The following is a 1,153,433-nucleotide window of genomic DNA, read 5'->3' as shown; positions in this document are numbered from 1 at the left end:
GCAGTCCCAGCAGAAGACATTTCCCAAAGGAAGTTTGGGTACTAAACAGAAGAAAGACAAAGATCTGCTCCAAGGTATTCCTTAATTTAGAAGAACAAAAGGCATTCCCAATGCTCATTCCTATTATAAAATACATCTCTAGGTGTTCCTTTGTTATTAAGATATAATTTCCATATCCCTTACCTACTTATGTCAGCATGTGAATTCCTTTTCTCCTAATGAGATAGTCAAGATATAATCACACTCACTCACTAAAATAATTTTTAAGGGAAATCTAAACAAAAGAACAATACATACTCTCAGATTGCATTTGAGCACCTCTCAAAATACAGGACAATACTAACTGGGAACAGCATTAGTTTTTAACATTTTATTACTCACTTTATAATCAAAAGTGAGTATCTCATCTCCTTTAATCGTTGCAATAATTCTATTAGGTAGGTAATGATAATGATGAGTATGATGAGGATGATTTTTACCCATTTTATTACAATAACAATTGTTATTCTTTCTACCTATTAACAGAGGAGAATACAAATAGAGGTAGGTAACATAGATAGTTAAATTCATAGAACCATTAAGAGGCAAATAAAGGATTTTTATCTGGGTAATGAGATACCTAAATAACTTGTTTTTTCCACTGTACTTAAAATAGACCAGTCATGGAGGTCAATTGTGGAAGATAAATTGATTAAATCTTTCTGATGAATTCTGAAATAAATACCTTGAGAACTGCAGATAAAGTGGCATGACTCTTTGGGCTGCCCAATTTAAAGAGAATTACATTGAACAGAAAAACTCAGAGAGCCCACACAAGTACCATTATGTGATATACTATTGAAATGTCCAGATTTCTAACAGTCCACAGGAAAGGAAGCTCCTAGTGTGTCTCCTCCCAGGCTTTGCACATACCAGCAATCATAGGAAGCATCTCTCAAACACATCAGAATCAGGGATGCAGATCACCTCACTGATGTCCCCACAAGCAGAACCTGCCGCACTATGTTGATGAGAAATGCTTATCTTGTCCTTAGGTCCCTAGAGACCTACAGATGGTCCTGGACATATGCTATGATTAATACCAATAAACCCATCTTACATTGAAAATATCTTAAGTCAAGAATGCATTTAATACACCTAGTCTACCTAACATCATAGCTTAGCCTAGCCTACCTTAAATGTGCTCATGAGATTTACGTTATCCTACAGCTGGGAAAAATCATCTGGCAACACAATGCACTGTAGAGTATCAGTTGTTTACCCTCCTGATCACGTGGCTGACTGGGAGCCGGGGCTCGCCACCACTGTCCAGCATCACAAGAGTGTAATACTGCATATTTCTAGTCTGGGAAAATATCATAATTTAAAATTCAAAGTACAATTTCTACTGAATGTTTATCATTTTTGCATCCTCATAAAATCAAAATAATAAATCAAACTGCTGTAAGTTGGGGACCATCTGTATTTCAGTCCATCACTCAGATTTCCTTGGAAGTGTGTGTTTAGTCCCTACAGTGTGCCAAACTCACAAAGGAAGTTGTTTTCTGCTATTATTTTTAAAATTTCTAATGTCAGCTTCTTCCCTGATGGTGCTTTCTCTCTCTAGGGATAGCTAAGTGATTTTTATTCCCCACAAACCTCTATTGTAAGTAATGTTTATCACTTAAAAGAGAGAAAAAAAAAAGTCTTGCATTTGTGTTGTGCAAAACACTTTCAAACTGTCACACTTCCAGGTCCTCACAACATCCCTGTAAGATGTGCAGGACAGATATGCATATCTTCCCAAGACTGCTGAAGAAACCCAAACCCCAGAGTAAGTGACTTACCAAACTTCTCTACTTATTTAGTACAAGTTATGAGAAGCAGTCAAACCTCCTCCATCCCAGTCCCAGACCTAAGCTTTCTCTATAAAAAGGCTGGTGGGTTTCATACATATTTTTTAATAGAATCCTTCTTTTCAAATAAAATCTGACATTGATGCTCAATATATAAAACAGATGATAAGAATGTTACTTATATTGAGGTCAGAGGACCAAGAAATTCAGCCTCATGATTGCAACTCCTGAGTGTTCTTGCAAAAGGCCTATTGAAATATTGTTTGAGAACCACAGAACTAGCCCAAGTAACCATCCCCTCTGAACCACGTAACTAGCCCAGGTTATCATTCCTCCTGTCTCTCTGTTCCAATATTGCTGAGCACAGCTGCTCAATTGGGATGCCACAGATGTTTTAAAGTTGTGCTAAAATGTTGAACCCCTCAGCCACCAGGATGGCCCAAGAAGCCTAAACCCTCTGGGGTTGATCTTTACCCAGTAACAGCCTTCTCTGTTTACTCCAATGTGCTATACAAATATAATTTATATGTACAAATGGAATTTTCACTGTAGAAAATTTAGAAGGGCGCAGAACACGGAATGCTATTTTCCTCACTAGATTCAAATTAACATCAGTGATATTTCTTGTAATGAGCTCTCCCTTACCTAAATAAGATCATCTTTTCTACTTTTATTTGTTATTGATTGAATGAATCTTTACATTTGTTACAATTTGTTACAATTGTTATTATTTCTACCTATTAACAGAGGAGAATACAAATAGAGGTAGGTAACATAGATAGTTAAATTCATAGAACCATTAAGAGGCAAATAAAGGATTTTTATCTTTACATTTGTCTAAAGCAGATGTTCTCAACAAAGAGATAGGTTTCCATAAAATTCCTACGTGGCCTTTTGTCTGATGTCCAATTAATTAATCTCTTGGCTGATATTCATTGAGGGTGATCTCAGTTACCACTATGTTTTTAGTAGTTCTTTATATTGCTTCTCTAGTTGTTTTTATCACACCGATGATGCATAATACTTTCTTGGCTTCCCTTTAACATTAGTAATTTTTTTTCAGTTTTAGCAAGCCTTTACATAGTCTTCTACCATTATAGAAATACACCACTTCTTCATTCCCTGTTTCAGTTCCATTAATGAGCCACTATCCTTCCTGCCACAGGGTCTTTGCACATACTATTGCTCACACTTGGATGCCATTCACCTCCTCTCTGTCAAGCCGGCTTTGCTCATCTTTGAGCCTTCAGCTCCGATGTCACATCCTGGAGGAGCCTTTCTTAATGGTACAGGTCAGAGTGGGCCTTCCCATTATGCACCATGTGCCTTTTCTTCGTGGCATGTTTTCTATTGTAATTTCACATTCATTTGCATATTTAATTATTGCTGGTCACCCTAATAGACTGTAAGCTCTGTGACAGTAGATAGCATGCCAAGTTTTTTTTCACCATTAATTCTCATGCTTGGTACATAGCAGACCCTTAAACAATTGCTGAGTGGATTAATAAAAGAAGTCATTAACTGATGATGGTGATGACAGTGATGGTGACAAGAACTATGGCAGGAGGAGGAAGGAGACCAGGCAAATTTAGCCCTTATGTGTCTATTTTTTATTCAAGGCAGAGCCATACAGGAAATCTATTACAAATCTCTTCCTCTTGGGAAGATGAAGGGGATGCAGGAATTAAAGAGAAAAAAATGCTACAATCCTAAATATCAACAAAAACAATAATGATGATAATAATGATTTCTAAAAAATCTTCAAGTTATTAACTCAGCTGGATATTGCCCATTTCCCCAAGAGTGAATGAATCTTCTCTATCCATTAAATTTATAATTGCCTCCCTTTGAAGGGTTACCCCAGGCAGAATACATTTCAACTCCTTCCCTATCTTGCTGTATGTCTTTTTCAAAGCCCCTTTGACTTTCTTTGCATTATATATATTTTTTATTTGCCAAAAGGGGATGAAAATATCTACACAACTATTTCACAGGATTACTGTTTTTTATCCCACTTTCTGGACTGCAAGGTCAGGAGATGCTGCTCACCTTCTCAGGACTTGGTAAGGGAGCCTAGAAAACAGCAAGTTCTTTCTTATGCTGAGTGGCTTCAGGGGCAGAAACAGAGTCAGGTTCTGACCTAGCAGCCTGTCCCCAACACAGCTGATTGTGCAGAGGAGCTTTGGAAGAAATGAGGTGCAAAACTAGATACCACAGGAAGATAACAAGAGAGAAAATTTCAACAGAGGATGGTGAGTCCCTAATACCAAAGTAATTCCAGAGCTGAACAGAAGGTTCAGTATTCTGTCTGTTTGGGGGGTTTTATTTCTCTGTTATAATCCTGTTTTCCACAGCCTCTGGAAGAAACATGCCAAAAGCTTTTTAGGTAAAAGTCAAAGGCAAACTTTGTAACGGAGAGATTAAATTGATAACATCTGAAGGTGATGCTCACCCTTAACATTATAAAAAGGAGAAATACCCAGACATTGTTTCTACCAATATGATGAAATAGGTAGTACGCACACAACCTATGAAATAGTCTCAATGAAAAAATAGAAGTCTTTTTGTCTGACCAAGCCACTTGATTAAATTAATAATTTATAGAAAACGCAGAGGATAGACAAACTCATTAAGACCGCCGCTGGAATGTAATCAGCCAAGTCTAGGATGTAGGAAATTCTGAAGGATTTTCTGAAAAAAAAAAAAATCTGTAGAACTCAGGTTCTTCCACATATAATTCGCAAGAATAAAAAAGAAAGAAAAGGAAAGCGGGGAGGGGCCATGACAGAGTAAAATAAACAATGAAAATTAGTATAAAAAGTCATTCACAGGACAATTGGTGAAATTTGAACAAAGTTTGGATAATAGTTGAAATCCATTCCAGTAAAGTTAGTAATAATAATCTTGTCAACATTAACAAATAGTGTTAATTACATTAATAAGTTTTTTTTTAGTTATGATAATGTGTCAGATTAATAGGAGTCATTATGGTCTCAGAAATACAAATAAAATTACATATCTGTATGATAAATACAATTACACAATATGTCATCTAAGAGGGTCAAAATCAGATTGGTTATATGTTGCTAACTGTTGAAGCTAGATGATAGGCACACAGGGATTTACTATATTATTCCCTGGACTTTTGTGTGCTTTTGAAAATTTCTATACTAAAGAGTTAAGAAACAAGCACAATTTCTAAGAAAATGTTAGGGACCAATGGCCAAAACAGCAATAAATCAATGAATTCACCAACAGCTCATGAAATAATTTGTAGGTTCCAAGGGGAGTCAGGGTGGAACCCAGCAAGATGATTTTTTAAAAAAAGAAAATGAAGTAATAAATTACCTTTGTGACCTGAAATAAAGATGGTAATGGCAGCAATGTGAAGAGTTTTGAGAATCAAAGGTAATCAGAGAAAGTGCCTTGAGTAACCAAAACTGCAAAACTGCAAGTACAGTCTTATAATTAACACTGAAAGTCAATTTGGGAGTTAACCATAAATTATTAAGAAGCTTTCTAAAATTCTTTTTTCAAAAGCAATTTATCTTCCATGCCTTATTAAAATTATCATCCATACCTTTTTTTCCTTTCTTTTTAGTGGTAACTTTGTGAGACAAGCCTCAAATTTTACCACCGTACCAAGAAATGAAAGCCAGGATGTGGAATTGGAGCTGGTAATGACGACGTCAGGACAGGTTCAAAGGAAGCCCATCACTTGAGTACAAATTTATAGCCCTGCTTGTGCTGTGCTGTGCTGTGCTGTGAGTTTCAGTTCCGGGCCAGCAAAAGATTTATCAAAGGAAAGCAACAAGGTGTGTGGAAATAGAAGGTAAGAGTTTTAAAAGCCTTTGTGAACCAGAGTAAATCTTGACTCTTTGGGTTTCATCTCTGAAAGCTGGACTTCCAGGTATAATTATAGGTTAACATTTGACACATTAAGTAGGTGGAAAAAGTGAGACACTAAGACAGTTTATCTCTAATAAAGCGTAGAAGGCTCCATTACTAGGTTAAGGTACACAAATACAATGGGAATGAGACAGGTGACATTATTACCATAGCAATCATGACCAGGCTCAGTGTCCAGGAGCAAAAATCAGTGATGGAGATGGGAACAAAGCTGGAACACATGCTCTTTCAAGAAGGTGTCCCCTGCAGCTCAGTTCTAGCCAATGCTTACCATGCTCAAACACAGGCCTTTTGTGCAGTTTTCCCAATTTTTAGGAGCAGTCAGAAATCTAGATGATTGTGTAAAATCTTCCAGTTTTGTAATGTCAGCAAGATGTTTAGATTTATACAATCTCCTTGTGGGCCAATTATATGCCTATCAAACAAAGCCTACCTGTAGGCCGTGCTCTGCCTGAGAATCACATTTGTAAAACTTGTTCTAAGTCAAACCATTTTTTTTTGTCATTTTCCCTCTATTGTTTTTTATGTTTAACTTGGCTCAGGACAAACTGTAATATTTTCCCCTTATTAAATTTATTTTCTTAAACTCTGATATCACACTTTAATCTTTCACTGGTGCTCTCAATTTTTAAAAAAATGCTATTTCTGAATCCTTCATTTTTGTGTGTGTGTGTCAAATATTTTCCAAAGGAATACAAAAAAAAAAAAAATGAACATATGAGAAGAAGTTGGTGGGGAGAAACTGTTGACCAATCTATAAAATGTTTGTATATGCTTCCTTTTCTTGGGCCAATTAGATTTTGGTGCTAATAAAACCCACATGAAACTTTTCATTTTTATATTTTTATGTGAACTTTCAAAGAGTAAATGATATTTCCCTTATCAGAGTTGAAGAGATTGTGGGCTGTGTATACCCAATACTCTAAACAAACAAACAAACAAAAAACTTATATGACTATATGATTGGTTAGCTAATAATACTGTATTCACATTAGATAGTAACAGAATATCTCTGATCTTAACCTTTGGCATACCTAGACATGTAAATTAAAGAAACATTTGGAAGTAAGTCTGGCATCACCTTGGTGATTCCTTATTGAGTCTTCAAGGCCATGATGATATAAAATGGGAAACTCACGGATGCATGGGAGAGACAGGATATTATAAAGAGCATATTGGGCTGGGAATTGGAAGTTAGGCTGCAGTCCCAGCTCTGTTTCCAACAAGCTGTAAAACTTCTCTGCATCTCAGTTCATTATTTATTTACTATTTATATATTGCCTATTTTCCAAAACAGATTGGAGGTGGCTTTCAATAAAAGCCACTAATGTATCAGAACTCTTTTACAAGATAATAAGCCAAAATAAAAGAAAAAAGAAGGAAGGATAGTTATAGCAGCAAATCTAAACTTGAGAAATATACTGTAGCAGCATACAAAATGCTGCTGTGTCATGGCCAGAATCAAGCAAGAAACAACTTGTACCACGATCATCACCCATGGGTCTCAGTTTTTGTATTTACAAAATGGGTGAAAAATGAAAGTTGGATGAAATCATTTTTCAAGTTCAGGTGTTTCTGTTAAAAACCAATACATATATTCCTGAAAATATTTCCTCTATTTCTATATAATGAAGCACTATCACAAGCCTTAAGGAAAAATTTGGGATCAAGCAGCTCACTCATAACCTGTGTAACTTTGTAATCAGAGAAGTATATGAATAAACAATAATGATGATGAAAATACTAGCATGGTTTAAAAGGAATGTTAAATGTTAAATTACAAATAAATGAAGGAATACTACAGTACATAGAAGATTTTACCTATAAAAATAAAGGGGCTAGGGGATGAATATTTATTGATAGAAGCCTGTGTAAGGAAAGGTTGAAACTTATGAGTTCAAGGACAAAGTGCACAGAGATGAGGCAAAACATATAATTAAAACTTTAAGACAGAGCATGAAGCCAAACTGAGGCAAGATGAAGTACAGAGAGTGAAAAGTCATAGTGTACAGTATTACAATCCTTAGCTGACTGCTGTATTCCACTATGCTCATGTACTTTGAATTCAATTACTGTTACTTAATGGGGCCAACTATTAAAGTGCTGGGGAAAAAATGAACCAACATGACTTGTACAATTGTTTGACATTATATCCCTATTTGCTAACCAGTATGAAATGTTTTACTTTAAGGAAACACATTGTAACAGAACAGACTGTATGATGCTCTTTGAATCCAAATAGAAATATACAGATAAATAGGAAGAAAAGCATCTGTGACTAGGACTTGATCAGTGTTTCTACCAAGATATCTAAGAGTTTCTATATTGGACTAGACACACTTGGAATGTTCAGGTATACATGGTATTGATTTGGCTATTACTGTGTAGAGAAAGACTAAAAGGCCCGTAAGGTGTAACAAACAAATGATACAGAAGAGTTATGGCCAGGAGGAGGCTATCATCTAAAATGATGACTGGGACAGAGAATGTAGGGTAATTTTGAAAACAAAACAAAACTAAACGTGAAAAAGGCATTAGAAGATGGAGATGAAAATCATAAATAAATTCCCAGTGGCCATAGCAAATCAAATAAAGAAACCTTGTTTGCCCAAAAGAGAGTTCATGGAAGATTCAAATATTGAACAGCTTTGAGGAAAGGAAAAGGAATTGTCCAGCCATTCCCACTTTCTGAATAAAATTCCTCTAAACAAGTGTTTCTCAACCAGGGGAAATTTTGCCTCCGCAGAGTGCATTCGGCAACATCTGGAGACATTTTTGGTTGTTGCAACTGGGGAGGTGCTACTGGCCTATAATAGGTAGAAGCCAGGAGTGCTGTTAAACAACCCACAATGCACAGGAGAGGCCCCTAAAACAAATTATCTGGCCCAAAATGCCAGTAGTGCCATGGTTGAGAATCCAAAATAAAAACAAGACTGCATAGTAAGTTCATCTCTCCTAGAGGCAATTTTCTATGTACCACTCTCCTTCCTATGGCCTCAGTGGAAGTTGTAAATTTTTTTTTTTTTTTTTTTTTTTGAGACGGAGTCTCGCTCTGTTGCCCAGGCTAGAGTGCAGTGGCACAATCTCGGCTTACTGCAAGCTCCGCCTCCCGGGTTCACACCATTCTCCTGCCTCAGCCTCCCAAGTAGCTGGGACTACAGGCACCCGCCACCACGCCCGGCTAATTTTTTGTATTTTTAGTAGAGATGGGGTTTCACTATGTTAGCCAGGATGGTCTCGATCTTCTGACCTCGTGATCCGCCTGCCTCGGCCTCCAAAAGTGCTGGGATTACAGGCTTGAGCCACCGCGCCCGGCCTGTAAATTTTTTTTTAATTCCTTAATGTGATGCCTCTAAGATCCATCTGTTCCCATCAATCTCATCTTTGATACCTTTAGCTTAAGTTTGGCTTAACTGTAATCCATACCTCATGTCTTTAAAAGTATTCCCATGTATTTCCTTCTCTTTTCTGTAATTTAGTTCTTTTGACCCCTTATGAATTAGTATTTTGACTTATGAGGCCATGACCCTTTCTCTTCTTTTAGTTGTACTCCTTCTCTGATGTCCTGAATTTTACTGCTCTCAAATGATATTCAAGATGTTTGTTCACTTAAGTGAACAAAAAAACTAAGTTGAACAATTTTAGTGTGCAACTAAGTTTCTGAATATTTGAAGTCCTTTTTGTATCTCTCATGATACTACCTTTATGGCAAATGTAGTCTTAACTGTACTAAAATTATGAAAATAGTCCTTAGACTTGCGAATACCTTGACTCGAAGGAGATAAAGTGAACCAGATGAAAACAAAAAGACTGGAATCAAAAGCGTTGCTTCTAAAAAAGGAGAAGAAATATGTTCTTGTAATCACATGAGGAGGAAGATAATGGGACAAACAACTGGCTTCAGAATTTTTTTTCTTTTCTGAGATTCACACCAAATTTCTGCATGCTTGAGATTTACTTAACCTAAAATTTTTAGGCCCGAAATCTGTAGAAACTCAATTGACTGTTTTGGGGGACCTTGTGTGTCGACAGCGTATTTGATTTAAATGGGACAATATTGTGGAAAAGTCTGCCCTTTACTACCTGTTCCAAATGTCAATTCCATCTGAGCCTTCTTCTATAAGGGGACATTAATGTCTTTTTCTGACATTTTTCCTCATGATTGACATTCCCAGAAATTTCTCCCCAGCTATTAGCTTCATTAACATTACTATTGCACTTGGTTGGCATTCTTTCCTCTACCTAATTCTGTAAAGATCAGATAGTATTTGTTCTAGAGATAAACTTTTCTTTCTCATACACACACTCAGTACACAAGAAGCCCACAGAATCTTACATGGACACAGCCTATGTAGATCCAGGGAGAGGGAGAAATTTTCAGTGACAGCCTATACTTCTCACTGATATTCCAGAACAGGGAGAAAAAGGAAATGTTTTCATCTCTGTATAGTAAGTGTTCCTTATTCTGATGACAATAGAAAGCTATTTCATAGACTTTACATCTACCCTTTCTCTAGTCTAAATGGAAAGCAGAATTACACAGTTAACCAAAGATATATTGAGAAAGGTTTCTTAAAACACACTGAAAGAAAATTGTAATTTATTAGCTGGTCTCTTAGAGTACATGTATATGTGTGTGACTGCATGCAAATCTGTGTGCATGCAAAAGTGAGTGCAATTCACTTCTTTGCTTTTCACAGTGGATCCTGTATTTTAGGATTTGTGAGCTGTCAGAATTTCAATAAGTGAAAATGTCACCCTATTTATAATGATATATTTGATTAAACCATGCTGATATGTAATAGAGAGTCTTCAGGCCTTTATTGAGACCAGTCAGTGCATAAAATATCTTCTCTACTGGTAACCAATATTTATTGAATGCCTCCTGTGTGTGTCAAGGGTTCTACACATGTTATTTTATTTGATTCTCCTTTGTCTTAGAATTATGAACTCACCAAATCATTCCTTTAAAGAGAAAAATATTTTCCAGCCTCTTCAAGTTAGGCAGGACCATGGAACTAAGTATGGTCAATGAAATGTGGGTGGGAGTAACATTTGCCATTTTCAGAGCTTGTCCTTGGTAACTTCCACATGCCCCTGCCTCCCACCCTTTTCATTGGCTGGCTGGATGCAGAGAGAATCCAGGAAAGGATTCTGAGACCCATGATAACTACTGGATGACTGGAGCCTGGATTCTATGGAGGAGAGCTACTCAGGAAAGCTGATGGTGATGATATTAACTGATGAACTTTCATGAGCAGTAAAGTTCAGTAATGCTAAGAACTTAGATGTCATTGCTATTTTGTAGCAGTGAGTATTATTAAACTCGACTAATATAGCAACTGGTTAACTAGAAAAAGAGTGCTGCTAAAATGCAAAAATTAAATATATGGTAGTTGCCTTATAGGTTGGATGATAAGCAGCAAGGAAATTGATATTGAAGTCTGATAAGATAGAACTCATATTATTCAGCGGCAAACATTTTGTATAACTATCACTTGTGATTGTGTTGAAGGCAAGCCACATGCTTGCTGAGCCAGCAGCTCTAGTGGAAATAATTAGAAGAATCAACAGTTAGCGTGTATTGGATACTACTGGCTGCTTTGACAAGGTATTGCAATATTACAAGAAAGAGATGAACTCAGGAAAACCCTGGCTGGTTTGCAAGCAGAAATGAAAGGAAACAAAGAGAGATAGAAAGCAAGGACTTTATTGCTAGGAAAGCCATCTGCTTCTAGACACAAACAATAAGATAGAATTTTGAAAGGTTTTGACTGTCAATGGCCAAATAAAACTCAGATGAATAAAATGTCCAGAAACAGTTACCTAATAAAGAGTGTGGCTTCCCATTCAATGTCAGCCACCATTGTCTTGAGAGAGAGAAAGACATAGGGTTGAGGAAACAACAAATAAGGGATGCTTGAAAACTTAAGTTTCAGAAGGAAATACAAATGTGGGTATTGGCATATGAAACTAATTGTAATAAAAAGACAGTGTCATGGGTTGGATTGTGTGCCCCCCAAATTCATGCCTTGAAGTCCTGGCCCCCAGTACCTTAGAATGTACCTTATTTGGAGATAAGTTATTATAGAGGTAATCAAGTTAAGCTGTCATTAGAGCGGGTCTCAATACAATGTGACTGATGTCCATACAGAAGAGGAAATTTGGACACAGACTGGTACAGAAGGAAGACCATGTGAAAACACAAGATGACAAAGCAAGCGAGTGAATTATCTGTGCTTCTTTCTTCAGTTTTCTAAGTGGTAGTATCACTGTGGTTATCCTGACCCTGATCTGCCATTACATATGAGCTTTTGTGGCCAGTGGGGGATGGGGCGGTGGGGAAGGAGGTAGCTTGTCTCTTTAAGTCATAGGTAGAAGACCAAGAAAAGCCACATCTAGTGAGGTGGAGAAAGTGTCTCATTACCCAGCAGTCCTGCTGGATGCAATGCCTGGATGGAACTTTGGGATGTTTTCCTTGGGTGCTGCTAAATACATGCTATGTATTGGTAGAGCATAACGGAGACGCTACTCTTTGCCCTCTACACTTTTTCATTTCTTTTTGGGCATATAGCCAAACTACCTTTGGAAGCTGCCTTATAGATGGTGAGACAATGTGAATCAGGTGTGGGCTAAGAAATATCAGGGGAAATGACATATGGTTTTTCCAGTTATGAGCTCTAAACACCTCTCACAAAATCTCTCATACGGAATCACTGGCTCGACAGATGAAGAGAATCCTTGAAGAACTCCAAGGACTTACGGGAGCTCACAACTTATAGAATAGACAAAAGAAGCCCAGGTCGCAGAGTCACTGCTTTAAAGGGTAGCTGCCAAGAAGAACTGTCCAATCTAGGACATTTATATTGGCCTTTATGAAAGCAAGAAATAATAAAGTTTTATTCGGTCAAGCCATGAAATTTTAGCGTTTGTTACTGAAGCAGCTAGCATTAATTCTGCTGACTCATATACTTCTCAATAATCCAGCACAGTAATAACAATAGCCTTTCAGAGAAGTATCTTAAAATTGTCTAAAGTTAGTTATACAATAAATTAGGCAGTATATAATGGGTTAATCAAGTCAAAATAGTTTAGTTTTAACCCCAGAATGGAGAAAATTGGATATTATGTCGCGGTGTAAACACATAAAGGGATCTTTACAAAGCCATGGCAGAAATACACATTTGATCTGTCAATAACGCGCACACATACACACACACACACACACACACAAACACATCTAAAGTTTGTATTCATTTTGTTTTTCTGAACCATGTGATGAATCACAGTGATTTAAGTGAGTTAAGAATAAGGGGAAATTACCAACGTCGGAAAAATATTAGTTGACCCTTATCCCTGCCAATTTATAGCGAGTATAATGGATTATGAGCATTAAAAAATGAAAAAAGTCACCGTAATGTTAAATGGTAGTTGCTATAGAATATGTTTGAATAAAAAAATTACTAATGAGGCAGTCTAGGTCTCAAGGCAGCTATCCAAATGCCAAGTACAACTGAAATAGTGCTGCAGATCAGAGAGTTAGTAGCAACACAAACACCAGTGAACAGACTTGCCAGACCATAAAGAGAGCTGTGTGAGCTAAGTGTGTTACCTGGAGATGGAAGCGTTAGGCTATCACAGTTCACAATATGCATTAATGTCCTAATGAGAAATGTAATCCCAAGCTACTTGCCTAGTTGTTATTTCCAAGGATGACTAATCATAGAGGGAATTAAGAAACGAAATACATTAGAATTAGTGTCATTATAGAAATCAAACTGTACTTGTTTAAGGGGAAAAATAACAACCATAAGATTTTTTTTAACCAAGAGTTTGCACAGATTTATTGGCTGCTTTTCTTTGAATATTGGAGTTATATTCAGCTTTACTGACAATGTATTATGATCAGAGAGAATTTTGGATTTTTCTCTTCTATTCAGACATGATTAGGTCCTGACTGTAGACATGAACAATAGGCAACTGGAAACAAATGGCCCTAATGTCACAAGAGAGATAAAACAGATCTAAAATGCTACTTCCCATAGGTGTTCATCAAAGCCTGATTTAGTCATTGCAGAAGGACTGTGGGTCTATGCTTGGGTTTATGTTCGCTTTTACAAGATATTTCAGCCATTATCCTGATAACAGACAATCTTTGGGGATGTTATTAGATCCTTCCCTCCTTTTTTTCCTTCTGTTCTTTTTCCCTCCTTCTTCCCTCCTTCCCTTCCTTCTTCTTTCCCTCCATCCTCCTTTCTTAATAGATGTGGACAATGCTGTAGGTGATCTTTAAAGTACTTTAAATGTTCAGAGGCATTTCAAACACCTTTTGTTTCACAAAGATAAAACATTGTTTACATACTTCTAGGACAATAATAAGCAATATATGACACACAGAAGGACTAGGGGGAAAATAGGTTTTTTTTCCTCTTATTTTCTTCAATATTTTCTTTTGTCACTCCCAGTCACCATCCTCCCTTTCCGTCTACTCTCCCCTAACATGTTGTTTTTCCCCTGACTCATGGTTGTAGCGGCACATCTAGGCACTTTTCACTTCTTCCTATAAACTCTCAGTGAGTTAGCAGAGGATTTTCTACCTTTGGTTTAACTTTTGTTTTTTCCATAAAGATTTCTCAAAACACCCAGATGAGGCCTTCTCTGACTTTAAATGATCCTCCAATTATATCTTCATACAGACACAGAGAGTGTCTTCACTCCCATGCAACATTGCTCCTTCTGCCAGCCAAACACTGTGAAAGAAGTTGGTATAGTGAGATGGGCTTTGTGTTATGCTAATCTGAGGTTAAGTCCCAACTCTGCCACAAATCCATTGTTCTTAGACAAATTCCTTAATCTTTGGATCTCTGCTCCCTCACCTACAAAATGGGGATAATAACACTCATCCCCCAATAGGACCTGACGTGATAGATCTGTACATCACAGAATACAATGCATGGGAATTACCTATGGCAGACTGTGGCCCATCCTAGACACCCAGTGATTATGAACTCTTTGGCAGCTCATTTCTTCTCAACCTTGCAATAGCCAGTATCCAGGTTTTTAATTATTTTTGAAAAATTTTCATAACTTCCTACTTCATCAGCTGGGAACTGGTCTTTCTGAATTGCCTTAGTTTTAGATAAAGGCTCTTGTGGGTCCAGGATGGCGGGGAAGAACAATTTCCCTCTGTTTGCTGGCCTAACAAGGATAAATGACTCTATCTCTGTGGTTTATGTTGAATGCCTGATAATGCATCTCCAAGAGAAGCACTTGGCAAGAAAACTCATAAATATGGCTATAATGTTTATTCAAAGTACTCTATTTGCAAGGCCAAGTATACAAATGAAGGATGAAAACAGACAAAATGTGTCACTAACATTAGCCTGTGCTGTTTGTGAGGCAGGTAGTAATAATACAGGTGGTGTTTTCTCTTATTGCTTGTTTTTCAGGGAGTTGTAGTTACATAACAAAGATTTATTGTAAGAATAAGAAACTTACTCTCTTCCATCTTAATGGGATGTCTGCTGGTCTGGGAATGCAGGTCATAGAGACGCATTACCAAAAGTGTATGTTTTAGAAGGTTCTTTGTCTCCCAAGCCTTGATATTTGCATAATATATAAAGTCAATTTATACTCCTTAATCATACACAAATACTGCATCTCTTTCCCTTAGCATCCTAGCAATCGTGTTCCCGCAGGAATGGAATAGAACCTAGAGGTTATTTACCTTTAAAGAGAGACAAATAAAAGAACAGAGAATAACTGATCATGAAAGTGAAACTCAATTTAATCCACATTGATCCAGAGGTGAATGGAGGATAAATGGTTGAGATACAAACAGGCAGATTTTTGCCTCAACAGAAGGAAAGAAAGAAGGAAGCAAACTAAAAATAAGTACCCATTATATTTGAACACGTGTACTTAAAAATGTTCATATTTCATCTCATCCATTTGTGAACTAAAGGTTGCGATTTTACCCTTAAAAAAAGTAGACAAGAGATATTTCTTTCTTATTATGGTCACTCAGCTAGTGAATGGCATAGTAGTGTTTATCTCAGTTTATGACTGACTCTAAAACTTACACTTTCCATTCTACCATTATATCTCTGTAACCTCAGTTAAATCTTCATGCCTAAAGCTGCTAAAAAATTTAATCAGTGACTGAATGAATGGGTAATAAGTTCCTCATCACCAATATAGGTGCCCAGAACCTGCAGAAACAGAATACTGAAGAAAAGCTCCACAAAGGTGGAGGTTGAAATTCTACAATAGCTGTCATTTGTGTGTTTCTGTGTTCATGTCTCTTCTTGCTACCATTGCTTGTGGTCAGATTCTTGGAAGCTGCATATGAATAGTGTTTTAAACAGCAACTAGAGCAACAGTTCCATCTGTCCTCTATCACTGGGTGCCTTGTCAAGCATTTTATAAACGTTACTGCATTTAATCCTTAGTACTTAATGAAATGTTGTTTCATTGCCCCATTTTTTCAGGTAAGAAAAATTAATTTCAGAGAGGAAAATAAAGTTGCTTGAGGTAGGATATTTCAAACCTTGGATTCTAACCTGGCTCTAACTGACTCAAAGAAAGGTATATATTTTGATCTGTACGTCAAAGATAACAAAACTCTTGGGGAAAATATTTACAGGAGAAAAAAGTCAACACTTTACTTTTGAGGGATTTACTTCATTCAAAATAATATCTTGCACAGGTAAACATAAAGAATGATAGAGGTGCCACGCCTGGTCTTGCTGGTTTTCCTAAATGCAATTAACCTTATACGTTTTCCTACTGTTTAGCTATCCACCGGGCTCTCCTTTTTATGGTTCAGCTTGTCAATGTTTCTCTTAAGTATGATAAAGAGCCCTGCACCCTGCATCTGTCCATCAAGCTCAACAAATTGGTTAGAACTGCTGGAGGAAAACACTGGTCTTGTCTATTCCTACACACATATATATATCACCCTCCTGACATTTGAGAGGCTAGATGTCATTGCCACATGCAACTGCATTTAGATTTGTTTCCTTAAATACATAAATGAATACATAAATACATGAATGAATAAATGATCAAATAAATGAATAACCAAAGCTGGGCACGGTGGCTCATGTCTGTAATCCCAGCACTTTGGGAGGCCGAGGCGGGCCTATCACGAAGTCAGGAGTTCAACTCCAGCCTGGCTAGCATGGTGAAACCCTGTCTCTACTAAAAATATAAAAAATTAGCTGGGCATGGTGGCACACCCCTGTAGTCCCAGCTACCAGGGAGGCTGAGGCAGGAGAATTGCTTGAACCCAGCAGGCAGAGGTTGCAGAGGGCCGAGATTGTGCCACTGCACTCCAACCTGGGCGACAGAGTGAGACTCCGTCTCAAAAAAATGATACTACTACTAATAATAACAATAATCAAAACCTCATAACAGTTCCTTCACTTTCATCCCAAAATATGCATTCCTGAAAGGAAAGCCATGGCATGAATTTCATCCATGGAAACTTCTGCCTGATTCTCATAATCCCCAGGATTGCAGAGGAGTAGGCTGATGCTTCACACCTGCAGCTCGATTATGATGATTTATAAGAGGACGGAAATTTTAAAAGAAACATGGTTCTTTTAAAGGCAGTCTTCAGAGTCTCTTCTAATCCTCTTGCTACCTTCATCTCCTTTCAAACCAAATGTTCTGAACAGGGATATCTTAGCTTTTCATATTGCTTTGATAAAAGAAAGGAAGTCGGTTCAAATCTAGCAAAACTGCATTTGAAACATCTTTATGATCTTGTATTAGATTATTTAAAAATCTTATTTTCCTTCAACTTAGTCATTAACTTCCTGTAGAGCAATGAGCTAGTACCCTGTATTAGGCAAACTTGCTGTAAATTAAATGCATCTTCAAGGTTACTCAGACTCTCTGACATGCCCACCTTCTTATCTCCAAGTCTATGTGTGTTAGCTAGTAACGCAGGAAACAGAAGACACTCTCAAATTAGAATAATTCAAGAAGAATTTAATAAAGACACTGTTTACAAACATGTGGGCAGAGTTTAGGGAAATCATAGGAGATAGTAACACTCTGCTCTACCTCTGTCATTTCTTGGTTAAAAGGGAAGAAGGGAAGTGGTACTAAAACCAAACAGGAGAGAGTGCAGAGGGACCATAATAGAAATTGTTCTGAGGATGGAAAGCTCCTAAGTGCAAGCTTACAAGGAGACAGAAGATAAATACCAACTACACACTCCTCCTCCTATCTCCTTCAGGGGCTCTTCAATGACCAAAGTCCATAAGAGACTGGAAGGCAAAAGGACCCATTAATGTAATCCAAACATCAGTCTCCTGGAGCAAAGAGGTGAATGGAGAAGGGTGGAGAGTAGATGTGGATGAGTGAAAAAGACATCGCCCCATGTCTTCAAATTACATCCAGCAACTTCATATGCACTATGAAACCCTTGTTGCCACAATAGTCCCTCTTTGTTTGAACTACTACAAGAATAAAGAAATTTCTTTCTAATCTTTTGCAGAATAATTACATAGACTCTCACTTACTGCTCTTGTTTCATAGGTGGCTGATTTTCCAATTATATTAAATACTTTTGGAAGGGCTGGGACTACATCTAATTTCTTGAAAAGTCTGGTGCTGTGGAAGACCAAGACCCAGGCTGTTGAGGTCAGCCTAATGTAATGTGAAATAACTAAACTCTGCGTACTTCTTTACCATGAGTGTATAGATAAAATATCATTGCATTTAAGGAAATTGCTCAAAGCCTCACAGTGAATAAAGTTGAGAAAACATGTAGACTTATTGCAGATTTTATGCATTTAGGTTTTATGGCTTCATTTGCAATCAGGACTCCCCTCCCCTCCCTTCCTCCCTTCCTTCCTTCCTTCCCTTCCCTTCCCTGTCCTTCTTTCTTTCCTTCCCCTTCCCCTTCCTTCCTTCCTTCTCCTCATCCTGTTTTTCTCCTCTTTCTTCTTCCTCTTCCTCTTTCCTACCTTCTCTCTCTCTTAAATTTGGACATTGTCTCTCAGACTTGAAATTATTTTTGGAAAGGCAATCTTCACCTTCTACAAGAATTCATGTGGGAGAAGTTGATGTTCTGCATGAATGTAGCAGGAAATAATAACATCCTGCCTCTTATTTTGAGTCTCCCTACTGCCTCACTCCCTCTAAATCACCGTGTAATCAATCTGAAGCAGCAACATGCAACAGCATTAAAATTAGGGATGTTTGAAGAGGGAATTAGTCTACTCACTCATTACTCTTGATTAATAGAAAATTATCCTGCTAACATTTACCATGCTATTCATTTGTTATTTGGAAGTGATTAGCCACAAATAGCAGTTAAGAACAAGCCAGTTCTGTGGTTTCAGCCACAGCTTTAATTACCTCCGTAGTGCCTCTTTCTTCAAACACGCCTTCCTCACTTGAAAATAGCTCACACCTTCCTTAAACACTGCCTCTTCTCCCATATCAGCTTTTCTCTTTCAACCAGATCAGTGGCCCTGCTCACTTTTACCCCATTCATGAAGACACAAGAAACCTCAGGGAGGGAACTAGTTTATGGCTTAAAGCTGGGAGAGCTCAGGGCACAGATGGTACTCTTTCCCAGATTTCCCTATTACCTAGCTTCTATCAGCCCTCAACACATTCCTCATTAATTTGCTTTCCTCCAAGAAGAAACCTGAGGGTCTCAGGCCAGATATTGACCTAGCATCACTACTCGCCTCTGAAATCTCTGACCTCTTTCGTTGCTTTCTTTTTCCCTTTTAAACAACCCTATCCTGGACCTTTCCTTTCTGGTCCTCAAGATGCCCTCAGGTGGGCCAGTATTCCCTTAGGCATTGCCAGATTGTCCACCTCGATTTCTTCCACCTAATTTTCCTTTTTGTGCATTTTACTCTTACGGAGAATTTGCCTCACCTGATTGCCTCTTAAGAAAAATGCAAATATCACAAGAACAAAAAACCAAACACCGCATATTCTCACTCATAGGTGGGAATTGAACAATGAGATCACATGGACACAGGAAGGGGAATATCACACTCTGGGGACTGTTGTGGGGTGGGGGGAGGGGGGAGGGATAGCATTGGGAGATATACCTAATGCTAGATGACGAGTTAGTGGGTGCAGCACACCAGAATGGCACATGTATACATATGTAACTAACCTGCACAATGTGCACATGTACCCTAAAACTTAAAGTATAATAAAAAAAATTAAAAAAAAAAAAAAAAAAAAAAAAAAAAAGAATTTCTATAAAAAAAAAAAAAAAAAGAAAAATGCAAATAATTTACCCTCAGGTGTTAACAATGACCGAAAATTGGCTTGCTAAAGTGTTAATCATTCTGAGATGTTTGCATTTTGTCACTTTTAAGGCCCTAAAAGAGTGATTATTAGCTCAAATTGTTTATTATCATCTCAGAAGATTTTTTTAAACTACCAATGAATGCCTGGGCCTCACCCATGTCAGAGTTTCTCATAAAACAGATAGGGTGAAACCTGTACCTAAGAAATGGCTCTTGTTAGTAATTTTAGTAATCTGTAACAAGATAATGAGGGAATATATATATATATAATGTATTATATACATATTATTTATGTAATATATATGTATTATTTATATATATAAAATGTGTGTATACACACACACACACACACACACACATATATAGACTTTTTTGTTCAGCTGGCCAATGTAATTCCCTTACATTCATGTTTTTTTGGGTGCTCCTTCTTTCTCCTCCAAAGTCCAAAACTTCTGCCTGCTGTTACCAGACCATTTTTTAAAACTCATTTCAAAGAATCATTCAGGAGGAGGGTGCCTATTCCTGTACCCTATTCCAGGACTCTGCATTAGGATCTGTAGGAATCTGCATTTTAACAAATTTTTTAGACTGACTAATGCATGCTTAAGTTTGAGAACCACTCACTGCCCTAGATAAACTCAAGAGCAGACCTACCAGGATTAGAAACTGATTGGATTTAGTGCTAATTCTTTCATTTCTCCAAGTTACCTTGCAGTGACTTATAGATCCCAGACATCAAAATATATGCCAAACTTCGTCTTTGACTTATCTTAGAGAGTATATATATATATATGTAAAAAAAAATATGGGATACATTTAATGAATTGTTCGATATGATATTTGCATTGCATTATGTCCAGCTATGTTTTATTATTCACCTCACCATTTAATTTAACATTTATCCAGCATCATCTAGCATAAGTTACTGCCTAGCAATAAATGTAAACAGATTCACTTCCCTCGAGGAGCTTAGGTACCAGTCAGAGAATGATGTGAATGCAACTAACACAATGCAGAGTGTGATAAGTGCTAACATCAAGATCTGAAACAAGCATAAGCACAAGAATATTCCAAAAGACTTGATCTGAAAAGGATAGCAGATGAGTTGGACCTTGAAGAATAGGCTGTTTTACAATGGGCACCTAGAGCTCAAAGACAGACAAACTGCTGAGTACCAGGATGGGCCTTGGCTCATGCTGTTCCCTCCTCCCCAATGGCTGTTAACGCATTGGGTCTTTCTGGTGAATTCTTATTTATCCTTCAAATCCTTGCTGTGGTTCTCCCTCCTCTATGAAGCCCCTTGCTTCCCTTAGCGTTCAATACATCACCCCTTCTTTGTTCTACTACTTAACTTGCAACTGCTGCTATGCTAAAAGCAACATGCTAGTTTCAGTTATATAGAATGATTTATATACATATTATATATATGTGTATATATAATATATATATTATATATATATAGAACTGCCTCCACACTAGATTGTGATCAGCTTGGTAGCAGAAATCATGACTTACTCATCTTTGATTATTCAACACTTAGCAGACCACCTGGTATGTTGAATATGGATGTAATACATGTTTGTTGATTTAAAATTTATACTGTAGTGGTTGGAAGCCAAACTGACTGGTTTGTATGCTAAGTCTACAACTTGATTGCTATGTGAAATTGGTAGTAAATAACTGAAAATAGTAAATACCACCGATATTGATATTGGACTACCTGAAAATAGTAAATACCACTAATAGTGAGATAAGGATAAAATGAGTTAATACATGTAAAGTGTACAGGAAAGTGGTTCATTGTTAGTGTTCAATAAGTATTTTCTAATTATTAATTTGCTAATAATTTTTTGTTCTTAGTAAAACCGAATAGGTCTTTCTCTATATCATTCTCCTTGGAATTCATTTTACTCTACTACTTACACACTGAAGTGCTAGGACAAGTGGCTATCCACAAATGCATCCGTGACATCTTATTTTGATATAGGACTGCCATTCCCAGCACTTAGAGTCTTTTATGGATATTGTCTTGAGTCACTACATAGCATAAGACATCTTATAGCCCGTGATATAGTGAGGTCCAAGGGATTGTCACAAGCTACCCAATGAATCAATGGAACAGCCCAAGCCAGACTCTAAACTTTTCAGGTCAACGCCACCTACTCTACTACTAAGGACTGAGAAATTTTCAAAGTGACTCTTAACTGTCACACTACATGTTTTCCAAGTGGGTACATTCATAATGTCAATTTCACCTTTCTAAATGAATAAATGGAGTTTCTCTCCACCTGCAATATAGAGCAGGTTATGTTAGCTTTCCTTTTCTATTACTGGAGAGAAGCTCTGAAGCTTTGGCTGGCATAAGCTGTCTTGCACAGGACACCACTCAGTCCACCAATTCAATCCCTAAAGCAGAAGTTCTCAACCTGGGGTACTATGGCAATGTCTGGACACATGTTTGGTTGTCACAACTGGAGGATGCTAGTAGCATTCTAATGGGTAGAGGCTGGGGTGCTGCTAAATATTCTACATGTACAAAACAGCACCTGACAACAAATAGTTGTGCTACCCAAAATATCAGTAGTGCCGAGGTTAAGAAAATGTGCTCTGGAGCCAAGTTACTGCCTCACCTGAGCGTGGGTTTTCAGAAATGATATACGTTTTAAACATCTTAAGTGCTAGCTCAGTTTGAGTTAGTAAAACTCATGGGAGGAAAAGATTAAACAAAGTGGGAGGTGAGGTTAATAAAGAAAGGCACAGAGGCTTGTTTTTGATAACTGCACTAACTCTATTTGGATGCTTTCAGCTTTCTACAATCCCAGCACCCAATTTTCTACCTTTTTCTGGTGACAGATATGCTGCACAGTCATTTGACACTTGATTTCAATGGTAATGTTACCCAGCAAGAACACTGAGCCTTAAGAGCAGCTTTGCGGATTCTGTGGTCTGACCCACTGCCCTTTAATAAGACTAAGTTTCCTTTGTGACTTTTAGTTGGCGAGAATTGGGATAGTGGGAACAAAAGCCTAGTTTGATTCATTTCGTCCTCTAGTTTCCTTTACAATTGCAAACGTCACAATGGAAGGCCCGAGGTCAGAAAAGAAGCAGGCATCAACTTGGATAAAATAACAAAGCAGCTGAAGTCACAACCCCTTTCCTCCCCTGCTACCTTCTTGAGATAGTCACTTACTTTTCTGTCTATGAAGCAAAATCACCTGATGGCCCCCACACCATCTGAACTTAACATGCATGTCACATTTTAGAAATTATTGCTCAAAATTCCAAAGAACCTGTCGTATCTTTTTATAGAGAGATTATTTTAATCTATTAAACCCAAAGTCAACGAATTAGCACTAGGTGTGGACAAATTGTGTTCATGAATTGATGCTTCGGAAGAATTTGTTAAGAAGAAAATATATGAAATAGTTTGTTTTTGCAGCTAACCTCTCCTCAGTACCCCAAATTTATAATATTTACTATTTACCTAGTTTACAAATTTGTTTAACCTACAATGAGATATTGCTTCTCAGAGAAATTTAAATTTATCTCTGGAATTTTGTTCTTAATGGATAATTAAAAGTGTAAGTTTTCATAAATAAATTATGATCTTTCTCTATCAGGATATATTTTTCTATTGTGATTCACCTAGTGTTCTATAATGCAGATTTGTGGATGCATGTTTGGAGATTCAATCAGCAGAAAGGTTTGCAGATGTTTAAATGGATTTCCTTTCTACATAATCCTTTTGCTGCCAGGTTATTGGGAGCAGCCTCAATGGAGACAACCATGAGCCCAGTGATTTCTGAAGGTTATTGCAAGTACGGTATTTCCCAGTGTTAATAAAGGTTAATTCATTTGCTCCTCAATCTCTTTCATATCCCAGTACCAAATGCCTGAGCTTCTGTGTATAGTACAGAGCTATAAGACAAACTACCCTGTAACACAACAATTAAAAAAAGAAAAAAATTGCTAACGAAATGAAGGCAAGCTTTCTTTATCAATAATCTGCTTTTTGGCTCAAAAACTATATTGACAAAGTATACCCTAGTTAAGAATTTTTGATGTACTGTAAGCAGAAAAGACCAGCTCATGTTAGCCTAATCAAAGCAAATGATCACCTTTAAAATGGACCTGATTTGCTGGGATAACTGGCTAGCCATATGCAGAAGAATGAAACTGTACCCTTACTTTTCACCATATACAAAAATTAACTCAAGATGGATCAAAGATTTAAATACAAGACCTCAAAGTATACAAATCCTAGAAGAAAACATAGGAAATACCATTTTCAATCTTGGCCCTGGCAAAGAATTTATGACTAAGTTCTCAAAAGCAATTGCAACAAAAACAAAAACTGATAAGTGGGACCTAATTAAAATAAAGAGCTTCTGCATAGCAAAGGAAACTATCGACATAATAAACAGACAATCTAAAGAATGGGAGAAAATATTTGCAAACTATACATCTGACAAAGGTCTAATATCCAGAATTAATGAGGAACTTAACAGTCAAAGGACAAATAACCCCATTAAAAATTGAGTAGAGGGGCCGGGCACCGTGGCTCATGCCTGTAATCCCAGCACTTTGGGAGGCCGAGGTGGGTGGATCACGAGGTCAGGAGATCCAGACCATCGTGGCTAACATGGTGAAACCGCATCTCTACTAAAAATACAAAAAATCAGCTGGGCATGGTGGTGGGCCCCTGTAGTCCCAGCTACTCAGGAGGCTGAGGCAGGAGAATGGCGTGAACCCGGGAGGCGGAGCTTGCAGTGAGTCGAGATTGCACCACTGCCCTCCAGCCTGGGCGACAGAGTGAGACTCCGTCTCAAAAAAAAAAAAAAAAAAAAAAAAGCAGGCAGAGGACATGAACAGACACTTTTCAAAAGAAGACATACAAGTTGCCAACAAAAATATGGAAAAATGCTCAATATCATTAATTATCAGAGAAACGAAAATCAAAACCACAGTGAAATATCATCTCAGGCCAGTCAGAATGGCTATTACTAAAAAGTCAAGACATAACAGATACTGGGGAGGCTGCAGAGAAAAGGGAATGTAAATTAGTTCAGACACTGTGGAAAGCAGTTTAGAGATTTCTCCAAGAACTGAAAACAGAACTGCCATTTGACCCAGCAATCCCATTGCTTGTTATAAATCTGTATTAGTCAGGCTTCTGTAGAGGGACTGAACTAATAGGATAGATATATATACATATAAAGGGGAGTTTATTAAGGAGTATTGATTCACACAATCACAAGGTCCCACAATAGGCCGCCTGCAAGCTGAGGAGCAAGGAAGCCAGTCCAAGTCCCAAAGCTGAAGAACTTGGAGTCCGATGTTGGAGGGCAGGAAGCATCCAGCACAGGAGAAAGATGTAGTCTTGGAGGCTAGGCCAGTCTAGCCTTTTCACGTTCTTCTGCCTGCTTTTATTCTGGCCACACTGGCAGCTGATTAGATTTTGCCCACCCCGATTGAGAGTGGGTCTGCCTTTCCCAGTCCACTGACTCAAATGTTAATCTCCTTTGGCAACACTCTCACGGACACATCCAGGAACAATACTTCCCATACTTCAATCCAATCAAGTTGACACTCAGTATTAGCTGTTACAATACCCAAAGGAAAATAAATCATTCTATGAAAAAGACAAATGCACTAGCATATTCATCGCGGCACTATTCACAATAGAAAAGACATGGACTCAACCTACGTGCCCATCAACATGTAGGTTGGTGGATTGGATAAGGACAATGAGGTACATATATACCATGGAGTAATACACAGCCACAAAAAGAATGAGATCATGTCCTTTGCAGCAGCGTGAATGCAGCTAGAGGCCACTATCATAAGCAAATTAACATAGGAACAGAATACCAAATCCCACATATTATCACCTATAAATGAGAACTAAACGTTGGGTATGCATGGACATAAAGATGGGAACAATTGATACTGATGCCACTATAGATGCAAGAGAGGGATGGCGGAAAGAGCCCAAGCCTCAGCTTCATGCAATAAACCCATGTAACAAGACTCACATGTACCCCTTGAAGCTAAAATAAAAGTTAAAATTGTTTTTTCAAATTCTCACTTTACTCATTTCCTCACTTCACTCAAATGCCATCATTTCATTCCTTTTACTTCACTCAAATATCATGTCAAGGCCTTCACTAGCCACCTATCTAAAGCTGAACCTCCACTCATGAAACTTCCCACAACATTTTTGCTTTCCTGTTACACTTAACACACCTACCATACTATTTTAATTATTTATCTTGTTTACTTTGTATTTTCAACATCTGAATATAAGCTTCATGAGGGCAAGGATCTTTTTGAATTTTTTTTCACTGCCATAACTACAATGCCAAGATTAGTGCTTAGGACATAGTAGATGCTCAAACAATAATAATTGAATTAAAGAATCAGGACACAATTATGCTTCATGCAACTCAAAGGCAAGTTAATCTGGGATTTACAAAAGACAAGGAAACAGTTGGAACTTTGGAAGCTTCTCTCTGTGGGTTTATAGGTTCTCCCTACATGATCTTCTCCGTGTCTGGGTCTTTTGTGCTGTCTCATTTTCATTGATTCATTATGTGAAAACTGAGTTCCTATGAACTCAGTTCCATCCAAAATCTTAACTAGATTCTCCAGACCTGGATGCTTCTGGAAGAGATCATCGGATTGACCAACACTGGGGTAAAGTGTTCTCCCCTTGTGGGAAATCAACAGTAGCTGAAGGAATGGGGTCACAGAAGGCAAACAGGGATCCAAGAGAGCATACATAAGGATTTGGGAAATGGTTTATTTCATAGATTTTGAGATATTTTCCAGACTCACATTTATACCCTTTCACTAATATATAGAGATACTCACAGCAAATAAGACAGGTTTAGAAATAAGATGGCTTTCTCTACTCTGGTCTTGTATAAATGAATAGAATCCTCTGACAAAGAGGGTTCTATAAGAAAAAAAATCAGATTTCGGTGGGTGGAGCCAAGATGGCAGAATAGGAAAAGCACTGGTCTACAGCTCCAAGCATGAGCAATGCAGAAGATGGGTGATTTCTGCATTTCCATCTGAGGTACTGGGTTCACCTCACTAGGGAGTGCCAGACAGTGGGTGCAGGACAGTGGGTGCAGCGCACCGTGTGCGAGCCGAAGCAGGGCAAGGCATTGCCTCACCTGGGAAGCGCAAGGGGTCAGGGAGTTCCCTTTCCGAGTCAAAGAAAGGGGTGACAGATGGCACCTGGAAATTTGGGTCACTCCCACCCTGATACAGCTCTTTTCCAACAGGCTTAAAAAATGGCACACCAGGAGATTATATCCCGCACCTGGCTGGGAGGGTCCTACCCACAGAGTCTTGCTCATTGCTAGCACAGCAGTCTGAGATCAAACTGCAAGGTGGCAGCAAGGCTGGGGGAGGGGCGCCTGCCATTGCCCAGGCTTGATTAGGTAAACAAAGCAGCCAGGAAGCTCAAACTGGGTGGAGCCCACCACAGCTCAAGGAGGCCTGCCTGCCTCTGTAGGCTCCACCTCTGGGGGCAGGGCACAGACAAACAAAAAGACAGAAGTAACCTCTGCAGACTTAAATGTCCCTGTCTGACAGCTTTGAAGAGAGTAGTGGTTCTCCCAGCATGCAGCTGGAGATCTGAGAACGGGCAGACTGCCTCCTCAAGTGGGTCCTTGATCCCCGAGCAGCCTAAGTGGGAGGCACCCCCCAGTAGGGGCAGACTGACACCTCACATGGCCGGGTACTCCTCTTGAGACAAAAATTCCAGAGGAACGATTAGGCAGCAGCATTTGTGGTTCACCAAGATCCACTGTTCTACAGCCACCGCTGTTCTGCAGCCACCGCTGCTGTTACCCAGGCAAACAGGGTCTGGAGTGGACCTCTAGCAAACCCCAACAGACCTGCAGTTGAGGGTCCTGTCTGTTCAAAGGAAAACTAACAAACAGAAAGGGCATCCACACCAAAAACCCTTCTGTATGTCACCATCATCAAAGACCGAAAGTACATAAAAACACAAAGATGGGGAAAAATCAGAGCAGAAAAACTGGAAACTCTAAAAAGCAGAGCGCCTCTCCTCCTCCAAAGGAACGCAGCTCCTCACCAGCAACAGAACAAAGCTGGACAGAGAATGACTTTGACGAACTGAGAGAAGAAGTCTTCAGACAATCAAACTACTCCAAGCTACAGGAGGAAATTCAAACCAATGGCAAAGTTAAAAACTTTGAAAAAAAAAATTAGACGAATGGATAACTAGAATAACCAATGCAGAGAAGTCCTTAAAGGAGCTGATGGAGCTGAAAGCCAAGGCTTGAGAACTACGTGAAGAATGCAGAAGCCTCAGGAGCCGACGCAATCAACTGGAAGAAAGGGTATCAGTGATGGAAGATGAAATGAATGAAATGAAGCGAGAAGGGAAGTTTAGAGAAAAAAAAATAAAAAGAAATGAACAAAGCCTCCAAGAAATATGGCACTATGTGAAAAGACCAAATCTATGTCTGGTTGGTGTACCTGAGAGTGACGGGGAGAATGGAACCAAGTTGGAAAACACTCTGCAGGATATTATCCAGGAGAACTTCCCCAATCTAGTAATGCAGGCCAACATTTAGATTCAGGAAATACAGAGAATGCCACAAAGATACTCCTCGAGAAGAGCAACTCCAAGACACATAATTGTCAGATTCACCAAAGTTGAAATGAAGGAAAAAAAATGTTAAGGGCAGCCAGAAAGAAAGGTCGGGTTACCCACAAAGGGAAGCCCATAAGACAAACAGCAGATCTCTCAGCAGAAACTCTGCAAGCCAGAAGAGAGTGGGGGCCAATATTCAACATTCTTAAAGAAAAGAATTTTGAACCCAGAATTTCATATCCATCCAAACTAAGCTTCATAAGTGAAGGAGAAATAAAATACTTTACAGACAAGCAAAGGCTGAGAGATTTTGTCACCACCAGGCCTACCCTAAAAGAGCTCCTGAAGGAAGCACTAAACATGGAAAGCAATAACCGGTACCAGCCACTGCAAAAACATGCCAAAATGTAAAGACCATCAAGGCTAGGAAGAAACTGCATCAACTAACAAGCAAAATAACCAGCTAACATCATAATGACATGACCAAATACACACATAACAATATTAACTTTAAATGTAAATGGACTAAATGCTCCAATTAAAAGACACAGACTGGCAAATTGGATAAAGACCCAAGACCCTTGACAGTGTGCTGTATTCAGGAAACCCATCTCACGTGCGGAGACACACATAGGCTCAAAATAAAGGGATGGAGGAAGATCTACCAAGCAAATGGAAAACAAAAAAAGGCAGGGGTTGCAATCCTAGTCTCTGATAAAACAGACTTTAAACCAGCAAAGATCAAAAGAGACAAACAAGGCCATTACATCACGGTAAAGGGATCAATTCAACAAGAAGAGCTAACTATCCTAAATATATATGCACCCAACACAGGAGCACCCAGATTCATAAAGCAAGTCCTGAGTGACCTACAAAGAGACTTAGACTCCCACACATTAATAATGGGAGACTTTAACACCCCATTGTCAACATTAGACAGATCAACGAGACAGAAAGTTAACAAGGATACCCAGGAATTGAACTCAGCTCTGCACCAAGCAGACCTAATAGACATCTACAGAACTCTCCACCCCAAATCAACAGAATATACATTTTTTTCAGCACAACACCACACCTATTCCAAAACTGACCACATACTTCGAAGAAAAGCTCTCCTCAGCAAGTGTAAAAGAAAAGAAATTATAACAAACTGTCTCTCAGACCACAGTGCAATCAAACTAGAACTCAGGACTAAGAAACTCACTCAAAACCGCTCAACTACATGGAAACTGAGCAACCTGCTCCTGAATGACTACTGGGTACATAACAAAATGAAGGCAGAAATAAAGATGTTCTTTGAAACCAATGAGAACAAAGACACAACATACCAGAATCTCTGGGATGCATTCAAAGCAGTGTGTAGAGGGAAATTTATAGCACTAAATGCCCACAAGAGAAAGCAGGAAAGATCCAAAATTGACACCCTAACGTCACAATTAAAAGAATTAGAAAAGCAAGAGCAAACATATTCAAAAGCTAGCAGAAGACAAGAAATAACTAAAATCAGAGCAGAACTGAAGGAAACGAAGACACAAAAAACCCTTCAAAAAATCAATGAATCCAGGAGCTGGTTTTTTGAAAGGATCAACAAAATTGATAGACTGCTAGCAAGACTAATAAAGAAGAAAAGAGGGAAGAATCAAATAGATGCAATAAAAAATGATAAAGGGGATATCACCACCGATCCCACAGAAATACAAACTACCATCAGAGAATACTACAAAGACCTCTATGCAAATAAACTAGAAAATCTAGAAGAAATGGACCTCTTTAAGGAGAACTACAAACCACTGCTCAAGGAAATAAAAGAGGCTACAAACAAATGGAAGAACATTCCATGCTCATGGGTAGGAAGAATCAATATCGTGAAAATGGCCATACTGCCCAAGGTAATTTACAGATTCAATGCCATCTCCATCAAGCTACCAATGACTTTCTTCACAGAATTGGAAAAAACTACTTTAAAGTTCATATGGAACCAAAAAAGAGCCCGCATCGCCAAGTCAATCCTAAGCCAAAAGAACAAAGCCGGAGGCATCACACTACCTGACTTCAAGCTATACTACAAGGCTACAGTAACCAAAACAGCATGGTACTGGTACCAAAACAGAGATATAGACCAATGCAACAGAACAGAGCCCTCAGAAATAACGCCGCATATCTACAACTATCTGATCTTTGACAAACCTGAGAAAAACAAGAAATGGGGAAAGGATTCCCTATTTAATAAATGGTGCTGGGAAAACTGGCTAGCCGTAGGTAGAAAGCTGAAACTGGATCCGTTCCTTACACCTTAGACAAAAATTAATTCAAGATGGACTAAAGACTTACATGTTAGACCTAAAACCATCAAAACCCTAGAAGAAAACCTAGGCAATTCCATTCAGGACATAGGCATGGGCAAGGACTTCATGTCTAAAACACCAAAAGCAATGGCAACAAAAGCCAAAATTGACAAATGGGATCTAATTAAACTAAAGAGCTTCTGCACAGCAAAAGAAACTACCATCAGAGTGAACAGGCAACCTACAGAATGGGAGAAAATTTTCGCAACCTACTTATCTGACAGAGGGCTCATATCCAGAATCTATAATGAACTCAAACAAATTTACAAGAAAAAAACAAACAACCCCATCAAAAAGTGGGCGAAGGATATGAACAGACACTTCTCAAAAGAAGACATTTATCCAGCCAACAGACAGATGAAAAAATGCTGATCATCACTGGCCATCAGAGAAATGCAAATCAAAACCACAATGAGATACCATCTCACACCAGTTAGAATGGCCATCAGTAAAAAGTCAGGAAACAACAGGTGCTGGAGAGGATGTGGAGAAATAGGAACACTTTTACATTGTTGGTGGGACTGTAAACTAGTTCAACCATTGTGGAAGTCAGCGTGGCGATTCCTCAGGGATCTAGAACTAGAAATACCATTTGGCCCAGCCATCCCATTACTGGGTATATACCCAAAGGATTATAAATCATGCTGCTATAAAGACACATGCACCTGTATGTTTATTGCGGCACTATTCACAATAGCAAAGACTTGGAACCAACCCAAATGTCCAACAACGATAGACTGGATTAAGAAAATGTGGCAGATATACACCATGGAATACTATGCAGCCATAAAAAATGAAGAGTTCATGTCCTTTGTAGGGACATGGATGAAACTGGAAAGCATCATTCTCAGCAAATTATCGCAAGGACAAAAAACCAAACATCGCATATTCTCACTCATAGTTGGGAATTGAACAATGAGAACACTTGGACACAGGAAGGGGAACATCATACTCTGGGGACTTTTGTGGGGTGGGGGGAGTGGGGAGGGATAGCATTAGGAGATATACCTAATGCTAAATGATGAGTTAATGGGTGCAGCACACCAACATGGCACATGTATACATATGTAACAAACCTGCACATTGTGCACATGTACCCTAAAACTTAAAGTATAATAATAATAATAATAAAGAAAGACAAAAAAATCAGATTCTGCATAGCCACACCCTAGGGGGATACAGTATGAAAGAGCCAAGTCTATTAGTGGCAGGCAACCAATTTTCAATGCCTTCGGATAGGATTTTTCAACTTTTAATTTGTGTGTGCCCCTTCTCATTTAATGTTCTAACACCTCATGGGCAGCCTTTGTGATGTAGTATAACCCTACTTGTATTCACTAATTGAATGTGCAAATAAAATACAAGGAGCTATTAAGACTTAAGTAACACATTTAAACAATTTTGCATTTTAGAAATCACAACAATATCTATACACAGTGAAAAAATAATAGTACACCTATGTGTAAGACTTGCTTTCTTTTGTTGGCAGACATTGTTTTACAGATATCTCACAGTAATTGTGCTAGTTCGGAAGGTCTGTGGCCAATAGGTTGGGAACTACCACAAATATACTCACTGTATTCAGGCCTTCAAACAATTTATTCACTCTTTCATTAAGTCAATATGTTCTTATACGCTTACTTTTTGCTAAGCACTATGCTAGTGGTGCATAAGATAGTCGTGGTCTGTCCACAGTAAAACGTACATGGTTAGCCATTATTCGCTAGTACTCTTAGGCCCTTGGATGATCATTATAATTATATAATATTTAAAAGTAAAATAATATAATAATCTCTGTTCTTCAGATAAAGAAAGTGGGGTACACAGTTGTTCAATGATTTAGCAACATTTATACAGCTCATAAGTGATACAGCCAGGACTTGGACCTGTAAGACTCACAAAGGAAGCAGTTACGTGAAGGAGTTTTTAAATACAATGCTCTAAGTTTTCTAATATAGGATTTTACAAAGTTTTATGGGAGCTCATAGAATAGAGTGACAATCTGCCAACTCCTCCAATAGATAAGTGCAAGGAAAGCATGATATTTGCAGAAAGAAGAGGGTTTGAGTCTCAGTCCATCCGCAAACAATTTATTTGACCTTTGACAATTGCTCAACTTCTGAATCTTGTGTATGTTTTTTTTTCTTCAGAAAAAAAATGAAAACAACACACCGCTTTTCACATTTTGTTTTGGTCTTTGATAAATAATAAATATCAAATATTTTCCAGATATTATGTTTAAGAATTACAGGACTATATTATGGAAGTGGTGGCGTAAAATATAGACTCAATAATTATTAATTTTATTCCTTAACTTTTGTTTTCCTAGAAAACTCTGAATTTATGGAGGTAGGAATTTGGAGAAAAGCTTTGTCATCTTTTTCAGGAGTGTTCATTTCACTTTGGTGTCATTGGGACAAAGAACAGTTTTGACTCATTTCTGTGTCCTGGCTGTCTTTAGTTCACTGATCTGTAGCAGCCATAAATATTAGTTTGGCCGGGTGCCCTGGAGTCATAAGAAGTGAGGGGTAATTTTAGGTCTTGACTACTCTGTTGGCAACAAAAGCCTTAATTGGCAATCAATGTGTGTAAAGCCATTTAGGAAAGAATGAGTGGGCTGCACGTGGCCACAGGCTGCTCCTACAGTGGGATCACAGGGAACTTGCTCGAGAATCTGATGTTAGAGGATGTTTTACAGCTCCTGTTCTCCCTGCTGGAAGGACAGCTACCTTTTCACAGAATAGGTAAGCCATTCTGCTAACTGTAACATCACCATCATCCCCAACTCTGACATTTCTTACTAAATGAATACCAAGGATGAAGGATAGTGGGTTAAATCTTGAAATGGTATTTAAAGGGGGCCTGGGTTCCAGGCTCAGCCCTGTGTAATTTGTATAATTTAATTAGCATCTCTGGACTCCATTTTCTCCCTTTCTAAATGGAGGAAATGTGTATTGGAGTTGTCTATGCTCGCTGAAAATGATTATGTACTACAACAACAATACATCGGGATATTCATATGTGGACTGCTTTCTGCATTTAGAAGACAGGCAGGCTCTAGGCATATGTTTATACTGGCATTTTCTTGTTAATTAATTCTTCATCCTTTTCTATTTGTGGTCAGGAAAATCTTCCATGTAGTGAAGAGGAAGGGATAAGGTTTAAAACCAAAGGGATAGGTTTAGCATAGCATGAAAACCTTTGAAGTGTTAGAGAAAATACAAGGAGAGTAAAAAGATTTGAAGGAAACTGGGGATTTTGCTGATTGTGTTGATGTTTTTGATTCTGTCTGTAACTAATTCAACTGGCAAACACATCAGGACTCTGGGCTAGGAGCAGTAAGGGGGAAAACAGATTTCTGTCAATTTCTCTCCTCAAGGGACTCAGATTCTCACTTGAGAAATGGGACGGATGGGGCAGAGCCGCCAAGGTAAGAAAGATAATCTCCTCCATTAGGCAGTGTATTCTTAAACCAGATAGGTGGCATGGACATTGAGTTCAGATGTAGGAGATATGGGGTGACAAGGGAAAGAGTCTCAGCGAAGCCTGGCCTTAGAGGCAAGTAAATGTGATTCAGCTTGTCGACAGATGAGGAGAGGACATGTGCATTCCAGGTGAGGAGTAACCTGAGCCAAGAGGCATAGTTAGACAACCATGGCTGGATTGAAAAGTTCTTGTTATGAAATAATGGCGATTAGATGAAAGGTATGTATTAGTCACCTTGGAAATGATTTTTAACATTGAATTTAAAGAAAGTCAGCTGAAAGTCAATGCAAATTATTGATGGTTGTGGCTAAGGTGGATCAGCCCTGAATGTGAAGTAGCCAATGCAGTGGCCTTCAGTACCAACTGTCCCCAACCCACCCTCCTTCTTTGCTCTTCATTTCCATTTTCATGAGACCAATAAACATGACCAAAATTGCCATTAGAAGAATTTGAAAGGAGTTCCATTTGATGTTGGCCCTTCTTCCAGGCCTACCAGGTTTGTGGTGACCTTACACTGTCTTGCACATCCCCTTGGGGTAGCGTCCCATATCCCTGTCCTTTATCACCTGTTGAACTTCAACTGTATCTATACTGAAGCTTCCACTTGTATCCCACCTCTGTTTCCTAAGACTCCAGTTGGCTAAATTGATAAAATGATTGAGCTAATGGCTCCGAATGAAGTCAAAAGAGAGAGTTAGACTCCACTCACTCCACACACACACTTTTTAGACACTAGATGTCAGGTTTGATTCTGGTCACTAGAAGTAGTTCTTTTGCACAAATCCAAAGAAGTAATCCTAATGGTAAGAAATACAAGCAAGACAGAGGGATGTAAGGGACCTTTCAGCTTTACCAACAGGTGAATGCAGGAGATGCTCTGCTCAAAGTGTATCCTAACCTTGGAAGTCTTGCTGCAACTTTCTCCCTATGAAAAACACTACTCCCTTTCAAAGGTCAACTAAAATATCACCACCCTTGGGAAGACTTCTTCAACACCTAATAATAATTAACTGCTTGTTCTCCCTATCATCTTTAATAAAACTGTTTCTCTTATTATATTTAATTTACAAATGAGAAAAACCAAAGTTTAAAGCAGTTAAGGACATGTTCAAGATCACGGAGGTAGTAAGTGGTTAGAGACATGGGGTCAAAACTCTTAACAACCAGTTAATCCATTAAAATTTTATCTCTTCCTCCTCTGAGCCCCTGAAGCATTTTGCTTGTGCCTTTATCACAATAACAACTAGAACGGTCTGTTTTGGACTATGATAAAATGTATACTCCACAGTTGGCCTCAGTATATTACAAACTCCTTGAGTTTAAGTACCATGTCTTATTCATCATTTTATCACCCATAGTACCTATTGAGTACCTGATAAGAATAACGTGCTCAATAAGTTTCATTTGAATTATTGGAAACAAATCAAGAGAAAGCATGACAAAAATTTCCTTAAAGTTGTCATTGTTATTTTTTTCCATATTCACCTGTGGATATGTGTGTGTGTGTGTGTGTGTGTGTGTGTGTGTGTAAGATTCAGGGAAAACTCATAGGCCTAAGTTCATGTCAGATGCCTGTGATTTTGCCTGCTGTGCATAGTATGGAGGTAGAAAACACAGCAGAAATAGGTCCATGAAGCCACTGTTATTTTACAGAGGAAATAACCCTGAAATGTCTATGGGCTGTATCCATAGAACTCCCAGATAACAAAGCCAACCGCATTTCTAATGTATGTCCCTGACAGGATTCCCTCCACATTTATTATTTAGTGTAAATTATATGATAATGATTTTTTAGCTTTCTCCTCCTGGCTTTATCTTTTCTATAAAAAGGAATTCAACCCTAACTCCAGTTGTTTTCAGTAAGGGGTAGGGATTTTAGAGGAATTTTAGCTTCCCTTTCTCTTCTTGCAGTAAACACTATGCAGATAGGTTTTGGAAGATCAAAATGCATCTTGATGCAGGTTCAAGAGCGGCTCCCTTCTTCCCAGCTCAGTGAAGTAAAATACCCTTGAAAGATGTCTGTGGCCTTTCCTTGGCCTGAATTGCCAATCCAGACAGTCACTTTCTAGAATCAAACCCTGAGCCAGACATTATTTACCCACCTCTTGTTTGGATGCTAGGTTTATTCCAAAACATCCTTCAGCTGAAAAAGTTGTTTCGAATCTGTGTCTAGGAGTATAATCTCCCCACTTCCCCCAGGAGCTGTCCAACTCTTTCTCTTAAACTAAAAAGTAGATACATTCTAGCACTATGCATACATAGCGCATTGTAGGTACTCACACCAGATATAGCCACACTTTATTTCTCTTATGCAGATTAACAAATTCACCAAATGTAGGTCACCTTCAAGAGACAGCAAAAGGAAGGCCCGAATCAGTTTTGTTTTCATTAGTGCTACACTTTGCCTCTGTCCAATTCAGGACCCACACATCTTTAATTCATATGTATCGCAGGCTAATAAGCAACAGAGAGATGGCTTAGTGTACAGGGTCTGGTATCAGAGAACTTGGGTAAAATCCCAGCTCTGAAGCACATTACCTCTGTAAAATCAGAAAAGTTACTCAACCTCACTGAGTCTAGGTTTGTAATATGGATGTGCCACAGTGACTGCCTCATAAGGCTGTTGAGAGGGTTAAATAAAAGAATGACCACAAAGCACTTAGCACACTGTCTGTTCTATCCATTTGAGTTATCTCATAGTGTGTGTGTGTGTGTGTGTGTGTGTGTGTGTGTGTGTGTGTGTGTGTGTTTTCTATGTTGCCCAGGCTGGTCTTGAACTCCTGGGCTTAAGTGATCTGCCCACCTAGGCCTCCTAAAGTGCTGGGATTACAAGTGTGAGCCACTGCACCTGACCTCATAGTGTTTTTATCATCATAATCAAGTTCTTCCCATGTCAAAGTGAAAAGGCAGCATGAACTTGACTCCCTTTCTCATGTTACCATGTATCAGATGTGTGGGCTCAGGTAAGTCCCCGAATATCTCAGAACCTGAGTCTTACCTTCTCATGTGTAAAATGGCTAATAATAATAACCACTTCATTGGGTGGTCATGTGCACTGGGTACTAATGTTTGTAAAAATCCTTAGCACATAGTCTCACTACACTAATGCACTTAATAAATATGATCATTACAATTTATTAGCAGGTATATGAGTATCATATTATTATTAGTAGTAGTATCATAGTATTAGTATCATATTAATAATATCATCACATTATCATTAGCACACATATGAGTATCATATTATTAGTAGTAGTATCATATTAGTATCATATTAATATTATTATTATTATCACATTATCATTACTATCAGTCAATTGTATGCTTTTACGAACAATGGCAGACTTCTCTAGAACATCATCCATCTCTGGCTTTCCCTAACTTTCCAAATGGTTTCAGATGCTGAACACCTAAAGCAGCACACCAGGTGGCATTATTTTGCCACTGGAAACACAATACCAGTGTGTGAGCAGAGTGACCAGCCATTTGGCTAAAAATATTTCCATGGAAACCTGCAACTGAGCTTCTCAGTCCTGGGAACTGTTCTCCTCCCTTCCTCTTTCTTTCACTCTCACGTATTGAGTATATAGGCATCCGCCACTAATGAATAACAGGAACCTTGATCCTAGGTTTAAACAATCCTCTCCTAAATTTATCTCTCTTCTAAGAGTTGTTTGAGTTCTTTTCTTTTCTCTCCCTATTTTAATTTTGTTGGGAAGACAGGTACTCTGCTCTGACTCAGTGATAGGCATCTCTTGTTTGTGACATGGTACTTTAGCGTTAGAGAGGAAAGACATTTGTACTTACTCTCTCTGCTTCCTCAGACTCTGTTTACTTCTCAGCAAATAAATGTGTGCTTTGTAACCCTTGCTCCCCAATGTGTACACTCACATACAATTCTCTTTCTTCAAACACATGCTTCCCTAGATGACTAAAAACTTATTAGACAATAACTTTTTCTGCTTTACCTCCTGTCTCTTTGATTGTTCCTTCTCATTAATTTTGATGAGTTCCTTTCCTCCATGCTAATGAAAGATTTCTTCCAAATTCCACCTCCTTCTTCATAAATGTACACTTCCCCCAGGATCCTTGTCTTTATGAATAGATCCACTCATTTTCTCAAGCCAGTAAGCTGGATAGAGTCCTTGAATTCTTATTCTTCTCCATCAACAAAACCACACACACACACACACATGCACACACACACACACACACACACACACACACACACCAGAAATCACTAAGTTCTGTTGATCTCACTGTCTTATTGTTTCTTGAATCCATATATATCTCCTTATTTTTATTACCCTAGTACAGGCCACCATATGTCTTACCTGAATTACTGCAACAGCCTCTTAATTTGTCCCCCATTGCTAATCTTATTTCATATCCTTCAAATTCGTGTCCATAGTTTAGCTAAAATGATCTTTCTAGAATGTATGTGTGATCTGTCTAGAGCACCATTTAAGCCTCCCAGTGCTTTCCTTGTCTCTCTAGCTTTTATACGTCACCAAGCCCAAACTCCACATTCTGACCATAATACGTGCTTTCTAAGTTCCACCATGCCATGATCTTTGAGGAAGGTGAGGATGGTTTATTTTTATTTTATTCTTTTTTATTTATAACACTGAGATAACAGGAAACAAGTAGGAGAGGTTTAAAGAAGAGCAAAGGGCATGTATGTGTGTGCGTGTGTGTGTGTGTGTGTGTGTGTGTGTGTGTGTTTGCCTCTGAGATTCCTCAGCACTGTGATTTGTTCCACCTTGGTAAAAAAGGGAAAGATGTGAAGAAATAAAGGAAATGGTCAAAGAAACCTAATCTAATCTCACAGATAGGATGAAGAGACGGATGCTGTCACACAAGATATCACCAAAAAAAAAAAATCATTTACTAACATCTACGTGGATTTTATGCCTAGAAATTCTTGGCTGCTTGGTTTACTTTATAACTGCTAAGTTTTCATTCTTTTTCTTGCTTGTGTTTAATTGCCTGACTTTTAAACAAGTACATTTGTAGTTGTATTAGTTGAAATTTCAAGCATACCTGTAAACAACATTAAATGCCATTTTGTTTATGGAAAATATCGTGAGCCTTTTCCCCTCACATTATTTGTGTTCGTTGATGCTTTACTCAACACAACAGCAGTGTCCACACTGCGAACCAAATGTTCAAATTATCTTGTGCTTATATCTCCAAAAGCACGAATTCCTACCTGTTAAGTTGCAATTATATCCTATTAGCATAAATGTTTTAATTTTGGATCACTGTTTTTTCAGTCCCTAAATACATAATTGGGGGAGGGACACCTAACAAAAAGCTGACAACAAAATGAATCAAAATTTAGCCATCCTCCAGAAATTAAAACAGATAATCAACAATATGATAATTGGTCCAAGTTAGTTGCTTCAGTGTGCTTGAGTGATAAAGAGTTATGACTGGTGCCAATTCTGATTATTAGAGTGATGACGATGATGATGATGATGATGGTAGTGGTGGTAAGGGTGATGATAGCCAACATTTTATAAGTTCCCATAATATGCCAGGCAAGATGAGACATCTTTTTACATTGATAATTTTCTTCCATACTTATGATAAGCCAGAAAGATAGATGCTTTCAGTATTACTATGATTTCTGTTTCACAGATGAGAAAACTGAGATTTGTAAATGTTAAGTAATTTGGCGAAGGTCTTGCAGCTAGTTATAGGTTGGGAAGAAATCAAATTCAGATTATTTAATAAAAAAGACCTTGTGTATGACATCATGCCAAGGAAATTCTACCAAAGTGAGCTTAATACTCATGGGGCCCTATCATCTTCTATTCAGATTTGTAAATGTTAGCAGGCAACACTATTTACTTCCTTTCTTGGTATTTTGCTCACCATTACAATACATTATGAGACTTCAGCTCTAGAAAGATCTGAGGAAGAAAGAAGCAGTTTCCTTCAGGGCTTTTCTTATTTCAAAAATAGAATGCTTTGTTTAAAAATGCAAACATAGTACATGACTTTTTTCAAAAGTTATTGTACCAGATGCCATTTGTAACACATGGTAAACAATTAAGCAAAACTTTAAAAATACAAACACTTAGGTATAATTTACTTTTACATTCAAATACTTAATTTGTATCAGTCAATTCATAATTCCTCATCGGTCTTTTCCAAATTATTTATCTTCTCTATGCCTCCATATTCTGATTTGTATAGTACAATAATATTATTAGCAAGCTTACTGGGTTGTTGTAAGATTTAACAGAGATAACTTAAGCAAAGCACTTAGTACCATGTCTGGGACATATAGTAGGCACTCAGCGAAGGCAAACTATTGTTATTATTAGAACTTAAACATTAGAAACTCCTTTTATAATTTACCCTAAAGGCAATTAAACATTTATAAGCTGATTTCAAAGTTAGAGAGCAGCTTGTCACCTATAACTCCTTTTGGTGGTTTGTCATATGTCTCAATAAGCCACAGCCAATTGTCCTCCTTGAAGATTTGTAAGCTTAAATAAATGGTATATCTGGCATTGCTTTCCTAATTTCTAATTAGCTATAAAAGTCTACTTCTCCTTCTGCCTAGCTTACTTATTTAACCATGGAGCAGAGAACAGAAAGCTACTTGTAGAGATGTTTCTACAACAGCAGCAATAATTCTGTGACAGTTTTTAAATTTGAATTTCTGGGTCCAAATTTCTTTTTTTTCCATACTTCATATGCATTAGGGTGCACGTTTATTTCTTAGGCTTGGTGTGTATGACATACATACACATGCTCACACACAAACACACACATACAAATACATAAGCATTTTTTTCTGCTTTTTTGGATGCCTGTGGGAGCCCTGTGGCATAGTTTCTGTATAGCTGGGTCTGGGCTTGACTCTTTCCATCAGAAATTTTCATCAACAACTCTTGACTTTACTAGCTGCTACTTGGCTTCATTGTTAGGCTATTTCCACATGGATATGGGATGATTGTGAAAAGTTAGGAGCTGTGACAGAGACAGTAATACACACCTTCCTTTTACTTGCAGTTCAGTGGGCTGTGTCATTAGTTCTAGACAGTGCACTGCAGAAGGAAGTGACCCATGTCACTCTCAGGCTGATGCAGTGAAAAGTTCATGCTTGAAGTCCCCCATGCCCAATATTATTTTATCTACAACATTGACCCAGAATTGTTCTACCTGCAATATTGACAAAAGAGGCCATGTGCCCCCAATGGTACAGGTCCTTGATGATAATTTTAATCAGGCTGGACACATAAGTCACCATGTGGTGAACTTCTTAGAACTATGCTGAACTTTGTGTAAGAGAGAAATACAGAAATAAATCTTGTGATGTTAATCTCTAGTGATTTGGGGATTTTGTTATTATAACAAAAACATATTCTATCTTAACTAAAATGAAGGTTATCAACTTGATAGCTTACAAATCCTAAAGCAAAAGGTTGTCTCTCTCAATTGTTTTGCAGTGTATTTCATAGGATTCTTATAGGCCTGTTTGAATAACACAATGATTCCTAAACCATCAATGTGACTGCTATGGATGAGTAATCTGAGTGTCTAGTCCTATGTGATGATCCACACCCTACTTGGAGAAGAAAGGATCTGAATATACTCAACATCATCAGATGGACTGGAAAGGACTACTCTGGAATGATGGAGGATTAGTTATCCAAAGCATGCTATGTTTATATAGTGGAGCTCTGATAGTTTCCTGAGACCCATCTCTTGTTGGCCTGTAGTGAGCTTGCTCTAATAACAATATAGTGAAGAGGAATAATATATTTGCTCTTTCTAAAGCACTTAAGTGACAGTTTGGATTTTTACTTTTGATCAAACACTTTACTAGAAACATGAACCACGCAGTGGGGATTGGAGAATGTTGTTAAATCCCAAAAGACACAACTAATCTTTTATTTTCTTTTATCAGCTACATGCAATGCCTCACCTTCAATTCAATTCAAAAAACCCATAAAGAGAACTTGCTAACTAAAATACATCGTGTTCAATGGTGTGGCGCAGTGGTTGCCAACCCTTTTGACACTAGGGACCAGTTTCGTGGAAGACATTTTTTTCCATGGACTAGGGGTGGGGAGGATAGTTTGGGGATGATTCAAGTGCATTACATTTTTTGTGCACTTTATTTCTATTATTATTACATTTTATATAATGAAATAATTATACAACTCACCATAATGTAGAATCAGTGGGAGCCCTGAGCTTGTTTTCTTGCAATTAAACAGTCCCATCTGGGGGTGATGGGAAACAGTGACAAATCATCAGGCATTAGATTCTCATAAGGAGCATGCAGTCTAGATCCTTCGTATCCACAGTTCACAATAGAGTTTGAACTCTTATGAGAATCTAATGCTGTCACTGATCTGACAGGAGGTGGAGCTCAGGCAGTAATGTGAGTGATGGAGAGCAGCTGTAAATGCAGATGAAGCTTCACTTGCTTGCCTGCCACTCACCTCCTGCTGTGCGGTCCAGATCCTAACAGGGCATGGATCAGTACCAGTCCATGGCCCAGGGGTTGGGGACCACTGGTGTAGAGGATAGGGCCAGTGGGACAAAGCATGAGAGTAGTTTGATTAATATAAGTGGGAACCCAGAATAAGGAATACTTCTGATTTTTGGAAGTAGAAAAACTGAAAGGAAAAAGAAGAACAATTGGGATGGGCCCTGAATAGTTAACATGATGTCTATAGCTAGAAAATGGATAAAATGCCTTTCCAGCCTTGGAGACCAGCATGGGAAAGAAGCATGAGTCTTTATGGTTGTTGGTGTCATGGGAGAATGGTCCCAAAGTGTACAGGATGGGCAGGAAACTAATGATAGGCTAAAAGGGTGATTGAACAGAATCTAACAGGGACTTTTACAGGTATTGGGATGGATTTATGGAATTCAGGAAAGGCTGGTACAATGCCCCATGACTAGCAATAGCAAAGAAATAGTCAAGTCAGATAATCTGGGACAATATTGGCACTCAGCAAGTTAAATTGGTGTTTGTGAGACAGAGTTTCTCAGGTCTTTTAATATACTGATGTAAACTCTGAATCTCATAAAAGTGGAATATAATAATATAGCATTTCCAAAATGCATTTGACCATGAAATTTTTGAAATACAGCATCTCTTGGTACTATATAGAGCTCGGTGATGCATATTCAGGAATGAAGGCTTGGCATAAACTCATTTATTCTGTTTTGTCTGACTATGTATTATATACTTACATCGTATATTTTAAGCTATTGAGAACAGGAAGGTTCCTTCTGAATTCTTTTCTATCCCATAGCACTTTATTGCTGGTGGGTTGCAGATGGTGAGCAAAGAAGAGGCCTCTATCTGAAAGGGATCAAAGAGTCAAAGTAGGGCATGGAGACATACAGGTAAAGCTGAATTGTGGGCAGTGGTGTTATTGAAGAACAGTAATTAGAAAGGTACATGGTACTTTTGAAAAGATTAAGCCACATGGAGGAATCAAGTTAGAAGTGAAAGTTGTAAAAAGACCTTTAGGATGGTGTGGTAGCCATACATAGAAAATGTGGCCAGTTTGCCAAAGCAGTAAGAAGCTTCATAGGACAAAAAACAATAGTGTCCTTTTTTATGGCTGCATGGTATTCCATGGTGTATAACGTACCACATTTTCTTTATCCAGTCTATCATTGATGGGCATTTGGGTTGAGTCCATGTCTTTGCTATTGTGAATAGTGCTGCAATTCAGGGACATGAATGGAGCTGGAAGCCATTATCCTCAGCAAACTAACACAGGAACAGAAAACCAAATACCACATGTTCTTACTTATAAGAGGGAGTTGAACAATGAGAACGCATGGACACAGGGAGGGGAACAACACACAGTGGGGCCTGTCGGTGGCAGAGGGTTGGGAGAGGGAGAGCATCAGGATAAATAGCTAATGCATGTGGGGCTTAACACCTAGGCGATGGGTTGATAGCTACAGCAAACCACCATGGCACACATTTACCTATGTAACAAACCTGCATGTCCTGCACATGTATCCCAGAACTTAAAATTAAATTAAAAGAAATTTAAAAATAACAATAGTGTCAATGAGGATGAATGGAATTTATCCCCCAAAAGCATGTTCCTTTTCATGTCTCAGGCTCCTTCTCCCATGGCCATTTATTTTTCATCCTAAATGCATGTAAAATTGAATGTTGTGCTTAGCACTGTATTTTCTAAAAAAACATTGTAACTGGTGGAAATCCAATAATCATTTGCCAGTGACTGAAGAGTAATGTAATAGTTTATCAATGTATCACTCAAAGATTCAGTGAACAGAATATTTACTATTATTTGCACAGAATGGTGTTACCTACTCCCTTCTCCCATATTTTATAAATAACAAAAGTAAAGCAGAGTGTGCAGGATGCCAAAAATAGTGTTTAAATGACTGAAACAGGAAATCAGAAAGGAAGGATGCCTTTTGAAATATATATAGTTAAAACAGGACAGACGTTCTTTAACTAATATTCCATATGCAGTGTATGCAGAGAGTACACACAGACAGCCAATATTTTCTATTCTCTCATCTCTTTGTCTATTCCAGATCCCTGCTCAGGAACCCACTGTGGGCCAATCAACAGCTTCCCAAAACGAGTCAGGGAGTTCCAGAAGCTCCCATTCCAGTGCCAGCTGAGAATCCATTTGGATAATAACGGAGTAAAAACTCTGGTTTGGAGAAAGTTTCTGTAATGTTTTTCTTTTTCCTTTTTGGTGGAAGGGAGAATAAAGGAGGATATTGCCTGGTAAGCATGCAAAGAAAAAAAGTCACGCCAATTTCACTAGAATTGCCCAGAACCTCAACTCTGGTGAACTTCAGGTGACAACACTTCACACTGTTTACATGATTGGGGCTTCCCTGGAAACTGCGCTGATCCTGAGATGATTGAACATTTAGAGTAAAACCCTTGATGTAGTTCATAAAATTGGATTCAAATGAAAAGTTTAATGTGGAGTCATTCGAAAATAACACTAAGAGCTCTTCCCTGAATTCAAAAGAAAAAGGAAGGAAAACATGTTAGTCTTAGCAGGAGCCAAGGCTGCAGGTGGGGGAAGATGGAGAGGACAGTGTTTGGGTTTTATTACGTTTACTTTTCTCTTGCGGAAGAATACAAGATGGATGACTTGATGCCTGAGGTAATTCAGTATGTTTCACCAATTTGGAGATGGTCATTTGTCCATACTTAAGTCTCAGAAATTATGTTGAAATATTATAATTTCTGTAAGCTGGGAAGGTTACAATGTGGTGGTTGTCATTGCCCGGGCATGCACAAACTTGATCGTGATTCGTGGTGGCATGATTAGACAGACAACTGCAACCCCTTGACACTTAATTCCAGAAATCATTTAAGAATCACTTGAAAAAGGAATATATTATTGTTGTCCTTCCAATAACCGAGTGTCTTCTGAAAACCTTTCATTGTCACTTTCTGGTAATTGAACAATGAGAACACACGGACACAGGAAGGGGAACATCACACACTGGGGACTGTTGTGGGGTGGGGGGAGGGGGGAGGGATAGCATTGGGAGATATACCTAATGCTAAATGACGAGTTAATGGGTGCAGCACACCAACATGGCACATGTATGCATATGTAACAAACCTGCACGTTGTGCACATGTACCCTAAAACTTAAAATATAATAATACAATTTAAAGAAAAGAAAAAGGAATATATTGTTGTTGTCCTTCCAATAACCGAGTGTCTTCTGAAAACCTTTCATTGTCACTTTCTGGTAATACACAAGGACCAGAACTTCCTGAGTGAGCATTAGCAGCACAGAAAAAATCTGGGAGATAATGGTGGAGCTCTGTTAAGAAACGCTACATCATCAACATTGTTAACGCATTTAATGGCACGAAGGATTATATTAAAAGAAAATATATAGCTAGTGATGACTCTGAGTCAGAGTGATTCAAAAGAATAAAATTCCGGATGTGAAGAAGTTTAGGACATCTTAAACCTATTTATTTTATTTTATTACATATACACAAGGCTGATATAAGATAGCAATCAATGTCTATATAAATTTAAAAGATCCATTTCAACAAGTATTAAAGTATCAATCTAAATGAAAATGATATATTGTTTTAAATTTTAATTGGCATTATTACTTCTTTCTTAACTGTGCATTTTTTTAAACAGCTTATCTGGCAACTGACAGTGTCTTACATTCCATAGAAAACAGTAGAATAGTAGATTTCTTTCTCCTGAATGTTGTTTTCCTGACATTAAAGATGCCAAAGGCAGTTGCAGATTAAACCGGGGTTGCAGCACAAGTTGTGACCCATCCATCCTATTCTCCCAGAATCAGAACTGTTCCTACTTGACCTTATCCCTTCTGCTAGGAACATCTTGGCTTCAGCAAAATCACCACCCACCCTGAGAATGAGTTCCCATTAAGCCATCAATGTCCATGACCCAATATGCTACCTCAGCTATATGAATCAACTGCACTGCCTGTTTCACCACTGGCCCAATGGAAAGCAGCTGCCACCAAATTCTCCCTTTTTCCCTATCCTGCTGAAGATTAAGTTTCCATACTTCTAGATCACTCTAATGGGCTATCACAAAACTTTTCCATTAGAAATGTCTTATTGTATGAACATACTCCTTTCTACTCCAATTGCTGTTATAAAGTTGAAATTGAATTGTACAAGATTATAGAGAAGTGCACCCACACACATACACACAAACACATGCACTCACACTTCCCTTTTTCTTCTCCTTCCTTTTATCATAGGAGAAATAATTTTTAGGGCTCTCCATGTTCAACTTTCTTTTCTCTCTTCTTATTACCAAAAGGTAGTAGCACTTATGCTTAAAAAAACAAACTAAGATTTATCCATAAATGGTAATTTTTTTTGTCTTTGAATAGTTTCCCTGCTTTGTCAGCAAATTAAGTGTTTACCTGCAGTCCTTCATTGCATTACCAGGTTTAAAAAATCACTCCTGCCATCACAGTGAAGAAAAATGATGACTACAAAGAAATAATTATTAGAAACTTGAAATGAATCATTCTTTTATGATCCTGCACTAAGACTGCAGATCTCCCTAAGGGAGATGACCAGAGAAATATTTAAGTCTGTCTCTTTCAGTTAACATTTTTATTTAGAAATTGACATAAGGCTGAAAAAAAAAGGACAGTATTGAGTCATGAGCTAATTTTGTTATTGTTATTTGAAAGATCTCAGGGAAAACATGTTGATATCTACAGAGGAAGAAATGTGTCTGAAGTTTACAATAGTTGATTATTTTTTAATGACAAAAATGAAAAATTCAGCTCTTTAATGTTCTCTCTTAAAATACTGAGCTGCAGACCCCTTGAGATAAACAATTTTATGTGTTCAGTTACTTCCACTGTGATTAGGTCAGCAATCTATCATTTATTGCAATTGTATCAGGGTAGAGTAATGTGAATCATTAAATTTTTTACATAATAGAAAAATAAAAACCTTTAAGTTTATAGCTGACCAGTAGCAAAGTTAATTTAAGATGTATTAACATTTCTCTACCTTAGTAAAAAATGTAAATGAAATATAATTTCACTTCTCATTGATAATAGCATTATTATAAGCATAAATTACTATATATCCTGGGAAATTGCTCTTCTTTTCTGGTCCTCAGATTCCTCATCTGTGAAATAAGGAGAAGGTTAACTAGGGCAATTTTAAGGTCATTTCATGCTTTGGGAATCTATACTTTTATTCTGTTGGGAACATTAACATTTTAGGCTGGGATAAAGCCATCGGTCTTCTCCCTTATGTCAAAAACTCCAACTGAGAGTGTATTTACAGGTGAAGTGGAAATAACAGCATAGCTAATCTGACATCTATACAATCTTTGTGAAGTCACCAATTCTGGGTCACAGTTTCCTTATCTGTAAAGAGGAGCAACCATATGAGGGGTTCATAAAGCTCTAAACTATTATTTTTAACGACACAAGTTTAAACACATAGAAGTCAGTGGAAATTGGAGACATTTTTAGACTCTTTGGCTTACTCTTGTGGAAAGCAATTCTAAAGTGAAATCGCAAGTGATATTCTAAGCAAACTTCATCTGTGGCATACAGGTAGAGAGTAAAACTTCTGTTGTACTTCCTCCTGCCCTTTCAATGCCTGCCATACTAACAGAACTCAGATCTCTCCTAATGTTTGCATCAGTAAACTAGTGCATTAGCAAATACACATCAAGTGCCTATTTTATGCAAGGCATAGTTTTAGGAGTTGACATGCCTATCATAGAGGGACACAATCTGATCAATTTATTCAAACTAAGCTTAGGGACTCCTAGGAATTGTTTCAGGTTACTTTCAGCAGGGAAACAATTAGAAGCGCAGATGACCCTTCTGGCAGTGGAAAATCTGCTCCCTCTGTGATTAATGGTCCAATTAACAAGGCTAGTTTAGTTGTTACCATAGAATTGTTTGCAGGTGCAAGTATTTGTGAAGGTAATTTTAAATTGGCTTAGATTTGCCTGGTCAGGAACAGTCATATACATGTATTTTTAAGTTATTCTGGTGGGACCATTTGGGGCAGAAAAAATATTACCTAAGTTCCCAGGATATTTGAAACCAACAAAAGAAAATGATTTTTTAAAAAAATATAACACCCAAACTCTCTTGTTTTTAGATCAAAGGAATATTTAGAAACTTCCCACTGGTTATCGTTTTGACACTTTAAATTTTTTTTCTTCAAACATATGTAAATATCTGAAGTTATATAATCCCCATAATACTGGCTTATATTATCACTTCCACTTTTGAATTTAATTGTTTAGTATTCATGTGGCACATAGGATTTGTAAATCAGTTTACAATAATTAATTTGTTGAAGAAAAACACAGATGGATATTTTGGTATTCAAATTATATTGTACCTTGGTATTTTCTTTAAATATGTATACATATATATTACCAAATTGTTTTATAATTATGAAAATTATAGTTATTTTTTTAAAACCAACTTTCTATTCCCACCAAAACTCTATCATTTTACTCTTCTAAATATGATGTATTTTGGCAAATAAATATCAACAATTGCAACTTTATAAATTCCTCGGTATCACAGACATTGATGTAAAAGCATTTTTTCACAGCCCTTCCTTCACCAAGGGGTTATATTTTGCAGGCATTTAAGAAGATTCTCTTGAACAAATAAATGAACGAATAAACATGTTTTTTTTTTCTCTGACACTTTGTTCCATTTTTACATTGCTTGATGTTTATGAGCTCTTTTTCACATCTCTGAACCAGGCATTCCTGATCAGTAATAATGTATGTTACCATCTGTTTCTCTCTTTAGATACATACAGATATCATGGTATACTAAATCCCATAAATGTTAGGTGACACAGCACATCTAATGATAAAAACAGCTTAGCTTGGAAGAAGAGAACATAAATACAGGCATACCTTAGAGATATTGTAGGCTTGGTTCCAGACTCCCACAATAAAGTGAATATTGAAATAAAGTGAGTCACAATTTTTTTTGTTTCTCAGTGCATTTAGATGGTATAGTCTATTAAGTGTGCAATAGCATCATAGCTAGAAAAATCACATATATACCTTAATTAAAAATACTTTATTGCTTAAAAATGGTAACAATTATCTGAGCCTTCTGCAAGTTGTAATCTTTTTGCTAGTGGAAGGGCTTGCCTTGATGTTGATGGCTGCTGATTCATCAGGGAAGTGGTTGCTGTGGCAATTTCTTAAGATAAGGCAACAATGAAGTTTGCTGCATCAATTTATTCTACCTTTTGTAAAAGATTTCTCTGTAACACATGACGCTGTTTGACAATATTTTACCAACAGTAGACCTTCTTTCAAAATTGGGGTCAATTGTATCAAATCTTGATGCTGCTTTTTCAATGACTTTTATCTAATATTCTAAATTTTTGTCATTTCAACAATGTTCACAGCATCTTCACCAAGAGTAGATTCCATTTCAAGAAAACACTATCTTTGCTCATCCATAAGAAGCAACTGTGCAATTATTCAAGTTTTATTATAAGATTGCAGCAACTTAATCACATTTTCAGGCTCTACTTCTAATTCTAGTTCTCTTACCATTTCCACCACATCTGCAGTGACTTCCTCTACTGAAGTCTTGAATCAACAAGTCATCTATAAAGATTGGAATCAACTTCTTCTAAACTTCTGTTCATGTTGATATTTTGACCTCCTCCCATGAATGTTGTTAACAGCATCTAGAATGGTGAATTCTTTCCAGAGGGTTTTAAATGTATTTTCCCCAGATCTATTAGAGGAATCACTGCCTATGGCAGCTATAGAATTATGAAATGTTTTTGTAAAAATAGTAAGACTTGAAGGTTGAAATTACTCCTTGATCAGTAGACCTCAGAATGGCTATTATTTTAGCAGGTATGAAAATAATATTCATTTTCTTATACATCTCTATCAGAGCTCTTGGGTTGACTAGGTGCACTGCAATATGCAATAAGATTTTAAAAGAAATCTCTTTTTTTTCTGAGCAGTAGGTCTCAACAGTGGGCTTAAAATATTTTATAAATCATGCTTCATACAGATGTGCTGTTATCCAGGCTTTATTCTTCCATTTACAAAAGCATAGGCAGAGCATATTTAGCATAATTTTTAAGGGCTCTTGGATTTTTGGAATAGTATGTGTACATTGGGCCCCAACTTGAAATCACCAGCTACAATAGACCCTAACAAGAGACTCAGCCTGTCCTTTGAAGCTTTGAAGCTAGGCTTTAACTTCTCCTCTCTAGCTGTGAAGGTTCTACATGGCATTTTCATATAATATAAGGCTGTTTGGTCTACATTGAAAATGTGTTGTTTAGTGTAGCCACCTTCATTGAAGATCTTAGCTGGATCTTCTAGATAACTTGCTGCAGTTTCTCCATCAGCACTTGCTGCTTCACTTGGCATTTTAATGTTATGGAGACGCCTTCTTTTCTTAAACCTCCATAAATGAGTTATTTGAGAAAATCAATACAATTTAGTATTAGTCTGACTCTAGTCAGACTAATGGGGAACAAGAGAGAGAAAAAACACATATATAAATTACTATGATCAACATCAAGATGAGAGGGAAGATATTACTAAAAATTCTTAAGGCATTAAAAGATTAATAAAAACATTATGAGAAATGTTATGTCAATATATTTGATAACTTAGATGTAATGGACAAATTCATTGAAAGACATAAACCACCGAGCTTGCTCATGAAGAAAAAGATAAACTCATAGTTCCATATATATATGTATGTATATATATATGTGTGTGTGTGTGTGTATGTATATATATATATATATATATATATATATATATATATAGTACATTCAATGAGTAGTTAAATTCTTTTCCACAATAAAACTCCAGACATAGATGGTATCACTGGTGAACGACACCAAGTATTTAAGGATAAACAATACTACTCTATATAAAATGTTTCCCTAAGTTGAAAAGGATAGAACACTTCTCAACTAATATAATAAAGCCATTACTCATATAATGAGGCCCATAATCAGCATTACTCAGATACCACAATGAAAGATATTACAAGAAATATATATATCAATAACCCTCATGAACTTAGACTAAACAATTCTCTTTAAAAATTTAGCAAATCAAATCCAACAATATACAAAAATGATAATACATAACAAAGGGTTGGCAGTGTTGGGGGCGGTTATCCTGGGAAGGGAAGAATGATTTAACATTCAAAAATAAATTAATGCAATTTACCTCTATCACAAAAATGAAAAAGAAACACCATATGACTACCTCAATAGATTTAGAAATAGTGTTTGACAAAATCCCACATTCATTTTGATAAAACTACAAGAAAAGCTGGGAATAAAAGAGATCTTCCTCAACCTTAATGAACAGAATCTACAAAAAGCCTACAGCTAACATTACACTTAATATTCAAAGACTGAATACTTGCCTTCTAAGATCAGGAACAAAGCAAGAACTTAATCATAAGAGCAATGGGGTTTCAGACAAGGTTGAATTCTCAGTCCTGACAACTCTTCTTTACCAATGTTAGGGCCCTAATAGAGATAGAAGATGAAGTTGAAAGTGTATTAGGTTCCTCTCAACCTGCACAGTTTGCTGAAGTGTTTCTCTTTCCTTTGTTAGAAAAGAGTAGCCCAACCCTCCTTGAAGATCATAAAGAGGCTTTATTTGAGCAGTTGCCTTACAAGCCATCACTCAGACAAGTGAGAATTATAGAGTGAATATACAACAAAATGCTTGAAAAACCACCAGCCAATGTGTTCTGTAGGAAAGTTCCAAAGATACTTCATTTGCCAACATGACAAAGAATGTGCTGATGGCAAATACATCAACATCATTGAGAATCTCAGTGGTAGCTCTCTACTCTGTAGGACAGAGGTGAGAGTGGAAAATTCTGGTACAGAAATTAGTTCTCCGATAATAATGAGCATGACAAAGTCCCAAAATAATAGAGGCCAAGTGGCTATACCTAGCCATCCAAAGCAAATAGACACAACTAACACAAGGATGAGCAAGACCAGAGTGGCAGTCACAGAGGCCCAAGTTAGAAAGACCTATGGAGACATTTAATAGAGCACGATATCTCTAGAGGGAAAATAGATGAGTATTTAACATGGACATTGCTTAATTTATATGATTAAAAGAAATTAAGGATGGATGGGCTAAAGGCTGGTGGTAGCTACACCAATCTAAAAAAATTATTTGACTAGTTTCAAGATTTGAGATATTTTTCGTACTGAGAACACTTTGAAGAAGGACTATAAACACTGTTGCAAGGAAATTCAGAAGTAACTTTCCAAAAAGATCTGTGCTTATTTACTCAGGTGAACATGCATTGGAGGAAGGGAAATATTCAGGATTATGAGCATTAGACACATGGATTGCTGGACACATGGTCTGAATTTTCATTGATGTGGCTTAGAGGGGGACATATAGGAACCAGATAATAAATGAAATTCTGGCCTCGGTCTTAGTCAAAGTGGCTCCAGTAGGTTTACGGAAAAAATTGGTGGTCATTTTCCCAGTTCTGAGATGTATGTCTGGAATGGACATATGTGTAGTCGCCAGCATTTGCTATGGTTTGAATGTCTGCTCCCTCTAAAACTCATGTTAAAATTTAATTGTCATTCTGATGGCATTGGAAAGTGGGACTGTTAAGAGGTGTTTAGTCATGAGGGCTCTGCCTTCAGGAGTGGACTAATGCCACTAGTACAAGAGTGGATTCTCATCCTCTTGTTCTCTCTCACTTTCTCTTGGCCCGTTCTACCTCTTACCATGTGAGCACCCAGACATCCCCCTTTAAAGGATGCAGCCTGCAAGGTCCAAACTTGGATGAAGAGAATAGCCTCACCAGACACCAGACCTGCTAGTGCCTTGACCTTAGACTTCCTAGACTCCAGAACTGTAAGCCAATACATTTCTGTTCTTTATAAATAACCCAGTCTCAGGTATTTTACTCCAGTAGCACAAAAGAGACAAAGAAAGCATATCAGTAATGGTTCTTTGACCTAGGTAAAGAACTATTATAGTAAGTTAGACAAAATGAATATCTTTAAAATCAAACCCCTCCTACCCAAAAAGGTAACAAAAAATAATACTGCATCCTAGGTGAAATGAGATACATAGTGCCACCCTCAAAGATACAGAAAAGGTCCCAACCAGAGCAATTAGGTAAGATAGAGAGATAAAAGTCATTCAAACTGGAAAGGAAGACGTTAAGTTGTCCCTGTTCGCAGATGACATGATCTTATACAGAAAAAACCCTAAAGACTCCACCAAAAAATTCTTAGAACTAATAAACTAGTCCAGTAAAGTTTCAGGATACAAATAAACATACAAAAATCAATAGCATTCCAATACACTGAAAACAAACTATCTGAAAAAGAAATCAAACTTACAATGGCTACAAAAATATAAAATACTTAGGAATAAATTTAACCAAGGCGATGGAAGACCTGTACATTAAAAACTAGAAAATAATGGTGAAAAAAATCGAATAAGACACAAATGAATAAAAAGATATCCCATGTTCATGGATTAGAAATATTGTTAAAATTAATCCGGTTAAAATTTCCATAATATCCAAAGTGATCTACTGATTCAATGCAATCCTTTTCAAAATTATAATGACTATTTTTTTTACAGAAATAGAAAAAAATTCTAAAATTTGTATGGAACCACAAAAGACCTCAAACAGCCAAAGAAATTTTGAGCACAAGGAACAAAGCCAGAGGCATCACACTACCTGACTTAAAAATATACTACAAATCTATAGTAATCAAAAATAGCATGATGCTGGAATAAAAAGAGACAGAATAATGGAACAGAAGAGATAGCCCAAGAATAAATCCACCCATTTTACGGTCAGTCAATTTTACAAAGGTATCAAGAAAACACAATGGGGAAAGTACACTTTCTTCAATAAGTAATATTGAGGTAACTGGATATTCACATGCAGAAGAATGAAGTTAAACCCTTATCTTATACTATACAAAAAAGCCAAATAAAAATGAATTCAGACTTAAATGTAAGACCTGAAACTGTAAAACTGGTAGAAGAAAACATAAAGGAAAAGCTCCATGACATTGATGTGGGCAATGATTTTTTTATATGAACCCCAAAGCACAGAAAACAAAAGCAAAAATAGACAAATGGAATTACACAAAACTAAAAAGCTTCTGCACAGCCAAGAATATAGTCAACAGAGAGAAGAGACAACCTAAAGAATGGAAGAAAATAATCTGTAAGCCACACATCTGATAAGAGATTAATATTGAAAATATATAAGAAACTCACATAACTCAATAGAAAGAAAACAAATAACCCAACCAGAAAATGGCCAAAGGATTTGAATAGACATTTCTTAAAAGAAAACATACAAATGACCAAGATGTATGTGAAAAAATGCTCAACATTAATCATCAAAGATATGTAAATTCAAACCACAATGAGATATGGTCTCATATCTGTTAGAATGGCTATTACCTAAAAGACAAAAGGAAAGTGGTAGAAAGGATGTGGAGAAGAGGAAACGTTTGCACATTGTTGGTAGGAATGTAAACCAGTACAGCCATTATTTAAAACAGTATGGAGGATTCTCAAAAAATTAAAAATAGAACTGCAGTATGCCCTAGGAATCCCACTAGTGGGTATATATCCAAAGGAAATAAGTATGTCAAAGAGATTTCTGCACTCCCATGTTTATTGTAGCACTATTCACAATAACCAAAATATGGGATCAACCTAAGTGTTCATCGATAGATGAATGGATTAAGAAATGTGATCTATATACACAATGGAATACAATTCAACCATAAAAATAATGAAATCACGTCATTTGCAGCAACATGAATGAACTTGGAGGACATTATGTTAAGTGAAATAAGCAAGGCACAGAATGACAAATACCACATGATCTCACCATATCTGGGATATGGGATTGGGATATTTGTTTTCATATCTGGAATTTAACAAAGTTCATCCCACAGAAGTAGAGTAGAATGGTGGTTACCAGAGAAGGAGGTGTTTGAGGGGAGATGTTGGTCAAAGGATACATAATTTCTGTTGGACAGGAGAAATAAGTTTAAGAAATCTATTATAAAACATGATGGGTATAGTTAATAAGAAGACATTATGCTATTGAAAATTGCTAAGAGAATAGATTTTGAGTATAGTCACAAAAATGAAAAGTATGTGAGAAAATGAACGTGCCATTTCAAAATGTACACAAATTTCAAAAGATGTTGCATGTGATAAATGTATATAATTTCTATGTGTCAATTAAAAACTGTTTTTAAAATTGAAATAAAATTAACAAGAAAAGACAATGAAGGGAGTTAGCCTTTGTTATATCTTTATTTAATTTACCACTCTAGTCTCTAAGAACAATATGGATCATAGTATGTGAAAGTAGGTTACTGTAAAATTAACCAGGTAGTAGTATCAACTGCAGAGTTACATCACCTCCTGCTTGTAGGATGTGGGCGCTGAACCAATGAATGTTTATGTCTCATCACCATCAGGAAGGAGAATCAGAAGCAGGCCACCTTTATGTGGTAAAGACAATAAACACTTATGGTCTTTCCTAGGATTATATTAACACTCACACCCTTTGTCATAACATGTCCAAGCGTACTCGGATCATCTGCACATCCTGCAGAACATCACACTGATACACCATATCAGAGGCATTACTCTAGTAAGACTGAAGGAGTGGCAAGATGTGGCAAATTGGAGGCTATAGTCAGACATACATGCTCCAAAACGGTGACATCAGTGAAGTTTTGAGGGATTTAGTAGTCTAGGGCATGTGAGGTCATTCCCTTCATGGTAAGAAATAGATTATACCTCCCACCAATCAGAAACTAGCAAAATGATTGATAGGCCTCTTCATGTTCTGAAGGCAGCATATGCCACACTTGTAAATACTATTCTGACCCATTTACCTGGTACTATGATCATTTTCCAGCTTGAATAAGGCTGACAGAGAGAAATAGCTCTACAATTGGTCCAGGCTGCTATACAAACTATTCTGTCACTTGGGCTGTATTAACAAGCAGACCCTAATATACTGGGGTACAAGTTTCCATGTAGAATTTATGATGAGTCCAAATAGAAGAATCACAACATAGACTGCTAGGGCTCTGGGGCAAGTCTATGCCATCTGCAGCAGAAAACTACACACCATTTGAAAAGCACAAGACATGCTACTAGGCCCTGATAGAAAATCAGCCTTTAAGCATGAGACATCAAGTGACCATATGGCCAGAGATGCCTGTGATAAGTGAGTTATTTCAGACCAATTAAGCATAAAGTCAGGTGGTCCCAGCAGCAATCTATTGTAGGATTGAAGTGGTACACCTGCGCTGGAGCACTAGAAGGGCCAGAGGGCATAAGTAAGCTATGAAAGCAGCATCCCAGATCCTGATATTTTCAACCACTGTTTCACTGGTGCCGCTCCATTAGCTCACACTTATGGCCATGCCAGTATTCTTTATTATCAACAGAGAAAGGAAAAATATTTGGCTGTGTTCGTGGATAAGTCAGTTTAGTGTGTCAGTGAGAGCTGAAATGTACTGCATGTGCACCATAACCCCACTCAGGAGTGGCCCTGTAAGAGAGCAGTGAAACAAATTCTTCTCAGGGCAAAGCCCTGGGTACTGCACCTGATCATCCAAGTATTATGGAATGAGAAGTGACCTGAAATAATAATCTACATGGACACATAGGCAATGTCAAGTGACCTGGATGGTTGAGCAGAGTCCTGGAAAGAGAAAAACTGGAATAGCAAAGGCAAGGAAACTTGTAAAGAAGAATGTAGATAGATCTACAAGGGTGGACCCATGTTGTATCACATGTTGAAGCCCACCAAGAGTATTCACCATTTAAAAAACACTGAACCTAGAAAAACATTTCATGCTCATGTTTATGAAGAATCAATATTGTTAAAATGTTTATACTTCCCAAGACTATCTATAGATTCAATACAATTTCTATCAAATAACTAATGTCATGCTTCACAGAATTAGAAAAACTATTGTAAAATTAATATGTAACCAAAAAATAGCCCAGATAGCCAAAGCAATCCTAGGCTAAAAGAACAAAACCACAGGCACTCCTACATTACCTGAGTTCAAATTATACTACAAGGCTACAGTAGCCAAAACAGCATTGTACTGGTACAAAAAATTAACATATAGACTAATGGAACAGCATAAAGAACCTAGAAATAAAGCAGCATACATACAACCAACTGATCTTCGACAAAATTAACGAAAATTAACAATGGAGAAGGGACACCCTATTCAACAAATGGTGCTGGCAAAACTGGCTAACCATATGCAGAAGAATGAAACTGGACCCATAACTGTCACCATATACAGAAATTAAGTCAAGATGGATTAAACACTTACATGTAAAACTTCAAACTATAAAAATCCTAGAAGAAAACCTAAGGAATACTCTTCCGGACATTGATCTAAGCAAAGAATTTATGGCTAAGTCTTCAAAAGCAAATGCAACAAAAACAAAAATTGACAATTGGGACTTAATTAAACTTAAGACCTTCTGTGCATTAAAAGAAACTGTAAGTAGAATAAACCAACAACCCACAGAATGGGAGAAATACTTGCAAACTATGCATCTGACAAAGATTAATATCCAGAATCTAGAAGAAACAAACAAATCAATAAGAAAACAAACAAAAAAACAAAAATGGGCAAAGGACATGAACAGATACTTTTCAATAAAAGACATACAAGCAGCCAACAAACAAGTGAAAAAATGTTCAACATCACTGATCATCAGAGAAATGCAAATCAAAACCATAATGAGATACCATCTCACACCAGTCAGAATGACTATTATCAAAAAGTCAAAAGATAACAGATTCTGGGTGCAGTGACTCACGCCTGTAATCCCAGCACTTTGGGACGCCAAGGTGGATGGATCACTTGAGGCCAGGAGTTTGAGACCAGCCTGGTTAACATGGTGTAACCCCGTCTCTACTAAAAAATTCAAACATTGTCCACCTCAGTGCTGGCACAATGGATATATAAACAGAGCAGCACGATAGTGTGGTGGTGCATGCCTCTAATCCCAGCTACTTGGGAGGCTGAGGCAGGATAATCGCTTGAACCCAGGTGGCAGAGACTCCAGTGAGCAGAGATCATGCCACTGCACTTCAGCCTGGGTAACAGAGCAAGACTCAATCTCAAAAATAATAATAATAAATGAAAATGTTGGCAAGGTTGCAGAGAAAAGGGAATGTTCATATATTGTTGGTGGGATTGGAAATCAGTTCAGCCATTGTGGAAAGCAGTATGGAAATTTCTCAAAGAACTAAAAGTAGAATTACTATTTGACCCAGCAATCCCATTACTGTGTATATACCCAAAGGAAAATAAATTGTTCTACCTGCACTTACATGTTTGTTAATAGCACTATTCACTATAGCAAAGACATGGAATCAACCTAAGTGCCCATTGATAATGGATTGGATTAAAAAATTTGGTACGTATACACCATGGAATACCGTGCAGCCATAAAAAGAACAAAATCACATTCTTTGCAGCAACATGGATGTAGATGGAGGCCATTATCCTAAGTGAATTAGTACAAAAACATTACAGCAAGTACCACACATTCTCACTTATAAGTGGAAGCTAAATACTGGGTATGGGTGAACATAAAGACGGGAGCAATAGACACTGGGTACTCCAAAAGAAGGGAGGTGGGGAAGAGTTGAAACACTGTGTATTTGGGACTATGTTCATTATTGGGAGGATGGGTTCAGTTGAAGCCCAAACCTCAGCATCATGCAATATATCCATGTAACAAACCTGTATGTGTGCCCTCTGAACCTAAAATTTAAAAAAAAACACAAAAAACAAAAACACACTAAACAAAGTATAGAATGACTTGGCATGATGATATAAGCCAGCCTCTGTCACTGTCCACCTCAATGCTGGCACAATGGATATATACATAGAGTAGCATGATAGTGGAGGTGGAGGCTATACATGAACCCAAAAGACTAGGCTGCTACTGTCCAGGACTGATCTAGTACATCTACATGGGAGTTTCAGTGTGTTTTATTCACTGATCTGGGATCCTATGTAACACTGCATTGAACCAAGGGTATCACTTTTCGGCAAAATGTATACTGCACTGGGTACATCATCATGAGAACTACTGGCCACATTACATAGAACAGTGAAAATTCTCACACTTATGCAAAGAAACCTATAAGAAAATATTTAGAGCATTGTTGTTTGTAATTATTTTTAAAATTAGAAATGTTGACAGGAGAGTGGATGTGTATCCCAGTCCATACATTTTCAAATATGCACACACAGGAATATTATAGAACTCCTAAGATAAATGAGCTACATGTGCAAATGTAAAAATGGGGAAGAAGCCACAGATCTGATAGAGTAGTGAAATGACGCTGTAAAGACACGGTTGAGTTGAAATGATATGGATGCAATGTGTATTTTAACTCAACATCCACTTCCTGATTGTTTTCTGATAGGTAGAAAAAAATAGATCCAAGAAACGGGTATAAATAGAAGTGGCTCCACTTAGCATTGTTCTCAGTGACTGAGTTTAGGAATTTGTGCTTCTTTTCCCTGTTACTAAAGGATCTGTTGGTCTAGATGTCCGGTCCCCGGAAAGGGTACAATTCCATCAGGTGGCACAGTAACAGTTCCATCGACTCTTAAGTTGTGACTCTTACCGTTACTTTGAGTTTCTCATGCCAAGAAATTAGCAAGGAAAAAATGAGTCAGTATTCTGGTGGTGGTAATTGACCCGGGTCATCAGTAGGAGGTAGGAGCTGCTACTACATAGTAAGGACAGAGAATATGCTTGGCATTACTGGTTCTCCGGGATGTCTCTTGAGAGGCTGCAATGTGCATTTTTAATAGAAAATGTGCAATTAGAGCAGCCAAAGATTGATAAGGACACGATAGACAAAAATTAAGACCCCCTTTAGAATGGAAGTTTTGTTCACCTCTAGGCAAGCCGTCTATACCAGCAGAGGTGCTAGCTGAGGGTGAAGGGTATATAGAATGGTTGGTGTAAGAGAAGGATGATAAAAATAAGTTTGATCTAGACATCTACTGCAGCAGAAGAAACTGTAGTTTTTCCTATGCACCTTGCATTGATAGAATTCTCTTCCTGAACATATCCTTGTCCATCCATATGCTACACTCATAACCCTATAGTCACTTCTGTTTACCACACTTTAAAATATTTGATAAGTGCTCTTCAGTAATGTAGCTCTATCAGTAAACATTAGGTTTATGAGACTTGCCCTTTTTATATTGGCATCTCTAGCTTATTTGTCTTAGGAGTTATATAATATTTTCAAATGTACATACACTGGAATACACATCCACTCTCAATATTTCCAATTTAAAAAAATTATTACAAACAATAATGCTCTAAATTTCTTACAGGTATTCTTTGGCATAAGTGTAAGATTTTTCACTATGGAATATACTCAAAATTGGAATTTACGGATATTTCGCTATACACATCTTTAATTTTTTGGATACTACCAAAAATGTTCCCAAAGTAGTTGTACCATTTGATATTTTCATGAGCTGTGTATAATAGCTTACGTTGGTCCTCCTCATCATTTGCATTTGATATTATCAGATTTAAAATTTTTGCCAGTCCTCTGGAGGCAAAAAGTCTTATCCCTGAGGATTTAATTTGCATGTTCTGGATAACTAGGGAAATATTTTTATGTATTTACTGTGTTAAGATTTTTGTGAAATGAATATTAATATTTTCTAGTGATATGTATTAAAAACACCTTTACACAATCAGTGGCCTGTTTTTTAACTTATTTTATAATTTTTTGGTGCAAATAAAATATCATTTTAATGTATAAACAATATCAATCCTTTCCTTGTAATTTATGCTTTGTGTGTGTTGTGAAAACAATTTTTCATCTAAGGATATGAAGGCACAAATTGCCAATATCAGTAATAAAACAGAGGATATTTAGACCTGCAGCCATCAAGGGAATAAAGGGGATAAGAGATAATGAATGAATACTACAAACAACTCTATACAAAATGTTTCCACCTTAGACTAAATGAAACAATTCCTGGAAAAGTACAAAATACCACAACTCATCTAATATGAAATTTAAAAATTGGATAGCCCCATAACTATTAAGGAAATTTAACTCAACCCTCTCGAGAAATAAATCTCCAGGCCCAGATGCTTTCACTGGATAATTGTACCAAACATGTAAAGAAGAATTAATACTTATTCATATGGAATTTAGCAATATGTAATAATAATTATCTACCATGATCGATTTGGGTTTATTCTAGTGATTCAAGGCTGGCTTGATATTTGAAAACCATCACTGCAATCTACCATATTAAGAGGCTACAGAAAGAAAACCCCATGATTGTGTCAATGAATACAGAAAAGGCATCTGACAAAATTCAGCATCCATTCGCAATAAAAACTCTCAGAAAACTAGGAATAGAAGGGAGCTTCTTCAACTTGCTAAAGGATATCTGTAAAAAGTTGACACCTAAAGACTTTTTACCCCCAAAGATTGTGGGAAAAAAAAGATGTCCAATATTCAACATAATACTTGCATTTCTAGTCAGTATAATAAGGCAGGAAAAGGATAAGGATATGACAAGATTGTCTATATAGAAAATCCTCAGGAATCTACAAAAATAAAACTTCTAGTATTATAGATGGTCACAGAATATGAGATCAACACAAGCCAATATGATCACAGGATATGAGATCAATATACACAACTCAACTTTATTTCTATATACTAGCAATGAACAATTTATTGGTTCCTATAAACTGAAATTTAAGACACATTACCACTTACTATTAATCAAAAATAAAATACTTGGATATAAGTCTAACAAAGACATGTAGTACTTGTATGGTAAAAACTAAAAATATTGATGAAAGAAATTTAAAAAACTAAATAAATGGAGACATATATCACGTTTATGGGCTAAAAGACTCAAAAAAGTCAAAATGTATATTCTCTCCAAACCGACATGCAGGTTTAAAATAATTTATATCAAAATATAAATAATGGCCGGGCACAGTGGCTCCCTCCTGTAATCTCAGCACTTTGGGAGGCTGAGGCATTTGGATATCTGCGGTCAGAAGTTCCAGACCAGCCTGGCCAACATGGTGAAACCCTGTCTCTACTAAAAATACAAAAATTAGCCAGATGTGGTTGCACGCGCCTGTAGTCCCAGCTACTAGGGAGGCTGAGACAGGAGAATCGCTTGAACCTGGGAGGCAGAGGTTGCAGTGAGCCGAGATCATGCCACTGCACTCCAGCCTGGGTGATAGAGTGAGACTCCATCTCAAAATAACAACAATAATACTACTAATAATAATTGTGTAGATATAACAACATTATTGTAAATTACACATGGAAAGGGGACAACGGGACTAGAACAGCCTAAAACAATTCTGGGAGAAAATGAATAAAATGGGGGACATCCTCTACTTGATTTCAGTACTTAGTATATAGCTATAGTAATCAAGACTTCATGGAATTTGTGGAGAAATTGATACACAGATCATTAAACAAAACAGATAACCCAGAATTAGTGCCATACAAGTGTGACCACCTGATATTTGACAATGGTATACAGTAATTCATTGGAGGAAGGATAGTCTTTTCAAAAAAATAAATGGTGTTGCAGCAATTGGATATCCATAGCCAGCAATAATAATAATAATAATAATAATAATAATAATAATAAGTCTTCAACCTAAACCTCACACCTTATATAAAATTAAAATGTATCATGGATTTAAATAGGAAATGCAAAAATATACAATTTTTAGAACCTCATATAGGAGAAAATCTTTGGAAACTAGATTTGGTGAAGAATTCTTAAATATAACACCAAAAGTACAATCTGTAAAATAAATAAATAATTGGCAAGTTGAACTAAATTTTAAAAATTAAAAAATTTGTTTCTGTGAAAGAGGATTAAAAGACAAGTTACAGACTAGGAGGAAATATTTGAAAATAACATAACTGACAATGAATTGATGCCATAATATATAAAGTACTTTCAAAACTCAACATTAAAATGCAAATAATTCAATTAGAAATTATAAGGACAAACATGAAGAAACATTTCACTAAAGAAGATATATGGATGATAAATAGGCACGTAATTTTTTATACCACTAGCTATGCAGTAAATGCAAATAAGAATATGATAAACTATCACCACATACCTATTAGCATAGTTCCTATAAAATGACAATACCAAATGTTGATGATGATATGGAGAAACTGGATCTTTTCTACATTGCTGGTTGGAATTTAAAATGGTACAGCTACTCTGGAAAATAGTTTGGCAGTTTCTTTAAAAAACATACAACTGAACGTACTCTTACCATGTGACCCAGTAATCACATTTCTGGGCATTTTATTCCAGATAGATGAAGATGTATGTCCATATAAAATCTTGTACATGATTGTTGATAGTAAATTTATCTACAAAGCCCCAAACTTAAACTAATGAAAATGTCCCCGATGAGGTAGTTAAATAAACTGTGATTCGTGCAGTGTTTAACACTACATGAATAGTGTTAGCGTGTAACACTACTCAACAACAAAAAGGAATGAACATTTCATACACACAACTTGTATGAATTTTAAAGGCAATATAGAGTTTTTTAAAAATCTCATCTAAAAAAGAAGGTCACATTCTATTCCATTCCATTTACATAAGATTCCCCAAATGACAAAATTATAGAGATGGAAAACGGATTGGTGTGGTAGCCAGTATTTAGGGCAACCTAAGCAAAAAAACTGACTATAAAGAAGTAGTACGAGGGAGATCTTTGTGGTCATGGAATAATGATGGACTGACTTTCTGTGACATACACAGCAGTGAATGTAGGGCTTTACTAAAAGGAAAATACGGGGGGGGGGTGAATTATTGTCTCATTAAGCCAATGATAATTGCAATTATTCACCAATAATTACAAATCACAAACAAGGATTGCAAAGTCAATTGGGAAACAATTTGGCTATAAATACTCATATTAAGCACCCTAATAAAATCCACTTTGCTTTAGAAACTTCCACTACTGTTTTCATCAAGTGTTTTCTGGAAGTGCAAATTTTGATGAATTATTCATGTCAACTTGCAATTCAGAGAAAGGAAGAAAGCAATGTACTATAATAAGATGTTGATGGCTGCAAGATCTTCCGATGGTAATAATATCACCTACGATTCAATTGCACAGAGTTTTCAGGTCTTCCTAACCCAAAATAATTATTTCATGCGATATTCACAATACCATGTAATATTAAGCAAGGCAAATATTAGATTACAAAATTTACAGCTAAGGAAAATGTAGTACATACAAAGTTATAATGACAGCCCCAAGGTCTTACAGTTGGTCACTGGAGTAGAATCCGGGTCTGCTTATTTCCGATGATGAGACTTTTTGTCCTCTAAATCACATTGCCTCCACTATTTATTTCAATGCTTAGTTTCATATTGAAAATTGAACTAAAATCACAACAGAATTTATTTGTTCCTATAAACAGTAAGTACAAATGTCAGTAGGTATGATGGTTTGATCTAGTGGTTCAGCATACCAACAAGAACTTTATTTCTTTCTAACTCTTCACTTTCTACGGTGCCTTCTTTTTGTGCTAAGAACTGCTCATTCTATATCATAGCATAACTATCAATAGCTTCCAGGAGAGAAAGAGAGGCAGGGAGAGAGGAAAGAAAAATGAGAAGGAGAGAGAGACTATCATAAACACAAGTCCTAGACTTAGGTCTGATGAGCCACTGTAGTTTAAGTTGCATTTTCATATCCAATCGCTGTGACTAAAGATATATGATGCACTGATTAGATTCAAGCAATGTTAATGACCATTTCTTTACCAATCCCCATGACAAAGCCCTAATCAATGTTGAATGCATTGGAGCCCAGTTCTGGAACCAGAGCAGAGTAAATCTTACCTAAACTCAACCAAGTAGGTGCTATGCAATGATGTGGAGTGATCATTCCCCAAAGAAAAATCCCAGTGAAAATAGAAAATGAAGTATGAAATGGGGAAAAGATAGTTTCTCCAATAAATTATATTGGGAAAATTGAATGTTGAGATGTAAAAGTATGAAATGGGACACTTACCTCACATCATATACAAAAATCAACTCAAAATAGATCAAAGGCTTAAACCTAAAACCTGAAACAATAAAACTCTTAAAGGAAAACATAGGGGAAAAGCTTCTAAACATTGGATTGGGCAAAATTTTATTGAAGTCTATACTAAAAGCACAGGCAGCAAAAACAGAAATGGACAACTGAAACTATATCAGACTAAAAAGTTTCTGCACAGTGAAAAAACATCAACAAAATGAAAAGGCAACCTATGGAATAGAAGAAAATATTTGCAAACTATATATCTGATAAGAGGTTCATATCCAAAATACTTAAGGAACTCCTACAACTTAATAACAAGAAAAAAAACCTGATTAATAAACAGGTAAAGGACATGAGTAGACATTTTTCAAAAAAAAAAAAAAGACATACAATTGGCCATTAGGCATAAGAAAAGATGTTCGATATCACTAATCATCAGGAAAATGCAAACCGAAACTACGATGAGATACTACCTCACACCTATAAAAATTAATATTTTCAAAAAAAAAAAGAAAGAAAGGCACATATTGGTAAGGAGGTACAAAAAAGTAACCCTTTTACACTATTAGTGGGAATGTAAGTTAATGCAATCACCATGAAAATAAATATGGAAGTTACTCGAAAAATAAAAACATTATTATTTGATCTAGGAATCTCACATCTGGGTATAAATCCAAAATAATTGAAATCTCAAAGAAAAAATGATACTCTCATGTTTATTGGAGCGTTATACCCAATAGCCAAGATATGTCAACAATCCAAGTTTTCATCTACGGATGAATAAAGAAATGTGGTATTATGTACAACGGAATATTTTTCAGCCTTAAAAATAAAGACATCCTGTCATTTGTGACAATGTAGATGAGTCTGGAGGACATTAGGCTAACAAGCCAGGCACAGAAAGACAAATACTGTCTGATCTCACTTACATGTGTAATTTAAAATAGTCAAACTCATAGAAGCAGAGAGTAGAATAGTAGTTGCCAGGGGCTGGATGAAGGGGGAAATGGAGAGATGTTGCTCAAATGGTATACAATTTCAGTATGCAAGGTGCATAAATTCTGGAGATCTAATATGAGTACAGTTAATGATATTCTTTTGTGTACTTAAAATTTGCTAAGATAGTAGATCTTAAATGTTCCCACCAAAAAAAGAGAAAGAAAATGGTAACTATGTGTGAGGCGATAGATTTGATTGTGATGAACAATTCAGAATATAGGTATAGATAGATATACATCTCAAAACACGAGGTTGTACACCTTAAATATATACAATTTTTATTTATCAATTGTACCCCAATGATGTTGGAGAAATAAAATGGAGTTGAGTAGAAATGAGTGTTAGAAAGGTCACAAATGAATGTCCATTCTACCTCCAAATGTGTCACTCATTAAACAACAACAAGCAGAACCTAGAGGTAGCTCTATACATGAATCCAGAACATGAAAGATACAGTCTACAGCTAGGAATGATACGGTTATGAACATATATTTGTTGTCATATAAGAGATTTGAGATGGGCTAAAGATTGGGAGTCCGGGTAAAAAGTAGTTTGAAATAAACTACTTCTTGCAGTTTGAAATAAGCTATGAGGTCAGTGAATCTTTGGTGATCTTTCATATTATACCTACACCCATCTCCTCATTATTTTGCCCCATTTTGATAGATTTTTCCTAATATTAGGTAGTACTGGTATTTAGCCTGCTAGCTAACTATTGATCCTATCCAAATCCATCTGGCTGCAACTCTAGCTGTGTGACCTTATAAAAATTATTTGATTTCCCTGAGCTTCAATTTCCTCTTTTAAAAATTTACTGGTTTCATAAAATTAGTTATAAAACACTTCATAATCTCTCTAAAGTCCCTTCCAGTATTTATTTATTTATTCATTCATTCTTTTATTTTTGAGACAGAGTCTCACTCCATCACCCAGGTTTGAGTGCAGTGGCACAATGCTGCTCACTGCAGCCTTGATCTCCTGGGCTCAAGCAATCCTCCCGCCCGAGCCTCCCAGGTGGTTGGGACTACAGGCACTTACCACCATGCCAGGCTTTTTTTTTTACTTTTTTGTAGAGACAAGTCTCGCTATGTTACCAGGCTGGTCTCAAATCCTGGCCTCAAGCAATCCTTCTGCCTCAGGTTCCCAAAGTGCTGGGATTACAAATGTGAGCCACTGCATCTGGCCCAGTTTTAATATTCTGATAACTTTCCTGCTCTAGAGATGGCTTTATTCCCAGATGGGAATTCTGGTTCAAATATTATATTCAATTTTGCATGTATGAGAGAGAACGGCAGGGAGACTTGGGCTAGAAACCTCTATTTCCCATTTTATCATACACCACTGTTTTGCTTGGGTAGAAGAGGAATTGAAGAAATTTTTGAAATTTGAAACTGACCCCAGTCTTCTCTTGCCCAGCTAGTAGCAGGCAAAAGATTACATATAAATAAATTTCCACTTTTTTACCCAGGACTTAGTTTAGTTTTTGCCACACTTGGTAACTTACCTAAACAGTGGCTGTTATTTTAATTGAACACTGCTTCAAGAATGACATCTGATATTCACTTTCAAAAATTTTTGGTTTGACAATTTAATCACCAGCTCTAATCATGCATCTAAACTTTTGCTGTTACTAACACTCCTTCCATAAATAGTGTTTATAATTTTACCCATATATCTTTGGAATCAATTTTGAAAAGTGGAATTACCAGGTCAAAGAGGAAATTTGGCTAAATATTGCCAAATTCTCAACCGTAATGTTGTACCATTAAAGTATGAGAATAACTGCTTCCCCATAACTTCACAAATAGTGTATGCTGTCAAACTTTGGAATTATGGCCCAGAGGTGAGAAATTACATTGTTTTAAAGTTTTAGTTTGCATTTCCTTTATATAAGTGAGGTTGAGCATGGTTTCACGTGATTAAGAGTCATTTCAGTTTTTTTTTCTATAAACTGTGTTCACTTTTTAACCCATCATCCTACAGGGTAGTTGAGTTTTTTTGTTTGTTTTATTAAGTTCTTTAAATATTAACTCCTGTCTGTGACAAAAATGCAAATGTTATTATTTCCCGTATTTCACTTGTCTTTTTGCTTTTATTACAGCTTATTTCTCTTGGAGTTTTTTTTTCATTATCATGTAATTTATATTTCTTTATTCAGAGGCCACTTAGGGTTCTGAGGTAATGACTCTCTGGGGAGGTAACATTAAACCATTAAACCTGAGAGGCCTCAAGGTAGGGTGGCTAATCATCCAGGGTTGCTAGCACTAAGGGATTTCTCAGGAGTGGGACTTTAAGTGCTAAAACTGGGGAAGTCCGAGGTGAACTGGAATGAGCTAGTCACTCTACCTGAAAGTTGAGGTGGGTTGACCATGTTTTGAGGCCCGGTAAGAGTGTTTTGAGTTGCATAAACATCAAGGACAAGCCTTAAAGCAGAAAAGAACTAAACATTTTCTAAGAAGGGCCTTAAGACCATTGTAGAAAGAATATAGCAGAGGAGGAAGAAAGTAGTTTAATTAGGTAATTAAATAGACCTTCTAGAGATGAAAACTGTAATGTTTGAAATTAAAAATACACTGGGTAGGATAAACAGTGGGTTCAACACTAAATAAAATAGGATAGTGAACTTGAAGGCGTAGCAATAGAACCATCTATAATAAAACCCCTAGAGAAAAAAGACTGAAAACACAAATGAACAGAGCATCGGGGACCTTCAAGCAGCCCAATATATGTGTAATTGAAGTACTGGAGTCCCTGATGAGAAGTAGGGGTTCAGAAAAATGTTTTAAATAAATAATGGCTTTGATTTTTCTAGGTTTGATGAAAGCTATAAACCTGTAGATTCAAGAAGCTCAACCAGCCCCAAGTATAAGAAGCAAGAAGAAAATTTTATTAAGGCATAATGTAACTAAATGGCTTAAAATAAAGAGAAACTCTTCAAAGCAGCCAGAGGAAAAAAACTATAAAGTTTTGCTGTCTTCCTTAGATTGTGCAATGTTCAATTCCACACACCATGGCCTTGGGAAACCATAGGAGACAGAGGTTGGGGTCCTCTGGAACTAGAGAACATTGTTTTACTTCCCAAGTTGTATTCAGAATATAACAGAATATCAAATATGGACTATGGATTTTTTTAAATTTATTAATGTTTCTCCTTAGCAGGGCAGGAACCAGGGTAATCAACACATCAGGTACAAATTTTAAGGGGTGCCAAAAAAATTGAGATAAATAATATTTTCATGTAATATTTTTAAGAACTAAAATGAATGCAAGAAAATCCATGATTATCAAAATATCAAAATTTGTATTTTCTGACCCTGAAAAAAGAAGATAATTAGATAGAAGGGCCAGATCATGCAAGTGGGAATAACTTGTATTTATTCTAAAAGCTTTCATATATTATTGACAAGCTTTAATACAAGTGTTATGATTCATCCTTGTTATTTGGAACTTGTTTCTCTGTCACTGATAGAGCATTGGCTTTTGGTCCAGTTTTGAATCTTTGCACTGCAGTCTATGAGAACCTTTATCTGTTATATTGAATCTCTTCTTCTCCACTTCAACCAACCCACATGACATCTATTGCAAAGGCCTGCACAAAGGGTGATGAAAAATCCTTGTTGGATAAACAAATGGCAGAAGGATTGAAAAGTGGTTCATGCTTCCTACACGTTAATCTTTAAAGGGCCTTCTCAAGGGAAACAGCTGATAGGAAAGCTTTTAAAGGCCAGAAAACCCCTCCAGTGTAATACATAGCCTTTAAATTTACAGAGCTCCATTTTTCTATGTCTCTTCTTAAGGTTCAAGGGGAAGTATTTATAGGTTTACCCTCTAATAACTAGATATTTCCCATGTTGTTGCACCTTTTTAACTTAAAGTGTAATAACAAAATGGTCTAATTATTCTGTCTTCAATCCCTGTGTACAATCATATTCTGTCAAATCTCTTTTCGGATTCCTTAACAATATATTAGGTAAATTCTCTGGTTTTAGGTTATTAGAAAAGTCACTGAGCCCAGAACGACTTAAGACTTCAGTCTCATATCACCCACCCCCAGGAAAGGCCTCACTTTGGAGAACTTGGAGTGTGAATGGGATGTGGGGTTTGATTTTAGATTCTCACACTCCAACACCTTAGAGAAATGTTTGGTTCTGGAATATTTCCTCTCTCCTCCCACTTCTATGTCTAGCCATCTGTGTAAGCAGGGGATAGGAGGGAGTAGAAAAGAAGGAAAGGTATTGGTGGGGGAGGTATCCTGTCTTACTCTGACTCAGGTTAATTCCACCTGTTGCTGATGTTATTTACCAATGTGGTAATTTCCGCAAGAATGTGAATAGTTTTCTTGAGGTAGGAATTAAGTTTCACTCTGGCTCCCGCCATTGGTAAGCACACAAAGAAAAACTACTGTATCTTCTTTCAACACTGAGATTTTCACAAACCCACTTCTCTCTTTCTCTCTCTCTCTCTGGGGTTTCCATCTCTTTCAGGAGCCCAGTGGGCAACCTCACAGCCCTTCTTCTTATTCTATTCAAGAGTTTTTCACTTCACTTGAAGGCACAGGGACCTGCTGAGATGCTGTTCTGTATCTTCCAAGGGCAGAATTCAGGCATTCTCTCTAGCATCCATTTCCTCACACATCCATTTGCTAACATCATCCTGGTTTTCATTTGCAGAATAGCTCTTGTTCCTGCCACCACATTACTCTGCAGCACCTCTGTGGTTTGACTTTGGTTTGGATTTACTCTACTTTGGTTCTAGAGCTGGGCTTTGGTTATTCAAAAGCAATCCACCTTAATTTAACTCTTTGCCATGGAAACAAGCTTGGGTATGAGTTCCAGTCTTCTTCTTCCTATGTGTGCAATCCAATGACTCCAAATTGTTCTGTTGATCTGGGAAATTCTGTCTAAAAATTTCTCCAGGGTGAGAAGCAGTCTTTTGTCTCTTTGGAAACTCTCCCCAAACTCCCCAAACTCCAGTAAATAAACGCCAGGCTCTGCCAAGAAATTAAGATTCATTCTCTCTCCTATGCCTGCAGATTCCATAGCTGAGTAATCTAGCAGAAAGGGGGTGAGATGTCAGCATGTCCTTTTTGTAGACACCGAAATTTCCACTCATTTGTAGAGTTTGGACCCCCTACTTACTTGGCTTTGGATGAAGGGAAGTACCTACACCCTCCATGGAAAGGAGGAAAGGTACTATAGATTCTCCTCTCCTCTCCCCAGTCTCGTAGCAGGTATGGACTATAAGGAAATCAGAAGGAACAGGGAGTACAAACAGATGGGGGTGAAGCAAGGGACTAATAAAGACACTGCTAGTCCACATAGACTCTATTAATGAATTAAAGAGCAGTATTTCTGCTCTGGAAGAAGATAGCCCATGTGTACGTGGCTAGGTTAACAGAGTTCAGGCTGCATTTCAGTCCTTATTACCCTCTTGGCTTTGCACATTTGTACAATAAGAAACCTGCACAAAATAACTATGGGCTGTGGTCCTGATACTGCAGTGATAATCAGAGATACTGGGGCAGGTTTGGCTACTGCTTAATAAATATGAAAGAAGAGGGTCTGGCCTCAACTGTAGTTGCTGTGTTCTAACTGTGTCATTCAAGTGAGAAGCCAAAGGAAAATTTTCACACAACTTTCTTCTGAATAAATATAATTAGTTACAATTGAACATTGTGTTCAGTGATTTGTATTGCTGCGTGGAAAAAAAAGTTTTTAAAATAATATCCAATGTTAATTTGCAAAGAGAAGCTATTGCTTATAATAATTTAGAGGAACCTGGCGCTTAAAAAAACAAAACTATATTTTGAGAATAAGTCACACTATCTTTACCTAACATACTCAAAATAGCAGGAACATATTTTAATTAAGAGAACCAAACTCTGGAACCAAATATAAAATGCACTAAAAAAGTCACACACACACAAAATAGCTTGCCTTTAGCCTGTTGAGAATTATGTATAGCCAAATCTCCTTGATTTTTTTGAGGTTTTTGGTTTGTTGATTTAGAAAAATTAATTTTTTATTATTTTTTTAAACAGTGCAGATGAAAAGTTACTCATATTCTTTAGTTCAAGACAAAATAATCATCAGTTCCTCCATGATTTACTTATTCATTATTCTCATGTTTCTTCATTCCAGATTTATTCTTCTCCCAGCAATAGGCCAATATTTTAATGAGTTTAAAATATATCTGTGAATGTTTACATATCTTTGGAAAATGCATATATTGGGGAAATATTTTTACATGTTTAATTTTAATTATGTTAAAATTATTTTATATCTATATTTTTATAATTATTTTATATAAAGTTTTAAACTATATATAATACCATAGAATTCTTTCTATTCATCAGTTTTGCATTTTCAGCACTGTTAAGCTAATTCACTTTTATTGTGTGCGCATGACTGTGTGTATGTGTGTGTATTATCTTTACTTCTACCTGCAACAGAATATTTCATAGTTTGCATTTATCACATTATGGTTATTCTTTAATAGTGTATTGCCTCCAACTCTGCACATACTGATCTATGTCTCCTTGTGAACCTGTGTAAAGCTTGGACAGCTGTGTCATAGGATATGTGCACACTGATTGTGACTAAGTACCACCATGTTGCTCTCCAGAATGCCCACAATGTTCTACACCGTCACCCCAAAGAATATGGGCTTTCTACTTTTGCCAACAAACATCACCTTTACAAATAGCTTGCTGTGTCTGTCTTAAGGGGGCTTTCAGGAGACTAAGTCTAATTAACGCAAATGGATATGTATATTCTCAGAGATCCCTGAGAAGAAGTTGTGATGAAGACAGCTGTAAGGTGTGTAGATAGATATAGGGGGGATGTGAACATTGTTAATGAGGCTGATACCAATTGAATAGGCTAAATAGATGGTGAGTTAATTATATGAAAAGAAACTAGTTGTATTACTTTATTGTTTTTTAATTAAAAAATTTTATTGTGTACATTTAACGTAAAGAACACAATGTTATGGAATGCGTACTGATCTCTTACTCTCTTTCAAAATCATATTCTGATTATCACAGTTGCACATGCTTATTACAGATGTTGAGAAACTATAGAAAAGTAGGACAATAAAAAATAATGTTTTTTTTCCAGGTGCAGTGGCTCCGGCCTATAATCCCAGCACTTTGGGAGACTGAGGCAGGAGGATTGCTTGAGCCCAGAAGTTCAAGACCAAACAGGCAATACAGTGAGACCCCATCTCTACAAAAACAAGCAAACAAAAGAAAACAATTAGCCAGTCATGGTACTCTGGAGGCTGGGGTGGGAGAATTACTAGTGCTCAGGAGGTTGAGGCTGCAGTGGGCCGAGATTATACCACCATACTCCAGCCTGGGCAACAGAGCAAGACTCTGTCTCAAAAAGAGAGAAAAAAAAAAAGAAAAGAAAAAGAAAAATTTGTACCATGTTTCTTATTAAGAAGCAAGTAGGCCGGGCACGGTGGCTCACACCTATAATCCCAGCGCTTTGGGAGACCCAAGCTGGCGGATCATGAGGTCAGGAGTTTCAGACCAGCCTGGCCAATATGGTGAAACCCCGTCTCTACTAAAAATACAAAAATTAGCCAGGCGTGGTGGCAGGCGCCTGTAGTCCCAGCTACTCAGGAGGCTGAGGCAGGAGAATTGCTTGAACCCGGGAGGTGGAGGTTGCAGTGAGCCAAGATTGCGCCACTGCACTCCAGCCTGGGTGACAGAGCGAGACTCAGTCTCTAAATAAATAGATACATAAATAAATAAAATAAGCGATTATTCTGTTCTATGATTTTACAATATATTCTTGAGATTTCGTGATATCATATATTTTCTGTACTTTACCCAAAATATGTTTCATATTGGATTCTGTATAATTTAAAGCTTTTCCTCCAACATCATTTTAAAATGCTACTTCATTTGTTACATTGTATGGATAATGCCAACTTAAATCTCCATGTTATTTTTGAACTTATAATTAGAAGTTATGGTGATGATGATAAATCCCTGCAAATCTGTAATTTATGACATTCCACGTAATAACAAACAAAGAAGACTTTTGCCTCTGATGTCACTGCTTGATCTCTCCCTTGATGCAAGAGTAGTGGCAACGTGAGTTCTTAACTTGCTTTCTAACAGTCCAACTTTAAGAAAGTTTGATATCTAGATGAAAGTTTTCATTCACATTCTTTAAAGAGAATATAATTGAAAATGATGGAGCAGGAAGTCATGATGGAGTCTGAGGATGAGTCTCCTGATTTCACCTGATAGCATTGTTAGGGAATCATGTTATTAAAGGTGGTGGGAGGGAACAGTTGAAAAAAAATAGGACTTGTTAAATTTCTCCTTGGCATTAGAAAGCGGACAGGGTTGTCAGCTTGTCTAAACTTCCCACTGAGAAAAACTGAATGACTTGGACAAAATTCTCTAAAAATCTTTCTGAAGCCATAGGAGAGCTAAAAAGGAAGTGAGAATTTTTAGGGCCAACACTCCAGAAAGCAGGGAAGCCTAAAATGATGAGCCTAACAGTTGGCACTGCATTTGTCTTCGAGGCAGTTGCTGATTTTAAAACAGCAGCTGAGAGGCTACACATCTAAGCATAAAGCGGAAGCTGAGAGTTTTGGCATTCTTACAGGTCTGGGGGTGAAAATGGAGTTCAGGAGCTGTCAAAACGGAGGAGTCTTTGCTTACAAATAAGATTTAATTGGGGCCCAGAAGGATTGCGTTGTAAAAATAAGTATTAACCAGATACAGAGTAGGTTCTACAAGGGGTCAAATTTAGCTTTGAAACAGCTCAAATCACGATGGGATTAAAGTACTACCCATTCCAAAAGTCCTGCTTGCACTTTTATCTCTAAACTATGCAATGCAGAATGTCTAGCATTCATTAAAAAAGTAACAAAGTGTATCAGTCAGGGTCCGGTTAGGAAACAAAACCAAGCAATGTATTTCAGTAGAAATAATTTAATATAAATAATATTTCAATGAAAATTGAAGAAACGGCCAGGCGCAGTGACTCACACCTGAAATCCCGGCACTTTGGGAGGCCGAGGTGGGCAGATCACGAGGTCAGGAGTTTGAGACCAGCCTAGCCAATACGGTGAAACCCTGTCTCTACTAAAAATACAAAAATTAGCCAGGCGTGGTAGTGGGTGCCTGTAGTCCCAGCTACTTAAGAGGCTGAGGAAGGAGAATCGCTTGAACCCAGGAGGCGGAGGTTGCAGAGAGCTGAGATTGCACCACTGCACTCCAGCCTCAGTGACAGAGCGAGACTCGGTCTCAAAAAAAAAAAAAAAAAAAAAAAAAAAGAAAAGATAAAAGAAAAAAAGAAGGAAAAGAAAATAAAAGGGCAAAAAAGAAAAGAACACCGAAGCATCACACAGTTAGCAAATGCAGAAGCAACTTCTTCACTTACAACTGGTGGAGGAAGGGAAAGAGGTCAGAAATATTAAAGCAGAGGTTGGAAGACATGACCCTCAGAGATAAATATGGAGACGTTAAGAGGTGTTTGCTGCTTAGCTGCTGGTATCACTGAGCTTGAAAGAGGATTCTTGAGGGGTTGAAACCCAGATTTCTCCAGGATATAATGCTGAGCAGCCTCAATAGGGATGATTCTGTGTCGGTCTGAAAAACTGAAAACTGGAATCCGTTGGTGCTACTTAAATGAACACTTGCCCTGGAGTGAAAATAACATTGTTAAGATAATACTGATAGGAACATGAAGAAAACGAAAACATCCTTTCTGCCTTCTCCAACCTTCCAGTCTCCCTCACGTGTTCTTTATTAGCAGATCCTAACAGGAAGCCAGTGGCAAATTAGAAATGATTTTGCAGATTCTCACCCTTAGGGCAAAGTATAGAATTATGGGATTGAGACTGAGAAATTATAGATCAATAATTGCCACAGCAAGTATGTAAATGAACACAATTGACCAAGTGCAAGTGAAAAACCAGACAGTAAAATAGAGTTGGAGGAGATCCAGGTATCGGAGTTGCCTAATTATTTTCAAATAACTGTGATTAATACATTCAATAAATAAAATGACAAGATGGAAAGAATTTTGGTGAAGAACTGGCTACTACAAGAGCCCCTCAAAAGGAAACCAAAAAGTATAACTGAAACTAAGAATTCAAGGAAAGTTCAACTTCTGATTAAGAAGTAATATTAATCATAATTAATAACAGAAAGACATACAAACACTCATCTCCATCAAACTGTTGAGAAATCAGTTAAATAAAACAAATAATGCACTATTTTCTTTAAAGACATTAAAGATCTGAGGACAAAAGGAATCTAAAAAGCTAGGCTTTGTCATGATGAACCCTTCCTAGGACAGGGTGGGGGAGGAACAGGAGAAAAGCAAGTGTATAACCAACTTTTGAAGGACGTGTATTAGCCTGGAGAATTTGAATCTGAAAGATTCCCAGATGTAAAAACAATTCTTTCTGCCTAACAACTCTCTTACAAGGGAATTTTTCTGGGTTAAGAAGGTGATATTTTCCAACTTGTTGAATAAAGCAAGCATAACTCTGATAGGGAAAATCTTACAAGAAACAAACCCTTAATAAAATATTAGCAAATCAAATCTCATAATACACAAAAAATATACTAAATCATAAAATGGTGGGTCTTACCTAAGGAATGCAAATTTATGTCAACATTCAATAATCCACCGATGTAATTCATCACAATAAGATAAGAAAGGAGAAAAATCATACGAACATTTCAATATATGCAGAATAAAATATTTGACAAAATTCAACCCCCACTGATGATAAAAAAAAAACTCTCAGCAAAGTAGGAATACAAGGATATTTCCTTAACCTAAAAATGTATGTTTAAAATAAAGTAATATGGAATTAGAGATTTCTATATGTGAAACATATATATACATATAAATGATAATTCACATATATAAAAGAAATAAATTATATAGATATTGGAAATGAAGATATACATTTCTCATTATTCATAGATATAATTGTGTATGTTAAAATTCAAATGAATCCACAGATAAACTACTAGAAATAATAAAATAATTTGCCAATACTTTTGTTGGAATCAAGATTATTTTACAAGTATCAATTGCATTTCTATGTAATAGCAATATGATATTAGAATATGAAATCTTTAAAAAATGATACTATACACAATGGCATAAATCATCTAATTACTCAGAATAAATCTAACATAAGGAAATGAAGACCTCTGAACAGAAATCTATGAAGTATTATTGAGAGAAATTAAAGACCTAAAATCCTGGTAGCTATGTTTATGAATCAGAAGACACACTACCAGCAAATTGTTTTTATTTCCAGATTGATCTATAGATTAAATACAAAATTAGATCAAAATTCCAAGAGAATTTCTTTGTAGAGATTCAAAACCTAATTCTCACTTTTATACGGAAATCACAAGAATTCATAATAGCCAAGAAAATCTTGAAGAGAAACAACAAAATCTTAGACTTTAAACTTCTGCAATAGATAGCAAGGTATTGGTGCAATGATACACAAATACGAAAAGACCAATGAGAAATATACACGTCCTATTAGTTCTGTCCCTCTAGGGAACCCTGACTAATACAGATTTTGGTACCAGGAGTGGTTCTAGAGGAACAGAATATTAAGGATGGAGTTCTTTCTTTGGTTTTGGGCTTTCTGGAGTTGGCTGCTTAATATAAGACCCAAAAATGCTAAAGACTCTACTTCTAATAGTATGGAGACCACTGATCGTCCTTGGCATAAACTGTTTAGAGAGTTATGCAAAATAATTCCATTTGACACTCCTGATACACTGCTCATGAGAAGCAAGGAGTTTAGTGACTCTATACATAATACCTCTGACCATACGTAGAGAACCAACGAACATAATGAAGCTGGTTGGTTGCTCCTAAGTTCAGTGGACAAAGTGATGAAAGAAAATGATGAACTCAGGGATTCTGTCTCACAGCTTCAGAAGCAGACACTGAGCCTCAAATCTGCTAAGATTGCCCTGAGTGAGAGTTTTATCTCCAGTAGAGAAAGAGCTGAAATTGTGGAAAAACAAACACAAGCTCTTATCATGCGATTGGCTGACCTGCAACAAAAGGTGCTTGCACAGGCCTCGCCAGGTGTCTCCTGTTAAAACGAGGGCATTGATTGGAAAAGAATGGGGCTGGGCGTGGTGGCTCATGCCTGTAATCCCAGCACTTTGGGAGGCCGAAGCGGGCGGACCTGAGGTCAGGAGTTAGAGACCAGCCTGACCAACATGGAGAAACTCCATCTTTATTAAAAATACAAAATTAGCTGGGCTTGGTGACTCATGCCTCTAATCCCAGCTACTCAGGAGGCTGAGGCAATTCAGCAAATGCCATTGCACTCCAGCCTGGGCAACAAGAGCAAAACTCCATCTCAAAAAAAAAAAAAAAAAAAAAAAAAAAAAGAATGGGACCCTGCAACTGGGAATGGGGATGTGTGGGACGAACCTGATGAAGCTGGAGACACGGAGTTTGCAAACTCTGATGAACCTTTTTTGCCAGAAGAAACAGCTTCCCCATCCCCAGTAGTGGCAACATCCCCTCCCTGACCCATGCTGTCATCAGCGTTTCCACCTTTGTATGAGGAGATAAACTCTGTGCTGCCTGAGGCAACAGTGATGGCCTCCCCCAAGGCAGTTTCCAGGCAAAATAATGTTGATTCTCCTCAGGAGCCACCCCCAACACTCCTGTTTGCTTCTAGACCTATAACTAGACTAAAGTCCCTGCGGGCCCCTAGAGATGAGGTTGGGAGGGTGACCCATGAGGAGGTGTGCTACACTCAAAAAGAACTGCTTGAGTTCTCTAATGTATAGAAACAGAAATCTGGAGAACAGGCATGGAAATGGATGTTAAGAGAATGGGATAATGGTGGAAGAAACACAGAGTTGAATCAGGCTGAATTTATTGATTTGGGCCCACTAAGTAGGGACTTTGCAGATAACGTTGGGGAGTTATAAAAGGTTCTAATAGTTTATTTGCTTAGTTAGCTGAAATATGGATTAAATGATGGCCCACCATGAGTGAGCTGGAAAAAGATTCTAATAGTTTATTTGCTTAGTTAGCTGAAATATGGATTTAAAGATGGCCCACCATGAGTGAGCTGGAAATGCCTGATCTCCCTTGGTTTAATGTAGAGGAAGGGATCCAAAGGCTTAACAAGATTGGGGTGGTGGAGTGGATGAGTCACTTTAGACCTGCTCATCTCAGCTGGGAAGGTTCAGAAGATATACCCTTGACCAATGGCTTGTGAAATAAATTTGTGAGGGCAGCACCTGCATCTTTGAAGAGCCCTGTAATTTCTCTTCTCTGTATGTCAGATCTAACAGTGGTAACAGTAGTCACTCAACTACAAAATTAAATACAGTGGGAATAATTTGATCCCCAGGTGGCAGGGGCCAAGTGGCAGCACTCAACTGTCAAAGGCAAGATGGATGTAGCTACTGTAATGAACAGCAGAGATAAAGCAGCAATCAGAATAGTCTGACACATGTAGAGCTCTGGCACTGGCTAATTAATCATGGTGTTCCTAGAAATGAAATTGATAGGAAGCCTACTGCATTCCTACTTAATTTATATAAGGAGGAAACTTCTAGGTTGAATGGACAAAAGTCTAACTTGAAGTATAAAAACAGAGAATCACAGCCCTCTCAATCAATTTCCAGGCTTGAGCCAGTTTACAGACCCAGAACCCCCTGAATGAAGGGGAGGCCAGGTCCTTTTGAGGAAGGACCCCACTACATTACTAATAATTTACGTAGTGGATCTTTCCCCCATCTTTCCCAAAGGAGACTCCTGGCCTTTTACCAGGGTAACTGTATGTTGGAGAAAGGGAAATGATCAGACATTTCAGGGACTACTGGACCCTGGCTCTGAGTTGATGTTGATTCCAGGGGACCCAAAACATCATCATGGTTTTCCAGTTAAAGTAGGGGCTTATGAAGGTCAGGCAGTTAATGAAGTTTTAGCTCAGGCCTGACTAAAAGTGGGTCCAGTGGGTACCTGGACTCTTCCTACGGTCATTTCCCCAGTGCCAGAATGCATAATTGGCATAGACATACATAGTATCTGGCAGAACCCCCACATTGGCTCCCTGACTGGTAGGCTGAGGGCTATTATGGTGGAAAAGGCCAAATGGAAGCCATCAGAGCTGCCTCTACCTAGAAAAATAGTAAATCAAAAACATTATTGCATCCCTGGTGGGATTATGGAGATTAGTGCCACCATCAAGGACATGAAAGACGCAGAGGTGATGATTCCTACCACATCCCCATTCAACTCTCACATTGGGCCTGTTCAGAAGACAGATGGATCTTGAAAAACGACAGTGGATTATCATAAACTTAACCAAGTGGTGACTTCAATTGCAGCTGCTGTACCAGATGTGGTTTAATGGCTTGAGGTTTAATGGCTTGAGCAAATTAACACATCTCCTGGTACCTGGTATGTAGCCATTGACTTGGCAAATGCCTTTTTCTCCATTCCTGTCCATAAGGCCCACCAGGAGGAATTTGCCTTCAGCCGGCAAGACCAGCAATGTGTCTTTACTGTCCTACTTCAGAAGAATATCAACTCTCCGGCTTTGTGTCATAATCTTATTCAGAGAGACCTTGATTGTTTTTTGCTTCCACAAGATATCAAGAAAGAGACACAATGCCTAGTGGCCTATTTGGATTTTGGAGGCAACATACTTGGGTGTGTTACTCTGGCCCATTTATCAAGTGACCCAAAAGGCTGCCAGTTTTGAGTGGGGTCCAGAACAGGAGAAGGCTCTGCAACAGGTCCAGATGTGCAAGCTGCTCTGCTGCTTAGGTCACATGACCCAGCAGGTCCAATGGTGCTTGAGGTGTCACTGGCAGATGGGAATGCTGATTGGAGCCTTTGGCAGGCTGCTACAGGTGAATCACAGTGGAGGCCTTTAGGATTTTTGAGCAAGGCCCTGACATCTTCTGCAGATAACTACTCTCTTTTGAGATACAGCTCTTGGCCTGTTACTGGGCTTTGGTGGAAACTGAAAGTTTGACTGCAGGTCATCAAGTTACCATATGACCTGAACTGCCTATCATGAACTGGGTACTTTCTGACCCATCTAGCCATAAAGTGGATCATGCACAGCAGCATTCCGTCATCAAACGGAAGTGGTATATATGTGATCGAGCTTGAGCAAGTTCTGAAGACACAAGTAAGTTACATGAGAAAGTAGTTCAAATGCCCATGTCTCCACTTTTGCCGCCCTGCCTTCTCTTCCCCAGCCTGCACCTATGGCCTTATGGGGAGTTCCCTATGATCAGTTGACAGAGGAAGAGAAGACAAGAGCCTGGCTCACAGACGGTTCTTTAAGATATGCAGGCACCACCTGCAAGTGGACAGCTATAGCACTACAGCCCCTTCTAGGACATCCCTGAAGAACAGTGGCGAAAGGAGATATTCCCACTGGACAGAACTTTGAGCAGTGCACCTGGATGTGCACTTTGCATGGAAGGAGAAACGGCCAGATATGTGATTATGTACTGATTCTTGGGCTGTAGCCAATGGTTTGTCTGGATGTTCAGGGACTTGGAAGAAGCATGGTTGGAAAATTGGTGAAAAAGAAATTTGGGGAAGAGGTATGTGGATGGACTTCTCTGAGTGGTCCAAAACTGTTAAGATACTTGTATCCCATGTGAGTGCTCATCAGTGGGTGACCTCAGCACAGGAGGATTTTAATAATCAATTGGATAGGATGACCCGTTCTGTGGACACCACTCAGCCTCTTTCCCCAGCCACCCCAGTCATTGCCCAATGGGCCAATGAGCAAAGTGGCCATGGTGGCAGGGATGGAGGTTATCCATGGGCTCAGCAACATGGGCTTCCACTCACCAAGGCAGACCAGGCTATGACCACTGCTGAGTGCCCAACTTGCCAGCAGCAGAAACCAACACTGAGCCCTCCATATGGCACTATTCCTCAGGGTGATCAGCTAGCTACTTGGTGGCAAGTTGATTATATTGGACCTCTTCCATCATGGAAAGGGCAGAGGTTTGTCCTCATTGGAATAGATACTTACTCTGGATATGGGTTTGCCTATTCTTCACACAATGCCTCTGCCAAGACTATCATCCATGGACTCACGGAATGCCTTATCCACCATCATGGTATTCCACACAGCATTGCCTTTGACCAACTCACTCACTTAATGGCTAAAGAAATGTGGCAGTGGGCTCATGCTCATGGAATTAACTGGTTTTACCATGTTCTCCATCATCCTGAAGTAGCTGGATTGACAGAATGGTGGAATGACCTTTTGAATTCATAATTACAATGCCAACTAGGTGACAATACTTTACAAGGCTGGGACAAAGTTCTCCAGAAGGCCATGTATGCTCTGAATCAGCATCCAGTATATGGTACTCTTTCTCCCATAGCCAGGATTCATGAGTCCAGGAATCAGGGGTGGAAGTGGAAGTGGCACCACTCACCATCACCCCTAGTGATCTACTAGCAAAATTTCTGCTTCCTGTACCCACGACATTCTGTTCTGCTGGCCCAGAGGTCTTAGTCCCAGAGGAAGGAATGCTGCCACCAGGAGACACAACAACGATTCCTTTAAACTGGAAGTTAAGATTGCCACCTGACACTTTGGGCTCCTCTTACCTTTAAGTCAACAGGCTAAGAAGGGAATTACAGTGTTGGCTGGGGCGATTGACCTGGACTATCAAGATGAAATCAGTCTACTACCCCATAAGGGAGGTAAGGAAGAGTATGCATGGAATACAGGAGATCCATTGGATGTCTCTTAGTATTACCATGTCCTGTGATTAGGGTCAATGAGAAACTACAACAGCCTAATCCAGGCAGGACTACAAATTGTCCAGACCCCTCAGGAATGAAGGTTTGGATCACTCCACCAGGGAAAAAAACAGGACCTGCTGAGGTGCTTGCTAAAGGCAAAGGCAATACAGAATGGGTAGTAGAAGAAGGTAGTCATCAATACCAGCTACGACCAGGTGACCAGCTGCAGAAATGAGGACTGTAACTGTCATTAGTATTTCCTCCTTCTTTCGTTAAAAACATGTTTGTGCATGTATGCACTTGTACTAAGAAAATATCTTCATTTTATTTCCTTTTCGTTTATCATGTGACATACGATTTATTGACTTCATATCGGCATTTAAGTATTGTTAACTTTATGTAATAGCATTTGGCTTGGGGATTGGTGCATTTCCAGTTGTATAGTTGTATTTTGTTAGGCGTAATAATGACCTTATTATTGTCTTTATTTGAAGATTATGTATTATCTCAGGATATGTATTATCTCAGGATATGTGTATGGGTTCAAGTTGACAAGGGCTGGACTTCTGATTGTTAATACTGAGTGTCAACTTGATTGGATTGAAGGATGCAAAGTATTGATCCTGGGTGTGTCTGTGAGGGTGTTGCCAAAGGGGATTAACATTTGAGTCAGTGGGCTGGGGAAGGCAGATCCACCCTTAATCTGGTGGGCACAAACTATCAGCTGCCAGTGAATATAAAGCAGGCAGAAAAACGTAAAAAGGCAAGATTGGCCTAGTCTCCCAGCCTACATCTTTCTCCCATGCTGGATGCTTCTTGCCCTCAAACTTCGGACTCCAAGTTCTTCAGTTTTAAGACTCTGACTGGCTCTCCTTGCTCCTCAACTTGCAGACAGCCTATTGTGGGACCTTGTGATTGTGTAAGTTAATACTTAGTAAACTCCCCTTAATATTATTACTTAATAAACTAATACATATATATAGGATATACATGTATCCCATAGTGCTTCAGAATTCTGCCAACTTTTATTTTCAGTATCTTCTTTCATACTTCACTTTCCTGGTTGTACCTAACAAATTATACAAATTATTTTAAATTATGTTGATTAATATTTTAATAACATAAAATCTAGTATTTAATCAAAATTTGCCATTGTTTAGAAACTGTTATGAGCTGTTGGCTTGTATTGACATAGTACACTCATAAGATATATGTATATATATCGTATTATAATAAAATACATATTATTATTATATCTTATTATAATAGGATATATATACATATATCTTATTAGTTCTCTCTATGGAACCCTGACTAATACATATACCATATATGAAACAATAATATCTGCTCTCCATGTAGTTTTCAAACTCGGTCTCACTACAAAATTACAAAACCACAACAGTAATTTCCAATGGATGCTACATTTCCATTGGATGTACATTTTTAAAAAATTTCACTTTTGAATCCAATAATTTCCATGAGCTTTCAGTAGCATATTGAGCATTAGAAGTTAATTATATTTCCACTGAGATACCCAGGGTGATAATGTTCACATATATGTCCCATAGCATTTGGTAGAACTCTGCCTCTAAAGATGATTACTTGTTACCTATTTTCTAATTGAAGATGAAAGTCCAATTATTTGAAACATCAACACTGAAAATGATTAGTTCTCAGTGGAAAGTATGCTGGCATGAGCTTTAGAAATAAATTTTCTATATGCAAGTTCTGTATTCAATAGTTACTAATTATCTGACCCTAAACATGTAACATAACTCCTGTTCTACTCAATTTGTACATATGTCAGATCGAAATTAGTTAAATGTAATTCTCTCCTAGAATGAGTGTACTATGTCAATACAAGCTAACAGCTCATAACAGTTTCTAAACAATGGCAAATTTTGATTAAATGCTAGATTTTGTTATTAAAATATTAATCATCATAATTTAAAATAATTTGTATAATTTGTTAGATACAACCAGGAAGGTGAAGTATGAAAGAAGATACTGAAAATAAAAGTTGGGAGAATTCTGAAGTACTTCATTTGCACCAACAAAGAATTTTACTTTTATCTTCTAAGTAGTTTACCAGTTAAAATATTTTCTAACCCTGGTCTCCAAAATTTTTTATTTATAGTCTCATCCCTAGCCATTCCATATTCCCTGCACTTCCAGGTAAAGTTAGCTAAATCTGATTTCACACTGCCATTGAACTTTGTTCTAATACCGATAGCTAAAACATATTCTAAGATTCATTTACAGATTTGTTTTCCCAGGCCAAGTGAGTTTTTCCAATTGTAAGGATAACTGCTTAGATTTTTTCTATCCATTCCATAAGGTTATTTCTGGTTTGTTTATTACTATATGTCTAGTGTTTAGTGCAGTGCCAGAAACATAGAAGGTGCACAAAATATTTATGAATTAATAAATAAGTCTGTTTTCAATACCAAAAACATATTTGCTCCTAAAACCTTTTATGGAATGTGTCAGTGCCAGATAAAAGAATATAAAGATAGATATATGGCTGGATAAATTTAAAGTTTATACTTAGGGAGAAAGATACCTCACCCAAATCTGTACCAGAAAAGTTTAAAATGTTTGAGAGACTCCAAAAAAAGAGGATACGAAACAGCATATAACTCCAGGGTTAGTTTAAATAATATTAATCTCTGGTTTTACTTAGTTTGTTTTATGATATAGAATTGAGATTTCTACACATTACATTAAAAAAATTTGGCCGGGTGCAGTGGTTCACGCCTGTAATCCCAGCACTTTGGGAGGCTGAAGAAGGCAGATCACAAGGTCAGGAGTTCGAAACCATCCTGGGAAATATGGTGAAACCCCCGTCTCCACTAAAAATACAAAAATTAGCCGGGCGTGGTGGCGGGCACCTGTTGTCCCAGCTACTTGGGAGGCAGAGGCAGGAGAATCGCTTGAACCCAGGAGGCATAGGTTGTAGTGAGCCAAGATTGCGCTGCTGCACTTTAGCCTGGGCTGCAGAGTGAGACCCAGTCTTAAAACAAACAAACAAACAAACAAAACCATTTACTTATTTCTTACCTACATAGAATAAAGGATTTGTCCCTACTATTTAGATTTGTACATAAGTCAAATAGTTTCAGAATTTCATTATATACAACTTTAGAAATAAGATTTTTTTAAAAACCCCTAGAAACAACTAGTAAGCATTTATATTATCTATGTTTGCTATTTCTTGGGCATTACATAAGTCTTGTTGGGGTCAGGATCATATGTTCTTAATATTTTGACAGTACCTTATAGATAATTGAAAAAAAAATGCTGAATAAAACCTACAGAACAGTTAAAAGCAGAGATGTTTTAATTTGTGAAAACAGAAGAGCACAGAGTTTATATTTTTGAGAATAATTCTTAGGTTTTACTTTAAAATGCCTATATTATCCCATTAAGACATATGGGGCAATAGGACTAGGAAAATCTAAGAGTGATCATAATGGAGATTTCCACTGACCAATAGGATCTACTAGACACAGAATGTTGAGTCCAAGATAAATGGCCATGACAAATAAAGTCAAGTGTCCAAAAGTTTCCAGTATCCAGAAAGTCAAAGAGTTAATAAACATTGTATATTAATAGCAATTTCATTAGTATACATTGTAAAATCTGGGTCACAAACCAAGGCATTACTTTCTTCCTTGTTCATACTCTTTGCTTAGTGAATGTGGCTTGGGTCAACAACTGCTCATCCATCCAACCATACAATCATTTGCTGAGTAAGTATTGGTTGATTATCTACTAAGCGTTAAAGACTAAGTACTAGGGGCCCAGGGATTGGTAACATAGACATGTGTTTACCTTCAAGAGCTTAAAGGCTAGAAGGGAAATAAATTGATTAAATTATCAGTCATAGTAAAATATGATAATGCCATGACAGGGGCTTCATATAGAAGAAAGAACAGGAGTAAATTGCCTATTCTAGAGAGGATCAAAAATGAGATTTTGTCTGAGTGGAGAACTAGAAGATATACAGGAATTTGCCAACTGAATAAGTGAGAGAATGTTTCAGATAGAAGGAACAGCAATTGAGGGTATCAAGAAGATGGTCATCAGCCTGAGGATGAAGACTTCCTCTTGTGTAGTGTAGCTCGAGTGAGACTGAGGTCACCTCAAGACCCACACCAAATGGAAATATGGATGCAGCAGGTAGAAGGCAATTTTACTTTCTTATTCTTTATAATCATGAGGAAATCAGAAGTTCATTGTAGGCCAGAACACTGATAGCAGCCCTCTCAGGAAAGACAAGTGAATACCCTTGAAATGATTGACTACTACTGGCCAAATGAGAAGTCAAGAAAATTTCAAATAAATTTTGGACAGATACTTTGGTTGTTTTATATAGAAGAGGATCATGGGACAAAAGAGCCAACATTCACAAAATTCAGGCTCAGGGATAAGTGGCATTTATTTTAGATAATCTATATGATTGAGCTTCTTGATTCTCCAAAGTGTCTGAGCCAACGTACACTTGAGCTATTACTGCTGGAGGTATGCACAAATGTATCGGCCACTGTATTAGTCTGTTCTCATGTTGCTAATAAAGACATATCTGAGAAGGGGTAATTTACAAAGAAAAGAGGTTTAATTGACTCACAGTTCCACATGGCTGGGGAGGCCTCACAATCATGGCAGAAGGCGAGTGAGGAGCAAAGTCATGTCTTACATGGTAGCAGGCAAAGAGAGCTTGTGCAGGGGAACTCCCATTTATAAAACCATCAGATCTCATGAGACTTATTCATTACCATGAGAACACTATAGCGAAAACTGCCCCCATGGTTCGATTATCTCCACCTGGCTCCACCCTTGGCACATGGGGATTATTATAATTCAAGGTAAGATTTGGATGGGGACACAGCCAAACCATATCAGACACCAGCCATTCCTTGGTGCCCTGAGTTTGCTTCAAGCACATGGATCAAGGAAAACCCTTATTTCAAGACATCTTCCAATCCTATTGATCTCAGATGACAAGAACAGAACTCTGTGAAACTACACATACTTATTCCCAGAGGTTCACAGCTACTTTTAGCTGTCTTTGATAAAATGATCCAGCAACGCTGGACTATTGCCTGCCTCAGGGCTCTTCTGCTATCTCTGAAGACCTTCCTGATAGACACAAGAATTATGTTATCATATCAGGAACCATTGTCCCAAATTAGCTCAGAGTAAGCCCATGCAACTGTATTGGGTTCTATGCTCTGCTGGTGCTGATGCTGAATTCCAGTAAAATTTTCTCTAGAATTAACTCTAAGCCACCTTTACCTCATGATATTTATTGCCCAATTTGGATTTCAATATTTCCAGACTGAATATTTACAGCATGTAGATTTAAGAGAAATCCTCACCCAGATATATATATTGAAGAAAACAGAATACCTGTAAATTTTTTTAATAAATGTGTGCTTGAGTCTGCAATGCACACTTGGTCTTACCATTTCTTAATTTTTTTGTGCTAATCTATTTTTTTATGAAAAATAAGTATTTTCCAAGACAAAAACTGTTTTGGTGGAAAGACTGGCATTGCTTTATATTTTTATAAATTTTTTTATGCCAGGCTTAATAAAGATACCTGGACTCTTAAATTTGCTTTTACATTCAGTCTGATATACGCTGTTTTATCTGAAGTATACAAAGAAAATAGGTCCTCATATAGACAAGTATTTTAGGAGGAGAGGACCTTATGGAATCCCTGAAAGAAGACCCCAGGGCCTTCAAAGCACACTTTAGAAATGTTGATTAACCCACAGTGGGCAATGAGTATTTACTGAATTTGGAGAAGAATGAAATAAACCCTGACATATGAGGAAGAAGAGTCAGAGAGATGTGACTGTAAAATTTAGTTAATGCTAACATAAAAGCAGCTCTCCTTCTCCTTCTCTTCCTCCTTTTCCTCCTAGTCCTCTTCCTTCTCCTCCTCCTCCTCCTCTTCTTTTTCTTCCTCCTCCTCCTCCTCCTTCTTCTTTCTGTAGGTTCTTCTTTATGGTACAGTTTATCATCTGGGAGAAAATTAATGTCTCTATTTTTCCCCCTTTATCTAATCATTTGATGGTTTTATTACACTTACATGGGCAAAGATACTGGTGAACATACAGCATCGTTCATTAGACAATAACCTACTTTTTAGGGCACAGATTCTACATTGTCCTCTCCTTAGAGAGGGGCAAGACTATTCTTTGAGTATTTAGATTTAAATGCATTTGATCTTATTTTAAAATATACATGAAACATCCTATGTGGTTCATCTCTGTACTACATTCTTAATTATTTGTTCATATTCGTTGAGTAGATGAAATCTGTATTTGTCATTTACCGTCTGTCACTACACCAAACAGGAAGTTAGCACAGTAGAAACTCATGAATAAGTGTAACATTCAGCAAGCATTGGTTGAATTAGAAGATTAAAGGGTTGGTTTTGAAGATGAATCTCTCTACCCAGACATATCCCCATGTCTAAATTAAGCTTAAACCTTTGTGTGGGGCTTCTTTGTTACTTTTGAAAGGACATGAATAAGGTGGTGTCATACCCTGCAGTAGTGGTGGGGGACTTCAGCCACTTGGCATCCAGTCCTATTCCGTGACATTCTGAAATGATAGATGTTTATTCCCTTCATTTCCAGCAGCTACAAGTTGGCTGATAAAAAATGAATATAATAGTAACTCTCAAAAGACTTTGGAGCTAGAAATTTTGTACTTTGAAAACACTTGATGGGGTTTAGAAAAATAACGTATACAGAAGATATTATTAATAATAAAAGGAAAGGGAGATGAAATATTTCTAAATACTACAGCTCCTTTGATAGGGCTAGTTCAAACCCACTTCATTTAGATATATGTTTACCCTTTATTTTTAAAGTATTTAATAGCACTAAGTGCTACTCACTTTACATGGAAGTGAAAATATTAAAACAATTTCTCTACATCTGGAGAGACAAAAGGGCACTAATCAGTGCCATCACCTACAGGCAAAACTAAATGGTATCACACTCCAAAATATGCCTAAAGAAATTTGTTTGTTTGTTTGCATGTTTTGATAAATGTATAAATGGTTGTTAGTCTAAGATAAATACAATTTATTCTGTCTTTTAAACTTGCTTATTTTTTGAAGATCCATTTATTTCTTCCAATGCTGTATTTCACTTAGAACCATTGGATCCATCTTTTCTAAGTGTCCTTTGTTTATTGAATATTTGGACTTTTACAATAATGATGTTTTCATCTTTGAACTTCCAACCCACTAATAACAGACTAAATTATATACTGCTAAGGTTCTTCAACTACGTAAAATCCTGGAATGTTTTAATTTACCTTCAGTAATAATATTCAACCACTCCCATGGCATCACCTTGGAGGTGGAGCCATTGGCAGCCATTTAGGTAGATAACTCACTTTTAGAGTTTTGATTTTAAAAATATGTAAGAAAAATACCTGTTCACCCACACATCTCGTACAGACATAAGATACAGGTAAGGACAAATTTGGTTAGGAATAGTGTTCCAGATTTGCTAGGAATCTTGAAATATCATATAGAATTTACCTATTTATTCAACCAGCAACTGTTGCTAGGTGCCTGTTGTAGGTATGATAATATATTGAAAATTGTACAAATTACAATTAATCACAAGACTGTCCTGGAGGGACCTATAATAACACACAGAAAAAACATTCAAACATTTTAAAAGTTAAAAAAAAAGACAAAGAGCAACAAGACTACATTGCTTGTTTAAAGTAGAAAATTAGAAAAGGTGACACGTTCCTCTTAATTCTTATCTCCACAGTTAAAAATAAACAAGTGTTATAGAAAATGTATGTTTCTGATATTTTAATTTTTCTAGTGTTGTGTTTTCTTGGTTATCGATTCTTTCTAATCGTACCAAATTTGCTGCATGTTTCTATTGAAATGATGTATGTAAAATAGTCAAACTCAATGAAACAGAGAACAGAATAGTGGTTGCCAGGGACTGTGGGGAGAGAGCAAGGAGGAGCTGCTAATCTTTGGGTCTAAAATTTCAGTAATCCACCATAAATAAGATCTAGAGGGCTGCTATACAGCATTGTGCCTATAGTTAACAATATTATACTCTAACTTAATATTAAGTGAAAAGGTAGATCCCATGTTAAGTGTTCTTGCCATATTAAAACAAAAAAAAATTTTTTAAAACAATGTAGATTCAATTACCACCTATATGCTAATGATTTACATATGTCTACATATATACATACATATATATGCACATACACACACATACATATACGTACACACACACACACACACACTTACATATCTTTAGCCCGTATCTCAGTCTTATTACTTAGCCTTATCTCTTATCCATTAAAAAATGCCAGACATAGTGGGGCATTTGCTGAATAAATTATCTGATAAAATAAATGAAGTAACTGGCACTTCCTTTATAATTTTGACTAACAAGGAAGCACCAGCTGGTGATTCAGAGGTGAGTATGATATTCTGAGAAAGTGCCATAAAAGGGCGGGAAAGAAACAAAAGAAGACAGACTTGTGCTCTATATTTGGGAAAAGCAGATTTCAACATATTCAGAGAACATTATAATAGTACCCTATAGATACGTGCTATTAAAGGAAAAAGATCCCTTGACTCATCCAGCTGTATTTACTGAGTGGCTTTTATGTACCCACTGTGCCAGGCATTGTGACAATTTCAGATAAAGAATGAGAAGCCCTGAAAAATGAATTTCTGACAATAAAAGTGATCATAAGAAAGATGATCTCAAACACTTTCTAACTCCAAGATTATGTGATTCTCTAATCCTTCCTGTGGATAAGAGGTTCCCACAAAGTGAGGGAAAAAAAACATTGTTGATCTGCAAGAACTGGAAATTTTACAACCCATCCTCCCTTAAAAATGTATACCCTGTGACAGAAGCATGCTTCAAACAGAATATTGGTGTTAGACAATGTCAATATCACTAAATTTCATTTGAGATAAAGGTTCTCTTACTGTGAGATTATTCATAAACATATCTTTCTTATCTGCATGAAGCTTCTCTGGGGTAAAAATATTTATTCTATAATTTTAAATCTTATACTTTGTTTAAAAAGAATATATAAAGTAAAATTTGGAAAGTATAAAAAAGTGTAAAGCACATGAAATAAAAACATAAAGCAGGTATATTGATAAGTAACCTGTAACTTCACTAACTTACTATAAATATTTTTATATTTCATTTATTAAAAAATAAATTGCTAATATATGTTGCATATATTTCTTTATTTTTAAGTAATAGTATTATGTTTTATACACCGGATATAGGTCTATGCTCTGAGAATGCAATTTTATTCAGAATGTTAACCAACAACAATGGTTGAGAAATAATAATAATATATTGCAACACGAATCCAAAGAGAAATTATTTGAAGACAGTTTGTTCTTTCAGATGCTAGCACCAATAACCAAAGTTGACTCTATTTTACTGAACTGTGCAACAGTGAATACAATCTTAGCTTTCACCCACTCACTGAGCATTTACTAGGTACCTGACATGGAATTGAGCATATCATATGTTCTGTATACTTTTCTTGAGTTCTGAAGGACCTGAAACCAAATTTAACTGATTGAAAGAGAGATGGGGATTGACAGAACATGGCTTAGAGTTCCCCTGGTCTAGGTAGATAAGGTAAACTGAGAGCAATGAAGCCTTTCCATTTTAGCTGAATTATCTCAAGGGTGATTCTCACATGCCTTCAGGAATCACTCATTTCTAAAGCAAGATCAACATCAGTTGCTAAAACTGGGCAAGTTGGGCTTGTCAAAGGGAAAGCCATTGCATAAAGGATGGAGCTCTGAGTCAGGCTGAGCCGTGCCCTTAGCCATGCAAACAGCTCTGTCTTTCTGTTTCTTCATTCCAAGGCCCCTTTTCTGAGATAGTTATCACTAAACTTGCTTATTCCTTTTTAACATGCTATTCATTACTCCAGTGAAGGCAGATTTTAGAAGGAACACATGCCAACCTGAGAGGATGGAGGTTACATTCCATTATCATAGTAAGGAATGTACCTAGTTGGAGAACCATTTAAATAGGATGAGTTCCCCTATTCAAAGGCATAAAATATTGCAGGAATGATGAGAATGAAACATGTGTAGGGGCTATTAAATCATTCTCCTAATGGTGGGAGCAAGGATCTCTGAGGAGACAGAAGAAAACAGAGGGACAGATCTAGAGAAAGACAGTCCTGCTGGCAAGCATAGTGTAAGCAAGGCAGATCAAAGAGAACCTGCAAAAGAACTGACATTTGTGTAGCTAAGGGACATGCTTCAGAGCTGGTTAGGCTGAGTTGGTAGCGCAAAGGGAAGGCCCAGGTCCTGCTGAATAGACACAACTGCCTTGGCTCATTCTCCCTCATTCTTGTGCCTCCGCTTAGTTAGTCATCGTTTTTCTGGAAAGCTTGAGTTACTTGCTCCTCCAGTGTTCTCATATGAAAGCCTGACTTTTAGTCTTAGAAATTATTAGTAGAATGCAATACTTAAGGATGTGACTCTGGACCCCAACAATCCTCAGTTCAAGTCTCAGCATTATCACTGACTGTGATTTTTGGCTAAAATAAAATTGCTGTGCCTCCATTTTTTTTTTTTACCTGTAAAATGACATTAATGGTACTATCCAGTTAGTTCATTGTGAGAATTAAATGAGTAAACACATGAAAACAAGTTTAATACTATTCAATACTTAGGAAAGTATCTGGTAATAGTCACTCCTCAATGGATTTTGGCCATGGTTATGACCACTGTTTGTAGTTTGTATTCTTGTTTGTATTCCCCACTAGAAAGTAAGTTCCATGAAGACATGGGCTTGGGTGTTTATTATTATACGGCTTCTCAAACCTTCATAACCCACATACTCCCTTTCAGTCCATATATACAAACCCTCTCAGGATCTTGTTAAAGACAAAGTCTATCTCAATAGAGTTGGGTTGGACTAAGTTTCTGTATTTCTAATAAGCTCCAAGGTGGTGAAATGTCCATTTAGTTAGATTAACAACACAGTAAAAATAAAAGCCACCTGACAGCTAGGAATGCAAATCCTGGAGGATTTGGCCAGCACCACACCCCTACTTCCTTCTGCTTTGGTTCCATGGAGTAAGCTTTACACTCTATTTGAAGATGACAAGACTGCCCATGCTGCCCCTTTGTTTTGCTCCTGTAGACAGGTAAAGTCAGTGTCACTGGAAGAATAAAATCTCAAATCAGTTTCTCTGTGTGGTGAGTTTCCCAGACTCCTGTTCCAGTGTCTACTCATTTGATCAGGTGGCCAGAGACCCTCAGGGAGAGAGACTGAGTCTACTCTGTAAACTGTAGTCAAGTGGGTTTTCCCCGTTTCTTCTGGTCCAGTAAATAGACGGACTTCTGAGCAGTGGCTGAGAAGCTGGTTCTCTACCAGAAAAGCAGGCACCTCTTTTGGTTGAACATGAAGTTCTTTGTGGGTTATGAAAACCACCCAATCACCAATCTGAGGGATCAAGGAGTATCACCAGAACGTGGGTCCACATTTTTACAGATTCCTATTCGATGGCTTGTGAGTAGCTACATAGTTTTCCCACTATTAGTATTTCCTTTATGGAACTAGGCAATACTGATTATGTAAGGATGGTAATCACACATGGTGGGCAAAAGATATTGCACAAATACTCAACAATGGTTGGTTATACATACAAGAACACAAGTGAGTATGACTGCCTATGCAAAAGCCCTTCAGGAAGGCTCTTTTGATGATTGTAATGCCCAGTGTCTTCTTTCTCTGAAATCACGCTACTAAAATAGTCTAAATAATTTAAATTTGGGGCTGGGTGTGGTGGCTCACACCTGTAATTCCAGTACTTTGGGAGGCCGAGGGGGATGGAACACCTGAGGTCAGGAGTTCAAGACCAGCCTGGCCAACATGGTGAAACCCCATCCCTACTAAAAGTATAAAAATTAGCTGGGTGTGGTGCCACATGCCTATAGTCCCAGCTACTCAGGAGGCTGAGCCAGGAGAATTGCGTGAACCCGGGAGGCAGAGGTTGCAGTGAGCCGAGACTGTGCCACTGCACTCCAGACTGGGGGACAGAGGGAGACTCTGTCTCAAAAAAACAAAAATAAAATAAAATAAAATATTTAAAAAATTAAAATTAGGTGTTCGAGCACCATTTTTAAAAATGTCTTATTGCAGTCTACTGTTGTTTTTCATTTTGTTAAAATCTAGTTTGCAAGACTGGACTATACTTCCTTTCAGTAAGTAAAGGATACCTTGCCTGTCTCATCCCTCTGTCAAAATGCTTCTAGTGCCGGATGCCCAAAGTATTCAGTGAAGAACTGCTGCACTTGGGAATCTAGTTACTACCTTCCTCTAGGACGTTAATAGCAACCAGTTTTGAAGCAACTGAGACTGGAATCTCCAACTCTTCCCTATCTTTAAAGGAAATAAAGGCCTTCTAGGGTACACTATATAAAAATTGAATTAGACCAAACCTGCAGAGAGCTTTTCTCTTTAAGAAAGCCCAGTTGTGTAAGGCTTCTTACTTTAGGGATTTAGGACCCTTGGCATATAGGATAAAAGGTGATTGAGTAACTGTTTTTCTCTGAAAACGCCATGTGAGAATTTGATAAAACATACCAGATAAATTGCATGATGTTTGTGTGTGTGTGTGTGTGTGTGTGTGTATGTGAGAGAGACAGAGAAATGAGACACAAAAAGTAACAGTGGAATAGATATATATATAAAAAATATATAATAATATATAATTGCATATATCATCACAAATAATATACATATATAAAACTAAAATCACTTCTTCTGCAAGTCCAAAAGAGAGAATGTAAATATAATGTTATGATTAACAGATTACTTGATAGAAAGATTAAGTCTAAGAGTACCAGTAAAGCAGGAATATCAAATAAATGACAGAAAATGATGAAAACAATTTTAAGCATCAAAATTTCTTGGAGAAGCTCAGGTCTACAGTGGCCTTTCTTCAGTTAATTTTATGACTTAGTTTTATTTCAGTTTTTGTTTTGAACTATATATGGTCCTCTTTTTGGTGATATGCGCCAAGATTATAAGACTATGAATTTTCCTCTGAATAAGATTTTGGCTGCCTATGTTGTATTTTGAATCATCTATTTTTAAAATTTTAGTTCTAAGAGATCATATGGATCAGCATCCTCATTTGTAAGAGGAAAAATCAGAAAATCAAAGCCAGAAAGTGACTTGACCAATATCCCAGAGTAGTTTCCAAAATATATACAATTATGCTTGGTAAATATAAAGCAGAAAAAAAATCATCATTGTCTTTTGACTGTCTTTTGGAGGACATAATAATATATTAATCCCTACAATTATAATCAATTGAGCTATTGCTATTTTCAAGGAAGTTCTTTCTTAAGTAAATAAAAATGAAAAATCAAGCAAAAAGAATGGAAATAAAAAATTAAGCCAATAAATCAGCAACATCTGAGCTTCATTATTTCTAAATAGACAATTAAGGTAGATTCTAAAAAGAAAGGCCAAAGTTGTTTTTAATTACCTAGATAATTATCACTTTTTCAGAAGTATTTTGGCAGTGTAGATCTAAGCTTCCTAGGTTATATAATCCAGGATGTATTGACAAAATTAGCTATTTAATTTCCTTCCTTCAATGTCAGTTTTAAGAAGAAACTGCTGCATGATTATACATTCATAACTAGAAATTTGTTTTGAAAAATCATCAGCTACTTTATGGCAATTCATTCCTTCTTTGCTATACAATCCTAATCATTATTATTGGCATATTCAGGTTTTTCTCTTTGGAAAGCTTAAAGAAATCTCAAAGAGACTAACTATATAGAGTTGACATGCCCTTTACAAAGTCTCATTAGGTGTCTCATTTGAAAAATATGAACCAAATGAACAAAGTACAGGTTTAATTTTGTTTCATTAGATTGTGAAGAGATCAACATGAATTAATTAGTGTTAACTACAACATGCTTCACTAATATCCTGCCAACACAAAAATTTCCTACAGTGCCAAGATGAAAGACATGTTCAGGATGACAAGAGAGAAATATAAGTGAGTTGATGCAATTATTACAATTATTGCTGCAAAGAGTTTTAATAGAAAGGAGATTTTGCATTTTGGAGGTAATAAGTTCCATTAAGATCTTTGGCTAGATATTTAATTTAGTTTTAATGGCATAATTCATGTTAAACAGATGCAAAATAATTATTAAAGCATATTTATTGTTTTTATGCACCCAGGCTATAACATCTTAAAATGACAAAACAGGGACTTTTGAAGGGTAATTCAGCCACTTAGCCTCTCATTGAGTTGAAGTGATGATAAGTTGATAAGAAGCCTTGGATAAGATAAGTTACCATTTACGTGGTGAAGAAGTTGTCCTTAGCAGAAACATCCTATTGGTAAGGCTTTGCCTTCAGGTATATTATGTCTCTAGGCATTTTAAATTGGGCACCTTTTCTTGGTAAAACACCTATTGTATATGTGATGAAGTTTTTCAGCAATGGGAATGTTGTGTTCACTCTATGTATTGCAATGTAAGTCCAAACAATGTTAGCATATTAGTGGTAACATTTTGTCCTCTGGAGTTCCTAGGGAGCAAAATATACATGCCAATAAAACAGAGGCACAGTGCAAACTGCAGAGCTGAATAATATATATTTGTGTGTATGCCACATAAAAATTACACATTGCAGTGATTTCTAATGATTTTCCTGTGCCTCAGAACCACATCCAACAAAGAACTGTAATTCAGTCCTTACTCCTGTCAAATGTCCTCTGTTATACTACTAGCTGTCGCTCAAAGACATCAGAGACTTAAATGACAGAGATGCACCCACTATACAGAAAAAACCTTTAAATATGTCTTGATTACTTAGTATTTGCTGAACACATGCCTAACTTTTTCGGGAAATGAGGGAAAATTCCATGACTTAGCCCATTTTCTTGAATTTCTAATGATACGTTCAGGGACTCAAACACATTATTATAAGAAAATAAGGTGGACGGATCACCTGAGGTCAGGAGTTTGAGACCAGCCTGACTAACATGGAGAAACCCCATCTCTACTAAAAAAAAATACAAAATTATCCAGGCGTGGTGGTGCATGCCTGCACTCCCAGCTACTCGGGAGGCTGAGGCAGGGGAATTGCTTGAACCCAGGAGGCAGAGGTTGCAGTGAGCAGAGATCGTGCCAGTGCACTCCAGCCTGGGCAACAAGAGTGAAATTTCATCTCAAAAAAGAAAAAAAAAAAAAGAAAAAGAAAGTAATTTGCATTTCTCTGATGATTAGTAATGTTGAACTTTTTAAAAATATGTTTGTTGGCTGCTTGTGCTTCCTCTTTTGAGAAGTGTCTGTTCATGTCCTCTGCTCAGTTTTTAATGGAGTTGTTTTTTATTTGTTCAATTGTATAAGTTTCTTACAGATTCTGGTTATAAGATCTTTGTTAAATGCATTGTTTGCCAATATTTCCTCCCATTCTGGAGGTTGCCTGTTTACTCTGTTGGTAGTTTCTTTTCCTATGCATAAGCTCTTTCATTTAATTAGGTTCCACTTGTCAATTTTTGTTTTTGTTGCAATTGCTTTTGAAGACTTGGCCATAAATTCTTTGCGAAGGCCAATATCCAGAATGGTATTGTCCAGAATGGTATTCCCTAGGTTTTCTTCTAGGATTCTTACAGTTTGCAGTTCATCTTTAATCCTTCTTAATTTTTGCATATGGTGAAAGGAAGGGGTCCAGTTTCATTCTTCTGGATATGGCTAGCCAGTTGTCCCCGTACCATTTATTGAACAGGGAGTCCTTTCCCCATTGCTTATTTTTGTCAGCTTTGTTGAAGATCAGCTGGTTGTAGGTGTGTTCCTTCATTTCTGGGTTCTCTATTCTTTGGTCTATCTGTCTGTTGTTGTACCAGTGCCATGCTGTATTGGTTACTGCAGCCTTATAGTTTGAAGTCACGTGATGCCTCCAGTTTTCTTCTTTTTGCTTAGGATTGCTTTGGCTATTTGGGTTCTTTTTTGGTTCCATATGAATTTTAGAACAATTTTTTCTAATTCTGTGAAAAATGATATGGGTAGTTTAATAGGAATAGCACTGAATCTGTAGTTTGCTTTGGGCAGTATGTCCATTTCAATAATATTGGATCTTCCAATCCATGAGCATGGGATGTTGTTTTCATTTGTTTTTGTCATTTATGATTTCTTTCAACAGTGTTTTGTAGCTCTCCTTGTAGAGACTTTTCATCTCCTTGGTTAACTGTATTCCTAGGTATTATACTTTATTTTTTTGTGGCTATTGTAAATGGGACTGTGTTGTTGTTTTGGCTCTCAGCTTGAATGTTATTGGTGTGTAGAAATGCTACTGATTTTTGTACATTGATACTATATCCTGAAACTTTACTGAGGTCATTTATCAGTTTCAGGAGGCTTTTATCAAAAAGTCAAAAAATAACAGATTCTGGCGAGGCTTCAGAGAAAAGGGAAGGGACACTTATACACTGTTGGTGGGAATGTAAATTAGTTCAGCCACTGAGGAAAACATTTTGGAGATTTCGCAAAGGACTAAAAATGGACTTACCATTTAACCCAGAAATCCCGTTACTGAATACTGAATATATACCCCAAAGAAGATAAGCTATTCTACAAAAAGGATACATGCCCTTGTATATTCATCACAGCATTATTCATAATAGCAAAGACATGGAATCAACCTAGGTGCCCATCAGTAGTGGGTTGGATAAAGAAAATGTGGTACATATACACCATGGAATACTGTACATTCGTAAAAAGCGTAAAATCATGTCCTTTGCAGCAACATGGATACAGCTAGAGGCCATTGTCCTAAGGGAATTAATACAGGAACAGAAAACCAAATACTGTGTGTTCTCACTTACAAGTGGGGGCTGAACATTGAGTACACATGGACATAAAGATGCAAACAATAAACACTGGACTAGAAGGGGGAGGTAAGGAGCTGGGCAGGTGCTGAAAAACTACCCTTTGGGTGCTATGCTCACTACTTGGGGTAGGGAACATTTGTCCTCCAAACCTTAGTGTCACACAGTAACCCCATGTAACAAACCCACACGTGTACCCCCTGAATCTAAAATAATAGTTGGAATTATAAATTAAAAAGAAAAGAATTTTATGCTAAGCACTTCCATGATGTGAGATGACAGTCAACCTCGACTTGGACAATTTGGGAAGTCGTCAATGAAGGAGTAAATTGTAGGTGCAGAAATTGGATAGGCAGGGGGATGGAAGAATGTTTCAGAACAGGAAATGATAGGAGGATTGGAGGTGACTTTGACATGCTTATGAGATAGTGACTAGAAATAAATTCTCATATGGGAGAGTAATAGAATATCAGATGGATGGGGTACAGACTATGAGTTATCTTGGTGGCAGAGAGGAGGAAACCAATATATGAGGAATAACAGTCACCCTGTGATATTCTTAAAAGATGGCTTCTAATTCAAAAGCATAGCTGCTTCCTCAAAGTGAAGCTTTTTAAAAGTAAGTCATTGTCAAGATAGACTTAGGCTTCCCAGGCACTGGGATTTGCTAAAGTGAAGTCTCCAGGAGTTTTCATCCACATCTTAGGGTTGAATTTCCAAACCTGATTTCCCCGAAGAAGAATGGCATAGAGTGCTCCAAACTTCAGTAAAATAAAGATATTTTTACAAAAAAAAAATTGTTGAAGGGATACAATGGCCCCAGAGAATTAGGACCAATATGACTTGTTTAGAAAGAATTTGAAAATATATTGGTTGGTGTGACTTGAATAATGGTAGAGGACTGCCACCATCACACCACACCACCACCATTGCCATCACTTTACAAGCCAAATTGAAACATCGGAGTTCTCAAGATTCTATAATTTGGAGAATGATCAACTTTATAAAATTATTTATGCTTATGGATGCTAACAATGAAACAAGTCTTTTAGTAAAAAGATCCTAAAAATACTAAAAGATGAGATGGCAGCCCTATGAAAACAGAATTTTATCTCCACAGCTTCATATACTTTAGAACACATAAAGAATTTGGGAACATTTTAGTGTCTACTTTAAAATTATGAAAAAATATTTAAATATTTGTGGACTGCTCAAATTTAGAAAAAGTTAAAATATAACTTTAATAAATAAAATATAACTATAATAAATAAATTTTTATATAACTTGTTAATTTTATATGCTAAATTTTCATTTGTTTTTAAAATTATTATTTTTATAGCACTTTTAGATTCACAGAAAAATCGAAAGGAACTTACAGACATTTCCCATATATCCCCTAACCCCATATTAACATTTCCTGCCCGAGTGGCACATTTGTTGCAACTGATGAACCTGCATTGACACATCACAATCACCCAAAGTCCATGAGTTCACTCTTGCTGTTGTACTTTCTGTTGGTTTGGACAAATGCACAATGACATGTGTCTGTTATTATAGCCTCATGCAGAGTATTTTCACTACCCTAAAAATCTTCTGTAGTCTATCTATTCATTTCCCCATTTCCAACCCCAACTCCTGGCAAACTCTGATCTTTCTACTGTATCCATAGTTTTTCCTTTTCTGGAATGTGATATAGTTTGAATCATAAAGCATGTAGCCTCTTCAGATTTGCTTCTTCACTTAGTAATATACATTTCAGATTCTTCATGCCTTTATATAATTTGAAAATTTGTTTTGGGTGCTAAATGTTCCATTGTCTTGATGTGGTACAGTTTGTTTATTTGTTCACCTACTGAAGGATATGTTAGCTGTTTCTATGTTTGGGCAATTATAAATAAAGCTGCTCTAAACATTTGTATGGAAGTTTTCTTGTGGACATAGTTTTAAACTCCTTGGGGTAAATATCAAGGAGTATAACTGCTGGATTGTGTGGTAAGAGTATATTTAGCTTCATAAGAATCTGCCAAACTATTTTCCAAAGTGGCTGTACCATTTTGCGTCCACCAGCAATGATGAATTTCTGTTGTCATGCATCCTTACCAGCATTTGGTGTTGTTAATGTTCTGAATTTTGGACATTCTAATAGGTGTTCAGTAGCATCTTATTGTTTTAATTTGCATTTATTTTCCTGATGACATATGTCATCCATCTTTTCATATGCTGTGACATTTCTATGTTTAGAGACACAAATACTTACCATTGTGTATTGCATATAGTATTCAGTACAGTAACATGCTGTACAGGTTTGTGACCTGGGAGTAACAGGCTATACCATATAGTCTATGTGTGTAGTAGCCTATACCATCTAGTTTTAAGTATACTCTATGATGTTTGCACAATAACAAATCACTGAATGACACATTTCTCTGAATGTATTCTCATTAAGTGATGCACAACAGTACAGATATATATACAGTCATGTATATATAACAAATATATATAATCAAATATGTCATTGCTATCATTTTGAGCAAACTGTTATCTGTTAGATCTATTAAGAATAAGAAAAATAAGTTTTTATTTTACTTTCACTTCTTCAATGCTCTTCTTTTCCTTAGATCTGAGTTGCTGACCTATATTATTTGTGGTGAAAATATTTAAAATCTACTCTGTATTAGTCTGTTTTCATGCTGCTGGTTAAGACATTCCTGAGACTGGGAAGAAAAATAGATTTAATGGACTTAGTTCCATGTGGCTGGGGAGGCCTCAATCATGGTGGAAGGCAAGGAAGAGCAAGTCACATCTTACATGGATGGTAGCAGGCAAAAAGAGATAACTTGTGCAGGGAAACTCCCCCTTTTAAAACCATCAGATTTCATGAACTTACTAACTATCATGAGAACAGCACAGGAAAGACCTGCCCTCATGATTCAATCATCTCCCACTGGATCCCTTCCACAACACATGGGAATTGTGGGAGTTACAACTCAAGATGAGATTTTGGTGGGCACATACCAAACCATATTATACTGTTTTAGCAATTTTGAAATATATGGTGTATTATTATTTATTATAGTCACCATTCTGTGCAATCTACCACTAAAGCTTATTCCTTTTGTCCAACTGAAACCTTGTACCCTTTGACCATCTCCCCTTTTCCTTCCTATCCCTCCCTCAGGCTCTAGTGACCATGATTCTACTCTCTACTTCTATGAGGCCAGCTTTCCATATTCCATGTATAAGTGAGATCAGATAGTATTTTTCTTGGGCCTGGTTTACTTCACTTAGCATAATGCCCTCCAGATTCATCCATGTTGTCTCAAAATAATAGGATTCTCCACCTTTTTAAAAGCTGAATGTTATTCCATTATATGTGTGTATATGTATGTGTGTGTATAAAATATATACATTACATATATGTTGTATTAGTCCATTCTTGCATTGCTGTAAAGAACTACCTGAAACTGGATAATATATAAAGAAAAGAGGTTTAATTGACTCACAGTTCTGTAGGCTGTACAGAAGCATGGCTGCAGAGGTCTCAGGAAACTTATAATCGTGGTGGAAGGCAAAGGGGAAGCAGGCATGTCTTCACATGGCGCAGCAGGAGAGAGAGAGAGAATGGGTAAGTGTTACACACTTTTAAACAACCAGATATCATGAGGACTTAGCTATTGTGAGAACAGCAAGGGGAAGCCTGTTCCCATGATCCAATCACCTCATACCAGGCCCCTTCTCCAACATTAAGGATTACAATTAGACATGAGATTTGGGTGGGGACACAGAGCCAAAACAAATTTTATATATAAATATATATATACATATATAACATTTTTTGTTTATTTGCCTAATAATAGACATCTAGGTTGCTTCCATATTTCAGCTATTGTGAATAATGCTGCAATAAACATGGGAGTGCAGGTATCTCTTCAGCATACAGATTTCAGTTTTTTGGGATATATACCCAGAAGTTGGATTACAGGATGATAGGAAAATTCTATTTTTGCTTTTCTAAGGAACCTGCATACTATTTTCCATAATGGCTTTATTAATTTACATTCCTACCAACCGTGTACATGGGTTTTCTTTTCTCCATGCTCATGCAGTTGCTCATGCAGATAACAGTTGCTATCTCTCATCATTTTTTTAAAAAGTGTAACAGACTATCAGGCATGAGGTGATATTTCATTGTGGGTTTAATTTGCATTTCCCTGATGATCAGTGATAATAAGTATTTTTTATGTATCTATTGGCCATTTGTATGTCTTCTTTTGAGAAGTGTCTATTTAGGTCCTTTGCCATTTTCTTATTTTTTTATTTGTTTTCTTGTTGTTGAGTTGTTTGAGTTTCTTATATATGTTAGATACTAGTCTCTTATCAGATCGATGGTTTGCAAATATTTTCTTCAAATCTGCAAATTGTCTCTTCACTCTATTAGTTGTTTCTTCTGCTTTTTAGTTTGATGCATTTCCATTTGTTTTTTTTGTTTGTTTGTTTTTTATTTTGTTGCTTCAGCTTTTGGGTTCATATCTAAGAAATCTTTGGCCAGACCAATATTGTTAAGTATTTCCTGTGTGTTTTCTTCAAATAGCTTTACAGTTTTAGTTAACAATTCTTGCAAGGCAGGTTTACTGACCACAAAGTTTCTCAATATTTTTTTGAGACAATCTTTATTTATCCTTCTCCTTTGAAGAATAAATTTACAGGGTACACAATTCTAAGTTGATAGCTTTATTCTCTCAACACTGTGTTCACTCCACTCTCTTCTTGCTTGCATGGTTTCTGAGGAAACATTAGATGTAATTCTTACCTTTATTTCTCCATAGATATGGTAGTTTCTCTCCTCCCCTGAGTTGCTTCAAAATTTTATCTTTATCTGCGATTTTCTGTAATATAAAGATGATATGCCTAGGCAGTTTTTTGTTGTTTTTGTTGTTGATGTTTTATTTTTTGACATTTATTTTGCTTAGTGTTCTGTGAACTTCCTAAATCTGTGATTAATTTGGAGAAACTCTCACTCATTATTGTTTCAATTATTTTTTCTGTTTCTCTCTTTATTGTCCTTCTGGGATTCACGTTACATAAACATTATAACTTTTGTAGTTAGATGTTCTGTTCTGTTGTTGTTGTTGTCATTGTTACTGTTGTTGTTGTTTTGGTATTCATTCTCTTTTTCAATTTTGGATGTTTCAATTGATATATCCTGAAACTCAGAGATTATTTTCTCAGCTGTCTAGTCCCCTAATAAGCCTATCAAAGTCATGATTTCTATTACAGTGTTTTTACCTGTAGCATTTCTACTTGATTCCTTCTTAGGACTTTCATCTCTCTGTTTACATTGTCCATCTCTTCTTGTATGCTGTCTACTTTATTAAATTTCTTAACACATTAATTATAGTTTTTTTTCAAATTCCAAATTTGATCATTTCAATATACATGCCATGTCTGGTTCTGATGCTTGCACTGCCTCTTCAAATTGTCTTTTTTGCATTTTTGTATATTCTGTAATTTCTGTGTTTTGTTTTGTTTGTTGTTTGTTTGTTTGTTTGTTTTGATAGGCATATCATACCATGTAAAAGGAACTGCTATAAATAGGCCTTGAGTAATGTGGTGGTGAAATTGTGAGGGGAAGGGAAATGTTCTATAGTCCTATAATCAGGTCTCAGTCTTTACCAGGCCTAGGACTCTGGTCTGTGAAATTCAGAATAGTTTCTCATTTTTTTCCCCTTAAGTGGGACAGAATGGCTAAAGCAGGCGGGAGTGTTGGGCATTTCCCTTCCCCCAGGCTAGGTGGGCACTGATAATACCTGACAAATTAGGTTCCACTTAACTAGTTTCTTCTGAGGGAGAGCCTTGTTAGGAAGAGCAGCATACTCTGGCATATTTCACAATGGTTCCTTTTCCTTACTGGAAAAAAAGAGGATTTTTTTCGCCAATATTTACTGTGAAAACCTGACTGAGATCCTTCCTGGTGGTATCATTCACAAAAGGGTGGCTTCCACCTATGACTGGGTCCCCCTGGAAATTTTAACTCTTAGATTTGTCTGTCCACACTGAGCTTTCAGCAATTCATCACTTACAGTTCAGGTTTTCCTACCCTGACACTGCTTCCCTTGGCCACTTCCCCTCCTGAGTTTCTGCTCCTTGCATTTGCCTGTCTGTCTCTCCAGTCTTGGGGACAGCAGTTTGCCCTGTGTCCTCACTCTATAATGGATCTAGAATTGTTTATTTTTCAGTCTGTTCACCTTTCAACTTGTTGCTAGGATTGAGTAGTGCAACCTTCCTACATGTGGAATCAGGAACCTGATGTCAAATTTCATTTAACTTTACTTACTTGTAGTAGCAGTTATGTTCTTTGCTTGCTTTTCTCCCACCCAGGAAAAAAGCAATATTAGTCTCGTTTTATATACTAGATTCCGTCCTATTTCTGTCACTTAAAACTGACAAACTTCCATATTGTTTCTCTGTTTTGAGACCCTCTCCTTCCTCAACCCAACCTCATTTTGTATCTTCCTCTTTAACTTATATGTTAGAAGAAATATATTTATTATTTTTCCTTTTAAATAAATAATTGTTTATACCTCTTACTATATTTTTAAAACTAATGGTTGAGTGATTATTATTTTTATAATCTTAAAAAATGAATTCACTAGCTATCTACCTGTGAAACTACTCATTTGTTTTGCTCCAAAAAAAGACACCTCCTCTTTAGACGTTAATAGTAGAAAAGATATTTCTTTCTTTTTTTATTATTATTATTATACTTTAAGTTTTAGGGTACTTGTGCACAATGTGCAGGTTAGTTACATATGTATACATGTGCCATGCTTGTTTGCTGTACCCATTAACTCATCATTTAGCATTAGGTATATCTCCTAAAGCTATCCCTCCCCGCTCCCCCCCACCCCACAACAGTCCCCAGAGTGTGATGTTCCCCTTCCTGTGTCCATGTGTTCTCATTGTTCAATTCCCACCTATGAGTGAGAATATGCAGTGTTTGGTTTTTTGTTCTTGCGATAGTTTACTGAGAATGATGATTTCCAATTTCATCCATGTATTTATTTCTTCTTTTCTTGTAAATAGCACTTTAACCAAAAGAATCATGTTTACAAACACACCCTCATGTATTTTGTAAGCAAGCTTCACATCCTAGTTTTAAGACAGAAACTCACTTCCACACATAGAGTAGATAATTGCCTAGAACCAGGTTTTTATTATCTATCATCATCCTTATTAAAGCGGACAAAGGGTTTTCCTATCTTCTGTGTGTGCTAAGTATCATCTGACAGAGTCAGGAAACAGATCTGAATTCCCAGAATTGCCATGTGAAGGGCAGACAGAGGACGCCGTTCCCACGTCTGCTGCCATCCCCTTTCATCCTGGCTGTGGCCTTCTTTTGGCGGTTTGCCATCACAGAGGGTCAAAAGCTAAAGTCAGCTTGTGAGTGTAATGTCTGTGCTCTGTTTACGACATTTCACTCACCGTAACAAATGGGACTTGGTCAACCTCACTGTATTCTGACCATTCCTGGTGGGTTTCATCATTTAATTCTTTGACCAAAAGTACATTCCTGAATATATGTCTGTCAGGATACTCCTGCTGAAATGCTGAAAATTTAATCCTAAGTTAGGTGGACGCTAGAAATGGAACTTTAAAAATAAAGTAACAAAATGCATTTTAGGATGTTAAATTCTAATTTTTCCCCTTTCAGATGAATCATTGACTTGTCAGTCTATTAGCAGTGTATCATGCCTCTCAGATTGCTCTGGGTCTCTTCAACAATTAAACTCTCAGTCCATACTCTGCTAATGTCAATATTCCTTTTTTCTTCTGTGTATCACCATCTCTCTTCCTGTATTAGACTCTATTTAAGAAAAGTATTCCATCTTAATTGACTGCCATCACCCTTGTGTAAACCTTCTCTGTCTTTCCCCTTCCTTCACCTTATGAAATATGTCTTTTAAAAATTCATCTATTCAATACATATTAACTGGTTATCTCATTTCTTTTGTTTTCCAAGTAGAGTACTTCAAGTTGTTGTTGTTGTTATTTAATAATTACCTTTTGCTCACATAACTGAAAAGTACCAAGAATAGCCTCAGGTGTGGGTGTACCTAGGGTGTGGGAGAGAGGTTTACAATGATCTTATCTCCTTTCTCTAGCTTCATCTCTCTTTGTCTGTCTCTCTCTTTCTATCATTTCATGTGATTACAGGCCCTGCTTCTTTTGGAGTATTAGCCTCAGTGTCTTATTTAAAATGTTTTATTTTTCCATGCAATGGGGAGAAAATAGCCATAAGATGTTCATCTTGGGTGTCCTTAGAGCTTTGACTCTAGAATAAAAAAACATCTTTCTCCATGCTTTCTAAATAATAGGGCTTAGTCTTATACCCATCACTAGGTTTAAAGGGTCCAAGAACAGACACAACAGAATCACATAAAATGAGTCCTATGTGGCTCCTAAAAGAAATAATTTTAGAAAACACACTACAAATGGGCTCATAATATTAGACCCTGGCATACAGAGGTAAAAGACATACCTGTTAAGGAACGTGTATCTGTGGAGGAAGCAGACAAAAACAATTCTAATTTTCTGTGATAATTACTTAATATCCTTATGCTCAGAGTATTCTGGGAGTGCAGATGACTGCAAACCAGAGGAGGGATCACAAAAGGATTCCTGGGGGAACTAAGTCTTGCAGAACGCTTAGGGGTTTGACAAGCAAAGAAAGTTGATGTGGGAATTGCAAATATTTGTAAGAACATGAGAAAAATACTGCAGACAAGAGATCCTGATGTGGTCTAAGATCAGCAAGCAGTTCTGGGTTAAAGGGGAGGGAGCAGAAGAGGGAAGAGAGAGAGAGAAGGATGAAATTGGAGAGGTAGACAAAAGCTAGATCTTCAAGACTAAAATTCACAGCCCTAAAAACAGCATGCTACAGGGAATCATTAAAACCTATAACATAATCATATTTATGTGTTCATAAAAATAAGTCTAGGAACAGTAGAAAGAACGAAACTGGGTGTAGGTAAAAGGAGGGCAGAGAGAGCTTTCAAAGGGCAGCTGTACTGATCTCTACGAGAATTTACAGGGAAAAGGAGTAGCTGTCAGGAGGGGCTTGAAGACAAAACTGGGTGACACATTGGGTAGGTTAGGACAGTACCTACACTGGTGTCTAGGTTTGGAAGGATGATAGAATAGGGGAGGGATGATAGAATGAAATCAAGATGAAAAAGGCCACATAAGGAATAATATTGACTAATTACTTACTGTAAGTCTGATCAACAAGCCTGCTGCCCTTTAAACTACCTCAAGCAACTACCTTAAGCAAATATCATTTGATATTCCATTTTTTCTTCCTCTGAATTTACTGAAATTCAACATCTTTTAGCCTAGAAAAAAAACCCTGAATTTTACATGATTTAGTCTAAAACTAAGGCCATGGCTAGGTCCAAAAATCAGTGCCACTCAAAATGGTATGATGTGTAGGTGGATGTAATCCTGGATCTGATGGAGAGCTCTGACAGAGAAATCCTGGCAAAGAAACAAGGACACAAAAGAACTGAGCATCTGGCAGAAGAGACCATGCACTTTAAGTTAGTTATAGCCAAAGATGCAGAATGCACTGATGATTTACAAATGCAATTAGAAAAACGTGAAGCCGGTCAGCTTTAAATTGTGGATTTGCATGTCCACTTGTCTATCTTTTATATGCATTTCATTCTTTCTCCTCAAAAACACTTCTTTCTGTTTTAAAGCTTCTCATCTCAAAGCTTCAGGTTTTGGAAGAAAGATTAAGCATGAGATAGCCAACACTAATTCAGTTCTCTTTAATAAATAAAAGTGGTTAAAATAAATAAAGCCAAGAGTTATTGAACTTTTCTTTCTCTCAGTCTTTCTCTTTGATTTTACTCCTGTCTCTCCTCTCCTGCTCTCTCCCAATTTCCCTTTCACTCTTCTTGGTCATTCTTGGTCAAGATATTTGCTTTCTTTACAGAATAAACAACTGAAGTCCTCATAGACTGACTGCTTGCCTTGACATTCCACAGAAAAGGCAGGCCATTAATCATGAGGTAGAGTCACCTGAACTACTCCTCAAAGATGAGCAAGAGAATAAGGAAGCATTTATAGGATGATAGATCATTGTCACTGATTCCTGTCTATGGGGACAGAGGGCCATACCGTTCACATGAAGTACCACTGCAAAGGAAGCAAGGATGAAATCAGCCAAATCTTCAGCTGATATTCTCTGAACTACAGCTAAGAAACCTAAGGAAAACCAGTTTCTGAAGCCCCAGTTGTACCCCACCACCCACAAAAAAAAAAAAAAAAAACAAACCTCCTTCCAGCTCCTTGACTATTTGATCCATCTCTGGCCTCTTCATTTCATTAATCCTTAGCTCTTCTCGAGGTGTCCACATACTAGGCCCCTCTCAGTCTTCTCCCTTTTGAATATATCAACTGATCTTCTTGCCCATATCCTTTGGTCAAGACCAGTTCAAAATGTACTTCCTCCAGACCATCTCCCCAAATTATCTTTACCTTAATAACATCTTTTCCAATTAAGAATACTTTGAGGTCGTATGTGTAAAACTACACCTTTCTATGTATAACTGTTTGTCTGCTGTTCTGCATTATCATTCTAGCTCATTCATTTGGCAGCTATGAGACCAAACACTTGTATATGAGCTAATCACTCTGTGCTAATCACTGGTGATACAGTGTGTATTAAATGAGATATGCTCCTGCATCTCAAGGAATTCACAGCTTAGTGGGGATGCACTAAGTAAACTAACAACATTCATCCAGGGAGATACATTCCGGCTGGAAATACATAGAAGATACTATGAGAGCTCAGAAGATGTGTGTGAATTTCAGACAGGGGAGTCAAGAGAGGCTTCCTGGAACATATGATGCCTCAGATAAGTTTAAAATGGACAAGAAGTATTAGCTTCTGGGAGGCAAAAGTGAGGCACTCCAGAAGGCTTGAAGCAAGACAAGATATCGAGGGAAATTTGAGCAGTTTGGCATGGTTGCAGTAGAAAATGCATGTAGTCAGTGGTGAAAAATAGGCCCAAGAAAATCCAATAGAAGGGCTCTAATTTTTAAACACATCGAAATTTTGAAATACATCACCTAGAGAATTTACTAAGCTATAGATTCCTGGCCAGGTCCGGGAAACTTGGTTCCGTGGGGCTCAGTATCCACGTTTTTAACAAGCTGTCTTTATGAAGCATTGTTCTGGATCTTGAAAAGTATTGAATGCTAAGGCAAAGACTTTAGAAAAGGATTCTGAAAGATTTGAGGAGCCATTGAAGGGTTTTATGTAGGAGAAAGACAAGATCCATGTGTTGAGCAGAAGTTGCCATACAGGGGACCCAGACTGAAGACTATTTGGAAGGCAATTTCAGCGATCCATTTGCTATACTTACACATGATAAATATTATATCTTACTGCTACTTTTTTAATTCCCCAAAGCAGTGTTTCTAAACTACATCATATCACGATGCCCTCGGATGTTGGAAAATAAAAATGCCTGGGCTTCATTTCTTACATATCAGAATCCCTGGGGTGGGTCCCATTGATCTTGCTATTTTCACAAGTTCCTTAAATGAGTCTTATGTACCACAATGTGTCTCTAGAGCATTACAGAGTGAACTGGGTTGGTACCTTTCAAACCAGCCCTTTAGGTGAACACAATGGGCTCTAATCTGAATGCTTTCCAGCATACAAGCCAGAATTCATAACTTCCGTATCATCCCTCAAGTCTTTGTGTCATAATATTCTGTCACCGGAATAGTATCTCCACATAGCAGGTAGTTGCTATCCCCACAGCAGTTAAAAAACAAAACAAAACAAAATGCTCTTCTGCAAACTTTCTAGGCTCATGATAAAAGAACAGCAGCCTCTGAAATTTACATGGAAGTAACCGCATATTAAGATGTATCTTTGAGAAAAGCTGCCAATGCTGCTGTGAAGCTTAAGAAGCTTTTCGCTAAAACGAAATCAGGTAATTCGTTTTGAATTAAAGTTAAGCACTTGGCTTAGTTCTCTTTCATTTTTCTGCTTGTAAATCTCTGACTAAATTCATTAAGTGGGTGTTTAAAACTGGCAGCCGTCCTGACACAGGAGGCCATGAGGCAAGCTGGGTGTGGAAGGTGAAATTAGAACAAAAGTTAGAATCTGCTGTTTGGGAAAAGCAGGCTGTTCTTTCTCTTCTCCCCTTCCTTATCCCTCAGCGTGCCCACAACTGGCTGCCAAGACCTTCCTTATTGAATGCTTCATCCCTGAGTCCCAGAGCTGACTTTTTGTTTTTTTCTGTTATAGATAAGTAAGGTAGGACAAATGCATAAATAATAAAAAGGAAGCTCAGCCATTTCCACTCACAAGGTTAACTGCATGCACAGTTGCAGTTGATCTTACAATCAAAAGCCAGACCGAGGCAGAGTGTTCAGGCCAATGACAGCAGAGAGCCTGGCCACAGCGACAAGAATCAGAGGTGCTGAGATTCCATCAACTCCAGGCACTAGAGCAAAGACCCTTGTGCTAAAATTAATCTCTTTTCCTTGCTCCCTCCTTTTCTCTATGCTTCCTCTCACCCTTCCTTCCTTCCTTTCTTTCTAACTTCAATGTTAATTAAGCACTTATCATGTGCTACTTAGGCAACTGAACTGTTTAGGCAAAGTGAACTGTTTAGGCAAAAATCCCTGCCCCCTTAGGGAGCTTGCATTCTAGTGGAGAAAACAGATGATATACAAGTAAAACAATTAATGAGCAAAATAATTATAGACTGGGACACATGTTACAAAGTAACAAAACAGAATGTCCTGGTGAAGGATAAGAGATGGGGCCTTAGGGTGGAGATTGCGAGGAGTACTTTTGAACTCAGACACGCAGCATGACAAGGAGCCAAGAAAGCTTGTGGAAGAGGGTTCCTGGGAGTAGTTAGTGTGAGTGGAGGCTCCTGGCATTATGCTTCCAGGATTTGTGTAGAACTTGTTAGTCTCTTGGAAACAATCCACTTGTATTCTTTTTCATTCCTTTTAAAAAAAAAATACATTTTCTAAGCGTTCTAAGTGGAAAGTTCACAGGGATGTGTAAAGAAATCTCTGGAATGAAGAGATTGCTTTCATCCTTTTTTCTTGAACGTTTAAGACATGAGTAACTGGAGTGGGTAAGGATCAAGACTCCATCAAAAACACCAGTAGAAGAACTCGGTGGCAGCAAAGCTGTTCCCTTGCCATAATTACCCTTCTAAGTCCTATACTCAGCACAATCCCTCCTAGGGTTGACTGCCAGAAAGAGGGAGGCAATCTTGTTGTCTGCAGTGATAATACGGGCTCAGTTATTCGAGTCCTTGAAATTTGTTTGACCTGAGGATTAAGGAAATTTAAAGCACAATTTGTTTTTATTCTGGGATGAGGGTGTGGGGGTCCTGAATACTGAATTGTGGCAACTTTGAAATACCAGCTGGACCCTGATAGGACCAAGATTGGTACAACCCTTTGCTGCTCTGATTTGTGGCTGTCACCTCAATGCAAGGTGATGTGAGTTGACACCAATTAGCCGGTGTGCACAAAAGTCATCTCTTTCTTTAGTTAGCAGTAACCATAGAGTGTCATACACCTCTTCAAACATGACAAGTGAAATACAACTCATTGCCTTCCTTAATGCACATCAAGTCTGACAGGTGATGATTTACAGGGAGATGCTTGAAAAGCAGAAAATAAGATTGGTCACAAACGGAATCAGGGATAATAAAACCTCTCGATGTTTGGACCAGATGAAATAACCAGGCAAAATGTAAGCGTATTACTGCCCAAAGCATGAACTCGCAAGGTGCCTGTAAACATCCTCTACATCTCAGGGGACTCATTGATGTAGGAAGAGGTACAACGCTTCCCTGATGATTCCCGGGGCTGAACTCTTTCTTGTGCAGAGAAGATTGACACATTGACTGACTTCCAGGAACATGTAAGTTTATAGCCTTCAGAAGCTTTCAAAAATTGAGAGCATTCTCATGAAGAAGCAACAAACGAAAACCTAAGAGTGACTTTGATGGCCATCGTTTTACAATTTATAAATGTGTGTATTTGTTTGAAATCATGAACCCCAGTGCATAAAAGCAGGAACATGCATCATAACAAACACTATTTTATCATGCCTCTCATTGCCAGAGCTGAACTAAAACTCTGCTATTCCATGCTCTCTCCCAGCCTGGGAACTAATGGGATCTCCCATTTCCTTAAGATCCCAAGAGTCCTCAACCCAAAATTCTTTTCAATTCATGCCTCCCTATGCAAACTTCTCTTTATGAAATCACATCTTGTAGTTATACTGGTCCTCTTCCTATTTATAATGTGACACCTACTACAAAATTTTATGCAGTTTTAAACAGAATAAATGTATATTAGAAAGACAAAGAAAGATTCCCCAGGAGATATTTTAAGGTAAAGAAAAGCCAGGTGTAGAACAATATATATTACATAACCCTGTTTTTTTTAAAGACTATGTATTTATATACTTATTATGTTAATGGAATATGTTAAAGCCCAATGAGGAGGAACCTTAAGCTTTTTCTTTTGTATACTTCTGAATTTAGAACATTTACAATTAGCATGTATATGCATGTATTGATTATGTAAACATATATAGATATATTTTACTAACAAGAACTCAGGATCTGTAATGGTACCTCGGAAGACCACAAAGAACGCAGCATTTGTTTGTTCATAGTACTAGCTAAATAAAGCTATAAGAAACAAAAGGAGAAAAAATGAGTCAAAGGAAAAATAAGAGTAAAAATGGAGCCAACATAATGTTCATAAGACCCCCGCCAAATTCACAGGCTTCCACCAAAATCCCAGAGAACCATAACTCAAGGGAAAAATGATTTACATATCCAACCTGAACCAGTTTGTTGAAAAGAAATAGACTAGTCAACGACACGTCCTCCTCAGTCTTTTTCAATATTTACAGAAGGAAGTTTATCCTTTATTCCAACCAGCTTGAGTAATGACATGTTTAACTGGAGTCAGAACAGAGCGACACTCCAACTCTTAAATTCAAACTCAAAAACTCAGTTGATAGAAACGATATTTATGACCCGTTGCCTGAAGGAATGACAATTCCACCACTTCCTTCAATCAGCATTTCCTAAGCGTGTTTTTGGGACATAAATTTCACAACATGTCCAATGAAGAAATAATTATTTGGTCAAGTTTGACAAATGCTACATATTATATTTCTTCCTTCCCACCCCCAGAGATTCAGAACACACACGATATACAAAAACCTCTGAGAACTCATAAAGAAAAGAAAAAGCTTTTAATTTATTAACCTATAATTTTCCAAACCTATTTGATAAAGAGCCGTTTTTATGTAAAATCTTGTGAAACATACTTGAGACACACTATTCCAGCTATTCCCAACGTACTTCTAGTTTATAATCCCCAAAACACCTAACTCAATCCTGTTGCTTTACCTATTCCACCTGCTACTCTAAAGAACTACAATTACTAAACTGAAAGTCTTCTTGATGCTTTCTACTTCTTTATATCTATGGACTTTGAAACTTGTTATTTTGATCAATGGGGAAATTGTTTTTTTGAGACAGAATCTTGCTCAGTCACCCAGGCTGGAGTGCAGTGGCATGATCTGGGCTCACTGCAAGCTCCGCCTCCTGGGTTCACGCCATTCTCCTGCCTCAGCCTCCCGAGTAGCTGGGACTACCGGCGCCCACCACCACGCCCGGCTAATTTTTTTGTATTTTTAGTAGAGACAGGGTTTCACCATGTTAACCAGGATGGTCTCGATCTCCTGACCTTGAGATGTGCCCACCTCAGCCTCCCAAAGTGCTGGGATTACAGGCGTGAGCCACCGCTCCTGGCCTCAATGGGGAAAATTTTTAAATTTTAGCTAGTACTATAAATAGGAACAACGATGAATTTCTTTCATAGATTTTTTTCGAAGATAATCCTCAAAACAATCCTATAACATGAGAATTGTTGTTCCTAATTAGTGATGAGAAAAAGCGCCTGAAGGAGTTCAAATAACCTCATTCAAAATAACGGAGTGAATACGTTACAGAGCTTGGAGTCAAACCTAAGTCCCTGGGCAAATGACTCAACCATCATTTAAGCTCTGCATCTAAGATAATCCATGAAGGACAATTCTCTACCACAAGTAGTTTGACTTGTAAACACTTTTCTATTGTTTGTTTTTATTTTTAATATTTTGTTCACTGTGTGTTGTAAAATGGATGTGTTTCCCTCTTTCCATTGGTGCCCAAACACCTGCAGCCCAAAGTGTGGTCTAGTGGATGTACAGGAGCTCAAGACGTCTCTGTGATGGACCAATCTTACAAAGGCTCTGTCTGACATTTTTACTCTTATTTTCCTTTGCCTCATTTTGCCTCATGTATTTCTCATCAGCTTTAATTCTTTTGATTGTTATGCTATACAAATATAATGTGGCAAGGTAATAGAAGCATGGTGCATCTCTTACACTTTCTACACATCCCTTCACTGTCATAGACTTTTTCTCTCCAGCTGCATCATCATAAAATATCATCATGAAAATGACTGGAATTGAGTTCTAGTAATAAACATACTTTCTTTACTAGAGAGCTTTACTCCTAGTCAATTAGCATACACTGTATCACATGGGAGAAAATTTGTCAAGTGCTCAGTTTGTCATTGACAGGTAAGTAAAAGGTACTTAATGTAAATCGCATTTCCAAAACTCATTTCACTTAGCATGGCTCAGGAAGGACCTTGAGACTGCAATCTAAAGATAGCAATGAGTGAGTAACATGGCAGCACTTTCCATTTATATGGACATCTTCCTCCAGAGAGCACTTTGCAGGTGTCCTATTTACTCCTCCCTGTTACACTTTTTTGGTTGCACCAATGTGTTAGAAGAGCATTGAAACCCGAGCAAACGTTAGTAGCAGCTCCCCAGAGCACACTGCTTACACTGTGTTAAGAGCCCTGGCTCAAACCAAGCTCAAACAAGCATTATTTGCCCTGCATGAGGAAAGGCCCACATTTCAAAGATGGTTGCTCATGTCAGAAGCTAATCTGGTTCACCTGGGCAGCAGGACAGCACATGACCTCGTGGTCATCTGTTCTAGTTATCAGAATAACCAAACTGAAGATCAGATTTAGGGTACAAATATTCAACTGATATTTAAAATACAGATATACACCAAAAAGAAGACATACAGCACCAAAGCAGTCTTCTGGGCCATGGTAACCTGAGTGAATTATTTCCAGACTTGAATATGTACACACACACATACACACTGTATGAATGTATGTATGCATACATATTTGGGTGTATATATGTATGAAGGTTAGCTTTACAAATCAATCCCAGGAGTGAGGATTCCACACTTCCACTCAAGTACCTGGTAGACTTGTTTTACTATTTCCCCATATATGGCCCCTTTCCCTGGAGGAAGATTTTATTTTCCTACCACCTTGAAGTCAGGCTTGGCTGTGTCACTTGCCTTGGCCAGTGAAATATGAGGAAACTGATGTGAGATACTTACATATGAAAATGTTAAGAGCCGGTGCATGATTCACCATGTTCTCTTTTGTCCTCTCCATGACAACTGCTCTTTTCAGCCTAAGCTTTAAAATGATGACAATGACGGTGCAGTAGCAGAGCACCCAGCCAGCCCTCTGTGGACATGTATGGTGAGCAAGAAATAAACCTTCGTTGTTTAAAATCACTGAGATTTGGGGATTGTTTGTTATCAGCATTACCTAGCTGGCACTTACTGTCACACCACCTTAACATAAACCAGTTACAATCAACTCAAAATGGCCATGCCAAAGCTAAAGGAGCTGTCACTGAAGAAGGTCATACTAGAGAGCCAAAAACAGCTATGCTAAAAATGATGATCACCTAACGAGGTGAGCTTCCCATAAAAGGCCATGAGTTGAAGGTAAGATCTTAGGTTTTGCTTCTCCTGTGACATAACGTTTTGCTCAGCTTGAGATGCTAAAACAAATTTCCATAGACCACATGGTTTAAACCACAGGCATTTATTTCTCACGGTTCTGAGGCTAGAAAGTCCAAGGTCAAGGTGCCAGCAGTTTTGGTGAGGCCCCTCTTCCTGCTTTGCAGTTGGCCGCCTTCTCATTGTATCCTCACATGGCAAAAAGTATAGAGAGGAAGCAACTTTTCCCAGCCTCTCATCATGAAGGCTCCATATTCATTGCCTCACTGAAACATGATTACCTCCCAAAGATCCCATCTCCAAATCCCATTGTGGATTAGGGTTTTAACGTGAATTTAGGAAGGACTAAAACATTCAGTCTATAGCACATACATTCTAGAAATTTAAAAGTGTTTCATTTTCATTAATACAGTAATATCCTGCCATACATCAAAGAGTGGTGTCCAAAAAATTCAAAGTTGTGAGATGTGGTATTGTATTCTTGCAAGGGTTATCTGGGCTCTGCCTACCTTTATTACCTATATTTACTACCTATAATTATCTGGCCTCTGCCTACCTTTCACGTTCCCCTTCCTTCACTTCATAAGAGAAGAACCTTTGATGTTTTCTGCTTGGGAATAAGCTGTGCAGAAGTTACATGCTAGTGGCCAATTGCATCTGATACTGTGTTATCATGAAGGTCATGGGATTTCTTGTTTCCTGAGATACAAACACTGAAGTTTAACCCAGAGTAGGTTGTCTTGATTTGTTTTTCAGTGTTTTCCATTTTCTACTGTTCTGCAATGTTGTTACTGGGTATTGTGTCATATGAACAATTTAAGAGGCTCTTTGAGTATTCACTATAAAAAAATCCCCTTAAATGGAGTTTAAAGTTTGATACGTTTATAGTGGATTTAATATCTTTATTCTAATAAAATTTAAATGTAGTCCACATCAAGTTATAGAAATAAAAATGACCTGACACCGACTAATTATTTCCACCATCACCAGAAATCATTTTAAAATAGAAGCTGTAATAACAAAAATAATATTGATCATATAATAAAATTATTTGAATATCTTGTACTTACTCATCATTCAACACATACTGATAAACAAAACAAGATGAAGTTTTAGTAACTAACTCAAAGTCACAGAGCTAGCACAAGATTGTATCCTAAAGCTGTTGTCCTATCTTAATCTGGCCCTCAGATATCCAGGCAAATTTAAATACTTGCAAACAAAACAGATGCCATTTCTAAGGCTTCAGAGAGCTTATGATATCTCCTGGTATAATAGTCTCTAAGGAACACCTTTATGAGAAGGAAAAGAAAAGGGAGCATGTTTTGTTCTTTTAATCTATCCATCAGTCTGCAAGTTATTAAGTCCACAAATACGTATCAAACACCGACTATTTGACAGGTGCTATGCCAGACATTGTGCATACTGTGCTTAACAACAACAGCTAATATCTCAACCCTGTAAAAAGTTAGTCTTGTGAAATAGAAACTAAATGTAAATAAAGAAGTGGATAATGACAAATGAAATCAACACTGTTTGTGATAAGGGCTGTAAAGGGAGTATACCACGGGCGCTTGTGGTTGCGGGAGTTGTGTGGGTGGATGGATAGGGGTGCAGTCACACTTTAGAGAGGGTAACAGGAAAATCCCCTCTGAAGAGGTGATATATCAACAAAGCATTGTAGGATAAACAGCCAGCATTGAAGAGCAAAGTAAATCAAAACCTGCAGGAGAAACAGCAAGGCTCTGAAGTTGAAAAGTCTTTGAAAGACTGAACATAGGGGAGGGGGTGTCAGATGAGCCAGAAAGTCAACCAGGACCACTTTCATATTAAGTGAAAATTAGATGAGTGTCTCTCAACTTGGTAGGAAAACACCCAGGATTGAAAGAATATTCAAAAGAAGTCTTTGACATAGGTAGGAGGAGCTAGTTATGGCCAATGAATCCAATTAGACTATATATGACAGGTGCCTAGGACACAGTCCGGTGCTTAGAAGATGCTTGGTATACACAAGCTATTTTCAGCCTTTCCCTCCCCTTCTAACAAGCCAGATCTCTTTAAATTGTTTGCAGGACATCCTCGTCTGGGGCCTGTGCTGGCTACTTCAGCCCTCTGCTGCCCTTCAACTAAAGAGTCCTCAACATAATCCCAAAGACCCCAGGATGCCATCTTTGGATCATTTTGCTATTCAAGCTTGCAAATAATTTGAGCCAAAAGCTTGCATGCATTTGGCCTATATATCAGTAATCTTTCTTACAGAATATTTAACTGTGTTAAATATTAAACAGTTTTACAGAAAAATATTTACAAAGATTCATGCCCCATAGCATAACTGTTTATATCGCTATACACATATAATTTTACATAGCTGTAATCAGTGTCCAAATATAGTTGTGTGGCATTTTAAAAATTAACATCTCCTGTAGGTATTTTTTATGCTTCTGTAGTTTTGACAGTCATCACTTTTACAGCTGTATACGTCTAAGAGGCATGTGTTTAATAGTTAAATTAATTTTTAGTTGAGAAACATACATAAAATCCATGGATTTCCCTAGTCTAAATGAGTTCCTAGGTCCTTCTCAATATATTTTATTATTCTTTCATGTTTCTAGATAACCTGTGACCTTTTTAAATAAAAATGAAAATTAAAGAAAAATTATCTTTTAAAACTGTTTTTAAAATATTCCTGACATTCAAAGAGATTTTTCTCTCTAATTAAAAAATAATAATTTCTACGAAGTGTGTCTAACTTACTTTGTTCACTTTTTTTAGCTTTACTACTAAAAATCTCAGCTGTGTCTTTGCCCTTCTCATTAATCTTGGCTCTTCCTTTGGTTCCATTTTCATTAGACTGCTGACCCGGAATAGCTAACACATTGATTGTATTTCCTCACACTTTTTTAGTTTGAATCTTTTCCTTTAGGGCCTGAAGTTTCTTGGACTTCTTCCTTTTGAAAAAGAAGCATGGTTGTTTCTTCTTTTTATTTTATTTTTTCAACAGAATTAGGGTGACTAGCCCTTTAAAAAATGTGGAAAATATGGGAAATTTATGGAGCTCCACCCCGAACTACACCTAGATTTAATTTGTTGGCATAAAGTGAGCCTTTTCTTTATGCATGATATGTACATAGCTGTAATCATGCTGAAAGTAATTTTATATCACTTTCCCACTTAGCCTGACCTAAAAAGCATTTTCCATATTATTACAATTTTTTCATAATCAACATTTTTAATGGCTACATAAACTTTCATTGGTTGGTGACATAATGGTTTTGTTAACCATCTCCACATTCTGTGTTTTCTAAATTTGTGTGTCAGTCTTGTTAAAATTCACTTGTTTGCCATAAAAGCAGAAGACATCCTTAAAGACTCTTAAAGCAGTGTCCATTGTCTCCTGGGTTGACGCTGTTTTTCAGGTGTTTGCATCCTATTTATTAGAGAGCATTTTCACTTTCTCCCAACGATTTCTTTTCTCTCCTGCCCTTTCTGCCTTCCAACACAGCTTGGAATTCCCGGTGACAGGCATTTGATTTGATTTTCCCCTTGTTACAAAGCATCTTCTAATCTGTCAGGAAAGCTCATGCCTGACATTGCTTACCCCATGAACTGAAGCCTAGCAGGCATCAATGATTGTCAAACACATCATAAGCCCTGTAAAGATGAGCCCAGAGGGCCTATACATTCAGAGTAAGGGAGAAGGAGAGTGGAGGAGGGAGACAGAGAATATAGGCACACTCCTCTGTGAGAGAGGAAAAGAGTGATGATTTTAAAAAGTGAAAGGGCAGCTTTGGTTTCTAGAAGAAACATTCTGCAGTGAGAAATGCCTAGGAATAAAATTGACTCCCATGATGGATTGTTACACGTGGATAAGGAGACCTGGAAAATGGCATTGGTTAAACACCACTATCCATTCAGTGCATTAATGAGACAGCTTTCAGAATTCACTTGTATAAAGAGGACTATCAATATTGGAAAAGTCCAGGGGTGCTGTGGCAGATTAGAGCAGGATGAATGCTTGCCAAGGGGATGGGTATTTTTCATGCTGTTCCTCGTTTTCCTGCATGCCACCGTCAAACTTGGCAATGCCCAGAAGCCCGAAAAATCCAACCTCACGCTTGCAATAACTGGATGATAATTTCATTGAAGCAAATGTGAAGAGCACCAGTGGATCATGCACTCTCATCAGCTTTTGAAGCTGACATGACATGCTGGGGATACAGGCTCCATAAAGCCCTCAGAATGAAAACATTTTATTGTTCAAACAGATGTCCAAAGACCACGCTGTATTTGACCGGAATTTTTTTCTTGTTGCTGTGTTATTTTAATAAATAATAGGCATTCATTTATTGTTCACTTATTCATCCATTTATACATACACTACTATGGATTTCACAAAGGATTTGAGGCTGTTGCTAGACTGTCATTAGAAAAGATTACTAGGTTGTTTTCAACAGAATGAAAAAAAAAACCCAGCTTATCAGTAGTGAAATTGTTTGCACTGTGATGAGATGAATTTTATTGGTAGTCACCACAGTGTTCCCTCTACCAGCTTAAAGTATATTGTTATGTGTTATATACTTAACATACATTCCATAAGGTCAATGTATATGTTGCCTGCTAATTATGCCACAATAGAAAATTTAGATCTAAGAGCAATGTAAAGACTTTTTCAATCACAAAATTTCAATTACATATATGAATTAATCCTTGTACCCTCATGAAACTGCACTAAATTGTGAGAAAGTAAATAAAAATAAATTATAAATGTACAAAGGAACAGACCAGAGAGAGTATTTCAAGTTTTTAGAATACTGGAAGTGGAGGAAGGGATTCGTTTTTCTAAGAAAACTGAATGCCAAATGCTTGCACAAGTGGAAGATAATTAGGACAAAGTCAATGAGACCTCCAGAATTCGGAGGCACCAATACCACAGAAGATAATAGTGAAGCACCAGAAAAAAAAAAGTGGGGACACTGGTAGAAAAGTCAGTACCCTGATCCATTCTCTCTTCCACCTGGTTGGGCAACTTCACTTTCTCCACTACAGCATGGAGTTTATCTGGAGAGATTTTAAGTCATAGAGGTTTCATTCTAGGGAACACTAGGTGCAGCACACAGTGGGAGAGAGACAGTGTGGTAGAAACAAAGAGGTTAAGATGAAGTTACTCCAGCCACCACCCACAAAGTTTTTCCAAGAATTCTGGGACTGACCTCATACCTAACAATTACTACCCATCCAAACCCTGGGCCTGATCTTGGCTGAAGGTAAGTAAAGCCTTTTGTTTCATCCCTACAGAACAAGAATACATGAGAGAAAAAGACTCAGAGATATGGCTAATTGGTATTTCCATAAGAGCAATTCCCAGGTTTCCAACCAATCACTCATCAATTTCTACCCATGTTCTAATCAGCTATGTAATGCCCGGTCTCTACTGGTAATGCCCAGTCTCTAATAGAAGTTTTCAAACACCAGGGATAAAAATAAGTTGATAAAATATTCTAGACAACAAACAAACAAGCAAACAAGGTCAAAGACAAAAGAACAGATATTAGAATAATATAGGATTTTTCAGTAGCAACACTAGAAGGTGAATGAAAACGAAGCAATGCTCTCAAAATTCTGAGGAAAAATTTAGTTTTGACCTATGATGCCATACCTGGCAAAATTCTCAGTCAAGCATGAAGATAGCAAATAACGCTTTCAGAAATGTTTCAGGTCTCAAGATTCCCTCTGATGCCTTATTCTCAGGAAATCACTTGAAAGTGTGCCTCTCCCAAATTAGGGCATAGAGCAAGAAGGGCAAACGCACTTTGTCCAGGAAATACTGGATCAATCACAGGAGAACTGTAGAAAAATCCCAAAAGTTTAAATATACCATTCAGAATGCCACCAGTCTAGAGTAGAAGTGGAGGTTGGAAGGCACAGGATGGAGGACTGTTTCAAAGGGAAGAAGAAATACTTGCTTAGCTACCACAGAAAAAAGTATTCTAAAGGGTTCTGTACGTCTTTTGTCGAGTTTGCAGAAAAATGGTGATACCAGTATATTGAAAACTAAGCAAAATTTTATATAAAGGCAGTTATTAACTGCTATATAAAAAAGTAATACCAGTCAGAATATATAATCACGGTACTCTACAATTGAACAATACCATGTATCATATAAATGCAGTAAATATATTTTTAATTTAACCAAAATTGGATTGCAATAATATTGTGTAAATGGAGGGAAGAAAAGAGGTGTTCAGAGAGGCAGGGTATAAGCCTGCTACATCATTATTTATCACACAACCAAAGCCCAGATCCTTTAATAGGTTCTTTTAAATACCATCTTACTAAGACAATGCATGATTCCCCCACGGTGCCTGTCCTTTCTCTCTGCAAGTAGTAATAATCAATACTTGTTCAATCACTGGTGTGCTCCAGGTGAGCTTTGGCTGGAGCTCATTGACACTATCGATTTCTTTTGTGCACGGAAATTTCCTAGGCTGAGTACAGAAAAGTTTCCATGTGAACAAGAATCACTTTTCTCTGACAATAAATACAGTCTGACTGGGATGAGGAGTGCTTCAGCCCAAGCAACACACTTGCTTCTTCCATCATGTTTAGGAACTTGGGTTCTGGGTTCAGATTGTCAGATATCGAATGCCCACCCCACTGCCTTTGTTTCTCTAGTTACCTAATCTCCCTACATCTTAGTTGCTTCATCCTAAAGCTTGGATTATCCCAGTCCCAGCCACACAAGGTTGCCATGTCACTTAAAAAAGAGATGACGATCATGGGTCAAATGGTATTTCTGGTTTTAGATCCTTGAGGAATTGCCACACTGTCTTCCACAATGGTTGAATTAATTTACACTTCCCACCAACAGTGTAAAAGAGTTCCCATTTCTCCACATCCTCTCCAGCATCTGTTGTTTCCTGACTTTTTAATGATCGCCATTCTAACTGGTGTGAGATGGTATCTCATTGTGGTTTTGATTTGCATTTCTCTAATGACCAATGATGATGAGCTTTTTTTCATATGTTTCTTGGCCACATAAATGTCTTGGATCTAGAACCAGAAATGCCATTTGATGCAGCAATCCCATTTCTGGGTATACACCCAAAGGATTATAAATCATTCTACCACAAAGGCACATGCACATGAATGTTTATTACAGCACTGTTCACAATAGCAAAGACTTGGAACCAATCCAAATGCCCATCAATGGTAGACTGGATAAAGAAAATGTGGCACATATACACCATGGGATACTATGCAGCCATAAAAATTGTTGACTACATGTCCTTTGCAGGGACATGGATGAAGCTGGAAACCATCATTCTCAGCAAACTAACACAGGAACAGAAAACCAAACACCACATGTTCTCACTCATAAGAGGGAGTTGAACAATGAGAACACATGGACACAGGGAGGGGAACATCACACACCAGAGCCTGTCTGGGGGTGGGGGGCTAAGGGAGGGATAGCATTAGAAGAAATACCTGATATAGATGATAAGTTAATGGGTGCAGCAAACCACCATGGCACGTGTATACCACTGTAACCAACCTGCACTTTCTGCACATGTATCCCAGAACTTAAAGTATAATAATAATAATAATATTAAAAAAAGAGGTGATGATCATGAAGGATCTAGCACAGTGCTTGGTGCATTTCAGTTCTCAACAAATGTTTATTACTATTAACATCATCCATTGCCCACAACAGCACTTTGAATGAAGGAAGTTTAAAATTAAGTGTGTAGAAGAGAAGTTTATTTCATGTCTTTTGAAAGTACCTAGCACATAGTAGGCATTCCATACATATTTTTGAATGAATGGATAAAACTTACTTTGTAATTGCTTTTCCCATGGAGTTGAGTATCAATTCTGTTTTTAAAAAGTGAAAACATACTGGGCACATTCAAAGTTGTCTTCTGGTATAATAATAGCTAATGTGAATAAACAAAATTTTGGGACATATTTTTAAACTTGGGATTACTGTCACTAAGGACTTGCTTTATGCATCTGGATGCTCCTGTATTGGGTGCATATATATTTAGGATAGTTAGCTCTTCTTGTTGAATTGATCCCTTTACCATGATGTAATGGCCTTCTTTCTCTCTTTTGATCTTTGTTGGTTTAAAGTCTGTTTTATCAGAGACTAGGATTGCAACCCCTGCCTTTTTTTGTTTTCCATTTGCTTGGTAGATCTTCCTCCATCCCTTTATTTTGAGCCTATGTGTGTCTCTGCACGTGAGATGGGTTTCCTGAATACAGCACACTGATGGGTCTTGACTCTTTATCCAATTTGCCAGTCTGTGTCTTTTAATTGGAGCATTTAGCTGATTTACATTTAAAGTTAATATTGTTATGTGTGAATTTGTTCCTGTCATTATGATGTTTGCTGGTTATTTTGCTCGTTAGTTGATGCAGTTTCTTCCTAGCCTTGATGTCGTATGAGGGTTGTATCTATGGTATTGTCAGCTACTGAATTTTTAGAGTAATTATGTGTCATCTAATGTCTTTTACTGAAAATATATTGCTTTTGCTGAAAACTGGAAAATATTTGTCTACCCTAATGTGATGCTACAATCTCTTTTAATGGTGAAACTTCCAATAAGAATTTTTACAAGTCTTATCAATAGGTGGACTATTTTTACACATGTTCACCCACTAAAATGTCACTTGTTTCTAAATAAATTCTTTGCTTACATTTTGAAAAAATATATCCCTCTGTCACTCTTTTGAGATTTGGGAAGGAAGATGCCAAAGTCAGCAAGATACACCTTCTGGCAGCCATGATTTGGAACATATTACAACAATCAAATATGACATAGTTAACAATCTATCTGGCTCAACCTGAATTCTGATATGCTAATAATTGATAATCTGGTGAGGCAGAAAACAGTACGCAGATTCCCTAATGCTTCAAACACTCAGTGAAGCTTCCTTCTAAGCTATTTCCACTTCACTCTGTGCCCTAACTCCACCTTGGAATAATATCTTTCACGGGCTTTCAACTTTGTTTTGTTCTTGTTACATAAGACAGTCGGGAGTTAAAAGGATTTAAACTGATCTATATGTCTGTGTTTGGACATACACATGTTTACATGTTTTTCTGTCAAAATATCTCTAGTAAAATCTCACCAATGTGGGTTTTTAAAATATAATTTACACAGTGCCTTGCTTGAAATGCTACTTTTAATTTATGTGTGAAAAAAATTCAACCAAATTAATCTACAGCAGTGGCCCTCAAACTTTTCTGTGTGTTCAAATGAACACACAGCTGACAACACACACAAAATTCTGAATTTAGAAGTTTTGATGCTGAGACTGCACCCCATTCCAATTAAATACCTGAGAGTAGAAACCAGTAATGTTATTTATTTATTTATTTTGAGATGGAGTCCTCACTTTGTCACCCAGGCTGGAGGGCAGTGGTGTCATCTCAGCTCCCTGCAACCTCCAGCTCCCAGGTTGAAGTGATACTCCTGCTTCAGCCTCCAGAGGAGCTAGGACTACAGGCATGTGCCACCACACCTGGCTATTTTTTGTCTTTTAGTAGAGACGGGGTTTCACCATATTGGCTGGGCTGGTCTCAAACTCCTGACCTCAAGTGGTCCACCTGCCTCTGCCTCCCAAAGTGCTGGGATTACAGACATGAGCCTCTGCACCTGGCCAAAACCAGTAATTTGTGTTTTCTGAAGCTTCCTGCCAAGTTGATTCCAATGCATAGTCAAGTCTGAAACCAGCCATCTAAACAGGCTACTCTAAGAGCAATTAATGGGTTAACAGCACTATCTGGGAGCTCATGAAAAATCAGAGTCCTAGGTTCCTCCCTAGACCCCAACCTACTGATTTAGAAGCTTGTTAAGACCCGTGCTTTCCAAACTTTAATGTGCCTTCCAATGACCTAAATATTCTTGTTACAATGCAAATTCAGAGTCAGTTTTCTAGCCATGGGGCCTGAGACTGCATTTTTAACAAGCTCCCAGGGGCTACCCAAGCTGCTAGTCCAAAGACTATGTTTTGAATAACAAGGATTTAGCTACTATAGGAGGAAACATCTTCCTCAGAACAGGGGGACAGGAGGGTTATGGGAAAGACACAGTCATCACATCCTCCAATTTAACAAGGATAAAATTAACTACAGTTTTAGGCAATGGCTACCTACCAGATGATGAGCTAAGATGATGAGATGATCAGCTAAGATAAGATTATCTTATAGAGCTTTCTCTACAAGCTCTATGAGGAAGAACTATGATAATTTATATTTAAAAAATAAACTGAGGTTCATAGAGGTGAAGGATATGGCTCAAAGCTGAGCATTTAGGCCTGTGTTTCCATAACAAATGTTTCCTCTCCTATATAGAGGGGTCTCAGGCTCTGTGGTGATTAGGAATCAACTGATGTGCTTATAATTTATGCTTATGCCACAAATTATAAAATCTTATTCAGCGTGGTTGAGGTGAGGGGACCCAAGAACCCATTATCACCCCAAGAGATGGTCTGAGTCCCTTCTTAAGTTTCAAAGGATGACATCCAGGCAACAGGCTAGTAGTGTAAAGTGTTCCTCAATGGAATGTGCCAAATTAATCCAGGAGGATCTCTATGCAGCAACACTTTATTAATGTTGGTAATATACAGTTAACTCTATATACTTAAAGTAACAAGACATACTATTGAAATGAATTTTTCAAGGGATGAGGTTCTTAATTTTTTTAATACACGGGAAGACACTATCACTGCGATTACCACTCTGGGACATACAAAATAAGTGTAAGACACAGCACGTCTCTAAAAGCCACTTTTACAGGAGACAGATATAAAACCATAAAGTAGTTAAATAGTAACACACGGTGGCATATGCTAGATGCCAAATGAACGATAGAGGCAGCACTCATGACGATAGCAGCTGCTACGTATTGAATGCTTATTATGCGGCAGATGTTTTATGCAAAGTGCCTCATTCAATCACTACACTCTATATAAAGTTATAATTAATATCCCTATTTTACAGATAAGGAAAAGGAAGCTTAAGGAGCTTTGTGATTTTCCCACAGACTCACTGATATTAAATGCCAAACTGGTGTTCTAAGTCCAGGTCTCCAAATGCAATATGATTTCTGCAATGCCTTACTGACTCTCTTATACCACACAGTCTCCTCGGTATTCTTGTAAGTCAGTGAAGAAAACATGCAGCCACAGAGAAAGCTTCATGGGCACATTTTACATGAGCTGTTTCTGTAAAGACTGTAGGGATTTTGACAAGTAGAGAAGGAACAAAAAAGGGAGCAGAGTCAGGAAGTATGGGGTATTTAAGGTGGATAAAAATAGCTTGTTTGGGGGAGGAGTAAGGGGAAAATAAATGAGCTAAGGCTGGATATGAAAGACCTTCAAAATCAGTCTCAGGGATATTAGTCTAAGGTCGGTGTGGTCTCGTGGAAGTTTTTAGTGGAGGAAGAGAAATGATGACCACGGAGTTTTCATAAAATGAATGAGACTCCAATGTGATGAATGGCTTGTAGTGCAGGAAAGAAAGGGGTTGGTGACATATTCTAACCAACCACATTTGAAGATGAGAGGGTCTAATCTAAGGTAGTGGAAATAGGACAGAAAAGAAAAGGATGGATATGAAGGAGATTTCGATGTAGAAATTGCAAGGACAACATCACCAGCAATATTGGGTGAATATGATACCTTTTATACATTTTTTTTTAACAGTTAAGTACCCTACATTGCCTTAGGCACTGGTCTAGGTGCTGAGGATAAACACACACTGACACACACGGACATACAATGCAAGGATGTAGCTGTTAGAAACAGTTGGTTAGAGGTACAGATAACAATATGAATGGACCTTAAAAGCACTGTTAAAGAAAAAAAGTAAGATGCATTTGTGATTTATAACACAATATCACATTTATATTAAAGTGCATGTGAATTTTTCTAAGTATACATTTTGCAAGAATAAACACAGATGAATGTACACATTAAGTATGTCAGAGTTGTTATTTACAGAGGTAAAGTGTAAAATGGAAGGGAAAATGGGCACTAATGGGGAACAGATTATTAAATAAGAGAGCACGTGTGCAGACAATTAATGATACTGTGTCATGGATTGAGGAATGTAACTAGTTAGTACCACTTACAGTCTAAGGTACACTCAAACAAAAAGGTGAATAAGATTTTTATCATATGTTCAAAGGGTCACAGTCTATTGTAAAAGATAGGATGTTCATTAATTCAATGCCTATATTTAGCTGCTTTTTACATATCAAGGACTCTGTTAGATGCTGGAAATTCAAAGATAGAGTTTATGGGACAAAGAAGCACACAATGGCAATGAAATGTGAGAAATAATCATATGTATTTATTGCAGCATTTATGGATGCACAGAAAAAAGAGCCATCTGACCCAGACAGAAGATCAGTGAAGGCTTCCAAGAGGAGCTAAACCTGTGCATAGTTTTAAAGGATGATATATTAGTTTGCTAGGGTTTTTATAACAAGGTACCAGACTGGTTTTCCTAACATCATAAACTTATTTTCTCACAATTATTGAGGTTAGAAGTCTGAGATCAAGATGTTGGCAGGGTAGATTTCTCCTGAGGCCGCTCTCCTTGGCTTCTAGATGGTCATTTTCTGCTTTCTGTGTCTTCATATGGTCTTCCCTCTGGGCATGCCTTTGTCCTTCTCTTCCTTCTCTTCTTATAATTAAGGACATCAGTCATGTTGAATTAGGGCTCATCCTAATAACCTCATTTTAACTTAATTACCTCTCTAAACAGTCTTTCTCCAAATCCAGTCACATTCTGAGGAACTGGGGATTAGGATTTCAACATATGAATTTTGGGAAACAGAGTTAAGCCACATGAGTAAAAATTAAGTGATCAATTCTGCTTTACCAAACATAAAGCTTCCTATGGAAAGCTTGAAATATGGACATCATTATGTCTTGGGATATTGAGTTTGGAGCAAGGGCAGCAACAGAAAATTTGAAATGAGCACTGAAGATATACAATTGGACACCTGCAGTATGAACATTAAAAAGCAGGTGAGGAACAAGAATAAACAGAACCAGAAACAGAGAAGAGGATAGATGGTTGGAGAAATTCAAGCTCAATTCAACTGCATTAGGATCTGTCATGTAGAACAGAAACCTGGAGGCTTTACTAAAAATATTTTTGACAAAAGAAGTAAAGATGATATAAAATTACTTCTAAATTTATATTTAAAATGCTGTGTCACAAATGCAAAGGGCACATGTAAATGGACATTTGAAACAAAAAAAGAGAAATTTCTGGAAAAGATTTCACATAGTAAGAACTAAATAGTGGGTTTGTAGATTGTTTAGACTAAAGATTTCGCGAGTCTTAGAAACTTTTGGATATCTGCATTCCCCATAAGTATTGCCGAACTTGATTTAATTAGACTGAAGTATGTAAAAGCAGAGAGGCATCCCTAAAATACAGTTAACTTTGTGTCAGAGGAACTTGTTGTGAATTTATATTATATGTTTACAAACTCTTCTTCTCTTTTGACCAATTATCCTTAAATTATATGGTTCAGCATGAGTTTATATAATAGGAACATTTCAGAATTTCGTGGTTTACAACTTGAATATTTTTTAATAGGAAAGGCTTTGAGAGGTGTTCTGCATTTACTTAGGTTATGTAAGCTGCAGAGAACATTGCTCTCATCCTAAAACTAAGAAAAATGTAGATATATGCAAGCATAATTTTTGAGCCCATCAGAGTTGAATTCCAAAGGATGGCAAAATCTAAGATTCAGGACAGATGAGCTATTTTACCTTTGGTAAAGCAGGAGAAGAAGACGTGGAAGTCATAAAAGTAAGTAAAAAAAGAAACTGTATTGATATCTGAAAGACCTAATGTGGGTGGTTGAATAATACCTTCACTTCCTCCTCTGAGTATGTCTATGTCTTAATCCCCATAGCCTGTGAATATGTTAGATTACATGGCAAAGAATTATGGTTGCAGATGCAGTTAAGGTTGTTAATCACTTTACCTGGAGGTGAGGAGATTACCTTGGATTATCTGGTAGACCCAGTATAGTCACAAGGGTCATAATTGGAAGACAGAGGCAGAAGAGTTACAGTTAAAGATGCTACCCTCCTGGACTTGAAGAGGGAGGAAGCAGACATGAGCCAAGGAATGTGGGTAGTCCCTAGAAGCTAGAAAGGCAAGACGATAAATTCTCCTCTAGAGTCTCCAGAAGGAATGCAGCCCTGATGACATTTTGGTTTAAGGGAATGAGACCTATTTGAGACTTCTGATCTTTACAGCTGTACAACGTTAAATTTGTGTTATTTTAAAGCACTGTGTTATGGTAATTTGTTGCAGCAGCAATAGGAAACAAATATGCCTCCTTTAAGTTAGTATGACAGGTTACAATCTTGGAACCTTACACCCAAGAAGAGTCTATACTCACTCACCATTTGTTTTACACAGACCTCCGCCACATGTTCATGTGAAAGACTGAGGACATGGGAGACCTGAGGGAGTCTCTCTTGGTAGGATAACTGTGTAGGTTCTTACAAGATTTGTGGGTATAAGCAGTATTTTGAGAAACCCATTGCACACTGGGACTTATATGAGTACAAGGTGGTGATGGGTTGCTGCTAGGGGCAGAAACAAAACATGATCTAGTCCTGACCTTCACAGATACACAGATAAGAAGAAAAAACCAATGGGTACTGGGGGTGAAGAAAGACCTACCCCTGCTGTGTAACTCTACTTTAAAACAAGGAAAAAGCCATTCACTAATGAGCAGGGTAGGAAATCCTTGTGTTCTCAGTCTAAGCAAATTTGGCCACTACTAGGGAAAGCATAAAAAACCTGCTCCCAACACCCTACATAGACACTAGGCACAAATTCTCAGCTGCTGCATAAGGGAAGAAAACTCACTCATGCCCAGGATCATTCAGTAAGACAAAGCAGAATTCTGCTACGGTCGGGGAAGGCCAAGAATCTTGTCCTTCCCACTCATCTTTCCAACAATACATGGGAGAGTTTAGATGTCATCCAGGAAAATGTAAAGAGCTCAACCTGTGCGTTAAGCCCCGAAATCAGGAGAAATTGGAGGTTTCCTGCCACCAGGGAAGGGGCAATAACATTGAAAAAGCCTTACTCCTGAGATCTAGGCACATAGACCTGCCTGCCTAATACAGAGGTTGAAGAACCAAGGAAGGAACCAAGAAAACTTCCTGCCCCGATTAGGAGCTTTTCACCGCGTAATGATGGGCTGCAGTTTACCACTGGGGGATTGGCGAGAGCTCAGAAACAGAGACTCACCACAGCGTCTCTGAAATCGGAGAGTAAAGAAAGAACACTAAGAAAAATCTAGCACTTTAGGCCTCAAAATAAGAGCAAGGTAATGTCAGTCCACAACTGGCGGAACTGGAAACTTGCGGAGCGCTGACAATAACTATAGCAACAGCAAAACCCAAACACAATTTAGTCACCAACTGAGTTGACTCAACCACCATACTAATAGGCTAAGAGAAGAAAAAACATTCTGAATGTAAATAAAATTTATCTCAGCCTTTTCTGTCCTTTTAGAAATAATGTTTGGCCTTCAATAAAATGTTACAAATACACGCACATATACACACACACGGATACACACACCAATAAAAAAGTCACATTGCAATAAATAAAACAATTGACAGAGAACACGAACCAAAAATAATCTAGCACTTGAAACTATTAGAAAGGGACTTTAAAATTGTTATGATTAAAATTATGATAAATATGATTGCAGGATCTAGTGAAAGAGATAGACAACATGAATGAACACAAAAGGAAATTTACTAGAGAAATGAAAACCATATATTTTAAAAAGGGTTCAATTCAAATTCTAAAAATAAAAATTACAATCTCTATGCCAATAAATTCAACGATTTAGGGAAAAAATAGATACATTTCTTCAAACACACAAAACAACAAAGCTAACTCTAGAAGAAACCGATAATACAAATAGTCTACAAATATGTCTAATACAAATATGATAATACAAATATGTCTAAGACATATTTAAATAAATGAGATTTATTGTGAAAATTTCTACCATAATGAAAATTTTAAGCCAAAATGGCTTCACTAGAGAAAAGATAAATACTTAGGGAAGAAATTACACCAATTATACTCAAATCATTTCAAGAAATTGAAAAGAAGGAAAAACTACCCAATTTGTTTTATGGGGCCAGCAAAACCCGATAGCAAAACCAGATGAAAACATCACACACACACCCTTATAGACCAGTGTCAGAATATAGACGTAAATGACCTCTGAAAAACTTTCAGCAAGTTGAATCTACCAATGCATAGAAAGAATTAACACATCATGACCAAGTGGGGTTTATTGTAGGAATATAAGAGTGCTTCAACATTTAAAATTAAACAATATCTCTCTATATATATACACAAACTAAAATAGAAAAGCTAGATGCTCTTTTCATTCAATATAGGAAAAGCAACTAAAAATGTAATATCCATGCGGAGTGCAAAAATATTTCTGCAAAATGGGAATAAAAGTAACATCTAATATGGGACACCTACAAAAACCTAGAGGTACATTACATGTAATGCTCAATGCTTTCCCCTTAAGATTAAAACAAGACAAAGATATCCACTTGCACCATTTTGTTCAATATTGTACTAGAAGTCAAAACCATCACAATAAGGCAAGAAAAATATATAAAAACATATAGATTTAAAAGAAAGTCGTAAACCTGTGTTTAAACCTAATTGTTTACATTAAAATTCTCAAGAAATCTATTAAAAAGATACTAGAACTAATACATGAGTTAAGAAACATCAAAGAACATAAGGCATTACAAAAAATCAACTGCATTTCAATATATAAACAATGTACAAAAGCAAATTGAAATAAAAGAAAAACAATACCACCTAAAATAGCATCGCAAACCAAGAAATACATAGGGACAAACTTAACAAAATATGTGTTAAACCTGTGCAATGGAAACTACAAAACATCTCTGAGAGAAATTTTTAAGATACCTAAATGAGCATATCCAAAGACTCAATTTTTAAAAAGAAAAAAATGAAAAGATTCAATGCTGTTAAACATTAAAATCAGCTATCCCCAAATTGTTTCTGTACTAAAAGAAAACATAAGGAGAAAGCTCCATGACATTGTTTTGAGCAATGATTTTCTGGATATTCCTTTAAAAGCACAGGCAACAAAAGCAAAAATAGACAAACGGGGCTACATCAAACTAACAAGCTTCTGCACAGCAAAGGAAACAATCAACAAAGTAAAGAGACAAGCTACAGAATGGGACAAAACATTTGCAAACTATACATCTGTTAAGGGGTTAATATCAAAATATAAGGAACTCAAACAACTCAATAACAAGAAAACAACCCAATTAAAAATGGGCAAAAGACCTGAATAGACATTTTTCAAAAGAAAATATAAAAATGGCCAACAAGTATATGAAAAAATGTTCAACATCACTAATTATTCAGGCAAATGCAAATCAAAATCATAATGAACTACCACCTCACACCTATTAGAATGGCTACAACCAAAAAGACAAAAGATAACAAGTGTTGGCAAGAATGTGAAAAAAAGGGAGCCTTGCATACTCTTGGTGGGAATGTAAATTAACACAGCTACTATAGATAACAGTATGGAGGTTCCTCAAAAAATTAAAAATAGAACTACCATATGACTCAGAAAACCCACTGCTGAGTATAGAGCCAAAGGAAATGAAATCAGTACATTGAAGAGATATCTGTACTCCCAGGTTAATTGCAGCACTATTCCAAGTAGCCAAAAATAAAAAATAAAAAAACATGGAATCAACAGTGTTCATTAACAAATGAATGGATAAAGAGAAAAATATATATATATACAATGTAGTACTGTTCAGTCACAAAAAATAAGGAAATTGTATCCTTTGGGACAACTTGAATGAACGTGGAGAACATTATGGTAAGTAAGCCAGGCATAGAAACAAAATACTGTGTGATTCCATTTATGTGGGGAATCTAAAAAAGTTGATCGGATAGAAGTAGAGAATAGAATAGTGGTTATCACAGGCTGAGGCAGTTAGCAGGGTAGGGATGAATGGGAAAATGTTGATTAAAGGAAACATATTTATAGTTAGAGATATTCAATAAGTTTAAGAGATATACTGTACAGTATGGTGACTACAGTTAATAATAATATATTGGATTCTTGAGAGATGCTAACAGAGTGAAGGTTAAGTGTTCTCACCACAAAAATGATAGCTACGTGAGGTAATGCATTTGTTAATTAGCTAGGTTTAACTGTCCCACAATGTACTTCAAAGCATCATGTTGTACAATGTAAATACATTGTATATGACAATTTAACAATAAATATATTTGAAAATATATAACATTTTAGAAGTCCAATCAAAAATCCAGTGGAGGCCTGGCACGGTGGCTCATGCCTATAATCCCAGCATTTTGGGAGGCCAAGGCAGGAGGATCACAAGGTCAAGGGATCATGACCATCCTGGCCAAAATGTTGAAACCCTGTCTCTACTAAAAATACAAAAATTAGCTGAGTGTGGTGCCGTGCACCTGTAGTCCCAGCTGCTCAGGAGGCTGAGGCAAGAGAATCACTTAAACCCGAGAGGCTGAGGTTGCAGTGAGCCAAGATCGTGCCACTGCACTCCAGCCTGGTGACAGACCAAGACTCCATCTCAAAAAAAAAAAAAAAAAAAAAGAAATAAATAAAATCCAGTGGACTTTTGTAAAAAAAAAAAATTAATGAACTGCTTCTACATTGTATATAAAAATGCAAATAAAAGTTTTTTTTGAAAAAAAAACAAAGTTGAAGGATTTGAATACCTGATTTCAAAGTTTAATATATGTTTACAGTAATCAAGATAGTGAGATATGAGAGTAAGGGTAGACAAATAAATGAAATAGAACAAAGAATACATAAACACAAATACACACACATATAGTCAGTTGAATTTTGAAAAATAAACCAAGATAGGCTGGGCACGGTGGCTCACGCCTGTAATCTCAGCACTTTGGGAGGCCAAGGCGGGCAGATCACCTGAGGCCAGGAGTTCGAGACCAGCCAAGCCAACACGGTGACACCCCATCTCCACTAAAAATACAAAAATTAGCCGGGCGTGGTGGTGCATGCCTGTACTCCCAGATACTCAGGAGGTTGAGGCAGAAGAATTGCTTGAACCCAGGAGGCGGAGGTTGCAGTGAGCTGAGATCGTGCCACTGTACTCCAGCCTGGGTGACAGAGTGAAACTCTGTCTCAAAAAAAAGAAAAAGAAAGAAACCAAGATAATATGATGATAAAGAATAATGCTTAAAACAAATTGTGATGGAATAGATGCAAACAAACAAATAAACTTTGACCCTTAATGTAGCATAATATGTAATAGCTAAAACTGTAAAACATCTGGAAGAAATCATAGAAGGAAATCTTTGAAACTTTGGCTTTCATAAAAACTTCTTAGATAGCTCAACCATAAAGAAAACAAATGATAAATTATACTTTATCAACATTATATTTTTCTCATTAAAAGAAAATGTTAAGAAAATAAAATGGTAGGCACAGACCAGGAATAACACACTAGAAAAAAAACCACTTTGAATATTACAAAAAAAGACATAAAATTTATGAAGAATTCTTAAAATTCAATAATAAAAAGACAAAAGTCACATAAAAATGAGCAAATGACGTTAACAGAGGCTTAACTAAATAAGATATACGGAGGACAAATAAGCCCATAGAAAGAGGCTAAACATCTTTATTATTAGAAAAACACAAATTAAAATTATGAGATTCTACTTCATGCCCACTGGAATGATTAAAGTTACAAAGACTGACAACATGAAGTGTTGACAAGGCAGTGGAGCAACTGGAACTCTCATATATTGCCAAATTTTTTTTTTAATGAAAATGCCTGCCCCATTTTGTGTTAGTAAATTATTTTGTTCGTAAGTTAAACAAATACTATATGACTTAGCAATTACATTCCTAGGTATTTATCCAAGACTGATAAAAACATATTTCTATACAAAAACCTGTACAGGTATATTCATTTCAGCTATATTTATAGTAGCCAAAAATAGAAAGAACTCAAATGTCGAGAATATCTATACAATGTAATACTACTCAGAAAAATAAAAATCAGTAATTTCCAGGGGATGTTAATGGAGGAAGAATGAAAATATTCTGTCTCAATTATAGTGACTGTTATATACATTTGTTAAATGTATATAATTTTGACATTATATACATTTATATTCCAATATAAATTATATACATTTGTCAAAGCGCTGTACTCTTAAAATGGGTGAATTTTATTACTACAATTTTTTAAAAATGAACATACATTGGTTAGGTTGCATTTTCTGTGCTTTAAAGCAAACTATTTTCTTAGTTCTGTTGTCTAAAATGAAGAGATTCTAGAAGAGATAGAGAAAAGTTATGTTATCAATGGCTATTACTTAAATATTTATTATATGCCAGTCACTTTGCTAGCATAGTAGATATAATGATGTGTGAAACACGACGCCTGATATATAAAACACATGAATGAATATGGTGGCTTATAGTTAATACAATTCAGTCAATAAGAAGTCACTCTGCAGAAGGGTGATGCAGAAAAGTTCTGAAAGAAAGAGGAAAGGTTTTATATGGGAAATGGCAAGGCACAGCATTCCATAGAACTAATATGAGCTAGCTGAAAACAGAACAAGTTATTTTCTAGGAATAGTGAAACTATCAAATTTTCTGGGGTAGAAGGTTTCTTTATAGAAACTGAAACATAAGGCAATAATGTCTTGGTAAGTCTCAATTGTAGGGGGCTAAGAGATTTGAAATTTTCCCTAGGCAATGGAAAGCCATTATAAAGATCAGTCTAAGACAGTGAGGAAACAGAAAGTCCTCTTGGAAAACAACTGTTTTGAAATGAGGTAGTGGCAGTGGAAATGGTAATGAAGGTATACATTATAGGGACCAAGAAGTGGAGTTAAGAAGTGACTGGTTGGAACTTTGGTGTTTGTATTAGTCAGGGTTCTCTAGAGGGACAGAACTAATAGGATATATATTCATCCATATATATATATATATATGTATATATTAGCTATATGTATATAAATATATATAGAGAGAGACAGTTAATTAAGGAGTATTAAATTCACATGATCACAGGGTCCCACAACAGGCCACCTGCAAGCTGAGGAGCAAGAGAGCCAGTCCAAGTCCCAAAGCTGAAGAACTTGAAGTCTGATGTTCAAGGGCAGGAAGCATCCAGCATAGGAGAAAGATGTAGGCTGGGAGGCTAAGCCAGTATAGCCTTTTCACGTTGTGTGTGTGTGTGTGTGTGTGTGTGTGTGTGTGTGTGTGTGTGTGTGTGTGTGTGTGTGTTTTGTTTTATTTTGTTTTGTTTTTGCCTGATTTATATTTGCTGGCAGCTGATTATACGGTGCATACCCAGATTAAGGGTGGGTCTGCCTTTCCCAGCCCACTGACCCAAATGTTAATCTCCTTTGGCAGTACCATCACAGACACACCGAGGAACCATGCTTTGCATCCTTCAATCCAATCAAGTTGACACTCAGTATTAACTATCACAGGGTTCTAAGATAAGTTAGAATGACCAGAAGAAGGTGCAGTAGTCCCTGGTTATCCATTATCTGAGGTTCTACTTTACACAGCTTCAGTTACCTGTGGTCAACCAAGGTTGAAAATATTGAAAGGGAAATTCCAAAGAGACAATTCATAAGTTTTAAATTGCCTGCTGTTCTAAGTAGCATGAGGAAATTTTGAGCCATTCCTCTTTGTCCTGCCCAAGAAGTGAACCATCCCTTTGTCCAGCATATGCATGCTGTAACTACTGCCCGTTAGTTGCTTAGTAGCCCTCTTGGTTATCAGATTGGCAGTCACAGGATCACAGTGCTTGTGTTCAAGTAACCCTTATTTTACCTAATAATGGCCTCAAAGCACAAGAATAGTGGTGCTGGCATATTTTTATAGTTGTTCCATTTTATTAGTAGTTATTATTGTTAATTTCTTACCGTGCCTAATTTATTAATTAGACTACCACAGGTATGTACATATGGTAAAAAACATAGCATATATAGGGTGTGGTACTGTCTGCAGTTTCAGGCATTTACTGGGGGATCTTGAAATGTATCTGCTGCAGATAAATGGGGACTACTGTAATTTCTGAAAGATTGTGAGTTGCTTATCTATTTGTTTGTACTTAAAATCTAGACTTTTTATTTAATGTGTATAGGAAACTCAACACCAAGCAAGATATATTTCCCTTTAAAAAATTCTGTAGCAATAATGGCAGTTTATGTTGGTACACTATCTTGTTTTATCTATGTTTGTCTTAGTCAAATGACTCTCACATAAATCACCCATTAAAATCTGATTTCTCTATGAAGCAGTCAGGGTAGAAATTATTGCCCACTTTTTATATGTGAGCATGTGAGACAGAGAGGTTTGGTCATTTGTCCAAAGTCACTCATCATGTAAGTGTCCAGGCTAGAAGTGGTCCCTTGTACTGTATTTCTGAGTCCAAGATCAGTCTTCTATAGCCAAGACAGCAAACCCAAGGCAGGAGGAGGAAGGGCTGGCGGGGGATGAGCACACAAATTTCTGTGGTAATGTGTCATTCCTTCAATTGGTCTATAAAACAGAAGGCAATTCAATAAAAGTGGGTAATGACTTTGCACTTTGTCATTAGGCTTAAATTACAGAAGTACTTCTCATCAGTTTCCAGGAAAGTGAGAAAGCAGGAGGAATGAAAGTTGGAAAAAGAAGTGGGTTTTTTCTTTTCCTTTTGAAGAAAGTCTAAATGTGTGTCTAAATGTGGAATTGCTTTGTGTGAATCACTGACCCCTTAATTACTGATCTCCAGAGCCTGATCTGAGAAAGCCCACTCCAAATGAAGGTTTTTGGGGTCAACAGCTCTCAGAAACTGATCAAGACCCATTCATAGAACCCAAGCACGGAGGTTTGTATTGCTCAACACTAGAATTTTATTTAAGGTTTCTGAGACTTCAACTGGGCAAGGAGACCAATAGAACCTTAAGGCTGTATATGCCTCTGCTGATATCTGACACAGCTTTCTTGAATTAAAAAAATTAAATTGGGAAACTCTGGAGGCCTAAATATGTTACTCCACACTTGACCATAAATTGTATAGCCCTAAGGAAAGTCATTTAATTATTCTGTGCCTCAGTTTCTCACCTGCTGAGAATAAAAATCATCAATTTCTAACTCTATTCACTGATTCATTTAATGAATTAAATAACTTACTACATGCCAAGCTTAGTGCTGAGGAATAGCATATAATAATACAGGTTCTAGCCCAAATGAATTTTAGAGACAATCTGGAGAAATTAATATTAAACAAATAATTACAAAAATAATATTTAATATCATTTTTTGACGAGGCTTTATAAAGTGAAGGGCTTCCAGATGTAAGATATAAAATGCTAACAATTTTAAGGGAAGGGAAGAGAGCTAAATTTATTCAGCTCCTGCCCTATATTAGGGGTAGTGTGCTAGGCTGCTTATATACATTTTCTAACTTAATCCTCCTCTCAACATACATTACTTGCTGTTACATATGTTTTCCCATAAAAGAACAAAGGCTCAGATAAGTTAATTGCCTAAATTTGTCATATCATGACACGTAAGAACCCAAATTCTGGAGTTAGGCTAGGTGGATTCAGATCCCAGATCTCCATCTTATTATCTGTCATCTTGGGAAGTTACTTAACTTTCCCGTATCTTAGTTTTCTCATCCATGAAACGAGAATAACACCAACTTCGTGGTGTTGTTGCGAGAATTAAATGAGTTCTTTGTGCCTGGCAAATACAGAGTGCTACATAAATATTAACTATTATATCATTCTTAATAGATAATTTTATGCGTCAACTTGGCTAGGTGATGGTGCCCAGTTGTTTGGTCAAACACCACACTAGATATTGCTGTGAAGATATTCATTTTAGTTGTGATTAATGTTTATTTATTTATTTAGAAATGGAGTCTCACTCTGCTGCCCAGGCTGGAGTACACTGTTGTGATCTTGGCTCACTGCAACCTCCACCCCCGGGTTCAAGTGATTCTCCTGCCTCAGCCTCCTGAGTAGCTGGGATTACAAGCACCCACCACTACACCTGGCTAATTTTTGTATTTTTAGTACAGACAGGGTTTCACCATGTTGGTTAGGCTGGTCTCGAACTCCTGACCTCAAGTAATCCGACTGCCTCAGCCTCCCAAAGTGCTGGGATTACAGGTATGAGCCACCATGCCTGGCCTGTGATTAACATTTAAATTAGTAGACTTTGAGCAAAGCAGGTTATCCTCCGAAATGTGGTAGGCCTCATCCAATCAGTTGAAGGCCTCAAGAACAAAGAATGAAGTTTTCTGAAGAACAAATCCAGCCTGTAGACCACAATATAAAAAGCCTGCCTGAGATTCCAGCCTGCCTGCCCTGCCCTGTGGAATTCAGTCTCAAAACTACCACAGGCGACTCTGACCCGAATTTTCAGCCTGCTGGCTTGCCCTATGGATTTTGGACTTAGCAGCGTCCAAATTGGATACAGCCTATTGGTTCTGTTTCCCTGGAGACTGATTAATACAGGTGGTAAAGCCTAACTGTGAATCCAGCTCTGGTTGCCAAGGTCTGTTCTTTCCTTTCTAGTCTATGGTCTCAAAGTTTCAGTCAACTTTCATGTAGTTCAGCTGGAAGCTGTTCCATCTGTGCTGCCCTCTTTTACAAATTGGTTTAAAAACAAACAAAAGTTTTCACTGAAAAAGGCAGTAACAGTCCAGTCAAAAGAGACCTGACTACAGGTCTTTTCTCCTCCCAGTCCAGAATGTTCCTTCCCTGAGGGCTTTGTCATGGTGAATAGGGACACATCTGACAAGTTATATTTCTTTCATAATAGAGAGAAAAGTTTACAATGAGATTCTAGACTTTCATTAGTTTTTCTGCTGCCCTAATTTCTTTTGCTCCTTTGCTTTCACATCAGCGGCAGACTTTAATTAAACTATGGCAAGTCTCCTAAACTTGGCGGGCTTTCCAGAAAAAAACAAGGGCATCTTCTCCCAGGGCAGATTTTTCCCGAGCCCTCCAGCTTGCATTTATTCTTCCCAACTGTCTAGATTAGTAGCCAGAAACCTTACACATCCTCAGACTGGGTTTCCTCTCTGCCTTTGTTCTCTTCCACCTAGGTTTTACTGAAAGTTCCTTATCCACATATTACTGCCATGACTAATTCAAAGTAATATTTCATTTTTTGAATTATGGTAAATTACCACACTGGTTTATCATTTTTGATTCTTTTAAAGCACTATTCATAGCCACAGGATAAAACCATCATATCTGTATTTATGGATTAAATTAATGTATTCCTTTATTACAGACAGTGATAAAATGAAAGGTGAAAAGGAAGCATGATCTTATTAGGCTGTAGACAATGACAAATAAATTAGGGATCATCTCAAAATGCTCCTGAAACTCAGTGGTTGTGTGCACTGGATCTGTTTTATGCACTCATTTTGTGATTGTCAACTGTGTAATACAAAGAACTGAAACTTACAGGTAAGCACAGCACTGCTTATATGACAAGGTTATTTAAGCAAACCAGTATCTTTCTTTACTTAAAAGACCATTTTCCTCTGCAGAGATTCTTCTGCAAGATGCATCACTGAACCCCTTACACCTTTAAATAATATGAGACAGTTTATAGGAAAAGTGCAGAGAATGGTGATGTAAAGACACTATGGACTGAATAAATAAGGAGACTCAGTGGCTGGACACTGACAGGGAAAGAAATCAAAAACAAATGCTGGGTTGGGCAAGTGGGAATATGTACATATCTTCTGCTGAAGAGTGATAACACAAGAATAGAGGAAAAGGATATTGGGAAATGATGGCTGAAGAAATGGCTTTCAACACAAAACAGGTACAATTTGAAATGTCCAGGAAACAAGCAAGAAGAGAGAGAAACCTAAGACAAGTCATCTTCTGAAACTTAAGCAGTATTTGCCTGTATTAAACAGTAATCTTTCCCAAACACTTAACCTCAACTAATTATGGACAAATATATTCTAATGCAAATTAGGCACTGAATGTAATTAATTCAATAAATCCTTATTGAGACTCTACCATGTGTCAGGCCCTCAACTAGGCACAGGAATTTAACAGTGAACAAGATAGATAGGGAATCTGCCTGCTTGATGCTTATAGTTAAGTTAGAGAAAGACACATTAAATAACCTGAAAATAGCTTATTATATTTAGAATTGTTATAAGTTCTCTAAAGAAAGAATACAGAGTATTATGAGAGTGCATCACAGGATAGGAGTTAACTGGTCAGAAAGCTCAAAATAAACCTCTATGAAACAGTAACATTTTCAAACCAAAAAATGACTCAGGCTTCACACAGGCTGGTCCTTCTGTCCGGAGCTCCTCCTTTCCCTTAATCTGGCCAAGGACCTCTATTGGGAAGAAGCCCATGTTCAGAATGGCCGTGCTTACAGGGCATGAGTGACAAGAGGGGAATGGGGTGAGGGTGGGGGGTGGGGGGACCTGGGAAAGATTGCCACCGAGACTTACAGATCACATGAAGAGTTGGAACTTCGTTTTTAGTGCAAAGTAAAGCAACTTAAATATTTGAAGCAGAGGAAAAACATGATTGGATTTACATTTTAAAACGATGCCTTCTTTTGAGACTCCAACACTGGTAGAAGAGCAAGTGTAGGGGCAATTTGAAGGTAACCTCAGTAACTAGCTTAAATTGAGAGCCTGTTAGGCCGCAGCCCATGCCGTGTAAGTATATTAACTCACTTAACCTTGGCCTCCGCACTATGTGACCTATTCAGGGCAGGACTCATGGGTGGGCACGCTACAGCTCAGTGGAAAAGTGCTGGTGCTCAGAGGGCCCCAGACTTGGGCTCTAAGGCTCTGTGGTCTCTGTCTTGAAATTCCTAATAATTTTTATCGTTGACTATCTTTCATAAGCCAAGCTGCATGGGAAAAGAGTGAGTGCTAGAGGGCTTGCAGTCTCAGCCCAGAAACATTTCACCTCCCCTACCCTCTCCAGATGGGTTCTTGGCTGCCTGCTCCCAGCTCCTTGGTACTGGGGCCCCACCAGGAGTCCCTCTCTCCATCACTTCCTCATGACCACTGCCAGCTTCGCTACTACTCCCTCTCCTGCAGTGACCAACTGTGTTGTGTGTTGGGGCTGGGAAAGGGCTGCATCCCACATCCATCCTTTGTTCCCAGCAGGGCCCTCTGCAGCAGTGTGTAAGATGGAGGTCAGACACATGGGGACAGCCGTTCCTGCCCTGGGCTGGCAGCACAATAGATAGTGTGTTTGGTGGGTGACTTGCCAGGGACAAGCCTCTCAATCCAGGTACTGAGCATATCCTGGCACAGAGGTTGAAACCTTGGAGGATCACCTGTCAGCCATGGGGTGGGGAAGTGGATTCCTGGCACTAGAAATTGATTTCCCTGATGAGGGTGGGGCATGGTGCCTTGGTCTGGCAGCTGGATGACCTGCTGCTACCTTCTGTGGCAGGGTGGGGCTCCTGCACACTTGTGAGAGTCTGCCTGTGTACTTCCTTACCTGAGGGAGTATGACGTTAAATAGCAAAAATAAAAACCAAAAAACACTGAAAAATTCTATATCTTAGTACCTTTAATAGTATTTTATCCTACTCTTTTGAACAAGAGGCCTTGCATTTCCTTTTGTAGTAGGCTCTGCAAATTATATAGTCTACCCTGCATGTTACTGCTACCTCATTTTACAGATATGGAACCTATTTTGTGTGGCTGGCTGTGCAACATTAGGCAACTTATTTAAGCGCTCAGAGTCAGGCTCTTAACCACCATGTACAACTCCCTTTCTAGAAAGGATACAGTTTTGGTTATATTTATTAAGGTGCTATTGAGGCATCTAAGTGGAAATATATAGATTAGATAGATGTATGTATATGTATGTGTGTGTGTGTATTTTTTTAATTATTTCTTTCGATACGAAATTTAGATTTGTAACTCTACCTATCTATCTACTTATCTGTCTATCTATGGGTTAGGATTTCAAAAGAGGGCATTAGAAGAAATTATAAATCTAAATTTTTTCTCATGAGGAAATTTTGGGAGCCAAGTCACATGTTCTGATGATAATCGTTCATTCATACATTCATTAATTTAAGAAATATAAATTACCTTCCTTCTAGGTACCAGATCCTGTTCTAAGTGTTGGGGGAATATAGTAGAGAACAAAACAGATGGGTTAATGCTCTTATGGATTTCATATCCTAGTTGAAAGGTGACATAATAATTAAATACATAACATAGCTAATGGAGAAAAGCAAGCAGGTCAGTGCAAAGGAGCAAGGCAAGTTGCTAGTGTAACAGAGGGGTCAGGGAAAGCATGGTACACATGAGCAGAAACCCCTGAAAATAGTAAAAAGAGTGAGCTTCATGAGGAAAAAAAGTTCAAGGAAGCAGTCCAGCAATGCAAAGACCCCGAGACAGAAGCTTGCTTGTCAGGTGCAGGGAACAGCAAGGCAGTTGACATAGCTGGTTCAGAGTGAACAGGTGGGACAAGAGGAGGAACGTGGCCAGAGAGGTGATGGCAGGGGCAACAGGAAAATCAACTAGGGCTTTGTAGGCCAAAGCAAGGACTGTCTTGTACTGTGAGTGAGAAGGGAAACCACGAAAGATTTTGAGAAGAGGAGTCACGTGATTTGACTTACATTTTAACAGACTCATTCTGTCTGCTGTGCTAGAAATAGACCAAACCGAGCTGGGAGGGAGGAAAGGCAAATTTGGGGTATCCTGTTAAGAAATGCTGGATAGGATCTATGTAAAAATGATGCTGGCTTGGTCCAGAATGGTAGCGTTGGACATGCTGAAAAGAGGTCAGCTGTAGATATACTTTGAAGACGGAGCCAATAGGATTTGCTGACAGACTGGTCATGAGGAGTACAAGAACAAAGATGACTCCAATATTTTTGGCCTGAGCCATCACCTGTGACCAGGATGGTTATCGGACCAGTAGGTTTGGAAATGGAATGCCAGGAGCTATGGTGCCAAATCCCTATTAACCACAATAGGGAAGGCACCAGGTTCAAGAGGCTGAAGAAGAGACCCAGAGCCAGCAAACAAGGCAAAGGGTTTTACTAGGACTTACATATAAAACAGAGAGTACAGTGGTGGTGGGCTGGACAAGAGAGGCATCTTACATGCAGTCCAGTGGCGGTGGGATGGGTAACATAACCACACCAGTGGCAACAGGCTGAGCAGGAAACAACAACCACCTGCAAATAGCACACAGTTTATAGAGCACTGTCACTTAACACCCTCCCACTAATGACCTCCACCTGGCAACCTTCATTTAACCCAAACTCAGGGCCTCCATCCCTTCTATGGCCCATGTTCCATAGGACAGACATGGAGCTCAGATGCTCATGATAGATAAGGAACGAATCTCCAAGTTGGCCACTCCCAGATTCCCTAGCTAGGAACACACACTCAGGTGAACCTGCCACATAGGGTCATTCTAAGAGTATGCTGAAGTTATTGCTCTCAGGTGCATTTACCTCAGAGGAATTCATTTTGGGGCATGTTAGGGTTTAGGTGCCTAATAGATATTGAAAAGGCAGTGAGTCAACAGGTTTTCATATAGTCTGGGTTTCAGGACAGTGGTCCTGGCTGGAGATTAAAATGTGTTGTCTTTAGCATATTGATGATACTTAAAGCCACACTACTGGATGAGATCACCTAAGAGGAAGTGTATAGAGAAAGAACATATGAATAAAATGTGAATAGCATGCAATATATGGAAGATACTTTAAGGACTCTTTAGTCTCATATCACAGATAGGAAATAGAGGAATGTTAAGTGACTTACCTAAATTTAGGTAGGAAATGACCATCAGGTCTCAAACCCAAGGCACCTGGCTTCAAAGCATGCTATTTAATATTACTGCCTTGATTATTATGCGCTCTGGGCACACAGTTTTTCCTCAGTGTTTGTTATTTTCTCCCCAGAGATTGTAACTGTTCTTAGGAATCAGCCCTCCTATGTGCAAAGCACCTGGGGGAGGCTGCTGCAGGATAATGACCGTTGTTTTCACATCCTCAGCCCTCTTTATTAGTAGAATCATCTTTACATTGAGTCTCCTGCCTTGCAAAGAATCCAGGAGGGACTCTGAGAAAGGAGGTCACTGCAGTTGAGTGATTTTGCTGCAGTACAAAAGGACCACAGGATTTTATGCACACCCTAAATCTCAATGTTCCTAAAGTTGATAGCTAATGCCAGAAGGACAGGCATGCCCTAGAGGCTGCTGTGAGCAGTGGGGTACTAGATGGGTAGGAGCATGCGCCAGACTCCATGCCCCCGTGAGGTAGGGCAGTCTCCAGCCCACCCTTTCCAGGGGCAGCTGTCTCTGCTTCCTAACTTGGGGAACCCTATGAGATTCTTGTGTTTGGTTAATTTTAACTGCCTCTCTCTCTCTCCTGAATGCACCAGTTTTACAGTATTCACAGCTGTTAATTAATATAGACCTCTCTCCTTGAACAGCTCCTGGCATCCATAGTGAAGGTATGGATTTTCTTTCTCAATTGCTCTGGAGTCACCCCGAGGCTCTTAATTTGGGCTATTAGCCGTGGGTGATTTCAAAATCCATATTGATAATGCTGAGGCTGTGTGGGCCGCCTGCTGCATGGGCTTAAGTAAACAAGTGAGAGCCTTCTCTGTTATTTCTGCTGCAGCCTGAGTTTTCGGGGCTGCTTTCCCAGAGCTAAGCTGGGTCAGCTCACTATTGTACAAATCCTGCTCAGCAGCAGAATTGCAGAACACAACTGGCTTTTATAATGATAAAAACAACAACAATAATAGGATAATTAGTTAATATGATAAATTAACAGTCATTTTAGTACTAATTTTAGTTTGAATTAATAAAGTATTAATAGTCATTATCGATAAAATAATTTTAATAAAGATAACTGTTTTTATTAAAATTTATTTAGTGAGTAACCACTACTTACAAGGCATTGTACGAAGCAATTGGTTTTTCATTGACTCCTCATACCTTCACTGTGAGAGCTTTTGTTTATATCCCTATTTTGCAGATGAGTAACTTAAAGTTAGAAAGTTTATGCAATTTTCTCCATCACAAAGTAAGTGGCCGGGGCTCAGATCCGCAACTGAGTCCCAAGCCACAATTTTAAACTGTGTTTTCAAATATTCGACTTACAGACTGCTTCCCAACCACTTGAATGTGTTGGTTAACATACAGATGATCACACCCCACTCCATACTCATTTAATCAGAACCTCTGTAGCAGACCCCAATATTTATAGAAAGAACAAGCTCTTCAAACAATACTGACATGTGGCCCCGTCTGGAAATCTAGTGAAACTGCTTCATCCTACACATTTGACAAGCATAAATGCTCAGACTGGACTGCTTCCGTGTGAACCCCAAATTAATCATGTATATTTGAGGTATATCATTGACAAAGTAACTTAATCTGATCTGTGCCTCAGTTTCCTCATTTTTAAATGAAAGATAGTGTTAAAATCTACTTTAAAGTGTTGTTAAATACCCATGTTTTGAGCACTTATCATGTGTTAGGTGGACGTGGGCAAAATGAGGTGAGTTAAAACCTATCACGGGTTTTCTTTTTTTTTTGAGATGGAGTCTCACTCTGTCACCCAGGCTGGAGTGCAGTGGCACAATCTCAGCTCACTGCAAGCTCCACCTCCCGGGTTCACGCCATTCTCCTGCCTCAGCCTCCTGAGTAGCTGGGACTACAGGTGGCTGCCACCGCACCCGGCTAATTTTTTGTATTTTTAGTAGAGACAGGGTTTCACCGTGTTAGCCAGGATGGTCTCAATCTCCTGACCTCGATATCATGGGTTTTCTAATAGTGCCAGGCATACGGCATGTGTTATTGTCCATACACTGGTCTTTGTGGGAATCAGAGCACAGCAGACTGCTGATCCAAAGCAAATGCCTTTGTATTTTTAATCCTTAAATACAGCCATAGTTTTAAATATGGGTAGAGTAGATGCTTCTCATCTTGATAACTGAGCAAGATTTGCAATTGAAAGCCCTGAGCTGGAAACTTACTGTGCCTCTTCCTATTCTGTGACTATTGTAAAGTCACATTAGCTCTTTTTAACTTAGCTGTAAAACGGGTTAATAGCAGTTACTATGTACTGCTCTGAAGAAACAACAGACATGGAAGTGCCCTTTGCAATGGTGAGAATTGTTGCACATGAATAATTGCTGACTTTGAGAAGCACTAGAAAGAACTCTGAGTATCATAAATCTGTGCCACCTCACCATGTGAGGACTGCTCTAAAGACTTTAGCATCCACCATGGAGAATTTATTATTTGGAGTCAAGGCACTATTTCAGGTTAGAATGTAAATTATGAGCATGTCTTACACATGAGTACCTTCCTATTGAATGAGCCAATAACAGGTGTGGATTGCTGGATGGAACAGACATAGACATCACTCAGTTTACTTATCTCATATCACAGAGGGACATCAGTGTAGGCATGCAGGGCAGGGTGGTCATAACATTCTTCAATGGGAGCTGCTCAATAAATAAATGTACCTGAAGTTTTAAAAGCAGGAAGTTAAGTGTCCCACTGTTTCCTTCATTTGCTTTCCAAAATTGTCATTTGCATGTTTTTTATTTGCTCAAAAGAATCCACACTTAAAGTTTTCTTAGTTTTGTTGTTTTTGTTTTTGTTGTTAGGCCATGACTAGTGTGGGAGTTGATAAATGAGATTATGAAAAATCTAAAGGAAGGAAGTCAAAAGCATTCATAAAACTCTCCACACACAGATATAGGCATGTTGATATATTTCCTTCCAAATATTTTCTATAAAAGTTCTTTTTGATGGATAATGTTGCCTTTATTTTTCACTTAACATTGGTATCATAAGCTGTCTCTATTTTTGAAAATTATTTAAACACATAATTTTATTGACATTAACAGTGTAGATGTGGCATAATTTATTCAGCCTACTACTGTTAGACATTTCTGTAATTTCGAATTTTCACTCATTGCAAAAATGGCTGCATTTAAAATGTTAATGTGTAAATCTTCATCTTTATCATTTCTGATTATAATATTTATCTAAAAAACTTTCCTCAACGGGCTGGGCACGGTAGCTCACGCCTGTAATCCCAGCACTTTGGGAGGCTGAGGCGGGTGGATCACAAAGTCAGGAGATCGAGACCATCCTGGCTAACACGGTGAAACCTGTCTCAACTAAAAATACAAAAAATTAGCCGGGCGTGGTGGCGGGCGCCTGTAGTCCCAGCTACTCAGGAGGCTGAGGCAGGAAAATGGCGTGAACCCTGGAGGCAGAGCTTGCAGTGAGCCGAGATCTTCCCACTGCACTCTAGCCTGGGTGACAGAGCGAGACTCCATCTCAAAAAAAAAAAAAAAAGTTTCCTCAAAATAGTTTCCACTTCTTTAAGGCTACCGATATTCCCAACCTACTTGGCAAGAAGGTAGTACCAATCTATACTCCCACCAGTGGTATATTAAAAAGCTCAATTAACCACATCCTTCAGAAAAGCTTCCTTTTACAAACAGTGAAAAGTTTGGGATCATCATAAATTTTGAACAAGTAAATCTGAAATTATCTAGTTTTACTATACATTTACTTGCTGATTATTAATCCTGTACATTAACCAGTCTAATTCTAATCCCATACACAGAACTTTGTAGAGAAATAAATGGCTCTGCAAATCAGACTGGAACAACCTCAAGTTCACATATTTGTAGGCTATCCAACTGACCTGATCTTTTTTGGGGGATTCTCTGCCAATCCGACTGTAATCCATTCACTTATTCCACAAATATTTAATAAACTCCTACTAGAATCACCTCTTGATTCAATAAATAATTATTGGAATCTTACCATAAGACAGGGAACTAACCAGATTCTAAGGCAACATAGAGCTAAATAAGGCAAATATGCCCTCAGGGAGCATCCATGTAATGAAACAAGAGGTATTCAATGAGTAATTCCAAGTATGATAAATGTCACGCAAGATAAAGGCAGAATGTCCTGGGAGCATATAATGGGTATATTACATCTATCTGAAATATGAAGGATGAGTCACAGTGGGTTAGCTGAGAAGTAGATGGAAGAGCATTATATCAAGAGAGTACAGCAGATATGAAGAACTTGAAAAAGGAAGGCAGGTAACATCCTTGAGGAAGTGGAAGAATGCCAGTATGGTTAGAGCACTGAGAAAAAGGTAAAGAAGGGGACTAGGTATGGGTGGAGAGGGTGTTGGCATAGTCGGATCTTGCAGGCCATTTACAAGTCAACATTTTGGCCCAAACACTGAAAACAATCAGATGCTTGAAGGCTTTTGAGAAAGAAATGAAATGACTATATTTGACTTTTCAAAAGGCAACTCCAACTGCTGTTTAGAGAATAAATTGTAAAAGGGGAAGTGCTAACTGGAGGCTCGTTAGCAGGTGAATGCAATCCAGGAGAGAGATGATGTGGGCTTGGACTTATGAAGTGGCAGAGACAATAGAGAGAAATGGGAATCTTAATAACTGTAGTGGCAAAGCTTATGGCCATTTGAATCCCTTATATAGCAGCTAGAGAATCTTCTCATCCCTTGCTCAGTGAGGATGAAGGATTGCCGATTCCCATTAATGCTGTAAGATCTTTCTCCACATATTATTTACAGTATAAAGCTTCCCCTGGCCTTTCCTTTCCTCAGGCTAAATAATCCTATTTCCTTTTATCTTAACTCTTAGGATATACCAGTTCAAATTATTTAAATTGTTGTTACAAAATTTATTTTAGGGAGTGGTGGAAGGAAAGCCCCAAAACTTTAAAAGGTGAATGTATATTTGTTATTTCCCTATTAGGCAAAGGGCGCTTGTGGAATATTTTCAATTGGTTATTGTAGAAATGCTTCATATATGTAACAATCCATTAAAAAACTGCTGGAATTTTATTGTTTATAAAACAATATTTCCATTCCATTTGTTTTGTTATAATTCAAAGAAAATATGATGGGACAGAAAGAAGTCTACAAATGAATTTTTTTTTTTTTTTGAGGCATGAATACGGAGTCTCCTCTGTTATAGGTAAAGTTGCAAGACTCAGAATGGTCACTTTTCTGAAATTCTATCAAGTTATTTTTGTTATGAAAGTGGGGACAGTGTTGATTCCCTAGACACTTCCGCTGGCTTGATCTTCAATACTTTGCCCCATTTCTGCTATTCACCTTATTTAAAAAAAAAAGAGAGAGAGAGAGAAAAGTAAGGATTAAGGAGAGACCCTGGGTGACTTTATGTAGCTTCTCAAAATAAAAGCACTATATATAGTCAATGCATTATGAATCTGATTGTGTTTATATTCATGATTTTTGCAAACATCAACTTAGCCCCAGAAGCTTTTTGTTTTCTAATTCTGTATTCATGGAGGAATCCAGTATTAACCCTATGGCACAATGTTTTTGTTCGATCAGGAGAAACAGGAGGCAGGAAGCCTTCATTCACTGTTTATCTTTTCAACAGCCAGTTCCTTTCTCTTTCACCAAATTGTCAAACTTTGTATCTTTCTTTCATCTCAAACAGGCACAACTCTACCTCTAAATGGCTTCACAAAATAACTGGGACTTAGTGATTGCATTTTTCCCTCTCATGAGCTAGCTTACCTCTGTTAATTAGATGCTGACTTTGTGAATTCAGAGAGATGGATGCTATAAAAGTCAGAATGATATCTTTTCTGCCCTTTGCCTCATGAATTTGTACACTGACCCCTTATCATAGGCTTCTGTATTGTATTTGATGTTGTCCATCACGTTACTTTTGATGACACTATGGGCTGAGGATAACATTCTACCTAACCATGTTAGGCAAGCAGGGGTAGCAGGAGCTTGTCTCCCATAATTTCACGAAGACACCTCAACCCTGACCTTTAATTGATTCCCGTGTCCTCAGATCTATCTCCCATGATTTAAAACAATTATGAGATGCACTCAAGATAAAGGGATTTTGTCAGGCTCAAGGAGCGCCAAAACAAACCTCATATTCTTGTTTCTTTGCTGTTTGCAGTATTCGTAATGCTGAGCAAGATAAAATCACGGAGAAGTTAGAAGGGGGCATGAGGGAGGGATGGAACGGAGCTTCTCCCATTTCCCTGCCTTGAGCATTATGTATGCCTGTAATGATGAGGGTGGGTCAGAGCACCGAAAATCTGCAGCCGCCTCTGTCGCTTCCTGCAACCTGCACTGAAGCTTGAACTCTGCTTGTTCATTCTCCTGGATTAAATTCTTGTGTTTATTTATTTGCTATTTATAAAACTGCACCCTTGGCCAACGGCAGGCTTTGGGGAGCAAGTGCACAGTTGAAACCAGCCAGTAAGCCACCTAAATGCCAGTATGGCAATCAACAGCTACTATCTGCAGGAACTGACTTAATGACCCCACTTCCTTCACACCAATCAGGGCAGGGATATTTACAAAGATGGGACTTCCTCTGAGCCCTGAGAGGAGTGAGGTCAGGTTTCCTTCTCTTAAGACTCACAAATCCTCTTAGCGCAATTCTGTGTTCTTTGTCCTCCTACTTGATTGTTGATAGCCAAGAGAGAAATTCAATTCCTAAAATGTCTGGGAAAATCTCTTAAACTCAGCAAAACCTTATTAATATAGAGCCTTTTGTACCTAGTCCAGGGTAGTACATGGAACAGGTGAACATTATTTAACTCTTTATTGAGTCAGTGTCTTCTGTGTAAAGGATAGAAATTGCAACTCTTTCTAATCCTTGTCTCAAGGATTTTTAAAGGACAGTTGCCATGGCCTCTTCAACTGAGAAGATGCAGGAGCAGGGAACCAGCCCCAGCCAATCAACTTTGTAAATGAAGGAAAATAGCAAGCCTCTTGCCAGAATGAGGGTGGTTGGGGAATCTGCGACATTTTTGAAAATGTGGGCTTGCTGTGCTCTATGTTTAAAAGACACTACACAAAAGCTGCCTGATGGTTAGTCCTCCATGTACATATTTTCCATTACAACTGTCATTAAGGCTGAAGAGTAATGGTGGATACTCCCTATTCTGGTTCAGCCTCCACCCTCACCCTCCCTACCATGAGTTACACACATACCTGTTCCCTTTCACGCTTCTCCTCACAGTAGAGGATGAGAGGATCAAGTATACATTTAGATTCTGGTACACCATGAATTCAAATCTAGACTTTCTGCCTTCTTGGCTTTGTGACTTTAGATATTTCATTGACAGGTGCAAGGAAGGGGTTTAGTGATCAACACACGGTGGCTGGTTGATTTTGCCGCTATAATTATAGATGTTACATTCTCTGGGCCTTGGTTGCCTCCTTCATAAAAATTAGGTAAAAAATTTACCAGGCAGGTAGGGTGTGGTGGCTCATGCTTGTAATCCCAGCGCTTTGGGGAGGCCGAGGGGGGTGGGTCACCTGAGATCAAGAGTTCAAGATCAGCCTGACCAACATGGTGAAAACCCATCTCTACTAAAAATACAAAAATTAGCCGGGCATTGCGGTGGGCACCTGTAATCCCAGCTACTCTGGAGGCTGAGGCAGGAGAATCGCTTGAACCCAGGAGGCAGAAGTTGCAGTGAGCTGAGACTGCACCATTGCACTCCAGCCTGGGCAACAAGAGTGAAACTCCATCCCAAAAAAAAAAAAAAAAATTACCAGGCAGGACTCATATGAAGATTAAGCAAAATAATACATTTTGACTTTGACTTTCCCTGACTTCCCCACAGCTACAAGGCAAGACATACTCCTCATGTACCCTCATGTACCATGTACCCCATTGGTGGCTATTTCCAGGTTTTATATTGTTTTCTGCATACTTATGATCTCAACCAGGAGTCTAAGTTCCTTGAGGGAAGGGAAATTGTCTCTTTCTAGATTAGACTCTCAGAGACCAGCATAGGAATTAATAAGTACTCAGAACTATGGAATGGGTGGGTGGGTGGATGGATGGATGGATGGATGGATGGGTGGATGGATGGGTGGATGGATGGACAGATAGATGGAAGAAGAACCAGTTGGGTTTTCGGCCCTTAATATAATCTGAATAAAAATGTTAACATCTTTTCTTCTAATGTTGCCCCAGGACCCTCCATTGATATGCCTGTGCCAGTTCTCAGTCAGAGCTCCATTTCTGTTCTTCTCTCTTGCTCTTTCTCATAGTCATCAGATCTGCTATGTTTCTTATTCTTAATATGAAGCTAATGACAGCTAGCTGTCTAGGTAGCAGGAAAAAGGCAATCTCATTGCCACATTAGCACAAAATAGCTAATGATGAACACATTTAGAGATATTTGTGTTTTCATCAATGACAGTGCCTTAACTGAGGATGGGTATATAAAAATGGCTTTTCAGGGCTCAGGGAGCATTTAGAAGCTGGACCTTTCTATGGTATCCAGCAGTCACAACCACCCCTCACCCATCTATCCCTAAGACATTTAAGTATAAAGTTAATTGTGAATAAGAATACCCATAAGAAATCTCCTTTATTCCTCCTTTGATCAAGAAGAAACCTGTCATCAAGCTGTACCACATCCCCATCAACTTGAAATACACAATTATGAGGTGTACTTGGAGTTTTGCTTATATAAGGTGAGGGCTGGAGGGAAGGCTATTCCTGGTTTATTCCTGCAGCCAAACACCTGGTCCTCCCTTGACTAGGGCCAGCCCACAAACACTACTATCACTACAACCGTGAACGTGACCTGACCCAAGATCAGGCCTTGTGCTCTGACAGTAAAAGACTTATGGGACACAGGGATGGACTTGATTAAATCCAGACTTTCCTGGAAAAGGCTGAATGTGGTATTCTCCCACACCCATGTGTATGTAAACAGGCTGCCTTAGCCCTAGCAGAATAGCCCCTGGAGAGACTCATCTGACTTAGCCATGTGTGACCAGTGCTGTGGAGAGGCTTAGCATGCAAAGGCACCATCTCATAAGGTGATGTAACAAAGGCATGTTCTTCCAACCATGTTGAATGAGAAGAAGAGAATGTTAAAATCTTCTAGCGTGGCAGCCAGTAAAGTGATTTGTCTAAGATCATCCCTCTATCAGGGACAGAGCAGTGCTGTGTTAATGCCTTTAAAATTTGCATACAGCATTTTCTTTTCAAAACATGTTTTCATTACATTCGATTATTCAAAAACAAAATAATGTGTCAGGGAGGGGAAAGTCATACTTCCATTACATAAATAAGGAAAATGAGGATCAGAGTGGCTTTCTTATACCAAACCGGCTGATGAACCCAGGACAAGAACCGTTATCCCAGCTCACAATCGGGTGGGCTTTCTGTGTCTTTTGCATTTCCTTTGTTTGGTAGGTTATGTTTTAGTTTTAAAGTATAATGCCACACAAAACATATTATATCCTCTGTTTGAAAGAAGTAGTGCATTAGCAGGGGTCATGAACAGACGCATCAGAACCTTCCCTCCTCTGTCAGTATTCAGCTAGCTGACTTTGGCATTCCAGGTCATGGCTCTGGGCTTCAGGCTCTCCACCTTCAACATGGGGGTCATGGGGTGGGTACAAGGTGCTACATGGTCTCTAAGATTCTTTCCATCTCCTTTAAAGAACTGTCACAAGTTTTGTTCCTACTTTGTGCCAGGCAGTGCTCAGGCAGCTGAGTCATACATGGGTCTGTCCATAGTCCTTTAGTTGTTGTGAGACCTGTTTCTTCTTTTCTGGTCTCAGTGGAGAAGAAAAAAGTTGGCCACCATTACGAACCTGATCTCCCAATGCTTATTTATTTTTGCATCTTATGCTGGAAAGCATCCTTTCAAGAAGGCAGCACAAATATTATAGCCCAAACTTGCAGGTGCTTTAGCCAAATAATTAAGGCTGTGGGTTCTAAAGTGAGATAGGAATGGGAATGAGTCCATGATTCACTAAAATCTAAGAGAATGACCTTCTAAATACTAGTATTAGGGCAGTATTAGTATTAGTAATCAGAAACTGAAACCTGGGGAGGTTAACTGCACCTCGCAGCTAAGATATGGCCAGGGCACAACTGTTTTGTATAATATGACTACGGAATAGTGAACCCGAATACAGGAGTGATGGGAGGAGGGAAGGGAGGCAGCACATTCAATATAATAATTATTACAATGTTATAATTTAGTACTTAAAATACACATTTTATTTTTGTAATATACAATAGAAAAAAAATTTCTTACTACAAATTCTGCCAAATTCTTACGACATCTGGGGATTCATGGCACATATCAGATTTTGCAAAGGAAAGGCATTTCTTATGTTTCTCAGATGCAGATATGGACTCGCAAAACTAAGGAACCCAAAAGTAGCTTTACCTCTGTGGGGCCTTGCGCAAGTGGCTTAACCTCTCATGGCTTCAGTTTCCTTCCATCTCAAATGAAAACTTGTACTCTGGCCTTGCAGAGCAGAGCAGGGATGAGGAGAAAGAACATCCCAGGTAACATGGCAGACAGTGGAGTCACCGTTCCCTTCCTCCTCCCGTGCAGATTGCCCATCTGGTGATCTGTTTTGTGCCTCTCCCTGCCTTCACACCCACACATACACTCCAAGGAAGCCTCTTCGCTTCCCTCTCCTTTAGGCTGGGTGTCGCTTCTGGCTTCCCTGACAGAAGAGGTGCTGCTAATTACTGCCTATATTTCTTCTTCCCCAAAGTCAGGAGCCAGGGATGCCAGCCTCTGAGATTTGACCTTGCTGTCTCAGCCAGAGTGTTTCCCCAGGCCTAGCCGACAGCAGCACACCTCAACTCAGAAATTTTTGACCTTTTCCCAATGTCTCTTTGTTGGTTGCCTCTGTCCTTTCTAAAAGCCTAGTATTGATGTTTGCCCCTAATAGAGAAACGTAAACAAGAGATAGATAAAGGTTAACAATACCCAATCAATGCTGTGGAGAGAGGCGGCACAGGGAAGGATGTATTGAAAGGCCAAATGTAAGCAGAGCTTTATTGACAGTTTAATTGCATTTATTCCACCCTCCAGCCTCCTCCCTCCCAGCCCTTATATGTTGAACCAATAACAGGGCTGCCCAATAGTCTTTCATTTCAGCTATGGTGAGTTATTTCTTATTCTTTTTACTGCACGAGAAGAAAAACTTAAATGCAAATAGATATAGTATTGCTTTCTTAATTTTTAAAAACTCACTCTTTCCCAAACATACTCACAGGTTGTCTATTTTCAGTTGTATTCTACGTTACTCTCCTGGCCTGTGAAATATGCTCCATCTCCTCCTCACCTTCTGTTAAACTTAACCCACCAAGAAAGCCTAATTCCCCTGCTGGCCTCCCCATGAAGCATGTCTTGAGGCCCCAGCCTACACAAGAGGAATCCCTTTCTCTAATCACAGACATTCTATCATAGCTTCCTTGGATCTGTCTCTCACAGACTAAAATTCTCACCAAAACTCAAAATGTGTGCAAGGCAGGTATTATTAATATAGTTGACAGAGGAGGAAAGTAAGGCTTGAAGGCATTATATGCATTTCCTGTGGCCATACAAAATGTCACAAGTTTTGGAGTTAGAAGTTAATGTTAAGATGTAACTTCTACTTTATTTTCTATCATTTTATGTACTTAATTTAATTTCTTTTAAAAGCAGCACAAGATTAATTAGTCGATAGCTTGTATCTTAACAAGGAAGGAAGGAAGGAAGGGAGGGAAGGAGGGAGGGAGGAGAAGGGGAGGGAGGGGAGGAAGGGAGGGAAGGAGGAAGGGAGGAAGGGAGGAAAAGAAAGAAGCCCCATCATGACAATGAATAAACCACTCACTGGCAGAAGACTATGAATAAGGATCAAATCTTTACTAATTAATACCAATATTATTTTGCCTTATATAATAATTTATTTTGTCATAATTCTTGTTTTCTATACCTATGCCTCCCTATTACCCAGCTTATAGTTTTCCAAGAGCAAAAATTATATATTATCTCCTTTAAAAGAAACTGACAGGTAAAAGCCTGAAATTGAAGAAGAAATCATGGGTGCTTGTAGAAGGAGTGTCACTTAGCAAAACAAAAACAAAATTTATGTCTAAACAATTCTTCCTTTACTCTATTTTATAAGATTAGTTTTCTCTACATTTGATTTACAAATTTCGAGGTATAAAAACACACATGTGGCAAAAAATTAGAGGCATTGGAATAAAAAACCTGTGTTCTTTCTGCTTTATCTATCATGAAGCTTGTCCATCTCTGTATGGCTTGCAAACAGCACAATACATGTCTAGAAACCTCATACCCCATGAAATGTGTACAGAATAATGGTTTTATTTGAGGAGAGATTCTGCAAGTCAGTAACTGCATGGTTCTTTCCAAACATGGGGAGAATGATACCAAGGTTTCTGCTCCCTCCAGAGCAGAGAAGAGGGAAGAGGGTGCCAAGAACTGGGAACCCAATTCATTTTCTGTGTTCATCTCCATTTATATGTTACAGGAAGATAAACAGCAAAATAACGTTGCATCGGAGAAAATTGCATCAATTTTTAATTAGCATTTAATCATCCTCTTCCAGAAGGGCGGGCTGTCTTTCGTGACATTTTTACATATTTGAAAGCAGCACTGTGTGAACACAGAACAAGACATTTGGTTTATTAGATGTCACAGACAATTTTAACTGACACTGATGGGTTGATTCAAGGGGCAAAAGCCTTTTAAGAGGTGTGAGAGCCAGACACGAAAGAGACATGCAATACACAGCCTCAGAAATTTTTCTTCCAATTATTCACTTAATTAATTTGCTAAGGAATTTTCTATAAGGTATAATGTTCTAAATGTTAGAAATACATAGATGAAAGAGGGCACCTAGTCTGAAAAAGTTCACAGTGTAATTATTGAAGCAAGCATCCAAATAAATAAATGAAAATATACTGAGACAAGAGCAATATTAATAGACACAGGGAAAGTTGAGATTGTCTTTATCTGAGGTGAGTAACCACAAAGGTTTCTGGCTTCTCCGAAAATATTTGGAAGATTCTGAGCAGGGTTTTGAGGGATAAATAGGAGCTTTGAAAGGAGGCAATATGGTATTGTGTGAATGCTTGTGTGTGCCCTTCATATGCCCAGGGGCACACTTCAGAAGAGGAGGAGGTGATTTCCGGCTAGAAGAAACAATGCTTGCAAAGGCCTGTAGATATTTTTAAAAGTAATATTGTACCTTTCATAATAGAAATGACCAATGGTGGATGCAGTGCACAGATATTGAATTATGTTTTATAGTTCTGTCAACACAGAATATTTGTTTCTGTAATACAACCGAATGCGATCAAGGTAAGATATGAGGACAAAGCTGAAATTCTTGTGGTTGAATCTGCCTTGACTTCTGAAATGTACCAAAGTGCCTTTACTTCTTTTTTATTGTTGTTCCTAGGCTGTATTTATTTATCTATTTTTTGATTGTGGCAAAATATACATAACATAAAATTTGCCACGTTTGCCATTTTTAAATGTACTGTTCATTGGCATTAAGTATATTCACAACGCTGTGTTACCATCACAACCATCCATCCACAGAACTCTTTCCATCTTTAAAACTGAAATGCTATACCCATTAAACAAGCACTCCCCATGTACCATTTGCCAACATCCCTGGCAATCACTATTCCACTTTCTGTCTATAAATTTGACTATTCTAGGTACCTCATGAAAGTGGAATCACAATATTTTCCCTTTTATGATGGGCTTCTTTTACTTAGCTTACTGTCCTCAAGGTTCATTCAGGCTGTAACCTGTGTCAGAGTTTCTCTACTTTTTAAGGCTTGGTGATATTTCATTGTATGGACATAAAACATTTTGTTTATTCATTTATCCATCGGTGGATACATGGGTTGATTCTACCTTTTGGCTATTGTGAATAATGCTGCTATGAACATGGGTGTACAAATATTTCCTCAAGGCCCTTCTTTCAATTCTTCTGGGTACATACCCAGAAGTGGAATGACTGGATTGTATGGTCCTTGTTAAGAGTAATGCTTAGGATATAGCTAAGATACCGGAGATGGTTTGGAGTTGTTTCCCCACTCAAAATTCATCTCAAATTATAATCCCCATGTGTTGAGGGAGGGACCTGGGGAGAAGCTATTGAATCATGGGAACAGTTTCCTCCATGCTGTTCTATGATAGTGAGTCCTCATGAGATCTGATGGTTTAAAAGAGGTGATTTGCCCTATACTTTCTTTCTCCAGCCTCCATGTAAGACGTGCCTTGCTTCTACTTCACCTTCTGCCATGACTGTAAGTTTCCTGAGACCTCCCCAGCCAAGTGGAACTGTGAGTAACTTAAACCTCTTTCCTTTGTAAATTATCCAGTCTCAGATTGTTCTTTATATCAGTGTGAAAAGAGACTAACACAATACCCAACTCTGCTCTGTGGGGAAAAGTCTTTGCATTCAAAGTCAGAAAATATGGACTATCAACCAATTTGTATGATTACTTGCCATGCAGACTTGAGTAAATCACTTTAGTACCTCATACTTAGTTTCCTCATTTGACAAAATAGTATGTTAGACTAAGTATTATCCGAATCCATTTTAGCAGTAGCATTCCACAGTTCTATGCATGTGGTAGTTGTGTCTCCTCTTGGACTGCTGAAGGAATGGGGCTTGGGTTATCCATTATGATCACATTATATACCCACATTCTGCCTTGTCCTAGGTAGGTTGAAATAGCATACAATTTGATTGCTCATGAAAGCAAGGATAGTGAGAAGTCTAGTTATAAATGCAAATGTAAACATGCAACATTTAAATCACAGTATATTACATAGTCTAATTATAGGCTAGTACTTTGTCCTAGAGACCCTATGGCAGTGGTGGTGCAATAGATCAGAGTGCAGCTTCTGGAGGCAGACTACCTGGGTTTGAATCCTAAACCTCCACTAACTAGTTGTACGACCTTAGGCAAGTTATTTAAACACCCTATGCTTTAGTTTTCTGATTGCAGGAATAAAACATTTCCGATCTGTTTTATTCTTTCTGTTAGAAAGAATAACATGCCTTATTCTTTCTAACAGTTATGAAGCATTCCATTGGATGGATGTAACATAGTTGATTGATCCAGTGTCCTATTGAAAGACATTTAGATTATTTTCAGTGATTGACTATAAAAAAAGTCAGTAATTTTTATGTGTATTTGTATTTATTTTCTGAGAATATTACTTAGGAATAGAAACCTAGAGGAGGAATTGAGGGGTCAAACGGTATGGATGTGTTTAAATTTTTAATTTATTATAGATATATACTAGCTGTATATGTTTATGGGTTATTCTTGGTGGTGGTGTTTTAAGGCAAAATTTGGAACAATTTGTATGCTATACTACCTTTTCTGTAAAAAAAAATCATGCATATTGATGGCAAGAAACTGGCAATAGCAGTGACCTCTGGATGGTGAAACTGGGAGACTAGAGAATGGGGATGGGACAGGAGAGCAGCATGCTTTTCAAAGAAAACCTTTTAGTTGTGTTTGCGTTTTCTACCTTGTACATGTGTTACTTTTACATCAATATAAACTGTTTTAATTAACTAAAAATTAAAAAACAGAAAACAATAATATACACTTGATAGTATATTCATAGTATTGTTATGAGTGTTAAATAAATACAATAGCTATAGTGGTGCATGCCACTTGTCCATAATTTGCTTTTATGGTCCTCTGTATGTTATTTGCCCCTTCTTGATAAACTCTGCTTACTTTCCCCAGCAAAGAGTAAATGTTAGAACGTTGTAATCTGAAGTATTCTGAAGCTCTCAGATTCTGTGCCCTCACCTTTATTTTAACCTCAATTTCCCCTCCTCTTGTCTTCTTATATTTCTGTTTCCTTCAATCTCTGTCCACATTCATTTATGCTATTTATCTTGATTTATTTTTTGTCTCCCCACTTCTCTACTCATTCTTCTCATTCCTCCTGTTACCTACTAGTCTTTCCCTCACTTTTCTTTATCTTTCTTCTGGCTCCTACATTGAGATAAGCTCGTCTGTACAGGTGAAGCATTTAAGATTCTGAAATAGAATGAGGTCACAAATTAGATGCTGGCTCCTATAAAGGCCCAGGATACTTAGTGGGCATTTGCTGGGATCTTGAGGAAAGGACAGGGAAAGCTTAATTCTAAAATAGCCCCAACTATTTTGAAATCCTCTGAAATCCTATATCACTCCGTTTCACTTTTGTCAAATTAGTTTCTTGAGTAAAAAGTAAAAAAGAAAAAAAAATCATTCAAAGCTTTCTTTTTTCAAAAAGAAAGGTATTATTACATAACTACAAGGTCATTTTCAAATCTAATAGCAATAACAGTATTTTTTTAAATTATCTAATATCTATGGTTGTCCATGATTGTCTATAAAATGTCTTTTACAAGTGATTTATTTAATTGATGTGTAAGGAAAAAGTCCATCATTACCTTTGGTTGTTCTAAGTCTTTTTCAGCCACTTTTAATCTAAAGCACACCCTCACTTCTCTTTTTTCACATTTGTTATTTGTTGTATAAACTGGGTTAGTTGTCTTGTAGAAAGTTCCCCATTCTTAACTTGACTAATTATTTACTTGTGTATCATTTACCTATCCCCCATCTTTTGTGGTTTCTACATGGACTGTAGACTGTAAATTAGATTCAGGTTATGTAATTTTGGTAAGAACGTTTCACAGGTGGCGCCGTTCAGATTGCCTCTCACCAGGCAGCACGTAGTGTCCGTCTCACTTTTAGTGATGCTAAGATTGATCTCAGTGAGTTCAGGTGGTGACAACATAGCTCTGCATTGCTCTGTGATTGGCATGCAAAGCCTAGACTGAGAGATTGAGTCATTCATTGAAGTATCATGGACAGTGCCTTTCCGCCTTCATGGAGATTTTCAATCAATTCTAAAAGACTGGGTGGCTGGATAAACAAACACCTCCCTCCTAGAGTTGATGCACCCTTTACAGTCCTGAGAGTTTGCAATTTGCAGGGACCGTTCAAAACACTTTACACATCTTAATCCATTTATGCTCACAAGAATCATTCACATTTTGCAGGTGAGACACCCGAGGTAGCAAAATGTTACAAGTGACTTAACTTGCCAGGATCACATCACTGCCACTGAAAAGTGGCAGTAATGAAGTTCAAACTCAGGATGTCAGATCTCAAAACCCCACTCTCAACCACTTCCCCTCCCCACCTTTTCTGCATAGGTTACCTCAAACCCAACTTTTTCTAGGAAGCCAGCCTTGACTGCTCCAGTACTTTTCTATATCTCATGTGACATAATGTAGCACCTAAACTGTAGAATGTCCTGCATTCTGTATTCTTTGCAGAAGAGAGCATAATCTACCTGAAGACATGAGATGGGGAACCTAGAAGAGGAAAGTTTATTTCAGGCTATTCCTTTCTAGTTTCTCTTGGGGAAATTTACCTTCTATGGGCCTGGTTTCCTGCTTTAATAATATTTCTCTCTTACAGTCTTTATGAAAATTTGATGAAAAACCATAAAAGAACTTTGTAACCTTAAAACAATGTCCCAATATTTTTCATTCATTCATTCATTCATTCATTCTTCATTGATATTATTCTCTCTTCCTCTTTTCCTCTCTCTCTCTCTGTCATACACACCCTCTCCATAGTTAGATTGTGTCATTCTTAAAGTCCAGGGACCTCCTATCTCTTCCTTTATTCTCTCCTACAACTTCCACAATGTTTTCTGTTGTTGTTGTTGTTGTTGTTTTGTTTGTTTGTTTTGCTTAGGACTTTTGCTGGAACATCAGTCACTAAGACTTGCTGAACACTGAAACATTCAGGGGCTCTGGCCTTATTTACCACCAAAAGCTTTATTTCCCCATGGACTCCCATGCCAAAGATGACTTAGAAACCCTGCAGGTCTTCTGGAGAGTTCTGCAGGCCCTGGAGAGTTGCCATGTCTAGCACTCTTGACAGCATTACATAGGAGGCAAAGAACACCATTTATATTAAAGTCACACTGATTTACATTCTACTTAGTTACATCATTCACACATGGTAAATGTGCTTCTAATTCAGAACCACCCTTGGGCAAGATTATGAGGTTACCTAACCCTTTGGTGTCTAACCCTTTAATTCATCTCCCTTCCAAATCTGCATGTAGAATTCCCTTGATCTTCTTTAGGGTAAATTAATTTTTTGATGTGTGTGTGTTACTACAAAATGGAGGCTTATGTCTTATTTATCCCTAGTGCAGATGAGTGATTTAACTGAAGTCTTTGAATGACTATAATTTTACACAAGAAATTAGCTCCACTAGTAGAAATTTTAAGCATGCTATTGGTGTTAGGGCCAAATAGGAAGGGATAGAATTTGAGACATGTAGACATTTCAGAACTCATCAAAGTGACTAAGAAAGAGGCAAGGCTGCCCATTCTACTATCTGTAAGGCAAGTCCATTCTTGACATAAAGATTAAGAAGTTCTGAATAATTATTTCTCTTGTGAACTTTTAGGGACTGCCCATAAAATAAGCTGAGGATAGTCTGAAGTTCATCGCTGTATTACAATTCGAATAAACCTTCTAAAGGTTATTATTTGCATCTTCACCTTATAAAATGAAACACCTAATTGCTATGTGTTGACCATGGTCAATTTAATCAGACTTAGTGAGCATTTACTCAGTAGAGTAGGTCATTTAAGTCAAGAAAGATACTAATGCCTCCTTCCAGATGTTTACGCATAGGCAGAACCATGCAGAGAAATGTAAATGGATGAATGTGAATTCAAATCTTGACACCGTAACTTACTAATTAAAAAGTTACTTAACTTCTTGTACCTCAATTGCCTTCTCTGCAAAGCAGGAAAAACAAGGCTAATATTCCAGATATCCTGTTTTATGAGTATCTTAAAAAAGACAATATAGGAACGTACATGGCATACCATGGTCTTTCAACAAATATCAGTTTCTTTTCTGTCTGAATTTACTACAGATTGTGCTATTTGTGGCATAAGTGCAAGGCACCACAAGCCTACGGAAAACAAAATAATTTTGACTGAGAGATGTTTCGTAGTAAGACTGTATCATATGTACTGTGTGACCCTTAATTTCATACTTTCTTTTAATCTCATTTAATTTTGTATTCTAATGTTCATTAATCTTTTAAGTTCAAATATGTAGAGTTTGGTTTAGAAAAATATCCTTATAGAAAAATGTTTCCAATTCAGACTCTACCATGTCCGGGAATCTTATCTTTGTCCAGTAAGCAGAGATTTCCTCACTCTGGATTCTCTATCATTCTCGGCCTTATTTCATTTCTCAGCCACATCTAGCCAGGATGATGAGATCTTTGAGCATTATTACTTAATGTTACCATGCATCTCCCACAATCAAAGCCTCTGCAGCTCCATGGCCTTAGCCTTGTTTCAAACGCACATACACACATGCGCGCGCGCGCGCGCGCACACACACACACACACACACACACACACACACACACACAGAGAGAGAGAGAGAGAAACCGAGTTTCTAGTAAGGAGTTAGGTTTTTCGTTATTTTATTTTGAGAGTAATAATCACCAAACTCCTGGGCTCTCAGTTTATGTTTGCTATTTGCAAGACAATATAAATCTCATAATATTTCCTCACTGATTCCTTCTTGTGTCTTTTGTGTTTTTGTTTTTATTTTTGTCTTTTCTCCTCTCTTCTGTTTTTCCTTCTCTTTTTGGATTAAAGTCTTTCTCACTGAATACTTCAGTACCCACTTTATGCTCTGCATTGTTCAAACATAACCAGACACATTCTATATTCTTCTCTTGTGTTTCAGATAAATGGGTAAATGTCTGGTTGAAGCACATGGGAGTCCAGGCATCAAAAAATAAGCTCCCACAAAGCTCATGTGGGTGCCCAGAGCCAAAGCCACACAGCCAGAAAAGGCCCTGCATTCTGTCATGCACACAGATGTTTATTTGTTCCTTATAGAAAACAAGGTGAGTAAGTGAACATTTGGGTTCCCAGCACGGGTGCAAACACTTGCTCGCTAAGTCTGCGTTATAGATGGTCATAAGGAGAGAGCTAATCATGTGAAATGGGCAGGTTTATGCCATTTTGAAAACATTTTCTGGGCAGAAACAAATTTACCCTTAAAGTTGTGTGTACTGAAAGATCTATCTTTGTCTGAAGTAAGGTATCTTTTGTTTTTAACTGTTGTGTTCAGCTTCATTGCTTAGCACTTAAACTATGCTGCCTTGTAATAATATTTTCTTTTTTTACAAAATAAGAAAATAAATATAAAACTTGATTTCTGCACCTAAGATCTTGCATCAAATAATTGAAAACACAATTCTCTACATTTGCCACTTCAACTACTTGGTTATTTGATTAGTTTACAAATAGATCTGTATTACGGAATTAAAACAAATCTTCCTTTGCTGTTTTGTACATTGCTTGTATCCACCTGACTCCAGCTAATAAATCCTTGAGCATGATCATCTAATCCCCTGCAAAGAAATAATAAAGTCCATGATTCTACATTAAGCTATACATTTGCTTACTGTACGTTGACTTTTCTCTTTGTGCTGGACCCTGCAAAGAGGCAGCTATGATGCAAGGAGAGTCTCTTAACATCCTTGAGCCACAGTTTTCTGCTCCATAGAATGGGAATAATTATTTTGAGCCATTGGGGATAGTACGAGAACTTAGTTTTTTTGTAAGCCACAAATCACTATACAAATGTTGGGTTGATGCCATTTTCTTTCCTGGCTTATTTTCACTTCTTTTTAACACACTCATATATATATATGTATATTTTTGTTTTTGAAGGCCCAGGTCCTGAAGACTGTCAAATCCAGTCTTTATTTATGAACACCTACAACTACATTCTATAGTCTTCATCGTCTGAAAAATAAAGTGTATCATGTAATTCCTGCCTCACTTCTTTTTGGTGGCAAGCAAAGAACTGATTTCAAAGAAGTTTAAGCAAATAAAGAGGTATGTATTTGTGTTTATGTGTTTAAGATAAAGTGACTGTCTCACAAAGACCAAGGACAAGGAATTCTGTGGGGCTTGGCAAAAAACTAAAACCAGAATGGAAAAGATTTCAGAAACAATTCCGAAAGCACTCCACTTCTGTTTTCTCATCTGTTTTATTCTCCTCTCTTCTTCATGCCCATGCTGAAGGATAATGCTCTATGACTCCCAAGTATATACAACCACTGTTGAAGCAAGCACATTTCCAAATTTCAAGGAGAGAAAATGTAACTGGCTCATCTTGGGCCAGTTATCCACTCGTGGCCCATATACATGGCTGCCTCTGTTCCTCCCTTTTGGTAGATAGAGTAGTCATGGGGTGTGTTGGGACAGCTCTTCTAAAAAGATTGTTTCCAGAAGTTACATAAATGCCTCAAAAGTCAGCTTATATAATTACATTCTCTTCTGTTGCATTTTCTAATTATTTCAGTTCCCAGAGAGATTATAAGTTTGTATGGCGCCATGTTTAACTAAATAAGAAATATTCTGTGCTATGTGTTCTCCAAACCCACCAAAACACACAATGGTACTTGAGAAATATTTACTGGTTTAATAAAAGCCGAGCATATTAAATAGACACACTGACATGGTCTATATATTAGAAAAATAGCTATATAATATTAAGTATTATATATATTTATATAAGTGTATGTTTATATTATTTGTGTATGTATATATATTTTAAAAAATTTAAGCCAAGACCTGAATGAAAGTAAGCTATGAATCATTTACTGACTAGTATGTCAGAAAGAAGCAGAAAAGTTAATGTGTCCTTTGAGCTAGATGAGAAATGTGAGGGGAAACAGTCAATGATGATCAGTCTTTCCTATGGACCGTATGTGAGATCTCTCACTTAGTATGCTTCATCATGAAAAATCCTTAGATTGGGGAGAATTTTAAGAAGACTGACAGCCCCCTTATAAATATCCATAATTGCTTCTATTTAGAAAAATGAGGAATTCCGAACTAAGGCAAAAGGGAAAGAAGGATTGGGGAGAGAACTGTCCTCTTCGATCATTTTTCCAAAGGGAAATTGTAAACATTTCAGTTTTGCTATCCATTTTCATTGACTTCGGAATCTCTGTTTCATGGTGGATTTATAAGACTTTAAATATTCACCACCATAATCCATGCCTTAAAGATGAATTATTATTTTTTAACCAGCATTAAAGTTCAAAAATGGAATAAAAGCTTTGCTCCATGATCAACCAGATTATCTCTCAGAAAAAAGAAATAGAAGAACAAGTCATATAACAAGATTTAGACTTCATGGGGAACACATTTTACATTGTCTCTTTTGAGGGAGAATTTCTTGTATATGTTTCCCTAATCTGAGGGTTTGGAAAAGAAAGCTCTGTTCTAGGTTTTATAGTTAACCAGATTTAGCACATTTAAATTTCAGAAATGGGAAAATGATCTGTAAACAAAATCAAATTGCTAGCTAGTTGTCCTTGGATAGGATCCAGTCTGAATAGCATTGGCCTCGGATGGGATCCAGTTTGCACAGTAGTAGCTATTGTCTTTAAAAATTAAAATTAATGGCCAACATTTAAAAATCTGGCATTTTCACATTAATTTTTGGAGTTCTAGCTTTATCTTAAGAGATTTACAATTCTATGCAACAACTTGCTGAGTTTAGAAGAGGTTGCCCCCTTTTAGTTTTCCTTTGTTCTGTTTATCATAGTCCCATGCCTCTATTGTCTTTGGACCCTGAGGATGCATGCCAGTGATCATTTAATACAGCATTCTTTCTTTTGTTTCTCTTATGATACTGTTAAGTGGAAAGTGTTTTGGCTCTTGTCCCAGCACTCTATTCAAAGAAAATAAACCAAAGAAGGACTGAGTGACCATATGTTTCAAGAAAAGTGAGAGAGAACATATGTCTTTCTGGAGATAAAGGACTCTCTTCCATGTGTATATGTAGGCAGGGAAGTAATATAATTTAAGTCCCCACTATAAAATAAACCCAGGCTGCTTCATCCATTTTCTATTAAACACCCACGGGAACCAGGTCCTTGACTCATAGATTTATTAGACCTCCTCCAGTTCTAATACTCGGTTATTCTACAGAAAATTCTAAGTGTTTGATTCACCATTTTGATAAATGTAGCAAAACAATTTCCATGTAGTGATGAAAATAAATGGTGGAAGAAAAAAATAACAGTATTCTTTAAAGAGATGAATACAAAACTAGGGATAGGAACTCAAAGCTGGAATTCAGATCCCCTAGGTCACAGCCCAGGACTATTTCTACTTACCCTGTCTTAGATGCAGTAATCAACAGCAGAAGCATTACTGAGCTGTTTGAGTCTCTAAGCCTCTTTTCACTGAAAGAAAAAAAAAAAAGTACAAATCTCTTGAACTTCACAGGAACCTTCTTTTTCATTTTCTCAATGACTATGCATTTTGCAACGATAGTATACGTTTTTCTTTCTTCTATAAGCATTTCCCAGATCCCTTTGGAGCAGCCATCTCTCTTCTGGACTCTTAGTGTGTTGAGTTTCTACTGTCCCTGAGACTGTGAACATTTTCTTGGTTTACCAGTAGGGTAGGCTTGGTTCTCAAGACACATACTAATTGTGTTTGGTGTAAAATTGCCTATTGCATTTTGACCATTAATGATTCATGGTGTTTTCTATTCCTCAAGCAAATGCCAAATTGTGTACTTTCCAGGGAAGTCCAGAGCTTCTGCCTTTTCCTGCCTGAAGAAGTTACTTGGGTAGGATTCACAAGGATTCCTAGTTCATCAATTTCATAGAAAACAGAGGAGAGTGCATTTTCAGGGGCCCGTATTTCAAGAAGTCCAAGGAAAACTCTACAGAAAACATGGAGCCAACATTCCCACTCAGATCAGAACTAAAGTTCAGAATGAGGCTCTTGCAAGAGAAGAAAGCACCGGAAAGTTTAGTGCTAAGAAGCCAGTTACCAATGCCTTACTGTGTGTTTTAAAATGGAGTCATAACACCTCATGAAACTGTATGGGAGAGTCTTTGCTGCAAGAAATACTTGCTTAAAGAAATACTGATCTATTGGCTGTAGGTGATCTCATAGGAATTACTCAAAGGTTCTCAAAAACTAAGATGTGAATTAACAAATGCAAAAAGGCCAGATTTGTAGCTGAATCTGCTAGAAGTCAACCTTCATTTGGAGAGGGCCTGCAAAATCAAAGCCCAGAATACTGAGGTTGCTAAATAACATAAAATGCACTTATCCCTTCTATTAAAGGTCCATTAGTACAAGACCCATTACTTCATTTACAACTTAGGTAAACCAATTTTATTTGTCAAAATAAATGATATTTCAAAAGCTATGTGAAGTATGAAAGTGGCTATAATTCTTTGTAATATATTTATTAAATAAAACTCATTAGTAATAATAATAATAAAGGGGAAAAACCTCATTTACCATCTTGGAGGTGATTATTATACCAACATGGAATAATTTAATTCTTTCAACAATAATGTAAAAAGAATAAGATGATAATGAAATTGTTAGATAAAACATTGATGGGAACAGGATATTCTCACAGTTTCTAAGTCTCACTCTAAAGACGTATTTGTTTTTTATGGCTGCATAACAAATTAATGCAAACTTGGTGGCTTAAAATAACACATGACATACAAAACAGGGCTTCAATCAATGTGTCAGCCATGCTTAGTTCCTCTGGAAGCCAGCTGCAATTCATTGCCAGATGAGCTTCTCAGGGCCCTTTCACAACATGGTGGCCAACTTTTTCAAAGAGAGCAAAAGACCAGGAAGAGGAAGAAGAGAAAAATCATTGTCCAGTAGGGATAGAGTTTCAGTTTTGCAAGATGAAAAAGTTCTAGAGATCTGCTGCATGAGAATGTGCATATAGGTAATGCTACTGAGATGTACTTTAAAATGGTTAAGATGGTAAATTTTACATTATTTGTTTTTTAACACAAGTTTTAAAAAATAAAGGAAGAAACACAAAACACCTTTTGATTTTGAGGATTGGTATTGTGGAAGTTCATTAATACCAACCATTATTAGGACTCCTGGAAATGTTAGGTCTAACTAGTCTGTGTTGCAATCAGTGGCTCAATTCTAAAAAAAAAAAAAAAATGCTGGCACCTCAGAGAAGGTAGATGCTCCTCTATTCTAAATAATCAGAGATGCCAAAAAAAAAAAAAAAGAAAAGTTTTCCTGGGAGAGATTTCTTTGTTACTGACTGTGTGCAAGAATAGGTGAAGATGTCTTAGACTGGTGCTTCTCAAAATTTGACATGTGTAAGAATCACCTGGGATCTTGTTAAACTAGAGATTTGAATGCCTTAAGTCCAAGATGCAGTATGAGGTTCCACAGTTCTAACACTCCCAGGTGGTGTTGTTATTGGTGGTTTAAGGCCTGCTGTTTGAGTAGTAAGAACTTAAAGAGATTCAAGCAATCAACAAAGATTGAACTAACTGCAGTGTTTACCAATTTCATCCAGTCATAAGAATCATCTAGTGCTCTTGTTAATAACAATAACTAGGCCCCTACCCTGGGAATTATGTCTTAGTTATTCTTCAGTGGAAGTTTAGAATCTGTGATTTTAACCTGATAATTTTTACAATCAGCCAATTTGGGGAAATACTAACTGAATGATCTTCAGGATGGTTTTCAATGTTGACTTTCCATCATTCTGCTTTATTTACTCAGAGAACTAGCTATACAGTAGGTTTTTAACAGATTCCTATCTCCAGCTTTGTTTTGGTATGTTGTTTCATCCCATAAACATTAAAATCCCTACTAGAAAGAATAATGTCCTTTTTGTTTTTAATAACCAAGAATGAATATTCAGTATGCAAACCTGCTGTAATCATCCTGTAGTTAAGTGATTCTGTGAAGCTATCTCTGAAGGATCCAGTAGCTGGTACTTCAGACACTGGATACTGTTCACCTGTGGTACAGCCTCCTCCTGTGTGCTTATGAGGCACAGTGTCTGCACACTGTTGTCATTGTCTGCCCTTCTCTCCTTAACCTACCATGTTTACCATGGCTTTATGTCTCCTGCTCAGGACTTTACACTCTGAGGTTTGTGCCTGCCCTCCCCAGGCCTTCAAGCCCTGAAGATCAGTCCTGATTCTGACCAGCATCAGGTTCAGAATTGCTCAGTCCAGTATCTCTGATCTTTGAGAACATCCATATTCATCTCAGTCTTCAGAAAAAGCCAAACTATGATCCAGTGAGATTCTCAATTGTAGGCTCTTCAGCACAGCAGTAAAATGTATTCCCTTGAGTATTCTTCACTCAGAACAACTATTCTGTACAGAGCCATGTGGTAGGGCTGGTGGAATGGGGAAATGAGTCTTCCTTTAGGGTTTAATATTGCTTTTCACTGATTATTCTTATGTCTCTGTGATTATCAGTACAAATTTCATGGAAATCATTTATTTATTTAACAAATATGCAATGGGCACCTACAACATGCCAGGCACATTCTGATAGCTGGAGATACCCTACTGAGAAAAAAGGAGGCAGAGATGCTGTGCTCATGGAGGTGATGGGTTTTAAGCAAATAGCCACAATAATGAAGGTAAAAGTACAAGCCATTACTAGGATCATGACGGAAATGAATCCAGTTCTTTGAGCATTATATAACAATGGAATCTGACTTATATGGAGGGTCAGATAATAATAATAGTTAATACATATGGACCTTGTGCTTTGCTATGTATCCTGCACTGTGCTGAATTCTGAACATGAGTGTTCCCAAATGTCCTCAAAAAAGCCATGCAGTGGTGACTTCATTATATAGGTGAGAAAACTGAGGCTCAAAAAAGCTAATACCTAATCACAGAATGTGCTTCTACCAACCATCAACACTTCCTGCTGACCACTTACTACATCTCGTGTGGTAGAGGCCAATCCTGCAGTTAGGGTTTTAATGCAGAACAGACTGCTCCATTCCGCCACCAGTTGGAATTTCCTGCCAGGGTTCCAAAATGCTGATTAACCTTGAGACAAAAGGTAAAAATAAGGCACCTATGCCTTACCTGGCTTGAGAATGTGTAGTGTTTACTATAATAGATTTAGAGACTAGTAAGTGTGAACCAGTATATATAGAGGGGATGGGAAAGGCAATGGGAAATGGCCTTTAACTCAGTACAGGGCAAACATAAAATAAATTCAAATGTAAATTATCACACATGTTTAACAGCCTGATGGTCAAATCTGAAATAGAAGCACTACCACTGAACCAAATTTTACCACTCTATTTTATAGGGGCAGCTTTGCCTTTGTGCTTTCTAAATTATCACAGGAAGATTAAAAGTAGAATCCATTTAATGATAAGTACACTTTACAGCTTCCTAACCCTTTAGAAAATTAATATTCATGCAATGTATATAATAGTAATTTTGCATTTGCATAGAACTTTAAGATTTTTCTCAATGGGTTTACTTGGGTCAAGTTCGATCCCCCAAAATCTTGTATAACTATTCAGTTGCTAAAACCTAAAGAAGTAGAGCCAAGTTCCTAAATTCACTGAGCAAATTAGTGGTCCAGTTTGGGTTACCATTCAAGCTTTTCTATTTTTGATCCTATGTACTTCAAAGTTTTGTTTACAAAATTGCCGAAATTCCAACAGACCTGCAGCTGAGGGTCCTGATTGTTAGAAGGAAAACTAACAAACACAAAGGACATCCACACCAAAACTCCATCTGTACGTCACCATCATCAAAGACCAAAGGTAGATAAAACCACAAAAATGGGGAAAAAACAGAGCAGAAAAACTGAAAATTCTAAAAATCAGAGAGCCTTTCCTCCTCCAAAGGAATGCAGCTCCTCACCAGCAACAGAACAAAGCTGGATGGAGAATGCCTTCGACCAGTTGAGAGAAGGCTTCAGATGATCAGACTTCTCCGAGCTAAAGGAGGAAGTTCAAACCCATGGCAAAGAAGTTTAAAACCTTGAAAAAAGATTAGATGAATGGCTAACTAGAATAACCAATGCAGAGAAGTCCTTAAAGGACCTGATGGAGCTGAAAACCACGGCACGAGAACTACGTGAAGAATGCACAAGCTTCAGTAGCCGATTCGATCAACTGAAAGAAAGGGTATCAGTGATGGAAGATCAAATGAATGAAATGAAGCAAGAAGAGAAGTTTAGAGAAAAAAGAATAAAAAGAAATGAACAAAGCATCCAGGAAATATGGGACTATGTGAAAAGACGAAATCTACATCTGATTGGTGTACCTGAAAGTGATGGGGAGAATGGAACCAAGTTGGAAAACATTCTGCAGGATATTATCCAGGAGAACTTCCCCAATCTAGCAAGGCAGGCCAACATTCAAATTCAGGAAATACAGAGAATGCCACAAAGATACTCCTCGAGAAGAGCAACTCCAAGACACATAATTGTCAGATTCACCAAAGTTGAAATGAAGGAAAAAATGTTAAGGACAGCCAGAGAGAAAGGTTGGGTTACCCACAAAGGGAAGCCCATCAGACTAACAGCTGATCTCTTGGCAGAAACTCTACAAACCAGAAGAGAGTGGGGGCCAATATTCAACATTCTTAAAGAAAAGAATTTTCAACCCAGAATTTCATATCCAGCCAAACTAAGCTTCATAAGTGAAGGAGAAATAAAATCCTTTACAGACAAGCAAATGCTGAGAGATTTTGTCACCACCAGGCCTGCCTTAAAAGAGCTCCTGAAGGAAGCACTAAACATGGAAAGGAACAACCGGTACCAGCCACTGCAAAAACATGCCAAATTATAAAGACCATCGAGGCTATGAAGACTGCATCAACTAATGAGCAAAACAACTAGCTAACATCATAATGACAGGATCAAATTCACACATAACAATATTAACCTTAAATGTAAATGGGCTAAATGCTCCAATTAAAAGACACAGACTGGCAAATTGGATAAAGAGTCAAGACCCATCAGTGTGCTGTATTCAGGAAACCCATCTCACGTGCCAAGACACACATAGGCTCAAAATAAAGGGATGAAGGAAGATCTACCAAGCAAATGGAAAACAAAAAAAGGCAGGGGCTGCAATCCTAGTCTCTGATAAAACAGACTTTAAACCAATAAAGATCAAAAGAGACAAAGAAGGCCATTACATCATGGTAAAGGGATCAATTCAACAAGAAGAGCTAACTATCCTAAATATATATGCACCCAATACAGGAGCACCCAGATTCATAAAGCAAATCCTTAGAGACTTACAAAGACACTCAGACTGCCACAAAATAATAATGGGAGACTTCAACACCCCACTGTCAACATTAGACAGATCAACAAGACAGAAAGTTAACAAGGGTATCCAGGAATTGAACTCAGCTCTGCACCAAGCAGACCTAATAGACATCTACAGAACTCTCCACCGAAATCAACAGAATATACATTCTTCTCAGCACCACACCGCACATATTCCAAAATTGACCACATAGTTAGAAGTAAAGCACTCCTCAGCAAATGTAAAAGAACAGAAATTATAACAAACTGTCTCTCAGACCACAGTGCAATCAAACTACAATTGAGGAGCAAGAAACTCACTAAAAACCGCTCAACTACATGGAAACTGAACAACCTGCTCCTGAATGACTACTGGGTATATAACGAAATGAAGGCAGAAATAAAGATGTTCTTTGAAACCAATGAGAACAAAGACACAACATACCAGAATCTCTGGGACACATTTAAAGCAGTGTGCAGAGGGAAATTTATAGCACTAAATGCCCACAAGAGAAAGCAGGAAAGATCTAAAATTGACACCCTAACATCACAATTACAAGAATTAGAGAAGCAAGAGCAAACACATTCAAAAGCTAGCAGAAGGCAAGAAATAACTAAGATCAGAGCAGAACTGAAGGAGATAGAGACACAAAAAACCCTTCAAAAAATAAATGAATCCAGGAGCTGGTTTTTTGAAAAGATCAACAAAATTGATAGACCGCTAGCCAGATTAATAAAGAAGAAAAGAGAGAAGAATCAAATAGATGCAATAAAAAATGAGAAAGGGGATATCACCACCGATCCCACAGAAATACAAACTACCATCAAAGAATACTATAAACACCTCTACGCAAATAAACTAGAAAATCCAGAAGAAATGGATAAATTCCTGGACACATACACCCTACCAAGACTAAACCAGGAAGAAGTTGAATCTCTGAATAGACCAATAACACACTCTGAAATTGAGGCAATCATTAATAGCTTGCCAACCAAAAAAAGTCCAGGACCAGATGGATTTACAGCCGAATTCTACCAGAGGTATAAGGAGGAGCTGGTACCATTCCTTCTGAAACTATTCCAATCAATAGAAAAAGAGGGAATCCTCCCTAACTCATTTTATGAGGCCAGCGTCATCCTGATACCAAAGCCTGGCAAAGACACAACCAAAAAAGAGAATTTTAGACCAATATCCCTGATGAACATCGATGCAAAAATCCTCAATAAAATACTGGCAAAACGAATCCAGCAGCACATCAAAAAGCTTATCCACCATGATCAAGTGGGCTTCATCCCTGGGATGCAAGGCTGGTTCAACATATGCAAATCAATAAACGTAATCCAGCATATAAACAGAAACAATACGAAAACCTGATGATTATCTCAATAGATGCAGAAAAGGCCTTTGACAAAATTCAACAACACTTCATGCTAAAAACTCTCAATAAATTAGGTATTGATGGGACGTATCTCAAAATAATATGAGCTATCTGTGACAAACCCACAGCCAATATCATACTGAATGGGCAAAAACTGGAAGCATTCCCTTTGAAAACTGGCACAAGACAGGGATGCCCTCTCTCATCACTCCTATTCAACATAATGTTGGAAGTTCTGGCCAGGGCAATCAGGCAGGAGAAGGAAATAAATGGTATTCAATTAGGAAAAGAGGAAGTCAAATTGTCCCTGTTTGCAGATGACATGATTGTATATCTAGAAAACCCCATCGTCTCAGCCCAAAATCTCCTTAAGCTGATAAGCAACTTCAGCAAAGTCTCAGGATACAAAATCAATGTGCAAAAATCACAAGCATTCTTATACACCAATAACAGACAAACAGAGAGCCAAATCATGAGTGAACTCCCATTCACAATTGCTTCAAAGAGAATAAAATACCTAGGAATCCAACTTACAAGGGATGTCAAGGAGCTCTTCAAGGCGTACTACAAATCACTGCTCAATGAAATAAAAGAGGATAGAAACAAATGGAAGAATATTCCATGCTCATGGGTAAGAAGAATCAATATCGTGAAAATGGCCACACCGCCCAAGGAAATTTATAGATTCAATGCCATCCCCATCAAGCTACCAATGACTTTCTTCACAGAATTGGAAAAAACTACTTTAAAGTTCATATGGAAACAAAAAAGAGCCTGCATTGCCAAGTCAATCCTAAGCCAAAAGAACAAAGCTGGAGGCATCATGCTACCTGACTTCAAACTATACTACAAGGCTACAGTAACCAAAACAGCATGGTACTGGTACCAAAACAGAGATACAGACCAATGGAACAGAACAGAGCCCTCAGAAATAATGCCGCACATCTACAACCATCTGATCTTTGACAATCTTGACAAAAACAAGAAATGGGGAAAGGATTCCCTATTTAATAAATGGTGCTGGGAAAATTGGCTAGCCATATGTAGAAAGCTGAAACTGGATCCCTTCCTTACATCTTAGACAAAAATTAATTCAAGATGGATTAAAAACTTACATGTTAGACCTAAAACCATCAAAACCCTAGAAGAAAACCTAGGCAATTCCATTCAGGACATAGGCATGGGCAAGGACTTCATGTCTAAAACACCAAAAGCAATGGCAACAAAAGCCAAAATTGACAAATGGGATCTAACTAAACTAAAGAGCTTTTGCACAGCAAAAGAAACTACCATCAGAGTGAACAGGCAACCTACAAATTGGGAGAAAATTTTTGCAATCTAGTCATCTGACAAAGGGCTAATATCCAGAATCTACAAAGAACTCAAACAAATTTACAAGAAGAAAACAAACAACCCCATCAAAAAGTGGGTGAAAGATATGAACAGACACTTCTCAAAAGAAGACATTTATGCAGCCAACAGACACATGGAAAAATGCTCATCATCACTGGCCATCAGAGAAACGCAAATCAAAACCACAATGAGATACCATCTCACACCAGTTAGAATGGCCATCATTAAAAAGTCAGGAAACAACAGGTGCTGGAGAGGATGTGGAGAAATAGGAACACTTTTACACTGTTGGTGGGACTGTAAACTAGTTCAACTATTGTGGAAGTCAGTGTGGCGATTCCTCAGGGATCTAGAACTAGAAATACCATTTGACCCAGCCATCCCAGTACTGGGTATATACCCAAAGGATTATAAATCATGCTGCTATAAAGATACATGCACATGTAAGTTTATTGCGGCACTATTCACAATAGCAAAGACTTGGAACCAACCCAAATGTCCAACAATGATAGACTGGATTAAGAAAATGTGGCACATATACACCATGGAATACTATGCTGCCATAAAAAGTGATGAGTTCACCTCCTTTGTAGGGGCATGGATGAAGCTGGAAACCATCATTCTCAGGAAACTATTGCAAGGACAAAAAACCGAACACCATATGTTCTCACTCATAGGTGGGAATTGAGCAATGAGAACACTTGGACACAGGAAGGGGAACGTCACACACCGTGGCCTGTTGTGGGGTGGGGGAAGTGGGGAGGGATAGCATTAGGAGATATACCTAATGTAAATGACGAGTTAATGGGTGCAGCACACCAACGTGGCACATGTATACATATGTAACTAACCTGCATGTTGTGCACATGTACCGTAAAACCTAAAGCATAATAAAAACAAAAACAAAAAACAAAATTGTGGCAATTTAAATTAATGAGACTATTTTAATATCCAGACTAGCTTACAGCATAGACATACTTGAAAATGTAATAATTGTATGTAAAATTTTACATTAAAGAATGTCAACAGGCTGGGCTTGGTGGCTCATGCCTGAAATCCTAGCACTTCGGGAGGCCAAGGCAGGCAGATCACTTGAGCCCAGGCGTTTGAGACCAGCCTGGGCAAACTGGTGAGACCTCTTCTCTACAAAAACACAAAAAATTTAGCTGGACCTGGTAGCACATGCCTATAGTCCCAGCTACTGGGGAGGCTAAGGTGGGAGAATCACTTGAGCCCAGGAGGCAGAGCTTGCTGTGAGCACAGGTTGCGCCACCGCACTCCAGCCTGGATGACAGAACCAGATCTTGTCTCAAAAATGAGAATGCCAAGAAAATACTGTTTGCTGTTATATAGATTTTAATATATGACAAAGCACACCATGTTCACTGATATAAAGTAGCTGATATGCATCAATTTTGAAATAACAGAATAGCTTTTTTCTGCCATATTCTATCAGTAGTATAAAACCGTGTACATAGAATATTATCTTAAACTTGTAAGTTTATGATTCATGTGCTTCCATCCCATAATTGTGCCATCTTTAAAAGAACACAGTTCATGCGAGAAAATTAACCATCATTTAATTTTCTAAGTTACATTCTAGGCGATTACAAGGGTCAATCATGGTCGCTTGGATGTCTTTGAAAACTTTCCATTGCTCTCTCTTGTCTACTTCATCATTCTTCAAAAAACCAAACCACCTGCCTTTTCACCTAGTTTACCACCACAGAAATCTCAAGAATTGATCTGGCACCACAAAGTTTTCCCTCAGATTGTCAAATTCAAAAAATAAAGACAAAGCCGACCAGGCCATTCAGAAAAGTAGGAAGGCTAGGATTATCATAGATTATATTTTACTGTTCCCCATCACAAGTGTGAGGGTTTCACTGAGCACATGTTGGGTATTATTCAAGGCTCTTAGTACACACAGACTTACTAGGTACATTGACAATGAATCAATATGTTGGACAAGCTTCCTGATGGAAATTGGACACAAGCAAGTTAGCCAAGGAAACCTATTTACATTCAAGTTCAGAACCATACAGAAATAATGACATTGAAACCCTTCTCAAAATGTAGCTTTTGAGGCAACTTTTTCTTTTCCTTATCCTGAGATTCTTTGTATTTCACACCCAGTCTTATACTGGCCACTAGCCCAGTCTTTGTTCACTAGATACATTGGCACTTTGAGCATTCTCTTGAAGAAAAGTAGTGCATTTTGAATGACAAATAATTATATCATCTGCTCCCTGTTTTGTTTTTAAGCTGCTTCTTAATTTTTGTTTCTATCCTTGTGACCACTTTTTGATTATCATATGCTCATTAGTATTCCCAGAGGCAAATACTGATTATTACTTGGAAATGCAACTGTTTGGATTCTAAAAGAACCCAAATAAGCATCAGGTAAGAACCTGAACACAGGGCTCATGCCTAGACAGAACTCTAAATTGTCTAGGGTGACTGGTCATCCTGGTTTGCCCTGGATTCCAGAGAGAGAAGGTTGTCTGGGGTGAGAAACTTTCCATGATAAAACCAAGAAAATCCTAGGCAAACTTGTGTGGCTAGTCACCACATAACTGGCTGAAGTTTTTATGAAGGACCCTGTCCTCTTTACTGCCCCTGCACAGCATTCATATTCCTGGGAAGAGGGTGCTGCTTTTTAAAATTTTCTGGCTCTGCTTCCTACTCTGGCATGGTTACTGTCGACCAAAAAAAAAAAAATCCATTTTCAAAACTGCTGGGCGTGTAACAGGGGGTCCTCACTTTTTGCTTCTTCTTTCTTGAAATTTATAAGATATATTCTCATTCTCACAGAGAAACTTATAAGAAAGATACAGGCTAGCCAGAGTGCCAAGCAGCCAAGAAAGGCATGGTTCTCTCTGTGAAATACAGATTGTTACAGAGCATTTGCTGGAAGTCCCAGGCCTTTGCTGGAGGTCCAGTGAGATGTGAAGTCAAAAGATCAGAGTCCTATTTGGACATGGGACTGGCTCTGTGCACTCCCTTAGGTAAACGGGTTACAGATTTAGGTCTCTAGCAACTATACAGCAGAACTGAGTTTTATTCTTGACTTTCTCTCTATAGGTATGACTTGGGGTAAATCACTTCTCTCTAAGCATATCTGTGTATTCATTTGTCAAATGAAGCTGTTGAAGTAAATACAAATGAATTCTGAGCCATTTCAACTCTGGAGTTTTATGAGAGCTTATCATGTGACTGGTATCAATCTCAGTATTTCACATGTTTTATGCCATGTAATCCTTGCAATAACTCTCAGAGGTAGATAAGCATTTGCTCTTCTAGATCCAATTTACATTATTCCCCATTCTGCTAGAATGCTGGGGAGGCTAACCTATGGAAAAGATATTTCTTCTTTCTGGATTCTGTTTCAGTTCCGATAGTGAGGAGCAGGACATTGGAGGAAAGGATGAGAGTGAGGTTTGGGTACTTATTCTCCAGCTCCATTGCTGTGAGTTCCTCTTTGGATGGATGCAAGTCTTAATGAAAGCCTGAAAGCCTGCAGCTTCTGCCAGCCATCACTCTCCATACGGCTCTCCATCTTTCTATGGGTTCCAACATTCTCCCTCCTTTATCCTTTAGAATAATGGAAAGTTTTTGGTTTCAACCCAGACCCAACCCAACTTACTAGCAGTGACAGCATGGGAAAATTACTATGATTAAGCTTTTCCACATCAAAAGTCATCCAGTTTAAATTAATTTCACAAATGAAAATACTGTGTTAACAAAGCATTTCACATAGTCCCTGAGACAGAGTAGAGGTTCAGCAGATGTTAATCTTTCTTCACTTCTCCTAAACTTCTTGAATTTCTTTGTAGGTCACTAGTCATAATTTTGTCCCATTTGTGTTCTCTCTACCCTTCTCAAATGTGATTTCTATTTCCCACTGGAAAACAAAGGTTGACACATGTACTATGCACCCAGTAATTCTCAAACACAACTTGCTGAATGAATAAAGTAAATTTTTGGCAAGGTTTCTGATCAGGAGCCAGTTTCCTAGGTCTTCCCCTATTCCAGAAAGAACCTTTTTCAAACAAGGTCACTGATATATACTCCTCAACTTACTTCTCTCCTTTGGACATTCCCACTACTGACACAGCCAGAGAGAGAAACATAAAACATTACAGTTTGTTCTTTACAAAATAGTCATGTGAAATACAAACTTACTCAACTACTAATAGATATTTCTACAAATCATGATTTCATTACCAACCTGAGGCTGGGGATTGATAATAAAGAACAAAACCGATACAGATATTTTGATTCACATCTTCTAGGGTGATTGAAATCTTCCTCTCAATCCTCCTGTCTCGGAAAGGCCTGTAGAAAGTTACCATTTCATGGCATAACTTTCCCATCTCATCTGTGCTGCAGATGCTGCTAATCTCCAGCAAAGATGAGATGGGAAAGTTATGCCATGGTATCCTCTGGATGGGTCCTTTAATTAACTATTGTCATAACTGAGGTTAAACATTTTGTTTTCCTCTAAGATTAAATTAATTCAAGACCCATAGGTTGCTCACTTATTTTTTAAATAAGTCTCAAAAATTTGGGTTGTTATAAAGAAAAATTGAAGTAAAGAAGATATCAAATTGAATAGAAATGAAAAAATAATCTGTGAATCCTCTGCATTATTCTTCTCTCTATAGTGAATGTGGGATTTATGGATAACTAAAAGCAATAAGAAAAATATCTTCCAGTTTCCTTACAATGTGTTAGTATGTTAACTGAATTACCCTCTCAGAGCCTCAGTTTCCCTCCTTATAAAATGCAGGAGTTGTATTTGAAGGTCTATAGCATCTTCCCCACCTCCCATCTGAAGAATTTATGATTCTCCCAGATGCTGCCCTGAAGGAATTGTTAGAGTACCATAAAATAGGCACAATACAGGCCCACCTACCAACTGGCTCTAAAGATTAAAGGAGCCTCAGCAGTAACTTTCCTTGAAAATGTTGCACATTTAAAATAACTACTCTTGTGAGGAGAGTTATGTGACTAGATGATTATAGGCTTGAGGAAACAAATTTGACCCCCTGCAAGCATGAAACTACTCCCTGTAAGAGAAAGCCTATACTATCTCCATGATCCCCTCTCTTAAGGCACTCTCCGAGTGCTGAGACCTGGCCAGGACATGTAAAAGACCGTATCCTTGTTTGAGTTCCTTCTTCTCTCCCACTTCCTAACATCTCACAAGAGAGTTTCCTATGAGAGAGTTAACGTTGTTGCAAGCTGGTGTCATCTGACATCCAAAGATTCCTCTGAGGATGTATTTTCAAATTGTTTACGACCTTAGGGAGTGGTGTATAATTGTTGCTATAAAGTAAGACGCCGCAATAACCTTGGGAATTTGAAATCACTACAGGAAACTGAAGACTAAATTCCTCTTAATAAAGCAGTGCACAGCAAGATGCTGAGGAATGAAAAATTAAATCATGAAGCAGTTGTTGCTTAGCAGGGAAGAGAGACCACCAGCTGCAAGAACTCAACAGGGTAGGCTTGAGATACTTTTTCCACCAATAGGCCCCTGGCCTGTTCCAGAAGTGGGTATATTACATTCTGGATGAAGACTTTTGAAAACAAAGTGATTCCTCTGGCTTAAGCAGGGAGGCAGCAAGCTGTGGGAAATAAAGGCCCCAAGAAGCAGAGTCCAGCCTAGGCTTTTCCGTTATGGTTGGTCTTTTTTGATGAGACCCAGATTGTGTCCTGTCAGCCTCAGTTTCCCCAGAAGTAAGTCTAATGTTAGAATGCATGATGACTTTTCTTTCCCCAACGTCTGGAGAGAAAGATAATATCTCTTGTGCTATATGTGTGAAGTCTACAAGAGAGAAAATATGTAAAGCTTGGGCAGGGAGGCATTACCTCAATACAAATTACAATGTCAATGTGACAGCCTTGCTGTTCAAAGCACTTTGTATGCGCCTTGTTCATCCTTAATGATTTTTTTTCATTAAAAATAGAACAGAAAATCTTTCTAGGCAAAAGAAGGTGAAAACAGCACTCAAGCAGAGTGGTATTGTCCTGAAGAGACATGAACGTCTCCTCAGGACGTCCTGGATGCATTTGTCTAATTTTAATGTGTTGTGGCGAAATACTCAACCCCAGGGAAAGCGGATGTCAGTGGACTTGGTACAGCCACTGCTTTCCAGCACAATCTTGATTATTTCACCGACTTCATCCAGCCCCTCTAGACCACTTGGATCTCCAGCTCAATGCATTACTAGATACCGTCAACCTTTCTCCTTGAGCAAATGCCACTTTTTTTCCTAGCCCCTGAATCCTTTGCTCTCCCACTATAATATTTTGGTTTCCACCTGCTCTATACTATTAGAAGCAACAGAGCTGGTTATTAGCATAGGCTCTGGAATCAACCCTGATATGATTGAGTCCCAGTTCTGCTATGTACAAGCAAGCTACTTAATTTTCCCCAGCATTAGTCTTCCCATTGTTAAAATGAAGAAAAGTATTGCTACAAATATTAAATAAGACCAGCTATGCAAAACATATAACAGAGTTCTTGGTATAAAATAATATCGACACATTTTTTCCTATAATTATTTTTGTTACTGGATGCCTATTTGGACTGGCTTCTGATTTGCATTTTGAAGCCTTCCCTAAAATATATCACCTTGTCTGCTATCCTTCTCTCTGATTTATCCAGTAAGCTCTTAACCCAGAATAAATTACTTAAACTTTCTAGATCTCTACTCTCTCGTCTGTAGAATGGGGAATAATAACAGTTACTCTCTCATAGCTTCTGCTCCTGTGCTCAGTGGTCTCATCCAAAACTCCGCACCACAACCTTTGCCTTGATCTCATATATTCTCTCCCAGGAGAGTCAAAATGCAAAAGGCAGCTTGTCATCTACCTGGAGTCTCAGCTTTTCTAGACCAAACAACATAGTTTTATTTATTCATTTTATTTTTATCTGTTCCCCAGATGAAATTATTTCTAAGCTTTTCCCCATCCTACTTGTCTCCTCTAAATGACTTGACTGGTCTATGTACAACCTTTCTATAAGGTGCTAAAATTATGTACAATACTCTCTTAGTCCATTCCAGGTGGCTATAACAAAACACTTTCAACTGAATAATGTATTAAAAATATAAATGTATTGTTCACAGCTCTAGAGGGCAGAAATTCCAAAATTAGGGTACTAGAAGATTCAGCGTCTGTTGAGGGCCCGTTACTCACAGATAGTGCCTTCCATGTGCCCTCACATGGTGGAAGGGGCAAACAGTCTCTCTCAAGTCCCTTTTCTAAATGCACTAATCTTATTCATGAGATCAAAGCCCTCACGACTTTGTCACCTCCTAAAGCCCCTACCTCTTAATATGATTGCATTAGACATAGGTTTCAACATATAAATTTTGGGGGATCAAAAACATTCAGACCATGGAAAACACTTCCTCCCATAAATGACCAGCCCAAATAAAACAATACCACCTCTTACCTCCTTTGCTTTCTAAAGTTTTCCTCAGATTCTATACATCTTATAGTGAAGCACGGATCTCATTAAGGTTTTCACATGTCATTTTATATGTTGCCTATCTTGATATTTTTTACTACAAAAATCCCTAAATGAAAACGTTCAGCTTCATCTTCCCATTTCTCTATTTATGCAATTAATACCCTGAACTCAAAAAGTGAGGTTTTGCATTTGCATTAGGTTTCATATAATTAGATTCAGACCTTCATTTCAGTTGGTGGATGTTGTTGTGAATACTGATTGTTTTCAATCAAACATAGTAACTCCTCTCAACATATTAGCTCCTCCTCTCAGCTTTTTTTTTTTTTTTTTTTGGCCACAAATGTGATAAACCCGCTCTTTCCATATTTTTCTCCAGGTCCACTGACAAAACATTTTAGTCAGGACCAACGACGGAGCCCTGGATCATGCTATTTAAAAACTTTCTCCCAATTTTCATCCATCAAACAATTCCCTTTGGGATTTTTTGGTTCAACCAGTTACAAGTCTACCTAATTGTTTTTATGTATTACCACTATTTCTCCATCATGGCCCAACTATGACATAAAACCCTTTTGGCTTCCCAGATGCAACAACTACCATGTTTCCCTAAGGCAGTAATCCACAGTTACTATAAACTTGAGCACCGGAGTCAGACTAGTGTTCAATTCAGCACCCACCCCTGGCTAGCTGTTGTGACCACGAACAGGTTACATAAGTCGTCTGTCCACAAGTCACAAATGAAGAAGCTGAGGTTTCATGAGAGTAGCTACTTATCAAGGTAATATCGTTTCTGTGCAGATGTAATATGATAAAGCATATCAAATGCTTACAAGCAACCACTTGTATGTAATAGTGACTTGATAAATATTCATTATTTTTCAATCCATAAACAATGTAACTTGACCAAAAAGGATAAAAGGAAAAATCAGGTTACCCTGGCCATATCTTTGCTGACTTCTGCCACAAATTTGTTGCTTTTTTTCTAACATCTGTGTTCCTTCATAGCTCTGACCTCCGTTGGTCATCATATATTCACTCATGATTACTTATTTAAAATTATCTCCTTCATTTAATCAGAAGCTCCATGAGGACAGCATCCATGTCAACTTTTGCTCAGCACTGCCTCTCCAGTATCTTGCACAGTGCTGGACAGGTACTCAGTGAGTATTGGTAAATAAATAGATAAATGATCTCTGTTAAATTTGTATTGATAATACCTCAGACACAAGAATGGTCAATGAAAAGCATTGTTAAACGATTAAGTAAAACTTATTTCCCTACCCTACCAACCGCACTGCATGGCTCTGCGCAGATCAGCTGGTCTGATTAAAGAATATTTAAGGAAATACATTTTAATGTTGTGCTGAAGAGACTAAGATCAAGAAAATCACTGAATCGTAATTTTGCTTTCTCTGCAGACTGAGACGGATATGGAAGACCAGAGATATTGTACAGAGCAACTTAGAACCTGATGATGGTCAGAATCAGGGCTGATCTTTTTGTGTCTGGGGAGAGCAGGCACAAACCTCAGATTGTAAAGTCCTAAGCAGGATATATAAAGCCATGATAAATGGAGAACTACAGTAAGGAGAGAAGAGCAGAAGATGCCAACAGTGTGCAGACACTGTGCCTCACCAGCACATAGGAAAATGTGGTACCACAGGTAAACAGTGTCCACTGTCTAAAGGAGCAGGTATTGGACTGAGATGAGAGTCACCCTTAACTCCACAACCTCTTCCATCCTGTGTTACCTTGAGCAAGGCATTTGGCTTCTATGGACCTCAGCTTTCTAGTCCGCACAATGAAGGAACTAATATAAACTTCACAGAGTTGTTATACAGATAAGATTACATCACTTCACCAAATCATTTAGCTACCAAGTGATAATAGAAGGTGTATTAGTTCGTTCTCCCACTGCTGCTATAAAGACATACCTGAGACTGGGTAATTTATTAAGAAAAGAGGTTTAATTGGCTCACTGTGGAATGCAAAGGCTTCTGCTTCTAGGAAGGCCTCAGGAAACTTACAATGATGGCAGAAGGCAAAGGGGAAGCAGGCACGGTTTTCACATGACCAGAGCAGGAGAGAGAGAGAGCAAAGGTGGAAGTGCTACACAGTCAAAGAACCAGATTTCGTGAGAACTTACTCACTGTCATGAGAACAGTAAGAGGAAAACTCGCCCCCATGATCCAATCACCTTCCACCAGGTCCCTCCTCCGACACTGGGGATTACCATTCAACATGAGATATGGGTGGGGACACAGCCAAACCATATCAGCAGGTTTACGTATTCAGCACTTATCTTGGTAGTTAAGAAATAAAAGGGAGGATATTTTGTTATTCCTTCTGATAGCAATCTTACTGTCACGGGGACAATAAAAAAGACAAAAGAAAACAGAAAAAAGTAGACAAAATGATTTTAGGGGAAAGATATATGTAATTAATAGCCAGCCGTATGGGAAATACAGAAAAATAGCATCATGAAAAGATCATGATGATGTAGCTAGTGTTTCCCAAATTTACCGAATCATAAGAATGTCTTTGTTAAACACGCAAGATTTAGACTTCCACGCCAGATGAACTAAGACCCAATCTCCAGGGAGGAACATAGAGAGCTGTATTAAACATACCAAGTGATTCCAGCACTGTGGGAGGCCAAGGAGAGCAGATCACCGGCAGTCAGGAGTTTGAGACCAGGTTGGCTGAATGGAGAAACCCCGTCTCTACTAAAAATACAAAAATTAGCACAGCATGGTGGTGCATGCCTGTAATCCCAGCTACTCAGAAGGCTGAGGCAGTAGAATCGCTTGAACCTAGGAGACGGAGGTTGCAGTGAGCTAAGATAACGCCACTGCACTCCAGCCTGGGTGATAGGACCAGACGCCATCTCAAAAGAAAAAAAAAAATCCCAGGTGATAATTATAAACCAAACCAAATTGAGAAATCCTGCTTTAGTTCAATCTTTTCTAATTACCTGCAAGCCCTCAAGTGTGTTCCATGTACCAGTAGCTTCAACATCACCTGGGGACTGTTTAGAATTTCAGCCTCGCAGGCTGCACCCCAGAGGCCTGCAGACTGCACTTTGAAAATTACTGCACTACTTTGTTTCTGAGGAAATCTTTTCCCTTCCCTTAACACTTTATTTCATTTTTTCTTTAAGGAGTGAAACATTTGCCTTGCCTTGGTGCTCTGGCACCCCTCCTTTCCTCCACAATTTGACCATCGTAGCTTTTATTAAAGGCACTGATCGGTGTTAAATCATCTCAGTATCTGTTATACCCTTTAGGAGCTCAAAAATTCATTATACTTGTAACTGCACTAAAGTAAAAATTTACTTACAGTGATTCAATAATCTAATGTGAAAGCTCTGCCAGTTACTTAAAATGAAAGACATTTCTGGATGTAATGTCTTTAATTTGTAATGTTTTATTATCTCTCTGTATCAGAGAGGGTCCTTCCAAGAAAGCAGCAGTCACTATATGTATTTAGAGTTTTAATTGAATAGAGGCAGTTCATGACAAAAGTTATGAAACATCTAAAAAGCCATATGGAGAAGTGGGGCCAACCTGATTTTAGCCACAGAAAAAAGCCATTACCATTCCAAGAGTATAAGGAAAAAAAGTAGAGAGCCAGAGCTGTTCGATGCCAGGGCTGGTGTTACCCAGTGAAAACAGAAAGCGTGACAGACCTTTGAGGAGATACAGTCACTGCCAGAGATACTCACTGAGGCAGAGAGACTGGGGGAAACACTATGACTTCTCCTTTCCCCTTGCTCTCTAGTTTCCCCACAATGCCTTCCACTGGCTGAACCAAGTTGGGAGACAGTTGACTCGGAAGTCTACAAAATGCAACTACAGAGAAGTGCAAGGGGATAAAGGGATCCAATAGCAATCAAGACATGGACAGGAAAGAAACTAGAAAATGAACAGAGTAAACCCAAAGAATGTATAGGGTGGCAATAAGGAAAAAAACAGTAATTAATGAAACAGAAAATCACAGCAAGAAGAAATAACCAACAAAACCAAATAAGTTCAATTCTAAAGTTAACAACCCAAAGAAGAAACTGTCTGTATCATAACCAAGATAAAATGTTCAATAGATTGAATAGATGAGAGAGAAAACAGGGCAAGGACTGGCACAGCTTAGCTTTGGTGTAATATTGCTGTAGAGGAATGCCATTTACAAATTTTTTCAGTGAATGCTTATTGAGCACCTGCTATGTGCTGGCCCCTGTTCTGAGCAAAGGGAGAATAGAAATGAGAAAGAAAAGACAAGACATAGAGTTGGTGTTCAAATGAGGAAAGGCAGGCCTGCTGTGGTGGCTCATGCCTATAATCTCAGCACTCTGGGAGGCCAAGGCAGGCAGATCACCTGAGGTCAGGGGTTCGAGACCAGCCTGGCCATCATGGTAAAACCCCATCTCTATTAAAAATACAAAAATTAGCCAGGCGTGGTGGCAGGCGCCTGGAATCCCAACTACTTGGAAGGCTGAGGAGGGATAATCGCTTGAACCCAGGAAGCGTAGGTTGCAGTGAGCTGAGATCGCCCCATTGCACTCCAGCCTGGGCAAAAAGAGCAAAACTCTGTTTCAATAAATAAATAAATAAAAGAAATAAATAACAAATGAGGAAAGGCAGACAAATAACAAATAAACCCACAAATAAACAGTAATATTAACTGTGCAAAAATTTAAAACATGACAATGAGATAGAGAGTGATTGTGTGGCTCTTTTAAATTGTGAGTAGGTGGGATTGTAGAGAAGACACATATTTAACCTGAGATATTGACAAAGAGACCATGCATGTGATGCTCTGAGTAAAGAACTTTTCATGTCTGACAGACAGAAACAAGCTTGACATATTAGAGAAACAGAAAACAGGCAGTGGGCAGAATCGAAAACGAGGGAGAGAGTTAGATGAAGTCCAGATCGTATAGAGATTTGTAAGTCCAGAGACCTTTTCATCCCAGGGTTGTGAGTATTTTCCTTTACTCTAAATACAATAAAATGTCATGGAAGGATTTCAAACATGGGAATAGCATAAATGACTTCTTTTAAAAATGTATCTGGATGGCAAGTATTGAAGGTAGGTCCTCAACTGCTGCTGCATTCATCTCTTTGAGAGGTGATAGTGGCTTAGCCCAGGTTAGTCGTCTAGGAGATGGGAACACATGACAAGATTTAGATAACGGAGTGCAAGGAGACACTGTGGGAATTAGAAGTGGGTTCCATTTGGAGGGCAAGAAACAGGAGGAATCAAGGTAAGAGATGGATGATTTGAACATCAAGGGTGTGCATTACCAATGAGGTGATATTGCCTTCAAGAGGCTGAAATATTTGTGGGAGGTGGGGGAATAAGAATATCTCACTCTTTTGTATGTATAAAGCATAGATATTCATAATACAGTAACAGGTATACAGTATATCTCTGATGTTAAAACTTCACGGGGGAGATCAATACGGAAAAAAAAACTTTAAAAAATGGGGATAGTGGTAATAATAAAAAAAAAAGAAACATTGATCTAAGTATATTGTGGTGTAATTTCCTAAGATGGGAACACATGGGCAGATGCAGGATGAGGGTTCTCTTTTGAAAACAGTGAACTTGAGAAGCCCATGAGACATCCAAGGTAGACATGCCAAGTCTACCTTGGCACATTGAGGTTTCTAGGGAAAAGAAGGAAGTCGATATTCAAATTCGTGAGATTTGTGAACAAGTGTGACATTTAAAACTGAAATGACTTTGAAATAATCCACTTGGGAAGGTGTATAATTAGAAAAAAGAAGGGAGCTCAGATGATAGCCAGGAAAGCCTCTAATGTTTCAAAGTCAAGCAGATAAGGAGAGCTAGCAACAAGCCTGAGATGACACAGCCCATGTGATAGAAACAAAGGCATAAATCATGGAAGTCAAGAAAAGAAAGTGCCTCCAGAAGGAAGAAATTAAGTTGAATACTGCAGAGGTCAAATAAAAGTGGAGAAAGCTCACTACCTGTGTTCACATCCAGACAACTCTGACAAAAGCCATCTCTGCATGCTAGGAGCTACAGTCTGATTGGTATGGCAGGACAAAATACAAGGGGAGAAGACTGAAACAGCAAATACAACATAACTCACCCTAGAGGACTTGCTTTGAATAGGAGCACAGATAGGGCTTTAGCTAGAATGAAAGTGGGTTCAAAGGAAAGCCTACCCCCAACATCTAGGATGAAAGATGCTAGAACAAGTGTGTTCTGTGTTAGGAATGTTTGATTGGAGAGTGACATTGAAGATGCAGGAGAAAAAACAGGATAATTCCAGTTAAATTCCAATTATTGGTAAAAGTAAGATATAAAAATAGGTGGCTTAAGTGGGATGAAAGAAAGATTATTGGCAGTCAAGGGAATGAGACAAAATCTGCTAAATGTACATTGAGATAATTGAAAATTGTCTCAGGAATAGAGGTGGAAAAGAAGACAATGAACCAGGCATTAAAAAGTTATCAGTGAATGAAGGAATAATATGACTGCAGCAGGATATCTGGCAAGATCTTATAGCATGATTTTCACAGAAACTGTGGTTTTGAAGGAGGGGGAGAGGGTGGTTTATAATTGGTTGTCTTCATGCTCTGAAGTTCTTGAGATAAAAGAAATAATGTGTCTCATGCAGCTCTCTTTAAGGAGATGATGTGTAAGGGAACATCTAGATTTCTGTTATGGCAAGAAGGTGAAAGGAAAGTTTAGAGAAAGGACCATGGATATAGGGTAGTTCACAGCTAAGAGATCATGATTCCAGGGAGCACAGTGAAAAAGTTATGTGGGAAATCAGGTGTAATTAGTAATTGTTGAGTGTAGGATGAAGGAGTCCTTGCAATTAATGTTGTAAGTGTGGTGAGACAGAAGAGAACAGAGATGGGGGGCATGATTGGATTAGCTTTAGGAATCTCCCCTAGGGAGATGGTAACCAGGACAAGCTGAACATCATTCTTGATGCTCGAAGGACACGGGAAGCAAAGAATGACCCAACGACAATTCAGGGTTGCTCTCTGAGACAGCTATGACATTCCAGAGAACACACAATATGGCAGGCAGCACAGAGATGGAAGCAGGATCTGGTGCTGATGATCATCATAGCTCTGAAGTCCTCGCAGTTGTGGCAGCACATGTGGCACTGGTCACTGTTTATCTTTAATGAGACATGTCCGTGGTGAAGGAGACACTGGAAAATAATGAGTGGGTTTCAAATATTTAGCTATGGAACACTTTATTCAAATAAAAGTTGACATAAAGGACAAACACAAAACAGTACAAAGCAGACCCACTTTTATCTCTCAACTCCAAGACTTGGGGGGATTGGAGAAGCATGTTTATACACTCCTGGACAGTCTGTTCTCTAAACAAGTTCCAAATCTTATATCTTATATTTAGTGTTGACATTATTCACACTGTTCCAGCTACTTTCTGCATCAATGACATATGTGGTAAAGCCTCACTAATTTTGAATAATGAGACTAATATGATTTAGTAACAAAACCAAATTACAGACGTTTTGTTAACAAAATGCAATTTTATTGCTCTCAAGTAGAAAATATATTATAAACTGAGCTATAAGTGGATATTATTAAGCTAAATGGAATAATTTTATATAAAATTACAACTCACGATAGGCCTTTATAACATGGTGATGTATCACAAACATGTTAATCCTTTAACATAAGAGAAATAATTGCCGTGGTTGAGAAATTGAAGGCTGAGCAAAATTTATTGAGTCCTTGGTTTTCAAAGACACTACCTGTAGTTTAAAGTCTCCCTTCAACATAAGACCATGAAGAATCAAAGGCAAAGAAATTATTACAATATTTACTTGGAAAACATAAGAGTACAAAATTATTGAAAATCTGAAGTGAATAAGGCTGGAGGTAATAAAAGACCGTTAATCATGGCCTTTGCAACAACATGGATACAGCTGGAGGCCATCATCCTAAGCAAACTAAAGCAGTAACAGAAAACCAAATGCCATATGCGCTCACTTATAAGTGGGAGCCAAGCATTGGGTACACATGGACATAAAGATGTGAATAGTCAACAGATAATATAAAGGGGCAAGGGAGAGGGGAAAGGGTTCTAAAACTACCTATGGGGTACTATGCTCACCTTCTACGTGACGGGTTCAATCCTACTCCAAACCCCAGCATCACTCAATATACCTTTATAACAAATCTGCACATGTACCCCCAGAATCTAAAATAAAAGTTGGAAAAGACAAAAGTAAAACATACATATATTTTAATGCCAATGAATGCTAATGAAAAAGAATTGTATATTTGGGTATGCGTCCTTGATGATAGTCTATGACAGTGCCTTAAAGAAAAATTGACAGATGCTGAATTAAGTAAGATCAGATAATTTATGTGGGTGCAGGAGTCCTAAAAATTTTAATAATCTAAAGCAGAGCAGATCAATCTTTAATGTGATTATGAATCACCTGGGGATTCTGCTAAAATGCAGCTTCTGATTCCACAGGTCTGGGATGAGACCTGTGATTTCACATTTTTCATGTGATGCAAATGCTGCGGGTCTGCTGCCATGCTTTGAGAGAAAAAGTGCTAAAGTGCATGCAGGCTTTATGTGAGAAAGTTGAATAGACATAGTGCAGCAGTTCTGATATTGCATATTTTTGTGGGAAGATGGAGGAAAATTTTAAGACTATTATATTATGAAATTTGTGCGTATGACTTACCTTTACTGAGTAGGATGATTCCTTAAGGTCAGCCCATTGTTTGTTTTCTCATCCACACCTCCACTAAGCACTAAATAAGGGGCATTTTGTTGTAATGTATTAAGCAAATTATGTAGACAAATTAACTAAAGTATTTCATAACCCAAATACCCTGATGTTGACATTGGGTCCTGCAATTGGCTCTTTTTACAATAAAATATGTTCTTTTCAGGTAAATTTATTTTAGTTCACCAATATCTTTTGGTTAGTAACCTCATCTAAACATACTTTCACAAAAATGAGTTGATTCATTAAAAAGTCAGTAATTCTTCTTTAGAATCATATACTCACAAAATTTTACATTTAGCAGATGATTAAAGTGTGTGTCATCTAAAATTCTCATTTCTCAGGTAAGAATATAGAGATCTCAGTGATGTCATGTGCCCAGCATCACACAGGAATGTAGAGCAAGAATTAGTATCCATATCTTCAGTTTTTCTTTGAACTTTTAAAGGAAAATGTGGGCCTCAGTGCCTCTTTACCTTAAACTCAAATATTGCTTATCTTGTGAAATTTCAACAAATTAAAATCCTCATAATATTCTGCATTAGCAGATTTTTTTCTTCAGTTGAAAGGAAAAACATTAAAAAAATGATCAACCAAAAGTATTTTACCCAGCAAAGCAGTCTTTTAGAAACAAGGGAAAAACAATAACTTTCCCAGACAAATAAAAGCTAAGGGAGTTTACTATCCTTGTATCATTAGGGCTGTCCTACAACAAATTATACAGGGAGTTCTTTAAACTGAAGAAAAGCTCTTCTAATTAATAACATAAAACACACAAAAGAACAAAACCCAGTTGCATAAGTAACATTGAGCAATATTCAGCATACTCTAGTACTTGTAGTGATTGTGTGCAATGTAATTTTATCCCTAGTATAAGGGCTAAAGGATAAAATTATTAATAACAACCAGAGCTAAAATAAACTGTCAAGGGGTCCACATAAAAAGTGTAAATTCAGACATGAAAAACGAAATTCTGTGGTGGGGGAGTAAAAATACAGAGTTATATGCAACCGAAGTGAAGCTTTATTAGCTTGAAACTAAGTGTTATAAGTTAAGATATTCTTTGTAAGCATTATGGTAACCAAACAGCAAAAATCTGTAATAGGTGCACAAAACATAAATAAAAATTATTCAAAATATACCACTATAGCCTTGTAATACATTTTGAAATCACATCATGTGATGCATCCAGCTTTGTTCTTTTTGCTGAGGATTGTTTTGGTTATTTAGGCTCTTTTTTGGCTCCATATAATTTTAGGAGTTTTGTTTCTCTTTCTGTGAAAAATGACATTGGTATCTTGATAGGAATTGCATTGAATCCATAGATTACTTTGTGTAGAATGGTCATTTTATTGATGTTAATTTTTCTAATCCATGAGCAGGGGACGACTTTTCATTTTTTGCATGTTGTCTTCAATTTCTTTCATCATTGTTTTGTAATTTTCCTTGTAGAGGTCTTTCACTTCCTAGGTTAAATTTATTTCTAGTTATTTTTTTGGTAGCTATTGTAAATGAAATTGCCGTCTTAATTTTTTTCTCAGCTAGTTCATTATTGCTATATATAAATGCTACTGATTTTTGTATGTTGATTTTGTATCCTGCAACTTTACTTAATTTATTCATCTGCTCTAAGAGTTTTAGATGGAGTCTTTAGTTTTTTTCTAGATGTAAAATCATTTGACCTGCAAAGAGGTAAAATTGACTTCCTGTTTTCCACTTTGGATATCATTTATTTCTTTTTCTTATTCAATTGCTTTGGATAAGACTGCCAGTACTATGTTGAATAGGAGTGGTGAATGTGGGCATTTTTATCTTCTTCCAGTTGCAGAGGAAAGGCTTTCAGCTTCTCCCCAGTTAGTATAATATTAGCTGTGAGTTTGTCATATATGGCTTTTATTATGGTAAGGTAGGTTCCTTCTATTCTTAGTTTGTTGAAGGTTTCTTATCATGAAGGGACGTTGAATTGTGTTAAATGCTTTTGCTACATCTATTTAAATAATCATATGCTTTTTCTCCTTTATTTGTTGATGCCTCATATCATGTTTATTGATTTGCATATTGTTTATATTGAACCATTTTTGCATTCCTAGGATAAATCCCACTTGATCATGGTGTATTATCTTTTTCATGTATAGTTGGATTCAGTTTGCTAGTATTTGGTTAAGGACTTTTGCATCTATTTTGATCAAGAATATTGTTCTATAGCATTTTTTGTTGTTGTTTTTCTTGTGTCCTTGTCTGCTTTTGAAGTCAAGATAATTCTAGCTTCATAGAATGAGTTAGGGACCCCATGATATGATTTGGCTCTGGGTCCCCACCCAAATATCATCTTGTGGCTCCCATAATTCCCACATGTTATGGGAGGGACCTGGTGGGAGATGATTCACTCATGGGGGTAGGTCTTTCTGGTGCTTTTCTTGTGATAGTGAGTAGGTCTCACGAGATTTGATGGTTTTAAAAACAGGAGCTTCTCTGTACAAGCTCTCTCTTTACCTGCTGCCATCCAAATAAGATGTGACTTGCTCCTCCTTGCCTTCCTCCATGATTGTGAGGCCTCCCCAGCCATGTGGAACTGTAAGTCCAATAAACCTCTTTCTTTTGTAAATTGCACAGTCTCAGGTATGTTTTTACCAGTAGCATGAAAACTGACTAATATACCCCAGGTCTTCAAATTTTTTGGAATAGTTTGAGAATTGTTGTTAGTTCTTTGTATATTTTGTAGAATTCAGCAGTGAAACAATCTGGTCCTGGACTTATCTTTGTTGAATAACTTTTTGTCTTTGTTAGATACATTTTTATTACTGATTCAGTCCCATTACTTATTATTGGTCTGTTCAGGTTTTCTATTTATGCCTGATTCAAACTTGGCAGTTCATACGTGTTCAGGAATTTATCCACTTCCTCTTGGTTTTCCAGTTTATTAGCATATAGTTTATTCATAATAGTTTCTGATGTTGTTTTTCTGTAGTATCAGTTTTAGTGTTTCCTTTTTCCTTTCTGATTCTATTGATTTGGGTCCTCTCTCTTTTCTTCCTGATTACTCTAGCAAGAGGGTTATCAATTTTATCTTTTCAAAAAACCAACTTTGTTTCATTAAACCTTTGTATTTTTTTTAGTTTCTATTTTATTGAGTTCTAGTCTGACCATTATTTTTTCTTTCCTTCTACTAATTTTGGTTATGGTTTATCCCTGCTTTCCTAGTTCTTGAGGTGTACAGTTAGGTTTTTTTTTTTAATATCTCTACTTTTTGTTGTAGGCATGTATTGCTGTAAACTTCCCTTATACCACTGCTTTGGCTGTATCTCATTGATTTTGGTATGTTGTGTTACTATATTTATTTGCTTCAATAGTTTTTAAATTTTCTTCTTGACTCAGTGATCATTAAGAACCATGTTATTTAATTTCCATGTATTTGTACAGTTTCCAAAGTTCTTCTTGTTATTGCTTTCTAATTTTATTCCATTGTGGTCTGAGAAGACACTGGAGAGATTTCCATTTTTAAAAATATTGTTGATACTTGTTTTGTGTCCTACCATATGATCTCTACTGGAAAATGTTCCATGTGCTGAAGGAAAGAATGTGTATTCTGTATCTGGTGGATAAAATGTTTAGTAAATGTCTATTAGGTCCATTTGGGGTAAAGTGCAGTTTAAATCCAATGTTTCTTTGTTAATTTTCTGTCTAGATTAACTGTCTATTGATGATAGTGGAATGCTGAAGTCTCCAAGTATTACTGTATTGGATTCTATCTCTTCCTTTAGATCTAATAAGATTTGCTTTGTATATGCCGGTGCTCCAGTGTTAGGTACACACATGTTTAGAATTGGTATATATTCTGACTTAATTGATCTCTTTATTTATATTTAATGGCCTTCTCTGTCTCTTCTTCATGTTTTTGACTTAAAGTCTCTTTTATAAAATATAACTATTTCTGCTCATTTTTAGTTTCCATTTGTATATAATATTTGTCTTCACCCCTCACTTTCACTCTATTTATGTCTTTTCAGGTGAGATGAGTTTTTTATAGGCAGCATAGAGTTGGGTCATGTTTTCTTATCCATTCACCTAGTTTATATCTTTTAACTGGAAAGTTTCTTCCAATTAAAGATTATTATTGATATGTGAGGGCTTATTCCTGTCATTTTATTAATTGATTTCTGGTTGTTTTGTATATCCTTTTTCTCTTCATTTCTTCCTTACCTTATTCCTTTCTCCTTTCCTTCCTTCCTTCCTCCCTTTCTCTTTCTTTCTTCTTTCATTCTTTCTTTCATCTCTCTCTTCCTTTTTTTCTTTCTTTCTTCTTTCTTTTTCTTTTTTTCTTTCTTCTTTTTTTCTCTTTCTTCTTTCTCTCTTTCTCTTATTGTTTATCACAGTGGCTTGGTGGTTTTCTGTAGTGGTGATATTTGAGTTTCTTTCTTCCTTACATGTGTATTTGCTCTACCAGGGAGTTTTATACTTTCCTGTGTTTTCATGATGGTAGATATTGCTCTTTTGTTTCCAGGGGTAGGACTCCTTTAAGTATTTCTTTTAGGGCTGGTCTAGTGTTGATGAATTCCCTCTGCTTTTACTTGTCTAGAAAAGTATTTCTCCTTCATATGTGAAGGATATTTTGGCTGAGTATAGTTTCGTTGACTAGCAACATTTTTTTTTCCAGCTCTTTGAATATATCATCCCATTATCTCCTGGCTTGCAAGATTTCTGTTGAAAAATTTACTGTTTAGTCTGATAGGGGATTCCTTATAAGTGACTACATGCTTTTCTGTTTCTGTTTTTAGAATTCTCTATTTGTTTTGACTTTTTACAGTTTGATTATAACGTGCTGTGGAGAAAACCTTTTTGTATTGTATCTGTTTTGAGATCTCTGAGTTTCCTGTCTCTGGATATCTAATCTCTTGCTAGACTTGGGAAGTTTTCAGCTATTATTTTGTTAAATAGTCTTTTCTAACACATTCTTTTTCTCTTCACCATCTGGGACATCAAAATTTGAATATTTGGTCATTTTATTGTGTCACATTTCTCACAAAGGCTTTAAAACTACAAACCACTGCTCAACAAAATACAAGAAGACACAAATGAATGGAAGAACATTCCATGCTCATGGATAGGAAGAATCAACATCGTGAAAATGGCCATATTGCCCAAGGTAACTTATAGATTCAATGCCATCTCCATCAAGCTACCAATGACTTTCTTCACAGAATTGGAAAAAAACTACTTTAAAGTTCATATGGAAACAAAAAAGAGCCTGCATCGCCAAGACAATCCTAAGCCAAAAGAACAAAGCTGGAGGCATCACGCTACCTGTCTTCAAACTATACTACAAGGCTGTGGTAACCAAAACAGCATGGTACTGGTACTAAAACAGAGATATAGATCAATGGAACAGAACAAAGGCCTCAGAAATAATGCCACACATCTACAACCATCTGATCTTTGACAAATCTGACAAAAACAAGAAATGGGGAAAGGATTCCCTATTTAATAAATCGTGCTGGGAAAATTGGCTAGCCATATGTAGAAAGCTGAAACTGGATCCCTTCCTTACACCTTATACAAAAATTAATTCAAGATGGATTAAAGACTTAAATGTTAGACCTAAAACCATCAAAACCCTAGAAGAAAACCTAGGCAATTCCATTCAAGACATAGGCATGGGCAAGGACTTCATGTCTAAAACACCAAAAGCAATGGCAACAAAAGCCAAAATTGACAAATGGGATCTAATTAAACTAAAGAGTTTCTGCACAGCAAAAGAAACTACCATCAGAGTGAACAGGCAACCTACAGAATGGGAGAAAATTTTTGCAATCTACTCATCTGACAAACAGCTAATATCCAGAATCTACAAAGAACTCAAACAAATTTACAAGAAAAAAACAACCCCATCAACAAGTGGGTGAAGGATATGAACAGACACTTCTCAAAAGAAGACATTTATGCAGCCAACAGACACATGAAAAAATGCTCATCATCACTGGCCATCAGAGAAATGCAAATCAAAACCACAATGAGATACCATCTCACACCAGTTAGAATGGTGATCATTCAAAAGTCAGGAAACAACAGGTGCTGGAGAGGATGTGGAGAAATAGGAACACTTTTACACTGTTGGTGGGACTGTAAACTAGTTCAACCATTGTGGAAGTCAGTGTGGCGACTCCTCCGGGATCTAGAACTAGAAATACCATTTGACCCAGCCATCTCATTACTGGGTATATACCCAAAGGATTATAAATCATGCTGCTATAAAGGCACATGCACACGTATGTTTATTGTGGCACTATTCACAATAGCAAAGACTTGGAACCAACCCAAATGTCCATGAATGATAGACTGGATTAAGAAAATGTGGCACATATACACCATGGAATACTATGCAGCCATAAAAAAAGATGAGTTCACGTCCTTTATAGGGACATGGATGAAGCTGAAAATCATCATTCTCAGCAAACTATCACAAGGACAAAAAAACCAAACTCCGCATGTTCTCACTCATAGGTAGGAATTGAGCAATGAGAACACATGGACACAGGAAGGGGAACATCACACACCGTGGCCTGTTGGGGGTGGAGGGAGCGGGGAGGGATAGCATTAGGAGCTCTACCTAATGTAAATGACGAGTTAATGGATGCAGCACACCAACATGGCACATGTATACATATGTAACAAACCTGCACATTGTGCACATGTACCCTAGAACTTAAAGAATAATTTTAAAAAATAAATAAAAATAAATAAAAATAAAAAATAAAATAAAATAAAAATAAACCATCTGGGAAAGAAAAGGTAAGTTATTCCAGTCACAATCTTCAATCATATTCCTTTCTCAAGAAACTTGAGTTCTGCCACCTGCTGCAAGACTTAATTTTTAAATATCAATGCAGGAAAATGTTCATTTAATCAAGCTGTGTTTTTAAAACCATATTAACAGCATTTGCAATGACCTGGATGAGATTAGAGATGATTCTTCTAAGTGAAGTAACTCAGGAATAGAAATGCAAACATCATATGTTCTCACTGATACGTGGGAGCTAAGCTATGAGGACAGAAAGGCATAAGAATGACAAAATAGACTTTAGGGACTTGGGGGAAGAGTGGGAGGGGGCAAGGGATAAAAGACAACAATCATGGTGCAGTGTACACTGCTTGGGTGATGGGTGCATCAGGATGTCACAAATCTCCGCTAAAGAGCTTACTCATGGAAACAAATACCACCAGTACCCCAACAACTTATGGAAAAATAAAATTTTTCAAAAAGCAAAAAAAAAAAGAATTTAAAAATTTTTTCAGACTGAGTTATTTCAGAAGAGCTGTTCTCAAGTTACTTCTTCCTCTTGAACTAGTCTATTGTTGAAGCTTCCAAATGTATTTTGTATATCATTCAATAAATTCTTCAGTTTCAGAATTTGTTTGATTCTTTTTTATGATAGTTATCTCTTTGCTAAATTTCTCATTCACATTCTAAATTTTTTTTTGATTTTTTGTATTGCTTTTTCTGAGCTCTCTTGTATCTTACTAAGCTTCTTTAATATCATTATTTTGATTCTTTTTCCAGGATTTCATATATTTCTTCATTGTAATCTGTTGCTGGAGAATTATTGTATTCCTTTGGAGGTGTCCTATTTCCTTGCTTTTTTATGTTTCCTGTGTCCCCATGTTTATATGTACACATCCGGTGTAATAACTTCTAATTTTTTGGATTTGCTTTCATTGGAGAGGAGTTTTTCCTGAAGACATATCTGTAGTCCTGGTTACATAAGGAATTTTGTTTTTGATTCTGAGCACATGCAGTAGTATAGTCTTCATATGATCTATTTGGGTCTAAACAGTATCAGTAATGTTTGTAATTTCCTCAGTGGCTTAGGGTGTGGTTGTTTGTGGAGGCTGTGATGATGTTTTGCTAGGGACAAAGACATCAGGTGAGCCAGTTCTCAGGCCCCATTAGTGGCAGCTGCAGGCCAAGCATGCTTGTCTGGACCCCAGTATAGCATATGCTAGCATTGGTATTAGTGGGTACAGGCAGGGGGATTCTGGAGCCTTCAGGATGTCTTGCCTGGGTGATAGCAGTGGCAGTGTTGGGCTGGGCACATGAGTGAGTCCTCAGTTCCTGGGCAACAAGTGTGGCATAAGTGATGGCAGTAGGAGTGGTGGGACAATTCTCTAATGCTCAGGTGGTCCACACTGGTGTTGATGATGGCCGCGATAGGCTGGGTTGGTCAGTCCCCAGGCCCACAAGTGGCATGTGGGGGTGGGTACCAGCTTTTGTGGTAGCAGAAGGTTGTGTGTGCTCATACTCTGGCCTCCTAAAGGAGTGCTCAGTTGCCAATAATAAGTAGGGCATTATACTCCCCAGACCTCCAGATGGCATGTTTGGGCACTGGTGGGTCAGAGTAGAGACAGGTGAGGTTAGCCTATCCTCAGGCCCTCTAGTGGTGCATGAAGAAGCTGGATATGGTAGGCAGGGCTGGGTTAATCTCCAAATCCCTGGTGGAACGCTCAGGTGTGGGTGGCAGTGGCTGTGCTGCGGCCCTGCTGCGGGGGAGGGTGGGGTTGTTTTCAATAGTAGTAGCTATAAGCAGGTAGCTGGGGAGCTTATGCTTCAGCCTCAGGTGGTGGCTATAACCAGAGTGGCCCTTTCTTAGGTGCTTTTAAATGCATGTTGACCTTGCTACTGAGGGCAGCAGGGTTGTTGCCAATGACTCGTGCTTCTGCGCTGGTGGTGACAGCCTGCAGTGGTGCCTGGCTCCAGGAAGGGGATGTCAACAGGGATCCAGAGATGTAGAGATGCAGGTGCTGTTGGGCCCCAAGTGCTATTGGGACCCTGAAATTAACATAGGGAGCTACCTGGAGACCACATGATGGCACTGTCCCAGAGAGGAAGCTCACACTGGGTTCCCAAAATACCTGGAATCTAAGCAGTTACAGCGAAGCACCATCTTGAGAGCTGGGCTCTCAAAATGAGGGGCCACATGGGTAGAAGGGGCTGTCCTATGGCTAAGATTGCAGGAGTCCATGGTGGGAATATGGACTGCTAGGGGTCACTTACTTACCCTTTCTCCACATTGGGAAGCCTCTTCAGGTTCTTAGGTAATCCCAGCCAGCCAGGCTGCCTCGCTTCTCTCTCTTTCCTTGTCTTAGGTGTCTCCTGTCACTTCTGTTGAATTCCAGTGTTCTCTCTTGGGTGATCTATTAGAAGTGTGATTATTTACTCACTATTTTGATTCTTTCTTTGTGGAGGAAGTGAATACCAGATACCTGTATTCAGCCATCTTGAAGTCTGATTTTTTTTTGAAATGCATAGTGCAGCATGCTGAATAATAATAATTGAGTACTGTACATTTCAATATTGCTAAGAGAATATATTTCTAATGTTCTCATCACCAAAAAAGTTAAATATTTGAAGTGATAAATATTTTAATTAGCTTAATCATTCCACATTATATTAAAAAAATCCTAACAATACTTTGTACCCCACAAATATCTACAACTACAATTTGTCAATATATAATAAACATTTTTAAATGAATTTCAATGATAGTGGGGATAAACAAATATGTATGTAACCAATTAACTCTAAATCAAGATAGACTGCGATAAGTGGAACAAAGTATAAAGAGAAACAGAAGAAAAATAGATTAAATCCAAAGTTGAAGATCTGGAAAGACCTTCTGGAGGTGATGGTCACTCAATTGCATCTTCAAAGATGGCTGGAACTGTAAGCATCTGTGAGGACCATTAAGTGAGCATCAGGTATCTGTACAAGTCCCCATCTCCAGCTACACCACAGTCACCAGTGACAGGAGCCACATCTCATTCCTCTTTTCATTGGTCACTGTTCACAGCACAGGCCTCGGGCATAGTGTGTGCTGATGGTGTTTTAATTGGATTATTTTGACTAGGGATGTTTTTGTTGGCAATATTTCTTAGTTTCTTAAGGACAAATTGGTAATAGTTTAATTTCTAACCTGTTACTTAGAAACTCTTAAGCATATCTACTAGAATTCAATACAAACACTCCAAGGACATTAGAGACATTTCGTCAAGTGCCGTGTTTCCTCCAGAACAAAATGTGGAGAAATGTTATCAACAAAATGGAAAATAAAAGTCAAGTTTAGATTCATCCATTACAAAAAATATCCTCACATTTATAAGTATATTGTCAGTGTAGAATACACGAGTTTTATGCACCTCTTCATGACATTTTTCTTACAATTTTTTTAGACAGTAAAATATTTGTGCCTTGAAGTATGTCAGGATGAGCAGTTTTAAGGTTTAATGGCATGGTTTAGGTCCATATGAGCCTATGTTCTCAAATATCTTTAACCAAATGACCGTATTGTTCTAGAAACAGATGTGTTCAGGGGAGATGTAATGCAGGTTCAGGATGACAGCCTTCCACAGCCTCTGATTATTGTCCACACAGGGCACTGAACATCCCCAGTAATCTGTGAAATATGCAGAAGGTAAGCTCCCCAGCTTGAGTTCCTTGCCACTTAGCCCTGGTGAGCTGGCTGGGCTCCAATTCAGGTAATTGCATCATGTCTGCTCAAATTTCCTTTGCAATTTCAATCAGATACGTTATCCTCCTTAGCATGGCTGCCCAGAATGATAGTTCAGGATTCCCTTACAGCTGCTAAACAGCTGCTGTGTTCAACCCAAGAGGTGACTACGTTTCAGTAGTGGGTAAAATGATTCCTTGTTATTTCTTTTTGCCATCACAGAGGCATTGTGAGGCTTAATTAATTAAAATGTGTACAGCTTCCAAGGTGCAAGTTGTGGTAAAGTTAGCAGACATTAAGTACTAAGCATTTTTAAAGATCTGCACCTGGCTTTCTCTGAAAGAAGAATCTAGACATGAGATACTGCTTACACTATGACACATCAAGTTTAATTTTAGTAAAATATTTTTGGAAATGGATATTGGTTGAATTTAGAATTATACAACATGTTATCTCTTTTGTCATTGTAAATGATATTCAGTACTAATGAATCAACCTTGCACTTAGATTTTCATCAATAAACTTTTCATTGACGGCTCGACATTACTAATTGTGAGTGTGTTGACCTTTTTTGTCCACCATTTCCCCTAATTCTGCCATGTGACTTTCTATGCATGCACCTTACTCATGGAAATATGCTGTTTTTTTTAAAAAAAGCTATCCCAAAATTTAACGTCTTAAAACAATCATCCTTTCATTACATTTTATAATTCTGTTGGTAAGGGATATGAAAATAGCCGGGAAATTCTTCTGCTCCACCTGATATTGACTGGTGTCATTTTGTTGTGTTCAGCTGGGGTGGCTGCATCAGACTGAAGTGTCTGCTAGCTTTATTTACAAGCTCAGTCCCTTGGCAGAGTTAGATGGAAAGGCAGACTCAGCCGAGTACCTCTTCATCTAATGTCTGAGCCTCTGCAGATGGTCTCTCCAGCAACATAGTCGAACTATTACCTGGAGACTCAGGACTTCAAAAGCCTAAGACGGAAGCTTCCAGTTCTCTTGAATACTAGAGCTAGAAAAGGCACATGTCACCATAATTCTATTTGCTTGATTAAAGGAGTCACAGGCCAGCCCAGATTCAAAGAGAGAGAATAGATAGGTCGATCTCTTATGAGAGAAATATCAGAGAATTATGGGCATCTTTAATCCACATACTGACCACATTACTAATGTTATTATTCATGGCTGTTTCAAAGAGACCTGAGCTTTCCACAAGGGATCCCTCCGCAATTAAATATCCAGAAATAGCTACAGAGTCTGTACCAACCTTTTGGACTTCACATTGATCTAAAATACCATTGAAACAGAGCAAAAGCAGCTACTTCTTCAGCATTATCACCTGTAAAATGTGCTAACCACAACAATTCTTATTTCTCTTCCCTAAATGACACAATGCTACTTCCCTGAACTATCATTTTCAGTAAAATTGCAAGCAGTTTTAATTCTCCAAAGTGATTTTACACCTGAATACTTAAAAAGACTTTCAGTGGAGGTAAGTCAGATACTACTTTTTTCCATTTTGCTGTTGACGAAGTTGAAATAGAGGTGGGAGATTTACTAGGTCTCCAAGCAATGAGTGATGAGTCACTCATTGATGGCCATTCCATTCAGGATTTTATCCACTTTACTTCATATGCTTTCTTCCCACCAATATTTCATTCACAATCTAAACATCTTTGATGAGGTTCAAGCTTCTGACTTGACTACAATGGAGATATTTTTGCAAGAGGGCAAAGCAGCTCTGAAGCTAGATTTTCATGGAGCGATGTCTAAGTAGGGCTTGCTGTTGCTGTTCCTACTTTATTTTTCCATGGGCATGGAGTAAGAGAGTATGGCATGATTGAACAATGTCTGGTTTGCTCTGTTTAGCCATATCACAGCCAGAGATGTAAGGTTGTTCAAGTCTTCTGGATTTTCTCTTCCTAAAGCAAAATGCATTGTCTCCATTATTCTTGCTCCTTTTCTCTAATTCTTCATATCCTTCTCAGTCTTGAAGGCTCACCTTAGTTCTTCCAACTTCTCTGAAAGACTTCACTCACTACCTTAGTTTGCATTTTACTCTTACCCATGAACTCATAGAATTTTACAGTCTGGAGTATGCATTATCAGAAAGCAATCATTTTCATTCTTCTGCCCAGCAAGATGTTTTAAGCACAACCCCTGTGTATATTTCTAGGTTATAAATCACCCCGCTGATATAAAACCCATCACATAGTGATCCTGCTCCACAGAGCTAACAGCATTTCAGGGGAAATTCACTGAGAAAACACTACACGCTAGGCACTGTGGACTTCATATACTGGGACTTGACATAGTTTATCTCATTGACATCTCAAAACAATCCTAGAGGGCTTTATAGATGGTGCATCTGGAGTTCTGCAAGGTCAAGTCACTTGTCCAAGGTCACATTACTCGTAAGTGGCAGAGAAAGGAGTTAAGCTCAGAACTGTGTAACTTCAAAAACAAAGCACTTGGCCATTAGGCTATAGTGTCTTCGAATAATTGTATTATATATATGCACTTTCATGTATATGTATGTGTGTGTAGTCTAGACAGAATCATCCAGAGAATTGTATGGTGATATTTATATTTCAAACGTCTTGTGTAGCATAAAAAAGGAACTGTCAACTATTAATAATAACAGTAACCAACATTCTTCCGACACTTTCACTCTTTTATTGGACTTTCACATACGTTATCCATTGAATTTTAAATAGACCACAGATTCCACAAGTCTCAGAATCTTAGGCTAACAAAGTAGTGAGGATGTAGTTTCTAATCAAAATCTTTGATTAATTTACTAATTAATCTATAAACTGGCATCTTCCCTCTGTTCTTGCAGCCATTCTCTGAGGTGCATCTACTCATGGTTATAAAAGCAAAATAATGATCACAAATGTAATGACAATACTTTCCAACAAATACATCAGCATTAATATTCTATATGAATTAAATAATTTGATGAACTAATAATTTAATGAATTAAATAATTTAAAACACAATCATATAAGATATGTATTATAATATAGTATTATTATTTCAGTTGATATATAAAGACATGAGACACATGTGAGAGCACATGGACACACAGGAGAACAACACACACTGGGGTCTACCAGAGAGTGGAGGGGAGGAGGAGGGAGAGGATCAGGAAAAATAACTAATGGGCACTAGGCTTAATATTTGGGTGATTAAATAATCTGTACACCAAACCCCATGACAGAAGCTTATCTATATAACAAACCTGCACATATACCTCTGAACCTAAAATAAAAATTAAAAAATATATATTTTTTAATTTGGGCATCCTCATCTAAATAGGGATATTTGTCAAAGCATATCTACATTTAGGATCTAATTAAATGACTGTCTACATTCCAAATCATGACTTTAAACTTGATTGCATTCTCTTGGACTTAACATGTAGAATGGCTGTGAGGGAACTTGAAAACCAAGAGGTGGAAAAAATCCAAACTCCCCAGTCCAAAATAAGACTCAATTTTTAAATCCCTACAGGTTTTCTTCCTCCTAGCAGCTGGCTGCCAAGAATGGAGTGAATTCACCACAGTCCTGCACAAGATTTAATGGGGTAATTTAAAAGTGTGCTAAGAGTTTGGCCCAGGACTTGGTTTTGCTTTTGCTCTGCAGATTTTATGTTGGTGGAAGCAGTTCAGGCAATCCATCATTTGTGCATGGCGATGCCAGTGACACAAGTCAGTTCTTGGAATGCAGTAAAGAACAATGGTACCAAGTGAGGAGTCCAACTTTGGCAGCAACCTATAGAAGTTTTAAGGACCCTTTGGCTGTGGTTACTGTTCCTCTCAGGTAACCATTAGCAGCAAATGACAGGGGAAAACGGGACTTCCATTCCCTCAATCTGCCTAGACTTTGCTTTCTTTTTTTTTTCATTTTTCGCTTACTCTTTATGCATCGATATGCAGATTGCAGATTCACTTTTATAAGAAAGCCTCACATGATATTCCTAATCTGATAAATGTGAGAAATGGTATCTTTAGAGTATTGTAAGTGTTATGGATGAGATAGATCATCTTTTCAAACACTGGTGAGAAATTTTTTTCTCCTTTTCCATGAATTGTCTGTTCATTCCATTAGGCAAAGACCAAAAAAACTGCTGTAGTGAGCTAGGAAACAGATATCCACTTATGATGATTATAGAATTATAAACTGTATAGTAATTTGTCAATAATCTGCTAAAAATTTTAAAGTGCTCATTCCTAACAATTCAATTTCTATGTATTTATCTTACAGACACATTTATATATGTGCCAAATGGCATACTTATAAGACCTTCATTGCCACACTTCAAGTAAAAAATAAGATCGAAAACAGTATTAATATTAATAGATATCTGGTTAAATCAACTATGGGAAGAATATCCACTTCCAGCCATGATGGAGTAACTGATACGAACTAGCTCTCCAATCATAAATACCTATATGACTGGATAAAATATATGAGACAGTATTTTCAGCACTGAACAACAGACAGCATAAGAATGTGATCCCTGAGAGTGGAAAAACTAAAAATTTGAGACCCACAATTGCCCAGCCTTCTACATGGGGATAATCTCCTGACCGTGGTACAAAGAGCTGAAATGAAACAGGCCATGGCAGACATGCCAAGGTGAAGAAGCAGAAATCAGAATTGGGGGCAGCTGAAGTGGCTGGAATCTATTGCATCGAATATCAAAGACAAAAGGGGAATTATATTCAGAAGGGACCTCCGTGAATCTACACAGAAGCTACATATGAAACTTCACTGTCAAAGAACATTTGGAAATTGAAATAAAATATAGTATCACTTAGAAAAGCACAAAAAATATAAAACACATTGCGATAAAATACCAAATATGTACAATATTTTATGCTAAAACTACAAAAAATGTTGAAACAAATCATGGAACACTTAAAAAACAAAAAAGATAAATCACATTAATGGATTGGAGGTTTAATATTGTTAAGATGTTAATTCTTCTATAATTGGTAAATATATTTAATGCAGATCTCATCATGTAGACATGAAAATACTAAAATTGATATGAAAGAGCAAAGGAACTAAAACAGCCCAAACAATTTTGATAAAGAAAGACAAAGTTGGAAGTCTCACACTATCAGATTTCAAGATTATAATAAAGCTACAGTAATCAAGACATAGACAAAAGGAACAGAATATAGTCCAGAAACAGACCACACATATGTGGTCAATTGATTTTTAACAAAGAAGCTAAGACAACTTCAATTAATAAATGATAATATTTTCACTGGGTTCGGTGGCTCATGACTGTAATCCCAGCACTTTGGGAGGCCCAGGCGGGCGGATCCACTGAGGTCAGGAGTTCGAGACCAACCGGGTCAACATGGTGAAACGCCATTTCTACTAAAAATACAAAAATTAGCTGGATGTGGTGGCACATGCCTGTAGTCCCAGCTACTTAGGAGGCTGAGGCAGGAGAATCGTTTGAACCTGAGAGGTGGAGGTTGCAGTGAGCCGAGATTGTGCCACTGCACTCCAACCTGGGTGACAGAGCAAGACTCTGTCAAAAAAAAAAGAAAGAAGAAATAACATTTTCATCAAATGATAGTGAAACAATTTGGTATCCACATGTAAAAACAAAAAAGAAAAAGAAACAGAGCCTGTTTCTTAGGTTAGACAAAGATTTCTTAGCTAAGACACAAAACTGATACATACGCAATTAATAAAATGAAAAAGCAAGCCACAGACCAGGAGAACATGTTTGCAACTTACATATCACGCACATGGCTTGTATCAAGACTACATAAAGAAATCTTGCAAATAAATGGTGAAAAGAGAAACAACCCAGCTTTAAACTTGGGCAAAAGATTTGAACAGGTAGTTCAAAAAAGAAGACATGCAAATGGCTAATAAAAAGATGAAAAGATGTTCAACATCATTTGTCTTTAGGATTCAAATTAAAACACAGTGAAATCTTTTTGAACACGCATTAGAAAGGCTCTAATGTAAAAGACCAGCCATATCAAGAGCTGGAGATCATGGACAAGGGAAACTCTCATACACTACTGGCAGAAAAGCAAAAAAGTATAATTTGGAAACTGATTTGTCAGTTTATTAAAAATGTAAATATATAAATAGTTTGTTACCCTGCTCTTTTCTTGCTAGATATTTACCCAAGACAATCAAAAACATATGTTCATAAAAGACTTGTACACAAATGTCCATGGAAGATTTTTTTTTTGTGATTGCTCAAAGCAGAAAATAAAAGCCAAATGCCCATTGACAATTGAGTGGGCTAATACATATTTTATTTGTATACCACGTGATATGTATGGTATACCTAAATAAAGGAATTCTTCTCAGTAATAAAAAGGAATGGACTACTGATACATACAACAAAATTATGTAATCTCAAAATTATGATGTTAAGTAAAAGAAGTCACACAAAAACACAGTATGTATTGTAAGATTACACTTACATATAGTTCTATAAAATGCAAATAAATCTACAAGTGACAGAAGCAGGTAAGTAGTTGCTTAGGGATAGGGTGGACAGAGAGAGATGGATTCTAAATGGGCATGAGAAAACTCATGATGAAAATACCTATTATCTTAATTGTAATGATGGTCTCACAGGTGTATACATATGTTGAAACCTATCAAATTGTGCACTTTAAATATGTGCAGCTTATTGTACTTCAATGATGCCTCCCTAAAGTGTTTTAAACAATTATATGGCCCACAAAGCACATCTTCCAGCCAGAGTGGCCTGGCTGTGGCCCAACAGCTTGAAGTCTCATGTGTCAGGAATATCACAAAAGCCAGAAGGACACCCTGAAATAAATAGAATTCTGCCACAGAATGATCCAAGTTTGTGTATCTATGACATGCTGCGGGGAAAGAGAAACTTTCCTTCTCTGTCTTATAAGATTTGAAGAAAACCAGCCTTCCAAAGGACTGTTTGGCTGTGGCTGACTGCCTTCCCCCACCTTGTCATAAGTTGTTCAGCCATAATTAGTTTGCTAGCACCAGGTTCTGCAAAGCCAGGGGGATTTCTACGGTTCAACACCCAGTTCCTAAAGATTCTAGATGACTTTATATCTGGATCCCTGCTGTTATCAACTGCTGCTTTTTAGTGTGTTAGTAGTGGCCAATAGGGTTGGCTATAGTCAAATCTCAAGGATTCCTTTGGTTTAAAAGATAAAGTAAATCCCCTGAGGAATTTTCTAGCCAGCCTCAGTTAGCAAGATGAGTTTATCACATCTGGGACAGGAGAAAAATTATTCTAATTACATCCTTTGAATTTTTTATTCCAGGGTCCACTTAGAGGTCTTTCTATCTGGTGTTTCCGCCTTGCAGAGCCAGCTTCCCAGCTTGGAGCTCTCATGAAGCCATATCAGATGCCTGGGCAGAAATGTAGGAACTGGCAATGCAGAAGAGAATTTGTCTCCTCCAGATAGAGGCACCCAAAGCACAGCAATGCACACTGGCCTCCATCACTCCTGCAGTGTGCTTCGGCCCTGGCATAGAGAAAAGTCAGCTGCAGAGGATTCAACACTTTCTCTACTAACAGAATCTATGCCAGTTTGGGGAACAAAGAGGATTTAGTCTCTTTTCTGTCACTGGCAGCCAGATCAACAGGTAACTCAGATATAAGGGTCCTCATATGATATCGTTTGTGGTAGCCTCATGACATCTTCCTAACAATCTTTATCCTCCAGAAAAGCATTTCATTGCATCTTGAGTAGGACAGATTATTTAACTTCTCAGTACTTTATTTTCCAGTTATTCATGCATTCATTTATTCAATGAGTAGTTAATATATAACTACCTACTATGTACAGGTCATTCATGGACTTTTGGTAGGAATTAAGATTAAAATCTATATCTACTAGAAACCAACACAATTTACTTTTCTCTCCATCATTAATAATATAAACTATCTTTTTGAGCCATTATTATGTACCAGCTGTTTTTCATACATCATTCCTTTCCTCACAATGCAAGTTAAGTTTAACCAAACAATGGTTAAACAATTCACCCAAAGCTGCAAGCTTCATAACTGCCCAAACTAGAATTTGAACACAAATTTAGAAATATCTCAAACCCACGCACCTTCCACACTATCAGGCACCTCAGTAGATTACCCAGCCTCTTTTAGTGGTTTGAATATGATGATGCTTTCCTATATTTTAGCACTTCAGCAAACATGTTCACATCTATTATCCTTGGAACATTTTATTGGGCATTACAATAGTAGGAGTTGTCTGGCTGCATAGGCCCTTGGTAAATTCCTACGGTGCAGTTGTGGTTCTCAGTTTTTAGGTTCAGAAATAAATTTTGTTGGGCCAGGCATGGTAGCTCATGCATGTAATCCCAGCACTTTGGGAGGCCGACGCAGGTGGATCACTTGAAGTCAGGAGTTTGAGACCAACCTGGCCAACATGACAAAACCTCATGTCTATAAAAATACAAAAAAAAACAGCCAGGCATAGTGGCACAAGCCTGTTGTCCCAGCTACTCCAGAGGCTGAGGCATGAGAAACGCTTATACCCGGGAGGTGGAGGTTGCAGTGAGCCGAGATTGCACCACTGCACTCCAGCCTGGGCAACAGAGTGAGACCCTGCCTCAAAAAAAAAAAAAAAAAAAGAAAGAGAAGAAAAGAAAGAAAAAGAAAAAAAATCAATTTTGTCCATCATCAGGAGTGAATTTGCTAAATGCACAGGAACCTGATAAATAAGTTTAATTTATTACTTAAAAGACAAAATATGCTCAGAAAACAAGGTAGAATAGTGGAATATTGGGCATAATGTCTCATCCATTGCATAAATGTGTATAGTGTTATAGTGTGCTAGGTGCCAGCATCATTATAGGTGCTAAGGATAAGATAGTGAATGAGAGGCTGGGCGCCGTAGCTCACGCATGTAATCCCAGCACTTTGGGAAGCCAAAGCAGGTGGATCACCTGAGGACAGGAGTTGGAGATCAGCCTGACCAATACGGTGAAACCCTGTCTCTACTAAAAATACAAAAATTAGCCGGGTGTGGTGGCAGGTGCCTGTAGTCCCAGCTACTCGGGAGGCAGAGACAGAGGAACTGCTTGAACCCGGGAGATAGAGGTTGCAATGAGCCGAGATCGTGCCACTGCACACCAGCCTGGGTGACAAAGTGAGACTCCGTCTCCAAAAAAAAAAAAAAAAAAAAACCATAGTGAATGAGATCAGCAAGGTCCCTGCTATAATGGTGATTATGCTGTTAGTGCTATGATTCAGATTCCTAACTGGGAGGAAAGTAGACACACAAGTCATCGAAGCCCAGCCTTGACTATGTAGTTTGAGGTATCTGTGGGTTAGCTAAGAGGACATTTCTAGGAGAGGTAGTACTGTGCCACAGCTCGCTCACAGCAGCTATGAAGAGCCAGTTGTTAAATTTTCAGGAATTTTGTAAGCTGGTTGATGTATCAGCCATAGTCAGTATTTTTACACCATGGCAATTGACAAACTTCAAACTAGGGCTTTTCTTTCCTCTTCCCATGACAGCTGGTTGTACAAGATTTACCAGCACATCACGGGGTAGAGGCAGAGAGGGCTGGATATGTGGACCAGGAGAAAGATTTTAGCATCCTTGGCTTCTAAATTTTGTATTTAAGTTTAGGGATTGTTAGAAAAGCAGAGGATAAAGTCTTGGGATAGAGAAGCTAGCTTTGGAGAGAGTGATAAAAGCAGAGGATTGAGAAAAGAGCTTAACAGAAAAAGAAAGAAAGAAAAAAAAGAAGAAAGAAAGAAGAAAGAAAGAAAGAAAGAAAGAAACTCCAATGGTTAGTGGAGGAGAAAAATGGAGGAAAAAAGCCCTGGAAGAGATTTAAATGACTCAGGTTTGAAGTATAAGGAAGAAATTTAACAAGAAAAGTGTAATAAATTTCCAGAAGAAAGTGTTCCACTTTGCTACGTGAATCTTTTAAAACCGAAGTTTAAAAGGTGTCCAGGAATTTCGGTGGCTGGGGTGGGATGAATCCTTGATAAACGTGAACAAAGCATTTTCCAAGAGTGATGGGGAATGAAGTCAGATGCAGAAAGGTGAGAAGTAAATAGGATATGTTTTGGAGATTACAAGGATACAGGACCAGAGAGTGCATGTCTGTTGACTGGGAACCCCTTTCTTAAAAAAGTTGAATCTTCCTTTTCCAGGCCTCACCCCGTGGATTCTTATTTTTTTTTTCTTCATGCAGGATATGCCCTTCTGTTAGCATATTCCTTTTTCACATGGAGGATGAAGAAGGCAACAGCTTTAGCTCTGCTGAGCAACCATGCTCCCCTGAGACTGATGGCTCCCAAATCATTGAACCTGGAAGTTCATCTGCTTATCGTTTATGATAGGTTTTTCTACAGATGGCTAATTTCATTTCCCATATGCTGAATTTCTTTCTAGCTTTCTGCTCAGAGGGGAATCTAAATTTCATGCTCAGGGAGTGCCCTGCTCTTACCCCATGAACATAAGCTCCAAGAGAGAATGTTTTCTTTGCTCATTTCTAATTCATAAAATATGCAGCAAGTTTGTGGAAGAGGAGGAAAAAGACATTACATTGCCTACTTGGCAGTAACCACCCCATCCCAACCAAGAGGGGTGGCCTCATCTGCATGCATATGGAGAGGGTGTGGTCAAACTCTGTACCATGATGTTCTACTACCCAGGTCTTAGCCAGCTGAGCTGAGGATGGACAACTATTCAACAGATGGTCATCTCAAAATCTGGAAAGGGACTTGCTGGCTTACAAAGACAAGCTGAAATAATCAGATTACCTCTCTCTTAAACTTCACTCCGGGACTTTTAGCTTGACTCCTTCCAGCATGCGCTGGAAGTGCAAATAAAAATAGAGAGCATATGGATAGGCAGGAAGAAAAAATCAGAGTAGAGAGATGACCACATGATTCCTGAGAGATATAGAGTGTTTAAGCCTACAGCTGAGCCTTACAAGAACTGGAACTTTGGAACTGGAAAGTTGGACACTAAGGACAATGTCAAATGTAAAGATAATTTACTCAAGGTTTCAGTTGATTACAACAAAAGAGCCCTCCTTAACATTGACGTGGATTTTATCCCAGACATTACATTTGCATTTACTAAACACTTACTCTATGCCAGATGCACAGAGAATAAGGCCCTATCTTCCCTGTCCTCAGTTCTCTGAGTGGAAAATAGAAAAAAAAAAAATCTCTGTTTGCTAAGTAAGGTGTCCTTGAAAAAGGGAAAAAGGGAAAATTAGAAACAGCACCTAACGTCACAATTTGGCGGTAGAGTGTTTCTGCAATAATTGAAGGGCAGCCTGATTTTCTATCAGCTAATCAAGGAAGCTCAGTCTCAAATAGCTGGCCACAGAGTATCTGCAGCTTATCTGTGTTTAGAATCATTGGTTCGCCACTTCAGACAGTATAGATCTACTAGCCCATTTGACAGTCTGGTTGGTTTCTCTCTGCTACAAGGCCACAGTCTGAATGCTATTTCTTGGTTTTCTCAAGAGGAATATCTTGAGGTGGCATGGCTAATTCTTAAAAAATACATATTTTGTTCCCTATTAAGAGGCCCAAAACCAATAAGCAAGAATAATGCACAGACTTGAGGCACCTAGATTAGGATTTGGTAAATGGGAGCTAAGTAGGATGCAAGAATTATCTCACATAATCCTTAAATAGTACCATAAAGTACCTACTATTATTATTTCCTTTTTTTTTTTTTTGAGACAGGGTCTCACTCTGTGGCCCAGGCTGGAGTGCAGTGTTTCAATCATGGCTCATTGCAGCCTCAACCTCCTGGGCTCAAGCGACCCTCCTACTTCAGCCTCCCAAAGTGCTGGGATTATAGGTGTGAGCCACCGTGCCTGGCCCATTACTTACATTTTGTGATTAAAAAACAAACAAACAAACAAACAAAAAACCTAAAGGTTACTGAGGTTAAGTCAACTTGCCAAGGTCACCAGCCAGAGGTAATGGATTAGGTCCAGTTGTATTTCCATGGTCTTCATTATGACACTATGCAGGAAACATCATGCTTACATATTCTTATCCAAACTAACTCATATCATTGGCAATAGCAAGATAATCAACAGTGTAAGTTACACTTTCACTCATCACCCTCAGAGTAGCTGTTCTCTTTGGGAAGAACAGTTGCATAGAACAACCTAGAAAATGTGGAATTGAATCAAATAAAGGATAATGCATGAGTAGATATTCAATGTCCTTATCTCATCACACATAAAAATAAAAATATGTGTGTGTAAATATTAATTAATATTCAGGCCTATTACAGCAAAAAATGAAGAAAGAAGGAGGGAGGAAGAGAGGGAGGGAAGGAAGGAAGGAAGGAGAGAGAAAAAAGAAAGAAAAAAGAAAAAAGAAAGAAAGAAAGAAAGAAAGAAAGAAAGAAAAGAAAGAAAAAAGAAGGGGAGAAAGAGAGAGAAAGGGAGAAAGAGAAAGGGAGAGAGAGAAAAGAAGGAAGGATGGAAGGAAGGAAGGAGAGAAAGAGAAAAAGAAGGAGGGAGGAAGGAAAGAGAGGAAGAAAGGAAAGAAAAAAGAAAGAAAGAGAAAGAAAGAAAGAAAGGAAAGGAAGAAAGAAAGGAAAGGAAGAAAGGAAGAAAGAAAGGGAAAGAGAAAGAAAGGAGGGAGGGAGGGAGGAAGGAAGGAAGGAAGGTCTACAATACTTACAGCAATTGTTGAAAATGGTGAGCTGGTCATACTTAATTATATGTAACTGAACAAGGTAATATGTCAGTGTTTTCTTTGGTAAACAAAGATGTTGGAAACTTTTAATTATCCAGAAAGTCTCACAAGCTGTGGCTTATATCCCCTCCAGGCTGCCAAGGGCTGCACAGAAATAGTTTGTGCAGTGATGGAAACACAGAGTTAAATAATGAAGCAGCTCTCCCATCTCTGGGAGGGAAGCAGGACAGCTTTCGAAAGTATTCACTTTAGTGTTGACTGGAGGGAAGAAAGAGAAAAAAAAATAGGCCTTCCATTCACACACCAGATGTTCCCACTAAACAACCACTTTCAAGAAAGCTAAGCTTGCGCGGATGATGATCATTGTTGAGTTTGGGAGCTCAGCAGCCATGGAAGAAAATTCCTGCAGGGGTGAGAGCTGCCCATTGCTGTGGCATGCCATGGTGTTCTGGCTTTGGCAGGGGTATCCATGTCTCTGTATCTCATGAGCTGCAAGAACCCCTGCCTATCCCTAGGCTTGCAGAGTCCTCTGCTCTGGCTCGTTGCTGGAGATGCGCACTGTGAAACTCAGCTGTTCGTGTTTGTGGGTGGTTGCGGGAGCTGCCTTTCTTGTTTCTTCAGATTATTACAGTGAGGAGGGGGAAGCTGTCTATATCTCTTACATTGTCCTATATCTCTTCAGTCTGTAAAGACACTCTGAATCACAGGGATGAAGAAGGGATCCTTGTTTTGTGGTCTGACCACTGCAGGATGGTGCCTTATGTCAAGCTTCCTAGAAGCACAGCCTGACACAGTGATTTGGGGCATGTAGGGCACTTATTTTATTTATTTTATTTTATTTTGAGATGGAGTTTCATTCTTGTCACCCAGGCTGGGGTGCAATGGCATGATCTCGGTTTACTGCAACCTCCACCTCCCAGGTTCAAGCGATGATTCTCCCGCCTCAGCCTCCCGAGTAGCTGGGATTACAGGCATCCACCACCACGCCAGCTAATTTTTGTATTTTTAGTAGAGACGGGGCTTTGCCATGTTGGCCAGGCTGGTCTCGAACTCCTGACACCAGGCGACCCACCCGCCTCAGCCTCCCAAAATGCTGGGATTACAGGCATGAGCCACCGCGCCTGGCCAGGGCACTTATTAAGAGAGTGGTGTAAGGGAAAGAGAGAAGGATGAAGGGGAGAAAGAGCGGAACAAGGATGTAGTCCCAGGTTGCATTCAGTTTTGACTTGTCTGGCAAGGAACTCTGGAGCATGAATTATGCTGCAGACTTGCCCTGTCAAGGAGTTGGGGTTACTTGCAGGAGAGATGGGGACTATTCTGGGGCAGGAGCTGTGAAACATTAGCACCCAACACTCACAGATGCTGGTGTTGGGTGCGCCACTGTCATTAAAGGAATGTAACAATAAGTAAAGAGAGAAATCAGGGAATTGCCTTCATATTTAACTCATTGTGGCAGCTTGAGCTTGTATATTAAATTCATTACATAATAGTGTATCTCATTTGATACATATAATGACCTGATAAGGTGGGCAGGGCAGATGTCGATTCTTTTCAGTACTGACTGCTATTTTACAAAAAAGGAAATGTGCCCAGGTTGACTGCATTACTGGCCTAAGTAAGCCAGATTATATGAGAAGAGTTGCAACTAGAACTTAGGATATCCAACTTCAAGATCTGTGTCCTTTCTGCTATATTGCTCTGTATCTCACATGATAAAAGATGAGAAAGCTTAAATGGTGATAGCAAGCATACAGGTAGTATAGCAAACAAATACTGGAAGAAGTAAATAAAGGTGATAAGAATTGAGCTGAACTCAACAAAAAAAAAGGCATGGTGGGGAACCACATCTGTGCTGGGTGTATTCTATGGTGGTTGAGATTTAGCTGGATAGAAAGATGAGACATTTCCAGGCTCAGGTAGTCCAGAGACCAGAATGACCTAGGGTCCATCTAGGCAGAGCATGTGGCCCATTCTGGAGAGAGACTAGAGTAGGATAAGCAATGGTAAACTGTGTGTCATGCTGGGGAGAGGGCTGTCAGCCACTTCAGCCTGTCTCTCCTCTCACTTGTCTCCCACATGGTTTTTTTCCATCTACCCAACACACACCCTTCTCTAGCTTTTAAATTTGGCTATCATTTCTCGTTTTGTTAACTCCCGAATAACTGGTCCTGAGCAGTGGAGAGTTGCATGAAATTGCTTTCCTCCATTAGATGAACATAAATAAAGCCATTTAAATTCAATATGCATTTCCTACGAAGCAACAGTAGGGTTTTAGAGAATGAAGATGGTTTAGGAGAGGCCAAGGTACTCAAAACTGCTCCACTCTTGTCTCAAACACACCTATCCATGAAGTTCCCAAGAGTCCCAAGAGGAAAGACAAAGGAAAACAAATTGCCGCATTCCTGTTCCTAAGACCTGGACCGCTAACCCTAATGCAGAATGTTTTGAGAAACCTGAGTGAAGCGTGTGACCCAGCCTGGATATTTATAAGGCCTCTTCACCAGCCTCTCCTCTCCTGTAAGCACCACTGAAAATCATGGGATCTAATGGCTCAGTCTATTTTATGAAAACACAGAAACCTGCAAGAGGGCATATGAAAGAAAACTCCCTTCTTTCTTGAGAGATGGCCACAGCATGGCAGCAGGGTGGATCCTATAACTAGCAAAGGGAGCCCCACCTGGGTCCTAGAAACTGGAAATCAGATCACTCTCTTTTCTCCTTCAGGTGGAAGTGGGGGCAGCGCCATCAGTGGGAAATTTATTAATAATCAGTCCGTAGGCTGGTGTGATTAAAGGGCTTATATAACTGAAGGTACCTAACAATAGTAATTTACAAAACACAGACCACAAAAACAATCCCGTAACAGACAGCCCAGATTCACTCTAACCCACAGTCCTGGCCTGGTAAGTTTCCTTGGGAAAGGAGGAGCGAAGGAAAATACATGGAGCATGGAGCCTAGCATTGCGTGTTAACAGCTAAGTATTGGGAGAGCTGCTGCGGAATCCACACAGATATGTTGCTTATCTCAACTGTTATCCTTTTGCCTGTATCTTTCTTTAACTTTTTTTCTGGGATAGGCCTGTGTAGTGGGTTAAATGGTGACCCTACGCAAGATATGACCATACAGAACATGAATGTGACAGTCTTCTTATTTGAGAAAGAAAAAGGATCTTTGCATATATAATTAAGGAACTTGAGATGAGATCATCTTGGATTAATGGGATGGACCCTAAATCCACTGACACATATGTTTATAAGAAGGAAGGGAAAATTCACTGAGAAGGTGAGGTGAAGATGGAGGTGGAGACTGGAGTGATGCATTTACAAGCTAAGGAACGCAGAGAAGCTCGAGCAGCCACCAGAATCCAGGAGAGAGAAATGAAACAGATTACCCCTCAGAGACTCTGGATGGAACCAACCCTGCCAACTCCCTGACTTTGGACTTCTGGCCTCTAGAATTATGAGAAAATAAATTTCTGTTGTTTTAAGTTACTCAGTTTGTGGTCATTTGCCACAGCACTGTAGGAAACTAATGCAGGCTTTTAGCTGCTGTTCACTCTCAGGTAGTAACAACACGGTGGGTGGATGAACCCCCAGGATGTCCCCAGCCCAGGTACCTCAGCTATCAGGAAACAAGGTCAGCTGTGTATCTAATCTGCACTGAAACTTGGGAGCTTCCACAGTCCATTGGGGCCCATGACCTCACACAGAAGCTCCTGCCCTGGACTCATCAGGCAACATCGCTGCTCAAACACATCCCATTAAACCTGACTCAAGCACATCTCAACACCACTAGGAAATGTGCTCACATGACAACTGTTCTCTTTTTTGGCAAAGGTCTTTTATCAAACAATACAGAGAATATTTTCAATCATTCCTACATCACAATGAAGAGATAAACCCTGTTAGTGTGTGTTCACTGAGAAAAGAAAAGAAAAGAAAAGAAAAACCCAAAGGTAAAATACCACAGTTGGTACATCCAGAGATGAGCTGGGGCTTTGATGCTCCATGCATTTTAGCAGGTAGCTGACAGGATGTAATTCAATCTTTTTAACTTCATGATATATATCTATGTCAGTGACTTTAAGATAAAGAAAAGACTTCAGTCAAAAATGAAACTTCAGATGATTAATGTGGAGAACGTTGAATAATATACAAACATTTCTTTCCCCTCAATCAGAGAGATTCTAGATTCTGCTAGTTTCAGTTCCTGTCACTGCCATCCTTTTACACAGAAAACAATTTGGGAGGGGGAAAGAAATGAAACTGTGGCACTTGGGGTAGAAAGAGGGAGGAATTTGAGGGTGTCAGGGAGACTTAAAAAAAGGGGATGAGAAAGAAGCATGGAATAATTGAAAGATCCTAAAAGATGCAAGGAAATTGCCACATTGTTGATAATAACCATAATAACAAAGCTAATGATAGGCTTTTGGAGAGGGAGGACCTTGCATGGTGTCATATTTGTTATAAAGAAAAGGAGATGTTCAGTTGGCAGGGATGGCTGCATTTAGCAATTTGGCATTCATCCTCCAGCAGCCCACCAGCCACATCATGGGCCAGCCACTTGTCTCCTACACTGTCCCGGCTCTAATTTTGCTTCTACAAAATTATTGGTATTGTGGCTCTTCTCTGAGACTTGACAAAAGAACAGGTGTAAATATTAGTGGGGGTGATGGGGTTGGTTTAGGGACTATCTTTTCAAAATTTGTTTCATTGTTTCCTATAGGAGGGAGAAGAGGCACCACTGGGTTGTTGGATGGGTTGGAGTAGAGCCCTTTTGAGGGGCAAACAGGATGCCTTGGGGTCTGAACCTTGCTTTGCTTCGGCCCAAGCAAAGACTTGCCTAGAAAAGCATGGAAGGAGGGTGGGGGTGGAGGAAATGCTTACTGATGCGGAATCTGTTATACTTCAAATGCTTTATATTTTTATTTATATTTATTAATGTATTTTAGAGACAGGGTCTCTCTCTGTCATTCAGGTTGGAGTGCAGTGGTGTGGTCACAGCTGACCTTGATCTTTTGGGGTCATGTGACCCTTCCTACCTCAGCCTCAGGAGTAGCTGAGACTACAGGTGCTCACCACCTTGCCTGGCTAATTTTAAAATATTTTTAGAGATAGGGTCTTGCTATGTTCCCCAGGCTGGTCTTGAGCTCCTGGCCTCAAGAGATCCTCCCACCTTGGCTTCCCAAAGTGCCGGGATTAAGGGCATGGACCACCATGCCTGGCCAGCTTTATATTTATTATTTTATTTTCTTCACAAGGACAAAAGAGAAAATTGAGGCTTGGGGAGGTCAGAGACTTATCCAAGACCATACAGCTAATAAATGCAGAAACTGGAATTGAATGCAGATCTCTAGCCCTTCAAAGGAGAAATTCATATTATACATCATGCTCCTGTCGCCAAAGGGAGATGAAAAGCCCTTGATGAGTGTGAGGTGGGGAGTGATGACATTAATTCTGAGAGCTCAGAGCTGGAGACAATTCATCTGAAGGAAGAAAGGTTATACCACATGTCAATAAACACTCACAAAAAGCACATATTGGAAATGGAAAAAATTTAAGAGTAGATCATTTTCCAAAGTGGATGGGGCTAGTTTGAGCCTGCTCACCTTCCATTCCATGTCCTCCAAGTCCGAGGCTTCCAGAATTCCAAACCTGAATCCCTAGCCATCACCTTGTACCAGAGCGTCAAGTAGGTACTAAAGTCGAAGGAAGAAATTTTATTGGAAAATTTCCCTTCTGTTTAAAATATTTTCTCAGCACCAGGGATGCTTTCCCCAAGCTAAGTTCTTCACCTCGCAGTTTATGCAGAATTTCTTGCCTTGTTTGATAACCACTTAAAACCTTAATTGGTGTTGTTTTGTTCCAACATTTGTTAACAATGGCAATTATTTATGGATGGTACATTGCCAGCGAAATTACTAAACCAAAAAAGTTTCTCTGCTTTTGTGAAAGGAGAAAGATAAAAGAGAAGCAGAGAGCAACATTAGAGCCATTTTCTTTGCCAAGAATCTTGAGTAATGATTTCCTGTATCTTTAATACTTATTGTGAAGGACCGAACAAATTACAGTTTCTTTTTCCACTTATAAAGACCAATAAACCATCCTCTAGCAGATATTACACTACTATAAGCTCTCTTGAAATTATTGTCTGTCTTTGTCCTATGAATGTGCCTGTGTTAACTATGCTTAATAATCAGTATTGCAGAGCAATATCATTATGTTTCTTAAAAAGTTTATTAAAAGAACTCTAAGGCAATACCCTAAAATCCACAAGACCTGGAGAACCATTATGAACATCTGACGTGACTTTTCTTTTTTAACAGATAACTATGAAATGAATATGTGCTTATTTTTAAAAACTTGAAATGACATAGAAAATAAATACCTTGTCATTGCAGACTAGCAGCTTTCTAGCTCATTTCTGACTGTTCCCCCATCCCCATTAAACCTCCAGTTCTGTCCCTTCTCCAACTTTCAGCATTCCATTATTTTTCCTGAGAGAAGGGGAAAGGACTATTCTAGATGGAATAAAAAAGTGTGAGAAAATTACAACATTTAAAAATAGCTAGTGTAGATGAAATTTCCTTTGAGAATTCTTCCTTAACTTTCACCACAACTTTTCCTCTGGGGAATAAAAGAGTTATTCCTTTCCTCTCTTTGTTACCTTTCCCTAAATTATTAAAGCACTTTGTCTCCCAAAAGAGTGTGTGATAGAAGATTGAAAACAACTTACAGGAATGTTCCTTAAATAGTAAGAAGTTCCACCAGACCAGGAATGAAGTTTTGTATTCATATCTGAAATTCCAACATTTAACATAGTACCAGCCACTTGGTTTCTTAGTTTATGCTCAACAAATACTCAAAGAACAGTGATTTTAAAAATCACTTGAGGAATTATTGTAGTGGACATTCATTCTCTGTCCAGCATCCATTCTGCCTTCATACCATTCACTTATTTCCTTAGAAGGGAATAGGAGAGATAACTTTTCCTATAGTATATGTTGTATAAGAGGAACAGTAACTCCAAATGCTTCTACTACTACTTCAAAAGCCAGAACAATAGTTAGGGATTTCTTCCCTAATCGTTTTCTTCACTGCTTAGTGTGCTAGGGCTGTCATAACAGTGCTATAGACCAGCTATTCCCCACCCCCGGGGCAGCGGACCCATACCAGTCCCTAGCCTATTAGGAACCTAGATCCCTAGCATGCACAGTTCACAATAGGATTCACACTCCTATGAGACTCTAATGCAGCCAAATGATCATAACCACCTGAGCTCCACCTCCTGTCAGGTCAGCGGTGGCATTAGAGTCTCATAAGAGTATGAACCCTAATGTGAACTGCGCATGCAAGGGATTTAGGTTGCGCACTTATTATGAGAATCTAACTAATGCCTCATGATCTGGGGTGGAACAGTTTCAATACCGAGACCATCTCCCCCACCCCTGCCCCCTGTCTGTGGAAAAACTGTCTTCCAAAAAAACCACCCCTGGTGCCAGAAAGGTTGGGGACCGCTGGCTTAAATAACAGAAATTTATTTCATCACAATTCTGGAAGTTAGAAGTTTTAAATTCACTCCTTGGCTTATAAGATGGCCATCTTCTCCCTGTATCTTTTTATGACCTTCCTCTGTACCTGTCTGTGTCCTAGTTTCTTCTTCTTATAAAGACACCAGTCATTGGATTAGGTCCCACCCATATGACCTCATTTTAGCATAATCACTTTATGAAAGACCTATTCTCCAAATACTATCCCATTCTGAGGCCCTGGGAGTTAAGGGTTCTGACACACGAATTTTGGAGGAACACAATGCAGCCTGTAACATTCATTGCACACGCAGTGAGCATGGGAGCTAAACTTTATGCATTATGGGAACCTACCTGGAATTTTTAATCTTCAGTAACATGAAGGTAGAAGAGATGACTGCAGTTCATTCATCCCAGAGGAAAGGTCTGATAAGATGCTGTCTGCTAGAAAAATATTCCTAATCTTCCTGATTCTCATCCCTCCAAAGCTATCTTGGCTTCTGCCTCTTTCCAAGATAAGTGTTTCAAACCTGATTCTGTGAGTTCCCGATAGCCTTGTAATAAATTCCTTTTGTTTGAACTAGCCAGGATCAGTGTCTATTTTCTGCAACTAAGAACGCTATTTGATACAGTATTTTAAAGACTTTTTCAAAAACCATCTCAATTTGTGCTCACTGACCTCTGAGTATGTTGGGGTTCACCACCCCCATGAGAGGTCCTCAGAAGACACCAAAGCTGATGGGAGATCTCCATAAATATAGTTTTGGGGCTTAGAGAGTTGAATTTTCACTCATAGGTCAGGATTTGAAAGGGAAAAAAATGCCAATTCAAGGGTAAATGGAACATGGACACAATCTCTGACTTTGGATAAATGGTTCCTCTGGGTTTTAAGTCAGACTGACCACATTTCCTGGTTTGCTTGAGACAGCCCTGTTTCATGCTACTTTTCCCAGAGTAATTATTGATAGTGGCTCATCCATCCCCAAATGTATTCCAATGTGTGTATGATAAATTATATGGCCACCCTATTTTAAGTGTGTCACGGCCACTGATGTATCCCTAGTACCCAGAACAGAGCCTGGTAGAAAGTAGGTGTTCAATAAATATTCTATTAAGGAAAGAATGGATAAATCAATGAAAGGGGCCTTGCCCCATTATCAGCTACAGATGCACATTTAAATATTTATTTTTCTTCTACTTGTGCCTCCCGCTGGTCTATATCATCGAGCCAAGAGGTTTTGGAAGGACAGCATCTCCTTATGGAGAGTTCCTAGACACAAAGGAGACATGTGTTTGGAGACTTGCCATATTCCTGTTAGCACCCATGGACATGGTGGATGCCTCTTTAAAAAGGATGGATTTCAAGACAAGGTGTGAAGCCCACCTGTTATTAAAAAGCCTGCCAAGATCTGAGCTCCACTGAGTTCAGTGTTCCTTCTCCCCATACCTGCCCTCCCCACGCATATTGCCTGGATGAGGCTCCAACTTGATCAGTAGGCAACCAACATGCCACTAATTAGGAGGCACAAGGCATAGCGGAGGATGATTAGCTCATGATGAGCACACGCTGCCTAGAGTTGCCTTGTTACTATTATAAATAGATTAGAAATCTGGGGAGCATCTGCACTTCCCCTCACAGAGGAGACTCTGAAATTGACAAGTTGAAATGCAAATGTGTCAAGCAGAGCTTCATAATTGACAAAGATTAACTTTATTTCTCTAGACCCATCTCTCCCTTCTTCTTCCTTTGATACCTCCTCCCTTGACAAGTCCTGGTTGCCAATGACAGAAACCCAGCAATTCTCCAATTGAACCATAAGATTTTGGAAGGACAGTGCAAGAAAACCATTCTGGCACTCCAAGGACCAGATGTGTTGTTTATGGAGACAATTATGTGCTTCCCAGGTGAGTCTACCCCGAAACCAAGAAAGACAGAATAGTGACAAGAAAAACAATCCTGTTTGCTCTCTGTTTGCTACCACAGCATCCTCCTTTCTCTCCCCATGCACTGTGGTTGGACAGACTGCTAATTGCAGCCAGTTCCTGGGCTACTGACAGCAATAACCCTTCGTAAGTGGGAGTAAGCAATGAAAAACCTTGCACAGTAGGAAGAATCTTCTGGGAGAGGCCCCAGGGAGGAGAAATGGGGCCTTTTTGGTGGTAAGAGTATCCCTGGAGCCCAGAAGCCATCTGCATGTAGGACACTGCACAGACATTTCCGCTGAGGAAGTCTCTATTCTTTGGGGAACAGACCACACATTTCCTCGGGAGCAAATCACTGAGGGCTCCACATTATCTGGTTCATTTTTAATAGCTGCAAACAGCATTGTTCCCCAGAGACTAAGCTGTAATGACAGATGGCATGTGTGCCTGTCATGATCTATTTTCCTGTCTTCCCTGGCATTTTGTAAAGAGTCTGGATCTTGCATGTACTCTAGAACAGCTCTTCTTGAACCACAGCTCAAGGAAGGCACTGGGAAACTGTGCCCTTAGCATCTCTGGCTATCTAAGAGGTATATTTTTACAAGTAATTGTTTATCAGATATTTTTTTCAATGTGTGTGGACAAAGGAACCCAAGTCAGTGACCCCAGGACCTGGGACTGCACACGTCCTCACGAAACAAAAGCACTATATGGTAAGGGACAGTGAGGGAGATGCAAATGATGTTTTTAATACCTGAGCTGAAGAACATAAACAAGCAAGGCCAAAGTGTTTTTTGTCCCATTAGCATGGCTACGTCCGGGGCACCCACACATGGTTAGAGTGAACATGTTTTAGAAACTGAGAGCTTCCAGTCATTGACTTTATGAGGCATTCTTGGCAATTCTGACTAGAAGAGTCCACCTCTTGCCCCTTCCATATGGTCCAAGCAACATTAGATCAGTCATATTATTTAAAAAGCAATAAAAGAAGCAATGACTTTTGGGATCAATGTGTAAGTAGTAAATTTTAAACAAAATTATCTTCCTCCTGAAGGGGAACTGATGGAGAAGGCATGTCTCTTCAGGTAAATCTGGATTTTTTCCTCTGCAGGTACAGCCCTAAGTGAGACTGCTTGGATAATTTTTACAACTCGAGGCCAGAGACAGTGCTATGTGGGCAAAGATCCAGTGCAATAAAACTAGCACTTCTCAGAATCAATTTATTATTTGTGTCTTTACCCAAATTATCTCATTTAATCTAGATTCCAACCTTGGAAAGTAGATGTCATTATTTGTAATTTATAGGTAAGGAAATTGTACCTTGATTATGTCATTTTACCCCTCTGAGTCTCAGATAATTGAAAAGTGATGGATCCAAGTTTTAGTCTCCAGTAAACTGAACTCTTAACTGAGAGTCTCCCCCATTTTTTGTATACAATGTTCCATTGGTTCATCTCTGAATGAACCTACGTCTCATCATGATACATGGTCAGAAATGCAAAGAGCCTGTTGAAGGACACTCTGCTACTGTAAAGAACATGGTGATTAAAGTTTAAGGAACATCAAGATGCATAGTGCTTTGGGAATTAATGGTTGGGTTATGTCTGGTCCCCTTTGGCAGTACTGTTGGAGCAGACGAGAGAATTTTGGCAGGATGTGGTATAATCCAGATGAGGCATCCTTATTGCTTATGTTGTTCTCTGGCCTTCTTCCCTCTGAATAAGGCTCATCACTTTAAAAGATGAGCAGCCCAGCAGGTAGAACTGGGGTGAGCAGCTGTCTGCTGAGCAGTTTCATTTCAGTCCAGTGGGAAAAGCAAGGGCGTCAGGCCATGGGCTGCTAAACAGGCGGGTCCAGAGGGCAGTGGCATGAGGAGGGCTGTGAGCCACTGAAGGATGAGTGTACTTGGGATGTGAGATTCTAAACTGTTCTGGACATTATAAAATATGGGAGCCACATGACTGGCATTACCGTCAGGCTCTCCGCTGTTGCCCAGTGATATGCAGTTCAATCTGTTTTGCATTTTGAGGGAGATGTGTGATAGTAAGGATCCCACCTTATTATAATAAACATTGGACTCCATCTTCATCTCTGTATTACCTTGCTTTGTGACTTTTGGAGTCACTTTCCTCTCTGTCTATTGCTCTGCAGATGTGAGTTCTCCTAATACTGCCATACTTCTGGAATTGGCAATGTGCTTTTCACACCTCTGGAAATCAAAACAAGCCAGGAAGGCAGGCCATGAAGTGTTTTCCTTTTACGAATGAGGTACTTGGGTCCAGAATTACTTGCTGAAAGTTAGAGATCTACTAATTTCCAGCACAGTATTCTTTCCAAGGCACAATCCATCACCACCTTAACTCACAGTGTATTTTTGTCCCAGATAGCTCATTGAGTGACTCTCAAAGTTGCAGCTGTTGCCCAGGAAGAAATGAGCCAATTTGGAAGCTGTTCTCACTTCTGTAGATTAAGGTACCTTGTATTATGATAACAGGAGTCAAAGGAGGTGACTTTTACCCAATACTTATTCCTGAACTATTTTAGTGGCAGATAAGGCAGTTATTCTCAAATTTTCATGTACATGAGAATCCTGGAAGAATACAGCCCTGGAGTGCTTCCATGGGCCTAGTTATTAGCTTTACAATTCCCTTAAAGGCAATTCTGATGCAAAGAGTGTCCTCACCACTGGTGAGAAGCCCTGCATGGAAATAGCTGCAAAGCCAACCACACTCTCTGCTATCTGCCTCTGCCTCAGTCTACTACTGAGAAATCTAACAAACTCATGCTGATGGTGAATACAGTGTCTATATTCTTAGCCATGGCTTACCCAAATGACCCAACTGACTCAGACTTTCTTACTGCTTTATTTCTCTTTCATCTCTCTTAATCCAGGGAAGAAACTTCCCCAACCTGGGCAGAAAATTAACAAGAAAAACTCAGATCCCATTAGGAAGCAAAAACTAATGCATTTAGAAAATTCGTCTTTGGCTTAGGATAGAAATAATAGACATTTTACATTATTTGAAAGCTCCAAACTGTCAAAATCCCTAAAAGAAGTATAGGCACTTAGACCAAGAAAACCCCCTGCTTCTTTTTGAGATACTTAAGTGACATTCTCAATATGTGAGGCAGGTACTTATATAAATTTTTCAAAAGGTGAGTATAACTCACGAAAAGTTATAGCAAGAATTATACATGATTTTAAAATAAATTCCCAAATCAAAAGAAAACCACCTTTGCTTAGTTCTTTATCTTCAACTTAAGTGCAGAAAATATGATTCCAGAAGATTGAGCCAGTTTCCAAAATATGCAACTAAATTATCAACAAATGATTTCTGGTTTCTTAGAGCCATGGAACTTTATCACATATTTGAAACACTAAAGAAATAAGAAGAAACATCCAACTTACAGCCCTTATTCTGGGTGCCCAGTTTACATTTCCTTATTTACCTGGTGAAGAAGAGCCACCAATAAGCAAAGAACCAAAAAACGACATTTGCTGTTGGTTTCATGCATCGAACAGCTGGAAGAAGGAAACAAAATGGACACATGTTGTTTTTCTCCTTTTCATTTCTCTTGCTTAATAAGTCTTCATACCTGACTTGGCATTCCATCATCTCTACCACTCATTGGGAACTCATATCAAACTCAAAGACCTTGCAATTACCAAGACTTTTGCTCAGAGGTCCCAGCCATATATATGTGAATGAAAAACTTTGACATGGGTTCAAATAGGTCATTTAGTGAAAGCGCTCCATGGGGCAGTGGAAAATGAATAGGCAGAGTAAATCAGATTATTGTTTCCAATTATAGTACCTAGTACCAGAGTAGAAAGAATCTATTTCTCTAGCCATGGAGGTTGGACTTGGCTGTGTGATTTTCTTTAGTCAACGGAATGTGGATGAAGATAAATAAAGTGACCATTTTGAGCCCAGGCCTTAGAGACATAGGGTTGTTCTACTGGCCTCACCTGGAATTCTACAATCCACCATGACAAAACATGCCCTGGGTAGCTGCGGTTCCAGGATGATGATAATTCATGGAGCAGACTCAAACTACCTGAAACCTCCTTCCAGATCAGACCAGCAGAGCCTGGTCAGTCCTGATATGTTCAGCCAAACCAGAGCCAACCTAAAGATTCATGAGCAAAAACCAAGCATCTGTTGTTATAAGCCATTCATTGTTTTCCATGTAGCATCACTATAGCAATAGTTTACAGACACAGTGGATAAAGAAAACTCCCCAAAGAGAAAACTCAGCCACGTCTGTAGCTTTGATGTACAAAAATACATTTATTTTCAACAATTTCAAAACCACTGTCTTTTTTTACAGTAGAAATATTCAAGTGGAACAATAAAACCAAGAACAGTATATGTACATATACTGTATATATAGATATGAGTCATGCATTTGTATTCCAGTGTTTAGTACAAGTATTGCAATTGTCTGCCCCATTTAACCCTTGAAACAAAAAAGCAGGATCTTTAGAAATATTCCTAATACTGATCTACGCTGTAGCCAGCCAGATTTCTCTATATCACATTCTCTCTGTCTCACAAAGAAGAATGGGAACAACATCCCACAAAAATTAACAGGTACAAAATGTGGCCTTTCCTCCCATATATATACATTATATCATTTTCAAAAATAAGTGTGCTCAGGCTAAGCCTGAAAATAAAAACAATGCTTACAGCATGGCTTAACATGACCCTATTGAAAAAAATCGGTATGTGTAAATGTGTGAAGGGGCTGAGGTGCTGGAAAAGCTAACAGGCTTTGAAAGCCATTCACCCCAGAGGCAAGAACTACCTTAAGGGAACTAAAGGCAGACATTTGACTTTAAGGAAGTTGTGTACATCTGACAAGCAAATAGCACAGCTTTGCTAAAATTGCCTTTGACTAATATCATTAAAGGCTAGACCCCTACTTAGCCTGGAGAGTTTTGCATGAACTCATAATTCCACAAATGCCTCCTCCCTTCCAACCTCTTTAACTCCTCCCATGCCAAGAGACATTCACTGGGCTTTACCTAGTGCCCAGGGGACTTTTCTGAGCTCAGAATAGCCTGAGAATTCACCATAAGCATTATGCATTTTCATAGAATCCAATTTAAAAACAGATTGTCATTTTAAGATCCACTGACTGCCTTCTTTAGAAAAAAATATTTTCTCAGACTGATAAATATCGAGTTTTTCCTTTTAGAGAGGAAGCTGTTTTCCCCCATCTGGGTCTCAGTATGAAGCCTCTAGTGGGCCTCTTCTTCACCTTTCATGTCATTCTTGGAACAAAAATGACTACCATGTTCTATGATGTCACTAGAGTCCTTCCTTTATCAATTGCCCCAGAGAAGCCCCTCCCCCCACCCCCCTTTATATACATAAGTAGAAACCAGCTATGGCATGGACAAGGAGATGCAAGAGTTAAGTGTGACAGACAACAGGAGAGCATCCAAACCCAATGCATTGAGCAGGCCTGGCGGGTTGGTCAGCTCTGAGGGCCAGTGCGTAAACCAACACACGCATCTTTCTTTTTTCTGTTTTCCTTTTTACTAAACATTAAATTATTTCTTAGGAAATAAAAAGCTATTTACATTGTAATTATATACAATAAGCCATCTGTAGCCTCACTATGGACATGCACAAGGCAGGGCCTCTTTCACAAAGTTGTGCACGCTTTCTGCAGCTATATCCACCCCCACCAACCTACTTCCTGCGGATCTAACTGGGAAATGATCTGTGTTGTATGTGTGTGTGCTGGGGGAAGGGGAGAGTGTTGGTGATTCTGCTGTGGGGATGAGAGGTTCACAAAGAGCCAACCCAACTTCAATTTTGAAAAAAGGGAGACCACGAGGAAAAAGAAAGTCTTTAAGCTACCAATGGCAGAGTAAAGCGAGGAGGCTGTGGGAAGATGCATCCTTTGCTCTTAGCACAAATACAGCCATTTATTCCCTTTGTCTCATTTCAATCAGCTAAGAATGCCCTTTTCTCCCAAAGCTAGGCATTTGCCTGCTATTTATGAAGGGGCCCTTGGTAAACAAAAGGTAAAAAAGACATTTTTATTTTTCCATAATAATAGTAATAGTAATCATCAAAAATAAAAAGTCAGAAAGGTGGTTGACCACGTGGCTTGCTGGTATTAAACACTAGTGCAGTTGGGGATCTCCTTTGTGCTTTCGCTGTTTGCAATAGTGGCAATGCCTCCTGCAGAGAAGAGAAGACACAGGGAGAAATGGATGTGAGTTCCACAAGGGCAGGGATCTTAGTTTTATTCACTGCTAAATACCAAGCCACCCAGAACAGGTGCTTAATAGGAATTTATTTAAAAGGCACCTGGATATCGTTACCTATCAGCTCACTGACTTATGTCATCCATGTTTAACATATGCTACCTCCCACACTAGCATATAGGTGGGATCAAGACATTGACTGCCATCTTATATTCTATTGATAACAACAGTAACAGCCAATGTGTATTGAAACTTACTATGTGGCAGGCACTGGGCTAATGACATAACAGCATGTCATTACCACAACAGTCTTAAAATTGTTTTTTTTAGGTACTACACAGAAATAGAAATGAATCATAAGTACTACTACTCCCATTTCACAGATCAGGAATTTGAGGCACAGAGAGGTCACAGATGTAGTAGATTAGCAGAGCAAGAAAAATGGATCCAGGGCTATCTGATGCCAGATTCCACATTCATGTAATTATTAGTAAGGACATATAATACTTTTGCTTTATAGAAAAAGAAGAAAAAGCCCGTCAGTAATGGATAGTTGGTTTCATCCCTAACCCACTCAGACTCCAGTATTTCCAATCCTGATTGACTTCTAAGGGGAAAAATATCTGCCAATTTCGCGTGGCCAGAGGTGGCAGACAAATTTAAAACATGATTCTGTCACTGTAGGTAGTTGTTTGTCCCCACCCTCCAGTCCAGTAATGTATGGGGGACAGATGAAGCAGGCCAGTGTTTAGAGGACACAGAACAGAGGAGTTTAGTGGAGCAGGAGCATGTACCTATGACCCGCGTGTCCAGCTCTTTGTCCAGCAGCTCCTCAGGCTCCGTAAAGTCACTGAGTGTGATTTTGGGGGCGTTTTCACTTTGGCTGACTGACCCAATCATCTCCTGCTCCTTGTCGTGTTGGACTTGAGCATAGATGTTAATCCAAGGGATTTTCCTACATGGAACAGGAGCAAAATCAGGTTAAGATCACAGGGTGTGCCAAACTTGGGCAGCTGGAAATCCTGGGGGATAAGGGCAGGAAGAAGCTATTAATAGGAAGGGTCCATGTCAGGGAAAGATATTGGTAACCCCAGAGACAATGAGGCTACAAGGTCAAGGAACACAAAGCCAGCCAGGAACCCAGATGCCCAGGGAAGATGTAAACCATAGAACTCCCTGAGGAATGCACCTTTTCCTGTGGGTAAAAAACAAGAAGGTATAAACAAAAAGGCAGTTAGATAATAAAACCCTATAAATATTTACCTGGTATTAAGTTTTTAAAGGAGCTGGACTTTGAAACTCTAAGTGTGTACAGAGTGAAAATACACCTATTTCTAAGGTTGCATCAATTTAATCAATCCACATTGGCTTTTTAAAAATAAATAGTCAAGAAATAACAGATTCATAGCCTTTGCTACAATTTTCAGAGCATCACTTATGGGATAAGTACCTTAAATACTTGGATAGTTTCCTCATCTGTTCAATGGGGATGACAATAGCTTCTTTTTGGATTTTGGAGATGATTAAGGATTAAGAGAAGCTAAATAGCTCCATTCAAAGACAGAAAAGTAGTAGGTGGGATTTGGAAACACAAGGCAGACTAGCTTGGGGTTGGAGAAGTGAGCGGCTTCACACTGAAATCTTCTTGAGGCATTCATCTTCTGACCCATCTTCATTATCTCCTCACACGCTGTGTGTTCCAGCCTCGGGAGACTCCTTCGCATTCCTTTAATCCAGGGCTTCTCAAACATTAACAGGCTTAAGTATCACCCAGAGTCTTCCTTAAAATGTGAATTGTGGCTCTGTAAGTCTGGACTGGATGGGTTGAGATTCTGCAATTCTGCCAAGCTCCCAGGTGATGCTGATGCTGCTCTTCAGTTGGAGACCCAAATTTTGAGTTACAAGACTCTAATAGAAGCAGCTCTTCAACATCTTGGGGACTTAGAACCAACTGTTCCCTCTGCCTGTAACTGCCCTCTGCTCTTCTCAGAGCTTGGCTTACATGTCATCTCTGAGAGGCTTCCCCTGACTATCCAACTTTCCATTATAAACATGAAACGATGCAACACTGCCTACGTAAGAAATAAATATGGTGTTGGTTTAGGGTGATGTAATAGGCAATGTTTATTGACTTGTTTTCTGTCTTTCTGTCCCACTATACTAACAGCCCCATGTAGGCAAGGTCTATGTTTTCTATCCTCTCTGCTATCCACATGACTTAGCACAGTGTTTGGCACATGGTTAACATTTATTAAGCATTTTTTGAATCAATGAATAAATTACCTTAAATCCTGTGCTCTTTCTACTTTACTATACTATATTTGTCAATAAAAAGATTATATTTTTATTTTAGAATATCACTTCTAGAAGAGACCCCTCTTACCTCATCAAAGGATGGGGAAATTAGACTAATGTCTAGACATTTCACAAAGCCAATTACTAGCATAGATATCACTGAAACTTGGGACATCGGACACCCACCCTAATCCAGGACATCCCATGCAACTCTAAAGGAAAATCACTTTGTTGTCCTTGTGCCAAGCAGTGGTATTCTCAAGCTTCTACATTCCCCTATCTGCTCCAACTCCAAATGATGCGAAATGTGGAAGCACTTAATACGGGTTTCCTGCAGCTAATTCAGAAGAAAAAATCTGAAAATAGGTTTAAAACACATAGTTGCTTCTAATTATTTTTTACATTCAGTTTTCATGTCTTTAATGTTTGCTTTCCATACATTAAAGGAGGTGTCCCCATGACCCCTACTGGTCTAAGCCAGTTTAATATAATTTACAAGAACCCAAAGTGAACAGCATCCACGTGAGGCAGAACACTAGGCTCTCTAAATGTGGTATAATTAAAAATTAATGCTGGCCTTTATATTCCTTTTTATATAAATGAAAATACAGTCTAATAACTTAGATTCCTCCCAATCATAAAAGTACATATTGCTCATGAAGGTTGGGATCAACTGTAATATTTATTAGGTCTGGGGGTGGTTAAACCATTCCTGATCACATAAGTCTGTGTACTTCACAGTTGTAACCAGAGTCAACTGCCTCCCCTTTCCTGCTTTGCTCACAATACCTATGAGGATTTGGATAAACTTGCCCTTATAGAGATTATTCGCTTTATTTCAATTTCCAAATAACACATCTAAAAACTGGCATATTTTTCATCTTTTTCCAATCGATGGTTGGAAGAGAATAAATTTCGTATCTCAATTTGCATAATTTTAAAAATTTGTCAAGTTGCTTTTCATTTCTTAACACATCCGCTTGTAGGACTGTTGAGAATATAAGTCTGAACTCCACTTCTGCATACAAGGAATGTGGGAAATGAAGAGATCAAGAGACATGTCTTGGACCAACATTCATACGGGTTTAAATAAGAGGAGTAATATGGATAGCCTCAAGTCTCCCTCTAAAAACAAAAAACAAAACCCAACTGCAGTTTGTATCTATTTATCCATCTATTATGAGTGTTAGAAGCCTGTAGGAGGAAATTTAGAGAAAGCAAAGTGGGCTTTGGACTATAAGGAAAGCCCTTCTAAAAAAAGATTGGAAGGAATATAGAAGCTCAAATGTTTTCCTGGATAGAGAAAAAGCAGATCTTCAGTTATGGAAAGAAATTCTTGTTAGGCAGTCTTCAGAAAGAAAAGCCATCTCATGATGATTTTTAATTATATTACTTGAGACATAAGAAAATAGCAGTCACTATCCAAGAGCAAGAGAGACTGCGAGAGGCCAGGTGATACTCATTTAAAGGAAGCTTGGGGCTCATAGTAATTCTATTCTCTTTTTCTATGTCAAGTGACCACTTGGGATACTGAGATCATTTCCAGTGCCTGGCACACAGGAAGTACTCAATAAATGTTTGTAGGATGAATGAATGTCTCAATGTGTTAATACTGGCAATTACAGAGAGGAAGCTTTGGATCTGGAAACTCAGTATGGCCAATGATCTGGACACAGAAACAGAAATGTCTTTACACTAAACTGTGCTGCTCAACAGAGCGTTTAATGGCCAGGTGTTGCTGTTTACACTTAATTAATTAAAGTTGAATATAATTAAAATTCAGTTCCTCAGTCAGACTACTGGCTACTGTATTAAACAGTACCGATGATAGAGCATTTTAAACATTGCCACAGTTCTATTGGATAGTAATGAAAGAAGCAAAGGAGACTTTGGGAATCCAGGGCTAGGAACCTGACCTACGTACTTGTTGCGAGCCAGGTACACTCCATGTTGCCATTACTGGGGTTCCATGTGATGAGTGGGGAAAAGAGACCAAAAAAATAAAAGAAAATCCCACAGAATTTCAACCAAAGGGCTTAAGCATTGGGAGTAAAACTTCCAGGAAAAGGAGCCAGAAAAGTAAAGGTTAACTGATGACTAGTTACTGTTAACTGATGCTGCTATTGTCCAGTTTGATTGGAGTTTATTTCCTGTGGCCTCAGCTGCATGACTCACTGTCAGGGACACAGAAAAGGTGGGCTGATACCTGGGAACTACAAAGGTAGAATTTTTTAGAGATGTCATTACCTGGTATGGATTCATTATTAAAGTGTATACATTTAAAGATGCCTACATTAGTAAGTTGACCGTCTAAGGAGTTTAACAGCATTTATAAAAAGAAAACAAAACAAAACAAAACAAAAAAAGAAGTTTTCCAAGTCACAGTATAAGTGATCCTTAAGTATCCTTACTTTGGATCGACCTGACACAAAAGCCACAAAAGACTCTTTACAGGACTTCTATTGGCCCTTGTCCTCAGCAACTATGCTGCTCTGGGAGTCAGAGATGAGACATTTGGTTTAGTTGATTGTCACGCCCAGCAACCACCAGCCTTCCTCACAATCAAATTCTTGGCTGAGTGAAAAGTGAAATGTTCTTTGCATATAATTGAAGTACATCTATAAATAAATGGGTGTTGCCTTAACCAGGCTGTTTCTATATTGAACCTTTTCTCACTTTGTGACATAAAGGTTTTATCCACCCTTCAAAGGGAACAGGGGTATGTGGGTTAACACATCTTGATCCAAGAGGACATGAACTCACATACTGGTCTATAAATTGAGTAGGAAGGTGAATCTCACTCTGTCCTTCTAGAGACCGTGGAGGGTGTTGATAGAATTCCTGCTGCTGCGGCTAATGCTGAGAGGTATATTGAATTAAACTGGTGTTTTTAAGAAAATGAAATAGCCACTAAAGGAGAGATAAGCAGGAAGAAGGGGGGCAGGAAGAGTCAGGCACCTTTACCACTGATCTCTACCAAAACCTAAAAGCATTATCTTTAGTTCCTGGAAAGACTCCAGGACTAAAAGAGGCTTTCAAACTCATCTGACAATAATTAATGACATTTTTACTTTACCCAGGCTTCCCAGGGAGCGCATTTCTAGGCCACTGATAAAATTTCTGAGGGCCTATTATGTGACAGTTTATGGCACAGAGGGCATCTTTGGCAGGCATGTGCTTTGTTATTTATAATAGCATAGCTTTGTTGATTACTTAGTACGTAGCACCTACACACACTATGACATTTAAATCATATAGCAAACCTATAAAATATTATTGCTATTCTCATTTTACCAATGAAGAAATTAAGACTTAGAGAGGCAAATAACAATTTCCCAAGGTTACAAACGCTAAAAGTTAAAATTGGATCTTATTTCAGAGTTTATACTCTTAATTAGTATACATCCTAGTAGAAGTTATAATTTGAATGTTAGTAAAAAATTATTGATTTCAATTTTACGTTTCTAATAATATCTTGTTATACCACCCCTTTTGTGGCTTTCAAAAATAATTTCTCAAGACATGTGGAGTTTTGTTCTCCTAATCAATTTCCCTTTAGAATAGGAAAAAGAGGGAGAGGGATGATAGTTGAATATCTTTAGCATGCAAATTTAAAGAGAGATGCTGAATAGCTGCAACAGGAGATAAAAAAATGCATCGGTGTCTGTACATGTGTGTATCAAATTTTAGCTGCATTTTCCCTATTCAACCACCTGAATGGATGTTGATCCATATAGAAAGATCTTCTGAATATATAAGACCTTACTTTAGAAGTTTGATTGAGGTTTGAAAACCCCTTACACTTCTCTTGAAGATAATAAATTGATTTCATTGGCCAGTCTTTATTTACCTAACTCATTACACCTATAAATCATAATAGATAGAGTTCAGAGTCTCAAACCCATTTAATCCACGACCCTCAACCATTCTTGCTTTTACCCATTGTCAAACAGAAGTTCAAGGAGAATTAAAAATCACATTCTTGCGATGAGTTTAGTAAAGTTAGTTATAGGAAGAATCATTTGCAATGACCCCAACCCCACTACTAAATTGAGTGATAATAGGACATACCTTTTAAACTTGTAGATCAAAAACACAGCCAGGCCAACAAATACCACTGATAATAGCATAAGCATGGCTGAGCTGCTGTGCCCAGCACTGGAGTCCACCAATGGAGCTTGGAAAGAAGAACAGATAAGGAAAAGAACAGATATGCTCACTTGGAAGCTGTTAGCTGGAGGGAGTATTCATTGCAGGAAGGAGGCCACTGATCTCCATCCTTAGGTCTAGTCTCCAATTCCCCTGCCTGATATCTGGGTGCAGAAAGTCTGGCTTCAATGATGACAATGGCACCTGAGTACAGCTTCTTAGGGAAAGTAAACTTCTCTGTTCAGCCTGCGGAAACTTGCTAGTTCTTGGTATAAATTGAACAACGTATGTCCAGCTCAGGGGAGTGGAATAAGGGCTCCAGTGCTCTTTCTCTTAGATAGGCTGCATGCCTGTCACCATAATTACAGGGAGCCCATTTGAAATTTTGGGTTAAGTACTAATGCAGTGTTTCATTCTCTTCCTTTACACTGTTCTGATAAAAACCCACTGGATGGGCACATTTGTGACCTACACCTTGGAAAAGTCTTACATTATTAAGAACCATTTAATAAACAGGCTTTCCCAGACAGCCCAAAGTAGATGCCCAATGGGACATGCCTTTTTAGATTTTTTCACAAATAAGCCAACTAGAGTTTGTTCCTGTTTCTACTTTGACTCACACATTGTAAACTAGAAGGGAGTTTTAAAGTTCTGTGGCCTACCATCCAAGATTCATAAAATCAGATAATCGAATGAATGAAGACAGCTAGAGGACTATCCAATATAATCCCAACTGTCACAGACAAAATAAAGAAATATACAAGCAAACAAATGAATAAGGTTAAGACCCAAGGAAATTGTAGGTTTTCTCCGAGACTGTCTAGGGATTCAATGGCAAAGCTACTCCTAAGAAAGTCTTCTTGCAGGATGCCTTCAGAACAATGTGACTGATGTGACCAATCCTTCTGAACCATAACTACAAAAAGGACCCTTCTACAAAGCCACTTTCAGACATTATGCAGCAGGGTTTCACGATTCTCTCCTCCTTTTCTCTCTGGGATAACAGATCCTCTTTCCCATTTCCCCAGTTCCCAGTGGCACTCACCTAACGTCAGCTGTGTGACATACACAATGACTTGTACCCCCGGCTTCAGCTCAAACTGGACCAAATTTTGGTTGAGAGCATTAAACAGTGTTTCTACAATCTGAAAAAATAAGACAGGATGCAGGGGGTGACATGACATGCAATGATGCTCCCTCATGGGGTAAGAAACCAAGGACAAGGTCAATAGGTAAAAAGTCACCATGGTTCAATTAGGGATAAGATAGTGGAAAATATTTATCGATTTGGTTCTCACAGCCCTTGGAGCCTTGTGAAACCAAGGAAGTACAGTTGACCCTTGAACTATACGGTTTTGTTTTTGTTTTGTTTTGTTTTGTTTTATACTTTTAGGGTACATGTGCACAACGTACAGGTTAGTTACACATGTATACATGTGCCATGTTGGTGTGCTGCACGCATTAACTCGTCATTTAACATTAGGTATATCTCCTAATGCTATCCCTCCCTCCTCCCCCGACCCCACAACAGGCCCAGGTGTGTGATGTTCCCCTTCCTGCGTCCATGTGTTCTCATTGTTCAATTCCCACCTATGAGTGAGACCATGCGGACAGTTTTGAATTAAGCAGATCCACTTTTTTTTTTTTTTTTTTTTTTTTGAGACGGAGTCTCGCTGTCGCCCAGGTTGGAGTGCAGTGGCGAGATCTCGGCTCACTGCAGGCTCCGCCCCGCCCCGCCCCCCCCTCCCCGCGTTCAAGCCATTCTCCTGCCTCAGCCTCCTGAGTAGCTGGGACTACAGGAGCCCGCCTCCTCGCCCGGCTAATTTTTTGTATTTTTAGTAGAGACGGGGTTTCACCATGTTAGCCAGGATGGTCTCGATCTCCTGACCTCGTGATCCACCCACCTCAGCCTCCCAAAGTGCTGGGATTACAGGCGTGAGCCACCGCGCCTGGCCACAGATCCACTTCTATGTGGATTTTTTCAACAAAATGTGGATGGAAAATACAGTATTCACAGGATGTGAAACCTGCATATACAGAGGCCCAACTACTTCTTCTTCTTCTTTTTTTTAGATGGAATCTCACTCTGTCGCCAGGCTGGAGTGCAGTGGCATGATCTTGACTCGCTGCAACCTCTCCCTCCTGGGTTCAAGCGATTCTCCTGCCTCAGCCTCCTGAGTAGCTGGGATTATAGGCACGTGCCACCACGCCAAGCTAATTTTTGTATTTTTAGTAGAGACTGGGTTTCACCATGTTGCAGAGGCCCAACTTCTTACATGCAGGTTCTGCAGGGCCAACTGCAGGACTTCAAGATGCACAGATTTGGTATATCAGAAGTCCTAGAACCATTCTCCTACGTATACTGAGAGACAACTACAGATGGTAATATTTGCTTATTCTGGAGAGGAGAGTGAGAGACTGAAAGAGGCATGCCTACAGTCACTGGTGAATTAGAGCTATAATAGACATAGATGTTTCATTCAACTCCTAGTTCACAGCTCTTTTATCCATGCCTTTAAAACACTCTAAAAAGACCTGTTATGGGTTCCAATGAAAGAAGTTCAACCCATCATTAGCTCTGTAATCTGATGAAGTCATAGACACAGGGGATGTCGGCCGCTGCCAGGATTCATGCAGGTACATATACTACCAGCCCACTCCTCTGCGTTTTCTATCTTAGAGACAATGGGAAGCAAACATCAAAGCAGAAGCTGCCTCCTTTTTATGGGATAATTTTTGTTCTTTACTTTTCCCTAGCAAGTCGCAGAACACATAACATCGATTTAATCACTCTGTAATTCCCACATGAAAGCTGAGGCCGACTTAGGCTGTTGTCCCTAACTCTTATCTCGCTGTATGCGCCTTAATATCACAGCTGCTATTCATCACTGTAATTACCTATTTATCTAAATGGATGGATATTGTAGCTTCCAAATATAGTTCACACATGCCACTTGCTATTTCAGAATAAAGAGGTCTTGTAAAAGTGATGTATGCATTAAGAAGCTAAATTTATTTCTGGCCAACTTCAATATGCAACCCTGCAATGCAAGAAATTATTTCTCAGAGAAACTGCAATCACATCTCTACCGCTCAACGTCTGTGGATGGCTGTAAGTAAGGATGGGGTGATGGCCAGTGAGTATCATAGGGACACAAAATATGTCTGTACAATGATTACCTCATATGAGAGCAAATGTTTGTGATTCATGCCGATTTTCTGCAGCCTCATGCTCACTTATTTCTATTGCACCTGACTAAGCATCATGAGAAAGAAAGGAAGGGTGAAACAGTGCAAGCATTAAGACCTCAGGAGGAATAGAGGATGAAAAGGAGAAACACCAGTCCTGCCATCCCCTTTACTTCCAGGACAGTGTGCAGATCACAGTATAGTTCTATATGCCCATTTGATAAGAACAGTAAATCACAATCCCTTTTGGAAATGTTGCTTCCTTAGTTAAAGCAAAGAGAGGCAATACATCCCTCTCCAAAAAATCATGTTTGAAGGCAGTTCATTTTCTCCCCAGAAGCAGAGCTTAACATTGGCCAGGATTTTTAAGGGCCAGTGCAGTTTAAAGACAAGAGGCACATAGTCCCAGAAATAAACAAGGAAATTCAAATTCCCCTCTTCTTTCTCTCTCTGTTTCTCCCCCTCTCTCTGCTGCTCCCCTTCCCCTGTATCCCAGGAAGAGTCACTGGGAGGGAGACATGAGCTGGCACAGGGATGTCAGACATTGGAATGAATAATGCCAGGGGTGCCATTCCTTTCTGAGTAGCTGAATGCTCCAGTCTATTTGCACCTGTATTTACTCTGGGTAAGGGTGATTGCTCTTCAAAACCTTGGCTGTTGGGGTAATGGAAGAGAGCCTGTCTCCCTTTCTGGCTGAAAACAGCTTTGTGCCCTCTCAGGGTGTAGGGTGCAGGCAAGGGTCCCAGCCAGATTTACTTTCACTTACTTGTTCCAGGTCCCCTTCATTGCCTTTCCTCCTCTCTGTCAGGTTCTTGGGTGGAAGAATGAAAAGCTCTGCTGAAGTGGGGAGACCAGGAAACACGGCAATGAGGATCTGGTCCTCTGGGACACTGGTTACCTGCAAAGATGTTCAGACAAAGAGAGGCTGTGGAGGAGCCAGTCCTCCCCAAATCAATGACAAGAGCAGAGTGTGCACAGCCAGATGGCTCATGTGAGTTTTTCAAATGCAGCTTTTTAGGCACAGGCTCCAATATACATTCAGGCTTTCTTTCAGTTTTTCCCTTAGACCTGCTAGGTAAAACATTATTAGTTTCACTACCTCCCCTGCTCTTACATACATTTTTACTGAAACTAGAATGGTATTACAAATGATTTTTAAAACATTATTTGCTGGGAACATTGGCAAAAGTTCCTCTCATATTTTCCATTTGTCTATGAGAGCTAGAGCTGAAACACAGGCTGGGTGCAAATGAGGAAAAAGAAGTCATAAACAAACATGGGAAAATGCAAATTTAAAGAAAGCCGAGCAATACTTGCTTTCACTTATTAAAGCAGGATTTTTTTTAAGTGTAATAGCTAATATTGGTAAGACTGCATTGAAGGAAGTTCCCTCATTTGGCGCTGGCAGTGCTAGAAATTGATACACATTGCCAATTTGTTTTCTGAAAGACTTAATTTAAAGGCCATAAAAATATTCATACCCTTCAGTCAGTAACTGTAACTTGGTGAGTTTGTTCTAAAGACATGATCCAAAATATAGGAAAAGCCATATGCAGGAAAAAACACAACATTACTTATAATAGTAAATAAAGGGGAAAACCTTCAGTATTCAAACAAATAAGCAAATACTGGTATAATCACCTGATAGAATATTATGCCACCATTAAGATGATAATAAGTACTATGAGACAACATAGAAAAATACTTATGATAGCTGCATTCCAATCTATTTCCTTACATTTCTTTGGTTACAACTCTATGAAAATACAAATATATAGAAGAAAAAAATAACAAAATACTAAACGTGGTTAAGAGGCTGAGAATACGAGTGAATTTTTCTATTCCTGAGGGGTTAGTAAAAGAATGATACTGCTTTTTTGATAAAAACTTAAAAGTAAGCTTCTGTCTGAAGGCAAATTTTTAAAGAAAACAGGATGCTGAGTTCTCCCCTGTGAAGAGTAAGCTTGTTCTTTCCTGTGTGTCTCCTGAAGATCTTTTATCCAGAACATCACCACCTCTTCTGTCAATCCAAATATATAATTTGTGAATCAGGTGAAATACCCCCATCCTCCAAAGTGCCCCCTGACTATCTCTACCTGCAGTGATCTCCACCTTAGCCTCCCACCCCAAAAACCTCCAAATGACCATGTCCACTGCATTTCAGAGATATAGATCATGTCCACCGTGACACATGATTACATCTGTCTAGTGCAGTCTTTTCTCAGATAGATCCTGATATGGTTACGCTTTGTGTCCCCACCTAAATCTCACCTTGAATAGTAATCCCCAGAATCCCCAGGTGTTGAGGGAGGAATCAGGTGGAGATGATCGAATCCTAGGGGTGGTTTCCCCCATCCTGTTCTCATGATAGTGAGTTCTCATGAGAGCTAATGGTTTTATAAGGGGCCTTTCCCCCTTCGCTCTGCCACTCTTCTCTTTCCTGTCACCCTGTGAAGGGATGCCTTCCGCCATGATTGTTAAGTTTCCTGAGGCCTCCCCAGCCATGCAGAACTGTGAGTCAGTTAAACCTTTTTTCTTTATAAATTACCCAGTTTCGGGTATAGAAGTTTGAGAATGGACTAATACCGGTTCTTATGGTGTGATTGCCCAGATATTTCTGTCTGGGGTCTCACTGTTCCCAAGAATGCTTGACACAGAGTAAAAATTAAATAAATAGTTGCTAGATTGAACAGAAGCAGAGAGTTTGGTTGTTTTCCATTTGCTCAGCTCTGATTCCTATTTGGAATTAGGCTTACAGATTGGAGTTAACTCTCAGGGATGTGATAAAGAAAAGTGAAAGAGCCAGCCTGCAGGGAGGTAAGAAGCAGCAGTCAGAAGCCTAAAGAGTCCACCAACCAGGGAGGCATCCTCTTAACAGCCTGAGGTGGTTAGGTAGATGCCTCAACATTCTTCCAAAGCATGATCCTTAGTAGCATTAAGTCCTAATGCCCAAGTCCATAAGGCTGGGGGCCTTTAACTACCTTAAAGCAAGTCTCAGGAGGCCAGACTAGGGGCAAAATGCAGAGAATCACCCAGTGCAGTGAAGGGTTGGGTGGTGAGCTTATTCGTGCCTTGACTGGTGTGACCCTTTGTCTCAGGAAAGAACAATGTCAGGGAGTGTCAGTCCACCAATGCCCTTACAGAGACCTTGGAGCAGTGTATACAGATTCATTTAACCCATCCCAAGGGACATACGAGTGATTGGTCCTTGTGAGATTTGAGGTCTGAGAATCAACTGACAGGACTGATTATTATTATTGCAATTACAAGTTATTTCCTAAAAAGCTAGTATCTTTTTAATGAACGTAACCATACATAACACAACCCAATTCTGGATGCCTTGCAACCAAAGACATATGCTATGATCTGAATGTTTTTGCACCCCCCACCCCCATTCATCTGTCAAAACTGAATACCCAATGTGATGGTATCAGGGTGGGGCCTTGAGAGGTGATTAGGTCATAAGGGTGGAGCCCTCATGAATGGGATTAGTGCCTTTATAAAAGAGACCCCAGAGAGCCACCTTGCCCTTTCCACCATGTGAAGACACAGCAAGAAGGTTCTGCCTATGAATAAGCAAGGTGGCTTTCACCAGACATCAAATCTACCAGCATCTTGATCTTGTACTTCTCCGCCTCCAGAATTGTGAGAAATACACTTCTGTTGTTTATAAGCCACCCAGTTTATGGAACCTTGTTATAGCAGCCCAAACAGACTAACACAGCATACATAACAGTCTCATTCTCGTCTCATTTTTTCTTTGTTTTTTCTTTTTGTTTTTTTTTTGAGATGGAGTCTCACTCTGTCGCCTGGAGTGTACTGGAGCAATCTCAGTTCACTGCAACTGCCACCTCCTGGGTTCAAGCAATTATCCTGCCTCAGCCTCCTGAGTAGCTGGGACTATCGGCACGCACCACCATGCCCGGATAATTTTTTTTTATTTATTTTTGTAGAGATGGAGTTTCACTGTGTTGCCCAGGGTGGTCTCAAACTCCTGAGCTCAGGCAATCCACCTGCCTCGGCTCCCAAAGTGCTAGGATTACAGGCAGGAGCCACCGCTCCCAGCCCTCACTCTCATCTCTTTCTATGAATAGTCTCTTTGTAAAAAGATTTGAAGTGTAGTTACTCTTACAGACCGCTTCATACAGCAATGCTCCTATGTCATTCTCTTCTATTTATTCTTCTTCCTATCTGTCAGCTCCTTCTCCATGTCCTTCCTGGATCTTTCTCCTCTGCCTTGGGGAACCACCAGCAGTGTGTCTGCCTTGTCCCCCAACTCCTCTTTGGAGAGCCTAACAACCTCCACAGCCTCTTCTCTTACATCTCTCCCTCCAGCATGAACCTCTGCTTCATCTTCAGATCCATATTTTCAACCCTCCTGGTTATCTTCAACCAGTTGTTTCTCACGTGCTCCAGACTTACATTAAAAGTCAAATCATTATTGTTTCTCAAGTGTGTTTCTCCTACACAGTCCCCATCTTGATTAATGTAAGGTCATCTCCTACTGGTTCTTGTTGTCAGAGAATTTCTCTCTCCCTCTCACCCACACGACATTTCCTTAGTCACCAATTCTATTGTTAAATTTTTTAAGTAGCCTTTGCCTCTTTTTCTTGAGCACCTTATATTTCTGGCCTAGATAACTGCAGTGGTCTTTTAGCTGGTCACCTTTTGTGAAATGTCTCCCCAACTACGCATTGCCACCAGAACGGGTTACTGACATATAAACCTATTCTCTTACTGAAATAAAAAAAAGAATACTTTTCATACTTTTCATACTTCCCAGTGCCTACAGAATAGATGCCAAGCTTCTGTTGATCTCTCAAACCCTACACAATATGACATAACCATCCTAGCTCAATTTTAGCTGCCCTTGCCCTTATAACCTACAGACTGGCTACACCAAACTCTTTGCCATTTCCCAAATATGTTGTACTCTTTTTTTTTTTGAGATGGAGTCTCACTCTGTCACCAGGCTGGAGTGCAGTGGCGCAATATCTCGGCTCATGCAAGCTCCGCCTTTTGGGTTCAGGTGATTCTCCTGCCTCAGCCTCCCGAGTAGCTGGGACTACAGGCACACACCACCACACCCAGCTAGTTTTTGTACTTTTAGTAGAGACAGGGTTTCACCATGTTGGCCAGGATGGTCTCGATCTCTTGACCTCAGGTGATACACCCGCCTCAGCCTCCCAAAGTGTGCTGTACTCTTTATAGTCCATGACTTTGAACATGCTGCTCATTCAAACACCATCCTGCCCCTATTAACTGACATTTATCCTTGCAAACACAGTTCAAGTATTCTCTCCAAAGATGTTCCAAGAGTTCAACAAGTATTTATTGAGTTGCAAATCTGTGCCAAGTCTTCATGTCCCTGGATAGCGTGAATCATACTGTTCTCTCTGCCCCATAGAGATGCTGGCCATGCCTCTAGCTTAGAGCTGCTTACACATTAGACTTATTTCTACATTTCAATTGACCATGTTTTATTCATCAATATATTCTAGTGCCTACCTCTGAGAAAATGTTTAACAAAACCCTTTTACTTTCTCTAAGGCAAATTTGACCTTGGATTAACTCTGTAATTCTATTACCCTGCTGGAATGCTCTGATTCCTGGCCTGTAGCCTTCTGAGTGCCATCTGTGGCCAATGGTAGTCTTGTGAGTATAAATGTTTGGTTAAGAAGATCCTATTGGCGAACAAAGAGCCAGACAAGTGCATAATATTAGCAACAACTCAGTGAGTTGTCCATCCATTAGTGCATTAAAGGGATCAAGCCCCTATCTCAAACAAATTCATAATAAACATTGGGCCAGTTTCCTTCTTCAAACATTGAACTAGACTCTCTTTTATACTTCTCTTCCTCCTTCTTTAATCCTACAATTCTTGCTTTTTCTTCTTCTTCTTTTTTTTTTTTTTTTTTTGACAGAGTCTTGCTCTGTCACTCAGGCTGGAGTGCAATGGCGCAATCTCAGCACACTGCAACATCTACCTCCCTGGTTCAAGCAATTCTCATGCCTCAGCCACCTGAGTAGCTGGGATTACAGGTGTGCACCACCACATGCAGCTAATTTTTGTATTTTTAGTAGAGAGAGTTTTGCTATGTTGGCCAGGCTAGTCTCAAACTCCTGGTCTCAAGTGATCTGCCTGCCTTGGCCTCCCAAAGTGCTGGGATGACAGGTGTGAGCGACTGCACCCAGCCTCTTCTCTCTCTTTTTACAGAGAAATAATCTTTATCTAACTGTGGAATGCAGTTTCAATCCATGCCAATGTATTGTAGACCACACCATCTAGTTCTTTTCTTTATTCGCAAGAACTTAAACAAAGACAAAGCCAACTTACTTTAACCAGAGCTCGCTTGATGACATTGCCAATATCTTTTCTCCACTCAGGAATGTCAGGATTGTGGTAATCCAGGTTAGGAGAGAATGATAAAAGCTGGGACTGGAAATATTCTGCAGGGAGAGAGAATGTTTAAGTGAGGCTGGGAGAGTGAGAAGAGAGAGGGTGTGACAGGTGTGGAGCTCCACCATCACTGTGCTTTTGGTAAAAGTTCTACTCTTTCACCAGGCTTCTGCTAGAATTCCTTGTTCTCAGCTTGTTTCCTGACTTCTGAAATAAAGTAGAATTTGATGATTAGAAGTAGATTTGTGCTCCTACCAGTTTTGTTAGTTTCTAAGATCTTAAGCCTTTCTTCCTGTGTATTATCTGAAATGAAAGACAATTATGAAACTCCAGAAGGAGACGTCTGCTACTGTAGGTGGTACCAGGCAGAGCCAACACAAAGCATTAACAATTTGGGCTTGGTTGGAATGGAGTCTTTTCACTTCTCCTTCCTTAATCCCTTCACCCATTGTGCTAGAAACTGCCTCTGAGGATTAGAAAATAGGTTTAAACTTTGTATCTTGACCTGGTTGGTGAGTATACAAGTGCATTCACTTTGTGGTAATGCATAAAACTAAACACTTGTGACCTGCATGTTTCTGTATAAAATTTACAATACAATTAAAATGTTTACTTTGAAAGAAACACACAAACCTCCCATGTGCCCCTCGAAGAGCCTGAGAAGCAAGTTTGCAGAAAGGTAGGAAAAAGAATTTACCTGGTGTGAGGCTGGAGGAACATAATCTGATCAGAGGATCACAAGCTTTCACTTAACTTTCTAGAAAACCACAGTGATATTTACATTACATATGTAACAAACCTGCATGTTGTGCACATGTACCCTAAAACTTAAAGTATAATAAATTAAAAAAAGAAGAAATGAAGAAATGAAATGAAGAAATGTAAAACCAAAAAACCAATTACCATTAAAGAAATCAAACTAGTAATGAAAAATCTAAAAGAAAAGAAAAGAAAAGAAAACCACAGTGATACTGGTTGTGTCTAGGGACCTGGGAGAGGTTGCATGAAATGGCAGTAGAGGCACTTTCATTTATAATAAACTTAACAGTGGTTCTCCAGGGTTGAGAACAGGATAGTAGTCCTATTCACCCTCTTCTGCCCTAGTCCTAACTTATATTCTTAGCCTTATTATCTAGTTTTGCAGCCAATGATATTCAAATCTCCAACAATCAAGAAAGCCATCTGTTGTGAATAGAGATCATCTCATTAACTGAGCAATGAGTCCTACAAGGCAGGGATCATGACTCCTGACTTTTGGAAATTGCTGGTCCTCATCTCACAAAGAGTGTGTCCTGCATATATGTTGTAGATACCTCCCAGCTTGCATTTCCTTCAATTTGTGATACGTGTCTTTGTCTAATGAGAACCCCAAACAAGTTGTGAGGCAGACATAACACAGGGGACAACAAATACCTGTTTGTGGTATACGTCTCTTATAACCTCAATCTCTAGGTCGGAGGTAGGTTTGGAAGCTTCCTGTTGACCTATGTAATTTTCCCAGGGCCTGAGGAATTTCCACCACACTCAGTGATTGTAGGCAGAGTGGACAGAGGAGATTAACTGAGCGGGAAGGAGCATCACAGAACAATTTTCAGGGCTTACCATGAACTGCAATCTCTTTTGTGTCCTGGATGAGGGCATTCCCAGCAGCCACCTGGACTGTGATGGTGTTGGTTCCTTCTGCAAGGAATGTGAAGGAAATGCTGCTGTCCAAAGTGATGAGAGGCTACAAGAAGAAGTAACAATACTCATTCAGTCTTGTGTGGGATATCAACTTTATTTCCTTTCCTGAAACTCTCAGACTGTCATCCTAACTTGGAAAAGAAAAACAAACAAACAAACAAACGTTATACCGTTTCTTAAAACTGTGATTATTCTTCCAGTATCTAGGAAGAGTATTAGTATACTTGAAACACATTATAAATTGTTAAATTCTAGAAATAAGGATAAGACTGGGCATCCTAGATTTTGCATGTCATTCTGCTCCTTCTCCTGGGGCAAAGTAGAAACAGCTTTTGTAACCTGTCCCTGTTGGCTTTGGGAGTAGGAGATCATTTCCCTTCTCCTCCAATATCTGGTGTCACTTATATTTTCATCCTATATTTCACTGGATTATGAGACCTTTCTGAGAAGTGATCACATAGTTATTTACTTCTGTATTACCCACCCTAAGCACACTGTTTTTTTTTTTTTTTTTTTTTTTGACAGAGTCTTGCTCTGCCGCCCAGGCTGCAGTGCAGTGATGCGATCTCGGCTCACTGCAACCTCCGCCTCCTGGGTTCTAGCAATTCTCCTGCCTCAACCTCCCTAGTAGCTGGGACTACAGGTGTATGCCACCACACTCAGCTAATTTTTTGTATTTTAGTAGAGATGGGGTTTCACTGTGTTGCCCAGGCTGATCTTGAACTCCTGAGCTCAGGCAATCCACCCACCTCGGTCTCCCAAAGTGCTAGGATTACAGGCGTGAGCCACTGCGCCCGGCCGCACATTGCCTTTCATGGAGCAGAAAATATATGTAAATTAGATGCACCGTCAGATTACTGACTTTTTATATTATTATATGTGTGTTTCCCATTGCAAGGCATTTTTACCATTTTTAATAGGTTGGAAAATACACAAACAAACATATTTGTGATCATTTATTAATCTTTTTCTCTTTCTGTTTTTTTCCCCCAATAATCATAACAGATAGGAAGTTCTCAAGGATGAAGACAGAAATAGAATGCAGATATACCTCAGAATTCACAGAGGATTGGTTCCAGGACCGCTGTGTATACAAAAATCCATGCATACTCCAATCCCATTGTAGACCCTCCATATCTGCAGGTATTGCATTCTGCAAATGCTGTATTTTCAATCTAAGTTTGGTTGCAGATGTGGATCCTGACGATATGGAGGGCTGACTGTATTTCTTGAAAAAAAACAACCCACATATAAGTGGACCTGTACATTTCAAACCCTTGTTGTTCAAGGGTCAGCTTTAATTATATATATATATATATATATATATATATATATATATATATATATATATATATTTTTTTTTTTTTCCTGGGAAGAAGAATCTTGATTAAAAAGCAGATGCTTATTGGAGAGAAGAGAGTACAGATCTTCAGACTGATGAGTCATTATTCAGTGGGCATCTTAAAGTCAGTGCCCTCTCAAATTCTCTATTGTTTGGAAAGTAAGATGTAACAGTTGGAGGCTGATCTAAGGCAGCTGATAAAGAGATGTCACAGGGGCAGATGAGCAGACTCCCTCTCCTCTCTTTGTGTCAGGACGACAGCAGGATGGAGAGTAGCAATGTAGCCAGCTGCGGAAGCACAGAGCTGCCCTTTAAGAGGGGCAGGACAGTCCTTCACAACATACCCATGTATGGCTTGGATGCATGTGTACAAAACCCTGCAGAGGCTCCCAGCTGCAGCTTTCAGATGGTGTCCCTACTGTAATACTGAAATTCCTTTCTAGCTCAGACTTTTCAACTGGCCTTGAAACAATAATTCAATTTCTTCTGCTTTAAAATTCTATAGCTCTGTTTTATGATGAGGTTGATGGCTGGAGTTGGGCAGGATTACAGATACTGTCCTAAGCATCTGGCATATTTCTTTTCTATTTGGTAAATGAAAGAAGAAAGGGAGTATGGAAAGGGATATACTCCTTCCCTTAACTAAGGGCAAACCTCAGAGTTCAGGCATTCTTTCCCATATATATATATTTTATATAATTTATATATAAATTATATAAAATATATATATAAATATATATTTATATATAAATTATATAAATATATATAAATATATATAAATATATAAATATATAATATATAAATATATATAAATATATATAATATATAAATATATAATATATATAATATATATATTATATATAAATATGTATAAATATATAAATATATATAAACATATATATAAAAAATATATAAATATATATAAATATATAAATATATGTATAAATATATATATAAATATATATATAAATATGTATAAATATATATAAATGATAACAAGTAATATTGACGATGCAGGACAATTAGGACTCATAGAATTTTGGTGGAAATGTAAAATGGTAGAATCATTTAGGAAAATGTTTAGTTTTATAAGAAATTGCAATAACTTTTTCCAAAGTGGTGTGACAGTGACAGGAGGCAGCCAAATGCCTAGGCAGATAGGGGCGGTTACCCAGTGAAACCCCACCTCCAAGCTAAAGACGGTTTAAAGCCTGAAAGCCAAGTTACAAGTTAAATCTTTGGACTGGATTGAAAACTTGTCTCCCTGTTTGGTGCGCTTTCTCTGATTGATCCCTATTCTTCACCTACTTTACATATACCTACCCTTTCCTAGTTGGTTTTCTACACTGTCATGCCCACCTTTGAGTGGTGTCTTCACTTGATCCTTTTTTGCATATTCACAAACCAGTCAGCACACAATCCCCACCCTGTGCCTATAAAGACCCCAGACTCAGTTGGTAGAGAAGAAGACAGCCTGACTTCTGGGAGGAGACAGCCTGACTTGAAGTCAGGGAGGAGATGACCTGCCCTTCTTGTCCCCTCTCCAGCTCCCCTCTCTGCTGAGAGTTGTTTTCATTGCTCAGTAAAATTCTCTTGCCTTCACCATCCTTCAACCGTCCATGTGACCTCATTCTTCTTGGATGCCAGACAAGAGTTCAGGACCCACCGAGTGTGGGTACCCAGAAAGACTGTCACACTGGCCCTTTACTCGCAGTGGCAGAGGGCAGCTGCCCCACATGACAAGGCAAGGGGCCAACTGAGCTGCTAACATGCCACTGTCGGCAGATGGTAGAGCTAAAAGAGCACTCTAACACCCCCTCTGGGGCTTCAGGGTTGTGAGCACCCTCACCTGGGGCTGCTGCGCTCCCCCTGAGGTGATACACCTGGTCTGGCCATGGGCCCTCCATGGAGCTTGCTCCTGTGTCAGCACCTGGACTGTATGGCCAGATCCCACACTAACTCGCTCACATGCTCCCTCCCACAAGCACGGTGGGCCAGGTAGAGGGAGCACCACTGCTGCAAGTTCAGTGAAGGGGCCAAGAAAAATCCTCCATCAGTTGTACTATATGTATATTTTATGATTTGGGAACTGCAACCCTAAGAATTTAGTCAAGAGAAAAGAAGACACAAGTATACAAACAAAAAAATAAATATTCATAGTGGCTTATTCATAGCAGCCCAAAATAGGAAACAGCCCAGGAATTCATTAGTAGGAGATTTAGTAGGAAATAAATACTGATATATATATATATATATATATTTTTCAGTGTTTGTGTGTGTGTATATAATCAGTATGGATAAATCTCCAAACCAGCAAATCTAATTTATGATGAAAAAATAGAATAGTGGTTGGTTCTGGAGACTGGGATGGACATTGACTGAGAAGGGGGACTGGGCTGGAGACTGACTTAGAAGGGGCATGAGAGGACTTTCAGGAAGTTTGGATTACACAGGTGAATGTCTTTTCCAAAAACTCAGTAAGTACACACTGTTGAATTTTGCATTCCATTGTTGATAGGATTTATACCCCCACAGGGGTAAAAGTATAAAAAAAATTCAACTACGGTTAATGATTTTCAAGCTGAATCATTTAGGACAAAGAATATAGGTGTCTTAAATTTACTTTGAAATGAATAAAGCATCAAGATAGACTAATGGATGTATGCAGAAGGATGGACAGATAGACATGTGACAGAACAAGCATAGCAAATATTAATGGTAGACTACAGGTGGTGTGTATGTTGATGTTCACTGCACAGTTCTTTCAGCTTTCCGTTTTGTTTTACTGCCTTCAGCTATTTCTCATCTTTTCCCACCTATCACCACCAGGCATTTTTCTCCCTTAATAGTTTTCTCTTTAGAGAATCTTCACTACTTCCAGCTCATCTTCTTCAGCTCTCAGTAGCATACATGGCCCTCTCTCCTTTTAATGCCCTCTCTTCTTAAGATTCAGCTGGTCGGTGCTGTCTTGGGCAATGGAATCTCTTTTGAGAGGGACGGAATTCTTCCTGTCCTAGCAGATTTGATCTTGTCTCCTCCATCTGGCTGTTTCCCTAGGAGATCCAGGGCCCAGCAAGGGTGCAGGTATGCAGGGCAAAGGGAATGCCATCTGAAGTAAGAGAGTATGTGCCCTCCTGCCAGCCAGTCAGGGCACTCAGCCACAGCAAACAAACTGTGCTGAATGGGAACACTTGGTCCCCAGGTGGCAAGCCACAGACTCTTGTGCTGGGAAAATGGCAGGAGCTAATTTTGTTTTCCAAGTTGCTTTTGTTTCTCATCAGCTGTTATGGCAGCATGGCTGATTTCACCTTCCTTGCAAAGCTGGAACACTCAATAGGATTCTTGAGTTCTTCATCAGCCACTGATATCTGGTGCCCAATGCTAAATTAAATCAAGTATTTTAAGGTTCATTTACTCAAATATATTAGGCAAGCAGACACATTTATTAAGCCAGACCTCTGTTAATCCCAGCAAATTGGCCTTTCAGAGCCCCACAAATCCAACAGGCAGCTGATTGATTTCTCTGTCTCTGTGCTTCATCCAATCTACAGAGCCAGCCCACAGCGAGTCCCCTTAGAAAAATACCTCATGCCCTGCCTAGGCTGTGAGCTACATCCCTCCCCACAGAGAATCCCTCATGTGCGACAGGTCACATATTATCCACTGAGCCCAGCAAGAAATCGACAAAGCTCTGTGTGACTATTTAGTTATGAGATTTCCACTTGACTAATGGAACTAAGCAAGCTTCAGGGAAATCTTTGGATGCAGCCTACATCAGTTTCCCAGACACAGTAAGTCAAGTTAATATTGTACACTTTAAAATCTCTGCAACTTAAAATGCATACCTTGATAACAGCTGCCAGTCCCAAATTGGACAGACTATGCAGTCACTATGCTTGCCTTATTTAAAACCTTCAGCAGATTATACAGTAATGTGTGCAAAGTGCTCATCATATGAAGTACAAAGGCTGGATACATAATTGTGGATCTACCATGTTTAGAACTATATAAAAAATCTTAACATACAAAGAAATAAAGCAAAATACTATCTATAGCTACTAGTTTTAAACTAAAACTAAACTAAACTAGTGATATAAGATGGAACCAAATTCATGGTTCTATTCACTAGTTTAGTTTAAAACTAAACTAGTAGCTATGGATGCTATTAAAGAAATAAAGCAAAGAAATAAAGCCAAATAATACAGTAAACTAGTAGTTTAAAGCTAAAGTGATAGTTATAGATTCTATTTGGCTTTATTCCTTTGTCTTTGTGTGTTTTTAAAGGAGAAAAATGACCGGTGGTAATAGGTGGGGAAAGATGATAAATAGTTGAAGGTAGTAAACCAAAACTCCCATACTTTTATGCCTATGGGATTAATGAGAAAATTCACAGGTTAAAAAAGCACTTTCCCTCAAATACAGATACACAAACATATGCACTTAAATACATCTAAAAACTCTTTGACAGTATCTGTCTAAAGTATCACTGTCCATGAATCTGGTTCCATCTTATATCATGCTGCCCTAAATCAGAATTTTTGTGACAAAAGCAAAAGCATCAATTTTTATCATTCAAAGCCATCTGTCATCTATCTTCCTCACCTTTCAGCGTTTTCTCCAACTTCTGCCCAAATGAATCCTTTAACTTTGGCTGAATTAGTCTATCATCCCCAAAGCCTAACCTCTACACAAAAATCCCTCTCTTTCCTCTCTGCCTCAATTCTACTGCTCCTTCCATGCCAGTTTAGGCTCAACTTTGTATATGACTCACTCACTCCATGATCAACAATGTCTGCATATCCATCACTCCCCAGGCTGCCTGACTTAGCCAGTAATTTTACATTCCTATTTCATACCTGCTTTTATCTATTCTTGAATTTTAGCCTTAAATTCTCAAATAGATTACATGTTTCTTGAAAGCAACAAATGGAATTTACACTGCTTTGCATTCCACACAACATGTAGCACAAACGACAGGCTCTTAAAAAAGATCCACAAAAGTACTGATGAAATTTCACATTGCCCACTGATAGATTTCTAGGCACATGAGCCTACAGTTGGATTTCAGAAATTCTTGCTCTTTTCTGTTTGCTTATACAAACTATTTGCTTGTCAATTATTGCATATGTGCTCATTGTACTTTCTTACTGGGGACATAATCTCCTTGAAGGTATGGAGAATGTCATATGTGTTTTTCTATCCCTAATATCAACAAGCAAAAGTCTGATTATAAAGGCAGGATGCCAATTCACTCTTATCAGTAGGATGATTTAATTTAACTACTTACATAGTAACCTAGTCACACAAACACAAACACATAAAACAGCCATAAAACATCACCTTCCAAGGTTATTTCCTTAATTGTATTCTCTGTAAAATGGGATAATTTCTATTTCATCAGTGATGTTCTGATAACAATAAAATCCCTCAGTACACAATGAGTACCAGAAATATATGCTCAAAATTAGTACTAGTTCCTTTTACAGGTCAGTTTGCTGATCAAAGGGAACCAAACAGCTCTAAAATCACGGCACTCCCCATATACGCAGAGACATTCATTCATTTGCCAGCCAAATATAGTGCTCACTGGATCAACTACTGGGGACCATGGCCATCTTGATGTGTTTCTGGCATGGTGTTAGCAAATAGCACTGCACTGAAAATGCACCTCTTTCAAATGGACCAAGTAAACATTTTTAGAAATTGGACTGTAATCTGTGGAACCAAGTCAGGTTTTTAGCCTAAATACAAATGCTATTAATGCAAATGATGGGCGCAACAGTGACTAATACTTCCAAATGCTCGGATGTGTTCTAAACACTTTCTACGCCTTTCTTTACTTAATCCTTGCAGCAATACTTGATCATAGATACTACTGTTATTACTCAGACATTACAAACAATAAAACTGAGACTCAAAGAAATTAAATGGTTTGACTTCACTAAAGGCATACAGCAAAGAAGATTCGGTCTGGACTCCAACCTAGGTTTGTCTTGTTCTGCAACCACTCCATTCTACTGCCTCTCATGTATTGTCATTCTCTTGGTTCTTTGGGAACAAAACCACTTAGTAAGACCTTTGGGACCTGGGTATTTGTGCAGCATTTCAAGCTCAAGCTTTTGGATTAAAAATTCCTAACCAAGGAAATACCTCTCATCACCATTAATTAAAAAACATAAAATTATAATGCCAGTATGTAATTTAAAAATGCCTTCTCATAATATGGCATAATATATATGAGGTAGGTAGTAGATAGATAGATTGATTGATTGATTGATAGAGAAGTGGAGAGACAGAGAGATACACAGTAGATTTTAAATAATAAGTAAGTCATGTTCATATATTACATATTATAGTATCCTTGCTTTAGAGAAATCGATACAAACTCAAATTAAGTGACTCATTCAATTTAACACAGATAATTATTACAGAAGTATAAACTAGAATCCCCAATTGCCTTGTTCATTTATTTGTTTTTAGTCAAATACCTATCAGACACTGCATGGCATTTCAGGTCTTAGAAACAGCACTCAAAGAAAAAAATAGAGCTGTAGAGAAACATTGTGTCTTCCGTTTCTCACAGGCCCCTAAGTAAATCACTGTGTTGGTAACAGTCAAGAACTGCCCTTCTTGCACATAGAAGTTTCTTAGAAAAGATCATCATCAGGTAAATGAGCTAGAACAAGAAAGAATTCTCTGACTTGACAGCCAAACCCTCACATCCGCACAGGAGAAATGAACTTAAAATCCTCCTCTTTCTAACTTCTCCCTAAACGATTTTCTCTTTTTCCTTCACTATGTATATCTGCTGGTCTTTGAGGCACAATTTTAGATTATGAAACCTCCAGGAGATAAACACCTCTAGTAGTGCAGCTAAAGCAACTGGGACTGGGGAGAGTGCATGATAAATGGGAATTAGTAGACCCAGGTTTGAGGTCTGGCTCTGCAGCTAACCAAGTGTTTGAATTTGGGATGTTCATCTCAGACAGGGAGCTTAACTTCTCAAATATACCAAATAGGGCTTTTATTAAATGACCTATCCTTCTGTTTTCCTGGTAAAGAATAATCCCAGAAATGCAAGTGCATTAGTCATCTACACGGAGAAACTAATTTGAAAATATGAGGCACATATAATGCAAACAGAAAAGGGTTCCTTGGTCCATGAATCTTGCTCTATATTTTACCAACCCATGCTAAATATAAGTTCTAATAACATCATGAAAAGCATCCATTTATTGAGTACATAGTGTGTGCCAAGTAAATAGTATAGTTTTACTCTATATTTATGCTATAAAACAGCATAGTTTTCACAACAATAAAGTTGAGATAGGCATTATTCTTTCCACTTTATGGTGAGTCAATTACATCTTAGGACAGATAACTTTATCAAGCTCTCACACAACTAAGAAGTAGCAGTTCTAGAAACTTAACCCATGAAACCCTAAATCCAAGTCCATGTTCTCTCCACTATATCGTGCTGCCTCCCTAAAAAAGATCGGGGATAAGTTATCTCCCACTTATGCAGGAGTAAGGATGGGGTGACCTTCTCTTCAGTGGTTATCGACCAGAAACTGAATATTTATTTCCCTTCTCTTTAGATATCCAGCATTTCCAAGTCTGATGTCGCACCTTACTTAAATTATGGTTTTTAAGTTAAAGCTTTCTCTAGGATAACCAATGTCAATCACATTATGAGTTAAAAAAAAAACCCAGAGTTTTCAAAACACACACACACACACACACACACACACACACACACACACACACACACACAGTCTGAGAGTTCAAAACTCCAGGGGGATTCATAGGAAGCCCCTTCACTTTGTGAATTTTATCACCAGTAGGTGACCACATACTCCCAACAAATGTTAAAGAAAATTGCCCCTATGGTTATATCATGGGAGGGGGAAAATAATTATTTTGAAATATACATCAGAGCACTACATTCTTTTTAACAAGGTCTGCTCTCAGAAGAAACCTATAAATCAGAGCCTAAACTTCAGGGGTTTTATAGTCCAACTAAGCTATGGAAAGTAAAATACACAACACCAGCCCACTTTATCCTTCCATGTGGGAGAACATAGATACCTACCTACAGGCCACTCTAGCTAATCTAACCAACCTGAGGGATCAGGAGAGGGAGAACAAACAGAAACACCTGTAAATGCCTGAGACCTAATCACAGGCTGATAAAAAGCTTCCCCTCCTTCCATATCTTACCATCACATTACTAAAGACTTATTTACAGCCATTCCTTTCAAACCAGTATATCATGTTCAGCTGTGAAGAAAAAAAATTACAAGGCATACTAAAGGGAAAAAACATACAAGACACAGAGAAAGTATCAGAGTCTGATATAACAGGGATGTTGCAATGACCAGAGCAGAAATTTCAAACAAATTTAATTAATGTGCTAAAAGATTTCATGGATAAGGTAGACAGCATGCCAAAGCATGAGCAATGTAAACAGAAAGTTGAAAATTCTAAGAAAAAAAAAGAAATGACAGAGATCAAAAACACTGTACTTGAAATTTAAAAATGCCTTTGATGTGTTTATTAGTAGACTGAACACAGCTGAGGAAGAATCTCTGAGCTTGAGAACATCTCAATAGAAAATGCCAAAACTGAAAAGTAAAAAGAACAAAAAGTAAAAAAAAAAAAAAAAAAAGGAAAAGAATATCCAAGAATGAGGAACAACTAAAAATGGTATAAATGCACGTAATGTGAATAACAGAAAAAGAAACAGAAAAAAATCTGAAATAATTATAACTGAGAATCACAGCAAAGTAATGTCAGACACCAAACCACAGACACTCAAAACTCAGAGAACACTGAGACAGATAAATGCTGAAAAATCTACACCTAGATGTATCATTTTCAAACTACAAAAAAAATCAAAGATTAAGAAAAAAAGTCATGAGAGAAGCTAGAAGAAATAAACACCTTACCTATAAAGGAGAAGAGATAAGAATTATATCCAACTTCTCCCCAGAAACTATGTAAGCAAGAAGAAAGTAGAGAGACATATTTAAAGGGTTGAGGGAAAAAAAACACCACCAATCTAGAATTCTGTACCCTGCAAAATTACCCACCAAAGTGAAGAAGAAAAGAATGTTTTCTCAAACAAAGAAAAAATTAAGAAACTTGTCAGTAGATCTGTTTTGCAAAAATCATTAAAGTTTCTTCAGACAGAAGGAAATATAGGTCAGAAACTTGAACCACATGAAGAAAGGAAGAACACTGAAGAAGAATAAATGAAGGCAAAATTTTTTGACCCAGCAATCCCATTACTGGGTATATACCCAAAAGATTATAAATCATTCTACTATAAAGACACTTGCACATGTATGTTTATTGTGGCACTGTTCACAATAGCAAAGAGTTGGAACCAACCCAAATGCCCATCAATGGTAGACTGGATAAAGAAGATGTGGCACATATATACCATGGAATACTATGCAGCCATATAAAAGGATGAGTTCACGTCCTTTGCAGGAACATGGATGAAGCTAGAAACCATCATTCTCAGCAAACTAACACAAGAACAGAAAACCAAACACTGCATATTCTCACTCATAAGTGGGAGTTGAACAATGAGAACACATGGACACAGGGAGGGGAACATCACACACCAAGGCCTGTCAAGGAGGGGTGGGGGCTAAGGGAGCAATAGCATTAGGAGAAATACCTAATGTAGATGACAGGTTGATGGGTGCAGCAAACCACCATAGCATGTGTATACCTATGTAACAAACCTGGATGTTCTTCACATGTACCCCAGAACTCAAAGTATAATTAAAAAAAGAAAGAAAAGTGTTATTCTCAATTGACTTAACAGAAAAAATATTTGTTCAACATAAAAATACCAACAAGGTATTTGATTATGTATACTTATGTATATATCTTATGTATGTTTACATACAAGTGAAATGAGTGACAACAGTGAGAGAAGAGGCAAGAGACAAGAATTTATAATTATTTTTACTAAAAGCCACTCTCACTACTATTGAAGTGGTACAGTGTTATTTAAAATGGGCTTGGATTCATTGTAAGTGTATATAGCAAATTCTAGGGCAATCACTTTAAAAAGTTTTTTTTTAAAGTATGAGTGATATACAAAAAAAGAAATAAAATCAATAAGGACATAGTTGATTTTAATAATGCCACCAATCAACTGGACATAACTAACATCTATAGATTACTTTATCAGACAACAGCAGAATACACATTCTTCTAAAGCCCAAATAGAACATCCACTGAACTAGACCACATCCTGGGCCATAAAACACAATTTAACAAATATGAAAGAATAGAAATCATACAATGTCGGCTCTCAGAACACAATTAAGTTGAACAACAAATAATTAACAGAAAGATAACTAGAAAGTCCCAAAATACATGGAGATTAAACAAGACACATCTAAATAACACATTAGTTAAAAAATCAATGTCAAGAGAAACTAAAAAGTATGTTCAACTAAATGAAAATTTAACAAATCTAACATTTGTGGGATGCAGCAAAAGCAGTACTTAGAAGGAAATTTATAGCATTGAGTGTATATATCAAAAAGAAGTATCTAGAATCAGTCATCTAACCTCCCATCTCAGGAAACAAGAAAAAAAAACTCCAAGGTAAGCACAAAAAAAGAAATAATAAAAACTAGAACAGAAATCAATGAAACTGAAAATAGGAAATCAATAGAGAAAATCAATTTTTAAAATCTGGTTCTTTGCAAATATCAATAAAGTTGATAAGCCTCTGGCCAGGCTAATTAAGAAAAAAGAGAGGGGACACAAATTACTAATATCCGAAATGAAAGAGGGGACATCGCTACAAATCTTACAGATATTAAAATGATGACAAAAGAGTATGATAAACACGTCTATGGCCACAACTTTGATAACCCAGATGAAATAGATCAATTTCTTGAAAGACACAATCTGTTAAAACTCACACAGGATGAAAAAGGTTATTTGAATAGAACTATATCTATTAAATAAATTGAATCAGTAATTAATAACTTTGCTAAAGAGAAAACACTAGGCCCAGATGGTTTTACTGGTGAATTCTACTAAACATTTAAGGGAGAAATTATGCCAATTTTCCACATCATTTTTCAGAAAATAGAAGAGGATAAAATATTTTCTAACTCATTTAATCAACCAAATACCAAAATCAACCATCAACCAAATACCAAATACCAAATGTAACCAAATATCAAAATCAGGTAAATATATTACAAGAAAGGAAAACTAAAGATCAATAATTCTCAGGAAAAAAGATGCAAAAATCCTCAATACAGCATTAGCAAATTGAATCCAATCATGTATAAAAAATTATACTACATAATCACTATGAGAATTTATCCCAAGGCTGGTTCAACATTTAAAAATCAATTAATGTAATCCATCTCATCAGCAGACTAAAGAAAAAAGAACATGATCATATTAACCTATGCAGAAAAAGCATTTAACACAATCCAACACCCATTTATAACAACTCTCAGTAAACTTAGAATAGAGGGGAACTTCCCTGAGATGATAAAGAATATCTACAAAAAACCTATAGCAAACATCATAATTAATGGTGTGAAATTAGAAGCTTTCCCACTAAGATCAGAAACAAAGCAAGGACGTTCCCTCTCACCACGTCTTTTCAACATTGTACTGGAAGTCCTGGCTAACGCAGTAAGACAAGAAAATAAACAAAAGTTATATTGGAAAAGAAGAAAGAAAACTATTTGTTCATAGATGATATGATTGCTTATGTAGGCATCTAAGAGAATCAATAACAACAAGCAAAAATCTCCTGGGACTAATACATAATTATAGCAAGGTTAAAGGATACAAGGTTCATATATAAAAGTTGATCACTTTCCTGTATACCAGCAATGAACAAGTGTGATTTGAATTAAAAACACGATACCAAGGAGTTTCAAGATGGCTGACCAAAGGCAGCTCATACTGGTCTTCTCCACAAAGAAGAAACAAAAATAGTGACTAGACAATCACACTTTGAATAGGTCATCTAAGAAAGAATCCTGGAGTTCAACAGAGAAGTAACAGGAAGCACATAAAGCAGTGAAGGACATGGAAGCAAGACAGCCTGCTTGGCCAGGATCGGCTGGGAGTTTCGAGAGATTCCCCAATCTGGAAAGGGACTCCCCAATATGAGAAAAGGGCAAGTGAGAGACGTCCGGAAGTCCACATCCTCACCATGGACTCCTACAACCCTAGCCACTGGAGAGCCTCTTGACCATTGTGGGCCCTGAAACTGACATAAGCAGCTCCCTGGAGACTGCAATATCAGTGCTCCAGAGAGGTTGCTCACACTGGGTTCCACATATCCCAAGTCCAAAGCAGCTGCAGCAAGGTGCCATTTTGAGAACCTAGCTCCCAACAGACTTCACCTTGCTCTGGGGCCCAATATCTCCTTATTCCTGGAGCCCTGTTGACATCCCCCACAGACAGTCACCACTGCACCTAGCTGCTGCTATGTGGACTAAGACACAGGCCACTGGCAATGATCACACTTGCCACCAGCAGCAGAGCCACTGTGCACTTATTGCACCCAGACAGAACCCCTCTCCCCACCCATAGCTGCCATTACTGTGGGCTGCTGCCATGGGCTGGGAGGTTAGTGAAGTTTGGGCTGCTACAGTCAAGGCTAAGATATGAGTGAAGAACCAGTTGCCAATGAGGTGGCTGAAGTGCAAGTGAAATATAAGCTTCTGCCACCTAGGCTAAGATACAGCAAAATATGTATTTCCCACCCACCTGACTATGGCTGCCACTAAAAGCAACCCTGCCCACCACTAAAAGCAACCCTGCCCTCCCCAGTAGCAGGGCGGCAGCATAACCACTGCCACTCCCCAACCTAAGCATCCCACCTGGGGTTTGGAGATCACCGCACCACTGTCTACCACAGCCAGTACCTACACACAACACCAGGGGACCTGAGGGTAGGACTTCGTAGCCTGGCTCTGCCTCCCCTGAAGCCAGAAGACTCAATCTGAGAGTCCAAGGGTCTTGGGATCACACTGCCTAGTCTACCACAACCAGTACCTCAGCACTCCTCCCAGACACCTGAGGTTGGGCACACCACCCTGCCACTACCAACAGGTTGGGTCCACCATCCTACCACTACCACCAGAGCTGGCACCCATCTGTATTCACTAATTGTAGATATGAAGACTAAACCACTAAGCCCATTGCAGCCACCACTAACATCAGTGGAAACTGCTCAAGACACAGAGGGTTATCCTGCCATTGCTACTACCATCACCTACACCACACCTCCTGCCCAAGGGGCACAGAACCCTCTCACCCACCTGGTGCACCACTATGACTACCAGCAAGACACTTGAAGGCCCAGGAATCAGTGCAGTTGGGCCTTCTAACACCAAGGCCAACATACACTGCTCTGAGGCCCCTAAATAGGCATAATCAGTCCACTGCTGCTACCCTAGGACCCCAGACTCTGGCCCACCTGGCATCCCAGTCCCCAGCAAAAAATTTCCATGGCCTCCACTAATAACTGCCTCCAATCCAGCAAGGGAATCACAGCTGCCACTGATTCTATTTAAGGCAAAATAAATCATACAGACACTATACTAATGCATGCACCCAGAATCAAAGCCAAAGTGCCCTACTCAACCAACACCATAAAAACATCTTCAGGAAAAAGTCCCTTCCTACAAAAGCAAATTCAAAAAATTGGAAGAAGTGACCATTACACCAGCTGCACAGATATCAATGTAAGGACACAGAAAACATTTTAAAAAGCAAGAAAAAGTGACAACTCTGAAGGAACACAATAATTCTCCAGTAACAGATCCCAATCAAACAAAACAATTATAAAATCCAAGAAAAGGAATTCAAAATATTGATTTGAAACAAGCTCTGTGAGATAAAAAGAGATTCAAAAATGCAAGGAGAAGAAATCAGGAAAACAATTCAGGATATGAATGAGAAATTTACCAAAGAGACACTATTAAAAAAATGCAGACCAATTCTGAACAGAAGAACCCACCAAATGAACGACAAAATACATTTGAAAGCTTTAATAGACTAAATCAAGCAGAAGAAAGAACCTCAGATCCCGAAAACAGGTTTTTTGAAATAACCCACTCAAACAAAAATTTTAAGGAAACAATTTTTAAAAATGAGCAAAGCTTATGTGCTATATGGAACACGATTAAATGAGCAAATATTCAAATTGCCAGTATGCCAGAAGATAAAAAGAAAATGAAATAATTACAAAATCAATTTAACAAAATAATTGCTGAAACTTTTCCCAAGTCTAGCAAGAGATTTAGATATCCAGATTCAGAAGGCTCCGATAGTTCCAAAAAGATGCAAAGTAAAAAGATCTTCTTTATGCCACATTATAGTCAAACTCTTAAAAGTCAAAGACAAATACAGAATTCAAAAAATAGGCAAAGGAAAACGTCTAGTGACTTATAGTGGATTTACCATCAGAAATCTTACAAACCAGGAGAGAATAGGATGACATATTCAAATAGCTGAAAGGAAAATACAGTCAACCAAGAATATTATACCTAGCAAAAATATTCTTCATAAATGAAGAAGAAATGAAATATTTCCCAGACAAGTAAAGCTGAGGGAATTCATCACCACTAGATTTGCTATATTAGAAATTCTTAAGAAAATCCTGTGAAAGAGAAATAAAGAAAGAAATCAAGAAAGCAAGAGGGAAAGAGAGAAAGAGAGAGAAAGAGCAAGAAAGAAGGCAAGAGAGAAAGAGAGAAAGAAAGAAAGAAGAAAAAGAAGGAAAGAGAGAAAGAGAGAAAGAAAGAAAAGAGAAGAAAAGAGAAAGAAAGAAAGAAAGAAAGAAAGAGAAAGAAAGAAAGAAAGGGAAAGAAAGAAAGGAGGGATGGAGGGAGTGATGGAGGGCAGGGCAGGCAGGCAGACACATGAAAATATAAAAACCACTGGTAGAACAAACAAACAAAAAAGGAAGATAAAAGATTCAAATGTTATCACTATGAAGAACAAAACAAAACCAGTATGATAAACAATAAGAGAGAAAGAAAAGGGACAAAGGTATACAAAACAACCAGAAATTAATTAACGAAATGATAGAAATAGGCTCTCACATATCAATAACTTTGAACGTAAACAAATTAACTTTCCTCAGTAAAGATAAAGCTAATGAAATGGATTTAAAACACACATACACACACACACACACACACACACACACACACACAAAATGACCACAATATGCTGCCTACAAGGAACTCATCCCACCTGTTATGACATATACAGACTGAAAGTAAATGGATGGGAAAATATATTCCATGCAAATGAAAACTGAAAGTTAGCAGGAGTAGCTATATTTATATCAAAGAAACAAACTTTAAATAAAAAAAATAAAAAACAAAAAAATACAAAGAAGATCATTATATAATGATAAAGGGATCAATTCAGCAAGAAGATATCATAATTCTAAACATATATGCACCCAATACCCCAGCACCGAGATATACAAAGCAAATATTAGTTGATCTAAAGGGAGAGATAGAATCCAACACAATAATAGTTGGGAACTTCAACACTCCACTCTCAGGATTAGACAGATCATCTAGATGGAAAACAAAGAAACATTTCACTTAAACTGCACATTAGACCAAATGGACCTAACAGATATTTACAGAACATTTTATCCAAGAGCTAGAGAATATACATTCTTCTCATCAGCACCTGGAACATTCTCCAAGATCGACCACATGTTAGGACACAAAACAAGTCTAAACAAATTTTGTAAAGTTGAAATCATATCAAGTATCTTCTCAGACCACAATGGAATAAATCTAGAAATCAATAACAAGAGGAACTTTAGAAACTGTACAAATACATAGAAATTAAATGATATGCTTCTGAATGTTGGGTCAAGAAAGAAATTACACAGTAAATTTAAAAAATTTTGAAACAAAAAAACCCAGAAACACAACATACCACAATCTATGAGATACAGCAAAAGCAATGCTGAGAGGTATGCTTATAGCAATAATTACCTACATCAGAAAAGCAGAAAGATTTCAAATAATACAACCTGCAACTCAAGGAACTAGAAAAGCAAGAACAAATAAAACCCCAAATTAGTAGAAGATAAGAAATAATAAAGATCAGAGGAGAACTAAACAAAATAGAGACTAAAAAAATAATACAAAAGATCAATAAACCAAAAAGTGGTTTTTTTGAAAAGATAAACAAAATCAACAAACCACTTGCTGGACTAACCAAGAAAGAGTAAAGACTCAAATAAAATTAGAAATGGAAAAGGAGGCATTGCAACTGATACCACAGAAACACAAAAGATCATTAGAGACAATTATGAACGACTATATACACTAAGAAACTGAAAAACCCAGAGAAAATGGATAAATTCCTAGACACATACAACCCACCAAGATTGAATCAGGAAGAAACAGAAAGCCTGATTACAGGCCAATAACTGATAATGAGATTTAATTAGTAATAAAAAGTCTCCCAAAAAAGAAAAGCCTATGATCAGATGGCTTCACTGCTGAATTCTATCAAACTTTCAAAGATGAACTAATATCAACTCTTCACAAACTATTCCAAAAAATTTAAGAGGAGGGAAGGCTCCCTAACTCATTCTACAAGACCAGCATTACCCTGATACTCAAACCAGGCAAGAACTCAACAAAAAAAGAAAACTATGGGCCAATAGGCTCGATGAATATAGGATTGAAAATTCTCAATGAAATACTAACAAACTGAATCCAACAGCACGTCAGAAAAAAATATACATCAGGATCAACTTGAATTTATCCCAGGGATGCAAGTATAATGTAACATACACAAGCCAATAAATGTGATACATTGCATCAATAGAGTGAATGACAAAAAACATATGATCATGTTAATAGATTCAGAAAAAGCATTTGATGAAATTTAGCATCGTTAATGATAAAAAGTCTCAAAAACCAGCATAGAAGGAATGTACCTTAATGTAGTAAAGGCTATATGACAAATCCATAGTTAATATCATACTGAATCAGGAAAAGTTGAAAGCCTTTCCTTTAAAGCCTAGAACAAGAAGATAAGGATGCCCATTTTCACCACTCCTATTCAATATAGGACCAGAAGTCCTAACCAGAGTAATCAGGCAAGAGAAAAAAATAAATAAAAGCCAATCTAAATTTAAAAAGAAAGAGTCAAATTTTCCCTGTTGCTGATGTGTATTTAGAAAAACCTAGAGACTCCATGAAAAAACTCTTAAATCTGATCAACAAATTCAGTAAAGTTGCGGAATACAAAATCAACATATAAAAAACAGTAGTTACATATCAATTAAAACAAAAACATAAAATACCCAATACCATGTACTTTAGCACCATCAAAAATGAAATACTTCTGTATAAATTTAACAAAATGTGTACAAGATCCATGTAGGAAAAACTACAAAACTCTGTTGAAAGACATCAAATAACAACTAAATAAACAGATATGCCATGTTCATGGATAGGAATACTTAATATTGTGAAGATGTCAGTTCTTACCAATTTGATCTATAGATGCAATCCAATGCCCATCAAAATCCTAGCAAGTTAGTTTGTAGATATTGATAAAGTGAGTTGAAAGTATATATGGCAAGGCAAATGATTCAAAATAGTCAACATAAAATTGAAGGAGAACAAAGGTGAAGAACTGACTCTACTCAACTTCAAGATCTATTATAAATCTACAGTGATCAAAACAGGTTGTATTGGTGAAAAAAACAGGAAAACAGACCAATGGAACCAAATAAATAGCCCAGAAATAGACTCACATAAGTGTAATCAACTTATTTTTGGCAAAGGAGCAAAGTTAATACAAGGGAGCAAAAATGGTATTTTCAAAAAATGGTGCTTGAACAACTGGATATCCACATGCAAAAAAAAATGAATCTAGGTATAAACCTTATGCCTTTAAAAAATGATCTCAAAATGGATCATAAATCTAAATGTAAAACTCAAAACTATAAAACTCCTAGAAGATAACATAGGAGAAAACATTGATGATGTTGGGTATGGAAAAGTCATTTGAGATACAACACCAATGGCATGATTCATGAAAAAAAGAACTGATAAGCTGGACTTCCTTAAAATTAAAAACTTTTGTCTACAAAAGACACTATCAAGAAGTTGAAAAGATAAGCCACAGAGTGGAAGAAAATATTTGCAGAAGACATATCTGATAAAAGATTATCCAATAATATACAAAGAATTATTAAAACTCAATAAGTAATGGAACAATCTGATTTTAAAATAGGCCACAGACCTTAATAGACAACTCACCAAAGATGTTACATAGTTGGCAAATAAGCATATGAAAAATTTCTCTAAATAATATGTCATCTGGGAAATCCAAATTTAAACAAAAATGTGATACCATTACATGGCTATTAGAATGACCAAAATCCAGAACATGACACCACCAAATGCTAGTGAGTATGTGGAGCAACAAGAACTCTCATTCATTGCTGGTGGAAATCCAAAATGGCCCAACCAGTTTGGAAGACGGTTTAGTGGTTTATTTCAAAACCAAACATATTGCTACCATAAGATCCAGAAATCATGCTATTAGTATTTATTCAAAGTAGTCGAAAACTTATGTCCACAGAAAACTTGCCCATGAATGTTTATAGCAGCTTTATTCATTATTGCCAAAACTTAGAAGCAACCAGTATGCTCTTCAATGAGTGAATGGATAAATAAACTGTGATACATTCAGACAATGGGATATTATTCAGCACTGAAAAGAAGTGAGCTATCAAGACATGAAAAGACATGGAGGAAACTTAAATGCATATTGCTTAGTGAAGGAAGCCAATATGAAAACAGTACATACTATATGATTCCAACTATATGACATTCTGGAAAAGGCAAAACTACAGAGACAGTAAAAATATCAGTGGTTGCCAAGGATTAAGGAGGAGGCAGGTATGAATAGGTGGAGCACAGAGCATTTTCAGGGTAGTGAAACCCTTCTTTTTGATACTATAGTGGTAGATTCATGTCATTATACATTTATCCAAACCTATGGAATCTACAAAACCAGAAATGAATCTAAAGTAAACTATGGACTCTGAGTGATAATGATGTATTAATGTAAGTTCATCTATTACAACAAATGTAACACTCTGGTGGAGGATGTTGATAATGGAGGAGGCTATACATGTGTGGAAGCAGGGGATATATGGAAAATCTCTGTACCACTGTTGATTTTGCTGTGAACTTACAACTCCTCAAAAATGAAGTGTTCTTTATAAAACAGGAATAGAGAAGAACATTACCTCTGAGGAATTCTCAGCCAAATTGCTCCCAGCTTCTATCATACAATTGTGGTCATGCTTGACACAGGTGTTGCCATCAACATGGATGGAAGTAGGGAGTATAGGGCAAGTCCAGAGTTTGGCCTCTTTTGTTCCTTTCTTTGAGATGTGGCAACCTCAGTACCTTGCCTAAAAAGAATGCTAGCATTTCTAGAACAGCTAGTAAGTATTGATAAGGATTCTTTACCTGGGTTATCTTGTTTAATTTTGGCAACCCTACATTTAGATATCTAGACAGATAGGGCTACTTAATCTCAGAGATGCTAAGTAACTTCTTTGACATTATATAACCAGGCCAAGGCCAAGATTAAAGCAAAATGGAACGAATGAAATTTTAGAAATATTGATTAGAGAAGCAAGAACATGCAGGTTTGCAGAGTTTCTCAAAGTACTCTTTCTTCCTTCGGATTATTTGAACTTTCCCTAATAAAGTAATGAACTTGGTGTAAAGAGGTATGTTTTATTCAATCTTGTGGGCTCATAGGTTTATTAAGTACCTCTTATTGTCTGCATTCTCAGTGCCCCCTAATAGACACATAAAAGCTGCAACATAGGAGCATTCAGTACAGATCTAATTTGACATCAATCAGAAAGGGCCAAACCTTTGTGCTATTGCCGAACCACCAGAAATAGGTAAGGGTCCCCAGCTGACTGGGCCACACGACTGCACTGATGTTGACCTCCTTATTTCTTATGGCAACAAATGGAACTCGGAGATGAACATGCTCCACAGGACCTAAGGAAACAGAAAAAAAAAAAGTCAGTGTTTATATTCTGGATGTGGTCAAACTGTATCACAGCCCTAGATTCTTAACCTTAAATTCTATTAGCATCCCCTGTAAAAAAGGAAGGGTCACAAAACCATACACATTGGGAGGTGTGTATACACACTTGAAATGAAGCACTGAATATAACAGGGAACTCAAATCAAGTTTCGGATTTTTTGAGTGGCATCTGAACTAAATTTACATCTGATAAGTCTAACCACAGATGCTTATGAACCTCTAATACAAGGACAAAGCTGATTTACTAGACACTTAGCCAATAAATGGGAAGATAAACAGCAGTCTATTTTGTTATTGATGATTAGCCTGTATTGTGATTTGGGGTTAGTGTATTGTGTGGAAGGCTCTTCCATCATTCTTGATTGTTAATGGGTTTCCATCTCCTTCAACAATTGGCCATTGTGCCTCCTCATCTGCAGTATACAGTGGGTGCCATTCAGAAACTGGCAAGGCTGTTTTCCAAACAGGGAAAAGTATATCTCCCTAAATCAAACTAGAAACAAATGCCAGGTTCCCAAATAATAAGGAATCTGCTTGCAGAAAGGTAACCAAGCTTCTCATTTTTTTCCCTCAGAAAACTGATATAAGCAGCATGATATTCTAAACTAGCAGGCAGAAGAATATACATGAACACACCCTAGGCAATAAGTGAGGATTTTACTTTCCAAACTAAAATGAGAAGAGGACAAAGCTGATGAAACAGTGTTAATGCGGCCGGACGTGGTGGCTCACACCTGTAATCCCAGCACTTTGGGAGGCTGAGGTGGGTGGATCACCTGAGGTAGGAGTTCAAGACCAGCCTGGCCAACGTGGTGAAACCCTGTCTTCACCAAAAATACAAAAATTAGCTGGGCATGGTGGCAGCCACTTTTAATCCCAGCTACTTGGGAGGCTGAGGCAGGAGAATCACTTGAACCCAGGAGTCGGAGGATGCAGTGAGCCAAAATCACACCATTGCACTCCAGCCTGGGCGACAAGAGCAAAACTTCATGTTAACTAAAAAAAAAAAAAAAAAAAAAAAAAAAAAGGTGTTAAGGTATCGGTGTTGCATCTGAGAGGTAAATAGTTTTTTAACACTGCAAGATTTTTTCTTCCTTTTTCCCTCCTTTCCTAACTCCTTCCCTTACTTTCCTTTCTATGTTTCTGTCTTCCTCCCTCCTTCTTTCTCTTCTTTAATCCTTCCTACATAAACAAATCCAACTAAAATATGTAAATCTCTTCCTATTATGTCAGAGCACATTTTCTTGGTTTCCACCATCATCAATTTGATAAGAACAAGTAATTGAAGAGATTTCTATACAAAGTTCTTAAGCCACAACTGTAGCAAAGACATCTCTTCAGCCTGGCGGCCTTGAATTCTTATTGGTGGAGCATTTTTCAGGCCATCTAGCCGTCCTTATTTGCTTCCCTGGTAATTCTGGAGACAAGTCAGTTCAAAGGGAAGAAAACAGATGAGTGTTTCTCATTTCAACTCTGGCACAAATGTACCCATATGATTTTTTCCTTTATCTTACGAGTCTTAATCCTACACAGACTATTACCTTGTTCTAAAAATAAGGGACAACATTTGCTCTGCCTTCCTTATATTAATAAGAACATATGAAAGTGTTATGCGGTTGTTTAAAGTACCATACAATTAATGAAAGAATGTCATGATTTCTACCACTACTGCCGACCACCACCACTGCCATCACTGTTTCTGTCATTGGGTAGTAGTCCCTCTAAGGACTTCAGTGAGCATTCTCCTGAGTCTAACTGGTCATATTCTGTGTCATAGGTAATTTTATGTTGAAGGGGAAAGTGTTTGGACAGTGACTGCTATTTGGGTGGGGAGACAAGCCAGGCCAGTGTATGTGCAAAGGATAAATGCTTGAGGGGGATGGATGCCCTAGTTTCTATTATGTACTTATTTCACATTGCATACCTGTATCAAAACATCTCATGCACCCCATAAATATATATACCGACTATGTACCCACAAAAATTAAAAATAAAATAAAACCGAATACTTAAAAGGAAGAGTATCTACAGTGTGAGAATGCTTTCTGCCTAAAGCTCTCTGCCTTGACCCCAAACATATGGCATCTCAAGATTTCTCTTAGCAAACACTTTCAACTTTGTCAATTCAGATACACATCCGGTTGAAGGTTGACTTATTTTAAATAAGGAAATTTTGGTTATTATTTTTGTATGATTTGTTTGTTCATGAGAGTAAAAAGGCACAAGATGTGGGAAAATAATGGATACTTTCCTTGCTTTATTTACTCATTTTTAGGAGTTTACCTAATCTATGTCCCTTTATAGTTTGTGTTTTATTGATCAATGGGGAAGAGAAAGAGGCTGTGGGGAGGGGCTCCTGGCTAGTCCACATCCAAGGTGGGAGATGAAAAACTTCTTTCTCCATGCCCAGATTCAAATCTCTCATTTTTCTCCTGATAGAAAAGGGGCCCCTTTAGGGGACCCTTTTACCTTCAAAGTCACTGCTTCTCTTCTCACTGCTATCCTCCAGAAAGCATGAAGCCCATTCCCCAACACACTTCATGGGAACCCTGGGATCTTCCACAGTTAAGCAATGATGCAGCTATGGTTCATGGCCTTGAGTTTCTTCTTGGCTTTCTGTCACTTGGAGGCCTTGGCTCAGTGAGAGCTGACAGTGTCAGGTCCTCTGATACCCAAGAAGATAAAAGGAGACCCCCTTCTCCATAAACTCACACCAAACACAAAAAGGATGTGGCGTTCACAACTTGAAAGACCATCACTCATGGTTGCATTTATTCAGCTTCAGGACAAGCATGTTTGGTTAAAAATAATCCTAAGGAACACTACCATATAGCAGTTTTTTTAGGGCAAAGATTCTGAGCCAGGACCCCTGGGCTTTGATGTGGAGACAAACCAAGGATCAATGAGAAGAGATGAGAGCTGAGCAGATTCAGGAAGGAACAGAGAAAACTCCTAAATTCCTCACTGTCAAATAGTGCCCCTTTTGATAAAAATCTAATAATCTGTGCGAGATTGGTTATTCTGGGCAGCTAACAACTACTTTTGTTAGCTAATGGCCCAAGGTAATGCCAAGAGCAGTCTCCACAATAAAAACTGTCTGGAAAATGCAGCCATGATTGATTTGGAGGGAATTATGAGCACGATAAAAGTTTCAAGGAACATTTCCTCCCTCATGCGCATAAGCCACAGTGTAAACCTCTTCCTTGCTGTTGTGTTTTTTGCCAGTAAGATACATTGGTTGTCATACCCTGAAGGCAAGGCCCACTCTTGGCAGAATCAGAAATGTGGGTGGGGCAAGTCCTTGGAATAGAGGAATGTGAAATTCATTTTCCTTCTTTGTCTTCATTTTTAAACGCAGCAAAAATGTCAGGTACGAAGTTAATAGGAAGTACTTAGTAAATACTCTAATTTATCATGCACCAAGCTGGGTGATAGGCAGCATTCTGCACACTGTGCCAAAAGATAACATGGACCTGAAATTGCTGTCCTGAGGAAGGTATGCATGTAAGTTGGCCCCAGGCTGGTATCTGGGAACATCCAGTCAACCGTTAACTGATAAGAGTGGTTCGCTCTGCCTAAACTGTTCTTGCAAACAGTATGGTTTATTCCCAATGCTTTCCATTGGAAATCTGGAGTTTTGGTATATGCCAGGCAGAGGGTACCTACATGACTGGCCCCCATTAAAAACTATGGGCACTGAGTCTCTAACGAGTTTCTGTTTTAGGCAGCCTTTTTATACATGTTACAACTCATTGCTGGATAAAGGAGTGTCCTGTGTGACTTTGTGGGGAGAAAACTCATGGAAGCTTCTGCCTCGTTTCCTCTAGACTTTGCCCCCTGAGCCTTTTCCCTTTGCTGATTTTGTTTTGTACCCTTTCGCTGTAATGAATCATAGTCATGAGTGAAACTTTAGCTGAGCCCTGTGGGTCTGCCTAGTGAATCACCAAACCTGGTGGTGGTCTTGGGGATACCCAACACATGCACACCTCATCCAGTTTGATTCTCACAGCCTCCCTTTTAGCTAAGCATTGAAGATAAGATATATACATATATATTTTTTGAGACGGAGTCTCACTCTGTCTCCCAGGCTGGAGTGCAGTGGCGTGATTTTGGCTCACTGCAACCTCCGCCTCCCAGGTTCAAGCGATTCTCCTGCCTCAGCCTCCCTAGTAGCTGGGACTACAGGCTTGTGCCAAAACGCCCGGCTAATTTTGTGTATTTCTAGTAGAGACGGGTTTCACCGTGTTAGCCAGGATGGTCTCGATCTCCTGAGCCTGTGATCTGCCTGCCTTGGCCTCCCAAATTACTGGGATTACAGGCGTGAGCCACCGCGCCTGGCCAGCAATGAAGATAAGAAATTGGAGGTTTATAAAGACTAAGAACATTGACCAATAGTAGACATTTAACAAAGGAATGTGATCAGAATTCAAGCACAGATCTCCCTTGTTCTAAAGCCTGGGCTCATGAACACCGTGCACATCACCCACCTGGGTTTCTGACCTGGTGCTTCTGACACAGAATGGTTGTAGTTGATGTGGTGTGGTTCTCACCACTTTGCCTATTTATGGCTCATTTGTAGCAGCACCCCACTTCCCCATCAGGATGGAAACTCTGTAAGAGGAGGGCCATATCTGCATTGTTACCTCCCAGTGCCTAGCAGAGTGCCTTGCACATTTTAAGACTTCAACAAATTTTTGTTAAATTAATTAGTGAATGATTGGGTGTTTTTTGTATGTTTACTATTACAAAAGCCCCACGAGGCAAGGTAGCAGTCAGAATTAAGTCATTTTAAAATTGGAGTTCAGGAGATTGAGAGATGAAATCATTTATCTCATGGCCATGTAGCCTGGCATTTTTAGGGACATGACTGAGCTACATAATCCAGGTCTCCTCTCACACATCCCTTACCACTTTTGGTCCCTTTACTGGCATTGTGACTGGAGAGCCAGGAGACTAGCTAGCTTACTGTTTTCCAGGGACCTCTTAAGGTGTAGCTTGTTTATACAATAGAGTTGATGCCATCACTGAGTTGTTAATAGGAGGGTGCTCCTTGTTTTCACTTAGACTCTTTCAGAACTTATGATTTTCACCATATGTAGCAAATTACCTGGAAACTATTGTGGGGTATGTAAGTAAGAACCATGGAAGTCCTTAGACCCACGAATATCACTGATACACATGTAGGAAACCAATCCCAGCCCCAAGACAACATTTCCTCGACCCGACATCCTAAAATCACAATATTAAGGTTTCAGTTTACATGCATAAAATTCTAGAATAGAAAATACACAAAATGTATCCAGCACAAATGAAATATTTTGGAACACCAACTGTTCTTTTGGTTTGTGCCAAGCAACAGCCAATAGCAATGAAATAGATTCTAGCACAACAAAATATTTTTGGAGAGTTCTTAGAACTGTCAAAACAGAATGAACTTGCAGTAACCTTGTATGTAAAAATTAATTTTGTGTGTGTGTTTAGTTCTAAATTAAAAATATCTAAACGTGTTTCTTTAATCCTTCTCTGGCTCTTACAACACAAATAACAGTTGACTTTGATTTGTGCAGTCTTCATTCATAATAGATTGAGAATGAGCCGGAGACTATCAACCAGATGGCTTGTTTCTATCTTTTTCATTTTGAGGATTCTCCAAAAGGAAGAGAGGAGACTTTTACCTGAATGTGTGTGCATGCACACATTTATATCAGAGCAGAGTGGTGCTGAAAAGGAGGGCCCAGTTGGTAATATGTTATCCGAACTTCAAAATAATTAATCTCTTTCAGTACCATAAAACTCAGAAACACAGATGAGTACATATCTCCACCATTTGGTTTGGGTAATTGTAGTAGTCACACTGAACCTGGGCTCAGCTCTGAATTTTAGGAAGTCTGAACAGAGCAAGTTGCCAACTGGGAACAAAGGGAAAACGGGGCTGGTGCCTCCTACTTACAAACCACATGCAGGAAGAGGACAGCTGTGTCTGAGCCAAGGTTGTTCTCTGCATAGGCTGTCACCTGGAAGATCCCCGCACTCTTATACACGTGCTTGATGCCGTCCTCGATGGGGCTGAAGTTTGCGTAGGACACAGCAATCCCATCCCCAAAGTCAAGCTGGATGTTTGTCCTTTGTAGATCACCCTGCAAGATGGCATAGCAGACGGGTCAATTTACTTGGTCCAGCCAGACTCCTATCTGATGCTTCCTCCTGTTGCTTCAGCATCAACCTCTGATGACCCATAGTCTTTCCCAAAGGGCTGAAACACCTGCAACACAATGATCACACTCCTATCTGATCCGCAGGGTACTACGGGCAGGCACTATGGACCTATTGTCCTCATCGCCCAAGCTCGGGGCAACCTGAGTTGGTATGACACTGACAATAGTGGGCAAGGTAGACCCTCTGTAAAGTTCTGAAGGGAAGCCAAGGGTTTCACTGACTCCCTCACATACATAGTTTAATTCTCCTTTTGTGTCATAATAATAATTGCAATCATAGTAGCAGCTAATAGTTACCGAGGTTTTTTTTATTAGTGCCAAGCAAGTAGTCTCCTCATAATTCCATATTATAGAAAGCATTTTTGTCCCCATTTGTCTGGGGACAAAAATAAGTAGTTAGACCAAAGTTTCATAGTGAGTACAGGAAGACCAGGTTCCAGACCCAGTCTGGTTTCAATAATAATGCCCTCAGTTGCCACGCTATAGTTGTAATTGCTCCTATTTTGAGTATTTGCTATGTTACCAGAATTATGCTACTCACTTAATACATATTATATAACGCCATCTGCAAAACAACAGCAGGGATAGGATGGCGATTCCCATTCTACAGATGAATACTGCATACCACCCCAAATTATACCCTTGTTCTCTTATCCTTGGACTTCCCTAAATCTACTTAAGCCTCCTCTTCCCTGAAGCCTTTTCAGATTGTCCCAGTTCACAGATATCTCTGTCTCTTGGAAAGAGCTCTCTGTGTACTACCTGGTAACATGATGCCAATGATTCAGGTGAATGCATCTCACCACCCCAAGCCAACATTTAGCTTCTTAAGGGCCTATGCTGAACCTCATTCTTCTTGGTCCCCACCCCCCAACCCCACCATTATATTGGGCCAACACTTTGGATCAACACAATGCACTTGACCACAAAACAAAGATCCTATATGAAGAACAGCATTGCTCTGTTCATATATGAAGATGAGTGATAGAATAAAGAGAGAAATACATCATTTTGGAATTATGAGCCAATCCTTCTGCCCAGTGAATGTGCACTGATCACAGTTTCACTTTCCATTTCTTCCCCCTTGGCAGCCCAGATGTGAATGAAATATTGATAGGTACTCTCTTGCCCCCCACACAATGTCAACTATCCTTGAGTTTATGAATATAAATTAAAGTGGAAATGAACTGGAGGCAATTCAAATGGATAAGATCGTGGCTCTTCACACCCATTGAAGAGAAGGTTTTTATAGCTGTGGTCCTGGAAACTCCCTAGTGGAAATGTGATAATGACCTCCTCTGAATCTTAAAGTCCTTTAATTCAAGCACCTGCTGTGAGTGAAGGCTGAGAAATCTGTCAACCCAGGATAAGGAACCTTCACCACCCTGTCCAGTGAGCTCCTGACTTTTAAAGGTTTCTGAAGTGCTCATACTTGTGAAAAAAAAGACTCCTGGCCTGTTTTGCCTTCTTTCCAAGATCTCAAGAGCACAGAGCAATTTGCATATAAATTTAGAGGGCTGTGTCAATCAAGCAAGCCTTCCTGCTCTACCACTGAGCAAAGAGTGCCTAAAATGCCCTAGTATAGGAAGCAATTCAACAGCTTATAAAAGAAGCAGACAACAGAGATATTCCCATACTGGAATCAATGTATGTAGTCTGATTTTACTGCCCAGATTTCAGAAGACACTAAAAAAGTGAAAGAATACAGCATCTAGCTGATAGAAAAGCAACTAATACAACATTCTTTATAAAGATGACTTTAAAGGATTTCAATAATCTTCCCCATCCTCATGCTCATACTTTCAAGGCCTTGTGAAAGCTTTGTGGGCTTTTCTAATCAGTGGGATTAAGGGTCAGAATAAAGCAAAAGAGGCTCCTAAAAGCAATAGATAAAATTCACATTTCCTTCCTCTGGCCAAGTTTACAGTTTATGGTCTTATGGTAATAAATATTCTCTCAGCAAAGCAGACTTTAATGGAGACCCTGAAGAATATATCCAGATCTGCATGCTCCAGAGGCAAGTGAGCTCCCACTGTGGACTGGGTCTTTATTGTGGGATAAAGGGAGGAGGGTCAGTAAATACCCTAAGCCCTCTTTCACCCTTGTCTGTCTTCTTTCCAGAAATTTCAGCTTCTCACCATTGACTTTGGTGCAGGGGTCTGTGGGAATGTAAGATCTTCTTCTTCCCTTCTGGGAATGGTCTGGTTGGGAGTTCTGACCTCAGAGACCCAGTTGAGCACCTACCTCCTCCATGAGGATGATGAAAGTTGCATTGTGCCCCTGCTCTGCCACCAGCCGCCCATCGGTCGTCACCACATGGAGGCCCCGAGGGGCTTTTCCAGGGCACATCTGGGCCTTGGCGGTGTACTTCTCCCTTAGCCCATCTGTGCAGTTGTTGGACACAATCCGCCGATACCTAAGTAGAATTGACAATTGATAGTGGTTTGTGTTGATTGTGTTGTTGTTGCTGTTGTATGTGTGTGTGTGTGTGTTATAAAGGGAATGTAAGAGAGCAAGAGCAAAACAGGTGCTTCACACAGCGGCCCCTGGAAACCAAGTCTCAAAACGACAGTCATTTACGAAGCTGAACAAGTGCTGAGGACCTGCTATCCCTCCATCTTGGTAAGAGTAGCTCCTTAAACGTTATTATTGATCCTACCTGGTGAGCCACAGATTGGATCAGTGTCTAAACCAGACAAGAAAAATCAATGTCTGACTCACACAACAAAAGAGGAGGCAGACTCATTGGACTAGGGAAGTGGGAAAAGCAGGTGCTTCTACTTGTGAGGGACAGACCTGTTTCTATCTCCCAGAGGCCATCTCCAGCTTTCTCTGTACCAGAAAGCAGGTAGAACATCAGACTTTTTCTAACTCTGATTAATCAGGAGGCTGATTCCTATCTTCCCTATTCCTCTAGGGCATCATTCCTTCCCCTAATGCCTAATAGCCCTTTCTGCGGAGCCACTGGGCTCTTTCAGAGCACATTTTTTTTTCTCCTTGCTAATATTTCATTTGCCACTCAGCATAAACTCCAGATTAGAAGCACAGATTTGAAACTCCTATTCAATCTCACTATCCCGCTATGTAAAATTATCTTATAGAGGAGGTCGGCATGGGAAAATCACCTGACAAAGTACTGTGACCTTCTGTGACAAGGACATCATTATGTACAATGACACCATGTCATCTTCCTTGCCCACCAACCCCAGCATATGAAGTCAAGCCAAGAGCTTTCCTACAACCCTGATCTGCATGATGGGCATATTTCCAGGCACATGACCATCTATAAGGCTGCACTGAAAAAACAAATGTTCTGGTAAAAAAACCACATGAAAGAAACACACCACCATTATGACCATCACCACCATCATCACCAGCAGCATTATTATCACCATCATCATCACCATTACATGCCCATTACATTTTGTCTTCTTTCACTCACTATGTCAAGAATAATTAACAAATCCATCTATGTTGCCTTCCTATGGTGGTTTCAAAAACAGAGAAATTTATAAGTCTTTTTGAATGATATTAGTCTTCCATCATACCTGACATTTTCCCTGGGTACCCCCTGCCACCCCACTGCTGAACTATACCTCCATTCAGGGATCCCAGGGGTTATTAAGCTAATGTTGTATGTCACTACTGTCTCAGATCAAATTATGATATATTTTCTTGCATATATACATCTTTTTTGTCAACTGAGCTTATAATGGGTCTAAAGTTATTCTGGTTAACATAGCACCACTTGTCCATACGGTAGCCAATATGGTAGCTCACCTTGTGGCTACTGAGCACTTGAAATATCATTAGTGTGACAGTTGAAATGATAATATTTTGGAAATTTTGGGTTAAAGAAAACATTATGAAAATTAATATCACCTTATCTTTTACATTTTTAATGTGGCTACCAGAAAATCTGAAATTACATATATGCCTCATATTATAGTTAATTTGGTCATCACTGGTCCAGACAGTCAAGATTTGTAATCAATTTATACTTTCTCAGGATGCATAGTTACAAGACACTCAGTTTTTACTGATGATAGGTATTTCAGTGGGTACCATGTCCTAACACAAACTTGATATCATCTACTCTTCTTTTTCAGCCTCAACTGGCCATTAACTCAAGCTGGTTGATGATTTGTAAACATAAGCCAACATTTACACAATCTGGAGGTATTGGTAGACATCTGTAGCATATTTGTTTTCTTTTGTTTAAATTGCCATTCCCTTTCATTCTCCTGAATTATTTTGTTAGTTATTTGGGATTTTGGCATACCTAAGTTGCTTAAAATGTGGTCTACCTACACATGTCACATGATCCTATGAAATGCTTTAATTCAATTCTTTTATAATTCTGTTTTAACCTGCAATCACATTCAGCTTAGGCCCTGGCTGGGAATTTGGCGACCCAGCTAATAACTTGTGCGCATAATACTCCCTTTCCTCAAACTTCCTGGCACTTTGTTCTCTGACACCACAATCTCTTTAAGTTCATGCTGTTGGATCTGCAACTTGAATGCCTTAAGTCCCTAAACTAGACTCCTACAATTAAATAACAGCAAAGATCCTTGAGCCTTAGCTCAGGCTCCAGGAATAGCCCTCCCAGAACTAAATAGTTGGCATGCATTTCAGAGTATCTCAGACCAGTCAGCACTTCTTTTTCATCATATTTTTTCCTTTGTTGACATCAGTTAGGTAGATAGGACTCAACCCATCTACCTAACTGATTATGTTACAACTAGCTATGACAAAAGCATCAAGAAGATGAATAACTTGACTGAGACGACAGAAGATCCATTGGGAGAGTTAAGACTGGCATCCAGAACAACTCTGGTCCAGGGACCAGCAATATCGACATCACATCGGAGCTCACAGAAAGGAAAAATTTCCCCGCCACCCCAGATCTCCCAAATCAGAAGCTGCATTTTAAAAAGATCCCCAGATGATTGACAGGCACATTAACATTTGAGAGGTGCTGCCTTAGACCACCCATCCACTTGCGAAATCCGTTCTTGGTTACAGAGGCAGCAAAGGAAAGGGCAAGACAACAAATCTTCAAGAAAATGTTTTGCAAGCATGCGAAAGAGTAACTAATACATGAACAAAGAGATAAACACACACGTAATTTGAGAATTCCTGAAAGGGGTCCTTGACATTTTTATTCCAGGAATTCCTAGAATGGAACTTTTGAATTTTCATTTTGAGTTTTCAGCATCAGTGTCAGAGAGTTTCAGTTCATCTTTCACTAGAGAGTAGCGTAATATCTGCACATCACTTGTATGAATTTAATTCACTTGAGTGTCAAGGAATAAGACTACATGACCTTCCAGAAGAGAAGGATTAACCAAAACAGTAACTATGGTCTATCATAAGCAAATATTCAAAGGTATTGAAATCTGGTTGATCAGAAATCTCTTCTGATGCTCCCCAAATAGATACTCTCAGCTAAAGAACTCCTCACTTCCCCTCAAATGCCATTTGTTATAAACAGACTCCATCTTCACTCCATTGTATTCGATAGCAATGCATTTCCTTTGGTCCTAGTTTAGAGAAACAGGAAAACAGGGAGCTGAGTTCCTGTAGGTGTTTTACTTACCCAGTGCTGTTAAGGTAGCTTTGACCAAGGCTGCAGTCCTTTGATGGGGATGCTGGATTGTACCAGAAAGCTGGGACACACTGGCTCTCCCCATGTCTCTCATACCCATAGTCACTGTCAGGAAAATGAATATTGCATAGTAGTATATATGTACAAACGCTAAAATAACCGCAGGCACACACAAACATATACATGTCCCTATTGCCATCCAGAAAGTCATAACGCATTGTTTTAAATATCCCCAGTGAGGGCAAATATTCATATTTTGAAAATGAACTTTTAGCTTTATAAATAATTCCATATCATTTGGAGTCCAGTCAACAGGACAAAATAGCAACTTAGCAAATAGAAATTCTAGGTTTAAAAAGGTATTGATATAAATAATGTGGCAGGTACATTGGCTTGGGAGTAAATGTGGAGGATGCTGTTAAAAGTACATTTTAAGTCACAGTAGAATTATTGAAATAAGTATATGACAACAAAGACAATGACTCACCCTCTCTGAAACAAGTATATACATGTCCATTCACATGGACACATAGAGCCATTCAAACTTTTCCTGACGAGATAAAACAAAGTCCCCTATTTCCCTAAAAATAAAATAAAACTACACTGTAGCTCTTTTTGTGCGTTTCTTTAAAATCCTAGCCATAATAAAATGAAGAAAGAAAGTCCGCTACGATTTCTTTCCCCTCTTCTCCCTGATGCAAAATGGGAAAGTAACAGAGCAGTGTAGAAAAGGAGGTCCCCTATCTGAAGTCCAAACAGTGCTTCCCTACTTCTTGGAGTTTCAAAAGACTCCTGGGTGTGTAAATATCAAAGTAGAAGAACAATAAAGTAGGTAGAAGGTATTATTGCTCTTGTAGCCAACCAGAGATCATTGAGGGTAGCTTCACTTGGCTGAATTCATGTTTCTAAGCTAAGCATCTTAGGGTTTTCTGAAACCCACCGATGGGGCAAAATAAACTGAACATATAAATATTAATCATTAAGTGTTAATAAAACATGAAGCAGCAGAAAAGAAGTTGCTTTCTCAGAACCCACAACTCCTTTCTTTTTCTGCTTCCTGTATATTCTTTGAGCCAAGATTTTGTGGAAGTCCAATGAAAACAGAGGCAAATTTTCTGTGTGTATATCTACAATAGGAATGAAGGGGAGAGAGGACTAAAAATTTAAATTTAATTCCACATCTATTTACAACTCACTATGTGCCCTGCCCTGTAAAATAATAATAATAATAAAAAAAAACTTAAAAAGGTGTGACAATCCCTGTCCTCAAAGGGTTTTCAGTCTTTGGGGGAGAGAGATACAGCATACCCCAAACATGGCTAAAGAACAGAATAAAACCATATGCAACACAGCACTAAACAGTAGAGCTAAGAAGAACCAATTGATTAATGAGATCGTACACAATATCTTCCGAGTCCGACCCCACCCCACCTTCTTACCTATCTTCTCATCATACTCTTAACTGAACACTTCTAGCCAGCCTTTTCAACCCTCTTTATCTTTTTGTATGTAATCCCTCAGGCTTGAAGCATTCCACTTTTTTCTATGTTTGGTAGTTTCCTACTTATCCTTCTTTAATATCTAGGTCATAGAAGGCCATCGCTGGTTCCCCAGACAAAATCTCTGGGGTCATAACCTGTTGGTAACTATAAGTGGAAGCTACAAAAGAGCAGGGATAATTTTCAGTTTTTGTTTGTTTGTTTGTTTTTGGCCAATATGAATTTAGAACTGTACCTAGGACATTTCAGGCATTAAATATTTATTGGGTAAATGAATTCCAATTACATTAGAAAGCAATTGCAGCTGGGCACAGTGGTTCATACCTGTAATCCCAGTACTTTGGGAGGCCGAGACGGGTGGATCATCTGAGGTCAGGAGTTTGAGACCAGCCTGGCCAACATGGTGAAACCCCGTCTCTACTAAAAATACACAAAAATTCACCAGGCATGGTGGCAGGAGCCTGTAATCCCAGCTACTTGGGAGGCTTGGAAGGAGAATCGCTTGAACCCAGGAGGTGGAGGTTACAGTGAACCAAGACCGCACCACTGCACTCCAGCCTGGGCAACAAGAGCGAAACTCCGTCTCAAAAGAAAAAAAAATTATCCCATTGCATTACGTGATTGCATTACATCTATCTCTGCAGGAAGACTGTGGGCCCATAACTGATGCTACAGTGTGGACTGCAGAGAGTAGCCCCAAGTGCCCAATAGATTCCTGCGGAGTTAACGTGACAAGAATCATGGATTTCTACATAGAAAGGTGGAACTTGAGATCAGTCTTATATTGGCACGTTTAAATGAAGCTGGAAGGAAGGAAGGAGAAAGAGACACTTCTGCCAAGTAAATGTTTTGGTCAAGGCTTCTGATTAACTACTGGAGATCTCAGTCTGACAGTTCGTATGGACTCAGTGTTGTGCCAGCTTGTAAATAGCCCATGAGAGCTCACAGTTAACATCTCAGGAATTTTGCAAGCTAATTAATGGTTGTTAAACCCACTATTAAAAATGAAATTGTATGAAATTTCAATTACATAAATTATATTACAAAGATAATACTTACAGCATACATTCTTGATTGCTATATTTTATTATATATAATATATATTATATAAAAATATTCTATCATTCTATTGTCCATGCTACTGAGGTGCTTTACATCCATGTATCTGTATGGTGGGAATATTATATAATGTTATGGTACTAGCTATCTCTCCCCAGTTCTGCATTCACTCATGTCAGGTTGGTAGTTTGAAATCTGCCATGATGGGAATATGTATGATGATCAGCAGATACCATTAATCAGGGAGTATTAATTTGTTAGTTCCCAGAGAGCCAGCAGTTAAATATTTACAAGCACACCACTGGATCTCTTATTTCCCTTTTTTTTCTTTCCTCTCTGAGACAGAGTCTCACTCTGTCACCCAGGCTGGAGTGCAGTGACGCGATCTCAGCTCACTGAAACCTCCGCCTCCCAGGTTCAAGTGATTCTCCTGCCTCAGCCTCCAGAGTAGCTGGGATTACAGGCACCCACCACTATGCCCAGTTAATTTTTGTATTTTTAGTAGAGACGGGGTTTCGCCGTTTGGCCAGGCTGGTCTCAAACTCCTTACCTCAAGTGATCTGCCCACCTCAGCCTCCCAAAGTACTGGGATTATAGGCGTGAGCCCATGTTCCTGGCCTGAATTATTTATTTCTAAGCATTTTTTATCTGTGGAAATATTGGGCTGTGGTGTATCCTTACTACTTATCAAAAATTCTCCAGTTGTTTTCTGAGGTAAATCTATTGAACGTCCTACTAACCCTAGGGATTACTGGTAATCTATGAATGAAGGGTGCTCTCTCTCAAGCAATTTTAAGAATGAAAGAAACATCTTAATGGTCTTTGCTAAATATAACCGTGTTTAGCAGTTCTGTTCAGCTCTGCTACCTGTCAGCAATGCAGTAATTTTAAAAGGTGCACCAGGCATGTTGCTTTGCCCCAAAGAGTAAAAGAATTTCATTAATATTTAACAACATTAGTGGAAACTGGCTGCCTCCAAGCTGTAGACTTCTTCATTAATTTCTCCTAAATGTATATTAAAATATCTCATACAGCCCAACCTCCTTCCCAGCTCCGAAGTCTGCATGATTTAGACAAACAAGCAGCTCCAGCTGTTTCTCCAGCTTCCTAGGGAAAGGCATTTTTCCGTTGAATTGTGAGGTTTGGACAGAATGCACCAGAAAGTTTGATTTGCCTCGGGGAAGTCTACTGCTGCAGATTCTGCAAACACACACACATTTTCCTTCAAGAAATAAGTCACCTCTATGTCTTTCTCAACTATAACAGCTTTAGAAGTTCTAAAACTTTTTCATTTCCAGGAACCTGTATGTCTTCCAAATCCCATCCAGGGAAAAAGGCTTAGATTCTAAAGGAGGGATAGCCAGGACAGTTTAGAAATAATAATAATAATAATAATAATAATAATAATAATAATAATAAACCTCTGCATGCCAAAATAGGAAGGGATACTTTTATTCTTGGATCCAGTCTCCTAAGTTGGTAGACTGGAAAAGAAAAGCAAAAAGAGGAGAAATGACTTTGCCAAAGATTGTACATAGCTGACAGTGGCAGAGGTGATAATGGAGACTCCTGATCCCTGTTCAGCATGAGTCCAATCCCACAGGGCACCCACTGGCTCATTAAGGAGGGCCCTAGTCCCCAGGAATGACATTCTGAGACTCTTGGAGCCAACCAAGAAGTCATGGTCTCTTCCAGACAAGCTGCAGGGGCTCTCAGACCACTCATAGCCATATCACAGCCTCCCTGATTCCCATTTCTCCATCCTCCCATCTGCCAGTTGAGATTCCAGTACTAGTGATCTACAGGCACCCTGTTCCACTTCAGCAGGCAGGATAGCATGGTAGGTTTGGGATTAGGCAGATAGAGGTTCTTGGTAGGCATGGAGTGAGCACTCAACAAACACAAGCAGGCCCAACAGCAACAAAAACAATGGATTAATCATTAACATCATCATTTAGCTAAGACATAAGCCCAAATACAGTCTCAAAGAAAAATTACAATTATATCCCAACTATTTCAGAAAATGCTTGGAAAATCCAACAATCATTCCTCAAATATTTCTCCTAATCTAATGTTTTCTTTAGGTTTATGTTTTCTTAGTCTGTTATTTATTTCTTTGAAGTACTGCCTATTTTCCTTTTCTTCCTCAGCAGGAAGTCTACATAGTCCCACCACCACCTCCTGCAGGAAGCCTTCCATGATTACTTCAGTTCACAGTGATCTTTTTGTTCTCTGTGTTTTGTGTATCTATAGCACATACAGTCAGAACCAGTGCTGTTCAATAGAACTTTCTATGATAAGAGAAATATTTTATATTAAGCTAATATGGTAGCCCCTAACTAGTGCAATGAAGGAATAACATTTTTTATTTCATTTTAACTCAAATAACCACATGTGACTATGATAGCTTTGGACCATAAAATTCAGCATTTAATTATACTCATTATTTTCTGCTATGCCTTCTTTTAGTGCAATAACTCTTTTGTATATTTTATAAATTTTGTATATTTTGTAAATAACAATGTTGTTTATTGTCTTGTTTATCCTCTGACTTGTCCACTGTGGAAACACATCCTTGCTTGTGCTCCATAGGCAGAGTACTCAAGCTTACTCTGGGGAACCACTAGATTAATGTACTTCGGATACATCTGAATGTATGTGCTGTGACACCCTCAAATCTCCTCCCCTGTCTTCTACATCACCACTCAATAAACTTGCTTTGTGGATGTAGTGCCACATGGGACATGGAGGTAGCCAGTAATACATACTAAGACTCAGGACTCTGAAGTCAGAATAATATTATCCTGAGTGAATTACTTAACATCTCTGTGTTCCATTCCTTTATCTGTAAAATGTCTGTAATAGCAGACTCTCCTTCTGGGAATCCATTGAGAAGACTAAGATAATTCATCTCACAGATGTGGTAAAACATCTGCTTACATAGTAGGGGCTCAGTAAAGTTTTTGTCGAGTGAGAAGTTAGATGAATGAGTGAAAGAAAAGAACTCCTGGGCATAATAATCTCTGGTTCAACCTGGTTTCTCACTGAACAAGTGAATTCAGGTCTCCTGGAGGGCTACTCCCTCTCAAGAGCCCTCGTGTGACTTTACAGGAGCCCCCTCTTGCACCTTTTCTGACTGCCTGCTGGTCTCTAACAATCTTTACTCTCAATAAGGATTTGTTCCTGGTCCTTCTCCAGCGCCATGATGGAGGTTGCTGCAAAGTGGCTCTCTAGGGTACGCTTGAGGCTGGTGGATTTATGAGGCTCTTATGTTGAAACATCAATCTTTATGCAGAATTCATACTTATTACTGATACTCGCTCTGGAGAAAGTTGTGGAAGTGAATGTTTTGCTACAAATAAATATTCTGAGAATCTAGAAAACCTCCTCTTTTCTTGCAGAGGAGGGACAGAGGTAGAAAATATCTTCCCTCTGTGAATCCAGGTTGCATTCCTCAATTCTTCCACCAAAGTGAAGACATTTAATTCATCCTTCCCAGCCTTTACTCTTCCCTCCCAAATTGATTGAACTAGGTGATACCCTCTCTCTGCTGTCTCTGAGGCTTGAACTTTTCCTAGATCAATCAAATGAATCTGCCCTGATTTGGCCTAGGGAAACATCTAAATGGACTGTGCATGATAATCACTGGTACTAACTGCACTGGGTATTTCAGATGCCTTAGCTAATAATACTTCCTGCTAGAGAGGACCACTGAGAAGGGGACAAGGCTATATGCCGTATGCTGATTTCTAGCATTAGCATTAAAGACCAGCAAACAGACAAACTGTATTTGTTGGAAAAACTGTATCTTTTAACAAATCACTATGCTTATTGAAGTTAAAAACAAGAAGACAATTTCAAATATTCAGTCTCATTGTCCCCCCAAAAATCACTGTAAATAATTCAGAAATTTCAGTAATCAAAAACAACTTCTCCCCTAATCAGTAGTAGTATAAAAAACTTTCTAGGTCATGTGATTTTTTTTTGTTTGTTTGTGTTCTGAGATTATGACCACAAACCGAGCATCTGGCCTTGTCTACTTCTCTACTTTACTCAAGTGGTTCTCTATATTCTTTTTAATATGAGGTGTGATTGGCTATAAAAATGCAAACATACACCACCTTATATATCAAAAAAAATTCTATAAAATATCTTTGGAGACCATACACCTATTATGATTCTAGTACCAATGGTCAAAACTACTTCAGCGGAAATTGTTTTAGTGTTGAGGAAACATTCTACCTTATATTTCATCAACAGCAGTAAACCCAAGTCCTTTGGGGATGAGTTTTAATTTTAGAGTAAGTAAACTTGGAAACTTTATTTTTTTCTGAAGCAAAATGAATCCAAAATAATAAAGACTTGTTTGATTTCTTGAGAAATGGCAGGGTGTAGAGGAGAGAATGTGGAATTTAACTAAATCTGCACTTGAACCCCAGCTCATTCTCTCCCAGGGATGTAACCTTGATCAAGTAACCTATATCCAAGACGTTTCTTCTCATTAAAAGGCAATAATAAAGATCCTGACATTACAGCGTCTTGGATCCACATGGTACCTCTACCACTGCAAGTATGAGAACCACAGAAGGCCGTGTAAAGGCTCCCCCTCACCTCTCCCACCATGCTTTATTTATAGATGGATTCTGACAGCACTCCCTAAAGAAGGGTTCAGAAATACTTTGAGCAATGCCACCAGTACTGAAGTAAATGGATAAGACCCCAAGATACTACTCTGAAAACAGTGCTTATTTGGATGTATAAGCTTTGGTTTACTTCCAAAAATACCATAGGGACCACTTAACCCTAGGGTGTAAGAATAACAACAGCAGCAACAGCAGCAGCAATAGCTAGCCTATGTTGTATTTCTATGTTATACATCAGTAGGATAAATGCCTTATCTATATTAATGATGTATATTAATATATGAATTCATTTATTCTTCCTTAGGACCCAATGAGGTAGATGTCATGTATTTTTATTTTGCAGCTATAGAGATGAAGTCACAAAGATTAAGAAAACTTGCCAAGGTCAAAAACTGTGACTATCAGTGCTAGAATTTTTGCCCAGACCAGTAAATGTTAATGGAATTACTGATGAGAAAATATTTTACAGTTCTTATTTCTTCTCACTTGTGATGCTACCCTACAATGGGTGAGGGTCTATTATGGCACACAGAGACACAGGAGAATATGTATCATGACAAATTCAAAGACAGTGTGCCTCAATGGAGTTAGTCTGCAGAAGGACACAAGGAAGCCTGAAATTAATATTCTGAATATTCAGGTTGACATCAATATGTCCCAAGCCATAATTTTGAGTGGCCTACTGCACTCATTGCTGTGACTGTTTTTGCTTAATTGTGATTAATAATTGAAAATATTTTTCACAATGTGAAAATATACTTTGTTGCCAAGGGCTCAAAATGGTCACAGAAAGGACTCTGCTAGTCAAACTTAAATTACATTTAGTATATCTCATTTTCATGAATTTCACTGAAGCCATGCTTTCCTAGGCATGAGTTTAAGGATAAAGAACAGGTGGAGAGCAGAGTCACTCCTCTGGCTTCCAGTTATATTCCTAGCAGAAAGTGGGAAACAAAGGATCGTTCCTAGTACAAATCAAGCTAAAAAACCAGCTGGATGAAATGAGGCTGGAAGGATTGAGGCTGCCATTCAGGGGCAGCTGCTCTGTGCCCACTTGGACTTACTTTGACTATTTGATGCCAGAGAAGCCCAAATGCAGCTCCATCATTGCCCTGCCCCTCCCAAGTTTAGAGGCCAATGCCCAAGCCCTTAGTTTTGTCTTTTAACAAAGACAAAGCTGAGATGGGCTACCAAAATAATCAAATTGAACTTTAGCTTTTTATTGTGATGCAGAGGAAGAATTCATCCAGCTGGGATCAGAGTGCTACGTATCCATTCCCAGAATTGGGGAGGTTTTTGACCCTCCTAAAAGGAACAATGTTCAGAAACATGCTACAACTCTTTATTGAATGTTTACCGCAGGCCAGGCTCTGTGGATGCAGAAACAAGGAAAGTCTAGAACTCCTGCATTCCCAGCACTTACATTCTACTGGAGAGATAGGTGATAGTAGAACAATCAAAAACACGTTCATTTTGTACGGCAATTAATACTAAGGAGATAATAAAACAGGGATATGCTAGACTGTGCCAGGGTATAGGTGAGATTAGGTGGTCTCAGAAGGCATTTCTGAGAAGCTGATATTTTTGCTGAGACATGAGTGACTCAAAGGTGCCGGCCATACTAAGATTTGGAAGAAATTCTTGCATTTTCTGCTCCCTCTGCTAGGAATGAGCCAGGATTAATAAAGGTGCAGGAGGTGGTAATGTGGTTGCAATACAGTGAATGAGGTAAGAACAGTAAGGAATTTCGACATAAAGGTAATTGCAGGGCTAAATTACCTACAATGGAGGAAACTAAGGAAAGAAGATTAGGTTTTAAGTGAGGGGGAAGATATTGGAGTATTCTAAGTGTAGTAGTGATAAGATATGGTTTGAGTTTTTAAAATACCATCTCGGTTGCTGTGAAGAGAATGAATTTTAAGTGACAAGGGTGGACGTGGAGAGAGTTCGATTCCTGGAGTGATACAGACAACTGAGAGATGGAAAGAAGTGATTTGACTTAGAATGTGTTTTGAGGGTAGAAACTGCAAGGACTTGCAGATGGCCTGGATCTGACAGTGAAAGAAAAGGAGAAACCAAACCCTTCTGGCAACTGAGTGGATAGCTGTGTGTTTTATTGAAATTAGAAAAACTGGGCAAGGGACTCCTTCCAATGAAGGGGATTCAAGAAAAGCTTTGCTTTGGCTGCCTTAAGTTTGATATCCCTGATAGTGAATCAAGAGGAGATGAATGCTGAGTAGATAGCCAGAAACATATGTGTCCAACCAAGAGAAGGGGGAGGCCAGGGCTAGAGGTAAATATTTGGAAATTTGGGAGTAATTGTCTATAGGTGAGATTTGAATTTCATTAAGTGAGATTTAAGGTTGTTCTCCATTGCTGTTATTAGGGGGAGAAAAAGGAAATAAGAGAGAGGTCACGTGGAAGAGCACAGTGAGAGAGCATGTGGCTGGAGGCAACAGCAAGGCAGTAGCTCTCTAACCTCTGTCAATGCCCAGCACAACTTCTCCAGTAGTTTCCAATGCAGCTGCTCAGTGTAGATGAGAAGAAGCCTCCCGAGAGATGCTGCTCTGATAGAGCAGTGACTCTCTCTGTGAAAATGCCTCAGCCTGTCCTCCTTCCAGGAATGCAGACTTCCCATCTGGCCCAGTAACTGGGATGGTTGGGCCCACAGGCCAGCAGATACACCTCCTATCTCTGGGTCGTGCTTCCTCTCCTAACTTCATCTTCACCCCACCCCACCCCACAGACAGGTGAAGACCTGGTTGGAATTGGTAATGAAATGCCAAACAACTCACCACTCGAAGTCCCAATTGGCACAGACACAGGGTTCTGAGACCACTGATCCTGAATGGTCTCGGCCCAGGGCACACTGAGCTCCTGGCTTACGTTTCTTGAATATTTTCCTTTCTCCCATGACACAAGGCTCTCCCTTAGAGAGAAATTCCATAGTGTGAGAGACAGAAAAACAAAAAGGTGGTGAAATAAACCAGTTGTCAACAAGAAGCATTAGCCTGTTCATTCTCATTTAGGTACTTCATGTAGCAGTCTCATTCTCAGTAATGATCCAGGAGTTTCAAGAATAAAAGTGCTAATCTTTTACTACCACATAAAAAGAACGTTATGGAAGGTGGGCCCACTTCTACCCTCCACCCACCCAAGCCAGTGATGTCTACATCATCCCGTTTCTGCTCCACCTCCATAGAGAATGTAAGGACTCCAGGCATCTTTGCAGACCACCAGGTACATTTGCCTAAATGGCTTCAGTAGCAATTCTAGTGGAAAGGAGCCCATTTCTGGCACATTTTTCACATTGTCTTCAGAGGGAAATTGAAGTTGACCCAAAATGTTCCTTCTCTATGATAAACGACCATGCCCAAATCTTAATTCCCAGTCAAGAACAAAGAAAGGAGAAGTTGATACAAATTACAAGGACCCAGTGGTTCTGAAGAATGCAGAAGTCTGCCTATTTCTCACAGCAGTAAACATCTACCATTGCTAGACCTACCCACCCTGACACCCTTTCTCAGTGGACCTGTTCCCAGTGCTCTGGGTCCCTTATTTCAGGCTAGTCTGAGATATGCTCTCACCCTCCACATTGGCAGATAAAATGAGCAACTCTTGGAGGCCTTCTAGCTGTAAAAAGCTCATTTCTCCATGGATAGAGCTAAAACCCCAGGTTATCATCATCACCTTTCCCCCAGGCAGCTCAGTGACCTCAATTAGTAGATAGGATCCCAGGGTGCGAGATAGTTCCTAAATATCATCTGGCCCTACTGGACCTGAGTGTGTTTCACCCTTTTCTCCAAATCCACACCCACATCCTCAGATGACCCACTACCTTCCTCCCCTAAATAGGAAGGCTCAGATAAGACCCAACCGGGCTTGCACCAGCTCCTCCTCCTCAAAGCCAGCACTCCACCTCCCTGGGGTGTGTACCTGATTGAGCAGGTGCCAGGTCTGATAGTCCTCCTTGGTGCAATGCCGGCTGAAGATAGATTTGTAGTCCACTTTCACCAATTGCCATTCGGAGCGGAGGCTGAAGTGGCCAAAAACTCTAAGTGTTTAGGGGAGGAGTGGGAGACACAAGTGGAGAAAGTCCCATAGTCAGTCACTAATGCACAGAAACTGGGAAGGAGATAGAGATTCACTGCAGCCTGGACTTTAGTTATTCTTCCAAAGTGAGTTCCTTGAGGGCCATTGAGGAGAAAGCCCACTATCCATACAATTCAATCAACTAGCATGTCATTCACAGTGGGTTTTAAATCAACCATTTTTTAAATTGCAAAAGTAATATATGTCTATTATAGGAAGCATTTAAAATATAGAAAGCCCAGTAAAGAAAAAAAATTGGGACCAGTAGTCCCAAACTCAACACCCATATAAAACCCCTGTTCAGATTTAGATACACAGCCTTCCCATTTCTCCTTAATGCAAGCACTGGCATTTTGCCTACCCATGTCCACGGACAGGGACTCAGTTTCCTCATCTGTAAAGTGGATTGTAAGTATATGTGTTGGGGTAGAAGGAATGAATTTGCTAATTTAAAGTACAACTTTGCCAACTGCAAAGTCCTAGTTGAATTTAAGTGTGTTAGTTGAAATTCCATTGTTTAACGCACGTGAATACCTACCCTCCCTCCTCCTTCCTTAAAAAAAAAAAAAAAATCACAGCAGACTCATAAAAGGAACTCATATTTATGTATAGTAAAGAAGCACACCATCTGTGACTTAGATAATCAATACTGACCTTTTCAAAGCCCAGCAGTTGATTGCCCTATAAATATGAATGATCAATTGTTTCTAGAAAAATAGAAAAAAAAAAAAGGCTGATCATCCATACTCTACTCGGGTGGCGTGTCTTGCAATTACAATGCAAGACATCTATCATAGTGATGTAAAGGGGAGACCGATCATGCTGCGAACTTAAAACAACTGAAGTCTTTCACGGAATTGGATGGCTTCCATTTCAGCAAGACTTAATCACACTACCAGCCCTGGATTCTCCTCTGCCGAAGTTCAGATACTGTTATGGTGACACCTACAAGATTAACTCTCTTCCTGGGTCATTTTCTTATGCTCTCTAAAAGATGAGGATGCTTATGGGAAAGGTAGAGACTGACAAAACTTGTGAAATGAGGAAGAATATAGAGTTGCTTTTGTAGATCATCCAATTTACAATACATCTCAGGATCAATTTTGAATGTGCTTCAGATAAAAGTTAAATAAAACCTTTTAGAGGCTTATCTAAAAGAAAATTAAGCAGACTTTGAAAGAGAGACAGGATCTCTCCTTTAGTAAAACTACATGGGTTTTGTGTGGATCTAAGCTCAGCATAGGGTAGGAGAAACTCTGAGCCTAGAATACCCAACATATGCAGCTGACACTGTGGAGCAAAGCAAACCTAAATCCCTCTCCCTGGGTTCTCTCTGTTCTCTTGTAGTCTTGCTAAATCCAGTGGTTTCCAAATCCAATTCATCAATGCCAGGTCATCCACTAAGGTATTCCCATTTCTTAGCTCTAAATTCATTTTACATAGCAGTCAGTCCATTTTAAATCTTTAACAAAACAGCTCTCTCTTATCAAACATTCTTGCTTGTTTGAAGAGAGGACAGTTAAACTGATAAGCCTCATCAAGGGAAAACAAAACAAACAAACAAAAACAGTGGGAGGAGACCTTGACGGATATCTTTTTTTTCTCTATCCAGCCTTCAAAACTCTCACATTCAGATACCACTTCCAGCAGTAAGTCTTCCCTGATTGGAATACTCCTAGTGCAGGATGTTAATGATGCTAAACCATATATTTCTGTTGACTCCACATAGTTCAAATTTACTTCCTGGATCACAAAAAACGTCATATCAGATTAATCACATTCCTTTCTATTAAAAGTTTACTAGGCAGACAGAAGAGGAAACTGTGAAGCACATGATTTACCTGGATACCAGCATGGCATTTGAACAGGGTCTGTCATAGGAATCTTGACAAAGATTGAGAAAATATGAGCCAGGTGCTTGGTAAAATTATGTGGCTGAATAGTACCTAATGAAGACATTAAAATCAACCAAGAGGGAGGTGTGAGTAGTCCGCTGCAAGGTTCTGTTGTCTGCTCTTTCTTGTTCATCATTTTTATTAACGACTTGAAGACATGAAAATAATGGTCATCATTGGAAATTGAATTTTTTGATGACATAAAGCTGGAGGAAGCCCTCAATATGCTCAATGGCAGAAGCAAGACTCAATAAGGTCGTGACAGACTAAAGAGCTAGGCTTAATTTAATAAGGTGTGATGTAACCTAGAGAAATGTTAGCTAGATCCTCTCCATGGTAATTACATAAGTACCAGATAAAAGAAATGGGGCTTGGTGCTTTTCAGGTTTAATAGTAATAATAATAGCAGCTTAAGAGTTTCCACACACAATGTGAACACTTCAAGGAGACATAAAATATTTAACGTGATCTTGAAATGCATTAACAGAATTATATGTATTATCTAGAACCAAAGAGGCAATAACCTGGTTTTTTCTACATTAACCAGATCGCCAGGAAAATTGTGGTTGCTTTTGACTGTTACCATTCAAGAAGGATATAGACTGAGTGTTTGAATCTACAGCACATATTTGGGCTTTGGTAGTGGTGGTGAAGTATGAATCTGCTTAAATTTTAAACAAACAAAAAAGTGCTTAATGGCACATATGTACTCATCTATAAATAAAAATCACATATATTTTATCAGATTATTCAAAGGGGTTCATAGTTCCTAAAGTTTAAGGACCACTGAAGAAGAGAGTGACTAAGATGGTACACTGCATTGAATGGTAACCTGCAATAAGATATGACCACTTCCTATTCCCTGGAACTATGAATGTGACCTTATGTGGGAAAAGCATCTTTGCACTTATAAATCAAGGGTCTTGAGTTGAGATCATCTTGGATTATCAGGGTGGGCTCTAAATCCAATGACAAGTATCATTATAAAAGACACAAAGATGAGTAGCATGCAGTGAGGAGAAGGCCATGTGAAGACAGAAGCCAAAATTGGAGTTATGCAGCCCAAGCCAAAGAACACCTGGAACTGCAGGAAGATGGAAGAAGCAAAGAATGAATTCTCCCCTAGAGCCCCAGGGGAGTAGAGGCCTGTTGACCTTTTGATTGTGGACTCTAAACTCCAGAACTACAAGAGAATAAATGTCTGTTCTTTTAAGCCACTAAATTTGTTACAACAGCCACAGGAAACTAATACAGGTGGCAATATGATCCAAGATCACTTTCATCTACCCAAACTGCGGTGTAAGAACTCAGGCTAGTTAACCTGGACATGACTTAGGAAAGTGCAGTGAGGGAAGAGCAGCAGGTTGATATTCTAGGGAGCTCTCTTGCATGAAAAAATAAAAGTGTGGAAGTTTATAAAATGTGAGACAACTTTCTTTTCTGTTTTTTTTTTGAAACGGAGTTTCGCTCTTGTTGCCCAGGCTGGAGTGTAATGGTGCAATCTTGGCTCACTGTAACCTCCACCTCCCTGGTCCAAGCAATTCTCCTGCCTCAGCCTCCCCAGTAGCTGGGATTACAGGCATGCACCACCACACCCAGCTAATTTTGTACTTTTTTAGTAGAGACAGTGTTTCTCCATGTTGGTCAGGCTAGTCTCGAACTCCTGACCTCAGGTGATCTGCCCGCCTCGGCCTCCCTCCCAAAGTGCTGGGATTACAGGCGTGAGCCACCACACCTGGCCTGTGAGGGAACTTTCTAACAGACAAAGGTTCTAACAACAGGAGCAAGAGATGCTCAAAAGTTAGTAAGCATAGAAATTCAAGCTCAGGCTTGATCTATGGAGCAGCATGCAAGCATCATCCATGTGTACAGCCTAACTGACTCTGAGCCTCTAAGAATGTCCATGTTGTTGGTCTTTCCAACTCTTTGAGATATCCATTACTGATCTCAGAGTGCTCATTTCAGGACAGAACACAAGAATAGGTGCTCAGTCAGGACTTACAGACTTGTTCAGATTGTTCTGTTTTGCAATCCTCACAGGTACATTCCTTTCATGTACATTTCTTTGGCTTCTTTCCCAGATTTTCTTATATTGTGTTTCCCAGGTCTTTCTCCATACTGTAAACTGATACACTAATATGTTCACTCAGGAGTGTGCTAGTTTCCTCTCCCGGGAGGTCACTATCGTGTATCAGATGCAAAATTTTAATCACTTAAACACTGGTAGGATTATGAGCTTTGCTCATTTTCTCAGTGGGCCCCAAATAAGATCAGTGGGGTAAAATCCCCTGGCAACTTTCAGACGTTAATGTATTCCACATCGATCCACCCATTGTCAGCTTAGGGAAGAGCAAAGTTCATTGTGGTCCCTTTCCTATGGGGCATACATGACTCAGACACATGGTCTCTTTTGTATAGACCCAGCTTCCCTAATTCTGTTCAATATCACATTAATTCATTGCTCTTCTGATTAAAGCTTATGGAAGCTGAAGAAATGACAGAAACATAGCAAAAGAAGCAGGGGATGAAATTAAGAACTAATTCAAATTCAAATATTTTTCTTCTCTTTTCATGAATACCCAAGGAACAGATGTTAAAATTTACAACAAGATCTGTGGAAGTAAGACACCAACAGAGAAATTGAAGTGGGCATCATCATAAACCATGTCCATCACTTTGGAGTGATAAACACTGAGAAGGTCCTCTTGATCCTGAATTAGGAAAAGAGAAAGCCCAGACCGCTTCTAATTGATAATAATAATTTTGAAAATAATCAAGTTCCAGTAAAAGTTTCTCATCTGCCAGAAATACTCCTCTTAAGTTAAGGAGAGCCTATTACCAGCAAAATAGGTACAGTACACTTCTCATATGTGTAGTACTTTTACGGGGGGAACAAAGTGGTTCATGTATCAATAGAATATTAAAGCCCAAGAGCTAGCTAGGATGGAAGAACCAAAGGCATGGAGCATCTTTAAAAGGATACTATAATTCTCAAATCGGGCAATACTTATTTCAAAAAGTCCTCTGTGATTCCTCTGGCAACACTGAGCTCTTTCTTCAGAAGCTCAAATGGTCCTGTTATCTCTAGACCAGAGGTTCTCCAATGTCTACATCAGAATCACCTACAGGTTGTTAAACATAGAATGTCTCACTCCCAGAGTTTCTTATTAGTACATTTGAGGTACCTAAGTATTTGAATTTCTAATAAGTTCCAGGCAATGCTGATGTTGCTGGCCCCAGGACCGTATTTTGAGAACAACTTACCCAGACCATCAATTTAGAATTTCAGAAATTTCCTGTATCTTTGGTGAAATTTTTGTCAACTAATTAAAAAGCTTCTTAAGCCTGGGGATACTTTTAGTACTTCTCTGTATCCTACGGAACCTATCAACAGTAGTTGCTTGAAAAAGAATGGTTAATTGATCATTGAATGCCAACAGAAAAAAAACAAGGCAATTCTAGAGCGTGAAATTTTATTCTCAGGTCTTTGGCAAAGAGAAACAAATTCTTAGTATGGCCAAACTCACTGTTATTAAATCCCACTTCCTTGCAATTACCAAGATAAACTATTTTGACAGCCTCTTTCAGAAACCCATTGCTAGCCCCCTTTTGAACTCAAAGCATATTTTCACCAACATAATCAAACCCCCATCATGTGAGATAATGTGGGTGAAAATTTTGAAAATCACAGTAGACAACAAATGTTTATTACCATCATCATCATTTTTACTGTTGGAATCCTCATAGACTCACCCAAGGACTTTCTCATCAAGGACTTTCAACAGGCTTGGCTCAAAATCCTTTCATCAAGGTACGTACTAACTTCATATGCTGGGACTTTCTTTTTTTATTTGATATCTTCCTAGTGAGCCTTGGAGAAAGTGAACACCTCATATATAAATATAGATGACCACCTGGAAACAGGTAGCCTACCCTTTGGTTTCCTGAGGAGGTTGCTCCCAACCACAGGAACAAAATAAATGAATTCTCTATGCTATTTCTCACTATATAGATTTTCAGAAAAAAAAGTCAATTAAAATTTATAACTCCCATTTTTCTCTTTCCTTTTACCTTGCCACTTGGATTTTTCATGAGAGTATTTGACAACCACTCAAGATTCACCTTCTTGGACTCTACAAACTTAAGAGGCCATCTCTGTTTTTTCTAAAACTCCTCTGATTCTAAATGCCTACACTGCTAACATGACTCTGGTTACAGATGGTCTTCCTGTGCTCTTGAATTGTTGTTAACATATGGGTGGTCTGGGCATGGTCGCAAGAGTACTGGGCAGGGAAACAGAAGACTTGGCTTTTCCTAGACATGGTCTGCCATAAAATTCAGTAGGTGACCTTGAGAAAATCACTTCATCTCTCAAGGATTCATCTTTTTAATAAAAGATTATTTGAAATCAGTGACACGTGTTCAAAGAATGAGTTGCAGAAATAGCCTACCGGGAATGTGGCCCTTTCGAGACCATTTCTAAGAGTTTATTTTCTTTCAATCCCCATGTCTACCTCAAAGTACACCTCAATGTCTACGTCAAAGCTATCCATCTCCTGGTAACCCTATACACAAAGGATTTATCTATTACAGTCATTCATCTTTGTCTGCACTGGTACTTCTTTCATATAACAGATGCTTAATAAATACTTCTGGGTTGATTAATGATAGAATTAATCTAACAAAATCATTCACTTCTTCCAAAATTGAGGTAATAGCTTCATCTGCCCTTATTTCTGGGTCAAAGAATGTGGCTGAGTTGTGTATCATTTGGAATACAGAAGGACAGAAACAATCTCAGGCAAGTAATTGCAGCAAATGCTCTGTCCCTTGTCACCCTGGACTGTGCTAGGATTTCCACAAACAAATATGATTTGCTGGGACCCTAAATAACCCACCTCCTTTAATCCACCATTCAGGCCTGAGTAAGCCTTTCAGGAAGGGGAGTAATTAATTTGAGGGAGGGAGGCGGTTCACAAAAATAAAAGACCTCATTAGAATTCTATACACAGAGAGGGTTAGCTACTCATTAATTAAATGATTTCAAAGGGGATCTCTGTATATAATTGCTATAATTTAGGTGGAAAGAATGCCACACTAAATGTAATTAGAGGACTAGGCTCTGTAAAGATGTTTTCCTCTTTATAGGAGAGCAGCCCTGGGTTACTTGACTCTCGCCTGCCTAGTCATTTGATTCTTTTGTAGCCTCCCAATTATGTCAACTTTTATGCATAGTTATGAAAGCTGAGAGAAGTTTCAAGAAGAGAATGGTTGACCACAATCCTTCAAGAAAGAATCAGAATTTGTTCCTAGGAAGCCACTAAAAAACGTCGAAAAGGAAGAACAAACAGTGCTTTGGGAGTTATATTAGTGGACTTCACTGCAGGCTGACTATTGAGTGCATCTTTGATCAAACTCAACTAAGATAATATTGTTGAGGTTGATTTGCCATTGACTCACAACTGGGACGTCCTTCTTTTCTGTCCTCAGAGACTCCAGTGCCTGCAACTCGAGTTCTTCTAACCACCAACTGTCCCATTTCCATCTGCCGGAATAACATCTTCAGAAACAGAGCAGGGCGAAGCCGACTCTGCCAGCCCCTTCCTGAGTTTCTTCTTTCTGTTACTGCCTTGACTGGACTGTCAGTCTTCAAGAGACGCAGTCTTCAACATGCTTTTCCTCTGCTTGGGATGGCTTACCCCACACCTTGTCTTGTCCAACTCCTACTCATTCTGTAAGCCTTAGGTCAAAATACAGGTAGTAGGTTTTGATTGGAGGATAAAAGGGGCAGGAGAAAAGCTTTTCAAATCTAAGTATTTTCTAGAGACCATCCTTATTTCCTCTTTAAGAAACAAAATGATTCATAAAGAACTCACGGTTTTGTTTCCAAATGTATGAGGTTTCTTCCTTTTTCTTTTCAAAGGCATACAAATGTATTAATGTGAGTATGGGCATGGAAGTCATATAGAATATAAAAAACTCTGAGGTTTTTTATTCTTTGTTTTCATCACCATCATTTTATTTAAAATCTCTAATTTAATTGCAAATATTTAAAGAGAATGTGGTTTCAATGATAATCAGCTCTTTGAAAGTAGTCTAGACATTGTATTTGGCTCAGTGTATGGTCAATATGTTGAAATATATTAAATGTTTAGGAACAGGGCCGCACAGCAGGAGGTGAGCGGTTAGGGAGCGAGCATTACTGCCTGAACTCTGTCTCCTGTCAGGTCAGCTGCGGTATTGGATTCTCACAGGAGCGTGAACCCTACTATGAACTGTACATGCAAAGGATCTAGGTTGTGCATTCCTTATGAGAATCTAACTAATGCCTGATGATCTGAGGTGGAACAATTTCTTCCCGAAATCAATACCCCCCACCTGCACTCTCACCCATGGAAAACTGTCTTCCACGAAACCAGTCCCTGGTTCCCAAAAGGCTGGGGACTGCTGCTTTAAATCAAGCTTTCTAATAATGTTATTCAATATTCAAAATCATACTAACCTTTGGACTACTTGGTCTGTTGGTTTCTAAGTGAGGTTTATCAAAATGTTTTCCTACGATTGCAAACCTTTCATTTCTCCTTGCATGTTTTATAGTCTTTATATTATATAACCACAAAACTGTACAGGTTTTGAGATTATTCTATTTTCTTGGTAGGTTATTCCTTTTACTTGTAATTCAAATACTACCTTTCTATTATGTCCTCTCTGATCCTTCCTCCTTGCTTCTTTTCCTTCCACAGAAGAAAATAAAATCACTCTCCTCTGAATTTCTGTAGCATTTTATCTGTATTTTGGGTATGACCCACAGCACTTCCAAAATGTATCAAAAATCATAGCATATGTACATAAGTGTCTTATTCTCTTTGCTAGATTTTAACTTCTTAGAACTTTGCAACTCACATAAGTTGTGCCTTATGCATCACAGGTGCTTGTCACATATTTATTGTCTGAGTGGCTGTAGAATAAAGTGCTTAAGCACAAAAGTGTTCATATTAGATGGCCCAGATGAGAGCCCCAATCCTGGAACTACAGAGGGTTCCTTACACACTTTAAACTTACTTTCCTCATGTGCAAAATGAGGATAATAGCAGTATCTAACACGATTTTGAGTTGTATTTTATAGTGATTGCTATAAATTAACAAATTAATAATTTTAAACAATTATTAGTATGGTTATATATTATGATTATTTACTTTGTCTTTGCTGGATGTCTAAGAACTTTGTGGGCAGACAGTGTGCCTCATGCTTTTATATCCCCATGATCCATACCCATAAGACTTTGCAAACAGTAGATCAGCAGATCTCAGTCAAATAACAATAATAATTAATATTACTAGGCCAGGCACAGTGGCTCAAGCCTGAAATCCCAGCACTTTGGGAGGCCGAGGTGGGCAGATCATGAGGTCAGGAGTTCAAGACTATCCTGACCAATATGGTGAAACCCCTTCCCGTCTCTACCAAAAATACAAAAATTAGCTTGGTGTGGTGGCATGCACCTGTAATCCCAGCCACTCAGGAGGCTAAAGCAGGAGAACTGCTTAAACCCAGGAGGCAGAGGTTGCAGTGAGCTGAGATCTGCACTCCAGCCGAGGTGACAGAGCGAGACTCCGTCTCAAAAATAATAATAACAATTAACATTACTAATATTAGTGAAAAATTATTGAACACTGAGGGTATGCTAACCACTATGCATGGATCATCTCATTTTATTCGTTATTCCCATTTAACAGATGAGGAAACTGAGGTTCAAAAAAGCTAAATAACTCATCTGACAAGGTTACACAGCAAGTAAATGATGAAGCCAGGGGTCAAACTTAGGCATTTGTAGCAACCATTCTAAAACAATTCTCAGCAATGTGTGTTTTCAGCAAGGCTGTTACTCTTTTTTAAGTCCTTCATGACTCATTAGCAATCATTTAACTGCATGCACATTTTGGCACTGAGGTATGGGCAATGGGATGCTCTCACCTCCAGCTCCTAATAGCCTGTTTGCATAAAAGGCAGAAATGCCTTGAAATATATAAAACTGAAAGTACAGTTGGAGGAAAAAAGGAGAAATCTGCAGAAAAGAGGTTATCTAGAAAGTTCCAATTATGACCCTATTTGTCTCAACGGCTAAAGCATCTACTGCATGAAGAATTATGTAGTTGACTCTGAGCTATGAGTCTTTATTGGCTTAGCCTCCAGTTGGGAATCCCTGAGGCATACAAAAGAACAAACGGAATTATAAAGTTTCAGTGCTGGAGGGGTCTTTACGGATGAGCTTCTGACCAACCTTTTCACATGCTAGCTGGGGAAACTAAGGCCTGCTCAAGGACACAAAGATCTGGAACCCAAGTCTCTTGACAGCCAGCTCTTTCTTCCAAGCTGACTGCTCTTCATGGGAAACTTTCGGCTTGCAGAGTCATGGTGTGCCATATGTGACCACAGCACCATGAAAACTTGAGGAATGCAGAGTAGAGAAGTGATTCACATCCAGGACTGCAGTTAACTAGGAAAGGCTTCAGCCAAGACTTACTTTCCAGATTTCACTGCCTTTTCTCCCAGGCTCCTGCGCCTAAAGGGTGCTCTGCATTTTCCAAACTCCAGCCTGCCATTCTGTAACTACAGATGTGCACTACCAGTTTCTTCTAAGACAGAGGATCTTTGATGTGCTAAGACGTGGCATTCCCCTGCACAGCCTTTCCCCTCACATTATTGGATCAAACGAATCATCAGAATGACAGGGACAAAGATGAAATGAGCCTACTCCTATCCAGAGACAGCTTAACTATGCTGCTCATTGAGCCACTTGCGTGGGTGAAAGTCAGAAATACTAGGGTGCTAGAGTCTAAAATGGGTTTCATGGGTAGCCAGCAAGCTGAGGGCAGGCAAAGACCCTCAATTTACAAATAAAGAACCCCTGCTAGAAATGAGGGAAGAAGAGAAATTCTCACATTGGTCCAGGGGTTTTCCCTACATTCATATGTAGATAAATGAACTGTAATCAACTGCTCTCTAGTGACCCACTCTGGCTACATACAACTTCTCCCTATTGACACACTGGATTTATTTCTCATTCTTCTAAGCAAATAGTTAAACGTGCTGTGGATTCCGGTGAGTCATACACCATCTCCTCTACCACCTCCATCCAGGACTCAGAATTAGCCATTGCTAGGTAACCACAAATCCCGACTCAATCCTTTCACCCAGCTTCAACTCCTTTTACTGGCTGGATGTCATTAATTTGAGAGCAAATTATTACAAACCTGGAAAACAGTTCTAAAATGCCTGCAGATTTATGATGAAGTCATTTCACAAAAGGTCACAGGCAACCCTGCTATAATTAAATCTTTCATTAATTTTTAAAATACACAATAACTTACAAATGCAGCATAAATTAACCAGACGACCTTGAAGAAATTAGAGAACTGTTTCAGCAGAAGCCACTATTTAGCAATTTCCTGAAATTTTATTTTACAAGTAGAATTTGTCTATTTCCCATTCTTACCTCTTATTGGGTTCTAGTAGTATGTTTATTTGAAATGATCTAGTATTAATTTCATCAGGGCATTGGTTAGCACTGGGAAGTGATGGTACACAGTTGAGGCTCTTTCTTCCTCCAGATCACAACCTCAAAGGGAGAGTAAGAGTGACCCACACCATCATCAGGATAAACTCAAATGCAGCCCCTCCCTTTCATTATCTGGGAGATGATTTTTTAAAATGTCATTTTAAATTTATCATTTTGATAAATGATTTCCCTTTTTCTCATTATAAAAATAATGCACTCTCATCATGAAAAATTTGAAAACTAAAAAAATCTGTAGATAAGAAAATAAAAGCCTCACTGGAGGTAATGCTTTTAATATTCTGTGATGTTCCTTTGATTCATTGGCATGTTATTCTTTCTCAGGCTAGGCAAAAAGCAAAAATCAAACTGAAGCCAGGGTTAGAATCTTTGGAAGTTAGAGGTACCCTGAAGCCCTTAAGCCTTAGCACTATCTATCTCCCCCAATTTTTTTTCTCTCTTTTTTTTTACTCAGATACACACACCACCACCACCACCAGCGCAGCAGCACCACCACCATTTAAAAAGCTCAGAATTGGATTATAGAACTGATTCCATGAATGTCAGAGCTGAAATAAACCTCATTCAAAATTGATCTTTCCTCTACTGAGGATGGAAGTAGCTTTTAAAATATAAACTTCTTAACAGTGACCCTGACTATTTTGTTTATGCCCTAGCCCAGCTTCTAGAACTCTTAAAACAGTGCCTGCATTGTAGTAAGCTATCAATACGTATTGTTGAGTAAAGAAATAATAAATGTTCTTGTAATAGCAACACTTGATTCATGTGGACTCCCGAATCCTCTTTTAAATGTTCCTGTAAGAGTTCAGTTCTCTCTGAAAGGCCTGGCTCCCCATGCCTCCTTTTTCCTCTGCCTCCAAAAGCCCTCCTCCTTTCCCTCCCTCCATGAAGGAAGCTGCTAAGGACAGATTTCAAATCAAAGCAGAAAGAGCATAGTTGTGGCAAGGCCAGACATCAGCAGACAACAGCTGTTGGTCTCCAGAAATTCAGGCCACATTCTTGGCTATTGGTGTGTGTCCATGCCACCTGATTGTTTTCCCATTAGGGTGTAGATGGGATTAGTGGTAAAGGAGGTCAGTGGCTACAGGGCAAATTGCACTGAGCAAAGGCCAGACATGAACTAGACCTTAATAGAAATAGGCAGGGGATCAACAGCAAGAATCCTGCAAGTGGAGCCTTAAGTTACACAATACAATGATTGGCAAGGTGGTGGAAAGCAGCAAAGATTAAAAGGCTTGAAAATAAATATGGGGGGAAGAGGTGGGTGGAAGGAAAACCGAGAAAGAGACTAAAAAGCATTGGAAGAGAAGAAGCAAAAGGAAGAAAGATGATTTCTAAAATGAATAAAAATAAATCATCCTAGTCCAAACAACTTTGATTCTTTTCTCAAAACTAACTAAATCCCTGTAATGGGCTTGAAAGTTTAAGGTCCATAACTGTGGGTGAGAAAACGTGGTCTGTGAACCTGTAGAAGATGAGTCTGGAGTTGAGCAATGACAGAGACTCTAAGAGATGGAAACAAGGGAGAAGATGGATATTTGAGATGGGATTTAGACAGGAGGAAAGAGGGAATTTTTTTTTTTTTTTTTTTGAGACGGAGTCTCACTCTTGTTGCCCAGGCTGTAGTGCAGTGGCACGATCTCGGCTCACTGCAACTTCTGCCTCCTGGTTTCAAGCGATTCTCCCACCTCAGCCTCCCAAGTAGCTGAGATTACAAGCGCCCACCACTACGCCCAGCTAATTTTTGTATTTTTTAGTAGAGACGGGGTTTCACTATGTTGGTCAAGCTGGTCTCAAACTCCTGACCTCAGGTGATCCGCCCACCTCAGCCTCCCAAAGTGCTGGGATTACAGGCGTGAGCCACCGCGCCCAGTTAAGATAGGGAAATTTAAAGAGCTATAAGAGAGGAAGGGAAAGAGGGACACTGTGTTTTCTTACGTCATTAAAATGTCATGACGTTTCTCAGTTTCCTACTTTATGTCAATTCCTGAACCAAAAAATAAAAAGAATCAGAAAAAGTATAAAGTTCAGTACCTGCTCTTAGTTTGCCATCGAGTCCAATAGAATTACTTACTCACCATATATTTGCTGAGCATCACCTATGCACGAGGACAATTATGTTCAGTGCTATGGGAGATAATAAATAAGACACAGTTGCAAGCCTCCTCAATCTTACAGAACAAATAAAACGCCCTGGCATTCTATCTGCAAAGATAATCCACATGTAAAACAATCAGAAAATAGTGCAATAATTATTATTGCATTATTGTTGCATAATAAGAGTGCATTATTTGTGATAATGTCAATTCACCATGACCCACCAATTCCACTTCTGGCTTGCAACTCAGAGAACTTCTTCCATGTATGTACCTGGAGGCATACATATAGATGTGGTAATACTGTTTGTAAGAGCACATAGCTAGAAATAACCTAAATTGCCATTGATAAGAAAATAGATAAATAAATTGTGCATATTTATATCATGACAACATGCCATATAGCATGAAAAGTGCCTGGACCAGATGGATATGACCCCAGATAGATAATATTGAGAGAAAAAATAATGTAGAAGAATATTATTTTTATAAATTAGACATTTAAAAAACATATAAAGTGATACCACATATATTTCTATGAATACATAAGTGCTGAAATGTCAACATATGTTCTAGAAGGGGTTGTGGAAGGAGTAAGGATAATAAGTCTGAGATGGACAATAATGAAAATATCAAATCTATCTAGGATTTCCTGTATATTTTATTTAAAAATCTGAATCAAAGTGATAACAGATTAATATTTATTAATTTCAGGTGGTGGGTACACAAGCTTTGTAATATTATTCTTTGCATTATTCTGTATTTCTTAAATGTCAACAAAAACCTGTAAGACAATAATGTAGTTATGAAATTGCAGATATAGAATCCAAATTGTGAATCACAAATTTAAAATCTTACCAGAGCAGGAGGGCAACTTCAACAAACAAGGAGTGAAACGGGGCAGCCAGAGAGGACATGTGTACACCAGGTGAGGGGTGGGGCAGAAACAGCATACCCTGTCCAAAGTGGGCAGTTGCCATGCAGCTTCAGGAGAATGTTGGACTACAGGGTGTTGGACTTAGTGCTGCCAGATGTTTCTGATTTTGCAAATGTGGGCTCCATTGGAAAAAGTACACACCAAGCAAGATACACCTGCGAGTCACTGTGAGCCCCATGAAAGGAATTCAATATAAGGAAATGAGAAAGAACTTGGGCTTCCTGAAAGAGGTGAGACTTATATGTGGGGTTTTGATAAGAAATGAGGAGTGTTTTTTATTTTATTTTTTTAACAAAAGCTGAATATACCATTTATGACAATATTGGTGAACCAAGAGGACATTATGCTAGGTGAAAAAAGCCAATCATCGAAGGACACATACTTTATGATTTTACTTACATAAGGTATCTAAAATAGTCAAACTCACAGAAGCAGAGAATAGAGTGATAATTGCCAGGGGCAGGAGGAGGGGAAAATGAAGAGTTCTTCAATGCACATAAAGTTCCAATTATGCAAGATGAGTAAGTTCTAGAAATCTGATGTACAACATAGTGTCTGTATTTAGCAATACATTATTGTACACTTTAAAATACATCAAGAGGACAGAATTCATGTTAAATGTTCTTACCCAAAAAAACTCACAAAAGAACAAAAGGTAATTTTTGGAGATGATAGGATATGTTTAGTAACCGCGATTGTGGGGATGGTCATGGGTGTACATATACATCCAAACTCATCAAAATGTATACATTAAATATGTGCAATTTTGTATATATCAATTATATCTCAATAAAACTTTTTTAAAGAAATAAGGAAACTTCTAAGCCATTTCATAAAAAGTATATTTTCAATACTTCATTAGGCAGTGCAATTGGAGAAGCAATTTATAGATAGGGGAAATATGTAAAAACTGTGTCAAAAATTCAAATGGTATTTTTAATATATTTACAATGGATAAAAACCCATGGGCATTCTTGTTCAGGGTCAAATTACAACCCACGGGCCATGTCTGGCCAGCTCTATGTTTTGCACGGCCCACAAGCTGAGAGTTATTTTTACATTTTAAATGGTTGGGGGGGAAAAGCAAGTGAAGAATTGTATTTTATGACATGCATGTGAAAATTATATGAAATTCAAGATTCAGTGTTCATAAAGTTTTATTGGAACACACAGATGCCCATTCGTCTCCATACTGTCTATGGCTGCTTTCACCCACTAGGCTAGAAGGATTGGGTAGTTGCAACAAAAGCCCTATGGCCAGCAAAGCCTAAAATCTTTACCGTGTGGCCCTTTACAGAAGTCTGCCGACCCCTGCTCTAGCTGGCCAAAATTATTCCCTGCAGGTGGCCTGTTTCTTGATCATTAGATCACAGAGATTACCAACATGTCCAGTGTTCTTCAATAGAGGTTATTATTTCACTTAGTCCTCACATCCACATGAGGAAATGGGAGCTCAGAGCGGAGTGAAGCAAGGCACTAAAGTCACATAGGTGGTAAACAGTGAGCTGAGCATTTTCCCTGGAAAGTGAATCTCCAAAGCCCATGCTCTCAGTCACCACACCATCCCTCCCCCTGAGCCCACACAGCAATCCATTGATCAAAATAAGCTTTTTCCTTCCAGGCTGTTGCCAGTCCCCAGTATACCCTACCGTCATCCAATACCCCCTCTGCAGGCATGGATTCTGCTTTTGTGTTCCTTGGCACAAACAAGAGTGTGCCTCCGAGTTGCTGGCAAGCCTGGCAACAATCTGAAGGTTATGAATCAAGCAGCCAGCCTGAGAGGTGATGACTTGGGAGTTCCACCGGATTTGCCGATTACTCGAATGACTTACTTTGGGCAAAGTAAAATCAGGCTCTTCCAGCAAACAACAGAGAATTGAAAAACAGATCAATGGAAGCAGCTCTGGTTCATTTTCAACGACTTTATCGGATGCAGTTACTAGAGGCTAAACAATGCATTTAAGCTCAGTGCTGAGCCTCTGCGTTGTGCTAAGGCTGTATTTAAAAGAATGATCCCTGCTAGGCATGTGGTCACAGTTTTTTAAGTGGAAAAGGCTTCATTTAAAAAAAGAAAAAAAAACCTCTGCAGCTTTGGGGTTTGCATAATTTTCTAAGCAAAATGATCTTTCTCCCCTTCACTTTGGCTGTTAGTTCTGCTGGTGGAACAATTAATCAGAGATTTATGCCAATTACAACTGGATTTATAAGAGGAGTCAACAAGGCAATTGGCCCTAGCCAAAGGTATCTGTAGCCCTTTTCACCTCTCACTTTCCTCTACTGTCCAGGCACATTCCTACCACTCCATGTCTGCTCACACTGTTCCACCCACCAGGAATGTCCTTGCTCCCTCTTTTCTGTATAGCCATGAACCCCTTTACAGCCACTCTGTCTTCAATCACATCTTTGATATCTAACGGCAACTAAAATGTTTCCCCTACTGGCCAGGCACACTGGCACATGTGCCTGTAATTGCAGCAATTTGGGAGGCTGAGGTGGGCAGATCACTTGAGCTCAGGAATTCAAGACCAGCCTGGGCAACATGGCAAAACCCCACCTCTATAAAAAATACAAAAATTAGCCGGGAATGGTAGCAAGCACCTGTAGTCCCAGCTACTTGGGAGGCTGAGGTAGGAGGATCACTTGACCCCTGAGCCTGGGAGGTCAAGGCTGCAGTGAACCATGACCGCATCACTGCACTCCAACCTGGGCAACAGAGTGAGACCCTGCCTCAAACAAACAACAACAACAACAACAACAAAACACATTTATACCATACCTTACCATTTAATCATTATCTAATTATTTCATGTATTTATCGTGCTTCTTCAAATGGATTGTGAATTAACATCAAGAACTAGGTCTGCTGTGACTTGGTGTCTGGCAGCATAGCAGGCACTCATCATACTAAGTAAACAACTGGTATACTGCCACTGTTTCCCCACACATCTTGGTACTCCTTGATGGAACAAACCTTAGAGAATTATAGTACCTTCCTTTAAATTTTACCTTCAAGCCTGGAGCTTGAAATTCACATTCCTTGCTCTTATTTTGCCTCTTTATGAACATGTGAGCTGAGCCTCAGTGTCCTCATCTGCCCAACGATGCCAATCCTATCTACCTTCCAGAGTTGTTGGGAGATTTCCATAAAATCAAGTTTGAAAAAGTGCTCAATGCGATATTTGAGCACAAAAAAAACAACAACAACAAAAAAGATGCTGAATAGTCACAAGTTGGCTGCAAGGTCTTCACTGGGTTCCTCCAAATCAGACTAAATTCTCCTTAAGCATTTTAGATATTCACTCATGGTAAGAAGTGTCTGATCTCTTTCAGGGAAGCTGTACTTCTCCCTTCTAAGATTTTTTTTTTCTAGGAAGCTGCTAGGTTCTGTTTGGCCCCTGTAAAAGTATAGCTAAATCATAGCCAATTGGTTCAAACATTTCTTATCAGGAAAGAATTTCAAACATAGCTTTGAGGATGCAGGAAAGCAGTGTTTTTCTATCTGATTCCACATCTCAGTCAAGCTAAAGAAAAGCTCTCTTTAAAGTGCTAATCAAAGGGCAAACAGCCTTTCATGAAATAGTGGACCAAAGAGGCCCAAGTGCTGCAACAGCCACAGGCATCTCATCATCTGGAGAGCCACTGCCTGAGACTGCAATAGGCCCTCCAGCTTGTCAATCAGCCTGTCCTCAGCCTTAAGTAATAAGAACAGTCACATTTCATTTTGAATTAGGCTAGACTAGATGGTTCCCATCACAGTTACCAGGGGGATGTTTAAATAATAACATCTGAAAAGACAGTAGTAAAAAGAGCAATAAAGGTAGCCAAGTCCCAGGCCTCCACTCTGGGGACTGTCTCCCATGTAAATCCTCCTGCAAAGCTACAGTGTTAGAAGTGTCCATGTTCCTGGAGCACTGGCCTCCAGGAAAAGTGGAAATTGGGCACATTATTGTGAAAGGTGGAGGAAATCAGAATCATTCCCAGTAAGCTCCTCATTCTCTAGCTGCCCTTTTGTGCCCACATGCCATTCTACCCCAATGCATCATAACCTCCATATAGACACCTCCACACACACGTGCAGTCTGCTCTGATTCCTATCCAACCCCAGCCCCCATGATTTGCACCTACTGCATTCTGACCATAGCATTTCAGAATCTCTAGAGATCTATAATCAATTTCCTAACATGCTAGAGCCATGGGCCAGAAAAATCACAACAACCACAACAAAGGTAAGATTTTTAGAAGTCACTTGATTCTTCCATTTAATAATTCATTTATCCAGTACATATATACTGTTAAATCCTCCATGTTAGCACAAGCCTGGTAAATATATGGCACTGAAAGAACAAGATACACAAAGATCTTCCCTCATGGGAACTTAAAGTCACATGCAGGGATGTCTGTGCACGTGTGCACATGTGTGTGCATCCACATGTCTGTCTCAAGGGTAGATGAAGATGGAGGGGAAAGATATTCAACAACTAATACCCTTTGTATTAACATTTATTATCTAAAGTGCTGTGAAGGAAAAAGATAAATAAGGCCAGATAACGTATAACGTGGGAACCCATCCTGATCTGGCAGGCTATGAGAACTGATATTTAAGCTGAGATCAGAAAGATACTTAGAAATTTAGTTGTTTAAGTAGGGAAGGCAGGCCCATTCTGGCAGATACAAAGAACCTGGGGGCAGGAAGGCACCAGTGCATCAGAAAAGGGTGGTCAGGTCAGGGAGGTTGCAGAAAAAGCCCCAAGCAGGTGGTCAATATAGATACTTGTAGGCCATTCTATGAGTTTAGACTCTATCCTAAAGGCAATGGAAAGGCCTCCATGGGTATTAAGAAAACTGGTGATTTGATCAGATTTTTTAATTTCAAAAATATCACTCTGGATACAGGTCAAATTCCTAAATGTGACCTAAAATCTTTCATAGTCTTACTCCCTTAACACCCAGCCACCCTCTTTCATGGTTCTTACCTTTGTTTGTGTTCTTTCCTTTGCCTTGGAATCATTCATTCATTCAACGATTACTGACTTCCTACGACATGCCAATCCTTGCTTTCAGCACTGAGTTTATATTAGTGAATAAAACTGTTAAAAATCTATGCTTTCTTGGAACTTACATTTCATTCTCTATTATATGGTTTTCCACTTGTGAACTGCTATGAAAACTTCCAGACCAACTCAGTTGTCACCTACTGTGTGTGTGAATTCTTCGTTTTCCTCTGCTATCTCCTGGCTGTATAACTAGGGTACCATGATGATTACTTTATCCCCACTTACTCTCACCACTTAAGTCTGAGAGCTCCTTGCAGACAAATAATTTCATTTGCCTTTATAAAATCTCCTAAGTTCTAACAAGGTCTGATATATATTAGAAGCTCTCTAACTGTTAAATATATAAATTCTCCAAATCAATGGATAAGAGAAAGCAACAGAACCTTAGAGTGGCTGTTTTTTCTCCCTGACCACACAGAGCTAAAGAGAGAATCAGGGTTAACAGTAAGGTGAAGGATACACAGTATTTGAATGACCTACTTTATTAATAAGTTTTCAATACAACGGCAAAGCTAAGCATTCTTGTCCCCAAATGGACTCCCTGTCTTCACCGTTCCTACAGAAATATATAATATTTTAAAACTCCTATTCCAATCTTTGCCATTGCCATTCCACAACTGGGCAACCCTAGTAGGCCAGTTGGTTTCAATACCGTTTTCAAATTTAGAATAGAGATAGAAATCACCTCTTGGCAACCCTTCCAGGGCTTGTCCAGCTATCTGAAGAGTCCTGACAAAATCTGTGTTGTTTTCATACAAAAGAAACTCTGAATTTAACAAAATGTTGAAACAGGTAACTTGAATTGTTTATATTCATTTTGATGAATACTTCCAAGATCCATCTTAATTTCATAAAAAGATCCCCTATAAGAAAATAATTATGCTCTATTCTCTAAGTATCTTGATAAGAAAATAAAACAGGCACAGAAGTTCTGTCAAGCTCTTAGGGAGTCTTGGCCAGGAGGAAAGGAAAACAGAAGTGCTATCTCATCTTTTCAGTAAATGGTTTGGCTCTGAGGTCAATCTCCTTCATATCCATGTGACCAGCTAAACTCCATCTGAAGCTGAGAAAAAAATTATTACCATTTAAGATTAGATGAACACAGAACTTAAGCTGTGGCCTTAAACTTGCTAGGGAATACCAGGTCATGTAGAGATTGGCATACACGTGATGTTGTTCAAAGTAATGCCCAAAAGAAGATGCAATGAGTTCAAATAGGCCTCATAGACGAGAATGGGGCCAAACTATAAGATTTGATCAAAACTGCATAAATACAATTACAAAGAATTTTTTTATAACTGATCACTTATTGGCTCCTAGATTGGCGTTTCTTCCAAGTCCATCACCACTGGAAAAAGACTAATTCAAACTATAAAGAAATCTATGTGTACAAAAGTTAAATCAAGAGCAGTGTCCCTAAGAGTAGGAAGATCATACACCCTTCCACCGAACCAGCACAGATGCACGCTATGAGCCCTTCTGTGCCAATTCCACACTGTAGCAAATATCCCTTAATTTTGCCCAACAAGACACCACTCTGTCCAGTGAAGAGCTGAGGTGTAAGGTTCTCCAGCCAATTGGGAGTGGGGGAGGTGGGGGACAGTACTGGTTGGTGGAGGATTACGGTTACCCACTCACCATGTACACATGTGCACACATAAACACAGGTGATCAACTTCTAAGATTAAATCTCATTATAAAAGAGTATAGAAAAAAATTTACAGTGAAATAATCTGAAGCAAAATAACTGTGGAGTGTGTGTCTGTGTGTGTTTGTGTGTGTGTGTGTGTCTATGAGAGAGAGAGAGAAAGAGACATCTCTTACAATATTTCTGATTTCAATAAGTTGACTGTTTTACTCCCTCCATCCCTGCCCCTGCTCCTTATCTCCCACTAGACTGTTTTGGAAAGAGAAAAAAACCATCTAACGACATAAGTTTTCTGTTTGCTTGGGTTTTAAATAAATGGGAATTTGCTATAACTCTTTAAATTCTATTAGAAACCTTGACTGTTCAATTAGGACCCTAGCCTCTCTAATCCTGGCAGTAGCTTTTTGAGTTTGTAGGTATAAAAATAAGTATTTCCATTTTATAGATGAGGAAATTTTGGCCCAGAGATTGGACCACTTTCGTGTAGGGTTCCCTGGGAAAAATCCAAGGCCTCAATGAAAGTAGAACCAGTGTCTCTGGTCTTCTTCCTGTCACAGCAAAAGAAGTACTCACGTCATGATGTGGGTCTCCATTCCTGCCTCCACCAGAGCCCCGTCAACAAAGAGAGGAACCGAAGTGAAACCATACTTGTCCCAAGAGTGGCCCTCATCAAAACTCACCCTGTGTTGGAAACAAGTACACAAAAAAGACAGCTGAAAATAAAGCCACACTCTTCTGTAACCATTTTTCAGGTTATTAAATTTTCCTCTGTATCTTGCTTTCTGGCAGTGTGGATTATCAATAGGTTTTAATCTTCAACATCTCCCCATATTATTATGAGATTTGATCAAAACTGCATTTCCGGACTTGGGCGGAGACAGCACCTAGAGTTGCAGATATATTTCAACACATTAGAATCGACAAACAGCCCAAGCAGGAGGGCTTAGTGGATGGAATGTCACGTTTCAAGTACTCAGAATGGAACCTGAGGTTCAATTTACAGCACAATCCATTCAGCCCTTGGAGGTTCTGACACAAATTGAGTAAGGCTGGTGGACCCAATGGAAAGGGAGGGGGTTTGTCTTTCAGATCAAACCTTACAAACAGCAATTTTCTATTTGTTCAAAACAGATGTTAGGATCATTTTCCCTCCCCAGTGCCACTTTAAGGGGCTTTTAGGGATGACCACTGAGAGTCTGAGATGTTCTGAGCAACACTGCCTCATCTTTCATCCAAAGGTAAGAGGAAGGTCTGGCCCCTTGTGGAAACAGAACCTGCAATGCTTTAAAGAGATGTAACTAGTGGAAGAGACTTGAGCAATTCTGAGTGCTTGTTTCCTTTCCTTTCTTGATATTATCAAGGACCTTTCTGCCCCTTGATTTAACCAGGGGGCATAGCCCAAGGACCATCTCCTCTGAGAAGCTTTTCTCAGCATCCCTTCTTTCCCAAGACAGCCTTAGTTTCTTCATCCTCTATCATAGGATCCTCTATCATAGGTTCATTTTTGTTCTGGCTGATTCTTAATTCTACTCTATTTCCATAATTTAGGATTAAAATTCCCTTCTGTATGTTCCTATAATACCCAGGCCTTCTCCTATCGTAGTGCTGACTACTGACTCCTTAACTGGTCTTGAATATCTCAACTCAAGATTATAAACTCTGGGAGTTCAGAGATCATGTATGTCTTATCATCGAAAAACCCCTTAATAACAAATATAACACAAATATATCTCTCTTACAATGCTCCTCACAGTATGTGTGTGTGTATACACACACACACACATAAATCCTAATATATGCACATAATATTTATATATATAATATATATAATGGTAAATAAGATGTCTGATTCTCCCACCACACTGTGAAGGGTTTTTGTTTGTTTGTTTGAGACGGAGTCTCACTCTGTTCCCAGGCTGGAGTGCAGTGACACGATCTCGGCTCACTGCAACCTCCGCCTCCCAGGTTCAAGTGATTCTCCTGCCTCAGCCTCCTGAGTAGCTGGGACTACAGGCACGTGCCATCAAGCATGGCTATTTTTTTGTATTTTTTGTAGAGAAAAGGTTTCACTGTGTTAGACAGGATGGTCTCGATCTCCTGGCCTCGTAACCCACCCACCTTGGCCTCCCAAAATGCTGGGATTATAGGCATGAGCCACCGTGCCTGGCCATGTTTTTTTGTTTTTTTAAAGAGACAAGGGTCTCACTCTGTTGCTCAGGCTGGAGTGCATGGGCGTGATCATAGCTCATTGTGGCGTTGAACTCTTCAGCTCAAGTGATTATCCTGCCTCAGCCTCCCAAATAGCTAGAACTACAGGTGTGTACCACTGGACCTGGCTAATTTTTTAAAAAAAATTTTATTTTTGTAGAGGCGGGGTGTTGCTTTATTGCCCAGGCTGGTCTCAACCTCCTGGCTGCAAGCAATCCTCCCACTCGGACTCCCAAAGTGCTGGGATTACAGGTGTGAGCCACCATGCCCAGCCTAACCTGGGAGTATTTTTTTTAGGTCAAACACCATACCGTTAATTCTTCTATTCTTAGTATTTAACAGAAAACCTGGCATATAGTTGATACTATACACATGTTAAATGAATACATGAATGAAATAATAAGGAATAATGACGGACCCTCTTTAAATCCATCCAATCATTTCTCAAGCATGACTTATACTGGCACTCAGAAGTTGGGTGTGAATTACCACCCCATTAGCAGCCAGCCTACATGGTTCGCTCTCTACTCACTTACTTCTTTGTCTTTCTATCTCTCTGTCTCTCTCTATTTTACTCTGTTTTATCCTCTCTGTCCTAATGTACAGATTAAAAACAATAATAAAGTCAATCTCTTAACCCAGCTAAAGTAACCAGTCTCTCAGACAATTTTTGCATTTATGGTATACCTTGATCCATGTTCACGAATGAAATGCAGACAGCCTGCCATAAACATCTTCATGAGTTTCTAAATTATCATATCTGTCTTGAATTTTAAGGACTTGATTATTTCAGCCTTTTAAAAAAAAATACATTGAAGGCTAAATAATCATTTAAACTAGCCCCAAAAAGTTGGGCATATCTAAATTGCTTGTCATAGAAACAGGTTTCTCATTTCAAAGTGAAAACATGTATAATTGGAAATGAACTTTACTTTTCTTACCATGTAGTCCGTCAGTTCCTAAAATAATCATAGTTGTTTCAGAGTGTGTCGTGGCTACTAACAAGTCAACTCTGGCCAATAAGTCCAGAAGGTAAGAAAGTATTAGTTGGGTTTTTTGTTTGGTTTGTTTTGGCGACTTTGGGCAAATTGGTTTTTGTCTTGGCAGATGAAAGCCAAAGTGAATTTAAGGCCTCTCTCTGTCTCATTCTCAGGATTTCCTTATCAATAAAAGGTTAGCATGAGCCAGGTGCAGTGGCCTGTAATCCCAGCACTTTGGGAAGCTGAGGCAGGTGGATCACCGAAGTCAGGAGTTTGAGACCAGCCTGACTAACACAGTGAAGCCCTGTCTCTACTAAATACAAAAAAAAAAAAAAAATTAGCCAAGCATGATGGTGCATGCCTGTAATCCCAGCTACTTGGGAGGCTGAGGCAGGAGAATCGCTTGAGTCTGGGAGGCAGAGGTTGCAGCGAGCCGAGATTGTGCCATTGCACTCCAGCCTGGGCAACAAGAGTGAAACTCCATCTCAAAACAAGTAAATAAATAAAAAAGGTCAGCATTAGCAGAGCAAATTGCAGTGAGTGCCATGAGCATTGCAGGGAAGGAGTCGTCCTCACATCACTGCCATAATGAGCAGAGCACAGGACAGCCATCTTTAGTTTATACAATGAAGAGAAGACCCACAGAGAGCTGACATGGAGAGACCATCGCAGCCTTCCAGTATTGAGATACGACCTCCAAGGCAAAGCTAAGTCCAGATGGGGAGAGAAATTGTGGATGATCAAGGTCCTGCTACAAGAAATGAGTTCTCACGGAAGGAGCAAAATCCTTGCTAGAGGAAAGAGCGGATCGGCAGATACCTAAAGGAAGGATGATAAACAACAAAGTCCAGGTAGAAAAGGTAGCATAGACAATAACTGAAGCCCAAAGATGACATAAGTAAGCACAAGCAAGTGGGCAGGACTCTAGAGCTAGGGCGATCTGAGATCAGCGATTTCTAACACTTTATTCTCACACTGAGGCAGTTATGAGGAATAAAACTCCCTAAAGAAACTCCAAAAAAAATAACATTAGAAAACTTTATCTCTTAGTGATAAAATATTTGGGTCTGGATAGGCTGCCATTTGTGAAACTTATTATTATTATTATTTTGATGACTAGAAGTTTTCAAATATCCTGAGGTGATATATTGTATATTGAATTCTATATTGAATGGTATCCCCAAGGGATGTGCCTTCTCCTCCTCAGGTCAGTAGCTCATTAATGGCCAAGACAAAGGAACTGTGAATTCCTTAATAGCTCCACAGGTGAAATTGAAATCAGTAGAATTGCCAATACTCAGGGAGACAGAAGTAAAATTCCAATTGATCTCCAAATAGTGGCAACATAGGACTACAGAATCAAAGTCAAATAAAATGAATGTATCAAAATGTTACTGATGCCTACTACTATGTGCCTGATCTGGCAGTGACCTCAGTTCTAGGGATACAGAAATGAACAGAAAAGGAAAGGTCCTAGCTTCCACGGAACTTACTTTCTAGTGTGAGGAGATGAACAATTTGGAAATAAATAAATGCAAAACTATGAGTTAGAAATAAATATCATGGAAACAACTAAAATAAGGTGATTTGATAGTCACCAAACAGCTACTTTCTACTAAAAATTTAAGAAAGCCCTTTCTACGGAGGTGACATTTAAACTGAAATCTAAATGATAAGTGGAAGTATCCATGTAAAGATTCAGGAGAAAACCATTACAGAGGAAAGGTCTAATATGAAAAAGCTGCCCTGTGAGAACAGAAAGATGGTCAGTGGCTGTAGCTTAGTGTGAACAGGGATTAGTTGAAAGAATTAGTAGAAGAAAATAAGGCAGAAGTCAAATCATGAAGGACCTTATTTTCAGTTGAAATAATATAATTTGATTTAAGCTTTAAAAGACAAGTTTCACTTCTCTGTGATAAATGGATTGTCAAGACCCAAAGTGGATTCAAGGAAATGAGTTAGGGAGGGATGGTAATTTAAGAGACCACACCAAGATGGGGCTTGGATGAAGATTATTAATAGTGGAAAAAAATGGAAATATTTAGGTTATTTTTAGAGATGAAGTCAATGAATTTGGTAATAAAATACATAGAGGTTGCATGAGCAAAAGAAAGAAGTCATGGAAAATATTGATTTGGGGGAGTGTTAAACAATTGAGGGGGAAATTAGAAGAACAGGAAAAGCAGTTTTTTTGGTTTCTTTCTCTTTTTTTGTTGTTTTTTTTTTTGTGTTTTTGAGACAGAGTCTCGCTCTGTTGCCAGGCTGGAGTACAGTGAGTCGATCTCGGCTCACTGCAATCTCTGCCTCCTGGGTTCAAGCGATTCTCCTGCCTCAGCCTCCTGAGAAGCTGGGACTACAGGCGCTTACCACCACACCCAGCTAATTTTTGTTTATCATCTGTTTGTTTCTGTTTTGGTCCATGTCAAGATGGATGCTTTTTGGACTTCCATACTGTAATATTGTTAAGAAGACCTTTCGATGGATGGATCTAGATTTCTCATCATAATTAGGGATGTAAATTTGGAAGTCATTTATAAGACAGAAACAACTTAAAGCAGAATACTTTATACAAAAAAAACAAAAACACCAAGACCTACCACTAGAGAAATGAAATTAGCTAATAAAATATATAAAGCTGAAAAGAAACTGGAGTCATTGGTCAACTACAAGTTAAATATTTTCTGGCAATGCCACTATCATGAGAGGTAATCAAGCCACCGTGAGTGTAGGATGTGCTCACAGATATATTACAAGCATAAGAAAAGAAATCATCCTTCTACCCAATCCTAAATACTATGTTCAATTTTAATAAGTATAGAAAAACTGACAATAAGAGTAATTAAAGGTAAAAAGCAAATGGTTCTAGAAACAGGTTATATGAATTTTAGGCAGCTTAGGGAAAAAGAAGAAGAAAAACTGAATTAATTACCATTGCATCTTAATTTTTGTAAATGAGAAAATTTCCAAATATTTTAAAGGGCTATTTATCGACTACCAAAAAGGGATAATGTCAGTGAAGGAAATTAGACAGAATGTAGTTAGATAGGTGGAACTATTAATTATTTAACATACAGATAGAATAAGGGAATAACATACAGAGAGAATAAAGATTTCCATGTGACCCTTCTAAAGAGAACAGTCAAATATTTGTGGATAAGAATATAAGTTCCCAAGTACACACTACCATTCAACAGTGTATCCCAACCCCTATTCTCACGCTAGATAAATAACATATGCTCAACAAATATGTACGTAATAAATGAACAAATGAATAAAATCTGTCTTGAGTTGCATATCATGTCATTTCCCAGGACTTAAAAAGGCTTTTCTAGCCTAAGATATTTCTAAGAAATACATTGAGGTCCTTCCCAGCTGTACTTTTCTAAAAATCATACGTAATTCTGTAGCAGGCTTATTCTGCATAGATCTGAGCAGCACATTACAGGTCAATGCACAGAGATTACAAGTAGATTTACTATTACTCAGCATGAAAAACAATCTTTCTAACAACTAAAGCCATTATACAAGATGGGAACTACGTAAGGTGGGTATTTGCAGGTCAATTAGCACTGTGATATTCTGGTAAAGTGAGGTAACTTTTTGGGGGTGTCACAAAAGTATCAGCTACACCAGGTATAATACTAGTTTAAATGACTTCTATTAGACCTTTTCCTACTTCAGGTGTCTATGACTATGATACTAACATGACGTAAACTAAAAGGAATAGAATCTGCCAATAACAATCAGAATCCTCCTCAGAAGTCTCTAGCACAGAAATAGAGAGCTACAGTGGTCATTGAGAATCAATGTTCCTCCCTCTGGTAAGGTGTATTGCTCCATTTCATTTTATCCCCAGTACATGAGGTGGTAGCATTTTAGCCACCTGGAAGTTCTTCAGAACAGTACACGCACTTTTGCTTTTCAGAGGCATGTATTGTTTGGAACTATTGTTTTCATTTGAAAGTTTCTCTGAACAAAATGCTAGCACACACAACCAAAGAAACACAAAAGGCCAGGTGACGTTTTCCTTTCTGTTTCCAAGAACATCCCATTGAGAGATACTGACAGCATGTCAGGGCTAAGCAAACAGTCACACCCCTGTCTACCTGCCCATTAGGTGCTCTGCCAATTGTGAGTTTTCATCAGATCTCTCTATTCAGTGGGGGCCCATTGTTTATCTCACTCTAATGCTTCTCAGGTACAAAGGAGATGGAGGGTTTCCCTGAAATAAAACTTAGTTCTAATCTCAATGCATCCAAATGTACATGGTCACAAACAGATGGATTCATTTGTATGCTGTTTTGCATTCACGCCTATCTGGCTACCTATCATTTCAATTTGTAGGAAACAACATGCCTAGTTAGCCTAGCTAAAGTTTCCCCAGCTTTTCAATTATTACTCTTATTTTCTCTTAAAGGCGATGTAGCTATTATTTAAATCTGAGAGCCACTACATCCCAGTGGGTAAGCTGGTGTCTTTTTCCTATTCAAATATTAATATACATACATCTGTATATAAAACAATGTCAGTCTGAGATCTATGACAGAAAATGGCAATGAACTGATTACCTAACCTATCTTTCTCTTAAAATGAGCTTTGTTTACCTTGAGGGTTGTCACTTAATTAGAAGCTCCTAGTGAAGAAAAAGCTGGCTTAAGTTTCAGAAGCTTGTATCTCACAAGCAGGAGACAAGATCAGTCAACAATTTCATAAGAAAACATTGATGATAATAACATTGTCAAGCCCTTACAAAACACTCACGTAGCCTTTGAAAGAGGAGTGCAAAGGATAATTCCCAAATCAGTTTGTGGTTGTTGCTGTTGTTTTCTAACACATATACTCAACAGCTGGCATTTAACCCCTTCGAGGGATTGCTTTAGAGAATGGCATTCATAGAAAGGCAAGTAAGCAAAAATCATGGTCTCTGTCATGTTCAAGAAAACATTTGTAGCATTTATGACAAATGGCAGTATCAACATCCTATAAATGGGATAATGCCATTTCAAAAGCTTAGTTTGAAAAATCATTCTTAATACTTTCTAAGTTAGAATAGCCAAACAAATGGAGGGTGATATTATCATTGTTATTATAAGAGGAAATTCAGTGGCAGTGCAGTTCTTTTTTTTTTTTCGGAGCTCTATAAACATTTTTACCAAGAAAAGAGATATTACATTGAACAAGGGAAAACTCAAACTTAGTAGTGATGACTTTGAGAGTCATGATTTGGTCCTACATAAATATTCCTAAATGAATATTGAGTAATTTTCCCAACTTGGATGGTTTCCTTCCAGGCATAATCAGACAAGTACTCCGTTTGGAAGTGAGTCAGTCTTTGGAGATAAACTTTTGTGGATCAGACTGGACGGTTAGATGTAAGGCTGCTAATGTTTGACAAAACCAAAACTCTCTTCCATGTACTCTTGCCATGTCAAATATGCTCTTCTCTTCTACCACCAAAAGGAAATGGCAAAAATAAACTCTTTCTTTCCTCAGCACAAGGAAACTTCTGCAGAATGCTCTTAAGAATCAATGATTAAGTGCGTGCTAGGTCCCTACCACAATCAAGGAGAGTGATGGCCAAGTTTAAGGGTCGGTTGTTAGCCTCTTCTCCAGGACTTATAGGGAAGAAACCAGGCCAGCTAAGTCTGTCTGTAGGACATTTATCAACTCTCTTATGAAGATTTAGATGGAAGTTTTTAACATGATGGGAGCTAAGAAACATTGCCTTGCTTGGTTTAAAAACAAGCTTGTTTTAAGACTCAAGCTGTCTTCTCTGAGAGTGCAAGTCCTACTCAGTCCACAATAGAGATAGCTCTTTCCTCTACAGAGGCAGATGGGTTTTGTTAGCAGAAAAAATTACCTACCAGACCAACTTTAATCCCTTAAACTGGCATGTAAGTTCGTCTGAGTCCTACCCACCTCTATTTACATTTTTGGTCTCAATCAAATAGTACCCTGAACACTCCCTACATTACTTGAATTCTGGACTTCAGTCAAAGTTTCCTCTTTCCCTGGCTTGCCTCTCACCTCTCCTGTAAATCCTGGTATCCCTCTCTCAAAGGTCAGCCCTCACGTCACCTGCTGCAGGAGATGACATGAGGGCTGACCTTTGAGAGAAGGATGCCAGGCTCCTTACACACCAGGCTTCAGTATTCCAGCAATACACACAGCTGGCATCCTTTAGCAGACATTGCTTTCACTTCTAGTCACACATGTACTGCCTAAACACCTTATCTTGAGTATAGTCTCCTGGAGGGCAGGGACTATGTCATAAGCCTAGGTGTGCTTGCTATAGTATATAGAAAATTAGCAGCCAGAACAGAAGAGCATCCATGACAGAAATCGAACTTGGTGCTGCCAGGTATACATGTCTAGCCTTGAGAAAGGTATTTAACATGTTTGCTTTTTGATGCTATTATAAGTGGGTGATAAAAAGGTACCTACATACATAGGTTGGGCAAGCGTTAAATGAGATAATTCATGTAAATGGTTTAGAACAGTGCCTGGAAAGTCCCTTAATAAATACTGACTATCATTAATATCAAGCAATTCTAGTCTTTGGATACTACCAAAAAACTATATAAATCAGTAGTAAAAGGATAAGAAAGAATTACACTGGGAACTTTTACAAGATCATCCTTGAGGTGGGAGAGCGCTCCTCTTACAAATGGCTCCATGCATCTTTTCAACATTTATATGCACAATCTCTCCATATCATAGTGGTAGAACTATTTCACTATAAGCTAGGTTAAGCTTTAAGAAACTGGCAATATTTGATCATTTTTGACCTAAAAATGGCGATTTCATATGGTTTCACTTAAAATGGTCACATTGAGAGAATCCTTCTTAAGTCCTTGCCAAAAGGACTGAAGCTTGGATTTGGCATTAGGGAATTCTAAGCCTTTCCTGATTACAGTCCGATGCTTTCCAGTAAAATTCTTACTCTAAACTTGTTTATCTCCCAATATCTAAGACCTGGTAGTTAGGCTAGGGTCCACCTTCCTGCCCATGTGAATCCGACCAACTGTACTCTAGATAGGATATTCTCCACCCACAAATATTCACTCTTCCAAATATTCACTTTGCTGAATCTGAAGCGTGAAATTCTTTCCCTTCAGGGCATAAATACAAACGAGACTCATCCATTCCCTGCCAAAAACACAAAACAACAACAGCAACAAGTTGTCGTCATCGTTGTCGTCGTCGTCATCATCATCATCATCTATTCTCATTCAACTCTGTCCTTGTGGAAGGTCTTGCATATACACTGTCAACTCCATTTCATAATCTTACTCTTTGAAAGGAATAATCTATACTGTCTCTATTTCATTTCATTGCTTATCATCCATTCAGTAGCTCATTTGTTTATAAATCTATTATAGTCTTACTTTCATCCCCACCTCTGTTTCAATTCTACTCTGACAAAAATCATGAAAAACCTCCTTTATTGCTTAATCCTAGGTTGTTTTTTATTCCATAACTGACTTGATCTGATTGTAGAATCTGATGCTATTAATCACCCCTTTCTTCAGCATTCATGAAAATATTTCCCCTTAGTTTCTATATTTTGGCCATTTCTCTTTAGTCTGTCCCATAATTTCTTCCTGCCGTCTGAATACTGGTTTTCAGCAGAGTCCATAGGAGTCCCTGGTTTCTCCTTCTACCCACTCTCTTGAGGCACTGAGCCCACTACCATAGCTTTAACTACCACCTAGTGGTTAATGACTTCAAAGCTAAAGTGTCAGCCTAGACCATTCCCGAACTTCAGATGAATATATCTGACAACTCATGGCCATTTCTGCTGAAATATTCATAGAAACCACTAACTCAACTTCTCTAGAACTGAACTCAGTGTCTGTTACATGTACCTAACCCTCCTCTTCCAATTTCCATCTCTCCTATTTTGGATTACTGATCTTGGCTACTTGAACTGCAGGTCCTTCCTGCTGTCTTCTGCCTTATCTGACTACTCATTACCACCCACCCCATTCATTACACCTCCCCATCTGAATTATCTGGCCTACTATTGCTGCTTATGAGTTAGATGATGTAAAGGCTATTAAATGGATAGATGGATAAATAAATGGATGAGGAAATGTACAAATGGGTACAAAACCATGCAGAATAACTCATCACAATCCTCTCCACTAAAAAGCTGCTCATTAGCTCATTAATAGGGTAGGGAGCTCTCCTTACCACAAATGCCTGACTGGCAGAGGTGTGTGTTTCATGGCCACGAGGGCGCCACCCCAGTCTAGGAACCAGACATTGTACTCTTCATCAAAGATCTGGAACAACAACAACAACAACAACAATCATAGCAACACCTTACATTTGCATAGTGCTTAACAGTTTACAGTCTTTCACATATATTGTTTCATCTAGGTTCTGAGCCTTCCAACAGCACTATCAGATAGTTTTGCAAGTATTATCTCCATTTGATTGATGAGGAAATGGGCTCACAGAAAACAAATAACTCCCTAGGCCACTCAAATTGCATTTCCAGGGCTCTTTCCACTACTAGTACTGTGAGCCAGCATGCTACATGAAGGTGATGCAACAAGGTGCATGCTCAACTAGGTAACCCAACGGAAGTATGACTTTGAAGAAACTTCCCTATCTTTCCAGCTAACTAAGTTACTACTCAGCCTTCTCTTCTTCCTCATCTATTCAGATGTTTGCTAATTTGTCAATAGTCTGTGTTTTATAGTGTTGTTTCTACATTATCTAGGAACTTAAAAGACAATTTCCTACCCACCATGGTAAAACTAATAACTGATATAGCCACCACCTCCCTGCAAGTTGGATGAAGACCCAAGTTGGGTGTCTATGAATCCCTACTCTAAGTGGTCATTGAAACACAGTACTTCCAGGGATCTAACGTTATTCATTCTTTATTTCATCTATTTGTCTGTTACTTATCCATCCATTCACTCATTCATTCTGTTATTCAGTATTCCATCCAACCACCCATCCCTCCATCTACCCATAGGCATTTTCTAAGCACTGACTTCAATACAAGGTTCCGAGTTAAGAGAATTTCAGACCTAAGCCCACATATATCAATGCTTATACCAGATATGACTTTTATATCTCCAACCTTAAACAGGAACACTATTTCTCCAGCAGAGAACTAATCTCAACTGTAGATCTTCTAGGGGAAAGTATGCTTGGAGAATTCCTACAGCACTTAACCACTGATGGTGGTTCATGCAGCCTAGATGGAGAAGTTGGGATGGTGGGTTAAGTGAAGAGGGCTAGAAGACGATAAGGAGACGATACAGTCAGATTTAAGGGGTGAATGTGTAAGAGGAATGGGGCCTCCTATATATATGCCCCAGGGAACCTTAGAGAGAAAAGTAGTTTCTCAGTCCTAAACCTCTTTTTTTACATATTTATCTTCAAAGAAAAGAAAAATGTCCCTATTAATGATGAGCCCCAATGCACAAAGGACCTAAGGGTGATTCACTTATATTCCAGATATAAACATAGACTCTGAGTCTGCAATGTTAGGCTTTTCTCTCCAGAGCTTAAAGGATAGTTCTGTGATAAGCCACATAATGGAGATGCTGGGTTGAACCCTAAGAATGAGGAACACAGGAAGAGGCACTGGGGAGGAGGGAGAAGTTATCCTTATCCTTTCCTCTTGATTTTACCATCTGGCCACTGCTCATTTTTGCCCTGTCTAGTACTGGAGTGAAAAAGTGGATTCCTTAGCTGTTTATGAAAGGAGGAAAGAAAAAGTAGTGACAACGTTGGTCAGGTGAGCTACTTCTTGAGGTAGAGAGATCTCCAGAAATGGTTTGCCTATGAGGTGATTTTTTTACCAGATGAGTTTGTATTCCAGCTTCCACCCTCCTTTGGCTCTCGTAATAGGTTATTTTACATTTTGAAGGGTATGATCTTATTTATGTATCTGTTCCCCAGCCACCTGATTATGGCCTTGTGGGTAGGAACCTCAACTTATTATTGACTGTGTGCCTTGCAGTACTTGACATAATTGCTTTTGTCTCGTAGGTACTTGTTAATTTTTACAACATTGGTAGTGCTGACACTGGTGGCAATGGGGATGATGATGATGGTGGTGATGACAGTCTTCACTAAGGGATTCAAACAGGAACTTGTCTAACAAGATATTCATTGTTTTTCTCTTGTCTTCTCCACGGAGAAACTGTCTCACTTTTAAGACTTAGTAAAATGCAACCCCTCCTTGTGATGTCTTTCCTGGTTTCTCCAGCAGGATCAATTCGTCTCTTTTCTTTGTATGCTAATAATGCCACTAGAATATTATTATCACCCTGAACTACAGTTAGCTAGCTACGAACCCATTTCTCCTATTTAATTTTGAGCTTTTTAAGGAAAGGGACTCCAAAGTATTCAATTACCTCCTGGAGCCTGACACCTAGTTGACGCTGTATAAGTCTATTTGTCCAATATAGTAGCCATAAGAGAGTATTTAAATTTAAATTAATTAAAATAAATAAAATTAAAAATTAAGTTCCTCTGACACGGTAGTCATATTTCAAGTGCTCCATAGCTGCATGGACAAGCACAGATACAGAACTTTTCCATCATCGCTGAACATTCTATTGGACAGCATTGCTGTAAGTGTTTGTAAAACTGAATTAACATTTCATGCAGTCATATATCTGTTTCATACTTACTCATATATAAGCATATAAGCTGTTTCATACTTACTCAAGACAGTCTACACAATACTTAAACAACCACTGACTTCCATGGCTTTGTCAGTTTTAATGTTCCAATCCTTGCATTTTGTAGATACAGAAACACATCCCCAAAGGTGAAAAGACCACCTTGCCAAGAACTCTTGGCACACTAATGATAAAAACAGTTTTATCAGTTGTATCCCCAGCAACCAGCACAGTACTTAGCATCTGGACCTGTTACATACATATGGCTGAAGGAAAGAATAAGTGAACTGGGAAAATTCCAGTTCCTCCTATTCCCTGCCCAGTACCCTTCTCATTATACCCCATTACCCCTCTAACCTGCCAGCCAAATTGACCAAACTGAACAGCTACTTCAAATGTTTTGAAATTACAAAGTCATAATGAGGCTGAGAATCTATAGGATGGAGAGAGAGATTGGTAGAACTTACTCTAAATGCCTCCTCCCTTTTTGTCAATTCACCCAGTTACCTGTCTCCATGTGTTGCCCCCATCGGAGGAGATGAACACACCAATATCAGTATATGAGAGCTCCGGCCCAATGTTGCCTGAAACATAAGCAGATCATTTGAGATTGTCAGGAGTTTACCAATTAAGTGTGCTTAGGGCTGAGGGATGGGGGAGCAGAGAGTAAAGGTTTTCTGAGTGATATTTACAGCTAATTTGTGCAGTTTCTTTTCTGGTGTCATATCAAAAGCCCAGCAGGACGAAAAACCCAATATGGGAAAAAAATCTAAATAGTATGACAGAAATGCATCATTCAATGACATGAGTCAAAGACAATATCGATTAGTCCAGGTCTCTTGAATTATTCAGTCTGTATACCAATAATCTCTCACATTGCTCCTAACAGGTGTCCCCTGAAGGAAGCAAAGAGTGGAAGAGTAGACACATATGGAGAAATCTGGCATAGGAGCCTAAGAAAAACTGGTGTGTGTGTGTGTGTGTGTGTGTGTGTGTGTGTGTGTATGTGCATAACTGTGTGTCTGTGTGTGTGTTTGAAACCTGTCAGCATGTCCTTTGAGTGCCAGGCAGTTGAGTGACCCAATGGTACAGATTATGTAACCTAAATTATACGGTGCCCAGAAGAAGATGACCACACTCAGCATACCATGGCCATCAAGCACGGCAGGAAAAGAAGTCACCTGGCTTATGCCTAGACCAACCATACTTGCTGCTTCCATTCCTTCACACTCTCCTCTCTGCCCTTCTTTTTCTTCCCCTGGCACTCCATCACCTTGTGGCTATGCTTATTAAAAAGAAAGTGGTCAAGCTTTTCTAGTCCATCTATATTGATTTAGTTTTCCCAATGAGCGGCCCTCTTCTCACTGCCTAAAAGAGGCCCCCAACCTAATAGTGCTCAATAAATAATTGTGGAATGAATGAATGGGAAAACCAATGATTAGATCATGTTCCAATGTTGATGTGCACTTGAGGAAGTTCTGACAACCAGGAAGGAACCCTAAACATGTAAGAGTTTATCTTACTGGCTGATATTTTTTCTTTAAAAATAGCAGGAAGAGAATGTTAGCTCCCACACATCTGTAGCCTAAATAGGAGCATAACAAAAATGCAATAATGAAAATGTTAATTGAGCTCCTGACATTTAATGCTTCAAGATGAGAAATTAAAGCCAGGCTACAGCTTGTCAAGCTTCCATCAGCATCAGGGAGCACACAGATAGCCAACTTGTTTTGAGACTCAAGATTTCAAAAATAACCCCTGGGCTCAGGGCTCAGGGTTCAGGCAGTAGGTGTGGGAGGAGTAGGGAGAGACTTGGTGAGTAGATCCATGGAGTTCTGTCTGGAATTTGGAATTCAACTCCCCAGATACAGGTTTTAGAAGACACAGGTAAGGAAGGTAAAGGGAAATGGGGAGGAGAATATCAACTCGAGTCGCTTAGTGGTTGTGCTAACATGGAGCATTGTGTTAAGAAGGATTCTTTGGTTTTGACAGAATAGAATGTGGTGGTGATCAACAGATGTCTACCAAGGGTGACAGAGAGAGAGGGAGGCAGGAGCACTGTTGCTCCAGAGCTGTGTATCTTCCATCCCTGGCATGGCTTCTAAGGATCTAGCTTATCATCCCTCACCTTCCTTAGAAGCTGGTTCTGTCAACATCTTTAGCCTCTCTTTCAAAGCTCGACTAGATGGATTTTGGGGGCCTTATGGTGGTAAGAACCCAAGACTCACAGTGAACTCTATTTGTGGAAATATCTTCTGTCAATTGAAAAGACCTCTGAAAGAAAATGTTACTGATCACAGAGACCAGAAAGTTGGTTCCCAGATGAAGGGACAGAAAAGATGTACCCAGGAGGAGTTGATCTTTGAACATGTACAGTCCTTCGGTGGCTCTGTGGGTGATTTCTGATAGGAAGAGGCGGAGTTATGGTGTCAGAGAAGGAGGATTTGAAAAATGAGCCTTGCTGGCTGAAGTGGAATTGGGGCTCAGCTAGAGTGGCTGCCAACCATGTTGGAAGAAGGGGATGCAGCTGTTGCCCACTTGAGTGGTATGATGAGAGAGGAGGGGGAGTGAGATGGAGAAGAACTGGGATCTTTGGGGGAGTGAGATGGAGAAGAACTGGGATCTTTTCTCACCAACAGCTTGGCTGGTAAATGATGGAGGGCCCATTGCCCTTTTTGGAAGTTTTAAACAACTTGCTTTTACCCTCGTTTCCTCCCAGTGCTATCCTTCTCTGCTCCTTAAATATTAAAAAAATAAAATAAAAGGGAGAGAATATTGAAGTCCTCTGACGGCTAGCGACGCTTCTCTCACCACCACTCATGCCAGAGGGAGTTGCTGCCCATACAGGGTGGCTACAGGCTCAGTGGGGGAGGAAGCTGACAGTATACAAGCAACTTGCCCCTGCAGGGGCAGGGGCGGGAGGAGGGCCTCCACAGAAAGAACAACAGGAGGGTGCGAACATTCAGAGTTTACAGGAAGTTTGGCAAGGGGTCTGGTTAGCTGTGGAGCTGGCACGGAAAGGGGCTCAGAGATGGGTCTGGCTGAAGGGCTACAGAACAGAGCACTAGAGGTGGAATCAGAGAGATTGTGGGCTGGGACATGACACCTGTTTCCACCTGCCCACAGTCTCTTCATCTCTAAATTGAGGAGTATAGTAATTGCCATTTCTACATCATCGTGCAGTTATGCAATCAAGGCAAGAAAAGCAAGCTTTGGATGCTGTAAGGCACTGCGAGGATGTGAGGTCTTTATTACTAGCTTGAAACCACAGTGTTAAGGATATTAGGAACCCTAGTGTTTCTGCTTGCAAAAGGCAATTGCCAAACTCTCTATACTAGATTTCCATCTGCCTTCGGAGATGTCCTCAACCAGGAGTTAAGAGATGAATCCCAGGGTATACTTTTATCCACGCAGCTTCCCTGAGACCACATCTCAGTGCAAAGTGGGAAAAGGGAGTCAGCAGTGGGAGTGGAGAGAGCCCAGGGTGACTGACACCTGAAGGCAGGTGGAAGGCATGGATATGGGAAAGGACCCTGCAGGGGCAGGCTCCATGCAGGCCACTGAAGGCATAATTGGCTGACGTCATAGTTATCTTCCTGATGGCAAATAACCTCCCAAGGTGTCCAGGGCAAGCAGGGTAAGGAGAAGCTGGGTATGAAGAGGCACGCGCCGGTGACTTAGACCTGGCTTTTCATCAGCATCTCATCAGCTGAGTTATATCCCTCCCAAAGATCCAGGGCATGGCAAAAAGCCTCAAGAATTACAAGGGGAGATAAAAAGAAATTAGCAATTCTGATACATATGGGACAAAAAAATTCAAAAATAAATCTTTAATGTCTGTGTGTTTGCTAATTTACAAAGTACTGATTTAGAAGCAATATGCTGGTCACAGGTAATAACAACTACCATTAATACTACCTTATGATGCTCTGTGCACTCTGCTGGGTCTTATAGACACATACTTCCATCTCTAAGTTTTACAACACCCCCACAGTTTTACAGATGAGAAAAATGAAGCTCAGAGTTTAAAAACTAAGCCAAATGCACAAACCTAATATCAGCCTGGAAAGCAGGAGGACAAGTTTCCTGAGTTTCTCTGTGTGCATAGTGCATGCATCGGATTTATGGATTTATTGAAGGAGATGAGCACATTATATTCTTCTGATGTAAGAAGAATTTTAACTTCTGTAACATTAATGATGATAAGTAACATGTAGTGAGTATTCAATATGCCCCAGGCACTGTTCTAAGCCTTTTATTTATTTATTTATTATTTATTGAGCCAGAGTCTCACTGTGTCACCCAGGCTGGAGTGCAGTGGCACCACCCTGGCTCACTGCAACCTCTGCCTCCTGGGTTCAAGCAATACTACTGCCTCAGCCTCCCTAGTAGGTGGGACTACAGGCATGCACCACCACACCTGGTTAATTTTTGTATTTTTAGTAGAGACGGGGTTTCACCATGTTGGCCAGGCTGGTCTCAAACTCCTGACCTCAGGTGATCCACCTGCCTCGGCCTCCCAACATGCTGGAATTACAGGCATGAGCCACTGCGCCTGGCCGTTGTTCTAAGCATTTTAAATTCATTGTTTCATTATATCCAGCAATTCTATTATTTTGGTACTATTATGCCCACTTTGCCAATGAAAACACTGAAGTTCAGAGTGGTCAAGCCACAAAGAACAACGCCTGGCTACATACTAAATATTCAGATAATATTAACTTTTATTATTCATACCTACTTTTTGATGTAGCTTCCAGTTCAGACCTCCTGTAGGTCTTGAGGAGAGGCATAGGGTCCCGCAGCCCTTGAGTTGGAAAAACCAATCCACATGGATTGCAGAGTGTGAGGATCACTTCTCCAGCTAGGGGAACAGCAACTGAGCCTGCCTTCATCTCTCCTCAGCCTGGGCTCCCTGAAGCCAGTGGTATTAAGCATAGTGGGCTTGCTTAATACCACTGTGGTGTCAACCATCTGGGGTTGACAGGAGCTGACTAAAATGCCAGAAGCCTATGCCAGCTGTCAATCTGATGAGAGTGGTTCATCACTGGTGGTATCTAAAAGCTCACACAGTTGGAGGCTTGGAGAAGGAAGCCATGCCTAGAGAGTAGGAACTCCAGGGACCAGAGCTTTGGGTTGATGAGAGAAAACAGAATGTACCAGCTCTGAAAGTCACTGCGAATTTATCTGCTTTCATTAGAAAAATAAGCTGACCAACACCAGAGCTCTAACTTCTAAGATTAGCAGGCTGCCTTCCTTTATGCCATCAATGTATTCCTGAAAAGGTGTATGGAAATGCAGTGCATGCTAATCAGAGCATACTCCCTGGAGACTTTAGCTTTCATCTCAGAGTTGCTTTATCTTCATCTCTGACTGATGCTCAGTGGACAGTGATTCCAACAATGCAACCTTAAGTTTTTCTGCCCTTTGCCCTCAGGCTCTCAGCCAAGGGGTTAATCATGTGTAAACAAGCCTTTACATGCACCAGAGACCTCCTGATTAAAAACAGCTCTGGGATGGAACCCTTTGTAAAGAATCATCTGTGTAAAGAGAAAACTACCTCAACTTACATCTGGTGAGCTAGGAAGTTCATATATCATGTTTTCTTAAAGTGTGGATTCCCTATTACAAACAACCATTCTGACTGGTCAGTTTACTTTGAGAGAAACTCTGGCCTCTTGCTAAGCACAGGGGACTGCTCTGTGTCTGGGGGGAAGATGCATGAGCCTAGGAATTACAAATGTCTGGAGCTCTCTGCATGTTGGGTTTTTAGATGGGTATTGGGGAACCCTGCATATTTTCTGGGGCGAGTGATCACAGCTTTCATCTGATGCTCAAGTGAGTCCATGATCCCAAAAGAGGTGACAAATTTATTCTAGACACTCTCAGTAAGGAAGAAGCACAGGGAATGTTTTTCTTACCTGTAGCCACCACAAGTCCTGGGGCTGTCTCCTTGCTAGAGATTCTTCCTGAGGAATATGGATTTTCAGAGAGTTGCAGGTGCAGATGTAAGGAACAGAAGGGCTAAAATGCAGAAAGAAATAGTTTCATTCTAGGAAATTCCAGACACCTGTACCCCTGCCCCACTAGAGATGGGCTTCCCGATGTTCAGCTCCCAGAAATAGCAAGGCATTGGATGGTGAGTCACACAGTTTTGGGCAGGAGATATCTGCACCTGAGATAGCTGGTGTGCTCACATTAGAAGCTCCACTGAGTACCTTCCATAAACCCCCTCCTGCCTCTGCCCCCCAACCACAATCTCGTGCCTTTCCCTCTCTTCCTCACCCAACCTATCCAAGTTCCAGTTCATGGCTGGCTTTATGAAACCTCCTTGACCATTCCTTCTACCAGGATGACACTAACATTCTCGCATTTCTGATCTTGACCATCAATTCTGCTTCTTAGAGTTGTAAGGGCCCTCTGGGAGGAGTGAAGAGTGGAAGCTATGTGAACTAGGCCAGGCCCTCCACCTTCTTCAGCCAGATTGTCTCTGTCTCTGTTTTATATATTTTGTTCTTATTTATAATTTTACTTAAAATATTTGAAGCCATCATCTAAAACCTATATAAGTCTGTGTTCTCTATTTATTCATTTATTTATTCATCTATCCCCCTTGGAGTGTTCTTAAAAGGGCTTGGGGATTTACAGAGACATATTCTGTACAATAAATACAAACAAGAAGATGAAGAAATAGAAAGAAAGAGAAAATCAGATTAAAATAAGATGAAGCCATGGGCAAGGTTTGAGGAAAAAAAAAATGCATGCTGTGACCAATTCCTAGAGGTAAGCAGGCATTTCTCTCTGACCCTCCTAGTACCTGAAGCAAAAATTATATGGAATAAGGCTGAAAATTACAAAGGGAAAGGGTGCTATTTGCTGTATTTACCACTGTAGTCCCAATTTTTAACATAGGGTCTAGAATAAGATAAGTGGTTAATAAATCTTTTTGAATAAGTGGCAAGAGGAAACTTTTGCTCAGAAGAAACATAACCATTTTTGGGACCTTAGAATTGTTTCTTACAGCAGTCCTTATTCAGAGGGCACTGAAGATTGTGGATTTTATTGTTAATGAAGCCTCTTGCCTCCTCACACAGAGCAGAAGCACCTGGAGCCAGAGATACCATCTCACACATCATATCTTCCATGGTGCCTACCCCAATATTCCATACAACAGGAATCCTGGAAATGCTGATAGATTAACTGTCCCATATGGACATTCCAGCCTAAGCTCCCCCTGGATTCTCAAAGCAACTTTTGCTTGCCTCAACATCTAGCAAGCGTTTACCAAAACACAATGCATCATGTTAGTATCAGTTAATAGATGTATTACTACTACTGAGCTGTGCCTGGGACCCTTGAGTACACGCTCTTTCTCTTATATGTTTCTTTGCCTTACTATGAGATGGAGCACATAGTAGATCCTCATTAAATGCCTGCATAATTCAACTGGGCCTTTCACCCAATTGGTGCTGCAGTCTGAGTCCACACACCAACGCCCTGCAAGTTCTAGAAAATTACTGCTCTGCACTACCTGAGTTCCTAAGACCCTTTGATGAAACAAAGCCCTTGACACAGCTTCCACAGGTGGTCAGGCTGCCCTGTGAACTTCCCATGAGGCTGAGTGACTGACCAGCAGGCAGTGCACTGGGCTTCCTCTCAGGTCCACATCCGGAGCTTGCAGCAGGCGCCAATCCCTGCCTTTGTTGTAAGTGATGTATGTCTTCACCTGGTCATCCACCTTCTTGTTTGCCAGAAATATCCCTTTGATACCTGCTACCTAGGAAAAAAGGTGAGAGATGGAGAACCATGCTGGGCCAACATGCCTTTGGTCTTGGAGAAGCCCTTAGAGAAGCCGCAGAATTTCCCACGGCATGTTGGGGTTCCAAGCAAGAAAAGAAGGAACATGATAGGAAATGTTGAATGCCATGCGGTCTCCGAAAAATGTTTAAAAAGTTCATCTCTGAACCTTATGTCACCCCCTAGATGTCCCTTTCTATGCTTACCCATCTGTTTTTTCCCACTTTGCTCGTCTCTGTACTTTGTTCCATAGGACTTTACCTTTAATTAACTATTAACATTCCCTCTGAGATGGGAGTGGCTGACAAGAACTGAAGGAGTTACCCCTTCCAGCAAACATGTTTTTCTGCTCAGAAGAGGCCTGTAGATGGGTATTTCATAACAATGGAAGTTGAGGCATTGTGATTAGTAGTAATGAAGATATCCTGCGGCAGATGATCCAGCTTGGAGACCTGGCATCTGTCTCTTTCCATGCCACTAGTTCACTATGTGACTTTGGATAACTCCCATATCATCTGTGGGACTCAGCCAATGGTCGCTTTGAAATTGGTGGAATAAGCCCTATTCCTCTTCTTTTTCCTAGTTGGCTGGCAAAGGATCCGTGAGACTATGCAAAGCACTCACCAGTGTTCCCATGTTTTGAGATTTGCATGCCTTTGACATTTTGATGGGAAAACAGCATCACCACAAAACAAGCCGCTAGAGGATTAAAGGAGATTTATCACCCAGAAGGGTTCTAGGGTAAGCACAAATTCTACTCAAACTTTTATTCCTTATATTCTATATGCCGGGCAAGGAAAGCAGATACTTATAATGACAACGTCCTGCATCAAAGAAAGATTCCCTTAACTCTTTTTCCATAGAAGTTATAGCATGTTTCAAAGGCAAATAGCAAATAGCATATTGCCAAAGGCAATTAAATTAGTTTAAATATATATAAACAATAGGTTCAATGGCAGGTTTTGTGGGTGATACTCAGATATCTTAAAGTTTTAATTGTATTTATCCCCCATTCTTCCAGTATCATGGTTAACTGAGGTTTACTCACTTCAGAGAGAATGCCAGTGGGAGAAAATGGTAAGAGTTTCACAGAAGTGAGCTTATTTTTTTGTTTTCAAATGACATAATTTAATTGACGAAATAAAAAGTCTTCTTTTCTTTTTTTAAGTAACCTGATTGGCCTTGAAAGAGAATGCCAGCCCAAATAAGAATAAACAAACAAACAAACGGACAGAGAATCTCAGGAGGAGAATAGAATTAACTGGAAGGACACCACCAGGGGAATTTGACAAAGGGCCAACAATAGAATTGATTAGATTGCTACCTGGAACAGTGGGTAGGTAAGCAGAGAAACCAAGGTAGGGGAGGGGCATGATGTCTGAGCCATGCCCTCCCTAGAGACCTCCTCTCTGCCCTAATGGCTTAAAGTCAGGGCCATTTCAGGAAGCACAGCATCTCAAATGCTCATCTAGGGACTATGAGCCCCTCAGATCACCTCAGTCTTTAAAACCAACTGCAAAGGTGCATCTCCTAAACCTGACTACTAATCATTCCTCACAGAGAATGGAATCTGGGATTCTCTAGAACCTTCTACCTGATGGAGGCCTGTCAGTGTTCTGTTTAGCCACAGAGCTGGTGCCTTTTCTGCTAGACCACCAGCTAATGATTCCAGAGGACTCACTCCCCTAAACCAGTTACCCTCTCCCACATGTACCCAGGGCCTTGCTATCCACCTCTTGGATGAAAATATTTGGATCAGACTCAGACACCTTGACCCCGGTTCAGTTTTTCCTGGGGAGCGGCAGTGGCCCCCTCTGATGCCCCCAGCTCAATGCATCACAGAAAGAATTCCAGCCACTCAGCAACCTCTTGTGATCTTCCAGGTGAGCAGGTTAACAAATTAAACAATCATTACCATTACCATTACCATGTTTTCCGACTGAGCACTTCACCATTTGGACGGGCATTTTCTGTGTGTCCCACATATTCTGAGAACAAAACCAGGGGAATGGGGACTAAAAAGATGTAGAAAGGACAGACTCCCAGGGAACCCACTTGCAGCTGTGAGGGTGCTTCTCCTGCAGTTGTACATAATGCCGCAGCAATCTCCTTCCCGTCTGAAAGAAACGGAACATTTCCCACTTGTGTTTGGATAGTTCAAAGCCCTTACATTATTACTGAATCACTTTTTTGGCTTCATGTCTTGTATAAATGGACTGCGAGTTTAGAAGGCACTTGGCTTTTGTGTGTCCTAAGCCAACAGCTTTCACACTTTTTGACTGCAACCCAAGTAAGAAATACATTTATGTTGCAACCCAGTAGACTCATACCCATATATGCATGTATGGTACACATGTATGTACACATATATTTCTAAGACAAAAGTATTATGAAAGACTACGCACCCTCACTAAATGCAATGTAAAGGAATTGGAGAATGAGACATGTGTTTTTACTCGTCCTCATCCAAGGAGGTACAAAGCATTGAATTAACTTTAAACATACTTCCTCCCCCTGTTGTTTGAAATCAGATGTTTGGCTGCTGCTGATTATTTCAGCAGTCCAGGGAGAAGGGTACCAGCTTGTGATGGTGCCCACGGAAGAGGACAATACAAGGTGTCTAGCCTGTGTGGCCTACTTTCCCTCTGGGAATCAATTTGAGTGCAGAGGGAAACTGACAGCAGGCCCCTTGGCGGAATGCTGAGTCCAGGTGGCATGGTCATCTGTTGGTCACCTCCCAGAGACCTCAGGACAAAGAAGCCAGGGCTCTGCTGAGAAAAGCAATTACCATGATCTGCCTTGGGCTGTCCCTAGAGTCCCACCTGTGGTGAGGGGCTGAGGAAGGTTGGTTCAGGGAAAAAAGTCCCTGTGGAGTCTCTAAGCAGCTGTCCTTCTGGCCCGATAAGGGTCACTGAAGGTCATGATAAAGCAGAGGGAAGATGACAGGCTCTAGGGAGAGGAAAGGCAAGGAAACATCAATAAGATGGGCAAAGAGACCAGAATACTGAGGCTGGCTGGGAAGTTTCCTTTTTTTTTTTTTTTTTTTTTTTTTTCAGATGGAGTCTCACTCAGTCACCTGGGCTAGAGTGCAGTGGCACCATCTCAGCTCACTGCAACCTCTGCCTCCTGGGTTCAGGCAATTCTCCTGCCTCAGCCTCCTGAGTGGCTGGGATTATAGGTGACTGTCACTATGCCCAGTTCTTTTTTTGTATTTTTAGTAGAGATGGGGTTTCACCATGTTGGCCAGGCTGGTCTCAAAATCCTGACCTCGTGATTCGCCCGCCTCGGTCTCCCAAAGTGCTGGGATTACAGGTGTGAGCCACCGCGCCCAGCCTGGAAGTTTCATTTTATCCATCCAGGTATACTGGGTCCAGTTATTTAGTCACTGAAGAAAAGCAAATCACACCTGCAATGAGTTACCACTAAATCCCCATCGGAACAGCTACAAACACACACACACACTCTCTCTCTCTCTCTCTCTCTCTCTCTCTCTCTCTCTCCTCTCTCTCTGTCAAACCAAGCAAGTGTTGCTGAAGATATGAAGCAACTGCTACTCTCATACCTTGCTGGTAGAAATGCAAAGTCCCACAGCCACTTTTGGAATAATTTGGTGGCTTCTTATAAACATATACTTACATTCAACTCAGCAATCCTACTCCTAAGTATTTACCCATGAGAAATAAAAATTTATGGTCAAGAGAATGTTTATAGATATTTTATTCATAATCACACAAAATTTAAAAAAGTAACCTAAATGGTCTTCAGCTGGTGATTGAAAAACAACCTCTGTCACATCACACAACAGAATGCTGCTCAGAAACAGAAGGAACCAATGTATTCAACAATGTGGGTGAATCTCAAATGCATTATTCTAAGCACAAAAAAGTCAGACTGAAAAGGTTACCTACTGTATAATTCCATTTACTCACCCTCTAGAAAAGGCAAAACTAAAGACAAAGAGAGGTCAGTTATGTGTTTGTCAGTGACTTTGGGGTAGAGAAGGGTGGACTACAAAAGGGCAATAAGGGAATATTTGGGGTAATGGAACTGTTCTATGTCTTGATTGTGATTTGTGCACAATTTACACACCAGAATGCACAAATCAAAACTCACAGAACTTATACTAAAAGGGTAAATTTTACTATACATAAATTATACCTCCATAAAAATGCAAAAAAAAAATTAATAGTGAGAAAAGCCTAAGTGGTTTGTCAAGCAGACGTGGATTTCTTGAAAATGCAGCACCACTAGCTGTGTGATCAGAGCCAAGCCACTAAATTCTCTGCATCTCTGTAATCTCATAGGCACAATGAAGAATGTGATATTGTGAGAGATAAATAAGAAAAAAATATATCAGTTGTTTACGACTGTGCAATCCAAAACAGTAGCCACTGGCCACATATGGCTTGAAATGTGGCTACGGGAACAAAGAAACTAATTTTTAATTTTATTTCATTTTAACCAATAGAAATTTGAATCGAAGAACTGATACCCATTTCAGTTATTGGCAAACTTTTAAGTTTGTTGAGAATAACTTTGGTATGTGAATCTTCTTTTTTTACTGTAAATTTATGAAATGTTAAATACCGATCAAGTATTTCTGGTGAAAATTTAGCATATAAATTGAGATTCATGGGACATGTAAAATACATCCAGGATTTTGCAGACTTATGAAAATTAGTATGGAAAAATATAAAATAACTAAATAATTGTTTACATTGAACGTATACTGAAATGACATTTTAGATACTTTGTTTAAATAAAAAATATTATTAAAATTAATTTTGTCTGTTTGTTTTTTACTTTATAAAATGTGGGAAGCAGAAATGTGGAAGTGTGTATGTAGCTCACCTTATGTATGTATTTGACAGTGCTGGTCTAAGGCATTGCCAGGTATGCTGTGGTTATTACTGTAAGGAGTTATAAGTTAGATGCAAAATATCCAGGAGAGCATTGAAGAAAATGTATCACACCGGCAGCTCAGAGAATGCTGCCATAGTATAACTGCAGGTGTTGGAAAGAATATTTGTTTCTTGATTTATTAGAGAGAGTAATTAAAAAGAAATGTAGTTTATAGCTGGGGATGTGAAGACACTGCAATAGAGCTCTATATGAAAAGAGTGTTATGAGAATAATGGTAAGTACGCACAATAGGCTACACTCACTGTCAATACCAGCCTTGTTTTGAAGGAGTCGGCTTGACATCTCAAAGAAGAGATCGATTATTACTTGGCCTTCAAGTGTTATTTTCTCCCCTAATTATGTAATTATAGTCATGACAACATTGTACTTTGAAGCAGGAATTTGAGAAAGAACAAGCAGGAGAATCTCTCTACAGCAGGAGACAACTCCAACAGATTTGAAATGGAAATTATCTCAGCCTTGTTAGATTTTGGGGAGTTCAGTGGGGTTGATCTCCATTGGTCCAAGGATTTTTCAGTGCCAAGGCTTGCAAGGGGAATTTCCAAATAAGTTCTTGCTTTCTTTGTCTCTTCTCCATTACCAAGAAGAGGCTTCAGAGGTCCATGCAGAAGATGGAGTGATATACCTGTGGCTTAAGTGGGCAAGGTCAGCCCAAGCTACCTGATATCTGAAAATTACCTAAAGACATCTCTGAACCTTTGAGTCAAGGGGAAACAGGTGTAATGTCCTATTCTAATATGAAGTTACAAATTAACCTGGCACAAGGGACTACATCACGCGTGCAAATATTTTCTGGGTATGTAAATATGAGGAGAAAAAAGATAAAGAAATACTAGCCCATAGCATAAATGCCTGAATCTTCAGTCAGCTTTTTACCAGTATATTTACAATCTTCATCCCCACTGCTCCACAAGGCCACTCAACATTTCATAAAATAGGATCCCTACTCATTCGACTCTGGTTCTCTTCTTATTTCCAACAATTTGTCTATAATTAAGCCAAACTCATCTATAAATCTCTCCAAATTACTCAAATTAGAATTATTCTTTTGTGACTCCACAACCTGGTGGAATCACACCTCTAATACAAGTCAGACTGTGATAATTACCCTAATAGAGTCACTTGTATCATTCCAGTAATTATGAAACTCATGCACCAGTCCTAACATCATCAAACAAAATACACTCCATAAAAGTGTGCTAATTTAGCTGAATTGAATGTGAAAACTTACTGGTTTTCTCAGTTGCATTACTCAAGGGCACTTGGAGTCCAGAAAAGTTGTAGTCTCTTTGCTAACTGGCCATACAGTACATAATCACAGTTTCTGTGAGAATTTCCAGTAAAGAAGGTTAAATTCTAATGACCCCTAGAGACCAATTAAATTGAGCTTTATCTCCAAACCACAGAATGTATCTCCAGGTGCAAAACAGCATTACCCTCTAAAAATCTTCAGTATGGTCATGGTCTAGATAATGTCAGGTTCCAATTTATTCACTTGGTATTACATGTTTTCTAGAATCTGAAATTCAGCTATTTATCCAGCCCTCATTCTTGTCCCTGACAAGCATCTATTCCACACAATTAGCCTGGCTAGCTTACTTTCTCACAAATCAGCTCCATCCATTCAGTCCTTGGCTCATTCCATTCCTACGTTTGGAATGCCTCCTTCTTCTTCACTATTTCCTCCCCAGGGCAAAAGCACTGATAGTCAGAGTGGTAACGTTGAGAAGAAGAACTGTGCATGTACAGCTCATCCCCATACCCCTGCCCCTCTTTTAAGGATCTGCCTGCACAGATCACATCCTTTTTACATCAATGCTGCGGTGTCATAGGAACAGGCTTCCATAAGACAGTCTTTGATTTATCATTTCTGTCTGGGACTGAATGGATGAATTCAATTCTGGGGTACAGCATTATCAATCCCACTTCCTTGTGCATAATTTTTAAAAGCAATAAAGCTGTGTTTGATATCCATTTGTCTTGCCCTTTGTTGCTGTCCTAATCGGTTCCAGCATTGGCCAGGTAAATAAGGAACTTTGTTTATTGACCCCCTCAAAATCCAACAAACTAGATTGCAAACTCTCTGAAGGTAAAAACTAAGTCATAACTCTCCTGCCTTCCTCATGGGCTTGAACACAAAATAGGGGTGCGATCAATCCTGCTAAAATTGAATGGAAAACAAGATCAAGAAAGCTGTTTTATTTTTTAAAGTTGCCCTGTCTGTTATGTCTTCTCTATAGATGCAGTGACACCACGCATTTTTTTCTTCAATAAGACTGAAAACACAAGACCAACTTAAGCGGAAAGAAAAAAATTGCATGTATCTGGGCACATTCTTCATTTTGATTCATGCCTCATTCCATATCACTGTGTCACACTGTTGTAAATGACCAAGGAGTTTCAGGCACCCCTTCTTAGAATAAGAGCAGCATAGTGGCAAACTCACCCACTGTACCAAGAGGATCAGAGACACAAGAACTTCTTGACTGCAAGGTCATCTGCAGCAATGCCCACCCATCCCTATTTGGGTCTGATCACAGGGACATGAATCACAGTCTTATCTCTATGGCTTTACTTGTACAAACAGGAAGTTGGAATGGCCTCAGTCCTGGGAACATTAATCCAAACCCTCCCACAAGATGTGACTTATTGTCCAATAACAAAGTTATATTTCTGCCTCCTGGTATGATTAGAGGCATAGAAATGTAAGCTTCCCAAAGGCATTTACTCCCCTTAGTCATCTCTACTAGTCTCCACACCTCTGTAAAACAATCTGGAACATTTCCCAAACTGGGACCTTGTTGTTTAAGGGAATTATTTCAGCACTTGTCAGTTACTCTCTAGGAAATCAGGGTATTTCTACTGATTTTGTTTTCTACCCAATGACATTCACTCCTTCTTTTAAAATGTACATTAATTTGCCCCATGCCTTTATGTTATCATCTCTCTGCCTAACAGAACAGGTGCAATCTTAAATATTTCTACCACTCTCAGTGCATTAGTCCATTCTCACACTGTTACAAAGATACTATGAGACTGGGTAATTTATGAAGAAAAGAGGTTTAATTGACTCACAGTTCCGCACGGCTGGGAAAGTCTCAGAAAACTTACAATCACAGTGGAAGGCAAATGGGAAGCAAGGGATGTCTTATATAGTGGCAGGAGAGAGAGAGGAAGTGAGGAAGTTCCACACTTTAAAACCATCAGCTCTTGTGAGAACTCACTCACTATCATGAGAACAGCATGTGAAAACCACCCCTATGATCCAGTCACCTCCCACTAGGTCCCTCCCTCAACACGTGGGGACTACAATTCCAGATGGGATTTGGGTAGGGACACAGAACCAAACCTTATCACTCAGTAACTGAGTAGCCAACTTAGATACCAATTTAAGGCTGCTGGGACTTTGACAGGCACTGCTTAGAGGAGACCACTATAAAGTAGAAACCCATGCATGTAGCCACTCCCACTCCTCAATAGGAAAACCCACAAGGGAACAGCTCACCCAGCTCTGAGGCCACCACCCAGAATAGACAACGTATCTCTTTCTGTGAATGATCTCAACCATCACAGTCTGTATGGGTGTGGCCACTGGTTACTGGTGAATATTGGATAATGAGACACACCTTCATTGCTCAACTCAATCCTTCATATCCAGATGGTCAGTCAAGTTCCTTCACTGGGTCCAGGACTGTCAAAGGTCACATACTGTCACTATAAAAGGTACCACATCTTTTAGGTCACTGAAAATAGTTTCTTTTTTTCTCTCTTTCTCTCTACAGTTACTACATGGAGTCACTTGGTTTCTTAGTAAATTATTCTTTAATTAGTTATCACACTTTTTAACAAGCTTAATATAAGTGACACACTTATGTCAAGGCCAGTTTTTTACCCTGCATAGATGTTGACATCTGGTGGAATCTTAGAAAAACTCTCATTCCCACCACTGATATTCGCTTTTATTTTCCCATAAAATTCGTTCATAAAACAGGACTTTCCAAATAATTTAAGGCACATAAGTAGCACCACTCCCTCCATTCAGGGTCCACAAAAGCAACACAGAGTTTACAAAGCTACTTAAAAAATCACCTAGGCCAAATACCTTAATTTCTGTCTCGTAATCAATTGTTTATACATACAAGAATACTAACTTTGTTGAGTCAGCCACTACACTAGATGCAGTATATCCATCATCTCTCATCTCACAATAATCTCCTTGGTAAATATTTTATCTCTATTTTACTAGAATTGAGGCATATAGAAGTCCCTTGCCCAAAGTCATACAATTGCTAAGTGGTACAGCTGGAATCTGAACCCAGAACTCCAGTGCTTGTGTTTATACCATTAAAACTCATGAAAAAGAGAGACAGACCCAAGGGAAGGAGAATTTTGGCTACATACCTCATACAATTCAATAATGATGTTCCCCATTAGACCTCTGCTGCTCTTGATGTTCTCCATGGCCAGAGTGAAGTAAATCCCACGCGTGTCTGAGATGTAGAGGTTGTATGTGTCGTTCTGGTTCCATTCTTGGACCGCAGCAAATACTTGTTTCTCGTCTGTACTGATGATGTGCATGTCCTGAAAGAAGATGGAAGGCTTGTAAGGCAGCAGATCTCCATATCTCTCTGCCCATTGGGATGCCAAGTAATTACTATGACTTATGAAATTGCTGAGAAAAAGCTTGAGTTATAGGCAATGTTAAACAATTCCATGTTGAACCAAGGCTATAAATTATAAGCTTCATGATTTCTGTTCCTTGCTAAGTGACAGCAAAATGGGTGTTAGGGGCTTTGGTTGATATCATTTCCCATGGCTTTCAAGGATTCATCTACTTTCATTTTTTATTGTTATACCTAAAATTTAAGAGTTAGTGCCAACAGAGACAGACACCCTTGCTAAAGGAAGCTCACACATGCAATGAAGACAGAGCCTATCTTGTCATTAGATATTCACTTATGTTTTTAAATTCTGTAGTATGGTGGTTTACACACTTTTCTTTAAAATCTTCAGAGTCATGAGGATTGCCAGAAATGTGGCATGGACGTATAACCAATGATTGGGGCTCTAGACCTGCAATCCTGTTTCAATCAGAGCAGAACCATTTGCATCTGTTGTACACAGTGGAATTCTGTGTAATATTTTAGGAGCAAAAGGTAAGGGAGGTTCTGCTGCCAATGAAATTATGTTCAAGATCACTGATATAGAGAAAAGGATACTCAACCTGGAATTTAATGTTCTGGGTCAAAATACAAGCACAGCTGTAAGTGAGCTGCATGATGCTGAACGTGTCAGTCTCTCTGAACTTCAATTTTCTCACCTAGTGAAGAGGTTGGACTACCAAGAAAAACATTTCTTCGGGGACTATTCTAAGCCATCTAAATGTATTTTTTCAATTAAAAATGAAAATAATTTTGTGAGGGAGGTGGAATGATTATTTCCATTTTACTGAAGAGCAAACTCAGGCACACAGAAGTTTACCAATCTGTTCCAGATTATATGGCTATCAAATGGCAGAACCAGGTTTTAAACCTCTGTGGTCTGACTCCAACATAATGGATGGTTTCCAGTCACTGGATATATCACCTCTAGATTAGAGATTTCAAACTGATGACTCATGAAGTAAATATGAATCACAAATGTTTAGCTTGGCCATATTCTGTACCAAAAACCAGAGTCTCCGGTCTTTCAGATGGAGTCAGGACCCCAAGATAGGGTCTCAGCCCTCTATATCCATATGTTCTTACGGTCCGCCACTTACATACTGATGTTAACTTCCTGGGTCCTGACATCACTTTAGTTTTAATCCCGGACTCGATCATTTTTATTTTTCCAATTAAAAAAAATTTAAAGACAGGGTCTTGCTCTGTCTGGATCATTTCTAAAATCACACCTAGTAGTTTACAATGCCAAATAATTTATAGAAGCCCATTTGCCTGTGTAGGTAGGCACTGTGCAAAGATTATCACAAATTTAAGCCCTTACCTAGAGAACTTACACAGTCAGGAGGACATGGATAATCATTTGCCAAAAAATGGAAGTAGTTAAAAACTGCATAAACATACTGGTGTATATGCCAAAGAGTAATAGATAGCAGAAGGAAAGGCAACCGTGTTGCTGTGATGGAAAGCACTGGTAAAAGGACGATGGGGGAGTGGAGCTGACTGTAACTTAATAATCAGGCAGGGTCTAGCCTTTACTGTGTTTGACCAACCTTTCCTAGAAACCGTTTCAAGTAAAAAGAAACAGCAATGTCTGTAATGTCAGCACCACAGAGAGCTCCTCCAAGATGATTTATAAAGGAGTAAACCCATTTGATTTGGACAACCTGGAGGTGAGAGAAGTAGAAAAGCAAGTTCTGGATCTTTTTATTGAAGATTCTTTGTCAAATCTCAGCCTCTGGCCTTGAACTGTCTGGGTCACCTTGACTAAGACCTCACTTGCTCATTTGTGCTTACACACCTTGTAGAATTACAGGTTCCTGCTGAGCTGCTTGAAAATGGGAAAAAAAGCTTACTCTTAAAAACGGTGTGATGAAGTCGTGTTGTGTTGGTGTGGAATGAATGCCGAAGAACCCAGTAGGAGAGGAAATCACAGCTGTAGGAAATACGAATTAAATTCACTTACCCTGTTAAAAATGCAATAGAAATGCCTGTTTTTTCCCAGATGTTTTGGTCATAAAAATGAATAAGCTAAGTTATTTTAGACTAAACTAATGTAAAAGAAATGGGAAAAGAACAACTTAAAACACCAGGGCATGGTCAGGATTAGAGGCAGCCAGGTTTGCTGTGAGTGCATATTAGGTTAATGCTGTCCTGGGGCTGTGTCACCTGGTGAACAAGTGCTCCAGGCTCTGAAGACTGCTCTCTGGTATCCAGAATTCTGAGATATCTGTTTGATAATTCCTTAATTTGCCAAAGCTAATAAATGACATTACTAAGATATAAACCTATAATTTTATCTTAATTTAAACCTAATCTTAATCAAGAAGCTAACTTTTAAACACTGTATCAGTGGGGATATAACTTTGGTGTGCATCAAAATGACCTAGCAATCTTAATAGCATGCAGACTTGTGCTAAGAACATTAACCTAAAATGTACATACAGCAAACCTGGCTGCCTCTAATCCTGACCACCGCCTGAAATTATAATTCAGTATGTCTGGAGTAGACCCTTAGATTCTTCCATCTGAACAAGCCCTCCAGATGATTCTGGTGCATCTAAGTCCAGGGAATCACTCTTTGAAACACTCTGAAATATATAACCTTTGTCTAAATAGGTCTTTATGGTTGAATGGGGTCAACCAATAATAACTAGAACATTCAGTCTTCAAGAAAAAGAAAAGCATAATTAGCTAAAATTGGTCCAATAGAGACCTGAACAATAATGAAGCTTATTTCTTAAACTGAGTTACCTCAGTTTAGCTCCATAGCATATGTCATTGCCTTACTTGTTGGTCCTGAGAACATGCAGGGAAAACTTTGGTGTTAAAGAGAGAAATCCAAGGAGGGAAAATGCAATAAGAGTAAATTTAGACTGGGACTTTACTAAACTTGGAACTTGAAAAGCATCAGACATAATCACATACATACTTATATTTGGAAAGCAATTATAAATAACATTCCATGTCTGCCCTGCCAAGACAATAATTTGGGAGAGTTATGATTGCTTTTGAAAACTAAAACCTGTGACTTCCGAGGTGAACAATGGTGAAAATACTTCACTGATGTTGAAACATTTTCTTATAATCTAGGCCTAATGTAACTTTATTCATTATATAAATACCCGAGTTATTAAGCATCTGTCATGTGTCAGATAACGGAAATAGAGAAAAAGTAAAACCTGCCCTCAAGAAGTTGTCTTCTGATGGTGGAGACATCACATACTCTAGTGGCCTTTCTCAAATTTGACTAAGTGCTATGACAGAGGTGCTAAAAATGGTGACTGGAGTACAAATGCTTAGAGGTGACAATGAGGATGGAACAGTCAAGGAAATGTGTGGGAATCTGTATCGCATAAAAGCAGTTTCCCTCTGAAGGAGGTGAGGCAGACAGTGGGTAACATCATAAGGGGTGCTATGGCACACCTAACTTTTGCCCAAAGAATAGCACAAAATTATCACAAGATTTTAAGCAAGAGAAAGGCATGATTAGAATTGATATATACAGAGATTTAGTTAGAGAGGATAGGGATCCTTGCACGATCAAATTAATTGAGGAAGCATTGTGAAGAGAAGACTTAAGAGGGGCAATGCTAGAGGCAGGGAGAAAGGCTTAAAAGGTCCCAGCAACAGTTCAGATAATAACTCAGGAGGGCCTGAACCAAGGAAGCCGGTTCTCCATGAGGTCCCCAGGAGACAGACTGGTGAGATAGTAAGGAGGTAAAATCTACAGCGGGAGAAGGGAGTAGGACAAATATATAATGCCTCAGATAACGTGATTTACGAAACTCCTCTTTTCCTTTATAGCACTCATTACAATTATAATTAAATAGTCTCTTATGTAATTATTTGTTTGATGTCTGTCTCTTTCATTAGATTATAAGATCCCAAAGAGCATAAACTATGTTCTCTGATGTATCACTTTATCTCTAATACTCACCAGAGTATCTGGCACATGGTAGACATCCAACAAAAGACTATTGAAGAAACAAATGGAGTATATAGGTAAACATAGTTGAAAGATGGGATATAAGGACTATAAAGTGCAGACTAGAAGCTTAGTTTCCAACCTTGGTTAAATGGGATATCTTTAAGAGGATCTACATCAAATAGGCAGTTGGATATGTGGTCTAGAGTTCAATGGAGAGATACGGGCTGGGGTTGTAGATATAGGAGTCACCACTATTGAAAAAAAGTGAGGGATGAAGTCACCTAGGAGCCATGCAGAATACAAGAACAACTTAGGAACACCAACATTTAGAGAGTGGTAAGAAGGGGATCCACAAAAACAAATCATAAAAAAAAAACTACCAAAGGGAAGAGTATCAAGTATGGATTATTTTCATCAGTATCAAATGTTCCAGAATGGTGAAAAGCAATAAAGATGTAGAGGCATCTATTTGATTTGGCATGCAGGTGGCCACCGTAGCAATGGCTAGGATTTTTAGTGAAATAGTGGATAGATGGATGTACAGGCAAAGAATATACAGCAGTAGGCTGAAGAGAGAATAGGGAGTAAGAAAAGAGGTTAGAATTACAGATAACTCTTTTAAGAAGTGTGGCCGTGACACAGCAGTGGAGGATAAATCAGTATTTGGGGAAATGTAAAAACTAAGGAAACAAAAGGTTAATATCATTGTTATTATCATTATAATGAATTTTCTAAGACATATTTCCCTTTCCTCTCTTTTATTATTCAAAACAGAATTAACCATATTCTACTGTCAAATAAAAAATGAACCCAGACTTAGGTAAGAAGAGATTTTATTTGAAAAGACTTGCAATACCTGCAAGCACCTTGAAGTGAAGGCAGAAAAGAATGACTTTTATGGGAAAAAGTAAAAGAAAACTAGAAATAACTGGGTGTGAAAAGTAGGGTGTGCAGGTGGCATGATAGAGCAATTGAACAGGAAATTTTCTTTGGGGTCAGCTGATTCTCAGAAGGGCTGTTAAAGGGGGCTGTTCCTCATTGCCATGCTTGCTTCAGCTCCCATTGGTTACACAAGCTCAAGAGTGGGTCAAAGTTCAGGGGCTTGAGGAAAGAGAAAAGCTGGTTTTAAGTTTGAGCAAGTCAAATTAGCAGGCATTTTGTCCAGATTGGCCAGCAGGACAACATTTTAGCAAATCATGTATGAGAAAAAGAATGGGAATCTGGTCTTATTATAGGTAAACAAGACAGACGTCTGAGTCTTATCAAGTCATATGGAGAGAGGGTGTCTGCAATAAGCCATTTCCCAAACACGAAAGGGTGCAGAATTTCTTAACCTTGGCTGTTTTCCAGGAGCACAGGGCTCAGGCAAAGATCAACATTTTTACTTCCAACCTGAATCCCATACAGAAAGAAACAAAAATATTTTCTCTTGTAGAAACAATTTATTAGAGTAGTAAGTTAAGTCCAGAATCTAAGCGACAAAAGAGGGTATATCAGGCTCAGCGTGGTAAAGTGAGGGTTTAAGGCAATATTGAGTCCAAGGTCAGTCTGGAATGTGATCCCATTATGAACACTGATCTCCATGTAGGACAGGTTAAGAGCCTCAGTATTATTTCCCCCCAGACCAAAACCATTCCTTAGATTTGTCGAACACTTTACACTTGACTAACAATGAGCCATTCATTAAATCCTCACAACTCTGTCAAATAATATTAACCCCATTTCACAGATGTGAAGACCTGGGCTCATGGATAAGTAAGTGGTAGAGCTGGAATGAAAGCTCAGGGTCTCTACTCATAAGCTCACCTGTCTTTTCCCTAGGTTACCTGCTCCCTATCACCTGCCCCATGCCCTCTGCTGCTGTGTGCTTTTCATGCCTGTTGGACTAAGAGCACCAACCTGATGCCCAGGGACTGAGTTATGGAGGGCTCAGCACAAGGCTGTGGCTCCTAATAATGCTCCTCATTGTTAATGGCACTCATTTCATTCTCTGCCAAACACTACAAAGCTATGGAGTACCCCAGGAGAGCATATTCTGAACATGTAAGCTGGGAGCAGAGGTGCGAGGGCAATGATGATAGGGAGCTTTTCATGCCTTTGTTTCTAAGCAAGCCACCTAAAAGCATCCACGGCACTGCATGGAACAGCAAAACTTGCTTAAAAGCCATTTTCATTTTTAAACAATGGAAAGAACCAATCTCCCTCCACCCTCTCTGTCCCCACCTCTTCAGCTTTGACTATGAAAACTTGGGCCAGCACTGGCTAATAAAGGGGATCGATAACCATCCAGCTATTTTCACAGCAGCCCTCATATTAATGAGAAGCTGCTCTGGATGAGGCTCTATAAAAGGGACTAAGCGGATGGCATTCCACCACAATAAATTGCCTCGGGGTTGCTAATCATTAACGGAGTGTTCTAGGGTTGTGATCAATTCAGGGCCTCATTTGTCCCCACCTGCAGCCACACTGTCCAGGGGAGTGAATGGTTGGTTTTCCTGAGAAGGTTAAAAATACATAAAAGATGCACAAATACAGAAACAAAATAATCCCTACCTCAGGGAGATGGCTTGGAAAGTTCCCTAAACTCATTTCCTAGGCTTAGAAACATGGGAGACCTTCCGGTTACTGTAATGGGGCATTCTCCTTTAGAAAGAGCATAACTGTGAATTTCCCCTTTCTAACCTTCTCCAAGCTGGAATATCTCTTTCCTGTTTGGGTTTAGAATATCTGATGGGTACATCCTGCAAACACAATACTATACAATGGTCCCATAAAGCTTATCAGAGAGAGGGTAGAGAAAATGAGAAACTGGTTCCCATGGCGCCTGAAGCTACTTAAAGTGGTCTCTACTGACCTTATCAGCCTCTCTGCAACCCAGTCTCTCAAGATGGCTTCCTAGTTTGTTGAATGAACGGTGCTGTCTCTTAAAATCGAGCCTATGCATATATTTTCTATCAGCTTCTCCCCATCTTTGTTTGCAGAATTAACTCCTTTATTTTTCTTGTATCAACTTAAACATCACTTTTTCTAGGAAACTGCCCTCACTACCCAGAGTTGACTAAAACCACCTTTTATGCCAAGATGGCCCTTGAACTTCTATAACACTCTCATACCTATCGTTGCTTATTCAGTATCTTTTTTTTCCAGAACATAACATCCATGAAGACAGGGACCATTTGTGCCTTATTCACTACTCTATTCATAGAGTTTAGTTCACAGAGGAAAAGTTAAATGGAGAAAGAATAGTTGAACGGATGCATAAAAGAGTAAATGAATGAATACACGCATGCATAAATTAATGAATGAATAATAACAACTGGGGGTAGGAAATTATCCACTTTCTCATGCCATAATTCCTCCACCTCTGTACTCATTTAGTCTTTCATAATATGTTCCTTAGTACCAGCTTAGAGACCCAAGTCTTTGCAACATTACACTTGATATGTGTCCAACCTGAGATTTTACTTCTTTGTAGCCTCATTAAGTGATGCAATTATAACCTGTCCATTTTCACACTGAGGTTCTAAGGTCCATCTCCCTCCAGAAGCCAATGTTTACAAGGAATGGGGTCCCCAAAGTAAGTTTTATGATTTTTCAATAGAAGAGTTAAAATGCCAACATTTGATATTAACATTCTATTAATTTACCCCTTTTTAATTACTCATGGCGCAGGAGGAGTAGAAACATAGGCAATACATTTTTATTTAGCCTTAAAATGTAGAAAGAAGCAATAAAACCGCCAGACTTATCTGTGCACTTTTATGCACACTCACATAGCATCTGTCCTCCTGCTGAGTTTGGCCTTCTATTTGGTGATAAAGCCCTTTGCAAAAGGGAGAGCCCCTCAGAGGAGATTCCAAAGCTAGTGTTCCTTTCATTACTGCCCCTGGGAAATGACCCAAGGTTATACCAGACCTTTGAGTTACAGGAAATCAAAGCTCTTGGCTGGTACCCAGCTGAGACAGGAATACAGAATCCAGGTTGTGCACCATTAAGGGAGGCCAAACGACTTGGTGGTGAGTGAGTTTAAATGCCAACAGTCCTTCCAAACAGATAAAACCTCCCAGTAGCCCAACAAAGCAGCCTCTCCAACCCTCCCTTTGCCTAGAGGGACCCCGGACCGCTGGTGGTGCATGCAGTACCTTTGGCAACGAGTACTTAGGCAGCTTTATCTGAGCAAAGGCCTCTCTTCGATAAGACACGTAGTAGCTGGCTCTTCCACTAGTTGTTACCTAGATTGTGGGGGAAACACAAAGAGATCAGATGAGGCCACAGATCATGCACAAGTTGGAAAGTATTAGCTCTCCTATCAACAACCACAATGGGTTTGTAATCACCTTTTAGAGAATATTCCTTGCTGGCTTTGGGTCTCTAACCCCATGGCACTCTGAGTTGCTCCCATTGCACAGTGCTTAGATCACAGGTGGGCAATTACAACAATCTTTCCCACTGGCAGATTCTCCCTCAGAACAGAGACTGACTCTATTTGGTCACTGGCTCTGCACATGGCACATACCTAGTAAGTATTTTCAACTAAAAACAGAGAAGCTATCAATGTGGGCTACACCCATGATCTATTTATTCTTTTTGAATTGTTTATTAATTCATTCCAACCATAACATAATTGTCAAATGTATTTTTCCTGGATCTGAATAATTACTATTGTTCAAAGCTCTCATTATTTTGAAACGTAATCTCACTTCTGATCTAAGCACAGATTTCTTTCCTTCATATTTACAAATCCATGTATTGAGCAGATATTTATTGACTCTTTCCACGTACAAGATACTTAAAAACATCAAAAGTTAGAGGAAGAACTCCAAATTTGAAATTCAGAAGTCCTGGGTTTGAGTCTGAACTCTGTTATCTCTGGCTAGAAGGCTCAGGGACAAGCCCTGTAACCTCAATTGTGAGATTCTTAATGGGAGGAAAGTGGAAACCACGCCAAGAAATGGTCCTCTGGCCAGGGCCTGCTGAAAAGCTCTGCCAACATGGCACAGCTCTGCAGATGGCTGCTCTCGGACCAATTATCCTAACTCAGGGGAAATTAATATTCACAGGAGAAGATAACATGGCTTGTTCAGAGAAAATAGCAGGACAACAATAGCAACCAGGCTGCTGCGCTGAGGAGGCAATTACCCGAGGCACATGCTTCATTCTCACTAAGGTCCAAGCACAGGCTGGAGACAGGCCAGTCCTCCCAGTCTGATCCAAATCTGACAGCCATCCACAGGCCCTACTGGGAGCAGAAGAGCTGTAACATCTCTACTGAAGCCACCCATCTCTCCTCACTCGGGGAGGAAGATGACATCTCCCATGGCTACCCCTTGCTCTGCACAGATCGGAAGCCCACAAAGCAGGCACCACACGCTGCCAGGTAGAGCAGATGTCAGAGTCAGCATGAAGGCAGAGACTTGGAAAAACTTGGTGCAAAGGCTTATGCTGTGAACCAAGAAGAGAGACTGGTTTTCACCCTGATGTTCAGGGAGAAACATCCACATCTAATTACCATCATTCTTGCCTTGTATTTCAGGACTTTAAAACTTTTTTATTTTGATACAACATCTGTTCTGAATCTATATTGTTGTGTGTTGGTTTAGAGGTGGGTGTTGCTACATTAAGATCAATAGGTTGCTCTGAAGTCTTTTTCCTTTTCCAAATAAGTCTCAAGTGCATAAAATGTCATCCTTAGATCTGAACACATAGTCACCATTAGTTCTCACATGATTGTATGTATTTGTTTAATTTGGTTTTACATTTAATTAGAAAACCAACACATGTAAACATACCTGCTAACCCAGAAACTAGATCAATAGTTTTTAAACTTCAGCATGCATCAGAATCACCTGGAAAGCTTGTGAAAACACAGACTACTGAGGCCCATCTGCAGAGTCTCTGATTCAATAGATCTGAGTTGGGGATCAAGAATTTTCTAATAAATTTCCAGGTGATGCCAATGCTGCTGGTCTGGGTACCACACTTTGAACACCTCATAACTAGACTTTTAACAAAAATTTGCATAGACCTCTGTGCTCCTCAGCTGCCCTGACCCCCTGCCTCTCAGATGTAGATATGTTCCTAAATTCTGTGTTTACAATGATGAGAAAGGTGGGGTTTTTTTTAAATTTGAGGTGAAATTCACATACTCTAATAATTTTAAAGTGTACAATTCGGTGTCTTTTAGTACATTCACAGTGTGTGATCCAGCCAGACCCTCTATTTAGTTCTAAAACATTTTCATCACCCCCAAAGGAGTCCTTATACCTGATTACAAAGCTTTTATACTCCCAAAATATATCATCTGGTCACCTATCATATGCTTAATAACCACCTCTCTATAGGTCACCCTGAACCTTACCCTGAACCAAACACATTCATGGGAAAGCAGACTAGCATCCGAGAAGGTAAGTCCCATTCCTGAATGCTGGCCAGAGATCATCAATTAAAAGGGGCTTCTCTTTGGAAGATCCAGCTGCCTCAACAGGGAACAAAATGATAGCACACTCCACCTCCTATCAGAAGTCCAGGGCAAGGCTGGGAGCATTGGGGTTTCCAAGTCACCAACGGCCAAAAGAGAATAGAGTGGTCCCTTTGACAGCGTGATCAGCCCCGCAGCCTTGAGAACTCATCCTCCCATGTCTATTAGAGCCCTGCACAAGCACAGACTCTCTTACAAGCTCACACACAACCCAGGAAAGTTTGTGCTTGAGTAAATAATGAAGATAGAAATTATACTTTAAATGTTTAAATGCATTGTCGAATGGTCCAAAACACAAAGGGGCTATATGAAGGCCACAGAGCCCTGGGGTCTCCAAGTACCTCTGATACTGTAGTATCTCCCAGAGATACCAAGCTTCATCCTGCCAATCTCCCTTTGTCCTGACTGTGTCCTTCTCCGTACTTGCCAAAATCCAACTGATGCATTAAACCTCAGTGTAAATCCTATGAGTTCATGGAAGGGTTTTTGAATGCTACCAATTCATTCTAATTTCTCCTATCTCTCAATTACTGAACTTTGTTCTTTTCATTTCTATAGCACTTTCAACATTCACTCTCATGGCACACACATTCCTATAATTATTCTTCTATAGTTTATTACAAGGTTGTGACCTACTTCATTCCTAGACAATGCTGGTTCTGTGGTTTGAATGTTTGTGTCCCTTCCAAAATGAATGTTGAAAATTACTCCTCAATGCAACAGTATTAAGAGGTGGGGCCTCGAGGACATGACTGGGACATGAGGACTATGCCATCATGAAGGGATCAGGGCTTTATAAGAGGGCTAGAGAAAATTAGCTAACCCTCTTTTTTCCCTTTCATCACTTCTGCCATGTGAGGACACAGTGTTCAAGGCACCATCTTAGAAACAAAGACCAAGCCCTCATCAGACATCAAACCTGCAGGTGTCTTTGTCATGGACTTCCCAGCCTCTAGAGATGTAAGAAATAAACTATGTCATCTAAATAATTTTGCTATAGTAGCAGAAATGGTCTGAGACAGAAATTGGTACTGAATTGGTATTGGTATTGCCATAACAAATACCTAAAAATATGACAGTGGTTTTGGAACCAGGTAATGAATAGGTGTATGAACAGTTTCGAAGTGAATACTAGAAAAAAAAACCCTATATTGCATTAAACACCGCATTAAGGGCAATTCTGGTGAGGACCCTTCTTCAGAAGAAGTGGGGAGCTGTAGAAAGAACTTAAGTGTCCTTAGAAATTACTTACCTGGTCATGAACAAAATACTTGTAGAAATACAGACGGTAAAGGTAATGCTGTTGAAGTCTTAGATGGAAATCAGGAGTAAGGTACTGGAAATTAGAGGAAAGGTCATCCTTGCTATAAAGTGGCAAAAAACTTGGCTTAATTGTGCCTGTGTCTAAAGATTTGTAGAAGGCAGAAATTGTAAGCGGTGTACAAGGATATCTGGAAGAACTATCAATGCAAATGTGGAGAGTGCTGCATGGCTTTTTTTGACCATTTATAGTAAAACGCAAGAAGAGAGACATGAATTAAAGACAGAGCTTACAATTGAAAGGGGAACAGAACTTAAAGATTTGGAAAATTCTCATCCTGGCCACGTAAAGTTTAAAAAGGCAAGTTTGAGAGAGAACACCAAGGGTGTGGCCAAGGGACCACTGATAAAATTAGTACAGCTAGAAGGCAGCCAGATGCTACTCATCAGATCAATGAAACAATGGCCCAGAAGGCATACCAGAGATCTTCCAGGCTGCCATGCTCATCACAGGCCCAGAGTGCCAGGGCCTTGAGGGGAAAACAATTTGAAGGGAGGAGCCAGGCTCCCATGGGATGTTGGGGCTGTCTGTCCAGTACTACCTCAAGTCTCTGATCGCCACATTCTGGTGCAGCTCTTCTGAAGCAGCTGTGGCTCAAGCAAACCCAAGTTCGGCTCAAGTTGCTGCTCCAGAAGACACAAGCAATAAACTTTGGCAGCATCCACATAGTGGTAACTTTGCAGGCACACAGAGTACCACAGCTGTGGAAGGAGGGCTACCTCCACTTACATTTCAAAGGATGCCCAAGAGAGCCTTGGAGCCCAGGCAAAGAACCAACATAAGGGTTCATAGCAGGGTTCAACGTAGGGTCATAGCAGAGTCTTCACTAGAGTGATGCCCAGTGGAGCCATCAGGGCAGGGCCACTGCAAAGAGTCCTCACTAGGGCAATGCTTAGTGGGAGCCACTGTGGAGGGGAAGCCCTCACCAGACCCCAGACCTGTAGGTGTGACACCAGACTGGGAAAGCTGCAGGCATGGACTCTAATCTGTCACAGCTACTACATGTGCTATACCTACCCAAAACCATGGGTGCAGGGTCCCCTAGAGCCTTGGAGACCCAATCCTCACCCCATGGTCTGGAAGGTGGGACATGGAGTGAAGAAAATTATTCTTAAGCCTCAAGATTTAAGGTTGTTTACCCTGTTGGGTTTTGGACTTCACTGAGACTTGTTACTCATTCCTTCCTTCCTTTTGCTTGCTTTTGAAATTGGAATGACTGTCCCATACCTGTCCCACCATTGTATTTCAGAGGCACATAACTTGTTTGATTTCACAGGCTTGCAGCTGGAGGAGAATCTGCCTCAGGATGAATCACCTTGAGTCTCACCCGCATCTTATTAAGATGATACGCAGATGAGACTTTGGACCTAGATTTTAAAGTTGATGCTGGAACAAATTAACACATTTGAAGCTATTGGGATGAAATGAACGTATTTGGCATGTGAGAAGGACATAAATTTGTGGGGCCATGGATGGAATGCTATGGGCCGATTGTTTCTGTCCTCTCCTAAATTCCTGTTGAAACTTAATCCCCAATGCAACAGTATTAAGAGTTGGGGCCGTTCAAGAGGTGATTAGGCCATGAGGGCTTCTTCCTCAGGAAAGGAAAAGTGCCTCATAAAAGAGCTGGAGAAAACTAGCTAGGCTTCTTTTTTTTTTTTTTTCCTTTTTGTCCCTTCTATCCTTCTGCCATGTAAGGACTCAGTATTGAAGGCATTATCTTGGAAGCAGACACTGGGCCTTCACTAGATATCTAACATGCTGGTGCCTTAATCTTGGGCTTTTCAGCCTTTAGAACTGTGAAAAATAAATTTCCATTGTTTATAAGCAGAAAGGGACTGAGAGAGCTGGTCTTCTGGCAGATGACCAGCGGATACATAATAATAAAAATAATAAGACAGTCATTAATTGAGCACATCTACCACACTCCAGAAATGCACATAGCCTTTATGAAAATTACCTAATTTAATCCTCATAACAACCCTACAGAGGTTTTGAGTGACTTGTCCAAGATAAGACAGATCTGAACCTCAGAAAGTTTGGCTCTAAGCCTGTGCTCCTCCTTCTGTGACTAAGAAGAATCCTCTGTCCATCTTTCTTATTTCACTGCAATAACACGATAGATTATCTTGATTCCAACATCTTTTGTGAAAAACTTTTTAAAAATCTCTGTAATTGACATGCATGTATATGGTTTTGTTTCCTTGCATTCCCGGAAAATCTGTTTTGACACTCGGGCTGTATTTTTAAATTTTATTTTGTAAGACAGGGTCTCACTCTGTCACCCAGGCTAGAGTGCAGTGGTACAATCATGGTTCACTGAAGCCTCGACCTGCCCAGCTCAAGCAATCCTTCCACCTCAGCCTCCCAAGTAGCTGGGACTACAGGCGCAAACCACCATACCTGACTAATTTTATTTTTTTATGTTTTGTAGAGACTGGGTCTCCCTCTATTGCCCAGGCTGGTCTCAAAGTGACCAAAGCCACTCCTGGGCTCAAGCAGCCTTCTGCCTCAGCCTCCCAAAGTGCTGGAATTGTAGATATGAGCCACTGCATCTAGTCTGGTGCTATATTTTTAAAATAATATCTTCTTAGGAGAGCAGAAGTAAGGTAATAAAACTAAGAGTAATAATAACTATCATGTAAAGAATATTTCATACAGGTCAGAAAACTGAAGCTGAGAGAGAGCAACTAATTTGCCCAACATCATATAGCCTTTCATTGTTATAGCCAGAATACAAACCTGGGCTTTCTAACCCTCGCCTACATCTGAACCCTTATAAACCTGGGCTCTCCAACTCTAGTCTGCACCTGAAACCTTAACCAGGAGTGAGCACACCTCATAGAGGCAGGTACACAGCAGGGGGTCAATATTTATTCACTTACTGAATAACAGATTGTTGGCATTAATCTGCTTAAGCAGAAAGACTTTGAGTTTGGTTTCCTCCATTGGATACTGACTAAAACACAGATGTAGTGAAGAACTCTCAACTCCTGCCTGGTTCCTGGATGGTCAAAGGAATTTATTTTCAAATACATCGCACACCCCTTCAGGGGCAGAGTCCTCACAAAAGCAGGAATTTATTTTCAAAAGATCGCACACCCCTTCAGGGGCAGAGTCCTCACAAAAGCAGGCTGATGCATTTGCTGCTTCACAATGGTAGGGTAAATGCAGGCTGATGCATGCATTTGCTGCTTCTCTGTGATCCTGTGGCTCTCTGGCACACAAGAAAGAAATAAAGTTTAGTGACTATTAATCTGTTTTGATGAACTTTTCTCTTCTTTACTAGCAAATTTGCTGGCATTGTAAATCCCAAAGATTATTACCACTTTTCCTTTCGGTGACACCTTTTATTTTATATTTGATGAATGTCATCCAATTATTTGCTCTGGGCCCATCCGTCATGCTAAACACAGAATTAGCTGGGTCTTTTCCTTACTAATGACTGGCTCGTTAATCTGATTTTCTGGATTTCCATTTTACAGGTTTAACTGGGCTCCTGGCCAGTGAAAATGATTCCTTTGGACAAATGCATTGGCCATTAAACACATCTATCTCTTCTGACTTGTTCCCGCTCTTGCTGTGACCAAGCCTAACCTGACAGATCCTTTATTTTTTCATTTATCCTTGTTTCTGGATGATGGCTTGCCCTGGAGGAAAGACAGAAATCTGCCCCCAAAAATTAGAACCAAAGGGCCTTGAGTCATTTCCTAGCTCCCATTGGGGATTTAGAAGTTGAGCCTATTTCTGTCACAGGAGAAAACTTAAACTGTTTCTAGAATTTATAAGTAGACATAGGTAATCTTAGAAGAGAGTCAGAAGCAAATATTTTTGAGTATCTATTCTATATTGGGTGCTTTACTTTCATGATAGTATTTAATATTCATAACAATAATTATTATTACTATCATTATTGTTAATAGCATTAGCAGTACCATACATGGTAAAGATATTAATAATATTTTTGAGCACTTATTATATGCCAACCATTCCTGTGTACATGTTAGCCTTCTATTTTATGTACAGGTGGGGAAACAGGTGTAGGAAAATCATATAACATACTCAAAGACACACAACAAATAAATGGTGGAGCTGGAATTTGAACCCAAGTTTATCTGACTTTTAAAGGTTTTGCTGGTCCCTCAGGCTATGTGAAATTTCCAAACTTCTATGTGGAGGGGAATGGGTCCCATGTCACTTAATTTCCAATTCCCAGAAAATATGTTCACTGATATAGTTTGGATGTGTGTCCACACCCAAATATCAGATTGAAGTATAATCCCCAATGTTGGAGGTGGGGCCTGGTGGGAGGTGATTGGATCATGGGGGCAGATGTCTCATGGATGGTTTAGTACCATTTCCCTTGGTACTGTCCGTGCGGTAGTGAGTTCTCGTGATATCTGGTTGTTTAAAAGTGTGTAGCACCTCCCCTCTCTTCTCTTGCTTCTCCTCTGGCCATATTATGTGTCTGCTCCTCCTTTACCTTCCGCCGTAATTGTAAGTTTCCTGAGGTCTCCCTAGAAGCCAAGCATCATGCTTCCCATACAGCCTGCAAAACCATGAATGAATCAAACCTCTTTTCTTTATAAATACCCCAGTCTCAGGTATTTATAACAATGCAAGAACAGACTAATGCACCCATGGCCAAGGCAGATCTTTCTATGTGAGGGTCCCTATCAATTTCCAAGTTCTGAGAAATCAATGCTACATTGTCGCACAGAAGTGCTTGGTGTTGCTATGGGAATTTGTGAATAAGAACCATAATTGGGCTTACACGAGAGCTGTCGTATTAATAAGAAATGACATGTGGAAGCCTTTCCAGTTAGAGGATTGTGCTGTATCGAATATTATGTGAATAATCTGTCTAAGCCAAGAGAAATGACCACCTCTAAGGGTACACCTTAGTTACTTCTCACACTGCCTCTGTAGTGTTTCCTCCTCTTTAAAGAAACAAAAGGATCAGCCAAGATGTTATGATGCACAATTGACTTTTCTAATTCCTTTGCTCATTAATTCAGTTCATATTATTTATAATAAATCTTGACTTTTTGGGGCTTTTCTCTCTCCACTTACATAATTCCTTCAAAGATCATATTTATCTTAAGAACAAAATAAAACAAAACAGGCTTCCAAATATTGTACCATAGGAGTCTATAAACAGCCACAAGTTTCATCAGGAAGTTGCTATACATGTCAGTCTGGCCCTAGAGTCTTATGCGTGGATGAATTAGTTGCTTCTGCCATCTTGAGCTGATTTTCCAACACTGCTTTCTTAGGGACCACACTATGAGTCAGAATAAAAAGTGTGGTACAGCATTTGGAACAACATGGCATCCCATCAGCATGTCATCTCCTCTGTTAGACTGTTTGACTTTGAATTTAGTGTTTGTCTAACTGGTGTTTGCTCATTTTATGTCCTCGAGGCTCTGCAATATTGATGCAGTTTTATCTGCCTAGAAAGAGTGGGTCTATTACCCAACATCACACTATGGCTGAGCCTCCTTTGAAACAGATTTGCACATAAAATATTTTATTGGTGCCCTAACATAATAGCCCCCAAATAGTTTCACCAAGAATAGACATGAGATAATAAGATAGTTGACACTGAAGCCAATATTGCTCTGGGTGTGTGTGTGTAGGGGAGATGCTGAAAGGAAGATGCATGCTGAGGTTGTCAGCACACTCACACTGGTCAATAAATACTGACAGCACAACTGCCACTTTCAGCAGCCCTGCCGAGCAACTTCTTGGACCCTTCACTGCCTTTTGTTAATGCTACTATGGCAGAGAAAGGGTGGTGGGTTAGGAAAGCATGGGACAAAGAGTTTGGGTCTAGACCACACACAAGACTAGAAGAAGAATTAGCATGCCTGACCCTCTGACACTGTTCCTTCAAATACCATAAAGGGTCTGGACTCAATCAGTTTCCAACTGCATAGTAAGTAACAGAGCACATTAGTTGGGATCTCAGACCTGTGTTTAAATCCCGCTCATACCACTTTCTGGTTTGGTGACCTTGTACAAGTAATTTAACCTTCCTAATTTTCTCTCGTGGAAAACACAGATATTAGTACTATCAACTGACAAGTTATCATGAGGATCAAATATAATTCAATATAGAAAGAGCTTTAGCCTTGCATCTGGCACATAGCACGTACTCAATGCACATTATCTGAGCCAGCAGAACTGGAGGCAAAAATGCCTGCACCAGTCTAACATCTTAGAGGCCTTCTGGAGACTGACTATGGTGGCAGTTTATGTATGCAACCTGGAGGCTTCAAGAGGTGCTGGGGTAGCCATGTGTGCCACCTGATCCCAGTTGATCAGGGATAAAGGATAGAAATTCTCCTTGCCCTCAGCCAAGATGAATTCCTAGAGGAAACCACAGATAGAGATCTCCAAGAGACTTGACCATTAATGGCTTCGAGACTTATCTTTGTGTTCTGGCTTTCATGATTTAGATGGAGGGGAAGAAGTTCTTAGGATGCTCACCTGAGCCTTCAAAATGGAAGTCCTTTGCACTTTCTCTTTCCTATTTGTGTGTGTGTGTGTGTGTGTGTGTGTGTGTGTGTGTGTGTGTGTGTGTATTTCAGTGGGTAAAAAAGCAAAGATAAGGGCAGAAATACAAAAGGACAGAAATGAACTTGAATTATCATTATCATCCTAGTGTCCAAAATTCAGGAGCATTTGAAGACTCCCAAATAATGTAATAAGAGCTAATACTTTCAGTGTTATAGATAAGGACATCAGAGCTTCAGGCGAAAGAAAAGGAAGGCACTGCCCATGAAACCTCTAAAGAGAAATCTTCAAACTTGCTATCAAAACATTGCCCCCTTTCTGTGCTCAAAAATGGTTCTGTTCCTTGTGGAAGGAAGGAAGGAAGGAAGGAAGGAAGGAAGGAAGGAAGGAAGGAAGAAAGAAAGAAAGAAAGAAAGAAAGAAAGAAAGAAAGAAAGAAAGAAAGAAAGAAAAGAGAAATACAATGGAGCTGAGAGGAGGTTAAAGAAGATATTGCAAGAGATCCAGCTTATATGGTTGTCCAATAATTGTATAAGTTTTTCATTCAACTTGATACATCAAATGGCCTAATTCCTTTTTATGGGTGGACACTACGAGGTCAATTATTTAAATGAAATATACTCAAACTAGATACTAGCCTCTTTCTTTTCTATAGTATCCCAGTACTTCAGAAAATAAAATCAAAATGGTGAGAGAGGAGAAGGGAAAAGGTGGAAGGTCCTGTTCCTTCACACTGTAACATCTGTGATTTTATTTTCAGCTCCATCATTTATTAGATGTGCAATTTTAGGCATTGTAACCCATCTCTTGCAGTTTGGGGGTTATTTTCAGATAAAAAAGGAACTAGTTGTAGTTATCTTTCTCTCACAAGATTCTTGTGAATAAACAACATAATAAAATGCTTTCATGTAACCAGAAAATGCTCTACAAACACAATGATTAGATTGTTATAATAGACCTATGGTATGTTCCCAGGAACACAAGCTTTTAGAAGTGTATTCACTGACAAATTATGCTGTTGATCCATAAATTCCCATCCTAATGATTGCGTGGGGCACTGAAATTTGCCGATGTAGCTTCAACTATGCACAGAAGGAAGGGCTAGAGGCAATACATAATACGAGAAGGAGAAGCAGAAAATGATGGCCACAGCTATAGAACAGAAACATCTTCAGCCACAGGGGATGAATGACAGGTGCATATAGCTGCTTAGAGAATAATTAATTTTATTGACATGTTCAAAATATATTAAATATCCTGAAAGGGCAAGGCCAACAAAATCATTCATTTTCTAGAGAATTAGGGACGCTTCTTTGGGGCATGCGATTTCTGGAAGGCTTGGAGATACACGTGAGCTGCTAGATACAACAGCAAAGTTTCACCAACATGGGATTTGCATGTCTCATGAGTGAATTTCGGGACAACAGTAGACGGATTTAAGCCATCTGTCAAGCTGTTTCTCAGAAAACACTGCTGCCTCCCCAAGAGCCATGAATATTTGTGAAATGCCAACTGCTACTTCTTGGAGCTTCCCCATCATGCTCTCCGTGTCATGCCTCTCCTGTCCTCTGCCAGCACAAGCAACATTGTTGGAGGGCCAGGCTCTATGCTTACCATGTAATATGCACTGTCTGCTCTTGCACACAATGACCCCATGAAGGAAATACCAAGAAACCTGCTTTACTAATAATTTAACTGACATGCATTGGGTATTCAGCTCCAAGGTGGCAAAGCCTGGATTTGAACTTGTGTCTCTAAACCCTGACAATGACCACTACATGGTGCAGCCCTGAATGAGCCTAAAGTGTCTATGCCAGAGCCTTTCCAAAGAATGGCTAGTATAGGAGAAGTTATCTGAGGGACTTAGCCTGACCCAGATCACTTCAGCATCAGTGAATTTCACAGTGGCTTGTGTCAAAAGCTTTCTCCTTAACTAAGCTCCCCTAACCCCAATTTCCCAGTTGGAGTTCATCTTTTCTTCCTCTGATTCCCAGGGCTCTTTGTTTGTGGCTTGCTTGTTGCACTTACCAGCTGCTGTCCCAAATTAGAGGGAAGCAGGTCCTTTTGGGGTCTCTTGCTGTACTGTAATATCTTTGAGGGTAGATAATGTTCTTACTCATCTATAATAGTCTCTTAGTACCTAGTACTCAGGTCATAACAACTAATATTTGTTGAGTACTCTGTGCTATTAGTTTTCATTATTGTACTGAATCTCATTTGATCTGAGCACAACCCTGCAGGTGAGGTCTAATTATACCTTCATTTTAAAAGTAAGGAGCCTGAGGCCTAGGCAGGCTGCTTTAGGTCATCTTGGTACTAAAAGGTAAGACTTAAAGCCAAGCTCAAAGCTTCTCACTTGCAACCCCAGGCTCTTTTCACTTTGCTAGGCTTCTAAATCTGTGTTTCCAGAGTCAGAATAAGTAAACTACAAAGAAAGGACAATTGCATGAACTTTTACAAATGGGTAGTAATTTTACATCAAATACTCCTTTGCGTGGTTGATAACACCATGCCTTCGAAAATCAGGGGCTATAAAAGAGCTTGCTTTCCTGCAGGAAACAGGGAAGCAGAGTACAAGATGTTCTTCCCCACCCACTGCTGAATCCACGTAATAATTAAGGGTCTGGCCAAATTTAGATCATTCCTTGAACGTTAATCATGTTTAAAAATCCCATTATGGATACAGGCCACCATTCCACTATGTCTTACATTTGTCAATCAGCGAGTACTTGTTCAGCACCTTTGTGACCAGACTGTATTAAGTACCATGGGTCATGGAGCTGTCACCTCATGGAGTTCACCATCTCTTTGGGAAAGCAAACAACATACAAGATGTACAAATGACAATATAAGGCCAGTAATAATGCCATGGTACTCAGCACAGTGAAGATCAGATGCTACAAAAACCCTTTCCTCAGAAGCACAACAATTTACTCAATGTGTTCTCATGTTCCTTCTACAATTACAATAAAATCCACCCTCATCCTATCTCCATTTTGTAGATGGACAACTAAGACACAAGGGGACAACTAAGTAAGGGACAACTAAGACAGCAAAGTCACACGGCTAGCAGAGGGCTGAACTGAAATTCAAACTCATGTTTGTCAGATTCCAGATGCTGTAGGCATAACGATTCTCTTAGACAACCCTCCACAATGTGACATTCATACACACATGCACATACGTGTGCACGTACCCACAGTGTTGTATGTAATCTATAAATAAGTGTGACTTATACTCCCACTGCCTTAAGAGTAGAGTAGGTTCTCAACACTGAAGGACATTTTATTTGTTGGATGTGATGATGGATTTGAGTTTGGAAGATTTGAAAAACCAGGACCTGGCTGAATTGTTCTACATAACAAATGGAGAGTCAGAGAGAAAAGGTAGGGAGGGAACTTGAAGGAGGAAAAGATTACCAGTCAAGCCGGAGAGGTTGCAGGGCAGAAGTGCCAAGGTGAGTTGTTGGTACCAGGAGAGGTAGTTTTGGGGGAATGGAAAGAAATAGTGAGTGTGTGTAGACTTTTGTTTGTTTGCTGTGTGTTACATGACACAAACACTCTACTTCATTTCTATTTGACATATTTAACAAAAAATATATGACACTGCTCAATACTCTATTATAATTTTATTTATTGGTTTATCTTTGCAGAGGCAGTTCATAGCAGGAATGAAGTTTTGCTTGAAGAAAATGCCCAAGAGTTACAGCTGAGCTACCAGAAATTTTATATTTATGCATCTTTTAAGTTATTTATTTTGTCCTTCGTTGTGAAAACTAACAAGGAACCCAGCAACCAAGCCTAGACTTGGATTCCAACCCTCACCCTCACCTATTGGTTATGATGTGTCTTTGGGACAATCATTTAAGTGCTTCTGGACCTTGAAACAGACAGCCACACTTACGATGTGAGGTCCAATATCAGCTGACACAAAGTAGGGACTCAGAAACGTCACATCGCTTGAGGTCCACAACCACTCACTTCCTTGGTCCTGGTTTCCTAAGCTGGAGGTCTTCTTCAAGCAGTATCTTCAGATTCTAAGCTGCCTGTTTTGTGTGTGTGTGTGTGTGTGTGTGTGGATATTCAGTGATGCAACATGCATGTTTTAAGCAGCTACTTTGTGTTAAAGCTCTATGTACTTACTCATTGTCCCTTACACAGTTCCTGATCCAACTTGCCTCCAGCAAATAAGAAAGTGTAGGTTGTTCTGAATCTTTCTTGTTTAAGGAGGAGAATCATGCAGTGACAGAGAAAGAAGGCTCTGGTGCCAAAATGGTTACATCAAAATCCCCACTCCATTGTTTACTGGCTGTGTCGTCTTGGGAAAATGGCTTAACCTTTCAGTGCCTCTTCTGTGAAACAGAAGAGTTGTACTTACCACATAAGCTGTAATAACAATTAAATTCACTAATTCATAAGCCTAGCTCATGCTGACCACTTAATTCGTGTCAGTTGTTACTACTAATGTAATTGAATCTCTAAGAATTACAGGTTATTCAATAATAAAGAAAATTAGCCAGGAGGTAAAAACCAGGGAAGAAGGTTTATGACAAATCTTTAAAAATAACTATAGTGAGAATGAGAGTGTTTCTTGTACAGGATAGTTACATTCAATCAACTTCACAAGTACTTGTGGCAGATATGTCAGAGGAAGTAAGGAAGCCATCTCTTCCACCCCTTCCTGACCCCGTGCACAAAGAACACTTAAGAAGAAACTATGTAGCACAATGAAATAATTAATACAATCATATTAAGAGCACTTTGATCATTTCCTCCTGATGCAATCTGGAAATAGTTGCTACCTGGGCAGGCAGTAAAACTGAAAGTGTTTATTCCAGAGAATCAGACAGAAGGCCTTGGGTACAGCCGACTTTCTGTTCTAATTGCATTCCGTGGAATTACCCCTGCACATTATTACAAGGTGTGCGTCTCTTCCGAGAACATTTTTCTCAGAAGAAACAGGAAGCAATCTTGCCTGGCCTCGAGAGGTTACAAGGCTAGAGGGAGAGGTGGGAAGTGGCTAATTTCATGTTCCCATCAAACACAAGCTGGATTATAAGAAAACAAGAGAAGAGAAGGAGGAAAGCATGGAGATTAAAGAATCAGACAATTTTAAAGCCCAAGAAATGCAGAGAGGGAAAAGCTGATCTTTTTAATGTATTTTTTTTGTAACAGATGTTTGCCTGCAGTTCCAAATCTAATAGCAGTTGGTATAGTAAAGATGAAATAGTAGAAGGAAGAAAAAGAAAAGCTAAAAAGAGAGAAAGGGAGTCAGGCTGGCAAACAAGAAGCTAATTCCTATGCCCTTCCTTCTTCCCTGCTTCACCAGGCTCTGTCTGTTGGGTGCAGGCCGTATGCCCTGCCACATTGCCTTCCTGACAGTTCTAGGTTCTTGCTCACAGCAGCCCCCTGTCTGTAAGCATTCCTCCCCAGGAAAGTAGGGGTAATCAGGCCCATCCTTTAAACATCTTCATTATATCACTTTCATAATCAGCTTATAATGTTCTGTTCAATAGACATGGAGCCGACCAGACCAAGTGCTTGAACAGCAGCTTGGGCTGTGGAGCTATTCTCTGTGCCATTGATCACAAAGACAAAAATCAATCCTGGCTAAGGAGAAAGAAGTTAAAAATAAATTGCAGGGATTGATTTCTATCCAGACCTTCTGACTCCCAGTTTAGAAAGGGGGAAGGAAGAGTATGCATGGATCTGCCAGTCATGAGATTGCTTAATAGGACTCAGTCTCAAAAGCAAAATCTAGGGATATTTTATATACTCACACACATAATTGTCTTTTATGTTTTTATATTCTTTTATTTTTGTTTCCTAATAACTATAAAAGCTGAAAATCCATCTAAATTGCAAGCTCCCAGGAGAAAAATACTAGTGTTTGCCTTGATCTCCAAAATCTCCAAAATGCGGCCCCTTGCTTTCTGGATAGCAGTAGCTTGAGAAATATTTGTTGGGAGACTGACAGAATAAGTGAATAAATGAAGTGCCCTCCCTCCTACTATTGTCTCTCACAATTATGTTTATTTCTTCATAGATTTATCATAGTGGGTAATTACCATTCTTATTTACTGGTTTGCTTATGTAGTATCTCTCCCTCTCTCGACTATAAATCCTGTTATGGCAGGAACTGTGGTTTTCTTATTTACATATTTATTTCTTATATATAGCATAATCTCCAGGGATCATAACTTTCTTATTTACTTTTTGGATTTTTATTTCTCTTTTACTGCATTATCTCCATATTATACCCCAAGTACATGTAAATGGAATGAAGAAAGGAAGGAAAGATTCAGCAACTTGCTTGAGGAATTAACTACATCCCAAGTATCTTTTTTGTTTGATACTGACATTGGAAAAATGAACTGAGGCAATATCTCTGAACAGCAATCCCTTTCCTATGTCTGACTAAATGGAGCGACCCGTAGAGCAAGACAACTTGTGGCGTTTTAGGGTTAGAAGAGAACTTCTGGTGTCATACAGTCCGCTGCTTTCGAAACTTTCTATGCTGTTCTAAGTTCTGCAAAGATGCCTTGGGGTGTCCCCAAAGGGATGAAGAGTCTGGGTGGGTGGTGAAGCTCACACAGCCCCTCACCCTCTTTAATATATATCTCTTCTAACTGTATCTATTTTATATATTGGAATGTCTTCAACAATTTTGCCTGGAAGGCAGTTCTCCAAGAACAACAACAGAAGATTTGGAAGCCCTTCTTTAATGTAATCTTTTCATTTTGCCACAGGGAAACTGAGCTTCAGGGAGGAAAGGTGATGGCCCAAGACCACCCAGTGAGTTAAAGATGAGGCCAGACTTAAACCCAGGAACGCCAACTCCCTTCACCTGCGCATCCATCCAACTGCACTGTCTCCTTCCAAGAGTCACTTCCCCTTGGGGCACTGAATGGTCCTCAAGTTGAGCCTCTCAAGTAAATTAGTTGCTATGAAAACTACCATGATCCTTGCCTCCTCCAGGATATCTTCTTTAATTGTAGATCTCCCTAACGCTGGGAAGCACTGTCCTGAAGAGTCTAGCAATTTCTTAAATGCTTTTGAGCATTGTTTATGAACAGTGTCTGGTCAAACAGCTTTATCTCCTCACCAAGACAATGCAAAATGAGGACTGACATGTTCTCAGTCTTGTGATTATCACATGCCCTTCATTTAGAACAGTATCAGGAGCATATTAAGCGCTCAATACAAGATTATTAAATGAATGCATGAATGAATGAATCAGTCAGTCAATCAATCAATCAATACCTCTGTCACAGAGAGAACCAGTCACAGTACTGGGTACATAGTAGATCCTCAATCACATCAAGCTGATTGGTTAACATCTGTCTCTGCTGCTCTGAAACTCCAAGAAGTCCTTATTCTGGCTGACCATGAGGGGTTTCAGAATTCTTAAAGGATTCTGATTCAGATTATTAAAGGCTGCTTGCAGAAATTCAAAATGATTATTTACTCCATTAGCTGGTCATAGAGTTATAGGCAGAGTGATTAAATTTTTTTTAAAGCTGAAACTCTGAAATCATAGAGATATACTCTAATTAGAACGGTAATGGGAAGAGAACTGGACTAAATAGTCTACTTTTCAGTCAACAGCCCAACTGCCTTCATTATCAGCACTGCTGTTTTTACAGCAGTGTAATTATCTTTAATAGGAGAAGGACCCAGAAAAGGAATTCTCCAGGGAGCTGGGCTTAGCAGAGGGGGTGTGGAAGACTTGCTGGCATGTGGAAGGGAAGGACAATGGGGAGACTCAGTGAGGTCATGACTCAACAGCTCCTCTGAGTCCTGGAATGGAACCCAAAGGCAGCCCCTCCTCCCACTCCAAATGCATAATGCATGGCAAGACGTACACAGGGAGGAGGAAAGGGCTGGAGAAGAGCAGAGCTGTGGATGTCATGATGATTCTCCACGCTGCCACCCAGTCCCCACGGGAAGTCCCAGGGATGGGTGTTTGAGTAAATCCCCCAAGTATATCTGAGGGACAGCTCTCAGAGGCTCAGGCATGAATACATTGTATTGAATCCCATTAAGCCTTTCTTTGGTTAATGATGCAGAAAGTTTCTGATATGAAACAAAATTGAAACAGATCCTGAGAAAGAGTCCACTGAATAGGGAATGGAGCAAGTCTTTGCAGCCACTAACATCTACCAAGATGGGGGCAACATCTGCTTATTTCACTTTCACAGTCATCTAGAAAAGTATCTGGGAATACCAATTATTAGGTGCTAATGCAGAGAAAAATGAAATGAGAAATCAGTCATTGTCCTCTTGTGTCATCCTTTATAAACCCAGACAGCCCTGAGGTCATATCCTTGACCTTGCCATTTCCTGAGCTATACAACCATGGGTAATTACCTATATTTCACTGAAACTTGGTTTCCTCCATAGAAAAATAAAGATAATATCTGTCATATTGAGATCCTGTGAAGATTAAAGTTTTATTAAATAAAATAAAATGCACACATGCTGGACATAAATTTGATGTGAAATAATTGCAAGGTCCGTTTTCCACTATAACAACAATTCTTTCTGTTTGTTGATTGGTGAGTAAAATTGGTGGTGAAGCTAGGTAGAAAGAACACTCCAAATAACCATTGCTTTGGAGGTAGGAAATTGATTTCCAAATAGTGAAAGAGATTGAGAGTGTATAGCTGATCTCACTCCTTTGAGCTGATGATAGAAACTCTTGTAGTCTCCTGGATAACACATCTGCCTTCCTGACCAGAACTCACAGGCTGGCTCCCTCCATATAAGCATCCTGAATAATTAAACACCATGAGTGCCACCCTTCTTGCAAAATGAACTGCACAGCACGCTTACCACCACCCTTACTTCTCATGCCCATGGAGACGCTAATAGTAATAGAAGCTTTTCTACCAAACCACAATAACACAGCCTTCTATGGAGCTACTACCAATAACTCAGGGGTGATACACAAAATGAAAACAATTTAATACTCCTGTGCTAGACATGACCCATTCATATTTTATTATAAAGGCAAATAGTTACTTTATAATATGCAGCAAATTACAGAACCATTCTCTGAGATTAAAGGAAAATATTCTTTGCCAAATTGACCTAGCAAGCAACAGGTATTGTAACTTCCACGGAGCCTCATTAGATCTCTTGGGAAGAAACAAGTCTTAGTAACTTATAAGGGGCATGCACAGTAGAGTTCTGAATGGAGCAAGGAGATTGCCATGCTTAAAGGATTGATGGGCATCCTGTAAAGAACGACCCCTTGCTAGAGCCTCCCAGTCTCTGCATTATGCTGAGAGGAGCAGGGAACATTGGGGTCATTGGCATTTGCATAGTAACTGACACTGTAAAAGTGGATGGGATGGACTTACTCAAAGAGAAAGTGTATTAGTCTGTTCTCACACTGCTATGAGGAAATACCCAAGACTGGGTAATTAAACTTCTTAAGAAAGGAGAAAAGGGGTTTAATTGACTCACAGTTCTACATGGCTGGAAAGGCCTCAGGAAACTTACAATCACAGCAGAAGTTGAAGGGGAGGAACAGCACCTTCTTCACAGGGCGGCTGGAAGGAGAAGTGCTAAGTAAAGGAGGAAAAGCCTCTATAAAACCATCAGATCTTGTGAGAACTCACTCTCACAAGAACAGTATGAGGGCAACCGCCCCCCTGATTCAATTACCTCCCACCAGGTCTCCACCATAACACATGGGGATTATGGAAACTATAATTCAAGATGAAATTTGGATGAAGACACTGTTGAACCACATCATTCTGCCCCTGGCCCCTCCCAAATCTCATGTCCTCACATTTCAAAACACAATAATGCCTTTCCAAAAGTTCCCCAAAGTTTTAGCTCATTCCAGAATTAACCCAGAAGTCCAAGTCCAAAGTCTCATCTGAGACAAGGCAAGTCCCTTCTACCTATAAGCCTGTAAAATCGTCTAAAACAAGTTAGTTACTTCCTAGATACAATGGGGGTATAGGCATTGGGTAAATACACCCATTCCAAATGGGAGAAATTGGCCAAAACAAAGGCACCACAGGCCCCATGCAAGTCCAAAATCCAATAGGGCAGCCATTAAACCCTAAAGTTCCAAAATGATCTCCTTTGACTCCATGTCTCACATGCAGATCATGTTGATGCAGGAGGTGGGCTCCCATGGCCTTGGGTAGCTCTGCCCCTGTGGCTTTGCAGGGTATGGCCCCCCTCCAACTGTTTTCACAGGCAGGCATTGAGTGTCTGTGACTTTTCCAGGCACACAGTGCAAGTTGTTGGTAGATCTATCATTCTAAGGTCTGGAGGATGGTGGCCCTCTTCTCAGTGCTCCACTGGGCAGTGCCCCAGTAGGGACTCTATGTGGAGGCTCGCACCCCACATTTCCCTTCCTCACTACCCTAGCAGAGGTTCTCTATGAGGGCTTCATTCCTGCAGCACAACTCTGCCTGGACATCCAGGCATTTCCCTACATCCTCTGAAATCTAAGTGAACATCCCCAAACCTCAATTCTTGACTTCTGTGCACCTGTAGAGCCAACATCTCATGTTAGCCGCCAAGGCTTGAGACTTGCACCCTCTGAAGCAACAGCCTGAGCTGTACGTTGGTCCCTTTCAGCCATGGCTGGAGAGGCTGGGATGTGGGGTACCAAGTTCCCAGGCTGCACACAGCAGGGGGACCCTAGACCCAGCCCACGAAAACAATTTTTCCTCCTAGGCCTCGGAACTGTGATGAGAGGGGCTTCTGTGATGACCTCTGATGTGCCCTGGAGACATTTTCCCCATTGTCTTGATGATTAACATTTGGCTCATTACTTATGCAAATTTATGCAGCTGGCTTGAATTTCTTCCCAGAAAATGAACTTTTCTCTTCTCTCACATCATCAGACTGCATACTTTCCAGACTTTTATGATCTGCTTTCTCTTGAATGTTTTGCCTCTTAGAAGTTCCTTCCACCAGATACCCTAAATCATCTCTCTCAAATTCAAAGTTCCACAGATCTCCAGGGCAAGGGCAAAAACCAACAAGAGTGACCTTTACTCCAGTTCCCAAGAAGCTTCTCATCTCCATCTGACACCACCTCAGCCTGGACTTCATTGTCCATATCACTATCAGCAATTTGGTCAAAGCCATTCAACAAGTCTCTAGGAAGCTCAAAACTTTTCCACGTCTTCTTTCTTCTTCTCAGCTTGCCAAACTGTTCCAACCTCTGCCTGTTACCCAGTTCCAAAATAGCTTCCAAATTTTGGGGTATCTTTATAGCAGCACCCCACTCTCTGTAGTACCAATTTACTATATTAGTCTGTTCTCACACTGCTATAAAGAACTGCCCATGACTGGATAATTTATAAAGAAAAGAGGTTTAATTGACTCACAATTCCACTTTGGAAGGGCTGGGAAGGCCTCAGGAAACTTACAATCATGACAGAAGGAGAAGGGAAAGAAAGGCACCTTCTTCACAGCGGGGGCAGGAAGAAGTGCTGAGCAAAGGGGGGAAAAGCCCCTTATAAAACCATCAGATCTCGTGAGAGCTCACTCACTTTTACAAGAACAGCATGGGGATAACCGCCCCCATAATTCAATTACCTCCCACTGGGTCCCTCCCACAACACATTGGGGATTACGAGAACTATAATTCAAGATGAGATTTGGCTGGGGACACAGCCAAACCATATCAGAGAGGGTAGGAAGTAAACAGAGAAAAGGAACCTAGAAAGAACACTGAGGAAAAACCCATATTTAAAGAGTGGGCAGAGGAAGAGGCATCTGTGTTGGAAAGTAAGATGATATTGGAAAGATGGAGAGATGAGAGGGGACCCTGAACTGTACCTTATCGAGGAAGCAATGAGAATGCTTCAAGAAAGAAGGAGCAGTCAAGAGGTTTAAATTCTCTAGACAGTTCAACTATGTTAATTATTGAGAGGCATAGTCTAGATATACTTCAAAGATACCTTTGATGAACTTGGCAAAAGCAATTTCAATGCAGTGGCAGAGGCAGAAGTCAGTCTCAAGTGAGTGACAGAGACAGGGAAATGAGAAGATGGGATTATGAATACAGCTAGTGCTCAAGAAATCTGATTGTGAATGAAACATGGGAGACTTACAGAGGGGTGTAGGTTCAAAGAAAGTTTTACCCTACTTTGTTTTGTTATGTCAGGATGGTGGATATTTTAAAAATATTTAAATATTGATGGAAAGTCTAACATAGGGATGAGTAAGCTAAGGACAGGGGAAAGGAGAGTGATCAGTACTGCCAGGTCCTTGAGAAGAGGGATGGAAATGGATGTTTAGATTGAGGAATCTCATTTATATGGGGATGAGAATAATGCCTTCTACTTCACTTAAATAGTTCACTCTACCTACAATAACTGGATACATAGCAGGGATCCAAGAAATATTTGAGAGTCATTCAAGATTGCCTTGCATTAAGTTACCCCCAAAAGTAAAGCCTGAGTCAAGGACTTTTATGTAGTTTATCGTTTTTGTTTGTTGAGGAATGATCTGGGGACAGGAGTGGTGAAACTAGGAAGCAGGAAACAGGGAGGGAGAGAAGGCCATTCCAGGGTGCATTACTAAACTGGTTATTATTGTCAGCAATTAGGGCTCAATCCCACTAGACAGCCTATGAAAATTCATGTAGAATGAGGCTCAGACTTGCCTACCTGATATAAGAGAAGAGTACTGATCCACTAGTTTTTTTCTTTTTTTTAACTTTTATTTTAGGTTCAGGGTACATGCACAGGTTTGTTATATAGGCATATTGTATGTCATGGGTATTTGGTGTACAGATTATTTTGTCACCCAGGTAATAAGTATAGTACCTAATAGTTTTCTGCTCCTCTTCCTCCTCCCACCCTCCACCTTTAAGTAGGCCTCAGGGTCTACCATTCCCTTCTTTGTGTCCATACGTACTCAAAGTTTAACTCCCACTTACAAGTGAGAACGTGTGTTATATGGTTTTCTATTTCCGTGTTAGTTTGCTTAGGATAATGGCCTCCAGCTCCATCCATGTTGCTGCAAAGGACATGAGCTTGTTCTTTTTTATGGCTGCATAGTATTCCACTGTGTATATGCGCCATTTTTTTAAATCTAGTCTACCATTGATGGACATTTAGGTTGATTCCATGTCTTTACTACTGTGAACAAAGCTGTGATGAACACATGTGTGCATGTGTCTTTACAACAGAACAATTTATTTTCCTTTGGGCATATACCCAATAATGGGATTGCTGGGTCGAATGGTAATCCTGTTTTAAGTTCTTTGAGAAATTGTCAAACTGCTTTTCACAATGACTGAACTAATTTACATTCCCACCAGCACTGATCCACCAGCTCTGGATTCTTGTTGCTAAAGTTGTCCCAGATTCTTGGCACCTTCAAGACTTGTATCTGCACCAGAATAGCTAACGAGTCTCTTGCAAGCATCCTACTTGGGAAGAAATCAGCCCTGAAACAGGGGATCCACAGTGCAGGTGAGGCAAGGTGATAGCAGGTCACGTCTGCGCAAAGCTAGTAGCTGAGGCAAACGTAGCTGGAAGGATGTGAGATGGAGTATGCTCCATACAAAGGTCAACTAAATATCATTACTTTGCAATCAGATCACTAATTTGTGTTTATTCATAGAAGTATTTCAAATACTAACAGCAAACCACTATAATCATTATACGTATAGGAGATGCATCCAAGCTATTTAAAGAACCTCCATTTGGGCTGCCTGTTGAAAACACTTTTACTTAAGATTCTGAAAGCACTTCAAGAATATTCACCTGAAGATGTCTTTATTGGATTTCTTTTGAAGATTGTCTCTGTAACTCTTTCATTTTGCTTTAAACTCCCGTGTTGTAAATGTGTCCCTAATGATGTAATTGCTATTTATTTAACATTCAAAATCTCTCCCATTAAGACCAAATTAACATCATTTAAAACATCTCCAAATAGCTTTTCTTTGAATAATTACACTCTATTAATTTCTGCCTCAGGGTTTTTTTCAGAAAGATAATAATTTACTGGGGATACAGTAGCCACATCATACAGGCTTGTCTACCTTCCATGATGGGTATATAAATCAGGATCTTAGATGAAGTACCAAAATCCAGGTGAGCTGAGACCAAGATGCAAAAACAGTCTTGAAAGTTAATTAAATCCCAGAATAGTTACATCTCATATATATCATTAAAAGTTGGTTATCAAAGAAACCAACACCATGGAAGCTATGTGGGAAGGTTTTATCATGCACATATGTTGATACAAGAATTGAATCTATGAATAATTTAAAAACGAATTTGGAGAAAAGATCTAGTAATCTTTTATGTGATCAGCTTATAAAAATCCTCAAAAGAGGATGTGCATACACTAAACAGTGAGGCTGATTTTTGCATGTGGACTAGTCTCTCAATTCTTGCATTTTGTAGGGCTTTGTAGCATTCAAAGCATTTCAAAGCCATTATTATCTCCCTTGATCCTCACAACAACCTTCCAATTTAGAAAGGGCAAGTAGCAGGATTCCATTCTACAGAGATGAGAAAATTAGTACTCTGAGAGTTTAAGTGACTTGTGTCATATTTCCTGGCTGGTAGGTGGCAGATTCCTGAGTACAACCCAGGTCGTTAAAGTCAGGGCTGTTTTCTCCACATCAGACCACTAGCTATTTGAATCATAAACTGATGGAGACCAGGGCAATGCTCCATTGCACCTGGCACACTTCTAGGGCTCAACAAGTATCTGTTAATTGGCTACCAATACTTGTTAATTGCTAGTACTTCTGGAACATCTCCCAACATTTTATAACAGTACTATTTTTCTATGTTCATACATAGAACTCTTAAAACTAACAGCAACATGTATCCAAGCTACCAACTGACTTCATTGTAGTACTGGTAGCATCCTAGAAACAGTCTGATACATGTTATTGCTCCAACCTCAGAATTCCTTGTTACATAAGGTTTCTTTTTTCTTCGGCACATCTATAGAATATTACTGAGAGTTGAAAATACCACTGGGTAGTAGATGGATCTACACAGTGTTACCTGTCCGGTTGGCATCTTTACAAAGGTTCAGGGAGTAGCTAGCTGTTCTGGGTTTGCATGAGTGGTTGTGGGTGCCACAGGTTCAGGAAGCCACTCTCTTCTCCTGGCCTGAATCAGCACAAACCCTCCCAGGCTCAAGTGGCCAACTGTATCTTTAGGGTTCCTACCCTTTCCCTGTGCTCAGTTCCTAAAAACCATGACCTTTTCCAGAATGTTCAAGTTGCAGCACGTCATCTCACAGGGTACTACAGGCTCACTTAAAACAGCGAGGGAAAAGTTTCATTCTGTGCTAAGGCAACAAAGACATTAGGGATGTGGAGAAAGACCTGGCAGAGGCAAGATGACCGTCCCTCTTTCAAATGTTCTGCTTTCTTCCTACCTCTAGGGTACTTTATTTGTATCTTAATTATGGACTTTTTTTTCCTCTGGTGTTTTAAATTTTCGAAGACTTGTCAGTATTATACCCCTTTTATGAAATGAACTCTTACCACATTGAAGGCCACCCTCTGTGCCATGAAGAGAGTATAGGGCAGGGTTTCACACAATCCACTGCAAACATAATATACACATTGCTGGTGATAGGTTACTAAGGGACTGTTCTTGTTTCTTCATCACATTCCCTAGTAGCAAGGGTAGCCGAGGTATGAATCTTATTACTAAAGGAATTTTATTGCAACTGCTGCTAAAATACAGATTCTCCAGGATAATCACTAGAAACGCTACTCCATAAGAAGAAAAGACAGGATTTTCAACCATCTTGGCTCAGAACACCGAAATCAACTTACTGCTTTCCCCTGCCCCTCCAGAGGAAAGCCGATTTCTCTTTTATCCAAGTGGAACGGAGGCATTTCAGGCAGACTCTTCCCTATTAAAACAAGGGCTCTTCTGGGAAGGATTAGCTTCTTTTGATTTTGCTACAAAACCTCAGGTCCCCTACACAGAAAAGGAACTGACAGATTAACAAATTTCACAGCTTTCTGTATATCTCCAGCTCAGCTTGTCCAACAGCAGGAGATCAAACACTGGGTTCCCCCAAGCAAAACTATCAGGATGGCTACCTTTACCTCCTAGTCAACAGGTAAATAAAAGGTGAAGTAGAGACCTTCCAGGTCTCTCTAAATAGTAGGAGCTGTGTGGGTGGGTGGTTTATGGACCCTTCTACTGCACATAAGACACAGAATTAAAAATAATATGTTAAGAGAAATAAAATTATGATTGGGCATGAGGCACATTCCTTTATAGGGGCAAACAGGAGAGGGTAAAATTTTTAATGTCATGGGAAGAGGTTTAATTTAATGAATGAATATCATTATAAAGAGGTTACCAAGGTTTTTCATTATTTAAACTGTGCTCTCAAATGCATATACTGTACATTTGTATATAATCTCTCACTCATGTGTAAATAATTGCACATTAAATATGTGCATCACATTTATTAATATGCAGAGAAAAGATTCGAGCCTGGATCTCACCTGTATTCCACACGGTTCAGCTGTCCACACATGGAAAAGCCTCACCTTTGACCAATGCAGCCAACAGGGCTGCAAAAAGTCAGTGATTTTTCAAACATTTTTTAGCAGCAGGATCCTTTTGTCAAATGAAAGAGTATTAGGAAACCTAATATACAGAGCAAACAAAAGCAGAGTTGCTCCGTTTGAGGAGGTGCTGGGAAGCCCAAAGCCCAGCCTTTCCAGGCATCCTCCTCCATTTGGCACATAAGGGTGGGAAAGGATGAAGGGAAAGGCTGGTCTCCTTTGTTTGTGAGGTTGTTTCTTCTTTCTCAGTTATATGTCTCTGTCAGCACTAAAACCAAATATAAGATATCAATACTTTTAAAAGTTCGAAATTTAAGTGGACAAATCTCTATAGTCATGAAAAACCAAACCCACCAAAGTCTCTCATCCTCATCTTGCTGTTATTTAACTGCTTAAATAGCAGGAATAAAAAATAATCTGCCTCTACACGGATCCCCTTTAAAAGCCAAACCAGTAAGCATCTGTCAGTGGAATGCACAATCCTCAGTGTCCAGTTCTGCCTTGGTGCTACTCCCTGGGAATGCCACCTTGAAGGGACTCAAGCCTCGCTGCTCTATGACTTCTTGTACCAAGGCCATTCTTTCACAGACTGGTAGGCAGGAACAGGTAGAACACCACCTCCTCTGATGCCCTGATACTGTGCTCATATAGCATCTGTGTAGCTTCTCCAATAGAGTAGGAAAAGCTACTCTGTTGGTCTGTGGGTTTTCTGCTTTGACAAAACCTGCAGAGGCAACTTTATTTCAATGAACAGAATGAAAAAGATGGCCCTTTTCTAGGCCACAGGCAGATATTGATTACTATCGATACAAATCTTACCTTCTCCATAAAGCCTGTCCTAATCCTCATTTCAATTTTCAAAACTTATACCCCCCACCCCAAAAAAGATTTTTAAATGATACTGGTTTCAGAAAATCATTTGAGATGGTTTCTAATATTTTTTTAAAAACAATACACACACAAAATAAAACAAACAAACAAACAAACAAAAAGAATATAAGAAAGCAGCCAAGGAATAAAAAATGGCCAATGGCAAAGCATAAAGGGATATGAAAAATAACAATACCATAAGCTTTATGTGGGGAAGCTGCTAAAATTCACACAAAAATTAGTTCTGTGCTTTCTAGCAACTATAAAGAGGGGAACACAACATTATCTAGATTTAATTAAAGAAAACAGAAAATGTTCAGTTCAATTTTCCAACTTCTTTTTCTACCATGCCACTCCCTCCCACAATTACAACTGCCCCTTACATAAGAGGTCCTGGTACATTGTGTTCTCTTATTTCCTTAACTTTACCCAGGCCTTCTCCTCTGGGCAGAATGCTCTTTCTCCTTCACCTACTTAACTCGTACTCACAGCCTTCTTTTGAGAAAGCTTGTACTGACCCTCTTCTAGGGTCAGGTGAAAGGCTCTTTCTCCAAGAGCAACATGTGCTTTGCACTAATACAGTTCTCATCATATTACATTATATTTGTTTGGTTATGTGCATTTCCCACTTGGCTGTATGTATTTTAATACATTTAAATGAATGAATATTAAAAGGACAATGAATAATATATTGGGTAATTCCTGGACAGCAGTTTTATAAAAACGCAGAGACATTGTACATTGCATGGTCATTTCTTACGCATTGAGCAATTGTCAATTAGGCTAAGTTGTCCTGTATTGTTAGCTGTAGAAGCAAGATTCCCTTGCTTGAAAAAGATAACTAACTACACTTCCTGAGAATAGGATGGTGTCTCATCTTCTCAGTTCAGTTCAGTTCAGCAAACATTTATTGAGTACCAGTAATTACGCTAAGAGCAGGAGAAGCAAGAGAAGCAATGACGAATAACACACAGTCCTATTCCTTTTAGAAACCTGGCTGGGGAAACATAATGCAAATGGGTAAGAACTGCATTGGAGCTTAGTCCAATCCCGATTGAGGATGTCAGGGAAGACTTCCTACAGGAGGTGCTGTCTGTCCTAAATTTAAATAATAAATTTGTCTGGTAAAGGGACATCCCAGGCAGGAAAAAAATATATAAGAAAGGCGTATACAGTAAGAAATGGCATAGTTTGTGCATGGAGACTAAAGCGGTTTATGTTTATTGAAGGTTACAATGAAACAAGGAAGGAATGTGAAGAGCAGTGGTGGGTAAGGAATTCATATGTGACTGATGGAGTAGGTAGGATCCAGGTCACAGAGGTCTTTGTAGACAATGGTAAGGAAATTGGATTTCACCCTATAGGTGATGAGCTGCCACTGAATGTAGAAATATTGATTTAGCCCTGTGACTGGCTGGTGGGGAAGGTTGGTGTTGATCTGGGAGAAGGAAATCAATTAGTAAGCTCTTGTAACATTTCAGAAAATATATAATAAGGATTTATAAATGGTTTTAAATAGCCAAATCATAATGATGCCTCTCCCCTTTCCTATTATAAATCACCCCAAAGCAATAAGAAAAATAAGAAAGGGAAATGCAAACTCTATCCGTAATGAAAATCTAACTCTGAAACACAATATACGTGGAAAAGGAGTCATATATATTGTGTTCCAGGTGGTTCTGTCTTATGAGAAGGACCCACTAACAGAGAAAACAATCTTGAGTCATACGGAACCTCAGTGAGAACCAAGAAGGATTCTTGTTAAGCTGAAACAGAGCCCTAATCTGTTGCTAAAATGAACCTCCTCAAATACTTTTTCTGGGAAGAACTCACAGCATTAAAAAATAAGCAATAGTTAAACATATAAAGATAAAAGAAAATAGCATAAGAATGATAAAATAATATAGGAAAATAAAAGACAGAAAGGGACAGGAAAAACAAATAACAGATATGGAATAAAATATGCTTCCATAGAGCAAATAAAAATTGCAAACACACTGTTATAATTTAAAATAACCTGTATGATGAAGAGATCACCTCTATAAGAGAAGGGTTTGAAGCAGAAATACAAGAGCTCAGGGAAGGTATGTTGAGACGAGAGAAAGACACAATATAAACTGGCAAAGCTCAGAAAAGAAGTTAAACAAAAACAGGAAAAAGAAAAAAAAAGCAATAAAGCAAAAAGAGCCTAGAAAATAATATAAGATTGTTTTTAATCTCATTTTCCTCAGTTTGCTCAGGGAGTAAAAAAGGGTTGGGATGGGAGAAATTATGGCTCTCTTTTGTCTTTCCTGTCTAGTGTACACATCCTAGATGTCCTGGAAGAAAGGAACCAAAACTATAAAACTGAAATAGAAAATATATTTCAAGATATGCCACAGAAACTCCCGAGAAATTAAAAAATAAAGAAAAAATTGAATCTATTTAACAAAAAAATTAATATTCCAGAAGAAAGAATCAGTACATTATGGCCAACCACAAGGCATATGCTAATTAATAAGTAATTGGTATCAAAATATTTATTTTGATATAATATATTGTATCAATATATTTGATAACAATATATTGGCCAAAATATTTTTTAAAGGTTTTAAGGATTGAAGTTAAAAAACAAAATAAAACAACAACAAGATGCCTTAAAGAAAAATATGAGACTGGTCTGAATAGTAACAAATTATTGGAGTAAAAATTCTCATGGAAAGAGGATGATACATACATTTTATACCCTGAGAAATTATATTAAAATATAAAAAGATACAGACAAACATATTTTCAGCATTCAAGAATTAGCCTTTCTTGGAAGACAAATTTCAGATAACCAAGAGATAAATGGGAAAAACTATAGGAAAAAGACTTCTGGGGACAACTGAATACATTTACCTATAAGACTAAAATCAAAATAAATGCAGGAATTACAGTGCAGAGTAGAATGTTCATGCTCTAAAATGATGATGTCAACAAACTGGGGTTTGAAAAAGGAATCTGACAAGAGGTCATAAACACATACTATTTTTTTCACCTTTCTTCTGTAGTGCTTCATAAAATATTTAAGTCTAACAGAATTATATTTTAAGGCAGTAAGACAAACATTAGCAAATAATTATTCAAAATTAGGTAGTGGAAGAATTAAAGAGAGGGAGAAAATTAGAAATTCAAGGAAATACACTGATTTTGTAATTGCTGCCAACAGGAAATCAATAGATATTGTCCAGAAATAGAAGATTCAGTATGTTATATAAATTTCTATTCATAAAGCTAAGCACTTAGAACAAAAATACAAATACTCAAAATTATCAGACACACAGGAAAGCAAACAGACCATATAATGGGAGTTTTAAAGTAATCATAATTAAACACAAAGCATATACTGTCAGAACTAAGACATATATGTCATATCTGTCAATGCAAATGGCCAAACTCACCTGTGAGAAGAAAAAGGTGGATTAAATGCTGATGATCCACTGATTTATATTTGTACCTACACTATATGTAGTTGTTTACCTGCAACTCATTGGCATTCTTTTACCATATTTCAATCTTAGCTAATTGATAGTTGCAAATGATACCATGTAATCTGTGTTTAGTTGATGATTAATGAAATCCAATGTTTTTCTCAAGTTTATTGGCCTTTCACATTATTTGGGGCATTGTTAATCCATTGGTTCCCACCTCATTGATAGTAAAAATAAAGCCTTCAAGGCCCAGTGGGATCTAGCACCTCCACCTTTCCGGCCTTATCTCTAAATTGTCTATCTAGGTCTCATTGCGGGTTCCTGCTCATCTCATTGAACTCTGAATATTGGAGTAGCCTGAGCCTCAGTCTTTGGATGGTTTCTCTTTTCTATCAATACTTATTTCTTAGTGGTCTAAGAAATGCCATCAATATACTGGCAACTTTACAATAGATCAACTCAGCTGCGACTGGCAATTCTGTGGTCTAAAAATGCTGCCAATATACTGTAGACTTTACAATGGATACACTCAGCTGCAACTGCTCCATGACGAACCCCCGCTCCTGAACCCAGACTCAAATCTCTAACTGCCCACTCGCCATCTTCATGTGGGCTCAAGGAAGCCAAGGCCGGACAACCTGGCTCCACGCTCCTCTCTGACTGCACTGTCTTCTGCCACCGTGTTCCTAGTTCACCACTCAATGAGGCCTTCCTAAGTCTCCCTAAATAAAACAGCAATACCTTTATAGCTTGAGTATTCACAGTCCCTGATTTATTTTTATTCATAGGACTTGTCATTATCTGATACATTTTGTAGATAGATACTAGTAAAAGATAAATAGAAAGATAGAAACCAAATATTCATATAACACTGTTTCTAGGGCATCATTTTGCTGCTTTACAGATAGCGTTAATAAATATAATCCACCCAGCAACCCATGAAGTAGGTACTACAATTATCTTCTTTTTATACATAAGTCAAATGATGCACAGCTCAAGGTCACACAGCTAAGTGTGGAATGCGACAGTTTCAACAAATGCCAGGTTTTGGACTCTAAATTATATGTTCTTAACCATTACTCTTTATAACTTTTCATCTATGTATATATGGATGTTTACATCATACACATATTTTTTCCTATCTTCCACTAGAATTAAATACCACTAAGGCAGAAACTTTGTTGTGTTCACTATCCTTACCCCAGCACCTAGCACCTAGAACAGGGGACCTCACATATACTTGGCAATGAGTAAAACTTTATTGAATAATGAAACCGCATATCTTTTCAAGGAAAATAAAAATTGATGCTAATTAAAGACAAAACTTCCGTCTGCTTCCAGTATAATAAAAAAGGAATGTTTCAGAATAATTTTTTAAAAAATCTGTGTATCTGTCTGCGGAGTTACAGCAAACTTCATGGAACACAAGGAAAAATGAAAAAAGTCTGAACATTTTACATTCTAAGTCATGTTTCCGAGAAACAATTCTGGCATATTTAGCATTAAGGGAAGGGAAATCCGATTGGTAAATTCATAACTCACTCCTGTGCTTCCACTGTAAAAAAAAAAAAAAAAAAAATCTAAATAGAAAGAGATAAAGGCCTTAAATGGGGACCATAACAATGAGAATGGAATAAAAGGAAACACTACAGAAATCACAAAGAGTGATATTAACAGAGGCTGTGGGTTCATTTAATTTGGCAACACAGACTGACTTTGACTGACCTGGTAGGGGGTTGTGCCACAAACTGTGTAAGGGTCAAGGCCAAGGGTGACCTGTTGGTTCTGTTTTACTTGTGGAATGTCTATGTTGGGATCCTGAGTTGGTTATTTGATATGGAAGGATGCAGTACATGAGGTCACAGCTCACTGACTTGAAAGTCATCAAACCTTGGAAATAGTCCTTAAAACCAGGGGATTGCTCAGGCAGTGAGTACTGGGTAGAGAAGCAGGTCAAGGGCAGAAACTTGAGGAACTCTAGAGTAGTGACTGGTGCTATGTATTTTGCAATGTATGTGTTCAATAAACAAACACTTATGAATAAGAGAATGAGAGTGCCGTTGGCCTGCCAAGACTTAGAAATACAATTCTGAGATTCTGCATTTCAGTCAAGCTAAAAACAGGGATTTTTGAAGCCACAGAACCTTCCTGTTTCACTCCCTCATCCAAGAGGGTTTTTGAGTGGCTAGCTACTTTTCCTGTACTTTACTAGACCTCAAAAATCTATGTAACTAAGTTATAGATAGAAGTAACTGTGATGCCTACAATCAGTTCAATACAACAGATATTGACTGAGCACCCCTGATATGCAAAGACATCTTGTTAGGGCCAAGGGAGAGGGGTCAACTGTGTGTATAAAATACCATCGCCATTCTCAGAGAGTGTAAAATGCAATTTGGAGAGAAGACAAATCCATTGATAGCCTGTGTGCTAGAGGAATGGTATAGACCATAAAGTTGCAAGGGTTCAGAGGATGGCGAGTCACACTGAGCTTGGAAGTTCATAGAAAGTCTCCTAGAAGAGATGGGATTGATCTGGACTGAACTACCAGGGGTCAGGTAGAGAAGGTCATTCAGGTGCTTAGGTCTGAGCCAACTCAGGGAGTTTTCAAAGTTCAACTTTCCTGTGGGAATAGTTTGCAAAACAACTGAGAATAGAAGGATGGAAAGGCAGAGTGCGGGAAATCAAGGTTGCGATCAAATGCCATGTTTGATTTATCACATGCATCCTCTGCCAGTCATCTGGTGGAGCACTACCTTTTGTTCCCCTTATTTTTGTCCTATTTTGTACCTCCTTATAGTACACAATAGAGATAACAAGACCCAAAATGTAAAAGAAGGCTTCCCTGCTCTGCCTAAATATGAGTCCCATCTAATTTTTCCTAAGACTCAGTTCTGGGAGTAAACGCTTTGGGACATGGACATTGAGAAGGTAGTCAGCACTGGAAAGAAGGGGAAAGTTTAGTGAGTAGTAGATATTTCCAGAAAAAGAACCCTAAAGATGCTTAATTTACAGGGGATTTTCATTGCCAAGTTAAACAAGTCACTTTGGGTAGAAATAGAATGTGGCTTTGATAAATTACTTAAAGTCAAATCCCATTAGAAATTTGACTAAGTTACTTCAAACCCAGCCCAAGACTAGCCAATTCAGACAGCTCCTGTGCTATAAAATGGCAATCCAATGGAAGGATTCAGTGCATCACTAAAACCAGTAGAAGTCTGGGCTCTCCCCAGAGGACTGGGTCCCTGAAGCAAAGGAGGGACAGTGTCTCAACTCCACATCTTCACAACCTTGGGAAAGCCACCCTCCTTTTCCTAGCAGGCAGCCAACTTCAACGATGCATCCTCCTACCCCCAACTGCACTTTCTGTACTCACCTGAATGAAGATATATTCATCCTGGACAACCAAGGAACTGATGTCAATGGAGCGGGCAAAAGGCCCACTTCTAGTTGTCTCGGCGCATTCCTGGATCCTGCAGGTGAGGTAGTGAGCATCTGAAATAGGAGGGTAGAGTGATGCTTAGATACAAGCGAAAATCATGAGGGAGCCCCAGGTAGCATACAAAACTCTACTTCATGGGGGAATCAACAAGGCAATTTAAAATAACAGTGAGATTTCATGCTTTTGTCCACAGAATTTATAATAATTCCCAAAAAATCGTAATATCTAGTTTGGGCAGAGAAGTGGAAAAATTGTTCATCTCATATCAGACTGCTGAAAGAGTAATTTGGTATAGCTTTTTGGAAGAACAAATTTGAAACATGTATCAGAATTTTAAAGGTACGTATCTTACATCAGTAATTCTAATTCAAGGAGAATCTGTTCTCTCTAATTTTCTAATTAGAGAATTCTAATTCTCTAGATGTTTTCTAGAGAAAGACTCATATTTTCACAGAGGCAAGGGCAACAATATTCACAGTGGCATTGTTCATAGTAGTGAAAAATTAGAAATAGGCTCAATGCCCATGAATTAATGATCACCTAAATGAACTATGATATATGCATATGACAGAGTACTATGCTGCAATTAGAAGAATTCGGTGGATACATATGCTTCAACATGGTAATTTCTCCAAAACGCACTGTTCTGCAATCTTTCAAAAATTAGTTAGCATCATGTGTAGTATGATCCAATTAGGCTTGTGCCATACTGCACAGAACAATGTTTAAAGGATACATATGAAAATTAGCTATGATTACTTTTAGGCAAAGAAATGGACTCAAGGAAGTAGACAGAATTCAAGTGAGACCTTTGCTTTTTAAATTAGATACATTTTTATTATTTTTACAACAAGAATGCATTCACTTCTTACATAACATGTACAAAACTTGCATAATTACTTGTAAAAATCTTCTAGAGATCTCAACAGCTGAACCCTCCTCCCTCGCCTCAAGCAACCCAAAAAATGCATGGCACCAGCTGTAGCTGAATGGGAAATCTTTGGCTCCAAAAGGCTTTCTGATTATGACTAGAAGGTTATCCAAGGAAAGGGAATCCATTCGGTTTTTTGCTCTTTAATTAAGGAAAAACTACAGGTGAGTCTCTGTGAAGAATCCACCAAAAAAATTTGCTTTAAAAAAGGTTATTCATTTAATGAAATTTAAAAATAAATGATCAAAATGGAAAGTAGAAATCACTTTAAGATTAAAAGTAGAGAAATCTTATTATCTAAAACCACATGCATTATTACATATGCCTATCTAATGCAATTGTTTCCTTGTATGTGCACATATGTGTGCAGAGGTGTCAGGGGCTACAGAGAAGGAAGTGGTAGGCAGCAGATAAATAAAAGCAAAAGACTTACAGAAAAAAATGTATAACAATTGAGATTAAACTATGGGTACTTTAAATGATCTCTGTTTAAGTAATTATGGATGGATTCAGCAAATATTTCTCATGCACACACTACATATTGGGTATTGTTTGGGTACTAGGAATAAGGCAGTGAATTCGAGATTTTCCTTTCTAAAAGAACCTTCTGTCTAGGAAGGGGTTTACTCATATATGTAGCTAGTTACTATACATATTAATTTAGAAACATGATGCTACTTTAAGAAAGAAATATTTTAATGGGAAATGTATTCATTACATGCTGTATATAACTACTTCTTGAATGTTCAAATTTGAGCAATGTCTGTTTGCTTTGGTAACTATAATCTGACTAGGTCTAGTATTGATTCCATTCGCCCCATCAACAGTCATCATCTGCACCCTAGCTCCAGCCTCTAAACTTTTCTTTCTTCTGCATCCGATTTGGTTCCCAATCCTTGACAATTCTGCCTCTGAAGTGTTTCCAGAGTTTCTTCTCTTCCCTCCATTACCTGTGCTCTTTGCCTGGGACACTTTCTTGTCATCTGTGTTCCTTCTGCACTCATTTCACATCTATGGTCCATGTGGATGATGAATTGGAAACTGGATGGACTTGAAACAAGTAGCCAAAGGCATCTCTAAAGCCTAAGCCTGGGCTAATACCTCCCAGCATCAAAACCACCACTATTGCTGAGTGCCTTAGGATATGGCCTGAATAACTTTGTATGACAGGGCAGGCCTTTACAACTATCCTAATAAACTCAAACGCTTAAGGGGCCATGCAAATTATGTATGAGAGTAAAACTAGCGGGGGTAGATGATAAATGGTGGCTGGCACAAGGTCTCAGTGTCAGGGATCTCTGAGGAGCAGCGGAGACTACACTCAAATGTAAACATTCGCCTATTTTAAGGGGGAACTGCTCCTCCACACAGAATTCATATGCAAAAAGAAGACATTCTGAGTCTCTAAGAAAAGCTAAATGCCTCTATTTTTTAAATGTTAAATTTCCTTATTTTTATAACTGAGAGCTATTGGGAGGCCGAGGTGGGTGGATCATGAGGTCAGGAGATCAGACCACCCTGGCTAACATGGTGAAATCCCATCTCTACCACAAATGCAAAAAACTAGCTGGGTGTGGTAGCATGTGCCTGTAATCCCAGCTACTCGGGAGGCTGAGGCAGGAGAATTGCTTGAACCAGGGAGTCAGAGGTTGCGCTGAGCCGAGATCGCGCCACGGTACTCCAGCCTGGTGACAGAGCAAAACTCCATCTCACAAAAAAAAAAAAAAAAAAAAAAAAAGTTGAGAGGTAATTTAAATATAAAAGATTGTACAGGCCAAACACCTTGAGGCCAACACTCCAAATGAAACCCAGGAGCCACTGTTTTTTTTCTTTTCCTTTCCAACTTCTATTTTAGATCCAGGATGCACATGTGCATAGGCAAATTGCATGTTGTGGGGATTTGGTGTACAGATTATTTCATCACCCAGGTAATAAGCATAGCACGCGATAGTTTTTCTATTTTCATCCTCCTCCCAACCTCTTCCCTCAAAAGTAGGCCCTGGTGTCTGTTGCTCCCTTTTTTGGGTCCCTATGTACTCAATGTTTAGCTCCCACTTATAAATGAGAACATGTGGTATTTGTTTTTCTGTTCCAGTGTTAGTTTGCTTAGGATAATGGCCTCCAGCTCCATCCATGTTGCTGCAAAGGACATGATCTCATTCTTTTTTATGGTTGCATGATATTCCATGGTGTATATGTACTACATTTTCTTTATCCAGTCCACTGTAGATGGGCATTTAGGTTGATGGCGTGTTTTTGCTATTGTGAATAGTGCTGCAATGAACACATGTGTGCATGTTCAATGATTTATATTCCTTTCTGCTCTGCAATTTGGTCATGACCTTCCTTATAAGGAAAGAGACAGGCTTTCTTACCCTCATTCCCTGACCCTGTAGCAACAGCTTGTCCAATATGCTTTAAGGACAGCCTGTATGCCCCTTCCTTTTTGTCTTGGTTCACAGAGAAAGCCAAGATTGGCCTGGATTTCCACTTCTGGCTGAGAGGAGAGGGGAAGGCAGGGAGCCCAGGCTGTGCTTTGGAGCACATTGCTGCTAGCCCACCAGGAATATTCTTGGAACCATACAGTCTTAGTAATTTACTCCTAGAATAAAGCACTTAAACAATGAAAACCTGCAGTAAAAACATGTAAAGAAACCACAGGTGTTGACATGGCAACCTGCTTCCTTCTTACCAGCCAGTGTCTCAGAAAGCCCTTTGCACTGGTAATCAAAGGTACACACAGGGGGACACCTTCTTATTCCCACACACTGGTTCATTTCCCTCTGGCTATTTACTATTCACTCTCTCATTTGGACACTTTGAAAAAAGAAGCAAGTGTATTCGAGGCCACCAGAAACAAAATCAAAACCTACCTAAACCTTGGCCCATAGCAGGTATAATGTTGTGCCAAGCTTGTCCTACTTCTTGGCTCGCTCTCTACTTGCCACTGCTCAGTATGGAATGAAAGGTCCAATTTAACAGGAAGACAGCACTGAAATGAGTTTTTGAAAATCACTGAAAATTTGATGGCCTTGCCATCTTAGCTGGACTCAAATATTGGAAGTCTCAATGCTTTTATTTTTCAAAACATAGAGATTGGATAAGTGCCGCAGTGCCCTCTGCCAGGAGAGAACCAAAGTAGGGGCATGGGGAAACTAAATTGTCAGGCAGGCCTGGCGGTCAAACAGAAGTGACTCAGGGTCGTGGAGGAACTGTGGCTGTCAAGGGTGAGCAGGGAATATCATTTGGTTCAAACTTCACATATGCAAAATGTCTCAAATTAGAATTCTAGACATTACTTCCAAATGAGGCTGAATACAGTTATAGAGATTCTATGATGAAATTCACAAAGGTATTTATGACATAACTTAAAATCCCCAAATAGGCTTCCAACAAGTGTGGCCTTCTTACTTGTTTTTTAATAATGCCAGATACCAGATAAAATGAAAGTGGTCCAGATCTCTTGAGCATACTCCAGTGGTTCTGAAAGCAAGGACTCCGAAGCTAGAAAGTGCTGAGATTAAATCTGGGACTTACTATGTGCAGACTGGCCTTGGCCAAGTAGCAGCATGGCTTTTCAGCTGTGAGGCACAGACAATTTAGTATGTGCCTCTGAGGACTGTCATCAGGATTAAACAAGATTACGCATGAAAATTGCTTAGCACATTGTGGATACATTTTAAAAGATCAATAAATGTTAGTTATTTTTTATTATGAAGAGAAAGGGAAAGGAATCCAACTCTCAGCATCTTTTATAGATTCAATGTATAATAAATGCCCTATTTTGTTGTGGAGAATTGAAAGACCATGATATCACAGGTTCTACAGTGAAGTCATATTCTGAATTTAAATTATCGTTTACCTTAAGTGCAATGGATGTTTGGACAAGAAAAAAAGTATATGGGCTGGACAAATCAAGGAGAACTTCAAAGAGGAGGCAGCCCTTGAGTTTAACCTGGATGTGAAATTGTGCTATGTGAAAGGAAATTCTTGAATGAGGGAGTTAAAAATGCACATGGACTTTTATGTAAGCAAAGCTCATGAAATACGTGACATACTTGCATGTTAATGAATTGACTTTGATTAATTCTTATTCTTGAACTTCTATTTTCTATCCTCTCCTTTGAAATATCCTCAAATGAAAAACTAGAAAGAACAGACAGTAGAAAGATCTCATTTGGATATCCCTATGTAAAAACTAGAGAGTGATTTCCTAAATAATCTTCATGCTTAATATATTCCTAAATGTAAAATGTCTTCCTAATATATTTCTAAGAGCTGATGTGGTCACTGCTCCACTTACAAAAACGAAAAGTCAAAGGCTTTGTTCCCTGCACCAGGAATAGAAGATTATTCTGCTATTTGGAAATATGCACCCCTATTTCAAACTAGCTCTACAGCTAGCAGGCCCTTTAGGGAGCATTGTAACATCATTTAAATGGAGACAGCATCCATGTCTTCTCACCATACAGACGTGAGACCAAGGATCTCATATGATGAGAAGGGCTGCCTTACACTGACTGATTCATTCGTTTTGTATTGGCTCAAGGTGTATAGAGAAGCTGCAGGTGTCAGACACATCCTGAGGTTCCAGGAAGCAGAGAACATCAGACAGGTTCTTGCCCTCAGAAGATTCCTATGCCAGTGATGGAGACAGGACGTTCACAAATGAATATGCCTTAGGATGCTTAGAGAACTGGTGAATGTGGGAGGAGAGATGGAGAAAATCTGATGCCCTTAGCCTTCTTTTCTTCCTAAGAGGCTGTATTTCTGCTCAAAGTTTCACAGGACTCAGGCAGGCAGCCACAGCCTTTCTCTATTCAGCAAGACAAGCCCCTCATCTACATCAACAAATTTCACTGTAAAGTCCAGTTCTGGTTCTGCCATACCTTTCCAAAAGGATCACCTCTTTACCAGCAGAAATAAAATCTTAGCCACTTTTCTCTTCCTGGGCTGACTTTATAAAGCTTCAGTGAATGCTGGTTAAACTGAACTGAATGACATTAAAAGCCTATACATTTTGTTATGTTTAATTACATGGTGTCCCGTGATTATGTTTTGCCTTTGAGAATTACTAAGCATTCAAACTTCCTAGACATCAAGCCTCTTGTCATCTCAGAGAAAAAACTTTCTGTGATTTACTCAACTTCCATTCCTTTGGGTAATAATATACTATTGTCACAAATTGAAAAAGCGAATTAAAATTGTGAACAAAAAGCAAATTCAGCTCTTTAGGCCTTCTCTTAGAGAAATACCCACGAGCTGTTTATTTTATGTAACATTAACTCTCAAATGAAAATAAGTGAAAACAAGCAGATTCAAGGTAACTCTAAAAAGTTATTTAGCTTCCATCAGCATCCTTTTTCTTGACTGGGGAGTGCAACTAACCTATCTGTAAAGACAAGGAAGGAAGCAATATTGCTGCAAATACCTAATACAGAGCTTGAAGCATAATCGATTCTAAAAACAAACAAAGGCAACAAACAATAAAAGGAAGTTTCCATTCCTTCTACTGAGTTCATGGATTTTGAGCTTTGGTGAAACTTCTCATCTCCCATAGGAGAATTCCAGCATTATCTGCCTTCTTGATGGCACAGGAGGCAATCTGGCAGTTACAGATATTTAGAAACCAAAGTGACACTGAATATCTCAGCAGTCCTACCATCCCATTCAGGGCTCTTTCCACTGTACCTGCTAAATAAACTGACCCTGAATAGGATGATTATATGAAGATCATGATGACGATGACAATGACGATGACAACAGTAGCATTTTTGACTGCTCATTCTGTGTTGTTTGGTGTTCTAGGAACTATATGCATTAACTAATTTCATTCTTGCAACAACCCAGGGAGTTACAATTATTATCATTTCCCTGTTATAGCAGAGGAAACTGAGGCACAGGATGATTAAGTAATTTGCCTAAGTTCCACAGCTCTAGGAAGTGACGGAGCTAGAATTTGAACCCAGGTGATTTTACACCAGTACCTGTGATTCTAACCTTTATGTATTTTAAACATGGAAAGGAAACTGGGCTAGGTATTTGACTAGAATCTACATACTGGGTCACTCCCTGTCACTGGCCGTCTATGTGACCTTGGGCAAGTTGTTATACAATTTGATGCCTTTTGGAATGTAATATAATGTGGGAATCTCTTATATGTTCTGACTTTTTGATTATGGAATCCTTCAATCAAAGACAATCCTATATCTCAGTCCATAAAGTGAGTTTTACTCTGCCTTCTATGGTTGAACAGAAGGCAAGCAGTCTGCAGTCCCATTGCCTTAGCCCCCACTTTGTCCTCGTTTTGGCCTCTGAAGTCTTAAAGAGCTGCTAGAGCTCTGAGTTCACACAATTCCAAAGTTATTGAATTAATCAATATTTTAAAGAGCCAATAATATATGTATCTAGAGCCTAGAGTTTAGTCTTCAAAGCTAATAGTTTCACTTGTGTGCCAAGCTCATTTGATTACTTATGTATGCCTGGAATTTCTGTTAAGAAGTATTAGGCTTTATCTTGCCTTAGAAGAAGTGCCGTGATTGCTTAATGAGGGATGATGATGAGAAGAAAACAAAGGACGGTGGCATATGTTCTATGGGTTCTGATTCTGCACATTTCTAGCATGTCTAGATGCTTCGAATGTTTTGCCCATGTTCAGGTTCACTTATCACAGTGCCCCATGGGACACCATACTTGGGAATTTCATGCAGAGGAGCTCACTACTTCACAAAGCAGCCCAGGTCAGGTCATCTTTGGGTACTCTCTGTTGTTACTGCTTTGTTCATTGAACTGAAATCTCCCTTGTTGTCAATTTTACTCTATAATAAGATCATCATTAGTAAACTGATGAAAAAAATAAATTATAAAAATACTTCTTACGTTTGTTAGTATTTTCAAATAGGTAAAACACCAGATGAGGGATCACAGGAAGGCTAAGAAATTTGTCCAAGGTCTAAATGACAGTTAGTTCTCCAACTTTTATGTCATCAAGTTAATACTCTCTCTATTGACACTCAGTTGCCTCTTAAATGGAGGGTGTGTGTGTCCTTCTGTCTGTCGGTCTGTGACTGAGTAACTGTGTCAGAGAGAAAGCATGTGCAGGGACATTCAGAGAAAGATGAACTCCAGAAGCGAATGGGAGGAAAAGCCATTTGAATCCTGAATCTCATGACAGAAATAGGATTATTCACACAGTTGTTAACCAAACTGGTTGGCTTTGCCCTGTTTAAACCTTGCCAGGGCAAAAAAAAATAATTTAATGCTTTCAGCTTAATTCAGGAAGTCTGACTCCTACAGAGGGAGACTAGGACTAGGCCAGAGGAGAGATTCCGATATATAAACAAGAAAAGAGACCAGCTTATGTTGGGTTAGATCCAGAGTGTTGGAGTCCGCGTCAAAGTCAGAATTGTCAATGCCACACCACACAACTGAAAAAGCCATGCTCTGTGCTGCTTCTCTGGGGCTCCTTCAGTCTAGAGCAGCACCATCCAGTATATATTAAAAAAAAAAGCCACAAATGATGTTTTAAATTTTTCAGTAATCATGTTTTAAAAGTAAATAGAAAAGTGAAGTTCATTTATATGTTTTATTTAGCCCAAAATATTATCATTTCATCATGTCATCAATATAAAAATTACCAAGGAACAATTTTTCATTCATAGTATAATAAATATTTGAAACCTGGTATGTATCTTATACTTAAAGCACAGCTTGATTTGGACAGCACATTTCAAGGACTCAATAACCACTGTGACTAAATGACTACCATAATGGACAGCACAGCTCTAGCATAACTTTCCCACACCCCATTTCTACCATCCCTTTGGATGGTGGAAACTCATCCAATTCATCCCACAAGATGAGGCTTAGCTATGGCCTCTTCTGTGCAGCCTTTGGTCACTCCTCAGCAGTTGCGCAACCCTTCCTTTTGGTCCCCACAGCAATTTTTCATGATACTTGCAGCAGAATCTCCGTGGCCTTTAGCATAATGTGTTGCAACAACGATCTGTGTGCATATCTGCCTCTCCCATTAGCCTGTGAGCTACTTGGTGCTGATTGTGTCCTTTTTATCTGTATATACCCGGCAGCTCAGTGCAGTGCAGTGTTAATCAAAGTGCTGTCCCCAGACCAGAAGCAGCAGCTGAGAGCTTGTCAGAAATGGGGGGTATATATTTTAACAAGCTCTCCAGATGGTGCACATGCATGTTAAAGTTCAGCCAGCTCAGATCTAGTGCGTTGGTTCTCAATCCTACATGTCCTAAAATCAGCAGGACAACTTTATAAAAGGCCAATGCCCAGGACCTTTCCCAGGAGATACTTCATTGATTGATTTGTGGTAGGGCCCAGGTAAGGGTGTGTGTGTGCATGCTTGTTTGTTTGTGTCTGTGTGTGTGTGTGTGTGTGTGTTTATTCGTGAGGTGATTATAATGCTTGGTTTGAGGACCACTTGTCTTCTATACCTGAAGAGTGTTCCATTACAGAGGAGTGGATTGTGAACCAATGAACAAACATAAGAAAAGCACAAATTTCTATATTAATATTTGCGTAGATGCCAGTATCCCCGTCTTACTCTGGGAACTACATAGAGCAATATTTAATTGATGTTTCATGAGCAGATCTTGCTTCTGTTCCCTGAATGAATACATAAATCATTAATTCTGCTTCATTTTATAATTAGGAAAAAGGAACCTAGAGAGGTTTACTTGTTTCCCTGGATCACACAGCCTCTCAGTGGAAAAACCGGAATTAGAATTTAGGTGTCTACTCTCCACGTCTGCCTGTCTGTGAATAGCTAAAAGACCATATCTCTTTATTGCTCAAAAAGACAAACACAAATTGCAAACATGGCTCCCATGGAGATTGAGCAGAAAGAGTGGTACCTAATGGCTGCTGGTGCCCACACTTCAGCCAGGGCAGTGCAACCCTCTACCAGGGCTTGGAGAGTCATTCATTTCAACACCCTCCCCAGGCCCACCTATCTGCCTGGGCAGATAGTGCAGGCAGGCTTGGCAAGTCCAGTGTCATCAAGCAAGAAAAGACCTGGACGCAGTGCTGAGGGTACTGGATAAGTCTGTCTGCTCAGAGTATAGTCCCTGAGAAGCAGGGTACAGGATGTTACCTGACCTCATCACTGATGCTAGTCTCTGGTCTGCTCTACCACCACAGTCACAGTCTGCTCCTCCACCACTTGTCCGGGGCCGCTAGACAAGCCACTTGACTTCTACATTTCTCAGAATCATTCCTAAATCATGCACCAAGTTAGTCTGGATCGGGGACCAGGGAAACAGAGCAAAAGCTGCCTTGTGCTCCAGAGATGGAGGCTGGGGTCTGAAGGAGCTGAAATGAGTCCTAGCTTTTCATCTATCTCTTCCTGTATCTTAAATGTGAAACAAGCAGATAAAAGAGGCAGGTAGAACGGAAGGTGAAGTGACCAGAGATTGATTGGTACCATCCATATGTGAGACTGCAGCTGGGGGAAATATAATTGCTTCATGAAGCTTTATCATTATAAACAGGCAAGGATGGCCATAGATGGCTTGGTGTGCAGCATGAACTGTGGCTCAGGAAGCTACCTACCTGTTCCCTCAGAGGTCCTCTTCAACCCACCTTCACCAACCTATCTCCATTCATTCTTTTCCAGATTATAACTTACAGCCTTGAACATACCACCTCTCATGATTCTGGGAACTTGCAAGTTTCTTCTCTCTATTCAGAATGCTCAGATAATTTCCTACTAATCCCTAGTACCAAATCAAACATTCTGTTTCTGAGATGGTTCCCCTAACTTGCTTAGGTCATTAGTCTCAATCTCATTTATGATTCAACACAATATATTCCCAACTCCATTAAAGTCCTTGTCAAAGTGTGCTAGCAACATTCTAATACTTGTCCATCATTTGAATTGTCCGTCATTCAAATACAAGTCTAGAAGCTCCTTGATGGTAAGGATGATATCACATTCACCTGTGTGTCCCCTCAGTGCACAGTATGTATAGATTTTAAGTAGATGTTGATTGGGTAAAAGCATAAGTAAGTGAATGAATAAATGAATGAATGAGAAAAGCAGGAATTGCTATAGAACTAGAAGTCAGGAACTATGCCTCCTAGCTTTTATTAACCAAAAATATTAATTTTAGTATTTTTAATATAAACATATTTTTCAATGTACACACAGTGAGTTTTTGGCATAGAGTTCTGTAAGTTTGAACAGATATATAGACTTATGTAACCACCACCACAATCAGGTTACAGAACAGTGACATCATCCTAAAAAATATTTCATGCAGCTTTTCATGTCAAATACTTTCCCCACTCTGGAAACCACCAGTAAATTCTCTATCTATATAGTTTGTCTTTCCCATAAGATCACATAAATGGAATAATACAGCATGTAACCTTTTGAGATTAGCTTATTTCACTCAACATAACACCTTTAAAATTCATGTGTTGTTTCAAATATGAGTAATACCGAGTAGTATCCTATTTTGTAGATGTGCCACAGCTTGTTAATACATTCACTCATTCAAAGATATTTGTTTCCAGTTTTTGGTGATTATTAATAAATCTCTACAGACATTTGTGTACAGGTTTTAATGTGAATATAAATTTTTCATTTTTCTAGGCAAAATATATAGCAGAAGTGGGATTGCTGGGTTATAAGATGTGTATAACTTTATAACAAACTACCAAAATATCTTTTCAGAGTAGCTGTACCATTTTGCATTCCCACCAGCAATGTATGAGAGTTCTATTGCTTTACTTCTGTGCCAGCACTTGATATTGTCATTTTTGCTTATTTTGGTGATAACAATAGACATATAGTGATATATCACTATGGTTTTAATTTGCATTTCCCTAATGTCTAATAATGTTGGGCACTGTTTCATGTGTTTATTTGTAATCTTTATATTTTCTTTGCTAGATGATCTATTCAAACTTTTATTTAATGAGCTGTTTCTTATTGCTATGTTTTAAGCATTCTTTATATGTTCTGGCTACAAGTCCTTTGTTGGATATTGATTTGCATGTATTTTCTCCCAGTGTTTTAACAGTATCTTTTGAATAGCAAAAGTTGTAAATTTTGATGAAGCTCAATTTATCAATTATTTATCAATTTTGCTGTTAGTGTAATTTTAAAAAACTCTGTCCATCCCAAGGTCATAAAAATTTTCCCCTATGTTTTCTTTTAAAAGTTTTATAAATCTATGTTTTATATTTAGATCTATGATCTATTTGGAGTTAAATTTTGTATAAGTTGTGAATCGTTGTATAAGTTGTGAATCATAGGTTGAAGTTAATTTTCCCCCAGATTACTGCCCAACTGATCCAACACCATTGATTGAAAATAATATCCTTTCTACACCGAATGTGTTATATCCTGCAACCTTGCTCAACTCACATATTAGTTCTAGGAGATTTTCTTATGGATACCTTAGGATTTTCTACATAGGCAATCATGTCAATGAGAATAACAAGTTTTATTTTCTTCTTTGCAGTCTATATGAATTGTATTTCATTTTTCTTGCTTTATTGCACTGCCTAGGACTTTCAGCATAATGTTGAATAAAAGTGTTAAGAGTAAATATTCATGCCATTTTACTGCTCTTCGGGGAGAAAGCATTCAGTATCTCATCATCAAGATGATGTTAATTTTAGGTTTTTTGTAGATGTCCTTTATCAGAAGTTTCCTTCCCACTAGTCCATTGGGAGGTTTTTGTTCTAACTTGCTTTTTTGTTTGTTTGTTTGTTTTTTCCTATCGCCAATTAGCTATGTGAATCTGGGCAAATTTGAGTTAAACTACCATGTCAGGAAAAACAGTAAATAAAACATTTTTGTATTTTTGATGATACTCAAATGATGGTAGAGATGTGTGTGTGTGTGTGTGTGTGTGTGTTTGTGAATGCAGAAGTGTGAGGGAGCACTCACTGCATACCACAAAGGAAAGGCATTATGCATTTTGTTAGGGTATGTAAATAAAACATGCCCAGACTAAGGCAGTTTTGCTATGTGTACTTTCTAAATAAAGTTGAGTTAGGGACAATTTACTAGATTGAAAAAGCATTATTTTAGCTATTAAAAATTGATTTTAAAAACCCTAGAATTCCAGTGGAGGATTTATAATGAAAAAATAAAATAAAATAAAAAACCTAGAAGATGGAACAGAACTAATATATTCTATACTTTAACCTAAGTACAGCACATGACATTTATCTCTGTTATATTTCTGCCTGCCTTTATTCAATTATTGAATTCTGGCAATAGGCCAGAAACTGCTCTATGTGTTTTGCATTTGTAATCTCATAAAATTTCACGGAAGTCCTGCACCATAGGCCTCATTCCAATTTGGACCAGAATTCTTGAACTTTCATAAAATAAATTTTAGCTTAATGTCAGAAACTACATTTTTTTAAAGAAGCTGTCCAGCATCAGAAAATAATGTGTCTTAAGCCTGAGCTCACGAAGCCTGAGAATGTACTGTTAGAGTTTTGGGAGAAGGGATTCCTACACCAGGTCAGAACTCAGACCATCCTCCAACTCTGAAATACCATGACCATGACAGATCACAAATATGGCCTAAACAGGTTGACTTAGGAGGCAAAACCCATGCGAGAGTTGTCCTGAAAACTGGCCTGTGGGTCATTTTCTGAGACTGGCTATTTGCTGTCCTCCTCCTGTCCTTCTATGCTCCCTGAAACCCCTACATCTCATTCTTCTCCCAGTTTCTTTCTCAGCCATAAGAATCGGATAATATAATTTTGAATCCAGGCTCCACCACCCTTATGATCAGTAATTTAAGTGTGTGACAGTATCTTCTTAAATTCCCAATAGCTCTTCAGTTAAAAAATACATTAAAAAGAGTGTAGGTCATCCCTAGCTGTCTCACCGATTTACATCTATTTAAGGATCAAATGAGATGAAAAGGAATGAAGGAGGAAGGGAAGGAAGGAGGGAAGGAGGGAGGGAGGGAGGAAGGAAGGAACGAAGGAAGGAAGGAAGGAAGCAGGGAAGGAAGGAAGGAGAGAGGGAGGGAGGGAAGGAAGGAGGGAAGAAAGGAAGGAGGGATGAAGGAAGGAGGAAAGGAAGGGAAGGGAAGGGAAGGGGCAAGGAAAGGAAGGAGGGAACGAGGGAGGGAGGGAAAAAGGGAGGGAGGACAGGAGGGAGGGAAGGAAGGAGGGAGGGAGGAGTAGAGAGTGGCAGAAATATAGTAACAAATTCTGATTACCTTCTAACTCTTTTAAAAATAAAAATAAATCATATAAAACACATTCCCCCAAATGCATATTTCTGGCATGCATCTATGGTTGGCCTCCAACAGTAGATTTCTCCTGCAGAAAGCACATGCAGTTTTACTTAAACTCTGAACGATACCACAATGCCAACAGCCAGGTCAAAACAGAATCGCCTTCCATTTATACAACATTTTTGAGTTTCTCTAATATTCATCTTCTATTTGATTAACCTATAATCCTGGGAGGTGCTCCGGGCAAGGATGAGTATTCTCAGATCACAGAGGAAGTTACAGCCCAGAGAGGTTAAGGAGTTTTTCCTGGTATCAAGGCCAGAGGGTAACAGAGCCGAGTACCCCAACTCACAGACAGGTGCTTGTTCTGCTGCACCTCTGCCTCACCACTAGTAGATTATTTGACTCTGTTCTCAATCTATGCTAATTATATTTTTATATATTTTTGTTTAAGCTGATTTTATTTTTCCTGGATGGAGAAGAGCCCTTTAAGTATAAACAACTCTGAGAAGAATAAAATGCTTAAATTGTTACAAAATGATGCTTTTTCAGTCCAATTTTGTGTAAGAAGTACACAGCTGAACAAGGTACACAGCGGGTCATGTGTTTAAAATCCTGCAATTTCACTGCTAGAAGAGTCCCTTTTTTGTAGGGATAGTATAGAACTTGCTCATCACTTTCTCTCTCTCTAGGGCTTAAAATTATGTCTGACACTTAGCAGGCCATCCCTAAGTATCTCGAATGGATGAATAAACAGTTTTGCAAATAATGCCCCATTACATTTTTTGGTAAGGTTGCCTATATAAAGGGTTCATACTTTGAAGCAGGCAGCCCTTGCAATTCGCCATGTGAATGTAAAATACTATGATGAGTTATGGACATTCCTCTTCAAATTACTCTGAAGATGCCAAAGAAATTACAAACAGGAGCCTCAAAATTCATTGCATTAACCTATATCCCCAGACAATTCATTCCCAAGAGTTTGTTTCAATGAAAAGTCTCCCTTAGGAAAGGACTTCTCACCCTTACTCTGGGAAGTGAGGATGGATGTGGCTGTAATGGAGCTCAGAGCTTTTCATCTTCCCAAGATATTAAAATGCAAATTGGGGGAGGACAGAGACCTGCAGGCAGATCTCCCTGGGCCTAGCCTGGCTGTAGCAGAACTCACATCCATCCGTGGTCCGCACCTCCATGTGCACCAGGTCCGCCTCCTTATCCAATCCGGCCACCGACCTGGGAAAGGAAGGGAGAGACAGAAGCTCAGTGACAACACCGATAGCAGACAGCAAAGTGGGATGCACTCAGGGCCAACTGCTACTCAGAAATCCACTTTCTCAAAGAGGACCATCCTGCAGTATGGGAACCAGCAGAATGTCGCCACTGGCAGTCCCCACAGTGTGGCTGCTCCTAGGAACTGTCATCTGTAAGGGTCACGAGACATGAGTACTGAATGGTCAATGAATCAACGATTCAAAGAAAATAGAGAAGAATACACAGTGCATAGTCATGCTGGTCTACACCTTGCTCCTGGCCTTCTCCATCTTGCACCTTCCCAGAAGTTCTCCCTTCCCCAGTGTCTTCCATCTATCTCCTCTGTCTTAACTTTCTTGACTCCTTCCACCACTTCCTCCTCCTCTGCCCTCCCACTTTACCTGCCTGTTCTACCCGATGGAGAACACGGTATTGCCTCAGTTTGGGCTGTTTGCTTCAAGATACTCCTTCCTTCCTGAGTTTAATCCTAGGTCTCCTTCTTTATTCCTGCCTTGAAAATAACAGAAGTTTGGCAATAGACATTCAAAATCTGGTCTGACATGGACAAAATTCTCCTGGTGAGCAAGGTGGAAAACCTTAAAGGTCTCTCTGGCCACCACCTAGAAGATGGAGGCCTGAGAATCCCTACAAATAATCCTCGTGGACCTCTGACCTTCCACACATAAAGCCCAGTCAGCTGTCTCCTAAATTAGAGACCCAGGCCAGAGTAAGGCCCAAAAAGTCCACTGAAAAGAGCTGACACACACATTAAAAACTCATTTACTAAAGATCACACAATCCACTCTCTCTGGCAAGCTCTTACTTATAGTCTAATGCCTCAGAGTTTATACGCTATTCTAAGATTTGTATTCTGGTTTTCCAGTCTTCAGTAGAGAAGCAGCAGCAAGTTAGAAATGGAAAGTAGAATTGAAAATGGTGAGAACCAAGAGCTGATACTTGGATAGCAAGAGAAACAGAAAACTTATGAAAAACAGACCTAAGAACTCAAAACCCAATCTTCCATGCCACAAATCCCTACACTACTCAACAGCCCTGGGGGCATTACTGTAACACAGCACAGTTCAGTGCTGACATCTATGTTGCGGGGCTGAAGGCACAGAAGAAAAGAAACAGGGGCTGATGGCATCCAGGGTACTCTGTTTAAGAAATTAAGGCTGCAAGTGGTATGTTTCAGAAAAACTAAAATGATTTCTATTGGTTAAAATAAAATTATTACTTCGGCTGCAAGTGGTATGTTTTAGAAAAACTAAAATGATTTTTATTGGTTAAAATAAAATTATTACTTCTTGAAAGGTCGAAATTTAGTTATCTGAAAGTTCATTTATGTAAAACACTTCTTTCCCCAAAGAGGCTGAATAAATGAGGCTTTACTCTAATGGGTTATTTTTCCCAATGATCATTGACATTCTATCGTTTCCTTTTTCTTTACCTCATTTTATCCTAACAGCAGACCCCTAAGGTAAGGAAAGCAGGCATCATTAGTCATATTTGACCGAAGGAGAAATTGAGGCACAGAAAAAAATGGATGTCTGCCTAAGGCCACACAGGGACTAGGCCAAAATTAGAAAGACTTCCTGACTTCCAGCAGGAAGAGCTCCAACGTCCTTATCCAATCATCTCCTGCCCCTCTCCTTCCCTAGTGAACTCTCATTCCTCTTTCCAAGCTCACTGGGCCTTGCCCCTCCAGCAGTCCTTCCTTCCCTAGTATCACTGCAGAGCCCTTTCCCTGCTCCCAAAGCATCCTTATCCCAGTGGTTCTCAGACTTTACTGCTAATGACAGCCCTGGGAGGTAACTCTGAAATATACAGATGCCTGTGTCCTCTTCACCAGACCAATGAAATAAAAACTTTCACAGATGGGACCAAGGCGTCAGTATTTTTTAAAGGTCGCAGGTGATTTCCATGTGCAGCCATGTTTGAGGACCACTGCTTTGCACAGCACAATCAAATCATGTATGCAATTGCTAATTCATTTCTGTGTCTTCTCTATTTGGATATAAACTTTAAAGAAGGATCCTGTCTTATTTATTTTTGAACCACTGGGACCTATGTGTGTAGTACATATTAGGTGATACTGAAGTCTTTACTGAATTAATAAACAATCTGATCTACCTGTGTTAATGCCAAAATTTCAATGTAAAACACTTGAGGCCAGACACGCAGAGGACTGAGGGCACCACAAGGGACTATACGGATACTTTATTTGGTCTGAAGCCACCTGGTTTCTTTCTTTCTTTTTTTTTTTCCCCCCAGAAGACAAATGTCTCATTTTGTTAACCCAATGTATCCAAAATGTATCTGACTACTGTAATATTTTTAAAATTTTTACTTTAAGTTCTGAGATACAGGTGCAGAATGCGCAGGTTTGTTACACAGGTATACCTGACTTCAAACCATACTACAAGGCTACAGTAACCAAACAACATGCTACTGGTACCAAAACAGATATATAGAACAATGGAACAGAAGAGAGGCCTCAGAAATAACACCACACATCTACAACCATCTGATCTTCAACAAACCTGACAAAAACAAGCAATGGAGAAAGGATTCCCTATTTAATAAATTGTGCTGGGAAAACAGGTGAGCCACATGCAGAAAACAGAAACTGAACCCCTTCCTTACACCTTATACAAAAATTAACTCAAGATGGATTAAAGACTTAAACATAAAACCTAAAACCATAAAAACCCTAGAAGAAAGTCTAGGCAATACCATTCAGGACATAGGCATGGGCAAAGACTTCATGACTAAAACACCAAAAGCAATTGCAACAAAAGCCCAAATTGACAACTGGGATCTAATTAACCTAAAGAGCTTCTACGCAGCAAAAGAAACTATTATCAGAGTGAACAGGCAACCTACAGAACGGGAGAAAAATTCTGCAATCTATCCATCTGACAAAGGTCTAATATCAAGAATCTATAAGCAACTCCCTGTTTCTTTATATCATGCTGGTACTCTGAGGATTAGAAGTTTCTCAGTTGGTATTCTTCCATTCTCTCCCTACGGTCACTGGCAGAGTAGCATTCAGAGAATTGGCACCATACTGACGAAGCCTGATTGTGGTCAATGAATACTATGCTCTACTAACAAAGAAAGAAAAGTCTCTGCCTCTTGGGAGCTTAAAACAAGGCAGCAAAACCAATAAAACATGCAGAGAAACTCTTCCCTCATCAGGAAGGCTTACTTCCTTCCATCTAGTTAAAATCTCACACATCTTTCAAGGTTGAAAGCAAGAATCAAGTCCTCCTGGAAGCCTTCCCTCGTCACGCCAGCTCACACTGATCTCTCTCCTTTATACTTCTAGAGAACCCAGAATGTAGATTACACATCCTCCAGCACTTGCATTATTAAGTTGTTCTCTTGAGTTGCTCTTGGCTCACTAGAGTGGACACCTGTGGTTTGGGTCGGCTCAGTACCCTTTCCTGTCATCCTTTATGGAGCTGTCTACCTGACTCCAGCTATGTGCTTTTGGCCAGGCTGGTCAATCACAGCAGCCCATGCCTCTGAAGCCCTGGAATGTCACGTGATACAGTAGGGTCATGAGACATCTTGGCTATGGTGATCAGGTGATCACAACTTAGAAGACATCCTCAAGATTTCTCTTACTGAAGCTGTTAGGAAAGAATTGTCTCTCAAATCTTGTCACCAGGAGAAATATTCCTTGCCTGATAGGAATATCAGGTCTATAAAAATGATGTACATATACAGAGAGAAAAAAAAATTGACAGTGTGACAGAGAAATAGAGAGAGAGGTGGTAATATGAAGACAATAGCCAAAAGACAGAGAGAAACAGAAACACACAGAGATAGAGAAAGAAACAGAGAGAGACAGAGACAGTTCACGCACATGTGTGCAGCTTCACATACATTCACCACCCTCCCCTCCCACACACACATACATCTAGAGAATCAGAGAGTCAGAGGTTCACACAAACAGGGAAATGCACTAAGAGACAGACAGACCACTAGACACAGCTAAAGGTCCTTAAATCTGAATCCATTTCTTAGTTCCATCTCAAGTTTGCAGTTTCTGGATACATACAAGCCCATAGGGTGCCTTTGTTTGTGAAGGTGTGTGTATATTTATTTGCTTAAGCTATCAATTAGAAATAGAATGATTTTTATAAATATATGCAACTCACCAGACAGTAAACTTCCTAAGGCCAGAGACCCTAATTATCTTTCTTCAATATTTCTCCTAAGCTCCAGCACTGCTCAGGATTAGGCTCCCCTTTGGATGAAATGATAGGGGTAAGAGATTTGTACTTCAAAACTGCTCTGTCCCTAGGTCCACAGGGGACGAAATTAAGCTGCTCAGCTGGCCAGAGGTATAGTAAAATAACTTGGATGCTGAGGGTAAGAAGAACATTCTTCACCACAATCTGAGCTGTGGCCTGAGGCCCTCCTCCAGCCCACAGAGGGAAGCCGCTGCCCACCTTCTGCCATGTTGATGGCGTTAGCCTAGGGCTTTTCAATGTTGGCACTGTTGACATTTTGAGCTGGATAATTCTTTGTTGTGGAAGATGTCCTACTCATTGCAGAATATTTAGCAGCATCCCTGGCCTCTACCAGATGCAGTAACACTCTCACACAGTTGTGGCAACCAAAAATGTCTCTAGGGACTGCTAAATATCGCCTGGTGGGGATGGGTGGCAGAATCACACCCAGTTAAGAAGCACTGCCTTGGCTGGGCACGGTGGCTCACGCCTGTAATCCCAGCACTTTGGGAGGCCGAGTCGGGAGGATCACGAGGTCAGGAGATCGAGACCATCCTGGCTAACATGGTGAAACCCCGTCTCTACTAAAAAAATACAAAAACAGCCAGGCATGGTGGTGGGCGCCTGTAATCCCAGCTACTCGGGAGGCTAAGGCAGGAGAATGGCATGAACCCGGGAGGCGGAGCTTGTAGTGAGCCGAGATGGCGCCACTGCACTTCAGCCTGGGCAACAGAGCGAGACTCCATCTCAAAAAAAAAAAAAAAAAAAAAGAAGCAGCAGCACTGCCTTAGCTGGACACGCTTAATTGCTGCTTGCACTCTGCGCCTCCCCTAGTAACAAGGCAGCACAAATAGGCATTCAAGAACGGCACTTCCTCACCTAACACAAACTGCTGAGAAGCCCATGAACTTATAGTTATTTAGAACCATAACAACTCACCAGGAAACTATCTGACATTCATTGGGTGTAAGCAATCAGGTCCCTCGTCTTAAAGTCCCAAGTCTCCACTTCTAGAAACTCAGTGCAAGGGAAGTACACACAAATACACCAAGCAAAGAAATACATGATGCAAACATTCAGAGTTTTCTTCTTTAAGGAAAAGTGGAAATCATAAGGGTTAAACTTGTGGAAATGTTTGGGAAAGTATATATAATAATGGTGATAAATGCTAATGGGTATTGAGACCATTCCTGTGTCAGGCATTGTGTTCGGTGTTTATAAGCATTATCTTCATTAATCCTCAAAATGAACTTTTAAGGAAGGTATCATTTATCTAATTTTTCTCTTCAGTAAAATGAGAATATCACATAATAACAATTCATTGATATTGAGAGTACACGATATGTTAGCTATATTTAAAATGTAAATGTTGATTTCGTTTAATCCTCGCATCAACTCTATGAGTTAGGAATGATTTTTTCTCTACTTAAAAAGGCACGATTAGTCATAAGAGCTTAAACAACTTGCCCAAAGACGTGTAGCCATGAAGCAACAAAACTCAGACTCAAACCAGGCAGGTGGCTTTGAACCATAAGCTTAACTTCTCCTGTAAGCTGCCTCTCCTAGCTGGTGAGAAGAATGGGATTTGTGCCCATCCATCTCTCCTAGAGTAAGAATCATAAACATCATGCCTCATTGCCTCCCTTTCTCCAACATGTAAGTCCCTTTAAAGCAGCATTTAGGAAATACGAATGCATTCTGTATACATTTTCAATATTGCAGAAAATTTTGGTTCTAGACTACATGAACTGGAAGTCACTCATATTGAAGGTAATTGGTAAGAAGGAAAAGTTGAGAATAGAAAAAGGAGGTTGGGCCAACAGTAGAGGAGTAGTGAGTGAAGATTTTTGCAAAGAAACCTTAAGAAGGATTAAACATGGCTGAAGAAAAGAAAATTTGGGGCTTGGGCTTCACTTTTTTGAGGTCTGTGATGATAGAATGAGGTGAGGCATGTGTAAGAGGGGCCATGACATTGCCACAGGTATTAGGGAGGGGAGGAGAGGCATGCCTGCTCAGATATGCCAAGCAGGTTAATAACTGCCCCTGGCACCTCTTCCCTCTCAAGCATCCAAGTTCCTTCACATTTCTAGGACCAAATTTAGGCCAGGATAGACCAGAAGGCCATGAGCAGTATTCAGTGCAGAACTAGCCTCAGGACACATAAAGCTCCCTGTGCTTAATGTCTGCAAAAGAGTAAAGATGAATTTTCAAGCATCCTATTAAAACTGCCTGAAAAAAGAAAACTCCTAGAAAGTTTCTAGAAAGCATCAGATAGTAAAGATAAATTGTTTCAGTACATATTATTATTGCTAATATAAACAAGTAATCAATAATGCCTTTATTTGAGTATGCTGTATTCCTACTTTTAATTAAATGACTATAAAACAAAATTTTATAGGACAAAATAAAGATGTGAAGATCAGGTATGAATTTATGAAAATCCTATGAACATTTAAAAAGTTCATAGGCTGGGCGTGGTGGCTCACGCCTGTAACCCCAGCACTTTGGGAGCACTTTGGGAGGCCAAGGCGGGCAGATCACGAGGTCAGGAGTTTGAGACCAGCCTGACCAACATGGTGAAGCCCTGTCTCTACTAAAAATACAAAATTAGCCGGGTGTGGTGGTGTGTACATGTAATCCCAGCTACTCAGGAGGCTGAGGCAGGAGAATCACTTGAACCTGGGAGGCAGGGGTTGCAGTGAGCCAAGATCGCACCATTGTACTCCAGCCTGGGTGACAGGGTGAGACTCTGTCTAAAAATAAATAAATAATTTTAAAAAATTACTCAATCATGAATTCTACCACAGGGATTTTCTGAAGACTAACACTAATGACTGGGGAAAAACTAATGTTTTCCAGTAGATTTTTCCAGTCTTCTTCAAGAAGGGAACTAGGATCAGGCCCTCTGTGTAAACTCTTCATCACATGTGTGCAAATAATGATTTTTAGTTTCCACATCTATAAAATGGAAGTTCATAATACCTACTTCATAGAGTTAGAAGAATTAAAATGAGCTAAGTAGTAATCCCTGAGAACAGTGTCTGACACATATAATGCAGTCGTTACATTTTAGCTATGACAATATTATTTTCTATTTGAAGGACAGGATAAACTAATATACTTTCCTGCCTGTCTTCTTCCCCCAACTCCCCGACTGATACTTCTACATTTGTTAAGTAACTAGTAATGGTAGTGTTTTTCAAGGCACTAGATAAAAGAAGTCCTTACTACTAAGAAGTTCAGTTTAGGCATCTTCTCCCTCTCTAGATTGAGTGTACATCACAAATCCTTGGAACCAACTCTTCACAAGGCTCCTGTAACAATCTGGTCTCCTCCCCAGTGGAGAAATCTTTGTACTGAGTTGAAATTACCTTTATTCCTCCTTATTAGACACAATGCTTGACCTCACAGGCTTTTACTGGATAGTGTATCAATTGATCCTATTATAGCACTTGGCACATGGTAGATCATCAGTAAATACTTGTTGAATGAACAGTTATAATACTTTCATTCTGTTAGATAAACTTCATAAGCATGGTGTTTGCATCTCAAAGACAAACTGTCTTATGGCCAAAAGAGGTCTCACTTTCCTGCCTGTGTCCCATGTCATGTTTACCTTGTAGATTGTTCGCCTTCCTGAGGGTATTGTCATTAATTGGATAACAATTAATGAGCTCAATAATAGCACAAGAATCATCTGAAAATCTCCATAATTGGGAGCCCTTCTGAGTTCTGACCAAAGACCAAGAAAGGATGCAGGGAACAAAAGGAAATAGGAAGCCACAGCCAAAACTCCAGGGAAGAAATGGAATCAGCTCCTAGAACCACAGACTCACAGGTGCTACTAATAGAAGTGCCAGAAAAGGTCAAGTGGCTTCAAACTTATTTTTAGCAACTTAACCCTTTGTGCAAACAGTCTCCAAATCCTACCATATAAAATAGGTCAGACAGGAACTTCTTGGGAACCATAACCGCTCACCCAGCCACGACAGTCCTCAAGACAGCTGGACGCTACAACCTCAGAAACATCACAATCCTGTCCAACCCCATTCATGCCATAGAGCAGAAACCAACCCTTTGCAAAGACACAGCTAGAGCTTGTGTCAGTGGCCCTAGAATCCAACTTGGAACATTAGTACCAGCCTCTTCATAACACACTTAGCTCTTGGTCTTGGAAGGGGGTGGCAGGACCAAGATCCTTTGTGTTTTTCTTCTTTGTGAGTATTATCTCCAGGGCAAAAACTTCCCCAGGAATTAAAAACACTGAATATTGGGGTATGCATGAGGGAAATATTAAGGGTAAAATACTGATAAGGTCAAAGTATGAATGCTTTATAAACTGATTAGCTAGATTTTAAATTTAAAAATGATAATTTTATTAATATTATTTTAACCGACAAATCATAGTTGCATACATTGACGGGGTACAATGTGAAGTTTTGATATACTGTATGTATATGCTGTAAAATGATTAAGTCAAGTTAATTAACATATCCATTACCTCATTTATTTGTCATCTTTTGTGGTAAATAAATTTCAAATATACTTTATAATTTTGAAATATACAATACACCATTTGTTGAACAGGGAGTCCTTTTCCCATTGCTTGTTTTTGTCAGCTTCATTGAAGATCAGATAGTTGTAGATGTGTGGCCTCATTTCCATGCTCTCTCTTCTGTTTCATTGGTCTATGTCTGTTTTTGTACCAGTATCATGCTGTTTCGGTGCTGGGATAACTGGCTAGCCAAACGCAGAAGACTGAAACTGGACCCCTTCCTTATATCATATACAAAAATCAACTCAAGATGGATTAAAGACTTAAATGTAAAACCCAAAACTATAAAAAAAATCCTGGAAGACAACCTAGGAAATATAATTCTGGACATAGGAACTGGAAGATTTCACAATGAAGATGCCAAAAGCAATTGCAACAAAAGCAGAAAATGACAAATGGAATCTAATTAAACTAAACAGCTTCTGCACAGCAAAAAATCTATCAATAGAATAAACAGACAACCTACAGAATGGGAGAAAATATTTGCAAACTATGCATCTGACAAAAGTCCAGCATCTACAAGGAACTTAAATTTACAAGAAAAAAAAAAACATTAAAAAGTGGGCAAAAGACATGAACAGATACTTTTCAAAAGAAGATATATATGTGGCCAGCAAGCATAAGAAAAACAGCTCAACATCATTGATCATTAGAGAAATGCAAATCAGAACCACTGTGAGATACCATCTCATGCCAGTCTGAATGATGATTATTAAAAAGTCAAAAAATAATAGATGCTGGTGAGGTTGAGGTGAAAATAGAATACCTATGCACGTTGGTATGAGTGTAAATTAGTTCAGCTGCTGTGGAAAGTAGTGTGGTGATTCCTCAAAGAGCTAGAAACAGAACTACCTTTTGAAACAGTAATCCAATTTGTGGGTATATACCCAAAGGAATATAAATCATTCTATCATAAAGACACATGCACGCGAATGTTCATTGCAGCACTATTCACAATAGCAAAGATATGGAATCAACCTAAATGCCCATCAATGGAAGACTGGATAAAGAAAATATGGTACATATACACCATGGTACACCATGCAGCCATAAAAAAGAACAAGATCAGGTCCTTTGCAAGAACATGGATGGAGCTAGAGGCCATTCTTCTTAGCAAACTAATGCAACAACAGAAAAACAAATGCCACATGTTCTCACTTCTAAGCGGGAGCTAAATGACACAAAGAGGGGAACAACAAACACTGGGGCCTACCAGAGGGTGGAGAGTGGGAGGAAGGAGAGGAGCAGAAAATATAATTATAGGGTACTAGGCTTAGTATCTGAGTGACAAAATAATCTGTACATCAAACCCCCATGACATGAGTTTACCTATAAAACAACCCTGCACATGTATCCCTGAACCAAACATAAAAGTTTAAAAAAATAAAGGCACATTGAGACCAATTAAAAAAGAAATACACAACATGTTACTATTGACTATCATCGCCCTGCCATATCTCAAGATATTTCCCCAATTCACATCACAAACTTTCTCCTCCTTTATGTCTTTGTTCAAGCTGCCTTTCCACCTGAAATATTCATTCTAGTCCACTCTACATATTCCCTGCTTATGGCCCAGCTCAATATTTAGCTTCTGTGAAAGCTCATGACCCAGGTTGAATATTAGAATCACTTGAGGAACTTTCCAAAAATATTAAATACAAATGCATAGGCCCTACTTCCAGAAATTCTGGAGTAATTGGTCTGGAGCAATAGTCCTCTCATTCTGATTCTGATTGTAGCAGCTAACATCAGAATCTTCTGGTGGGCTTGTTGGAACACCGATGCTGGGCTCCACCCTCAGAGTTTCTGATTCTGGAGGTCTGGGTGGGGCCCAAGAATTTTAAAAAATACATAGATGACATGATGATGATGGTCAAGATTCACACTTTGAGAATCACTAACCAGGAGTCAAGTCCAGGAATCAATAGCTTTTAGATGCTCTTGGGTGATAGGAATGTGAAGTCAGAGCTGAGAATCATTTATTAGAGCGCAAGATACAATCTCAGACTGTAACAGGTGCTCCTTTTCACAGATCACTAATGCAGCGCAGACTATAAATTCCAGAGCCAGACCCTGGGTTAGAGTCTTGGCTCCATCACTCAGTCACTGGGGGATTCTAGGCAATTTGCTTAACTTTTCTATGCCTCAAATTTTTTCATCGGCACAATGGGGAGGTAATAATGGCACCCTTGTCATTGTTTTTATGAGAACTAATTGATTAAATGTATGTAAAACATTTGGAAGAAAGAGAGGCACATGTTAACACTTTGCAGTATGTAACACTTAGTATGATAGTGCTCAAAATATCGTAAGTGCAACTAATATTTATAGAACATCTTTAACGTACCAAGAATTTTACTATTAATTTAGATATATGACCTCAATCTTTAAACAAACTTTGAGATAGTAATATAATCTTTTTTTCTTTTTTTTCAGATGAGGAAATGGAGATTTTGATATTTCCAGTTGTGTAACTATTGACACAGAGTGAGAAAGAGAGATGGAGCCTGGATTCAAGCATAGTCTATCTCACGCCACCTTCAGTTATTTGTACACCTGATTTTTGTCTCCTTCTTGATTTCGTTCTTCTTAAAGACAGGCTCTAGATCTGACTAAATTGCATTATCTTCTAGTGCCTAGCACCGTGCCTCCCTGTGCATTTCTTAAATATCTGTTAAGTAGATGAATAAATACATGAATGGGAACAATAACCCCAGCAGTATGTTTAGGATAAATGTTGAAAAGAGTCCCATAATATGGTGAAACAGATTTCATTCATTTAATTAATCTCTAGGCAATTAACTGAATAAAGTCTTCATTTTATATTATTATGCTGCTATTTTCACCATTTATCCTCAAAGCAATATTGGAGCTGTCAAACACAGTCATCTGTGATTTGCTTGACAAATGTGATCGTCCTGTGAAAACGCTAGGGCAGCAAGAACTCAGGGATCTCATCCAGCTCAAATGAACACGGCTTCTCTCGTGGGCACTTTGGAAGATTTCCTCCCAAATTATAGATATTCCCCCTGCCTCTGTCAACTGCTCCCTAGCCCCAGATTCACAGATTTTTAGGTGCAGACACTGACACCCATGTCTGTACCATGAGGTCCTGCCTCTTGTCAACAGCTGAGTAGATCACGCTACACCCACACACCAAGCTGCATCAAAGAATTCTTTTCCCAGACTTTAGAATTGGTTTACGAGACCATAACATGAGACTTGAAGCAATTAGTCTTGGATATCTTAAGCTGGTCTTCCAGATAGAAGAGCGAAGCAGAGACAAGAGACAAAAAGAGATCACTCTGTGAGGTCCTAGGATAGGGTTCTGCCTAAAGTCTAACTATATGTATTTATTACTTGGATCCTAATACCATCCCTCTGTGTGTGTGTGTGTGTGTGTGTGTGTGTGTGTGTGTTTAATTTAGTCAGTTTCGTGCAACCAGAGAGTCATTACCGATACACCCCCTAGGAAGTTGCTCAGAATATGCACGATCTTAATGACACCTGGATAGTTATTGCCCCTTCATCCTTCTGGTTTCCCCAGCAAATTAAAAAGTTCACTGACTAGATTAGTGTTCTTCAAACCATAGGGTTGGGACTTATTAGTGGGTCATGAAATACACTTAGTGAATCACAACACAAATAATGTTTCATAAAATAGAAGAGACTGGAATAGAAAATATTAGAGTGCATCTCACGTGGTAGACTAAGTACTTTTCATGTAACTTTTGCTTACATGATAAAAACACATAAGTTTATATTGGGTCACAAATATGACACAATTCCTACTAGGAAAGAAGGAAGGGTGGAAAACCATATGGTCTAATTTAATCTGATATCTTTATACATTCTATATGGCTGGAACCAAATGCAGCAGCCACATGAAATATTTTCAGTGCAAAGCATATGCACGTCAAGAGGCCAATCCCCACGGGTAGAGAAATTCAATTTGATTAAAGAATCTCAGTGAACTGTAGCCACCACCATGTCATATGCTGGCAGTAGCCATTTTAAATGGAGATTTGGTCCCTGGGATTTTATGATTGTGTTAAAGTAGTGAAAATCCATGAAAATTTACCTAAAGACAGCTGAACAACTGCTCTACTAGGAATAGGACAAACAGTCGCTTGGCAAATACTTACTGAATACCTACTGTGTGTAAGCACTCTGGGAACTGTTACACAGCCTACCACATGGCCCATTTGTTTACAGCATATGTGTGAGTTACAGCCTAGCACAGCTCCAACGAACAGTTCCACAAAGGGTTGGGGCTTCAAAAGTGGGTATAAAAGAGAGGAACATCTACATGAGGCACAAATCGTCCTGCTGGCCCACCAGTTGGCCCTGTGTCTCCTAAAGCAAGTACTTCCCGAGGGCTGCCTGTGCACCCAGCTTGGAGTCCAGTGATGATGTGAAGGTCAGGAGGCCAGGGTGGATGGTGGGGTTGGTAAAGTGGAGAGTATGCAATTTGAGAGAGAAACAGGTTTATAAAGGCCATAGAGACGACTTAAAGGAAAACAATTAGGAATGAACAAAAATCTCACTGCCCTGCAATTCTCAGTCTCAAGCTCAGGATAACAGGGTACTTGTGGAGATTTCACTTACTCACTGGGCATCGTTTCTAACTCACATGCATTTTTAGACAAAAGTTCGTCTCTTCTACAGTCCAGTGGTTCAGAGAGGAGCTTTGGTATCATAGGTCCTAGATTCTAATCTCAACTCTATATTTATTAATTGTGTTACCTTGGGCAAGTTATAGTTAACCTCTCTGAACCTTCAAATTGATATAACAATCAAAAATCTTCCTGATTTGGTCTTGGAAATGATGAAATGAAATGATGCAAGAACACATTAATGAACATGTATACCAGGTTCCAAGCACTTTATGGAACATACAGAGACACACAGGCACACATGTGCACACACACTCATTTCCACACTTCCTGATTATGTAGAAAGTGACTAATAAAAACTTGTGTTGGAACGTAATGGAAAGAGCACTGGACTGGGATAAAGACCTTGATTCTGACCACAGTCACACTGACCAGCTGTGTAGTTTTGACTAAGTTACTGATCTCTTTGGGTACCGTCTCTTCCTCTGCAAATTGAAGAGGTTGCTGGGGCTGGGAGCTTTAAGGAGACTAGGGATCCCTTCCCTCTGTGGTCTCTGGTGTTCAGTGACTCCACAGCTCAGGAGGAAGGGGGCATTATGATTTTCCCCTCTGCACTGACAGCAGTTACACTGTTGATTGTTAGAAAGCCTCCTGTTCTGCTCCACCCCTTCTCGCCCCCCTTCTTTATAGGGAAACTAATGAAGCGAGTATATTAAAAGGAAAAGGAATTTCCTGCTGGTGAGGTCCCCAAGGTGTCACTCCCCATCAGCAAGGACCACACCCATTAGGAGAGGGCTTCTGTGAACATCCCTGTGCTGCCAGAACCCACCTGCACCTACCCCTAAGCAAGGACCAGAGGATGGAACAGGGAGAGCATGGGCAGATGAAGGAGCTGCTGGGATCAATGCATAGGAGCTCCCAGCACTTGGTATTTCACAGAGCATGTTCACATTATCTAATGTTAATAGCCTTCATCTTAGGAGGTAGACATCATTGCTCCCATTCCATAGATGAGCAAACTCAGAAAGCTGAGTCACTTAAGATCCTAAGCCAGGCGAAGGCAGAGCTGAGACTCACCCTGGGCTCTGCTGACTGAGTCATTGCTCTCCTTTCAGTAATGTGGGCTTTCCATGCTACCTCTCAGATGAGCCACCATGCCACATGTAATTAGATGCAAGATTATGTGGTACCGACTGGAAGTGCTGGAGGAATTCAGGGAGTTAATTATAAAAAGGCAAAGGGCATCAAGGATGGGAGGATGGGAGCTTGGGAGGATGGGAGGATGTTTTGTGGAAGTTCTGGAGAAGAAAGAAAAAGGAACCAGGTGTATTTATAGGCTGATAATGTGCAGAAGGGGGAAAAATGTGCTTCCTCGGGCAATTTTCATCAAGTTAATGGATGTTGCCAATTACTGTGGTAACATTTTTAATTGTATCTCAGCTCTGAAGAGAATAAAATCAGAATTTCCTAGTCTTCGCCTCGGGACTGCTAGGGGCATGCATTTTGGTACATGATATCGGTGTAGACAGACCTGACCAGAGTCTACACTGACAGCCCACTTCCTGGGAAAGCCTTACTTACAGCTATCCCAGACCCAGACTGAGGTTGGAATCAATGGTAGAAAATGGGCATCTGCTTTACGGGTTCATAGTATAAGTGGGAAGACAACAGGGAAGAGGCTGTAACCATATGGGGACCCCCAGGAAGAAGACAATAACCATAGTAGCCCCAAGGGTAATGTAACGATAGCTAGAGATTTGTGCACTATCTTATGAGAGACACGTTCCCGCGATAACAGAATGCTCTGTGTGTGTTATCTCACTGAATTCATGATTTGAATACTGCCTGCCTCCCCTCTAGACTACACGTTTCTTGAAGGGAGGAATCTTGGCTGCTGTGCCCACCATGATAACTTCACCTCCTAGCATGAAACTGGCACTCAATTATATTGTCGAACAAATGATCAAAACTCCGACAAGGAATGTACTATGTTTGTCTGCATTTTATCAATGAGAGACTAGAGACTCAGATGAGCTAAGGGACTTGTCTAAGTCACCGTAGCTGATAAATGACAGCTCCCAATTCAAACGCAGCTCACACGGACTTGGCTCCACAGCACATCTGGTGATGCACCGTGCGGGCTTGTCTGGACAAGACAAAAAGAGAGCAAAGAAAATGCCTGGCATGTATGAATGAGCTACTCTGTGGCAGGCACCTTATTTCTTTATATCATTTAATGTGAAGAAGTAACCTAGAAAGTATATATTTCCCACAAGTTGAAAATGTGGAAAATGAGGTCCTTACTGAAGGAGAGTTTAAGTGATTTTCCCAAGATTCCTCGGGCAGCAGAGGAAAAGTGGGAGGATTGAAATGATTCCACAACCTAACCTCAGGAGACTTCCCTTTACTTCATGGCTTCTCGGACAGTTACACACACACAGATCAAACTGCATCCTGAAATCACAAAACACTGAGGGAAAGAAAATAAACGTCTATGGTTCCCTGTTCCTTCAAACAAATCCTTTAGGGACCACCTGGGAACAAACTGTGACACGAGTAATTCTTTTCTGATGCCACACCCCCACCCAGTCCGAGGTACCAGCTCCCCTGGCAGAACTCTTCCCTCTGATCTCTACATCCAGTGGCTCCATGCTTCTCACCCCCATGCCTCCCACGCTCATGCCTCCACTCCCTGCCCCAGAACTGAAGATAGTTCCCCACTTAGGACTGCCCTTGCTGCCTAACATTCTGTGCTCTAAAATCAACTACCAGTAGCCTCACGGAAAGGCCCAAGCCCACAGCCAGAAACAGCCCAAGGAAAGAAGTGGAATAAATGAAAAGATCTTCAGCAACAAGCAAGGGCATGTTGGGTGGGGCTGCAGAGCACACCAGCATTAACCAGTTAGACCCTCTACGTGTGTACCAGACTGAACACCCTGTGTCCAGCGTCATTCTCTAAGCAGGAGAAACAAGGGTGAAATATCCCCTTCGCCTAGGCCTGGAAGGGGTCACAATCTAAGTGAACAGAGGTATCCAAATCCCCCCGCAAGATCTCCGCACCTGGAACCTGCACATAGAGCTCATGTCACAAGCCCAGTCTTCCTGGTTTAGAAAGCTAAACCTGGCTGATCTGAACAACAGCCAGCTCCAATTAATCATCACTGGTCCTTTCCTGTCTCTTCCTCAGTGTGACCTTGTTCAGTACATTTTATTATGAGGTAGTAACACCGTATAGTAGGGTAAAGTATGTAGTTTACACAGAGAGAACTGGGTTTAAATCCTGGCCCCACTACCCAATAGCTATGTGACCTTGACATGCTTCCAACCTCTCTGGGCCTCAGAATCCTTGTCTCTGAAGAGGGAATAACAGCAATATTTACCTCACAGGATTATGGTGAAAGTTAAACCAGATAATACTGTGACACCCTTAGCATAGGCTAAGGAGTACTCACTACGTGCCTGCCATCAGTTCAGTGTTTGTGGTCTTCCCAAGGGATCATCAGTCCTTGATCCCAATTATTGTCATGTATCCTCAACCCCATTTTGCCTGCATAAATCCTGCTGTAGACACATTATCTGGCTACGGGGAGAAACAGGCAAAATTGCCAGATCCTATTTACACACAAGGCTATTTAATCTACCTCCTTACCATCAAAAAAAAAAAAAGAGAGAGAGAGAGAGAGAGAGAAAGAAAGAAAAGGTTTCCTCCTAAGCCCCAGCACGTTCCAGTGGCAATATGTGAAAAAGTCTAGGCCCTGGAAAACACGGCAAGATGAGCATGCATAGCACACGCATAGCCCTGGCACAGAGCGGTTAGCCTCCTGGGAGATACTGCCCATGCTCGTATCCATCAGCCTGGGAAGGGCTGCTCAGGGGAAGATCAAGAAGTCACACCCTCTGGGACAATTAAAATTAAAATGAACTAGACACTCTGGAATCCTCTCTTTGGAGTCATTCTGCCTAGTTTGGGGCTGGGGCAAGATCACTTAATAGGCGCTTTTTCATCTTTTATTTCTCTGATTCAGGAAGTTTACAAGGTCAATTGCTAAAAGGGCTAATGTGAGAAGATGAGGCAGCAAGTTGCTCAGGGCCCAGAGTCAGCTAACTCCTTAGCTTCTAATTAGAGCCCACAGGCACCCACTTATATAAAGTCGGAGAGCTCACCACCTCCCATCCCAAACTCTCTCTAAATAAAGAATTTCAATTGCAACCCAGCAAGAATAGCATATCAACCTCCAGCCAGCCAGCACTTCCCAGGAATCTCAGTAATATCCTGCTTAAAATGCTGATACTTCTGCCCAAAGTAGCGCTCATGAATTCAGAGGCTGCTCTTCTCAGTCTTTACACCAAGAGACCCAGGAACCTTGCATCTTCAAGGGCTATCTGAAGTGACGCAACATGAAAAAAAAACCAATGAGCTTTCAAGCTGCATTAGTTTAAATCTCATTTCTATGTCTTTCTACCTGTGTGACTTTGGAAAAATTACACAAACTTGAGCCTTCGTTTCCTCATCTATAGATGGGGATACAAGAGAGCTTTGTGGGTACAAAAAATAGTTAGAAAGAATAAATAAGACCTACTATTTGATAGCACAACAGGGTGACTATGGTCAATAATAACTAATTGTAAAGTTTAAAATAACTTAAGGAGTATAACTGGATTGTATATAACTCAAAGGATAAATGCTTGAGGGGATGGATACCCTTTTCTCTATAATGTGCTTATTTCACATCGCATGCCTGTATCAAAACATCTCACGTGCCCCATAAATATATACACTTACTATAAGCCCACAAAACATAAAAATAAAAAAATTTAACAAACGAGAGCTTTGTGAGCGTTTAATTGATGTCAGCAATGTGCTTAGCATGGAATCTGGACTTACTAAATGCTAGATTCACTGCCCAATATGCTTAGTCCACCTGGTGCCAGCACACTGTACTCCTCCAAGGAGCAGGTCAAGATGGACCAATACCAGGAAGCTCATGTGTTTCATGAGGAAAACAGAACTATACACAGACTTCATTTTAGCCAGGATTCTAATAGCTGCTCCATCACATGAGAGTAGTGACAGCCTTTCATTCATTTTATGCTTTTCTTTGTTGCCTTTACTCTTGGAGTAAATTAACCCTCTATTTGATTCCCTCCCCATGGGGAGGCACAGACAGGAATGATGCTGACTGATGACAGTTTTATTATACCACATGATTCCTGGAAACAGGATGAAAGAAGAAAAAGCTGATCCCTTCCAGGAGTCCTACACTCTCCAAATGGAAACACAGCCCAGAAGGGGAATAGCTCATCCCAACTGGACTGGACAATACCTCTCCCAGGACTCTTCAATTTCCCTAGCAGGATACTTGCTTCTCTTCTCCCATCACTGTCTGCATACTTTCCTTAATGATGGCAAATTAAACTGAACTTTTTCTGTACAACTGGCTCTGGGGGATTCTAGAAAGCCTGGGAAGGAAGTTTCAATTTGTTCACTTGCTGAGAATGAATTCTGCTTCATATAACTCCTGACAAATTGCCATTTTTAAAGGGTTTGTTAATTTCCAATGAGCAAATGGCACATCAGATATCTTGTTTATTCAACAGATGCTCCTGAGCTAAACAAATGGTTCTTGTTTAACAAACATGGAAACATCTTGTCAGCTTTGCTGAGATCATCCTATTTAACTATCAAGGGAGGGTCCTGTGATTTGTAGAGAAAATATGAACTACCTCTCTCCTATGTAGAGTTCTTAAAAGGGCTGGGACATTGGTTCCATTGAAAGAGATGATGTGAGGTTCCTTGATCACAGGCTGGGAAGCTGCTCTCAAAGAAAGAACCTAGGATTTCTCCCTTTCTCTGAAGATGTCACATATATCTGATTCAGATCTACTTGATCCAGAAACCTCCCTGGTGGTGAATCTGAAAATAGCCTTGAAGGAGACACTCACTGGAGACACCGAGGTGGTATAAAATCAGAATTAAAATCTCAGCTTTAGAGTAAGGCTGCATTGGATCCTGGCTGTACCACCTACTAATTAACTTGGACTGATAACCACTCTCAACCTTAGTTTCCTCAACTATGATATAGGTCTAGTAAGACATGAAAGGTAAAGATGCTGATGATATTCATAAATGTCCATACCTTTTTTCCTAATTACATTTGAGGGAATTTAAATGGAGCAGAACTCAGGAATCAATCTCAGGAGCGGAGAGAAGAGACATTGGGAGAAGCCCAGTTCCTATGTCCTCCATTATTTAGAAGGAGTATATGTACATGTTCGATAATGTGGTAGCTCACTGACTCCAGTCAGAAGTGAAATCTGAACACAGTAGAGCCCTTCCAAGCCTCAAAACTTCAGCCTGATATCATAATTACTTTCAGCCAGAAAGCTATGGATCTGGCTAGACTGGGGGATAGGTTGGGATCAGGGTGGGGGGGACTTGGAAAGAAAAAAGGGAAAGAGACCAACTTGCCAGGAGTACGCAAGGACACATGGAGAGAGATGATGGCTGACCTCTGTCAAGTCTGAATGTGTAATGATAAATCCATCTGTTGATAGGTGCAGCACAGTACAATGTATTAATTATAAGAGGGACGACATTTCAAAGGCTCCCTGCTGGAAAGTATCACAGAGAATTACCTTGGGACAACATCAAAGTCACTGAAAATTAATTTACTCCACAGTATTAGATGCTTCAGAAAGATGCAAAGTGAAGTTGACTCCAGCTGAGCGTGGCAGAGCCAAGCACTGTCTGAAGGAGTTGTGGATATTAACAGATCTAAACTCAGGAAGAGCTGCAGAAGAACTCCCTAGGCATGGTTAATAATCTTATGAAATCTTTACAGCAACTCTATGAGGTAGATGGCATTATTATCGACATTAGGCTGATGAGGAAACTGAAGCTTAGAAAATCTGACCCAAATATTAGAGCTTCCAATAGAGAAGCCAAGAGGTTTGTCCCAGAAACATGCTCTTGGCCACAGTGAAAAGGTGTTAGAGAGGGTTCAGGGAGTTTCAAAAGTTTTGAGCAGAACTTTACAAGATAAGTGGATTTCCTGGATTTGCCTAGAATTGCATTCCCTGCCTTCATTGGCCTGGCAAAAGGAAGGCTTGCCAGAAGACTTGAAGGCATACAATCTTACGGCATGTAAGCATAACAGTGATTGGTGTGGGGTATGGGTGGAGAGATTAGGATAGTACATGACTATGACTTTGGAAAGATGTTCCAGAAATTTGTTATGAGAAGGCATTCTGTGTCATGCTAAAGGATTTGTATAATATTGAGACTAGTTTTTGTCTATCTTGATTTCCAAAACGATCTATGGTAGATGCTGTTCACATGTAAGAAAATCAGGTGAGCATATTCTGATTTTGAGCAAATCTCAAATTATCTTTAATGAAATTCTGCATAGCAAAAACAATGATTTACATTCAATATATCTCTTTATGATCTATAAAGGCATCTTACTATGGTCAGTAAGAAATATTAAAGGAGCTGACACATTAGTTGTCATTCCATTGATTTCTATTCATTTAGGAATACAAGTATGTAAGAATGACATCATTTTACTGATAACCTTGAATTGCCTTAAATTTTCAAAAAGAAAATGAGAGTGATAACTCATCAACATCAGTTCTTTATTACTGGCCACAAAATTTTTGTGACACACTTCACAAGGAATCATGACTCACTAATGTGTCATTATGCTTTAATTTTTTTTAAATAATTCTCTCTTGACTTCAGCAGCAGAAGTTTTTAACCAAATGATAACCTCATTTAGCCAGTGTTTTAGGAAACAACAAGAAGCCATAAAGGACTGACTCAAGTTTTGGCAGTAAAACTGGAGGCAGAAAAACAGAGAGGAAGCTGGTCCAGGCAAAAGAAGAGGAGGACCTGGCTGAAGGAAGTGCCAACAGGGAAAAAGCAGATGCATCTAGGGAAGGGGTTTGAAGATGTAATAAATTCAACAAGGGGGCCAAGAGTGTGTGGGCGGCTGGACCCTGCTGTTCAGAGGGACTGATGCAGTGAATAAAGGCAGTCTGGAGTTATTTGAGATTTCTAGGTCAGAAAATTAGATGGATAGCGATATTGTTAACTAAAATAATCTGAGAAATCAGGAGAACTCATTTAACCAAGTTGGGGAAAGGAGGAGATGCAGTTCTTCTACATTTGGGGAATGGCAATATGTTCTGTTATGGACAGTTGGGTTTTGAGGTATATAGTAGAGCTATCTGGCAGTATTAGAGCCATATCAGGGTAGAGATGTTGCGAGGGGCATGAGAAGTGTGTGTCTGAAATTCTGGAGAGAGTAGGGTGTGAGATAGGGTTTGGTAATCTTTAGAGGGACTGGAAGCATTGATGAGAGTGGGGAAATGTGTCTCTTTGCAAGCAAATGAAACAATGAAGAGAGCATCCTGGAAACACTGACATGTATAAGATCTCCAACTCAAGAGAAGCAAGCAAAGATGCAGCAGAGGATGGTCAGGAAGGTAAAAAGAAAAACAAGAAAATCATGACCAAGGAAGGACAAAGACTCCTGAAGGAAGTAGACAACCGTGTTAACATCTGCTGAAGTCAAGTAGGATGAGAAATTAAAGGAGAGCATGGGATTTGGCCATTAGGAGGTGCCTGATGGTTGCAGTAAAGGAAGTAGTGGTGGAGGAACCAGATGGGAGTGGGTTTAAAGGTGATTTGAAGGTAAGGAAGCACATTCATTACAACTAATTTCATACAATTTAGCAATGAAGAAAAGGAGGCAAACAGGAAAGTCACCTGAGTGGAAAAGGAAAAAATTGAGGTTTATTATTTATTTGAGACGGAGTCTCAGTCTGTCGCCCAGGCAGGAGTGCAGTGGCACACTCTCAACTCACTGCAACCTCCGCCTCCCGAGTTCAAGCAATTCTCCTGTCTCAACCTCCTGAGTACCTGGGAATACCGGCGCCTGCCACCACATCTGGCTAATTTTTGTATTTTTAGTAGACATGGGGTTTCACCATATTGGTCAGGCTGGTCCTGAACTCCTGACCTCAGGTGATCTGCCTGCCTTGGCCTCCCAAAGTGTTGGGATTACAGGCTTGAGCCACCGTGCCTGGCCTTGTTTATTCTTTTAAATTGACAGATAGAGTTGAACATATTTATCATATATAATATGATGTTTTGAAATATAGATGCACAGTGGAATGGTTTCTTTTTGTCTCTTTTTCAGGATGGAAGAGAAATAATGAGGTTTTCAGTGGCAGAGAATAAGAAATTTGAAGATAGTGAACCAAGAGAGAGTTAACGGATGAAGCAAAACCCCTAACAGCTGGGAAGAGACAGGATTAAAAGTGTACCTGGAAATTTAAGTTCATAAAGAAGGTATAGCTATTCTTCCAACACCTCAGAGAAATAGGGGGAAAGAGCAAGAACTCTGGAGGGCAGTTCAGGGGCAAAGGAAAGCTGGTACATTTACGTCTTGTAGGCTCTACTTTTTTGGTGAGAGAGAAGGCTCAATGATTCCTGGAAGGAAGATGAAGGGAAGGACTGGGGGCTAAGGTGAGTAGTAAAGAAATGGTCACGATTTGGAGGAGCCTGACTCCTCGAAATAGGAGGAATAGGAGGGGAAGCCAATTAGAGAACAACACCAGGTAGCTAGAGCAAAGGCTACTTGGCTAATCAAATAAGAAGAGTGGAAGGGAGCAGTCTTGACTGGTGCTAGGCTATTATGATTCTCTTTCTTCCAGAATGACATGACATGCTGAGGGTGCCTAACACACACATGGCAGGCAATAGTGTCAAATACAGTAAGGTCTCTAGATGTAACAATCCAAATGTGAGGCAGCCAATCCAAGACCCCACACCAGCTCTGCTCCTGGCAAGGAAAAAGCAGCCTTTTGTGGCCAGTGAAGGGGGTGCCCCAGCCTGTTCCTGATTCATGTTCAGCTTTTCCAAAACCAACTCTCAACCTCTAAACCCAGATCTTTCTCATCCCGTTCATCTCTGCCTCCTCAAGTCTACGGTTTCCCAGTAAGATCACAGGTCTAGAATAGATGCTCCTGCCCTGAATGTTGAAGAAGAGAGAGCTAAGAAATCAAGGTTCGCAGGCAAATATTTCAGTAGGGATGGGACAGGGGAAGGCGTGCTTCTTACTGTTAATGCAGGCCTTTTGTGCAACATGGTCACAAAATGTCAACCATGCATTTTTCCACCAGATGAGCCCATGCATGAATATTAATTTTTAAAAACTCTTTCTGAGTATTAGCTTTTTATAAAGCACAGTGTTTACCCAAGGGACCATCCATAACAGCAGTTAAACAGAGATACTCCAATTCATGGTATTTCTAGGGTCTTGGGAAATAGAAATCCTTTAAGTACCTTTATTCTGCTTCATGGGAGCTACTTTTCAAAGTTTAAATCGTTTATATTTTAGATGACTCACTACCTAAATTCCATTTATAAATCAAAGGAGCTTTTGAGCAATTTGATGGGACTTAAATGGATTAGGAAAGAACAAACATCAAATATATATATTTGGTTATTTGAGTTTATTGGATTTTTCTTTCTTTTTTCTTCTTCCTCTTTTACAAATGCTCCAAGTTAGGTCTGGTCTTTTAAGCTTTAGCCTGGAGATTAGGTGTATTGCCAGTAAATGACATGGTGTGGCTGTCTTCTTAGAATGACCAACTTCTGACTCTGCTGGTATTATGACTTCTGTGTTCTAGACCCAGGCTAAGAACATGTTCTTTCTAAAATCACATCGTCTCACTCATAACCACTCAACTCCAGCCTCTAGAACTTACATTGAGTATTTTACAATGCTGATCTAGAAGTTTCTACCCCCATCCAATCAGAGTATAAGGCTTTTAGCACTGGAAGGGTTCTCAGAGGTCGTCGCGTGCAGCTGGTTCTCAAGTTACCTGGGATGAGTTCATTTTCCCAGACTGATTTTTTTTGTAAATGCAATAAAATATTAAAGAATGTCAAATTGCTACACGAGTTTCCACACTCTCAATAGATACACTTATCTGTGCACTTATCTCATCATAGACTAGTAGCAGTTTGTGAAGCAGCACCCAGTTTCCTGACCACACACTGAGTAGGTAGGATTCTGGTGCAAACTTCTCACCCTTTAGGTAAGGAAGCTGAAGTGCACAAGGAGGAGGCAATTAACCACAAGCACATCATTTCCTAGTAGGTCAGTTAGGCTGCTAACCAGGGCTACTGATGTCAGCCACAACGACTGAATCTCCCCATATTCACTACACAGATCAAGAGAGATGGATGCCCACCCCCAACAAAGACTCATTACCTGCACCCTACGTGATTTAGTTTTGTTAAGTATATTTATATATCTGACTAGGTTAGGTTCCGGTTCCCTGTCATATATACACTATGATGTTTAATTTTACATGTCAACTTGATTGGACTAAGGAATACCTAGAGAATTGGTAAACTATTATTTCTGGGTATATCTGTGAGGGTGTTTCCAAAGGAGACTGGCGTGTGAGCCAGTGGACTGGGTGGGGAAGATCTGCCCTCACTATGGGCAGGCATCACTCAGTGGGCTGGGGGCTTGGAGAGAACAAAAAGAGGAAAGGTGAATTCTTTCTCTCTCCCTTTTTATCTCCTTCCCTACCTCCTTCTCTGCAGCTATCTCCCTCCCTCCCCCAAAGCTGAGATACCCTTCTTCTCCCACCCTTGAACATCAGAACTCCAGAATCTCTGGACTTTGGACTCCTGGACTTCAACCAGCAACCACCCCAGGTTCTCAAGCCTTCGGCCTCAGACTGAGATTCATACCCTCAGCTTCACTGATTCTGAGACTGTTGGACTTGGACTGAGCCATGCCAGCAGCTTCCCTGGGTCTCCAGCTTACAGAAGACCTACTGGGGTACCTTTCAACCTCTATAACTGCACGAGCCAATTCCTCTAATAAATCCCCTCTCATCCATCTATATCTATCTATCAATCATCCATCCAGCTTTGTATCTATCTATCTCCTATTGGTTCTCTCTCTCTGGAGAGCGCTGACTAATTCATAGACGATTAAGGAAGGCCTTTCGGAGTTCCAGTCTACACTAGATCCCTTGGTTTTACACTCACCATGGCAACCTTTAATCATCTTAAATTGCTCTTACCACAATTAGTAATCACAACTTTAATTGTCTGATTATTTGATTTCTTCCTGTTTCCTTGCTACAGCATAAGTGCTAAGAGGGCAGAGACGGTGTCTGTTTCACCCACCATTGTTTCCTAATGCCTAGTTCAGTGCCTGACTCCTAGTAGATGTTCAACAAATGTTCCTTGAAGTAATCAATGAGTGGTGAAGTCATGCTCCGGCAGCACTCTGGGGCCATCTGCAGGCACTATGGGGAACTAGCAGCATGCTCAGAGCTGCTACCATAGAGAGGACTACAGGAACACCGCAGAGCTGAGACTGGTTGCATAGGCTACTGGCTGACTTGCTCAGCTTTCTCTAGCTCAGTAACTTTAGGCTAACTACTTCTCCAGGCTTCTTTCAACAGTCTTTTATCAATACAGCATGTGACACCCGAGGATCAGGTCTCCTGGCTGGATTCTGAGCTCTTTGAAGGAGGGGACATGGCTGGTGTCTATTCAGCATCCCCACAGTGCTCCAAGTGTGAAGGTGCAAATGCTCTGGTGGAAATACCTTGCAAGGCCCAAACAATTATTGTCAGTCAATTTACTGGGTCTACCTCCACCAAAAACATGTAAAAGCAAATTCAGGGCAACAAATGCAAATAGGTGTGACCGAAAGGCATCACACCTTATCTCACAAGTGATTATATTTGAAGTTATATACAAAAGAGTTTTCCAAGATTCAATCTGCCTTTTATTAAAGAGAGACAGTAGGGATGGCTGGGAATAACAGGACAAATAAATAATTATTAGTAACATCAGCACAACAGATACAGTGTGGCCACTTTGTCTACACAGTGATTCCGGTTAAGTCACTTTACCTCCCTGGGCCTCAGTTTCCTTATCTGTAAAATGAGAGTGTTTTAACTCCAATTGTCCAGGTGTCTTAGAAACCAGCACATCTCTCAGGTTGCCAAGGTCGGTAGCTGTTCCAAAAATGGCTGCTGGTTTCCTGAGAGCAGCAGAAAGGAAGGATTCTTAGTCATTACACAGCCTCATAAATCATCGGGAGTCCATAGGATGTTTAATATGGAATCAGTTAATTTAATAGTCATTTTGACATAAGGAATTGTTTTCTTAAAGCTAGCACAGGCTGTAAAACCTCAAGTGATATTTTATGGCTGCCATATAATAAAATCATTCAGCAATTAGCGATTAATGACATACAACAGTAAGTTTCTTCATGGTCACTTCCCCCGGCTGCTGTTTCTTTCGTTCCACCCACTTCCCAGTTCAGCAACCATACGTGAGGTGACAAGCCTCCTTATATAACCAGAGTAGATTTCTGAGCCTAAAAGACCATCACCTCCACCAAAAGGCGTCTGACGGAGCCTGGCACTGCGGTGGGGCTAAATGAAAGTGCCTCACAAGCATGATCCAGGCCATGGAGGACAGTCAAGAAACTGGGCACTTCCTTGGACAAACAATCAAGGGTGGGGTTCAGTACAGAAAGGAATGAAGGTTTGAGTCTTTAGGTTTTGTTCTTTTTATAATGGGGCTAGCCCTTGCTGGGGAAGACAGGTAAACACTGTGAGCTTGACGGTCTTCCACACCCTTCTGCCTCTTACCCTTCTGTCCTTCACTGCACTTTTAACCTTGACCTCTCCAACCGCTGAAATACTCGACACCCTCCCACTACACAGGGTCCCTATCATGGCACCTGCTCTGGTCTACCCTCCCACAAACACCAAAAGTTAAATTTGACAACATGGGCTTTGAACCCAGAAAGAACAGTTCTCCCACTTTCTAGCTCACAAACCAGCTCCACTATTTTCTGATTCGTATAACACCACAACCCTAGGAGACAGATTGCTGTTGTTATTAGAATACCGTTTTTTCAATGAAGAAACTGAGGCCCTGGGTGCCCAAGACACACAGCTAATTAGCAGTTTAAACCTACACAGTCTGCGGCCAACCCCATACACTGGGCCACTACATTATTCCACCTGCATGCTTCTTAAAAACATAAGTGCAGTAATGCATGCTGTGGACTTAGCACATTACTTGACATCACATAAGCCCTCAATAAACAATAATGTCTTATTGTTATTGCTATTCATGTATTATTTCATTGTTATTTACCACCATTATTATCAAAATTAATTTTGCCTCTTAGGAAAATAACAAGAATTTGGAATAAATAACTCTCTCCGAAGGTGGATGCCACCTGAATCCCCCTTTGTCCCAGGAATTTATCCTAAGTGTTGAGGTGTGGGTGACTCACGGCTCTCAGCTGGGTCACTCTCTGGGAATTTTCCACAGCTGATGACAGCCACCTCATTAGGGTCACACCCCTCCCCTGGTGGCAGCCCACGTCTCATGGTCAGTCACTGTGGAGATATAAAGACCCAATCCTTTGGTTCAAGGCTGGACATTTCTGAAGGGCCATCCCAGCTACACAAGTGCTATAGGATCAGCTGCCGCACCTGTATCACAGGCAGCCTCTTTCTCCACCCATGCCATATCCCTCATTCCTCAAAGGTGGTGGTGTTCCTGCGAGCTCCTAAACCTCCTGAACACAACTTTTTTTTTTTTTTTGAGATAGGGTCTCGCTCTGCCACCTACTCTCTATTTGGAGGTCTATTTAAAAAAGGGGGCCAGGTGCAGTGACTCATGCCTGTAATCCAAGCACTTTGGGAGGCCGAGGCAGGTGGATCACGAGGTCAGGAGACCGAGAGCATCCTGGCTAACACGGTGAAACCCTGTCTCTACTAAGAAATACAAAAAATTAGCCAGGTGTGGTGGCGGGCGCCTGTAGTCTCAGCTACTCGGGAGGCTGAGGCAGAAGAATGGCATGAACCTGGGAGGCGGAGCTTGTAGTGAGCCAAGATTGCATCACTGCACTCCAGCCTGGGCGACAGAGTGAGACTCCACCTCAAAAAAAAAAAAAAAGGGAACACCACTTACAACATCTCTCCCACCCTACCTCACCCCCACAAAACAAACAAAAAACTACTCAGAGAACTTTATTCAGTGCTTTCCTACCCTGGGAGAAATGATACCTAAGTCCAGAGCACAGCTTTCCAACAAATGTGTAAATATTATGCTGAATTTGAGCCCTTGTTAAAAAAATTATTTGTAAAGTCTATAAATTGGTGGCCACCATAACTTGTGAATTTGTTTCCAAGTAGAACTCTAGTTTCTAGATGTTACACATTACAGGAAACATTTTAAGATTGCAAACGAATTTGAATTTATTTTCTATACTTAAATTGTTTTTAACTTTTTTGGGGTTTTTTTTGTTTGTTTTGAGACGGAGTTTCACTCTTGTTGCCCAGGCTGGAGTGCAATGGCAAAGATCTCAGCTCACCACAACCTCCGCCTCCCGGGTTGAAGGGATTCTCCTGTCTCAGGCTCCCGAGTAGCTGGGATTATAGGCATGCGCCACCATGCCCAGCTAATTTTATATTTTTAACAGAGACGGGGTTTCTCCATGTTGGTCAGGCTGGTCTTGAACTCCTGACCTAGGTGATCCGCCTGCCTCAGCATCCCAAAGTGCTAGGATTACAGGTGTGAGCCATCGCGCCCAGCCTTTTTAACTTTTTTAAATTGCAAACCACATCTTCTAGAATTCCCTGGATTTCCATCTTCTCTTTCCAGGACTCACTGCCCCCAGTAATGAATAGCCTTTTAATTGGCCACCTCATCCCCAGCTCTTCCTTGTGTAATTTGCCCTTCACCCTGCTGTAAAAATGAGCTTCCTAAAGACCAGTCCTGAGCATGCTCTGCCCCTGAGTGGAACCCTTTAAAGGTGCACTGTATTAACTGCAAAATCTTTAGCCTGGCATTTAAAGCCTCTAAGTTATCACTTTAATCTTCTTTTCTAGGCTCATCAGCCTCTCTCTCTCTCTCCAAGCATAGAATCCGAACTTCTTGACAGACTGACCTACTAACAATTTCCTAAACACACCTCATGCTTTTCTGTTTCTCTCTTCTTTCTCCTTCCTGTGACTGAAATGTCTGCCATTACCCACCATGCCAGAGGATCCACAAGCACGCACACAAGCTTGCCTGTTGAAATTGAAACCATCTTTCAAACCCCCCTCAAATTCCAACTCCTCCATGAACACATAACTGATGCCACTCCTCTGACACCTCTATCACAGGCTGCATCTGTCTCCTGGTACCTAACAATCCTTTGTATCAGCCATTTGTCCAGTTGTCTCAACTTGTCTTTGTCCTACTGTATCAGCTTAGCTTTTGCTGCATAATAAACTACCTCAACATTCAGCAGCTTAAACCAACAGTTATGTATTTTGCTGGTACATCTAAGGCCAGCTGGGATCAGCTTTTCTAGGCTGGGCTCAATGCGAGGCTCTGCTTCATGCTATGAATCCAGCAGAGCTTGGCATCCCGTAGAGGGGAAGGCTCAGGTTGCTCTGTGGGTTCGTGATGGGGCCTGGGGTGAGGGGCCACAGCTACAGTGCAATGACAGAGCTTCCGCTTGTGTCACATTTGCTAAACTCAGCCAAAGCAAGTCACATGGATGATCCCAAGCCAAGGGATTGGGGAAATGCACACTGCATACAGTGGAAAAACACTGAGAGTCACATGGCAATGGGCTTGAATGCATAATTTATTACCTTAGAGAGAGTCAGAAATTGGAACAACCCCTACGTACTGTCCTTCATATCCCTTTCTATGTATACACTGTTCAGAGTGGGGACTCAAAAGTGTCTTTTCAATGGAATTCCTAAGTACATCTAAACAGGCATAGATTAAATCAGTAACCTCATTCATGTCATAATGTTAATAAAAACTACAGGCATTATTTTAATAAAGTCTAAAACAATATAGCATTTTACAGTTATGAAGCATTTTAAAGATTCTTTGCAGCCTGCCAAGCACATGGAAGTATATTATCTCATTTAGCAGGGAGTGTATGTATTCTGAAAAGATGCCTGGAGGTGGCAATGTCTTCACTGGTTGGAACAACCCTTTCCACTGTGTATTTCAAGCATGGTGGAGAAAGGAGGGGGTTTTTGATAAGAGGAAACCAGTTTGTACTACTCAAAGGGGAACACCTGGGACTCCACTAATTTGTCTCCCTGGTTTTCAAAACAACCTCTTAACTACCTCCTCTGGTTCTCAAAATCTAGTGTACAAAGGCATTGCCAGGAGAGCTTGTTCAGATGGAGATTCCTGAGGCCCAGGTCCAGAGATCCAGATCAGGGATTTCCAGGTGGGGCCGAAGAAACTATCAGCATTTTTAAAATTTCTTTTTATTTGTGCAAAGTTGTGGGGTACGTAATTTTTACATGTATATGATGCATAGTGACTGAGGATATTTAGGGCATCCCTCACCCAAGTACAATATATTTTTTAAGTATAGTTATTCTACTCTATTCTATTGAACATTGCATTTATTCCTTCTATCTAGAGTCTGCATTTTTAGCAAGCACCTCAGGTATTCACTGCCGGTTCTCCCTTGGTCATCACCCCTTTGAATTTTACAGATGAGGATGCAGAAAGCCAGAGAAATCCTACTAGTGCCCCAAGGCCTGGCTGCCCAGTGGCAGGAGTAGAATTAGCAACCAGAAGTCCTGTCTCCTACTCCAGTGCTCTTTCCATTACACTGCAGAGTCCACGAACTGTTTTCTTCTCCCTAACCTGTTGAGTTTCTTTCAGCTCTGGAAAAATCCTAACAAATCCCATTTAAAAAAATGGAAGAAGGTATGTTTCCCTCAATAATGTAACTCATGTTCTAAATTTCCCTTTCTTTAAAAGTGGAAAACAATCATATAACCCAACTCCATTTGTTCTATTTCACTGTCATCTTTCCATGACACTCGTTAAATGAAGATAGCAATGTTAAGAAATGTTAGGAAGCAGGATGGGATCTCAGACCTGTCATTCCCAGTATCACTTGGAGAAGTGCAAGGCCATCCCATTTTAAATCCCCCAGTGCTTTTAGCCCACTCATTGGCAATTATTGCACACTGTGTTGCCTTTTATAGATCAGACTGGTTCCAGGTTCTGACCTTTTCAATGCTTCAGTCTCCTTGCATCCATCCAAAATGCTAAGTCTGCAGAGCTGGGATCCCCCAGGGGTTCCCCCAGGGGTTCCATCTCTCTCTGCCTCCATTGTGCACAGTTCCGCCCAAATTACTTGACAGCTCTCTTCAACACACTGTTAGGGGAAAAGGTTGGAGAATGTCAGAATATGACATGGCTGTCCAGCGGGGAGATGAGAGGAGGTGGGACAAGCCCCTAATCCATCATCCAGACTGTCTTTTCAAACAGCAGAAGCAGGTGAGATGCCTGAAAGGGGAGAACGTGTCCTGATTTGGAAAGATTTCAGGATTCCTAAATGAGAATTTTGTCCCTCATTGTATTTGTAAGCAATGAGGATTGAAATGGTAGAATATGCTACATTCAGAAATACAGACATGTATACAGGAAGAAGGCCAGTGCCTTTGACAAGCAATACACTGACAGCTGAAAAAGCCTAATTGCTTGAAGAATCTATTTTAGGCATCTCTTTGAGAACAAAACAGGCTAGGGTGGGAGTGGATGATCCTCAGTGCCATTCACCACCAAGTAAATGAAGGGATCTATTTCTTCCAATCCAGTGCATTAGCACCAAACTTGCCAAAATCATGTCCATGTGAGTGTGGCCAGTTTTCTTCTCGCCAAATCAGGGTGAGCCCACTGATAGAGCAATGGGTCACCAGGTGGCATCCTCCTAAACAATGGTTTGGGTAGTTTAGCAAAGACTTTAACCATTCAGGCAGTGTCTACGCTATGGAATTAGACACTTCAGGGTGGTGTGGGCACTAAGGAAAGATAACCTGGAGACTGTTATACCCATATGTAGCTTGTGTGAAATGAAAAGACCATTCTAGATCAATGATTTTCTAAACATTTTCATTTGCTTCTTTAATGAATGGTCTTCTGTCATTAAAAAAAACTTATACAGAAGTCCAATATACAAAACTAATTAAGAATCTGAGTACTTCTGGCTGGAGCAAAAATGAAGGGTGTAAGAACTTGATCACTAAGCATACCAAGCCTTCTCTATACCTAATGTAGTCCCTTAGGCAATGCATCAGACTACCCATAAGGCTTCCAAGAGCACTGTTGGAGAAATCACTAGACCACATAATCTCTCATGGTTCTTCCCACTCTAACTTTTCTATAACTCTTTAGTATAAATGAGAGTATATCAATTCAGTGGAATATTCTGCCACTACCAAAATGATCCTTATGAATACTATGTACATATGCAGCAAACTGTTAATGTTAGGTGTAAGTTTTTTTAAAAGATGTAAAATAGTCATACAATCTAACTGAAATTTTGTGAGAAATTATTTTCATGTGTACAAAACTTAAAAGAGGGCAACAAAGGAAGAAAGTATTGTGTTAAAATGATTATCTTCAGTTTAGTTTTTAAAAATGTTTAATGCTGTTTTCAATTAAACAAAAATGTATGGTTGAAAAAATGTACATTTGGTACACGCATTTAAAGTGTACAACTGTATAATTTTTCACCGCAGAATGGAACTGACATCAGGATGCTTTAGAAGATTTGCATCTGTCATAAGTCAGTAGCTCATCTATTGACAGAGAGTTGCATATAAATGCACTTAAGCATCACAAGAAAGTGCCAAATGTTAATAAATCTTCATAAAACATGAATATCATGCCATTCGCTTGCACAAAAGATGAATGTCCTCTATTACCAAGATAGACAAGTTCAAACCACTTATCTGGCATGTGAGGTGCTTCACAATCTGAATCTGATCTATATCCCTGCTTTATTTCTCATTGCTCCTCGACACAAACTTTTTTTTCCTAACACAGTTGCTGGGAGTGAGGGGCAAAATATTTTGTGCCTCAGAGAACATTCTGCACAACTAGAGGGGTGCAGAAGGCACTCACTGAGTAGAAACCAGGGATCTGGTCAACATCTTAGAATGCAAATGACAATTATCCAGCCCAAAATGTCAAAAACATAGAGGTTGAGAAACCCTATTCTAGCGGATCAACTAACTACTCTCCAGACATATGACCTCAGCTTTGATCCAATTGTTCTTCCTTCCAGAAGGATCTGTTTCACTTTCTTACTTGCCAATTCAAACCATTCTTCAAGATTCTTCCATCCTATCTCCTCCAGGAACCCTTTTCTGGGAACACCAGGATGATGTGAGACCTTTACCTTCTGAGCAGTCCTAATACTTCCTTCAATACTCTTTCGGTGCTTTCCATTTCTGGCCATGGTCCCTCTGAGACGTGCAAGAATTTGTCTCAACATCTGCATCACATCTGCTAAAGTACATATGATCTGATATAACACAATCTTTAGTTTGAGGACTTTTGAATTTTATTTAATTTTGTTAACATCAAGCCAGAAATATTTTTCCTCTAAAAATAGTAGTTTTAGCAAGTATAATAATAAGCCATATGCTGATTGCTGGAAAAACAGGTCAGAAATATGAACTCTGACTATGAGGCAATGGGATTTGAATGTTGCAAAAAAGTGCAGATGCTTTCTAACTTGCTTAGTTTCAAAGTGATGCTATGTGCCATTTGCTACCAAATTAACAAGGATAGTCATTTATTCCAATTATCTCCTCTTATTATAAGCTGTTTTATTATTAATTTTATAGCTGGTATTTGTTAAGCACTTACTGTGCTCCAGGCTAAGAAGAATGACATTCAGCCAGGAGGCAAAGGCAGGATGTAGCATCTGGTATCCTTTCTGACTGGTGGAGCAGTGGTCACAAAGGTTAAATGCAACTGCCAAAAGCCACATAACTATTAAGGGCAGAGCTTTTTATTTAGATCCCAAATATCCCCGCAGGTGTTTATCCTTACTCACATCACACTCTTCTAATAACTTGAAGTTTCTAAAGCATATTTTCTCTGTAGTCTGAAGAATTTAAGGGTATCGACTAGCAACTATATGTGTCCTTAGGCAAATTACATATGTATCTCAAGGTTACCCTGTTCAGTCATGCCAATCTGAAGAGAGATGCTGTGTGCAACATGTCTTTACTTACAATAGCACCAAAACTGAACATGCATAGGAATAACATTAATTAAAAACATGTAGAGCTAATATGAAGAAAACTTTACTAAGGAACTCACAGAATGGAATAAAAAGAGAGACAAACCATGTGGCCAATACTCAAAACTGGATATTGAAAAAAATTCCATTATTTTCAAATGAACGTATGGCTTGGCTGCGATTCTAATCAATAGTCTAATTAGTTGCTTTATGGGGAGGAAGAGATTTTGAAACATGACAAGGTGATTCTAAATTCATTTGGATGAATCAATAAGTAAAATAAGCCAAGAATATTTTGAAAAAGAAGAGTTCTATTTTTGTTTTAGTTGGTTGTATTTTGCAGAGAGGAGACTTACCCAGCCAGACACTCTATTGTGTTATAAACAACGATTAAACACAATGTGTCCTGGCCACAGGGCACAGAAGACTGACCAATCCAGTAAAACGAAAGCTGCGAAATGCCACCGACCTTGAGACCTCAAGGGCTCCTAACCTCTGACCAGAGTTTATCTTATGTAAAAAACCGTCAGAGGAAACCAGTCCAAAATATGGGCACAGAATTAAGTGAAAAGATGTTCACTGCATTTCATTTTACTTAAAAAAAATAGAAATCCTATAAATCTTAAAAATATCCATTGGTATGGAAAATTATTAAATTATCAAAATGATTAAATTGTTATATAGTCACTAGATGAAATAGATTATTAATATGAGATTTCTAAAATATATTGTTGGAAAATACTAAATATTTTTATGCCTTTTATATATATCTAATATCTAATATATATGATTGAATAAGGCAGCATTTCAAATAAAAAAATTGTATTTACATGATCACAGGCTATGGGTGTTTGATAAACATAAAATAATAAAAAACATTATAAAGGGAAAATGAAAGATTCGATAACATAAATTTTTATAAGTATAAAGTACGCTAAAAAGCATAATGCAATTAAAAGCCAAAGAATAAACGTTATAATATTGAAACAAAATGAGAGACAATATAAAGAACCCATAATGAAGAAGAAACAAAAACAGATGGTCACATAAAAGAAAATACAATGGTTAATAAATACACGAAAGCATGTCTAAACTCACTGGTCTGATAAGAAATGCAAATTAAAACAAGGAAAACCCATTTTTGCATATTAAAATGGACTACTTCTTTAAATTAAATTTTTATGTGGTATAGTGAAATGGTGTTTCAGTTGTAGTGGAAACAGGTGTAAACTCTTTGTATTTGACACGACAATATTTTTATATATATAGTTTGGTAGTCTATCCTAAAAAAATCATAATAATCAGACCTTGAACAAATAATTACTTAAATGTTTCTAAAACAACATTATAATGTTTACTTTAATAGTAAAATTTCAGAAGATCAATATCAAATAACAAAAGAATGATTACATTTATTATATATCCATAGATTAGAATACAATTCAATACAAGCTTTAAAATGTTTAGAAAGAGTAGAGGATGGCACAGGAGAATGTTCAATTTCATTTTTAAAAGATATAAAATTTTATCAACAATATGATCTGAATGATAAAAATTTAAATATATGTTTAAAATTATACTATATTATAATAGGGAAAAAAGGCTATGAAGACGTACTTGATTTTTTAAGAGGTATTTTCTCGGCAGTAAAATTATAGGTAATTATTTTCTTTTTATTTTCTTGCCTTCCCTTGAATGATTATGAGATATATTGTGTTTCCAACCAGAAAAAAAAATGGCTAGTGTGTGTCTGTGTCTTTTAAACAATACATTTGTATTTCTGGCATTGCCTCTCCACTTCCCCCACAAGCCTTAGCCACTTCTGCTCCAGGACACCTCTTGGTGGAAGTGTCTCTAGAAATTTTGCATTCCTTCCCAAGTTGTTCCCTGTTTTACATCCTGCTATGGACTGAATTGTATCTCTCCAAAAAAAAAAATATGTTGAAGCTCTAACCTCCAAACTGATCGTATCTGAAGATAAGGCCTTTGGGAAGTGATTAGGTTTGGATGAGGGTGGGGATCTCATAATGTGATCAGTGCCCTTACAAGAAAGTGCACCAGAGAGCTTGCCCTCTCTCTCTCTACCATGGGATGATACATCCAGAAGGTGGCCCTCTGCAACCTGGAAGAGGGCCCTCACCAGAAACCAACCATGCTGGCACCCTGATCGCACACTTCCAGATTCCAGAACTGCAAATTTCTGTTGCTTAAGCCTGGAACCAGTCTGTGGTATTTTGTTTTGGCAGCCAGCACTGACTAATGCACAGCCCCAGACCAAACTGGAGCAGAACAATAACAGATTTCCTCAACAGGGAAGAAAGGATGGTTTCTCCTCCGTGCAACCAAGTATCCAACCTGCATTTTAGACAGCCTCCAAGCCTTCAATTTGGTACTTTCTCCTTGGGCGCCGAGCTCAACATTGACCTCTTCTCTCTCTAGGCCTCTCCCTAGCCCTCCAATTCTCCTATTCCTGCTCATGGAAGTGAACAACTCATCACCACCAACCTATTCAACTCTCCCCATTTTTTAATGTAACATGCAAGTACTGAAGGCAATCTGAGTTCCAGGAAGATGGCAGTAGTCAAAGTCTCTTTATGTGGGGGTTTCTCTGACCCACCACCCTCATAGACAAAAAGGCCCTGAAATCTCACCCACTGTGACAAAAGTTTGCTCCCCTCTGCAAGTTTATTATCAGTGAGTGAAAATAAAGTTAGATTTCACTATTTCTGAGCAAAATGAGTATTTCTCATGCCCTTTGCATAATCATCTGGGTGGAATAAGTATTTGGAAGCCATGTGCCTCTAACTAAGGAATCACTGGCCACAAAGCCAGAGAAAGAGAAAACAACAGTGTTTCCGGTGTTTCCATGTGCACTATGGAATTTTTGCTACACTGGATTAGGTGAGTGGATGTGGCTGTCTTTGAATTCCATGTTTAATGCACACAAATCTTTTCAGATCTCCCAAGGCAGGACCAAACATGACTCCCACTTTTCATAGCAAAGAAGTCATTAGCTACATATGCCTCCTACCTCACATAACTCACATGTACTCAGCATAATCATCAAGGGTCCGGCATGTCTTGACTTCTTCCAAAGAGTTGACCATTCTGTCTTGCTCAGTGCCATGGCTAACTACCACGTGCACCATATGAACACTGCATTTTAGTCTTAGCATTAAGACAGCTCTTCCACAGCCAAGATGCAACCAGACATACAGCATGGGTAGCCCCCATCAGCAAAGTAGAAACTGATTTCTGCTTGCAAGCTGAGCTTTCACATTTCCCCTCCTGACCTTGCATGTATTATTTTAAATGTAATGTATTTTTAAATTGCTGCACCATTTTAAAAATGTAAAGGAGAGCTGAATTAAATATTATTTGTGGCATACCCTGGTTTGCAACAGCCTTAAAATCTGATCCCTTATATCAGGTTGATGCCTAAATCCCATTACTTGAGATTGCAAATGACTGTGCTTGCAAAATTGTAGATGCACATTTAGAGGCAGCTTCAAAAATTCAGCCCATAATGTTAACTTTGTTTGAAAAGATCTTGATTTTCCAGGAAGCCATCTCAAGCCATTCTGTCTGTTCCTTAACTCTGGCTCTGTCATGGATAATATATTAATAGCCTAAAAATGACTTGGCAGCTGAGTCTTTAAGAACCATGGTCCAGGGTCAAAAGAAGTTCCTAAATGAATAGAAGGAGCCCACTTTTGAAGCAAATTGTAGGATATATTCCAGAACAGGTGAGATCTATAGAGCTCAAATTCAGGGAAGAGGTGCAAGAGTATTCACTCCAACCATATTATCTCAAGGTAACCATCCCCAATTTTCACTTCCTGCTTCTCTGCCCTTCATCCTCCACCCACAGCTGCTATTAGGCTGACACGGATGTCTAAAATCCAGACAATGTGATTTATATTAGTACTTCTAGTGAAGTATTTGTACTAATGAAATTAACACTTCTCTAAATGAGCATGTACATACATGCCTTGTGTGTGTATATGTACATACACAGATATTTACAATAAACAATATTCTTAGAAAATGCAATCCTGCCATCAAACTATAAAATAATAAAGTATAACAAAGTCAGGCAATCTCATGATATTAAGTAAGCCTCACTCAGGTTGAGGATAGGTCTCTGAGGTTTGTTGATCAACTGTCAAATCCCATAGAGTCTGGGCATAGGTGTCAGGAATACCAGAACACGGTGATATTTTTCTATTTCAAGGACACACCCAAACAATGGGCAAAATGAAATATCTAAGGTTGATAACAATGAAGAGAAAACAGAGGAAGTAGTCCAAGACAGAAGTAGTTGTATGTAGACAGGAGGCTACGTGTAGACAGAAGTAGAACCTTATGTTCTAAAATAAACAAGCAAAGAATAAGGATCACAGAAAAGCATATTGGTTATCTCTTAATAATTCTGTATAACAGATTATTACAAAATTTAGGAGCTAAAAACAACAAATACATATTGTCTCACTGTTTCTGTTGGTCAGGAATCCAGGCACAACTCAGCTGGGTGCCTGCCTGAGGAGGTCTCTTACAAGGCTTCTATCAAAGTGTTTGCCAGGGCTGAAGTCTCATATGAAGGCTTGACTGGAGAAGGATCTGCTTTTGAACTCACTCATGTGACTGTTGATAGGATTCATTTCCGCATTAGAACTAAGCTGTCGGGCCATTAGTTTCTCATTGGCTTTTGGCTGGAGATCTCCCTCCATTCCTTGACACATGTGGCTCTCAATAAGGCAGCTAACAACATGGTAGCTTGCTTTGAGCAAGTAAGCATGAGAATGCACCCAAGATGAAAACACTGTCTTTTGGTAACCTACTCCCCAAAAAAGCTCGTTACCTCTGCCATATTCCATTCACTAGAAGCAAGCCACTAATCCAGTCTATACTCAAGAAGAGAACACCATAGACTGAAAGGATTTCCAGAAGGCAGAGATCAGTGGAGCCCACTTGGAGGCTGTCTCCCAAAAGGAAGAAGTAAATATTAACTAAATAGACTGATACTGCCATATGTTACAGGTGGGAATATACAACAGAACACAGTTTGGGTAATATTTTGAATGACAGGTTTTAAGATGTTCAAAATGTGTGTGTGTGTGTGTGTGTGTATGTGTGTATGTATGTATATATATACACATACACATACACATATACACATATATACATATATATAGTTTTTCTAGTGTTCTATTTATTTTTAATGTCAACTTTTATTTTAGAATCAATGGGTACATGTGCAGGTTTCCTACAAAGGTATATTGTGTGACGTTGAAATTTGAGATATGACTGAACCTGTAACCCAGGTAGTAAGCATAGTACCCAATAGGTAGTTATTCAGCCCTTGCCCTCCTCGCACCCTTCTGGTAGTCTCCAGTGTCTATTGTTCCCACCTTTATGTCCATATCCAAGGTTTAGCTCCTGCTTATAAGTGAGAACATGTGCTATTTGGTCTTCTGTTCCTATGTTAATTCACTTAGAATTACAGCCTCTAGCTCCATCCATTTTGCTGCAAAGGACATGATTTTATTCTTCAAAATGTGTATATTTTGATATGATAAACTTCTTCTTACAGTAGTGATTAAACCAAAAATACTAAACCTTAACTAATATTAAACCCTAACTATTACCAATTCTCCCTCCTCCATGTTGTAAGGAATGTGCACCTAAGGGATATTACATTTAATTTCTGGGGTGGGTGAGGGTGATAGATGGAGGGTTAAGGAGAGAGGGTAGATTGTTTTACATAAGAAAAGCTATGATACTTGGGGAGAAGTGTGTGGGTGTAAGGGGAGTTCTGGAAGGGGATGGACTGTGGACAATAAATCACTGTGACAGAATAGCTTTAGAGTCCATGAAAGGGAAGGAGAGGATGAGAAAGTAACTCCCATGATGGTCAGGACAGATATGAACAGAGGAGTTTTAGGAAGACTCGTGTGTTGGTTGATGTAATGCTTCTTTGTAACCCTCTTCAAGAAAAGGTTCAGTAAAAAGCTACTTTGCTGAAATACTTTTAGTGTTGAATTGGGGTCTTATTATTGAAATGTGACACTGTTGAGACTGCAAAAAAATGCAGTCAAGTCTTTACTTGGGCTACCTAAAACACTGGTCCAAGAAAATAATTCTTGATGTTAAAGACCTATGCATACAAATGTCAATAAAACCATTACTTATGATCATCAAAAATGTGAAAATTTTCAATGTCTGATAAAAATAAAACAGAATAAAGCATGTATCTTTGTGTAATAAGATATTGCACAAATTAAAAATGGTTATAAAGATTTTATAATGACACAAAAATTGTAAGGATAGAACATTAAGAAGAGAAAGGCAGATTATACACACTCACATGTATACATTTAGGCTACATATAAGAGAACATATGCATACAAAAAGAGACTTGGAAAACTAAGAATATGAAAGATTGGAAAGGAAAGACTGTCCTGAAACGGTTTTTAGGCTGTCTTCTTTTTCGTTATCACCACTTTCTCTTTTTTTTTAATTATACTTTAAGTTTTAGGGTACATGTGCACAACGTGCAGGTTAGTTACATATGTATACATGTGCCATGTTGGTGTGCTGCACCCATTAACTCGTCATTTAACATTAGGTATATCTCCTAATGCTATCCCTCCCCCCTCCCCCCACCCCACAACAGGCCCCAGTGTGTGATGTTCCCCTTCCTGTGTCCATGTGTTCTCATTGTTCAATTCCCACCTATGAGTGAGAACATGCGGTGTTTGGTTTTTTTGTCCTTGCGATAGTTTGCTGAGAATGATGGTTTCTAGCTTCATCCATGTCCCTACAAAGGACATGAATTCATCATTTTTTATGGCTGCATAGTATTCCATGGTGTATATGTGTCACATTTTCTTAATCCAGTCTATCATTGTTGGACATTTGGGTTGGTTCCAAGTCTTTGCTATTGTGAATAGTGCCACAATAAACACACATGTGCATGTGTCTTTATAGCAGCATGATTTATAATCCTTTGGGTATATACCCAGTAATGGGATTGCTGGGCCAAATGGTATTTCTAGTTCTAGATCCCTGAGGAATTGCCACACTGACTTACACAATGGTTGACCTAGTTTACAGTCCCACCAACAGTGTAAAAGGGTTCCTATTTCTCCACATCCTCTCTAGCACCTGTTGTTTCCTGACTTTTTAATGATGGCCATTCTAACTGGTGTGAGATGGTATCTCATTGTGGTTTTGATTTGCATTTCTCTGATGGCCAGTGATGATGAGCATTTTTTCATGTGTCTCTTTTAAAGGGCATTTCCCTAGGACCTCCTGTCTACACACACCAGGAGGGACACACTTTGTTTTTCCATTCTTCCTCCCTTCCCTCATGGCCTTTCTGAAAAAGCAGATGAGAAGCTGCTGGCACAAACACCACTAGAAACCCATAGTGTGTAAGCCGGCCTTAAGCAAAGTACAATAAAGACCTAGAGCCCAACCTACCTACCTTTACACACCAGCCACTTTTCATCCTAAACCAGGCATCATAGCAGATACAGCAGTCTTCAAGATACACATTCCCTGCATTGCCTAACATGGCCTGATATAGAACTTCTAGTATGTCTGTTGTCTTCTTAAAGGTTTCCTAATGCTCAAGCCAGTCCATGTTGCAATCGAAATATCTCAGAAAAGGGGTAAGAATTGAAGTTCCTGATACCTTAGAGTACATTACTTTATCAGCACAATTTCCTGCAGCAATGATAAAGAAGAGGGACAAAAAAGGGACCTAATTCTTTCAAGGGAAAGAATAATTAAGGAGGGGAGGAGGGAAATCAGTAAAGAGGACGCATTGGAGACATTCCTTCCCTGTTTTAGGATACCATACAAGTGAATGCCATCAGAGACCAGAGGCACTTTGAGGTCATTCTAGTTACACAGAGAATTCTGGAAGGCCTAGCACACCTGCGACTTCATTGGAAAAGATGCCCAAAGAGGCTGAGCATGTTAGGAGAGTGCAGAGTCACAGGAGCAAAGCTGTGAATCACAAGTATTCACATTGGATGTGCAAAGGAAAAAAATATCTTCCCACTGCAGAATATGCCTGCCTGTTAAATATCTCCCAAGGGAAGAGTGGAATACTATTCATTTGTAGCTCAGTAGAATATATATTTTTTTAATATTAAAAAAAACAGAAAAGCTTTTCCCCCATGACAACAACTCTGCCATAGCAGAGCCTAGGAAGAATGAAGGGAATATGTTAAGGACACTTACTCCATTTATTTGTTCTCCATGCAAATTACAATTTCGGAAGCAGCTGAGGTTAAAAAAGTGGGGGAAGCTTTAGACAGCCCTGGTGATTACCTGGTGACCAGGTATCAAGTGAGTGGAAGGGTCACATATAAACAAGGAATGTTCATGTCAGTTTTTCTTCTTGTGGCCTGAGATTGATGGCTGAGTCACTCCATGGTGTAAGATTCCTAGGTGACCTATCTTGATTGGATTAGAACATCCAGAATTCATAAAAATATTTCCAGGTGAAGCTCTTAGTATTGATGCTAATGAATATTATGTTCCATGCTCTGCCTAACCCACAAGAAGGGTGGGGCACTAATGAAGAAGCGGATAATGATAACTCCTTACAATTTCCAATGTACTCTAACAACCATTACAACAATCATCACTGTAGATGACAGAACAGACAAGAGACATACACGGGGTTCGTTCCTTCTGCTGTGTCCTTGTCAGAAATCACTTCTGGAGCACAGGGTTCTTCTGCACAAATCCCCCTCTAAGCTGCTACTTGCCAACAACTGCGAGTAGCATGGGAGAAGAAACCGGACACTCATGAAGGATCTATCCTTTAGACACTTGCAAATGTGCAGCTTATAAATAACAATATTTGCGCAGGGTCACAGGAGCAAAGCTGTGAATCACAACAATCAAATATTGTTATTTGTAATATTTCTTCTGAATCCCATGTTCACTCTATTTGTCTACATACCACAAGTTAAAAGTCTTTTTAACATCGTCTCTCATTTCAATGTCTTGTTTTTACCATGCCTGCTTTCCGCTCAGTGTTCCCCAACCATCCTCAATATCTCTTCCCTCTACACCCTCACTCCCAAAGAAATCATTTTCATGCATGTTATTGTTTTGCTTTGGCTGATCACTTCATAAGAATTATAAGAATTATGACTCAACAAAAAGTAGAGAACAATAATGTTCAGCTGAGATGTGGATTCTTGGCAATAAATCAGACCCATTCAGTTGTTATCACATGCCCATGGGCACCAGCCTTACCGTACACCAGATTCACATTTGTGCCCAGCAAAATGACAATTCACTTATGTGACATGTTCTTGAGTACTAGTAATAAACATAGTACTTAAATCAATGGAGAAGTGAAATAGCCAAGTGTCCACTTGATACGTCTGCTCCTTTCAATAACCTTATGAAATTGACAACAAAAATACCGTTCCCATTAGATGGATGAGGGAACCATAGGTTAAAGAGGTCCCACTTAAGCCAAGGTTTGTTCTACACCCAGAGAAATGCATATTTGGTCTTTCCTCAAGGAGATAACAAGTTAATATTTACATCCCTAACCTATACAAAACATATATCTTCAATATAAGCAGTTTAGAGCTTTAGAAAACCCTGAATTCTGTCTTTGGATTAAAAAAAAATGTCTATGTAAAATAAGCTCTTTTGCCATGACTCACACGACACCTAAAAGAATAATCACGGTAATTATATATCAGAAATGGAGAAGTGATAATTACAAAAATTGAATATTCAAAACTACCACTTGACTATCCAGCACAGGCATAAACTGTTATATTTCCCCTTGGGAGCATATATGAAGAAGCACAGAGTGGAGAAGAGACAAAACACAATTGTCAAGACCTAGGAACTTGTTCTTTTTTACTGCATAAAGGAAGAGGGTGGATGACAGAAGCTAGAACCTTCTCCTCTTGCTCTTTGCAAAATATAGGAAAATGTTGCTTCTTACGCACTTAACTTCATTCAGACACAGTGGCACGGCTCATCTAGCCCAGTGTGCTTTCCGCCTCTACTAACCTGACTTTCTAGGTGGCCAACTGCCTTATCATCTCAAGAGTTTGTTCCAGAAACAACAGAGGGCTCTTTCTTTCGCTTCCTTTCTTTCTTTCTTTTCTTTCTTTCTTTTTTTTTTTTTTTCGAATTCTGGACTTCTGAGTGGTGGCATACTGAGAAGCTGGACTATCTCAGCTCAGTAAAGGCTGTAGTTCTATAAGTGAAATAGCAGAAAAACAAATATTTCCTTTTTCTGCCTCAGTCTATTGAAAAACCTCCATAGTTCCAAATACAGGCAAAATAATAGTAGCAATAACAGCTACAGATGAAATAATAGTAGGCCTGTAAGGGGCAAACATGCTGGAGATAGCCCAGGTGTTGAGTCAAGAGCAATACTGCCAACTCCCTTTTCTCTCCCAACTACTCCGAACCATGTACAAAGAACAAAACAACACAAAACAACAAAACAAATAAAACAGTTGATTTTTCATAGAATGCTTAGGCAATCTTCATTTAAAATCTAAACATAGTTTTGTGGATGCAGACGGAATGGGTTGAAGCCACTGCTTCCAAAGATGTTGGTATGAATGTGTGTATGTACAAGGTATTTGTTACCACCATCTTCAACACACACACAGCACATCCCTAAGTTGTGTAAGGCATAAACGGCTATCACATGAGTTTTTAAGGGAGTGTTCATAAGATATTTATAAGAGATATGGAATGAGTACAACTTCCAACAAAAATTTTTTTTTGAGACAGAGTCTCGCTCTGTCACCCAAGCTAGAGTACGGTGGCCTAATCTCTATGATGGCAGTAGCCTAATCTCTGTCACCCAAGCAAGAGTACACTGCAGCCTTGAACTCCTGAGCTCAAGTGATCACTGCATCTCAGCCTCCTGAGTAGCTGGGACTAGAGGGGCATGCCACTGATGGCCAGCTCATTTTTTATTTATTTGTAGAGACAGGGTATCACTATAATGACCAGGCTGGTCTTGAACTCCTGGCCTCAAGCAATCCTCCCACCTCAGCCTCTCAAAGTACTGAGATTACAGACATGAGCCACTGTGCCTAACCAAATCTTTTTTTTCATTAAGCATATAATTAAGCATGCTATATACTTTGGTGTATGCCTCTTAATCTCCCTTCCTTTAGCCATCACTTCTGCTAAAATGAAAGCAAGATAAAAGTAAGAAGCATTTTCATGTTATAGCAGGCAAGTGTAAAAGGCAAATTTGTACAAAACTTGTTACAACCAAGATAACAATAGTATGCATGCATAAAGGAATACTAATTAATAAAACACTTCCTGATTAGGAGGAAGGGCTTATATTCCATTTGAAACATGTATTCATTCCCATAAAAGGTTTTTCAAAATATGCCCTACAGAGGTAGTTCTGAAGGATGTATCACATGTGACATGAGAAAAGGATTCTGTAGTGAAATAAGTTTGGGAATCAGTGACTTCAAGTTTGGCAGAATTCTTCATTCAGCGCTTCTCCAGAGTCTTTAATATCATAACATGAATCCTGAGTTTCCAGGAGTATAAAATTGAATTATCATAACCTGAATTTATTCGACCACAGAAACTCTTATGAAAGAAGAAGCATTTTGTGGAACTGCTGTTCTCCAGAGTACATTTTGGGAAAATACTGCTTTTTAGAATATGTACATAAAATATATGCACTTTTCCAAAAAGAGGGGGTTAGTACATAGCAAAGAGCACCTGATCATGACCCTTCTCACAGAGCTCTTTAAGCCCAGTGCCTCTCAAACTTTCATGCACACATGAGTCAGCAAAGGATCATGTTAAATGCAAATTCCAGTTTCGTAAGTCTTAATAGGGCCTGAGATTCTGCATTTCTAACAAGTCCCCAGGTGATGCTGATGCTGCTATTCTACAAACCACTCTGTGTAGCAAAGGACTGGAACACATTTGTCTGCAAGAGCTGCAACTGTCCAGAGCTGTCTAGAGTGCTACGCTGTTTGATAATTCTTTATCTAAGAAGTAATGAGTGTGTGGATAGGGCTTACCAATAAAACCTGTTGGGTGTGATGCGTTCATGCATGAGTTGCCACCGTCTTCCAAAGTCCATGGAGCTGTAGAGCTGCAAAACAATGAAGTGAGAATGTAAGTCTCAAGGAACCACTGCTGGGCATGAATACAGATGTTTTCCCTGCAGCATCCCAACACCAGAGTGCCCAACGCACCCAAGTAGGCATTTATTTTATCCAGATAAAAAGGTAGGAATATGACTGCTTATCATGGTATCTTCTAGCATTACGTGGGTTCTCAATATACATCCAATCAACTGATACTTTTGAGGAGAGTATAAATACACTTCTGATGGCCATCACTGTCTCCATTGTCATGTAGACAAGAAGAGGCAGATTCTGTGCTCCCAGGAAAAATAAGACTACATATAAAAATGCTCATCAGCCGATATATGAGCCAATATTACATGCAAAATATTGTGCTTTTACTTTCATTTCTTACTGCTCTATAGATCATCTAAATGAAATGGAGCTCTTCAATGTCACCAAAAAGACCAGGCTCATTCACACTCCTATGTTTTTGCAAGATGGCAAGGCTAGGCCACTCTTATTATTTATTCCATGTTCGCTTATTTTTTGAATGTAGAGTCTGACCCCTTTATAACACCTTAGGGATAAGCCAGCATCCCTATAAGTGACTAACTAGGAGTACTGGGTATATTTTCAATTGAAAGTCTAGGAGTAAAACATCTGATTCTAACTGCCAATGGAATAATAATAATAATGATAATAATAATAATTCTACCATGTTGTTCTTTCATATACATTTGAGCCTTACAGCAATCCTGAAAGGAAGGTAGGGCAGTTATTACCAACTTAAATCCCTGCTCTTAAGCATTCTGCAATCTGCCCAGGCAGAGTTAGTTACTAAGCTTCCACGGTGCCACCACTGTATTTACTGCCTGCCTCTAAGAAGCTGTTCATAGTAATCCATTGCTGGTTGGCATGTCTCTACCCTGCTAGACTATGAGTCATAAGGGGGCAGGGATCATGCCTTAGTCACCTTTGTGCATCAGTAGTTTTACAATGCCATATGAGAACATAAACACCTCTAACAGGTGAGAACATAAACCTCCTATTTCACAATTAACAAAACTTAATCTTGGAGAAGATAAGTATTGGTCAAAGAAACTAGGATTTGAGTTTTCTGATGCCTGGCTCAAGTCTCCTTCCATGGAATCATGACCCAAGTTTATCATGAGAATTCCACCATCCTTATGTTTTTCCCAAAAACTTTTACAGATGGGAACACTGAGGAAGCCAGAGTGGCTCTCAAGTTTATAGAAATTGGACCACAGGAAGTATATTCCTGTGATCACATCCCCAATATCTGCTCTCCTATAGGGCTGTTCTTTCCAGCACACCACAGTTGGATAACTTCGCCATCTGGGAAGTTCTAAGTCGATAATGTTACAACTCATACAGAAATAATTTTTTGTAGAAACTTCTGGTAATCTCAAAAAAGTTTTGTGGGGCTCAGAAAAGTTTTGACTCATTTCAATTTAATTCAGCAAATATTTATTGAACAACGGAGCCATAAAACTATTTTTGTCTAGTAGAGACAGTTTTATATATGTATATATACACACATATAATTAAATGTGTATGTATGTAGGTATATATGTATATAGTTATATATGTACATATAGTTATATGTATATATATAGTTATATATATGTGTGTGTGTATATGAGTATATATATATATATTTTTTAATCCTCAAAATAGCCTGTAATGTTGTCAGATATATACAGCTGACTACTAGCTGTGTTATAGGTTTGAGTTGCATTTGGTTATAAAACAGTTTGTTGGGAAAAGTGTGGGGGAGAGGACCTCTTCCCACACACACATGGAGACAGATCCCAATTGGTCTATGATCCTGTTTGCAAGAAAGAGATTCTGTTGGTTGAGTGCCTAAAGAGAAAGGTTGGATGGCCTTCAGATTATATCAGCTTAGCTAGCATTGCTAACCAACTGTTGCAAGCTCTGAAAATAAAAGATCTTGAACCCATTTTATATATATATATAAATATGTATACATACATATATACACACATATATTTATATATTTCTTATATATATGCTAAAAATGTATATAAAATGAATATGCTAAATATATATACAAATATATATATTTATATATGCTAAATATATATATTTAGCATATTCATTTTATAGATGAAGGTACTGATGCTTGGTGCTGCATAGTGACTACATCAACTATACAGAAAATATATACATGATTTGGCTGATCACAAGTTTCTACTATACCACACTGACTTTACACTAACTCTCACAGTATTTATCTAAACTGGGCTCTCAGTACATGAGTAAGTACTAACTACAATATATGTTCAATTATGCATGCAAGACATATCTTACCACCTTCTAGTCACTTTCTTTATTCACCAACTTGGTGAATAAAACACTACAAAGCTCTACAACCACTAAATTGCATAGTACACAAAACCCATTCAATTGTTTAGGAAGCAAACAGAGTAGCTTCTCCCTGATCTTCATATACACTTACAGACACACCATGTCAAAGGGAAAATTGGGGCAAGGGCTAAAGCTCTAGAGGTTGACAGATGGGAAAGATTAACTGGGGTAGAAATTAAACAATGAGACCTCCTGGAAAAATATGTTTTGAGCCAGGCCTTGAGACAACAGGAGCAAAGGTGCCAATATGGCCTAGTGTTCGAGGTTAGCTCTACGAGCACCTTTAAGAAAAAGAAGGGATATGATGACTGTTGTTGGCCAAAAGTGGTGGAGACTGTTTGTCTGTCTGTCCTTCCATCTCCCTGTCTCTCTTTCTATCCCTCTGCCCATCTATTTGTGGATATTTCTACATCTATCTGTATGTATATTTATATTGAGAGGTGGGGAAAAGCAGCAGGTTTTTAAGGACCAGACCATCCCATTGGGAAGAATATATCCATATATTTTATTGCAAAGACTAAGTTTTTCATGTAGGGTTTTAAAAAATGGATCACTCTCCTTCCTATGGCAGGTACCTGAGGGACAGATGCTTAGACTTAAGACATGTTTTCCAATTAAATATAAAAGAGACTTTGGATGGAACCTTCTATAACCCAAAGTTCAAAATCTGCCAGCCCTGATTCCAAACAGCAAAGTACCAAATTCTTTCAACAAAACCCAACATGATTGTGTCTTCCTCTGCTGCAAACACTTGAAACAGGCCAGGTAAAAACCATGAGGGTCACACTGACACTGTTAGAGTCTCCATCCTCAGAGAAATCATCAGTTCCATCATGGACGACCTGGTGGTGGCAGAGCTCTTGCTGGGTCACCCTTGAGAGCAGCATAGCTCCTGTCCTCTCACGCTCTTTCTAACATAAAGAGAGCGAGAACCTGGGCGCAGTGGCTCATGCCTATAATCCTAGCACTTTGGGAGGCTGAGGCAGGTGGATCCCAAGGTCAGGAGATCAAGACCATCCTGGCCAATGTGGTGAAACCCCATCTCTACTAAAAATACAAAAATTAGCTGGGCATGGCAGCAGGTGCTTGTAGTCCCAGCTACTGGGGAGGCTGAGGCAGGAGAATTGCTTGAACCTGGGAGGCGGAGGCTGCAGTGAGCCAAGATCACACCACTGCACTCCAGCCTGGGTAACAGAGCAAGACTCCATCTCAAAAAAAAAAAAGAGCGCGAGAGCCACTGCTGATCTCCTCACTCAGGCCTGTTTCACCTCCTGCCTTGCCTATCTCTGGTTTTGCTTTTTCAACTCTTCAGTTTGACTGATGGAAAAAAAATTAAATTGAATTATCCTCCTGGAGGCTGATTGAGATGAACAGAAAGAGCAGGCTCCTATTCATTAAGGGCTTTGAGTTAGCTACCTTGTCTCTCAATCTGCAGTAAGTTGCTGAGTCTGAAACATATTTTATTCTACCACGAGTTGGATCTTGAAAACCTCTCCACTTACACATCTACTTCTTCATTTAATCACTTATTCATTCAGTCACTAAAAGTGTATCAAACAACTACTATGCTCTAGGAACTGAACTAAGAGCTGGGGTTACAAAGGTCAAAAATGCCACGATCAGTGGAAACAGAAATGCATGCAATTATACTGCCATGCAAAGTATGCCTTGGTATTGATACTAGTTATCTCTGCAATGGCAAGACTGTGGGCAATTAGTATGTTCTTCTTTTTGTCCTCTAGATTAAATTATTATAAATAAATATTACTTTTGTGATTGCAAAATTATAGGTCTAACATTAAAATAGAAATAAAACACGTATGTCAACATTTAATAGTAAGTTTTAGAAGATTAAGGATATTAAAATTCTCATGACATTATTAATTTAAAAATATGTTATAAAACATGCATTTATTGATATCGATGCTAAAGTATTACAAAAACTTGAAACATATTAGAAGGAAATATGCCAAAATTTTAGCAGTGGTCGCTTCTGAATTGTGAGATTATGGGTAATTTATATATTTTTGAAGTTTCCATCATTTTTAGATGTTTGAACAATAAATATGTATTATATTTCAATAGTAACTTAAGCCTACATTTTATTCTATTTATATTTTTGTTACAGTAAATTTCTAATTACCATGTGTATATTTATCTCTCAAACTACCTTTCAAAAGGCCATGAATTAAAGTTCTATTTTTTTCATGAGGAAACTGGAATTAGATAAAGCAATATTGAATTTTCCAAAAATAGGACAATGTCCCAGAAATTATCACAGTTAGTGTTGAATCCTTCCTTATGCAGGCAATGCATCAGCTCACAGGATGTTTATACAGTCCTGCATGGCTTCAACTCAACATGTTTCATGCAACATTAAAATAAAGTGTGTTTTCCAAACAATAAACATCTTTAAAAACTTTCCTTGTTTATACGGTTACATAAATGAGGCCATGTTCTCTTCCACATCCTGCCACATGATACCCTCTCCCAGCAAAGATGTCCCTCCTGGACATTACCAGAGACCAGTCGAGATCCTCTCCTTTCCCTTCTTTCCACTGTATGTCATGGCCACATATCTTTTAACAAGCACAAATTCAGTAGCAACAAACACAGAGCGAGGACTAAATGAATCACTGGAACAGCTGGAAAATATGAAAGAACGTACTCTTTTCCTTATTGATTCCGTTATTAGTTCCCTAATTACATTGGCCTGACAGAGAAAAGCATCTGATAGCTGAAGAACTAAAGAGGCAATTTAATCAATAAAATATTCCACAGGAAGAACAAAAGACTGTACCCGGAAAGCCTGTTCAAAGAATAATATGAGATCATAGGAGAGTCACAGGCATTGGTATGGGTTGAATTTGTGTCCCTCAAGAAAGATATATTAAAGTCCCAGCCTCCAGCATCTCAGAATGTGACCTTACTTGGAAATAATTCTTTGCAGATGTAATCAAGTTAAAATGAGGGTGTTAGGGTGGGCCCTAAATCAGTATGACTGGTGTTCTCATAAGGAGAAATGTAGGCTCATAAGCAGACAGGCAGGCAGGGAATCCTATGTAAAGACACATAAGGAGAACTCCATGAGAAGATGGAGGATTAGAGTGACACATCTACAAGCCAAGGATGGCTTAAGACATGTTTTCTAAACCAGCAACCACCAGAAGCTAGACAAAGGCAAGGAAGGTTCCCCTAAATGTTTCACAGGGAGCATAGCCCCCACCTGCCAACATCTTGATTTTGGAATTCTATGTGAGATAATATATTTCTGTTGCTTCAAGTCACCAAGTTCATGGGGCTTTGTCACAGCAGCTCTAGGAAACTAACATGGGCATCTCACAGCCCCTGCCAGGACTAGGCAGTCTGGAGAGAGACAGCAATGACAGAGATGCTACGCTTCTCTGTGGCTTCCCTGTCACCACCTAGGCATTTAGTTGTGAGGCCAGATTTTTACCTCTGTGGCTGGAAGTTAAACCCTCATTTGCCTACATTTCTTTGTACTGTGCATTTTCATCATGCCTCCACCCCCAGGATACTTTCTAAGAAATGTGAATTTATAATGATCATATGAGGGTGGACCAGACTTAGTCAGAAGAGGCAACAAAATGTGACTTCATGGGATCTTTCAGTGTTCAGGTCAGTTTCTCTTAAGCCAGGGTATCTCCCAGGTAGAAGTGAAAAGGATGGGCTGAAATAAACTTTCCTCATAGGAAAGTTAAACTTAATGTATAACTGTGCTGATTCTTTACTCAAAACTTGTGGAGTTTAGGTAGCATTCTGCTGTATTGTGTTCATGATGGTCTTTTGTCTTTCAAATAAAATGAGGCTGGTTCTCTTAGAAATGAGGTCTCTGCCTCTCTTTCCCTGGAGGCACAAGTGTAGAGTAGGAAAGCTTGGTTGGGCTATACAGAGCTGCAGGGAGAATCCCTTAGTTTGTGGTGGCATTTGTAATAGACAGGAAAGAAACCAGAGTCTCACAGCAGCAGGGAGTCCTTTCCAACCTGCGTCTTCAGTTCCTTCCTCAGAAAGTCTTCAACAGATCTTGATAACTGGTGGGAACATTTCTAAGCTCTGGGTACCCAGACAAGAGCTTCCATCTCCAGCTGCCACCTGACCTCAGGTGATCCACCAGCCTTGGCTTCCCAAAGTGCTGGGTTTACAGGTGTGAGCCACTGCTCCCAGCCGGTTTCATATTAATTAAGCACCTAGCATGTGCAAGGCTCAGTGCCAAAGTGTGGTGATACAAAAGTGAATAGCACAAGGTTCCCTGATCTCCAGAAACTCAAAACTTAGATGGGAAGACACACACATCAACAGGTAAGTGCAGCACAGTGAGGCTCGTGCCAACGGAGGTAGAAGACCACTGAGAACTCAAAGGAAGGAGTGATCAGTTCTGCTGGGTTCGGCGCAGGTCCATAAGCTGAGTCATGATGGTTGAGCCAGAGTTGGCCTGAAAGATACATCCTTCCCCAAAAATTGTGGCTAAAATTCTGGTCATTAGGAAAGAGTTTGGAAACCTAACAGAAACATGATCTCATCTTCCTACAAAAGTACCATTCACTTGGCCCTGGATCAGTGTGCATTGGTCTAACTGCCACATCTTAAAGAGAAAAAGACCAGAAGTGGAAAAGGATCCAAACAAGGTCATCTAAAGGATTCAAGTAGAAGGGAAAGAGACAACTCCACAAGAATGTATATGTTAAGGACAAAATGAGGACTTTAAAATGAGCTGTGACAGCAAAGGCTATAAAAGCGGAGCAACGTAGGTAGATGCACACTTGGTTTTCAAATTTCAACACATCTCCCCTTGAAGCCTGAAAGAGGCAATATTATAACACCAAAAATGAAAAAGTACTTTTCAAGCAAATTCACAAAAATTACTATAAGCACTTGATGGTCGGGTGCAGTAGCTCACACCGGTAATCCCAACACTTTGGGAGACCGAGGCAGGTGGATCACAAGGTCAGGAGTTCGAGACCAGCCTAGCCAACATGGTGAAACCCTGTCTCTACTAAAAATACAAAAATTAGCCTGGCCTGGTGGTGGGCACCTGTAGTCCCAGCTACTCAGGAGGCTGAGGCAGGAGAATCACTTGAATCCGGGAGGCGGAGGTTGCAGTGAGACGAGATTGCACCACTGCACTCCAGCCTGGGCGACAGAGCCAGACTCCATCTCAAAAAGAAAAAAAAAAAAAACTTGGTGAGAAGGGCAGGGTATTTTATAAACAGTATCAAAACAAGACTAAATTTAAAAAGATAGTTTAAGGATCACAGCTTCCCAAAGTTTTCCATCAAAGCATCTCCAAAAGCCAAACGAATACAGCATCCCCCAGAGAATCTGGAGACTTGATCTTAAACACAAGTGCAAATATGTTTAGTTCTCTAATAATTCTCACCTTAAAATTCCATGGGTATTTTGTAATCTGTTCTATACTGTACCCATGCTCAGAATACATTTCTTCATAAATCTTCAGTTAAAGCAGACCCTCCAGAAAAACACTGTGTCTATCATACTCCCTTTTTACCACTGTCCCCCAGGGGTATCTTTTTGAGCCCCAGTTTGAGGAGGATAGGGCCAGTGACAACAAGATTGCTGACATGTGATTAGGGAGCAGTGATATCCTCATGATAGGGAGCAGGTGCTAATGCTTGGGTTGACTCATTTAATTGTCTCAAGTGTGTTTTGTGCAGGGTGACTACAAGAGGGGACTAGGGTCATTCCTTAGTGCCTATGGCAATTAGAATCCTAGACTTGAATATGAAGAGATACTGTATGGCCAGGGTTTCCACTTAAGTCTCCTTAATTATATGAACAAGGGGGAGGGAAAGAAACATGGAGTCTTAGGCAGTGTCATACTTCCAAGAAAGCAATTCTAGCAGACTCTGCCAGCTAATATGGCAGCCTTATTTTTTGCCATGGCTTTGTATGATTCTTCAGGCTTATCCTTCTGACTTTGCCTCCAATTTCATAGGACATTTGTATCTTTGGATGATCAAACCTTCTGTTTCCCAAGTCAGTATCCTCCTCTCTGGAAGACGTGCTTATGCACCTCAAAATCCATTTGAGATCATAGATGAGGCTTGCCCCATATATATACCCCAGTGCCTACCCTATGAAATAGAGTGATTTCCTTTAGTCAAGCATGCAGAAACTGGCTTATACTGACACTGATGTTTACCCTCTGTCAAATGGGTGACATCATGCTCATCTCCCACCTGCCTTTTCCTCCAGTATTTTCCCCTCCCTGATTTATCTTCCAAGTTCCAGCCACATTGGTTCCCATTTAGTTTCTCAAACATGCCATGAACTCTCTAGTCTCAGGGCTTTTGCACATGCTACTCCCTCTATCTAGAACACCCTTCTTCCACTTGGACTTCTTCCTATTTCCATTTGGTGTACTGAACTCCTACTCACATGTCAGGCATCATCGGAAATAACACTTCCTAAGGGAAGTCCTCTTTGGTCACTTCCCACCCCAGACAGCACCAGGTCCACTGTCATCTGCTCTCATGGCTCTCCGTTCTCTTATTCCACAACATTCATCAAAGCATGAAAACATATATTTGTATAATTTCATGATCAATATATATCTTCCTTTCTAGATAGTGGGAATTCCTTCCTTAATAACCCCAAGTGCTTAATACTGTGCCAGGTATGGGGAGAGCAGATGTTCAATGACTATTTGCTGAATGAACACATGAATATCCCTTTTCAGATCTTTTAAAGGTCTATTCTTTCTACCTGAAAAAAATCCTCCTTCCTTTTCCGAATTTGTAAAAATTCTATCCTTCTCTCAAAATTAGTTCTAATTCTCTGTTTTCCATGAAGCCATCCTTGGCCAAAACAGGTAAGAGTACAATACCAAAAATTATGAACTAGTTCAGAAAAATTATAAAACCATAGGAAGTCGGTGAGGAAGAAACAGTATCCTATAAACACCATCTCTCTTTTTTGATATTTAATGACAGTGTCCAACTAGCTTCTAATAACAGGCTTCTCTTATAGCTCTCTAATTATTTCTGTGTAACTCATCCAAACATCAACCTACTCATTCATTCACTTATGCATCAAAACTCCAGGCTGTCTCTCCAAGTAGAATAGAAGTTCCTAGATGAGAGGAATCCCATCTGAAATCTTAATCTCCCCATAGAAACTGCCACTGGGCTGCTTAACAACATAGGATCAGAGAATCATAAACATGGCCTTAGAGATAACCTGGACAGTTCTTTTCACACATGGAGACTCTAAAACTCAGAGAACCTAAGAGACTTGCCTAGGGTCACACAGCTAGTCAGCTGTAGAGCTGGAATTCGAACCCAGAGGTCCTGACTTCACTCAACGCTCTTTTTACTACACCATACTATCTTTTATGTTACCTTCTTGCTGTTGAAAGAAAAACAAATTGATATAACCTCACAGGACTAATGTCTCATTTGAGTATGCTGTGCATGAATGGCAGTGTACCTTGAATTTATCTAGCACCTTTATTTACAAATCATTTCCACAATTCCTTTTATCCTCTTTATACTGAAGAGTATTTTCTGAGCTAATAGTCACATAAGACAACCTTACAATTTACACAGTATTTACTGAAGTCCATTCTTTTGTCTCCACAGTCCAATTCCCTCAACCATTTTCTTCTGCAATCAGATTTTATTCATTTTATATGCCGCAATTCAGAAATGTCTCATATTAAGCCATACCCTTTGAACAAAAACTGATACTCCTCCATGAGACGATGGGCCCACATTCCCGCCCCACCCTCTACCTATGTTTTCTCTTTCTCTAACGGTTTTAGTTTCACATCACATCCTATTGTTAATATCTACTTTATTGCCTGCTTTCCTGGCCTCCTCACTGTGTTCAATTTGTCCTTAATTATTTTCCAGGTTCAGATTTGTTTTTCCTTCCCAAAGGCCTGAATCGAAAAGAAGTGAGAAGAACTTAAATCTCTTAGTTTTAGGTCATTTATTTAATCTAAATTACTATCTCTAAGTATCAAAATAATAATAGCTACCTTCAACTTGGAAGAAATGAAAACCTTGCTATTCCTACCACATGAAATGCCATTTGAAACATAATTCCAGGGGGACATTTAAATATCCTCATAATTTTAGTATTAGTAGCAGCTCAGAAAATCTGAGTTCATTCAAATTCAAAATATTATAGGAAAAAAACTTGTACTTCAAAGGCTATTCTTTCAGAGGAGTAAAAAAGGAAAGAAACTCATATATATGCATGATTTCCCTGACAGGCATTTCTATGTATGTTGTAGTGGTTAACTGACACAAAATACATACTGATGGTGATTTCTGTCCACAATTCCTGAAGGAGGACACTGAGGTTCCAAGGGTTTTAGGAACTTGCTCAAAATCTCAAAGTAAATTTCAGGGTATCTGATTCTAAAACCAACGCTCATCCCAAAATCCCTGGCTGCCACTGAGAAATGTTTTCTTTCTTTCTTTTTTTAAAATGGAGTTTCGCTCTTGTTGCCCAGGCTGGAGTGCAGTGGCGCAATCTTGGCTCACTGCAACCTCTGTCTTCCGGTTTCAAGCGATTCTCCTGCCTCAGCCTCCCAAGTAGATGGGATTACAGAAGCCCGCTACCACACCTGGCTCATTTTGTATTTTTAGTAGAGACGGGGTTTCTCCATGTTGGTCAGGCTGGTCTTGAACTCCTGACCTCAAGTGATCCGCCCGCCTCGGCCTTCCAAAGTGCTGGGATTACAGGTATGAGCCACTGCACCTGGCCCTGAGAAACATTTTCAAGGAAACAAACTGAATTGTTGAGAAAGCTCAAAACTATACGCCAGGGAAAAACTGTAGAAACTTGGATTAGCTGGTAGAGAAGACTGAACAATAAGGAAAGATGTTTATAACTGTTTTCAGGTGCAGGCAAAGGTCGGGAGGACAATGAGACATTCTTCCATGTAGCATTGGAGGGCAGAAGCAGAAACAAAAGGTGAAATCTAGGCAGAAGCAAATGTTTGCTTGATGTAAGAAATAATATCCTCTTGGTAAGAATTTCCTGAGGCTGGAAGGAGCTGCCTCACACAGCAGCAAGTTCTCCAGGGAGTAATGTGATGTGTTTCAGCAGAAGATGGATGAACACTTTGCTTAAGGGGACATTAACAGGAAATTAAAGTATCTGCTAGGGTTTAAAACAATGAATTCTTAGGTTCCTTTAGATATATAATTTTTGATTCTTCATCCAAAAGCAATAATTCTAGACATAGAACCCAAGGGAATGTTCACTACTGATGCTCCCTAAACATTTGTAAAACATACATGTTTTCTGTGTGTGTGTGTTTGTGTGTGTGTGTGTGTGTGTGTGTTGTTTGTTTGTTTTTTTGAGACTAAGTCTCACCCTTGTTGCCCAGACGGGAGGGCAGTGGCGTGATCTCGGCTCACTGCAACCTCCAACTCCTGGGTTCAAGCAATTCTCCTGCCTCAGCCTCCAGAGTAGCTGGGATTACAGGCACCCACCACCAACCCTGGCTAATTTTTTCATGTGTTTTTACTAGAGACGGGGGTTTACCATGTTGGCCAGGCTGGTCTCAAACTCCTGACCTCAGGTGATCCGCCCACCTCGGCCTCCCAAAGTGCTGGGATTACAGGCATGAGCCACTACACATGGCCAAACATACATGTTTTAAAGGTACTTGAATGTTGTGGAAAAGGCCCAGGACTCTGTGTAACAGTCTCTGGTAGATTCATTCAGCCTCCCTGTATCTAAGACCTTTGTAAAAAGGATCCACAGGCCAGGTGCAGTGGCTCACACCTGTAATCCCAACACTTTGGGAGGCTGAAGTGGGCAGATCACCTGAGGTCAGGAGTTCAAGACCAGCCTGACCAACATGGTAAAACCTCAACTCTACTAAAAATACAAAAATTAGCTAGGCATAGTGGCACATGCCTGTAATCCCAGCTACGTGGGAGGCTAAGGCAGGAAAATCGCTTGAACCCAGGAGGTGGAGGTTGCAGTGAGCCAAGATCCCACCATTGCACTCCAACCTGGGCAACAAGAGCAAAGCTCTGTCTCAAAAAAAAAAAAAAAAAAAGGATCTTCAGCATCTTCTTTGGAGAGCTAGGATTTCTTTCCTCACCCCCTAAGTCTAGATTGTCCTTGTTCCTTGTTTTGGTATCAGAATTCAATGTAAATGACAGTTTCCCAGTTTTGTGCAGGAGCCTTGGACACTTCCAATCTCTCAGAATGTTGTGACCATTAGGTGAGCACAGCCATGCTTGCCTGCTGGAGGTAACAGACAATATAGAAGAGAATCCAGACATCCCAGCTGAGACCATCTCAGACCAGCATGCAGCCAACCTACCCAAATGTAAAAGAGAGCCCAGCCAAGATCAGCAGAACTGCCTACTCAACCACAGTTAACAATAAGCGCAGAAGTGAATCTCGCTGAGACCAGAAACATCACCCATATATATGTGAGCAATAATGAATGTTTACTGTTTTAAAATCATTAAGTTTTGGGGGAGATGGTTACATAGCATTAACTAGCTGATACACAGAGTCAGATCCAACTCCTAGCTTCAGCAATGAACTAACTGGGCTGTTTTGAAGAAGACTTTAAATTCCTCAATCTCAGTCTTATGTAAGTAGGGTGAAGGGCTCACTCCAGAATAGCAGCTCTCAAATTTCAAAGTTATCCAGATACCTTGTTAAAAATGTACATTCCAGTATCCCCTCCAGAAAATCCAATTCAGTGGGTCAGGAATAGAACCCAGATGTCTGCGTTTTAACAAGCTCCCAGATGATTTAATGCAAATGGGGAAGAAGGGAGAAACTCTGTTCAGGTAATTCTTGAGGAAGCTTGGATATTTATGACTAAGTTCATCCCCCTGTCTTCAGCTAACCTCTACCCCTATATCAAATGGGGGATGACAACTAGCTGAGTATTTGAAGCTTCTTAAAGAAGGGAATGTCATAAGCTTCTTCTAGGACTCATTAAAGAAGAGTACCTTGGCCTTAAGACAGAGATCTTTTGACTCCTGGGAGCCCACTCCCAGCTCCATCAGAGAAGCCATGGCTTTGACAAAGGAGATTGGAAGACTGTTTCCACTCAAAACCATTCTAACCACCAATGCTGAAAGACATTTAGACAGCAAAAAGCACAGCCTCAGCTAAAATGCAGAGTAACAGCTGGACTGTATTCCCTGAAAGTACAATTCATTTATTAGACAGATAATTAGGTTTCCCTCTAGATACAAAAGGGATATGGTCTGTGCATTAAGCAAAGAAGATTTACTGAGACTGGCCAATTCCTACCCAAAGCCCTCAAACAATGCTTGTCCTTGGATTTTAAAATGGGGTGAGAAAGAAACTTGGGTGGAGGCAGGAAGACAGCATCTGCTTTGAGACTCTTCTACCCATGGCTTTTAATGATCCAAATCAGTGGTTCTCAACTCTGCATTAGAGTTACCTGGGACTTGTAAATCATATTGATACCTGGGCCCCACCCCAGAAAAATTAAATCAGAATCTCTGGGAATAGAATACCTGGCCAGAGGTAGTTTTAAAGTTCCCCAGGTGATTCTAATGCAGAGGCAGGGTTGAGTAGCCTTGATCTAAAGCAGAGGTTGGCCAACTATGACCCACCTGTTTTTGTAAAGATAGTTTGATTGGAACATAGCCACACTTTCATTAGAGTTGAGCTGTTGTGGCAGAGATCTGATGGCCAATAAAGCCTAAAATATTCACTTATTCAGGCCTTTACAGAAAAAGTTTGCTGACCCCTGCTCTTAGGTACGGATCTTGAGAACTTGTTAAGGGCTGCTGACAGGGGAACTTTATCCTGAGTGCCTCCTGGCTTGGTTTTGCATCTCTTTGACCTCTAACACCAGGGGCCCAAAGCACATAACAATAAGAACTAATGTCTAAGAAATACTTATTATGTGTCAGGTGCTAGGTTAAGTGGTTGCATCATCCCCACGACCACCCTGTGGATTATCCTCAGGGTTTGATTATCCTCATTTTATGGTACAAAAAAATAAAGTTTTGGAGAGGATTAATTCCAAATACACAGACTAAGGGTTGAAGTTGGATTCAAACCAGGCTGTTTGATTTCATGGCCCATGTGCTCAAACACCACACCCACCAAGATTCACAAGGTGGATATATGGAGTGCCTGAGCCAGACTGTCCTGTGATCTTGGGTGGGCCATTTCACGGGGAGGTAGTGGAGAAGCTGCTAATAATACTTACTTTGCAAAGACATGGCAAGACTGGAGATCAGCATGATGCCTAATAAAGTCCCAGGAAACTGTTATTTTGTCAGAGTTTCTTTCCCTGAGACATTCTTGACTACATTTCATTCATTTGTTCAACCATTTAATCATTCAGTAATTGAGTGAGCACCTTCCATGAGCCAGGCATGGTTCTAGATTCTGAGAAAACAGCAGAGAATAAGAATCTGGGAAAACACAGGGTACTGACCCCTGACTCCATGGAGTTTACATGGTAATGAGAGAAATGGGCAATAAGAAAACCTACTTATATATACGTAGGTAAGCAAATACACACACACAACTGAGTCTCATTATTTGTGGTAGTTATGATCTATAAAGCCACTGCAAAATCTGATTTAGTGAATACTGACTATAGTTCCTAGGGGAAATACAAGGTTAAGTATCTATATATCTCTGGTCACAATATTTTTATAAAAGCAATCAATATGTGACATTGTTTTAGGTGTTTTCTATTTAAAGATAACTTTTTAAATATATATAGTGATTCATTAACATTGAACTCATGGCCAACAGCAAGGAAGCTGCTCTACCACATGCGTTTCTCCACAAGGGACATGACAGTCTCCTTGTGCTCAGGAGCACTAGGAAGCCCTTCAACACCATGTCCTGGGCCATTTTAAACAAGGAGATTACCAAACAAAGCACAAAAGTGCAAAATATGTGGCACAAAATAGACCACCAAAGGACACTTGTGGACAGCATCAGAGCTGGAGCCAGAAGGCAGAGTGTTGCTTGTTGAACCTCAGCTGAGTATGTGCCCGTCATGTGGCTCACATTTTTTGCCACTCTCTGCATGTCTGTGAATGACCATGAAAAAAAACATGGTGAGTATAGATTTTAGGCTTACAAATAAACTGCAGCTGGTAGGCAAAGTCATAAATAGGGAATTGCAAATAATGAGAATCCACTCATTATTATATAGTGTCATGAAGCAGTAGCTGCTACAAAGAAAACTAAAGCAGAGAAAGTGGATAGAGCATGTCAGTGGTACTTTTTTATTGTACATTGACAATTTGTACTTGCATAAGTTTATGGGGTACAAAGTGATATTATGATCCGTGAACACAACATGGAAGAATTAAATCAAGCTAATTTTCATACAGTCCAGTGGCATCGTTTTTAAACAAGCCAGAGGAGACCTCTCTGAGGAGCTATCATTTGAGCAGAAACCTGAAGGAAATGAAAGGGCAGGTGATGTGGACATCTGAAGAAGTCACCTAGGATGGAAGGATGGGAAGGATACAGACCCACAGCGTCTTGAGGAACAGTATGGGCCAGTGTGGCTGGAGCACAGCGAGCAGGAGGGAAGTACCAGAGGTTAGGTTAGAGAGAAAGCTGGGGACAAGATCACATCAAAGGCAGGTTTTACCTGGACAGGGTCTTGGCATTTCTGTTTGCTTAATTTCAACTTTTCTTTTAGATTCAGGAGGTACATGTGCAGATTTAAAGGGGTATACTGTGTGATGCTGAGGTTTGGGGTACAATTGAAGCCATCACCCAAGCAGTGAGCATAGCACCCAATAGGTGGTTTTTCACCCCTTGGTCCCCTTTTCCCCCCGACCTCTTGTAGTCCACAGTATATATTGTTCCCATCTTTGTGTCCATGTGTACCCAATGTTTAGCTCCCATTTATAAGTGAGAACACGTGGTATTTGGTTTTGTGTTTCTGCCTTAATTCACTTAGGATAATAGTCTCCAGCTACATTCCATGTTGCTGCAAAGGACATTATTAACTTCTTTTTTACAGCTGTGTCGTATTCCATGGTGTATATGTACCACATTTTCTTTATCCAGTCCACAGTTGATGGGCATCTAGGTTGATTCCATGTCTGTGATATTGTGAATTGTGCTGTCATGAACATACAAGTGCATGTGTCCTTTTGGTAGAACAATTTATTTTCCTTTGGGTACTTACCTAATAATGGGATTGCTGGTTGAATGATGATTCTATTTTGCTTCCTTTCATGCATCAGGGAAGTCTACTGATGCATTTAAAGAGAAGACTGCCCACAATCTGATTTAGTGACCTGTAAAGATCACAGGCAACTCTGTGGAGCAGAAAGTGGGGAACCCACAGAGTGGACCGGCGAGTCTAGAGAAGACTGTGGCTGTCCAGGGGAGAGGGCTGGTGGCTTGGACTAGTGTGTTAGGCATGGAGGTAGGGATGTGGAGGGATTTGCAAAATATTCTGGAGGTAACACCGATAAGATGTGTAACAGAATGACTGTGAGGTCTGAGGAAAAAAGAGGAGTCACAGCTCTGAGAATGTGGGCCCCATTGACTAAGCAGTGGAGGAGGATAGGAGAACTGATCACATCCGGGATATTTTTTGAAGGCAGAAGTGAAAATTTGCTGCTGTACTGAAGTTGGGTTTCAGAGAAAGAGTCAAAGATGACTTCCCGATTTTGAGCCCACAGAAAGGGGTGTCACTTACTGTAACTTAAATTTAGGAAAGTAATAAGTTGTGAGGGTGTCAAGATTTGCATGCATTAACTTGTTCTTCAGGTGTGTGTGTGTGTGTGTGTGTTTGAGAAGACATAATTATAAAGCAGTACAGGCATCGGATATTCATCCAATACTTATAAATTGTCTATTGTGTGTGCTCTGCTAAGGGCTGGGGATAAGGCAGAAACAAAACACAACCGCCCTGGAGGAACCTGAAGTCTATTTGGGGAAACAACCAAATAGGCGACTATTAAAACAAAAAGCTCTCAATACAAGTTCCGAAGCTAGAAAATGCCAGGCAATGCTCGAGGCTGCACAGAAAGAGCACTGGAGTGAGATTCAAAAATCCCAGTGTATAGAAACTCCAATTTATCTGAAGAAAGACATGAGAAAGTACAATTTTGCTGGCCTCAAACACACAGTCAAAAATTTTCAGCTCAGGTGGTTCACCTGATGATTAAATTGCTTCTAGAATCTCCTTGGGAAGAAAAGGTTATGAGAAACCTAACCAGGCAGGCCCATAGCCACCGTAAATGTAGTGCCATAGACATGACTTGTTGCTCAAAGGACAGCCCACAGCTATCAGGACCTGGCTCTCCTCCCCATATTCATTCATTCTACCAGCTGATCTTGCCTCCAGATGTGCTTGTTGCTTTTAAAGTGTAAAGGGCCACTCTCAGGGAGAGACACCAACAGAGCTAAAAGCCCTTATGCAAGGGAATTGCCTCCACAAACAAAACACAAATTCCTCCAAGGTTTGAGCAAGGGGAAAACAGCTCTCTTGAGGAATATCTCTGTTGAAGGAAGGGTACTTTTTCCTCTGAGTTTGTTCCTACCCTTCTGTCTGGTCCCAGCACCAGCAGAGATGAAATGGAAAAATGAGACAAAATCCTTTTCCTTAGTTCTCTTGGTACAGCAGCTAGAGGCCAGTATTTTCAAAAAGAACTCACTATAGAAATTCAAGAGGGAAATAAAGAAAGTATAAAATCTGTAAAATCATTGCACTTAACAAAGCAGAAGTTCCTGACCTTACAATAGCTAAGAAATGTTACTTACCAGGCACACAGGCCTGTTTTGTTACACGTTCGGTCTGAAAGCTTCAAACCCAGAAAACACCTTTGTTTAATTCTTAGGCAGGTAGTTGGTGCACATGCATACATTTATATATAAAAAATAATGAGGCTTGCTTTGCTGTCTCCATTTTGGATGATGCCTGAAGTGGAAACTCCAATCCAGTGACTATTTGCAGGGTAATGAGTGGGGAATGGGGATTGGGGCTGTTGAAGCCTCCCTTGGCAAACAAAAATGCAAAACTCATATGCCTTCAAACATGTAACAGTAAAGACACAGGTTAGGCAAAGGTCTGATCTCCTCTTCTCCATTCCTCCTGCCCCATTCTCTTCTTATTTCAGGGCTGTGGGTTCCCATGAAATCAATGCTGGAGTCCTTTTCTAAAACTAATAACCCTGAGAGATGGGCCTACATCCTTGTCTGACTTCACAGTGACCCCACACCTCTCCAATGTTGGCAACATACACCTCAAAGAACAGTGAGAGACAAAAGTCAAAGGCAGCTATTTTAATGGACATGAGAACAAAACAAACAACAACAAAAAAAAGAGTGCGCCACCTTTTGAGGAAAACCAGTAAGGACACCCACAAAATCACAGTAGGGTCCATGGAATTTACTCTCACCCACAGTTTACTTTTGTGTTATTGAATATCACAAACAATACAGTGTGAAGAACACATAGCTACAGATGCCTCCTCCCATCACTTTGCTTTCTTATTTGACATGAACATTATTGCACAAAGAACACTGAACACTGACAGTGTTTCCATGACAAAATCAAATTACAAAGATAAACATAATTCGGCTGGGACAGGAGAGGTTGGCTTCTCCTTGGGCCAGTGCCTTCCCATCTCCTTGCCTGCATGAGTAAGTGAATTGGAACTACTCTGCATGTGAGCTTGCCCTCCTGTTTCCAACTGGATTTTACGGTTTGATAATTTCATACTATTTGTCTCCCCACCATCCTATCCCTATCCAGAGTTCATAATTTGCCAGGAAACTTAGAATTTATTTTCCATTTCTTCCTCACTGCATTGCTCAGCAACCACAGAGACGCCTTGGACTGATTTTGCAACACCCCCCACCATTGTCCCCAGGCGAGGAACACAAGTTTCTATTGGACCCATCATTTGGATGTGCTCACTCTCTGTGGCATGATTTATAGAAAGGCAGCCTCAATTACAATTTCTCTTACTCTTTGCATTGACTAAAATGCTGAAAATACAGAATTGCCAAGATGGCATGGTGCACAGCCTGCGACTCAAACAGCTTACTGCTGATAGCCCCAAGCAAAAAACAAAAAAAACCACTGCTCTGCCAAGAACAATCACTCAATCCATCAGTGCCAAAGATGGGAAGACCAGGAGATGTTTTCCTAACTCAGAAAGGAGGCTCCCCCCACAGTTCTCCACCCTCCAACCATTGGGAACTCTCTGCTCTCTTTCTTCTGGCTGGGAGCTTAGAGGCAGTCATTGTCATGCGCCAAGCAATTTCAGGAGCAGCAGCCAGCAGACAGGAATTGGGGGATTAAAAAATAAATCTGCATATGCGCTTCTATTTCCAGACCCTGTTTACACATAGTAATAAAAAAATGAAGCCAGTAACTGAATGAAAATAAATAGACCCATATATGTGTGGGCTTCGGTTTCACTTAATTCTGTTGATTTGAGAATGGCGAGAACTCCAACATTGTGCCATCTCACCAAATAGGAGAGTTTGTGGGAACAGCTTACACTAGTGGCATATAGCCAAATTCTCCTATCAGAAGGTGAGCCTGAGAAGAGGCAGGTAGTGGAAAAGGTACCTTAATGTGGGTCATTAGCTGGTAGAGGGGGAGCATATGAAAACCAGGCCACCCTTGAAGTACCCTCTGCAGACCTCCCACTCTTATTTTTTTGTAAATCCTATTTCTTCTCAAGTCCTTTTTATTATATCACAGCCTCAGTGATCATCAAGGCACCTTAGAAAGTCCTGTTTTAAAACTCCATGTTTGGAAGAGGTGCTCAGAGGATGTAACTCATTTTGGGCTTACTGGGTGTACTTCCAAATCAAGGTGCCCACGGTCACAATAACAATGTCCTTTCCTCACACTCCCAGTGTGTCCCACAATGACATTCTGGATAAAATTTCTAAGAAGTCATTTCTTGACAATTGGGATACATTTTTATTGTCTTAATGACTTAAATTGAGAATTGCTTCTAAAAGATTAATATTTTTGGAGACATTTTAGGCTTACAGAAAAATGAGTGGAAAGTACCTGAGGTCAGGAGTTCGAGACCAGCCTGGCCATCATAGTGAAACCCTGTCTCTACTAAAAAAAATACAAAAAATTAGCTGGGCGTGGTGGTGGGCACCTGTAATCACAGCTACTCGGGGAGCTGAGGCAGTAGAATCGCTTGAACCTAGGGGGCAGAGGGTGCAATGAGCCGAGATTGCCCCATTGCACTCCAGCTTGGGCAACAAGAACGAAACTCCGTCTCAAAAAAAAGAAAAGAAAAATGAATGGAAAGTAAACAGATAGTTCCCATATGCCCTGTCACCCCACAGATTTGTAAAATTGATGAGCCAACATTGATACATTACTAACTAAAAGTCTATAGTTTGCATTAGGGTTTACTTTTTGCTTTGTGCATTCATACAGGTTTTGATAAAGGGATGACATGTAGCTGCCACTGTACTATAATGTGGAATTGTTTCACTGCCCCAAAAATCTTCTGTGCTCTGCCTGTTTATCCCTCTTTCCCCACAACCCCTGGCAGCTACTGATCTTCTTACTGTATCCACAGGTTTGCCTTTTCCAAAATGTCATAGTTGGAATCATACATTATGTAGCAGTTTCAGATTGACTTCTTTCACTTAGCAATACGCATTTTAAGTTTCCTTTGGGTCTTTCCATGGAAGAACTGCTTTTTGTTTGTTTGGTTGCTAGAATAGGAAGCTTGTAAGCACAGGGCTGGAAGTAGCAGCTTTTAAAATTATGAAATTTCTCTCTCAACTTTCTCCTCTCTTAACTGCAAGCTCTAAAGCAGAATGGAGACACCATGAGAAAACAGATGAAAGCTGGTGGCTTCCTGGTACTTGTAAGGGCAAAACCACAGAGATGGATGTTATATTATGCAGTATGTATTTATAAATGGGTCATGTGAGTCACCCAAAATTATCCCATCTCAGGGAACATTATTACAATTACTAGTTCTTCGAATTATTCATTATTAAAATTGGAATGTGTCAGAGTTCAGGTAGAGGAAAAGAGTGCTTGAATTCTAAAACAGCAAAGAAAAGATATATATTCTGTTGACTGGTTAATAACATTTTAGTTTATGCTATGGTTTGAATGTGTCCCTCAGAAAACATGTGTTGGAAACTTAATCCCCAGTGCAACATTATTGGGAGGTGGGGCCTAATGGGAAGTTTTGGGTTCATAAGGGTTCCACTCTCATGAATGGATTAATATAGATCATACAAGGGCTTGAGGCTGAGAGTTTGATTTCTTGCCCTCTCTTGCCCTCTCTTTGCCCTTCCACCATGGGATGACACCACAAGAAGACCCTCTCCCAATGCTGGCCCCTCAGTCTTGGACTTTCCAGCAGCTAGAACCATGAGACAATAAATTTGTTTATAATAAAATACCCAGCCTCAGGTATTCTGTCATAGCAGCACAAAACAAACTAAGAAAGTGTACATACATGCTGATGGCTCAAGTGCCAGTCAATGGGTGCCATCTGAGAATCTAGCAATGACTAGGCTTTGTACAATGCATTTGGGCATGGGGATGCCTAAGACACACACTCTGAACATTGCAGTATATGATCTCCAAGAAGAGGGTGATGCTTGCAATAATTACTACAAAGTTAGACATTCTGTACTGTGGCCAAGGATATAGATGATGAGTATCATACGAACTCAGACAAGGAAGGGAAATCTTTCTGGCTGGGTGACATGTGATGTGGTATCCCTCCACGAATGGCAGAAAGTCCTTCATAAACAATGGCACAGTAACAGCACAGCATAAGGTAAATGGAGGTGACGGTGAGAATCAGGTACCTTATTTGTTTATTGATTAAGTGGTACAGAATTCTCAATACTGTGATCCATGGGCCAAACATAGTTTTTATTATTTGTCTGTGATAAGTTTTTTCGAGAAAGGAGAGTTGTTCTGGTTTATTTATTTTTATTTTGCTGAAGTAGTATTTTAATGAGTTTGAATATCTTTAGGCAGAATATGTGCTCTCTAATTTACCATAGTGTAAAACTATTCCTACCTATATGGTCTTACTGTCCCCAATATTCATCTGACATAAACCTGGGGTAGAGGGTTTGCACAGAGAATACGATGACACACCTATGTCATATAGATGAGTGACACTTCTATGATGCAAACTGTGAATAGATGAAATTGTAAGTTTATAAGCTTGTAGTTCATCCTGACAGCAAAGGAGAGCCAATGAAGACTTGGTAACTTCATTTGGAAGAAACTATTTTATGCGGTATTTACGAGGCCCTTAATTTAAAAGACTTTCTTTCCATAAAGAAAGAGTCCCATGTCTTGGATGTCCACTGACAGGTATATGGACAGCCCTATGGATACCAATAACAGAGCCAAAAAGCTTCCTGATGCTGAAACAAGACCATGGCCACTAGGGCTTGGAAATGAGACAGTGGATTTCCTAGAGAGTGAAAACTTAGGCTCTGGTTTAGTCACTTGGTTTAAGTAAAGCCATAAAGCACTGGAGCTCTAAGGCCTTAAAATTCAATTGTAAGTAGCTGCTACTGCTGCAAAATTCATGGAATGGAAGGAAAGAGAAGTGAATGTATTTCTATGGTAATCAATGCCCTTTTAATACAGAAGAGAATCATCTACAACCTCAGTCCAGAAAAATGAGCCCCTGCAACAAGCTAATCTTTAATTCAGCAATAATTACATTTTCTTTATTTATTCACTTATTCACTCATTTAACAAATGCCTATTGATGGTCTTCTATGTGCAAGGTATTGTGATGGAAGAGTCACAATGATGATAAGACAAATTCTCTCCAACATGATTCTTATGTGAAAATACAAAATGTGCATCATGGAACAGGGTAGAATAATTGCATACCAAAATATTTGTGGCACATAGGAGACACTTGATAAATAGCCACGCTTAACATTGATTAGATGAAAGGAAGAGAGGAATGTTCAGCTTCAGAGGGGTGTGATCAATTTCATTGGTGACTGAAGGAAGCCTCATGGAAAAGTGGCACTTGATCATGGAAATATATTAGCAAGTGAGTTGCAGAGTTAAGAGAAGAGATGGAAAGAGGAAGGCTAGCAAATGTTTACAGAAAATAATGCAACTCAAACATGTCTAAAACATGAAGTATATGAAGAGAAGTAGAAATGCTAGGTGGGATCTAGACTGAAAGACTCAAATGCCAACCTGAAGTGTGGGCAATGGAGAACAACTGGCCATTCTCCTATGTGGAATGACATACTATACAATATAGAGTAGCATAAACTGATTTAATGACATTAAGTAATGGTCATATTCTCCCTTCAGTTTTTTCATCTGTAAAATGAACAAAGAGTAGAAATGGCTTCTGAAGAAGGGTCAGATATGTAGTTTTGTAGAAATTTTAATCTGGTGTCAGTACATAAAGAAGCTTAAATGGAAGAGGCAAAGAGGGACATCTGAAGAATTAGTAAGCCACTACAGCTGTTGTCAAATAAAGATAAAAAATGAGGTGATAACAATGAAAATAAAAAGGAAGTGAAGACAGTTATAGGACAGCCAGATATAATAATTTCAACATGGAGGACAAGGAAGAGGGGGAAGTCCCAAGATAGTGACAGGAAGAATGGATGGAGCATTGATACAACTAGGGGAGATGAGGAAAAAAAATCAGATTGGAGTTTGGCAGATGATGTGGATGATTTTTAAAATATTTCATAAGTGTAACCAATAATATAAGTTTGAGAGAGAGAGAGGTAATAGAAAGTGAGAGAGAGATTCACTTAGAGTATATAACTATAATTAGTCAAGGGAGAATTTGAAGGAGCAACTATATCTATGGCCTCTTCTAGCCTCTCCTGAGGGAGACAATTCAATTCAATTTTGTTGAGCCTGTAGAATTATTGCTATATATTGTTTTCAAAAGTTAGGGAAGAAGAAAAACATAAGCTCATATGTAATAACCTTACAATTTAATTCAGAAAAATGTCAAATCCACGTTTCTACATGGAGCAACATAAGATATCTATGTTTTATATTTGTTGTTTTCCTGCCCTATGCCAACTTCTGCATCTACCAGCAACCCCTAATTGCCCCGGGACCACTCCTCCTCCAATTAGTTCATGAGATTTGCATAAAACTCTCCCCGACCTTGAGATCTGGATTAGCACATCATCCAGGTCCAATCCAACTGCAGTGGCCTTGGCCATTAGTTTAGGGTGGGCATGCCACACAATGAGAGGCAGTCAGAGCCAATCCCAAGACTTTGTGCTAGAGGAAGGAGCTCTCTTTCCACCAGAGTTACTGAGAGACTAGGACAGAAGCATGGAGTTGATAACAGCCATCTTGCCCCTCTGAGGGGAACGTTGCCTGAGAACAAAAACACCACCAGAAAAGAGAAGCAAAGCATTGAAAGATCAAAACAAGACAGCAACACCGGCACTATATTTGCTCTTAGACCTGGCTAAACTTGAAGCCAGGTCTTCTCTTGAACATCACAGCTAACTTAGCCCATAAATTCACCTTTGGCTAATTCAGATGAGGTATCCTGTCATTTTCAACTACCATTCTTTACTCTACACAGCATACAACCACATGTAAAACTTAGAAACTAGGTCCAGAGAAAGAAATGCATTCCATAGATTACATCAGCCAGAAAACACCCCATGAAAGAGGCCAAGTCTTAGAGGCTGGTCCATTGTGCTTTGGCTGATACAATTCTTATTCCACTACAGGGAATATAAAAAATGATCTCAGTGAGTTCCTTTAATCAAGGACCTCATGATTTCAAGTGGTAAACAACTGCATGTTTAGACACAACAAAAATGTGAGCAAAGTTTAAGGGATAAGGAGTGGATCATAACAGACAAGGATCCACCCTTGTGAAACAAATGAAACTTAAGGAAGACCATGGCACTTTAGAATGCAGCATTTATTGAGCAACATTTTATGTGCTAGGACTTCTCACATCTCTATCTCCATATTCTATTTCCAATAATACTACTACTACTAATAATAGAAGCCATAAAGCCCATGAGTGCCTCCCCATTTTTTTAGACTGGACTGTGCCATCTTTAAAAGTCCATGCTTTAACCATATCCTATGCTGCTAGCAAACCCTTGCAGACTGGCTAATCCAAACAGACTTTGTGGTTAATTGATCCTCTTTCTCATCTCTGAATCAGCAGAGAAGACACTTTATTTGTCAGCACCAGTTGGAAGTGGGAAACCACCTTCCTATTCTTTCACTGCATCTTGGAGTCCTGTGAGTCACTTAAACACAACTGCTCCCCTAAGGCAGGGCCTTTCTACTGGTACCACCACCATTTCCTGTGTGGGGACCTCCATCTCCACCCCAGCTACAAACCCCAATTGTATAATCATTTCATGCAGAGACCAGCAGAAGCAGATGGTTCCCTCAAAAAAAAAAATCCCCTTCATTATAACGAATAACTTTGATAATTACCCAAAGTGGCAGAAGGAAATATTACTAGCATGGGAGAATAAGTAAAACTTAATCTTTAAGTGAGATGTAATGGAGTTTCTTGTATTGCATCAAAGTCATTGTTAAAAATGCTGTCCTCCAAATGAGTAGACTGCTCTCTTGATTCCAAGAGTCAAATCAGTTTAAATACATCTTTCCCCCAGGCAGTTTTCAAGATTAATAATATTGCATATGTTGTTTTAGGAAACTGTTTTTTAAACTTCAGCTCAGAGTAACATTTATTTTGTGAGTTTTGAGTAGGCCAGCCCTCCATTCCCCATAGACACAATGAGTAGAGAGATAATGCAACCTCTGCCAGGACAAGAGATTGAAGTGGCGGACAGAAATAATACTGTCTACATTGGCTGTAGGGTCCACCTTCCAGCCAGCATGATAGAGCCTTCAGCAATCTTCATCTTCTATAATAATTCATATAAGAGGGAACACAAAAAAAAGTCATCACCATTTGAAAGAAATAGATACCGTTATAAAATTGACAGCTATTTTTTGTTGTTGTTGTTGTTGTTACTGCTTTTAGACTACAGACACGGTGCTGAGCCCTTTCAGCTCTACCATTTCTTCAGTGTTATGTGTCTGCTCGCTAAAAATCATGTAATATTTTAGGTTTATAAAATATATATTTATAAGGCCAGGCACAGTGGCTCACACCTGTAATCCCAGCACTTTGGGAAGCTGAGGTGGGTGGACCACGAGGACAAGAGATTGAGACCATCCTGGCCAACATGGTGAAACCTTATCTTTACTAAAAATACAAAGATTAGCTGGGCGTGGTGGTGTGTGCCTGTAGTCCAGCTACTCAGGAGGGTGAGGCAGGAGAATTGCTTTAACCTGGAAGGCGGAGGTTGCAGTGAGCAGAGATCGCGCCACTGCATTCCAGCCTGGTGACAGAGCGAGACTCCATCTCAAAAAAAAAATATATATATATATATATATTTATATAATATTTCTAATATGTAATACATAACATAAATTTAAGTTATGAAACAAACAATACTAACACTTGTGATCCTACCACCAAAAGTTAAGAAGTAGAACCTTACAGCTGGGTGCAGTGGCTCACTCCTGTAATCCCAGCACTTTGGGAGGCTGACGGGGGCAGATCACGAAGTCAGGAGTTTGAGGCCAGCCTGACCAACATGGCGAAACCCCATCTCTACTAAAAACATAAAAATTAGCCAGGCATGGTGGTGCGCGCCTGTAATCCCAGCTACTCAGGAGGCTGAAGCAGGAGAATCGCTTAAACCCGGGAGGTGGAGGTTGTAGTGAGCTGAGATCACGCCACTGCACGCCAGCCTGGGTGACAGAGTAAGACTGTGTCTCAAAAAGAAAAAAGAAAAAAAGAAGTAGAACCTTACTTCTTCCATTGAAGCTATCCCCATGATTCTTCCTGAACCCAAAAGGTAAGTATTTGCCAGAATCTGGGCTTTATTGTCCCCATCGTCTCTTTGCTTTTAAAAATAATTCTACCCCATAGGTATGTATCTTGAAACATGATATTGTCAGGCATTGCTTGTTTCTGAAATTTATGAAAATGGCATCATCCTGTATAAAGCCTACTTTGATGTAATTTTTTTTCCATTCAGGATTGTTTTTCTAAGATCCATCCATGTGGTTAAATGTAGACTTAGTTCATCAATTTTCATGGCCAAATAATATTCCACTGTGTCAATATAATTTATCCATTCTTCGATCTATGGGCATTTGAGTTACTTCCAGCCTTTTTGCTGTAACAAGAAATTATGTGTAAACATTCATGCATGTGTCTCCTGGCAAGTGTTTCTCCAGGGTTTATATCCAGGAGTAGGTTGTTCAATTGCAGAATTTACACTTATTTGGCTTCAAATGTACTGCCAGCTTGTTCTCCAAAGTAGTTGTTCAAATTTACACTGCTACCCAGGACATACTAGGGTTCCCACTGAACCTCAACCTCACCCATACTGAAATTACAATGTTCTTAATTTTGCAAGTCTTGTGGGAATAAATAGTCCCTTACTATAGTCTTAATTTGCATTGCATTGATTACTAATGTGGTTATGCCTTTTTTCACGTTAATTTTCTGTCGTAGTCCATTTAGACTGCTGTAGCAAAATACCATAAACTGGGTAGCTTATAAACAACAGAGATTTACTTCTCACAGTTATGGAGGCTGGGTAGTCCCAGATCAAGATACCAGCAGATACCGTGTCTAGTGAGGGCCCATTTGATGGTTCATAGATGGCACCTTCTAGCTCTGTTCTCAGATGGTAAAAGAGGAGAACTTTGATCTCTTCAGCCCCTTATAGGTGTGTTAGTCACATTCATGACCTAATCACTTTCCAAAGGTCCCACCTCCTAAATATCATCACCTTGGAGATTAAGTTTCAACATATAAATTTTGGGGGAACGCAAACATTCAGACCACAGCATTTTTTGTTAGTGTTTCCTATAAATGGTATGGCTATTCACTCCTTTGGCAATCATTTTGTTGACTTGTCTATCTTTTGCTTATAAACTTATAATATTTCTTTATACAAAATAGATACTTATCCTTTGATAGGATTATGTGCAGCAAGAATCTTTTCCAAGCTTATGGCTTATCTTTTCACATACCATTTTTGGAATATTTTAATGAGCTACTATTCTTCATTATAATAAACTTTAATTAATAGCATTATATACATTCATCTTATGGCTAGCATTTTTGCGTCTTAATTCAGAAACCTCTACCTGTCATAAGGTATAAAAGATAGTTTCCAAAATTTTCTTCTTAAATGTTGACATTTGTCTTACACAGTTAAGTCTTAAGTCCATCTGAAATTTTGCTTTTTACATCTGTTAACAGGTTCCAATCCAAATTTCTTTCCTATGAATACCCAATTGTCCCAGAATAATAATTAAATAGCATACTCAATAACCATTTTTTTTGCTATGCGAATTTTTTATATTACGTTGTTATATATATATGTATATATATATATGTGTATATATATATATATTTAGATCTGTGCTGGGGTCTCTATTCTGTACCATTTGTCAATTTTCCCATGCCTGTGTGTGTGTGTGTGTGTGTGTGTGTGTGTCTGTGTGTCTACACAAACTAAATAGCAGTACAGAACAATAACTTCTGATATCTCTTAAGTTAGCAACCCACTCCAACCACACACCCTTTATTCCTCTTCAGGTGAGTCTGGTTTGCTCTTGGACCTTTGCTATTTTCTGTGCATTAGAAAATCAGTTTGATAAGTTCCTATAAGCACCTGTTGCAGTTTTGATTGATTTGTATTGAAACAGAGAAACTTGCAGAGATTTTATGTTTTCATGCTATTGAGGATTCCAGTAAATGTATATGGTGTATTTAATTCATTCAAATTGTTTTTCCTTAGTACCTTTTAAGAGTTTTAAGATTTTTTCAATAAAAACCTTGCCCAACTTTTGTTTTATCTATTCTTGTTGGATATTGAAACAAGATATACTGTGTAAATTATATTTTAATTGTGTTTTCTAACTCATTATTGCTGGGGAATAAAAATCCATTTGATTTTGCTTGAAATAACTTAAAATTATTAAGTTTAATAATTTGCCTACAGTTTCTTTTGAGTCTTAAATGTAGAGAATCATATTATGTATAGAAGATGACCTTTTTCCTTTTTCTTATTTTATTGTGATGAATAAGCCTCCCAGTACATTGTTGATTTCAAGCTGTGGTTCTGAGTATCCATGTCTTAGTCCTGATTTTAAAAGAGTTTGTAATGTTTTACTATTAAAAATAATATGTTATATGTTTTTGGTGGATAATCTTTATTAGGTTAAAGAAGTACTCATCTCCTAGTTTGCTAATAATTTTTTGTTTACTCCTTTGTTTTGCTTTCTTGTTTTTCTTTTGTAAATCATTAATGAGTGTTCCATTTTATTCAATAATTTTCATGAGTCAATTGAGAGACTGATGTAGTTTTTCTCCTTAAACCTTTAGTATACTAAATTCCACTTTTAGATTTTTCTAACATTAACATCTTACATTCTAGAAATAAACCACCCTCAATCATAACGCATTCCCTTTTGTATACACTGCTGGGTTCAGTTTGTTATCTCATTCAACCTTCACATTATGAGGTAGGTGCTTTACAATCTTTTTTTACAGCTTGTTATTTAGTAATGATATGACCATGAATAAAGGCAAAACTTGGCCTCAGGTCTGTCTGACTTTAAAGCCCAAGATTTTCATCGTCTTTCATCCTTCTCTGGATGCTTTGAAGTTAACAACTCATGAGAATGCTTCAACGTACAATATTTTCATAGTGTCCACTAGGCATCTATCTAATCCAGTTCTTTTGTTCTTGAGATGATAATTTACTTATGCTTGACTGGTGGACCTTTGAAGTCAACCTCATAGATATGTGTGTGGAGGGAGAAAACGAAAGGTGGAACTCCTGGCATTAAAATGTTTAAAAACCAGAGGGTGGAGTGTGAATCAAGACTTTAGGCATCTTATTAGGGGGAATGACTAGAGGAGTCTCAAGTTACTATCTTAATAGTTAAGAAGGCCTCCTTAACTCTTTTCCATCCAGACTTTCTTGTCAGAACCTTCAACATTATCAACCATACTGAACTTCAGGACAAGAGAACATTCACCAGGAAAAAAAAAAAATGGCAAGACCTTGACAAACCATCCAATGTCAAAAGAATCCAATCATATTTCCTCCTTACCATGATTTTCCTTCACTTTGAACATGCATTTTTTTCTTGACCTGCTCCAGTTTCCTCACATTCTTTTCTAAGAATAGTAGCCAGAATCAAACATCATAAAGAACTCAGATGAACCAGGGAGAATACCTAGCACTAGGGAGACAGAAGCTTTTGGAAACACAAGTATGGGTGCCGTGATGCTTCATTCCTTCTATGCGCTTAAAAATCTGCCCACATTCAGGAGATCATGCTCTAGATGTCAATGCTATGCTGGAGACCCAGAGAACTGGCTGAAGAATGCTCTGAAACTTATGCTTTCTCAAATGTCACTGCCTTGATGAGACCTTCCCTGAACACCCTATGTAAGCTGCAGCTCTTTTATCCTAACTTCCTCTATGCTCCTTTCTTGCTTTATTTTCCTTATAGCATTTATGACCAACTAACAATATATGTTGTTAGGCCAACTATAACAATAAATGCTATAACTTTTTAAAATTTTACAGACGTAAGAAGCTTCACAATGGGAAGGGTTTCTGGTTCTGTTTCATGATGTACCCAAGTGCCAAGAGCAGTGCTTGGGACATAGTCAGTGTTCAATAAACACTGGTGGAAAGAGGAATGGAAATGTGAAAGGACAGTTGGAAAGAGGGGAGGCCATCTCTCACTATGCAATCTAGACTGGGAAATACTTCTCACCACTGTTGGCCACTAGAGTAGGCCCTATGCTTTCAAAATGTGGTGACACACTACCTCACCTCAGATACACATAGGGAGTTTCTTTGATACTGGAATCAGCAATAGGAGCCATGTAATTAAGATAAATAACTGTGTTTACCTTAAAACATCATAACCTACTCAGCAATAAAAAGGAATGAACTGCTGATACACACACCAACATGGAGGAATCTGAGAATCACTGCTCAGTGAAAGAAGTCAGATACACAAAAGAAATGCATATTGTATGCTCTATTTGCATACAATGCAAATAGACAAAAAGCATATCACTGTTTTTCTGGGGTCAGAGGAGGAAGGAGAGAAGGACTACAAAGGCATGAGGAATCTTTGGTGAAGGTGATAGACATGTTCCATATCATGATGGTGGTTTCACTAACGCTTATGACTCTCAAAACTCATTGAACTAGATACTTTAAGTGAATGTAGTTTATTAGACATAAATTATTTTTCAATAAAGTTGTAAGGGATAAAATATTGTAACAGGCACAGAGAGGAGCACATGGGCTTTTTAGCCTGGTTTCCTATCTAAAGAACAACAGCAGTCCGGCTTTTCGTACAAAGTCATCAGGCTGGACATCCACAAAGTGTAACATCAGCCAGGAAGTATGATGATTTTCTCTGCTCTTCCCCTTCCTCCAGCCATCACTCCTCCTCCTGAGACTAAGAAATCCTCTAACAGTAACTCATATATGCACCAGCTCCCTTCACCAGCCTCACTGTATAATCATACCAGATACTGTTTATATCACCTGTCACTATACCACTATATGAGGTTTAGCTAACACTCTGTCAGAGCCAAGGCAGCCATAACCCTGAGCGTCTCCCTGGAGAATCTCACCTTGACCCTAGCCTGCCCCTCCATACTCTTGGAAGTGTTTAAACATCAGAAAAGTACCACTGAAAGAGAGAAAAAAAAAAAGAAACTATGCTTCCAATGGAAAGATTTTTCATTTAAATGCACTTCATTGTGTGATGTATTCCTTTAATTAAAGTGTGTGTCTGTGTGCACTGGTTGCTATTACAGTGCAATCTCTCATGTTTATTGAATGCAAGAGTAGCTGGGGTAATGCAGTGGAAACTCACTTATTAGCTAGAGCACAACTTAAAGCTATAGTTCCCTGATCTTCTAAGCTTCTAAAAGGTATATAATCTTCAGAATGATCTTGGTTAATGGCCAGTGTGATAAGATGCCTTCTGTCAATTTGAGTCGGTCTTGTCTGAGAAAAACAATTATTTCTCAAAGACCATGTTTGACTTTGTCTTTTTGTCTAACTGAGATTCCATCCTTCATCTCTAGCAGAAGCATAGAACCAGAAGAACATCCAGTTACTAGAGGGTTTGCAAAAGTAGTATAGGGAAGTAGAATTATCAACAATCCCTGCCATTCATATGTTACCTTACAGTTTACAAAGTACTTTCATGTTTCTTCATGAGCTCCTCTTAAGGATCTTGTGGAGTACATATCATTACCTCAACTGAGACTCACAGCATAGTGAGATAGTCAAGGTGCATGGGAAAGAGCAGAGGTGCACTTGAGCCACACCCCTGAATCTGGGTCCTGTGCTCTTTCTGCCACCCCAGAGCTGGGAGTCAGATTTCTGTTCTGATTGTGCCTCAGGGTTTGATTGACTTTGGGACAAATCTTAGATTATGTTTGGGTTTCTATCTCCTCATCTGTATAAAGAGGGAATATTTCAATAGCCTTTCAATTATTAAATTCTAAGTCTTTCTATGTTTCCACAAACTGAGAAATGGGAAGTCAGAGAGAAAGGAAGTTTTGTCCCATGATCTTCTAAAAGAATGGCAAGTTTTCTTCCCAGCCAGGGCCCTGTTGTACTACAAAGAAAAGCTAGGTTTTCCTTCAGTTTTTTTTTTTTTTTGAGACGGAGTCTTGCTTTGTCGCCCAGGCTGGAGTGCAGTGGCACGATCTCGGCTCACTGCAAGCTCCACCTCCCGGGTTCACGCCATTCTCCTGCCTCAGCCTCCCGAGTAGCTGGGACTACAGGCGCCCACTACCACGCCCGGCTAATTTTTTGTATTTTTAGTAGAGACGGGGTTTCACCGTGTTAGCCAGGATGGTCTCGATCTCCTGACCTCGTGATCCGCCCGCCTCGGCCTCCCAAAGTGCTGGGATTACAGGCGTGAGCCACCGCGCCCGGCCTTCCTTCAGTTTTTGAAAATTATTTTAAAAAATGAAAAAAAAGTGAAAAAGTGAAAAAAATTATTGAAAAATTTGAATTATATGAAAATTATTGAAAAAGTCATAAAAAACACTCAAAACACAATCAAATGTTAATCAATAACTCTAACAGATTAACTGTTTTCCTTTCCCTACAGTTTCTGACTGGCCTTGCCAACACAAAATCATATCCTCTCACTACAGTTTTTGGGGTTTTTTTTGTTTTTTTGTTTGTTTGTTTGTTTGTTTTTACCAGGGAAGAAGATCTATTGATCTATCCTTTTATTCTCTGCAGCAAAAATTGTATCTCCTGAATACCTTTTCTCCCCAACTAAATTATAAGCTTCTTGAGGGCAGAAACCTACATAATACCCCTTTGGATGTGCCTCAGCATTTAGCATTTACACCTAGGATACAATTACATTGGAAGTATGTCTCCTCTGTTTCTTGAATTCTTTCTACCACAATTTAAGCTCTGCACTTTTCCAGATTCTCCTAAAAAATTAGTTTCTCCTTTGGCTCTGACATGCACTAGCTCCTCCTATTAGTTTTAAATCACTGACTTCTCTATGCCCTGCTTTAAATTCTTCAACTTGGAAATAAGAAAATAAGAACCAAATTTGCCAGGTTATTATGATATAAAAAAGGATAATTCACATGGAAGCACTTAGCACATGACTGACATATAGTAACTCCTCAATAACTATGCGTTTGATCTGAGAATCTAAAACAGTATTTGTCTGTATTCATAGTTCTCCTTAGGCTAAAGGGGGAAAGAGAAAAAGAAAACATGCAGCCAAAACTCAGCTCAGGCTGGTCACAGTGGCTCATGCCTGTAATCGCAGCACTTTGAGAGGCCAAGGCAGGCAGATGGCTTGAGCTCATGAGTTCGAGACCAGCCTGGGAAACATGGTGAAACCCTGTCTCTACTAAAAATACAAAAATTAGCCAGCAGTGATGGCATATGCCTGTAATCCCAGCTACTCAGGATGCTGAGGCAGGAGAATCGCTTGAACCCCCGAGGGGGAGGTTGCAGTGAGTTGAGATGGCGCCACTGCACTCTAGCCAGGGCAACAGAATGAGACTCTGTCTCAGAAAAAGAAAAAACAAAAACAAAAAACCTCAGCTTGATCTTACCTCCTCAAAACTACCTTTCATTATAGTTTCAGTAATATTCAGTAGAGTAGACAGCATCCTCTAACAACATTGTGCCTATGAAGCACCTCACCGTGGACTTCTCATGAGTCAATGCAACAAAAACCACAGCAGGTACCAAACGACAGCTTAAAGCCACATCAGAATGATAGATGCATCCAGAATGGTGTCACAGCCTTCAATTTCAGCCAGGTTTGAATATATTTCCTTGGTCAGAGGCTGTTAAAGTGAAGAAGGAGATCTCTTCATAGGGAGTTTTCATGAGACATCAGTGAAATGCACACCTTCATCCAAGAACAGATTATTAAGTATTTACTATAGGATGACTACTAGGGATTACCAGAAGAAAAGACAAGGTGTCTTGTTCACTATTGCTCACAGTCTTGTGCAAAATGGGGTGGTTATAATATGAAGTGGTTAATGCTAAGGTGGAGATATGTCTGCAGCAACTGTAAAGGACCTAAGGCAGCTTGGTAGAGATCAAAAAAGCTTCCCAGAGTTACTCAAGCTGAATCAGAAATGCTAAACAGAAATGCAATCAGAGTCATGCCAGGCCAGCAATTTCTTTGTTCTTGCTTCTCCATTCCTCTGCAGCTACACATCCCCACCCCACCCCATCTTTTAGGTCCACCTTAAGTCCCTTCTTTATTGTGATAAGTCCAGTTATACAGCCCAGAGGGGACTTCTTCCCAGGAAAGAGGTCCCCATATTTCTGGAGTTCTAGCTTATGTCCTGATTTCAAATTTCTGTCCTGCCTTCTGAGCTCTTTGAAGGCAGGATCAGGCCATGGGTTACTCATCATTTTATGCCCAGCACAAACAACCCTCCTTGGTACCTAGTAAGCACTCCTATAAATAACTAACCAATGACTACCTATTTCAAGGCATGACAATAAGTGTTCATGTCATGAACTGACCTTGTGGCCAGATTTTTTGGGGGGTTGGGGGAGGGGGTTCAGAAAAAACGGTCTGCAATTATGGCTCTGAATGTCAGGCAGGTGGATCTGAACCCAGCTTCTGTTGTTTCACTCACTTTCTTCCCTCTCACAAACTCACACTCACACATTCATCTTGGAAAAGTTACTTCTGCTTTCTAGGATTCTGTTTTCTTATGTTTGTTTGTTTCTCTGGGAGGAGGATGAGTGATGGGTATAACAATGGTATCTTGTTATAAGAATTAAATGAGATTCTGAATGTAAGGGTTTGGTGCACTGCCTGGAATATAGCTATTCATATTAATACCACTGCCTGGTATTAATTGTTGTTGTTGTTGTGTGTATTTTCACCTCAACTAAACTGTAAAGATCCTTGAGAGCAGAAATTATATCACATATTTTTCTGTATCTCTCATAACACTGAACACAGGGCTGCACAATAAGTAGATTCCTCATAAATATTAATTAACCAACTGGTTAAAATGCCCAACTACTAGGTAGAACTTCAGGATGAAAGGAAGTCACTAACACTAGATTAGAGTAACTTCCTTTTCTTCTTTGGGGAAGGAGCTTTCACTAGAATGTGAGCTGTCACTAGAGTGAAGATCTTGTGCTGGGACTTTCTCACACTCACTTACCCAGTTGGTCAACAGATAAGTCTAGATCACCCATCCTATGCAGCCTGGGTCAAAGGAGACCAAGTCTTTCCCTTCCTAGAGCTCTAATTCTACCGGGAGTAACAGACATGCCACAGGTCAGAATTAACATGCTGAATGATGCCAAACTATTATGAAGAAAAATAAAGCAGGATAAGGGGTGCCTGTTGTAAGTTGAGAAGAAGTTAGATTTTACATAGGATGGTTGGGGAAGGCATTTCCAAAAAGATGTGATTTCAGCAGAAACCTGGAGGTAGTGAGAACTTGAACCAAGTGGATAATCATATCCCAAACAGTGCAAGACAGGACTGTGTTTGTCAACTGGAAGAAGAGCAAAGAAAATTAAGTGGTTGGGGCACAGAGAGATAAGGTCAGAGAAGTGGCAACGGCAGAGAGAAGTGGAAATTATGTATAATCTTATGAGCCATGGAAGACCTAAAGTATACTGAGTGAGATGAGAGCCACTGGAGATTTTTGAGCAAGGATGACATAATACCACTTACATTTTAGTGGATCAGTCTGGCTGCTTTATGGAGAGTAGATGGTATGTGGATTAGGGAGGAAGAGGTTGTTACAATAATCCATGTGAGAGAGGGATGAATGTGACATGAACCGGAAGTGAGTAGAGGAGGAGGAAGTAAAGAGTGTTGTGATTCTGTTTGTATTTTAAAAGTAGGTCAAGACAATTTGCTTAGGGACTGATCGCAGGGTATGAAATGAAGAAAAGAGCCAAGACTCCAAAGTATTTGCCCTGAGAAATTAGAAGATTTGGCCTGGCGTGATGGCTCATGCCTGTAATCCCAGCAATTTGAAAGGCAGAGGCGGGTGGATCACCTGAGGTCAGGAGTTCAAGACCAGCCTTGCCAACATGGTGAAACCCTGTCTCTACTAAAAATACAAAAATTAGCTGGGCGTGATGGCATGTGCCTGTAATCCCAGCTATTTGGGAGGCTGAGGCAGGAGAATCACTTGAACCCAAGGGACGGAAGTTGTGAGCCGAGATGGCGCCACTGCACTCAAGCCTGGGTGACAGAGCAAGACTCCACCTTAAAAAAAAAGAAAAGAAAAGAAATTGAAGAATTAAACTGAGAGAGGAGGAAATTTAGTGAAAGGAAATGAATAGAAACCCGGTGCTAAATTTTAGAGTGGACTATTTGGCATATTTATAAGATATCCATGTTGCGATATCAAGTAGCTAGTTAAATGAACAAGTCTGGCATTAGGGGAGAGATCTGGGCTGATAATTAGGACAAATAAGTGGCATGTATAACTGAGAGCTGGATGAGATCATGAAGGGAGTGAGTGAGGGCAGAGATGAAGGAGGTCTGAGAACTGTGCCCAAGGGCTTTTCCTTATTTAGAGAGGTTACAAAGATGAGGCAGAACCATGAAAGTCTTCTGGAAGGAACAGCCAATGAAGGAGAAGATCTAAAGGAGAACAGTGTTCCATCTTGCATATAATTCTACCCCTGCTATTATTCCTCCTCCCCCCACTACACTGAACACTTCACTGGCTAGCAACTACTCACCCTCCAAGTCTCAGCCTTTGTATTTCTTCCTCAGAGAGGATTTCCCTAATCCCCAATATAAGCTTTCCTCCCTTTATCTTATATCACCTTGGTCTTTGCCTTCTTAACACTTTGGGTATGAATCTATGCATATATGTCTGTAATGAATATAATTTTACACACAAATTTGTGTAATTCCATGTTTGTTTCTATGTATATACAATGAATATCCACCTTTAACCAACCTGTTGGCTACCTGAATGCAAGAGCCCTGGCTAATTCTACTCACCCAAGGGTGCATTTGTTGAATGAATGTGAGACTAAACACCAGGTCCTGGGCTAGGTGTATTATATTCATTATCCAATCTCAACTTAATAGCAATCCTGTGGTATTCATATAATTTACAGATATGAAAACTGAGAATGAGAAAGTTTGAGTAACTGGTCAAAGGCTACTTAGCTAATAAGGAACTATATCACGATTACAAAGAAAACTCAGATCTATCTAATTCACATCGAATGCCCTTTCCATATTCATGTTGCGTCTTCATGGTAATAGTTCAGTAAGTATTTCATGCTGGCCTGTTTAGATAGGCGCTGATTATGAATGGTGGAAGGGAAGGGGAGACTTGATAAGACTGAACATTGCATTCTCGATGCACTCCCCCCGCCCCCCCACTTCCCCCCACCTCACTCTATTACCTCACATTCACACACAGCTCTCCACATCTGTCTGTGCTGATTATTCTCCATTTGCCCTCACCCCAAAGTCATTTTCTGACCTCTTCTACTCTATTCTGCACCCCCACAGGGCTCACCCATATGGCTGCATTAGCCCACCTGGCTTCCTTGCATTTTGCCATCCTGTTGCATTCAGCCGAAAAAAAAAACCAAAAAAAAAAAAAAAAAAAACAGCAGGGATCTGGTAGTTAAGAAGAGGAGAGGAGAGGTTAGAGTTCATCTGCCCCACTTCCTATCCTGCCTAGTCCCCAAGTTTCTGGCAGAGGCTCCAATGCCTTTGACTGCAGCTGTTTGGTACACCTCTACCAAACATAACCCCTTAATTCCAGCTCTGTCCAGAAATTCAGTAACATGGTTTCCTGTCCTTGCCCATTCAGGCCCAGGTTCAAAAGCCTCCTACTGCTGCTAGTTCCTGGGTGCCTTGCCATGCCATGTTGCTTCCTTAAACCCTGCACATCCCTCCGTAGAGAGTCCCTTCACTCAGTTCTCACTGGAATTCCAGCCAAGGTCAACCTTCTGCTCCCAGGCAGAGCCTGGCTGGTACAGCATCAAAGCCCATCCCTTCTCTGTCCATCCTGCTCTGGCCCCAACCCCACGAGGCTTCCTGCATAGTCCATGCTGTCAGGCAGACAGCTGCACCGTGCCCACTCTGATTTTATAGCCACCCACAGTCCCATAAAAATCAATGGAACAAAAACTCAGAGAACTTTTATCACGCCTGAGAAACTTCCCATAACTGCCTGAAATTATCCTGGATCTTCTCTGGTAAAAAAAAAAAAAAAAAAAAAAAAAAAGAGAAGAGAAAAAAAGGAGGGGAAAGGGATAAGAGGAAACAAGGAGGTTTGGAATCCAGGTGTAAACTAGTGGTAATTCCCATCTTTTCCCTGACTGGATGAAAAATGAAGTGCCCACAAGAAGCATAGCCTGTCTGAAGACAGAGATAACACCTTGTGTGCTGCCAGTTCTAAGGGCTGAACTGTTTGCATAAACATTTTCAAAGCCCCAGTTCCCAAGTGCACAGGAAGGAGCCCATGGAATAAATCAAAGCGAGGTCCAGATGAAAAGTTAGGGGGGACAGGTGCCCACGTCAAGTTCCCTGCTTCAACACGCTCCTGCTAGGACGCTGGAAAAGCACGATTAATGAAAAGTGGTTTGTACAGTTTATGTAAACATATTAAACACCTTGCTCTGCATATTTATCTGACACTAAGTGATTAACCAGTTGCATAAGCTAATATTTATACATAACTTTGAATTGCACAACACAAATTGGGCTCCATTTAATCATGGAATCAGAGAGTCTGGAAAAAGCAAGCAGAGTTCAGGTACATTCTAGTTCAATCCCCATATTACAGATGAGGAAACTGAGGCAGAGAAGGGCAGTGACACATCTAGGGTAGGCAAGAGCAAGGCTAAGGGCTGTGTCTCCCTCTAAGCTCCTTTATCTGCCATGTTTTGCTATTTTCTACTAACAAGAGGAACAGGCTGTCCACCCCTCCTAGACTCCTGAACAGAATAAAAAGTAGAGTTTCTCTAAATTCCTTGAAGGCCAGAATAATATTATAATAACTAACATTTCCTCAGCTTTCACTCCATGCCAGGCGGATATTACAATCTTAGTGGAGTAAATGATTTAATTCTCCCACCATCACTATGAGAGCGATGCCATTGTTAGGAATTATAACAAAGATGGAAAGCCCTGATTCCAGATCCCAGCTGTCAGGGTTTACTTCCCAGTGCCACCATGCATGAGCTGCATGAACTTTTCTGTGCCTGCATTTATATCTATGAAACGGGGATAGTAACAGCACTTACCTAGTAGGGTAGTTGTCAGTATTACATTACTTAATACAAATAAAGCCATTACAATGGTGCCTGGAACACAGTGAGTACTCTATATGATATTCCTTATTTTGCTGTTCCAATTGTGCTCCCTATTTTGTAGGTAAAGGAAGAAAAGCAGAAATATTAAGGAACGCACTCAAGTACATACAAATACACAGATGCTAAGGAACAGAGCCAGGTTCCAATCTAGGCCTTCTGACTCCAGAGCCAACACTCGCTCTCACTGACACTGTCCAGTAGAACTTTCTGCAATGATGCAAAAGTTCTACATCTGCGTTACCCAAGAGGGTAGGTACCAGTCACATGGGGCTACTGAATACTTGAAATGTGGTTAGTGCCGTTGAGAAATGGAATTGTTTTATTTATTCATAATTAATTCAATTTAATTTACAGCCACATGTGTCTAGAGGTTTCTGTATTGGACAGCTCACCTCTTCACTACCTTATTCATTCTGTGGCCCTTATACCCCGGCTCAGTGTCTGATGCAGGGTAGGCATTTCATGTTACTCTCTAGGATATAAATCCTTATTCCTACCTATCTGAGGTTACTGCCATCACAAGTCAGTCTTCAATAAAAGGTTATTCTGAGAAAATGAACCCATAAATGTTTGTGGGAAGAATGAATAATTAAATGCATGAACCTGTCACCTCCAGTTAGGTTGAGAAACGGCTTCATATGAAGCAGGGTGAATCTCTTGGTCTCCCCTCCTTTGTCACGATGCAGGCACCCCTTCTCCAGCCTGCAACACTCTTTTATCTGCTCTTCAGGAGAGACCAGTGGGCCAAAATCAGAGGCTATGAAGGTCCTTAATCATCAATCACCTGGGGCCTACCTGGGCACACATCTTAGTGTCTGAAAGATAATTTGAAACCTATTGATCTCTCTCATTTTGATTTTGGTAGTCACATTCCCCACGTGTCCAGGGAAATTTCAAGAACCACTTAAAACAGATCCCACTGTGGGACCTGAAGAATTAAGATGCTTTGCTATGAAGTCAGACATGTCTGTGAATCTCAATTCTGTCATTTCTAGCTCTGATAATTTGAGTCACTTGGATGCTCTAAAACCCTAGTTTCCTCATCTCTAAAATGGGAACAGTTGTGTCCTTTTCCAAAGGATTGAAAGACATATTGTGCCTGAAGAGCTTAGCATACTACAAAATAACTTGTCTGTGTTCATGAAAGAATGTTCCACCTCTGCTTTCAAGGCTAGAGTTAGCGAAACTACTTCTTTTAATTGACCTGTCACTAACTGATCCTTCCTTTCCGTGTTTTTCCCTTAAAGGGGTTCCATAGGCATCCTCCCAGAGAACAAGTATATTCAAAGGGTAAGCATGAAGCTGAACCTGACCCCACATCCTTGCATAAGTTTTGCAGTGGAAAGTGCTATTTCAAGGAAATGTTTTGGATAATCAACATCACCATCAAAAAACATTTAAGTGCACATTTTCAAGTGGTGCTGAAGGAAGCACACGGGACAACGCAATCCCTGCCCTCCAGGCACACTTCAAAGAACCACTTAGACACAATCTGTTCTCTCTAGAAAATTGCCAAATCCAATAATTTTCTCAGCCCTTGCCCCTCTACACTATTTGATTCTTCTCCAAACTTTACACCATTCTCCTTCCGTGAATTCAAAGGCACTGCTCACTCCTGGTTTTCTTCCTGCTTCCAGAAACATTCTTCTCTCTCCTTTGCTGGCTCCTGAATGTCTCTGCTCTGTCACTTACTGGATATGTGACCTCCAAAAACTTACTTAACTATCCTGAACCTTCACAACATTATCTGTAAAGCTGAGTTAATGATACCTACCTTACATGGTTAGTCTGAAAATTATCTAGGAGAAATAGAAAAGCCACATTTCCAACTGGATAGAACCCCATCTCCCAACAAACATTTTGATCTAATAGATAAAGTATAATCCAAAAATCTTAAATAATTTCTGAGCTTCGAGTTAAATTGCTGAGTGTCAAAATCAAACTAAGACCTCAAAAATAAAGCAGTATCTGACTCAATAATGACCCATGGTGTTTTGGGAAAGACACCTATGTTCTGGGAACTGATGGGTGAGTGATAATACCTACCTAAGGAAAAGACACTTATCTTTATGCCTTATGTGGTAAACAATGGGAAATGAGCCCAATATACAAAGTTTGAAGTGTTATCTGATACATGATATGGTGCCCTCCAATATGTTGGCCACTATCTGAGCATGCAGCAGCAAACTGTCTTCTGATCAGTGCCTTGGATTAGGGTGCAGGGGTTGGTGGTAGCATAGGAATTGACACACAAAAGAAAATAAAACCCCAAGCTAGCTGTAGCTATGAATATGATTTGGACTCACAAAATCTGCACAATAGATTCCGGAATTCCTAGCAGATAAATATACATAAAACTATCTATGTCCATTGATACTTCTATGGCTCACACAAAAAAAACAAAACAAAACAACAACAAAAAAAAACAAACACCACTACCACCACCACCGGTGGGGGATATTTTACAATCCAGGGCACCTTATAATAAAGCAGCATAGACAAGTCCATGTGAAAATGGGCTAATATTTAAAACACACATAGCTACACACACACACACACATGAACACACGTATACCCACACAAAAATAAGTACAGTGAGGCTTGGGATTAATGAACAAATAGAGGCTAGAATATTACAATTAGATAGCAGAGTAATACACTTAGCACAGTGCTTGATATAGATTAGGTACTTAATAGTTTCTATTCCCACTCTGTTTTCTTCTATACCCTAAATATTGGTTCTAGGATTCTGTCCTTGTCTTTTTGTTGGCTTGGGACATTTATTTTTAATTTTGTTGTATTTTGTTCATTCATTCATTCATTCATTCATTCATTCATTCATTCATTCAGCAGGTGAATGCATGACCAGAGCTGAGCTTTAGGAAGACTGTACTTTATGCTACCACCATACTGAATTGTTCATTATTGAAAAAAAAAGTTTTTGGAGGACCAGGGGCCAAGTAAAAGGCAGGTAGTCACAGAGAAAGGAAACTCATCTGCCCATCACAAGAAGGTGGCCATATGAAAACCCCTGGGATAAAATAATCACAGGAGAAGGAGCTAGTGGGATGGAGCAGAGAAACCACTTTGGAATCTGAGTCCCACTTGTGGACTAATGGACTGGACCACGATGATCCCAGAGTAAAGGATCATAAAGCATTCTTCCAAACTCTTTGGATGTGTCTGAATGGCCAAGGGTGGCCCCCTGGGGAATAAACCCTTCTGCCTCACCCTTATATGATGGGGTGTAGATCAGGGTTTTCAGAAGTGATCCTGTGGAGCAAGAGATGCTCAACCTACATAAGACAAGGGTAAAGGAACAGGTATTAAGGACATCTATTTGAAGTTGTGCAGGGAGTGGGGAGGACTTGCTTATGGATTTCAGAGCACAGGACAATATTTGAACAAGGTAGTGAATAAGGGAAAACTATTTCCAACAGGCAGAAATTTAGATGAAGCAGATTTTATTTTAATGCCATAAACCCTTGGCTAATAACTAGAGTTTTCTAAAACTGGAATTGTCTGCTTTCTGAGGGATTGAGCTCCCTCAAACTGGAAGCATGTAAATCAAAACTACGTGGCAGCTGGTCAGAGCCAACATACAAACGTTTTCAGGGTTGGACCTATCTAGCTCAAAGATTCTGTATGAACCAGTTAAGAAAAAGTAGAGGATAAAACAGCAGCAAAAATGACTAAAAATAATTTACCAATGAGAGCATATAAAATAAATTTTATACCTAGAAGTATTAGTAAAAACAAAAAAGGGACGGTTTTAAAATAAATGATGTATTTTTTTCTCTCCTTTTCCACTTTTACAACGGAGCATGAGGGCATGCATCTACACCAGTAATACGAAGGTTTGCCACCAAGTGACACTGGCACTGCTGAAATGCTGAAAATGTCATCGTTCACACATCATCATAACTTCCCCCTTTGTGTATACTTCCACGATAAAGACAAAGACCTGGATCATCTGAGTATTCCTGTCTTTAATTCTGTAATTAGGGAACAGGAGCCTTGATGAATTGCAAATGGAATCCGAACCCCAGCTTGTGACTTAACGAGTAAAGATAAGCCAGTCACAGATGTCCACACTTCATATTAATCAAGGGCCGATGATTCTCCACTGGGAAACTGTCCTCAGTGATGTACGGTCCCATTAGCCAACTATTACCCAGCCGGCCTCCTCTGCCTGAGACCTCTGGCCTTTCTAGTTCTGAATCTGAAAAACTAAGCATTAAGGAGACTGAAGGTTCAAAGAATCTTAGCAGATGACTTCAGTCCAGAGAAAGCAACCCCTGAAGTCTTAGAAAGGTTAAAATTCAAAGTAGCAAAGAAGAAGAGATACAAAAAAATAACTGCCCTGAAGGAGAAGGAATTCTGAGTTGGGTTAACCATATGAAAATTTCAAATCATATGAAAATTGATGTCCTCTGCTCAGCTGTGAGGCCTGGAGGAGAATTCTGCAGAGCTGGTTTACGACAAGCAGAGATCTCTCAACAAAACAGTGCTTAGCACATCTGTATAATTTCTCCTGCTTGATTCTCACAGCACAGCTGTCATCTTTCCATCATTATTTTCAATGTACAGAAAATGAGGCAGGTTGAGAGAGGTTAAGCCATCCACCCCACATAACACATCTGGGAAAAAGAGAATCAGGGAATTAAATCCAGGCCTTTAGAATCCAAGTCCAATTCTCTTTCCAGAGCCTTGCACTGTCTCTTTCAAGGAAGTCTACTTTCAACTGGGAATAAACTATGAGATTTCCACCAAATTATATGTTCTTCCCAACTGAACCTCTTTTTCCATAACTGACCTGTCATCAGGTATGTATTGAGCACCTAATAAACACCCGGTAGGTTCCTTTCACTGGTAAAACCCCCCTCATCCTCCAACATTCAGCTCTCTGCCTTTCCCATTCTGTACAGTCTACAAAGGCCATTTCCTGCTGATCATCTCAGAACTTTACTGGGTCCCTAAGGTTCCAATAGCACCATATGTGATTAACAGTTCATTACTTTTTCCATTCTACCAGATTGAGACACTTCATTGATTCATCATTATATCCACACAAGCATTGTGTACAATTATTTAAATCCATCAAGTCCTCAGTAAAGATTTGCTGAATGAAAAAGGAGGCTCTGGCATGAGAAAATTAGCCATGTTACAGAGCTAAGATATACACATGACACAGACATTGAAGAAGAGGAGATCTGTAAGTGCTCGACTGTGAATCCCAGATTCTAAAGGCTGTAGAGATAATCCCCAAGGGACAGACCCCAAGAAAACAAAAAGCACACATATGCATCTTCCTCACCCTGAATCCCTGATGTACCTCCTTCTTCTCCCAAGACTGGAAGCATCTACAGTGGGCTTTTTCCAATGATTATAACAGCAGAGGTTTAGAGTCAGGGTATTGCCTGATCTAGACTTGATTTCCTAGATGGGATCAGATTATTGATGGAAATGTTAAGTCTCAAAACAAAAGAAACACAATCAGAAATGTTCATGTCTAAAGTTATGACACAAATTAGGGGTTCATATGAAATTGATGAAAGGCAAAACTGAAGATTTCCTTTAGGTTTTCAATGGTTAGTTCATACGAAAGAAATTACCTACTGAAATAGCATTTGTTACTTTAATATAGATAGTTCCCAACTTCCATGTGAACTGTGTTAAAAGAAATACTTTCCTGTCTACATAATAAAGCATAAGTTTCCCAGATTAGCACCCAAATACCTCACTCTCTGACCTCAGAGTAACTTTCTGATCACATTTCCTATTATTCTCCATCACATTCCCCTATTATTCCCCTTGCTAATCTTAGCTATAACCCCCTTTCTCCACCTTCACAAGTTTATTTGGGCTGTTTGCACTATCTAGAATATCCTCTCCATGTGCAAATCTCACACCTCTTCCAGGGATCATCGAAAAAATAAATGCCACTGTTCTCAACATCCACACATCCCCGATGGATCTCCTTCCACTGAACTCTTGAGATGCTAACTTTCCTTCTTCAGTGACAGGTGAGGGCAGAAGTTTGTACTTGCTTGACATTTGAAGACACATTTTGGTAGTAAAATTTTTTTTTCTATTATTAATTCTTAGCTCTGAAAATCCCTCTAATTGTTTCAAAATGCTTTCTCACACATTAAGTAATTTTCATATTTCTCAGAAACTAGTAAAATAGTACCATTTTCCAGATTAAAGTTACAGTATTTGTACTCAGTCACAAATGACCAGAATATGGCCTATCTTGATAAATGTTCCATGGGCACTTGAGTGTGTGCTCTACTTGTGTTAGATGAAGTGCTCTAGAGATGTCAATAAAGTTAAGTTAGTTTGTTGAATTGCTCAATTCTTTTATGTTCTTACTGATTTTTCTATTTGTTCTATGTACTGGCAACAAAAACATCAGAAATTTTTTTAAATGCCATTTAAAAAGTCAAGTTTACGCAATGTTTAGGAATAAATCTGATTTAAAAAAGAGGTGCAAGATCTATAAGCTAAAAAGTATAAAACATCACTGAATCAAATTAAAAGGAAACCAAAACAAATAAAGAGATGGCTGTGTTCACAAATCAGAAGACTCAATATGTTTAAAAGGCCAATTCTCCTCAGATTAGTCTACTGGACTTTATGCAATCCCAACCAAAATTCCAAAAGCCATTTTTTTGGAGGTAGGGGGTAGAAATAAACAAATTGATTCCCAAATTCATATGAAAATGTGAAGTACCACAGTGACCAAGAAATCCAGATAATGTAGTACTGGTGTCAAGATAAGCAAATAGATCAATGGAACAGAATAGAGTCCAGACATAGAATAGAGCCCACACATATATGGCCAATTAATTTTTGACAAAACTGTACAGGCTATTCAATGGAGAAAGAATAGTCTTCCATAAACTGTGTTAGAATAATTTGGTATCCATATGCAATAATCATAAACTTTGATCTATACCTTGCACCATATAAAAATTTAACTCAAAGTTAATTATTGGCCTAAACATAAAACTTAAAACTATAATAGCATCTAGTAAAAGGCAAAAAAAAAAAAGATAATTGTAACACTGACTTAGGCAAATATTTCTTGGATATGACTCAAATAATATGATCCAAAAAATTGATAAATGGTACTTCATCAAAACTATGAACTTCTCTTCATTGAGAGACACTGTCAAGAGAATTAAAAGATAAGCTATGACATGGGAGAAAGCACCGTAAATCACGCATTTGAAAAAGGACTTTTATCCAGAATATAGAAACACTCTCAATACTCAATAGTAAGAACACAAGTTGCCCATTTTAAAATAGGCAAAAACCATAGAAAACATATAGATAGAAAATAAGTGCATGAAAAGATGTTCAACATCCTTAGTCACTAAAAGAATGGAAATTACAACCACAATGAGATACCAATACACATCTACTAGAAAAGCTAAAATTAGCTGGGTGTGGTGGCTCACGCCTGTAATCCTAGTACTTTGGGAGGCAGAGGCGTGCAGATCACGAAGTCAGGAGTTTGAGACCAGCCTGACCAACATGGTGAAACTCTGTCTCTATTAAAAATACGAAAGTTAGCTGGGCGCGGTGGTGCGCACCTGTGATCCCAGCTACTCAGGAGGCTGAGGCAGGAGAATTGCTTGAACCCGGGAGGCAAAGTTTTCAGTAAGCCGAGATCATGCCGCTGTACTCCAGCCTAGACGACAGAGCAAGACTCCATCTCAAAAAAAAAAAAAAAAAGAAAGAAAGAAAGAAAAGAAAAGAAAAAGAAAAAAGAAAAGCCAAAATTAAAAAGACTGGCTATTCCAAGTGTTACTAAGAATATAAAGAAACTGTAAATCTCATGAATTATTAGTGGAAATGAAAAAATAGCACAAACACTTTAGGAAATAGTTTGACATTTTCTTAAAAATTTGAAACTACCTCTATCATATGATCCAGCCATTCCACTACTATTTGCCCAAGAGAAATCAAGAGAAATGTTCGTAAACACACTTATACATGAATTCTCATTGCAACTTTATTTTCCTAGGTTCAATCGAAATGCCCGTTAACATGTGGATGGATAAACTAATTGTGCTGTGTCCACATAATAAAATATTATCAGCGAAATAATAAAAGAGGAAACTGTTGAAACATACAACATAAATCAATCACAAAATAATTATGAGAGAAACAGGCTGTGCAAAAAAGGGTTCATACTTTATGATTCCATTTATATGAAATTCTAGAGAATGCAAACTAATCTCTAGTGATATAAAGAGTATCACCAATTGTGAATATGGTGAGGGGATGAAAAAGGATGGAAGAAAAGAATTACAAAGGAGCACAAGGAAACTTTTGAAGGTGACAGATTTGCTCATATTCTTGACTGCAGTGATGACTGCATGGGTGTATTCATATCAAAATTTTATCAAGTTTATATATTTTAATTTGTGCAATTACTGAGTGTCAATTATACCTCAATAAAGTTGTTTAAAAAATCTGAAGGCAACTCACAGAGTGACCCTAGTTTTATGTTAAATAATGTTTATGAGCATCTAAAAAGATTTCACTCTCAGTGAACACCTTAACTCTTCAATACAGAAATCATATCAAACATTTTTGTAGATAGGTCAGACCTCCTCCCTAATATATACTCTAACCATCCATGCTTCTATTTCACAGCACTTATTGCAATTGCCATCAGTTACTTATTTGATCAGCAGTTCTCTCTGTATGATAGCAAAGATGGTAACAAAATCCGTTATTGCATCTCTAGGTCTTGGTACATGGTAAGTGCTCAATAAGTATTTGTTGAGTATCATGTACTTCACTTGGTATCTGGGTAATAGACAGTAGGGTACTGATACTCTCAAAGACGTGTGCTGGAAGGGAACAGATGGTTTTTGCTGTCTCTGCTTCTTTTCTTCATTTTCCTTTTTACCAGTATTCACTATGAGAAAATTTCTTTGAGATTTAAAAATGGATATTTGTTAGCATTTGTTAGACTCTGCTATTGAGTAGTAAGCTACTTTGGAGGAAAAAAGACAAATGTTGGGGCATACTTCTCAGTATCTTTAATGATTAAGTCATGATACCTATAATGGAGATTAAATGAGCTTTTTCCCTGATTATTAAACTGGCATTTTCAGCATCAAAAAAAGGGAAAGACATTGTGCAAACCTAAGGGTAGGTAGATTATATCAAGAGTAATGATCTACTAATGAAATCTTAAAGCCCCCTTCAGGGACTGAAGCCTCTGGGCTAGAAAGTTCAAGAGACCATCTATGCCTGAGATAGACTCAAGGGAGAGTGAATTTCCCAGCCACCTTTCAGCATTTCAATTATGAAAACATTCATGCCCAATATTGACATGATCATATTTGAAGAAATAAAAGCTAACGTATCTTTTTTTCCCCTCATTCATTCCCTAGCTGCCTATTAGAAAGCTTCTAGATTACAACCCTGGTATCTCTACCAAACACTTCAAATTAAAGTCTCCATTTTAAAAAACCTGTTTCAATAACTTACTCAGACAGCTACTGGTAGATCCTGCCTCCGGCTCTGAAAGCAGCCAAGGGAGGCACGAGGCAAAATGTCAGAAAAGCAACTACAGGGAAGAGCAACCACAAAGGAAGGTCATTATCCCCTCTACAGTGCACCTCGGCAACAGCGCCGACCAGACGCTCCCCTCTTCCACTAAGTGCATTTGGGAAACAAGCATCTCCTTTGTCAGGAAAGAAGTGTGCCATGAGCAGGCATAGCCCTTCGCCTTAGATATTTTTGTAGGCAATCAGACCATCAGATCTATGATGTCCTTTGACTCTTGTCATGGTCAGTGTTATCAGGCACCCTCTCCCCTGTGACTTCTAGGCAGTCACAAATTTTGATTCTGTTTTCAAATCACTCGATAATTTTTCCCTTTCTTTCCAGCCCCATAATTATAACCTTTACACAGGTCCTCTTTAACTCTCATTCAGGTCTTTAAATGTCCTAAACACAGAGAAAAAAAAAACATACCTAATAAATGTAAAACCATCAAATAAAAAAGGTTTCTTTCTAGACTTTTCTTAAAAACCTAGATTAGTTAGGGTTTCATAGGTAAAGTCTGTCTAGGCAAAGCTTTCTCCAGAAAGTTTTGTTTTCATTGAGTTTTGAAAGATGAGCAGGACTCAGGACTAGCTAGATGAAGTGGGGAAGTAAAGGACTCCTAGAAGAAAGCATGTGTGCCAGGACACTTTGGTGTGAAATAGGAAGACACATTTCCTGTTGCATGAGTGAATGGAGTGCTTAAAAAGAGGAGGTAGAAAGTTAGGATCCACGTTAAAAGGCTTCATGTGCTGAGCTAAAGGCTTTCACTTTATCCTCCAAGCTAAGGGGAAGCCAATGATAAACTTCAGGAAGATTTGCAACACATTCGGGTCAACAAAACTTTCTGTAACTTCTGGCACATCTGAGATCTGCTGACATTTTCAAATACAAAGGGAGAACAAAAACAAAATGCCAAAACTGAAACAAAACACGTCTAGCTTATACAACAAATAGCCATGGTTCTAAAATACGAGTTTCCATCTGAGACTTCTTTTAGACTCTGATCCCTCGATGTTCTTCCAAGGGGTCCTCATGGTCTGGGCACCATCTTTTTTCTTGTGTCTTCCATGATTTCCTAATCTTGTCCAGGGTCAAGGCCAAAGACCAGCTTGGAATCTTCCTGACCAGGCTCAGGGCCTCTCACATGGATCTGGTTTCCATCTCAGAAATAAGCCCTACCCCCTGCTCCCTCCCCCACACTCTACTGCCAATTTTCCTGGTGGTTGGCTCCATTCCATATGTCTCGGGAATATCTCATGCTACACAGCAGGAAGAGACTTCTACTGTCCCCCTCACACAGGGTAGCAGGGACACAAAGGGCAATAAGACTTTCATTATTCAGCAACCTTGACATGCATATGTCTTATGGGCTGAAATGCATCCCCACAAATCCACAGGTTGAAGTCCTAACCCCCAGTACCTCAGAATGTTACTATATATGGAGACTGGGTCTTTAAAGAGGTAAATAAGTTCAAATGAGGTTATTAGAGCAGGCCCTAATCCAATATAAGCGATGTTCACGTAAGAAGAAGAAATCGGCCAGGTGCAGTGGCTCACGCCTATAATCCCAGCACTCTGGGAGGCCAAGGTGGGCGGATCACAAGGTCAGGAGTTCGAGACCAGCCTGGCCAATATAGCGAAACCTTGTCTCTACTAAAAATACAAAATTAGCTGGGTATGGTGGCACGCACCTGCAGTCCCAGCCACTCGGGAGGCTGAGGCAGAATAATTGCTTGAACCCAGGAGGCAGAGGCTGCAGTGAGCCAAGATCGCACCACTGCACTCCAGCCTGGGCAACAGAGCAAGACTCTGTCTCAAAAAAAAAAAAAAAAAAAAGAAGAAGAGGAAATCAGGACATAGAAAGACATAGAGGAAAGATCACATAGAGGAAAGACAAACATAGAGGAAAGATCTTATGAAGATGCAGAGAGAAGCTGGCCATGCTCAAGCCAAAGACAGAGGCTTCAGAAGAAATCAACCCTGCCAACACCTTGATCTCAGAAATGTATGGCCTCCAGAACCATGAGGCCATACATTTCTATTGTTTAAGCCACTCAGTCTATTTCTATTGTTTAAGCCACTCAGTCTGTGGTACTTTGCTATAGCACCCCAAACAAACTGCTACAATAAGTAAACAATATAGAGAACATTTTTTTTTCCACCTGCAAGGAGAAACTTTTCTTATTTCAGGACCACAGGGATCAATGGAAACTGGAGTCAAAAGTATGTCCTGGATGCACCGTATCTGGGTCAGTGGATGCCTGGGCTTTCAAGAAGCTGGTGGAGACAAGCAGTTGATTTTGCTTGCTCTGGGACAGGAGGTCCAGTGAAGCCAAGGGAAGGGCTGGTAAGTGTATTAATTTCCTATTGCTACTGTAACAAATTTCCAGTAACTTAGTGGTTAAGACAACACAGATTTATTCTAGAACAGCTCTGGAAGTGAGAAGTCTGAAATGAGGCTTATGAGGTTAAAATCAAGGTAGCCAGACTGCATTCCTTCTGGAGGCTCCAGGGGAAAAACCATTTCCTTGCCTTTTCCAGCCAGTCCTCATCTTCAAAGAGCTCAGAGCAACCTCTGCTTCTGTGTAACATCTTTCTGTGACTCTAACTCTCCTGTCTCCCTCTCAAAAGGACCCTTATGACTATATTGGGTCCCTCAAGATAATCTGGGATAAAACTTAATCACATCTATAAAGTCCCTTTTTCCCTAGAGTAACATATTCACAGGTGTCCCAGGTGGACAGCCTGGGGAGTTGGAGGGGTTCAGGAGAGATTAGGAACATGGAAATGTCAAAGGGTAATTCCTGGGTGGAAACCTAGGTTTTGTGATCCCCATCCTTGACCTCACAAATCTTCCGCTACCACCACCAAGATCACATAATATTTGGCACAACTGGTTAGAGTCTCCCCAGGAGCAGGCCCCAAGCCAAGGACTAGAGTGTAAGTAGTTTATTTGGGAGATGAAAAAATAAAACCCATTGGTATTAAAGTAGAGAATTACCCAAGTAAGAGAAAGCAGTCAATATATGGTGCTACGAAGCCGGCCAACTTTGTGGGCAACTAGAGTTTCATTCCATTGGGAAATTCTAGATAAAAAGTATAAGACACATGTCTCAGAGTTACCACACATGACAGTGAGAGAGCTGAGGTATCTATACACCAAATTCTGCTATCTTTGGCTAAGGCTGCTCCTAATTCCCAGGTACTTCTATAGCTTTCTGCACAGAGGGGTGGAGTAGCCTCCAGAGGCCTCAGAGAAAGCCCTCAGGCAAAGAAATGCAAATATTGGCAGTCAGAAATCAGCAGGAGCACACTGGAATAGAAATATCTAGTGGGTATAGGCAGGACATCAACTGTCTGCTAACATGGGATTCCTCACAGAAATCAGTGACATGGCTGAGTTTTGCCTCCTTGTTGAAGTGGGTTGAAATAACATAAATATGAGGCAACAGCTGACACCTGCATTACACAGAGAAGAAACATCAGGGGAACCTCAGCTTCTATATTTGCCTTATACTTTATGCCTACAGAACTGCCACTATTACAGCCCATTCTGCCTCCTCTTCCACTGGAAAATCATCCTTGAACTCCTTGCTCTCTGGCCTCAGTTCGGGACTTCTGTGGAGTCCCCATCTGCAGCATTTCCCTGGTCTGAAGCCAGTTTCCTCCCCCATCCCACTTGCATCACATTCTGCTTAGACAGAACATCAATCTGCATTGCTACACATCTCTATTGCTCTTTGGAGTAGATGAAAATACACAGGATAGCATTTCTCTCCACCTACTACTTCCTCCCTTGATTAAAAATGAAATTAGAAAAGAAAAATTCCAGAGTGTTATTTTCTCCTTATATTCCACTCCTAGTCCTCTGCCAGGCCCTTCCACTCCATTTCCAGCCATAAATCAGGTAGTTCTGAAATTCCTACGCCCAAATTCACAAGGACAATATGCACGTTGGTACTTTTAAGTAAGAAGTCAATGTTCTATAATTAATTTTCTCCTCTCACATTAAACCTGCCATTCTTCGCATAATCTGAGTGATAAATGCAGAGTCAGACTTCATCTTCCTGACATTAATACCCGTCAGTACTTCAAATGCAAACAATTGTGACATTCGACTTTATAAAAATTACCAAGTGCACAAACTCCGTTTAATTAAACCATTTAAAAGTTGCTTTTGTTACATTTAATGAATGATATATTATACGGCAATGAAACATGCAGCAATACAAATACTTCACAATGCTTCCAATTAAGACTCACTTCACTTATGCCAATTGACAACACAAGTGTTCCACACTTCATTCAGTTTGTGCATTTTAAATGAACTGGTTAGTGAGAAGGGTGCTTCTTTGCTAATGAGTTTTGTAATCAAGGCATCTATTTTAATTTCAAATTGGCTAGATTGGGGGAAATTGCTAGACTAAATGACTGGTACTAATTAGGATTATAAAAATATTCATCATGCCATGGAATTAACACGGGGGTCTGATTTTCCTACATTTGCATATTGCTTGAGTTTTGGGGAAAGAATCTTGACAAATTGTCTTCTCTTTAGCAAATTGAACAAACACTATATCTGTTTTAGTCCTTCTTTTCATTTAAAGCATAATACATATTCATGATTTGTAAATGAAGTTACATGATTTCAACTTCTCTCTTCATTACCATATTAAAGATGTTGTCTCCAAAAGCTTCCTTTAAAAATTTGAGATCATAGTATTACCTATTTAAATGACAAACACCTTGGTTTAATCTATATATTAACTCAAAGATTTGAATAAATTAATGGGAAAAGCGAACAAAACTGGACAAAATCCCCTTAAAACACAACTGCCTTGTTGTTGTTTATTTTTTGCTTGAGGCAGAATTAATTAGTCCTATGTCTTATCATCAGCAAGCAGTCTGATGGCTTCTACCCTCAAAGTCCCACTCCAGAAACTGCCACCAGCTGAGAAATATGCCATAAGAACCACTGGATTCATTTGAAGGTTTGGTTTCCACATGGCTGATTTTGTTGTCTTACTCTATTGTGCTCTCTGGAGCTGGGGTTCAGCGTAAAAGTGGCCCATATGCAGTTCTGTCTTAAGGCAAGGGAAAGCCCACCTATCAACCAGGAAGAGTGGGGTGTGGTGGCTGTACCTCAGCCAGGCCTAGGATAGAGAGCAGGCAGTCCCCTCACTGGCTGTGTGACCTTGAACAAGTTAGAATGCCCTTCAAGAGTCATATGCTCCTCTGTATCTTGGAAATAATATCTACCTGGCAGCTGCTTATGAAAATTCAACATAATCACATATATGAGAGAATTTGTCAGTGCCACACATGGGAAGGTGGTACTTCAGGACATGTATCTCTGTTTCCAAGGAGCAGCTATACATCCAACTCTGAGTAAAGTAACATGGGGCATGTAAGAGTTCCTAGGCTCAAAGCTCAATGCATTAGAATTGTCTACACCTCTTGGCTCCAGAATCCTTTATTTCCATTACAGCTGTCAAAGCAAATAAGCAAATACTAATTCAATTTTGGGATGGAGCTGGAAAATTCATCTGAAAAACTACCAGAATAAATCACTTCCTTAACATCTACCTATGGTGGGTGCCTTCTAAATAATAAACCCTACATTTGTTGCTGAGTTGTAAATAATATAGATTGAGGTTACATCCAACAAGAGTACACTTTTTGTTAGGAGAAAAAAAAATATTCCTAGAATTTCAGAGTTCTAAAAGGACGACAGTGAAAATAACGCTGAAGAAAAGAGAAATCTCAGGCTGCATATTTTAGTTCAGGGAAATTTTCTTCTACAACATACTCCTTCTTGAAAAGGGATTAAATAATGATTTGAAAGGGTTTTACTAAATCAGCCCCATTCACATCTAAAGCATTTTTTAAGAGCACTGCCTTATAACTAGGATAAACATAAACTAGTCATGGCATATTACTTTAAAGAATTTTTAATTATGAAAGCAATGTAATGAAATAATAAAAAGTTTGGAAAAGAAATGGTATGCAAAAAAAGCCCCACAAACATAGTTCCATCATCTTAATGGACCTAGCTAGTATTTGGGAATATTTCCTTCCATTCTTTAAAATAATTTTTCTCCTTCATTCCTTTTTTCTCCCTTCCTACATTCATTCCTTCCTTCTTTCGTTCCGTCCTTCATTCCTTCCTTTCTTTACCTTACCTTATTTTTTGCATACTTGTATTTAAAAGTATGTCTTAATATCTATTATGTATGCAGTTGTATATATTTATATATGTAATATGTAATGCGTACAGGCATACATCATTTCATTGTGCTTCACAGATATTGGGTTTTTTACAAATTTAAAGTTTGTGGCAACTACATCAAGCAAGTCTATCAGCACCATTTTTCCAAGAGTATGTGCCTACTTTGTGTTTCTACACCACATTTTTGGAATTCTCACAACATTGCAAACTTTTTCATTATTATTATATCTGTTATGATGATCTGTGATCAGTGTTCTTTGATGTTATCATTGTAATTGTTTTGTATAGGTGCACCACAAATTACACCTATAGAAAATGGTTCACTTAATCCATAAATGTGTGTGTCCTAACTGCTCCATCTACTGACAATTCTCCTATCTCTCTCCCTGTCTTCAGGCACCCCTATTCCCTAAGACATAACAACATTCAAATCAGGCCAATTTATAGCCCTACAATGGCTTCTAAGTGTTCATGTGAAAGAGTTGCATGTTTCTCACTTTAAATCAAAAGCTAGGGATGATTAAGCTCAGTAAGGAAGGCACGTTGAAAGCCAGGAGGCTGAGAGTGAAGTCTCTTGCGCCAAACAGCCACATTGTGAATGCAAAGGAAAAGTTTTTGAAGGAAATTACAAGTCCTACTCCAGTGAACACACAAATGATAAGAAAATTAAACAGCCTTATTGCTGATATAAAGAAAGTTTTAGTGGCCTAGATACAAGATCAAATCACCCACAACATTCCATTAAGCTAAAGCCTAATCTGGAACAAAGCCCTCTCTTCAATTCTATGAAGGCTGAGAGAGGTGAAGGAGCTACAGAAGAAAAGTTTGAAGTAGCAGAAGCTGGTTCATGAGGTTGAAGGAAATAAGCCATCTCCATAACATACAAGTGAAAGGTAAAGCAGCAAGTGCTGATGGAGAAGTTGCAGCAAGTTATCCAGAAGATCTAGCTAAGATCATGGATGATGGTGGATACACAAAACAAGATTTTCAATGAGCAGCCTTCTATTGGAAGACAGTGTCATCTAGGACTTTCACAGCTAGAGAGGAGAAGTCAATGCCTGGCTTCAAAGCTTCAAAGGACGGAAGACTCACCCAGGCTAACGCTGCTGACGACTTTAAGTTGAAGTCAATGCTCAGTTATGATTTGAAAAATCCTAGGGCCCTTAAAAATTATGCTAAATCTCCTCTGCCTGTGCTCTATAAATGGACAAGCAAAGCCTGCATGACAGCACATCTGTTTACAGTATAGTTTACTGAATATTTTAAGCCCACTGTTGAGACCTACTACTAAGAAAAAAAGATTCCTCCCAAACTATTACTGCTTATTAACAATGCACCTGGTCACTCAAGAGCTCTGATGGAGATTTACAAATAGATTGTTATTTTCATGCCTGTTAACACAATATCCACTGTGCAGACCATGGATCAAATAGCAATTTCAACTTTCAAGTCTTATTATTTTAAGAAATACATTTCATAAGACTATAGCTGCCATAGACAGTGATTTCTCTGATGGAGCTGGGCAAAGTAAATTGAAAACCTCCTGGAAAGCATTCATCATTCTAGATGCCTTTAAGAACATTCATGGGAGGAGATCAAAATATCAACATGAACAGGAGCTTGAAAGAAGTTGATTCCAACTCTCATGGATGACTTTGAGAGGTTCAAGACTTCAGTGGGGGAAGTAACTGTAGACACAGTAGAAATAGCAAGAATAGTAGAATTATAAGTGGAGCCTGAAGAAGTGACTAAATTGCGGCAATCTCACGATAAAACTTGAACAGATAAGGAGTTGCTACTTACAGATGAGCCAAGAAAGTGGTTTCTTGAGATGGAATCTACTCTCAGTAAAGATGCTGTAAACATTGTTGAAATGACAAGAAAGAATTTTAAATATTCCATAAACGTACTTGATAAAGCAAGATTTATCAGGGTTGCAGGGGTGGAGAGGATTGACTCCAATTTTGAAAGAAGTTATACTGTGGGTAAAAAACTGTCAAACAGCATTGCATGTTACAGAAAAATCTTTCCTGAAACGAAGAGTTGTCAGTGCAGCAAACTTCACTGTTACCTCATTTTAAGAAATCACCACAGCCACCCCAGTCTTCAGCAACCACCACCCTTAGCAGGCATCTATAACAAGATAAGATCCTCCAGCAGCAAAAAGATTATAATTTGCTTAAGGCTCAGATGATCATTAGCATTTTTTAGCAATAAGGTATTTTTAAGTTGAGATATGTATATTTTTTAGACGTAATGCAATTATACACTTAATAGACTACAGTATAGCATAAAAATAACTTTTATACGCATGGGGAAACCAAAAAGTTCATGTGACTTGCTATATTGTGATATTTGCTTCATTTTAGTGGCCTGGAACTGAATCCACAATATGTCCAAGATATGCCTATATGTATTTAATAGGTATTAATATATACCTATGTTGCTACATGGATATTATGGTCACTATTTTAATGGTTGCATAATACCCCAGTAAATGTATATACCATAATTTAAAGTCCCTTAATGTTAGGCAGTAAGTTTCTTCCTAGTTTTTCCCATTATAAATGACTTTGATAAGCATTGTTATGCCTAGAGCTTCTGAACTGAACCATTGGGTTAAAGTTATGAATATGTGTATGTTTTCTGATATATATTGCCAAGATATTTTCCAGGAAGGAAAATTCATTTGCACACCCATCAATACTATTTCAAAATATAATACCCGACACTGGGTATTATAATTATCGTACAGAAAGTGATACATTTTAAAAACTGAAACCTGTTAATTTTAAATGAAAATTTTTTCAAATTGTCCTTATGAATTTTCTTGATTAACTGGGATTACTGAATGTCAATAAATTCTTGTATTTGGTTTAGTCTAGTTCTCTAATATTAACATTTAAAGTATTTCTTCTTCTCTATTGTTTACCTCCCTTGCTACCTTCTAACATTTCTTTTGAGAAAACTTATTTTCTATCTGTTGCTTTCCTAGTTTAGCTGTCTGCATGAAATAAAAAATGACCTTGACAGAGAGTGGCTCCACTGAGGGTGGAAGGTAGTGGCTGAAAAAGCACGCAAGTAATTCTCAGATGCCAGTGGTGTTTCTTGATCAGGTTGCTGGTTTCATGAGTGTATTCAGTTAATGAAAATTCATCAGACTCATGAGATGTATGCTTTTCGGTATGTATGTTAAAATCCCATTTTTAAAATTGAAAGAATGACCCTGAGTTTAAAAGGCCAGGTGCCTTCATACCACAGTGAGTGGTCAAGATATAGGCAGAGAATGGAGGGAGCGTAAGTGGCCTGGCCTGGTCGGGCAGACAAGAGCTTAAGGTCATAGGGACTTGCAAAGGAAGGGACAAGCAGAAGAATTCCTGAGTCCAACTGGAAAACGAGAAATCTAGGATCTGGATTCAAGCAAAGTAGTCAGCACTAGGTCAGTGTTATTAACAGAAAAAAACAGCACGTACATAAAGACAAGGTCAGCTCATAGAGGAAGCAGATGAAAGTACACAGGGAAACCTGAGGCTGCATTGCTCTACCTCCTGGAGCACCTGTGGCTGGAGCCACCCATCTTAACTAAAACACTGCCATGGCTGAATTTCTATCATGGGAACATAATTGCTTTGGGAAAGGTACTGTTGCCTGCCTGAGTACGCTTCTTAAAGCATATACATGCCGTATCTTCCATTCGTTATTTCCGCAAATGTGATTTTCCCTCTAATAAATGTATCAGGTTACTAAAATGGACACCAAGAAGGTGAAGAAGAGACCAGAAAGTCTAGGATATCATATAGAAAAAGCATGCTTGGGGCTGGGTGCGGTGCATGGTTCACACCTGTAAATTCAAGTATTTTGGGAGGCCGAGGAGGGCAGATCACCTGAGGTCAAGAGCTTGAGACCAGCCTGGCTAACATGGCAAAACCTCATCTCTACATAAAAATATAAAAATTAGCCGGGTCTGGTGGCAGGTGCCTGTAATCCCAGCTACTCAGGAGGCTTGAACCCAAGAATCGCTTGAATCGAGGAGATGGAGGTTGCAGTGAGCCAATATTGCATCACTTTACTCCAGCATGGGTAACAGAGCAAGACTCCATTTCGAAAAATTAAAAAAGAAAAGAAAAAGCATGCTTTGGGTGACACAGGCCACCAGAGCCACATTTTGCTAAAGGTTGTTCATTCGAATGAATGTTCTTGAAAACAACACTGACATGAATGGAGATCCTTACTGCCCTTCTCTCACTGAATACAAGTTCATAGCTAACATTAAACCAGTTTTGTCATTCAGAACTCTGCTCAAATAGATCAGTGGTAACATTCAAGTATCACAGGGTATCTCTGATAATGGGCCACACCCATTAGGTGGTTGCTCTACCTCCTGGTGTTTCTATGGTGATGAAGATAGCACACCTCCATTGTACTAATGAGACACCTGTAAGAGCAGTGGCCACTTGCTGTAGGTGAGCAGAGCTAGAGATATTTCTCTTAAATTATATATAAATCATTTTTATAAGAATGGAAAAGGACCTAATAAAAATGCAATGTTTTTCTTTAAGTGAAAAGTGCCCTTTAGTCCCACTCATATTCCTCAGAGGAAAAGCTTCAAAGCCATGGTCATCCCTAGTTAATCCCCAGCAGCTTTATCTCCACCAGGTGAGGAGACAGGAAGCCTGCTTCTGCCAATAGCTACTGAGAAAGTTATCATCGCCTACTAATCCTGGAGGATCTCAACACAATTACATTTTTAATCTGAGGGTTTTAAATGAGAATATAAATGAAAGTCACAGTTTCTTTGGATCCAGCATTCCAGAAGTCAAGTTTACATTTCCTTTTGAATTTTTAGGCCCTCTGAAATCCAGATACACTCCAACACCTGCCCCAGTTACAGTCCAATTGGCAAAGCCTGCGTGGGACAAGCACCTCTTCTGTACTGGGTCCTGTGTTGCCAGCTACCACGCCTAACACTGCATCAGCTGCTTAACCAGTCTGTCAATCTGTCAGCTACTATTGAACTTGTCAGATAGGAGGTGATCAACAAAAATCCTTAGCTGCATGCCCACTCCCCAACTATTAATACTATAACAGCAACCCTTCATTATGTGTGCTAGCGTTTCAGAAAGTGCTTTTTACATCAAAATTACGGGCAATTCTAGACCATTGTGGCCCAGAAGTGTCTGAAAACAATGGAGTCTGCAATCCCATTGAGTTCATCTCTGATCTCCAAACCCAGCTGTATCTGTTAAAGTTTCATTTTGCCAAGAATATAAACGGTATTAGAGAGCTTTGCAATCCTACCTCTCACGCAGAAAAAAAATAGCTATTTTCAGCTCTCCTTCTCCTACGGAAGGCCCCCTGTGCCAGGATGTATGCATCTGTGAATACATGAGCATGTGCCCATTTTTTAAAAAACTGCAGTCTCTTGTCAAAATGAGGAATGTTTAAACATTCAGCTCTGTACAGCAATGAGAACAGCAGCTATATTTCTAGGATTGCACTGTCTTCAAAACCTATCTCAAAATCTTTCCAAAAGTCTCAGTTTTAATAAGATTATTGAGCCCTCCAGCTAATCTAAACACATCACAGTGTAAGCTGTTTCAGTCATCAGTGAGGAAATAGCCTGATGGAAACAAAAGAGAATCCTACCGCTTAAATAACTGACAAAGACACAGCCCTCAAACGAAGTTATAGAGCTTTCGTTCTAAGATGGAGGGAGGGGAGTAGCTTTTCTTTTGTCATTTCCAATTTGGTCAACCATAACCTATTACTTCCACTGCTTTTTTAAACTTCAGAAATTCTTATAAAATATCTACAAAGATACCCAAGAATGAATCTCTTGTCTTTACTGAGTCCTTTTAAATTAAAATGCAAGATGGCAGGAGAATCTATAGGCCAGAGAAGGAGCTGGCGTGGGAGGTAGAAGGAGTGGGGAAGCTCATAAGATGGTCAGAATAGAAGGAATTGATCAAATGCCCAAATTAAGCTGACCAGAAATCAGAAAGGACTTTAGTAGACTGGGGTGCATCAGGATTGCAGAGGTATGACCCTCCAGCAAGGTCAAATGGAAGGTACATTTGCCCCCCACCCCTTTGCAGCTTTGGAGGACTCAGAAGATCTTCCCCACACCCAGGCCTTGGCCGGTATCAGGTAGATATGTTTCCCAGTTAACTCACAACCCAACACCCACATATCACTAGCAGAGTGTGATGTGCATCTCTCGATTTCTAGATGCAATTTTGTTTTATCCAGAAGGTATTTCCTTAATTCTCCAGCAGTGCCTTTACTGAGTGAGATCTACTGGCAAGTCTTCTGTAGCTTTGGGGTAGCATTTGGGAAAGTAAAGCAATTGGATACTGTCCCTTTAAAATATCATTCAATTAGGTCTTTTGTAATACATACAACATAACGAGATAGCCTTACGAACTCTAAAGAAATTTCTAGTGCATTTCATCAAAGGCACAATAATGGAAACATCGATTCACTCCTCACCACAAACATCTCCCTTTGATGCTGCAGTTACTTTAATACTAGCACTTTTCATTTTCTCTAGAAGGAAACAGCTGCCTTCATGCATGCACATCAGAGAAGGCTCTAGTCTGAAATAACACATTTGTATATCAATCTCAACTACACTTGCATTTTCATTTGCTGCTGCACAGCATCACTCTCCTTGACTCTAAACTACTAAATTACCCCCAAAATAAAGAAAAACTCTTCTGCAACCTGGATGACTGGGGCTAGGTGTTTTATGCCATCTCTGCAAGTGTTGCCAGGGGCATCATCTGCTTTCGCACATCATTTATTTAAAAGAAGAATGGCCAAGCACTGGTTAGAAACTTTATGGGCCTGAAGAACATTCAGCCACTTTACGCAAAAGATGTCAACAAGAAAGAGTACCTAAGGAATAATATATCTAGAAATGTGCAGTGTGATTAGAAAAATCCATCAACACCCACTGCCACATTTTCAAATATTTTTAGCAAGTGAAAGAGCAGCCACCAAGACTGAAAGTATTTTGAATGCATTATATCCATAAGGGTACTTCATGAGCAATGCCCCAGATGTTCTCAGTGCTGTGGAGATGGAGGAAAAGGATACTCTTAGATACACAGGAGACATATTGCATTTGGTTTATCAACCTCTTGGTATGAGAAGTCTGTTGCCTCTAACCTAGCTTGCCTCTGTAGAAATAAAAATAAGCTTTAAGAGGTCTGAGCTTCTTATAAATAAATTACCATCCAACCATTTAATGACATCTGAATAATTTACTTTTTTCAATACTGTTTCAAAATTTCTGGCTATACTAAGCCTCTAAAGTCACAGACTATCTGACATTTGGCTAAGTCTTTCATACAATATCCACTTGATGCCATGAAAGAAATATATTTGCAGTGGCTTTTCCTCTGCAAATGTCATGTGGGTGTCCTTAGGGGATTGCATTAAGCACCTGGCACCCACCATGAGGCTTGGTTAACGAGACATAGAAAGGTTATGTTGAAATTATTGTTTAAAGGTGCTGACATCACATGATCGCATGCACACATACACACACACACAAATTCACAATCACATATTCAAATATACACTGAGGAGCAACTGTTTCAGTATTTAAGAGAGCAGAGTGAAGAAGCTATTTCAACCAAGGTTGTTCTGTGGATATCTCTATGTAAGACAGTGCTCAGAATTATCTGTTTCCTTTCACTGATTGATTCCACAACATTATTACATAATAGTTTGGCATCAAGCACTGTAGTACGATTCTGGAGATGTCAGGAAATACAAAGAGGAAATCATCTAAAATCTCTTTTCTTAAGTATAAGTTGATCAAATATAGAGAACTACAGAATTTAAGCATTCATCCACTAATTCATTCATCTAACGGATAGACACTGAGGACTGATTACAAGATAGAGCTTGTAATCTAGTGAGGAATGCAGATGACCCCAAAAATCAACACAAAATCTCATTTGTGACAAGTGTTCTGAATGAGGGATACATAGTGCTATGTAAAAGAACATCAAAAGGGATTTGATTTCATCAGGGAGTTTACGGAAGGTGTCCTGAGGAAGTGATGCTGGATCTGAGATCTGATGATGATGAGACTTACATTAAAGAAGAGAATTCCAGGCACAGGGAAGGGAGCAAGGGGGAGAGGTAGGGCAAGCAACTGAAAGATTCAAGGGGAAGTGATAACAGTGAGCCAGGAGAGAGAAGGAGGGACCAGACCAGGCAGGGGCTGGTAATATCTACTGGGGACTGTGGTCTTTAGTTTGTGAACAAAGAGGAAATGTGAGAAGGGTTTAAGCAAAGGCACACAATCATTATATTTGGGAAACATTTTTTCAGGTTGTAGTATTAACATACTGGAAGAGACTCTAGCAATCATTCAGATGACAAACAAAACTTATATTTGAGTAGTGGTGGTAACAGAAAGAAGAGGATGGAATCAAAAGATATTTAGAAGTGGTAACAGAAAGAAGTGGATGGAATAAAAAGGTATTAGATCCCATGATTGATCACAGATGGTGGGTTTAGAACAAGGAAATATTAAAGATACTCCTTAGGTTTCTAATTTTGCAATTAAATGGCTAGAGATAGGGAATACTGGAAGAGAGCCAGCTATGCTGTGGCGAGATCTCCAGTTCATTTCTAGAATACATTTAGGTGAGAGGTTTTGAGGCATACAAGAGACAGACAATGGTATGTATGCAGCTGAATATATGTATTTGGAGCTCAAGAAGGAGGTCTTATTGGGGTCATTAGATCTTTAATGTATTTTTAGAAAATAACAAAATAGACTTTGTTTGAAGCTTCCCTTCTATAACTCAACTAACAGCAATGGTATATTCCAATGTCACCAAATCAAGGTGGCATAGTGTGATGGAATATGCCTCGAGGTGGAATCTGATAACATGTACTTAAGCCCTGGCTCCTCATCTTCTAGCTTGGAGGGTTTGAATAAGCCTTAGCTTTTCTGTACTTTTGTTTACTATGTCACTATAAAATATTATGTATGTCCTACTTCTTTCACAGGGTTGTTTTGAATAAGGTCAAATGAGTAAAATTATAAAGAAAGTGATTTTAAAAATGTGAAATACGGTGACTCACGCCTGTAATCCCAGCACTTTGGGAGGCCGAGGCGGGCGGATCACGAGGTTAAGAGATCGAGACCATCCTGGCCAACTTGGTGAAACCCCGTCTCTACTAAAAATACAAAAATTAGCTGGGCATGGCGGTGGGCACCTGTAATCCGAGCCACTCAGGAGGCTGAGGCAGGAGAATTGCTTGAACCCAGGAGGCTGAGGCAGGAGAATTGCTTGAACCCAGGAGGCGGAGGTTACAGTGAGCCAAGATCGCGCCACTGCACTCCAGCCTGGTGAAAGAGCGAGACTGTCTCAAAAAAAAAAAAAAAGAAAAAAGAAAAGTAAATAATAGCATTGTCAATAAGTGAAATATACCTGTCTACATATTTTGATACTTAAGAGCAGAAAGGAACGTTAGTTGCTGCAGACAAAATCAATCATGAAATGATTTGGGTTGGAATGATGAAATGTCACTGAATTCCCTCCAAAATCAGGATTAAGCAAGCAAGTGATTTTCACATGGTGGTACCTGGATGACAAGAAGTAAATGAAAATAGTATTTATTCACCTTTTGATCCAAACTGTAGGCCAGCACCCAGTCCTCTTGCTTGGGATGAAAGAGCAGGCTCTGGATATAGAAGGTGAGCCGATACTTCTGATAGGTCGCCCCTTCGTCTGAGCTGATCAATATGCTGCTCTCCATCTCAGGATCACTGAGAAGCATAATCTAAAGAAAGGACAGAGGGACAAATATAGACAGAGTTAGTAGGAAATAATAAATATAATAACTTTAATCATAAATAAGTCATCTGAATTTCTACACCATAGCATATAAAGGGGCAACTGGGCCTCTGTAAAAAATACTTGTATTAACTTTTCTCCTGATTTAGTCTCTCATTGTCGAACTGAGGTAAAAATAGGGGGCAAGGCTAGAAGCATATAGAAGGAGGTTTCATTTTTGATGTCCATCTTTTAAGCACCGGGAACATTTTTTTTTTTATTATTATACTTTAAGTTTTAGGGTATATGTGCACAATGTGCAGGTTAGTTACATATGTATACATGTGCCATGCTGGTGTGCTGCATCCATTAACTCGTCATTTAGCATTAGGTATATCTCCTAATGCTATCCCTCCCCTCTTCCCCCACCCCACAACAGTCCCCAGAGTGTGATGTTCCCCTTCCTGTGTCCATGTGATCTCATTGTTCAATTCCCACCTATAAGTGAGAATATGCGGTGTTTGGTTTTTTGTTCTTGCAATAGTTCACTGAGAATGATGATTTCCAATTTCATCCATGTCCCTACAAAGGACATGAACTCATCATTTTTATGGCTGCATAGTATTCCATGGTGTATATGTGCCACATTTTCTTAATCCAGTCTATCCTTGTTGGACATTTGGGTTGGTTCCAAGTCTTTGCTATTGTGAATAGTGCCACAATAAACATACGTGTGCATGTGTCTTTATAGCAGCATGATTTATAGTCCTTTGGGTATATACCCAGTAATGGGATGGCTGGGTCAAATGGGATTTCTAGTTCTAGATCCCTGAGGAATCGCCACACTGACTTCCACAATGGTTGAACTAGTTTACAGTCCCACCAACAGTGTAAAAGTGTTCCTATTTCTCCACATCCTCTCCAGCACCTGTTGTTTCCTGACTTTTTAATGATTGCCATTCTAACTGGTGTGAGATGGTATCTCATTGTGGTTTTGATTTGCATTTCTGTGATGGCCAGTGATGATGAGCATTTTTTCATGTGTCTTTTGGCTGCATAAATGTCTTCTTTTGAGAAGTGTCTGTTCATGTCCTTTGCCCACTTTTTGATGGGGTCGTTTGTTTTTTTCTTGTAAATTTGTTTGAGTTCATTGTAGATTCTGGATATTAGCCCTTTGTCAGATGAGTAGGTTGCAAAAATTTTCTCCCATTTTGTGGGTTGCCTGTTCACTCTGATGGTAGTTTCTTTTGCTGTGCAGAAGCTCTTGAGTTTAATTAGATCCCATTTGTCAATTTTGGCTTTTGTTGCCATTGCTTTTGGTGTTTTAGACATAAAGTCCTTGCTCATGCCTATGTCCTGAATGGTAATGCCTAGGTTTTCTTCTAGGGTTTTTATGGTTTTGGGTCTAACGTTTAAGTCTTTAATCCATCTTGAATTAATTTTTGTACAAGGTGTAAGGAAGGGATCCAGTTTCAGCTTTCTACATATGGCTAGCCAGTTTTCCCAGCACCATTTATTAAATAGGGAATCATTTCCCCATTGCTTGTTTTTCTCAGGTTTGTCAAAGATCAGACAGTTGTAGATATGTGGCGTTATTTCTGAGGGCTCTGTTCTGTTCCATTGATCTATATCTCTGTTTTGGTACCAGTACCATGCTGTTTGGGTTACTGTAGCCTTGTAGTATAGTTTGAAGTCAGGTAGCGTGATGCCTCTAGCTTTGTTCTTTTGGCTTAGGATTGACTTGGCGATGCGGGCTCTTTTTTGGTTCCATATGAACTTTAAAGTAGTTTTTTCCAATTCTGTGAAGAAAGTCACTGGTAGCTTGATGGGGATGGCATTGAATCTATAAATTACCTTGGGCAGTATGGCCATTTTCATGATACTGATTCTTCCTACCCATTAGCATGGAATGTTCTTCCATTTCTTTGTATCCTCTTTTATTTCATTGAGCAGCGGTTTGCAGTTCTCCTTGAAGAGGTCCTTCACGTCCCTTGTAAGTTGGATTCCCAGGTATTTTATTCTCTTTGAAGCAATTGTGAATGGGAGTTCACTCATGATTTGGCTCTCTGCTTGTCTGTTATTGGTGTATAAGAATGCTTGTGATTTTTGTACATTGATTTTGTATCCTGAGACTTTGCTGAAGTTGCTTATCAGCTTAAGGAGATTTTGGGCTGAGACAATGGGGTTTTCTAGATATACAATCATGTCATCTGCAAACAAGGATAATTTGACTTCCTCTTTTCCTAATTGAATACCCTTTATTTCCTTCTCCTAACAGGGGATCTCTCAGCAGAAACTCTACAAGCCAGAAGAGAGTGGGGGCCGATATTCGACATTCTTAAAGAAAAGAATTTTCAACCCAGAATTTCATATCCAGCCAAACTAAGCTTCATAAATGAAGGAGAAATAAAATACTTTACAGACAAGCAAAGGCTGAGAGATTTTGTCACCACCAGGCCTGCCCTAAGAGAGCTCCTGAAGGAAGCACTAAACATGGAAAGGAACAGCCGGTACCAGCCACTGCAAAATCATGCCAAATTGTAAAGACCATCGAGGCTAGGAAGAAACTGCATCAACTAACAAGCAAAATAACCAGCTAACATCATAATGACAGGATCAAATTCACACATCACAATATTAACTTTAAATGTAAATGGACTAAATGCTCCAATTAAAAGACACAGACTGGCAAATTGGATAAAGAGTCAAGACCCATCAGTGTGCTGCATTCAGGAAACCCATCTCACATGCAGAGACACACATAGGCTCAAAATAAAAGGATGGAGGAAGATCTAGCAAGCAAACGGAAAACAAAAAAGGCAGGGGTTGCAATCCTAGTCTCTGATAAAACAGACTTCAAAACAACAAAGATCAAAAGAGACAAAGAAGGCCATTACATAATGGTAAAGGGATCCATTCAACAAGAAGAGCTAACTATCCTAAATATATATGCACCCAATACAGGAGCACCCAGGTTCATAAAGCAAGTCCTGAGTGACCTACAAAGAGACTTAGACTCCCACACAATAATAATGGGAGACTTTAACACCCCACTGTCAACATTAGACAGATCAACGAGACAGAAAGTTAACAAGGATACCCAGGAATTGAACTCAGCTCTGCACCAAGCGGACCTAATAGACATCTACAGAACTCTCCACCCCAAATCAAAAGAATATACATTCTTTTCAGCACCACACCACACCTATTCCAAAATTGACCACATAGTGGGAAGTAAAACACTCCTTGGCAAATGTAAAAGAACAGAAATTATAACAAACTGTCTCTCAGACCACAGTGCAATCAAACTAGAACTCAGGATTAAGAATCTCACTCAAAACCGCTCAACTACATGGAAACTGAACAACCTGCTGCTGAATGACTACTGAGTACATAATGAAATGAAGGCAGAAATAAAGATGTTCTTTGAAACCAACGAGAACAAAGACACAACATACCAGAATCTCTGGGACACATTCAAAGCAGTGTGTAGAGGGAAATTTATAGCACTAAATGCCCACAAGAGAAAGCAGGAAAGATCCAAAATTGACACCCTAACATCACAATTAAAAGAACTAGAAAAGCAAGAGCAAACACATTCAAAAGCTAGCAGAAGGCAAGAAATAACTAAAATCAGAGCAGAACTGAAGGAAATAGAGACACAAAAAAACCCTTCAAAAAATTAATGAATCCAGGAGCTGGTTTTTTGAAAGGATCAACAAAATAGATAGACTGCTAGCAAGACTAATAAAGAAAAAAAGAGAGAAGAATCAAATAGATGCAATAAAAAATGATAAAGGGGATATCACCACCAATCCCACAGAAATACAAACTACCATCAGAGAATACTACAAACACCTCTACACAAATAAACTAGAAAATCTAGAAGAAATGGATAAATTCCTCGACACATACACCCTCCCAAGACTAAACCAGGAAGAAGTTGACTCTCTGAATAGACCAATAACAGGAGCTGAAATTGTGGCAATAATCAATAGCTTACCAACCAAAAAGAGTCCAGGACCAGACGGATTCCCAGCTGAATTCTACCAGAGGTACAAGGAGGAACTGGTACCATTCCTTCTGAAACTATTCCAATCAATAGAAAAAGAGGGAATCCTCCCTAACTCATTTTATGAGGCCAGCATCATCCTCATACCAAAGCTGGGCAGAGACACAACCAAAAAAGAGAATTTTAGACCAATATCCTTGATGAACATTGATGCAAAAATCCTCAGTAAAATACTGGCAAAACAAATCCAGCAGCACATCAAAAAGCTTATCCACCATGATCAAGTGGGCTTCATCCCTGGAATGCAAGGCTGGTTCAATATACACAAATCAATAAATATAATCCAGCATATAAACAGAACCAAAGACAAAAACCACAGGATTATTTCAATAGATGCAGAAAAGGCCTTTGACAAAATTCAACAATGCTTCATGCTAAAAACTCTCAAGAAATTAGGTATTGATGGGACGTATCTCAAAATAATAAGAGCTATCTATGACAAACCCACAGCCAATATCATACTGAATGGGCAAAAACTGGAAGCATTCCCTTTGAAAACTGGCACAAGACAGAGATGCCCTCTCTCAACACTCCTATTCAACATAGTGTTGGAAGTTCCGGGAACATTTTTTGTGGTCTTCTGTCTCCTGACCTTGGGACAGTCATTTCTCTCTCTCTGTCTCTCTCTCTCTTTCTCTCTCTCTCCCCCATCCCATTCTCCATGTCATTGTTAATCACAGCATTTTTCCTATATTGTTCTTTAGTTGTGAGAAGCTCCCTCCCCTACTGCCATGCTGCCATGATCCCATTGTTTGTTTTGTTCTTTGTGAATTGTTTTATGCATTTAATTAAGTGGTTTTATGATTCCTTTGTTAGAGATATTTTCCAAAGCATATAGCCCCAAAGGTCCTTGAGCAAGTATTTCTCCCACAGAAGGTTTATCATCTTCCAGTCAAGTGGACAGAAATATTGTAATGAAAAGTCTTTGGCATCAGAGAGACCAGGTTCAAATCTCAACAGTTCTCTGTTAATATTGTATCATCTTGAGAAAGTTACCTAACCTCAGTTTCCTCAATAATAACCTGACTCTGATAATATCCAAACTGGCTTTGAGCATAGGGCATAATGTATATTCTTTTTTTGTTGTTTTTTAGTAGAGATGGGGTTTTGCCATGTTGGCCAGGCTGGTCTCGAACTCCTGGCCTCAAGTGATCTGCCTGCCTCCACTTCCCAACATAATGTACATTCTTAACAGTCATAGCTATTATTACTAGTAAACTGCCCCTCCAGCCAGTGCAATCTGGCTTCTACCCCTAGTGCCACAATTACATTGATCTCTCTAAAGATAGACAAACTTTTTAGTATTTAAACCAATAAACGCTTAGACACTCAGACTTTTCCATTATTTAAACTCATAGCAGCCTTTGATACCACAACAATTCCATCTTTTTTGAAACATTCTCTTCCAGGGGCTTCCATAACACCATGTTCATCTATTTTTCCTTTTCATTTCATTTGGATACTCAATTTTCTCTTATTATCCTTTAACTGTGACCACTCCTTAACCCTCCACTTTGACTTTCTTCTTTTGCACTCAATATACTATTACTCAGTGACATCTTCCATTCCTGATTCTTTTCCTTTTCCTTTTGAAAATCATCACCTCCTTGGGAAAACTCCTAAATCTCTGAGTCTCAGTCACAGATTTGGAAGCTGAGCTGCCTGGAAGATGCTTCTATTTAGATGCCCCACAAGCACCTTGAGCTCCAGATGCCGCACAGTGGTACCTGATTCCAGCCCTACTGCTTCTCTGGTATACCCTAGCTCCATGAGCGTTTCCACCAACATCCATGTTTAGCAAAAAGCCCAAGATGCATCCTTGACTCTGCTTTCTCACCTTCTGAAAGAATAAGTCCGTGAGGACAGTGTATTTTACTTTTCAATTAACTCTTAACACAAAATCCATTATCTCCCTACCTATTGCGATTGTCTTAGTCCAAAACATGCAAATCTCTCTCCTGGATTACTGTAAGACAACTCTAGCCAGTCTTACCATGTTAGCCTTGTCCCTTCCAATCCATGTTTCACACTGTGGCTAGAACAATCAACCTGTAATATAAATCTGATTCTGACATTCTCTCACTTAAAACCATTCCATGGCATAATCAATATTCCTATATTCCAAAATCCTTAAAACATCTTAGCAAAATCTACACCCCTGTTTATGTCTCTGGCTTCATCAGCAGCACAACTCTTTTGGAATTTATTATCCAGCTCAACTCAACTTCTCTGAGATCCTAAATAAGCAAGTGAATTTATTTCCTCTTAGAGTTTTTCTTATCTTTGCATATGTTGCCACCAATTTTCTATCGTGTAGTCTAAACCATAAGGCCCAGAGTATAAAATATAGCCCCCCAAATTTCCATACCTTATAAAATAAAAGTGTTAACTAGCAGGATTTTTAAAATGTTACCCAGAGCATATATTAGTATTATAAAATAAGCTTTAAAACAAATTTAGGTCTTTTAAGTGCTAAGATTCACAGTCCTTTCCCTCTTTTATTCCTTTACAGCTTCTAAGACAAGCTTACTTTCTTTTCTCAAATATTTGCTTTGGCTTCATTGAAATAAGTCATCACTAGTTATCAGCAAATTTTTAAGAAATGGAGCAGTATAATAACTTTTTTTCACTCATGTGTGAATAATGCAGGGAAATACTCTTAGAGTAATCATAGACCAAATAACTTCCTCTTCCCATGGCACTATGAAGGGGTAGGGGTAGGGGAAACGGGTCAAAGCACTCAAGCTGCCCTTGAGAAAACCTCTGAGGAAGCATCTGTGGTGCTCGCAGAGTTTGAAAGGATGAATATAATGGGTAAGAAGGAGGCTTTTTGGCTTATGCCTGTAATCCCAGCTCTTTGGGAGGCCGAGTCGGGTGAATCACTTCAGGTCAGGAGTTCAAGACCAGCTTGGCCAACATTGTGAAACCCCATCTCTACCAAAAATACAAAAATTAGCTGGGCGTGGAGGTACACACCTGTAATCCCCACTACTCAGGAGGCTGAGGCACGAGAATCACTTGAACCCTAGAGGTGGAGGTTGCAGTGAGCCAAGATCACGCCACTGCACTCCAGCCTGGGTGGCAGGCAGAGTGAGACTCTGTCTCAAAACAAAAAAAGAAAAAAAAGCTTTCATAACCAGCCTCACTTGCTCCATATCATGTACCAATGGTCTACATAACAGGCAATGAAGTCATTTTTCCCCTGGTGCAGAAAAATTAAACTGCTTATTTTATGCAGGTATAAAAAAGCTTCATGCCTATGATTTTAATTAGAAGATAAGACCAACACCATAAATGAACTTTATTTTATATACCGTGAGTTACAATATACTAAATGAGGGTTACCATTGAATATCTTGTGCAATGTATTTTCTTCCCCTAGCTCTGTTTCTTTCTGTGCACACATGCACACAGAGACACACACAAGCCCACTTGCATACCCAAATGCACATTAATCCACACACAACACATACGTGTGAGCACACATACACTAACATATACAGAGATGCTGCATTTATGTGCACATACACATAAAGAAATTTATATATAATAAAGCATATTGACATTGAGTGGCAGTTTTATGGAGCTTTTGTTGGTGAGAGTACATTTTTATTACTACCTTTCTCTGACATTCTCATCAGAAATTATTTGATATACTTTGATATCACTGGTAGTGTCTCTATTCAATTCAACTTTTTGAGAAGAATGAAAGGAAGGGAAATAGACACTGACATATTCTGGATTTCTAACCTATGCTGGGCATTTTACCTGATTTTTTATTAAAATCTCATACAAATCATGTGATGTAGGTATCATGAGTTATATTTTACAGATAAGGAAACTGAGGCTCAGGAGAAAAGCAACTTGCCTATTACTCCTCTAATTGCCTCAAAACCCACACCTTCCATGCTCTGTACACACACACACACACACACACACACACACACACACACACACACACACACAAATCCTTTTTGAAAGCATCTCTGAGAAACCCGCCCAAAATGCAGCTTCACTCATCTCAATTTCTGACCACAGGAGCATCAAGCATTAAAAGAGTAGGAATCTAAGAGGAAGATATAGGTTAGTTGTAGGTGCTCAAAAATAAAAAAGGAGGAGGCCATATTATTTATATAAATATAATCAGAGAGCAAATATTTTGTCAGAAGTTAAGCCTCAAGGTAAAATATGTGTATTGTATATTCACATACCAAATCTATAAAGAAAATCATCCCATGTCCACCCAAATTTTTCTTGTTACACATGGATTTCAAATCCCAATGCCTGCGAGGGCAAAGCAGGTAAAGTGAGCAAGTGAAGCAGACAAGCCAAGACAAGGACTGGTGAGGACTGTGTCAAATCGGAAAGTACACATCATTCCCTCAAAATATTTAAAATTGGGTTTTTAAAAAACATTGTGCCCAAATTAAATATATCTGTGGACTGAATTTATGAATGAGACATGTGACTCTTGCTAAAGCTGTGATAGCATGTTTCTACAAAAACAAAGACATTCACAAGCTTACCTTTCAATGTATAATTATAGGTATCTAGTGTATAATTTGTGGCAATGGCTGTTTAGATATCATGAGTTCTGCATTTATGTGATTTTTGGCAATATGAACAGGACAGAGATCCCACTAGAGATTTTAATTTTGTTTTGTTCATCATTCTGCTTTGATTCTTTATAAAGCAGTTTGTCCTGACATGAGACCTGCAGTGGGTATACGTGTGCTGGAAGGGGAAGAGGGTTTTTTCAAATATGGTTTCGCAGATTGTTAAGGTTATGGGTTCTCAATGCAGATGTCTTTAGATCAGGCTCCTCAGACTGATATTTCACGTGTAAACAGAAAGTTGCTCAAGGCCGGGCGCGGTGGCTCATGCCTGTAACCCCAGTACTTTGGGAGGCCCAGGCGGGTAGATCACCTGAGGTCAGGAGTTCGAGACCAGCCTGACCAATATGATGAAACCCTGTCTCTACTAAAAATACAAAAATTAGCCGGGTGTGGTGGCATGCGCCTGTAATCCCAGCTACTCGGGAGGCTGAGACAGGAGAATTGCTTGAACCTGGGAGGCAGAGGTTGCAGTGAGCCGAGATTGCACCATTGCACTCCAGCTTGGGCAACAAGAGTGAAACTCCATCGCAATTATCCCAAGTCTGTTATCTCATCTACAGAAAAAAGGAGATAGTAATTGTACCTACCTCCTAGTACTATTGAAAGGATTAAATGAGATAATGATTAAAGGGGCTTAGCACACTACCAGGCACATAAGTACTAAATAAATGCTAACCTTTATCTTTAAATTACCCAGGATAAGGCCAGGTATGGTGGCTCACACTAGTAATCCCAGCACTTTGGGAGCCTGAGGTGGGCAGATTGTTTGAGCTCAGGAGTTCAGAACCAGCCTAGGCAATTTGGTGAAACCTCAACTCTATCAAAAAAAAAAAAAAAAATTAGTCTGGTGTGGTGGTGTGCACTTATGGCGCCAGCTACTCAGGAGGCTGAGGTGGGAGGATGGCTTGAGCCCAGGCAGTTGAGATCACACCACTACACTCCAGCCTGGGCAACAGAGCCAGACCCCATCCCCCCAACCAAAAAAAAAAATTATCTAGGATAAGAGCACAACTGAAGTCAGAAGTGATGCCAAGCAGGTTGGAGACAAATAGAGGTGATTTGGGGATTATTTGCCTCCCTCTTGACTCCCATCATTCCTGAACTTTGTGGAGAAAATTGCAAGAGGTGGGCATAAAGGGGACTGAGGAGTTGCTGTTCAATGGTTATAAAATTTCAGTCACACAAGACGAAATAATTCTAGAGATATGCTGTACAACGTGCATATAGTTACCACTCTATTGTACATGTGGAAGTGGGTTAAGAGGGTAAATCTCATGTTGTCTGTACGTGTGTTTGTTTGCCATAATTTAAAACACAGAAAACTGTCAGGGAGAAAAACATCATATTTTAGTGTTTTAGATATTACATTCACTTTACATGCATTTTGCATTTCTGGTAATATTTTAAGAAAACACACCCTATTAACCAACATGAATACTGCCAGAGTAAACACCAATTGGTAGATAATTGTCAATTTGCTAAACACAATTGCTGCTTTGAATGAACACTCTCACCTCTTCGTTGGATGACTATACCCCATGAGGAAACTAAACATGCCACTGCCTTAGGGTGAGAACTGCATACAATCAAGTTCCTGTGATTTAGCCATTCACTGTAAATGAATTGTCTGTGTCCAAGATTAGAGATAGACAAGCTTTAGAGATTACCAACATACAAATGGTGCAGTATCTTTTGAAAAAAAAAAAAACTTGTAATGCTTTCTGAAGGAAATTCCTGAGAATGTTGAATAACAGTGGTTTTAATTTTAATGGTATATTGCAAATTGCAAAGGACACTCAGGGAAGTCAGGAGTCAGGCAGGGGCTATGCTTAGTCAGCTTATACTCTCAAAAGCCTGTCAGCTTATCTATGTCTAAACCAGTCAACATTAGTATTGGAGATGTCAAAATCCTCCCCAGAAATCTTTCCACAATGCACCCTTTCTTGCTGCTGAGTGAGTCTTACAATATCATTGATGAATATGTCACTTTATTCAGTTGCCTATTCTATTTCCTTTGTGCAGTCTATTAAAATCAAGTGAAAGCTAAATGTTTCTCAGTCTCTCTCTCACTCTGCCAGAGATCCAGAAAGTCAAGGAAAACACTCTAGTTCAATGTTTTGGGCACGTTCTCAGAATAGGAGCAAGTAGACTTTTCTCTAAATATAAAAAAAGAAAGGCTGTAATTTACTGTATAATTGAGTCCTAATGGTAGACTTTTAGCAAAGTTAGTGTTCAATAAGAAATAGCAATAATATCAATATGAGCTCTTAGAGTATAAAACAATGACAGCATAGCTATCCGCTAAACCCACTGATATAATTGATAAGTTGTTGAATATTGACTTCCATACAAACAGAGCCTACTGTAGATACGGCTTTTACTCACAATATACCAGCATTTATTCTTTGAACAGTGGTTCTCAACTGAGGGGAAAGAAGGGGTCATGCCAAGGGGACATTTTGAAACATATGGAGATATGTTAATTATCACAGCTGGGGGCAGGGGACAGAGTTCCGGTATCTAGTGGGCAGAGGCGAGGGATGCTGTAAAACATGTAACAAAGCACAGGACAGTGACTCACAACACAGAATTATCCAGCACAAAATGTCAATGATGCTGCAGTTGGGATTATTACACGTAAAATATGTAAACTACATATAAATGTCACGGAACACCAATATGCATGTATGCTTATACATATCCTGTCTCACCTATGGCCACAATACATGCCATTCTCTTTGCCAAAATTAGACTCCCCACCTTTCCACCCTAATCCATTATATTAAGCTTATTTACACTTGTTCCTCAGGATTTAACATAAGCACACCAACAAAACTGCAGTCATTTAGGCTATTCAAGAAAAAAAATTAAAGTACAAAAATAACAAGAAAACAATTCTATTTAAAAAATGGGCAAAGGACTTGAATAGATATTTCTCCAAAGCTATACAAATGACCAGTGAGCAAATAAAAAGATGTTCAAAATCACTAATCATTATAGAAATGCACGACATATTTCAAAATAATAAGAGCTATCTATGACAAACCCACAGCCAATATCATACTGAATGGGCAAAAACTGGAAGCATTCCCTTTGAAAACTGGCACAAGACAGGGATGCCCTCTCTCACCACTCCTATTCAACATAGTGTTGGAAGTTCTCGCCAGGGCAATTAGGCAGGAGAAGGAAATAAAGGGTATTCAATTAGGAAAAGAGGAAGTCAAATTGTCCCTGTTTGCAGACGACATGATTGTATATCTAGAAAACCATATTGTCTCAGCCCAAAATCTCCTTAAGCTGATAAGCAACTTCAGCAAAGTCTCAGGATACAAAATCAATGTACAAAAATCACAAGCATTCTTATACACCAACAACAGTCAAACAAAGAGCCAAATCAGGAGTGAACTCCCATTCACAATTGCTTCAAAGACAATAAAATACCTAGGAATCCAACTTACAAGGGATATGAAGGACCTCTTCAAGGAGAACTACAAACCACTGCTCAAGGAAATAAAAGAGGATACAAAGAAATGGAAGAACATTCCATGCTCATGGGTAGGAAGAATCGATATCGTGAAAATGGCCATACTGCCCAAGGTAATTTACAGATTCAATGCCATCCCCATCAAGCTACCAATGACTTTCTTCACAGAATTGGAAAAAACTACTTTAAAGTTCATATGGAACCAAAAAAGAGCCCGCATCGCCAAGTCAATCCTAAGCCAAAAGAACAAAGCTGGAGGCATCACACTACCTGACTTCAAACTACACTACAAGCTACAATAACCAAAACAACATGGTACTGGTACCAAAACAAAGATATAGATCAGTGGAACAGAACAGAGCCCTCAGAAATAATGCCGCATATCTACAACCATCTGATCTTTGACAAACCTGAGAAAAACAAGCAATGGGGAAAGGATTCCCTATTTAATAAATGGTGCTGGGAAAACTGGCTAGCCATATGTAGAAAGCTGAAACTGGATCCCTTCCTTACACCTTATACAAAAATTAATTCAAGATGGATTAAAGACTTAAATGTTAGACCTAAAATCATCAAAACCCTAGAAGAAAACCTAGGCATTACCATTCAGGACATAGGCATGGGCAAGGACTTCATGTCTAAAACACCAAAAGCAATGGCAACAAAAGACAAAATTGACAAATGGGATCTAATTAAACTCAAGAGCTTCTGCACAGCAAAAGAAACTACCATCAGAGTGAACAGGCAACCCACAAAATGGGAGAAAATTTTCGCAACCTACTCATCTGACAAAGGGCTAATATCCAGAATCTACAATGAACTCAAACAAATTTACAAGAAAAAAACAAACGACCCCATCAAAAAGTGGGCAAAGGACATGAACAGACACTTCTCAAAAGAAGACATTTATGCAGCCAAAAGACACATGAAAAAATGCTCATCATCACTGGCCATCACAGAAATGCAAATCAAAACCACAATGAGATACCATCTCACACCAGTTAGAATGGCAATCATTAAAATGTCAGGAAACAACAGTGCTGGAGAGGATGTGGAGAAACAGGAACACTTTTACACCATTGGTGGGACTGTAAACTAGTTCAACCATTGTGGAAGTCAGTGTGGCGATTCCTCAGGGATCTAGAACTAGAAATACCATTTGACCCAGCCATCCCATTACTGGGTATATACCCAAAGGACTATAAATCATGCTGCTATAAAGACACATGCACACGTATGTTTATTGCGGCATTATTCACAATAGCAAAGACTTGGAACCAACCCAAATGTCCAACAAGGATAGACTGGATTAAGAAAATGTGGCACATATACACCATGGAATACTATGCAGCCATAAAAATGATGAGTTCATGTCCTTTGTAGGGACATGGATGAAATTGGAAATCATCATTCTCAGTGAACTATCGCAAGAAGAAAAAACCAAACACCGCATATTCTCACTCATAGGTGGGAATTGAACAATGAGATCACATGGACACAGGAAGGGGAACATCACACTCTGGGGACTGTTGTGGGGTGGGGGGGAGGTGGGAGGGATAGCACTGGGAGATATACCTAATGCTAGATGATGAGTTAGTGGGTGCAGTGCACCAGCATGGCACATGTATACATATGTAACTAACCTGCACATTGTGCACATGCACCCTAAAACTTAAAGTATAATAATAAAAGAAAAAGAAAAAAGAAAAAAGAAATGCAAATCAAAACCACAATGAGATACAACCTCACACTCATGGCTACTTTTTAAAAATAAAAAATCAGAAAATAACAAGTGTTGGCAGGGATGTGAAAAGTTGGAACCCTTGTGAACTGTTGGTGGGAACAAAAAATGGTGCAGCCACTACAGAAAACAGTATGGTGGTTCAACAAATAATTAAAAACAGAATTATCATATGATCCAGCTATTCCACGTCTGAGTAATACCCAAAAGTGAAAGTGTCCAGCTGTGTCAATTGTAATTGATGGTCAAGAAAGATGAGTACCAAGAACTGACCATTGAATGTAGCATTGTGGAGGGTATTGGTGACCATGGCCAAGACAGTGGAGTGAAGTAGGCAGACAGTGGAGTGAAGATGCAAGTATAAATTGGCGTGACTATTCTAAAATGCAATGTGGCAACATGAAACAAGACTCTTGCAATTGAAAGCAAGGTCTCAAAGAGAGATACGTTCACCCAGTGCTCACAGCAGCATTATTTACAATAGCCAAAAGGTGAAAGCAACCCAAGTGTCTATCAATGAATGAATGGATAAACAACATGTGGTATACACTACAATGGAATATTATTCAGCCTTAGGAAGGAAGGAAATTCTGACACATGCTACATGGATGAACCTTGAAGACATTATGCAAAGTGAAATATGCCAGTCATAAAGAAAAAAATACTATATGACTGCACTTATATGGGGTACCTAAGGTAGTCAAAATCATAATGACAAAAAGTAGAATGGTAGATACTAAGGCTAGGTGGAGAGAGAAATGAGGAGTTGTTGTTTAGTTGGTATAGAGTTTTAGTTTTGCAAGATGAAAAGAAATGTGGAGATTGGTTGTAAAACAATGCATACTTAACACTACTAAACTGTACACTTAAAAATGGGAAGATGGCAAATTGCATATTATGTGTATATCCCTACAATTTTTTAAAGTAAAAAGTAAATATAAAAATAAGACACGAGACTAGAGATAAAGTAACAGGCTAATGAACACTTTAGTCAAACAAACACATACACACCATTTATTCATCCAACCTATTGACTGAGGCCTTACTCCATGCCAGGCTCTATTCTAAGGACCTAGATCAGAGCAGTAATCAAACCAGAATGAAAATACTTTCCCTCATAGAGCTTACATTCTGTTGAAGGAAGAATAAACAACAGGCAGACAAATAAGTAAAACATGTGGCATATCAGATGGTGATAAGGCCTTTAGAGTGAAAGAAAGCAGAAAAGGTAAGGGGAGGTGCTGAAAGAGAGGCTGTGTAGTTTTAAATCATGTGGTCAGGAAAGGCCTCATTGGGAAAGTAGCATTTGCAAAAGGATGTAGGAGCCCAGTAGGCTGGAACAGAATGAACAAGGTAGAGTGTTGGAAATGAGGTCAGCAAGGAAACGCAGACCCAGACATTGATATAAGGACTCTGGCTTTATCGCAAGTTACGTAGAAAACATATGATACACATACAATGAGCATGGCTGTGATAGGCTAGGGCTTGTTTTTTAATCCTCTCACTCTGGCTACCATGTCAAATAGAGCACTAGAGGATGTGGGAAAAAAAATCAAAGAGACCAGGGAGAGGTTCTGTAATGACCAGAAGGGACAGATGAGTGGCCTGCACCAAGCTGGAGCACTGAGGTGCTGAGAGCTGGTCAGTTTCTGGGTGTATTTTTGGAAGAAAAGTTAAAAAGGTCTGCTTACAGATTAGATGTAGAGTGTCAGAGAAAGTGAGGTGACCCCTTAAAAGATTTTTAAACTGTACATTCATCTCAATGTTTCTAATAATTACAAATTGGAACTAACTCAAATTATCTGATAGATTTGGGGCCTGAACAACTGGGAAAGTGGAGTTAACATTTATGGATAAAAAAACAGGTTCAGGGCTTTAAAAATAAAGAATTTGGTTTTGAAATGCTTAATACACATCCAAACAGAGATGTTAAGTAGAAGAGCAATGTACAAGGTTTATACTCTGGGGAGAGGGCTGGCCTGCAGATAAGAATCTAGTAGACATCAGAGTCTGAATAACACTTAAAGACATGAATCTGGAGATAACCATGACAGCAAATACAGATAAAAGAGAGGCTGGAGAACTGAGCTCTATAGTATGTTTAGGGTGAAAAAGATAGGGACAGACCAGGAAAGGAGCCTGAGAGGGAGAAGGAAAACTCAGAGAGTGAGATACTCTTAAAGTCAAGGAAAGAAAGCATATTAGGGAAGAGTGTCCAGCTGTGTCAAATGCAACTGATGGTCAGGTATAAAGAGTACTGAGAATTGGCTACTGAATGTAGCAACAGGGACGGTATTGGTGACCATGGCAAAGCCAGTGGAGTGAGCTAGGCAGACTGTCAATGTTGATGCAAGCATAAATTGCCATGACCACTCTGAAAACCAATGTGGCAATATGGAACGAGACTCATAAATATTCATAACTTTAACCCTGTAAATTCTCTTCTAGCAAACTATCTAAGGAAACCATCAGAAACCCAATAAAAGGTTTATGCACCTGTAGGTTCAATGCAATGTTTTTATAATAATACAAAATTAGAAATAATGACTATATTTGATAGGACAATGACTAAAGTGAGCTAAAGCCATTCAATGGAATATTATGCAGCCATTGAAATGAATTCAAATACTTTTATGACATATGAAAAACAACCATATATTTAAACAGTGCATAAAATGCAGGCTGGACACACATGAAGCATCATCTCAATTTTGTTAAACATTGCTTATATTTCTTGTCTGTACTTATCCATAGTAGATGACTTGAAACAAACATTCATGTTAACAGTGGTTATTCCTAAGTGGCAAGATTATGAGTATTTTTTATTTTCTTCTCTATACTTTTCTATTTTCCCCAAATTTTCAGCAGTAGCACACATTTCCTTTACAATCATAAAACATTATCTGTCTACACACACACATATACACATACATATACCTTCTTGATAAAACGTGCTACGCATTGCCTGCTCTTGGACAATTTGAAAAGCTAGTAAATATCTATCCACATGGTGAGCACAACTCGTGGTGCAGGACAGGTGTGTCATGAGGGTGGGGTAGTGAAGAAGACTCAGTGTGGACAGGAAAAACAGCATCTCCCAGTTCAGGGAGTGGTGTTACTGACCCCCCCTATGGAGTAAGAATCTGCTGTCCCACACACCATACACTGAATGGATTTCCCCCAGCCCAGCTCTGATCATGGAATCTCCCCTCCACAAGAAACACCAATACTCTCTACATGTCTTTAAAAACATACCCAGCATCTCAGGCATTTAGTGGGCTCCCATGCTGTTTTCAGGCTTGACCTCTTCAACATAACCACTTGCTCAAGCCAAGCTGTGCCTCAGAGTTTTTTCAAATCACTGTGCTTACTGCAACATTCCTATCTTTGCCCATGCTACTCCCTTACCTAGAAAGCCCAGCATCCTCCTTGCCTTCCTTCAAGCCCCATTTTAACTCAATCCCTTCCATGAAACCTCCTGAGTGCTCCAGCTGAATGATCTCTGTCTTCCAAGAACTCCATCAGCAAATTCATAATCACATTGAACTGCGATTTTATGTTTAAATATATTTGAAATTTATAAATATATTAATATATTTTAAAATATTGGTTATTTTACGTTTTACTTGTATTTACCTCACTTTGCCACCTTGATATTATGTTCCTTAAAGGCAGGGAGCTTTGGTTAAACAACGTTCTCTGGTCTTCTTTGCTGCACTGCCTGAAGAATGTGCTCAATAAATCATGTGATGCATGATTGAGTGAAGGTCACTCAAAGGTTTCTCAGTTTGCTTGACCAAATATTCAGTGCATTGTATTTGGGGCTCATCAGTGCCCTACTAGACAGAGAAGCTAGCTTCATGTCAATAAGGGCAGTCAGCAAAACCTTTACCTGAGGCACTGTCCCTCTGCCAGCCAAGGCATTACCAGTTGCATATGCAGTAACTGGCATTCAGGTCAGTATTCCTCTGCTACTTCATATTATTCTTTTGTAGAAGTTGGATATAGACAAATTTAACAAATTGGTGGCCACATTATTTTTTAACCAGATATTTATTTCGAGTAATTTTAAAAAGCAAATCTAACACCAGCAGAGAAGTATAAAGAAGTTTCATAATTCAAAAAAATGCAGGATACAGGATTGGTCTTGAAGTCATTTTGCTTATTTTTGATGTTTTGATTTGGGGCTTTTCTTTGTTTCTTTTCTCCACATTAGGAGCATTAAAGGAAGATGTAAACCCAGACATGGATTTCTAAGATCAGACGGACTAAGGCGCAGGTTAAATAGGATGAAGACATGTGAGTTGGCACAATGTTGTCACAGGCATAGATACATAACCAGGTGTGTTTGGTTTTCAGAAATATCTAATGAGTTAAATCAAGATCATCCAAGGCGTTTGTTGCTTCAAGCATCCAAGTTGCTACTGTGCACATCTGGGACCACAGTGGGACCCCAGAATTAAGAATCACTGTTCCAAAGCCTAAAATCACAAAGGCAATGACTACATGAAAAGATAAAGCAAAAAATGCCCACCAACATGCCTATTATCTACCACAAAACAAACCTAATTTATAAGCATCTTGTTGAAGCTGCGTAGGAGGAAAAGCCTGAAAAAATTCAAGTGCACAAGAGATGGTAAATGGAAATTAATTGCACAGCATCCATTATGGCTAATTTAAGAATTTCAGATTGTCACTAATACTTATTATTTATTGTATTATCTTTAGTATTTCTTCCAGTGAACATCAAAAAAGGGGGGGTTTTCATATGTTCACCTGCTAACCCTATTTTTTCCATTGGACCTTAAATTCTTCCTATAGGAAGCCTCAAACTTAGGATATTTTAAGGGATTGCTATGGTTTAGATATTTGTCCCCTCCAAAACTCATGTTGAAATTTAATACCCTACGTGGCAGTTTTGAGACGTGGAGCCTTTAAGAGGTGATTGGATCATAAAGGTTTTCTGTCCTTCCTAATGTATCAAATCCACTCATGGATTCATGGATTAAATGGTTAATGGATTAATGGATTATTATGGGCGCAGAAGAGGAAGAGGGATCTGAGCATAGCGTGTTGGTGTGCTCAGTCCCCCTTGCCATGTGATACCCTGTGCCACCTTGGGACTCTGCTTAGGGTCCCCACCAGCAAGAAGACACTCACCAGATGTACCCCCTTGACCTTGGACTTCCCAGCTTCCAGAACTATGAGAAATGAATCCTGTTTCTTATAAATAACCCAGTTTCATGTATTCTGTTACAAGCAACAGATAATGAACTAAAACAGGAACCTAAACCTAGATATCTGGGGAGGATTAGTATATTTAGGAGAAGGAAGACAACCTTCAAGTTATCTTGAGGAAAACAATCTTCGGAGTAAATATACTTAGAAATATCCTATATCCTGGTCTAGCTGAAAGAGCCTAAGCAGCCAAGAGCTTCATCAGCATTGGTAACAACATCAGTACATCTGGGAACATTGCATTGCCCAGTAAGTATCGTATCACATGAACATTCCTTAGAACTCAACTGACAGGACGGGCCCTCAAACATCTAAACGCTAGACATGATCAATGCAGAACAAAGGCAACTTGCTGCTGCAACAACCCTTTGAGACAATGGACCACATAAGAGACCAGGCTGTAATAACCAATGGTGCCTTAGAGTCCGTTCACCCATGCAGGAACTGTCCTGAGGAAAGGACAAGAGGGACTGATCCTGTTCACCCAGAGGAGAGACATTTAGCTCCCAGAAAAAAATGAAACCAATAAGGAGTCAGGCTGTGCAAGGAGTTGGCAGATGTTCAAAGCACTTGGTTGGTCTCTGCTTTTACCCCCAGCTCAAGACACCTGTGCTGCATGCCTTCACCCACAGGCAGAATTAATTCCTACCAAAGTCTTCGGAATGCATCGCATTTTACAGCTTGCCAAGTTATTCCACAGCTCTTGTCTCCTTGATCCTCGCTCTACCCTGCGAGGAATGCAACGCAGGTATTGTTACCCCTGTTTTAGTCCACTGGGGCTCCTATAAAAGAATATCATACCCTGGGTGGCTTATGCATACCCATCACTTCTTTCTCACAGCCCTGGAGGCTGGAAAGTCCAATACCAAGGCACTGGCAGATTCAGCATCTGATGAGAGCCTGCTTCCTTGTTCATAACTAGTGCTTTCTCACTGTGTCCTCATGTGATGTAATGAGGAGAGAGAGTTCTCTGAGGTCCCTTTTATAAGGATACTAATCCATTCATGAGGGCTCTTCCCACGACATAACCACCTCCTGAATGCCCGACATCCAAATACCCTCACACTGGGGGTGGTTAAAATTTCATATGAATCCTACGATTCGTATGAATTTGGTATGTGTAGGGGTGAATAGCATTCAGTTCCATAGTATCCCCTCTATTAATTTCCTGTTGCTGCTCTTACAGATCATCCCAGACTTGGTGACTTAAACAATATAACTTTATTATCTTACCTATCTGGAAGTCAGAAGCCCAAAATGAGTCTCACTGGCTAAAATCCAGGTGTCTGCAGGGCTGTTTTCCTTTCTGGAGGCTCTAGGGGAGTGATACGGTTTGTCTCCATGCCCCATCCAAATCTCATCTCAAATTGTAATCCCCACTTGTTCATGGGGGAACCTGGTGGGAGGTGATTGGATCATGGAGGCAGTTTCTCCCATGCTGTTCTCATGACAGTGAGTTCATTCTCAGAAGATCTGATGGTTTTAAAAGTGTGGCACTTCCTCCCTCTCTCTCTCTCCTGCCACCATGTAAGATGTGCCTTGCTTCCCCTTCACCTTCCACCATCATTGTAAGTTCCCTGAAGCCTCCTCAGCCATGTGGAACTGTGAGTCAGTTAAACATTTTTGCTTTATAAATTACTCAGTAATTTATAAATTACTGGTAGTTTTTTATAGCCGTGTGAAAACAGACTAATATTGGGAGGATCTGTTTTCTTTGCCTTTTGCAGCTTCCAAAGGCTGCTCACTTTCCTTGGCTCCTGGCCCCTTCCATCTTCAAAGCCAGCAGCAGCTAGTCCAGCCTTTGTCATACCACATCACTCTGGTTCTTCTTCCTCCCTCTTTCCCATTCTCTAGATTACAATGGCCGACCTGATAATCCAGGGTACTCTCCTTATTTTAAGATCAGCTGATTAGCATTCTTAATTCAATCTAGAACTTTAATTCCCTCTTGCCATATAACTGAACATATTTACAAATTCTGGGGAGCGGGGCATTTTAGGGAGGTGGTTATTCTGCCTATCACACCCATTCTACAGGAAAAGTAATGCCAGGGCTCAGTGACTTGCTACTCAGTGACAAGTGGCTACTTATTGACAATTGGCTACTCAGTGACAATTGATTACCAAGTATTAAGACAGGTTCAAATTCAGAACTTTCCCTCCCAAGTTGAGTGTTTTATCCTTCTTGCTGTACTCTGTATTGGTGACATAGCAAAGGAGACAGAGGGCACAGCAAGGCAATGACAAAGAATTAGTGCAAACAAAGGCAGAAAAGAACCAAACAGAAAGCAGGGGAAAAATGAGATTGTTTTCTTTTTTTAACCTAACAGGTCTTCTCCATGGGTGTTCTCTCATCCTGCCCTACCCACCATCATCCTACTTTTATGGGATCATCCCTTCGGCTGCAAATTTGACCCCATTATCTCAAAACAAAAGAGCTTGTGATCATAGGCGTTTGGGTTTTTTAGGGTGTTTTGGTTGTTTGGTTTTGCTTCCCTTCTCAACATGAAGCAGAAGAGGAGGGGACCAAGGTAGCAATTTTGCCAGGCAGGTAGTCTCTGTAATGATCCATCATCCCGTGCCAGGTGGTCCCCAGACAGGCAGGGAAAAGAAAAACACAATAACAGTAATAAACAGAGAAAAGGGTCTTCCAGATAACTATGTAATGAGGAGCCCCAGCTGCCTCAGCCAGAGAGGGTGGGAAGAGGTAGGAGAGGAAGGACTGAAGAGGTAAGAAACAGAGGAGCCCAAATGTGATGGTTTTGTATTTTGTCCCAGTGACAGGTCTGAGTGAGTGAGTGAGAGTGTGTGTGTGTGTGTGTGTGTGTGTGTGTGTGTGTGTGTGTGTGTGTGTGTGTGTGTGTTTCCTTATTGCAGAAAGAAAGAAAACAATACCACACAAACCCTTGCAAACTTTTTGTTGTTGTTAAGGACAGAACAGCACATTTGTCAAAAGGTCCAACTGCCACTTCTAATTTCAAAGCTCCACAAAGGATCCACCCCTATGGTGATTTAGATTAATCGCTTCTCATTAAGAGCCAATAAAACCGCATTCAGAATGCTCCTTTCTGCCACAGCCCACTGTTGCCATTTATAATTGCTGAAAGGGAAAGCAGAGGAACACCAGAGAGTTGTCAAGTGTAATTTATAGGTTTTTAAGATCGAATCATTTTCTATAATATTAGATTAAATGACAGTCTATATTAAAGAGGAAATTACATTTCACCTTGCTTTCTTCACTTCCCACACTCAGCCCATTTTGAGCTAGGGTTTTAGAAATGCTCTAATCCCAAAGCAAAGGGCCAGAAAATGTCCTGAATGATGTACCTGAGAAGGATCACCCAGTGAATGTCCATGCACCCAGCATTCTGTCCAGAGAAGGTGGACAGGAGATAATTGAGAATATTCTCTTAGCAGAGCCAAATTATCTAGGAACCCCTCAGGGCACCCTACACTCTTCAACCAGAGCTGTGTCATCGGATCCCAGCCACACTCACTATAGCTCCAGGGTATTCATTTTGGTGTCTGTGGGGGTAACAAAATTACACAGAATAAGTTGGTGGTCTTAACGGAATCTCATCACCTTTGGGTTTAGAATCAAACAGACCTTGCTTTTTCATTTGGTCATTCAGTTATGTGGTCAATCATTCCCTCACATTCATTTATTGAGGCTCTAACTATGGGCTAGATTCTACAGTAAACAGGGAACACACAGATGAGAAAGACACAGTCAAACCCCACCTCCATCATCTATTAACTCCTTGACTTCAAGGCTTCAGTTCTACTCAACTGTAAAATTAAAAAAAAAAAAAATCACTTCCACCACCACCACCATGGTGGGTTGAGAGGAGATGATGAGAAGGAGAAATAACATTTGGAAAACTCTTGTCACATAATACGTTCAACAAATGTTGGGGCTTTCTTTCCCTTCCATGTCCCATGGTGTTTCCGAACAGTTACTTTCAGATGAGATGAGCGTAAACACAGAGAATCAGTTTGTGTAAGGACAAGAGCCCCTTGGGTTGCACAGCTGAGATGTATGAAGTAAAAACAACAATGTAAAGGCTGATAAACACCGTTGCAGAAGGATGTGACATCCTGAAGAACGAGAAAGGAAGAGTGGGACAGTAATCCATCACTGAGACAAACTTGTCATTTGTAATGTCATATTATAGAGAGCCAACTCTTTAGTCTGGAGGTCACATAGTTCACTCACTGGTTCCAATAGAATGTTCCAGCCCCATGTCCCCAGAGTGCTTATATTCCTGAAAGGAATCACCTAAATCACAGTTCCCCAAATATCCCATGGTTACCATCATGATGTCATTGCTGTGGTTATTCTTTGTTCTGGAAGGCTCTTTTTTACACTCCATACCCGTAAATCCTATCACTCCCTCAAGGCCATATCCAAATGCCACCACCTCTAAGAAAGCTCTGTGGATTCTTCCTCAGCCCTCTGTAGTACTTTGTAGACCTTAAAATTACCTGCTTAAGTTACAGCAAAACTGTAAGCTCTTTTGTGGCAAGAAGAACTTTTTCTCATCTTTTTATCCTTCTCAGAGCCCAATTTATTGTCTTTCAGGGAGGGCTCAAAAGATGGACTGCTCTGCTCCATGGTGCCTGCATTTATGAACCCAGCCAGAAGAAGCCCCCAGGTCATCCCTGCAGGAGTCTTGGATGAAGGAAAGGAGTGAAGGCAGAATCTTGAGATTGTTCTTATTCCATTCAGCAGTGCTCATCTCCACTCTCACTGCATTCATGGGCCAAAGTAAGTTATGGAGCCAAGCCTGTTCTCATTGAGGGTGAGGTATCTAATCCTCCCAAAGGGAGACACCCAGTAGCAGGGAATATTTTGTACAAATAATACAAATTTAACTCCTAAGTATATACCCAGAGGAATGAAAAACAGATAAACAAATACATGTGCATGCCTGTTCACAGCAGCTCTATTCACAAAATGTGGCCAAAACATGTGGAAACAATCTAAATGTTCATTAATGAATGAATGGATAAACTGATTTTGGTAAACACTCAATATTTTCAGCCATATAAAGAAAGGAAGTAGTGATACATGCTACAATATGAAAAAAACTTCGAAAACACTATGGCAGGTAAGAAGCAGCAGAAACAAAAGGTCACATATTGTATGTCTCCATTTATATGAAATATCCAGAATAGGGAAATCTGCAGGGAGAAAATGCCGACAGGTGATTGCCAGAGACTAGGGATATAGGAGAATGGGAAACGACTACTTAATGGTCACAGGGCTTCTTTTGGGGTGATAAAATGCTCTGGAACTAGATAGTAGTGATTACACCACATCGTGCATGTACTAAATGCCACTAAATTGTTCACTTTAAAAATAGTTAATTTTAGTTAATAGTTAATTATTTAGTTATTTAGTTAATAGTTAATTTTAGTTAACTTTATGTGAATTTCACTTCAAAAAATCTATATAAATAAAAGAACTGGGTCCGGGACTCACTGGTTTCAGCCTTTCTCACCTATCCAGAAAAACTAGGATGATAACGTTAAGTAAAAATTAGCAGTAAGTACAAAACTAACTCCCACCTAGCTTGTTAAGTCTCCTAATGTAATCCCTCTGCTTAATGGAAAATAATAATAACAGTCCATCTGAACAGGTAGCACAGACCACCATCACCAGGTGAACAGCTACACTGACCCCACAGCCAGCTACTGGCTAGTGAAACTTGTTGCAGGTCTGCTTCCTTTCTGCGATGCCCAGTTCCAGCTCAGGCTGGGTCCTGCTGATGTACATGACAGTTCCAAGTGGACTACTCTTCTCAGAAACAAATCCTATTCTACTTGCCACAAGCTGCTTCTTCCTATTTCCTAACAATTAGTATTATCAACAAGTTTAATTAACAAGCAGAGGCCCCCTCATGCTCAAATGCTATGCCCGAATGCTCTCATTTAAAAAGTTGGTATACAGGCACTTACTATACGCAGCTTTATGAAGCATGTGTTATAAAAGTATCTCACCCACCCGGCTTTTTAATACCCTTCAATTCAATCCCATAAAATCCCAGCAATATTTAAGTGCTAAAGGTGGCCTTCACTATGATATTTATTATTGGATAATGAAAAATGGAACAGAGAGCCTTCAAAACTCCAGGCAATGGAGTGAACCATATCTTTTCTAAGCTTTTAATAATAGGACCACAATTTTCTTCCTAGAAATTACACAGATCTCCAGTGTCCCTTTTGAGATTCCCTCTTGGATGCATAAATTTTCTCAAAAATTTTACTTATTAGTAACCAAACCCCCTATCAGTTGAAGGGAAGTCAGTTGGTCAAATATATATATACATATCTGCCTCCTCCATTCAACTGGAACTTTTTAGGACAACCTTGAACTTCCCATGTGACCAAGAGTCCCCCAATTTTCCTGGCCTTGCCCAATACAGACAGCTATTAGCACACACTGGGAATTTACTCCATGTCACTGTTTCCAATGCTGAGTCCCCACTGGGTCCTGCGTTAGGTTGCTATTTTACCAGCTAATATGCTTTTATGCCATTTATTGCTCTGTATGTCTGTGACTGCATCAGACTATGATATCTCTGAGAACAGTAATTAGCCTGATTTATCTTTTTTATCTCTGGCATCCAGCACAATGTCTGGTACATTGTAGATGTTAATAGATATGTCTAAATGCAGTAATAGTTAACCAACTCTGGGAAAACTATTACAGAGCAGAAAGGGAAGTCTAAGATCATCTTTCTCAACTATCCCAACACACAGTGGAGGACATGTAACAAATGCAGTCCCCTTTCTAAAATCTCATAGGTACCAATGGTATAATTGTTAGCCAATGGTGGCACCTGGAAAATGCCATCAGCACTGTCTGAAGTGCTTGTGAAACACTGCATTTTCCTGGATCTTACCTTAGACATCTTAAATAGGAATTTCTAACTCTGAGAGCAAAGTCCTGAATCTACCTTTTAACAAGCACACCAATTATTCTAATATATACATGAGGTTGAGCATCACCGTTTTAGAATACCTACAGCAAGGACATCACTTTTCTTGCTTCCAGTTCCTTGCAGAATGGAGGAAACTGCCAGTGCCTGGTAGCCCCCCATCAAGGGTATGGCCACAGAGAGTGTGGAAGACTCACAGTACACAAAATGGAATATGTAATTCAGCAGAGCCTTCACCATGATGGGTCAGTTCCTTAGACCCAGTGAGAAGTTAAACACTGCAGAAGAAAACTATGTGGCATTGAGGCAGAACTAATCATTTGGGAATTGGGACATTATTTGATTAACTATCCTCCTCTGAATAATCTTTGATTCCCCACTGCTCTGTCAGAGAGTGGGGTTTCCAATTATTCTTATTGTAACTTCACTACACAATAAGCCCCGGAAGGTGCGTGTCTTTTCCTCTGAAGAGCCTATGTTTTAGGCTTTCTAAACACTACCTGTTTGCTCAAAACATGGTTGGGAAATAATTAGCATCAACTGTGGAGCAATGAGCTGCTGCTTTCAGGTTCTACACATAGTTTCTGAAATAGAAAATAGCAAGAAATTAGCCACCTCTTTCCTAATTAATGGGCAACAATTCCCATTCCTGTTAATTTATAACACGTTAACACAACTCTAGCTACTCCCTTGCTGTTGTGCCTAGCTTAAGGTGACATCAAAGGGAAACAAAAACATTTGTTGTCTGTGTGTGCATGCATTTAGGCTGGAGGAGCAGGGATATAGAAAGTAAAAGTAGACTTTTATCAGAAAAGAGTAAGCATAGCTCTCAATTTGGTCACAAGGCAGAAAACAGAAGAACCTTCATTTGTTCCTGTACATGGGTGAACAAAAACCCCAAGAATCTTGGACACTGAGACTAAGAAAAGCCAATATAAGACTACAGAGAGAAAATACATAATTTCGAGTAGTGCTTCTCAAACTTTAATATGCTCATGAATCACCAAATATCTTACCAAAATACAAATTCTGATTCAGTAGGTATGTAGAAGAGTGTGAGATTCTACACTTCCAACACGCTTAGAAGTTAAGCCAATGCTGCTGGTCTGTGGACCAGACTTTGAGTAGCAAGGGCTCAGGGTAAATAAGGACTATTAGGAACAGCTGGTGTCATGCTGTGATTTTTTTTTTTTTTTTCAAACATTCATGTGCACCAGAATCACCTGGAGAGTGTGCTTAACCACAGATTTGGGTCCGACACAGAGTGTCCAACTTAGGAAATCTAGAAGGAGCCTGAGCATGTGCATTTCTAATAAGCTCTCAGGTGATGTCAATGCTACTGGTCCAAGAACCACACTTGAAAACCACTGGTGTAGGAGACGGACACTAGATTTGGAATCGGGGGAACGATTCAAATTGCCGTGCTGGTGCTAACTTGCTTAGTGACTTTGGCAAGCCCCTTCATATCACTAGACATAAATGGGGATAATGGTATCTATTGGTGGGTTCACTGGTTTTGGTAAGGGTTAAGTGAGATAATGTATATGATATACATAGCACAATTTGCTAAGCCCACAAAAGTGGACACTATTGAACTCCCTTCCTATGGTTAAGATTAGCCAGATAGAGAATGGCTGAATTATAAGAATATCCTGGGATGTGACTTCTCTATAAAAGGCTTCACATCAAAAGCCAGTTTTCTCCAGGGTTCAAAATAATCATGAAACTGCATTGGGCCTCTTTGTCTTGCCACCTGTGATCTACCTCTGACATACAGGCTGTTATGTAATCCTAATAGGTTGGTTTGTATTTAACCATGGTGGCTCACACCTGTAATCCTGGTATTTTGGGAGGTTGAGGTGAGAAGACTGCTTGAGGTCAGGAGTTTGAGACCAGGCTGGGCAACATAGCGAGACCCTCATCTCTAAAAACAAAAACAAAAACAAAAAAATTAAAAATTCACTGGGCATGGTGGCATGTGCCTGTAGTCCCAGCTACTGATCCTTTCTTAAGGATCACTTGGGCCCAGGAGCTAGAAGTTATAATGAGCTATAATCCCACCACTGTACTCCAGCCTGGGCAACAGAGCAAGACACTGACCCTAAGAAAAAAATAAAAATAAATTTAAAAAAATCAAGTCTCGTACCAAGTAAGGCAGTGTTGAACGTGTGACTGGAACTGGATATTAAGCAAGATGATTTCTGTCCTCAAGAAATTTACAGTCTAATAGAGAAGAAAAAATTCAGTCCAAAAGAACATGCATTAAAGGGCCTGTTATGTGCTAGAAACTTATAGGGAACACATAAGATAGAAAATATGGTAAGAAGCACTAGTGAAGACTAAGAAGGAAATTATCCATAAATAGTAAAAATAACCAGAAAATTAAAAATATTGCCAGTGCCTCCTATAGATGTCTAAAAGGGTCTGTATAGGAATAATTATTCCTCTGTAGATGTGCAGGTCAAAAAGTAGCCTTACTTCAAAACAACAATCAATTAAATATGCTCCTGCTAATAAAATCACTTTGCTGAAATAATTTATATTTAGAAGCCAGCCTCTTAGTTAGAGAGTACTGAGGAAACAGCCATTTGTATATAAGCTTGTGTGTTTCAATGTTCTTGTGTATAGGAATCAACTGGAATCTTCGTTGAACATTCAAAATCTTGGCCACATGCTCCAGAGATGCTGATTCTGAAGTTCTGAGATTAGACTAGAAACCTACTCCTGCCTTCCTTTTTAAGACAGAATTTCCCCGGGTCTGAGACAGGTGAAAGTGTGGCTTTTCCCCAAGCCACTTGTGCCAGCCCTTCTATTCAAATGAAATTTTCCAGTAGATTTTCTCCAAAACCAACTTATAAAATATTTTTGTAACTAAACCAGACCTATAAAAACAGCCTTAAAATTATAATCGCAATCATACTAATACTCCTTCCACTTGCTATGTGCCAAGCTGTAAACTAAGAAATCTTATTTACACGCAATGCTTCCTTTAACTTTCCCATGGACCCTATGAATTAGGACTTTTTATTAACCACAATTTTCAGAGAAAAGTCGGGTGAGGTTAAGCAACATACCCTAGATTATACGGTCACATTATATAATAGTAAGTAATGTTGCAGGAACTAGCATCCAGCCTTTCTAACCCCCAAACTTACTGACTTAAAATTAGCTATTTTTTGTCCAAACAGGCAATAGGCAGTATCTCATTGGTTGTGGGTAGTGATCACACATGGCTTTATTCCTGAGGGTAACATTTTGAAAAGGATCTTGAGTGAAGTAAAGGATTAAGAGGAGAGCAGAGGAATAAAGATGGGGAAGCTCAGAAGAGGCCTGTCTGCTCTTCTTGCTGCTGTACTTTCTTTTTGCACAACCTCATCTTATCTCTTATTGTCCTGACTTCTACCTCTGCATCTCAGATCAATGCTGCCCATGATTCACCTGACAACCTACAGGTAGATTTGTGCAGCTTAAGCCAAAACTGATTACAAATTAAACTTTTTGTAAATCAAATCTTATTACTCTCTTAACTCATTACCATTTCACTTTAAATTGATATTCAATGTGCAATCTAAAGTTTCCCTTCTCTCAGTCATCTGCCAAGTGGCTAATAATCTGCAACTGAATAGTAAAATACACTAAGGAAATAAATTCACCATTTTCCCCACCTTTCCTTCCTTTATGCACACAGAAACTCAAAGCATACATATTTTATACATCAAAATGTTTATGTAGTGGGTTTTCTTAAAAGGAACACTAACTTAAGCATGCACTTGGTTCTACTCAAACGGCCACAATGAACAAAGATGCAAAACCTAGTCTAAGCCAGACTGCTGCTGTAAGATTCTCCTTATTACCTATCTTGTCTTAAGAAAAATAGAATGTATTTATGAAATGCTACAAGGGGTTCCAAAGAGGGCATGAAATTTCTTAAGAAGTAGAAGAGGGAAGTTACATTTAACTTCTTTTCTTAATACTACACACTTTGAACCCCTAAGAGAATGCCTTCTCTGTTAAAGTGTTTCACTCTCTTACTGGGAAAAATAATTCAGTTCATCTATCATTCTCTTGAACAGCCAATTTAAACTGAAAGCCTGACTGCCCAGACTCAAGCTACATTCAAAACTATTTCTCTTTCCCCATGGCATATAGGCAAAAGTTCCTTCCACCACTCATGTCTCCTCACTGATGCTCAAACACAAACATAGTATCTGTGGGAAACATAGCAATTTAAAGACAAAGCAAACATAGCAATTTTAAATAAAACTCTCAATTTTCTGCCTCTGGAGTAGGGTGGTGATTATGTGTGCTGATGGGACCTACTGATTTTTTTAAGCATGAAAAAAAAAATTTGTGGTTATTGTCAAAGCTTGGTCATTCATACAATGGAGAAGACCTGGATGGATGTGTGATCCCAAATGATGACTAATCAAAGCATGTTTTCTACATATTCTGGATGGTGGGCTTTTCTGCAACAAATTGGCTTGAATTGGTTTGGGCTACTGTAGCATTAATTTGTATTCCTTGACAAAAGAAGTAACATTTACTGGGTAGCTGGGCGGAATGAGGGTAATGGCAAAAGGAACTGGGAGAACAGTGACCTATAATAAAATACTTCCCATGGAGACCTCACTGTGAATAATCATTGCTGGAATAAAAAAGGGCATCCTGCATGTGGAGTAATCTGACCTGTTTGATAACCCCTGAGAAAAGGCACATCAAATCTTCACTCCTTCAGATCCGCAGTAATCTTCCTCTTGCAGAGGTTCCTTCCCTTTGAAGCACTTCTGTTCAACCCATAAGGCATGTTAGGGTCAAAGTAAAAGAAGACATGGGCAGACATCGAACCGGAAAGTTAATGCCATGAGGGCAGAGCTATATCGAGGTTTAGCTACTATCTTTCCAGGGCCTGGCATCCATAAAATGCTGTGAATCAAATTAATTCATTTGCAAACTCAGTTCCCAGCTGAACCATCTCTGTCTTGATAAATTCCTCATTCTATTCCACTTACCTCCACACCGAGAGTCCTTGCCCATTTTTCTAAAATCTGGCTTCTAAGCCCCTTTATGTTGACTTTTTTCCATGATGCATCAACATCTGATTTTACTGGTAATGACCCACTAATTTGGCAAAGCCCTCATTTCCATGCTTTGCACACTACCCTTTGCAACTTCTGTCTGGCACAGCATAACCCCGTGGACAGACTTATACAGGTGAGGTCAAGCATAGGTAATGCTCCCTAGGAAATAAGCAGGGCTCAGGGGCACTTAAGACAGGACCAGGCAGGGATTCGTGTCCAGGGAACCTCAGTCAGGCAGAAGAGGTGGACAATATGCAGTTGGAAAAGGCATGATAGTTGTCTATGTGTTATTTGCTCCTCAATCCCAAAACAACTCTTAGCCTGTTGCCAGTCAACTTATAAGGATTACATTCTCATTAATTTTTACAATGAGAAAAATAGTGCTGGTGTCCAGACAAAAGGAGTTTTGTTTTTTGAGTACCTATGCCCAAGGTCTTTAAAAACCGTAACATCTAGGCTGGGCACAGTGGCTCACACCTATAATCCCAGCACTTCGGGAGGCCGATGCGGGAGGATCACTTGAGGTCAAGACCAGTCCAGCCAACATGGTGAAACCCTGACTCTACTAAAAATACAAAAATTAGCCGGGCATGGTGCCACGTGCCTGCAGTCCCAGCTACTCGGGAGGCTGAGGCAGGAGAACAGCTTGAACCTGGGATGGGAGGCAGAGATTGCACTGAGCCAAGATTGCGCCACTGCACTCCAGCCTCGGTGACACAGAAAGACTCCATCTCAAAACAACAACAACAAAACAAACAAACAAAAAATTCAACATCCAGTGCTAGGTCATGAAGCAGGCCCTTGTAAGTACTGCCATTCTCTGAGCCTGCGCGGATGATGTATCACTGCAGCACCGGTCAGCCTCCCAGCCCGTGAAAGGACCCCGCCTCCATGTTCAGAGAGCCTTTGTGCTTTTGAATTTATTGTGCCTCCTCCAAGAGGAAAGAGAATGAAGCTCTTCTAAATCCCAACATTTCCTAAGCCTCCCTCTGCCACAGTTGGAGGATAGGTTCCTAGTGTTATCAGCCCTTCTTTCTGATACCCAGAGAGAGGCGAAATTTCCCCTCAATCCACATAAACTACAGAATGCATGGACCCTGCTGCCTTTCACTGCCATAGAAGCTTTTTTTAAAAAAATGTGAATGTCTACCAACAGAGCCCTTCCTTGGCCAATCACATTCCCTCCTGGAAGGAGAAATGGAAGAGCTCTTTATAGGTGAGTCAAAGAAAAACTGATGGGGCAGTGAGGATAAGGGTAGCACATTAGGCCACATATCGGTGCAGATTTGTACAAGTCATCCCCTGCTTTTCCTAGAACATGAGCTGCCATCTACTCTCTCAATCTTCCATGCCAGGGACCGCAGACAATCTCAGGCTACCACCTCCCAGAGGTAAGTTGAACCTCAGCACAGTTTCATCCATCCTGCTGTCCCCATTCCTGCTACATCTGCCCTCCCGTATCACCACACCAAATGACCTCAGAGTTCAGAGGGAGCAAGGCCTTCTATTCCTCTAGGACTTAGAAATTCCACTAAAGAAACATAAACCTATTAATTCCATATAAAAAGAAGCATGCTCTGATGCCTCTGCTCCCTTGGGCCACATGTGATGGGTTCTTAGGCAGAAGAAGAGGAGAAAGATAATGTTCAGTTAACTTCATACCCACAGGGAGGTGGAGAGAGGCACAGAAATGAGACTCTGAGACACGGAAATACGCTCTGCCAGTGGAAGCAGCTTCTGGTTTTGTTTGAAACCATGGAATCAGCAAGACTACCAACCTACAGGCAACTTCATGTCAAAGCAGGAGATGGGTTGTATTGTTTACAAAGAGTTTTCTGTGCCCTGTCTCCTCATGAAAGCTCCTGTGATGGTCTGACTATGACAAAGTGCTTATCGAACAATTTTGTCTTCTGCTGATAGCAGGGAAATAGGCTAGCTCCAGCATACCCACATACAGCATGCAGAGAGAAAGAGAGAAAGGACATGAGCCAGGCAGAAGGCAATCTGCTGGGACTCACTGACCCAACTGGGACAACAGCAGAGGAGGAGGGTGCAGAGGGGTCCCAAAGGAAATGACAGGAGACTAAGCACCAAAGCAGAAACAAGAACAGCCATCCTGTATTTGCAACTCTTTATTCTCAACCCCCACAGGTGTCTTAAACAGCCTTACATCCCCTCCTTATCTAGTAGTCATAGCTGTCATCACCACCACCTGTCATTTATTGTGCATACTCGATGTGCCAGACACTGCACTAAGCACTTTCATTGATTATCTCATTTGATACTCAACAGTACCCTACCAGAGTCAGAATTAATATTATCCCCATTTTACAGATATGGAAACTGACATTTCCAGAACTCAACCAAAATAACACCATTAATAAGAGGTGGAGCCAGGATTAGAACTCAGGTCTTCCTGAAGCCAGGGTGGCAGCTCTTAAAATCATATCAAATGTCTTAAAAATAACAGCCGCCTGAGTCCAAGCCCATTCCCACAGCACCTGGAAGTGTTAACTAAGCCATCTCAGCTTCTCCAGTGTGACTCAAGGCAAAATATGTGACGGAGCAAACACAGTTTAAAAAAAAAAAAGTTGGTATTGTGTATGTGTGTGCATGCTTAATTTTGTGAAAAAGTGTATCCCGGTGAATTGAGGTGCCTCCTCCTTAACATTACAAAATAGTTTAAAGTAAACCTTGCATTAAAGTCAACATGCATAAGGTTCAAAAATCATAATGGTACAGCTTGATAAACTTTCAAAGATGAGTGAGTGTGCCTATGTATTCACTTCCACGATTAAAAAAAAAAAAAGAACATTATGCTGGGCACAGTGGTTCACATCTGTAATTTCAGCACTTTTGGAGGCTGAGGCAGGTGGATCACTCGAACTCAGGAGTTCGAGACCAGCCTAGCCAACATGGTGAAAACTCATCTCTACTAAAAATACAAAAAATTAGCTAGGGGTGGTGGCGCACTCCTATAATCCCAGCTACTCAGGAGGCTGAGGCAGGAGAATCACTTAAACCCGGGAGGTGGAGGTTGCAGTGAGCCTGAGCCAAGATCATGCAACTGCACTCCAGCCTGACAGAGCGAGACTCCATCTCAAAACAAAAACAAAACAAAACAAAACAAAACAAAAAACAGAAAATTAGCAACACCTCAGAAACCCTCCTTGTATGTCCTCTCTCCCAAAAGTAACCACAATGCTCTTCTATTTAACATTGATTAGTTCTATTTTTAAATGTTATCTAAACAGGGTCATACGGTATGTATTCTTTTTTATCTCAACACTCTATGACGTTTTATGGCTCAATACTCTATGAGATTAATCCATGTTGTTGCTTGCTTATAGCAGTAATTCATTCAATCTCATTACTGTATGGTATTACATTGGATGAATTATTCCACAATTATTAGTCCATTTTGCTGTTGACAAATATGTGAGTTGGTTCCAGATTGTGGCTTTTATTGCTATGACCTTTCTTGTACATGTCTTTTGGCTCACATACATACGTAGTTCTGTATGATATTATACCTAAGAGTACAATTGCTGGGTCACAGGGTGTGTATATATTCAGCTTTAGGAGACACTAGCGGTTTTCTAAAGTGGTTATAACAAGTTACATCTTCTCAGTACTGTATGAAAGTTCCAGTTGCCTCACCTTCTTGCCAACACTTGATATTATCTTTTCATTTTAGCTAATACGTTGGTTATAAAAAGATATCTCAAGTAGTATAATTTTGTATTTCCTGATGACAAAGGAAACTGAGCTAGTTTTCAAATGTTTATTGCTCATTAAGATACCTTCTGTGGTGAAATGTCCGTTAAGTCTTCCGCCCATTTTTTTTAAGTCGTCAGTCTTTCTCTTAATGATTTATAGGCATTATTTATGTAGTCTAGATATGAGTACTCTGCCAGATACACACACTGCAACCATATTCTCTTATTAAATGCTATGACTTTCACTCTTATATAATGCTTTTCTTAAATAATTCTTTATTTCATTTAAGTCCAACATATCAATCTTTTCTTCTATAGTCAAAACTTTTTAGAAGCCTATATAAGAAATCTTTGCCCATACAGAAGTCATGAAGATAATATCTTACGCTTTTCTTGAAAAGCTTTATAGTTTTAAGTTTAATAGTCATATCTGCAATCCAGAAGAAATGTTTTTTGTCGAAGTAAGAGGAGTCAAGATTATTATTTTTTAATATTAGGATATTTAATAGACCTAGTTATATTTTTTAAAAGATCACATTTTCATCACTGCATTTCAGTGTTACCCTTTGTTATAAATCAAGCAACCAAACATAGCTGGGTGTGGTGGCATGCACTTGGGAGGCTGAGGTGGGAGGACTGCTTGATCCTCTGAGGTTGAAATTGCAGTGAGCTATGACCATGCCACTTCACTCCACCCTAGGCAACAGAGCAAGACCCCATCTCAAAAGAAAAGCAAAAAAATCAAGCAACTATATATATATGGATCTACTCCTGGACTTTTATTCTGTCCTATTGGTCTATTTTTCTATCTTTGCGCTAATACCAAACTTTCTTAATTACTGCAGCTTTAAATAAGTCTTATGTCTAGTAATATCTCCAACTTTTTTTTCCAAGATTCTCTTACCTATTCTTCACCCTTTAAATTTGTTTATAAATTTTAGAATCAGCTTGTTAAATTCCACAGAAAAAGTCCATTAGAATTTCCGTTGAGATTGTTTTGAATCAATAGATGAGAGTGGGGGAAAACAAGGATGTTTATAAAATTAATTCCATAAACCATAAACATGGTTTTCTCTTTACTTAGGCCACCTTGAAATGTTTTCAAGAATATTTTTTAGTCTTCTATATTGAGGCTCCACTCAGCATTCATGACTTGATTCATTGTATTACTATATTATTAACATATTTATCACATATTACTTGATGCTATATACATAGAACTCTTTTTACATTTGGCCGGGCACAGTGGCTTATGCCTGTAATCATAGCACTTTGGGAGGCCGAGGCAGGTGGATTGCCTTAGCTCAGGAGTTCGAGACCTGGGCAACATGGTGGAACCCCGTCTCTACTAAAATACAAAACGTTAGCTGGGCATGGCAGCATGAACCTGTACTCCCAGCTACTCAGGAGGCTGAGGCAGGAGAATTGCTTGAACTTAAGAGGCGGATGTTGCAGTGAGCCAAGAATGCACCACTGCACTCCAGCCTGGGCAACAGAGCAAAACTCCGTCTCTTAAAAAATATATTTTATCTTTATTTTCTGTTGCATTGTCTGAAAATAATACTTTTATACATTGACATTATATCCAGTGACCTTGCCATATTCACTTATTAATTCTAAGGGTTTATTTACAGATTCTTTTGAATTTTCCACAGTTGTTATTTCTTTTCCCTCCAATCCTTATACATTTTATTTATTTCTTGCATTTTGCACTGACTAGAATCTCCATTATAATGCTGAATAAAAGAGGTGTTAGTGGGCATCCTTATCTAATCTTAGATTGCTAATCTTAGGAGGGAAACTTTCAAGATTTCACCATTTAGTTTGAGGTTTGCTGTAGGTTTTTGGCTTCTTAAAAACTATACTTTATCTCATTAAGGAAGTTCTCCTCTAGTTGGATAAGAGTTATTATCATGAATGGGTATTGAGTGTTATCAAATACTTGCTCTGCATTGCTTAAGATTATCACATGATTTTCTCCTTTATTATGTAATTGTGGCAAATTACATTTGATTTTTGAATGTTAAAGTGACCTTGCATTCCTAAAATAAACCCAATTTGGTTGTAATATGTCATCTTTATATTTTGTTGGATTTAATTAGCTAATGTCTTAGGGACTTTTGCATCTATGTTCATAAAAAGGATTAATCTGTAATTCTTATTTCTTACAATGTCATTTTCAAGTTCTGTGTCAAAGTGATGCTGCCCTCACAATGAGCTGGAAAGTCTTCTTTCTTCTCCTATTGTCTAACAGAATTTCTGTAAGATCTAGTTTTCCTTAACATTTGAAATAATTCACTGGTGAGGCCATCTGGGCCTGGTGACTTCTTGGTGGGAAGACATTTAACTACAGATTCCTTTCATCTGATAAATACTGACCTCTTCAAATTTTCAATATTCCAAAATATTTCAGCAGTTGCTCTAGGAAATGGTAATGTTTGACTCCTAGAAGTCCTGGGAAAATGTGTGAAATGTTTCACTGGTCAGATTCCATCTACGATTCTCCTTCCAGAGCACTGGCCTTTTAAAGTAAGATCTCTTTGATCCTCATACTGTCTAGGCACGACCTCTCCAGTGAATACAAGATATTTTTATCATTTAAAAAGAGAGAATAAAGATAATCCCTGTCCTTATAGCAGGGAGATTTATTGAGAATTTAATACACAGGATAATCTATTAAGACATTAAATTGTCTTTTTTTTCTCAATACTCCAGACTCACCAGGCTAAAACAAAAGCTAAGTCTCAATTCCCCATATAAGCCCTTCCAGACATCCAGCCAGGCCTTTGTTTCCAAGGCCTGGACTCTTTCCCCTAGTGGGGAGTTGACAGCTTTTTTTTTTACTTTGCTTTGGAGCCAGAGCAAGAAGAGAAAGAGGCTTATTCCTGGAAGCCAATGCTACAATCATTTTTGCTTCTCTATAATCTAGACCTACCCAGGGAATTAAGCCAGGTTGTCCAAGTTTTGGTGTTCTTGTTGAAAAGAGAAGAGTCCAAATCCTGAAAGTTTTAATTGGATAGTAGTAACGAGAGTGGTAGTTCTCAGCCTGATAAGCAATAGCTGAGTGGCAGAAACTCTAATGGGAGTGCCTGTATAAACTGGGAACAAAGCTGGTGGCCTTGAGAACCCTAAAGAAGATGTGCACAGCCTAACTCAACACAGAGACAGTAAAAACACCTTCAGAGTTAGCCTCCTCTGAAGAGACCACACAAACAAGGGCCAGGTATAGTGAAGACCATTCCCAAATGAAGTGAAAGACATTTTCTATTCTTCCTTATATTATAAAATCAAGCATTTTTACATGGCCCAAGGGTATCAGAGGTGTGCAAATCACAGCAGCTCCATCTTGAATAGGGGCTGAGTAAAATGAGGCCAAGACCTGTTGAGCTGCATCCCAGGAGGTTAGGCATTCTTAGTCACAAAATGAGACGGGAGGTCACAAAGATACAGGTCACAAAGTCCCACTGATAAAGCAGGATGCAATAAAGAAGCTGGTCAAAACCTGCCAAAACCAAGATGTGCCAAAAGTGACCTCTAGTGTACTCACTGCTCAATATTTGCTAATTATAATGCATTAGCATGCTAAGAGATATTCTCACCAGTGCCATGGCAGTTTACAAATGCCATGGCAACACCTGGAAGTTACCCTATATGATCGAAAAGGAAGAGGATAGTTTGAAGTCAGGTAGCATGATGCCTCCAGCTTTTTGCTTTTGGCTTAGGACTGACTTGGCAATGAGGGCTCTTTTTTGGTTCCATATGAACTTTAAAGTAGTTTTTTCCAATTCTGTGAAGAAAGTCATTGGTAGCTTGATGGAGATGGCATTGAATCTACAAATTACCTTGGGCAGTATGGCCGTTTTCATGATATTGATTCTTCTTATCCATGAGCATGGAATGTTCTTCCATTTGTTTGTGTCCTCTTTTATTTCATTGAAAAGACACATGCACACGTATGTTTACTGCAGCACTATTCACAACAGCAAAGACTTGGAACCAATCCAAATGTCCATCAATGATAGGGTAGATTAAGAAAATGTGGCACATATATACCATGGAATACTATGCAGCCATAAAAAGTGATGAATTCATGTCCTTTGTAGGGACATGGATGAAGCTGGAAACCATCATTCTCAGCAAACTATCACAAGGACAAAAAAAGCGAACACCGCATGTTCTCACTCATAGGTGGGAATTGAACAATGAGAACACTTGGACACAGGAAGGGGAACATCACACACCGGGGCCTGTTGTGGGGTGGGGGGAGGGGGGAGAGATAGCATTAGGAGATATACCTAATGTAAATGACCAGTTAATGGGTGCGGCACACCAACATGGCACATGTATACATATGTAACAAACCTGCACGTTGTGCACATGTACCCTAGAACTTAAACTATAATAAAATATATATATATATATATATATATATATATATATATATATATATAAAAGAAAAGGAAGAGGAACTCTCAGTTCTGGAAATTCCCTGCCCTTTTCCTGGAAAAGTCATAAATAATCCACCCCTTGTTTAGCATATGATCAAGAGATAACCATAAAAATAGCCAACCAGCAGCCCTTGCTGCTGCTCTGCCTATGGAGTAGCCATTCTTTTGTTTTTTTACTTCCTTAAACTTGCTTTCACTTTACTCTGTGAACTCACCCCAAAATTATTTCTTGCATGACATCCAAGAACCCTCCCTTGGTGTCTGGATCCAGACCCCTTTCCGGTAACAAAGGCATGGGGGAGAAAGCCAAAAAGAATCACTGAGATGAAATAAATCAATAAGTCTAGTGATTAAGGGCTCGAGCTCCTGATTTCATTTTTCAATGGAAAGATTGTTTAATATGGCTTATCTTTTACCCACCCGAGTGTTGTGGAGCAACACAAATCCATGCCCAAATCCCTTCTAGTCTTGCCCTTGGGCTATTTGGACCAGAGTCAGTTTGGAGACCCATCAAGAAATTCATTTTCTGAGTAGGTTTTTGGTGAGGGCAGTTACTTCACGGTCTCAGGGACAGTTTGGCTGGCCTTGACCTCCCTCTTCCCCAGTGGTAATTCCACCCAAAGGATAAAAAATGTCTCTCCAAGCTCCAGTGTTCAGGAGTTTCAGACCCATTGGACATTCTCTTAAAAGGACTGTCATAAGAGGAGCCACGGGAATTCACTATGGAGTGCAGAGAGTACACCTGCTTTGATTGGACATTTTGTGGGTTATTCTGACTTCGTAATTGCTTACTGATTTCAGCTTAGTTGAAATGAATGTCAACCCAGTGCCAGGCACTGTGTTAGGTACCAGTAAGCAGGGACAGATAATGCATGGTTCTGGCCTTGGGGCATTTACGACTTAGCAGGAGACACAAAGACAAATGGCTGAGCTACAGGAAGATACATGCTAGGGAGGTAAACAAGAGTGCGATGAAAGCATCAAAAAGGGAGTAATCAATTCCACCATAAATGTCTCCTTTACTCCTCCTTCCTCGTCTCCTCCAGCCAGAGGTACTAGACTCTGGATTCTGGCAGAGGGTGCTAGAGGAAGAGTATAACTATCACAGCTGGAAGCCATTAATCCTATAGCAGTGACAGGAGAGGCCAGCAGAATGCTGAACACAGAAGGTGGGTCCAGAATGCAGTAGCCAAGTTCAGGTGCCATCTGGACCAGGAAAGCAGATCTGGGAAGCTGGGATAAAACCTGAAGCAAAAGACCTCTTCGTTAGTTAGCCCTCCACAGGCCTTGTCCAGGGAAAGATTGAGAACCATTGACAAGTGGCTGCAATCCAGCTACCCTGGAACTGCCTTCACCTGCATCGCGGCTTCCCCCGCAAGGCAGCAAGAAAAATGTTGCACTCTGACAGCCTGCAACACATTATGCCAGGCACTACGATGCATACAAGAATGGGGAAAACTCAGTGCCTGCCATAACAGAACTAGCCATATTTATATAGATGGAAACATTAAAAGATAATATGTTGGTGGAAATGTGGGAGGAAACACTGGGCCAAGGTGATCAGGAAGGGCCCCCTTGGAACTGACTTCTGCACAGGGCCCTGAAGATGGTTAGAATTCAAGTAAATGGAAAAAAGTTAGGGAGGATCACTTTAAGAGGATACTATGGGCATAAGCACTGGTGCTACTGGAGGAGTGTAAAGGAAACATGGGGAATCTAAATTCAAAAAAGGTTGAAGAGTATGAGTGAGATAAGGCAAGCAAAAATACTGGGTGTACATTATGAAGGAGCTTTAACCCCATGCTGTGGAGTTTGGTCTGAATCCTACAGGCAATGAGGAGTCACTGGCAGATTTTGATCAGAGTAGGGACTGAATAAAAACAAATTCTGTCACATAACACTTCCCCCTGAAAAGCATTCCTCCCTGACCAATGAAGGCCATTCACTTGGAAGATGTCGAAGCCCAGCCTCATTCCAGGTTATAAATTTACCAGCTAACTACTGAGAACCACATCAGCTTGAGAAAGCTTGGGTCTCTCTGATGTATTTATTTCCCAGTCAAAAATTTAAGGCTCTAACGACAGTAAAGAAAGAAGCAAGCTGAGGCTGAATGGGCTCGTGATGCATAGGGAGTCCTGGAAGTGCCGAAAACACATTAAACTTCAGCAAAATCAAAGGGTAATACCAGAGTCTAAACTCTGTCAATCTGTCATCCTTCACCAGGTCAAGCGTCTACTACTTGGCTGGCTTCCATCTCCACTGGCACCTGCATCCAAACCACTGTGCACTGCTGTGCCTTGTAATTAAAGGTAAAAGCACACACATGCACTGCCAGAGGAGAGAGGCCAAACATGTGGGGAAGCATCATTTGGAAGTGCCCATTAGTGTGGCAAGGTCCATAAAGCAATGGCATTCTGCCACCACTTTGCTGAGTGACCTTCAACAAGCTCCCTTGAGGTGAGCAAGAACTGACTCACTCATTCTTTTTGTATTGACTCAGCCACGGGGAATGAGGCATCTGGCTGGAGTGGGGAAGGGTTGCCCTTCCAAGACCCGAACTTTGCTCTAGACTGAAGGAAAACGTATCATATGCACCATCCTTCTTGACTCAGATATTTAATGTTGTTTTGCCTCGTGGTAAGCGAAAGTAATGTGAGCTTTCGGCCATGATGAAAGAGAACTTAAACTGACTTGAAAACACTTATTCTATGTTAGTTATCTTTTAAAATAAAACTTAGATTTTATAGTGAACTCTCCTAATGAATTTATATATTCGGCTTCCTGGCATTCAAATTAACACCTACATTTTCTAGAATCTGCTTAATTTCTAAAGTGAAGTCCAATTGCAATGGGAATGCATAAAAACCATTGATCCACGTGGCAAACTCTAACTTACCTTTTGAAGCAAGGGTCCTCAACCCCTATACTGGTCAGTGGCCTATTAGGAACTGGGCTGCACAACAGGAGGTGAGTGGAGGGCAGGCCAACATTACTGCCTGAGCTCCGCCTCCTGTCAGATCATCAGGCATTAGGTTCTCATAGGAGCATGAACCCTCCTGTGAGCTGCACATACAAGGGATCTAGGTTGCACACTTATGAGAATCTAACTAATGCCTGATGATCTGAGATAGAACAGTTTCATCTGGAAACCATCCCCCTGTGCCCCCATCTGTGGAAAAACTGTCTTTCACAAAACCGGTCCCTGGTACCAAAAAGGTTGGGGACCACTGTTTTGAAGCCTAGTCAAATGTGACCTCTGCCACATCTTCCTCTAAACATTCATGGTAGATTAATCAGTCCCTCCATTGTGTTACCAAAGCACTTGATAGATGATATGTTTCCTTGGACAGAGACCAAGTCTGTTCATTTGGTGATCCCTGTACCTGACACCATGTTGATCACTGAGAAAGTTTCCAAAAACTGTTTGCTGCATTGATAGCAGTTTGGGTTTACTTGCATTTGATCCTATGTTCAACAACAAGAATCCCAAACAGCTTTTATCGTTAAATTCGTCTTTGTTTGCCAAGGAGACTTATCTGTGCTCTTAAGCTCAAGACTGTTTCCTAACATCCTGACACATAAATCCAACAGCTTAACAGCCTTTTCCCCTGGATGTCCCACAGTATCAAACTCAGCATGCCCCAATCGAACTGATTATCATTCACACACCTGTCTCTCTGCAGTCCATCTATGTTTTGTTAATATGCCCAGTTCCCCAGCTCTCATTCATTTACCCAGCCACTCAAGTTGAAATCCTCGGAACCCCACCTTAAAATTTTCTTTTCTTATCCCAACATCCAAACACTAATTTGGGTTGATCCCACTTTTCTAGCATTTTCACAGCTGGCCCCTCCATACCTTCCTTCTACACTGTAGGAGTCCAGGTCCTTGTCATCTCTTCCCTACAACACAATGTTAGCCATCTTTTTTCTTGCTCCATTTCAGACATACAGTTCTATAACCTGTCTTTTTAAACATACATATAATGAATAGCTTTCCATGTCAATACACATAATCTTTAATCATTCTATCATGTTCCATCATATGAATGTATAATAGATTAATTTACTGGTAAAACTGTCATGATTAGGCCTTCAGGTGGCAAAAAATATTTTTTGCTTTTGCAAAGCAATGTCATACTGGATTCTATCAATCTTACCTTTCCCTTAAATCCAGCCTTTGCCCCGTTTCCCAAGGGACTTTCTAGGACACAGACCTGATGCAATGACTCCTCTCAAGAAACAAAATCTCAACTCCTGAGCCCTGTACTGAGCCCAACACCTTTGCTCACATCGTCCCTAACCACTTTCCCTCCTCCTCTGCCACGACATCACAAGTGCTTTCACTCCACCCAAACCAAGCCTTTTGCAGCTTCCTGAACACACCTTACCTTCTCACAACTCTATGCTACAGCATGTGCTATTTCCTCTGCCCAGAAAACCCTCCCCAACCCACCCCACCATTAGTCCTCAGCAAACCTCTACTGATGTGTTGACTCTGCTTCAATATAGCTTCCTTCTGAGCTTCCTAGACCTGCCGGGCAGAATCAGTGCCTCTTTCCTCTTGTGACTTGCAACGCTTATCACTCTCCTGGGAATGACTCCAGAAAAGCAAAGACCCGGGACACAAAAGACACTAAATAAAATTTGATGGATGAATGAATTTTTTTCACTCCAACTAGACCCATGGTTCTTGATGCTGGAAGTACAATAGAATTACCTCAAAAGCTTTATAAATTGCCAACCCTGGACCCCACCCTAGATGTATTTAAACATCTCCTTGGCTGAGGCCTGAGCATGGGTATGTTTTAAAGCTCCTCCAGGTAATCCTAAAGAGCAGCCAGAGTTGAGATCTAATGAAATAGACTCCAAATCTGCTGAAAGCAGTGATACATGCTTTCTAGAACTCAATAGAGTTCAGTGGGTCAGAGCCTGAAATCCTGAGTCAATCAAATCTGAGTTCATAACCTAGGTCATCAGCTTCCTAGTGAGGTAAGTTTTTAACCTCTTAGCCTCAGTTGAACAGGTGCAAAATGGGGATAATTATAATACCTAACTCACAAGGGTCAAAGGACTGCTCTGAGAAGTAATCATACGATGATTGGCCCTGTCTCTGGCACACAGTAAGAATGTCATGGGCTATTATTTACTGTTGCTTAATAGTCCTCCTCAGTACCCAAACAAGCCAACATTCCCCACGGACATTTAGAAAATACTCATGGACCAACTGAATGTTCTGCTGCTCAGAATCTCTCTCTGTGTCCTTCAACTCCAACTGCATGTACTATAACTCACTGCTAAAATCACCACTGCTAAAGGAAAGCAGTGCAAAAAATGCCCCTTCCCAGCCTTGACTGTTTTCACAGATAGTATTAAGTCGATTTTGACTTCGTCCACCTCTGCAATCTTAAAGGAAATCACAGTCAGACTTTTTAACTTGGTTATAATTCCAAAAGGAGGATGGAAACTCTTGACAGAAAGACCGAATCTGAGCATAAGGAGGCAGGCTGGTCTACCTCTTTGGCAAGAAGTGGTAAAGGAGTAAACCAGTAAACATTTTTTGGTTGTAAGTCTTAGAATACAAGAGGTATGGATAAAATGAGTGCACTTATGTGCACATCCAGAAAGAGTCTGAAAAAAAATTTTAAATCCTCTCACTCAAAAGGTTCAGTAAAAACACAACTTTTAAAATTATTGACACTGTACAAATGTGCCCAGGCTGTGTGTTAAGCAACACTCAGGGACACAAAAACATACAAGATACTGTCCCTGCTCTTTAAACACCAAACTTGAAAAGTTATCTGCTACCTTTGCAGTCCATAAAGCCCAGATACTAAGTTCAAAAATTATTCCAAACCTGATTATACATCATTAATGCCTAGACCTATTGTCTCATACATAGCCTTAACCTTTCCCAGACCTGTAGAATCAGAATCTCCATGGTAGATGAGGTCTGGGATTCAATATTACTCAAGTTCCGTTATGTTTTTTGATGCAATCAATCCATTGGCTGCCATAGAGCTTTGGGAATTAGGGACAGAAGTTTCATCTGGGGTTAAAAATAGGAGTGAAATAGTGGGGTGTCTGGGAAAATTTCAAAAAGGAAGGCCGGGCACAGTGGCTCATGCTTGTAATCCCAGCACTTTGGGAGGCCGAGGCAGGCAGATCACCTGAGGTCAGTTCGAGACCAGCCTGGCCAACGTGGTGAAACTCCATCTCTACTAAAAGTACAAAAATTAGCCAGGCATGGTGGTGCATGCCTGTAGTCCCAGCTACTCGAGAGGATGAGGCAAGAGAATCTCTTGAACCCGGGTTGTGGAGGTTGCAGTGAGCCAAGATTGCACCATTGCACTCCAGCCTGGGCGACAGAGTAAGACAACAAAGGAAGGAAGATTTAAGCTGAACACTGAAAGAGGAATAAGATTTTGATAGACGGGAGACCCAGCATCAGTGGGAGACCCAGCATAAAGATGGGAATGATAATAAATAGCAGAGATGTTAACATTTACATGATTTACACAGCTCGTGTCACTTGATTCTCAAATGAACCTTATAAGGCAGTGCAGCAGGCATTGGTGGTTGCCTATATAACTTCCATCAATGCACCTCTTTCTACCTTCCTAACAGAACTTGTATTTTGTTACAGTATCCCTCTCTGTGTGGGCCTGTGCTTAGAGGAGGCTGGGCCCCACTCTGTCTCCCCTGGTTTACCCTGTCCTGACATGATGCACACATAGTACTCTGCTGGGAGCTCTGAGCTTCTGGAAGCAGTTCCCTCCATCTGAAAATGTGTTGTCTCCTATTCGTCTTCTGTACATTTTACTTTCTGTCTGGGTGTGATGCTAGAACCTCTGTAACCATCTTGTCATCCATTATTAAAAAAAAAAAAATAGCCAGAGGACAAAGACCAATGCTCTAGAAGGCAGAGCAGCAAGATAGAAAGGACATTGTCCTCCATGATGTCACTGAACCAAAGAATTAACAACCTGGAGCTACCTACCCTGAGACTCTATCACATGAACTCATATGTTTCCTATGCTTCCATTTCAGGCAGAGTTTTCTGTATCTTGTAGAGCCAAAGCATCACTGCTGATCTAGGGAAGTATTATGATTCCTATTTTATGGAAAGTAGCCTGAGGTATGGAACAATTAAAACTTGTCCAAGGGGGCCAGCACAGTGGCTCATGTCTGTAATCCTATCACTTTGTGAGGCCAACACAGGAGGATTACTTGAAGCCAGGAGTTCAAGACCAGCCTGGGGAACGAAGCAAGACCCTGTCTCTATTTTAAAAATAAATAAATAAATAAATAAATAAAAGAACAAAAGAAAAAGAAAATTAAAAAGAATAGCTGGGAGTGGTAAGTGCACCTGTAGTCCCAGCTACTCTTGACTCTGAGGTAGGAGGATTGCTTGAACCCAGGAATTCAAGGCTGCAGTGAGCTATGATCGCTCTACTGCACTCTAGGCTTGACAACAAAGACAGACCTCATTTCTAAAAAATAAAAATTAAAAGTTAAAATGAAACTTGTTCAAAGCATAGAACTAACACTATAGAGCAGGACAAAGAAAAGGCTGAACACGTAAGCTGAGAATCACACAACGTAGACAGAACCACATTAACACCAGACTAATGACGTAGATGTTCTCCTGTGGACACCTGGAAGCTGTTGAAAGTTTCTGAGTAAGGATTGGCAAGATCAAAGTGGTGATTCCTGAAGATATATAGAAAGTTCTAACTGTGTCACTTTTTGAGGGGATAACTGTGGTACAGCCTACTTCCTCACCACTTCTTTCTCCCTCACTTCCAGGGGTTGATAGTTCAGGCCCATGTGCCAGCCCTGACTTCAGGGTACACTCAGCATGCATACATTCACATGCAAGCAGCCGTGAGACTAAAGAGAAACAATCTTTATAGCTACTTCAGAGAAGAGAGTGGTAGGGAATGCTCCAAATCATTTACAATTTGCTTAGGGTCCAGCTGAGGCAAGACGGGTTCTCTAGAAACTATTAATGCCAAGAAAATCTTCCAAGAAAAATAACTTTTTACAACCTTGGGTCTGCAAGGCTGATCTCCTTTGAGCTATAGAATGCTGATGTTCTGTGATTTGGCATCAAGGCAGGGCGGCTGAGACCAGGAAGCCAGCAGTTCATTATTTCAAGCTGAGTTTCCAGAGCTAACGTGCACACTAAGTTTCTGCTCTGACATCAGCTCACTCCTTTCCAAAGGTCCAGAGTGGAGTCAGGAAATCTCTCATGCATATCTATGCTGCCACTGCCTCCCCTGGGATGATTTAAGACTTGAGGTTCAGGCCAAAGACCACTTTGGATAATTGCATCCTATCTTCGTGCTACTCTTCTTTTGTGACTGTCCTTCTTGTCTGGCCTGGCCTAACTGCTTTAATCAGTCAAGTGCCTCTCCTGCTACTGTCCCTGCATAAGCAAAAGTTGCCCTATAAAAACAGGCTGTCAATAGCCTCCTAGTCTCAGTCCTGAACACTATTCTCAGGCCTGTCTTACAGTCTATCACCTAAGTTGGTTCCAGTCTTTCTGGAGCCTTTCTAGAGGTTGAAATTTCTGTTTGGAGTCTTTTCTCAGCCTTTGAGTATCAACAGACATTCTCCAATTTGGACTTTTTCTCTCTTTATTCAACCCTGACTCAGACTCTCCTTTGAGGTTGCTGCCTTTGGTTGCTCTGAGTACAACTTAGCCTTAAAGGTCTTATTTAAGACCTTATTTATACCCTTGGGCAGTTTCCCCACCAGAGTCACATGATTTGAAAGCCTGACCTGGCCGTTTCTGCTGCCAGTGCCCTGGAAACCCTAGGTTTACTGAACAAAGATAAGAGAACCTCAAAGCGCCCTAATGCCAGGGTCTTCTGTAGCTACCTAGCTGCCCAGCTCTGCCTGTAATGTGCAGTGTCTTTCTGTGTAATCTAATAGGAAGATACTGGGCTTGAAGCCAGACACCTGATCTCCAAAATCATAGTTCTGCCATCAAGTGGCTGTGTAACTTTGAATAAGGGACTCCCCCCACTGAGATTCAGTTTCTTCATCAATTTAATGAGAGCTTTAAACCAGACAAACTTTCAGTCACTTGTCAGCTCCACATTTCTCCAAAGGCTCACCAGATGCCTGAATAAGGGCAATAATTGCCCAGGCTGAGTGTCCATCATAAATGGGTAGATCAAACATGGAATTATCCCGTTTTCAAGGGCCCATTGTCCTGAGATTACAATGATGACAAGAGTAATAATAAATAGTATTTACTTACAGGGTACCACGGGTTGGCCACTCACTAAGTATTTGCAAAGATTTCTCATTTAATCCTTCTATCAGCTAAGGAGATGGGTACTAGTATCATCCCGATTACACAGAGGAGGAAAGAGAAGCTTATAAGTATTTAATGATGTGCCTAAGCCCCCAGCTGCTAAGAGGCAGAGTAAGGATATCAACAAAGTAGCTTCTTGGCCAAGTGAAAAGAGGCCCTCAGCAACCCAGCCAGCCCCTGCCCTATGGGGGCTTCCAAGTGGGAATGCCAGTGCTTGGCACTGATGCTTACTCTTATGAATTATTGAACACTAAGGCATTTTCCAAAGGCTATTTACTGCCCCCATCAACCCCAGTGTATTGTTTGTCCTATGTTTCAGAAAACTCAGCAACTCCCGTGACTTCTTCTCTCGGCAGGGAATATTTTTCAGAACTTCTCAGCATGGAGCCATGGCATTGCTGGACTAGAAGGAAACACATCCCTTTCCACATCTATATTCCTTTTCACGGATTTATAAAGAGATGTTCTAGAGAGTCATGGTACCCATCTAAGCCAGGAGAGACCAATAACACACAGTATTAATTTTTCTTTTATTTTTATTATTACTATGAAGCATATGTTTAAAAGTTGACAATCTGGTTTCAAAACCTGACTTGGCCACTGCCCAACTGGAAAGCTTTAGTCTTTTTGCTGCAATGTGTCCTCTCTCAAATTAAGAATAACAGTATTTACCTTATACCTTTTTTTTTTTATTAGAACAATGCACAATGTTAGCAATTACTGTTCTTTCTGGTTGATTTTTTTATTATTTCAATCACTCTGTTAAATGTCCCATTCTGATCGTTTATCGTTTTCTTCATTTCATTGAATTATTTCTCTGCCATTTTCTGGACATTTATGGAACTTCCTTAAAGCAGCTATTTTTAATTCTTTGTCAGGCAATTCATACATGTCCATTTCTTTAGGATCAGTCACTGTCCTTTATTTTGTCCCTTTAATGAGGTGATTTCATGTTTCCCTGTTTGTTCTTGATGTTTGTGGCTATATTTTGGTGTCTGTGTAACTGAAAAAAATAGGTACTTATTCCAGTTTTTGCATGCTGGCTTTGTCTGGGAAATTCCCTTAGCAGTCATGCCATCCAGAGATTCTGGGCAGAACTGGTTAGCATGGTCCATGGGTGGGCTTGCTGTTGGAGTCCTTAGGCTGGCAGGCCTGCAGCCTGGATCCACATTGATGGACCTGTTGATTGAGTCTGCTGGGATAGGCTTAGAGCCTGTGTCCCCAGGGGCCAGCTTGAAGCCCAGAGACAATGGGGCTGGCCCGTTGCTGAGGGCTGTCTAGGGCTTGGAACCTTTGGGACCAACTCAGTGTTGGGATGCACCTGAAGCTCAGGGCCACTGGGCCCTGCCTGCTACAGAGCCCACAGGCAGATGGGTAAATAAATGATGAAACAGGAGGGATGCAGGAGGAGTTTGTTATTGTTTTCATTTTGGAAGTTGAAATAACTTTTTCTATATATTTGCTGATATAAAGAAGTATAGATTCCTTCTCCCAGAATAGAAAAGCCAGCTACATTGATATGGAGTGCCTAGGAACTGGGAGGTGTCACTGAGCAGGGGGGAAAGCCGAGGAGAGGCTCATTTAACTGGTGAAAAGCCAGTCATACCTACTCTCTGCCAGGTATTCTATATACATTATGCTATTTAATTGTTAAAGCTGTTTTGTTTTATAAAATACTATTGTGAGCCTCATTGACAGATTAAACAACTAAGGCTTAGAGAAGTCAAGTAATACATTCGAGGTCACACAGCAACTCAAGCATGAGCTGCATGCTCTTTCCTGCACATCACACTACCTCGTTGGGCCCTGGGGGAAACCAGGAATAATTAAGGAGCTCTAAACTGACCACCACTTTTCCTACCTCTGGCTGCCCTGCCAAGGAGATAATCACATGCATTTCTTATACTTCTGTCCTCTCTGATTCATTTCTTTCCTCTGTTTGGTCATCATAAGATAGCCCAAGCCATTTCTCAGAGTTAGATTCATGCTGTGGGATGACAGGGCTGACTGTCTGCATCTGCTCTCAGGAGGCCCTCGACATAGGGCTGCAGCACTAACCGAGGCCTTCATTTGTCACTGAGGCCAATGTCTCAGACTTCCCTGCCAGCTCAGACCCCAACATGTGGGGACAGAGACTTGCTGGCTTCAAACCCACCCCTGAGCCATCTGGCAGACCCGAGGATCCCAGGACACCTGCCCCTCATTGCCCAGACACGCTCACCAGCAGAGTGTGTACCAAGTGCTGAGGTCTGTCATTCTGACCTTGGGCTGGTAATGGGGGCATGAACTGGGGGCGAGGAGGCATGCGTGCCAGTAGCAATCTCTCTGCTTGGTTGAAGAAAAAAAAAATCGAGTCATTTCTTTCACCAGTGGTGGTGATTGTATTTGTTACAGATATCTCTACCTCAGGGGCAGTGAGATCCATTTGCTATATGGCTGTGCATTGGAACATTAGGAAGAACACATCACCCTGCCTTCCCAAGCACTTTGCTAAAATTGCTCTTGCTTGTGATGTTCAGAAAACACACCCAGAAGGTCTAGTGAGGGCAGTGCATGCGAGAAGAGAGGACAGAGTGGGATGCTTAACACAGGCATCTCATCAGTCTGAGAGGCTGGTCGCCAGCCTTCCTGAGACACAGGTCTCATGCTTTCAAGCCCCTGCTCAGAAGCCTGCTATGGCTCCCCAGGTCCTTCTGCCCTGAGTCCTAACTCCATCCCTGGGCTTTTGGGAGTCTATAATATCTAGTCGTACACTATTCTCTCTCCCAACTTGAAACTGCTAAAACCCACATGCTTAAAACCTCTATACTCTCATTACCTTATCAGATTGCCCTTTCCTTTCCCTCCTTTTCCAAATCCCAAAATTTCTTCCAAATTCTGCCTGATTTTTGCCTCTACCTTTTACCAGCTTTGATTATGCCACAGCATGACATCTTTCTTCAAGCTTGGTGCTGCATTCACTCTTCTAGACTTGGATACACACTGTCTTCTTTTTTTTTTTTCAGACGGAGTCTTGCTCTGTTGCCCAGGCTGGAGTGCAATGGTACGATCTCGGCTCATCACAACCTCCACCTCCCGGGTTCAAGCGATTCTCCTGCCTCAGCCTCCCGAGTAGCTAGGATTACAGACACCCACCACCACGCCTGGCTAATTTTTGTACTTTTAGTAGAGACTTGGTTTCACCATGTTGGCCAGGCTAGTCTTGAACTCCTGACCTCAGGTGATCCACCTGCCTCGGCCTCCCAAAGTGCTGGGATTACAGGTGTGAGCCACCGTGCTCAGCTTGCTGTCTTCTTTTTAAAGGCTTTCAAAGTGTAAAACTCCCATGATCTCCACTGGTCCTTCAGGCCTGGCTTAGAAGCCCCCATCAATGTTCACTGTGTTGTTATTTTCTCTTATCCAGCCTGACTCTCTCAAGATATAGATCAATGACCTCTCCTTTGGGTTGCACCCTTGATTTTCCTGCTCCTATCACTGGCTCTGCCTAAACAATTACTGTGTGTCCTTGGCTGCCATTTAACCTCGAATGGAATCCCTTCTCAGAGGCTTTATTGAGCAACTATGATGGTTAAATGAGCCAGGCAGTGAGATGGAACCAGCATTGTATGTGGCCATCCAGGAATATAAGCTTCCTTAAATCCTTGGTTCAGCCCAAATCAGAGTTCACACGGAAGAGGAACAGGCATTTTTTCATATTTCTTAACTCTCAAGTTTTCATAATACTTTGTGAAAAATGTTTTATACACACCTAGATGCACATATACACACATACAGACACATAAAAACTTCAACAATAGAAATAAAAATTTTAAAAGATATTGAGCAAACATAAGCCCCTAAAAAGTACACTAAGTGACTAATTTTTATTATTCCTTTAAAATGTCTGGATAATCTTAATGCAAATCATTATTATCTTTATTTTTAAAAAAATTATGATATACTCGACGCAAACCCTAAAGGGCACTTTGGAGAAGAGCCAGGCTATAGGTTTATATTCTTCCCATTTTCAAATAAAATGCAAAAGAAAAAACTAGTAATCATTTTAATGAGCCTTTAAATAAATTCTTGGCCAGAGCACACTGCAGTAATTTATACAAAGAACCATATACATATATTTGCTGAGAAAGGGACTTTTGTGACTTAAGACTGAATTTCCAAGAATTACTCTAGATTCTTTTTCCTTTAAGTGATGAGTTTGAATGGAAGTACATTCACAGCCATTCCATTGCTGGGTCACACTTGCGAAGGCAGATGGAAACTCCTAGACCGGTGTCTGTCCCCTCATTGATTCTCCTTTCTGCTTTCTTAGCCCTAATGGGATCTGATACTTTCCCTTTTGGGGTACAAGGGGTCTTTTCTAGTTATTTTTCTGGATACACCAAGAAGAAAAACATTTGGACGTGGAATCAGTAAATGAGGGAGGTTTGGTTCATGTTTTGTTCTTTTCCTTTTTTTTTTACTTCTTCCTTTCACACATTTTCCCCTAAACCCATCTCCAAAACACTGCTCTAGCCGCTTGGTAACTATGTTAATTTATGAAGCAGAAAAAAATGAGATGGCTGTGAATTAACAAAAGTGGGACCATTTCTCTCCATTAGCAGAACAATCAGTCTTTCTCAGGCAGTCAGCAAGTCTGGTTTTAAGAGACAAGGAAGAAGATGGGGAAAGAGAAAGTGGCAGCATGCCTCCTGGATAAGGCAGGACATGAGGCTCTTTAAAAATCCAAGCCTCTGGGAGCTGCATCCTCTCCAAGGAAGCCTGAAAGCAGGCAGCTCACAGCTCAAGAGGGGAGGCCCAGCAGCCACTGCGGTCAGCACTAAAGGCACAGCCAGGCAGCCGGACCCTGGCTTCCAGTCTGCAATCTTGATGCCAGCTCCATCCCAGTAGTAACAATCTTTCTGTTTCAGTAGCTTATTTCTTTCAAACAAAATTACAACTCTTATTTTTTCCTAGATATGTTCTTTATTTTTTGCCATGGAAAGGCTCTCTTATTTGATTAAACAAAAATAAAATAAGCTGCATAGAGCAATTTGAAAGTCCAAAGAGACACCAACTTTGTTTTAAGGCTGTAGTAACTGATACAGCATCTCCTTGCTACCTTCTCCAGCCTCCTCTGTGGACCACAGCAATTCATTCAGAAGCCTGTTAGCTAACATGTCAGTTTTGGGACACTTTTCCATTGGTTCTTCACCTGCTCATTGCCTGCCATACCTGCAGCCTTCAATAATAACATTCAAGATTTAAAAGTGAAAAACAAATGAGGAAAAAGAAACCCAAAAGCCCCAAACAAACAAAAACCTACTTTTGCCTAAAGGTTTGGGGGAAAATATTCATTTCCCCACTCATCTGCTGAATTGATGGGATTCACACTATCAGGGCAATGCCCATTGAAAAGTGGCAAAAAGCAGTCAGCAACTCAGATGGGCTTGGAGCATGGTTTCTGCCACCAGGGGGAGTTATTCTGGTAGTGCATATTCCTTATATCATGTTTGCCTTGGACAAAAAAATTAAGTGGTTTAACCTGGTCATTCTAACATAAGGCAACATGCCTATGTTAATTCCCCTAATTCGGCATTTACTTTTCTTAAAAAAGAGAAAAAGACAACCGAGTCATGTGTTCTACAGTTAAAAATTAAAGCATTTTGAGTTCATTTTCTTTGCAAGGACATGGATGAAGCTGGAAACCATCATTCTCAGCAAACTAACACAGGAACAGAAAATCAAACATCGCATGTTCTCACTCATAGTGGGAGTTAAACAATGAGAACACATGAACACAGGGAGGGGAACATCACACACCGGGGCCTGTCAGGGGAAAGGGGAGGGAGAGCATTAGGACAAATATCTAATGCAGCCAGGGCTTAAAACCTACATGACGGGTTGATAGGTACAGCAAATCACCATGGCACATGTATACCTATATAACAAACCTGCACGTTCTGCACATGTATCTCAGAACTTAAAGTAATTTTTTTTTTTAATTAAAGCATTTTGCTGGCCAGGCATGGGAGCTAGTGGACAGTATTAAGAACAATTCATAAAAAAATGCTAACAACCCTCCCATGCAAATATATCTAACATGCTAGTTATGCTTCTGAAAGGAGGGGACAGGTAAGTGATCTTTTATCCCCATTTTACAAATTGAGAAGGTGAGGATCAGAGAATTTAAATGACTTCCCAGTGCCATACAGCTAGTTAACAGAAAGGCTTAAAACAGAAATCCTGATTCTTTTCCCAGATAGCTCACCTCCCAGGGACCCAGCCTCTTGTTTCTTTATCAAGCCATTTGGCCTTTGTCATGCTGCTCAACCATTCTGGGCAGTTTTGAATGCAAGTCCTTGGTTTCCCACCCAGGTTCATTTGAAATGAGATTCCAGCTGCAATACCCTTTGGGCTTTGAGAGTGGAGTACTGAGAGGCTGTGGATATCTCTGTAAGCCATAGAGACACAACTGACATTCAGCAGGACCGACGTGGAATGCTATTTTCCTACCACTTCATATATGTGCTCACATTATTCTCAGTCGAGGTTCTCTATCAGATCAGAATTCTCCAGCTGTCACCAGCCTTATGGGCTTGGCAGAGAATACTAGACTAGGAGTCAGTAAACTGCTCCAGCCCCAGCTCTGAGGCAAGTGACTCTATGACCTCAGACAAGTCCCTGAGTGGCCTCTTCTGTTCAATGAGGGTCTGCACAGTCTCCGAGAGCCCTTTAAGCTCCAATATGCAGTGAGTCTAAGTATTAAATATGAATGGAAACGAGTTAAATGAGCATATTAGACCAAGGCACATGACCATCAGCAGCAAATCTGAGCAAATGGCTAACATCTCAGTGCCAAATGTCCATCATCTGTAAATTGCATGATGATCGTGGCAACATCATAGAGTTTCTGTTGAAGTATTAAATGAGTTAATTCATTGGAAGCATTTAGGATAATTTTCAGCACATAGCAAACTCTCAAAAAACTCCAGCTCCTTCTTGTATTATTATTTTTACTGTCATTGTCATTATTATCATAGACACTTGTTGCCTTTATGAATAGAAACAGATACTAGCACTAACAGAGACTTCTTTGCTCCTTAACAGACAGGTTATTATGCACATGTTACGAAGAGAAAAAGAAAGGCTCACAGAGGAGAGATGTCTGGTTGATGTGTCATTAAGTCAATGGCCATGAAGGGGGGAGTGTGGTACAGCAGAGCTAAGCTCCCACTCCCTATTGCAACACTTGGTGTCCTCTATTATGGGTTACCAGAACAGGCAGCGTCTCTAACTCCCTTGCCTGCAGGAGGAGGGCTAAGCGTCCCTGGGTAATGCGTGTGATGCTCCTATGAAGTTGCATTGGCTCATGCTGATAGAACCCTTAATTGTGCCAGCAAGTAGTGCTGCTGCTCTGACTTCTACCAGCAGAGCCAGTGTGTTTCAGGGACCCACCTTTTGACCAAGGAACTGTAACTTCAGAAAAGATAGCCTGGGTAACAGGGCTTGGCCAGCCAACATGTAGGTCATATAACTAAGAGCTATGAGGATTACACTTCCTAAGGGCTTGGCCAGCCAACATGTAGTCATATAACTAAGAGCTATGAGGATTACACTTCCTAAGGACTTCCCAACTGGCTATCCAATGAGCCACAGAAATTAAATGTGGATCATCACATGGTACCGCAAAGCCCTCTGAAAAACACTGTCTAAATGGTGGCCATCCAGACGATCTGAGCTGGAAGGGGCTTCAAAAAGCATAGAACATAAACTTGCCATTATACAAATAGAGAAATGAAAGCCCTGGGAGGGAAGTGGCCTATATAAAGACACTGAGTTGCTCACGGGCAAAACCAGAAGCAGAAAGCAGACACCTGCCTCCTACCCCTACTCTAGTGGTCTTACCCTACAATGACACAAAAAGTCCCTTTGCACTGAAGGATCAACCATGTGCTTCCTCTGAGTCAAAGGGAAATCTTTGTAAGCCACACTTGACTTAGTTTATCTCTCACACATATAAGGGTATCAGTGCAGGTCCCCAGCAAGAGAGTCTACGAAGTGTTCTCCTGTGACTCTAAAGACCACTTTGCAAATACCAACTTTTCACCTACAGTCTTAGTTACCACTCTGAATATGCCACATGCTGCCAATTGGAAACAGGGATAACAGTAGATTTGGTACAGCCTGTTAGCCCCCAAACCCTGAACTCCACCTCCTAAATATTTCAAAACACGGATGTTTCATATTAAAATCTATATAGAAAAATCTCTTTAAAACTCAGAACATAATAGCAAGGATGTTAACAATAACTGGCTATGCTGGGCCCTCATTTTCACATGACAACAGTCATTTGGAGCCTAATGGCAAAAGGCCCTTTACACAGGGGCTTCCAAGTCTCTACCTGGCCCACATCTTCCTTGCCATTATCTTCTGGCCCCTGCATGCATCCGAATTTGAGACCTAGGTCTATGTAGCAGTCATTTTCTTCGGTGCATCTTGTCTGCCCAGGTGAATTGCACATTTCTGAAAGCAGGAAACTCCCTCCCTCACAACATACTTTGCTCAGAGGTAGACATTTTTAAAAGATTGTTCAACAGCCTAAAATTACCTTTCCACTTTTTGGCCTTACTTTAGTGTAAGAGATTTTAATATTTGTGGACTGAAAATGTGTTACCCTGCCACTTACTTTCCCTGACCCTCCAACTATCTTGGGAGTCTGGTATTTTAAAATTCTGTGCTATGTTTTGGTTAAAGGTTTTCCAGCATTTTAAGGATAGTTCAGGGTTATGTGTTGTATCCAGAGAGCGACATTGGCATAACCAGCCTCCGACCACACACGCGGTGCCTCTCGAACAGCTTGACAAAAGCAGCTTGCTCACTGTAAGAATCTCACTGGTAATTCCCACTATATTTCTGCAGGGTAGCCTGAAAGTAATTATCCTTCTCACTGGTAAATCAATTAGGAATGCAGGATGTAATATTCCCCTCCTCCTCCAAGAAACTGCTAATCCTCTAACACTAATGAACAGAAAACCCCAGGCAACAGGGTTACCACTAATAGAGTGATGATTACAACTCACCTGGTCTTTATACCTGTGGTAGTGGCACCAACCCTGTGGGCAGATAGAGGTGAACAGGAATCCTGGACCCCCTTTTATTAGCTATTTTCCAAAATTAAGTGTCTATCTGCTTGAGGCTCACTTTCTTCATCTGTCAAATGAGGATAAAACTACCACACTCAGGAGATTAATAGTAAAACTTAGAATAAAGTGTAGTAAGGAACTTAGCCCAGTGCCTAGAACTTATTAGAAGCTCAATAGAAAGAACTCATTAGCCTATACTGATGTCAGACCTTATAGTTTTCATCACACACAATCTCACACACACACACACACACACACGCAGACAGAGAGAGAGAGAGAGAGAGAGAGAGACATGTACCTCTAACTATAGTAATTTGGTCACATTCTCTGGCTGTTAGACCAGTGTGTGCTCTCTGCCATTTCCAATGCACTGTCTCCAAAGTTGCAGGTGGCAGTCACTTTGGAGCCAGAGTAAGTAGACAATAACATGCCTGCATTTCTCTGTCCACTCAAAGATTCATTCTCAAATAAGCTCGCCCATGGGAGTCAGGCTCCTCTCTAGTTAAGGCACAAAGCCTTCAGCCTGTTTTTACAAAGCACAGCAGACTTGACCTTGGCACTTGCCATTCTGCATGGGCCTGAGGACAAGAATCAACTGACAATAATGAGTTCTGGGAACCCAGGGATGTTTATCTCATGCAAGGGGAAGGAGAAGCTGTGAGCTAGAGCTCACTAGCCCCACCATAATGGAGCCACTCCTCTGGGAGGCAAACCATACACTCTCCTGCTTCCACAGCTAATATACTATTCCTCATCTTCAAGTACCAACCAGACACATTCAGCAATTCTGGGCTCCCATAAGGAAGTTGGGCTCAAACCTGGGCAATGAGTTAATTGGCCAATGGCTGGAGAAAGGCAAACAACCGGGTATACAAAAATTCACATCAAATAGTCAGAGTGGGTCAAGGTCATTAAAATAATGCTGATGCCACCATGCCACAGAACAGCAGTCTAGGACAACTTCGACTGAAGCAGCTTCGTGCATTTCATATCAATACTCTCATTTAGACAGGGAATTATAAAACCCGCTAGATGAAATGATTATACCCTGCTCACAGCCTGTGATAAAGACAGTACTCCCAGTCTAAATCTCAGCTACCTCCAGGAAGCCCAGAATTGCTGAATGACTAATTTGTCCTCAAAATAAACCCATTGGGAAAGCTGCTGTAGATCTACCATTTATAGCAATATAGTCTTGGGGTAATTTATCAAAGTCTATTTTCTTACCCTGCCTACTTTCAAAGTGGCTGGGAGGATTAGAGATCATGTGGATAAAACTCTTAAAAGGGAGTTTAGGATAGTAGCTGCTCAGTTAGTGCTACCTGGGATGATTACTGGTAGAAGGAAACTATACACAGGTTAATACCTCTGCTTCCTTCCAACTTAATGGTTAATTAACTATCAGTATTTGGATAATTTTATGTTGTTCAAAAATGTTTAAAAAATCAACAATTAGCTTTGGGAGCAACTACATAAATACAAGCTCAATTTACTGTTTTGCCAGGGGCAACAGATCTCATTTGATGTATTCATAGCCTCCAAGGAAAGCAGCAGCCATCTGTTAAATAAATAACTCATTAGGTGAAAAGCAAGTGCTTCTACAAGATGAACTCAAAAATCCGCAAGAGACTACTGCCATTGGCTGACTGATGAAATGGGTTGCTACAGATAATTTGGGTACTAACCAAATCTAAACCATCTTGCCTAACACAAGCTGAGATGAGTATCCATATTACCATAAGTTTAAACTTGAAGACGTAAAGAAGGAAACTTAAAAACGAAGTTGCGTTACATGGTTCCAGAGCTCTAGACTAATAAAGAAACAAATAAGAGTATTTTTATTTATATCAAATTTTCATTTTGCCTAAGTGGCTGGAGAAGGGGGATTTCTACTAAGCTGAATATACTGGTTATGAGAAAGTTAGAATGTAGACTACGTGTGCACTGTCAACATCAAGAGGCTCAGATTACAATACATACCACTTAGTAAAATGAAAATGAATCCAATTTCATTTTTTCTTGGATGATGAGGAAAGCACTTTAGATCATGTAGGACCCTTATGAACATTAATTTCTTTTTTTTTTTTCTTCAGACAGAGTTTCGCTCTTGTTGCCCAGGCTGGAGTGCAATGGTGTGACCTCTGCTCACCGCAACCTCCACCTCCCGGGTTCAAGCGATTCTCCTGCCTCAGCCTCCTGAGTAGCTGGGATTACGGCATGTACCACCACGCCTGGCTAATTTTGTATTTTTAGCAGAGACAGGGTTTCTCCATGTTGGTCAGGCTGGTCTTGAACTCCCGACCTCAGGTGATCTGCCCACCTCGGTCTCCCAAAAAGTGCTGGGATTACAGGCATGAGCCACTGTGCCTGGCTACAAACGTTAATTTCTATTGCTATTTTCTAAAAAAAAAAAAACCATGCCATTGGCCTGTTGCTTATTTTTCCCCAATCTGAGTGAAGAAAATGTCTGTATGTTTAACTTTCTGGGTGGCAGTGCCTCCCAGATGGGAGATAACTACACTTTGGTGATGTTTCTCAGACCAGACAACAAAATAGGCCTAACTTCTGTTTATTGAGCACTAGTTTCTGTGAGAAATGGCTCCTGAGAGCCCACTGCCTGAATGTCACTATGAGGAAGGATAAATGGAGGTGGTATCCCCTTGCCAGTGAGAGCCAAATCTCAACTCTACGTTCCTTCCAACCCACAGAATCTGCCTTAATCCATCCCTTGTCTCTATCACTTCTAAGAACTTCTTAGTTGCACTAAGGAGAGTTCAGACTGTCAGGAGTAGAAAAAAACAGCAAAAGACAAAAAGAAACATCATTATGATATTTTATAAGAGGAAACATACATGACAGATGAATTCCAAAACAGATACAAACAGGTACAAACCTTCATGAGCCACTTAGGAAAATCCTCACAAAAATGGCCTATCAATCATCTACATGAAAATACGATTAATTCTGTTGTGGCCCAGATACAAGACAGAGATCAGTGCTGTAGGGCACTTTTCATGTGCCATATATCCAGTTCTTGCTTCGCCCAAAGTGCATATGCCCACTGAGATCCAATATGCTCAAGGCACTTATGTGGGATGGGAGGAGCACTAAATTAGGAGTCATCAGACCAACTGACAAGGCTGCCCCTAGCCTGTTGAGTTGGCTGGGTGGGGCAGTTGTCCTCTGTGGGCCTCTGCTTCCTTCTCAAGAAGGTAGAAGGGCAGGAGAAGAACTGAAAACCATCACTGCTGGCTTGATTCAGTCAACTTTCATCATGTGCCCATCAAGGACATGGCACCAAGCTTTAATTCAAGATCATAAAGCAATTTTGAACCCCTACGCTATCACTGTACAAGAAGAAAAGCTGCAAAAGATGAGCTGATGCAAATGTATCTGGCCTGACAATCAAGAGTCCTGGGTTCTAATCCTGGCTCCTTTTTCTATCTGGCTACGTGAGTTTTTTTGGCTTCAATTTTCTCATCTGTAAAATGTTGTTGGCATGGATAAATGATTTCTAACCGAGACTCCATGGACATCTTGGGTTCATGAGTGGGATCTGAGGTGTCCACGAAGTCCTCAAAATGTATGAAAAATTTTGTGGCATAGGCATATTTCTAGAGAGGCTGCCTAGAACTTTAATCACATGTGTAAAAGACTTGCAGTCCAAAAACTGTTAGGCACACTGTTGGTGGGAATGTAAATTAGTACGGCTATTATAGAAAACAGTATGGAGTTCCTCAAAAATTAAAAATAGAGCTACCATATGAACAAGCAATTCGACTACTGGGTATATATCCAAAGAAAATGAAACCAGTATGTCCAAGAGATTTCTGCACTCTCATGTTTATTGCAGCACTACTCACAACAGCCATGATATAAGATCAACCTAAGTGTCTATCAATGGATGAATGAAGAAAATGTGGTACATAGACAAAATAAAATACCATTCATCCATAAAAAAGGATATCTTGTCTTTTGTGACAACATGGATGAACCTGAAGACATTATGCTAAGTTAAATAAGCCAGACACAGACAGACAAATACCATTTGATCTCACGCATATGTGGAATCTAAAAGAGTTAATCTCAGAATTAGATAATAGAATGGTGGTTAACAGGGGTCGAATGGTTAAAGGGGAGGCATGTTTGGGAGACGTTGGTCAAAAAATACATAATTACAGTTATATAGGAGGAATAAGTTCAAGATATCTATTGTAGAGCATGATGACTATAGTTAGTGGCAATATATTGTTTTCTTGAAAAATGATAAGAGTAGATATTAAGTATTATCACCACAAAGTAACTGTGACTTACTGCATTTGTTAATTAGCTAGATTTAACCATTCCACAATGCATATGTACTTCAAAACAGTATGTTGTACAATATAAATACATACAATGTTATATGTTAATTTTAAAATAAACAAATTAAAAGAAACTATTAATAACCACTTGTCTAGGTGAAATCTGTGCTTTCTTCTAGCTCTAAAATCCAATAATTTAAATAATGATACTGAAAGATGTGAAAATGGCAATGCTTTGGGACAAAGAAAAAAGAAACTACTCAAATAAAATCAATAACAGGTGCCTAAACAGCCAGCCTGATGATCAAAGCTTTGGCACTTGGCTAGTGGGCACAGTCTAGGGCCTGAGAGTCCCTAGAGCTAACTGGATCCTTTGGCTATCTATCACCAATGCTGAACCATAAGTCAACAATTCTGCTCCCTCCCTTTGCTGGGTGTACTTAGGGGCACTGGAGGTGGAGGTGAGGAGAAAGTCTATGGATGCACATTATTCTGCTAGTGGCTCAGGTAAAAGCTATTCTGCTCTGAGCAGCATAAACAGTCATAATTCTCAGCCACAGTTTGGACTCTACCATGTTAGAAATCAGAGACATCCGCACAATGGTTTGAAGCTCGCTCCTGAGCTTACCTTGAGGAAGAAAGCACTGGCAAAACCACGGGGGAATGCAAATCAGATTGCAAGAGGAGAGCTTGGTGGTGCCATTTTTTTTAGCCTTTTAGAAATATTAAAATGACCTTTAATATAGTCATTTTGGTGCATGTATTTGAATCACGTCTGCCTACGTTTCTAAATAGCAGTGCTTTCTTAGCTGGAGAAAGAGCACATCTCCCCAAAGATAATACATGGTGCAGTATTTGTTTTCTAAAACTGCCCATTGTTCCATAGAATCCAGGCCTCCTCCTCTCAGTAGATTTCCATGGCCAAGGTCTGACCTTATATGATTTCATCCTGGCTGCTAAATCAAGAGGAAAGCAGAGAAGCAGAGGTGCCAGAGGAGTCTGGTCTGCCCTCTGCCTCAGAAGCAGCTCAGGATCAAGTTGAAGAAGCCAGGAGCTGCCTTTCTTTCCTTCACGTGGGAGAAACAATCTCCCTGGGAGTAAGGGGTTCTCAAAAAATGTACCAGCAAGAGGAAGGCTGTGGAAAGACTCAACTCTGAAGCTGAGCAAACCCATGCTTACATTCTAGATCTGTTACTTACCACCATCTGATTCAGGGTAGAAAGTTACTTCATCTCTCTGAGCTTCTCTTGCAAAATGGGGACATTAATAGTTTCTATCCCATAGATTCATTGTGAGGATAACTGAGATAAGACATAGGTACATAGTTTTACTGGTGGCATTACTATCACTGCTGCTGTCACTATTATTATTATTACTATCAAGCTTGTTGTTAGAATTACAAACAGCGTTTATGAAGTTCCCAGCATATAAACCAGACCTCTGTAAATGATTCCATGACAACTGAGTTTTTTCCTTAACCTCTGGCCCTAATCAGCACAGCTACCCAGCAGGAGTGCTCAGGACCTACTGACCCAGCCTCTTACCTTCCTTTTGTTGGTTGGATTGACATAGAGGTAACTGAGGACAGTCTTCAAACCCACTTTGTCATTCAGCTTTTCATAGGTGGTGCCATAATCTGTCGACCTGCAGGTAAAAGAGAAAACAGAGAGGGAGAGATCGTTTTACCAATGGGCAGCTATGTCTAAAGGGAAGCCAGGCTCTCCCTCGACCGACCAGCACCTTTCTTCCCGAATCATATGAGTGCTTCAGAGATAAAAAGCCCCATTAATTTTAGAAGAGCAATTAGACTAATGCATCTGCTTACTACCTAAGCGTGCTCCCCTTTGCTCCCAGCCTTTCTCAGGACCTACTTTTTTGCCCTTTGTGAAGTTGTTTGGTGAAAGGAGCTGCTGGAGACTGCCTGACTCTCATGCTGCTCAGCACCGCCCCTACCCACCCCAGCTCTGTGTGGAGTTGTGGAAGCACACAAGTTCCCACCAGCAGACCCTCTATATGGGAGTTGTGTGTGGATGCCATGGGAGCATGGCCAGCTGTCTCCTGAGGTCATCACCAGGGTACAACCAACTTCAACCCACTCCATTGAGCCTGAAGCAAGGGACCCTTGGAGGGGTAGGAAGTGCCCAGAAAACTTATGGGGTCCAATGGCTAAATGAGACCACACCAGGCAGAGGGTTGGATGCTTTACACAGGGACAATGATGTGGGTGTGTCCAGGGTGAAAAGCCTATGGCACTGGGCTGCTTACAGGGGAGGGGTTCATCACTCCAGTGATCCTGCTGGCTACCTGCTCCTCCTTTCCAGCACACTGACCTATGCCAAAACCAGAAGTAGAGGCTCCTTTCTTTCCATCCTGCCTTCCATGGTGGAGGAGGGAGAGAGGGTGCCAAACAGTGGGATTCAAGTAGTTGACCTCCCTGCCATACTGTTCACCTGTCCCCAAACCCTGGCCCACAGAGACCTCCCTCCCTTTTTCCACCACCTGTATCATCAGTTCTCACCTCCTCTTCCTGTCATCACTGTCCTTGGCTAGACTTACAAAACTTCTCCAACTCAAGCTTTAGAAGGGCACAGAGGTCAATGCATTTTCTCTGTACTCAACTGACTTTATAGGGGCCTGAAATCCACCACAATCTCAGTTCTCAACTCTGGCTCTGAGCCTTGCTTTGAACTGGCATTTGATGCCCTAGTAACCACCACCCCCAGCCTTTGCTTTGAGCCTTTATCCACCTTCTAATGCTAATCAGTGCTTCCCTGGCCAACAGCTTAGCTTCAGAAGCTTAGTACTTAAAACTATATAACATTTGTCTTTTTTTTAAGAGACAGGTGCTCACTCTGTTGCCTAGCCTGGATGGAGTGTAGTGGCACAATCATAGCATCACATCAGCCCGATGGCTTGTGCCTCAAATTCCTGGGCTTAAGCCATCCTCCCACCTCAGCCTCCTTCCCAATGTGACGACCCTTAACAGTCACCCCCACCCTCATCCAAGCTGGCAGATTCCTGGTCCCTGGGCCCAGTGTAAACACCCACCTGCACCTCCTCTGTAAAAGCTTCTCTAGCCCTCCTCCCAATCACCGCTCCTCTCTTTTCTGCACCAGAACAGATTTCCCCATCCTTAGGCACCCAAGGCACACTGTACATGCCTCTTCTCTAACTCTTCAGTAGTGCCACGATTGATTTCTTTATGCTCTGTTTCCCCAAGCACAATGTAGGCTCCTCAAAGAATTAAAGAACATCACAAAACTCCCTTCATAAGAGGAAAGAGCATGAATTTTGGGTGTAGGAAAATCTCTGTTTCATTCTACATCCATAGCTCTCTGGTTGCATGACCATGTGCAAGTTATTTGCACCACTGGAGCCTCAGGTTCCTTATCTGAGGAATGAAGATTCCGGGTGTGGTGACTCACGCCTGCAATCCCAGCACTTTGGGAGGCCGAGGTGGGTGGATCACCTGAGATCAGGAGTTTGAGACCAGCCTGGCCAAGACGGTGAAACCCCGTCTCTACTAAAAATATAAAAATTAGCTGGGCATGGTGGCACACACCTGTAGTCCCAGCTCTGGGAGGCTAAGGCAGAAGAATTGCTTGAACCCAGGAGGCAGAGGTTGCAGTGAGCTGAGATTGCACCACTGTACTCCAGCCTGAGTGACAGAGTGAGACTCCGTATCGAAAAAAAAAAAAAAAGAATAGGGATAATTTAGTCTCATGAGGCATTTGTGAGGTTACAAAAATATAAGACATAGGAAACTTCCTAACAGAATGCAGGTATACTAAAATGTTAAAAAAAAAATAAACAAAAGTGAAGAGGCATTCATTCATTTCTCCTTTCTCCAAAATGTACAGCACAAAGTTTTACACATTATGCACACTCAGCACGTTTCACGTTTACTGAATAAACAAATATCAATATTTCAAACCCCTCCCTAGGCTACTGGCTCCACATGGTCATGAGTTATACTAACTTTAATCATCAGTCCCCCAAAAGCTGACTTATTCTCTGACTCTTGTCTACTGCAGGCACAGAAGCTCTGGGAATCACTCCCAATCTTTCTCCTTGCCTTTCTACAATGCAGATCACTCTTCAAGTCTTAATAATGCTATTTCCTAAAAAACTTAGACCCCTGGTATCCTTTCCATCGTCACACCAATGCTGTGACTCATACATCATCATGTTTCAACGATCCTCCAATCTGATGCTCTTCTTCCAGTCTTCTCCCTCCCCCATTCATCCTCCATGCTGTTACCAGGCTATTTTTCTACCCCAGATCTGTCCACCTCACTCCTTGGTAGTAATTGCCCAATGCACACAGTCAAGCTGAATCTTCCAAGCTTAAGTCTTGTGAAATCTGGCTTCAACATCCCTTTCTGGACCCATTCCCAGCCACTTGCTCCTCTGGCCCTTTCTCTCCAGCCTCGCTAAACTTTCCTGAGCATGTCCTACATTCTCACTGCCCTCTGCTGCTGTACGCATCATCTCCTTGTCCGAACTATCCATCCCTGTTTCCTCTACTTGGCAAATTTTTCTCCAACCCTCAACATCTAATTCCAACATCACCCTTTTCCAGCTTTCCCAGGGGGAATTAATCACAATCTCCTTTGTGGTCCCGTACTATCTTGTATGCATTTCTATTTAAGCATTTATCCTATTGGTTTGGCTACACTGTCCTTATTCTGGGATCTCTTCCTTGGCTGTAACTCCTTGAAGACTAGAACCATGTTTTTAACAGCTCCAGTGTCTTGCACCATGCCTGGTACAAAGCAACTGCTGAAAGTAATAGTTTTTGTATTGTTTTAATTTGTCTTTATTTGTAAGAATGAATGGATGAATGAGATTGTCCAAACCTACTCACAAGTTTTTAACCAACTACTGATGTCTAGTGGTAATTCAACACAGAGCAAACAATGCCTAGAAAACACACTTGAGGCTTTGGATGCTAGCACAACAGTGCAGATGGTACAGTCTAGCAAGGTCTGTCCTAGGGAAGGGTCTGTAATTCACTTGTAGTAGAATTAAGGTTAAATGACAAATCACCCTGAGCAACTATCCTAGGCAGTGCAAAACTGGAGATAGACCGTGATCTCTAGAGGCTGTCATTTGCATTTTTATTAATCCAAGTAAAATATTTTACAGAGTTAATTACTTCTTAATTCTACACTCTTGAAGGCATAAAGGCAGCATGGTGTGGAGAAAGAACATTGAAGCTGGAGCCTAGAAGTCGAGACTGTAGAGCTGATTTTCAAATGCACTCGACGTGTTACCCTGGACAAGCCACTTTTCGAAGGCTGTTAAAAAATTATTCTGACACTGGTTAAAATGATTAAGTAAACTTTATTCAGGACTACTGTAATATGTAGAGAGACTACCGCAATGGGATTTTGCAGTAGGGGAAAGACAGGGCTCAACTCCAAATAGAACAAGGAAAAGTGGGAATTTTTTGTCAGAGGCAGAGGAGAGGTCAGTGGATGAAAAATTGCTAACAGGGGAGGGTAATTCTTTGTTACTAATCTAACAAGTTTCTTGCTGAATGCAGGCCAGGGTGATCAGATATTACCTAGATTATAGTGGAGGATGAGGACTTTGATTAGCAACAGAGGCTGGGAGATTCTGGCTAACCTGACTTAGAAGGATTCTTGTTAAAAAATTGGACTCTTGAGAACATGCCCAAGCAGGTGAGCCTAGTTAAAAAAAGAGCTCAGAGGATCCTAACTCAAGTTTGGTTAAGGAAAGCATCTTTGTCAAGCTCCATTCCATCATTAACACAAGAGGTTTACTTACATAATCCTAAGGTCCCTTATGGGATCTTAAATTTTATTAAACCACCAACACACTGCTAAGTTGTTTTCCAACTATCATCTTTTCCTCATACTATCTACAGCAAAAGTCTTAGAAGAGCTAAATTCTCAGGGCTCCCTGCAGGACTGATGGAAGTCACAACAAACTTCCTTCCCGAATCCAAATAACTCTCACAAAAGGTAGTACGCTGATCATCACACATGGTCTCACTTTCACAAGCTGCATGACAGATTAACACTGACTTTGCTATTTTCCAAAAGTGGCTGCTGAAAAGAGGGACTTCCCAACAAAGGACACCCTCTACGTCTCAGTCTCCTCCATGCCTCTGGCAGGTTCTGCTCATTTGGTCTCAGAGGAACAAGTCCTATTTGATGAAGATACCTCAGGGAGCCTGGGAGCCTATGGAACCAACAGTGCCCTCGACTCTGTCCTTTTCAGGATGGCCACTGCACACTGCCCTGACCACAGCATTCTGTGGGCCCACTTGGCCTGGGGTGAGGGGCAAATGGTAGAGAGGTCTCAGCCCCATTGCCAGAGACATTTATGCTGGCAGAACTTGCTCTTACAAGAAAGCAAACCATCCTCTCTACTTTGTGATTCCAGACATCAGCCAGTGGGGTCACTTAGAGAAAACAGGCTCATCTCATCAATTTTAAAGCTAGCCTCCCAAATCTTGACACTAGGTTCATAAGACTGAAATGTTCAGAACACTGGAGCCATGACACCAGTGCCCTGAGCCAGGCATGGGTCTGGCACTCTGCCAGTTACCATTCTGAATTGTTCAGTGCACACAACTAACCTGGAAGGTGGTGCATGAGGTCAGTGTAGCCACGGGGCTCTGGCTCCCGTACCCTGGCTCCAGTTACCCCAACCCCACTCCGCTGTCACGTGTGTGTGCACACACATGTGTGTCTCTATCCCTTGTTCTTTTTTTCTTATTAATTATTTCCAGCACACAGAAAAACACAATGCAATGCCCATCATTTGGCCACTATTAGATTTAACAAGTGTTTGTGTGCATAAACAACACATAACCTTTTTGAGTGTTTCTACATGTACATAAGTGTTATCACATAGGATATATGTTCAGCAGCTTGCTTATTTCACCCAATATTCGGCTTGTGAGATGTATCCGTGTTACATACCTAGTGGTCATTCATTCACTTTAACTGCTATCTAGTGTTTCAGCTTATGAATAAACCACTGTTTATCCTTTCAAACCACTGAGAAGTATTTTTTTTTAAATTTGCTATTATAAACAATGTTACAACAAACATTCTTATGTATGGCTTCTTGTGTATTTGTGAAGAAAAGTTTTTCTGGGGTGACGTCTCTGTGTGGGTCACCTCAGGGCATAACTTCTACTTCACTGGCTATTGACAACATCTTCTCCAAGGAGGATGTACCTCCAAAGAGACACTGCTCCTTGGTTTCACCGCCTGCTCAGGCACCTGCTCATCATCTGGCAGGTCCTGCCAGCTACCTGTCACTCACGCTACTCTCCAGGTACCTGATGCTGACTGGCAGACTGGACATCCTCCCTCTTCAACTTCCTAGAGGTGCTTGGGACTATTCTATGGTATCAACTCCTAGTCTGAGTCCTGAAACTGTTCACTGAGTTCTTGTCTCATCCAGAGGCATTCCGAAGGACTTAGTGCGGACTGGTACATTGTGGGAGGAACCCCCAGTCTGACCTGCCATACACTTGGTCATTCCCACAGGGCCACTCTCCCACTGACAATTTCAGTCAGGAGTGGAGGTGTGAGTTACCGTATGCTTTTTACCTACCCAGCAAGTTCACTACTCCTCTAGTGATCTTCTCGGGGAGAGGCTGGTGGCAATAAGAATATGGGCTATTTTAAAAGAAAAAAAAAAAAAAACAGAAAAGACATCCAGTCGATGCAGCCAAGTCAGCCTCTCAGTAGAGCTGAACTGCAGCTCAACCTCCCTGTCCTAATGCCCCATTCTGGCCAGAGATAGACACTCTGCCAGCTCTCACGGGGCCATCTGATGTTCTCAATCTGGGTGAGCACATGGCTTTCCTTATCCAGTCAGCACCTTCTCCTGGTATTTACCACCCTGGTCCTCAGTCCTCTCCTCATTTCTTCTCCTCTTCTTGCCCCTGAGCTCTGCAAAATTAAGGATCATTAACCCTGGCATCTTTCACCAGTCAGAAGTCATCTCCTCAGTGGCCTGCCTTCTGAGGGATACAATCTAAAATTGGCAAACAATCTAAAATTGGCAAACAACCACAGTTGTGGTTGTTCCTTTCCTCTCAGCAACTTCTGCGTTGCCATGTTTGGCTCATTTCTTTGCATATATTTATCAACCATGGCATCTGACATGGGCTAGGCACACTGTGCTTTGCTTCCCCTTTCTGGCCATTTAAAGTAGCTCTGGCTCAGGTTGGCAAATTTTTTTTCCTGTAAAACAACCAGATAGTAAATATTTTGGGTTTTGTGGACCTCCGCCACGACTACTCAACTCTGCCCTTTTGCAGCTCCAAACAAGCCAAGCACAATAGCAAAATGAAAGGGTGCTTTTGCAAAAGCAGGAGGGGTATGATTTGGTGGTGCTGCTCTAGCTGGTATCAGCTTGAGGTAGAGAATATCAGCCTCTACCTCTATCCCACCCCCGAGTCATGTTCTCACCCTGCTTTTGTCTCTAAGACAATTTCTCAAGATTTCTGCCTGGATCTCTGATACCCTAGAGCATCCTTCCCTGCCTGGCTGCCACATCAGGTCAAACATCTGCCTCTGTCTGGCATTCAAGGCCTTCGTAGTTTACCTGCTTTGCTTTACCATTGCCTCCAATGTTCAGATTGTCTTCTTTTTGACTCCCAGCTCCAGTACTCATTGTACTACAAAGATCTTTCCTATAATTCCCTCCCACACCCTCCTCTGCATTTACACCAATTGCACCTAAGAGCTCCCTATTTATTCTCTGAATATACATATGTGCTTTTGATATTTTCAGCAATTGCTAAAAGCTTCTTAAAAGAACAATCACAAATGAATTTTTTTTTAATTTCTGAAAGTGCAGAACACAGTTCTACATAAAGAAAACAAGAAGACTGGAGTAGTACAAAGACAACTAGACTCAGAGCCAGATCTAGCTGTGCAAGCTTTTCATGTCTCTGAACCTCAGCTCAGACAACAGGGTTGTTGTTATTCAGATTCAATGAAGAGTAATAAGATACCTAGCTTAGCATCTGCTAAAAGCCCTTGTTCCATAAATGCTTATGGCTGTCATTTTTATGAATACCCCTGATTGTATTGTCCTCAAGGGAAATCACCTTGTTTTCCTTTTCTTGATTTGCACTACTTACACTTAATAGGGGTGAGGCACACGGATACCCAATAAATCATTAAAGGATCTGTGGACACTGTTTCCAATTGTCACCATAAGTGTATGATAAGACTCAGTTGCCTGGAGAATCAAAAGATAGAACTATGCTTCCAAGTGCCAGGCCTTGGGGAGCACCCACTAGCAGCTCCTTCAGGTGTACTCCACTGAGATACACTGAGGATTGTCAACAATCAAAGACCATAGGCTATTAGGTGCTCTGGTGTGTGGTGAACCGCAGCCCATTCCAAGGTCAGGGTCAGGAGTTCCCACAGCACAGCTCCAGACCAAAGACTTCTCAGAGAGTTGTGATGGAAAAGCATTAATGTTCCCCTCTGGCCTATTCCACTCCTCATTTTAGGGCCAGTGCCCAAAGTCACATTAATCTGTATCTTTGCAGTGGCAGAAGCCCAGCCTGACCACAAATAACCATCCAGATAACTAATTTCAGACCTCAAGCCAAAAGTAAGTCATTTAAATAGCTTCATTCTCCAAGTGGGTATTGCCCCACCCTCTGCTTCAGAAACTCCACAGGAAGGTTGACGCCAATGCAGAAGCTTACACAGCTCTCCCTGACCTCTTTTTACCCGACTCGTGGCTGCATTGTTTAGTGTCACAAAGAGAGGCACAATGATACAGGATAATTAATTCGTCTCTATTTCCTCCTGCCCCCACTATTTGAATGAGAGCCATCACAGGTTCTAAATGCGGAAAATTGGAGGTTTGCTGTCTTTGGAGACCAGTCATGCAGAATTCATGGTTCAGATCAGATAAGTTGTAGACCCACCAGCAGCAGCTTCCCAGCACACATCTCAGGTAGGACAGAGGCTGAAGTATATGGGGTTGGGCCAATATTCAGATCTTCAGTTTCTTTCTTTTCCTTTCTTTCTTTGGTGTGAACACATTAGTTCTCACTGAAGACCTTCAGTTCAGATAATAGGGTGGTGAGTTGTTATATTTAGGTTTTAAAATGCCAAAAACTCTAACCTATCAGGCAAAAGACCTATTTGTATCATGCACGTAAGGGAAGGAAAGAAGCCCTCCAGGGAAAAGAAAGTGCACAAACAGGCCCATGAGAAGGTATGACAGCCCATAATTCACTGCATCTCTGTTGATATGAACATAACTGAATAACAATTATCAGGGAAAGGCTAAATAGAGTGTATTACACACACACACACACACACACACACACACACACACACACACACAGTACTATACAGCAGCATTCAAGAGTAAGACAGATACCAGAGTTATTGACCTGAAAAGTCTCTAAGACATAATACTAAATATATTACACACACACAGTATATCCAGACACAACAAGGCAATACATTTCCATTAAGTTTATAAGTGTGTAAACAAATACATATAAAATCTAGTGGGAAATATATAAAGCTACTAATAGAAGTTACCACTGGGTAGGGAACCGGGGTGGGCTGGGGTTAGGTAGCTAGAAGCACTTGAATTTACTTGTAATGTTGAGATGTTTTCAAACAAAAGTGTATCCAAGTATGACTCATGTAGTTAAAAATTATAGCAATAAAGTGATTGTTACCAAACAGTCACAATGTTAATCAACAAATTAACACATCTGTAGGAGAACCCAGTTACAGATAAGCTTCTGCATTCAAAAAGGCAGACCAAAAGAATCACAAGAGGATTCATTTCAGAGTCAAGGAGATTTGGATTCAAATCCAGTCTGTGGAGCCTCAGACTAATTATATAAACTCATGTTTCATACCTGCTCAATGGGAATCTAAATGTTGTCTTCATAGGGCTTTTGTGAAGCTTATATAGCCCTACTATCAGAGGGTTCACTTCACTGTCTGTTGTTGGGCAACACCATGGTAGACCAATAATATTATCACAGGAGGAGAAACTGCCTCACACATTTCTGGGCAAACAGCAGCTGTGTTATAGCTACATAACCCCCAGTGGACAGGCTAACGCCATCTCATTCCCACCATATCAGCAGTAAGCTACCAAAAGACGCATGGGAGGATGGGGGGCCTGCTACATGTAATCAAAGAGAGCCTCCAGCAGGTGGCCAACACTTACAAATTAAAGTCCAGGGAAAACGAACCCAACTTTTCCACTAAGTTTTCCTGGGGAAAAAAATAATGAGGCCTACACTAGCAGGTGCTGGACAGTTTTAGCAAGGCATCACTGTCTAAAAAATAAATATGTTTATCATTTCTCTTTAAAATTACGTACAGCCAGTCGGGGCCCTGTGACATGTGCACAATTATGTCTGTTTGGGCACATCCAGAAACCTCCAGGATAAAATGTGCAGCCACCCAATGAAGAAACATGAATAAATAGAGAGCCTTCAGACCACCTTCCTACCCTCAAGAAACTAAATTCTGTGTCCCACTCATCTTTAAATATTTTCCTTTTCTGTAATAAGCACAATGCCTTGCACATGGAAGGCACTCAATGCTTTCATTAATCACTTCATCAATTAATGCAAATATCTCCCCTCCCAGAGTCCTCAGCCCGGGAGAGAAGAGAGTGTCTCCTTCTGCCGCCATCCTTCCCGGCGGAGCCTCTCATCTCACCTGCCTCTGCTTTCCCAGTGCTCAGCATCTTTGTCACTCTCAGAGAGCATCGTATCGGCTTTCTGGGACCACATCTTTTTCTCTTTTCTGCTGCTGTTTTATGCCATTATTTAACTTTGTGTGCATGACACTTCTTTCTCCAGACAGAATAAGGTCTTTGAAGTCAAGGGACTACCTTGGACGTCTCTTTTAACCCCTAAATCATGCTGAATAATGCCATGCAGGGTAAATCCTCAAACTGAGAAAATACGTCCCAGGGACTGAAATAGTCACATTCAGACAGATTCCCTTCTGACTGAAACTGTTCTGCTGTGAGAAACTAATAGCAAAGCAGATGCTCCTTTGTGCTGGACCAGTTTTACCAGTTGTCCTACTGGCCATCCAGAATAGAAAGAGGGCTAAAGTCTTCCAACACATGGTGTCTTCCAACACAGGCGAGAAGAAGAGGAAATTCCCAGTTTCCAAGGAGTGAATTAGAGCTCTCCTTTTTGAGCCTCTAACACTATAGTAACTTCATCTCATTTTGGGTCCAGAAACCTAAAACTTCATTTATCTCTTCCTTTGTAAACATTATGGAGTGATTGCTCTGCTCTCTGTGCTATGTTACATGTACATCATTTAAAACAATTGCCTGTTGGATCCTACATTCTACACTGACTGTTCTTGACAACAGACCCGCGTAGCAGGGCATGAAAAACAATCTCAGTATTTTTTAAGCTTTCTTTTGAATGGCTAAGCAGGAAAAAGCAATTAGCTAGAAGTTGGATGTATTGTCAAGTCATAGAATATGCCTTAAACTATCACAGTGACTCTTAGAGAAGTGTCCCTTTCAAGATCTGAGGCAGCGTGCGCCTGAACCCACATGACATGGGCTGGCTCGGTAGATTGGTTACCATAGCCTTGGATAAAAGGAATGTCACACCCTAGAGTCTTTTAAAAAAAATACTGAAAATTTATGGTAGAAATACCCTTAAATTTAAAAAAAAAATAACGCACAAGATAGCCACATCATATAGAAAAACTCAGTTAACATTTTGGTGTGTTTTTCTTTAACTCGTGTGTTTACAAAATTTGGGGTCATTATTTATAGAGTTTGGGTCCTGATTTTCCATTTAACATAATATTGTAAGCATTTCCACATATTGTTATATATTTTTCAAAAAATCATTTTATTTTAAAGCCTTACAACATTCCAGTGTATGAATGCATCATAATTTACTTTAACTATCTTCTCCGGCCAGTTGGTCAGTTTCTAGCCAAAATCTTGTATTAAATAACTTGAATGTGTGTTGTCAAACATCAATATTTGTATGTATCATTATTTGTTTCCCTAGAATAGATTCATGTAAGTGCAATTACTAGTTCAAAGGATAAAAATTATCATTAAAGCTCTTCCTATAAAGTGCCTTACAGACATACTCTGGCCAATCTACACTTCTATTAACAATGTATAAAAGTACCAGTTTCACTGCATGCTTGCAACATTGGGCATTATCATCTTGAAATTCCTGTACATAGATGTTCTAAGATACCAAAGGACATACACATTGACGCCAAAGTGTGATAAAAATCTGAGACCTTTACTGTATCTCCATACCAGAATGTCTTTAACAGTGGTTGGTTCTCAAACTTTTATGACTCAGGACTCCTTTATACTTTTAAAAGTTACTAAGGACCCCAAGATATTTAATTCAAGTGTGTTATATCTAGCAATACATATTAAACAGAAATTACATCTGAGAAAAATTTACAATATTGACTCATTTTAAAATAACAATAACCCTGTTACATGTTAACATAAATAACATAATTTCATTTAAAAAACTATAGTTTCCAAAACAAAACAATTTCATGACAAAACTAGCATTCTTTTACTTTTCAAATTTTTCTTTCAAAGCTCTTTAATATCTGGTTTAATAGAAGATACATGGATTCTTTTATCTGTTTCTACATTCAATCTGTGATAATATCAAATATGCCAGGTAGCCTCTAGTAAACTCCACTGTACACTCATAAGAAAATAAGAGTTTAAAAAGCAGATAACATTTTATTATTATTAGAGAATAGTTTTGACTCTATCCATCCTCTGAAGAGAGTCGTGGAGGCTCCCAGGGGTCACTGGGTCATACTTTGAGAACTGCTGCTCTATGCCAAACAACTCCTGGGTCCCAAGAGGACTGTAACTTACAACATGCCTTTTTTTATTATTATTAAATCTATGCCCAGTCGCAAATCTCCTCTCACTTCAAACCTTTACAGTTCAACTCCAGGCTCCTGTGTAAAGCCCTCTCATCTACCGTGCTCTTCTGTTATCTTTCCTTTCTCTGGTTTTCTATTGTTTTATATATGTACAGCACAATTTGCCCTGTCCCCTCTGATTTCCAAAGTCTCTTGTCCTCAACACAACTATAAGCTTCTTGAGGTCAGGGATCAAGACTCCGGCAGACACTTAGACTCTGTAATTAATTTCTCGGAAGACTGTCACCCTAAATCACTGTGGCATTAAGTAACTAACACTTGCATAGTGCTTTATACAAAACACTTCCTCTTAAAGCAGTTCACTGAATCCTCACTATGACCCTCTGACATAGATATTGTATCTCTGTCATAAAAATGAGGAAACAGACTCGGAGACGTTAAGTGACTGACCAAATGACAATCCTGGAACTTGAACCCAGGTCATATGATTCCAAGTTCTATGCACTCTACTTCAATGCCCGACCATTTATTTAAACAATGGTAATTGAGCATCTGCTTCACAAAGTATCACATGGCAAGGGTTTCACTGATTCACCTGCTCAGGGGGTCTCCATGGTCATTTCCTATTGGAAAGCTATACAAGTATAAAAAGGAGAATGCTTGGAGTCAAAATTAGGTTAGAATTCCTGCTCTCCTACCTACTAGCAACACAACACCAAAAACACTGCCTAACCTTTGCAGGCCTCAGTTTCCCCATATCTAACATGGGCATAATAGTTGCCATCAAGCAGTGTTATTAGGAGGATTCAGTGAGAAAACCTACATAAAGCACAGGGCAAGAATCAGCTTAGTTTCTTGACAGGCTTTCATTCCTTCCTTCAACTGTCTTACCACCATTCCCTGTTTCTCCTCTGGAAAATAACAATGACTTCACAAGATGAAGACAGCCACTTCCTATCATCTGAGTGATCTGACTATTGAACAGAAAAACATATTTTATCTCAGATAACTGGTTCTGGAGTCTTTGGAACAAGAAGGTTGCAGAAGCCAAGGAAAAAAAGTATAACTGGATAGAGAAGACAGCAATTTTCATGGTCAATCCATGCAAAAGCCTGCAAGGGCCTTGGCTCAAGGACCCAGTCCCTCACAGCCCACTCCCCTCAACATACACAGACATTCCTCAAGTCCATGACCTCTCAGAGTCACTGGAATTCAGCACTTTTCCAGAGATGGGTGCTCCCCTGGGTAAAGGGAGTGCTCAACTGGGCAAGTCAAGGTGCTGACAGGAGCCAGAGTCCCAGTCAGAAACAGAATGTATCTCAGCCAGTTAACAATCATCAGGACTGGCAGCAACATGGTCCTATCAGCCATCTTCAGTGGCTCACACTTAAGCATTCAGCAAGCCCCATGAGTTATGGTTGATTGGGTTTCTAGTCTTGTTGTTACAGACACTCTTTGTTTCCAACCAAAAACAATGCTTCACAGTTTGATTACTCTCTTTCTCTGTAAAATGAGATGGTTGGAATCAATGATCTCAAAAGTCCCTGCCATCCCCAACATTCTATGCATCTGATCAAGCTCCAAATGGCTTCTGGCTCCTTCCAAAATGCAGATCTATGCTCCAAAGATGCAGATCTGTCACCATTGAGAGGCCACTGAGGTCCTGCAAAAACTGCCTAAGTGAGGGCAATGTCTCTGGAGTAAGCATTCAGCTGTTCAAAGGTTTGCCAGCCTCTGCATCACCTAATCTAGGCACCAATGGGAACACTGTCAGAAAGAATAATATGGTCTTAGGGAGACAAGACCATCTCTCACTAGATAACTAGAAAGCAAGGCATGAGCAAGGCCTGAAAGCCAAGGGCTGAAAAACATCATTTTAAATCTAATAACAAGGCCACCAGGAAAGGCTGGGCAAGATGACATAGCACATTGGTGAAATTCAGAGATAGTCCTCTCCTGGAGAGACTGTAGGTGAGGGGAAGGTTTGAGGGGGAGATGGTAGTTAGGAAAGGGGCTCAAGAGTGCTATTAGATAAAACTCTGAGGACAAGGACCCTACTAAGTTTCCAGTGCACACTCCCTGATACATTGCAGGAACTCAATAAGTACCTTTAATGAATAAATAAATAAATAAATAAGGGATAAATGAGTAGGAAGCAATTAAGCCAAATGGAATATATTACCAGAGCGGTTAAGTGCACAAACTTTGAAGTCACAGACATGGTTTCAATGCCTGGTTCCACCACTAGATAGTTGTGTGATCTTGACCAGGTCACTTACCCTCTTTGAACTTCAGTTTTCTCATCCATAAAATGGGCAAAACTATCTAAAAAGTTTTTCCAGGGTTGTTTGATAACTCAAGCAGGCAATGCACATGAAGCATTTATCACAATGTCATGCATATTATAGGCTCTTAATAAATGGTGGCCATTATTAATATGATGATGATGGTGACAATGTCAATGAAGAAGACAATGACATTTATTAGTGATAGAGGAGCTCAAAATAAAGGAAGAAGACTTCATGAAAAAAGTAGGCTTTGAAAGAGGGTTGAGTATTGGAAGGTCAACAGAAGACAAAGAGTATGCTCAAAGGCTTGGAACCTGAAAAATGCAAGTATTTTCAGAAAGTAATTAAGGAGACTGGGTAGATAATAAAATGTTCTTTCCCTGCCCCCCTCCCCCCACCCCAAGATAGAGTCTTGCTCTGTCACCCACGCTGGAGTACAGGGGCACCATCTCAGCTCACTGCAACCTCCACCTCCCAGGTTTAAGCAATTCTCCTGCCTCAGCCTCCCGAGTAGCTGGGATTACAGGTGCGTGCCACCACACCTGGGTAATTAATTTTTGCATTTTTAGTAGAGATGGGGTTTCACCATGTTGGCCAGGCTGGTCTTGAACTCCTGACCTCATGATCCGCCCACCTCGGCCTCCCAAAGTTCTGGGATTACAGGCGTGAGCGTCCGCACCAGGCCATAAAATGTTCTTACACGGGCATAAGAGGGGATAAGTTCAGATCAGTAGAATAAGATTATGTGGAGGCTCCTACATATCTGCTAAGAAGCTTGAACTTGTCTTACAAGAAATGAGATAGGAATATAAAGCCTGTTTGAAAGGACTAAGCTGTTAGTGATTTATATGACGGTTTGGTGAAGCATATGCTCCAGAGGTAGAAAGACTTGTCAGGAATCCATCTCACTATCCTGGATGACTGTAGGTTGCAAGAAATTAAAGACAGGTAGAAGAAGCATAATCTGTTTACTGGCATGGTCAGAGGTGAAGAAGAAGGAACAGGTAAAGATATCTTAAAGATACCAAACCTGAGTGCCTGAGAGAATTCTGTTATCATTGACAGAAACCAGCAGAGCCAGCATCTCTGTAGCACATTATAAACCAACTTTGAGGAAAAAGGAAAACATCCTAAGCTGGGTTCCCTAAAATCAAAGCCCAAGTCTGGGATTTGGAAGCTCAAGAACTATGGTGGGAGTGCTTTGAGGCAAAACCTAATGGGAGAAAAGGGAAGCAAGACTGGAAAGAAGCAGAAGACAAACAAGGATGTGGTTTCCTGTGAAGCTTAATCCCCAGGGAGGCTCTGGGGCAGACACCTCACCACATACATGTCCCACTGTAAGGCAAGAGGGCTGGGCTTTTGTGCCCCATATCAGCTAGGCATTGGCCATCCTAGACGTAGGAAAATGGTAACCTCTGGAGATGGTCACAGCACTCAATGGCAGCTGATGGATGGGTAAAGGAAATGTTGACCTAATGCTTGGCACATTCAGCTCAATAAATGCCTTCTATTATTATTATCTTAGCATTAGGATGATGGCAAGATGTTCAAGATATCTGATGGATTAAAGAAAACAATTTTGAGCAGGTACAGTTATCTGCCTGGTATAACCCCTGTCTGGGAGAGTAATTCACTTCCCCTCCATTTCCTGACCTACTTTGTGGAAGCGACAGAAAGCTAAGTAGTTGTCATTTTCTGGGTTATCAACATTGGCCATGCAATTCATCCAAGGTGTGAGAGCATAACAGAAAAGTTAGGTGCAGCTTTCTACAAATGGGGAAAGTTAGGCTGTTTGCATATGAAGCATTGGATGTAGGTGGGAAAACTTGGCATGGATGCTCCATTTCTCCAAGGCTCCTGACATTGACTGCTAGCTCATACATCCCTGGCCTGAAACCCTCTCTCCTGGATGGAGCCTACCTGCGATGTTATTCTAACACATCTAGGACTCCATACAGCTGAATTTTCCTTTTATATGGCAGGAATCTCCCTGAAAGGATGTGTGTGAGTCTGTAAGTTTTAATGTGCCAGATAAGCTGAATTCTCTGTTTAAAAACTATATACTAAGTCCCATAGTAGAGAAGAACACTTAAATGAATATTTCCTCTGAAATATCAGGTCTGTCTGATGTAAAACATGCTTACATTTTATAGGAAGCTGCTGTTTCATTCTTTGGCCCAGAAATCAATCAACAGATGTTTACTGAGTGCCTATGGTGTAAAGAAAGCTATGCTAGATGCTAGAAAAACACAGCATATCTTGGGAATAGTAAATAGGCATCCAGGCTAGAGAATAAAGTGAGTGTAGGAATGGGAGGGCTGGACATGCATCTTGGAGACTGTATGCATTGAAGCAACTAACTGCAACAGCAAACAATACCAACATTTCAGTGACTTAACACTGTTAGTGTATTTCTCACTCATATCATAGCCCAATATGAGCCAGCAGGGTGATGGGGGGAAAAATAGGGATTTTGTTCTATGCAGTGCTTTCGAGACCCAGGCTTCTTTCACATTAGGGTTCTGCTCTCCTGTAGATCTTGGAAATCTCAATTGAATTGATGAGTCTGAAAATGAATAAGCATGAAGAAAAATGTGGGAAGTGTTTTTGCCAGGTATGAAAGTGGCATCTATCACTACTAGCCTCTTTCCAGGGGCCAGATTTCAGCCAATGAATAAAGGCTGACAAATGTAGTCTAGTTTCTTGCCCTGGATGAAGAGGAAACAGGTTTAGTGAATATCTAATCAGTCCCTGCCACAGGAATATAACAGTGAGGTTCCAGGGTTTTGAAATTAGCATTTTATCTCACACATAAAAAAGCAGTTAATTACTTATGGCCCCCAAGGAAACTTTAAGCTAACTTGAGATACCCAGAAACATACCGTACCTACCAAAAGAAAAAGAAATACAATTTGCTGAGTCCCTATTCTTCATTCATTTTCCAAATATTCATGCAGTGCCTATAACTTGCCTGACACTATTCTAGATGCTCAGAATACCACAATGAAAGGAAACAAACAAACTATTGTGTTAGGCACTGTACAATAAGATAGATATTTTTACTTTTATCCCAATATTTCAAATAAAGAAACTAGGCTTAGAGAGACCAAGAGATTTTCCAAAATTCCCTGATGTGGTAAGTGGCAAAGTGGGTGTCTGAAAACAGGTCGTCCTGACTTTAGAACTCACGTTCTTCAGATACCACACTGGCTCTCAGACAACACTCCATAGAGAAACTGGAAGCCTTACAGAGAAGCCACCACAAACCTACCCTAAGCCATTCTGTCAAGGGTGCAAAGGAACAGATGTGCAATCATGGAGATTTAACGCTCTATTTTCCACCTCCACTAGAATGAATGAGCTGGACTAAGTGAATGTGAGAAGTCAGTATGGGCTGCAGATATCTGAATGTGTGTTCTCAAAGGCTGGCTGGCAAGCATACGTGGGACTACCCCCAGGCAACCCATTCAACTCATTAGCGACCAGAGCAGGACTTGCTCAAAGCATTCCATTCCCAGGACCACCCAACAACTGCTTCACTTGCAAGAAAGACTATATTCTGCACTCACAAAGGAAAAATGAAATCAAACTTTCTCTCCAGTTTCTATCATTGATCTCTAAAATTCCTCTACCATTCCATAGTTTACCAAACTATAAATGTATGAGAAAGTCAGGGTTGGATGCAGGGGAATCATACCAACAAAATTAAAATCTTAGATGAACACACAGCTTTTCAATGTGAAAATTATCCTGCTTTTAAAGAGAAGTACACTGATAACTTCAACTATCTATAAAACTGCCTTTTGAAGCATCTTATGCATTTTAGTGGAACTGCTCTTAGAGGCTGTATATACTGTGATGCAAGAAGCCTCCCATCTCGTAAATGTTCCGCAACAATCTGTCCGGTGCCCAAAAGTCTGTCTTTAAATATTCATTCCTTTGGGTTTGAGATCATTGTTGGAAAAGACAAAATTCTGGGAAAGGTATTAAATAGTCAATGACTTCGTGTGAATTATATTATCAGATAATTGTTTTGTATGAGGACAGGGCCCTAGGACGGGGTGAAAACATGATAGGCCCACAGACTGTTACCTTTTGTACAGACTGAGAGAGTAAATCCCTGTCTCCCAAAGCTTAACAAAGCTGAAAGTATTATTGCTTTGACATTCTCAGGGATGAGTTTTTGCCTCAGTTTTGCACATTAAATGAACTGACCTGCCCCTAATGAGTTTCACTGTATGAGCAGCACCCAAAAGAGTGAGCCCAGCATGCTAGAGTTCAGCACCTAGTTTTAAACCCATCACCTGCCCTAAGCTTGCTCTCCATAATTCCCATCATAATTCCTGGTACTCTAGACCAGGGGACAGTAAACTTTTTCTGTACAGGGCCAGAAAGCGAATATTTTAGACTCTCTGAGGCATATGGTCTTTGTAACAGCTACTCAACTCTGCCATTATAGCACAAAAGCAGCTATAGACAATATGTAAGTAAATGAGTACAGTTGCGTGCCAGTCAAATGTTATTTCTGGACACTAAACTTTGAGTTCACCTTATTTCTAAGGTATTACAATGTAGTATCCTTTTGATTTTTTTCAACCATTTAAAAATGTGAAAACTGTTCTTAGCTCATAAGCAGTACATAAACAAGAAGTGGGCTACATTTGGCCTGTGGGCCACCACTGGCTGACCCCTGCCCACTTGCCCCATCCCTACTGTGGTCTCTCATTACTTCTTGAATCACACAACTGCTCTCACTGACCTTGCAGCACCAACACTCCGCTTTTCCCTCAGACCGAAATCTGCACTCACACTTTAAATTATGCCTTCTTTGAGTTGCCCCTGGCCTCAACCATTCCAGTCCCAGGCCCCTATCCTGGCATTTGTCCTTGGTGGCTAGCATGCCCAGCTGATTCACTGTAGCTTTAGTGGCAGGAAATCAGGTAAAATGGCTGCCAAATATTGTGATTCTTTATTAAGGCCAAGGTCCTGTGGATCCTTCCCATTCCCTGAATTCCTTTGCCATAAGACCAGTGAGGAAGTTTGTGTCCTGCAAAGAGGGGAACTGACATCTCCAGCAGCAGAAAAGATGCACCAAACCCATCTGGTCAGTGCAATCTGGCCAGGCCCATGTGGCTATTATCACATTGCCTTAGAGCAACAATTTACCTCCAGGTTGGAAAATGGCAGTAATAAAAAACAAATGGACTCTGGCCAGAAAACTCCCAGGAAAAAGGGACTCTGCATAAGGAGAAATGGAAGAAAAATATTTATATATGTATATAAAGGGAGACATTATCTTCTCCTCCAACACATTTTTCTGAAGTTACAAATCTATGCTTTCTATTTATTCCCATTGGAGGGAAAAACAAAAATCCTGAGATTTATGAGCAGTGTTGTTTATTTATAATCCAAGAACTCTCCTCATACCATATGGTTGGGAAATTTACAGAGAAACAAAGTGAGAGGAAATTGCCTGCTTAATTCAATAGCTTTGGCAAAGCTAGCAGGCAGGGAGAGCATCCAAAACTCTTCCCCCATCATACATGTAAGCGTGTACAGGCATGGAGACAGACATTCAGGGAGCAGAGGGAGCCCTTTCCTTGCCATCAAAGCCAGAACTCAGTGTAGTGGATGAGAACAGCTGATGAGACCAGCTGAGGAAGCAGGAATCATTATATTCTTGCACATCCCTGAGACACAGATGCTGTGAAAAGGAAAGGAAAGGAGAGTGTGGGCTGAGGGATGCTGGAGCAGTCAGTTTCTGGACAAAGAAAGAAGATATACAGTACATGAGAGTTCTTAGGAAGGCAAAGTGCATGCAAGTCTCTACAACACTTTTTTTCTCCCTGTTGTTAGTGGGACATAAGAAGTTCTGATTCAGTCTCTGCTGCCCAACATGCTTTCCAAAAAGAGGCTATCACTCACTACCTTTAAGGGATGGGGCACGAGTTTGCACCTGAGGGCATCTTTCCTCTGCAGTCTACCCTCTACTTTCAGATTAATCACAAATGGAGAGGAAGGAAAATATTTGGGGTTGAAGATTATAAGTGCAAATGAAAATCATGCCCAGATGTGGAAAGGGATTGAAATAGGTAAAAACAAAAACGGCATGCTGGGTGAAGGCAGAGGAAAGCCTCAGCTCCAGCCTCACCTCTTTGAGGAAGTCCTCCCTGACAGCTCCTGTCATGGTACTCCACCATCCCCTGAGTGTCCACAGCCCACAGGGCCTGTTCATACCACACTGTAGCCCCACACCTGCTGCCTGCAGTATTAGCTGCTTTTTAATATGCATATGGCTGCTCCTCTGGTTCACTTCCCACTTCTATTTGGATGACTCCCAAACTTTATCCAGCTCTAGCCTCTCCCATGAGTGCCTGTCCCACATTTCCAAATGCTGTGCAATGAACCGTTGCCATTTCAATTCCAGGATGCTAAAACTGAGCTCGTCACTTCTCCCATCATCATTCTCCTGCACCTACCTCTCCTCCCCCACTTCCTCCCTCCTTCTCCTTTTCCATTCCCCAATTTGGTAATAGGACCAAATCCTACAACTCTTCCTGGTCCAAAACATTCGAATCATCATGACTGTTCTTCCATCCCTCACCTCTAATTGCTGCCAAGTTTTGCTAGCTCAGAAATACCTCGTGCATGGGTCCTTCTTGGTCTCTCCTTCTGTACAATCCAAATTCAACATGATCAGCTGCCTGCCAGGCTGCCTGGGACTCTCTAAGACTCCCCTAGCTTATGTTGCTCCACTTCTGAACCTCCTCCTCCTCAGTCCAGGTTTCAGAGTGGTGTCAAATTTGCCTTGCTAAAGCACAGCTAAGGAGCACAAAGTCATTTTCCAGCTCAAGAGCCTTCATGATTCAATATTTGCTGTGAAATATAACTCTGGTATTCAACACCCTGTCTCCACTCACCATCACCACCACTGCTCATTCCAATCCAGGGTGTTGCACACAGTTGAATCTCAGCAATTGCTTGGTGATTAAATGTTGGTAGATGAAGAATACTGAAAAGAGCAATGCCTTTTTCCCTCCTCTAACGCTATTTGAGAGAAACGCTGCAGTTGAGAGGATCTACGGGCTTATAAAACTGACATGATTTGACAGTTACATGTGTGTAAAACAATGATAAGAAAGCAAAGGGTGGAGAGAAGAAAGGAGATTACACAAGAGTTCACGACAAATAACAGAGAGGAAGCCTGGTCAGTGAGTAGCTGGAATAATTAAGAACAAGCCCCCAAAAGGTCTGTGAAAAAAATAGAAAGGCCTGGGCAAGCCAGGAAGAAGTAATTTATTGACAGGGAGTAGACATAGCTAAACAATGAAATGAATTTGCCGGTTGGGAGTGTTGCAGAAAGGGGGGATGGAACAGGTGCTGGAGAGAGCCATAAATTTGTCACAGGAGAAAACCCGAGGTCCTTATCAGAATGGGTGAAGGAGAGTCTCGGAAGAGCAGAAAGCTGACCAGACTACTAAGCATGGCAGTGCTTGCCTGAGAAGGAAATAATTGGAAAAGCAAGGAGTTGTTCACTTCGCCGTTGAGATTGCTAGATTCTTTTCGACATGCAGAGCAGATACAGCAAGGCATCTTGGGCATTTGGAAGGAAATGAGCCCTAATTCATAGAAACAGACTCTACAAAGGACCAGTTAAAGGTCTCGCACCAGGGGACTGGGTGGCCAAGGTCAGTCAAGGCATAAAGTGGGACAAGTGGGACAAAAGGCTTGTCATCTGTCAGAAACATTGAAAACAGCCAGTACATGCCATTGATAGAAAATCTCTCTACAAGTGAAATCAAACTGGAGTGAACTGCACCTTACCTTGCTCTGATCACCAAAGCTGACAAGGCAGACAGTGTGGGGAGTGGACAGAAGAGGCCATTGTTCTTGGTCATTCTATACTCAGAATGAGGTTATGCTTTGCATATGGCGATGCCTGGGAGACCGACTACCCTCGGAGATTTAATTCCACAAGTCCCTGCTGAGTATCTACATCAGCCTTGCATTACGTTAATCTTTTATAAACACAAATCCCAACAAGTATAAACCAAATACCTGCCCATTTTCCTTGGGACCCAAGTCAATTATAAGTAATAAAGCAAACGAAGTCCTGGCTCTCATGAAGCTCACAATCTAGAGTGGGAGGTAGACAATGAACTAGTGTGCTAATAAGTAAGTTCAAAACCTGAAACTATGACGCACAGTGGAAACAAACAGGGACCATGACAGAGACTGAGAGAGGGCAGCTCCTTCTAAAAGGAGATTCCATTTAGGCTAAACCTGAAAAATTGAGTCATGCAAAGAGTTAAATAAAGAGCTTTGCAGTGAGAATGGCATGTATGAGGATCCTGGGGAAGAAAGAGATTGACCTTTTTAAGGAATTACAGAAAGGCAGTAAGGCTGAAATACAGTGAGCAAGAGAGAGAGAGGCATGCAATGAGAACACACTATGTGGTATAGCCTCCTAGTTTCACACTGGGAAGACATAAAGCGGGAGGAAAGAACTCACATGTATTAAGTACCTTGTGTCTCAAGCAATAGGAGAAAAAAAAATTTTTTTTTTTTTTTTGAGGCAGAATCTCACTCTGTTGCCCAGGCTGGAGTGCAGTGGCATGATCTCGGCTACTGCAACCTCCGCCTCCCGGGTACAAGTGATTCTCATGTCTCAGGCTGCCAAGCAGCTGGGACTACAGGCACACGCCACCACACCCTGCTAATTTTTTGTATTTTTAGTAGAGATGGGGTTTCACCATGTTGGCCAGGCTGGTTTTCAACTCCTGACCTCAGGTGATCTGCCCACCTCAGCCTCCCAAAGTGCTGGGATTACAGGTGTGATACACTGCTCCCGGCCAGATACTACTTAACCATGGCCTTTGCCTTTACCTATAGAAGCTTACAGACAAGCAACATATGTGAAACAGAATAGTCAGTCATGCGGCAGATGTTTTTATTGGTCTTGGTGTGGTAAGAACTGTGAGTAAGGTAAAAATCTCACTTCCACCCTCGGCCAAAATAATACCTAATCCCAACTAGCTTAGTGCATCTCCCTAAACACAGCACTGAGCTAGTCCATTACTATTAAGTTATTAGTATACTTACAATCTAGGCTTCCTAACAAGAAAGATGAACAGACCCTGAATGGACATTTTAACCATCAAGCTGGAATTTTTAAGGGCCACATGTTTTTACAACTTCCAGCAGTATAAAGTTGTAAAACTTAAAATGAGAATCTTCACAAAATATTCATGCTGACAGTCTACATCTTCACTGAGGGGTCACAAACCTATTTAGAGAAAAATATGTTTAACAAATAAGGATCAAAGAAGAGCAGCAACTCCATTAAGTTCATTCTCTTTGTGATTTAAATCTTGTCTTTGAAGATCCAGGAGCCAATTCATTACCTTCGGAGGTGCCAGTCATAGTGTGTATTATGACTGAAAAAGCACCAACCTGGAAGAAAGAAATCTGGATCCAATGCTAGCTCTGCCACTAATCTGGTTCAGCAAACCTTAGGCAACAACTCACTTTTTTGGACCTCAGTTTTATCAGATATAAAATAAAGCATAGGTACTTCTGATTCTGGACAAGAGGGAGTAACAGAGAGTGAATTTACCCTCTCACATGAAACAATTTAAAAACTAATAAAACATATAAAACAACAATTTTCATGTCACTGGACACCAAGACAATGAAGGAGAAGCATCCCTAAGAGACAGTAACCAAATTCAGTAAGCCTTGTAATTGCCCCTTATCACTGCATGGACAGAGTTTTCAGGCTACATTAGGGAAAAGTAACTTAGGTGAAGCCCAGTGATCTCCCTGAGTTCAGCAGACAGAACAGGGAAGCCTAAGGCAAAGTAGCTAGAGTTTGCAAGAAGCAACACTGAAAAACGGACAGCTGCACAAGTAGAGAGAACTCTGGATATACAGAGCGGACTCCCTATCCTACTAAGTCTTCAGCTGAGTATTGATCAGTGCATGTATGTGAAAAATACCCAACATCAGAAAAAGAACCGCCTGAAAGAATTAGAAGGAACAATTCCAGAAGTTCACACAAGGCCAGTAACAGTTACTGTTACCATAAGCCAGAGTGGCAACCCTCATAAGTCATGGGGTATCAGGTAGAATACCTCAGAAAACTTCCCGCCTCAGTAGTGGGGCAAAACACTTGTAAACCCTAAACAAAACACGTGTAAGAATTCAACTGTTTCCAAACAACATAATCATGTCCCAGAACAAAGCTCAATAAAATTTACAGGAATTTTAAAATATCCAGCACCCAATAAGATAAAAATCACAGTATCTGGTATCAGATAAAAAATTATTTGGCATGCGTAGAAGCAGATATCTACAACCCACAAAAAGAAGAAAAATCAATTAATCTAAATCAGTAGTTCTCAACTGGGGGTGATTTCTCACTGTCTGCATCCTGGGAGCATTAGTCAATGTCTGGAGAAATGTTTAATTGTCGTGACTGAAGATGGGACTGGCATCTAGTAGGTGGAGGACAGGAATTCTGCTAAATATCCTATGATGCACAGGAAATCCCCTACAAAAATTATTAGCCACTGAAAAATGTCAATATTACCAATGTTGACAAAACTTACTGAAAACCAGGTCAGAAATGACACAGGTGACAGAATTAGTAAATAAGTACATTAAACCAGTTATTTTAACTTTATTCCACAAGTTCAAGAAGCAAGAGAAAAAAGTGTACATGCAAGTAGAGACATGAAAGATATAAGACACAAATCAAACTTTCAGATATGAAAATTATAATGAATGAGATGAAAAGTACATTAAAAGGGATTAATGACAGATTAGACATTACAAGGAAAAGGTAAATGAAATTGAAAACACAGCAATAGAAAGTGAACGAAACATAGAAAAAATAAGTTTTTTCTATTCATTTGCATACCAAAACGAAACACAGAAAAAAATTGAGGAAAAAATGAACAGAAAACCAGTGTGCTGCAGGACAACATCAATTGTAATCAGAGTCTCTAAAAGGAGAAGGAGGTGTGGGGGTGGAGCACAGAAAAATATTTTAAGAAATAATGGCTGAATATTTTCAAAACCTGGTGAAAACTATAAGTCGATATCCGAGAAGCACAAAAACTTCCAACCACAAGAATGATGAATAAAACAACATCAAAGCACGTCATACTCAATTGTTTAACATCAGTGATAGAAACATAAGAATATAGAAAAAAAGATATATGGAATGGAACAAAGCTATGGATGACAGAAGATTATTTTATAGAAACAATGTAAATGATAAGAAAGTACATTTTTAAAGTTCTGAAAGGAAAAATAAGCCAATTAAATTATATTTCTTTGATAAACAAAAGCAAAATAAAGGTTTTCTAAAACAGATGAAAGAATTATCATCTGTATACTGGTACCACAAGAAAATGTAAAGGAAGTCCTTTAGGCAGAATTATTAGAATGATACCAGATGGAAATATGTATCTACACAAAACAAAGAGCACCAGAAATGGTGACTACATGGATAAATATAACTCTTTCTTAATATTCAAATATCTTTCAAGAATAAACTATTTAAATAAAAAATAATAATGTATTGTGAGGTTTATAACATGCATAGAAATAAAATGTATGCCTCTAATTGTCCAAGGGCTGGAAGGAGAGTATACTGTTTTAGGGTTCTTGTGCCTTTTGTGAGATAGTAAAATGTCACTTGAATCTAGCCTGTGATAAATTAAAGATGTGTACTATAAACCCAAAAGCAACCCCTAACCTGACACAATAAATAGTTATACACAGCAAGTCGAAAAGAAGATAAAATGGGATAGCAAAAAAAAAAAAAATACCATCCAAAAGGAGGGAAAATGGAACAAATAACAATAGGACAGATCGAAAATAAAGAGTAAGGCAACAGATTTAAACCTAAAACATCAATAATTACATTAAATGTAAATGATCTAGAACTTTAATTAAAAAGCAAAGATTGTCAGATCGGATTTAAAAAAAAAAAAAGCACAGGAAATCTACCACAAATATAAAATGTCTACACTCCTCACTGGAGCCTTTAGAGTCTCAACTAGATGGTGTCTAAAAGAAATGCACTTTAAATATAAAGATACAAATAAGTTAAAAGCAAAAAGATGGGGTAAAAAAATATATGCCAATAAAAAAAAGAAAAGCTTAAGTAGCTATATGAATACCAAGAAAAGTAGATTTCAGAGCCAAAAAAACAACTACTACAGATAAAGAGAAATATTTTATAATGATAAAGTAATCAATCTTTCCAGAAGACATAACAATCCTAATGTTTATGCATCCACTAACAACTCCAAAATATATGACCTAAAGTAGGGAATAGGTAGGGCTAATATTCAACGGTAATACTTTTAAAACAATTGGATTTTGTAAATGGCTGTTGCCCTCAAGGCCCCCAAATGTCTTCCAGCCAACTCAGTCACTCCCCAAGGATCTTCCCACAACTCACAAACTGAAAGGCTATAACACCTGTGTAACACAGATCCTCCCAGCTAACACCTGTATAACATGGATCCTCCTGACCCTATTTGTCTTTCTCTACTCTGACTGATTTTGTTTTTCTCTATGTGATTGATTGGTGTCCTGTCATACCAATTGTTAAGTATTTAAAATGTAACCTCTGGGCTTAGATGGAGGTAATCTACAAATTTCCTGCCATTTCCAAGGTTTTATTCTTGCCTTTATTTGAGTCAACATAGAAAAAAAAGGTGAGTACTGGAGAGGTAGTTAAAAGTAGTGGAATAAGAATGGACAACATCTTCACTTTGCATTGGTAGCACATGTAGATCACATGTTTTTAGAAACATGGAAAACAATGGACTCTCCTACTGGGCCACTTCACATTTTCCACTGAGTACCATAAGGTCTGATCCTTAACAGGAAAATAGAATGAAGCCCAATTTCTTGGATCGGCCAGCATTTGAGTCTCCTGGTCCAACTACTTAGCCAGTCACACTTTGCTCTGGTGGTAGCTAGGGATTTATGGATTTGATTTTAACATTTAATTTTCAGTTTTATTCTCAGAAGCAGGGGAATGAAAGAGTAAAATCGTTTAAAAGAGGTTAACTGTTACAATTGTATGAGACTCTAAAAAGTAAAAGTAAGGGGAATTATTTTTACAATGCTCACTAAAAGAAATCTATGATGTCTCAATGCTGCAAGCAAAAGGAAAAGAGGTCCTAGGGCAGAGCACAGCTTCCCAACTGCCTTCAAAAAAACACACCATAAACCCAAACTCTTAGAAGCACTCTCATTGGTCTCATGCTGTCTTCATGGGCTTGCTCCGCCCACCCCCCCCCCACCCCCCCCCCCGCCATGTTGCTAGGAAGGTATGGAAGATAAGAGAGATAACTGGTCTTATACTAAATGTGCAAGCATCTGTACTTAGACACCTCGTGCAGATCCAGCCACTGTCAGATCTGACAGATGCAGTAGATCATGTATGACAGATACAGAACTTAAAACATCCACAGAAGCATAAGTAGAACAACAAAGTCATAGAGGTGAGAATAAGTGAGCACAACTCTCAGAAGTGGTACTAGCTGAAAACAATCCAGTTCACATGCGATCTAAATAAAATTTTGGATGAGAATTACAACCACCAACATCACTACTTGGGGATCTTGAGGCAGACAAGATCGCAGGGTGAGCACCCAACAACCTGACCCAGAGTGACAATTCCACCCCTTCCTATAACCGGACTCTTGTCTAGAAGCTGCATTCTAAGTAACAAGCCACCAGGAGGAAGTCTAAACTCCTCACTGGAGCCTTTACAGCCTTCTAACATCCCTTCTTCTTTCCTCCATATCAGTAACTATATCTTTAGTTATTCTTATGCACTCCCACTCCATGCCAGCAATACTGAATGACTCCAGGTCTCCCCCAGATCCATATTTGTTTCCAATCCCAAGATTTTGCTCATGCCATTCCTCTTTCTAGTATGTCCTCTGTGCCTCCTCTCTGCCCAGCTCTTTCTTATCCATCCTTTCAAGCCTTAGCTTAAGCTACTCGCACCCCAAAAGCCTTCCCAACCACTGCAGTCCACAATTATCATTTTTTATCCTGAAATCCTTTAGCATTTATGAACTGCAAAGTGTCTATGCCATGTGTTCACAGAAGGTTTTAAATTTTCATATAATCACTGCATGTGAATCTTTTGTCTCCCCAACTAAATCATAAATCCATGTAAAAGAGACACTCTACAATGAATTATTTTCCCTACTATACTTTAGCAAGATATTCACTAAATTACTTGCTGAATGAAAAAATTTGAATCACTAGGATTACCAAATACTCCCACATAAATATTACTTTTAGAACACTTTCCTGCAGCCAGCACTGCAACTAAGCTCACAGGCAGGAAAGTGAATAACCTGCATATGTTCTAATCAGAAAGTTGGACCAAGAAGGTAGTGGGTAAATTGTGGAAAGAAAACCTCAAGCAAACCTCAAAATTGTCCCCATCAATAAAGGAAAAAACATTTTATTTAGGAAGTCTAGGAACAAATATTTTCCCCACCTTCTTTCAAATGTTAAATTAAACATAAAAAGATGGCAAATAGATTCTGCCTTGCAAGTCATTTCCCATCAATGGCTGCTGTTTTGGGCTCCCACCTAAAGAAATATTTTAATTCTAAATCTAGGTTTAGGGGGGAATGTAGATACATAGATAGATAGATAGATAGACAGATAGATAGATAGATAGATGGATAGATAGATGATTGAGTTATATATTATATACACAACTGTATATATTTTATGTAATGTATTATATATATACATATAAATAACATATGTGGTATCTGGACATATTCTGTGTATCTGCCTATTCTGAACACACATAAACATATATGAAACTAAGTTCATAAAGTAAATGGAATAATTCACCATTATCCCTGTTATAAAGATATTCAAATGCAATTTTCAGGAATACTGTAAAGAGAGAAACACCACTTAAATAAGAGAATTTTAGAAAGGCTACTAAGAGTAAAGGAATGTAAATAGATTTGGCTGCTCACATACAGGGCTAACCAATCATTATGCATCATGTACCCCAAAATAAAAGCCTCCACCTCCACCTCATTGCATAAAACCACAAATCAAGTCAGTCTTACTAGAAAAAAGTATTAAAGATGCATTTAAGGACTATGGAGCATGGAGCCAACAGAGAAATTCTAATCCTCCTGCAGCTGCTATCTATTAACAGCAGGGTGTCTGAGACTATCACCTGATATTTATGGTTCCTCAGTTTTTTCAGCTGTTAAATGGGTTATATTTTATCTATATAAAATGTATTTTCCATCTCTAGTGTTCCTGCTTGACTTTGAGGATTATTAAGTCATCAGTCACAGAAAACAGATATAACTATATTCTTCTTTTCTTTCTTGCTCTCCCCTCAAAATATTCTCATATCACTGTTTCAACTATTCAGCTTCAGATTATGAAAGCTAAGAGAAATTCTCAGAACTATTAAGGAAAAATGTCGAAATCCTTCGTAGTACTGAGGTGCACTCAGACCTTTCCAAGAATAATGGGACAGTCATCATATGTATGTTCCAGCTAGTTTGATACAGCCATCTGCTTGACATCACATATTCACATAAGTAGGATGGCATGAGAATGGGAAAGATGCAGAACAAAAAATATTGTTTCATGGTTATGCATTCTATATTTGAGGGAAAAAGTTTTTCTCCTAAGCATTAATACGCTGCAAGCATTTAAAAAGATGACCATTAACACTGTTCCAGTCCTAACAAAATTAAAGTACATAAAGATGTACTTTAAAAGTCCTGCTGAGTACTTAATACCGTATTGCCACAAGGGCCACCTACACACAGGATCTCTGAGAAGGAAAGGAATATTTTGAACATTTTAAAAGTGTGTCTTGCTCACTTGAAACACAAGTGTGTATGCTCTCTTAAATCTACTAAGTCTTCCTGGCAGCAGAAACTAAAATCTGCTGTCCTTGAGATCTTTGTTGTTAAGATCCTGATAAGGGCATGGCTTGTGATTCCAAAATGTCCAGGAGACAGAAACTTTTGACAGAGGTGTCAGTGCTCCACCAGGCTGTGCCCATGAGAATCTACAAGAAGATCTGAGACAGTGCTCCCTGTGTGGGTGAGCAGCAGCCCATTCTCCTTGTCATCAGCCCAGCTTCTGGACAAAGATCTGCCTGTCCACTTTACTCCTGGCATGGTGCCTGCTACTTGATAGATTCTCAGGAACTCTGTTAAAATACTGAATTTAAAGTTTAGTTCACTCACACTCTCCTGACCTCCTACCATCTTCAAAGAAGCAGAATAAATAGTGTCAGAAAAACAATCTAGAAGCAAAAAATGAAAGAGATGCTCTGGGCAGAATAACTAGTCTAGGTCCACTAGGATTGGTAGCAAGCACCCCTGGAGGGACATAGGAGGAAAAAAAAAAGCTAGAAAAATACATGAGATCAGATTATGGAGAGCTTTGCTGATGGGTACCTGCTTTTCTACCCAAATAGCTATCTATGAGAATTCAAAACTATTTTAGAAATGTCTTTTTTTCCCTTGAACCCAAATGTTCTGTTAAGTGTGTCGAATTTTGTACCCAAATTACCTCTCAAAAAGGTCACCTCCTTCCTATACCCAATGGAACCTGATCCTACCTTCTCTAAGAACAAACTTTCACACACTTCCCATACAGTACAACATGATTATTCTTCCTAAATTCCATCTCAAATACTCATCCAGTTGAAAACCTTCAATAGCTCCGCATGGTCTGCTGACTGCATCCTTTCCCTGGCACCTAAAGCTCACTATCCTGTGTTTTCTCTGAACTTTACAGTACTGTATATAACGCTAAAAGTCTCTGACATAACATATGAATTTTTATATCATAGATCCTAGATGTTGGATTGCTTTATATCAGTGGTTAGATCTTACTTTTCTGTCTCCTCCAGGGTAAGCCAGCAATGAGCAGTCTCAACGTGGTTGAAGAATGAATAAATGAATGAGTGAACTGAGTGACAAAAGCATACTTACATTAAATGTCTCCTCTCTCCTTTAAAGATATATATCACCTGCAGGGTTGCAAACTGGAAACTCATGGGCTAAGTCCTTCTAAAAATGTTTGACTTGGCCTGCCAAGAAGTATTTAGAAATTTAAACTTGAATGATTTCAGAAGGGTAAACAAATCTTCTGTTGACCATAGGCATTGATAACCCTTCTCTATTGCCTGCCCTGGTTTGCTACAGGTGGCTGTACCATCTGTTTGGTCAGTTCTCAACAGATAGGGTAGGGCACTTCTTTCCCCCCATTCCACAGCAGAACAGTGGATGTAGGTAAGTTTCCTGAACCTCACTGAAGCTGTTTGCCACAGGAAAAAGAAAACCCAGGAGTCACCACATTGGAGTGAGCAGATTTGACAGCGAAGGCAGAAGGAGTCTATGGGAAAGAGCTTCCTAATTAATCATAAGCTCTGACAAACCTACCTCCCAGCCTCCTTGGAGGAAAAGAAGTTGAATTGGCCCAGCCTGGCTTCCTAATACTTAAGAGGCTCCAAATGAAAAGACCCCCATCTCCTTTCAGAGCATTCAAAAGCTTAAAAGGGGAATAGAGTAGGACCAACAATAAAAAATAAGATATTCCTCATAGATACCAGCCCCAGTTAGCTGCTTTGAGTGATATCCCTAAAGACTTGACCCAAAGGAGGCATTTTTCTTAGCTGAGACTCTCCACCAAGCTTTTTATGATGCTAATAAATGAGGTAAAGTCTAAGGTTTTGCCTTTAAAAGTACATATTTCAGAGTTTTCTTTATCTTTCTTCCATTCCCAGTGAATCAGTCACAGTCTTCACATAGCCTTTGCTCAAAGGCACTTAATCTTCTCATCTAATGACACCATCTACAGAAAGAAGCCACAGTGTCTCCATTCACCAATAGCCAGATCAATCATGTGTCTCTAAGAAAATGAAGTCATACTAAGATGGTTTTTAACTTTACTGAGGGGTGTTGTTAAGACCTCAGAGACTCTCACTGCTGAAAGGCTCTGATAGCTTGTGATTAACTAGGCAGCTCTTTCCTGTAGATTCCTTCCACCTCTGCTGTCAAATCCACTCACCCCAGTGTGGAAACTCCTTGGCTTACCAGACCCTGTGGCAAACAGCTTCAGTGAAGTTCAGGAATCTTCCCCACATCCACTGCTCTGCTCTGGAATAAAAAAAATGAAGCTCCTACTCCGTCTGTTGAGAATTGACTGGCAGGTGGCACAGCCACCTGTAACCTTAAAATGTGTGTCCTTCCTCCCTGTGATTCCATAATGTTAGTCTCCTGGAAAGCAGAATGATTTCTTCCACACTTCACCAAAAATCAGCAGCATTCTCTTTGAAGTGGAAGAGAGGAGTCAAGAGAGGAAATATTATGTGCTAATGAAATAATGAATTAGCATTCCTTTTTCTAGTACAAATGTTCACTAGCTTTTCTGATATCTGCAAAGATGCTATCATCCCAGTCTGTGGCCAGGAGTGGCACTGGGTGGGGAGATGGGAATAAGCAAGAGGACTGGGCTGTATCAAATTGGAAGGTTGACCAAGGAAATAAAAAATCATAGTGTATGTTATGGGTATAGGAGTGGCCATCTGGATGTATCTTCCCTAAACAGGAGTGTTGGGTCAAATCCATAAACATATTTCCCAACGCTTTCTCTCTCTGTGGGCCTCAGGTTCTTCACCTGTAAAATGATTCTGTAGAATTCTACAGTTCTAGGAGGCCATGCTCCTTCCCCAGCACAAACAATGAGACTATATTTATCAGAATTGCCCTTCAAAACCATAAGCATTCTAAGGATACTTGCTTCATAAGCTGATGCTCTGATAGTCATTTTTTCCTTTCTCATTCCAAACACCAAGCTCTGCTCTAAGAGTATCTGAAGCCAGGAGATTTCTTTTGACCAAAGAAATAGTCACACTTTTGATCATGCTTCAAAGCCAAACAAAAAAATAATAAGTGACTTGGGAACCACCTTTGCAATAAATCTGGGCATTTCAGAAGCAGTCAGATGTTTCATTCCAAGATGGATTAAGAACAAAGCAGAGGTATTAGGTGAATCAGGTGGATCTCTACCCACAATTTGTTGTGAAAAGAAAATCCAGATATTTACTTTACTCTAGAAAACTGGGGTATTAATCAGTGGCAGGTCAGTCAAAGGGTCAAAACCCTTTAAAGGAGACTCCTAAATTTCACTGTGCATCCACTGAGCAGCTCGTCACCTCTAGCTTCATACCCTATTTGGGGATTTGCATTTTCCCAGTGGGAAATAGGGATGCTTACCAACTGCTGAAGATGCAAAGAGTTTTTAAATCCCTTTCAATCCACATGAAAACTGTGTGAATTCCTTAAGTATTGTTGTCTCCATTTGACCAGTGTGAAAAACTGAGCCCAGAGAATAAAGTGGCTTCTCCAAGGTCACATGGCCAGTTAGGGATGGAGCTGGTGCTAGCATCGCAGTCTGATGTTACACCTCATTTCATAGTCTTTCTGCTTTGCTTGGTTTTTGATGCAAGTTACTACACACTTCTTCAATCATCCGTAGATCAAAGTCTCTGCCTTTATAGCTGCCCATGTGTGTGCTTGTCTATATTTAAATAGAAGCAATTGAAAAGGGAACAATACCCACCCTTCCATTCTTAATATAAGATTCTTTAATCTGTTACTTTTTTCTCTATTAAAAGAATTCTCTTTAATCAAGGAAAAAGGCACAGACCCTGTGCACGTTGTAGGCTCCCTCACAAGTTTGGTCTTTGCAATTGAATATTTCCATTTAAATGTTCCATCGGTTCAATCAAAATGTTAATATTCTGATTAAAAAGTATCACTCTATGCATTACTAACAGGCTTCTTTCCCAACTTTTTCCCTCCAGCAAAGCACTGAGCTAGAGTTCACAAATAGACAGGCCATTTTGATTTAAAGAGGACAATTGCACACCACGAAGCTACAGTCATTGATCAGTAGAAATATTTCAGGAGATTAAACTACAATCTATATGCACTCACCCAATATTTGTATCTCTCATTGTACTGTGCACATAGCTATCAGACAGCTGCTAAACCTCTGTGTGTTTGTAATGATCAGTGGAACCAGTAAGCTAGCATCTGTCCTTTTAAATCTGCATTAAATATGGGTTTCCTGATGTTATCAGGGAATGTAATTCCTTTTTCATACTTTGCCGCATAAATGATGCTGAAGTTGGAGCAAATAAATAATCATAGTTTTGACTCCAAGGCATTATCTCTCAGATTTCAGAGATTATATGTTTTAACAAGTCAGATACGCAGAAAAATCTCAGGAAATTTGAAATATTAGTGTCTTTCTCCCCTGGATACAGAGTGACAAACACACGGTTTTGAAGTCCCATTGTGACTCACGTTGTGACATTCCCACTGCAAAATGGATAGCTTGTGAAGCAGGATCAGCTCAGTAATGACCACATCAACATGTGCTACCTCTGTGCTTATCTGCATTGTAATATTACAGAGTAAGGCAGGGGGTCAGGATGAGGGAAAGCAGGGTTTCTAATAGAGGGCTGGATAATGTACTTGAAATGTTCTGCAAGAATGTTTCCTTTCTCCAGCAGACGGGGGAGGGCCTGCTGGAGGCATTGGCAGAAGTAGCAACCTACGGGATAAGATGTTAGAGGTACCAAGGAAGCCCCTGCCCCCAAAATGCTTCTCCCACCTGCTCTGACAATTCTTTTAACACAAAGCAGACTTTTAATCCTATAATTAGGCATCAAACACATGTATTCCTTAAGGGCAGACCACAGTGATAAACTCAATCATGCCTGAGCATCAATACCAACTAGCAGATTTTGAAAGAGAAAAGGAAAGGCAGGGAGCATAGAACAGCCAATGGACAAAAGAAAGGTCCCATTGGGGGAAAGGATTGTTCAAGGAATGGAAAGACTGAGGAGGGAAGGGAAACTTTGCTGTCCAATACTTTTTCTCTGTATTTCTATTTTTAAAAAGATGATAACAGTGGCTTTTATTGTTAAATCCTAAAGGTCTTTTACAACTCTCATTACATTTTATTTCAGTCATTGGTTCATTTATGCCACATGTGTTAAATATCTAATAAGGAAGTATAATAAGGAATATAAGAGGAAGATAATGTAGGCTTGCCGCCCTCCAGGAAGTTATAGCCTGGTTGGACAGGTGGTACATGGTTATTTAAAATATAAATGAAATGATGAGGAAGTGAATCAAAGTGGATTGGGTCCTGAGAGAAAGGATTAGAACTGTGGAATCCCCAGCAGCTCCAAGGCTTAACACCTCCACCACCCCAATCCCATCCTGAGAAAGAGGTGGCGGATTAAATTCACCGGATTTCATCACCTCTCTTCTAGCTATTGCCACCCATTGATTCTACCCAGGGCCTCTGTATAGTTTTGTGCAGGTTAAGGCATCCCATCAAGGGGAAGTGTGGGTCTGAAACCCAGCCTGTGCTCTGTTATGCAAGCCGTGAGCCCTGGCTCAGGGCAGCACCTGTCTAGAAGAAAGGATGCCTTTTCTAAATTCAGCGGAAACCCCTTTTGCTCATAAAGTGGCCCTCTCCAACTAGGGGAGGCATCTTTGTCTGGCTTTCACAAAGGCAGTCAATGGGCTCATAATGTCTAGCCCCACCATCTTTTTCATTAGCATGCTGGTGCTCAGAATAATAGCCCCTGAAGATGTCCAAGTCCTAATCTCTGGGGCCTGCCAATATGCTCTTGCAAAAGGGACTTAGCATATATAGTTGAGAGTAAAGGTATTGAGATCAGGAGATTATCCTGGGTTATCCAGGTGGGCCTAATCTAATCATATGAGTCTATACAAGAGGAGAATTTTTTCAGCTGCAGTGGGTCACAGAGTGGTGAGGTGAGAAGGACTTGGCCTGTTATTGTTGCCTTTGAAGATGGAGACAGGGACCATGAGCCAAGGGATATAAGCAGCCTATAACAGCTGAAAAAAGCAAGGAAGTAGATTCTCCCCTAGATTCTCCAGAAAGGAACACAGCCTGCTTCACCTTGATTGTAGCCCAGTGAGACTTGTACTGGACTTCTAACTTACAAAACTGCAAAATAATAAACTTCTGTTATTTTATGCCACTACATGTTGGTAATTTGTTACAATAGTTTTAATAGAAAACTAACATATGCTGATCCATCATAATCTGTCCATCCTAAAGTGCTCCAAAGTTGAATCCTAACTTGTAGCAAGTCTCAGGAAAGACATGCTGCAGTCTTTTCTAACACAAATCTGACCCTGAGAACCACCGAATTTGCTGATGGAGTAGGCTGGGGCTTACCAGAGGTTCCTGGAGATTTGTGATACCTTCAGGGTGAGCCCTTCAAAAACATCCACTGTGCCACTGCTGGCTGGGGTCAATGGTCGCATCTATGCCTGTGTTTCCTAGAACATCCAACACATCGTGCAAATCCCTCTAATTCTCTGTATTTAAGCCCTCCATACTTGGAATACATACAGTGCATTCAGACTGAAACATGACTGATAATGGCATAATTTTATGTACTTACATTCCAAACCACATATTATTTTTTCATGCTAATATTGGATTATGTTTTTTCAAAGGCCCTATAAAATATTTTAAATGGTCACATTGTATTTCATCATATAAAATACCTAACCCTTATTCTAACTGGGAGATTCTGCTTTTTATCTTACAGATATCTTTTCATAAATAATACATACAGCTTGTGTGCACACACAATTAAAGATAACAAACACAGAAGGCAATAGCTGAATTTTTTTGCAGATTTTGAGTAAATCTTCTTGAACATCAAGTACCTTCTATAATAAAGTGAGCCCTTTGCCCAAAATGCTTATATAATGAAATTCTCCATAGCCCCACCCCTATCACCCTCCTTTGCTCATCATAGCACCTTTTATTTCCCTCACAGAATGTATTACTAGCTCTAATTATGTTGTTTCATTAATTTATCTCATTGCTTGTTGTCTGCTTCCCTATAAGCATGTCAACTTGTCAAGAGTAGGGTCCATGAATGTCTTGTCCACATCTGTATCCCAAGGAAATGGCACTGCTCTGGAATGAAGTATGGGTTCAACAGATATTGGCCAAGTGATTGAATAAATACAGTTCTTTGTGAAAATCTCTATGGTTACATTCTTGTTCCTGAGCTAATGGAAAAAAAAAAGAATTTCATAAACAAATGCAATTGAAGAATCTGCGTATATTTCCCAAAAGTTGCATTCCACATATGCACTGAGATGATGGTCAAGATATTCAGTACAGGCGCATCTGAAATCCCTTCTGGAAAATGGTGAGGTATGTATGTATAAATAAGTAAACAGATTTTCAAAATATAAGTATTATTCCTAAAGAGACCTCATAAGAAAACTAGTTTTATAATTTAGAGAATAGAGAAGACTTTGAAAACCATCATAATGTTAAATATACAGTTTCCTATGTTTTAAAACTTAGGAAAATGCAGAAAACCATAGAGAAGAAATACTCTACGTGGTATCTGACTCCTTCTCAGGAAATCTTTTTCTTATCACCTGGTACAATTTCCCTTCCTGTCTTCTCTTAGCCTGTTTTCTGTCCTTATATGGTATTCCCTTAAATGGCCTTGCATCGAAATGATTTGTATACATCTTTCCTTATTTAATTCTGAGCCTATTGAGAATGTGACCAGCATCTATTTTTTTTTTTTACTCCTATGACCAGTTCAGGCCCAGACACACAGGGCTTGAAGGAATAGCAGACAGCAAGATACATTACTGGGGTAGGTATTATATTTATTGAAAATATTTTATGGGTCAAATATCTGTGCACTTAATCTTCATGAGAGGCATAGTAAGTGTATCCACTTTACATAAGAGGATACAGGTTCTGAGGGGTAAATAAAATTTTTAAACAAGAAACATTGATCACTGTGGATTGGAAGGAACTGGGGCTGGGCAATGAAAGATGGAGAAAGTGAAAAGGCAAACAAAGGGTGGAAAGAAAGACATTTAAGACTAAATAATAATGTGGATAACCAGAAGGCATGCTGGATAATGGCGACTGGACTAGGTGAAATACGGGTTAAGAATTACTAGGAAACAGTAGGTGTTGTGATTAAAAGAGGAAGACCTGGCTGGGTGCTGTGACTCACAGTTGTAATCTCAACACTTTGAGAGGCCAAAGCAGGAGGATTACTTGAGCCCAGAAGTTCAAGACCAACCTGGGCAATATACGGAGACCTTGTCTCCAAAAAAAAAGGAAAAAATAAATATAAATCTTAGCCAGGCATGGTGACATGTACTTGTGGTCCCAGCTACTTAGGAGGCTTGGGCCTGGAAGGCTGAGACTGCAGTGAGCTGTGATTGCTTTGCTCTACTCCACCCTGAGTGACAAAGCAAGATCCTGTTGAAAGAAAGAAAAGAAAAGAGAAAAAAGAAAAGCAGAGAAAGAAGAAAGAAAGAAAAAGAGAGAAAGAAAGAGAGAAAGAAAAAAGAAAAGAAAAGAAGGAAAGGAAGGAAGGATGGAAGAGAAAGAAAGAAAGAAAGAAAGAAAGAAAGAAAGAAAGAAAGAGAAAGGAAGAAAGGAAGAAAGGAAGAAAGGAAGAAAGGAAGAAAGGAAGAAAGGAAGAAAGAAAGAAAGAAAGAAAGAAAGAAAGAAAGAAAGAAAGAAAGAAAGAAAGAAAGAAAGCAGGCAGGCAGGCAGGCAGGCAGGCAGGCAGGCAAGGAAGGAAGGAAGGAAGGAAGGAAGGAAGGAAGGAAAACCTGGACCAGTTCGTTGCATGTGCAATGTGACAGCATCTGACCATGGTGTGGAGTTTTGGGGGCATATGAAAGAGGAATACTCCTAATTCTACAGTCAACTAGGGTCAGAGCCACGAAAAACCCTATCCAGGCTTCTAACTTCCAACCCAGGCTCTCTCTTTCACGGCATCCTGAGATATTACTATTTTCTGGAAGGATCAGAAAGCTTTTCTGGGTCTTTGATATTGTGCCTGTGGAAACAGATCTGTAAGTGCCAGACAACCTCTGTGCTTCTACAGATTAATGTGAAGAGTGCATATCTAGAAAATATTTTGGAATCTAACTTGCTTTGTTAATAGCCAAATGAAAAGGCAGAAACCCAAAGATCAGGGTGACGGTATTAAAATAAGTACCATCCTCCATCAGCCAGAAAAATCAAGGCAAGTAATTAGCACCTGATGACACATTTATCCAACACAAACTGGCTATAACAGGAAATAATTACAATCCTTAGAATAAATCTCTTTCAGGAATGTTTATTGCCCTTAGTGACTTACAACAGTTGAAGTCATAGTTCTTTTTGTCAGCAGGCTTCACTGTTTTTCTCAAGGAATGTCAGATCTAATAACCATGTCAAGGTGAGAAATACAATTTGCTACTTTATTGGCATTTGACCTTGATGTATGGAGTAATAGTAACTAGGGAAAAAAGACATGGTTCAGAAACTCTCAGATAAACTTTAAGAGCCTGTGGGTTTATGTTTGGCTGTATTATTTTAAAAACAGCCATTTTCCTTTTGCCGTGTGAGTCTATTTAGCTATTCTAAGGCTTCACCTTCATGTAATAGTGTCTAGAGATTCAAAACCACAAATAATTATACCCATTGTGAAGCTTTGCACTAGCCATCAGCCTAGCACTTATTCAATCAGACAGGCATGCAGGTTTTACAATTTAGAAACACTTCTAATATGCACCATTGAGCCCATGAGACCATCTATTTTTTTGTAGACATGGGCAGGCCAGCGGCAATAACTAACTAGGAATTTCATTAGAGCAGCTGGGTCTCACTCACAACTTATAGACTCAAAAGTCTTCAACATTTCAATGCTGACATTTCAAAGGTTTATCTTAAGTAAACATTGATCTGAAGCTCCCAGTAATGAAATACCAACTATCTTTTAATAGTCTACTAAGTTCAGAGACTACATACACTCATCACTTTACAAACATTAACTAATTTAATTATCACAGTTACTTCATACAGTAGACCCTATCACTGCGCCTCATTGTGCAGATGAGAAAATTGAAGCTAAGACAAATAACTTGTCCATGGTCACACAGCTATTTAATGGCACAGTCAGGATTTGAATTCAAGAGAGACTGCTCATATAACCCACTACTGTAAAACCAAAATGCACATAAATGCATATGTCCCAAGATGGCATCCTTGATGCAATGCATATCCCACTTCAGAAGTCAGGGTATAATTGTTTTCTTGATTGATCAAACAACACTCTTGACTTGGAAATATCTACCAACTGACAAACATGATTCCATGCAAAGTAATGAGTAGGTAGAAGGCTTGATTCCTTTCTTTGAAGAGCATATAATCTTTCAAGGAAGATAAGACATGTGACTCGAGGAGAGTTGAGAAAATGGAAGACATCATGTATTCAAATGAAAACACAAATTCAGTGAATGTAGCAGTGTAAGAAAACTGAATAAATAGGAGACTGTGATCACATAGTGTAATTCAAGGATTCAAGTTATTATAGTAAGGTAGTTCCAAATGATGATGAAAACCAAGATTTGGTGGTGCTGGTAGGCGGCTGCAGAAGAGAGCTGAAGGGTATGAGGTCAGAGACCCAAAGGCGTTTTCTAATATTGATAGAGAAGTCATCAAGAAGGATTTCCCAGGATGTGATGCAGAAGAGAGCTGCAAGCCAGGGATATGGTAAAGAACATGATGAGATGTACTCAAGGTTAGGTGTACAAGTTAAAGGAGTAACAGTAGGCAGGACAATAACCTTCCTCCATTATGACACCTTCACAAAGCTGGAATATATAGTAGCCATTTCTAATTCCACCCATCCCAATTACATATAAGGTTTACTTCCATTTTTTTTTTAATAAAACCCTACCATTTAAGGGTTTCCAGAGGGCCCCTATAGTTTTGATATTCTGAAATTTTGGTGAACTAGTCAGTTATACAAACATCAGAAAGTGTAAGTAGTACACATTGGAAAGGCATCAGTATACACAATTCCGAGGGCAATAAGGCCTATAAGATGTTTATTGTAACAGTAAGAATAGCTCTTGGCAGCAGATATTCGTAACGTCAACTGGAATGACGATGTGTGCTAGAGACAAGATAGCAAAGGAAAAACGGAGGTAGAAGAGAAACCCAGAGGAATGGACATGTCTTCTTATTGGCAGATCCAAATGGCAGATATCCAAAACCAAACTAGAAACTATCTGAAAATGCCCAATATTTTGTCATTTGTCAAAATCTGTCAGCATGACCAAATCCTCTTAAACAAAGAGGAGGGTGAGAGAAGGAAGCAAACAAGATAAGCACACTACATTTTCACCCTTATTAATGTGATTTCTTTGCTTGGCCATGTTCAGGATAAGCTCCCTTCACTGTGTTAGCCTTACCATGGCAGTGAATTTTTAATGGAAATCAACTGTCTAATGGTATTTGTATTACAATAATAACCTGAAAGAACTTGTTTAATATCAGAAGACTTAGTGGAGCAGATGAATAGTTCCAACATGATATCCACGGGATAGAAATTCAATTAAAAACTGCAAGTAGTGCTGGAGAGAGGTAGTTATTGTTCAACACATACCACAGGGCCCTTTGCTGAAGCTCAGCTATTAGCCGAACTGGTTGAGAAATCCTGTTTTCCTTTATGACAATCTGTTAGCTTGTACAAAGTTAAATTAATAAAAACACCAAACTGCCTCTGTGGTGGGAGAGCAGAATGAGGCCAAGGGCTAGTTGCATATTTTATAATTATGGATTAAGTGCATTATGCCAAGCAAATTAAAGATATGCCACAATTATAATAAAAATGAGAGATTGCATATCTCCAAATGGTGACTGTAGAACTACTGCATCCAAAAGAGAATGCTGGTGCTCTGCCCCCGAAAGGCAATTGTTTCCACTATAAAAAAGGAGAAGGAAATTACTTTTCATGCACACTTTCCTTCTCAACAGGTATAACAGTCCTTCTTCTGAAGGTAGTCAGCTCAAAGCTAAATGGGGCTGTTGATTGCCTGTGTTCAGTGCTCAGAACTGGCTCCCACTGCTCAACAACTGTACACATTCCAAGAGGAGCACTTTGGTCTAAGTGGAAGCTGTCAAGCCCATTTAGGAATGAATGGATTTCCAGCAAGGATGATCTGGTCAGCCAGTAAGGAAGAATGAAAACCAAGGGTTTTATCCCACTGAGGAAAAATGGGTCCTGGATGAAGAAATTCAGCATTCTGCATTCCTTACTGCATTTCTGCATCAGAAACCCTTGCTATGTTTCTATTTTCTGCCAGTTTTGAAAACAAGAAACAAAAGCCCTTCTTGTAAAAATGACTGACACATTGGTGTGACCAGCTCTCTGCTGCAGAAAGGGCGAAGATTCTTCCTATCTTTCCTTGCTCTTTTCTTAACACATTTACTGTGTGGGAGCTTACTCAAATGTGTATGTTTGTCTGTGTGCTTGTGTGTATGTGTGTGTACATGATTGTAAATCATACTCTGCAAATGGCATATCAGTCCTTCCAGACATAAGCTTTCACGCATGGCAAATGATGATGCTTTCAGCACATAACACAATTTTCCTTCTGCCAAGACTTCAGCATATTGTGCTTTTCAGAAAACAAACTTTTCAACCCATATTGTTTGTAATGGTGCGTGGGAGTGGACATGAGCGTGCACATTTGGGCGAGCACACCAGACACAGAGGAGATAGAGCTAAAGAAAGGAATCTCAGTGGAAACCCAGATATCCCCAGAGGAGATAGCATTGCAAGAACTTTCTCCTTCACTTGCCTTTGTTATTCACCCTCTATTTCAGAGATTCCTAAGTTGGCTCATGGACTAACTACATCAGAATTCTTGGGATGTTTGCCAAAAAAATCAAAATGAGGATCCCTAGGTCCCATCTCCAACTTTCTGAATGAAAAGCCCTGGAGGATGGGACCCAGAAGCTGACATGTTAGCAGGACTGTAAATTGTTGCAGACCGGTAATGCTGATGCACACTCACATTGAGACTGAGTCCTCTATTTTCTTCCCTGGGCCAAAGACTTCAGCATGCAAATAGATTCTCAAAAATACTTAATCAGGAGTATCAGACACAAACCCCTCATTTTCCTAACAATGAAAAGCCCAGGAACGAAAACTGACTTGCCAAGGTCACAGGGGAGTCACTGCTGGAGTTCAGTCCAGGCTGAAGACAATGCCTGCCATTTATGATTTAACGTACAAGTGAGAAGTACTTTCCCAATTATGATTACACGCATCCCTCATGGTACATTATAAGTTTCATGTGGCAGCTATTATCATATTTATATTACAGTTGTGGGTAGACAGACTTGGAGTAGGATTTGGTTGACAGAGGGTATGTATACTTTGTGTACTTTATTCAGTCAGGTAGATGAGTATTGGGCTACATTTGTGAATCAATGGGTCAGTGTGAGCAGAGTAGTCTCAGGGTGTGAGAGAGCAGAAGTCACCTCCTTGCCTAAAGTACAACTGTGTTCCAATCAGTTAAGACTATCACCAGAAATAAGATGCAAAGGGGTAAAACTGAGTCCTCTCAGCAGGAATTGAGAGTACTAAGCAAGCGCATCTCACAATCCAGGATCTGCCCATCACCCCAGGAACTCCCTCCCCTCACCTCGACAGGTTTCTGGGAAGGGCAAAAACAAGATCACCTTTAAGTTGTGTCTCAGGGGCACGTGTACCTCAGGCTCAATTCCCAAATATTGATAGAAAGGATTCTAGCAAGGTGGCTCAAATAAAAATGGATCAAGGATTCAAAACCAATTACCAAAGCATAATCTCACTCAGATGGGCACGCTAAGAATAATTACTCTCCATAAGAAAAAATATCTGTTGTAGACACATTGCAGAAGGCTGCATAATTAAATACAGCCACCAATTCTCATTTATCTTTCTGGCAATTTGCATTTGAGTGTCCACCTGCATTGCCAAAGGCCCAGAGCTGGTGCACACAGTGGGGCCGAAAGCCAAGGGCTCAAAATTTTCTAAAGTAGCAGAATTCTTAAAAGGACACTGCACCACTGATGAATTCTGACTCTTAAAATTGGTTTGCACTCCTAGTTTAGTTTAGGAGAGGACTTTCCACTTGTCTGGAAAGCTCCCTATTTTCCCTTTGTGTGACTATATCCTACTCATCCTTCAAGGTCTAAGTCACAACAGAAGCCTCTGTTCCCTGTGCATTGGTTTCTTTGTCTGTAAAACAGATATAGTTCAAGTATTCACCTCTTGGATTACTGTGAGAATTTAAAAAGTTAACCCACGTGTAATTTTCAGATAGTGTATGACACACTGTCATCTCTCATATGACTTCATCCCGTGGTTCCCCTGCGCAGCAGGGGTTTGGTTCTTCTCCAACTACTCGTATCCTGAAGCACAGAGGGTCATCCCTGCCCCCATGAGTATGGAGGGCTGCTCTGCCCACTGTGCTTTCTGCTCACTCCTGTGCTTTGTGTGGCTGTAGTCTCTAGGCTCCTAAGGGCTGGTCACCTTAAGTCCTTTGACCTCCACTATAAAAGATGTTCAAGAGAATGGTTGACAACCTAGTCAGAATGCCTCAGAGGTGGGTCCATTGGAAAATTCCTTCCGAGAGGGACACTGAAGTCAGGTAGTAGGATAAGAGAATAAGATAGTGTGGGATGCCTCATCCCATTCAAATCAGGCTGGGCACAGCCCTGCGAGGTCACGCTCAACATGGGAAAATGACCGTATCTCAGCCAGGCTCTCCCTCTCCAAGTGAGCCATTTCTCCTTCCCCCCACTCCCCTGGTTACCCTGAGGTCTACCCTCTCAGATACATGCCCTTTGTTCTTTGCTGTCCTCAGACCTAAAGCAACCTGATCCATCATCCTTTCCCTAGTCCTCCCTCAAAAGTCTCTCTCCAAACCTTCCCTCACGCTGAGGTGCAAGGGGTGGATGGCAGTTTTAGGTGTTACCTTTTTTTGAAGTAATACAATAGTTGTTAACAAGAAAAAAAAAACATTAAACAAATAATGATCTGTCATTTTCATTAAGGGGCTAGCATAGACTCTGGCACAAAGGGCTCAATAAATACCTGTTGCATAAATGCATGCATGAATGAATGAATGACTCTCCACACATTGTCATTTACTAAAGGTGGATCAGTGTTTCTCTTTCCTAAAGATTAAGATTGGCGGAGAGGTGCAGGACCAATATATAAAACCACTAATGAAAGAAAGAAATATTAATTTAAATGTGTGCTTTTATTTACATGTATTTCATCTGCATGATAAAAATATGGTAAAATGTGCACCATCCTAAGAGAATTGTTGACACTTATAATATGCATCAATTCTGTGAGAACAGAAATAATGATAATGACAGCAATAGAGAGCATTTCTAGAGCTCTTACGCTATGCCAGGCATTATTCCAACAACTTTCCATATACCTACTCATTCATTTACTCCTCAGAGCGACTCTACGTGATAGATGCCATCATTATGTCCATTCTGACAATGAGGAAAGCAAGGTACAGTGATGGAAAATTACTTGCAGTAGCTAATAATGATGATGCTCTAGACTCTAAGCTCTTCAGGGCTAGCAGCTTGCAGTCTTTTGGCCTCTACTATAAAAGATGTTTGAAAGAATGGTTGACAACCTATCCAGAAGGATGTCTCAGGTAGGGAGAACTCAGGTAGTCAGGACTACATAATATGTGTAGTAATTACGCATCCTGATATTCCAACAGAGTCCTGACTTCAAACATTCAACCTAGCACATTTAAACATGGTTCATGGTGTGTTCTGCTTATGGTTTCAGAAGAAATGGTTGGTGATAGTGCCTAGAGGGTCCATCCGAAAGATGCTGTGATGCTTAGTTTTATGTGTTAATTTGACTGGGCCACACGATGCTCAGATATCTGGTTAAACATTATTTCTGAGTGTGTCTGTAAGGGAATTCCCCGAAGAGATTAGCATTTGAATTGGTAAACTAAGTCAGGCACATGGCCCTCTTCAATGTGAGTGAGCATCATCCAACCCATTGAAGGCCTGAATACAACAAAAAGGCAGAGGAAGGTTGAATTCTGTCTCTCTTCCTGATTGTTTGATCTTCAACATTAGTCTTCTCCTGTCCTTGGACTAGAACTCACACCACTGACACTCTTGGTTTGGACACTCTGGCTTTTGGACCCAGACTGAAATTTACACATTGTGAAACTTTTCAGCCTCTAAAATCACATAATCCAATTTTGAATACATATAAATATATGTAATATATGTATATAAATATATATTTGTATATTATATTTCACACATACACACATATCCATCATATTGGTTCTATTTCTCTAGAGAACCTTAATATAGATTTTAGTAGCAGAAATGCAGTGGTTCTAGAGAATGAGTTTTCTGAATTGGTTCTGATGTTTCTGGAATGGGCTCTCTAATCTGATTAGATTTAAAGGTGCAAATGATGCTTTCCAGTAGTGAAGAGAGCACTGATATAGTCCATGGCATGAACTGACCTGGTAATAGAAACATGAAAAATATTTGCATTGGATACACCTAATCAACAACTTATACAAAGCAAAAGATGTGTGACTGGGTATATGATATTTTCAAGCATGTTTAGAAAACTAACAAATATAATGAGATTGGCTAGTTGCTCCAATGTTGCTAGACAAAATGGTAAAAGAAAAAGCTGAGCTCAGGGACTCAAATTCCCAGCATCGAGCTCCATATAAATGACTTGAAGGTGTCTATGTGTGCCCTGAAGGAAGCCCTTATCTCCTACAGTCACAGGGCTGAGCCTGCTGAATATCAAACATAGAATCTCACCCTACCACTGGCTGAGATGCCACCAGGAAAACAGAGCCAGGGGAACTATCACTGGACTAGCTGGACAAAGTCTGGCCTGGAAGCCATGAGTATGGACTAGCTTGATTAAAGCGGTCTCTATCTGAAATGGAAGATGTAGTGAGTATCTCTGAAAAACTACATGAAGCGTGGCAGGCGAGTAGTCCCATGAGAACACAGCTTTTCAATAGTGTGAGATTCTGTCAGGGAAGCTGTCTTACAGACCACATTAGAAAGAGCAATATATCATGCATTGCTCAGGGGTTAGAACTTTGCTCATAGTTTTGGAACTTTGCCATGTGGTGTTTCTCAATGATGTGTTAATATTGTTGATGTGTTTTTAATTAATAGTCTATAGCTGCACACGTTATTTATAAAGAGACATTTCCCCAAGATGGCAGCCAAGACATTATCCCTTAGTCAGAGAGCAGACCCCTGAAGCATTCTGAAGTCAGAGTGAAGGTGGAAATGTAACCACCTGGGCTGAGCCATGAGGCTCCTCAGCAATTAAAAACAATCGTATATGAAAATATGAAGCAAGGATAGGGGCTCCTGTTTCTAGGAACCACAGGGAGTCAGATTGCTGCATGCTAATGAATACAGAGAAGCTCAGGGTTGTAAAACAAGATGAATACCACCCCTCATTAGTGCTGCATTTGATGGCTGCGTAAAAGGAAGAAAATGATCCACTTAAAAAGGGTCTTTAACATTCATGGGTCAATTTTGGCAATTACAGGATTTACACAGATATCTCTGTACCACATTGAAATGAGCCACAGCAAACACTATCTTCACTCACTTGTTCAGCTGATGATCATGCATGCCTTTGAAGGCCTGTATCCTCATTATCTTTGAGGTCTCAACTCATGTCACCTCCTAGGCAGGCCTGGGACTAGGATGAGGCAAGCAAGCAGGGCATGTAGGGTGCAAAATTTTAAGAAGGCACTTGCAGGACCCTAAGAGTGAATGCTTCCTTAAATATTGTACACTGGGCCAGGTGCAGTGGCTCATGCCTGTAATCTCAGTACTTTGGGAGGCTGAGGCGGGCAGATCACGAGGTCAGGAGATCGAGACCATCCTGGTTAACATGGTGAAACCCTGTCTCTACTAAAAATACAAAAAATTAGCCGGGCGTGGTGGTGGGCACCTGTAGTCCCAACTACTCGGGAGGCTGAGGCAGGAGAATGGCGTGAACCCAGGAGGCGGAGCTTGCAACGAGCCGAGATGGTGCCACTGCACTCCAGCCTGGGCGACAGAGCGAGACTTCGTCTCAAAAAAAAAAAAAAAATTGTACACTGGGAATCTCACTTTCCTCACCCTAATCCCAGCCCTGCTTCCAGTGAGTTCTCCCCTGACCACTTTAAAAAAAGCACCCCTTCCTCTCCTCTCCTCTCCCAAGCCCACCCAGTTCCTTTCACACCACCCTGCAGCACTAGCCACATTTAGTTATTACCTGGCTTATTGTGTACTTATCTACTGTCTGTTGTCCCCATTAGTCTGTCCACTCCACGAGAGCAGAGACATGGTCTATCTTGTCCCCACCCCAGGAATCCCTAGTTCCTCACATGGTGTCTAGGCCACAGTAGGCTTCTAGGAATGAATCTGTTTAATGAGAATAAAACAAGGATGTGAGAGCATCTTATGATAATGGTATTTAGTGACTCTAGACAACCCAAGAAAATCTTCCTAAACTCTAATTCTTCCTGTTCTTATTAAAAAGTATACAGAACCAGCATGATGGGTGACTGTTGAAAATTGACATACCCCAAAAGAGATTATGGGCAAAAAATAAAAGTACCTAAGTTAGTAAAAAGTGAACCATAAAATATGAACTCCACCAGTATTAAGGCCACCTTTTCCAAACTGTTGAGAGAAAAAATGGAAATCAACAATGAATGAATGATTTACAAATAAGAGACAGTTAAATTTCAATAAATGTCCAAATTAACCCCCTGTGGTAAACTTTGTCCCCACTTTCCAGATGGAGGACATTAATGTGAGGATGAAAGAGGTTACATAATTTGCATATGAATTACAGCTGATAACTGAGGCATCTAGTTTTCAAAATCAGATTTCTCCAAGCACCAAAATTACTCTTTCACACAGCCTAAGGAAGTACCTAGGTTTTTTTTAACTTGAAGGACTCAAAGTATAAACATAATAGTTACTGATGGTCCTAATGAATAGTTTCCAACTCTGGCTTTTCTAAAAAAAATTCCTAGACCCATAAATCTGGTAACTCTGTTCTTTAAGGATAGTCAACGTAGATGATTTGTTTTTCAGAAATGCATATCTCTTTACGTGTCTTTTACATATCCACCCTGCTAGCTTTCCAACATAATAGTCATTAAATTCTGTTACATAAACCTCATCTCCCATGCCTTAATCTTTGTCCATTTCTTCTTGTTCAGACTTCAAACCCTCAAGTACCTGAACATGAAAACTAAGTCAAACGTCACTTCGCTTCCTCAAAAGAACCACCTCAATCATCCCCTTCTCTCTCTGAGACCTTTTTAGACTTTGGTTCACTTTTCAGCTCTGTTCTATGTGCATTTCTTCTCTCCTTTTCTTTTCCAATTTCAAGGATAATACATCAACCACAGATGACGAATATAGGGAACAGATAGAGAACTATTCTCTGACCCCTACATGCCTCCTTCCCATGAAGACTCATCACCAAGGACAGAGTACTGCAAACAGCCTCTGTGAGTGAAGTACCATCTCGCAAAGAAAGCCTGAGCCTCCCACCCCCAAGCCTGTTCTAAGGCACAGCCTGGTTTTTCATTGTCAGATGCACTGTGCTCAGCTTCTAGCTTCATGTCAAGAAAAAATTCCATGTTTCTTTCATGTTTCTTTAAGGTCCCTCTTGGAGAATGGCTTTTCAGACTCACGGGTTTCTCCTGGGTGAAAGCCCAGCATTTGACTGTCTTTCTGTCTTAACTTTCCTACTTCTCTATGCTTCATCAATAAAAGCAAAGCATCTACTCACAAACCGCTAAATACTGGACTCTTGGGATCTTTTGAGGGTGTCTGCTTTCCTGTCTGAAAGTGCGCTGGTTTTAGTTCTGGTCCAACCTCTTTCCCTAATAAAGGATGGTTAAACAAGTCATTTCCCTTCTCAGAATATCACTTTCTTCATCCCTAAAATTTGTAGAGGAGACTTGATGACTTATACCATGAAATGTCAGTGATCTAACTGAGAAAGTTCAAAAAGGAAGAGATTGACAAGGGATCAGGTCAAGATTTGCCATCCAAGAGAAGTGAACATCTCGTGTCCTCCTGTCTGCCCTGGCTTCTGCTGTGGATTCCGGCCTGCCTTCCTGCTTTCCTGTCTTCCTTCCTTCCCTCTTTCCTTCTTTCACACAGATCCTCCTATGTGCCAAACACAGCACTAGGCAGTGAGGAACCATGCTGTGTGAGAAAAACACAATCCCTGCTCTCAATAAATCTCTGTTTCATGGAGAAAGGGAAACAGTAGTGAAATAAATAAATAACCCCTACATAAGATGTAAAATAAAATGGCTGCAAGTGGTACTATTATAACAAGTGCTCAACAAGGGACTGAGAGACTGACCAGCCTGGAAACCTCTCTTAGATAGGATGGCCAGGTAACACCTCTCTGGGGAAGAGATACTTAAATTGAAGAGACAAAAAGATAAAAAAGACCAGACCTGTGAAAAATGTGATTGGCTGGGGGTACCAGGGGAAGGTAGGGAGAAGAATGAGAATATTTCAGACAGGTGTGAAACCCCCAGGCAGGAAAAGCTTGGTTTGTTCTAGAGACTGAAAGAACACCAGTTTGCCTTTGGTGATTTGGGTCCTCTTGCAGTATCTCACATTATCACCCCACTACTTGCTCTCCTTGCTCTCTATACAAACTTGGTATATTCACCTTAACACTCAAGCTTTAATAGTGTTAAATTGTGTTTAATAGGTCCAAGCATGTCTCTGATGAAAAGACCTTGGAGCACCCAATTGGACCAGCACTCACTGGCCGATACTGGCCATCACAGCACACCAAGAGGCCATGAAAGAGAGACAATATCACCCAGTGAGACCCTATGGACAAGCTTTGTTAACCAGGTACCACTTCAGGTATACACTGGCAATGGCAGGGAGCTGAACCCTGAAGGGACTGAATGTAGTTTTGGTGCCAGTGCACATAAAAAGGTCACTGAGGATTCCTAAGATGCCTAAGGCTGGATGGGGCCCCTGAGACCATATTCATCCAGTCACCCCAGGGAGGTCATGCACATTGGAGATCCAGGGCTGTGGTTGCAATAACACTAAGCTCTCCCCTACTCCCATGGGTTCCTAGCAGAGAAAAATCTTTTTAAAAAATTTTTTAAGGCTTTTATAAACATTTAACAATTTCTGACACCTCTGGGCAAGATAGCAAAGGCAGAAAACCATACTACATCCCTATGTACTCAAAGTATCATATTCGGCTCATTTCATACCCCACACTTTCTCAACATCTTGCCATCAGGAGGTTTAAATTAGGATAATATTAAAAAATACCCATTCCTGGCACACAGTAGCTATTCAATATATGCTAGCAGTTATGATAACTGCCCCTGAGCACATATTGCCCTCACTTGTCCTCAGATCTCCCGGAAATGTCCCTTTTGACAACCCTGATAGGCAATCTGGCAACTGCCTCAAAATAGCCAGTGAGTTTTGACAATTGTGGCATTCTATGTATGCCATTCTCAGTCATCTGCTGGCTGGACTCCAGCACATGCCCTCACTCCAAAATATCCATCTCTCCTTCCTATACCATCTAGCTGTGATGTAAGATATGCTACAGAGCAGAAAACACCACCACTGCAAAGCTAGGGATATGAGCAGACAGGGTACCAACAACCAAGTGTCCATATGAAGCTACCTGATGCTTGGAAGACCCACAGCTGCTAGACCCAGGCAGGCTTTCAACAGACTCCTAACCTCAAGATCAAGGAGACTTAAACGGATCCTGCTCCTCTGTCTACCCAACAGACACTTACTGAGCACATACAACACAGCCAGGTGCTATGGGTAACCTCAAGAAGCCATGCACAGTAAGACCAGGTAGCAGATGAGTGGGTAGAAAAGCAGGTTCTAAGAGACTCAAAAGGAAGAAGTGAGAGGATGCTGGGCTAGGATGCTCAAGAACAGCTATGGGAGAAAACAGAACACGTCCTAGGTCCTAAAAACGCGTAAGAGGAGAGAAGAAGAAATTCCAGAACAAGACATGGCATCAGTAAAGGCAGGGATGTTTGAAAGCGAGGCAGTAGCCTGGCTAGAACAGCTCCATAGAGGCATGTGTTCTGCTAGGGATATCCCTAGTTTCCCTCTGAGAACTGGGTTCCAAACTCTGAAGTGAGAAGGTGGAAGCCACCCAAGAAACCACTCAAAGCTTCCAGCTGAGAAACTCCTTGGTTATGAACAGGGCAGGGCCTGCCCATTTGTGTTTATCATCCAAATCCACCTGTATGTCTCTTAGCAGATTTTACCCATTTTATTAAAGCCTCAGCTTCCCCCTCTGCAAAAAGGAAGAGTATAACGTACCTACTTGGGGAGGATTTGATGAGATAATTGAGCACAAAACAAGCAGATGTTTCCCCAAATGAATGTCACAGCTTCCTCGACAATTTTTAGCACACATTTCCCATCTCAAGGATGAATTTGCTGCAGTGTAAGAATAGATTTAAAAGGTGGGAACTCTTCAATCTTAAAAAATAAATCTAAGAAGGAATGTAACTTTTACAAATTAAGATTTTTGCAGATTTGATTTACAAAATATAAATAATACTTCCTGATCCCTTACTTTATGAAAAACAATACTATGATAACAGGGAAAAAAACTGAATGAGGGGAATATTGGCATCTGATTCAACAATGCATTATATTTAAAAACACATACAATTCAGTTTACACATTATATTTAAAAACACATACAATTCAGTTTATACATTATATTTAAAAACACATACAAACGATAAAACAAGTCCCCAACAGATTAACTACAAAATATATGAAAAGTCCATATGAAGAAATACAAGTGGAGAACAAACTGGAAGAAAAAAGTTTTATTCTCAAAAAAAAAATCAGGAATAAAGTAAAAATTTTATAATAAACTTGTGAAACATTCATTAAATGTCACTTATCTGCTTAAAATGCTTTCCCATTGTGTCCAAAGTAAAACCTAAACTGCTAAAAATTGCTGACAAGACTCCACAGGGCTTGTCCTCTGCCACCTCCCATGCTCTGGGCCACTCTTGACTTACTCTGGCTCCTTGAAAAGCCACACTAATGGTAGTATGGACCATTGAAAGATTCCAGTCAGACCTGTGCAAAGATCCTGTGGTCCACGTACCATTATGGACTCTCTTTTCCCCAAATCTTGAGCTCCTGGTTAACTCTTCCCCATCCTTCAGCCTCAGCTATGGGCACTTCCCCAATGTTATGACTTGAATTGTGTCCACCCCCTCAAAATTCACCTGTTGAAGAACTCACCCTGGGACCTCAGAATGTGACCTTATTTGGAAACGAAGTTGTTGCAGATGTATTAGTTATGATGAGGGCATACTGCAGTAGGATGGGCTCCTGATCCAATAGGATTGGTAGTCTCATAAAGTGGAAATTTGGACACAGGCACACATGAGGAGATAAAGGCAGAGGTAAGGTGATGATTCTACAAGCCAAGGTGCACCAAAGGTTGCCAGCAAACCACCAGGAGCTGGGGGAGATGCATGCTCAGAGGGAACCAACCATGCCAACACCTCGATCTCAGACTCAGCCTCCAGGACAGTGGGACATTTCTGTTGTTGAAGCACCCAGTGTTACTGTGTTATGGTGGCCCTATCAGGCTGACACCCCTGGGAACGTCCTCCCTGATCCTCCCACTGGGTGACGTCCTGCCATTTCGCTGTCCATGCTTTCCCTTTGACACTTCAGGGAGAACTTGATCAGAAGCTGCCTCCACACCGTGGCAAGAACCAAAGGAGTAGGCTCAGGGGAGTTGTGTGTTGAGGGTGTGGGGAAACACGAGAATGAGTGCCCGAAGTCACGAGACCTTACTGGAGTCCTGAGGGATTAGGGCAAAAGGCAGAGCAATCCTGACAGAAATTGAAGCAAGCCCTCATAGGCAGAACATGTGCTTAAGGGAGTCATCACTGTTCCAACACTACCATTATTAACTCAGGACGTCCACTCAGCTGCCCAGCTGTTTTCACTTGTACTTTGGACATGAGAAAGTGAGGCCCAGAGGAGTTACTGCCTAAAGTGCACAGCTAGAAAGTGGCATAACTGGGATTCAAATCCAGGTGGTATGGGCCAGAGAGCATGCTTTTCACCTCTCTGTACAGAGACTCCCAAGGGTGTGCACATTAAGCAGGTACAGGTAACAGGTATGACAGGTACAGAACAGGTAAGCTTCTGTTTGACAAGTCCCTCAGTAGTTATTAAGGGAACCGAACTGAGGGGGAGTTGAGACCTGTTCCAAATCTTTACAGGAAGGAAAGAGACTGGACCCTTCCACACAGCTCTCCTTGATGAAACCATAACAGGCAGTGCATTTGGAAGAGTCTTGGGTCTCACCCAGGAGGAAGGGCATCCTACTCTTCATCCTTCACTTAAGGCATTGCACCTGGGTCTTCCACTGAGGGGACTGTAGATTTGAGACTGTTGGGAACCCCAGTGACAACCTCCAACTGAGGCCAGGTCTTATTCAGGGACTATCTTGCAGAGGGTCAAGCGCACAGGCTCTAGAATCAGAGGGCTTAGATCCAAATCACAGCTCAAACACCTAGTAAGCATGCCAGGAAAGTTACTGAAGCTCTCTGCCCCTCAGATTTTTCAGCTGTAAAAAGGGGATAACAGTGTTTACCTATTTTTACCTGGTTTATTATAGCAATGAGTTAAACATATGTAAAGCACTTCGATCATTGTCCAGCACATGGTACTTGGTAAGTGTAAGCAAGCATTATTATTGATGCTGCTGTTGTTGTTTTCATTTTTTTCCTTTTTTTTGTTTTTTATTATTATTATACTTTAAGTTTTAGGGTACATGTGTACAATGTGCAGGTTAGTTACATATGTATACATGTGCCATGCTGGTGTGCTGCACCCATTAACTCGTCATTTAGCATTAGGTATATCTCCTAATGCTACCCCTCCCCCCTCTCCCCTCCCCCCACCTCACAACAGGCCCCAGAGTGTGATGTTCCCCTTCCTGTGTCCATGTGTTCTCATTGTTCAATTCCCACCTATGAGTGAGCACATGCGGTGTTTGGCTTTTTATTCTTGCGATAGTTCAATGAGAATGATGATTTCCAATTTCATCCATGTCCCTACAAAGGACACAAACTCATCATTTTTTATGGCTGCATAGTATTCCATGGTGTATATGTGCCACATTTTCTTAATCCAGTCTATCACTGTTGGACATTTGGATTGGGTCCAAGTCTTTGCTATTGTGAATAGTGCCACAATAAACATACGTGTGTATGTGTCTTTATAGCAGCATGATTTATAGTCCTTTGGGTATATACCCAGTAATGGGATGGCTGGGTCAAATGGTATTTCTAGTTCTAGATCCCTGAGGAATCGCCACACTGACTTCCACAATGGTTGAACTAGTTTACAGTCCCACCAACAGTGTAAAAGTGTTCCTATTTCTCCACATCCTCTCCAGCACCTGTTGTTTCCTGACTTTTTAATGATTGCCATTCTAACTGGTGTGAGATGGTATCTCATTGTGGTTTTGATTTGCATTTCTCTGACGGCCAGTGATGGTGAGCATTTTTTCATGTGTTTTTTGGCTGCATAAATGTCTCCTTTTGAGAAGTGTCTGTTCATGTCCTTCGCCCACTTTTTGATGGGGTTGTTTGTTTTTTCTTCTAAATTTGTTTGAGTTCATTGTAGATTCTGGATATTAGCCCTTTGTCAGATGAGTAGGTTGTGAAAATTTTCTCCCATTTCGTAGGTTGCCTGTTCACTCTGATGGTAGTTTCTTTTGCTGTGCAGAAGCTCTTGAGTTTAATTAGATCCCATTTGTCAATTTTGGCTTTTGTTGCCATTGCTTTTGGTGTTTTGGACATGAAGTCCTTGCCCATGCCTATGTCCTGAATGGTAATGCCTAGGTTTTCTTCTAGGGTTTTTATGGTTTTAGGTCTAACGTTTAAGTCTTTAATCCATCTTGAATTAATTTTTGTATAAGGTGTAAGGAAGGGATCCAGTTTCAGCTTTCTACATATGGCTAGCCAGTTTTCCCAGCACCATTTATTAAATAGGGAATCCTTTCCCCATTGCTTGTTTTTGTCAGGTTTGTCAAAGATCAGATAGTTGTAGATATGCAGCGTTATTTCTGAAGGCTCTATCAGATCAGATGGGCTTGGACATTTTCCGGCAGCAGGAGAGACACATTCTTCTTTGAGTCTGGAGATGCATGATTTCCAGAGATTTCATTATCCAAGTCTTATTCTCATAATTTTACAATAAATTTAGGCATACTAACACCCTAAAGCATGTAAATGCATGTATGCAACATACACACACCACACACACACATACAAGCTGCAACTAAGTGAATATTTCTCGTTTAATTTCAGAGTTTGGCTTTTCCAGCATAAGAGTCTAAGAAATGTACACTTCTTTTTTGTTGTTGTTTTTTTTTTATAAATGTACACTTCTCAGGCTGGGCGTGGTGGCTCACACCTGTAATCCCAGCACTTTGGGAGGCTGAGGGGGGCGGATCACGAGGTCAGGAGATCAAGACCATCCTGGCTAACATGGAGAAACCCCGTCTCTACTAAAAATACAAAAAATTAGCCAGGCATGGTGGCGGGTACCTGTACTCTCAGCTACTCAGGAGGCTGAGGCAGGAGAATGGCTTGAACCCGGGAGGCAGAGCTTGCAGTGAGCTGAGATCACGCCATTGCACTCCAGCCTGGGCGACAGAGCCAGACTCTGCCTCAAAAAAAAAAAAAAAAAAAAAAAAAAAGGACACTTCTCTTAACAAATCTGACAATGTATGCTAAGAGTCTTAAAATTCATCCCCTGGAAGTCTATCTTAAGGAAAAAACTCTAAAATCCATGTAAAAACAAAGATTTAAGTATCGAGATATGCACCAGAACATTTTTTAAGTAGTGAAAAACTGTAAAACAATCTAAATCTCCAAAACAGATGAATACTTGAGTAAATTATGGAACAATACACTATCATGCAAACATTAAAATTATTTTTGCCAAATATTTTGATAACATACAAACTTTTAGTCAAACATTATATAAAAATAGGAAAAAAACTGTTTATACAAGAGGATCTCAATTATGTAAAGATACATGGGTAAAAATACATATATGTATTAAGTATGCATATGCCAAAACATAACAATGATTTTGAATGGAATTTAGATGATTGGTATATTTTAACAGTACTATTTGTTTTTCAAGCTTTGGAAAAACATTTTTTATTAGTAAAATTATTACACAAGAATTTAAATATTCACAAAAGAGAAAAATTTAGAGCTTTGGAAACTCATTGTCTCATTTCACAGATGAACTCTTTAAAGCATCTCAATTTTCATGGCTTAGAGCATTCAGGCAGATGTGTTTGAAGAGGATGCCAATATGAAGCATCAAAGTTTCAAAGTAAATCAGAATTAGGTCCAGTTCCAAATTCTTCCATTTGCATTGTTACAGTCCTCCCCTACTGACCGCCCAGATCCTCACCGAGGAATGAAATGGGATAAGTTTAAGAAGTCACGTCACTTCCTTTATCCTCTGCCCCACCATTACAAGAGGCCCGGTTTCCCTAGGGAGACTCTACATTTTCAGAATGTCTGAACTTTCTCTGGGTACAGTAAGCCAGTAAAGCCTGGTACCTCATAGCCCCTCACCATGTAAGACTCAATGACACCAGTCAGCACATCTAACCCCAATGTTGTAGAATCCATGTTTATACAATGGAAAGCCAGAGATTCTGGGGGGAAAAGTTTTTGTTTCCCTTCAAACAAGGAGGCTCTGAACTCTGACTTCCTGCCTTCCTCATTTTGGATGCATTGAACATCAGATCACTGGACATTCTACAGGGGCTGGCAGATGAATAAGCACACAAGTAAACAAATACATAAATGCATAAATTAATTAAGGAATAAATGAATGGGAAAAAGCAATAAGAACATCATAACATTGTGCAACTATTCCTCCTTGCTTACACTTTCTCCCCATACTAAATCACCCTTGCTAAACACATCTTGCTAAAACACAGCAATTATTCTACAGTATCTGTTTACAACCTTTACTCCTTCCTCTCTACTCCACAGAAAAGATTCCAAACTGCTCAGTCTGGCACCAAAGTCTTCCACTATGTGGCTTTCACTGTCTGGCCAGCTTCCTCCTTGGGTCACCTTCCCTGAACTGCATTCACAATTTCACTCCACTGCCTCCTAACCATTTGCCAGATTTTCCCTGAACATTCTCTCTTTCTGAATTTAATCTGACTATACTCCTTATCTAGCACGCCCATCCCCTCACACCACTCATCAAAGTTTTTCTCTCCCTCCAAAGCCTAGCTCATATTCTGCTCCTGGCATAAGCATCCTCTGATCCTCCAAAGCTAGAATTAATATCTCTCTCTCTCTCACACGCCTTTGTTTTAAAATTCTGTTATTATTTCTTACAGAATATCATGTAACAGTGGTCTCTCCCTTTCTATCACTCTCTTCCTTTATCTTTCTCTCTATATATACCTCTAATTTGTTTATATATAAATATATATATTATTTATATATTGATATATATTATATATTTATATAATTAATATATATTTATATATACTAATATATTATATATTATATGTATATTATATATTATATATATATAATTAGAGATCTATAGAGAGAGATAGAGATAAAGGAAAAGAGAAAGCAATAGAAAGGGAGAGACCACTGTTATATGATATTCTGCAAGAAATAATTTATATATATGCCTCTAATTGTTTATATTTATAAATATACATATAAATACATTTATATGTATATATTTATATATACATGTGAATACACATAAATACATACATTTCTATGTATATATTTATATATACATATAAATATAATCAATTAGAGGCATATATATAAATTAGTTATTACAGAATAGCATATAATCATATAACATAATATCATAATATCATATAACAGTGGTCTCTCTCTCTCCCTTTCTATAGCTTTCTCTCTTCCTTTATCTTTCTCTCTATATATATAAACATATACCTCTAATTTATATATATATGCCTCTAATTGATTATATATATATATGTAGAGAGAGAGAGAGACCAACCAATTAGGGGCACCTGGAAGGGAAAATCTTTTCTACATTCTCATATGGCCCACAGTGCCTAGGAAAGATATTGTACACAGTAGGTCTCATTAAATGAATTATACTAATACAGGGTCTGAGTAGAGCCCAATAGGCTTACATACCTCATTAGAGAACTTCACTCTGTTTCCTGATGCATTCAGAAAACGCCTAGCACCGTGCTCAGTTCACAGTAAACATTCAAAAGCATGGCTGGGCATGGTGGCTCATGCCTGTAATCCCAGCACTTCTTAAGAGGCCAAGGCAGGAGGATCACTTGAGCCTAGGAGTACAAGATCAGCCTGGACAACATGGCAAGGCTCCATCTGTACACAAAAATTAGAAATCAGCCAGGTATGGTGGCACATGCCTGTGGTCCTAGCTACTCAGGAGGCTGAGGAAGGAGGACCACTTGAGCCTAGGAGTTCAAGGCTGTGGTGAGCCATGTTCACACCACTGCACTCCAGCTTGGGTGATAGAGTAAGACCCTGTCTCAAAACACACACACACACACACACACACACACACATACACACACACACACTCAAAAGCAAATACCAAATAAGTTGAGCAAGGTCTTGGGGAAATAATGTCAACACACAAAAGACAATCCCATTTCATTTTCTGGTCAATTGCAATAAATACGTGAAAACTGAAATTAAACAAACAATATATTTTACAATCACTCCAAAGAAAGTGAAATACTTAAATAAGTGTACACTTAACAAAATACATACAGATTTTATATGGTGAAAACTATAAAATGCTGATGAAAGAAATCATAGACCTAAAAGATGTACCACCATGTTCATGGATTCAAAGGCTCAATATACTAAAGATGTCAGTAGTCCACAAATTCACTTATACGTTTAACAAAACTCCTATCAAAACCCCACCAGGGTTTTGATTTTGGCAAACAGAGACAAGCTTCTTCCAAAATATATACAGAAAAGCACAGGCCCCAGAACACCTAAAACAAAGAAGAATAAAGTGAGAGTAATCATTCTGCCTGACATTAAGGCTTACCATATCACTATAATATGAAGAGGATGGTACTGGCAGAGGAATGGACACATCCCAATGCAACAGAATGGAGAGCAAAAAATAGCCCCATATAAACATGTACAACTGATTTTTGACAAAAGGGCAAAAGCAATTCAAGGAGGGTAGGATAAACTGCACTCATATGTATTTATCCCAGAAAAATGAAAACATGTTTGCATGAAAACCTGTATTCAAATGTTCAGAACAGCATTATTTTCCATAGCCAAAAACTAGAAACAACCCAAATGCCCTTCAACAGGTAAATGGTTAAACAAATTGACGTACATTCATACCCTAGACTACTACTTGTCAATAAAAGGGAAGTATTGATACACAAAAAAGTGCATGAATCTCCAGGGGATTATGCTAAATGAACAAAAGTGAGAAAAGCATCAAAAGGTTATATACTGTATGACCCTATAACATTTTTGAAATAATAGAATTTTAGAAATGGAGAACAGATTAGTCGTTGCCAGGGTTTACCGATTAGGGGTTTTAGGTGAGGGAGGTAGATGTGATTATAAAATGGCAAGATGAGAGATTCCTGTAGTGATGGAACAGTTCAGCATCATAACTATGAGGGCAGATAGACAAACCTACCTTCCCCACACCCCCACACAAACTCACACAAAAAAATGGGTACAACTAAACCTTAGAGTATCTGTATAATGTTGGTGGATTATATCAATGACAATATCCTAGAGATATTACATTGTAGCTTTGCAAAATATCTAGGGGGACTGAGTAAAGTATACACAATATCTCTCTGCATTATTTCTTAGAACTGCCTGTGAATATTCAGTTATATCAATAAAATTTGCATTAAAAATGTGTGAACACAAATGGCACACTCATCCCAGACAATTTTCTATAATCACCCACCACCTCTCCTATGAAGAATGGAGAATTTGTGAATGACTAAGAGCATTCTACTTGCATCTCTTAGTGTGGGGATAGGTTGGGAGGGAGGCATTACAAGAAATAAAAATTGCAGAGATATTATCTGACCAATCATATCACCTTCATTTATGAAGACCCTACTGTTAAAACTTTGGTACATTGTCTAAGGTTCAGGAGAACAGATGTGGAAATGAGGGTCCAGGGCTGAGACAATGTTCACGAACTAAACTGGGAGCTAAAAGCTATTCGGGGAGACAGCAAGGGGCAAGTGAGACAAGAATGGATTTTGGCATTTTACAGACCTGAGGTCAAACTTCATCTCTTTTGCCCACTGAGAGCACGAATCTTGGGTTCATCATCCACCAATATGGGGTAAAACCCTTGCAAGGTTTTTATAAGTGGTATTTTTATGGTTAAAGCTCCTGGCACATTCTCTGACACATAATAACTGATGGCCTCTTAAATAAATATTATAATTGGAGGGATGTTCTTTAAAATTGTACATATTTATCTGTACACTAGAATCCATCAGGAAGCATGTGGTATCTGTGATGTCTGGTATTCCCAGAACCATGTCCCGCCCTGCTGCTGATCATCCCAGTCTCTCTATGCATAGAGATGAACAACAGGGCCAGCTGGGCCAGGAAACTCTTACCTACTAAATACAGTTAAAGTTTTGACTCCTTGACCCAAGTGGTCTCTTCCATTTTCTCTTCCAGGAATTTAAACCTCAAAGGAGGCAGTTGTCATCTGATAGCAGCTCACTGGAGTGTAAATCCATGACATCCAGCTGCTATGGTTGCTGGAGATTCCTAGAATTTTGTCACTACTGGGGTTTTTTTGCTCATCTCTTCTTCCAAATGTTGGGCAATTCCAGTATCCTTCCAACAAATCCTATATCTTGCTTAAGTTAGCAATGGTTTCTGTTACTTGCAACCAAAAACCTTTATGAATAGAAAGCCTTCAAAAGGCACCTGGAAACTGTTCCCCAGCTTTTGTTTTGTTTTGTTTTTTGAGACGCAGTCTCGTTCTGTCATCCAGGCTGGAGTGCAGTGGTGCAACCTTGGCTCACTGCAACCTCCACCTCCTAGGTTCAAGCAACTCTCCTGCGTCAGCCTCCTGAGTAGCTGGGACTACAGGTGCCCGCCACCACGGCTGCCTAACTTTTTGTATTTTTAATAGAGATGAGGTTTCACCATGTTGGTCAGGCTGGTCTCGAACTCCTGACTTTGTGATCCGCCCGCCTTGGCCTCCCAAAGTGCTGGGATTACAGGCATGAGCCACCGCACCCGACCTATTCCCCAGTTTTTGTGTCCTCTGATCCCCACCAGAACCTAGATTCCTGACGGCCAACTGACCCTCATAAGGCTTATCTCAAGCACAACTCCAGGGGAGCAGCACCTCATGACCACTCTCTTGTGGAACCACTCTCTAAGATCAATGTTAATTGCCCAGTTAAACGGCCCTGATGCTGACAGAATGTAAGCTCATTAGTAAGTGCCAGAGCACATTCCAATTATTAACCTTTATGGTCGTCATTATAAAGAGGAGGGAGCAACTATGGATTTCTGCATGAATGATTATGCTCATCACTCTGAGCCAGAAGGAAGAAAGATGGGTAGAGGGAAAGGCGGTATGCTGTGGGTGAGTTACCCAAAACAACTTTAGAAGCAAATGACATTTTAGAAGCAAAGATGGCCATAAAGCGCCTTGGATCAGTGGCACATCAGAATCAAGAGGGGAGTTCTTTAAAACTATAAGTTCATAGATCCTGACCCCAGAAGTTGATTCAGTGGGATTAGAATAAGGCCCAGGAAACTGACTTTTCTTAAATTTCCCAGGTGATTCTCATAATCTACGTGAATTGAAAATCACTTAGGCAAATATCCAAGGAAACTACTAGTCCCAAAATAGTCCCTCGGCCATAGATCTCACATGAAACATGAATGGTTCCCAAATCTGTAAGGCCAGGAAAGCATGCTTACCAACATGACAGCAAGAACAAGTGGCTGCTGAGAACTGGAAGATCCAGATTGGGGTCCCACATCTGAAATCACTGACCACCAACCCACTAGGGACCACAGATCTGTCTGCAAAGTGGAATGTTCAATTACACAGGCCTTACATTCCTCCCAGAAATATTAGAACTGTCCCGTATTCATGTGGACAATGACTAAAAATAGTATACAAGTTTAAGAGAATAATAGCAGTGAAGGGGGGAATCTTTTACAAGATAAACCTTATGTATTGGAAGACAGCTCAGCTTTAGCTTTAACTTGGGCACAAAACATTTGGAAGCAACATTAAGATATAAAAAACTTCCTAAGTTCAGTGATTCTTATAAAGAAATCTCACAGACGTGTAACAGGGAGGAGAGGTCTTTTACCAGTTTACATATTTTCACCCAAATAATGTCTAGGGCAGTGGTCTTACAAGGGAATTTGCCAGAAAACTCCTAATGTGACATTTATAGACTATGTCCAATAAAGTAATTGGCCACCAAACGATGAGAAAGTAACTATGAAAGTTTGACTACCTAATCTTTATAGTCATTATATATATAAGCAGGAATGGGGTATATCAAATCACTCTCCTATAAACTTGAAAATAGATAGGCTCTGTGTGAGTTGAATTTTTTTCTTTTTCTTTTGGCTTCAAACCACATTCCAAGGGCCCACCTATCACAGTTTTACACACATGGACATCTGGCAGGGAAACAAATTAAGGCCTACCTTAGAGAGCAAGGAAATGCATCCACCTATAAATGTTATTTTAGAAGAGACTGTCTGATCCTGTTCACTTATTAACTTCATTAGAAGGCTAATGAATTTACTGCTGAGAAAATGAGAGAGAGCTCAGGCTGTGGACAGGGATGGGCAGAATTTCACACCTTTTATCCAAATGGCAGGGTTATTTAAGATTGTGATAAAATGGTGTTGCATTTGGAGGAAAGGGAAAACAACATAAAATAACAATCCACAGACACAATCCATAGAAAAGTATTACATTCTCTCAGCCACTGGCCAAAAATCAAGACTTATGCACGCTGCGGTCCTGCCTAGTGGAAGAAAAAAGAGGCATAAAAAGAAGCCCTCTTTCCCATAATAAACAGGAAAATATTAAATCTGTAATCCAGATCTACTTCTCCAGTGTTCTCATTTCTCAATTCTCTAGCAAAGTAAGATGTCTGAGGGCCCAATATTTAAAGCAAACTCATTTCTCATTCTATTTTTTTTTCTCAGAACAAAGACTTTCATAGATTGCATGATGCTCCCTATGTTTAATGAATTCAAACCAAGTAGTTTAGACAGGTGTTCTGGCTAATGTCTGCCAACTGGATAATATCCATCAGTGAACAGCAAGTTAGCAGAGTAAGTTATTTTATTGACACTTGGAGTGCAACTTCACCAGCAGATTTTATGAAAGAAGGTGGTTGTGCTCAGAAGCAGTGCTGTTAGCTCAGGAAAGGTATCTTTTGGGTATCATAAATCCTGTATGTGCTTCCTGTTTAACTTCCCAGTATGGCAGAGACTGTGGACTCAGAGTTGAAAGAGTTTCAAAAGATCATTTCATCTAATACCTTTATTTGTGAAGAAACAGAAGGATGGCATGAGTAATCTGATTAATTAGTAACAGAGGTGGGCCTAGAACCCAAGCTTCCTTGGGTGAGTTCAGTGGTTCCCAATCCTACCTAGGATCAGAATCAACCAAGGAGCTTTTATTTTCTTTTTGAGACAGGGTCTCACTTTGTCACCCAGGTTGGAGTGCAGTAGCTGATTTCAGCTCACTGTAGCCTCGAACTCCTGAGGTTCAAGAGATCCTCCCACCTCAGTCCCCCAGTAGCAGGGCCTACAGGCACATGCCACCATGCCTGGCTAATTTTTTAACATTTTTTGTAGAAACGGGATTTTACCATGTTTCCCTGGCTGGTCTCGAACTCATGAGCTCAAGCCATCTGCCTGCCTCAGCCTCCCAAAATGCTAGGATTATAGGTGTGAGTCACCGCACCTGGCTGAAGCTTTTGAAATAATAAATTCCTGAGTAATGACCAGCCTTACTAAATTGAAATCTCTTGGGTAGGGCCCATAAATTTAGATGTTTAACACGTTCTACAAGTAATTCTGAGGATGCAACAAGTTTGAGAAACATGCATGGCCCCACCCTGCCTTCCATGTTAATTATTTGGGAGATAGCAAAGCTCTTCAATGGGCTTAGACCCTCCAAAAGTTATATGAAAAGGAAACCAATAAAGACCGAGTTAACACTGTGTTGAAGAAATTGAAAATCAGATTGTACTTTGCATCCTGTGCCCCAAATCAGCAGCAGCAGCAGCATCTGGTGTATGAAAACCAAGAAATACGTTAACTTTCACCTTTTGCCAAACACAGATGAGAACATAAAGGGGAAGACAGGAATATCCTCTCTCAAGTAGAAATGCACAATTTCCAGGCATGATGTGCCTAGGAGTCTAGATTTGTTCTGTACCCCATCCTCCTAAAGGTATTAGCACAGTTGTCATCTGGAGCCTGGCTGAGGCTGCTGAGCTAACAGGGTATGAACAAACCAGAATTATTATATTAAATACTGATTACACTGACAACTTTTGCATTCCATGCATTATTTCACTGAATTTCCACAAAACCTATATGAGATAGACTTTATTATCATTCTATTTTTATGGAGAAGTAAACTGAGGCTCAAAGAGATGAAAACATTGCTCAAGGTGTAATAGCTAGTAAGCAATAGAGCTCGGGTTCACATCCAGGCTGTTCGAATCCAAGACCTACCCCCTTTAAACACTATATATGCCACCCACTGTCACCAGGTGTTTCTAGGAACCATGGGAACTACCAATACCTGAAATAGTCTTTCCTTTTTTTTGAGATGGAGTCTCGCTCTGTTGCCTAGGCTGGAGTGCAGTGGCATCATCTCAGCTCACTACAACCTCCGCCTCCCGGGTTCAAGTGATTCTCCTGCCTCAGCCTCCCGAGTAGCTGGGATTACAGGCACCCACCACCACGCCTGGCTAATTTTTGTATTTTTTAGTAGAGACACGGTTTCACCATGTTGGCCAGGCTGGTCGTGAACCCCTGACCTCAGGTAATCCGCCGGCCTCAGCCTCCCAAAGTGCTGGGATTTCAGGCATGAGCCACCACGCCTGGCTGTTTTTCTTTTTAAGAAGCTCACACATCCCAATGGAAAAATAGGATATAATATATTAAATAGCAAAACAAAATATATTTGCCATATTGCTCTCTTCTCTGATTCATTCCTAGAATTGTTTTGTATTTTTTATGGAATGAAGCGGGGTGGTAATAATAAACATATAAGTATTTCTAGAGCACAGCCAGTCATTGCAAAATGCACTGTATTTTGTGGATATGTATATATTCTTGCATATGCCTGCTGTTGTTTCCCATGTACATTCATCTTATCTTCCAACCAAATGAAACATTCCTTGAGGATAGCAAGCATAACATACTTTGTATCTCCCAGCAATGAGTGCAGGGCTGCTTACATAATGGGTGCTCGATTAATATAGGTTCAATTGAAAGTTCTGTGACCCATTCAGGAGTTTCCACCAGATTGATTACCACAGCAAACAAATAGGAGACCGTCCCAGTTTTAGACGGAGGATTTCACAGCTTATATCAGCCCAGCCTTCGGGACCTCACATATAAAGAGCCTAGCGAATGGGGTGGAAGGCTTTTAATTAACAGCCTAGCAAAAAATGTCATTCCAATCTGCAGTTTTGTTTCCACTAATTCACTCAGATTCAGCAGGAATTCCACCAAGGAATTGGGGTGAGCAGCTGTAGAGGGAGGGAAGTGCATAAATAAATCATGAGTGTCATTAAAATTTGTAAACTAATAACTTCTGGGAAGTCTTAGCAATTATTATCAGGGTTTTCTTGGCAAACAAAAAATTAATAAATTCAAAAGGTCTCCATTTTCTATTTTAAAAAAGCAGCATCCCCGAGAAAGGTCACTGACAGAACAATTAAGGAGGAAATAAGTGGTCCAGACAACAGCTTGTGAACCAGATGAAAAGTCACAGAATCCCCAAGTGGCAGGAGTATGAGACAACTCAATACATGGAAAGGGACACGGCAAGGCGGGGCTGGTGCTGGGATTGGTTTGGGGCTATTGAAAACTTTCGTCAGGTCTCCAAATCCTTATTTAGTATAGTTGAAATGCTAAGCATTGTCAATGATCCAGAAACAACTACGGCACGCGGTCCCTGCCCTTGAGAAGTTCACAGGCTAGGAACAAATCACCAGTATGGTGTAAGGATATAAAGCTACCCATAAGCAGAAGAGGAGCCTCCCACCCAGAAAGGAGGGTCATGGAAGGTCTCCAGCAGGAAGTGCCTGGGAATCCGTACTCTCCATATATATCATAATCAATTATGCTGCATCCTGAATCCAGGCATACAGGAAGAATGGCTGTGCAGTCTGGTTGCTTTTCTAATAGTAGAACGGCTCCCATACTACTAGGGTGGGTGCAATAAAGCAAGGCTAAGGGTGGGTGCAATAAAGCAAGAGAGGAGAGAGGTGAAGAACCAAGGTCTACCAATTGAAGGGATCATTCTTTGCAAATGATTCCTGTTTCCTCTCATGCCTAGACAACTGCAAATTCATTTAGCTCTGTGAAGACCCTAGACCAGCAGCCAGAGGAGAGCTCCTGCAGAGACCTCACACCTGTGGAAACCTTGCACCTGTGGGGACCGCATACCTGTGGTGACCTCACACCTGAAGTTCCTTTACCATGTATATTTTGTTCTGAAGCTGATCAGTCAGGGACCCTTGAAGAACAGTCATGCTTAGGATGGACAGGCAGAAGCTGGAGAATTGCTTGCTAACTCATTTCCCTCCAGAAGGGGGTAACTTAAACTTCTTTAAAGTTTTTGTTTATTAGTCCAAGGGCTCATGTCCAAGACATACAGAAATGAGTCCAAGAAATGATCTGCCAATCAGAAACATAAATCCTCACCAGGACATATGTTCAAAAGTAAAGATTTAATAACCTCAAGCAGTGGATTAATTGGCACTATCAGAGTTTCCACTTCCAGAGAAAAGTGACATCCTTCCTCCCTAATTGAGGACCATGAATGCCACCAACTAAGGCAAAGATGCACGCGCATCCACGAGTGCAGAGGGCATAAATATGGCACCAAGGCATGCATCATATGCAGTTCTCATGGAAATGAGAAAGATGTGGTCCTCCCTTTGAGTCCATAGCACCACCCTACCACATGACAATGGCCTACATTTGTTAGGAATGGAAGAGACATAGATAGGAGGGTTATGTCTGTCTAGCTGCAGAGTCTCCATTTTTGAAAATGAATATATGACACTGTGGAAGGAGGCTCAGATGAAGAGCCAGGGAGTGCTCCTAATCTCAGCCTTATGACCCAGGTAACTCAGGCAAAGCCCTGGGTCCTTTAAACAAGTCAGTCCCCAACCTCATTAACTTTCTACACATGATATCTTATAGGTGAAGTGTGTTTTGACTAAGGGATACCAACAGATGGTTGTGCTAAACGACAAATTTACGTAACTACTCTGGTGGTGGTGAAGAAAGAACCTTGGCCACCACCAGTAGAAGAGCACCAAGATATTCCGGAAAGAATGTCACAAGGGCACAAGATACTGCTACACAAATTAATGCTTTTAAACAGTCTTTTGTCTATTTAGAAGTAGATGGCCTCTGAATTTTTAATCCAGTGAGGCAAATAATTATATCACATTGCAACCTGACAGGGGGTGTCATCTTGTCATGACAGCTGCTGTTCCAGGCTTCTTGATGGTACAGAACACTGAAGAAGATCACTGAATTCAATTTCAACTTGGTTAAGCATGTTAGGCTGAATCACGAAGCTGAAAGGGTACATATTTAATTTAGTTTCTTTGGTCTGCACACTGTATTAGGAAGGGAAATCATACTGCTCTAGGCTCTAACTATAAAATACATCATTATCAGTACAGGAAAAGAGAATGGGAGATACAGATCTTTAGAAGATACGTGAGAAAGACAGTAAAAAGTTAGAAGACTCCCGATGAGGTCCCAGCAAACCGGGAAACCCCCAGAAAGTTTAGGAGCAGTCCCTTTCCTCAGTCACACTCTATCCAGCAGTTCCTAAGCTGGGGCTTTATCAGGTCCATGAACCTCCTGAAACCTAACACAAAAATATACTCATATATGATATTGGTCAACACAGAAAGCCCATAATATTCACCAGCTTTCCAAATCCCCATAAGGTCACACCATATGGAATCTGTGATCTGTAAATTCACTCTGAGTAACTCCCTTTGCTTGGGCCCCTTCTGTGAACCTGGTCAATCTCCACACCCTCCGGACCTGGTCCAGCACTCAGCTGCTCCCTGTGCCTCCTGTCTGGCTCCATTCTCTTCCACAGACCAGCCTCACCTGGACTTTGCCCTGTGGTAGGGACATTTCTCCACTTGCCAAACTGCATCCCTCCCTTCATGCCACCACCCAGCTTGGAGAATCTTTTCTATAAAGAATATCTTTGACTAGATAGAAATTGGTATTTCAATTCCTCCCAACTAGCACAAGGGACAACATTCTAAATCACTCTTCTCCCCTCCCTAACCCCCAACCTTCAACCTCAAAGATCTCTGCTAATTCCTAGAGAATACAGACTACACCCCTTGGTGTCTTATAAATTCCCTCACATGCACCTCTGCAGCAAAGAATCCTTAAAAACAAAGTCAACAATGGAATGAAAATGCTATCCTAACACAGGGCTATGACAATCATTAACAATTACAATTAAGTAAGCACTTCCTACATGTGAGTTACTGGACTAATGTTTTTATATTTGTTTCACTTAATCCTTAAAACAGCCCATTCATTAATTTATTCACTAAGTAAACATTTATTAAGCACCTCTTGTGTGCCAAATAATCTTCTAGATGCCGAGAATACAGCACTGAATTAAAGTGAAAAAAATTCCCTCTCTCTACAAGCTTAGATATGAGTGGGTGTGGGAAGACAATAAACAAACCAGCAAGTAAACATTTAGCATATGCCAGCTGGTGACAAGGACCAACAAAAAAAAATGTAGCCAAGTGATGGAATTTGGAATCCTGGGGAAGGACCTCATGATTAGGTGACCTATGACCAGAGAGAGGAAGGAAGTAAGGTGTCTGCCCTGTCACCTGGGAGCACTAGGCAGAGGGAAAATCTGAGTGTAAAGGCTCTCAGGAAAAGCATGGTTGGTATGTTGGAGGAATAGCAAGAAAAATGAGGCTAGAGCAAAGACATGTTCTGTGCTAACCCCAATTTATATGCAGGAAAACAGACTTAGTGAAGTGGATTGAATGATAAACTCCCTTAAAAGATATGTCCCCATCCTAACCCCCAGAATCTATAATGGAACCTTATTTGAAAAAAGAGTCTTTGCAGATGTCATTAAGTTAAGGATCTCAAGATGAGGTCGTCCTGGTTTATCCAGGAGAACCCTAGATCCTTCAGAAGGAACACGGCCCTGACGACACCTTGATTTCAGACTTCTGGACTCCAGAACTGTGAGAGAAGACATTTCTGTTACTTTAAGCCACTCAGTTTGTAGTAATTGTTATGGCAGCCCTGGGGAACTAATAGACAGAGATTAAGTAAACTGCCCAAAACAACACAGCTTGGTGGTGGACAAACTGGGACTTCAATCCTGGCAATTGAACACCAGGGTACCCTTACAGACACCAAACTATATAGTGTCTCTTTGTACATACTGATGAATAATACACTGACTCTTGAAATTGTGAGAAACACCCTTCATAACTTGAAGGCCTCTAGCATTAAGCAACTGGCCTAGGTTCCTATACTTGCCTAGCCTGCTCCTAGAAATAGCCAAACCTTTTCTGCAACATGGAGTAGCAGGAATAGCTGTTCTTCAATATAAAGATAGAATTTTCTGGCTTGTTTCATGATTTGACCAAGCAGACACCACAGGAATGAGGCTTAAAGTATCACACAGCATCATTGTGCTTGGGCTTGAAGGGAGGTTTCTGAGGTTCTAATTTCCTGGAAAGTACCGTGTGAGTGGAAATAGTCATGCTTTCATTTGTTCGAGGCATGCTGGTTACTTATACCTCCGCCAATTTTCACTGAGCAGCAAAATTAGGTTTTAGACATCCTGTGAAAATGGAGGCAGGCCTCAGTCGACATGAGCAATTAACCCCTAAATATTTAATAGATACTGTGACTGCTCCCTCTTCCCTGGAGAGAAGCTGCCTAGTTCTCTGCAAACAAACAGGTCAGATGAAGAAGCATTTCACACCCCAGTCCCCTCTGCTCCAAAACCCCAGGAAACCCTCAGGTCAGGACTTAGTAGGGATGATGATGCAGCCAGATGCATGGCTCTTTGTGACAGCTTCCTGCCCAGTATTGACACATCACAAGGTAAATGGGAGAAAACACACAACACCTCAAGTCTCATGGACCTAGCAGAGAGGGTGAAGCACCAAGTCCCAGTGACTGATACGACCCGCTGTCGACCAGTGTGACTGCATGTCAATGTGGTCGTATGGGTGTGCATATGTACGTGACGAGGTATAGGCGTAAGTGTGTGTAACACACGGGCATTCCCTGTCCTGAGAAACTCCTGGTTTCATGGCTTTATTAAGGTTCTCTCTAACTTCACTCACCCACATCCCTCTTCTCCCTCGTCCTGTGTGCACAATCATTGTTAACAGGGCAAACTTATCCACTAGGCACAAGAGGTACAGCAGCTAGGCTCACAATAGTCTTAGAGGCCCCAAAAGTGTTTTATTTTAAAATCGAAAGAATAAACTGGGCTGAAACAAGTGTTTTAATATGTGATATTAATGTATTTGTCTTTATACCAATGCAGTGGTAAAACAGACCTTTTAATATTATTTTATGGGGCAAGGGGCCCCTGAAGGCAAAATTGCCTGGGGATCAGAACATCATCATGCGGACTTGTATCTGTATCTCTTCCCATGTGTATCTGTCCCCATGATACTGCCTTCTCAAGAACCACAGCATCTAACAGATGCAAAGGGCTGGAGACAGTCCTCTGGCCAAGACTCACATCCAGGACAAGAATCTCTCCTACAGCAGGCTTCCTAATCAAGAACCTCTACTCGTGCATGTTTATCTGATCTCTCTAGCCAGGCCCCACCTTCTTCAAGTAGAATGAGACACTCCAAAAGCACAGAAGCAATGAGAGGGCCAAGGTGTATTTGCAACAGGTCCCAAAAGAGACAAGCAGAGCAGGAAAGGAATTCACAGTTGGGGGCCATCAGTTCCACCTGGAGCATTAACATGAGCTTCCAGGAAGAGGACTACCTTCTGCTCCTTCCAGTCCACACTTCCCAACTGCTTAGCTTGTGTTTGTCATGTGAGCCAAGCCAGGGTGGCTCCTTAAGAATCTCTAATCTGCTTACCTCCAAAGTGAACTCTCAGTCACGCTGCCCAGGTTGAAGTCATACAGCTTCGTCAGGATAAGTATGACCTGCAAGGGGTTGGGGATAAGGGCAAAGGAGAGGAACAAAGGGAGGGAAAAAAGGAAGCTTACTTTAGTTTGTGTAACAATATATAATGCATCTCCTATCACCCAGAGGAGGGCTTAGTATTTATCCATTGAGTTGCGGGGTATTATAGGATCAAGCAAGGGGGAAAAAGTTATTAATTTAATGCATCCCTGTAACTGGTAGCATTTATTTTAATCCTGACAGTGCTTGCATTTGAAATAAAACATGCCAACAGGAATTAATTGGCTATTGACAGCTGTTTCTCCACATCTGTCCTCCTTCAAGGTCAGACGCAGGCCAGCTGGCTTTGTTCACCACCAAGGCCACCCAGAGATCAGATGATAGGCTTGCTTTTGATCCAGAGATGACTCTGATTTACAGAATTGGACCTAAAAGGGTAAAAGGGAAGTGGTCCTGATTCTGTCTGTAAAAGGGGTTCAAAGAGAGTTTGTGTTTCCATCAACAGGGCCTTGGCAGGCATAAATACCTGAATGCAGACAGGCCTACTTCCCCAACATCCCCTGATACCATCTGCCTTCGACCATGTATCACCTGCCCCCACTACTATGGAGTAAGCAGATCATTGAACCCCACTGGACTCCATGACCACTTTCTTGACATCAGTTGATATTAAGTAACCCAAAAGGAAGCTGGACGTATCAGAGAGCTGAGGCTACCAGTAATCCAGTTGGTGGTTTTCTTAACCAATCTTGGGCTGACCAGTCTGTTCCCATGCACTTTCTCTAGCTGGGGACTTGGCTATCAGATGTTGCCCTACCTGCCTCTCATGCATCTGGGCAGTGGCTTAGGCACAGCTCCACATCTAAAAGGATGCTAAGCGCATGCACCTGAATCGATTTTAATCAAAACGCAGGTGCATAATACACATTGCCTGCCTGCACGCGTGATAATCCAGTTACACATAATTGTGTTTATCTAAATTTAAAGCACAACTCATTTCACTTTTTTCAGCTCCTTCCCATTCCACAATTTAACTTCCTCCAGTTCATTTTCACAGCAACCATTAAATTCTTTCCGAGATAATGAATTTCTGCTACCGAGATGGGACTTTCCCATTCTAGGTATCCATTTAAGATTAAAGAAAAATAATCAGCCATTATATTGCACATTTTTATGGCACTTAACTAACAACAAAATGCTCACTTTGAGATTTATTCTCATCCAGCACTCTGTGGGGTCAATCAGCCCCATTTCCATTTCTTCTATATAAACCAAGAAAAAAATTAAAGGCAAGGGATATGATCTATTATGTGCCAAAGGTGACGGGGATATTCAATTTCTCTGCGATGAGGAATGGCAGGTTGGCAAGAAACATCATCAATGGCATGGCCATTTGTAGAACAGTAGAATTTACCAAGCTACCTGTCCTACTACCTACCACAGCACAAATCAAAGAGTATGTATTAATAGCACACACCAGTGGCATGGCTATTTGTAGAACAGTAGACTCTACCAAGCTACCTGTCTTATTACCACAGCACAACAGCAAGGAGTGAGGAAGCCACGCAAAGAATTGTTCTCTACAGTCACTTAGAGGTCTTTGCCCCTCCCATTCATAACTAGTTTCCTCATTTATTAAAGCCAGAGACTAACAGAGAAATAAACTTATCCATAGCCTCAACAAGTGTCTAGCAAGTTGCCAGATAATTTCTGTTTGTTGAATCAGTATATATGGTACACACACACACACACACACACACACACACCCCAAAGTTCTTCTGCTCTTCATTTGACCTTATTTCATGTACCAAGTCCTTCTTAAAGTCACCGTGTAAAAGCATGGGAGGCTATGTGCAGGCCATGCCAAATTCTGGAAAAAGTAAAAAAGCTCAAAACTGATCTACTAGGAATGAGTCAGAATGACGACCTCAGGCTCTGCAGGAGCAAGTCAGACCATTTCATTTTTTCCCCAACATCAAGCCTTCAGAGGACATGCCTCCAAAATCATTTTTCCCCAACATCAAGCCTTCAGGGGACATGCCTCTAAAAAGTGCAAAATCTACATAGAATGAAGAAAGAGATGCTGAGGGTAAGAGTTTCACTTAATTAGCAGAGCTTCTAACCACTAGATCTGGAAAACCCTTCTCCTTACTCAAAGCTTGGACCACTCCGCTTTTTCCCTCCCTCCTTCCATCATTTCCTTTCTTCCTCTATTAAATGACTATGATATTCTGGCCACTGGGCTATACATGGGGGATACAGAAATAAAAGATCCATATTCTTCCTTCTAGTAGCTCACAGTCTAGTCTAGTAGGGGAGAAACCTAAGAAATGAGCAGGCAATTCCCATATAGACTGATAGGTGCTGTGGTGGGGAATGCAGAGAAAACCGGGGAATGTTGAAGCACCAAAAACAGAAACTAGATAGAGATCAGGGAAGGATTCCTAAGGGTGAAACCCAAACTAATACCTACAAAGAGTAGAAACTAACTAGCTAAAGGGAATGCTGAAGTGTTTCTACATGGAGGAAGCATCATGAGCAAAGACGCAGGCGTTCTGCAGATAAACCACTCAAGAGAATATTATTAGACTCTCCTTAGTTTCTCCTTCCTCTCAGTAGCTGCCATGAGAACATGCCTCTCAGATCTCCACCTGCAGGAAGCATAATTGACTAAGCACTCCAGCTGTTGTGCTCTGAAATCCATTGCAACATCTTGCCAAGCCCACATCCCATGAAAGCTGCTCCTGGCCAATTGTTACAAGCAACAGGAATACTAGGCAGACACATTCCTGGGTGATAGGACTCCTTGATGGTGACATTGATGCTAAGATCCCCTAACAGCCTTGCTGAACTTTCCACAGAACCTCACTACAGTCTGAGATGCTCCCAGCCAGCCTACCTGCCTGCCTGCCTTCCTTCCTTACCCATCTCCTTCACCGGGGTGTCAGATCTCCATCTTAGCCCAGCAGTTGTCCCAATCTGCTCAGGCTCCTTTCCCACTTTCTCTCACGGGCATTTTTCCTGATAAGTTTCTCAGAGATCTCATTTCATCTTTACGTCTGCTTCTTGGAGAATCCAGACTCCCATATCCTTCCACACTTCTGTGAATATTACTTCTGCCTTCATGGTAGATGGTTTCAATTTTACCTCTTAATTCATGCACTTTCTTGATCAGAAACCTTTACTGGCTTCCTCTGCCAATGGATGAAATTCATACTCCTTAGACTGGCACACTTAGACTCCACAATCTGGCCCATGCATACTCTTCCAACCATTTTTTCTAGTTTGCAAAAACCTGTCCTCTGTTTTAAACAATCTAAGTTTTTCAAGGTACCTCAGGTAAGACAAACACATCCTCACATCTCTGCTTTCTTTCATGCTCTATCATTGTATCACTGCCTGTGCCCCATCCCTTCATTATCCCCTGTACTTGCCTGCTTGATGTTGGAGCAACAGTCGAAAGCCCACCCCTTTCAGGTGGCCTCCCAGGATTATCCCAGACATCAAAAATGTTCTCTCCTGTGAAGTCCTATTTTGCTTAAAATGGAGTCATGCAATTTATCACAAACACTATATTGATAGTTTCTGAATGTTACATGAGTGGCCTTCTCAACTAAAGTCTAAACATCTTAAGGTAGGGATTGTGTTTAGTACTTCTGTCTCCTTCACAGGCTCAGCATATTGAAGGTTCTTATATAATAATCGCTTTTGAGTAAATGAAAGATATTGATATTGTGTTGGTAAATCACAGACTTCAGCAGGAGATGCTATTAAGCCAGTCTATTGCTCTCATTTTATAGATGAAAAAATGGAGCCCCAGAAAGGGGAACATGACTCAAGGTTAAGCCTTGGCAATGTCTGACCTTGACCAAGTACCCCCAAGGTAGTGCTCCTCCCATTCCATGAATAAAGCCAGAGCCTAAGAGCCACTGGGGAGCCTGTTAAATGCTGATTCCATGGCCCACCCCCAGTAAGTCTGACTCGATGGACCCTGAGTAGGATTCAAAAATCTTCTGTGGCAACCAGAGGACCACATTTCCAGAAAGGCTCCATCACATCATGGTTCCTTTCCCACCTCTATGCTACAGTGACACTACCCACCCCACCATAGTGAGATTCTAATCTAGCAAAACACTGCTTCCTTTACATTGAATTTCACCTTACAAATAAAGCAGGGAGTGGGACACGTATGAGGAGGATACCTCAGCGTGGTCACACCAGCATTCCCCAGAGGAAAAGTCAAAACACTGAGAATTATAGGATGGAAACTCCTTTTCCCCTGGAGCCCAGCCCAGAAGGATATTAATAGAGCCATGAAGAGATGATAATGTAACCTTCAGGCTTAAGACATTCTATGCCAAGCAAACAAAACCAAGAGCAAGAGAAAGCCTGCCCACCCTGACCTCTCCCACCACTCACAGCCTTCCAAAGGCCACTGGGGAGGAGTGAATTTCCAGGGAAGAACATTGAAAGTAGATGCAATAAACCCACCTAACAAGCTCGGGGCTGTTAGGCAAGTACTCGGACCAGAAAGAGATGAGAGTGTGGCTCCGGAAACCCAGTTGGTGGATATGGCAGGCAGGATGGTGGAGGGGGTAGTTCCGGATCTACAGCAAAACCTGACTTGAATCCCCTCCAGCTGATGGCCCCAGAATGAGAATGGGACTCAAACTCAAGGAAGCATAAGCAGGAGCTAACATTAATTGCACTCCTACTATGTGCTAAGTACTACACTGGGCAATTGTCAATCTTCACAAAAAACCTTTGAAACAGAGCAGGTATTATATAATATCGCCCATTTTACAGATAAAGAAACAGAATCCCAAGGGTTAAGCAAATTGTCCCCACAGCACACAACCAGCAAGAGACAGAACCAGCATTTCTGCCCATGCCTGTCTGACTCAACCATGCTTGTTCTGCTCTAACGTGATGCTCCTCTACTCAGTAAGTGTGCAAGGCAATGAATAGGAATGCAGAGAAGAGAAAAACGCACCCTTGCCCTCAAGGAGTTTATCATTCATTCATGAATTCCACAAATATTTACTGAGTACCTCTTATGTGAACTAGAAAGACACCTGCTAAACTCTGCAAATCAGGGAGAGAGATCTAGAGCTCAAGGTCCAGGGGTAAAGATAACTTTTGTTTTCTTTATTCTTGAAGAGAAAAATAGGAAACAGAGATGTGTAATGAGAAAAGAACTAGGCAAATTGTTGGGAGAGCCAGGTTTACCAAATAAGCTTTGTCAAATAAGTACCTTTTTGACCTAACTGGCTATAATCCTGGGGGGATTTTAGACAGCAGGAGAAATGAAAATAAATTGGAATAATTCATGAGTAATAGCACTTCTCTCTTCTTACAAGCTATATACAGACATACACACAGAGAGAATAGCAGAGAAGTCTGTCTCTATATGTGTGTGTGTATAGCTGGAAAATTACATTTATGGAAGTACATATAGGTACATATAACTATTTTAAATTGGCATCTGACATCTTATTTGAAATAACACTGTTCATACATCTCTTATAGCTTCTGTCATACTGGGATAATATGATTTCTCTGTATGTCTGTCTTCCCTGTTAGACTGTGACCTCCTTGAGGTCAGAAATCAGGTCTCATTTAGCTCTGTATTCCCACCACCAAGCACAACGGCTGACACATGGCAGGTACTATACAAGGTCCTTTGGATGAATTATAAATATATGGCAGTAAAAGAAGGGATGAGATGATAAATGTAGGAGAGAGGTATGGATAATGTGCTATAAGATTTGAGAAGAGGAAGCAATTAAGTCCAGAAAATGTGATTAACAAAGTCTTCACGAAGGAGGGGTTATATGAACTGGGTCTTACAGCATGGCAGGAATTTCTATACACTGAAATGGAGCTTGTCTGCTTTATTTCTTTTTTTCTTTTTAAATTGGACAGGGGTAGATAGAAGAGAGCAGGAGGTAGGGGCAGCATTCTAGTTATGAGAAAAGCAGCATGGAGATGGAGCAGTATGGGCTGTGTTGAGTGCACCATGATATACGCAGGATCCACTCAGAGACATGGCAAGGCTGTGCCAAGGTGGGAAACAAGGCACAAAGGACAAGGGAAGGGTGCAAGAAGGAGAGTGGAATTGCACTTGGTGTAGTCAGTAATGATTTGATTAAAAGCTCTACAAGAGTGAAGAGGGCGGTGACAATAGAAGATTATAATAATTTATGTCACCAAAAATAAGGTGACAATATGGGACATAGCTGACTTCTTACAAAATCAGTTGGTGCTGTCTGTTGAGTATCCACCTCCAATTTTCTTGTCCCCAAGCAGCTAGTATCTTCTGCTGTCCCCAAATGCTCAAGCCAGCTTCAGACACACGCAACACCAGCAACTAATGCCTTTATTCCTCACTTCTTTCATTCATCTATTCCTGCCCAATGCCAAGCACAGTATAAGAATTTTGGTAGTAAAGTGATTTTTTTAATGGTTGCTGTGGTCTTTAAATGTGTAGCCCTCCTTAACCTGCTGCCTTCCAAGATTATCTGTATTTGAACTAACAAGTCCAAGTCCCTGACAGGGTTGGGGAGAGTGATATTTGGTGTGACTCTACACATCCCATTTTCTATGTGAGAGGAAGTGCCCACACTCTGAAGTTTCAGTCCCTATTCCACCCCAAAATCCTAAATATCTCCTGGTCTAAATTCACTTGCCCAATTGGATCCAGCCCTCTGCCTCCTGGATGGAGCTTGCAAGCCCACATGGAAAGAATGCAGCACCTGAAACCAGAGGGCTGAACTCAAGACCCAGCCTTGACGCACACTCCTGCATGTGCCCGAACAACTCATGTATGTTTTCGGAGCTGGCTGTTTTTTACCAAAATGGGGTAATAGTACACTTTCCCTGCCACGCTCACAGGGTTGCTGATTCAAATCAAATAAAGGATGCCAGCTTGCTTTATAAGCTGTACTGTGCAAACATGAGTTATAAGTGTGACAATTATTCTTCAGAAGACAAGAGCTTCTAGTTACTCATATTTGGTGGAAAGGTTTCAGATTCTAGAGTTGCTGAGCTCCTTCTAAAAAAATGCTCACCCATTGTAGACCCTAACTGCAATACAGGAGGCCAAAAATCAGAGCCAGTGTTCTCTCACCTGGCACCTCCACTCAGCTTTGGAAGGCAGGCAGAAAGCCCCAGGGGATTCCTGTTCTCAGAAAGGAAATGTGTAATCTGCAAATTCATAAATCACTACGACGCTCTGGCCCGTGAGCACATTCAGTGAAGTGAGGACCTTTAATGCCTGTAAAATTTTACTCTGAAGGAAAATTACTTTAGTTCATTAAACCTTCCTAAAATCTTGGTGCCTTTAAATCCATGGGGCTCTCTGCACATCCACCTCTAGGTCCCCTCACTCTTATGACCTCACTCCTGCCTAGACCTGATAATTCTTTGCTTTCAGCCAAGTGGAATAGGACTCACTGACTTTCTTTACCAGGAGTGGTAGACAATGGTAACATAACAAAGTTGCTAAAACATACACTTCGGGGACTGCCTGCAGGAGTGTATTTTAAGTCTCAGCATAGTCTTGTGAGTCTTGGCATCTTCCTCCCACCTAGAGGAGCCTCCCCTGCAGAGAGTAGAAATTAAACATCTATAGTCCAGAACCCAACTGACCCACAGTACGAGAATGTCTGGACACCAACTGGGTGTCCAGAATAAGATAAACAGTGCCCATTGCACACCATGAGTTTACAATCTAGTTGGGAAGACAAGGAATTATTAGTAGTACAAGAGACACCAACTTGTCAGTGTCTGATGCAAGAAATTTTACAAAACTGTTAACCCCTTTCTCTGTTTTTTTTTAAGGGAGCATTACCAACTCTGTGGCTCAGCATGATTCCTTTCTCATCTTGCCCATAGCAAGCAAACACCAAGTCTCCTGAAATGTGTTGGGGTGTACTACATTGACCAATTTCAGGTCCTTATAATTTTTCCATTCATTCACCAAACTAATATGTATAGCATGCTTCCTTTTTGCCAAGTGCTGAATCAGCAGTAAAGAAAACAAACTAGCCTCTTTGCCCCCGCTAAGATAATATCCTAGCAGAGGAAAAAAAAAAAAAAAATAGGTAACAAATGCAGTAGTCAAATGGCAGTGAGTGATATGGGGAAAAAATAAGCAAGAAATAAGAAATAAGAGAAATACATTAAAAAGTGCAAACACACAGGGGTGGTTCCAGGGTGGGCTGGGGGGGTGGCAGATGGGGAATGAAGGTTGCAAAAGTAAATAAGGAGTTCAGAAGAGGCCTCTATGAGAAACTGACACTTAAAATCCTGAATGAGGTGAAGGAAGAAGTCACATGGTTCTCTTGGTAATAAACATGTCAGGCAGAAGCAGCAGCAGATGCAAAGATCCAAAGGCAGGAATGTGCCCAGCGTAGCCAATGAACAACAAGTTAATGAAGCTGGAGGGGAGGTGAGGGAGATATTGGGAGGCTGAGATCTCACTGGGCCTTGAGAAGCACTCTAAGAATCTTGGTTCTTACTCCGAGTGAGATGGGAAACCACCAGAGGATTTACATGGAGGACTTAGGTTTTAACAAGATCACTCTGGTTGCTGTGTTTAGAAAGGCAGTGAGGGGACGAGAGTGGATGAGGAGCCTACTGTAATCATCCAGGGGAAATGCAGTGTAGACTGTACCAGAGTAACAGCAGTGGACTGGGGAGACAGGTGAAGAGGGGCAGGATCTAAATATATTTTAAAGATAGAGCCAAGGAGATTTGCTGACAAATTAGATATGAGGTGTGAACAAAAGAGAATAGTCAAGGACAACCCTCAGCATTTGAGCCTAAGTGACTGGAAGCATGAAATTGCTGTCTTATGAGACGAGGACTGTGAGAGAAGAAGGTTTGGAGGAAAGATTAAAAGTTGAGCTTTAGACATTAATTTCAAAATGCCTAAGAGACATTCAAATGGAGAAGTCAAACACTGAGCTGGATAAATGAGTCTGGGGTTCAGAGAAGAGAGTTTAGGCTACAAATATCAATTTGGGAGCTGTCAGTGATTGGATGGACTTGTAAGACATGAGTCTAGGTCCAGTCACTAAGAGACCAAGCGTGGATTGACTAAAGCTATAAGGATTGACAGCTGGGGCACGTCAGCATTTAGAGATCAGTGAAACGAGGCAGAAAAACCAGGCTGTTTGGACCTCTCGAAATTGGCACAGAGGATATTTGTGTCCTTTATGAATGCTCACCACATGGTGTTTACTATAGAGACTTTCAAGCATCAGATGGACAAGATGGTGTCTTCTGTTGAGATCACTGAGGCTCTTCCCCAGTTACCCCTGTGTCTGCTCTGTGGGCTCCTGTATAGAATGGCCATTGTGGCAGAGATTGAGGCTTCTCCTAGGCTCACCATGGAATCTCCCCCACCAAGGCTGATGTGGAAATAATCACTGCTGAGTTCCCAATCTACCAACATAAGAAACCAATGCTGAGTCTCAACATCGTGCATGGTGGCAGGTTGATTGCACAGCACCCCTCTCATCTCAGAGAAGGCAATTTCTTCTCACTGGAATTGCTTTCCTTTCCTGTAGTGATTATGCTAGAATCAAACATTTCAATTTCAGATTGCATTACTCACTGTCATGGTGTCCCATACAACATGACTTCTAACAAAGGAACTCATTTCACAGCAAATGAAACACAGTCATGGGCATGTCCGTGGAATTCACTGGTCTTACCATAAACATGATCACCCAGAGCACCTGGACTGATACAATGCTTGAGTGGACTTGTGAAAACTCAATGACCACCATCTGGGAGCTGACACCCATGTGAGGCTGTGGTGCTTATCCTCTAGGATGTGGGTCCCACCAAAATATGGTCCAAATACCAAGGTCTGAACATCAACAATGAAAAGTGTGAGTGATGTCTCTCCTTATCATATCCAGGAGGACACCACAGAATATTTAAATCATGTCCCCACAACTTGGGGCTCTGTTAGCAGAGAAGTATTGCTTCCCAAGGAGGGAACTGTCACCAAGAGGCAAAACACCTGTTCATTCGTTTATTTATTTATTTATTTATTTATTTATTTATTTATTTGAGATGGAGTTTCACTCTCGTTGCCGAGGCTGGAGGGCAATGGCCCTGTCTTGGCTCACTGCAACCTCTGCCTCCTGGGTTCAAACGATTCTCCTGCCTCAGCCTCCTGAGTAGCTGGAATTACAAGCACGTGTCACCATGCCTGGCTAATTTTTGTATTTTTAGTAGAGACGGGGTATCACCATGTTGGCAAGGCTGGTCTCAAACTCTTAACCACAGGCAGTCTGCCCACCTTGGCCTCCCAAAGTGCTGGGATTACAGGTGTGAGCCACTGTGCCCAGTCACACCTGTTCTATTGAACTGGAAGCTGAAAGGAATATCCATCTGTTTTGAGCTTCTCATGCTACCACTGAACAAACAGGTAATGAAGGGGTTACTTACCAGCTGGGATGATTTGTTCCTATTGTCAAGGAGAAACAGAGATGATGTTTTATAATGAGGACAAAGAGAATGATGTCTGAAACCTATTATTATTATTATGCCTCTTATTAATTTCAAGTGCCCCTATTGTCTTCAAGTCCTGAAGTACAAGTTAACGGAAGACTACAGTGGTAAAGGCAGAACTATTAAGGACTAAGATTCTTCAGAAATGATGGTTTGAATTATTCTATCACACTATGAGGTAGAAATCCTTAACCCTCTGAGGTATTTGCTAAGGGCAAAGGAAATACAAAATGGGCAGCTGAAAAAGACATGGCCTATCAACTATGCCTCAGGACTAGTAACAGAAATGAATATAATAGCAATTACGCATATTTCTCCTTGCCTGCTTTATGTGCACATGCACAGAGATGAGAGAAGGCTCAGAATGTGTGTGCACAGAGATGAGTGAGAATGCAGGATTCCCCATTCCACCCCACCCCCCCATCACCTACTTGCTTTCTGTGTTCTGAGTGAAAAATCAGAGTGCTTGACTGTTCTGTGACCCAGCAAGCTGCAGGTTTTCCCCAGCAGGCTCGAACCTACACTGGTCTTTTGAACATTCCCAGGAACTGTTAAAGGTATCTAGGTTGTTGCCCAAAACACTGAAAGAAAGAGGTCCTGGCCCTGAGCTAAATGCCTTAAACCGTCTCATAAACTCCTTTCCCTGACCACGTTGCTTGGACAGATCTAGGTAGATCACCCCTTTTCTCTTGCTGTCTGTCATGAGGATTGCTGCAGCACTATACTAAGTTCCCCTAATAAATGCTTTGCACTGATCACCCTCGCATTTAGTGCATCTTTCTTTGGAATCGCAACTGGCCCTATCTTGGTACCGTTTGGGGCACTCCCTTGTGGGAACTTCCCTTCCATCACTTTTGGGGTAATTCCAGCCACAGGTTCAGCAGGGCAAAACAGATAAATAGATGGTGCCCATAAGTTACTCTCTTTTCTCCTACTCTCTCTCTGTTTCTTTTCTTTGATACAAAGAACGTTAGTGTTGGTTAGCTTCACAACTACTTTGGGTTATAAGATATCCACACAGGATTGTAATAGGTCTACAAAACAATTAACATTACCCAGAGAAGGTTTAGCAACTAATGGAACTTCATGAATCTCTTTCTTGATAGAGAGTGACAGTATCCTCATGGTATAATTTGTTGTGGCTTGGTGCAGTGGCTCATGCCTATAATCTATAATCCCAACACTTTAGGAGGCCGAGGTGAGAGTGTCATTTGAGCCTAGGTGTTCAAGACCAGCCTGGGCAACATGGCAAGACCTTGCCTCTACCAAAAAAAAATAATAATAATTAAAAAAAATTAGCTGGGCATGGTGGCACACATCTGTGGTCCCAACTACTCGGGAGGCTGAGGCAGGAGGAACACTTGAGCCCAGGAGGTCAAGGCTGTAGTGAGCTGCATTCGCACCACTGAATTCCAGCCTGGGTGACAGAGAAAGACCTTGCCTCAAAAGAAAAAAAAGAAGTTATTGCATTATATTAGGCAGAATCACAGGATTAAATACAAACAGGAGGGTGGAAAAGAACACTCACAATAGCCAAAGAAGTAGGCTGTGCTGTTAACTCTCATCCCACAATCCTGCCTATGTATGGCAGGTAACCAGGGCTCTGCAAATTACATTTCTAAAACTCTCCTGTGAGCTCTCTTCAAGATTAGTTCAGCCAATGGAAAGCATGAGTGGGGACTGGCGGAGGAGGGAGAAGCAGCCCTCTCCACATATCTGGCTTCTGATGTGACAACACATCAGCAGAAACAGAGGTGGTGGAAGCAATGGGGACGGGTCTCAGTAACCAGCAGCACAGGGTCCTGGGTTATTCTGATGCACCTCAGCACACACAGCAGGAACCTAGGTGGGAGAGACCCTTGGCCTCTAGTACTGCTTCCTCTCCTCCTGGGTAGTCATGTGATGGTTCCTGCAGTGACCGATCTTTGAGCAGCCTTGCCTTTCCTCTTTCTTGCTCTTCCAGCCTTTCCAGCACTCTTGTAATCAATTCCTGCATTCATTCTCTTCTTTTAGAAATACTATGCAGCCATAAAAAAGAATGAGATCGTGTCCTTTGCAGGGACATGGATGAAGCTGGAAGCCATCATCCTCAGCAAAATAACACAGGAAGAGAAAACCAAACACTGCATGTTCTCACTCATAAGTGGGAGATGAACAATGAGAACACATGGACACAAGTAGAGGAACAACACACACCAGGGCCTGTCGGGGGTTGGGGGGCTAGGCGAAGGAGAACATTAGGACAAATACCTAATACATGTGGGGCTTAAAACCTAGATGATGGGTTGACAGGTGCAGCAAACCACCATGGCACATGTATACCTAGGTAACAAGTCTTCATGTTCTGCACATGTAACCCAGAACTTAAAATAAAATTAAAATCAAAAAATATCTCGAGTTAGAGGCCCTGGCTGACACAGAACAGGCTGGGAGATACAAGGATATCAAGGAGAACACGGGTTCTGGAAACCGAGTGAGGAAAGCATTTCAAGGAAGAGGGTGACCAGCTCCCTGTAAAGTGAAATACTGCTGACAGTTTATTTACAAGAAAGATCAAAAGTCAACCATTGGATTTGGCTACTAGATAGCCTCAAAGGCCTTCGAACTAACTCATTTACTTAATTTCTTACAAAAATTCTCTAGTGCCTTCTCACTGCCTTTAGAATCAATCCAAATTCCTCATGGCATAAAAGGTCTTTCTCAACCTGGCCCCAAATGGCAGTTTAAACCTCTTCTAGAGCCACTTTCCCAAATGACCGCTGAATTTTAGCCATACTAGAATACCCCTTCTCCCATTCAATTTTCCCGTACCTTTCCATATGCTCTTCTCCCTCCTCTGAAAGCCCTTCTCCTGTTCTCTGATGCTCTCCTTCCTTCTCATGCTTCCAGATTCAGCTCAAATATCAACACTCTGATGTCTCAGCTGTTCTCAAAGACAGAACTGATTTTCCCTTAATCTATGTTCCCCTAACTTGTTGTACATACCTCCAATTTTGCTACTCACCAGACTATAATTTTCTATCTGCACATGCATCTCTGACACTAGGTTATATGCTTCCTCAGGACAGGAACCCTGATTTTCTCATCATTGTACTATGAAAGTATTATTAAATGTTTCTTTGATATGGCATCTATTAATCAACAGAGATATAACACACTTCTTGAGTTTAAAGTATTACCAGAGGTGTTCAAAGGAGGAGAAGATGAATCTGAGCTGAGGTGGTCAGGACATCCTCACAGTGGAAGAGAGGCTTTGATGAGATCATAAGAGATGGAAAAAGTTTAAACTCTCAGCCCTCTCCTTTCTGGGAGCAATGTCTTTCAAGGATTTCTTTTCCTTAGATAAGCTAGTCTGCCAAGCCTCTCCAGAAGGGAGAGCTCAAGGTGGCTTTGAAATAACTTTGAGAATGTCCACAACAGGGTAGGGAGAAAGGGACACAGGAGCAGGGCGGGAAGATAATGAAAGCAATCTCCCGAAATCAGACCATATTAAGTTTTAAAGAGTTATCATTCTCTAAGGGCCACTAGAGAAGACAAAGGTACCTTGTTTTACTGTGTTTCACTTGATTGCACTTCACAGATACTGTGGTTTTCTTTTTAATTTTTCCAAATGGAAGGCTTGTGGCAACCCCATGTCGAGCAAGCCTGTTGGAACCATGTTTCCAACAGCATGTGCCCACCTTGTGTCCCTGCGTCACATTTTGGAAATTCTCACAACATTTCAAGCTTTTTTGTTATTATTATATCTTTTATGATGACCTGTGATGAGTGATCTTTGATGTTACTTTGTAATTGTTTTCTGGGCACCATGAACCATGCCCATATAAAACAGTGAACTTAATTGACAAATGTGCAAGTTTTGACTGCTCCACTGATCGGTTGCTCCCCATCTCTCTCCTTCTCCTCAGCCCACATGCCCCCATTCTCTGAGACACAACAATACTGAATTTAGGCCAAATATCAACCCTACAATGGCCTCTAAGTGTTTGAGTAAAAGGAAGAGTCACACATCTCACACTTTAAATCAAAAGTAAAAATGGTTAAGCTTAGCAAAGAAGGTCCATTAAAAGCCAAAATAGACCGAAAGCTAGGTCTCTTGCGCCAGAGTTTGCCAAACTCTGAATGCAAAGGAAAAGTCCTTGAAGGAAATTTTAAACACTATTCCAGTGAACATACATGTGAAAAGGAAAACAGCCTTATTGCTGATAGGGAAAAAGGTTTAGTGACAGAAGATCAAACCAGCCACAACACTCATTTAAGCCAAAGCCTAATCCAGAGCAAGGCCCTAACGCTCTTCAGTTCCATGAAGGCTAAGAGAGGTAAGCTTCAGAAGAAAAGTTTGAAGCTAGCAGAGGTTGGTTCATGAAGTTTAAGAAAAGAAGGGATGTCCATAACATACAAGTACAAAGTGAAGCAGCAAGTTCTGATGGAGAAGCTGCAGCAAGTTATCAGAAGATCTACCTTGCATCATTAATGAAGGTGGCTACACTATATAATCGATTTTCAATGTAAACCAACAGCCTTCTGTTGGAAGAAGATGCCATCTGGGACTTTCATAGTTAGAGAGGAGAACTCAATGCCTGGCTTCAAAGCTTCAAAAGACAGGATAACTCATCTAGGCTAAAGCCAGTGCTCACTTACCATTCCAAAAATCCTAGGGCCCTTAAGAATTATGCTCAATCTCCTCCTCTTGTGTTCTATAAATGGAATAACAAAGCTTGGATGACAGCACATCTTTTTACAGCATAGTTTACTGAAAATTTTAAGCCCACTGTTGAGACCTACTGCTCCAATAAAAATATTTCTTTCAAAATATTACTGCTTACTGACAACGCACCTGGTCTCCCAAGATCTACGATGGAGATGTACAAAGATATTAATGTTGTTTTTATGCCTGCTATCACAACATCCATCATGTACCCGTGAGTCAAGGAGTAATTTCACTTCCAAGACTTATTTTTTTAAAAAATACATTTCATAAAACTATGTTGCCATAGACAGTGATTCCTCTGATGAATCTCAGCAAAGTAAATTGAAAACCGCCTGGAAAGGATTCACCATTCCATATGTCATGAAGAACATTTATGATTCATGGGAGGAGATCAAAATATCAACATGAATAGGAGTCTGGAATAGATTGATTTCAACTCTCACAGATAAGTTTGAGGGGTTTAAGACTTCAGTGGACAAAGTAACTGCAGATATGGTCGAAATAGCAAGAGAACTAGAATTACAAGTGGACCCTGAAGATGTGTCTGAATTTCTGCAATCTCATGATTAAACTTAAACAGATGAGAAAAGAAAGCAGTTTCTTGAGATGGAATCTATTCCTGGTGAAAATGCTGCAAACATTATTGAAATGACAACAGAAGATTTAGACTATTCTATAAACTTAGTGGATAAAGCAGTGGCAGGGCTTGAGAAGATTGACTTCAATTCTGAAAGAAGTTTACTGTGGGTAAAATGCTATCAGACAGCATCACATTCTACAGAGAAATCTTTCATGAAAGAAGAGTCGACCAATGCAGCAAACTTCATTGTTGTCTCATTTTCTGAAATTGCCACAGCCATCCCAATCTTCACCAACCACAATCCTGATCAGTCAGCAGCCATTGACATTGAGGCAAGACCCTCTACCAGCAAAAAAGATGATTTCTCACTAAAGGCTCAGGTAATCATTAGTATTTTTAGCAATAAAATATTTTTACTTGAAGTATGTATTTTTTTAGACATGATGCTACTTAACACTTAATAGATGACAGTATAATGTAATCATAACATTTATGTGCATGAGGCAACCAAAAAACTTGTGTGACTTGCTTTATTGTGATATTCACCTTATTGTGGTGGACTGTAACACACAATATCTCTGAGATATATGTGTGTATACTCCTGTACCTAATGGGGTGTAGATGAAAGAAAACACTAAATTTCCAGACAAAATCACAACTTAATTAAACTATGGTAGTTTATACAAGAGAGGAACAAATACAGGAAGGGCCAAGGTGAGCATGCTAACATTTACTGAGGACCTACTAAGTGCCAACCACTGCACTTGATGCTTGATGTGTATTACACAGATAATGAGCATAACTATGACAAAAGGGAGATAGCATTATCCCCATTGCCTAGATAAGGAAACTGTCCCGTTCATGCAAGTAGGAAGAGGCAGCAGTCAGCACCCAAACACAGGTTTCTCTACTCCAAGGTGATCCAAGGGAGAGATAAGATATATAGAAATTAACAAGCATTAGTTATCGTGACTTAAAAATGGGCCATTGTTAAGAAAGTACTTTGCAGAATTTGGTAACTGAATAAGGCAAGTGACAAATCAAGGAAATGAAAACGCAATGCTGTTGAAACAAGGAGACTGTGAAAAATGGCTGTTGAATAGTGGGGGGTTGTTCTGGTTTTGTGTAACGAGCCATTAAAAATGAATTAAAAATCCATTCACTCTCATTCCCTAAGGGACTTTGAAAATGAGATGGCCATTCTTGGAAATGATTTAGGTAGCATGCAGCGCAGCAACAGGGGTGGGGCTAAATGACCACACAATTCCTTGCCAATTTCTGTATTCCATAATAACATCTCATCAGACCACGGCTTAATTCTCTCCAAAGGTGTACCATTAGGTAGGAGTCTGAGCTCATACCTTTCTGCCTGTCCATTACTCCATCCATCCAACCACCATCAAAACCACCCTGAGAAGGCAGCCAAGGGCAGAAACGGATGTGAGCTGATGGAAGAGGAAACTGGCTGCAATGCCACTAATGTGAAACCTCCAGAGATGATCATTAACACAAATGAAAATATTAATATAAGCGATCCGTTTCTTTGAGAAAAAGTGAAAGCATTAAACCAGAAAGTTTTAGTGTAGAATCCAGGGTCTGCCACTTATTTTGTGTGACCTTAGGAAAGGGGCTTACCCTATTGAGCCTCAGTGTCCTCATACTAAAGTTAGCCAAGATCACGTCCTTCATTCGGTTGTTGTGAGGATCAGCTAAAGGGTATTGTATTGCCAGGCACACAGTAAGCCGTCAGCATGCATTAGGTTCCTTCCTTTTTCCCTGGCTCTGAGCAAACCAGGTCATTTGCCATTTGAGTGAGGAAATGCCATGTCCTCAAGAAGGGGCATGTCACTTTAGTGGTGACAACTTGAAGCTCACAAAATAAAGAGCAACCTCATCAGGCCTCTCACTGATGCAGAGATAAAAGCCTGGAACTCCCTGCATGCCAATGCTTGCTTTGTGTGGACACGCACTGACAGCCTCCGCGATGGGAAGATCACAGGTCCATCCAAGTCCATTTTGCCTGGTGTGTGATCCAACCTTCTTGTCTCTTTTCATTTCAGGGGCTGTCTCTGCTGGTCCTGCCTGCAGGCACACACACTTCCCTTTCTTCTGGAGCTTCTGTCAGGGGCAGTGCTCCCTCTTGGGTCTCAGGAGCTAAAAGAGCTCCCAGACAAACAATTTCAGCTGCTGACTCCAGTGAATTTCCTGGGGATCAGCATCTCTCCAGACTGGAAGCAGCCACTAGCCTCAGCTGCTTCGGATGAGGGCAAAGGCAGGAGCTTGGCTAGACTGTAAGATGCTTCAGTATCAACACATCTGTTTTATTTGCAGTTATATCTCCAGCACCTGGGACAGCGCTCAGCACCTCCAGCACCCGGGACAGCGTTCAGCACCACTGCTGTAAATAATAGTGAAGTGAATACCCTATCACCAACTCATGCTTGGGCATTCATCACAACTCACCTCCTATTCAATCCTACAAATTACAACAGAGTCTCTCTTACAGGCAACACATCATGCTTGGTACTAAGGGGATGTAGGGATGAGAGACACAAAGTTCCTGACCTAAGGCACTTTCAGTGCAAGAAGGGAGATACGTGCTTATACAACTTCCCGCAAAAAAAATTTGAAACTGGTCTGACTTATACTAGGTTGGAGACACTCTACCCATTGTCTTCTGAGGCTAGAGCTTCACATACATAGAGAAGAAGATGGAGATATCTACTGGGGCCAAATAACAGTGGTTTTAAATACCAGGTGTGTAAATTTTCTATTGCTGTTGTAACAGATTACCACGAATTTAAAATAACACAAATGTATCATTTCACAGTTCTGGGGGCCAGAAGTCCAAAATGGGTTTTACTGGCTATAATCAAGGTGTTGGTAGGGTTGTGTTCTACACTCCTTGTGGGGGCTCTGGGGGAAAATCTGTTGTTTTTCTTTTCCCAGCTTCTACAGGCTTCCCCCATTCCTTGACTCATGGTCCCCTTCAGTCTTCAAAGCCAACAATGGCTGGTCAGGTCTTTCTCATATGGTATCACTCTGAAAACTAACTTTTCTTCCTCCCTCTTCCCCATTTAAGGACCCTCATGATTACATTGTACCCAGCCAAATAATTCAAGACAATCGCTTTATCTTAAACTCAGCTGACTGCTACCTTATTTCCACCTACTGTCTTAATTTCCCTTTGTCATGTGACCTAACACATCCACAGGTTCTAGAGATCAGGACATGGGTATCTTTGGGAGGCCACTATTCTGCCAACTATGCCAAGTTAAAGAGTTTTGACTTGACTCATTAAATACCATGAAGATGTCTAATGAGCTTGAATGAGTGAGTGACCTTTTAGGACCTGCACTTTGGAAATGAAATGGCCAGGAGTAAGAAGGGTGGATCAGTGAAGATGAAAAGCAGAACGCCTAGTGAGAAGGATACTGCAATGGTCCAAACATAAGAGGTAGGAAATCTGAACTGAGGCAATTGCAGTGGGAAAGGAGAGAAGGGAGGTGGGAGGGAATCCCTTATGAAAAAGTTGTTGCTAAAAACTGCAAATGGAACAGAATAGGAAAAAAAAAAAGGTGTCTCAGAGATATCCAAGAAGTTAGTATAATTCATTTTAATCACAAGTCTAGGTTTGAGATCCAGCTCCAATCCAACACATAGGGGAGGACCATCTAAGTGTTCCCATGGCCTAAACCTCATTTCATGCTCCAGGTTGGTTGCGGTGGTTTCCAACTTATTTCCCCAAACTTGTGCATCCTCCCTGTCTTGGAAACCTGCTCATGGCCTAGGTTCTCCCTGTGCCCTATTTTGTCCTTACTCATCTGCCTATTGGCCCTGCAGGCATGTTTGTTACTGCCTGTCCAGTGCCTTTGGAGAGGCTCCTTTCCTAGATTATTATCTCCTAACCTCACTCCCATGTCTTGTCACCTCTTTAGCTCCTTTTACAAACTGCTTACCTGGATCTCACCTTGCCCAGAATGCATGTACTTCCTGAGTTGGCCTTGGTCTAGGTCCTAGCCCAGAATGGCAGATAACAGGGCCATGGCAGCCACATCCCAAGATATAAGAGATAAAGAGCCACCTCATTTATATGGTGGGAAGTTGGGGTAGGTGTAGATTTTAATCTGTCCAAGCTCTTAGTCACATACTTGATTAAAATCGCCAGAGATTGGTCCCATATATCACAGCAGAATGACCATTCATTCAAGCAGGAAAGTGCTGATAAATCCCAGCGACATTAGAGGTAGAAAAATTTAGAGCGTATTGAGGGCCATGCCAGACTCTGAGAGGAATTGCTCTCCTCCAGTCTTTTGCAGAGGCTAGCATTCCTCTAGCAGCCTCACCAATATTCCCACCAGAAAGTGATTTGGGTTGCCTAAAATAACATATGCCTGGGTTTGTCTCCACATAATTCCTGAGAAAGGAGCAGAACCTCCAGCGGCTGATGGTGGATGATTAAGAGCCCTCTCTCATGTACCCTAGGACATAATAACAAAGAACACATAATTTATTTGTATTGATTCACCAGCACACATTTGATCATATCTCCTTGTCCTTCCTTTTGCTAAGAATCCATGGCCACAGTCCTGAGAAATTTATCTTTGGCAAAATATCTCTGTAAAAGTAAGTTCCTCACATATCTTAGTTACAGCAAGAGTTCATGCCAGGAAAACTTGCCAAGGAAAAGGGTAAAGGGACACAGCAGTCCTTCTTGTGTGTTGACTCTGGTCTAAACAATCTCCCTCCATGATAAGAAACAGACAACGTGTGCTTGGGAATTAAGGCCTCAGTTCTGAGACCTGACTGTCAGATACAGATACAGAAACTGAGGACAGATCAGATTCCTGATCTACAGAAATAAGAATCACAGAGGAGCTGGTCAGACTCCAGGACTAAGAGAAGGAATAAAAAATAAGGGGTGGAAACAAATGTGGACCTTGCAGTAGGCTGAGATGGTATGAAAGTGCCCAGGTGTGTTGAACACTGCTGTCATTCAACCTTGAAGTTTCATTCAAGGTTATTTTATTCCAATAACCTTGTACACAGCACCTACTATGTACTTGGCTCTGCTTCAGAATCTGGAATGTGTTAGACACAGTTTCTTCCCTCCCAAGACTCTCAGCATAATGGGGGACAGACAGGCAAGTAAGCACATAACTGATTCAATGTGATTTCTGTGCTAACAAGCGCACTTATTGTGCCAACTCAAGGACATTGGTGAGTCTTCCAATCCCATGGTACAGAGGCTCCTCCTACCCCAGAATAGAACAGAAAACAAAGGGAGAAGTCAGGAGAAATGGCTTTGCATTTTGTCAAGCCTGATCGACTTACTGGGCACAGGGGACTTTAAACCTGAGGTTGAATATGTAAGACACCAAAAAGGAGCCACGTGCTTTGAAATTGCTGAATGCTTTGGTCTTCTACAGATAGATGGTAGCAACAGACTCCATTTGTAGCCTATTTAGTTGCTCTGGGCAGTAAGGAGGCATCTAGAAGACCCAAAAAGGAACACAAACCCTCACCAGTGTCCCCAGGAATGTGCACATGTTCTCTTCCTGCCCTTCTCTGCCTGCCAGCTTCCAGCTATCCACTCTTTAAGCATCAGCTCAAGCCCTGTCCCCAGCAGGGAGTTATCCCTCATGACCACAGTCCACACTCATCTCTCTATCTGTGGCCCATTATATTTTCTGGTATCTCCCATTCCACATGCTTACCTTACAATGTGACCCTGATGCACCCTCTGTTGAGAAGTGGGGTCTATGTTCCTCCCTTCAAAATGTTGTGACTGCTTCAACCAACAGAGTATAGAGAATGCCTGAAGTTGCTGAAGGTACACAGTGTGGAACCCGAAGATGCAGCCAAGAATGCACAAGCCGGAGTACAAATACTAAGAAAATCTAAGTCTTTGATGACATCATCATTTGAGCTGTTGGATCAAGCCTGCCATGAAGCCATAAACATCTAGTCCTTTCTGTCCAATCAGTCAATCAATCTTTCTTCTGTTTCAACCCATTTGTGTTCCTGTTGTGCTTAAAATACTTCTCCCACCATTTAAGCCTCAGATCAAAATCACTTCTACAAGGCCTATCATGACTTCTCAAGACAGATTCTGTTGCTCCTTCTTTTATATATATGACTGTTGATGCATCCTAACATTACAGCAACTTCTTATTGTATTGTAATACTAATATTTTATCTTCTCTCACTACATTGTGAGATATTTAAGAGCAAGTGTTGAGTCTCTTTATTTTAGGGGGAGTCAAAAATAGTTCACATTTAATTTTGATGCAAATATTCTAAATAAAATATCGACAAACTCAATCCTTTACAATTAAAAGAGTAATTAGGCATGACCAAACAGAACACAGGGCTGCAGAAAAGCAGAGCATTTTGTTCACAGTAGGTGCTTCAAACACCTAATCCACAGTAAGTGTTCAAAAAGTATCTTCAGAATGAATGACCTACTGTTTTTTCTTGCCTCTTGATCTTTGTTATGAATTGGTAAACCCATAAATAAATAAAACCCTACTTGATACATAGTAGATGTTTATAAACATCTGTTAATAAGTAAATATTTATAGGATAAATGTTAGCCAGTTGATAAATTCCAGTTAATGACAATAATGGAAGTAGTACCAGAAGTCAATATTTACATCTATTTTCTCATTTAACCCTTGCAACAATCCTATGATTACTATTATTCCCATTTTATTCAAGGATGATATACAGACTTAGATTAGGTAACCAAGCAAAATCCCACGACACGTAAATGGCAGCACCTAATATATTCTTACCCTAAAAAATCTGTTCCCTCCTAATGTTTCAAATTCCACCTCCTTACTGATTAGAGGGTGTCAATTAAGGCAGCAATTTTGGCACCCCTGAAGTTACCATGACAGCTTGGTGCATATGAGAACCTCCACTAGAATCTCCTTAAGACTAAGTTTAAAGTAAACCCAACATCCTCAAGATAGGATCAGAGACTCAACCTCAAGCCAACTTTCCATTCTAAACCCAGTGGTTAAGGAAAACACAATAAACTGCAGGTTTGATTTCATAGCTGCATGAGCAATCTTGGCTCTGGAAGTGAAGGCCACGTCACTGCCTTCTGCATTTCCCTCCTGCCTCTCCACCCTCCTAAAACCTGAGTTCCACATCCCAGCTGTTGAGCTACTCTCCAGCCCTCAACTTCTCTTCCTCCAGGCCATGCACCTGGCAAGGCTTAGATGTCAGGCCCTAGTTTTCTTTTAAAATTAGAATTTTGACTCAAATGAGTAGGTTGCATGTGAGTAGGAGGTAGATCTGGGGAAAGGGAAAGGGTGCACCTGCCTCCCACTGCCCAGCACATGGAAGGGTCCAAGTGGATAGTATTGGGTATGGCCCTGCTCCAAGGAAAAGTTCACCCCAGAATAACAGCTGAGGAATAATAGAACCAGCAAGCATTTACCTGGCACATGAAATGTGCAAAGGATTTATCGGGTATTGTGGGCATATGAGAGGAGGAGATGTGAGGAGCTTACTGAAAGAGTGGATATGTGTGTAGGTGGGAGAGTGAGAGAGAGAGAAAGAGATGAAGATACATGGGAATCTATAGACAGACAAACAGATACAGATCAATGTAATATACAACAGGTAAGAATCTGTCAAAGTGTGACTCACTGACCCCTTGAGCCAGACTCATCTGAGAAACTTACTTAAAAACACAGACCCTGGTCCCTATCTTTCATGCATTATGTACACTCTGGGAGCAGGGCCTGGAAATCTGCATTTTATAGGCTATCCAGGTGAATCTTGTACACACTGACGTGCACCCCCTCAGAGTTCTCAAGTGACATTGAGATTCCTGCAAATCCACAAAACCTCAAATACAAAAAAGTCTGTCACCCCCCTGGCCTTTTCTCCAATCACATTTCCATCAAGAAACATGACCTAGTTATTAACCTTTTCCATTTTCACTCATTTTTTCTCCAGCTTGGATGGATATTATTAAGTCTGAATTTAGTTTTGTTTCACTTCATTTTGTTTTTATCATAAGGCAAAAAGCTACCATGTAAAAAAGTAGCAGAAAAAACAAAAAGTCCCACATGGACATGAATGCCGTACTTAGCTAGGCCCACTGAGAAGTGCACTCATCCCTACACACCAGCTTAGAAGCAGGCATGGTTCAAGTTCACACCTCTGCAAATTTCCCAATTGGAACCCATGATTACTCTTCAGGTAGGTTGATAATAATCAGAAAATCCCATATTCAGCTGGCAGAACCCAGGGCAACAGGGGATGGAATCTTTCTGAAAACAAGCAAGGGGCCCTGTGGAACTGACGTAAGCTCAGAGTACAGGGAGGCACAGAAAAGCAGGGGATCCTGTAGTAGCCAAAGACAGGGCTGCAGCTGTGACTCAGGAAAGGACTAATGCAGGACTGGGAGCCTACGGGACCCTCTTCATATCTCTTCTTTTGAAGGGAGGCTCCATCCACCTCTCCCCGAGTCCACCTGGCACCCCTTGGGCCCTCCCCACCTTTTAAAATTCACATGCTAGAGGACCAGCTCCAAAAAAAAAGAGAGAAGGAAGGAAGGAAGGAAGGAAGGAAGGAAGGAAGGAAGGAAGGAAGGAAGGAAGGAAGGAAGGCAGGCAGGCAGGCAGGCAGGCAGGCAGGCAGGCAGGCAGGCAGGAAGGAGAAGAAAGAAAGAGAAGAAAAATTGTGCTCTCTCTTGTTCCTAACCTCCAGTTCCTAGGAAGGGATTCCAATTGGCTTAACTTGGGTCAGACACACACTCTTGGAGACATGCACTTTTGTCAAGAGGTTGGGTCACATTTACAAACAACTGCCACCAGCTCAGCACATGAATTACAGAAAGAAGTGAGGGGAGGTGAGCCAGTAGGAAAGTTTCCTGGAGCAGAACACACAGCAGTGTCCTGACTAACCAAGTGTGCACAGGTGTGTGTGTATACAGACCTACATAGATAGGGCAACCTGCAGGCCAAACATGTTTAATCATTCAAGGCATTAAATGAGAAGTGTTCAATTGGTGACATGATTGGTAAATCTCAAAGAAAGACGGACGCGAAGGAAGGTAATGTGTGGTAGAAAGCTCAGGGAAAGCTTCTAAGAGGTGGAAAGGGATAATCTCAGGGCCAGCATGCTTGGCAGAAAGAACGTGGACTTTGAGTTCAGACAGATTTCAGTTCAAATCTTAGCTCTGTACTTCCTATTGTGTGACCATGAGCAAAAACACTGATCCCCCCTGACTGATTTCTTCATCTGCCCACCCCCTTACTCACTTGCCTGCCAACAAAAAAGGGGAAGAGGAGGAGGGGAGGGAAAATAAGAGGGAAAAAAGGGAAAAGAAAGGGGAAGAGGGGGAGGGGGGAGGGGGGAGGGGAGAGAAGTAGGAGGTGGAGGGGAGAAAAGGAGGGAGAGGAGGAAGAAGGGAAGGGGATAGGAGGAGGGGAGGGGGGAGGGGAGAAGGGAGAGGAGGGGGAGGGGGAAAGGAGAGGAGGAGGAGGAAGGGGGAAGAGGAGGGGGAGGGAGAGGGAGAAGCGAGAGGAGGGAGAAGGAGAGGAGGAAGAAGGAGAAGGGGGAGGAGGAAGAGGAGGAGGGGGGAAGGGGGAGGAGGAGGGGGAGGAGGAGGGGAAGGAGGAGGAGGAGGGGGGAGGAAGGGGAGAAGGGGGAAGAGGGGGGAGGAGGGAGGCAGGGAAGGGAGAAGAAAAGGAAAAAAACAGTGACTCCTATGATTGCCAATTGAAAATTGAGATAATGTGTCAGCAGCCCTTATTAGGTACTAAATAAGGGGTAGTTTCCCTTAATTTCCTGGAAAGGAAATCCATGGGCCATATCTTCCTCCTTGGCCAGGTCTCTCATGAAATGTGCTCATAAGTAGTGTGGGCCCCTTCAAGATGACTGTAGATTCCACCGCTTCCAAGTTGGTGAAAGTACTGAGGCTGTCTTGGTGTTGGAAACAACAAACTTCCTTTGGGCTTGAGGGGAACACACACTGTGCTGCCCCAGAAGCCAGGAAGCTGGATCCACGAAGGTGGATACAGGCTCTGGGCATGGTGTACTCTTGGGTGCCTGGGCTGAAGGCTTGGCCTCCCTCCAAAATCTAGCAGCTGTATTCCCTGTTGGTCTTAAAGAGAGAGGAGAGAAGGATGGAACAAGTAGAAGGAAGTGAAAGTAAGGAGAGACCACTCTAAGCAGCACCAACTTATGTTCCAAATGATTCTGCAAGCTAGGTTTTGTTTCCAGTGATTCAGCTGAGGAAGCTCAGGCTCAAAGAGGCTAAGGAACCTCCCCAGTCACACAGCAGCAGAGCTGGGACCTCCAAGCCCTCCCTCTTTCCTCACCACAAAGTGGTTTTTAAAAGTCTGATGAGTCTGGAAGGTGCGCTGAACAGACGCCAGCCCCTGACTGGCTCCATGGGAATAGCTACTAATTCACTAAAACCACAAACTTCCTGCACTTGGGTGTACCTGTGATAGTTGTAATTTGTGTAATGTGAAAATATGCTGCAGGACAAAGAAAAATAATTAGCAAAGTGATAAGGCACATTCTATTTTTCCTTATATCAGAAAGGATAACCATTTGTTAGTCTAAGACCCACCAAAGCAGGATGATCTCTGAAATACAAGGACAGGTAGTTTATACATGAAGAAAAGCAGAGAGTGAACCAATGCTGAAAAACGGCCTGGCATCTTGCTTTCAGCAGATTAAAGAAAAGCAAATTAACTCATTTCTGAAATGCCAAAATGCCATTTGAATTAGTGAAAATTCATTTCAAAGTCATGAAATTTAAGGATATTATAAAGAAACAGATATTCCCATATCCTCCTGGGAATACTGTATGCTGGCCCAGACCTGCCAGGGAGCATTCTGGCAGAATGACAAAGCTATTTATGCCCATTAACCTGCTAATTCCACTTTAGGTAATATACTCTTATATTCCATGGAAATAATTCAAAAGCGAAAAAGAAAAAAAGCTATTTGTATGGAAATATTTATAACAGTGCTATCCCTCACAGGGAGAAAAAGCAATTAAGCAACCTAAATAACCAATAGCAGGGACATATTCAAGCAATTAATAGCATATTCTATGATAGATTCTACATCATTACTACAAATTGAAAACTGGAACTACATGGTCTATATTACTATGGGGAAAAAATGTATGAATATACAGAAGTTATTAATTACAGCAAAAAGTATGCTCATTCTTATTACAGCTATATAGAAATAATACATATGTGTCCACTGATAAACTGGCACTTGGTATTAATGAGATTATATCTTATAAAGTTAAATGCATCATGAAAAATTGTTTTTGTTTTATGTATTGATTTTGCCTGAAGCCTACCTTAAAAAAAAGTGTGTCTATTTAGTATGTCATTGTGGAAATGCACATGGGTGCATTTCCCATGTGCACAAAAGTATATGGGTGACAATCAAGATAGAATAATATTTTTGAATAATTAGGAGTGTGGTGAATTTGTATCTCAATGTCAAATCTTTATTTATATTTAAATGTGCCCGATAATGTTATGCTCCAAGATACCCAGTGGGTGACTTTTTTTTTTTTTTTTTTTTTTTTGAGACAGGGTCTGGCTCTGTCACCTAGCCTGGAGTGCAGTGGTGTGATCTCGGCTCACTGCCACCTTCGTCTCCTGGGCTCAAGTGATCCCACCTCCTCAGCCTTCCTAGTAGCTGGAACTACAGGCGTGTGCCACTACTTTTGTATTTTCAGTAGAGACAGGGTTTCACCATGTTGCCCAGGCTGGTCTGAAACTTCTGGGCTCAAGGGATCCACTGGCCTCAGTCTCCTGAAGTACTGGGATTAGAGGCATCAGCCACCGCGCCTGGCCCTGACTTTCACATTGTTCTTTACAGTGGTGATAAGTGACTGTAAATCTCTGGGGTTTCACTGACAGAACAGCAGTAATCAGGCACAGGTGTCCTCCTTCCATCAGTGCTGTTTGTCTTTTCTCCTCCTTCAGACTGCAAGCTTCTTGAGAACAGGGATTGTGTCTTCCCTCTTCCTCCACTTCTATCCACAGAGAGCATCTTTGAGGCTCTCATTCACACACTGGGGCTCAGTTAGGACTTGACAATAAAGATAAACAGAAAGGAAGGATCCTAACTACCAATTATATTTGTAATATATAATAGTGTGAGAAGACTTAAAAATGGGAGCTGAAGTACAAATAACTAGCTTGCTGTGTTTTATTTTGGCATAGGTCTTGAAGCAAATAAAATGCTCTCCACATCCATTAATTAATAAGTGGTATCTACTATGTCCTAATGATGCAAATGATAAATTTGACCCAGTCCTGCCCAACCTCCAGAGTATTTCACATTTAGTCAGTTAGATGTGTAAACATATTATGACAATATAATGAGAGTGTCTGGGAAAGCGTGAGGTACTGTCAGTGAACAGAATTTGACAATCAGGGCAGGCTTCCAGGAGGAGAAAGTGATGTCCAAGTTGAGTTCTAGAGGATGAATAGGGGTCTGACACATAGAGACAGGCATTGGCGGGAGATAGGAATGGAGCAAAATTCCAGGGAAAGGGGACAACGTCTATGAAGGCACAGAGGCATGCTGATCAGGAATGACAAAGACAGTTGGAACATGGAGTCTTAGTTCAGGGTTGCTGAGGGTGAGTCAGTGTAAAAGCTGGGCTTTGGAGGAGGGTCTAGTTCAAATATTTTGCATGGCATGTGCCTTTGGAGTGGGAAAGAAGAGCAGGAAGATCGGAGGGAAAGAATATAGAAAAGGCTAGTAATGCTACTCACTGCAGGTAGGAAGAGAGAGAGGAAACAGAAGGCAGGTCACTGAACCCCATTTTCCACAAAAAGGAAAGCTGATTTAACTCCCCCCTTGTGTCTTGAGACTCCAAACACTGCCCATTCCACTGCTGTGAGTGACTAGCCCCTTAGAAGCTATTCAGGTAAGAGATATTCTAGAAGAGTCTGTGCATGATTAAGAGATGAGAGAACATATACGAATTTCTACTTAAGTTGCAAAGTGACTCTGGAATAGGGGGGAACAAACATAAGTCTTCCTAAACTATTCTTAAAGACCACACCCCCTGGCAAAAAAAAAAAAAAGAAAAGAAAACTCCCTTAAATGTACTTCATCAGTGAGATAAATTTTTTCTTTGCCCAGAGAAACAGATTTTAGAATTTCCAAAATCATCACGACAATGGTGGAAGAAATTTTTTTTTCTCGAACCCACGAAAACATTATCGTCCTGGTTACTATTTTCATTTCATGGAAGAGATAGATTATTTTTCTTTAAAGTGATTCTTGCCAGCCCCTGGAGCATCTTCAGTGGGATCTTCTCATTTGGCGCCATCAGCTCCAACCAACCCATAAAGAGAGAGAGGCTAAGGGGTGTGGGACAGGCCATTAGACCCAACCCTGTAGAGCAGACAGCCACCCTGTTCTGTCCTATACATGCACCCAGCACACTGGAAATGAGCTGCTAAGGCTACGGTAAGGAAATGACCCAGGTTCAATCCTTCCACAAATGTTACTGAAGCCCCTTCTGTGATCCCATCACTGAACTGAGTATGTAGATTAGTATATTAGTACATAAAATAGGCCAGCCCTAAATTCATGGAGCATAAAATCTAGTCGTAGGGGTGACTGAGTCTTGTAAACTAAACAAAAAAATAAATATATAATCTCTAATTGCAATGAAGTTTCCTGAATTAGAGAATAATAAAGTGAGGATACCTTTCACAATGTGAAGTCACAAACACCCTTAGCAGATGGTGAACGGGTCGTGGGAACTGTCTGGTCACTTGAGGAAGAGCAAAAGGAAAGACACCTGTGCTCACAGGGAATAGCAGCAGTGAAGGCCCTGAAGCTGAAAATACTTTGGCACATTTAAGAGACCAAAGGAAAGTCAGGGAGCCTGGAGGGTGGTGGATAAATCTGAGATGAAGTTGAAAAAATGGTGAAGCAGGCCAGGGACCAGTAGGCCACGGAGTAAGAAAACTATCCTAAGATGATTTTGGAACTAAAGACCAATGTCCTGTGTTTTGAAGTTAGAGCTGGGGGCAAATTGCAGTGCCACAGAAAAGAAATAGGTGGGCTCTACATTCTGATTCTTAAAGACTTAAAATCCATATACCCATGATCCACCCACAGCATCCCCATCAAGAAGGACATGGGGATGAAACTGGTACATACTTCCTCCAAATACTGCTCTAGTTACCCTTTGAGAGCTTTTGAGCTCTACTGGCTCTGGATGTTTACCTTTCCAAGCTAGACTCCACAGCACTGCCTTGCTGTCTACTCGTCCAGCCCCTGCTTATAGCCCACACTTAGGGCCCAAGCTCCACCCAGGCCCTTAAGAGTAAAACCTGGTTCCGATGGGAAAGGCCCATTAGGGGCTGGAGTTTTCAGGTTAAAGTCGCCCCCATCCCTGTGTGTGACTACCAATGTATGACTCACTGGAATATTCCAACATTGTGCATTGTTATTATTTGAGGAAACAAAGCTTTTTATTTTTGGAATCGCCAGCTGGAAGTAGAGGTAGAAAAGGCAAAGGAAATAATATTTGAGTAGAAGAGGTTTTGTTTATTAGCTTTAACTGAAATAATACAACAAAAGCTAGGTCTCAGTTTGTCTACTATTTTGACAGGATTCATAAAGGAAACAAAATCTTGGAAATAACTAAGGATGGACCTAACTAGTGAGGAAGTGATCACTGGGCTAAGGTGTACTGCGTCCTTACTCTGACATTTTAGATACGCAACTGCTGGAATAAGGAAACAAAATCTTCGGAATAACTAAGGATGGGGCCTAGTTAGTGGGGAAGTGATCACTGGACTAAGATGCACTGTGTCCTTACTCTGACATTCTAGGTATGCTACCACTGAACAGGAGAGTTCTCCAAGAGAGATGGAAATCTCTGTCTACCCTTCATCTGGATCCTTTCAGGGTGCTACTACCAAGTTATTTTTTTCTCTTTGGCATTTCCATTTATTCATTCCTCTTTGTTTTTTCTAGGTTGTCAATTCCTTTTATTTTTGTTTATATAAATGTATGGGGCACACGTATAATTTCATTAGATGCATAGATTGCATAATAGTCAAGTAGGGCTTTCAGGGTATCCATCACCCAAATAACATATGTTGAGACCAGATTGATGTTTTCTGATGCACATCTCTTGGCAGGCCATTCCTTTGTTCTCAAAACATCAATCACTTCCCTGCCTGCAAAAGTCCATAGCCTTCAGCCGAGAATGTAAGGCTGTCTGTTATCTGGCTGCCACCATCATCTACCCTGCACCGCTCCGCTAAATAAGCCTCTGGTCTCTGACCTGACTCCCTGCGTATGAACCTCTCCCCGTGAGATGCTGCTCTTGGGTTACTCCAGAGCTACTTCCTCCCCATCCTGCAATGCTTATTCTAAATTCCAGTCCCTCTCTAGGGATCTAGTGACTAGGACAGAAAGCACATATCTAGGCAAAATTTGTGGCTCTGCCACTTTTCAGCTGTGTGACCTTCGGCAAGACACTTCACTTAAGCTCTATAGCTTCCATTTCCTCCTGTGTAAAATAAGTGTGAAAGCTCTGCCTCACCAGGCAACTCTGAGGAGTAAATGAGGCAAAGCACTGTGTTCCTTCATGTCTCCTGGCAAGTTCCCTCTCTTCTCAGAAACCAGCCTCAACTCCCTCAGGCAAGTTCTGTTCTCTTGCATGTGCAACTTAGAGTAATTATCATGGTGGTGGTTGATTGTTTGCAGGTCCCACTCCCATGAAGCTGGGATCTCTTTGAGAACAGGCACTCAGGTTTTTCATCTTTGTATTCCCAGGAAATGAACAAATGAATGAATGTGTAAAATATCTGGTCCAGTTCCTGGCACACGAAATGTACCAGTAAATATTTTCCCTTCCTATATGGTACTTTTAATATGCTGTTTTGTGTTGTAATTATTACGTGCATGTCTTATCTCTTTCCCTGGATTTTAAGTTCCTTGAAGCTATGGGCTTTTCTTAATCATTTTTAGAATTTTGTTTTTTAAATTTACATACAGTACAATTCACTCTTTGTGGTATACATCTCTATGAGTTTTGAAAAATGCATAATATTGTGTAACCATCTGTCTTAGACATTTTTATTTCTCCCTAGGCACTATCGCTCTATAAATGTTTACTGAATAAATGAATAACTGAATGAAGGAAACAATAAATAAACAAATATTTGCTAGGAAAGTTTCCACAATAGCCACCCAGATAGTTCTCAAGGCAAAGAAAATCAGATGATAAGTATGTAACTGCTATACCACCTTTCAGCAAAGTAAATTCCCAATATCTATCAGAAATCTTTTAAAAACACTTATACCCTCTGGCCCAGTATTTCCACTTCTAAGACTATGTACAGCAGAAATAATCAGATGCCCACATGATTTAGGTTTCGGGAAGGTCATAAAGCATTATTTATAATAGCACATTATCAGAAACAACATAAACAGCCAAATAATCATGTAATTAAACTGTACTACTTAATATGATGAGACTGAAATTATATTTCTACATTTTACTTTACAGTATTGAAATGTCTACTTGTATAATGTTAAGTGTAAAATGCAATCCATAAAACAGTACATATACCATTAACAAGTGTTTAAAAAATATACACACTATATGATGACAATGTTAAATATAAATCTTTATATAAAGTGTTCATCTAATTTTACAAAATAAATGTAGACGTATGTTAACATAATCACCAGTGCGTGACAGGCCATTTCTGTTTCCCTCACTATATGTTTTCAGATTTTCTAATTTCTTACAACAGATACTCCTATTTCTTTTATATTCAGAAAAAAGTATTATAAAAATAGAGGTGAAAATCCTTTATTTCTGCTTTTAAAATCTCATAACCTTTATTTCATCTCTAGATGACTCAGTGGTGGCTAAATTTTAACATTCAAGATGTGGCATATGGCTCTGCTTAAACAAGAACATGCTTTCTGTCGGAAGCACGTTCAGAAATATTCCATCCCACTGGTGGGTGACACATTTCATGCAAAGCTCCAGGAAGCAGCCCCTATCCCAGGGGGCTGAGGCTTCAACATGGTTACATCAGGAGAACGTCAAATAAAGGACACTGTGTACAGTCTGTGGCTCGAAGAGCAACTTCACTTTCACCACTAACAGGCTACATGACCATCCTTAACCTCATATGCTGGGAGTACGTTTTATTCATTTCTGTATCCCCAAGCAACTAGTAGAGTAGCTATCCCACACAACAGACGACCAAATAATGCTCATTAAATGAGGATGGAGACGTCATGAGTAAAAGCTGGAAGGTGGTGTGAGATGTGCTCTAAACTATAAAGCAGTCCCGCTTGGAGAACAGGTGTGGCCAACTGCAGCAGTGGCCATGATGTCACACATTCCTGCAACCACACTCATTTCCTGTTGTGACTTGAGCTTCTTCCATCAAGAGTCAATCACCCCAGGCTTTAAATATAGGTTGGCATTTTACTTGTTTTGCCCAAAACAATATGACAGAAACAATGGTGTTACAGTTCTGAGTCCAGGTCTCCAGAGACATTGCATGTTTCTACTTGCTCTTTGAGAACCATGCCTGGCCACAAGAACAAGCCTGGGCTAGCCTGCTGGAGGATGAGACACATGTCCGGCTTCCCTAGCACCCCAGCTGACAGCCAGCCAACCCCCAGGAGCAGGGCCAGTTAGCTGGCATGGGCATGACTACAAATGTATGAGGAATCCCAACCAAGACCAGAACAACTGACCAGCTGAGCCCAGACAAAATTGCCAACTCACAGAACTCTTAGGCAACTAATTAAGACACTAAGTCTTGGGAGAAGAATGACAAATAGGCTACTATTTCAGCTTTTAAATCCTATTTGTATATCCTAAAGGTATCTAAAACTCAAGACATTTGAAACTGAACCCATGTTCTACCTCCCAAAACCTCTACTGTTCTGTGAATGGCGTGACTATCCTTCCCATTGTATATGACAAAAAATGAAAAATCATTCTTAAATCTTTCCTTGCTTTGTCCCTCATTTTACTATAGCCAATGCAATCAATGGGTTGATTTTGCCGTCGAAATATTTCTCACATCCATTTACTTCTATTTCTATCACCAGCACGTCTTCAAGTTACCAGCAGTCCATTTCTGCTGTGTGACTTTTGACAGGTTACTTCATTCTCTGTTCTCTGAGCCTCCACTTCCTTAACTGTAAAATGGGATAATTCTAGTATCCACTTCGTAGGATTGTGCACATCAAAGTATTCAGTAGAATAACTGATATAAATACTCAGTAGATGTTAGTTAATTTACCTTCATAAGATGGCTGATAGAGCTTCTTTATGATGGGCTCCAGTCTCCTTATCTACTGACGGTTTCCACCATCTCATTTACATGGAAACAACTGCAAATTGCCTTTACTCAATGCCTCATTCTCTTTTTTGATTCCAGGCCTTCACACATGTTTTTCCCTCCATCTGAACGTCCTTCCCATTATCCATTACAGGTGAATGCCTATCCTCCAAAACCCAAATCATACATTTGCCTCCATATTTTCATTGTTCCCTGTTGCCCCCATTTAGAGTCAGCCATTCCTTTTCATGCTATCTCTGTGCTCTATGCATGCTTCTCCTGTATTACACATTATCCTAATTTATTTATTTCTATCCAGTATTTTCTTGTTTACTATTTGAAGCAAAAGCCATGTCTTTACATCCTCAGCCCCTAGTGTCCAGAATATAGTACTTGCTAAATAAATCCTTGGTAAATGGATAAATGAAGATCCACTCTGATGTCCTTCACCAGCTCACAAAAGCAGAACGTATCCTGCTTCTTCTGCTTCAGAAGTCCTAGTTCTGTTGGTGCCAAAGCAACTGGCAACCATTTGGAAAATATTTGCTCTCACTCCCCCCACCCAGATTCCAAATTCCAGTTCAAAGCCAAGTGCCTGTCTTCCCGCCAGGGCAGCCCACAGCTTTACTGCAAATGTTTCCCTCAGCTCTCCCCTGTGCATAACCTTAGCTATATTATTTACGACTGTGAACACCATAATATACATTTAAATATGCTGTAAAGGTCAGACAACTGAGCCATACCCCTTCCTGGGAATCCATTTCATATCATGGCAGAGGCAGGCCTTCCAGCCCTCACTCAAACTCAGATTTGAAAGTAAATTACGAAGCCTTTTTTTCTGGTGTGAGGACAACTCCCTCATGCATCACATTCTATGGAATCATCGCTATAAATCCATCTGTTACAAGCTGGGAGAGCAGCAAGTGTTGGAAGCCACAGAATGATTTTAGCTTTTGAGCTGTCACCCTCATATTCAAGAAGTTCAACTACAAAAATCAGCCTCACGTTTCAAAAAAATAAAGAGAAAAGAGGAGAAGAAAGCACTTGGAGAATGGATGCTGCTCCACCCTCCCCCACAACCTGAGACGCTCTAAACGTAGGATTCTTAGACTTCTAGAAAGCCACTCATCTCTTTTCTTCTTCCAATGTCCTCCAGTTTAGTAACCTCTATTTTTTACCTTGCCCTGATAGTTCATGTTTGTCTTAAATTTAGAGGTTTTAAGAACTCTTAAAGGAAATGATTAAATGGCAGATACTCTCTCCAAAGAAATATATAACGTATTCACATAAAAATTTCCACTTCATATCCGGGTGTTCATGAATTCCTCAAGACCTCTCCATGGGCCAAGGAGTCCCCAAACAGAATGTACCATATCGTCACTCAGCTGAAAATGGAATAAAAAGTGGTATGTTTTTGTACAAAATGCATGTACATGCACACGCATGCATGCACACACACGCACACACACACACACACACACACACACAGAGCAAGGAGCTTAGTGAAGAGATTATAAAGAGCAGACCATTTCTTAAAAGCAACAGTCCACAAGGGTCTGAAAATGCTTCCTGGGAATCCACATCCTAGGAGATTTTCCCAGAGGCATTCTGAATGCAAGAAGAAAACATCTGGGCTACATTAGGAGGTACTCTAAAGAATCTGGTTCTTCCCAAAAATTCCCCAAGGTCCAGAAAGTTTTCCAGAATGTGTCATCATCCAAAATGGAAAGGGAGATCTCAACAGCTCAGAGTAAACCCTAAAACGGCAAACACCCCTTAGTTCTCTTCCATGTGTTTCATTATGAAAACCACAAAACATCCAAGATAATCTGTAGGAGAAAGAAAAGGTCACCCATAATCACACTAGCCTCTTACAACTGTTCCTATCTTTATGATTTCTTTGTAGTTGGACAAAATGTAGACGTTTGTACAGAGTTAGGATCAAGTACATATACCATTTTAAACTACTTTTTTGTTGACAACTAACCTATTAATATATTCTCATTTTTCCACAAAGCCTTCAAAATGGTCATTATTGTTATCATGAAACAAAACTTACGTCATTTCCCTTTTAATGTGTTTTTATGCATTTAGCATATTTTCAGTTTTGAACAAGTCCCTAGGATAAATTCCAAGGCGTAATATTACTTAGTCAAAGGTAATAAACAATGTTGTGGCTTTGGGTACATCTTGCAACGTTGGCTTCCAAAGCAATTGTTTTGATTTACAATGCCACTACCATGATTACTCTCATGTCACCCCAACTGAAGAGGGTTCTAGAACTTACAGCATCATAAGTCACATTCAGAGACATTATGCTGCTGTTTTTTGAAGCCACTATCCATAATCCTATTGTGTCACCTGTAACTGGTCTTCAAACTTCTCTATGCCTAAACTTACCCTCTGGGCACAAAGGAAGGACACTCAGAGGAGACAGCTAGAATGGTGGAAAGACGTAGTATAGGTGTTGTCAGGAATATCCTGTTTAGATTCCTGGCTTTCTAAATTACTAGCCATGTGGTCTTAGGAATGACACTTGGCCTCTCTGTGCTTCTGCTTTCTCATCTGGAAGCTAAGGATAACTTGGCTTACTTTACAAAAAGTAAAAAAGTGGCCAAAAATATTAACCCCCAAATATTCCAAACTTATCTCCCAACACTCGCTCCATTCCATGGGCCTCATAATGCAGACCAGGATGATCTGTAGGAAGAGAAGCAGGATATCTGACATAGGGGTTTACAAAATACTAAGACTTACACATGCAAGAGAGAAAAAGAGAAAAAGAAAGAAAAGAATAAGTAAAGAGGGGAAAGTAAGAACAGGAAGAAGAGAGTTTGTGCAAGGGTAGAGAGTGTGAGGTATGAAGAGAGGAAACCTGGAACCACAAACTGAAGCATGAAGAACATGAGAAGGCTGGGAAATGACAGGAATTGAAGGCAGGGGAAATGTGAGAATGGGTGCTGTGGCTTTTACTTGCATCAGGTCCCTTCCCTACTCTGGATGTCCCTAGATCCCACCATCAAGAAGAGTAGTTACAACTGGTATCCATCCTCAAGCCTTCAAATTCTATCACCCACCACTTGGAAACTGACATTTCTCCCTACTACCTCCCATGGTAAATCCTGACTCCTCAGGGTGACTCTTTGGCCCCACCTCCAATTTCATGAAATTGACTCCAACCCACCTTTTAAAAAAAATGTCTTCCACACTCTTCTAGCCAAAACCACTTTCAAACAACATGTGAAAATTTGAGATTTCCTAACTATTCCTTGCATTTTTCCATTTCTGAGCCTTTGCTCATGTTCCTTCTTGAGGCTTGGATGACTTTCGGTCACCCTCTCAAAATTAGTCAAGCTATTTCATGTGGTTCCTCCTCCATGAAAGCTTCCCAGGCCCTTCAACTGGAATTACTCCCATCCTCTGTGTTCTCAAGACAATTTGCATCTGCATCTCTCCTATAACCCCAATAACATTCTCATTGTATTAGTTATTTGTGTACATGTCTCCTTCCTTCTACTCAAGGGTAAGCAACTGAAATGCAGGGTCCATGGCTTATGGCCCCTTGATGACTCACTGAGTGATAGATGGGTGTTCACTATGTGTGAGTGAGGTGTATTAGAAAGCTGAGTCAGTTCTATGCAATATCTGAGAATCAACTAAGGGTGACACTCATGGTTTGTCTTCTCTCATGGGTCTACTTATCTAAACTCCACTTATTTGAGTGACTAGATAACATCAATGCACAAGTGAATGAATGAAACCTCAGAGTATCTAGAGTCCACCCTTTCCTAAGGCACACAGGAGGCTCGCACCAACCAGCCAGTCCATCACCAGTCTTTCCAGTTGAAATCAAGTAAGTTTGCCCAACTCATGCCAGATAATTTGGCATCTATTCTGGTTTCCTAAATGGTATCAAATCTCCAAATCTTATTCTATCTCTGCCAGGAGTTTTGTTGACTTCTGAAGATTGAATATCAACTTTCAAAATAAATGCATTAAGATCCTACTTCCACGATGCAGCTCAGCTCATGGAACAGGACTGCACTATGCCCTGGTTGATGGGTTTTACTGCTAACTGTGTGACAGTGGTAGAGTCACTTCCTCTATCGTGGCCTCTGTATCTTTACCTGTACAATACAGATAACCATAGCCACCCTGCCTACTCCCAGGACTACTGTGAAGAATATATAAAATCATGCAAGTCAGGGCACCTTACCAAAGTATCAGGTAGAATAAGGAAGGAAGAAAACTAACATTTGCTTTGGGCCCCTCCTATGAAGCAAAAATCATGAAACTTTCAACAACCTGTTTCATGCTCTCTACAATTCATATAGTCAAGAGTTTCTGAACATGAAATGTAAGGCTGGAAGAACAAAATTCAAATCCTAATTTGGCCACTTAGTGGTCATATGGCTTCGGGCCAGGTTCCTTCATCTTTGCAAAGCACCTGCCTCCTCATCTTCAAAATTCGCATCCTAGAGATGCTCACCTTCTGGACACTTGTCAGAATCAAGTGAGATGATCCATGTGAAAAAGCTGTGGAAACTGAAAAGCCCTAAGAAATTTCAAGGTATTGTTAAAATAATAGAACCATTTATGCCAACAAGGTAATTAGAGGAGGCAAAGGATGATATAGCTCCACAAACTTGTGAATAGAAACCCCAAAACAGTTCTCCAGGGCTGACTTGGGTCTCAGTCTTGTGTGGTAAAAGAGGATGGGGCTGGTCTTTCTCTGGAGCTTGAAACAGCCTTTAGTAGGGAGCTGGAAATCCCTGTGACAGCAGTAAATTTAGTCAAGAAAGGAAACCTTGGGCCCTGGAGGAGGCAGAGGACTCTCCAAGGAAGATCTGGAGGAGAAAATGATCAGAAAAATAATACTGCCTTTCATGAGAACCCAGAAGTAAAAAATGGGGTCACTCAACTGCAGTGAGAGCTTGAGTGAATAAATGAGCCTGGGGACTCACATAGAAACATCAAACGCATTCCCTATAAACAGCAACCCAGAGATAGCCAGAAAGGGAGAGTGGCAATAAGGGAGAAGGGAAAAAGTGCTAGTGATGGGCAACACACAGGATTATAGAAAGTGCTTACAGAAGTGATTTTCAAAAATATTTCAGCCCAGGAAAACCTTCTTTAAGGGAAAGTTATGTGAAAACCCAATGCCTAATACAGGTAAAATCAAGGTGAGCTGGTTGAGGAGAGGTTTGGAATCCCAATGCTCAGTGCTCAGCCCACAGCCTCTCCATTCCCCTACAGGCAGCTCCTGAGAGAAATCTGAGGAACCCTAAGGGACCTCACAGCAGAATCAGAAAGCCACTGACTTAACAGAGTCTTGGGATCTGTAACAGAGACTACCAACTCTCCTCCCTCACCCATTCCCTCTCTTTCTTTTAGAAACAGAACCACTTCTACCAAATTTCAGTCTCCATACAGCTACAGACTTCTCTACTTTCCTTGTAGCTAGAAGTGACCACGAGTCTAAGTTTTTGTTTGTTTTGCTTTTTATCCAGTGAAATGTGAGTGAAAGTGACACATGCAATTTCTGAGCCACTTCATTAAAAGAAATTTCTGTCTCTCTATCAGCATGCATGTGACAATGAGTAGCTTCAACTATGTGAAAAGGACAAACTTAGAGGGTGGTAGAGCAACAAGGTGGATGAAGCCTGGGTCTCTGGATGACCTTGCGGAGCAGAACTACCTCCCCTCTCTGGACCACCCATCTACACCTGGACATTGGAGAGAAAGAAATCTCCATATTGTTCAAGCTTCAGCATTCTGGGTTTCATGATAACAGAAGCCTCGCCTATGCTCCAAACTAATCACGGCCATAGGAGGGAAAGAGAAAGAGTGAAAAAACTCAATTTGGTGTCTCCTACTCTCTACACTCTCTCTCCAAGATCTCTGAGCACATGACTCCAGGCCCCACGACCAGAATGGTGACCTCTTTGATGTCCAAAAGTTGTCCATAGCATTTAACAGCAACAAATTCTGTTTATGTTTCATTTTTCAGGGAACCAGATTCTATAGATGCTCAATAGGTCTTAACTGGACTCTTGAACCACACAGTGGTGAAACTGAGCATCTTTCCTCTCTTTGTTTTTGCTCCATCCAATCAGGAAGCCAGATTTCATGGTCCTACACACTCCCCACTTTCCCAGCTTTGCTGCTTCCTGGCTATTCCCAGGATAAGTCAATTACTTTTTTGGGGAAATCATAGCCTAGCACCTCTTTCTGTAAATTCCAAAGAGATCCATCAGTTCAGGTTTAAAAGTATTATCTCAATTCCAAAAACTATTACAAGATTTTGAAAAATCAACTTTGTATAAACCCTATAAAATCTCATCTTTGTTGTGGCTGCTTTTCAACTTCTCTTTCTTGCTATTTTCTTATCTTGATTGCCTAATAAAAGCAGAATATGGAGATTTTAGGCCCTCCCTTCCTATCACCTGACAGTCTCCCCATCTCTTGGCTTCAGAGAGCCAGAATCTTTGCAAAACCGTTGTTAAATTCTAGGTCATTACCGAAAATAATGTTGAGGTGTATAAAATAAACTTAATGCCTTAGAATATAAAAGCCATTCTAATCACTACAACTAATTACCAAGAAGAATGACTCACCAAAATATTTTAAATGTCTTAAAATATAATAAAGTAAAAAGAGAAAATGTGAGCAATTGCTTAGTGAGCTGGCAATGGGAAGTAGGTCTCAGAGAATACAATTCCCATTTTAACATCAAAGAAGCCAGGATCTTTCAGAATCATTGTAAGTTCTATTCTTATCAGTGCTTAAACTTAAGACCTTCAAAAGTGGTAGAAATTTCCAATTTTTTAACAGATCTGAAGCTTGCCCTTGCTGTGTACTACAACGACACTGTAAGCATTTACATATCTGTAAATTCATGTAAGATTTTGGTGTAAGAATTAAATGCACCCCTCAATGCTTCAGTTCCTACTTTCGGGCCCTGCTTCAAAACATACATCCCAAGATGAAAGTCCTAAGATGTAAAAATCATGTCAGCAACAGATCCATATCTTACCTTCAAAGATCCCATCTACACCGAACCGCAATACATCATTCATTCCCACACTCATTCAGTCCTCACTATGTTCACAGCAGCATGAGTGACAGGCACAAAAGGGATATTCACTTCAATTGAGCATTCATCTGTGGTTGGTGGGGAGCTGGCCCTTTAACAGGGGTGATATTTTTACATTCCTCAAAATTACACTGATAAGTAGACATTCTTACTCCCATTTTACAAGTGAGGAAATTATAGTTCTAAAAGGTTTAATAATTTTTCCGAGGTTATAATCAAAGATCTGTTGGGCTGCAGAGCCTGCCCACTCCCCTACGCTGCCTTCCTCTAAGAGAAAAGAGAAAGCAGAAAACTAATAGAAGTGACTGTGCCCTAACTTAGTAGCCCAAACTTCCATATGAAATAGGCCCTCTTGATTCCCCCATTTTCACAGATGAGGGAGTCTGGGCACAGAGAGATTAAGTGACATTCCCTAAGTCACACCAACAATGAGTGGCAGAAATGGGATTTGATCCCAGGCCATCTGACTGTGCCCCTTACCATTTACAATAAAGCTGCCTGTCTATGCTAGAAAAAGTGAACATACACGCATGGAAAAAGAGCAATAAAATAGTGACTGATTTCTACAAATTTAGAAGGAAGACTCAGTGCTGACTAGCTAAATAATAAAACACTTCATAGAAGCAGCAGTTTTTAAAACCAGTGATATAAAGAGAGGATCAGCCCAACCATCAGGGAAACCAGAAGTGGAGAAGGTGGGATGGGAAGGAAATGTGTTTGCTCAATGATCTGCCAGTGACTGAATCTTCTCACACAACAGTTCTTAGCCATCCACGTGTTTAGGAATCCTGGGGAGCTATTGTTTCAGATGCAGGTTCCTGTCACCCTTTTCTCACTCCACCCGTGTTTGGATTCTCTAGGACTAGGGCTAAACTATGGAAGCTGAATTTTTATTACTATTTTCAGATAAATTGTATTTTCAGCAGAGTTTTAGGTTCACAGCAAAATTGAAAGGATGATACAGAGATATCCCATCTACCCCCTACCTGCCTCCCCAACACACACACACCCTCCCTCACTTTCAGTATCCCAGCAGCACCAGGGTGGCACATTTGTGACAATCAATGAACCTACACTGACACATCACTATACCCAAAGTCCACAGTTTACATTAGGGGTCACCCTTAGAGGTGTGCATTCTTTTGGTTTTGACAAAAGTGTAATGACACTTACCATTGTAGAATCGTACAGAATAGTTTCACTGCCTTAAAAATACTCTGTGGTCTGCCCATTCATTCCCCTCTCCTCGCTAACTACTGTTAACCATAGATCTTTTTACTGTCTCCAAAGTTTTGCCTTTTCCAGAATGTTTTACATATATATATATATATATATATATATATATATATATATATATATGAATGAAATCATATGGTATGTAGCCTCTTCAGATTGGCTTTTTCATTTAGTAATATCTATTTAAAGTTTCTACATATATTTTCATGGCTTAATAATGCATTTCTTAAGGCTTCCATCGTCTGGATGTATCACAGTTTATCCATTCACCTACTGACGGGAATCTCGGTTGCTTCCAAGTTTTGGCAATTATGTATAAAGTTATTAACATCCATGTACTTTTTTTGTGTAGACATACATTTTCTTTTTTTATTATTATACTTTAAGTTCTGGGCCAGGCACGGTGGCTCATGCCTGTAATCCCAGCACTTTGGGAGGCTGAGGCGGGCAGATCACGAGGTCAGGAGATTGAGACCATCCTGGCTAACACGGTGAAACCTCGCCTCTACTAAAAATACAAAAAAATTAGGCAGGCGTGGTGGTGGGCACCTGTAGTCCCAGCTACTCAGGAGGCTGAGGCAGGACAATAGCGTGAACCTGGGAGGTGGAGCTTGCAGTGAGCCAAGATCGCGCCACTGCACTCCAGCCTGGGCGACAGAGCGAGACTCCATCTCAAAAAAAAAAAAAAAAAAAAAAAAAAATGTTCTGGGTTACATGTGCAGAACGTGCAGTTTTGTTACATAGGTATACATGTGCCCTGGTGGTTTGTTGCAGCCAACAACCCATCACCTACATTAGGTATCTCTCCTGATGTTATCCCTCCCCTAGCCCCCCAAACCCCAACAGGCCCTGGTGTGTGATGTTCCCCTCCTGTGTCCATGTGTTTTCATTGTTCAACTCCCACTTATCAGTGAGAACATGTGGTGTTTGCTTTTCTGATCTTGTGATAGCTTGCTGAGACTGATGGTTTCCAGCTTCATCCATGTCTCTGCAAAGGACATGAACTCATCCTTTTTTATGGCTGCATAGTATTCCATGGTGTATATATGCCACATTTTCTTAATCCAGTCTATCATTGATGGACATTTGGGTTGGTTCCAAGTCTTTGTTACTGTGAATAGTGCCACAATAAACATACGTGTGCATGTGTCTTTATTGTAGAATGATTTATAATCCTTTGGGTATATGCCCAGTAATGGGATTGCTGGGTCAAATGGTAATTCTAGTTCTAGATCCTTGAGGAATCGCCACACTGTCTTCCACAATGGTTGAACTAATTTACACTCCCACCAACAGTGTAAAAGCGTTCCTATTTCTCCACAACCTCTCTAGCATCTGTTGTTTCCTGACTTTTTAATGAATGATTGCCATTCTAACTGACCGTGAGATAGTATCTCACTGTGGTTTTTATTTCTCTAATGATCAGCGATGATGAGCATTTTCTCATATGTCTGTTGGCTGCATAAATGTCTTCTTTTGAGAAGTGTCTATTCATATCCTTTATCCATTTTTTAATGGGGTTGTTTTTTTCTTGTAAATTTGTTTAAGCTCTTTGTAGATTCTGGATATTAGCCCTTTGTCAGATGGATAGATTGCAAAAATGTTCTCCCATTCTGTAGGTTGCCTGTTCACTCTAATGATAGTTTCTTTTGCTGTGCAGAAGCTCTTTAGTTTAATTAGATCCCATTTTCAATGTGTTTGGGTAAATACCAAGGAGCATGAGCACTAGATTATATGGTGAGTGGATACTTAGTTTTGTAAGAAACTACCAAACTGTTTTCCAAGGTGGCTATGCCATTTTGCATTCCCACCAGCAACAAATAAGAGGTCCTGTTGCTCCATATCTTCATCAGCATTTAGTGCTGTCATTCTTTTGGATTGTCACAATTCTAATAAGTATGGTGTGCTATCAAATTTGCATTTTTAAAAAGAGCTTCTCTGTGATTGTTATGCAGATGACTTGAAGCTTTGAGAAATATGGGATTTATAGAAGAAAAAAAACCCTTCACACCAGCTTGCAGTTTCTTACATGAATGTTACCAGGACTGATAGTCAAGTGGTACTCACTTATAGGGCCACAAGAGTTAAGATACTGACATGCTCCAAGGCTCATTAGTAACAAGCCATTGCTCCAAGTTCTGCATGTATCCTACCACCACCCAGGCACCCCAGACCTGCACCTTAGAGCTCCCAGCTTTCCTAATATCCTGTATCAAAGGAGCTAAGGCTTGGCACTGAGAGTCTCCGGACCTGCTCCAGCTACAGCCAGAGCCCTCTCTAATTGATGAGTGCCTGAGTCCTTACTGGTTATTAAATATTTTGAAAATCACCCCTGAAATTAACTTATGGGATTATGCACCATCTCCCAACCTTCCCTGATGACTATCAACACTTCTGGGCTTGTTAGACTTATGATGAGGCCTCACTCTCAAAAATGCTAATTCAGTAGCTCTGAGCTGGGACCCAGAAAACTGCATGTGAGTATGTGTTTTTCTTTATTTTGTTTTGTTTTCAGCACCCAAGATACTTTTTTACTCCAATCTCCCAAAATTCTTATCTTTGGAAGTGTCTTGCAATTAAAAGGGAGGGGGACAATATTTCAACTCAGGCTAGATGGATTTTTCAAGAAAAAGTTAGCTAGGCATGGACTTTGGATATATAGAGATCAGTCTTGAGATGTGAAATTCAAAGCCTGGTCCCACCTTACCTACTGTGTGACTTTAGGCAGTTTACTTAACTTCTCCAAAGCTACCTTAGACATTGCTCTAAAGATTAGATGAAATAAATGTGTGAGGCACATAGCAGTCAAACAATTACAGACAATATTGTAAGTATCAAGCACATTTATGAACTGTCTCTTTAAAAAAAAAAAAAAATCAGTCTTGATTCAGATTCAAGGTTTTGCTACTCTCCAAGCAGCAAAACTGGCCGAGGTTGGCTGAGCAAACAGCTTGGCTTCATCAAACCAATGGCAAATGTGGCTCCTATTTATTTATTTGGTGGGCATCCAGGCCATATCAAAGCTTGTTGTAAAAACCGTATTTGGAAAAAATACTTACTCCATTTTGATTTGGAAAACATTTACCTCAAGCACTATCATTAGTCACTAAATGTTTCATTTTATAGACCTCTTACCTAGGCTAATTATTCTTTTCTGTCAATTTTTAAAACTGCAAATATTCTTAGCCCCGAGTCTTGCATTGTTCTAAACTAAGGAGGAAAAAAATGGGAAATGTCATCTTTCAAGGAATTTCATCCTTCTTAAAAGCAGAATGATTCTTGAGAATCCTGGCCAATCCCATGTCATTAGGGATGAATGCCACCTTGTTGTAAGTGCTAGGCTGCAAAGAGTAGAGAAATGGGTAGATAATGAAATTACTGAACACTCAAAGTGTCAGAGACTGACAGGCAAGGGCCATCCATCACTGATTACATGAGGCATTTACATGCTGCTTTCCTATCCAGGGACAAAGACTTCAACAAGAATAGTAAATAGTCTGGAGTGTGTCTGTGCAAAAAACTAATAATTTAATGAACTGACAACCAGCCAATACCCTGAAAGTGTGGTCTGCCTCTGCCCCAGAACTTGTTTTACACCCAGGAACCCGCCTCTTGAATGATACAAAATGGCAATGCTTCCAAAACTTAAATTATTCATGTGCCACCTTCTTCACAAGCTACATTTATGTAATATGTATACTAAATTTGATGTACTTATTTAAATTGGCTATTCTTTTTTAAGTATAATTAATTGACTTTAAAAGAAAACTGTATATTCCCAACAAAATGGAAAAACAGTATCACCTGCCATAAATGCAGAGTAATCATAAAAATAATTGTGAAGCAGGGAAATGAAGCCATTAAGGTCTAGTCAATACTGCTCCCTGCTATGGACTCTGAGCCTGAAGTCTGCTCTTTTCTTTCTGGGAAAAAAAAAAAAAAAGGAGATTATCAACTTAGGAATGTGTTAAAGACACTCTACCCTAAACTCAAATTTTCTCCTTGATATCCTAAAGGGATTAAAAGCAAACTGAAAAAAGATGAATTTGCTCATCAAATGAGCCAGTGCTATTTATTATCATATCCATGTTCTAGATGAACAATTCTTACACTCTGGAAAATACCACTTAGAGTTTTGGCTACAGAAGGTAAAGCATGGACAGGCTTTCACAAATCCAGAACAAACTATGGAACTCCCAGGCCCTACCTATTAAACCCAAATGTGAGAACATAACTGTGTTCTACTTGTCTGGGAGACAACTCATGCAATCCCTCTTTGAGGACTTTCATATGAAATTACTTAGAAGTCATGATCCTTTTCTCCTTTTGATCTCAACATGAAGGTGCAGCCAAAGACACATGACAGCTCAGGAAGGTTCTTGGGTCCAAAGCAGGGCAAAGCGCTCTGCTAGGGGGCATATGACTCACAGTATGCAGAAGGCTAAAGTTGGTAACTAGAGTTTTAGGTTGGAAAGCCCAGATCAAAGAATCTTGGTTGCAGGTGGAACATGGAATTGGTCAACTCAGTAGGAATCAAATTAGATTGTACCAAAGTCTAACCAGCACCAGGATAGCTCCCTGATAGGGTACCAAGAATTGATCACAGAGGATAACTGCAGCTCTTCAGCTCCCAGCATCTCTGGTCTCTTCTGGCCACCACCAACTCCAACTTAGTGGTTATCAACAAGAAAGCTATTGCCCGTTAGGGGGCATGTGAAAAATTTGACGGGGTGCTGAAATACCGGATTTAGTCACAAGGCAGGAATGCCGATCATTCTACACCACGTTGTACCATGAAAAATTGTCTGACAGTCCACACAGCTTGAAAATATCCCACAATACATTCTTGTAGGGAAGAACCTGTTTGTCACGAACCAAGCCTATGACCTAAATTCATTTTACATATAAGCAAAAAATATTTTTGTATAGTGTTAATGGACTGAATTTTCTAGGAATACAAATACTATGTAGATTAAAGGAAGATTGACTTATTCTCTGAAGAACTTTACAAAAAACTATTCACCATTTTTTTAAATTACATAATAAATGTAAATGCCATTCATAGTGTTTGAACTGCCAATAGCACACATCTGATCAGTCTGCCTTTATAGCTCTTATTCATGGTGATTCTATATATAGGAGGAACCATTTGATGACTTCGTTATATCTTCAAGTGTAGTCATACCCAAGTATTTATTGAAATGTATACTATTTTGTTATAAATTACTCCCCTTTTATTTCTGCTTCATATTATAGTTAGGGCATTATGCTGATTTTAATTGTGCGTGTAGGAAAGTTACATTGTCTTTGAATGTCATTTCAGTATTGTCAAGTGAGTGTTTCAAAATATTTGTTATAAAAACGGGAAACTGGGTCTGATATACCTAAGAATAGAATGCTAAAGAGACCAGCTCCTATTGTGCTGGTTCTTACTCATCTCCATTTACCACACTGAGACCGTCTATAGCTTTTCTTAGGGTAGAGGAAAGCAGGCTACTCCTCCTCTACAAGCTTTAAGTGAGTGTTGGGCTACAGTATCCCGAGGGAAAGGGTGTTTACGCCAAGGAATTTGTTTCTGATGTGCTTCCTCCTGAATCTTCTTGCTACCAAAGAAATCTCTTTGCTGTGGCAGCAAAACCTGTGAGAAGGCACATGCTATATGTTTCCACTGAAGTAACCTTCTAAATCTCTTCCTTTTCTACTATGCTGGATAATATTTCTCTCTCTCTCTCTCTCTCTCCCTCCCTCCCTCCCTCCCTCTCTCTCTCTCTCATACACACACACACACACACCCTATCTACCTTGATATCCCTCCTTGATTGTCTGTTTAAATCCTTCTGATGGAGGCTCTTCTGGTCCATTTCCCCTGGATTACTGTAGCTCTTCTTCCTCTGGGATCCTGAAACACTCTCTGCTCCATTCCAATGGCATCTGCTCTGGGCCCCAGCACTTCCTGTATTGCTGTTTGTCTTTCCCATCCACAGCGGCCACTTGGCTCTTCATCACTTTGGCTTCATAATAGAAAAAGCTCCAGCCATCAACTCTTGAAGGAAAACAGGCTCACTGGGGAGTATCTCATTCTTCATTCCAGAGAGCTGAAGAGTGACACACATGCCATATTTTCCAAACCAAAAACCTGGACATGAGGCCTGACAAAAATATGGGTATAGAGTCTGACAATAGTACAAAGTATTTGGTATCGCGACAGCTCCAGAAATTCAAAGATGAATGACCCTGTTGGGGAGATCTTAGAAACTCTTCAGAGGAAGCCACCAAAGACAACAGCAGCCACCTGCGACTTTTCTCTGCCATGAAAACTGAGATGAGAGAAAGGCCAGTCCTCATTCTCCTAAAAATCTGCTGGCCTCTTCTCAGCTTTGCCATCACTGACCTGCCACACTCTGCCCCTTAAATTTTGGTCATTCCCAAAATTCCATTTTAGCCTCCCACCCCATTCCATTCCTGAGAAATTTTGTTGACTCTGACGGTTTCATTGCCACCTAAATGCTAGTAGATCCACAATTTCCACCTGCCATCCAGATGTCCTTCTTCACCTTCAGACCTATAAATCCATTCGCCTCCTGGAAGACACCAACCTTTAGAACTACAGGTATACTTCAATCATATGTCAAAATCCTACTCATTCTTCTTCCTTTCAGCTTGCTAAATAATACACTTGCTGCTCTGTCTGTGTCACTGTCCTGGTTCATGGTGTCACTGTGCTTCCCAGCATGTAGAGAGAAATACTAAAAGCCATATTACTGACCTCATTGTTTGCCAACTCATTCAATCATTGCTAAGTCCTAACAATCCCATCCCCTGTATTCCCACAACTTCAGTCCAGATTTCCATAATCTTCTTCCTGGAATATTGTAATACCACGGACCTCAACTTATTCTTTCCTTCTCACAGCACCCACCCTCCCCAACATCCTACCAATGTCACCCTATTAAGACACATATTGTCAAATTTCATTTTAGCTCTCCAACAAGCTTTCAATAGTCATGCATAATGCATAAATTCTATTATTTTCTTTCAACCATAAAAAACTAGAAGTATTTTAATCCAGCAGACCTGGGATTGAATTATAGGTTCACGGGTTACTGGCTGTATGACCTTGGCCAAAAGGAAGAATATAGACTCATTACTTTGATTACCCTAATTGTAGAGTCTGTGTATTTTACAGAGTTCAACTTCTTATTCTGCTACTCTAAGTGAAAAAAAAATAATCACCTGTGAGATCGGGTTGTGTTATCTGACATTCAAAATGACTCAATTTTAAAGTGACAAGAATCTCTTTTTCTCAAAAAATGAGATAACAATGCTTATCCCAGGTTTGTTGTGATGATGAAAATGGGAATCATACTTGCCTGATTCACATTCCAAGGCTCCACTCCTTCTTTGCCCAACCATAATATTGGTGCAGTGAGACCACTTATCAAGGGATAAACTTGGGATATCCATGACCCCAAAATAACTTAATCTTAAAGTAAGAACACAGACATTGTGTGAGACTCAAGGAGTCTTCCTGGGGAGGAAGAATGAGACTCCCACAGTCTTCCTGGGGAGGAAGAATGTGAAAAAAAATAAGTCTGATATACAACCTACAAAAATGTAGGAAGTTAGAGAAAGTAAACCCATGTAAATCCAAGTCATAAGTTTTATGAAAGAGGCTTCTTTCAAAAAATCTTTCGAAGAAAATAATGATGGTAAAGTAGAAGAATTTTAGCCACCTTGATACCAAGAATACTTAAAATTTTACTTCCCGAAGCAGGAAATGTTCCAAAGACCATAAGGATAAATGTTCATTGCATTTCTTCTAACTGCCAGAAATAGTGCAAGCGCTATGAGCAATCCAAGGGGAATAAAACACTCATTGCCTTGAAGGACCAAATGGTCTTACAAAGTCATTAACATGCTTAGCTAGTGAAGCAAAGCAGAATGGGATACGGCCTCAAAGAGGGACCAACAATGTGGTTCTGAAGAATGAGACTGTAAATGGCCTCAAAGCTGCACTGGACAAATAGGCAGCAGTGAGCCAGGTTAGTGTGGAAGCCCTACCACAGATTTTCCACCATCTCCCCACCAAGCCCTACTGCCCAGAGACATCTACCAGGATAGAGATGCATGGTGTTGTAGGAGTTTGTCAGATAACTGTCTTTCCCAGGCCCTGAGTTTTGAATTCAGACCAGAACCACCCCAAAAACATGAGTTTCTCTTGCAAAGAAGGTAGACACTGGCCCAGGCTTCCCTCTATACTTATGCCTCCAATCTAACCCCTTCTTTTCTTTCTGATTTTTTTCCAAAATAGAAATATAACAACTCTGATCTCGGCAAAAGATTTTTAACTACTGACTTTGTTAGGGGAAAAAAAAGAGGTGCATAAAACATAAATATCAGCTCTGACCACCCTATCTAAAGATTCCCAAATAAAATGAGCTCCCAATTTCCCAGAGTTGCAGAGAACCCTAGATGATCCTTAGGGGTCAACAGAAGAACTAATTTTTCTGTTGAGAATGAACTCTCTTCATTCATAACTAATCTGCTTATGAATGGAGAAGGACTGAGGAGACAGGCCCCATGATTCTGTGTGCCTGTGGCTGCTCCAGCTCTAGACCATCTCAGAGAAGCACAGGCACCTTAAGTCATCCTCAGTCATCCACACTGCAGCCAAAGTGAAAAGGTGTCAGACACCAGCATTCCCATGCTCCAAGCTGAGGGCTAAAGGCATCCTTAGTCCCTGCAGAGCCTGAGCTTCACTTGAATACATAGCCTGATTCTGCTGAAATTTAATCAGAAAGAATGTTCACAATGGTTTATAAGTTTACACTCCACTCATCACCACTGGGCTGCCATCAACTAGAGAGCTCTCCTGAGTGGTCTTAGATCCTTGAACCTCACCGAGCCTCTTTTAAGTCATCTGTTAAACACAGGCAATATCTTACTTGCATAAAGGCTGAACCCGATGGCTTCCTAAGTTATCTTCCAGCTCTAACCAACCTGCACAGCAACCAGGAAAAGGAAAGGCTGTTTGTCGAGTTCGACAAAGGACTGACTTAAGCTAAGTTTCAACTGATATGTTTGTTTACAGGGCTCTGAATCCATAGCACCTCCAGCCATCTGAGCCCAGGGTCAGCCTGCCCCAAGATCTAGCCTCCCATTCCACCACAGGCCCCCTCCTCGGCTCATGAAATCCTTTTCTAGCCTTTCTCAGACATACACACCCCCACTGGCCTTGCTTTGATCATTCTTTCACGTTCTTTCTTTAGCTCTCAGTGAACCCTGGAAGTTGCATTCCCAACTATGGGATTAAGGCTACCTCCAGGTTCTCCCAGCCCCACTTATTCATCTGTGAAACAACTGGCCAAGGGAATGATGCTGCTTGTAGACTATCAAATAGAGAGAGAAAAAAAAGTGTTGCCGGTTTTAGTCCTTATGCAAAGCAGGAGTGTTATCTTATAAAGTTCAAGTAGTCATGGACCTCAATTTCTTCATCCTTAAAACAAAGAAGAGAGGGTTGAGCCAGCTTCATTCAATAGTGATTGCTCATATACTATGCAAAGAACTGTACTCAATTCTGCTAAAGGTAAATGTCATTAGCGTTGAGCCCATGTTTTGCTCATTTCATTATGTCCCTTTAGCACTGAGCTTGGCATATACTAAGCAGTAGAATAGCTGCTGAATTGTCAATCACCAACTCACAATCTCTGCCTTCAGAGAGCTTATACATTTTTAGGGGGAAAAAAAACATGGACACAAATAATCATCACCAGAATAGAAAGTCAGCACTAAGAGACAAACAATGCAACAGAATAAATCTTGGAGAGAGATTTGTTTTCATCCGGAGCATTGGAGAAGGCTTCAGGGAAAAGGTGATATTTGAGCCACTAGATGAGAAAACTGCTAAACTGCAGAGATGGGACCTTCCAAGGGTAATCAATCCACCTGGGAGTTCCAACTCAGGACCAGAAGTTTTTCTGCCACCATCTGGAAAAGGATCTCTACACTTTTTCTTCCTTTTCTCTAACCACCTTTCCAATATGGCTGACTCTTTGTTTCCCCTCTTCTCTTACTTCTCCATCTACTAAAAACTCTTACCGGGAAGTGGTTTGTTAATGTTCTTCCTTTCTTTTTGTCTGCCCTAAGTTAATGCGCTTCTGGCTAAATACTTGAATTTATGCACCTTACATTATCTTTTCAGCACTGTTTTCAGTAATAGGAACCAGGGTCTGCTGCATCATGTTATTTAGTACTGTGGTGGCTTTTAGATATGGTCCGCACCTTGGTGCTTCTGCACGGGGAGAGAAACAGTTATAGATCCTGGACAGGCTCTCCTGCTTTTGTCCTGGGGAAGACACCCCTGTACAGGTTAGTTACTGAGAAGAGTTATGGAGGCATTGGCACAGAATCCTGAGTCATTCCACACCATTAAGAAAAGACAGGCTGAGGAAGAGAAAGTCCTGAATTATCCAACAAAGTTGCACACTGGGACAGCCAACATCCCAGCCAGCCAGAAAAACCAGGCAGAGGAAACAGTGCCCCCAGGATCACACAGCCAGAGGTTCTTTATGTGAGGGTAGGTGGTGGCAGAGGGTTTGGAAGTAGGACAGACAGAGCCCATCCCCACATACAGCTACACTTTCAAAGAACAACAATTTTTCACTGAATGCATATCAAGTTTTTTTTCTGACTAGACATTGTGCATCCATTGCATCCATTCATTTATTTTTGAATGCATCCATTCATTTACTTTTCTTAGCAATCGTAGTTTTTACATTTCCTGTCAGAGAACTACCTCCTGAGAAGAGGGTCTCCCAGTTGTAATGTTAGAACCCAGTAACACCCTGCCTGACTTGGGTTTTCCAAGAAATGCCCAGGGCGAGATGTGTTAACCTCTGCCCTGAGTGGAGAGATGAATAAATCCCTGCCCTCCAGGAATCTGATGTCCAAAACAGGAGATAAGATGCCTTTTAAGGACCTTGAGGCTAAATGCACTCAGACGCAAAGAGCTGAGCTGCCTCTGGCTATCCGGTCAATTTTCCTCCCATAGACTCCCAGCACCAATGCCCAGGAGAGTGCTTTCTGACTCACAAGGCACCTATCAGATGCCCAAGGCTGGGCATTACAGAAGGAGGACAGGACCTCTTGGAAATGTTCAAGAAAGGCATTTAGAAGCCTGGACCTTGAACAAGGTATGAACTGCAGGTATTTTTTTAAGCTGAATTTGACTGTTTTCAAAAGGGACACACCACACTAGTCATCAAAGGCCTCACCACTTCTCACTTGCTCCCACTTGGCCATTCCACACACGGAGATTATCTCTTTGACTCCTGCCCCCCTCACCCTGCTGAAGAATAACCAGCCACTGGAAGAGGAAGCTAGGAGCCCAGGTGGGGGAAGACAAAGATGTCATTAGGAGGGAAGTTCCAGCTTCTAACAGATGGCACATAACAAATCAGTGTGGTGTAAATGCAATTTATGTGGCCCATAATGTACTCAATTCATCCCCATAAATGAAGGTAAAACTGTACCTCAGCCGACAGGTTCTAGTTCTTACTTATCATTAGCAGTGATAAATCCCACATAATAATGAGAGTTCCTGGAGACACTTTTCATTTCTGGGTAGCTTCAGTTACTCACATTCAAACCACAGCTTGCTCATCTTTCCAAAAGCAAGCCTTGCTAGCCACTATTAGATCTGAAATTCATTTTTAACATTAAGTGATTTGAGAAAGTAATACAAACACATAATAGAAAACAAAACACAAATCCAGAAGCACTAAAGGGTTTTCTATGAAAAGCTTTTCTGGCTCCCCTTTCCCTCAACAACAGCTTCCTTAGTGGCAAACAGGATTACAGGTTTCTTATGAACCTCCCAGAGATCATCCTTATAGATGCAAAGTATGTATTTACACATCACTTTTATGCAAGTGGATTCATACTATATATACTGCACCGTATTTTTTTCCTTCTTTTACATTAAGGACTGATGGAGATCATTCCTGATCAGGGGAAATAAATCTTTTGCATTCCTCTTCACAGCTGCATAGTATTCCATTCTATAAATGCACCATAACTGATTTAACCAGTTTCCCACTGACAGACATTACAGTTATCTTTCTACTCCTCAGAACCCACAATGCAACAATAAATGGCCTTTTGGCACCATTTTAGTTTTCTTTCAACTCAACCATTGCCTGATTCAATTACTCCACCTTCCTCACCTAGACTCAGAAACCTACCTCAGGAGAGAGAACATGCATCTCTGCAGAGTTGTAGTTCTCAGCAAAATAAAATTAAATAAAAGCCTCCCTCTCTAGGCCAATCTGGAAGAAGTGCCTCCAAGTAGAGTCTATAAGAATAATAAACCTCTCCTGACACAGGAGCTGGAAGGAGGCTGCCCAGGCCACATTGATGGGCTTCTCAATTTGAGATGTCGACAGGCTATGTTGAAAGCAGAAAATGGAGTCATATAAATCTGCAATTGTAAGCCCTGTTTTCACAGGCAGAGAGCCGTCTGCTTGTAGCTGACTCTCATTACCTGGTTACAATTGTAATTTCTCTGCATTTCTGTTTCCCTGCACTGAAGTTCACTGGGGATTCGGGGCCAGGGTAGCGGGCTGGGCATTTTTTAAGAAGGAATGAAAAAGGTACCAATTATGGAAAAGTGATTTCTACTTTTGAATCCAACTGCTATGGACATCATTGTCCCTTTTCATGGGAGAACATCATGATGTTGTACAGGCAAAAATTCTTTCTGGAAAAAAAAATCCCACTTGCCCACCCTGCTCCACCAAGAGCATCAGATGGTTAGGCTGGACTTGCAGCTAAGTTCAAAGTACTCACCAGCACAAACTAACAGACCAGCTCATGCTCTCCCCAGGTTGCCTAAAATGTGAGTCCTAACTAGAAAGGAGATATCTAGTTGTTTCAGTGGATTCATTATGATTCCTTATGGAGCTCAACAATGCAGACCTAACAGAGGTAACTGTGGCATTAACATGATTCATTGCAAAGGTCTTCATCATTCTGCAAAATTATTATTATGCCCTCAACATAGACTCCAGCATCAGTGAGCACCCATCAATAAGAATACTGGGATCAGAAAAGTCAACCTTACCCCCTACCAGGTATAGCCATGAGCCAAGAATATGCTTATCCTCCCCAATCCCACCCCCAGCTGCCTCACATCCTCCTCCTTTGGCGAAACAGATCACAACTGATGAGTCAAATCCTAAAATCCCAAGGTGAGGACTCTGTGTGCTCCTGCTCCTTGCATATAACATCTATGGGATGTCACCAAAGTGGCCATCATTCTTGGTGACTGTCCATGACTGTGCTGCTCTGTTGGTTTGCACTGGTCAGTACTTTGAGCCTAGCTACAAGTCTAGCTTAGCCATCTGATGCTTTTGGTGGGGCAGGATGGGCAGGTGGAATTTCCATGGCATTCTGCAGAGGGCACTGAAAAGCAGGAGTGGGCAGTGCTGCCTTGGGGTGGTGGAAGGTTCTGAATGGTTTCCTACAGTGTTCTTAAAATACTTCTTAAGCCAAGCTTCAGTCCAGAACCAAGTGCCAGGCACCGAAGAAAACTCTGCCTGATCCTGCACAATTCTTCAATTCCAGGAGGTGGGTCACAGACCAAGGGAGCCAGTACCCACAGAGGCAAGGACCTGGTCTTGAATGGCTTGTTCTCACCCAGCACATGCTCTGCACCTGAACCTGAAGCCATTCCTCTCAGCTTCTGCCTTCGGGATTCAATTTTCTTTTTTTTTTCTTTTCTTTCTTCCTTTCTTTTATTATTATTATTATTATTATTATTATTATTATTATTATTATTATTATTATTATTTTAGATGGAGTTTTGTACTTGTAGCCCAAGATGGAGTGCAATGGTGCCATCTTGGCTCACTGCAACCTCCACCTCCCGGGTCCAAGCGATTCTCCTGCCTCAGCATCCCGAGTAGCTGGGATTACAGGCACGTGCCACCACACCTGGCTAATTTTTTGAATTTTTAGTAGAAACAGGGTTTTGTTAGCCAGGCTGGTCTCGAACTTCTGACCTCAGGTGATCTGCCTTCCTTGGCCTCCCAAAGTGCTAGGATTACAGGCAAGAGCCACCACACTTTTTTTTTTTTTTTGGCTTCCAATTCCTATATAGTTTATCATCAAGATCAAGGAAGACTGTCGACCTTTGACTCCCCAGTGGTTAAAACAGAACTTGACATATAGAAACTAAATAAGCGCTAAATAAATGAATGAATGAATGAGCCAAAACACAAGAAAGTAGTAATTCATTGTGTTGTGAATCTCCAAGAATAGCAGTGCTCAGAGATCAGGGACTAAAGAGGATCCTCCCCTCATGCACCCTAATGTTGATATTCAGTATAGATTCACAAAAGCAATTACAGCCTCCAAGAAGTGTCCTGTAAACTCATCATGTCAAACTCTGAGATTACTAACACCACAGGTCCATGCGCTACCTCTCTTATGTAAAATCGTGTGCATGCATCCGTATGCATTTTTCTGTAAGAAGATTGACCACTTTCACCAGATTCTCAAAGAGATCCATGCCCCCAAGGAACTTCACGTTCACTAACTTAGAAAATCAGAACACCTGAGAACTAGAACAATCCCCACTGCCCTCCCTGAGATGGAATGGGATTGAATGGAGAAGACTGCAGGTGTGAGTTCTGGTGACTAACAAGCATCATTGTTCTGCTTTATGGAAACAGAGAAATCACCAAGACTTAAAGAATCCCTATCCCAAAAACACTCTTGTGCTTGACAGCAAGCACATTTTTTTTCACCAAGTCAACATCATCTCCAGAATGAGCTGCAAAGCCCTGTCAGCCCAAGAAAAAGAAAAGAGGCTTGAGGCAAGATTAAAGAAAGAAATAAGGCCCAATCTACAAGCTAGGAAAACAGGTTCCTCCTATAATGGTGCTAAACCACTTGATCCCAGGAAGGGAGGACAAGAACAAGGTGATAAGCTATGTCAGCCTTGATTCCAGATGCTCTGCACTGAGAAGGGGCCTTTCATCCCAGCCCACATCATGCAGAGTCAGGGAGCTGACTGCTGCCTCTGCACTTGAAGGAGAACTCAGTTCTGAATTTGGCATGGTTATGTTCAGGGAATTACTATCTGGGTGCATCTCCTTCTGCATTGTCCGGAAAACACTCCTGGTCACAAAAGAATTGGCTTCAAAGCTTGATTTTGAAGGGCTGTTACAAATGGCTCAAGGGATGTTTGAAAACACACCTTGTACCTGCCTATTTCTAGAACAGTTTCTCAATCTTGGCACTATTGACATTTGAGGCCAGATAATTCTTGGTTGGAGGTGACTGTCCTGGGTATTGCAGGGTGAATAGCAGCCTCCCTGGCCTCTACTCACTAGATACCAGGAGCACCCTCCCACCCCACCACCAAGTTGTGACCACCAAAAATGTCTCCAGACTTTGCCAAAAGTCCCCTGGGGGACAAAATCACCCGAGGTGAGAACCACTGCTCTAGAGTTTCCCAACTATGCTCTGGGGAACACCAGTTCTGGGGGTCTTTTCTAGTTATTACCTAGAGAAAAACAAGATAACTGTGGTCAAATAGTTTGTGAAACCTGGAATTAAACAAAGATAAACAGGACTCTTCCCTGATGGATTCCTCAGATCCTGAAACAGATCAAGGTGCATTGTGAATCTCCAAGAGGAAAACATAATACACAGTATTTTCCCAAAGGCATCTGGCCACAGAATCCTTTTATCTCAGAGCATTTAGGATTAGTATTCCACAGGATTAACTTTTGGAAACACTTCTGTAAGGCAAAATTACAAATACACCTCTAGGGCAAACACAACCTGAGGAAGGGATGAAGAAGAATCAGCTGAAGGATGTAAGAGAACAGCCCATACACAATTCATCTTTGAGCCTCCAACTTCATCATCCTAGATCCTTTTTTTCTCTCTCTCTCTCTTTTTTGAGATGGGGTTTCGCACTGTTGCCCAGGATGGAGTGCAATGGCGCAATCTTGGTTCACTGCAACCTCCACCTCCTGGGTTCAAGCAATTCTTCCACCTCAGCCTTCTGAGTAGCTGGGATTACAGGAACCTGCCATCATGCCTGGCTAATTTTTGAATTTTTGCAGAGACGGGGCTTCATCATGTTGGCCAGGCTGAACTACTGACCTCAGGTGATCCACCCGCCTCCCAACATGCTGGGATTACAGGTGTGAGCCACCACGCCCGGCCCCAAGATTCATTTTTTGAGAAGAGGATTAGACTTTCAGGCTTCAGAAGTCCCAAATATTTTGGAAGATATCAAAACTCTAAATCACCATCAGCAAACACTTCTTCCAGGGTAAGGTGATCAGACAATTGCTCCTGTGAGAGCTGGCCAGGTCCAGTAGTCTATTGAGAACAGGAAACAGCAAAAGCACTTGGAGTAGAAAAGAGAGTAATACAGGAGAGGAAGTAAGGAAAGAGGACACCAAAACAGACCTGTCTTAATATTCACATCACAATCCGCACATATGGACATTAGGATGGTCAAGGATATTAGGAAGGCTGTCTTATAAGAGGAATTAGAATCATTCCACGCAAAGTGAATTTAAAATAGTATTATTCTATAGTACTAAGTATATTGTTGTAATTTCTACAGATTTCAAAGATCATAAAATATGAGACCTGGAAAGAATCTTGAAGGATCTAGTCTTATTTTTTAAACTTGTTTAGCTACAAAAATCATTGACTCAAAACTGCATATGTAAAACACAAAATCATAATAATTCTCATTCAGTATGGCTGGATTCATGCCCAACACTTGACCATCATCTTAATCTTCTTTGCAACACCTGAGGAATCTTCCAGAAACCCCAAGCATCTCAGAGCTGTATTTGAAACCCGATTTATCCATTTCACGGTCAGAAGAAACTGGCGCTCAGAAAGATAATGTGATTTTCCCGAGATCCCATAGTTTATCAGTAAGGGAGTCAGGAGAAGAATGAGCTCATGCCTGACTCTTGGCCCAGGGCACTTCCTATCTCACCACATGTTGGCCAAACATAAGAAGAGTGTTCTAACTCTACAACAGAATGAGTTCCCTTGGAATAGGAGTGATCTCCTCATTCTGTAGGTATCCAAGAACAGGCTGATGACCTTTGTAAGGTGTAGTTACTGCACTGATAAGAAAGATGAACTAGACTAGACATCTTTGCACTCTTATTGCACATCTTGCTAGCAGTACTGTGTCATCCTCCCAGGTTCCAGTGACAGGATGCTCAGGGAAGCCTGCTCTAGGAAGCAACACAGCCTCAACAAAGGGCAGACCACTGCCCATTTCACCTGGTTCCCAAGCTCCCTGCCTTCTCTTGGTGGAAGCAGGTCAGCTGAAATGAACAGCAGGCTCAGCATGGGTGGGCAATGCCAGACAACCAGGAGATACATCCTAAGCCACGTCAACAACTCCAGGCTCAGGAGTATCAGGTAGATTTATGACAGTGCCTGTCAGTCACTGGAAACATCATAAGGGAGGTTTAAAATAATAATGCTGCCTTAGAACCGGTAATACAAATGATCCATGCACACAATGGCATGATCCTGCTCCAAGTTATTAGGTGTGGAGGAAAAGTTCAGCCCAAGCACATTTGTGAGTGTGTCTGTGGGTACACATGCACACCAAAACACACACACATGCACCCCGTTCTATAAGTAGATACAAAAACCAGCAGTGTGTAAAGCTGTAAAGCTCCGTAACTCCATCTTAATTCCATATCCATTCTTTTATCTAAAGGAGAATACAGTGAGCAAATGATGGCAGAACAATAGGGCGGACCAAGAGGTGTCCAGAGCCGAACAGCAGGAAGACTCACCCTGATACCAAAAGGCCAGGACAACCATAAATACCCAAATCAGGCCTGATGAGCAGCAGCAGGATATGGGGGCACCTGCCCATCTTATGCTGTTACATTATGGAATCCAAGAAAGGATAACTGTTATCTGGTAATTAGCAAGGCACAATGATACAGTAAATATACTTAATATACTTTACACTTGCAGCTTTCTATTATCATTTTTTGTTTGTTCTGTGTGGTTTTGTTTCTTGAAAAGTGTGTGTGTGTACACATATTTGTGTGTGTTTTCTCCAGGAGTCAACATGCTCTACTAACACATCAGCTAGCAGATGGTTCAAGGCTAATCCTCCACAAATCCATTGCCCCTGAAATGGCCAGAATAAACCTGAACCTACCTCATGCACTCAACCTCTGTGAGAATCAAAGGAGGTGACTGATGTGAAAAGACTTTGAAACCATAGAGCACTGTGACACACACACCACATACAAATACATAACATTCTGTGATGCTAGCAGCTGTGGTGGGGTGGGACATGTCCTGGCCGTGGCATCACAAGGGGCTCCAATCCCAGCCCTTCTACCTACCAGCTATATGACATAAACAAGCTCCTTAACTTCTCTGGCTTCAGATGACTTGCTGTCAACTGTTGTAAAGATCAAATGAGATGCAAAGGTGAGATCTGAGCTATAAAGTGTTCTGCAGATGTCAGATATCAGCATTACTACTACACCTGCCTACAGAGTTGTCTATCATCTAATCACCAGTGATACTCATTTTCTGTGCAAAACACATCCATACTGGTATGACAATACTTTCCATCTATTACCACCAGTAGCCAATAAAGCAATATAATGCATCTTATAAAAATATGACTCTCTGATATTAGAGAATATTATTCCTAGCTGTGCTGGAAATAGTAATAATAACAATATTCTACAGTTAGTACCTGTGTGTTATTAGTCTTTCCCTAAGAAGATGGTAAGCTTCTCAGGAGAGATTTTCTCTGACACTTCCATGTACCCTGAAAGAAGAGGATCATCTGGCAGACACTAAACAAATATTTGATGATTGTCAGAAGACACAGGCAATTCCCAGTTGTGAACAACTCTAGTGTTGGTCTCCCTCTAAAGGTAATTGGTTTCAGAGCCATAATTCAGCATATTCTAGCAGAAATGGTCCTTATCTCCCATCCCACCCAGAGATCTGGTTTCACACCTCAGCAGCTCACAAAGGGAGCATCTGCTTTTGGAGCAAAGGCCCCTGCAGATCCAAACAGGGGCAAGAACCAGAACTGACCTGTTCATCTAACAAAGCAGCCCATTTGGAAGAATGAACAGCTACTAAGGGGTCATGATGCCAGACCAGGTGGGCTCACATGTCACCAAAGTCTGGGCCAGGGGGCCGAGTATGCGTGGTTCAGTGTAGGAGAGGGGTAAGGGAAAGCTGAAGGCTGTGTCTAAGGTTTATTAATAGCTTCCCTTTCCACCTCCCTTCCTCTTCACTTTCTCATCTCAGGGTGACCTCCACAAGTCACACCACAAGAGAACATTTATTATTATTATAATTACAGTGATCATATTGGTATGTATGCTCACAGATGCCGCTGAACATGTGGCGTGCTAGCTCTCCTGCATTTCCAATTCACAGTGTCTTGAAGCCAAAAATACTCTGCCATCAAATTGCTCTGTTGTGGCTTTAAAAAAAAAAACTGCCTCCTTTCTCAGGGCAATTCTTCCCAATCCTTCACAAGTGCAGCCAATTCGATTATTTGTACCACCCGTCACCCCTAGTCCTGCCCCGCTGCCCCACCTTCCACCTCCCTTCCCCTCCCCATAAGCAAAATAGCAATGTACATGGCTAATTCACATGTCAAGCCTCCCTCGGATGAATGACAGGTTAATGATGTGCACGTCTCCTTAAATAATTCATACTTCTAATAACCACGTTACTCAGCACTGACATACACCGCCCTCACCAATCGACATGGCGGAGCGCGCGGGGTGAGGCAGGGCAGAGTAGAGACTTGTGTGGTTAGTGGAGATGGGGAATGAAGAGGGCCTCACCTGCCATCCTCATAGTCACCGGGAGGTACAGGCAGCTCTGGGAATATGTTGATCAGCAGCAGAAGCCACTACACCACGTGGAAAAGGAGAGGGCAGGAGACCAGGTGCAGGATCAACATCTAAGGGGCCAATGGATCACTGGGCAGGAGAGAAGTCATTGTTTCCAGGGCACCAAGCTGTCTTTACAAGGCATGAACTGCATACTTCAGGGGCCGGCAGCCTTCACACTTCCTCCGTGGAGTCCCCCTGGATGTCCACACTGGAAGTCCTGGTGTGGAAGATCTTCTTACTCTCAACATTTTCTCTCATGTATTTTCATTTGTTCCTTGCTGCAAATTCCCTGGCCTTTTTCAGTTGTGTGTACGTGTCCTCTCATCAGTCAGGTGGTAGGTGTCCAACTTCCTTGTGCCACTCTGCAATGCCTGGCACAGAGCTCAGCATCTCTGGATATGAGGCCAGAGGAAGAGTATTCCTTTCCTATGGCTGCTACAACAAAAGACCACAGCATGGAGCTTAAAGACAACGCAACCTTATTTTCTTCCAGTTCTAGAAGTCAAAAGTCCAGAATGGGTCTTGCAGAGAACAAACATCGAGATGTCAGCAAGGCTGGCTCTGTCTGGAGGCTCCAGGGAAGCATTCCTTTCTTTGCCTATTCTCAATTCTGGAGGCTGGTGACATTCCTTGGCTCATGATTCCTTCCTTGTGCCACCCAATGACTGGCTTCCATTGTTACATCTTCTGCCTCCTCTCATCACTTGCCTCCCCTTATGAGGACCCCTGTGATTAGATCAGGCCCACACAGATAATCCAAAATGATCCCCCCTCAAGATCCTTGGCTTAATCATGTATGCAAAGTCCCTTTGCCATATAGGGTAACATCCACAGGAAGTCCCTTTTGCCACATAGGGTAACATCCACATGTTCCAGGAGTGGAGATGTGGACCTTTTGCAGGTCCACATCTGTAAGGCCAGTAATGCCTGGAGATGTGCATTACTCAGCCTACCACAGGCCAAGTACCTACAATATGCCCCAGCTATAAAACAAGGTTGCTGTGAAGCTAAGGAGAAAAGATATTATAAAAGCATTTAACACGGTGTCTGGGATATTAGTGGTTGACGACCGTTGGGTCTCATTATTATTGTTAACTTAACACACTACCAGACTCATCTGACAGGAACGAACACCTACTGCCAACCAGGAACTGAGCTGGTGCTTTGATGCATGTTATCTCATTGTATGCTCACTGCAAACCATGAAGTGGATGTGATCATTCCTCTTTGAGAATGAGACAATGCAGGCTGGAAGAATAAGTGACTTGCCCAAGGTCACACAGTTGATAAATGACAGAGCTGACGTTAAAATCCAGATTTATCTGAATAGGCAAATAACAAATGTTCAACCAGCACTGCGCCTGAATCCATTATTTCCCCAAATAGGCCCAATGTCAGAAGCACCTTTGAAGCAGAGTAACAATACCAATTCCCAGGCCCACCCCTGGAGATGCATGTATGGAACCGGGCCTAGAATTTGTTAATTGGTATACAATGGTTGTACAAACTTTGAGGGTACATATGACATCTTGATACATGTATACAATGATCAAATCAGGGTAATTGGGATATCCATCGTCTAAGACATTTGTCCTTTTGTGTTGGGAACACTCCAATTCTTCTCTTCTAGCTACTTTGAAATATACCATATATTACTGTTAACTATAATTTCCCTGCTGTACAAATGCTAGATCTTATTCCTTCTATCTAACTGTATTTTCATACTCAATAATGAGCTTACCTTCAACCCTCCCTCCCCTAGCCCTTCCCAGTCTCTGGTAACCACCATTTCACTCTCTACCTCTATGAGATATAATCTCACCCCAGTAAAAATTGATACTTTTTTAACAAGCTATCTGTATAACTCAAATGCGTGGGCAAGTTTGTAAAACAGGAACCTAATCCATCACCCTTAAAATGATGTCAGTACCCTCACTGCAGTCACACTGAGCCCTAATCTCTTTCAAATACACTACCCCCCGACACACACTCACACACAAAATCAGGCAGTTTTGCAACAGCAGCATTATTGGCATTTAGGGGCTGATAACTTTGTTGTGAGGGTTGTCCTGTGCATTGCAGGATGTGCAGCAGCATCCCTGGCCTCTAACCACTAGATGCCAGTAGCACTCTCCCCCCAGTTGTGACAAATGTCTTCAGACATTTCTGAATATCCCCTGCAAGGCAAAATTTGCCCCTGGTGAAAAACCACCCAGATGGGAGGTAGGAAAGAATAGGTTGCGAGGGCAAAGGCATTGCCTGCTGCAGTCCCAGTCTTTGCTCTGCTCACACCCCTCACTGAGCTACAGCAGGTTGGAATGGGGCAGCGGGAAGTGCACAGCCTGGGAATTAAGCATGTTGGGGTCTCATCCCCCTTGCCTGCAGCTCAGTGTGTAACTGTGCAGCTACTCCCGGAGGACAGCCAGGTTCTCATTCACTCATGCACTTGTCAGTAAACTGTGAGCAGGGTCTGAATTTCCCTTGTCTGGGTCTCGGTTTCCTTATTTGCAAAATGATGACATTAAACAGGAATATCTTCAGAGTCACCTCAAGTTCCAAGTTCACCATTTCCAGCCAACTCTCCCAACTATGAGAAGGTGAGGCCAAAGGGATGCTTAATTCTGGGGTCCCAGAAGGAGGGAACAGCCAGAGATACCTGCAACGTAAGAGGTACCACTGTGACCTGGGCATGTAGGATGCCCCCAAAGCCTCCACCCCCCACCACCCCCATCTCCCTCACTCTAGAAGCAACTCTATCTCCCCCTTATGTACCTTTTTTGTTCTCTCTGCCTGTCTGCCTGTCATCACATAACAAAGTAAAACTATGAGGGGCTTTGTGAGGTTTTATTTATTTTTTTCCCCTGCTGCTGAATAAGCTTGGGTACTTGTATTTTTATTAAAGCTGACACCGTTAGTGAAGATAATACAGAAAAGTTCTCTGAATATTACAATTTTTCCTGACCCAGGTTCTTGGAGAAGGATGAGCTGATACAGCGATCTTGGGTAAAAGACTAAAGAAAAGGCTGTGAGTGGCTCTCGGAGGGGGCCATGCAGTATGTCTGGATTCTGGACTGCCCTTTAAGAAAAGATAAAAAGACAATCTTCCTTGCAAACTATATATTTGATGTAATTATTTGGCAAGGGTGCTCTACACAGAACAGACATTTAATTCCATTTGAAATTAATGGTATTTCACTAGCAGAGTGTGACCTGAAAAAGAAATTTTTTAAAGCCAACAACAAAAACACCCAAATATTAAGCATAAATGTCTTGTCCCATTTTCCAAAGGCAAATGTAATTGACTTTTAGATGAGGGCTTCCCGCCAGCCCTGACTACCCTTGCAATGTCTGGCAACATTTGAGCTGGCCTAGCAGAAAGAACTCAAAATACACATAAGAATTCCCCAACCTTGGGGAGTTTTAGGGAATAGCTCTGTGATCTGAAGGGAGATGTTAGTAAATAGCTCAGAGCTTGCTTCTTCCAGAAAACCTCACCAGACCACCATGGACCCACAGAAACTCTTTCTGTAGATACCTTCATACAACCACATGTTCCTCACCTCCAGGTGGAATATTAGTACCTTTCACCTCTCTCCCCCTGCCCAGTGTACCCTCTCCCAGCGTCCTTGGCACCTGTAATACTTTGCTGAGTATACTTGCCTACATGTCTGTCTCCCCAGTCACATTGGAATCTTCCAGAGGCAAATACCAGGTTCATTCACTTCTAGACCCTTAGTGCTCAACACCAACAAGTGTTCAATTTCTGCCTCTTTAATAAAAGAATAGGAAAGAAATACGGGCAGGAGGGAAAAGTTCACATCATCAAGCACTTGCCAGGGGTCAGATGTAGCTATGCCTCTCTGCTTCTACCTTCTTGCTATTCAAGTAAGCATGCTTTGTCTTCCAGAAAAGCAAGAAACCCCTGGCTTTCAAGGGCTGTTTCTTCTAAGCTTTAGAATCCCACCCCCATGGTGTGAGTCCAGTCTAGAAACATAAATGCCAATGATGTTCTGTCTGGAGAATTTCAACTATGGTGCTGCCAAAAGGGACTGTCTAAATGCCATCCCCAAACTCAAAGCCGTGCTGGAGTCTGTCATTCTGTCTTTATAGAACGGCCCCAGCTGCACTGTATTTTTCTGTCCTGATTGTCAACAGGAGCACACTGGCCATTGGCTTTCTAGTTCAGTACTCTGTGAGCTGAACATCTCATCTCTTATGCACCAAATCATCATTTTCTTACTGCCAGTACTGATCATCATCACTGGGTGTCTGTGTGCCTAAAGTCAACAGATGTCTTGCAAGCAGGAAGCCCCTGACTTATATACTTATATACATCTTTGCATTCCTAACACCTAACAAAGACTTGGCATGGAGTGTAGAAAAAGAAATAACACTTACTGAGCACTTACTTGCTTCAAACACTGTGCTGTGTGCTCTGTAAACATTCTCTCATTTATTCCTCAATGAAGAGGCTCTGTGCCTTCACCTATAAAATACAGGTGAAGAAACTAACTCTCAGAGAACTTAAATTGCTGTGCGCCCAAGGCCAAAGCTAACTAACAGCAAATCTCAGACTGAAACTCAGGTTTCCAACTGCAAATCCCATGTTGCAGACCACATTTCATCCCAAGAGTGAACACTCAATAAATGCTTGAGTTAAACTGAATTCCCAGAACACTCCAAAACTGAACACACACACACATCCCAGGCTCCTCATAGCTTACAGATGCTTGGTAAAATTGTTCTTGACTAACAAGAAATAATTAGAGTCTCTGGAGTACAGTCCATGAGAAATACGTCCTTGGGAATTAGAACATAAAACAAGCCTAAATAGGAATGTCTCAGCTCGTTGGTGAAGTTCATAAAATCACGGAATCTCAGTGCTGAGAGGGACTCTGGAAATCATCTAGTTCAAGCCCATCCTTTTACTAGAGAGGTAAACTAAGGTGCAGATGGAAAATGACTTGGTCAAGTTTGCACGTCAAGTTTTATCAATGACAGGGCCAGATTCCACACTGATCACTCCATGACCCCTTTTTCTTTTCAGATTCCAGTTCTAAATGTCCTGGGTGTTATTTCTCACTACCTGCAGCCCTCAGAAACAAGGCTCAAAGAGGAACTCTTGGTCAAATCTATCTTTCTTGTCAGGTAATTGGGACTCATGGCCACAGACAGAAGCTGCCACATCATCTCAACAATTAATCACCCGCAAAAGCCATTTCCCACCTCGTTTTCTCCACTGCCAGAAATATTATCCTTAAGTAATCAACACATGGCAGACACCCTGCAAGGGACAACACTGCTTCCCCTTTCCCCGGGGAAATGGCAGCGTCGACACAGGTTGCAGAGAAAGAAGCGGCTGTGGCGCAGCTGAATACCTCTGAGGCATGGGGGTTAACAACATGGCCTTGCAAAGTTGAGTCATGAATCTCAGAGAGCCTCTAGAAGGAGGAAAGCCCTCTTCCTGCTGTCCCAGGGAAGGGCTGGGATAGAACATTCAGGCAAAAGTAAAGACTGATGTCCCACTGACAGCTGCGAGATTTGGGGTAGGAAGTCAGGGGTGATGACTGCAAGTAAACAGGATATGCACAATTTATGTTTTATAGGAAGGCATGTATCCCATCTTCATCCAGAAAGGATGGGAGATGGCTTGTGAAATTAAACACAACAGAGAATATTACACTTTTTAAGGTAAAATTTAAAACGATACTCAAAAACAATCCAGAAGGAACAGAGGATAGGTGCAGAATCCCCTGGAATGGTGCTAAATGCAAATTCTGATTCAGTAGATAGGAATAGGGTGGGAGAGTCTACCTTTCCAACAAGCTCCCAGGTGATGCTGACACTGCTGGGTTTTGGACCACACGTTGAGCAACAAACATCTCAGAGACCTGCACTGTCCGGTTCTTGAGGACACTTGAGTAACAGAGGTGGAGGAAACCAGCCTGGACTGATTCTGCTGACCTAAGCTGGGGCTTCTAGTTTGAGCAGTTCTTATCACTTCTTTCTCATACACACCCTTTCACATATATCCCAATGTCTCATTTGGTAGATGAGGAAACTGAAGCTCAGAGAAGTTGACTAACTTTCCCAACAACACACAGCAGTGTCTGCCTCCCTATTCCGAGTTCCTCCTCCTCCACCCTGCTGCCTTCTGCTCTGTATGCTCAGCCCTGCGTCAGCTGGCAGTGGTGTGCTGGTAAATGTTTAAACACCAGCTCACTGAAAGGAAAAATAAAAGAGCCCAGATTTATAGCATTTACCAATTTCCATAGTGTAAATATTCTCATCATGGCCAATTTCTAGCAACTGATGTGCATTAAACAGCTCATAGAATTTCTGACAATTTATCAATCAGCTCTAAAAGTCACTAGGCAACAGCATACCACTGCAGCTGGGAATGAATCCGAGAGTTTCCAAGGGCTCTTGGTGCAGCCCTTGCCTACAAGGAACTCATAGCCTAACTAGAAGGACTAGGAAAGATTAACACACATGCTAGCATGCTGCAAGGAAAGGCCATGCCTCTGTGGTCTCAGATACTCGTGCACCTGTCCCTGCTGCATGACTGTCACCTCTCCAGCCTCACTGACCTCCTCGGGACTCACATGTGTGCTGCTCTCCTGCTTTAGATACCCACTCCTTCAATGCTCATGTTAAATGCTGCTTCTTCAGGGAAGCCTTGCCTCATACTATATCTCCCCATGAGATACCCCCACAGTACCCAGCACGCCTTCTTCCAGCCCATTCACATTTGCAAGTAATTTACTAATTATTGGTAATGGTTTACTGAATATGTCTTCCTCCCTAAACCATAAGGCAGAGGTCAGGTCTAGTTCATCTCTGTGTCATTGGCATCTCCCTTGACTCATGTGCCAATATGTGCTTTTTGATGAACTGACTGACCATACATGCAACAGAAGTCTGGTATAAAAAGAGATTGGCAAGGCCAGGAATGATCAGAAAGGGCTTCCAGGAAAAGGTGAGAATCTGAGTCTTCAAGGACAAGCAGGATTTGGAGAAATGGAGGAAAGAGGTCTTTCCTGGCAGAGAACAAAGGTACTGTGATGGCAAAGATCATGGCATCTTTTGAAGACTAGGAGAGGCTGGATCAAAGAAGAACAGAGGGTGAATGCAAGGGAAAGCAGGGGAATAACGTCATGTGAGACAATAAGTGAATCCAAGAGGAAAAACGGCTTGATCTGGGCTGATGAATGAAACCCCACAGTGCCCAAAGTACCCAGGAGACATTGTTAAGAGTGACAAGAAAATGACAGAGATTTGGGCTGCGGCCAACCTGGTGGAATTGCTGAGGCTCCTTTCCTGAACTTAATCAGAGACACCAGAGAAGCAAGGAAGCTGGCCCCTAGGATCAGTGCCAAAACTGTGAGACACAGGGTCCCTGTTGTGGGAGAGCGAGCAGCTGGGAGTGTGAGAAGGGCCAGGGCAGTGGACAGGTGAGGTCCAGGGAGACCTGCAGATGCAGATCCTTGCCCACCCACCCCTGCTGCACAATCCCCTGCCACCACCCCACCAGTCCCCTAGAAGCAGAGTTTCTAAGAAGCTCCCTAAGAAACAATGACAGAGGATTCTGGAAAGGAGGTGGAGATGACAGGCAGGGAGTGTTCCTGTCCAGGTTGCAACACCCAAGACGCCCATCCTGGGGTCATCCCCACACCCAAGCCCCACCTATCGAAACACAAGTCTTAGCCTAAGCATTGGCCCCTCCCTGCACCCAGATACAAATTCCTAACTCAGAGAATGAATCTGAGCATCCCCAAAAAACCTTTCAAGGAGGCCAATTGGAAAAAGACAACAGTTGGAACACATGATCCAAGAGGAAGCCAAGGCTAGGGCTCTCAGAGGAGAAGAGGAGAACCTCCTAGAGTCAGCCTTGGTCAACTCACTTTCCCTCACCCATCGTCCTTCTCATTGTATCTAGCGTGATGCAGGTTGCTCGAAGGGGTCAACTGGCACCAGTGGCATGCATGAGAAACTGTCTAAAATCCCTGTTGTGGTCCTGGACTACTCCTTATCCTTTGAATGCATTGGCACTTGTACCAAACTTTGCCCCCTCTATCTGAGAAGTAGTCAGGATATTTTACCTTCACGGCATAGTGAGCAAGGAGAGGCCACATGCCTGTGCAAACATCTTCTCATGCTCAAGGTCCTCCTGCTGCCTGGCTAGGCTGTCTCAGTGATAGCCTGCCACCCCAAAAGTTCAGCACACTGAGGTCCCGAGGATGAACCCTGGCCAAGATTCAAATTAGAATTCATTACACTGTGATGTGCACATCTTCTGCCCAGGGATCCCAGGGCCCTTTTAGAGGGTCAGGGGCCAAGCAGAGAGTCCATGAGCCACCTCTACTCTTGCACACAGAGGCCCATCTTTCTCACATCAGCACTGCTTATTAGCTAACAACATCCACACAGAATTCAAGGAACAGAAAATCTTGAAACTGGAAAAGAGAGCATCTGACACAGCGCTTCTCAATTTCATGTGCAGAATCCCCTGGAATAGTGCTAAATGCAAACTCTGATTCAGTAGATAGGAGTGGGGCCTGAGAGTCTGCCTTTCCAACAAGCTCCCAGGTGATGCTGACACTGCTGGGTTTTGGACCACACATTGAGCAAAAAGCATCTCATAGACCTGCACTGTCCAACATGGCAACCATCAGCCCACGTGGCTATCAAGCATTTGGATTGTGGCCAGTCTGAACTGAGATGAACTGCAAGTGCAAAATACGCACCAGTTTAGAAGGCATAGTGGCAGTTTAGAAGGCATAGTGGGAAAAAAATGTTAAAGATGACAATAATTTTATATTGATTATACATTAAAATAGTATTTTGGATATACCAGGTTAAGTAAATTATTAAAAATAATTTCAACTGTTTTCATTTCTTCTTTGTTTTGTTTTTTTGAGATAGGGCTTCTTCCTGTCACCCAGGCTGGAGTGCAGAGGCTGGATCACAGCTCACTGCAGCCTCAACCTCCCAGGCTCAAATCATCCACCGGCCTCAGCTTCATGAGTAGCTGGGACTACAGGTGTGTGCCACCACACCCAGCTAATATATATATATATATTTTGGTAGAGATGGGGTTTTGCTATGTTGCCAAAGCCGGTCTTGAACTTCTGGGCTCAAGCAATCTGCCCACTATGGCCTCCCAAAGTACTGGGATTCCAGGTGTGAACCCCTATGCCCAGTGTTCTTTTCACTTTAATGTGATGACTAGAAAGCTTTACATTTCATATGTGACTCATTGTACTTCTACCAAGCAGTGTTGCCACAGATCCTCCCATGAAATACAGTAAAACCCACAAAACTGGCATCCACATAGATACCATGGAACTGCTTCTGTGGCCTCGAAATAGGAGTCCCCTTTTCCACTTATACACAAAAGTCCCACACTCAATTCTGGAAACACTGAGATAATCAAAAGCAAACAGATTCCATCTCTATGAGGTTTCCCAAAACCTTTATTCAGCTCCTGCACTTTGTGAACCTGCACTGAGGGGTACAGTGGACAGGGCTCCCAATCTTACATGTCCTCTCTACAGCAGCACATTGATCCAGATTTGTTCCTCACGTAAATTCCCAGGTCCCATCCCAAGCCTGCCGAATTGGAGTCCTTGTGAGTAGGCTGCAACCCAGGAATCTAACTTTTTAATAGTTGGATATTCCTGATGAAATTGTCTTGAAATCACTCATAAGTGCTCTTTGATGACTACATGAATACCCCTAGTGACAAAGGGCTCATGACCTCATAGGGAGCCTGTTTCGCTCTCAGGCAGCCAACACTGCCATAACAGTCATCATTATCATTATCCCAAATGGCCCCCAAAAGAAAAGTCATCTGACAAAAGTGTATAATTTATAAGACTAAGCCAAGACTTAGGGCTCAGCATGCCTAAACCCTTCATTTTGCACATAAGGAGCTGACACATACAGGGAAAGTCCTATTCAAGGTCGCACACACAGAGAGAGGACACTTAAGCCTCAGAGTCAGTGCTCACTCCTGACAGCATCACCCTAGACACCAGCAGCTAAATGTCCCTGGCTCCAAGCAGATGTCTCAGACTTCCTGGAGGCTGGGCATTAATTCTTGGTGGATCTCCCCTGGCTCTAACAAGTCTTGAAAACTCCCCCCTCCCTTTAGGTACCAGAACAGGATGCAGGTGATGCTTGCCAACTTCTTCCATCAGATGCTGAATCTTACACCTGGGTCCCAAGCTCCTCAGCAGGCATCTCCCCAAACCTAGGCACATTCCCCACAGCAAGGACCATGGCCAGCCTCCATTCAAGGAGTAGGAATGTTCACTGTGGTCCTCCGGATATCTCCTCAGATACTCAGGTTCTGAAACTGTTTCCAGAAACAGAAACAGCCCACAACACCCCCGTGGGCACAGCACCTGGGATGGCCTCCAGAGCCAGCCCTGTGAAGTGGCCTCACCCTGGCTTTTCCTCTGGCTGTGGGCTGGTAGGGACTTAACATGCAGCAGTCTAGAGCCCCTGGAGGGAGTGTCATTTCTCCTGAATCTCTGCTCTTCCCTGTGCAATTGTGAAGAGCCCACACATTTCTCACACTACAGGATGGCTCCACTTTCTTAAATACAAGTAAGTTGGCAGTTCTTTGACCCTCTCTTCTTCCACTCGTGAAAACAGGAGAGGTGGAAGGTTTGGAAGATAGAGTGGTGGGAGAGGGGAGACACAGAAGCAAGGAAGAAACAAAGTGAAACCTGTGTCAATATTCTGCAGAGAGGGTGCTGGAAAGTGGAGCTACTCTCTAAGGCCATTTGGATTCGGTCTGCATAGCCAGCTCCACACTTTGCCCCTGCCCTCTGTACCTCCCTCTGGGCCCAGGTCTTTACATACTTACCCACACGCTCTGTGTGCTCTCATTTTGCCTCCATGACAGGTCACTCCAGTGTCATTCAGGAGGAGGAGTGTCTCTAATTAGGCAGAGAAAGTAGATGCTTCTTGCATAGAAAATTGGGTTGGAGGGAGCAAGGGGTAACCTCTGACTTGTGAAGCTTCTGAAGAGAAAATTCTCCATCAGCAGAAGCTGAACAAACACTGAATGACTAATAAGCACTGCAAGAGAATGAAGCTTCACCAATTTCTTCAAGAGCCCTGGTGACTTATTACAGGTGCTCTGTTTGATGGTAATGGATACCACACCATTGAAGAAAACAACAGACGGAAAAAAATCTTTTTGCTTATCTAATTTTTTGTTTCCTTTCTCCCATTCTCCCTGGCCCCATCTCAACCACAACTTCTCCTTAAATATATGTTGTGTTATAAAATACAATTTAGAAAAAAAAGTAGGACACAGTTTTTTCAGTATAACAAACTCTCAGATTTCTCAAAAACTATCTGTTGTTCATCTCCTTAATACTGAATTCCAATCCAATGTGCCTACTTATCTCCCTCTAAAGAAGGAAAAGTGACTGCTCTAAATGATTCTCAAACTTTAGTGCATGTAAGAATCACCTGGGGAGCTCCCGGAACAGTGCAGATTCATGGTGCCTTCCCTATGGAGTTAGATTCTGTGCATTTACTTTGGAGCTCAAGAAGCTGTACTTTAAACAAGTAAGACAGGTAATTGTAATTCTAAGGCAGTTCTCCTGTGAACCATACCTTTAGAAGCTCTGCTCTACAGTTCTGACCCAGGTCAAGGAGAATATATTTAGAGGTTTATTTTCAGAAAACATTTGACTCAAGTGCCAATTCTGCTTATTCTGTTAAACATCTGGGTTCTAGATCCCTTAGTATGCACTGTACTGGAGTACGATGAGCAATGCCTACAGTAAAACTATTCAAAGAGTGGCACCTATTGACCATCTTTTATACTACCGGCAAGCTCTAATAGACTTATAAATTTATCAAAAACCAAGAGTAGGAGGAGGGGGAGGAGAGGGGGGAAGAAGGGGGAGGGGAAGGGAGAAGGGAAAAGGGAGGGAAGGGAAAGGGGAAAGGGAAGGGGAAGCAGAAAGAGAGGGAGGAGAGGAAAGGGGAGGGGAGGCGGAGGGGAAGAGGAAGGGGAAGGGGGTGGAGAAGGGGAAGGGGAACGGGAAGTGGAAGGGGGAGGGGAAGGGGGAAGGAAAAGGGGAAGGGGGAAGGGGGAGGAATAAAAACAAGGAGCAGGAAAGAGAGAGGAAGGGAAAGGGGGAAGGGGGAGAAGGCTGCAATTTCCAAAGAGATGTATTGATACCTAACTTACCCAAGCTTGCCACAGTCAAGTCCTCTGGAATCAGCATTACAAAATATGTTGTTACTGCAGGCCCGGGAGGTAAGTCTTAGCCTGTATCTTAAGGTGGAACTTTATTGAGCAGGTAGGCTAGCAGTCCCAAGGCTCCTCGGGGCCTTTCCTTTACTCAGTGATTTGCAAAGCAGGACTTGCCACCCTCTTGAGAAGGTCATTTTTTCCATTGCTGCAGCACAGATTAAGTGGACAAACACTGCCCACTACTCAAGTATTTACTGATCATTTTCTCTATGTAAATCCTGAGCTGTGTCAGCACAAGTCACAGAATCAGCTCTCAGAGGGCTTACACTTAAGCTGGGAAAACAAGATGTTGAGAGTCAGAACCACATTTAATCAGAGGGCAAGGAGGACTTGGGGATGTGAGGCTAGTCACCAGAAGTATTGAAGGAATGTGAATCTCAGAACAACTACTTTTCCCATCCTTCCTCTAACCCCTGAAACAGTAGAAACCTAAAAGATCATTACCCAGGGATAAATGAACCTTGTCTATAATACTGGAATGCAGATAATATTTATGTTAAATCAAACCACATAGTCATTGGGGAGAAAATAATGGGAGAATATGTCACAGAAGGCCAATATGCACCCTTTGGGTGGACACAGAAAGGAAGTTGCCATTTTCTCAAAAACAATTCAAGTTACAATGGAGAATTATACTCCACTGCACACAGCACATTCAGATGTACCGTGGCCCCACATCTTCTTGGACCCAGTGTGTGCTCTCTGCTTTTCCTTCCATCCACCACTTTTCCAAATCCTATCTCCAACATGGCCCATACAGTGGCAGCAACAGAAAGTCAATGTGAATGCTCGACTGGCCACTGTGAAGGAGGACAGCATCCTCCAACAGCCAGCAGTATGGAGGGCCTTTTCTTGAATGAGTCATTCATTCATGATTCATTTACTGCTCTGTGCTAGGCACTGTGCCAGTGCCTGGGATACAAGAGTGAACACAAAGACACAGCCCCTCCTCTTCCCACAAAGCTCACATGAGACACAGACAAGCAAACAAGCACTGTGAATGCAATGTGCCTGGACAGAGGTAAGTACAGATGCCACTATTTGCTCCATGCAATGGTTCCTCTCACAACCCCACAAGTGGGAGTGAGGGTGAAGGCTTCAGTACCGGCCAAAGAGACAAATACAGATGTGGTGACCGCCTCTGTTCCACCAAGACTCTCCTCAATCACTTTCTCAGCTCTGCTCATGAATACCACAGCAGTCAGACCATGGCCTCACACTGGCAGTTCACTCTGGTCTGATTTAACAGATTGACTGGGTCTGTCCCAGACTTAGTCCCAACTCCCCTCTCTCCCATGCTGACATTTTTCCTGGGTCATTTGGGGAACCCTGCTGAAGGCAGCAGAATAATGCCAGAGTCAAGAAGAAGTATTGTTTCAAGAAAGTCCAGAAGATAAGGAATCCTCCAAGAAACAAAGCAAATCCCTAACCTCTCTAGCCCCAAAGGGCAAGTTAGCAGCTGTGGATACCAAGATGTTCCCCACACAGGCCTAGATGTGGGAGCATAGTAAGGCGGCTAAAAACACAGACTCTGGAGCCAGACTCACTGGGTGGGAATCCCAGGTCTGACACTTATTAGCTGAGTGGCCTTGGGAACTGCACTTAATTTCTCATTGGCTCAGTTTCCTCATCTGTGAAATAGCACCCAATTTATAGTTATTAAAAAAATTAAATGAGCTAATATGTACAATGCACTTTGAACTATTCCTGGCATAGTGCAAGAGCTTTGGGAGTTTTTATTAAATAAAAATAATTGTTATTTCTCCCCATCCAACGGCATGTAGGAAGGTCATCTAGATTCTATGCCAAGAAAGCTATCTAGTCACAACGTCCACTCTACGTCAGCCTTGTTGACAAAGTGCACAGGGGGCTGGCTGGAAGAAGGAACCAACAGTGACTGAATACCTGCTGTGTACCAGCCACTGGGTGTTTTCATGTACATTATACATCACTTAATCTCTCAACAACCCTGAGAGGTCAAAACTAATTACCTCCCGTTTTACAGGTAAGGAGACAGGGACTCAGAAATTCCCCTAACCTACTTAGGAGTTGGAGACTAGCTCCACGACCATACAGCTTTGTAAGGCTCCATAAACCTCCTCATTTCTTCATGTTGGTATTTGTTTGTTTCTACAAAAGACTGGGAGTCAGGCCCATAAGGGCAAGGGGCTTATGAGGAAAAGGAGAGTTGAGGAAACTGTCTTCCTGTCTCATCACACCCAAGGAGAGAGAAATTACAGGGGACAGAGGAAGTATGGTTAAGGTAGAGAGAAAAGACTAGGTTCCACGGGGTCCAAAGGAAAGAAAGGTAAATATAGGGTGCTCCCACAGACCTAAAAAGAGGTCTCAGAGCTTAATAATAGGAGTCTCCGGCTGTTGGTAGAGATTCAAACCTAAGTTAGTCCAGCTCTAGGGACCAGCCCACCACCTTCCCTGACCTCTGTGATGGCAGACATCACTGATCCATCACAGCACTCATGCCTTCAGGCACAAATAATCTCAGCATTTAGACTCCAGAAATCCTGGACAATCCATCAGAGGTGACTACCAGATAAAACCTATTTGTCATTTCTTCACTTCACCACGTTGCCAAAGGGAGTTTAAGAAACTCCCTGTCTCTGAAAACTGGAATAATCTACTTAGGGAACTGATTCATATGACACAGGAAACAGGTGAAAAATATATTCATAGAGCCTGCTGGGTGAACCATAGTTAAGCATTCTGAAAAAAACATTACCCCAGTACTATGGACCAGGCAATGCAGTGCAATTAACCATGCTTTGAGAAGCTAATACTTCATTACCTTCTTGGCTCAAGCATCTAGAATACTTTATGATTTACAAATTACTATCACTTGACCCTACAACTACCTCACCAGGCAGCTGGGCACCTCAGAATGTGTAAAGCATAAAATTCTTATTAGTTTTAATGGTTTGTAAATCTTTTCTGTAGGCAATCATTTTTGCAAATAATTTCCTTTGCAGTTCCCATACCCTTTCTTCCTTTTCCTTATTTTATTGCATCAGCTAGAATCTCAAAGCCTCACTACTCAGTATGTGGTCTATGAGCCAGCAGCATTGGCATCACCTGGAAGCTGGCTAGAAATACATAATCTGAAGCCCCACCTCAGACCGCTTCATCAGAATCTACAGTTCAACAGGATCCCCAGGAGTTCACATGCACATTAAAGTTTGAGAAACATAGCACTGCTACTGTTGAAAAGCAGAAGTAGTAAAGGTATCAGGTTTTTTTGCTCTGAATGTAATAAGAATGTATCACTATTTTCATCATTATTTATGAAGTTTATTATAAGTTTTTTAGATATCCTGCATCAAGCCAAAACAGAAAACTATGTAAAATTAATGTATTAGTCCATTTTCATTTTAATGAATTACCAGTACCTTCCACTGGTAATTCATTAAAAAAAAAAAAGGTTTAATTGACTCATATTTCTGCATGGCTGGCGAGGCCTCAGGAAACTTACAATCATGGTGGAAGGCAAAAGGGAAGCAAGGCACCTTCCTCACGAGGTGGCAGGAGACAGAATGAATGCAGGAGGAACTACCAACCACTTATAAAACCATCAGATTTCATGAGAGCTCACTTACTATTAGGAGAACAGCATGCGGGGAACCACCCCCATGACTCAATTACCTTCCTTGACATGTGAAGATTATGGGGATTACAATTCAAAATGAGATTTTGGGTGGAGACACAGCCAAACAATATCAATTAATAACTCTGAAAAAATACGGTCTAAAGAAGCGTTGGCCACAAGATCATCTAGCTTGTAAGTAACAAGTGGAGCATAGAAGTCCACGCCTGTTCTGCCCTGATAGAGAGTGGCCATCATAAGGGAAGATGGACTAATAACAAATTATTCCCAGCTATCAATACATATTTGTTGAATGAATAAACTCTACTTTGTTTAATATAATAGGTGTGTTTCCACATAGCTGAATGAACAGTAAATCCTAGATCCTTGACTATTTGTAAGCCACATGATTCAATCTGCAAAAAGAAATCTCTATTTTAAGGTACTCTGTACTAAATCTTCTCACAAAGAGGAAAAAATAGCTTGCTTCATGAAAATGTACTCCCTGATAGATTTTAATCAACAAGTGTTGATTGGGCACAGCTGTGTGCCTATAACTGTCTTTAGTTTTCATAAGTATTCAGAAGATAGAAGACAGTGGTTCTCAAATCTAGCATGCGTAAGAATCACCTGGAGGGCTTATTAAACCGCAGAATACTGGTCTAATCTCCCACCCTGAGTTTCTCATTCAGCAGGTTTGAACCAAAAATTAGCATTTCTATCACGTGCCAGGGACCGCACTTTGAGAAACACTGAAAAAAATATCCTCCCTGCATTTAAGGCAGCAGTTCTCACTTCTGGCTGTACATCACACTCAACTGGAAAGCTGCTTAAAAATACTTACGCCTGGGTCCCTACAACAACCAATGAATCAGAAACTCTGGGGATGGAGTCTGAGCACTAGTATTTGTCACAGACTCCCAGGTGTATTTGTCTATTTTCACATTGCTATAAAGATACTACCTGAGACTGGGCAATTTATAAAGAAAGTAGGTTTCATTGACTCAGTTCCGCATGGCTAGAGAAGCCTCAGGAAACTTACAATCATGGTGGAAGGTACAGGAGAAGCAAGGATGTCTTACATGGCACCAGGAGAGAGAGCAAGTGAAGGGGAAGTGCCACACTTTTAAAACCATCACATCTCTCGAAAACTCACTATCATGAGAAGAGCATGGGGGAAACTGCCCCCATAATCTGATCACCTCCCATCAGGTCCTTCCCTCGACACATTAGGATTACAATTTGAGATGAGATTTGGGCAGGGACATAGAGCCAAACCATATCACCAAGCGTTTCTAATGAGAAGTCAGAGTTAAGCAACACTGAGGCTTAGGTTTTGGTTGAAGAGATAAGAAAGACATGCAAAGACAGTTCCAGGGCCCTCCACGCAGTAGTATGCCGCAGCCAGCTGGCATCGTTGGAGAAAAGCAAATGTGTTTCCTGCTTCCCAGCTCTGCATTCACTAACACCACATTGTTAGCTTGAAATAACCCATGGCAGAAGTATTTACACTACAGAAATTGGTAAATGCTACAAATTAGGACTCTCCCCCTCCACCTAGAGAACACTGACCAGCACACCACAAATGGTCAGGCAACATGTGCCACAAAAGATGAGGAGATGAAATCCCACTAAACTGGGGTGAACAGGGAGGACTTACTGGAGGAGATGGGGCCAGAGATGGACCAAAAGTATGAATAGGACCTGTGGAGAATGAAAGCTATCCACCTGGGTGAAAACATGAGTTCATGTTCAGAGGTGGGAACAGTGAGGGGACTGCACATGCTTAAGAGAAGGATTCTTGTGGTAGAGGAGTGTTTCCATGAAATTTGGTTTCGGAAGTTTAGAATTTCACATAATGTGTCTCCATAGAAAAGCACACACAAGCAGTGTAGGCCCGTATAGTGGCCAAGCTTATATTTAAGAATCATTAACAGGCAAAAGCAGGCAATGTTGCAACTGCAGCTTGCTGATAAGATACCACCCCAACCCTGAAAGTGCTTCCTAGGGATCTCCTGACTTTGTATCATGTCAACGCCTTGCAGGCAGTACCTAAGAGGTACCTCAGACCAGTCCATCCAGCCCCCATTTTCTCACTTCAATGACACTAATCTGTTTGATCACGTTCTCCCTCTCCCAGAAGCCTTTAGTGGGGAAATTTGCATCTTCAAAATCCTCCTCTAATTCCCAAGGGGAGATTAGACTATCAATATCCATTCAGGATCTTGGATACTCTGCAAGAAGCAGAGGGATCTCAGCTTACTGGAAAAACAAGATTTCAGGAAAATAAAAATTAAGGTTTGGGGTGGGGGATGGAAGAGCCTTGTCTATCCCTCCCATGAAAGGTCAAAGATAGGCCTGCAGGAGCCATTTCTGCATGCTTCCTGTACTCAGAACACTTGGCCTGTATCTATTTTCTTGCCTCTTCTCTCTCCAGATATGGTATGTATCTTCTCTCTCCAGATACACTTCATTCCTGTATCTGGAGCGAGAAGAGGCAAGAAAATAGAAAAATACCCATGAATATTTCATGCAGTGCCTCTGCTGACTTTTTAGTTCCCTGAACACCCAATAAAATGCCACTGTAATAATGTCATTGTTTGCTCGTCATTTTCTACCTTGCTCTTAGGAAGGAGAAAAAACAGAAATAATAATTCCTTGGTCTGATTGGGAGGTCACAGGAAATCATCTACCACTTGTACTAAGGCTTTTGAAGATCAAAGGGCTAAACAATCACATTTTCATTTATTTGGCATCATTCAAGGAGGTAGGATTTCCATAGAAGTACATTTTCCAGATAAATGAAGCTTATCCTTAAGCACCAGATCTGTTTTTGAATTTTAACCATTTCAAATGGAAATTATTCTAGAATGGTCTCTACTACCCTGTTTTCTTCGATAAAACAAATGGAGAAAAAAAAACGTAATCTGTTCTGCAGTACTTCAGAATCCTCATTGTTAAGAGCATGTATTTTTACCAAGCTATCATACATGATGTCTCAGGCTTACTGTGATATTTAAGACTGCTTGTCTCTGAATCAAGAGATTCATACTGATGAGCTTTCTGAAGTCCTAGCTGTTTCCTTCCTATCTACAGTCTGTCTGTCGTCACGTCATATTGCCATCACAGTGTCTGCCTCTCATGTCAATTTTCCAATTCCTACTTCCTTCCCAATGATAACTTCTTGCTCTAAATTTGCTAGGAACTGAGAAAATTAACACTCAAAGTTATTACAATAATATGCAAAGAAAGTACTATAATAGTATATAAAGAAATAGTTACTGGGCTCTGAACAAGGACCAAAGTCAGTATTCTCTGAGAAAAATGTTCAACTTGGAGTACATAAAACTCTTGACATCTTGACTTGGTGTCTCTGAATTGTGTTTGTTTCTTTGTTGCTTCTTGATGCACCCTGGCTAGCAGAGGTTGCCTAAGAAGCAATTCTTAGATAAATGAGGTATTGTTTAATAATGTTTGATTAACAGGTATACATACAAGTGTTTATGGTTATTCATACATATATTAAGCACTGACTGTGTGCCAGGTGCTGTAGTGACAAAAGTTACAAAATCCTTTCCATGCTAAGTTCACAGTCTGTCCCTGAGACAAGGCACACAAGACTCCACTCCTGCTAATCTCTTCCACCTCACCACTGACTCTCCTGCTCAGCTGCCATTCTCCAAGCACTCCATCCTGAACACACCAGGACAGGTCCCTCCTCTGGGCCTTTGCACTTTGCTCTTCCCCCACCTGGGATTTTCTTCTGCAGATCTTTGCATGACCGACTCCTGTTCTTTCAGATCTCAGCTCAGCTATTGCCCCCCTGGGACCCGTATCTCTAGCTGTCCCTTGCTTCCCCTCAGTACATTACTTTGTTTTGTTTTTTCTCTAGAACCTTCCAGAATCTGAAATTATTCTGTCCACTAGCGTGTTTACCATCCATTCACCCCAGTTCTGTACAAGCTCCCCAACACAGGGACCTCCTCTGTGTCAGCCACTGACCCAGAACCAACAGGACATCACCAGGCCGTGACAGATCCTCGACAGAACACCTGGTGAATCAGCAAATCAGCATAAATAGAATACAATGAGGTAAGTTACGGCAAAGGAGAGCAGAAAACACCTACCCAAGCCTGGGTGTAGAAAAAGATATCTCAAGGAGGTGAGGACTGAGCCGGATCTGAAACAGTGACTTGAGAAAAATAAAACTTGGGCAAAAAAAGTCAGAGGGTATTCCAGATAAAAGGTCACATATAATCAATATGCTGAAACTATATACTAAAGTAACCTTCACACAATCTCAGCAGAATATTATCCAAGAATCCCCTGCTCCGTTGGAATGGCAGTGAGAGAGAGACAAGTCCCTCTTCAGTCATCTTCCCTCCCCAGGGGATTATTTGGCCCTCTGCAGATTCCAGAAAACACTCTCAAATCCTCTGTGTATGAGTTTGTTAAGACTACTGTAACAAAGTACCACTCAGTTTGGGTGGCCTAAACAACAGATATTTATCTTATCACAGTTCTGGAGGATGAGGTCCAAGATTAAGGTGTGGACAGAGTTGCTTCCTTTTAAGGAATTATCTTTTAATGAATTATCTTTTCCAGCCTCTGGCCAGCTTCTAGTTGTTTGATGGCAATCTCTGGCATTCCAGCTGCATCACCCTGATCTCTGCCTTAATGTTCACATGGCATCCTCCCTATATGTGTCTGTGTCCAAATTTCCCCCTTTTATAAGGACATCAGTCCTACTGGATCAGGGCCCACCCTACTCCAACATGACATTCTCTTAACTAATCCCATCTGCAACAACCCTATTCCCAAATACAATCACATTCTCAGGTGCCAGGGATTAGGATTTCAACATGTAAATTCTAGGGAGACACAATTCAAGCCATACAAGACCTCATGTTTGAAACCGGTTTCCCTAACAGGATCTACTTCTTCAGAGTGAAGTCATGTCTGGGTCAACTCAGAACTGTGGAGGCATATCAGCCCTGTCCAGCCGCTAAAAAGGGAGCACAGAAAGAATGAACTCTGGGGCTGGAGAAGCTGCTTGGGAGAAGGACTAAAAGAGAGATGTGAGCCCATTCCTACTCGGCGAGGAGCCACAAAATCCCAAAGTACCAGCTAGATCACCTAATCACCTCAATGACCCTGCAAGGTCTCAGCTGTCATTTTAAAGTGATGAAGTGTAGGGCATCCAGGAAAGGAGACATCCCAAAGCCAGAATGTTCAAAGGCCCGGGATCTTGGAGAGACACTAAACAGATGAGAAAAATGGAGACAAAGTTTCCCCCTCTGCAAAATGAGAAGTTAGACAATGGCCCCTACAGACTCTCCCTACCACCTTAATCTATGGTTCAAGGCTGTGCCATACTTTATACTGGGTGGCCACTTGATAAACATGTATCAAATAGTTGAAGAAAGGAATAAATGAGCGAGATTATAGCCATAAAGACAAAATGCAGTAACCCTCATTATGGTTACACTCCACCCACCCCTGCAAAAATAAAGTCCAGGAATGAATCTGAGTTAAAGATCATTGCCCTCTGGAAGTACTTAAAATGGAATAATATCATACCCACCGCAACAAAGCAGTCCAAACACACCGAGGGCCTAATTAGGCCTCAATATATATGCAAACGGGTCCTGCCAGAATTTTCCTTGTCTGGAAACACAGATCTCAGACCCTTTCTCCTCATCCAAGTCCTATTCATTGCTGGGGCTTAGTCAAACTTCATTCCTCAGTGTGGAGGCTCCCAAAGGATCTACTCCAAGAAGCAATTATCTCCAGGGCTGAAAATTCTCCTGTTTTTATGTTCCAGCCTGATGTGAGTTCCTCCTGCAAAGGGCTGAGAAGCTACAGCCAAGAATACAATCAAAGAGAAGGACAACCTGTAAGCTTAACTTTCCCTTTGTACTTTAGACAGCCACTATCAGCATCAAGGCAGCGGGTGGGGAGGCGGGGAGGTGGCAGTGGGGAACCGCAAGTACAGAATCAAGCACACACCTGTGCTGTGAAACTTCTCCCAGAGAAAATGAAAACACCTCCATTTAATGCTAGGATTTAAGAACAGAAATCTCTTCAGAAATGAGAACTCAAAAGAAAGAAAAGGAGAAAGAAATGAAGAGAAAGTTCACACCCCCGAACTGAATTTCAAGCCACCACCAAAAGGCAATATCCAGCTAAGAAAAAGCAAAGGAAAATCCCCCCAACGCAATAATAAAACAGCAGCCGTCTGAATACACAGGCACACAGACACACAAGGCATCGGCTCTGTGGCAGAAGCGCAAAATTCACAGTAACACCTCGAAACGCAAAAGCAGCTGGAAACTGTGGCGCACAGTGAGCCTGCTCTGCTGTTGTACCTGCCTAGTGTCTGAAGGACAAGTATCCCTTGTCTTGCATTGGAGAGCTTTGCAAATGAGATGAAGATCCACCTGCAGTGAGACTTAGGATGCACTGAGGACAAGAGCTAATGGCAATTATTTAGTTTTAATAACTGGGTAACTGCTGACCGGACCAGCAGAAGCCAAAAGGCCAATGCCTTTGCTTTGCCAAGAAAGCCAAGGGTTAGATGTTAACTGCATACAATTATGTGGACGGCTGCCCTGGTCACCTCTAATTGGGTTGTGCTGCCACATGATGTGGGGACAGAACATTTGGGTCAGGGGGCCTCTGGCAGACCCACCTGGACAGAGCAAGCACAAACTTTTGTGAGCTATAATTGGCTAAAAAAAAAAAACAAACCTTAACTTGGAAAACAGCAGCTGTTCAATGCTGGAGTGAGTTAGAAGTCCAAGGAGATAATGGTTGTTGATCTTGTACATGGACACAGATCTTCCAGCTTCAGTAGAAGCCAAGGGACTATCTCTGGTGGTCCTGAAAGCAGGTGGAACGGACAGAAGATCAAGTCCTTAATATTCAGTCCCAGAAATCACTAATCCAAATATCAGAATGTTCCCCATACACTAGCACAGAGCATGAACTTTCAGGATCCCAGCCAATGCACTGCCAGCAACTTCTAAAGAGAGGTACTTAAGCTCACAAGGGAGCTGTCTTGAAAGTGTTACCCTGACCACTGTCTGAGGATCGGTGCCATCTGAGGCCCGCTGGATGCCACAGGCAGCCTCCATTCTGCATGCTCTTCCAGGTTCTGCCCCTTGCTGTGGCTTTCTCCACTCTTGGGATGCTTTCTCCACTCCCATTCAAACCCCAGCTGATAGATTCCCAGCTCCACCTTTCACCCACCCTTACCCTGCCTACAAACTCTGTTTATGAAGAAGGTGCTGAATAAGCATTGCCTGCCCTTCCTAGTTATTTACCCCTGCTGAATTCTTTGAGCTCTCCATCAGCTTCAAACTCAAAGGATCCTTAGAGATCATCCAGTCCAACTTTATAGATAAAAATAAACCAAGGCAGGTTCCATGGACTATTCAGACATTCTTTTATTTCTATTGCATGTAGAGGAACCTCATCAGTCCAGTATGCTGTATACTTCTGAAGGACAGTGCTCTTATGTGATCCTATATGCACTTTTTATATGCCCCCATAGTATTTCACATAGGTGTGGAGAGAAGTAAATCCTTGGTAAACAGCTGTCCATTAGTTCACCACCATGCGTCCTCTTACTCACAGTTCACTGATGGCCTAACTCTAATAATAGCGTTGCGAGGCTCAGAGTGACCTCGACTTCCTCTAACCACATGGATGAGGAGCCACATAATAACTTAATGATTTTACAAATGAGAAAACCCCTTTGGCTGATGTTCAACATGTAACAGGCAGCAAGAAAGGGAAGCAGGGGCTGGCTCCCCACTGCCTCATTCCAGACATGTCCCTAGTCAGTCTCCACTCAATAACTGGGTGCACAGCTTTGTGTAATTAAGGGTACTTAAAAGCCCCCACAAAAAAATACTCAGTCCTTGATCTTAAGGACTTTCAATCTAATGGAGAAAAGAGACAGGAACATTGATCATTATGATTCTGTGTGATAACTGTGATGAGGAAAGGCAAAAATGGTATTATTCTACATCATCAAATGAAACTCACATTGCTCTCCTGCCTCACAAACATGTTCCCTGTGATCAAAACTTGGCTGGCCTGGATGTCAATGCCCCCAGCACACCTCTGCTTCTAGGTTTTTGCTCACACCATTCTCCCCACCTGGAATGTCCTCACTCCTATGTAAATGTATCCCATCTTAGAAACTCAAGTATCAAATTGAATCCTAAATTCTTCAGGATTATTCTTTTCATCTAGGTTTTCCTTAACTACTCTGCCACTTTCATTCTGCAACACTTAGTTTGTCTCTTATGATATTTCCTGTTCAATTCTTATGTCCTTATTCAACTCTCATGCAATCTTATTACTGATCTAAATTTTAAATTCCTTAATGTTAAGTCCCAAGTTCTCTTCTCAAGAAAATTCACATATGGATAAGTCTCAGGTACATAGTGAGTGCTCAGTTATATCTCCCTGCAAAATGAACGTATGAATGAGTGACTGAATATGTTTTTGCGGAATGAATGTATGAATGATTGAATGAATGAATATCTCCTTGCAGAATAGCTGTATGAATCATTGAATAAAGGAATGAATGAATGTACCAAATCATTGGTCAGGTTTCAACTGTTAGTCAATAATTCCAAACAAAATCTATCCTCTGCCTGCCTCCTCTCCTCCCTATTACAAACTAACACACATATATTTATACACTATTAATACTATTTTCAGTCGACCAGAAGGAATTCACCGCTAATGCATTAGCCACAGAGCTCTGCTAAGATTAGCTGGGTTATTTCAATTGCACCTTTTCTAATTTAATTTCTTCTTTGGCATCCCCCTCCAACCCACCCTGACTCCATCTGGATTATTTTTGTGCTTGGTGAAAAGGAGAAAACACATAAATGAGCTGGCAGGAATAGGGTGTAATTCCAGGGCTCAAATTGCCATCCTCTAATGACTGGAATAAATCTTTATCGATGCAAGTAAACAAGATGTCAATATATGGGCACAGAGGTCAGGGCGTAGCCTAGCAGGGCCCCAGCAGGGACTGATTTCTATAATCAGCTTTCATTTATTGATGAATATCCCAAGTTACAAACAAACTTGATGAGAATCATTTCCTGAGTAAATTTCCATGTCCTAGAACAGGAAGCAAGGCCCCAAATCCAAACACTGCTCTCAACTCCAAGTCTCAGGGAAGCTTATCTATCTTTAAATGTATGTCTCTCTCGACTTCTCCCTTAATAGCACCTAAAACCAAAAATGCCAGGGGGGTAAAGTTTTTCCCCCACTATTCTGGACTTTGTGTCTAACATCTGCCATACCTATAGGTATGCAGCAAAAGTGTTGCCCTCTAAAGGTTACAGTATAAGGGCAAGCAATGATGCTCAAAGGTGCCCATGATTCCCAAACCTGGCCCTACAATCCAATCACCTGGAGAGCTGGCTAGCTACAGCTGGAGAGATTCTGGAGGCCCTGCGTGGGGTCTGACAATGTGATGTTTAACAGGGGCCCCGGATGATTTTGATGTAGCAGACCCATATGACAAACTGGTAGAGAGCAGAGAAACACAGTGTGATGGAAACAGCATGTGCTTTTGACACAGGCAGGCCTGGGATGAAATCCCAGCCCTGTCACTTACTACAAACGGGTAAGCTGCTTAACCTCGATTTAAGCACCAAACATTCACAAAATTAGTAGCGCAGTGCCTAGCACATAGCAGAATTTTAGTAAGTAGAACCAGCCCAAATAGGGCCCCTGAACTCCACCTCTCAGACTGCCTGGCCCAGTGCAAATTTCACTAAATTATATTAGGTCTACCAAATTAAGACTCTTTACAGGATGTAACTATGATTTAAACCTTCCAGATATATACATTCTCAACTAGGAAAATAAATAGTACATTTGAGGCTTCTGAAAATATGGTCAGCATAATGATAGCCCAAAATTCTGTAGCTATAGGTCAGCCTTGGACTTTTTGGTCATTGATCTCTGGAGAATGTCACAATAATGCTGCCTCATTCATAACATGGTGCCATAACATAAACCCCAAGGACAATGTCACACTAGTAAATAAGATTGAGGATAAGGAAGTCCTTTGAAAAAGCCTAAGTTAGTGTATTTTAAAACTACGTTTAGAAAGGAGGGAAAAACCATCAACAAAGTCACAAATTAGGATCCTTACACTTCTATTATCAAAGTTAATCATTCGTATACTATTAGGAAAAGAGCTCTTGATTAAAAGCTAAGTGTTGCTAGCAGTAAATACTTAACACTCTTCCTGTTCTTCCTTTATTCAAACATTTTATATTCAGTGCATCTTTCAGAATCCAGCCTTAAGGGAAACTTTCATTCGGGTCTTTAGTGCATTCATTCTCCTCTTGACATAACCTGGCCCAATCACTCTACATGAATGTAGGTCACTTTTCCTTTTATATTTCTTGACACGAACATTCAAGAAAATGTGCTGGTAAATATCACTTAACCTTTCTCAAACAGTGAAGGTGGCCCTGGTTCCACCCATCAAATGGATTCCTTACTCATAATTTAACAAATTAGAAGGTGCTCTAAACCATTTTCTGTGGGGAAGACCCAAGTAAATCTCATTTGGATAGATTACCCATGGTTGTCCAAAGTCAATGCCAAATTCTTAAAATATGGCTAGCCAGGTACAACATTTAATTAAAAGGTCAGTCAATAGAGTGAACATACTCCTACTTCAGTGATAAACTACTAGAAGAGTTTAGTTCAAAATTACTTTTGAAGCCAAAGTCCCAGTTTCCATGAAAGTTTGTTTGTTCATTTGTTCATTTGTTTGTTTGGTTGGTTGGTTGGTTGGCTTGGTTTGGTTTTTCTTCAAAAGCCCCATGAATTCCAACAAACCCTTTCCAAGGTTGTTGAATAACCAATGATAGAAATCTGTCTACAGACATTTAGGATATATAGAAAATACTTAAACTCTCTATTTTAAGTTCATAGTAACTATCAGAACCTCAACAGTAACTTCATTATTATATACCTCCTCAGACTGCTTTATGATCTTTTGTTTTTAACATAAAATGTTCAGATGAGAGTAATGAATTCCACTTAAAGGAATCAAGCGCTGATGAAAGGAAGTTATATTTTAATCACTGCACAGATATAACAACAATCACAATGGGACACACCTAACATCCCTAAGATGGTCTTCTCAAATAAATGGAAGAGGGAGGCTAAATATATCTGTGGTCCAGCCTCAGAGCTGGCCCAGCCCACAGTAAAACTGTGAAGTGATTTAAATTTGCCCTTGAAGTCCTTCCACTCCTTTACAAGCAAGGCTTACCCTCAGTGGTGATTCCCCTCCCTTGCCAAGTTTGCCAACTGTAGCACCTTACTTGGCTTTGCAATCCAAGCAGTGTCCCATGCTCCAAAATGATCTCTCTCTTTTCCTTATCACAAAAAAATAATGTTTTAGCCAGGTGCGGTGGCTCATGCCTGTAATCCTAGCACTTTGGGAGGCTGAGGCAGGTGAATCACTTGGGGCCAGGAGTTCAAGACCAGCCTGGCCAACGTGGTGAAACCCCATCTCTACTAAAAATACAAAAAAAATAGCCAAGCATGGTGGCAGGCACCTGTAATCCCAGCTACTGGGGAGGCTGAGGCAGGAGAATCACTTAAACCTGGGAGGCGGAGGTTACAGTGAGCTGAGATCGCACCATTGCACCCCAGCCTGGGTGACAAAGCAAGACTCTGCCTCAAAAAAAAAATGTTTTAAGACTGTGTTTAACTAGAGCTTTTAAAGGAAACTAATCAGAAAACCTCATTCCTGCTACTAAACTATTATTTATATATATATATATATTTATATATATATATATATATCCTTCCCATCAGCATTTACATTTTTTAAGTGAGCATATAAGAACTTAATTGAATAAAAACCCCAGTGACAAAATCCCAGCCACAGTACAAGGTCATTGTGGGAGAGTATCTCTGGGTAGGAGCCACCTCCATTTCCCTCCTCATATCAGACTACTTAAGTGAGCAGACACAGAGCTATAAATGCACCTTCCCTGCGATGGGATTATTATAGCTTGTTTTCATCACAGAATGTCATGAATGAAAGGGATCCTGATTTTAGCCTCTCATTTCACAGCTGAGTGAATACAGACCCCAGACATTAAATGATTGCCCCAGATGCACAGCAAGCTTTAGCTATCTCTCATTCACTCACCATGCCTTGCAAGGGCTTTGGAGCAATGGACCTATCCTAAACTCTCCAGTGTCTACTTAACCCTTACCTCCAATCAAGTTTTGTTTCATCTGGATGAGAGCAATTGCCTCCTAACTAGTCTCCCTGACTTCAGGCTGGCCCATCTCTTGCAGGATGGTCAGAATCCTGTCACTCATCTGCTCAAAATGTTTAGAGTATTCCCATTTCAGGACACACCTATAATCTATAGTAATGCCATTTGAGACCAATCCTACATTACATTCCAACCTAGGATTTTTAATCTCCCATAAGAGAGAGTCCAGTACCTCCCAAGAAAACTTACAACCAGGCATTCCTATTAGAAATGTATTCCTTATTTTGACCCCAAATCTATCTCTCTGTGGCTGCTACAGATTAGCACCAATTCCATAATCTGATACTGCATTAAACAATACTAATATCTCCTGTACTTGACACCCCTTCCTGCATCTAAAGGCTGCTATAATGTCTCTTTTTTGCCCTCTCTTTCTTGCTGTGTGCTTCTCCCTCTCTTGTATGTCTTCCAATTTGTCCATATCTCATTATGTACCCACCAAGGCAGAAAAATTATTCTAAATTAAAATATTACAGACACAATATTCCAAACTAAGAAATGCATAGTTCCAAGAAATTATCCCCATTCTCATTCTAGAATATAGGTCTATTAAAATAGATTAAGGCTTTGTGAGTTTTTTTGCTTATTGTATCACAGAATTGACTCATAGTGAACCTTGAGCTTACTGGTTCCCAAGCTATTTAATATTTTACTCATGCTACTAATTCTCTGAAACATCTACCTCATCCTATTTTGTGCAGTTTAATTTTGGGATTTGTAGAACTTTACATTTATCCCTGCTACATTTTGTTCTGTTAGACTTGGCCCAGATCTCTAGTCTATAAATATCATTTTATATCCTGTTTCTGTCTTAGTATTCACTGTCCCATCCTGTCTTCGTATTATTTGCACACTGGGTACAATTTGCCATCAGTATCTTCACCATCATGAGAAAAGCGAAGCCTGCATCTCTTAGGTAGACTGGAGGGCAGGACCAAGGACAGGGCCCTAAAGTTGGCTACTTGGAACACTATCTTCAGGTTAACTTTCAACCACTGGTCAGTATACTTCGAGTATAATCATTTGGTCAATTATTAATCCATCAGTTTTCCTTACCTACAAATACATTCCATATTGGCCACAAAGATACCACAAGGAAGTTGTTCAGATATGTTGCCGAGGTCCATTCTGCTTATTTTTTTTTCTACCTAATAAGTCTGTGACCCTTATGAAAGCAGTAAGATTTATGCTAGCATGAATTGCTTGCATCAAGCCCTCATTGCAATCCCAGTGATCATCACCTTCTCTTCATTATCTTAGTAGCCCCTTCTATAATCTTTCCCTGGGTCATTTTCAAGCCCACCATTCCAGGATCATGGCAAACATCACAGTATGTAATATAAGTTAGTACTACCCACTAACTGATACTGCACACACCTTGTCTTTGCACATGTTTTCAAACAAATTGCTTTTAAAACGTGTCTGATGCTGATCAAAAATTAGTTATATAGCCATTTAATAATTTAATTTTTATCATTTGTTGGTTTTCAAAGAATAATGCTCATTTTCATTATTTTTGCAAGGAATCTATTATATAATTAAATAGTACAGACTCAGGAAATACCAGTGAGATCATGGCTTTAAAAAATAAAAATCTTTCCATGAGGAAATCAAAGAAATAAAATGAAAAATATTAAATGTATGCAAAATATGAAAAATAATTTACTAAACAAAATGAAAAGTGACATGACTGGCCCTGTCCATTGCACTGGCTTTGGATTCAGCAAAGTTGAATTCAGAAGCTTTTGTTCAGTTCATACTAGTTGTGTAACCTTGAGGAAGTTACCTCCTCTTTTCAAGGCCCATCTCCCTCATTTGTAAGATATGGATTATCCTAGTGCCTCTGCTGAGGGGGCTGGGAATATTCAATGAGAAAATAATGAATTTGTACAGTTATTGACATAGAATAAGAACACACTAAACTTGATAGTATTTTACATGCTTCCATTTAAAATCCACCCTTTATATTGAACACTTGAGCCAAAGATGCCCCAATTTTTAAGAAGCATGAAATATGAAGACATAAATATTTAAGGAGAAAAGGAACTAGGAAAACAGCTGATGCAGAAGTCACAATAATGTTCAAAGTGATAAAGCATTCCTTGGTCTGGTTCTGGCCTTGCACTTCTAAGGACAAGATCCTTGAAATTGCTTCATTGTAACCATTACACACACACACACACACACACACACACACACACACCCTATACTTTGCACAGAACAAGGTACATGGTCACTGCTCAATAACCACACTTGATTAATCCTCAGAGTTGGAAAACAAGAAGTAAAATCACAACTCTCCATGCTACACAAAAATTAACTGCAGTAGACATGAAGCAGGTTACCCAAAAGCCCCTTCCCTTGGAATTGCCTGCCCCCCATGGAGTGGTGACCTTCTCATAGCCATGCTCCTGCTTCAGGACTCTGCCCATTGGCCTCAGCAGATTGGCTTAATGGTGGACACCTGACCACAGCTGGGAAAACTGGATTCACTCTTCTGGGAATCTGCTGGAAACCTAGTTACACTATTGGTAGAGACCCGGAAGGAGAGTCTAAAGAATTCTTTTTATTTTTTCATAGATGGAGTCTTGCTCCCTTGCCCAGGCTGGAGTGCAATGGCGCGATCTCGGCTCACTGCAACCTCTGCCTCATGGGTTCAAGCAATTCTCCTGCCTCAGCCTCCCAAGTAGCTGGGATTACAGGCACCCGCCACCACACCCAGCAAATTTTTGTATTTTTAGTAGAGACGGGGTTTCACCAAGTTGGCCAGGCTGGTTTCAAACTCCTGACCTCAGATGATCCACCTTCCCTGGCCTCCCAAAGTGCTGGGATTACAAGTACGAGCCACTGCACCCAGCAGGAGTCTAGAGAATCCTATCCCTGAGGCCTGGATTTTTCCTGATCCCTACCATTTTGAGGCTCAGCTTTTTCCTGAAATACCTACAGTATCTTTCCATTAAATTTTCTTTTCTTCCTTAAGTGGATTCCAGACGGTTCCCATTGCTTTTAGTTTTAAAAGAAAGGAAAATAAACTGAACTGATATACTGATAATAATGGAAAACAATAATACTGATTTTATCGGGCTGGCTCTGTCCATTGCTACACCTGCTGTGGCTGATATAAATAACCAAAATAAGATCTAATAGTTTATTATTTGCTAGAACAAACTGAACGGGACTCAGTAAAGTTCTCTAAGAAAGAGATTATAGAATCATGCCATCAAAATATATCATCCAGATCTATACAAAGAGAATGGATTTTAGATTCAGACCACATGACATCAGAGGAAAGCCAGAATTTGCCAAAACAGAGACTTTTCTGAGAAGTTTCATTGAGACCTCATGACAAACTTAAGAGCCAATATTGGTTATGTGCTTACTACATGCTAGCTACTGCTCTAAGGGCATTTACATGCATTAACTCATTTAATCCTCACAACAACCATGTCGTGTTGGGCTACTATTATTCCCACTTAAAGATGAAGAAACTCAGGGAATAAGGGAAGAACCTTCCCAAGGTTTCATGGCTAGCAAGGGGGTAGATCCAGGCTTTAAACCCAGTGCTGTTCAAGGTGCACAGCTGGTCTCCTGTTCCAGCTGACATGCTCAGTGTGGAAGTGCTAAGGCAGAGACAGGAGACTGCCTTCCAGGAGTTGTTACGTATTTTCTACTGATGCCTCCTACATGCCAGGAACTGTGCTAGGTGCTGAGAAAGGTCCGAGCAGTGTCTCTCTTAAAGAACATAACTCCCCAGAGTTATAGGATAATGCACAGAGCATAGCACAGTATCAAGCAGGCATTCGATAATCAAAATTCAACCTATACACCACATATGGGAAGCATTTCTTGCCTCCTTGCAACCTACAGGTTAGGTTAGCCTCTCACTAACTCTCCAGGAACTCCATGCATCTGTCATAGATTTCTCAGCATATTGGAAGTATCGGTATGTCTATCCACTCCCCTTTAATTATAAGAACTCATGTGGGTGACTGTACTGTTCATCTACCTCACTAGAGCTGAGAAGCATTCTCAACATGGGTAGACCCTCATTCTACCCATGTTGTTCAGCATTCCCAATATGCTCAACAAATGTTTGTTGAATGGACTCCTTAATGTGACTGATTACTTCCCTAGAAGCCCATCCTCAAAAAACAGAAATCATGGTAGGACAAACACTTTTGAGCAGCTGGTTCATCAGCAGAGTTCGGTTTGTGCTAAACCATGTTATTTTCCATCCATCCTGGAGGTGACCAGCCAGATGCGGGAGGTGCTGACTGACCACAGAACAATGGACCAACGTTCCCTGGAATTGGCATCATTAGTCTAGGCATTCAGCCACTTGAAGGAAGTGAGCCACCCTTAGTAGAGCAAGCATGAACTTGAATTCACACAGACTTGGAGTTGAATCCCTGCCCTCAACCCAGTAGTTGTGTAACTGAGCAAATAAACCTCTCTGAGCCTCAGTCTTCTCATTTTAATACTTGTTTCTCATAGTCATTCTGAAGATTAAATGAAGATCACATAAAGTAGATGCCAGGATGTAGTCAATGTCAATACATATGAATATCCTACCCCTGGCTAATGCAGCATATGTCCTTTAAAAGTATATACTGATCCTTGAGCCTGAAGGACATTATGCTAAGTGAAATAAGCCAGGCACAGAAAGACAAATATCACATTATCTCACTTTTACGTGGAATCTAAAAAAGTTGAGCTCATAGAAACAGAGAGTAGAATGAGGGTTACAGAACCTGGGGGAGCGAGTGGATGAGGAAAGGAGAGATGGTGATCAAAGGGTACAAAGTTTCAGCTAGACTGGAGGAATAAGCCTTAGTGATTTTTATACAGAATGGTGACTATAACAAATAATAATGCATTGTATATTTCAAAATTGATAAAATAGATTTCAAATGCTTTTATCACAAAAAACGGAAAGTATGTGAGATGACGGATTTGTTCATTAGCCTTATTTAATCACTTCACATTGAAAACATTTATCGCCGGTGCGGTGGCTCACGCCTGTAATCCCAGCACTTTGGGAGGCCAAGGCGGGTGGATCACGAGGTCAGGAGATCGAGACCATCCTGGCTAACACGGTGAAACCCCGTCTCTACTAAAAATACAAAAAATTAGCTGGGCGTAGCGGCGGGCACCTGTAGTCCCAGCTACTCGGGAGGCTGAGGCAGGAGAATGGCGTGAACCCGGGAGGCGGAGCTTGCAGTGAGCCGAGATCGCGCCACTGCACTCCAACCTGGGTGACAGAGCGAGACTCCATCTTAAAAAAAAAAAAAAAAGAAAACATTTATCAAAACAACACATCATACCCATAAATATATCCAATTATTATTTGTCAATTAAAACACCACCTTCAAAATAAATTGGGTCATAATTTCTTCCCCCAAATAAGTATGTACTTATCCTTTTTTTATTTTTATTTTCATTTTTTTATTATACTTTAAGTTTTAGGGTACATGTGCACATTGTGCAGGTTAGTTACATATGTATACATGTGCCATGCTGGTGTGCTGCACCCACTAACTCGTCATCTAGCATTAGGTATATCTCCCGATGCTATCCCTCCCCCCTCCCCCTACCCCACAACAGTCCCTAGAGTGTGATGTTCCCCTTCCTGTGTCCATGTGATCTCATTGTTCAATTCCCACCTATGAGTGAGAATATGCGGTGTTTGGTTTTTTGTTCTTGCGATAGTTTACTGAGAATGATGATTTCCAATTTCATCCATGTCCCTACAAAGGACATGAACTCATCCTTTTTTATGGCTGCATAGTATTCCATGGTGTATATGTGCCACATTTTCTTAATCCAGTCTATCATTGTTGGACATTTGGGTTGGTTCCAAGCCTTTGCTATTGTGAATAGTGCCGCAATAAACATACGTGTGCATGTGTCTTTATAGCAGCATGATTTATAGTCCTTTGGGTATATACCCAGTAATGGGATGGCTGGGTCAAATGGTATTTCCAGTTCTAGATCCCTGAGGAATCGCCACTGACTTCCACAATGGTTGAACTAGTTTACAGTCCCACCAACAGTGTAAAAGTGTTCCTATTTCTCCACATCCTCTCCAGCACCTGTTGTTTCCTGAGTTTTTACTGATTGCCATTCTAACTGGTGTGAGATGGTATCTCATTGTGGTTTTGATTTGCATTTCTCTGATGGCCAGTGATGATGAGCATTTTTTCATGTGTTTTTTGGCTGCATAAATGTCTTCTTTTGAGAAGAGCCAAAGACAAAAACCACATGATTATCTCAATAGATGCAGAAAAAGCCTTTGACAAAATTCAACAACCCTTCATGCTAAAAACTCTCAATAAATTAGGTATTGATGGGACGTATTTCAAAATAATAAGAGCTATCTATGACAAACCCACAGCCAATATCATACTGAATGGGCAAAAACTGGAAGCATTCCCTTTGAAAACTGGCACAAGACAGGGATGCCCTCTCTCACCACTCCTATTCAACATAGTGTTGGAAGTTCTGGCCAGGGCAATTAGGCAGGAGAAGGAAATAAAGGGTATTCAGTTAGGAAGAGAGGAAGTCAAATTGTCCCTGTTTGCAGACGACATGATTGTATATCTAGAAAACCCCATTGTCTCAGCCCAAAATCTCCTTAAGCTGATAAGCAACTTCAGCAAAGTCTCAGGATACAAAATCAATGTACAAAAATCACAAGCATTCTTATACATCAACAACAGACAAACAGAGAGCCAAATCATGAGTGAACTCCCATTCACAATTGCTTCAAAGAGAATAAAATACCTAGGAATCCAACTTACAAGGGATGTGAAGGACCTCTTCAAGGAGAACTACAAACCACTGCTCAAGGAAATAAAAGAGGATACAAACAAATGGAAGAACATTCCATGCTCATGGGTAGGAAGAATCAATATCGTGAAAATGCCCATACTGCCCAAGGTAATTTACAGATTCAATGCCATCCCCATCAAGCTACCAATGACTTTCTTCACAGAATTGGAAAAAACTACTTTAAAGTTCATATGGAACCAAAAAAGAGCCCGCATCGCCAAGTCAATCCTAAGCCAAAAGAACAAAGCCGGAGGCATCACGCTACCTGACTTCAAACTATACTACAAGGCTACAGTAACCAAAACAGCATGGTACTGGTACCAAAACAGAGATATAGGTCAATGGAACAGAACAGAGCCCTCAGAAATAATGCCGCATATCTACAACTATCTGATCTTTGACAAACCTGACAAAAACAAGCAATGGGGAAAGGATTCCCTATTTAATAAATGGTGCTGGGAAAACTGGCTAGCCATATGTAGAAAGCTGAAACTGGATCCCTTCCTTACACCTTATACAAAAATCAATTCAAGATGGATTAAAGACTTAAACGTTAAACCTAAAACCATAAAAACCCTAGAAGAAAACCTAGGCATTACCATTCAGGACATAGGCATGGGCAAGGACTTCGTGTCTAAAACACCAAAAGCAATGGCAACAAAAGCCAAAATTGACAAATGGGATCTAATTAAACTCAAGAGCTTCTGCACAGCAAAAGAAACTACCATCAGAGTGAACAGGCAACCTACAAAATGGGAGAAAATTTTTGCAACCTACTCATCTGACAAAGGGCTAATATCCAGAATCTACAATGAACTCAAACAAATTTACAAGAAAAAAACAAACAACCCCATCAAAAAGTGGGCAAAGGACATGAACAGGTACTTATCCTTTTGATATGGATGCAACCTAAGTGTCCATCCATGGCTAAATGGATAAAGAAAATGTGGTATATGCATCCAATGGAGTATTATTCAGCCCTAAAAAAGAGGAAACCCTGCCATTTGTGACAACATACAAGAACCTGGAGGACATTATGCTGAGTGAAATAAGCCAGACACAGAAGGACAAATACTACATGATCTCATTTATATAATGAACCTAAAATAGTCAAACTTATAAAAGCAGAGAGTGAAATGCTGGTTTCTGGGGGCTGAGATGAGGGAGCAAGTGGGAGGTATCAGTCAAAGGATACAACGTTTCAGTGATACAAGATGAATAAATCCTAGAGATGGACAGCACAGCATAGTGCCTGTGGTCAACAATTCTCTATTATATACTTAAACATCTGCTAAGAGGGCAGATGTTGTGTTAAGAGTTCTCATTACAAAATAATAATAACTAATAAAAAGGGTAGGAGGAAACTTTTGGAGGTGCTGGATAGGTTTATAGCATAGATTATGGTGATGGTTTCAAGGGTGTACCCTATTTCCTAACTTGTCATTAAATATTTCACATACTTAAAATATGTACAGGTTTTTGTATGTCAGCCATAACTTGTTAGTTTCTTCAAAAGTATACTTCTATATAAGTATATACTAATAGATCCTTTTAGATGTTTTGGTCTACTTTTCTATCCCCTCTGTTCATCTTTCTCAATTGATAGCCTTTTTGATGTAGATGTGACAGTAGAGAACAGCTGTAAGATACAAATGATTAAGAAAGGAAAACCACAGCATTAATTGAGGATGATAGCCTCATTAACTCAGTTTTTTTGGTAAAATCTTGAGTGGGAAACCCCCTTCAAACCTTCAAACTCGCAAAGACCCAAGGCTTGTAGCCACGTTCACCATGCAAATGGAACATCGCTCCTCAAACCTCAACTAATTGTATGTTTAACTTTTTTAAACAAACCATAACAAATACTAAGTGTAGCTAATCATTCCCTGATTCCTTTGGTATTCTTTGTAACAGCACTAATTACGATAAACACATTTGAAATTAATGTGCATGTCTTATGCAGATATCAATTGCATTCTAATTTGCCATTGATTAACGCCCGTGAAGCAAACAACATGTCTTCACTTTTAATACACCACTCATATCTTAGACAGCACAGACTTAAAATGGGTCCCAGGCATGCAACACCCAACCAGCAACCTGCAGAGAAGCAAAGGCAAGAGGGAAACTGAAGGGAGAAGATTCAGCATGTCCTTTACTTCTTAGTGTTCGTGACACATTCTGGGTGTGGAGGCGGAGTCCAGATTCTGCAAACCTAGCAACAGTGTGGGAGGAAATTAGGTTTTGGGGTTAAAAGCATGGGCTTCAGAAACAGACAGACCTAACTTCAAACTCTGGTTCTGCCCCTTATTAACTATTTTGTTTTAAGCAAGTTTCAAATGTCTATAACCCTTAGATCCTTCATTGTAACAGTGGAGATAATAACAGGTTCTCCATAGGATTGTTGTGAGGATTATACAAGAAAAATCAAATGCTTTTCTATTGCTGACATATGGCCTGTGCTTTAATAAAAATAGCATTATAATTAATAATAATCACCATTATTATAATAGAAAAATTACTATTACAACTGGAAATCTCATTCAACAGATTCACTGGTATAAATCAAGGAGGCCCAGCATGTCAAAAGTTCCCAGAGCACCATAGGGGAAGGAAGGCAGAACAAAGGTGTCTTCTGACAGTCTATTCATTTTCAGTTCTTTGTTCTTCATTATTGTTTTTTAAGCAGCTGTTTTAGAGGACTGGGTTCAAAGGGAAGATGATGACAGAGGCAAAGGAGAAGAATGAGAAGTCTGCTCCATCATTCTCCTGCCAGCCAACATGGGCAAGCCCACCAAGTTTTTAAGGGTTGATTTCTTCATCTGCAATATGGAGATGATAACGTCCATCTCACAGTGTTGTGAAGATCAAATGAGGTGATGAACTTGGTAAATGCAAAAAGATCATTATCAGAGTTTAGTATTATTATTGTTGTTAGAATAATGATCATAATCGTTTTTAATGAATGAAGATTTAGGGAGGCCCATTCTGAAGCCTTTTTATTGTAGCTTTAGCCTTTAAGCGGATGCCTGAATAAAAGGATGCTTTTAATTTCCTGTTCCTAACCTCGCTTCCAAGTCCTCATATCCACATCGGTACAGACAAGGCGGATTCCTGTGTTTCCAGCTCCAGCCTAGTATCTCACAGCAGCACGTACAGGTTCACAGGGGGCTTAGGGGAGAATATGGAGACAAGAACTCAGTCCACAGGCTGTCCTGAGAGTGGGTCAGTAACACCCACTAATAGAAGGGAACTTCTTAGGCATGGTTAAAAGGGACCCAGAAGTTCACCTCCTTTACCCCCAAGATTATCCATCTGGTCCAGGAACCCTAGCAGAAGGTGAATGCCTCCCAAGGCACATCTCCCCCACTGCCTTCTACTACATCAGGAATGCATTAAACTTGGCCTCCCTGCACTGGACCATGAGACCATTGAGCCGAGAAACCATGTGGACAAAGAAGACTTTTGCATTCCCAACATCACTTATTAGTGTACAGTGAGTGCTTCATAAATGTTTCCTGAATGATTGTTAGCAGCTTGTAGGAGCATCAGTGAGTTTTCTGAGACATGTAAAACTAGGTGCAACTTCACCCCGTTATGGCAGAGATAGTCCTCTAGGTCATGGTTGCTCTAGTCTACAGATGCAAAGACTGATGCATACAAACACCTGGCACTTACTGGAAGCTGCAGAGACTGACACTCAGCATATCCCTCTACAGCCCTAGACTTTAGAGTCTGAAGAGCCAAGTTCCCTAACTCATTTGTATAGTGCATTTTTATCTCTTTGAGCTCCAGATTTTTCCTCAGGAAATGGAATAACAATACATGTTCTATCCACCCCACAGGATTATTACGAAATTTTTTTAAAGGTAATGCATATAAAATGCTTTCCATTCTGATTTCAAGAATTATTAATGCTTATTTATATCCAAGCTTCTTACACACAGGGCATTCCTAGAATGGGAGCTAAGTAATAAACAATAATAATAATAAGTGCTCCTGGTCTCTTTGTGGCCAGTCTTACGGAGTCTCAGCCCTAAGTCAATCATGGCAGTGCAGTTCCAACCAATGGAACATGGAGCCCTGTTCCATCCAATAGATTTAGGACCACTGACTGCCCTGAGTCTCCCTGCGCTTACTGTGCTACACATATTCTTTGACTGGTTCAGTTGTCAAGATGTTTGCCCTTATTTTTAGTGTCCAGAGGTCTGCTGGATGGGGCCCAGACCTGGCTCTGATGTTAATACCTCTTGAGGCCCCAGGCCCAGCTGTCCAAGGTCTGCAGCCCAATGTTGTTGACCGAGGCCCAAATTTGGGCCTGCATCAAACTGAGTCAAATTCCTGGAGTCATGTTACCACTACCCACTGGACAATGAGTGTGGCCACTACCTACTGGTATCCTCCTCTACCCAAGCTCCTTAGAGGTCACTGTCAGGACAAACAGGACCTTACTTTTCCATAGATCCTTAAACACTGTGATTCAGGAGGCTGGTCACACTTCTCAGAGACCCCCTTCTATGCTGCCCCTCTGGCTTCCACACAGCACACTACTAAGGTTATGACTTGTCACCCAGCACCAAATGGATTACAAATGCAAAACTTTGCACATCTTTTCTGCTAAGGAGATGAGCAAAAACAATTTTCTGGGAAACTTCAAGAGATGATGGTTTCAGCCTTTCTGCATGTGCCACTGTCCAGCAGTTACAAGGAACCTCTTAGGGTGTCAATCTAAACTAACTTCCACCCTCACCTGGCAGTAACAAGCTAGCACCTCCCCTCCCCTGTCCCCCACCACTATCATGATATAAGAGAAAGCCTGCTAAAACAGAAGGTCAAAATAAGATCCAGAGTCATATAGTACCCAAATGTCCAGGATACAATTTTTTAAAAAAACACTGATACCAAGAACAAGGAAAATCCCAACTTGAATGAGAAAAGACAATACATGCCAACACTGAGAGGACACAGATGTTGGAATTTTCTGATAAGGAGTTTAAAGTAGCCGTCATAAAAATGTCTCAATGAGCAATTATGCATACGCTTGAAACACATGAAAAAATAGAAAGTCTTAGCAAAGAAATGGGAGATATAAAAAAAGAACCATCTGGCAATTTTAGAACTGAAAAATAAAATAACCAAAATTAAAAACTCAAAGGCTAGGCAAAAAAAAAAAAAAAAAAAAAAAACCAGAATGGAAAGGAAAGAGGAAAGAAACAATAAACTTGAAGACAGAAAAATAGAAATTATTTTTCTGAGCAACAGAGAGAAAATGGACTGAAAAAAAAAAAGAGCATCAGGGAACTACACAAAGCTTTAACATTTATGTCCTAGGATTTCCAGAAGGAGAGAAAAAGAAAGTAGAGTGAAGAAACAATAACTAATATTTCCCCAAATTTGACAAAAGACACAACCCTAAAGATTCAAGCAGCTTGACAAACTCCATACAGGATAAACCCAAGAAATGCACATCAGTTCTTGGAGGCCTCTGCTCCGAGTAACTGTGAATATCTAATGAGACAGATACGCCTGCCAGGACCACAATGGCCAAGTGTGCTGTTGTGATGGTTGGGCAACGAATGTCAGCATTGCCTTCTGGTGATTAAAAAGAAAAGGTCTGATTGTCCCTGGTGGCTTGTGCCTATAATCCCAGTACTCTGGGAGGCTGAGGCAGGAGGATTGATTAAGGCCAAGAGTTTGAGAACAACCTGGGCAACATAGCAAGACCCTAGCAAAAAAAAAAAAAATTAAATTATCCAGGTGTAGTGGAATGCACCTGTAGTAACAGCTACTTGGGAGGCTGATGTGGGAGAATCCCTTGAGCCCAAGAGTTCAAGGTTACAATGAGCTATGATAGGACCATTGCATTCTAGCCTGGGTGACAGAAGGAGACCCTGTCTCCAAAAAAATAATAATAATAATAAAAGGGAGAGGAAAGGCCTTAATTTACTCTTTAAAACTGAGATTTCCAAGATGAGAAGCTACAATGATTGCTAATGGAAAGATCAACTTTATGTTAACCTAATAAGGCCAACTAATAGACAAGATCCTAGAAGAAAATTAAGCCCTCAAATCCCCAGAATCTCACCCCTTCTACATTATTATTTCTCCATAAATACATACAAACCACTTTCCTTGCCTTGACACACAGATGCAAGGAAACAAACAAACAAAAAAATAAGTGTCTTTTATAAAACCTCTGTGCAATGAATGTTAATCCATTAACCTTTCATTGAGCAATGCATTAGGTGCCACCCTGAAGCTGGAATCCCTTCCTGAGAAGCAAACAAGGAGTTCATGCCATTATGGAGGTTATCTGGAAGATAGAAACTAAGAAAGCAACAATTTAATATGTGCTGTGAAGGACAAAGCCAGACTATGAGAACATAAACAAGGGGATCCTTAACCTGGAAGATCAGATAAGACTTCCCAGAGGAGGTGCGTCGAAACAGTACACAGAAGGAAGAGTAAGTGAGACGACAGCAGAGACTCACATGTATTCTACATATTTTGATCACAATCTGATCCAGATAATTTCCTACTTTTGAGAAGACTTCATTTTATCAAGGGATACAAAACTGCAAATTAATTATTTAACTCGGTAGTACATGAGTGAGGAGAAAGGGAGCCACAAATTTCTAGGACTACACAGTACAGGCAGATTTTTTGAAGGAATTTGTCATAAATAATTAATTTTGACTGTTTCAGTTTTATGTAATAAAAATATCACTGAGTTTGCCTTTGTTAGTACGCACTGCAAAATTGTAAATGCATACCTTTTTGCATGTTTTAATCATGCCAAGAAATACGTTCTATGAACAAAATAAAGAAAATTCTTTGCATTTGTAAAAGGAAAGACCAGCTAATATTTTGTGGTCCAGGTCTTTCCTGTTCACCATTAAACATACCATATCTCCTTGCATACTTACTACACAAAAGAGGTACCAAGTACAATTTTGTTTGGTGGTTGAATACACACAGAACCTGAAAATTAGCACCCAGAAATCCTCCCATCCTACAAAGGTGGGTGAATTCCTTGTCTTATTTTGCTTGGCTTTCTAATGGAAATCCAATCAAATGACTGAGTAGGTGAAATGGGTATAGGAGGATGTGGGGACACGTGTGATTTCACTTGCCCCACTAAAAGCACAGCAGTGACTCCAGATCCTTCAGACATGCTGGGGATCTTCAGAGCCAGAAGCCTGAGGAGAGGATCTCAATTTAAGAGCATCTGAGACTGAACTCCAGAAAGCCCTGTTGACCTCCCCCTGTTGCAGGGACTACTGTGAAGAACCCTACTCTATGAGATGTAGACATGGCCTCTGTCTAAAGTGTCTTGACTCATTGGTGATGAAGACAGATAACAGGGTTATCACCTCTCCTGAATGCTTTCAGTACTCCTGGGAGAAACAGATTCAGGAAAACCTGGCACTGGGCAACATGGTCAGACTTATCAGAGAGCTGGAGCACTCATGAACACAGGCCTGAATTTGCCCTGAGGTGGTGAACTTCTATGTGACAATAGCAGAAAAAAACTCAGAAAGAAATTGACCCATTTGCCTGACCTATTTTGAAGATCCCTATTTACTATTCTGCAAACACAACTTCTGTTTCTCTTGTCTCCAGCATTTGGAGAGAGTGAACCAAGATGGTCTTTTCATTTGTCTCCAGTGTCTTGACATCGCTCAGACACAGACAGTCCAGATCAGCATGGCCCTGAGGCAGCTGGCAGCAGAGATGAAAGTGATGATGCCTGTGCTGGGCAGGCGCTGCTGGAGGCTGAGGTTTGTGTATGTTTGAGTCTGGATCCAGCCATAGCCAGTGGCTTCCTTGTGTTTTCTAATGACTTGCAGAGCATCAGATGCACAAATGCCTCAAAGAGACCACCAGAGAAAACCTTGAAACATTCATCTCTGCAGCTCATGTCCTGGGTTCTTCTGGCTTTCCTTCCAGCTGCCACAGTTGGGAGGAGGTAGGATTAAGAGAGTCAGCTGACTCACCTGTGGGTATTGGCAGGGAATCTGTATATCGTCAAGGAATGTCTCCTATATCTTCAGACCTTGAGTACTGGGAAGCCCTTGCATCTCAAGGGAAAATATTAAGTTGCTATCAGTTCTCAACAATGAATTGTTCTCCATGTGAACCCAACTTTGTCTGTGACCTGAAAGCCATTTCATTTCCCAAGGCCTGTTGGTTTCCTTCTATATACAGTCACACGTGTCTGCCTCAAAGCCCGTGCATCCATTCTTCTGCCTTGAGATGCCAGGAGGGCTTCTCCTGGCACAGAACCCATTAAGATCTGTCCCAAAGCAGCTACAGATACTGCAATTCTGCCACAGTCCCCTAAAGACGATATGCCAACTATAAAGAAAGAAACGGCAAATGGGAGAAGACCACTGGTTCATTTACTTCCAGGATCTTCTGATATTACCAGGTATTTCTAAGAGGCTACATCCATAAACTGCTCCTTCAAGATGAATCAAGAACCTGTTTCTGGAAAGTGCCTTGGCTGGATCGATATAAAATGTCATGGATATGTGGGTGAGTTGTGAACAAAGAAAAAATCATCACATTTAAAATCTGAACTATCAAGTAAGAAAGGGAAAAAAACTACTTTAAACTTTATATGGAAACAAAAAAGAGCCCGCATCGCCAAGTCAATCCTAAGCCAAAAGAACAAAGCTGGAGGCATCATGCTACCTGACTTCAAACTATACTACAAGGCTACAGTAACCAAAACAGCATGGTACTGGTACCAAAACAGAGATATAGATCAATGGAACAGAACAGAGCCCTCAGAAATAACGCTGCATATCTACAACTATCTGATCTTTGACAAACCTGACAAAAACGAGCAATGGGGAAAGGATTCCCTATTTAATAAATGGTGCTGGGAAAACTGGCTAGCCATATGTAGAAAGCTGAAACTGGATCCCTTCCTTACACCTTATACAAAAATTAATTCAAGATGGATTAAAGACTTAAACGTTAGACCTAAAACCATAAAAACCCTAGAAGAAAACCTAGGCATTACCATTCAGGACATAGGCATGGGCAAGGACTTCGTGTCTAAAACACCAAAAGCAATGGCAACAAAAGCCAAAATTGACAAATGGGATCTAATTAAACTCAAGAGCTTCTGCACAGCAAAAGAAACTACCATCAGAGTGAACAGGCAACCTACAAAATGGGAGAAAATTTTCACAACCTACTCATCTGACAAAGGGCTAATATCCAGAATCTACAATGAACTCAAATTTACAAGAAAAAAACAAACAACCCCATCAACAAGTGGGCAAAGGATATGAACAGACACTTCTCAAAAGAAGACATTTATGCAGCCAAAAGACACATGAAAAAATGCTCATCATCACTGGCCATCACAGAAATGCAAATCAAAACCACAATGAGATACCATCTCACACCAGTTAGAATGGCAATCAGTAAAAACTCAGGAAACAACAGGTGCTGGAGAGGATGTGGAGAAATAGGAACACTTTTACACTGTTGGTGGGACTGTAAACTAGTTCAACCATTGTGGAAGTCAGTGTGGCGATTCCTCAGGGATCTAGAACTAGAAATACCATTTGACCCAGCAATCCCATTACTAGGTATATACCCAAAGGACTATAAATCATGCTGCTATAAAGACACATGCACACCTATGTTTATTGCGGCACTATTCACAATAGCAAAGACTTGGAACCAACCCAAATGTCCAACAAGGATAGACTGGATTAAGAAAATGTGGCACATATACACCATGGAATACTATGCAGCCATAAAAAAGGATGAGTTCATGTCCTTTGTAGGGACATGGATGAAATTGGAAATCATCATTCTCAGTAAACTATCGCAAGAACAAAAAATCAAACACCGCATATTCTCACTCATAGATGGGAATGAACAGTGAGAACACATGGACACAGGAAGGGGAACATCACACTTTGGGGACTGTTGTGGGGTGGGGGAAGGGGGAGGGATAGCATTAGGAGATAAACCTAATGCTAAATGACGAGTTAATGGGTGCAGCACACCAGCATGGCACATGTATACATATGTAACTAACCTGCACATTGTGCACATGTACCCGAAAACTTTAAGTATAATAATAATAAAAAAAGAAAAAAAACATGCCTTTGAAAGAAAAGAAAAAGTCAAAGAAAGACTCTGAGATTGAAGTATTTTGAAAAGAAAAGAAAAAGCTCACTTGCTGAGAATATAAAGGAAACAGATTTCAGAAGGACTCACTTCCCAAAAAGACAACAGAAAAACCATTTAGTATAATATACTGCAAAAAATTACTATAATGCCATAGATGTTGGGGGATGCTGACAATAATATCCAAAACCATGACTGTTAAATTCATTGATGTCAATTTAAAATATACTTCTAAATCTTGACAGAATGAAGTGTCACTTACAGTCAAAAACCCAGCCCTCATGTGCAACAAAACACATGTGTCCGTGTACCATGTGGAATGTGTTCTTTCCACTTGAGTGTTAATTTCTCTCAGGAAGACAGTGGAACACTAAGGAGAAAACTTTGCCTTCCACCTAAATAAGAAATCTCTGTTTATAACAAGCTCAGTCCTGCCCCCCTCACCCCGCCCCGCCATGGCCCCCTGAGTGCCATCTAATCAGTTTACAAGAGGGTCTCACGGAGGGCAAACAACCGGCCAAGTTCAGGAATGACACTCAAGCCTGTGGCCCAGGAACTCAAACGCTCAAGAATTAGGATGACAAATTTAGTCCAGTCGCAGGAGGACAATTAAGAAGGCTGGCTGGTTTGTTTCATAACTGGATTCCTGGGCAGCCCTTGTATGACAGCTGTTTAACACCAGCCCAAGAGGGATGAGCCGAAATGAAAGAGAAAATGAGTCCAACTGAGCCTCATTCTGCTACTAAAAAGAAGAAGAAAAAGAAAAGAGGGAGAGATTCAGACATTTGGCGTCAGTGGGCTACTACTGTATCGTGTTTGGAGGGCTGCATTTCTTTTCTTGGGGGATGAGGTGGTCAGATTAGAGGGAAAGAGGTTATATGTTGAAAGAAAAGCAGACTGTTGTTAGTGAGCAAATCAGAACCGGTTCCAAGAAACATGAGTCCTGGCTGGAGCCCATGCTACAGGTAATAACCGTATCCCAAACAAAAATCCTTATCGGAATGCTCATCCCCAAAGCCGACTTCAATTGCTGCCTTTTCATCTCAGCAGCCACCAACAGGCCAGGGGCTCAGCAGCCGCTTTCATTAATTTCCGCTATCACTGCTGATCTTGAAGCTTTCGCCAGGAAGGGAGCCAAGGGCTCTGTCTTTTTCATAGGTAATTTACAATTACAAGGGCCAGTTTCCTTGAACCCTGTGGTGAGGCAGAGGGGATTGGGGAGCAAGCTTCTTTCTCTCCTAAAGAAACAAAGGGATTCATAAAAAAAAAAAAAAAAAAAAAAAAAACAAAAAAAAAAAACAGACGGTGAGAGCTCATGAATACCCCAGCTCTGGCTCCAGCCCGAAATAAACATGAAAAATAATGAAAGTCCTGAAAGTGAACAGCTGAGGACACATCTCCGGCTGCATTTGGGGGAAGCTCTCAAAAGCCACCTGGAGTTTCCTGAATCCCAAGTAATAACTTTCAAACTATTTTCTAAGCCAATTTTTTGAGAGCCCTGAATGGCTGGCATAAGTGCCAAGAACAATGCAGCAGCACAGCTTCCCTGGGAGCAGCCCGGCCCCCTGCCCAGCCGACAGTCACCAGGCAGGAGAGCCACGTGAAAGGCAAGCGGTAGGGAACAGCCCCCTCTGGGAGCCCTTCTCTTTCTTGATGTGCTTTACTGACTCTTGAATTTACACTCTACCCATTCTGTTCTGGGGAAATAATTTCTAAACCAAATACATTAAAGGGTAGATTTTTTTTAATTAACTGCAATAAAAAATGGTTTTTTAAAAAAAGAGATACCTAACTTGTTAGATGTATTAGTAATAAGTTAATAACAGGCTCTGCACATACTTCATCTCATTTAACACTCCCATCACATGTAGGAGGTCAGTGTTAATTTTATCTCTGGAGATCAGAGAGATTAAATCTTTCAGTCAAGATCACAAAGCTATAAAGTTCCTTAGCCAGGATCAAACCCAGGTCTGGCTAGCTCCACCCAAAGCCTGCAGATGTATTTTCATTGCAAAACATGGTCTCTCCCATTAAAAGAGAACCCTATCAGTGCAAGCTATGGAGAGGGATTTCAGGGCTAAGCCCTTCTGTCCAAGTGTGGATCCCTCATGACTCATTCTCACTATGATGATTGATAAAGCCATCATGCCTGCACAAGGCTAGGACCCACAGCCTGAGTAACAATAGCATGCAAAGTCCTGTGCACTGGCACAGTGTCGTCTGTGCTCTTGGTACTTGGTAATTAGTTCTCAGGGAGAAATAGATACTTGGTCTCTGAAGCTCTTTCAATCTTCTTGAGAAGACAGGACTAAGGTCCTCTCTCAGCCAAATTACAAAAGCAGCAGTTTGCCTGTGGCGCCTGAGCTTTGCTGTTGCTTTCTCTGCCCTTTGCTCTCTTCTAGAGCTCCAGGCCCTCTTACTACTGTAATTTCTTCTAGAGCTAAAAGGAAAGACCACTGACTAATTCATACTAACATGTGCAGGACTACAGATATTCACCCTTACAATAAAGAATTGCATTTCTAATGGTAAAAATTAGAGTACACTGAGCTAGGTAATGGGATATATTTCTAGGGACGAGATCTTCCTAGCATCGCTAAAAACAAACCACAAAAGTAGACAAATTTTGTTTACATTTTAGATTAAGCCAACCCAACATACATCTACTCACACACACAGAGACACAAATAACTTAAAATAGTAATATCTCAACCACCTCAATCCAGTTATTGTCTGCTGAATGCCTCCTATTGCATGAGGGCAGATTGCTAAAACAAACAGGACATCAGGACCCTTATGAAGCTTATGATCTGTCCAGGCACCACCATGCATCTAAAGGCATCACTGGGAAACATCATAACCCCAATCTTTTCATTCCGAGGGGATGCTGAAAAAAGAACAGCCTTATATAAATTGGGTTAGGTTTTCAGGTTTGCTCAACAAGAGGGCTCCTGGCCTTCTCCTCCACCACAAAACAGGGGATTGAGAAAAAAGAAAATGAAATCTTTGGGCTTCACAGCAAAGCACCAGACTTGGAGCTCCCCAGAGGAAAGCTGAGGGAAAAACACTCCAAAGCTGCTTTATTTAAACACATAAACTATAGGGATCACTTTGAAGGCAAGTCTCTGATCTCTGTATTTCTTAAACCTAACTCAGTGCTTGGCACCAAAAATAATGGCTCAAAGCATTTGGTCAACATAGCGGGACCTTATTTCTACAAAAAATAATAATAATAATAATAATAATCAGGGCATGGTGGTGCGCATCTGTAGTCCCAACTACTTGGGATGCTGTGGCAGGAAGACCACTCCAACCTAGGAGTTCAAGGCTGCAGTGAGCTCTGATCTTGCCACTGTACTCTAGTCTGGGCAAGAGCAAGACCCTGTCTCTAAAAAATAAAAAAAAAATCAAAGATTTGATGAATGAGTGAATGCACAAATGAAGAAATCACAGAAATTAGTATGGACATCAGGTCTAGCTATTTGAGAACTAGCTTGGTGGCCTTGTGCAGGTCCCTTGACCCTCTCTGCACCTCTGCTAAGGGAGAGTAGTACCTGCCTTCCCCATTTCTCAGGGCTCCTAGGGGCATCAGAGGAGCTCATGGGCCCCAGAGCATTTTCAGCAGCATAAAGCATTCTGTAAGTTCACGGGTTATTATTTTTTTGCTTATGCCCATGACAATCTACATCAGTTCTTGCATGGAAATCAAATCTATCACTGATTTATCAGCTTATGTTCTGTAAGCTGATTGCCCCGACTCTGCCTCTGGGCTCCCACCTCCACTGTTTGCTCAGCCCCTTGACCTTCAGATACCAGAGACCATGAATGGGGGCTGAAAGAGGCCCTCCTTCTCCCCTGAGGACTGAGCCTACATGGGTCCAGCTACCCCCACTCCTAGGCTGACCCTCATTCTACATACACCAGGCTATACCCAGCACACCTACACAAGCTCCCCAGCTAAATAGGCCATCTAGATGTTAAAGCACTGCTGTGGCAGACCCCTTTCCCATCCCTGCCTGTTAGCATGGTGATTTTTTTCAGCGAAGTGGAGAGATAGCTCTGCCCACAATATGCACATTTTAGCCCAAGATAAAGGCTTTTAAACAGCAGCAGCAGCATGCACGCGTGCAAGAGCAGAGGCTCATCCCATTTAAGGAGACTGACATGGGAGTTCATCTTTCTAGTAAATTTCATACTGCCCCCACCCCCTTGGGGGCACAGCAAAGGCACTGGCATTTGGCATTTTTAACTTCCTGCAGCAGAGCCTGGTTCTGAGTGTTCTTCTCTTGCCAGCATCTATTATAATCTTTAAAAGCAGTGTCGTCCTAGAGTGACCTGCCTTTCAAATGCAAGCACCACGGTTTAGGAACATCGTGTCCAAAGACAACAGAGAACACTGATGTAACAATGGCCCTGACCTCATGCTTCTGTTTCTCATTTTGTACACAAAATGTCTGCTATTAAGCCTCCAAGCTAGCACAATCCTGTTATATTATAAACGTGGCAGCCCCCTTGCCTAAGCCCTTTCTTGCTTACTTTGCACATGTTGGAGCTCTTATCCAATAAGCACTCAAGATGGACTTAACTGAGGGCCAATTAAACACCAAACCAGCAGCAGTAATATAAGATGATGTTCTGTCCTCCAGATATTTACACGAGAGCTAATGCATATTTCTGGAATGTTTGTTGTGACCAGTAAGGGTATTGTGTCCATAATCTCATTTATTCCTTCTAACCCTATAAGATATTCCCCAGTGTTAAAGAAACTGAGGTTTAGAGAATTTACCAAATGTTCCCAAGTTACTGGAAGGGCTGAGATTTGGAACCAGGCCTCTGACTTCTGAGCCCATAGCTGGAAGGTGGGATCAATAAGTCACCACCATGAAACAACCAGAGATGAATGAAGGGCTAAATGGTGCCAATTGATGTTCCTCCCTTCATTTGTCCTCACTCATGCTTTGGACAGTGTCTACTGAGCATCAGGCAAATTCTAGATACAGGGATGAGTGTTCCTGTCCTTAAGTTACTCACAGCTCGGTAAATCTACACAGGCTCAATAACCTGGGCAGCTCCATGGAGCAGGGTTGATTTGTAAACTGGAAAAGCATGTAAGTTCCAGATGTACAGAGGACATAGAGACACATCACAGTGGGCAAGGCAGTGTGATCCAAAGCCTAGAGTCTGGAAGGTAGACTAAAGGTGACAGGGAAACTGAGCCTCCCAAGAAAGTTGAAGGGGAATGTCAGAGTTGGGACAGTCAGGGATTAGGTAGCCTCTTCTGGAAGTGTCCCCGGCAGTGACTTCTGGGATAGAGATGATTTAGAGTTAAATCACAAGCCCTGCTCTTTCTCCAAGAAGGAACATGACTCAGTAAATGAAGATGCAGATTAAGAAGACACATCAATTTGCATCTCTGCCTCGGGCTGGGATCTAAGAAAAACCTTCGAAAAGATAGCCATGATATCCCCAAAGATCATTTATTTTGCCCCATGCCAGAGAAGTAGCCGTCTGGAGCATATGTGAATGAATGGAGGGTGATGGTGTTTCTCAAAAGCTCCCTCCAGGGTCCTCACAAGAAGGTCATGTCAGCAGAAACTAGGCAAGGGAATGTGGGCTCAGCAGAGACACCAGACAACCAGACAGATTCTGGCTCTCTCTGGGAATGCATTCACTCACACAGTTAAACCCTACTCAGTCCCTGCCCTTCCAACCATGATAAATACACTCTGCATCCAATTCAACCTTGGCCCCCTGGCCCAAGACCATAGGGTGATCCACAGGGTAGAACAGAAAGCCTAAACTCAGCATTTGGCTCTGTGTCCCCACCCAAACCTCACCTTGAATTGTAATAATCTCCATGTGTCAAGGGCAGGACCAGGTGGAGATAATGGAATCATGGGGTTGGTTTCCCCCAAACTGTTCTGGCAATAGTGAGTGAGTTCTCAAGAGATCTGGTGGTTTCATAGGGGGATTCCCCCTTCGCTTGGCTCTCATTCTCTCTCCTGCCTGCCCTGTGAAGAGGTGCCTTCTAACATGATTATAAGTTTCCTGAGGCCTCCCCAGCCATGTGGAACTGTGAGTCAATTAAACCTCTTTTCTGTATAAATTACTCAGTCTTGGGCATTTCTTCATAGCAGCGTGAGAAAAGACTAATATAGCAGTTGTTCACAAAAATGCCCTAAGGGCCCAGCTGAGGAAAACATGGAGAGAAAAGTGGGAGGTAGAAGTAGGGAATGAAAAGAGATGTCCCATCTGGTCAGTGGCTGGTATAGGACTTACACTGACAGCTCCTAGGAACCAACCCAGATGGAGCCCTCCATTCACCACAAACACCTCCTCTAACACTTGCCAATTTTCAGTATTCTTCTAGAATGCAAGAGATGCAGCACAGTAGTACAGATGGGGAGGCAGAAGATCAGGTTCTGGTCCCAGCTGTGTCCCTGATTAGCTGTGGTGCCTTGTTCTAAACACATATTCCCTGAGCCTCAGTTTCCTAATCTGTAAAATGCCAATACAAACAGTATATACTTCATTGGACTATTCAGAAAGGTAAATGAGAGAATCATATAAATTGTTCAGAATAATGTCTGGCAGAGTCTATGCAAACATCTCACATGCTCTGATGTCCACTCTTCTCCAGACTGCAGACCTTCACTTAACATGAATTTTGACTCTTAGAATCTTGTTCATTCCCAATAGCAGGGACAACCAAAAGAAATTCAAGATTTGCTGAGTACCAAGTCTGAGCAAGCTGATTTTCTAAGCAATGCTCATAAATTACATGATTCTCAGAAAACTTGATAAGGTCAAGTTCTCTTGGCCCATTTTACTGATAAGAAAACTGAGGCTCAGAGAGATTAAGTACACTCACTCCCCAAGCTACACACAGTCTGTTGGCAGATTTGGAAGTTGTCATGTGCTTTCCCCTACAGCACACTGTCTGCCTTTTGTTTTATCTCCAAGTTCTGGGCCCAAAACGAGTCACCTCCTGACAGGCGCGGTAGAAGCAGTGTCAGGGCAGGACTCTCTATCATGACAGGTTCTGTAGTTCCACTCATGCAGCCTGACACACACAGCACTTGACCCCTAATACCTTCTGAAATATGGATATGCCAAACCTCCCTATCACACATTTGTGCAGTTGTTTTACTTTTTTAATGCAAGGATAAAACCTAGCTTATGACCCTATTAACCATCATTTTGATAAATTAAGTTCATTTCTTCAAGCCTGAACTAATCATTTTGGATCTGAAGTCTTTCATCCAACATATCCATTGTGTCTCCCATCTTCATGTCACCTACATATTTCTTTCTTTGTCATTGATTAAAGGAAATGTTAGCAATGCAGGATCAAGAATAGAACTTTATAACTCTGGAAACCTATATCTGGCTTAAGATTGCTTCATTAAAAATGTACTCTGGGCATATCATTCCATGAATAACTGATCCAGCCCAAAGGTCTCAGTCTTGAGCCTGGGGTAATCTAGAGAGACTTTTCAAATGCCTTTCTGAAAGTAGGATATACATGTGTACCGTAAAACAGAAAATGAGGTTAGCTGAACAACATGTGCTTCTTGTTTATCCCATGATGATTCCTAGTGACTACTATTTGCTTTTCCAAAGTTACACATACCATTTTTTAAATAATCTATTATAGAATCTTTTGCCTAGGATTTTAAACTAGCTCATGAATCTGAGTTCATAAAACTATTTTGAAAATAGGAATAATTGCTTGTCTCCAGTCTTTCAGAACATTCCCACTATGCAGTGATTTCCTGAAATATTACTAGCAATATTATATTACATTATAGTGTGACATCTGGCCTGGGATGTAATTGTTGAGATTAAGAGACTTAAGGCAGATGGAGTCCTCTTATAACTGGGTCACCAGAACTGGTCATTTGTACTCATTATTCCTAATCTACCCCAGGTTTGTGACTTATAGGACTAGTCTCTCAGTGAGCCTGGACTTCCACCATCATTTGCTGAGCTCAGAAAATCTAGAGCTAGAAAAGATCAGCCAGATACTAGGATTTTTCCAGGGGTTATATACAGATGCTCTTTGGGTCTGCAGGCCCTAGGAGAGCCCCATCACAGAAATTATCCTTTGATTTCTGGTAGGTCAAGTGTAAAAGGCCTTGAGCCTGAGGCAGGATTTATCCCAGCTTCAAGGTCCTCATATTTAGTGCAGTATATCCCCAGGTCTTTGTCCTGACATCCCCTAATCTTTCTACTCTCACTGCCCTAACCTGGTTTCCAACCATTTTCTTGGCTTCAATCAACTTCCTATTATCATCCCTGACACACACAAACTCCCAGAATCCAGATCAACCATAAACCAAGTTAATTCTCAGTCTTGCCTAGGTTTTCTCAGCCCTGCAGTAGAACTAAGTCTCCTCAAACCTCCACTGCCCAAATCTTAGAACAGCACTAGAATTGCAAGATCACAGGTTAAGCTGACCTGCAAACTACAAGCAGCACCCTGACTCTTAAAAATCACTCAGAAGCCTTTAATCTTAGAAGAAGAAATTCTACTTCTAAGAATTTATCTTAAGGAAATAATGAGGGATGGAACAAAGAGCCATAAGAGCAAAATTTCTGAAACAAACTTAAATGTTCAACAATGGTGAATTGGTTAAAAAAGAAAAAAAACCTGATGGTATGGACACAAATGGAACAAAAGAGATGACAGATAGATTAGATAGATAGATAGATAGATAGATAGATAGATAGATAGATAGATAGATAGACAGACAGACAGATAGATAGATAGAACTGTTATATATATAAAGCAGTGGTCCCCAACCTTTTTGGCACCAGGGACCGGTTTTTTGGAAGACAATTTTTCCATCGATGGGAAGGTGGGGTGGGGGATGGTTTCAGGATGAAACTATTCCATCTCAGATCATTAAGCATTAGATTCTCATAAGAAGGATGCAACCTAGATCCCTTGCCTGCACAGTTCACAGTAAGGTTCATGCTCCTATAATAATCTAATGCCACTGCTGATCTGAGTGAAGGCAGAGCTCAGGCAGTAATGCTCTCTTGCACACCGCTCACCCACCTCCTGCTACCTGGCCCAGTTCCTAACAGGCCACGGACTGATACTGGTCTACAGCCCAGGGGTTGGGGACCCCTAAAAAGGAGATGCACACACACACGTATATTCTTAGAAGGGATATATGTATATATATATAAGTATATGAATATATAGGTAAGTGTGTGTGCATCTTATACATATATATATACACACACACACATATATCCCTTCTAAGAATATACAAAACTATATGTACTATAAGATCCAAGTTTTTTTTAAAGACATGGAAATATGCAGACGATGACTGGACAGACAGACGGATAGGAAGGAGGGAAGATTTTGGAGGGATGCACACAAAAATATTAATAGTAGTTATGTATTTCTGGATAGTAGGTTTACAAGAGATATATGTATGCTTTTCTATTTTTCCCAAACTTTCCACAAAAGTACAATGAATATATATTCTTTTGCAATCAACAAAACAATAAAAATCCATCAACATAGTTACAATACATTCTCTCATTACAACTACGTAATTTATTCAATGGTAATTTATTCACCATTCCTTCATGCAGCAAATAATATCTCAACATCTACCACATGAAAGTCCTGTGCTAGGTGCTTGAAAGGATCCACAGAATATGACATGATCCTCATCCTCAAATTAATTACAGTTCAGATTGGGAGACAATAAGTGAACACAAATACTTATGGCAAAAGGCAATGCCTGCACCATATGGATGGACAGACAATCAGAGCTAAACCACAGAGGCCCAACAGGGAATTCAGCAGTACCCTAAAAACAGGCAAATGTCAATAACTAGAGATGGTATTGGAGCGGGGAACATACCAGATTGAACACTGGAAGTCTTGCATCCCAAGTAGCCCTAGTCCCAGGTCAACTGGGACTGCTGGTCCTATTCTGGGGGAGAAGCTCTGGAGGAAAAAGGGCAGAGGAATGGAGATGGGGCAGGCAAGGCTCATTCAGTGGGAAGAGGGCAGTTTTTTACCCACAGGATGTATAAATAGGAACCAGATTGCAGATGCCTCTGAAGTCCCAGTGACAACAGAGAGCTATTGAAGATTTCAGAGGAGGAGCAACTTTGGAACAGCAATTGAGCAAACTAGATGGGGAGAAAAGGAATAAAGGGGTGTCCAACGGAGAGCCCCCTGGGGGCCATCATATGGTGAGATGGCACAAATGCCTTCCACATGGAACATGCATGAGACATGAGAAGCTTGGGTTGGTCCTGGGGTTTAGGTCAGACTTCCCCACTCTCATGGCACACGCACGCTCTACCCAACCCTCATCACCCACCACGTTGGCCTACAGCATTAATCCAGGTAAATTAGCACGAGTTTAGTTCCAAGCAAAAACTGATTGCTTAATAAAGTGTAAAACCATTTACAAACAAGTGCCCTCATAGGAAGAAAGGCCAAGTACGAACACTCAGGACAAGACAAGACCAGATGTTCCTCTAAGGCTCCCAGAGGGGAAGGTGTCCATTCTCCTGGGTACAGGTTAGTAACACAATGCCATGAGCTCTTGGAATTCAGAGCCACTGAACACTTGGATAAGGGGAATTTGCCTCTGATGACAGACTTGTTTACTTTAAAAACCTATGAGGAGACGGGGGTGGATCAAAGATGGCCGAATAGGAACAGCTCCAGTCTACAGCACCCAGCGTGAGCGATGCAGAAGACAGGTGATTTCTGCATTTCCAACTGAGGTACCGGGTTCATCTCATTGGGGAGTGTCGGACAGTGGGTACAGGACAGTGGGTGCAGCGCACTGAGCATGAGCTGAAGCAGGGCGAGGCATCGCCTCACCCGGGAAGCGCAAGGGGTCAGGGAATTCCCTTTCCTACTCAAAGAAAGGGGTGACAGACAGCACCTGGAAAACTGGGTCACTCCCATCCTAATGCTGCGCTTTTCCAAAGGTCTTAGCAAACGGCACACCAGGAGATTATATCCCGCGCATGGCTCAGAGGGTCCTATGCCCACGGAGCCTCGCTCATTGCTAGCACAGCAGTCTGAGATCAAACTGCAAGGTGGCAGTGAGGCTGGGGGAGGGTTGCCCGCCATTGCCAAGGCTTGAGTAGGTAAACAAAGCAGCCAGGAAGCTCGAACTGGGTGGAGCCCACCTCAGCTCAAGGAGGCCTGCCTGCCTCTGTAGACTCCACCTCTAGGGGCAGGGCATAGCCAAACAAAAGGCAGCAGAAACCTCTGCAGACTTAAATGTCCCTGTCTGACAGCTTTGAAGAGAGTAGTGGTACTCCCAGCATGCAGCTGGAGATCTGAGAACAGACAGACTGCCTCCTCAAGTGGGTCCCTGATCCCCGAGTAGCCTAACTGGGAGGCAACCCCCAGTAGGGGCAGACTGACACCTCACATGCCCGGGTACTCCTCTGAGACAAAACTTCCACAGGAATGATCAGGCAGCAACATTTGCTGTTCACCAATATCCACTGTTCTGCAGCCTCTGCTGCTGATACCCAGGCAAACAGGGTCTGGAGTGGACCTCCAGCAAACTCCAACAGACCTACATCTGAGGGTCCTGACTGTTAGAAGGAAAACTAACAAACAGAAAGGACAACCACAACAAAACCCCATCTGTACGTCACCATCATCAAACACCAAAGGTAGATAAAACCACAAAGATGGGGAAAAAACAGAGCAGAAAAACTGGAAACTCTAAAAATCAGAGCACCTCTCCTCCTCCAAAGGAATGCAGCTCCTCACCGGCAACAGAACAAAGCTGGATGGAGAATGACTTTGACGAGTTGAGAGAAGAAGGCTTCAGATTATCAAACTACTCCGAGCGAAAGGAGGAAGTTCGAACTCATGGCAAAGAAGTTAAATACCTTGAAAAAAAAATTAGATGAATGGCTAACTAGAATAACCAATGCAGAGAAGTCCTTAAAGGACCTGATGGAGCTGAAAACCACAGCACGAGAACTACGTGATGAATGCACAAGCCTCAGTAGCCAATTCAACCAACTGGAAGAAAGGGTATCAGTGATGGAAGATCAAATGAATGAAATGAAGCCAGAAGAGAAGTTTAGAGAAAAAAGAATAAAAAGAAATGAACAAAGCCTCCAAGATATATGGGACTATGTGAAAAGACCAAATCTACGTCTGATTGGTGTACCTGAAAGTGATGGGGAGAATGGAACCAAGTTGGAAAACACTCTGCAGGATATTATCCAGGAGAACTTCCCCAATCTAGTAAGGCAGGCCAACGTTCAGATTCAGGAAATACAGAGAACGCCACAAAGATACTCCTCGAGAAGAGCAACTCCAAGACACATAATTGTCAGATTCACCAAAGTTGTAATGAAGGAAAAAGTGTTAAGGGCAGCCAGAGAGAAAGGTCGGATTACCCACAAAGGAAAGCCCATCAGACTAACAGCTGATCTCTCGGCAGAAACTCTGCAAGCCAGAAGAGAGTGGGGGCCAATATTCAACATTCTTAAAGAAAAGAATTTTCAACCCGGAATTTCATATCCAGCCAAACTAAGCTTCATAAGTGAAGGAGAAATAAAATCCTTTACAGACAAGCAAATGCTGAGAGATTTTGTCACCACCAGGACTGCCCTAAAAGAGCTCCTGAAGGAAGTGCTAAACATGGAAAGGAACAACCGGTACCAGCCACTGCAAAAACATGCCAAATTGTAAAGACCATTGAGGCTAGGAAGAAACTGCATCAACTAATGAGCAAAATAACCAGCTAACATCATAATGACAGGATCAAATTCACACATAACAATATTAACCTTAAATGAAAATGGGCTAAATGCTCCAATTAAAAGACACAGACTGGCAAACTGGATGAAGAGTCAAGACCCATCAGTGTGCTGTATTCAGGAAACCCATCTCATGTGCAGAGACACACATAGGCTCAAAATAAAGGGATGGAGGAAGATCTACCAAGCAAATGGAAAACAAAAAAAGGCAGGGGTTGCAATCCTAGTCTCTGATAAAACAGACTTCAAAACAACAAAGATCAAAAGAGACAAAGGCCATTACACAATGGAAAGGGATCAATTCAACAAGAAGAGCTAACTATCCTAAATATATATGCACCCAATACAGGAGCACCCAGGTTCATAAAGCAAGTCCTTAGAGACCTACAAAGAGACTTAGACTCCCACACGATAATAATGGGAGACTTTAACACCCCACTGTCAACATTAGACAGATCAATGAGACAGAAAGTTAACAAGGATATCCAGGAATTAACTCAGCTCTGCATCAAGCAGAACTAATAGACATCTACAGAACTCTCCACCCCAAATCAAAAGAATATACATTCTTTTCAGCACCACACCACACCTATTCCAAAATTGACCACATAGTGGGAAGTAAAACACTCCTCGGCAAATGTAAAAGAACAGAAATTATAACAAACTATCTCTCAGACCACAGTGCAATCAAACTGGAACTCAGGATTAAGAAACTCACTCAAAACTGCTCAACTACATGGAAACTGAACAACCTGCTCCTGAATGACTACTGGGTACATAATGAAATGAAGGCAGAAATAAAGATGTTCTTTGAAATCAACGAGAACAAAGATGCAACATACCAGAATCTCTGGGACACATTCAAAGCAGTGCATAGAGGGAAATTTATAGCACCGAATGCCCACAAGAGAAAGCAGGAAGGATCTAAAATTGACACCCTAACATCACCGTTAAAAGAACTAGAGAAGCAAGAGCAATCACATTCAAAAGCTAGCAGAAGGCAAGAAATAACTAAGATCAGAGCAGACCTGAAGGAAATAGAGACACAAAAAACCCTTCAAAAAATTAATGAATACAGAAGCTGGTTTTTTGAAAAAATCAACAAAATTGATAGACCACTAGCAAGACTAATAAAGAAGAAAAGAGAGAAGAATCAAATAGATGCAATAAAAAATGATAAAGGGGATATCACCACTGATCCCACAGAAATACAAACTACCATCAGAGAATACTATAAACACCTCTATGCAAATAAACCAGAAAATCTAGAAGAAATGGATAAATTCCTCGACACATACACCCTCCCAAGAGTAAACCAGGAAGAAGTTGAATCTCTGAATAGACCAATAACAGGAGCTAAAATTGAGACAATAATTAATAGCTTACCAACCAAAAAAAGTCCAGGACCAGTTGGATTCACAGCCGAATTCTACCAGAGGTATAAGGAGGAGCTGGTACCATTCCTTCTGAAACTTTTCCAATCAATAGAAAAAGAGGGAATCCTCCCTAACTCACTCTATGCGGCCAGCATCATCCCGATACCAAAGCCAGGCTGAGACACAACAAAAAAAGAGAATTTTAGACCAATATCCCTGATGAACATCGATGCAAAAATCCTCAATAAAAGACTGGCAAATCGAATCCAGCAGCACATCAAAAAGCTTATCCACCATGATCAAGTGGGCTTCATCCCTGGGATGCAAGGCTGGTTCAACATATGCAAATCAATAAACATAATCAAGCATATAAACAGAACCAAGGACAAAAACCACATGATTATCTCAATAGATGCAGAAAAGGCCTTTGACAAAATTCAACAACACTTCATGCTAAAAACTCTCAATAAATTAGGTATTGATGGGATGAATCTCCAAATAATAAGAGCTATCTATGACAAACCCACAGGCAATATCATACTGAATGGGCAAAAACTGGAAGCATTCCCTTTGAAAACTGGCACAAGACACGGATGCCCTCTCTCATCACTCCTATTCAACATAGTGTTGGAAGTTCTGGCCAGGGCAATCAGGCAGGAGAAGGAAATAAAGGGTATTCAATTAGGAAAAGAGGAAGTCAAATTGTTCCTGTTTGCAGATGACATGACTGTATGTCTAGAAAACCCCATCATCTCAGCCCAAAATCTCCTTAAGCTGATAGGCAACTTCAGTGAAGTCTCAGGATACAAAATCAATGTACAAAAATCACAAGCATTCTTATACACCAATAACAGACAAGCAGAGAGCCAAATCATGAGTGAACTCCCATTCACAATTGCTTCAAAGAGAATAAAATACCTAGGAATCCAACTTATAAGGGACATGAAGGACCTCTTCAAGGAAAACTACAAACCACTGCTCAATAAAATAAAAGAGAATACAAACAAATGGAAGAAAATTCCATGCTCATGGGTAGGAAGAATCAATATCATGAAAATGGCCATACTGCCCAAGGTAATTTATAGATTCAATGCCATCCCCATCAAGCTACCAATGCATTTCTTCACAGAATTGGAAAAAACTACTTTAAAGTTCATATGGAACCAAAAAAGAGCCCGCATCGCCAAGTCAATCCTAAGCCAAAAGAACAAAGCTAGAGGCATCACACTACCTGACTTCAAACTATACTACAAGGCTACAGTAACCAAAACAGCATGGTACTGGTACCAAAACAGAGATATAGATCAATGGAACAGAACAGAGCCCTCAGAAATAACGCTGCATATCTACAACTACCTGATCTTTGACAAACCTGACAAAAACAAGCAATGGGGAAAGGATTCCCTATTTAATAAGTGGTGCTGGGAAAACTGGCTAGCCATATGTAGAAAGCTGAAACTGGATCCCTTCCTTATGCCTTATACAAAAATCAATTCAAGATGGATTAAAGACTTAAACGTTACACCTAAAACCATAAAAACCCTAGAAGAAAACCTAGGCATTACCATTCAGGACATAGGCATGGGCAAGGACTTCGTGTCTGAAACACCAAAAGCAATGGCAACAAAGGTCAAAATTGACAAATGGGATCTAGTTAAACTCAAGAGCTTCTGCACAGCAAAAGAAACTACCATCAGAGTGAACAGGCAACCTACAAAATGGGAGAAAATTTTCACAACCTACTCATCTGACAAAGGGCTAATATCCAGAATCTACAATGAACTCAAATTTACAAGAAAAAAACAAACAACCCCATCAACAAGTGGGCAAAGGATATGAACAGACACTTCTCAAAAGAAGACATTTATGCAGCCAACAGACACGTGGAAAAATGCTCATCATCACTGGCCATCAGAGAAATGCAAATCAAAACCACAATGAGATACCATCTCACACCAGTTAGAAGGGCGATCAGTAAAACGTCAGGAAACAACAGGTGCTGGAGAGGATGTGGAGAAATAGGAACACTTTTACACTGTTAGTGGGACTGTAAACTAGTTCAACCATTGTGGAAGTCAGTGTGGCAATTCCTCAGGGATCTAGAACTAGAAATACCATTTAACCCAGCCATCCCATTACTGGGTATATATCCAAAGGATTATAAACATGCTTCTATAAAGACACATGCACACGTATGTTTATTGCGGCACTATTCACAATAGCAAAGACTTGGAGCCAACCCAAATGTCCAACAATGATAGACTGGATTAAGAAAATGTGGCACATATACACCATGGAATACTATGCAGCCATAAAAAATGATGAGGTCACATCCTTTGTAGGGACATGGATGAAGCTGGAAATCATCATTCTCAGCAAGCTATCGCAAGGACAAAAAACCAAACACCGCATTTTCTCACTCATAGGTGGGAACTGAACAGTGAGAACACATGGACACAGGAAGGGGAACATGACACACCGGGGCCTGTTGTGGGGTCAGGGGAAGTGGGAGGGATAGGATTAGGAGATATACCTATTGTTAAATGACCAGTTAATTGGTACAGCACATCAACATGGCACATGTATACATATGTAACAAACCTGCACGTTGTGCACATGTACCCTAGAACTTAAAGTATAAAAAAAAAAAAAAACCTATGAGCAGAAAGCTCACCTGGCTTTCTAATTAGCTTTCTAACATGGACTTACACACAAAGTGGGGAAATCTTTCATCAGACAACTTTCAGATCCATATCCATTTGTTCCCCCTCACCCCAACACATACATTCACACACTTCCAACCTCGGCAAGAGCATAATTCTCATTCACATAATTCTCATGGTTTCCTGCTGGCAAAGAAATTACCGTCACATGAAGAGAGAGAGACAAACCAGCTGATTTCAATGATCTTAAAGTAATAAATACACCCTCACATAAATGCATGGTGTTTTTCCAAGTGTCTTTTATATTCAGTGTTCCTTTAGCCTCGAAACAATCCTGGAGGCAGGTATAAATGATCCCACCATCCCCATTTAACGGAGAAGGAGAAGAGCAGAGAAGTGAAGCAATTTAGTCTAAGATCAGATAGAGATACGGAGTAATGTCTTTCTCTGGGCATCCACCATCCATTCTCCACAACCTTTCCATTCTTTCAGAGGAATACAGAAGTCGAGGAATTCTTTCAGAGTCAAGGAATACGGAAGTAAAAAGACATAGCTCCATTCTCAAATTACTTATATTCAATCACATTGACAAACCTATACCCCTGAAACCATTAACCAAAGCCACATGCAGCACACACACGCTAGACACTGAAGCATGAAGGACAAGCAAAACCAGGGTATGCTTATAATGAGGAAGGAATAAAATAATCAGGATTTTAGAAAAGAAAAGAGGACCTTCTAGACCCGTGCTGTCCAATACGGCAGCCATTAGCTACATGTAATTACGGAGCACTTGGAAGGTGGCTAGTCAGAATTGAGATGGGCTTAGGTGTCAAATACAGGATTTCAAATACTTAGTATGAAAAATATATATAAAATTAATATTTTTATAGTAATTACACATTCAAATAAGATTTGGATATATTGAATAAATTAAAATATATCATTCAAATTAATTTCACTTGTTTCTTTTTCCTTTTTTAACTTGGCTATGAGAAAATTTAAATTGCAGATGTGGCTCATGTTATATTTCAATTGGACAGCACTGTCTTAGTTTCTTTCTTTATTTTTATGAAATAAAACCAGAATTTTTCTTTTTTCCAACATTCTTAATAACTGTAGACAAATAGTCATTTCCATAATGGCATATTCCTAACATTTCTCCCACTTTCCTGGACTTCCTCCAGTTCCTCGGGCCTACTTTGTTCATCACATTGACCTCAGAACTGAGTTTCCTTCTGTTATGGTCTTTACTGAAATCCTCACACTCAACACACCTAATTCCTCAAAGCAGGGGCCCATTACTGCAATCTATTCCTCCTTGGATAGGCTCCAGATTTATTTCCTGCAGTAGATACCATAGGGAAGGGTCAGGGTGGGATCAGATTTCTCAGACTCTAATTATACTTCAGATGCACCCCCCTACACAAACCTTTCTTCTACAGTGCTGCAGTTTGAACGTGTCTCCCAAAGCACATGTGTTGGAAACTTAACCCACAATGCAACAGTGTTGAGAGGTGGTTACCTTTAAGAGGTGATTATGTCATGAAGGTCAGAGCCCTCATGAATGGATGAATGTCGTTATGGAGGGAACGGGTTCATCATTGTAAGGGTGAGTTTGTTATAAAGGCAAGTTTCACCCTCTCTTGCTCTCTCATGCTATCCTGCCTTTCTACCTTCTGCCATGGGATGACACAGCAAAAAGGCCCACACCAGGTAGGGGCCCCTTGATCTTGAGCTTTTCAGCCTCCATAACTTGAGCCAAATACACTTCTTTCTCTTATTTATTTATTTATTTATTTATTTATTTATTTTGAGGACGGAGTCTCACTCTGTCGCTCAGGCTGGAATGCAGTGGTGCAATCTCAGCTCACCACAACCTCCGCCTCCCAGGTTCAAGCGATTCTCCTGCCGCAGTCTCCTGAGTAGCTGGGATTACAGGCACCTGCCACCATGCCTGGCTAATTCTATTTTTGTATTTTTAGTAGAGATGGGGTTTCACCATGTTGGACAGGTTAGTCTCCAACTCCTGACCTCAGATGATCCACCCGCCTCGGCCTCTCAAAGTGCTGGGATTACAGGCGTGAGCCACCATGCCTGGCCCAAATACACTTTTTTTGCTTATTTATAAATTACTCAGTCTGTGGTATACTGTTATAGCAGCTCAAATGGACTAAGACTTATAATTAACACAATTCAGTATCATGAGGCTTTTTAAATCTTAAATTTCATCAAACTGCCCAGCTCTGACCCTCTGTTTTCTGCTGTAATTGTTTTCCTTGGATGGTGTGACTATCTCAGAAGCACAATATGCAGGTGGTGCCCTCAGAGGTCTCCTACTTGTCACTGCCCCAGGGTTTTGTATGTGATCATCAGGGAGAAGACACTCATAAACAAAGGTAGCAACTGAAAGGGAAAAAGAGAAGGACCCACAAAGAGCCCAGTGGAGAAGACCAGCTCACACAGACAGCAGGCAACAATGCTGGGTGCCTTGTGGGTGAGCTCTAGGTGTCCAGGACTGGAAAGGAAGAAATAATGCTCTGAGTAGGAAAAGGAACTGGAGAACAGAAGGAAACCTGAAGGAGGTCAAAACAGAACATCTCTTTCTTTTTGTTTTACTGCATGCTGATTTTTTTTTTTTACATGTTCTTTTCTTAGAGATAGGGTCTCCCCTCTGTCACCCAGGCTGGAATGCAGTGGTACAACCATAATTCACTGCAGCCTCAAACTCCTAGGCTCAAGTGATACTCCCATCTCAGCCTTCCAAGAAACTGGGATTACAAGTGTGAGCCACCATGCCTGACTAATTTGTTTTTTATAGAGAAGAGGCCTTGCTATGCCGCCTGGGCTGGTCCTGAAATCCTGGTCTCAAGATATTCTTCTGCCTTGGCCTTCCAAAGGTGGGAATTACAGGCATGAGCCACTGTGCCTGGCCCATGCTGCCATTTTCAAGGCTAGAATATACTTCCTTTTTTGGTGGAGAAGACAATTAGAAAGATGACTTCTCCCTCAATGGTAGGGAAGCTCTTCAAGTGCTTTCTCTCTTCCAGTCAGAACTGCAGTGCCAGCTGACATCTAACTCACTAAGTGAAACCCTACAAATAGAGATGACAATGGTCCACCATGGAGGGAGATCTGTCTCCACTGACCTGAGACTCAACTTCAGGGAACTTGCGGGAGATAAAGAAACTCTCCCCCAACCCCAAAACATTCCGCAGACAACCAGATCTTAAAGGTCCGGGAGGAATTCCTGGAGGAATTAAGTTCTTGTCCCAAAAGAACTGCCTGCTGACTAAACGTGGGTCCTATTTGCTCTCCTTGGTCCTAATGATTTCTTTTAAATTCAATTCTTATTCTCATTCATATTCTCATCCTCACTCTTCTCTCTCCCCCTCTCCCTGCCTCCCTGTCTCTCTCTCTTGCCCCCCTCCTCACCCCCATGGCATCTTGGGTTAGTGTTAGCATTGGCATCAGGAAGCTCTGAATTTGAAACTCAGCTCTCCCTCTTTCTAGCAGCAGCATGAACTCAGCCTTACTTCTCTGAGGCTACCTAATGTTTTCATTATGCACCCCATCACTCAACAAAGTTTAACATCTCCTGCAATATTTATTCTTTCATGTAGTCAACAAATGTTCACTGAGGACCTTCCGTGTAGATATCAGACTCCAGAAATGCAGCAGTACCAAAACAAAAACCTTGTCCTCGTGTATCTTATATTCTAGTTTGGGAAAGATAATCAATACATAAAATAAATAAGTAAATTACCTGTCCGACAGTGAAAATGTTATGAGAAAAAAATAATGCAGGAAGGGGGACTGGGAAATGCAGCAGGGTACAAATTTAAAAGACTTAAAGAAATTGAGGAAGCAAGTTGAATAGATTTGGGGAAAGAGGATTCAGGCAGAGGGAACTCCACTGCAAGAGCTCTGAGGTGGAAGCAGCAAGGAGACTCCTGTAAATGGGTGGTCAGAAGAGAGGTGAGAGCAGCACAGGAGAAGATAAGCAGTAAGAACTTTGGCTCTACTTGGCATACACCAGAAAGCCAGAGAAGAGGGTGGCATGGCCTGACCTGTGTGTAAGAGAATCACCTGCTGTGATCACACTGCAAGAAGGCTGAAATCAGGGAGAATAGATCTAAGGCTACTGCAATAATCCTAGTGAGAGATCAAGGTGACTACACCAGGGTTTTACCACTGGAGGTGATAAGAACTAGTCCTTATCTGCTTTATAGTTTTCTACTACTATGTTCCATACATTTTAAAATACACCTAGAAACAGAAATAGTAAAACAATGAGATTCAAAAACAAAAACAGAAGATCTAGTGTTTCACCTACCCCTTCGATGTACTGTACTGTATTAGAGCTCTCCAGACAAACAGAAACAACAGGATATACAGATACATAGGAAGAGATTTATTATGAGAATTGGCTCACGCAATTATGGAGGCTGAGAAGTCCCATGATCTGCCGTCTGCAAGATGAAGAACCAGGAAAGCCAATAGGTAATTCAGTCCAACTCTGATGGCCTGATAACCAGGGGAGCTGATGGTGTAACTCCTGGAATCCAAAGGCTCAAGAACCAGAAACTCCAACATCCAAAGACAGGAGAAGATGGATGTCCCAACTTAAGAAGAGAGAGAGTGAATTCTCCCTTTCTCCTCCTTTTTGTTCTATTTGGGCCTGCAACAGATTGGACGATGCCCACCCACCGTGGTGAGGGTGGAATCTTCCTTACTCAGTCTACTGATTCAAATGCTGGTCCCTTCCAGAAACACCCTCACAGACACACCCAGAAATAATGTTTTCCCAGCTATCCAGGCATCCCTTGACCCAGTCAAGTTGACACACAAAATTAGCCATCCCACCTACTTTGGAGAGTACTAAGGTAGCTTACACAAAATAATTGGTGTGGAGTACCAAGCACAGGTGGTAATACAACACGAGCTTAAATTATACTCATTCCTCCCAGCCCCACATATAATTTAGCCTATGACCCATCATCCAGCTCCTCCCTGTCCTCTTGACTCTGGTCTTCCTAATAATGCCTGTGACTTGGTTGCTTGTCTGATTGAAAGTTACCCTCATTTAACTTTCAGCCATGCTGGGAGCTTCCCTACTGGGAAGGCAGCATTGTATGGGCTCAGAGAGAAAGGCAGGGAAGTCTGTGGTCTTGATCTGAATCTAAAACTGGCATGAAACTCCAAAATCTACCATCTAACAACAGCAGAATATGTGTTTCTTCTCAAGCTGGCATGGAATATTCACCAAGATACACCATATTTTGAGCAATAAAATACATCTTAACAAGTTTAAAAGAATAGAAATCCTTCAAAGTATGTCCTCAGACCACAGTGGAATTAGACTAGAAACCAATAACCACAAAAAGATAGTTGTAAAAATTCCCAAATATTTGGAAATTAAACAACACATTTCTAAATAACTTTGGGTCAAAAATGAAGACAAGTTTTTAAATATTTCTAACAAAATTAAAATTAAAATACAACTTATCAAAATATGTCAGATGCAGAAAAAGTAGTGCCTAACAGGAAAAATATAGCATTAAGTGCATATGCTAGAAAATAAGAAAGGCTATAAAATCAATAAACCTAAGATTACACCTTAGGAAACTGGAGGAAAAACAGTAATTTAAGCTTAAAGCAGGTGAGAAAAAAAGAAAGAAGAAAAATTTGAGCAAAATTCAGTGAACTTGAAAACAGAAAAACAATAGAGAAAATTAATTAAACCTAATGCTGGTTCTTTGAAAAGATCAATAAAAATGACAAATATCTCATGAAGATAACCAGGAAAAAAAGAAAAAAGACACAAATTACCAATATCAGAAATAAAAGACTAGTCATCATTATGGATTCTGCTGACACTAAAAGGATAATAAATTACTAATACAGATAACTATGCTTACAAATTTGATACTTCATATAAAATGGACCAATTCATTGAAAGACACAAACTAGCATAACTCACACAACGAGAAATAAATAACTTGAATATCCCTATTTCTGTTAAAGAAATTGAGTCAATAATAAACCTTCCAAAAAAGAAATCACCAGGCCTGATGCTTTCACCTATGAATTCTACCAATCACTGAAGAAAGAAATGATTCCAATTTTCTACAATCTCTGCTAGAAAACAGAAGCATTCTATAATACACCCAAACCAGATAACAGCACTGTAAGACAGGAAAACTACAGACGAATTATCTCTCATGAACACACATGTAAAAATCCCCAACCAATATTAGCAAATCAACCCAACAATATATAAAAAGAATTATATAATGCAACCACATGGGATTTATCCCAGATATGCAAGGTTGGTTCAATATGAAAATCAACCAATGTAAGCCGCTACATCAACAGACTATAGAAGAAAAACCCTGCGATCACATCAATCAATGTGGGAAAAGGACTTGACAAAATCCAACATCTACCATGATAAAAACTCTCAGCAAACTAGAAACAGAGGGGAACTTCCTCAGTTTGCTAAAGAATATCTACCCAAAAAACGTACAGCTAGCATGATGACATGAACTAAGAAAAAGAGAAACATCCCACAGAAAAGGACAAAAGGTGAAAGCTGATTTTTCCCTCAGGTTTACAGGAGGCTGCTGAGGCTGAGGAGGGTTGGGACTTCTTCTTTGTTACCACCACCCACATGCAACAAAGATGACAACCTTGTGTTGGGAAGAGCACAGATGAGGAAAGGTGACATAGCACCTGCCTGGAGTAAAAGCTTTCTTGTCACTTTGAAGTTTCATTTTATATGCATGCATGCACACACACTACACACACACACACACGCACACACACTTGAGAAAGGCTGGTATATTGCACTGCCTGGCCCTGTGCAAATTTTCATGTTTGGGGTTTTTTAATAAACTGAATGCACATCTTGAAAATAAATAAAACCTGCCCAGTTACTTTTATTCCTGTTTATCTGAAATCCCACCCATAGCACATACCATACCCTGCTTTATTTTTCTCCATAGCATTTTCTAACATACGGAATAATTTATTTTGTTTACTGACTATCACCCACTGGAAAGCAAACCCCTTAAGACCATGGGTTATAAATTGCTATATCCCCATCACACAGTAGGTGCTTGTTAATTTTCCTTGACTGAATTATCCAGTTTGTCCTCATCTGGGTTACTTAGGAGCCAAGACCACTTGGAAAGAGGGTTCCTGTGTTGGAAGCAGTAGGTCCATAGCTATCCTTCAGCTGTGAGCATTTTCTCAGCAAGAGGGACACTTACTGTTGTTACAAGATGGAGGCCTCCTCTGTCTCTTCCTTCCCTAAACATACTGGCCCTTCAAGGAACACGCTGCCAGGCTCTGGGAATTCTAACTAGCTCACCTATGACAAGAAAGGAATCCTATCCCTCCTCAGCCTCTACAGCTCTCCCCCAACCTGGATTGGCTTCCTGAGCCAAGAGACCCACGTGAGGATGGCTTAGAAAATAGCATCATGGAAATGTTTTCATTCAGCAGTGAAATCATTTGATTTCACTCAAGCTTGTCTTTGCAAGGGCAACTGAAGCCAGCTTGACAGAGAATCATTAAATAGACTAATTAGGAAATTATTTGGAGAGGCTGCGTGGCAGAGAGGGGAAGAGTTAAGCAACTAGAATTGGGCTCTGGCAGTTACTTAGTAGCTGTGTGGCAACAGGCAGATCAAGGAACATTTCTGAATCCCCATTTCCTCATACTGGTACAGGTCTGAAATAATGATATTTCACAAGGTTGTTAACTGGATTCAAGGAGATGATGCACACATAAAGTACTTTGTAAAGTGGGAAGAATGAGCCAAATTATTTGTTGCTACTTTTGATTGTTGTTATTATCTGGAAGAATCACAAGAGTAGGAAAGGGAAGAAACTTATGTGTTGAGTATCCAGTACAATAAGAACAAAAACCTAAAAACTAATGGTAACTTGGTTATTGGAAGGGTGCCATAGAAACATCATGAGAGATATGGAAAAGCGGTGCAGGCAGTGGTGATTAACTTGGCATAAACTAGTTCCATCCTCCTTCACTTCCCTTCCCTTCCCTTCCTATGTCCTCCAGGAACAGAACTCACAGGACAACACCCTTAGCTCAAATATCCCCAACTCTGAACTTTCTTCAAGGTGTCCCAGAGCCACAATACCCTGGACTCAGTAGCCTGTGATGCTTCCAAAAGTCCTTCCAGTACAACTTCACCATCATCCCCAGAGGCCAGTTCTCACCTTGAATCTGTCTCTACAGAAATGCAAGGCAGAGGAGGGGCCACAACTTGATGCTGGGAAATTGCCCAAGGCAGGAGCTAGCTCTGGTCCTCCCTGCACTCCTAGAAAGTGAGTGTGGCCTGAGCTGGATTGCTAGGAAGGGTAGCTTAACAGAGCCCTTAAAACACAGCCTTATGGCCAGAAAGATTAGATTTCATGTTAGATTCTGGATTCTGCAGCTGCCCAACTATGTGGCCTCCAGTAAGACGCTTGACCTTTCCAGCCTCAGTTTTCTCATGTAAAGATAAGAGCACTAAGCTGACAGCTCTCACCACTTAAAAGCACTAAGCTGACAGCTCTCACCACAGTGCATGGCCCACAGTAAATTACAGATGTTCATTCCCAGACTGTCCAAGTTTAAAACCTGGATCAGACGTCAGTGTGCAACCCTGGGCAATTATCAACCTCTCTGTGCTTCCTTTTTCTCAATCATAAAACATGGACAATAAAAGAACCTAGGCTTGTTGTGAGGATTAAATTAGTTAATTCATGTAAAGTGGTTAGAACAGTACCTGGCATATTGTAAGTGCTCAAGAATAATGATAGCTAAGATTTGTTCAATAAAAATAAATTAATAACAATAATAAATTATTGATGAAGGGACTTGCATACCAAAGTGGTTCCACCCCATCCCACAGGCTCTAGCACATAATAAGAAATTGATAAATATTTGTAATGGATGATCCTGGAAACGTCCATCTAATCTCCCAACATTTTGTCCCACCTACTCACAAATGCCGCTGCTTGGCCAACAGAGGCAGAAATCGCAAATCCATATTACTGTCCCCTCCTCCTCATGCTTCACATGTTGGCTTTTTATGGTGATGCTGTCTACTTTTCCCTAAACTTCTTAATGAGAGAGGAACTCAGATGAAATAAGCATTTTCCAAAGGAGTTGGTCTGGAGGAAGCTCCTATGAGCCACAAGAATGGACAACTACAGAATATCCAGTTCAGGACAATTCATTGCTCTGGATGAGGTGGGGGTGGGGGTTTGATCTGAAGATGAGCATAAATTTCATGTATGTGCTGTTCCCTCTGGCTGAAATGTTCTTCGTCACTTCATTCTGGCTTTTCTCAAATATCACCTCCCCAGAGAAGCCCTCTCAAACAGCAACCCCAGCATTCTGTATGTATTATGTTGCTTTGCTCTTCTTCATGATTGTACATTGCATTTTTTTCATTAGTTTATCCTCTGCCTCCTCTGAGAGAACAGCAAAGAGACTTGCCCGTTTTTTTCACTACTGAGCCAGAACAGTGCCTGGTACATACATAGTAGACACCTAAGAAATATGTGATACATGAGTAAATGAAGGAAAGGTCCTTCCCCAGCACAGGCGACTGCCAGCACTTTGGCTGGATTGCAGATTTGACAGCCTCAGCCAAATGACTTTTCTCAAGCTCAGGAGGATGAGCTGGGGTGGGCTATAGGGCAAAGGAAAATGCAGACTCAGGTCTCAGCTCTGTTTTTTCTGAAAGATGGGAAGATGTTGGCTGTCTTTGATCTGTAAAATACATTCAGTGACATTCCATCATTCAATTAGAATGTTAAAGAGTTGCAACAAAATTAATTTGCTTATCACCAGGGAAATTAAAATGTTTGCAAATAAATTCTACCCCTGCAGCCCAATTTCAGGTGGTTGATACATCTGATGTGTTGGCAGCAGTAAGAACCAAGACAGTACTGGGAAAACTAGTTTCTAGCTAGAAGGGAAAATTCAGCAAAGGTTAAAAAATTTTTTTTAATTAAAAAAAAAAAACCACCACCACTGCCTGAGTTTGTGTTTTTAATGACTTCACCAAATTGGACACATTATTTAAGGAATCAAAATGCAGGCTATATAGATAACATCTCACTCTCAAGCAAAGAACAAGTCAGACATTAATTGTATCCCAAAATGACTTGAGTCCTGCAATTTAGCACAGTTTCAGAGTATGGGCTTTGCAATTAGTTAAGCCTAGGTGTGGACTCCATCTTTGCCACATACTAGCTGTTGTGACCTTGTAATGTTTCCTAAACTTCTCTGAATCTGAGTTCCTCATCTGTCAAATGGACATCATAAGATTAATCTCATGGGGTGCTGAAAAGATATATAATTGTACATAAAGCAGAGTAGGTGCTCAGTACAGGAAATGTATTTTTAGTATTACATGAATGATGTTAAATATTAGCAATGTAAAAAAATTCTAATAATAAACAAAAGATAATGTATCCCATGCCTATAAAGGGATGGTACATATCAAAAAAACAGGGGAGAATTGGCACAAAATCCCACCCAGACTTCAACTTCTTCTGGAGCTTTCCTTGGAGACCACTGTTCATTGCCCAATATGACATTCCTGCTATGCAGGGACACAGTGAGGTGGCCTGGAAGGATCTCCAGGAGATGAATGAATTCCATGTGACGCATTCCCAGATCCAAACACCCAACCCAAATCTCCCCCTCTACCTCACTATTTCCAACTCCCTCTCTACCCGCCTCCTCCCAAACACACAGAAGGTGGATGCAATAAAAAAGGAAAGAAGTAACCTGGGAAAGCTTCCAGGGAGTGTGAGGCTGGAGAATGAGTGTGAGAGACTGGAGGGCTAGACAGAATTGCTGTCTAACCAAAAGCAAAAGCGAGGAGATGGGCCAGGTGGCCAAGGCAGAGGAGGAAAAGAAGTGGCTCCACTGCACGCTAATGAGCCTCCATCATAATGGCATAATAGCAGGCGCAGCCCTCTTGCCACTTTCCCTTTTGCAATAGTACTCTGTTTTCCTGAAGTCTCTAGCAATTAAAAAACAAAATCTATATGCCTCAAAAGGGCTTTGTGATTGCCTGAGGAACAGGAGCAAAGCATGAGCTGGCAAAGGCACCCAATGCAGCCTGAGGCCTGGAAGAAATATTATCCAAAGGAAAGAGAGATTAAAATATGGCTGCTAAAAGGAATCCCAAGTTAATGCCGGAGGCCAAAAAACTGATGATGGGGGGAAAAAAAATGTGGCCAGCCCAGAGCTAGCAAGTTTTGGGAGATTTACAGAAAAACAGGATTTATGACCCAACTCCCCAGCCCAGATCCAAACATGAATTTTTGCTGGCTATATGCACCAAACAAGTTATCAGAAGCAATTTAGCAATCAGCTAAGCGAAGATACATGGACTTTCTCTTCTTTACCAACTTCTTTGGCCTAACATCTCTCATTGTATGATGACAGCTGGAAGAACAGGGAACCTCACTTACCTTGCTAGTCTGGGTCTCTTGGGAGAAAGGAGGGCCAGGACTAGGGTTGGTAAAATTCTGCGCTTAATTGCAAGACTGTGGTGGCATGCAGTGCCATCAGGAAGGCTGCACCAGGTGACATTCATGCAGCCCATATTCATTCACAGCTGTGGGTGGGCTGATCCGGGGCACCAATTATCTAATTGCTGCTAATGTTCCGTATATTTACTCAGCTGCAAATTTGCAAGATGGGGCCTGACTCACAAGAAGGGGATAATAATGGGAGAGATATTTCCATTTGAAAATTCATGAATAAGCAGCAAGAGCCCTGTTTATTAAAATTCAGATGCAGATAAACAATGAGTGTAGTTCCAGGAATAATTGCAGGGTTTCCACAGTTACAGAAAACCAGCCCCTTTGTCAACACTCCATTGTTCTATTTATACCTTGAGAGATATTGCACTGAGTTTCTATAAATACAATGGAAACTCATTCATCTCAACCCCTCTCACTGTCAAGTCCAACCTTCTCTTCAATAAAAGATCTGCATCCCAAGTGTATCTGACATTAGGTCTCAAGACTGTCATGGGCAAATCCTTCCTAATATAAGGGATAAAGAACAGGCTTGGAGTGGGCTGGGGATGGGGGAAGGGAAGCAACAGGCATTCTATTCTGGTTTCCAAAACAGGCAGGAGGCAGATACATTTTAACTAGCTCTCAGCCTTTGAGTGTTAATCTCAGTGATTAAAGGCAGGTGAAACAAACTGCCCAGGGTATGTCAACCCCTGCATGGGATAGGATCTCATCGTTGATATTCATTTATATATTTTCCTTGAATGTGATTCAGGTCCTCCTTCTATGGATGTTGGCCACCTCTCTCCTATTATACGCAAACCTGCATTGTGGTGGTCCTGAAATCTACTTCATTGATTCCCCCTAGCCCCAAAGTACCTGGAACTACACTTTACTACTCAGTGTTAATCAGAGAGTCTGGTTCAGTGAAGGTCTTTAGATCTCAATTAGTACCAAAAAGGGCCCCCATAGCAGGTTCCTGTGCTGTCCCCAGATACAATTAATATTTATAAGAATATCACATTTTTAAGTATCTTACTGAATGGCTGGCACTATGTATATTACTTTACATATAAAATCTAATTATCATACCAGCTCTGTGAAGGAAGTCATATTATTCTCTTTCTTATGGACTAAACCATGAAGCACTAAGGTAAGTTGCCTAGATATACAGCTAGTAAGTAGCAGAGCCAGATTTTGTACCCAGAACTCTTTGAAACTAGGAAACATGCTCTTAGCCACTACATCAGTATGTTTTTCTGGCTCTTGGACTCAATTCCCACTGCTCCTTCTTGTGGATAAGCCTGACTGCCCTGTCTCTATGCGATGCCTCAGATAGCTCACACTTCTCTCCATTAACTTATTAATTTAAGCAACCCCCACTCCAATACCACACACACATGAAAAACTTTAGTCTCTGTCTCTCTCCACAGTCCCTAGATTGCAAGAGCTGACCTTGCAACCACAGCAATCTTCCACGTGCCCACACTTACGTTTAAAAGAAAAAATCATTTTTCTTCTCACGTTTAGAAGAAAAAGTCATTATAGACCTATAGCTTATAGATGTACATGTATACATTATGTATGTGTGCATACACATGTTTATGTAGGTATAAATAAAACACATAAATGTACATATGTGTATGTGTGTGTGTATAAGCTTCTTGTGAGTGCCTCCCTATAGGTAAGGTAAAATTATCCACAGGGAAGTGGGACTATACCAGGAGAGGGACACTGATGCATACATCGCACCCCTTACCATCTGACTTCCCATATGCTACGGTGGAACCAGGTTCATTAAAGTAGTTTACACATACTGAATTTTAATACAGATAGCTTCTTTCAGTAGTATATCTCTCAAGAAACTCTAGTCTCTGGCCCGGGCACAGTGGCTCACGCCTATAATCTCAGCACTTTGGGAGGCCGAGGTGGGCGGATCACGAGGTCAAGAGATGGAGACCATCCTGGCCAACATGGTGAAAGCCCGTCTCTACTAAAAATACAAAAATCACCTGGGCGTGGTGGTGCACGCCTGTAGTCCCAGCTACTCCGGAGGCTGAGACAGGAGAATCGCTTGAACCCGGGAGGCAGAGGGTGCAGTGAGCTGAGATGGTGCCACTGCACTCCAGCCTGGCCACAGAGCAAGACTCCTTCTCAAAAAAAAAAAAAAAAAGAAGAAGAAGAAGAAAAGAAACAAACAAACAAAAGAAACTCTAGTCTCCAAACATTTCACAGGTTTCAGAGCCAAAGAAGAGGAGCTTAAACAAGAAGGAATGGCAAAGAGGTCATCCAGGGAGCAAGGAGGGAGACTTTCATACTCACTCATCAGCAACAGCTAGCAGCCTCGGCAAGAAATCTGCACCCTGTTATTGGAGAGAGATTTCTCTTCACAGTCTCATTTTGCAGACAGTGGTTAAGTTCTAGGCTTTTGACTCGGGCCCAGCACCCCTCTAGGTAGAGGAGATGGCCAATTACGAGTTCAAATCCAGTGGTCCTGAAGCTCATATCCCCAAAAGTTCTCGACTTCCTGGATCATTCTCACATTTATTTAACAAATTATTGAACATCCACTCGAACAGGCACTGGGCTAGCTCAATCTATGTTGCTCCCTTAACTTGTGCTCCACTGAGCTGCTGGATTAACTGGGATTCTCCATTGCTTCTGATGCCTACTTCATGCTACTCCTACCAGTCGGGTCACCTGTTATTCCATTCTCGTATACACAAGCACTGCTTCTCCCACAACTGAGGTATGTGTTTACAGGAGTCAACCGTGTCCATTCTCAAAACCATTTATCATTGTCATTAAATGTCATTATAATTACATTGTTTAATTAAGTAATATGTAAATCAACAGAAGATGAGTACCAAAAAAAGCTTCTGTCAAAGTTTAGTTAAATGTTTTGCAAAGACCCGATAAAGGTAAGTCACTTAAAAATGTAGTTGAACCTAATTCGGTGTGAGTGGGAAAAGTATAAAATACTGGGAGTAGGGAGAATCTAGAGTCCTTAAACTGCTTTCCCAGTTGGTTTCTACTCCATGAAAAAAAAAATCGGGCACTGGAAATCATAGATGATGTATTATGGATGTGAGTTAAACAAGAAAGATAATCCGGAACTCTAATCAGCAGACCAATAAAAAAAAAAAAAAACAAGGGCCTGCCCATATCAAAAGATGAGCAAATAAATACACATCTCTAAACTTTAAGTTAAAATGATATGTCCAGGGCACTATGTATTTTTTAATGATTCCCCTAAAGTTCAGACAAATTTTTCAATTACCAAGAATTGGTCTCCATCATAAAATACAAATGACTACAATTTATTGAGACATGGGCTATAATAGACATATCTGGGGTTGGGAAATGAGGGAAGAGGGGGTTAAGGTGGAGCATTTGAACCAGACTTGTGGTGGAGGAGGAGAGAAGAAAACCTCCAGGAAGGAAAGGGCACCTGTGTACACTCTTAAAGAGGATGCAAGAGCTAGCAAGGCAAAGTAGAGGGGGAGAGTAGGCCAAGCACCAAAACAGCATCTATAAAGGCACATAGTGCATTTGGGGATCTGCAAATGAGTTGGTATGGCTGGAACACTGAACATATGATGGCAAAGATGATCCTTTCCACAGTTACTTGCATGTTTGCTATTTTACAGGCACGATGCAAGGATCTGCATGGATGGAACACACATTCCCTAGAGTACTAGGGAAAAATTGGTCCATTACACTTTACAAAACTTTTTCACATTCATTCTGCAGAAAGTCTATCTTCAGAAGGCTGTAAGCAGGTCTGCCTCTGATTTGTTGACCCCTTTACCCATCCCTACCCCATCCCCAGTTTCCCTCCTCACCCAGGACCCAAAGATCTCCCTCTGTAAATATTGTAGTTGAACCTGTAGAAGTCAGCTGGGGCATGGTGACTCATTCCTGTAATCCCAGCTTTTTGGGAGGCTGAAGCCAGAGGATTGCTTGAGCCCAGGAGTTTGAGACTAGCCTGGGCAACCTAGGGAGATATCATCCCTACAAAAATTAAAACAAACAAACAAAAATAGCTGGGCATGGTGGTGCACACCTGTGGTCCCAGCAACTCAGTAAGCTGAGGTGGGAGGATCACTTGAGTCTAGGAAGTCAAGGCTGCACTAAGCCATGATCGTGCCACTGCACTCCAGCCTGGGCGACAGTGAGACACCCTGTCTAAAAAAAAAAAAAAAAAGTCACAGAAGGAAACTTGGATGAGCTATCAGGTCTGGCTGACAACAAATCCAAAACTGGCCAAAAGGCCTCAGAGTTTTAAATAACCATGTTATTCTCCCTCCTGTTCAGTGATATTTACTTCTAAACTGAAATGCTTATCCAACCACCCAAAGGCCACTGAAGTAGGTGACAGATTAGATTACCTGATACACTTCTACACCCTCCAAGAAATTTCCTAGTAATCACAGTCGCTGCTATTTTTTTCCAGCTGGTTGCTGACAATGTTTCAAAATGAATCCTCCTACACTCTAATTTTTACCCTTGACTAGCTGACTTTAATGGTAATCTCCTCAGGTTTGGAACCCTGATGGAGTCGAAAACCTCTCTGATTTCTTTCAGAAGTGAACTTTAGTAGAAAGCAGCTCTATAAGGCCACTTTTTTTTTCTTCATTTCTTCTTAAAAAAAAAACACACAACAGGATACATGTGCAGAATGTGCAGGTTTGTTACATAGGTATACGTGTGCCATGGTGGTTTGATGCACCTATTTACCCATCCTCTAAGTTCCCTCCCCTCACCCCCCACCCTCCAGCAGGCCCCGGTGTATTGTTTCCCTCTCTGTGTCCATGTGTTTTCAATGTTCAACTCCTACTTATGAGTGAGAACATGCGGTGTTTGGTTTTCTGTTCCTGTGTTAGTTTGCTGAGGATGATGGCACTGATCATCAGAGAAATGCAAATCAAAACCACAATGAGATACCATCTCACACCAGTCAGAATGGCAATTATTAAAAATTCAGGAAACAATAGATGCTGGCGAGGCTGTGCAGAAATAGGAATGCTTGTACACTGTTGTTGGGAATGTAAATTAGTTCAACCATTGTGGAAGACAGTATGGCGATTCCTCGACGATCTAGAACCAGAAATACCATTTGACCTATCAGGCCACTTTTAAACTTGGTTTTCATTCTTTCCCTGCCCTGGCCCTCAACCCGAATCATTTTATCTAAACTGCCATCCAACTGGCTTTCTTGAGAATTCAACTTCTTAATAAAATGACCAAAATTTCCCTTGGACTTTGGGATGCTATTTGTTTAAAATGGTCAGGAAAATCTAACCTCTTGTATAATCAATTGATTTGAAGTGTTCTCTCCCTTACATCAACAAATTTGATCACTTGAAAGTAAGCTCTATAAGGGTAGGCCTTTCCCTGTTTTGTTTACCATTGTTTCTCCAATGCCTAGCAAAAGCCAGGGCAGGAAGTATGTGCTCACTAAAGAGAAACTGAATGAATGAATGATCCTCACAGCAACCCTGTGGAATGAGCAAGCTAGATATTCGTATAGTTGAGACCAGACTCAGTGATATTAAGTGGTTTGCTCAGGGTCACCCAGTCTAGCACTCTATTATCATTTGTCTAGTGCCATTTCACTAGACCATGTACCTGAAGCCCAGCACCAGAACAGGAAGATTTTTACAGTCTTTGCTTCTGAAGAACTAAAATCAGGCCCCTGAGTACAGTCCAAGGTTCATAGCTCTTAAGATGAAAATGCAAACACTGGAAATGGAGCTCTTGGAAACACCACTTAAAAACTATATCCTGCCAGGCACGGTGGCTCACGCCTGTAATTCCAGCACTTTGGAAGGCCAAGGCAAGCAGATCACTTGAGGTCAGGAGTTTAAGACCAGCCTGGCCAACATGGTGAAACCCCGTCTCTACTGAAAATATAAAAATTTGCCAGGCATGGTGGTGGGCAGGTACCTGTATTCCCAGCTACTCAGGAGGCTGAGGCAGCAGAATCACTTTAACTTGGGAGGCAGAGGTTGCAGTGAGCTGAAATCGTGCCACTGAAGTCCAGCCTGGGTGACAAAGAGAGACTAGGTCTCAAAAAGTAATAGTGATATTAATTGTATCCTGTAACACAGTTCTGAAGGGAAAAGGAAGGGAACTGGATGGCAGCTGCAGAAACCATATGAAAACACAGTGTGTTTCCATTGTGCTCAAACAGAGCAGTCCGCATAGACAGAATCCAATAGACTGTATACACCAGCAGTCTGCACACTACTGCCCATGAGCCAAGTCTGACCCTCCATCTGTTTCAGTAAATAAAGCTTTATTGGAACACAGGCCCACCCATTCATGTATGCATTGTGTATGGTTGCTTTCACACAATAGCAGAGTCCAGTAGCTCACCCGGTGGCCCACAAAACCAAAATATTTACAATATGCCCTTTTACAAAAGAAATTTACCAGCTCCTTACACAAACTCACATAATAACAACATGAGCATCAACAATAGCAGCCAAAATTAAATAAAATATTACTGATGTTCAGAATGCTGGAAAGGATAATTTTTCTACACAATACCAAAAAAAAATCACAAAACAAATTTATTCAATACTTGATACCTGCTTAGAAGCCTCTTGTCAATAATATCTACTCTTGCCTGAACTCTTGAACCAGACAGCTACACCCTTCATTACCACTGCACTTAGGATTAGCAATCAGTGAGAAAGCTACAGAAAACAAAGTTTTTTCACTCTATTTTGAAAGAAAAATCAGAGAAATGCACACATTGAATGCAGTGCTACAATAAATGGAAACTCAGCATGCCTTGTAAAATGGTCTAGATCTCATTAAATGATTTCTTGGCTACGATCCGTTGGGCTCACCAATGGATTTGAATGGGCTCTCCAGTGAAAGTGACTGTTGAAGGTGCTACCCTTTTGAAAGGAAATAACATACTAGAATCAGAAAAGACAAAGACCGATTGTTAAGAAAACTGATTTGTAATGAAGAGTGCCATTTTCTGTCTTTCAGTTTTCCCACTAATATTCCTTTGAAAATCTCTTAACCCTCCTATGTACTACTTCCTGTATCAACCAAATGGAGAAAATCGGATCCGTCTCCTACCCCTTGTCCTCTTTCTCCAAACAAATGGTTTGGAAAGGATGTATTAACCGCACTTGCTATGAGATTTTTGTAAGACCCTAACAGGTAAATGCTAAACATTGCTTATGTATATTTTCTCCAAGCCCAGGTTGTTTTCCGGAGAGGTAGAACTCACAGTAAATAGGAACAAAAGCCAGGGATTTTATCTCCTACAAGAGCCTTAGTCCAAGTACAGCAAATGCAAGATGGAAAACTTTCCACGAATTAAATTCTGGTAACTTCTAAGGGAAGAACTTCAACCTCTTCTTCTTCTGAAGGCTAAGCAATAATAGTCTTCTATCAGTATGAATAACTTTAACTGGAATTCGGAATAAAAATTCAAAGAGGTAAGTCACTTTCTACAGACTTAAAAAGCTTGGGCTGTGGTTGGCTGTGAGATCCAATAGGTCCCTGTCTCTGATATTCACATCCTTTGTTGTACTCCAGGCTAAGGCTGAGCCCCTGCCTTTTATTCTAGGCATGAGGCTGGCTGTGTGGACCGGAGAGCACCTAAAGCCAAAAGACCATAAAGCCCCACCCCGTGACAGTCAGCATCAGTTGGTATCACTTTGATCTCTCCCTCCCTACCCACCCCCACTTTAGTCTGGCCCATGTCCCTTCCTTCGGAAACTGCTCTCCCGACTCCATTTTATTCTGATGAGGCTGTCAATTAGAGAGTTCTGCCTCCTCGAGCTGACCAGTAATTGGTCCAGAGGTGGGGTAGACACATGTTCCAAGTGGGGTCAACAATTTCAGGGATAAAATGAAGAAAGGAAGAGAAAGAGAATATATACCTACTCTCCTTTGGTCAATGCAAGCTCTAAATTGCCAGAACACACATTTCCCATCACATGGAGTCTGCTGGAACATGAATCTAACAATGAGGAAAGCAGCATTGGAAACAGAGAGAGAAAAAGCCAGACTCATAACCACACTGAGCCTCTGGCTTCAGCCATGACTGAAGCTACTTCCATGCTGGATTTTTAGTTAAGTTTTTCATTTGATTAAGGTTTGAGTTTCATTTCTTTCACTTGTCACTCAAAGCTTCCTGACCAGTACAGGGAATGCACACCTTAGGCCACCTTATTTTCCTACACAAAGTGATCAGGAAGCAGAATGCCGATGGCTCAGGGCAAACCACCCACTCCTAAAATCACAGCTCAGCATCCAAGCAACCACTTGTGACTCTGAAGCCCAACCTTAGGCAATGCTTTGACATAATTCTGGTCTGTGGCATATTATGTTTGCAATTTGTCAACAGCCCCTTGGATGGGTATTTATTACATTTTTATTCAAGACTAGGTGAGAAAATAATCTGTAAGTATCTCATAATGAATTGCTACTAGAACAAAGCTCACATTGCATCCAGATGCAGCTACCATAACAGGTAACAGCAAATCATCCATCTTTTAGAATCATTCATATTTTAAAAAATCTATTAGCTCCTATGATTTTCCAACAATCTAGAATTTCCTGATTACCTTTGTGGTTTTTTAATACTTTGTATCTAAATTTTTAGACATTTCAAACTGACATTAAAGACCCCATATCATAGCCCCTTTCTCCTCCTTTTACCTAATATCCCACAAGGACCCGGCTCTTCAAAAAAGCTGGTCTACTCTTTCCCAAACATGCCATCATATTCCTACTTCCACACATCTCCAAAGGTAGTTTTCTAAGGTCTTTTCAAAGCTCTGCAATGGTCTTGCCATTCATCTTCTACTCATTCATCTAACATGCTGAGCCCACATACTTGTCAAGAGCCAGTTGGGTCCCATCTCATCTTTGAAACCATCCTAGATATCTTAGCCCAAAGTTAACTCTTCCCTCTGAGCTCATACTTGTTTGCTGTTTGGCAATTACTTGGTAAAATACTGATTCATATTTAGGATCAGTTTTATATTCTTAAGGAGACTCCAGGGAAACAAGTTTTCCAATACCACCAGAACCTCCCCCATCAAGAGCTCTGCAAACATGTCACATGGGGATAATGATGATGGTGATGACATAGCAATGACAACTAGGAAATCTGGGACACCCACAGCTAACATCCAAAGTATTGAGTCTGCAAGACATTTGGTGGTCCAGGCTTTTATCCTTTTATACCTAAACCCTTGGGACTTTTATTTGCAAAACGTCCCAGGAATCAATGATTTGGGCACTCTGTAAGTTCCTCTGGAAACTAACAAATATAATCAGAAGACGATGGATACCTTCTCTTTACAGCTATCTGATGTTTCCTCTCTGAACCCCAAATTTTTGGAGCTTATAGTGTGATAGTATCGTCTTCCTTTTCCCATTCCCTTCATCCAAATTCCACCTAGCACCTAAGATCCTTTGTTATGAGAATTTAAGGACCCATGCTGCTTCCTTGACTCCTCCATCCCGCAGTGACCCTACTTTCCCCAAAATCCTAGGGAAATAAAGGTTTTCATAGCTCATGATGGACAACTGATTACACACTTCCCTGTGTTATCTAATTGCATCTTCTCATCTCCCCAACTATAATGCCAGCTTCTCAGGGTAGGGACAATTCTTTTGCAAAGTTCTGTCCTTCTCTATGTCCAGCCTAGAGTTACACAGGATAGCCACTTGTTCAATAATGGGTCTAATTATGAAGGACATCATCCATCTTTCTTCCAAAATAACTTTTTATTTAATTTGTGGGAGCACTGTGATCATCCTTAAATGCATATTTGTGTGTGTGTGCCTCTGTTAAAGAGAATGGTCAGCAACAGGTTGAAACATGGGTGTGGCAGTAAAGAGGGGCTGTTGAGTATCAAATCAAAACTAAATCCTAACAACTCTTACTCAGGAATTTGCACATATTAAACTCATTGTGTGCTCAGTGTGCTATATGTTAAGTGTACTCAGTCTGTGTGTACACCACTTTGACATGTCCATTGAGTTGTTATTTGCAAAAAAAGAGTGCAATGACCACAAAACAGGAAATCTGGGCTTGGGTCTCAGGCCTTGGGTCTCAGGGCCCATGTGACTCTGTACAAGCCACTAAACTCTGACTCTCAGATTCCACATCTGTAAAATGGGGCTGGGAATGCCTGCCTTCCTTACTTCACAAGAATGCAATAGAAAAGAAATGACAGAGTGCTTTGAAAAAATAAGAATGCTACAGAATGAACTCACATGGTCCATGACTTCCTAGAAAGAGTTGTTCCAATTATTTCACAGCCCTCATGAAAACTTCCTTCTCTGAACATTTGGTAATATAGTACAAAAAACTTAAAAGTCACTCTTTGATAAAGCACAACAGGTGAAGGCAGCATCCATGGTGCTGGGCTTGCTTGGATTCCTGAGTGACAGAATTAAATAAGAGGCAGGACCATGAATATGCTGAATAGCCTCATTACACCAGACCCCTCACTTAGATGCATTAATGGGTCTGTGGATCAACTACTATGTTATAGAGCACGTACTGGATGCAACACAAAATTAACTATTCATAAGTGATCATATTCAATGTTTATTTACATGTTGGAGGCTCAGCACCAGCCAACTGTTATCTTTGAATAGGCCCCCTTGTCATGTAAAGCCAGAAGCACCTGTGAACATTTTAACAGGCTTGGGTGACAGCCCTGTGATCATCCATAAATGCACTCAGATCAAAGCCCATGCCCCAAAACTACAAAGGAAGAAAACACCAACTCTCCTAGCATCAGTGCACAGGCTAACTCTGATGTAAAGAAAAGGTTTTCTGTGACATGAAGAATGACAAGAAGACCCAGTAAATACACCATCAGACCTAAGCAATTTCTCACCCAGGAGAACTTAAGTACACCAGACCCTTTCCTCGTCCAAATCTACATGATAGTCAATCTCTCCTGAAAAATCAGCCTCTAGTGGTGTGCTAAGCAGAGCTATGCCCCTTTGGTCTCTCAGCAAGCTGCATGCACATAGCCTTCAATCCAATTTAACAATTACTGACTCCACACCTACTGTGCATCCAACCCTATGGAAGTCACGGTCACATGTTTAAATGGTATCATGGATGTGTGAACAAGGATATTCACTTGCAGCATTGTTTACAACATCAAACAGCTGGAAACAACATGGATATCTATCAGGGATAGTTTAGTTATTTATTCATCTATTTATTTTAAAATACTTGTCAAACAAAAATTGAATGTTTTCAAGGTGTTCAATGTGATGATTACCAAAATCAAATTAATACATCCATCACCACCCATGCTGGACATTAGATCCCCAGAACTGGTTCAGCTTATAACTGAAATTTTGTATCCATTGTACAACGTATGTCTATATCCTCCACCCGCCAGTCCCTGGTACTCCCTAATTCTATGAGTTCAACTTTTTTAGATTCCACATGTAAGTGAGATTATGCAGTATTTGTCTTTCTGTGTCTGGCTTATTTTACTTGGCATAATGTCCTCCAGGTTATCCATGTTGTCACAAATAGCAGGATTTCCTTCCATTTTATGGCTCAATAATATTCCATTATATATATAGATTATATATATATTATATATGTATATAATATATATGTATAATATATATACATCACAATTTCTTTATCCATTCAGCCACCGTTGGACACTTAAGCTGTTTCAATATTTTGACTATTGTGAATTAATGCAATGGTGGTCATTTTGAATAAATTTTAGTGCAGCTATTTAATGGAGTATTATGCACAAATATTAAAAAGGATGAAGTCGATCTATATATACGGATCTAGAAAAATATCCAATACAGTGAGTGGGAACAAAAGCAAATTACACAGTAGAATGCATGATGGAACCCATTTATTTTCAAAAAGATAATATGTACATACCCATATTACAAATTTGCATGCATATGATCACACATGTAGAGAGGAAAGCTGAGGGAGATAAGGACTAAACTTGTGAGGGTGGTTACCTCTGAGGAATGGAACTCATGTTGGGAGGCAGGGATAAAGAATGGTCTTTCATTTTTTTAACTTATCCATTTCAGTAATATGTGCATTTCTTCCCATTTCTTTTCTACTTCTTTTATAACCACCTACAAGAAATGTTCTTTTTAAATGGTATACTAGATCCTCTTCCCTCCACAGAGCCTCCAATATCCTGACCATTCCCACTGGTAACCATCGACTAAGTTTCCTAATCCCCCAGCAAATAACAAACCACCAATACATCCTTAGGGACACACACACACCCCTCCCAGCTACTGGATTTACAACACTTCTTCTCCCCATTAATTCCTCACTAAAAGATTGAGTTTGCTTAATCTCTTCCCATTAAGTGAAAATATCTCTGGGAAGATTCTCCTTCAGAGAGTATATGATTTCTTGTAAAATAGACAAAAATCATCACAATAAAATTCCATTACACAAAGCTGATCTGACTGTCCCAAACCACTTCTGATAATGAAGTTTGACATGAATCGACACGAGGCCTTCCTTCATAGCTCCAAAGGATTCCTATTTTCGCTGAAATTTATCGAGCCCTGATCATGACTGCATACTCAATACTTTTCCAAAATACAGAAAAGCTGTTTGGTCTAAGAGTTTCTATGAAATTTAAAAACTAATAAAATACAACCTACATTTTCAGAGGACCTACTATTTTCCAAGACCTAGAGTAGGCACTTATATCAATAATCTCATATAATCATCACAAAACCCTGTAAGTGAGGTGTCTTCAGTTGCATATGCAGGACTCTGAGACAGAAATGTGCATGTAGGAGGTAAATTAGTGTGGGAGTATCTGAAGGACAAACTCCTGTGTGGGAATGAAGGCTAGGCAGAAGGAGTTAAGCTATACTGCAGCCATAACAGAGGCACACGCCCACCTATGGGGAGCTCTGCATCCATCCTTCCTTGAGACAAGATGGCCAGGCCTTTTCACCCTTGACATGGACACAGGCTGCCCCCAGGGAGTGGGATAACTTTGAGCTATGCAATCCTTTATATCTGAGTGCAGTTCCTAGGGAGAAGCTTAGCTGCCAATACTTAAAGCAGCTGGGGAATGAAGGCTTGTCCTGAGGAACGGATCCTGGGGATGTACCTCAGCATCCACTGCCTTCAAAACCCTAATATCCATGTTCTAGGAATCAGGACACAGCAACTGAGAGAAATAAAGTAACTGGTCCAAGGTGAGCTGGAGAGGTAGGATTTGAACCATCTGCTTCCAAAGCTCCTTCCCTAATACCCTGTCACTTCCCCAAACCAACAACAGCTCACTCAAGGGCCTGTCTCAGAGAAGGGCAGTTTCTGGCTCTGCATCTCACCTTTAAAACTTGGGCTGAATTTTATGTTGGTAAGCATGTCCCTCTGCCCACCAAGAAGAAGGGGAGAAAAGAATCCTTGAATCTAACGTGAAAAGCAATCTATCAAGCAGAAGACATCTGTCACAATCACAGGAGAGGGGCTTTGCTAACAACCACGCAAATCAAGGCTCTGTTGTTCTGTAATGATTTCAGCTATCAAGTGTCCTGCATAGAAACCTGTACTCATCCTGTGTGTCTTGCTGAAGAGAGGTTTGGTTTCAAATGGATGCTTTAAAAAAATCTATTTTCTATTACATTTCCATTCCCCATGTCCTATAATAAACTACCAAAAATAGAAGCTATATAGGATAAATTGGATGGGAGAGGAATGCACATTTTGGCACATGGGGGAAGAGAACAAGAGAGAGAGAAGAAAGGTAAATAAAAGAATCTCCTCCTTGGCTAATGTTTCCAACCTAGGGACTGACAGCAAATCTCGGATCCATCAATTACCAGCTATAGATCCCTGGACATGTTATTCCTGAAGCCTCAGTTTCCTCAATTGTTAAATGGAGAGTGGTGGTACACAGACATCACAGGGTCATTGTGAAGATTAGATGAGACAAGGAGTATTCAGGGCTTAGCACTGTGTCCGTATGGAGTCAGCTCTTGGTTATTACTGTCAAGGTTGCGGTCATAATCCTCAACACCCACCCAAGAGCCAAAATGCAGCAGGAAAAGTCAGAATGAAAGAAAGTGCAGTATATTGGTTGGGTTTTTCTGAATTATCTGCAAAGTATGTTGGCTTATAAATAGTTTTACTTTTCTGTCTTTAAAGACATTCCCTAACATGGCAAGTCATCTCTCGGATACTCTCTATCCTCTGGTGCATTTCACAGCTCCCATGGTGTGGCTTGCTGAAACGCCAGCTCACCCTCATCACCTGTGTGTAAACCTCACACATCCGTGAGGGCATCCTCACTTTCCATTCCATACACTGGAGCTCAGCCAATCTGTCTCCTGGCTGCACAAGTGAAGGAAACAAAAGACTAGATTGATGCTTTCTCCTCTGCTGGGGAAAGCAAGGTTCCTGGATCTGCCAGCCCCACACAGGCTACCTTACTGCTATTAAAACTATTTGTGAATCCCCTAAGAATTGCAATCCCTGAAGCTTATGTGGCTCAAAGAGGCTTCACTGTATGAGGAATGCCCCTGGGGTAGACTAGTGTTTCTAAGTGTGTAGTCCCCAAGGGACTCCCATCAAAAGTAAATGGGTAGCTTGTTAAAAATGCAGATTTCCAGGACTGCTGAATCAGATCTTTGGGCCAGCCCTCAGCAGCTGCAGATTTAAACAGATTTCCAGATGATTCTGATTCAACTGAAGTTTGAGGCCCCCAGAGATACAGAGTTTTCTCACTGGGTTGCAATGACAGCCCTGCTTAGAGAAGAGAGACATGCTTTTTCTTTATAGCCTAGACCACCAGCCTTGGCTACCATGAATTGTTTCTGAACTTCCCCAACCCCAAGCCCTACTGCCAAATATTTACTCAATGGTCAACAAATTCTTATTTAACACTTGAAAATGTGTAGTCTATTAATGTCTCTGAAGTTTGGTGATCCATGGAGAAATGGTTCATTTTCCCAGTTAGAGTGTAAGCTGGACAAAGACAAGAATGATGACTCATTCAACAAATATGGAGCACCTACTGTATGCCCATCCCAGTGCAGGCACCATGGAGAACAGAGAAGTATTAGGTTGGTGCAAGAGTAATTGCAGTTTTTGCCATTGAAAGTAATATAAGCCATGGTCCAACTTTGTAGGAACTGATTGTGTATATACAGAAAACTCAGTCCATCTTGTGCCCCAAAGCCTCAGAGACATTCTGCATCTAAAGCTGCCCTTGACCACTGAGGCACTGTGGCACAGACACATGACGAGAAGGCTGACAGTCAGTTTCTTTCCTCTGCTGCTGCAGGCACAGATCTCCCTCATCCATTCTTCCCTCTGTTATTTCTCCCCAAGGCCTCCCACACTCTGCATCCCCCCTCCCCTTCCCCAACTGAGAAGGGAGGAGGAAAAAGGCTCAATCCCTTCCCCAGATCCTTGTTGAGATGATCCCATCTCAGAAAGGCTGCCACGTTGCTGACAGACACTAGCCACAAGAGCCTATAGACAGTTACCTAACCCCAAATCAAGTCCTGATCAGCTCATGAATACCTGTATGTGTCCACATTGCAGGGTAAAAAAAAAACAGACCCTTGTCTGGGGTGGAAGGTAAAGTATAAAAGGAAATCAAGCTTGGACAACATAGCAAGATCTCACCTCAAGAATAACAAAAAATTAGCCAGGTGTGGTGGTCCACACCTATAGTCCTAGCTACTCAGGAGGCTGAGGTGGGAGGATCACTTGAGCCCAGGAGTTTGAAGTTATGGTGAGCTATGATCACACCACTGCACTCCAGCCTGGGTGGCAGAGCAAGAACCCGCCTCAAAAAAGAAAAAGAAAAAAGGAAATCAAACACACATTATATAGTTCATTTAATTAACCAAAATGGACATATAAACAATTACATGCCACACAATAAGAATATAGATGGTAAGGGAGGGACAGAGCAGCCAATTATTATTTTAGCATCTGCTCCATGTCTTGAGTTAGCAAAAGGAACAGAGAAAAACAAAGGAGGAGAACTGGAAGTGAATGTTGTCCCCAGAGCCAGGGTCAAATGGTCCAGACCAGACAGGGAAGATGAAAACTAAATGGCCCACATTGGGCGAATGAATCCGGAAACACTTCCCAGAAGAGGTGATTTAAAGCTTGGCCTGATTTTTTTTCTCTTTAGCTGGTGCTAATCCAGCAAAGACTTCTCTATTTCTGTCTCTTTTAATAATTTTGTTTTTTAGTTTTCTAAACCCACACAAACAACTTCTTCCAATCCTCCCACTGTAGTCTTTTTCATTTTCCTCCCACCCTCACCCCCATCATAGGGTGCCCAGCCTGGTTGCTAATGCAGTGGGCTGGTCTGAGTCTGATAGGTCCAGGGGTCTCCTTGTCACCATGTGGATGGAATTCCTCCATTTGGTTGCTATGACACCATGGTGCTAGAGCTCTTCAGCCTTGTTACCATGGAATCCTTCCTTCCCCATCTTTTATTGTATGTCAGGAGGGCAACACCACTGCAGGACAAGCTGCCCACGGGTGCTGGCAAAGCCCATCCCCCTGGACACTGTCCTAAAGTATGCAATGGTCTGAGCCTGAGCCATCTGTAATCACACACCTGAACTAAGCCAAGCTGCAGAAGAGTTTTCCAGTGGACCCTTCAAAAGGTCAAACACATAGAAACAGCTTTGTAAAATCTGTATCCAAACACAAAGTGCTCTGAACACACATGGGGGCTCTCTTCCATAAAGGAAGCATTGAGTTATTGCTATCAGAGTCTTGCCTGGTCCCTCGATGCACAGTCAGGGGTCAGCAGACCTTCTTTGGATCGCGGATCCATAGGAGAATGCCTGTTGTCCACTATTCTGAAACCCAAGACCTTGTCCTCATCAACTCAATGTTCTCATGATGATGAACAAGGAGGGAAAAGGAGGAAGTGAAAAAAAGAAGGCTTCTGTGTGTACAGTGAACATAAATATAAAGGTTCCTGCAACACAAAACCCCACACCTCTGAATCTACATTCTGGATTACATGAAGGTCTGCCTATGCCTGAGGGTGAAGCACTCCAGGTGAAGTGGTAGGAAACCTGGGTTCCAGTCTTGCCTCAACCCTGTGACTTTGGGCAAAGCATTTCTTCCCCATGAGCCTTGGTTTCCTCATCTGTAAAGTATGGGGATCTGAGAAGATCATCTCTCCAGGCTGTTTCCAAACTGACATTCTTCACCACTCAGTGGGAGACTCCAGGGATGGGGACTTCTGAGTCATCACTCCTGAGAGGAGCACAGCAGCAGAATATAGGTTACTGAGGACTGAACCCTCAAATCCACATCCCACACCCCCACCTTGAGGAGTCCCAGGGTCCAGAGAAGTGCTTCAACCCCAAGAATTATGCCTTTGCAGGTACTGCCACGCAGGCCAGATCTATGCATAAGAAAGTCTCCCAGCTTCCCAGCTACAGGCAAGGGATAAAGGAAACTTCAATTCCTTGGTGAGCCAGACCCAGAGCTGACCCAGGCACTGCAGCCGCTCTCCCTTAAACATCCCTCATGCTTCCAGAAAATGAGCCCTCCTGTTGGTTGGACAGCAATCAAACTGAAGAATTTCAAATATAAACATACATTAAGATTAAAGCATGCCAAAAGAGAGGCTGATGATGCTACACAATGGAAGTACCTGCTCTGGAATTAACCAGTTAGCCGCAGACAAGATGGGATGGTACGGTTTACAGAGGAATCAGGCTGCAAGTTCAGAAAATCCCGAGCTGGAATTCCTTTTCTCTAGGACTTCGGTGTTTCTGTTCTCCATGCCTCACTGTCCAGCCCATCAGCAAATGGCACTGGGCCAGGTGTTGGGTGTATAATGGTGAAGCAGCTGATAAGCCACCTGCCCTGCAAGATGTTATCATCCAGCGGTGACGACTGACAAAATGAAAAAAAAGGTCAACTTGTAATAAACCACTGAGAGATAAAACAGGTGCTAATATAAATAAAGTAGTTTTCCAGTGTAAGGGGAGTCAGGGAGGGCTACTCTGAAAAGCTGACATTTAAGCTGAGATCTCGTGAACAGCGAGAAGATGAAAGTGTCCCATGTAGAACCAACAGCTTGTGCAAAGGCCCTGAGGCATGAATGATTAAAAGATATAATTCATGGAACTTCCAGTCTACATGAAGAGACAGACATGCAAACAAACAACCCGCAAGTCCACACATTGTGGAATGTGGATGGCAACATGGACAACGTAAGCAGAACTTAAGAGAAAGAGTCCTGAAGGCCAAGTTGGCCAGTGGCTGTCAGGAAGGCTTCCTGGAGGAAGAGGTATCTGAGCTGAACACTGAAGGATGAGTGGATCTTGCTGAGTCAGGAGAGACATAGAAGGTACACAGTCCTGGAGGTGTGAAGGGCACAGAGCTTTCTTGGAACTACAAGCAGTTTTATTTACCTGGAGCTCCAGGTGGGAGGACAGGAGTGATGGAAAGTGAAGCAAGAATGCCTAAAGAGGGCAAGTCATGCAGGGCCTCATATGCTGAGGCAAGAAGAACAGGAGCCAAAGTGTGAGTGCCTTAAGTAGGTGGAGCAGCAGGGTGTTAACTGAGTAAGAGGCCACTCTGAGCTATGCTCTACCTCAGGCACTTCTGGGTGGCACATTCTCACTTCCTTGGCATGCATGCCCATCTGAAGGGGCCAGGGCTCATCTCCCATGGGTCACACAGAACCTGCCCTGGGCATCTCCTTGTCAGTGAGGACTCAAGGACTTGCTGCCAATGACTGGTCACGTTGGGCAGGTTCCTGGGAGTCAGCACGTGGAGGGAATAGAGTCTGCGGGTATGGAACAGCAGGTAACTAAGGATGCGTCAGAATCCCACCCACAGAGGTACTTCCTGAATGGCTGGTGTGGAGGGAATCTGAGAGAGAGGGTGAAAAGAAGAGAAGAAAATGATAGGGGAGGAAGAAAAGAGGAAAAAGAGTAGAGAAAAAGAGCAAGAAAGGGAGAAAACTGGAGTTGAGGCTGAACAATCCACCTATTAGGGGTGAGAACACTCAGAGCTCCGCAGGCTGCTTCTTTCAAAAAGAAAACAGAAGCAGTCCCCACCGCTGCGCTCCTGCACGTATCCACACGCGCTGCTACTCTCTGCCCACGGCTGGCTGGCAGGCGCTGGAGTCAACGTGCTCTGATTCACAACGCCCTCTGCATCCACCAAGCTCAAAGCTTCTGCGCCACGGCTGGGTCCCCCCCCACCAACTGCCCACACACACACGCAGCCTCTGCCTGGGCAGCTCCCTTCACCTGAATCGTCCCTCCTTCAGAGCTTTCAGCCTCCAGGCTGCTGGGTGAGTGACCAGTCAGGGTGCAGCGCTTCCTTGCCCCCACAACCCTGCTTCCTTGGAGACCTCCCTGACCCTGCAACTGTTCTAGTTTGGGACAAAGACGGAGGAGGCAATCCAGACCCGCTTCTGGGAGACTTGATAGGGTTGCCATACTAAGTGCAGGAGACCCAGTTAAATTTGAATTTCAGATAAACAACACATAAATGTATTTGTATTTTCATTTGCTAAATCTGACAATGCTATGATTTACGGTCAAAGTATGAAAATCCCTCTTCTTTTTGCTCCAAATCCTTCTCCCAAAGCTAGAGATGTGGATGATGATGATCACTAAATTCTTGGGCTGTTATGTGCCAGGCACTGTGAAAGCAAAGCACAGGCTTTATTTCAGCAAATCCTCATGAAAACCATATGTTTTCAGTACTATTATTGTCCCCCCTTTAGGGATGAAGAAGTTGAGGCTTAGAACTTAGGACACACAGCTAGGAAGCAGGGACTGAGACTGGAACCACCAGAGTCAGACTCCAGAGCCTGTGCCTTCCAGCCCTCCGCTCCCCACCACCCTCTTGAGACAGGCAGTGGATCCAGACATACCAGTCCAACAGAGTTCTCATGCTCAAATTATTGCCCTTCAGCTTGAAATCTGAGGGCTTCTTCTCTTCTGCCCTGCTCCTGCATGGTACCCACCCACACTTCAGGCTGTCTCCTATCCCCTACCCCCAGTGCACAAACACACTCAGGGAAGAAATTCACATAGATCATTTACACCTTAGTGTGTATTTATGTTTGGGGTGGCCTCTCCCAGGCATTTGAATGTGGGGTTGTCTCATTTTAGAGAATAAAGATGTTGTTCATCATTAAAGGAAGCTCAGCCACTGGTATTTGGTATCAGGAAAGGGTTTTTCCATTCATCCAGTTGCCTTCTGCATGGAGGCAGCTGCAAGAGGTAAGGAGCTCAGAAAGCATCAAAGTATATTAGGCAGCACCCCATTCTCCAAGCCAGATTGGTTGGATGATTTTTTAAAAGTCTGAGTCATGAGCCCTCATCTAAGGAGCTTACTGTCCAGCTGGAAAGACAAGGCCACCTTGGTGGACAGGGGATGTAAGGCAGGGCTGGAATGGATGGATGCATGGATGAATGCATGGATGTATGGATGGGTGGATAAATGGATGGAAAGATGAATGCATGGATGCATGGATGGATGACTGGATGGATGCATACATGGATGGATGAATTCATGCATGGATGCATGGATGGATGAATAGATAGATGGAAGAATGGGTACATGGATGGATGGATATATGAATGGAAAGATGAATGCATGGATACATGGATGGATGGATGGATGGATGGATGGATGGATGGATGGATGGATGGATGGACTGATAGATGGAAAGACGGATGCATGGATGGATGCATGGGTGGACTGACAGATGGATGCATGGATGGGTACATGGATGAATGAATGGATACATGGACAAACAGATGTATGAGGATCCTGAGAAGGGGTGGGTTTGTGGTTCTAAGAGGGACCACCAACTACACAGGGCTCCTCCCAGGATCCTGGATCTTTTCCATCATGTGCAGTGAAAAGTTTTGATGACAAGGAGGGAAGAGGGAAGGATGGGTACTGGACAGATAGGAATGGGTAAGGAGAAAGAGCAAAGGAGGAAAAAATGGGGGAGAGGGAAGAGTTGTATGGCCTTCTGAATCCAAATGGCTCTCCCCCAGGGTTCCTGAGTCTTCCTGGCTATTACCTCAGAGTAGAAATGGTCTCACAGGGACCCTGGCTTTTCATCTCTGCAATTTACCAACTGTGGGTGTCCAGAGCTCACGACGATTGGTTATTTGTTACTTTATTTATCCAGGAGGCTGGTGCAGGGGTGAGTGAGGAAGCTGAAGTCACTCCAGTCTAAGCCTGCAGCAGTTGGTGACTCCCTTCCACCATTCCCTGTGCTCCTGCCCCCATGCCCCAGCTGGTCACCACTGCTCCTATTGTCCCACTCCCCCAACAAAAATTACCACCCTCCCAAAACCAAGACCAGAGAACATACCTACAGAGCCCCTGGTTGCCTCAAGGAAAGCCAGGCCCCTGCTCAGAGCCTCACTTCCAAAGAACAGGCCATACCCTCCAACCTGACCTTCTCCCACCGCAGAGATAGTGATGGTGGCCTGCAAGAGAAATTAGAGTAGATGTCCCTAAAGAGATGCCTGTGCTACCTACTTTCATTCCACTTCATTCACTTCCCCCACCACACCATTCCTCCCAGGAGCTCCCTCTCTCCCACCCCAGGGCTGCAGGATCTCACTGCCAGTAAGGCACAGACAAAAGGGTCAGGCAAGAGGGAGCCAGGCAATCCCAAAGTCGAAGGAATGTCAGCAAAGAAGCCCAGAATAGAAGCAAAAACTTATCCTATCTCAGCTCTACTGGGTCTCACTAGGGGATGTTCCACTCCCTAGAAAACATTTGTGGGGACAAAGGGAAGAGGGCACCAATGACATTTAAAGGGTAGAACTAGGGCTGCTAAGTCCTACAATGCGCATGATAGTCCTGCACCACAAAGAATGTTCTACCTTCCCAAAACACTAATCGTTGCTCCTACTGGAAATCACTATACAGAACTGGGCCTTATTTCCAAGCATATGTAAGTTTTTTTAAGGGCTTAAAGATGGGGAAGGTGGGCCAGGGCTTAGGCTAGAAAACTAATGCAATTCAATAAACTGGGAGAGGCACTGCTTGGCTGAGGGGTTTAGAAACTGTTCAAACAGACAAGAGGGATGTGACCTAGGTCAGGATATGCTAGAGCACCTCATGCAGGCAACCTTTGCAGCTGCTGCCTCTTCCTCCTGGGTGGGCAGGGAGAGCTGATCCCAGGTTCATGGCCCCATGATCTCACTCCAGAAGAACACTGGTAGATGGTCCCAGAAGCTCCTGCCCACTGTAGGATTTCAGTGGAACCAGGGAGTAACAGCCTGGGTGTTAGAAGCAACCCAGGGTGACCAGTGAGCTCATTCTTGGACACAGAGAAGCATCCTTTCTCTCTGCCTTGTAGGCAGGGTCTGTGCTTCCTCTGTGCTCCTACAATGCTTAGTTCAGTCTTCTTTCAGGGCTTTTTCCATTGCATGTCTGCTATCTATTTATTTGTCTATATTCCAGCTATTCATCAACATCAATATCTATTGAGTACTTTCAGGCCAGGCTTGGTGGTACACACCTATAATCCCAGCACTTTTGGAGGCCAAGGCAGGTGGATCACTTGAGGCCAGGAGTTCGAGACCAGCCTTGCCAATACGACAAAACCCTGTCTCTACTAAAAATACAAAAATTAGCCAGGTGTGGTGATAGTCACCTGTAGTTCCAGCTACTCAGGAGGCTGAGGCAGGAGAATTGCTGAAACCCGGGAGGCAGAGGTTGCAGTGAGCTGAGATCATGCCACTGCACTCCAGCCTGGGTGACAGAGTGAGACTCTGTCTCACAAAAAAAAAAAAAAAAAAAAACACTGAGGACTTTCCAACCAATGCCTGACATTGTGTTCTTTATATTTAGTAGCTCATTTAATCCCCTCAACTATATCATAAAATTGATATTATCATTATCCTCATTCTTCAGTTGAGATATCTGAAGAACAGAAGCAGTGAAAAAAAACTGCCCACAGATCCCACGAGTGGCCAGTGGTGGAAGAGGGCTGAGCAGCAGCAGGGTCCACTGAGAAGCCACAAACACACCGCACCCCATGCCAATGTTCAAGGGCAAGGAGTCAGCCTTACCTACATCTGTGTCCCAGGGGTGGCTCCCGTGCCGGGCACACAGTGGGTGCTCAAAAAATGTTGAAAAATTGGAGGAATTAACTGAATGAATGAATGGGCTTCCCCTATTCTGTATGTCAATATTCCAGAGAATGCAACCAAATCACCAACTAAAGATAGGAACAAGAAATGAAGCAAAGCACTATAGCGCTTACAGAACGATAACAGCTCCATTCCCTGCCACATGCCAGGCATGCTTTATGAATGGCACCTCCTTTAATCCTTGCAACCACCCTATAAGGTGGTACCGTGCTTCCTGGGTTACAGCTGAGGAAGCTGAGACTCACAGCCCTTTACCAGTCCAGGGTCACATCCCTGGAGAGTGTCAAGACCAGGGGTGCCTTGTGCCAGAGCCATCCCGGAGCCACAGCAGAATTACCACCTTGATTCCTGGAACCTTCAAGATACAGTAACTGTGTCACTTCTGTGAACTCTCCTGGTGGAGGTGATAGCATGTAAATGTAGACAACATTCTCTGTTACTATAGAACTTTCTATAGACCCCTATTAGAGAGCTTTGCAGGCTTTCTAAGGCTCTCCTCTGAGATGGTTATAACTCAATGAGAGGGCCTTGGTCTTACTATCTTGTATCCCCAGCATAGAGCCCTGAGCCCAGCATATAGAAGATGCTTACCAAACACATGCAGCAGGAATAAGCAAATTGTTTGTTTGGCTGGACAATAAGACTTTTCATGGATGTGGAGGGACCCATTCCAGACCTTGCCAGCCACTGGTGCTGCCAGTGAGCCAACTGGCGAGCCTGTCATTTCTAAGTCCTAAGGCCAATCCCTCCCATACCTAGCTTCCCCTCTCCAAGCTGCTGTTTGGCTGGGACAAAAATCGGGTGACAAATACCACCTGGCACTAAAAATTACCCACGGCATCTATACAATGAGCCATCATGATAGCATCAAGGCAAAAGGGTAAAAATATCTTTCTCTCCTGCTCACTCCTCTCTTACTCAAGGCTTCATGCTGAGGGCAAAAATCATCCTGGAAGATATACTGACTCACCAGATAGGTCTTAGCTGGCCACTTCTTTTATCTTCCCCATAAAGAACAATTATGAGGAACAGAAGTGGGCAGTGAGGATTCATTTCCAAGCATCTGCTCTCTCTGAATCCAAAGTACGTGGAGTCTTGGGCACTTTAGCCCTGAGAAGTGTATCCTGTCTCTAAGACCAAGAGGCAAACACAGACTTGTACTCAAACTTCCTATTTGAGTACTGTGCCCCAAATTTAAAAAGGCTTTCTCCTTCTCAAAGTCTTCTTTTGTTCCCTGGACTCTTCATGACCCAGGTCCAATGTTACCTTGACTTGAATGGTCCACTGTAAAGTTGGCTGGGGATGCACCAGGTTGAGGACAAGTGTCCCTACTCCTAGGACATTTAGGGCCTGCTTCTGAGGTCTGTGAGGCCCTGAGCCAAAGCATGCTTAGATGTCAAGGGTAGGTAGAGATCCCAGAGTACTGGCTAAAAGCCAATGGCCCCCACAATGGCCTTGATGCCAGGGAAGAGCTGAACAACTAGATAAAATCCTGGCCCAGGCCTGAGCAAGACTCAGGAGCAGAAAGCAGAGAGCTTCAGGCGCTGCTGCATCTGCCCTCAAGAGCAGTTCACGGTTTGCTTCAGGAGCCAGGGCCAGACCCCTCCAACCCAACCTTCCTCCTCGTACCAGACCCACAGCTTCCAAGTTTCCTAACGCAGGTGTCATTTTGGAATACTTTTCTGCCTAGATGTGTTTCTTCAATGATTTTAGCAAAATAAATATGCTGGAGAAAGCTGCATCTCCTGCAATTCGATCAGCAGCCCCCAACCTCTTCCAGAGCAGCCTGGGAGGCAGGATGCATTAACCATCCTATTGCCTACAGAAGTTATTCCTTAAGGACTTGACCCAAGTTCCATAGGAGGCACCCCTCTGCCTGGAATTAGAATGTTAGAGCTGAAAGTACTTTTAAAAATAAAAGCTAACCTGCTGAGGACTTATAAGGTTCAGGCCTTATTCAGATTCACACAGAGTCCTCCAACAACCTTACAAGGTAGTTACATCATTAACCCCTTTCTACAGGAAAGGGAGCCAAAGCCAGAGAGGCTAAGAAACTGGCCCAGCTTCACAAAGGTGATACGTGCAAGAGTCCAGGCCATGCAGCCCCAGGACCTGGCCTCATATTCATTCATTCACCAACTATTAGACACCTACTTTGGGCCAGGTGTGCCAGGTGAGATGCTCATGAACTAGCATGAAGATTTTTTCCAAGTAAACAAACTGCTTTCTGGAGAGGCCACTAAATTTCACAGCTCTGGAAATAAAAGAGAGCCAGAAAGCACAAAATCGCAAAATGTTTCTACCACCTTGCCTTGCTAAGTCTCCCCACCTCTATAATACTGCCCCCAACCAGCCCCTTCACAGTATCACATGGCAGCCTGGAAACAAAACAGACAAAATCTGTCTTCATGGAGACTGCATTCACACCAGAGGACAGGCAATCAATAGATAAATCATTAAAATATACAATATGCAGGACATTTACAGGAGGAAAACTAAGGCAGGGAAAAAAGGGAAATATGTGGAGAGGAACACAGTATTAGACTGGGTGGCCAGGACAGGACTGAGAAGACACATTTAAGTAAAAACCAGAAGAGGAGAGAATGAACCATGCAGCTATCAGGGGACAGAGCATTCCGAGAAAGGGAGCCGTCCATGCAAAGGCCCTGGGGCAGGAGCTTTACTGGGGTATTGGAGAACAGAGAGGCTAGTGTGGATGGACCCAGGAAGCTAGAGGAGCAGACAGGAATGAGGTGAGGGTGCAACTGGCCATGGGAAAGACTCTGGCTTCAACTCTGATCAATCCCCTAGTGATGGAGAAAGAACCTAGGCTCAGAGAGGGCTGGTGATTCCCTAAAAGCCACACAGGGCTAGAGTGCAAACCAAGGCCCCTAAGCAAAATCAACCTGAACTGTTCATCCCACCAAGCAGTGCCCCAGAGCCTCTTCCTCAGTCCACAGCCCCTGGCAGCCCATCTTGGACTTCAAACAGCTATTGGATGAATTGACGCAAAAAGACGAGCCTGGTGGTGTTCCGTGGGAGGGCTGGGGCCTGGGTTCGCTCAGCAGCCCTCTCACTGCAGGCAGGGGCGGGGGAGGATGACGGAGTCGGCCCTGGAAGGGACTCCAGGGTGCCAGGAAGCCTGCGGCGCTGCTGCGCTCTCCAGCTCTCTCTCATCTCTCAGGCTGGAAAAAGCAACCGCCTCTCCAGAAAGTGGGTTTGTTTACTTGGAGAAAATCCCCATGCTGATTCATGAGCTTCTCCCCATGCCTGCGCTGCAAATAAATAACGTACATTTCCCGTTTTAAAGTGGGAAAGCAGGGAGACCGGCATGTGTTACGCCCAAGCGCATGCGCAAGCTGGTCCTCTTCCCGGGAGAGAAGGGAACCGAGGCGTAGCTCTGCGGAAGGTGGGGTCCTAGGGAGTTTGCTCTCTGCCCTGGCGCCTGTCCCTCCTGCTCTCTGTTCCCCGCAGGGCCTGCCTGGCCTCCTGCTCCTTCTGAAGGCTGGTGGTCTGGGAGGTATTTGCTAAGGCTTTTCGTTGCCTCCTTCTTGCTGGTGCTTGAGAGAAGCTCTCAGGAGCGATTCAGAACTCTCCACAAGGGCGCACCTGCAGCTTTCCTGCTTCCTACAGAGCAAAACCTCACAAGAGCCCTCCAGAGAACCTGGAAGTCATGGGCCAAGGCCTCCGCACAAATAATAATAACGCGTGTCAGCATTTTGGCACTTCGAGTGTGCCAGACACTGGTCTGTGCCCCTCACGTGCAGTTACTAGTTTAGCACTCACAATAATCCTGTACAGTAGGTTCTATGAATTATCCCCATTTTACAGATAAGGAAACTAAGGCATGGGGAGGTTAAATGACTCACCCACGGTTATGCAGTTGGGAAGTGGCAGCGCTGGGATTTGAACCCATGCAGCCTGACTTCAGCATCCACACGGGGGACAGCCTCTCCAGGGAAAGAGGAGAAGGTCAGTGGCCTGCTTCTGGCACACGCCTAGAGATGAGACTCACTAGGATGAGAAAAGATGCACTGAAGGCAGGACTAATAAAGTATTAAGTCCTGATGGGGACCACCTCCTCTACAACACCACATCTACCACCCCAGGCAGCTGCTCACTGCCCCTGTGTGAATGCTGTTTTATGTGCTTACTTGTATTTACTATGCAACTCTGGCATGGCTGATTCATGCAGCTGCCTCATCTAGGACTCAACAGTGAGCTCCTTGGGGTCCCTGTTCTAGTCTATTTGTATCCCTCTGAGAGGCACTAGGAAAGCTCATGGTAGCAATCAGTAAATGTGTGTTGAGTGAATTAATGAATAAATGTGTGAATGAATGAATGAATCCAGCCGGTCCAGATGTTTTAGAGCTCTCCTTTACATACTTTAGGACAGAACACTGCAGCACCCAGGTCAAGGTTTCCTATCGGCCTCCCATGCAGTCTCACAGCAGGACTGAAATAGATAACAATATATGCTCTCTCTTTTTTTCGTTTTATTGCATTTAATCCCATGTTTCAGTTTAATTAAAAAAACACAATAGCTTAAAGTGTTGGATCTTGATACACTGTGCTTTTCATGAATATTTATCATTGTGGGCTATATAAAATTGAATAATTATTAGCAATTAAAAGAAGGTCAACAGAAGCCTCTCTGAAACCCTCCACCAAGGCAGAGGGAAAGAAATGGAATGCTGCAATCAAGAGCCCTCAGCAAGGACTCTGCAGGAAAGAGAAGAAGGTCTTGACTGACAAGGCAAAATCCAGTGCTTAGAAGGCCATCCAAGTCCCTGAAGAAAGTTCCAGAACAGTTTGAGGCAGGAATATTCTACCCAGGAGTCATTTACTTAGATGAAGAAAAAGTGGATTTGGTGTAAAGGGGATCCAGTTGACAACACAGTATTCCAGGAGAGGATTAAGACAGGAAAAGTGAGCCCTGGACTGCTTACTCTACCTCTGTGAGTATGTTTCCTTCAATACTAACCTCCCAGTGTTATGAGACAAGTAACTCTATGTAAAGAAAGCATCTGGTAATATTCCTGATTCACAGTAACTGGTGGGTCCCTTCATTTCTCTTTCAAGGTAGACAACGTTCTCAGCCGCCCTAATTGGTCTACCTGGGCCACTACACAGCTTTTACTTCCCTCCCCACAAGAAAGAGACCCCAGTTCTCATCTTATTTAATTTCTACTTTATAAGAAATTCTGAAGGTAGATTCCAAAATCTTGCACACACATTAACCACTCAGCAGGTACCCAAACAGATCCCAGGACTCTGCCAACCACTTCTCTCCATGGCATAGTTCCTCTTTATGGTGCAAGAAAGTCTACCTCCTTGCAACTTCTCATCCACATTCTAACTTTTGTCCTCTGAAGCCACAGAGAACAATTCTTATCCTTCTTCTGTATAAAAGCCCTTCAAATGTTTAGAACTTTCATTCCCAAAGTCTTCTCTCCTCCAGAGTAAATGAACCTATGTTTGTAATGGTTTATTTTACAGTAGGGTGCCAGTATCCTTCCCTGTCCTGCTTTCCCTCAGTGAATGATTCTGTTGTTTGGCTTGGGCTCCAAGAGCTGAACATAACACTGGGAGGGGAGGAAACAGAGCAGGGCTTTGTGATGGGCATGTTCCTATTATTTCTTTAAACCTCCATAGTATCAACTTTGAGGGATACCACAGATGTTGCTGACTCATTTTGAAAGTATCATTCAATTATTGCAACAATATATTTTGAGCATATCATACTCTACTGGCTAGGAACTACTGGGACAGATGTGGTCCCTGCCCTCAGGAGGCTAACAGTAGGGGCAGCAAGTCCTGAGCACATGCCCTATTAGGTTAGGCCAAGAAGAATCATCAAAGAGGCAGGTAAAACATTTACAAACATGTGGACACATCCAGTCTAACTCACTTTCCAGCACTGGCCAGCGTCTTTTATCCTAAATGAAAGAAACTCTGACCCTAGGGATTTGGTTACCAGACTCAGATGGTTTTTAATCTTTACTTCTGTTTCATCAATAATAGTCATATTCACTAATATTGACAGAACACTTACTATGTGCCAGGGATGTGTACGTGCTTACACATAGGAACGCACTTAACAGCTGCTTTCTCAGCTCTGAACTCTCTATAAGTCACTTGTGTGAACTGGGTCTAGTTCACCCAACCAGTCTATCCCAAATAACGAGAACCTCCTTGATCAAACAGGGCTTTTTATTACTAAAGCCTAAAGATGTCTTCCATGTGTATTCTTAAAGTACACTCTCTTTATTGTTGCTTCAATGGGTCTATGCCCAGGTAAGAAATTTAACTTTGGCATCCTCACAATTGTTTAATTGTTTGAAGGCCAGACCATGCACACATGTGTCTAACATTGACATGGATTCTGTCATTACTAGAATGCAAGCTCCTGGGAAGTGGGTGTGCCTCCTGCTTTAAACAAATGTCTGGTCATCATCCTTCATACTTTAAAACACTGCAAAAGGGAGGAAACAAATATTTTAAATGTAATAATGAGATTGGTCCTCTTTGCTAAGCATATGCAGTCAGTCTCTCTCTCTCTCTCTCTCCCCACCCCCTATGTTTCCAGGAATGAAGATGGATGATCTTGATTTATCCACACTTTCTCCAGAAAGTCACACTCAGAAACAACTGGCTACTGGGGTGGGATATAGGTGGGATATAGGGATATCTTACAGAACAACAGGATAATGGCAGATAATGGCCTCATTCCTGCCACATTTCGTCCTCTGAGCCAACTGCTCTGATAGCAAGCCCTGGGGACCAAAGGGTGTTTAATGTTTCAATAATGAAGATGATGGTTCAGGAGGCCTCAGGCAACTTCTCAGCCCAAACCTCGGCCTCTTCTTCAGCAACCTTTTCTGCCACACAACAAATGCACCAGGTTCCTGGGCAGGCTGCGACAGGCTGGCTAATGTTAGAGGAGCATCCCGAATACATTAAAACACTGCAAAACACATTTGCATTCAACCTCTCTTTATTCCATTTCTTCTTCAGTCCTTTTTTAAGGTTGTGTCATATTGTTTTCACTTTAAATGGAACCATCCTAATTCAGTCAAGGCTAGAAAACCAAATAATAGCCTCAGGATAGACTTTGCAAAAGAGAAAGCAAACCGACAGGGGAGCTGGCCCAGCTGCCAAAAGCTCAGGCAACAGTGGAGCAGCCTCTCTCCCAAACATGCCCAGATTGGGGTTGAAATGGAGTCCACAGCCACAGGAGATAAATGTGACTGTCACCACAAAAGGTTGGACTTCTCAGGGGTAGTTACAGCTTTCACTGCAGCCTAAACCTTGCTCAACCCGCTTATTCTGTGTGTCCCAGTGACCACTGGATAACCATGATTTGCAGAGTGCTGACAATGACACCAAAGAGGATCCAGACATGACCATTAATCTCATGCCCCAGCCATTGTGATCTGAGTGACCAGGGTGAACTGGCATTATGTAATGGGTGTCTCAAAAGCTGAATTAAAATAAGAGACATCTCAGAACACAAGAACCTCATATGATCTGGATGGAAGTGGAGAGAAGGCACACACTACCATTCGACCACTGGAGACAGAATGAAATCAAGTTAAAATTCAAGATCAAGGTCAAGACCTAGAAATCACATGACTGAGGAAGAAACAGAAAAAAAAGAGATGAAAGAGACAGAAAAAAGACACAATGCCCTAGGCTTACAAGAGGATTTGGGAGTAACTGTTCTCTTCCTTACAAATCTTCCCTTTTGTTTACTCTCCCCTCTGAGTGCAGTAGAAAGAATAAGCCCTGATTCTCAGAAGATCTGGGTTCTCCTCCAGCCTCCAGTCCTCACTAGCCCTGTGTCCTATCACAAGTTAACTTGGCTCTCAGAGCACCTGGAACATAGGAGGCACCCAAAAAATTCTTCTTTTATTCTCCTATTTTACATACTCCTTTACCTTATTTTCTCTCTTGCTTCTCTTGTTCTTACCCATGTTATCATCATTATTCCTTCTACATATTAGCTTTTCCTTTTTTCCATACAATTAGATGATGTCAACAAAAGTTAGACTTGAAAAAGAGGCTTTTATCCATAACCTAGTAAAAAGTATCCATAACCACCTATAGCAAACACGATGATTCATTGAGAAATATTGAATGTTTTCCCCTGAACTCAGGAACAAGAGAATTATGTCTACCACCACTTCTATTCAACACTGTGGGTAGGTCATAACCTGTTCAATAAGGCAAGAAAATGAAATAAAAGGTATAAATAAAAGATATGAAGACACAAAACACCTTTGTTCACAGATGACATAATGAAAATCCAATTTAAAGATTATACTAGGAACAAAAATTAGAAAATGAAAAATTTTAAATTCCCACTTAAGGTATCACAAAGCATCAGATCCCTGGGAATAAATCTACTGAAAGATGTACAAGACCTTTCAACTGAAAAGTATGAAACACTGCTGAGAGAAATTAAGGAAAATTTAAAAAGGTTCCTCTTCCCCAAGCTTACTGACTGATATAATCCTACCCTAAAATCCTAGCAGGATTTTTCTGTGGAAATTGGCAAGTGATTCTAAAATGTTTATGAAAACAAAAACAGTCCAAAACACCCAAGACAATTATGAAGGAAAAAAAGATAAGATTGGCAACTTAGATTACCAAATCATAAGATTGATTATAAAGCTACAGTATTAACACAGTGTGATGTTGGTATTAGGACAGGAAAATAGACCAATGGAACCAAATAGAAAGTTCACAAATGGACACACAAGTAAGACGCCTGATTTGCAACAAAGACATCTTTCCAGTAAATGGTGCTGGGCCATCTGGAGTTCTATATGAGAAAAGAAAATGAAATTGGCCCCCTTCGTCACATCAGACACTCAATACATAAAACAAATTCTGGAAGAATCAAGAGCCTAAATGTGAACATTAAAACAATAAAACTTCTAGAATAAAACATAGGAGACTATCTCCCTGACCCTGGAATAAACAAAGATTTTATAACCTTAAAAGAAAAAAATACTCAATTGTATTTCATTAAAATTAAGAACAGACTGTAAGAAGATATCTACAATAAATATATCTGACAAAGAAGTCAAGTCCAGAAAATAAGGAACTTACAAATCTAACTTAAAAATAGACAATGCAATATAAAATGGACAAAATACCTGAACAGGCATTTTACTAAAGAATATATCCAAATGGCCATTAGGCGTATGAAAAATGCTCAACATCTCAGTAATTGAATTAAAAACCACAATGGGATTTATCACCATACCCAACAGAATGACTAAAATGAAAAATATTTAAAAAAATTAGGCATTGGCAAGGAAGTGAAATGATTAGAAATCTCATCCATTGCTGGAGGGAGTAGAATTGGTACAACCACTCTGGAAAATTACTTGGTGGTATCTACCAAAATCTACTTTATGACCCAGCTAGTCTACCCTTGGGTATATATGCCAAAGAAATGAGTACAGATGTCCAAAAAATGCACAGGAATGTTCATATAGCCAAAAATTGGAAACAAGTCAGATGTCCATGAATTACAGAATAGATAGATAATTTGGATATATTCCTATACTATGGAGAAATAAAAAGAACAAACTAAAGTTATATATATCCACAGGGTTAAATCTCACAGACATAATGTTAACTGAAAAAAAACCCTTAACAAAAAAGAGAATACAAGGATTATACATATTAGCTATCTATTGCTGTGTAACAAATTATTCCAAAACTGAACAGTTTAAAACAACAGATATTTATTGTCTCACAATTTTTGTGGGTCAGGAATGCAGGTACATCTTACCTGGGTCTTCCAGCTCACAATTTTTCACAAGGCATTACGAAAGATGTCAGCCAGGCTACCGTAATCTCAAGGCTCAACTGAGGGAAGATTTGCTTCCCTCACTCACTATCGATATAGGGCCAAGGGCCTTAATTCTTCATTGGTTGTTGCCAATAAGGCAGCTAAAAACACAAAGGCTTTTCATCAGAGCAAATGAGGAGAGCCAGAGACCACAAAATCAAAATGAAAGCCAAAGTGTTTTGTAACCTAATCTCAGAAGTGATACCCCATCACTTTTGCCGAATACTATTCACTACAAGCAAGTTACTGAGTCCAGTCCACACCCCAGGGGAGGAGTCTGTACAAGGATAGGAATATTAGAAGGCAAAGGCTGTTAGAACCACATTAGAGCTGCATATAGTGGCCATCTACCATGCTATCTTATTCCATTTATATGATTTTCAAGAACAGACAAAACTTAATAGAAGAAAGAACATTGATTATTCCCAGGGGAATAATCTGGTCTACAGCAAACATAAAGGAGCTTTCTGCGGTGCTATAAATGTTCTATGTCTTGATCTTGTTTGGGTGGTGAGTAACATCAGCGTAATCATGTGTTGAAACTTCATTGAAATGGACACTGAAAATGTATGCTAGCTAGCTAATGTATTTCAAAGAATTATTAATTTACATTTTTGGGCACACGATGTATAAAGATGTAATTATGGCATCACCAACCAAAAGGGGTGAAGATAGAGCTGTTAAAGGAGCAGAGTTTTTTATGTTATTAAAGTTAGGCTGGTATAAATTTAAGTTAGTTGTTATAACTTTAAGATGTTAAATACAATCCCTATGGTAACCATAAAGAAAATAGCTATAGAATATATACAAAAGGAGACTGGGTGCAGTGGCTCATGCCTGTAGTCTCAACACTATAGGAGGCCAAGGCAGGAGGACTGCTTGAGCCCAGGAATTTGAGATCAGCCTGGGCAACATAGCAAGACCCTGTCTCTACCAAAAAAAATTTAAAAATTAGCTGGGCATAGTGGCATGCACCTAGGAGGTTGAGGCAGGAGGATCACTTGTCCCCAGGAATTCAAGGCTGCAGTGAGCTATGATCACACCACTGCACTCCAGCCTGGGCAACAGAGTGAGACTCTGCCTCAAAAACAAATGAACAAACAACAACATCAAAAAATACACACACACACACACACACACACACACACACACACACGGAAATAAGAAATAAACACATTTTTTTACTACAAAAAATATCAACTAAACACACACAAAAGAAAATAGTAATGCAGGAAATGGGGGGCAAAAAAGCTGTAAGGCATATATAGAAAACAAATATCAACATGTCAGAAGTAAGTACCTCCTTATCAGTAATTAACTATAAATGTAAATGGACTAAATTCTCCAATCAAAAGCAGAGATTGGAAGAATGGATTGCTAAAAGACATGATCCAATTATATGCTGTCTAAAAGAGACTCAGTTTAGATCCAAACATGCAAACACATTGGAAGTGAAAAGATGAGAAAAAAATTCCATGCAAACATTAACCAAAAGCGAACAAAGGTGACTATACTAATATCTAACAAAATCGACTTTAAATCAAAAAAAATTGCAAACAAGAGACAAAGAAGGACAATATACATTAATAAAAGGTTCAGAACAGCAGGAAAATGCAACAGTTATGAATACTTAATGACAGACCATGAAAATATATCAAGTAAAAGCATTACAAAATTGAAGGGAGAAATAGCTTCATAATAACAGTTGAAGAATTTAATACTTTACCTTCAAAAAATGGATAAAACAACTAGACCAAATATAAGGAAATGAAAGAATTAATACAATAAACCACTTAGATATAAACATATACAGAACATTCTATTCAACAGCAATGAAAATTAAACAACACACTCTTAAACAAACAATGCAGCAAAGAAAACATCAAAACAGAAATTAGAAAATACTTAGAGATGAATGAAAACAAAAACACAAAATACCAAATCTTATGGGATGCAGCAAAAGCAGTCCTAAGGCGGAAATTTATAGCTATAAACACTTACGATTAAAAAACAGGAAAGATCTCAAATCAATAACCTAACTTAAGAATCTAGAAAAAGAAGAAAACTAAACCCAAAGCTAGCAGACAGGAAAAATAAAGGTCAGAACAGAGATCAGAGAACAGAAAAACACTAGAGAAAATCAACGAAACCAAAAGTTGGTTATTTGAAAAGATCAATGAGATTGACAAATATTTACCTCACTAGACTAAGAAAAAAGAGAGAAGACTCAAATCACTAAAATAAAAAATGAAACTGGAAACATTACTATTGATTCTACAGAAACAAAAAGGACTATAAATGAGTACTATGAACAACTGTATGCCAACAAATTGGAAAACTTAGATAAAATGGACAAATTCCTAGAAACACAAAACCTACCAACACTAAATGATGAAGAAGTAGATAATCAGAATAGACCTATAACAGTAAGGAAATTAAGTAGCCGAAAATCTTCCAAAAACCTGATGGTTTCACCAGTGAATTCTACCAAATATTTAAAGAACTATCACCAATCCTTCTTAAACTTTTCCAAAAAACTGAAGAGGAGGGGAAGCTCTTTAACTCATTCTATGAAGCCAGCATTAATTACCCTGATACCAAAGCCAGTCAAAGACACTATAAAAAAAGAAAACTATAGACCAGTATCCCTTATTGACACAGCTGGAAAAATCCTCAACAAAATACTAGTAAACCAAATGTGGCAGCATCTTAGCAGGATTATACGCCATGACAAGTGGTATTTATTCCTGGAATACAAGGATGGTTCAACGTATGAAAATTGACCAGTATACCACATTAACAGAATGAAACGGAAAAAAACACATGATCACCTTAGTTGATGCAGAAAAAGCATTTGACAAAATCCACCAACCCTTTCATGATAAAAACACTCAACAAACTAGGAATAGAAGAAAACTACCCCAGCCAGGCATGGTGGCTCACACCTGTGATCCCAGCACTTTGAGAGCCTGAGGCAGAAAAAATGAGCCCAGGAGTTCAAGATCCTGGGCAATATAGTAAGACCTCATCTCTACAAAAGAAAAAAAAATATTTAAGTTAGCCAAGCATGGTGGCACACACCTGTAGTCCCAGATACTTGGGAGACTGAGGTAGGAGGATTGCTTGAACCTGGAAGGCGGAGGTTGCAATGAGCTGAGATTGTGCCACTGTCCTCCAGCCTGGGCAACAGAACAAGACTCTGTCGCAAAAAAAAAAAAAAAAAAAAAAAAAGTAAAAGAATGAAACTACCTTAACATAATAGGAGCCATAAAAAAAAAACACACAGTTAACATCATACTCAATCATAAAAGACTGAAAACTTTTCCTCTAGGATCAGGAACAAGTCAAGGAAGCTGGCTTTTACCAATACTGTTCAACACAGTACTGAAAGTTCTAACCAGAGCAATTAGGCAAGAAAAAAAAAGGCATAAGAATTGGAAAGAAAGAAGTAAAATTATCTCTGTTTACAGATGATATGATGTAGTATGTAGAACACTTAAAGTTTAAAAAAAGATTGGAACTAATAAATTCAGCAAAGTAGCAGGATACAGACAATAATCAATTGCATATCATTACATTAACAAGGAACAATTGGAAAAGAAAATTATGAAAACAATTTCATTTATAATAGCAGTAAAAATAATAAAATACTTAGGAATTATCAAAGGACAGAAAAGAGTTGTCAATGAAAATTATAAAATACTGCTGAAAGAAATTAAAGACATAAATAAATGGAAAAACCCCATGTTCATGAATGAGAGACTTAATATTGTCAAAATGTCAATACTATCCAAAGCAATCTACAGATCCAATGCAATCTCTATCAAAATCCCAATGATGTTTTTTGCAGAAACAGAAAGGCCCATCCTAAAATTCATATGGAATCTCAAGGGAGCCTGAATAGCTAAAACGGTCCTGAAAAAGCAAAACAAATCTAGAAGACTTATACTTCCTGAATAAAATCTTACTACAAAGCTACAGTAATCAAAACAGTGTGGCACTAGCATAAAGACAGATACATAAACCAATAGAATAGAGCCCAGAAATAAACCTTCATAAAAATGGTCAAATGATTTTTGAGAAAGGTGCAAAGACCATTCAATGGGGAAAGGACAGTCTTTTCAATAAACGGTGCTGAGAAAACTTGATAGAAAACAATTAAATACCTAACACCATATATAAAAATTAACTCAAAATGAATAAAAGACCTAAATGTAAGACCTAAAACCATAATGCTCTTAGAAGAAAATTTATGGGAAAAGTTTCACTACATTGGATTTCTTAGATACAACACCAAAGGCATAGCCAACAAAAGAGAAAAATTGGAGTTTGTGAAAATTAAAAAATTTTATATATCAAAAGATGCCATCAGCAGAGTAAAAAGGCAACCTGCAGAATGGAAGAAAATATTTGCAAATCATATATCTGATAAGGGGTTGGCATGCAGAATATATAGAGAACTCCCAAAACTCAAAAATAAAACAAGCAACTCAATTTCAAAAATGGGCAAAGGACTTGAATAGACATTTCTCCAAAGGAGATATACAAATGACTAATAAGCACATGAAAAGATGTTCAATATCACTAATCATTAGAGAAATAAAAATAAAAACTACAATGAGCTACTACTTCTTCCATTCAGATGACTACTATAAAAAAAACAGAAAGTGTTGGTGAGGACGTGGAGAAATTGGAAGACTTGTGTTCTATTGGTACAGCTACTATTGAAAACAGTGTGATGGTTCCTCAAAAAGCTAAACGTAGAACTACAATATAATATAGCAATTCCACTTATGGGCATTTCCCCAAAAGAAGTGAAAGCAGGATCTCAAAGAGATACTGGTATACCATATACCCATGTTCATAGCAACATTATTCCCAATAGCTGAAATATGAAAGCAACTCAAGTGTTCATCAACAGACGAATGGATAAATAAAACATGGTAAATACATACAATGGAATATTATTCAGCTTTAAAAAGGGAGGACATTCTGACGCATATTACAACATGGATGAACCTTGAGGGCATCATGCTAAGTGAAATATTCCAAAGGCAAATGCTATATGATTCCACTTATTAAGGTAGCAAGAGTAATCAACAACATAGAGACACAAAGTAGAATGATAGTTGTCAGGGCTGGAAGTAGGGTAGAATGGGGAGTAATTATTTAATGGGTACCGAGTTTGTTTTGCAAGAGGAAAAGCGTTCTAGAGATGAATGGCAGTAACGCTGGTACAACATTATGAATGTACTTAATGCTACTGAACTATACACTTTAAAATGGTTAAGATGGTAAACTTTTATGTTATGTGTATTTTGCCACAATAAAAATAATAAATGTTTTAAACCTGTGCACTCTAGTACATGTATATTATACATCAATAAACATGATGAAGGGAAAAAGCATATAGTAGCTACTACCCTTTCCCCTTCTATACCGAAGATTTGGAGGCCCAGAAAGATGAACTGACTTCCTAAAGTCACAGAGCCACTTTTGAGTGGCAGTGCTTGTTCTTAACACGTCTCTCTGCTGAAGTGTATGTGCATATCAACACAGACACATGTCCAGCTGAACTAACTTCCCCGCTGGAAGATAACTCTTTGCTCTCAGAGGGAGGGGACTGCACCCGTTTAATTTGCTTTAACAGTCCTAATGTCAGAATCGCACTTGGGGAAAATGTCTCTAATATCTGATAAGGCTCTCGGGAATTAGTTCCAACTAAGAGTTATTCTTCCTAGACTCCCTTCACCTATGGTGCCTGTAAATGGTGAACAATTAAAATGCCAATTATTCTGACCCTTCTAATTCAAACTTGAAAAAGTCTAGATATGATCTGTGCTATAGTTCAAGTTTTATTCTGAGTTCGAAAAGTATTATTTGCATAATTTGGGGGGAAAATATGCAAATGGTACATTTGACCCACTTAATCACAGTTAATTTTGATGAGACAGACATCATGGTAAGACAATACAAGTGTATCTCACTGAATCTGAATATCAACATTATGAAGTAGGTACTAATATATATTCACGCCTATTTTGTATATGAAGACATTTAAATGTAGGGAATATAGGTAACTTGCCCAAGACCATATAGCTAGTAAGAGGCTAAACCAGGATCAAACTCTTGTCTCTCTCACTCCAAACCCTGTGGTCTTAATTAATTCACTATTCACTCCCCAAGTAACACTTAAAAAAGAAAAAGAGGAAAAAAAGGTACTTAGTAGTTCTACATTTGCCCGTCATAAATGGTTCTGATAGAATCAATAAAGCAGGTCCAGAAGGACCCCCTTAGAAGTCAGATCAAGTTACTGTAGGCCCTGGAAAGAACAAGGTTGGATAGTAAAGGCACTTAATATGGTTTACTAATGCGCGTGCACACACACACAGCTGTTGCAATAAAGTCTAATTGCAGACCTCCAACCAGCAAGGTGCTCATCTGAGTTGGGCAGCCCAGACACTGGAGACCAAATTGAGACCAACCTGCCCACTTTAAATCCTAGGAGTGCCATGAAGTCGCCTTGAACTCAAGTGGCAAACACTCCTGAAACTCAGATGAATCAAGGAAAGCTCAGCAAGGTGACACAAATGGAAAGTATGAGGCCTCCTTACATCCATCTATTGCCACATGGGGCACCAGGACAGCAGCTCCCAGAGGAGGTCCATGGCAAAGCACCCCCAGCTCTTAGAACCCTGTGAAGCACTAAGCTGACACCATCCTACAGACTTGGACCAGTTGTATTAAGAGAAAAGGTGGCTAGATCACATGAATACAACTTGAAATCACAATCATAATGAACCTATGCAAACAACAATGCCAAACAAGCTGTAGAACAACACAGGATTGGCCATTTACTCTGGGATTTTGTTCCCTTTTAATGCTCACTTGTTACTTGTTCATTCATTTATCAGCCAGCGTTTGTTAAGAAAAGTCTACTAGACAATATTTTTTAACTGTGAAAAATGTAGTCATTTTTTTTCTTTAAAAAGGGACATTGCTCATTTATTTCTGTAGCAGACCATAGAAGCAGACCTAGATCAGGCTAGAGCCTGATCCTTGGGTAAACCAAGATATAAAACAGGGGAACAGTTTTCTCTCTCTTGAGAAGTTTACAGTCTAGAGAAAGAGAAGATCAGAGATCAGTAGGAAGAAACAGGATCAAGAGAGGAGGGCAGGCAGGAAGATCTCAGGAGAAGGGAGAAGACAAATGGAGAAGCAAGAAGATGGGGCATAGGCAGAGAAAAGCAGCTGAGGAGAAGGGTATTGGTTGTGGGGCCCAGCAGGTGAGCTCGGGAAAGTCAGTACATATGTGAGCACAGTGCCTTGCACGTCTAAGTCCACACCAACTAGGTTCAGAGCCTTGTCCCAAATTTAATAACATACAAACATAAGTAGTTCCTATGCACACTCCAGTATCTCCTCACTGAAAGCATCATGTCTGTTCTCTTCATGACACCTACCACAATTTTAACTATGTATGTTATTAACTTGATAATTGTCTCCAACATATTCTCTCTCTTCTCTCTTCTCTCTCTCTCTATCCCAACACTAAGCTGCATGAGAACACAGTTTACATCTTATGCCCCTAATAATTTTCAGCTCTGCCATTTTCTAGCCGTGTTACCTTAGGCAGGTTATTTAACCTCTCTGATCCAATAGTCCAAAGAGACTTTGTGAGGATCAAATAAGAAATGCATATAAAATACAGGATAGACCAGCCTGAGAAACACAGTGAGACCCCATCTCTATAAAAAATTTAAAAAAATAGTTGGGTATGGAGGCATGCACCTATAGTCCCAGCTACTTGGGAAACTGAGGCAGGAGGATCACTTGAGCCCAGGAGTTTGAGGTTACAGTGAGCTATGATCACATCACTGCACTCCAGTCTGGGCAACAGAGCAAGACCCTGTCTCTAAAATAAAACAAAATACAGGATAGCTCTCATTAAAATTATTCCATTTCCCTGAAGAAATACTGCACAGGAACAAAAGGTCCCAGGTCTACATTCCACAAAAGCTCTTCCTCCTTATGCTAGATAAGGTTTATTCCTGCGGCTCATGGTTAGATTCTCCATTCAAGGATCCAGACAGAAAAATCCTATTTCTGTGACTGCGTCCTATTTTATTGGCATTTCATCCCTCCAGGCAGTTTCAATCCTGTCCCCTTTCCTCTTCTCCTCCTGCTGCCTGATGCTATGATGCCACAATCCAGTCTCTGTGACTCGGAGGAAATGTTTCCATGGTGATGAGCAGTGATGTCATAAAGGGGGGATTGTTACAGGGTTGAATAAAATCTGGCACTAGATGCACCCTGCCTCCTTATATAAGAGGGGGTGGGAGACAAGTCCTATCAGCACATCCCAGAAAATGGGAAACCGAATCACCCAGGGGATGGCAAGGAATGACCAGAGGGAAAGTTCCAGTTCTGTCCACCATGCACTACCAGCCCCATTTTGGAAAAGAACAGATTTAATAGACCTCACCAAGACAAGAATTGTTTTTCGTCAAAGGAAATCAAAGGAACAAACAAGAGGCAGTGACCACCGGAGACTTCACCTTTTGGTGTAGGAAAACCCAAGCAGACAGTGTCTACATCCATCAAAGCCCAATGTATCAAATATTTATTGAATAAGAACCCACGGACTCTTCCTTACCAGAGCCTTAGATTGCCATGTGCATCTGATTGCTCTGAAGACAGACTATTGTGATTTTGGCCCCATATGCATTTTAGAGTAACAAGTCTTACCAGAAAAATAATAGCCAGCCCCAGCTTAATTCCTAGAGAAACTCAAACCACCTTGTTAAGAACAATCCCAGAGGAGAGTTTATACTAAGGAGCACTACACAATGCTGTTTGCCATCTCTGGGCCCTCTAAAAGCAAGCCCAACCTTGGAAAAGGAATGTCTGCCACCAGGGAAACGTGGCTGCACTGCTGGAGGAAGAACTTGATCATGACGGGCAATGCTTGGAAGTAAAGAAGCATCTGCTGCCTTGGAAAGGCTTGGTCAGGGCAATCATTGTCACAGGCCACTTTTTTTCTCTGACTATCTCTTGGAATTTCAGAGTGACTAAGTGATTGCTACAATTGTGAGTGCCGTGGAATAGACCCTGTTCCATAAAAGGTCTCCCTTGGTCCTACAGGAGGCTCTGGGAGCCCGTGCTTTAGCGAATGTATAGTCCCTCATTCTTTCTCTGGGCAGCTGGTTTTCCTGAAGGTTCTGCTCCCAGCAAGCACAGTCCACAGCAGTAGCTAAATGTGTGCAGTGCATGTGTACTTTTATGGTCTTCATCATTATTTATGAACTAACTGCAAAGGGAAGTCATTTCCATCCGGGAATCCTGGCATATGCTTTTTCATACTGATACATGCATAGAGATAACTGTGCTTTCTTATTATTCCAGAGAGCAAGAGGCGGTGTCTTCCAGAAGTCAGTGTGGGCAGCACCAAACCATCCACCATGTATCAGAGAAAAGCCAGACAGCTGGAAGGCTCTATTCCCAGGCCACTCTCCAGTCCCCAAACATGTCACCATCTCTCATGCCTCCTTACTGGGCCCATGCTGTCCCCTTGACCAGGAATGTCCTCCACCCCCATCCCATCCCCATAGCCCCCTTCACTGTAAGATCTGGGCCCAGCAAATTGGCCAGCTCCTCTTCTCTGAATGCTTCTTTAATGTCTCTGAGAAGGAGTTCCTTCCTCCTTTACTGTCCATCTCTTCCACCACATGAGGGGTTTGGGGGAGCTCTTTGAAGACAAGGGACCCTTCCTCATTCATATTTGAATACTGGGCCCAAGCACGTGCCCCCAGCATCTGCAATACACACATGTCAAGGTGAATGGGGAGATAGATGCCAAGATCCTTGAGCGCTGCAAATCTTCACTGCCAACTTCAACTACTCCAAAATAAAGTCAAAATTTTAAAAGTAAGCTTTGATGACTCAAGTGACTAATTTTATGGACAAGGGCCCCTTAATGAAATCTAAGAGGAGGAATGTGGTGACATAAGCAGGACAGGGCTGTGAGACACTGAGCAAACAGTTTATCCTCCCTGAGCTTCGATTTTCTCATCTGTAAAAACGAAGAATGGTGGCAATTTGAGCTCAAAGTCCATCTCTAACATTCTAACTCAGTGAAGCAGCCTGTGGCATTTTCACATCCTTAAACGGAAATGTGTTACACGTCAAGGATGATTCCTCAAGGCATTTTGCTGCCCTCCTGGGTTGATATTTTTCCTTTCATTTTCACCTTAAGCCCCGCTCCTGTTTATTGCTCACAATGCACTCCAGACTGGGGATGGCTGACAATTCCCCCATGAAGGACACACTGTAAAGACAGATGGAACTGCTGCCTAGTCAAGCTGCACTTAATGCAACGTCACCCCAAGACAGACTGCACCTTCTTCCCCAATGCATCTGAGCCTACCCTTAGCCAGCCCTCACCCTCGCCTCCCCCAACAACCAGCAAAGCTCTTCCCAAGTCATGCCTGAGCCCAGATAATTTCATTATTTTACAGAGGCATCTCTGTGTGCCCATATATCCTGTCATTCTCCTTGTCCATGACCAATGCTTGGCATAAAAGTTACCTTTGGAAATGTGTTAAGGCAGGCAGCATGCACATTCAGAGAGGCCGGGGTGGGGAAGGCGAGAAGGATAGGGGATGATAGAGATGTTCTTCTTTACTGCGCATCAGAAAAATAAAAGAAGAAAGAGAAGTGGGGGGCTGCCAGTGTGAAGGAAAAAGCTCCTGGTTCATTCAGCAGCAGCATGCATGTGTTCAAAGTCTGTCCTAGTTGCTCAGCAACCTAGAAAAAGCATTTCAGAGAGCAAGAGGCTAATTGGATAAATGAATTAATTAAACATTTCTGAAGTCATTGCCGTAAATGACAATAGGCTTGTGTGGCCAGTATTTTGCTAGTGAAAATGTCTTCCCATCCCTACCTAAGCTTTGATCCAGAAAATGTGGGGAGCTGGGGAGCGAGGGAGCCACCACATAACAACATATCAGAGATGCTATGCGGAGAGAGGAAAGCAATGGAGGAAGCCCTGCCTTGGAGGAGAAGTTGAACTAAATGGCCTTCGAAGTCTCTTTCAACTTTTAATATTTGATCAGTTTTGCACTGCAGGGTAGGGAGGACAAGAAAAGGAGTAAATCCCCACTCTGCCAGCCTGAAGGCAACTTAATAACCTGCTTTCCCACACCATCCTATGGGGTTTCCCTCTGCTGTACTTAAAGCAAGCAAGTGCCCATGAAAGGCGATAGACAGCAGTTGTTAGGGAGTTTGTGTGGTGTTGGTGGTTGCTTTTTTCCCTTGCTCTGCCTTGCTTCTCCCTGTTGGCTTCCTTTAATTACAACAGAACCCCACTGGCTGCTGTAATGATGGAGAGGACTCCACTGTGCCAGGAGGGAGCGGGCAAGAGGTGGGAAGGGAACAGGCAGAGTGAAAGGAAGGCAGCCGGCAGCTCCCAGAGCTGGAAGGAGAGACGGCAGTGTGGGCTTCTGCTGCTCCTTCCACTAACAAGTTGCTGACTGACTCCAGGCAAAAACTCAGCCTCTCTGAGCCTTTCTTTTTCCTCCCATGAAGTAGGGAGAATGGATTTTGTGGTGTTTTGAGGACAATTGATGCCACTGCTAATTACATGTTTCCCTTGCTCAAAATTACTAAGAGTTCCCAGTGCCTATAAAAATAACATGCAAGTTTGCCAGTGGGCTATGCAATGCCTGTGTGATCTGGACCCATCTCTTCCTGCCTCTCCTAGTTCCCAAAAACACCCTATTACTTCTCACCTCCAAGCCTTTACTCATCTTGCTCTTTGCCTGGAAACACCAGAGCTTAAGTACAAATATTCAATGAAGGCTTCTAGAAAAGAACGTGCCAGCCTAATTGAAAAAAGGCCCAGGAGCTGAAAACCCATCTTAGCCCTCATGGGGTCAGCAGTTCAACCTTGCATTGCTGAGGCCTTGCTTCCCTTGCTGGTATGAATTGGAGACGTGGGCTCTGTAACTCATCAAGTAAGGAGCTCTCAAGTCAGACGGTCCACGTGGGACTTGCAGCTCTGTCACTCACCAGCTTTGTGAGCTGGGTCAGGTATTAAGCCCCACCATGCTTTTATTTACTCATCTTTACAATGTGGCTCATAATAGTAGAAACTTCATCGAGTCACCATGAAGATTAAACAAGATGCTGAATGCAAAGGTTACAGCTCAATGTTTGGCACACAGTAAGAGTATCCTAATTGTGGTCTATTATTTTTGCAAAATTATATCATTTTAAAATGAAATAAAAGCTGATGTCTTTACCTTCTCCCACCCTTTTGCTCTGATACTCTCAGCCTATCCGCACTCACAAACTCTGTAATATCCTGATTTCAACATCAATAATACAGTAGACTCAACTACCTTACATCTGTATCTTCCTCTATTTCATTACCCACTCTGAAGCTTATTAGCCATGTGATCTTGATAATCTAACTTCTCTTCATCACAGTTTTCTGTTAAAGAGAGATAGTAATAACCTCCAACTCATAAAGTTATGACGGAAAAATGAACTGACACAAATAAAGCACCCAAGACTGGCACCCGGCACACAGCAGACCTTCAGTAAATGCTGGATCCCATCCCCAGATGCTTCACTTTCGATTCCAATATTGATTTGGATTTCCATCCTTCCACCTACACATACTTCTCTTAGATTTTAAGTTCCCAGAAGGCCGAGATCAAGTCTGAACTGTTTCTTGTTCGTCATCGATCACAGTACTGAAGTGCAATTAGGAATTTGTTCAAGATATTTTAAAAACTATTTATTGCAGGATGATATGTATCTATCTATCTATCTATCTATCTATCTATCTATCTATCTATCTATCTATATTCCCAAATCATACTACCTTAAATAACAATGATACTAATAAATATATAGGTAATAACAACTCAACTATGAAGTGTGTTTGATCTCAGCTATGTACAAGCAAGTGTCCTCTTAAAAAGGCTTAGCCAAGACTAAGTCACAATGTCAAGACTGCACTGGACAAGGGCAGCTTGCCTGTTGAGGTATGTCACTGATTGCTAGGATGCCCATGATGGTCAAGGAGCAGATAATTTGGCATTACCATCCCTGCTTCAGGAGAACTAGTTAGGGTGGTGGAGCAAGACACATATCTTTCTCTGGGTGATAGCAGGTATGATTATCTTTATAAATAAATAAATAACATAGCTGTCAAGGGGGAGATGAAAAATACTCCCCTATTTCTTATCCCTGAATATTACAAGACTCGTCCTCATTCCCAACTCCATGGGCCCCTGTTCTGGGAAGAAAGAAGAGAAAATGGTTAGAGACGGAACAGGAGAAGGCAGAAGAGAGGAATAAACTAGAAATCCCCATATTTGCTCAGATGCTGAAGAAAAGAATTTAATTGTGTGAAGAACAGAGCAAGAGGAAGTCACTGTTTAAGTGGTTCTTCATTAATAGGCACTGAGTTGTAGCAGTAAAAATGATTCTAATGGCAAATTTTATGTCATATGTATTTTAAATAAATAAATAAAATTTAAAAAGGAAAAAAAGGTACAGAGCAAAGCTCTCCCCAATTGCCCCTCAGCTTAAACCAAGAAAAATCCATCATTGTAAGTACTTGACCAACACAGAGAGAAGAGCCAGTCTTTGGCCAGAGCCCACGGCTCTCCTCTCATGGGAGCTTTTTGAGGCTCAGGCATGAGTCAGACAGGAAATAGGCGTCTCTGGACCAGAAAGATGTCTGGACTGGCCTACCACCTCTCCCTGATGCCAGCCCTAAAAATTGGAAAAATTAGGCAAATAGCACAGGCTCTGATTTCACCACCCCTAAAACGCCTTCCCAAACCATCCCCAACTCATTCACCACTAGGATATCAGATTTAAAATGTGAAGGGCTCAGAAAAAAAAAGTGAAGACACAAAGGACCAGTATTAGACCATTTTCCCTAGATCAGAAGGAAAGTGGAGGGTGCTGGGCAGAGGGGAGGGTGAGGGCCACAGGAGCTCACTTCCCTGCATCCCTTGCTCTTATTTTATTTCAGGTAAAGGCTGACCCAGCCCCCATACCTGAGAAGGGACTCAGACTCTGGGGTGTTTCCTATTTTCTTCTGTCCCTAGAAGTTCCTCCTCTACCTAAATGTTAACCCATAGGTGGTCATGCTTTACATGCTGTAAGTTCACTAGAAACAATAGGTCCTACCCAGCTCACAGATCGGCAGGATGCACAGTTAGATGCAGGATAATAAACTCTCAGTTAAAAAACTGAAACACACTTTTCAGGAAGCCACCTTAGTAACTTAAAATAAGAAGCAGAGCCACCTAAGACACAGCGATGTGCAGCTATAGATGCAGGAGCTTTGATTTGCCTCATTTTTAGAGTCACCTGCCGTTCTTTCAAGATGCACATCTCCACCCTCCTATCATCCTCAGCTCCTTTAAAGGAAATTTAAATCAGGCTGGAGCTGCTGCTGTCTGAGAAAAAAGAGAAAGGAAGGGCTATTGCTAAGTCCCAGCTCATCCTCTGGCCAGTGCAGGAGTGTACCCCACTGTGCAGGCATCTCTGCAGGGGCCTTTCACATAGTCCTCCCTCCCCCATCCTGGGGAAGGGAACCAGCAATGTTGGAGGGTGCAGTTTCCTCTCCTCTTAAAAAATACACACCCTCACAGGGGAGTGAAAGAATGGCTGGCAAAAGGCAGAACAACTGTGAGGGAGATCAAGCTAATCTCCAGGACCTCTTATCTAACAATAACCATTTCCTACTCATTTTAGAGTATATTTTACCACAGGGCAGGCGCCTTGGCAAGCACTTTAAACTCACTAAATCCTCACAAAGACCAGGCAAAATGGGATTATATCCTGATTTTATAAAGGAGAGAATTAGGTCTCAGAAAAGTAACTTGCCCAGGTCACAGCTACCTAGTCAGGGGTGGAGCTAAGATTCAAGATCAGGTCCTTCCGACCCAGGCACTACTCTTCCACCTAAAGGAATCCCAAACCTGATATCTCCCCACTAGTCATCTATTTATTTACTCTTCCCAAGGCTACATTCTGGGGGGAAATTCTCTGGACTAAAAACTTAATGGAATACTAATGGGCATCACAGTGTTACAGAAAGAGCACTGGACTAAAAGTCAGAGAACTGGACATTGATGTGGGAGTTTCTACTATCTGGATGAATTTGGGCACTATACAATCTCTCTTGCCCACATTTTCTATGTCAGAAAAAAGATGTAGTCAGGTCATTATGTGTTCTTTCCAGCTCTAAATATTGTCTCTGAATTATTTATATTTTAAGAGGACCTTAGAGGGAACAATGTTCAACATGAAAAATGGTCCTCTAATTGTGAAGATTCTGGAAAGGAAAAAATAAAATCAAGCAAAAAAGTCCTCCTTGCTCCCCTTCAAAATCACAACATGAGTATGAGCAACTTCTTCCACAATTTAATACCATCTTGTGATATTTCCTTAAAAATATCTGTACATTTATAGTTTATAATGCCCTTTCAAATACATGATTTCATTTTGATCCTTGCAACTATTAAACAGATGAGAAAACTTTGAGCCTCAGATGTTGACTGACTTACACCATTTCATAAAGCTGGCAGATATTCATGTGAAGGCTAGTCCTCCAATTTCAGTTTAGCCACAACCAAAAAAAAACAAAAACAAAAAAAACAAAAATACAAAAGACAAACAAAAAAAAAGTGCTTATTTATAACCCTGCACTCCATCCAGAGTCCTATTGCAGCATGAGCCCACTCAGGTAACAACTGTAAGCTATCACCATCATCATCATCATCATCATCATGCACAATAATCTCATTTGAGCACATAATAGACACTAAGTAATCACTGTTAAGGCAATTAAGAAAGGGGACTTGAGGCCAGGCGCTGTGGCTCACACCTGTAATCCCACCACTTTGGGAGGCCAAGGTGGGTGGATCACCTGAAGTCAGGAGTTCGAGACCACCATGGCCAACATAATGAACTGTTGCCTATACTAAAAATACAAATACAAACTGAGCCAAGTGAGCCAAGATCATGCCATTGCATACTCCAACCTGAGGAACAAGAGCAAACTCCATCTCAAAATAAAAAAGGAGACTTGTGCTGTTTCATCACACATGCCTAAACACCTACCAATTTCATCTACAGGTAGGACCAGCTCTGCTTAGAAGCACGCAGACATAATACTCATGTGCATACATGTGACCTCTCTGCTATTTTTCTCTCCTCGTCTCAGCTCCTGAAAAAAAACACACGGATGAGCCCTTTCTCCCCAGACATGATTCTTTCAGCATCCCTCAATCTGCCACTGCAAACCGGTTTGGAAGAAGCATATATTCAGTTAGCATGTGACAACAGTGTTTCATACAATATAATTAACACTGCCCTACCCCATTTCTTTAAAAATTAGTAAGTGCACAAGAAAGAAAACACAAAACAAAACCAGAAGGGAGAAAGGCAATTTTAAAATGAATTCAGCTGCAGAAGCTTATGTTCCTGTAGGCATAGTAGATATTAATAATTCAACAAAATATTACAGTAATTACTATACTTTGCAAAATCACAACAGTGCACTTTAGCACAACTCCTACCAATCTCTCTGCAACTTCCATTAACAAATAAAGTACAATTCCCTATATTAAATTTGTTGTTTAAAAGCTAAATATTTTATCAGAACTAATATATTTTAAATAATCAGTCAAAACCAAGAAAATCCCTGGCCCTGTATTTCTCACCCCTTCAAGTGAAATTCTATCTTCACAGTCAGAGCTAAAATTGATTTCAACTCCAACAAGAACACACTAAATGTTAGGGTCTGAAGGCCCCTATTGAGGGAACTGAGGATTACTCAGCTCTCAGGCTCTGCTGGAATCTGATTAGCCTGCCAGAAGGAGAGTGAGAAGGAAAAAGAGTAGACAATTAATTCTTTTGGACTATAAATCTGGCCTACTGCATTCAGCTCCAGAAAAAGAAACCATGAATTGTAAAGAGAGGCAAGGGGCAGGCAACCACCAAAAAAACACTCCTAAGTCCATCCCTGAGCATGTATGTAGCAGGCTAATGATCTCGAAATACAGGTGAACCTCACTTTATACTGTAATTATGTTCCCACACATTTGCTACATCCAATCTCTCAAGTTCTATTGATTTTACCTGCTGCAAAAACGCTGCAAAATAAACCACCTAAATCTCAATCACTTATTCTCACAACAATCAATCACTTTATTCTCAGAAATATTCAGGGCAGCTTGGGGTTGGCTGACCATAACTGGGCTCAGCTACATGGTTCTAGCTGGACTGGGCTGATCTAGCGTGGGCTTGGCTGGGAATGGCTATGTACTAGTTGTCTCTCATCCTCCTCCTGAGCCCAATAGGCTATGTTTTTCTCATGGCCACCCCAAAGGCACAAAAAAAACAGGTAGAAACACACATGCTTCTTGATAACTGAGCTTAGAACTGGCACACTATCACTTCCAACTCTCTATTGGCCAAAGCAAGTCACAAGGCCAAACCAAAAGTTAGAAGATGCGGAAGAAGGTCCCATTCAGAGAGAGGGCACTGCAAAGGTCCCATACAAAGGGAGTTATAAAGAGAAGTGAAGAATTGGAGCTAACGACACAATCAACTACACCTGCCAAATATTTCTTCAGTGGACTCCTTCTTATCTACCCCCACTACCACCATCCAAGCCATCAACCTCTTCAGCTACATCCTCTCAGCACTCATCCTTTTTTCCCTCTAACCCACAGGGTGATCAGAGTGATTTTTTAATGTACATTTAATTTCATCATTTTATCACTCTCCTACTATAAACCTTTTCATGGCTCACCTCTTTACTTTTTTTCTTTTTCTTTTTTTTTTTTTTAACAAGGTCTCACTCTGTCATCCAGGTTAGAGTGCAGTGGCATGATCACAGCTCACTGCAGCCTCAACCTCCTGGGCTCAAGTGATCCTCCCACCTCAGCCTCAGCCACCTGAGTAGCTGGGACCACAAGTGCATTCCACCACGGCCAGCTAATTTTGTTTGTGTGTGTATTTTTTGCAGAGACAGAGTTTCTCCACGTTGCCTCTCAAACTCCTGGGCTCAGGGGATCTCCCTTCCTCAGCCTCCCAAAGTGCTAGAATTGCACGCATAAGCCACCATGCCAGGCCATCCCTTTGCTGTTGGGATAAAGAACTAAACCCTTGCTTAGTCCTGCCCATGCCTGCCTGTCTAGCTTCATCTCATCTCTCACCATCCCCCAGCCCCTCTGCTCCAGCCACACTGTCCTTCCATTCCCCTTCAAATACCTTGCTCCTCCCTGCCACAGAAGCCATATGCCCAGAACACTATGCCCTCGGCTCTGCACCTAATCCACCCTGCACATCTTTGCAATCTCCACTCATCTGCATCTCCCTCTCTGCCCTTCCTAAGTTAAATGTCCCTAGTGTTGTCATGTACCTCTCAATCAGAGCACTGCTCACCATTACAGACTCAGAATCCAGCAGCACCTGGCACATAGAGGGGACTCCACAAATATGTATTGAATATTGATGTGTTAGTCCATTCTCACATTGCTATAAAGAAATATCTAGGACTGTGTATTTTATATTTAATAAAAGAAATTTAATTGGCTCATGGTTCTGCAGGCTGTACAGGAAACACATTGGCTTCTGCTTCTGGGGAGACCTCAGGAAACTTCCAATCATGGCAGAAGGCAAAGGGGGAGCAGATGTCTTACACGGAAGAGGCAGGAGCAAAGCGGAGTGGGGGCAGGAGGCACTGCACACTTTTAACCAACCAGATCTTATGAGAACTCACTCACTGTCACAAAGACAGTACCAAGAGGATGGTGCTAAACCATTCATGAGAAATCTGTCTCCATGATCCAATCACCTGCCACCAAGCTCCACCTCCAACAATGGGGATTATGATTTAACATGAGATTTGGGCAAGAACACAGTTCCAAACCATATTAATTGGCTATTGCTGTGGTTTTTAAAAATGATTTTAAATTTTTTTAAATAAAAAGAAACCAAATACCACATGTCCTCACTTACAAGTGGGAGCTAAATGATGAGAACTCATGAACACAAAGGAAGGAACAACAGACAATGCTGGCTATTTTTTCTGCAGGAGCAGAAAAAATAACTATTGAGTGCTAGGCTTAAATACCTGCATGACAAAATAATCTGTACAACAAGCTCCCATGAAATGAGTTTACCTACATAACAAACCTTCACACATACCCCCGAAGCTAAAATTAAATAAATAAAACTACTTTTTTTTTTTTTTTTTGAGACGGAGCTCTGCTACCCAAGCTGGAGTGTAGTGATGTGATCTCTGCTCATTGCAACCTCTGCCTCCCCGGTTCAAGTGATTCTCCTGCCTCAGCCTCCCAAGTAGCTGGGACTACAGGCGTGTGCCACCACACCTGGCTAATTTTTGAATTTTTACTAAAGACAAGGTTTCACCATGTTGGCCAGGCTGGTCTCAAACTCCCGACCTCAGGTAATCTGCCTGCCTCGGTCTCCCAAACTGCTGGGATTACAGGCATGAGCCACTGCACCCTGCCTAAAACTACTTCTTTTGGTTGAGTTTTACATTGAAGGTATTTGGATAACGAGTGTAAATAGCAAATGGCTCTGCAGAGTGTTTAATCCCCCACCTTATACTACCGATTTTGTGTAAATCCAGTTTTAATGCATCAGGCTTCCTCAAGGGTTGCACATCACTAATTTGAACAAAGTCACAGGTATCTTATGTTATGTACCTCCTTTTCCCACCTTCATCAGTCCATGAGTAGAAGGGGAGACACATATAATGCCAAATAGCACATGATACAAAAGCATCAAGTAACCTAAGTACTTCCCAAATCCAAGAAAAACTTTTTTGACCCTAGATTTCTATGTCCAGAGGAACCACCAAGCCAATGTGAGAGCAAAACAAAATTTTAGACATGCCAAGAATCTTTTTTGAAAGTGGATCTCCTGATCATGAGAGAAATGCACATCAAAACTACAATAACATATCATCTCACCCCAGTTAAAATGGCTTATATCCAAAAGACAGGCAATAACAAATGCTGGTGAGGACATGGAGAAAAGGGAACCCTTGTACACTGTTGGTGGGAATGTAAATTAGTGCAACTACTATGGAGAACAGTTTGGAGGTTTCTCAAAAAACTAAAAATAGAGCTATCATACAATCCAGCAATCCCGCTGCTGGGCATATACTCAAAAGAAAGGAAATCAATATATCAAAGAGATATCTGCACTCCCATGTTTGCTGCAGCACTATTCACAATAGCCAAGATTTGGAAGCAACCTAACTGTCCATCAACAGATGAATGGATAAAGAAAACGTGGTACATATACACAATGGAGTACTATTCAGCCATAAAAATGAATGAGATTCAGTCATTTGCAAAAACATGGATGGAAGTAGAGGTCATTATTTTAAGTGAAATAAGCCAGGCACCAAAAGACACACATGGCATATTCTCACTTATTTATGGCGTCTAAAAATGAAAACAACTGAACCCATGGGCATAGAGTAGAAGAATGATTACCAGAGGCAGGAAGGGTAGTAGGGGAGAGGGGGAGGTGGGGATTATTAATGGGTACAAAAAATAAAATGAATGAATAAGGCCTAGTATTTGATAGCACAAAAGGGTGACTAGAGTCAATAATAATTTTAATTGTACATTTTAAAATAACTAAAAGAGTATAATCTGGATTATTTGTAACACAAATGATAAGTGCTTGAATGGATAGATATCCCATCTTCCATGATGTGATTATTATGCAATGCATATCTGTACCAAAACACCTCACGTATCCCATAAATATATACGCCTACTATGTACCCACAAAAAAATTTTTAAATTAAAAATTTTTAAAGCATTAATATCTCCCAAGCACTGGGTGAACATATGATTCATCATCTAAGCCTGGATCTTTTAAGAGTCAAAATACATCTATTCATATTCTATCAGGACAAGAGGTATAAACCAAGACATTCCCATGCATTCTCTGAAAAAGATTACTTGAGGATATGCCACAGAAAAATGAAAAGCAGCCCACAACAGAGGAATGGGATCCAAAAAACAGAGGCACTAATCCAAGAGTAAAATAAATAGAAATCTCAAGATGACAGAAGGGAAACAGGCCTAGAAAGAAAGAAATCAGTACAAATTAGAATATCTAATAATAATACAACTAAAAAGTTGGAATATCATAGTACTATGGTGAAACAGCATATTCTTTATCTTCCTATAAAGAAAATAAAACAAGTAGAAACACACGGTAAAACAGAGTTCTCTGTAAGAAATTTATACACCACACTGACATGGCAGAATTCTGAACAATTGTCAGAACAACAGGTAATCTATTTGACCTCAAAGCTCAGGACACTCCTTGTCAAGTGACCCAGGTTTGGTGATAGCATCTATTTCTTATTGTGCTAGTAGATTTTGTTGCAGATAATAAAAACAACCAGAATTTTTTAATAATTTCATTAATTTTCATTCACTGTGGTCTTGATTATGTTCAAGTTATTTCCTACGCATGCTCCAATTAGCACATGTCTTATGCTATCTCACACTGTTCTCTGCAATATCTGTCCAACATATGTTTACCACACACAAAATTGTAAGTTTTCTTGGGTGTCCAGTCTGCATCACATAGATTTTTTTGCACATGCTGCCTCACTAGGCATATACTAGGTGCTCTCTAAATACTTCACATGATCTGAAAAGAGTAAGGCAGAGCAATCAATACAGGTCACGACCTGGGGCAAATGTTTTGTTAAAACATCCAAATTACACTCCCATCTGAGAATTTTATTATTATCAGACGTGACTTGAAATAAATTGTACATCATGCCTGGAATAAGAATCTTGGGGTTTTTACTACCATGGTATGCATGTTAATAGAAGTGTTCATTTGTACTGAGAGAAGGCAGAAGGCAAGAGCTGCATCTGGTCTCAAATCTGTTGTCAAAGGGTCTCTAGCTCCTTAAGGGATGAAGGAGAGGTGAGGTAAACTAACAACTTGAGTTCATATCACCCCCTATTCTTTCCAAAATGCTTCCATGTGCACCATCTCATTTTTTAACTGTGACATAAAGGGAGCAAATAGGATTGTGCCCATTTTACCCATCAAGAAATGACTGACCTAATATCACATCTACTTTGTGGTGGGATGGGCTGCACCAATTTTTGCAACTTTTTCATTTTATAGGTGAGGAAACTGAATCCCAGAAAATTCAAATAACTTAACTGGCATCATACTAAGCAAACAAATTATTGAATGAATGAGTGAAAGAATGAATGAAAATACATCTGCTTGAAGTAAGACGAAATCTAGGCATGCTTGAAAGAAGCATTTTCCATTTTTTTAAATCATACTTGCAGGCTCTCTCCTTACTAATAACGCACCCATTTGAAACACACACACACACACACACATTTAAAATATATTTAAAACTGGGGTTTAATCCCATGGGGAGCTCTGGGAAACCATGAAAGAAACATGTCTCAGAGTTAGCCAACCCCAGCGGTCAAGGGGGCTGGATATTTATCCATCAACTCCTACCAGTCATTGGTAGTGGCTGCTCCCTGCTCCCTCACAGGCATTAATTCCTTGACTCTTCCAGCCTGTACCTTGTGTGATCAAAGTAAGCTACAGTGGCCAGGGAAACCTGGTCCCTGGTGCTGGTGGTTGGAAATCAGGCCAGCATGCAGAGCAAAGGAACACCCCGGGAATACGGGTAGAGTACCAACAGATCTCCAAATGAGAATTAACATTCTTTTTTTTTTTTTTGAGACGGAGTCTCACTCTGTCACCCAGGCTGGGGAATGCAGTGGCACCATCTTGGCTCACTGCAACCCCTGCCTCCTGAGTTCAAGAGATTCTCCAGCCTCAGCCTCCCGTGTAGCTGGGATTAAAGGCATGTGCCACCAGCTAATTTTTGTATTTTTTTTTTTTTTTTAGTAGAGCCTGGAGGTTTCACTATGTTGGCCAGGCTGGTCTCGAACTCCTGACCTCAAGTGATCTGCCCGCCTCAGCCTCCCAAAGTACTGGAATTACAAAAATTAACATTCTTATGTTAAAACAGCCTATTATGCTAGGCCCTTTATAGGCATCATCTCTAAGATTCACAACAATCCTGCAAGTCCAGTATTGTCACCATTTTACAGCCAGTGAAACTAAGGCTTAGAGACTTGTTCAAGATTGCTGTGGCTTAGGGACCTTCTCATGACAGAAAAGACACTTTAGAGTTTTGAGAAATCTTTCAAACAAAAGTTTGCTTTCAAGCATGAATAACACTGAAAGCAACACAGTGAGATAAGCAACTCTTTCACCACTAAAGATACCCTCCTCTTCCACCACCACTCTGGAAAACAAGTTTCTCTGTGTCACCAGCTTCATTGTCTCAGAACTCTTATTGCAGACAAGTTCCCCCACTATGTGTAATCACATTCAGATATGGCAGCTTGAGCTATTTTTCTAGTCTTGAAAATGTTCAACTCAGTCATTGTTCTTCATCTCCCACTGAGAACAGATTTTTAAAAGAAAAAGTTTATTTCTTATGCAGCAGTGTAATCTTTAACCTGATTCTAACCATCTGAATGAGAAACTACCTACCTCACCATAGATGTCAAAAAGGCTTTTGGGAGGATGTCAGGCATGTGGGACCTGAGAGCCTGTGAGAGACAGCCGCAATGTCCCAGGGTGCATACCCCAGGCAAGCAACAGCAGGCCAGACACTACTCCATCCCCAAGACACTTGTTCTTTACCCAGGCACTTTTAAGTATTTAAGCAAGTATTTATTCTGTTCAACTAAATAAGCAACTATTGACTAACCACCAGATACAAGAGAGCAAGGAAGCAAAAAGGAAGGAAATACAGAAGCCATGGGAGAACCTAGCCTAAGCATCACTTCCAGCTGAATCTATTTGTAGAGTGTTAGTTCAGTCATTAATGGTCTGAGTATCTAACTGCTGAATGAACGTGTTTGTATCTACTCCCCTTTTTTCTGTAGGAAGAGGCTGAATGATCAGGCCCCCAGGATTGAAAACTGTCCTGCTGCCAACTGATTATTCATCTATGGATCATCATACAACCCCTACACAATTCACTTACAGGCTACTTTTCATCTTCCCTCCTTTGGAACAATTCCTGGTACAGCATTGTCTTGTTATTTCATCCTATTTATTTTCACTTCTTTCCCAGGGCAACACTCCCTCTAGTGTCTATGTAGGGCTCTCAGGTTCCACTCTTGGTACACAGGGTGAAGGCAAAAAGGGAACTCAAGCCTACAACTCTATGGGTATAGATCACCACAAAGTAGTGGATTATACCAGTGTGATAATTCTGGGGAACAGGCTGCAGATATTCTACAGATAGCTCCAATCCATGTGATATGCCCATTTCACAACAGGCACAAATACAGAAGAGGAAAGGAAAAATGTAACATTGAGGTCTAGCCCATGACTTTGGCATACATAAGTCTTTGGCACAATGGGATCTGCTTGTCAACCAGCCCCAGCAACCCAGTGTTCTCCAATGTTCTAGTAGCTACACACTTTACTCACTTCCCTCAAGAAGTCTCCCTTGATTAGCTGTGAGTTGTATCATGGAAGTCCAATCTGAGAGAAGCTACTCTTCATCTTTCTGGATCCCTTAACTCTCCATGCAATAAAAGCCCTGAAATAATGTTAAATTTATTCATAGCTTACTAGTGTAATCATCTAACGAATATTATTCTGTTTCTATTACAAATTCTGAGTATGAATTTCAAGAATACAGGTCCCCGGTCATTCAATTCTAGATCCTTTTCAATGTCTACTTTAGCACGACATAAAAGATAGACATGGCAAAGACTCATTGACTGGGGACATGAACTATGGGAGGTGGTTGAAATGAACATCTTGATGAGAACTGGGTTCTAGCCAAGGCCTTGCCATCAGCTCACTGGGAAACCTTGAGCAAGTGCCTCCTTCCTCTGCTTCAACACTTCCATCTGAAAATTAAGGGAAGGCCCCTTCCAGATATAAAAATAACAACTAAACTGAAGTATCTTGAGTGCTTGCTACAAATGGGTCAAGCACTTCTTTTAAGCACTCTGCCCTATACAGTCTCACTTAATTCTTACAACAGCCCAAGGTAGAGATACTATATCATCACTCCCTTTTTTCAGATGAAGAAACAGCAAAGAGGGTAACAACTTGCCCAATGTCACACAGCTATTAAGAAACAGAGGCAGGACTTGAACCCAGGCACCTGGCTGCAAAATCCATGATCTTATTTAGTATGTGGCCTGTTTCAGGTTCCCAGTCTATCTGTTCTCAACAAATCCGGAAGAGGATTGCATTCATGATGAAATCTCTCCACAAATATGAATTCACACAAGTTGTACCATATACCCATACTAAATAATCCCACAACCCAATATAATCCTTGATTATCCTACATAGCTTTATTTCCAGTTTTTCCCCTAAAGAAGGTTTTTTTCTCTTTCCAATGCATGCCAAGTAACAGTCCCCTACTTAGCCAAGGGCACAGTTTTACTGACCAAGAACCCTGCTGGCCCCACTCTGCTGCAGGTCCCTCTCATCTCAACCAAGCAGGGATGGCTTCCTCTGATTCCCTGCACGCACTCAATAGCAGAAAACAATCTGTGCAATCCTGAGGTTCTTAGACTCCATTATTTTTTCCAAATTTACTATAGAACATTTATTAGTGTACTATAAACAACAGTATTTCCATAAATAATTTAAATCCAAACTACACTGATCAAAATAAATGAGCAAAATATTCCTGGTTGTGATGTAACCAGGCTTGATTCACTCACTAACTCAAATAACAAAGTGACTCACAAGAGGCCCCCATTAACAATGGTTAGTAAGATACAGCTTGTCAAACATTAACTAGCTTGTTATTCATTGTCTGCAGCCACCGCGGTGGGTGGGCAGGTTGACTATAGAGTATGGCCCCAGAACAGAAGGAAAGAATCTATTCCTAAATCTCTCTAACTAGCCTCATATGATACCCATCCTGGGGCCTCAATCTACCCTACCTATAAAATGGGCACCTCATCAGAGTGAAAACACACAAATCCTCTTACAAGGAAAATGCTCTGTTAACCTGAGAAGAAAGGAGAAAAATGGGTGTGAAGAGGGGATGGCTCTTCCAAGAGAAAAAAAAATAAGCAGGGTCCAAGGTAGGCTGCCATGTTTCTGTCTGAGCCTCATATTCTCATCTCTATCATGAGTGATTTGATGAAGACAATTCCCAAGTGCACTTCCAGCCTTGACATTCTGCAAGTCTCAAATTCCTGTAGTATGTCCCACAGGGATCCTGTCTTCTGCGAGCTCATAGCCTGAAACGATCACTTGACAATTAACCACATATCACCCCATGGCATCTGTCTTGTTGTCATGTGTTATTTAACTTTACGGAAGAGCAGTCTCACATCCAAAGCATGTCGGCAGGACCATGAGGCAAATGCTGTCTTATCCTTCTTTGTCTCCTCTCTATCACACTTCTACCAACCCCACAGTTTCTAGGACAATGCCATATACACAGGAAACACTCAGAAAATGGATGAATGTCTTATGGGGGTGTCCATCTGATCTCTGAAGTCCATGAGAAGCCAGGATTGTTAACTAGTCCTTATTTCTATCCTCTTACTAAGTAGCGTAGAGACCCCTCTGAATCTTATGTTAACATTCACACATGAAATAATACACCAGTTGTCTAAACTCAGTGTTATTAAGAGACAGTGTTAACCTGTTAGTTATCTTAGGGCAAAATGATCTTCTTTCCTCTCCTCTCACCCCGCGGCTAAGGCACAGTCCAACTCCCCAGGTGAGTTCAGTATTACTGAGCTATGTACTACCCTACGGCACATGCTGCCAGGCATGGATGAGAAGAACAGAACTCGCACTTGATGGTGATTGGAGGGAAGGGGTACTGTTTTAATTATTTCAGCTCTTACCCTCAAAACACTCACCAAATAATATAAGACTAAAGTAAGTACTAAACTAAATATGACAAAATGTGTGGTGCATTCTGCAAATTCTATAAACAAGTAGGGGAAAAGAGAAATAAATGCTTCTAAGGAAAGTTTCACAGAGCCACTGAGTCTGAATGTTGAACTGAGCTATGAATAACAGGTGCCCTTTCATCAAGAAAGAAGGGTACCCCAAGTGGAACAGACCTCAAGGTGCTTGGGACAGTGAAGACGCTGCCCTGGCCAGAATGCAGGAGTCAATCAGGGAAGAGTCAAATCCAAAGTTGGAGAAGTAGACCCGGGACATACATAGCCTTGAATGCCAGGCTAATGGACTCTGGATCTGAATTTAAGAAACCGAAGTTCCTCAAGCCAGAATGTAGACACACTGGATGAAACACTCCTGGCTAGTAGCTGTCAAGTTCTGAAATCATTGCTATCCCAGGCAACAACAATTTCTAATTCCTTTATAGCCTCTGCTTGATGAGACTTGAGACTGTCTTTCATTCACTCAGTCAAACATTATCAAGTGCCAACCATGTGTAAGGCAAAGCTCCCTCATCTCCACTGACTACCAACAAAGTCAGAGCCCTATCCAGAGCCTTTTCTCAGTTACCCACAACACCAGGAGAATAAACTTGGTTAGCCAAATTCGATCCATCCCACAGAGCCAGTTCTGCTTACCAGAACTGCCTAGTGACCCACTAGGCACTCACATTCTATATCTCCCACCTCCTCCTCCACAAGGCCTCTTTTCTCCTTCAAACTTACTGCAGAATCATCCTTCGACATTTTCTCCCTGTAAGGGAAGTGTCTCAAACCAGCCAAGAGGCCAAAAGAAGGCAGAAAGCGGGAAATCAACAGGTAGGTCAAGCCACAGGCCTTAAGTGACTTAGCCAATCTATACCTAGCCTTGGATAAACCACTAGTCTCCAGCCAAATCTTTCTATCACAGAGTGTCTGCTTTGTTGCACCTCTCTGCTCCTTATGAGATGATTCAGGGCCCACAGATCATCCAGTTCCAGGATTCCTTCACTGACAATAGATTTACACAGCCCAAAGAAAAAGCAATTTTCCCTTCTGTCCACTGAGCCTTCCTGCCACTGAAGTCACCCTCCCTTTCCCTTAAATCCAACACCACTGGAGAAGCCACTTCCGGGCATTCCTTCTTTGCTAGCTACAAAGCAAGTTCTAGCCACTGCATTTCTGTAATCATTAAATCAGGCCTCCCAATTAAGGAGTCTGCAACTTCTGCTCACCTTGGAAATCACTGAAGGATCTGAGAAGGAAATCACATCCTGTAATCCAGCCATCAGAGAAATCACAGAGCAGATAAATAGGCTGTGCCCAGCTCCTCCTCTCCCTACGGCCCCTCAGACCAACAATGACCAGGAGCAATTAGTACCGTTATGTCCCCATGCATTTCCCAGCTACATCTCAACTGAGATGGTTTCCCCTTGTAATACTAATTGAAAACAAATTTTTTTGGCAAAACCCTGAAGAATGGCTTCTGTGGCAAGCTTCTTTATTAAGCCTCCAAAAAGGCAGAATGCATTAAGATATTGTGACACAGGAACTGTGAGCAGGGAGGATGAAGACAAGCAATCCAGCCAAAAGCTATTTGAAAAATCTGTTTGGGAGCCACAATTAGATGATCCAGTGAGTGAAATACAATTAATCTGATCAGATCTGTCACTATTTTGCACATTAGGAGTAAATATTTTAGAACACAGTCCAGCTGAATTAGTTAAGGGTAGGAAATCCTGCCTGGGAGAATCTGTGTTACACCTACTAGTACGCTCAGGGCAGGGTGATCTGGGAGGGCCTAGAAATATCAGCATCTCCCCATTTCTCTTCACCAAGATGCAGTGTTGGGCACATTAATTGAGAACTACCTGGCAAGTATTCCAAGCAGATACACTGCAGGGGCAGCAGCCTGCGAATCGCTGCCACTTCGAGTGTGCTGCTGGAAGGAAATGAAGACAAATGTGAGGGCAGACGCAGTGTTTTCACCTTGGCACCAGGAATGGGGGCCCCATGAAGGGTTAATCCAAGAAGGAGGGGGTGTGGAGAAGTGGACTGTGCCTTCACAACTTTCCACTCTCCAGAGCCATTTGCCAACTCACTGAGCAAGCAGGGAGGCTTCTTCTTTCATTTGAAGGAAAAGGACAGAATAATGTGTTTTTCTGCTTCCCTGTAAGCCACGGGGACTGGGCTCCCTCTGGGTGTTTTTGAAACACTCTCTTACCCATTAATCACCAGGATTCCAGCTGGAGGCAACTGGAGAGAAAAAATAGCAAATTGCTCCTCCAGAGTAAAGGCTCCAAGGCCAAGTCCACTCACTTTCCAGCCAGAGCACCTGGCAGGCAACATGGTCAAGAGGTGGTGCCCAGACCCCATGCCCTCCTGATTCCTTTGCCCAAAGCCAGTTGCACTCCTTCTCCTTTGCCCCCAAAGCCATCTCTTCTCAGTCCTGGGACCAAGGCAAATACCCAGCCCAAGCCTTGGTCAAGGGTCTCCTCCTGCACCCTCAACCACCTGGGGCACACACTGGACCAATGGGGAGGGCTGAAGGCCCTTCTCCTTCATGTCCCACCCTGCATCCCTGACTGCAAACTCAGTCAGAATGGAGTTCAATTTTCAATTTCATGGGGTTACTGAAAACGCTCCCCAAAAGGGAACTCATATCAAGTAATCAGGTGCATCAGAGACACTTGGAAGAAGAGCAAGGAAACACTCATTGTGTTAAAAATTAAACTGGTGGCCTCCTGAAGAAGGACATGTCTAATACTCCAGAAGCCAGAAGAAAAGATAAAATTCTCTTTCCATGTCAGAAGAGCCTGGAGCTAGGCCCCATGTTCTCTGTTTTACGGACATCTCCCTCCACTTTGAAACCAATGATGAAGGAATCTTCCCAAAGTGTCCTCATCCCCATCACTCTTCACCCTGGCTTTTATTTACAACACCTTCTTTTCCTGCCATCAGGAAAGGGGGACAGGAGAAAAACCAGCTGGGTAAATGTTGCTGAAACTGGTTTCCCAGTGACTCTCCAGGAGATTTCCTTAAAGTCTCAAAGACAGGGCCATGTGAGTATGCTTCTCCATCTTCTTTACAGAGGCTCACAGACCTGATAATCAAGGATGTCTCTCTCGTATTGCCTACAAAATGTGGTCAGAAGAGACAGGTCCAGCCTAGGGGCTAAAGAGGCAGTTCTTCCCCAGATTGGAGAGAGAGGACAGTGCGTGGCTCTACATCCACCTGTGGTGCTCTTGCATGGGCAGTAAGGCTGGCCAAGAGCACAACAAATAAGTCCCTGTGGGCTGTTCATACATTGTCCAATCTCATTGCTGTCACCAAGGACTCCAAGCCCAACTGCTCCATAAGTCCCTGTGGGCTGTTCATACATTGTCCAATCTCATTGCTGTCACCAAGGACTCCAAGCCCAACTGCTCCAGTCCTCAAGCCCCTTTGGCCGTCATTTGACTGAAGAGTCATTTCCCCAGGGAGCAAGGGCCAGACCTGCCCCTCACCTCTTCTGCTGCACAACTGCTTTGAAGATGAGCAAAGAAGGCCATGCACAGTTAACTGCTATTTGCAGGAAGCATTTTCTCTGAAGTCCCATCTTCAGAGGCTTTGTAAATACTCAAAAATAATCCTTAAAATAAAAGCAGAGACACAGAAAAACTCTTCAGGGAGGGTGAATTTATATTGTCCTAATGTGGCAGTAGCGAAGCCACAGATGTAAAGACATTACATCCTCCTCTTCCTAGGATATATTTACTTCCACACATCCTATCCATCCATCTATCCTCCTCACCAAGTAAGAACCCCAACACACACACACACACACACACCCTAATTATCAAACTAAAATGAAGTTGGGATTCACAACCCCTGCTGTCAGAGAATCAACCCTGAGGTCAGAGAATCTCCCCCCAGCACACACATATCCAAGTCCTCTTGGAAGGGATTTGGAAGTCTTCAATCACCCAGCCCTGCAAAGGCACACATTGTCCACCCCTCTCGCCAGAGCTGTCAGCCCGAGGCTACGGGGGTCTTCATCCAAGGCAGATGAAGCCCGCATTCACGCTGCTGCGAAGCTGGACTTCACCGGTCCTTCAAGACCAGCATGGGCTACCCAGGCTGGGCTGCCCGCGCTGTGCATCATTAGAAACCAAGAAATCTGCACTTTGGTATTGCTTATGTGCTACCTTCTGCGGACCCCTCGCTTTCCTCTTATTAGATACCCAATCCTGGACATCCCAGGCTCTGTTAAAATAAGGCAAAAATTTCCCAGAGAAATTTTGTCAAACACCGGTCATGAAGTGAAATACAAAACGGCAGGGAGTTGCGGGGTGAGTTCCTATCAAATCAATTCCCCAAGGCTGCTTGTACAGACACCCGTCATCCTCCGCCTGGAGCGTGCACCCTACCCAACGCCAGGTTCTGATCTGAACCATGGAGCCAGAGAAGAGGAAAAGATTTTCCAAATCTGGCTCAAGTAGGGACCGCGGGAGGGAGGGAAGTCGGGGAGATGGTGGGAACCTGTCCCCCGCCTTTTCTTTGCTTGGCTGCACAGCGCTGGGTGCCGGTGAGGTAGGGGGAGCCCCTCCGGGCACGCGCTGCGGGCCGCTGCAGCTGCCAGGCAGGCGCGATGCTCAGTCGGGCGCCCAGTCCGGAACGCCGGAGTCGGCCAGACCGGGCTCAACGACGCCACCTCTCGGTATATCCTTGTCCAGGAGAACCCGGTGGCGGGGGAAAGCGGGTGGAGAGGTGTGCAGGAAGCTCAGGCACCCAACTCCGCTCAGGGAGCCGTTTGTGGCGCAGGACGCAATGGTGAAGTCGAGAGTTTTCTGCTGAGCGACTTCCGTGTGCCTGTGCGTGCGTGAGGGCGAGCGGTGTGGCATGGGCGCTGGATGGGTGTGGAATTTCGCTTCACGCTTTAAACTTTTTTTTACGGCCTCTGCTACGGCTTTCCAGGGCCGCTCCCTGGACTTTGAAGGAAGAACCGGGGTTACCTGAAGGCCAAGGCTGGGGGCCGACTTGGCCGAGCCTCCCTCTTGGGCTGGAGGACTGCGCTCCTGGAGCGGAGAGCAGCGACCCCGAGGCGAGCAGGAGGCTGGGAGTCCGAATGGCCTTCCGGGTTCCCTTTCGCGTGACGGGAGCGGGGGTGGGGGTGGGGTGGGGGTAGGGGGAGCCCGGGCAGCCGCAGGAATCGGTCTGTTCAGCGGCTCCCGCCCCAAGTCAGCCCTTTTTCTCATCCAAGAATTCAAGCACCCCGCAAAGAGGAAAACTGACCCTCCAAGCCAAGTATTGGAGAAAGTGAGCACAGATCCCTCCCCCACTCATCTTTAAGAAGCCCCTTCCTCCACTCCCCTCCCGGCGGCCCGAAGCCTAGGGTCTCCAGTAAACAAACGCACACAGCGTCTAACAACAAACTCCGTTAACCTGTTGGGGGCGTGGGGGGAATCGGACAAACCTGTTATCTCGAAAAGTCGAGGCGTCCCCCGCCTCGACCCCCGAGCAACTATCTCTCCCTCGCTCCCACCCTCCCCCCCCCCCCCAATTCCCCTTCGGTGTCAGGAAACAGGCGGACCCGCCGCCGGGTGGGTACTCACGCTGCTGTTGTGTCCCGACCAGTGCACCATGGCTTGGTTGTGGGCCGAGTCCCCGGTCAGCGCGAAGGAGGTGCTGGGCAGCCGGAGGTCTTCAGCCGCCGACCCCCCAGCCCGCGGCGCCTTCACCTCCTCCCGGGAACCCTTAGCAAGGGGACGGCTTCCTCTGGAACCATCGGCCGGAGCAGTGGCCCAGGCGTCCCCGCGTTCCTGGGTGCTTGGGGGCTGCGCCCGGCGACTCCTCCTCGCGCCGCCAAGCTTGGCAGGAGCTGGGATGCCCCAGCCCCGCCGCTCGCCTGCCGGTGATGTCCCTCCGGCTTCCACCTGCATCTCACCGCCTCTGCCGCCGCCCTGCTGGGGCAGCAGCTCTGGTCCGGCCCGGCGCCCCAGCACGGCGGCTCTCCGCGCCGACGCCAGCTCCTCCGGCCACTGGCTGGCCACTGCCCGCGGCGAGAGTGGAGACAACGCCGGTGGCCGCGAAGCCGGGGCAGCCGGGCGTCCGGGACCGCCTGTCGCGTCCCAAGTGATCTCGGCGCCGGCCAGGACCCACGTCGACAAGAGTAAGAGCCCGGTCCGGACAAGCGGCGCCCCCGGCCAGCCTGCGGGGCGCTCCGTGCGCGCCGCCTCCATCCCGCTGCGGCTACCGCGGCTCGGGCTGCCGAGTGTGTGGCGCCCGCCGAGGTGCGGGTCCGGCGCGGGGGGTGTGCGCGCGCCGGCGAGCGAGCGAGCGAGCGAGTGTGTGTAGGGGGAGTGGGGAGGGGGCGGCCGGGAAGGAGGTGGCTCCGGCTGGCGCGCCTCGCGGATCCTCTCCTCTTCCCTCCTAGCTCCCGCTCGCCCGTTCTCTCGTCCGGAGGGTGATTCCAAACCCGAGGAAAATTAATAATTGCCCCTTCGGTGCTTTCTTTCTTAAAATCAGATTCCCCCCAATCCTCCCCACTGAGCTCCAGAAATTTGGTAAAAAGGAGTAATCAAAGGTAATAAGAAAATCTTCTTAAAATATGAAAATCAAGCCGGATCCAAGAGGGGCCGGCAATAGACCCCAATCCCGAGTCTCTCCAAAATCCAGCCTCCAACGTGCTCCCGGCGAAGAGTTGGGAGCCGCTTCTGGACGCGTTTGGGGGTTTACTCTTCGGGCCTGTTATGAGGGGCGGGAGATGGCGCGCGGGGAGGGTACAGGGGTCTCGGGGGAGAAGGAGGAAGAGTTGTGTGCTCAACGCCAACTGTTCGCGTTCTAGAGCCGAGAGGGAGCCAGGTGCCTCCGCGCGGGGAGGCTGCGCACGGAAGCCAAGCGCGGGATGCACCCCGGACTCCGGTCGCTGCTCCCTGGCCCGGCCGGCTCCCGGCCAAACCCCGCCACCCAAGGCCTGCGCCCCCGCGCGGGGGCGTGGGGAATGCGTGCGTGCGCGTGCGTGCACGCAGGCAGGCGGGCGGGAGGCGAGGGGTTCGCAGGGGGCCGGCGAGCAGACCGGGCGCTGCCGCGTGGGGGCACCTGGCTGAGCCGGGCCGGGAGCGTGGCTGGGTGTGAGGGGGCGCGCGATTCCGTGCGTGCGCGTTTGCACGAGCATGTGTGCATGTTAGTGTGAGCGATGGCAAGTGGGGCGGGGGCGGGAGGTGTGCGCTCGCCTTTTGGTCGCGCGCGGATCACGCACGAGCTGTGTTTGCATTTCCAGGAGCCTGCGAGTGGTCAAAGAGGCAATGCTGAGAACTATGCAGGCCGCTCTCGGCAGCCCCCTCCTCTTGGCGCCCCGAGCACCCACGGCCCCCACTACTAGCGGTTAGAACCTGATAAAGCCTCCTAGGGGATGAGGGAAAAGAGGCGGAAGGCCCCGGTGGGATCGGGGACTTGCCAGATCTTCTCGGTTGAGGGATTCTCCTTGCCCGGACCTCCCGGCCAGAGGTGGGGCGAGAGAGTAGTCGAGATGTCTGTTCTTCCAGGGAGGATCCAGACCTCATTTTGCTGCCTAGGATTTTGAGGTCGTGCCCTCACTCTCCCCAGTCCGTTTCTGAACGGACTCAATTGTTTCAAAGTGTCGGCCGCCAGTTAAGAGGGTACTCGGGCAGGAGCTGCGTGGGCATATCTGGTCCCCAATCCGCTACTGCAGGAGTGTAGCCTGCGCGCTTGGTGCAGCTGAGACCCTTCGTGACCGTAGGAAGAAGGAGACTTTAGGTGGGCTGAAGGGAAGTGAGCTAAACCCACAGACGACCTCCAGCTGCGGTTTACAGGCCCCAGGACGTGTGGTGTAGCTCGCCGCCTCCGAGAAGCCCCTGGGATTTCTAGGGGTTGAAAAGTCTGAGACTAGAGGAGCTAGAGGAGGAGCTATTAAGAAAGGAGCAGGCAGGAGGGAGGAGGCTTAGGGAGAGAGAGACAGCCTCCAGCCCTGCTCTTCCCCTTCGGGAGTAGATAGAGTTCCTCCTCTCTAGAAGATGGTTAAAGTGGAGCGACAGGGAGGGGAATGCGCGGAGAGGAAAGAAAGGTGAGAGGAAGGAATGAAGGAGAAAATAGAGGGAAAAGGGGAGAGGGAGAAGAGAGGAAAGACAAGATGAAGGAGAAAAGGGGCGAGAGAATGGTGCAAAAGGAAGAGGGAGATAGAAGAGGAGGCGAAAGGGCGCCAGGTAAGAGCCAAGAGGGATGGAGGAGGCAGAAGAGGCGCCTGAGAATCTAAGCTGGCCAAGGAAGAAGACATCCAGCGATTCCCGAGAGCCCCCGCCCTCTTGAACTTGCCTTTCCACCCGGTGCCAAAATGGCAATTAGCAGCGGGGGAGGCTGGGCCAAAGAACCAAGCCAGCGACAACGTCCGGCCCAGAATGGGGCGGGTCCTGGCATCTGTGGGTTTCCAAAGACAGGGCGTAGCGGGTATTCCCGAAGAAAAGTTCCAGCGCCGCAGGCCCAGGTGGGCGCGGGACCGGGCGCTGGACCGGGCGCTGGACGAGAGCCGGCCATCCGCGAGTTCCCAGCGCCCCTGCCGGAGGAGGCCCGGCGCTGCAGCCCGAGCCGAAGCTCGTGGTTCGGGAGGGATGCGGTGCTGCTCTTCTCTTCAGGCTCTGGGCGGAGGTGCCACAGTATAAGAGATCTGGGCGGACCCGAGGCTCACACAGCTCGGAGGAGTGTGGTCTCCCAAGTCTTATGCGCACTGAGGAGGTGCACCATCTAGTCCCCGCAGCTTCCCGCGGCCTCTGAGCAGGAGCAGTCGGGTGCAAAAGAGGCAGACGCTCTGAGAGGGGCCTCCTTCTGTCTCTCCTGTCTGAAGAAGGCAGATGGAACCCGGGCAGAGTTGGATCCTTGGGATGGGCTTGAGGAGATGTAGCTTAAAAGCTTTTGTTTGAAAACAAACAAAAAAGGAAAGACTCCCGCAAGTGTGACATTTTCACATGCCTCCTGCACCAGTTCGTTTTCTTGGCCTTGCTCCCAATTATAGTCTTCTTCCACCTGCAGCCTCTCCCTCCTTCACCCTTTGCCTGAAAATCCTTGCCCTCAGCCTTGAGCTGCCGCCCCTGCCCCCACCCCCACCCCCCAGCCTCCAACCCCCTACTTCCGAGTCCCCATTAGCCTTCTCTAGTGCCCAAACTTCTCCCAGTAGTTCTCGCCTGTACCCACAGTATCCTCTTCCTCACTCCTGGACTTTTTGCAATTTGAATTTGACATCTGCTTTTAGGCGACTCAGTCAAAGGCCTACCCCAACACGCCTGACAGCCTCACTCAACAACCTCTTCTTCCCTCATGTGTAAACTTGTCCCATCTGAAAAGGTCTCCTTTGGTCTACATGGTACCAGGATCTTCTGGGTCCTCCCTGGCTAGCCTCAGCCAAGCTTGTCTTCTTTTATCCACATCTTAAATTCTGAGCCCCAACCTCCATCATTTCCCCCAATTCTCCGTGCTTGGCTCTCATTCTGTTTTCCCTTTCTCCTTGTCTGAATGAGCCCAGTGATCAGGCCCATTTCTATCCTTCTACTACCATTTCCTGGTGTTGACTCCTGGATCTACAACTTCACCACATCCCCTCTTGAGCTTCACACCTGACTTCCTCATTGCTTCATACGTGTTATGTGTTCACCTTGAAACCCATATGCAGCAAAACCTAAAACCATCACCCCAACATCTTCTTAGTCACCTAGACTAGACACTTGACTTGCAAGCTTGGCTGCCTCTTTTGGATCCCCACACCCATAAAAACTCTTGTCTCGTCCTATTTTAAAAAGCCTTTTTTTTTTTTTAACCACTCCTCTCCTGTTCATTCCTAGAGTCACTGCCTTATATCTGACCCTCAACATCTCTTGCCTAAGGTTTTGCAATAGTTTCCTCTCTTCTCCTGGTCTTCGGTTCTTTCCTTCTCCTAGCCAGCCTCCACACTGGCACCTTCAAATAGAAATGTAATGTAAGCCACATAGGAAATTTTAAACTTTCTAGTAGCTTTATTGAAATAAAAAGGAACCAATGAAATTAACTTTAATTTTTATTGAACTGAAGATACCAAAAATAGTTTCAATTTGTAATCAACATAAAAATTATTGATGTATTTTTACATATTTTTGTACCAAGTCTTCAAAATTCAGTGTGTATTTTATACTTACAGCACATTTCCGTCCAGACCACCCACATTTTTTCACTACCACATTTCATAACCACATGTGACTAGTGGCTACTGTTTTAAACAACACAGCTCCACACTGTTGACAGAAATAGCCTCTTAAAACATAAGGAAGATTATATCATGAATTGCCCTCCTCAAAATTTTTCAACGACCTACCATTTTTATAAAATCCAAACTTCTTAGAATGGTATCCAAAGCTCCATGTACTTGCCCCACCTCCATGAACTTTCTTACTGTGTTCCTCAAGCCTGGAATGTGTCCTCTGCCACAGTTTTCAACATGGAAGGGGCTTCATGGTAAGAACCCTTCTTCATGGAAGAATCCTCTTCCATGGAGTTTGCCTCCACAGCCTCATAGTACTTGTTATTATATCATTATTATCACCATCATCATGTCATCATCATCAAATTCTTTGTCTTCCTATAAGATAGGAGCTGTCCCATATCAATTTGGAATTTAAAAGAAAGGACAAAGGTTAAAGGGGGCTTCCATTTCCCTTGCTGACATAATACCTACTTCAGCTGGGAAAGGCAGGTTGAGAGTGAGGATTAGCTCTCACACAGTCCCCATAGGGTCGGCAACAAATGCCCACTGGGAATGCATTTTCTCACTAGGGCTTCTGTCCCTGTTAAAAACAACTGGAGAAAGCAAACTGTATACTGTAAGTTATCCATGAGATTACACTAAATGTCACCCAAATAAGTCTTCTTTCCGGTTTCTGTTTTGTTTTGTTTTTTGTTTTTTACCATCACAGTGAAATAACACTTTGGGAAACTGTGCTTATTCTCCCTGACATCACAAATACACACAGACACATACAGACACACACACACACACACCCCCTTACCCTTACAGACCCTCAATAATCTAATAGATATTTTGCCATCAGCACTCACAGCAGGCACAGATAGGGAAACATTCAAATGATGCCGATTTCTTTTCTTTTTTTTTTTTGAGATGGACTCTTGCTCTGTCGCCCACGCTGGAGTGCAGTGGTGCGATCTCAGCTCACTGCAACTTCTGCCTCCCAGGTTCAATTGATTCTCCTGCCTCAGACTCCTGAGTAGCTGGGATTACAGGCACACACCACTACGCCCAGCTAATTTTTGTATTTTTTTTTTTTTTTAGTAAAGGCGGGATTTCCCCATGTTGGCCAGGCTGGTCTCAAACTCCTGATCTCAGATAATCCGACCCCCTCGGCCTCCCAAAGTGCTGGGATTACAGGCGTGAGCCACCATGCCCAGCTCTATTTCTGTATTTTATAAAATGTTCAGCACCTCTTACACGAGGACCTAAAAGCAAATTTCTCTTAAAACTTGTATTTCTCCTGTGAAACTGACATCCTTTCTTAAAGGCTCTTTTAACTGGCTCTGTCTTCTCACTTTGTCTTCCTCTTGTCTCAATAGTCACGCTGAGTACCGAGTTAACTTGTTCTGATGGTCTTCAGTCAAGATTTTTATCCTCTGCTCCCTTTTTACTAAATGCTGTTTTTATTGTTTGATACTCTTTGATCTTACTATATCTGCATATTTTTGATAAGCCACTTCACATTCTTTTTAGAACTAAATAGGAAATTAATTAATTGATTAACATCAAACAACAGTCTACATTGTAACTCTCTGAATTTCTAAGCAGGCAAATGATTATGAAACAAAACCTGAAATGCAGACAAAGCCAGCCAGATGATCACTGCAATTATTAGGACTTCCTGTCACTGTGTGTCCATGAAGTGTCTGTTTTGCTCAATACTGTATCCTTAACACCTGGCCCAATGCCTGGCACAGCGATGACCCTCAATAAATGTGCAATAAAAAACAAAACAGATGAATGTAAATAATAATACCTCCACTGCAGCTACTAACCACCTGTTCTTTTTAGCATGTCAACTTTCTGAAGAGGCAAAAGCTCTAGGACTTGATTGATACTACTTTCCACCACACCTTATTTCATGGTATCAGTGTTCCTATTGCAAGCCACAGAAAACAATTCTCCAACACAAATTTGGAGAAAATTGTCTTATGAAAAGCAGCTGGGCATGATGGCTTATGCCTGTAATCCCAGCACTTTGGAAGGTCAAGGCAGGCAGATCACTTGAGGTCAGGAGTTCCAGACCAGCCTGGCCAACATGGCGAAACCCAGTCTCTACTAAAAATACAAAAAATTAGCCAGATGTTGTGGTGAGCGCCTGTAATCCCAGCTACTCAGGAGGGTGAGGCAGGAGAATTGCTTGAACCCAGGAGGCAGAGGCTGCAGTGAGCCAAGATCACACTACTGCACTACAGCCTGGGTGACAGAGTGAGACTCTGTGTCAAAAAAAAAAGAAAAAGAAAAAAAAGAAAATTATCTTATGAAAATGATATTGAGTAACTCCCAAAATTGCTGGGTAGGCTGGAAAGCTAGTCTCAGGGGTTCTGCAGGCAGAATGACACCTGAAATCACACCACAGAATTGGTCCTATAAGGACCCTATTACCAGCATCAATAAGCCTAGATGCTACAGCTTTAACAAGCACCACAAGAGTTGAATGCTGAATGTTGCTGCCACCTCCATTGTCACCAGCTAGCCTTCTGCTTGCTTTTTTGTATCACTAGCATTGATTGGCCAAGCCTAGATCACTAGCCCCTACTCTAGAGATGCAGTGAGGAAGCAGATCTGCCTCCTGAAGTGGGAAAGTCTCCCACACACACAGAAGGGAGTTCAGATGTTGGGCAGCCACAGGATGAAGCAAGATAAATGTCTACTACACCTGTCACCAAAAAAAATATTTCTTAGAGAAAGAAAGTGACTCTGTTTGCCTTCATCTTGAACTTCTTGTAGAAAACCAAACTAAAACAAAATCCTGACGAGGTAACATTTAACACAACACCTATGTGGAATTGGATGCTTAACCAGGGAAACACTTCTCCCATGGAGAAGGGGAGAATAGGGGAGGGGTGACCATCTGCCCAGTGGTTATAGGTATAGGAAGTAACATTAAGAATCCTGTCCACAAGGCACCAAATACTTTATGATGAAGGAAAAGTGGAAGAAAAAAAGGCAGCAGAAAGAAGAGGAGAGCAGAAAATAGCTACCTGGAAAACGAATTTAATAAGGACTTCCTTTAAGTCAGGCAATACGTCTCCTATGGCCATTGCTTCACTTAATCCAGACAAAGTCATTTCTTGGTTCCAATCAGTAGATTAAGAAACAAATACATACAGTTGAAGCAGTGATGCTAGGGGAGATAATGTAGAAGATAATGATGAATGATAATTTATGCTGTGCACTAACTCTTGACTAGAAATATGGTAAGGACCCACCATCATGCTATTGGAGTGACTGAGAGTCCATACTTTAGAGAAAAATTACCTATGTTTCAATTCCAGCCCTACCAACTACCAGTTGTGTGACCTTCGATAAATCAATCTCTCTATACTTCAATTCCTCATCTGTAAATGGAGATGGTGATAATACTTAATGTAGGGGGTCGCAATTAAGATTAAATGAATCAATGGCATAAAGCACTTGGAACAAGGTCTAGCGAAGATTAAGTGCTAGATAAATTTGGCTATAAATGTTCTTATTCTCCTGAACAGTCCTGTGGAGGCTAGTACTTTGTCCCCATTTTACAGATGAGGAAACTTTGAGTGAGAGAGGTTGGATTGCATAGCTTGTGAGTAACCAAACTAAAGGATCTGTCTGATCCAGACAGCTCTCACACAGTGGTGTACACTGTCTTCCTGACCTACATCCCACAGCATGCCCCAGGTAATATTTACATTTTGGTCTATTTGGCTCTGAAGTAAGAGTTCTTCCTGCTGCATCCTCTGTCTTGCCACCCAGGAACATATCACCAGGACTAATACTGATGGCTGGTCCTCACTGGGCACATGGCTTCCACAACATGCCTTACAATTTGGGAAGAGGTTGGTGATTTAATTGGTGACATCCATCTCTTTAGATGCCATTTACCTCCTAAAGAAAAGAAAATTATGCTTGGTGAATTCCAGGCCTGTGTTCAAGTAGCAAGGTTGGGCTAAAGAAGTAAAGTCAACAATGGAAACTTAACAAGCTCTGGGAAAGAACATACTCTTTAAGCAGCCGAAAGTCATCAGCAACTTAGTTGACATTTTCCCTCTAGTCACATCTCCAAAAGAAAAGGAAGACATCAATCTAATGAGGTGGAGGTAGTTGGAAAAGAAGTTTTGTAGGCAAATAGGTTTGCATTTTATTCTTCTCCCTAATGATTCACAATGCAAAGCTGCATTTCTTAGAGAAAAGTTTGTCTTTTACAGCATGGCTCTTAAATTATCATGGATTCCCAGGAAGTTCTAAGAAAGTTTGGCAAAGCTAATGGGAAGTTCTTGAGTCAAAGTCATTTACTATCCAAGTAGTCCCCTTCTGAGTCAAAGTCACTATCAGAAAAGTCCCCTGTCCTCCAGGAATGGGCCTTCCTGGTATCCCTGGTACACTCCATTGCTGGCTATGGAAAGCATGGCCTTGATACTAATGGTGATGGTCTTCAGAGGTTCACAGTGGGAGATACTGGTCAGTCAGGCAGAGAGAGATACATTATTCCATTTTCCCATACTAAAAGAAAGTATTTTAACATCTTCCCCATAATGTGGTTTTTGAGAAGTAAATGAAAGAATATATGCAAAAGCTTAACCTAATGGCAGATCCTCAATAAGTGCTTGTCAACTGAATGAAAGAGTAATGGAAAGAATGAACTTGTACAGAAGACAGAAAGAAGATTTGGGCAATTTAGTTAGAATATCCTTAATAAAAAGCAGGAGGTTATCTAGAAGAGGTGAATATGAAGATAGGGAAGTCTAGTCCTGGCTTCACCGGTGTTACTTGAGAGGTTCTAACAAGTCTTATTGTTGTAACAGGGTTATAACTGGGCTTGAGGATTAAAGGAGGCAGTTTACAAGGAAACACTAAGCAAACTTTAAAGAGCTACATAAAAGAAGGCATGGGTGTGTTGTTTTAGTTGCCATCAATATAGTTACACATTTGATCTCCTTCAATTTGGCATCTTCCTGACCCAAGCAAGCTACAGTTCTGATTTCTAGAAGCCAGTATATGCTGAAAATGAGTCTGTTGCACCCAGTCTCCCTTTCCTGTTCACACTCTTTATTCTGTGCTTCCCCATCGACGTTCATAGACAAGGAAGCATCTAATTCATACCTAAATGGTGATGCCTTAATGTACCCTTCCCCAGGAGTATAATATTTGCATTTAAAAAGGCATCACCAACTTGCTACACCAAGTTTAACAAAGAGATTAGACAACCATGGGCAACTCCAGGCAGCAATGACAGTGAGACCCAAGCAGAATTGACCTCTTCCCCCTGCCGGTGCCAGTGGCAGGTTAAGGCCTGCATAACAGAGAAGAAAATACAACTGGGGGGAAAAGTGGTTAAAGCAAAAGGAAGAAGAGGGAGGGATGAGAGAAGGAGAAAGAGTAGAGATGCCTAGGTGGTGGTTATAGTTGTGTTGGGGAGAAGAGAGAAAATGCAGACAGATGTGTTTTCAGGGAGTAGAAATGAAACGTGATCTCCAGGGACACTGCAGAGCCTAGTGGTCAAACACAAAGATTCTGGATTCAGAAAGAGTGGCGTTCAAATCCTAGTTCTGCCTTACCAGCTATGTTACCTGGTGTCTAACCCGTCTCAGCATCAGTTTCCCCACCTGTAAAATGATGATATCGGTTGTCCCTCTCTCAAAGAGTCTTTTGAGGATCCAATGACAGAATGTTTGAATAGTGTCTGGTACATAATAAGAACTTAATAAATAATTATTAGACCCCCTTTTACCGTCCATCCCTAACTCCACCACCCCCGCAAAAGAAGTATCTTCCTCTGCCCGATGATGCGGGATTTCCTTCATGAGAGCACAAACCTTTTAATTTCCCCAGGTGAGATTAGACTTCAAGAGCAAATAACTTCATAGAAATCGCCTTGATACCTGGCTTCAATGCTATGGCTCTGAACAAGAGGTGAATATATGTCCATCTTCCCCATTTAATCTTCCCAGAGTTCTGGAGAAGCCCAGCGCCCGGGCGAGTATCTCTGTTCTACAGGCTGACTCTGATGCTCAGAGAGTTAAACCCACCGTCCAGGGCGAATGATGGGGCAGGGGCCGTTCCTAAGAGCAAGAAAGAGGACCCGGGGTGGAGAAACCAAGAGGAACGAGGAGCTCCCCAGAGGAGCAGGAACAGCCAAGTAAAGATGGGTCTGCAGCTTAGAAGAAGCGTGGGACTGGGCAAAGGAACAGGACAAAACCTTCAGGAATGGCCCGAGGCCACTTCAGCAGCTGCAGGATGGAGAGGGAGATGTACCGTGGACGCGTCTGTGACCACCTGCGCACGCGTCTGTGACCACCTGCGCACGCAGGTTCCGCGACCCCGACCCGTTCGTCCGAATGAGTCAGAATCCGGAGTACCACGGCGGACGTAAGAGAGATGGCATCCTTGGCAAGTTGTTCAAGCGTGGCAGAGAGAGCAAAGAGGAAACTAAATATAGCCTCAAAACAAACACGCGGTCTACGACGGAACACCCCCCAGTCAGGGCAGCAGAAGGGAGAGTGCGGCCAGGTCACAGGAATCAGAGCCAGATCCCGGATGAGGGCTTTCCTGCTGGAAACCACACAGGGGCTTCTCGGCCCTGGGAGTCGGGCAGAATCCATCAGGAGCTCCAACTCCAAACTCCTCTTTCCACAGGTCCGGGCGCCCCTCTGGCATGGGACTTTTGCTCTTATTGCTCTTCTCCTCCACCTTGCGTGATTTACTGTTATCTTCCTTCTGGTCCTCAGTCTATCTTCACCTCCTTCAGGGAGCCTCCCTTGGCCCCACTGAATGAGTCAGGACGCATCTCCCTCCCCTATTATTAAGGTGACTGCATGTCCCAGTTTAGGTTCATTTTCCCAGTGTACTTACTAATAGCATCTCCTTTCACTCTCAACAGTATCCCATTTTGTGCACTAAATCATATGATCACCCCATCTATTATATGTTCTCCTGGTACTATACACCTCTTCTTAAAAGCATTCTTATAGTTGAATTTCTAAATATGTTTGCCTAGAGGTTTAATTAATGCCTCTCTCCTCCAGTCTATTATAAACTTCATCAGCAAAGAGGTCATACCTATTTTAATTAAACTTCTTGTTCTGAAATAATTGTTGATTCACATGCAGTTATAAGAAATACAAAAAGGCCAGGCATGGTGGCTCACACCTGTAATCTCAGCCCTTTGGGAGTCTGAGACAGGAGGATCGCTTGAGTCCAGGAGTTGGAGATCAGCCTGGACAACCTAGCAAGTCCCCATCTCTACAAAAAATAAAATTAAAAAATTAGCCAGACGTGCTGATGCATGCCTGTAGTCCTAGCTACTCAGAGACTAGGTGGGAGTATGGCTTGAGCTCAGGAGTTCAAGGTTGCAATGAGCTATGATGGTGCCACTGCACTCCAGCCTCAGCAAAAGAGCAAGACCCTGTCTCTTAAAGGGAAAGAAAGGAAAGAAAGAAGAAAGAAAGAGAGAGAGAGAGAAAGGAAAGGAAAGGAAAAGAAAAGAAAAAAAGAAAAGAAAAGAAAAAACGGAAAAGAAAAGAAACAAAGAGATCAGATGTACCATTTATCATTTCCTCCAGCGGTAACATCTTGCAGAAATACAGCGCAGTATCACAACCAGAATATTGACAAAGCTACAGAGCCCTCCCATCATTTCAAGAATCCCTCATATGACCCTTTTATAGCCATGCCCACTTCCCACCTGTCCCCATCTCCTTAATCTCTGGCAACCACTAATCTCTTCTCCATTTCTATAATTTTGCCATTTCAAGAATGTTAAATAAAAATAATCATACAGTTTATAACCTTTTGGGGTTGGCTTTTCTCACTCAGCATAATTCTCTGGAGATTCATCTAGGTTGCGTGTATCATTAATCTGTTCTATGCTATTGCTGAGCTGGATTTTATGGTATGGATGTTTACCTGTTGAGAGACATCTGAGATGTTTCCAGTTTTTAACTGTTATGAACAAAGTTGCAATAAACATTTACAGACAGGTGTTTCCATGAATATGTTTTTATTTCTCTAGCATAAATGTCCAAGAGTGTAATTGCTAGGTGATATGGTAGTTCCCTGTTTAGTTTTTTTAACAAACTGCCAAACTATTTTTTTCAGAGTGGCTGTACCATTTTGCATTCCCATCAGCAAAGTATGAGTGGTCAAGTTTCTCTGAATCTTCTTCAGAATTTAGTGTTATTACTTTTCTTCAATTTTAGCCATTCTGGTGGGTGTGTAGTGAAATTTCATTGTGGCTTTAATTTGCGTTGTCCCATTGGCTAATGAAGTTGAACGTCTTTTCATGTCTTATTTGCCATCCATATATCCTCTTAGAGTAAAACGCCTCTTCATATATTTGACCCATGTTCTGATTGGGTTGTTTTTTCTGTTGAGTTTGAGAGTGCTTTATATATTCTAAAAAGTAGTCCTTGTTGGGTTTTTGGTTTGAAAATATTTTCTCTAGGTAATAACTTGTTTCTTCTTCCTCTTAATGGGGTTTCTCACAGAGCAGAATTTTTTAATTGTGATGAAGTCCAATTTATAAATTTTACCTTTTATAGATCAATGTTTGGGTGTCATTAAGAACATTTTGCGGCCTGGCATGGTGGCTCACACCTGTAATCCCCGCACTTTGGGAGGCTGAGGCAGGCAGATCACGAGGTCAAGAGATCGAGACCATCCTGGCTAACACGGTGAAACCCCGTCTTTACTAAAAGTAAAAAAATAAAAAAATTAGCTGGGCATGGTGGCAGGCGCCTGTAGTCCTAGCTACTAGGGAGGCTGAGGCAGGAGAATGGCATGAACCCAGGAGGCAGAGCTTGCACTGAGCCAAGATCATGCCACTGCACTCCAGCCTGGGCAACAGAGGAGACTCCGTCTCAAACAAAACAAAACAAAAACATTTTGCCTAGCTCTAAATCTCGACAATTTTCACGTATGATTTTTTTCTATAAGTTTTAGAGTTTACATTTTACATTTAAGCCCATGAACCATTTTGACTGAATTTTTATATTAGGTGTAAGTCAGGTAAAGGTTTATTTTCTTGGCCTATAGATTTCCAATTACTCCAGTACCATTTGTTGAAAAAGCTATCTTTTCTCCATTGAATTACATTTGTACCTTCATCAATAATCAGTTGGACATATTTGTGATTTTGTGTGAGTTTATGCCTGAGTTCCCTTTTCTGTTGCCTTGATCTATAGTTCTGCCCCTCTACCAGTACAACACAGATTTCATTATAGTAGCTATATATTAAATCTTGAAATTGGGTAGACTAGTTCCTTCCACTTTGTTTCTCTTTTCAAAATTCTTTTGGCTATTTTAATTCTTTTGAAATAAATGTTTTGCCTTCTGATATAAATTTTAGAGTAAACTTGTCGATACCTATAAAAAAAATCTTGTTGCTGTTTTGATAAGAGTTGTGTTGAACCTGTACATCAATTTGGAGAGAACTGACTTATTTACTATGATGAATCTACCATTCCATGAACAAAGTATGTCTCTTAAATATCTATATCTCTGTTGTGTTTTTTATCAGTGTGGTGTGATTTTTAACATGCAAATCCTATACATGTTTTGTTAGATTTACACCTAAGCATTTCATTTTTTGAGTGATTGTAAATGGTATTATAGTTTTCAATTTTTGTGCCCATGAGTTCATCACTAGCATACAGAAATACAATTGAGTTTTACATATTTATCTTTTTTATCTTGTATCCTGTGACCTTGCTGAACTCACTTATTCCAGGATTATTTCTGTATAACATTTTGGGATTTTGTGTGTAATGGTCATGTCCTTTGCAAATAGGGACAGTTTTATCTCTTCCCTTTCAAACTGTATCCGTATTATTTACCTTACTTTCTAAATTGCACTGGCAAGAAATTCCAAAATATGTTGAATAAAAGTAGTGAGTGGATATCTTTGCATTGTTCCTGATCTTAGGGGGAAAGCACTCAGTTTTTCACCATTAGGTATCATGTAAATTGTTGCTTTTTTGTAGGTACTCTTTACTAAGTAATAAAGGTCTTCTCTATTCCTATTTTTCTGATTTTTTTTTACCATAAATTGGTGTTAAATTTTGTCAAATTATTTTTCTGCACCAATTGACATATCAGTTGATTATTATTCTTTAACTTATTGATATGGATTGGCTTTCTAATATTACACCAGCCTTGCATTCCTGCAATGAACCCCACTTAGTCATGGTATATAAAATCCTTTTCATATATTGCTGAATTCTATTTGCTAATATTTTGTTAAAGATTTTTGTGTCTATATTCCTGAATAATATTTGCCTGTGGTTTCCTTCCTGCCTGCCTGCCATCTTTCCTTGTTTTCCTTCTTTCTTTCTTTCCTTTCCTATCTATCCAGTTTTACTATTATGATAATCAAAACATCATAAAATGAATTGGGCTATATTATATTCCCTCCTCTTATTCTGTCTGCAAGAGATTGTGTAGAATTTTTGTTTGTTTGTTTGTTTGTTTGTTTTGAGATAGAGTCTCACTCTGTCGCCAGCCTGGAGTGCAGTGGCGCAATCCCGGCTCACTGCAACCTCCGACTCCCGGGTTCAAGTGATTCTCCTGCCTCAGCCTCCCAAGTAGCTGGGATTACAGGCACGTGCCACCACGCCCAGCTAATTTTTGTATTTTTTTTTAGTAGAGACGGGGTTTCACCATGTTGGCCAGGATGGTCTCGATCTCCTGACCTTGTGATCTGCCCACCTCAGCCTCCCAAAAGAATTGGTCTTAATTCATTAAGTATTTTATAAAATTCTCCGGTGAAACCATTTGGGCCTGGAAATTTGTTTTGTGGGTTTTTTCAGTTATCAATTTAATTTTTTAATAATTACACTACTATTCAAATTATCCATTTCATATTGGGTAAGTTGAAGTCACTGGTGTTTGTTTGTTTTTTTTAAAGAAAATTGGTCTATTTTGTCTATGTTGTCAAATCTGTGGTGTAAAATGCCCTAAATATCCTTTTGATGTCTGCAGGATATGCAGTGATATCCTCCATTCCAAATATTGCTATCTTCTTTTTACTTTGTCAGTCATGCTAGAAGTTTGTCAACTTTATTTCTCATTTCAAAGAACCAGCTCTTCGTTTCAATGATTTTCTCATTTGTTTTTCTGTTTTCAGTTTCATTGATTTCAGCTGTTTTCTTTATTATTTCTTTCCTCCTGCTTGCTTTAGGTTTATTTTGCTCTTCTTTTTCTAGATTCTGAAGGTAAGAGCTTATGTTATTGACTTGAGACCTTTCCTCTTTTGTAACATATGCATTTTGTGCTATAAATTGCCCTCCCAGCATTGCTTTAGCTGTATCCCACAAATTTTGATACGTTGTTTTCACTTTCATTCAGCTGAAACTTTTTTTTTAATTTCCCATGAGACTCCCTCTTTGCCCCATGAATTATTTTGGAGTATGTCTTTTTGTTGCCAAGTGTTTAGAGATTTTCCTATTGTCTTTCTGTTATTGATTTCTAGTGTGATTCCATTGCTATAGGAGAATACATTTTGTATGCTTTCAATTTTTTGAATGTGTTGAGGTTTGTTGTGTAGCTGAGGATATGGTCTATCTTGCAGATGTTCTGTGAGCACTTGGAAACAAAATATATTCTACTATTGTTAGTTTGGATATTCTGTAAGTATTGACTAGATCCTGTTGGTTGATGGTGTTGTTGAGTTCTTCTATATTCTTGCTAATTTTCTGTCTAGTTGTTCTATTATTTGTCAAGAGAGGGGTTGATGTGTCTAACTATACTTGTAGGCTTTTTAAAATTTCTCCCTTCAATTGTATCAGTTTTTGCTTCACATGCTTTGCAGCTTTTTTGTTTGATGCATACACATTTAAAATTGCTATTCTTAATAGATTGACCCTTTTGTCATTATATAATATTTCTATCTCTGGTAATTGTCTTTGTTCTGAAGTATACTTTATCTACCATTAATATAGTTACTCTTGTTTCTTTGGTTAATATTTGCATAATATATCCTTTATCATACATTTATAATTCTATTTGAAGTTAGTTTCCTTCAGATAGAATATAGTTTAGTCATGTTTGTTAAACAACCCTGCCAATCTCTTTTATTTTGTATATCTAGACCATTTATAGTTAATGTAATTATGTGTTAGAGCTTAATTCTGCCATTTTCTTTTTTGTTTTCTGTTTATCCTCTTTGCTTTCCATTTTTCTGTTTGGTTTTTCTTACCTCCCTGTGGCTTTCTTGAACATTTTTTAAATTTCATTTTTATTTTTCCATAGCATTTGAGTGTATCTCTTTGCATAGCTTTTTTTTTTTTTAGTGGTTGCTCTAGGTATCACATTAAATGCATGTAATTTATCACAGCCTGCCAGTTTTTCATTTACCAGTTGAGTAAAGTACAGAAACCTTACTTTCCTTTATGTTCTTTTACCCTCCCCCACTTATGATATAGTTATCTTGAGTATTTCCTGTACATACGTTTAGAACCGCATCAGATAGTGTTACAATTTTTGTTTCAACCATCAAAGATAATAGAGAAAACTAAAGAAGTTAAAAAAAATTGTATTTTATTTACCCATATTTTTGTTTACTGGTGTTCTTCCTTCTTTCTTGATGTTACAAAGTTTCTTCTTTTATCATTTCCTTTATTTTTATAGTATTTCCTGTAGCCATTCATTTAGAGTAAGTCTGCTGAAAAATCCTGTTAGTTTCTCTTCATCTGAAAATACCTCCATGTCCTCTTCATTCTGTTTTTAATTGAATATTGACAAATTATAATTGTATATATTTATGAAGTACAAAGTGATGCTATGATGTATGTATACAATATGGAATGATTGAGTTAAGCAAATTAATATATTCATCACCTCAAATACTTACTATTTATTCCTCCTAACTGAACCATTGTATGTTTTAACCAATATCTTCCCATATTCCAGACTCCAGACTCCCAAACCCCAGACTCTGGTAACTATCATTCTGCTCTCTATTCCTATTATTTTAGATACCACATATAAGTGAGAATATGCAGTAGTTGTATTTCTGTGCCTGGCTTATCCCCTTCATTCTTGAAGGATATTTTTATTGATGATGGAATTCTAGCTTGGCATTTCTTTATATTCAGCACTTGAAATACATTTTGCTGGTTTCTTATGTGCAGACAATGAGAAATCAGTTGTCATTTGAATCATTTTCTTCTATAGGTAATCATTTCTTCTTATAGGTAATGCATCATTTCCTTCTTCCTGCTTTAAAGATATTTCTGGCCAGGTGCAGTGGCTCATGGCTATAATCCCAGCACTTTGGGAGGCCAAGTTGGGAAGATTGCTTGCATCCAGGAGTTCGAGACCAGCAGTGAGATCCTGTCTCTGCAAAAAAAAAAAAAAAAAAAAAAAAAAATCGGCTGGGTGTAGTTGTGTGTGCCTGTGGTCCTTGCTACTCAGGAGGCTGGGGCAGGAGGATGGCTTGAGCCCAAGAGTTTGAGGTTACAGTGAGCTATGATCACATCACTGTACTCCAACCTGGGCAACAGAGTGAGACTCTGTCTCTTCAAAACAAGAACAAACAAAAAAAAGGAGATCTTCTGTGTTAAGTTTTCAAAAGTTTGCTTGTGACATGCCTTGCTATAGATTTTTGGAGAGATTATTCTATTTTGGAGATTTATGGATTTTGGGGGAGATGATTTGTATTATTCACACAGCTTCTTGAATACGTAAGTATGTCTTTTTTAAACTAATTTTTCAAATTGAAGTATATTTGACAAAGACTGTATACATTTAAGGTGTATAATGTGATGATTTAATATATATGTGTGTATATATATAAATTCACCTTAAACTAATTAACATATTCCTCACTTCAGATAGTTACCCCTGTCTTTCTTTTTTGTAGGTATGTGGTTCGCCAAATTTGGGAAGGTTTCAGCCATTATTTTTCCGAGTACTTTTCCATTCCTGTCCTTTGTCTTCCATTCTTCTGGGACTCCTAGAACATTTATACTAGATCATTTGTTACAATCCCACAAGCACTGAGACTGTTCTCTTTATTGTTTTCAGTCTACTTTCTCTCTGTTGTTCAAATTGGGTAATTTCTACTTTTCAACCTGCAAGTTCAATTAATCTTTCCTCTGTCCCTCTGTTTTGCTGTTGAATATATCCTTTGAGATTTTTTTCAGTGATTATGTTTTTCATGTCTAAAACTTTCATTTGGCTCTTCTTTATATCTTCAATTTTCTTGCTTGAACTTTCTATATTTTCATTTGTTTCAAGCACATTTGTAATTACTCTTTGAAGTATTTTTACAATAACTGCTTAAAACTCTTCATCAGGTATTTCTAACATCTCTGTCCTCTCGGTGTTGGCATCTATTAATTGTCTTTTTGCATTCGATTAGGTATCTTCCTGGCTCTTAGTGTGTCAAATGGGTTCTGGTTAAAACCTGGATATATTTAGTATATAAGATGCTGGATCTTATTTGAGCCTTCTGTTTCAGCTGAGTTCTGTTCAGCTCTGGCAGGGGAAGGGGAGCATGTCACCTTGTTACCACCAGGTGGGGGTATATGTCCACATTGCCTCCTGGGCGTCCATTGGCACCTAGGTAGGTGGAGCTGGACAGAGGTGAGAGTCCTCTGTCCCCACCAAACCTCCATTCATACCTTTCTGGCTGGGAGGGGTAGAAAGGTGCTCATTACTGCTTCCCAACTGGCCTCCACTGACACAAATGGGTAGAAAGTGGGGGCTGGGGGGGCACTGACACAAATGGGTAGAAAGTGGTGGGGGGCGTTGGTTTCATTACCACTGGGCAGGTGTGAAAGTCCTGACTCTCCACCAGGCCTCCTCTGACACCACCCCAGCAGGGATGCACGGGGTGGCTTCATTATTGCTGGGTGGGAGTACAGGAGCTTTCTACTGACACTGCAGGCATGGATGCCTCATCACCACCTGGAGCGGATGAAAGTCTCAGCTTTCTACCTGGTCCTCTCTGACACCATTCCTGCAGGGGAGTGCAGCACCTCCTTACAGCCTCAAGAGGGTGGAGGTCTAGCCTCCCATGTAGCCATTGCAAGTATGGGGGTTGGGGGTAGCCACAGTTTTTTCTGTGATGTTTGGCTAGAGTAGAGCCATTAGTGTCTAAAAGTCCCCTGTCTTGTTAGGCTGCCTCTTTCCTGGTCCTTTGGCTACAGACAGCAGGAATTGTATTGTCTGCACCCATTGGCATTTCTTGGTCACTGGTTTCTTCATCTCTAAGAAAACCCAGGGAACTCACCACTGTGTCATTTCCTTGGGTCTTAAGGTCCCTAGAAAATCTGCCTTCTTTCCATTTTTCAGAGTCCTTTTATGTTTGTTTTATAGACAATGTCCAGGGGGTTTATTGTACACAGCAGAAGGAGTAAAGAAAAGTATATCTATTCCATCTTCCCAGAACTGATTATGTCTATTTTTGTTTACCATTATATCTTCAACAGCAAACCAAGTTTCTGGTGCAGAGTAGAAGACCCTGTGTGAATAGTTGTTAGATTCATTAGAATCGATGAACACAACTAAATCCAATTTCTCCCAGGATTTAAGTAAGCCTCTTCCACATGTAAGCTTTTGGTGGATCTAGGCTCTCTCCTAGTCTATAAAGAGGCTGCTTTAAGAATTAAGTGACTTTCATTTTCTGTAGCAGGTGCATCCCTGAAGATTTGTGTATCTGTCAGGTTGAGGTAATCATAGAACCAACATTATAGGTTGTGGTAAGGATTAAATAAGGAATCCACATAAGCACTTAGAAATACCTCTGTCAAGTTGTAAGCTCTCAATAAATACCATTGTTGTACAAAAAGCTGAATTTTTGTCAGTTGGATTCCATTTCTTACTCATTTGCCTTATCATTCTAGAGGCGATGTCGCTTCATTTCTGACTCATTTTCAACTTAGCATGGTCCCCAGTGCTTAGTTTCTCAGCCTTCCTCACGGCCTTTGTGACAAGCCATCGGTAATCTACAAATGGACTGGCAGTTGGTGCAGCTAAGGGTCTTTAGAATTCATTGAATTCTGCAGTTCATTCTTTTGTTCAGCACTTACATCACCCCCTAATTGTTCCATTTTATAAACTCACATATTTGTTTCTTGAATTCTGCATGTTTGGAATTGAGCATAATTAGCTCTTACATCTACATGCTACATTTCATACAAGCTTTCCATTGGATCATTGTAGGTGGCACAGGTATAATAATATCCCTTTTCTCTGTTGATAACTATCATCATAATAATAACAAAAGTGTCTGTTTGTGGAGCATTTACTATATACCGGCCCTTTTTTCAAAGCTTTACCAGCATTTTCTCAATTAATCGTTATGAAAGAGCTGACATACAGGCCCTCTCACTATTCCCATTTTTCTAATGAGAAAACTAAGGTTTAGAGAATTCCATAACTTGATTAAGGTTATAAGGCTACACTGTGTTGGAGCCAGCATTCCAACCCAGGCCTGTTGGAGGCCCAGCCCAAGGCTCTTGCCTGGGGAGTGGGGCCACCTTCTTCAGCAACAACCACCACCACACAAATCAATAAGATTTCCCCAGAGACACCCTCTTTCTAGAGGTAAAGCAGTTTAAATCCGGAGGAAATCTGGCTTATGGAAATAAAAAATTCAAAAGGGCTAACAGGAGGAGATCTGAGTTCTGCTTAATTGACCTGGTGTAACTATTTCCATTGAATTGCTCTACATCTGGGGATAGATATTTACTAAGCAGACTGGCCCAGTAGCTCCCTTCAGCACCTGCTTTAGTCTGGAGGAAGTTAATTGCATGGAAAGTTTTCATCTAAATCACTGAGTTTCTTATCCCCAGCAATGCCAGGAAAACACACACACACACACACACACACACACACACACACAAACACACACACAAAGTGTCTTATGCCAATAAGAGCTTTGCCAGAAGGACTTTCCCTTAGCTCATGGCTGCTCCTGAATGAAAAGACTCAACCCATTTGGGTCTCAGTACCACAGTTATGCCAAATAGCCAGAACAGGCCTCTCTGCACTATAGAAAGCACAGTGCAATAAGCAGTGTGATCTCTCGACCACCCAGACCAAAGAAAGACACCCCCATCTCCACCACCAAAAGAAACAAACCAGGAATAAGAGTCAGGAAAAACATGCTTGGCCAAAGTTGCCTTTTCCTGTTTGTGAACACAAGGAGAAGATAAATTATAGCTTCTGTTAGTAACGTAATTACTTTAATTAAAATTTAGGGGGTTGGAAATGTTAGTTCTGAATGTCAGATTTCCAGTGATGTGTGTGAAGCCTGGGAGAATAGAAATACAGCCCTATAAATAACTAGCATATTATAACTGGAGCAGTGTGTGCTCTTGTATTCACTTAGAGTTAGAACAGCAATTAAATGATAACCAGGATTCCATTCTCTGCTCTCCCTTGTCTCTGCCCTCATTTCACGCCCAGGTAACAATTGTATGCACAAGACTATGGTGGCTTTCCCCATTCCCCATAAACAATAGTCACCCTCCAAAGCTCTTCTCAAATAATTCTTTGAATCCTTTCCTGAAGACTCTGCCCCACAGAAATCCTCCCATCCTAATCAGCCACTGTACAGTACTTGTTTTCTGCACCAAGTGTTTTCTCTCTTAATTGGACTGATTTCAGCTTTGTGCTCCAGTCTGTCATATACAGCCTTCTAATTGTGTCGTGTCTCCCTAACAAGATTATAAGCTCTCAGGAGGCACTGAACATGTCATATGAAAGCACAGGCATTTAGAGCTGGAGGAATCTCAGAGACTATACTGCAGGTGAGAAAACAGGTTACACAGCTAGTCAGGGGGCTAAGCTGGCACTAGTGCCCAAGAATTCTAACTCTTAGTTCATTGTGGGTTCCAACCCTGCCCCAGGTCTGTGATTGTTGTTGTTGTTGTTGTTGTTGTTCATTTTGTTTGTTTTTTTATTTTTGTAGAGACAGGGTGTTGTTTTGTTGCCCAGTCTGAAGGTACAATCCTGGCTCACTGCAGCCTCAAATTCCTGGGCTCAAGCAATCCTCTTGCCACAGCCTCCCAAGTAGTTAGGACTACAGGTTCAGGCCACCATGCCTGGCTTTTTTTTTTTTTTTTTTTTTGATAGAGACAGGGTCTCATTATGTTTCCCAGGCTGGTATTGAACTCCTAGTCTGGAGTGATCCTCCTGCACTGGTCTCCCAAAACACTAGGATTACAGGTGTGAGCTTCTGCGTCTGCTCTGGGAGATTTTGAATGAATTCTATCAAGTATCATTTTAGTCAGGCATGAGTGAGAGAGTGTTAGGAGGAGTAAGTTGTGGGGGACTTACCCTCAGACCGCCGCCCTCCTTTAAGTAGCTTGGGTCCAATCTCCATTCCAGGGAGCTGGTACCATTAACAGGGTGGGAGGCAAGTGTGTCCATAGAAGGAAAGTTAGACTGAAAATTGAAGAGGGGCTCCTCAATTGAGGCTGACAGGTGACTGGCCAGCTGCTATTACCAGGGCAGGAAGCGGGTCCTCTCTCTGAAGCACAATGAGAATGGCCAGGCTGGCTCGACTTCCCTGTAGCCCCCTGATCTGGCTCGAAAGGATCTGGCCCATACTGAAGAAGTTTCTCCAGCACCTCCCTCCTCTCTTTTCTCATCCTTGGTGTCTTAGCTCAGGCTCCTCAGAAGCAGGCTCTAAGTGGCTTATCAAAGATGGTGCAACCAGAGAAACCCATAAGGGAGGCAGGGAATCAGGGGAAGGAGGGGGAGGAAGTCAATCAAAAGTGCAGTTTCATGAAAAGTCCCACAGAGAGGAACTTCACCCAATCCCACAGGAATGCTCTGGAGGGTGTCACCCACAGAGTTGTCCCAACCAGAGGACAGGCAGCTGAACCCTCACACTCCCACACCCTCCCGCACTGGCTAAGGACCAGCCAGGGAGGCCTGAGTGCCCAGGCTCCTTATCTTCTCGTGCGGTTGGGCAGAGTGGACTCAAACATATGCAAAAAGGAGCCACAGGTGCTGCCTGTTAGAAGCTCAGGAACACTGATGGGGTTGGGGCATACAGTGGTGACAAGGGATCCAGGGACACCTGGGCAAAGCATTAAGAGCCTGTCCGAGTGTCAGTCTCACTAGGACACTTTTATGGAGTCAAAAAGCAGTTTAAACACTTAATAAACAAGTAGCTTTGGCCTTTGCTTTCTGGTTTTATAAATTAGTGGCTCATGTCTCATTATCTGGACCAGAGGAGGCAGGAAGCAGGCAGGGGATCCATGAGGGAAAGACCCTCAGGGCACAAGTAAAGGAATGTGATGGTGTAAGGAGGAAGGCATGCTGGTTAATACTTTGAAATATTCTCCCACTGCACTTACTATGTATGGTAATGTGGGAGTCACTAGGAAGACTGGCTGACAGGCTTCCAGTAACTTCCCAGGGTGGCATTTACCTCGGTGTGTCAGGAGGCAGTGGAGTGTACTGTTTAAGAACGTACATTGATTTCGAAACCCAACCTTACAACTAGAGGACTGCAAGTCCCTGGACAAATGACCTAACCTCTCTGAGCCTTAGTTTCATCATCTGTAAAAACAGGGAATGATAAGAATTATCTCATTGATTTGTTGTGAGGAATTAATAAGGTGTGTGTGTGCATGAGAGAGAGAGAGAGATTTAGTGAAGGCACTGCATATAAGCAGTGCTTGCAGCAGGTTGTATTTCCAAACTCCACAACATTATCTCCCGTCCCATATGTTCTTTAAAACTTTGGCATTTTCTTGCCAAGAGGTGAAGTACATTTCCCTTCCCTTTGAATCTCAGGATAAACCAGAAAAGTTGATAGATCTTACACCTGGTTCACTTGAAATCTTGCTTTTGGAGTCTTAGGGCCGCCATATTTGGAGGAAGCCCTAACCAGCTCACATGGAGGGAACATATGGAGGCCTCAAGTCTACAATGGAGAGAGAGGTACCAGTAGCCCTCAGCTGCTCCAGTCATTGTCTGACTGCAACCCAAGCCAGAAGTGCTCAGCCAAAGCCCTTCTAAAACTCCTGATCCACAGAAACAGTAGGAAATAATAAAATGATTGTTTCTGATTTAGGCCACTAAGTGGTGATTTGCTACCCAGCAACAGATAACCAAAGCAATGCTTTATGAATGCTAGTTATTGCCATTATTATATTCACCACAGTAATAGGATATCATTCACAGCCTCACAGGTTGTGAAATATGATTTTGTTTTATTCCACTAAGAATGAATAAGGATCTCAGGGATGGAGTCTCACTAATCAAGGTCATGAGGGACTGATGTACAGCCCAGAATGCCAATTTATTACCATACTAGAACTGCAAGGGGTTTAAACATCCCATCCTGAGACCAGATTATTTCCTTCATGTAAGAAATTTACTTCCAAAACTAAAGTATAATCAGTTGTCTAGCAAGCATGAAATGAGAATAAGGAAAGTTACTTGTCCTACTAAAGTGATTTGATGGTATCAGGTCAAGGAATGTCTCTGGAAGGAATCTACCTGCTGGCAGGACCTGACAGCCCAGACCTCCGGCCAGGACATCTTTAAATGGCCCTCGGATGGACTCTGACAGCATTGGCTCCTCTGATTTTCTTTCCAGCTTCAATACAGACCAATTCCTTTTCTGATTAGTAGAGAATTTCTTTAGTCCAGTAGATATTGACAATGTCCTATGAAAAAATAAAAGTTTCATAGTGTTCTATGAAAAATAAAAGAACGTCATAAATTCAAGAAATATTAGATTCAACAAAGTGAAAAGGGCTCATTATTACAGCACTTCTCAGAGCGTTGAATATGCTAACTCATCATGCAAACCACCAAAGGGAAGATATGATAGGATAATGAACTCTTCCAGACAAACACACCTCCCTCACCTCTAGATTACAGGGTGATGAATGCTGCTTTAAAAACAACTTCAATCAAGTTGCACTCTGAACCAAGAATTATTTTGACTACTTAAGTGGTCTTTGTATATGACTTTTCTGGCCTATTGAGTTGATTTGATAATTTAACACTGAGAAGATTAACCTCATTTTCCTCTTGTCCAAATTCTCTTGAAGGGGATGGCTCTGTGGCCCTTGAGAAGTATTGGTTCTAGTCGGGGAAGTGGAGCATGCACATAGTAATTCAGGGAAGGTGCTAGGATAGAGATCCAAAGTACTGCAATACCTACTGGAAATGCCAGCGATGGCTTTAGAGACAAGCAGCATTCAAGGTGGGCTTTGATGTCAAAATTGGAGTTTGGCAGGAGTTCAACAAGCAGAATGGAGAAAAAAAAGGAACTCAGGCTGGAGGAGCAGGGTAAACAGAGACCTGGAAAGAAGCAGGGAACAGAATATTTGGGAAATTGGGCAGAGCACATGGTGATGGAGAGATGAAGCTGGCAATGCAGGAAGAGTCTAGAATGCCAGAATGCCTTGTCAAAGAGTCCAGGCTCCAGAGGAAGGCATGGGGACCCAGAGATAGACTGTAAGTGAGTGAAGCATGATTAGGCTCAGGATCTGGGAAAATAACTCTGAAGGTAGTGCATGGGCTGGGCTATGCAGATAAAATAAAGGCAGGCTTAGGAGTTACTGCAGCATCCCCCAGGAACGTCAGCAGAAATTTGGAAATATATGGTGGCTCCATCACTTCCTTTGTACTTTCCCATGCAATAAGAGACAGGCTACTAGAGCATCTGCTCTTAACAAACATAAAAACAACAACAACAAAAAAAAAAGCAGCTCTGTACTGGAGGCTTTTTGAAAAATCATCATCAGATCATTTCAGACATGCAGCTTCACACAATGACAAAACAAAGAGAAACTGTTCCTTGGTGACAGCACATAAGCAAACACATGCAGCCAGCCCTGCAGATGGGAGGATGGGATTCATCCCAGCTCTCGCTATAGGTAGGCATGAGGAGTGATGGTTAATTTCATATGTCAACTTCACTGGGCCACAGAGAGCCCAAGATATGTGGTGAAGCATTATTCTGGGTGTGTCTGTGAGAGTGTTTCTGGATGAGATTAACATTTAAATCAGTAGACTGAGTAAAGCAGTTTCCTCCCCAAAGTAGGTGGGCCTCATTCAATTCATTGAAGGCCTGAATATAACAAAAGGCTGAGTAAGAAAGAATTCGCTCTCTATGCCTGATGGTCTTTGAGATAGGACATGGGTCTTCTGCTTTTGGCTGTAGACTCTAGCTCCAACTCAGACTCAGACAGTAGTTATTCATTGGCTCTCCCAGGTCTCCAGCATCTCTCTAGACAGAAAGATTGGATGGATGGATAGATAGATAAATAGATAGATAGATAGATAGATAGATAGATAGATAGATAGATAGACATAGATACCTAGATAGATTGAACGATTCTGTTGGTTCTGTTTCCCAGAAGAACTGTGACTAATACCTGAAGGCACAGCCAAACATCTTTCCAGCTATTATATAACTCTGTCTATATATTAATATTATGTCTCTTAATCAATACTTTTCTCTGAACTCTCTCCCACATTGCTGGAGGGATATTCAGTTCTATAATCCTATAAGCCTGCCTTCTAATGCTGTTCAAAAGCACTAGGGTTCTTGCACACCCTAAATTTTTAGAGAGAAATCCCCGTGTCTTCTGTCTTCATTTATTACTGCTGAGTGATCCTGGTCTAAGCTAGTCTGGTCCTTTGAGGGAGACGATCCAGGCTTGAGCCCAGAGATCTTCTATCACAACAGCCAAGAGCACAGTATCCGGTCTTCCAGTCATCCACAAGTCACCTCACAGAAGTCCCAAAGTGGGGAGTTGGACTCTTCCCCTCACAGGGCCCACAAAAAATCAGTGGCTTGGAGAATGTGAACTATTTTCTCCCTAGCTGCGTCTAGCCTGAGTCAGAAACTTAAATACCTAAGAGGCCCAGCAGGTGGTGCCAATGAGCGGCACCTGCCCACTGGACAACATGATTAAATGGCAACTGACTCTCAAGTGTGGGTCAGGAAGACAAGAGGGAGTGGTAAAGACTGTGGCTAACCAGAAATGCATGCTTTTTTTTTTTTTGAGTCTTGCTCTGTTGTCCAGGCTGAGTGCAGTGGCGCAATCTCAGCTCACTGCAACCTCTGCCTCCTGGGTTCAAGTGGTTCTCCTGCCTCAACCTCCTAAGTAGCTGGGACTACAGGTGCACGCCACCATGCCTGGCTAATTTTTGTATTTTTAGTAGAGATGGGGTTACACCATATTGGTCAGGCTAGTCTTGAACTCCTGACCTCGTGATCTGCCGGTCTCAGCCTCCCAAAGTGTTGGAATTACAGGCGTGAGACACCACACCTGGCCAAATGCATGCTTTCTAAAGGGGACAACACGATTGCTGGCACTGGAATGTGGAACCACTATTGACTGAGCATTCAATTTTCTGGTAGAACCCTGAAATCTGGGTTTATTTGTAGAATGTCTTCATTTTTAAATGTCAGCAACATTTAGACTTAAACTCTGTACTGATTAATACTGTTCAGACCAAACCAGACACATCTCTTTTCTGCTTTCAGCCCTGGGCTGCTCGTGTGAGGCATCTCTAACATTCCCCTTTCAGAGAGCCTGGGCTTTCCAATACAAGAGTCTGCTTTATTTTGGCAACACAAAAGTTCCTGAGGCAAAGGAACTCAAAGAGTTGGCTACGTGTTCTTGAAAGAGGTTTTTGGATGCTCTGTGGTAAGATATAACGAACTCTCAGTAAAGAATCCCAACACAAGTGATTTTACAGAGCAGCCTTGGATCTAGTAGAATGTCTGTGGGTCGCCAAAATGTCTGAAGAATTCCTGGAGAAGGAGGGTTATGAGCAGAGCTGACGCTCAATTAAAACATACCAGGTTGGTGATGCCAGCTGTTTAAATGTTGAATTACAGGATTCTTTCACTGTTCAGACTCCTGCTATCCCGCAATCAAAAATCAAAAAGACAATTCTGTTCCCCCTCGTTACCTGAACCCACTATATAACTCACACTATTCACACTCAGGAACCAAGTCAAGACTTGCACTTCTGTTTTGGAAGATAAAATGCCCCTTCCCTGAGCACCCCAAGTAGACCTCCATCACCACAGCTGGCTTGGCCTTTCCTTCAGGACCCCTCAGACATTTCCATGCTCTAAGAAACAAAACAGTCACTCCTGGACCACTGGTAGTGTTGCAGGACTTTTCCTTAGTTCAGCTAAAGACGGGGTTCTTTGTACCACAGCCATGAAAATTCAGGCTCTCAGACAATTTGAATGGTGAGTAAGTCAGGGTTTTACTGGGTGAAAAGGATGAAAGGGGGAAACAGGGACTCTCACTAGGCCAGAGACCCTGCTAGAGCACTTCCCCCCAGCCTTTCGAATCCCAGGTTCCACACAGGAAGAGGAGGGGCTATGCTCCTTCCCACTGCAAACAGCACAAAGTTCGTGAAGCTCCACCCCAGTGCTCAGGCTGGCTGGAGTTTCTCTGGGGACCCCCTCCCACCTGGCTGTCTCATTACCCACCCTAAAGAAATACATCTAACTGCTGTTAGATTAAGGATAAGGATGAAGTCCAGTCTTAACTGCTTCCTGCTGATAGGGGGCTCTGTTTTGGGGAAACGGGAAACGGCAGTCAGAGCTTCCCTAGAGGCCTATCTAAGGGTTCCCAGCAGAAGGGGCCATCGTCAGAGGCTCCGATTGCATGACTGTTCAGAGTTTGATGGCCTGAAGGCAAGGACAGACAAACCAGGTTATTAGAACACATGTATCAAAATGAAACAAGGAGCAGGGTAAAGACAGCTCAAAAATTCTGAGGCCTTTTACCAGTTTGCACAGGGAGAGGGCAGCCAAAAGCCCGGCTGTCAAAAAAAACTTTACCCTTTTGCTGGATGTTAGGCTTCTGGATTCCCTTCCTCTGAGCCAAATCCTAAGCCAAGCAGTTTAAGGTTTGGAAAATTAACTCTTTCCAATGTGAAGGATGCATCTGAGGGGAGTGTCCCATAGTATAGGGACACAATTACCTATCTGTGAAGAGAGGACAGAGGAAGAGAGAGGGAAAAAAAAAGGGTATTTTTTCAAAGGAGCCCCAGAGGTTCAGGATGCATTCTAAAGGGGTACAGACTGAAGATGAATGGCTACCTATCTAGAAAGAGGGGAGCAGGCATCCCTGGTTTCCTTCTCTTCCTAGCAGATACTCCTAGCAGATACCCAGGGTACATGAGGGAGAGAGGAAAGAGCATCCTCTTTCACTCTTCCATCCTTGCTTCCCTGAGTCCTGGTGACCTTGGCTGGTCCCGTCATGAGTGCTAAAGTGGCTTGCACTCATGAAGCAGGGAGGGCCTTGAGAATAGGAATTATCGGCTCTCACCTGTGCCTCTATCCTGCCTGCTGTCAGTAGCCTTGGAGTTCCCTAGACCTCATTTATGCCATGGATATTAACATGGCCTTTATCCATGAAGCAGGAAGCTTGGGCTTGGCTTAATCGGCAGCAATCAGCCACACTCACCTGCACTGTGCCTTTTAACCTCTGTTGTCATCTGCCTGTGAATCCCTTAGATCCAGTTATCCTTCCTAGGGTTTTGACCCGAAGCTTGGAATTAAGTTTGGGACAAAAATGTGCCTCTAAGGGGGTTGCATGGACTCCTTGTCATAAGCCAAATGCTAAGGTGAAACTGTGGAAGTGAGTCGTCCTCCAACAAGGGAGAGGAAAGGAGGCCTTGTGATATACCCAGATAACTGGTGGCTATAGTTATGCTTGCTAAGATTTGGGTGCATGGTGCTTGGCTTTGATTAGCTCCCTTGGTCTTACTTTCCCAAAAAGGAAACCTCTGAGTGATGAGTATCCTATTTATTCCCGTCACCTGGCAGGATTTGCATGATAATTGCTCAGAACTAGAATATTGATCCAGATTTTTGCATTACCCATCCCTTTTGTTATTTTTGAGCTGTGGCCAGGGATTGCTGGTTGGTTCACAGGACAAGTAGGGTTAGTCTAAAATGTAGGTGAAAATTTACAAACAACTAATTAGTTTAGGATTTAATGACAAATGTATGGCAAGTTTTGGAACATAATTTTTCTCTCTACAGTCTTCATGTTTGTTAAAAACACAAATCATCATAGAACTGAGTGGTTTGAAAAATAGATATTAGTCTTATACTTGGCCTGATTATTTGAATAAAGTGCAGCAAGAACAATTATTTCTACATAGGCCTTTTGGATTGGCTTTAATGGAAATTTGTTCCACAAGGAATCTCAGATAAGACCTTTTAAAGCTGAGCCCAACTATGGGTTTGCATCCTCAAACACCTATGAGTGGGTGTTTCTCTTCTCTTAAGGTCCCAAGATAAAATTGGAGCTCCTAGACCTGTTAGAAGTGACATTCTTTACAGACCACAGGTCAGGAACCCTGTACAGGGACTCTGTAGACAAGGGTATGAGGCCAGTTTCCCCACAGGGCTTTTATCAGCTCCAAAAGTCAAGCTTGACTCCTTAAAGGGAAGCATACCCTTCCAGTCAAAGCCTTGGCAAAATAACCACTTTCTCCAACTGTGTTCTGTTGCAAAAGAAAAATGGATTCTTATTGCACTGAGGCAAACAACTACATTGCCATAAGAATACTCACGAATAGTTTCCAAATTCTAGAGAAACCAGGAAGAGAGAAACAAAGATGCTCCAAATTTTAATTACAGGAATGTATATACATTACTTATTAAAGGCCGTAAATAATTCAAAATAGGTTTCTTTGACTCAGAAAAACAAAACAAGGATCAGCAATATTCTAAGCAAAAGTCAAAAAGATTTGCTTCAGCTTCCTGAGTTCAGTCCATTTAGTTATATCTTGTTTTGCTTGATATTTGTGAACAGTTCAGCTCTTTATGAGTCCTGTACATTTTCCTTCATTCCAATGTTATAATCTCTAAAGTTATCAGAAGCCTGTACTTGAGAGCACCTGTTAAAGTTCTACAGCTCATTATAAACCATCTTCGAAAAGGATTAAAACAAGACAACAATTGTATATGAATAGCAAAATGTCCAGGGTAGTTACAGTTAGAAACACGATTGACAAAGAAGTTTGGTTATCTCCATGGTTTACAATAACTTAACATAACAACCTTAATTATGATTGACAGCACATACTTTGGACATTAGAATTTTTTTAATCCCATAAAATTTTGGAACATATATTAGCCTTACTCACAAAAATACAGCCTAAAGAAGACTGAGCATCATTTTGGCAATCCCATGTACCTAAACACGTCAAATAATCCTGTTTACCTCTTTTTTCTGAATGTTTCAGGGGCCCTCTGAAACATCCAAAAAGCCAGGTATCAGGAAAGACAATTTTGAACTGAAGTTTGATTTGGGGAAGCCTGTTAAATATCTTTGAAGTTTAAAACACTTGATATTATGAAATAGAATTACAGATTACCATAAGTTATTTATTTTGCCAAAATGATGACTCAGAAATTTTAAAGAAGAAAAAATCTTTTATAACCCTTTACAAATTTTGCCAAAGAGCAGGTTAGCACCTTAAGAAAACCTTGTTATGCCTTTGTTTTAATGCTCAATTAACAGAAAAACCATATAATACCCCTTTTTGAATTTAGTCAATATCTTCACACAGAGAACCTCTTCTGTAAGATTAATTTCCACAATTCTTCCACCACTTCTTTGAACCTTCAGCTTTTTCGTAATTTAACTCAAAACAATCCTTTAACCCTAGGCAATAGTGTACATTTCCATGCCTTCTTATGACTGTTTACTAAAAAACACATTTTACTGTTCTTACACGCCTTGCATGTAAATCTATTTCTAGTAGTTTTAACTAACTCCTAGCAATTTTTAACTTTAAGGTAAAACTTGGTAAGTTGCTTTAATTGTGTGCTAACTGCAGCCAAGGTTTGCCTTCTTAGTTAAGGGCATGGTTAATTCCATATGTCCCCAGGCCTTACCAACTGTGAAGCCCACAAGTCAAATAGTTCTCAAAACCCAAAAAGCAGTTTGTTACCTCAAAACCTTGCATCTGACCTGTGTTTTACCAATAGTCTTTAGTGCTGCTTTTATTTCTCAAAATTTAAAGTCACATGAACTGAAAGGTACCACATATTTTATATTCCCTTTAAAAAATATTAGATCCAAGCACTTGTTTTCCTTTAGGCCACATTATTAAAGCTCTTTTCACAGACATCACACACAGTACATACACAGGCAGGCAGAAGAAAACCCAGTCACTGGGTGGGGTCCCTTAAGAGACAGAGCTAGGAAAACATGCAGATATCGAACCAGAAAGAAACTTATTCCCTAAGGCAGAATTGCTAAACAAAGCCTTGCCACAGGAGTTACAAGCCATGCCCTCAGGATGTAAAACAAGATGGAGGCTTGATTTCACAACCAAAACTTTGCAGAGACTACACACAGTGATAGTTGATGAGAACTGGCCAGTAAAACATCTCCTAAAAAAAAATCTAAAAGTTAACTGCCGACAGGGTGGAAAAGAGGAAAGAAAAGAAGCAGTTTAAAAATGCCTGAGGAAGAACCTCTTATACTTATGCAACAGCTTCCTCCACCAGGGAGAAAAGTTTAAGCTTAATTACTGTCTGATGGAGTAAAACCTGTTGACTGGGGAAGGGGTAGGCTCTGGCAGCTTGTGGCTGGGAACCAGCCAGCCAACTGTGTGGGACCCTTGGGCCATGTGTCCTTGCACATGGAGTGGGAAGGGAGTGCAGGGAGTGGGAAGTGGCGAGGAGCTGCTGCTTGCTGGTTAGCTCCTGAAAAAGGAAGGAAAAGGCCATGAAAAGGCCCAGGAGTGACAAGGGGTGGGGGCATGGTTCCCTCACGTTCAGAAGTCCAAGGATGAAAAGGTTTAGAAGCAACAGTGAGAGGTTTTGAGTCCCCATTTCACTCACAGCTTCTCGAGTCCCACGTTGGGTGCCAAAAATGTTGCAGGAGTTTTCCTTAGTTCAGCTAAAAATAGGGTTCTTTGTCCCACAGCCATGAAAATTCAGGCTTACAGACAATTTGAATGGTGAGTAAGACAGGGCTTTATTGAGTGAAAAGGAAGAAAGGGGGAAACAAGGACTCTCACTAGGCCAGAGTCCCTGCTAAAGCACTTCCTGCCGGCTGTTCTAATCCCAGGTTCCACACAGGAAGAGGAGCAGCCAGGCTCCTTCCTGCTGCAAACTGTGAACTTCCTGAGGCTCCATCGCAGTGCACAAGCTGGCTGGAGTTTCTCTGGGGACCCCCTCCCACCTGGCTGTCTCAGTAGCCTCTAGGACCTATGGCCAAAATCTGGAAAACTGAGCCTCCGTTTCCTCAATAGCAGAAAGGCTTCAAATTCTTCTACTATAGCAAAGAAAAGGATCAAGATGAAGCTGTTACTTTTCCATGGGAAAGCACTCTCAATCTTTATTTCTTGCTACAAGGAGGGTGTCATTCATTTGCCTCCTTGGTGTCAGATACATTCCTCTCTTTTGTACTGAAAATGACATTTTCCAGACTTCTTGACAGCTGCCTTCTGGACTAGCCAATGAGAGGCAATATTGGGAGATTGGAGGACTGAGAGAGAGCAGTCAGGGCATTTCTCCCTTATTTCTGCTTTGATTGGCATCTCCTCCATGGTCCTAGTTCACAGTAGGCTGTTTCTGTTGTCCATCCAGCTCCTGTTTGTTGTCCGTTCAGCTCACTCTGTCACTGTTCTTTATTGTAGAGTTCACTGTAGTCCAAGCACTATGGTAGGCAAGTGACTAAGGTCAGGCCAATCAGAGAGTAATAAGCTCAGGGTCATGGTGATTGGCCCAGGAATGGCCACATGACATAATTCAAGCCAACGGAATCAAATACAGCTGACCCTGGGACTTGTGCTTGGGCAACCAAGTAAGAATAATTTTGTTTTTCCCAGGGCTTGGCACTGTGAAGATGTAATTCTGGAGCTCCTATGTGGAAGGAGACTTTCTCCAAGTGAAATCAGAGAGAGATGCACCTTAGAGAGATGGAGAGAGAGAATCCAAGTCCTGATGGTATTATTTGCATCTCTACAGCTAGCTGGATTGCAAGCTTGTCTGATATTGAATCAAGTTGCTGTATACTTCTGTTTCTAAAAGGTTTTCTGGTTTCAGCAAGTTTGAGTTGGATTTCTGTCCCTTGCAACGAAAAGAGTTCTAATACACCTATAACAAGTAAGGCATGATGTTAGTCACTCTGGAGAATCTCAAGATGTGTGAGCTCTCAGGTAGTTTAGAGAGGAAAAAAATGGATCCATTACTTGAAGCAGAGGGTGTAATGGGAACAGGAGATAGAGAGAAAACACAACTACTCTACTTCAACTTGTATTGTGCCTTGACCCTTTCAAGGAAAATAATCTTCCTACAAAGAGGGTAGAACAAATGTTTTTGCAGGGTTCAGAAATCTGAGATAAATAAGATAGAAGAAAGCTCATCACTGCTTTGAGTGAGTCCAAATCGCTTGTCCCAACTGAGCCACATTGAAGTGAACTTAAAGGACTTAAGGATGAGAATGTCAAGCCACAGGGGCTACACTTTGAAGGACTGTGGGTAATTGGAAATGCATCTGGATTTTTAAAAATAGGTTTTGTTATCTATAGTCCAAGGATATATATTTAATCATTGAAAAATTAAACTGTTGGTTTTTAAACACAATGGAAAAAGACAACAGCATGGATCCAAAAAGAAGTTAGGCCAAACCACCCCAATCTCTTTTCTTTAATAAAATTATGAGATGGACATAAAAGGGAACGTGACAGGTAGAATGTATTCAAATGGCAAAATGGTTGGCAGTATTTTCTCCTAGTGTTGAAAATTCTCATTTTCAAATGGAGAAACAAGTCACATGATAGTACTACTCAGATGATTAATTGATCAGAGCCAAAGAGTGTTTGATCAATGGAGTAATGAAACTTGGAGGGCAGTCTCCAGGGAAACACTAGGAGGCTCTATCCTATTTTTAATTATATAGCAGTGATTATAATACTTACTGATTTTTAAATTACATAAATCTGGGAAAGTTTGGTTGCTAAAATCATGACTTAAAAGGTTATAACCGGCTGTAATAATTTACCTTAAAAGCAATAATATAATTTTTAACAAAAAAAAGGTAAAGTCATACATTTAGGTTAATTTTTAAAACTACGCAAGTACAGAATGAAGACAATCTGGATTAACTGCATTTCAACCAAAAAAGATATAAGTGTTTCGCTTGACTGCAAAATATGATATGATGCCACCACTACAGAGGACAATGTAGATTTACTCATGTGGGGAAAATGCCCATACTATTTTGTTAAGTGGATAACAACCAGGGCACAGAATACACACACTTGTGCACAGATATTAATAGGAAAAAAGGCCAGAAAGGTAGCAGTGGTTAATTCTCAGTGGTGAGAATACAGATGATCTTATTTTTCTTTGTGTTGTTTCATATTTTACATGTTTGCTGCAATTACTTTTTATAATTAAAATGTCATTTTAGCTTGATATGGATCAAAAGTATAACATAGCTAATAAAAGCAAAAGAAATGCAAACTTAGGCTGCATACGTAGAATTATATTTTCCAGAAAAGAGATATTGATCAGTTCATTCCTCTGTACTGGAACAACTACATCAGGGATAATGAATCAAGACCTGAAAACCATGTTTTACATGGGACTTTGACAATTTGGAACGCATATGGGAGTTGGCAAGGATGTGAAGGATCTGAAGGTTAAAGGAACTGGTGAGTATGGCCTGTAAAGAAAAAATATAATGGTCTACATTTGCTTTCTTCATATACATTAAAGGCTCTCGTATAAAAGGGGCAATAGATTTTTGACAGATTGACGATGGCCACAAATTCTTTGACACTCATTCCCTTAAAAGGTGAGAACATATATCCCCTCCCTTTGAATGTGGATGGTCTCTGATCAACAGACTGTGACACAAGTGACCTTATGCCAGTTTCCAGGCCCAGGCCTTAAGAGACTGGCAGCTTCCATATTCCATATTCCATATTCACTGGCAACACCAATTCTGATGCAGCCAGTGGCCATATTAGAAGCCTGCCTACACTATGACCTCCATGCTATGAGGATGCCTATGCTAGCCACATAGAGGTGCTGCATAAAGTAAATGATGTCTGACCAGCCCCAGATGATCCAGCCATCCTAGTCCAGGCACCAGACATGTGAGTGAAGAAGCTTTCAGATGACACCTTCTGGGTGGACCCATATAAAGGATTACAAACAAGAACCACCCAGCTGAGCCCATCAATTCCAGAATCATGAGATATAATAATAAATCATTATTTTAAGTTATTGAGTTTTAGGATAGTTTGTTACAGAGCAGTAGAAAATTGAAACTCGTGTTATATCTAGCTTGATCTTAGTATAACAAGTTATAGGAAGCCCTTGGTGGGGTTTTATGTAAGAGAATAACCATTGATCTTGTGTGATAAGGACTCTGACAATACAACATGGGATTTATGAGGGGTTTGTGGCACCTGAGTCAGTTCAGGGATGACACCTCAAAGTTTTGTAACAAGCTGCTAGAAACTACCACCTGCAAAATAAGACCAAACCATAAAGATAATAGAAGTTGGCTCCATCCTTAGGGATTCCCGCATGGAAAGAGAATCATGAGGAGAAACAGGAAACATAGGGAAATGGTGGGTGAGTCTTCACTAGTGAATTGAGACTAGTTACTGGGCTAGTGTACCTGCTGAGGAAAGTGATGGAGCACTTCTTCCTACTTTGTCAGGAGCGTGCTATCCTACTTTTCTACTTCTATTGATATTTCTTCTCCTTGATATTGAGTCTAAGAGGCGTCAGATCCCAAGTTTAGGGGACTTACCTACCCAATGCATGAAAATGAGTTTCACTACAAGAATTCGGAGTTAGTGTCTAGGAGGAGGGAGAAGAACTGCATGCTTCCACAGCATCCTGGCCATAGCAATCCAAAAAAGAGGAGTACCAGAATGTTTTTTAGCATTTTCCCAGGAATGTATTCTGTATACATATTAACTGTATACATATTACATATCTTCAAGACAAATTCTCTCAGAAAATTCACCACAAGAGTACGGTATATTTTACTGCCATATCTACTAGCATATTGTTGAAGAAGCAGCACCTGCTTCAACTGTGGGTTGGCCAAACACGTGGGTGTTATGTCTGACCTTTTCTTTCATCCACAACACTAAGCTTTGGAGTTGAGTCATCATGGAGCATTCTCTAAGTTTTTCCTCCATAATTTTCTTTTGCAATACCCCTGCTTTTTTCATTCTAAGCATTTATTGCAATGTATAAAATGTATATGTCTTTTCTTGTTCTTTCATTGGCTTTTGCCCCACTAGCCTGTAAGTTTGTGAGGACAAAGACTATGTCCTTGTTCACTGCTATATTCTCAGCACATTGGGCTATACCTAAGACAGTTAAGACATTCAGTCACTATTTGTTAAATTAATAACCAGACTTTTTTTCTTGCTCTCCCTGTTTTTGAGTCCAAGATTCATTTACTGGACACGTATTTGAGAAACTTTCCACACACATCAAACTCAGAGAGAAGGGAGAAATAATGAAACTGCAAGAAACCAATCATCAAATTTTCAAAGTTTGGGCTTGATACGTATTCACAAATAACCAAGGGACAGCCACAGAATGGTAGATTAATAATAAATCATTTTCACTGTGATTAATGTTGCTATTTTACCAAATATTGTCATTTAGTCTCTTTTGATGGGACATCACCAAATAGGGGAGAACAATATGACCACTGTGTAGCTGGACAAACTATAACAAGGTTACAATCTTTTGAGTGCTGGATATTTCTGTTCTAGGAATTCATATTTAAATCAGATTTTGAACAGATGAAAGGAATGTACAATTAAAGTTAGCTTGAAGAGAGAGACAGGCAATTTTGCCCCCATGGAAAACAACTGGGCCTTTGGCAGATGCCAGTATTTTGGGAAAGAGGGGCTAAAATTGGGAGGGAAGAGCTGTCAGTCTTTGTACCACTTTCAGATCATCAGTAAGTGCGATTCTGTGGGCTTATTACAGCCCAGAGGAGCCATGTAGCTCAAGATGAAGATTTCCATATGGTGATGCAAATTAAAACCCTTCTGCAGAGGTGTCTGAAAAGAGCCAATCACTTGGAGAAATGCTCGGAAACTGAAGAAAGGAAAGTTCGGTGAGAGGAAGGAGGTAAAATGTCTTTGGCTAAAATGAAGTTGCTACTGTTGTTGCTGAAGACATTTTAACAGCATTGGGTTCTGAGCCGTGGTCACAGAGAACAAAGTGCTGGGTCTGTTACTTTTATCACTTAGCACATTTAGCACTAAAAGAGAAATGTTCCCTTCTTCCACTCTGTCTGGTTTTAAGATCCCACCTGATTTTCCTTTGCATCTCTACTATTTTATCTCCTCACTGCAAGGGTGTGGGTCTGTCTTCTGCACCTCAAATGCAAGGTGAGTTTCTTCCTGTTTCCCCTCTAGTTCTTGAATCTAACTTACAAACGACAGCTTGTATGGTGCTTTATAGTTTGCTAAACATACCCACATACCTTGTCTCACGGAGCCTTCATGATAATCTTTTAGGAAACTCAATGAGGAAAGAGAAAAAACATGAATAACTCCTAAGGGTACGGTCGTTGGACCTAGAAAGAGCTGAGGTTGATTCCCTGCTCCCTTGCTTCTTAGCTGTGTGACTTCAGCAAGTTACTTAACCTTTCTGTGTCTCAATCTCCCTATCCCAGGCTTTTAGTCTAGAAAGTGATATGGAATTTGGCTAAAAAGAATTAGATTCTAGCACCTGACTTCTTGGGCAGAATCTCTACCATTGGCCAGACATTGACTTTGGGCAAGTTATTAATAGTCAACATTTCTGTGCCACAGTATCCATATCTGGAAACTGGAGATAATGATAGTATCTTTTAACTAGAAGCTGGTTGTTAACTGGAGATAATGATAGTATCTTTTAACCAGAAGCTGGTTGTTAGGATTAAAGAAGTTAATATGTAGAAAGAATTTTAAAAAAAAAAACCTGGCATGCAATAATCACTGTGTAAGTTTTACTGTGATAGTCATTATTTCTAAAAATATATTTTTTGACCTGCTAATAAAAGTAACACATCAGCATTGTAGAAATCATGGGAAATCTCTATCTTTCCCTTTCTAGTTAATTGTTTTTTTAATGAGTTATAGTGAACACAGCTCTAAAATATTCAACCAATGCCTCCTCTCAATAGTACCATGCTCTCTCCCACCAGGCTGTCATAAAGTTATACAAGTTAGAACACAGGGACAGATACACACTTCTCCATCAACAACAACACACAACCAACAGAGAACAGAATTGAAATTAAAGTGAGAGTTTTTTCTGTGGCACTGGTTGGTTGCTTGTTTTCTGGGGCGGGGGTGGGGTGGCAGGGGGTGGTTGTTGTTGTTTTAATTTGGCCTCTCTGTGCTGCTCTCTGTCAGTAAGTAGCCACTCACTTTCAGACTCTTCAAAGATGACAAAGTTTCTATAAAGTGTGATGACCTGGAAAAAGACAGAAAGAAATAAACACCTATAACTTTTCCAAGAGAAGGAAGGAGATGTTTTCTCCCTGGCCTTCCCTGTGTGACACCCCCTGACAACACCAGAGAGGCCCCCTTGCCCTCTCAATCCACAAGGTGCCAGGCACCCTTCCCAAATGCCAGACGTAGCCAAATGGCACTTGCAGCCACATTCCTTTGAGCTAGAGGGGAGTGTTTGTCTTAAGGAAATCAAGTATCAGGAACCATATAATTTAACATCTAGCCCAGGACAGTTTTCAGGTGAAAGGGGGGCACAGTTAAGAATATTGCCAGATGGCATTCAAAGACTGGGATGGGTGGCTACCCCAGAGGTGATTGTGGCCACTTGTCCATCAGCTGCTGTCCCAGGTCCTGGGTATGCAAACGCTTTGTTGCTGGGGCTTCCTCATGAGCATGGTGACTACTGGAGCCAAATCCCTGTAGGGGATCCCCCACCCCTTACTCTCCTCCAGATTTTTGTACAATATTACAATGCTTTGACTAGGATAGAGGAAGTAAATATTCCTCCCAAACAGAAAAGATGTGCACATTTCCTCATTAAAGGAGGAAGAAATTTTATTACGGTACCAAGCCTACACTCAGCACAGGCTTCAGAAATATTTGATGAATGAATAGTGTTCTCAAGATGATAAAATAGATAAGGTCAATGAAGTGCTTTCTCTGTGATGGATACCATGCTAAGTGCTTTGCACATATTGTCTCATTTGATCCTCACAGTAACCCCAGGAAGTAAGAGACATCCTCAAATAACAGATGAGGAAATAGAGGCTTTGAAAAGTTGAGAAACTGTCCAAGGTCACAAAGTTAGTGGTAAGTGGCAATGCCAAGACTCAAACCAAAGTCTACACTTTTAACCACTAAGAGCAATAATAAGTAAATGGTAATGACAATAACAACAACAACAAACACTGTGCACCAGGCACAGTTCCAAGCATTTTATATATATTCTATAGACTTACATATTGTCCCTGGGGCATTAGTGTTACCATTGTACCCCCTTTACAGGTGAAGAGACCACAGCTCAGAGAGGCTAAATGACATGTCCAAGATCACACAGCTCTTAAATACCTGAGTGAGACACCAACCCAAGCAATTGGGTTTGGAGACTCATCCTATGCCACCCTTCTGCTGTCTCCCAACCTTGCTGCTCTGTTACTTATGATGGCCCAAGACAACATTGTTTGGCTGGGAATTCTCTGGCGGGACTCTGATCAAATTAACATTCAAGCAGACACTGTCTTTCATTCAATGTAATAAACTCTTATTATACTATTACTTATTTGGCCCATGGCTTCCTAGGAATTGTCAGGGACATAGCAGGAGACAAGTACCTTAGCCTTCTAGAACCTTAAAGTCCATTCAGGGCTGAGATTCTGTAAGTGCTACATGTCTACTGAATACCAGCTAGACCCTAGTAACTATGCAGGGTCCTTCCACATTCCCTGCTTCCTTTGATCTGCACATTTATCCTGAGATGTAGTATTATTTTCCCCTATATTCAAATAAAGAAACAGTGACTTTCAGCAGAGAAAGAGATCCCTCAGCCATTGGCCCTAGTTCTACCTGCCCAGGAATTCTCTCCAGGCCACATATATGGGTTAACCAGCTTCATACATCACAGAAGCACTCACCTTTAATTTTTTTCTTAATATTCTGTATGCGTGCACATGTGCGTGTGCACGCACACACACACACTTGGCCTAGCTACTAAGAACTAAATATAGAACTGATTGCTGGGTTCAGTGTTTATTCTAATTCGTGCAGGTTCATAAAGTCCACCTTAGACAAAAATAAGGCTGATTCACATATGTAAAAAAAATCAGTTCATATTTACAAGCTCCATAAAGCCTGCTGGAAATACTTAGGCAAAAAGATACAGCAAATGCATTTACAACTTTACCCAAATGTCTCACTAGCAGTAATCTGGAGGAGGTTCAGAGAGGGCTGAAAACCAGGAGCTCAAATAATCTATGAGGATAATATATTCTAACTACCAAATGAACAGGGCAATCTGAGAATATTGGATTCAAATGGATTTTCCTGTGTTTGCAAAACCGCTGCAGAACACACCATAAATGGGGCTTATGACATATTTAAAGGACCAGGCTTCCTGCTTCCAATATTCTGGCAATTCTTGAAATTTCTGGGGGCAGACACTCTCCTTGCACCCAGCGCGGTACTACTCAGGCACGTTATTCATTAAACCAACAAATACTGTGCCTCCAGCATTACTTGTGTGTTCAGGGGAAGATAAGATCAGAAATGTGGTTCCACTCTCAAAAAACTTACCATGTGACCCCAATGGATTTAAAACAGAAGTTAGTTGGAGCCTATTTATTGACAGGCACCAAGGCCCACCCAAATTGATTCAAGGAGAAAGAAGATTTGTTGTCAGGAAGGGAAGAATCTTAAGGAACTTAGGTGCAGGGAGCACAGCCAGGCTTTTATCCACTTTTCCCTCTCTCTGGGAGCACCCTCATCTCCATTCTCAAGGCTTCTCTCACCACTTCTTTCTCCCTCCACCTGCTCCCTCTGCATCTATACAACCAATTGGGCATAAAGGGAGCAGGTGCTCTTGATCTGACAACAAAACCTTCTGCAAAGGAATCAAGAGACTGTCCAAATGCTAAGAAACACTGAAAGTCACCCACAATCATGGCTTCCCTGGGAAGGAAGGAGATGCAGCCCTGGGGGCTCTTGCCCCATTGACTGTGCCCACAGGGATGGAGCAGACTGGCTTATTTTGCATGGGCTTTGAAGTTGGTTCCCTGAATCTTATTCCCTCTTGGGAGAAGGGCCTTCTGCAAAGAGGCTACTTTCCAAAGAGGGATCATCATTTATAGAAATGTCGGGCCAGGCGCGGTGGCTTGTGCCTGTAATCCCAGCGCTTTGGGAGGCTGAGGCAAGAGGATCACGAGGTCAGGAATTTGAGACCAGCCTGGCCAACATGGTGAAACCGGGTCTCTACTAAAAACACACAAATTAGCCAGGCGTGCTGGTGTGCGCCTGTAATCCCAGCTACTCAGGAGGCTGAGGCAGGAGAATCACATGAACCTGGGAGGTGGAGGTTGCAGTGAGCAGAGATCACGCCACTGCACTCCAGCCTGAGCAACAAAGTGAGACTCTGTCTCAAAAAAAAAAAAAAAAAAAATCCACCTGTATGGAGGTCAGAGCTGCAGTAACTATACCTCCCAGGACACAGAAGAAAAAAGGCCTCTGAGGACCTGTACCCTTGAGCCTGCAAGAGAGTACATGGCAAATACACACCTGCCTCAGACCAGAACTTAATGACTTACAATATTATCTACTCTACAGGCACTAATGGAGAGCCTGCAGCAAGCCTATGCCTGGCACAGGGGGATCCCGAATTAGGAAACATAGTCACCAACTACGGATTCTGGATCCTACTGAAGAGCACAAACATGCCTGGAACCAACCACAATGTAAGGCAGAAGGTGGAGCATGCCTCTAAACAAAGAGAGGAAACTAGCGTTTGTTAAAAGACAGCTCTATGCAGGCATTTAAGCCTCCCACTGTCCCTGAAAAACACATGTTAGCGCAGAGAGTTAACTCAGGCTCAAAGAGGCAAAGGACTTTGTCCACAGCCACACTGTTAGTAACAGGATTTGGGCCCTGTTCTTCCCAAAACAGTAGGTTGCTTCCTCCTAGAACAATGCATTGTCCACAAGGGATACAGAAGGCCCAGAGAATGCAGAAGAGAAAGTGGCTCCTCAGGGGCAGCGGGCAAGACTGCACTGGCAAGATTTCTAGAGAGTTGGAAGAAGTGTTACATAAAATTAAATTACTAATGTACTTTCAACAGTGTGTGGGGAAGCAGATGTTGGAAGATTTGTTTGAAGCAGGCACAGTAGGTGATTGACGATGATAAAGACAGCCTAGGAAGTACCAAGAGCAGACCCCAAAATAGCACTAAATGAGGCCACTTAGTGTAGAAGCAAATAGATCTATATCCTCACCCAGCCCCATATTACAGTGTTATATGGTTAATGTTTCTAGTGATACTTCTGGATTATGAAGAAATTGATGAATTGCACTGACATGTTGTCTAAGGTAACTAGAATGTGCTGTCAGGACTCTCTTTCTTGGCTCTGAATGGATCTTGGGCTAGCTGTGTGGTCTTGCACAAGTCAGTTAATTCCTCTGGACTTCAATCACCTCACTGAAAAAATAAGAGCTGTGACAACTCTAAAAGTCTTTCATTGGAAACAGAGTGATCCTGGAGGGAGAAATCATTCCTGCCCATCCCACCACAGCAGTGCCGACAGCCCCTGTGGGAGGTTGCCACATTCTTCCTTCTGGACCACCCAATCCATATATGGTTGTAGGCTCTAAAGACAATATCTTACTGCTTCCTCTTTCTGCTCCATTTCCCTAAAGGCCCTTCTTCTTTGCAATGGCTCTCTTTTGCCCAGGTTGTCACTCTTGATATCATGACCATACATGTTTCAAAATCAGGGGTACTTTGCCACTTACTAAAAAGGAAAAATATATATTACTATGACAATTTTTTTTTTTTTTTTAGATAGAGTTTCACTCTTGTTGTCCCGGCTGGAGTGCAATGGCGCAATCTCAGTTCACTGCAACCTCCACCTCCCAGGTTCAAGCAGTTCCCCTTCTTCAGCCTCCCAAGTAGCTGGGATCACAGGCATGCACCACCACACTTGGCTAATTTTTTTGTATTTTAAATAGAGACGGGATTTCGCCATGGTTGGCCAGGCTGGTCTCAAACTCCTGACTTCAGGTGATCCACCCACCTCGGTCTCCAAAAATGCTGGGATTACAGGAGTGAGCCACAGCACCTGGCTGGCAAATTATTTTTACTTAATATTTTTAAGGGCACAAGTCATGCTGTTTTTATACTAAGCTAGTTTTGCCATCTATAGGCAACGTGATTTCTACAAAAATGAAAACATGTAGCAGAGAAACCATTGATGCCCCTGGCTTCTACACTGCAGAATGTCAAGACTGAATGCAGGCCTGAACAAGCCATCCTTGTTGTGCTAGAAGCCTTGGCGATGGGGGGAGGGTCTTAGGGTTCATTTTAGTGCCCATCCCCATTGATTGCCCTATCTCATGTTCAAAGGTCAGGCCAATCCAGATCAGTAACTGTGATTTGGCCTCAGCCCCCAGTTCTGTCCAAGGAGGGTACTTGAAGGTACAGCAGTAGAAGTCCAGTTCCTGGAGCCCTGGAGGTTCTTTAACCTTCAGAGCACACTGTTTATAACCAAATATCCCTAAGGGAGTTAAGACCTTAATCCAGGGGTGATAAATAGGTTTCATCTAAAGTACCAACTTTGATCAATTCAGTAATGTCTGCCTGGAGCCTTGTACTGAGAAAGATTCTTAAACTGTTCCCCAGAGTGATATCCAAAAAGGTTAACAATCCACCAATCAGCACAAATGGCCAGCTGCAGTGCTGGCCAACCCTGCCCTGCCCTGCCCAACCCTCACCCTCACCCCAACCCTTCTGGGATCTTCCAGGTGCCCTGCTGGTTTGGGTGTTAACTCTTTAGTTGCTGGGTCAGCATAGGGAGGTCCAAAAGGAGCCCTCCAGGCCACAGCTGTTTACCAACTGATGCAGAAATGGTTCGATGTCTGAACCATCTGATTCTAAGCTCAATATCAGCTACAGCTGTCTCTCAATCCATAGGAAGTGCCAGCGGTGAATTAGTAGTGTCAGCCTTTGAGGGGGGAGGGGAAGAGAGTGCAGCATCATGTTGAATATGTATTTTACCTTTTAAAGAATCCATGTTTTTCTCAGTGGATCATGGGGAGTAGAAACTATTGTGTTGGCATTGCGAATTTTGACTGGACACAAATAGACAGTTGAGAGGGTGAACCTGAAACATATTCATTATCATCATCATTAAAACTTAGTAAAGAATCATATGTCTGAAAAAATTTAAATTTGCGAAATCAAGCCTAAGGAAATTGAACTTAAAAACATCATTATGGAAAAAAAAAAAAAAAACAACCTGAGTGATGACTGAATTCTACCAAAAATTTGAGGAACTAATTCTTCTCAAACTCTTCCAAAAAAAACCGGTTATATGGAATAGAATTTCTCATAATGAAAATGGAAATGAAAACCAAAATGATTGAATTTGTTTTAAGAGACAGGGTCTTGTTCTGTCACCCAAGCTGGAGTGCAGTGGCACAATCATAGCTCACTGTAGCCTCCAACTTCTGGGCTCAAGCAATCCTCCTACCTCAGCCTTCTGAGTAGCTGGGACTACAGGCTAATGCCACTGTACCCAGCTAATTTTTAAAACTTTTTGTAGTCATGGGGTCTCACTATGTTGCCCAGGCTGGTCTCAAACTCCTGGCCTCAAGAGATTCTCCCACCTCAGCCTCCCAAAGTGCTGAGATTGCAGGCATGAGCCACCAGGTCCAGCTTCGGCTGGAAATTTTTAGGTGCATCAGATAAAAAATGATCAAAGAATTAAATTTACTTATTAGAATTTGCCCTATAAAATCATCTTAACAAAAAAATTAATGTTTTTATTATTCTAATACAAATAATTTTATTTACAAACCTGAAATCAAAATGTACTTGGGGGTCAAAATAGCAAGGAACAAGCTTTCAAAAAGTCAAACTGGGCTGGGATTTGTCAATGTTTCCTATCATTTTGAGCAGTACCCTGGGTCCTCTCTCACAATTAGGACTTGTGTCACAGTCATGACATAAACCATGTGGCAATTGCTGGGGTGCAGTCGTAGGGCATGCCTCCTACATTCCTCCAGCAACAATATGCTGTCACACCTTCCAGGGGAACCCCAGTTGAGAATCACCATTGAATTGATACACTGTTCTTGCGAGTGCATGATTTTCCCACTAGAGCAGGAAAAATTGTTTAAGAAACTGTGCTTTAAATATTGAGCCCTTCCCTTATCTCCTTGTGTGCCTCTCCCCTACCCTGTCTACCCTGAGTGATTAAACACCTGTGCCCTATTCCCCACCTGCTCCCTCACTAGTCTGCTCCATCACTGTCTCTCATTGGACCACTCTGCAATAACATCCTCACCAGGCCTCCTGTTTCCACTCACCCTCTTTACAATCATTCTTCAATCTGTAGCTGGAGAGATCCCTCAAAAACCTAAGTCAAATCATGTTGTTCCTCTTCTTAGAGCCATTCAACAGTTCCCTATTGCATGTAGAATTAAGCATAAAATATAAAATCCTTATTCTGGTTTATGAAGCGTTTTACAATCTTACCCCTGCCTGCTGTACCAGATATATTTTGTACCCTCTCCCGCCTTTCTCCCCTCTTCTCCTGCGTTTCTTTCATTCCTGTAAATTCCCACTGTAGATCCTCAGCACTGGCAGTTTCCTCTACCTGAAGCATTCTTTCCCTGATCGTGCCCAGTTTGGCTTCTTCTCGACTTTCAGGTCATAGCTTCTCAGTCTTCTGAGAGATCTTTTCTGACCATCACCCCCAAACCGAAGAAACCACAGTTACTATTTCATCCTGCTTTAATTCTCTTCATAGCATTACACCACTTTTTTAATCTGTTTAATATTTGTCATATCCTTCATTACAATGTTAAGCTCTCTAAGAGTAGGGACTAATTTGATCTTGTTCACCATATGTAAGCACCCAATATATATTCATGAATAGATAGATAATGAATGAATGAATGAATGAGCAAATGAACATAGGTAGTAGCACCTTAAAGACTGCTGAAATTTTAGGAGCCAGTGCTGGGACTATGAAAGAGAAAAGAAGATAAGCTGACTCTTCCTTCTCTCAACCTAAGATGCTGCTCAAATTTGGCCTTTCCCTCAGGAAGCTTACGCTACCCACAGAGGCCTCACGTCACTGCTTCTATAGAAGTAATACACATTTGCAGGTAACCGTTTTCTCCACGGTGATATCACTGATGCCACCGTATTGTATTATCTTCCACATTGTTTTGCTCTGCCTCTTCATCTGGTTTCAATCTTCCCAACAAGAGTAATCTCCTTGCAGGCTTGAACTATATCTTTTGTGACCTTCAGTTCCTAATAGGCACCCAGTAAGTGTTTTATAAACCATACAAGTTAAGGCTTGGGGGTAATCTTAAATATCACTTTCTCGCAATTCCCATTGTGGTGATAAAAGAGAGCAGAGACCTAGAGACTGAAGTGACTTTCCCAAGATTATGTGGCCAGCTAGAAACAGGACTGGTCCTCAAACTTGGGTTTCCTGTTCCCAGGCCAGTGTTCTTTCTACTGTGTCAGTGGAGACCTTGTTAGAAATGCAGATTTCTAGGCACTCCTCTCAGATTTTCTTTAGGGACCTGGAATCAGGTGCCCAAAGTAACTGTGGTGATTGTGACTCCAGGGACCCAAAGATGACACTGCTTCTGTGCAGGTTGAATCGTATGAAACACCTGACAGTTTTTGACCTCCAAAACCACAATTTCATATTCGATGTAATAATATTCTCTTGGGTATAAAGCACTAAGTATGAAAGAGGAAGAGACCCAGGGAAGAGATGATGGCTCTCCAAAAAAAAATTAAAATCTGAACGGAAGGATAATCAATGGATGCCTAAGTGGAAATTTCATGAAGACAGAGACAGCTTCCTTTTCTGGACCAAAGCTGCCCTGAGGTGCCAGGGAGGTTATGGGGTGTAACAAGCCATAGCTTTGTCCTCAACCCTGAAAAGGTTATAGCAATAATAATCGTGTTTAAAGTTGGTATTTTTTGAGAGGTTGCGCTTTCCAAAGACCACTTTAGGCACAGGTATTAATTCGTCCTTAGAGCAATCCTATTATTATTGCTCTCACTTTACAGTTAAGGGAACTGAGACAGGGAGAGGCTAAGGAACTAGCCCAGGGTTAGGGTTAGGAAGTGGTGGAAACTATTTCTGCACCCACTACACTATTTTGAAGATGTTCCAGGGAAAATTGGATGACATTTGGCAAGGACTTTGGAAAGTCATCTCCTGCATGAAGTGAACGGTTGAATAAAAGACCTCCAAAGAAACTTCCAATCCTGGTGTTTTAGGAGTCTAGGATTCTGAGAGAGGGGCTCCAGTAGAGGAATGCTTCACCACAGTGTCTTTTTACCCAAGCACTCTCCTCCCTGCCTTCCTCCTACCTGCCTTTTGTTCAGGCACACAGTGTTCTTGGGTGGACTTACAGGGGTTGATCTAGAAGTGAGGGGTTATGAATTCCCATTTATTCTATAGCTAATACTGTGCTAGGCACTATTGTACCCACATAAGGCATCATGTGTATATACTCCTCCTAACACCTCTGAAGTAGGTACATGCCCTCATTTTACAGACAAGGAGACTAAGACATAAGAGAGGGCCCTGGCCTTAGCTCGTCAGTGACAGAGCCAGGATCGGGAACATGGATCTGTTTCCAGAAGCCTTTGCTCTTTCAGCAAAACCACAGAATGCCTAGGAAGGTGGCTGCAGAAAAGAGCTGTCTCTTCCCTGTTCTTCTCCAGTGGGGCCTGAGAGCCCAGTGGAGCTAAAGGCAAGGAATGGAGTTTTTAAATTCTTTGTTCAGGCTGCTGCAAAAGGCAGGTACCTTCCACACCCTCAGCCCCTATATCAGCTAAGCCCACAATCAGATAAACTTATCCCTGGATGTTTCAACATACTATGACCTATCAGAAGGCATGCGGTGGGATAAACCATGTGTCTTCTCCAACTTTAATTGATCAACAAACCTGGAAAATCACAAGAGTCTGTCCAGACAGTCCAACAACAAATAAAAGGAAGATCAAGATGTGCATTAAACATTTAAAATCGGGACCTAGTCCAGCCCTCCCGAACTGTTCTTCTCTTCAGGTGGGATTAATAGAGCATTTGCTGAGCCGTCAGCTCCCCTTGCCACCGAGTGAGAACCACTTCCCTGCAAGGCCCAGGGAGCAGGCACCTCTCCAGCATCCTAGCTCTGGTTCCTGCCACAGCAGGGACAGATGCTGTTTCCTTTACTTCCCTTATAATGATATCATTTACCTTGCGGGTTCCTTTGGCTGGTTTTTGTTTTATATGCTACAGGAGTTCTCAATTAGCCTCTCTCCTCTACCATCTGCTGATGAGAATGACGACATTTGTGAAAAGCAGCTACAGAGCCTCTTTTCCCTCTTTACTTAAAACCAATGAGAAGGAGATCTGGGACCTGGACTCCAGACCAGACTCACTGCTTCTCCACCATGGGGGACCAGGGCCAACTAGCATCTGGGGTTTTTCTATTAGATAAGAAAAGATACCACAGTTCTGAGGCCAACTCCACTCACTGGCTGCAGCTCCTGAGTCTCCTCTCCGGCTGAGCTCTGTCTGATAAGGCCATGGACACCCCATTCCCCCTTTCAAATGTCTGCATAGCAAGGGGCCTGGCACCATAAGCTTGGCATTTGCCCAAGGACAGTGAGGGTGGCGGCCTGGATGGTATTGACAGGCCCAATATTTTAGCCATGTTTTCCAAATTGTGTTTTTCAGAATATTCATTAACAGATGTTCAGTTTAAGTGTGCCTTGATCAAATAAAATTAAACAATTCCACTCATAGTTGTTTACCCAAGGGAAATGAAAATACACAGCCACACAAGCACTTGTACACAAATACTCATAGTGGTTTTATTCTTGATCACCTAAAACTGGAAACCACTCAGACTTGGGGAGTGGATTCACAGTGACACATCCGTGCAGTGAAATACTACTTGGCAATAAAAATGAAGAAATTACTGATAAACACAACACAGCTCAACCTCAGAAAACATCATGCTAAGGAAAGAGACCAGAGACACAAAAGACAACTTACTGGATGACTCCAATTGTCGTGAAATTCTAGAAAAGGCTCAACTCTAGTTATAGGACACAGATCAGTGGCTGCCAGGGGTTGCACGTTGAGGAAGAGAATTGACTATGAAGGGTCATGAAGGAGTTTTTGAGCTGATAGAAATGTCCTAGACCTCAATTGTCATGTTGGTTACCTGAGTGTGTACATCAAAACTGATTAGACTGCACCATTAAAATGAGCAAGTTTTATTGTATGTAAACCATACCTCAATAAGACTTATTTTTTAAAAATCCAACAGGTTAAAACTCACAGGACCTCCTAGAGCCTTTAATATGACATTAGGCATTTTATTTATTTAATTATTCATTTATATTTATTTTGAGACAGAGTCTCACTCTATTGCCCAGGCTGGAGTGCAGTGGCATGAGATTGGCTCACTGCAACCTCCACCTCCCAGGTTCAAGCGATTCTTGTGCTTCAGCCTCCCAAGTAGGTGGGACTACACGCATCTACCATGTCCAGCTAATTTTTGTATTTTTAGTAGAGACAGGGTTTCTCCATGTTGGCCAGGATTGTCTCAAACTCCTGACTTCAAGTGATCTGCCTGCTTCAGCCTCCCAAAGTGCTGGGATTACAGGCATGAGCCACCATGCTTGGCCAACATTGTGCATTTTAAATCTTTGAGGAGGAGCTATAACATCCAAGATTTCCCAAATTCACTTGACAAATAATTTAATAAAAGAATTTTAAAAACACCTGTTACACTCTTGGGGAAACAGGGAAAAACATGCATTAGAGAATTGCCAAGTTGGATAAAGCATTGCCCTCTTCATTGTTTCCTTTAAAATTCAAGTAGCCTTAATACAGGAGCACATTCAGCCTGACACCTTCATAGGAACTTGTTTAGGAGGCAATTTCTTGCAGATCGGAGGTCCAGGTGTTAGCAGGAGCACACTGGGTAAGGAAGAGGGTACTGGGAAGGGAAGGGGGAGCCAGAACCTGACTGGGCTCCCTGCAAGCTGTGGTTACCCATCCTGAGAGGCAGTCCACCAGATGCCAGGGAAATGAGCCAGAGATGAGTATTGTCCCTGCCCTCCAGGAGCTCAAAGCCTCACTTACTCTTGTCAGGAGCCGTTCGGTCCCAGGATCCCATTGCCCATGCTGTTGTCCATGATTTTTCTCTCTGGCTTCTCATTGCCTCTTCCTAGGAGAAGGGAATGATTCTCTGGCTCTTGGGTCCTGTACACTCCTGCAGACCTCCAGCCAAAGTGGTCACCAGCTCTAACTGGCAGGCTGTCCCCAGGCTCACTGATCACCAGAAGGGATCCAGCACTGGCCTGGGGAGTTGTGGTGGGTGGCAGCAAAGGGAGAGAGTCTTCCACCTCATTTCATCTCAAACCATATCCAAATCCAAATTCTCCCTACTGCTGGAGAGGCCTGCCCTGTGGCTCCGAGTCATGAGAAAACCAGACATAAGCGAGCATCACAGGGACAGCTGGAAGGAACATGCCTGCTTTATCAAGTGGACAAAGCCCTGTCCAGCCAGCTCTGCTCCTGCTGCCACCTGTCTCCCTCCTCCCTCTCTCATGTCTCCCTGACATGGCCTGCTGGCCCCTGTCCAGAAACAACTGTCTCCAGGGAGGCAGAAGGCACCTCCAAGATTGGGACCCCTAAACTGTCTAATTCCAGAAACTGAGCTCTTAATTGCTGCACTATACTCTTAAGTTCCATCCTCCCCCTCACTGAGGAAGGAGGCAGACCCAGGAGTATAACAGACTCTCCTTACCTCTTTCTATATTCCATGCACCTTGCCATCATCCAGCCACAAAAGATCCCTAAGCTTCCGAGGCTTAGAAACAAAAGTACACAGGAGACTGAGCCAGAAGCAGTAACACTGACTGCCCTCCATCTCTAGCTCCCCTGATTTCTCAAGGGATGTGGTTAGAGAGGGCAAACAGAGCCCCAGGACATTCTCTGAAACACACCAGGTTGAAGGGAACTTTGTCCGGCTGCCCATCACTTTCTACACCTGGCTCTGGGTGAGAGATTGGGCCCACCTCCCTCTATGGGAGCCCACACAGTCACACTCACTTCCCCTGGCTCTGTGGCTGCCAGGCCTTGGACCATGACCTAGGCCCACAGTGAGATGTATCCATCCCAGACCTCACACATGAGCTGGGAACAAAAAGAATCAGGAATGGCAGAGGGTTTGGCGGCAGGAGCAGCCTCTAGTTTCCGGGGTGGCGATGCCTCCAGGGTTAGCGAGGAGAAACTATGGTGTCCTGTGCTCAGCAGTACACAGTGGTGTCCTCACCAGCCTGGTTCTGTGACATTGGCAGCAACTGACCTCCTAGTTTTCCTAGATCCTGGTAGCTTTCTGAGACTGGTTCTAGAGCCTCCTTACAATTCTTTCTCTAATATGCTTTAAATCAATTTCATTGCTACTGAGAATGCTGACTCCCATCACATGCAATACCCTTTGCCTCTAAATTAGCAGTTGTCAAACTTTTTGGTCTCAAGACGCCTTTACACTCTTGTTTTTTTGAGACATAATCCGGCTGTGTCGCCCATGCTGGAGTGCAGTGGCGCAATCTCACTGCAACCTCCACCTCCTGGTTTCAAGTGATCCTCCTGCCTCAGCCTCCTGAGTAGCTGGGATTACAGGCACCCGCCATCACGCCTGGCTAATTTTTGGTTTTTCAGTAGAGATGGTGTTTCACCATGTTGGCCAGGCTAGTTTCAAACTCCTGACCTCAGGTGATCCACCTGCCTTGGCCTCCCAAAGTGCTGGGATCACAGCCATGAGCTACTGTGCCCAGCCCCCTTTACACTCTTAAAAATTAAGAACCTCAAAGAATTTTGTGTGGATTATATCTATTGATATTTACCATATTTGAAATTAAAACCGAAGCATTTAAAAAAGACATTAATTCATTAAAACCAATAAATGTATTGTACCTTAACATAAACGTGTAACATGTTAATATAAATTAGGTGTTTTTTTAAAAAATAACTGTATTTTCAAAAATTTAAAAAACTAGTGAATTGAGTAGCATTGTTTTGTTATTTGCAAATCTCTATATTGGCTGGCTTAATAGAAGTCAATTGGAGTCATATGTCTGCTTCTCCATTCAATCTGTTTTGATTTCACACATCGTGTAGCCTTTGGATAACTCCACTGTTCACTCATGACAGAGATTTTAAAAAGACAAGTGTTTTAGCTTTATGATAAAAAATAACCCATGTGAGTTTCCAGAACACACTTTAAGAATCACTACTTGAAACCTTCCAAACTAATTTAAAGGACTGACAAGCCTGCTAAAGATCAGGGCTAAGCTTGTTGAGGAGTCAAATGGCCATGGCACTTTACTGCTGATGAGAAAGTAGGAATACCAGCATCAAGCAGAAGCAATCACACCCCATCCCCACCAGTTAGTTCCAGGAGGACAGCGCACCAATTCTGTTTTGTTCACTGCTCTATCTGCAGAGCCTGGAACCCCTGGTAGGCACTCAATAAGTATGTGTCGAACAAATCGTTGAAATAAATGCATCAATGTATATATGTGTGTGTGTGTGTGTGTGCATATATAAAGATTCTATCAAAAAAAATTTAATAGAAAGATAAAAGGAAAGTACAGAGACCTTGAGTGAAAAACCACATCCTGGAACACCCAGCCTCCAGAATAGCAACCAGACAGGCGGCACCTTCACAGCCATTGCTGTAGCTTGCTCATCTGTTACCCTTGCGACCCTCAGCTGCTCCCGTTTGTTGGGTAAATGATCACAGAGTGAAGAAATGGCTTATTCTTCAAGCACTGCTCCTGTCACTTGTGACTATCAAGTGGTTGTAATCCTCAAAGCTATAGAATTTGTGAAGAGGCCAAGAAATTATCTAGTTATTTCCAATTTCTTTCTTCACCACAGAACCATTATTTCAAATGGAACCTTTACACCACCCACTGCAGAAGAAAGTGAGGTCTTGCCCCAGATGAGGCAGGAAGGGAAGACCAGAGCTGGATGGAATCTGCCTCCTCCTCATCTTCCCCCTCTCCCCACTAGGCTCAGCCCCATCCCAGGAGCCACTAGCAGCCACAGCCCACCCCAGACACATCCAGGAGGCACACATCCGTGGCAGCCCCTGCTTCCAGGTGGGCTAAGGCTCGACCTCATTCCCATCCCCGGACTCTGTAAGATACCCTTTGTGTCCTTAAACATTTCCTATTTGTTGCTTAAGCCAATTTGAGAAGGGTTTTGTCACTTGCAGCCAAAGTGGCCTTAATCTAGTTACTGGGTTCTCCCAGGTCCCCTAAGCTCAGCACTCACCCAGATGAGCCCTGTTGGGAGCCTGTGAGCTGAGGATGGAGGAAAAGACAACAATAACAACCCATGACCTCTAGCTGACCAGCATGTTCCAGCCTATAGGGCAGGGGTCTTTCGCACTAGATGAAATCAAAGTTAACCCCCTTACCTTTCTTCCAGCAAATGAGAGATGGAGAGAATTTTTAAAAAGAACACTTTCATTTTTGGCAAGATCCAAATGCAATTATAGCTCAGTAGATCCACGAGCAAATTGACAAGAGCCAATCCTTTGCACAAGGCGTGCTCTGATTTCATGCCGTCAAATTATTTTTTAAAGGGCATTAATATCACAAGCTGATGACTTTTAGCCCTGAGCAAATGATGCATTTTAATGTTTCTTTACACATAGCTCTCAGCCCAAGTGAAGCTGTCTTCGGCAAAGCATTAGCAAACATTTACATTTCAAAACTCAACAGAAGGGTTGTTGTTAGATATTTCTTTTCATTTTTTTCATATATGCCCCGACAGATAAATCATATTTCACATGTTAAGTGGTGTGTAGCATTCCGTTTCTAACCCCTGGCAGATCATTAGAAGATAGTGGCACCTACTTTTCAGGCCTAAAATCTAAAGATTGATTTTGAAAGGGAGGAAGAAATACAATGGCATCATCGAACACTGTTACTTTCATGGCAGGCAGGCTGTTTTTGAAATGATAGTGTGTTTTCAGGTTTCTTTATTCCTCTGCACAAGGGAGGGCGCCAGACATTTGGTGCCTCGTGCTATGTGAGGGTCAGAGCAGGATCATCAGAGCAAACAAAGCCCAGTGGTTAATGTTTTGTTTTCCAGGTGGAGCCTAAGCCAAAATGAGTGAAACTAGGGATGAATGAGGATTAGGATCAATAGGGAGTAGGGGCTCATTTTTCATTTTATGAACTCAAATGGATTCAGAGTTGCAGAAATCAAGGTCTTGAGCATGCAGTCAGGAGCTGCTGCATTGTAAGTCATCTTACAGTACAGTCTAGACTCTGGAGCAAAGTTGTCAAACGTATCCTAGTGTAATGGTTTGAGCATGCAAATTCTGCAGTTGGAAAGGTATGGGTTCAGTGAGACCTTGTAGAAGCCACTGCACCTCTGTAAACTTCCATTTTTCTATCTGTAAAATGGGAATAACATGTTTACCTGTCACTTTGGCTTACTGTTAAAATCCAAGGTGATAATCCATGTGATGGGGTTGGCATGGCCCCTGGCTCATTTTACCTACACAATAAGAACTGTGGGCTCTTGTCATCCTTCCTTTGTAAAAGAAGCTTCCCGTCCAGGCCACTCCACTATCTTCATTGCTTGTGTTTACTTCTCTCCCCAGACCGACTGTGCACCCTCCTGCAAACCTTGCAAGCCCTTCCAAGAAGAATTTGAGCTAATCCTTTGGAGAAGAGAAACAATAATAACAGTTCTAAAATAGGATTGGAGTCATGGGTTGTATAATTCTATACCTTTACTAAAACTCGCTGAATCGTACATGCACAGTGGAGGAATTTTATGGGTATGTGAAGTATATCTCACTAAAAATAAAAGAATAACCGAAAAGGGAAAGTTGCAAAGATTCGAAGAGATTAGTTGATAAAAATTAACAAATGGGTTGAAATCCCCCATTCTTGACTGCTCCTCTCATATCTTTTTTTTTTTTTTTTTGAGACGGAGTCTCACTCTGTCGCCCAGGCTGGAGTGCAGTGGCACGATCTCAGCTCACTGCAAGCTCCACCTCCCAGGCTAATTTTTGTTTTTTTTAGTAGAAACGGGGTTTCACCGTGTTAGCCAGGATGGTCTCAATCTCCTGACCTCGTGATCCACCCACCTCGGCTCCCAAAGTGCTGGGATTGCAGGCGTGAGCCACCGCACCCAGCCCCTATCTTTTATACAAAGGCCACCTGACGTGTCTGCTTATCTCCCTTAACCCTTCTGCTCTGTATCTCTTAGATGGGACAGCCCAATGAGACTCGTAAAGCAGGAGACCCACCTCGTCTCCCTCAACAGAGGAAATCTGCTTCCTGCTCTGGCTCACCTTTCCCTCCCCAGGTGACATTGATGAGAAGGAACTCAGTGGACATGGATGAGCTGGGGAGTTCCATGAAACTCAGACTTGGGTCTTGTTACTGAGTTGGGGGAGAAGCATGAGGAACACAAGGTCCATTTTACCCAATGTTTGTGTGACCTGCCCACTTATCTCCCACACACTCATTCCTCCAAAATATTTATCCACCTTGCTTCTTCTTTGGGTGCACAATGGGCCCCAGTTAGCAGTAATGGAGATGACATTCTCTTGAAAAAAATGCCATTTGCTGTGATGTTTGCTGCTCCCATTCTTTTGAGAGCAGCAGACATCTGGATGTGGCTGCAAGATGGCTCTTTGACATCCCCAAGTCATCTTTCAGGTGCAGAGTGTCTCTGCTCCCTCTTCAGTCTCCATCACTGACCCACTGAGGTGGGCGCAAACCAGCTTGTATCAAGGTGACCATAAATGGAAAGAGAAGACAGCCCTCCTAGGTATTTGCAGAGGACACACCAACCTTCTCACCTTTCTAGAAGCTGCCCATGGCTCTGCTCTCCACTCTGGAACCCCGCTACAGGTCCTCTCCCTTGCATTCAAATTGTACCCTGGACTCCAATTCCCACTTCCCACAGCTTTGCTCCTTGCTTGTGTCCTACTGAGTGTCCTCAGGATAAACAAGGTAGTTTCTTGCTGGGGTTTTTTTTAACAGCCCCATCAGCAAATTTAACACAAGGCAAAGGAAAATCACCAACCCAACATTGCAAATAGAAAGAGCCTAGGAAACTTCTCCCAGATTCTGTCTGTCTAAAGTTTCCTTCCCTGGGTGACTTCCTAATGAATGGACACCTATCTCCTATAGACCTCTGTCTGATCATCCTCTTCTCCCTCCAGCCAGGGCCCTCTTCCCAAAAAACCCCCTCTCCTCCTAATTGTTAGCCCATAATGAGAGTAAGTGTCTAAGGAGTTTCTGGCCTCTGTGCCCTCTAACTAGGGCTTTTCTGCCTTTGTTGATACCTCCAGCTCCATGCCTGCATCCCCATTACCCAGAACCCTCTGACTGGGAGGCATGGCAACCATCTCTGGAATCCCAGGGGCCAGTCCTGCACCCTGCTGTATTAGTCCATTTTCATACTGCTGATAAAGACATACCTGAGACTGGGTATTTATAAAGAAAAACAGGTTTAATGGACTCACAGTTCCACATGGCTAGGGAGGCCTGACAATCACGGCAGAAAGGGAAAGGAATGTTTTACATGGTGGCAGGCAAGCAGAGAATGAGAACCAAGTGAAAGGGGTTTCCCCTTATAAAACCATCAGATCTTGTGAGATTTATTCACTACCACGAGAACAGTATGGGGGAAACTGCCCCCATGATGCAATTATCTCTCACCAGGTCCCTCCCACAACACAAGGGAATTATGGGAGCTACAATTCAAGATGAGATTTGGGTGAGGACACAGCCAAACCATATCACCTGCTTTCTCCAAACTGATGACAGCCCCATCTGATGTTCAGGTGTCCAAAACAGCTCCTACCCTTGTTGAGAGTGTGCCCATTACCCCATCACCCAGGTGGCACCAAGGAGTACCTGTCTGGGTTCTCAGCAGGCTGGAGGAGGCCCTCCAGTTACCCACCCCTGAGGGGTCAGTTCCAGATTCCAGGAGACAAGCAGTGAGCACAGTGAGCAGTTTTCCTTCAGCCTCTCATCATCTCAGCTCTCCTCCAGAACAGCTTAGGAAGAAAACCCAGGGTGATCTGAGCATGCCCTACCAGTCTCCCTCATGCCTTCCACTTCCAGCCAGCCATGGACCAGCTCACTCATAGCCCTCTGCCTCCCTCTCAGGTCTCCCCTTCTGGGGAGCTGCTGTCTGTTCCTGCAGCTGCCTCAGCAACTCCTGGAGAGTGGTTTGTAGCCAGCACCTGCAATCGCTCAAGACGGGTCTGCCCTGAAGGCCCATCCTCACAGCAGGTGCAGGGGAGGCCGACTCACCCATAACTCCTGCTAATTGAGCCTCTGCACTCCCCTGGTTTCATTGGGTTCTGAGTAATTGTGAAAGGAAGACCTCAAGCCCTTGCTGTGGAGTCTCCATTGGCTGGTGAGTTGTGAATGGGGAGGGTCTTATTGATCAGGTTCTTATTGGAGCCCTGATTTCTCCTTTGACTGAAGGATCTGTCTCAGGAATGGCAAATATAGGATTCAGAGGCTGCCTCTCATCCCTCCAGTGCCTGAAACAGACATCACTCATGGATCTCAGCACATTCTCCTAGCTCAGTATTCTTTCCTGCACTGCACTCCTGGCATCCGCTATGACAGTGGCTGGCACTCTGTGGGTGACCTCACTGGCCTCCCTGCCTGGGTGTGAGGTGCTCTACCATATGCTGCCTGGGATCTGCATATATGAAGGCATGATTTTTTTTCTTCCCTCAGATAATCTATTATTTAGTTGGGAAAAAAAAAAACAAGATCTGTTGGGTTAAAATGATTTTTTTTAAAGAACTAGACATTTGGGTTGACTAATGCTTTTTTTTTTCTTAAGGGAAGGAAGGCTAAAGTATAGTGGGGTAACCAGGGATGACCAATACTTAATGAATGCCTGTATGAGGCAGGATAAGACGTAGATTTTTCCCTAATGGTAATCAGTTAAGATAAGAATGTGGGAGACACCTTGGAAACAGCGACTGAATCACACAGACCCAGTTTAAATTTCAGCTCTATTACTTTCGAGCCACGTTACCTCCTCTTTCCTAAGTCTCAGCTTCCCTGTCTATGAAATGGAAGCAACAATATCTGAAACATAGGGCTGATGTGAGTATTAAATGAAAAAAAAAATGAAAGTGCCAAATTCCTACCTGTAGCCCTGGCCTCTCCCCTGAGCTCTGACTTGTAAATCCAGCTGCCCGCCAGGCCTCGCCAGGTGGGAGCCTGCAGCATCACACACTTGCTATGGCCGAAAGAGATGCCAGTTCCCTTCTGAGCCTGGTCCTCCCACAACCCTTCTCCTCTCATTCAGTCTCACCACCATCCACACCCCAAACCTGAGGGTCTCTTGATTCCCCCCTTTCTCACCCACATTGCCGGTATCAGTCCACTAGTAGCCCTGCCAGTCCCAACTCCAGTGATGTCCTAAGTCCATTTGCTTCGTTCCATCTCCACCAAGGCCACTCTAGGCTCTCTGGACTTTGCAATGGCCCCTCCCTCTACTGCACCCACACCTGTACTCCATGGCCTGTTCCTCACAGAGCATCCCAAGGTAAGACAGGTCACACTACCCGCGGGCTTGGACTCCTCATGGCACTTGGAATAAAACCCAGACCCCCTTCCGTGACCTCCACAGTCCTACCGAGGTCCTACTAAGCCTCAGCCTACCTTCCAGACTTGATGTCCTGCCACACACTCCGTGACGGACTGATTAAACAAATGCCTGCTTAATATCTATTAGTCTCCATCTTCCTTTGCTTTCTCGAAGAAAAATGAAAACATTCATATGGCACCTCAGGGTTGTCCTGATAGGGATCTGAAGTTCACCCCACCCTGCGACACTTCCCCACCCCCCCGATCGATGGAAAAATTAGGGTCATCGCCACCACTGCTAGTCACCGTTTTCTACCTGGGGCTTAAGCTTTGTCTTCCAACATCGTCCGTTCTTCTAAGTTCACACTGTTTTCTTTTCATTGTGCACCTATGTGCCACCCCACCGCAGAAAAAGCAGGCAAAGCAAGACCTGCGGAAGTAATGAAAACTCTTTGGTGCCCCCTTGTGGTCATGTCTGGTTAGCCGGCGGAGACGGGACTGTAGGCTGCTCTGGCGTCTCTGCAGAGCGGAGCCTGAAGCTGGAATAAGTCTTTCCAGGTGCCAATCTTAGAGATGTACATCCTCCACCCCCAGGAAGAGGCATCCAGGTAGAAATGCTTGACAGTCAACTTCTCTAAGTCTCAGATTCCTGATTGTTAAAATGAGTATAATGATTCCTGCCCAGCCATCCGAGGAAGGGTATTGTGAAGCTATACGATGAGATCTGTACTTTTTCTGTTGCTTTAAAAAAAAAAAAAAAGTGTATTCCAGTACTCAATCTTCACAAATTCCACAATGTTTCTCCTGCCTCTGCACCCTTGTCTGTTCCTACGAACTTTCTGTAATCCCCAAATGAGTCAGGCAGGATGGGAGTGAGGACGTGCTTGAGATAATGTGTCTGACAAAGAGGTGCCATATGCTGCTCGGCGTCATACGAAAATGTACCGGAGAAAATGTCAGCGGCAAGACTCGGCAAGTGGTGAGGCAGAAAGTGGGGGTGCTGCCATCTCCTCCCCCCTCACACTGCGCCGGGAAGCTCGAGAGCAGACACTGGCTTCTGGCATTGACAAAGGAATGGGAGGCCGGGTGAAAAGTCAAGTATCTGTGATTACGAAAATTAACCCTAATCTCCTGAGTTTCCAACTCTTTTAGAATTCCTATCTGGAAGACATTCACCTTTGCACCCAAGCCTACCGAAGTGTTTGTACCAAAGAGGTACTTAATAAAGAGGCAATGTATGAATGAATGAGTTAATAAATGAGTGCATAAACCTGATTTCAAGGAAAGGTTGGCTATGTCTACAGCCTCCCACTCTGAGGCTGCTTGCTTGCTTTCTATTTCTTCTTCTCTTTTTCTTTTTTTATTTTTGGAGTCTCTGTCACCCAGTCTGGAGTGCAGTGGCATGATCTCAGCTCACTGCAACTTCCGGCTCCAGGGTTCAAGCAATTCTCCTGCCTTAACCTCCCAAGAAGCTGGGATTACAGGCACTTGCCACCACACCTGGCTAATTTTTGTATTTTTAATAGAGATGGGGTTTCACCATGTTGGCCAGGCGGGCCTCGAACTCCTGACCTGAAGTGATCTGCCTGCCTTGGCCTCCCAAAGTTCTGGGATTACAGGCGTGAGCTACTGCACCTGGCCCTGAAGCTGCTTACTTTCTAGCCCTACCCAAGGCCAAGGACACTGTATCTGTCTCCTGTAGGGCTCAGCTTTTTCTACATGTCTTATTTTGAGTACAGTAAAAAAAGGATCATGGCTGATTTTGTCATAAATGCCTGAGCCTTTAAATCCCTCTCTCTGCACAGCTAATTTTGCATTGTCTGCCTATCACATGGTTTTAATCTGATTAAAGAAAATCTGCCTAACAGTAACAGTGAAAATGGACAACTTTTTCTTCCAAATAAGTAGTTCTTAACTCTGGCCGACCATTACAATGGGCTGGAAAGCTTGTACACGCATAAACACGCACACACATAAACACACACACACACACACACACACACACACACACACACACACCCCTCAACAGTCAGGCCCCATCCCAGACCTATTAAATTGAAATCTCTATGGCTCAGGACCCGGGCATCGGCATTTTTGAAATCTCCTTAGCTTATTCTAATGTGCATCCAGCGTTAAAAACCCCTTCCAAGAATGTGCTGGCCTTTGCCCAGAGAGCACAGACTCACCAATTATAAATGAAACAAAAGCGAGATTTTATGTTGCCTCCTAGGTACCCTCAGGCCCAAGCAAAGAAAAAAGGGAAGATTCTCAAGCCCAGGAGTGATAAAGAGTTCGGTGTTCACTCCTTCTTGGATATCTTGCTTGTTAATGGCCAAGAAGGGGAGAGGACCCCAAAAAGCTGGATCTGCCTTGACCAGGTTGAACAGAGACAGCAATTTGGGAGCAGGTTCCAGCAGATATGATGGCGTCAGCATAGGCTTCAGTGTGGTCGTGACAGTGCAGTCTGGCTTGCGTCATGGTGATGGGGAAGGGAGGGTGGGTGTGGGGGCACTAACTGGGTGGAAAGTGGGCTTTCACTGCAAATAGCCAGACATTCAGGGGATGCTGCCTGTGCATAAGGAACCCACTGTTCATTTACAATTATGCTTTCAAAAGCCACTTATATTTCACACACGGCACATAAACCTAAATTCAATCTGCTACATTGTAATTTCTTGCTTTTAATTTAAGGCCTCGGGGCTTTAGCTAATTTAAGGGACAATCTGGTGATGAAGAGGAGACCATCTTTTTACAAAAACATCATTAGCATAAGGCACTGCTCCCCATATTTAGAGCCCAGTGGTGACTTTCCAAATCTTACCTGTACTTGAAGAGCCTTCTAAGCTCTGCACCTTAACCACATAAAATAAAGTCCATCTACCAGGTAGCAAATCATGGCAATGTGCATCTCTTATTTTCCACCAAACGGTTTGTTCATTTAAAGTCTCTGCGCTCTTAAACATTAGATGGCAGCCTTTGAAATTGCAGAATAAACATGAGCACGATTCGTCCCTTTACTGTGCTCAAACAGTGATCTGAGAGGTGTCCTGGTGGTGCTCCGAGAGAACAGCAGTCCTCGCTTCAGCAACAAGCCCCAAGCTGAGATCAGAAGTCCCACCCCAGGCTCGGGTACCAATTGCTTGTCACTGACAGACAGGAGTATCGACAGACCAGTCCTTTGTGTCTGATGGAAACATGAGGGAGACAGGCTCGGGGAAGTGAAGGCACTGGCTCAAAGGGAGAGAACGCTGACTGGAGTTTCTTTGGATTGCATCAGCCAGATCCAAGCAAGTGCTCTGAGCCTGAGTGTCCCACACAGGGCAAGGCCTTCAGACAAACTTTTGACCATAGCAAAAAGTAAGTTACAGTCACTAACACTGATTTTCTGAGAGCTCATCACTGGGATCTACTGCACAATAGCCTGGACTTTCAAAAAGCATCACTTCCCTTTGTCTCACCCTCAACTCCCTATCCTCACCTACTTTCCCCTCTGTCCTTCCTAAGTGCCTGCCACATAGAGGACACTCAATAAACATTTGTAGCAAAGCTCCCAAATCGCAAATAAGCAACCCTCCATTCGAAAGCTAACCCAGGCAGGGCGCGGTGGCTGACACCTGTAATCCCAGCAGTTTGGGAGGCCAAGGAGGGCAGATTGCTTGAAACCAGGAGTTCAAGACCAGCCTGGGCAACATGTCAAGACTCTGTCTCTTCAAAAAATACAAAAATTAGTCAGGCGTGGTGGTGCACACCGACTACTCAGTAGACTGAGGTGGGAGGATCGTTTGAGCCCAGGAGGTCAAAGCCAGAGTGAGTTGTGATGGTGCCACTGCACTCCAGCCTGGGAGACAGAGACCCTGTTTTAAAATAAAAAAAGAAAAGAAATCTAACCCATAAAACAAGAGAGAAAGAAATCCAGCATACATTCTATTCTTTTATGGGAAGATTTTTTGTCCAGAACGCTTTTACTCACTGTAAGCACTCAATCTTAAACAATCATAAACTCCCTAAAGAGTGAAGAAAACAGGCATTGCTGAAGCACTGTCTGCACATGGCTGAGTGGCCCTGAGGCCCCAGAGTGGGGAGCAGGAGCCTTGGCACCGCCCTTGTGATTAAATGGTTCAGTGAGTGAAAGCCTCCTATGTGTAAGTCCTGGTAATTCTTCCACTTCCTTCTTCTATCAAAGAATGGGATTTAGTGAAGAAATCTCTAAGACAGGAAGACAAAGATGAACAGGAGGTGGTCTCTACTTTGGAAGAACTAACGTGGAGATGGAAAAGATGGGTGTTTGTTTATTTGCTCAATAAAGCACCTACCGAATATCTGCTGTGTGCCAGGCACAAAACAGACACAGTCTCTACCACATCAAATTTAGAATTTATGGAAACACAAAGGAATCCACTCATCTCACAGACAACTGTGAAACTGCTTCCGAGGCAAATGTGAAAAGGGAGATATACCCGGTTAGAAGCACCCATGACAGGCAGATGGAGCCAGGTAAGAAGTGTCCATGACACGGAGCTGGGGCCCAGTGAGAGGTGCCCATGACACGGACATGGGGCCTGGTCAGGCTCTCAGCAGAACCCCAGGCAAAGGACACTTGAACAAAGGTCTAAAGGATGAAATGGAGAGAATGTGGTGAGAGAGGTTGAGACGGTGTTCCAGGCAGTGGGAACCATCTACACCGGAGCTTGGGGCACTATGCAGGGGGCCGCCAGTGAGGCAAGGAAAGCTGGTGAGACCCTGGACCCCGAAGGCCCTCACAAGTCTTGTAAAAGTAGTTGGGGATTCTCTCCTAAGGGAATAACGTTAGGTTTTTATTGGGGGAAAGGTGCAGAAGTGGGGATTGGAGGTAACCTAATCAGAACTGTTTTTAGAAAAGATGACTCTGCTGCTTGGAGAGTGGATGGGAAGAGGCCACAATGATGTGGGCCAGCCAGGACAGGGGTTCCATTTATGTAACCATTAAGTGGAGTTGGGAGCTGGCCTTTTAGGTAATCACTGAAGATGAAAATCACACGTAATTAACATTATCTCAAAAATTCCTTAGCCATTAAAAGTCAGTAAAGTGACATCTCCAGTAGGCCCAGCCCAGCCAGCATTGGAATCGATCACCGATTCTTTGATGGAGCCCCCGATTAAGGTAGCTGTGTTTGGGGTCGAGGTTGTAAGATATAGATTAGATAAGCCAGCTAGCTAATGGTTGAACACTTGGTTCTCATCCAGCTTGGAGAGATGATCCCCCGCCTGGAAGGCTGTGGGAACCAAGCCTGAGCAAGGAACAGCAGATTCACACCTTTGATTTCACATTCACTGCAGGGTACATTCTCTGTGAGTGCATTAATCGGCTTGGGCTGTCATCACAAAATGCCAGGACTGGGTGGCTTACACAACAGAAATCTCTTCTCTCACCATTCTGGAAGCCTAAGACAAAGGTGTCAGCAGGGTTTGTTTCTCCTGAGGCCTCTCTCCTTGGCTTGCAGATGGCTGCCCTCTCACTGTGTGCTCACCTGGTCTTTTATCTGTCCACATGCATCCCTGGTATCTCTTTGTGTGTCCAGATATCCTCTTCTTATAAGGGCACCTGTCAGCATGGATTAGAGCTCACCCTAAGGACCTCATTTTAACTGAATTGCCTCTTTAAAGGCCCTGCCTCCAAATAGAGTCACATTCTAAGATACTGAGGTTAGGGATTCAACTTACAAATTTTGGGGAGATAGGCAAAAATCTCTCTCTCCCCCTTTCCCCTTCCCTCTCCCTCTTCTCTCTCTCCAGTAGGTAGCGTAGCATTGCATTGCTGAAAGGTCAATGCACACACCAAAAATATGGCCAATTTAAGGCACAAGGCCCATGCTGACTAGATGGCAGGTATGGTAAATGGCTCACATTCAGAGGACAGTGAGTACACAGAGAACCAAGAAGGCCGACTGGTAGGCACAACGGCAGGTGTGACTTCTGAGGGCACATGTGAGAAAGGTGTAGACCTCCTACCAGAGTGGACAGTGCATAGAGGAGCAGAAATTATTGAGTCCCTGGGATGTGCCCAGGTGTGTGTGTGCTCAGAAGCTAGAGCTACTGATAGCAGCAAAGCATTCATACCGTGGAAGCAGGAGACAGATTGGCTGGAGGCAAAGTTGGATTGGGTCAGTCCTTAGAAGGCCTCCAATGCTAGAGCAGGGAGCATGGGCTTCACCATGTAGATATTGTTAATACATTCAGAACATTAGAGTCTAGGGATGGCACAGTGAGGGAGGAGAGGGGGACTGCTTAATACAAGCAGTCAATCAGAGATATCAGAAGGTTGCAAATAGCTGTAGACTTCAGGGTGACATAAGACTTCCCGCAATGTTCTGCTCAAAGTCAAGGTCAGAAATAGCTATTATGATCTCAGTCTGAATACCCTGCCCCAAAACACCAGCACTGTCACATGACTCACCACCAGCTTCAAGCCACTAATCAAAGTACAAAAAACTGACCTCATCCTGACAAAAATCAATTTCTGCTTTGCCCTTTGCTTTTTACAAACGATCTAGATTTTTCAAGTGCAGTAGAAGAAATAAGGTAACTTTTCCAATAAGATTATTCCATGCAAGAAACAGTCTCCTTTTCAATAAATAGTTTTAAACCATTCTCCCTGGTTTCTGAATCACACTACTCTCTGAAGATATATAAATATCAGGTAGCAGTTTTATTTCCTGGGAGTGGGGAGCTTTGGTTTAATAAGGAGGAGAGAGGCAGGGTGATAGACTTCTAGAGATGAAGCAAGATCTATTAGATCATCTTGGCCATTTCACTAGGCCTACCTGAGATTGCTCCCAGCTGCATTGGCATATTCACTGCTGCTCAGGCTAGTCCAGTTTTAAATGATTTAAGGGTCATATATTAAGGACTCATGACTGGCTATAAAGAGGTGCTTCTTCCTGAGACACCAGCAAGGGTTTCACTGTAATTGTAGATGGATGCTCATCCTACCAGAGGTCGGAGGGCACCTTGCTGTCCTTCAGGCCATACCACATCAGGGCCACAGAAGTCATGACCATCTGGACAGTGGTCAGCATCCAAGGAAAAGTAATGCCATGTGCATTTATCAAAACCTCAAAGCAACCATGGGCTTTGCTGCTGAATAAAGACCTGCTTTCTTAGTGTAACAGCACTCAGTACATATATTGTCATTCTGTTTTGTTTTAAGCCTGATTTGTATACTAGATGGGATGCAGACTTCAAGCAGCTGGGCCTGGTGTTAGGGTAGCAGGGTGGAGTAGGACAGACATAGTCACCTTCTCCTCTTCCCTATCAAGCAGGCATATTGCCCCCTGTGAGTCCTGGGAGCGATCCATCGCAGGCCTGGGTTCTCCAGAACTAGGAAGATCCTAAGTTTCACACCACCCCCCCCCCCCCACTCCACCTTGGGCCACAGGATCAAAATGCGGTGAGTACATTTTAACCATTTGAAAGCCTTGGTGGTATGACCCAGGGTTAGAAATAGAACAGGCAAAAAGAAACAGGGTTACTCAACTAAGGAACTAGAGGCCATCGATAGTCTCTATACAAACCTTGGAATTATAATAATCACTAGATTTAGCAAGCACTTATTACACACGAGACACATATACAATCTCTCCTTTATTGGTAGCATCCTAGGGTAATTGCTTTTATTCTTATTTTACAGGTAGAAAAGCTGAGGTTTAGGGCAGTTAATTTATCCACCGTTATTTTCATAGCCCTCTGCCTGACCCACTCAAATAGCAGTGCTTCAGCCACTCTTAGACTTGCTGTCACTACTCTTCATTTGGATCACTGTGGCAGTGGCATCCCATGATACATGCAGATAGGAAGACCTGAACTCTGCTGTGGGATTTATCTGCTACAGGAGAAGTTAAAAGTCACATCTCCCACTAACTTCAATAAGGCCTTCTTTATAGTAAGAACAGGAGAAATTCTTTCCAGCCTCAGTACCTAATATAGCTGCATGTCTATTGAGCAATTAGTTTCTTTTTTATCTTCAGAATTACAAAAACCTAAAACTGATGAGATTTTCCTTTTTGCATTAGCAGCTAGGAAACTTAGGGATAAATTTCTATCCCACTTCTAGCAAAGTGTGCAAGACATTCTGCCATGTAATTGCCATGTAACAAAAATAGAAAACTGGTTTTTCTTTTTACTTTTATTACTTCCCTCCTCCTACCCCTACTTTCCTCACTTAAAATATTTTTTCTCTCATTGGCATAATATGCATTTTTGTAAGTCACAACAAGTAATTTTTGAAATAAGATGAGATACAAATGTTTTAAAAAATAAAAATATTTAGAGAGTGGTCACAAAGGTGTGTATGCCTTATGAAATGCAGAAATTCATACAGCTACACACTTATAAATTATATACGTTTATGAATGCATGTTATACTTCAATTTAAACATTTATTAAAAAGCAAAACTGATGGAGTAGGTATCTCTAAGAGCTCATCCCTCTACAGAAATATAAAAAAAATCAAGGAAAAACCATCAGAGTTATTTTGTTAGAATGTTGAAAAACAATCCAAACTTTATAGCAACCAGGTAAATGTGGAATAAAGAGAAAGGCGATTTTAAAGTTGCAGAAAGCCTTTGTGATTTTTTTTTTTTTGAGACGGAGCCTCACTCTGTTGCCCAGGCTGAAGGGTTCAAGCGATTCTCTTGCCTCAGCCTCCCGAGTAGTGGGAATACAGGCACATACCACCACACCTGGCTAATTTTTGTATTTTTAGTAGAGACAGGGTTTTGCCATGTTGGCCATGCTGGTCTCAAGCTCCTGACCTGAGGTGATGTGCCTGCCTCAGCCTCCCAAAGTGCTAGGATTACAGGCATGAGCCACCGCACCCAGCCAGCTTCGTGACTTTTTACTTGTGCTTGCTCCACCCTCTCCCCAGCTTGGCAGCAATCTTGAAGACGTTAGTTCTGTGTTCCCGGTATGGGGCCCTAGTCCGTGGTTCTGAGGGAGGAGAGCAGACCTTACTCACAAAGAACTGTGTTTGTCTCTTCTATCCTGTCTCGGAGCTACATGAAGGACTGAAGCAAGGTGCTTGTCTTTGTTTAGCCTAATTTGGAACTCACTCAGGGTGGAAAAGACAGTGATCATTTATTGGAAATATTGTAAGACAAATGAAGAACCTGCAGCCACCTGGGGCAAAAGATTTCAGTTGATGCATACAACAGAGTGCCTAAAGCCTGGAAAGAAAAGCTGGGGAGAGCATTTCTCTGGGAAATTAGGACATTCAAAAGCTCCATGCGTATTGGGTACTTAAGAAAACCACACACGTTCCCAGAGTAAAACTCATGCTCAGAAAAGACCTGAGAAGACCCTAAGTTTGTACTTCTGGCCAATCTCTTAAGATCAGTGCAGGCAAGTACTTAAGGCTAATGTAAAATTTCAAATGGCCTGACTAAGCATTGAAGGAATGTCCTAGTACAGAAACAATCTGCAAAGAATAGGAGAGATATTTTTTATTTTTTGTTTCTTTGCTTTTCTCTTTTCTCCCGCTCCCTGTCTCTCCCTCATGCCCTTTCTCTCCTTCTCTCTTGCCCCTCCCTTCACGCCTTTTGGCTCCTGGCATTCAAGGAAATCTTCATCAAAACACTAGCTCAATGCAAGGAAGGAACAAAGACTTCAGAGGCCATGCATGACAAAGAATACAAACTTTATAAAAATAGTTTAGAAAAATCACTGAACAAATAGCTAAAGCCTACAACAAGCAATAAAAACAAATTCTAAGGAGAACTAGATTGTGATTTCCAGAATTACCAGATTACAGTATTCAAATTGTCCAGTTTTAACTAAAAATTATGAGACATTTAAGGAAATAAGTATGGCCCACTTACAAAAGAAATGAGCAGCAACTTTCCCTGAGGCAAAGACATTGAATGTATTAGACAAAGACTTTAAAGCAACTGTGTTAAATATGCTCAAAGAGCTAAAGGAATTAACAGACAAAGAGCTAAAGGAAACTAGGAGAACAATACATGAAAGAGAAATCAATAGAGACAGAAATTATAAAAAGGAACCAAAAAGAAATTCTGGAGCTGACAAGTGCAATAATTAAAACAAAAAAACATACTAGAAGGTTTCAATAGCAGGTTTCAGCAAGCAAAAGGAAGAATTAGCAAGCTTGAAGATAGATCATTTGAAATTATCTAGTTTAAAAAGCAAAAAAAAAATTGGAAAAAAAATTAACAAAGCCTAAGAGAAACATTCAAGTGCAACAATATACACAAAATAGAAATTCCAGGAGAAAAGAGAAAAAAAGGCAGCTGAAAGTATATGTAAGGAAATAACATCCCAAAACATTCCAAAATTGGTAAAAAGACAAAAATCTACATGTTTAAGAAGCACAGTGAATCGAAGAAGGATAAATGCAAAGAGATTCCCACTAAGATACACTATAATCAAATTGCCAAAGACAAAGACAAAGAGAGAATCTTAAAAGCAGAAAAAGAGAAAAGTGACTCATCATGTACAATATATCCTCAGTAGAATTAACAGCTAATTTCTTATTAGAAGCTAGGGAGATCAGAAGGGAATGAAATAACTTTTTTTTAATGCTGAAAGGAAAAAAAAAATCCCCTATCAACCAAGAATTCTATATTCAGCAAAGAAAAATTAAGGCATTCTCTGAAAACCAAAATCTGAGAGGGTTTGTTGCTAGCAGAGTTGCTCTTTAAGAAATGATGAAGGTAGATCTTGAGGCTTAAATGAAAGCGCACTAGACAGTAACTCAAAGCAATATGAAAAGGTAAGGAACTCCAGAAAAGTTAACTAGAAAGTAAATATAAAAGCCAATATACTAGATTTTGGTTTATAACTCCTCTTTTTATTTCCTACATAATTTAAAAGACAAATGCATAAAACAATAATTATAAATCTACATTATTGAACACTCCAAATGAATGTAATGAATAAAAAATGTATTTAGTGACAACAACAACATAAGGTGGGGACAGAGATGCTTAGAAGCAGAGATTTTGTATTCTATTGAAGCTAAGTTGATATCAATTTTAACTATAATGTTACTATATTTTTATAAGTGTATAATGTTAATCATAATTCTATGGTAATCACTAAGAAAATATCTTTTTAAAAAAACACAAAAAGAAATGTGAAGGGGATCAAAATGTTACAGTGTAAAGAATCAATTAAACACAAAAGAAGACAGTAATAAAGAAAATGAGGAATCACAAAGACATAAGACATACAGAAAAATAGCAAATTGGCAGAAGTAGGTCCTCCCTTGTAATTAATTACTTTAAATATAAATGGATTAAATTCTATAATCAAAAGGCAGAGATTGACCAAATAGATTTTTTTTAAAAATCCAACTATATGCTGTCTACCAGTGACTCACTTTAGATTCAAAGACACAAATAGCTTGAAAGTGAAAGGATGGAAAAATAATATTTTAAGCAAATAGTAACCAAAAGAAAGTTAAGGAGGTTATACTAATATCTAACAAAATAGAGTTTAAGTCAAAAACTATTACAAGAGACAAAGAAGGACATTATATATTGATAAAGGAGTCGATGCATCAAGAATATGTAGCAATTATAAACATATACACACCAAACAACAGAGCTCCAAAATACATGACCAAGCACTGACAGAATGAGAAGAAGAAATAGACAATCCTACAATAATAGTAGGAGACATCAATATACCATTTTCAGTAGTGAATGGAACAGCTAGACATAAAATCAATAAGAAAATAGGGGGCTTAAACAAAACTACAAAGACCTCGACTGAATAGACACAGATAGAACACTTCCCTCAACAACAGCAAAATGTATCATCTTCTCAAGTGCACATAGAAAATTCTCAAGTATAGACCACATGTTAGGCCACAAAACAAGTCTCAATAAATTTATAAGGATTGAAATCATACAAAATATTGTTTCTAACCACAATGAAATGATGCTAGAATAACAGAAAGAAACCTGGAAAATTCACAAATACGTGGAAAACAACATACTCTTAACCAATAGGCCAAAGAAGAAATAACAAGAGAAATTAGAAAACACTCAGAGTTAAATTAAAATGGAAAGACAACTTACCCAAACTTACAGGATATAGTTAAGCAGTGCTCAACAGGAAATTTATAGCTGTAAGTGTTTACATTAAAAAAAGAAACATCTCAAACCAATAACCTAAATTTACATCTTAAGTAACTAGAAAAAGAAGACAATACTAAACCCCAAACCAGAAAGAAGTAAATAAAGATTAAAGTTAAGATAAATAACATAGAGAATAGAAAAATAAGAGAGAATCAGCAAAACCAAAAATTGGTTTTTGAAAACATCAACAAAATTGACAATCTTTCAGCTAGACCAACTAAAAAGAAAGAAGAGACGACCCAAATAACTGAAAATAGAAAGTAAAGACATTACCACAGACCTTATGGAAATAAAAAAAATACTATGAACAATTTGATACCAAAAAATTAGATAAACTTAACATAAAGTACAAATTCTTAGAAACACACAAATTGCCAAAACTGACTCCAGAAGAAATAGAATCTAATCAGACCTATTAAAAAGTAAAAATTTAATCAGTAATTTTAAAGGAATAAATAAAACAAAACTCCCAAGAAGAAAAATTCAGGACCAGATGGGCTTTGCTTGTCAATTCAATCAAACATTTAAAAAAGAATTAACAGCAATCTTTCTCAAACATCTATAGAAAATACAAGAGGAGAGACCACTTTCTAACTCATTCTATGAGGCTAGCATTACCCTTATACCAAAGTCAGAAAGACACCACAAGAAAACTATAGGCTAATAACTCTTATGAACATAGATGCAAAAATCTTTAAGATACTATCAAACTGAATCAAATAGCATATTTAAATAATTATAAAAATTCCATGACCAAATGGGATTTATCCCAGGAGTGCAAAGGTGATTCAACATAAGAAAATCAATCAATGTAATACACATTAATAGAACAACAACAAAAAAACTGAACCACTTAGTCATCCTAACTGATGCAGAAAAAGTAGTTGACAAAATCTAACATTTTATGATTTTTAAGAAAATATTCACAGAAAAGTAGGAATAGAAAGAACTTCCTCACATAATAAACGGCATTTATGAGAAAACCACAGCTAACATCATACTCAATTACGAAAAACTGAAATCTTTACTCCTAAGATCAAGAACAATAAAAAGACTCCTACTTTTACTACTGTTATTTGATATTCTACTGGAAGTTCTAATATAAAGCAATTATAAAAGAAATAAAGCATAACCATCAATAGCATTTCTATACACTAACAATGAACTTTCCAAGAAATAAATCAAGAGGGAAATCCCCTTTATAATAGTTACAAAATAAAATATAATACCTAAGAAAAAATTTAACCAAAGAAGTGAATTACTCACTGAAAACTATAAAACATTGATGAAAGAAATTGAAGAAGACACAAATAAATGGAAAGATATCCTATGTCCATGGATTGGAAGAATTAATATTGTTAAAATGTTCATACCGTAATACCCAAAGCAATCTACAGATTCAGTGCAGTTCATATCAAAATACCAATGACATTCTTCACAGGAATAGAAAAAAAAAGTCCTAAAATGTATATGGAACCACAAAAGAGCCTGAATAACCAAAGCAATATTGAGCACAATAAACAAAGCTGGAGGCATCACACTACCTGATTTCAAAATATACTACAAAGCTATAGTAGTCAAAACAGCATAGTACTAGTGTAAAAACCAACAAATAGATAATTGAAGCAGAATTAGATAATCCAGAAATAAATCCACATATGTATGGTCAATTAATTTTTGACAAAGTTGCCAAGAACACACAGTGGGGAAACGACGGGCCTTTCAATAAGTGGTGTTGTCACAAGAGCATAGCCACATGCAGAAGAATGAAATTAGATCCTATCTTATACCATATATAAAACTAACTCAAAATGGATTAAGACTTAATCATAAGACTTGAAACTGTAAGACTACTAGATGAAAACATAGAGGTAGAATTTCATGACATCAGCATGGGCAATTATATTTTACACATGACCCTAAAAGCACAGGCAACAAAAGCAAAAATAGACAAGACTACATCAAACTAAAAAGTTTCTGCACAGCTAAGGAAACAATAAACAGAGTGATGAGACAACCCACGAATTGGAAGAATGTATTTGCAAACCATACACCTGATAAGGAATTGATATCCCAAATATATAAAAAACTCAAAGAACTCTATAGTAAGAGAACCAGTGACTGATTTTAAAGTGAGCCAAAGGACCTAAATAGACATTTCTCAAAATAAGACATATGAATGGTCAACAGGTATATGAAAAAATGTTCAACTTCAGTAATCATTAGATGTCTTAGTCTGTTCCTACTGCTGTAACAGAATACCTTAGACTGAATAATTTATAAACAACAGAAATGTATGGCTCACAGTTCATAAGACTGGAAAGTCCAAAATCCTGGTGCCAGCAAATTCTGTGTCTGATGAAGACTTGTTCTCTGCTTCAAAAATGGCTGTGTGCTGACATAAAGAAAGGGGTAAGGGCGGTCCTTTGATTCTCTTTTATGAGGTCATTAATCCCATTCATGAGGGTGAAGCCCTCATGACTTACTCATTTCCCAAAAAACCCACTTCTTAATACTATCACAGTCGGTTTTAGATTCTAACATATAAATGTTGGGGCACACATGAACATTCAGACCATAGCATCAGCAAAATACAAATTAAAACCACAATGAGATATCACCTCATACCTGTTAGAATGATTATATCAAAAAGATAAAAGATAACAAGTGCTGGCAAGGATGCGGAGAAAAGAAAACCTCTGTATACTGCTGGTAAGAATGTACATTAGTGCAGATATTATGGAAAATAGTATGGAGATTCCTCAAAAAATTGAAAATAGAATTACTCTAGAATCCAACCACTCCACTGCCAGGTATATATCCAAAGGAAATAAAATCAGTATGTTGAAGAGATATCTGTACTCCTATGTTCACTGCAGCATTATTCACAACAGCCAAGATATGGAATTAACCTACATGTTCATCAAGGGATACATAAAATGTGGTATATATACATATGATGGAATACTATTCAGCCTTTAAAAAGAAAAAAATCCTGTCATTTGTGATGACATGAATGAATCTGGAGGATATTATGTTAAGTGAAATAAGCCAGGCACAGAAAGACCAATACAGCATAATCTCACTTACATGTAGAATCTAAAAAAGTTAAACTCATAGAAGCAAAGAGTAGAATGGTAGCTACCAGGTGCTGTGGGGTAGGGATTGAGGAGATGTTGGTCAAAACATACAAAATGTCAGTTAGATGGGAGAAATAAGTTCAAGAGATTTATTGTACAACATGGTGACCATAATGAATAACAATGTACCCTTGAAACTTCCCAAGAGAGTAAATTTTAGTTGTTCTTACCAGAAAAAAATAAGTTTGTGTAGTACTGCATACACTAATTAGCTCAATTGAGCCATTCCACCTAGTATATATATTTTTACATGTCATGTTGTACACGATAAATACATATAATTTTTCTTTGTCAATTAAAATAAATAGATAAATTTGAATCTTTAAAAAAAGTATCCAAATTGGAAAAGAAGAAGTAAACCTAGTTCTATTCACAGGTGACATTATCTTACATATAAGAAATCTCAGCGAATCCACAAAACAAACCAGTAGAGCTAATAAACCAATTCAACAATTTCGAAGTATAAGATACAAAAATCAGTTGTGCTTTGATACACCAGCAATAAACAATCTGAAAAGTGAATTAAGAAAAAAATTTCATTTACAATAGCATGAAGAGAATAAAATACCTACAAATAAATTTAACCAGGACGAATAACTTGTATGCTGAAAACCACAAAACACTGTTGAAAGACCTAAATAAGTGTTAAGATACCTCATGTTCATGAGCTGGAAAACTTAATATTGTTAAGATGGCAATACTACTCGAAGTGATCTACAAATGCAATCCTTATCGAAATTCTAGCAGCTTTTTTACAGAAATGAAAATGCTGGCCAGGCACAGTACTTATTGTATGATTCCATTTATATGAAATATCTAGAATAGGTAAATCCATAGAAACAGAAAGCACATTGGTGGTTGCCAAGGGCTAGGGGAGGGAGGAATAGGGAGTAACTACTTTCTTTACTTTGCTTTCATAGGGTATGAGGCAAATGTTTTAGAAGTAGGTAGAGGTAGGCGGTGTTTACACAACATTGTGAATGTACTAAATGCCAGTGAATTGTTCACTTTAAAATGGTTAATTTTATGTCGTGTGAATTTCATCTCAATTAAAAAGAAAGAATACACCAGAAAAGCCACTTAAAAAAAAAAAGAAGAAGCTTGTTAAAAAACGAAGTTACCTGGAAATAGAAATCAAATCTCAATCATCCTTATAGACCCTTGCTCCCATGACCTTTAGCACAGGATGACACATAAAGACAGAAAATGGATACTGTTTGCCTGGATGGATGAATAACCTACCCAAAATGATCTACAAATGCAATCCTTATCAAAATTCTAACTGCCTTTTTTACAGAAATGAAAATGTCAGCTGGGTATGGTGGCTCACGCCTGTAATCCTGACACTTTGGGAGGCCAAGGCAAGCGGATTGCCTGAGTTCAGGAATTTGAGAACAGCCTGGGCAACATGGTGAAACCCTGTCTCTACTAAAAATACAAAAAAAAAAAAAAAAAATAGCTGGCCATGGTGGCACGCCTGTAGTCCCAGCTACTCGGGAGGCTGAGGCATGAGAATTGCTTGAACCTGGGAGGCAGAGGTTGCAGTGAGCTGAGATCATGACACCACACTCCAGCAGCCTGGGCGACAGAGTGAGACTCCATCTCAAAGAGAAGAAAAAGCCAATCCTCAAACTCACATGAAATTTTCCAGGGTCCTTGAATAGCCCAGACGATATTGAAAAACAAGAGCAAAGTTGGTATACTCACATTTTCCAATTTCAAAACTTGCTACAAAAGTACAGTCATCAAAATAGTATGGAACTTGTATAAGGAAAGACATACTTGCCAGTGGAATAGAATTGAGAATCCAGAAATAAACCCATACATCTAAAGAAAAGCTACATATAAATTTGAGGGATTTAGAAATCCTAGAAGATCTTCCTCACCTTTCATTCGCCCCTATTGTTTCTTTAAATGCTTCCTTAGATTTTCTTTTTCCAACTAGAAAAGCAATACTCACTACTTCCTACAAGCCAGTAGCAGACAAGTAGACAAAGAATTCCCACCAACTGCCCACTCCACTCCCAATGCCACACCGCTGCACTCTCACGACTAAGGTTCCGATATTAACAGATTAACAGTCTGGTGTGTATCTTTTCCCTCTTTTCTTCATACTTATTCAAATATCCTCCAAATGATGTGTGCAATCCACCTCGTGGTTACTATCCCACAATTAGTATTCCTAAGGTGAATTACTCCCATGTGTTTTTACTCTTTCATATTCTCCCCTGAGATGCTGGGGGCCAGAGGGAATGATTAAGAGGCATTTTCCCAGGTCAAAGGAATGACATTTCGACTGCTATATGCATTGTCTAATTACAAAGAGTAGGAGTTTGATTTGAAACTTAAAATGAGAAAGCTTAAGTGGGTGAGACATTTGGCAACACCCATACTCCCACCCCTAATGTATGCTATGTGTTATTTTGTAACCATCCCCATTCATCAGCAGAGACCATCTGCCTCCCAGCAGGGATTTTATCAGAAAGCATTTCAACTTTTACCAGTTCAAAGATGGAATTTCATCACCTTCAAATATTTACTTAATTTATGTACTTATTTTGTTTACTGTCTGCCTCCTTCACTAACATATTACCTCCAAGGGCCAGAGATTTTAGTCTATTCCTTCACTCACAGGTGCCCAACCCTTAAATGTGCCTGGTACACAGTGGGTGGTCAAAAATACTTGTTGAATGAAATTCTACAAGATCTTTTCTTTTAGGCTTTTAGAAAAGGCTGGGGTAGAAATCTGGAACATTTTTTCTCTCTCCTCTCCTTCCTGGTTTCTCATGAAGATGACAGCTAATTAAGAGGGATGGGGAGTTGATTGACCAACAAGGCTCTGGCTTGCCTGGGTCTCCCAGCTTCTCATCTTGTTGGATCGCTGGTGGAGTTGAGAGATAAGACCCTCCATGAGCATCACCCCTTGAGAATCACTAAGCCCCTCCACACAGCATCACCAGGTCCTTAGGCCATCCTTTGGGAGACATAAGAAAGGGTCATTCCATTTTACAGGAAGGCATTGGGGAGCCCTCTGTGTGACATGAGGGAGCTGAGATCAGAATTCACATCTTCAACTGCTTGCTCAAGACTGTCTCCCTGGCCAGAGAGAAGCACCATTTTTCCCTCATGAGGTTGCATTTTAAAACCCTAATTTTCTACCTCAGCAGGCAGTTTTCCCCAAGCTATTTTAGGAACAATAGAATACAAAAGCAGAGGCTCGAGTTTTCTTCAAAAAATGTTGGTTGATCAGCCGTTTTGTTGAATGTCCCTCTATTTGGGTTTGTCTGATGTTTTCTCATGACTGAACTGAAGTTATGCATTTTTGGGGAAAAATACCACAGCTGTGAAGTTGTATTCTCAGTGCAATAATCTTTAAAAGTGTCATGGTCATAAAAGACAAGAAAAGACTAAGGAATTGTTAGAGACTGCAGAAGATGGAGAAATAACAACTAAATATAATATGGGACCCTGGATAGGGTGCTGGAACCGAGAAAGAATGTTAATACTGTTAGTGGGAATGTAAATTAGTTCAGCCACTGTGAAAAGCAGTTCGCAGATTTCTCAAAGAACTAAGAGCAGGACTACCATTTGACCCAGCAATGCTATTACTGGGTATGTACCCAAAGGAAAATAAATAGTCCTACTAAAAAGTCACTTGCACCCATATCTTCATCACAACACTATTCACAATAGCTAAGACATGGAATTGACCCAGGTGCCTTTATCCAACAGTGGGTTGGATAAAGAAAATGTGGGACATATATACCATGGAATACTACACAGCTATAAAAAAAGAATGAAATTATGTCTTTTGCACCAACATGGATGCAGCTAGAGGTCATCATGCTAAGTGAACTAGCACAGAAACAGAAAACCAAATACTGCATGTTCTCACTTACAAGTGGGAGTTAAATATTGGGTACACATGGACATAAAGACAGGAACAATAGACACTGAGGGATATAAAAAGGGGGAAGGAAGGAGGGGGGCAAGGATTGAAAAACTGCTTTATCAAGTTCTATGATCAGTACCTGGATAAAAAATTCATTCGTACTCCAAACTTGAGCATCACACAATATACCTTTGTAACAAACCTGCACATGTACCACTGATTCTAAAATAAAATTTGGGGAATAAAAAAGAAAGAACATTAGTAAAAAAACAACATTCAAAGTCTATAGTTTAGTTAATAGTATTATACCAATGTTAATTTCTTAGTTGTGATAATTGTTCTATGACTATGAAAGCTGTTGATATTAAAAAAAACTATAAGAGTACAGGAAAACTCTACTATTTTTGTAATTTTTTCTGTAAGTCTAAAATTAGTTTAAAATTAAAGGTTAAAAAAATGATGTTGTGTTTTCCTTGTTCTCCCCACCTCTATTTACCTGGAAAGGGAGAGAGGAAAAGACACAGAATCTTTCTAGCTCCTTTAGAGTTACAAAGATAGAAGCAACCAACCCTAAAGCGAAGTGGATCTGGACAGCTCCAAGTAACTTTAGGGGCTCAGAGCCAGATGACCAGCAGAGAGTGAGCTCTTCTTGGAATTCCAAGATGCTCCATCTTGAATAGTTGGCTGAAATTCACGTTCCCATGGATTTAGTTGTATCCTGATATAGGAACATGGACAGCTGGTCTCATTGGTCAAACTCTCCATGCACATGGGGAGCCCTTGCTCTCCTGTCTGTCTGCATAGCCAATCACTCATCCTCTCCGCATGCAGGGGCCCTACTAGGCACACAGTTCTTAGTGTTTCAGAAGACTTATTCCTCCTTCCTGTCCCAACCCTAACACTGCCGAACTTAAGCTTGACATTTTCTGCCATCATCCCAGATGGCAGTGGTGTACTCTGTGTGCCACGTGTGTGTGTGCACACGTGTGTGCATGCATGCACCAATACAAGTAATTTTCTACTTAGACTGTTTAATTTTTATATCAACAAGCCATATTCAAGCTAATGTTTTGGTGATATTTGTTAAGTTGAAATCAAGTTAATTGTGGGTAGCAAAAAGCAAGGGACTTCCAACAAACTCCTATCTCCCACATCTCATTCATTCAGTAAATATGTATTGAAAACTTCTGTGTGTCAGGCAATGTGGAGCAATGCAAATGATTTATTTCCAATCCTGCCTTCTATGGCACAGAGTAGGTGAACCCTCTTTGATGCCATTCCATGACCCATCAAGGCATCTAGTTTTACTCTCAGCCCACAGGATTACTGTGCACCCACAGATACACGGAGAGCAAAGGTTAGGATCGATGTCAGAGAGATTTTAAAGGAATGAACAAAAACATGTGGTTATTAATTGGATATTCCAGATAAGGTGTCTGGAAGGAGAATAGGAAAGAATCATGAAGTCCATCCTCTGGTCCTGATTTTAAATACCTGAGTTCAGATTCCAGTAGGAACCCCAGATCTGACACCAAGGAGGCCTTTTCACCAACCAAACTCACTTCCTGTTTCTTCCTGTAATAGATTAAATCTTGTACCCATCCATAGGTACAGATTAAAAATAGCAATGATTTGGGTCCAACCTGACGTAACTTTTTTTTATTTCTGTAGGGGAGAAGAATGAGGAACACATCAGCTTAGAGACAGACCCGTGGACCCAGACAAAGCTGTCAGATCTCACCCCACTTTTGTGATATAACCATGGTGCTTCAGAGGCCATGGACCACTCCTTCATCCCCACTCCTCCATTGTCCCCCAGACTGTTTGGCCGTTTGGGTTGCAGAGCTGGGACAGTGATGATCTACAGTACTCAAAACCACTTTCCCTGGGAGCCAAGACGAGCTATTTTTCATTTAGTCCCTTAAATGTCTCTCTGTGTGAGTGGGACACAGCCAGCTACCTTGTTGCCCAACACGTCAGAGAAGTGGGACTGTCCCACATTTGCTCTGCTCATATTTTTAATTGCTTAATAATAGTGAGTGGGCTTCCCTCCTCCCCTCCAGCATAGCAGCGTGGGGGACTTTGACATTCAGGGCTTGATGTGTGGGCAGCAAACACAGATGAGGCTGGGAAAATGTCAGCCTCCTACAGCTTCTCTGCCAGTGAATCACCATACCATATGACAGGGCACACCTCGTATCAGGAGCACCGGGCTGGCAGTCCAGGGAGCTCAGTTTCAGCCCCAGCTCCACTACTAAATTAACTGTGTGATGTAGAGCAAGTGGCCCACCCTGTGGGAGCCTCAAGCTCCTACTGCTTTGAAACATTTAAATGGCAATGAGAATTGGCAAACAGAATATTTATGGAATAGAGATCATGGGCACAGGCTCAGGATCCAGACCTCCTGGAGCCACTCCTGAATCCACTGCTTTCCAGTAGCAGGAACTCAGAAGAGTTACTTAATCTGTCTATGCCGTGATACTCTCAACTGCAAAGCAAGCATAATAGTACCTACACAACACAGTTGTTGGAAGGACTTAGAAATGTGCATAGCATGTTTTATGCATTCAATACATGTTTGTTGTTATTATTATTCCAATTCTAGCCATCTAATTGACTATATTTAAAGTTCCTAGGGAAGTATTTTCAAAGAGGAATAAAACATGAAAATTTCCCCCAGATACAGACTATGGGGAAGATGAATACATGCATAAAATATTGGGGAGAGGAAAGTGGGGGCTGCCTGTGATGCACTGTGTAACAGAAGTGAGTGATGATACCATGTGTTCAGCATGTGCCAGAGGATGTGCAAAGGGCTCTGCCTGCGTTCTCCATGGAATCATTACAGCCGCCCATGAGGCTGATCCCACTTTATAAAGTGGGAAGCAGTCTCAGAGAATCTGCCTTCAATCTCATAGCTTCTAAGTGGCAGAGACAGGATTCAAACCCGGGACTTAAGTTGTTGCTCTTAACTCCATGTCACTGAAGGATTAGGTGGGATTTGAAAATACGTCACAAAGGAAATGGCAGCCTAAGCCTCCTTGTTTTTTTCTTATTTGTTGAAAAGGCAGGATTTCTAGGGCACCTCCCATCAATGCTTATTTCTTAGCAATATAGGTAAGTTATTGAACCTCTCTGAGGCTGGGTGTCTTCATTTCTGAATAACAAGAGTGCCCACCAACAGAGCTGATGGGAATAGATGAGCTTGTAGATGTAAACCCTTTTTGTTTGTTTGTTTGTTTGTTTCTGAGACGGAGTCTCACTCTGTCACCCAGGCTGGAGTGCAGTGGTGCAATCTCAGCTCACAGCAAGCTCCACCTCTTGGGTTCATGCCATTCTCCTGCCTCAGCCTCCCGAGTAGCTGGGACTACAGGTACCCACCACCAAGCCTGGCTAATTTTTTGTATTTTTAGTTGAGACAGGATTTCACCGTGTTAGCCAGGATGGTCTCAATCTCCTGATCTCATGATCCACCCGCCTTGGCCTCCCAAAGTGCTGGGATTACAGGGGTGAGCGACTGCGCCCGTCTAGATGTAAACTCTTAATATCGTGCCTGGTGTTTGGCAAGCACTTGTCAGAGGTTAGCTTGTATCATCATCTCGTCATCATCATTGCTGTCACTCTTTCTTCATCATCATCATCATCCTCATCATCATCTATACTCAGTTTCCTTTCAGCTGGTGGTCAGGACCACCTATCGGTAAATAGGTGATGGAACTTCCATTTTCAAAAGGGCTGTCAATACCCCTTCCAAACCACCTCCTAGTAGGTGCTTGAAATGTGACAATGAAACATTTATTCCTTAGGTTAAGCATTTGTCTTATGCCTGGGGTCTCCTTGTAAATATAACAGCTACCAGGAGGAATGAAGAACACATGATGCAATACTCAACCACATTCATTTAGTCATTTGAGACAGGCCATACCCTAGGCAAGGAATTAAGAAGATGACGCAGAGGCAGAGGAAGATAGCAGAAATGCCACTCCAAATGAGGACTGGAGAGTAGGGAGAAGATACAGCTGAGCGCGGTCTCCTTCATAGTTCCTCCAAGGACTACTCTGTCTCTGTCTGCTGAGAGGCTGGGCCCCAGCTTTTGGGCAGGGGTTGTATATGAGCTGGGATCTCATTAGCATGGGCCACCAGAGTGCAGAGAGGTGAGTGATGGCTCCCCTAGAACGGAGGTGTGTTTGATGTAGGTTTGTCAACCTCACCATCCTTCACCAGCACCTGCAGCCAAGATTCATATCCTCTGTCAGAGGCTCATCCAACACCCCAAGCTGGCCTCCACCAGGGTCTAATTTTTATACCCTCTCTGAGAACAGCAAGCAATCTTTCAGGTCCTGCAAATGGGAAGACACACCATAATGCTCCATTTTTCCTGGGAATTTCTTAGAGGTTGGAGGCAGGATAAACTAAGAAGAGGGAAACAGAGAGGAGGATTTAGAAGGAATGCATTAACTACAGTCTTTTACCTATTTTCTACCATTGTTGCTCATGCCATCACTCCCCCCAGCCCCATGCCAGGTTTCTAGGCAATATCACCTTGAATAATGGTATATTATTTAGTATCAGTTCAGGATACTACTCTGTCACAAGAGAAAATGCTCACCAAGAGAAAATGATGCCATGACATGCAAGATGAGATTCATATGAGGAATAAAATTCTTACATCGAGATGAAACTATTTGAATGGTTTAGTTGGAAGGTCTGTATTGCCTCTCCTTCATTTTGTGTCACCTGTGTTGCCATGTTTATATTCAATTTGTTAAGTCCCAGTTACATGCTGGGCAGACTGCTGAGGGCTGGGAGACACTCAATGCAGAGTATGGCTGAGTTCCTTCTCTAGGAGCTCATAGTCTTGAGCCTGTGACTATAAGCCTACCAAGGATAGGAACTAGGTCATGGGTTCCACAGTGGCTGGTATACAGCTTCTCAAGAACTGTCTTTTCAGTGCTAAATTTCGGAAGCATCTTTCATACAAAAATGATGTGGAAACCAACAGGAGTGAAGTTTTTTTATTCTTTTCCCTTATCTAATCCATTCTGAAGGGAAAGGTGTTTTCCTCATTTTTCATTAAGCTTGGACAACAGTAAAGATCAATAGAAATTGGCACCATGCACTTAGTCAGTATCACCATTCATTGTGTGGAACTAGCAAAAAGGATTCTGGGCCAGAGGCTGCAAGTTCATGCTGGCTCTCTCCTAGGTCGCTGTGTGATTGTGAGGCCCCTGGGCCTCTCTGATCCTGGTGTCATGTAAAGCTGGCTCCTCTACCTGACAGATCAGGACCCGAGAGGCAGCAAGAGCTCCATGAGGCTTTAAAATCAGGGTTCTGAGCTGGGGTCTGTGGGTTCAGCTCTCAAAGCCTACGACTGAGGAAACAAAATGGTGGCCCCCAGACATGGGTTTTGGCCCACATAGGGTTTTAAAGAAAATTGAGTTCATTCCAACTTTTAAAAATTAGGATACTATATACATTTTAAAATCTAGATGTCAAACTCCCTTTGAAAACTATCAGAAAATCTGACAATGCTGGATCAGAAGCTGAAAATGAAAACAGTCTTTCGCCATTGAAGATTGGCTGCATTCTTTAGACTGGGCCTGTGCTCTCTGGTCACCACAGTTCCTACCATAACCAGCTTTCCTCATTTAGGCCACCTCTCTGGAGCCTGTAGGCATCTGGCTGGTTAATAAACCTGACCAGGTTAACCAGTGGTCCAAGGCAGTGTGTGCCCGACACTGCCATAAGATTTACAGGTATAGGCACAAGATGGAACCCAAGAATCCAGAGGAAAGAGAGCTCCAGGGCATTGGGAAGGAAGCTGTTCAGGAAGTGAGTGAGAAATGTGTGTAGTCCTACTGGGGGCACATGAGTAAACCTTTCTGGCTAGAGTGGGAGTTTGTGCAGGTGAACTGGGGGGACAAGGCTGAGAATGGTAAGTTGAGCTCAAACTGTGGGAAGAAGGGCCCTCAATGCCAGGTAATATTGTTCTCTGCTTTCATGCCAGAAACTCCAGATGTAATGTGGGGTTTAGGGACTAAGGCTGCCAAGCTCATCCCTGCACACACTTCCACCCTCACCTTCATAACAGGAGTTGGAGCGAAGATCTAGGCCTCAGGAAATACAAGGCTAAGTACAAAGTTCTGAAAGCCACCCTCAGCCTTCACAAAGTCCTCATCATGCAGGTTTCCTAAAGCAGCCAGAGGCATCCTACAAAGACCCAGTGGCAGCAGGGGACAAACACCCAGGGCGAATTCTCTCAAGGAAAAGAATGGGAGAAAGAAAGATGGGAAAAACCTTCCTTTCAGCTTCATTAGAGCTCTTGCTTAACTGAGCTAAAAATAAAACTAATTGCTTTTGCTATTCTAATGTGAAAAATCAGTTTTTAAAGGATCAAGATTCTCTCCCTGGCTGGAGAAATCATTGAATCTGTAATAGACTGACTGCCAATGAATTATGAATGTCATAATCAAGCCTTCTTGGAAGGCCAAAGTCTTGGTTACAAATGGACACTATAATTAGAAATATACTGAAGCTGCCTAAAGCAGACCCCTCTCCCTACCCTTTGTCTTTTTTTTTAGGAGGGAAGAGACATAGACTGCTCTTCATCAGGTATCTGGCTTGTTCTTAAACAATGCCCTGTTCTCACCGTTTGAGGAGACATTACAAGTGAGCATAGGAATAGCCATCCCTTCCCTCCTTCTCCCTTTAAAAAGCCCCACCAAACTCCCCCAGCTGTGATCAGGAGAATGGTTCAATTCTCTTCATCTATTACCTGGAATTCTATACACTAAAGATATACTTGGACAACAAGCAGCCTCTTTTTAAATCCAAGAGGACTAGGGTAGGGACAGGTGTCAGTTGTCCACACCTTAATGGGAATCAGTTTGATCCAACCTTTTTGTCTGAACTAGCTGAGCTCTACAGAACTGGAAGCTGGAGGGCAGGAGGTGTGCATTTCAAAAAAGCAAATGAGAGGAGAAGGGCCATATTGAAGATTGAGAATCAAGGGAACATAAATGTAAATAGGGCTGCTGCCCTGCTCCAAGCCCTCAAACAGGAAGGAGAGGAGATCCCCGCACCCCCAACACAAAATCTAGACAATGTGAAAAAACCAATCTAGATTGACAGAGCCAATAACATCCCTCCAAGAAATTATCATGCTCAAAAAGAGGTTGCCTTACCTATTTTTTTTTTTAAGGTGAAGCCATTTTGAGCAAAAAATGGCTGGGGGTTGCTGTCCTTCCTCAAACCTTCTACCTTTAACTTGGTCCCTAGAGGTAGAATCAGTTCTAGCCAGAAAACTCTTTCAGCAGGAGCTACTTCCAAGTGCTTATCTTATCTCAGCCATGGAAGTGGCCAGTTAGGGGAAGGAAGTCAGGGCTCTGCTTCTCTCTGAGCCCTGTGAATTGAAAAATGAAGCAAACAACTCAGTGCCTCACCACTTGCTAAGTGTGTCTGGACGGGCCTAATGACTGGTTCCCATCCCTAATTGCACATTAGATTCACCTGGGAGATTTTTAAATGTTAATGCCTGGTCATTCCCCAGCCCAATTGAATGTAATATCTAGGGGTGGCTTCAAGCATTGCTATTCATTAAAACTTTCTAGTAATTCTAAAGCACAGACATGGTTGAGAACCACTGAGCTAATCACTCCCTTCCAGCACCTGTTCTCAATCTTCCTGCCTCTCCTCTCATTTCCCAGACCTCGACCAAGGGGCTTTTCTAGCATGAGAGGTTCTGGAGACACTCTTCATCTCTCAGGGCAGGTGCCAGGTTTTGGGGCATCTCTATACAGTGCCAAGGATGGCTCCCTGCCAACCCCCCAATTATTCCATTAGAAAAGAGCTTAAGGTATATTTTGTCCAGAGTAGCAAATAGGATTCATCCTCCAAGCCAGCTCTGTTGGGCCAGAAGTGGGTCCTCAGGGTACTGTATTGAGAAATCCTTCTCAACAGGTCATGTCCAAGCTCAGTGGGAAAAAATACCATGCTCAATTATCAATGCTAGCTCAGGGAGAAGAGGGAAATGATGATACAGAAGCCTAGCATTTGTCAATCCTAAAAAAAATTTCCTCATCTGTACTATGAGAAAAAAAGACCCAGAGAAACGACATGATGTGCCCATTAACCAGTTCAATAAATCCACAAGTTAGCTTAGAAGATTTGATTTGCGTTTCATACTACAGAACCTTGCCACTCAAAGTGAGGTCCACAGACCAACAGGGTCAGCATCTGCTGGAATATTGTTAGAAATTCAGAACCTCGGATTCCACACAAGACTTATTGAATCCAAGTCTGCATTTTAACAAGTTCCCCAGGTGATTCGTTTTTACAATGACTTTGAAAAGTGCTGCTAGAAAGTAGACAGAAGATGGGAATAGCAGTAAGCTCTGCCACAATTCAAATGAAGAATACATGGGGGGGAAATCAAGCAAAGAACAATGCTAAGGCATGTAAGAGACAGAAACGTCTGCCGCCAGAAAGTAGAGAGATCCACATACGTGCAAAAGCACAGAAGGCTTGGAAATCAGGAGGCCTATGGGTCAGGTCCTAGCAGACTGGTAGAATGGGCAGACAGGCACCTGCCACTCTCCGGCAGCTTTCTCTCACCCCAAGAGCCTGCTGTCTCTCACTCTCTGCCCTGACACAGCTCTGGACATCAATCCATTGCTTCTGCTTTGAGTCTTCTCTCCCCAACAGGCCTGTAAGCTCTTCGAGGCCAGAAATGGCATCTTCTCCCTGTCCTGATTCCTGTACCTATCCACACAGGATGAGGCTTGTAAGGACCATTCAAAACATTTTTGAATACATGAGTGATTGATGTGATGAATGATTTCAGCAAGAAATGACTGAAGCCAGGGCAGTAAGAACACAGAGGCCAGCTCCATTCCGCCCCTCTCCATCAAGCTGCCACTCCAACTTGACCCAGTGGAATTTAGGCTGGTACCAAAATGATCAGAATATGACTTTTTAAAAATGAACACTTAACCTAAAATCCCAAACCTCCCTCAGCTCTGGCTTGGCTGCTAATCAGCTGGGGTCCCTTTATCCTGGAAGGAAACTCTCTGGGCTCTGGCCCACATAAATAGCTGAACCCCAGAGGGAGAGAAATGGATGATGAGGCTTGGGGAAAGAGTGTGGAGGCCGCCTAAAATGCTATGGGACAGGGGTAACACTCCCTCTGGAGGGTCAGCTCTCCTTTAGTGAAGATGTTCCTTCTGATAGTACAGAATTCAAAGGCCCAAAGGATTCAAAGGGTCCAGCAAGTTATGTAGACCCTACCCACTCCCAGCCCATCCCACAAAGTCAGTGTATGTGAAAATACTTTAAAGAGATGTGCAATGCAAAGTATCATTACTGTATGAAGGAAAGCCTCAAATAGAATATTATAGTCATAGGTATTTTCCATACATTTATTTATTCACACAGTCCTGCATTTGTGAACTTTGCAGAAAAAGAGAGTGCAGGCTCTGGGGTGACAGTGCCTGTGTTTGAATCCTGACCCTGGCACTTTTTAGTTTTATGACCTTGAGCAAGTTATTTAATTTCTCCATGCCTCACGATATTCATTAATAAAACGGAGATAATAGTAGTACCGATTCTCTCACAGAAGTGCTCTGGGAATTAAATGAGCAAATGTATATATGAGTGTGTGGTTTAGTTCCTAGACACATTACATATTCAATAAATGTCAGCAATTACCCACCTTACCTTCATGGCCCATGCACTGCACATCTCTCCCCCATGCCCACACAATTAATGTTGCCACTAGTTGCCCAGATTCTCCATGAATACCACCAGGCCTGGTACAGAGCAGCATTTCATGCTGCAAAGAAATCGGTGCCCTCTGACATTTGACTCTTTACAATTACTATTCTCTTGGGGCACATTCTCAGCAAACCGGAAAAAAGTACTTGATAATCTAATTTATGTGGAAGTGTTATAGACTTATAAATGTCTATATTCCTTTTGAGGTACAGAATATTTGGTCTTTAAAAAGGAACCTAAAGCTAGCAATGCCTCAACAAAAAGAGATTAAGGCACCAGCAATGGAATTTCAGGAAGAGTTATAGATCAGGCAGTTAGGTGTTTTTAAATTGAATAAGGAGAGAATCCTGAGTGCCCAACGCCATGGACAATCCTCTTTCTAATTCAATACAAGAAGGCAAGAAGATTCTAGAAAGAATTTCAAGGTAGGTGGATGATCTAGTTGGTTCACTGTTCCTGAAATTGGAGTCATTCTTTGTAAGGTAAGAGTATACAGGTACATCTGTATCTCTGTCATCCCCATCCTACAACTGAAGACTGCAAGGACTCCCTCTGCCCTGAACATCAAGGTCCCCACTGGACTAAGGAACCTCAAACTCATCCTTCCTGAGCACTCTTCAGGCACAAACCTGCAGAAATCTCCACCATTTTCTCACCTCTATCCAAGGAAAACATCCTCCAACCAGGTGCAGCGAAACATGGTGCTAACAGCAGGAAGGCTTAACAGAGTTGTACCTCCTTCTCTAGAGCTGATCATGTATGTACAGGAAACCTAAGAGGCCAGAGAAAATGGTACAGGAATGGTTGCATGTCTATCCCTACCTCTAAGCAGCATCTCAGGCCCCATGCAAGGGTATTTCAGGCATCCAGAGAGAAGAGCTTGAACTTTGTTTTCTAGCTCTTCCTACCCACTTGGCTCCCAGAAGCTTTGGTATAACTTTCCTACCTTCATCATGTCGTATAACTTCACATGCATGCAACACACACAACCAAGACAATCATAGTAGACACAACAAATGCACAGCATGGGTCAGCAGCAGAAGTTCTCACCCCTGAATGGTGTAGATTTCACCTTTGCAGTAAAAAGATATGAGCAAGCTGGGTGTGGTAGTGCATGCCTGTAGTCCCAGCTATTCAGGAGGCTGAGGCAAAAGGATCACTTGAGCCCGTGAGTCAGAGGCTGCAGTGAGTTATGATCATGCCACTGCCCTCCAGCCTGAGCAACAGAGCAAGACCCTGTCTCCTAAAAAAAAAAAAAAAAAAAAAGATCAAAAAAGGACCAGCTGGCCAACTCCCTCTTTTTGCAGAGAACTACACTGAGTTTTAGCAAAAGGGCATTTCTTGCCCTAGGTCAGAGAGAGAGGCTGTAACTGAGTCAGGACTAGAACTCAATTCCTTTTTACTACCTTCTGCTAAGAGCTCCCCTCTACTGGGTGACTTCACACGGGTAATTTCTGGTGGTGGTTGACAGCAGATATCCAAAATATAGATAAGACTACAGTTGGAGGGTTCTTCCCATCTTGACTTTATCCTGAGCCTCTGGAACAATGAAGTCTTGGTTATGTGCAGGATCCCAGCCTGCTTTGGTACTGCTACCAATATGATTCCTGCTATAGTGCAACCTCTGCTCCCTTCTCTGGCAATGGGGCTGGCCCTCTTGGCTGTATCTTCTCCCCAAAATCAAAGACTTGTTTGCCATTTAGAGATGTCATCTCCAGGTTGAGGAGCCTTTATCCCAATATCAATAATGCTACTAGAAATCTCTGGCCAGAACAGGGTTGGCAGTTCAAACTTCACTGATGTAGTGTTGTATCTACCAGCAGAGAAGTAGAGATGCACGTAACAGGGGCAACTAGATCTCTAGGCCCTCAGCCAAGAAACATCCTCAATAGCAGCCGGAGGCCTCTAGGTCTCCCCAAGCTTAAACATTTATCCCTCTACATGTTCTACAAAAATGCAAGACTGATCAGTGAAAAAATCAGAAATATAGAAAGAAAAAGAATGGATTCTCATATTAAAATATTGTCTGACTGATATCCTTTATCAGTATCATCTCCATTCTTGATGAATGTGTCACTTCTGTGTACTGCTCATTTTCTTTTCTATCAAACAGGAATGTCTCATTCTCAGGCAGGTGGGGCCAAGAGGATAAACTAGAAGAAACTGTTACTATTCAATCTTTAAACACTACCTACAAAACAAAATAAGAGATTCTTTTTAGACTTCAGGGATATGAGATATAAGAACTAAGCTGGGCACAATGGCTCACACCTGTAATCCTAGCACTGGGAGGCTCAGGTGGGAGGGTTTCTTGAGCCTAGGAGTTCAAGAGCCACCCTTGGCAACATGGCAAAACCCTGTCTCTACAAAAAATACAAAATTAGCTGGGCTTGGTGGCACATGCTTGTGATCTCGGCTACTCGGAAGGCTGAGGGAGGAGGATCACTTGAACCTAGGAGGCTGAGGCTGCAGAGATCCAAGATCATGCCACTGCATTCCAGCCTGGGTGGCAGAGTGAGACCCTGTCTCAAAAAGAAAAGATATAATAAGCTATCATTTACGAAAGCTGGAATTTCACTTGGTAGTTGGCCATCAAGGAAGGAGACAGAATGACATGAAAAAGCTAAGCGTAATGATGAAAGAAATTTTAAAATCAGAAAGACGTAAGTTTGGATTCCAGTTCCTCCACTTACTTGCTGTGTATCCTTGGAGTAGTTTTTTTTAACTGTATGGTACTTAGTCTTTCCTTTTAAAATAGATTCATAACATGTGACTCATAGGAATGTTCTTAAGATTAAATGAGCCACTGAGTGTCAAGTGCCTGGAATACAGTAGACATTCAGTAAATGGAAACCAATTATAAAATGACTTTTCAGGGTTTTTTTAAGGTTTTCAATTTCCCCAAACCAAGAGTTAGCATGTTTTGCTGCAGTGACTTTCATATCTTTTTAAGAAGCAAAATCTTTTCTTCAAAATAAACCAAACATAAAATTGGAACTTTTATGGTCCCATCATCCTCTTTCCTCTTGAAGGGTCCTCTGAGACACTGCCCCTGTACCAGAGGAAATTATTGGTAGAAGATGAGCCAGTTCCATGGAAATTTGTAGATATGGATTCTAATACCTGTTATGCCATGAACTCCCAGAGACAAGACACTTCCCTTCCCTGAGTCTCAGCTCTCTCCTTGTTAAAATGAAGTTTTGGGCATGTGGTCACTAATGATGCTCTGACTTTTAGAACTCAAGGAATACTCTGGTTACTGGGTGTGATTAATGGTTTTAATGTCTTTGACCCATCCCTACTGCAAACTATTATGCTGAATAAATATGTATTGGTACTCTATGAGATAGCTATATCTCCATCACTAGGGTACACTTACCTCTATTAAGTGAAGCAATATAATCACATGTTGCCTTATTCCACACCTGAGCACTTGCATGTGCCAGAATATAACATGCAACCATCATACTGAGAGTAAGCCACGGGTTCTGGGAATGAGGCTATGGCTTTGGTCTTAGCGGGTGGGCAGGAAGCAAAAAGTGACATATCCACCTTCATCTAAGACCTTAAAATATCTCCCAAAATGAGAAGTCAGAGGCTGGAGTTTTTTATTTTTAAGACCACATTATTTCTCTTCGAAAGGGAATACCCTTAATCTCAGGGCCACCTATTGTGAAAGAAGATGAATACTTTTCTATTACTTTGGGGCTTTAGTTAGTGCCCAGAGAGGGTATTGCCTAAGGAACAAGTTGTCTTATGTTGAGTGACTGTCAGGAATTTGGGCAGGAGGCTTGGAAAGGCAAATTCTTGGGGAGGTGAACAAATGGGGCAAGACGGTGGTAAAGGGTCTAGGCTCAGGCAGGCCTTACAGAGTCCAAAGAGTCAAGTGTAGATCTGGGCAAGATGACTACCCAAATGAAGCCAAAGATCTTGTCATTCCAGCAAAAGCTATCTGGCAGCATCTGAAGGAAGGGCAGAATGAGGCTTAATGAGAGATTGAAATCAAAGCTGTAATTATGAAAATACAGCCAAGGCAGGCAGGGCTGCATGGGGTACAAGAGACCTGAACTTCTTCTGGCTCCTACTTTCTCATAAATGATAGCAGAATACAAGTGAAAACACATTTTAGAGGCCCTTGGAAACAATTAAATGCCTAACGAACATAAGACTCTGCTTACTAAGGTATTAGAATCAGAGAATCCAGGCCTGAGGTCAGCACCAAGGATAGCTGCCAGCTGGGCTAATGATTTTCCAGCTCTCAAGCTCTTAAGAGTCTTCCAGGATAGGGCTTATCCCTAAAATAACTCTTAGGATTTAAAGGACCCTAATTCATCAGGGTAGGTCCAGATTGCCTGTAAAGGATACCCAACAGGTATGTCTTGTGGCAGCACAATGTTTTCCCAGGAAATGAGTAGCTCAACTGTGGAGCTTACCTAGTGGAATTCGGGGAGTTAATTCCTCAGTGTCTTCCTGGAGCTGAGGAAGGACCTTGAAACACATCGACAGAAGAAGATCTAGAGTAGGGGGTCAGCAAAATATTTCTGTAAAGGCCAGATAGTAAGTATTTTAGGCTTTGCAGGTCATACACTGTCGTTGCAAATACTCAACTCTGTCATTATAACACAGAAGCATCCATAGCCAATGCTTTAAAATGGGTGTTGCTGTGGTCCAATAAAGTATTTTTTAAAAACCACAACAAATGGTGGGATGAATATGACCTGCAGGCTGTAGCTTACTGACCCCTCATCTAGAGGGTCCATTGCAGATCATCTTAGGCAGAACTGCTAAATACCTAATACATGACCCAATATTGTTGTACAATAAGGGGCGTTTAAGAAGTATGAACCATCCTCTATCCTCCTGAACCTCAATTTTGGCCTTCATTAGAGATATCCCTTTGGGAAATCTCAGGTAGTCCCAGCAAACAAGTGGCAAATGTGGAAAAAAATCCAAAAAGGGCCAAAAAAGTGTTAAACAGTTATAAAGGGTTAATGGGAAAAAGGATCATGGACACATGGAGTTTTTAGAGTTGGCTTCGTAGAAGACATAGTGCTTCAACTGGTAGAAGCATTTTCATAATAATTAATAAGAGTAGACCACTGAGAACTGGATAAAAAAGAAAAACCATGATGCTACAGAGGCAACTTAAATCAGATACAAAAAGGAGAGGCTCCACATGAATTAGGCACTTCCTGCTAGGACCAGAACAGGGAGATTTGTCTATGTTCTTGCATTTAATCCTCACCACTCCCCTCCAATGGAATATTACTTCTATTCAAACATGAGGGAGCTGAGGACCACAGGGACAAAGTCACTTGCCCAGGACCATGCAGCTAATGATCTGGGAAATCAAGATAAAATGGAAAAGAATTTAATATCAGAGCCCAGGCTCCTCTCACCCCCACTCTCCAATTGTCTTCAGACCCACAGGCCCGAGCCACTTGTTCCTAAGAGACTCAAGTCCAGAGAGCTTCAGGCACCTCTCTCCTCCAACACGCCTGCATTTCAACTGAGGCTACTCTGGCCACTCTCTCTAGTGTCTTCTCCCTGCAGCTACTCACATTGGGAACCACTAGGAGCTACTCTCCTACCTTGAGGACTCTTTCTCTTCCTTACATGCAAGAGGCTCATGACCCTCATAGAGTGCGCTGAACAAGGCAAGGCCCAGCAAAAGTGAGATCCCTAGGGGCAGTGAGCTTAGTACAGAGGAGGCTATCTGAGGACCTGGGGGCTCCCAGAGTTATTTCCCCCTAACCCCACTTTCCCCGCTCAACTCAAAGAGGGCTTGAATGGCAGCTGCACACTGCATATGAAATCCATTCCCCAGCATTGCCAAGGTGGGGTGGGGGTGTTTTAAAGTAAAGCTATAGTATGCCTGCAATAAAAGTTTATCAGCTTTTATATAGGTTCCCAATAATGAGAGGAGATATTTCAGCAGCTCAGATAGTGCCGTGACAGGAAACGCAATTCCTGGCACCACCTCTTTAAGGTGAGAATCTGCCTCCCCCACATGTTTCATAACTGGGAGTTTTTCCCATTTAAAGAGGACTGCATCAAATTGTGTGTCCCTTTCATTCTTTAACATGATTTTAATGATTCCTGGAGTCTTCTAAATGTAAAGCGTTTAGAAAATTAACTTTATATTGAGGTGGGTGGTGAATTTTTATGTCCCCAAACTTTGGAAAAGTCAAGAGTTATAGCAACAGAGAAGCAAAGAGGTAACAAATTTTGGAGCACTAGAGTTCAGGGCTGGGGGCCGGAGGATGAAAAGGTGTGTCTTCCAGTTGTACATCTTGGGAAATAAGTTGAGGCTGGATCATAGTGCTGCTACTTTAGACAAGGACTTTAAGGGGTCATGTCCCCAAAAGGTGGTCAGAAACTGAAGAAAAAGTATGGAGAAGAATCTCCCAGGATGACAGGGAAGGAGGTACAACTGAGGAGGCAGAGAGGGAGTGATTGACCACCTGGAAGCAGAGGGAATGCCCTCATGGATGCTGGTGAGGGACAAGGAGAGGATGGAGGCCAAGGAAACGGGACAGTGTGTGGGAAGCCAGAACAAAGGCAGATGAACCCACTGTTGGACCAGAAGGAGAGAAGCCTGCTCTCCCAAACACCCAGATAGCGAGGACTCTTTCTCCTACACAGAGACTGATTGCAGCCTGTGCTGAGATGGCCCTTGTGATCTGATACAGACCCGTGGAGCCCTATGATATTCACCGTCTAATGGGCATCAAGTCAAAGCTTGTTAACAGAAACATGCCGGATTTCAAACTTGTAATCATTTGGACATAGACAAGACTCAAGTTGACATATGAGCTTTCAGAGAAAATAGAGTTTGTTACACAAATCAAGAGTGTGAAAGAATTAGGGGCAAGAGGCATAATTAACCTACTTGGGGAAAACCAACTGACTTTAAGAACTCTGAATGACATTAGCTCCTCTCTATTTAAATCCAGACTGTGTCACTTACAATTGATTGCTGTCTAAGCTTGGCATACGTCCATCAGACCCTCTGCCTCATAACACTTCATTAGTCACTAATTGGCGTTGCTGCACATGCCTAAAATGTCAATAGTAACTCTCCCTTTCTTTCAAGGTCCACCTGAAATCATACTTCTTCCATAAGGCTGTCTAGGACTTCTCAGCCCACATAACATTCCCTAAAATATCCACTGTGTAGGCCACTTATGTGCCACTTATGGGCTACCTTGAACAATGAGCCCTCCTGTCCCATGCCCACGTCTTATAGCCCTAACTGGCCTAACTGTACTTGGAAACCAAAAGTGGCTCTTATTTAAGGTAGTTTATACATGTTCCATCACCAAGAACTCTGTGTTGGCTCAATGAAAGAGACATGTGATTTTCTAGCAAACTCTTTACGTATGAATACTATGAAATTGCAGGAAGCAATTGAGAAGAGTGAACTGGAGCTATATATATATTGATTGATTGACCTAGAAATATATCCATTTCACTTTTAGTGGAAAAAAAAGTTGATTGTTATGCACATTATGTGGTTCTGCTTTTGAAGAAAAAATACTTTCTGAATATTTTATAGACAATAATATGTTTGGCCAAGCAGAGAAAAGGAAAGAAGGATATATACACCAAACTGTTCATACTTGTTTTCTTGGATTGGGGGAATGGGGTTGGGGATGCAGAAAGGAGCTAGCGTTTCCTTTGTATGTCTGTTTGCTGTTTGCTTGTTAAATGAAAGCGCATCACTGTTTACTTTTAGGATAAGTCAGTAAGCCTTAGAAATAGTGCAAAGTCAAGCTCTGTCAACCTTTGCAGTAACCCAAAAGCATTGCCTCTTCCCCATGGGGCTGAACGCCAAGCTTAGGGTGGGGAGGGTGATATGGTTTGAATGTGTGTCCCTTCCAAATCTCATGTTGAATTGTGATCCCCAGTGTCCATGGTGGGACCTGGTGGGAGGTGTTTCAGTAATGGGGGCAGATCCTTCATGAATGGTTTGGTGCTCTCCCTACTGTAATGAGTGAGTTCTGGTTCTAGTAGTTTGCATGAGAGTCTGGGACCTCCTTCCTCCCTGTCTTGCTCTCTCTCTTGCTATATGACACATGAGTCAAAGCTTTGCCTTCCACCATGAGTAAAAGCTTCCTGAGGCCTCACCAGAAGTGAGCAGATGCTGGTGCCGTGCTTCTTGTACAGCCTGCAGAATCGTAAGCCAAATAAACCTTTTTTCTTTATAAATTACCCAGCTTCAGGCATTCCTCTATAGCAGCATGAAATAGACTAGCACAGAGGAGGCTTGTCATTCATCTCTTCTTCCTGCCACCCCAAGTAGCATCCACACAAGTCTCCCTGGAGCTTTGAAAGGGGTCTGCATAAATCCACACCCACCTACTTTCCCACCAGTATGGTTTGGATCTGTGTCCACATTCAAATCTCTTGCTGAATTGTAATCCCCAGTGTCGGAGTTGGGGCCTGGTGGGAGGTGACTAAATCATGGGGGAAGATTTCCCCTTTGATGATGCTCTCATGACAGTACATGAGTGCTTATGAGATCTGCTTGTTTAAAAGTGTATGGCACCTCCCTGTTCTCTCTTTCTCCTACTCTGGCCATGTAAGATGTGCCTGCTTCCTCTTCACCTTCCATCATGATTGTAAGTTTCCTGAGGTCTCCCCAGAAGCAGAAGCCACCATGCTTCCTGTACAGCCTGCAGAACCATGAGCCAATTAAACATCTTTTCTTCATAAATTACTCAGTCTCAGGTATTTATTTATAACAATGCAAGAACGGACTAATACACCTACTTTTCAGGTTCCAGTCCCATCACTTGTTTTTCCTTGAAGTAACCACAAGTGACTCTCTGTTTCCTACATCCCATACAGCCCTCTCTGAAACAGGGAGATAGCACTAGAGAGCTGGTTATTATCTGTTTTTCCTTCTAAATCCACTCTTCATCCTCTTCCACCCTGCTTGATATGCTCAGAGGGCTGGCATCCATGGACTGCATCAATAAGACTCCCTTTCTGGGTAAGGTTCAGCCAACAGGAGGATCCAACAGATAAAAGGCTTGGAGGAGAGAAAGGTCAGGGTCTTCCTCCCCCTAGTTTTCTCCCAGCCCAGCCACAGGTTGGCAATAGCTGTGTTACTCTACTGCAACCCACAGATGGTGCTGGGAAGCCCTTCTGAGCTTGAGCTTTCTTGTGGTGTGGTGAGTGCTTCATGTCTTGGTGTGGAGCATATGAAATAAGAGTTTCCTTGTGTTACTAATCTGGAGGTGCCTCACCATCCCTTGCTTGTTCCTTTATACTTCCCTACATGCTGGTGAACTGTTCTCTTATTAAACTCTCCTCCCTTTTGAGTGTGCCACCTGCTTCCTACCTGGCCCCTGGGCAGCTTCCTCATTCTCTGTAGCCGGCAAAGGGCCCTGGGCCCTCCAACAGAGAGCAAGAGCTGTCTTCTAACACTACCTCTGCTGCCAGGAGCCTCTCCCCGCCAGAGACCTGCATACCTGGAAACACCTCTCTCTGGCAAGCTTTCCAGCTTTAACCCAGGGAGACTTTTAACAGGCACAGCAATGCTTCTTGTTTCTTTCATCCACTAGCCGAGTAGAGGTGGTAAACAAGCCCAGCTTACCCCCTTGCAGTTCATTTGAACAATGGAATCAAGGCGAGCTGAAGGAGATGGAAATCTCCATGCCCCCTCATGGGCTAGAAACAATCAGAGGGATGCTGTGAAGCCAGCCACTGTAGCCAAATATCTCCCATAGCAAATCTCTGCTCCGGTGCCTCTCTCCCAGCAGGTGTCAATCAGACAAGGAATAGGGAAAGAACAGATGCAAACAAGCCAACTAAAAATACATCCGTTGCAGACTTCATTAATGTGCAGGAACATTCTCAGTCCCTGGGGCAATGATGGGACCTCAAGATCTCAAGGGGCAGAAGAGGAATGGCAACTAAAGTAAGACCCAATATAAAAAACAACATCAATAATGACAAAAATACATATCCAATAGGAAAAAAACAACCGTTCATGCTCAAATCCTAGGGACTATTGACACCTAATTATTAATCAACCTGAGCAAGAATGAACTATGGCCTCAGAATCAGCTTCCTTCCACCATCAAGAGCCCATCATTAAATCTATGTATGTCATTAATCCCATAAACTCCTGGAGTTGTGGAAAAGGGGCCTCATCTCAGGCCTGCTCCTAGATGCAGCAGGAGGCTCCAGCCAAGTGGGGCCTGAAGAGTAGACATAAGTGGTAACAGACAAATTAATCATCACCCCACTACACCCCAGGCAGCAAGAAAGTGAGGGTACTATAGACCCAGGTTTAGAGCATCTCAGAGGGCAAAGGATCAGTTTTCACCTCCATGAAGGCATGTGTTACCTTCGTATTGGTGAGAACACTGCTTGTATATTGCAGAAGTCCAGCTTAAACTGGCTTAAGCAGAGAAGGGAACTGATGAGCTCATTTACTGAAAATTTCAGAGGTAGTTCAGACTTGGCTGGATCTAGGTACTCAATGATGTCACCAGGAATCTTCAGCCCTCTGCCTCTGAGATCTGCTTTCCTTGGTGGTGACTTGATTCTTCCCATTCGTGGGTGGCCCCCAGTGGCCCCTGCTGACACCTACTATTAAACAACTCCAAAGGAAAGTACATGTGGCTTTCCAGAGAGTCCCCACCCAAGTCTCAGATTTGAGTTTCAATGGCATGCTTTGTGTTTCCCACCAACTGTAATGCATTTCTGTGGCCAGGAGAATGAAATGCTCTGCTTGGCCAGGTTGGGGTCATATGCTCATCCCTGTGTCTTGGAGCTAGAGTAGTCTGGCACATAGAAGGAACTCACTAAATGTATGTTGAACGAATGAATGAAAGGCCTGGAGGTATGAAAGTTCACAACACATTGGGGACAGCAAGTTGGCTACTGTGGGCGAAAGAATGGGGTTGGAAAGCCAAGAATGAACATACAGTGTCTGATATGGTGGCCACAGGCAAGGCACTTTGCAGGCTACAAGGCACTTTGCCAGGATGCCAAGCTACGAGACATGCAGAGGACCCCGGTATGGGTTATCTGCCTTCTGGAGTTAATAGGAGTCATGAGACAATCGTGTAAATGTTATGTCACAAAGAAAATGTGATGAGCCTTACAGGAGCAGAGAGGGTGTCATCCTACTCTGGAAGGGAGTAGTGGGTCAGTGGCCTTTTAGTGGAGGAGTCAGTGAATCTATCTGGAGTTGGTGGGCAGGAATAATTTGGACAGGTGAAAACAAAGATGAACTCTTTAGGCAGAAGGGGTGCCCAAGGAGATGGGGCAGGCAGAAAAAAGATGTCCAGGGAGGACAGGCCCATAATGGGGGCCATAGGAAGTAGGGGTACAAGTGGGGTCGGGAGCCTCCCAAAGGAAGGCTGAGGCTTCTGAACCAAGGATTTAGACCCTTATTCTGTCGGCCGTGAGGTGTTGCTGTCTCTTCTTTCTATTTATTTATTTATTTATTTATTTATTTATTTATTTATTTATTTATTGAGATGGGGTCTCACTCTGTTGCCCAGGCTGGAGTGCAGTGGCATGCTCTCGGCTCACTACAACCTCTGCTTCTCAGGTTCAAGCGATTCTCCTACCTTAGCCTCCTGAGTAGCTGGGATTACAGGTGCTCGCCCCTATGCCCAGCTAACTTTTTATATTTTTGGTAGAGATGGGGTTTCACCATGTTGGCCAGCTGGTCTCGAACTCCTGACCTCAAGTGATCTGCCCACCTCAGCCTCCCAAAGTGCTGGGATTACAGGCGTGAGCCACCGCGCCCCACCTGCTGTCTATTCTTAAGCAGTACATCTCAGTCACTATCCTATAAATAGTGCTCACTTTTTCTTGGGCACATCAATTGAAATTCACGTTTTTCAGAAATCAACAAGGTCTCTCCTTCCGACAGGCTGCCTTCCAGTCTGTTGTCCTAGGAGTGGGTGATTCATCTCTGAAGGGTGACATCTTCAGGCTGTAAATCTCCCTCCCTGACTTCCAGCCATTTACAGCAACAACAGCATAGCTCATCTTAAGGAGCCAGGTTTCTCAGCATGCATATAAACTCAACTTTAAACTGATTATTGAAATCTACAAGCTGTTAATCCAGTGGCTGCCAGCAAAGCCTCATTCTTTCTACTGTTTAATCTTCGCTGACAATGACACAATTCGTATGTTCTCTCAGCTGCTCTCAACAACCTCCCATGCCTTCCCGAGACCTCTCCTGCAGTCACTCCACAAAACAAATATGTTCACGTACTCCATACCCCCTTCATCTTGCTCTTTTTTCTATCTCTATCTCTAACTGAGGCTTATCTGAAAATATCTGAAATTACTGGTCAAAGCTAGTAAGGAAATCACTTGACTGGGGTTAATTCTGTGCAAGGGAAATGTGTGGATCTTCAAGGACTTTTATCAGGGTTTGCCCACCTTCTGGGGCCGTGGCCCCATAGGCCAGGAAAACTGCTTTGTTTGATGAGTGACTGTGTCTGCCCATCTCTATCGGGCCCCTCATCAGGGATGAGCCTTGTCAAGGGCTTCTTTGGGGTAGCCTAGGAGCATCCCGTTGAGCTGGTGTTGCCCCATCTCCCTCAATAAGCAGCTTCACTGCTGGGCTGGGGCTTACAGATGCCAGTGCCAGGCACTCACCTGGCTGAGTCAGAGCTGCACCCCTGTCCCCTTGCCAGATGAACCACCAGCACAGACCAGGGGAGACCAGGACCCCACATCACTGTAGTCATTGTCTTTCTATCTGCCACTTATTCACAGCCAACCATGAGGCTGAAATGGCATCTGAGATCTTACCCAGGCTGGTCCCATTCACCTCTCCAGGCTTCTCTGCCTTCCATCTTGTCACATACCCTTGCATCCAGCCAAACTGAACTGCCCCCTATTCCCCTAAATATCCCCTACCCTTTCTTTGCCCCCTCTGACACTCCCATCAAACCACTCACCCTCCCGAGCTCACATGACAATTATTTCTCTGAACTCCTGGGGCACTGTTTGTACACTTGTAAACACTCAACCTGTTCTATTTTGTATTACAAGAGCAAAGCATAGAGTCGAGAGCTTTGCTGTGTGACCCTGGGAAGTGACTTAACCTCTCTGTGACTTGATTTCTTAATTCATAAAGTAGGAATAATATTTCTTCCTCAAAGAGTTGTTGAGGAAAATAAACAGGCCAATATCTTAAAGGGTGCATGGCAAGATCTGGCGAATAGGGGCTGTTCAAAAATTACCATTGGTATTATAACTGTTAGGGTGGTTGTTACTGCAATTACATTTTCCTCCTACTATGCTGTGAGTTCCTTCAGGACAGAACAATGTCTTGTTCATATGTGAATCCCTCTCATTGCCCAATATATTGTGGCATATGGCACATGCTTATTAGTTGATAAATGAATGAACAATTGAGGAAAAGAACAAACTGCATAGTCCTGTACTCTTGTATTAATTAATATTTTAATTGCTTTTCCTATTGGCCCCTCCTTAAACACACACACACACACACACACACACACACACACACACACACACATACACAAAGGCTGGGCAAATCAGACATCTTAGTTATAGAGAGGGGGCAGGAATAAGCCTTCTTGGAGGCTGGGAAAGGCTGCTTTCCTGGGTATCATGTACCCTCGCTGCCAGAGCACTAAAGCAGGTTCTTCTCATCGATGCATTTATTTCACTCATTTTTCAGTCAACAAACCTTTGCTTAGCATTTATTCTGTGCCAGGCCCTGGGCTAAGTGACAAGCCCGGGTAGGCATAGTTCTGCCCCTGTAGACCTTGAATCTCGTAGAGAAGACAGGTTTTCATGAATATTAACTCAATTGACTGTAAAATTAAAACAGTGATATAGGCCATGAGGATTGCATTTAATAGGAAGGGCTGTGAAGACAGAGCTCTTGCATGATTTTCCAGAGCCCGGACTCTAGACAGGGCTGAAGACTCCCCCATGCCTATCCTTCTGGGTTAAGGTATTGCCCTACACAGGCCTCTGGAAGGAAAAGACATTAAGTAACCACTGACACCAGTGTTACTAATATCTAGGCACCTTTTTCACCTTCTTCCTGGTTAGAGAGGGTTGAGGGGAAGGGGAAGAAGGTCCAGGGAACCTAGAAATAAAATTATCACATGGAATAGAATGGGGAGAACTGGCCAAGAAATGGGAGCTGAACCCAGAGGTAAGTCTCCTTCTGGGAGTGGGGTAAGTGTGGGCACCTTGTTTCTTCCTTTGTCAGATTCAATCCTTATTTCCTCAACACTGGGGCTGTCTTCACTCAGACAGTGCCCAGAATTAATTCATAGCCAATTTCAAAACATTATGAGGTGACATCTGCTTACACCACTTGATCAAGCCATGGCCTATGGATCATTGCAGACTGATGATATCCAGAGCCCTGTGCCTGACCCTGGGTGAGAGGGAGGGGCATGACATGGAAGAGGTATTCTTGACTTAAGAGAGCCTCTACCTCATGGGAGAGACAGAATTAATGCTCACGAACCTCCCAGATGACAAATTACAGCCAAGTGCATGTGCCAGTTGTCTTAAGAAAGTTTCCCAGAAACTGACACATGAACCTCTGCTTACATGCCATCTTCCAGATATAAATGCATCCACTTTGATTGGGTCAGCTGGGCTAGTGCAGGCAGTGGGTGGGAATGGTCCCAGAAGGCTTCGTAAAACTCCTAGACTGGGCACACACGTATATGTGTGTGCATGCGTGAGGGTGTGTGCATGTCTCTAAAATGGCCTTTGGCAAGTGCCAAGTGGCACATTTGTCCCTGCTTCCTTTTGAGGGCCCTCTCCCCACCTTTCCTCAGCACCACCTTCTCCTCACCTTGCTTCCTCTGCTACCCACCCACAACACACATAAGAACCTGTGGCACCTCCTGCCCCAGAGAGAACCAGCTCATTTATGTTATTTTTTTAACTGACAAAAATCATATCTATGCATTCTGTACAACATGATGTTTTGAAATAGGTCCACACTGTGGAAGGGCTAAATCAAGTTAATAAACATATGCATGACTCCAATACTGATCCTTTTTTTGTAGTGAGAATATTTAAAATCTACCGTTTAGTAGTTTTCAAGTGTACATGACATTGTTATTAGCTGCAGTCACCACGATAGGTCTCTTGAACATATCCTTCTTCCTGTCTCACTGAAATTTTGTGTCCTTTGACCATTATCTCCCTAATCCTCCCTTCCCAGGCTTACTGCATGATCTTCCTTATATGTGGGATCTAAAAAAGTCAAATTCATGGAAACAGAGAGATAGCCAAGTTGTGATGATAAAAGGCAGGACCCCTTAGCAGGAGCATTTGCCTCTGCATTTTGAAAAGGGGCAATACTTAATCCCTAGGACTCGGTCTCCATGGGGGAGTGAGGGGGTGGGAGGACAGGTTTTCTAACAGCTTTTAAAAGTCTCCTCTAAGTCATGCACAGTGCTGGGCAAATCACGTGCATTATCTCAGTCAATCTTCATAACAATTCTAGAAAAGACACATTTCCCAGCCTCATTTATCAGAAAAGGAAACTGAGGCATGGAGACAGGAACAGGCCTTACCAAAGGTAACCCAGGGCTTGCCCAAGGTAACTCACTCCAGTGGTGGAGTAGGGTCTGCCATTTTTTTTACTACCCTATACCTCAGTGAGGACAAAATGTTAGGGTTGGGACAATACGGGGAGACATGCTCCTTGGAGACTCTCCAGACACAGTACTCAGAACCTACTCCTCCAGCTGCGCTGATCCCACATCTGATTCCTACAGCTGGACTGACCCCACATCTGTCAGCCTTCTAGAGCCCAGCTCCTTCTAGAGCCCTCTCCAGACCCCCTCCTGCCCACCACCAATTCTCTCTTCTCTCCCTGGTTCTGGATCCTCCCTCCCTCCCTCTCTCCTCTCCTCTTTCACTTTGGGAAGTAATTAGCAAGGCGGGATTATTCTGCCCTTGCAGTCACACCTCCCAAAACGAGGCGCCTGTTTTGGGCCATCCCTGGGAAGTTTTTAAGAACCAATCTAACATAAATAGAATGTACTTCCCCCACCTCAGATTTCAGCAATGGAGTCATTTCTCCAGGAAATAATGGTAATGAAAAATGGCCTCCAATTATTCAAAGATTGTTTCTATGAATAATTCAGGAGCAACTGAGCTGAAGCTCCATACCTGCTTGTCACAGCACCCCACACCCCTCCCTCTCACTCTCTTCTTTGCTTTTGGGTGCTTCCTAACTCCCCAGAAATGACTGTAACTCCCTGGCACTAAGTCATCTATAAACTCTGTCACTTAGAAATGCCAGTTAAGATAAGCATCAATGTTTGTAGACCCATGCTGTGTGCCCAAAACTGGGCTAAACAGGCTGCGTGCATTCCCTTGTTTAATTCCACTGTACTCTTGTGAGCTAGGACCTGGTGTCGTCCCCATTTTACAGATGAAAATGCAGAGGTTGACAGACAGTAAGAAATTTGCCCAAAGCCATATGCCTAGAAGTGACAGAGCAAGGATTCAAACTCAGGAGATGCCAGAGCCTGGCCTTTTATACTGCTGCACCCTGCAGCCGACGTCCACATACACAGAGGAGAGGGGGTCACTTCCTGGGCTGCATCGCCAATAAGCCCTCTTCTTGCCCCAACTCACAACTGTGAAACAGGATAGCTCTTTTGGTTCACTCAGCGCTTTAGGGCTTGCACAAAATCATTTCTCTTCCTGGAATGTTACTGCCCCCAGTTTATAGCATTGGCCTCTTGCAAGACCTGCTGGTGGATGGAAACCTGGGAAAACTTCTTGAGTTTTTCAAGCTCTCTGGTATCTGGGGCCTTGCTTCATCTCAAGTCCAGCTCCTCAGAGGAAACTTTTACAAAGTTTTCTGTGTAGGTTTAAGCAGCCTCAGCACTCACAATCCACTCCTTCATTTTCCTATCACCAAAACAACCTACATCCCATGGTAACTTATAGAGAGATGGGAGCATGCACTTAGAAGAGGACTTTGCATTTCCTGACCTAAGATGTTGTTCTTGGGTCTGCCCTGATTCTTCACCTTTTCCATGTGAGATGGGTACCTTGGTGCCCTGCTCTGCACTCAGCATAGAGAAGAGGCCCAACTCAGCCAAGCCCCACCGTAAAGGACCAAACCTGAACACCAAACTGGGATAAGAAAGATGGCACAGTTGACTCTGTCTCTGCCAATCATGAAGAAGCTTTAATCAGCTCCAAGGCAGAGACTGACAGTGGACTGCTGGCATTCATTGCCTGCTTCTTCCTCAGAAATAGAACCCTGAGGCCGAGTACAATGGTTCATGCCTATAATCCCAACACTTTGGGAAGCCAAGGCAGGTAGATCACCTGAGGTCAGAAGTTTGAGACCATCCTGGCCAACATGATGAAACCCCATCTCCACTAAAAATACAAAAATTAGCTGGGCATGGTGGTGCGTGCCTGTAATCCCAGCTACTCTGAAGGCTGAGGCAGGAGAATTGCTTGAATCCAGGAAGCAGAGGTTGCAGTGAGCCGAGATCAAGCCATTGCACTCCAGCCTGGGCAACAAGAGCGAAATTCTGAAATAATTCCGAAATTCCAAAATTCTGAAAGAAGGAAGGAAGGAAGGAAAGAAGGAAGGAAGGAAGGAAGGAAGGAAAGAAAGAAAGAAAGAAAGAAAGAAAGAAAGAAAGAAAGAAAAAAGAAAGAGAAAGAAAGAGGAAGAAAGAAAGAGGAAGGGAATGGAGGAGGGAGGGGGGGACGCTGAGGCAGGAGAATTGCTTGAATCCAGGAAGCAGAGGTTGCAGTGAGCCGAGATCATGCCATTGCACTCCAGCCTGGGCAACAAGAGGGAAATTCTGAAATAATTCCGAAATTCTGAAATTCTGAAAGAAGGAAGGAAGGAAGGAAAGAAAAAGAAAGAAAGAAAGAAAGAAAGAAAGAAAGAAAGAAAGAAAGAAAGAGAAAGAAAGGGGGAAGGAAGGTAAGGAAGGAAGGAAGGAGAGAGAGAGAGAAAGAAAGGAGAGAAAGACAAGAGGAAAGAAAGAAAGAAAGAGAAAGAAAGAGAAAGAAAGAGAGAGAGAGAAAGAAAGAAAGAAAGAAAGAAAGAAAGAAAGAAAGAAAGAAAGAAAGAAAGAAAGAAAGAAAGAAAAAGAAAGACAGGGGAGGAGCCATGATGGCCGAATAGGAACAGCTCCAGTCTACAGCTCCCAGCGTGAGCGTCGCAGAAGACGGGTGATTTCTGCATTTCCATCTGAGGTACCGGGTTCATCTCACTAGGGAGTGCCAGACAGCAGGCGCAGGTCAGTGTGTGCATGCACCATGTGTGAGCCGAAGCAGGGCGAGGCATTGCCTCACTCGGGAAGTGCAAGGGGTCAGGGAGTTCCCTTTCCTAGTCAAAGAAAGGGGTGACGGACGGCACCTGGAAAATCGGGTCACTCCCACCCGAATACTGCGCTTTTCCGACGGGCTTAAAAAACGGCGCACCACGAGATTATATCCTGCACCTGGCTCGGAGGGGCCTCCGCCCACAGATTCTCGCTGATTGCTAGCACAGCAGTCTGAGATCAAACGGCAAGGCGGCAGCGAGGCTGGGGGAGGGGCGCCCGCCATTGCCCAGGCTTGCTTAGGTAAACAAAGCAGCCGGGAAGCTCCAACTGGGTGGAGCCCACCACAGCTCAAGGAGGCCTGCCTGCCTCTGTAGGCTCCACCTCTGCGGGCAGGGCACAGACAAAAAGACAGCAGTAACCTCTGCAGACTTAAATGTCCCTGTCTGACAGCTTTGAAGAGAGCAGTGGTTCTCCCAGTACGCAGCTGGAGATCTGAGAACAGGCAGACTGCCTCCTCAAGTGGGTGCCTGACCCCTGACCCCCGAGCAGCCTAACTGGGAGGCAGCCCCCAACAGGGGCACACTGACACCTCACACGGCAGGGTACTCCAACAGACGTGCAGCTGAGGGTCCTGTCTGTTAGAAGGAAAACTAACAAACAGAAAGGACATCCACACCAAAAACCCATCTGTACATCACCATCATCAAAGACCAAAAGTAGATAAAACCACAAAGATGGGGAAAAAGCAGAACAGAAAAACTGGAAACTCTAAAAAGCAGAGCGCCTCTCCTCCTCCAAAGGAACGCAGTTCCTCACCAGCAACGGAACAAAGCTGGACGGAGAATGACTTTGACGAGCTGAGAGAAGAAGGCTTCAGACGATCAAATTACTCTGAGCTACGGGAGGACATTCAAACCAAAGGCAAAGAAGTTGAAAACTTTGAAAAAAAATTTAGAAGAATGTATAACTAGAATAACCAATACATAGAAGTGCTTAAAGGAGCTGATGGAGCTGAAAACCAAGGCTCGAGAACTACGTGAAGAATGCAGAAGCCTCAGGAGCTGATGAGATCAACTGGAAGAAAGGGTATCAGCAATGGAACATGAAATGAATGAAATGAAGCGAGAAGGGAAGTTTAGAGAAAGAAGAATAAAAAGAAATGAGCAAAGCCTCCAAGAAATATGGGACTATGTGATAAGACCAAATCTACATCTGATTGGTGTACCTGAAAGTGATGGGGAGAATGGAACCAAGTTGGAAAACACTCTGCAGGATATTATCCAGGAGAACTTCCCCAATCAAGCAAGGCAGGCCAACATTCAGATTCAGGAAATACAGAGAACTCCACAAAGATACTCCTCGAGAAGAGCAACTCCAAGACACATAATTGTCAGATTCACCAAAGTTGAAATGAAGGAAAAAATGTTAAGGGCAGCTAGAGAGAAAGGTCGGGTTACCCTCAAAGGGAAGCCCATCAGACTAACAGCTGATCTCTCGGCAGAAACTCTGCAAGCCAGAAGAGAGTGGGGGCCAATATTCAACATTCTTAAAGAAAAGAATTTTCAACCCAGAATTTCATATCCAGCCAAACTAAGCTTCATAAGTGAAGGAGAAATAAAATCCTTTACAGACAAGCAAATGCTAAGAGATTTTGTCACCACCAGGCCTGCCCTAAAAGAGCTCCTGAAGGAAGTGCTAAACATGGAAAGGAGCAACCGGTACCAGCCACTGCAAAAACATGCCAAAATGTAAAGACCATCAAGACTAGGAAGAAACTGCATCAGCTAACAAGCAAAATAACCAGCTAACATCATAATGACAGGATCGAATTCACACATAACAATATTAACTTTAAATGTAAATGGACTAAATGCTCCAATTAAAAGACACAGACTGGCAACTTGGATAAAGAGTCAAGACCCATCAGTGTGCTGTATTCAGGAAACCCATCTCATGTGCAGAGACACACATAGGCTCAAAATAAAAGGATGGAGGAAAATCTACCAAGCAAATGGAAAACAAAAAAAGGCAGGGGTTGCAATCCTAGTCTCTGATAAAACAGACTTTAAACCAACAAAGATCAAAAGAGACAAAGAAGGCCATTACATAATGGTAAAAGGATCAATTCAACAAGAAGAGCTAACTATCCTAAATATATATGCACCCAACACAGGAGCACCCAGATTCATAAAGCAAGTCCTGAGTGACCTACAAAGAGACTTAGACTCCCACACATTAATAATGGGAGACTTTAACACCCCACTGTCAACATTAGACAGATCAACGAGACAGAAAGTCAACAAGGATACCCAGGAATTGAACTCAACTCTGCACCAAGAGGACCTAATAGACATCTACAGAAGTCTCCACCCCAAATCAACAGAATATACATTTTTTTCAGCACCACACCACACCTATTCCAAAATTGACCACATACTTGGAAGTAAAGCTCTCCTCAGCAAATGTAAAAGAACAGAAATTATAACAAACTATCTCTCAGACCACAGTGCAATCAAACTAGAACTCAGGATTAAGAATCTCACTCAAAACTGCTCAACTACATGGAAACTGAACAACCTGCTCCTGAATGACTACTGGGTACATAACGAAATGAAGGCAGAAATAAAGATGTTCTTTGAAACCAACGAGAACAAAGACACAACATACCAGAATCTCTGGGACGCATTCAAAGCAGTATGTAGACGGAAATTTACAGCACTAAATGCCCACAGGAGAAAGCAGGAAAGATCCAAAATTGACACCCTAACATCACAATTAAAAGAACTAGAAAAGCAAGAGCAAACACATTCAAAAGCTAGCAGAAGGCAAGAAATAACTAAAATCAGAGCAGAACTGAAGGAAATAGAGACACAAAAAACCCTTCAAAAAATTAATGACTCCAGAAGCTGATTTTTTGAAAGGATCAACAAAATAGATAGACCACTAGCAAGACTCATAAAGAAAAAAAGAGAGAAGAATCAAATAGATGCAATAAAAAATGATAAAGGGGATATCACCACCGATCCCACAGAAATACAAACTACCATCAGAGAATACTACAAACACCTCTACGCAAATAAACTAGAAAATCTAGAAGAAATGGATAAATTCCTCGACACATACACTCTCCCAAGACTAAACCAGGAAGAAGTTGAATCTCTGAATAGACCGATAACAGGAGCTCAAATTGTGGCAATAATCAATAGCTTACCAACAAAAAAGAGTCCAGGACCAGACGGATTCACAGCCAAATTCTACCGGAGGTACAAGGAGGAAATGGTACCATTCCTTCTGAAACTATTCCAATCAATAGAAAAAGAGGGAATCCTCCCTAACTCATTTTATGAGGCCAGCATCATTCTGATACCAAAGCCGGGCAGAGACACAACCAAAAAAGAGAATTTTAGACCAATATCCTTGATGAACATTGATGCAAAAATCCTCAATAAAATACTGGCAAAACGAATCCAGCAGCACATCAAAAAGCTTATCCACCATGATCAAGTGGGCTTCATCCCTGGGATGCAAGGCTGGTTCAATATATGCAAATCAATAAATGTAATCCAGCATATAAACAGAGCCAAAGACAAAAACCACATGATTATCTCATTAGATGCAGAAAAGGCCTTTGACAAAATTCAACAACCCTTCATGCTAAAAACTCTCAAGAAATTAGGTATTGATGGGACGTATTTCAAAATAATAAGAGCTATCTATGACAAACCCACAGCCAATATCATACTGAATGGGCAAAAACTGGAAGCATTCCCTTTGAAAACTGGCACAAGACAGGGATGCCCTCTCTCACCACTCCTATTCAATATAGTGTTGGAAGTTCTGGCCAGGGCAATTAGGCAGGAGAAGGAAATAAAGGGTATTCAATTAGGAAAAGAGGAAGTCAAATTGTCCCTGTTTGCAGACAACATGATTGTATATCTAGAAAACCCCATTGTCTCAGCCCAAAATCTCCTTAAGCTGATAAGCAACTTCAGCAAAGTCTCAGGATACAAAATCAATGTACAAAAATCACAAGCATTCTTATACACCAACAACAGACAAACAGAGAGCCAAATCATGAGTGAACTCCCATTCACAATTGCTTCAAAGAGAATAAAATACCTAGGAATCCAACTTACAAGGGATGTGAAGGACCTCTTCAAGGAGAACTACAAACCACTGCTCAAGGAAATAAAAGAGGATACAAACAAATGGAAGAACATTCCATGCTCATGGGTAGGAAGAATCAATATCGTGAAAATGGCCATACTGCCCAAGGTCATTTACAGATTCAATGCCATCCCCATCAAGCTACCAATGACTTTCTTCACAGAATTGGAAAAAACTACTTTAAAGTTCATATGGAACCAAAAAAGAGCCCGCATCGCCAAGTCAATCCTAAGCCAAAAGAACAAAGCTGGAGGCATCACACTACCTGACTTCAAACTATACTACAAGGCTACAGTAACCAAAACAGCATGGTACTGGTACCAAAACAGAGATATAGATCAATGGAACGGAACAGAGCCCTCAGAAATAATGCCGCATATCTACAACTATCTGATCTTTGACAAACCTGACAAAAACGAGCAATGGGGAAAGGATTCCCTATTTAATAAATGGTGCTGGGAAAACTGGCTAGCCATATGTAGAAAGCTGAAACTGGATCCCTTCCTTACACCTTATACAAAAATCAATTCAAGATGGATTAAAGACTTAAACGTTAGACCTAAAACCATAAAAACCCTAGAAGAAAACCTAGGCAATACCATTCAGGACATAGGCATGGGCAAGGACTTCATGTCTAAAACACCAAAAGCAATGGCAACAAAAGACAAAATTGACAAATGGGATCTAATTAAACTAAAGAGCTTCTGCACAGCAAAAGAAACTACCATCAGAGTGAACAGGCAACCTACAAAATGGGAGAAAATTTTCGCAACCTACTCATCTGACAAAGGGCTAATATCCAGAATCTACAATGAACTCAAACAAATTTACAAGAAAAAAACAAACAACCGCATCAAAAAGTGGGCGAAGGACATGAACAGACACTTCTCAAAAGAAGACATTTATGCAGCCAAAAAACACATGAAAAAATGCTCATCATCACTGGCCATCAGAGAAATGCAAATCAAAACCACAATGAGATACCATCTCACACCAGTTAGAATGGCAATCATTAAAAAGTCAGGAAACAACAGGTGCTGGAGAGGATGTGGAGAAATAGGAACACTTTTACACTGTTGGTGGGACTGTAAACTAGTTCAACCATTGTGGAAGTCAGTGTGGCGATTCCTCAGGGATCTAGAATTAGAAATACCAGTTGACCCAGCCATCCCATTACTGGGTATATACCCAAAGGACTATAAATCATGCTGCTATAAAGACACATGCACACGTATGTTTATTGCGGCATTATTCACAATAGCAAAGACTTGGAACCAACCCAAATGTCCAACAATGATAGACTGGATTAAGAAAATGTGGCACATATACACCATGGAATACTATGCAGCCATAAAAAATGATGAGTTCATGTCCTTTGTAGGGACATGGATGAAATTGGAAATCATCATTCTCAGTAAACTATTGCAAGAACAAAAAACCAAACACCGCATATTCTCACTCATAGGTGGGAATTGAACAATGAGATCACATGGACACAGGAAGGGGAACATCACACTCTAGGGACTGTTGTGGGGTAGGGGGAGGGGGGAGGGATAGCATCGGGAGATATACCTAATGCTAGATGACGAGTTAGTGGGTGCAGCACACCAGCATGGCACATGTATACATATGTAACTAACCTGCACAATGTGCACATGTACCCTAAAACTTAAAGTATAATAATAAAAGAAAAAAAACCTTAAAAAAAAAGAAAGAAAGAAGGAAAGAAAGAGAGAGAAAGAAAGAAAACTCTGAGCTTTCTTCTGACATGCTCTCTCCAGGAATAAAGACTACAATGTTGCCTGGCCTCCCTAGGAAACTGGGTTCCAACCACAGGAAATGTAAGCAGAGGAACTTCCACTAAGTCCTCTATTAAAAAAGTGAGGGGAGGAGGTTCTCCTTTTCCTTCTCTTCTTCCCATCTGCAGCCAGGTGTTCAGATGTGACCACAGTAGAGGACCAGAGCCCCTGCAGAGCCTGCAGGAAGATGCTCCCTGACCTCACTTGCCCCTTGCCCTCCTAGCACCTGCCAGCCCCTCCCATTGGACATACTCACCTGGAAGACAGAAGACAAGGTCACTGAGTGGTCCTTAGAGGTTAGCCACTGGGGGCTCAGAGCAGGGCAGAGAGGAAAGAGGATGGTTATGGACGGATAAGTGGAGAATAAACAGCATAGCCGCTAATTTATAAACATCTGGAACTCACAGATGAAGGCAATTCCTGATGCAGATCTGCAGCACAAATAGCATGTCAATGCTTCCTGTCCTCCTTCTCCACGGATAAAAAAATGAAGATGCTGCTCCAGCAATGACGCCGAGCCTGGGGGCTCAGATAGGGGACCTCCAACCAAGGCATGCATGACTCCAGAAGACCCCTCACCACTTCCTCCTTAGGCAGAATCCAAATAGCTCATAACATTTCTGCTGGTCCTCCCCTCTCTTACCTCAGCACTCCCAACCAAAGACATTTGACCTCGGAGCCAATTTGCCTACAGACCATTATATGTACTCATTGATTTTTTTTGCGGTTGCTGTTGTTATTGTCATCTTCAACATTTTTACTGTGGTAAAATATATATAATGCAAATTTTGCCGTTTTATCCATTACTAAGTGTGCAGTTCATGGCATTAAGTATACTCACATTGTTGTGCAACCATTATTACTATTCATCTCCAGAATGTTTTCATCATCCCAAACTGAAACTCTGTACCCATTAAACAATCACTCCCCATCACCTCCTCCCACACTCCTGCCAGCCACCATTCTCCTTTCTGTCTCTATGAGTCTGACTACTCTAGGTACCTCATGTAAGTGGAATCATACAGTCTGTGTCTAGCTTATTTCACTTAGCATCGAGGTTCATCCATCGTAGCATGTGTCAGATCTTTTGTAAAGATGACTAATATTTCATTGTCTGTATGTAGCACATGTTTATTATCCATTCATCCATGGTCAGGAAGGAAGGCCTTGCTGGCTGCCATGTTGATGAGTTCAGCTTTATTGGGGCAGAAATGGGGAGGCACTGAAAGTTTTTGAGCAGGGATGTCATAGTCAGAGCTTTGTTTTAAGATAATGAAAGTGACAACAGTGCAAAGGATGGATGCAAAGGGAAGAGATTAGAGGAAGGAAGACAAGCTGAAGAGCCATTGTGCTTTTGACATGCACCATGTTATGTACCTTAAAACCAATGCTGAGGATAGAGTGGGGCTGTGTTTGGGAATCTGGTGGGAGACCACTGTGCAGGGTGCCCTGTAACATGGGCTCATCCTGTCAAAGCTGGAGGAGCCGAATATACACCACCTTCCCTAGCCTCTCTCAGTTTACAAGGGGTATAGACACTAAGTCAAGTATCAGTTGGCCTTCTGCAGGGCTGCACCATGGCAGGGGTGAAATGACCCCACTTCAAAGGCTGGGAATAGGTCAGCTGGGCCAAGCCTAGACAGAGGCATGGTAGAAACACAGCATGCTCTGGTAGGAAGAGCTTAAGGGAGGCCAAGTCGGGATCTCTCCTGGACTCCAGTCTGGGAGCTGCACCGCTTCTCTCCTCTTCCTCAATTGCCAGCAAATGAGCAGAAACTGGATGGACAGATGATCTCACTGGGAGCTATGCAGATCTGGGAACTCCTGCACCTCATTGCTTTAAGAGAGGCCCCCACCCTTCCCAACAACAGTTTGGGTGAGGCAAAAATAAGAGAAACTGAGCAATAACCCAGATTAGACCACATAAAGTGCATGCTTTCACTCATCAGAGCACCAGATCTATTACAGCTTAAAGGGCAAAACTTACATGTTCTGTACAAGAGAAGAAAATGCTCATATATTTTTTTTTTCTTCTTGAGAGGGGTCTTACTCTGTCACCCAGGCTGGAGTGCAGTGGCACAATCTTGGCTCACTGCAACCTCCGCCTCCAGGGTTCAAGCGATTCCCCTGCCTCAGCCTCCCAACTAGTTGTGACTACAGGCATGTGCCACCATGCCCAGCTAATTTTTTTGTACTTTTAGTAGAGACAGGGTTTCACCATGTTAGCCAGATTGGTCTTGAACTCCTGACCTCAGGTGATCTGCCCACCTCAGCCTCCCAAAGTGCTGGGATTACATGCATAAGCCACCACGCCCAGCCTTGTATATTATTTTTTATCTCCTGCACTTGGAATAGGACTCCACTTTCAGTGCCTAACACGTGCAGCTCAGCAACACTGGCCACGCAACTCAGGGAGGCAGGTCCAGACTGTTGTCTCAAAGCTGTGAGAAGATGGCTGAGAATCAAGAAGGAACGAAGTGACGTGGGGCTGAGGAACAGGGCCACTGGGTATGCTCTTGCAGGTCACTGGGGGCATGAGAGGGCCTGGCAGACTGGGTGCCTGGCAGAATGGGTGCACAACGACTCCATACAGAGTAGCTATGACCTTGGTAAGACAAAGGCTTTGAGCAGCAAGATGAGGCATCAGAAACCATCTTCCCGCCTTGTTGTCCCAAAGCAAGTGGCTCTCTTATTTGCTCTTAGAGTCCTGTGGAGCACCTGTCACAGTTACAAATTTACATTAATTTGTGTGACTACTTATCAATATCCATCTTCCCCCAGAGGCATAATCTCCTTGAGAGCAGAGGATGAGGGGGCTGCTTTTGTGTCTGGCAGAGCCTGGCACATAGTAGATGCTAAGTAAAACTGCCATCCCAGCTGTGGCCACCACAAGGCCCCACAGGATGACTTTCAGGCCCCAGCACTGGGCTCCAGTTCCTTGGGAACTGCTGCAGATTAGAAGTGGGTGAGACGTTTGGCTTGAAGAAGGACCACGCACCCTCTTGCCTGGCCACTATCATGCTCTGGCAACTCCAGGTCTTGAAGAGAGTGCACTGTGTGAAAACTCTCACACCACAGGTGAGGGTGGAAGCCCAATTAGGCTCCCTCACCTCTTGTGTCCCATCCCTTATGCCAGCAGTAATCCAGTGAGCTGGCCAGGGAACCCCATGACAGAATGACGGAAAGGGCCAATTTTCCAAAAGGCATCTAAGTCAGACTCTTTGTCTGAAATCCATACACCCTCGTATGCACACACAGACATTATTTTAGGCTGCAGAGTTACTCACAGAAGTCAGCAATGGGAAAACAACAACAACAACAACAAAAAAAAAAAAACACCATTTGTAACTATAGGGGGAAAAGTGCTGCTTTTCAAAGAAACCCCATTTCATGCTTTCCCTCACGAAAGTCATCATCCTTCAGGTTTTAGCAGCAACAAGCTTGGCTTGTAGGAAAGATTTGGGGGAAAATATTTTTTTCCTTCCTTCAGTCTTCCATTCGAGGAATAAGCAACCACTTCTTCAAGTCACTGATTGTTTCATTCTTTCTAAAATGTCCACCTCAACCCATAAAGACAATGAACGTTACAAGGCCTCCTATGTTTTTCAGCCTATGTTTTAAGTTAACAATTGTATTAAGCAACAGTTGCTGCATTAACAAACAAACAACCTCCAAATATCAGTGACATCCAATAATATGCATTTATTTGTCACTCACAGGCTTGCGGATTGGCTGGGGCAGGTCTGGTCCATGTGTTTCTCATCCTCCTCCTTAGGTCAGGAGACCTAACAGCACAGAGGGCAAGTCAAGTTCACACACATGTTCTAAGCCTCTACTTGCATTGTGTCTGTGAGCATCCCATTGGCCAAAGCAAGTCCAATGGCCAAACTCAAAGTCAAAGGGCATGGGTAGAGAAAGAAAAACCTATCCTCTGCAGCAAGTGAACTATCCGCTGTTCACCAAGTCCCACACTTGCTGCGTTTTCACTATATCCCATGGCAAGGAACCATGGGATACCATGTTGAATTAGATCCAGTCTCCACCCTCAAGGAATTTACAATCCGATAAAGAAAACAAATGGATCCATAAAATGGTGACATTTGAATGTAAAGCAAAGATCGTGGGAAGAGAGAAGGGAGTGACATATTTTGTCTATGATAGTCAAGGAATACTTTGCAGGGAGGGGACAGCTTATGTACAAGAATGATTTTGATAGGTAAAAAAAGAAAGGAATCCTTAGGCCACCAGCCAAGGGCAAGCTGTCCAAGATCAGTGATGATGGCTGATGATGGGTTCTTTTATATTGTAACCTGCTTTAATAAAACTGGATAATAACAGTCCAGAGGATGCTGGCTTCTGTGCATGAAAGTGCTGAAGAGGATTTGAGAGGTCACCGAATCCAACCCTATATCAGGATCCCCAAACCCTGTGAGGGCCTGGACACACAAAAATGAATGAGACATAGTTCTCTGCATTCAGACTGGGCAGTCCTTAAAGCACTCAGAATAAATGAGAAATGCTTGCATGTGTGGTGGGGTACACGGCTTGTAATTGTCAGAAATCCACAGGACAGGTAGTAACAGCAAAGCCACACAAAGCAAGGACAGTGTTAACGTAGCAGCCTCAAGGACAACAGAAAAGCTGGGAGGTGGCTCAAAGCCAGGATCCGTGCTCTGCCCCTTTCCTTGGAGGAGAATCTAAATTCTCTGTCAGTTCAAGTGCCTGGAGTTGAGTTTCTCTTGAAGTTCCCAGGCTCCGAAGGATTCAAAAAAAAACCCTGTTTATCTTCCCAGAACTTGGAAATTAGGGCCAAGATCACCTCTTCAGATCGATTTGTTGGCTCACTCTCACTGAGGAAACCAAGGCAGCATAGTAGACACTTTTCCCAAGGACATCTGGAAGTTAATGTGGCACGGAAATTCTCAATATGAATTCTAGGGATGGTCATCAGTGTCTGTAAACATCCTGAAATGACACATAAAATGTGTTTTCATAAGTGTAATTTTGGAATAAGAAGTCATAGTTTTCATTATATTTATATTCTCAATATGATTATGACCCCTTCCCAAGACATTTAAAAATTTGGTCCACTCATCTCTTCATTTGTTTATTCAGTTTATTCAACAAACACTTCTTAATGCTGACGATTTGGAGACTGGGGAGATGAGACACCCTCCTCTCCTTCACAGTCTTCAGGTAGGACAATCTGTACATCATCTTGCTCTTCCAAGGGGCCTGTTAGACAGGTCAGCAGAACATTAAACCCTTTCAAAATGTGGGCTCATCTGGCCACTCACATTTACTCTGTGTGATTCCAAATCCTCTCCCCTCCACATCACTCCCTCCCTGCTTTTCTCCCTTCCTGCTTTCAACTAATACTTAAGGAGCACCTGCTTTGTGCCTGGCCCTGGGCTACACATCTTGCTTAAATGCTGGAGCCACATTCTGGACTGAGCCAATTCTGACGCAGTTTGTCTTTACGGCAAAAAAAAAAAGCCTAAAGTCTTCCTTCTTCCCTTCTCCTCCCCTCTCCCCCCGCCACCCTGCCCTGCCCCATTCAGGGAAAGCTTTGTTTTCTTCTTGAAGGAGCTGTAATGAAGCCTTCCCCTATATTTATGGTTTATGAAAGAACATTAGAGAATTGCCATGGTTACAGGCCCTGTTCTGCCTCCTCTGAGGACCAGAGGGAGCTGGAGAAAAGCACCAAGCGATGGCTCCTGGTGCCACTCAGCCCAGAATCATCATTAAAAAAAAAAATGTTTACATCAGAGGAGAAGTTGCTTCTCAAATAGCAAAGGGAAAACCCCAGGTTTGATGAGATTGTTACACAGATTCTTGGCTGGGTTGTTTCTCCCTCGCCCCTCTTCTCCCTGCTCCATTATTATTTAAGGTTGTATTAAATCAGGCAAAGGGAGCAGACGACAAAATGCAACTTCGTGTTGGCAGCTCTGGCAAGATGCCCAGGCTCAGAGCTGGCCTCACATCCCGTCCTCTTCAATCTTCAGCAGCAGCAGTGGCAGCAGTGATGGCTGCCAGGATCAGAGTCTCCTGGTCTCATGGCAGATCCTGCTTTCGACCAAGCCCTGAATTGACAAGCTTGACCTGTGCCAGCTCCAGTCCCTGGGGATTGATGGGCTAGTGCAGGGAGCAGGGGGACCATTCTGATTCTGAAACAGAACAGACCCAGCTAGGACCTGGTGACCAGGGTCTTAACCCAGCCTGCTCCTCACTAGCTGTGTGTCCTTAGGCAGGTCTCTTTGCCTCTCTGAACTGTGATGTCCTTTTCTTTAAAACAAGGGCATAGGTAACCATCCTGAAGGCAAAGAGGTGGAACGCTGTCACTAGCGTCAGGCTGCCTGGGTTCAAATCGTGACTCTACTGTCTGCTAGCTGTGTAACCCTGGGCAAGTTGCTTCACCTCTTCATGGCTCAGTTTCCTCACCTGAAAAACAGGAACGATGACAGAACTCACAGCATGGAGTTGCTAGTGAGGATACTGACAGTCACTCAGAAGCAGACGTGGTCTTGGCAGATGCTCGGTAAATGAGTGCTGTCATCCTTTGGCTACAACATGGTATGAGTGTCTCCGTTCTTTCAGAAAGCCCAGAAATTGGCCAGGCACGGTGGCTCACACCTATAATTCCAGCACTTTGGGAGGCTGAGGTGGGCAGATCACTTGAAGTCAGGAGCTTGAGACCAGCCTGGCCAACAACATGGTGAAACCCCATCTGTACTAGAAATACAAAAATTAGCCATGTGTGGTGGCGGGTGCCTGTAATCCCAGCTATTTGGGAGGCTGAGGCAGGAGAATCGTTTGAACCCTGGAGGCAGAGGTTGCAGGAGAATCGCTTGAACCCTGGAGGTGGAGGTTGCAGTAAGACAAGATTGTGCCACTGCACTCCAGCATGGGTGACAGAGCAAGACTCCAACTCAAAAATGAGAAAGGAAGCCCGGAAATTAATGCTCTTCTTTGATAAGGAGTGTGGTTTTGGCTCCCAGAGGGCAGAAGAGGTTGTTGGTACTATCACAGAAGGATTTTGACCCCTGTTTCTTCCCCCAGTGCCCCCCTCAATGAACGTATGGATCAGGGATTACTGCACACCAGCGGGAGGCCTCAGTTGCTTCACTTCAAGAGCCTAGAAGCAGAGATGTCTTTGGGGTTGTTTCTTGGAGAGATGAACCAGGAGCTAAGAGAGGGGTCTCTGGGGGAAAGCCCCCGCTGAAAGTGGGTGAGCCAGATCCCGTGTGTTCGTAACCATGGATGAGTCCACCACTGCAGGCTCCCTCTGTGCCAGGCAGCGCTAAGCACCATACTCACCGCATCTCATTGCAATCCCTCGCTGGCCATCTGAGGCACACACGATGACCCTCCCATGTTTGCACATGAAGAAACAACAGTGCCACCTTTTGCCCAAGCCCATACAGCATCCACACATCTCAGCCCAACTTGACCCCAGAACAGTTTGGGCCTCTCTCCCCAGTTGCCAAACACAATACAGCGCTGACTGGCAAAAGATCTGTGGTCATGGTACAAAGTGCTGGTGGCCCTGGACCCAGATGGCCAGCCCCAATCCCTCTGCTCTTATCACTACTCCATCCTCTGTTGTCTCATTGCTGTGTCTGAGAACTTAGTAAGGCCTTGGAAATCCAGCCTTGCCTGGACTGTACAGAAACCAGAAGGAGAATTTGTGGGTTTTGTTTTTTGTTTTGTTGTATAATTTTGTTTTTTTTATTTTTTGTGACTACATAGTGAGTGTATGTATTTGTGGGGTACATGCGATGTTTTGATACAGGAATGCAATGCACAATAATCTCATCATGGAAAGTGGGGTGTCCATCCCCTCAAGCATTTATTCTTTGTGTTGCAAACAATTCAGTTATACTCTTTCAGTTATTTTTAAATGTATAATTAAGTTACTATTGACTGTAGTCACCCTGTTGTGCTATCAAATTGTAGGTCTTTTATTCATTCAATCTGTTTTTACACCCATTAACCATCCCCACCTACCCCCAACCCCCTACTACCCTTCCAAGCCTCTGGTAACCATCCTTCTACTCTATCTCCATGGGTTCAATTGCTTTGGTTTCTAGATCCCACAAATAAGTGAAGTGAGAACATGCAATGTTGGTCTTTCTGTGCCTGGCTTATTTTACTTAACGTAAGGACCCCCAGTTCCAACCATGTTGTTGCAAATGACGGGATGGCATTCTTTTTATGACTGAATAGTACTCCATTGTGTATAGGTACCACATTTGCTTTATGCATTCATCTGTTGATGGACACTGAGGTTGCTTCCAAATCTTGGCTCCTGTGAACAGGGCTGCAACACACATGGGAGTGCAGGTATCTTTCATGAAGGGGAATCTGGAAACAAAAAGCAGCTGCCTGTGAAGCCCACTGGCCCTGCCCCACATGGAGACGCTTCACCTGCAGGTGGTCTTGAAAGAACCAAGCCTTAGCTCTTCCGAGAGGGGAGATTCCTTCCCACAGGCTTGGGGGCATTGAGTCAGTTGAACTAATTGGTTTCACCAGCACGGCATCAGGCCCAATGGCGCACAGGAGGCACCTGCTGACATTTCTTCTCTAGCCTCCCACTCTGGGCCAGCTGCTGTGTGAGGTACTTTCCAGCATCATGGCCCTTCATCCTCCCAGCCCGCCATGAGGTGGAGGCTAGCTGCTCCCATCATATCGATGGAAAAGGAGCCTTGGAGAGGTCTGCACCTTCCTCAAGTTCCCAAAGCAGGAAGTGACAGAGCCAGGATTTAAATCCAGGACTTGTCCAAAGCTGGAATCCAAGGCCCTTTCTCTGTTTCCACAGGATCCCTCCACAAGGCAGACCATGAGAAGAGCTGTCATGAAAGCACCGGTGCAGGTCTTTCTGACCCCTGCCAAGCCCCTGATGTTGGCCATTAGAATCAGTCCCTCTCCTGAAGGAAGTCAGACGCAGCTGAGGAGATATGGCAGCTGAAAAAAAACAAGGAAGCAGCACCCAAGAGGGTCCACAGGTGAGGAGAAAGGAGGAGTGGGAGAAGCTTACAGAGGAGATAGCTGTGGGGGCTGCTGGGATGGAGAGGAGAAGAGGAGGGACCAGCCCAGCAAAGGCAGAGAGATGGGGACATGTCTGGAGGGAGCAGAGGGAAGAGGGGAAAGTCCGGCGAGAGGGAAACTGCTGTGTGACAAATTAGAGGAAGCCCCCTCCCAGAGCAGCAAGGAGAGGCAGGAGGTCTCCGAGGCAGGTGTGTTGATGGACTTCAAGGTCAAGAGGGGCTGTAGACACCGGGCACTGAAGTCCCCGCTTGTCCCACAGAAGGAAACTGAACCACACATCTCAGACCAGAAGGCATAGCCCTGGCACCCCCACCCACCCTCAAGTCCCCCACTCAGAAGGAAAAGTAATTTTCCATATTAATGTATCTGAGTCCCAAACCTGCTGACCTGTGGAAAAAAAAACCCTTCCTAGTGATTTATTTGTCTCCTCTTGCTAAGACAACTGCCTCATTATTTTAAGTCATGCACACAGCAGTGTCACGCGCTCCCTTCTGAGGTCAGACTGGGCTTGCCATGGGGGCCAGAGAAAGCAGGGAAAGGTTCCCAGGGGTCCCTGGCCCCAGGGAAGCATTGCTTGGCAAGGTTGTTTTATACCACTTTGGTCCAGAGACCATGAGAAACTCCTTACAGCCCCCAGTTCTCCTGAGATTCGGCTGGGAGAGGCCAGACCAAAAGAAAACCTAGGCTCATGGCAGTAGCCAGTAAAATAACCTCTGGAAAGTTCAGTTTAACTACCTGTGAAACTGGTATGCCAGCAGACATCCTGGGAGAGCTTTCATGGAGTCCACGTTGGACTCAGCTGTGATCAGAAACAATCTTACTCTTTAAAAGATCTTGCTTATTCTCAGATAGCAATAAAAATGATAAATAACCCTACCCCCATTTTCTCCTCCAATGGAAAAGGATGTGTCTTAGGCAATGGGTATTCGAGACTGGTCGAATCAAAAACAACTCAGAAATGGAAAGTCATTTCATAGTGGAACAAACGTTTATCCAGCACTTGGTGCACGGCAGCCAAGCTTCCCAGTGAGCATCAGAAGGGATTTGCACAGGGTAGTGGCAATGCCCTCTCAGCCACCCTCAGCCAGAGAGGCAGAGGAGTAGAAAGAGCAAGAGTTTTGGAGTCTGAGAATATATGGGCTCAAAGCCAGCTCTGCTCCTGCAGTGTGGTGTTAGGCATGTTATTGGATCTCTCAGGTTGCCTCTGTCTCCTCATTAGCAAAATGGGAATCCTAACCATCATAGCAGATACTCAACTCGGATAATTTCTCTCCCTTTTTATGTCTCATTCATTTCACTTTGTGAAGCCCTTTGAAAGCTCACCTCTCTCTTTAAATATTAGCTGACCACCCCTCTACCCCCTGTGGCCTACTAGTACTTCTTAGTGTCTACAGACATTTAAGTGTGCCTTCGAATATTTTCATATACTGTATCGTACTGTTTTCAGAGTGGATGTGCTGTCTCCTCAACTAAATGTGCAGTTTCTTGAGGACCAGGCTGTCTTTATGCTTATTGTTGATCCCTTCTAAGGTCTGGCACAGGGCTGGCATGAGGGGACAACAGGGGGAACTCAGGCAAGAGTGCTTCACCACCTGATCATGGAGGCAGAAGGGGTCTGAGGGCTAGAGAACTTGGTCTGCTTGACGGGCCAGGTAAGGACCAGCTCAGTGTGCACTGAAGATGTGGCCTGCCCATCGCCCTATGCAAACAGGTAATGGATGAATGGATGGATGCATGGGTGCATGGGTGCACAGATAGATGGATAGAATGACCTTGTCCTGAAGAGATTTCTCTGGCCCCTTAGTTCCTACACGTTTACCATGAATTTTTACCTTCTTTTCTCCTCCACAGGCTCAGTGATTCCAGCCAGGCTGCACCCAAGGGCTCCAGGGCCAGGCTGATTAGTTTTCTCACTTGCTTATGAGGTGTAAGTAAATAGTATAAAAACAACTCAGTGTCATGTCTCAAACATTTTGTCTGGTGCTGTCAGCCTCCTAATTAATGCCACTGCCTGGGAGTTTCTCAGCAGCCTGTCCCCCTGAGCTCCCGCTGAACCCCCAGCAGGTCATGCCAGGCCTGGTGCAGCCTGCATCAAACCCCAGCCAGTGACTTCCTCCCAGAGATACAAACATTTCAGACACGTTCAGTCAGAGGCAATTCATTACCATCACATTCCCAGGGACACATTACCAAGCCCATGTAAGAAAACAGGCTCTGAGTCAGGTGCGGTGGCTCACACCTGTAATCCCAACACTTTGGGAGGCCGAGGCGGGCAATCACTTGAGGTCAGGAGTTTGAGACCAGCCTGGACAACATGGTGAAATCCATCTCTACTAAAAGTAAAAAAAAAATTATCCAGGTCTGGTGGTGGGCACCTGTAGTCCCAGCTACTTGGGAGGCTGAAGCAGGAGAATCATTTGAACCCGGGAGGCGGAGGATGCAGTAAGCCAAGATCGTGCCACTGCACTCCAGCCTGAGTGACAGAGCAAGACTCTATCTCAAAAAGAAAAAGAGAAAACAGGCTCTGTCTTTGAGAAAATGCCAGGACAGTCTCACTAGAGCTTCCTCCCACTTCCACGGCCTCAAGCCAACCCAGCCCAAGTCCCATCCTCTGGGAAGCCTTCCCTAATTTCTCAGCTTTTGTTGATCAGTTTCTTCCTCTGGCATCTACAACCTTCTGTCCACTCCATGGAGAAGAAGGAACTGTCTCTTTCCTTCACTCTACAGCATCCTTTCTAAGAGGTCTATTCCATCAACACCACTGACACCTCCTAGAAGGGCAGAGCTCTGAACTGGGCATACTTGGTGTCGGGGTGGGGAGGCAGCTGTTTGAGGAGGGGGAAGACTAGGAAGCATAGGTAGATGAGATATGGTTTTTGCCTTCTGTAACTTTGTGCTAGGGAAACAATAGAGACCCACATTTTAAACACACACACACAAACACACACACACGGCCAGTCCTCATCTCTGCCCTGCTCTATCGCAGGAAAGGACCTGGGAGGCAGCCTTTCCCAGGCTCCTATGTCAGCTGACTTCTGGCTGGAGTGGACAAATGCAAGGCATTAGTAAGAGATTGGAAGGCAGGAGAAACCAAGGTGTTTGTCCTCCTCCTCCTTCCCTGTCTGAGGCAGTGTCTATGGCAACAGATGCTTCTCCTAATTGGCTCCAGCTCCCAACAGAAACACCTACCCCATGGTTCCAGGTGACACCTCAGCCCCTCCACCCCTGTGCTCTGGTAACAGTATCTCTTCCCTTTGACTCTCCAGCCCAGCTACGGGTGACAACTACTTCCTGCTGTTGCTAATCACTGGGTTGCCTCATTCCTTTCAGCTTGAAACTTTTCCGTCATATTGCTTTAAGTATGCCCTGCTGTCAAAACTCACAGTGCTGTATGTTTTCCTGGTTGGATCCTGTCTTCTGATACCAGCTCTCCTGGTTATGTCAGAATCTCATGCCTGGAAGGCAAATCGCCTTTGGTCCATTACTCTTCATGCAGCTCTTCAACAGGCCTATGCTCCAGATTAGTAACCCTCAGACCCCAAGCAACTAAGAAAAAGGCTCAAATATCTCTTCATCCCAGGAATTTGAGCTGCCAGCCCTAGAGCTTCCCGCCTGTGACTCGGGCTCTCCACCTCTGTGGGACCTACCCCTCCCTCCAGATGTGTCTGGGCACCCAATGGCCACACGGGCTGAGGGTTGGGTGGGAGTGGGGGGTTGGAAATGAGGTTTAGAGCAGCTTGGGGGAGATTCAGAGAAGCCGACCAGCCCTCCCCACTTCCCAGGTGTCCAGGGATTCTGCAGAGCAGCATTTGGGAGTCATTTCCTTCTACCCAGGAGTGATCTTGTTCATAGACTTTCATTGTCCACAACTATGGCCATTAGCCAGCCACATTTGGCTTCTTAAATTTTACATTTAAATGCACTGAAATTAAATAAAATTTAAAATTCAGTCCTTCAGTTGGACAAGCCATATTTCAAGTACCCAACTTGTGGCTAGTGGCTGCCGTGTTGGATAGGCAGATACAGAACATTTCCATCATCACAGAAAGTCCTACAGAGCAGCTCTGTTCATGGACATAGCTGTCTTTGTCAACAGAGAAAGAAATGAAACCTGCAAATACAGATTAACCAATTACATTTTAACAACCAAACATTCTCCATTCAATGCGTGTGACCAAAGGATAATTTGGTTTTTATGCAGAAACAGCTTTTAGCTTGACCAGACTGGGGGCAGGGTGGGGGGAGTTCAGGCAGAGTGAAATAAGCAGAGAGATTATTTTCTAATGTCTCTTCCAAAGATGTACGAGTAGAAAGTTGATGGGATTAATGTAAGTATGAAAACCCACTGAAGCGAGGAGCTTTTTAAAAATGAAAGAAAGAGATTTACTTAAATGGAAAAGAGAAAAAACAACATGTTTATTCCTCACTTGGCTTTCTAAAAGAAAAGAATCAAAAGAGTGTCAGCTAAAGTGTCTTTAACTACAGCACAAGCTTAGCACGCCAGGACTCTGAAGGCAGTGCTAGCGGTGGGCGAATGAGATATTTCACCTGTCTGCTATGACAAGAAAATTAAAGACAATGGAGCAGGGCATTAAACTTGTAGAAACAGAGATGGTCCCTTTGCATTAAACCTTCTCCCTCTGTAGCCCCTAGTTAGAAAGAAAAAGCTCTATTTCCAGGTTATTCAAAATCTACATACTAATGTGGGGGTCCAGGGTTGGGGAGGGAAGTGGTGAGGAAGGGACAGAAGGGTATAGGGAAAGTCATTTGCTAACCTTTAAAAAGTTGACACTTCTATTACACACCAAAAAGATGAGAAGGATACAGAGATGTGGTCCTGAACTGGAGAGAGATGGCCTCATCCCCCAAGAAGTGGTTCTCACTAGTCGTTTGCTGGGCTTCACCTCCTGACTCAGTAGATCTAGGGTAGGGTCCACAAACTGACATTTTAGTAAGTTCTTAGGTGATGCTGCTGCAGGTAGGAGCCACACTGAGAACCACTTCTCTAAAAGAGCACCTCCAGATGGGGCAGCCCAAGTGAGGGTCGTATTCACTACTGTCCGTCCTCTCAGGGCTGGGTCTAAATGAGCAGGAAGGAGGGAATGAGATGCATTCGTTTTGATTTTGGTGCCTCCCGAGGTGAGTGCCTCACTCTCCTCAACTACTCCAGCCCTGGCTGCAAGATTGGCCTAATAATCCCTATTTTCTTCCCTCTGAGGCTCAGAGATGTGGAGTGACTTGCCCAAGATCACACAGTAGATGCACAGCCATGACTCAAACTCAGGAATTTTAGCTCTCGAAAGTCAAGGACTTTCCACCAAACCCCTGTGTCCCATATGAATGCCCTCTGGGCCAATTGTGACTGGTCTGCCTGTTTTCCTGCTGCTCATAGGACTCCTTTCAGCAGGTTAACAGAGGCTGGTCAACCATCGGCGTCCTCTCAGTCCACAGCATAGAGCCCTTTTTCACTGCTTAGAGGCGTCTGGCTGGAAATTGACAATCTGCCTTTTGAATCATAACAAACAATGCCAAGAATCAGTGCAAATTAATCACTAACAATAACTTAACATCTACCACATATTACCTATATCATCTTGTTTGATCTTTATATCAAACCTAGGGAAGCAGGCACAGCTTGCCCTTCCACTTTACATGTAAGGTACAAAAGGGCATCTTTCTTTAAATTCACAAAGCCAGCAAGAGGAAGGTTGAAGATTCCAGCCTGGATGGCCAGCTTCAAGAGGCTCTACCTGCCGGCCACCCCCACACCACACCAGAGATGAAAGGTGCCCACAGTGTCTGTATCAATCACACATTCCATGTAAGATGTTTCCAATTTATTCTTTCAGCCAAAGATGGATTGCACACCTACTATGTGCGGGCAATGAGTATGATTTAAAGAGTCTTAGGTCATAGTTCCAGCCCTCCATGATTTTACTTATTTACATCTTCCAGGCTTTCAGAGAAGTTGGTCCTTCATAGTGATAATGCCCAGATCATTTTTCTTTCAAAAGAAACATAGAGAAAAATAATGACACATTTTCAGCAAGAAAGAAGATGCCAGAAGGTAATTGCTTTGCAAATTACTGTAAGTTATAAACGGATCAATGATTTTCTCCAAAGTTGGAATCAACTGTAATTAGCAATATGCAAATCGCACCCTGAGCCCTTAGTGGCTCACAATGAAGTGGGAGACATCCTCAGCAGCCATTTATATTAATTCAGAGGAAGCTGGGAGGACGCTTGCCAAACAGGCTTGGCGGGCTGCGAACTGAAGGAAAGCAGAGAGAGACAGAATAAACACATGCCCTACCTGAAGCTGGAGGCCAGGCCTGAAGACACTTCAGAGACCTCCTAGCAAAATCTTGCCCTTGTTCCCAGCTCAGGCCCAAGTCGGGGTAGCAACAGAGGATGTCAGAGGTCTGGATAGGATACGACTTTCACACTATACAGTGAGGTTGGGAAAAGGGCAGGAAAACTGTCAGGATTTAAGTTCTAAATGAAACTGACTTGCCAGTCACCTGAACGAGGATGCTGGCCTGAGCGAGAGAAATGGGCACTGGACAAGGAGTCCAGAAGTAGCCTGGATACTAGTCCTAGCTCTGCACTGTCATCCATGTGGCCTTGAGCTGGTCACTTCGCCGCATAGGTGCCAGGTTCTTCATTCCTAAACAAGGGGATCTACAAGATGTTCCTTGGTGTTCCTTCTATTAATTTATTCACTCACACCAGGGACAGAAACCCAAATACAACGTATTACCATTGTCAGCAGCTCTCATTGCTGAGCAACAGATGTGTAACAATGTATGCTAAATCCTCCAGTACATGGGTGAACAGTCAGGAAGGCTTCTTGGAGGAGGTGACATTTGAACTGGGTCCCAAATGATGATTCCACACTTCATTTCTAAACATAACTTCATTGCCAAATATAACTCCATCTGGGGCTGCAGAAGGTTTAAGGATCTTTCAGGAGCACATGGATCATTTGAAGACCACAGTTACAATGTTCATTCCTGGGGCTTGTGTCCTACAGACTCTGATTAATCCATCAGACTGGGCCTGGGATTCTGCATTTTACCATGCTTCTGGGTGATTTTGAGACATTTGGTCAATAAGCCATATTCTAAGAAAGAAGTGGTTCAAGCCTTCTTGATTCTATCTGTATTATTACCAACAAACACATAGTCCCAAGGGCTGCTTTCAGAAGCTTTACATTTGAGAACAATTTCAGAACCTTCTGCATAGGTACCTCTCTCAAGAAGCAAAGTAGGCCAGGAGCTCAAGACTAGCCTGGGCAATATAGTTACACCCCATCTCTACTACTACTAATAATAATAATAATTAACTGGGCATGGTGGCATGCTCCTGTAGTCCCATCTACTTGGGAGGCTGAGGCAGAAGGATCACTTGAGCCCAGGAGGTTGAGGCTGCAGTGAGCTATGATCATCCCACTGCCTCCAGCCTGGGTGACAGAGTAAAACTGTGTCTCTAAAAAATTTTTTTTAAATTTTTTTTAAAAAAAGCAAAATAACAACAGTGGTGCCACCCAGAAGGTCTTCTTTAGAGTTGAAGCCCCAAGTTGCACTCATCACCTGCAAAGGGCCAGTGGCTGGGCATCTTGCTATTTTTCAGAGGTGCTCATGAAGCAGTCTGGGGAAATGTCCCAGGCTGTTCTTTCAATCCTGGTTCTCCTGGTCCCTCTGTTGACTAATGACTGACTACTTCTGGTTTTCCTCCTTCCATTTTCCTCCTTCTGTTTTTCTCACTCCTTTCAAATAGGAGGTCTTCATCCAGCTTCCCCTTGGAAGCAGAAGGTAAGGAGGGCATAGTAGTAGAGAAAGTCACACTGTCCCAACCTAGATTGCCCACACTCCCCTCCCCATCCCCTCATCATCACCTGTCTGGCTCTGCACTGCCGGTCAAGCCTCAGCAAACCTTCCTCAAGCAGCCTGCCCTATTAGTCTAACTATCCTAAATACCATATCTAGAATAGTGTTTTAATTGGTGGCCTCCAATACACAATGCCTCCAGTATTCATACCATACATAGTCCTGTCCCCTTAAATCTGAGCTGGTCTGGTGACTTGTGTTAACCATAAAATATAGCAGAGGTGATGCTGTGCATTAAGAAAGCCTAGTAGCTTCCATGTCTGTGCTCGTGGAAGCCTAGAGGCCCAGTGCAGGAAGTCCTGCTAAAGAGTCCTCACCTAAAGAGACTTCGTGAACATACCCCATAGAAGAGAGACTTGCCACTACATGGAGAGAGAGAGAGAGGCCCCACTGATCTCAGATGACCCCAGACAACACCTGGTGACCTGCCAGCAGAATGCAGCCACATGGGTGACCATCAGCAAGACTAGTAAGAACAGCCCTGCTGAGCCCAGCCCTGACTGTAGAATTGTGGACAAATTGAACAGTTATTATTTAAGCCACTGAGTTTTAGAGTGGTTTATTATTCAGCAATAGATACCTAATACCATATCATTCTATTTCATTTTCTTCATACATTCTATCACAGATAACCGAAAAAAAGAAAATCTCTCCTCTACCTCTAGAAGGGAAGCTCCGTGAAGGCAGTGGCAGTCTGCTCATTGCTGTATCCTCTACACCTAGATCCTTGCCTGGCACAGAGCAGGAGCTCCCTAATATCGGTTGAATGAATTCACCACCAGCTCTATCAAACCTCAGGCAGAACCAGGAGAAAGATGTAAGACAATAATCGAATGTCCAGCAGCCTCTTGGCCAGAACCAGAGTCATTTTAAAAGCACACTGATTTGCCATTAACAAACTTTACACTGATCAAAGTGAACTTTAAAGGATCAAAAAAACAGCTAGTGAGGGATTTTATCCTTGTTCAGAGGCATCATAAACAGCTGGCTTACAAGCAGCAAACGCTGCAGTTCCCTGAGGTCACAGGATGCAACAGCTGAGACCAAATGGCATTGGTGCCAATTCTTTCTCAGTCCCAGAACCAACATCGGGCCTTCTGCACTCCTCTTCACCCACCACGCATGAAGCACTCCCACCCTGACTAATGACACTTTCCAAAAGGAGCCTTGGCTGCCACCTCCTGCTGAGCACAGCCAGCTGCTGATGCTGAAGGAAGCCCTCTGGGGGTGGGCAAGCTGGCTGTATGTGGGACAGAGGGAAGCAGTGCAGAAAGATGCTACCCAGCTGCCTTTTCATCGAACACCTAATGCCAAACCATGGGTTACACTCTCTTTAATGCTCTCTGGGCCATACCCATTTACATGATCTTCTGGGCCTCTTTCTCCTTCCTCCTATTCTCCTTGTCTGTGTTTGTGAAGGCCTGGAGGAGCCTTTCTTTATAGGTGGCAACTGGCTGCTAGAAAGAGGGGGAAATGTGAGAGAGTGCTACCTGCCAGCCAGGCCCAGGGACCCCACATCGGTCCAGGCTGGCACTTTAGAGAAGACCTAGGCAACCCTTCTCTTTAGCCTTTCTGGATTTCTTTATCTTCTCCTTAATGAAAGTTTTCTCAGTGCTTTTGTGAGGGTTAAATTAGACACTGTATTTAAAGCAGCAGTTCACAAACACAAACATGCATCAGAATCACCCAAAGTGCTTGGTAAACCATAGATTGCGGGGTCCCACCTTCAGAGTTTCCATGGGCCAGGCATGAGGACAAGAATTTGCATTTCTAACAAGTTTCCAGATGACACTAATGCTGCTGGCTCAGGGACCACACTTTGAGAACCACTGATGTAACACAGTAGAAATGTAAATATGAACATTTATATAGACAGACACGCATGCACACAGAAAGCCCAAATTTTCTGGACTTGTCCCAGTTCTTAGTCAATGGAAATATATAAATCATTTCAAACAGCCTCTACTACAGCCCTCAAGGGGCTGTCAAAGAAAAACAGCCTTGCAGCAGAGTGATTGTAAAGGATGCAGAGAGGAGAGGATAAGTATTTCACAGGCTCAGAAACTGGTGTTCCTCATGTGTTTGGAAATGAGCCAGAGAGTTGAGGGAGAAGGGGGAGGAATCACACATCTTCTGAATCCTTTGGCCAGGGAACACTAATCACTACTCATCAGCAAGGAGGACTTTTAGGTAGAGATGGGCTTGTGGGGCTGGCAGACTGTTTGGTGTACTCGGATAGAGTGAAATTCTTCCTATAAGGTTCCTGGACCACGTGCATCAGAATCACAGAAACAGGCTCCCAGACCTCACTCCAGACCTGTGGAATCAGAATCTCTAAAGGAGAGATCTAGGAATCCTTCTTTAAACATGATCCCCAGGTAAGACTTATACACGCGTGAGGAGTTTTTTCCTAGAGTGTCTTAAAGTCCCATCAGGGATACAAGGGGCTGGGGAAGGGGGGAAAGGGGGAGTTCATGTTTAATGGGTACACAGGTTACACTTGGAAAGATTAATAAGTTCTGGAGATGGGTGGTGGTGATGGTTGCAAAACAATGTGAATGTACTTAATGCCACTGAACAGTTGTCCACGTGGAAATGGTTAAAATGGTAAAATTTTATGATATACAGACATGTATATAAATGCGATATATAATATATATTATATATATAACTGCAATAAAAAATGAATTCCCATTAAACAGGTAAAAGTATACTGACCAGATAAGTTGTATCTGCTTGACTATATGTTATCTTGATAAAGTTGTCATAATACATTGGACATTGTGTGGAGTATAGAAAGACAAAAGCCATGGAGAAACAATGTTTTGAGTATCTCCTGTCCAGTTGAATGGTTGGTCTGATTCTAATAATAAACACTTCTGAATGAGACAAAAGTATCTTCAGGATAAGTAGGAGGAAATATTCCTTGTGAATATCCAACCTTTTTTGCTCTTATTCTGCACTCCTCAGGCAACATTCTGATTCAGGATGGGACCCTTCTCAAGCACCCTTCCTGACCACACCCCCAGGAGGCAGTGTCCCTCCTCTGCAGGTACACGTGGCTGGCCCCTAACTTCCTGCTGGAGAAGCCTTCTGTTGTAAATGTCCACGCCAGTTACGTACCTCATTCCCCTGAGAGCAGAGTCCTGTTTAGCCACAACGAATCCATTCCCCAGAACCACAGTGCCTGGCCAATTGAAAAAACTGAAGTTCTAAACCTACAAAGCTGAGGAGGCAATGGCCCCCTAGGGGAGCACAAATTCCAGAAAGTCCAGCCTGGGAAGTGAACTGCCAACTGCATCCACCACCACCTTCCTTATACCACCACTCTCCACACACACACCTGTTTACAATGAAATCATCAGCCAAACCTGCGAAATGCTCTCCTTTTGTCCAGCAATGGAGGAAACATTATCTGCTTCTGTTTTCCAAGCTCATCACAGGGATCTGTCAAGTCCCACTTTAATCTCTCCTCCTCAGCAAAATCTTGGCTGAATTCTCCATACTCCATGGATCTCCCCACTGTCTCAGCTAAATGCCTACAGAATCAGAACCAAGGATTTGCCATTTAATTATGCATGGCCTGGTGTCTCTTCCTGGCATAAATACCTTGATGGGGTGGAAAAGGCATGGATTTTGTAGCCAGAGAGATTTAGGCTCTGCCACCCCTTGGTTGTGTGACCTTTTGACTCTGAGGTGGATTTGCACCTGTGCTTATGGAGTGTGAGAAACTTGGTCAAGGTAATAGAACTAGAAAGGTGAGCTAATAGCCACAAGAGTGCCCAGCACTGTGCACATGCACAGTTGGTATTCTCTGCATACACTTCCAAATTTCCAGAGGCTGAGAAACTCTTGCCCTGGAGTTGTTTTCCACCCTGGCTGCATATTAGACTCTGGCAGATAGTTTCTGATCCCAGGAATCCTGGGATGAGGCTTGAGGATCTATTCCTTGAAAGCTCCCCCAGCCATTTCCCTAGAGCTCACAGCACATTACTGGGTTCAACAAATGTTCAAGAAGGATTTCATAAGTTGATTGAGATGTTCTGTGATCAATATGATTGACAAGGAAGGGCAATTCCTTTTGGGCATCATTATGAGGTTCCACTTTAATACTGAGAAAACCTATAAGAACATTAGGCAATTCCAGACGAGCATTAACCGAGCTTTCAAACACTTGGTCTTAAGGCCAAGCATCCCAACAATGTTTCTGCTAATTATTCACAACAGCAGTGTCTCTTCACATACCGAGAGTCCTTTTAGGGGAAATAACCATCTTCTCCAAGACATACTTCATTTGCTGCAGTGGTGAGAAATAACAGGGTCATGGAAGAACCTCAGGAGGAAGAGCTGAGAAGCCCAGGGGTGTATAAATAGATAGCTGGGTGGTTACTAAATTTGACCGCAGAGTCATGTAATTAGACAACTGGGAGGGGGAACCTCATTAACTACAAAAATCATTATCGGGGAAAGAAGGAAAAGGAGGGCTGAAGGTAAAGGTGTTGAGCTGTGAGGGAAGGCTGCTCTGGAGGAGGTCAGGAGTGCAGCAGGAGTGAGCATTGCGGGTCAGGGCAGGAGTTCCAGAGATGCGAGGGAGGACGAGGAGCTGGTCAGCAGCAACACCCACCCTGGGGCTCCCATATGGAAAAGGCAAGGGGTTGGAAATGCTTAAGGCATTTAAATGACCACAGCCTCTGCTTCCAATGCCCAAGCCCAGGGGTTGTATGGAAACACTCCCTGCAGGCACAGACATCTGCAGAGGTTCCCTGACTCCTTCCATTGTGTGCATGGATCTGACGGGTACTCTGTGATCTGGAGAGTAGCCAAGGCAGAACTCAGAACGAGGCCAAGGACCCAGGTAAGCCTGGTCCCCAGCTAGTTAGCCCTATCAGATGCTTGTACCCCAAATCACAGCTCCCTCTTCTACTCCCCAAGCCAGGGTCCTGCCTGTACCCAAAGTGAGTGCTGACTCCTGGCATGTCCCATGACCTAAGGAGGAATTGGTTCCCTTTGACATGATTCATTCAGCTAATGCATGCTGTGCTCCTGCTCTGTGTCAGTGGGCAGGAAAGTACAGCCAGAGAGGATTTATCTGATGAATGAATGAATGAATGATAAATAATAATAACAACAGTAACAACAACTAGCGTGTATGGAACATATGCTAGGCGCTGTGCTAAGCATCTTAATGTTACGATCGTATCTTTAAACAACTTCTGAAGAGGTATTATTATTATTCCAGTTTTACAAATCAGAAAACTGACATTCTAAGAATTTAAACAGCCAGTCCATACAGCCAGAAATTGGCGGAGCTGAAACTTAAGTCCACATCTGCCTACCCCACCATTTGAACAGTTCAAAGCCGAATTGAACAATGAGGGAACCATGCAGGATAAAATGGTGAAAGAAGCAGAAGAATACCGCAGACATCCACCACTAGGGGAGAAGAGGAGGGAGAGATCAGGGCAGAAGGGGCCAGGGGTACCCTGCAGTGGGGCAAAGGGGAGTCTAAGAGCCTGGTTGTTTGCTGCTTAGAAAAATCCATCAATGCTTGGCCAGCAGTTTTTTGAGGATTGGTTTAGACTGGGTTTTTGGATGTGGAATGTGTACCATTCCCTAATGTCTTACCACAGTCTGAAACACACGTGGGTCATCTGCCCAGCTCCTGTAATCATTCAATTTGGGGACTCTGGGAAAAGACTGTGGGCCTCTAGCAAAAATCAATTTCTCCCTGACAAATGGTGAAGTTACATTACAATACTCTCTCTGCCTTTTTGTTTGTTTGTTTGTTTTGTTTGTTTGTTTGTTTTTGAGACAGAGTCTGGCTCTGTCGCCCAGGCTGGAGTGCAGTGGCATGATCTCGGCTCACTGCAAGCTTCGCCTCCCGGGTTCACGCCATTCTCCTGCCTCAGCCTCCAGAGTAGCTGGGACTACAGGCACATGCCACTACACCTGTCTAATTTTTTGTATTTTTAGTAGAGATGGGGTTTCACCGTGTTAGCCAGGATGGTCTCAATCTCCTGACCTTGTGATCCACCCACCTCGGCCTCCCAAAATGCTGGGATTACAGGCGTGAGCCACTGCGCCCGGCCTCTGCTTTGTTTTAAAAAACATAAAGGAACTATTTTTTCTTAACCTATTTAAAGGCGTGTGTGTGTGTGTATGTGTGTGTGTGTGTGTGTGTAAGTAAATATGCCTGAACTGTGAGACCCCAAACATGGGACATGGGATGTGCATAAGTTCTCTATTCTCCCTCCAAGCAGATATGCATGTAACTTATACGATGCAGTAGTAGCCTTGGCCTACCTTGTTTAAGAACAATGGTCATAATTCCTTAGTATCCTCTGGATCCTTTACAAAGGACAAATTCATCACATGGCCATTGCCAGAGATTTCAAATCCTTTATAGGCTTTTCCCAAGGATCCTTCATGGGGCCTACCCACATGCTTCCTTCAGTAGGAAATAAGACACAGAATTACAGGTGGTATCAAAGGAACTGCGTATACAACGAGAGAGTGTCAAGCATCCATACATCATCGATCGGGTGGCTAGATCGGGTGGAAAAGTGGCTAGAACTGTATTTCAGAAGAAATGATCTCTTATCTGGAGCCTTCTGCCATTCTACCACCCTCCAAACTATCAGCCTCTGCAAGTAGAACAGCTCCAGGGTTTCAGGCAAGGGTGGTGTGAGTATAAGATGTAGGAAGATATTCAAAAGAGTGTTTACACTCCTGACACTCTAGTGCTGCTGAACACTTCGACGTACCGGGTATCCCCAGAAGACACCCAAATCCCACACCTGAAACCAAGTCCTATTATGTCTGGGTTCACTGTTAACCTGAGCCAGCTTCCTCCAATAACATAGCAGGGTCATTTAAATGGCAGAAAGTTCTGCATGCTCTGAGGAGCTGAAGGATGGAAGGAAATGAAATGTGTGCCCATTGCCAACAAAGCTGGAGCCAATAATGCATCTTTGGGGATTCTTGGTTTCAGGGAGCATCAGCATATTCATAGTGACTTTCACAAATTGTTCAGGAAAACCTCTCTCCTCCAACACAGGCAACATCATCCCTTTGTTATCCAACTCGGCCTTCCAAGACAAGAGGCAAGCCCAGGTTTCCTGATGCCCCATTCAGATACATTTTTTTGAGTGTGGGAAATTAAATCCTTCATCTGCATCCTCTAATAGAGCCTATTACATGTCTCCGCTCACGGGGGGCATTTTAAGTAAATATCAAAGAACTTAGTAGTTGTCATTATACACATACACACACAAAGACACAGACACACACACATATGCAAAAAAAAAATGCTACTATGCTTAGACGCATAGGTGGACAAAGAGATAGAGTCAAATGAATAGGGAACAAGAGGGAGCAGTTCCCATGTTGAGCCTAAGCTGTATCAGCTCTGGGACTCAGATATGTCTGAAGAATTGGTGACTCCCTTTAGGAGATTATTATAAGGCCTGAGGGGCCTCCTGGCAGTGAAATTCCTAAGAGAAGAAGGAGATACATAAGGGAAAACTTGACCCAATATCAAGTCCTCAGGGTGAGAGGGGAGGTGCAATTCTGTTGATAGCATCGAATCTGTCACTTGTCCCTGTCTGTCCCCAGCCTCTGTGCTGTATCATTGGACTCTATTAGCTAATTAATATCAGCCAACATTACAGGGCATTTACCAAGTACACCAAGTTTTGTATGCATCAGCTCATTTTGCCTCCATGAAACCCTGAGTTAGGTACTACTGTTTTAGTACTGGTTCACAAATGAAGGTTTTGAAGAACTTTCCCTAGCACAGATGCTACCAATTGGGAGATTCGGGCTTCAAATCCAAGTCAGTTTGAATTCATTACTCAGATCTAACCTCATACTATTCTGATCCTCCAGGGAGAGAGGACCTAAAGTGGAAGCTGAAAGAGCTCTACACCTGAATACTACTTCGGGCAGCAGCTGCAGCCAGTACTGCTTTGGGGAAGCACACACTGGAGACAGCCATTCCCTCCCAACATTGCCACAGACCACCATGCCTGGCACCTGGAAAGTTCGTGGGCATTCATGATGCCTCAGTGGGAGGGCTGGCATTGTTGGAGGGAGTTCTTGGTGTTCTGTGGGAGATGGCAGTGGAGTATGGGGAAGGAGCAGTGCCCTGCAGATGTGGTGATATCCAGCAGAGGCAGAAATACACAGATGGCCCGGTGGCAGGCCAGGGCAGCAGTGCCTGGCAGAAACCTGCAGCAGCCGACCAGGCTTGCTTGTAAGCTCACACGGCATACTCTCTGGGTATGTCCAAGAACACTTGATGGGCTTTGGGCAAGGATTGCAGCCCTGCAGTAGCAGGAGGGGTTGAGAGATAGGGAAACAGGAGATTACTGATGGCATGACCCGTTTTTAACCTCACACTGCCACAGCTTGAAGAAACTTATGTTAAATGCATGTGAGAGAGACAGAAAGAACAATCTTCTGCCCAGCCTGACCTTTTAAAAAGTTATCCTGATTCTTTCAAACCAAAAGGCCAAGTTAGACATTAAAATTTATTTTTTTTGCATCAGAATCAGGGCAATAGTTTCAGTTCCCCAGCCACATCCCCTAAATTGTATTCAACATTGATAAGAATCTTTGGCTTCAGTCTTTCTGAGTGTCCTGACCAGCTCTGACCATCCGGGGAAAGAGCTGCTAACTCCATGAACAGAGCTCACAGCCCACATCCCACAAGCTCACACAGGCGTGTACCCTACATGTGAACCCAAACACACCTATGCAACAGGGACCCACCCACAGACCACAGAGTTGACAAGGATAGGGTTAAAGACCCAGCCCTGCTTGTCTCAGCAGATGCCACGTGGAACAGTGCTGGCCTGGCAGTGCCCTGTGGCTTCAGCAATCCGGCAGGCAAGGCTAATTAGTCAGTCTGAGATCCATGGGGGAAATGCTGACAAACTCAATAAGCAGCAAGTGCTTGGTCCCTCAGGGGGAGCTGAAACCACATAAAGACAGAAGAGCAGCAGGTCCGGGGGCAGGGAGGGGCAAACAGGTGTCCTCCAAAGAAGCCTTTGTCCTGTGACCTCTTCAGCCTTTATTCCAGAGATTATTTTGGATCAGGATTAAATGAGCCTTACCAAGCACCAGGCACTGTGCTGACACTTTCTCAGACACCCATGCTTCAGGGACTGGGTGGTGGTGACAGGTAGCTGATGCCAAGGGCTCCAGGGCATCACAGGGTGCACACAATACACAGGCATCCTGGAATGTCAGTTCTCTAGCCAAAGAGGTAAGAGGCAGAGAGCACTATTTACATGGAAATGAGCATGGGCATATATTATAGAATAAAATACAAATGGCAGGAATGTTTAAGATAGAGCAGAAAGCTTTAGGGTTAGGGTTATGCTCCAAGACCTGCTTTGGGCACATGGTCAGTGTTGTCTTAAGTTTGGGATATGCCATTTGGAAAGCAAAATACATCTTTACTCTTCATTCTCATCTAGCAACTCTAAGGATTAGATTTCAGAATCTCAGAAAAGAAAAGAGAAGAGATAGCTTAATGACTTGCTCACCCAGCTCACGACTGAGCAGGAAGTATAAACTAAGTACGTCTGAATCCAACACCCCATTTGAAAGGGCAGCTGGCAGAACTTAAAATCCCTGTTGATATGATCCAGGATACCCACTACTAGGCATACAGCCAAGGGAAAGGAAATCAATAAGTCAAAGGGATGTCTGTGCTCCCATGTTCATCAGAGCACTATTCACAATAGTCAAGATATGGAATCAACCTAAGTATCCACCAACGGATAAAGAGAAAAAAGAAAATGTGATATCTGTACACAATGGAATAATATTCAGCCCTAAAAAAGAAGATCCTGTCATTTGCAGGAACATGGATGAACATGGAAGACATCATGTTAAGTGAAATAAGCCAGACACAGAAAGACAAACCACATAGTCTCACATGTGAAATTTTAAAAAGTTGGTTGATAGTTACTAGAGGCTGAGGGGTAGGGTGGAGTTGGGGAGATGTTGACCAAGGGATAGAACATTTTAGTTATATAGGAAGAATAAGTTCAAGAGATCTACTGTACAGCATGGTAACTACAGTTAATAACAATGTAGCCTATACTTGAAAATCACAAAGTAGATTTTTAGTGTTCTCACCACAAAAAAAGAGAAGTATGTGAGGTAATACATATTTTAATTAGCTTGATTTAGCCATTCCATAATGCATACACGTCGATACTTCATGTTGTACACCATAAATATATATGATTTTTGTCAATTAACAAGCTTTAAAAAACAAATTTAAAAAATCTAGAAGGAGGGCATCCAGGCTTCTCAATTATTTCCCAGGTTTTCCTGAGAGCACTGAGGGCACCCTCGCAGGTGAAGAGAGATCACTGTCCAGAAAAAGACCCTGGACACGCCCAGAGAGGATCTGGTCATCCTCAATGTCCCAAGAGCCACATACCGGGAAGGGTGTAAGCTGACCCCACCAACTGCTCATCAGGAAACCCTGAAAAAATAAACAAAAATCATCCTGTCCCTCAGGTGTAGTTATGGGTTACACTGGGTTATGCAGAGAAAAAAATGTTTCTTAATTTTTCATTTCTTGTAATACACTTTCCTTTTGATGTCTTGTGACTCAGGATATCACAGAAGCCCACCAGGTGTGAAAAACAGATTTAAATTTAATAAATACATTTGCACACTTTCTGGACCTTGGTGGAAACATTAAATCATAGTGGTTTCCAAGTATTTCTGAAGATTAAAATATATAAAGCTTGGGTGAGTTTTTATTTCATTAGCATCTCTTCATCTCACTAATTTTCTTACATATCTTCCAAATTGAAAGATCTACGGGAGGCAGTGAAAGTTAGGGCTTCAGGCTGCCCAGTGAGGAGACTCTCCCAGGGGTATGGGGGCAGGCACTGGCAATAGACCTCCTTGGAGAACCCGGAGTCTTCTAGTCCAGGCAGCCCTGCCTGAAGGTTACATCCACACAGAAGAGCAAAAAAGCAGACTGTTTTGGAATTCACCAATTCAACAGGGAACAAAACAGTCAAAAGGTTGTGCTTCAAGGTGTCAGAGAACTGATGCAGTTTTTTGTTTTGTTTTGTTTTGCTTTGTTTTGAGACAGGGTCTTGCTCTGTCACCCAGCCTGGAGTGCAATGGCTGGATCTCGGCTAACTGCAATCTCCACCTCCCAGATCCAAGAAATTCTCGGGCCTCAGCCTCCCAAGTAGCTGGGATTACAGACATGCACCACCAAGCCCAGCTAATTTTTGTATTTTTAGTAGAGACGGAGTTTCGCCATCTTGGCCAGCTGGTCTCGAACTCCTCACCTCAAGTGATCCGCGCACCTCGGCCTCCCCAAGTGCTGGGATTACAGGCCTGAGCCACCACACCCAGCCTGATACCTAACTTGATATGACTCTAATAATAACAGTAGCAGCCCCAGCAGTGGCAGTAGATGGGGCTTACCCTGCTGCTTAATTTACTTCACCTTAACTCTGTTTCCCTTTCTTGAACCTAACTTACTTTCCTAGCCTATAAATGAAGATGGGAGTAATTAGCCATTATTATGAAGGTTATGACAACTAACTAGCTTAAAATATGTAAAAGAGGAAACACAGCATAGCACTGTGATAACGACGTGCGCTTGGGATCAGAGATCTGAGTTTGAGGATGTGGCCTCCAAGTTAGTTATCCTTTGAATTGCAGATGATATAAGAACAGGTGAGAATAAAAAGGTACTTAAAACAATGCCTGGCAAATGTAAGCACTCCATAAATATTAGCTTTTATTATAAACAGTAATAAAAACAAGAAGATGTAGAACTGACGATTCACTGAATGGCATCTAATAAATATTCAATATATAAGCCTCTGTTACCTTCCTCTGACATCTTTTCCTTGTTCCCACCTGGGTGCCAGAGGAGGTTGGGAGCATACTGCATGGTAGTGAATACGTGCATCCAATCTCTGGTTTCACTCTAAACCAGAGAAAAAGAAATGATTTTGAGCTTCCCTTGGTTTTTGCCTCACTTGCACCCGGGGAGAGCTGAGTGGTGCTTGCATCTGCATTACTCTGGGCTGAGTTACCCAGGCACGTGAGGTCAAATGTAGAGCTTTCGTTAAAATTTTGTTCTATTTATCCACCTTGATAATTCAGATCATAGCCTTATTTCTCTAGTGGATGGGGCAGTGGAGGTAGCTCACATGACACGACTTAAAAAAAAAAAATCAGTGTGGGGGGGGTGGGGTAGGGAATGCTGCCAATTCTGTCAATTGCATGAAAAGAAAATCAGGTCTGCAAGCTATTCCTAAATAGAAATGGGGCTGGTTCCACTAAATGTAGGTGTTAAGTAAAATGCGCAGCCCTGGGGTGCACACACAGAAGGGAGGAGGAAAACATTGCTTCTTGGGCAGCTCCTCCTAACTGCCTTCCCCTCCCCTTCATCTCCCTCACCCCCACCCAACTACTGGCCTTTAGCTGGGAGGAGGGGGCCCCGTTCTTACCAAGCAGCAACACAAAGGAGCCAAGTGAGGATCTGAGGGGAACAGATGTCTTGATTTCTTCCCTGGGCTTCTTAATGCTGCTTTCAGCTTAATTAGCCAACTGTGCTCCTCACATCTGGATGGGATCATGGGAGCTGAGCAAATACCCACTGGGCCCCTCAAGGATGCCTCTGTACCTTCTCGCCCTCCAGCTCTGTCTGAGCTGAAGGAAACCAGTTAGTGGCCAGGCCTCTCTCCTGGAACTTTGAGCCATAGCCAGGAAGGACTGCAGGGGCAGGATCTAAAGGAAAGCAGGCTCCCAGGAAAAACCTGTTTTTCCCAAATGCCACCTCAGAAGCCAGCCAGGCTGTGGTCCTTTAGAGGGGGAGGGCAGGATGATGTTGGTAGGATATTAAAGGAGTTCAAGTAACAGAAAATGCCTGGCACAGTGCCTAAGCCTACTGGGGACTCAGTGTATAAGTGATGGTTCCCCAACCATCCACCTTGCCTAGTATTTTAGAGTCATTCAAAAACCTCGCAGCCCATCTACCTCATCCCTGACCAGACACGAGACTTTTTTTCTTTTCTTTTTTTTTTTTTTTGAGATAGGGTCTCACTCCAGGGTCTCACTCTGTCCAAGCTGGAGTGCAGTGGTACAATCATAGCTCACTGCAGCCTCAACCTCATGGGCATAAGTGATCCTCCCACCTCAGCCTCCCAAGTAGCTGGGACTACAGGCATGGGCCATGACATGGCTAACTTTTTAAAATTATTATCTGCAAATACAGCATCTTGCTATGTTGTTCAGGCTGGTCTTGAACCTCTGGGCTCAAGTGATCCTCCCACCTCAGCCACTCACAGTGCTGGGATTACAGGTGTGAGCCACCTTGCCCAGCCAGGAAAACCATTTAATCACTCTGGGCCTCATTCCCCTTGTTTGTAAAAAGGGGAAATTTTTTACTTCCTATGTCAAGTATAGGATCATGATAAAAATTATGTGACATAACACTTCTAAGATGATTCACGAAGTGCTGCCACAAAGTGGGAGTACCCAGCGAATTAGTATTTCCATTGTTATCATTAATATGCAGATTTTTATACATGACGAAGTTCCTAACCTCTGAGTCAATTTTCACAAACCTCCTACTTCTTTGTTCATTGATTAAGAAAAACACTTAACAACCCATAGCTACTCTGGGTGAAATAAATCTTTTTAATAGATTTGTATTCTTAAAAGGCTGGGCATGGTGGCTCATGCCTGTAATCCCAGCATTTTGGGAGGGAGAAGTGGGATGATCACTTGAGCCCAGGAGTCCGAGACCAGCCTGGGCAACACAGGGAGACTTCATCTCTATTTATGTTTCAAAATAAAAACTAAATTTGTGTTCTCAAATCTAAATAAATCAAAGTCTAAATAATATCTAAAAATTTAAATGATCTAATAATCTAAATAAATTAAATCTAATAATCTAAATATTCAAATCTAAATACATCAGGCCCTGAAAGAAATCAAAGTATTATACCCTAAAATATATTTCCTGGACGTATTTTGAAATGGCCCTGCAACACTGTCTTGTGGGGGAGGAAACTTACATTCTGTAGAGAATTGCCTTACCTTTCCTGGTCTTTTTCTGATCCTGAAGAGATTAGCTGAGAGTCTAGCACCTTTTAAAGATCTGAATAGGAAACATTTGCTATCTATTGCCTGAAAAGTGACAGTCACCTATGAGACTTCATCTACGTAATAAGAACCTTGGTCTCCACAACTCCTTATCTTAACCCAGACATGCCTTTCTATTGATTTCAGGTCTTTAGATAATAAACTAACTCTTTTAACAGATTGCCAGTCAGAAAATCTTTTAATCCACCTATGACCAGGAAGCTGCACCAACCCTCAACTTCCCCCCAATCCCCCTTCAAGATAGCTCATCTGAGGTCCTGAGAAAAAATAGAATATAAATGTACATATTACCATTAACTGTACACTTAAAAATAGTAAAGATGGCATGTATGTATATTTTACCTCAGTAAAAACTAAGTTAAAAAAAAAAACAGGTGCCCACACATCACCCCCAGTGTAATAATAGTAATTAGTCTGCAATGGCATCTCTAGTGTCTTCTAGAAGCTGCCAGGTTCATTTCTCTCCAGCTCTTTTTCTTTCCATCCAGGCTGTCTCTCTTTTTTTCACCAAGTCCCTCCTATGCAATGCATTTTCTGCTCTCACTGGGCCATGGTGCAACATCAGCTATTCAGTTAACAACCTTATTTTGCACTTAGGCCTAGGTATATGGTGATCCCTGCCTTCAGGAGTTAACATCACAATCAATATTATCACTAACTGAGCTTCTTTTCTGTGCCAGTCACTGTCCTGGGTGCTCTCACCTACTTCATTTCAGGGTGTTACTATTCCAGATTCAGAGGTTTGCTACAAAGATGTCTTGCATTCTATATCTCTGTCATCATTTTTGCCAAAATGAATTAGGACAGTCCAGTGTCTGAGTTGAGATTTAGACCCTGCTGTCTTCTATCCTTAGCGGGTTAGAAACCTGACGCTCTCCCCTCTGATTTCTTCCCAGGTTATTTTCTGTTGTTATTTTGTCCCAAGGAGAGGGTATCATTTGCCATCAGCACCAGCAAGTATATATTGTGATAAAAAATTAAATTTAAAAAATTTAAAGTTTTAAAAAATTTAGAGCAGAGACATTTGGGTCCAACCACTAGAAAAAGAAACTCCAAAGATATTCAAGTTTTATCAGGAAAAAAAAAAATGCCTGATGTTTCTGGGTGCCTTCACTCATTCTGGGCATTCTGATCTACTCTTAGCTGTAGGAATAACATTGCAGTAAAATGATAAGGAGCACCAAACATTTTGGGGGCCCCTGTCCACAGCTAATTCAGTCAATCAGTGATGGCCATCGGGCCCAATGTGATGGCCTTTGATGTACCTCTCCCAGGAATTTGAGATGGAATCTTTGAGATGGGAGCAGAGCCGATAAAACATTAACATGTAGAGTTTAGCTGTGGAGTTAATGGCAAAGCTCCAATGCCAAGGTCAGGAACCCTGCTGCTACTGCTGTCCTAGGAGTAGCCTGATCCCCATCGTTCCTGTGGCTTAAATGGCCAGATTTTATTTAGATTCCAGCAGGTCCATAACCTTAGAATACTCCTCCTTACCTAAGCTAACTCTGGGCAACTTCTGTTCCCAGCAAATACATGATTTCTAAGATAAATTGGTTTTGCTTAAAAAAAAAGTACCTCCTTTGCAAAAATATGACAGACATTCTCTCTTGAGCTCCAGATCATACACAGAGGCTTGCAGCTAAGGCTGAGGAAGGGACAGAGCAGGCCTATCCCATTTTATCAGTGGGGGAAGGGAAAGGAATAAGAGCAGAAGGCCTGGCCTAGGCCCAAAAGAAAGGGCAGAAATGAAGAGATGACTTATCTGGGTGCAGTGGCTCATGCCTGTAATCCCAGCACTTTGGGAGGCTCAAATGGGAGAATCGCTTGAGCCCATGAGTTCAACACCATGCTGGGCAACATAATGAGACCCCCATCTCTACAAAAAAATAAATAAAAACTAGCTGGGCATGATGGTGCACAGCTGTGGTCTCGGCTACATGGAAGGGTGAGTTGGGAGGATTGCTTGAGCCAGGGAGATTGAGGCTGCAGTGACCTGAGATCGTGCCACTGCAATCCAGCCTGGGTGACACAGCAAGACCCAAGAAAGAAAAGAAAGAAAGGAAGAAATAAGGAAAGAAAGAAAGAGAGAGAGAGAGAAAGAAAGAGGAAAGAAAGAGAAAGAAGAAAGAAAGAGAAAGCAGAATGGAAGAAAGACAAAGAAAAAGAAAGAAAGAAAAGGAAATAAAGAAAGGAAAAGAGAAGAAAAGAAACGAAAGGAAAGGAAAGAAAGAGAGAGAAAAGACAAGACAAGACTTCTGTACTTTTGTTCCCTGTTCACTCCTCACTTGCTGCCAGCTTTCTGGCTGCCACAAAGACGGGCTGGGTTGTTTCCCAGTCTGAGCACTTCTTGTCTGGGAGCTGAGACAGGAATAAAGCCACAACCAAACTGGCGGATACCTTTGCCAAGCCAGTAAACTGCAGTTCACGGGAAAGGTGAGCTCATCCAAGATGGTAATCACTAATGAAAAACTGTGCAAGACATGAAAATAGCTTTTTTATAGGAGGCCTGGAAACCAAAATAGAACAGCTTTTGAAAGTTTTATGTGTCTGTATGTAGAGTGTGTGTGGTTGGTGTGTGCCTGCATATCTGCCACTTACTGCGTGTCCTTGAACAAGTTATTTAACTTCTTTGAGCCTTAATTTCTCTACCCATTTTTTTAAAAAAAAGAATAATAAGGCTGGGCGTGGTACCTCATGCTTGTAATCCCAGCACTTTGGGAGGCCGAGGTGGGCCGATCACGAGGTCAGGAGATCGAGACCGTACTGGCTAACATGGTGAAACCCTATCTCTACTAAAAATATAAAAAATTAGCTGGACGTGGTGGTGGGCACCTGTAGTCCCAGCTACTCAAGAGGCTGAGGTGGAGAATGGCGTGAACCCAGGAGGCAGAGCTTGTAGTGAGCCAAGATTGTGCCACTGCACTCCAGCCTGGGTGACAGAGTGAGACTCCATCTCAAAAAAAAAAAAAAAAAAAAAGAATAATAAAATATATGCCACGCCCACACCATGGCTCATACCTGTAATCCCGGCACCTTGGGAGGCTGAGGCAGGTGGATTGCTTGAGCTCAGAAGATCGAGACTGCCTTGGCAACCTGGTGAAACCCTGTCTTTATGAAAAAAAAAAAAAGTACGGGTAGCATGCACCTGTAGTCCCAGCTACTTGGGAGGCTGAGACAAGAGAATCACTTGAGCCTGGGAAGTTGAGGCTGCAGTGAGCCATGATTAAGCCACCACACTCCAGCGTGAGTGACAGAGTGAGACCCTGTATTAGTCCATTTTCATACTTTATAAAGAACTGCCTGAGGCTGGGTAATTTGTAAAGGGAAGAGGTTTAATTGACTCACAGTTCAGCATGGCTGGGGAGGCCTCAGGAAACTTACAATCATGGTGGAAGGTGAAGGGGAAGCAAGGCACCTTCTTCACAAGGCAGCAGTAAGGAGAAGTGCCCAGCAAAGGGAGAAGAGCCCCTTATAAAACCATCAGATCTCATAAAAACTCACTGTCATGAGAACACATGGGAGAAACTGCCCCCATGATTCAATTACCTTCACCTGGTCTCTCTCTTGACACATGGGGCTTATAATTCAAGATGAGATTTGGGTGGGGACACAAAGCCTAACCATATCAGACCCTGTCTCAAAAAAGAAAAAAAAAATCTATACCATATGGTCATTGCCAGGCTTAAATGACCTAATATATAATGCCTGGCATATAGTAAGCACTCAATAAGCAGTAACTACTTTTCTCATATTGCTTTTGCCTTTTTATTTTTTCTACATTTTTCATTTTTAAAAAATAGATTTAGGTGATACAAGTGCACTTGTGTTAGGTGGATATATTGCATAGTGGTGAACTCAGGGCTTTCAGGGTACCTGTCACCCAAATAGTGCACATTGTACCCAATAGGTAGCATTTCATCCCTCACCGCTCCCACCACCTTCCCACCTTTTGGAGTCTCCAGTGACTACTACCCTACTCTATATGTCCATGTGTACCTATTGTTTAGCTCCCACTTATAAATGAGAACACTTAGGATAATGGCCTCTAGTTCCATTCAAGTTGCTACAAAAGACATGATTTCATTCTTTCATATGGCTGTATAGAATTCTATGGTGTACATATACCACATTTTAAATCCAGTCCTCCATTGGTGAACACAGGTTGATTCCATGACTTTGCTATTGTGAGTTGTGCTGTGTTAAACATACGAATGCAGGTACGTTTTTGATATAATGATTTCTTTTCCCTTAGGTAGATACCCAGTAGTGGGACTGCTGGATCTCATGGTAGTTCTACTGTTAGTTCTTTGAGAAATCTCCCTACTATTTTCCATAAGAGTTGAACTAATTTACCTTCCCACCAACCGTGTATAAACGTTCCCTATTCTCCATATTCTTACCAACATCTGGTTTGTTTGGTTTTTTTGACTTTTTAATAATAGACATTCTGACTGGTGTGAGATAGTATCTCATTGTGGTTTGGATTTGCATTTCTGTGATTAGTGATATGAGCATTTTTTTCATACATTTGTTGGCCACTTATAGATCTTCTTTTGAAAAATGTCTCTTCAATCCTTTGCCCACTTTTTAGTGGGGTTTCTTGTTCATTTTTTCTGGTTGCATGAGTAGCTTTTTTTTAATTAAGCTGGACATAGAGACCTGTGTCTGGTCCTACATCATGATGCCTCCTAGCCCTTTGCTAGCTGAGTAGGATGGATTTAATTCCACCAGCATTAAACGTACCCCTCTACTCTGACAACAGAAACCCCACAGCATTCTTCTGGTATAATTTTTTTTCCTTTATGGGAAAGTTGTTGAAGGGGTGAGGCAGAGGAGGAAGTACCAGGGAATGGGCTGAGTGCGTGTCAGCACTTTGCATCCTTCGCCCCTGCTCTCTGTCCCTATCACCTTGCCCAGATTCGTCCAGGTGTCCAGAGAAGAAACTGCATTGAGTTCTAGAACAGCCTGAGTGCAAGTCACACAAGAAATTGGGTCTGACCAACTCAAGGTTTCATATTTTAATAGGGCCAATATTTTTTAAATCAGATTTTATATTTTAAGAAGTCCAGACTTCTGGTCCCTCCTGAAAAGTCAGAAATCAGGTTACCCTGGGCCCTCCTTCCTCTGTGTCAACAACAAATAGGCTGGCACTCAGTAGTGCATGCCTCTTTCAGTTGAGGCAGGCGGTGTTCAGTTTGCCACAGTCCCCACCATTCCCCATTGCTATCCCTCATGTACATGGCTTGCCTGGCCCCATCGGCATCTGCAACATTTTGCCTAGAGCCACATACTTAGCTACTTCCCCGGCCAAACACTTACTCTCTCCATGGGTCCATTATTTTGTGAAAAGACAATCAGAACGAGTCCTGCAGGATCCCATAGGGTCCCCTGAAGTCCTTAGAATGATGCCACAAGAAGAAGTCAAGATGATTATGCCCTCTGGGCTCCTTTCTTCATCAAGAGAGATGGCATCATATCCCCACAGCTGGTGCCTTAGATGAATGGCCCTGATGAGAAGTTCTCAGCCGTGTTCTCACTGGCCTATGAGTGACATGTGGGGAGATTTATGTGTGTTTTTTCCAGCTATGAAGGCCTTGGTCTTTTTGGAAATCATGCTAGGGCTCCACTCACCCTGAGACTGGACATTGCATAATTCCCTGGCAATCAGACACCAGGGAGATCTAAAAAAAAAAAAAAGGAGCACTGGACTGGGAATCTGGCACCCAGAGTGTGTGAATTCATCTCCCCCATGTCATTTCTCTGAACTTTGGCCTCTCCTGTGAATTAGGAAGATTTAAGGAGAGGGACTCAGAGGCTCAGTTTGGTGCTAACTTATATAAGGCAGAGTCAGTAACTCTGGTTCTGTTGGGAATAGAACCGCACAATGACTCCAGGGGCCTCAGTTGTTGTTCAGAGCTGGTCATGCCCTTGATTTCCTATTAGAGACAGGCCGAGCTGAAAACTCCCAGGCCTCTGAGCCCCAGCATTAAGAGGGAGATTAGCTAGAAACCTTTGTTTCTTGCTGCTAGATGGCTCATTTACAACCCAAAGATGCATGGTAGGTGGGTGTCAGAGAAAATGCAATCTCAGGCTGGGGTTAGGAAAGCAGTAAAAACATGAAGAAAAGAAAAAAACATTAAGAGCAGGAAGGATGGGGGCAGAAAAAGGAGGTGAAAAGAGACAGGCTCCTTGTTAAAGAGCTACACAATTTTGGACTAAAAAAAAAAAATTAAATCCTGGGGAATAAAAGCACTAAAAAGAGGCATCAATTTGTGTGACTCATCCTGGTGCCACCCAAGCTCCTGGGGACATTCAGAGGCTCGGCCTCACCCTCCCTGCCCCGTGCTCTGTCAGAGTGCACTCTGCTCAACTTGCTCCCCCTGTCCCGTTTGTCTCTCCCCACTCCAAGCCCTGGCTGCTTCCGAAGGAGTCCTCGGTGCTATAAGCCATTTTCTTAGATTGCATCTAATGTAAAATGTTCCACTAGAATAACTCTGTTTTCATTTCACCAAGCAAGAGAAAAGAACCAAGATGCTTTGAAAAAGCAGCCAAGCCCAGGCACTTTTAATAGGCTAGCGGGTGGGGTAATAAGAGTGCTTTAACATAGACTCAAAGTAAAAGCTCCAGAAAGAGAGACAGAGAGGCAGGGGACAGAGATGGGGAGGGTGGAGAGACAGGGAGGGCAGGGGAGGGGGGAGGGAGAGAGAGAGAGAACGAGAACAAGAGAGAACGAACAACCTCTCAGGGTAGGTTTTTTGAACAGCCTCTCAAACTCTGATACTTACCTGAAATCTAAGAAGCCTCTAGGAAAATGAGTGCTCACTGCCATGTCCTGGCCCATCAACAATATCAATAAGGCAGCCCTGGGATGGTGTCAGATCCCTACAGCTGGTGCCTTTGAGGGACAGCCATATGCTAGCTGGCCTATGGTGACATTTTGGTGAGACCTATGTGTGTTTTTTCCAGAACTGGTATAAAGGGCCTGGTCTCCTGGGAAATCGTGCCAGGGCTCCACTCACCCTGAGACTGCATGTCACATAGTCCTCTGGCAAAGAGACACCAGGGAGATCTAAACCCAGCCAACTCATGGCTGGAGAGTGGTCCTCTTCTAACCCTGAGTTCTGGAACTTTCTTTGAGAAGGTAGAGTGGAAGGGAGTAACTCTCTCTACTGCTAATGAAAGACTTTTTTTTATCATTAGCAATCACCTGCAAGCTTGACCCCTCCAATCCACCCTCCTCACTGCAGCCAGAGTTGCCAAGGAAACCTGAATCTGATTCTGTCGGGGGAGAATCTCATCTGCTAAAAAACCCTGTAGCCACTTCCCATTTTCCAGAAGAACTAAATCCTTAATGTGACCTAAGAAGGTAGCCATACATTCTTTCATCCAAACCAAGACACTATTCCTAGTTTGCTAAGGAAACAAGAGTAAACCAGGACTGTCCTTGGCAAACTGAGATGTATGGTCCCCCACCATTCAGGCTCTGCATGGTCTGGCCCCAGGCTCCCTCTCCAGCTCTGCCTGCTTTCCTGCTTCGCTCCACTTTCTAGCCATCCTGACCTTCTTTTACTCCCCAGAATTCTTTGTGCTCTTTCCTACCACAGGACCTTTGCACATGCTTGTCCCCCAACCTGGAAACCCTTTGGCCATCTTTAACCAGGTAACACCAACCCATCACTCATATCTCAGCTTAACTTGGAAGAGAGGCTTTCCCTGACCTCCTCTCCCCAACCCACAGCAAGCCCAGGTAAGATTCCTTTGTTATGTGTTCCCAAAGAACTATGTTTATTTCCATTCCATCCTTTATTGCCCTTTGTGGTTACTTATTTGTGTAATTATCTGACTGCTGTCTGTTTCCCTCAGAAGACTGTGAACTCCATGAGGAGAGGGATTGGCTATGCTCTGCTTCTAACACACTTAGCTCCCAGCTCAGTGCCTGGAATACAGTGGGTAATCGATCGCTCCATGACAAATTAATGATGACAGGCTCAAGCCTCTTCTAGAACTCGAAGAGAAACTTTATTTGTGCCCAATCCCCGAGCTGTGGACCTACCTTATATCTGGTCCTCGTGCTGTCCCTGCCTGCCCCAGAGTATTCACCCTTCCCCCTGTCCTTCCATCTACCCTGGTCTCTCCCCACCCAGAGTCACATATAGTCTGGGCCACCAAATGTAGCACTGGATTGTATCCTACTTTGGAACATTCTTGAATGATTTCATGGGTAGCAGTCGTGTCTCCCCAGCTAATTAAACTCAAGAACATGAGCCTCAGAGGTGGAGGGAATCACCAAGTTCATCCAACTCTCCACTCAAGTGGTTCTCAATTTTTTTTCTGCCCCAACCCACCTGAGATACGCACTCTCTCCACAGACTTTAGCTCAGTGACCAAGAACACACATTGGAAGACAGACTGCTTGGGCTCAAATCCTGGTTCCACCACACATTAGCTGGGAGACTTTGGGCAAGTTGCTTTACCTGTCTGTGTCCTCATCTGTAAAATGGGGATGATAATTACATCACCCTTATAGGGTGGTTAAGAGGGTAAGATGAGTTTCATGTGTGTAAAGCATGAGAACACAGCCTGACACATACTAGGTGTACAATGAACAATGTGTACCATTTTATCAGGAACACACTAGCAGTGATTCTGGGCCAATGGGGAATGGGTAGATTTAAAATCTCAAAGTGATTCCCAAGTCATTTAAACACGCATTCCCTAGGAGATGTCTCTCCCCATTGTCCCTCACATACTGTCATGGAAACCACTACCCTAGTGGCTAAAGTCTATCAATGCAGAGACACCTCTGATATCTTCCCTGACTTCATTTCAGGGTCAGAGAAATCACCGCCTCCTGAAATAGGCCAATCACATCAGACACAGCTTCTGTCCTTTATTCATTCAACGAACATTCTGTGAGGCACTGAAGGTTAAGGAAACCCCTCAGACTGGGGGGATCATGTCTCTTTTCTCCACTAATTTACTCCCTGTGCCAGGCATAGTCTTGGCACATAGTGGGTTCCCAATAAACATTTTTGACCCATTAACCACTTTATGCCAGGCACTGATCTAGCACAAGGAGATCCAACGATGAGCAAAAAAGACACAGCCTCTGCCTCAGGGAGTTCACAGTCTAGCTGGAGAGATAAAGACCCTCCTTAAGAAGCCATTACATTATAGTATGCTAAGTGTGGGCCCGGAGGACCGGGTCAGAGAAGTACAGAGTGCTATGAAAGCATGTAGGAGAAGCACCTAACCCAGACTTGGGGAGCCAGGGAAGACTGCCTGGAGGGAGGGAGGTTTACCATTTACCACTTAGACATAAAGGATGAAAGAGTCAGCCAGAAGTTTTGGTGGAGGAAGGGTGCTACAAGCAGATGGAACAGCATGTGTGAAGGCTCTGTGGAAAGAGGGAAAGGGGTAGCCAAGGAACTGACGAAAATGTGGGGCAATAGAATTGTTGGAGATAAAGGAAGAATGTCTGGGGAGAACTTAGTGAAGGGGCCAGGCCACTTTACGCAGGGCCTAGGAAGCCACGCTAAAGCATACGGACTTTATCCTAAAGCAGTGGGAAACATCAGATGGATATTTATAAAGCAATTGCTATGTGTTAAGACTGGGCTGAGTGTTGTGGATAGGGAGGAAAACAGACACAATCCTTGCCCTCATAACTTTACATTCTAGTGCAGGGAACAAACGTGAATCCAATAATGCCGAACAAATACATCTGTAACCATAAAGAGAGAGAAACAATCCAGACAACCCTGCTCGGACTTTTCTGTGGTGACGGGAATGTTCTAGGCCTGCGCTGTCCAACATGGTATAGCCACATGTGGCTGGCGAGCACTTAGAATGGATTTAAGATGATGGAAGAACCAAATGTTTACTTAATTTTTTCAGCTTAAATTCTAATTTAAATAGCCAGTAACTATCCTTATTGCACAACACAGAAATAAATGAACTCAGTTCTCAAAGCCAGTTATTTTGAGATTTTAAATCTACTCCCCCTCAACCCTGAGACTCACTGCTTGCGTGTTCCTGACAATAATAGCCATTGTCTATTGTGAACCTACTATGTGTCAGAGAGCACATAACAAGGAAGCTGGTCTCAAGAGGAGGATCAGGGCAAGTGTTCCTGGGGGAAGTGACACAGTTAGGACCTCAATTATGAGATAGTAGATTATGTTGATTGGTTTATCTCAATACCCCTAATATGCAATGTAAAGAACACTAACCTAGAATACACAAGATTTGGGTTCTGGCCCCAGCTCGGTATCTTACAAGCCAGGCAACACATTATTCAAATCCCTAATTTGCTCTGAACCTCAATTTCCTCATCTGTAAAATTGGAATAATTGTCCTACCCAATTCACAGAACTGTTATGAGGATCAAATGAAAGTCTATGTATTAAAAATCTTGAAAATTATAAATACCAAATGAATGAAAGATATGATTTTAATATCTTTTTCTTCTCATTACAAAAGTAATACATGCCCACTGTAGAAAATTTGGAAAATGTAGAAAGTGTCAAAGATAAAAATCTAAAAATATATATTTCTCTCTTTTCAGTTTTTTCTTTACATATGTGAGTGTATAAATACTTTTTTAAACAAAAACTGGGAGCATCATCTCATGCTGTTTTGTAGCCACTTTTTTCCCTTAGCAATATATCATGAACCTTCTCCCAAGTCATTAGTTTTTCTACAACATGGTTTTCAATAGCTACAGAGTGTTCTGTAAAATGTTGTCATTTTACCTTCAGAGCCCATTACTTCCTTCATTAGCAGGTTGAGAGTGACTTAAGAGAAGTCCCCAACCACTTTTTCTCCCACCACAAAGCTGGCACTGGGCCCAAGGACACTGCCGGCATATTCAAACTCCAAAGTACCAGGTTCCCAGAATCCATTGCCTTGATGCCAGTGAGCAAACCAAAGAGGTCTCCCGGGGAACTCACCCGATCCCGCCTATATCTGTGCAATGCCATCCCCAGGCCCTGGAATCAAGTCAGGCCAAGACGGCAGTTTTGCCTGATTCGAGCACCCAGTGCTGTGTGGGTGGAATTCCTCAGGTGATGACCCTCAGTCTCCTCTCACCAAACCACTGCTATGCCAGTCATTTGAGGAATAGCCTCCTTTCTTTGTCACCTGTAAGCTTCACTAGACTGTAATATTTTCAAAGTTCTGGTGGGCCTGGACCCTCCAAGCAGCACTCCTGCTGAATTGGTTTTCAGACTGTGCCACTTTAAACATGATTCAAGAAAAATTACTGGAGCCTCCACTCCATCTATCTCTGGAAATGGTCTTTGTGCTCAGATCATTTGCCAGTGACACTCCATCTCCACAATTACCTCAGCTGTTTTATCTTTATCTGTCTGGAACACTGAAGGGGAAGCAGCAGATAATGCTGTCATTTAAGTGACTTGTTCAGCTTAAATACTTTTGCACCTCTGGAGCATAAAATACCCCCACTGCAGCCCTGGTCTTCCCTGGAGGACCAGCCCCTATGCTGTCTTAGAGTTTAAGTATGATCAAGGGGCAGGGGTGGTGGGGGAAGCTGCCAGCAAAATGCTTGGTGCGTAACAGGGCTGCATCCCTTAGGAATGCAGGGATGGGACAGACTACCTGGCCATAGTTGGAACTTCACCTGCCTCCTGACCCCTAGGTGGCCTCACACCATAGGTGGGTATTTTAACAACTCTCTAGTACTAGCATGGCTTCTCTGAAACTGAAATTATTCTGCAATGGACCAAGTTTTGGCATGCCTGAAAGGTCAAGAAGGAGGAGCAAGGACCAGACAGCTGGGATGTTAACCTGCCTGATATTTCTCTACTGACGTATCTTTTTAAGCACTTGCTATATGAACATACTATAGACACCAAGAGAAAGAAAGATGCTACCTTGTGCCTCCTGCCTGCAGGGAGATAAACTATGGCAAGATAATGAACAAAACAAGGCAGTGCATGCCAGGTTAATAACAGCTAGCGTTTGTGGTGCTATTACCACATGCCAGGCATTCTGTTAAGCACTTCATCACATTTTCTTATTTATTCCTCGTAACTATGCTATGAGGTGCTACATGATGAGCCTCATTTTTCAGATGAGAACACTGAGCTATAGTGAGATTAAACCACTTGCCCAACATCGCACAAGCTGTCATTGCAGCCAAGCTTTCCTCTCCTTAAGGAAGACACCACTGCATCCACAGGGCACAGTTATGAGATGAAGAAGAGGGAGCCCCGCCCCACTTCCTAATAAATCCAGTCCATTGGCCATTTCTAGTAGCAGGACCAGAGATTCAGAAAAATGATGTACAGCAGCCCCAGCAAGTGGAGAACCTAGCTCACCAGTCCCAGCATCCTCCAGAGAAACAGCCCTATATATTCTGCCTAAGATGTGGCCCTTTCCATATTCTCTTCGCCTCAAGAGGGAAATTTTTTTTTCTTTCTATTCATGTCTCCCTTAAAAATGAGATTCCATTCCTTCCATGCAAGGGCTGGGCCCAAATCAGCAAGAATTCCAGCCACATGGGCCAGGGGAGGGTCCTGGGAGTCCAACCAGGTCATTTCCTGGAGGAGCCTGAATCAGACATGACCCAAGAAGTCATACAAATCCAAGGTAAAGAAGGGAGCCAAAAAGAGCCCATGACAGTGCAAGACAAGCCACATTGGGCCTAGACCCCAGGTGGGACGCTCAGGGCAGAACCAGGAAACAAGGTGTGAGGTCTGGCTCAGCTTGTGGCCCCAGAAGCAGGCTCTGAGATAAGGTTTGGGGGTCGGTGGTTCCTTTGGGAGGTGATTCTGCAAAGCAGCAGTAGGAGATGGGGAACTGAGACAAGGAAAGGAAGGAGGCAAATACAGGGTGTATGATAAGAAGTTCACCATTTGGGACAACTGAGACTCCATCACACTGGGGAACTCTGAGAGACCACATAGAACATATTTCAGGGTTGTCCCACCAGAGGAGTCAGGGAGCTGGGGTAGTTACTCCTACCTCCTTCCCATTAATAGCTGAGGGATGCTCCACATGTGATAACTCCAGGCATTTCAGCCTGCCCCACCTGCTCAGGCAAAACTGGGTCCCCCTGCAGCCAGAGGAAGCCCACAGGCAGGCAGTCTTGGGTGCTTGCAGAAAAACCCCTCCTTGGCTGAGCCCGGGAACTGCTGAGGTCAGAACAGAGCAAACAGAAACTGGGAGGGAAAGAGTGTAAGAAAACGGTTAAAATCCTCAAGGTGACAAAGGGGACAGAAGGACTGTGAGCTCACCAGTGTACCTGGCTGATGACCACATGATACAGAGGAGGTGGGGCTGGGGTTTCCAGGGTCAGGGCTGGGCTAAGGAGGAAGCAGCTCCCATGGGCATGCCATGTCCGTGCCCCTCACGGACCTGCTCTGTGTTCCCTTCCCTGTCCTAGGGATGAGCTGGACAACCAACCTGGGCATCAGACTCCAGGAAATGGCAGGGTCCTTAGTCCTCCTGTCACCTTCTAGCTTCTCTCTCTTCCCCCATTCTGCCCTGCCTGAAACCCCATGCACTTGCTCCCTAGGTGAGGGCAGCGTGACATTTCTAAGATGATATCTCCTCTCTCTCCAGCCCAGACCCACAGCCTGACCCTGTGACAAAGGCCCCAGAGCCATCACTCTGCAAATAACTGTGGCTGGGTGAGAGGTACCAAAGCCAACGTGAGGATCTGAGACAGACACCTGTAATTTCACATTCAGAAAAACCCAGACCTTCAAACAGAAGTGCTATTTCAATTTTCTCACTCCCATTCTTCTTTAACCTCAGACTAAGAGGGGAATAAACCCTCTTTGATTTGTCGACTGAATTCTTTAAAGAGACAGCTTATTCTTTTTCAAATTTATTTTTTCCTTTTGCTTGGGGCAGACACCAGGGTCCCAAAATGGGAATTTGGTACCTTGGTTAGATGGTTCAAAATGCCAAAAGTTACTATAGGGAATACTGCACTACCAATCCATCTTTCCTGCTAATCCAAAAGTCAAATAAGTCCATGGAGGGCTTTTTTTTCCTCTAGAATTTCAGGCTCCCTGAGGGCTAATTTCTCGGAAAGCTGCATTAAACTAATAGCACCATAAAAGGCCCATTGTGAGATGTAATTGGTTTGCAGGACTTCCTATAAAAATAATAAAAAGACTGCCAGAGGCAGTTTCCAAAGGTCAATTATCTTTGTGTTGCTTGAGTTGAGTGGAGGTCAGTCCCAGAATTCCACTTTATAGGCATATTAATCAAAACTGGGCCTGCCCACCCATCTGACCCCATCAGCTGTGAGGGAAGTCATAGGTCCCACCCTTAAGCTGGTTGCCAAAGGGTGTTTTGGGCTCTTCTTTTCCCAAGAAGAGACTAGCCCATTGTCACCAATGCAGAGCTGGAAGCTGAAATTGTTAAGGCAGAATGAAAGGGAGAAAAGCACGTCCTGAGCACCAAGAAGAAGATAACTCGGTGAGTCACGCAGGCCATGGGGCAGGCAGTGTGCTCAGAGACCAGGCTAGACAGGGCCCTATTCCCAAGGAGCTAGGGAAGTGGTTGAGCCAGGACTCTTGGTTATATTTGGCATAAACCAACTTAAACTAGATTAAGCGAAAGTGAAGTTTAGTTGGCTAACATAACTGGGAATCTTAAGGATGGATGGATCCAAGGGCTCAAACAATGCCAACTGTTCTCTCTCTCTCTCTCTCTCTGTCCTCCCCCTCCCCTTCCCGTCTATCTCTGCCCTGCTGGGCCTTTCTCTCAGGGGCTCTCTGCCACGTGGCAGTCAAGCAGACATCAGGCTTCTTGCCTGTCTTCCCCATTGAGCTATCTCAGCATAAGGAGGGACTTTTTCTCCTACTGTTCATCAATTCCAGGAAAAAACTTGCTAGCCCTGTGTGGTTCACATGCCTACTCCAGACCAATCATTGTATCCAAGGGGTTGTAATTATCTGATTTGCTGAGACTGGGTCACATGCCCACCCCTGCCCACCCACTCCTGGTTTTACAGGAACAGGGTTTTCTGCTTTCTCCTGCTCAAAATAAAATCTGAATAACAATTGCTCTTGCAAGGCCCTAAGTTCCTAAAATAATGAATTATTCTCAAGCCCTAGAATATGCAAGTCTCAACAAGGATGCATGGAAAAGTAGGGAAGGATGTGCCAAAATATTAACAATGCTTATGCCTAAATGCTAGGTGTGACTTCTTTTTACCCTTACTGTGTATCATGTTTTCTAATCTTTCTGCAATGAAAATGTATTGCTTGTATAATTTTTTTTTTTTTTTTTTTTTTTTTTGAGACGGAGTCTCACTCTGTCACCCAGGCTGGAGTGCAGTGGCATGATCTCGGCTCACTGCAAGCTCCGCCTCCCAGGTTCACGCCATTCTCCTGCCTCAGCCTCCCTAGTAGCTGGGACTGCAGGCGCCCGCCATCACGCCCGGCTAATTTTTTGTATTTTTAGTAGAAACGGGGTTTCACCATGTTAGCCAGGATGGTCTTGATCTCCTGACCTCGTGATCTGCCCGCCTCGGTCTCCCAAAGTGCTGGGATTACAGACATGAGCCACCGCGCCCAGCCTGCTTGTATAATTTTTAAAAGGAAAAAATAATGCTCAAAACTTATTGATCTGATTACTTTGATTCTATATGCACCAAGCAGCCCTTTGAGGACCTAAATTGGTTTCCAAAGCCAACTTTGCTACTAAAGAGAGATAGGCCGACCATCCAGAACACTCAGTGGCCATGTCTTTTAATAATGATACTCAACCATGCTGAGTATCAAGTCTTGGATATATATATCTCCTGCTCGCAAAGTGCCAGCTCAACAGCCAGCCTCTTCTTGGCCCAATCTGATGGCAGCATCATGAGGTCCTGAAGGATAAAAGTGTGTGCCTTCTCACAATAGCCCTGCTGTGGCTGGCCACATTTGTGGCTGACCACAGAGCAATTACTCATTAGCAGCTGAGTAAAAGCCAGTGCATTTTCTATCATCTACATGAAGGGGTGGGCTCTTGATATAATCAGTGACAGTTCACACTGAGTATGAAAGGGATGCGCGGTTCCTGGGAGCAGCAGCAGAAATGTTCCACCTAGGGTCAGGAGTTCCATAAAGAGTCATTTCTGTGTTGGGAATAAAGGTGGAAATTATCAGACCTTTGAAATAGCTGAAACTTAGATCTTAATATTTGAATAGGATCAAAGTGCCTTGGCATAATACAGTACTTTTTATGGACTCCTTTGTCACACAGGTATGGAGATACGCATGTATTCAGTCAAAAGTATTTTTAAATTTTTATATCTAGGCTAATCTTGGAAGAGATAGGATTACTGGCCAAATAAGGAATAAAATTATTCAGGCCCATTGATGCATCTTAGATGTGAAACTAAGTGATTAAACACCAAGCTACATTTATAATATTCACATGGACCCTAAACCTGGTATTTTTCCCAAGAAAAATAGCTATTATTCACAACTAAACTAACATTTACCATTCATCTTCTATGATGTATCCCTATTATTTTAAGTGGTCTCTTACAACAACCCTAAGAATTTTTCAAGATGGGAAGTTAATGAATAATACTAGTGATTGGAAGAACCAGAATTTAACCCAAGTCTGATTCTGTCCCATCCTTCCCACATGCCTACATACCCTTCTCAGCAACACCCCAACTATACCTGCATATAGTATGCCCATCTGTAGACATCTCAGATGTGATTAACTCATGTAGTGTTTGCAGGCCACATTTTCTGTATCTTCCACATATTAATATGGGGCCAATGGAAAGGGATGCCAAGTGAAAAAAAAAATAAAAAAACAGAAGGTAGAGTTAACTCTGCAAGAGCTAAATCAATTTAACTCAAAGAGTCCGTCTTACACTACATAGAAAGTACCAGCTGAACAGTGGGCTCTGAACCAGCTTGGCCCTTTCTGGCTTAAATACAACCTCGCTGGAGGAAATTTCCTGAAGTGTCAGGTGGGCATAATTCTAAACATAATGCTAAACATCTGCAAGGAAATAAGCCCTGTGGTTATAAATCCCATATGAAATAGTAAAAATGTCTCTGACTAGATAACAGCGTGACACAACAATGTTCCAGAAAGACAAACATAAATGTAAGTTGCTGCCTACTTTAAAGAAGAAGTAGTGACAAACTCCCTGTAGCCACTTTGCCAAGTCCTTCATATTAGTGCTTGGAAACTTACAGGGCCCCAGGGTCTGTTCGCAGACAACGCTTTCTAGGAGGGGTGCCGGCCAAACTGGGTTTATTTCTTCTAATGCTCAGGCTGGGGAATGTACAAATCTTTCTTCAGAGGTTTATAGAAAACAAGACTGGCTTATTGAGAGTATGGCTTTTTGTTGTTGTTCTTTACAATAACAAGAGGATTTGGATACACACTTGGGTTTCTAAAGTATAAATCCTGCTTAAATCTATAGAAGTTAAGAAGACGTGATGGTTCTTCGGAGAAGAAAGCAGCACCTGAGTCAAATTGCACTGAGCAATGTTATTTGTTGTTGTGAGATACTGATAAATCTCCAGGTCTTCAACAAGGGGAGTTGAGAATAGGAAACTCATTTCAAATCATATCTCAGGTAGGCGTCTGAACCAAAATAAGATGAAAGTCATTAATTTTTTTTCTATTAAGCCACCTAGCACAAGTGGAATCATTCTCTCCTTTTCTTATTTTGACCTGAAATCTGTTAAAGAGCCAAGATTCCTATTCCAAATCTTCAGAGAACTGCACAAAACTGTTCGTTTCTTTTTTCCTTAACGAAAACAAGATGTGAACAAAACTGTCACTTAATATGTTAATTAATACAGGGAGATATAATTAGCTGCTACAAGCATTCCTTTCTCATCTCAACCATCACTGACACCAAGGAGGTTAACATCTCTATTGCTGTTAGGGTAATAAGCCACCCGATGGATAGGTGTGTTCTACTTGTCTTAATTTGGTCACACAACATCTCAAACTAATTTCAGAATAATCTCCAAAATCCTCTTCATAGATAAAAACAGAGGCAGAGACAAAATGCTTCCTCGGGCAAATTTTCATATCTGTAAACATAAACAGCCTTATACCAAATCACTTAACTTTCCGTAAAAACATAAATATGGGTCGCAACAGTAAGACTGCCCAAACTTTGCAACTCAGGGCAAAGCTAGAACAATCTCTCCAGTAACAAACTAAAGAGTGCTCAAGTATTTAACCACCTAAACTAAAAACCATACTATCACCAGTTTACATAACACCCCAGAACAAAAAGATTAAAACACCATCTTCACTAGGTTGTGTTTGGATGAGGTTGTGCAGTGTTTATACTATACTTGGCTTTCCTTTTATTTCAAGAAAATCAAGGCCATTCGACCACAAGATAAAATCCAGGCATGTAGTTTGCCTAATGATGAGCATGCTGCCCCTTTAACTGCATCATTCCCTCACCCCCTCTTCACCCTCTCCATCTGAAACAAAACACGAGCTGCTTGTCTTCCCATTACCTTCTCCTGTGACCAATTTTCTCCCCACATCTCTGGTCATTTCTCACCATTGCCTGCAGCTTTACATCTTCAGTCAGTTCACTGTAGTCTTTGCATATTTTTTTAAATTGAGTGCTTTAATGCAGTTGTCTCAATATAATCAGTTATTAGGTATAATTACCTCTTTACGGGTAGAATTACCATTCCATTAAGTTTATTAATTCTTCAGGAAAGTGGGGTTGCATAATATTTGAGTTGGAAGCACTTCTTCCAATGTCTTTGCTCCAAGCTTCTGTGATACACAAATACTGTCTTTGATAACCCTGATTCATGACGTCTTCTCTGCTTAAACACTCCAGGTGACAAGAAGGTTACCATATTTGAGGCAGCCTGTTGGGTTGCCTGACGGCGAAAATCTATAGAACATTCTGCCTTACATTGCTGGAGACTGTCTCCTACAACTTGAGTCTTTGATACTGGTTTCACTTTCAGGAGCTCTAAGAATATGTCAACTCTTGCTTCTGAGTCGGTGACCCTTCAACCAAGAAAGGACGGTAATCTCATTCCTCTCAGCAGGAGTGTTGAGCTCAGACAACTATGAAAACCAAAAATCATCCCAGGTAAGTTATAAGGGATTGAAGAGAACCAGAGAGTGGCTCATTCATATGAAGAAGCTGTGATTTGGCACCATGTGAGCGTCGTCAGAGATAAATGAAGATCCAACACTGCCAGAGCTTTCAAATCTCCAAGAGAAGCATTCAACCTGAACTGGTATGTGAAATGTCTCAGTTTTTAAAAGTTGACAACCAAATCAGAAAATAATTTTAAACACCATGTAGGCCCAATGAAACACATCTCCAAGCCAGATCCAAATTACAGAATTCCAATCACAGGTTGAAATCCACTTCTCTAAAATCTTTTCGTCTCTGACCGAGCATGGTGGCACACGCCTGTAGTCCCAGCTACTCAGGAGGCCAAGGTAGGAGAATTGCTTAAGCCCTGGAGTTTGATGCTAGCCTGGGCAACACAGCAAGACTCAGTCTCTAAAAGTAAAAATAAAATATTTTCTCCAAACTAGAGGTGTGGTGGTTTCTACAACAATGGCAAATGTTTGGGATCTCTTTCGATTTTTATTTTCCTATACACTGGCCTGCAGAAATGGTTAAGTGTCTTGATGAGAGCATGTATTTGCATTTGCCTGAAGGTTTTCTTTTTTAAAGCGTTTCAATCAAGCTTATCCCCCATGCAAGGTTGCCTGTATGAATACAAGTTAGATCATTATAAGTTATTTAGGTAATAAGCCAACATCATTATTTAACATCTCTGAACTGGGGTTCAGAAAGATTATTTAACCTCTCTGAACCCTCATTTCCTCATCTTAAAACAGGATTTAAAAAAATATCTTCCTTGGTGGAACTTAATCACTACCAATCCTTTCTGGGCTGAGGTTGCTCCAGAGTTAGTGACTTGCTCCCAAAGGACAGAGTCAAGAAAGAGAGAAACAGTGATTTTACAGTGGGAAACCTGACAATACCACCTTAACCAAATGCTGAAAGTGAACATCATCAGTGAAGTTGTGTGGCTATCACATACCTCCTGATATGAGGGACTTTGCCTCTGTGGTATACTTCCCAGAAGGCCATAACCCAATCTAATCATTAAAAAAAAAACAATCTTATTTCAAGGGATATTCTACAGAACAGTGTTTCAAGGAGAAAATAGTCAGTTGGAGCAAATGTAGTTGAGAGATTGTATAAGATTAGGACAGGAAAATTTCTGCTGGATTTAAATGTTTCCAAAAGTATGTTGGAGATCAAAGCTAAATTCTAGAGAATTAAAAAGTGAGAAGGATACAAGCAGCGACAATGGGTTCAAGAAGATTTTCTAGAAGAGAAAGAATTGGGGTGAGCTGAGAGGATATGAAATCAAGAAAGACTGTTGTTTTCTTAATGGGTCATGCTAGTACAAATATCTTCAAGATAGTGGTAATGAGCTTGTAGAGGAAAAACCGATAATGCAGGAGAGAGGTGATAAAGCTTGCTAAAATAGCAAGCCCTTGAGAAAGTGAGGAGATAAATTCCAGAGCACAGGAAGAGTTTGGCTTTTGATAGAAGCAGTGGCATAAGGCAGGCACATTGGCTTATACCTGTAGTCCTAGCCCTGTGGGAGGCCGAGGCAAGAGGATCACTTGAGCACAGGAGTTTGAGACTGGCCTGGGCAATATAGTGAGACCCTGCCTCTAAAAAAGTTTCAAAAATAAAATTAAAAAAAATTAAAAAAAAAAGAAGTAAAGGCATGTCATACTTCTTAATGATAGGGAAGTAGAGAAGACAGGCACCACTGAAAGTAGATTTGTAGGTTTGTTGGTGGTGAAAGGAGTTAGCCAGCTTGCTTTAGGCAAACAGTAAGGCAAGGAAAGTTCCCTGGAGAGCCTCCAACCTACCCTGCAGGTGCTTGCACCAGATGTTTTGTGCAGATAAGGGAACTTGCACAAGGTGGTTGCCTAAATATGCCCACAGCAGACTAAGGGCCTGTATATGCACTAGGGGAATAGGGTGGAGCCACTAGGAATTTGTGCCTTATACAAATAGTGAACCCAGACCCATCAGCTTATATATAAAAGCCCTGGTATTCCACTGTGAAGGAGGCAACTGGGAACCTGCTTTCAGGACCCCTCTCTTTGCTGAGAGCTTTCCTTTTGCTTAATAAATTCTACTCCACTTACTCTTCAAGTGTCCACATGCCTAATTTTTCCTGGTCATAAGACAAGAACCTGGACCTAGCTGAGCTAAGGGGAAAAAAATCCTGCATCAGTGGGAAGATTATGACTTTGGCATTCTCAAAGTATGAAGCAAGCCATGAGTTAAAAGTCAGAAAGCAGGTTCCCAGGGTGGTAGAAAGAAGGCAGTGGAAGCACACTCACACTAGCAGAGTTGCCAGTCCATTCCAGCAGAGATGGAGGGTCAAGGGAGTTGAAAGTGTTTTCATGGAAACAATAACAATTGTGAGCCACAAAATCTAAGCTGTATAAGAAGGGAAAGGAAAAATGAGATAAATAGTAACAAAGTAGGGGAGCTGATGTTCTGAAGGGCTCAACAAAGTTGGAAAACAGTTGTATTGGTTATTCTAGACCATATTATCTGGAAGATTAGGAAGCCATTGTCAGACAACAGAATATTTAAAACCAAAATTTCAAGACTAGTGAAATAATTGGATGGTGACATGAGGTAAAAGGGAGAAAAGGTTGTTGGAACTGAGGAACTTAAGTAACTGAGAGCCCTGGGGCATTGCGTGAGTCATCCACATAGTTGCTGAAGTCACCAGAAGCAATAAGAGATTTAGGGATGGAAAAGCAAACACTAAGCCAAAGGGTAAGGCCCTTGGGGTATGAGGAGCATGACCAGGAGGTGGGTAGGTAGACGAATGCGATCTGAAGGATTGGTGGATGGTAGAGCCAGGTGATCCAAATTCAAATACATTGACATTCAGAAGAAAAAAATAAGAATAAATGCAGTAATGCAGAGCAAGGATGACACCTGCTCCATATTCTCAACCTGAAGAGCATGGTGTATGTGGGATTTAACAAGAAAAAGGTCTACATATAAGAGGGCTACAAGGGTAGAAGGGGTAAGCTGGGTCTCCTTTAGGGCAAGAAAAGAAAGGGGAACTTCCATTCAGAGAAAAGGTTGAGGACATAGGGAAGTTTGCCAACCACAGGTAAGAGTTCAGAGGGCACAATAAGGTAGAGGAGGGATGGGGGATTGGGTAAATCCAATTAGATTACAGATTGAAGTAAACCATGATGTGGGGCGTGATAGGATTAATCAAAGGGGCTTATCAGTTCAAGTCTTGCCTCCAGAAATCAAGTTCCACAATCCAGGAAATTGCTTCCTCTCCCTGGTGAAGCTGTGTGTGTGTGAAGGGGGCTTCTCTCATGGAGAAGATACTGTAATAAAGCAGCTATTCTCAAGCCTAGCTGAGCATCAAAATCACATGGGAGCTTTAAAAAATCCTGATGCCCACATCACACCAAGGCCAGTGAAATCAGAATATCTGGAGAGGGACCCAGACATCAATATTACTAAAAGTTCCCCAGGTAATTCCCATGTACAACCAGGTTTGAGAATGCAGGGTCCTCTTCCAAAGATTCTGCGGTGAAGCCAGATATCAGGGTTTTTTAAACCCTTTGTGATGGAGGCTATTCCTGTTTTTGTTATGCTTATTAAATTCCCTGCTGGGCGTGGTGGCTCATGCCTGTAATCCCAGCACTTTGGGAGACGGAGGCAGGAGAACTGCTTGAACCTGGGAGGTGGAGGTTGCAGTGAGCTGAGATTGCGCTACTGCACTCCAGCCCAGGCAGCAGTGTGAGACTCTGTCTCCGGAAAAAAAAAATTCCCTTGCACTGCCACAGTGGGAAGGAGAAAAAGGAACTGTCTTAGTTTAAGCCACAGAAGAGAAGTGTTATTTTGGAACTCGAGGAAAGAGTTCCTGGCATTCTGTCTCAGATGAAGTGTAAAAAAGATTAATCACTTATGTGAAAGAGACAGAATTGATACAATATACTTTAATAGCCATTCAACTTCCTAATATCTATTTAAAGAGCATAATATAAGGCCTCATAATCCATTGAAGATCCTTGACCATATCCACTCAGACAAAGTTAAGCGATTTCCATGATGTTTATTATCCTTCAACTGACCACTTAGAACAATATTTTAAAACTTTCCAGGCTATTGTTAGGAGCAAAGAGATGATTTTTAGGTAAGTGCTGACAATTGTTGGGCACTTACTATGTGCCAGGCACTATGCACACATCACATGTAATCAATATCCTATAATCCTCATAGGAATCCAGTGAGATGGGTGCTATTATTACTCTCATTTTACTAATGAACATCTAAAAGCTGGAGAGGTTACTTAACATGCCTGAGACCAAACAGCTATAAGAGGAAAAGTGTGCATTCAAATTTAAGAGACAGCTGCACTCCCATGTTCAATGCTGCATTATTTACAATAGCCAAGATATGAAACCAACCAAAGTATCAAGCAATGAACGAATGGATAGAGAAAATGTGGTATATACACACAACGGAATACTACTCAGCCTTGATAAGAAGAAAATTCTGTCACTTGCAACAACATGGATGAACCTGGAGGACATTATACTAAGTGAAATAAGCCTGGCACAGAAAGACAAATACCACATGATCTCACTTATATGTGGAATCTAAAAAAAGCTAAACTTATAGAAGTAGAGAGTAGAATGGTGGTTACCAGAGGCTAGGAGGATGGGGAAAGGGTAAGGGAAGATGTTGATCAAAAAGTAAAAAGTTACAGTTAGACAGGAGGAATAAGTTTTTGAAATCTATTACACAACATGGTGACTATAGTCAACAAAATGTATATTTCAAAATTTAAAATAAAAATTTTTTAAATGAACCTCTAACCTCACATCTTACATAAAATTAACTCTAAATAGGTCATAAATATGAACATAAAAGCTAAAACTATAATCAAACCTCTACAGAAAAATGCAGGCAAAATTCCTTACTATCTGAGTAGGCAAAAATTACTTAGACAAAACAAGAAAAGTACAAACCACATCAGAAAAAGAAGAACAAGTTGGGCCTTATTAAAATTCAAAATGTCTGCTCTTCAAAATACACTGTTAAGAAAATGAAAAGGTAAGCCACAGACTGAACAAAAATATTTTTAAATGTGTGAGATGCATTTAAAGCAGAGCTTAGAGGGAAATATATAGTTTTAAAGGCTAAAGTTTTTTTAAAAAAAGAAAGGGCTAAAAACAATTACCTCAAGAAGCCGTAAGAAGATTAAATTACACTCAAGTAAAAAAAAAAAAAAACACTAAGTATTAGGGCAGAAATCAATGAAATAAAAAAAAACACTGACAAGAAAAATCAAAGAAAGAAAAAGCTGGTTCTTTAGAAATATCAATAAAATTGTATTGATAAATTCCTAGCTAAATTCATCAAGAAAAAAAGCAGAGAAGATTCAAATTACCAATATCCAGAACAAAATAATCACTTGTTCAGATCCTACTAATGTTAAGGGTAGTAAAATAAGTATTTTTTAAAACTTTATGTCAATAAAGTCAACAATTTATATAAAATAGATAAATTCATTGAAAGACACAAACTATCAAAAGTGACACAAGAGGAAATAGAAAATCTGAAGAGCCTCTATACCTATTTAAAATCTTTCTGTAAGAAAAAATGTAAATTCAGATTGCTTTACTGGCAAATTATATCAAACATTTAAGGAAGAAATAATACCAATCTTACACAAAGTAGCTCAGGAAATAGTAGAGGAGGCGCATTTCTTAATTCAGTTTATGAAGCCAGCTAAACCTTAATACTGAAACCAGACAGATACATTATGAGAAAAGTACAGACAACATCCCTCAGGAACATAGTTGTATAAGTCCTTAACAGCATATCAAATCTAATCTGATTTAAATCAAATCCAATACTATGTAAAAATGATATTATGACCAAATGGTGTTTACCCAAAGTGTGTGAAGTTGGTTTAACATTTAAAAATCAAAGTAATTCACCATGTCAATAAAAGAAAAAAAACAATTAGCCTAACACATGCAGAAAAAGTACTGATGGAATTCAATATCCATGTCGGACTAAAACTCAGCAAACAAGAAATAGAAAGGAACTTCCTCAACTTAATAAAAGGCATCTATAAAAATCCTACAGCTAACATTGTATTCATGATGAAACATGCAATACTTTTCCTTCTAACATTAAGAAGGAAGAGATGTTGCTCTCACCATTTTAATTTAGCATTGTACTGGAAGTCCTGGCTAGTGCAATGTGATAGTTAATACTGAGTGTCAACTTGATTGGGTTGAAGGACACAAAGTGTTGATCCTGGGTGTGTCTGTGAGGGTGTTGCCAAAAGAGATTAACATTTGAGTTAGTGGGCTGGGGAAGACAGATCCACTCTTAATCAGCTGCCAGCAAATATAAAGCAGGTAGAAAAAGTGAAAAGCAGAGAGACTGGCCTAACTTCCTAGCCTACATCTTTCTCCCATGCTGGATGTTTCCTGCCCTCGAATATCGGACTCCAAGTTCTTCAGTTTTGGGACTTGGACTGGCTCTCCTTGCTCCTCAGCTTGCAGATGGCGTATTAAGGGACCTTGTGATTGTGCAAGTTAATACTTAATACACTCCCATATGTATATGGGAATATACATACACACACACAGACACACACACTCCCCTTTATATACATACTCCCCTTTATATACTTTTTTTTTTTCTGAGATGAAGTCTTGCTCTGTCACCAGGCTAGAGTGCAGTGGTGCGATCTTGGCTCACTACAATCTCCACTTCCCAGGTTCAAGTGATTCCCCTGTCTCAGCCACCCAAGTGGCTGGGACTACAAATGCACGCCACCATGCCTGGCTAATTTTTTTGTATTTTAGTAGAGATGAGGTTTCACCATGTTGGCCAGGATGGTCTCAATCTCCTGACCTTGTGATCCACCCACCTTGGCCTTCCAAAGTGCTGAGATTACAGGCATAAGGCACGGCGCCCAGCCATATATATTTATATGTATATAAAGGGGAATATATATATATACACACACACATACACACCTTATTAATTCTGTCCCTCTAGAGAACCCTAATACAGATTTTGATACTAGGAGTGGTTCTAGAAGAACAGAATATTAAGGATGGAGTTCTTTCATTGGTTTTGGGGTTTCTGGAGTTGGCTGCTTAATATGATTAGACCCCAAAATGCTAAGGACTCTACTTCTAACAGTATGGAGAACACTGATAGTCCTTGGTGGGAACTGTTATGAACCAGAAATGCACCAATCCCCAACCCAAATACTATTACATAAAGTTAACAATACTTAAATGCTGATATGAAAAGGAAATAAAATGAAGATATTTTCTTTTTTTTTTTTTTTTGAGACGGAGTTTCGCTCTGTCGCCCAGGCTGGAGTGCAGTGGTGCGATCTTGACTCACTGCAAGCTCCGCCTCCCGGGTTCACGCCATTCTCCTGCCTCAGCCTCCCGCGTAGCTGGGACTACAGGCGCGCGCCACCATGCCCGGCTAATTTTTTTGTATTTTTAGTAGAGACGGGGTTTCACCGTGTTAGCCAGGATGGTCTCGATCTCCTGACCTCGTGATCCACCCGTCTCGGCCTCCCAAAGTGCTGGGATTACAGGCGTGAGCCACCGCGCCCGGCCGATATTTTCTTAGCACAAGTGTATACATGCACAAACATGTTTTTAACAAAAGGAGGAGGAAATACTCAAGACAATTACAGTCCTCGTTTCTGCAGCTGGTCATGTGGTCCTAGCTGCTATTGATGACTACCTTCTTCTACTACCCATTCTACTACCCATTCTACTACCCTCTCTACTACCGTTTGCCTTCAGCAAGCACCTAAGCAGGTCGTGGGTTTTTTTTTCTGCTGGAGTACCCAAACCTTCAATCCTGAAGGGTCTGGGCCATTTGTAGTCCTGCCTGGATTGGGCTGTTGTAGTTTCCCATTGACCTTAATCACAGGGCATGGGAATACTAAGAGACACCATAATGGATCTCCTGTATTCCATGCATACTCTTCTTTACCTCTGTTGCAGAGTAGTAGACTGATTTTATCTTGAGAGTCTGGGTCAATCACCCCAGCCAACACTGTAGCTCCCTTCTTCGCCTGTTGACTTAAAGGTAGGAGAAGCCAAAAGTGTCCAGGTGGCAATCTTAACATCCAGTTTAATGGAATCATTGTTAGGTCTTCTGGCGGCAGTGTTCCTCCCTCTGGAACTAAGACCTCTAGGCCAGCAGAACATAATGTCGCGAAACAGGAAACAAAAATTTTGCTAGTGGATCACTAGGGGTGATGGTGAGTGGTGCCACTTCCACTTCCATCCCTGATTCCTGGACCTTTGAATCCTGGCTATGGGAGAAACAGTACCATAAATTGGATGCTGATTCAGAGTATACATGGCCTTCTGGAGAACTTTGCCCCAGCCCTGCAAAGTATTGTCACCTAGTTGGCATTGTAATTGTGACTTCAATAGGCCATTCTGCCATTCTATCAATCCAGCTGCTTCAGGATGATGGGGAACACAATGAGACCAGTGAATTCCATGAGCATGAGCCCACTGCCACACCTCCTTAGCCATAAAGTGAGTGCCTTGGTCACAGGCAATGCTGTGTGGAACACCTTGACGGTGGATAAGGCATTCCGTGAGTCCACGGATGGTAGCCTTGGCAGAAGTACTGCATGCAGGATAGGCAAACCCATATCCAGAGTAAGTGTCTATTCCAGTGAGGACAAACGTCTGCCCTTTCCATGATGGAAGAGGTCCAATATAATTAACCTGTCACCAGGTAGCTGGCTGATCACCCTGAAGAATGGTGCCATATCGAGGGCTCAGTGTTGGTCTCTGCTGCTGGCAAACTGGGCACTCAGCAGTGGCCATAGCCAAGTCAGCCTTGGTGAGTGGAAGCCCATGTTGCTAAGCCCATGAGTTGCCTCTATCCTTGCCACCATGGCCACTTTGTTCATGGGCCCATTGGGCAACGACAGGGGTAGCTGGAGAAAGAGGCTGAGTGGTGTCCAAAGAATGGGTCAACCTATCCACTTGATTATTAAAATCCTCCTCTGCTAAGGTCACCCATTGGTGAGCACTCACATGGGATACAAATATTTTCACAGTATTTGACCACTCAGAGAGGTCCATCCACATACCTCTTCCCCAAATTTCTTTGTCACCACTTTTCTAATTATGCCTCTTCTGAGCCCCTGACCATCCAGCCAAACCATTGGCTATAGCCCATGAATCAGTATATAATCGCACATCTGGCCATTTCTCCTTCCATGCAAAGTGCACAACCAGGTGCACTGCTCGAAGTTCTGCCCACTGGGAAGATTTCCCTTCACCGCTGTCCTTCAGGTATGTCCTAGAAAGGGGCTGTAGTGCTGCAGCTGTCCACTTTTGGGTGGTGCCTGCATATCATGCAGAGCCATCTCTGAACCAGGCCTTGGTCTTCTCTTCCTCTGTCAACTGATTATAGGGAACTCCCCATGAGGCCATTGGTGCAGGCTGGAGAAGGCAGGGTGGCAGGAGTGGAAACCATGGGCATTTGAGCCACTTCCTCATGTAACTTGTGCCTTCAAGACCTGCTTGAACCTGATCACATATATACCACTTCCATTTGATGATAAAATGTTGCTGTACATGACCCACTTTATGGCTAGATGGGTCAGAAAGCACCCAGTTCATGATAGGCAGTTCAGGTCACATGGTGACTTGACCTATAGTCAAATGTTCAGTTTCCACCAAAGCCCAGTAACAGACCAAGAGCTGTCTCTCAAAAGGAGTGTAGTTATCTGCAGAAGATGGCAGAGCCTTGCTCCAAAATCCTAGAGGCCTCTGCTGTGATTCATCTATGAGGGCCTGCCAAAGGCTCCAAATAGCATCCCTATCTGCCACTGACACCTCAAGCACCATTGGATCTGCTGGGTCACATGGCCCAAGTGGCAGAGCAGCTTGTACAGCAGCCTGGACCTGTTGCAGAGCCTTCTCCTGTTCTGGACCCCACTCAAAACTGGCAGCCTTTTGGGTCACTCAATAAATGGGCCAGAGTAACACCCATAAATGAGGAATGTGTTGCCTCCAAAATCCAAATAGGCCCACTAGGCATTGTGCTTCTTTCTTGGTTGTAGGAGGGGCCAAATGCAGCAACTTATCCCTCACCTTAGAAGGACTATCCCAATAGGCCCCATACCACTGGACCTCTAGAAATTTTACTGAAGTACAAGGTGCCTGAATTTTAGTCTCATTTATTTCACATCCTCTGGCATGCAAATGTCTCACCAATAAGTACAGTGCGTTTGCTTCTTCTTGCTCACTGGATCCAATCAGCATAATGTCATCAATGTAAGGGACCAGTGTGATATCTTGAGGAAGCGTGGTGATCAAGGTCTCTCCGAATAAGATTATGACACAAAGCCAGAGAGTTGATATACCCCTGAGGTAGGATGGTAAAGGTATATTGCTGGCCTTGCCAGCTGAAGGCAAATTGCTTCTGGTGGGCCATATGGGCAGGAATGGAGAAAAAGGCATTTGCCAAGTCAATAGCTGCATACCAGGTACCAGGAGATGTGTTAATTTTCTCAAGCAATGAAACTACATCTGGTACAGCAGCCGCAATTGGAATCACCACTTGGTTAAGCTTATGACAATCCACTGTCATTCTCCAAGATCCATCTGTCTGCTGCACTGGCCAGATGGAAGTGTTAAGTGCGAATGTGGTGAGAATCACCACCCCTGTGTCCTTCAAGTCCCTGATGGTGGCACTAATCTCTGCAATCCCCCCAGGGATGCGATATTGTTTTTGATTTACTATTTTTCTAGGTAGAGGCAGCTCTAATGGCTTCCATTTGGCCTTTCCCACCATAATAGTCTTCACCCTACCAGTCAGGGAGCCAATGTGGGGGTACTACCAGCTGCTAAGTATGCCTATGCAAATTATGCATTCTGGCACTGGGGAAATGACCACAGGATGAGTCCGGGGTCCCACTGGACCCACTGTAAGTCAAACCTGAGCTAAAATTCCATTAATTACCTGACCTCCATAAGCCCCTATTTTAACTGGGGGACCACAATGATGTTTTGAAACCAGCATCACCTCAGAGCCAGTGTCCACTAGTCCTCGAAATGTCTGATCATTTCCCTTTCCCCAGTGCACAGTTACCCTGGTAAAAGGCCAGAGGTCTCCTTGGGGAAGGATGGGATAAAGACTAACAGCATAAATTGTCATCAGTGTATTGGGGTCCTTCCTCAAGGGGACCTGGCGTTTCCTTCATTGAAGGGGTTCTGGGTCTGCAAACAGGCTGAAGTCTGGAAATTGATTGCGGGGCCATGATTCTCTGTTTTTATAATTCAAATTAGTCTTTTGTCCATTCAACCTAGAAGTTTTCTGCTCATATAAATTAAGTAGAAATGCAGTAAGCTTCCTATCAATTTCACTTCTAGGAACACCATAATTAATTAGCCAATGCCAGAGCTATACACAAGTCAGACTATACTGATTGCCACTTTGCCTCTACTGTCCATTACTGTAACTATGCCCACCTTGCCTTTGATGGTTGAGTGCCGCCACTTGGCCCCTGCCACCTCGGGATCCAATTATTCCCATTGTATTTAAATTTTGTAGTTGAGTGACTGCGGTTCCCACTGTTAGACCTGACATACATAGAAGAACAATTACAGGGCTCTTCAAAGATGCAGGTGCTGCCCTCACAAATCTATTTCACAAGGCATTGGTCAAGGGTAAATCTTCTGGACCCTCCCAGCTGGGATGAGTAGATCCAAAATGACTAATCCACTCCACCATCCCAATCTCCCTAAGCCTTTGGATCCCTTCCTCTACATTAAACCAAGGGAGATCAGGCATTTCCAGCTCGCTCACAGTGGGCGATCTTTTAATCCATATTTCAGCTAACCAAGCAAATAAACTATTAGAACCTTTTTTAACTCCCCAAGCTGCAACATTAAATGCAGACTCTTTACTTGGTGGGCCGAAATCAATACATTCAGCCTGATCCAACTCTCTGTTCCTTCCACCATTATCCCATACCCTTAATATCCATTCCCATGCCTGTTCTCCAGATTGCTGTTGATATAAATTAGAGAACTGAAACAGTTATTTTCAGGTGTAGCACACCTCCTCATGGGTCACATTCTCAACCTCACCTCCAGGGGCCCACTGAAACTTTAGTCTAGTTACAGGTCTAGAAGCAAACAGGGGTGTTGGGGGTGGCTCCTGAGGAGAATCGATATTATTTTGCCTGGCAACTGCCTCAGGGGAGGCCATCACTGTTGCCTCAGGCAGCACTTTATCTCCTCAGACAAAGGTGGAAAGGCTGATGGCAGCATGGGTCAGGGAGGGGATGTTGCCACTACTGGGTATGGGGGAAGCTGTTCCTTCTGACAAAAAAGGTTCAGAAGAGTTTACAAACTCAGTGTCCCCAGCTTCATCAGTGTCCTTCCACATGTCCCCATTCCAAGTTTCAGGGTCCCATTTTTTTCCAATCAATGCCCTCATTTTAACAGTAGACATCTGGTGAAGCTGTGCATGCACTTTTCATTGGAGTTCAGCCACCCGCATGATAAGAGCTTGTGTTTATTTTTCCACAATTTCAGCTCTTTCTCTACAGGAGATAAGAGTCTCACTCAGAGTAATCATAGCAGAGTTGAGATTCAATATCTGCTTCTTATTTTAACTCCCTATTCTAACTCACGGAGTAGGAATCCCTGAGTTCATCATTTTCTTTCATCACTTTGTCCACTGAACTTAGGAGCAATCAACCAGCTTCATTATGTTCCTTGGTTCTCCACATATGGTCAAAGGTATTATGTATAGAGTCACTAAACACCTTGCTCTCACAAGTAGTGAATCAGGAGTGTCAAATACATGTATTTTGCATGACTTTCTAAACAGTACATGCCAAGGACAATCAGTGTTCTCCATACTATTAGAAGTAGAGTCCTTAGCATTTTAGGTTCTAATTTGTATTAAGCAGCCAACTCCAGAAACCCCAAAACCAACAAAAGAAGTCTATCCTTAATATTCTGTTCCTCTAGAACCACTCCTAGTATCAAAATCTATATTAGTCAGCGTTCTCTAGAAAGACAGAACTAATAGGACAGATAGATATATAAAGGGGAGTTTATTAAGTATTAACTCACATGATCCCAAGGTCCCACAATAGGCCATCTGCAAGCTGAGGAGCAAGGAGAGCCAGTCCAAGTCCCAAAACTGAAGAACTTGGAGTCTGATGTTCAAGGGCAGGAAGCTTCCAGCATATGAGAAAGATGTAGGCTTGAAGGCTAGGCTGGTCTAGTCTTTTCACATTTTTCTGCCTGCTTTATATTCTAGCCGTGTTGACAGCCGATTAGATGGTGCTCACTCAGATTAAGGGTGGGTCTGCCTTCAGCTCACTGACTTAAATGTTAATCTCCTTTGGCAGCACCCTCACAGACACACCCAGGATCAATACTTTGCATCCTTCAATCCAATCAAGTTGACACTCACTATTAACCATCACACCTTCCCAAGACTAAACTAGGAAGAAGTTGAATCCCTGAATAGACCAATAACAAGTTCTGAAGTTAAGGCAGTAATAAATAGCCTACAACCAAAAAAAGCCCAGGACCAGATGGATTTACAGCTGAATTCTACCAGAAATACCAAGAGGAGCTGATACCATTTCTTCTGAAACTATGCCAAACAATTGAAAAGTAGGGACTCCTCTCTAACTCATTCTATGAGGCCAGCATCATCCTGATACCAAAACCTGGCAGAGATACAACAAAAAAAGAAAACTTCCCTGATGAACATCAGTGCAAAAATTCTCAATAAAATACTGGCAAACCAAATACAGCAGCACATCAAAAAGCTTATCCACCACGATCAAGTTGGCTTCATTCCCGGGATGCAAGGCTGTTTCAACATATGCAAATCAATAAACATAATTCATCACATAAACAGATCTAAAGACAAAAACCACATGATTATCTCAATAGATACATAAAAGGCCTTTGATAAAATTCAACATGCCTTCATGTTAAAAACTCTTAATAAACTAGGTATTGAAGGAATATACCTCAAAATAATAACAGCCATTTATGACATACCCACAGCCAATATTATACTGAATGGGCAAAAGCTGGAAGTATTCCTTGAAAACTGGCACAAGACAAAGAATGCGCTCTCTCACCACTCCTATTCAACACAGTATTGGAAGTTCTGGCCAGGGCAATCAGGCAAGAGAAAGAAATAAAGTGTATTCAGATAGGAAGAGGGGAAGTCAAATTGTCTTTGTTTGCAGATGACATGATCCTATATCTAGAAAATCCCATTATCTCAGCCCCAAACTCCTTAAGCTGATAAGCAACTTCAGCAAAGTCTCAGGATACAAAATCAATGTGCAGAAGTCACAAGCATTCCTATGCACCAACAACAGGCAAGCAGAAAGCCAAATCATGAGTGAACTCCCATTCACAATTGCTACAAAGAGAATAAAATACCTAGGAATACAGCTAACAAGGGAAGTTAAGGACTTCTTCAAGGAGAACTACAAACCACTGCTCAAGGAAACCAAAGAGGACACAAACAAATGGAAAAATGTTTCATGCTTATGGATAGGAAAAAATCAATATTGTGAAAATGGCCATACCGCCCAAAGTAATTTATAGATTCAACGCTATTCGCATTAAACTACCAATGACATTCATCACAGAATTAGAAAAAAAATTTTAAAATTCATATGGAACCACATGGAAATTCACATGGAAAAAAGGGCTCATATAGCCAAGACAATCCTAAGCAAAAAGAACAAAGCTGGAGGCATCATGCTACTTGGACTTCAAACTGTACTGTAAGACTACAATAACCAAAATAGCATGGTACTTATACAAAAACAGACACATAGACCAAGGGAACAGAATAGAGAGCTCAGAAATAAGACCACACATCTACAACCATCTGATCTTTGACAAACCTGATAAAAACAAGCAATGGGGAAAGGATTCCCTATTTAATAAATGGTGCTGGGAAACCTGGCTATCCATATGCAGAAAATTGAAACTAGATCCCTTCCTCACATATTATACAAAAATTCACTCAAGATGGATTAAAGGCTTAAATGTAAAACCCCAAACTATAAAAACCCTAGAAGAAAATCTAGGTAATACCATTTAGGACATAGGCATGGGCAAAGATTTCATGATGAAATGGCCAAAAGCAATTGCAACAAAAGCAAAAATTTACAAATGGGATCTAATTAAACTAAAGAGCTTCTGCACAGCAAAAGGAACTATTATCAGAATGAACAGACAACCTACAGAGTGGGAGAAAATTTTTGTAATGTATCCATCCAACAAAGGTCTAATATCCAGAATCTACAAGGAACTCAAACAAATTTACAAGAATAAAACAGAGAATGCCATTTAAAATTAGGCAAAAGACATGACCAGACACTTCTCAAAATAAGACATTCATGCAGCCAACAAACATATGAAAAAAAGCTCAACATCACTAATCATTACAGAAATGCAAATTAAAACCACAATGAGATACCATCTCACACCAGTGAGGATGGAGATTAAAAGATCAAGAAACAACAGTTGCTGGTGAGGTTGCAGAGAAATAGGAACACTTTTACACTGTTGGTTGGACCATAAATTAATTAGCTCAACCATTGTGTAGACAGTGTGGGGATTCCTCAAAGATCTAGAACCAGAAATGCCATTTGGTCTAGCAATCCTGTTACTGAGTATACACCAAAAGGAATATAAATCATTCTATTACAAAGATACATGCAGGCATATGTTCATTGCAGCACTATTCACAATAGCAACGACATGGAATCAACCCAAATGCCCATCAATGATAGACTAGAGAATGTGCCACATATACACCATGGAATACTATGCAGCCATAAAAAGGAATGAGATCATTTCCTTTGCAGGGACGTAGATGAAGCTGGAAGCCATTATCCTCAGCAAACTAACACAGAAAACCAAAAAACCAAACACCGCATGTTCTCACTTACAAGTAGGAGCTGAACAATGAGAACACATGGACACAGGAAAGAGAACAACACCACTGGGGCCTGTCAGGGGGTGGGGTGGGGGAAGGGAGAGCATTAGGAAAAATAGCTAATGCATGCTTAGCTTAACACCTAGGTGATGGGTTGATAGGCACAGCAAACCACCATGGCACACATTTACCTATGCAACAAACCTGCACATCCTGCACATGTATCCCAGAACTAAAAATAACAATTAAAAGAAAAAAAAGGAAAATGAAAAGGTAAGCCACAGACTGAACAAAAATATTTGCAATACATATATCTGACGAAGGTTTTGTATCCAGACTACACAAATAACTTTTACAACCTAATGAGATGATTTTAAAATGGGCTAAATATTTGAAGACACTTCACAAAATAAGATTTACTGATGGCCAAAGCTACATGAAAAGATCCTCAACATTTAGTCATCAGGAAATACAAATATAAACCATAATGAAGTATCACTATATATCCAAAACAATGGCTTAAAAAAGTACTGGCAATACCAATATTGACAAGGATGTGGAGCAACTAGAGACCACATCCACATAGAGATCTGTATGTGAATGTTCATAGCAACTTTATTCAGAATAGTTAAACACTAGAAATAACTTGAATTCTCATCAACAGGTAAAATAAACCAATTGTACTTTTGCATACAATGGAATATTGCTCCACAATAGAAATCAAGGAATTATTTATCACACAACAACATGGATGGATCTTGAAAAACATTGTACTACATGAAAATAAAAGCCAGGCACAAAAGAGTATATAGTGTATAATTCCATTTATATAAAATTCTAAGAAAGACAAAACTAATCTATAACAATAAAAAACAGACCCATGGTTGCTTGGGCTGGTTGGTGGCTGGGGATATTGACTTGCCAAGTGGCATAAGGGCATTTTGGAGGGGTGGTGATTATGGCAGTGGTTACTTGAATATATGCATTTGTCAAACCTTACCAAACTATACACTTAAAATAAGTGCCTTTTATATGTAGGTTATATATTGATAAAGCTGATTTTTAAAAAGAAAATCTATATATATATATACATATATATATGCATATTTATTTATGCAGTATACACTTAAAGGTCCAGAAAGATATATTCAAAAGTATGGGACAGTAATATTTCAAAGTGATATTAAAAATATTTAATGATGGGAAGCACAAGCATTGACCAATCAGAAGAAATGGTAGGTATGAACCATTGATACAGCCAACCCATGTGAATGAGATGAGTTTTAGCCCAGAAAAACAATAGTTATCAATGAGTGGTAGGATTATAGACGTCCTTTTTCTTCCTTTTGCTTATCTACATTTGTTAATATTCTGTAACAATCACATACTTTAAAATAAGAACAAAATCTATTTTTAATTATAAAGAAGAAAAATGGTACCCTGTTGATAATCACATTTTATATTGTTATAAAATTCTAATGAATCTAAAAACCCTAATGGAACTTTTAAATAATAGATATGAGAAATGGTATACTAAAACAGCATTGAATTAGAAGGTAAAAATGGATAATGCTGTAAAAATATTTTCTGTCTACTACAAAGAAAATAGTGAGGCATATTTTTAAATTATTTTACCATTTTAATATTTTAAAATGCCCTCCCTTTGCTCCTGTCCCAACAAGATGTCCATATAATTGATTATGTTTTAAAAGAGAGATCATTTCCTCAAATTGTCTAGGCTCTGAAATGCCATACTGCTCAAAATGCATTACACAGTATGTTCCTATGGGTGTCTTGGTCTAGGTCAAACTTCAGAATCTATCTGAGCAAGTCAGGAAGTCAAATGATAATTATCAGCCCTGGATAAATTTTGATAGCAAAATTATAGCCCATGACAAGCAGAGCTGTTGCTATCTCTTCCTAGCAAGACTACTACCGTCTGTATGGCTCATCACAGCAACAAACCTTTGCCCTGAGCAATTCTTCAGAGGTAAGCACAATAAAAACCTAGCTATAAGAATAGTTGCTGAAAAGCTATGATCAGCAAATAATGACCAGGGAGTCCCCTTCATCATGTCTCTCTCTATTAACAGAGAAACTGCACCAGCTCCCCATCAGCCCAGCCGGGAGTCAACGGATGGTTTCAGGAGTCAACGGATGGTTTAGCAACAGGACTCTTTTCTGAAACTCTGAAAACCCCAGGGTAAAATTATGCTACTGTACAGTCTCCTAATGTTGTTTTACAATGCAGCTCAAATTTGTGATTTTAAAAGCACCTCAGCCCACTGTGAGTTCACAGTTATCTTTAATGATTTGCAAATCTCAGTGTTTTTTAACAGCTCATTTTTATGCTGCGGCTACTGTAGTAACACCTGCGCCTAAATAGTTATTGCTTATAATACTCTGGGCTGTCAGGACGTGCAGTAAATGAGAGGCAGTACAGTATCTTTCACCTTTTCTAGCCTAATTCACTCCTCCATCTGAACACAAGCATACTGAGTCTGATGGAGCTGCTATGTCAGCTCCCAAGGCCCTCTTCCCCCTCGGCTCATGGGACATCTGTCATCAGCAGCTGCTGATCACCCTGCTCTGTTACATGGAGAGACACAGGAAGGAGACGGCAGCCAGAAACCACCAGGGTCTTTCCCTCCTGTGAACAGAGGAAGGCTGAAAGCTCTGACTTTGAAGATGGAGGATCAACTTGTTCCCAGATGGCAACTATAAAAAAAAAAATACAGAAGTTTTCATGAGGCATGCAATGTGGCATTTCTACAAGACATTCTATTTATATCACATTACTAAATCCAGCTTCATTTTAGTGTCATTCACCCTTTAAATGAGGATTAGAGTCACCTTTACAGTTAACAAGTATTATGTAACAACTTTTCTTCTCTAATTCTAAAATACTTGTTATCTCTTATGTAATAGTAATAATGGCACGTTTACTGAACAATACTATGTGCCTGACATTGTCCTAAGCTTACATGCATTAACTCATTCAATCCTCAAAACAACCTGTTGTTATGATGAGCCAGGATTTGAACCCAGAATCTGTCTCCTGAGTCTTTGCCATACTGGGATAGATCAAAGATCAGACTCCGTTCCCCTATAGAAGTGAACCTCTTATGAAGCCACCCAAGGACTCAGAATAAAGTGGGCTATGACTATGCTTTGAAATGTCTCAGGATAGATGGGAAAATCTCCAGGGTTGTATATATGTCATAACTGCTTTACCTTACCTGCAAAAGTCTTTTGTCTAACCAAAGTATGGTTGGCTCTGAGGGAAGATATCATCAGTGATTTTCAAAAACAGAAATGGCCCCATTGTGATTTTTTTAGGTTTAAAATGCTCTTGGTAAATTCTCTAGGGTACAGTCCCATCCTCTATATCCCTGTATGGTGCCCAAAGAGCTGATGACCACCCTCTTCAAAACATTATCAGCTACACTGGAGGTTGCTTTCCATCTGTAAGTGTTCTCTCACTGGGCCCATTTGGGAGAAGCAGAGGATGACACTGCCCAACTCATTTCCCCCTGAGCCCTTAACCACTTTCACCCTCAAGAGTCAGCACCTGTGGTCTCTGTCTGAGGGCTGCCACCAAGCTGCCAGAGCCTGCTTTGCCTACAAGCAGAGAACCAGAGGGGTCCCTCCAGAGCAGTCTTTGGCCAATGACAGACAGCATAGGAGATATATCCCAGCCCCTCCCTCCTCCTGGAGACAACACTGAGATGTTATTACATTGTCTCCAGAGCTCTCCTCCAAGATGGAGCCAAAGTTTCCCATCATGGAACTGGACATAATATTGCACCCTTCTCAGCCTCCTTCCCTTCCCTGTCTTACTTCACCATCCTCTTACTGGTTTTCCTCGGATCACTTCATAATAAATCACTTTCATTGACACCAATGTCTTTGTTTTGCTTCTGGAGAACCTCATTTAAGAGTGGAGACTGGCATGTAGTGAACTGAAGGTGACGCAGGACACCCAGAAGGTCCCTGTGAAGTCCCACCTCCGTGTGTGGTCTAAACAAACATCTCAGGTCATTAACACTCCTGCTCTGCACAAGGGAAATCTTGGTCCCTTGGCACAAAGGGAATGTTATGATCCATTAACACTGTGATTGTCATCCCTGAGCTACTCCTCAAAAATTTTTTAAAAATACAGAGGTCAAGTTATTGTGAGAGAGATGGCCAGAGTGTCCTCACACAATATAACTCAATGAAACCTCTTAATGAGAAAACTTTGAATGGATGCCCCAATAATTGTGGCTCCAACAACAAAAAATCATGATGGATTCAATGGCTCAAAACGCTGGCAGCCTGGGAGCCAAACAGATGCCTATGCTAAATAACTGTGTTCTCAAGTCTAGGAGGAGGACAGAGGCCTAGAAAGGATAGGAGACCAGCCCAAGTCTCTCATTTCATGGTCTCGGTTCCTGTGAATCAAATGCTCTTGTTAATCATTTCTCACAGTAGCTTTAAACTTTAATTACATACTCTATCAAAGCAAGTATCAAAATCTCTACAAAGATTCTTTTTTATTTTTTATAATGAAGTATTTATTAGTGTGTCTCTTTGGAATAGATTTTCCCATTCCAGGCCTGAAAAGAAATTCCACATAGAAATCATTCTCAAAACACTTTTTAAATTCTTAAGAGTTTGTCCTTCTTTCTCATCTCATGCAATGAGTTGTTAATGAGGAATAATTAAAATAGGTTATTGTTAATAAGGTGAGAGGGGACACATTGCATTTCAAAAATACTTTTAAATATAAAACCTTCAAGTACACCAATGTCTGTAATAAAGAAGTTAAGGTCTAGTACATTTCAATCAATGGGGTAGCAACAAAAGATTTGCTTCATGCAATAGGTCAGCCTAACTGAACAGAGAGAATTATGATCTGTTAATATCAACGTGGACCAGACAAAACACCATCCCTCTTATATGTATGTGACTATGATAGTTCTGCATTTCTTTCCATCCTGGATTCTCAGCACTCAATTCTATGATCCAAGGACTTTGAGATTCCCCCAAAATGTCCCAGAGCAGATTTCATGAGTTGTTCAACTGGAAACAGCCAGCAGCTTCAGGTTAGAACTTCATTTTGGTTGACCTGAGAGGAAATCCACCCCCAGTAAAACCATGGCCATTTGGTTTGACCATTAAGAAGGTGTTATCCATGGGTGCTGTGTCCTTGTTTCTGTAAGAGAGGAGGTGAAAGTTAGCTTCCTTAACATCCTTTTTGTCTAAGTTTGACATTTGATGATCCTAGGGTGTGTTAGCCACTGAAAACTACTTTGATTACAGCTTCTAGTTTTAGACAAGGTAGTTGTTTAAATCTAATTAGGTGTTCACTGAAAAAACCATAAAATTAGGGCAAGATAATTAAATGCAAAATATGCTCTCCTAATGTTTATTTAAATATGAACAGAAGACCTCATTATAACTCAAACACTATGTATTTGGTGACTTCTGACTTGGAATCCTCTTCCTGTTTTATAAAACATTTGTTTAGCTCCAAAGATCAGTCAGAAGAATCTTTTTCTTGGCTCAATTATAATGACTAATTCATCATTTATCAACTTTTATATTGCAAAGTTCTGGTAGAAACTTATAAATATTTACTACACACAAGGTGTCTTCATCAAACTTGGACATTTATAAAACACAAATTTTCCTGTAACCCTAGACAAGCAACCATTATTACTAGAAATAGTTGAAGATACAAGAAAAGCTGGGGAAGATAAATAGTATTTTTGGCAGTGGATGAGGGAATTCTGCCCTAAAATCAACAATGTAACTTCTATATAGATGTCCTTTAAATACACACACACACACACATATAGATTCCTTTAAATACACACACACACACACACACACACACTCATATTCATGTTTCCTGCAGAAGTAACCTAGATCTACACAAGTTATCATATAGTTGGGGTCTTAAAGAAAACACCTTTGGAAACCCTGTTAAACAATAAAAATTAAGCAAACTGCTAAGACCAAAACCAATTAGATTGGACAATTATGAATGACTCACCCTAGGGGAACAAACTGTCTTTTGGAAAAGAATCTGGTACTGCAGACTGTAGATCAGCCTGGGGATGTGGAGTAGGGTAGACAGGGGAAGTGGCAGGTGCAGTTTGGGATCACGGTGTGAGCAGAGGGGTGTTTAAGAAAAACAAAAGAAGGTAAAAGGTACAAAATGATAAGAGTTGCTATTTTGTTAAGGGCATATGTGGAGAGAACATCCACAGAGATTATTCTAAATTATTCCACTGGGAGAGAACCTGTAGAGGATTGGTAACCAACCCATCTGTCTCTCGGTAGAATTGATTTCATTATTGTGAAAAACCATTCTCCATAAATAGTACAAAAGCTTTAGCCTTGAGTGGATCCAGCAAAACAAATTCTTTCCTGTACTTTGGCAACTCGTCTGGCTCTTGACTGGTGTTAGAGGCGGCAGCACTCCCCCTCCCCCTGCCCTCTCTCACCTTAAATAACCTGAATTTTCTTTTCCTAAAGGAGCTTAGGCTTAATGCTTCTGGCTTGGTCTAAGCTGACTAATGGGAATACTGTCTCCTTTATATTACCTTTTTAATGTATTTATAGACCATTATAATGACTCCCTCAGCCTTCTTCTTTCCAGTCTATACCATCTCAGCACTTTTGTTCTTGCCTCTTCATATTTTTTTCTTCAGCATCTTTTTTGCTATTCTCCTATGAACTAATCTGTCTACCAGTTTATGGATCCCCAAGTAGATGGAACCACCAATGGAACCCTAACTAGGTCAGAGTGGCTACTAGTAATAAGCGTGTAAGGACAAGAAGAGGACAGGTAAAGGCAAAGATTCTAGAGCTTTCTAGAACTTTCTAGGACTGCCCAATTGAACTTTCTGTTATACCCAGCCACTAGCCACATGTGGCTATTAAAGCACTTGAAATGTGACTAGTGAGACTGAGGAACTGATCTCACAGTAATTTGTTTAAATCTCATTGGCCACAAGTGGCACACTGCTGAGCAGCACAGTGCTAGTGGATGGACCCATCAAGAAGGGCTGAGCCAGTATCTGGACAGCTCATGCTCTCTGTGTCCATCAAACTCTGGGGCAGGAGAGGGAGCAAGATTAGCAGTCAGTAATGTCAAAGAAGACTAGGCCAAACCCCAGGGTCAAGGCAAGAAAATTAATCAGCTCTAGAAAGATAATAAACAGCCAAGCTAGCTGTTTATAACAGTGTAAACTAGACCATCAGTCTCCAAATGGAGTGTACGAACTTTAGAAAATGAATGAGATGATCCATTGTGGGTAGAAAGAAGATATTATTCTATTAATTTTATTAATTGATTATTTTCTTTTATTTCTATTCTATTAATTTATTATTTCTTACTATTTTATGTATCTATTAATAAATAAATCTATTAATACTTTTATCTTTAAAATTTAAAAATTATGCCTGAGAGTTACAAACTGGCAATGGTATCTGCATATAATTTATAAATTAAAATACATTGCAGGTAAATCTAAAACTATTCTGAAATTTTAAAATTATTTAAAAGATATATGCATATGCATGAGGGGATCTGCAAGTTCAAAAATGTTTTACTGGCAGGGCACAGTGGCTCATGCCTGTAATCCCAGCACTTTGGGAGGCCAAGGCCAGCAGATCACTTGGGGCCAGGAGTTCAAGACCAGCCTGGCTAACATGACAAAACACTGTCTCTACTAAAAATACAAAAAGAAAAAAAAAAATTAGCCGGGCCTGTTGGCGCATGCTTGTCATCCCAGCTATTTGGGAGGCTGAGACATGAGAATGGCTTGAACCCCGGAGACAGAGTGAGCCAAGATGGTGCCACTGCACTCCAGCCAGGGTGGCACAGTAAGACTCTGTCCCAAAAAAAGAGTTTTACTGATAAGGGTGCACAATCAAAGAGCTTGAAGACCATTGAGTTAGACACCTGCTTCATGTGGAAATTAACCATGTTGACATTTTATGAGCACAACCTTGATATCCTAAAAGAAAAATACAGTGTTTCCACTCCAGCATTCATTTAATTTACATTGTTAATATTAGTGGTTCTGAAGCTTCACTGTGCATGAAAATCACCTGAGAAGCTTATTAAATTGCAGGTTTCCAGAGCCTGCTGAATCCAAGTATCTGGAAATATGGCCTGGGAACCTGCATGTTTAATAAATCTCACTAGTGATTCTGAACCAGACAGATAGTTGGTAGACCTACACATTAAGATGGACTTATCTAAATTATAGCAGTATTTTACTCTACCACGGAACTGGCATCTAAATGTGGAACGGGGGAGTATTCTGATTTACAAGAAGGGCAGACTTTTACTGGCAAATGAATTTGCATCCAGTTACCTTATATAACTTTGCTACTAACAAATCATAGGCAAATGCACTCAAGCCATATTTCACCATGTCCCTGAAATGTCCATGTGGATAAGTACCAAGCATGAATTTCAGCCCATAACGTGAGTCACTACAAGATTAACTGGATGATTTTGGCAATGTCACGCAGCCAAACCAAGTTTCAAAACTAGTTCGTTTCAAACCTGATTCATTTGGGCCCCTATTTTCACCCTGGGATCAGGCAAATAATACTAACAATGTGAAGAGAACTTTTGTTTTTCAACATGGGAGCATCCTGAAACCCAAAATGTTAACCTCACCTCTTCATTATCATCTCCTAGAAGAATAGGTCACATCAACCCTCCACAGCAGATGTTGAAGTCAGTCACTAGACGTAGAAGATGGTTCAGAGATAATAACTATCTAAAAACCTAGGCAGGCAGGACACCATGGCTCACCCTGTAATCTCAACATTTTGGGAGGCTGAGGCAGGAGGACTGTTTGAGGCCAGGAGTTTAAGACCAGCCTGGGCAACATAGCCAGACCCTGTTGCTACAAAAAAGATCAAAAATAAATAAATAAATAAATAAATAAGTAAGTAAGTAAAACACAGGTGACTGCTAGTAGTTACAGTGGTACAGGGGCATCATTAGAAAGAACAGCTTTACTAAGCTCCGGTCCCGTAGCAAAAGCACATGTGGTTTTAAATGTGAATATGCTGTACAAGGCTGATTTTGAACCTCATTCGCAAACATAGTTATGACATTATTATCTCCAAACCATAGACTAGTGTGGGGAGAAAAGTCATATTACATTTCCTCTGCTCCATGGTAGATCCACCAATGAGCAGATATTAATGGATCCCTGTTAGAATCCCAAGGAGGGGACTCAGTATCAGATGAGACACTGATCTTGCTCTGATACAAACTTAATAAGTGACCTGTAGAATGTCATTTGTTTACCCTGTGATTTAGTTTACCCCAGTGAAACTTGCAACTCTGTGACTATTCACCAAATATTTTCTTATGTGCAGATAATAGGCACAACAAAATTAGGACGTTTGACTAATTCTTACTTTTGAAGTTGTTCTTTACGTTTCTGAGCGAGGTATTTCTTCTTTAAATTCTGGAGCTCATTGGTAAGTTTCTCTACCTCATATTTATATTCTTTGCTCTGTACTTCATACATATTCAATTCTGAAGACAAAACCTAACATGGCAAATAAAGCAGCATTAACAAAAGATACAATATCCTTTTCTGAGAAATCTTTTAATCTGCTATCATTTACTGCAGTGGAGCTAGAGGTGCAAAACAATGCCCAAGTTTCACAATTAATCTGCATGCTTCCACCAGCTCAGGGTCCACATCTGAGTAGAAACCTGGCTGAGGGCTGAAGATGCATCATCAGGTTGCAACTTTAAATAAAATATCATTCCCCTACTTAAAACGAGAACTATTAGACAACATTCGAACAGGCTCACAGATGAATGGTCTAATGTGCTTCAAGGAATATCATGAATAGAGACAGAAAAACTCCCAGACACACAGTCTAAAATTGCTTTTAAAGCCTTAAAAAAAAAAAAGAAAGTATTCAAGAAAACATCACCAGAGTGTGTGATTCATCTGAGGATTATGAAAAAAATTATTCTGAAGTCATCCTGCCATCACTGCTAACTAAGCATTCAATTTATGTGTTTTCCAGGGTTGTGATGCTGCTCTTCAAAGCCTGACTATCTGCTTCCTTCCATTGCTGTGTTCAGTAGCTGTTGCTGGTCTTGGGCTGGACAAGAAGAGTGGGAATTCACTCATCTGCATAGGACATAGCGCATGCCAAAGCTGGGGTGTGCTCCCCACCAAAACCAAAAAGAGAAAAGGAAGGGTACTGTTCTAACAGGCATGCAATAGGCTGGATTTATTTTTCCTCTTGCTTGCTGTTTTAAATATTTGCATAAAAGGGAGATCTTAGCCTTCTTAGTGTTCATCTGCTTCTGAACTCTTTCTTCTTCACTGCTGTGAAAATGATTTTGATTAGGTTATCATGGGCTAAAGAACGTAATTTTCATGCTGGAAAAAAAAAAAAAAACCTGTCTCAACAGTTAAACTCTTAGAAACAAAGACCCTCCCTCTAAACAATGAATGTGGCATTTCCTATAAGAGTAGGTAAGTATCAAGGACAAACTGGCAGACATGCTCAGTACCACCCACCTCTAAACCTCTTCATGAGGGGTCACATTTCATTTGAGCAAAAAATCTGGATTTCCTGAGATAAAGGGTTAAATTCACAAAAGGGTCCTGTGAGCCTTTGAAGGCAACCCGGAGCTCTGTGTGAATAAGACAGCTCTGTGCTTTTCTAATCTATATCTACCTCTGAGAAAACAAGAAAATAATTTGTTTTGTTCAAAATATTCAATTGTTTAAAGGAACAAAATAATCAAAAGATTACGTCCTATGCAAAACTCAAATTATGTCTCAAGATACTCAAGTGAAATGAACATTCAGAGTGACAAATTGAAAATTAATGCTCTAATTAGACTTGTTTCATTTGCCCTTTTAAAATAAAAGGATGCAGTTTTACAACGTCCTATTTTTGAAGGGGTTAGGGCTATACTAGTAGGGTGGCATATATTTTACCCCAGGCAGAAAGTCAACGATTATTACCCTCATTGGGCAGGAAGTGCCAGAATTCAACTGGCACATGCTTCATCCTGTGGCTGTGTGTGTAAAACTTCCCCGATATGCCAAGAATATCTAAGTACTTGCTTAGAAGGTGAAGCTCAAAATATAGTGTGAACATGCACAACTTTTGAGAAAACTTTAAAAAGGCACATATAAAAGTAAAACACTCCATATCTCTGCAACTGAGGGTCTTATGTGACTTAGAAGGGAATCACACTATCAAAAAATCTTGCCTGATTTTATTTCCCTTTCATGGTTACATATTTGACAGCTCGTCAGGAAGCAAGGCCCTCAGGGCTGGGCAGTGGCTGGACTTCTTCTGTGTATGTTTATTTCAGATGGGATGGAATACCAGGGACCCACCGTGGCACGGCGGTCTGCTTCAGTTGGTCAATGGTGTTAAAATATTTCCTTTGCTCCTCCCGGCCCTTCAAGTACTCTAATAAATCATCTCAAGATCATTCATCCAAACCCTGTCCGCACATCTCCATTTTGTTGTCATCATCTTTTCCTCCCTTGCTCACCTGCCTCTTTCTGGAAATGGAGAATGATGCTGTCTAATAGTCCAGGAAGAGAAGGATAGCTCTGAGGTCTGCTGGCTCATCCTAGACTAGAGCTCTAAGGGAGCTGACCTCAGAGGATCGTGGCATTGAGAGACTGGCTCATTTTGTGGAGTCAGTGGACTTGTCCAGGTGTGCTCCCCAGAGTGTGGCTGCCCTGGAACCAGGAAGGAACAGGGGCTACCACTTACTTTCAGCTGCTGCTTCTTGTCATGCAGCGTGCGTCGGTACAGCTTCAGCTGTTCCGCAGCCTCAGGTCCAGGCTGGCGGGCCAAGACGTGCTTTAGTTCCATGTAGAGTTTCTCCTTTTCCTAGTGGAGAGCAGAACCAGGAGCAGAGATAAACAGCCCCGTCAAAACAGGGAAAATGCCTTTCACTGCATGGCCAGCACTATTTGGGAGTGGCCCAAGCTACTTCACAGCTCCACAGTGATCACATTCACTCACAGATTCATTCAGTCATGCATTGAAACAATCCTTATGAAGGGCTGGGAATGTGCCCAACATTTGGATACAAGTAATAAGACAATGAGTAAGAGAAAGTTCCTCTCTACCTGAACATAAGATCACAAGGACTGGGAGACAAGGGCAGGATACAAGATCTTGCCAAGAAAAGGAGGGAGTGACTGACTCTGGTTGGAGGAGTTGGTCGCAGGAAGAGGTAAAAAAGAGAGTTTTTCAAGAAATATAATAGCCTGGTGCAGTAGCTCATGCCTGTGATTCCAGCACATTGGGAGGCCGAGGCAGGAGGGTCGCTTGAGGCCAGGAGTTCAAGATGAACATGGGCAACATAGTGAGACCCCGGTTCTATTTAAAAAAAAAAAAAAAAGAGAGAGGAAAAAAAGAAAAATACAAAAATTAGCCAGACATTTTGGTGCATGCCTGTAGTCCCAGCTACTTAGGAGGCTGAGGTGAGAAGATCATTTGAGCCCAGGAGATCGAGGGAGCAATGAGCTGTGCACCACTGGACTCCAGGCCCCATCTGAAAAAAAAAAAAAAAAGAAATATGATGGCATGGGAAGAAAAGAAATCTGAAAATGTCTTGAGGGAAGAGGTAAATATCCAAGGAAACTTGGGTATGCATATTTGTAGACCTAAAAGAAAGAATTTTCTAGAAACCCTAAGCAAATGATAATTCTGTAACTTTATTTAAACAATAAACAATATGAAATCCCCATTTGAATCCTAGAGTTTAATTGCTTGTAAAGTGTTTTCCGACCCTTGAACTAAAGAAATTACATATAAGCAAAGATTTATTTCTAAAGCATCTCAATTCTAGATTTCCAAACCACTAAACTGCAATAATTTGAATAAACATTGATAAAGTCTAGTGTGTCTACTCATCAGTCTCTGTACACATTTATTTCCTTAAGATAATTGTGGTAAGCACAAGCCCTGTCATTAAATGAAACATTCAGTCAAATCGATATTAATTTTTACCTACAGCTAAGTATTCTTAGTATTGTTATCAAATAATCTGCTTTTAGCAGAAAATATAAAAGTCATAAAAAATCAGGTGAAAGAAAAATCATTAACTAGTCATTGTTACCATTTGTTTTGGTTTTTCCTTTTCCCTGGCCAAATTATTGAAACTCCATTACAAAAACATAGCTCTACTTATAGAAGAGTGTATGCAACTTAAAAAGTATTTGGATGGAATAAGCTCTGGGAAAAACACATATGAAAAAAATACTCACCATTTAAGAAATAATTCCAGAAATGACAAGGAAATCCAAAAGCCCGTGCCAAAGAAGAGAACTTGAACAAATCGAATTACAAAGTGATGATCTTCCCTTGCTGTACAACACCCCCTGTCACACCTTACAATATAATCTTCACAGTAAATGGATGTGGCAAGCAATGAGAAAGATATCAGGAGGTGAGTTTATTTTCTAGACACTTAACACCTGCTCTGTTGGGAAAATAACACTTCTGACAAGGCTTCAAGATTCAATTTGGAGAGGGTAATAAATATGTGGAGAAGTCCATGAAACAGTTTTGTCCATTTCTTTCAGCTCACCTTTCTCTATACCAGAGTACAGATAGACTTGCAAAGGAAAGAACCTCACAATGACAGAGAGAAAGCAATCTGGTTTGGAATATAATAATGTCTTAAACTGAAAAGACCATCTTACTCCAAGCATCTTGAAATGTTTCACAGGTGTAATTCTCTTCAATTACTCTTGGTAGGTTGAGAGGAGAAAGACACAGAGAAGAAAGTTTGAAAGAAACAAAATATTGTCACCTCACCACATAGGTGAGGATCTCAGCATCAGCAGGAATTAATGGTGCCTCCACAGTCCGTTGGCAAGTCAAAAACCTAGTGATGATATACCCCAAGAATCACCTTTCCCGTGCAAAACTTCCCCTGGGGCTCAAAGACATGGTATCACCCTGAAAATATTTGGGCAAAATTGAGCTACAAAATTCCATCTACATGATATCATGGATAGAAGAATCAAGCCAGAAAGTGGAATCAGGTTCAAAGCCACATTAGAGAGTAATGATGGTAAGAGCATGACTCACCTCCTCCATCTCCCCATCTACACCATCTGAATAAGCCCTGCCATGTCCTCTAATAGAAAGCACAGTGTTCTGACACAGAGTGAATGATGCTGTCATTTATCCTGTCTTCTTCATCACTTCCAATATTTTGTTTCTTTCCTTTTTGTTCTTTTGGGGTTTTTTGGTTTTTTTTTTTTTTTTTGAGACCGGGTCTCACTCTGTCACCCAGGCTGGAGTACAGTGGCACAATCATAGCTCACTGCAGCCTCAACCTCCTGGACTCAAGTAATCTTCTCACCTCAGCCTCCCAAGTAGCTGGGACTATAGGCATGCACCACCATGCTTGGCTAATTTTTGTACTTTCTGTAGAGGCGGGGTCTCGCTATGTTGCCCAGGCTGGTCTCCAACTCCTGGGCTCATTTTATCCACTCACCTCAGCCTCCCAAAGTGCTGTGATTACAGGCCTGAGCCACCACATCCAGCCTAGTATTTCTTTCTAAGCTGTAACCTTAATTGAAATGGATTTATTATAAAGAATAGCTGAGCAACTGAACTGTGAGGGCCCACAAGTATGGAGAAAAGTGAAGAAACTGAATTACCACTAAAACTGTCTGGGTAGTCAAAGTCAAAAAGTTCTGAGAATTAAATAACCCAGGGCAAGTGAGCCCTGTGTGTTCATGGTGGGTAGAAGAAATAACAAATGAAACTTCAGGGACTAAGATAGTGGAATACACGAAGAGCAGAGGCAAACGGAATGGGGGCAGTTGTGGGAATGTGTATTGCCCGGCTTCACTGTGCGTGAATTTTGGTCAATGCTTACAGTGGAAAACCTGACTGATAAGGCAAAGTCTGGTCAGCATTAACATTCTAGCCTTGTGTATCATACAGATTCATATTTTTGAAGAACGTGCTAGTAATTTAGATAAATATGAAATGCTTGATGGATTGAAGGTCTTCAGTACATTGTCTTCCAATTTATTTCTCTCGTAATCCTCTACAAGGGCCAACCAAGCTCTTCAAACACTGTGCAATGGTGTGTATAATAACCCCATTTAGAGACAAAGCGTGCAATTCTATTATAAAGAGAATCTATCTTATGCAACAGAGACTCATTAGCTGTCCAATGTATATTGTCTCCATAAGCCAGCAGTGGCAGAACCAGCTGCCTTATAATACATATCCTGTCCTTCTTTACTAAGCCACATCCATTTCTCTTTAGTCAATTAATTTGTCACTTGGTTAGAAGCACCATATGTCAATGAAACATCATAAGAATATCATAAAGAGGATATTATTTCCCCACCAACAAAAGATTGCATCTTCAGTTTGGCATTTCTTTTATTCAGAGTTTTCTGGTGATGCACAGCAATATTGCTTTGTAGCGTGCCTCACTATTTTATGAACAGCTGTACTGGAATCAAGCTCAACTACTAATACCAAAATACTAGCTTTCTCTTTTGCTAAGCATGTCTTGAGAGCACTAACCATACTATGTCCATCCTTGAAATGATAGCCTCTTCCTAGACATCCTGTTCTCTCCGTTGGACAGGCCATCAGATGTGATTATGAATTCTTTCGCTGTGAAGAATCTGCCAAGTTATGCTGGGTAATTGCACATCTCATTGTCAATATCAGCTAAGTATGGTAGTAAGAAATTAATTACAGTATTAGCTTCCAATAATGCTGTTATTACGTGGTGGCAGTCTGTAACCTCAAAATGGAAATTCCAGACATATTCTGAACAGCCTATGCAAATAAGAGTCAGTGCTACTCCAGGTACAATTCAGAGGGAGAAATAGAGTTTCTCACAGAACTCCTTTCCCCACCAAGCTACAGTTTTATAATCACTGTCTGTTTATATCTTCAGCTGAAAACAGAAGGTAGTTCACATTCAACATGCACCTCAGCACCCCTTCTTCCTCAGCTCGCCTACACGAAGCAATAACTGACTGAGAGGAACTAATTTATTCCATTTTCATCTGAATCTGTATTTGGCAAATGCCAGTGCATTGATTCTGCTCACCCTGGAGTCATCAGTTTGCTTGGGTGAGAGTTGGGAAGAATCGCCTCACTCTGTGAACAAGCTGACTCAAGCGAAACAGGCAGCTTTCCTCCAGACCAAAGACACATGCTTATCTACACCTACCAGGGCAAAAGCTACCCACTCAGATGCTTGAGTGCCAAGAACTCCAAGAAAAGAGATACCATCTTGCCTTCACTCCAGCCTTACCCAATGGGTTCAAGATAATGTTGATTTTTTTATTCAATAACCACTACTTCTGAGAGAAGCTACTTCACAGAATATACAGAAAATCTTTCTCAAAATGTCAACAGATATCATGTTACTACCAACAATATTTTATCTTTATAAACCCATTATTTCCCTCCAACTGAATTTTGAGCCTTAAGGCCAGAACCATGGTGAATCTCTCTATATATAACTCGCACCTACTGTTGTGCTCTCCTCATTCTATTGAGGAAGCTTAATGATTTCATTGACTGCAATTACACGGTCAGGTCAGCAAACTATGCCCATCGTATTTTACCAACATACATCAATACAGGTACAGATATATTTGTGTTGAGAACTTTTACTTGAATTAAACCATTCAGTAACATCTTCCAGTTAGCAGAGCTTGCATAATTCACTTCACTGAGCTGGTCCTATGAATTCCATCACTTTGAGCAATATTTTTTTATTATGTATGTTGTGTATAACTCAGAAAATCACTTGAGGTACAACCTTGCCTTGATCTTTTCAATTTTTATAGAGGTTTTCTGATAGTTGAAGTAGTTTCAAACATTTTTTTTAATTCATAAGACTTGCAAATGTATTCAAATTAATTGGCTCTGAAAAGACTACTTGTATGTGCATGTACATACTGATACACACAAATATAAAAATGTAAGCATAACTTTTTTTTTTTTTTTTTAAATGGAGTCTCACTCTCTCACCTAGCCTGGAGTGCAATGGCACGATCTCGGCTCACTGCAACCTCCACCTCGTGGGTTCAAGAGATTATCCTGAGTAGCTGGGATTACAGGTGCACGCCACCATGCCCAGCTAATTTTTGTATTTTCAGTAGAGATGGGGTTTCACCATGTTGGTCAGGCTGGTCTCGAATTCCTGACCTCGTGATCTGCCCTCCTCAGCCTCCCAAAGTGCTGGGATTACAGGCATGAGCCACTGCACCCAGCCGTAAGCATAACTCTTAAACTACATTCCTCAACTAAATAATGTGTTGACTTTTTAAACAGCCTCCTTAAACACAGAAATCCTAATTGCACACATAACTCTTTTCCAGAATTAAAAAAAAAAGGCAATACATTTTTGCCTCTGTGCTTGGTTTCAGTCCTTTTTCCACACCCCGACTACCATCCATAATCCTTAACAAAAGACAAAACCTACATTTAAAATTCTAAGCAAAATTACTTCCCTCTGTATATAAAAGCAACTCTAGAACACGGCCTAATTTATCTGGAAATGCCTGTTTTCATTAACAGAAAAATAAATTAGAAACTCTGTAAACATATTACATTTCTATCTAGCTTCAGAAAAGAAAAAATAATGCCTAATACCCTGGGGCTTTCTTGTTTATTGGCTTTATAACGAAGATGTCAGCTAAACTGAACTCTGGGCCTATCTTGTTTATGATGTCATGAAGTAGTAAAGCCCCCTGGAGAAGACAGGAAATGCTGGCATTTGGTGATGAAACAGAATTACACAGCCGAGTTCCTTACGAGCAGGGAACTAGTTGGTTACACAGTGGTTCTTGGCTTTAGATGTAGATGAGTAAGTGTTTTATGAGGCATATGAGAAATGTGCATGCACTAACCTTCACCATTTTTGTAACAATAGGAAAAATGCTTCTGGTGCTTTCTGATGTAAGCAACACAAGCTTTCTTGAGAGATCTTTTTGCAAGGGACTTTATTTCCAAAATGCAAATATATGTATGTAAAATCTGGTACAAAGTATGTAAATCTCTAGGCTAGCCTGAACATTGTTACCAAGGCTGTTTGCTTGCTTTCCTAGCAATTTAATCCATGTGAAGAATTTGCACATATTAAAAATCATGATAGTGTTGACTTCTTAAAGCCAGTAATGAAACACGTCCAGAGAAATTCAAGTCAACTAAGTATTTATTTAGCAATAACTCTATGTGTGTGACTGTTCTAGGTTCACACAAAGATCGGTAAGGTCAGCTGGATACGGTGGCTCATGCCTGTAATCCCAGCACTTTGGGAGGCCGATGCAGGCAAATCACTTGAGATCAGGAGTTTGAGACCAGCCTGGCCAACATGGCGAAATCTCGTCTCTACAAAAAATACAAAAATTAGCTGGGCATGGTGGCAGGCGCCTGTAATCCCAGCTACTTGGGAGGCTGAGGCAGGAGAATCACTTGAACCTGGGAAGCAGAGGCTGCAGTGAGCCAAGATTGCTCCACTGCACTCCAGCCTGGGTGACAGAATGAGACTCTGTCCACTCCCCACCAAAAAATAATCAGTAAGGTCTAGAGTTTAGTATCCAGTTATGGAAAAACAAATAACTAAGTCATTATAAAACAAAACAGTCATGCCAGGTTCCCAAAAAGGTGCTAGGAGTACTATGCATGTGTAGGTAAGTTCAAAAGTGGAGATGATATCAATTTGGTGGGCCACGGAAAGGGAAATATTTCAGATGCATCTTGGTGGGAGAAGAAGTAGCAGTAATATTTGTATTTGTGGATCTGAAAAGGTCTTCACTATCAAAGGACAAATTGAATAGATAAAGCCACTTGAAGTTAATCCATTTTAAATAGTATCCATTGTCTCTATGATGATTAAATTTCTTAAATTTATCTGAATACCGTGGAGAAATTTGTTTGAGGGAATTTGATAGTTATTGATGTACATCTGTTAAGCGGATAACAGACATAACTCCTCATTCCCTAGAAACATTTTCTGATTACATTTTGCCTCCTTTCCTTTGGTTTTGCTGGTTATAAATGTTTGGACTGGAGAGGGCTCAATCCTTGAAGCTAGATCATTGGATTCAAATCATAACTTGTCAAGGATAGGGAGGATGAATTACAAGGATTCAAGGACGGGTATCAGATTACCGGGAACACAGGAATGGATTCCTGACCCAACCAAATCACATTCATGCGGTTTTTTAAAATTCAACTTAATTGGCTATTCCAAAGAATTTTTTTTTCCTATTCTTGGTGAATAGAGCCCTTCAGATGCAAAATAGAATTGTGTTTGGTATTTTTTGATAAAAGGAGCTAAACAAGGACCTATAGATGCATGCTAGAGCAGTCACCTCTGGAGACGTTAGCATGAGTAGACGGTAAATGTTTAAAGGGGAAGAAGAGGAGTTGTTTAAAATAGTAAATCAGTGGCCGGGCGCGGTGGCTCACGCCTGTAATCCCAGCACTTTGGGAGGCCCAGGCGGGTGGATCACGAGGTCAGGAGATCGAGGCCATCCTGGCTAACACAGTGAAACCCCGTCTCTACTAAAAAAGATACAAAAAATTAGCCGGGCCTGGTGGCGGGCGCCTGCAGTCCCAGCTACTCAGGAGGCTGAAGCAGGAGAATGGCGTGAACCCGGAAGGCGGAGCTTGCAGTGAGCCGAGATCCGCACCACTGCACTCCAGCCTGGGCGACAGAGCGAGACTCCGTCTCAAAAAAAAAAAAAAAAAAAAAAAAAAAAAAAAAATAGTAAATCAGTAAGTCACTTCCAAATTTAAAGAAAATTGGAGTTGAAGAATAAGTAGGTTTCCAATTGGCTTTTGCTATTTTTCTTTGAAAATACGTTGTTGTTGTGTTGTTGTTGTTGTTGTTGTTGTTGTTGTTGTTGTTAAGACAGAGTCTCACTCTGTTATCCAGGCTGGATTGCAGTCGCACAATCACAACTCATTGCAGCCCTGACCTCCTGGGCTCAAGCAATCCTCCTACTTCAGCCTCCCAAAATGAAATGAAATAAAATGGTGTCCAATTTTCAAAATAAACAATAAAATAAAAGTTTCAGTGAGATTTTTTCCTTGAAAAACTGATCTAATACTCATAAGTTTTTTGTCTTATAATTAACAAATTTTACATTTTAATTGTAATAATGTGCTACTTATTAGAACAAATAACCAGTAAACCCCAATTAAAATGACTGGGGTTTTTTGACATAACTGACAACATTATATTATAGTATAATTTGATTTCATATATCTGACTACTATAGTGCACATTTTCTTAAATTTTTATTATGTAAAAATCATACAAAAGAAAATACATAGCATATATAGCTATAAAGCATGATAATAAATGCTTAGGGTAAACCCATTACCCAACTTATGAAATAGAATATTCTCATTACCAGGAAGCTACTGTGTACTCACTTCCCCAACTCACCCCTGTGCTTACAACCATCATCCAAGGTAAGCACCATTCTGAAACCTATTATCATAATTGCCTTGATTTTTCCATATAGTTTTATCACATATCTGTTAGTTTTGCTTTGAGCTGAGTGTATCTAGTTTTCTTTGGCTTGCTTGTTTTCCTCAATAATATGGTTCTAAAATTTATTGAACCATAAATCTTATGGTTATTGTGTGTTTCTGTTCATGTAGTTGATTTGATATTCCACTGGGTAAGAATTCCCAATCTCTGCATTCACCTGTCAGTGGGTATTTGGGTTATTTCCCAGGTTTTGTTTTTATGAACATTCTTGTGCATGTTCCCAAGTTCACAAGTCCAAGTCTTTCTAGGATATAGACCTATGAGAGGAAGTGCTGCATCTTAAAGCTATATGAACATTCAACTTTATAAGTTAATAGAAAATTATTTTCCAAAGTGCTTTATAAAAATTCCCATTGATTTGCATACTTGCCATTGCTGAGTGTTGTCAGGCATTCCTAAGCAAGGACCCAGTTAAGCCATACCCAGACTCCCAACCCACTGAAGTTATGAGATAATGTGTGTTGTTTTAAGCTGTGAAATTCATGGTCATTTGTAATGGAGCAATAGATAACTAATACAGACATGTTAACTTTTGTCCTTCTAGAAACAGTAAAATGGCATCTCAATGTTATCATATGTCCCATCAAATGTTCCATTTCCCTCCTTATAAAATAAGGTTGAGTTATTTTCTCCCCAAGTTTATCCATTTGTGTTTCCTCCTCTGAGAAATGCCTGTTCACATATAGTATTTTTTTTTTACTGATTTGCAATTATTTATATATCCTGGATATAGAAAGATATATAAAGTTTGTGCTTTTATGATTTCTCTTGGGGAGCAGATACTCTTAATTTTAACGTAGCAAGATTTATACATATTTCTTTTATGGTTAATGTTTTTTGTATTTTATTTAAATACTCTGACCAAGTATCTTTAAAATATTTCTGTTAGCAGTAATATTTAAAAGCTTCATTAATTTCTTCCCAATTCCCTCTTAATCCTTTGATATTTAAAACATTCTTTTTTGAAGTGCCTATACTTATACTTGTTCAATTTTCTCTCTTTCCACTAGATCCTAATTTAGATCATTGCCTTTGTACATGATTCCAGCATTTTTCTATTATCATTTTTCTAATATCATGAAGTTGCATTGACTTCATGGTATCTAACATCTTTTGCAAAGTTTAGTTTTATTTTACAGTTACCTTGCATCATATTTGCATTGTGCTGTTGAGTATTAAAAATATTAAACAATTCTACTGAAACAGACCAATGATGTCAGGATGGGCAGGGGTTAGTCATATGATGCTGGAGGGATGTCCGAGTAAGGAATAGTCACATAAATGGCAAGCTCGTTTGTTAATATTTTTATGTTACAACAACCTTTACTTTCCTGCACAATCTCACATTTGAGAGAATTGGACTAAAAATACTGGAAAGGAGTAATAGAAGCAGTAGCAGCAGCTCTCACTTTTAGATCAGGTATTAAGAATATGCCAGACATGGTGCTAAGCTCAACACAGGTGTTACTTAATAACTCCACACAACAAACCTGTGAGCTGATTGTTGTTATCCCTATTTTCCAGATGAGGAAGTTGAGGTTCAGAAGTGTCAGTGACTTGCCCAAATAAAACAACTAGAAAGTGTTAGAGCCAAGATTTGAACTTATATGAAATAGAACATTTCAATGACTGAGATAGAAATGGATATATATAATCTCCTTGCTCTTAACCACTATGCATATTACTTATAGCAAATGGAGAGTAAGAGAAGAGAACAATACAATCAAAGTCATAAAGGTGAAGAAGTGAGAGCTTAAAAGCATCCAGTAAGTAGTTCAATTTGGCTAGAGCCTGCAGCGTGTGCAAGGGACTCTACACCAGGGACTGCCTTACCACCCTAGAAAGGAGGTACTATATATGCCTTGAATGACAGGCAGGTGAGTTTGTTTTCAATATGATAGGCAGTTAGAAGCTGATATAGTTTGGATATTTGTCCCTGACCCAATCTCACATTGAAATGTAATCCCCAATACTGGAGGTGGGTCCTGGTGGGAGGTGCTTGGGTCCTGGTGGTGGATCCCTCATGGCTTGGTGCTGTCCTTGCAAGAATGAGTACTAGTGAGATCTGGTTGTTTAGGTGTGTGGCACCTTCCCTCCCACTCTCTCCTGTTCCTGCTTTCATTATGTGCGGTGCCTACTCCCACTTCAACTTCCACCATAAGAAAAAGCTCGCTGAGGCCTCCCCAGAAGCTGAGCAGATGCCAGCGCCATGCTTCCTGGACAGTCTACAGAACCATGAGCCACTTAAAACTCTTGTCTTCATAAATTACCCAGTCTTGGGTATTTCTTCATAGCAATGCAAGAACAGCCTAACACAGAAGCTACTGAGGGATTCTTGGTGTATAATAGATTATTGTTCTACTAACAATAATGTTATTCTATTGTATCGTATATACATACACTACTCTAATAAATTATTTACATTATAAAACATATATAAAACAGAACATTTCAAAGATTGAGATTAAAATGTACATATGTGTGGAAATTCTAATATTTCTTACAGCACTCAGTGTTTAAGTGTTCCACTTCAGAGAACTGGCTTAAGATCATAGAGAGGACCTGAATCAGAATAGTGCCTGGGGGGAAAAAAGAGGTTGGAAGCAGATGCAAGAGCATATGGAGATGGAATTACATGATCAGCGACTGCCTGGAACATGGGTGGGAGGAGTCGGAAATGACTCTGGCACGTCAAGCCTCTGGGAGCCTGGAAAAGCTGCCACACCATGAATGTGCATACCCATGCCAGGGAAGGAGCAGGCTTCAGACAGAAGATGGTAAGTTCAATTTTAAAGAGTCAACAGGGCATCCTTTTGACAAATAAGTTTTAAGAAATATAAGCCCAGAATGCAGAAGAGTCTGTATAAGACATCTCGGCTTTATCTACATAACAGTGATAATTGAAGCCTTAATAAAGAATGAAATCCTTGAGAGTGAAAGCAGTAAAAGCAATGTTCAAGAATATGCTCTGGAGAATGGTTAACATCCTAGGGAACAGGAGAAATGAAAAAAGGCCAAGAAAGAAGAGTCAACAAGGGAGGAGAATCTGCAAACTTCTGAGCCCGAAAAGATGAGAGAGGAGGCAAATGTGAGCGTGTTTGATGCCATCAAATGTGGTTGAGGCTAAAAAGGACAAGGGTTGCAGTCTGTTGGAATTGTTAACTCATCTGTTTATTTATGTCAAAGACAGGGTCTCACTCTGTCACCCAGGCTGGAGTGCTGTGGCACAATCTTGGCTCACTACAACCTCCACCTCCTGGGTTCAAGAGATTCTCCTGCCTCAGCCTCCCAAGTAGCTGAACTACAGGCACACACCACCATGCCCAGCTAATATTTTTGTATTTTTGGTAGAGATGGGGTTTTGCCATGCTGGCCAGGCTGGTCTTGAACTGCTGACCTCAAATGATCTGCCCGCCTCGGCCTCCCAAAGTGCTGGGATTACAGCCTTGAGCCACCGTGTCCGGCCTGTTTACTTATCTATTTAAACATGAATTTATTTGACCATTCATTCATCCAACCATCTATCCACAAAACACGTGCTGATGGACAGACACATCAGGCACAGTGCTACTCTGGCATTATCATCGCTGATATCATGGTTGTTCTCATAGTCACCAGCTACCATTTACTAACCAACTATTATATGCCAGTCACTTTTCATAAATTATATCTGATCCTTATAATAAGTCTATAAATCAGTAAGTATCTTCATTTTACAGATGAGGAAACAAGTAACCTGACCAAGGTCACAAGTCCTAGAGCTGTGTAGAAGACTCAATTCCAAAAGACCATGCTCCTTCCTAGAGGCTGTGTGGGTCTCAAGGAATTTAGAGTCTAATGGGAGAGGCAGACAAGTGACTCAACAGGATGTTGTGATAAGAGCAATTCTTGACAGTTACAAGTGATATCACAAGAATCAGAGAAGGGACACTTCTGAAAAGAAAGGTCCACTGGGATTTCATCACCAGTAATGGTCTATCACTTCCCAAATGCTTGGAGGCTTCATCTCCAAAGGTCACCTGGCTGAATCCATGAGTTTCTCGCCCTGACTCTCTCTCTAGAATCTCTGCTTCTTGGTGATTTGCTCAAGGGTGGGATGAACCAGGCTGTACGAATGTTGGGATTCCACAGATAGATAACCTAATGGCATGTGCCATTCGAACCCACAGTCTGTGGTCCTAAAAGGGCTCATTCCTCAGACCCTGTATAAACTGGCTAACTTAGAAGGAGACCTGAGGCCTCCTACACTATGCTCATTGAAGCCTGGGATCAAGAGTCAGCCTAGACAGTGAATTCTCAGCTTCCTCTCAACAACATGCCACTGAGGTAGGAAACACAAGAAAAGTTCTAGAACCATAAGTAGCTAATTAGGCCTATATTATAAACAATCCCCTGGGGATTAATAAGAGAAGGCAGAAGGAATCCAGTTACCCATAAAATAGTAATTATAATAATAGCTAACATTTATTTAGCACATACTACAAGCTCTGAAAACCACTTTATAGATATTATCCATGTGGTCCTCACACATCAACTCCATTTCACAGAAGAGGAAACAGAGGCTGAGTGAGGCTAAGTAATTTGCCCAGGATCACACACTTAAAATTGCGGAATTAGGATTCCTACCCAGGCCAGTGTGACTCTAAGCCTAGAGTCACACACTCTTGGCTTCTTCAAATAGTTTGCAAAGCAAAGTATTTGAAGTCACCTGCCAAACCAGAGGGACAGTCAAGGGAGTGAGGGTTCTGGAGAGACCAGAGCAGCCGTGTAACTGTACATTGACAATGACAGCTGCATAAGGAAAGGATCTTAAGCAAATAACTTGTTAAAACATGCAACGTAGCAATGAAAGGCCACTCAGTAAAATCTCGCTTACTTGGAACATTCTTTGGAAGAGTACGCTAAATTAAAATTTGAAAACAAGAAATATTCTGATGGAATTAAATACTCAAGTTGAAATAACCCCAAGTAATTTGAACTTTGTGATGAAATCCTAAAAAGCCTCCAAGCAATAGCTGGATCATGACATCATGGGATGGGCTCAGAGCAGAGAGGGCTCCATCCCGGCTCTGCTCCTCTTCATGTTCCCTATATGCCATCACACAAAATCACTGTCACTCCCTGATCTGAGCAGGTTCTCCTGAGGCTTCTTGCCTTGGTACTGGCCACTTATTTTTGCAGAATGCCCTTCCCCTATTTCCACCTCCACCCCTTGGCAAACACATTCCCATCCTTCAAGACCCTGATGATCAAAGTAACTTCTCTTGGGAGGCCTTTCTAATTTCTTCAAATTAACTGCATCTTGCCTGTAATGCCGGCGCTCTGGGAGGCTAAGGTGGGAGGATCTCTTAAGGCCAGGAATTCAAGACCAGCCTGGACAACATAGCAAGATTCTACAAAAAAATCAAAAATTAGGCACATGCTGTGGCACATGCCTATAATCGTAGCTACTCAGGAGGCTGAGGCAAGTGGATGGCTTGAGCCCAGAAGTTTGGAGCTGCAGTGAGCTATGATTTTACCACTGCACTCCAATCTGGGTGATGGAACGAGACCCTGTCTCAAAAAAAAAATTAACTGCATCTTTAGTGTTAAAGTTAGGTTTTTTTAACCTTGGGTTGATTTAGTCATATTCTTCATTGGTTTAGGCAAAGCCATCTTTAACCTTATAGCATAAATAACACTACAAGAAACATCCTCATCACAGACATATTGACACAAAATTCTGATTTATGTTCTCTGGATTAATCCTTCAAGTAGAATTTCTGAGTCAGAGTTTTTATATTATAAAGCCTTTAATACATACTACCATATTCTCTTCTAGAAAGTTTCCATCCATTTAAACTCTACCCACAGTATATAAAAGTGCCTACTGGCCAGGCGCGGTGGCTCACGCCTGTAATCCCAACAGTTTTGGAGGCCAAGGCAGGCAGATCACAAGGTCAGGAGATCGAGATCATCCTGGCCAACATGGTAAAACCCCATCTCTACTAAAAATACAAAAATTAGCTAGGCATGGTGGCGTGTGCCTGTAGTCCCAGCTACTCAGGAGGCTGAGGCAGGAGAATTGTTTGAACCCATGCGGCGGAGAATGTAGTGGGCCAAGATCGCACCATGGCACTCTAGCCTGGTGACAGAGCGAGACTCCGTCTCAAAAAAAAAAAAAAAAAAAAAAAGTGCCTATTACACCCACATTTTAACACTGAATATCATCATTCTTTTCTTGTCTTTGCTGGTCTGATAGGCCAAAAGGAAAGATAATTATTCTTTTAATTTTCACTCTTTTGATTACTAATAAGGTTACCTTATTTTCACATGTTCACTACTGATTCATATTTCTTCCTTTGTGAACTGTTTGCTTATTATCTCTACCAATTTATTCACTGATATCTTTTTCAAATTGATTTGTGAAAACTTTTTATATATTAAGGGTAGTGAACTTTCTCTGCCATATTTGTTACAAATGTTATTCCTAGTTTTTTTCTTTCCACCTTTGAAATGCTTTTTACTATTCTGATGATGTTTTAAACTTTTTGTGTAGACAAAGTTATCACTCTTTTCCTTTATGATTTCTGCCTTTGGTATTATACTTCCTCTACTTGTAGATACATACCCTAGAGAGATGCTCATGTATGTGTACAGAAAACTTGTACAGGAATGCCCCTGAAACACTTTTTGCAATAGTGAAAATTTGAAAGAAAAAAACCTAAATGTTCATCACCTTTAAAAAAATGGCTATAGAATAGCTATACAATGGAATTATTTTTATCTTTGATGTGTATCAAGGATAGGTCTCAAAAATATAACGTTGAGTGTGGAAAAAAGAAGAAAATGAATAATAATGCATTCAGTATAATACCATGTGTATAAATGTAAAATGTATCAAGTAATTTTACACATTGTAAATGCATCTATTTGCAGTAAAAGCACAAAAATATACTGAAGGAATACACATCAAATTAATGACAGTAGTTGCCTCTGGAAAAGGCAGAAAAAAAATGGGACTTTGAAGGGACACGAAGTTTTCATCTAATCTGAAAATCTATTCACTTCATTTTTTAAAAAATCTGAAACAAATGTGACAAAACATTAATATTTACTATTTTGGGTGAATAGAGACTGGTTGCGTTCTATTATACCCGGCTTTTCTGCATTAACATTTTATCTAAAACTTGGGGAAAAAAGGGGGGGATTTTTCCCACCCTCAAGAATATGTAGAAATATATTTATAGTTTATTCTAGAACTTTTAGTAAGTTTTTAAAATTTAGTGTATGATAAGAAATAGAACTCTAATTTTTCCAAATATAAATCCCATAACACTATGTCTATGTTTCTTGTATGTACTTTATTATACTGTGCTGTAGTTATAGTTACTTGTTTACATGCTTGTCTCTTCCACTAGACATTGCCTTTGTCACATATAAGAACTGTTCCTGTGTCTTTCTGTATCCCTAGAATAAGCATAAGACCTGGTACTCAGTGTTTGTTGAATGAGTGTGTGAATGAAAAGAAGAATGAATGAATGATTAATGTAACTGACTAAACAACTCTCTGCCACTCCCAGTAGTGCCCTCATTCAGATTACATCAAATACACTCAGTAAATCAGAAAGAACCTAGTAGCCAAACTGGTACCCAACTAATCATGACCATAAAACAGAACTGTGCTCATCAGTGTGGTAGCCACTAGCCACCCGTGGCTATCAAGCACTTGAAATGTAGTCTGAATTGATATTTGCTTTAAGTGTTAATACATGGCAGATAGTGTAAACTTAGTACAAAAAAAATAAAATGTCACATTAATAAATTCATTTCATGTTGAAGTGATATTATTTTGCATAAACTGTGCTAAACAATGTTATTAAAATTAATTTTACCTGATTATTTTTACATTTTCTTATTGTGGCTACTAGAAAATTTAAAATCACACACATGGCTCACATTATTTTTTAGTGGACAGTACTGAAATAGAGCAACAATGGTGTTTTTTAGATGCAAAAATGTGTCCAGTTTCACATATGCCTAATTTGAATGCAAACCAATCACCTCTTTATATAAATAATAGCATGAAACTAGATGAAAAAGTATGAGGTCATTACACTGCACAGCCAACAACTTGGAAAATTAGACCTCATGCAAATTGTTCCATAAAGCACTTAATAAAATTTTAGGGAAGTGGAAAATTGTGTATTAAGCTCTGTAATAGAAAGAAGATTCGTTTCCAAAAGAAGACTGTAGGTGAGAAGGTAATGTGAAAAGCAAAATCATAAGAAAACAACCTTTTGTTGTCAGGCTCCTAGTGTTTCTGTTGCCCCGCGGACTATCACTGGATCAGCCTGTGTGATTTTAGTGGTCCTGGGGCTGCTCCCTTTTTAATGCTGTCTACTCTTGACTGGAAAGTGATGATTCTAGTATAGCCCCATTGACACTAAGACCCATGTGGTCCAGTCACAGAGAGCTATCATGGGCAAAGAAAGCGACCAACAAGTAACTTCAGGCTAACTTAAGTACATCATTCGTGTCTTTTAACTATTGTGAAGGGGATACATTATCCACATCAGTACTTAAAACCCCCCTTCCCTCACCATGTGCAGCCACCCTCACATTCTTGACTTCAAAAGCTCTAGCATAGCTCCTTTCATGTGCTGCCCATCTATCCACCCCTCACTGCTATCCTGATTATGTACCTGAAAAGCCAAGGGAATGACTCTGCAGGGGCAGACCCCTCCCCGAGCGGGAGGAGGGGCTGTCAGTGAGAGAGCCAGAACCCTCAGAGCAGGCAAAAGAGGAGAGGCTGTGGGAAAAAAAAAAAATTAGTTTATATTTTTGTCCTGTCCAAATCAGCCAAGGCCTGGAGCCTCAAATGCAAAAGTGTAGTGATTCTATGCCTAGCCCAAGAGTCAACCCGGGTAGGTAGTAGCTCAACAGATGAAAAGATCAGTTTTTATAAAAATAAAAGTGAGGGATGCTATAAACATGTACCTTGAGTTGTTTTTTACTTAAGAGAAAGCGAATTTGGGTGAGACCTAGCAGAATGAAAGAATTCACACATCAGAGAGCCACAGTAATATTCAATATCAAAGAGGAATTGAGGCTTCTCCAAATACACATCAATTTCAGAAGTGACGCTTACTAACGGATCCTTAACAAGGAAATTTTGATAAACAAATTTGGGGGACAGGAGCTGATATGCCACAGTAGACACTGGCATGCTTTTTTGCCTTTATCTGGCTGACATATTACCCCTGAAATTCCACAGCTAGTTGAATATGAATGTCATTAATTCAAGAGCTGGCTTTGAAATGCTCAAGCTCCATGGTCTCCCTGTCTGAATGCAGGCTCGCTCACTCCTTTGCTCTCTGCCCTCACCACCAGGACCCTACTCAACACTCCCACTGCACCAGCACGTTAGCCTCTGCCTGATTTCATTGCTCTCCCTTCTCTTCCTCAACTGCAGAGTCAAATGCTTCTGAGTGCCCCCCACAGCACCTGCCACCCCCTCATCACCAGCCTCTGTGACAACTGCCATGCACACTCCCAGCACTACCACTCTCCTACTGTGGGGCCAATCACTCAGCTCCCTGGCCACACGGTGCTGCTGGAGGGCAATGCAGAACTGTACAGAATGGAGCTGCTACAAATTCAACAAAATCAATGGATCCTCTGTGCCTTGATCCTTTCCTTTTCTCTGCTCAGCAATTCTCATGTCGATTTCTTGTGAACACCTGGACAGTGTCTCCTCCAGCAGCCTCTTCAGAACTGTCTTTGGGATCCCAGTCTCACTTTCAACATACTTGCTCGGCAGATGGCCTGATCTAAGCAGACAGAAGATACCTTAAGTGACCCCAACCTCCATCGCAAGACATCAGTGCTACCTAAACTCTCTCCGCCTTCCTGTCCATCTCACATGAAGAGCTGGTAGCCTTCATCCTCTTGCCTGGTGTGTGCATGTGAATCAACATATGCAGACACGCACCCATGCACATGAAACCACACATACTATCCCCAGGCACATCCACAAACATGCATTCCTATCTTCACCCTTGTCTCTCTTTCCTGGGCTTGCAACTTGCACTCATGCCTGTCATCCCATCCCTCTCTTTAAAATGTTTACCAATGACGAGAAGAGCACACATCACTCCATTAGACTCAGGGAGTAGGGCTGAGACAAAAAGGAACAGAGGTCTTGCATGGCTTACTCTGTGTTTCTAAATTGGTTGAATCTTTTACAAGAATGTATTTGTGTTTTTACATTTTTTTCCCTCCAATGTTTCATAGTCAAATGTCTCCTACAAGTAACCCAAGTCTGCTGTCCCCATTGTCTCACATCTCTTCCCTTTGGGGCCCTTGGCTGCCAGACTTCCATCCCCAACAACTTCCCAGAACAGGTATCTCACAGGGCACCGGTGAGCGACTTCCCTCTGGGCATGCTTCCCTCGGTTATGCTTCTCCTGGCGGATGCTGACAGTGATGACCTCCTCCCTCCTGGAAGTTCACTCCTCCCTTGGCCTGTGTGATACCACCCTTTGAGTTACATTGCAAAACCAGACACAGTCCACTGCCAGATCCTACAAACCACCAAATGAGCTTTGCCCTTCCTTCTCCTAAAATCCAGAAAGGTAATTTTATCTAAGCAAGGAATACAGAGCCTCTCCATGTGCTTACGTGTGTTTGCATAGGAAATGTCATCCCCTCAACAGCACACTACCCACTCTCACACAACAGCCAGTTTCTCTACAATCCCCACTTCAGGAAAAAGCCAAAGACGATAAGGTCACGCCAAAATTTCCATAACCCTCGATGTTGCTGAGGGAGCTTCTTCACACCCCACCTCCATATACAACAGCCAAGGGCCACCTGGCTGGGTCCTCCCTCCTCAGCCTCTCCCTGCTCCACCTCTGTGCTTCTAGGGAAGGGGCAAAGATAATGTTCTAGCTGAACAGAATTTTGAAAAATGGAGAGAGGTTTAGAGCACAGACAAGGCATGGGCGCACATTCTCTGTAGGGAATTTCATTTTCAGAGGCAGAAAAGAAAATCTATATTAGAAAACCACAGTCAGGTAAATGTTGTGAATGTGTGTTAGAGATTAATCAGTGTGAGCACTAAATGAGGTGCTGTGGGTAGGAGTGCTTTGCGAAATATAACTTGTCAGAAAAATGTTAGATCCTTCCATCAACATCCATCTCACAGAGTTGTTGGAAGACCGAATGAGACAATATATATAAAATTGCTTTGTCAACTAGAAAAAAAAATTTATAAATTGTCATTATTCTGTGATATTTTTGCCTCTGACTAGATTAAGAGTCAGACCATGGCAATATTGAAGAAAATTAATATACCTGCTAATTTATTTTGAATCCACATTCTTGGAACTGTTTTTATAAACTGAGAATTCTAATTAATTTCCATCCTCTCACCTTTTTTCAGATGAATAGATTGAAATAAACTTCAAATTCTATTAATAACCCAGCCAAGTTCCTCATGACTGCCAATTAGACCACCGGCTTTGGACTTAAGGCCTCAAAGTCATCTTTTGTACCTGTCTACAATAACAAAGCCGGTCAATTTTCTCTTGTGACTATTTTAATTTCCTTCATTTCAATCTCCTTGGGCATTGTAACAGCAAGCTTCCTCTGCAGTGGCTTCTTGGCCATTCACTCTGCTGTTGACCTCTCAGGTTTCTAAAAACCCAACATCATTTCCATTATTCCAATTAATTTTTTAAAATAACTGATACTGTAAACAAAGCAATAAGTGAGGAAATAAAAACAAATTGAATGATTACTGGAAAGGAAGAGGAAAATAATCACTTCTTAAACAAGGTATGATTACATACCTAGAAACCCCAGAAAATTAACTGAGAAGCTATTTAGTATGATAGGTTGGATACAAACAAGTATGCAAAAATCAATAGCTCTCAACATGCCGGCAATAACCAACTGGAACATGTAATGGGGTGAAAATGTCTTTCTTCATAACTGCCAACCTCTATCAGAGGCACAATCTGGAAGAGTGAAACGGAACGAAAGGATTACTGGAGTCTCTAGTTTTCCTGTGATTTAAAAAAAAAAAAATTTGCAGCCTTTTGTAACATGGATTTTCTTTCCCTGTTTTTTGTTTTGTTTTGTTTTGTTTTCAGCCTGGGTTAATCAAAGTTTAAACAGTCTTAAGGTCCAAGCTTCAGCCTGGATAGTTGGGGGGAGTGGGGAGGGAGAGAGGATGACGGAAGTGGGGAGGGGGAAGGAGGTGTGGGAGGAGGGGTGTGGTATGGTGAATGGTGCCCAAGGCAGCGAATTGGTTTTGTCAACCTTGGAGTTATCACTGACCAGGAGGAAAGACCGAAAGCCACCTTTGACTCTCCTCCCTTGACCTTCACAGGGATTCAATTTCTAAGTCCCCTATGCTGGTCTTGTTTGTTTTGTTTTGTTTTTCAGATGGGTCTCACTCTGTTGCCCAGACTGGAGTGCACTGGAACCATCACAGCTCACTGCAGCCTCGACCTCTGGTCAAGGGTGATCAGGTGATCCTCCCATCTCAGCCTCCCAAGTAGCTGGGACTACAGGTGAGCACCGCCACATCCAGCCAATTTTTGTATTTTTTATAGAAACAGGTTTTGCCATGTTGCCCAGGCTGGTGTCAAACTCCTGAGCTCAAGCAATCCACCACCTCGGCCTCCCAAAGTGCTGGGATTATAGGCATGAGCCAGCGCCCAGTCTATGTTGGTCTTTTTAAGATCTCACGGATTTGCTCCTTTCTCCTCCCCAGAGCCTGTCCCTTACCAACATCCTCAGTACCTCGGGCCCAAATCACAGCTACTCCTTATCTGCTCCTTTAGCCCCAGTCTCTGGCCTCAGTCTTCTTCCTTGTCACTTTTACCAAGTCACACTCTTGAACGGCTAATGTCCCGCAGAATGTAGGCCTGGACAGCCAACCAACCTCAGCTAGGACACAGGAGTCACTTCTCACCACAGACTGCACGGGTTTGGGCCCCCACTCTGCCACGGGATACTGTGTGACCTTAGCCATGTTACTTGATCACTCTGAGCATCAGCTTCCTCATTTGTAAAACTGGTCTAATACCTAAAAATTCTTATGAGGATAACATACATAACATAAAGGGTTGGACACATGGTAAAATAATAGGCAGTCAAGACCTATTAGCTGTGGCTATGGGAGTTACGGTCATTGTCGCTGTTAGAGTGCATAGTTGTCTCCTGGAGCTAGTGTGATGCCTATGCTTGGTCTTTAAGACATATAACTGGTCCCACCAAATATATCTAAAGGTACCCTCCAAAACAAAATAGCCAGCTATATCTTCCTGCTACTCAACCACATCCCCACACTCCAGATGTGCTCACCTCTGCCTCAGAACATTGACTCTTCATCTGTCCTCAGCCTGAAATGCCCTTTTCATTTGTTTCCAAATGTACCCTCTTCAAAAGCATTCTATTATTCTGCCCATGTGCTTCCATGGGCCTTTTCTACACCAACACCACCACCATCATATGTAGTTACTCTTCTTCTTACCCTGTGTGTCTAGCTCTATCCTAGGCAGTTTAAATCAGTTAGCTCATCTGATGAGCACAGCAACCCTATGAGTCAGGTGCTGTTCCTCTCGCTGCCTTACAGCTGGAGTCACTGGGGCTTTGAGAGGGTTAGTTACTTGCCCAAGGTCAGAGGTAGTCATTGGTAAGACCAGGACTCAAAATAGGTCTCAGCTCTCAGCCACTGTGCCATCCTGCCTTAATGTATGTTTTTAGGCAATAACTTGATGAGTCATTTTAACACCTCAAGGCCCAGTCCAAACATGTCCTCTTTGTCCTTGAGGAAGCCAGTTCTTACTCATCTCCCCTGCTCTTATTCTTTTGGTATGCACAGCAGTTTTTTTTTTTTTTTTTTTTTTTTTGGGATGGAGTCTTGCTTTGTCGCCCAGGCTGGAGTGCAGTGGCACGATCTCGGCTCACTGCAAGCTCCACCTCCCGGGTTCACGCCATTCTCCTGCCTCAGCCTCCCGAGTAGCTGGGACTACAGGTGCCCACTACCACGCCCGGCTAATTTTTTGTATTTTTAGTAGAGACGGGGTTTCACCGTGTTAGCCAGGATGGTCTCGATCTCCTGACCTCGTGATCCGCCCGCCTCGGCCTCCCAAAGTGCTGGGATTACAGGCGTGAGCCACCGCGCCCGGCCTGCACAGCAGTTTTAAACAACAACATCTCATTATATACCATCCCAGACAGTGGCTCTACTGCATAATTAGGCACTCCCTATTGTCAGTATCCAGAATGACGTGTTTAGGTGTCATTGTGTATTGTTTACTGAATGGAACCGTAAAGTAATGGTCTGGATTTTCACACACTGCTCACGGAGATCAGTCTCATTTCTTCCCAAAAATACCCAGAAATCTTCTCAAATAGATCATAAATTTCTTGCAGGTAAGGACCATGTCCTATTCCTTTGTGTCTTACAAACTTCTATAGATATTATAGATACCCCAAAATGCTTTTTGGTTCATAGTCTTCCAAGCAGGCTGTCTTAATTTAGGGGAAGGCAGTTCTCTGGAGGTGTGCAGGACAAAAGGATGTAAGAGGGAATGATCTATTATCATCTCAGAACAGACAGTACACTGGCCCCTACACACATTGGAGGAAAGTGTTCCAAACTGTCAGAAGCCAAAAGCAAACTGAGTCTGATGATATCAACATAACACTTAATATGCTACAGATTTGGCACCGGCTCCAGAGAAGACTGTGTGTCAAGAACTCAGAAAAGGACTCCCAGGCATATAGGCAGCTCCCAGGCTGTTTCCTACACATTAAATACATGCAGAGTAGGGAATGTACATTTTTTAATGCATGAAACATGAGCCAGACTTGACACCCATCTATCAGAGCTGCTTTAAGATAATAAAATCAGCCCTGCCATTATAAGGAGAGGGAACTTGATGACCCACTGGAGATTTCTTCCAATCTAAACGATTCTATAAATTCCCCTAAAATCATAAAAAAGCAGATTAAGGATTCATGTAGGTGTTTGGACTATAAATACAAATTAATTTCTGCTCCACCTGCAATTTTTCTCATCCTTGTAAGAAGCACCTCCGTTTCTAAGATATTTCCGGGTAAAACACCAACAGAGGAGATAAAAATAGATAGGACTCCCTCGGGTCCTTGTTGGCAACTATTTTCTTCTAATTTCACAAATAAATCCTCATCTTGAAATAAACTGAATTGAATCTCGCTGCTGTCCAAAAACATTTATCACTGAAAATCTCTTTTGTTTGGGGAGTAAGATATAATTGTATACAGATTTAATAACAACCTAAATGTTCCACTGAGAAATTCTTTATTGAAAATGTTTCGTTTGGACTCTAAGTAATCTACTTACTTCCTTTTTCAGTTATTGGCCATGTTATTGTTATTTGTTTCTAAAAAAAAAAAAAACTCCTGTTTAAGCACCACTCTTATAAAAAGCTTGAATTGTTTCTAATACTAGAAACATATTATTCTGCATCTCACTTGGTTTTATGCAACTTAATTCAAACTGATCCTTATAGTAGAAAAAAAATTTTAAAACACTCCCTTACCTCTTACAGCTCAATAACTATAAATATCAAAAGAAAATAGTAAATGTTACATTTTTAAAAGACTAATTTATCAACTAATATATTTTTGGTTCACATATTTGCTCTGATTCAATGTGAAGTCAGAGACCAAAATAAAAATGAACAAATGAGTGGTGGATCATGTTTCCAAATGCATGGGAATAAATGCATATCACTAACGAAATGTACTCAGTTATGACATCACAGCTGTTTCTCCTATAAAAATAACTATGTCCTACAGCAAACCATAATTTCCTAAATAAAGGGAATAAAAAATTAAATGAAAGAAAAACATGTCAGCAATAAAATCCAAGGGTAGCGACAAGATGCCAGCATATTAAAGTACCATATCCAACAAAGGATTAAAAAAAGAAATCTTAGTACAATTATTATGTGTCAATTAAAATAAAACTTCAGAAATCTTGTACCACTTGATGATTAAATGCAAAGTATCTCCACTCAATCTCCCCAAAGAAAGGAGACTGTGGTACAGTGTTGAACAAGAGCCACTTGTAACTATGATCCTAGATAGTCCTCTCCCACATTTACTCTGGGCTTGGCCATGTGACTTGCTTTGGCTAATGGGACATTGGTAAGTATGACACAAATGGAGACCCAAAAAGTACTTTCATATTGAGGCTTGCCCTTTCTTGCTGCCTTGGAGACTCTAAGGCTGTTACCATGAGAATAAGCCTGGGCTAGGCTGGTGGAGACAGGTGGTTCAGACACTCCTTCCCTCTCGCCAACTGCCAGCACCAACCACTGTACATGTGAATGATCCCACCCAAATGAACCAGCTTTGGGCCAATCCACCAGCTGGTTGAAAAAGCACATGTGAGCCCAGGTGAACCCAACAGAAAAACAAGCCAGCTGAGCCCAGCCCAAATTGCCAACTGACAGAATCACCACCTAATAAATGATTATTGTTCTAAGCCACGAAGTTGTGGAGTGCTTTATTATACAGAAAAAGCTAACAGATACTCAGGCTATCACAGAGGCCTAACTCATGGGCACAGTAACTAAAGGGTCAGACACCATGGAAGGAAAGTGAGAGACTGCTCTAAGAATGGATGGGTCTGTGCAATTACTCCTGAAAGGGAGTTCACATATGAAATGCTGAGTCAAGCTATGTCATTTATAAGCTACTATGTACTTTAGAGGCTCTTCTAAAATTTTTATTTTATTTTATTTTATCCTATTTTATGTTTTGAGATGGAGTCTCACTCTGTCGCCCAGGCTGGAGTGCAGTGCAGTGATCTCAACTCACCGCAACCTTCGAGCGATTCTCGTGCCTCAGCCTCCCAAGTAGCTGGGACTACAGGTGTGTGCCACCGCACCTGGCTCATTTTTTGTATTTTTAGTAGAGACGGGGTTTCATCACGTTGGCCAGGCTGGTCTCAAACTCCTGACCTCAAGTGATCCACCCACCTCGGCCTCCCAAAGTGCTAGGATTATAGGTGTGAGCCACCACACCTGGCCTAAAATTTAAGTCTAAAGTAAAATACCATGGTAACAACAGCTAACATTTATTAAGTGCAATCCTTGAGCTATGTGCTTGATAAAGATGATCTTGTTTAATTTACACTGAAATCTTATGTGATAGGCACTACTATTACCTATACCTTCCTAATCAAAACCTGAGGCTTAGAGAAGTTAAGTAAGTTCCTCTGGGTCACACAGCAATATGAGTGAGCTTGGACTCATGAACCTGATTTGCTCAAGAGTCATATCCACTAATCACTATGGATACCACCTTGTGTAAGCCTTCTTTAGTCTATTGAGCTGGGAATTTTCTGTACCAAGAGACCTATTCTCTCTTCCTTGAATCTTAGATGGCCAGAAAGAGCAGATCCAATAAGGTTTACCCACCCAGTCAAAGATTTAGAGGAGTTAGAATGGACGGTGGACATAGTGGGTCTTGCCCAGGCTAGGAGAGCAAGAGAACTTCAGCACATAGGCAGGGGATATATAGCACATAATGGCCTGGGCCATCAGCAGTATGTGACTCAAGTCTCAGGCTGTGACCAACCAGATGAGCAATGCCTCCTTTTCCATTCATGGGAGTGGGGAGGTGGAAGGGAAAAGGAGTCTTAGAAGAGGGCTAGTAAAACAGGTGGAAAGTTGGACAGAAATTCATTTCTTGTCATAGGTGTAGAAGGGGTATGCTTCTACATGATGAGTGCTGAGGTTCCATATCTACTACTCGCTTAATATACATCACCCCTTTATTAATTGAACCTCTGTAGTCAGATCTGCTATTTCGTGGACTTCTGACAGTTTAAAATGTCTCAATCCTAATTCTTAAAATTGAGATGAAAATGGAAGGGAGGAGGCCAGGTGTGGTGGCTCATGCGTGTAATCCCAGCACTTTGGCAGGCCAAGATTGGTGGATCACTTGAGCCCAGGAGTTCAAGACCAGCCTGAGCAACATAGCAAAAACCCATCCCTACTAAATACAAAAAAATTAGCCGGGTGTGGGGGCACAAGACTGTAGTCCCAGCTACTCAGGAGGCTGAGGTGGGAGGATCACCTGAGCACAGGAACTTGAGGCTGCAGTGAGCTGTGATCATGCCACTGCACTCCAGCCTGAACACCAGAGTGAGATGCTGTCTCAAAAAAAAAAAAAAAAATCAAATATAAAAAAATGTTTAAAAAGAGAAAAAGAAAATGGAAGGGTAGAGAAGGAAGTCAATCAAGATACCCCTTTTGAAAACCACTCTTTTTTTCTTTTTTTAACTTTTATTTTAGTTGTAGGAGTACATGGGCACATTTGTTATATAGGTAAATTGTATGTCATAGAAGTTTGATATACAGATTATTTCATCTCCCAAGTAATAAGCATAGTATCTGATAGGTAGAAAAACCACTTGTTTCAAAACACATAACACGAAAAAGACCCTTGCTAACCAAATTGAAGATCTGGATGCCAGCAGTCATCTGTGTCTCTCCTCAGGTTGGCTGAAATTACAAGTGTTTAAGGTACTTACAGTTTAAGGTATAAACCGGTTTTTAAACTCTGTCTGCCTAATCGAGCTTACCAGCGCCAATCTCTTTTAAGAAACTCCTAATGCTTGCAGTACTCTAATGCTATGGAAGTTATTCCTGGCACATTTAGAGAGAACTACTGAGAGGGAATATGAGAAGGCATTTGATAATTGAGTACATTAAGTACACTCAGGCAAGTTTGAAAGGACACACGTTGAGAAACTTGTTCACCTTAATGAAGCTGAACACAATCGTAAAAAAAAAAAAAAAAAAAAGGCCCCAAACATCTGCATATTAAAAGACTGCTCCCTTAAGGGAGACCAGAGTCCTAGACAATCCTGCACTATTATCCTTTTTCTTACACTTTCTGAGGGCCCATAAACCTATCTGAGCTTTAGTTTCCTGATCTGCAAAACAGGGTTATTGCAAAGAATAAGACAGAAAGTACCAGTTCCTAGATTTTGGATTTCTTTGACCTATATATTTTCTCCAAAATCTTGAAGGTACCATCATAGTCTTGCCAACTTCTTCTTACGCTAAATTTTTAACACGAAAACCAAAAAGAAAGAATCTTAGGTAACAATGTAGTGTTTGCTATGTGCCAGGGACTATTCTAAATGTTTTATATATGTTAATATAATCTCCCCAATAACTCTAGGAGATAGGCATGATTATCCCTGTCTAACAAAGCAACAAAGTCACCACATACACAGGATCCATGCTCTTGACTAACAGAAAATCATCACGCCTCTTACCATCATCTCATAAAGGAGAGGAACACACAACAATTCCTCAAAAAAGGAATTTTCAAAAGTAAAAAAAAAAGGACACAGATAAAAGAACAGTCCCTAAAATAGAGAAGTAAAATTAGCTTTATGCTACACAGTTCTTACTGTGCTCATTTTCTTACAGACCAATGAATATTGCGTTTGGGACCGTATCATTTCTCCTGGCCCTCAGATCAGCATTTGGGAACCACTAAGATACAATGCCTGGAAAGCACTTTGAAAATGTGCCCATCAGAGGTTAAGTGTTGCTGGAGTGTTACAGGATCATGAGTAGTGTGACCTGAACCCACCCTCCAAGAATGTTCATACTTAGGCTGTCTTGGACAAACCAAGTAGGTAGAAGCATATGGTGCCCCGCAGACAGCTACAGGGAGGACATCTATGCTAGCATTGGCATTCTGTTTTCTGAACAGCCTGCCTCCAATTGCTCCTTCCAACCTCCCTGGCACGCAGAAGCATGTGCAGGAAAGCAGGCATTCCCAGAAACCCCAGAAAGAAGTGGCAGCCGAGAAACAGGCCTCAGGAGCACGACGGGGATGCAGCCTCCTCAACCATTCCCAGCACTTTAAATATCCTTCAATGAGAGCATCAAGGCTCTGCAGAAGCTATTTTCCCCCTCGCATTTCATTCTTCTACCCCTTTATTTTAGAACAGAGCAAAAACCCACAGACAGGCTTCTGTTCAGTGGTTTCATCTTACACTGTACCTCTCAGTCCCACACCATCGTCTAGTGAGGGAGCATCTTCAACTATTTCAGTCCAGCTTTGGGGAGGATGACCACTGAGTTATCCACTAATAAAGCAGGCAAGAATTATGTTCAGTGTAGGCTAAACTACCAGCAACTGGGCCATGCTATTAGAATTCTGCCTTCCAGATCTTAAAGCAGTTCCTTAATAATTGAATAATTACTTTGGTATCTGAAGTGGGGGAACAAAGAAGTCATGGTAATGGAATGTTCAGTGGCTCTATTGGGAGGCACTAAAGAATAGTGGTGAGGGGCTCTGTTCTCGATTCCAATGACTAAGGTTTTTTTTTTGTTTTTGTTTTTGTTTTGAGGCAGAGTCTCGCTCTTTTGCCCAGGCCGGACTGCAGTGGCTCTATCTTGGCTCACTGCAAGCTCCACCTCCCAGGTTCACTCCATTCTCCTGCCTCAGCCTCCTGAGTAGCTGGGACTACAGGCACCTGCCAACTGCCCGGCTAATTTTTTGTATTTTTAGTAGAGATGGGGTTTCACCATGTTAGCCAGGATGGTCTCGATCTCCTGACCTCGTGATCCACCTGCCTCGGCCTCCCAAAGTGCTGGGATTACAGGCGTGAGCCACCGCACCCAGCCTCCAATGACTAAGGTTTCTAAGAGGGGTCAGCAAATGCTTTCTGTAAAGGGCCTGGCAGTAACCAATGCCAGCTTTGTGAGCTATTCAGTACCTTCACAACAATTCAACTGTGCTGCTGTAGCACAGAAGCAACTGTGATGTTCCGTGAATGAATGAGCCTGGCTGTGTGCCAATAAAACTTTATTTATGGACACTGAAATTCAAACTTCATCACAATTTTATATGTCTTGAGATATTATTCTTGTGATTTTTTTTCTAATCACTTAAGTATATAAACACCATTCTTGGTGCAGGCCATATAAAAACAGGTGGTAGGCCAGATACAGCCCACTGTGGGCCATAGTTTACCCAAACCTGGTTTATCATTGCAGCTCTGATATTTCTTAACCACAAGCTCTTGGGCAAGCTTTGTTTTCCTTCCTCTGTGAACTCTTGAACAAGTTCAGTTCCCTTCTCTGTGAAATGAAACAACAGCAGCATTAGCCTCATCTGGGCTTCCAGTGGCTGCAGTGAAAGCAGATGCTCAGCACAAGGCAGCACAGAGTACATTGAGTACTGAATGTACTCAGCATTCAATCGATGTGAGCTGTGACCGCCATTTCCCTCTACTCTTCAAAATTCTCTGTAGCTTCCACCAAATCTATCTGTGCTACCATCAAACAGGACCAAGGATTGTCATGTCTCTTGTCAACAAAGAAACACTCTAGACTTTCATACGAATGTCAATAGCCTTCACGAGTTTGTGGGATGCTAAAACATCCCTCAAATTCTGGATGCATTCAGTTGTCTGATTACTCCTAGATATTATCAGTCCCTGCAGTTTAAGAGCCAGGGCCAGAGGGTGAAGTTATCATCCTCCAAACTACAAATAATGGTATTTCTTGAGCACTGGCCAAATCACAAGCATTGTGCTAAGTGCTTTATGTCATTCTTTCCCTTAATCTTTACAGTAACCAAACGATGCTAATAAAATGATGAGCTCCATATTTCAGAGGAGAGCAAAGCGTAGGAAGGTTAAGCAACAAGGCCAGGCCACATGCCTGGTCGCCAGGAGGTGTGGGGTTCCATCCTGGGCCCACCAGCACCACAGCTGTTGCTCTGAAGCATGAAGATCTACCACGAAAGAAACCAACTTCTAGAGCATGAGTGTTTCTCAGACTGAACCAGTAACCTGAATCCCGGGGGATCTGCTTAAAATGCAGATTCTGATTCATTAACCCTCAGGGGGTCCAGGGATCCTGCATTTCTAAAGAGCTCTCAGAGATGCCAGTGCCACTGGAGTCCATGCTTGGAGTAGCAAGGATCAAGATGCAGTGAGAAAGGTGAAGTTTCTCCATGAATGACCAAGGCAATCTATACATGATAAATTCAATGACCACAGTGTTCTTACACCACATGCTGTGGAAGAGCCTTTGGAAGCAGAATTCTACGATAAGACTCAGTGCTCCACCAGGTACCCATTATGTGGCCCTGTTAGAAAGACTCAGCTTTCCTGGCCTACATATTCCCTTGTCTGTAAAGGGGACTGGTGTGCTCTTCTGGGGTTGTTGTGACAATTAAATGAGATAATACCTATACAAGCATTTAGAGCAATGTTTAACACAGTGTAAACATTAAACAAATGTAAGATAATCAGGAGATCAAGAAAATTGAAAGCCCTTATGAAAGATTTATCTAAAAATGAGCTATATGAGGTTTGTTCCCTCTGCACAGCTAATAACTCGTGCAGATCCATTCAAACCCTCCTATCATTCAAGCCATTTTACAGTTAAATAAACCAGACTTCCATCCAGTCAGTCATAAAATTAAATTATAGAGAAAGTTCACCTTGAAAGGGCAGGGCTCAGATGCCAGCAAAGAAGCAGTGATTTCCAGTTCAGTTCATGATTTATTTATCTGAGGGATATGTCCCTTACCTAGGCCTCTAGGTGCATGTAAAAGAATGCATGAGACAATTTCCTAAAGCAACACGAACCTGAACTCCACCAAGGCAGTTTTCTCACCTGAACCATTTCAGTGTCACTGTTCATTACGTAGTGTGCTTCCACTCATCAAAACCCCCCTAATGTAATTAACCCTTCTAGTAATACATCACTACTTCCACACATTAAGGGAAAATGCCTCAGTATTCTCATCGTTTTAATAAAATTTTCTGGGCAGGATGATCCAGTTCTATTAGTCTAGGAGGTCAAGTTTGTTTCCTTTCCCCAAAATGAGTCCCAGGTAGAGCACGCATCATTTCACCCCCACCATCTGGCAAGCTAACAGTCATTGTGTACTCACCACCATACGCTGCTGCCTGTGCATAGGGAAAGCACAGTGCCTAGGATACAGTAAGCACTCAAAGGATGGCTGTCATTAGAACACACTCAGGGTGTGAACTACGTACAGTATGATCATGTCATCTGGTTCCTGGCAGGTAACTGAAATGGCAGCAGGCGGGTAGAATAGAGGAAGGCCTAATGGGAACTTGGTTGGGAAAATGCCCCTCCTTTTCTAAAGTCAGATTGGCAATGCATACCTTAGGTGGATCACTGAGTGAGTAAAGGGATCTACCTGGTTGGTAGTCCCCAGGACCTGCCAGGAGACCTGATCTCATGTAACAGGTATTTTTGGTGCCCTGAGCCTCCTCCTCACAGCCCATCCTAAATTTCATGATTTTGAGCTGACATGCCTGGTACACTGGGAGAGCCCACAGTTCCCAGAATGCTCCAGCAGCTTACACCTCAGGCGCATGGGTGTCAGCGTTTCTGCCTCAGGCCAGGGCTCCCCCTCAGTCTGCCTTTGGAAGCAGCTCAATGTCCCCAGGGCAACTCTCAACCAGTGGGGAATGGGAGTCATCGAACAAATGCCCAGTCCTCTTTCCTCTGATGGACAATTTTACCCGCTTTCCTGTGTGGTTCCTCAGAGGAATCCCAGCGGTACTAGAGCTCAAACGCCCATGGGATGACCCGCTCCCTCCCCCTCCACCCACCGGCTTTTCCTCCCTCCCCATCTCACTTTACTGCTCCCCGACTCCAGCTTCCCGCAACTGCCTCCCAAATGCCCAGGCCCCAAATCTGTGTCTCAGTGTCTGATTTGAAGAGACCCAAACTGAGACACCTGCCCACTCCAGAGCCTTGCTTAGAGTCCCATAGCATCCTGTACAGTATCACAGCCCTTGGCACACTGCCCTGTGGTTGCAGAGCTAAGAGGTCCTTCAAGGCTGGGACGAGGTCTGTGTCATTGACCCCGGAATTCCGGGCGCTCAGTGACTGCGGTGGGCAGGCCGGCAACACGAGGTATTCCTGCTGCCCATTCACGGGGGTGGGGAGTGTTCAGAGACAACCCTTGGTCTTTTTAACAATTCAGAGAAAACCTTTTCTGTTTTCGAAGAGTTTATAAAATAAAATTCGGTGAAACCCCGTCTCTACCAAAAAATACAAAAAAAATTAGCCGGGCGCGGTGGCAGGTGCCTGTAGTCCCAGCTACTCGGGAGGCTGAGGCAGGAGAATGGCGTGAACCCGGGAGGCGGAGCTTGCAGTGAGCCGAGATTGGGCCACTGCACTCCAGCCTGGGTGACAGAGCAAGAATCCGTCTCAAAAAATAAAAATAAAAATAAAAATAAAATAAAATTAAGAGTTATTAGCGGCAAGACAAAAGGCATCTTAAGAAAGCCCATCTTCCCTGAAGCCCACCCACCCTGCCCCACAGAACACAGCCCCTGCTTCTCTGCCTCTCTGTTCACAACCTTAGAAGAACACAGCCTTGCTCACCTCTGATTGCTGCTGCATAGCACCTACAGCCTGAACTTTCTCCTCCCTCCCTCTTTCCCTTTTGATTCTTGGGCACTGCACGTCTATCAAGGAATCACAACAAAGAACAAGATTAAAGAAATCAAAACTAGTAAAGCCGACTGTGTGGCTGCTGTTTCTTTACGTCTCCTTCTCCCCCAAGCCTTGAAGCTAGAGGTTGTAAACTATCCACTTATGGGCCAAGGATGGTTGGCAAACTCGTTTCTGGGAGTCCCATACAGTGTTTTTAAGACTGTCAATGTTTAAAACTCAGTATATTGAACATAAAAATCTGCATTTCCAGCTCTTTAAAAATTAAAGATTTGACAAATCAGCCTGCCATTAGCTGGGGTGGGATTAGCTGCTTCCTAGGGATGCTTCCTAGGACTGGGGCCCATAGCCCGCCACGTGCTGCAATCCCCACCACTCCCTTTGGCCTCTGACTATGAGGCGCCTACCAGTTGCTGTTTCTGATCATGGCATGCAAAATCCACCTCACTCTTTTCTTGTTACATGCCTGGCCATGAGGGTAAGTGCATTTGAACTTGTCACCCCATATTTAAGCATTTGGAAGAAACAATTTGAGTAGCTCTGAGTGTTCATCATGTTTTAAGTGCCTCTAGCAAGAGGTTAGAGCTTCCTACTCCAATGCTATCATGCCTTATGCCCATTATTAGAGATGCCATCTTGATGATGATGATGATGATGATGATGATGATGATGATGTAATGATACCCGGGTAATGGATAGCAGTTACTCAAGGCATATATGCCTGCCTCATCCCACAGATGCCTTTAAAGAAAAAAGAAGTCATTAATCCTGAAGGATTCAGATGAGAGGAGGAACAAATGAAGCAACAACAGCAAGGAGAGGCCACCAGGAGGCACACTTCAGGTACGTTTCCATTGCCCCTGCTTCTCTGAAGGGGAGAGTAGCTTGGTGAGCAGAAGAAAAGAAATCCTTCCCGTTCATACCTTAGATTCCAATTCTGGCAAGAATACAGACTTCTCCATCTTACCACTGAAGCTATAAAGTTAGTCTCAAGAACCATTTTCACGTTAATCCCAAGCAAGGGAAGAACTTTGACAGACCCACATGAATCAGCCTGCCTCCACAAACAAAAAGGACACTGACAGGTTGCATCAAGTTTACAGATCCATACACCCACAGTAAATTCCAGACTCCTGAAAAGTCAGAAGTCAATAAAAAAACGCAAAGGCCACCTCTCAGAGCTCGAAGACGAACTTAAATGACTGTGCAACATACCACTTTCTGAAGGACCACAATTCTTTCAACCTTTAATAAGTTGCTAGACAAATATTTGTGGATGAGAAATTAGGGATGTGATGATCAACAAGACAGACACCAGAACTCCTTTGCGAAGCTGATAGTCTAACAGGAAAGAGCCATTACATATTAATTACAACTATTTCATTAATTACAAGTGTGATGAGTGGTATAAGGAAGAAGTTCAGTTATGGGAACATGTACCAAGACACCTAACCTAGGAAAAGGGGCTTTCCTAAGGAAAAAATATTTAAGCTAAGACCTAAAGGGTAGGCAGGAGTTGCCCAGGCAGAGAGCCAGTCCATCTATAATGAGCATCTGTGTGCCCAGTACTGTATCAGGCACTGGGATTAGAGAGGAGAACTGGGAAGCGCCCCTCCTCAAAGAGCTCACAGGCGAGTGGGGCTTGAACATAGGCTTCCATCATACCTGCTGCTTGGAAATGATGGGGTCTCTCTATCACCACATAACAGATTAAACAGTTATTTAAAAATTGTTGTGATACTCAGAAGAATTCAACCCAAAGTCTTCCTAATTGCAAAATGTTCTATTGTGAGTACAGAGAACTTCTCTAATATTTTAATTTTAAAAGATGAAATTGAGAAACTGTCAAATCCTATGGAACACTTGGGGCTTCAGCAAGATAACAAGGCTTGTTGTCTGGGGTTATGCAAGCTGCTGAGAAAAATCACAGCAGGCACAGGGCAGCCCAACCATTCCAAACGCTAAATAAGGAATTGATTAAAAGGGATTGAGATAGGACATTAAACTTTGGAGACCTGGAAAAACTGTGCTGGTAATTAATGATATTAATAATAATACTATTATTAATAACATCGTTAATGAGAACTAAGAATTCTATTAAACTTTTATGTGTACTAACACAATTCTATGGGTACTATTATTGTCCCCAACTTATGGATGAAGAAACTAGTGAGTCAAGCAAATAAGAGATTTCTGTTTATGGCAATATGTCAGACTAAATAACATGAAAACTAATGTCCACAAAGCATTAGACATGCTGAGTAAAACAATTCAGCATGAGTTTTAATCACAAAACAGAATTTTCAATTAATTTGCTCAAGTGTCAAAATCAAAGCCTGCACTGCATGTTAGAACAGTGAATAGATATATATTGCAGCTATCCCCTGAGGGATAGCTGAACAAAGGGCCTGGATTTTAGTGGCCACAAGAAGGCAAAGGATAAGGTGCTGGCCCTGTGTGAAGTGGATGTTAGTACTAAGATTCCTCAGCATAAAGTTAGTGACTTTTAAAAGTTTCACCCTTGGCAAAAAGATACAATAGATAGAAATCTACCCACTGGGACAGGAAGACCACAAGGAAACCTAACTATCTCTCCTGGGCTCTGGGTGGGGGGGAAAAAAAAAGTTGCTTCCCTAAGAATTTGTATCCATTCATCTTCTGTCACAAGAGTTTGAGGTTCTAGTATATGTTAGCCAAGTAGTCCAAGAAGCCCAAAGTGAGAATTTAACATTAAAAAAAATTGTTCTAAGCAAGTGATATCTTCTAAGGCACCTGGCAGAAACAAATGAATGGACATACCCTTAACCTGAACCATTCCCAAGTCCCCAGATAAAGGCTTTCTGAAAATGAGTTCACAATCCAAAATCACAAAACACAAAAGGAAAAATCCACCATGAGTGAAAGTCAGCAGTCACAACAAACAGGAAAACCCCTCGAGAACTTCAATAATAGAACACTCAGATTAAGACTATAAAATAAATTTTTGAATTAACTGGGGACATAAAGGAAGGATGTAAAACATGAGAAAAGATCAAGAAACTATCAACAAAAACCAGGCATATGTGAAAAAGAGTCTCTATAAAATAAAAATAAAATAATTGAAAATAAAATCTCAGTGGATTGACTATTAGCAGATAAGCACACTGAAAGAACTGGTGAACAAGAAGATTAAGATTAACACTTTGGGAGGCCAAGGCCAGCAGATCACTTGAGGTCAGGAGTTCGAGACCAGCCTGGCCAACAGGATGAAACCCCGTCTCTACTAAAAATACAAAAATTAGCTGGGCGTTGTGGTGGGTGGGTGCCTGTAATCCCAGCTACTCAGGAGGCTGAGGCAGGAGAATCGCTTGAACCTGGGAAGCGGAGGTTGCAGTGAGCCAAGATTGCACCACTGCACTCCAGCCTGGGTGACAGAGTGAGACTCCATCTCAAAAAATAAATAAATAAATAAATAAATAAATATATAAATAGAGATAAAGCTAAGAAAATGTAACAAAGAGTTAAAGAGAAGAAAAACATCAACTAGGTCAGTAAATAGGAAAAAAGAATAAGAAAACCCAACGTACTTCTAATAAGAGTTCCAGGAGGAGTGAATAAAGACACTAAAGAAGAGACTATTCAAAGACACGGGAACCCTCAGATTCAGGAAATGGAGTGTGTTCTGAACATAGTAAGCAAAACTAAATTAATACCCAAATGCGTTGTGCTGAAACTCTGAAACATCAAAGGCAAAGAGAAGATCTAACTATCAAAACAGAAGAAAAGGCAGGTCACCTAAAAAGGAGCAGAAACAATTAGACGTACAGCAGACTTCTCAGTCACATCACTGGAAGCTGGGGACACAAAGGACCAACATCTTCAAAGTGCTAATAGAAATAAGATTTCAAGTTAATCATTTACAAATAAGGCCAAATTAAAAACATTTTTAGACAAGCAAAGGAGAGTGTTAACCATTGAAAAATCTATTGGTTAAAGAACTATGAAAGGATATACTTCAAAAAGGAAGAGACAAAACCCAGAAGTAAGGAATTGGAGATATGTAGAAATAGAAAACAAAAGAACTGGTAAACATCTTGGTAAATCTTAATAAATTGACTCTATAACATAACAGTGGTGATGGCTGATTTTGGAAACAGCAGGGTAGCTGCAGTTAAAGCATTCCAAATCCTTACACTGTTTGTAAGAAGGAGAAAGATATTGATCAACTTTAGACTTTAGATTTGATGTCAACTATGCATGGTGAATTTTTAAGGCAATCTATGAAAGAGAAAAACACAGAATTAAGATAATGTATTTAAGGGAATCAGAGACAGAGAGAGAATATTTTACTGAGTGGTGGTAACTGTTGAGTAAAAGAAAAACTGTAAAAAGGGAATAGGTAGTAATGGTTAGTGGGAAGACTGGTAAACGGGAAAACAGAACACAAAGAAAACTCAGACTGATAGAATTTTTTTGAGCATTACAAAAAATCAGGGAAAATAAGAAGGTAGAAATAAACCTAAAATTATCAATAAACAAACTAAACACAAAGACAAAGATAAGATTTTTTTAATTACAAGAGATATTCCTAAAGTACAAAGACACCAAAAGTTTAAAAGTAAAAATATAGGAAAACTACTTTTCAAAATCCAGCTGATTGAGCTATGTTAATACTAGGCAAATTTGTAAGTAAAAATATTATTACGAGAGTTCTTACATAATACGAAAGGAGCAATTCAAGCAGGAAGAAATAAAAATTATAATCTTATACTCACCTTATCATGATCTAAAATGTTCTTAAAGCAAAAAATGTCAGAGAGAAGGAGAAATAAGACAAATCTCCAAACTTTTTTCACTAATTAGGCAGACAGAAAATTAGGAAAAGTACAGATGTGGACAATACAATTAACAAGGTTGATCTAACGAACAAACAGAGAACACTGAACCCAGAGCATTTAGAGAGTATGTATGTTTTTCAAACAGCAGGCATCAGGTATAAAAACTGACCACTTAGTTGGTCACAAATCAAGTTCAACAAATTCCAAAGAATCTGTATAATACAGACAACAATGCAGAAAAGTGACCAATCAGTAAGTAAAAGATAACTTAAATACATATATATTTGGAAAATTTAAAATACACTTTTAATTATCCTAAAATATCATAAAATATCTCCTAATTATGATTAGGAGAAATAGTGAATATTTATTAAGACTTACTGTCAAAGGAGAAGTAATTCTGAAAATATACAACATTTAGGACTAAATGAAAATTCCCCATATCAAAACCTGTGGAAAGGAACTAAATAATTTTTTTTTTATGAGACGGGGTCTCACACTGTCACCTAGGCTGAAGTGCAGTGGCACAATCACAGCTCACTACAGCCTCGAATTCATGGGCTCAAGCAATTCTCCCACCTCAGCCTCCTGTGTAGCGGGGACTAAACGTGCACGCCCCCACGCCTGGCTAATATTTGTACTCTTTGTAGAGATAAGGTTTTGCCATGTTATCTAGGCTGGTCTCAAACTCCTGACCTCAAGCAATCCACCCCCACTTGGCCTCCCAACGCGCTGGGATTATAGGCATGATCCACTGCACCCAACCCTAAATAAATTATTTAAAAGACATTTTATAACTGAAATATTTATATTAGAAGAGAAGACTGAAAATTGATGAGCTGAGCATTAACCTTAAAAAGGTAGAAGAACCCAGTAAACCCAGAGTATATAGAGGGAAGGAAATAATAAAGTTAGAGCAGTCCATGAAATATAAAACAAACTTATAATACAGATGCTTGGCAACATAAGATTTGGTTCTTCTTAAAACTAACAAAGTGGTGATAACAGAACTGACAAGGAAGTAGAAAGCATGAGCTCTGGAGTGACTGCCGGGACCAAGTCCCACCCTAGCACTTAACCAGCTGCACAGACTTGGGAAATGACTTGTGGCCAGCATCAGTGGAACAGCAAACTCTGGACTGTCAAAGCCCAGTGCCACGTACTAATTGGTTATCCTTACAAGACATCCAAACTATGTACTCTGATTAGAGTATCCTCCTCCCATTATAAAAAACAGGTATTATTATTATCCCCATTTTACAGATGGGAAAACTGAGATTTGTACAACGTATGTAATTCTCTTCAAGTCATGAAATGATCAAGGATTGAAACTGATTTAAGACCAGATCTTTCTGGACTCCAAAGTCTACTCCCTCAACCACACAGTAATCTACAAGAGAAGAGGAAAATCCCTGTTGGCCATTCAGTGTCATGATATTCTGGAAGGCTATTTACTGTATACCCAACTTTAGGGTAAATATCTTTCTTAAGGTAGACTGTAAAACAGAAGGAGCAAATGTCCCTTACTCATATATAGAAGTTCCTACTCCTACTAATATTAACCTAGTGATTAAAATTATGGGCTTTGGGGCTGGGCACAGTGGCTCACGCCTGTAATCCCAGCACTTTGGGAGGCCAAGGCAGGCAGATACTTGGGGTCAGGAGTTTGAGACCATCCTGGCCAACATGGTGAAACCCCATCTCTACTAAAAATACAAAAATTAGCCAGGCGTGGTGGCACACACCTGTAATCCCAGCTACTTGGGAGGCTGAGGCAGGAGAATCACTTGAACCTGGGAGGCAGAGGCTGCAGTGAACCAAGATGGCGCCACTGCACTCCAGCCTGGGCAACAGAGCAAGACTGTCTCAAAAAATTAATTAATTAATTAATTATGGGTTTTGGAATCCAAAGTAACATGAATAATTGCTAATATTTATTAGACACCATGTTACCATGGATGATACTAAACCCTTTCAATCCTCACAATATCCATTTTCACAGGTTCTGTTATTGTCCCATAATACAGACTAAGAACATCAGGTGCAATGAAGTTAAACTGACATAGCAACTGGCAGTATTCCAAACCAAGCCATCTAACTTCAAGAGCTGACATTCTCATCCACACTAAACTCGTGGGCCCTCACTTCCTCGGTCATCAGCTGGGGATGACCACACCTGTTTCCTGAACTGCAAAGAGGAAATGGGACCAAGTAGGTAAAGCCACCAGCATATCTGGCATGCAGTAAGTGATGATGATGATGATGATGGCAGTGAGGAAGATGGTGATGATGATGACAGCTGGCCCTTGCAAAGATACAGGCCTAATTGCTACAGAACAATTTACTGCATAAAATCCTCAAAAAGAAATCTCTTCTTCCATTTCACTCACATAAATCTTCATGTGAACAGATCATTTGTGCTCTATGAGAAAGCTTATTTTCAAAATCAAAATCACAGCATTTTGCATTATATGAAGATATGAAGAAAAATGTTTAAAAGAATCTGATAAATAAAACTGTAGAGAAGTGGGGTGGGGGTTGCTCACATTACCCATTGCAGTAAGTCTAGCCTTGAACTTAATTTTCCAGAATTCTTGAAATATCAGTGATCGCAACGTAAAAGACCAATTAATCAGGCTGTGCTTGTTCTTTATGTGTAAGTCACTGTTGCCATCTACAGTTAAATACAGGACATGCAATGCTGCCAAGTAACTGACTAATTCTAAGAACGTAGTCCTGGAGATGGTGGTGCTAAGGCAATCCACTTGTACAATGAGTACAGAAAACAAAAATGCTACCTGTAGGAGCAGCTCTTTTTCAACCACCTCTTCAGTCTTGCTGATGAGACGCTTCTGCAGGGTGTGAATTTTCTGTATCAGCTCATATGCACTGGGGTCGCTGGCCTGTCCAAGGGGAACAACAATAGCAGCTGAGATATCATCAGCTTCAAAGCACTGAGGCCTCTATGTAAAATGCACATTGTGTTATTAAAATCTATTGCAAACCTGCAGACCTAATACAGAGAGAATTAGAACCAAAAATAAAGTATAATAGATGAGAAAATCATAAATTCCTGTCCCCAAAAAGGCACACTGCAGTTTTCCTAATGTTTTCTCTATGGCATTAGTTATTCCATAAATACAAAGTAAATATGTTTATTCCACCAGTGGGGATAACAATAATGGTAGCTACTATGCTTGATATATGATTCTTTGCCACCATCCAGATACTATGCTAAGTGCTTTTTATACAACATTATACTTTAGCTGCAGGACAGCCCTAGGAGACAGTATGTCTTCTCCTTTTATACTGATAGGACAACTGAGGCTGAGAGAAACTAAGTCATTTACCCAGACTGGCAAGGCTCAGAGCTGGAATCAAGCCCAAATATGCCAAGCTCCAAAGGCATAATTCTCAATTCCCATGCTGAGGCTTACCCTACCATCTCCTCTGTTTACTTAATTTTCCAGAATTCTTTTTGTTGTTGTTGTTGTTTGAGACAGGGTCTCACTCTGTTGCCCAGGCTGGAGTGCAGTGGTGCGATCATGGCTCACTGCAGCCTTGAACTCTGGGGGATCGAGCAATCCTCCTGCCTCAGTCTCCAAGTAGCTGGGACCACAGACACATGCCACCACACCTGGTTAATTTTTTTGTAAAGACAGGGTCTCACTAGACTGCCCAGGTTTACTCCTGGGCTCAGGCAATCCTCCCACCTTGGCCTCCCAAAGTGCTGGGATTACAGGTGTGGGCCACTGTGCCCAGCCCCTAGAATTCTTGAATGGAATGAAGCAGGGCTCCCTAATTCACTCAGCCTTAGGATTCTCCTTTGGTAATTGTCAACAGGAAGATTCACTGCAGTCTATGATGGGGACCGCTTCCAGGATGTGGACTTCTGCTAATTATTGGCAGCAGAACACTACCATGGCATTTAGCTCTGAAATGGAATTATCAATCCACAAAGCTTTGATGTTCCTTCACTAGTTGTGTACAATTCAAACAAAATATACAGTTATAAATTGGTAATGTGTCCTCTACACTTTCAGCCAAGGCTTCACTTTCAACTGTACTGACATTTTGAATTAATCTAACAGCTAAATATTTTCAACTGCCTCCCAGAGTCTCTATTTTCTAATTTTTCTAACAGAAATTGATGTGGAATTGGAAACTTTAAAGATCTGCGTGAAAACACATGGAATAAACTAATGTGACAGTAAATGAATTTAAAATCTTCATCTCCACTTCTGCAGACATATCCATATTACTATTGGGTTAGTAAACTACAACACTCTTGGCATTTAAAGAGGAAGGAATGAGGGTCCAAAAGAGAAAAGAAAAAGAGAGATGCTATTGACTCTGACTTTGCTTAAGAAATACTAAGCAGTGCCAACTGATATCCATCTATTGGGACTAGATTTGGCACACATTCACCTGGCAGGGTTGGATGCTGTTAAAATTCAGGCCTCATGTTTACATAACAATTTATAATGCATTATCCTTAATGCTTTCTTCATTAAAAGGAAAAACTAAAAATGGAAAACAAGAATCTACCTGGCTGATTTTTTTTCTTATAAGGAAAAAATAAAAATTAAAAACAAAACTAAAGGAATTTTTATTTTTTCCTCTCTTACAGGTCCCTATGTAAAATACATATTGTCTTTTCCATTCTTAAAGAAAAAAATTAAAATGAAAAACAAAGGCTGGGCATGGTGGCTCACGCCTGTAATCCCAGCACTTTGGGAGGCTGAGGTGGGCGGATCACGAGGTCAGGAGATTGAGACCACGGTGAAACCGTGTCTCTGCTAAAAATACAAAAAATTAGCTGGGCATGGTGGTGGACGCCTGTAGTCCCAGCTACTTGGGAGGCTGAGGCAGGAGAATGGCGTGAACCCGGGAGGCAGAGCTTGCAGTGAGCCGAGATCACGCCACTGCACTCCAGCCTGGGTGACAGAGCGAGACTCCATCAAAAAAAAAAAGAAAAACAAAAACAAAAATCTCCCTGGCTGATTTTCTTTCTTATACCTGCCCTGCTTTATCTCATATGACATACTTAACATCTCCCAATACCCTGATCATTCATTTAGTCGAAGGCCCTTTTAGCATCCACATTGCTAGTTACAACTAAAGAGATGGCTTTTTCTTGAATAAGCAGAGTTTGTCTTTAACTGTCATTTTCAGTGCTGGTGGTAATGACTATCAGAAAGTCATAGAATTAAATTAAATATGAAGTTGATTATCCATCCCCTACCAATGGGACTTTAGCTGTATCCCCAGATTCTAAGAGAAAGGGCTTGGCTAACGCAATGCTTTCAAAAAGAGGGCAGTTCACAAAACCGTATTTTCTGTAAGTAATAAAAGGATGCAAAGATCAATTGAAAGATGGTGGAGATGCTGGTGACCAATATCATTAAAGGCCATGAACATCCAAGACTAACAGGCAGCCTTAGGATAACTGGTTAACCAAAACCTACCCAAGCCAGAAAAATAAATGTCAATTGGTGAGGCAGGTTCACAGCTTTCACTGGGCTTTCTTTAGGTAGAAAGAATTTTGTGCAAGACTTTTAAAACAAAACCCAAATGAACCATCTGGTTCTGAGAGAACTCAATTTACATCAGATACAGCCTTACATTTTAGGTGACAATTTGCATAGCATTAAATAAAACCTCGCTTCTCGTTGTGCTTTAGGTTAGAAGCTTCGCGTGGGATAGGAGGAGAGATTTGGGGATGGGGAGAACACGCTGCCAGATGTTACCTCGAGCTTCCTCCATCTGTGCACATTCAGGGGATTCTCCAGCTCCTCCTCCAGGGCTCGGCAGCGTGTCCTCTCCTTCAACAATTCTCTTTGCATGTGAAAAAACTCCTGTCTGAATAAGACAAACTTGATTTTGCAAAGAATTATCCACCCGTTTGAATATCCTATCTATCTTTAATTGGTTGCATACACACTATGTCTTATATAAAAAGTTGGAGTTAGGGAGAATATTGTGAACACAGGGACCAGCCTCCTAAATCTGGGCAAGATGATATTAATTCTTGCAGAGCTCAAGAATTGGCTTAGCTTTCAAAAAAAAAAAAAAAAAAGTGCCAGGGCTTCAGAGTCAGAGTCATGGTTCTGGATACTCAATAAATTTATAAGTATACGAAAAGAACAAAGGGCAGGGGGATTGTATTAGTCTTTTCTCACACTGCTAATAAAGACATACCCAAGACTGGGTAATTTATAAAGGAAAGAGGTTTAATGGACTCACAGTTCCACATGGCTGGAGAGGCCTCACAATCATGGAGGAAGACAAAGGTAGAGCAAAGGAACATCTTACATCGCGGCAGGCAAGAGAGCTTCTCTAGGGGAACTCCCGGTTATAAAAACCATCAGATCTCGTGAGACTTATTCACTACATCAGTACAATGAGAACAGCATGGGGGAAACTACCCCTATGGTTCAATTATCTCCACAAGGACCCCACCCATGACACGTGGGGATTATTACAATTCAAGGTGAGATGTGGGTGGGGACACAGAGTCAGACCATTTCAGCAGTGAATTATGACAGTTTCAATCTACTGTTTAATGTTTCTGAATGTCTCTATAGTGGTAATAAGTGAACAGGCTACAGTCCACAAACTCAGCACCTGACAGCAATATATTGAGGCTCAGGTGATAACCTAACACTAGTTAGGGCATATGTCTCTACCCTCACTACACATTGAAATCCCCTGGGGAGCTTTGAAAAATACCTCTTCTCCTGGACCCAATCTTTAGAGGGATTCTGTTTAATAGTCTAGCATGGGTCCCCGGCTTCAGAGGTCTTGGTAATTCTCACATGCAGTCCGGATTGAGAAATCCAAGTTTGAAGTTGTAATGAGATTTTATCTTGAGTTCCACAACTACACAGATGGCTGAAAAAGTCCTGAATAACTAGCTCTGGCTGAAACACACCACTAAAATCTTCAGAAATCTCTAGTTGATAGGTAATATGTGACAGCCATCCTCAGTGTTGCGAGCTGGCTGTCGCCCTATCAAATGAGACGTTGGGAGGCAGAGAAGAAGCAAGCACTTGCATTGACACGGGCAATAAGGATATTATTACCTGTCCTCGCCTGCTGCAGGGGTGCAGATTACTAATACTAAGCCATCTCTTTTACTTAATCGCTTCATTTAAACCAATAATACAACTTCCTCTCATTAGCAAGACAAACCATTAGAATTAACTGCATGATGTTCACTCAACAGGGCGCTCAGAGCAAGCTGCTTAGAATTAAAAGCATATTTTTAACACTTCAATTTTCTAGAATGTCATCAGAAGGGGAGGGCAGAAATATTAGCTACCGTATTTGATGGCCTGCTTTGTACTAGACTCTATACTAGGCACATTGTTTTCCTGTTTAATTGTGACGCCAAGTCCAAAGCTCAGGGAAGTTCAGTGACTTGCCCAAGGTCACACAGCTTGTAGGTAGCCAGACAGATTGGAATTCATACTAGCTGACCGCCAACCTTTATTAAGTTATCTTCCCATTGAAAAGAAAAATAAAATATATTATCAACAAACTAGCAATACTGAATGGGAATGGATAAAATGTGGTCCTTTGTGTATGTAATAAAAATAACTCATGGCTGACAAGTTTAGTGATGGTTTGGAGACTATTCGATAGCTACTTAGAATGAATCCATTTGTCTCCAAAATGTCAGTGGTGGTATCTCTGGGTAGTAAAGTTATGAGTGATTTTCTAATCCCTTCTTTATATTTTTTCTGCATTTCTCACATCTTCTACAATGAATTTGTACTGCTTTCATCATCTGAAATACAAGCAACTCCAAAAGAAAAAAAAAAGAAAAAGTATTGATTTATCCTTGATAGTGGCGACCTCGCTATTCCTGAATATATTCATTGCATTTAAATATCCAAACTATCTTCTAACCCAATTGATTTGAGAAGCAGATCCAAACCATGTCCTTATTCCAAGATGGTCAAGGATACTGTTCATCTACAAGTCTATGGGGAATAAGGATAGCTACTGAGAAAATACCAGAACTCTTATTTGGTTTCCTGCAATTGCCTATATAAAACATGGTGACGTTTTCCCAAAGGGAAAGTAGATCTTGTGTAATGCAAGATTTAAAGAAAGAAGAAGGCACACTAAGCTAAAGTGAAAGCTGCAGAAGATAAATCAAAAGTGAGATATAAAATTTGGCCGCCTTCTAAGGAAACGAAGTTTTCAAGTAGTGATAAAATTATATTTTCCACCTCTTTTCTTCCTGTATATAATTCCAAGAAAAAGATGTGCAAATGTTACCAGATTAAATTTCAATATTGATGCTCCCTCTCTTGCATACTGACTTATTAAAGAAATTCAAGAAAGCTCATTGGGGGAAAAAATTTCTGAACTGTAACTAATTTCCTTGAAAATTCTTTTGTAAAATCCAGAATGCGGTTTTTTAAAAACCTTTTTGCACTCGCCCATACCCCCAAGAAAGGAAGCTGGTTCATTATTGTGACACAGCATGGGCACAATGGAGATGTTATGGAAAAGCTGCTCTTATTATTTGTTAATAATTTCATCCTGTAAACTTCATTTTGTACAACTCGATAAAGACCTTCAATGAGCAACAAGCATGACTACGAAGTGATTTTAGGAGCTCCCCATGTTGCACTGCGCCTTCAGCCCTGAGTTCTATTATCTATTACCTGAGTTCTTCAACATTAGCCACACTCCTGGCAAGAATCCCCTTTTCCCGGCGAAGCTTCTTGATCTCAAGTCTGAGGATTCTCATGTCCTCCAACCTCTGGTTGTACTGGCTCTCCCCTTTATTCAGCACAGACTGTTGGATCTTGATCTTCTCATAGAGCAAAGCTAACTCATCATTGCGCCGAACAAGCTGAGACCCCAGGATATCTCTCTCACTGATGACCTAGGAAGGTAGGGAGGGGCATAGTCACCAGGGAAGGAGGAGCCCTAGCTTTTCACTGTGACAGCACCATTCATTCAATGAGTATCTATCGAACGCCCACATGTACTGGGCACCACATGGGCTGGGCACTGGAAAGAGCTGGCTAGACAATCAACACTGGAGCCCTCCCATTAGAGTTTTTGAAAACACCACACAACAGATAATCCTTAATAATATTAATAATAGTAGTCCAAGGCTGGGTACAGTGGCTCATGCATGTAATCCCAGCACTTTGGGAGGCCAAGGCAGGCAGATCACTTGAGGCCAGGAGTTCGCGAGCAGCCTGGCCAACATGATGAAACCCCATCTCTACTAAAAATATAAAAATTAGCCAGGTGCAGTGGCACATGTCTGTAGTCCCAGCTACTTGGGAAGCTGAGGTGGGAGGATCACTGGAGCCTGGGAGGAGAAGGTTGTAGTGAGCCAAGATGGTACCACCACACTCCAGCCTGGGTGACAGAGAGAGACTCTGTCTCAAAAATAATAATAATAGTCCAATCATCTAATAATCTGTAGCCCATGTGTGTATCATTTTGTTTATTTCCAAACCCATTATATTTATAAATGTTCAAATCTGAATGACTTCATGGTGGGCTAGCTCTTGCCAAGTTCCACTACTTCCTTCTGTCTTGCACTGACCAACTTCTCTCTGCCAGGTCCCTCAGGGCAGTTAAATTTCTAACCCCCAAAGTATGCATTTGGGTTTCTATCTCCCAAATTGTTTTTTATTTTTTTCATGTTGGATGGGTAATGTGCCGACATTGTGATAAGGTTTGAGGGAGGCATATCTTACACATACATGTGAACACCCAGTCAAGATCAAATCATGTAATTATTAATTGCAATTGTATGTGAGCAACTGTATTATACTAGAATGCAAGCTCCTTGAGGATGAACCTTATTGTCTTGGTGGCCATTGTGTCCCTAGTGCCTAGAGGGACTAGAGACTAAGAGGAGTGACTAAGGCGTGGGAAGTGCTCATAAGTCAAATAAAGGAGTGAATATTTCATAATTAATCAACACAAGATGGGTCTCTGCTGCTGTTCTTCCAATAGGGCTGGTTGGAAGAGCTTAGAGAGGAAGGAAGTTTCGAAGGGTGGAATTAAATACTCGTGTCTGTTGACAAGGTCTGCAAGTCTGACAACGAGATGCTCTACCTGGTCTAATTCCTTCTTCTGTCTCAACCTCTCCCCGTCAGCCTCAGCAATTATTCGCAGGAGTTTTCTCTCTTCAGCTTCTTGCTCTTCAATAAAGTGTTTTGTCTCCAGGGCTTGTTGTCTCAGCTTCTGCAGCTCAGCCTGACAAAGAGTGGAAGATACAGGCAAATTTCAATTCGTTACAGCACAAACCAGGACGACAGGGCCCGGATTCAGATGTACAGTTGTGCTTCTTACTCTTTCCTCTGATGTTTCATTTAACACAGTTTGATCAATCTCAAAAGCAAAACAAGCTTACAACACACACACACACACACACACACACACACACACTCATAAAGAAATAGCAATGCACATTACAGTCATCATGTTTATTCTGAGTTGTGCCCTTGAGGGATTTCTATCATTTTTCTATATATGTGTAGCAGGGGCTTCATTGGTATTCAGCAGCACTTCATCTCTTACCAGCTAAACACCAGGAGAATTCACAAAGAATAGTGCAGAGCAGGATGTTGGGGTGAGGACAGGGGAGGCCTCTGTGTGTACCAGCTCCTGTAATGGCCCTACCACCACCAGCACACGAACTGCAAAGGTAAAGCCCTTTGTAAGCAAAATTAAACTAGTCAAAGATAATAACTGTCTATCTTGTAAAACATCCTGATGAAACAGAAGGGATGTCATTTATAAAAAGATATATAGATCCTACTTCTATGGCACTTCCAACACAGATGAGAGGATAAGATAGACAAATATTATGCAAATATTAAGAAGTCCAGGCAATAATTTTTCAGCATCTTGATTATCACACAGACAGTGAATCGATATTATGGGAGGTCAAAGAAAAAAATCATCATTAGACTCGGGGTAGCAGGGATGCTTTCTCAGAGAGCTCAGACCTGAATCTGGCCCCTAAGTTTATATGAAAATCACAGGAATTATGGAGAAAGGGTGCTATGGACTGTTAAGTTTCAGCAGGACAATTTTTGTCTCATCAAAGTGCATGTTCACTTCTATTCCACAAGTTTGTTTGTGACCTACCATATCCCAGGCATGATACTAGGCATTTGCGTAACTACTCCTATCTCCATTTAATGCAATTACAGAGACAAAAGCAAGCAACTTGCCCAAGGTCATGGAGCTATTAAATAGCAGATTGAGATTCCAACCCAGATCTTTTGATTCCAAAGCCTGTGCTCCTTCTACTGTCACCACCCAAGAGTTCCAAATTAAATATAGAAGATAAACAAGACTTGAGGGATTCGCCATCCATTGAAGATGATGGATAACCAACAAGTGTGAAAATGCTATCTACCTGTGTGAAAAGGACATGCATGTACACATAAAGGAGTTTATATTTCTGCCTGGGGTTTAGAGGGAAGAACCAGTCAGGTCACTGGCAGTTGACAGATATTGCCAACATGGAAGGGTATGTGTTAGAGCAGGGCATTCAACAGTCAGGCTTTTGGGAACAAAGGCATGCAAACTATAAAGTACCTGGTGTGTTCACCAGACAGTGGAACAGCCAGTATGGCTGAATTAGAGAGTTAGGTAGGGAATAGCTGGAGGTAAGGCTCACAAACAGCTAAGCCAGACAGGGAAAGGCCTTGTGCGCCATGCACTATATAGGGCATGCAGTGGGGGAACCAAAGTTACATACGTTACAGGAAAGAAGAATATGCCTTTGAGAGGTTCCATGCCCAACTGGGATGGATGATGGATATCACAGACCAGGTCAGAACAAGAAGAAGCAAATGAGGAGGAAGAGCTCTGCTTTCCCCCATGCTGGAATCACAACGGAGATGACAAGATAATATTAAGGTTTCAACTTGTCAATGCCTTGCAAGTTGGCAAATGTCAGTAAAAGAGTAATAATTTTTTCCTTCAAGTCAATATTTGGACCCCCGCCTACCCAGAAATGACACCAAGATGATGGAAACCTCATACTTTTAAGTGCCTTTGAACCAACCCAACTTTAGTTACGGTCTGTCTCTGCCCCATGAAAACCAAAAGTCATTAATTCTACACCTCAGACTTATCCAAACAGTAAAAGATACTGTGTACCTTGTAACAGATGTGTAACGTCACAAACTGAATGCAACCGGGTACTATAAAACGAAGGGTTTCTTTTATGACATTTTGTTTGTTCATTCATGAAATATGTTTTGGTCTAGGGATAAGCAAAAGGAAATACTTATTGAGAAAAGATCTCATCTAGTATTTACCACTTGGGGGGATTGTCTGTTAGGAAAGAGAACAAAGAACCAGCCTTTCTGTTTCTATAATCATTTAAGGTGACAGCAAAGACAGCAATAAAATACCTGTTTGGCTCATGCTTTCTTTAATAAAACTTTTATTTTCCCAGATGTGCAACATTCACTTCCCTGTTCTTAAGTGCCAAGAGCTGATCAGAATCCATCAGCAGAACAAAATGAAACCCCTGTTATATTCAAATGCAATCAACAGTGTGTAAAAGTATCTGTCTGAAATGTAAAACCACTTGTGCATTTGGCATTGCTGGGTACTTTTTTCATAATATATCAAAATTCTGAGTGGTCTCCTTATGTCATAAATTTATGGGCTGTAAACAAGATGTGGCATTAGACATTGGCAGAAAATGTTAACATCAACAAAATATCTTGGGTCTAATGCATTTAGCAGTTATAAATCTGAGCCATCTCACCCAGGAAGGATGGCAACAACCACTATGCATTCAAAAGCTCATCAAGCAACGCCCTAGGTGGGACCTGAGGTTTCTGCACCTATCCAAGTGTTACCGGTGGTAAAAAGTTATAATGAGATGGTGGGACACAGCCTTTACTCACTGCTTCCACAATTATACAGTTTTGCAAAATGCATTATGGATTATCTGTAACCAGATTTGGCTATGGGCATAAATCATATCTCAAGAGTCATACTTGTAGAATTTCTCCCATTCATACATGATCTCAACACGAGTTTCATAGAAATCATCTGTTTAAATCTATCAAAACAAATAGTACCACCTGAAGTCTTCTAGCCTTGAGAATAATTAGGCTCTCTCTCTCTTTCTCTTTCTTTCTCTCTCTTTCTCTCTCTCTCTCTCTCTTTCTCTCTCTCTCTCTCTCTTTCTCTCTCTCTCTCTCATGGATAACAGCTCCCTATCCATGGCAGGCTACAGAGTCCACTGAGTAAAAGAATATGGTGCCCTTAAGCCAGGCTCTAATGTGGTGCTGAGCTCTAGACACAGAGAATTTGCTGCTGAATTATTCACCAAGAATCAAAGTGCTATCAGATACATGTAGGATGATTGGAAAGAGACAAGATAGAATCAGGGGCTTGTTAGGACTGGAAGGCAGACACTCCAAATGAGATGGTTCCTTCAGTGCTGATGAAACAAGCCTGGGACACAATGGGCAGATGAATGCAGACACAGCAACATCTGCAGAGAACTACTGACATCCTGTCACAACCATAATGTGCTGACAGTGTACAGAATCCTCAGGCATCAGTGGAGCCTGGTAGCAACAGAAAAAGTAAAAGAAACATGGAAGGACAAGATTCGTCTGCTGAAGGGGATGAATGGAGATGAGGATGACCTACTAAAGACAGTTGTTTGCCTATCGGCTTGGAAAAGTCGTAAATTGAATTGTCCTGTCCAGGGGTATCTCACAGGCTACCTAGCAGGCAAGGGCTTGCCCCTCCGAGAGGGATTATGTACCCGCGTAGCTTCGTACAACTCGCAATAATGAGATAAATGTCTCTTGGAGCAAAGTTACTAGAAAATCTGCCCTTTCCCTCAAGGTTTTGGTTGGCAGACTTCAGATGCATGAAATCCAGGGACCTGTGTGAAATGTGATTCATTCTTAGGCTAAAAAAGTCAAGAGGCTAAAACTCAACATTTGAGCTGTCATATTTTTCTAGAGAATGTCAAACGGGCTTAATGATAGGCCAAAATTATCCAGTCGGAGCACCATTGCAAGTCACCCTTGGATAGACTCAAATAATAAATCAGGCAGGCCTCTCTCTCTGCTCCTCATTCTTGCCTTAATTGGAAATGCAGGGAGAAAGGGCATCCCAGTTCAACTGTAAGTCCAAAGCTATCATCTTCCTATAATCGATGACCCAAAGCCATCCAGACCTGGGATTCTCCATTTGGAGCAGTCTCTGGAGCAGAAGCCTTTTAATCATCCTTCATGTTCACCAGCTGCCAAATCTGCTGGCCCAGGTCCAAATGATACAGGACTTTATTGCCCTGTATTTTATTGTATTATGATGCTTCTTTTGAGCTTTATGTAGACACCTGATGGCAGAGGCCATAAATGAAACAAATATTAGCTAAAGTCAAACTCTGAGGAATTAGGAATAATTGATATTTTGTATAGGACACTTGTTCTAAAGCAGGATTTTGTAGAACGACATTAGTTCCAACTTGGACCCCATTATGGAGTAATAATTAATCTTTTGAATAGAGCATTACTAGGGAAAGTAAGAGATGAGACCCAACACCATCCTTTAAAGGGAAAGAGATGATGCACCAAATGGATTACATTGAGCCTTGCTAACATGATCCATACCACTCATGGGTGAAGCAATGTTTAAAATAAGTTTCTTCCGATTCATTCAGCAATAAATAAACCCTATCCCACTACAAGCTCCACAGTGGAACAAACTGTTTTCTATAAAACTCTGGTTTCAAACAGGGAGTACAAGGGCAAAGATGCAGAACATTTTCCAGTTTTAGAAAATATATGTATATTTCTTTATATATAAAAAACAATGCAGAATCTTCTATTCTTTTTCTATCATAAGCTAGAGTGGGGGAGATGAATGTCTGAGACAGGTAAATATATCAGTTACAATATCTTTTTTGTACATGCACTTTTGTTACAGTTTAATCTTTCTCAAATAAAATGAGCTTTAAGTTAATTTAATTTAGTAATTTTATTTCCATGAAAACCTATCATTAACTTGACAAAACTCATTATTAAATTGAGAGTGCCTATTTCAATCTATGGTATCTTAGAATCTAGAAAATATGGCATTGAGCCTGCCCAACACTAGATATAAATTTTCAAGACAGTGACTATCTTTGAAAGCTAATATGTGCAGAAAGAAAGGTACCCAGTCTCTAATTTGTTGTAAACAGTTTCTGCAAGTGGCTGTTAAGCACCCATGAGTATTCTGCACATATATTTTCATAACAAAAGTGGCATTATTTTCTTAGAAGTTCCTTTTTTAATCCTTGGTCAATTGGATTGGAAGGGAAATCTATTGGACTGGATAGGAAAAAGAAAAATACATTAGGTTTAGTGGTGTGTATAGTGAAACATATTTGGTTAGAGGATTTAAAATGGCATAATTATTTGCTTTGTATTCTTGGAAAGGGTCCTTATGTTAGTAGACATAGAATATCCTAAATTAGTAGATTTTAAAGGGTATGTCTTAGTAAGATATATGAAGACAGAGATGATCCCTGGAAGAGCAGCTGCAAAGTTCTTAGACCTGCAGAGGTAAAGTGAACTACAAACCTGGTCAAGGGTAAACCAAGTGAGAACAGAGCTCTAACACCCAGTTGATAAGACTGCAGATAGAAACGTCACATGCACACAAAGTAAAAAACAGAGGTACAAAGCATCACCTTATAGAAGGCCCAGGGAGGAGTTTGGGAGGGTTGGGTGTGAGCACAATGGTTGTACTTGGTTGTGAATGCAGAGGGATTGTAGCGAGCTTGTAAGTTCAAGGATTTCTTGGCACTGCCAACCTGCTAGGTTCTCTCCCACTGATGTATGACAGCCCGCATAAATGAAAGGGGTGTGTTTGCATCTCCACTGCTCCCTTCCCCCATTCTACCTAGCAGCACTACCTGTAAGGAGCCCTGACCTACAGATGGTAAAGCTCATCTTCCTGGTGCCTTGTGTGCTTGGTTTGGGTAACTAGCAACTGTGACCACAGGCAGGCGTGGTTGTTCTCCCTGCCCCTGGCTGCCTTCAGTGAGACTGGAGGCCACCTGAGCGGACTGATGAACTGTTGGTCCTTTGCTTTTACTATGAGGTCAGTACCTTCAATGTTTCCTTTTCCTTTTCTATTCGCTGCTGTTCCAGGTGCAGCTTCACAAGTGCGGACTCTTTGGCAGAGATGTCTTCTTTCAGCTGATCTACCTGATGGATCATAATCTTTAACTTTCTCTTCATATCTGTTATTTCATCCTAACAAAATGAAAGGAGAAATGTTTGAAAGTGAATTAGACATCATCGTCCCTATGGAAGTTCAATATATATTTAAGAGCTTTTAAGGGACGCTCTCTGAAAACAATGGTCTCTTGATCAATTACAACTAGACTATTCCTTTGTCTCTAGTGCCCATCGACCTCAAAGTACTTTATTGTATTAACTCTCAAAATATTCTCATGAGATACACACAAAATATGCATAATGAACATCACACGCACACACCTTATTCCTCCTTTTACAAAAGGAATTGGAAGCACAACAAACATATAACTAAAAGATTTTGAAGTGAAGCTCTGGAATTCAAGAGTATGCTGCTGCCCTCTGAGTCATGGTAGCTATTAGCAGTTTTAAAAATTAGAAAGAGAGCTGGGGACAGTGGCTCATGCCTGTAATCCCAGCACTTTGGGAGGCCAAGGCAGGTGGATCGCTTGAGGTCAGGAGTTTGAGACCAGCCTGGCCAACATGGTGAAAACCCTGTCTCTACTAAGAATACAAAAATTAGCCAGGCATGGTGGCATGCGCCTGTAATCCCAGCTACTCAGGAGACTGAGGCAGGAGAATCACTTGAACCCAGGAGGCAGAGGTTGCAGTGAGCCGAGATCACGTCACTGCACTCCAGCTGGGTGACAGAGTGAGACTCCATCTCAAAAAAAAAAAAAGTAGAAAGACGAGAATAGTAATTCACATAATAATTAAAAGTAGGACCATGATCTCCACATCCTATTAAGATGTGTCATTTCCATTTCAAATAACCTGATAGTTTTGCGTAAATTGATCTTTTCAGATGAATTCCATGAGTTTTTTTTTTTAATCTATTCTAAATTCTGCCATTAGGATAACAGAAACAGTTTTAAATGCAGGGTAAAAATAAATCAAAATGTAAGGATATAAATATATTATTTACCTGAGCCTCAACCAGATTTTTGCTATACAGATTTCTGTCTGATCTCACAGCTTCATATAGGTTCTGTTGCTGTTTTAATTTAATCTCTGATTCAGCTATTTTTTTCCTGTAGTCAAAAATCTGCGTTTCACGAACTTTTATGTCTTCCATGTTCATAAGGACCTGGAGGAGAAAGACATATATGAACATGGTTAAATAGCCCATCTGTGCTTATTGGTTCAGGACAAATGGAGTTTTTTATCTAAGGGTGGCTGGTAGAGACGCCAGTAATCAGAAAATCTGACAGTGGCTATAATCACTACAGTACAACACAGAAATTCAGCCCAACTGATTGGGGGCAAATACACATTTTATCTATACTAGAGTTCTGCTCAAGTATAAAGCTTAACACAGTTATTTTGTGATCACAAGAAAGAAAAAAAAGAGAAGAAATTCTTTCAATTCTGAAAACCTCTCCTGACCACCCTACCCCCAAAAAAGGGAAAAAAAATAGTCACAGGCTTAAACAGATCTTAACACAAAGCACTAAGAAAGATAAGAGATAACCTAGCTGTTTGGTCACACTGGCTGCTTATAAAGTTAACCACGAGAAAGAAAAATGGTCTTTGAACTTTGATAGCAATCATAACGCTATCTTGCCAATGTGAAACTCACTCCATCAGGGGAACTGAAAAGCACTCCATAAAAATGCATTCTATTGTGCACAAAATACTTCCAGGAAAGGTGGGATGCAAGAACTACTGCCTCATTTTTGCAAGTATGAAAAACCAACACCTGAAATTCCACCATGAGTCAATACCTCTCAACAAGCCATGCACACAGTAGCAATGACGTCATCATGACTCTGGGGCAGTGTCCACACAAGTTGCTTTTATAAAGGTAAACTTCTTTAAAAAGTCCTTAAGAAGAAAAATTTTCACGAAGAAATCTGATTAAATCAAGGAAACTACAGTGTAAATAACAGCTAGAGCACATAAGGAGAAAATTCTTAAGAAAGTTTCGCTGTGTTTCTTGGTGTTCCCTTAATTAATGGTTGCAATGGGAGGACACAGAGCAATGTGACAGAGCATGGAGGTAAAGGGGACACATATGAAGAAACAGGGCCATGTCTCTGGGCCCACATCTCTGAGGAAGTGACAGTTAACCTAGAACAAAAAGTGGAAAAGGACCTCTTAGACTTCTGCCATCCTGATATTCACCATAACTCAGGTGTGGGCTACTTGTGAGCAACATGTTCCCAAATTATTGCACTTACAAGAATCCGTTTTTTCCACTTGCAGAATTACCATCCCAGAAAATACATAAATGAGAAGTCTGGTTCTATTCTTTCCCTATCAGAGTTAATGATGGCTATGATTTTAAATATTTATCCTTTATATATTTAAATAAGCACCTTTCAAAATTTTTTTACAGGTGCTTAAGGAGGGATGGGATTGAATTTTAGTAAATGTCTTTCAATGTATATAATTTTGTACTATTCTTTCTTATTGGGTCAATTGATTTGATAAACCTAGTAACAGATTTTTCCTTTTAAAAATATTTTAATTTCTTTATATATAGTTCCATGTGCCACAATTTAAAATAAATTCATAAATGTGAAATATACATTTATTTTCCTTATTTACTTGAACTTTCTCCCTTCAACATCAGCCCCTCTTCTACACGAAACAAAACTAGGTTAACAATCTACTATGTATTCTTCCATATTTTTCATTGGATTCTGCATATTCTATTCAGGTCTACAACCTAATAATAATAGCTAATATTCATCAGTTACCTTCTATGTACCTGACATTTTATATGTATTAGCTCCTTTAATCTCTCAAAAATCCTCTAAGATATGTACTATTATTGCCCCCAATTTTACAAAGAAGGAAACAGATCAAAATAAGTAATATTTACAAAGTTATTCAATGAGTAAATAGACAACTACACAGATTTGTTTGTTTTCTGTTTGGCTTTTTGGGGTTTGTTTTTACTTTTTAGCCAAATGGGATCTTATAATTACTCTTAATGCACTTTCCTTTTTATCATCAAATAATACCGTGTAGAAATCATCACTCTAATTCATTCTCTTTAAAGGTTGCATAATATCCTATAGAGTGCGTGTGCCATCATAATTTAATTCTTCTCCACTGATGGGCATTAACTTTGTTTCCATTTTTTTGCCACTCTGAACCATGCTACAGGAAACATTTTTCTATGTGTATTCTCATGCACTTGTGCTTTTACTTCTGTGGGATGGATTCCCAGGAGTAGAATAGCTGGCTCAAAAGACATATATATTTTCAACTTTAATAGATATTGCTAGATTGCTTTCCAAAATGGCTGTAACACTTTACATTTCCACACCACCAGCAATAGCTTTCTTAATAGAAAACTATCCTTTCAGCTTCAGGATAAACCCTCCTTGTTCATACTGGATGATTCTTTTAATGTACTGTTGAATTTGGTTTGCTGGAATTTCATTTAGGATTCTGCATGCATTTTCCCAAGTGAGCTAGGCCTATATCTTTCTTTTTAGTTCTTTTTTAATCTCAAGGTTTCTGTTGGTTTCATAAAGTGAACAGAGTACATTATTGTTCACTTATTCATTCACTCCCCCATTTATTCATTCACTCCATGAACAGGTACTGAGGACCTATCTATGGCAGGCCCTGTAAAAGCACTCATGATAGAAAGAAGAATAAGACACATTCTCTACCCTCAAGTTCACTTGTAGGGTGTGACTTCACCATAGAATGGATAATCCAGGAATGGATATAACCAGTAAACTGAGATATGCACCAAGTGTTATGGGAGAATCTAAGACTGAAAGGTTAATGCTTAATAGATTGAAAATACTTTGAACAGCATCATCAGCATTCAGAATATCAAGCAGCACGTTAGAGAAAGGAAAAAAATTGTTTCTTCAGTCACTTTCAGAGATGTTAGAACAGGAATAATTCTTTGCACAGGCAGAATAATGCCACAGAGAAAGGAGGTAGCCAGGGGCATTTCTTTTTTGAGCATACAACCAGCATGGTCTGTCTTTCTGCAGACAACATGCACAAAAGTCATAAACTTGCTTCTGGATTCTTGAAGCTGGAGTAATAAGAACCCGTCAGGACACCAAGAAGATAAAAGGAATTAACAATATTGAAACGAGCGGAAAAGACAATTTACAAGCGATGTATTTCTAAGTGTTGGGACTCAGTTTATTTTTATGGAAATCATTCAGGCCAAAGTCATGCAGAAGTTCAAATCCTGAAAATTCATAAAGTATATGGGTGTTAAGTAATAGCCAAACCTCTTGTCAGCAAGCTGTCCCCGTTAGAAGTGGTATGTCAGAGACACAGGCTGCCAGCTGTGGGGCTGGAGCTTAATTAATATACACTTTGAGATACCTCAAACCAACTCATGAGATAAATCACATCCAAATATAGAAAGTTTTATTACAGCCAGAGAATTCGTGCTCCTGGCACTCCTAGGCTTCAGGGGAGTCCAGAAAATGCTTACAGTGCACGACAGAAGTACAGCCTCAGTTTATAACCTACTCCTACCTTTTCTGTTGCTGTTAAAACAACCTGCCAATAGAAATAAGAGTGAGATTGAAATCAATAACGCATACAGGAAAACTGCAGCATAGCCAAAACATCACATAGACTAAGGTGGGATTAGAAAGTAGGTCATTGCATTTGGAACCCCTTAATGTACATTTGATGAAATATCAGTACAATAAACTTCTCAAATAAGTTTTTCTGACTTGATGTCAATGGTTTGAATGCTGACAATGCTTTTACCTTCATAATGAAACTGAAAAACTCACTCTGCAATAATAGAAAACAACTACGCGCCCTGGCTTGTGAAATGCTGAGTCTTCCCTATTTTTCTTGCCTTGTTATTTTACCCTCTATCTTGAATTTAGAGAGGCATATCTATGGCTTTGATTCAATTGCATAACATATTATATTATGAATGCGGGATATAATAATATCTATCTCACAGGGCTATTATGAGGATTTAAGTGAGAGAATATACGTCTATGCCAGCATATAAGTACTTAGCATATAGTAATTTAATCATTTAATAAATGTTAACAAATTATTATGATAGTTTACACTATGTCACGTTACATAATACTAGTACTTTAAAAAGTTAATTTGATTTTCCTCCGAATCAAATCCTGTTCTGCAGGAAAAGTAATGATATGAAGCATGCTTCCTTTATTATGATAGAAAAAGCTTATAATTTGTGTTCCCTTGATTCCTCTCTCCAGGATTCTACCCAATTACAGAGGCTCTGTATAAAATTCAAATTAACATCAATGAAACAGGAGCTTTATTTCATTATGAAGATATCTATCTAGTGGACAATATTTCTTTAATCAATTTTTGGTTTCTTTGCTTGCATTAAGTCCTTGAAAGCACATTATTATTCATTTCCTGGAATCTCTGTCCTGAAGAGCTTTGCTTGACAGTGTTATAGGCAAATGAGCAAAGAGCTAGGAAATTTGTTGTTAGGGATTTGTTGCAAAAGAATGTTTTCTGGCATATAAAATGTCTGGGAGGTGACTGCCAGAAGTTTAATATTTGAAATGAAAAAAGAGGGAGATCCTAAAATGAAGCAAGTGCATCATGTGAAAAATGTTCAGCAGATTTAATAATTTACTAGGAGTGGTTTTATCTAGAACATGTAAAAGTTCAGAAAGCAGAAAATATGGTAGACCACCACAACTTACCATGCCATTTCTCATGCCTCTCAATTTATCTGAATAGTGAAATTTAGAGTGCAGCAAAGGAAAATCATGAGGATAAAAACTGCTGTAATCCTGGGGTAGATTATCTTACGGTTTAACAAATGTTCACTCTCTCCCCTTGTCCCACAACCTAAAGAGAGAAGTGCATTTCCCTTGCTGTTGATGTTAGCCTTGGCCATGTGACTCGCTATAGCCAATGGGAGGTCAGAATATTAGACAAGTAGAGAGGCATGACATGTGCCTGTATGCGTGGCTTTGTCTCTTGTTCTCCTTCCTTCCCCCATGAGAAGAACATGCACGTGGAGGATAAGAAACATGTGGTCCAGAACTGAGCCCAATCCACATCCCAGAGCCAAGTCCAGGCAAGCCCAGGTTAGGTCAGCTGAAACTCTGTCAACTGCACGTGTGTGAATAAGAAATAAGTGCTTGTTTTTGTATCCCACGGAGATGTTGTGGCTATTTATCATGCACTATTATTATTGCAAGTGTTGACGGAGACAAACACATAGGAAAAGCTTTGGGATTCTGAGCCATCCAGTTCAGGCACAAAAGGGGATCTTCTTTCTCACTGGCAAATGCCAAGCTAAATGAATACAATATAATGTAGAAGTTTAGCATCTTCAAGTTCACTTTTCTTTCTCTAAGCAAGAAAGAACACGAAGGCAAATGTTGATGCTGTTTTGCAGCTCAGAAGGAAGAAGGGACCAGGTCTGGAAGTCACTCACAGCTAAAAATGCCAATGATAATTCAGATAAAATCATCCATCATGGTAACATGTTTCACATGAATTTAAAGGAAGGGCAGACCCATAGTCATAAGTAAATATATTATTAGAAAATAACTTGATACAGATACTTAAAAGTGAGCCTCTGACTAGTTAACTCAGATATCCAATTATGCTTTCCATTCATTCTTAGTTCAAAAAATATTTGAGTATTTACTTAGTAAATAAGCAATATGAAGAACTCAAAATTGAATAAGACTCGCCCCCAAGAAGCCAGTGTGTAGAATGAGGCAGACACACGCAAGTAACAGTTACGTGCACACGGGCCTCCGCAACTGCCAGAGGGGAGCCAAGTACAGAGGAATTAGAGATCGCTTTTAATAAGCTTCTTGGGAAAGGTGGAATTTTATTTGGTCCCTGAAAGAAAGGCAAGGTTATTAATAGTGTTTATTTGTTTTTTAAATCAGGATACTAAAGTAATACATAACCATTTTACTTTTTCTTATTTTTATTTATTTATTTATTTATTTATTTGAGATGGTGTTTCACTTTTGTCACCCAGGCTGGAGTGCAATGGCGTGATCTCAGCTCACTGCAACCTCACCTCCCAGGTTCAAGCGATTTGCCTGCCTCAGCCTCCCAAGTAGCTGGGATTACAGGTGCCCACCACCACTCCCAGCTAATTTTTGTATTTTTAGTAGAAATGGGGTTTCACCATGTTGGCCAGGCTGGACTTGAACTCCTGACCTCAGGTGATCCACCCACCTTGGCCTCCGAAAGTGCTGGGATTACAGGCATGAGCCACCATGCCCAGCCCATCCATTTTAGAATAGCTAAAAAAAAAAAAAAAAAAACCAAAAAAGGAACAAATTTAAACAATTTGTATCCTTATTACCCAAAGATAACCACTATTAATATGTTAATATGGTTCCTTCCACTCATTTTCCTATTAAAACAAAAAAGGGTAACTAGGCATCTATCTGCTTTTTCTTCTTGCCTAAATTCTCACAGAGAATTTTTCTTCATTATTGTAGATGAAACATACACACAAAAGGACTTTCCTCTAGGCCAAGTCTACAGAGAGTCTCCTGTCACTGATTTTGCCTGGAACATGGTCAGCCTGTACAGGTATTTCTTCATCTCCAGAAAATATTTTCCCACTACATCCTTGACTAGGGGCTCATTTCCATAATCAGAAACCAACTCTTTGTAGGCTGGTTTCTATTCTCTGCCCTCTTCTCTCTTATCTTCTCTATGATCATTTTTGTAGAGACCAGGTCTCCTATGTTGCCCAGGCTGGTCTTGAACTCCTGGCCTCAAGGGATCCTCCTGCCTCAGCCTCCCAAAGTGCTAAGATTACAGGTATGAGCCACCACACCTGGCCTGATTCCATTTTCCACAACAATCAATTCTGTTCTTTACTAACTTTGGTGTGGATTTTAAATCTGCCTTTTTTTTCTTTTTAGTTTTTATACAATTGATTCTTATTTTGTCCAACTCTTCCTTTTTATTTCATCTTTGCTTTTTCCTAGCAGTAACGCCATGTTGGATTTATAACTCAGGTGATAGTCCTGTATTCTACTGGGGTCACCTTGTCCTTTACAACAACAACAAGTCTAGACTTTCCATTCTATGTGCTGGGAAGCCCCCAAACCCTCTAATATCTCCAAGAATTCTTGGAGGAATTGCATTTCTTCTACTTGCTGTGGCTCTGGTTTGCTGTTGCCATAGCATTCTAGATTCTCGGGTGCATCTTGTCTCTTGCACATACTGTCCTTTTTCTTGGATGTGTCACCTCACATCCTTACCACCCCATGCCTGTGCCCCCGAAGTGCAATCACAACGCAGGGCTGACGTAGCAGATTTGCCACCGGAGGTCTGAGGAACTTAAAATCAAATATTGGACATCACTGTTTTCTGCAATTCCTCCATCATTCCTGTCTCAGGGAACTCCTCACTTCCAGCAGCACCCAGCCTACTGCCTTGATGCTGACATTGTGTGCCCTCCTCCCCCATTCTTCCCCATCTACTCCCTATTTCCTGCTCACCACCCACTCCTCCTTTCCCACTTCCTGTTACTTTTCTCACATGACTGTTTCACTCTGGTTCATGGAGCCTCACCTTTCAAACCAAGGCAAATATCAAGGTATTTTGCTAAACAAAGACTGTTCCTCCCACAAGGGGAAACTTGGCACCGGGTTTTACGTACTTACACTGTTTGAAGGAAGCCAAACCTTTTCTCTGTGTTTTCTTCTATTAGGTTAAGAACCTTATGAAATCGCTGATAGTCAATTGTTTCTTATTTACCACAAAAAGGCAATTTCAAAGGGTTCAACCTAAAGTTCTTGCCATAGAAGCATTTTCAGAGCCAGACCTTTACCGTGGGGCTTCTAGAAGCCATTCTCTTTCTTTGGTTCTCAGGCATGTTTTCCCATAGGCTCCATTAGGCTGCTTTTTTCTTTATTCGTTCTTGAGCAAGACAGGATTTACCACAACCTAAGAACAATGCTACTAAGGTGAAGGCGTTTACCTTTGCCCAACTCTTAGTACCCTAGGGTGGTGGCAGATCCACTTTCAAATCTACAGCTGGAAACACAGTGACATGCCAAGTCCCAGTCCACCTCCCAATTTCTAATATTCTTTAGTGATATTGGAGGAGCCAAATTAGGTATGTCTCCAGTCCTTCTTGTATGCACACAGACAAAACTGGAGACAAACTCTACAAATAATTTTGCATTGTCTTTCTCAGATTCATATTAGAAACATGTTCCCATCTTTAAAAATAATTTGCAAACACATGATTTTAACAGCTACATAATACTATGTCAAATAAATGTAACATGATTTATTTAACCTTTGGGGAGGCTGATTCCTAGTTCTCATTATTATAAATTATGTTTTGAAAAAATATTCTTTCATATAAATCTCTCCATTTCTTATTTTTCATTAGATTCAGTTTTTTCTTAAAAAGGAAAATTCTGGGTCAAAAAGATAAACTTGGAACAATGTATACTCACTTTAGAAGTAGAAGAAAATGTCAGTTTCATGGCATCTTCCCCAGCCTTTGATATTATTTCTCAATACTCTACAAATAGAATGCACCTAAGGGAGCTTTTCGTTTGTGAGAATGAGTGTGTGTGTGTGTGTGTGTGTGTGTGTGTGTGTGTGTGTGTGTTGGACAGTAAAGAAAGAAAGAAATATGAGAAGAGGACAAAGAGACATACATATCCTTAAGAAGTCCAGAGATGCACCAGTTGCGTAGCAACTGATATATGCTGTCAGGGGTTAAGCAAGACACAGAAAAATTGTAGGTGATAAGTAATATTTTAAGAACTTGTGTTTAAATTATTTAGGTAAGACATTATGTGTGGTTAAATATCAGAACTTGTGAAAAACAGTTAACAAAAAAACTTGGTATCCGAATCTCTCTTTTACAAGGAAGCCAAGAAATATACACAATTGTATATTAAAATCAGTGGCAGCATTCTTTTTACCACTTATCATCTATCCATTTGTTTAACAAATACTTTTTTGGTGTCTCTCATGTGCCAGGATGCTAGAAATAAAGAAATGAATGAAATACAGTCCTTGCCCCCAAAAGCTCACTATAAAGTGGATAAAACAAATATGCAAATAAATAATTACACTATAGATTGATAATCATCATTCCAGAGACATTAACAAATCCATAAAAGTACGAAGTGACAAGCTCTGCCCATAAGGAATCAGAGGGAGCTTGACCTGAGCATTTGAGTTAGGTCTCGAAGGGTGAATAGGAAAGTGCCTTGCAGAGAAAGGACAGAACTTTCCACAGAGAACAAAGAGCTTGGACTCTATCCCATTAATGCAGAGTATCCCAACTGCTGTGCCTTGCATGGGTTTCAGATGTGTGCTAAAATACTGATTTTACTATACCCACAGGATGGCCAGGTGGGACCTGGGCAGCTGGCATCCCTGGATTGGTTCCTCCAGCCCCAAACAGCTTCATCTCCTTATTCCCATGTGCCACTGACATGTGCATTAGTCCATTTTCATACTGCTACAAAAAACTTCCCTGTGACTGGGTAATTCATAAAGAAAAGAGGTTTAATTGACTCCCAGTTCCGCTGGCTGGGGAAGCCTCAGGAAACTTACAATCATGGTGGATGGGGAAGCAGGCATCTTCTTCACAAGTCACCAGGAAAGAAAAGAATGAAGGAGGAACTTCTAAACACTTACAAAACCAACAGTTCACATGAGAACTCACTCACCATCATGAGAACAGCTTGGGGAAAACTCCTCCATGATCCAATCACCTCCCTCCCTCGACACATGGGGATTACAATTCAAGATGAGATGTGGGTGGAGACACAGAGCTAAACCGTATCAACATGTAATTTTTTATACATGCTGTGATATGAAAAGTGTTAGGAAGCCCTGCCCCAGGGAGAGGTGACAGAGGTTTATATCCAGAGTAATAATAAAACCACACTGGAATTTTTAAGAGTTAGCTCTGATGGTGGTGTGATGGCACCTCGGAATGGAGAGAAATTGCTTATCAGGAAGAAGAAACTGGAGGCTGCAACAGATGACATTTTATGTTCAAATATATTTGCTGCCTCGCCCTACAGGGCCCCTCCCTAAGGAGGACCACACTCCTGCCCAGGATGTCCGGCACAGCCCTGTGACTTGGTTGGCTGGTGGAATATGAGTGGGTAGGATCTGTGCCCTTCCCTTGTCAGCAGAGGCTCGGAAGCTCCCTGAGGGTCCACTGTTTCACCATTTCCCTTTGTCCAGAGGCCAGGGCATCCTGACAGAGTCAGCCTGGAAAGAAGAGGACAAAAAGGAGGGATGCAGCTGACCTGCAAAGGCCAGTTATATGAGCAAAACATAGATCTTTATTGCTGCGAACCACTAAGGTTTGAAGGTTATTTGTGCAGTGTAAACTGATGAATACAGAAGCTAACGTGTGAGTCCAAGCTCGATAATACCAGGGCCTAAACTGACAACGAGTCCTCAGAGTCAGTAAATCAATCACTGGAGCTTCTAAGATGGTTAAGTCAGAAGAGAAATATGCTCTGCTCCAATGGCTCCCAATTAGGGGTGTGAGAATCCATTGGGGATCACTGTCCTGCAGAGCTAGACAAAGCCAAGGCACTGTGCTCCTCCAGTAGCCCTTCCCAAAGCATCTGCAAGGCATTGATTTAGTCTAAGTGGGAAGAAGCTGACTTCCTATCAGTAAAGTTTGTTTCCCACTTTCTTTATTTCTGTAATACAAATATTGGCTGTCCCTTGTCACCTTCTTTGACATTTCACTCCAAAAAAAAAAAATTTAAGCATGCAAGAGCATTGGTAGGCACTGCAGAATGTAACCTGAATTTCATTGAGGAGATGGAAGAGAGGGCTTACCTTGCATAACAGATCACATCTTGCTAGGGGGAGAAAAGGTGATTAAATGAGCCTTTTCTCCCAAACTTTGTTATCAGCCTCGTAACTAGAACTTTTCTCCATTTCCCAGCCTCCCACCCCATTCCTAGACCACTGCTCTATGCCATCTATGAATGCATTAAAGAGAGTACTATTTTAACCACTCATGCTTAATGCAGGCAATGCACTAAGACAGCTGGCTAAAATGAAATCCAAATCTCCAAAGCCATTCTTGGACACATATATCCTCGAGCCTTCTCTCTCCTAAGCAGTTTATAAGAAGCAGAGATCTAGAACTCAGCTCCCCAATGTTTGGATTTCCTCCAGTGGTGTTTGTTTGTTTGTTTGTTTGTTTGTTTGTTTGTTTTGAGACAGGGTCTCACTCTGTTGCCCAGGCTGGAGTGCAGTGCTGCAACCACAGCTCACTGTAGCCTTCACCTCCCGGGCTCAAGCGTTCCTCCCACCTCAGCCCTCCAAGTAGTTGGGACCATAGGAGCACACCACCATGCCCAACTAATTTTTGTATTTTTTGTAGAGACAGGGTTTCACCATGCTGTCCAGGCTAGTCTCAAACTTCTGGCCTCAAGCTATCCACACCCCCTTGGACTCCCAGAGTGCTGGGATTACAGATGTGAGCCATCGTGCCCAGCTCACAATAGTTTTTTTCCTTTTTATTTTATTTTGGTAGAGACAGGGTCTCGACATGTTGCCTGGCCTGCTTGTAAGCTCCCAGGCTCAAGCAATCATCCTGCCTCAGCTTCCCTAGTGCTGAGATTGCAGGAGTTCATAATCGTTTTAGAATAAAAAATGCTCTTTGAATATTGACACACCTAGCAGATGCAGTAGTCACTCACATCTTAACTTGTGGTCATTTAATTAGATGCTTTTCTCCTAACATCAAGTTGGAGTCCTTTCCCTGAGGAGACAAAAGTTTCAGTGACAGATGCTGGGTGGGTGCGGAGACTGGAGAGTTGAGAGATGATGCTGGCAGCCCTGGTGCCAGCCCAGGGATGCCGCACAGCAGGGCAACAGAGAAGAGGGAGAACCCAGAAGTTGGAAGAGGGCCCTGGAAAGTAGAAATGAGAGAGCACCAAGCATAAACATTGTCCTTTTCACAATGTGGCCCAGAATCAGCTCGGAAACAGCTTATATTTTGTCCACATCGTTCCTCCCAAATCTTCACACAAATTACAAACAGAAATCTGAAGAAATTCTCTTTGCAACAGTTTGTGACCATCAGAAATGCGGAGGAAGGAATGTGCCTCTGCTCCACCCACAACATCACTGAGCGGCTTACCTTTTGCGTAAGGTCACTGGCTTGGTTGATGTACCGGTCACGCTCCTTTTCCAGATGAAAGATGATCTTTCTCTGCTTCTGAGCCTCATCCTTGTAGTTCTGGATTTCTCCCTCCAGGTTCCTCTTGGCTTGTTCATGGAGCTTTACCAAGTCTGTCTGCTTCTGGGTCGCATTGACCGCCTTAAGCATGTTCTAAAAATAAGGGCACAAAGCAGTCACATTACTCATAATGTTCGAGGATTTGGGGTTAAGTTTACCCTCTGCCTCATCTCTAACATAATTAGATAGCTTGTCTTTTGGATGAATAAAAATGATCATATTCTCTACAGCTTATTAAGAGTTTGTTATGCTAATTTTGCACAAGGCACTTTAAACACACATATAAATACACTAAGCAACCACAACGCCCCTAAGAAATGGGCACCATATTGCCCCATTTTAGAGGTAGGAAACTGAGACTGAAGAGTTAAGCTGTTTGCCCACAAGTTCATACAGTGGGGAAGTGGCAGAGCAAAGATGTGAATCCATGGCTGCCTAACCCCAGAGTCCATGCCTTTAACCTCCAGTCTAGTTCTAGCCTTTATCTTGTGAGGTTAGAACTGAACCTAATCACATAACTTGGGCTTTGATTACAAAGGAAGATAAAAAGCAGCTTAATAAAAATGCAGATACCTAGAATTAACATATGACCTAATAATTTCACTCCTGGATATATACTCAAAACGAAAGCAAAAACTTGTACATGAGTATTCATAGTAAAATAATTCACAAAAGCCAAAAGATAGACACAACCCAAATGTTCATCAACTGATAAACAGATAAGCAAAATATGGTATATCCACACAGTGGAATAGCATTCAGCCGTAAAAAGAAATGAAGTACTGACGCATGCTGCAATGGATGAACTTTGAAAACACTGTTCTGAATGAAACATGCCAGACACTAAAGTTCACATAGTGTATGATCCCATTTATATAAATATCCAGGACAGTCAGATCCATAAAAACTGAAAGAAGATTCGTAGTTGCCAGGGGTGGGAGGAGCGGGGGATAGAGAGTGGCTGCTGAATAGGTACAGGGTTTCTTCTGGGGGGACGAGATTGTCAAACTAGATTGTGGTGACGGTTGCCCAACATTGTGAATGTACTAAATGTCACTAATAGTAAATTTTGTGTTGTGTGTATTTAACCACAACAGAAACAATTAACTCAGTTTTTTAAAAATGCAGATGCTCATGTTCCAACTCCAAAGTTTCTGATTCAGTGGGTCTGGGATAGGACCCAAGCACCTACTTTTTTTTTTTTTTTAAGCTGCACTGGAGATTTCTGATGCTGAAAAGGAAACATCTTGGGTTGGCTGCCCAAGTTCCCCTGAAACACAGAGTAAGTAGCAGTGCAATCTGGCAGCCATGCTCATGCAAAAGTGTTCACCTCTTTAACCGCAACTGAAGGGATCAAATGACCCTTCCCCAGGAGTTTTGAAATAGGGCCTTTAGATTTTTGCAACTCAGTAGAAGATATAACCTTGGGAGCTATTGGTGACAGCCATTTTTTGTCATATGGACTGGAAAACAGAGAGAGACAGTGACAATCTTCACTGAAAGAAGAATGGAGCAAAAACTCAGCAGGAAGTCAACTGGCAGAGAGAGATGCTTTCATCCCAAGAATGCCAGGCCAGTTTCCAATGGGTTCCTGAGGCCCAGCTGTATCCTTGAGTTCCACGAGGCACTTTAGAGTTCCTTCTCAAATCTCTAACCAACACAGAACCACAGATAGGTCTGAAAACTGCTGGACAATACTCAGGTAAAATGCCTATTAAATGTTGGTTGGGTGACAATGTAGAAAACAGAAAAGGTCAACTTTTTTTTCAAGTATTGAGTTAAACATTTGTTCTATAAAAGATAAAGCCACTTCCACATGACACTAAAAGAATCAAAATATATTCATGTTGCTACCTGTCAAAACCATTTCACTCATTCTTTGGATGAAGGTGGCATTTCAACTGAGTCAATGGGGAAATAATGTATTATCAATTAAAGTTCATTGCATACCTGCAGAGTTGGATGCTGTGCTAGGCACTAAGAATACAAAGGCCAGGAAATAAAAAATACAAAAGTATACCCTGCCCTAAAGGAAGAATTGACATTAATCAAATCAACAAATAAATGTAAAATTACTATTGCACTACATGTCTTATCATGGCAGAAAACCTATTGGTTGTTTATTAGTACATATAAAATATAAGCAGATTAAATGTGTGTTGAATATAAATTTAAAAATCTAAATCCAACATTATTGTTTGTATGTACAAATGTATAGAATAAAAAAGCAATTTCCAAGATTGTCCAAGAAAAAAAAACACTTCAATGATTTTCTTTAAAAGTGCTTAGCGTGTGAAGATCTAATCTGTCAGTTCATGAGATTCCCTGAATAGTCTATTTTAGGCTAAAGTATAGTGTATTTTGTTAACATTTGTTCAATTCTGGGAAACCTAAAGAAATAATGAAAGTCAGAATGAACAAATATAGACCGTTTCTGCTTTGATGAGATGAAACTGTCTTGGCCGCGGCTGTTATAGAAGCACCCTGCCACCATCCCCCACAACCCCCCAGCCATCCACACCTGGCCTGTGGCTTCTTCCTCCCTGGAAGAAATCCTTGAGCAGGAAAATTTACCCTAATTCCCCATAAGTAAAAGTGACTTTCAATGGAAAAACTCTTCAGGAAGTGGGATAGGAAAAAGGAGGGGTCCTACATTTAATGGAGAACCTTCAGATCTCTGCCTTCAAGCTGCCATAACCCCTCCCTTAGCTTTGGACCACACTGAGCTGGAAGGTCAGACAAGATAAGGACAAAAAACAAAAACCAAAACCTACAGCAACCCTGAAAAGATGGAGGAAAGCTTAGACCTGCCATTCCTACACCTAACACCTCAGAGTTAAAATTCAATTAGCACTCACTTGTAATTTTTGGATTAGCAAGTTGTTGATTATAGATATTAAATTCAGAAATGTTGATAAACTGCTTAGGATGCCAAATAGCACACCAGCAATGAAAACAGAATCCACAAAACACTCTGAAATCCCCTCCTGGCTTATATGCTAATTGTCCAAAGTCTTTTTGTGTTCTCAGGTGATAATGCAATTGCAATTCATGGCCAGTGAATCGTAGACTGTAGGCAGCTGCTTAGAGGAAAATTAAGCACTATTATTTATTCTAATCCACTTTTGTTTGCCTCGGAGTTTTCTTTTCCCATCCAACTGGCTATAGCCAGATATTACAGTGCTGAAGAAAGACATTTATTTACCACTGTGACTGTAACACACTCACCTTATTTAGTATGTCTCTTTCTCTTAGAAGCTCGTCCATTGCCTTTCTATCAAGTTCTGCTTGTTTCTTTGAAGCCGCCACCTCTGAATCCCCAGGGAGAAAAAATAATAATAAATGTAGAGTCGACCTAAGAGAATCTACAAAAGCCGAAGTGATACAAAAACTGCTTTACATGTTTGTCTCTAGCTATAAAACTACTATTAACCGAGTGTATGTGACCTTTGGTATAACCAAGTGAGGTAGGTCTCCCTCTCTCACTAAAGAGATGGAAACTGAGGCTTGCAGAGATTAATCCATTTGCCAAAAGTCTGAAGCCAACAGGTGACAGGGCTAAGATTTCTCCAATGCCAAAAATGTCCTTGCTTTTTTTTCTTTTTTTTTTTTTTTGAGACGGAGTTTTGCTCTGTCGCCCAGGCTGGAGTGCAGTGGCGCAATCTCGGCTCTACAACCTCCGCCTCCCAGGTTCAAGGGATTTTCCTGCCTCAACCTCTCGAGTAGCTGGGACTACAGGTGCAGCACCACCATGCCCGGCTAATTATTTTTTGTATTTTTAGTAAAGACAGGTGAGGACTAGCTCTGATTTTTTTTTTTTTTCTCTTGCCCAAATTCCTATCTAAGAGGTCTGGGGAGTCATGCCCTACAAACCATAAATTCTCATCTGATGGGTTTTATTTAACGCTGTATATCATGACTTACTTTCCAATCTGACTCTGGCATGACAAGGAATAAAATCGAAATATTTAACCCCAAAATGTATCTCCTTGCCATACCTTGAAATTGCCCTGCGAAGTCTCTTGTGGGAAAAATCCACATTCTATAAAGAATCCCCTTTTCTCTTCGTTTTCCTTCCTTCCCTTCCAGATCCAGGAGATAATCAAAAAAGAGCCAGGTACTCTTTTAGGTCCAATAAGAAACATTTTATAACCTGCTGTCTCTGAAGTCTGCTATCTGAGAGCTTCCTCTGCACAATAAAACTTGGTCTCCACAGTCCTTTATCTAAACCTGAGCATTTCCTTTCTATTGATCCCAGGTCTTCAGATAAATTCAACCAATTGTCAATCAGAAAATGTTTAAATTTACCTATAGCATGGAAGCCCCCCCCCACCCCATCCACCCCCGTTTGAATTGTCCTGCTTTTCTGAACCAAACCAATGTATTTCTTAAACGTATTCGATTGATGTCTCATGCCTTTCTAAAATATATAAAACCAAGCTGTACCCCGACCACTTTGGGCACATGTTCTCAGGACCTCCTGAGGTCTGTGTCATGGGCCATGGTCAGTCACATGTGCCTCAGAATTAATCTCTTAAAATATTTTACAGAGTTTGATCATTTCATCAACACTGGGTTTCACCATGTTGGCCAGGCTGGTCTCAAACTCCTGATCTCAGGTGATCTGCCTGTCTCAACCTGCCAAACTGCTGGGATTACAGGCAGGCATGAGCTACTGCACCCGGCCACTTGCTGTTTTTAAATGTTTTTTATTATACAAGTAAATAGAAATACAGAACGAAATTAGAAATTCAGATAAACGGAAGTGAAAAAATTTAAATAAACCAGAATCTACTTAGTATTTTAATATGTCTCTTTCCCAGCTTATTCTTATGTAAATATACATGTGTATATAAATATATTTATATATATTTATACATACATATATTTATATATATTTATACATACATATATTTATATATTTATACATACATATATTTATATATATTTATACATACATATATTTATATATTTATACATACATATATTTATATATATTTATAAATACATATTTTATATATATTTATAAATACATATATTTATATATATTTATAAATACATATATTTATATATATTCATACATACATATATTTATATATATTTATACATACATATATTTATATATATTTATAAATACATATATTTATATATTTATAAATACATATATTTATATATTTATAAATACATATATTTATATATATTTATAAATACATATATTTATATATATTTATAAATACATATATTTATATATATTTATAAATACATATATTTATATATATTTATACATACATATATTTATATATATTTATACATACATATATTTATATATATTTATAAATACATATATTTATATATATATTTGTAAATACACATACACCCCAAAAGGGAATCATAGTACACTAAGTATATAGTACACACTATATTCTGTATAGAGAATACAGAATACAGAAAATTTTTACTTTTAACTTTTATGTTTAATCTCTCAATCTTGGTTTTATGGTTTCAACATTTGGTGTTGAGTTTTTCCCCCAAAACAGAAGCTTATTGTACACATAGTATACTATTTTGTAGCTTGCTTTCATAATTAACAAGCATAGAATAAATACCTTTCCATACTATAAATGTGCGTCAGCATCTGAATTTTTAATAACTCCATGGTTTTTCACTGTGTGAAAATACATAATTTATTTAGCCAATCCCTCATTTTAACATTTAAGTTGCTTCTTTTTCTTTTTTTTTTTTGTAGTTATAAGCAATAATCCTGTGAAAGTTCTTATTCATATTTTTCCTGTAGAAGAGGAAGTCCTGGATCAAAGGGGATTTTTAAAAGATATTTCTCTCCTACTGCCAAATTTCTCTCTAGAAAATTAATAGCAATTTAAATCCACACCCAAACCACCCCTGGATATCATCATTCTCTTTGATCTTTGACAGTCTGATAGATGTTTAAAAACCAATATGTCAGTATTTAATTTGCATTTCTTTGCTTAGTAGTGAAGTTTACTACTTCTTCATGTTTAATGACCATTTATTTGTATTTCTGTTTTTCAAATTGCCCAATTTGCCCTTTGCCAATTTCTCTCATAATATGTTTATCCTTTCTGGATTTTTTTTTTTTTTTTTTTTTTTTTTTTTTTTCTGAGACAAGGTCTCGCTCTGTCACCCAGGCTGGAGTGCAGTGGTGCACCTACAGCTCACTGCAACCTCTGCCTCTCAGCCCCCTGAGTAGTTGGGACTACAGGTGTGTGTCACCATGCCCAGCTAATTTTTATCTTTCTTTCTTTTTTTTTTCTGGTAGAGATGGGGTTTTGCCATATTGCCCAGGCTGGTCTCAGACTCCCAGGCTCAAGCAATCCACCCGCCAAAGCCTCCTAAAGTGCTGGGACTACAGGCGTGACCCACCACTCCCGACCTTTTTTGTGGATTTTTAAAAGAAGCCCTTTACATATAACAAAGAGCTCTGACATTCTTTTAGTCGATTTGCCTTCATTTATAGAGAATACAGAATATAGAAAATTTTAACTTTTATTTAATTTAATCTCTTAATCTTGGCTTTATGGTTTCAACATTTGGTATTGACTTTTTCCCCAAAAACGGAAGCTTATTGTCATGCCATTATTTTCTTAAGAATCCATACTGCACACTGGTAGGAAACAACACCTTACCTTAGATGATAATCTAGAGTCTTTTCTGGCCTTTCCAATATTTTTCATTGATCTGTTTATCTGGACATCATCACTATACAATTTGATTATTGAAGCTTTATAATACATTTAAACATCTGGGAAGACAAATCTTCCCTTATTTACCAGATTTCATTTCTATTTTCTATTCTATTTCATTTCTGTTCTATTTCATTTCTATTTTCATATGTTTATTCTTCTGGAGGAACTCTAGAATCAATTTTTGAGTCCCATACAACATAAGTCACTGAATTTTAAAGAGACTTGCTCTGTCACCCAGGCTGGAGTGCAGTATGTGCAATCATAGTTCACTGCAACCTTGACCTCCTGGACTCAAGTGATCCTCCTGCCTCAGCCTCCCAAGTAGCTGGGACTATAGGCATGTGCCACTACAGGTGTGCAGGAGTATGCCACCACACCTGGCAATTTTTTTTTTGAAGAGATAGTATCTCAATATGTTGCCTAGACTGGCCTTGAACCCCTAGCCTTAAGCAATCCTTCTGTCTCAGCCTCCCAAAGTGCTGGGATTATACGTGTAAGCCACCATGCCAGGTCCCAACTCACCGAAATTTTTTTGGAAAAATTAAATGTATAAATTAACTTGGACAGATTTATATTTTTATTCTATTGAGTTTTCTCATCCAGGAACTTAATATATCTCTCCATCTTTCAAGTCTTCCTTTATATCCCTCAATAGAATTTTGTGGCTTTTTTTAATATATAGGTCTTGCAGATATCTTGGTAACTTTATTCACAGATATTTTATTACTTTAGTTGCTGCTGTGAAGAGAATTTTTTCCATTATATACTCTGATTTTTTTGGTATGAAAAAAAGCTATTGATATCTACATATTTATTTTATAACCTGCCACCCTACTGAACTCTATTAACCTCTCTTGTTAGTTCTGGTAGTTTTTCAGTTTATTTCTTGGTTTCTGTGGTAGAAAATCATAACATGTAGGAGGGAGACCCATGCTCCTAACCATTATGCCCAGTGCCACTTTTTGGTTGAACACATCAAAAGGACATGATCCCTAAGAAGAAATAATGATATTGATGATACCTATAAAGTAGTCAAAAGAGAGAGAATGATAACTTTGTATACATGATATAAGGATGAAGAGTTGGGCTCAACGCCAAATGGGTAAAACTTTTTTTTCCAAAGCTTAGAACTATTGCAAGCAAAAACATAGAAATTTAAATACGGAAGTGTTTGGATAGCCAGTTACAAAAAATGCTGTTAAAGTTCCATTTTTCTTCATTTCTGTCACAGAAAGTGTTAGATTGAAAACTCACACTAGACTGTGGCATAACAAGGAATAAAATCAAAATATTTAACCCCATGGAGGTCCTCCATGCACCCAGCACCTAGAATAATGCCTGCCCATAGTCTGGGTTTGATTTATTGAATGGATGAACAGAGAAACTGTTGAGATAAGCTGGAACTGCATCTCAATAAAACATTATTTCTTGATGTCTTAGAAGGAAAAATATCTACAAAGACCTAAGTGACAAATATTTCTTTTTTTTCTCTCTCTTTTTCTTTTTTATTTTTTGAAACAGAGTCTCACTGTGTCACCCAGGCTGGAGTGCAGTGGCACAATCTCAGCTCACTGCAACCTCCGCCTCCCAGGTTCAAGCAATTCTCCTGCCTCAGCCTCCCAAGTAGCTGGGATTACAGGCACCTGCTACCATGCCCAGCTAATTTTTGTATTTTTGGTAGAGACAGGGTTTTACCATGTTGGCCAGGCTGATCTCGAACTCCTGACCTCAGGTGATCCACCTGCCTTGGCCTCCCAAAGTGCTGAGATTACGGGCATGAGACACCGTGCTTTGCCTTAATTTTTTTTTAAGACAGAGTCTCACTAGTGACAAATATTTCTAATAATTCTATCCAGAGATTTAGATTGTACCTAACTTTTAGTGAGGAATGTGTGCTTTTGTGCTTTTATGTATGTTGTCTCATTCAGTGATTGACAACTTACAGCCACCTGGGTAAAGTCAACGGGACACAGATGTTCCTGCCTCACGTACTTCAGTGGAGTCAGAATTCATACCCAGGTTCTTTGTCTCCAAGTCCAGAGCTGTTTCTGCTGCACCAAATTTGACAAGTATACTGTATTTTAATTATATTTTTTATTCAGAAAACAAGAATATATCTGGATGATGATGGATGGAATGTAATTAGCACTTACTGTGTGTCCCAGGCAGTGCCCACAAGTGCTCTGTGTTCACTTATTTCACCCCCAACCACCAGATGTGGTGAGACAGGATCTAAACCCAGGCAGCTCTGACTCCAGGGTTTGTGTCCTTACTGATTTCTCTGTACCTCCCTGTGGCACTTAAATTTTCCCTTCACAGGTCGGTTATAACAGTAAGACAGGGGTTCATCACATGGCAAAGTACTGACAGAGAAAAGATGTCAGAAGCCATTCATTTTTGTTCCGCTGATTCTTAGTGCAATATTGTCCCAGATACTGCTAATGAAGGATATTCATTCTAATGTATTCACTATCTTCTGTGGAAAAGAAGAACTAAAGCAGGTCATGTGAACCTCAGACATAAGAGTTTAGAGGCTATTTACTCCATGGACAAATACTGAGCAATAATACTTCAGGTTGGATTGTCATTTTTGCCAATGGAACCTGTGGAAGAATTGTTTAAGGTAAGAGTTTAAGGTGTTCAAAATGATGCCCCCCACCCCACCCCATATTGACTGTTTACCAGTGTGAGTGTTGTTTCACTGATTTCATTTGGCATAGGTTGTGTTTGTAAACATGGAGCCCTGGGTTACAAGATAACATCAGTCACCAATAAAATGTTTCTAAATGAATAAAAGCGCAAAATGGTTTACCTCTCTCTAATCCCACAATTTGATTTTTTAGGGTTTCTTTGTGCTGTTCGACTTCTGCCTTTTGATCTTCGGTGTGGTGCAATTTCTTATGAATTTGTTCTCTGATTTTGTTGAGCTTCCCGATGTCAAGGCGCATTTGATGGACTTCTTCCTCTTTGGCCTGTAATTAGTGAGAAAGAATTCATGAGACACTTTGTAAATGAAGAGCCAGGAACTGGATGATGGTAAACTCAGAACCAATAAAAGGAAATTCTTCCCATGGCATTTTAAAGTTGTTCTGTGAGATTAAATCAAGCACACACAATTTGGTTTTGAGAGAAACTGAAAAACTGTCCACTGAATAAAATATGTGGTTATGTTTTATATTTTTATAAACTAAAAATAATAAAAACACTGAAAAATTTTGTTTCAAGTTACCATCTGAAATGGTTTGGCTGTGTCCCCACCCAAATCTCATCTTGAATTCCCACATGTTGTGGGAGGAACCCGATGGGAGGTAATTGAATCACGGGGGCAGGTCTTTCCCATGCTATTCTCATGATACAAACTAAGTCTCACGAGATCTGATGGTTTTAAAAAGAGGAGTTCCCCTACACAAGTTCTCTCCCTTTGCCTGCTGCCATCCACATAAGACGTGATTTGTTCCTCCTTGCCTTCCACCATGATTGTGAGGCCTCCCCAGCCATGTGGAACTGTAAGTCCAATTAAATCTCTTTCTTTTGTAAATTGCCCAGTCTTGGGTGTGTCTTTATCAGCAGCGTGAAAATGAACTAATACACCATCTAACTGTAGAATCAAATAAGATAAGAATGCTAAGTTGTATGTTTCAAAAATATGTGAATTTTGTATACAGTATTTGATTAGCAATTTTCATGAACTTGTGAAGTGATCTCTCTCAGATGGTTGTTAACATATATAAAATATTCAAACACTCTTTTGGACTCACTGGGCCATTGTAGGTCAATTATATACACTAGAGAAGGGGTCCTCCTTCCTCAAAGTATGTTGGTCTCTAGGTATACATATGGATAAGTGGACCAGATATTTCATAGTATGAATAGGCAGTCTATAAAATGGCAAACAGTCCCCAAATATAATCCTAGCAAAGAAAAGCACCCGATTTTTGTCTAAAGACTTCAAGCTTTCCAGATTTTGGAAATTTTAATTAAATTCACTTTTTAAAAATTTTGCCATTAGAAGTGACTGGAAAAGCAGCTGGGATTCTTTTGCAAACAAAGGTTAGCAATTATCTCAGCTCATAACAATGAAGAGACCAAAATTAGCTGTTCATGTTATCCTCAGATTATTGCTAGAGGCTGAATCCCATTAGGCTCATGATCTGATAACAGAAATAGTCCATCTTTCAAAATGCCCCATTCATATTATCAAGGGAAAGAATTAATGGCATGATTCTTTTTCCTTTAATTTTACCTTAGGGGCTAATATATTATTTTGACTTAAGTAGTCATCTCATCTCTTCTTTAACTTATTGCATTCTCATAAAGAATGGTTTCAAGTCTACCCATTCTGGGCTGTTTTAAAAGTTTTTCAGCATCAGACCCTCAGACCCTATAGGGTTCAAATTAGTCGATGTTAAGGCCTCTCCATTTCTAAGATGTTTTAATTCAGTGGTTATTAATCCAGACCCCACAGTTAGACTTCAGAAAAATCCTGGAAACCTCTCCTATTTCTGGGATGCATGCAACACAAGATGTAAGATATGCAAATAAGTGTGTGCATGTGTATATTACCATCAGATTCTCAAAAGAGTTTGTGATATAAAAATGTTATGGTTCTCTGCCCAAATCTATGTATTATTCTTGCTAGGCCACTCTTTTTACATCCAGTATTCTAACATAACCAGAGTTGGGAATATGGATTTTTTTTCAGAATTAAAGTGATAAACATAAAGCTGCTCTGTTAAGCAGGTAGGCATACAATATATATCTGAGTATAAACTGTTATCTAAACTATCTAAATTGAAGAATTTGCAAGCACTCTTCAGTGAGAGCAAGGAGAAGAATAGGAAATCTGTCTCAAAATATACATTGGACAGAAGTGAAAATCATGATTCCACAATCCTGTAAGTAGACCCTAGGTAGTATCAGTCTCTCTCCCAGCCATTCCATCCCACCTTCTCCAACAAGCAGTAACTATAATCTGAATTTTTTGCTGTTCACACGTGTGAATGGATTGCTAGATTTGAGCAACTGGTTTCTTGCAAAGCTAGTTACAGAGATAGACATCTGAGCTCACTTTGGAAACCATTTGCATAACCATATGATCAATAATCAGGTTTGCAATTTTACAAGAATGGAAGTCATCAAACTCTGCTTCTGGGCCTAAAGCGATCACTATAGGCTTGCACCTGCCTCTGATGTGTCAAGGTACTCAGTAGAGCCAACACAGGCTCTCCAACTGAGGGCTCCAATTGCCAAGGCAAACCTGTGTTAGGAAGAAAGAGCTAGGGAACAGACATGTAACTTGGTGTTTACTTTGAGCTCCAACGCCTTCTGTTGGTTTTCCTGGGATAGCTGCTCACAGACCAAACTGTGCTGTTCATTCTCTTGCTGAAGTTTAGCATTTCTCATCTGAAATTGCTCGAGTTCCTTTGCAGCTCTCTCATTCAATATCTGAAAGGGATGGAATGAGCTGGTTAATGCTTTTTAATCTGATTACAATAGTTGGATATACACACAGGGGGCCCCACAAACCTCCTGGGAAGATAACAGCAACCCTGAGTTTTTGTCTTTGTAGAAATTGTTCTTTATTCCCGATGAAAGCACTAACGCACTCAAATATGATGAATGTTAAACAGTTGAGGAAAATGATGCCTTCTAATGAATAACACAGTGAGCATAATTTTTTTTCTGAGAGCCTTGGGAAGTCTTGTTCACAGGTGGTGGATAAATATTTTAATGCCTGTTTGCCATTTGGCAGGCTTCGCATACGCAACAATTGCTATAATCATTGCAAATGAGCTAGAGATTCAAACGGATTTTATAAGCTGTGGGGCTCGGAAGCTACATCTTCAGAAGCAAATCCTGCATTAACATGCCTACAACATTTTTGTCAACAGAACTGTTCACTAACACCAACACAGAGACAATTTTCTTTTAATCTAACTTAAGTCGAAACCGTGGAACAGCAGCAAAGTGATTTATATCTGCTTGAGTGCAGTGTCAGCCAGATTTTCCTCTTCCCTGCCTTGACTATCCTAAGCAGATATGGTTTTATAAAAACAAAGGATTATATCTTGGGGGCTCATTTCTATTGGGGGAATATTGAGGAGGTGGAGGGATAGCAAATGAATTGCAGGATAAAAATGGAAAGCCAGTTTAGGTAATGTCTCCAAAATATAACTTCCATGCACACAAAAATTAAGCAGGAAAAGAATCCAGCTAATTCTCCATCAACAGGGACTAAATAAAATGTAACCAGTTATGCTAAAAATGAAATTGTGTTTCATAGGAGAATAGTTTTTATCCTGATGTCCAAAAGCCTCTCTCTTATGTTTCATGCTCAAAGAAGTCTCATGTTTTTCTGCTGGAGGCGGCACATTGTGAATTATCTATTTGACTTCTGACTTTATACAAAATTAATAGAGCAACAGACAAAAAAAAGTATATCTATTTTTGAGTATAAAACTGCTATATGGCTTGACAATTCTTTGGAAACAAGCTTCCTGAGGAAAAACATATTTAAGAAAAGACTTTTCAATTATATGAATTGCTTCTTTAAGAAATGAGAGAAAACATAATACAATTACTAATACCTGTGTCACCTTAAACTGCTATAATAGAGGAAGTGTTAAAAACAGTACCATATTAAAAATACATAAAGACTGACCATAGTTTGCTAAACTTGAAAATAACTTAAAAATAAACCTGTCGGCTGGGTGCGGTGGCTCATGCCTGTAATCCTAGCACCCTGGGAGGCCAAGACAGTTGGATTACTTGAGGTCAGGAGCTTGAGACCAGCCTGGCCAACATGGTGACACCCTGTCTCTACTAAAAATATAAAAATTAGCCAGGCATGGTGGCAGACTCCAGTTGCTCAGGAGACTGAGGCAGGAGAATCGCTTCAACCCGGGAGGTGGAGGTTGCAGTGAGCTGAGATCATGCCACTGTGCTCCAGCCTGGGTGACAGAGAGACTCCATCTCAAAAAAAATAAAAATAAAAATAAAAATAAATAAATAAAAATAAAACTGTTAAAAATAAATTGTTATACTCACCCAGTGGAATACTGCACAGAATGAGCGCTCATGGTCAACTGAGCTCTGTCCAATAGAGCTTTCTGCAGTGATGTAAATGTTCTCTGTCTGTGCTAATATGGCATCAACTGGCCACCTGTGGCTACTGAGTACTTGAAATGATGCTGGTACAACCAAGCAAATGAATTTTTAATTTAATTTCATTTTAATAAAGTTGAATTTAAATAGCCACTTGTTGCTAAGGGTTACCATATTGGGCATCACAAGTCTGTAACTACATGGCAACAACATGAATGTATCTCACAAACAGAATATAGCAGAAGTTAGACCCAAAGAATATATCCTGTAATATTTTATTTCTGTAAAGTATAAAGACAGGCGAAACCAAACTCTGCTTAGAATTCAGGATAGAGATGGTATTTTAGGGGGAGAAGGACTAAGAGGGAGCACAAAAGGGTTTCTGGGGGTGCTGGTAATGTTCTGTTTCTCTGGCTGGGAGCAGGTGACCAAGATGCAGATGAGTGGTGAAAATTCATCAAGCTGTCCACTCGTGACATATACACTTTTCTATATGTGTAGTATAGATCAATAGAAGGTTAAAAAGAAACTTATTAACCTGTTAGAGCTGGGAAATTTAAAAGGGGGGGCATAACTACCTCATAAGAGCCATGCAAAGACCAAATTGCAATGCTAAGTTTTACATCATCAGCACGAGTAGTGAAGGGAATTTGCTGCTTTCCAAGAGAATTCAAAATGCACAAAAGGGTGAATAAAGGTGCCATTCTGGGTTTTTCTTGTTTTTTTGCAAAGGCCCATACCCAACTCACCTTCTGCTCCTTCAGCTGCTGCTCCAGCTTCTGAAGCTCCTCCTTGCTCTTCTGCACATACTGCTGTAGGGCTTTTATTTCTGTCTGCCTGCTGTCCATGTCTGCCTGAATCTGCTTGAGCTCTTTCTCTATTTTTTCCTTCTTCCGGAACTCCCGGGAAGCTTCGTTCTGACGTTGCTGGATTTCTTGTTGGAACTAGAGGGTGCGGAAAGGACAAGAGAGAAAGAGATGAGCCCTGACCATGGCAGGTCTCAGCCAGCCAAGCCCCCTCCTCTCTCAGGTCTGTGATTGTCAAGGCAGTCACTTTGTAGTAGCATTTCCCCTACAGGGCAGACATCCTTGAGCCCCAGTGTTCAAACTTTTCAGGAATATTCTATACTGTTTCTTGGGGCCTTGAAATCAAATGACTACCCTGATGGTGGGCAACAAATCCACAAAGTGTGGTATAAAATCAAATACATATGGAAGCTCAGAGTTCTAGGGGCATTAAACATGGAAAGAATTCATCCCATTCTCTATCAATAGGGACTAAATAAAATGTGGCTAGCTACCCTAAGTATAAAATTGTGTTTTACATGACCCTGGATATTGCTAAAGAGAGCATTATAGGTTTATCTTGATGTCCAAATGCTATGTAAAGCCTTTTTCTTATCTCATGTTCAAAGAAGTCTCATGTTCTTCTCTTGGAGACTGCACATTGTGTATGACCTATTTGACTTCGGGCTTTATATAAAAGTGTTCAGAAGGAGTCTGCTAAATGGCTTTCTAATAAAAATAAATAAATAAGTAGGGCCAAAGAAACTACTTCCACCACCCCCAGATGTTGGGCCCCTGGCCTTCATGGAGATCATCTTTTTGAGCCAGAATTGTAAGTAGAGAGTGCCCGCCTCAGTGACTTCTCAGACAGAGAATGCAGAGAAGGAACAATTCAAGTCGTTCAACTCAAGTAAAGCTCCTCTCAGGAGAACAAACTAAAGAAACGAGCAGAACTGAGGATGTTTCATTTGGGCGCAAGGGGGTAAATTTGAGAAAGGAGCAAGATGGGAATAGAGACTGTGGAGGGACAAACATCCTCTGGAAGGAAATATTCCTTCTTCTTGCCCTCCATGGCAGACCTGACTGATGGCGTGTTCAGCCTCCTCTTTTGATCGCTCTGTTTCCTGCTGCTGTTCAGTGGTCTGAGCTAGGGATTCTCGTAATTTTACCACTTCTGATAAGAGCTGGTCTCTCTCCTTTGTCACTTCTTCTTTGAACCTCAGTAAATCTCGGATGCTGAAAAGGAAGAACACAGGAGTCAGACTAAATGGCCATCTGCTCAGGGGTCCTTCATATCATTCTCTGAGTTCGTTTTCATGGGAAAGATGTCAGGTCAATGATTAACACTATTCAGACATTAAAGAGAAAGATCTTTATGCCATGATATGGGATCAGATTGTGAAACGTTAACTGGAAAGAAGTACTAATGATAACATGCATAGTATAATTTATTTTTTTATTTTTAAGAAAATACAATGTCTATTCATGCGTGTGAGAGTGTGTGTGTGTGTGTGTGTGTGTGTTTTACAGACATTTTTACAGAGCCCAGAAAAACATATCACTGATTATCTCTGAGAAATTTAGGGTGGAAAGTTGTGGGGGTTGATACTTTCCACACCTCTGTATTACTTGAATTTTTTACGATAAGACTATATTGCTATTGTCAACTCTGGTAATTAATCCTAAGCAGATGTCAATTTAGGAAACTATTTGTTTAATATATCCACTGGAGGGCTATGATCACAGCTATAAACTCTAGAATAAAGCATAAACAGAACAAAATAATATGCATTGCTAGTTTTCTATCCATTTACCCAAAAAGATTAGTTTCTCCCAAATGAATGCAGCCCAGATAAAATGTTACAAAGAACAAAATTGGGAAAATAATTCATGATGCCCATTTTTGGAGGTTATGTGATAATATTCATTGATTTGAATTGTAAACCAGCTACCTCCAAATTTCAAAAGCCATTCCATATGATTTGGCATGACTTCCTGCAGAATTAGCACTTTGCAATTGGAAGCTCAGTGTCTGATACGACCTCTGCAGCAGAATGAATGTAGAGCAAGGCAGCTCTTGGAGCTGAGAAGGCAGAGGAGAACTTGCACTGCAGACTCTTGCAGCTGACAGTCATCAAACGACTGCTCAAAACACAGTAATTTGTCAAACTATATTTACCAACACCTTTGATGTAACAAATGTTTAATAAGGAAACTTTAAACCTGCACTCAAATTCTACTCCAAAAATAAAACCTCAAATTCGAAGGTTACTATGAAGACAGAAAGTTACACCTGGGCACACTGTTAAAGATAAAATTATGGGCTGGATTGTTTCTTCTGTTCTCCTCCTCACCCTCTTCCAATGCTTGTCTCGTATCTGAATCAGTTCCCTCGCATTCCTCTTCAGTAGTTGCTCTGAATATGCTCGACTTCCTTAACAAGAAGATAAAGCCCACACTACAGGCATCACATTTTCTGTTTTTATTTCCTATTCCCTCTCCCAACACCTGTACTTAGAACTATCTGTCAATGTTGGATCAATGCATCAAAAAAGCATAAGAAACTGAAACAGCAAAATTAAGATTTGGTTAACTTCCTTGGCTGCCCAAGGAAGTGTATGTTCATTCCTGATTCATTCGTTGATGCCATGTTTTGCATGCCCCACACAGTGCTGGGCTCCTGGAGGGGATATAAAGGTGTCTTCCTTCAGGGAGTTCACAGCCTAATGGGTAGAGAAGCACATCAACAAATAAATTTCAATATAATCTGATCAGTGCCATACTGGAGGTAAATGTTGGGTCTTATGGAAACGGAAAACATAGTGACTTTCTGTGGGGTCATTGGAGTCTGGATGTGGAGAGGATGTTGGAACAGTGATGCTGATGGTGATGAAGTTAAGACAGTGTTTGAGATGGGTCTTAAAGAAGGCATAAAAGTTGACCATGGGGAGAACGGAAGAAAAGGCACTCTGAGCATGGAAAGCAGCATGTACAAAGGCATGGAGGTGTGAGCAACTTGATGGGCTCGCACGAGGCTAGAGAGGCTGACTGGGGCAGGTTCTCAAAGGGCTCTGGATGACACAGTCAAGAGTCTGGGCTTTATCCTTTGGGTATGGGTAGTTATTGAAAGTGTTTATGCTGGGGATAGGTGACATGTGTTTCAGGAGCCTAAATTTGGTAGCAATGATGGAATAAAGAAGCACATGTCTTCTGTAGGCAGGGAGACCAGTTAGGAGGCTACTGTCAAATCTGGCAGAGAATAGGAGGCCTGAACCAAGGCAGTAGCACTGGTGACCAGAAGGAGTGAAAGGCCATGCTTAGAAGACCAAGCCAACAAGACAGTGGCTTTAAGAGTTGGGGGAGCAGGAGGAGGGAAGAGCAGCACTGTTTTCTGGCCTAGAATCTGAAGGGTGGGAGGGTTGGTGATGAGACTGATCTTGGGGAGTAGGTGGGAGAAGCTGGGACTCTGGGCAGAAAATTAGCCAGTTATATTCTACACAAATTGCAGAGAAACCTAACATCTTACTCATTTTGAAACTATACTACTGATTCCTATGGAGGCAGAAGTTTAAGATAACCACAAATTAGATGTTCTTAGGTGTGGAGAAAAGAACATTACTTAAAATGCAACAGACAGAAAACAATCTCTAAGAACCCAATAAAGAAGAGTCTTGTATCACAGAGAATGTTCAAGAAGACACTGGCAAGCCCCAGGCTGTCTACTGAAGGAGGCCTCTGCAAAAGCAAGTTTAACATACATCAACAAGGCTATGACCTACTTGCTATTCTGGTCCATTGACAGTCCAGACCCTTGCTCCACTAGTTTGGTCAGGTTCACTATTTCCTCTTTCAGAGCAAGAATCGTCTCCTTGGCCTTCTGCTCTTTGTCATAGGCTGAGTCCACCATCTTCCAGGCCTTTTCAATTTCCTAGATGGGCCATAGGATATCAGTGAGAAAGACCAAACTGGATTCTAGATGCAAGATAAACCAGCAAACAGAATAATACCATGACCAGAGTGTAGTTATATAAATGTGCATTGACTAAATTGTTTAACATGAGCTAGTCAATAGTGAATAGCACATTGAAAGAGGAGGACTGGACTGGATGTGGTGGTACAGGCCTATAGTCTCAGCTACTCAGGAGGCCAAGGCAAGAAGACCTCTTGAGTCCAGGAATTTGAGGCTGCAGTGAGCTGCAATCATGCCACTGCACTCTAGCCTGGATGACAGGGCAAGACCCTGTCTCAAAAAAGTAAAAAATAAAAATAAAATAAAGTAGGGACTGGCAGAGGGTATTTTTTCTTGTGTAGCTGAGTGTGGCTACAAGCCTCACTTACTGCAAGGTTTGCAAAATTACAAATGAAAGTTTATGTGCTTTCTAAGTCCAGATATTAAAAGGAAAAAAAATAAGTTTTATCACATGAGAAATGATCATAGATCCAGGCCCTAAATTGATAGACTGAATTAAACCTCTTGAAAGATTTGTAAATAAAAAATATATTTTATCATCTGGTCCCAAGTGATCTCCTAGTGACAATGTGAACTTTAGAACAATCCACACAATGCTGTTCTTTACTGTTACCTAATTGTACCCAACAACCTTGGTAATTCCCATTTTTCAGAAACTGAAGCCCAAGCCTTCTCATCAAATGCTTATATATGGGAGAAAACCCATAACGGGGAATGGAGGCAATGACCCATGCAGCTTTGGCTTCCTTACTGTTATAAAATGCAATGTGTATTTTGACATAAATACTTAAAAGTGAATTACAGCAGTTCCAGTAAAGGAGCAAAGCACAGTAAATTTTGCAATATCACATAATTTGGATGTATGTCCCTGCCCAAATCTCATATTGAAATGTAATCCCCAATGTTGGAGGTGGGGCCTGGTGGGAGGTGATTGAATCACGGGGGTGGATTTCTCATGAATGGTTTAGCACCATCCTCTTGGTACTGTCCTTGTGATAGTGAGTGAGTTCTCACGAGATCTGGTCATTTAAAAGTGTGTGATGCATGCATATGTTCATCACAGTGCTATTGACAATAGCAAAGACATGGAATCAACCCAAATGCTCATCAGTGATAGACTGGATAAAGAGTACATATACACCGTGAAATACTATGCAGCCATAAAAAAGTACAAGATCATGTCCTTTGCAAGGACATGGATGGAGTTAGAGTCCATTATCCTTAGCAAACTAACACAGGAAATGACAACCAAATACCACATGTTCTCACTTATAAATGGGAGCTAAATGATGAGAACACATGGACACATAGAGGGGAATAACACACACTGGGGCCTTTCGGAGGGTGAAGAGTAGGAGGAGGGAGAGGATAAGGAAACAATAACAAATGGATACTAGGCTTAATACCTGGTGATTAAATAATCTGTACAACAAACCCCCATGACACACGTTTACCTATGTAACATCCTGCACATGTACCCCTGCACTTAAAAGTTTTTTTTAAAAAGTGTGTGACACCTCCCCACCACCCCTCTTGCTCCTGCTCTGGCCCATGTGAAGTGTCTGCTCCACTTTGCCTTCTGCCATGACTGTAAGTTTCCTGAGGCCTCCCAAGAAGCTGAGCAGATGCCAGTGTTATGCTTCCTGGACAGCCTGCAGAACCATGAACGAATTAAGCCTCTTTTCTTTATAAATTACCCAGTCTCAGGTATTTCTTTAATGCAATGTGATGACCAACTAATACACAACAGCTTTGAGTTTTAGGCCACTACTTAACTTTCTTGCAAAATTCTGTCGAGTAGAATGTGGGTCCTTTATACAGATAAGAACCTATAAGCTTTAGGTTAAAATATTCCACTTGTTTATTGACAAGGAATAAAATGGGTGGAAGAGAGTATTTAATGTAACAAATTCGTGGTCACTATTACATTAGACAGATTACTCTTGGGTAACTATAGCACATAATTCAGTGATTCAAAGCAAAATGTCAGTTTGTGCAATATTTCTTATGTAGCAACCATATGTGCTATATTTAGCAAAACAAATGAAAGATATTTACATTAAAAAATGATTACACAAGTTTTATCCAAATCAACTTTACCAATTAGATTTTAATCCATTCATGACCTCCATTTCCAGATTTTGTTTTTTTGTTTGTTTTGGGTTTTTTGTTTTATTTTGTTTTGTTTTTGGAGACGGAGTCTTGCTCTGTTGCCAAGGCTGGAGTGCAGTGGCACAATCTTGGCTCGCTGCAACCTCCATCTCCTGGTTCAAGTGATTCTCCTGCATCAGCCTCCCAAGTAGCTGGGATTACAGGCATATGCCACCATGCCCAGCTAATTTTTATATTTTTGGTAGAGATGGGGTTTCACCATGTTGGCCAGGCTGGTCTCCTGACCTCAGGTGATCCACCCACCTCGGCCTCCCAGAGTGCTGGGATTACAGGCATAAGCCACCACAACCGGCCCTTCATCAGTTTTTAAATTTACAATGAAAAATGTTTTTTTCCATTATAAAATGACTTTAAGCCTTCTTGTATTGGTTCTTCAGCAAGGAGAAGAACATGACAATAAACTTCAAAATAGCACTTAAAAGTGAGTAGTTTCTAAGAGAATTGATCATCGCTATTTAGTACTGGTCTTGGAAATTCATTTGAACTGGATGGTATCTAATTGCATGATACCAAGGCAACTGTCTAAAAATTTTATAAATTGTTTCTCATATTTAGGGTTTTAATTATGTTTCAACCTCTTATCACCATGAGTCAACAAGGAACACTTATATTTTACCTTCAGAATAATGCAACACACTTAAGGATGAAAAAAATCTAGTATAAAACAAAGCAATACATCCTCAGTATCCCCAGACTGAATCTCTGCTCTCCTATTATGAGGAACTGGGAGGATTCAGAGGAAAGAAAAGGGGTGCTAGGAAGAAAGGTCATGAAAATTACTATCTGGGAATTCTCAAGAAAATCTTTACTAAAACACGAGAAAAAGCAGAAATATGAAAATATCTTTAACAGTTAAACTACCATCATGAGGTATTAAATTACTCATCATGCATCAAATAAGATATATTGAGATTCCAAATATTGCATTTACTTATCTCTAAATCTTTTTCCAACCCATTATTTCCCAGAAACCAAACAAGTAAGATTCTCCATTATTTTCTGCATGATGTGATTCACCCAGGCTAAAAAATCATTTTCTTTGAAAATGAACATTATTCCTTAGGCTTAATGAATATAAAATCATGTAAATTTTTACCTAATAACTCATTTACTACCAGCCTAGAGGTGCCAATATAATGAGAGAATGATGTTTTAAATTCAGGTTCATTCCATTTCTAGAAGATCACTGACCTTCTTTAGGGATGCAATGGTGGTCTGATCATCCTGAGAGAGCTTAAGGGCAGTGGCGACCTTCGCGGAATTCACTACAATTTCTGCATTTAGCTCTCTGCATTTGGCCATCAGACGCTTTTCATTGTCATAAGACTTTTTCATGACAGCATGAAGCCTCTCATATTCAATCCGAAATTTTTCCAAACTTTTGTCTCCAGAAAGTTCATGGAGAACTCCCCGAAAATCTCTTTCCATTTCTTCAAATGCAGATTCTTCCAGGACTTGCTTTCCACCCTTTTCCTATAGAAAAAAAGCAGGGATGGGAAAGGGCAATGCAACATTTACATCATTACCATCAAGGAATTACTGCTATTACCTCTGAATGAAACACCTCCATACGAGCAAAATTAAAACCACTGATAAGCAGAAAAATTAAGATTATATGACAGGAAAGGTCCTTGTTCAGACCCTGATGCTTATGTACATATATAAGTACATATATGTATAAGTACATATATATGTGTGTATATATATGTATATATATACACTCATACACATTATACGTTTATACACATTACATATATATATATATGCATTGGGATATATATGCAGAATATATATGCATTAGGATAAAAGTAGTTCCCACTATATGACGTTACTAAGGATTAGATTAAATGAGATCACTGATGTTAAACACTTAGCCAAATGCCTGGCAAATAGTAGGGATTCAAGGAATTTTCAGAGCTATTATGATTATTCCAAACCCTGGTCTCTTTTCATTGGGCCCTGCTTCTTATTGCCCCTAAGACTGCAAAGGGCAGCGGGGGTGGCCACAGTGTGTTGAGGCCAGACATAGGAAGATCTTGGCATAGATATCATGAAATCACATATACAGTGAAACTTACCTGAAATATGCACTTATCTCCCCAAAGAGATTCCATCATTTTTATTCCTTAGAAATGTAGGCTAGGTCATGCCCCACAGTGTCCTAAAATGCCCTGTGCAATACTCATGGGACTTTTCCACATTTGCTTTCCATGGTTAGATGGGCAACAAATTATTTCAAAATATAAGCCCAGACATATAGATATAATTCAAGCAAGTCTGGCTATTACTTAGATGAGAACCTAAGAGTGAGTTATATCGGAATTCTTATTTCTCTACTTTTAGGGGTTGAATTGTGTCCCCCAAAAAGGTATTTTGAAGTCCTAACCCTGCTAATCTGACCTTATTTGGAACAGAGTCATTTAATAAGTTAAGATGAGCTCAGACTGGAGTAAGCCACCCAGTTTGTGGTGCTTTGTTATGGCTGCTCTAGCAAACAAATCCACCTACTTCTTGTTAGCTACAACATAATAATGAAGAAGAATGGGTATGGTTAATATATTTATTCATTCATTGAGCAAGTATTTATTGAACATCTGCCATACATAAATTCTATGATGGATTGGGAATAAACAGCTTATCCACAGGGAATTTATACTTAATTGCTGGTGGGATATGAATGCAGTTAATGAAAGCATAGAATTTGATCCCTATCATAAAATGTATTCAAAGTTCTCTATGAACCCACAGAAAGAGAATTATTCCCAGCAGCAAGAATAAAAAAAAAAAATCTCAGAAAAAAATTGGCATTTGAGCAGGCCCAGAAGGAAGAGTGGAATTTTCATAGGGGAATACAGAGAAAAGGGGCATTCCCAGCAGATGGCAAAGCTTGAGCAAAGCTCAGGGCCAAGCAAGTATCCAAGTTGGCTAAAGAATAAGAGGGATGAACGGAACAGAATAGCATCCAGAAATAATGCGGCACAGCTACAACCATCTGATCCTTGACAAAGTCAACAAAAAAGCAACTGGAAAAGGATTCTCTATTCAATAAATGGTGCTGGGATAATAGGCTAGCCATATGCAGAAGATTGAAACTGGACTCCTTCCTTACACCATATACAAAAATCAATTCAAGATGTATTAAAGACTTAAATGTAGAACCTGAAACTATAAAAACCCTGGAAGATGACCTAGGAAATACCATTCTGGACATAGGCCCTGACAAGGATTCATGACGAAGATGCTGAAAGCAATTGCAACAAAAACAAAAATTGACAAATGGGACTTAATTAAACTAAAGAGCTTCTGCACAACAAAAAAAAAAAAACAAACTATCAACAGAGTAAACAGACAACCTACAGAATGGGAGAAAATATTTGCAAACTGTGCATCCGACAAAGTTCTAATATTCTGAATCTATCAGGGACTTAAATAAAATAACAAGCAAAAAACAAACATCCCCATTAAAAAGTGGACAAAGGATATAAACAGACACTTTTCAAAAGAAGACATGCAGACAACAAGCATATGAAAAAAATGCTTAACGTCACTAATCATTAGAGAAATGCAAATCAAAACCACAATGAGATACCATCTCACACCAGTCAGAACGGCTTCATTAAAAAGTAAAAAAAATAACAGATGCTGGCAAGGTTGTAGAGAAAAGGGAACATACTCTGCTGGTGGTAATGCAAATTAGTTCAGCCATTGTAGAAAGCAATGTGGCAATTTCTCAAAGAACTTAGAATTACCACTTGACCCAGCAATTCCATTATTGGGTATATACCCAAAGGAATATAAATCATTCTACCATAAAGACACCTGCATGCATATGCTCAACACAGCACTACTCACAATAGCAAAGACATGGAATCAACTTAAATGTCATCTACAGTAGACTGGATAAAGAAAATGTGGTACATGGGCCGGGCGCAGTGGCTCACACCTGTGATCCCAGCACTTTGGGAGGCCAAGGCGGGTGGATTGCCTGAGGTCAAGAGTTCAAAACCAGCCTGGCCAACATGGTGAAACCCCGTCTCTACTAAAAATACAAAAATTACCTGGGTGTGGTGGTGGGCACCTGTAATCCCAGCTACTTGGGAGGCTGAGGCAGGAGAATTGATTGAACCAGGAAGGCAGAGGTTGCAGTGAGCCAAGATCATTCTCCTGCACTCCAGCCTGGGCAACGGAGTGAGACTCCATCTCAAAACAAAAAAGGAAAACTGTGGTACATATACACCATGGAATACTACTCAGCCATAAAAAAGAATGAGATCACATCCTTTGCAGCAACATGGGTCGAGCTAGAGGCCATTATCCTAACTAACGCAGGAACAGAATAACAAATATCACGTGTTCTCACTTATAACTGGGAGCTAAACACTGAGTACACATGAACACAAAGAAGGGAACAGACACTGGGGCCTACTTGAGGGTGGAAGGTGGGAGGGGGTAAAAAACTGAAAAATTACCTATCAGGTATTATGCTTATTACTTGGGTGATGAAATAATCTGTACACCAAACCCTTGTGACATTCAATTAACCTATATAAGAAACCTGCACATTTATCCCTGAACCTAAAATAAAAGTTTAAAAAAGTCTGTGCACGTTTTAGAAAAGGATAAGATGTATGACGGGGAGAAAGAAGCAAAACACTAGCTAGGGAGTGAGGGACACACAATGAAGACACTGAATTACATTCAAAGGAGTAAGGATTGCATTATTCTGCAGGCTACAGGGAACCACTCAAGACTTTTGAGCAAAGGACTCATAAGGCTTGCAAGGCCTTACTTATGTTTGCAACATTACGTTTTAATATTCTACTCTACAAAGGGCCTTGGCATCAACACTCTCTTGCTAAAAGAAACCAACTGAAACAATCTGTAGTCCCAATAATAAAGTAAAATTTCAATTCACCCTGAAGATTTTAAGAAGTCTAGCTTACCTTCTGTTTTGACAAGCCCGTCTTGCCCAATATGGAAAAAGTCTACGTATTCTTGGTTTTCGAAAACACTTGTACTATTAATTAAATCTCTAACAATGACATGCAAGCAAAACAGTCTTTGTAAATTAAAATAAATGTAGAGTCACAAGCATATCTATAGCATTTTGTATAACAACTTTAGTACTAATTTTAAATTCACATAGGTTTTTCTTCCTGACTAAAAGCAGATTATTGCAAAGACCACAATGTAGTAATTCCACAAAGGAGGAAAACCCATATTAAGGAAATACGGTGTTGCTGCTGTTCTGTTCTTCTCCCTTGTTGATGCTAAACATAAGCACACACAAAAATTTGTCACTGCACTGTTCTTGATTCCATCCCTGTAAATGGTATTAACGTCAACACTTGATCAACAGCCTAATGATTTGTTAGCAGTCCAAGTTTTACCTGTTTACCTGGCACTTAGCACAGGAATGGAAAAATACCAAAGAAGGAAAAGTTTTAAAGAAACTTTTAGGAACAAAAGAGATTTGTTCCTATTGTCATTAAAAGCAAAGGAAAAATAATCTCTTAGCTTTGGCCAATAAACAGCTGATATTTCCACTGTTATAGCATATAATGGTATCTGTTTCAGAAGGATGAAATCAACGTGAACTGATCAGAAAGGAACTGTGGCATTTCTTTATTCTTCACCTATTCACTGATTGTTTGCTATGTGCCAGGCACTGTCCTGTCCTAAGTTCTGGGAATATCAATTAGTGGGGAGAAGGAAAAGGAAAAAGGAAAAGAGAACTGCAATATAAGATGAGGCCAGAGGGGAAATAGAGAATTGTGAAAGCAGAATCGAGAAAGTTGGCTGAGGTCAAGTAAGAAGAAAAGTAGAAGAAAGGAAGAAACGAGAGGAGTAACAGAAAGAGGGAAATGGAAATAACTAACCCATAATAGTGGAGCAGCGTCTGAGGCCGGCACCTGGGCAGGGTTCCTCACAGAAATATGCAAATATATCTTGAATAGGGCAGAGCCAAGGAAATGAGGGGGTGGTGCCTCTGGGAGGCTGGTGCTTCCCTATGGGGAATGAAGAATGAAATAAACAAAGATGACTAGTGGGAGAAAAGAGGAGAAAACACTCAAAAGCAATAATGGGACAATAAAGAACTAGAAGGAACAAGAAAGGAAATGGGAAGAAAGAGATACAAATGACTATGGGTAATGGGGAGAAGTGAAGTGGCCACAGCAGCATGGATGTCAGAGAGAGATGTGAGTGATGGAGCCCAGGAGTGAGGAAGATGGATGATATGAAAGAGATCGTATGATAAGGAAAGGAAGGAGGTGTTGACCACGGGAAGACGGAATTTATAAAGCTAGACTAGAGATGGAGGAAAAGCAATGATGAGGGGATGTGAATGGTGCAGAGGAAGCAAGGGAGTAACTAGAATGGGGTGGGGAGGGGGTGGAGCACGATGGTGCTGAAAGATGATGGGGCTTGGGCTGGCTTCATGGGAGTGAAAACTGGTCAGTTGCATAGGGCCCCTTGCTCAGAAAGGCCCCATTCTTGGTTGAATGCTCTGCTGTTCTGTCTTAAAATTATTTGTAATTTTTGAAGAGACTTTGTGTTTTCACTTTGCATCAGGCCTTGCAAATCATGTAGCTGGTCCTGGATGGAACAGACCGTGGGATGGGTGATGGGGGAAGGGCTCTGATGGGGCCGTGAAGGATTTGGGTAGGGCCATAGTGGATGGGGACTGTGAATGGCAAGTAATGACAGGGACCCGAGGCTCTTGAGGTTATACATGAGGGGACTAAGGGGCAGGCAGGGAGTCACTGAAGGGTTGCAGAAATAACCCCTCATTGGAGAGGCTGAAAATGGGGTGTACTGTAATATGGGAGAGTGGTGGGGTGATACGAGATGTTAACACAGGAGTCAATGAACACACGGGGCAGAGGTGATGGGCAGAAGAGCCTTAATGAAGCTGTGTGACAGCAGGTGATCACATGTTAGGAAATCAGGGTGTGACAGGTGAACAAGGGCCATTGATTGGGATGACAGCAGGCATCTGTGAAGCTTTCTTCCCGGTTTCCCCTGTGAGATAAGACATCTCCAATATTTCTGTGTGAGCCTCTCTTATGGTATCACTCCATGACTAAAAAACTAGGGCTGGGTGCATGTCACGTGTGGATTTCAGAATTCATTAATTTTCTACCGCACTTAGCATAGCGCCGATGCCACAGTGGGGATAGTGGGGTGTCCACACAAATGAAGGAGAAACAGGGGCCAGAGCCAACGGAGAAAGGCGCGGGAGTGAGTGAGGGTGCAGGGGGATAAGATGTTGATGGGGGGAAATATTGGAATCACCGTTTGTGACAATCGTCAGTAGGAGAGGGACAATGGGGAGGGGTCAAGGGAAAGGCGACAGAGGGGCGCTGACTCCTGACCTCAGCCATCCTGATGCTCTCTGGGGGCGGCCTCAGAGGCTGCTGTGGAGATCGCAGGAGCTGGGCCGGAGTCTGGGAAAGAAGCTAAAGGCGCGACGCGCTGTCTCTATCGCCCGCCCCGAGCGGAAACCCGCGCTCGGCGCGTCGTCCCGTCGCCTGGCAACCGACACGCCCTCTAGGGGCGCTAGCAGGAATTCGAAAGGGGAGGAGCTTCTGCGGCTGGCACCTGGGCAGGGTTCCTCAGAGAAATATGCAAATATATCCCCAATGGGGCGGAGCCAAGGAAATAAGGGGGCGGTGCCCCTGAGAGGCTGGGAGGAGTCCCACGGTGTGGGCAGACGGAGACACCCAGGAGAAAGAAGAGGGCGAATTGGAAGAGGCCACCCAGAAAGGACGGTGTGTGACACTAGGGAGCCAAGCATGGAGAGCCGAGGACTAACGCTTGGAAGGAAACGTGGACCAGAAGGTTCCGGATGAGGGAAGGACAGGGGGCTACACTCTGCCTTCCGAGACAACGAGGAATAATCTCACTTCCAGTCAGTTCAACCCTTGTAAAACAGCTACTGTATGCAAGACACGGAGGGAAAGCTGAAGTAGAGAAACCACAGACGCTGTCTTCAAAGGGTTTAATCTAATATTAGTGATGAGAAAAATAGGGTGCAGAGCTTAAGGCATCCTGGAAAAACGTATGTAGCGCCACATCGCGAAAATCTCTCTTCTGGGACCCCTCTCCCAAAACCGTTTCTTCGCCCTCTTCTCCCCCTTCTGCTTCCACTCTTTCTGGACTTCAGGTACAAATAGTTGAAATAATTATACTCCTTGGTTCATGAAATGTGTAAGACTCCTCTCTGGTTTTATTTTCCCCCTTTATCCCCATCTCTACTCCCAACCCCTATCCTCAACCCCATAGGCATTCACGCTGCTGTGCTTACATATGTATTTTTGGGAAATGTACAAAATTTTTATCAGTGTATTTTTTAAAAATGTTTAAATAATGCTACTGGACTTTGGAGATTATCTTATTTTCTACTTTTTTCACTCAACATTCTTTTTAAGGATCTGTCCTCGTTGCGATTGGCAAGCATATAGTTCATTGCTTCTGAGTACTGCACAGCGTTTCATAAGGGGCATCTACCACACTTCACTTCCATTCCCCATGTGTTAGGTAACAAGGCCGCCTCTAATTCTCCAATACATCAAGTAATACAGCCATGATCGTCCTTGTCCGTGGTCCCTTAAGGACCTCTGTGCAAATTCCTCTGAAATATATGCCAAGGAGTAAGATTGTTAAAGTTATAGGGATGCACAGGGACATTTGCTTATGCAGCTGCGTCCTGCACAAACACACCCAGCCATGGGGCAATGGAGGCTGAAAAACAGTCTCTACTCTCTTTCCCGTGCCATGTGCCCTACTGGAGAAAGGTGTGCACTTTTTATTCTCACAAAATCTCTGTACGCCAGCCAAGTCATGAACCTAGAAGGCTGTAACTATCTAGAGGGTGTGATATTTTCAAACTCATCTGGCCAGATGAACAGTTTTCCAAGAGCACAACGATGCCCAATAGCCTAGTACAAGCCCTGGGTACTTACCAAGCACTTTAAGATTGTGTGCCAGAGTTACTGCCCTAGGCTGCACTCCGGTGTGGGGTTTCCATCCAACACTTCCATCCATCCCTTCCAGAAGGTGGTAGGTCTTTTTTATTAAACACTCATAAAGTGTTTAGTAAATGCCAGATACCATTCTAAGTGCTTTGCAAATATTGACTCATTTAATTAGCTAATTTTCTAATTTCTGTCAATATGATGAAAGTAATGTAAGCACATTTTTTGCTTTCATTTTCACTTCTCTAACTACTAGTGAATTTTTTGACCATTTCTTTATACATTCATAGGCTACTTGAGATTCCCTTCTGTGAACTGCCTTTTCAGTGTCTTTGTCTATTTTTCTATTGATCTTTTTTCTTTTTCTTTTGATTTACAGATATCTTTGAGAAGCCTGGACATCAATTTGCTTTAGAAGACTAGAAACTCTGCCTTTATGTCTTTAAGGGAACAATAGTCCTTAACTTTGATACTGTGGCTCTTTAGCCCTTTTTTTCCCTATATTTTTTATATAGTTTTTTGGTATTATTTAGACCTCCTTAACCCCACGGTCATAAAGGTATTCTCCCATCATTTTTTTCTATCTATTAGCTTCATAGTTTTACTTTTTTACATTCAGTTATCTAATCCATCTGGAGTTCTCCTTCCCATATGGTGTGAGATAGGGATCTAACTATATTTTTCTCCATGGGGTGAGCAAATTTTCCAACAACCCATGTCAAACAATCCATTCTTTCCAAATTGATTTGGGAAAATTTCCAAATAGACATGAGTATGTTCTGAGCTCTCTGGTTTGTTCATGTGTCAGTACCACAAGGTTTTGTCACTGTGGGTTTTTAGTTAGTCATCATGCTTGAAGGGCAAGTTCCCCATTCCAAATTCTTCTGTGTCAAGATTGCTTTGTCTATCCATGAGCCTTTATCCTCCCTTATAATTTTTAGAGTAAGTTTGTCGAGTTTATGAGAACTGTGTTGGACTGATGTATAAATTCAAGGAAAACTGGCAACTGTGCAGTGACATCTCATTCATGACCTGACACTGTGTATCTGGTGGACAAAAAGAGGGAAATGTGGCTGAGTCATAATGTGCATGGAGGTTGCTGGAGAGGTGGCGGATGAACTGGAGAGGCAGGCTGAACCACACTGTAAGCCAAGCTAATAGAAATGAGCTTGAAATGGGACAGGCAACCCAGCTCAGGCTGCTTTGTGTGTTCACAGGAAACCTGATTACACATTGGGACCATCGGTTTGTAGGATTGCCATGATCCAGAGAAACTCCATAACATTTCTGAAAGTATATAACAAAAATAAAGACCTAGAGGGCCCTGGTCACCCATATGTTGCACTGATGTCAAGTGCAGGGCTGTGTGTCTTCCCATGTCCAAGGGATCTCCTAAAAGAGATTTCATAAGTAGGTGCCCTGCATAGGTGACAGCAGTTCAATCCAGTAAACAATTTTTTAAGGAACTTACTGCATGGTAGGCACAAGGCTGCCCACAGGAAGCACCAAGGTGACTATGGCAGAGTCACTGCCCTTTGCATTCACAATCTGTATTGGGGGAAAGACAGAAGGGAACATCTACAGTTAATTCTAATGCAATATGATGGTATCATTTAGTATATGCCATTTTAACAGAAAGCACAATGGGGGCTCAGAGAATCTAGATAATGATATCTGAGACCTTACTTATAGGAGGACAAAAAGACCCAAATATGAGTGAGCAATCAAAGAACCACAAGGAGGTAGAAAGGCGCGTGACATGTTCAGCTCATAGGAAAGAGATGCAGGGGGCATCAACACAGATGGATGAATGGATGAAAGGATGGGTGGTCGGACATATCAATTTATGCTGATGAAACAAAATGTTTGATTTCCAATTTTCTGGATTACAGAAGACTAGTCACCACCCTGCTCCCCTGTGTTGTTGTAATAACAAGAATCACTAGGTGGCATTATAGTACCAAAGTCCTCACCTTTCAGAGCCTCTAGGAGAAACACACCCAACAAGATCGCGTCAGCCCCTAATTTAGACAAATGAGTGCTTCTATTCATCTCATTTCTCATTATATCCACTTAATTTATTTCTTGAGCACCTACTATATGTCCAGCCCTATGTTGCGAACTGTGGAGAGAGAATACAAAAGGAGTTGAAGACAGGATCTTCTCCCTTGAGGAGCATCAGGAAAAGCAAAATGTGCACGCCAACACTCCCCCTAAAAGATTTTCTGACAACAGTCCAAGACAGGATATAGTAAGCACTGAAATGAGGATGTCAGTAAATAAGGTCCTGTGTAATCTGGCCCTTTCGACTTTCTGGTGCCAGCTCCCATCACTCACTCCTTGTTACACTGGTTCTTTCAATTCTCTGGATAGCCGTGCTCTTTCCCATTGCCTGGAATTCACAAATGCTGATCTTCCTGTCTGGAATACTTAACTCTCTCTCTTTCTCTCTTCAGCTGGCTGGCTCCCATCCAGCCTTCTTTCAGATCTCACTTCTTCACATTACTTTCAGTCTCACTTCCCCAGACTACCTTTTCCAGCATTGTGTGTTCTACTTCTTGCATCATCCCACAATGGTAACTAATGGCCTAGTCATGTAAATAGTTGCTTAATACCTGTGTTCCCTACCACGCCGTCAAACTACAGGAGCTCTAAGATGATGCACGTCTTCTTCACCCTGTCTCCACTGGTGTTAGGGGCTGAATTGTGTCCCTCCAAAATTCATAAGTTAATGTCCAGATGCCCCCTAGTTCGGAATGTGATGGTATTTGGAGATAGAGCCTTTAAAGAGGTGATTAAGTTAAAATAAGGCCGATTAGACTGGTATCCTTTACAAGAAGAGGAAAATTGGTCACACAAAGAGACACGAGGTATGTGATGTGTGCACAGAGAGGAATGACAGTGAAAAGGAGGCTATCTGCACAACAAAGAGAGGGGCTTCAGAAGAATTCAAACCTGCTGACACTTTGATCTTGGACTTCTAACCTCCATAACTGTGAGGAAATCAATTTTTTTGTTTGTTTTGTTTTGTTTTTTTTTGGTGTGGAGGCGTTTGAGACGGAATCTCACTCTGTTGCCCAGGCTGGAGTGCAGTGGCACAATCTCGGCTCACTGCAACCTCCGCCTCCCGGGTTCAAGCGATTCTCCTGCCTCAGCCTCCAGAGTAGTTGGGACTACAGGTGCACACCACCACACCCAGCTAATTTTTTATATTTTTGTTAGAGACAGAGTTTCAACGTGTTAGCCAGGCTGGTCTCAAACTCCTGACCTCAAGTGATCCTTCCGCCGTGGCCTCCCAAAGTGCTAGGATTACAGGTGTGAGCCACCGCACCTGGCCTCAATTTTTGTTTTTTAAGCCACCCAGTCTGTGGTATTTTGTTATAACAGCCCTAGCGAACTAACATAACCAGCCAGCACTCTGCTGTATAAATAACTGTTCAGTGAATCACCATTGAATGAGTTCTAAAGTAAGGACGCCCAGTGAACCATGACATCTTAAAGAAAGATACATGGTAGACATGGCTCTTGAACTTGACCTTAAATGATATGTATGAGTTAGAGACACGGAAGGAAGTTAAAAGAAGCTCAAGTATGGGGAACAGCACTGGGCAGAAACCAAGGCAAGAATCCAAAAATCCTGCTTTAGGCGGGGTGAGGTCCCTATCAGGTACTTGTGAACACTAAAGTTGATAAGAGGGCATGGGTGAATAGCAGAGAGCCTTGGAAGGATAGCAGAGAAGTGCCTCCAAACTCAAGGACTAGGGACAGTCAAGAACACACCCATTTTTTCTGCCAGATATCTCAAATACATGATCATGAGATATACTACCTCTGCAAAGCTCCTTATTTAAACCTGGATAGAATCGCCTCTTAGAACTTCTCAGGTGCGTGCTGTAACACAGTAATAAGAACAGTATTTATACCCAGTGTTCACCTCTTCAATAGTACCCAGTGAAGATATGAAGTAAACTTCCAAAAAAGCAGAAACACTGACTTGCAGGCCTACATGTAAATTCCTAGCCTGTAATGCAAAGCAATTGTGCCCTGACAGAAATCGACCTCTGTCATAGATCAGAGAGGTCCCAGAGGCTATTGTGGGGGTGTCTGTATCATCCACAATCTCCTCTGAGATTATTAACTCCCACCCAGAATTACATCCCTCTCTGAAGCCATGATGCTCTAGGCCACCCTACCTACCTCCCCAGGGCCACAGCGGATGGGTCAAGGTGGAGACCTGACCCACATGAAGCCAGTTCTATTATTTTCCCTGGGAATTTATAACAGGGACCAAGAGCAAGTCAATCAT

At 40.7% G+C, this 1,153,433-nt stretch overlaps 2 protein-coding genes, 6 long non-coding RNA genes and 1 pseudogene across 10 annotated transcripts; 5 read left to right on the top strand and 4 right to left on the bottom strand.

Annotated features, from left to right (window-relative positions):
* The first annotated feature begins 37,426 nt into the window (after window positions 1–37,426).
* On the top strand, window positions 37,427–45,184 carry LOC134759182 (uncharacterized). Its single transcript, XR_010135122.1, has 3 exons — window positions 37,427–37,467; window positions 43,795–43,888; window positions 45,071–45,184. It is a non-coding gene; the product is annotated as an uncharacterized lncRNA (long non-coding RNA).
* Window positions 45,185–206,159: 160,975 nt separating this feature from the next.
* LOC129524836 (uncharacterized) lies at window positions 206,160–233,848 on the bottom strand. Its single transcript, XR_008668757.2, has 3 exons — window positions 233,731–233,848; window positions 233,211–233,283; window positions 206,160–206,289 (listed from the first exon to the last, which is right to left on the bottom strand). It is a non-coding gene; the product is annotated as an uncharacterized lncRNA (long non-coding RNA).
* A 184-nt stretch (window positions 233,849–234,032) lies between these two features.
* SORCS3 (sortilin related VPS10 domain containing receptor 3) lies at window positions 234,033–861,396 on the bottom strand. The gene is made up of 27 exons (XM_055352055.2): window positions 860,057–861,396; window positions 658,249–658,316; window positions 585,013–585,112; window positions 521,225–521,383; window positions 455,362–455,435; window positions 408,644–408,708; window positions 393,238–393,356; window positions 358,817–358,906; window positions 350,484–350,663; window positions 340,993–341,139; window positions 339,284–339,386; window positions 333,870–333,946; window positions 330,904–330,995; window positions 320,093–320,200; window positions 298,159–298,276; window positions 297,018–297,151; window positions 287,013–287,126; window positions 283,655–283,826; window positions 281,146–281,332; window positions 275,013–275,146; window positions 253,622–253,745; window positions 251,957–252,069; window positions 246,386–246,517; window positions 243,476–243,575; window positions 242,353–242,458; window positions 236,781–236,941; window positions 234,033–235,960 (listed from the first exon to the last, which is right to left on the bottom strand). The coding sequence occupies exons 1-27, from the start codon at window positions 860,681–860,683 to the stop codon at window positions 235,896–235,898; spliced, it is 3,669 nt and encodes a 1,222-aa protein (XP_055208030.2). The 5' UTR covers window positions 860,684–861,396; the 3' UTR covers window positions 234,033–235,895.
* Window positions 320,597–334,672, top strand: LOC109028666 (uncharacterized). Its single transcript, XR_002007692.4, has 3 exons — window positions 320,597–320,757; window positions 334,252–334,328; window positions 334,485–334,672. It is a non-coding gene; the product is annotated as an uncharacterized lncRNA (long non-coding RNA).
* On the top strand, window positions 835,716–837,349 carry LOC101124395 (uncharacterized). The gene is made up of 2 exons (XR_175683.4): window positions 835,716–836,508; window positions 836,824–837,349. It is a non-coding gene; the product is annotated as an uncharacterized lncRNA (long non-coding RNA).
* Window positions 861,397–1,019,218: 157,822 nt separating the features above from the next.
* On the top strand, window positions 1,019,219–1,024,442 carry LOC109028547 (uncharacterized). The gene is made up of 3 exons (XR_002007558.4): window positions 1,019,219–1,019,361; window positions 1,022,327–1,022,482; window positions 1,023,728–1,024,442. It is a non-coding gene; the product is annotated as an uncharacterized lncRNA (long non-coding RNA).
* A 20,043-nt stretch (window positions 1,024,443–1,044,485) lies between these two features.
* Window positions 1,044,486–1,147,679, bottom strand: CFAP58 (cilia and flagella associated protein 58). 3 transcript variants are annotated; one of them, XM_004050061.5, is made up of 18 exons: window positions 1,147,526–1,147,679; window positions 1,141,341–1,141,622; window positions 1,137,787–1,137,935; window positions 1,135,087–1,135,243; window positions 1,133,972–1,134,166; window positions 1,131,426–1,131,563; window positions 1,128,931–1,129,090; window positions 1,122,622–1,122,704; window positions 1,119,295–1,119,486; window positions 1,107,130–1,107,291; window positions 1,106,055–1,106,201; window positions 1,100,017–1,100,157; window positions 1,098,597–1,098,820; window positions 1,095,666–1,095,777; window positions 1,092,714–1,092,818; window positions 1,051,763–1,051,882; window positions 1,049,411–1,049,544; window positions 1,044,486–1,045,166 (listed from the first exon to the last, which is right to left on the bottom strand). In XM_004050061.5, exons 1-18 carry the CDS (start codon window positions 1,147,532–1,147,534, stop codon window positions 1,045,058–1,045,060), a joined length of 2,619 nt encoding a protein of 872 aa, XP_004050109.2. In that variant the 5' UTR covers window positions 1,147,535–1,147,679; the 3' UTR covers window positions 1,044,486–1,045,057. The 3 variants fall into 3 exon arrangements, with proteins under 3 accessions (XP_004050109.2, XP_063566547.1, XP_063566548.1); XM_063710477.1 differs by lacking the exons at window positions 1,095,666–1,095,777; window positions 1,098,597–1,098,820 and having other exon boundaries at window positions 1,044,539–1,045,166; window positions 1,147,526–1,147,668; XM_063710478.1 differs by lacking the exons at window positions 1,095,666–1,095,777; window positions 1,098,597–1,098,820; window positions 1,147,526–1,147,679 and adding an exon at window positions 1,146,029–1,146,060 and having other exon boundaries at window positions 1,044,539–1,045,166.
* On the bottom strand, window positions 1,099,597–1,099,710 carry LOC115936147 (uncharacterized; annotated as a pseudogene).
* Window positions 1,147,680–1,147,743: 64 nt separating the features above from the next.
* On the top strand, window positions 1,147,744–1,149,910 carry LOC129524988 (uncharacterized). The gene is made up of 2 exons (XR_008669010.2): window positions 1,147,744–1,148,316; window positions 1,149,507–1,149,910. It is a non-coding gene; the product is annotated as an uncharacterized lncRNA (long non-coding RNA).
* The last annotated feature ends 3,523 nt before the right edge of the window (window positions 1,149,911–1,153,433 follow it).

Source organism: Gorilla gorilla, chromosome 8 (assembly GCF_029281585.2).
Source record: "Gorilla gorilla gorilla isolate KB3781 chromosome 8, NHGRI_mGorGor1-v2.1_pri, whole genome shotgun sequence".
Taxonomy (NCBI): domain Eukaryota; kingdom Metazoa; phylum Chordata; class Mammalia; order Primates; family Hominidae; genus Gorilla; species Gorilla gorilla.
This window is presented reverse-complemented; position numbering and strand designations above follow the sequence as displayed.

Excerpts from the sequence above, each read along its gene's own strand:
- CFAP58 (XM_004050061.5), bottom strand. Across the intron at positions 1,135,244-1,137,786 it reads TCAATGGACCAGAATAGCAA|CATCCGAGATTTACTGAGGT; the intron begins GTAGGTCATAGC and ends CTTCCTTTTCAG. Across the intron at positions 1,095,778-1,098,596 it reads GCTAATGTTGAAGAACTCAG|ACAGGAGTTTTTTCACATGC; the intron begins GTAATAGATAAT and ends TGTCTTATTCAG.
- SORCS3 (XM_055352055.2), bottom strand. The coding sequence starts at position 860,683 with ATGGAGGCGGCGCGCACGGAGCGCCCCGCAGGCTGGCCGGGGGCGCCG. Across the intron at positions 298,277-320,092 it reads ATGGAGACCCACATCATGAC|AGTTTTTGGCCACTTCAGCC; the intron begins GTGAGTACTTCT and ends CTAAACACTTAG. Across the intron at positions 243,576-246,385 it reads ATGAAGGGGACCTGGAACAA|ATTGTAGAAACACTGTTTAA; the intron begins GTAAGTGAAAGT and ends TTATTTTTTCAG.